This window comes from Aquarana catesbeiana, linkage group LG05 (genome assembly GCF_042186555.1).
Source record: "Aquarana catesbeiana isolate 2022-GZ linkage group LG05, ASM4218655v1, whole genome shotgun sequence".
Classification (NCBI taxonomy): Eukaryota; Metazoa; Chordata; class Amphibia; order Anura; family Ranidae; genus Aquarana; species Aquarana catesbeiana.
In genome coordinates, this window is record NC_133328.1 from 600,472,042 (window position 1) to 601,625,474 (window position 1,153,433).

Sequence of the window (1,153,433 nt, forward strand, 5' to 3'; positions counted from 1 at the left end):
ACTCTCACATGAGTGAGAGAGAGAGCTGTGCATGATGCACAAGCCTAGACCAATGATTGGACAAAAAACAGGAAGTGGGCTGTATAAGGTATTTACTGGCAGAAACAATTTTTTTACTATCCAAAGTTAAAACAACAAGGGTAGAGGATTTAATAGATGGAACGTTGAAAAAATGACTGAAGAGCCCACCAAAGGACTAGTAATCGTTATTGCCTGTGGTCTCCCTGCAGCTGATCTTTCCCAATTACTGACCAACATGTCTTGTTCTGCATTGTGTCTCTGTGTGGAGGTGGCCATTTTGGTAGAGGCAGGACTTTTCTTACCCCCCTGATGACTGCTGATATAATTAATGGTTTTGAAATAATCAAGTAGCAGCTGGAGAGCAACATGAATCACAGAACTAATGAAGCAGGGAGATCCTTGCACTGCAAATCTTTAGGAACAGCTTCCCCTCCAGCAAGGAGAACGGAGAGCAGCACTATAGGGACATCAGTAAATTTCACTTCACATCTCCTGAGACTGGCAGTCAGAGGCAGGAGTGCCTTAGATTATCTCACATTGCAGATATACAACTATGAAGCTCAAGGCACAGGAAGTGCACTGCTATTTTTTTCAGAAGGAACTCAAGACATCAGGGTACTTTTTTAGTGTACTGCTTAGGCACAATTAACCTGTTTGGATGTTCTCTATATGATAGCAAATATTTACTTTTTGAATTCAGGTCCACTTTAGGGGAGAGCTGTAGTGAGGAACTACAGAGGCTACCATGCTGACTTATGCTTCTGAAAACACTAGTTCCCTAGCTGTCATACTGATTCAATGGCTTGAAATGCACCTATTATTTATGTTATTTGCATGAATAAATTCCTGACATCTCACAATATACAGTAACAATATCATTGTTGAAAAAGCTCTACCTTTTATAACTAAAAATCAATTCACTAAAAGTCAAATAACTGACTATGTAGGCTTCATACACACGAGACGCCGGTGCAAACTCTGCTGAACACATGTTTTTAAAAGCTGGCGTTTAGCCCGTTTTGCTGCATTTGCATGCCGCCTTTAACCGCGTTTGCGTCTAGAAGCATCTGCAGAGCAGAGAATGACATTTTGCGACCCAACTTTGGGGCCCCGTATCTTTGGGCCACTTGGTGCTAGGAACCCCAAATTTGGTGCGCTAACACAGTGGAACTAACACTACAACATATCCAAATTTGGGGTTCCTAGCAAAATGTCATTCTCTGCTGCAGAAAAGTGCTTGACATTTTGTGACCCGACTTTGGGGCCCGTATCTCTGGGCCGGTTGGTGCTAGGAACCCTAAATTTGGATATGTTGTGGTGCCAGTTGCACTGTGTTTGCACACCAAATTTGGGGTTCCTAGAACCAAGTGGCCCCAAGATATGGGTTGCAAAAATGTTTGCGATCCAACTTTGGGGCCCCGTATCTCGGGGCCACTTGGTACTAGGAACCCCAAATTTGGATATGTTGTAGTGCTAGTTCTACTGTGTTAGCAACCAAATATGAGATACGAGATATGGGGCCCCAAAGTCGGGTTGCAAAATGTCATTCTCTGCTGCAGTTTACCATCATATTTCTGTGTTTTCGGGTCACAAAATGTCAAGCACTTTTCTGCAGCAGAGAATGACATTTTGCGACCCGACTTTGGGGCCCCGTATCTCTAGGAACCCCAAACACAGTGGAACTGGCACTACAACATATCAAAATTTGGGGTTCCTAGCACCAAGTGGCCCCGAGATACGCGGTACCGGCGTTTAGCTGTGTTTAGCCGCGCTTGGCGTCTGAAACGTGGAAAACTTTTGCGTCTGAACCCATTTTTTTGCTTCTGGAAAAACGAGGTTAAACACAACTGCCTAAAAACGCCAAAAAACTAGACTGTGTACATGGACACATAGGATAACATTGAATGAGTTCAGGGGCAGTTGAAAAAAGTGTCCAACTGCCTCTGAACGCGCGTTTAACAGCGTCTCGTGTGCATGAGGCCATAGAGATGGCTTCATTAATCTACTGCAGGCAGGAAGAGGCATTTTCTCCATCTCCATCCATGATCAGAATTTGTAGCAAATTACAGGGTGAGCGGTTTCAGCAAGGGCTGACCTGTCTCAGATATTTGTGAATACAGTCAAGAACTAGCTCCATAATTTACATTGTGTGATCTCTGTGCTGGCATCTCAGTCCAGGAAGCAAATGGTGACTCTAAATTATGCCTGAACAAAGATGGCGCCATTCTTCAAAAGATAAAAGAAGATGAATGAATTGAGGTAGTACTAAGATCTCTGTGAGAGGTAATAAATAACTGGAAGCGTTACTCTTACACACCAACACAAAAATGATATTTGATGTTAGGTGCATTTTAAGTACTTTTTTTAGTCACTGACTCAGATCAAGTTTGTAGATTTGGACCTAGACTTTACTATACAGTGCCATGAAAATGCAAAATTGTATTGAATACCTACCGTAATTTTCCTTTTCTGACGCCAATACATGGCAGCATACATATGATGTAAGAAAAGCCGCTCCAGGTGAGTGAGTCTCTGGTTAATCCCCACAAACACTAGTCAGGTGATAGCTCAGCTCGCATGCTGTGTAACATAAGGAAATAATTCCGGACGGCTGCACTTCCAAAAATCCTTTTATTGAAGCTTCATATGACATGTGGTTAACAGATGGAGCAGAGGACAAACAGGTAGATGCATTTCACGCAAATGTTAGGGCTTAGTCATTACCAGGTAATGACTAAGCCCTAACATTTGTGCGAAACGTGTCTACCTCTTTGTCCTCTGCTCCATCTGTTAACCACTTGTCATATGAAGCTTCAATAAAAGGATTTTTGGAAGTTCAGCCGTCTGGAATTATTTCCTTATGACATATATGATATAGCTCCGCCCCTATATCCACCCACAGGACCTGTTTAGCTCTATAAAAGTCTGACTGAGAGCTACCTCCCCTATTCTCCGTATAAAGCAAAAAGATCAGAGGGAAGGTTTGTATGCTGCCATGTATTGGCATCAGGAAAGGAAAATTACAGTAAGTATCTGATACAATTTTCCATTTTCCTGATGCCAACATGGCAGCATACATATGATACATAATGAACTTTTGAGAGGGAGGGTTTAATGCTGAATATTAGACTTTGTATGACAATAGACATAGAAGATTGGATAGTTTTCCTCCCAAACTCTACTGTAGTAAGAGCTGCTGGATCCACCCTGTAGTGTTTTAAGAATGTATGATGTGATAACCAGCTAGGGCCTTGGTGGACTGTCTCCAGAGACACTCCTGCCCGTGCCACCCAAGAAGAAGACATCACCCTGGTTGAGTGGGCTCTAACCACCTCTGGAGGATCCTTCCCAGCTGCTCTATATGCCTGGTGAATAGTTTTTACTATCCAGGCCAAAATGGTTTTGGCCGAGGCTTCTTCCCCTTTAAATTTTCCGGTAGGTATGATGAAAAGTCTGTCAGAACGTCTGAATGTAGAAGTACCCTGGAGATAGGCTTTGAGGACTTTTGGGTTGTCCAACTCATGCAGATCAGCATCTGATTCCACTGGGAAGGCTGGAAGCACCCATTCACTGGAGAGATGAAATATCGATGCCACTTTAGGGACAAAGTGATCCAATGGTCTCAGCACAACCCTGCCTGGGAAGAACATGGAATAAGGTTCAGCTGCCCCCAATTCTTGGAGTTCCGACATCCTTCCCCCTGAAGTTATGGCTATTAGGACAGACGTTTTTAAGGTGATATCCCATAATTAACAGTCTGTTGGAGCACAAGGAGGGTTTGCTAGAAAATTAAGGACTACTGCCAGGTCCCATTGAGTGAACCTATTTATCTTGGGAGGGCATAGTCTAAGTACCACTCTCATGAAGTGCTCCAGCAGCAGGTTTGCTGCCCCTTTCTTTTGGGTAAAAGCCGAGATGGCTGAAATTTGTACCTTAGCGAACATAGGCTGAGTCCCAAATCCAATCCGGATTGCAGGAAAGACAGGATTTGAGATACATTTGGGTCACTAGGGTCAAACTGACATCCAGCTGCAAAGCTTGTGAATATATTCCATATTCTGGAATAGATGGCATTGGTTGACCCCTTTCTGGAACTCTGTAAAGTTCTAATAACCTCTGGAGAACATCCTAACTCTTGTAACCCCTGCCTTTCAATCTCCAGGCTGCCAAGGTCAGTCGTGATGGTTGCGGATGTAGGATATCTCCTTGCGACAGGAGAGGAGAAGTCATGGGCAGAGTGATCGGTGGGCACAAGCTGAGATCCATTGCCAGAGAGAACCATGGTCTGCGAGGCCAATAATACTGTGATGATTGTAAAGTTCTCTGTCAAAAATCTCCTCAGGAATTTCAGGATTAAAGAAATTGGAGGTAAGGCATAGGCCAGTTGCTCAACTCAAGGATGGGTCAAGGCGTCCGTCCCCTCTGCTAATGGATGAGGGTAGTGTGAGAGGAACTGGCTAACCTTGCAGTTGGTTTATGAGGCAAAAAGATCCAGTTGCGGACACCCCCACTAGTGGATGATCTGTTTGAACAGTTCAGGGTGAAGGGACCATTCATTGGGATTCGTGAATTGTCTGGATAGGCGATCCGCTTCCAAGTTCTGACAGCCTGGAAGATATATGCCCCTCAAATATGGGAGATATTGTTGTGCCAATGTCATGATAGGTTCCACCTCTCTCAAGAGGGATTGGCTGTGCTTCCCACCTTGTCGCTGTATGTAGGATACTGCTGCCATGTTGTCCAGATGGAGCAGGACTGGGTGACCCTGTATGTGAGGCAACAAGGTGGCCAAGACCATGAATGCTGCTCGAAGTTCCAGAATATTGGAAACTAGGCTCTGAGTGGGAAATTCCCCTCTGCCCTGGATCTTGAGTTGTTTGCAGGTGGCTCCCCACCCTGCTGCGCTGGCATCTGTGGTAACAATGATCCGTGGTTGCAGCCCTAATTGACTATGCCATTTAGCATTTGTTTCGTCTACCACCAGAGACTCTGGCACAACCGGCTGGTGACCCTGATTGGCTGGGCTAGACAAACTCTCTTCCACTGAATCAGGAAGCCTTGTTGGAAAACTCAGTTTCCAGTGAGCCCAGGGGATTATCGGGATACATGAAGCTATTGTCCCAAGAAGACTCATGCACTGAGATGCTGACTTCCCCGGTGCAGCCAATGCCTGTTGGAACTTCTTCCTGATTTTGGGGAGTTTCTGAAATGGCAAAGAAACTGTGGCGCCTGAGAATTGAATTGGGCCCCTAGGTAGACCATATTCTGTGTAGGCTTCAGCTGGCTCTGGTAATGCCTGTCCCCCAGCGCAAATCTGAGGAACTGCTGGTATGACTGAAGGATCTGCTGGTAGGAATCCTGCAAGTCCACTAAAATCCTCCAGTCTCCTGGTTGAATAACCTGGATTATGGTATGGAGAGACTCCATCTTGAGTCTCTCTATCCTGATAAATTAATTCAGCCTCTTAAGGTTGTTCTGGAAGGAAGTAGTTTGAACAGCCAATAATGGCCTTGTGCCACTGTAGACTGAACCTGACGATTTTGGCAGTGATCTTGCCAGAACTGGGCTCTTTGAGCAGCCTGACTCCATCTGCCTCCTGGGCGGGCCTGGTGCTAAAAGCTTCTGGGTATCTGGGGGAGCCACAGGGGCCTTAGCTCTCTACGATCTTACGAAGGTTGACTGTGTACCCCTGCAACCCCTCTGGAGTCCTTCCATGGGCAAAACCCTCCGAAATCCCGGTACCTGTTTGGCGCTCCTCTGGATGGTTGCTCCCTCTGGGTTCTGGACCTTCGATCTTGGGTCAGAAGACCTGATTTTCCTCCTGTAACCCTGGAGATGACAGTCTCCAATTTTTTTGGCCAAACAGCACCTTCCCATCAAAAGGCAGTTTACAGCAATTTTTCTTTAAGGATGGGTCGGCCATCCAGGGTTTTAGCCACAAAGCTCTTTTGGCTGAGACTGAGCTGAGCATGGCTCTGGAGGACCATGGAATGATGTCTATAGCTGCCTCACCTATGAAGTCTGCCGAGATTTTTATCTCATCAAGAGCCTTGATGATTTTTTCTTTTGGCAGCTGGTTTTTGATCGCATACTCCAAGTTCTGCACCCACACTCGCATAGCACTTGCTACGGATGATAAAGCAATGGTGGGCTTACAAGCACCACCTGCCGCAAAGTAAAACTTTCTTAAGTCCATGCCAATGCGTCTATGAAGGATATTGTGAAAGGAAGAAGAGTCTTCCATCGGAAGTGTGCCATTCTTAGCCAGTCTGGTGACTGCCGCATCCACCATTGGTGGGTTAGATAAAGGTGCCGCATCCTCCTCCGTGAGGGGATAGAGCTTCTGCAACCTATTGGTTGAGGAGGATTTTCTCTCCCCCTTTCTCTCATTCCTCCTGAAACAGGCCTCTTATTTCTGTCATAAGAGGGAAGGTAGCTACCTGTTTCCAATATGGAACCCAAAGGCTTGTTCACACTTGCAGCAGGCTCTGCTATTGCACTGAAAAGCAATCTGTGCTTAGGTCATTTTTCAGAGGCATTTGATATTATCATGTAGAGGGGACAAGTGTTTCCGCTATGCGATTTTCAATTGCACGCAATGTTGCAACTCGCATGGGGCGGTCCATTCACTTGACTGCCCTACACGTGCAAAAAGAAGCCCCTGCTCCTATTTAGGGGCGACAAGCTTTGCACAATGTATTTAAAAGGCGCTTTCACCCACGTGAAAATCACAGCAGAATCGTATCGCATTTGGGGTGCCCTGAAAGGATAAAGGCACCTAATGCATGTTGTGCAGCGATTGTAACATAATTTAAAATCAGATTGTATGGTGTGTTATAATAAGTTTGGTGGTATCATCACAAAATCAAAGCCTGAACCTTTAGGATCCTCTGCCAAGGAGGAGGCGGTATCATCTCCCTCTGCCTGGAAGGTTGGCTGTAATACTGGGTCTGGGGAATCAGCCCGCCTAATCCGCTGGGCTGGAGTCACCCCTATAGTGCCTGGTACCCCTCTAGTTAGAGAGGGTTGAATGGCTTGATTTAGACCTGGTGCAGGGCCCACTCTGTTTGTTCGCTTCTGTCCTTGGTTGTCCGAGACGATCGGAAAAATTCTGCCAGGGAGTCGCGGACTACTTTCTTGAGCAAGGTTTACACCTGCTGACTCTTGTACTCCTGGTCTCTGGCAAGCTGCCTGAAGCAGTTGCTGCAAAGTAGCTTTCCTGGCATTGGGTCATCTTCACATGACCAACATTTGCCTTTCGGGCACTGAGCCCTCGGAGGAGAAGCTGTGTGCTTTCTCTTAAGCGTACATTTGCGCCCTTTGTACTGGGGTCTGCCATGGCTGGAAGAGTCACTTTCTGCCCTGGAAAAATCCTGATGATCCAGAGGGCCTCTGGATCTCCTAGAGCGGGAATGTGAGCAGCTGGGGCTGCAATAGACAAGAAGGCACGCTCGTCAGGGCATAACGCACTCTTTTTCCCACATCTTTTTACTTACCCAAACATGGCCCTTACCTGGTATTGCTGTGGTCTTGAGTTATGTGGTGTTAGGCTTATGCCAGCAGAAGAACCGAAAGCTGCAAGGTACTAGGGGGACTGCATGACAACAGGGAGAAATAAGGGAAGCGGGAGAGGGGAAAAAAATACATATATACCCCCTTTTTTTAATTTTATTTTTTGGAAAAGAGAAACAAATTAAAAAAAGGAATCTGGGCAACCCCCCCGCCCCATTCCCTTGTAATACATTCTTCCTTGTTCCCCCTCCCTTCTCTGCCCATTACTAGAATAGCAAGACTTACCTGTCATTGACTGTTCCTCAGTCAGAATGAAATGCTGTCTCTCTGGATTCCTGAATCGCAAAGGCATCCATTACTTGCCCATTTTTGCCTTTTAAATAGAGCACCTGAGAGAGAGACTCAGTCCCCCCCAGCCTCTGTTCTAACCAAAAAAGGGCTAGTACAATTGGAGATAAGCCAAAGCCCATCCACACAAAAGGAAACTTTTAAACTCTCTACACATCATACAATCCTCTGCAGATTTTATCCCTCAGATTTACCAAAACCACACAACATGAGGTCAAACCTTAAAGCCTCGTACACACGGTACGATTGTTGGACAACCGAGCGTCTGATTTTTGTCAAAAGGGCATCAGCCAGGATCTTGTCTTGCATACTAACGTTACGCAAATTGTCATGCCACAAACACGAACGTAGTGACGTACTACGAGGAATTTCATCACCCTTTTGGCCCCTTCTGCTAATTTTGCGTTTGGTGAGCATTGATTCCGAGCATGCGTGTTTGTACTTTTGACTTTTGTATGATGGATTTGTGTACTGACCATCAGAAAATCTGACATGGAGCTGTCCTTTGACAAAAATTTTCTAGCCTGTCATCCAACATTTTTAGCGGAAAATTTGACAATTGTCAAAAGGAGCGTACTAACGGTAAGAACAGTCTGTCAACAGACAATCCCCTTCCAACAATCGAACCGAGTGTACAAGGTTTAAGAGCCTCAATTTGTATGCAATCAGATAGGCCCCTGCACTACATGGTCCCGGCAAATCTAAAGAAAATCAGACAACAAAAGCTGCACAGGGTGTATGGGGTCTTTAGAGACATGAGAGTAAGAAAAAGAAAAAAACGTTTTATAGAAATTGACAGACCTGGAAAGAGTTCCATAGGAGAGAAGACATCATGCAGTCCCAGCTGCTGGATCCAGACCAGACAGCAGGCATGCCAGAAGAGGGATTTCGTCTCTGATTAGAGAACACCTTGGCCCCAAAAGACCACCCGAAGGCGTTCCCCATCTTGTTGGTGCGTTTAGCAGCCTAAGATGTGGGACTGCGTGCTGGGAGAGGCTTGAACCCAGATGGACTCTGACATAGTCGCAGGTAAGAGCTTATCCTGAGTGTAACGGTCTGTAGGTGTTAAAGACAAAAGGAAGAATGGAGGAGGTAGCTCTCAGTCAGAATTTTATGGAGCTAAACAGGTCCTGTGGGTGGATATAGGGGCAGAGATATGTCATATCTATGCTGCCATGTTGGCATCAGGACTTCAGTATTCACACCCCTTGAAATTTTCCATTTTGTCATGTTACATCCAAAAACGTAAATGTATTTTATTGGGATTTTATGTGATAGACCAACTCAAAGTGGCACATAATTGTGAAATGGAAGGAAAATGATAAATGGTTTTCAAAATATTTTACAAATTAATATCTGAAAAGTGTGGCATGCATTTGCATTCAGCCCCATTTACTCTGATACCCCTAACTAAAATCTAGTGGAACCAATTGCCTTCGGAAGACACCTAATTAATAAATAGAGTCCACCTGTGTGTAATTTCATCTCAGTATAAATACAGCTATTCTGTAAAGCCTTCAGAGGTTTGTTAGAGAACCTGAATACAAATGCACGCCACACTTTTCACATATTTAATTGTAAAAAAATGTGAAAACCATTTATCATTTCCCTTCCACTTCACAATTATGTGCCACTTTGTGTTGGTCTGTCACATAAAATCCAAATAAAACACATGTGGAAAATGTGGAATGTGGGAAATTTCAAGGGGTATGAATACTTTCTCAAGGAACTGTAACTTTCCTGATTTCCACTACTGCTACTGGCCAGTGCCTCAAAGGTTTTGAAATTATAGCCAGCAGGGCAACTAGCATTCTCAAAATGAGATCAGCCTCCAAATCGCATTGTACATGGTACAGGCTTGTTCCTAATTTATATCAACCACAGTGTACAGGATTGGTAACCTCTCCAAGGGACATATTCTTTTAAAACACCTGACCATGTGGTAGCAGCAGACAGACCCTCCCACTTTGTACCCCCTTATCTGAGGAATTTACTCACCGAAGTTTATAAAGGTGAGAAGCAGATGGAATCTGCAAGAGCTTTGCTGAAAACCCTTAAAATATTTATAATTTGCTTACTGATTTTTTTTTTTTTTACTCAATATGGAGTGTCACTTTAAGTGCACATGAGGTACACACTCTTCGGGCGTTTAGTGAAGAGCATTAGAGCCTGTGTCAAAAAGGCTTTGGGCTAGTGCCAATGGCATCAGTTTGAAACACTTTTGAGATCATTCAGATTCTATTAACAGATGCATTTGACCTACAGTTGACCTTCTTCTGACTTAGATTTGACCTGCTTCCCATAGACCTGTATGGGATTGAAAAACCTGATTGAAGTGAACAAGAGCCCATCGGTCAAAGTCCTTACATAGATATCCCCTGTGCACTTTCCCTGTTGTGGGCTACCTTAAATATCTTCCTTTTTCTGACCTTCCGCTCATAAAGCTGGTACTCCCAGTGCAAGCCTAATTTCAGCTGACAGGTTGCGCCTCAATATAAAGTTAGATTTAAAGTAATTGCACTAGCTGAACATGTTTACTGACTTTTGAAGGAATACATAATTGAATTGTCAATGTGAAGGCTCCACAAAGGAAGGTTACAGAAACCCCCTGACGTATGTGTTTCTATTCACTTGTGTCAAAGTAAAAAACATAACAATAGGAAACATTTTGGTGCTGTAAAATTTACATTTTGATCCGTGGCAGGACTCTGTGATCATGTCTAACCAAATATGAATCCAGCATTGAAGATATGAAAAGGTAACAGCAGAAGAATTCAAGAGGCAAAAAGTAGATGCTATTATTACCAGTGGCTCTCGGCTTTCGCAAGGTCTCCTCCAACTGCTCCAGATTTCCCACTGGCGTTCATTTCAAGCACAATATCGAGTATATCATACAATACAAGTATAGTAAAATTGTACTATGCTATTTATATTTTATAGCTTGTGTTGGACTAAACAGAAGAGGTCTACTTTTGGATGATCAGTCCACATTTCATATAAAAGAAATCACCAGGGAACAACTGAGCGGGGTATGGGGGCAAGAGGGCATTTGCCCCCGCTCCCCCAGGCCAGTACTAATGTGATATGTTTGACTGGTGTCCCTGCTAACATTCAGACCCTAATTGGAGCGAGACCCACAGTCAGTGACCATGATGGCCATAATATAGCCATCTGTTCCCTGTTTATACCTTCAAGCACAGTGTCTCCATAAGAAATCACCTAGGGAGGTCTGGGCTGGGAGGCATTTGCCCTAGGCAGAAGTTAATAAGATATATTGGACTTGAATAGATTCATCAACATCTACCTACTCCCCATTTATGACTTTGATCATATCATCGCTATATATATATGAAAGCCCCAGGTGAGGAATGAGCTGGGGGACATTCCCCCGGGGCTAGCACTAATAGGATATGTTGGAGATGAATAGCGATTCTTCAACATTAGGACATTGATTAGCGAGAGACCCGCAATCAGTGACACATATTGGCCATTATACAGGAACTATCTGTACCCCATTTACAACTTCAATCACATTGTCTCCATTGATAAGAAAGCACCAGGGGAGGACTGGGCTGGGGGGCATTTGCCCTTGGACAAGCACTAATAAGATATGTTTTACATGAATAGAGATTCTTCATCAAAAAGACATTGATTAGAGCGGAACTCGCAGTCAGTGGCACCTGTTTGCCATTACCTATCTGCCCCCCTTTTATGACTTTAATAACATCTCCATGTATAAGTAATCACTAGTGAAGGCCTAGGTCGGGGGGCATATGCCATCCCCAGCAAGAACTAATAAGATATGTTGGACTTGAATAGAGATTTGTCAACATTCAGACATTGTTTAGAGCAGGACCCCCAGTCAGTGACAAAAGCTGTCCAGTATACTTTATAGCTACTGCTTTCCATTCAAACCGTCTATCACTGCGTATCCATATGTAGCAGATAACCACCCGGGGAGGAATGAGCATTTGCCCCCCCACAGCCAGAAATAAAAGGCATTTGGCTGCAATTTGCCTTTTAAGAAGCAGTCCACCTTTTGCAAAAATGTAATAAATTCACCCACGTTAAATGGTCCTTTACACCCCTAAATTAATCTATGCCCTCCTCCTTTCTCCAGGCTCTGCTCCCTGCCACCAGTGTTGCTCAGGCTATAATGATATGTTCCTGCTTCCACAACCTCCAAGCATATCCATGCCATATTTCCCAGGAGACTGATGGGTGGACTTATAGCGCATTATCAGGGGCCAGCTGCAAGAAACTGAGAGACAACCGGAGCTCCCTAGGAAAGAAGAGGATGGCGGTGCCAGGCCTGGCTTGTGGCAGTAGTGCAGAGACTCACAGCAGGACAATGCTGGATTTGCTAGGCAGGTGAGTATGCGAATCAAGGTCAACCCAGCATAACATATAAAAAGGGGGGGTTTCAGTGAAGGCCCTCCTTAATAAAATAAAAAATGTGCATTTATTAAATTTTTGCATTCAAGCCTGCAGATCATTGCAAACTCAATCAGTGCCTCCCAATTGCAGTCTCCTGCACTGTTTACTCCCAGCCCAAGGTCTGTACAGCGGTACGGACCATTTAGTATGGGGCTGGAGGGAGTAAACAATGAACTGCAAGTGCAGTGATGTCACTGCCCTGCTGCTAGCATGATCAGTAATGGCAGAGGGGATCAATCCCTGTGAATGGAAAAAGTAGCTCTATAAAAAAAAAAAACAAAAAAAAAAAACAGAATCCTGCAGGGAGAAGCATCCCAAGATTCTGGTAGAAGGGAGGTAGGGGAATCAGTTTGAGGAGGGAGGAAGGGGGGGTGGGGTATGAACTTTTTCAAAAGGAGGAGTATACCTTTAAGCTGGCCATATATTGTAAGTTTTTGATTGACAGCCAGGCTAGAAAGTGTTTTTGGCTGACCCACCCATTGTATAATTATTGGTTAAGATGATAGATTATGGCTTTCAGTTGGGCAATGTCAAGTCTATGGCAACACTGCAGACATCACTACAGCGAATCGATCCTGAGGACAACAAAGATTTGAAAACCTTGTCAGATAACTATTGTTTTCATAAAATGATATGAGGTGTCTGCTACTTCTTCCTGCTAGATTTCTATTCCTCCTTGCTGGATAAACTTGGATGCTTGGGGCATGCTAAGGGTACATGCGAGTGACAGTCCGCTCAGCGGTTGAATCCTCACATTCATAAGTCTATAGCCAGTTTTGTGGGATTGATCAATGACAATTTTATCGTGTATGGCTAGTCTTAAATTGACATGTGTCTGTGTATGTAGCAGAGGGTCAACTGAGAACATATTAATCACAGTGGAACACCAGCGAGTGATGCTATATAGGTGGAGAGAGATCATAATATCAGGCAGAGCATTTAAGCACAATGTAACAGGCAGCAAGAAATCTCAGCTTAACGACCCTCGGCAGTTTTCCTCTCAATGACATCTGGTAGAAAATATTCTTGTGGAAGTGATGTGGAAGCTTGCTGTCGCTTTCTGAAGGGCGGATTGGCCTTCATTCTGATGATGTTCTATTACGGAGACATTTCAGTGGAGCCTGTAATGACAGAATAATCCTGTATTACATAATGGACACCTCCCAACCATCTGAGATCAGAAAGATACATTTACAGCTGAACTCCAAGCAGATATAAAAGGCACAAAATTTTGCAGCACATTACATTCATTTTTTTTTTAATGCAGGAAGTGTAGGCTACTAAATTTGACTGGGCATCTGCTTCTTAAAGAAAATCTATAATTACATTTTTTTATAGTTCTGTCTCCTAAGGGTTAAAGCGATTGCAAGGGTTCGTTTTTTTTTTTCTTTAAATAACAAACATATCATACTTACCTCCACTGTGCAGCTGGTTTTGCACAGAGTGGCCCCAAACCTCGTCTTCTGGGGTCCCCGGCGGCTCTCACGGCTCCTCCCCACATCAGATAACCCCCTTTGAGAAGCGATTTCCCGAGGGGGTTACCTTGCGCTCCTGGGTCCAGCATTTGGCGCCCATAGCCACCGAATGTATGACTCGGCCCCGCCCCCCCGGGTCATTGGATTTGATTGACAGCAGTGGGAGCCAATGGCTGCACTGCTATCAATCTATCCAATCAAGAGCCGAGAACCCCGGGCAGAGAGACAGCGCATCCCTGCCGGGTCAAGTTCCAGGGCTCAGGTAAGTAAAACGGGGGGGCTGGGGGGCCGGTCACTTAAGGTTAAGGTGAAAAAACATGAAGGTTTACAACCCCTTTTAAAGTACATGTGGCACTTTGCCCCCTGGTTCCAAGTGTTTTCTAACCCTAGTTATGAGGTTACGACTTGCTTCCCTCCCCTCCTGCTGTATTCCTCTTGCCATTGCTGGTCTTGGGAAAGTGCTCACAGCTGAGACAAGCAGTAGCTATGAATCAGTTTATGGATGGAACCGTTCAGTGCCTTGCTTGGGTGGTTCCGTCAAGATATAGCTTCCTCCAGTCTGGAGCCAGGAACCAGATATTATAGCTGACCATCCAAGACTATACGGTACTAGCTTAGATGCAAATTGGAACTCCCTTTATTGAAAACTCACACAGAATATATAGAACACCTGATCAGTTGAGGGCCTAATCACATTATCGTATGCAAAGGAAACTGTATACTGGAATATAATTAAAATAGCTAAGGAACAGCCAACATAAATAGTATGCTAATTAAACAACTAGTCTTGATTAGTCAGGGGAGGACCAAACCATACGGCAACAAGTCTACAACAAAGTACATTACATATTATCATAAGTATAAACACAGAGATGAGCATACAGACAAAAACAATAGTTGACTCAATTACCAATGGGCGAAAGACACTTAACACATAACACCTTAAACTGATTATATCAGGAGACCCCAGCATCAGCTGGCTTAAGTTGATTATATTAACATCTGCTCTGTGTCTCAAAGTCTGAAGCAGTCATTGCTGGTTTGAGGCATAGAGACTCCAAATGTGTATATGGATCCTCCAGTTTCCAGAGTCTGTGTATTTTGGGGAAACATGGACTTAAATCCGAAGCAAGACCACTCTAAGAGTCCCCCAGGCACACACCACCCAAAGAGTAGTGTTCCCTTAAAAACCAGGGCCCATAGTCAGCAGGCAAGAGGCCACCCTGCAGTCCTCTCCAAAAGCCCCTGTTCTGGTTGGGTCTGTCACACAGTTGTCTCCTTCATGGCTGTTGTCAGATTGATTGTGTCAGGAGGGGGGCAGCCATACCTCATATCTAGGGTTAGAAAGCTTTAAAAACATCAGACAAAGTACGACATGTATTTTGTCCCATAGGAATAGTGAACCCTACTGCTGCACTCCTAGCAGATATATAAATTTCCAGTTCTCACTGCGGGCTACACATCACCTCCTGACTAAGTCTTAGCACACACCTACAGGTGCAGCCAAGCATAGGTGGGTTTCAGCGTGTTTTTCACGCATTCCCACACACCACATGTAGGGCAGTCCATTAATTTCAATGGTCTGCCCTACACACAAGAAACATAGATAAGAAATGCCTGACTCTTTGCCAAAAACACAATGCACTGTTTGGGGTGTGAGCAAACACCCATATTTGCAGATGCCTGAGAGCGCCCGAAATAATTCATGATTACGCCATGCATCTGCTAAAGGGCAGAGCACAGGTGTGAACCTAGCTTTGTGGAGAAGGCAGGAGGGAGAAGGGTTACGTAGTTCTATCTAAGTGTGATAATGCTGATCCTCCATTGATACAGTACAGTTAGTAAGCCTTATCACCCTCGGACAAAAAGCGTTGTAATGGCAGGATCACCAGATATAAATAAAACAATTAAAGCCTGAAAAAAACTAAAGTTGTCAACACATCTAATGACTGGTCAGCTGTCACATATTTTATTTTTGTTCTTGGGGTTATATATGCTTTTAGTAAACTAAATTAAACCAAACATAGTGTATAATAATCTCATCAGTAGTGGCAACAACTCCACAACAAAAGATAATGGCACTGAGCAGGTCCCATGTACTGTTTGGGGTTCACAGTTTTTCCACTCTTGGCCTGATTTCTGGTAAGGTATTAAGGTATTTTGACCATGTTAAAATGTATGTATAGCCAAAACCTTTTTTGTAGTTTCAATCTGAGCAGGGAAAAACATAGAACCTTGGTCAGGTTTTTATTGTTGTCCGTCTCCCTGTTCACCCTCCTTATTTGTTCTGTTGACCTATGTCAAAGAAGAAGAAAGTGATGGGAAATATAGAATTTTGGAGTTGTCACCAGAAAAAGAGGTAAGGGGAAATCCTTCAAAGGGGAACCCTGTTCTGGTGACAACTGTCTATGAGAAGAATCCTCCTCATTTCGTAGACATTTTCTTTTTACTCCCTGTTGTAGATTCACTCTTACTATTTGTTCTGTTGACCATTATAACAGAAGCAGAAAGTGATGGGAAATCCAGAAGTTTAGAGTTGTCAGCAGAACAAGAGGTGAGGAGAAATCCTTAAATGGGGAACCCTGTTCTGGTGACAACTGTCTATGAGAAGAACTCCCCTCATTTCATAGACATTTTCTTTTTACTTCCTGTTGTAGATTCATACTCTCTATTTGTCCTGTTGACCATTGCCACAGAGCCAGAAAGTGATGGGAAATCCGAAAGTTTTGAGTTGTCAATAGAGCAAAAAGTGATTGGAAATTCTGTTCTGGTAATAATTGTCTACAGCTATTTTTTTTTTACTTTTTGTTGTGACTTTGGGGACAGGAAGTGAACTAAAATCTCCTCAAGAGGACACAGGCTGCAACAAATAACCCCACGAGCCTACTCTATCCAAAGTAAAAAATGCACTTTAAAGTGTAACTACACCCATTGAATCAATGGTTTCAAAAAACAGTTACATTCCCGGTGTGTCGGGAATGCTAACTGCCACACATGCATGTGGACCCAACCAAACTGTCAAACCATCCAATGACTGGTGTCATAAGTGATCACATGTGCAGCACCATGGCAGTTGGAGATCAAACAGAAGCTAAGATGGCAGCTTCCTTGACTGAAAAGGATAGGAGGTTTTATTTCCGGTTTACTATAAAGCGGAAGTTGGGTAATTATACTAGCAGTAATTGGCAGCAATTGTCAAAAGTTTTGCATAAGCTTGTAACTTATATAAAGTTTCTATTTAAATCAATTTGCCTGGAATTCCACTCTAACATAAAAAAAAACATGCTGTGTCAAGCTGCTGTGTGATTTGACCAGCCCTGATAATGATAATAATAATAATAGTAATAATAATAACCTAAAATTAGCCAGATAATCACAATGCAACGCTTGATGTGCAAACAGCACACACACAATAATTCATATTTACAGTGCCAGCATTGCTATCACACACATAAATTATATTTCAGGTCAAACAATGATTATTACTATTGTTACAGTTTTTCAATGAATTTTGTGTTCCAAAAACATCAATGCAATTGCCATGGCAACCGGTAACACTGCCAGGGAAAAACAGCAAAGGTTAGGGAAACTACTTAGTGGAGGCAATTCATTTTCCATTTTTAATGCTCATTTGGAATAGGAACAATTTGGCTTAGCCTCAGCTCTCCTATCTAATCATTAATACCTAAAATTGGTCCAGGCTACCCAATCATTACAGCTTAGGATAAATTCTATGCTGCCCTCATTGGCATCATAAGAGGGAGTTAGAACATTAAGAAGAACAGGGAAGATTTTTCACGCTGTGACAACAAATCATTGTAAGGTAGTTGGGGTGGGGGATCGGGTGAAAGACAAAGGGGATAATAAAAAAAAAAAAAAAATTGTGATTTTTCTCTTTTCTTTTCTTCACTTGTAATGACAAGATTTTCCTGACACCCACGTATAATTATAAGTAAAATCAGCACGCTGAATGGAGATCAAATTAAAACTGACAAGACAAAGCATTTTTGCACATTTTAATTATTTTTACACGGCGGAAATCAACATGCCTCGATCTACCATATTTGACAATGCCTAATAATTAACATGGTTTAAATATATTAAGCGTGGAGCCCTGATTCCAGAATTAAGGTGTTTGGCAGAAGATCATTGTATAAGCATTACAAGTCTTATCAAAGGTCAGCTAGGGTAAAAGTGAAATAGCATAGCGAAGAATCTCATTAGCAAAGAACACGTTGGCCATATTAAGCTTTGAAATGCAAAAGTTCTGCCTAAGAGCAAAAATAACAAGGTGTATACCAGTGGTGGTCCACTTTTTTTAATATAGAGGGCCTCAAGTGTCCACAGTAATCAGCGAATTTAATGGTACAGAAAGTTATCTGAGACTGCAGACTTACTATAGGAGACTAAAGGGGAAGGGCAATGACTAGAGGAGATGGTCAAATATTACAGGAGATGGTCAATGACTACAGAAGAAGGTCAATGACTAGAGGAGATGGTCAAATAATACAGGAGATGGTCAATGACTACAGAAGAAGGTCAATGACTACAGGAGATGGTAAAAAAATACAGGAGATGATCAATAACCACAGGAGATGTTCAGAGACTACAGGAGATGGTCAAAGACTACAGAAAATGGTCAAAAATTACAGGAGATGGTCAAAGACCACAGGAGGTGGTCAAGGACTACAGGAGATAGTTAAAGACAACAGGACTTAGTGAAAGACTACAGGAGATGATCAAAGGCTACAGGAAATGGTGAATGGCTACAAGAGATGGTGAAAGACTACTGTAAGTGGTTAAGGAATACAGAAGATGGTCAATGACTATAGTAGATGGTCAAAGACTAAAGTGTTCATTACAAGAGATGGTTGGAAGTTTAGGACATACTTCAGGAGACAGTCGTAAAATGGAGGCACATTACATGAGACTGCTAGAGATTACTGCTATTACAGTACATTCCCTTTGCAATCTATGCCCCCATATGAGTTCCCTACAACACCCCTTAAAATGACTTGAACCACATTTTATATTTCTATCAGCAAGATGCATTACAAATGATCATTTGTGAAAAAAAAAACGAAAAAAGAAAAGGTATGGACAGCACTGAAAAAATTAAGATAGTATGAAAGAAATAAACTATTATCTATTCCAATGATGCCTCCCCCACAGTTCTTGGCTATTTATGGAATCCTATGTATAATTCTTTTTATCCCTGATGAATTGTGACTGTCCAAACCCCCGAAACACTTTGGCAGGTTTTACTGTGTACATCCCCTGCATAAATTTATTGTAGCCCTTTACACACCTCCTATTTTGCACTTTCCTACTTGAACTTTTAAGCTGTGTTTGAGATACGAGGTGCTTGATGGAACATGTCCTACAAAGAGTTGCCTGATGGCAATACCCCTCCCTTTACCAGACACCAAACATCAGTCCCTTGTGCTGATTAAAAAAACAAAACAAAACAAAAAAAACAAGAAATAACTAAACTGAAGACTTAAACTTGTTCCTAAATTTTTTCAGCTAATGATTTAAAAAAAATGCTGAATGTTGACAGAAATGGTTGAAATGACCCAGAGATAATGCACAGGATATACATTTTTTTTGTGATCTGCAGGCAAATGGAAATATTTCAATAACATATTATACAATAAATCTTCACTGAAGCATTGCTGATATCACTGCTAAAGTTATTTATTTTTTGTACTGCAACATCTGCTGAAATGGATAAATGGACAGGAGGGAATGACACAAAATCACATTGGCAGTCTCTCCTTCCTGCAGCTGTGATAGTGTCATCTTTAGTGTACTGGGATTGGGTGAGACAGGTGCTTAAACAATACATAGGACATTAAAGTACTGACGGGTGTCAGTGGTCATATACAGTACTAAGCAGAGGTTTTAGGCACATGCTAAAAATGCTCCAAAATGCTTTAAAACCATGCAATAGTTTATTTGCATGCATTGTACACAGTTTTTAGCAGATAGGTTGTTGCAACTCCTTTTACCCTGAAGGAACCGTTAAGTCAGTGTTTTTCTTCCTTTTCTCAGTCAAGGCACCCTTTAAAATTATGGACAATCTTTGTGTAACTAAAAAGCAGGTTTCATCCACCCACCGTCTTGTATAGAGTTTTAGGGCAATTTTTAGGCATTTTACCAAGGCACCACTGAAGAAAACTCAAGGCACCCCAGGGTTGAAAAAGGCTGCCTTAAGTAATATTTTGGTCTTAGGGAACCCTTGCAAAAATTACATAAAGTAGAACTTAAGGCAAAACTCTTTTTTTTAAATTTTGGGTAGGGTAAGGGAGGGTTTAACCAATCAGATTTTTTGCTATGTGTGCCCCAATGGGGAGGGTTTATTTCACGTTATGTCCCATAGCCAAAACAGGAAGTGAGAGTAAATCCCTCCAAAGTAAGGGAATCTATAGTTGTCTTCTAGTCATCTATTTACTGTAAAACATAGAAAAAAACATTGTCTTTAGTCATACTTTAATTGGGGTTTAGTGGAGAGAATTCCCCTTACGTTATCAGTCATTGAGAAAAATGCCTCCCTTACCGTGGTGGTCATAATGCCACCCTTACAGACAAATCTTTTTAGCTTGTCTATAAGAGAGGTATTCTGACCATACCAGTAACTTTGCCGAGGGTGGGTTCCACTGAATTCTGATTGAGAATGGCTCATCTTGGAGAACTAACCACAGTTCTTCTCTGGATTAAAGATCTATCATTATAATTTTTATTTTACAGTTCTAACGCCTTTAGGACAAAGTACATCTAGTACTTGGTCCCATGTTTCGAAGTGCTTTTTAATTCTAGGTATGAGGTCTGAACTTTCCCGCTTTCTTTCTGCCATGGCCAAACCAACAACAGTGCACACTGAGTATACCTTAAAAGACATCCACCACAAGCTGTTACTGACATGGTTTTTTTCTCAATAAAAACATGTGCCCATCATGTCAGCACAGATTTGGTCGTCTTATAACTTTCTAAGAAAGCAAAGGGTTAGTGTTTGGGTTAGGTCTAGTGTTAGGGTTATTTATCAACCAAACCATTGATGATCACCACATGAGTGGGGCAGAGTTGTGTAAATTTCAGGACTGTAAGGGCAAGAATACAAAAGCCTTAGCAGATAAAACTGCTCCCTTATGTTATGGAATTGTGTATTAAGATATTTTCCTGGAGTTCAGCTTTAACACTGAAGAGTGTTAGATAGTAGTGTAGATAGAAGGAATCGAGTGCCGATCTCATGAGTATGCTGATGTTCCTTTAATGTCCAACCAGTAGACCAAGCTGTATTGCTTAACTGCAATGAGAAAAAGTGAGTTTGTCCATCCAACTCTAGCAAGCATGCCTGGATCATAAGAGTAACAAAAATGGAACTTGAAGTGCCACACCACTGCTAATGCCGCGTACACACGGTCGGACTTTTCGTCTACAAAAGTCCAACGGACGCTGACGGACTAAAGCTGGCTGGTAATCCGATCGTGTGTGGGCTTCTCCGGACTTTCAACGGACTTTTTTAGCCTCAAATCCGACGGACTTTAGATTTGAAACATGCTTCAAATCTTTACGTCGTAAGTACGACGGACCCGAAATCCGCTTGTCTGTGTGCTAGTCCGACGGACAAAAACCCATGCTAGGGCAGCTATTGGCTACTGGCTATGAACTTCCTTATTTTAGTCCGGTGTACGTCATCACGTACGAATCCGTCGGACTTTTGTGTGGTCGTGTGTAGGCAAGTCCGTTCGTAAGAAAGTCTGCCGCAAGTCCGCCGAAGGTACGTCGGAAGTCTGTCGGACAGGCTGTCGGACTTTTGTAGACGAAAAGTCCGACCGTGTGTACGCGGCATAAGAGACTGAGCTGCAATTGTATTCCAATAAAAGTCAAGGTCACAATCCAAAGAGTAATCAATGCGACTGTACTAGAAATTAGTTTTTAATGTGGAGATGTCTCCCTCTAATATAGGTTTGGACTCCATGTGTCATTTCCTTTGAGACAAAACTTAGAGCAGAGCAAAGCATCTTGGGATGTGTAGTTCAGAATACTGGGGCTTCAATTCCAGCAGGACTGATCTGAAGTACCACTACCAGTTTGCAACAGGAGAGGAGAACAGAATGCTGGGAAATTATATAAAAGGGCTGGTTTAGGACTACATCGCTCTCTTGGGATGCCGGCTTGGATCTGCTAGCAGGGGCACTGTGTCAATGGGAGCTGCTGTGGAATCGTGGACTCTACAGAAGGTAGCTTCAACTCTGCATTAAGAGGGACACCTGCGGACAGCATCGTTTCCCATCTACAGTGGACTGGAGGCTGATCTGGGCCCATCAGCTACGCCTGCACTTCAGATCCGGGTAGGCCGTGGCAGGGTGTGATGGAGGTTAGATGCCATTCCCAGAGCCAGGATCCAGAGGGAGTGCCTGAAAAAGTGTTCATCATCACTAACATCGCTACCAGCAGCTTCTGTGACCTGTGTGGTGAACGGGCATGTGCCCATTTAGTTATTAAGACACTGCATATAGATATCACTTATTCAGCCCAGCTTTCTGGTACTTGTGGTGCTACTGAAAGCCAGTTTATTCACTCCATTGAACACATTATGCAGACATCTGTGCTGTATTCACGTCCTGGTCATTTGTAAACTTACTGATGCAATAATACTAAAGCCATATAGGAAAAGTTTGAAGTAAACAAGGATCAACCACAGATCAACTCAATTTGCTTTACTTTACCATTAAGTATTACCCTATTCTCAATACTTCAAAGCTAGCTGAAGATTTACTGGATTCCAAGGAGTAACATTCAAACCCCTTTTTTATCCTCTCTTTATTTGCCCAAATGATGAAAGTTGTTTAGCACAAAAGATCTGCTCTCACTTGCTCTGGAACTCTATTTAAAGGAGCCAGCCACTTTAAACACAATAATTTGAATTGTGTTTGTTATGCTGTTTTGATATTGGTGGGATGTGAGTTGAGGAAACAGAGGGGAGTGAACCTGAATTAGAGATTAGAATGTCAGTTACCTATCTTTCTGTCAACCTGTTCACATAGGTTACTGTGACAGAGATAAGGTTCAACTGAATTTGGGTTACTGTATACTTTGTGTTTCTCCTTAATACTGAAAGATTCTAAATTACCAAATAGCAAATCATAAAGGGGTTGATTTACTAAAGACAAATCCACTTTGCACTACAAGTGCACTTGGATGTGCAGTCGCTGTAGATCTGAGGGGAAGATCTGAAAATAGGGGAAGCTCTGCTGATTTTATCATCCAATCATGTGCAGGCAAAAATGCTGTTTTTTATTTTCCTTGCATGTCCCCCTCGGATCTCCAGTGACTGCACTTCCAAGTGCACTTGTAGTGCAAAGTGGATTTGCCTTTAGTAAATAAACCCCAAAGTGTGTTATAGTGTTCAGATAAAATACTTTTGTGATCTACAGTGTTATGTTATGCATCTTCATGTGTCCTTTTTACTACAGTAAACAAACTTGTACTGTTTAACTGGTATTTTGTAAGTTTCTTGTTATTGGGGACAGTCTGTAAAAATGACTGAACTCAGGGTGTCAGAGGTGTCGGAGGACTTGCAGAGTCGGGGCAACCAGTGGGGTACAGATTCTATTAGCCGCCCTCACGAGGTTAGCACTACACATTAACTACTTACCACAGCGCAGGCAGGCTAGATCACATACTGTACATGTAGGTCATCCAGTCTGTTCCAGGTTGGTCCCCCTCCTCATTACCTCTTAATTAGTGGCCACCAGTGTTAGGATGTATCCCCTTCAGTTCTCCCACATAGAGGAGTTCAGCTCCCATGGTTGAGACAAAGGATCTTCCATTCAATTACTAGAGTAGGACCCACTAATTCGGGGTACTTTGTCGCAGTAAGTGGGCTTAGCACTATATGACCATATAGTGTGACCAAACCCCCATATTTTTTGAATATGTTCAGGTGTTTTTAACTAGCCCTGCAGGAAATGTCATTCTTGTATGTGTGCGCTGTAAAATATTTTGTACTGTTCCAGGTTGGGGGCGCGTGCCCCCTGCTAATCCTGTCAATGGCTACAGCGAGGTTTTGTCAACAGGCTTTATGGCTGAGACCTGCTGATCGGTATAGCTAATTACAATACAGAGCCCTGTGTTTACAAAAACACAGGGCTCTGTACACAGATCAGTGATCTGGCTGTTTCAAACAGCCAGATCTGTTAGTAAAAGCAGCATACATTACACACATTACACTTGTTAGGCACTCAGCTAACCCCTTGATTGCCCCTTGATGTTAACCCCTCCTAGCCAGTGTCATTAATACAGTGTACAGCATATATCTGATCACTGTATTAGTGTCACTATTGATGTCAGTGTAAGTAAGTGTACCTCCCAGCAAGGGTCTGTTAGCACCAGAATGCAGTTCACTATATAAGTTGCTGCTCAACACCATTACTAGTATAGCATCATAGCTGCGTAAACTCCAGTATATAGTATCTTTGCAGATGCTATTAATACTGTATACACTTATGCCCCGTACACACGGTCGGACATTGATCGGACATTCCGACAACAAAATCCTACGATTTTTTCCGACGGATGTTGGCTCAAACTTGTTTTGCGTACACACGATCGCACAAAGTTGTCGGAATTTCCGATCGCCAAGAACGCGGTGACGTACACCACGTACAACGAGACTAGAAAAGGCCAGTTCAGAACCAAGCGCGGCACCCTTTGGGCTCCTTTTGCTAATCTCGTGTTAGTAAAAGTTTGGTGAGAGACGATTTGCGCTTTTTCAGACTCGTGGTTTTCAGATCGTTTTCTGCTGTTCAGTTTGTGCTTGTGGGTTTGTATCTGCTCTTCAGTGTGTGCAGTCAGTTCGTATTGTACTATTCAGTGCGATCTTGTCCGCTCGTTACTGTTTTTCAGGTCGCTCTTCACAGGCCTTGCTGTTCTTCAGTGCGTTCTGTTACTTCGTTCTGAGCAGCCGACCATTTTCTAGCCATGTTGCGTATACGTACTCCTCGTAGAGTTTGTGCTGTGCGTGGGCTTGGTGTTGGGGTCCTGACCTTGACACAAGTCCAGTCCATGAATAGGGTGGGGAGGAGTTCATGGACCAAGAATTGGTTGCTTCAGCGTGACCAGTTCTGTCATATGCCTTTGTTCCGTGAGATTCGTGAGAATAATCCTGATGATTTCAGGAACTTTCTCCAGATGACGGACCCCGTTTTTGGGGAGGAGCCTGCAGGACTTGAAGTTCTCGACAGGCATCTCCCCCCAGGCTCTGGGGATCATTATTCCAGAGACCTGTTCTGCCATCATCCAGGTCCTGCAGAAGGAGTATATTAAGGTAAGATTTATCCTTTAATATCACATTTTATTGTATATAATGTTTGATAATGTATTGTATTTCTTTCCTCATTCCCTAATTACCATGATTGTAATATGCTGTGAATGTCCCCTTTGTTCTCATGCATGCTGGATTTTTATGTAATTATTTTTGTTGTCCTTCATACATATTTGCCTTCACTTACCTCCCCAGCATGGTCTGCTGGCCCTATATTCACCTCATGTAGTCACTTAACAATGTATTTTATCAGCTCCATAGTAGTGCTTTACCCCAAACACCCCTAAAATGTATTGAAATGTGATTTGTGCTTTAAATTCAGGCAGAGTGCCAGAAGCTTTTTTTGGGGGGTCCCCAAATCATTTTGAGGACCCTCATTACCGGCTGGCCAGAGCCAGAAGAGTGGTGGAGAACATGTTTGGAATCATGGCCAGACGGTTCCGGCTATTTCTTACACCCATACATATGGCGGAGTATAAACTGAATCACATTATCCTGGCGTGCTGTGTTCTACACAACTTTTTATGGCAACATTCTGCCAACTATGCTGGCTCAGTTGGGCCTGAGGCTGGAATTCAAAATGAACCAAGCCTGACGGCGCTTGAAAGTGGCCGTCCTGACTTGCCCTCCCTGAGTGCCCATGATGTCCGGCTAAGATACCTTGAATTCTTTGCGGGTAGGGGGGCTATCAATATGCCAGACAATGTGTGAAACCTTTTTCAAATTAAAAAAAAAAAATTAAGCAAATCTTTGGTGACATTTACTGCTTGTGTTTGTTTTAGCTGACCCTGACAGAAATGTGTGGAGTCCTGAAAATGGCGTGATTGTGTAACCTTACAAAGCACTGTTGGGTATTATTTACTAAAGGCAAAGACGCTTTGCACTACAAGTGCACTTGAAACTGCACTTGTAGTGCAAAGTGGATTTGCCCTTAGGAAATAACCCCCATTCTCACAGAAAGCAGCAATTAGAGCACCACAAAAGTGTTGGAGCGTTGAGACAATAATCCACACAATCTTGATTAAGAATCTTTTTATTACCAGCACAATCACATGTGCATTTAGAAAAGGTTTTTTAAAACAAACCAACATGTTTGTTGTATAACAATTTTTGGGGTGGCATTAGAAAAAGTAGAAATGTCCATTTAAGATAAAACAGGTTGTTTAAAACCAACAAGAAAGACACAAATCTTGAACTTACAAAGTTCACATTTGGTAGAACTTGAAGGCAATATCAGACATGAGTATTTAGGAACTGTGGGGATCATGGGACGTGTTTTGGGGGAGCAACCCCTTCCTCTCAGCTACTTTATTATTGAGGAAGGGGTTGCACCCCCAAAACACATCTATTGATCTCCCGTGATGCCAGATAGCACATGTTGACACACTGTGTGCATCTTCAAAATTTGGCTTTTCTACTATTTGACAAAAAATGTTAAAATTGTAGTACACCATAAAACAAAGGGATTTGGAGGGGTTTAAAACTCTCCCCAAAACATCAATGATGTTCTTATTTTTTTGAAGAACATCATTGATGTTTTTCTTGATGTTTTCCAAGTCCCTATTACACCCCATGATCTTCCCAATCAGGATCTGTGCACTTTCCGAGGTGAAAGGATCTGGATCCACAACATCACGATCACCTAAAAAGATAGAAACCAAAAAAAAACATGTATTATAAATATGCCGGCATCCATCTCTTACCTGAAACTGTGGTCGAAGACACTCACCTGTTGTGGTGCCAATTTCCACCACGTCTTCCTCCTCCTGCTCTTCTTGTCTTGGTTGGATTTCCCCTTCTTCCAGAGGTGGGGGGGTCTCTGGTCTCCTCGGATGAGGGGTGTCCGCCGAGTCTTTTCTCCCCTATGTAAAAAAAAATCGTATACTTAGCACACAGATGTTTGAGGGAAGAACTATAAATATGAAACATTGCTTTGAAGTGGGGTACAATTGTCTATTTTGGCTGAGTTCCAAGATGTAGAATTTTTAGTGTCCTTGGTCAAGCTTCAATACTTTACCTGTTTTGTACAAGCTTCACAGATGGAGACACCCCTATAGTATACACTGGAGCACCTGTGTGGGCCCCCTAATAAAAAGGGTGTTCTTGTATCCCACACTAGTGCTCCAGCATCCAGATGTCTAAACAGCTGCTGAGTGTCCTCTCCTTACACAGAATCTAGTTTGCATTTCATTCTATTAACAAACACATCTACACAACCAAATTATTTTCAGACAAGTAGGCCCTAAAAAATGTTGGCAAATGCATATGGCCCAAACAATGGTGTTTTATAGGCTGAAAGAAAAATGTTTGATACGAACGAATAATGTGCCCATGAACATGAAAGTTGACATTTTAAACTGGATTAACAGTTAAGAAAAGCACATGGAGCAGCACGAACGTAATAAAGACAAAAAGAATAGGAACACAGCACAACTACTTACTTTTTTGCAGCACTCTCCGGATCTTTCTGTACTGCTCGTGTTCTCTTAATTTTAGGTCCGACCACCGCTTCCTGAGCTGATCTTTCGATCGACGTACCCTGAAATTCCGGTGCAGACTTTTGACCACTTTCGCCATGATCTTGGCCTTACGGACATTGGGGTTGGGGTAAGGTCCATACTTCCCTTCATAGTCGGCCCTCTTCATTATGTCGACCATCTCCAACATCTCCCCAAAGGACATATGTTTCAGGCTCCGGGCTTTCCTCCTCCTCCTCGTTGGTGTAAATTTCAGACACCTGCTCTGACTCCGCCATGTGCTCTTCCCCACTGCGCCGAACGAGAAGGGGCGGGGAATAGACTAGAAAGAACATCAGGGCAGGCAGAGTTTCGCGCATGCGCAGTGTCTATAAAGCGTAACACGCGTGCGTAGTACGTACGATCTGTGAGCGGAGGAAGGAGTAACGGAGGCGCCGATTGTGATAACGAAGGTAAGATTTAACATTGGGCCTATACTGCTTCTAGATTGGGGCCTGTATTTGCATAAGTTTAGAAGACTTTAGGCTGACATTAGAGTTTGTCTTGTGTTGTGTCTTGCAGTGAAAATGGATATCTTGAAAGATAAGGACTTTATGCCAATCTTCATTGATATGTTCAGGGAGCTGCCCTGTCTGTGGGAGATAAACCACCCTGAATATAAGAACCAAACAAAGAGGAAGGCAGCGCTGGATAATTTGTTGGAATTTGTGAAGACGGTGATCCCCACGGCTGACATCACCTATTTGAAGATCCTAATTGGTGGCATGAGGAGCACTTATCTAAGGGAGCACAAGAAGGTCCAGGATTCCCAGAGATCCGGAGCTGCAGATGACATTTATGTCCCCAGGCTGTGGTACTATGACAGACTGCATTTTCTGGCAGGCCAGACTGAACCCAGGCCAGCACTCTCCACTCTTCCTTCCACGCTTCCTTCCCCCTCAGCTGAGGCTTCTGACGCCCAACCTGGGCCTTCCAGGCAGCAACATGTGGAGGAGCCCAGCTTTAGCCAGGTATAGCATTCCTCTAAATATTTCTGGTTGTCCAATCAATAATGTTAAATAGATGTTAGTTTGGAGTACTAATTTATGATTGTGGTTGATGATGCAAAAACTAAAACCATGTCCCTTTTTCATACACAGGGAAGTCTCAGCCAGGAGGTGGCCGGGCCAAGCAGGCTGCCCAATACCCAGGTCCCTCCCCTCCACCTTCAAAGACAAAGTGTCAGGAAGAGGAGTAACCTGGAGGAGGCTGCCATAGGCCTCTTTTGGAAGGCTACAGAGGCCCTGAGAAGCCCCCACAGTGTGGAGAAGGACTTTGCTTGCATAACTGCCTGCAAAATGCTGCAGATGGAGGAGGGCCAACGACTCCTGTGTGAGTCCTTAATTTTGGAAGCTCTCAATAAGGGGTTGAGGTGCCAAATAACATCTGCTACCCACATTTGTGACCTCACACATAGTCCTGCTCCTCCTCCAGGTCCTACTCCTCCTCCTCCTCCTCCTCCAGGTCCTACTACTCCTCCTCCTCTTCCTCCAGGTCCTACTCCTCCTCCTGCCACATCTCCAACATGGAAAGAAGACCAGAGAGTGATGACCCTGGGTTCAGTCTGGTCTGGCAAAAGATGCAGCCTGTTGTCGTACCACAGCCTGGGAACACATGATCTCTGGGACTTCTGGACCAGACTGCACTCCCTTAGATAAGGACTCCTCAGGCCACCAATTTTGATGTTAAATAATTGATGTGTGCCCTGGGGGTCCAAGGCTTCGACAATTTCTGATGTTTCTCCAGCGTTGCCTCCCTCTTTGTTTGGTTCTGAGCCCTTAATAAAGGAATTTTTGTTTCAATTATACTTGCCTATGTGTGTTTTCCTTAAAAAAGGACAGTTTGTTTGTGAGGATTCAGGTACATTTCAAAAATACAATGTGAAATTAACAAGGGACACCAACACCAAGCAACCTTCTCGAGATTAAATAATATAAGATATCAATGGTGTTGTGGTAACTTGACACACAAAACACACACAAAAATATTATGGAGTAAAACTAAAATAAAATAAAACAAAGATCAGCCTTTAAAAAAATACAAACCCCCCCCAAAAAAAAACAGCCTTTAAAAAATAAATAAATAAATAAAACAACAAAAAAGAAATTTGTCAGATGTGACAAATCAAAATATATTGAGGGAATCACGATAAATAATAAAGAAAGAAGTTTGAGAGAAGTCTGTGTGAATATGAGCAGCAAAACTACTTCATTCTTCTCACATTATAAAGAAGAAGAGAGTGCGCTGTATTAAACAATTTTTTACATTGCAGCTTGACGAAAGTGCTGTATCCATTGCGAACGCTAATTTTACCAGACCGAGCTGTTCCGTCTCGGAATCTCTTCTGAGCATGCGTGGCACTTTGTGCGTCGGAACTGGCCACACACGGTTGGAATTGACGCGATCGGATTTTGTTGTCGGAAAATTATTTATTTTTTTTTTTTTCTTGTCAAAAGAAGTTTATTGAGTATACAATGTTATAAAGATACATAAAGTAAGTTTACAAGGATCTATAAAGTAAGCTCATTGTTTTACGGTAGGGTTTATATAGGTAAATATCATGAAATTTCAAATATTAAACATTGGGTTCACGTAAACCTAAATTAAAGATATATATCATTTACTTAGTTACTTCTGTAGGTATTTAAATGATTTATACCTACTATACATATTGTTTACAGGTAGAGTGTATATAGGTCAAATAAATTCTGATAATGAGCTTTAATCGTAAGGTGGAGAAAAGGAAAGAGAAAGAAGAAAAAGGGTTGAAAGGTAGAGGTATGGTCCACAAGGTTGTCCCGCTCGTCAGTTTATTATTCTTTTTAGTTCTCTTTGAAGCCTTAGAATGGGTGTCTCTGTAAGTCATTTAATCTGTTACCATGGCAACAGGACAGAGTCATTGAAGTTTGACAGGAACTGTTGTTTTATCCAAGGATGCCAAAGTTTTTCAAATTTTGGAATTTGATTTTGATCGATGGCTACCATCTTAGCATGGGACATTGTATTATTCATTCTGTGAATTGTTTCTGCTAGTACCAATGTAGGAGATTTCCATGCCTTGGCCACTGTTTGTTTTGCAGCCGTTATTAGTTGGATCATAAGTTTGAATTGAGAGAGTGTTAACCATTCCGGTTTTAGATTAAGTAAAGTTAAATAAGGATCTGGTTGTATTATTTTTTAAAATATTTTAGATGCAATCACGAAGACTTCCTTCCAGAAGGTTTGGATTACTGGGCACATCCACCATATGTGTAAATATGTGCCTATTTCTGGGCATCCTCGAAAACAAAGAGCTGAGGTATTAGGTGAATATTTTGCCACTCTAGCGGGTACAAGGTACCAGCGAGTTAGGACTTTATAATTTGTCTCCAGTGCTAAGATGTTGGGTGAAGATGACTTAGATGTGAGCCATATGTTAGACCAGTCCGTGTCTTCTAAAGTTCGTCCCAGGTCCTCCTCCCACCTCTGAACGTAAGTGGGTCTATTAAGATTTGCTACTCCATATAATTGATTATAAAGTGATGAAATTGTACCTTTAGCAAATGGATCTTTTGTACAGATTGATTCAAAAATGGATAATTGGGATAATGGTGTATCCCCCTTTAGGAATGGTGTATAGAAATTTTTGATTTGGAGATATCTGAATATCTCAGAGTTTGGTAGATCATATTTTTCTCTAAGCGATGGGAATGAAAGGAATGATTTAGATGCTATGAAGTCATTTAATGTCTGAATGCCTGATGTTGTCCAAGCTTTAAAAGAATTTGGGTAGATCCATGCCGGATAAAAGGCCGGATTTCTGATAAAAGAAAGGAGAGGATTGTGTGGAGATTGTAACTGATATTTGGTTTTTAGTTTATCCCAGAGAGATAAGAAGTGTTTAGTTATGGGATTATGAATTTTAAAGCGGTCTTTAGGATCAAGCCATAATAAATTTGATATTAATAGAGGGTCATTTTCTGAAGCCTCTATAAATACCCATAATGGGATTTCCTGTTTTGCATGGTATTTGGACAGACTGGCCAAATGTGCTGCTCTGTAGTAGTTAGTAAAATTAGGTTATCCCAGGCCTCCTTTATTTTTGGGAAGATGTAGTGTGTGTATAGGTATACGTGGTTTAGAAGAGCCCCATATAAACGAAGTTGCTCTTTTTTGTACTATTCTCAAAAAATAGGAAGGAATTGGAATAGGGAGGACTCTGAATAGATAAAGCAATTTGGGTAGAATAGTCATTTTGATTGCATTAATCTTCCCTATCCAGGATAAAGGAAGTTGCGACCATTGTTTTATTAGATTTGTGATCTGTCTTAATACAGGAGGATAATTGGTTGAGAATAAGTCACAATGAGATGCTGTTAAATGAATTCCAAGATATGGGATTGATTTTTCTGCCCATGTGAATGGGAGTGCAGCCCTAGTCGGGATCAATTCCATGTTTGTGAGTGAAATATTAAGCACTAGGCATTTCTTAGGATTAATCATAAGGCCGGATAGGGCTGCAAATCCATCAAGAACTGGTATTAAGTTAGGACCAGAGACCTGTGGTGATGATAGAAAAAGTAATATATCATCTGCAAATATACATAATTTGTGTGTAATACCTCCTACTTCAATGCCAGTTATAGTTTGGTTTGTTCTGATGTATTGGGCCATGGGTTCGAGTATAAGGGCAAATAATAAGGGAGATAATGGGCAACCCTGTCGGGTACCTCTTTCGATATTAAAGGCTTCAGATTTGTATCCAGCATATTTTATATAGGCTTTGGGTTTATTATATAATGCTTTGATCCATGTTAAAAAATGGGGTCCAAAACCCCATTTTTGTAATGAATATTGCATATATTGCCAGGATACTGTGTCAAATGCCCTCTTAATATCGAGAGATAGAAAACATAAAGGGATTTTCCGTTTTTTAGCAATATGTGCCAATAACACTGCCCTGCGTATATTATCGCCTGCCTGTCTATTTGGCATGAAGCCCACTTGATCTCTATGTATTAATTTTCCTATAATGCTATTGAGGCGTTTTGCTATTATTTTTGCTAATAATTTAATATCGAGGTTTAACAGAGAAATAGGCCGATAATTCACACAGGAAGTATCATCAGAAAGGGGTTTTGGGATCATACAAACAATTGCCATTAGTGTTTCTTGCCGAAAAGAATGTCCATCTAGAAGTTTGTTAAAAGTTTCAGTGAGAATGGGAGAGAGTATTTCTGAGAATGTTTTATAGTATAAAGCCGAGTAGCCGTTTGGGCCTGGTCTTTTGTTAAGTTTTAGGTCTTTTATGGCGTTAGCAACTTCATCTATAGTTATAGGCTCATCCAAACTGCTTTTTTGATTCTGAGATAACTCAGGTAAGGTTATTTTTGAGAAGAAGGATTCAGCCTCTGTAGGATTAAATTCATTGTTTGTCTTGTATAAAGTTGCGAGATGTGAGTGAAATTTATGGACTATTTTAACTGGATTACAAGTGTAAACATTTTTTGATAATTTCAAACGTATTGGTTTGAAAGATTTGTTAGTTGAATTTAATGCCCGAGCCAAATATGTACCTGGTTTGTTTGTATTCATGTAGAAATTGTGTTTGGAGCGTTTGAGGGATTTATCAACTGACTCAGTGAGAAATAGATCGTATTCCAATCTAGATTTTTCCAGATGAGATTTTGTACTCTGAGATGGATTATCTTGAAATGATATGTAGGCTGCATTAAAATTGAGTTCTAGTTTTTTTGCTAGATTTTTGCGTTCCCGTTTAAATAGTGCCATTTGTCTTTGTATTGTACCACGCAAGACAGGCTTATGAGCTTCCCACAGTGTTATTGGGGAGATGTCTGTTGTATTATTAATTGATATGTATTCCTTTAAAGCTTGTTCAATGGCCATCTGATGTAGTGGGTGTTTGAGCATTATGTCCGGTAAGTACCACGTTGGGTCATGCGCTTTTGGTATGGCTGAGGCTATAGTAGTGTATACTGCATTATGGTCAGACCACGGAATCGGAATTATATCTGATGCAATAATTTCTGGTATCATTCCTATTGTTAGAAAAATATGATCTATTCTGGTGAAGGTTTGATGAGGGTGCGAGAAATAAGTGAATTTCTTTTTCATTGGGTTACTTTCTCTCCATGAATCTACCAGATTGTATTTGGAAAGAAGTTGAGAAAAAGGTAATCTAGAGGTTATTTTGGATGGTGTAAAAGGTGATTTATCTAGAAATGGGAGGAGGACCTGGTTCGAATCCCCACACATTATCACTGTTCCTATTTTGTGTGTATTAATCACTTGTAATATATGTGAGAGGAATGGTGTAGGTTGTTTGTTAGGAGCGTAGTAGGAAATCACCGTGATTGCTGTATCCATTATATAACCCATGAGTATCAGGTATCTACCTTCTGGGTCTTTAATTTCTGATGATAAGGTGAATGGTGTGGATCGGTGAAATGCAATTAGAGTTCCCCTTTGCTTGGTACAGGCAGAAGCCGTGTAAATTTGTTGATAAAAAGGAGAAATATATTTTGGAGTAGAATCTTTGGTGAAGTGTGTTTCTTGGAGGCATACTATGTGAGCCTTCTTGTTATGGAAAGTACGGAAGGCTTTGGTCCTTTTTTGAGGGACATTTATTCCCTGAACATTCAGGGAAAGTATATTCAGTGGTGCCATGGCAATAGATCAAATAGTTTTGACTTACTTTTTGTTATGCAGAGCTGACTGCGCAGATCAACCTGTGTGGACTGAAGAGATGAATAGATAGAAAAGAAACCAGTGAATTCTGGAGTAAAGAGTAAACAAAAAACATATGAGATTAGATGATACATTGTATAAATTATTTTTTGCAAGTAATCACAATTTACCCATGAAAGAGAATAAATATCTCTCTCAGGGGAATAAGTGCCTTCGTCACACTCCCACATAATATGGTTGGGAGAATGAGGAGGGCTAATGGGGGTACACGGATCTTCCGCTTACAGGAGAGAAGTGCTATGTCAAAAGACATCAAAATGATGTTTCATTAATTGGAGTGCAGAATATAGTTTTTGTTGAAATTATTTATTCCAGGGTGGTTGTATATGGTTAGTCTTGCCCTAGGCTAAATAATTCAGTTAGAAAGGTACTGTTAATAACTTTGGTATTGATGAAGATAGTTTGAATTATTTTGGGATTTTAACCCTTTTAGAGTAAACAATTACATATTTTATTCATATGTAACTGTTTAGATATGTTAACTCATAAAATTGAGGTTGTATTGCTTCAGATTAGAATAAACAAAAACATAATTCTAGGAACTAGTTAGGTAATAATATATTTGTTTTAAGAAAAGAAAGAAAAAGCTTCCATTACTTCTGGATTATTGAACATATTTGTCCTAAAAAGTAATAAATCTATTGTTATTACCTGATAATATATAACTGAACAAGAATTTCCTTATTTCACTTATATATTCTAAGGCTATATGAATCAGAAGTAATAAGAAATATAACTGGAATGTAACATGATCCCACACAGTGTGTGACTATCAGAATGCAGTTACATTCAGTTATAAATATAGGTTTTTTTATAGAGAACCATCTCTTAGTATAATAAATGAAGAGATATCAGGAATTAGGATGTCAGTCCATTGAATCTTCTTGGTCCATGGATGATGTGGCATAACGGCCTCTTTTGTGAGAATGATGATTCCCATTTTGTTCTGAAATTTTCTGGGTGCTGCCTGAAGGTGAAGATGACGCCATTCTTCTGCGTGTGGGAGTGTTGCTGCTTGTGGGTTCTGTCAGGTTTAATTTTAAAAGGGTTTGTTGTAGTTCATCTGCTGATCTGCTTCTGTAAATTGTACCTTGGTAGTTAAATCTGACTGAAAAGGGGAAGCCCCATTGATACATAATGTTGTGGCGTTGCAGTTCCATTAGTTGGGGTTTCATGGATCGTCTTTTAGTAATAGTAAGTTGGGATAGGTCAGCAAAAATTTGATAATTGTGTCCTTGAAAATTAAGTTCCTTTTTTTCTCTTGCAGCAATTAGTATTTGTTCTTTCGTTCTGTAATAATGAAATTTTGTGATTATATCACGTGGGGGTCCATCTTTCTTTTTGGCTGTGAGGGCTCTGTGTACTCTGTCCAGTTCTAAACGTTCAATAGGGATATCTGGCTTTAGTTCTTGTAATAGAGCAGTAATAGTAGATTGCAGGTCTGTCACAGTTTCAGGTATTCCCCTTATGCGCAAGTTTGAACGTCTGGCTCTATTTTCGTAATCTTCGAGCTTAGTTTGAAGTATTAAATTCTCTTTTTTTAATTGTTCCAATTCTGTTATATTTTCTTGGGTTGTAATTTCAATTTCATCCATTTTTATTTCTAAGGCTGCGGTGCGGTTTCCCAGCTCTCTTATTTCTTTGGTTAGGCTTTTTGTTATTTGGTCTGAGGTTTGTTTTAAAGCCTTATGAAGCATCTTTTCAAATTGTAATAATATTACTGGGGATGCTGAGGAGGCTTGTGGAGAAGTTTGTGAGAGGATTTGTTCTGTATCTGACTCAAATGGAGAGTCTTGCTGTGACATTTTCTGTCTGTGAGAGCGCCCTGATGCTGTATCTTGTGAGGTGACTGGAGCTGCTTCAGCTGCAGTGAGTGCCTGTGAGCTCTTTGTGAGGTGATTTTTATTTCTGCCACGGTTTCCTCCCAGTACCATATTTCCTGCCCAAACTTTCACAGTTTGTTCCCTGGGGCAAAAAGGTTCAAATGGATACCTTTTGAGCCTGCAGGCTCCGCTTTGTCCTTCTCTTCTCTCCTCAGCGGTGTGGAGCTCTAACAATGCATGTCTGCTCCGCTAGGCTCCGCCTCCTGCCCTCTGTTGTCGGAAAATTTTATCTCCTGCTCTCAAACTTTGTGTGTCGGAAAATGCGATGGAAAATGTCCGATGGAGCCCACACACGGTCGGAATGTCCGAAAACACGCTCCGGTCGGACATTTTCCATCGGAAAATCCGACCGTGTATACGGGGCATAATTGTTTTGTTTTGTGTTTTTTTTTTTTGTAGCAAAATACATTTTGGCCTTAATGGGTTGTAAATTCAGAAGGATTTTTATGTTAATGCATTCTATGCATTAACATAAAAAGCCTCCTGTGTGTAGCAGCCACCCCCTAATACTTACTGGAGCTCCATATCTGTTCAGCGACATCCTGATTGGCTGAGACACAACAGCAGTGCCATTGGCTCCAGCTGCTGTCAATCAAAATCAGTTAGCCAATCAGGAGAAGGAGGGGGCAGGGTCGAACTGCAGCTCCGTTTCTGAATGGACATACGGAGCTGCAGCTCAGCTTGAGTGCCCCCATAGCAAGCTGCTTGCTGTGTGGGCACTTAACAGGAGGGAGGGGCCAGGAGCACAAAAGAGGGACCCGAGAAGAGGAGGATCTGAGCTGCTCTGTGCAAATCAACTGCAACAGAACAGGTGAGCATAACATGTTTGGTATTTTTATAGCAAACAAAAAAACTAGACTTTACAATGGCTTTTTTTTTGTTTAAAAATAATAAACATGTTATACTCACCTGCTCTGCGCAGTTGTTTTGCACAGAGCAGCCCAGATCTTCCTTTTCTTGGGTCCCCAGCTGGTGCTTCTGGCCCCTTCCTCCTGTCGATTGCCCCCATAGCAAGTAGCTTGCTATGGGGGCACCTGAGCCAATCTGCTACTCTGTGTATCCATTCAGACATGGAACTGCGGCTCGGCCCTGCCCCCCTCTCTCTCCTCAATGGCTCATTGACTTTGATTGACAGCAGCAGGAGCCAATGGCGCCCGCTGCTGTGTCTCAGCCATTCAGTAGGGAGAGGCCCGGACAGCCGAGTCTCTTGTGCAACATTGCTGGATCGAGATGGGGCTCAGCTTAGGGGGGCTGTTGAACACAGAAGGCTTTTTATCTTAATGCATTAAGATAAAAAAAAAAACTGCCTTTAGAACCACTTTAATCTATGAAGAAATTTGATTTTGTGAATTTTTTTTTAGTGGATATGTTTTATAACAGAAAGTAGAAAATATTGTTTTTTAAAAAGAATTCTGTCTTTTTTCGTTTATATAATAGAAAAATAAAAAAAACCCAGTGGTGATCAAATACAACCAAAAGAAAGCTCTATTTGTGTGAAAAAATTATATAAATTTCATTTGGATACAGTGTTGCATCACCGCGCAATTGCCAGTTAAAGTAGCGCAGTGCTGAATAGCAAAAAAAATGCTCTGGTCATGAAGGGGGTAAAATCTTCTAGAGGTCAAGTGGTTAAGACAGGAATACCATTAAGGTAACCTTAGGGGTTCAACGCTATCTTTCCATTTTCCTGGATCATAAGAGTGATTGAACAAATCTTTTTATCAGATGACACATTTCACATTTCAACTGCTTGCCTGGAGTAAAGCTTTAAATGTAGAAAAACACCTGCTTGGTGAACAAAGGACCTGGGGAGCGGCCATTTTATTTTGTTAAAAATATTTTTTTTTCTTAATGCATTTTCTCTTTAACAGTAGCATTATCTCTGTCATTCTTATATACTAAATGAGACACATTTACCGACATTAAAGTGAAATATCACTTCTATTGTCACATGTCATGCCATTTAGCTCACTTTGGTAAAATGTAATACAGAGACAGCATATTGCACATCAAGCCTGAGACAGTGAATCTGGGGATGTCATTATATATGCAATATTAAACAATGAGGAAATGGAACTTGCTAATGAGCCTTTTCCATTCACATAGGAACGCAAAGTTCTAATGTACTGAATTATTACTTGTCACTTAAGTGTGCGCTGTCATTATCAGTGTGGGTGAGGTGACTGCTGTATAAAAACTTTAAGTACATTGCGGCAGCATAGAAAAATCTCTCAAGCTGTTTGTGCGGGAGTTCAAGACAGTCAGGTGAAAACTCAAGTTAACATATAATGATGCAAACTTGAACAAGCTAAATGAACAAACTTCATTTCATTAAATAGGGTGATGGGTGAATAATTTTATCTAGCAAGCGATTCGCACGGCACGTGGCATGTCTTGCTTCTTTACCAACGAATATTTCAGTTCTTGAAAAGTAACAGTTGAAAGGCAGAACGTGCGTATGGATGACAATAGATAGCCATAGAAGATGGACAATGGAGTTTATTTCCTTAACCATTCAATACAGTGCACTTATACACCTTCCTGCCCAGACCAATTCTCAGCTTTCAGTGCTCTCACACTTTGAATGACAATTACTCAGTCATGCTACACTGTATCCAAACAACATTTTTATCATTTTTTTTCTAACAAAAAAGCTTTCTTTTGGTGGTATTTAACCACTTAAGGACTGAGTCTCTATCTGAGATTTGTTATTTACACGTTAAAAACATTTTTTTAGCCAGAAAATTACTTAGAACCCCCAAACATTATACATTTTTTTTCTAACACTCTAGAGAATAAAATGGCGGTTGTTGCAATACTTTCTGTCACACCGTATTTGAGCAGTGGTCTTACAAGCACACTTCTTTTGGAAAAGATACACTTTTTTGAAAAAAAAAAATAAGACAACAGTAAAGTTAGCCCAATTTTTTTTTTTTATATTGTGAAAGATAATGTTACGCCGAGTAAATTGATACCTAACATGTCACACTTCAAAATTGCACCCGCTCATGGAATGGCGACAAACTTTTACCCTTAAAAATCTCCATAGGCGATGTTTAAAAAAAATCTACGGGTTGCATGTTTTGAGTTACAGAGGAGGTCTAGGACTAGAATTACTTCTATCACTCTACTGATCACGGCAATACCTCACATGTGTGGTTTGAACACCGTTTTCATATGCCGGCGCTACTCACGTATGCGTTCGCTTCTGCACGCAAGCTCGTCGGGACGGGGTGCGTTAAAATTTTTTTTCTTATTTATTTTACCTTTTATTTTTATACTTTTAAAAAAAAAAAAAAATGTCACTTTTATTCCTATTACAAAGAATGTAAACATCCCTTGTAATAGAAAAAAGCATGACAGGACCTCTTAAATATGAGATCTGGGGTCAAAAAGACCTCAGATCTCATATTTAGACTAAAATGCAATAGAAAAAAAAAAAATTAATTTGTTATTTAAAAAAAAATCTTTAAAAAATGGCCCTTTAAGAGCTGTGGGCAGAAGTGACGTTTTGACGTCGCTTCCGCCCAGCAATTGTATGGAGACGGGTGGGGACCATCTTCCCCTCACTCGTCTCCATACTAAGCCAGCAAGGGGAAGCGATCGCCTCCGCCGCTGCCGACGGCTCCAGTAAGAGGCGGAGGGCACCGGATCGCGGCGGGAGGTTGGGGGGCCCCTCTCCTGCCATCGATACAAGTGATCTTGCGGCGAATGCGCCGCAGAGACCACTTTTATCTTGTAGCCGAAATGGAGGATACCGGGGTTATGGCAGCTAGCTGCTGCCATAACAACAATATCCTCCTTTAAACAGCCGACGTAAAACTGTGGCGGGCAGTCCGTAAGTGGTTAATCACCGCTGGGTTTTTTATTTTTTGCAATATATTTGAACAAAAAAACCCCACTTTTTTTAGTTTCTATTGTAAAATTTTGCAAATAAGTCATTTTTCTTCAAAATTTTGGGCCAAAATTTATACTGCTACATATCTTTGGTAAAAATAACTGTGTGAAAGTGTAGTCTGTGTGAAAGTTATAGGGTCTACAAGCTATGGTGCCAATCACTGAAAATTGATCACACCTGATTACAATTGATGTACTGACGGCCTATCTCATTTCTTGAGACACTAACAAGCCAGGAAAGTACAAATACCCCCCAAATTACCCATTTTTGGAAAGAAGACAGTCCAAGGTATTTAGTAAGAGGCATTGTGAGTTTTTTGAAGTTGTAATTTCTTCCCATAATTCTTGGGAAAATGAAGACTTTTTTTTGTTTTTTTCTACACAAACTTGTTATATTAACAGGTTATTTATCACACACAGCATATGCATACTTGCAACTACACCCCAAAATACATTTTGCTACTCCTCCTGAGTATGGCGATACCACATGTGTGAGACTTTTACACAGCCTGGCCACGTGCAGAGGTCCAACGTTGAAGTAGCACCTTCAGGCGTTCTACAAGCATAAATTACAAATCTAATTTCCCAACCACCTATTACATTTTTGAAGGCCCTGGAGCACCAGGACAAAAGAATTGCCCACAAAATGACCCCATTTTGGAAAGCAAACACCCCAACGTATAATCTATGAGGCATAATGAGTCTTTTGAATGTTTTTTTTTTCTAGAAGTTTTTTGGAAAATGTGGGAAAAAAAATGAAAACGCATTTTTTTTTTACACAAAGTTGTCCATTTAGAAGATATTTTTAACACACAGCATGTACATAGTAAAAATTACACCCCAAAATACATTCTGTAACTCCTCCTGAGTATAGTGAATATATACCACATGTGTGAGACTTTTACACAGACTGGCCACATACAGAGGCCCAACATTCAAGTAGCACCTCCACGCGTTCTAGGAGCATAAATTACACATATAATTTCATGATGACCTATCTCACTTTTGAAGACCCTGGAGCACAAGGACAATGGAAATGCCGACAAAATGACCCCATTTTGGAAAGCAAACACCCCAATGTATATTTTATGAGGCTTTATGAGTCTTTTTAACAGTTCATTTTTTTTCCAGAAGTTTTTGGGAAATGTGGAAAAAATGAAAATACATTTTTTTTACACAAAATTGTCCATTTATAAGATATTTCCAACACACAGCATGTACATAGCAAAAATTACACCCCAAAATACATTCTGCTACTCCTCCTGAGTATGGCAATATCACATGTGTGAGTTCTGTTACACAGCCTCCTGGCCATATACAGAGGCCCAACATCCAAGTAGCACCTACAGGCATTCTAGGAGCATACATTATTCATTTTCTGACTACTGATCACATTTTGAAGGCCCTTCATATTTCTAACACATAGCATATACATACCAAATAACACAAGATTACCTGTGGTTTTAGTTGTGCAGTGGTCCACAGAGGAGAGCATCTGTCCAGGCAGCAGGCAGGGATGTGGTCAGCGACAGCAAAAGTAATCGTCCAGGCAGCAGACAGGAATATTGTCCATAGTTAGAACAGGCAGAGCTACTGTAAGCACAGCCAAAGCATTGATCCAGGTAGCAGGCAGAGATGTGCAGGCAGAAATACTGTCCATAGTCAGTAGAGGCAGCAGGCAGAGATATGGTTAACACAGCCAAAGTATTGGTCCAGGCAGCAGGAATAAACATGGTCCATAAAGTCCTGGGTCATTACAGGCAGCAATATGGTCAGCACAGCCAAAGTATTGATCCAGACAGCAAGAAGGATCATCAAGCTTAGGGCCAGGGGGACAGGGGTAGAGGCTTCTCCCACCCAAATCTCTTTGAAGCCTCCAGACAACAGACCCTGTTCTGGGAACACAGAAAACCAAAAACAGATTTTCTCTACTCAGGATGCAATTCTGAAGCCCTTCACATATGTGGAAGTCAGAAACGTGGTTTGAAACGGCAGGCAAAGATATCGTCGGTAAACAGGCCTGGGTCAGTTAACATGGAAGGTAGAAACATGGTAGCAGGCAAATGATCCACACTGGTATTTGAAACGGGGAAATGGCAGTCTGTTAAAAATAAGGGGAACTAATATCTAACGGATGTGTAATAATTTCCGAAGCAATCTCTGATGCACAGGCCAGGTTGGGAGGGACATTAGGGGCAATAATAACTGGTATCTCTTCTATCTCCTTCTCTGCTGCATACACAACATTTCTTTTGGCGTCCAGATTCTTTGGGGGGGAATGTTATAGGGAAAATGTTGCTCGTGAAGTCACCTCACACTATCAGATCGAATGCTTCCTGGGGCGGGTCCTTACTGGGCAGTGACAATGTCTTATGAAAGAGATGAAATGCAACTTTCTTATACCAGTAACGGGACTTTCGGGTTGACATATATGGTTGTAGCATCTGATCATTTAAATCCACCCCCCATGTACAGAATGTAGTCGTGGACACATTCAGGCTTTACAACGGGGCCGTGGATCTCCACCAAGGTGTCATTGTGGATGGTACAGAGGATGTGAACATTAGGGATTGGAGAACGGTTCGACCCGAGCATAAGTTCGGGCTGAACTTTTGTTGTTTGGACGTTCGGCTAAACTGCCAGTTTAACGCTATATAGGTTTTGTGCATTACTGAAAGTTTAACGCCATTTACATCTGTGTGCATTACTGCCAGTTTAACACCATATAGTTTTGTGTGTGTTACTGCCAGTTTAACGCCATATAGTTCTGTGTGCATTACTGCCAGTTTAACACCATTTACTTCTGTGTGCGTTACTGCCAGTTTAACACCATTTACTTCTGTGTGCGTTACTGCAAGTTTAACGCCATATAGTTTTGTGAGTTACTGCCAGTTTAACGCCATATAGTTCTGTGTGCGTTACTGCCAACTTAACGCCATATAGTTTTGTGCGTTACTGCAAGTTTAACGCCATTTACTTCTGTGTGTTACTGCCAGTTTAATGCCATATTGTTTTGTGTGAGTTACTGCCAGTTTAACGCCATATAGTTCTGTGTGCGTTACTTCCAGTTTAACGCCATATAGTTCTGTGTGCGTTACTTCCAGTTTAACGCCATATAGTTTTGTGCGTTACTGCCAGTTTAATGCCATATAGTTGTGTGTGCGTTACTGCCAGTTTATTGCCATATAGTTCTGTGTGCATTACTGCCAGTTTAACGCCATATCGTTTTTTGTTTGATACTGCAAGTTTAACGCCATATAGTTCTGTGTGTGTTACTGTCAGTTTAACGCCATATAGTTTTGTGTGCGTTACTGCCAGTTTAGCACCATATAGTTCTGTGTGCGTTACTGCTAGTTTAATGCCATATAGTTCTGTGTGTGTGTTACTGCCAGTTAAAAGCCTTATAGTTTTGTGTACGTTACTGCCAGTTTAACGCCATATAGTTTTGTGCGTTACTGCAAGTTTAACGCCATATAGTTCTGTGTGTGTTACTGTCAGTTTAACGCCATATAGTTTTGTGTGCGTTACTGCCAGTTTAGCACCATATAGTTCTGTGTGCGTTACTGCTAGTTTAATGCCATATAGTTCTGTGTGTGTGTTACTGCCAGTTAAAAGCCTTATAGTTTTGTGTACGTTACTGCCAGTTTAATGCCATATAGTTTTGTGCGTTACTGCAAGTTTAACGCCATTTACTTCTGTGTGCACTACTGCAAGTTTATTGCCATATAGATCTGTGCGTCACTGTAGGTTTGGCGCATTATATTGCAGTATATTATAGTGTATCCGTGGAGTGTGTCTGTGTAGTGTGAGTACTCAAATTAAAGTGCACCAAACACCACTTTACATTGATTAAAGTGCATCTCCGTACAGATTTTCACTTCTTCTTTACATTTGCTTATAAGCACTGTCCCCTCCCTCCCAATAATGTCTAGGAGGACAACAAGGAGGGGCAGACGTTCCCTTGGCACTGTAAGGGGGCCAGCAACAAATGTGTCCACGGGCAAAGGTGGACGTGGTGGTCAGTCCTAAGGCAGGGCATCATTTCTTCTGTTTAGTGAGTTTGTCCATGGTATCCAGCCACAGCATGCAGAGGAGGTGGTGGACTGGCTTACTAAACCTTCCTCATCCTCCTTATCCTCTGTCACGCAAGCAGAGACAAGTGTGCAGTCCCCTGCAGTTGCAAGAGTGGATAAACCTGCCTCCTTGTCCACATCTATTCCTGCCATAGCCCCAACATCAGCCATGGAGGAGTCAGCTGAGTTATTTGAGCACAGCGTCAGCCACTTGCTCCTTGATGATGCCCAGCCATTACTGGATTCAGATGTTGGTTCTCAGGTTTAAGATGGCAGGAACACGAGCCTAGAGAGAGGGGAGAACACTGGTAGACAAATTGGTATTCATGTTCCCCCAGCCGCAGCGTATTGCCAAGTTGTCTCCAGTGGTAAGGATAATGATGGAGGAGATGAAAATGATGAGGTCACTGATGCAACTTGGGTGCCAGATAGAGCAGAGGAGGAAACTAAAGGTGAGGGGTCACAACCCAGGGGCGTAACTACCACCATAGCGACCCATGCGGGCGCTATGGGGACCGCAGCCAAGTGGGGCCCAGTGAGGATAAGAGCACCGCCGGCACAGTCTCCCAGCCAGGGGAAGAGAGAGGACAGGAAGAGGCGAGCTGTCCGTATCAGCAGAGAGCTGAATTGCCTGATGTAAGAGCTTTCATTAGAACTTCCAGTGTTCCCGGGGCTCACGTCACATAGCTCCACCTTTTTGCCGGGTGCCTTTGATAGACAGAACGCCGATCCAATGCGGGACATGTGACGTCATCAAAGGCGTCGGGCCAAGAGGTGGGGCTATGTGACGATGAGCCCCGGGAAGACAGGAAATTCAAATGAAAGCTATTACAGCGGGCAATCCCGCTCTCTACTGTTCCGGGTGGCTTGCCTCTTCCTCTGCATAGGTGGGGCTGTATGGGGCACAGGCAGACCAGGCTGTATTGGGCACAGGTCACGCTGTATGGGGCACAGTTCACGCTGTATTGGGCACAGGTCACACTGTATGTGGCACAGGTCACGCTGCATTGACACTAGGGCAGCTGTGGGGGGCTGTTTGCAGGGGGGCCCCATACAACATTTTGCTATGGGGCCCTGCTATTTCTAGTTACGCCCCTGTCACAACCCCAAGGAGGCTGACATCAAGAAAGAGTAGAGAGCAGCCCCCCTATTCCATCACATTCTGCAGCTGTTATCTCCCGGCCCACTCCCCAAAGCTCAGCTGTCTGGGCCTTTTTCAGCACATCTGCAGCAGACAGCACTGTTGCTATCTGCAAACTGTGTCTCAGGCACATCAAATGTGGCAAAAACACCAGCCATTTGGGTACCACATGCTTAACAAGGCATTTAACGTCCAACCACTCAGCCTGTTGGCAAGAGCACCTAAAAGCCACACAAAAGGGGCACAAATCTGTCCCTCCTCCTCCTTACCCACTTCAGCGAGCTCCTGCTATACCGAGTCATTACCTCTCAGCAGCCTCCACTGACAGGGATGATGGTATAGCACAGGGTGTCCGAGGTCCTAGCAGCACATCTGCCAGCAGCACACCACCAGCTGTAGACTGTAGCCGGCAAATTTCTCTGTCCCATCTGCTGCAGCGGAAAAAAAAAATACAGTCCCTGCCACCGAAATGCCCAGCGTCTAAATGCAAGCTTGTCAAAGCTGTTGGCTCTCCAACTTCTGCTTTTCAGCCTGGTGGATTCTGCCCCCTTCCGTGAATTTGCACAATGTGTTGTACCACAATGGCAGGTTCCCAGTCCCTACTACTTTTTACGTAAGGCTGTTCCATCTCTCTACCATCACGTGGAAGGGAATGTTCTGGCATCGTTGGGCAAGGCAGTCAGACGTAAAATCCACCTTATTGATGACACGTGGTCCATCAAGCATGTGCAGGGACGATATATTTCATTCGCAGCACACTGGGTAACGCTGCTTGCAACTCGAAAGGATGTAGGACAGGACTCTGTGCTGCAGCTTGTTTTGTCCCCACGTCTCCATACAGCTGGTGGTGATGATGATGCCAGACCTTTGAGCTCTACCTCCTCCTCCTCCTCCGCCACCTCCATGCCCTCCTTTGCAGAATTTTCTTATGAACATCAGGTACCCCCTAAGCGTTCAAAGGGCTATTCCCAGAGTCAGGCTAAAAGGTGCCATGCAGTGCTTCAGCTGGTGTGTTTAGGGGACAGGAACCACACCTGAGCAGAGATTCTTGAAGCTCTGCAGGGACTGGCCTAGAGGTGGTTCACACCACGCCAGCTGGAACCAGGAATGGTGGTGTGTGATAATGGCTTAAACCTCCTGTCCACCCTTCGACAGGGAAAGTTGACACATGTGCCGTGCCTGGCACATGTCCTCAATTTGTTGGTGCAGCGTTTCCTAAACATGTACCCAGGGTTGCAAGATGTGCTAAAGCTGGCCAGAAGAGTAGCCATTTCAGGCAGTCATACACAGCCAGTATAAAAATATATTTGGAAAAATATGAAATCCTGCGCTTATGGAGAGAAACCAATGAGGAAGAACTGCAGCCTCTACCAATAAATCCACCTAAGTGAAGATAGAAGGAATAAAGAATAGGAGGGTAGGAGTGGCGTTGTTCTGGGGTGGAGTGTTTTAAACCCCTGGCTTGTGAAGGATCCCTAAATCTATTGAGTGAATTTCTGATATAATAACTGTGCAAATGATACAAAAACCAAGTCAATAAATGTGCAAACTTATTAGTGATCTAGGTAATTATTTCAACAGCCTAATGCAGTACTACTGGAATACAAATTTGTAAACAGTCTAACCAGTAATTAATATATTCCTTATGTGCAAAAACCACAATTCTAAAAATGACAATCTGATGTGATTTTAAAATATATATAAAAATTGTGCATAAAAACCAACATAAAACACTTATAATGCCCTCTAGTAGAGTACTAGGCAAAGTGCTAGTGCGCTGAAAAGTCCATATATCATGAATAAAGTATAAAGTGACAGGTGCTCTTCAAAAAACTGTATTCTGTGTTTCTTAAAAGGTGCCCCATAAGAAATGCAATCACCGGAACCATTCACCCCACAAGGAGGTATTACGCCTTCACAGTATTTGCTACTGTGTAGCACACAGGAAAACCTTTGGTCCTATTTCAGCTGATGGCTTCCGTGTTTGCTGTGTAAGGCATAAAATAGTCTCTTTGCAGCTGGCCCTTTATTGCTCCCATATGCAGAAAAGAGACACCTTCCTATTGGAATGAGTTTCTTGAACAATATACGCCACCGACATCTTCCGACAATGAAAAAGAGTTTCATGAGAAATAATGTATTCTGTTCAGTTGCTTTGGGAGTCAGGTCAGTTTTTATTGTTTCTTGTTGTTCTTCCTTTCTCACTTTTCCACTGTGAATAGTTTTCACAGATAATGAAAAACTTTCTCAAGTGAAAACTTCTTCCATTTTGTGTTCAGGTGTAATATCACCACCAGCTCTTATAGGTACGGCCTCTAAAACAAAAGTTTATATCCACATATCCCTTTTAGAGCCTGGGTAGAGCTGAAGGGGGATTTTCCACTTGCCCATAAACTGCCTGATTTGTGACATGTCCACCAACTGAAACTCAACTTTGGAAATGCTGCAGCAGCAGAGGGCCGTCAACGAGTACCTGTACGAATATGGCATGAGGATAGGCTCAGACCGCCTCAGCTTTTTTCCCCATGCCAATGGCTGATCATTAAGGATGCATGCACTGTATTGTCACCAGTTGAGGAGGCCACAAGGATGGTGAGCCGTGACAGTGCATGAATCAGTGACACATTCCCTGTTGTGTTACTGCTGGAGAAGACTGCATGGCATTATGGGCAGGGCACTGGAGGCAGAGCAGCAGGAGGAAGAGGAGGTCTTCCTTTCCTCTCAAGGCCCACTTTATCCAGACACCATCATTCCTATGTAACAGAACACATAGGAGGAAAGAGGGGAGGAGGATGAGGAGGAGGATTCTGACACTTTCATAGGCTTTGAAGAAGAGGAAGACATGCGTCAATCTGTAAGCGATGGCTTTCAAACCCAAGGACCCTTGGGAGTAGTATGTGGCTGGGAGGAGGAAGTTCCAGATGCTGTCATCCTGAGTGACCCCGAGTAGTCTGCTTCTCAAGCCTCGCAAATTTGAGGCGCATGGGGAACCTCATGCTTCAAAGCCTGCGAAAGGACCCAAGAATACATGGCATAAAGGAGAAGGAAGATTACTGGTTGGAAACCCTCCTTGACCACCATTATAAGGGGAAGGTCTCAGAACTCATCCCGTCCCCACAGAGAGTACAGAAGATAAAATCTCTTGAGGACACGTTAAAGAGGATTTTATTGAACGTTTTTCCTGACTCCAGTAGGTTACAGTGTCGTAGAAAACATAGTTTGGAGTCTTCTGTTGGTCAAGAGAGGAGCGTTGGAGAAGGCGTCCACCTAAGTGAGGCATATCAAACTTTTTTTAGTCTTCGCCGCTCAGGGCTCTCAGCTTCCACATCCCATCAGCAGTGTCTACATCACATGGTGGACGATTACCTTGGGGCCAAAACAGAGATGGAGAGCTTTCCAGCTGACAATCCACTGACTTACTGGGTCATGAGAATAGACCACTGGCCAGAACTTGCCTAGTATGCTGTTGAGTTGTTGGGATGCCCTGCATCCAGCTTGCTTTCAGAACGGGCATTCAGTGCTGCAGGAGGTTTCGTTAATGATCCTAGAATGCGTCTGTCCACAGACTCCATGGACCGTTTGAATTTTATAAAAATGAATCAGTCCTGGATTACCAGCTATGATGTCACTGATATAAGTCTTTTTGGCATGTGGAATCTCTGCAGGACTTCGAGGCTGCCTAGCTTTGAGGGTGTTCAATCATTTCATCTGGAAGAATGTTTTTGGTATAGGTTTCATGGGCACAATTAACACCCAAAGACCAATTTTTCAGCACCTGCTTGACAGGTTCATATCATTGCATTTTTTTTTCTTTCATCAAGAGCACCTCTATAGGATTATGGTGGGAGGGGGCCCCCGACGCCCAAAGAATAATTTTTCTGCACCTGTTTTTGCATATCATTGCAATTTTTTACGGCAAGGCCAATTCTTGCTTTCATCAAGATTACCTCTATAGGGTTACGATATGAAGGCGCCACCGACACCCAAAGACCAAGTTTTACGCACTTGTTACTTCTATACAAAGTCAAAGTGACACCAGAATATATCCAAAAAATCTCCAATCTTGTTCCCAGTGCACTACATTGTGGCCTCATCATACACACTGACTCCCCAACTGTTGCTGAGCAAAATAAAGGCAGCTTGCAGGTAAAATTACATTTTTTTGGCTTTATAAATGCAATTATTGCTACAGCAGATTGTAGACATGGTACAGATCTGCCACTTTACAGGTGAACTAAGGGGACACTCCAGGCACTATATTGGAAGGAATTTTTCCATTTTTATGCATTTACTTTAAAAATCAAAAAAAATCACTGCTCATTTAAAAATGAAGTTTTTCACAAACTTTTTTTATTGATACATGTCCCCCAGGGCAGGACCCTTATAACCATTGTATGCCCAATTATTTGCATATAAGCCTTCAAAATGGGCAATTTTGATTTTTGACGTTCGGGTTCCATTGACTTTAATGGGGTTCATTATTCTGGTCCGAACTTTTGCGGTGTTCGAAAGTTCTGGTGCAAACCGACCAGGGGTCTGTTCAGCCCATCCTTAGTGAACATCTTTCATGTCCCTCAACTTCATGGCCATCACTTCCTCATTGCTCATAAATGCAGATTCCCCATTTTGTAATTTTTTTGTCAATAGATTTTGTGAGGAGCCCTTCCGTTTTTGTTTTTTTTTAAGTTACCGCAGCTCAGGGCTTGTTTTCTGTAAAGGTGACGAAAAAGGGGCAAGCTAGTATAATAACTGTCCACATATAAATGGTATCCTTTTTTGAACAGGGGGTATGCCAGCTCCCAAACAATTTTGACACTGATTCAAATATATGTGGGGCACTCACAGGGCTGGAGCTGGGAGTCTTTACCTTCATAAATACGGAATGTGTACATGTATCCAGTGGCTGGATCACACAATTTATTCAATTTCAACCCGTACCTGGCTCTCTTACTTGGGATATACTGCTTGAAGTGTAGTGGGCATGTAGAATGTATAAGGGATTCGTCCACACAAATGTTTTGGTCCGGGATAAACACTTCAGCAAATCGCTGGGAAAAATAATTTATAAGAATTTGTCATGGTTGGGGTGATCTCGGGGAGGGCACTGCGAATTGTCGTTAAAGTGAAGGAAACGAATAATCATGTTGTAGCGTGTCCTGGACATGACAACAGAATAAATCGACATGTGGTGGATAAGGTTGGTGGACCCGTAGACATGCAGTTCATTCTTCTTTGTAAGGCCCATATTAAAAGTAAGGCCCAAAAACAATTTAAATTCTTCTAGTGTGAGACGTCGCCATTGAAACATACGGGCGTAGGACGAATTGGGGTTGGCAGCAATAAATTGGGGTACACACCCTGCTGTGTGGTGAAAGGGGGGATTATAGCGGATCCTGAGCTGGCAGGCAACCATAAGGGGTTTGTCAGGGCATCGGGAAGGTAGGACTGGGCTTGGATTCTTTGGGCTGATCGTGTGATTCCAGTACTGGTACTGGGCTCCTCTACCCAGGGAGGGGTATTTTTCTCCGCTGACTCAGACTCCGATCCACTACCCTCTAATGGCTCGTATTCCGAACCAGAATCAGATGATGGGAGCTCCCCACTGCTCTCATCATCCAACATAGTAAGGATGTTATATGCCTCCTCAGGTGTGTACACTCTTTGAGACATGATGGCGGTACTTTTGGCAGGCCTGTGTGACGGTACTGGTGATGGTACTGACAGGTCACTGATGGCGGGCCTGTGTAACAGTACTGATGACGGGCCTGTGTGACAGTACTGACAGGTTACTGATGGCGGGCTTGTGTGATGGTACTGTTGGCAATACTGATGGCAGGCCTGTGTGGCGGTACTGATGGCGGTACAGATGGCAGTAGTGGTGGCGGCCTGTGTGACAGATGAGCTGTGACAGATTCAGATGGGCTGTGACAGATCCAGATGGGCTGTGTGACAGGTTCTCTTTATTGGGGGGGGTCGTGTTGTGCACAGTAATAACAGTAATTTGTAACTCACAGATCTCAGATTTCACCTTCTCTCTCCTCACACGATCGGTGTGTGAGGAGAGAGAAGGAGAGATCCCTGCCGTATGTTTATAATTGTGATCGGTTGTGATTGGACACAGCCGACCACGTGGTAAACAGCCAATTTCATTGGCTGTTTACCCTGAAAGGGGATGGGCTATGTCAGAGGGACATGCACCATTCCTGATCACTGCTGTGTGCTCCCCCTAAACTGCTCAAAAGTGACTGGCTGTGATTGGACACAGCCGATCACTAGGTAAACAGCCCGTGGGCGGGCGCTAGGGGGTTATCCTGCTGAACGTCATATGACACCCAGTCAGGATAACAAAACCACCGCCCGGCTGTCATTCTGCTATAGGCAAAGTATGAAGTGGTTAAGGCAAAGAGGCTGTTCGTTTTGCAAGGGAAGTTGAACTTTGCAAGGGCATTTTCCCCAGAGCTTAGCAAATTTAGTGATGCTCTGCTGACTACCATCATCTATCCCAATCATGCATTTGATTGGGTATTCTTTACAAAGAGATATTTCACCACATTCACTAAGCTCTGAGGGAACATCCCCTTGCAAAGTGCCTTATGAAACCACCCTAATGCTCTGTACACACGATTGCACATTCCGACAACAAAATCCATGGATTTTTTCCAACGGATGTTGGGTCAAACTTGTCTTGCATACACACGGTCACACAAAGTTGGTCGGAAATTGCGAACGTCAAGAATGCGGTGACGTACAACATATGTATGATGAGCCGAGAAAAATGAAGTTCAATAGCCAGTGCGGCTCTTCTGCTTGATTCCGAGCATGCGTGGAGCTTTGTGCGTCGGAATTGTGTACACACGATCGGAATTTCCGACAACGGATTTTGTTGTCGGGAAATTTGAGATCCAGATCTCAAATTTTGTGTGACGGAAATTTCGATGGAAAATGTCCGATGGAGCCTACACACGGTCGGAATTTCTGACAAAAAACTCCTAACGAACATTTTCCATCAGAAAATCTGACCGTGTGTACAGGGCAAAAATGTGTCTGTTCAACTCAACCACCAAAGTTCACCAAAATGATTGTGGCTTTACTGATCTGTCAAAGTGAATAGTGTCGTTAGGGTGGAGACTGTGAATAAAAGTTGAGCTTGAAGGTGAGTTTTGAGACTGAATTTATAGTGGAAGTTCAGCCTAAACCTAAAATAAAAAGATCTACTTGCAGCCACAATCTAAGACTAATCTATCTAGCCCTGTAAAGCAAAAATCGCGTACAGGAGACAGTCAACAGTGGCTGGGATATACCTGGGAAGTGACGTCACCCATAGAATTACTATGGGGCTTCCATTGTTGGCTGCCTCTTCTGCACACGCCTACACAGAGAAGCCACCACTGACAGCTCAGCGTGGGAATTTTTGCTTTACAGGGCTAGATAGGTTAGTCTTAGCTTGAGGATGCAAGTAGATTTAGAGATTTTAGTTTTAGGTTTAATACTTATTGTAAAAGGCTGACTGTTTTCCTTTACAGTGATTATGTGACCTTTGTTCTGTACAAATGTGGTTTGGTGTAGGACAAGGTTTCCTGGAAGCATGGTGTCTAAGATGACATGTCAGAGGACTGACTGTGAAACTAGGTGCTGACTGGGTGAGATGCCCCCTTATGCAAAGATCTCAGATATAACCACAAGTTATTGTATCTAACATTCAATCCCAGTAAGATTGATACATGGTTTCTTAAAGGAAACGTTTCCCTATAGAACTATGGAAGATACCAAAATGTAGTGGAGGCATAGCTTTTGCACTAGCTTAACACAGAAAGAGAAAGGGTGGCACCTAGAGGGTTTCAGATCAGTGGAACATGGATGAAATGTTGGCTGGTGAATCTAGCTCCGCTACTGATACCATGGAGCATCTTTTACAGTATAACTAAAGGCAACTTTTTTTTTTTTAGTTTTTGATAGAGAGGAGAGGGATTAGAATGCTTGCCAATTTTTATTGCTGCCTGTGCCCCTGTTCACCCTCTCTATTTGTCCTGTTTACCATTATCATTGAAAGTGAAAGTAAAAGAAAATCCCAAATTTTAGGTTACCAGAAAAATAATAGAAGGGAAATCTTCTAATGGGGGCACTTGTTCTAATGACCTGGAGGTCCCCTAAAAAAATCCCTTAATTTGCAGGGATTTCCTTTCACTTCCTGTTTTGGCTCTGGGACAGGGGGTTAAGGTAAATCTCCCCATTGGAGGGCAGTCTTTCGGCACTAGACCCAGAAGCCAGCGGCAAACAATGTAGGGCCTATCTACTACAATAATTTTCAGTTTCCATGACACATTTAGGCAAATGCTTATTTGCTGTGCTGCTGTTTTAGTTTCTCGGCCACCCAGGTAGGGAAGGGTTATTTCTGGGTCTGACGGTTTCCTGGGATTTTTGAGTTCTGCTCTCCCCCTTGTGCAACCTACAAATCAGGGGGAAGTCCGGGCTCAGGGACCTCATGGAAAGAGAAGAAGGCCCAGTCCAGAAGAAGATTTAGTCTGGCGCTATGCTCAAACACGACCCTAAGGGAAGCAACCTTCAAGGACCTCAAGGCTAAACGTGGACCTCTACCTGTAAAGGTATGCCTGGGAAGCCCAAGATCAGTTAGTTAGGTGGAAGCTGTTAATATTATTTGTGAGACTGTGATTCTTTTATAATGAGTTATAATAACTACAGGAACTTCAGTAAAGTTTCTTTAAAGGAGTTGTAAAGTCTCAAGGTTTTTCACCGTAATGAGTGGGATGGTAATGACTGAGGCTGCCAATGGAAGGTGCCAGAAATCACAATAAGTGACATTAAATGGAAAATAAATAATACACCCTAACGTGCACACTTGAGTACTACAAACTAAACATAAACCGGAATATGATGCATCAAAGAGCAAATACAATCAGGTGATAATATACAAACGTGAAAAGAAAAAAACACAAAAATATAGCCAATTGACTTGGTTAAGTGAGAAAAACAAGACAAAAAAATATTTTTTGTGAAAAAATAAAACAGAAAATAAATATAATTATAAATAAAAATAAATCAATCTGTAGAGGGTGAAAATGAGTCCATATCACAAATATAAAGGTAAATCCCAGGATGGTGCAGACAAATTACACAGACATATATCTATACTTTGGTACTAAACACTCTGTATCGAAACACTATCTCACTACCCATAAAAGAGATCCATCTGGTACTATCTTCTTGGGGATTGATAGATTCAGGCCCCACTGGCGGGGTAGTGGTTTAGTTAGAAGCATCTCGAGGTTGGAGATGGCTTGGGTTCATAAGATTAAAAGCTATACCCCTTTTGGTCTTAATATTGAAGTCGATGTTAATTCCTTTATTGACAACTCCTAGTGACTCTGTGCAATTTGACTGCTCACTCTTATGTTAGATATATGTCTGTGTAATTTGACTGCAATTTTTCTAGTTACATGTGTAGCTAATGTCATTTTTTTATTTTTGCACATTACAATTATTAGGATTCTTTATCCATCATTAGGGATGCCCGGTGGTGTTTCCATTGGACACTTCTTGATATTAATCTGTTTTCTATTTTCACCTTGTTTGTCTTTTATTTTATTTTTGAGTTAATTAGGGAGAATGGCGGGGTGCTTTCCTACTAAGGGGGATACTGATAAAAAAATTTTCCCTCTCATTTCTAAATTTATTTTTTAGATATTTTTTATTATTAGTGTACACTTTGGCCTAGAGTCAATTTTGAACCTTTATAGGGCTTATGTGTTCCAATACATGAGCTGGTGTTTCACTTCAGGCTTTTTCCAGTGACTGCAGTTTTTAATTTTTGCTGCACGTTGCATTGTCATTAAGCTCTTTTCAACCTTTTCCATTTAGCATTGGATCATCACTATATGCTAATTTTTACTTTTCTTATTATCTATTAGATGTTTTCCTACTATCCTGGATTCTTTCTGTCTGTTCAGGCTCTTTAATGTGCTAAACATTTTTATTGAGTTTTACCTTGATCCACATTATGGCTTTCTATGGCGTTTAGATGTATTTGCCCTTAGCTTTTTCCCTTAAGTGGGATGGCGCCCAGTGGTTCTTGCCTCGTGATCTAGACCGAGGCGCGGTTGGTAGTTTGCTATTTAAGCGGTACGTCAGGATCCCGCCCGTATCCCGTGACCACATCCGCTAGTGACGAAACGACATAGGGAGGAGGAGCTACGTTCTGACGTCTCTGCTGTGCGTTCAGTCCCGGAAGCTACGGGCTGTTGTGAAGCCGGCCGGCTCATTCGTGTTTTATCTTGCTCATTTTTATCCTTCGATCTGTAAGTGTCCATTTGTCCATTTTATATTTTAATAAATGTTAAAGGATTTACGCTATGTGGAGCTCTTTGTTGTCTTTTTGGTGATATTACTACCTTGCTGAGCCTTCTGTTGATGATCCCCATTGACGTTGAGGAGCCCAGTGCTTGCCTGTGAGATCCCGGGCTGGGATTATAGCCATTCGTTCAGTGTGGTCCCCTGTAACAAGGGACCAGTGGCTTCTGGTAAGCGGCAGCATTTTTCCGTGGTGGAGGATATTTTTGCACTTGTCATCACAGTGTGGAATTTCACAACGCACCATTCTGGGATTTACCTTTATATTTGTGATATGGACTCATTTTCACCCTCTACGGATTGATTTATTTTTATTTATAATTATATTTATTTTCTGTTTTATTTTTTCACAAAAAATATTTTTTTGTCTTGTTTTTTTCACTTCACCAAGTCAATTGACTATATTTTTGTGTTTTTTTCTTTTCACGTTTGTATATTATCACCTGATTGTATTTGCTCTTTGATGCATCATATTCCGGTTTATGTTTAATTTGTAGCACTCAAGTGTGCACGTTAGGGTGTATTATTTATTTTCCATTTAATGTCACTTATTGTGATTTCTGGCACCTTCCATTGGCAGCCTCAGTCATTACCATCCCACTCATTAGCGCAACTTTTTTGCTTTACATATTAGATTGGTGTCGTATAACACTTTGTAGTTGCAGCTTAATTTAATTTGTTTTCATTTATATCCTTTAGCGCAATATTTTTTATACCCATTTTTACCGTAATGCATTCTATGCATTACGGTGAAAAACCTTCTGTGCTGCAGCAGCCTCCCCAGAGCCCCCCTTTTTTCTTACCTGAACCCATTCATTCCAGCAATGAGAACAAGCTCAGCAACTCCAGCCGCTGTCTTGGAACCTCATTGGATAGATCGATAGCAGCAGAAGCCATTGGCTCCCGCTGCTGTCAATCAAATCCAGTGACACAGGAGCCAGGGGTGCCAGGGGTGTCAATAGACGCAACAGCAGGACTCGGGAGCGTGCTCCCACGAGTGCCCCCATGGAATGCGGCTTTCCATGGGTGCACTTGTTGAAGAGGAGGAGCCAGGAACGCCACCGGGGCACCCCAAAAAAGGAGGATCGGGGCTACTCTGTGCAAAGCCCTTGCAAAGGGCAGGTAAGTATGACATGTTTGTTATTTAAAAAAAAAAAAAACAACCTTTACAATCACTTTAACTGTTCCCAAAGCCTGGTCTAAAGTTACTGAAAGCAGCGAATGGTGGTACATGGTGTATCAGAAGAATGAGGCCTGTAAAGCACACATGGGGTACAAGAGAAAGGCCACCACAAAGGGTTAACTCAGCAGAAGAGTCAGAGGAGGAGAATAGTTACCACGGGTAACCAAGAACTGGTTGGAAGTGAGATATGAGGATGAGCCGCGAGCGCCGCCGGGGGACCCCAGAAGACGAGGTTCGGGGGCACACTGTGCAAAACAAACTGCACAGTGGAGGTAAGTATGATATGTTTGTTATTTAAAAAAAAAAAAAAAAAAAAAAAAAAACTAAGGTTTACAATCACTTTGATGTTGACTTTCACATGACCCCAGGCATTTATGAGCATGTACACGAGAGGAGAGGTACCCAGCCTCCCCTTTTTACCCGCGTACGAGACCGAAGTGGGCCCCACCCACACACATGCATACTTACACTGGTCCAGGCTGGACTAATGGAACTATGCAAAAATAGGCATACCTAAAGTTCAGTTTTAATCGGGCTTCCATACAAAACTGGCATTACTGTGTGAGTGTGATTTGATCAAGTTCATTACTGTCCTAGATTTTAAAGTAGAAGGGCAAGCAAATAGATAAATTCACAGTTCAAATGCATAATTGGGAACCGTGTTACCAGCCACAAAGTTGTATTTTTGTTCAGTCACTTTTTTTGTCCAGATATCCACACCAGAAAGCACAAACAAATTCTGAGCTCACTTATCTCTATTGCAGATAAAGAAATAAAGCTTGGTCAAGGTCCACCGAGCCTGTGACTGTTGCATGAAGGAATTCTGTGCACTGTACAAGTTCCTGATTGGCTGCCATTGCTGTCCCTTCCTCTTCCAGTTAAGCTGGGTATACATATAGAGTTATTTTTCATTCAACCAGTGGGTTGAGCAAAAAATAAAAAATAAACCTCACAGATCCCCAAATCCTTACAAACGATGTGGATGCAGGGATCTCTCCCTCTGCGCTATTGTTTTCTGACAGTGGGGATCAGCTGTCAGAATGGCGGTGCAGCCATTGGTGGTAGCGGCTGATTGAATGCTGGTTTTCCAGCAGGACCATCAGACAGAAACAGATTGTTAGACCGGTGTTCTACCAAGAAATGCCCTGTGATCGAAAAATGCCTCCGATGGGTCGAAAAATGCCTCAGATGGGTCGAAAAATGCCTCCGATGGGTCTGCGCATGTGCAGTACGCTATGTCACTTCAGCTGATATGTTGTTCAGCTGACGTGACATCAACACGGCGCATGCGCAGATCGTTGGAGGCAGTATCAGATGATCCCCTAAGTGCCGAGGGAGAATGTAATTGTCAGATTCTGCCTCACTATTGCAGGGCGGGTTGTGGGTGTGTTGAAGGGCGGGTTTTGTGTGTGTTTTAACCCGCCTTTAGACACAGCCAAAACCTGACGTTTAACACACTCAAGCCCCGGTGCAACAGACAGAAAACACGCCATTTAATACTGCCAAAACCCGCCCCGCAAAAGTGAGGCAGAATCTGACAATTTAATTCTCTCTTGGCGCTTAGCAGATCATTAGATACTGCCTCCAATGATCTGCGCACGCGCCGTGTCAACATATCAACTGGAGTGACGTTGCATACTGCGCATACGCAGACCCATCGGAGGGATTTTTCGATGGAAGGCATTTCTCGATAGAACACTGGCTTCTGTTGAACAGAGAGGGGAACACACACATTAAAATTCAACCGGTTCTTGTTAGATACATGTATACCCATCTTTAGAATGCTGCTCACTAGGTAACTACAGGAGGCTAAAATAATGACAGATTGAGGTCATATTTAAAAATACATTTAAGAGATTTTAAAAGAATAACTAAGTTAAATTGGAATATTTTATTTTCTCCTATAATTCTGCTCTAAGCCTCTTCAGTGGCAGAGTCCATTATGAATGATTCAATGTCCTCTCTAGCACTGCAGGAAAAAGTGTCAGCGATACATAAATGATTAAAACCAAACAAAACAACAATAACAAGAAAAAAATACATACATATCTCAAGGGAAAGCAGAAAAACCCCTTTAACAAAATTATTCTACATGAAGAGGACAGAGAAGAGATTAGGTCTTAGCACAGGTCACATAAAATATGGAAGCAGGCTCAAAGTTCCGCGGAGTTGTAAATCACAAGATTTAATGCTTCCAGTGCCACAGGCAAATTGTAACTTCTCAATTAAGGAGGACTCGCATATATAATATAAATGGGAAGATTATTTTATGGATTCAAACTCAATCTACCTTTCTAATCAAAAGTACCGGGGACAAATTCCATTCCCCGGGAAGAGTTCTTCAGCGGAATTTATTACAAAGTCATTGTAAAGGTGCTGCTGTTCATTTGTGTAGAAGAGAGGAAAGAGCGAGCCATAATAAAAGCCAATCATCTGCAGAGTTTTATTGCAGCGTGGGCATTTTCCGTGATTAATAGAAAGGATTACATCAAAGGCTTATTGTGGTAGGCTTACATGTCAGGAACCTGGCTAAACTACACAGAATATATACAACAGATAGATAGATAGATAGATAGATAGATAGATAGATAGATAGATAGATAGATAGATAGATAGATAGATAGATAGATAGATAGATAGATAGATAGATAGATAGTACACCCCTCACATTTTTGTAAATATTTCATTATATCTTTTCATGTGACAACACTGAAGAAATGACACTTTGCTACAATGTAAAGTAGTGAGTGTACAGCTTGTATAACAGTGTAAATTTGCTGTCCCCTCAAAATAACTCAACACACAGCCATTAATGTCTAAACCACTGGCAACAAAAGTGAGTAGACCCCTAAGTGAAAATGTCCAAATTGGGCCCAAAGTGTCAATATTTTGTGTGGCCACCATTATTTTCCAGCACTGCCTTAACCCTCTTGGGCATGGAGTTCACCAGAGCTTCACAGGTTGCTACTGGAGTCCTCTTCCACTCCTCCATGACAACATCACAGAGCTGGTGGATGTTGGAGACCTTGCGCTCCTCCACCTTCCGTTTGAGGATGCCCCACAGATGCTCAATAGGGTTTAGGTCTGGAGAAATGCTTGGCCAGTCCATCACCTTTACCCTCAGCTTCCTTAGCAAGGCAGTGGTCGTCTTGGAGGTATGTTTGGGGTCGTTATCATGTTGGAATACTGCCCTGCGGCCCAGTCTCCGAAGGGAGGGGATCATGCTCTGCTTCAGTATGTCACAGTACATGTTGGCATTCATGGTTCCTTCAATGAACTGTAGCTCCCCAGTGGCGGCAGCACTCATGCAGCCCCAGACCATGACGCTCCCACCACTATGCCTGACTGTAGACAAGACCCACTTGTCTTTGTACTCCTCACCTGGTTGCTGCCACACATACTTGACACCATCTGAAACAAATAAGTTTATCTTGGTCTCATCAGACCACAGGACATGGTTCCAGTAATCCATGTCCTTAGTCTGCTTGTCTTCAGGAAACTGTTTGCAGGCTTTCTTGTGCATCATCTTTAGAAGAGGATTCCTTTTGGGACAACAGCCATGCAGACCAATTTGATGCCGTGTGCGGCGTATGGTCTGAGCACTGACAGGCTGACCCCCCCACCCCTTCAACCTCTGCAGCAATGCTGGCAGCACTCATACGTCTATTTCCCAAAGACAACCTCTGGATATGACGCTGAGCACGTGCACTCAACTTCTTTGCAACAATAGTAAGAAGAGCAAAACTGTAATCCTTGAAGGGTTGTTTATTGGTACATCAGAGTGACAATTAAACAATAAAGCTGACGCATTTCAGCAATAGCCTTAGTCATAGCTACGACTGAGCTGCAGCCATGCTCTTAGTACTGTTTCTTTTAACCAGCGATTTGCTGTTTTGTAAAACTGACCCGGGCGGCTGTCACTTTTACAGTGCTGTGAACAGCTGTCCTCCTCCCACCACAACGCTTGCTGGTTCCATAAGCTCTCTTGTTCCCCTGGGAAGCCTGGGACCACAGTAAGCAACTGGGACAGATTCCAACAGGGGAGATGGAGGAACCCCCATTTCCCTATCTCCTCTGTGATGAATGAACCTGGAAGCGACAAGGATTTCGTTACTTCCGTTTTCAGAGCTGTCATTCCCTGGCTGTTAAAGTCGGAGAAGAAGGTAACCAGGCACAATCTGTGTTTGGTTAGTTGCTTTGGAAGGCAGGGGAGACTAATAGATTTCTGATGCCTCCATAAAGATTACTGGTCACCTGTCCAAAGCTATCACAAGGGGGGTTGTTACCCTGTAATAGCAATAAAGTTAAATGAAAAAAAAAGGTAAAAGTGTAAAAAAAAAAATTCAAATAAAAAAAATTGTCAAAGTATCCCCATCTGGCGCATACATACAAATACAAAGGTGGCACAGGTTTGGCACACATATGTAAACAGCGATTACACCACACATGTGAAGTATCGCCATAAAACTCCAGAGCGAGAGCAATAATTCTAGGGCAATTATTCATGAATAATGCCGCGTACACACGATCGGAAATTCGGCCAGCAAAAGACCAATGAGAGCTTTTGGTCGGAAAATGCGACCGTGTGTATGCTCCATCGGACTTTTGTTGGCGGAATTCCCGCCAGCAAAAGATTGAGAGCAGGCTCTCAATTTTTCGGTCAGAAAAAGTTCCTATCCGAAAATGCGATCATCTGTATTTGATACGGTTGACCACCCCCTCCTCCTCAAAAAACTACACACCTTTGGTCTCCGTGACTGTACACTTCGCTGGTTCATTTCCTACTTATCCAACCGCACCTTTAGCGTTTCGTATAACTCTACTTCCTCCTCTCCTCTTCCTTTCTCTGTTGGGGTCCCTCAGGGTTCTGTTCTTGGACCTCTACTATTTTCTATCTACACTGCCTCCCTGGGTCAGCTGATAGCCTCCCATGGCTTCCAATACCACCTCTACGCTGATGACACCCAAATCTATTTCTCTACCCCTTAGCTCACTCCCTCTGTCTCCTCACGTATCAGTAATTTACTCTCAGATATATCAGTCTGGATGTCACACCACTTCCTTAAACTCAATCTAGCCAAAACCGAACTTATAATTTTTCCTCCCCATATGCCCCTTCCCCTGATCTCTCTGTCAAAATCGATAGCACAACTATAAGCCCATCCCCACATGCCAAGGTTCTAGGTGTAGTCCTAGACTCTGAACTCTCCTTCAAGCAACACATCCAATCACTGTCCAAATCCTGCCGCCTCAACCTCTGCAACATCTCCAAAATACGCCCCTTTCTAACCAATGACACAACAAAGCTCTTAATTCACTCGCTGGTCATCTCTCGCCTCGACTACTGCAACTCCCTTCTCATTGGCTTACCTCTACATAGTCTATCACCTCTTCAATCCATCATGAATGCCGATGCCAGACTCATCCACTTACCAATCGCTCTGTGTCTGCCACTCCTCTCTGTCAATCCCTCCACTGGCTTCCGCTCGGCCAAAGAATTAAATTCAAAATTCTAACAACTACGTACAAAGCCATCCACAATTTCGCCCCCAGCTACATCACTTGCTTAGTCTCTAAATACCAACCTACTCGTTCTCTTCGTTCCTCTCAAGACCTCCTGCTCTCTAGTTCCCTCGTCACCTCCTCCATGCTCGCCTCCAGGACTTTTCCAAAGCCTCTCCAATCCTATGGAACTTCTTACCCCAATCTGTCCGCTTATCTCCTACTTTATTAGCTTTCAGAAGATCCCTGAAAACCCTTCTCTTCAGAGAAGCCTATCCTACCCACACCTAACAACTGTATTTTCATTTTTTCCATCAGCCCATCCCCCACAGTTATTACCTTTTGTCTCCACTTGACCCTCCCCTCTAGATTGTAAGCTCCAACGAGCAGGGCCCTCTGATCCCTCCTGTATGGATTTGTATTGTAAGTGTACTGTCTGCCCCATGTTGTAAAGTGCTGTGCAAACTGTTGGCACTATATTTATTTATTTATTTCAGGTACTTATATAGCGCCGTCAGTTTACGCAGCGCTTTACATATACATTGTACATTCACATCAGTCCCTACCCTCAAGGAGCTTACAATCTAAGGTCCCTAACTCACATTCATACATACTAGGGACAATTTAGACAGGATCCAATTAACCTACCAGCATGTCTTTGGAGTGTGGGAGGAAACCGGAGTACCCAGAGGAAACCCACACAGGCACAGGGAGAACATGCAAACTCCAGGCAGGTAGTGTCGTGGTTGGGATTCGAACCAGCGACCCTTCTTACTGCTAGGCGAGAGTGCTACCCACTACACCACTGTGCCGCCCATATATATATAAATCCTGAATAATAATAATAATAATCTGTACAAATTCCGACGTGCAAAATTCCTACGCATGCTCGGAAACAATTTGACGCATGCTCGGAAGCATTGAACTTAATTTTCTTGGCTCATCGTAGTGTTGTACGTCACTGTGTTCTTGACAGTCGAAAGTTCAGAGAACTTTTGTGTGACCGTGTGTATGCAAGCCAAGCTTGAGCGGAATTCCATCGGAAAAACCATCCAAGAGTTTTTTCCGACGGAAAATCCACTTGTGTGTACGCGGCATTACTCTACACTTATAGCTTGTAAAGGCTTTTAAAGCATCACCTATGGACAATTTTAGGCACCGCAGTTGGTCACCATTTCACAAGCATGTGCAATTTTAAATCTTCTTGACATGTTTGGTATCTATTTACTTGACGCAACATCATCTTTTATATTTTATCAAAAATTTGATATTATTTTGTGTTTGTGTGCCCTAAAAATAATGTTAGTGTATTTTTCCTAAAAATTTACATTTGATAAACAGCTGCGCAAAATCATGTGACATAAAAAAATTGCAACAGCCGCCATTTTATTCTCCAGAGCCTCTGCTTTCTGAAAATATATTTTTCAGAAAGTAATTTTCCAGCAAAAAATGCAAACAATTGTAAAATTGCCCTGAACAGCAGGTAGTCAAAGAGCTTTGTGACTCATAAACTGTTTCTGGACTAAAAAAGAAAGTTTGTTGTTCTTTTAAGTTTTCAAAATATGTCTCCAAACCATGGTCTCACTGCCCCGGAGAGCTGCCTACTGAAAAACATCCCATACCCAACTGGGAAATCCAATCCAAACAAGGGGTTCCAGAGCTCTACCATTAATTGCTAGAAACGCTGCACACTTTGCCAACCGCTGCATGGATGCACCCATTAATAAATGCTTATGTGTAAAATGAAGATTTAATATGAATGTAAAAATATGAATATTGGCTTATAGGCATGAGGGCGTTCAGTGAAAAATCATTATTTTTTTCCTTTAACATCCATGAGTAATAGTATCACTAGTTGATGATTCAGTGCAGGTAGCAGCAGCTATATAGATGAATACATAAGATTAATTATATACTATCTATTCAGACATTAGCTGTTCAGCTAAGCAGACAGCATTTAATTAATTGCTGGGAATCTGCTAGAAAGAATATACATACATTTATGACCTCCTTCCATTTATGACCTCCTTCTCATAATACTGGTTCCCCAGCGATCATGCTGATCCTCTAGGGTTCACTACTTAGCAAGTCATTGACTTGCAACAAGTATCAGGTCAGGGGTTACAACCTCACCAGCTACATCATTGCTCTGGTTCAATGACTAAGTAGTGAGGACTGCACCAGCAATGTGACTGGGGGTCCTGGAGGACAAGGTCCACTTCTTGCTGGATGTCCCAAGTACTCAGCAGTGGTGGACACTCCCTTCCACTTTTATCCTTGGACTTCTACAGAAGGGAAGAAGGAACCACATTCTACTGGGAGAAGAGACACCAACAGTGAAAATAGCTGCACAATATGTTACAGCTAGTCACAGACAGGGACATGGGAAATTGTGGTCCTAAATCCCATGGACTCACCCCCTTTCCTGCTTTATATATAGATGTAGCGCCCTGGGGTTTAGTCAGGGAGCTCCTCACCAAATTCCTTGTCAGGAGTAGCTACTGTAGTTAATTACTAGGGATCCATTGACTTCTCCCTAAGTTTGGCCTGGTTGTACTTTCCTCTTCTGCCAGGTGGCACTTGGAGGTATTAGATTGAGAAGAACAACTCAAGGTCAGGTTATGGGTATATGGGGTATCTCAGCCAATGGGCAGGTATTCTGTAGAATCCCTTGGCCTGCTGGGAGAGCCTATATATTCGGATGAGGTCAGGTGATCCAGGTTCTTGTGTGCCACCCAGGCCGCTGTCTGGGTGGACGTGTGTCGTGCGCCCCGGGCTGCTAAGGAGATTGGGCCCATCCCGGGGGCAGCAGGCTGCCAGGCTGTGTGAGGCCCTATCCAGAAGAGGACAGCACAGGGTTGGGACTGCGGCTTGCAGTCCAACCAAAAATGACGGTTGTGCCGGCCAGAGAACCTGTCAGTGGTCGGAGGTAGAAGGGAAGCTGTCACCACAAAGGGACCAACCACCTTTACCAGGGACCACAGTGAGTAACTAAAGCAAGTACTGAAACAGTATTCTCACCGAACGGGCACAGTGGAGAATCGGGAAACTTCAGGCGGTGATCAGGTCAGGGACCCAACCAGTGGAGGTGACGCTTGCAGAGCAGCCTTGTGTGCCAAGCAGGGACTGAGCCGGTCAGAAGGGGTGAAGCTTGAAGGTATCCGAAGTGCCAAGCCAGGGACCCAGCAGGGAAGCGTGGGTGACGCTTGAGGGGGATAACACCGCAAAAGCCTTCAGGAGCTCACGGGATTCAGAGTCAGTGAATCAGAGGGTCCAGTGAGAGACCAGGAGCTCAAGGGGCTGAAGAACTACAAGGAGAAGTTGTAGTGCAGCTGAGAGAACTGTTACTTTGAGTTAGGAACTGTTTAAGTACTGTTGTCATAGGAGACAGCAATCCTGCACGTGCAGAAGTGGCACCTTGCTGGGGCCTTTCCCTGTATGGTTGTTCTCCTATTGAGGCTACCATTTGAAATTGCAATTACTTAAGGGTGTCCTGGCCCTAACCCTCTTTCCCCTACAAAATATAAAAAGAACTGCCAAAGATATAAAACCTCTTTTATAGCCAAGAAGTGTCTGGCGCCCAATGACTTTTACCAACTTTGCTCCCACTATGCCTCACAGCCCACCACTTATTGAAGGATGCCAGCTATCTTTAGCCTTGACTGGAAGAGGTCAGAGATTCTGCTACATAGTATACACTCACTTTATTAGGTACACCTTGCTAGTACTGGGTTGGACCCCCTGTTGCCTTCAGAACTGCCTTCATTTTTCATTGCATAGATTAAACAAGGTGTTGGAAACATTCCTCAGAGATTTTGGTCCACATTGACATGATAGCATCATGCAGTTGCTGCACATCTATGATACAAATCTCCCGTTCCACCACATCACAAAGGTGCTCTATTGGATTGAGATCTGGTGACTGTGGAGGCCATTGGAGTACAGTGATCTCATTGTCATGTTCAAGAAACCAGTGGTGAGATGATTGGAGCTTTGTGACATGGTGCATTATCCTGCTGGAAAGAGCCATCAGAAGATGGGGACACTGTAGTCATAAAGGGATGGACATGGTCAGCAACAATACTCAGGTAGGCCATGGCATTTAAACGATGCTCAATTGGTACTAAGGGGCCCAAAGTGTGCCAGGAAAATATCCTCCACACCATTACACCATCACCAGCCTGAACCGTTGATACAAGGCAGGATGGATCCATGCTTTCATGTTGTTTACTCCAAATTCTGACCCTACCATCTGAATGTCGCAGCTGAAATCGGGACTCATCATACCAGGCAATGTTTTTATAATCTTCTATTATATAATTTTGGTGAGCAAATTGTAGTCTCCGTTTCTTGTTCTTAGCTGACAGGAGTGGCACCCGGTGTGGTCTTCTGCTGCTGTAGCCCATCTGCTTCAAGGTTCGATGTTTTTGTGCATTCAGAGATGGTATTCTGCATACCTTGGTTGTAACAAGTGGTTATTTGAGTTACTGTTGCCTTTCTATCATCTCACACCAGTCTGCCCATTCTCCTCTAACCTCTGACATCAACACACAACTGCCGCTCACTGGATATTTTCTCTTTTTCAGACCATTCTATGTAAACCCGAGAGATGGTTGTGTGTGAAAATCCCAGTAGATCAGCAGTTTTTGAAACACTCAGACCAGCCCGTCTGGCACAACAATCATGCCACGTTCAAAGTCACTTCAATCCTCTTTCTTCCCCATTCTGATGTTCGGTTTGGACTTCAGCAAGTCATCTTCACCGCATAAATGCATTGAGTTGCTGCCATGTGATTGGCTGATTAGCAATTTGTGCTACCAAGTAATTGGACAGGTGTACTGTACTTAATAAAGTAAATGTATATTATCCCCTACTCTGACAATGTTCCTGATAATATAAAGGAGGACCCCCATCCTCCTTTATATTATCCTTAACCATGACAATGTTCCTGGACTCATTCCCTATACATCATTATATTATCCTCTACCCTGACAATGTCCCTGGATTCACTCCCTATACCGCTTTATGTTATCCTGGATTCACCCCCTAAACCGCTTTATAGCATTTTAGTGGGGTAATGTCCCTGGATTCACCCCCTAAACCGCTTTATATTATCTCTTACCCAGGGCTTTTTTTCAGCGGGAACACGGGGGAACGCGGGGGAACGCGGGGGAACGCAGTTTACGGCACCTTCACCCCGGACAGCAAGTGGTGCTGGGGTGTGCTACAGGATCTATTGATACTCACTGCTAGGGGATCTATTCTAGCTGGAGGGTATCTATTTTTGCATGGGGGTCTATTGTTTCTAAAGAAGTCTATTGTTGCTGGTGGAAGACCTACTATTGCTGGGGGTGGGTCTTATATTGCTGGGGGGTCAGTTGTTGTTGGGAGAGATCTACTGTTGAGGGAGGGGTCTATTGTTGCTGGCTGCCGGAGAATCTATTGATGCTGGCTGTGGGGAGGTCTGCTGTTGCTGCTGGGAGTCTATTGTAGCTGGGGGGGGATCTTTTGTGGTGGGGTGGTCTATTGTTGCTGGCGGCGGCTCTATTGTTACTGGCTGCAGGGGTTCTATTTTACTGCTTTTCTTGTTATAATTACCAAATTCCTTACGGATTACTTAGCACCACAAATTGATACTTGGTTCTGTATTGTCTAAAAGGGCAGTACTGGGAGGTGGGTAGGGGATGGAACCAAGGAACGGTGCTTGGAGGTGGGTAGGGGTGGAGAAAAGGGGTGGCTCAGAAAGGGGGAGAAAAAAGCCCTGCCCTTACCCCAACAATGTCTCTAGACTCACCCCTATCCTACTCTATATTATCTCTTACGCTGACATAATCCCTGGACTCACCCCTTATCCCACTTTATTTTAACCCCCTACCCTGATTCAAAATCTGGTCAGTAGTGAAAGTGCATGGTAATTCCTTTATTCATGGCAGTTTCTGCTATGAAACTGGAAGTGACGAAATCCTCGTCCTTCAGGGATGATGAGGGAACAGATGTTTCTTCTCCTTGGGAGGAAGCCACCCGGAAGGCTTACTGCTCTTTTTGGCTCCCCAATGAAAGAGGAGAACCCAGGACTGGTGGCAGGCTCTGTAATAGTGATTGGCCACTTGGATGATATTTACATGAAAGCCGTTCACCGCCTGTATAAAGTAATACCAAGATCATGGCTGCAGCTGTATCCTGGTATAAACCCTTCCTATCCAGGACGTATATATGCGCTATATTACCAAAAGTATTGGGACGCCTGCCTTTACACACACATGAACTTTATTAGCATCCCAGTCATAGTCCGTAGGGTTCAATATTGAGTTGGCCCACCCTTTGCAACTATAACAGCTTCAACTCTTCTAGAAAGGCTGTCCACAAGGTTTAGGAGTGTGTCTATGGGAATGTTTGACCATTCTTCCAGAAGCGCATGTGTGAGGTCAGACACTAATGTGGACGAGAATGCCTGGCTCAAAGTCTCCACTCTAATTCATCCCAAAGTGGTTCTATTGGGTTGAGGTCAGGACTCTGTGCAGGCCAGTCAAGTTCCTCCACCCCAAAATAGCTCATCCATGTCTTTATGGACCTTGCTTTGTGCACTGGTCCAAATCATTTGATGGAGGGGGGATTATGGTGTGGGGTTGTATTTCAGGGGTTGGGCTTGGTCACTTAGTTCCAGTGAAGGGAACTCTTAAGGCGTCAGCATACCAAGACATTTTGGACAATTTCATGCTCCCAACTTTGTGGGAACAGTTCGGTGATGGCCCCTTTCTGTTCCAACATGACTGCACACCAGTGTACAAAGCAAGGTCCATAAAGACATGGATGAGTGAGTTTGGGGTGGAGGAACTTGATTGGCCCGCACAGAGTCCTGACCTCAACCTGATAGAACACCTTTGGGATGAATTAGAGCGAGACTGCGAGCCAGGCCTTCTCATCCAACATCAGTGCCTGACCTAACAAATGAACTTCTGGAAGAATGGTCAAACATTCCCATAGACACACTCCTAAACCTTGTGGACAGCCTTCCCAGAAGAGTTGAAGCTGTTAGAGCTGCAAAGGGTGGGCCAACTCAATATTGAACCCTACGGACTAAGAACCCCCCCCCCCGGTTCAACCAAACGATTTGGACCAGTTCACAAAGCAAGGTCCATAAAGACATGAATGAGTGAGGTGGGGTGGAGAAACTTGACTGGTCATGACCTCAACCCAATAGAACATCTTTGGGATGAATTAGAGTGGAGACTGCAAGCCAGGCCTTCTCGTCCAACATCAGTGCCTAACCTCAAATGCGCTTCTGGAAGAATGGTCAAACTCTATAGATAATTCCCATAGACACACTCCTAAACCTTGTGGACAGCCTTCCCAGAAGAGTTGAAGCTGTTATAGCTGCAAAGGGGGGGGCAACTCAATATTGAACCCTACGGACTAAGACTGGGATGCCATTAAAGTTCCTGTGCGTGTAAAGGCAGACGTCCCAATACTTTTGCTAATATAGTGTATGTACTTTGGATGGGAAGAGGTTAAAGAAGAATTGCAGGTATAGACATTTTACAGTTACATTGGACCAGCTTGGAATGTAATTATACATACGATATATCATACTTGGCTGATCTCCCTGGAAGCTAGGACTCTATATTATAAGCTATATTAAAACATAAAAACAAATACACATAAAGTTAACCACTTTGCAATATTGTAAAAAAATGTAGAATGTGACAATTCATCTTATTCCAGATAATACAATTAGGCTATGTGGCTTCTGAGGAACATGACGCTACAGACATCTGGTGCACATCTGGATTGTGTCTTTTTATTTCCACTTTCTGGTTAATGGGAGATAACACTGTATCCCTATTTTCTCTAATGTAATAAAAAATATGCCGGCAGTTTTAATATACTAAAAAGCACTTTACTTATTTAGAAAATATTTATTCTATAGCTTTAAGGCATGTTTTATTAAGGCAATATGTCTCATCGGAGTTTAAAGTGCTGAGGCCCATTCTTATAAAGATCGAGAGATATTCGCCTGATGAACTCCTGTACATACTTGGCCTTTTCAGCTTCACTCAACCTTACTCGCAGCTGCTCAGAGTCATAAAAAAGCAACACAGATCACTCAACATAAATCAAACATTTCTCGAAAAAAATCCCCAGACCGCACATATTCTTACAAGGCATTTGAAGAGTCTGTTTTTGTTGCCCAAGTGTGTTTTATAAATGTTTTATCCTGTTCTACAAATGAGGAATTCATTATTTGTCATTACGCTTACATGCGAGCGTGGAACTGTAATATAAAAAGGAAATGGCATACCTTTCAAATAATTGCGTAAAAAGCCAAAGATGTATGTAAAGTATGAAGAAGTAGATTTGGGCTTCCAGGTTATTCTGCTGGTATCAAGAAGGGGAAGTGTAAGGGTTACAAGTGGGGTTAGTGTAAGAGTTACAGGAGAGTTAGTGTAAGGGTTACAAGTGGGGTTAGTGTAAGAGTTACAGGAGAGGCTCCCAGATTCCGATAAGCCCCCGCCCGCAGACCCCGACAACCAACGGCCAGGGTTGTCGGGAAGAGGCCCTTGTCCTCATCAACATGGGGACAAGGTGCTTTGGCGTGGGGGGCCCCGCAGGGCGCCCCCCTCCCCCAAAGCACCCACCCCCCATGTTGAGGGCATGCGGCCTGGTACGGTTCAGGAGGGGGGGCGCTCGCTCGTCCCCACCCCCTTTCCTGACCGGCCAGGCTGCGTGCTCGGATCGTGGTCTGGTATGGATTTTAGGGGGGACCCCACGCCGTTTTTTCGGCGTAGGGGGTTCCCTTTATAATCCATACCAGACCTAAGGGCCTGGTATGCCCCGCGACGGGGCTCGCAAGGTGTCAATCTCGCCGATAAAAGCGGCAAGATTGACATCCTTTTCTAGTCCCGTCTCACCTGAGTCACGTTCAAAATGAACGGACTTGTCCGTGTGTGGGCAAGTCCGTTCATTCTGAAAGTCCGCCGTAACTCTGGCGAAAGTCCGTCGGAAAGACGGGCGGACTTAGCCCGCCGGAAAGTCCGGTCGTGTGTGGGCAAGTCCGTCCGTTTTAAAGTCCGGCGCACCTGGCGGACCAAGTAGGATAGAAAGTCCGACCGTGTGTACGCGGCATTAGGGTTACAGGAGAGTTAGTGTAAGGGTTACAAGTGGTGTTAGTGTAAGGGTTACAAGGAGGGTTAGTGTAAGGGTTACAAGTGGGGTTAGTGTAAGGGTTACAAGTGGGGTTAGTGTAAGGGTTACCAGGAGGGTTAGTGTAAGGGTTACAAGTGGGGTTAGTGTAAGGGTTACAAGTGGGGTTAGTGTAAGGGTTACAAGGAGGGTTAGTGTGAGGGTTACCAGGAGGGTAAGCGTAAGGGTTACCAAGAGGGTAATGTAAGGGTTACAGGAGGGTTAGTGTGAGGGTTACAAGGGGGTTAGTGTAAGGGTTACCAGCAGGGTAGTGTTATGCCGCGTACACAGGAGCGGACTTTCCGGCAGACTTGGTCCGGCGGACCGGACTCCGTCGGACAATTCGATCGTGTGTGGGCTCCACAGATAGCTGCCACTAGGGCCCGTGGCTTGACTCTGTCCCTCGCAGTCAGTTATTACGCATTCGAAGGAACTGCACCAACACCACTGATTTCTTGCATCAAGCACAATTCTTGAGAGAACGGTTTTTGGAGAAAGGTTACCAACCTGCCCAGATCGACAACGAGATCTCAAAGGTCTCCCTCATTGATTGCAATACGTTAACATCTGTGCGACCAAAACCAACTCCCAACGATAAATCTAAGTGGTCACTTTTCACCCAGTTCTCTGTCCAGCACAGACAGATTAAACAAATTTTAAATCAACACTGGAACATTCTGAGAAGTGATCCGGTTTTAGGCCCTGTGCTTCCCATGAGAGCAGGTGTTACTTTTAGGGGTGCTCCGTCATTGCAGAATCGCATCTCCCGTAATGTTATAGAAGCACCCACTAGACCGTCCTTTTTCCCAGAGACCAAAGGATACTATCCCTGTAAGAAATGTAATGTGTGCATGCACAATTCTTGTGGGAAACATAGATCTGTGAATTTTGAGTCTTCTGTCACTTCCACCATATACCAGATTAAACATTTTGTCACATGTACCACACGATACATTGTGTACCTCATCACATGTCCCTGCAATATGCAGTATGTCCGCCGTACCATCAGATCATTTAACATTCGTGTTAATGAACACATTACTGCTATCAAAAAAGGTCGCACTAATCACAGTGTCCCCCGTCACTTTTTAGAGTTCCATAATAAAAATCAGAGAGGCTCTAAATTTCAAGTAATAGACAAATTCATTCCATCTTGGAGAGGGGGTCCACGTACTAGGGGGGTATCACAGCTTGAGGTTTTCTGGATTTACCAACTAAAAAGCTACTCCCCCCATGGGCTAAATGTGGAATGGGACATAAATGCCTTTATAAATAAGTCTTAAACAATGTTGGAAATCCTTGATATATACATATATCTTCATGTTAATTTTTGCTATTTTTGCTAATTTTTGCTATAATTTTTTATGCTAGTTGTTATGGGATCTCGCTATAGGACCACCCAATAGGGCCTGATATCACCTAACAGGCATTCAAGCTTGAAAGTTAAAATTATCTTTTATTTCATTTTTTATGTTTTTCAGTATACAGACTTACAATCATACTGTTAGACACATGTATTACATTTATGTTTGATCTTAGCTATTTTTTCTTTTGTGGTTATATGTATTTATATGTCTGTTCTCCTCCCTGTAACACTAAATGCTCTATTCCCCTGAGTGGGGACACCGGAAGTCAAGCGCACTGGAGCGCACAGGACTGAGGTGCTTCATTAGTCTCCTGGGACCGCTGTGGAAGTAATGACTCCACCAGCTAGCCCTTCACTTCCTGGAGTGAAAAGGAGGCTTGGAGCGCGGCGTCCGGCGCGCGATGACGTCATGCGCGGTGACGCTGTCACATGACTCCGCACAGAGCACCCGGATTGGATATTCACTCCATAGTGAATTTAAGTGTCAGCAATGTAGGTCTTTTGTCAGCTGCTGGGTCAGACAAAGGGAGCTGTTTGTTCCAGCAGCTGAGGATCTTCATTTAATTGCCTATGGGATCTCCCAGATCCTATGCAATATGTGAACATCCAGGTCTCACACAGCTGATCACTATTCTGTGTAATTATTTGTGCATAAATGTAAGCGTGGTACAGGCATTTAGGCTTATGCCCCAGTAGAAGGACGATGCTCCGAAACATGTCGGGTTGCTCACGCCGTTAAATGCTCTGTTACCACGCGATTTTATTTTACTTTTTGTGATCACATTTTACTTATTGAAGTGCACTGTTTAGCACTTTTTCAGCTTTTAAATAAAGCTTCTTTTTTTAACTGATTCATGCCCTATGTGGAGGATTTTTTTCTTATCTCCCCTCATGAACAGCACCTTGCTGAGCCCCAACCATTTCCACTTCCAAACCTCTTCCATCTGAGAGAGAGACCCTGAGAGACCGGGAATCCCCATACCATCGCCCGGCGATTCTGATCCTGGATGCGACTCCCCGTCAGGACTCCCTCAGCCGGATACCTTTGGGATACCTTTGGGATCGGTGTATCCCTCAAGCCTGTATGACACTCCACTATATGGTCCACCTTTTCCGGTAAGGATATCCATTTCTACTGATTACAGTTTCCACTGTGAAATTAGAAGACCCATGTGCAGAGTGTCTCCTTATACAGAGTCCTCCCCAGTCCCCACTTTACGTGGAGGCACGACACCATCCACGCCCAGGAACCCCCATGTGCGTTTGGGACAGATGATTCACTATACGCTTATAGACTTTTTTCATAATATGGTTACACATTTGATTTTTACCTGTCACCTTATTTCATGGGTATAGTTTTTCTTTTTAGCACTTCCTCACAGATATAAATTGTTAATTTATATGCACCTTTTGAGCGCTGCATCTTTTTTATCTTATTTTTTCATACATTGTCCACCACCTTGCCAGCAGCTATTATTTTTATCATTTTCTGTAATAGCGCAATTATTGTTTGGTTTTATTGTACTTAAAAATAAAACATGTTTCCAATCTTTCCGACGAACTCGAGTCCGGTCGAAAAATCCGTTCGTCTGTATGCTAGTCTGACTGACTAAAACCGACGCTAGGGCAGCTATTGGCTACTGGCTATCAACTTCCTTATTTTAGTCCGGTCGTTCGTCATCACGTACGAATCCGCCGGACTTTGGTGTGATCGTGTGTAGGCAAGTCCGTTCGTTTGAAAGTCTGGCGGACCTACGCTGCAAAGTCCGTCGGAAAGACTGTTGGACCTAGTCCGTCAAAAAGTCCGCTCGTATGTACGCGGCATAAGGGTTACAAGTGGGGTTAGTGTAAGGGTTACAAGGGGGTTAGTTTTTCTTTTTTTTTTTTGAAAAGCCAGTGGCGTGCAAAACACACCCAAAAACTTCCACCCGGTGCCAAAATACAGCGTGAGACACAAAAAACGTACAAGCGGTGTTACACTGTCCTCCACTAAGGAAGGACCTTACCCTGATCCCCCGGGGCGTTAGGCTCCAGATGGGGACTGAGGTACTTCACATGGGTCCATCTGGCCGAAACCAGATGGACCCTCGTTCTCTGGAAGGTCTGCCGAAACAGACCCACCCAAGTACTAGGTGGGACTCCTCCGAAGGGAGACCCCATGAAAGAGGGCTAACCAAGCCAGAAGGCGTAAGTCCATCTTCTCCCAAGACTTTCAGAGTAGGCCCGAGGACCCACACCCTACTCATCACACTGTGACAAACGTGACAACACCAACCAAAAAATACAAAAAAAAGTGACAAACACGGGGATAAATAAAAAGAAAGTGGGGAGAAGGAAGCGGGAGAGTGAAAAGTGAAAATTGTGTGATACAATGGCCGGCCCCCCGGCCATCTTCTCCCAAGACTTTCAGAGTAGGCCCGAGGACCCACACCCTACTCATCACACTGTGACAAACGTGACAACACCAACCAAAAAATACAAAAAAAAGTGACAAACACGGGGATAAATAAAAAGAAAGTGGGGAAAAGGAAGTGGGAGAGTGAAAAGTGACCACTGTGTGATACAATGGCCGGCCCCCCGGCCAGGAATAAAAATTTCCCCTGGTTCTAGCCAAAAGGCTTGGCCCTAGAGGCAGGTGCGAAAAACGGGTGTTGTGGTGAAGTGACCATGGTGCCATAAATCAAGTGCCTAAACACTGTGACTGTACAGCACCCCTGAACTGCCACTTCAGGGGCACATTCAGTACTGGCTTTTCGTGCAACCCTGACCACCAACTGGACCGGCTCTGTGATGTCACCAGGCAGCGGACTTCAGCCCGCTCTCTGCTGAAAATGGGTCACAGGAGTGCAAAACAAACTGCACTCCTGTGATCCACAGGAGGAGTACAGCCAAACGAGTTTTGGCTGTACTTCTTCTTTAACAAAAGACACAAACTATCGCATCATTTCACCGGATTTAAACAGATGCATACAAATGAATTAGTTCATTTCTTTACAATTTATTTCGGATTCATTTAAATGTGTTACTGTTGTGATTTGGAGATTCAGATTCATCCGAATAATTAAACATTTGTCAAAAATTAGTTTAATTATGTAATGAATTGCACATGTCTAATTTAAGTGGTTGTACACCCTGTACAACCACTTTTACCTACAGGTAAGCCTATATTAAGGCTTACCTGTAGGTGCTTGAATCATCTCCTAAACCTCCAGGGTTCAGGAGGTATTTACGAAAAAGCCAAGCGCCAATGACTACGGCGCATGCGCACTTTAGAAAGGGCACATCGCGCTGTTTCTAATAGGGGTCATGCCATGACTGGCGGCTCCCGTCACGCGACTCCGGCCAGCCACAGAGCCGGAATTTGCGGCCCTGGGAGGAAGAGGGGCAAAGATGGACACTCCCTGCTAGTGGCGTCAACGGTGACATCGCGGGCTTCGGTTTCAGGTAAGTAACACATAATAGGCTACTATGCGATGCGATGCATAGTAGCCCGTTATGTTTTACCTTTGCAGGGAAATAAAGAGGAAGTAAAACCCACCAAGGTTTACTTCCTCTTTAAAGCAGTAGTAAACTGCTGGGTGAGTTGTTTTTTTTTCTGACTTGCAAGGTAATATCATAATGTGTTTGTATGCATCACACACTAGCCCATTATGGAAACCTTACCTGAAAACGTCACCGCTGGAGGCCGCTTCCATCTTCACCCGCCTTTCTTCGGGGTCCACGGACTCCAGCTGTGTGCCTGGCCGGAGCTGCGATGATGTCACTCCCGTGCATGAGCGGGGGAGCCGCCGTTTACGGCACAGGGTGGTCGTTCGTTCAAAGCCCATGCGCAGATGACATGCACGTTTAGGAGATATTTACAGCATATAGGTGCAAGTCAGAGATGGGAGGAAATTGCGAGCTCTAATGTCTAATAGTATCACAGGTTAGTTATTAGTTTGTACTCAGTAGATGCATTCAAGTAAAATTTTAAAGTAAACAAATTTGCTATTAAAAATTTCTCAAAGAGTATGGCTAAAAAAAAAAAAAAAAAAAAAAAAGGGCCGATCTGTTCTCTTTATCAGTACATCCCATAGACGTCCCTCTCCCACAATTAAATTCCATTTCTTCTAATCATTCCCTCCTGAAGCAGAGTTCAACCAAATGTTTGCTTTGAAATCTTTTCCAGTTCTGACACTGAATGCCTGCTACATAACCTCTTCAATTACAGCTCAGGCGTGAACAGGAACATGTGCTCCACTCAATAGGGTTTCTGGCTTAAAAGCTTAAATTTTGGCCTAAAAGGAAACGTATTGATACAAGGCATTGAACACAGTGGACGTTGGTGAAAGAGAGGGACCGGTGTAGCGAGGCAGGTCTCAGCCTGTACTTCTACATCGATGAGCCCTGTGATTTTAGCATTGATGGGTAGAACAGCTCAACGCCAGCAGTTAAGACAAACATTTCCGCTGTTTCCTTTATACTGAGGACCTGGGAAAGTCCCGGAGTCGGTTATTACATGGGATGTCTAGCTAGAAGTGCTCAGACTTCTGTTCTGGAACTCATCCATCAACCCATCGTTTAAGTGTATATAAAGTCAAAACTTTCTTTGTTTTGAATATAGTACTTTAGAATTAGTACCCCTGTTGGCCTTACAGGGCTCATTTACACTCGTGGTTTGGGAGTAGTAAAAATTGGCAGTTGAGGTGCATTTTTACCACCTCCTGACCACACCATTTAAAAGAAGAAGTAAGCTTTTTTGGTAATACACTATATTACCAAAAGTATTGTGACACCTGCCTTTACATGCAAATAAACTTTAATGGCATCCCAGTCTTAGTCCGTAGGGTTCAATATTGAGTTGGCCCACCATTTGCAGCTATAACAACTTCAACTCTTCTGGGAAGGCTGTCCACAAGGTTATAGGAGTGTGTCTATGGGAATGTTTGACCATTCTTCCAGAAGTGCATTTGTGAGGTCAGACAGTGATGTTGACGAGAAGGCCTGGGTCAAGTCTCCGCTCTAATTCATCCCAAAGGTTTTTCTTTCTGGTTGAGATCAGGACTCTGTGCAGGCCAGTCAAGTTCCTCCACTCCAAACTCGCTCATCCATGTCTTTATGGCCCTTGTTTGTGCACTGGTGCACAGTTATGTTGGAACAGGAAGGGGCCATCCCCAAACTGTTCCCACAAAGTTGGGAGTATGAAATTGTCCAAAATGTCTTGGTATGCTGACGCCTTAAGAGTTCCCTTCACTGGAACTAAGGGGCCAAGCCCAACCCCTGAAAAACAACCCCACACCATAATTACCCCTCCACCAAATGATGCACAAAGCAAAGGGTGGGCCAACTCAATATTGAACTCTACAGCCAAAAGACTGGGATGCCATTAAAGTTCATGTGTGTGTAAAGGGAGGCAATGGTAATATAGTGTACTTCTCTCCTGAGTCACAGAAGGGCACTTATCTGTGCTCTCCTTTGACCCAGAATCAGTTGTGTGATGTCACAGAGCTGCTCCAGGCTCTGGAAGGATCCTGACAATAAATGTCAGGATCCACCCAGATGCTAGATCGGCAGCTGGCAAGGCTTCTCAGCAAGCCACTGAAAGCTTGAGCCAGCCACTTGTACATATATCATTACAAATATACAATATACATTGACATAAGATTGTTAGAATATTAATAGCGTTTATAAGATCATTTAGAACGTACATTAAGCAGATCTGCTTTGCCTTTACAGCTAATAAAAAGACTATAATTCCCCTGTAAAAGGGATTATTAGGAAGATATTTTTTTAAAACCTGTGAGTTAATTATATCTGTACTGGAAAAAAAATGATTAAAATAGAAAAATAATTCTTTGGTAAGTGAAATAAATGAGGCATAGGAAACAACCCATAAAGGTCACAGAAATTGTTCTGTTAACCGGGTTTGTTCTTATGGCTGCTACCCTTCACTGCACCATTGTCCCACATTCACCTAATTTAAAGGTCAACGATTCATTAAATGCAAATGCCCGTGTTAATTTCCATGAGCACTTAATATTCCACCATTCCACAAATAACACAAAATAAATCACTCTGGACAATATAAAATTCCCTCAGTATGTTCAACTAATATATTGTACTGTATAATTAAAGTGCACATGTATTTTTTTTTTTTTTTTTTTTTGCTTAATGGCCCTAGGATTGATGTGCAGGTACTATATAGTGTCTGCATATACTCTTAAATATTCTCTTAAAAGTCTTATAACATGCAAATATTGATGCTTCCTATTAGTGTCGAGAGGTGAACCACCCTCTGCATCCACCAGTTGGCTTGAAAACCTGTAGCCTTAGTGATGAGTCAATAGGAAAGTAGGTGGGCAGGGAATCCTTTAAATTTGCATATTAAATTACCTTAAGATTCTTGTGAAGAATTATAAGGTCCCCCTCGTAGGAGCCATTGGTGAATGCAGTCCTATTAACCCACAAAAAGGAAAGTCCCACAGGATCTCTATGCTGATGGTGACTAGTATTTCTTCCAGAGTCTAAAAGCAACACACAGGGGGAGATTTACTAAATCTGGAGAGTGCAAAATCTGGTGTAGCTCTGCATAGAAACCAATCAGCTTTCAGGTTTTATTGCCAAAGCTCAACTGAACAAGCTGAAGTTAGAAGCTGATTGGCTACCATACACAGCTGCACCAGATTTTGCACTCTCAAGTTTTAGTAAATCAACCTCACAGTCACTAACTTTTCTGTACTGGGGTTGCTTACTCACACAGCCACATAATCTTTGGATGCCCCCTGCTGATATCCATCTGCCTCTTCCTAGCGAGGGAGATCACACCACCACAGAACAGTTGAACTCTTTCCCATCAACTTCCTCTGGGCTCTCTCCAGTGAGCTTCCTTCAGACCCCATTTGATCCTTGACTCAAGCTTGCGAATAGGCTCTACTCGTCTATGTCTAGCTGGGACTTTGGTATCTTCCTAACAGATTCTTCTAGAATACTTGCCCAGGGGCAGAACCCCTGCACTGGGGTCTCTTCCAGCAGAGCTGAATCCAGGAACTCTACCCACTGCTGCTCAGGACTCAGACTATTTATGGGCTCTCTCACCACCAACTGGACACACCTCCTCAGGGATTGGCTGGAGTCCATGAATATTCAGGCTGCATGCCCTGTTCTTCCTTCCACTATGATTCTATATTCCTTTAGAGACAGGGGAAAGTAACCGAGCAGAAGCCTGTGAGACACTGAACAGTCCTAATTAATCAACCCCTGCTCCTCTGATTACAATGGAGCCAACTACATTTACCTAGCAGCATACTCTACTTCTAGAAGGGTGCTACATAAGTCTTAGGGACAGGTTAGTTAAATTATACACTCCCAGGTCTACTTCAAATGGTTTGTCTGATTTAACTATACATGTAACAGATCTACTTTTAAATGTACAGGAATCCTATCATGACAAAGTCTTCTAAAAAATGAAAAAGCAGCCTCCATATATCTGTAAGGTCTGGTTTCCTTTAACCACCTCAGCCCCAGAAGGATTTGCCCCCTTAAGGACCAGGCCATATTTTGCGATACGGCACTGGGTCGCTTTAACTGACAATTGCTCGGTCATGCAACTCTGTACCCAAACAAAATTGACGTCCTTTTTTTCCCACAAATAGAGCTTTCTTTTGGTGGTATTTGATCACCTCTGCGATTTTTATTTTTTGCACTATAAACAAAAAAACAGCGACAATTTAAAAAAAAAACAACAATATTTTATACTTTTTGCTATAATAAATATCCCCCCAAAAAACGTAAAAATAATACATTTCTTCATCAGTTTAGTATATTCTTCTACATACCTTTGGTAAAAAAAAAAACGCAATAAGCGTATATAGATTGGTTTGCGCAAAAGTTATAGCGTCTACAAAATAGGGAATAGATTTATGCCATTTTTATTATTATTATTTATTTTTACTAGTAATGGCGGTGATCTGCGATTTTTAGCGAGACTGCGACATTGTGGCAGACAGATCGGACACTTCTGACACATTTTTGGGACCACTGACATTTATACAGTGATCAGTGCTATAAAAATTCACTGATTAATGTGTAGGAAAGGGGTTAACACTAGGAGGCGATCAAGTGGTTAAATGTGTTCCCTCGTATGCGTTTCAAACTGTGGGGGGGATGGGACTGACTAGAGGAGGAGCCAGATCGTTGTTCCTACTTAGTAGGAACAGACGATCTGGCTCTCCTCTCCTGTCAGAACAGAGATTTGTGTGTTTACACACACATATCCCCACTCTGGCTCTCTTGCCCACGAGCGCGTGCACTGCCAGAGCTATAGCTGTTCAAAGGGCTGATGTACAGGAACGAGCCAACCTGCCGCAGTATAATGACGGCGGCTGGTCGGCTAGTGATTAAAGGTTTAAAACATTAGGGTTCAAACCCCTTCATAACTTGGGTTTTCATGTTATCCCTTACCCTCAATGAAGGCATTCATTTCATTGTGTTACTTCTGCCAGTGCTAGCAAGCCCTAGTTTAAGGGCATTCAGGGACTTGTCCAACTGCTACTTGTTTAGAACTCTATCACCATTGGGACGCCTGCCTTTACATGCCCATGAACGTTATTGGCACCTTAGTCCATAATGTTAAATATCGAGTTGGCCCACCCTTTGCAGCTATAACAGCTTCGAATCTTCCCGGAAGGCTGTCCACAAGGTTTAGGAGTGTGTCTATGGGAATGTTTGACCATTCTTCCAGAAGCGCATTTGTGAGGTCAGGCACCGATGTTGGACGAGAAGGCCTGGCTCGCAGTCTCTGCTCTAATTCATCCCAAAGGTGTTCTGTCGGGTTGAGGTCAGGACAGGCCAGTCAAGTTCCTCCACCCCAAACTCGCTCATCCATGTCTTTGTAGACCTTGCTTTGTGCACTGGTGTGCAGTCATGTTGGAACAGGAAGGGGCCACCCCCAAACATTTCTCACAAGGTTGGGATCATGAAATTGTCCAAAATTTCTTGGTATGCTGACGCCTTAAGAAATCCCTTCACTGGAACTAAGGGGACGAGCCCCTAAAAAAAACAACCCCACACCATAATCCCCCCTCCAGCATATGATGAACAAAGCAAAGGGTGGGCCAACTCAATATTGAACCCTACAGTCAAAAGACTGGGATGCCATTAAAGTTCATGTGCGTGTAAAGGGAGGCATCCCAATACTTTTGGTAATATAGTGTACTTCTCTCCTGAGTCACAGGAGTGCACTTATCTGTGTTCTCCTTTGACCCAGAATCAGTTGTGTGATGTCACAGAGCTGCTCCAATAATGTCAGGATCCACCCAGATGCCAGATCGGCAGCTGGCATAGCTTCTTAGCAAGTCACTGAAAGCTTGAGCCAGCCACTTGTACCTATATCATTCTCTTCACTGGAACTAAGAGGCCAAGCCCAACCCCTGAAAAACAACCGCACACCATAATTCCCCCTCCACCAAATGATTCGGACCAGTGCACAAAGCAAGGTCCATGAAGACATGGATGAGCGAGTTTGGGGTGGAGAAACTTGACTGGTCTGCACAGAGTCCTGACCTCAAACCTGAGAGTGGGCAGTATTCACTATAGGTGATGGTGTATATGACCTCAGGGGGGCATAATAAACATATGAATGCCGATTCTATTTGCAAAATAATGTCGCCGCTATTTACATATCAATGCAGGTTATTGACATGTAAACACAGGGTGTGCAGATGAGTCATCTGTACACAACAATAGGGCAGAGCTGGGCAGCATTAGTAACAGCACTTCACACTGAGATATCGGGACATAGTACGGGACTAAAACTTCATGGGACAAGGGAATTTAAACCGGGATAGTTGGCAAGTATGAGGCAGCTGCTTTGGGCCCCACAACCATGACAGGGCCCAGGGCAGCTGCCCCTTTTGCCCTGCCTTAAAGACAGCCCTGCCCCTGGGGGATGGCAGCATTACACAGCCTGGGCTCAGAGAAGGTGAGTCGATCTGTGCTAGCTATCATTCAGCTCACAGGACTGAGGACATCTAGCGGCGGAAAACAAGTACTGTGGGTGACAGCCCCAGATCTATGGTCAGTACTGCAGCAAAAGCTGTGCTTTTAAATATTTTATTTTTAACGAGCTGTTGTTTTTTTTTTATTTTTTGGCTGGAGTTCTGCTTTGAAAGAACACATTGTTGTTAGATAATGCATGACCGCACAGACCCATATCTAAAAAAGCCAGCCTATTAGTAGGAAAGGATGCCTGAAGAGCTGTGAGGAATACGGAAAGTAACCAGGCTGGTATTTCCTTATTCCCTAGCAGATCATCTTAGCACAAGTTTAAATTTCATTGCTGCAGACTCCACGGCTATTCTTTTTTTTCTTTTCTTTTACTTTTTCCACGTTGTCTGCCAATTTCCAGTGGAAATTTTCTTTACGTTGGTGAAAAGCCCTTGTTGCTACTTTGCGCAGTTCGGTTGTCATGGCAGGCTTGAAACAGATCTAATGTGCCAATTATTGAGAGCCTTATTTCTTCTTTGGTATTTATATGAAACATTGGGCAGATGGTAAATCAGAATTTGTCTCAGGGAAAAAAAAAAAAAAAGTTAGAGAGAAAGAAAGGAAAGAGAGGAAGCTGCAATTTAAATGCCTTAGCTCAAGCTCTTATAATTTGACAAATCAATAAAAGAACGTTCATTAGTACAGCTCGTTTTATTGCTCTGATTTACGCGGCACCATTTCCAATAAGAACAAACAACTGCATGCCAAATCCTGCAAGATGTGCGCAGTGCCGCAAGGAACAATGCAGAGCTTCTCTTCCCGAATACAGCCAGCCACATTCATGGTGTCTGGAAGAAGAACTGATCTTGTTGCCCAATGGCAGTCCCTCTATTTTTACTCTTGATGCTTTGCTTAGCAGACCTAAACTCTAAACTTTGGTTGATATCCAAGAAATACTAATGACATGTACACACGGGCGGACTTGTCGGCATCAAAGGTCCGACGGTCTTTCCGTCAGGCTTTTGACGGACTTTTGACGGACTTCCGACGGACTTTCGAACGAATGGACTAGCCTACACATGATCACACCAAAGTCCGACGGATTCGTACGTGATGACGTACGACCGGACTAAAATAAGGAAGTTGATAGCCAGTAGCCAATAGCTGCCCTAGCATCGGTTTTCGTCCGTCGGACTAGCATACAGACGAGCGGATTTTTCAACCCTACTCGAGTCCGTCGGAAAGATTTGAAACATGTTTTCTGACCGAAAAAGTCCGCTGCGGGTCTGATAAAGCTCACACATGGTCGGATTCGTCCCGTCGGACCAGTCCGATCGAAAAGTCCACCCGTGTGTACACGGCATTAGGAGCTATGGAAGGTGGTTAGAGATAGGGAAAATGAAAAGGAACTAGATTGTTACATAGTTAGCCAGGCTGAAACAAGATATGTCCATCAATCAAGTTCAACCAATAAAAAGAATAAATAAATAAATATATAAATAAATGGAAAACCACCATATAGATAATCCTATATCCTTTATCCTAGTTGATCCAAAGGAAGGCAAAAAAAAAAACCCAAGGTGATACGCTGAAGAAGTCCCGCCAACAGGGACAATACATGTGCGGACGGGAAGGCTCTGACGTCATTACAGCCACCTTTCGCACTTTTACCATGAGATGTTGTGTTATGAAACAAGCTCAATTTCCTAGCACTGGGGATTCAGTGCTTCTCTTGTAAGTAACATTTTTATTGAATAAAAGGCTTTACAAGTATAAGCAGAGAGCACTACTAGGTATGTATGTCCTATTGATTTTTACATTAACAACGATGATATCTACCACATTTGAAAGGGCGTTGTTGTCATCTATCTGAGGCTGGAGTGTTGGAACATCGTAGAGACAGGATCTCATCTTACTATTTGATTGCCCCTGTGGGGAATGCCCGTATGACCTTTCTGTTAGTTCAGAGGTCCACGAAGTAAGGTGAGCGGCCTGTACTAATGGTGGTGGAAGCACAGATAAGGTCGCACATATACTACGATTTTATTCGAGCACCCTGTTCACTATTGAGGACTCTCCATCTTGTCTGTTGGTGCCTCTCTCTACGTTGACCTGGCATTTTAACCCCTTCCCGCCGACCGTACGCAGATATGCGTACTCGGCTTTCTGGGGTTATACCGGGATGATGCCCGCAGCTGCAGGCATCATCCCAGTACCGTTGTTCACAGCGGGCGATCGGCTACCCGATTATAACAACCGATGCGGCTAAAAGCCGCTCGGTTGTTATACCGGAGGAGCGGGAGGGGACACACACCCCCCCCACCGCCTCCCGCCGCTCTTACCGGACCTCCCATGCGATCGGGAGGCCCGGTGTCTGATCGTGTGCCTTCGGCAGCTGGGGGCGGGCTGGAACGAAGCTGTGGGCGGCTTCGTTCCAGCCTTCTCGTCTCATGACGTCACTTCCCGTTTACTCGGCTGCCAATGGCGCCGAATTTAAAAAAGTACACAGTATTCAGAATCGCCGTTTTCGGCGATCTGAATACTTTGAAGTGTAAAGGAGGGATGGGGGGTCTTTTAGACCCCCCATCCCTCCATAAAGAGTACCTGTCACCACCTATTACTGTCACAAGGGATGTTTACATTCCTTGTGACAGCAATAAAAGTAAAAAAAATTTTTTTTTTTAAAACACAATTTATAAAGTAAAAAAATAAATAAAATAAATAAAAAAAAAATTTTTTTTTAAAGTGCCCCTGTCCCCGCGAGCTCGCGCAGCGAAGAAAACGCATACGGAAGTCGCGCCCGCATATGTAAACGGTGTTCAAATCACACATGTGAGGTATCGCCGCGATCGTCAGAGCGAGAGCAATAATTCTAGCCCTAGATCTCCTCTGTAACTCAAACCTGGTAACCGTAAAAAATGTTTAAAGCGTCGCCTATGGAAATTCATAGGTACCGTAGTTTGTCGCCATTCCACGAGTGCGTGCAATTATAAAGGGTGACATGTTTGGTATCTATTTACTTGGTGTAACATCATCTTTCACATTATACAAAAAAATTGGGGTAACTTTACTGTTTGGATTTTTTAAAATTCATGAAAGTGTCCCTTTTCCAAAAATTTGCGTTTAAAACACCGCTGCACAAATACCGTGTGATAAAAAATATTGCAACAATCGCCATTTTATTCTCTAGATTCTCTGCTAAAAAAATATATAAAATGTTTGGGAACTCTAAGTAATTTTCTAGCAAAAAATACGGATTTTAACTTGTAAACACCAAATTTCAAAAATAGGCTTAGTCATGAAAGGGTTAAATCACTCATTGGAGTTATTGGACATTTCATATGAAAGCTTTTAGAATTATTGTTTTATTATTTTAAAGTGCTGCACTGTTTTTTATTTTATGTTGGTTCAAGGAGTGCAATATATTGACCTTGAGTGTTCAGCTGCTTTAGATAGGGGTAATTGTTTTTTGTATTTGTGCTGACTGATTCCACTTGTTTAAAAAAAAAACAACAACTGTAAAGCTTGGTCCAAAACCTCTATACTAAAAGGGAAAAACAAATGTTGCTGTAACTGCTTAAAAAGAGTGTTAGCTGGAGTTCAACATTTAATTTGTTATTGAAGTCCTTCTAAATCTTCAAGTCTAATGCCCCGTACACACGGTCGGATTTTCTGACGGGAAAAGGTGTGATAGAACCTTGTTGTCGGAAATTCCGACCGTGTGTAGGCTCCATCACACATTTTCCATCGGATTTTCCGACACACAAAGTTTGAGAGCTTGCTATAAAATTTTCCGACAACAAAATCTGTTGTCGGAATTTCCAATCTTGTGTACACAAATCTGAAGTACAAAGTGCCACGCATGCTCAGAATAAATAAAGAGATGAAAGCTATTGGCTACTGCCCCGTTTATAGTCCCTACGTACGTGTTTTACGTCACCGCGTTCAGAATGATCGGATTTTCCGACAACTTTGTGTGACCGTGTGTATGCAAGACAAGTTTGAGCCAATATCCGTCGGAAAAAATCCATGGATTTTGTTGTCGGAATGTCCGATCAATGTCCGACTGTGTGTATGGGGCATAACACTACCCTGTCCCCAGATTGACCATGGTTCTGTCCAAAGGTGTCTCCAACCAGACACCTTAAAACAGTAAGTATACTATTGGCCAGATCATGAGGTGAAAAAAAAGAAAGCTAATGCAACAAGCACATTTAGACCGGCCATACACGGTTTGAATCTCGGCAGGTTCCTGCTGTATCGAACTGTTAATGGGCAGGCTGAATGTACCAAGTTGATTGATCGATCAACTTGGGTACAACCGGTCTTCCAGATTCTTTTACGATTACCACTGTCTTCTCCCAGTGGGGATGGTTGCATGGTGGAAAGCGTGGTTGCAGGAAAGAAATTCACTCCATGTTTGGCCAGCCCTAAAGTAGAACTTTAAGCATAACTTTTTTTTTCCTTTTGGATAGAGTAAGGGAGGGTTATAACCGTCAGGTTTTTTTGTTTGTCATCTATGTCCAATTGGAGAGATTCCCCTTCACTTCCTGTCCCATAGCTAAAATAGGAATTGGGAAGAAATCCCTTGGGGACCCCCCAGGTCACCAGAACTAGTGTCCCCATTGGAAGATTTTCCCTCAATTACTTTTCTGAGGACAATCCAAAATGTGGGATTTTCTTTTACTTTTACTTTCAATGATAATAGTAAACAGGACCAATAGAGAGGGTGAATCTCCTTAATGGGGGCACAGACAGCTATACAACTTGACAGGGGTTCTAATCCATCTCTACTCTATCCAAAACTAAGAAAAGTTGTGCCTTTAGCATACCTCCCAACATTTTTAGATGGGAATGAGGGACACCTACTAGCAAACATATGTAGGCATAGGGCACACCCCTGTCACACCCCCTTAACCACTTCAATACCAGGCACTTAGACACCTTCCCGCCCAGGCCAATTTTCAGATTTCAGCGCTGTCACAATTTGAATGACAATTGCGCGGTCATACAACACTGTACCCAAACAAATTTTTTATCATTTTGTTCCCACAAATAGAGCTTTCTTTTCGTGGTATTTGATCACCTCTGCGGTTTTTATTTTTTGCGCAACTGATGGGCACCGATAAGGTGGCACCAATGAGGTGGCACTGATGAGGTGGCACTGACGGGCACTGATGATGGGCACTGATAGGCGGCACTGATGGGCACTGATAGGTGGCACTGATGGGCACTGATAGGTGGCACTGGTATGCGGCACTGATGGGCACTCATAGGTGGCACCGATGGGCACTCATAGGCGGCACTGATGGGCACTCGTAGGTGGCATTGATTGGTACATATGGGTGGCACTGATGGGTACTTATGGGTGGCACTGATGTGTGGCACTAATGGGCACTGATAGGTGGGCACTGATGGGCACAGATGAGCACTGACAGGTGGCACCGATGGGCAATGACAGGTGGCACCGATGGGCAATGACAGGTGGCACTGATAAAACATTGGGGGCATTGCTGGGCAGATCTGGGACATAATGGTGCCAATCAGTGCCCATTTGTGGGCACTGATTGGCACTGATTGGCACAGATTGGGCACATATGGATGGCCATGGGGTACATACCTGGCCATCCACATGTTGCCCCTTCCCTGGTGGTCCTAGTGGCGATCCCTGGTGGTTCAGTGTGGTGATCTGAGGGGGGGCTGCGCTGATAAACAATCAGCGCAGACCCCCCCTGCCAGGAGAGCCGCCGATCGGCTCTCCTCTACAAGAGTCTGCCAGACGCGAGTGAGGAAGAGCCGATCAACGGCTCTTCCCATTGACAGCGTGATCAGCTGTGATTGGACACGGCTGATCACGTGGTAAAGAGCCTCCGCCGGAGGCTCTTTACCAAGATCGGTGTAGCGGTGTGTCAGGCTGACACACCGCTCCACCGATCGCCACGATGCGTGCCCCGGGGGCGCGCTGCGGCATGTTATCCTGCTGGACGTTATATGACGCCCAGTCAGGATAACAGAACCACTTCCCGGACGTCAATCCGTTATAGGGCGGGCAGGAAGTGGTTAAATGAGACTTAACTGAAAAAAAAATGGTTAATTAAATCCACAAGGGCTTTGTTTTACCACTACTATTCCTTTATAATGGCTTTTACAATTTACAAATGCAGCAATTTAGAAATTGGATGAAAGGTTTAGCACTGGGAAACACTTTCTGAAAGATAAAACGTACATTTAATATACATCTATATAGATCAGACCAAAATGAGGGACAAGCGGGACATTGCTCCAAATCAGGGAGAGTCCCTCCAAATCAGGGACAGTTGGGAGCTATGCCTTTAGTTTTACTTTAAGGATTGGTAAGCTGCAATATATTACAATTTTTTGGGGGGTTTAATACTGCTTTTAGTAATGGTAATTTACAAACAAATACTTTTATACAGGCTTTTTATTCATTGTATACCTGATTTTTCTGTTCCTCCACATTCTGGTAGGCATTTTCACTAAGGGCAGATGAATCTATTTCCCTTTACTTCTTAGAAGTCTGAATCTGCCTCCTGGAACATGTGACAGAGCACATGGTCTAATGGGTGGGAGCCACTGGAGATGAAGCCTTCTCAGGATGCATCTGTGAGGCCAGGGCTACATTGCCAGTTCCTCACTCAACCAGGAAGTAATTGTAAGTAGAATCAAAAAATGTTGTTTAACTAATGAATGTAATTAATTAGAAGCTCTGCATGCTGACATGATTTTAAATTAAAGTTGGGAAAAGACAGCTTAACATCTGGCAAGAAACACTTTGTGTTACTAAACCCAGAACAGTAAAATCAGTCTGTATATGCAGTAAAGCATGCTTGTTATACTCATTGTGAAACCTAAGGGGTTAAACCTGTGCATTGTGTAAAAAGCCTGTTTAATCTTGTCTTCTCTGAACCTCTCCTTCTTTTACTGTTCCCAATCCATCTGCTGATAGTACAGAGCCTTGTGGGCACTCTGCACATGTTCAGTTTTGTGTGTATTGCTAGAGAGTTTTTCATTTTTGTTTTGGGAGGGTGCATGTGATCAGTACAGGGCCAATTAGCATTGTCCAGATAGAGGGTCAGGGGTCCTGCAGCCTCATAGGACAGTCAGAGGAGAATGAAAACTCCTCCTACTGTAAAATCTTTAACCAGACACTGATAGAAGTCACAAGACTGCTATATACTAGGGTGGCCAGATGTCCCTGGTTTCCGGGGACAGTCCCCAGATTGAGGACACTGTCCCTGCAGCCCGTCTGTCCCAAGATTTGTCCCTAGATTGCAGGGCGGGTGCTGAGGCAGAGGAGGGGGCGGGGCGGTCCGCCCTAGGTGCCACACTGGCTGGCGTCTCCTGCTCTGTCAGCTTTAATTTGAATCACCGGGTGCCCGCCGTCACAAAGTCCTGCCACCTGGTATGGCTCTTTTGACAGACAGCACACTTGTCCAATGCCAAGACATGTGCTGTCTGTCATAGGTGGGAGCCGATCCAGGAGGTGGGACTTGTGTGACGGAGGGCACTGGTGAGGCTGCATTGCTGGGCACTTGTGAGGCTGCATAGATGGGCACTGGTGAGTCTGCATAGATGGGCACTGGTGAGGCTGCATAGATGGGCACAGCTGAGCCCTGCATTCTTTATGTGGCACACTGCTGAGCCCTGCATTCTTTATGTAGCACACTCCTGAGCCCTGCATTCTTTATGTAGCACACTCCTGAGCCCTGCATTCTTTATGTAGTGCACTCCTGAGCCCTGCATTCTTTATGTAGCATGCTCCTGAGCGCTCCTTAGCACTGAATTCTTTATGTAGCGCGCTCCTGAACTCTGCACTCTGCTTTTTCTCTATCTTATCATCAAAACATTTGGTAGTCAAATTTTAAAAAATTCTAAGAAGTATCTTTTTTTTTTTATCTTTATACACTGCATATATCATTTTAAAAAAGGCTTAGGGCTCTTTCACACTGGGGCGGGGGCGGCATCGGCGGTAAAGCGCCGCTATTATAAGCGGCGCTTTACCGTCGGTATTCAGCCGCTAGCGGGGCGGTTTTACCCCCCGCTAGCGGCCGAGAAGGGGTTAAATACCTGCAGAGGCGCTTTGCCAGTGGTATAACCGCGCTGTCGTATTGATTTCAATGGGCAGGAGCGGTGAAGGAGCGGTATACACTCCGCTCCTTCACCGCTCCGAAGATGCTGCTAGCAGGACTTTTTTTCCCGTCCTGCTAGCGCACTGGAGACAAAGCAGTGGCACTTTCGGGTCGGTTTGCAGGCGCTATTATTAGTGCAATAGCGCCTGCAAACCGCCCCAGTGTGAAAGGGCCCTTAGTTAGACTTACCGGTGACGGTATTTCTAAGAGCCTTTCAGGACAGCCTCGGAGGGAAAACCACCACCAACACAATCATGACAGATACTTAAACACTTCTAAGCCAACAGGGAGGGTAGTAAAGGCTCTTAGAAAACCTGTCACCGGTAAGTCTAACTAAGCCTTTCTCAAATCGCCTTTCAGGACAGCCTTGGAGAGGATAATCGAGAAACACACCCTAGGGTGGGACCACTGCCTGCAGCACCTTCCTGCCGAAGGCTTGATCTGCAAAGGACAGCAAGTCCAACCTATAGTGCTGGAGGAACGTAGAGAAGCTGGACCAGGTAAAACCTTGCATATTTGTTCAGGCGCAGCACCGACCCTTTCGGCCCAGGAAACTGCCATTGATCTTCTAGAATGGACAGCTATACCTGAAGGGAGTACTTCTCCTTTAGCTTTGTAGGCTTCCACGATTGCCCATTTAAGTCACCTACCTAGAGTGCTCTTGGAAGCTTTTTCTCTTTTGCGGGATCCTGAGAAGATTATGAAGAGAGCATTTGATTTCGTAAATGCTTTGGTGACTGTTAGGTAACAGGCATCGCCTTACATCCAGTGTATGAAAAGTTTCTTCTCCCGAATTGGCTAGAGCTGAGGAGAAAGTGGGTAAAACAATCTCTTGTGAGCTGTGAAAAGGTGTGGCAATCTTGGGTAGAAATTCCGGATCTGTTCAGAGAATTACCCAATCTGAAAAAAACGTCAAAAAGGGTTCTGTAACCGCTAAGGCCTGAAGTTCACTGGTCCTTCTGGCTAATGGGATGGCCACTAAAAAAATTGTGAGAACTAAATATTTTAAGGATGCTTCCTGCAGGGGTTTGAATGAAGCCTTTATAAGACCCTGCAACACAATAGATAAATCCCAGCTGGGAAAAACTTTAAGGGCTACCGGCCTGTTTCGTGCAAGAGCCCTAAAAAATCTTGAAATTAACACTTCTTTGGATAGAGTCCTTTCAAAGAAAACTAAAAGAGCCGCCACCTTAGTTTTCAGGGTGCTGGCTGCCAGCCCCTTCTCCACTCCATCATGGAGGGATTTAAGGACTGAAACTATACTTTTGACCTGGAAACCTTTAGAATTGCACTAGGAGTAACATTTTTACCACACTTTAAGATATATAGCCCGTGTCACTTCTTTCCTACTGGAGAGCAGGGTATTCACTGGCTTTTCTAACCAGCCTTTGGCTCTTAGAAGGTCTTCTTCAGAAACCAGGCAGTCAGTTGCAATCAATCTGCTTCCGGATGGTTCAATGTCCTCTGTGTTAGCAGGTCTTTTCTGGATGGTAGCTTCCAGGGAGGTTTTAGCTGCGAACCAAGGCTTCTTCGGCCAGAAGGGGGTGACCAGAATCAGATCTGTGTTTTCCTCTCTGAACTTCCTGAGGACCAGTGGTATCAACTGGAAGGGGGGAAAAGCGTAGCACAGCTGGTAGTTCCAGAGATGGGTGAACGCGTCTATGCCCGTGGCCTGATCTTCCCTGTGGAGTGAGAAAAACATCCGCACTTTTGAGTTCTGCTGGCTTGCAAATAACTATCTGAGGATGGATGACCCCATGCTTTGGTGACCATCAGAAAAACCTCATGATTCAGGCTCCATTCTGCTTCTGCTACTTTCCTTCTGCTTAGCAGATCTGCTAGAAGGTTCTGGGACCCCTTTCGATGGATCGCCATCAGTGAAGCCACGTTTCGCTCTGCCCAGGTAAGCAACTGGTTGGCTAGCTCCAAGAACCCTTTCTTACTGCAGCTTGGACCTTCTCTATCTTCTCCTGTAGGAGAAAAACCTGCTGAAGTACTGAGTTTATTGTGTACCCCAGGAATGTCATCTCCTGCGCTGGGACTAAATTTGATTTCTCCAAGTTTAGGAGCCAACTTAAGCTCTTGAGGTGAGCCTGAGTCGACAGCAGGTTTGTCAGGACCTGGCTTTTGGAGTCTGTAAAAAGTAACAGATCATCCAGATACAGAACAACTGATATCCCTCTTAGTTTCTTTCAGAGGTTCCAGTGCTTCCGCCATCACTTTTGTAAAGATCCTGGGGAGGATGATGGTCCAAAAGGCAGAGCCCTGAACTGGAGAGGCCAAATTGAATCACCCAGGTTGAGAGCTAGATGGAAAAAACCATTGGGAAGCTTGGCCTATCAGGAAATGCAGATAAGCGTCCCTTAGATCCAGAGATGCCATAAAGCAATTTGGGGACAATAGCTTCGTTATAGAATACATTGTGTCCACCCGGAAGTGTTTGTAATGGATCGATTTGTTTAGATTCTTCAGATTCAGTATCAACCGATACTTCCCAGAGGGCTTCTTCACTAGTAAGATATGTGAATAGAAACCCCGACCTTCCGGATGTTTTGGGACTTGGATTATAACTTCCTGTTGTATCAGATCCTGGAGCAGGTTCCTCATTACGGAAGCTTTTTCCATGTCAAGACTGGTGACATAATATACGCTTGGAGGGGTTTCTGAGAACTCCAAACTGTACCCCTAGGTGATGATGTTGTTCACGACCAGGCTCGTGGTCACCTTTTCCCACTGTGGGTGAAAAGAATATAATCATTCCCCCCACTGGAATGAGATCATCATTTATTTACGGGCGCTGATCGGGGGTTCTGAAGAGGACCCCTCCTCTCCCCTTGCCCCTCTGGGAAGCCCAACGGTTTTTCTGCTCCTGGTCTCTATACTTGTGGGGCTGTTGAACAGCACAAAAATTCTTTTTGAGTGGCTGCTTCTTTTTGGAAGGAAAAGCCTTCTTCTTGTTGGCTGTCCTGTCCAGGACCGTCTCGAGATCTGGACCAAAAAGTAAGTCGCCTAAGAAAAGTAGGCCAAACAACTTAATCTTGGATGCCGTATCTCCTGTCCAAGTTTTCAGCCAGATAGCACTTCTAGCTGAGTTCACCAGAGCTGATGATCTTGCAGACATCTTCACTGATTCCGCTGATGCATTAGCCATGTATTTTACTGCTTTAAGCATCAGTAGAAAAGATTCCAGCATCTCTTTTTGAAATGTATCTGCCTCAACATGACTCTAAAGTTTTTCAATCCAGCATTCCAGGCTACCACCTTGGAAGCCATTGCAGGCTTGAGGCTGGATGAGGTGGAATCCCACGCTTTTTTCAAAAGGGAATCTGCCCTCTTATCCATCGCATCTCTTAGTACCCCTATATCCTAGAGCGCCAAGTCTGTGCGACGGGATACTTGGGAGAACGCGGGGTTCACCCTGGGCTTCTTGTTCCAGACCTCAGTCTCCTTATCCTCGAAGGGGAACCTTCTCCTGAGAGTTTTGGAAAAGAAAGGACCCCTCTCTGGGTCCTTCCACTCTTTCTTAATTGCATCCGAGAGGACCTAGTGGACTGGAAACACTCTGTGTTTAGTTTCATCCAAGCCCTGGAACTTCTTGTCGTGTACCGACAGTTCTATACTTTCCTCCTGGGTTTCCAGATTCGTGTAGATTGCTTTAAATAGCTACTTCCTCGAGTGATAGCTTGTACCTGGATGCCCGGCTATCGTCTTCCTCTTCCTCCTCATCCGAATCCTTGAGTGAAGGAAGAGTACCTGTCCCCTTATCCCCTGAGTCAATAACCTCTGCTGTCCTAGAGGCGGATGCTCAGGGGCAAGCCAAGGCTGTTGGTGTTCCGCTTGGCTTTAGATCTGACTGAGCTCAAGGAGCTTGTAAGCTCTCACACAGAAGAAAACAGATCCTTGCAATGTTGGGATGTTTCCTCTTCAACAAGCTCTGCTATACAGGTTCTGCACATTGGTTTTTGCCATGAATCTCTGAGAGGATTCTTGCAAGGTGGACATTTCCTCTGAACTGGTGGAGGAGGTTTAGTTTTTGCTGACGCTTTAACCTATAAGGAAACAAACAAGATTCACCCAAGCGTCCTTACTGTTATAGCAGTATACCACCAGACAGCCCTACACCAGAACAAAGGAAAACCGCACAACCCCAAAAGGTGCCAGACACTCAGGCAAAGCCCCCCGTCACGGCTGCAGGATCCGAGTGAAGTCACCTCTGGCCCTGCAGCCGCAGGCTCCCCACAGGGAGGCATACAAACAGTAAAACACAGGCCCATAAGGAGAAGATAGAGGCACCACTGAACCCCTCTTACCTGGGCCTGACCGGTGCTTGAGGCGCCTGCTTCCGCCGAGGCTGTGGTCCTCTCATCCATTTTGCAGAGAGTGCAGCGGGGATTGAAACAGCCATCTGATTTTAAATTTCCCGGTTCCGGTGTCATCAACGAAGACCGGAACCGAAAACACCGGCCTATCGAACCAGCCTCCTGACCTCTACGTTCCAGGGGACTGGAATCACTGTCGCCCCGCTCCGAAAGAAAGACGCGTCGCTGGACATGACGTCACCCTCCAGCCGGGACCTGGGACCAACAATGCGGGGATGGCTACGAGCCTGGCCTCCTGCTGACACACCGCAGACCCCGGGCACAAGGAGACGCTACTCCCTGTGGACCATTGCTCCTCTGAGCTGGAGAGGCTGGAGATGCCGGAGCACCCCCCGCCAGTACTGTGGGGGAGCTGGCGTGATCGCTGGAAGAAAAAGCAGCCAAAACACGCCCTAAGGTGAGCCTATAACCCCTCCACCTTGGAGAGAGCGCAGCTCCCCCTGGTTCCTGCAGAGCTTCCACCATGGCGGAGGAAACACAATAACTGAGGCCATGGTGGAAGAGGAGGGATTTTAACCGCTTGGCATCCGGAGGACGTCATATGACGATGGTCGCCGGAGTCTCTATGATCGTTCGGAGGCCGGGCGCGATGTTATGACGTCACGCCCGGCCTCTGCATTAAAAAAAACGGCGCCGGTTCGGTTGTGAAGCGGCGATCGTTTTATTTATTTTTTTTATTTTAGGCTTCCCAGCCTAGAGGTGAGATGTGGGGTCTTATTGACCCCATATCTCACTGTAAGGAGGACTGATCGTGTCATATTCCTATTACAAGGGATGTTTACATTCCTTGTAATAGGAATAAAAGTGATCAAAAAAAAAAATTTTTTTTTAAAGTGTAAAAATAAAAATTTTTAAGTAAAATTAACAATAAAAAAAAAAAAAAAATTTTTAAAGCGCCCCTGTCCCCGTGAGCTCGCACGCAGAAGCGAACGCATACGTAAGTCCCGCCCACATATGAAAACGGTGTTCAAACCACACATATGAGGTATCGCCGCGAACGTTAGAGCGAGAGCAATAATTTTGGCCCTAGACCTCCTCTGTAACTCAAAACATGTAACCAGTAAAAAATTTTAAAGCGTCGCCTATGGGTATTTTTAAGTACCAAAGTTTGGCGCCATTCCACGAGCGTGTGCAATTTTGAAGCGTGACATGTTAGGTAAAGTGTCAGAAATGGCCTGGATGCGAAGTGGTTAAAGCTGCATGTGTTTCCTCGAAAATGGGCGGAGCTACACTCTTTCCAAGGCTGTCCTGAAAGGCGATTTGAGATAATATGCTTATAAAATAGTTTACCATTTGCCAATAAAAAAAAAATATGTCCCCAGATTTCATTTAAAAATCTGGTCACCTTACTATATACTGCTGATAAGAAAAAGTATTTAGCAGTTTATATTTACTAAAATGATTGCATTACCATGTTCTCTGCACTGTAGGAGACCAGGGTCCTGGGTTTAGTAAAACCTTAAGTTGAGGGATCTAAACAAGAGTTAAAGTGGAACTATATTCACCTCTCCAGCGATGTAATGTCCATGAGCTCCCTCGCCAGTGCTGACATAATCTTCACAGCTTCTTCCAAGTTTAGGATCTTTGGCCCTCTTGATTGGCCTGGCTAGGATGACATCACTCCAGCCATGTGCAGAGGAGTTCATTCATCCCGGCACCCAGCATATGACAGGATTGTACACTTTGTACAGTATAGAAGAGGAAGGTAAGAATCCTTTATTTTAAGAAGAGATAGGGTATGTTGTGGTATTGCTTGTTTTAAAGCTACACTAATGTTCCATGTTAAGGCAACAATTATGTTTCAAAATTCAACTCTACCCACTTTGGGGTTGGTAATAGCAGTACGGGGAGGGCTAGTGTTCGTTTTGCATGGAGGCATTTGTCATGTCATTTAACATGAGGGTTATTGTTTGGTTATGGGAAGGGGTTATAGTGAGATCAGTGCTAGGGTTGCAGGAAGAGACAGTATTATGATGAGTACAGGGAGTGTTCATTTTTTGGTTCCAGTGCAGATTAGTGTTAGGGTTACAGAATAAGTTTAGCTGGCCATACACTGCGCCAGTTTCATAAAGTTCATGATGAACCAGCTGAAAATGTGATCTGTTAGCACCCTGCTGCCCAATATCTTTTATTCGAAAATTATAGGAGCCAGGAAGACAATTGCTGACCAAACAACCTGCATCCAACCAGATGGAGGCACTGTTTGGGTCTTTTGACAGTCAGTGGTGCTGGCTGTCAGAAAACTATTGCTGCATTGGGAGATTCGTCTACCTGTGCTTTTTAGTGTGGATGGAGAAATCAGCTGCAGACTGAAGGAAAAATGGATAGCTTTAGAGTTACAGGAAAGGACAGTGTTAGAATTGGAGGGAGGTAAATATAGGGATTACAGAGAGTGTTAGGGTTACAGAGAAGATAAAAGTTACAGCTACAGCGATTGTGAGTGTTAGGGTTACAGGGAGGGTTAGTGTCGGAGTAACAACAAGGGTTAATGCTACAGGGAGGGTTAATGTTAGGGTTACAGGGGGGTTAGTGTGAGGGTTAGAGGGAGAGAAAGTGTAGAGTTACAGGGAGGATTAGTGTTAGGTTACATGAAGGGTTAGCGTTAGAGGTACAGGTAGGGTTAGTGTTAGGGTTAGAGGAAAGATATTATCGGAGTTAAAGTGAGGGTTATTGCTGGGGTTTCAGGGAATTTTAATGTTGGAGTTATAGAATGGATTAGTCTGAGGGTTAGTGGTAGAGTTACAGAGAGTGTCTCAAAGTGATTGTAAATGATCACCTACCTTGCAAAACAACCCATTCAGATTAAAATTGAAATGAAATGCAAAACATTTTTGTATAGATATATAAAATCATGCTAAATACATTTCACATTCGATCGCATTCTAGCTGTATAAGAGCTGTGGGAGGAGAAACAGCAGCACGCTGAGCTTCCCAGTAAATGGCTGGGCATCGGGGGTGAAAGGTGCATTTTCACCTTTTAAACACTAGTCCTGACTATCATCTAATTATAATTACCTTTCATCGGCCGATTCCATTGCTTTCACACCCAAATATATCTTTATGCATAGGAAACAGCGTACATGAATAATTCACACAGCAAAATTGCTTTGTACACTGTTCAGTTTATTATCAACAGCAGACACATGTCCGGAAGGTAACACATGCTTTAAGTTCGAAAATAGTGTACATATTTGCCAACACACCACGTATCTTCAAGTTGAGCCTAAATGTTTTAATATTGAAGTTTGTTTACATCACAAACAAGAGAGTGCAAGGTTTCGGAGTCACGCAGGACCCCATTGTCATGTGGCATCACACATTCAGGTCTGTCTTTAAGGCAGGGCAAAAGGGGAAGCTGCCCTGGGCCCATCATTGTTGCAGGGCCCAAAGCAGCTGTCTCATACTTGCCAACGACCCCAGTTTAAATTCCCTTGAAGTTTTAGTCCCATGCTGTGTCCCGATATCTCAGTGTGAAGTTCTGTTACTAATGCTGCCCAGCTCTGCCCTATTGCTGTGCACAGATGACTCACCTGCAGACCCTGTTTTTACATGTAAATAACCTGCATTGAGAGGTAAATAGAGACAGCAATAATATGCCAATAGCCGCAGAGCGGCAGTATTGATGTGTAAATAACAGTGGCATTATTATGTAAATAGTCACAGCCTGGCAGTAACCAGTAATCAGTAATAATGTGCAGTAACCTCTAGCAACCAATTTGTGAGTGGTAAGGATGTCCAGTAACCTCTAGCAACCAATCGGTGAGCAGTATTGATGTACAGTAATCTCTAGCAACCAATCAACAAGCAGAAGTCATGTGCTGTAACCTCTAGCAAAAAAATCAGTGAGCCATAATGTGTGCTGCAACCTATAGCAGTCATTCAGTAAGCAGTAATGATACCTCTGGCAACCAATCGCAATCCCTGCCTGATCCGATTCAGTAAACTGATTTTGAGTCCAGCTGCTATTTATTGTATGTCTCAGAGCAGGTGGAGAGCAAAATTGCATGGGGGGGGGCAAGAAAATGTTTGCTCAGGGTCCAATCAATGTTAAAGACGTCCCTGCACACATCTTTTGTTTGTGATGTGATCATACTTCAAAAAAAAACAGTTTGGACACAGCTTAGGGATCTGTGGTGTGCTGGCGAATATCTACACTGTCATGCATGATCCAGTATCCAGCTGGTGATTACTGCAGCCCCCAGCATCCTAGAGCCTTTTCCAGGAACATGTGCGATGGGAATATGGATGGTTAACTTAGAGCATCCCTCTTTGTGTTGAAAACTTCCAGCATCGATCTCCCAATGATGCATTGATATACTGTAGATATATCTGCAGATATCTGACAATGATCTAATATGACATCATGCATCAATGGCCCCCAGGCACTACCGTCACCTGGTAGGAACTGCTCAGTTTGCCCATTGCTGAATGCGATATTTGCAGGGCCAGCACCAGCATAGGGCTGCTTAGGCAGCTGCCTTAGAGCGCCAGGATGGGGGGGATTTAGAATTTTAACCCTTTCACTGCCAGGTCCATGCGTTGTACGGTCCTGATAGCGGGAAGTTCTAACACGCATGCCATACACATGCATGTATGTTTTACACACACTCCATATACATCTGACAAGCCAACTCCTGACTGTCAGATACGTGGTGCCTCCGCAGCCTGGGACCGACATGGCGGGTGCCGCTGAGTAAAGGGGAGGAAGCTAAGCAGACATGCATCTGCTCTCCTCCCTTTCTTCTTGTTGACCAGGAAGCGATGTGTAGAACATCACTCCTGGGTCCCCTTTTACTTTTCAGTATAGACAGGAAAGAATCGAATGCAGTGCGAATTGCAGCGGATTCAGGGGGGGCCAACCTCCCGCAGCATTTTTTACTGACAAAACATGGAAAATTTACTGGCGGAGCACCGTTTTTACTAGCATCCTGAGAAATTACAGAACTCCTATTGAAAACTAACACAGTGAATATTTGAACAGTATAAACATAGTTACATAGTTACATAGTAGGCGAGGTTGAAAAAAGACACAAGTCCATCAAGTCCAACCTATGTGTGTGAATATGTGTCAGTATTACATTGTATGATATGGAAACACTGACAATACCTATAGCAAAGTAATTTGCTTGATTTACACTTAAAAAGTCAACACCGCATGAAATTATCAGACCCTGATATTTACTGGCAGTTGTAAAAAAAAATCACAGATTTTTACAAACTGTCAGTAAATTTACTGGCGGTTGACAACCCTGAGAGGATTGTACGTTCGCAAATCCCCAGCAAACTATTTGTTAAATGACACGTTTTAGATATTTTATACATAGTTACATTGGTCCAGCTTGGAAAATTGTAACTATGTACAGTATACACCATATCTGGCTGATGCCTCTGGAAGCTACTAATCACTGAAATAGACACCATTACTCCAGTGATCACCATTTGCTTCCGGGTCCTGTGCTGAGCAGCTGCCCTGCTGCATTCTGTTGGTTAAGGGGCCGCTGCCTAAACTCTACCACATCCTAATAAAGAGGGACAGTAATGTTCTCTTGAGACACAGTGCAGGTGCATATGCCCAGGTTCCAAGAAACTTTGTCTGAGCATTGCAACACTGGATTTGGGCCCCAACGTACTGGCCATTTTCAAAAAGGGATTTTACAAAGACTTCCAAACTATTATGTTAGCATTGCCCTTAGACAGGACCTCCTCAAGTATAGGGTATAGGGGTCACTCTCCGATCCTTCTACCTGTTACCAACTGTATACTGTATTTTGCCATTGTTCTACATATCTGTTTAACCACTTAAGGACTGGAAGAATTTGCCCCCTTAATGAGCAGGCCATTTTTTGTGATACAGCACTGCGTCACTTTAACTGACAATTGCGTGGTCATGCAACGTTGTACCCAAACAAAATGTTTTCCCTTAAATATAGCTTTCTTTTGGTGGTATTTGATCACCTCTGCAGTTTTTATTTTTTGCGCTATAAACAAAAAAAGCCGGACAATTTTGAAAAAAAAGCAATATTTTTACTTTTTGCTATAATAAATACCAAAAAAAAAAAAAAAAAAAAGAATTTCTTCCTCAGTTTATGTATTCCTTTACATATTTTTTTTTTTTAAATCGCAATCAGCATATATGGATTGGTTTGCACAAAAGTTATAGCATCTACAAAATAGGGGATAGAATTATGGCATTTTTATGTTTTTTTAAATTTGTTTACTGCGATTTTTAGCGGGACTGTGACATTGCGGCGGACAGATCGGACACTTTTGACACTTTTTCTGGACCATTGACATTTATACAGTGATCAGAGCTAAAAACAGCCACTGATCAATGTCTAAATATCACTGGCAGGGAAGGGGTTAAAACTAGGGTCGGATCAAGGGGTTAAGTGTGTCCTAACTGTGGGGGGGATGGGACTGACAGGGAGTAGAGAGAGAAAGCTGTTCCTGATTAAAGATGAGCTCAGGTGTGTTCGCAAACAGCATGTGCAGAGCCCGCCGGGAAGTGGGCACTGCGGAGCGCTAATCACAAGCAGTGAGACATTGTCCAGATGCGCGGCTGCAGAGATCGGGAAATGTCTCACTGCCTGTGATTAGCGCTGTGCATTGCCGACTTCCCGGTGGCCTCTGCACGTGCTGTTTGCGAACACGCCTGAGCTCATCTTTAATCAGGAACAGCTTTCTCTCTCTACTCCCTGTAAGACGCCATCCATGGTGTCTTATAGATATGACGCCCTGAGATGTCCTTAATGGACGAGCCGCCCCTGCCACGAAGAATGAAGGCAGTTCTGAAGGCAACGGGGGGCCCACCTGGTACTAGCAAGGTGTACCTAATAAAGTGGCCAGTGAGTGTATAACCCAAATTGCCTTTCTTTCAAGGCAAACTTTCCAACAATGACTGGAAGTGAGCATTCTATGAAAGCAGACATGTTTGCTGTTAATTTTAGACAAAAAAAAAAAGAAGCAGAACAGAAAGTGCAGGAATAAAGGCGAATATTACAATCAAAGTATTAATGGAACTTGCTGGAGTTCTGAATATTTAATTACACTTGAAAAAACCACCGCGGTCTACGTATTCAACCGGGCTTTATGTACGGAACTAATGCTATCTCTTTATCATCTGTTAATACAGCTATTCAGAATCAATCCAATTGATCTCGAGATGTATAGGGCGCGAATGAAAGCAGATAACTAGCTGAATTAGACTGATGTACTCCTTTGTACTATATTAACATAAGAGGTTATTAAAAAGTGGCCAATAACTTCTAATGAGTGAGAATTACGTCCACAGCGGGCTGTCACACCGCGTCTTCATCCTGAGCCTTCGTATGAGTTCCATGATTAAAGCTTTATATAGCATTTCATTAGAAGACAGCCCGTGCTCCATTTGGTTTTACTAAATAAACCTATGCAGAGGGAAGTATGTAGACTGCACTTTTTGGCTGCTTTCTGAAAAGATAAATATGTAGAAAGAAAGTGTAGCGCTAATTTGGGGTATACTAAACAACAATTAATGTTACTAATGGTGCGATACAGTGCCACACGTATATCAAAAATACTACATGGCATGAAGGCCTCTTGAGCCACCTCCCTAGGGAAAGAGAGCCTTGACTGATGGGGGCATGGCTAGGTGCCGGGACAAGGAGAATGATTGGTTAAAATATGGGGGATGGGATGGGCCTGAGCTCAAGGAACATGCAACGTAATGGTGCGATACAGTGCCACACGTATATCAAAAATACTACATGGCATGAAGGCCTCTTGAGCCACTTCCCTAGGGAAAGAGAGCCTTGACTGATGGGGGCATGGCTAGGTGCCGGGACAAGGAGAATGATTGGTTAAAATATGGGGGATGGGATGGGCCTGAGCTCAAGGAACATGCCCCCCCCAGGGAATTCTGGGTCTTTCGGAGAAGTCGTTGGAAGAGCTGCCCACCCTCCCGTCTCTCTTTTCTGTTGTTATGGTATGTTTTCTTGACCTGCGGTTTTCTTGACTTTGCCAGCAGTTAATGTTGCCGTAATGGGCTAAGCCCTTGATGGAAAATTGGAAGTAGGCTGTCTGTCCAGCACTTATAGTAAGGACAGGCCCTTACTTCCCTCTTTTGGTTGAGTGCTCACAGTACAACTGTAACTGGCACTGGTTAAATATGTTTACATGTTATGTGTTGGAGTTAATAAAGCTGTGGCCTTGCCCTCTCCAACCTAATGGTTGTAAGTGTCTTATTTAATGGGTTAAAGGGCAAGGGTGGTGGGGGATTTGATCCCATGGTGTTACGTTAATTGGGACCTAGGCCCATTGCGCCTCAGCAGTCAAAATAATATGGTTAAATCGCCGGTATAGTGACTTTAAATAATGATACAATATATGTAATGAAATCTAGAAAATCCCATGCAATAATAGGTCAGAATAGTTGGTTGGTCAGTTGGTTGAAATTAATAACTATATGGTGAAACAAAATGAGTAAAGCAAAAAATTGTGCATTCATGCAAAAACATCAAAGTCCGTATAGGAAGACATGGTGACTTGAAAAAACTTGGGGCAGACAATTTGTCAGTAGATATTCCACCACCAATATATATAATGGCGCGTTAACACATGACCAGACTTTCTGGCAGAAAAGTCGTGTGCGGGCTTCATCGGACCTTTTCTGTCGCAAAATCTGACGGACCTTAGAAATAGAACAGGTTTCAAATCTTTCCGACGGACTCGATTCCTATCGAAATAAACGTTCGTCTTTATGCTAGTCCGATGGACCGAAAATTATGCAAGGGCAGATTTTGGCTACTGGCTCTTGAACTTCCTTTTCTAGTCCAGTCGTACGCTATCACGTTTGGAATGATCGGACTTTGGTGGGATCGTGTGTAGGCAAGTCCGTTTCGTCAGAACTCCGTCGAAAAGTCCTTCGGAGTTCAGTCCGACGAGAAGTCCGCTCGTGTGTACACGGCATAAGGCTTACCAGAAAAGTTGAACCCAAATAGGCATACGCCTAATGAGTCAGTAAGGGCCCTTTCACACTGGGGCGGGGGCGGCGTCAGCGGTAAAGCGCCGCTATTGTAAGCATCGCTTTACCATCAGTATTCGGCCGCTAGCGGGGTGGTTTTACCCCCCGCTAGCGCCATAGAAAGGGTTAAAAACCACCGCAAAGCACCTCTGCAGAGGGGCAGGAGCTGTGAAGGAGCGGTATACACTGCGCTCCTTCACCGCTCCGAAGATGCTGCTAGCAGGACTTTTTTTCCCATCCTGCCAGCGCACCGCTCCAGTGTGAAAGCCCTCAGGGCTTTCACACTGGAATCAAAGCAGCGGCACTTTTGGGTCGGTTTGCAGGCGCTATTATTAGCGCAATAGTGCCTGCAAACCGCCCCAGTGTGAAAGGGCCCTAAGGCTTGTGGTGTGATACACCCAGGGGGATCTTTCTGAAAAAAACGCTATCCAATGAAAGGGAGAGACTTCTATCATCCTTCACGACGCCCACCAAAGGAATGATGGCCAGTGTTTATAGCGCAAAAAATAAAAACCGCAGAGGTGATCCAATACCATCAAAAGAAAGCTCTATTTGTGGGAAGAAAATTATAAAAATTTTATTTGGGTACAGTATTGTATTACCGCGCAATTGTCATTCAAAATGTGACAGCGCTGAAAGCTGAAAATTGTCCTGGGCAGGAAGGTGGGAAAGTGCCCGGTATTGAAGTGGTTACCGACCGCTGCACGACTATATACGTCCTGACTTTGAAGAGGGATATCTCGGTAATGGCGGCAGCTGCTTCCACAACCGAGGTATCCATCTCTTCAGGCGGCGGTTTGGTTAACGATAATGGTGGTCTCTGCGGTGGATTCGCAGCGAGATCACCGTTATCGGCTTCAGGAGAGGGCCCTGTCCATTGCTGGGTATGGAGACGAGTGAGGCTAAGATGGCCCCCACCCTTCTCCATACCATAGCAGGGCGGAAGCGACGTCAAAACGTCACTTCCGCCCATACGTCTTAAAGGCACATTTTTCTGTTGTCATTTTTTTCAAATGACAACATTTTTTTTTTCTTTTATTGCATTTAAGTCCAAATATGAGATCTGAGGACTTTATTACCTCAGATTGACACACAGCACCACCGATCGCCGCGCTGCGTGACCCCGCGGGCGCGCGCCGGCTTGTTATCCTGATCACTTGATATGACGTCCGATCAGGATAACTAAACCACTTTGCCGCTGTCATATTGCTATATGGTGGGCTTCAAGTGCTTAATGTATATATATTTTTTAAATACAAGCAGTGTAAGTACCTGAATTTGATTTGGTATCAGCTTCTTGCAATTTCCTGTACTGCAGAGCTCAGACTAGAGAAGGGAGAAGCAGCACAAGGATCCAATCAGTTGTGCTGCGGTGCTCTAGTTCTAACAAGGGACATTTGATAGCAGGCGAGTTCAGTGTGACAGAAAGATGAACTCATACGTATGCTGCTTTCCTTCATTGTTCAGACACAGGCTGGGTTTAGGGACACCCAACCCTGCTGTATGGCAGAGCTGGGTAAATCTCAGGACTGAATGGACAGAAATAAAACCCTTTTGGCAGGTAAAATAGATCCAATACAGTGCCGGGAGAAGGACATCTAGAGCCCAGGGTGAACATACCAAACTGTGCCCCCCCCCCCCAAGATATATGAGCATTGTGTGTCAGCCAACACCCTCCACTCCCCTCTAAAAAGCTGAGCACTCCCAGAACAAACCCACCCCTCTGCTGTAAATCCCCCTTCCAGTACAAATCTTTGCTCTCCCCCAAATCCCCCCAGCTCAAATGCTCAAACCACTCTTAGAACCCCCCAAATTTCCCCTCCTAAAAGAATACTTACTCCCTGCCACCCCTTTTCAACACAAATCTCCTCTCCCCCAATATCCTTGGTGCCCCCTCACATGATACCACAGTGCTCAAGGCAGCTGTCCCTCCTGCTCACCCCTTGTCCTGGCCCTAAACCCATATATGTATTTCATTTGTGAATTTAGCGGTTTGCCAGGAGTTTAGCTTTAAGAATCCACCATCAATATGCGGATATGTCTAGAGCTTCCTTTTGAATGAAAAAAGCATCTGTCCTTGGCTTTCTGTTAAGAGTCTGACCTGTGAAGTACATTCTGAAATATCCTCCGGTATACCTCTGTTGTAAATCAGTCTTGGCTTTAATTTCCTTCATCCCTCCTAGCAAAACCATCTCCTCCATTCTAAGAAGCTACTGCTCTCCATTCCTACTATACTAAAATAAACCTGTCAGCCTTTTTTAAAGCTGAAGTTTAGGTATGGATACTTCTATACAGTCAACACAAAACAATCTCCTGCGCTCAGGCCCTTAGTCCATGTGTAGGTGGTATAGTCAACCCTTTGGATAAAATGTGTAAAGTCAAAGGTCTTGCTGCCCTCCTCAGAACAATGGGTGTCCTTAAAGCTGAAACATATAGAAAAACAGGGACACCGACCTTGTGCATTACCAAAGATAAAATTTATTTGAATAGTAAAAACAAAGGTCATACTCACAAACAAGCGTTTAAAAAAGGCTTAACATTACTCCAAGGATTCGGAGCCGTGTCTTCTAGACACCTGCAACCTGGACCGGATGTTAGGAGGAACCAGATGGCATCACAAAATGGCTTACTGGTTACAGCACGGAGGCTCCAGCTGTACGATGGAGGCTCCCCTGCTCTCACCCTCTGGCTTCTCTTCTCCAAAAAACACCTACCCCAAAGTCCCCCCCCCCTTCAGCATCCCCTCCATCACACCCATTGGTAAAAAAGGTGGATCACATGACACAGATGGATTTAACATTTTAAAAAGGGTAGTTGGTCTAGATAGATGTACCAAATGCTCAAAATTATATGTTTAAGTACAGTGCCTTGAAAAAGTATTCATACCTCTTGAAATGTTCCACATTTTGTCATGTTACAACCAAAAACTTAAATGCATTTTTTGGATTTTATGTGATGGACCAACACAAAGTGGCACATAACTGTGATGTGGAGGGAGAATGATAAATGGTTTTCAACATTTTTTACAAATAAATATGTGAAAAGTGTGGTGTGCATTTTTATTCAGCTCCCCGTGAGTCAATACTTTGTACAGCCACCTTTCACTGCAATTACAGCATCAAGTCTTTTCGGGGATGTCTCTACCATTTTTTGCCCATTCTTCTTTGCAAAATAGCTCAAGCTCTGTCAGATTGGATGGAGAGCGTCTGTGAACAGCAATTTTCAAGTCTTGCCACAGATTCTCAATTGAATTTAGGTCCGGACTTTTTGACTGGGCCATTCTAACACATGAATATGCTTTGACTTAAACCGTTCCATTGTAGCTCTGGCTGTATGTTTAGGATCGTGGTCCTGCTGGAAGATGAACCTCCACCCCAGTCTCAAGTCTTTTGCAGACTCTAACAAGTTTTCTTCTATATAGCCCTGTATTTGGCTCCATCCATCTTCCTATCAACTCTGACCAGCTTCCATGTACCTGCTGAAGAAAAGCACCCCAACAACATGATGCTGCCACCACCATGTTGCATGGTGGGGATGGTGTGCACAGAATGATGTGGAGTGTTAGTTTTCCGTCACACATAGCATTTTGCTTTAAGGCCAAAAAGTTCAATTTTGGTCTCATCTGACCAGAGCACCTTCTTCCACATGTTTGCTGTGTCCCCCACATGGCTTCTGGCAAACTGCAAATGGGACTACTTATGGCTTTCTTTCAACAATGGCTTTCTTATTGCCACTCTTCCATAAAGGCCAGATTTGTGGAGTGCGGGAGTAACAGTTGTCCTGTGGACAGATTCTCCCACCTGAGCTGTGGAGCTCTGCAGCTCCTCCAGAGTTATCGTGGGCCTCTTGGCTCTTCTCTGATGAATGATCTCCTTGCCCGGTCTGTCAGTTTAGTTGGACGGCCATGTCTTGGTAGGTTTGCATTTGAACCATACTCTTTCCATTTTCGGATGATGGATTGAACAGAGCTCCGTGAGATGTTCAAAGCTTGGGATATTTTTTTATAACCTAACCCTGCTTTAAACTTCTCCACAACTTTACCCCTGACCTGTCTGGTGTGTACCTTGGCCTTTTTTTTTTTTTTGGCCATTTATCATCCTTCCACTTCACAATTATGTGCCAAGAGGCAATCGGATGTTCCCTGGATCAACTTTACCTATAAATATTATTATCCAGTCATATTATGTACATTTAGGAAAGCCTTTCTTAAAACAATCCACTGAGCTGGCAAGAACCACCTCTTGAGAGAGTCTATTTCACATTTTCACCGAAGAGTCCCACACTCTGCCGATTTGCAAACCCTGTGTCACTTTCTCCTACGTTTTCACAGTGGCAGGGCCTCGCATTGTCACAATACATTCCACCAGCTTTCCAAGTGACTTTCCATTTAAAAGTATGAATCTCTAAAGTCTCATAGAAGATTCAAAGAGGTTTAAATCTGCAGTTTTCAATAAAATAATACCTGGTGATCCTGCCATGAAGGTCCTTGTTCAGCCACATCCTGTTTATAGCATGTGTTTCCAATGGAGACTACAATTGTCTGTTTCAAAACACATTGGGGTTGATTTACTTAAAACTTAAGAGCTAAAAATATGGTGCAGCTCTGCATATAAACCAATCAGCTTCCAGATTCTTTTTGAAAAACTTATTATAAACATAGCGCTCGCAAACAATGAATAAATGTGGAAAAAGAAATAATAAAACAACACAAAGTCCAAAACAGGTGACTTTAAGGTGCTCCAATCCAAAGTGAAGAGAAGAAAGGTGCTTCAAAAAATTCAGGTGCACAACACCGCCTTATGTTTCCCCACTCACCAGATCCACATGACCCCGAGCTTTTCAGTCTGGTGGGTCACTTAAGGCTTGGTATGGATGTCTTTAGGATGCTGGATAGGAGGTCAGGTCATCAGATCCAGGGTTACTTGGTGAAGGGTATCAGCCAGACAAAACACGTACCCAGATTAAAAAAAAAAACTGATAGTGAAGTATCATCAAAAAAGGATTTATTTAAACAAAAGATTGGTACTTACAAAAAATAGGATTAAAACAAGCATCAAGAATGGAGCAGATCGTATAAAACCGCCGTTTCAGGCGTGCGTTCCAAACTTGCGTTCCAAATGACCGGAAGTGACGTCAGAAATCCCAGAAATATCGTCAACGTTTCGCTCTCCCACAGGGCATCATCACGGACCAGGGAGGGCGAAACATTGACGCTATTTCTGGGATTGCTGAAACCCTTCACCAAGTAACCCTGGATCTGATGACCTGACCTCCTATCTACCATCCTAAAGACATCCATACCAAAACTTAAGTCACCAGACTGAAAAGCTGGGGGTCATGTGGATCTGGTGAGTGGGGAAACATAAGGCGGTGTTGTGCACCTGAATTTTTTGAAGCACCTTTCTTCTCTTCACTTTGGATTTGAGCACCTTAAAGTCACCTGTTTTGGACTTTGTGTTGTTTTATTATTTATTTTTTCACATTTATTCATTGTTTGCGAGCGCTATATTTATAATAAGTTTTTCATGTTTTCCAATGATTAGCACTTTGTGTATAGCAGCTGCAATTTTATTTCACCATTTTATTTCTGTTACACCATTAGCGGGAGTATATATATTTAGTATATATTTTTTAATTCCAGATGCTTTTTGCCAAAGTTTAATTGAACAAGGTGAAGTTAGAAGTTGATTGACTACCATGCACAGGTGCACCAGATTTTGCACTCTCCAGCTTTATTAAATCGGCTCCATTATGTCGGCATTATCCATGGTTGTCACCATCATGCAACCTACTATAAAAAAAGGCCATGCAGGCATCGCTGGAGTGCATGCAGAAGTGGTTGTATAGAGGGCACAGGAGATCAGTAGTACTGAGATCCAATATAGGGTGAACAAAGGTTGAAAACAGTATTATATTTTAAAAAAAGTTTTTTTATATAAGCAGTTCTTTGATAAACTAAATGTCACCCAGTTAGAGTTTGAATCTACTGTAACAAACAGGCACATTTTTTCTCCAAATATTATTTCCAATGCTATAAAAAAATGCAAACGTACGTGACAAACGAAGGATTTGAGATTCAGTAAGAACATAATCACTTCTTCATCATTCCAATTTTTTTTTTTAAAAAAGACTTGTTTTTTGCAAAGCTCATTTGGCGTGTGTGAGAAACTATTAAGTGACCCCGGTATTGCTGTAAAGATCATTCGCTCCTGTATCAATTAAAAGACGAAAATCATTTCTCTACAGAAAAAGCATCCGAACCGAGAGGATTTAGAGGGATAATATGAATTACAGCGCCGAGGAGTATAATTAGTGTGCTATGACTTCTAGAATTTACATTATTAATAGAAATGTTTTAGCTTCACAAATTAAGATCAAAATTTAAGATGTGACTGCAAACAAGACTGTCAAAATGTCAGCACATATTTCAGAACTTTTTTTCCTTCTTACAAGTTCTCAGACAAGCTGTTAATGATGCTGTGTTAAAGGAAAACGCCACTGTTAACCCTGTGTTCCATAATCCTTTTCCGGCACTGTCCAAACGCAGTTTATAAGGTTGACAATGTGCAGAAATCTGTCCACCTTCACTTACTTGGTGCCAAAGGGAGGACTGGGCTGGGGGGCAGTAGGGAATTTGCTTCCCTGGACCAGAACAAATATATATATTTTGGCAGGTGGCCCTGTATGAAGTTACTCTCCAACTGTGTGCTCATTCAGAGCGGGACCAGCAATCAGTGACAACTGCTGGGAGTTATACAGACAACTGCTCCCTGTAGTACATTGGTCTTCCAGCATCTGCTGTGGCTCTGAGATGTTATACAATCAAATTTAAAAAGCTTGCAAAGGAAGTCAATGCAAAACTATGAAATGTGTTGTGGTCATTTGGTAAATCAGGATTCATATCTACAGCAATCTACGAGGGCTGTACTGAAAGTGATACAAAAGTGAGCATAACTTTTTTATTACCTTACATAGGCCATTTACATTTCACTTGTTGGAAAAGTACAGTAACTCTTCCTCTATAGTAACTCTTGTTCTTTTTCATTGCAGGCAAATTAAGGATTCCAAGCAAAACTAATGTGCTGTCATTGAGTTCTTGACGAAGGAGGGGTGCAGGCTGTCTAATATCCACAGGAGACTACAGAATGTTTATGGAGATGACACCCTTGACAAGAGAAAGATCAAGAAGATCTTGTCAATGGTGTCATCTTCATAAACATTCTGTAGCCTTCTGTGGATGTTAGACAGTCTGCACTCCTCCTTCATCAAGAACTCAATGACAGCACATTGCTTCTGCTTGGGATTCATTATTTAACTGCAATGAAAAAGAAGAATAAGAAAACTTACTATAGAGGAAGAGATACTCTTTCAACATTGCTCGTATAATTGTATACTCCCTACCTTCCAAGCATGGTAGGTTAATCTGGATCTGTGTGCAGATCACACTACACAGACACTAGCCTGAGCTTCCCTTCCTCCTCTTACTGATCTTATATACTGTATTTATTGGCGTATATTGGCGTATGCACTTTTTCACCCTGAAAATCGGGTGCAAATAGCGTGGTCCTGTTATACGCCAATACTTCAATTTTAGCTGCCTTGGAGGGGTGGGAGAGCAATCGGGAGTGCCGTCAGATTACATACAGTGAGAATCTCCTGTTTACTTGGCGGCCTCTGTAATAGGAAGTCCCGTCTCCTGGACCACCTTTGGACCACTGTTCTGTCTATCATAGGAGATTCTCACTGTATGTAATCTGTCAGCGCTCGTCCTGCCCCCTCCCTGTCCCCTCTAGGCTGCAGATGGGCATCGATGAGGCTGCACTGATGGCAATGGTGAGGTTGCTGCATTGATGGCAATGGTGAGTCTGCTGCATTGATGGCAATGGTGAGTCTGCTGCATTGATTGAAATGGTGAGGCTGCTGCATTGATGGCAATAGTGAGGCTGCTGCATTGATGGCACTTGTGAGGCTGCATTGACGTGGACTGATGAGGCTGCATTGATGGCACAATCCCCCCCCCCCCCAAAAAAAAAACTGTTTCAGAATTTAAGATATGGGACAGAAACAGGTGAAGCTAAAGTTCCACATTGAATGAAGATTAGTGATATTTGCAATAAAGTACTCTATTCGAAATGTGGCATGGATCAAAGCCTAGCATAGGGCACATCAGAGTGTTTGGATGTAAAGCATATGCCTATATGCCAAGTGAAAAGCGATTCAAGCTCTAGAACAGAGCCATAGAGGGCAGTGGCTATAGATCTAGTAGGCTACAGACTAAGGGTTACAGAATCCTACACCTGATTTGATTGTAGCCGTATTAGTGCAATTGTGACAGAGAAAATTGAGTACTGTCCGTGATACTTTTTTTATTTGCACTAACATACAATTTTTCAGGACAAGCTTTCGGGGTATGTCCCCTTCTTCAAGGTCCAAGCAGTACTGACTCACAAATTTTTAAGCAGAATGTTAAAGGAGAAAAAAAAAAAAAAAAAAGAGAGAAAACCAAACACATACAAATCAATGGTAATAAAGATAGCAGCAGAGTTAGTGAGATAGATAAGACAGAGGGAGAGCTAGGGGGGAATGGGGGGGGGGGGGGGGGATGCTAGTCACAGAGCGGTCGTAAAACGACCGCTCTGTGACTAGCATCCCCCCCCCATTCCCCCCTAGCTCTCCCTCTGTCTTATCTATCTCACTAACTCTGCTGCTATCTTTATTACCATTGATTTGTATGTGTTTGGTTTTCTCTCTCTTTTTTTTTTTTTTTTTCTCCTTTAACATTCTGCTTAAAAATTTGTGAGTCAGTACTGCTTGGACCTTGAAGAAGGGGACATACCCCGAAAGCTTGTCCTGAAAAATTGTATGTTAGTGCAAATAAAAAAAGTATCACGGACAGTACTCAGAATCCTACACCCAAAGACTGACAAAGTGACAATAAGCCGTAGTGTTTATTTTGATGAGAGCCCATAACCAGAAACACAGATCCCTGAAAGTTGTGAAGTAAATATGCCAAGCAAACCAGAAGAAAACGTCGACCAAAGTGAATCTGTGCAGGAATCAGAACAAGAGGTTGAACTCACAGTACCTAAACCAAGTTCCCCACCAGATCTTCCTGAACTGCTGGAATTCAGAAGATCCACTCGAACTACAAAGGGGATACCACCCCGCAAGCAGTCATACACTGTCAAAACACACAGCATACTTGAACCAACATCCTGGGAAGACATAGAAAAACTGTCAAAATGTGAAGCCAATACATGGAGAAAGGCAGCAGAAGAAAAATTAAAGTCACTTCAAGAAAATAATACCTGGACACTCACAGAGCTCCCTCCTAACCGCAAAACAATAGGAAGTAAGTAGACTTTCAAAGTAAACTCAGATGCAGAAGGGAATATCCAAAAATACAAAGCCAGACTAGTTTCCAAGGGTTACGCCTAGAAATTTGGTGAAGATTACGATTCCCTCCCGTCGTAAAACACTCCCCCATCAGTGCGCTTCTTAGCGTTGCAGCTGGGAAGCGCATTCAAGTCAAACACCTAGATGTTAAAACTGCTTTCCTATATGGTTACATTAAGGAAGATCTCTACATGGACCAAGCACAAGGGTTTGAGCAAGGAGACAACCTTGTGTGTAAACTTCAGAAGAGCATCTACAGTCTTAAGCAATCTGCAAGGATGTGGAATGAGAAAGTGAGCAAAGTGCTTACTAGAGAGAGAGATTCTCAAGAAGTAAAGCAGACCCCTGTCTCTACTCCAAGAATCAAGAAGACAGATATACATCCTTATCTATGATGATGACATTATAACCTGTTTTTAACAAGAAGGGGATTATAATCAGATAGTTCACAAGCTAAAATGAAAATTTTGAAATCAAAGATCTTGGCAACATTAGCTAATATCTGGGAATCCAAATCGAGAGAGAAGAAGATGGAAGTTATCTACTCAACCAATCTCAGAAAACCTCAGAAATCTTGGAACAATTCCATATGCAAGATGCAAAGCAAGTGAAAACTCCTATGGAACCAGGCTATTAAAAGATCAATGAAGCAGAAAACCTGCTACCCAACAATGACATGTATCGCAGAGCAATCAGTAAGCTGCTATATGTTGCCACTGTGACAAGACCAGACGTAGCTGCAGCAGTGGTCATACTATGCAGGAAAGTTTCAGCTGCCTGTCAGTGTGACTGGAACGCAGTAAAAAGAGTGATGCGGTACCTCAAAGGAACAATTCAGATGAAGTTTTGGTTACCAGCAACATTGCATCCAACACTGGTCGTTGTGGATGCTGATTGGGCTGGGCAATGCACAGACCACAAATCTACAAGTGGATTCATCTTTTAATATGGTGAAGGAACCATAAGTTGGTCTAGTCGAAAGCAAACAACTAACTATCTTCAACTGAAGCAGAGTACATTGAAGCAGCACACGCTTGTCAAGAAACAATATGGGTTTGTCAACTTTTTGTGGACATTGAGATAGACATGTCAAAACCAATTCCCATTTTTGAAGACAACCTGGGATGTATAAAGCTCACACAATCAGAAAGGGTCAATCCTAGGACCAAACACATCAACGTCAAGTATCACCTACTGAGGGACAATCAAGAGCAAGGTGTTATTGACATTCAATACTGCCCATCAGAGGAGATTACTGCCGATGCAGTCACCAATCTTTTATTGAAGGAATGTCATAATTATATCCAGAAGAAGCTGAATATAATTTGACAACGCACAATCTGTTGAGAAGGGGTGTTGGAAGAACAACAACATGTAATGTAAAGTTGTTAATAAACTGACAATACTGCATGCATTATACCTATCTATGCAGCAGGTGGCAATGTGGTATTATAGTGTATAGTTCTTATATTCTATGATATAACAGGATGTATTGTCTATGCTCAATGCACTCGTTTGTGTTCTCTTCCTGTTTCATGTTTCTAATGCTGTAAGACATAATCTAACATCCTCCATAAAAGTAAAGTCGTTTGCTGTATCCAAGAAGCTTCCAGAGCTTAATTTCAATACTCCTGCACAATAAGAAGTATGTAATGTATAGAGCATAGGGTCAGGAGTTTGCAATGTATAGAGCATAGGGTCAGGAGTATGTAATTTAAAGAATACAGGGTCTGAAGTATGTAATGTATAGAGTATAGGGTTAGGAGAATGTAATATATAGAGTATAGGGGTCAGGAGTATGTAATGTAAAGAGTACAGGGTCAGAAGTATGAAATGTATAGAGCAGAGGTCAACAAACTAGAAAAACAGCTAACTGCTCTTCAAACTTTAGGGGGTCGGACTGTGGCCAGTGGGAGTAGAAAATGCCCTGGCATCAGTGGGAGTAAACAATGCCATAGGCTTGGTGTCAGGAGTAAAAAAATTGGTGTCAGAGGGAGAAATAGTGCTCCATCATTGGTGTCAGTGGCAGAATTAGTTCCCAATCGCTGCTGTCAGTGGGAGCAATAATGCCTCAAGGGCCAGATACAGGCAAGCAAAGGGCCACATCCCACCTGCAGGCCACAGTTTGAAGGCCCATGGTATAGAGTATAGGGGTCAGGAGAATGTAATGTAAAGAGTACAGGGTCAAGAGTATGTATATCATCCCCCACCCCCTATCAAATCCTCCTCACTCACCTCCCCAAGCAAAAAAAACTACCCCCAGTTCATATGTTCTCCCTACTAAGAAAATTTCTCCTCCTCAAGAAAAACTCTTTCCATCCTGTTCAGCAAACCAATTCCCCACCAAGAAAACCCATTTTCACCCCCCCCCCATTAACAAAGATCCCACATCCCCCAAAAGTGCATAAAAAACAAAACAAAATGTGGACATGGCTATACATGGGTGAATGTCTTTTATATTTTCTAATATTCAGGCAAATACAAAGGGAAAATAAAAACGCAGTGCCAGAGCTCTTTCAATTCCTATCTATTCTGCACCTCATAGAAATTGCTTGGAATGAGCAAATTAATCCCAGCCAATATATGTAGATGAAAGACAGAATTTAATTTGCTTATCAGAATGTACAGGATAATAATGACAATTTTACAGTGTTTTTTTCCAGTCATACACCATTTTATTGTCATTAAATAACCTTTCCAAACCATAGAAGAGAAAACTATGTGTCACGGTTACACCAAAGACACATGACATCCCCGGAGATATTTTTTTTTTTTGTTATGTGAAATATTAACCAGCCTATTTAAATGCAGCTCCTTTATACAAGCAGAGATCTTTCTATCCTTCAATCTATTTGTGGGCCAAATAATTATATTCACAAAGACTCCATAATAGGAGATCTTTAAAATTTAAATTATACAATTAATCCTGCATGTTTTCCACACTTGAATCATAATTCATGGCCTGGCTCACCATTATTATTAATATGATTGGGCTACAAAACATAAGATATGGGAGCAAAGGGAAATGTGTTTCTATTAAAGGAGAACTCTGGATTTGCGGAGGAACTACAAAAGGATTTACATTTATAAAGATAAAGTCATGGAAATTTGATCAGTGAAACATCGATTCTCTTTAGGAAATAATGCATATTATTTTTAATATCTTTTTAAGCTCCAAGTGTATTATATCAGTACAAAATTATACTACAGGCAAAAGTTTATGTTGTCACAATAACAGACAAGCCTCACAGATTAGTGGCAGACACAATAAAGGAAAAAAAAAAATAATAACAAAATGCTGAAAAATACTAAATTCTATTGTACGCTATAGCACTAGCAAGAACATCTCTAAGCCTAAAGCAAGCTCAATGCATAATACATTTGTTTAAAGAGAAACTATAATTGTTCTACGCTAATCTATTTAATGCCTTTTTAGCTGTTTTATATCAGTTTTTTATACTCTCTCAGTTTAGAAAATTTTAGTAAAGCCGGGAACACACTACAGTTTTTTTTGTGCAATCCCACGGGTTGCACGAAAAAAAAAACCTGACAGCTCCGGTCCGGTCGGAATTGCTGTACTAACGTGCAAGGTTAGTTCAGCGATGTCCCCCAGTGAGCTGTTGTGTTCTGACAGGGGTGTAACCCCCCCGGCAGAACACTCCGCTTAGCGCTCTATGCCATTGTCTGAGAGCCCTGATGGTTTTCCAGCATGCATGTCCGACAGAAGCCGGCCAAACGACCGGCTTCTGTCGGACAGACCATCATACACATCGGCCGAAAGTTGGACGTTTTTTTTTTTAACCGGCCATTGTTTCCCGACATTCGACCTGTGTGTACGGGGCTTTAGGGTGCACCTATGACACATGAGTTACAGCTTACTATAGGCTTCCTATAGAGAGAGCACAGCAGGAGACGTTTCCTTTTAGACACCCTGGGGTTGATTTACTAATGGGAAATCCACTTTGCACTATAAGTGCACTGAAAGTGTACTTGGAAGTGCAGTCGCTGTACATCTGAGGGGAAGATCTGAAATAAGGGGAAGTTCTGCTGATTTTATCATCCAATCATGTCCAAGCAAAAATGTAGTTTTTTATTTTCCTTGCATGTCCCCCTCGGATCTACAGCGACTGCACTTCCAAGTGCACTAGTAGTGCAAAGTGGCTTTGCCTTCCGTAAATAAACCCCCCTGTCTCTATTCAAGACTTGTTACAGACCCATCTGAAGGGCAGTCAGGAAGGGGGTGGAGGTGGGAGGAGTCACTGTATTACTCAATCACTTGTGCGTAGAGGTTTCAGCTTGAGCTAAGTGGAAGTCCATGCACAATCTTCAATCCCTGCATCTATAGACACCAGGGATCTAACACAGACCTCTCTCCATCCCTGTAAAGAAAAGATGAGTATACATACCTTTTTGGAAGCTGTTCTGACCTGCTCCGGAAGCACCAGAAGCTCTGCAGAGGAAACGGAGGACAGCGGCTGTGAAATGAATGGGAAGTGACGTCACCCTAAAGCCGTGTACACACGACCGTACTTTTCAACAGCAAAGGTCCGACGAAATGAATCCGCCAGACAATTCGATCGTGCGTGGGCTTCATCGGACCTTTGCTGTCGAAAAATCAGACGCACTTTAGAAATGGAACATATTTCAAATCATTCCGATGGACTCGAGTCCGGTCGAAAAATCCGTTCATCTGTATGCTAGTCCGACGGACGAACAACGACGCAAGGGCAGCTATTGGCTACTGGCTATGAACTTCCTTATTTTAGTCCGATCGTACGTCATCACGTTCAAATCAGTCGGACTTTGGTGTGATCGTGTGTAGGCAAGTCCGTTGCGTCGGAACTCCATCAGAACTCCATGGAAAGTCCATCAAAAAGTCCTTCGGAGTTCAGTCCATCGAAAGTCTGCTCATGTATACACGGCATTAGAGTTACTATGGGGCTTCCGTCGTCCTCTGTCTCCTCTGCACCCGCCTACACAGAGAAGCCGCGGCTGATAGCTCAGCGTGGTTGGAGCGGGTCAGATTGGCTTCCAAAAAGGTATGTATATTTGTTTTTTCTTTACAGGGATAGAGAGGTTAGTGTTAGATCCCTGGTGTCTATAGATATAGTGATTTTAGATTTTGCATGGATTTCCACTTTATGTGGTCCCCATGCTGTCAATAATATGGTGAACACCAGCCATTCCAGCCACACACAACCTAAACCCCCACCTACACCTAGAGGGTACTCACATGAACCTGTAGGTCATTTAGGTCCACAGAGAGGTAGACATCCCAGTTATCATACCCATCCACCACCACATCGTGGACGGGCCAATAATCGGAATAAGAGGGGAGGTAGAGGTCGCTCCAGAGGCAACCAACACTATCATCAGACTCCTCATTATGTCGATTATAGAAATTATGGATACAACGGGTCCCCTGTGAGAACCTATGATAATCCACCCCCCTATGACTCTCGTTATTATGACCATCCGTCAATCCCAGTGTACAACAGATTTTCTCCACTCCGTCATAGAGAGGATCAGTCATATAACAGGAATGAATATAATCGTTCTTCATTAAGTCAAAATCGATATGATTTAAGTCCTAAGGGAAACCAGGATTTTCGTCAGGGCACACAGGGAAGAAAAAGGTCTTCGGACCCAAAAGAGGTTCTAGAGGGGGGCGGAGAATCCAGAGAAGAAAAAAGAAAAAGGACATGATAGGCAATGGAGTTTTTAATTTAAGCACTAAGGAATTGACCACTCAGGAAATGATGATATTGGACAAGGGTTTAAAATTTGCCCCCCAAAAGAAATTAGACAAATTTCACACCTTTATAGATGTCCATAAATTTATTAGGAAGATTAATATCCAACGTTATGTAGCTTCTAATACGTCTTCTCAATTTCAAAGAGCTGCTTCTTCAGGCATGGTACATTCAGGGCTGTCTAATCCGTCTTTATTCAGCCCCCCTGTACCTGCAGCTCCTGCCGTTAACATTTTTAGGGACCTAGTTTTGCAAGATTTAGCCAAGCTTCCTCCCAAAAAGACATATAACCAGTCCTTTCCAATGCTCGGGTTCAAATCACTGTGCGAGAGGAAAGACATTGTAGTCCGTCCTGCCGATAAGGGCGGAGGCATAGTCATGCAGGACAGACTGGACTACATTCAAGAAATGTATAGGATATTAAGCGACCAGGACACATATAGGGAACTTACCAGAAACCCTACTGCCCAATATAAAAAAGAGCTGGACCAACTAGTTTTAAAAGGTTTTAATGAGCAGATTCTAAATAAAAAAGAAAGGGCTTACCTAGTACCTACTGCACCTAGAATCCCAATCATGTACCATCTGCCCAAGATCCACAAGGATCCTGTTCACCCTCCGGGTCGACCAATCATAAGTGGAATCGACTCTGTAACATCACGTATCGGTAAATATATTGATTTCTACCTTCAACCATTGGTCAAAGGCACTCCATCGTATCTTAAGGATACGACTGATACCATTAGGCTACTTGAAAGTGTGGAGATTGGGGGGGACCTGCTGATGGCCACTGCAGACGTGGCATCATTGTACACCTGTATCCCCCATACCAGAGGTATAGAAGCGGTCACACATTTTCTGAACAGAGACCATTCCATTACCAATAAACAAAGTGAATATATTATTGAGCTATTACAATTTGCTACCAAACACAACTACTTCTGGTTTGACCAAAAGTTTTTCTTGCAACAGAAGGGTGTGGCTATGGGGGCCAAATTTGCCCCTAGCCTTGCCAACCTTTTTATGGCAAAATGGGAGGAGGATGTCGTCTATTCTGAACACAGGCCCTCATTGGTACTGTGGGCCAGATATATAGACGACATCCTCCTCCTATGGGATGGCACCCCTGAATCCCTCAGGGATTTCTTTGTGTTTTTAAATGACAACGATCGGGGGATTTCGTTGACATATGAATTTAGCTCATTTAAAATTCACTTTTTGGATCTCGAAATCGAGATGGTCTCACGCCAATTTAAGTTTAAAACTTATTTCAAAAATACTGACCGCAATAGCTTTATACCAGTTGACAGCTGTCACCACCAATCCTGGTTACAGTCCGTGCCTCGTAGTCAGTTCCTGAGATTGCGCAGGAATTGCACAGATGTAAACAACTATTTCACTCAAGCATCAACACTGAGGGACAGATTTATAGAAAAGGGGTACGACCCAACATCGTTAACCTCAGAAATAAATAGAGTGGCTGCAATTGATAGAAAATCTTTGCTGACACCAAAACCTCCTCGTGAACAAGAAAGCTCCTTTAAATGCTCTATGCTCACCACTTTTTCAGTCCAACACAGAGAAATCAAAAACATCATTTACAGACATTGGGATATACTTAGGAATGACCGTGTTTTAAAGGAAATACTCCCAGAACAACCTAAGGTCATCTTTAGAGGTGTGCCTTCTTTGCAGGGAAAAATTGCACCTAATATCATAAATCCCCCCATACGACCTTCTTTTTTTCACAACTTAGTGGGTTATTTTCCCTGCAAAAAATGCACTGTATGTCAACACAATTCCTGTGGTAGACGTAAAAGCCTCGAGTTCAAATCGAACACTACAAATTGTACATATCCCATTAAAACATTCTGCACTTGTGCTACCACACATGTCGTTTATCTGATTACCTGCCCCTGTGGGAAGCAGTATGTGGGCCGTACAATTCGAGCTTTTTCTGTTAGAGTCAGCGAGCATATCGCTAAAATAAAAAGTGGTGACATCAAACATAATGTGCCTCGACATTATAGAGAGCATCACAGACGAGATCCTACTGGTTCTCAATTTCTTGTCATAGATAAATATACACCTCCTTGGAGGGGAGGAGCTAAGACAAGGGGAGTCTCTCGTTTGGAGACTTATTGGATCCACCAATTGCAGACCTACTCCCCTTTTGGGTTGAACATAGAATGGGACATCAATGCTTTTATCAACCAAGCATGATGCCTTTTCTCTATTTCCGGTACTTTAGGGTCCAGTTGGTACCTATTAGAATGTCTTTTATGAGAGGTTTTTTTTTTTTTTTTTTTTAATTTTTAAATGTTTTTATGAAGGTATTTTTATTAAATTCTTATAACATGTATTTTAGATTGTATATTTGAATATATACTGGTTTGGTCCCTATCACAAATATCAGCTTGATCCAACCAATAACGTGTCCTTTCTGAGGGGTGCCATCATTTGTCACACCTTAGTATCATATATATTTTTTTATATATATTACATTATTTTATTTATTTTTTTCTACCCCCCACATGGAATCTCGGGATTTGAACCGGCAGCCCTTTTGCTGCAGGGTGGGAGTGCTGGCTGCTACGCCACTGCCCATGTTCAGGCTAGAGCGATGTGTGGATGTATTATATTGTTTTTCATTTTTGCTGCCAGTGGGTGATACCTTGTAACTTAGTGTATTAATATACATGTCCTTATGACAAACTGCGCCATGTTGTAGGTTATATACACCGGACATTGTGCCGTTTTAAGCCACATCTGCCCCTATATGTCCCCGAAAATAGCGGTGCCATGTTTTTGGCTGTTTAAACCAGTCACTGTTCCACATGATGTCACATCCTCTTTCACATGTTAAAATGAGGCTTGGAACTCTTATCCGGGCGCCATTTTGGCAGAACCAGGTAGTAATCCTCCTCTACACATGAAAACGAGGCTTGGAATGCAAGCCCGGGCGCCATTTTGGAGGAACCAGGAAGTAATCTCCATAATTTGCACTTTCAATTAGATGGAGCTGCCACTTGTTATGGGGGTAACCAGTACCTATAAATACTCAGCCAGTACAGTGGTCCAGCACCCCAGATGATGACTTCTAAGTCGAAACGCGTCGGAAGGATATGCTGAGACCATTGTCTTCTTTTATACAAGCGCTTGATTTTACTGCTTAACACGTGAGTGTATTTCCTTTGCTTTTTATGTATTAAAATTTCCATACAGAGTTACACTATATGCCTTCCTCTTTCTTTTAATTATGGGGCTGACTGCCTATATCTACTGAGTCCATCCATACCTTACACTTGTTCGGAGGTCCATCTGGAGGTCATATCTGGATAGAGCATCTGATCCCCTTGGTATATTATACCACAAAGCTTGATTGACTCACTAGGTGTACACCTATTTGAGTTCAATCCCTCTGGGCTGACTGCCTATATCTACTGAGTCCATCCATACCTTACACTTGTTCGGAGGTCCATCTGGAGGTCATATCTGGATAGAGCATCTGATCCCCTTGGTATATTATACCACAAAGCTTGATTGACTCACTAGGTGTACACCTATTTGAGTTCAATCCCTCTGGTAAGCAGCTTCTGGTGTCTTTGGTGGTGGACCCACTATTAACTGTTATTACATCATACATATTTGAAGTTAAAGACTGTCACTATATTATATCCACATGTGGTTGACGATTATCATCACACATGACTGAAGCTTGTCACTGACTTTTTTCTTTTTTGGACATCACACGTCCAAGTTACTCTTTTTATAGACATTACATGTCATAATAGAGGACTGCTTGGAGTATTTTTGAGCACATCATTTATTATTCAAGTTTTCTGTACTAATATTATTTGTTATGGTTTATATGATCACATAAGCGCTGCACATTTCACCCTATTTGCCACTTTATGTGGAGCCTGAAAAATGTAAAGACAAGACTGCCTAAATATGAAAATACACAATATTAATATGTATCTCATCCAGATTAAACTGGCTCTATGGAATTGTGTGCACCACATAGGACACAGCAGCTGTGACTGACACTGGAGGCAAGGTTGACCAAGGTTACTTGAACCTACAAAAAAGGGGAAGTTACGTTAATAGTGTTAAAGGGGTTTTAAACCTTCGTGTTTTTTCACCTTAATGCATCCTATGCATTACGGTAAAAAAACAACAGGCAGTGACCAGCCCCCTAGCCCCCCGTTTTAATTACCTGAGCCCCATATTTCTCCTGGCGGGGATGCGCTGTCCCTCTCTCCACGGGGTCCCGGCTCTTGATTGAATAGATTGATAGCAGCGCAGTCATTGGCTCCTGTCATCAAATCCAATGATGGGGCCGAGTCCAGCATTCGTGTCTATGGACGCAAAAGCTGGACTCAGGAGCGCGCCCGCAATGTAACCCCCCGGGAGAGCGCTTCTCCTAGGGGGTTATCTGATGTGGGGAGGAGACGCGAGAGCTGCCGGGGGACCCCAGAAATGGACGATCAGGGCCACTCTGTGCAAAACGAGCTGCACAGTGGAGGTATGATATGTTTTTATTTAAAAAAAAAATAACAGGGTTTACAACCCCTTTAAGCTGGGTACACACTATAAGCAAATCAGGTGATTGATTGTCCGGCTTTCCTCAATGTTTGAAAGGCAAGTCGAAACTGGTACTAATTACTAATTGGTACTAATTGTATGAAAAAAAAGGCTTTTTTTTTGCTTGACTTACTGTTGTTTATTGTTTCTGACCATGCACAGATTTTTGTATCCGATTTTTCTCATACGAAACCAATACACATTAAATGAAAATCTATAATTTTGTTCACGTACGAGAAATTTTTTGGAGTTTGTCCCTTTGGAAATCTGCGTTTGGAAAGTCTGAATCGGATGTCAAAAGTTGTGTAAGCACTGTATGAAAATCGAACGATCGTCCCTCGTACGGAAGTTTTCTTCCAATTTTCTCATAGTGTGTACCCCACCTTAGAGACAACTGTCTGAGGTGGGATTTATCCTCTTTGTGAACATTTCTCTGGACAGGAAGTGAAAGGAAATCTAACTGACAGAGTCACAGTAATAAAAAACATAGCAGAACTTGTATCCCTTACCTACTCCATCCAAAACTGTAATTCATTTTTGCTGCCTTCTATTTTAAATCCCAGCTCCAGACCAAACTCTGGGAAAAGGAAAAGACTATAACCTCTTTTAGATTTTTATTGCTGTTTGTGGTCCCGTTAAGAAGATTTCCCATCGCTTCTATCCTGGAATTAGGATTTAGAGTAAAACTGAAGTGTATTCAGTGCATACTGATTCTGAGTTATTATTGAAAGCACCTGAAGGCAAATATTTACCGGTAAGTGACATTTATATGTTAATTGCTCAGGGTGTTTTATGTTTTTGTACAGGTTGCAGGGGAGGCATAGCTTTTAAAATAGAATTGATTATGTTTCTAGAGAAAAATGCAGCATAATATCATATTTTTTCATTACTATAATTTGTTTCTTCATTTCTATTCTAATTTTCTTACCATTGATATATTTTCCTTTTGCCTGCAGCAGAAAAGCTCATTTTAACATAGTTAAACTAGTTATTTAGGTTAAAAGCACATGTCTCATTGAGTTTAAGAATTTAAAAATCTGACTACAGATTATAAATCAATCTGGGATTGGAAAGGGGGTTTTCTACTGCTGTGATCAATAATCAATGTGACCATACTGTGATGATTACACTCTTAGACTCACCATGCACAATTATTTTCCAGCTCATGGGACAACAATCTAAGCACTATAAGCACTAGCATGCTATGAGTGGTAGCCACTGGGGCAGGTAAACTATGCATTTAACCCTTTGCATATACACATGATAGTTCCAGTCCAAATTATTACCAGCATACCATGTTTATTGTTAATGTCATCATCTGAAAGCAAAAATCCATATTCCCATTGCACACGTTCCTGAAGAAAGCTCTAGGGTACTGGGTGCTGTAGCAACCACCAGCTGGAGACTGGATCATGAAAGCCACAATAAATATATTTGCCAGTATATCATGGATCTTCAAGTTGCCAAGGTGCCTGACGAAGATGTCCTATATGACTATGAAACGTTGCACTCACTTGTCTGTGATGTGATCATGCTTTAATAAAAAAAAATTTGGACTTAACTTGAAGGTCCGTGGTGTGCTGGCAAATATATCCATTGTGACCATCTGAAAGCAGTGACATTTCAAGGCAAATAAGGACCACTTCCTTAGGCAGAAGTGATACAGTGCTATCTTGGATTGGCCTTAAGCTTTTGGAGGCACTATCTGCCATTTCACCACAGCACCCTCTGACGGGGTCCCATTTCTGTATGGAGTGCGCTGGATTCTTTATTTACACACATGGTGGCTACCACCACATATTTAAATGGAGACACGCACCATTCCCAGCATCCACTGTTAAAAAACATGTCTGTATTACTTGCTGCAATGCCCAGACAGGAATGTAACAGAGTTTATACATTGGTAGAAACATAGAAGGGTGACAGCAGGAAAAAGTGGTCCATTAAGTCTGCCCCATTTTAAAAAAAATAATTTAAAATTTCTTTTGTAATCTAAAGCTTTTTTTTTACTTTTTTGCCTGAGTATATGCCTCAAGCATGTTTAAAAACCAGCAAACAAAATCTGCTGCACGCAAAAGTGATTTGATGGTGGTTGGTGTTACCTAGGATCTCTATGGCTCCGGGTAAATGCACATACCTTGCTGCCCTTCAGGGGTTGGGGGGAAACCCAATGGAAACAGTTTAGAAAAAAACAAAAAGAGGGTGCACTAACCTTGCGCATTACCCAAGTAATGTTTATTAGTATAAAAAGAAAGGAAATATACTCACAAACGAATTAATCATAAAAGAATTTCAAAGACCATAATGGACACAAAGCGAGCAGGTCACCAGGACCATGTCCAGCATGCCGAAGAACCTTCGAGATGACTGAAGTGTTTCGAGGGGAGATCCCCTCTTCCTCAGAGCCAGTTTAAATACCGGTTAGTGGTTAGACTCCACACCTGGTGTAAGCCCATGTCATCCGTCAGGGGGACCTGCTTGAATGCATATCCAGCTGGTTGGTGGGAGCCTCTCTACAGCTATAGCTACTGGTCTCCGAGCCTGACCCCTAACAGTGACACTGGTATTTTATTACAGAAGTCATCAGGCAGGAAGTAAAGTAATACCACTAAGCCCCAAATAGCTTGCTCTACTGGCTAAAGTACAAAATGTCTACACAAAAATATGAAGCCCAAGCTGGCTGAAATGCAAAAGCCAAATTAAATGAAGGTAAATACTGCAATAATACACAGTACACTTATGGAAAATATAGTGTTATTTCCCTTTAAGCTACAGTAATGACCTATTGGTCGGTGGCAGTATGGCAGTACAATTAATTAAACAGCGATGCCAGAACATGCACATTTGTGCACAGTTTTGAGCAATTATAAGCAATAGTAGTGCAATAATACAAGGAAGCTCCATCCGGCAAGCCTTTCACCAAGCTGTAAATGTAAACTAATTACCTGCTTGAGCAGCACAGCACCGAGAGTGGGCTCTTTTTAATGTGTCACTTTAAACCCCGACTGCAAAAGAGGCCTTAATTCCTCGTGTGTGAATATCACATCATGATAGACTATTACAACCAATCTCACACTTGAAATGTGGCTTTTGCTACAGAAATTGTTCCATGGAAAGGTTAGCGATACCAGGCGGAGGGAGAAAAAAAAATGATGTCGTTGCAAGCTTTTCCTCCAAAGAGCCTTTTTTGTGCCATGACTCATCTTCAGAGCTGTCCCTGCATGTCCGCCAAGCTGCCCTCTTTGTGCCAAGCCCCGATTAACTTAAAAGTGTTGTGAAACAGGTCTTCTTCTGTGACTTCATAACGCTGCCTTCACTTGATGGTAAAAATGAAAGCAGACAAGTCTTTCTGATAAGGAACGGATGCAAAGAAATAAACAGATATGAATTTGTTACATAAAAAAAAAAATAATAAAAATGTATGTTCACAGGAAACTAGGAATGACATCAGTCAACATGAGGAAATATTAACCTGTGTGACTAATCTATGAGATGTAAAGACTTTAAAAAAAACAGGTGCACTGACTAAACTTCTAAAGCCTTCTAATAAGTGTCCTGTTTTGGATCATTTGCATATGCTGTGAACATTTCCGAATAGGTTTATTAATGCCAGCATTTTTGTCATTCATATAATACGGGCACAGATTTAGGTTTATTACATTTTTTACTGCATTATGTAGCCTTTCACAACCTTTTTAACACATTGGAACCCTTGAAATACCTTTCTGGTCTCAGGGGACCCCTGCTAATCATTACTTTATCTACAAATCTTGATACATTAGTGTAATGCCGCATACACACAAGCGGACTTTACGGCAGACTTTGTCCGGCGTACTTTTTGACGTACTTTACGATGGACTTTACGACGGACTTTCCAAATGAACGGACTTGCCTACAGACAATCAACCAAAGTCCGACGGATTCGTACGTGATGACGTACGACTGGACTAAAACAAGGAAGTTCATAGCCAGTAGCCAATAGCTGCCCTAGCGTCGGTTTTTGTCCGTCGGACTAGCATACAGACGAGCGGACTTTTCGACCGGACCTGAGTCCGTCGGACAGATTTGAAACATGTTTCAAATCTAAGTCCGTCAAACTTTTGAGAAAACAAAGTCCGCTGGAGCCCACACATGATCGAATTGTCCGACAAAATCCAGTCCGCCGGGCAAAGTCTGCCATAAAGTCCGATCGTGTGTACGCGACATAATGGTCAAAAGAAAGAATGCTCCTTACAATTAGGGTCAGTAGGAAAAATCCCCCTTACAGATAGCTAAAGAGGTAATTGAATTCAATAGTTAGTCATATGAGTGGCAAAAGTTGCTAATTTCTCAAAGAACCCCTAGCAACCCCCTAGAGAAACCCTAGGGTTCCCCAGAACCCTGGCTGAAAAGGCTGCCATAGAGCTACGGTAACTAGTCCATGTGTGATTTCTGTTTTTGTTTGTTTTAGTTAGTGATGGGATTTACTAAGATTCTGTCTACGTCAGCACCAAAATAATGCTATATTATTACAATGTAAGGTGCCAAGTACAATATAGGATGTGGAAACCTTGCAAGAAGATCTGAGCAAATTAATGGGGTGGGCAACTACATGGCAAATGAGGTTTAATGTAGTAAAATAATGCAGTTGGGTGGCAAAAATACGAATGCAATCTATACACTGGGGGGAGAACCTCTGGGGGAATCTAGGATGGAAAAGGACCTGGGGGTCCTAGTAGATGATAGGCTCAGCAATGGCATGCAATGCCAAGCTGCTGCAAGGAAAGCGAACAGAATATTGGTATGCATTAAAAAGGGGATTAATTCCAGAGATAAAATGATAATTCTCCCACTCTACAAGACTCTGGTCCGGCCGCACCTGGAGTATGCTGTCCAGTTCTGGGCACCAGTCCTCAGGAAGGATGTGCTGGAACTTGAGAGAGTCCAGAAAAGGGCAACAAAGCTAATAAAGGAACTGGAGGTTATTAGTTATGAGGAAAGGTTAGGAGCACTGAACTTATTCTCTCTGGAGAAGAGACGCTTGAGAGGGGATATGATTTCAATGTACAAATACCGTACTGATGACCCTACAATAGGGATAAAACTTTTCCGTGAAAGGGAATTTTAAAAGACACACGGCCATTTACTAAAATTAGAAGAGAAGCGGTTTAACCTTAAACTGCGTAGAAGGTTCTTTACTGTAAGAGCGGCAAGGATGTGGAATTCTCTTCAACAGGCAGTGGTTTCAGCGGGGAGCATCGATAATTTAAAAAAACTATTAGATAAGCACCCGAACGACCACAACATGCAGGGATATACAATGTAATACTGACATTAAAACGCACATACACAGGTTGGACTTGATGGATTTCTGTCTTTTTTCAACCTCACCTACTATGTAACCTACTACATAACTATATATATATATATATATATATATATATATATATATATATATATATATACACTGTATTTATTGGCGTATAACACTCACTTTTTCACCATGAAAATCGGGTGCAAATAGCGTGTGCGTGTTATATGCCAATACTTCAATTTTAGCTGCCTCTGAGGGGACAAGGAGGGGGACGGAATGATCGCCGTCAGATTAAATACAGTGAGAATCTCCTGTTTACTTGGCGGCCTCTGTAATAGAAAGTCCCGTCTCCTGGGCCGCCATTGGGCCACTGTTCTGTCTATCATAGGAGATTCTCACTGCAGATGGGCATCGATTAGGCTGCATTGATGTCAGTGGTGAGGCTGCTGCATTGATGGCAATGGCAAGGCTGCTGCATTGATGGCAATGGTGAGGCTGCATTGATGTAGACTAATGAGGCTGCATTGATGGCACTTGTGAGGCTGCAGATGGGCATTGATCAGGCTGCATTGATGGCATTGGTGAGGCTGCAGATGGGCACTGACCCTTATTTTGCTTCAAAGTTCCTTATTAAAAATTTAAGTTTTTTTCCTGAAACTTCCCTCTTAAAATGAATGTGCGTGTTATACGCCTGTGCGTGTTATACGCCGATAAATACGGTATATATATATATATATATATATATATATATATATATATATATATATATTACATTTATATTTGTTTTGATTATTTATTCATTTGTTTATTAAGGGTATTTATATATCACCAACAATCTATATATGTTTCACGTGCACATCAGCCCCTGCCCTTTAGAAACCATTAATTATGCAATTTTCTTTCCACCTAAGGTGGAAGGAAAAAAAATAGCTCGATTTCTCAATCAACACATTCAGTATCTGACAGGCTGGTCGTACTGAAGTCATGTGATGGATCGACTTCAAAACAAACCAGCCTGCCCATGGATAGAAAGAATCTCGGCCTGTCTCTGCTGAACCTGCTGAGATTTGATCCATCTATGGCCAGCTTTAAAGTGGTTCTAAGGGCTGAACGTTTTTTACTTTAATGCATTCTCTGTGCAACTAACCCCCCTTCCCCAGCCCCCCCTTATACTTATCTCTATCCAGCACTGTGCATGATAACAGCGGCTCTCTAGGCTCTGAACGGGGAAGAGGAGGATCGGGGCTGCTCTGTGCAAAACCAAAACATATGGCCAATTTGGAAAGGAGTCAATAAACCTAGCAGCATGTCTTTGGAGTAAGCAAAGGGAGAATATGCAGAGTCCATGGCGATAGTACCCTAACTGGGATTTAAATTGGGGACCCCAGTGATGGTCACATTAAAAAGTTATTGCATAAAATAATTGTTTGCATAAAACTGCTGTGTAACAATAAAGGAGCTCTTTAGATCTGTGTTATGATTTATATGGGCATATCTTTTGGTTTTGTTTGGATTTAAACATGACTAGCCAATCAGCTTCTTACTTCAGCTTGTTCAGTTAAGCTTTGACAATAAAACCTGTAAGCTGATTGGTTCCTTACAGAGCTGCACCAGATTTTGCATGCCCTAGTTTTAGTAAATCTCCCCCAACATCTCCCTTAGCACCTGAGGGCATCTTTTCTTAAATAAAACTGGAAACACAGAAAATACAACAAATATGTTACAGATAGAAATATGAAAAGGGTGAACGTTGGCTTTGAAAGGTACTATTAGGATGATGGAGGCCCTTTAAGTCATGCAGCTGTCATTGGAAGGAAAAAAACACCCCAAGGGCATTTAGTAAATACAGGATAGAGACTTGGAAGTGATTGGTGAAGGAATCCTTTAAATACCGTATTACCTTCAGACAAGAGCAAATATCAACTACTAGCATGGTGTGGAAACTTCCAGCTGTGTCACAATTTACTATCTATTGATTTGTGGTCTGACGCTTAGAGAAGCCAGCAACATGAAAATGATGGAGTAATTGGTTTATCTCTATTGTTTGGTGAGATTCACTAATTATAAATGTAATGTATGTAGGGAATTTATCAAAGCAAGTACAGAGAAAGCATAAAGTCCAATTCTGCTCAAAGTTACGGCTTCCTGGATTTCATCCTAGGAATTTGTGTATTTATTCTGTTGGAATTTAATCATCAGCAAGAGCCTCAGCTGATACCTTCAGGTACTACTAGAACAAGAATCTTTAAAGAAATTATTACCAGTTTTGACCTTAAAAGCAAACCTGATCTGGCGTAAGGTTGCCACACTGCTAAAGTGCATGTACGTTGTGATGCCTGCCAGTATGTCTACTAGTCTTCATATTAATCCCTGTTGTCCCTATTGAGTCCCGTACTCTACATGGGACCTCAACTTCTCTTAAGCCCTGCCCCCCCATACTAAACAGCCCATTGTTCAGTTGTAAAATTCCAATATGGTTGATGGGAGATGGTTGTTAGCACCAGAAGAGGGCATGACTTATATTCTTGACTTGGGTAAAAAACAATGTCCCATGTACAGCTTAGGCCTAGAACCCAAGAGGGCCCCACAGTGAAAAAGAGATCAACTAGAAGACTAACAATGGTACTTGCAAGGACCACAAGATACCAAAACACTAAAATAGTTTGGTAATGTTTCCTTTAATATGTCCTGCTTGGCACTAACCGGACTCCAGCCTATACCAACCACTCTCCAACAGCAATGAATAGTTCATATTTTGTGTATGGCTGAAATAGGGAGGTTGGGGAGGTAGTGTGGCTGTTAGGCAGGCAGGATAAGAGACTATTTTGTGTTTGTTACTTGTCAGAGAAGCAGACAATCATTTTCAAGTTTGATGCATATACAAATATACATACCAGCTCTATTTTTCAATACTGTTGTTGCTCTGTCATCAGCTAAATTCTGCTTTGCAGAGAAACTGGCAATCTACAGCAATTTTATCTGCAGACCCAGCAGGGTGGTGACACTACTGAAAGAATATTGTAAAGAGCCCCCCTGATATATTATGGTTTTGGGTTATTACTCCATTAAATATATTGTTGTTCTGAAGTTAGAAGTAAGAGAGATGTTTCTATAGAGAAAATGGAAGTCTTGTTTTAGTTTTGTGTTAACCACAAAACTAGCATGTGGGTCAAAGTGATGTGATAGCCTGTGTATTGTAATAAAAACTGTTATAAAAACTGTCTGAACACTGACAGGCGAAAAATGCTATGAATAACTGTATGTACATGGGGGAGGTGTTTAGCATGGCTTGAATTGGTAATGACCCATAGGTGGGCTATATCTTGAATGTATACTATAAACATGCGGTACACGGACCAATAAATTGAACAGTGTGTAGATCTGATCTGTATTGGGTCATTATTATATACTGTATTTATCGGCGTATAACACGCACCTTTTCCCCCTGAAAATCAGGGGGAAATCGTGCGTGCGTGTTATACGCCAATCCCTGCTGCCTCAGGGTGGAAGGAGGGGACGAGCGCCACTGGATTACACACAGCCGCAATCTCCTGTGTATCCGGCACTGTCACACACAGTCCCGTCCCCCTGGCCCGGCATTGGACCACTGCTCTGTCCATCATATGAGCTGGGCGGGACTGTGAGTGACTGAGTGCCGGATACACAGGAGATCACGGATCTGTGTCATCCAGCACTGGTGCGGCTGCAATCATCTGTAAAGGCAAGTCTGCAGATGTGTACTAAACAGGCTGCAATCATGGGCATGCTAGAGGCTGCAGATGGGCATGTTGGAGGCTGCAATAATGGGCACATTAGAGGCTGCAGATGGGCATGTTAGAGGCTGCAGATGGGCACTAAACAGGCTGCAATAATGGGCATATTAGAGGCTGAAGATGGGCATAGATCAGGCTGCATTGATGGGCACTGGTGAGGCTGCAGAGCACTGACCCTTATTTTAAAATTTAAGGTTTTTTTCTGAAACGTCCCTCTTATGCCGCGTACACACGAGCGGACTTTATGGCAGACTTGGTCCGGCGGACTGGAGTCCGGCGGACAATTCGATTGTGTGTGGGCTCCAGCGGACTTTTTTTTCCCAAAAGTTCGACAGACCTAGAAATAAAAAATGTTTCAAATCGTTCCGACGGACCCGAGTCCGGTCAAAAAGTCAGCTCGTCTGTATGCTAGTCCGACGGACAAAAACCGACGCTAGGGCAGCTATTGGCTACTGGCTGTGAACTTCCTTGTTTTAGTCCGGTCATGGTTGATCGTGTGTAGGCAAGTCCGTTCATTCTAGGATGGAATCTAGGATGGAAAAGGACCTGGGGGTCCTAGTAGATGATAGGCTCAGCAATGGCATGCAATGCCAAGCTGCTGCAAGCAAAGCAAACAGAATATTGGCATGCATTAAAAGGGGATTATTTCCATATATAAAACGATAATTCTCCCACTCTACAAGACTCTGGGCCGGCCGCACCTAGAGTATGCTGTCCAGTTCTGGGCACCAGTCCTCAGGAAGGATGTGCTGGAACTGGAAAGAGTCCAGAAAAGGGCAACAAACCTAATAAAGGAACTGGAGGACCTTAGTTATGAGGAAAGGTTAGGAGCACTGAACTTATTCTCTCTGGAGAAGAGACGCTTGAAAGGGGGTATGATTTTAATGTACAACTACCGTACTGGTGACCCCACAATAGGGATAAAACTTTTCCGTGAAAGGGAATTTAAAAAGACACACGGCCATTTACTAAAATTAGAAGAGAAGCGGTTTAACCTTAAACTGCATAGAGGGTTCTTTACTGTAAAACAGTAAGGATGTGGAATTCTCTTTCACAGGCAGTGGTTTCAGCATGGAGCATCGATAATTTAAAAAAACTATTAGATAGGCACCTGAACAACCACAACATGCAGGCATATACAATGTAATACTGACATTAAAACGCACATACACAGTTTGGACTTGATGGATTTCTGTCTTTTTTCAACCTCACCTACCATGTAACCTACTATGTAACTATATATATATATATATATATATATATATATATATATATATATATATATATATATTACATTTATATTTGTTTTGATTATTTATTCATTTGTTTATTAAGGGTATTTATATATCACCAACAATCTACATGTGTTTTATATACTTCACGTGCACATCAGCCCCTGCCCTTTAGAAACCATTAATTATGCAATTTTTTTTTCCACTAGAGGTGAAAGGAAAAAAATTGCTCGATTTCTCCATCAACACATTCAGTATTTGACAGGCTGGTCGTACTGAAGTCATGTGATGGATCGACTTCAAAACAAACCAGCCTGCCCATGGATAGAAAGAATCTCGGCCTGTCTCTGCTGAACCTGCTGAGATTTGATCCATCTATGACCAGCTTTAAAGTGGTTCTAAGGGCTGAACGTTTTTTACCTTAATGCATTCTCTGTGCAACTACCCCCCCCTTCCCCAGCCCCCCCCAGTGGCGTCACTAGGGTTGGTGTCACCCGGTGCCAAAAAAATTGGTGTCACCCCCCTCCACCAACTACCTCAGTACAGACCCCCCTCCACTAACTACAGACCCCACTCCATCAATATAGCCCCCCTCCCTCAGTACAGACCCCCTTCCATCAATGTAGACCCCCCCACTAAGTACAGACTCCCCTCCATCAGTACAGACCCCCGCTCAGTGCAGACCCCCTTTCCTCAGTATAGACCCCCCACTAAGTACTGACCCCCTCCCTCAGTACAGACATCCCATCAGTACAGAAACCCTCCCTCAGTACAGAGTCTGCAGACCCCCCTCCATCAGTATCAACCTCCCACCTCAGTGCAGACCGCCCCATCAGTACATACACCCCCCCAGTGCTGAACCCCATCAGTATAGAATCCCCCATCAGTGCAGACTCCCCCATCAGTATAAAATCCCCCCTCAGTGCAGAGCCCTCCATTAGTATAGAATCCCCCCTCAGTGCAGACCCCCCATTAGTATAGATTCCCCCTCAGTGCAGAGCCCCCCATTTGTATAGAATCCCCCTCAGTGCAGAGCCCCTATTAGTATAGAATCCCCCTCAGTGCAGAGCCCCCCATTAGTATAGAATCCCCCTCAGTGCAGAGCCCCCCATTAGTATAGAATCCCCCTCAGTGCAGAGCCCCCCATTAGTATAGAATCCCCCTCAGTGCAGAGCCCCCCATTAGTATAGAATCCCCATCAGTGCAGCGCCCCCCATTAGTATAGAATCCCCCTCAGTGCAGAGCCCCCCATTAGTATAGAATCCCCCTCAGTGCAGAGCCCCCCATTAGTATAGAATCCCCCTCAGTGCAGCGCCCCCCATTAGTATAGAATCCCCCTCAGTGCAGCGCTCCTCATTAGTATAGAATCCCCCTCAGTGCAGAGCCCCCCATTAGTATAGAATCCCCCTCAGTGCAGCGCCCCCCATTAGTATAGAATCCCCCTCAGTGCAGAGCCCCCCATTAGTATAGAATCCCCCTCAGTGCAGAGCCCCCCATTAGTATAGAATCCCCCTCAGTGCAGAGCCCCCCATTAGTATAGAATCCCCCCTCAGTGCAGAGCCCCCCATTAGTATAGAATCCCCCTCAGTGCAGAGCCCCCCATTAGTATAGAATCCCCCTCAGTGCAGCGCCCCCCATTAGTATAGAATCCCCCTCAGTGCAGAGCCCCCCATTAGTATAGAATCCCCCTCAGTGCAGAGCCCCCCATTAGTATAGAATCCCCCTCAGTGCAGAGCCCCCATTAGTATAGAATCCCCCTCAGTGCAGAGCCCCCCATTAGTATAGAATCCCCCTCAGTGCAGAGCCCCCATTAGTATAGAATCCCCCTCAGTGCAGAGCCCCCCATTTGTATAGAATCCCCCTCAGTGCAGAGCCCCCCATTAGTATAGAATCCCCCCAGTGCAGAGCCCCCATTAGTATAGAATCCCCCCAGTGCAGCGCCCCCCATTAGTATAGAATCCCCCTCAGTGCAGAGCCCCCCATTAGTATAGAATCCCCCTCAGTGCAGCGCCCCCCATAAGTATAGAATCCCCCTCAGTGCAGAGCCCCCCATTAGTATAGAATCCCCCTCAGTGCAGAGCCCCCATTAGTATAGAATCCCCCTCAGTGCAGAGCCCCCCATTAGTATAGAATCCCCCTCAGTGCAGAGCCCCCATTAGTATAGAATCCCCCTCAGTGCAGAGCTCCCATTAGTATAGAATCCCCCTCAGTGCAGAGCCCCCTATTTGTATAGAATCCCCCCTCAGTGCAGAGCCCCCCATTAGTATAGAATCCCCCTCAGTGCAGAGCCCCCCATTAGTATAGAATCCCCCTCAGTGCAGAGCCCCCATTAGTATAGAATCCCCCTCAGTGCAGAGCCCCCCATTAGTATAGAATCCCCCTCAGTGCAGAGCTCCCATTAGTATAGAATCCCCCTCAGTGCAGAGCCCCCTATTTGTATAGAATCCCTCTCAGTGCAGAGCCCCCCATTAGTATAGAATCCCCCCAGTGCAGAGCCCCCCATTTGTATAGAATCCCCCCAGTGCAGAGCCCCCATTAGTATAGAATCCCCCCAGTGCAGCGCCCCCCATTAGTATAGAATCCCCCAGTGCAGCGCCCCCCATTAGTATAGAATCCCCCAGTGCAGTGCCCCCCATTAGTATAGAATCCCCCTCAGTGCAGAGCCCCCCATTTGTATAGAATCCCCCTCAGTGCAGAGCCCCCATTAGTATAGAATCCCCCAGTGCAGCGCCCCCCATTAGTATAGAATCCCCCTCAGTGCAGAGCCCCCATTAGTATAGAATCCCCCTCAGTGCAGAGCCCCCCATTTGTATAGAATCCCCCTCAGTGCAGAGCCCCCCATTAGTATAGAATCCCCCTCAGTGCAGAGCCCCCCATTAGTATAGAATCCCCCAGTGCAGCGCCCCCCATTAGTATAGAATCCCCCCAGTGCAGAGCCCCCCCATTAGTATAGAAGCCCCCCAGTGCAGAGCCCCCCATTAGTATAGAATCCCCCTGCACATGATGTCCACCCACATACTGTATGTAATAATGCACAAAGTGTACAGACCTCAGAACAGCGCGGACAGATGCACACAGCCGTGTGTGTCCCTCGGGCTCCTCCTCCTCCTGTGTGAAGTAAACAGAGAGGAGGGGGAGGCGGCTTCAGTCCGCTGTGCTGAGGGACACAGCACAAGCCGCAGCGGGCAGTGTAGCGGTGTGTGCCGCTACCTACGGGTGTCACCCCTCTGGCGGGTGTCACCCGGTGCGGCCCGCACCCCCCGCACCCACCTAACAACACCACTGGCCCCCCCTTATACATACCCAATCTCAATCCAGCACTGTGCATGATAACAGCGGCTCTCTAGGCTCTGAACGGGGAAGAGGAGGATCGGGGCTGCTCTGTGCAAAACCAAAACATATGGCCAATTTGGAAAGGAGTCAATTAACCTAGCAGCATGTCTTTGGAGTAAGCAAAGGGAGAATATGCAGAGTCCATGGCGATAGTACCCTAACTGGGATTTAAACTGGGGACCCCAGTGATGGTCACATTAAAAAGTTATCGCATAAAATAATTGTTTGCATAAAACTGCTGTGTAACAATAAAGGAGCTCTTTAGATCTGTGTTATGATTTATATGGGCATATCTTTTGGTTTTGTTTGGATTTAAACATGACTAGCCAATCAGCTTCTTACTTCAACTTGTTCAATTAAGCTTTGACAATAAAACCTGTAAGCTGATTGGTTCCTTACAGAACTGCACCAGATTTTGCATGCCCTAGTTTTAGTAAATCTCCCCCAACATCTCCCTTAGCACCTGAGGGCATCTTTTCTTAAATAAAACTGGAAACACAGGAAATACAGCAAATATGTTACAGATAGAAATATGAAAAGGGTGAACGTTGGCTTTGAAAGATACTATTAGGATGATGGAGGCCCTTTAAGTCATGCAGCTGTCATTGGAAGGAAAAAAACACCCCAAGGGCATTTAGTAAATACAGGATAGAGACTTGGAAGTGATTGGTGAAGGAATCCTTTAAATATTACCTTCAGACAAGAGCAAATATCAACTACTAGCATGGTGTGGAAACTTCCAGCTGTGTCACAATTTACTATCTGTTGATTTGTGGTCTGACGCTTAGAGAAGCCAGCAACATGAAAATTACCAAAATCAGGTAATTGGTTTATCTCTATTGTTTGGTGAGATTCACTAATTATAAATGTAATGTATGTAGGGAATTTATCAAAGCAAGTACAGAGAAAGCATAAAGTCCAACTCTGCTCAAAGTTACGGCTTCCTGGATTTCATCCTAGGAATTTGTGTATTTATTCTGTAGGAATTTAATCATCAGTCAGAGCCTCAGCTGAGGTACTACTAGAACAAGAAACTTTAAAGAAACTATTACCAGTTTTGACCTTAAAAGCAAACCTGATCTGGCATAAGGTTGCCACACTGCTAAAGTGCATGTACGTTGTGATGCCTGCCAGTATGTCTGCTAGTCTTCATATTAATCCCTGTTGTCCCTATTGATCCCATACTCTACATGGGACCTCAACTTCTCTTAAGTCCTGCCCCCCCATACTAAACAGCCCATTGTTCAATTGTAAAATTCCAGAGCTTCACTAGAAGCTTGCATTTGACATATGGTTGATGGGAGATGGGTGTTAGCACCAGAAGAGGGCATGACTTATATTCTTGACTTTGGTAAAAAACAATGTCCCATGTACAGCTTAGGCCTAGAACCCAAGAGGGCCCCACAGTGAAAAGGAGATCAGTTAGAAGACTAACAATGGTACTTGCAAGGACCACAAGATACCAAAACACTAAAATAGTTTGGTAATAGTCTGGTAATGTTTACTTCAATATGTCCTGCTTGGCACTAACCGGACTCCAGCCTATACCAACCACTCTCCAACAGCAATGAATAGTTCATATTTTGTGTATGGCTGAAATAGGGAGGTTGGGGAGGTAGTGTGGCTGTTAGGCAGGCAGGATAAGAGACTATTTTGTGTTTGTTACTTGTCAGAGAAGCAGACAATCATTTGCAAGTTTGATGCATATACAAATATACATACCAGCTCTATTTTTCAATACTGTTGTTGCTCTGCCATCAGCTAAATTCTGCTTTGCAGAGAAACTGGCAATCTCCAGCAATTTTATCTGCAGACCCAGCAGGGTGGTGACACTACTGAAAGAATATTGTAAAGAGCCCCCCTGATATATTATGGTTTTGGGTTATTACTCCATTAAATATATTGTTGTTCTGAAGTTAGAAGTAAGAGAGATGTTTCTATAGAGAAAATGGAAGTCTTGTTTTAGTTTTGTGTTAACCACAAAACTAGCATGTGGGTCAAAGTGATGTGATAGCCTGTGTATTGTAATAAAAGCTGTTATAAAAACTGTCTGAACACTGACAGGCGTAAAATGCTATGAATAACTGTATGTACATGGGGGAGGTGTTTAGCATGGCTTGAATTGGTAATGACCCATAGGTGGGCTATATCTTGAATGTATACTATAAACATGCGGTACACGGACCAATAAATTGAACAGTGTGTAGATCTGATCTGTATTGGGTCATTATTATATACTGTATTTATCGGCGTATAACACGCATTTTTTCCCCCTGAAAATCAGGGGGAAATCGTGCGTGCGTGTTATACGCCGATCCCTGCTGCCTCAGGGTGGAAGGAGGGGACGAGCACCACAGGATTAGACACAGCCGCGATCTCCTGTGTATCCGGCACTGTCACACACAGTCCCGCCCCCCTGGCCCAGCATTGGACCACTGCTCTGTCCATCATATGAGCTGGGCGGGACTGCGAGTGACTGAGCGCTGGATACGCAGGAGATCACGGATCTGTGTCATCCAGCACTGGCGGGGCTGCAATCATCTGCAAAGGCGATTCTGCAGATGTGTACTAAACAGGCTGCAATTTCTGGCATGCTAGAGGCTGCAGATGGGCATGTTAAAGGCTGCAGATGGGCATGTTGGAGGCTGCAGATGGGCATGTTAGAAGCTGCAATAATGGGCACATTAGAGGCTGCATATGGGCATGTTAGAGGCTTCAGATGGGCACTAAACAGGCTGCAATAATGGGCATATTAGAGGCTGAAGATGGGCATAGATCAGGCTGCATTGATGGGCACTGGTGAGGCTGCAGAGCACTGACCTTTTTTTTAAAAATTTAAGCTTTTTTCTGAAACGTCACTCTTAAAGTTAAGGTGCGTGTTATACACCAGTGCGTGTTATATGCCGATAAATACGGTATATACTGTACATTGTTCCCTGTGCAGAATCTGGGTGTGGCAGAATAGAGGAATGCCAGCAAATAAGGTAAGGTAATGTAGACAGTAATAAGGTGATAGTTAGGAATATAGGTATAGGATGACAGAGAATCCTATGAACTACTATACTATCTTCTTAATCTGGTTAAAGTGAGTGCGGACAAACAGTACCACATGCCACACAATCTGCCTCTGCGGGGGAACAATCACAAAAATGAGGATGAAGTGGTGGTCAGGTTGGAGAAACAAAATCAAGGGGTACAAAGAAGATGATGACACGGCAGAGGATAAGGGTAAAGGGAAGTTGTACATCTCCCTGCATTTCATTTTAGCCCTAGTTACTGGTGCCATCTACTATAACCATTTTGCCTTCTTTGCTCTACCACAGGTCTGTCTGGTGCACTGCCCACCACTATCTCCAGCCGACTCATTGTAACCACCAAAACGTATAGCTCCTCTGCTACCTCACTACTGCTACTGTATACTCCATGCCAACTTCCCCACCTAATTATAGTATCTAAATTCTTAAAGAGGAACTGCAGTCTGCTCACATAATTTGTAATAAAAACATTCTGTAGCTTCCCTCCAACCACTTTGTATATTATTTTATATATACTGTGATTCTGTACTTGCTAAATATGCTGCAGAATTCTCCCTCCACTGAGACTGGCTGCAACTATTTTAACTGTGGACAGCTGAAGCTGCTGCCTGTTCACTACCTGGATTTAAACAGACGCACAGAGGTACACCTCCAGCTCTGCAGCTCTCATTCGCCCTCTTAGGATTCATCCCCCCTCCCTTCCTGGCAATCTCTCACGAGAGTGAGAGAGAGCTGTGCATGATGTCATAAGCCTAGAATTTTTACCAGACAAATAGGAAGTGGGATGTATAAGGTATTTACTGGCAGAAAAAAAAATGATTTACTTTCCAAAGTTAAAACAAGGGCAAAAGATTTGATAGATGGAAAGTTGAAAAAATGACTGAAGGTCCGCTTTAATCCTTTTATAGACATTTATGGAAAGGATGCAGACTTTTGGAAACACAAAGGGAGCCCTTGCCAACACACTGCCTCACAAAATAAAAAAAAAATAATATAAACTGTGTCTTTGTGTTCTAATTGGGCACCTCATTTGTTAGGCTGTCTTCCTTGTTTCAGCCTGTATGAGATTGGGGTCTGCCTGCTCATGTGCCAATCCACTGTGAATGTAGGCCTAGGACATAGAACCCAGGAGTTTCAATGCAACAAAATTCATCCTCTTGTGAAGGGCCTGTAAAACATTGGTTGCTCCTTCGTACTTTATTCAAAAGAGGATCTAATGTCTTCCACGACTAATAGTTAAAAGCCTTCTCATCTTGACCTTACAAATCTTTTCATTTCCCCTATAAACTGCAACCTACTGTAACCTACAATGACAAAGGTCGACGGCGCTTGGAAGAGATTCAGCCATGTGGGGAAAATAACCGTGCTTTAAATAATACCATGCAGAGACTGTCTACATTGTCTACATTAGTAACACAGCCATGTTTCAGACACTGCCATGCAAGAGGCACTAGTATGTTAGAAAGCATGTTCATGTTATAGAATAAACTTGAAACCCAAAATGAGGGCCTCTTGAACCCCCCCCCCCCCAGGGTTGACTGATGGGGGCATGGCCAGATACAGGACAAGGTGGCTGAGTGGTCACCAGGGATTGGTGGTTATGGGGGATGGGATGGGCCTGAGCTCAGAAAGGTTTGTCCCAGGGAATTCTGGGTCTTTTGAGGAACGTGGTTGGAAGAGCTGCCCACCCTCCCGCTCCTTTTTTCTATGGTATGTCACAGCTTGCTGGGGTTTCTTGACCTTGCCAGCATAAAAGTGGCTGTAATGGGCTATGCCCTTGAAGGAAATTGGAAGTAGGCGGTCTGTCCAGCACTTATGGTAAGGACAGACCCCCTCCTTTGGAATTGTGTGCTCACAGTACAACTGTGACTTGCACTGATTTAAAGTGTTAACATGTTATGTGTTGGATTTTTAATAAAGCTGTGGCCTTGCCCTTTCCAACCTAATGGTTGTAAGTGTGTTGATTTAATGGGGTGAAGGGTCAAGGGTGAAGGTTTCTATATAGTATGTTACATTTAATTTGTACCGGGCCCGGCAGTCATGATGAAATGATCCACTAAGATGTAACTGCATCTTGCAGGATGCACAATGCAGCATTTCACTGGGGTGAAAAGGCAGAGCTGACAATACACAGCACACATGGCCAGTAGACCAGTTTTTCTGTTGGAACTAGTCTGGCATAAGAATTTGGCATTCTGCAGACCTTGCTGAATCAGCTATATGGGATTGACTGAGCCCAGCTCTTTACACTAAGACGTAAATCCACAGCAAACATATTTTTACACAATTCTATTACTTTACAATCCTGAGTAGGCATTGAGGATTAGATTGGTGGAATATCTTGTTTCATCCAAGGTCATGTTAAACTCTTGCAGGCATTCACTGTAAGCTATTGTTTCAGCTTTAGAGCCTCTTCTTAGTCTAGTTTCTTCCATCTACCTTCCAAATCTACCTAAAATTGCAAACACTTCATTAGACAGAGCCTTTAAAATCCTGGATTAACATCTTCCCTACCATACCAGTATATGACAGATTTCCAGACGCGCTACACGCACAAGCAAATCCAGACCATATAAACCTGATCCTTTGCCATTCCTCTTTGCCTTTTTCCTTGTGATTTGCTGCAGAAATCAGCTCAGCTTCCTGTGCACCTACATATTCAATGCTCTACATTAGCAATGCTCCTCTGGAGAGACTGTCAGAGAAGACAAATTGCAGGTCATAGAGTTCTAAATGGTTACCAGTGTCCATGCGGGTAAGAACTCAGACCAGTAATTATTTTTCTCTATAGTCGTGTGACTAATGTTCACACTGTTGATCAGAATCACATCTGTACAAATGGCATGATGCTTAAAAAGAATTAGAAAAAGTCCAACACTAGTAATTATGAAGTGTAACTTATAGGTGCCAGAAAAGTAAAGAACTGTACAGTGTTGGAAATACATAGGGCTAGACATGGTAGAAAGGAAAGAAAATTGCATGGAGGGCCTTATGATTTAAAGGGTCCACAGAAACATGAGGACTAACAGGACTAATATCAAACGTTGTTAATGGCAAGAGAAGCAGTTATTCCTTAAAAGATCAGTTCACCCAAAACTGATATTTTAATGTATGCTAGATACTGGAGAGTTGTACTACCTAACAGCCTATTTTATAAATCGGTGAGATCTCTGCACTTTAGTTCTTGAGCCTGGGTACCTGTTGTGATCATTTTATGGGGCTTTTACTCTAACTGCTGGAGCTCTTATTTATTTTATATTGTGGAGAATGTAACAGAGGGAGCTGGAACAGGGCAGGAACACCCAACTCTCCTAGGTAAACAGGAACCGAGTCATGAACAACGGCAAGAGGATCCTGCTGTTAAAGCATCCAATATATAGGAAGCCAGGGCCTGATACAGACCACCAGGCTTCACCTAAAACTTAAATAGCACTTACAGGGACTGATCTTTCAAAATTCAGTAAAATTTAAGGCCAAAATACATTGAATTGGACAGGGAAGGTGCTCTTTTCCCATGTTTCTCTTAATTTTGCATGTAATATTGCTGTCAGATGGAGGTTCTTTGATGTCTGTACTAACATTCAACGGTTTATCTGCAGCCACTAGAGGATGCACAGAATCAAGGAAAAGGGCAAATTTCATGGTCTCCATTTAAGAACCACCTAGGGTGGCTCATGAGGTTTCTAAAGTAGGGACTACGGATGAGCCCGATGTTCGAGTCAAACGTAAGTTCGACTCGAACATCGGGTGTTCGCCTGTTCGCCAAATAGCAAACAATTTGGGGTGTTCACGGCAAATTCGAAAGCCGTGGAACACCCTTTAAAAGTCTATGGGAGAAATCAAAAGTGCTAATTTTAAAGGCTTATATGCATGTATTGTCATAAAAAGCATTTGGGGACCCGGGTCCTGCCCCAGGGGACATGTATCAATACAAAAAGAAGTTTTAAAAACTGACTTTTTTCAGGAGCAGTGATTTTAATAATGTTTAAAGTGAAACAATAAAAGTGAAATATTCCATTAAATTTCGTACCTGGGGGGGTGTCTATAGTATGCCTGTAAAGTGGCGCATTTTTCCCTGTTTTTAGAACAGTCCCTGCACAAAATTACATTTTTAAAGGAAAAAACGTAATTTAAAAGTACTCGCGGCTATAATGAATTGTCTATGGGAGAAATCAAAAGTGCTAATTTTAAAGGCTTATATGCATGGTATTGTCATAAAAAGTGTTGGGGACCTGGGTCCTGTCCCAGGGGACAAGTATCAATGCAAAAAAAAGTTTTAAAAATGGTCATTTTTACGGGAGCAGCAATTTTAATAATGCTTAAAGTGAAACAATAAAAGTGAAATATTCCTTTAAATTTCGTATCTGGGGGGGGTGTCTATAGTAAGCCTGTAAAGTGGCACATTTTTCCCGTGTTTAGAACAGTCCCTGCACAAAATGACATTTCTAAAGGAAAAAAGTAATTTAAAAGTACTCGCGGCTATAATGAATTGTTGGGTCCGGCAATACAGATAAAAGTCATTGAAAAAAACGGCATGGGATCCCCCCCAGTCCATTACCAGGCCCTTTGGGTCTGGTTTGAATATTAAGGGGAACCCCAAACCAAAAATAAAAAAAAAATTGCGTGGGGGTCCCCCCAAATTCCATACCAGGCCCTTCAGGTCTGGTATGGATTTTAAGGGGAACCCCACGCCAAAATTAAAATAATGGCATGGGGGTCCCCCCAAAAATCCATACCAGACCCTTATCCGAGCACGCAACCTGGCAGGCCGCAGGAAAAGAGGAGGGGACGAGAGAGCACCCCCCCTCCTGAACTGTACCAGGCCACATGCCCTCAACATGGGGAGCCCCCAAAGCACCTTGTCCCCATGTTGATGGAGACAAGGGCCTCATCCCCACAACCCTTGCCCGGTGGTTGTGGGGGTCTGTGGGCAGGGGGCTTATCAGAATCTGTAAGCCCCCTTTAAGAAGGGGATCCCCAGATCCCGGGCCCCCCCCTGTTTGAAATGGTAACGGGTACATTGTACCTGTACCATTTCACAAAAAAAGTGTCAAATTGTTAAAAAAACACAAGACACATCTTGGGACAAGTCCTTTATTAAAAAATAAAAAAAATAAAAAATGTCCCATGAAGTTCATTCATCTTCTTCTCTCGCCGACGGACCGAAAAAAAAAATTAAAAAGATCCGCCTCCATGGGAGGCACCCGCCTTTTGACGCTTCAGCGCGATGACAGTTCTTTTATAATTGAGGGTGGGACCACACGGTGACATACCCGGGTGACCCCGCCCCCTCTGATGCACGGGTACTTCCCAATGGCTTTCCCGTGGTGTCAGAGGGGGACAGGGCCACCCGGGTACGTAAATGGATGGCCCCGCCCCCTCTGACGCCACGGGGAAGCCACTGGGAAATCCCCTTTTGATTTCTCCCATAAACAATTAATTATAGCCGCAAGTAGTTTTAAATGACTTTTTTGCATTGATACATGTCCCCTGGGGCAGGACCCAGGTCCCCAAACTCTTTTTATGAAAATAACTTGCATATTAACCCTTAAAATTAGCACTTTTGATTTTTCACGTTCGTGTCCCATAGACTTTAACGGTGTTCGCGTGTTTGAACAAATTTTTTGCCTGTTTGCATGTTCTGCTGCAAACTGAACCAGGGGGTGTTCGGCTCATCCCTAGTACGGACCAATGTAGAAAGTCTAAAACTTTAATTATTCACATTTAAAGCTAGTCAATACTGGTACATGTTCATATAGTTATTAGTTATCCTAACTCCAGCCAATATTAGATTTATTTTTTTGGATAGAGTTAAAGTATAACTAAAGGTAAAGTTTCTTTTTAGGGTTGGACAGAGTGATGAATGGTTGGAGCTACTATAAGGTATTTATTGATAGAACAGGCAGAAATGAGGTGATGGATTCAGATTATAAACAGATTGATTGGATTGCGTAAGAGCACAATGGCTCTGGTGAGGCTGCTTTTAACAAAAATCAGGCACTCCTCAAACAGGGGGCCCAGATTTGAAGATTCACATATATGAAGCCTATTGAGAGAGCCAAAAGTCTGAGAGTACAAAGGGCACACTCACCAGGAAATAATTATTTATTTGTTGTGCAAAGATTAACTAAAGCCAAAATCGATAGATCAGCATAAAAAAAAAATAAAAAAAATTGTGTCCTTATAATTACCTATTACACTTAAGCTTTGAAGAACATGGAGGTCTTTGAGCCCTTGATAATGCATAGGTTATGAGATATGGTTGTTTTGTGAACCAATATTTATTTCAAAAGTGTTTGGGCTTTAACTAAATTTATTGGGCTATGGAGGACCCAAAAAAACCCACAGCACTCAACGCCAGTCTAATTTACCGTGCCCCTCAGATCCCTTTCACACAGGCGATCCGATCAGGTCTGACGGTGAGTTTTTCAGGTGGACCTGATCAGACCATCCAGTCTCATCCAGTCTCTTCTATGGAGCCAAAAACAGACGGATGGGGGAACCTATGTCTATGGGGGAATCTGTCTGGTGGATCAGATAGGATGGCATTGGATAAAAACAGACAGCCATCCGATTGCCCCATAGATGAGAGCAGGCTGTGTCCATATCCGCTCTGCATAATGGAGAAGACATGGACCTGTCATCAGCCTGCTCAGCAGGGGAGAGATCCCCCACTGAGAAAGTGGATCCCACTTCACAGAGGCGCCCATGTGAAAGGGGCACACATGTGTGGGAGCAATGTTATAAATGGCTTGGCCATTCAAGCAGCTGCAGCCCGTGAACCCGGAAGGAAGACCAGGTGAAGATGGAAGCCTCTGTAGTGGTAACAGTGCTCCGCTGGAGCGCTTCGTTTCAAGGTAAGTTTTTCATAATGTGTGCACATTGTGCTTGTGCTAGCACATTATGCCTTTACCCACCTTGCAGGGTTTTTTTTTTATTTTTTATAAACCATTACCACCACTTTAACCACTTCCCTACTGGGCCATTGTCAAATGCGTCCGCAAAAACATTCAGCCATCCCGGGTGGACATGATATGATGGTCTCAGGTTCTCGTGTTCGGGGATCAGGCATGTCCCTCAGGACACAGCCCCTCCCCGATCAGGGTAAAGAGCCAATGAAAGTGACTCTTTACCACGTGACCGGCTGTGTCCAATGACAGCCAGTCATACGTATTCTGCTCACGATTGCTGCTTGTGCGCGCTCCCGGGGCACGCAGCGCGGCAATCGGGGATGAAGCGTGTCCCTCGGACACAGCCCACCCCCAATCAGGGTAAAGAGCCAATGAAATTAGCCGTTTTCTGGTTCTTCTCCTCAGTGTGTGAGGAGGAGACCTGGTTGAAAAAGTGCAGGGATGTGCCTGATTGCCCCCCCAAATAAAGAGGACCTGTCACAGCCCATCAGGAGTACCTGTCATTGGCGCCAGAGTACCTGTCAGCTCCAGAGTACTTGTCACCAGCATCAGAGTACCCTTCACCAGCCCCAGAGTACCCGTCACCAGTCCCAGAGTACCTGTCACCAGCATCAGAGTACCTGTCACCAGCCCCAGAGTACCTGTTACCAGCATCTGAGTACCTGTCACCAGCCCCAGAGTACCCATCACCATCATCAGAGTACCCGTCACCAGCCCTAGAGTACCCGTCACCAGCCCCAGAGTTCCTCTCACCAGCAGCTGAGTACCTGTCACCAGCCCCAGAGTACCCATCACCAGCATCAGAGTACCAGTCACCAGCCCTAGATTACCCGTCACCAGCCCCAGAGTACATCTCACCAGCATCCACGTACCTGTCACCAGCCCCAGAGTACCCGTCACAGCCCATCTGAGTACCTGTCACAGCCCATCTGAGTACCTGTCACAGCCCATCTGAACACCTATCACCAGCTCATCAGAGTACCCGAGTACCTGTCATCAGCCCATCAAAGTACCCGAGTACCTGTCACCAGCTCATCAGAGTACTTGATTACCTGTCACCAGCCCATCAGAGTACCCTAGTACCCGTCAACAGCCCACCAAAGTACACGAGTACCTGTCACCAGCCCATCAGAGTACTCGAGTACCCGTCACCAGCCCATCAGAGTACCTGAATACCTGTCACCAGCTCATCAGAGTACCCGAGTACCCATCTCCAGCTCATGAGAGTACCCCGAGTACCTGTAACCAGCCCGTCAGAGTACCCAATACCTGTCACCAGTTGGGGTGTTTTCTTTTCAAAACGGGGTCATTTTGTGGGTAATTTCATTGTTCTGGTGCTCCAGGACCTTCAAAAGTGTTATAGGTAATCAGGAAACTAAATATGTAATTTATACTCCTAGAATGCCTGATGGTGCTCCCTGCATGCGGGACCTCTCTATGTGGCTGGGCTGTGTAAAAGTCTCACACATGTGGTATAGCCATACTCAGGAGGAGTAGCAGAATATTTTTTGGGGTGTCATTTTTGCTATGTACATGCTACGTGTTAGAAAAATATAATAAATTGACAACTTTGTGTAAAAAAAAAAAAAATAATACGTTTTTATTTTCTTTCAACGTTTTCCAAAAAAACTTTTAGAAAAAAATTAACAATTCAAAAGACTCATAATGCCTCATAGATTACACATTGGGGTGTTTGCTTTCCAAAATGGGGTCATTTTGTGGGTAATTTCACTGTCCTGCTGCTCCAGGGCCTTCAAAAATGTAATAGGTCGTTAGGAAATTGTATGTGTAATTCATGTGGTATCGCCATACTCGGGATGAGTAGCAGAATGTATTTTGGGGTGTAAATTTTGCTATGTGCGTGCTGTGTGTTAGAAATATCTTATAAATTGACCACTTTGTGTAAAAAAAAAAAAAAAAAAAAAAGGTTTCATTTTCTTTCCACGTTTTTCGAAGACTTTTGGAAAAAAATGAACCGTTGAAAAGACTCATTATGCCTCATAGAATATATGTTGGGGCGTTTGCTTTAGAAAATGGGGTCATTTTATGGGTAATTCCATTGTCCTGGTGCTCCAGGGCCTTCAAAAGTGCGATAGGTCGTTAGGAAATTACATGTCTAATTTATGCTACTAGAACGCCTGATGGCGCTCCTTGCATGTTGGGCCTCTCTATGTGGCCAGGCTGTGAAAAAGTCTCACACATGGTATTGCCATACTCAGGACAAGCAGCAAAATGTATTTTGGGGTGTAATTGGAAGTACCGTATTTTTTGCTCCATAAGACGCACTGACCATAAGACGCACATAGGTTTTAGAGGAGGAAAACAAGAAAAAAATATTCTGAACCAAATGGTGTCCTAAAATATTTACCAGTGCCCATGAAATGCAGAATGACCAGTGCCAAAGAAATGCAGCCTTACTATTGCCATAAATGCAGCCTTACTATTGCCATAAATGCAGCCTGACTATTGCCATAAACACAGCCTGACCATTGCCATAAATGCAGCCTGACCATTGCCATAAATACAGCCTGACCATTGCCATAAATGCAGCCTGATCATTGCCATAAATGCAGCCTGATCATTGCCATAAATGCAACCTAACCATTGCCATAAATGCAGCCTGACCATTGCCATAAACACAGCCTTACTAGTGGCTTTAACACAGCCTTAGGTCAAGCCATTCCATCCTCCTGACAGAAGACAGAGCAGCCCGACCGGCCAAATGCTCTGCCTTCTGTCCCAGCAACAATGTCAGGCCCAGCCGGGAGATCGTCCGACACTCACAGGGGCTTCAGATGTCTTTCCTGCGGTCTCCTGCCTCTCTTTTCTGGCAGTGGCAGCAGGGGGCATTGGCGGCGGGGGGCGTTGCCTAGCATACATTCGCTGAATAAGACGCAGAGACATTTTCCCCCATATTTCTGGGGGGAAAAAATGCGCAAAAAATAATAATTTCTTCATTTTCTCAAGAATTGTGGGAAAAATTACAACTTCAAAAAACTCACCATGCCTCTTACTAAATACCTTGGACTGTCTACTTTTCAAAAAGGGGTCATTTGGGGGTATTTGTACTTTCCTGACATTTCAGGGCCTCGAGAAATGAGGTGTGATCAATTTTCAATGATTTGCACCATAGCTTGTAGACTCTATAACTTTTACACAGTCCAAATAATATACACTTATTTGGGTTATTTTTACCAAAGATATGTAGCAGTGTAAAATTTGGCCTAAATTTATGAACAAAAATTACTTATTTGCAAAATTTTTTCATAGAAACTAAAAAAAAAGTGTTTTATTTTCAAAATTTTTGTTCTTTTTTCACTTATGTCACAAAAAATAAAAAACCCAGTGGTGTTAAAAAAAAACCAAAAGAAAGCTCTATTTGTGTGAAAAAAATTATAAAAATTTTGTTTGGGTACAGTGTTGCATGACTGAGTAATTGGCATTCAAATTGCGAGAGAGCTGAGAGCTGAAAGTCTGGGCAGGAAGGGTGTATATGTGCCCTGTATTGAAGTCGTTAAAGTGTAGTTCCATCCTAAAGTGGAACTTCCGCTCATTGGATTCCCCCCCCCCTCCGGTGTCACAATTGGCACCTTTCAGGGGGGAGGGGGGTGCAGATACCTGTATAATACAATAGCCTCCAGTAATTTAAGAACCGTCAGAAGAGGAGACGCCGTCACACAGCGGGAGCCTCCCTCCATGCCAGCATGGATGCGGAGCGGCCCGGAGAAGAAAATGAAGAAGAGAAGAAGAGAAGAAGATGAAGAAGAGAAGAAGATGAAGAAGAAGATGAAGAAGAGAAGAAGATGAAGAGAAGAGCGGGAGCCTCCTCCCATGCCATGGGTGCGGAGCGGCCTGAGGAAAAGAAGATAGAAGACGCCGCGGAGGAGATGCTGGACGAGAACGCCGGAGGAAGAACCAGAAGAGCCAGAAGAACCAGAAGAAGAAGAAGATGAAGGAAGATAGAAGAAGAAGCATTTAAATAAAGGAATTGTCAAAAACTGTCTCTTGTCATTTTTAACATTTTTGACAGTTTTTTAGTGAAATGGTAGGGGCACTTTTGTACCCCCTTACCATTTCACACAGGGGGGGACCGGGATCTGGGGGTCCCCTTGTTAAAGGGGGCTTCCAGATTCCGATAAGCCACCCGCCCGCAGACCCCCACAACCACCGGCCAGGGTTGTGGGGATGAGGCCCTTGTCCTCATCAACATGGGGACAAGGTGTTTTGGGGGGCTACCCCAAAGCACCCTCCCAATGTTGACGGCATGTGGCCTGGTACGGTTCAGGAGGGGGGGGCGCTCTCTCGTCCCCCCTCTTTTCCTGCGGCCTGCCAGGTTGCGTGCTCGGATAAGTGTCTGGTATGGATTTTTGGGGGGACCCCACCCCGTTTTTTTTTAAATTTTGGCGGGGTTCCCCTTAAAATCCATACCAGACCTGAAGGGTCTGGTATTGAATTTAGGGGCACCCCCATGTCATTTTTTTTTTATTTTGGCCGGGGTTCCCCTTAATATCCATACCAAACCTGAAGGGCCTGGTATGGAATTTAGGGGGACCCCCACGTCATTTTTTAAAAAATTTTGGCCGGGGTTCCCCTTAATATCCATACCAGACCTGAAGGGCCTGGTATGGAATTTAGGGGGACCCCCACGTCATTTTTTTTTTTTTAAATTTTGGTTCGGGGTTCCCCTGTGGGGAATTCCCATGCCGTTTTTATCAATGAACTTTTATGTGTATTGTCAGACTGGCAATGCAATAGCCGTGAGTAGTTTTAAATGACTTTTTTCCTTTGAAATGTCATTTTGCTGTCAGACTGTTCTAAACACAGGAAACATGCGCCCCTTTACAGGCATACTATAGACACCCCCCAGCTACGAAATTTAAAGGGATATTACACTTTTATTGTTTGACTTTAAGCATTATTAAAATCACTGCTCCTGAAAAAACGGCTGTTTTTAAAAGTTTTTTTTGCATTGATCCATGTCCCCTGGGGCAGGACCCAGGTCCCCAAACACTTTTTATGACAATACCTTGCATATAAGCCTTTAAAATTAGCACTTTTGATTATTCATGTTCGTGTCCCATAGACTTTAACGTTGTTCGCGTGTTCGAACAAACTTTTTTCCTGTTCGCATGTTCTAGTGCGAACCGAACAGGGGGGTGTTCGGCTCATCCCTAGTTCTTGGCAAGATGGCAGCACTCACAGATGAAATACTGGGGTACCAGGATACAGAGGTGTCTGAATTCTGTCAGTGGTTTGCATTAACAAGGGAAGGTCAAGATTCTGTTATAGACCATGTTATCACTTTGTGAATTATTTCTGTCTATTTTTGTCACTGCATTTGTAGAAATAGATGAGCAATAGATTCAAAGGTATGTACAGACTATAGCATTAGGGTGTGCACATGTGTGTGTCTACATATATATGACCCCGGCACATTCACAGAGCAATAATAGTAATGTGCATGGGGTGATTAAGGTGTGCCCAGGCATATTCCGCACACCCTGTGCGCACGCCTATGAATGGATTGCTATTAAAGTATATGTACTCTAAAATCTCATAAAAGCTTTAATATGTTAAAACGAGCCTGAACTCAAACAGTGAAGAATTACTATGTTACATGGAACATTTAGAAATGCTAATTCTACATAAGTAGTACCTTGAAAAATGTACATTTTGTCATGGCTTCCTCCTAAAAAATAGCAGTGTATTTCCCGGAATGTGAGTGTGCCAGGCTACTCCAGTTCCTGCAGCAACATAGCTGTATACTGTATCTACAGTGTGAGATCTAAGGCACTGCTGGAGGAAGCAAAGCCCTGCCTCTATCAAGATGGCTGCCTGCACACAGAGACACAGTGCAGAACAAGGCATAGTAAGTTAATAATGAGGAAAAGCTCAGCTACAAGGAGACTACAGACAATGCTGGTAACTAGTCATTTGCCCTCCACTTGCCTTTTTTTGGGCACAGCTCCCAGAGATCAGTTCCTCTTTAACGTAACATTGAAAGCTATTTTATATATTTTTAAATGCAGCCTCTATTAAAATAATACCAAGTGATCCTGCCATGAAGGTTCTAGTTCACACACTTTCTGTTATAGGGCAGCAGTGCTCTATCCCTGTCTGCTAATTGTGCTTTGCATAGTCACCCTGCTCAAGCTGCACACAGTGGCCATTTTCTTTTATATAATTGCAGCGCCCTCTACCTTAGGTAGGTTGCTAGAGGTATTTTTTTTTATTGCTGTAGCCAGTGCAGGTAAATTTAGGCAGTTTGTTTTTGTTTGTTTTTGATCTGGGGGCTGGGAGTGGTTTGAGAGTAGCAGCAGGTGGCTTCATCTCTATGGTGCCTCCCACTGGTTTCCAGAAGGTTGTGGAAAAGAGGTGGGGAGAGAGGATTGGAGTGGCATGGGGTGTATCTGGGAGCCCTGACCAATCCCTAACTAGGATTGGCAGGGGGCATGCCTCCTATATATACCCATGGTCAGCCTGCTGGGGGAGGAGTTGTCGGGTGGAAGAACTGAGTGATGGAGTGTTAGGCTGTCAGGGCCTTTGAGGGAGCTCCCTTTCTGGGGAGGGGGTGACCTTGGGCCAGGGCTGGGAGAGCTGGGAAGGAACCCCTCCATACAACCCAAACGAGGGGTGTCCTGAACAGGAGCAGAAAAAGGACAGCGGGGAACATTGCCGGGCAAATCATCAGGAGGGATCCATATGTGGTTTGGTGAGTGACAGGCACAATCAGAAGATCTGGGAGAGACATGCCAGCAATTGATGTAGAGCGAGAGGGAGAGACTGTGATGTTGCTGGCACAGGACTAACTGGGACCAGTAGTCCACCTAAAACACAGCTAGCACAAATAATACTTTTTTCAATTGCTATTGGTTGCTACACCAAAGGGGACTGCAGACCCCTGCCAGCAAATGGTGAATCCTTAACTGTTAGGTCTTATTCAGAGTGGGGCCTAACCATGTGCCAGGAATTAAGCATTGTGCAGTAGAGGAAGCAGAGTTGACTCATAAGTGATGTGCTGGAGGAGTATGGAGTTATAAAGACTGCAAATACAGATTCCAAATATCTTTTCATTCCTTTAAAGTCAATTATCTGGGCATCCCATGTACCCTTTACTCCATCCAAGTTAAATCCCTCAATAAAACAACAAAAACAAACTGATGGACTTTTCATTGTTCAGTGAGGAGTGACTGGAAGTGATTGCTGGGCCGTGCAGGGTGACAGGTGGAACTACTACACTCAGTGTCCCCACGGGGGCACCGCTACATAATCTTTATTTATGACAACATAATGTGTCGTCATAAACATATCCGTAAATGCAGAAAAGTAAGGAACACATAAAATTATACAGAAAACAAGAGTACAGTGTATAACATAACATATCTGAGAAACAATCCCACTAAGAGGATAAATGCAGCCCGGTAGGTATACTGATTGACCAGAGCAAGTAAATGCCAAAGCAGACTAACCCAACGGTGGGCCTGTTCCAGTAGTTGTATCAAAATTGTTAGGTCTACCACACATTAGTCATGTTGGCCCACAGCAGAGGAGGGGGCCTCAAAAAGCCTTCTCCTGCAAAAAGCCTAGGTGTAGGCCAAACAGGAGCGTACCAGGTTCAGGGGACATTATCTTACATATGAGCAATCCCATTGAATAGTCATGAGCAGAGCTAATGGCATCTTCACTAGAGGGGACACCATTTGTGGTGGAGAAGCGGATCCACAGTGGCCGTTTTAACACACATTACACAAGCATGGCCCACTGTTGTCACCCAGAAATCTGCCCTGAGAAATACCAAGCAGCCGTCACTGGAGTGTATGTAGATAGGCAGTGAATGCAGAGAGGCTGCAGGAAATCAGCAGCCCTGAGATACAACAAAGGATGCATAAAAGAGAGAAAACAATATTTTATTGAAGAAAAATGGCAATTGCATATTATGCATGGAGCTTTAGCAATTTAATGTTATTCATTTAGGGGTTGCATCTACTTTAAGTAGTCTGGGAGTGGATAAGGATAAGATGAACCAGCACTGCTGATCTGAGCTCGCTGCCCCGCCACACTTCATGGTTACTGACAGATGATCATTTGTCAGCTTAGTGGGTTTTCACCCTATTGATCCAAATCTTTTTTTGTGATTAATTTTCTGTATGTCTGGCTACTCATATCATTCTAGCCACCCTCTTTCTGCCAACCCACAAAAATTATTATTAGATTTTTTTTTTTTAAATCTACATTTCCATTCTGCTTAATGCAATTATATAGAAAGATCAATGGCACACCGACAGGTTTCCAATTTATCTGGTTCAGTGCGGCACCTTCCACATATTCCATCTTGGTGGTGTTTGCTGTCTTGGGTTCAAAGTTCAGCATGGCTTCTGAAAACTGATATCATTATTTTTTCTGCGAGCAGCACAGGGGAGGAAAATGTGCCGCAGTCATTTTTTTTTTTTGTAAAATAGGTCAGGTGCTCTGGCCACATGCAGCTGCTTTCCACTTAAATCTTTAACACTGAATGTGCAGAACGCGGCTTTAGAGTCATCTTTAGACATAAGTGAGACTGGTCCTGAGACCATGAAATGGGGCCCTTCCAATTCTCTAAAGCAAAAGTACACAATTTGGGATACCTAAAATTTTCCATCTTGTCTGTGAATGGCAATATTTGGAAGGAATATGGCAAGGGATGGCAATAGACATATCATACAGATTCAGGTTTTCAGTTTGGGTACCAGATTCCCAAATCTTGGCGCAAGAGAGCCAATGAAAAGATAGAAAAAAAAAAAAAAGCTCCAAAGGGGATTTTGTATCCAATTTGCATAATAAATTTTCAAATATTGGGTCTACATTGGAGGATTCTTTATTAGGTCATTAAAACTAAATTTAAAGCTTGCCATATAGTAGCAGGTATCAGAATTAGTTTGTGCGAACATTTATAGGAAAATTTGTTTGAAACATTTGATGACTTGACACGTCATTCAAAACTACTTCCAAACTTAATTTGCTTTTTGATTTCGGAATGAACTTACTTTACTATTGGTAAACCACATACAATTAAAATTATTGTGCAGGATTCATGTAGCGCCAACAGTTTGCTCAGCACTTTAATGTATATTATATATAATAATATAAAGGGAGACAGTAAAATTACAACACTGTTCAATACAGAAGGAATTGGAGGAACCTGCTCATCGAGTTTACAATCTAAAGGGAGAAGTGGTACAAAAGGTAATAGCTGCGGAGGGAAGATCTGATGGAGGTGACTTGGGTACAGTTTTTAAGTGGGGATAGGCTTCCATGAAAAGTCTTGGAGGCGAGCATGGGAGGAGGTAACAAGGAAGCTAGAAAGCAAGATGTCTTGGGAGAAGCGGAGAGGACACTGCGATATCTACAGATGAAGTTGGTGATGAAGCTGGGGGCAGTGTTGTCGAAGTCTTTGTATGTTGTGGTTAGTATTTAGAATTTTATACATTGGGCTAGTGGAAGCCAGTGAAGGGATTGGTAGAGAGCGGCAGCAGTCATGAATAGGTTAGCAAGGTGAATACATCTAGCAGCAGCATTCATAATAGACTGAAGGGGGGGGTAGCCTGTGTAAAGGTAGGACAGTGAAGAAGGAGTTGCAGTAGTGAAGGCAGGATATAACCAAAGAGTGAATAAGTTGTTTAATGGTGTCGTTAGCCAGGAAGGGGTAAATTCTTCCATAAAATATTACAAGCATGCATCCACAAGTGATATTATTCTCTCAAGACCTCCTGCTCTCTAGCTCCCTTGTCACCTCCTCCCATGCTCGCCTCCAGGCCTTTTCCAAAGCCTCTCCAATCCTATGGAACTCCTTACCCCAATCTGTCCGCTTATCTCCTACTTTATTAGCTTTCAGAAGATCCCTGAAAACCCTTCTCTTCAGAGAAGCCTATCCTTCCCACACCTAACAACTGTATTTTCATTTTTTCCATCAGCTCACCCCCTCACAGTTATTACCTTTTGTTTCCACTTGACCCTCCCTTCTAGATTGTAAGCTCTAACGAGCAGGGCCCTCTGATCCCTCCTGTATTGATTTGTATTGTAAGTGTATTGTCTGCCCCATGCTGTAAAGCGCTGCGCAAACTGTTGGCGCTATATAAATCCTGTATAATAATAATAATAATAATATAATAAAGAACCTTGTTATAGGTAACATATAAATATGCAACTAAGTTGTCAAAATGAATACTGATACAGATCTTTCCTAAATGATAAGTGAATATAAATATTTCCCACAAACATGTAACTAAATGTGATGTGAAATAAATAGATACACATCACAAGATCAGCATTCTTAAAAGTTCATAAAGCGTAAGTGAACAAATAAATAAATAAATAAACGATAGTCCCAACGTGTAGTGAAAAAATATATCAGCCGTAATTCTTCTGTGCTTGGGAGAATATCAGTGCTCTTTCAGCCCACAAATGCAACTCGCATGGACAAATAAGTAGGTAGACCACTCCCACAGTTCCACAAGTGATAAAATCTTTAATATTGTATACTTTAGCTGTAACATTGGAAGTAAAAGTGGAGGTTTTGATGGTTTGGGAAGTCCTACACACCTTACATCTTTTGCATGGAAAGAACCCTTTAAGGTTATCAAACATACTAATTTTAGGGGGCAAATCAGTAGCAAAATACTACAAATACTAGCAAATACTACAGGATATATACTACTTGCGTCGCTCCTATTAGAACGGTTCCGTAGTACAGAACGGGAGGCGACTTGTCAGGCGGCTAGGTCGCCTGACAAGTCGCCCCTGTGTGAACCGACACTTAGAGGATTGATCAGGTATCTGTTAGCCCTGAAAGTCAACAGCAGCCAGCCCCCCGTGCTGCACTTGTTAACACGGGCATAACCTGACTTTTCAAACTTCTCCAAACAGAAAACTACAGTACAAATCTACAAGTACATGCTTTCTGCTAATCTGAGTCAATTTAAACACAGTAAAATGTTCTGAGCCCTGATGAAGGGGGTCCCTGAAACATGCTGGCTTTTTTCTGCTATGACTAAAAACTTTGAACTCTTATGCCACGTACACACGAGTGGACTGTCTGGCAGAAAAGGTCCGACAGAACGATTCCTTTGGACATTCCGATCTTGTGTGGGCTTCATCGGACCTTCATCGGTCCTTTTCTGTCAAAAATTCACACTGACCTAGAAATAGAACATGTTTCAAATCTTTCCGAAGGACTTGAGTCCGATCGAAAAATCAGTTCGTCTGTATGCTAGTCCGACGGACATAAAAGGACGCTAGGGCAGCTATTGGCTATTGGCTATGAACTTCCTTATTCTAGTCCGGTCATATGTCATCACGTTTGAAACGATCGGACTTTGGTGTGATCGCATGTAGGCAAGTCCGTTTAGTTGGAACTCCGTCGCAACTCCATCGGAACTCAGTCGAAAAATCCTTCGGAGTTCAGGCGGACGAGAAGTCCGCTCATGTGTACGCGACATTAGATGTTTGTTGGGCACTCTCGTTGGACTGTATATACAGTACATGGTTTCTCAACTCTAGGTTTTCTCCCCGTTTTTAAGGGGTGTCAGTTTTGTGGAGAACTGCCCAATGATAATTTGATTGACCAAGTGAAATTCTGTATCCAACACCTTGTGTTTATACTACTAGTTGTCAGTAGAGAAGAATTAAAACAGGGGTTCCTAACTGGGGTATGGATACCAAATATTGGGAGGATGGGACTGGATCTCTGAATAATAAAAAAATCTTTTTCAAACTTGAAATGAAAGTAAAGAAATGGACTTGGTTTGTCAGATGAATTGTCAGTAACTGGACGTCAATTCCAAATTATGATTGTACAAAAGCAAAATCACACATTTTACAGGTTTGTGGTCTTTGTGAGTTGATGATTTTATATAAAGGAATATGATAAAATGTGTGTTATCCATAGGTAAAGTAAAGACAAGCTTTCGACATCTTTGGAGCCTTACTTGTACCAAGTAGGACTGATGATGAAGATTTCACCAGTTTGGTAAAGGGGTGTGGGGAGATGTTGAGTAATCCACTGAAGAAGAATGGAGGAAAAACAGCAGTGCCATAGGTGTAGTATTTATAATAAGCCATGTTTAAGGATAAGTTAACAACTCACAAGATAACAGAAGAAATAGGCATTTGTAGCAGTAAACCTCGCTGCAAGATGTCTGTCCTATGTTCCCGGCCGCGCTGGTGGTTTCCAGGGCTCCAAAGTGAACAGATAGACCAGCAGTCAAGACGCCACCAAAGTAGAGCAGGAGGTGTGGTAGCAGCACCCTTGTGTAAAAGAAGTTTTTGATCCCCTACCAACCAACAATAATTCTGGCTCCCACAGACTGGCTACAACATGTGCTCATGTGGTATACAGATTAGTCCTGTCAATTTAAGAAGGTGCTCCTAACGACAACTCGTTATGTGTATAAAAGAAACCTGTCCACAGAATCTCTTCCATTCAAACCTCACGATCATGGGCAAGACCAAAGAGCTGTCAGACCTGCACAACACTGGAATGGGCTATAAGACCATCAGCAAGAAGCTTTGTGAGAAGGAGACAACTGCTGGAGTGATTATTCACGAATGGAAGAAATACAAAATAACTATTAATCGCCCTCGGTCTGGAGCTCCATGCAAGATTTTGCCTCATGGGTTAAGGACACAGTCACCAAGCAAACATTGATAACACAATACCCTGCCATAGATTGAAATCCTGCAGCGCCCGCGCGCAAGGTCTCCCACCTCAGGAAGGCACATGTACAGGCCCGATTGAAGTTTGTCAATGAACATCTAAATGATTCAGAGAAGGATTGGGAGAAAGTGCTGTGGTCAGATGACACCAAAATTAAGCTCTTTGGCATTAACTCAACTCGCCGGGTTTGGAGGAAGAAAAATGCTGACTATGACCCTAAGAATACCATCCCTACAGTCAACACGGATTGGATGTGGTAACATTATGTTTTGGGGCTGTTTCTCTGCTAGAGGGTACAGGCCGAGTTTGCCGCACTGAGGGGCCAATGGACGGGCCATGTATTGTAAAATCTTGGATGAGAACCTTCTTCCCTCAGCCAGAACATTGAAGATGGGTAATGGATGGGTCTTCCAGCATGATAATGACCCAAAACATACCACAAAGCCAACAAAGGAGTGGCTCAGGAAGAAGCACAATAAGGTCCTGGAGTGGCCTTGCCAGACTCCAGACCTTAATCCTATATCCCATTTATGGAGAGAGCTGAAACTTCGAGTTGCCAAGCAACAGCCAAGTAACCTTAAGGATTTAGAGAAGACCTGTAAAGAAGAGTGGACCAAAACCTGGTAACCAACTACAAGAAACATCTTACCTCTGTGCTTGCGAACAAGGGTTTCTCCACCAAGAACTAAGTCATGTTTTGCTTGGGGACCAAATACTTATTTTACTCACTGAACTGCAACTCAATTTATATTATTTGTATCATGTGGTTTTTTTCTGGATTTTTGGTTGATATTCTGTCTCTATCATTTAAAATACACCTATGATAACAATTATAGACCCTTCATTTCTTTGTAAGTGGGCAAACGTACAAAATCTGCAGGTGGTCAAACAGGTATTTTTGCCACTGTACATGCCTGTCCTCCTGAGGCCAAGGTGATCACCACGCATTGCACATCTGTCAGAGACTTCTGCACTCTCACTTGGGTCTGTACCACCTGCCCAACAATTTTCTGGACTTCAGAAAAGGTTTGTTGTAAGGTAGACTGTGACATAGACATAGTTACATAACATAGTCCAAGCTGGACCAATGTAACTATGTATGATATACCATGCCTGGAATTCACCTTTACACAAACTGTCAGCAGACTTTTGCAGGCTTTCATGAAGCTTTTTTTTAAGCGGTTCTACCACTCAAAGAGCTCTGCAATTCCCCTGATCTTGGCAGATCTCATTGCTATATGCATAAAAATTGCATTGTTAAACCAAACCTAGCAGCTGACACTACTTTGCATCAATGTGAAGCAATATAACCACATATGACACCACAATCTAAAAATTTGAAATGAATAAAAGACAGACTCGAGTCAAACATAATTTTTCATTTAGGGTATAGGGAGTTTTTATCTTGTATCAAAAAAAAAATTAAAATAAATAATGAATAAGAATAGAGGATTTAAGAACACACAATCGGATTTTCTGCAGACAAATACCTCAGACTTTTGTCCGAAAGTATGTGCCTGGATTTTGTCTTGCATACAAACGGCAAGGAATTGTCGGCCAACAAACACGAACGTAGTGACGTACTACGTGTTTTTTCAGCTCTTTGGTACCACCCTTTGGGCTCCTTCTGCTAATTTCATGTTAGCAGAAATTTGGTGAGTGTTGATTCACGCTTTTCATTTTGCGCTTTTCATTTAGCGCTTTTCAGTTCACACTTTTCATTTTGTGCTTTTCAGTTCATTTCTGAACGGCCGTTCGTCAACCAGACATGTTGCGGAACCAAAGAAGATATCGTGTTATTTATTATTGGCCTTGGAGTTATTGCTTAGACCCAAGTCCAGTCCAGAAACAGGAGGAGGAGGATTTCTTGGACCAAAAATTGGTTGCTTTATTAATCGTGACCAATTATGTCATATGCCTTTGCTGCGGGAGCTCCAGGAGAATAATCCAGATGATTTTTGGAATTATTTTCGGATGACGGACCCCTGCTTTCACCAACTCTTGGCATTGCTGACCCCCTATATTAAGAAGCAGGACACATACATGAGGCTTTTATTTTATTTTTTGGTTGAATAATGATTTGACTTGTTATATTTTCTATATTTTTGGATGCATAGAATGCACTTTTTGGTTAAGTTCTATTGGCAGATAGCATGTCTAATTTTATTTGTTTTCTTTTTTTAAAGCACAATTAAAACATTGTGTAGAATAATACTTGGCTATGTGTTTTACTTCAAATGACAGTTTGGGAGTAGGCAGTTACATTTAAAAAAATACAATGTAAAATTGACAAGGGAAAATAACATAGTTGTATCTTTGATCTTGAAAACTACGGGATAATGGTGTTGTGATAACTTGTCCCAAAAAAAAATAAACAAGAAAAGCATAATACTTATTCTTGATATTACTAGAAAAAAAAGCCTTTGAAAATTTCTTTGCAATAACTCCATCAGTATCACCAGCAATACAGCTTCATTATTATCCCATTAAAGAAGAAGAGAATGTGCGCTGCATTTCAAGATTTCATAATTTGTCACGTCACAAATGTTAATTCTCCATTACCGCTTCTGGCTCGTCCTTGCTTCCGAGCATGCGTGTTTGTACTTTGGACTTTTGTCCCACGGACTTGTGTACACACGATCGGAAAATCTGACAACAGACATTTGTCTGCAGAAAATTTTACAACCTGCCATCCAACATTTGTCCGCGCAAAATCCGACAACAATTGTCCAATGGAGCGTACAAATGGTTGGATTTTCCACCAACAGCCTGTCATCACACAATTCCCATCGGAAAATCCGATCGTGTGTACAAGGCTTTGGAGGCAGTGTTGATCAGTTAGGTAAAAACAAAAATTGCGCTTACACTAATAAATATAAGCAGCGACTAAAAAGTAGTAAACCATAAATCATATATAAATCAAAAAGTCGCGCTAAAAACTAGAGGTGACAGACAAATGTCTAAAAACTTCATAAGGATATGAAGGTGAATAGTGATCACTGAATAGATGAGTTTCATAGGAGTGCTAAGCAATGTAAATACACACTACAAAAATAAATGCTGTTAATTAAATAAAACACAGAAACATTGACTATGTCCGTGTGAAAAGATCAATATTGCATGACCCAATCAGTGACAGGTGAATATCTCAAATAACTGTAGGAATAATATGTGACAAATCTGTGACTAAAAAACTGAACCGTGATGAATGAGGAAAAAATATAAATGAATAAAGAAAAATACAATAAACCCAAAAAAGTCCGTGGCTCAACAAAAACAGTAATAATAAAAGTCCATCCGTGCTAAATTGATATGCAAAGAAAATAACTTGTCTCCCAGTGCTCTGTGAGATAATGTAACAAAATCTTGCTGTGGTGAAAATTAGAGTGCGTAGACAGACCTCCACCTCTTGGAAAAATGCTGCCTCTTACCAGATAAAAATGGTCTCTAAATTACAGGAGACCCAGGAAGCGGATGGCTGCAACCCCAGCCAGGGATCTTTAAAGCAGGCACTCAGCGTCCAGATCCAGGGACTCTCTCCCACCAGCTTATATTTATACTTATACTTGCTTATATTCTTATGGCGACGAAGCAAACTATAGCGCCATCATGGAAGACACAGCTCCTTAGCTTTGAAGAGTTTAAGAACAGGGTGCATAGTGTGCTCGCCAATGAAAGATTGATGGCAATCCTTGAGGACAGGTATGACAAATTCCAATGGATTTGGCAGCCCTGGATAGACCACTTCCCCAAAGTGGAAAGTGGTCTATCCAGGGCTGCCAAATCCATTGGAATTTGTCATACCTGTCCTCAAGGATTGCCATCAATCTTTCATTGGCGAACACACAATGCACCCTGTTCTTAACCTCTTCAAAGCTAAGGAGCTGTGTCTTCCATGATGGCGCTATAGTTTGCTTCGTCGCCATAAGAATATAAGCAAGTATAAGTATAAATATAAGCTGGTGGGAGAGAGTCCCTGGATCTGGACGCTGAGTGCCTGCTTTAAAGATCCCTGGCTGGGGTTGCAGCCATCCGCTTCCTGGGTCTCCTGTAATTTAGAGACCATTTTTATCTGGTAAGAGGCAGCATTTTTCCAAGAGGTGGAGGTCTGTCTACGCACTCTAATTTTCACCACAGCAAGATTTTGTTACATTATCTCACAGAGCACTGGGAGACAAGTTATTTTCTTTGCATATCAATTTAGCACGGATGGACTTTTATTATTACTGTTTTTGTTGAGCCACGGACTTTTTTGGGTTTATTGTATTTTTCTTTATTCATTTATATTTTTTCCTCATTCATCACGGTTCAGTTTTTTAGTCACAGATTTGTCACATATTATTCCTACAGTTATTTGAGATATTCACCTGTCACTGATTGGGTCATGCAATATTGATCTTTTCACACGGACATAGTCAATGTTTCTGTGTTTTATTTAATTAACAGCATTTATTTTTGTAGTGTGTATTTACATTGCTTAGCACTCCTATGAAACTCATCTATTCAGTGATCACTATTCACCTTCATATCCTTATGAAGTTTTTTAGACATTTGTCTGTCACCTCTAGTTTTTAGCGCGACTTTTTGATTTATAAGTGTTGATCAGTTTCCTGTTCACTTCACTTCTCTGCTCATACAAAAAAGTAGCTGAAGCAGGTCAAATGCACCTGCAGTGAAATTCTCTGGAGCATCTCAAACTGATGTCAAAAGCAGCCTGCATTTGTTCATTAAAGCTAGTCAATGCTGACCCTTAACCTGTTTAAAAATTTGCTTAAAGTAGGACTATGACCTCCCAAAACTCCTGTACCTCTATAGAGTCCTCCCGATCGCTATTCCCTCCTACTTCCATCGAATCATTCAGACCCGTGTATTTCAGTACATATGGGGCTCCATTAAACCAAGGGTGCCTAGATCCGTTCTCCTCCGTAGCAAACTTAGTGGAGGCCTAGGAATCCCTAACTATTATCATGTGGCCCAGCTGGCCCAAATAACCTTACTACATGCAAAAATTGAAATACCACTATTGGTCAGTCTGGGAGCAATAGAACTCTCCCCCCCCTAGTGGGGTCTAACTTATTATGGCTGCCCTCTTCAACCCGTGGCTTTGTATCCAACCCTATCACACGCCACTCTCTCAGGATGTGGGAGAGTTTACGAGGCCCTTTCAAATTAACCTCTCCCCACTCCCCACTACTATCCTTCCTAGGCCACCCACTTTTTTAACCAGCCTTTACCGAACCAAGTTCTTTCCAGCTCTGGTCCCAAGCAGGGTTGAGTCGAATTTGCGATTTGGTCACTGATGCCGCTCTTAAAACATTTCCTGTTCTTCAGTCTCAAGCCAAACTTCCTTCTAATGAATGCTTCCGTTACCTCCACATTGCTCACTTCGCCTGAACAGTAATAGGCCGGTGTACCTCGTTGGATGATTTATCAATCTATGAAGTATTTTTAACTCAGACCCACATGAGCCAGGCATCATATCACGTCTCTATAATCAGCTTACCTCCCCATCTGTTAATCTCCCTTCTTATGCTGCACAGCGGTCCAAGGACCTACAATTCGAGTTGGATGCTGAAGATTGGGCGAGCATTTGGACCAACACAAAATCCTCAACACATAATGTTGTAGCGCCGGAGGCGAATTATAAGGTCCTTATGCGTTGGTACCTTGTCCCAGCAAGAATTTCAAAATTCTTACCGAATTATCCACCTGTATGTTTCCAAAGCTGTGGAGAGAGAGGTACATATGTCCACATTTAGTGGTCATGCCCTATTGTGCAACAATTCTGGACAACAATATTCCACATGGCCTCCACGCTACTTCAGGATACCCTAGACCCTAACCCTTCCCTGGCACTGTTAAATCATGTGCAGGGAGACTACACAAGAGCCCAACTTTGTCTTCTTCTCCAACTTACAACTGCCGCTAAACAGATGATAGCCAGAGCCTGGAAAACCACAAAATTAATCATAGCGTAAGTGAAAAATAGAGTCACTCAAGCTATGATTCATAGAATAATTGAAGTCACTATTCTACACCTTATCCCCCAACACAGCAGAACCTGGACACCATGGGTGGAGCACTTTCTTCCGTCAGACATTGATAGTCATTTGCTGGAACCATAACTCCCCCACAGATATTTCAGACTTATAGAGTAACCCTCTGGGGACCTGCGCGACCTCGCCGACCGTTTCTCTTACTCTTTCTCTTCTTTTCTTTCCTTTCTCTACTTCTGTTCTTTTCCCCATTACCTATACTCACTTGTCTCACCCATAATCTCTACTACAGTGTTAATGTTTGCTGGATGGACATATCTCACAGATCTTTTCCCCCTTGCTCACAGGGGTAGGTAGTTGTTTAAATTCCGTTACACTACTGAGTCTTTTCCCCTCTACTGTCAGCATCCTTTGTGGATCTAACTCACGATCGCAACTCTCTGAACTTACTATATTCTGCATTGTTGAATTGTAACAATTTTTGTTTAACATTTTTCCATCACATCTTTATAATTTTCATGTGTGATGCATTGTAAGTTTTGTTCATTACTCTCCATACGAGATGATTGGTTGATGTATTCAATGATTGCATTCAATAAAAATCTTTGAACAGGAAAGTAGGACTATGACCTTGAAATAAAAAACAAAAAGTGCTGCAGCACTGAAATTATACGTGCATCTACACTGCGAATTCCTGTGATGCTACACTGCTCCTGAATTCAGAGTAGAGTTGCCACTCTCATGTAGGCTGTGCCTGCTTGCACTACAGTGGTATGAGAAAATACTGGAGGGGGCATGGCTATCAGCATTGACACTGCTGATTCATACGCCTGTAGCATGATAGTCAGCAGTTGATCTCACTTAGTCCTGCCCATTGCTTTTTGGATTGACAACACTAACTCTGCTACTGAGATCTTTCTACTGTGAGCTGCAGTGTCTGGGAGAGGGAACATAAGAGACACAAATAAAGCAGAGTAGTTAGGGAAGGCAAGAGAAATGTTTTGGTTCACTTGACTTGTGCATTACATAAACATTGGATTTGGTACTTTTTTAGGGTCATATAGGAGACTAACTGTTTTAAACATAAAAATATTGCAAATGGATTAAAAAAATAACCAGATAGTGTTATAAATCTAACTATGGTGTAAAATAAAGGAGGCCAACAGAATCAAACTACAACATCTACTTTATATTTTCAAAAATTGTGGACAACTGAATACCACACCTCCCATACCACATCCCATTTCAAAAACAATGGCCATTAATATGGAGTTCCCACCCTTTGTGGTAGAACAACCTCCATTCTCCTGGGAAAGCTTTCCTTAAGATTTTAAAGTATGTGGGAACTTGTGCCCATTCTGCCAAAAGAGCATTTGTGAGGTCAGGTATTGATGTTGGATGAGAAGATCTTGCTCACAATTGGTCATACAATTCATCTGAAAGCTGTTTAGTAGGGCAGCGTTCCTTTGCAGGCCACTCAAGTTCTTCAATATCAAACTCATCAAACCATGTTTTCATGGAGCTAGTTTTTTGTAAAGGTAAACAGCCATTCTGGAATACAAATGGGTCTTCTCGAGCCTGCTGCCACAATGTTGGATCTGTACAACACCTTTGAATAGTGTAGCATTAAGAGTGCCCTTAACTGAAACACCTGAACTAACAAAATTGGAGGGGTGTCTACTTGGCCATATAGTGTATGGGTTAAACGGGAAAGATAACACAATGCTAACGTTCACTTGTACAAACAGGCAAATCACTACATAAATTTGCAGTTCTTTCCCACGTTTAGAAAGAAATTGAACTAACAAGGAAACAGAAATGAAGCAAAGTAGAACTTTGTGTTATGTGGCTGCCCTGCTTGTGAAATCCCTAAAGAGGAATGTTCCCAGACTCCAGCACTATTCCAACACAGCACCGACTCATATGACTGTATTTCTGCCCAAAAGCACCATGAAAAGCCTGATGAAGATTGGGCTCATACTTTTCCACTGTAGTGTGTGGGGGTAACAGGCGTTAGCGGGGCCGATCCTAGGGTCACAGACGCCTGGGTGCAGGATGCAGGCGATGGTCAGAGACTGCAGACATAGTAAAGGAGATGGTCAGAGACTGCAGACATAGTACAGGAAAAGGTCAGAGACTGCAGACATAGTACTGGAGCATGTCAGAGACTGCAGACTGTCAGAAACCATTAAATCAGACCAAGACAGAAGTACAGTTAAATCACAATTGTTTAATAATAAAAGTAAAAAGAACAAACGTAGTTAAAACATGGCCAAAGTTAAGTAAACGGAACCTATAGTCAACCAAGCCAGAAGTCAGGGATCAAAGTAGTGAAACGGCAAGCAGGATCTGGAGCCAGAAGGGATGTCAGCAAAGCAAGTCTTTAAATAGGAACGCAGGAGATCGTCTCTGTGATGTTGACCAAGGCAAAGGCAGAGATCCTCTGGACTGGATGGCTTAAGTAGGCAGGACTGATGAGCAGGATATCATCAACAGCTGACTAACTGTGGAGAGAGATGGGAGCTGGCAATTAGCCGACAGCTGAGTGGCCAGCTCAGAGAAGGAAGGGTTGAGCCCAGTCCTGACACAGACATAGTACAGGAGATGGTGGTAAGTAGGCTTTGTTTTTTTCCTGGGCATTCCCCAGGCTTTGTTTGTATCTGTTTATAGCCCTCCAAAGCCGCTTACTGCGATAGTCAGCTATAAATGAAGGCGGTGGCAAGTTTTTTTGAGATCACCTTGGTGTGTTTATTGGTCCAGAAACGCACCAGCACCTTTGGAGCCATGGTGCTATTTGCTGGGTGTCTGGTGTGCCTCTGTACCTTTAAGAAGGGATGGGCTGCCCTTCAGTCCACCTGCCAGCATTTATCCATCAGAATGCATGTGCCTCCACTGTGGGGACACTTATATTTTAGTGTTAGGACCACAGATATCAGGGTGCCGTGACGAGGCTCTGTGGCTTACGCATGCATTTGCAAATGCGTGCGGACTAAACCCCTGTTTTTAACGCGTACTGTTAGACAGGTCAATTTGGTTGTCTGCGAGTTGGTGGTAAGTAGGCTTTGTTTTTTTCCTGGGCATTCCCCAGGCTTTGTTTGCATAGTACAGGAGATGGTCAGAGACTGCAGACATAGTACAGGAATTGGTCAGAGACTGCGGGCATACTGTAGGAGATGGTCAGAGACTGCGGGCATAGTACAGGAGATGGTCAGAGACTGCGTACATACTACAGAACATGGTCAGAGACTGCAGATATGATACAGGAGAGAGTCAGAGACTACAGACATAGTACAGGCGATGGTCAGAGACTGCAGACGTACTACAGGAGATAGTCAGAGACTACAGACATATTACAGGAGATGGTCAGAGACTGCAGTTCCTATGGATGTTTCAATGGATGACAGTAGATAATGGCCAACCGGCCCTCCCACCTGACCCAGCAATACAGCAACAACGGTTCCTCTGATCAGGAGTCAACTCACTCTGAATTGTCCGTGACGACTCAGCTGGGTAGCGCTCAGATTTAGATTCTGGCAATCACTCCAATCCTTTCTTCACCAGGGATGGCGCTAGGCTGTGTGGCTTTCCCTCTGGCACAGGGCAGTGGGGTTCTCCCTCTGATGGCGTCCCCTCAGCACTGTCCTCTCCCTGGAGTCCTGGGTGCACTTCCCTGAAAGCTCTCCCTGGCTACTGGCTCTCTTTCGGGTTACAATGGGGCCACCACTCCTCGGGACTACATGTCCCACAATCCTCTTCTCTGCTCCTTTTCTATTGTATTTCTTCCCTGGCCAATATGAAGGCGGGAACATAGTGGGTGGGTGTGCTGCCAAATGCCACTCACTAGTACAGCAGTGCGAGGAGGAGAAGGAGGGGGGAAAGAAGAGCCCGCGGATGCTCTCTTTCCACACAGAGACATGGCCACTCTGATCTCCGGCTGCTTCGCTCTCCTCCTCTGACAGAAGGAGGGAGGGGGGTGGTCAGGAAACACAGAGAGCTCTCTTCCCATTGATAACAGCAGTGGCGGCACAGTCTCTCCTCCTCTGATTTGTTCCTGTCAGTTGCTGGCGGAGAGCTCGAGCAGGATGGGGATCAGCAGCACCCGCTACATGCGCTAGGCAAATTAGGTGGCCATGGGGCCTAAGGCAACTGCCTAATTAGAGAGCCGCCTCTGGACACAGACAAGGAGGGGAGGAGGGAGGGGAGCACTCTGGCGCTTCGGCGCTCCCACCTCTGCGGCGCTTGGGTGCGGTGAACCTCGCGCACCTGCCTAGGATCGGCCCTGGGTGTTAGTGCAAATCACATTACATATGTTAGTGCATTGCGTTGTCATTCCCTTTGAATGCCACCCCAATAAGACAGCTTCAACGCACGTGTTGCAGTGTCCCACAATGCATAATAACATGCTACTATGCACTGCGGTGAACTGCATTGTCAAAAATGATGCATGTCTATTTTTTGGGACCTTTTGGTGTGTTGCCAGCTGCCCTTAACCAACACGTATTAATGCCTGAAAAAAGAAATGAGTGCAAACACACAAGCATTAAAGCAACACACTGCACCGGAAAAAAGTGAACCCAGCCTTATGGAATTAGTATGATTATAAGGTTACCCAATAGCACTATCAATTCCCTTATTGATTATGCTTTGCTGGAACTGCTCTTTAATCATTTAAAAGTAAACAATTACTAGCTATCTGGTTTTGATTCTACTGCACAAGCAGGGAAGAAGCAAAGGGTGTTTTTCCATTTATGTATACAATAGCTGGTACATAATTTTGTAAATTCTAATAGCCTAACAACAAAGGCTATGATAAACTAATTGAATTGCATGCATTTCCATTTTTCTGATAATGAATGGCCACCATTTTTCCCAGCTGGATAAAACAACACAAAGAAAAAAAATAAAGAGACGGTGGTCTTTCATGTCTGGTGCTCTTTTTGTTTCCTTTGGGTGGATATAATGAGAGGTGGAAATACAAAGTACAGCGGTATAATTATCTGGTACAGAACGATGGCTGTAAAGAAAGTGGCTGAATGGCTTGGCTCCCTCTCCCCGGTGCTATTACATACAAGTTAGTGGCAGACTAGTGACAGGGAAGACAGCTGAGTGACAGACACATATTCCTGTGATCAGCGGGCTTGTCAGCCCAAAAAAAACATTTCTAATACTGAACATTTATATAGGCAAACCGAGGAAAGAACCAGAGGGCCCAATCATTTCAGCTCCATGACTATGTTACTTTAATAAAAAAAAAAAATTAAAACATTTTTTCTTCTTCTTTGTTTAGAGCAGGGGTGTCCAACCTTTTGACCTTTGTGGGCTACATTGGAAGAAAAGGAATTGTGTTGGCCCCACACATAAAATACACTTGGGCTGGAGGAACTTGACTGGCCTGCACAGAGTCCTGATCTCAACCCGATAGAACACCTTTGGGATGAATTAGAGCGGAGACTACGAGCCTGGCCTTCTCATCCAACATCAGTGCCTGACCTCACAAATGTGCTTCTGAAAGAATGGTCAAACATTCCCATAGACACACTCCTAAACCTTGTTTGACAGCCTTCCCAGAAGAGTTGAAGCTGTTATAACTGCAAAGGGTGGGCCAACTCAATATTGAACCCTACGGACTAATGTACACACGGTCGGATTTTCCGACGGAAAATGTGTGATAGGACCTTGTTGTCGGAAATTCCGACCGTGTGTAGGCTCTATCACACATTTTCCATCGGATTTTCCGACACACAAAGTTTGAGAGCAGGATATAAAACTTTCCGACAACAAAATCCGTTGTCGGAAATTCCGATCGTGTGTACACAAATCCGACGGACAAAGTGCCACGCATGCTCAGAATAAATAAAGAGATGAAAGCTATTGGCCACTGCCCCGTTTATAGTCCCGACGTACGTGTTTTACGTCACCGCGTTCAGAACGATCAGATTTTCCGACAACTTTGTGTGACCGTGTGTATGCAAGACAAGTTTGAGCCAACATCCGTCGGAAAAAATCCTAGGATTTTGTTGTCGGAATGTCCGAACAAAGTCCGACCGTGTGTACGGGGCATTAGACTGGGATGCCATTAAAGTTCATGTGCGTGTAAAGGCAGGTGTCCCAATACTTTTGGCAATATAATGTATGTATATATATATCGCATATATACTGTATATGTGTAGCATTCACCCTAGAAGGAACCGCTGAAAACAAATTCAGGTTCTCCCTAAGTAGTACAGAGGCTAACAATCACACCAGCACACTGACACTTACATCTCAGTCTAGGGGATGTTGTTTTAAGTTTTTTTTTTTTGCTGAAGAACAGGAGAGGGCTTTAGGGTCACGGGATACTCCAAAACTTTCAGCAACAACACCAGAGGACAAACTTCTCTCTTTGTCTCCAATAGCTGTTTTCTATAAGTAGCAGTGGTTAGTTGAAATGTTTAAAGCCCCACAGCTACAGACCAAAGGGCAATCTCTGGCCACTGATCTCTTCTGCTTTGCTCAGTTATGAGTCCCTAGTAAGATCTTTACTTACAGTGTCCTTGGAGATGTCTGCCACCCAGCTTCCACGGGTAGATCTTTCATGAAGGAAATAACAAAATCCTTCTGCAGACCAGGACTCTGAAACAGTGTCCTTCAGCAGGTATGCCCCTCCAGCAATTCTCATGAGGCCCTCAGCCCAGCTACTGCTGAGACCCAAACTGTAGTCTCTTATCTTAGTGATTCTGCTCCTAGGGGCAGCAGCCCCAGGAGTACGGGAACCCTCCCTGACAAGAAAAGAACAATCCGTTGAGGCCTCCTCTCTACTTAGGAAGCTTCTTCCATGGGCAGGGTGAAGCAATCAAATTCTCAGCTCAGGAACCCTGATCAGACCAAACCAATCTACAACTACTCACTCACTACAATGGAGCCATAAACAAAATTTTCCTACCAGCCTATATAGGAGGACTCTACATGTGTATCACCTGTTTACAGACAAATTATATCCTCTCCTTCCCTAAAGATTACAGCCCAGCACTTTAGGCATTAATTATATGAATCACATGGAGACAATAAAAAAGAATAAAAGAATAACACAATTGTAGGAATGCTGAATGAGCTGGGAAGTGCTTGGCCCTCTTTGGCCGCGTGGTGCTGGGAGAATTGTTTCTGCATGTTAAATACATGTTATTTACACTCTAGTTAAACAATAATTATACAGGTTGAGATAAATGTCGGTTAAGTGGTTGTTAAATTCACAATAAAGCCAACATTTGTTATTGCCTCTCATGCATGGAGACAGAAAAGGGATGTTATTCACACATCATTATGTGCTACTCTGGACTGGGTTCAGCTCCGCTGTAAGCTAATTAGAAGTCTAATTGTCAGTTTTCACTTTCAGTCTTGTATACTTGATGCCGGGATTCATGCCCAGACTTAAAGGGTCAATCTACCCAAAACTGATATCTCGACTGTGGGGGAGGGCTATATCACAGGCTGATTTCTGATATCACTTGAGGACTTTAGCGGCAAGATCTCCCTGCTGTACTTCCCAACTCTGCCCACAACACTACAGAATCCCACCGAAGCTGATAACGATCGGTATTCCGGCTGCATTCTATGTAATGCAAATTTATAAGTCCACTGGGGTGAGTGGCCCTAGTATTGGATATGATGGGTGGGCAGAGCTGGAAACTTCAAACTCATGTTAATAGACACTGGTTACCGAGGTCCCCATAATTATCCCCAAAAAAGTCAGTATTTGGCAATGAATGAATGTCGCACATATATAAAATTTGACTGAATAGAGATTTAATAAAAATATTACAGCTCAACCATCTACTATTTTATACAACTCCAGCTAAGTGAAGTGGACTTTATATAATACTATATATGTTCAAATTTGTGTTTTGCTCATGTTAAGTATAGTAGATTGTAGATTCTAATTTGAATGTATGTCTTCAGTTTAGAGTGAACCTGTGGCCAACCCATTGACAATCAAGTATTTCCATATTTTTAACAAATGGTAAATAAGCTATAAAACAAGCCCTCACTGATCTCCATAGCTGCCACCACTGTGAAGCAATTTAATGTAGAATCAGCCCTCCCTGCTCCCCCATTCCATTGGTGACTCAGCATATCAGCTCCTCCTGTTCCTCCCTCCCAGCAGTGACTGAGTAGCCCAGCTCCCCCTAATCCACACCCTCGCCTCCCCAGCAGTGGTTTAGCAGTTTAGCTACTCTTGCTCCAACCTCCCAGCAGTGGCTCAGCATCTCAGCTTTCCTGCTCCTCCTTCCAGCAGTGGCTCAGCAGCTCAGCTCCTCTTGTTCCTCCCTCTCAGAAGTGGTTCAGCATCTCAGCTCTTCCTGCTTCTCTTCCCAGCAGTGGCTCAGCAGGTCAGCTTCTCTTGATCTTTCCTCCCAGCAGTGGCTCAGCAGCTCTGCTCCCCCTTCCTACAATGACTTAGCAGTGACTCAGCAGCTTAGTTCCCCCTGCTCCCCTCTCCCAGCATTGGCTCAGCAGCTCAGTTCTTTTTGCTCCTACCTTCCCCAACAGTGGCTCAACATCTCAGCTCCTCTTGCTCCTCCTACCAGCTGCGGCTCAGCAATTCAGCTCCTTTTGCTCTTGACTCCCAGCAGTGGCTCAGCAGCTCATCTACCCCTCCTACAGTGACTGCAGCTCAGCTCTCTCTGCTTTCCCTCCTGGAAGTGACTCAGCAGCTTAGTTCCTCCTGTTCCCCCTCCTTCCACCAGCACTGGCTTAGCAGGCTTCTGGAATTTTAGTAAATAAATGCAAAGCAGAAGCTCCGGGAAGGAAGAGAAAGTGGAGCTGAGCTGTTGAGAGAATGACTTCAGTGCTTCTGCTGTGAACTTTGAGGATGAACTGCTCTACAGAGCCTGTAGGCAGGTGCAGTCTGTACTCCCTTCTGTAGGTGGAGCTAGGCTAGCTAGCAGCAATGCAGAAGGGGAAAGAATGGGTAAGGAACTTTATTTCTCTTGTGGTGGGGCTGGTGCCCTGACTGACCCTGCAGCCATCTTGGGCCAGGACAGTGTCTATTTAAAACAGTGGCTCTTGGGTTCAGCACACATTTTTGCAAGTGTTGAGTGAAGGGACAGGTTCCCCGTCTGTTAGGGAAAGTGTTTAGAGCTAGGGAGAGGTTCTGGAGGAGTAGGGGACTATGCCTATCCTCTGCATGGAGTAACCTCCCAGTTGGGTGTGGATTGCCCAGGCCGCATTCCCATTCTTCACTGCAGAAGCTGTCAGCATCCACCGAAATAAAGCTATTCTCGGCGGATTCTGTAAGTGGCACCGGATGGCTGTGCCTACCCACCTGGCCTGTTTGCACCTTGTTGGGACTTCCTGTAAATGCACTGTTGTCATCTACTTTGGCTTCTGTGTGATCCCTGTTTGCCAACAAACCACTCTGCACCCTACAGAGAAAATTCTGTGCTTCATATTGGCCAGTTATCAACCCTTGTATAAGTAGCTTTAATCTTTAAAGGTTCAGCCCACCAAATTTATGGCTGAGGACTCAAGCATCTACTGTCTATTATCTCTCATTGACTCCAAAGGTAAAATATTTCAGCTATTAAGCCTCACTCCTCCTGCAGTATTCTCTGCCAGGCAATATCAAAGCATGGACAGTGATAGCGCCTCCTAATGGCTGTTGCAGGTAGGTGGAGCTGGGAACGCAATAGCAGAGATGTTATATATGAAGTCTGCAGGAGATTTAAGAGTAATCCTATCCACGGGCACCCAAGTCAAGCTGAAAGTCTCTTTCAGTAGAAAATAAAAAGTGCTTACAAAGACCTTGCTCTTTCCTTTGTAGGAAAATGATAAGTACACAAGGAAGACGGGAGCCAGTACTGTGAATATCACATAACATTAATCAGTGTCAGGGTCTGTACATTCTGATATGAAGCACACATCACAGACCACAACAAATGCAGAGTCAGCACAAGGCATTTATAACAATAACATTTAATTATTCCTATAATGAATATGTGGCAAGCATATATTATGCTTATCTACCATGCGGGCAGCTTTAGCTGATTTTATATTCAGCAACACTATTTTTAGTTAATACATTGTGGACTTCTGAAACATTTAATTTTCTTGTGATAGCAAAAAGCGTTTCCATATGGGAATGGTTATCAAATAACAAATAAAAAAATAAAAAAAACATGAAAGATATATTTCAAGCCAAACTGAAACTTACAGTAGAGGTCAAGTCTCACTGAAAATAACACATGGAATACAGAAATACCAATGCCATGCCACTAGTATTGTAAGAATACAGTGCCTTGTAAAAGTATTCATACCCGTTGAAATTTTCCACATTTTGTCATGTTACAACCAAAAACGTAAATGTATTTTTTTGGGATTTTATGTGATAGACCAACACAAAGTGGCAAATAATTGTGAAGTGGAAGGAAAATGATAAATGGTTTTCCAATTTTTTTACAAATAAATATGTGTAAAGTGCGGCGTGCATTTGTATTCAGCCCCCCTGAGTCAATACTTTTAGGACCACCTTTCACTGGAATTACAGCTGCAAGTCTCTACCAGCTTTGCACATCTAGTGAGTTAAATTTTTGCCCATTCTTCTTTGCAAAATAAGTTTTGTCAGATTGGATAGAGAGCGTCTGTGAACAGCAATTTTCATTTAAAAAAATAAAAAATAAATAAAAAAATAAATAATTGTAATAAATAAATATTTAAAAGGTTAAATTGTAAAAAAACATCAAATCTATCATAACCAGATGGAAAGAACATGGCACAACAGCAAACCTGCCAAGAGACGGCCGCACACCAAAACTCACAGACCGGGCAAGGAGGGCATTAATCAGAGAGGCAGCACAGAGACCTAAGGTAACCCTGGAGGAGCTGCAGAGTTCCACAGCAGAGACTGGAGTATCTGTACATAGGATGACAATAAGCCGTACGCTCCATAGAGTTGGGCTTTATGGCAGAGTAGCCGGAAGAAAGCCATTACTTTCAGCAAAAAACAAAATGGCACGTTTTGAGTTTGCGAAAAGGCAAGTGGGAGACTCCCAAAATGTATGGAGGAAGGTGCTCTGGTCTGATGAAACTAAAAATGAGCTTATTGGCCATCAAAGAAAACGCTATGTCTGGCACAAACCCAACACATCACATCACCTAAAGAACACCATCCCCACAGTGAAACATGGTGGTGGCAGCATCATGCTGTGGGGATGTTTTTCAGCAGTCGGGACTGGGAAACTGGTCAGAGTTGAGGGAAAGATGGATGGTGCTAAATACAGGGATATTCTTGAGCAAAATCTGTACCACTCTGTGTGTGATACGAGGCTAGGACAGAGGTTCACCTTCCAGCAGGACAATGACCCCAAACACACTTCTAAAGCAACACTTGATTGGTTTAAGGGGAAACATGTAAATGTGTTGGAATGGCCTAGTCAAAGCCCAGACCTCAATCCAATAGAAAATCTGTGGTCAGACTTAAAGATTGCTGTTCAATCGCAAAGCGCAAACCATCCAACTTGAAGGAGCTGGAGCAGTTTTGCAAGGAGGAATGGGCACAACTCCCAGTAATAAGTTGTGGCAAGCTCATAGAGACTTATCCAAAGTGACTTGGTGCTGTGATAGCTGCAAAAAGTGGCTCTACAAAGTATTGACTTTTGGGGGACAGGGGGGGGTGAATAGTTATGCACACTGTTATTTTGTCCTATTTGTTGTTAGCTTCACAATTAAAAAAAAAAAATCTTCAAAGTTGTGGACATGTTCTGTAAATTAAATGATGCAAATCCTCAAACAATCCATGTTAATTCCGGGTTGTGAGGCAACAAAACACGAAAAATGTCAAGGGGGTGAATACTTTTGCAAGGCACTGTATATAGGGAGATCGGTGGCTGTAACTGCCCGCACCGATTGGCCCGACTGTCCCCTGTGTCCTCTTCCGATTCCCAAGGTCCTCCTCCGGCTCCCTGGGTCCTGCTCTGGTCCCCCTCTGTGCTCCTCCAGTCCCCCCCTGGATCTATCAGGATGGAGAGTGGAGGAAGGAGCCGGTAAATATGTCATTTACCCGCTCCTTCCTTATCTGAATGAACAGAGGCAGTGATCACTGACTGTCCATTCATAACTGTCACTGAGCATTGTAAACTGTGTTCAGTTTATGAATGGAGAGGAGCTTCTGTCTCATCTCCATTCATCTTCAGTGCAGCTGAGGCTGCAGAGAAAAGGGACTGGGGAATCTGTTTAGACCCCTAATATCTCACCAAAGCCCCCCAATGGGGCTGATAAAAAATAAATAATCTCACCAAAACCCCCAATGGGGCTGATAAAAAATAAATAATTGATAATAGTTTATGAATGGAGAGGAGCTTCTGTCTCATCTCCATTCATCTTCAGTGCAGCTGAGGCTGCAGAGAAAAGGGACTGGGGAATCTGTTTAGACCCCTAATATCTCACCAAAGCCCCCCAATGGGGCTGATAAAAAATAAATAATTGATAATTGTACTAAATATATATATTTAAAAGGTTAAATTGTAAAAAAAAAAAAAAAACACTGACACCGTCAAAAACTGCAATATATTACATGTATGTGTTTGGTTTTATAGTTTGATACCACTTTAAATCCAGTGGCAAACTGCTACATATATGTATTTTTTGTCCAAAGCTCTGCTTTATAAATAACCTCCAGGAGATTTTCAAGGGCAATGCAAGTCCAGTGATTTGCTGCCTGAGGAGAAATGTACTGAATGTCAGTTGGGTACATGAAGAAAGAATAACTGAAAATGGTTACCTGCCGCAAAACAGCTGGTGATAATAGATGAGGTGAATATAGGTCAGATCCATCTCTCATCTGGTGACACAGGAAGCAGAGACTTCTCCGTGTTCTATCGATCCATACCGATCAATACTTGATCAGATTACACAGCTTCCTGGAGAACCTTCTTACTGCTTTACGTGCCCAGTACAGAGGAAGTCGTATGTCACACGTTCAGAAATATTTAGCAAAACTTGGTATACCTGAGTTTGAAGATTCACATTGGTGATAAACAGGAGCAGCCTACAAGCATAATGAAATTAGAGAATACACCTTCTAGAAAAGGGGTCTCCAAACTTTTCCGTAGGAGAGTCACATTGTATTGTCCACAAATGTTTGCAGGTCAAATGAAAGAATCAGATTAAATGAATAGGTCCTACTTGGAATTTTCAGCTTGATATAATTTGGAACATAAAAAAAAAAATCAGCAAAACAAAGAAAAAAACTAAAAAATAAACTTGAGCCCATAAGAGTCTCCCTATACATTGGGGACCATCAGAACCCACTAAAGTAGAACTTCACCCAAAAGGAGAAGTTTGGCTCTTCCTTCCTCCTCCTCCTCTCTCATATTTGGATTATATAGCCGAGTGTACTTGGCTCGGCTCGGCTCACAGACACACCCAGTCCCGCCCTATGATGGACATAAAACAGGGACTGGGCGTGACTGTGAGCGGAGCCGTGCCGAGTACACTCGGCTACTCTCTGCTCCGCCTCGGGACTGCAAGAGGACCCGAAGGACTGCGAGAGGACCCAGGGGACGCTGAGAGGACCCGGCGCCATTTTTAAACTGGAAGGCTGCACTGACAAGGCTACACTGACAAGGCTGCAAATGACAATGACAAGGCTGCAGATGGACACTGATGAGGCTGCATTGATGGGCACTTAAATGTAAGTTTTTTTTCCTTAAACTTCCCTCCCAAAAGTTTTTTTTCCCTAAAATTCCCTCCTAAACTTGGGGTGCGTGTTATACGCCGGCGCGTGTTATACGCCGATACGGTATATATATTTTTTTGGGGGGGGCGGGGCTGTGGTGTCCTCTCCTGGAGTGCGGGCAGCGGCCACGGCGGCTCCAGTGTCTGCTCATCCAGCTTCCGTGTGTCTTCCGCCAAAGCTCTAGGCATCCAATAGGACCTGCCTCCTGATTGGCGGGGAGACCGTTTGTGTGATAATAGCAAAAATTAATTGCTCTGCGTTCCAAGCTCACCCTTTTTTGAAGCCTATTAGAGTCTCTGGCTCTAATCAGGTGCTGCATAAAAACACCCCGCCGCATTGGAATCCATGGTCCGGCACCCCTGATATGTAGATCAGGGGGCTGGACGCATGGATAGGGGAGGCAGCGCCCTTGCACCCTCTATGAACGGGCCACTACTGGTCAGCAGCTACAGTTTTTGTAGCTGCTGACTTTTGATTTTTGCACATCAGAGTCCCCATCGAGGTCCACATTACATTAGTGCCCCCCCTTACATCAGAAAACTCATCAAAGTCCCCCCTTACAGCAGGGAGTCAGATAAACTCCTATGACAGGCTGGATTTGGCCCTGTGGAAACAAAGAAGAATGGCGGCATATCCAGAAGTAAAATCAAAAGAATTTATTGAAAATCCATAAAATCAATTTTATGGACTTTTAGTAAATTCTTTTGATTTTACTTCCGGATGTGCCGCCATTCTTCTTTGTTTCCACTGGATTTCCCTGGCTGCGGACCAGGCAGGCACCCGGATCTCTTCAGCAGCTCATCAGATCCTCACAGGTGGCTTTGAGCTCTTTCTCTCATTGGATTTGGCCCTGGGGGCTGCAGTTTGGAGACCCCGGTTTTAGAAGATGGTATCAAAGAAAAACAAAGAAAAATCTGAAGTCTGTAGACTGGTTCTGAGTCAGTCACTCAGAACACTGAAATTAGTATGTTATTATGGCAGCCAAACACCTAGCATTAAGGAGAGTTCAACAGTTATTATTATTATTCAGGGGGAGAAAAGGTAAAAACAGGATGAGCTGATAGAGTAAGTAAAAGCTCAGTTTATTACTTAGAGGTGGGGTAGCCCTCACTGAACAGATGTGGACAGAGTAGGAGACACATTGTGGTAGGGTGAGCGGAAGCCAGTATAGGGATTGGCAGAGAGGGGTAGTGAACATTGAGTGGTTGGTACGGTGGATCAGTCTGACAACAGCATTCATAATGGACTGAAGGGGGGCTAGCCAGTGTAAAGGTAGGCCATTGAGCAGGGAGTTGCAATACTTGAGGTGAGAGAGAACCAGGGAGGGACTTATAGCAATGATAACCTCCATGTTTCCCTTAAAGGTGATCTCTAAGCAAAGCTTAGCAAAGCTCTAAGCTGTCTACTGATTACAGGGGAGTCACAAGAACTACATTTGTCTAACCTAACTAGCAACCTATCTGGGAGGGTGTATAGTAGAGGAATGCTACATCCCTTTGTAAAACTTGTATCTCTGTCTGTCTTCCTTTTTCAGATTCCCCTCACTTCCTATCTGGAAAAAGCATTGTCAATGGAACATAAAATGAAAATAAATCTCTCTCTAATGAAGCTCCATGTAGGCAGTAAAGACAAGATGGGTTTTAATGCTTCCTCACTCTCTGTAAAACTAAAAAATGTTTACCATCATATCAAGGAAGAAGGAATCCGCTGCTCCAGGTGTGTGTGTAATGACCCAAATGGAACCAAATAGGAGTGCTAGCTCTGACTCGGCTCTGTGGAATACTTGAAAAAAGAAGAAGGCTGCCCTTCCGCAGTTTCCAAACAATGTGCCTTTATTTTTTATTGTTTAGGCACATGTGATTTACATGTGCTTTTTTGATATTAGAAAGGTTTGGAAGTATACACGTCTTGGTGTGCTCACTTTGGCTGCCTATACCAATATATGTGTATTTGATGGATGGCATGTCCCCGTGGACACTTTGAGACGTGTTTAAATCACCAGTTAGTTTTCATATACATGTTGACCTGTTGGTTTGAAACATGTACAGATTTTATTATTCTTTGTTCATTTTATTTTTAATTCCACGTTTATATTATTACTTACACATTTATATTCATACTTTATATCAATTTTGTACACTGTCTTTTATTATTTTGTGTAGCATCCAATCCATGTTCATGTTTGGGCACTCTTCTTTGTGCCCATTGTTTTCATGGCACCCCCTTTTTTTCATAAAAGGTGGTTATTTTCTTTTATTTATATGCTCTCCCCTTTTGTTTCTTTAAGTCTTTTTGATATATGCATATTAATGACAGTTACGGCGTATGAATTTGATATGGGATCAAATATAGTACTCCGTGTGGTTTTGTCTATGCACCAATCAATAATAATCACACATACTTTTTATTTCACTTATTAATGTATTTATGTGGGTATGTGTGCATATCTATTCATATGTATATATCAATGTGCACCTTTATCTATATATACAGTATGTGTATTCATATTGGTAAATGCACTTACATATGCATATTATATATATTATATTATATATATATTATATATATATATATTTCTTATACACAGTTGTCGTTTGGAGAATAGAGCGTTTTTCTTCAATGTATGTAATTACCAATCATGTTGTGTAGCTGCTGCTTATTCTGACCTAATGAGCACCTGTTGATGTCAGGGAGGTCCTATGTAAGCTTTAGTAGCCAGTATAGTCATTGTAATGACTAATCACAGGTTGGATGTGTGAAACGTGTCTACGTGACTAAATATCTGGTGTCCCTGGTGTATCCTGGTGATTTTTAAAAAAGGCACATTGTTTGGAAAGTTTGGATGTGCAGCCATTCTTCTTTATTCATATATACCATACTTGCCAACATCTTTGTTGCTTCATCCAGATCATGGTCACTTTCTGGATGTCCTCACCCCTAATTATGTGGGAACCTTCCCCTCAGTAACACCCTTTTTTGAGTTAAAACATATGAAATGATGTATAAGTTGCACTCCACTCTTAACTCCTTCTACCATATTTATTAATAGTCAATAAGTTGACTTCATACAACAATGTCTCCACTAACGTTTCTTAATTCATTTCAGCACTCCTTGGCTTGCTCCTGACTGCAAAGGATTTGCAACCAAGTATTAAAAAGTGAAAGTTTGATGGATGATTGTTAATCTGTCCCATTACTTTTGGTCCCTTAAAAAGCGGGAGGCACATATACAAACTGTTGTAATTCCTACACCGTTCATCTGATTTGGATGTAAATACCCTCAAATTAAAGCTGAAAGTCTGCAGTTAAAGCACATCATCTTGTTTGTTTCATTTCAAATCCATTGTGGTAGTGTATAGAGCCAAAAAGATTAGAATTGTGTCGATGTCCCAATATTTATGGACCTGACTGTATGTGGGGCAAGTTTTGTGTGGATCTATGGATTTTGTATGTTTCTGACCCTTTTTTAGCTACTGCATATTCCCAGTAACTCAAATAAAGGTGATGCTGTGATCCTGGGACATAGAATCAACAGGACAAAGCACCTAGATGTGGGACTGTCCCAAAATACTCAGGACAGTGGGCATCTATGATACACTGTAAACACAGTGCAGTTCAGTCTAACATGGACTCCTCCTCTATTCCCTTCCTTTAAGGAGAGGGTCCTGCACTCAGCTGCCGTGGAGTGATTTTCAAAGATTAATTCAAGAGCTTACAACTTAAAAACTCATAGATACGTCCGCAAGCATGTATAATAGGCCAACATTTTGGGTCATATTTAAAAAGTGCCAAATAGTCGATTTGCCAATCATTTATCTGCCACTATTGGGACTCCAGTGTAGATTCAAAAGCAGTAATAGGCACTTTTTTTTTAAAGCTGCTCTCTTTCTGGCACAAAAACACTTCAGTAGTAAATAGATAATACTTGACGTTTTAGCTATATGCCATTTATAATCCTAAGTATGTTTTTTTCCCCCAAGAGATTTTACTTGCACTTTTTTCCATTATCGTTAAGTTTCTATTTATTGTACAACTTGACCAGCAGACTTTATTCTATTTAAACAATATGAAATATGAAATATGAAAAAGAAGGAAGAATAAAAAGTATAAAAACATGTAAAGCAGAGGCTATATTTAATGATTAATATTTAATAACTGCTCATAGCACTCTAAATGTCAATGACATTATCCCACGTTTCTTGTTACATTGTAAGTTCATAGCCACATAAAACAGCTCATTTATACTATACATATACAGTATGGGCAAAATATTTAAATACTGCATATACTGTAGTTTACTAAAATATTTGTTTTAGCTGGTCATTTTATGCATTAGTGGTTCAGTAGAAAAAAAGGTTATAATTTCCATAATTCCTTGCAAAAAACACAATAATACAATAGTGAATGTCATTAAATAAAATTTTGGCCATGTTATGGACACTCAAATGTTTACAACCCCAACTGACCTCTGTAGCTGTAGGGGCCATTGAGTAATTCATTCTCACTGCTTACATCAGGACTTTTACTTTAGAACCCATGAAAGGTGTTGGCTCATGATTTGAACATTTTATAATGAGATATACTCTTTATGGGTTTCTCAACAATGGGTCTGGCACTACTGTAATAAGAATATTCCTGCGCTACCCAATTGGAAAAAGAAAAGAAAACAAGAACTCAGAAAAATAGTAAAAACGCACGCATGCGACTGCACAGCTGCATGCACCGAAGCAAGGGTCAGACATAAGCCCAAAATCAAACTGAGGTATAAGGGGGGAGGTGTTGCGCTAACCAGAAGAAAGCTGTAAATCTCTGTCTGTGGTCAATTAATAAAATTACATAAAATCGCATAATAAATCGCATAAATCGCATAAATAAGTGTTGACACTAAAAACATTCAAGTCTTAATAATCAGCATCATGTGTATGTGAAAAAAAGTGCATAAAAAATCCTTTTTTAATTGGTATATACTAAATGACAAAAAATCGCATGTTAAATCGCATAAATAAGTGTTGACACTAAAAACATATAAATCTAGATAATCATGTGTTGGTGCACAAAGGGACATAAACACTACTTCATGTGAATAATTCTAAATAAAAATACATAGAATAAATCAGAAATAACCATCAAAAACATATCCTTATAAATGGTGCAAAACATACAAAGTGCCAGTGCTTGGATCACAAAACTGGCTGAACAGAAACATAAACCCTTTGTGGCAGGTAAAAGAGCTTTAATATATACAGTACATGTATGTACAGTAAGGGGAAAAAATATTTAATCCCCTGCTGATTTTGTACGTTTGCCCACTAACAAAGAAATTATCAATCTATAATTTTAATAGTAGGTTTATTTTAACAGTGGGAGACAGAATAACAACAAAAAATAGCCAGAAAAACGCATTTAAAAAAAGTTATAGATTGATTTGCATTTTAATGAGTGAAATACGTTTTTTGACCCCTTCGCAAAATATGACTTAGTAGTTGGTGGCAAAAACCCTTGTTGGCAATCACAGAGGTCAGACGTTTCTTGTAGTTGGCCACCAGGTTTGCACACATCTCAGGAGGGATTTTGTCCCACTCCACTTTGCAGATCCTCTCCGAGTCATTAAGGTTTTGAGGCTGACGTTTGGTAACTAGAACCTTCAGCTCCCTCCACATATTTTCTATGGGATTAAGGTCTGGAGATTGGCTAGGCCACTCCAGGACCTCAGTGTGCTTCTTCTTGAGCCACTCCTTTGTTGCCTTGACCGTGTGTTTTGAGTCATTGTCATGCTGGAATACCCATCCACAACCCATTTTCAATACCCTGGCTGAGGGAAGGAGGTTCTCACCCAAGATTTGATAGTACATGGCTCCGTCCAACGTCCCTTTAATGCAGTGAAGTTGTCCTGTCCTCTTAGTAGAAAAACACCCCCAAAGCATAATGTTTGCACCTCCATGTTTGACGGTAGGGGTGGTGTTCTTGGGGTCATAGGCAGCATTCCTCCAAACACGGCGAGTTGAATTTATGCCAAAGAGCTCGAATTTGGTCTCATTTGACCACAACACTTTCACCCAGTTCTCCTCTGAATCATTCAGATGTTCATTTAGCAAACTTCAGACAGGCCTGTACATGTGCTTTCTTGAGCAGGGGGACCTTGCGGGCGCTGCAGGATTTCAGTCCTTCACGGCATAGTGTGTTACCAATTGTTTTCTTGGTGACTATGGTCCCAGCTGCCTTGAGATCATTGACAAAATTCTCCCGTGTAGTTCTGGGCTGATTCCTCACCAGTCTCATGATCATTGAAACTCTACGAAGTGAGATCTTACAGAGCCCCAGACCAAGGGAGATTAACAGTTATTTTCTGTTTTTTTCCATTAGCGAAAAATCGCACCAACTGTTGTCACCCTCTCACCAAGCTGCTAGGTCTACAATCTTGTCCCAGCACATCCTTGGACAGTTCTTTGGTCTTGGTGGAGAGATTGGAATCTAAATTATTGATTGCTTCTGTGGACAGGTGTCTTTTATACAGGTAACAAGCTGAGATTAGGAGCACTCTCTTTAAGAGAGTGCTCCTAATCTCAGCTCATTACCTGTATAGAAGACATCTGGGAGCCAGAAATCTTGCTGATTGATAGGGGATCAAATACTTATTTCACTCATTAAAATGCAAATCAATTTATAACTTTTTTGAAATGCGTTTTCCAGGATATTTTGTTATTATTCTGTCTCTCGCTGTTAAAATAAACCTACCACTAAAATGATATAATTTTGATAATGTTTTTATCAGTGGGCAAACGTAAAAAATCAGCAGGGGACCAAATACTTTTTTCCCTCACTGTATGTCAACTGTTTATCAAGCTGTTGGTCTGGAGTTTTCACTTTAAATAATATATATTATACTTGTGTCTTTATTCTCTAAAGCAGTGGTCTCCAAACTGCAACCCGGGGGCCGGATGCCGCCCCTTGGGGCACTATTCCTCTCACTGATAAAGACAGGGCACTATTCCTCCTGTTGACACCTATGATGGGGCACTATTTTCCCCACTGACACCAACAGTGGGGCACTATACCTACCATTGACAATTGACATTAACAATGGGGCCACCCCAATGGGGCACTATTCCTCCATGAAGCATAGTAAACTGGCACTTTGTTTAAAAAGTCTTGGAGACCCCTGCTCTAAAGCACTTTAAAATTGCGGCCCCAGTCTCCTCAAGTTACAATTTGCAGTAGTTTGGACATCAGGCATTGTTGCTCAAAAAAATAAAGTGTAGGTTAGCTGCTCTTAACCTTAATGAGACCAGGGCCCGGTAAATTCTTCCAAAACTTTCCATGCCGCAAAGGTAAAAACAAAAAGTTACACCCACACAACAAAAGTATAGGCTGGAAGGCTCTGGATGGAGCTGGGTGTCACTGTGGGGGGATGGGGGTTATGGAGGGAGTTAGGGGACTATGCAGCAGACTTGGCGGTTCTGTGATGCAGTTTCTGGAGGGAGCTGAGAGCAACTGTGGGGGGTGAGGTCTCTCCGGGAGGTTTTGCAGGGCCCCTGTGTGAGACTGTAAGACCCTGCAGGTGAAATTGACACTGTAGGAGGTTGGAGGCACTATGGGAAGGGGGGGCTGGAGGCTCTGCAGCACATTAGGGGGCACTACAGCATGCTGGGGGGGCACTATAGGAGGTTGAGGGGTGCTGCAGGCCACTATGGGAGGTTGGTGGGCACTATGGGATCTTGGAGACACTGTGGAAATTTAGGGGATCTGCAGCTAGCTGGAGGCTCAGAAGGAGGAAGGCCGTGGGTCGGCAGCAGGCCATGGCCGATAGTTAAGAAGCACTGGTGTAAGTTTTTTACAGGGGGCCCTGGATACAGAAATGTGTTCAGCAACATTATGAACTTTGGGCCAGGATCATGACTAGCATTCTCCCAGTGGAGGACCTAGCAGGGCAAGCAGTAGGGATACGTAAACGGTTTGGCCCGAGCATGAGTTTGGGCCGAACATTGACTTTTCGCCTGTTCGATGAACACCCGAATTATGGGGGTGTTAGACCACTTGTTCGACCCGCCGAATGACCACAATGCCCTATGCCGCCGCACAGTGCATTGGAATCCCTGATTAGCTGAAGCAATGAAAGCTTTGCCCAATCAGGGCACAGAGCACTGTCAGAGCCATGATTGGAAGCTGTCAGGATGACCCTATCCAATCATGGCTCATTGCTCTTAGTCCCACCCCACACTATAAAAGTATTCTTTCAATAGTGGCCATTTTTAGTGTTATATCGGCGTGGAGAGAGATAGTACAGGGCTCTGTTCAGTGCATAATTTCCTCTGCTTAGTGATGTTGCCTGTGCAATCCAGTCACAGCATGCAGAGGAGGTGGTGGACTGGCTTACTAAACCATCCTCATCCTCCTGATCCTCCTCATCCTCTGTCACCCAAGCAGCGACCAGTGTGCATTCCACTGCAGCTGCCAGAGTAGCTAAACCTGCCTCCTTGTCCACAGCTATTCCTGCCATAGCCCCAGCATCATTTATAGAGGAGTCAGCAGAGTTATTTGAACAAAGTGTCAGCCACTTGCTCCTTGACTATTCACAGCAATTACTTGATTTATATGTTGGTCCTGAGGTTGAGGAAGGCAGGAACATGAGCCTACAGAGAGGGGAGAACACTGGTACACAAATTGACAAAAGTCATGTTCCCCCAGCCGCAGCATATTGCCAATTTGTCTCCAGTGGTAACTAGAATGGAGGAGATGATAATGATGATGAGGTCACTGACGTGACTTGGGTGCCAGATAGAGCAGAGGAGGAAAGTGAGGGTGAGGCACAACCCCAAGGAGGCAGCCATCATGGAAGAGTAGAGAGCAGTGTCATGGAAAACATAGTTTTGAGGCTTCTGTTGGTCAAGAGATGAGTGGTGGAGAAGGCGGCCGCCTAAGTGATACATCTCACAATTTTTTTAGTCCCCGCGCCCAGTGATGTCAGCTTCCACATCCCATTGGCAGCGTCTGCATCACACGGTGGATGATTCTCTAGGGGCAAAAACAGAGATGGAGAGCTTTCCATTCGATGGTCCACTGGCTTACTGGGTCATGAGAATAGACCACTGGCCAGAACTTGCCCAGTATGCAACTGAGCTGCAGGGCTGCCCTGTATTCAGTGTGCTTTCCGAACGGGCATTCAGTGCTGCTGGAGGTTTTGTTACTGATAATAGAAAGCGTCTGTCCAAAGACTCCGTGGACCGTCTGACATTTATCAAAATGAATTAGTCCTGGATTACCAGCAGCTAAGAAGCCCCTGATGTCGATGTCGCTGATTAAGTGTTTTTGGGATGTGGAATCTCTGCAGGACTTCTAGGCTGTCTAGTGTTCTGGGTGTTGATTTAATCTGGAAGAATTTTTTTGGTGTAGGTTTCATGGGCACAATTAACACCCAAAGACCAATTTTTCCGCACCTGTTTGACAGGTGCATATCATTTAAATTTTTGAAAGCAAGGCCAATTCTTGCTTTCATCAAGAGTATCTCTATAGAGTTACGGTGTCAAGGCACCACCGACACCCAATTTTTCCGCACCTGTTTGACGGGTGCATATCATTTACATTTTGGCCAGCAAGGCCAAGTCTTGCTTTCATCAAGAGTACCTCAATAGGGTTACGATGTGAAGGTGTCACTGACACCCAAAGACCAATTTTTCTGCAACTGTTTGACAGGTGCAAATCATTACAATTTTTTTACACCAAGGCCAATTCTTGCTTTCATCAAGAGTACCTCTATATGGTTACGGTGTGAAGGCGCCACCGACACCCAAAGACCAATTTTTCTGCACCTGTTTGACAGGTGCATATCATTGCAATTTATAACAGCAAGGCCAATTTTTGCTTTCATCAAGAGTTCCTCTATAGAGTTACAGTGTGAAGGCACCACCGACACCCAAAGACCAATTTTTCCGCATCTGTTTGACAGGTGCCTATCATTTACATTTTTGACAGCAAGGCCAATTCTTGCTTTCATCAAGAGTACCTCTATAGGGTTATGGTGTGAAGGAGCCACCGACACCTAAAGACCAATTTTTCCATACCTGTTTGACAGGTGCATATCATAGAAATTTTTGACAGCAAGGTCAATTCTTGCTTTCATCAAGAGTACCTCTATAGGGTTATGGTGTGAAGGCACCACCGACACCCAAAGACCAATTTTTCCGCGCCTGTTTGACAGGTGCATATCATTTACATTTTTAACAGCAAGGCCAATTCTTGCTTTCATCAAGAGTACCTCTATAGGGTTACGGTGTGAAGGCGCCACCGACACCCAAAGACCAATTTTTCCACACCTGTTTGACAGGTGCATATCATTGCAATTTTTGACAGCAAGGTCAATTCTTGCTTTCATCAAGAGTACCTCAATAGGGTTACGATGTGAAGGCGTCACCGACACCCAAAGACCAATTTTTCCGCACCTGTTTGACAGGTGCATATCATTGCAATTTTTTACAGCAAGGCCAATTCTTGCTTTCATCAAGAGTACCTCTATAGGGTTACGGTGTGAAGTCACCACCAACACCCAAAGACCAATTTTTCCACATCTGTTTGACAGGTGCTTTATCATTTACATTTTTGACAGCCAGGCCAATTCTTGCTTTCATCAAGAGTACCTCTATAGGGTTATGAAGGCGCCACCGACACCCAAAGACCAATTTTTACACACCTGTTACTTCTATCCAAAGTCTGTGGAAGACTCTCCAAAAAATCTCTAATCTTGTTCCCAGTGCACTACAGTGTGGCCTCATCATACAGACTGGCTCCGCAAGCCGTTGCTTACAAAATAAAGAAAGCTTGCAGGGAAAATGTCATTTTTTTGGCTTTATAAATGCAATTACTGCTGCAGCAGCTTCTATACACAGTACAGATGTGCCACTTTACATGTAGACTAAGGGGACCCCCAAGGCACTATATTGAAAGGAATTTTTAATTTTTATGCTTTCACTTTAAGCATCAATAAACCACTGTTCATTTAAAAATGACGTTTTTTTACAAACTTTTTTTTCATTGATACATGCCCCCCAGGGCAGTACCTGGACCCCCATAAGCATTGCATGCCCAATTACTTGCATATAAGCCTTCAAAATGGGCACTTTTGATTTTTCCAGTTCAGGTCCTATAGACTTCAATGGGGTTCGTTATTTGGTTCCGAACTTTCGCGATATTCGAAAGTTCTGGTGCGAACCGAACAGGGGGTCATTCGGCCCATCCCTAGGAAGCAGTGTTAGTCAATGGTCATGCAGATTCAGAAGGGATTTGAAAAATGCTTGTTACCTTTATTTTGACATCAGAAAATTGATAGAAAAAAAGAGAAGGGGAATCAAGATTAACAGATGTAGAGATAACATATGAGGTAACATATGCTACCATCCCAAAATACTCAGTACAAATTAGTACAAAGGAATGAGAGGGACTTTGAATGTGGCAATGAGGGACAACCATCTAAATCACATATATAAAAAATTGTATCAAATTTTATTAAATATATGCACTACTTAAAATGTCATAATAATTTTAAAATACAATGCACATAAAAACAAGATGAGGTGTTTTGCGGTCATTATGTTCCACTTCTTCAAGACTGGGTTACTGTTGTAAACATGCAGTATGGTAAAATTGTCCCTCATTACTACATTCAAAGTCACTCTGTTTCCTTTATTATAATATGTGCCTTCATTTTGACATAAACAGGTATTTTCTTAATTTATTAAACACAATAACAGAACTTTTTTTATGTTTAACTTATCAAAAGGGAGGAAATTAGAGATATATTTCATACACTTTAAAAAAATGTTTATTTTTTTGCTTTCCATATCTCCATTCCGCTTTGGACTGGACTAGGCTTTTGTACTCTCATAAATTCAAATCCCAATGTGTTTTTTTTTCTGTAATCTGAATCTATATAGTCTAAAAATGTAAAACCCTAATGAAAGTTGTCCTTGAAAACAACAAAAAGCATTGGTATTTTAGCGGATGCTATGAACAATAAATTCTATTAAATCTCATTATATTGATTTTCAGGGTTAAATAAAGAAAGAATAACTGACAAGATATTCCACATAAGGGGAAGCATTAGATAAAGTAACCATGTACAGTCAGTGGGGGTATAACAATCAAAAAAACTCTGGTAACATTGATGTACATTTATCTTTGTGTATATATATTTTCATGTACATGTAGCACTCTCCCTCCCAGCTGGGGAAAGAAGAACCCCCAACACAGGGCATTTGCCCTAGCCTGGATTTATGGCAGCAGTGGAGGGTTGCAACAAAGGGCGCCAGTCACTTTAATCTTTTCCAGATGTTTCAGTATCCTCTGAGGGCAGACTCCATCCCCCTCCAATAAGATTTCTTCCCCTGGCTCTCCATCTTTGATGTTGTAACCTCCTTGACCAGGCAAGGCAACTTGAGAATACTGTGCTAGGCCCAAACGGGCTTCTGGCAGTGGCAGCTGGTGAAGTTTTAGGATTGGGGGGCGCCAGACCCCGCCCTTCCTTTTTGACCCCTCCCACTTGGTGAAAATGGGTGTGGTTTCAGAGAAATAGTGGGTGTGGCTCTAAGGTGATGTGGTTAGCGTCTGAGATGAACGAGGGATGGAGGGAGAGGGAGGGAGAGAGGGAGGGACAGCAGGCCCAGATCCTACAAACCAATAGAAATATATGTATTCTAGAAAGTCTAACAATCAGCAGATAAAGATACTCCAAACACCTGGTGTGGCCTGTTTTTTCCTAGATGCTTTTAGAGCGGGGACACAGTCTCGGATGGACTCCCAACAGTAGTCTGAGCATAAAGCGACAGGGAGCGTTTAGGAGCACTCTAATTAATCCCAAAGGTGTTCTGTCGGGTTGAGGTCAGGACTCTGTGCAGGCCAGTCAAGTTCTTCCATCCCAAACTCGCTCCACACTATTTTGTCAAAAGAACTGGGCCAACCCTCCAAATCATTTGGTGGAGGGGGGGGTTAAGGTGTGGGGTTGTTTCTCAGGGGTTGGGCTGGCCCCTTAGTTCCAGTGAGGGGAACTCTTAAGGCGTCAGCATACCAAGACATTTTAGACAATTTCATGCTCCCAACTTTGTGGGAACAGTTTGGGGATGGCCCCTTCCTGTTCCAACATGACTGTGCACCAGTGCACAAAGCAAGGTCCATAAAGACATGGCTGAGCGAGTTTGGGGTGGAGGAACTTGACTGGCCTGCACAGAGTCCTGACCTTAACCCGATAGAACACCTTTTGAGTGAATTAGAGCGGAGATTGCGAGCCAGGTCTTCTTGTCCAACATCAGTGCCTGACCTCACAAATGCACTGCTGGAAGAATGGTCAAACATTCCCATAGACACACTCCTAAACCTTGTGGACAGCCTTCCCAGAAGAGTTGAAGCTGTCATAGCTGCAAGGGGTGGGCCAACCCAATATTGAACCCTATGGACTAAGACTTGGATGCAATTAAAGTTCATGCGCATGTAAAGTCCCAAAACGTTTGGCAATATAGTGTGTAATGGTATCTCAACTATTTGTTCTCACAAAGTTGGGATACCATTATATATTATGTAATACAGTTGTTGGATTTTAATATGCATTTATAAAATTAAAGATCTCCAGCTGCAAACCACTCCCCTGCTCCCCCTTCCAGCTGCTGGTTGACAGCTTATGGAGCCTGTGCTGTCCCTGCTGTACTGCGCATATGAAGGACATAGAGAGCGCCCCCCACTATCCAGAAGTTCGGGGTGAAGTGACACTGAGGACCTGAACCCGGGGGGCGGTGAACAGAGAGGGTAACTTAGGTTTGGGAACAAAATATAAAGAAATGTACTAGTTAATATTGCACTGCTTAACATTACCCAGTACATAAAAAAAACATAGGGGTTAATACCACTTTAATATATAAAGGTTCTTTTATTAATGGTAAACACCCCAGATTCCTAAAAAAAGGTTTTATCTAACAAGCTCTCTCAATCTCTTTTTGTTCCACAGTTAAAATGCATTTGTTTGATAGGTATCACCATGCACAACTTAAGAAGCAGGTACTGTTCTAAGAATAAAACTCTTAAAGTTTCTTGTAAAGACTTTAGTATAAGAAATAAAGCAACACCTCTTTTTTTTATATATTTGCTTTCAAGAAGGTCACATTTCAGATAGAGCGATATTTATATCTAGTGGTATGACATATCATTAAATGTACTGATGTTATTTTTCTCTCTTTCATCCTATTTTATAAATGTGCACGTTGACTTTTCTGTTACAAACCAGTTACTACTTTATAAACTTTAGAAGAAAAACATACAGTTTATATATAGGGATGGATTTCTGCAAAGCATACGCAGGCCATGGCATAGAATTTATGGAAGAGCCGTCAAGGGCAGCACATAGCCACCCACATATCATGTTACTAACACATTCCTGTGTATAATACATTCCAGACTGCCACCCGCCTGCCAGTGCAATACAGCTGTTGTATTTTTGCTGGACTATAATTCTATGTACAATTTAAATGCCTCCAAATGCCTGTGAGAAAACTGCTAGAGACTAGAAGCATAGTTCGAATAGTCATCAGTGCTAGGTGGGCAAACTACCTATTCCAGGCTCAGAAAGGCTTAGGCAGCTAAAATACCTTGTCTTGCTATGGCAATATTAAGGATAGACAGTTAATTGGGATAGGAGGAGGGCAGCACAAGACAGATGGCCTAAAAGGTAAGAAGTATACCACACCACATTGGTAGGCAATTAGAGATGGTCCCCTTATGATTAGTGGGAAGGATGCTCCTTACATTAGTGGTCATTTGTAAGAATGCTCCTTACATTTGTGGTCCATAGAAAGAGTGATTCTTACATTGGTGGTCAATGGAAAGAATGTTCCACTTTACAGACAGCTAACCTGGTCATTGGTGCAAGCTGTTGCTTAACTGAGAAAAGAGAAGAGACGTTCCACTGGTCCCATGCCACTGGTTCTGCCAAGTGGAATTGGTGCCAGAACTGTGAAGGCACCATTATATGGACGTTTAATCCACCACTGCTCAAGGAAACCCTAGTAACCTCTGGAGGAACCCTGCCTAGGTTTTCACAGACAGGATAAAGGTCGAGAAAGGATCACATGACAAAAAGACCACCTAGATAAAAAACCATATTACCGCAGAAACATTTATGCCCTGTACACACGGTCGGATTTTCTGACGGAAAATGTGTGATAGGACCTTGTTGTCGGAAATTCCGACTGTGTGTAGGCTCCATCACACATTTTCCATCGGAATTTCCGACACACAAAGTTTAAGAGCTGGCTATAAAATTTCGAGAAAGGTTTGCATGACAAAAAGACCACCTAGATAAAAAACTATATTACCGCAGAGACATTTACTGTCCAGATGCATTTTGAAATAATAGTGATATGTTGCATATGACCACTTGGGACAATCTGACATTAAGCAGTGTCCAGAATTCCTGATTCCTTGCAGATTTCTTCTATAATTTCAGAAATGTAAAGGTGGAACTCTAGGCAAACCATGAAAGTAGATGTAAATCCTAAACAAATTATGTTCAGATTGCTGAAGCGTTGTGTATGTCTACCCTACAGTCCCACCCCCACATACAGACATCCCCTCAGCTGCTGTATTTTCTTTTAAACTTATACTTACCTCTCTCTAACATCTTCAGGACAGTCATGTGAGGTATCCTCTTCTGTTTAAGATCCTCTCTGGCGATAGACAGTTCTGAATGAACAGAGTAGCACTGACGTGATGGTGTCTCTGCTGTCTGCATCACTGTACTGTATGTTAATGAAGGATGTGTGGTGATGCCTCCTCAGGGGCAGGACCATGACACTCTTTACTCACAATCTGTCATTCAACTTGGAAGACTGAGGACATCTAGTGGTTGAAAAAAAGAAATGCCTTTTTTCACTATTTTTTTTTTTTTTTTTTACATTTCAGTCTTGCAGTTCTTGTAGCTGCTGCCTGTCTGCATTCACTTCATGACATTTCTCAAGGCACTTCATGATGGGGAAAACAGGGGCCATCTGAAGTCTCCATTGAAAGCCAATGTGACAGAGACAATGTTATCACTCTGAAAAGGAAGGGCCTATACAAGAACATTCATGGCAGGATCACCAGACATTATCTAAGGAAAGCTACAGATTTTAAACTCTTGGAAAGTACTATTGAAATGACACTAACAAGTTAACACTATTATGAGATTTTACTGGTTGGATTTACTTTTGGTATAGAAATACGATAAACGTGAAGTGTTTTGAAATGCATACACACAACAAGAAAACAGAGAACTTCCCAGCAAAACAAATCTCTGCATGGATTTAAGCCTAGGTCCCCATCTGTAAAAGGAAAAAATGATAACCATCAAGCCATTCTGGTGCATGTACGTGAAGTGGTTTTAGGGGTTTTCTAATGTTCTATAAATGCCTACCATGGGCAGACAGAGCTTAATCTAATAAAAATGTCATAAATGAAGGAATGAGATTTTATCAGAATGGTTCAAATATTTTTCATGTTTTAAATGACACATTAACCATAAAGCACATAAAATCCAAGGTCAACTTTTATAATTTAAAAAAAGGCCATTTTCATTCCAGAAATATGGTTTGTGATTTATCGCTTCTCTGGAATGGGGCACCTTTTACCCTTGAAAGTGATGTAATCATTTTGAAGTGAATTTGTCGTGAAGCCCAGATCACAGTGTTATAGATCGAATTGCTACCTTATCCCTTCAAAACCTGACACGTATGAATTACACGGGTTCTGTGGCTGATTAAAGGCAGGTAAGGAGAGTCTAATAAACCTCAGAACATGTGTAATTCATATGTTTTAGTTTTTAAATAGGTGGGGGAGGCAACCATAGTATAGAGCAGAAAAAAATGAATTGTTCAATTTTCTTTTACTTTTTAATGTAGACAACACTGTGCTCCCCCTTCTGTTCCACCCACCCTTCATGGCTGTATCATTTTCTTTTTTCTATACTTACCTTTTTCGGATGTCTTTAGACCAATCACATGATGCGCAGTGTTCTCTTTGGGTCTTCTCTGGTGGTGGGCGGTTCTGAATGATGCTGAGAGCGGTGCTCATGTGATGATGTTGGCATTGCTCTCTACAGACATAAACATTCCCAAGAAACTGTCAAAACAGTCCACGATAGGACAATATTAGGGTTCTACAAACAGGATGAGACTATAACACCATCAATTCCATAGCAGAAGACAATGCAGAGAACCCAAAATTACTGAGCTAGAGTGCATAGGGAAATGTAAAAAGCTGTGGTGGTGGTGGTGGTGGGGGGGGGGGGGGTAAAGAGGGAAGAACAACAAAAGAAAATAGACAAAAGTTTAACCACCAAGAATGCAGAGAGGTTGGAGATTAAGGAAAAAACAGCCCAACCAACTCCAAGGAACATAAAAAAAGGCAATAAAACAACATAAACTGCAAACATGGTGTATACAGTGCCTTGCAAAAGTATTCACCCCCCCCCCCTGGCTTTTTACCTATTTTGTTACATTACAGCCTTTAGTTCAATGTTTTTTTAATCTGAATTATACGTGATGGATCAGAACACAATAGTCTAAGTTGGTGAATTAAAATTAGAATATTACATACATAAAACTATTTTTCAGAAATAAAAAACTGATAATTGGCATGTGCGTATGTATTCACCCCCTTTGTTATGAAGCCCATAAAAAAGCTCTGTGCAACCAATTACCTTCAGAAATCACATAATTAGTGAAATGATGTCTGCCTGTGTGCAATCTAAGTGTCACATGATCTGTCATTACATATACACACCTTTTTGAAAGGCCCCAGAGGCTGCAACACCTAAGCAAGAGGCACCACTAACCAAACACTGCCATGAAGACCAAGGAACTCTCCAAACAAGTTAGGGGCGATGTTGTTGAGAAGTACAAGTCAGGGTTAGGTTAAAAAAAAAATCCAAATCTTTGATGATCCCTAAGAGCACCATCAAATCTATCATAATCAAATGGAAAGAACATGGCACAACAGCAAACCTGCCAAGAGACGGCCGCACACCAAAACTCACGGACCGGGCAAGGAGGGCATTAATCAGAGAGGCAGCACAGAGACCTAAGGTAACCCTGGAGGAGCTGCAGAGTTCCACAGCAGAGACTGGAGTATCTGTACATAGGACGACAATAAGCCGTACGCTCCACAGAGTTGGGTTTTATGGCAGAGTGGCCAGAAGAATGCCATTACTTTCAGCGAAAAACAAAATGGCACGTTCTGAGTTTGCGAAAAGGCATGTGGGAGACTCCCAAAATTTATTGAGGAAGGTGCTCTGGTCTGATGAGACTAAAATTTATTTTTTTGGCCATCAAAGAAAACACTATGTCTGGCGCAAACCCAACATGTCACATCACCCAAAGAACACCATCCCCACAGCGAAACATGGTGGTGGCAGCATCATGCTGTGGGGATGTTTTTCAGTAGTTGGGACTGGGAAACTGGTCAGAGTTGAGGGAAAGATGGATGGTGCTAAATACAGGGATATTCTTGAGCAAAACCTGTACCACTCTGTGTGTGATTTGAGGCTAGGATGGAGGTTCACCTTCCAGCAGGACAATGACCCCAAACACAATGCTAAAGCAACACTTGAGTGGTTTAAGGGGAAACATGTAAATGTGTTGGAATGGCCTAGTCAAAGCCCAAACTTCAATCCAATAGAAAAACTGTGGTCAGACTTAAAGATTGCTGTTCATAAGTGCAAACCATCCAACTTGAAGGAGCTGGAACAGTTTTGCAAGGAGGAATGGGCAAAAATTCCAGTGGTAAGATGTAGCAAGCTCATAGAGACTTATCCAAAGCAACTTGGAGCTGTGATAGTCGCAAAGGAGGCTCTACAAAATATTGACTTTAAGGGGGTGAATAGTTATGCACATTGACTTTTTCGGTTATTTTGTCCTATTTGTTATTTGTTTCACAATAAAAAGAAACATCTTCAAAGTTGTGGGCATGTTCTGTAAATTAAATCATGCAAATCCTCAAACAATCCATGTTAATTTTTTGTGAGGCAACAAAACACGAAAAATGCCAAGGAGAGGGTGAATCATTTTGCAAGGCACTGTATAGGATTTTTCCTGGTCAGTCAGCCTCAGAAAGAAGCATAAGTATCAAATCATAACTAAGCAGTACTCCATCATTATAGCATGAGTTGTTTGTACCAGTCAAAAGTACAGAAATCTATCCATAAGGCCAAACATTTATAGAATTTTTGGTGTTTTGCACATTGATGCCCCCACTCCTCCGCCTCCATAATATCATGTACTTTCAGCAGCCATTCCTTAATGGTTTAGGTTGTAGGAGGGGTTTTCATACCGCACTGAGCTATCCCATCAGGATCCAGGACCCCTGACCCTCTGTCTGGACAGTGCTGATTGGCCCTGTGCTGATCACATGTACTCGCCCAAGAAAAAAAACAAAAAAACTCCCTAGCAATACACACCAAACTGAGCATGTGCAGACTGACTCCAGTAAATCTGTCTTATCCGGACCTGTTTCAGTGGAAAAAGAGGAGGATCTGTTCATACAGGTTAAACAGCCTTTTAACATAATTCAGGGGATAAACCTTTTAGGTTCCACAGTGAGTATAACAAGCATGCTTTACTGCATATACAGACTGATTTTACTGTTGTGGATTTAGTAAGACTTTAATTGTAGGTGCTGCCAAGGATTTTCAATAGCGTGAGATAAGGCACTTACCAGTGTTAAGGAGTTGAGGCATCAAGGAGAGTTTATAGAACCCCACCAACTTAACAATGTCATGATAGCATAGGGAGAGGGTTATCATCAATCTGGCATTGCGTCACCTTATTAATTATGTTACGGACATCAATCCAAAAAGGTCTGATGACAGGACACTCCCACCATAAATGTAAAAAGGAGCCTCTCTGTCCACAGCTATGCATCACTTTATGTTCAGGACGTGTAGTGATGCTTCCTGCTCATGGTCAACTACCGCTGATCAGGAACCAGTAGGAAGGGCTCCCGTTTACATCATCAATGTGTAGCCAATCACAGTGAAGAAATGAAAGGGAGCCCCTCTTATCAGCATTCCGCTTAATGGCCCAGTTAAAGAGATGGCTCTGGGTTAAATGTTAAAGTGGCTCTGAGAGGTAAATCAATCTTCAAACAAAGGATTCCCTGCAATGAAGACATGGAATACTTAGTGCTCTTGCTGCTGACACTGCAGATCTCTGCAGTTGTAAATTGAAAGTGCATGCAAAAAGATCCTCCAGAATCTTACACTTCCAGAAGTGTCAAGTTCCAGGTACCCCTCTGGGCACTGTGGTTCCTACTACCAGCCCTAAGGGATACAATCAAATGAATGTGCTGTCTTAACACAAAGCATGTATGCGGTTACATAGTTGCACAGTTAGTCTGGTTGAAAAAGTCCATCCAGTTCAACCAATGGTAGTGCACCTTAACAGACTGCAAGGTCAGAAGGGTCACAGGCAAAGGCTTGCAATGGTAAAATAACCATTTTACTGCATACCAAAAAAATCTTTATGCACTACAGACAGCTAAAACAACCTGCAAAGCTTAGTGAACTGATGCCAAAGTGATGTAATTAAAGTTAACATTGCAGCGTCAGTGATGTTCCATTTGCAGAATCACAAGCTCCCAATTCTCTCTTGTAAACAAGCTGCATTGTTACCAGTCTGTTTCTATGTGCATCTATTCATCACGGCAGGCACTTTGGTTCAAGTGTGGGCTCTTTATTAATCACTCCATGTGTATCAATTCAGCAAATTCATTAAGTAGAATAATCAGACAGACCTTGTCAGGCCTCTCTGGGTTCGGTGAGAAAAGTCGCCCTGCGCTGACAGTCTGATTAACTTTCCTTCCATCAGATCAGTGTTACCACAAGACTTTGGTCTTGCCCTTTCTTTGTAGAGAGAAATACACACAGGTAGAGTAAATTAATAGTACTTGGCTACCTTGTAGCAACTAATACAATTTCCAAGTACACCACTTTTGAAATGAAGACCGTAATGAATTGTTTATAGTACAAGGTTTGAATAGAAACATTTCTAGTGGCCCCAACTTGGGGCCACTAGAAATGTTTCTATTCAAATTTATAAGATCTTGTTTCTATTTCTCTTTTTGCAATATTCAAGGGACTCCAAAAACTGGTGTGGGCCAAAGCTAGCAACCACAAGAACCAGTCAGTATTTGTATGAGAGTACAGTACCGTGATTTTCTAGGTCCTGGGGTGATCTAAAGCTATGTCCAATGCAAGTCTCACTTCTACAGGTTTACAATGAAATAAAACTGTATATAAACACCAATTTTTTTAGAACCAATAATAAATCCTCTTAGCAGGGGGGCAGGTTGGGAGCAGCGTGAACTAAGCTGCTGACTTAAACAACTTCAGCTCCTTTGCTGTGGAATGGAGGACAACTTGCTCCACAGCGCCCTCAGCTACAGAAGTCAGAAAGGACATGTTTTCAAGCTCATTTACTATTTGTTGAAATATACTGTATCTGAAGCCCATTTTTTTCTGTTTTGGATAGCGTAGGGAACATTTAAACCCCTAATAATTTTTCTTCCTGTCTGTGTCCACTTTGCAGAGATTTCCCTTCATTATTTGTCCCTAGACACAAAAGGAAGCAAAAGGAAGTTTCCCCATCCTCTTTATTCTTTATCCAATAACAACACAAAATGTGGGAATTTCCATCACCACAAAAAAAGTTGTTACTTTACATACACTTCAAGATTCTGTAACTATTTAATTTCCCAAAGGGTGGCCATGGCTTCACTTTAAGATAATTATCATTGTGCTGTCTGTTCCTGAACTGAAATTTCCAATCTTCTGTACCTGGATTTTCTTCTGAAACCAAAGTTGCAGTAAACATTATTGTGTTACGTTCAGTCTTCTGTGTCTCTACTGTCCACTACATATAACAACATATACACATTAGGTTTTCTTCCTCCTCTTTAACAATGATAGAGCTATGTTATATGGCCATTTCAGATACAAAGAAAGTTTGAAGGAGTTCCTCAACTGAAAAAGATAGATCTGGATCCACTGCAGTAAGAAGTATAGAGACGAATGTCTTACAACAAGCAGCAACTAATTTTCACATTCTGATCTTTCAACATGAACTGGGAAGTTTTTTTAGAGCAGGAAAATATATATAATTGTACTTAATTGCTGCCCTGCCAAAGATCTATTTCTATTTATTGAGAATCCCCACTGCTTTAAAGCTGTAGAGATAGTAATTTGCGGTATGCCTGCAGAGACAGAACAGGGTAAACATAGACATAAGGACTTTTACAGACAGTTTCACGTATAAGTAGCAGATAATTACACAGCAACCTATCAGTCAATCATGTTGTGGACAACCTGTGGACCTCCAGCAACTAAGATGCTAAATATCTCCCAATACTCTTCCAGCTACTAAATATGCCAAGATATGGAATGGTTTCTCTGGATTCCCCTTCACAAGACCGGCGGATCAAGTGGACCTTTCTGTAGCTCGTGAGACAACAGAGGAACCATAGGAGGTCAGATGTATATTTTATCTTGATGGATTATTTTAAAGAGAATCTGTCAATATAGAAATATTACTAAAAGTACTCATGGAACAGCCTCTCAGTTTCTGAATGACAGGTCTGAGTAATTCCTCTCTCTATCCACAACATGGTCTCAGTGCTACTGGTGATCTATTTAATCTGGACATACTTGACCAACATTGAAGTAAGACAAGTAGCATCTCTAAAATTCTCAAATGCTGCTTTCTAACCTCCCACAGTCCCATCGCTTAACACTTCATCCGAGCCATCCATCGTAAAAAAATAACATAAAAACACAGCAGAAAATGCCAGTAGAAACACATGGAATACATTGCGACTAATAACTTTGACAGTGCCTCCAGCAAAGTCATTAGACAAAGTCTGTGTTCTGTAGAGAAGGACCCTTGCTCTCTGTGTGGAAGCTTTCTGTAGAGGTCTGACATATCTCCTGCTGAGTCAGAGCTAGAGCTCTCCAATCAGCAGGATTCATGAGCTTTGCTGAAACAACAACTGCAAAATGAAATACAATTTTGATCTCAGAACTCAGAAGTCCTCATGTTGCAAGAATATGTTGGAGTAAGGTGACATATGATGTGAAATGTTAGCTTTTCTGCCAAACAGTACATCCACAAGCACATTGTAGACACGAACAAGTGGCTAGTCTTCTTCTTCGATGAATATTGTGTTTTGCTTTGAAGCCCAACTCCAGTAATTAGATAGATTCTACCCTTGTAGTGACCTCTCCCCCCTTAATGCAAGGGTTAAATGGCTGTTAGGTCTATGGGGAGTTGAAGAGGCAGCATTACTTACTTTACCTACCTGCTCCAACCAGCTCCAGCTCTCGGCAGTCTGGCTGGTCCCTCTGCATTATCACGTTCATTGCATAGCTATTAATCCTACATTGTACATATAGGGGGGCAGGACTGCAACCATGGCCAGAAGCACCTTAGAGAGGTGTCTTTTCAAGACCAGTCACACCGCTAGAAGGACACTGCTGAGGAAAGGAAAAGGTAATTATCACTCCGTAATACTGCATCGATAGACTGAATAAGCAGTTAGATGTTGTCCAATTCTTGGAGTTGGGCTTTATGTTCTCTTTTCATTAATCAGTATTCAGAATCCAGCTTCTAGTTTAATCACAATTGTGCAGATGATGATGCCAATGACTCAACAATGGTAGAAAGACGAGAACATAATAACTCCGCTTCCGCCAAGCAGTGGACATCTTGCTCCCGTACTGTGCTAAATCCTTTCTGATTTGATCACTGTCTCAGCTGGTATTCAATCACTGATTACCCTAATAACAGCTCTAAGGACTGACACAGAAAAAAAGAGGTTAACCTGTTGAGCATTAAATGAAATCTGCACTTTTTATCTACAATGATTAGCATGCTTTTTAATTCAAATCAGAAACTGGTATCGTGAAATCATCAGTGTATGATTTGCAGCAGTCACTTATCTCCTACGGTTTCTAAGCAGCTGCCAAGTTAGCGGTAAAAAGCAACAGAGGACTCAGCAAGGTTCCGTTAAGCGCCATTGTTTCTGACACAGACTTATGAACTTTATAGGCCAGCAATTCAGTTTAGTGTGTGGCTTGATCTTTTGTTTTCATGGGCTAGGTTTCAGCAGGCCTGTATGGAATGAAGCTATATTTTTCCATCAGGGGGAAGGGGCTAAGATTGCAATCGCTATGCCTGAAAAAAAAAAACAAAAAAAACATTGAGCCGCATTACAGAGATGTACGTTACTTATTCTAACTGACGGCAGAGAGCTGGTAACAGTACTTAATTTTCTGTGCTTAAAAGGATAATCAGAAAGTAATTCTCTGTAACAGAAAAGGGTCAGTAATTGCACAAGGAAAAAAATCTTGCTGATATAATTATTCGGAATTCGAGAAAGGTTCTATGCCATTAATTGTATTCTGCAGCTGTAACCTTTTTCAGAATGTCACATCTATAGCGTGACGATTTTCTCTTATACTTTAACTAGTATGGCAGTGTGAAAGGCAGGTGAATAGTGGCAGGCTTTTTCCCTTAGTTTTTAGATCAGAATAGTTAAAGGGAACCTGTTTCGGGTAAAAACTGCTAGAAGGTGCATGCAGGTGCTGTCAGATTGCAGAGCACTCTGGAAGCTATGAAATATGGGCATCTCTATTATGCAGACACCATCTTTATCTAGGAAGTCAGCATATTCGATCACTCACCCGCTATTAGAGTGTGAGATTGCCCAAAGTTTAGAGGCTCTGGAGTATACAGCACCCTGGGTTTAGAGCAGGGGTATCAGCAGTATGGTTGTCCTAAAAGGGCTAGTTGTATCTGGGATGTGCTATACACAGAGTGCAGGTTTCAGGAGTGCATTATCTACAGAGTGAAGAGTTCAGGGGTGTGCTGTGTACAGAGTGCAGGGTGCAACCCCAACTTCCCCAGTCCCAAAGGTTCCTTGCATCTCTCTCTCCTACCTGGCCTGGCTCTAGTACCACCCTGTGTAGGCGGCTCTGCCTCCTCTTGTAGGGAGATCATTCTCTCTCAGGTTCTGGAGATCTGTCCCTACCGTGCTCCGCTGTGAGCACAAGCATACCTCCCAACTTTTTGAGATAAGAATGAGGGACACCTATCAGCAAAAGTATGCAGACATAGTACACACCCCTGGCCACGGCCCCTTAAAGGAGAATTGTACAAAAAAACAAGATTGGTTAAACCCACAAGTGCTTTTTTTTTTACCACTACTATTCCTTTATATTGGCTGTTGGAATTTACAAATGCAGCAATTTAGAAATCAGATGAAAGGTTTAGCACTGGAAAACACTTTTTGATAGATAAAAAGTGCATCTTATATACAGCTATATAGATGAGACCAAAATGAGGGACAAATGAGGAGGAATGAGGGACAGAGGGACATTGCTCCAAATCAGGGACAGTCCCTCAAAATCAGGGACAGTTGGGAGCTATGCACATGCAGGAATCTGTTAGATCTAGGTGCAGCTAAGAGCAAAGCTGTCCCTTGTAAACACAGAAGGCCACCGTGTTTACAAGTGACAGGGGGAGTGGGAGCACAGGGTGAAAGCTGGAGGTGGCAGAATGGAGTTACGCCATGTTCTAGCTTCAAAACTAGGTGCAAGGGCCACATGAAAAGGACTGGTGGTTTCAATTCGCTGTCCTTGTGTTTGACATATGTGGTTTATAGGCTCCAGGGACACTCTGTACTCTGACAAACTGTCTCATATACTAGCAGTTTGTAAACGTTGCAATGATGATAGGTTTATGTAGAAATCCAACAGCAAAAGTCCAACCTTTTTACTTTTCAGAACTTCTCTCAAGCTTATTGCTGTGTTGGCCCTCATAGGGGAGCTTAACAAAACCCTTCTGCCCTGGAGACACCAGAATAAGAACTAAGAGGGTATGAGTGTCAGGAAGACTCTAAAAAATAAAACCCTGGCAGATGTTCTAAATCCTAAAATCCCTCCAATAGGAACACAGACAGTGTTCCTATTGGAGAAACTATTGGAGAAACCTGCCAATACATCAAACCACATCAAGCAGACCTCTAAATGGTCCCTATGTTAGAGGGTGAATGCATGGCTAAACACGGGTGCTGTATAAATCCATAGTCCATCATCTTATAAGCAATAAAACCTGACAGGTATTTTTTACCTATCTACTCTTTGTACAACATTTAAAAAAGGTTTTGGCTCGAGTTGCTTTTTCTATTTTTAGAAAAAAAACCCTGTAAATCCTCTACACTTGTTTTTCAGATAAGCATCGATCAGTATTATTATATGTGCAGCCAAGAGGCTCTGAGACTGCCAGTGCTCTGCAACTCAGGAATTTTTAGAGTAGACCTTACTTCTTAAAACCTCCTAAGGTAACACTACTTCTTAAGTGCAGGCATCTTGCTGCATTAGTCTACAATTCAATCCCCGTGCCTCTGTGAAGCCCATTGGATCCCTGACCCTTAAGCCTCCTACACACGATCGGATTTTCCGAGGGGAAATGTGTGATGACAGGCTGTTGGCGGAAAATCCAACCATGTATATGCTCCATCGGACAATTGTTGTTGGACTGTCCGCCAACAAATGTTGGCTAGCAGGTTTTCAAATTTTCCGCCAACAAATGTGTGTTGTCGGATTTTCCGATCGTGTGTACACAAGTCCAAAGTACAAACATGCATGCTCGGAAGCAAGGACGAGCCAGAAGCGGTAAACTAGTATTCGTAATGGAGCATTAACATTAGTGACGTGGCAAATTATGAAATCTCCAAATGCAGCCCACAATTCTCTTCTTCTTTAATGGGATAATAATGAAGCTGCTTTGCTGGTGATAATGATGGAGTTATTTCAAACAAATTCTCAAAGGCTTTTTTTTTTTAGTGATATCAAGAATAATATCATTGTGCTTTTTTATTGTTATTTGGGCAAGTTACCACAACACCATTATCCCGTAGTTTTTAAAATCAAAGATACAACTATGTTGGTGTCCCTTGTTAATTTTACATTGTATTTTTTAAAATGTAACTGCCTACTCCCAAACTGTCATTTGAAGTAAAACACATAGCCAAGTATTATTCTCCACAATTTTTTTTATTGTGCATTAAAAAAAGAAAACAAACAAAATTAGACATGCTATCTGCCAATAGAACTTAACCAAAAAGTGCATTCTATGCATCCAAAAATATAGAAAATATACTAAATCAAATCATTATTCAACCAAAAAATAATGTCAAAGCAATAACTCCAAGGCCAATAATAAATAACACGTTATCTCCTCCGATTCCGCAACATGTCTAGTTGACGAACGGCCATTCAGAAATGAACTGAAAGGTGCGACATGAAAAGTGCAAAATAAAAAGTGCGAATCTAACACGAAATTAGCAGAAGGAGCCCAAAGGGTGGCACCAAAGAGCTGAAAAACAACGTAGTACGTCACTACGTTCGTAATTGTTGGCCAACAATTGTGTGGTCATGTGTATGCAAGACAAATTTGGGCCAACGCCCTTCAGACAAAATTCCACGGTTTTGTTGGCCACCAATCCGATCGTGTGTACGAGGCTTTAGTGTATACAGAGCTCTGACTTCTTCCAAAGTTTAGATTAAGCCCTGCCCCCTTCTAAGCCCACCCCTGTATTACCTACATAAGACCCTTTTTTTTAAAGGCTTTTCCAGTTTAATAATGAGATTGAGAACCGCATGGTATTTTTGGTGTATCAGTAGGTGTCTCTAAGGTCTGAGCACCCAACAGCTGGCTTCCGACTTTAAAAATGCTTTCAGTTGGCTTTTCTATTGTTGCATCAAAACAAAAAAATCTCAAGCAACACTGAGCTATGGAGCCACCTCAAACACATTCCTAAACCACACCATGTATATGACTAAAGCAGAGGTTACCATCAGTGAAAGCCATATGTCAAAACAATCAGAAAATCTAAAGATATTGGAAGCTGAAGATAAATCCATATCACCTATTTTACTGGAAAAGTAGAGAAACCCTTCTCTGCAGTCTTAAAGTGTACTAACGCCTTCCTGAGGAAGTAAACAGTGCAGCACCCTAAAACGTGCTTGGTAATGTCCTCGTCCTATCTCCTTAGCCTTCTTATTAGTCAATTAACCAATCCATTAGATTATAAGATCAATAGGGAGCCTTTGAAAGTTACTGTTATTGCAAACCCCATATCAAAACACTCAAAGATCCAGAGATATAGGAAGCTGAAGATGAATGCATATCTCCTCTTTTCATGGAAAAATTTGACCCTCAGAGAAAAACCCTTCTCTGCAGCCTTAAATTGGTTGTATACCTCAGACATGAAATATGAACAAAGCATATCCCTCTATAGTGTGTACTTGTCTTAACAACTTGTGGACCGCCCTCCATCATTATATGGCGGCTGTTTGACGTAGAATTCCCGGGGTTATGGCAGCAGATATATTCTTAAATGGCGAACAGTCCTCTTCCTGATATAAGTCCACTCAAGTCGCCGCAAGATCACTTTTATTGTGGGCGAGAGAGGGCCCCTCCTGCCGCGCTCCGGTCCTCTCCGCCGCTTATCGGAGCCGTCGGTACTGGCAGAGCCGATTGGGTCCCCTCCCCTCTGAGACATGGAGCCGAGTGAGGGAAAGATGGCCTCCGCTCGGCTCCATAACATTGGATGACGGAAACTACGTCAAACGTCACTTCCGCCCAATGGTCTTAAAGGGGAATTTTTTTTATTGCATTCAAATGTAAATGTGAGATCTGAGGTCTTTTTGACCCCAGATCTCACATTTAAGAGATCCTGTCATGCTTTTTTTTCTATTACAAGTGATGTTTATATTCCTTGTAATAGGAATCAAAGTGACCCATTTTTTTTAAAGGACAGCGTAAAAATAAAAAATAAAAAGTAAAATAAATAAGAAAAAAAAAAAAAAATTTAAAGCACCCCGCCCTGCCGAGCTCACGCGCAAAAGCAAACGCATACGTAAGTCTCGCCCACATATGAAAACGGTGTCCAAACCACACATGTGAGGCATCGCCACGATCGTTAGAGCGAGAGCAATAATTATAGCAAAATACCTTTTCTGTAACTTAAAACTGGTAACCTGTAGACATTTTTAAACGTCGCCTATGGAGATTTTTAAGGGTCAAAGTTTGTCGGCATTCCACGAGTGGGCGCAATTTTGAAGCGTACATGTTGGGTATCAATTTACTCAGCGTAACATCATCTTTCACAATATAAAAAAAAAAGAGCTAACTTAACTGTTGTCTTAATTTTTAATTCAAAAAAGTCTATTTTTCCCCCAAAAATTGCGCTTGTAAGACCACTGAGCAAATACGGTGCAACATAAAGTATTACAATGACCGCCATTTTATTCTCTAGGGTGTCTGAAAAAAAATATATAAAAAAACTGATTTTAACTTGTAAACACCAAGTTTGAAAAATAGAGGGAGAGTATCACCGCTCCAGGAGAGTCAGATTGAAGTGAAAGGCATCTCCTCCAGTCTAGAAGCTCAGGTGCTGGCAATGCTTTAACAATATCGTCAAAGGAAGTTCTGGACAGCCGCACTCCAAAAGAATTTGCCTTTATTTAATAAGATGTCATCCAAAATACAGGTACACAGCAAAGTGGATCAAAGCTTATGCGTTTCGCACTGCGAGGAGTGCTTAGTCATAGCAACGTTTGTAAAATAGGCTTGGTCCTTAAGTGGTTAATCCAGAATACTAAGTGCAATTTCACTCTGCAGAGTCACTTCTGACAAGTTTTAATGACACCAAGAGCAAAATGGTGACATTGGAGGGACCTCTAACAGAGCGACAGCCATTTGTTCCTGTGAGCTGTGTGGAGGGGGGTGTCCCTTCCCTCCAATCAGCTCTCAGAATTCTCCTCACTAAGCTCTGCATAGTGTAACTTCAGCTCTCTGCCCCCTTTTTTTCTGAGCTCTCAGTTAAGTTTTAAAATTCACCATTTTAAAGGCTGTAGAGAAGAGAAGACTGCAGATAAACAGGTACAACTTATGAAGGAGGATTTGTTTCATCTCTGTGCATCACCCGAGGCCAGTCACGTCACTGGGTATATGTAAGAGTTAACAACCTCTTTAAGGTGACCTAACATACCTTCCTGAGGTAGTGGACAGTGTAGCACAATGAAATCTGTTTGGTATTGTCCCCATCCCATTGCCCCAGACTTCCCGTTAGCCAATAAGGCATTAATCAGATAATAAGACCAATAGGGAGCTTTGGAAAGTTACTGTACTGTAAAGTGCAAACCCCATATAAAAAAAAGATCCAGAGATAAAGAAAACTAAAGACAAATCCATATCGCCTCTTTTCCAGTAAAAAAATTGACCCTCAAAGAAAAACCCTAAAGATGTCCTAACACTCCTTCCTGAGGCAGTGGACAGTGTAGCACTATGAAACATGCTTGGTATTGTCCCCATCCCATATCTCTAGTCTTTTTATCAATCAATGAGTCCATCTATAAGATTAAAAGACCAACAGGGAGTTTTGGAAGATTACTATTAGCACAAACCTAATATCAAAACAATTAGAAGATCCAGAGATATAGGAAGCTTCCTAAGGAAGCAGTCAGTGTAGTGCCAAAAATCCTGTTGATTGTGTTTATATGTGGATAGTGTGTGACCAATAAAGACCAATTTATGAAGAACAAACTCTCCAGCCTAGTTGGCACCTATACTGATCTCCTTCATTTTGGGAAACAACGTTCAACTCTTTCCTGTTAATAGAGGAGGTTGGTATTGTCCCCATCCCTTTTCTCTAGTTGTCTTATTAGTCATTGAGGCCATTCATCAGATTATAAGACCAATATGAAGCCTTGGGAGTTTAGAGGGACATGGACAAACTCTTTTTCTGTATGTGTTCTTTTTGAATTGGCTGTATTTGTAACATATTTAGTTAACTTTCAGACTGGTTGCTACAGGTTACTGCAGTCAGAAAGAATTACATTATATTTTCACTGTACTTTTGCAAGGTGTTACTCATCTGTTTGCAAAATTGGCTGCTGTAGCCTTGAGGCACTATACAGATGGTTCTACGTGTATTCATTACATTCACAACCTGTGACTAAAAATATCCACATTATTTGCACATAAAGAAAAATACTTGGAAAGTTTCACCATTTTTACCAGCAGACTTAGTAAGAATTTCTCTAGATTACTCTATATATAGTATATATAGCTGAGCATTTTTTTTTTTTTTTCAACCCTTGGCTGTCCACTGAGCTGCCCCAGACAAATGTGAATCGTGATGTTCTCTCCTTTTTATTGACAAGAATATTACATTACTTCCACAAATAAAAACCAGAACACTCTGCTGTCAAATTTACGGCAGATTCACACCTTTTCATGCATGTTTTCATGAGCTGTCATTGTCATAAGTAGGTGTTATAACACACATCAGTGAATCAGAATTCCTAAATGGACTTCACATACATTGCTGACAAAATTTCCACCACTAAAATTAGACATCGTTATTCATCATAAACATAGTAAGCAACAGTATGCAGCCTACTATGGAAGCACTCTGCATATCATAACTATTGCGTTAAAGACAACAATTAACACATACAAATGGCAGGCTTTTTTAAGAACAGGAATACAGTACATGTTGCTTACACTCAGGAATTGTGCTACCTCTCACTCACTTCCTCACTCACTTCCTGTGTTTTGTTTTTATTATCCAGCCAGCAGGTGGAGTTATAGGCTCCTTTTCACATGTTTTCCTCTGTCTCCACAAGGTGAAGTTTACGTAATGGCAGTGACATCTCTCCCTCTCCCCCTCTCCCTCTCCCCCTCTCCCTCTCCCCCTCTCCCTCTCCCTCTCTCTCCCCCTCTCCCTCCCCCTCTCCCTCTCTCTCCCCCTCCCTCTCCCTCTCTCTCTCCCTCTCCCCCTCTCCCTCACCCTCTCTCTCACCCTCTCTCTCTCCCTCACTCTCTCTCTCTCCCTCTCCCTCACCCTCTCTCTCTCCCTCTCCCTCACCCTCTCTCTCTCCCTCTCCCTCACCCTCTCTCTCACCCTCTCTCTCTCCCTCTCTCTCTCTCTCACCCTCTCTCTCACCCTCTCCCTCTCCCCCTCTCTCTCTCTCCTCTCTCTCTCTCTCTCTCTTTATATATATATATATTAGGTACACCTGTTCAATTGCTTGGTAACACAAATTGCTAATCAGCCAATCACATGGCAGCATTTGGGCACCTAGACGTGGTGAAGATAACATGCTGAAGTTCAAACTGAGCATCAGAATGGGGAAGAAACAGGATTTAAGTGACTTTGAACATGGCATGGTTGTTGGTGCCAGATGGGCTGGTCTGAGTATTTCAAAAACTGCTGATCTACTGGGATTTTATGCACACCCATCTCTAGGGTCTCTAGGGTAAAGAGAATGGTCCGAGAAATATAAATTTCCAGTGAGCGGCAGTTGTGTGTTGATATCAGAGGTCAGAGGAGAATGGGCAGACTGGTTCGAAATGATAGAAAGGCAACATTAACTCAAATAGCCACTCATTACAACCAAGGTATGGAGAATACATCTCTGAATCCACAACACATCGAACCTTGAAGCAGATGGGCTACAGCAGCAGAAGACCACACCAGGTACCACTCCTGTCAGCTAAGAACAGGAAACTGAGGCTACAATTCGCACAGGCTGACCAAAATTGGACAATAGAAGATTGGAAAAATGTTGCCTGGTCTGATGAGTCTCGATTTCAGCTGCGATATTCAGATGGTAGGGTCAGAATTTGGCATAAACAACATGAAAGCATGGATCCATCCTGCCTTGCATTAACGGTTCAGGCCAGTGGTGGTGGTGTAATGGTGTGGGGGATATTTTTCACTTTGGGCCCCTTAGTACCAATTGAGCATTGTTTAACCACTTGCTGACCGCCTCACACAGATATACGTCGGCAGAACGGCTCGTACAGGCAAATGGGCGTACCTGTACGTCCCTTTGAATTTGCTGCCTTATGGGCGCGCACCCACCGCATGCTCTGTGACCGTGCCCACGGGACCTGGGGACTCGTTGTCCACCGGTGTCCCGCAATCGTGTCAAGGAGCTGCAGAACGGGGAAATGCCTATGTAAACAAGGCATTTCCCCGTTCTGCCTAGCAACATGACAGAGATCTACTGCTCCCTGTCATCGGGAGCAGTGATCGCTGTCATGTCCTAGGTAGCCCATCCCCCCTACAGTTAGAATCACTCCCTAGGACACACTTAACCCCTTGATCGCCCCCTGGTGTTTAACCCCTTCCCTGCCAGTGTCATTTATACAGTAATTAGTGCATTTTTATAGCACTGTATAAATGACAACATTCCCAAAATAGTGTCAAAAGTGTCTGATGTGTCCACCATAATGTCGCAGTCATGATAAAAATTGAAGATCGCCGCCATTACTAATAAATAAAAATTAATAATAAAAATGCCATAAATCTATCCCCTATTTCGTGGACGCTATAACTTTTGAGCAAACCAATCAATATACGCTTATTGCAATTTTTTTTTACCAAAAATATGTAGAAGAATACAGATCGACCTAAACTGAGGAAAAAATTAGTTTTTTTTATATATTTTTTGGGGATATTTATTATAGCAAAAAAGTAAAAAAATATTGCTTTTCTTTCAAAATTGTCGCTCTTTTTTTGTTTATAGCGCAAAAAATAAAAATTGCAGAGGTGATCAAATACCATCAAAAGAAAGCTCTATTTGTGGGGAAAAAACAGGACATAAACTTTGATTGGGTGCAACATCGCATGACCGCGCTATTGTCAGTTAAATCGATGCAGTGCCGTATCGCTCTGGTCAGGAAGGGGGTAAATTCTTCCGGGGCTGAAGTGGTTAAATGCCACGGCCTACCTAAGTATTGTTGCTGATCATGTCCATCCCTTTATGACTACAGTGTACTCATCTTCTGATGGCTCCTTCCAGCAGGATAATGCACCATGTCCCAAAGCTCAAATCATCTTACCACTGGTTTCTTGAACATGACAATGAGGTCACTGTACTCCAATGGCCTCCACAGTCACCAGATCTCAATCCAATAGAGCACCTTTGGGATGTTGTGGAATGTGCAGCCCACAAATATGCAGCAACTGTGTGATGCTATCATGTCAATATGGACCAAAATCTCTGAGGAATGTTTCCAACACCTTGTTGAATCTATGCCACGAAGAATTAGAAAGTTCTGAAGGCAAAAGGGGGTCCAACCCGGTACTAGCAAGGTGGACCTAATTAAGTGTCCAGTCAGTGTATTTATATCTAATAGAGTTTGCTCCACTGGGCCACTCATTTCCATTTTTTAATAAAACCATCACTGTCGCTCTAATGTTGCTATGGCCATTTTAGTATTTTTTTTTTATAGCAAATATGAAATAGAAATTTTTAGCTACTATTTGGAATTTAAAGAGTTGTGTTTCCCTAGTAATACTCAGTAGTTGAGCTTTCTATATTTAAAAGCTAATGAACTTGTGCAGCTAGTCTTAAAGGCTGGGTAAACAGAAAGTGATGTTGGCAGGAAATAGAGGCCGGCATGAAGTGAGATTTCATATTTGTATTTTAGGTAACAACACACAAAGCTGCAGACTGGACGGAAAAGTAAACACCTATGCCTGTGCTCCTTGACCAAAGGAGAACTCTATCTTGATTATTGCAGAAGTATGTATCAACTATTAGAATTAGTGTAAACCCATGCCCTAAAACTACAAAAAATATGTGTATAAATTATTATTCCTTTATTATATGTCTAAACTAGGGTACATATACAGTATATTGTAGTTTAGGGCTGACTACATGTGTGTGGCTACATTCGCTGGTTTTGTTTTATGCCTTTTTTAACCCTTTTCGACTTTCTGTACATCTTTTTTATAGTTTTAATGCAGTAAAGCTATCCCTGTTTACACTTTATTCTGGGTAAATGCCTAAACTTTCTTGAAGATTGCTGTGTACAATCCAGGACTAATATTTACCAAGAGCAAAACACACTACTAAATACCTGCGAAAAATGTTCAGAAAAATACTTTAGAAGACTAGCATGTTGCAAAGCTACTTGTTTTCGAAATTGGCCAAAAAATGTAATCCAGTTATAGTATACAATGAAAATGTATTTTTATATACAGTAATGTATAAAAAAAGAAAAAAATACAGTGCTCCTTATGTGCGCCTTATGGAAATAGTTGCCCTTTTCCACACACAGTATTTGAATAAAACATTAGATCTTAATTTAGAAAATGCCTACAGATAAAAGTGATATATTTTAACAAAGGATGCATAAAATTGAAATGTATTCATTTTTGATCATTTTTAGTAAAGAAAAGATTTGTCACCTGGAAAAAGTAAGTACATGCCTACATCTACTACCACTATAAATCCACAAAAAATAGAATCCGATGTTCCAAATTAGGTGTCAATGATTGAAACCTGCTTAGAGGGTATTCATGTGCAACCTGTCTATGACTGGCCACACATATACAATTCTCTTGTACGATCTTCCTTTAGATTTACCAAAACCATATAATATGAGGTCAAACCTAAACACTTTCAATTTGTATGCAATCAGCCAGGTCTTTGTACTACATAACTGAAGGTAAATCTAAAGGAACTTTAACAAGAAAATTGTATAATGTATGGCCAGATTTATTTAAAACATCTTGGGTCTGGTGTTCTCTTTATTATTGATGCAGCGTTTTTCTTGCCAACATCAACAGAGCTCTCTAAGGCCTTTAAAAAGACAGTTGTGGATGCCAATGGGCCTGGCAAGGGATTTAAAAAGCTAGCAAAATGTTTGGTACTCAATCAATTTACTGCAAGAAAATAAACCTACAAGTGGCATGGATTTCAAATGACTACTAATTCATCCAGGACTGGCCGGCCCAGCAAATCCAGCCCTAGAGCTGACTGTTTGTTGCTAAAAGAAGTCCCCAAGAACCACAGAATTTCATTGTGGAATCTGCAGTTAACTCTTGTAACAGTTGGTATCAAACTGCAAGCATCTACAATCAGGAAGAAACTGCACCACTTTAACCAGCCTGGGAGGTGTGCAAGGAAAAAATGTTTGCTGTATAAAAAGAATATTAGCACAAGACTACATGTCAGGACCGGCATCACCTGCTTGGGGCACTGTGATTCCCAGAGGCAAAGGGTGTGGTTCCGGTGGCCACCAACAGGGGTTTCCCAGTAGCCAGCTTATCCCAGCATATTCCTCTCCTGTGTCCATCTCCCGTATTCAATCCCCTACGGGGGAAATTTTAACAGACCCACTGCAGATTAATGGCCGGTTTGCTACATACAATCATCAGCTTTACGGCTCTCGGGTGTCGTTCATGGAGGAGGAAATGCACATATATCTGGATTCTGTTGATTTGCCCTGCCTCACGGATTTGGCAAGAAATAAGATAGATAGTCTCCTTACCCTTAAAGAAATCCAATCTGCGGTCTCGTCTTCAATTGGGGAAAACCCCAGGCCCGAATAGGTTCCCGGCGGAATTCTTTAAACATTATGCTGAGGCCCTTCTTCCCACGTACCATGTAATGCTCTTAAAAGCCTTGGAGGGTTGTTCTTTGCCTCCTTCCATGTCCGAAGCGGTGGTAGTGGTCCTCCCTAAGCCTGGCAAGGATCCCGAATTGTGTTCCTCATATCGGCCGATATCACTCCTGAATGTAGACTTAAAAATCCTTGCTAAAGTTCTACCCGGCCGCATGAATTCTGTGATTACTGCCTTAGTATACCCTAACCAGTCCGGGTTTATGCCAGGCAGAGGGACCGGTATCAATATCCGCAGGCTTCTAACGCACATAGATAGTGCAACGGACAGCAGTCCGGGGGTAAAGGTCTCACTTGATGCGAAGAAAGTATTTGACTCAGTGGAGTGGGCGTACCTCTGGGCTGTCCTCCCTAAATTTGGGTTTGGACCCGTTTTCATTAAGTGGCTGCACTTACTGTATGCTTCTCTTAGGGCTTGGATGCGCACCAACAACTCTTTCTCCCTTGGCATCGTAGATATGAGCTGCGTCTGCAGTCAGGGGATCCGAGTGGGGGTGGTGCAGGAGAAATATTCTTGTATGCAGATGACACAATTCTGTTTCTAAGTGACATACCCTCCTCCCTCCCAACAGCCCTGCAGATAATTGATGACTTTGGTTCTTACTCTGGAGTCAAAATAAACTGGGACAAGTCACTGCTGTACCCCTTGCATTCCTCGCACCCTCATCCTCTGATACCCACCCCGCTTGTTTGGGTTGATAGTTGTAAATACCTGGGGATAAGGGGATAAGGTAAGTAGGTACTTTTATTTGAATCTGCTACCCCTGCTGAATTTATTCTCCCGGAGGTGTATGGGTTGGAGATCATTCCCTCTTACCCCTGTGGGGAGAGTACATTTTTGAAAAATTTTTTTCCTCCCTAAGTTTCTCTACCTTTTTTAGAAATTGCCCTATTTTGCTCCTGGTGTCATTCTTCAATAAGCTCAAGGTCATTATTGTCTCCTTTATATGGCTGGGGAGGGTGCCCCGAATGACAGTGACTACTTTACAATTACCGACGAACGGGGAGGACTGGCACTCCCAAATTTCCAGCAGTATTATTGGGCGGCCGTCCTTGTGACGGTACAGTGGTGGTTCTCTCAGCCCAGGGACAACTCTGCTGTGACCTTGGAGGTGGAAATATTGGGTTTGTACGCTACTTTAAGTAACCTGGTGTTCTGGGGGGGGTAAGGGCCCACTCTGAGATCACAAGCTTAAGGCGTATGACCATATCGGTTTGGCACAAGCTAGAGCAGAGTATCGTTCCCCGGTGAATTTCTCCCCTCATATACCTTTATGGGGTAACCCTTCTCTCCCACATATGCGCAGTATACTGACCCTCAGTTGTGGGCCTCTAGGGACATAGTGGGGTTAAAGCATTTGATGACAGATGGCAGGTTGAGTACCTTTTCAGAACTTAAGGATACTTGTAGTCTTCCCAATTGAATGATCATTAGGTACCTGCAGGTGAGGCATGCCTTTCAACATCAGTTTCCCGATCATATTACCCTGAAATGAGATCCAGTGTAGCGTTTACTGACGACAAAGGTCCTGATTGCTCCCTTGTCCTCGTTATATTTTCGCCTTACTGTGTCCTTTTCCACTAAATTGACCAAAGTCTTCCTGAAATGGCAACAAGATATACCTTCCCTCTCTGAATAAGTTAGGGAGAATTGTGTCTCCTCATACGTCACAGCTGAAATTTTTACACAGAGCCTACTACACACCACAAAGATTAGCGGTCATCTACCCTGACAGGCTTTTTTCCTGTCCATGTTGTGGGAGCCTGGAGGTATCCTTTATGCATAGGATTTGGTCCTGTCCCTTGCTGCAAAAATTTTGGGAGCAGGTCCTGGAAGATATCAACCAGGTAGCTGGAACAACCCTCGAGTTAGACCCTGGGGCTTTGCTGTTAAATATAATTGACGACCCCACAGTGAGAAGGTACACAAAGTTGTTTCTAATATATGCCATGTATTACGCTCGCAGAGAGGTTTTACTTAAATGGAAAGCTATTCTACCACCCACTGTTTTTGCCTGGCGGAATACCCTAAATGCTGTTTTACCTTTGTATAAAATCATGTATGTTAACAATGTAGTACCCTGGAGTTTAGGCAGGGTTGCTCCTAAATGTACCTGCCAGGAGTAGCTACCTTGGCTAACTATTAGGGATTAATTTCTCCATAAGTCTGGCATGGTTGCACTTTTCTCTTCTGTCGCTAGGTGGCCGGGTACCTGGTGGCATTAGATACGAGAAGGGCAATGCAAGGTCAGATTATGGGTATATGGGGTATCCCAGAAAATGGGTAGGGGTTTTCTTAAATCCTTTGGCCTGCTGGGAGAACCTATATATTTGGGTGGAGTCAGGTGATTGCTGTTCTGTGCCACCTACACGGCTGTCTGGGTGGACGTGTTTTGTATTGCGGCCGGAGAACCTGTCGTGGTCGGAGGTAGAGGGGAAGCTGTCGCCACTAAGGGACCAACCATCTTACTACCAGGGACCACAGTGAGTAGCTGAAGCAAGTACCAGAGCAGTATTCTCACCAACCAGGGACGGTGAAGAATCGGGAAACTACAGCGAGTATCAAGCCAGGGACCCAGCCAGTGGAGCTGACACTTGCAGAGCAGCCTTGTGTGTCAAGCCAGGGACCTAGCAGGCCATTGGGGTGAAGCTTGAGAAGTATCTTGAGTGCCAAGTTAGGGACCCAGCAGAGGGAGATACTACCGTGAAGATTGGAGGAGCTCAAGGGATTCAGTGGTAGTGAATCATGTAGTCTAGTGAGAGAGAGACTGGGAGCGCAGTGGTTTGAAGAACTACAAGAAGTGATTGTAGTGGAAGTGAAGGAAGGAACTGTTACACTTTGTGTTAGGAACTGTTAAAGACTGTTACTATAGGAGACAGCAATCCTACACATGCAGAAGTGGTGTCTTGCTGGATGCCTTTCCCTGTATGGCTGTCCTCCTGTTGAAGTCTCGGAGTCTGCCAATTAATCTTGCAACTACCAAAGGGTGTCCTAGCCCTAACCCTCTCTCCCAAAAGTTCTGTTAAGAGAAATAAAATCTTTTTTGCATTCAAGAAGTGTCTGGCGTCAAATGAATCTAACTGCTTTGCACCCACTATGCCTCACAACCCTCCATATACAGAAGGATGTCAGCTGTCTCTGGCCCTGGAGGTTCTCATTAGACCAAAGGAGGCCTGGGACCTTGCTACAACAGGAACTGTCCGAGTAAATTTGACAAGATCTGGTCCTCTTGGAAAGACTCCTGGGGTTCTTTACAGATGGAGATTTCCCTACCTAGTCCGGAAGTAGACCCCCAACTATAACCACTATATCCCACCTGGGTTACGTCCAGGCCAGATATATTCCCCTTCTTTTATTCTTTCTCTTCTCCTCTTGTCCCTCTGTTTCTCCCTGCATGCATCCCCTTTCCTCTCCCCTTCAGTATCCCTCTCATGCCCCCCACTCCCCCCGCCCTCTCTTCCCTTTTCTTTTCCCCTCTCTCTTCCTCCCTTCATTTCCCCTTTTCTTCACTCTATGCAACCCCCTTCTCTCCCTCTCATCCTTTCTTCGCTTCCTACCAGGGATCCCCCTTTTTGCTTACATATGTATTCATTGTCTCGGATGAGTTAATCTCCTGGAATCTGTAAAACATTCCATCTTAGTTGATCATCCTGTTGGCTATGTTTGACTGTTTCTTATTTGTAAGGCCTTTATGAGTTATGTGCATGATACCTTTCTAGTATTATACACTGCATATTTCCCTGTCCCTGATTTGGAACAAAGTCCCTCTGTCCCTTTCCTCCTCATTTGTCCCTCATTTTGGTCTGATCTATATAAAATGCACTATTTATCTTTAAAAAATGTTTCCCAGTGCTAAACCTTTCATCCAATTTCTAAATTGCTGCATTTGTAAATTTAAAAGGCCATTATAAAGGAATAGAAGTGGTAAAAAAAAAAACACATGTGGGTTTAATTAATTTTTTTTGTATAATTCCCCTTTAAGGGGACGTGTCAGGGGGTGTGTCCTATGTCTACATACTTTTTTTTTCAATCTAATAACTTTTTTTATTAATTTTTACATGCTCCAAAAATACAGTACATAACAAACAAACTCTACATACAATCCAGATACAGATACCAACAATTAAAACCGCCCACAGAGAAAAAAAAACAAATAAAAAATACATACTTATAGGTAATAGGTGTCCCTCATTCCCATCTCAAAAAGTTGGGAGGTATGCATATGGTTATGTTACTGACATGCAGATGTTCAATAAAGTTCTTACATTTGTAAAAAAAAAAAAAAAAAAAAAAGTGGAATTCTTGGATCACTTTATTTATTCTTAAAATTGCCCCCTTCCCCCATCCTAACACCTAAGCATACTAGCCTGTGTAGGAAAGATGTATATACGTACCTATTTTCAGGCCTCTCCAGTATGGTCATGTGATCTCCACTGTGTCAGTCAGCAGCAGCTGCAGGGCAGAGAGCGTTCCGACAATGTGTAGTAAAGCCTAGAGCGGTCAAGTTACCCATAGGCTCCAATGGCCCATCTGTTGTCGGTGCTTCTTCTTCTCCCCTGCAGAGGCGCTGGCTGACCTAGGGGAACTGGATCACATCATCAGAATGGAGTGGCCTGAATATAGTTAACCACTTGCTGACCAGCCGCTGTCATTATACTGTGGCAGGGCGGCTCGTTCCCGCAAATCGCTGTAAGTGTATGCCGGTACCTTTAAGGGCAATAGCAGGCGCGCAAGCGCGCTCGCTGCATGGCAAGGGACCCGATGCATGTGGCCGGCGGCCGCGATGTCTGCCAGCCACCCACGATCGCGGGCACAAGAGCCAGAACGGGGATGTGTGTATGTAAACACACACACATCCCCGTTCTGACAGGAGAGGAGAGACAGATCTGCTGTTCCTACTAACTAGGAACAGCGATCTGTCTCCTCCTCTAGTCAGTCCCATCCCCCCACAGTTAGGAACACACACGAGGGGACACATTTAACCCCTAGATCGCCCCCTAGTGTCAACCCCTTCCCTGCCAGTGACATTCACACAGTAATCAATACATTTTTATAGCACTGATCGCTGTATAAATGTCAGTGGTCCCAAAAAAGTGTCAAAAGTGTCCGATCTGTTGCAGTCCTGCTAAAAATCGCAGAGCACCACCATTACCAAAAATATGTAGAAGAATACATATCGGCCTAAACTGATGAAGACATTTCTTTTTTTCCATTTTTTTTTCGATATTTATTATAGCAAAACGTATAAAATATTGTTTTTGTTTCCAAATCGTCGCTCTTTTTTATAGCGCAAGCAATAAAAACCTCAGAGGTGATCAAATACCACCAGAAGAAAGCTTTATTTGTGGGAAAAAAAGGACGTCAATTTTATTTGGGTACAGCGTTGCAGGACCGCGCAATTGTCAGTTAAAGCGTTGCCGTGTTGTAAAAAATAGCCTGGTTATTAAGGGGGGAAAACATTCCGGGGCTGAAGTGTTTAAAGTGATTGTAAAGCTTTGGTTTTTATTTGACAAAAATATTAAACCTTGCTATACTTACCTGCTCTGTGCAATAGTTTTGCACAGAGTAACCCCGATCCTCCTGTTCTGGGGGTTCCCCACCGGCAATCTTGGCTCCCATAGAAAGTCTATTCAGACACACAGTACGGCTGAAAATGATGGAAATAAAAAAAAAAGGCATAATAAAGCAAAAAAGACAAACAGGACAGTCTGACAGTGCAATAATAGTGCAATAAGCTTTGTACAGAGGCACGCTGACAGCCAAGATCAGCAGAGGAAGGTGCAGAGTAACCTTGCAACCATTAAAAATGAAAAAAGAAACTTTGAAAAGATTAAACTCGGCTATACTAAGTAACGAAGACATTTTGTTCTCATCACAAAGTTAAAAAAAAAAATAAAAAAAAGAGTGTCTGATCCAGGGTGTAATCTGCTCATGTTGTGATGATATGTGTAATATATTAAACCTTTTCAACAGTGACAGTATTAACTGTTCTGTGACATTTTTAAGTGCTGCCGATGACATAAAAAAAATGAAAGACAAATGAAGAACGGGGCTGGAAAAACAGCAGTGCGAATATTAAAACCGCCAAGACACAATGTCCGCGAAATTACACCAAGGCCTGCATCTCTCTTCCTAATAGAAATGCTATTTTGGTTTATAAGCCCCAATGGTTTCTAATTTAAAAGAAAAGGAAGTGATGGAAGAGAGAGAGACGCTTGTGTATTAGAGGTGAACTGGAGAGAAATGGGGTCTCAGCTGTGGGAGAAGAATGACGGGATGCCGCTACTATCGGAGGAATTAACGTGAAACAAAACAAGATTTAAGAGAAGCCGCAATGGCCGCAGAAATTAATGTTCAATATTTAACCCCTTGACGTCGGCCTGCATGCATATATGTGGCTGCTAGGTGGGTGGATCTTAACACTGAGCGTCCGCATATATGCGGCCCTGTTAAAACAACTCACCGCGCTGAGAGCGCGCTCCCTACGCACTCCTAGTACGGCAACCGCAGGGTAGCGGAAAGCTCCCGATGCATAGCTGTGATCACAGCCGATCACAGCGGTCACATGACACGAATGTCCACCTCCCGGATTTTAAAATTCTTAAGCCTCGTACACACGATTGGATTGTTGGCCAACCAAACTGCGGACTTTTGTCCGAAGGGCGTTGGCCCAAACTTGTCTTGCATACAAACGGCAAGGAATTGTTGGCCAACAAACACGAATGTAGTGACGTACTACAGTGTTTTTCAGCTCTTTAGCACCACCCTTTGGGCTCCTTCTGCTAATTTTGTGTTAGTAGAAGTTTGGTGAGTGTTGATCCGCGCTTTTCTTTTCGCACTTTTCATTTCGCGCTTTTCATTTCACGCTTTTCAGTTCGTTTCTGAACGGCCGTTCCTCAACCAGCCATGTTGTGGAATCGGAGGAGATAACATGTTATTTATTATTGGCCTTGGAGTTATTGCTTGGACATTATTTTTTTGGTTGAATAATAATTTGATTTGGTATATTTTCTATATTTTTGGATGCATAGAATGTACTTTTTGGTTAAGTTCTATTGGTAGATAGCATGTCTAATTTTATTTGTTTTCTTTTTTTAATGCACAAATAAAAAAATTGTGTAGAATAATACTTGGCTATGTGTTTTACTTCAAATGACAGTCTGGGAGAAGGCAGTTACATTTTAAAAAATACAATGTAAAATTAACAAGGGACACCAACATAATTGTATCTTTGATCGTAAAAACTACAGGATAAAATTGCCCAAAAAAAAAAAAAAAAAAAGCATAATAATATTATTCTTGATATCACTAGAAAAAATAGCCTTTGAAAATTTGTTTGCAATAACTCCATCAGTATCACCAGCAAAGCAGCTTCATTATTATCCCATTAAAGAAGAAGAGAATTGTGCGCTGCATTTCGAGATTTCATAATTTGCCACGTCACAAATGTTAATTCTCCATTACAAATGCGAGTTTACAAGACCGACTGCTTCTGGCTCGTCCTTGCTTCCGAGCATGCGTGTCTGTACTTTGGACTTTTGTCCGACGTACTTGTGTACACACGCTCGGAAAACCTGACAACAATTTGTCCGCGGAAAATTTTAAAACCTGCCATCCAACATTTGTCCGCGAAAAATCCGACAACAATTGCCCAATGGAGCGTACAAACGGTCGGATTTTCCGCCAACAGCCTGTCATCACACATTTCCCGTCGGAAAATCCGATCGTGTGTACGAGGCTTAAAAGGGTCGGGACGCTGTCGGCATGAAGAGATTAAAGGGTGGCTCCACTTTCGCAAAACAAAAATAGTAAAAAAAAAAAACAAAAAACATAATTGAGCATATACAATTACTACACAAGCCACGTTGTAATTAAAGAGGCACTATACTCACCTTCCATCCAGCGCTGCGGTCTCCCAGAGCTCACTGCTGGCCACTGTCATCTTCAGTTGGATCAGCTTCCGGGGTACCGATCTTCAGACATTTTCATTTGCAAGACCAAGAGGATGTCACAAGACATGTGCAATTCATTTTGTTCCAAATTTGTTTTTACCAAATTTCGACAAATTTGTTAATTCAGAAACACCCGAATTAACGAAAACCCATTTAACAAATTTTCCCAAATATTCGTAAATTCTAATAATCGTAAATTCGAAAATTCGTAAATTTGTAAATTCGAAAACCCCAAAATTCGAAAATCATAACTAAAATAACGAAATAACTAATGCCGTATCTAAACAAATAGAATCTAACAATTAATAATAATAAATAACAATCATAAAATTAATAATAATAAAAAAATGTATTATTATTATTTTTATTATTAATTCATTCTGTTCCATTTGTTTAGACGTGGCATTCGCTATTTCGGATAATTCGTAACTTCAGATAAATTCGTATTCATTACGTTCACTAACAGCGAAATTTGAAAGGAAATTCCAATACCTATAATTTAATAGTTATTATTTAGAATCTTCGGATTTTCGTTCTTTTGAATTTTCAGATTTTCTTTCTTATTTTTGGATCTTAGAATATACGAATTTTTGAATTTTCAAATGTAAAAATTAAGAATTGCGAAAAAAAGAAAAAAACAAATGAAACAAACACAAACACATTTTTCAGCAGTGGACATGTCTATACATCACCCTCATTCATCCCGGCATTGCCTTAACCACATGACCTCCAGAAGGTTTTAACCCCTTCCTGACCAGGCCATTTTTTGCAATACGACACTGCATTATTTTAACTGACAATTGCACAGTTGTGCAATGCTGTACCCAAATACCCAAATACCCAACTCTACTGTCCGTCCACACCTGACTACCTCTGATCCGATCCGCCTACACGGAGGAGGACGGATCCTCTTCCATTTTGTTTTTAGCTGACCGGATTGGAAATAGGGTGGTGTAAACAGACACCGTTTACATCCAGCACTCCATAGAGGTGATCAGACTGTCTGAAAAACCGTCTGGCGGACATGATCGGAATATTTGTGTGAAAGTGGCCTAAGTCCCGCTTCACACCGGTGCGACTTGTCATGCCATTTGACAGTTCCAAATCACATGACAAGTCGCAGTCTATTTTCGGCAATACGACAGTTCATATCGCTGCGACATGAGTTGAAGGTTCCTACATGACTTTTTGACGATTTAATTGCGACTTGCATAGACTTCTGTTAAATGAAGTTGCAAGCCGCAATGAAATTGTCAGTGCAATTCGCACTGATGTGTGGCTTCAAAATTGCACGGGATTAGCGTGATTTTAACCACTTGCCGACCAGCCGCCATCATTATACTGAGGCAGGTCGGTTCTATTGCGCGAATCGTTGTAGGTATACGTCGCTTTGTGAAATAGATACAGTGGGCACGCGTGCAGCACATGGTGGAAGCCGATGTGTGTGGCCGGCGGCCGCAATGTCTGCCGGCCACCCGCGATCGCTCCACAGAGAGCCAGAACGGGAATCTGTCAATGTAAACAAACAGATCTCCGTTCTGACAGGGGAGTACAAAGTGATCATCTGTTCCTAGTGATTAGGAACAGTCCCCTCCCCCCACAGTTAGAAACACCTCCCAGAGAACACATTTAACCCCTTGATCGCAGCCTAGTGTTAACCCCTTCCCTGTCAGTGACATTTATACAGTAATCAGTGGCTATTTTTAGCACTGATTGCTATATAAATGTCAATGGTCCCAAAAAAGTGTCAAAAGTGTCCAATCTGTCCGCCGCAATGTCACAGTCCCGATAAAAATCGCAGATCGCCACCATTACTAGTAAAAAAATTAAATTATAAAAATGCCATAAATCTAGCCCCTATTTTGTAGACGCTATAACTTTTGTGCAAACTAATCAATATACGCTTATTGCCTAAACAATATAATGGCCTAAACCAGGGGTCTCAAACTGGCGGCCCTCCAGCTGTTGTGAAACTACAAGTCCGATGAGGCATTGCAAGGCTGACAGTTGTTACAAGTATGACTTCCAAAGGCAGAGGCATGATGGGACTTGTAGTTTCACAACAGCTGGAGGGCCGCCAGTTTGAGACCCCTGGCCTAAACTGATGAAGAAATAATTTTTTTTACTTTTTTTTGGATATTTATTATAGTAAAAAATATTGTTTTTTTTTCAAAATTGTTGCTCTTTTTTTGTTTATAGCGCAAAAAATAAGAACAGCAGAGGTGATCAAATACCACCAATTGTGTTTGGGTACAACGTCGCACGACCGCACAATTGTCAGTTAAAGCGGCGCAGTGCTTTAAATGGCCTGGTCATTAAGGGGCAAATCCTTCCGGGCCTTAAGTGGTCAAAGGGGTTGTAAACCCTCGAGGTTTTTCACCTTAATACATTCTATGCATTACAGTGAAAAACCTCCTGTCATGCAGCAGCCCCCCTGAGCCCCCCTTTTACTTACCTCAGCCCCATAATACCCATGATTGGGGCGAGCACACCAGAGGCGGCCGGTGTCTCTTGTCCTGATTGGATAGATTGATAGCAGCGCCTCCATTGGCTCCCACCGCTGTCAATCAGATCCAATGACGCGGGCGCCGGGGGGGCGGGGCCGAGTCCTGCTGTTTGTGACACAGCAGGACGACTCAGGAGCGCGCCCGCACGGGTGTCCCGAAGGAGAACGCTTCTCCGGCGGGGCACTCGAGAAGAGGAGGAGACACTGAGGGACCCCAGATGTGGAGGATCGGGGCCACTCTGTGCAAAACCAACTGCACAGAGGAGGTAAGTATGACATGTTTGTTATTTAAAAAGAAAAAAAAGAGGGGTTAGTAACCCTTTAGTGTGCATTCACACCTAAACATTTCGTTTTCATGCAGAAAGTTGCGTTTTTGCCACGATTTTTACCGTGTTTTTTTGCCGCGATTTTATACAGGTCAAAAGGTCACCAATGTAAAAAGCAGAAAAACGCCTGTAATCTGCCCAAAAAAGAAGCTTGTGTACTTTTTTGAGCTTCAGGCATTTTGCTTAAGGTGACAAAACGCTCAGATGTGAACAGGGGCCATTGAAATTGATTTTGCCTGTTGGGTGTTTTTCAGGCGTTTTACGAGCTGAAAACGCTCAGGTGTGAATGCGGCCTTAAAGCCGCACTGGCGGTGTGAACCTGGACTAAGTTTATTATCTAAATAAATGAGAAAATATACATTCATTGAAAGGAAAAAAACTTCAAGTAAACATTTAAAATCTTTGATTTTTTTGTGTGCGTTTACCTGCATTTTTTTAAGTTGATGACAGGTTCTCTTTAATTAGTTTTGCACAGCTGTCTTCCCTTGCTGAACATTCCCAGGCCTGACAGTTCTTGATTTGCATTATGGGACTGATGTGAAGTTTCAGGAAAGGCGGCAGCATGGAGTGCATGGTGCCTGATGAGGAAAAGTGGGAGCGTACGAAGCTGCACACAATACGGACACATGCAGCGCTGTCATGTTGGTGCTCGTTCGTACAGTCAGGCGCGCGGCATCATCTAACCCGGCCTGTAGCTGAGCGATCATCTGTACTTGCATTTGTCAGCTGTACTGGAACATCAAGAGTTCTGTATAACGCGGCTTCACAGTAATTACGTCCTGCTCTTTTTTAACCACTTCAGCCCTGGAAGGATTTACCCCCCTTCCTGACCAGGCCATTTTTTGTGATACGGCACTGCGCCGCTTTAACTGACAATTGCGCGGTCGTGCATAGCTCCCAACTGTCCCTGATTTTGAGGGACTGTCCCTGATTTGGAGCAATGTCCCTCTGTCCCTCATTCCTCCTCATTTGTGCCTTATTTTGGTCTGATCTACAGTTGTATGCAAAAGTTTAGGAACCCTTGACAATTTCCATGATTGTCATTTATAAATATTTGGGTGTTTGGATCAGCAATTTCATTTTGATCTATCAAATAACTGAAGGACACAGTAATATTTCAGTAGTGAAATGAGGTTTATTGGATTAACAGAAAATGCGCAATATGCATCAAAACAAAATTAGACAGGTGCATACATTTGGGCATCCTTGTCATTTTGTTGATTTGAATACCTGTAAACTACTTAGCACTGATTAATTGGAACGCACAATTGGTTTGGTGAGCTCATTAAGCATTGAACTTCATAGACAGGTGCATCCAATCATGAGAAAAGGTATTGAAGGTGGCCAATTGCAAGTTGTTGTCCTCTTTGACTCTCCTCTGAAGAGTGGCAACATGGGGGCCTCAAAACAACTCTCAAATGACCTGAAAACAAAGATTGTTCTGCATTATGGTTTAGGGGAAGGCTAGAAAAAGTTATCGCAGAGATATAAGCCGTCAGTGTCCACTGTTGAGGAACATAGTGAGGAAATGGAAGACCACAGGCAGGCAGAAGTGGCAGGCCACATAGAATATTGGAGAGGCACAAGGCGAAGGATGGTGAGAACAGGCAAAAACAGCCCTCGGACCACCTCCAAAGACCTACAACATCAACTTGCTGCAGATGGTGTCACTGGGCATCCTTCAACAATTCAGCGCACTTTGCACAGTGAGAAGCTGTATGGGAGAGTTATGCGAAAGAAGCCTTTTCTGCACACACGCCACAAACGGAGTCGCTTGAGGTATGCAAACGCACATTTGGACAAGCCAGCTTCATTTTGGAATAAGGTGCTGTGGACTGATGAAAGAAAGATTGAGTTATTTGGTCATAACAAGGGGCGTTATGCATGGCGGCAAAAGAACACAGCATTCCAAGAAAAACACTTGCTACCCACAGTAAAATTTGGTGGAGGTTCCACCATGCTGTGGGGCTGTGTGGCCAGTGCCGGGACTGGGAATCTGGTTGAAGTTGAGGGTCGCATGGATTCCACTCAATATCAGAAGATTCTTGAGAATAATGTTGCGGAATCAGTCAGAAAGTTGAAGTTACGCCGGGACTGGATATTTCAACAAGACAACGACCCAAAACACTGCTCAAAATCTACTCGGGCATTTATGCAGAGGAACAAGTACAATGTTCTGGAATGGCCATCCCAGTCCCCAGACATGAATATCATTGAACATCTGTGGGGTGATTTGAAGCGGGCTGTCCATGCTCGGCAACCATCAAACCTAACTGAACTGGAGATGTTTAGTAAGGAGGAATGGTCCAAAATACATTCATCCAGAATCCAGACACTCATTACAGGCTATAGGAAGCGTCTAGAGGCTGTTATTTCTGCTAAAGGAGGATCTACTAAATACCGATGTGATTTTTCTGTTGGGGTGCCCAAATTTATGCACTGGCCTAATTCCATTTTGATGCATATTGCGCATTTTCTGTTAATCCAATAATCCTCATTTCACTACTGAAATATTACTGTGTCATTCAGTTATTTGATAGATCAAAATGAAATTGCTGATCCAAACACCCAAATATTTATAAATGACAATCATGGAAATTTTCAGGGGTTCCTAAACTTTTGCATACAACTGTATATAGATGTAAATAAAATGCACTTTTTATCTATCAAAAAGTGTTTTCCAGCGCTAAACCTTTCATCTGATTTCTAAATTACTGCATTTGTAAATTCCAAAAGCCAATATAAAGGAATAGTAGTTGTAAAATAAGCACTTGTGGGTTTAACCAATCTTGTTTTTTTTGTACAATTCTCCTTTAAGGGGCGTGGCAAAGGGTGTGTCCTATACCTACATACTTTTGCTGAAAGGTGTCCCTCATTCCCATCTCAAAAAGTTGGGAGGTATGCGGTCGTGCGACGATGTACCCAAACAAAAATTGATGTCCATTTTAGGGACAAAGTAGAGCTTTCTTTTGGTGGTATTTGATCACCTCTGCGGCTTTTATTTTTTGCGCTATAAACAAATGAAGAGCAACAATTTTGAAAAAATAAAACAAAATTTTTTTACTTTCTGCTATAAAAAATTTCCAAAAAAAACCCAACAAACATCAGTTTAGGCCGATCTGTATTCTACTACATATTTTTGGTAAAAAAAATTGCAATAAGTGTATATTGATTGGTTTTGCACAAAAGTTATCGCGTCTACAAAATAGGGGATAGATTTATGGTATTTTAATTTTTTTTTTTTTTTTACTAGTAATGGCAGCGATCAGTGATTTTTAGCGGGACTGCGACATTGCAGCGGACAGATCGGACACCTAACTGACATTTTTGACACTTTTTTGGGAACCAGTGACGTTATTACAGTGATCAGTGCTAAAAATATGCACTGTTATTATACTAATGACACTGGCAGGGAAGGGGTTAACATCAGGGGTGATCAAGGGGTTAACTGTGTTTCCTCACTGTGTGTTCTAACTGTATGGGGGACGGTGTGACTGGGGAAACGCACAGATCCGTCTTCATGCATAGAAGAAAGACAGGATCTGTGTGATCTCCCCTGTCAGAACAGAGATTTGCGTTGTTTACACAGGCAGATCCCTGTTCTGTCACTGCGGGGAACGTTCTTGGGTCAATCGCTGATTGGCTCCCCTGCTAGCTAATGGGAGCGTGCATGCGCGCCCACAAAATTGAGTTCACAGGCCGACGTACAGCTATGGGCGATTCATGGGAACGAGCCAACCTGCCGCAGTATAATGACGGCGGCTGGTCAGCAAGCGGTTAAGTCTTTCTCTTTTCTCGCTGAAATTGGCAAAATTAATCCCCCCCCCCCCCCCAACAGAATTAACAACCCGGCCGCCAGTGGTGGGAAAGACGGGAGAAATTAATTGCGTGCAGGAGAGAGCGCGGACTCCATGAGTAGAACACATGCCCCGGAGCCTGACTGAAAACTTTATTAGTTACACGTCAGGAAGGCAGAAATCAGGAGAGGAGAGGGTTCCGGTGGGAGGCTCATAATTTATTAACCGTAATACAAGCCATATTTATAAAAGGGGATGAGGAGCCAAACACAGCACAGATGGCCGAGGGAGACGCTGGGAAATGATGTGAGAAGGGGCTGGCAGAAGCTCAGGGCAACTTGCAGACGTGTACGAGGAATTTCCCTCAGTGGGGGGCTCTAAAAACACGTGGAGCCTACACCGCGAGCGCTGATGGATGAAGCGTTCACACATTACTATGGGCAAGAATAACGTATATGACGCAGGCTGTCACCAACATTAACAAAACACTCTTTGCTTTTCTAAGTTCCCTTGTAACACTGCCAGTAGATCTGGGATTTTTTCACTTACCTTAACCACTTGCCTACCGGGCACTTTCACCCCCTTCCTGCTCAGGACAATTTTCAGCTTTCATCGCTGTTACACCTTGAATGACAACTGCGCGGTCACTGCGCTACACTGAGGGGCGTTGCTAGGTTGCAAAAAAAACAGGAGCTTCAGCCCGAAGTCCGAGCCCAGCACCAGGGGGGGTAGTACCTACCTATAGCACGCTGACCTACTTGACACTGACCTACCTGACACACACTGGCCTACACTGACCTACCTGACACACACTGACCTACCTGACACACACTGACCTACACTGACCTACCTGACACACATTGACCTACCTGACACACACTGGCCTACACTGACCTACCTGACACACACTGACCTACCTGACACACACTGACTTACACTGACCTACCTGACACACACTGACCTACCTGACATACACTGACCTACACTGACCTACCTGACACACATTGACCTACCTGACCTACACTGACCTACCTGACACACACACACTGACCTACCTGACCTACACTGACTTACCTGACAAACGCACTGACCTACACTGACCTACCTGACCTAAACTGACCTACCTGACACACACACACTGACCTACACTGACCTACCTAACCTAAACTGACCTACCTGACACACACACACTGACCTACCTGACCTACACTGACTTACCTGACAAACACGCACTGACCTACACTAACCTACCTGACCTAAACTGACCTACCTGACAAACACGCACTGACCTACACTGACCTACCTGACAAACACGCACTGACCTACCTGACCTTCACTGACACACACACTCACACTGTCCTACCTGACACACACTGACCTACACTGACCTACCTGACACACACTGACCTACCTAAAACACACACACTGACACACGCTGACCTACCTGACACACACTGACCTACATGACATACCTATACACTGACCTAACATACACTGACCTACCTGACCTACCTGATACACACTGACCTACCTGACACACATATAGTGACCTACCTGACCTACACTGACCTACCTGACATACACTGACCTACCTGACCTACACTGACCTACACTGACCTACCTGACACACACTGACCTACCTGACCTACACTGACCTACCTGACACACACTAACCTACACTGACCTACCTGGCATACACTGACACACACACACTGACCTACACGACACACACTGACCTACCTGACCTACACTGACCTACCTGACACACACTGACCTGCCTGACATACCCTGACCTACACTGACGTACCTGAAACACATACACTGACACACACACTGACCTACACTGACACACACTGACCTGCATGACATACACTAACCTGACATACACTGACCTACCTGACACAACCTGACCTACCTGATACACGCTGACCTACCTGACACGCACACACTGACCTATCTGACCCACACTGACCTACCTGACATACACTGACCTACACTGACCTACCTGACACACAAACTGACCTACCTGACATACACTGACCTACCTAACCAGACTTCAGGTGTCCTCCTGCAGCTCAGCGGCACGCCCATCACACAGTAGAGTAGACTGCAGGCAGCCAGAGCCATTATGAGGACAGCCGCCCGCCCGAGTGACGAGTGGGGTCGGGATCTTCTGACAGTGGCGCAGCATCCGCATTGTAATTCCTGCCTTCTGGTGCCTGCAGCGCCTATGATGGACATCACGTCCCGCGGTCCCGGCATTGGACCGGTGGGACGTCAATCAACGATGCAGGTTCCAGAAGGTGGGACCTGCTATTACACATGGTCACACTCGGCCGCGCTCGGGATTAGATCAGTCCCCACTCGGCGGCGGCGCTCGGGGCTATTAATAGAACCGTGCCCACCCAAGACCCGGGGCTTTTTGGGGACCCACTCGGGGCTTCAGCCACTGTCAGCCCCCCCGCTGACCCAACACCACTGGCTACACTGTAACCATGTGAAATTCCTATCATTTTCTTTTGGTGGTATTTATTCACTGCTGGGTTTTTTATTTTTTACTAAAAAAAACAAAAAAAATACTGAAATGTTTTTCTTATTTGTAAATAAGTAATTTTTCTCCTTCACTGATGTGCGCTGATGAAGCAGCACTGATGGGCACTGATAGGCTTCACTGATGGGCACTAATAGGCTGCACTGATGGGCACTAATGAGGTGGCACTTATGGCCACTGATTAGGTGGCGGCACTGATGAGGAGGCACTAATATGCCGCACTTATGGGCAATGATAGGTGGCACTGATGAGCACTGATAGGAGGCACTGATGGGTGGCACTGGTGGGCACTGATAGGCTGCACGGATAGGCAGCACTGATGGGCAGCACTGATGGGCATTGATGGGTGGCACTAATGGGCATTGGTGGGCAGCAATGATAGGCATTAATGGGCAGCACTGATAGCCAGCACTGATAGCCAGCACTGACTGGCATCACTAATGGGCACTGATTGGTGGCACTTTGTGGACACTGATTGCTGGCACTGGTGGCGCTTTATTGTAATCAGTGCCCTGATTACATGTCCTGATGTCCCCTGGGAGGAGATGCCGCTGATCGGCTCTCCTCACCACACACTCTGTCAGTGTGAGGCAAAAAGAGCTGATTACTGGCATTTCCGTGTTTACATGTGACCGGCTGTAATTGGACACAGAGATCATGGGCGTGAGAGCGGCCGTTCTGGGACGACATCATATGACATCATCCCAGAACGAGGGTCCCTCTGTCATTTGATGGTGGGCGGGCGGCAAGCGTTTAAAGTGATTGTAAACGATCACCTTGTAAAACAACCCATTCAGTTTAAAATAGAAATGAAAAGCAAAACATTTGTGTATAGATCCAAAAAAACATTTTAAATACTTTTTTTCCCTTTTTGGTAAGTGATTACATTCCCTCTGTTCTCAGCTGCATAAGAGCCAGGGGAGGAGATGCAGCAGCACACTGAGCTTCCCTGTGAATGGCTGTACAGCGGGGGCATGTCAGGACAAGTATGATCATTGGAGGACAGCACACTGAGTTCCCAGCATAGCTTGAGAACTGACCATGCTGTTCTCCTCTGTTTATTGTGGTCAGTTTTTAAAGGGGAAGCTCACCCTAACACCAAAATCTCCACATCTACAGACATCCAGGATCTAAGACAAACCTATCTAACCCTGTAAAGAAGAAATCAGTATACATACTTTTTTTAAAACCGATCCAGTCCGGTCTCCACCAGCGGAAGCTCTGCAGAGGACACGGTCGACAACAGCTGTGTAATGAATGGGAAGTGACGTCACCCACAGAGTTACTATGGGGTTTCCTTTGTCGGCTGCACCCACCTTCACAGCGAAGCTGCAGCTGACAGCTCAGCATGGGACCAGATCGGATTGGCTTCAAAAAAGGCTTCTTTACAGTGTTAGATAGGTTAGTCTTATGGATGTCTGTAGATGTAGCGATTTTAGTGTTAGGGTGGACTTACCGTTAATAGAAAAGCAGAGGGACTGGCAGGAAGCAATACAAAGAGAACAGGATACTTTCTCATACAAGTACATGGTCAGCAGCCACATCTCAGGAATATGAAATGCTGGGGTAACAAATGCTTTAACAGAACAAGCTTGGTGAGCAGGGACGCAAGCGACAAATATTTAATGGAGGGCTGCTCTTAAAGCAGAGTTCTGCCCTCTCGGGTGTTGGTGCCGCCATCTCAGCTAAGGGAGTTCCCTACTGCGCATGCGTGAATCGGGGGGCGGCTGCTGGGGGGAAGGAGGGAGGGACGGCCCCTGAAAATATATGTAACACACTTGTCCCAAATAGGGCTGCTAGTAAATTTAGCTGTGCTAGGTGGTAGCTAGCCTGGCTAATTTGTAGTCTATTGATCAAATGGGTTTCTCCTAAGCCTGGTGTTAACTGTGATTTCTCCCTTTTGTCAATAGGTGACACTGTCACCTTTGGCATCAGCGTGATGAATTATAGTAGATTCAGGTTATGAGTGTATATACTTCTCTCGGCCAATCAGCAGGGGTTTCTTTGGCCGCTGAGGATGCTGGGAGAAGGTATTTATTCGGAGAAGATCAGATAATCTGGGTTCTTTCCACCCAGGCTGCGGCCTGGGTGGGTGTGTGTGGAGCAGCAGCAGAGGTGTAAGCCTGAAGCCTGAGGCCTAACCACGTGTAAAGGGGCTCGGCCTGGAGGGAGCCTGATCGTTGCCAGGAGGCATGGGAGAAGAAGTTGTGTAGAAAAAAATTATACGCACTCCAGTTGTTGCTCTTAAAATTTCTTCATTTTATTGAATAGCCACAGTGAACAAATGCAGATTAAGTCAGTTGAGGCGTTTCAGCCTATAAGGCCTTAGTCAAAAAAAGGGTTATGACTAAGGCCTTATAGGCTGAAATGCGTAAACTGACTTAATCTGCATTTGTTCACTGTGGCTATTCAATAAAATTAAGAAATTTTAAGAGCAACAACCGGAGTGCAGATCATTTTTTCTATATTACTCTACTCAGCCAGCGACTGTGGATCCAGCACCTGGGAGCTCTGCTATCTATGTGGTGTATGGGTAGTAGCACTAACTTTTATGTTTATACATGGGAGAAGAAGTTGCCAGAGGGTCAACCACTCTTGTTGCCGGAGGCAGGTGTAAAGGGATGGAGTTCTAAAGGAGTACGAGAGTCGACTCTTCATCAGCCAGGGACTGTGAAGTGGCTGGGAAAGCTTCAGGAGAGAACTCATCCAAGAAGTACAGCGGGTAACTGTGAGTAAAGCTTAAGTAATCCAGCGGGTAGCTGTGAGCTAAGCTTGAAGAAGTACAGCGGGTAGCTGTGTGTGTGTTGAGCTTGTTGCTATAGGAGACAGCAGTTGCTACAAAATACAGATCTCTGCATTCAGCTTAACCACTTCAGCCCCGGACCATTTGGCTGTCCAAAGACCAGAGCACTCTTTGCGATTCGGCACTGCGTCACTTTAACTGACAATTGCGCGGTCATGCGACGTGGCTCCCAAACAAAATTGATGTCCTTTTTTTCCCCACAAATAGAGCTTTCTTTTGGTGGTATTTATTCACCTCTGCGGTTTTTATTGTTTGCGCTATAAACAAAAAAATAGCGACAATTTTGAAAAAACGCATTATTTTTTACTTTTTGCTATAATAAAAAATAAAATAAAATAAAAAATATAAAAAAAAACATTTATTTTCCTCAGTTTAGGCCGATATGTATTCTTCTACATATTTTTGGTAAAAAAAATCACAATAAGTGTTTAGTGATTGGTTTGAGCAAAAGTTATATCGTTTACAAAATAGGGGATAGTTTTATGGCATTTTTATTAATTTTTTTTTTTTATTAGTAATGGCAGCGATCAGCAATTTTTATTGTGACTGCGACATTATGGCGGACAGATTGGACACTTTTGGCGCGATTTGGGGACATTCACATTTAAACAGTGATCAGTGCAATTAAAAATGCATTGCTTACTGTGTAAATGTGACTGGCAGTGAAGGGGTTAACCACTAGGTGGCGCTGTAGAGGCTAAGTGTGTCCTAGGGAGTGATTCTAACTGTGGGGGGAGGGGCTATGTGTGACACGACACTGGTCACCGCTCCTGATTACAGGGAGCTGTGATCAGTGTCCTGTCACTAGGCAGAACGGGGAAATGCTTGTTTACATCAGCATTTCCCCGTTCTTCCTCTCCGTGAGACGATCACGGGTATCCCCGCAGACACCAAGTCCGCGGGACCCGCGCTCGTGCTCACGAAGCTCCCAGCGGGCGCGCATGCACCCGCAAGCCGCCTCTTAAAGGGCAACATACAGGTACGTGATTCTGCCTGTACGTGCCAAACTGCCGCAGTATATCTGTGTGAGGCAGTCGGGAAGCGGTTAAAGGCCCTTTTTCTATATTGCTGTCTGCCTAGTTCTATTTTTGTCTAAGGGGTCTGCTTATTTGCTATTGCATTTGCTTAAAGTGGAACTTTAGTCATTTTTTCATCTTTCCATCTATTAAATCTTCTGCCCTTGTTATTTTAACTTTGGATAGTAAAACATTTTTTTCTGCCAGTAAATTCCTTATACAGCCCACTTCCTGTTTCTTGTCTGGTCATTGGCCTAGGCTTATGACATCATACTCAGCTCTCTCTCTCACTCTCGTGAGAGCTTGCCAGGAAGGGAGGGGGATGAGTCATAAGAGGACCAATGAGAGCTGCAGGGCTGCAGAGCTGGAGGTGTGCCTCTGTGTGTCTGTGTAAATCCAGGAAGTGAACAGGCAGCAGCTTCGGCTGCCCACAGTTAAAATGGTTCCAGCCAGACTCAGTGGAGGGAGATTTCTGCAACATATTTGGCAAGGACATAATCACAGTATATAAAAAATAATATGCAAAGTGGTTGGAGGGAAGCTTCAGAATGGTAAAGATGTTTTTATTACAAATTATGTGAGCAGACTGCCGTTCCTCTTTAAGGGTGTCCTATGCCCTACCCCTCTCTCCCACAGTTCCTGTTAAGAGAATGAAAATCTCTTTTGTTAATTTTTAAAAGTCACTGGCGCCCATCATTCCACCCTGCACAACACCTAGCATGCTTAGGAACCTGAACCCTGAGGAGGAATTCGGCCCTTCCGGCCTCTGGGGGTCATCACCAGGCCTTTGGAGGTTTAGGAGAGTGCTACATATATCTATATCTATATATATATATATATATAATATATATATATATATATATATATATATTGCATCTTAACAGTCCTTACATGGGATGGCTGCATTAGTGTTTTATTTTCAAGTCTTTTCCTTTATTTTTACGTGGTGATTTTGCTAGTGACGCGCTTCTAGTGCTAGAATGACAACTTTCACTCACCCTTCTGTATCAGAACAACAGAGGGGTGTGCTCCTCTTGTCCTCAGAGAATAATGTAATTGATAACAGCAGAGGCAGAGAAGAGAGGAAGTTATCAGCATACAAGATTTCTGACATGATCAACAACTATTTTTTTGCACTTGTCAAATAGATAGAACATAGATATTTAACAGACCAAAAGGGAGAAAATAAGGGGAATTCACCGGAAGGACTTATGCCGCGTACACACGGTCGGACTTTCTATCCTACTTGGTCCGGCACACTTTCCGACGGACTTTGTCCGCCAGGTGCGCCGGACTTTAAAACGGACGGACTTGCCCACACACGACCGGACTTTCCGGCGGGCTAAGTCCGCACGTCTTTCCGACGGACTTTCGCCGGAGTTCCGGCGGACTTTCAGAATGAACGGACTTGCCCACACACGGACAAGTCCGTTCATTTTGAACGTGACTCAGGTGCGACGGGACTAGCAAAGGATGTCAATCTTGCCGCTTTTATCGGCGAGATTGACACCTTGCGAGCCCCGTCGCGGGTCATACCAGGCCCTTAGGTCTGGTATGGATTATAAAGGGAACCCCGCTACGCCGAAAAAACGGCGTGGGGTCCCCCCTAAAATCCATACCAGACCCCCGATCCGAGCACGCAGCCTGGCCGGTCAGGAAAGGGGGTGGGGACGAGCGAGCGCCCCCCCCCCTCCTGAACCGTACCAGGCCGCATGCCCTCAACATGGGGTGTGGGTGCTTTGGGGGAGGGGGGCGCCCTGCGGGGCCCCCCCACCCCAAAGCACCTTGTCCCCATGTTGATGAGGACAAGGGCCTCTTCCCGACAACCCTGGCCGTTGGTTGTTGGGGTCTGCGGGCGGGGGGCTTATCGGAATCCGGGAGCCCCTTTTAATAAGGGGGCCCCCAGATCCCGGCCCCCCACCCTATGTGAATGAGTTTGGGGTACATGGTACCCCTACCCATTCACCTAGGGAAAAAGTGTAAGTAATAAAACACACTACACAGGTTTTTAAAATATTTTATTAAACAGCTCCGGGGGGGGATCTTCCTCCGGCTTCGGGGGTCTTCTTCCGGCTTCGGGGGTCCCTCCGCTTCATCTTCTCCCGTCCTCCGGTTGGTTCTTCTCCGCTCTCTTCTCCCGGTGTTCCTGTTCTTCGGCCGGCTCCTCTGCTGTCTTCAGGTAGCTCTCTTGCCAGCAGAGGTCCGGACTTGTGGGCTTCTGGGCTTCTGGGCTTCTGGGCTTCTGGGCTTCTGGGCTTCTTGTCTTCTCTTCCCCAGATGTTGACACGACGTTCTCTCCGGCTGGACTGCTCTCCGAGGGCTGCGTTGTGACTTATATAGGCGGAGACCCCGCCCCCTTTTGATGTCACAGTCCCTGGGCATGCTGGGACTGTGACGTTTTAGGGGGCGTGGTCAACATCACCCGGAGAGAGCGTCGTGTCAACATCTGGGGAAGAGAAGCCCAGAAGCCCAGAAGCCCACAAGTCCGGACCTCTGCTGGCAAGAGAGCTACCTGAAGACAGCAGAGGAGCCGGCCGAAGAACAGGAACACCGGGAGAAGAGAGCGGAGAAGAACCAACCGGACGACGGGAGAAGATGAAGCGGAGGGACCCCCGAAGCCGGAAGAAGACCCCCGAAGCCGGAGGAAGATCCCCCCCCGGAGCTGTTTAATAAAATATTTTAAAAACCTGTGTAGTGTGTTTTATTACTTACACTTTTTCCCTAGGTGAATGGGTAGGGGTACCATGTACCCCATACTCATTCACATAGGGTGGGGGGCCGGGATCTGGGGACCCCTTATTAAAAGGGGCTCCCGGATTCCGATAAGCCCCCCGCCCGCAGACCCCGACAACCAACGGCCAGGGTTGTCGGGAAGAGGCCCTTGTCCTCATCAACATGGGGACAAGGTGCTTTGGGGTGGGGGGCCCCGCAGGGCGCCCCCCTCCCGCAAAGCACCCACCCCCCATGTTGAGGGCATGCGGCCTGGTACGGTTCAGGAGGGGGGGGGGGCGCTCGCTCGTCCCCACCCCCTTTCCTGACCGGCCAGGCTGCGTGCTCGGATCGGGGGTCTGGTATGGATTTTAGGGGGGACCCCACGCCGTTTTTTCGGCGTAGCGGGGTTCCCTTTATAATCCATACCAGACCTAAGGGCCTGGCATGCACCGCGCTCACCGCAATAGGAAGATTTGTTTTTCCTATTGCAGAGAGCGCGAGATGCAATACCCTGCCCTCGCGTCGTATCTGGTCCGTCGGACCAGCCTACACACGAGCGGGCTTTCCGTCGGACCAGCACACACACGAGCGGACTTTCCGCCCGAAACTGAGTCCTACGGAAAGATTTAAAACTTGTTTCAAATCTAGGTCCGGCGGGCTTTTGGGAAGAAGTCCGCTGGAAAAGTCCGCCGCCGCCCACACACGGGCGGATTGTCCGGCACACTCTGGTCCGCCGGACCAAGTATGCCGGAAAGTCCGACCGTGTGTACGCGGCATTAGATATACTTTAATGGGGGGGGGGGGGGCAAATTTCTAAAGAACGGGGGCATAATTGTAGAAGTAAACCAAGTAACAGCGATCTATTAATAAATGTTTTCACACAAGATTTACACAATCCAATTAGAAGAATGTGTAATACCTGGGTGAAAGTTGAACCTTGTGTGAAAACACTTATAAATAGACATCAATCTGAACTGTCAGTGCTCATGTATGGAAAAAAATACAGTTCTCCTCATACAAGAAAACAAAAAACTTTCCATCCAATGTTCATTCCACAGAAAGATACAGCATAAAAGATGATACCCGTAGCCCCAATCTGATTAAGAGAGCTTGCCCTCGAAACACGTAAGCTTTGATGCCCATTTCAGGTTGTGACAACACATTGCTACGTGAGTTCAGTGGTTGGTTATCTGTGTCTGGTGGAATGAGTGACCGTCACCTTGCACTTTCTATTAGTTCTGTAGAATATATATAAATAGGCTTCTAAGTGTTTCTTTGTCGTATTTATTACTTGGTACTAAATGGTGGTACTAAATGCTAGGCTTCTTTTACCTTAATGCATTTTTTAATTAAAGTAAAAAAAACACGGCAGTTCCTTTCTGTGCCCCTGTCCCCAAACACTTAACTATGGTCCATGTTCACTGCCGCCGATTTCTGGACTATCCACACCACTTCCCCAATCTTCCACCTCTTCTGAAAAGAAATGATGGGTTTAATATCACTTACACTCACCGGCCACTTTATTAGGTACACCTTGCTAGTACCGGGTTGGACCCCCTTTTGCCTTCAGAACTGCCTTAATTCTTGATGGCATAGATTCAACAAGGTGTTGGAAACTTTCCTTAGAGATTTTGGTTAATATTGACATGTTCCACCCAGGCCCGGATTTACTCCCTTTGCCGCCCCAAGGCCAGGTCCTTCAATGCTGCCCCCCCCCCCCCCCACACACACACACACACATACACACACACCACGTCCTTTATCGATGACTTCTACAATAGATCAATTAAAAACATATCTCCATACACAAGAACACTGAAAATAACTGGCTTTAATTGTACAGACTGAAAATACTTCAGGGTAAGCGCGCGAGGGGTAAGGATTTTTCGCAGGCAAATTTTCAAGGCAATGGCTGGTGTTAGTGCTTCAATCATCCCCGGCACCATGGTTGTTATGGTGTCAGGATGATTGAAACGCATTATTTCTATCATTACATTGTAATATAAACTGAAATAGTTCAACTCACCATAATGCAGAATCATTGGGAGCCCTGAGCGTGTCACTTGCCACCATCTCTTGTCACTTGCCACTATGCCTGCCACCAGATGGGGATGTCACTTGCTACGCTGCCTGCCACCAGATGGGTATGTCACTTGCCACTATGCCTGCCACCAGATGGGGATGTCACTTGCCACTATGCCTGCCACCAGATGGGGATGTCACTTGCCACGCTGCCTGCCACCAGATGGGGATGTCACTTGCCACTATGCCTGCCACCAGATGGAGATGTCACTTCTACGCTGCCTGCCACCAGATGGGGATGTCACTTGCCACGCTGCCTGCCACGATGGGGATGTCACTTGCCACGCTGCCTGCCACCAGATGGGGATGTCACTTGCCACGCTGCCTGCCACCAGATGGGGATGTCACTTGCCACGCTGCCTGCCACGGTGGGGATGTCACTTGCCACGCTGCCTGCCACCAGATGGGGATGTCACTTGCCATGCTGCCTGCCACGATGGGGATGTCACTTACCACGCTGCCTGCCACCAGATGGAGATGTCCCTTGCCACGCTGCCTGCTACCAGATGGAGATGTCCCTTGCCACGCTGCCTGCCACCAGATGGGGATGTCACTTGCCACCATAACTGCCACCAGATGGGGATGTCACTTGCCACGCTGCCTGCTACCAGATAGAGATGTCCCTTGCCACGCTGCCTGCCACCAGATGGGGATGTCACTTGCCACGCTACCTGCCACCAGATGGGGATGTCACTTGCTACGCTGCCTGCCACCAGATGGAGATGTCACTTGCCACGCTGCCTGCCACCAGATGGGGATGTCACTTGCCACGCTGCCTGCCACCAGATGGGGATGTCACTTGCCACGCTGCCTGCCACGATGGGGATGTCACTTGCCACGCTGCCTGCCACCAGATGGGGATGTCACTTGCCATGCTGCCTGCCACGATGGGGATGTCACTTACCACGCTGTCTGCCACCAGATGGGGATGTCACTTGCCACGCTGCCTGCTACCAGATGGAGATGTCCCTTGCCACGCTGCCTGCCACCAGATGGGGATGTCACTTGCCACCATGCCTGCCACCAGATGGGGATGTCACTTGCCACCATATGGGGATGTCACTTGCCACTATGCCTGCCACCAGATGGGGATGTCACTTGCCACCAGATTGGGATGTCCCTTGCCATGCTGCCTGCCATCAGAAGGAGGAGGGCGAAACAGCGGTGCGGGCAATGAGAGATGTCATCTCTCTCCCCCACCGCCGCACCGCTGACATTACTAGCTACTCTCGATTTTTTTTTAAATGGCACCGGGCGGCGCAATCACGCTACTGCGCATGCGCCGCTCGGCCGAGCGCTTACGAGCTTTCCCGAGCCCGGCCGGCTTCGGAACGGCGCATGCGCAGTTGCGTGGTCGGCTCGCGGCCATCTTTTCTATGGGCACTGGTGCCCATAATAGACTTTAATGGGCAGCACGAAAGGGGGGGCGGCCGCGAAGTCGCTGCAGGAGCGGCGCCGCCCCGAGGCCTGGCCTCGGTGGCCTTGTGGCAAATCCGGCCCTGGTTCCACCACATTCCAAAGGTGCTCTATTGGATTAAGAGCTGGTGACTGTGGAGGACATTGGAGTACAGTGACCTCATTGTCCTGTGGTGAGATGATTGGAGCTTTGTGACATGGTGCATTATCCTGCCAGAAGGAGCCAACAGAAGATGGGGACACTGTAGTCATAAAGGGATGGACATGGTCAGCAACAATACTCAGGTAGGCCGTGGAGTTTAAACGATGCTCATTTGGTACTAAGAAACCGAAAGTGTGCCAAGAAAATATCCCCCCCACCATTACACCACCACCAGCCTGAACCGTTGATACAAGGCAGGATGGATCCATGCTTTCATGTTGTTTACACCAAATTCTGACCCCACCATCTGAAATCGAGACTCATCAGACCAGACAATGTTTTTCCAATCTTCTATTGTCTAATTTTGGTGAACCCGTGCAAATTGTAGCCTCAGTTTCCTGTTCTTAGCTGACGGGAGGGCCAGGAGTGTGGTCTTCTGCTGCTTTAGCTCATCTGCTTCAAGTTTCAATGTGTTGTGCATTCAGAGATGGTATTCTGCATACCTTGGTTGTAACAAGTGGTTATTTGAGTTACTGTTGCCTTTCTATTATCTCAAACCAGTCTGCCCATTTCCTCTTACCGCTGAATTAAAAAGGCATTTTTGTCCATACAACTGTCGCTCACTGGATATTTTCTCTTTTTCCGACCATTCTCTGTAAACCCTAGAGATAGTTGTATGTGAAAATTCCAGTAGATCTGCAGTTTTTTAAATACTCAGAACAGCCCATCTGGCACCAACAACCAAGCCACGTTCAAAGTCACTTAAATCCCCTTTCTTCCCTATTCTGATGCGCTGTTTGAACTTCAGCAAGTTGTCCTCACCACATCTAGATGCCTAAATGCACTGAGTTGTTGCCATGTGATTGGCTGATTAGCAATTTGTGTTATCAAGCAATTAAACAGGTGTATCTAATAATGTGGCCAGTGAGAGTGTATCACCATGGTGTATCATATGTATAATGATGACAGTTTTACTTTAAGGATAATTTTAAACATAAGCACTTCAAGCATAAAGGGCATCTTCTGAGACTTAGTCCTCTGTCCAGAAGGATATCACAAAAAAAAAAAAAGCTGATTATTCTGCAAATGAATTGAAAGCACCGACATACCAACACAGTCCACATTTATGTAGTATCCTATGGAATTATTCCTTAATAAATGTAGTATCCTCGTGACAAGGACATATCGGTAAACGCAATGAACAAAGATAAAGACATGCTTTCTCATGCCATTACTTGTAGCAATGATGTCTGTAGCTTCCATTTTGCAGCACTTGAATTTGGGGATGGAGCAAAGGGCACCTTTTGAAGCTGAAAATGCACATCGCTACATAAAGGCTCATCGAAGCACACCTACAACAGTGGCGAGAGACACAATATCAGCACAGTATTAAAAATGGCAAATAAGCTCCATCGAATTTCAACTGTGAAATAGAATTATAATGAATTTCATGGTCTATTTATCAAAATCTCCCCGCTGTGAGGAACTGACAGAATATTTTAAGAATGCCGCAGCAGATTTAATGACTGACGACTCATTTGCCCAGGAGAGGAAGGTTGTGGAGATGTCTCTGTTGAGACTGCAGGAAGTTTTGTTAGCTGCCCGTAAAAGCAATCCAGCGGCTGAACGGCCGATAGGGTGGCCTCTACATTAGAGGGAGTAACCGGCTGAAAACAAAGATATCTGAATGATGCCTGTAGCTGTAGGCATCATCCAGATATCACAACTTCAACCCAAAGACATCATATGATGTCCTACGGGCGAGAAGTGGTTAAAGGTTGTATGCCCCTAAAATGAAAAATGAACAGAGCATATGCATCAATAGTGTGTACTTGCCTTTATCTAAAGCGCTTAGTGTGACTTCTGTCTCCTCTCTCATTCCTCTGCTATCCGAATTAGTCATTTCCAACCATCTATACCGACACCAGACAATTCCGGGAGACAGTCCCACAACCTCTCCAGGACATAGCAGGTGATTGGCAGCCTCAGTTGTTCATGCTTCCCTATGTGTAGAAGGGGTGTGTCCTTTCCCTCCACTCAGGTCTCAGATTACACTCAGCTCCCTGCTCTATTCTCTGCAGTGTGTGACATCAGATCCCTGTCCCTTGCCTTCTAATGCCCCGTACACACGGTCGGACATTGATCGGACATTCCGACAACAAAATCCATGGATTTTTTCCCGACGGATGTTGGCTCAAACTTGTCTTGCATACACACGGTCACACAAAGTTGTCGGAAAATCCGATCGTTCTGAACGCGGTGACGTAAAACACGTACGTCGGGACTATAAACGGGGCAGTAGCCAATAGCTTTCGTCTCTTAATTTATTCTGAGCATGCGTGGCACTTTGTGCGTCGGATTTGTGTACACACGATCGGATGTCGGAAAATTTTATAGCCTGCTCTCAAACTTTGTGTGTTGGAAATTCTGATGAAAAATGTGTGATGGAGCCCACACACGGTCGGAATGTCCGACAACAAGGTCCTATCACACATTTTCCGTCGGAAAATCTGACCGTGTGTACAGAGCATAAAGCTTAAAAAGGCTGTATAAATTCTGGACTCTGAACTGATGTAAAGGAGAGAAGGCTGCAGATAAACAGGTATAACTTATGTGGGAGGATTTGCTTTATCTCTTTGTATCACATAAGGCTAGTCACTTCACTGGGTGTATGTAACGGTTTACAATCACTTTAACAATGGCAACCAATCACATTTCTGTTTGCCAAAGTCTGATCAGTTAAACACGGTTTTTGGGATTATTGCACTTTTTGTCTTTGCCTTTCAAGGGATCGCTTATGTCAACCGAGGGTGCGGGAGACTTACAGACTTGTTATTGCTCATACTTTAGGAAAATTCCTTCCTTCAGCAATAATCAGATTACTCTGCCTGGATTAATATTAACATGTGCCAACACGAATGGTGTTGGAGTTCATTTCTGCAGACTAATACAATGGCTACCCTTTGAAGTCCCACGACGGGATTTAATACATATCACAAGTATCATATTAATAAGAACATTACTTTGAGAAGTTAAGGGCTGTGCGGTAAATATGGCTTACTTATCTGCAGGGATACAGTAAATCATTATGAGAGTCTTTCCAAATGATAAATACACTGAATGTGCTTCAATTCATGTACTTCCCAAGCTGCAGGTATAAGGTCAGTTAGGTCTTGTAAACAGTCATACTATAATTTATAGCAAGCAACCAATATGAAATGACCCCTTATGTGACGAGGGTATTAAATTAGGATTTAGATTAAAGTTGTCATAAACAATATATGGCAATAGTACAAAAAGGCAAAATCTGACCAACCATCAGGCATCTGTGGTGGCCAGATTTCTTCCTAAGAACAAGCTGTTGTTTCGGGTCACCATTCATCATTTAGATCTAAGATGAGATGGGGCATGTTCCAGACACCTACAAATGAGGGGGGGGGGGGATAGTAATTAGACAATTACTATTGTCTATGATCCTCGGATGCCAGTGTTTGCAGGTGCCTTATATGTAGATCAATCAATCTGGCTGAAAGCAGACACATCATTAGAGTATGTGTTGTAGTCATCCGGCACCTAAAATATAGAACATTAAGGCTGGGTTCACACTTATGCGGATTGGATGCGAGTTACCGCATCCAATTCGCATGACAGGAGAGTGTGCCCGGCTCTCAATGAAGCCGGTTCACACATCTACAGGGCGGCCGTGGAGCGCACAGCACTGGCTCCGTTTCAGGTCCTAATTCAGGCAAAAATTCTGACCTAATTCGGACCTGAAACAGTGAACGGGGATGCACTGGACCCCCTGCTGCGCGCCGCACATAGTGTGAACCCAGCCCAAAACTAAATTACGGTATGGCTTTTGCATAGTTACAGGGGTCCAGCTTGGACCAATATAAGTATGGATATGCCATACCTGTGGGACTGCTGTGAAAGCTGGAAATCACTGTAGTAGTCACTACTACTACAGTGAATGCCTCTGTGTTACAGATTCCATGTCCAGTGCAAAGCGTTCTCTGACTGAACGAGGTGGAGATCGTGACATCATCACCCTGCCTCTTCCACCTCACTCAATCAGAGAATGCCTTGCATTCATTGAGAAAAATGTGAGGCTTTCTGTGAATGGCTCCCATTCCAAGAAAGCCACCCCCATGTTCACTATGGAGCAGGGTAGCCCCCCTAGCAGAGGACCCAAAAGACATCAGCGATTACTGTAGCAGCAATAAAAGGGGGCATATGCATAAAAAAAGCCATTTCCTTAAGAAAAATAGGATACTACAAAATTGTAAAACATCCTTAAAGAGATGCTGTCACCTGCTCATTCAGGGCAAACTGTCAGTGTCTCTTGGTAGACAAATCCTCCAGTATGGTATACTCACTGATCAAGGATCCCTTACTGTAGCAGTCCAACCTGGGTAAGCTCCCGTGTCAAATGGTGGATTTTACCCGGATGTATGTTGTCACCGTCCTCTTAAAACCCCTTAAAATCCATACCTCTTAAAACCAATACCAAACCCTCATCAAGACAGTACGCAAGGCCAGAAGATACTTAAAGGCCAGTGGCAACAGCCTTTTTTTCAAATCTGAACCACTTCTCTGCCTATACAAGTCTTTGGGAAAGCAAAAGCAGCTTGAAGTAGGTCAGATTTAGCTCAGAAGAACGTTAATTCATCTGTCAATTTTTTTTAAATTTGTTCAGAAGTTCCTAAACCCAGTGTTAAAAATTGAATGTGCATATAACTATACAGATCCCTAAAATAGACCGTAACAAAGAAAATATATATAGTAAAGAAGGACAGAGGGATTTTATTCGAAATAACGGACTGTGAGGAGCTACACGTGGTTTTACTGTCATGGTGCTGAAAGCAGTGATGTATTAATGGTCAAAACAGACAATCCAGCTGTTTATCAGCCTGAAAACCTTTATGTTTCCAACAGGAAAGGAAACTGGATAACTGCAGAAAAAACAAAGACATTTAGCAACCTCGCAATAGCCTGCACCATCGCTATCTCCAGAATCCTGTATGGAATCTCCAGGGCCATGTCCGAACACTGGAAACAGTTAGCACATGCTTGCAAACTGTCAACACATGGAAAAAAAGACCAGGAATTTTCCATATTTTTAAAGATACATATTTTTCTCTGGTTTCTTTACTTAATTGCTGTTGCATTTCTTTGAGGTTGACAGAATTCAGAACTAGTTTCACCTCAGAGAGATACGAAGAGTGAGATTGATGGGCACCAGATGTTTGGAATTTCTACACAACTCTCACTTCTCTAATGCTGACCTCTCAACTTGTAATTTCCTTTGAAAGTAACATTTTACGAATATTGCAAATTCCTCATCACAAAATTACGATACAACAAAACTGAGTGCTAATTAATGGGTCAGGTCAAAGCTGCTGGTGGGGTAATTAACCCAAAGAACAAGGATCTTTTCAGTATTGTCCAGGGTAAAGCTTGGATTTTCTTTGTCTTCATTAGTAAGTTTGTACTGTACTGGGTAAGGGACCAAGATTTGTCTGAAATACTCCACAGTTGACATTGTATTTGATTTTTTTTTGTGTTTACACCATCATTTTGGGAAAAAGCTTTTACTTCTTTATTACGGTCTGAACATTTCTGATGTACTTGGACCAATAGAAGAGTGTTGATCTATGGAAAGGTTGTCCTGAGAAATGAACTATTTTGAAAGAAAAAAGTATCACATACAGTAAGTAAACTGTGCTGGATTTTTCTATGAACCCTCACAAAGGGATTTAGGTTTTGTTCTATGATACCTCAAGGCGTATAACCTCCAGGCAAGTAACAGAGGTAAAATTAGTTTTAAAACCGCACTAATGTCTGTAGTGACTTCAGTATTAAAGTGACAGCAGTGACTAAACCATGTGATATAACCACAGTTCAAAATACATTACGTCTAAAAACGCTGAAAATGTGATATAAACAATTCAATAACCATTAATCCAACAGTGAAGTCATTATTGTGATAAAAATATTAAAGTGTAGAGAGTCCACGTGAAAAATAAAATAGTGATAAAGATCCTCATCAGCAAAAATTATCTTTAAAGTTCCAACATAAATAGGAGCTCCTTAAGTGACACCCACCACCTCAGGTTACAGGGGGGCTTACCGGATCATATGGATCTTCTATTGCTAGAAAGGTCAACCAGGCTTTGATAGTAACCCTCAATGGGAAGCTGTAAACAGATATACCTTCCTATGGTCTCAGACACCCGTCACCTATCTCCAGACCAGCCGTATCATGTTCCACGGATCAGGGTATATAAGGAGAGAACGCTCCAATAGTGTAAAACAGTAAAAACTCTTTATTAAAATATTTAGATTGCACTTACATGATTCATGTGTAAAAAAATATATATTTTTTTTTATTGTAATATATTCTTTGCTGACAAAAAAACAGACACAGTCCAACCGCGCTTCCGGGGTCAGTGGGGATGCAGTGATGTCATCTTTGCCAGCAAAGATTGTTTTACAAGCGATTTTTCCACATGAATCATGTAAGTGTGATCTAAATATTTTGAAAACTGACAATTTTTTTTGAGTTTGCATATTTTCCAACATAAAAAGACAAACAGAAGAAAGAAAGGTCTTGCATTGTGGTTAGTGGTATACATCAAGCGAGCTATTCATACACATTGTCACCCGTAGAGAAACAAGGTTGAGGCATGTATAACAGGAGGAGAATAAAAGAAAAAAGAAAAAACATTGCATATCCATGATTAAACAATGAAGTGTGAGTCAGTGACTCTATATTATTATTACTTATTTCAAACTCGCTCAGATGCGCATCTGTAGCCAGAGGGAGAAGAGAAAAAAGAGTAGAGAGGTTAGATAGAGCTAAGGAGGGTGGAGATAAGGAAAGAGGAGGGGGTTATAGGAGGATAAAAGTTAAGAGAGAAGAGGACACCCACCTGGCCCTGGGCCTCCACTCTGCTCGGGGAAATCAACCCTAAGTTCAGCTGAGCTTGGGAGCTTCTAGCATATCCCACAACTGCAATCTAAATATTTTAATAAAAAGTTCAAGCTGTTTTACACTTATGGAGCGTTCTCTCCTTATATACCCTGATCCGTGGCCTGGAGATAAATAACATGTGTCTGAGACCATAGGAGGGCATATCTGTTTACAGCTTCCCATCGAGGGTTACTACCAAAGCTTGGTTGACCTTTCTAGCAATAGAAGATCCATATGATCCCGTAAGCTCCCCTGTTAACTGAGGTGGTGGGTATCACTTAAGGAGCTCCCATTTATGTTGGTGTCGGAACTTTAAAGATCATTTTTGCTGATGAGGATCTTTTTCACTATTTTTCTTCACGTGGACTTTCTACGCTTTAATATTTTTATCACAATAATTACTTCACCGTTGGATTAATGGTTATTGAATTGTTTATATCACATTTTCAACTAGAGCAGATTTTTTGGACATAAAAGTAACAGAGGTTGGAGCAGGTGTTTTGCATACAGAAGAGATCTAGGAAGCTACTATTGTCCCGTACACATGATCGACATTTCCATCAGAAAAACCTTGGATGGTTTTTCCGACGGAATTCCGCTCAAGCTTGGCTTGCATACACACGGTCACACAAAAGTTCTCTGAACTTTCGACCGTCAAGAACGCGGTGATGTACAACACTACGACGATCCGGGAAAATTAAGTTCAATGCTTCTGAGCATGCGTCAAATTGTTTCCTAGCATGCATAGGAATTTAGCGCATCGGATTTGCTACAGACAATCGGAATTTCCAATAGGAACTTTTTCCGTCGGAACCTGCTCTCAATCTTTTCCGCCAGCAAAAGTCCGATGGAGCATACACACGGTCGGAATTGCTGACCAAAAGCTCACATCGGACTTTTGCTGGCGGAATTTCCGATCATGCGTACGGGGCATTAGTCACAGTCAGAACAATGACCAACCACAAACCACCACAAAGACCACCACCACAAGGACAAACCAAAACACCTCAAAGATCTGAAAGGAGCCTGTTTGCTCAGGCACGGTCACATTTTATATTTTGAGTGTGGTAACATCAGCAGCAAGCATCTATAGGTGGTGCAGGTACACACTTAAAACAAGAACATCCAGTCAGTTAAGAAACAGATTGCAATGCAGCCAATATTAGGGATAAAAACCAGTGACTGTTTGTTGGAGATAATCCAAGCCAGATCTCAGCATATCTCCAGCTCCACCCGACGTTATCTCTCTAAAGTATGAGATGCGAGTCTACATGGTGGTGGTGTGGTTGCATAGCTCCCAATTGCCCCACATTTGGAGGGATTGTGCCTCTATTGGATCCAATTCTCTCTGTCCCTCTTTTTGCTTCAATACTCCTCTTTGCTCTAGTGTAGTGGCTTGTATAAATAAGTGCCATTTAACTGACAAAGCTCTTACTATTGCACTAAAGATTTCAACTATTCTTCAGATGATTGCGCTGTCTAGTTTTTTTATACTAATAATGGAAACTTAGCAGCGCAGAAAGGCTTACTGCTCATTCTTGCATATACAGTTTATATATGTTTTCATTAAAAACATTTCCATCAATAGTCCATGTAAACACAAAAAAAAAACCAAAGGTATAAAGCTTTGTGCAACATACAAAGAAGAGTTACCCTCAGAGTAGGGGTAGCAAAGTATAACTGTGTGTTGAGGTCCATAACAGATAGGAATCTTCATCTGCACTGGCCCAATTCCTTTCAGTGTGACTGTTGCATAGTGAACAAATTGTATGTTGTCTAAAAAATTTTTTTTTGCAAAAAAGTACCTCCATTTCATTTCAGCCCCGACTATGGGGCATAAGAGAAGAGAGAAGAAACAATCCCTAGCAGGTGGGGGTAAAGGGGTGGGAGAGGGTAGGGATAAAAAAAAAAAGATCACCGCTATGTCTGATGCTATTTCCTCCAGAACTAGTTAGATGTTAGGAATTATTGAAATCCCCAAGGAAATAGTGAGTAAAACAAAGGGATCAAACTTCTTTACATTTCTTAACTCTATTATGGAGTACTGCTGCCCATGTTTTATTTACTAGATACCATTCCATTTTTATTTGACTTGTGTGACTGTTGGGTTGCCAGGCATAAGACTTTGGCCAGGGTTTGTTTGACCGCTGTGAAAAGGAAGGATATAAGCCTAAATTGATCAACAGTACACCCTTTTTCATTCTTGCATGTTGATTTGTCAAGATATGCAGGTTTGGGGGTATGATAAGGATATATATGTTGCCCACATATTCTGTGCTAAAAGGTTTTTTCCATTTCAGACAGTTGGTGGTATGGTGTTTCCCAGAGCCAGGAGGGATACTGTATAATAAGTCAATGTAAAATTCAACTAATCAAAGTCCACCCATTGCACACCCATAATATATGATAGACTGGCTCTGTAAAATTATTTAAAGACATTCTCCTGTCATATACAGTATCTCACAAAAGTGAGTACACCCCTCACATTTTAGTAAAAATTTTATTATGTCTTTTCATTTGACAACACTGAAGAAATGAAACTTTGTTACAATGTAAAGTAGTGAGTGTACAGCTTGTATAACAGTGTAAATTTGCTGTCCCCTCAAAATAACTCAACACACAGTCCTTAATGTCGAAACCGCTGGCAAAAAAAATGAGTACACCCCTAAGTGAAAATGTCCAAATTGGGCCCTATTAGCCATTTTCCCTCCCCCGGTGTCATGTGACTCGTTAGTGTTACAAGGTCTCAGGTGTGAATGGGGAGCAGGTGTGTTAAATTTGGTGTTATCGCTCTCACTCTCTCATACTGGTCACTGGAAGTTCAACATGGCAGCTCATGTCAAAGAACTCTCTGAGGACCCACTAACAGGCCAGATTTTAAGTATTACCTTGGGGAGATACAGACTAGAATACTGCAATCACTGAGCAGCAAATTATATGACCTGTGATTTATTTCAGTTATCTTGCAAAACTGGCCTGTTAATGGGTCCTGAGGACAGGAGTTGTGAACCACTGGTCTAGGCTATAAGAAGATTGCCAAGACCCTGAAACTGAGCTGCAGCATGGTGGCCAAGACCATAAGGCAGTTTAACAGGACAGGTTCCACTCAGAACAGGGCTTGCCATGCGTTATATCCAGAGGTTGTCTTTGGGAAATAGACGTATGAGTGCTGTCAGCATTGCTGCAGAGGTTGAAGGGGTGGGGGGTCAGCCTATCAGTGCTCAGACTATATGCTGCACACTGCATCAAATTGGTCTGCATGGTTGTTGTCCCAGAAGGAAGCCTCTTCTAAAGATGATGCACAAGAGAGCCCGCAAACAGTTTGCTGACAACAAGCAGACTAAGGACATGGATTACTGGAACCATATCCTGTGATCTGATGAGACCAAGATATACTCATTTGGTTTCATCAGGTGAGGAGTACAAAGACAAGTGTGTCTTGCCTACAGTCAAGCATGGTGGTGAGAGTGATATGGTCTGGGGCTGCATGAGTGCTGCCGTTGTTCAGTCGAGAAGCGCCCCGCCATCGAATAGTGCCTGGGATGTACTGCGAATGCGCAGGACGGAACAGCACAACAGCTGATTTGCCCATCAGCTGGGCTAAAGTAAAAACGGCGCAAGCGCACATCGTAGGAGGTATCTCTCGATGGGAGATACAATTTCACGTGCACAATTTTAACCTATACAAACAGCGGGGGAGACCATAGTTCTCAGATTGAGCATCACTGCTGCTGCAGAGCAGATAGTGGCTGTGTTGAAGAGCTGCTTTTGTCTGTGTTGCAAGCCGAACTTTCACACAGGCAAAACCGGTCGTTTAACACACCAAACCCGACCTGCAACACAAAGACAACCGAATCATGAGCACACTGTAAAGCCGCCCGCAACAGCGAGGCACAATGTGAGAACTACGGTCTCCCCCTGCTGTTTGTATAGGTTCCAATTGTGGCTGTGAAATGGTATCTTCCATCGAGAGATGGCTCCTACGATGTGCGCTTGCGCCATGGTCACGTCACTCCAGCTGATCGGCAAATCAGCTGCAGTGAGGCTCCGTCCTGTGCATGCGCAGTACATCCCGGGCACTATTCGATGTGGGGGCACTTCTCGACAGAACACCGCCACTGGGGAGCTACAGTTCATTGAGGGAACCTTGAATGCCAACATGTACTGTGACATACTGAAGCAGAGCATGATCCCCTCCCTTCAGAGATTGGGCCACAGGGCAGTATTCCAACATGATAACGACCCCAAACACACCTCCAAGATAACCACTGCTTTGCTAAAGAAGCTGAGGGTAAAAGTGATAGACTAATCAAGCATGTCTCTAGACCTAAACCTTATTGAACATCTGTGGGGCATCTGCAAATGGAAGGTGGAGGAGCACAAGGTCTCTAACATCCACCAGCACTGTGATGTCATCATGGAGGTGTGGAAGAGGACTCCAGTGGCAACCTGTGAAGCTCTGGTGAACTCCATGCCCAAGAGGGTTAAGTGCTGGAAAATAATGATGGCCACACAAAATTTTGACACTTTGGGCCCAATTTGGACATTTTCACTTAGGGGTGAACTCACTTTTGTTGCCAGCGGTTTAGACATTAATGGCTGTGTGTTGAGTTATTTTGAGGAGACAGCAAATTTACACTGTTATACAAGCTGTACACTCACCACTTTACATTGTAGCAAAGTGTCATTTCTTCAGTGTTGTCACATGAAAAGATATAATAAAATATTTACAAAAATGTGAGGAGTGTACTCACTTTTGTGAGATACTGTGTAACAAATGATACACTTTGTAACACAGCCTAGCTGTTAAAGTAATACTAAACTTTGTTGTAAATAGAAAATTCCACTCACGTATGCATTCTTGGGCGGCACAGTGGTGTAGTGGGTAGCACTTTTCGCCTAGCAGTAAGAAGGGTCACTGGTTCAAATCCCAACCACGACACTACCTGCCTGGAGCTTGCATGTTCTCCCTGTGCCTGCGTGGGTTTCCTCCGGATACTCCGGTTTCCTCCCACACTCCAAAGACATGCTGGTAGGTTAATTGGATCCTGTCTAAATTGTCCCTAGTATGTATGTATGTGTATGTATGTATCCCTAGTATACTGATGTGAATGTACAATGTATATGTAAAGCGCTGCGTAAATTGACAGTGCTATATAAGTACCTGAAATAAAATTAAAAAATAATTCTTTAACTGAAAAGGTACTCTCTATTGCTCTCAGGCTCCTCCAGAGGTTGGCTATGTTCATTCTCCATGGTCCCACTGTAAAAATATAGCCCTTGCTCACTCATAGAATGGACTATGGACTAGGCACCAAGGCACCAAGGCACCAAGGCACCAAGGCACTACATGCAAAGACTTTGTATGTTCTCCCTGTGCCAGCGTGGGTTTCCTTTGGGTACTCCAGTTTTCTCCCGCACTCCAAAGACATGCTGGTAGGTTAATTGGCCCTAGTATGTGTGTGTGTATAAATATGAGTTAGGGACCCTTTGACTGTAAGCTCCTTGAGAGCAGGGTTTGATGTGAATGTAAAATATACAGTTGTGCATACCCTGGCAGAAATTGTAAAATTTTGCATTGATGATGAAAGGATAGTTAAGGACAGTGATCAAATGAAGCCATCACCCAAATGGCCCTGATCAAAAGTTTGTATCGCCTGGAATGTTTGGCCTTGTTACAGACACACAAAGTGACACACACACACAGGTTGAAATGGCAATTAAAGGTTAATTTCATACATCTGTGGCTTTTTAAATTGCAATTAGTGTCTTTCTATAAATAGTCAATGACTTTGTTAGCTCTCACATGGATGCACTGAGCAGTCTAGTATGCCATAGGGAGCAGAAAAGAACTGTCAAAAGACCTGCGTAAAAATCATTTGGTTAAATTGGTACTGTATTTTGTGTGGGAGATGCTTGATGGCATAGAATCTATATGTCACTACCATACCATGTTAATTGTATTTATTTTTGTCTTTGAAAATTTTTAATAAACATTGATAAACAAAAAAAGACCTACGTAAAAAAGGTAATGGAACTTTATAAAGATGGAAAAAATATCAAAAGATATTCAAAGCCATTCAGTACTGTTCAATCACTTATTAAGAAGTGGAAAATTCAAGGATCTCTTGATAACAGGCCAATGTCAGGTAGAGCAAGAAAGATTACAGCCACAACTGCCAGAAGGATTGTTCAGGATACAAAGAAAAACCCACAGGTAACCTCAGGAGAAATACAGGCTGCTTTGGAAAAAGACGGTGTGGTTGTTTCAAGGAGCACAATACGACTATACTTGAACAAAACTTAGCTGCAGGGTCGAGTTTCCAGAAAGAAGCCATTACTGCACCAATGCCACAAAAAAGCCTGGTTACAATATGCCCAACAACACGTTGACACACCTCACAACCATAAGCACTATGTTTGGAGAGGGGTCAATAAGGCCTATAAGTGATACGAATACCATCCCCACTGTGAAGCATGGTGGTGGCTCACTGAAGTTTTGGGGGGGGTGAGCTCTAAAGGCACGGGAATCTTGTGAAAATTGATGGCAAGATGAATGCAGCATTTTATCAGACAATACTGGCAGACAATTTGCATTCTTCTGCACGAAAGCTGCATATGGGATGCTCTTGGACTTTCCAGCAGGGCAGTGCCCCTAAGCACAAGGCCAAGGTGACCTCAGTGTTTACAGCAGAAAAAGGTGAAAGATCTGGAGCGGTCATCACAGTCTCCTGGCCTTAATATCATTGAGCCACTCTGGGGAGATATAATATATGTGGTTTATGCAAGACTACAAAAGACTTTCCATGACCTGAAGGCATTTTGCCAAGACTAATGGGTAGTTATATCACTTGCAAGATCTCAAAGCCTCAATAACTATTACAAAAGACTGCATGCTGTCATTAATGTTAAAGGAGGCAATACAGAATATTGAGAACTAAGGGTATGCAGACTTTTGAACAGGGGGCATTTCATTTGTTTACTTGTTGCTATGTTTTGTTTTAAGATTGTGCCATTTTGTTATGACCTACAGTTACAGAATATGCATCGCATAAAAAAAATAAAATAAATGTTTTTTGCCTGCTTACCAATGTTTTCTTTATGAATGGTAAATACTGTATATTACCAATTCTCCAAGGGTATGCAAACTTTTGAGCACAACTTAATGTACACTATATTGTCAAAAGAATTAGGACACCTGCCTTTACACACACATGAACTTTAATTGCATCCTAGTCTTAGTCCGTAGGGTTCAATATTGGGTTGACCCACCCTTTGCAGCTATAACAGCTTCAACTCGTCTAGGAAGGCTGTCCACAAGGTTTAGGAGTGTGTCTATGGGAATGTTTGACCATTGTTTCAGAAGCACATTTGTGAGGTTGGGCACTGTTGTTGGACGAGAGGGCCCGGCTCGCAGTCTCCACTCTAATTCATCCCAAAGATGTTCTATTGGGTTGAGGTCAGGACAGTCAAGTTCCTCCACCCCAAACTCGCCCATCCATGTCTTTATGGACCTTGCTTTGTGCACTGGTCCAAATCATTTGGTGGAGGGGGGTTATGGTGTGGGGTTGGGCTTGGCCCTTAGTTCCAGTGAAGGAAAGGCTTAAGGTGTCAGCATAAAGATATTTTGGACAATTTCATGCTGCCAACTTTGTGGGAATAGTTTGGGGATGGCCCCTTCCTGTTCCAACATGACAGTGCACCAGTGCACAAAGCAAGGCTAATGGGCAGAGCGTTTTGGGAAAGCTAAATACAGCACTCCCAACCCGCCCCAAAGATGCTGCTTGCAGGACATTTCGTAACATCCCGCAAGCGCACCGCCCCAGCGTGAAAAGATACACTGCAATTGATGGGGGGCCGGTTTTCAGGGGCTTTGCAGAGGCTATTTCTAGTGCTAAAGCGCCTGAAAACCGCCCCAGTGTGAAAGGGGTCTAAGTAGTAGATGTGTATGGATTATTTTTGGAGAATAAGGATATTGTTTAGTGTCACTTTAAGTGCCATCCATTTACATCCTCAAATTCATCCAAAGTAACCAAATCTCAATAGTTGCAGGTATTTTATCTTGATGATGATCTCATATCAGAGCCTGACAAAGTACAAATCAAGCGTTCTCTCTCGCCCCCTCTCTCCGATCCCCCTGAAGTTCTGCCCACACACACTGGAGTACAGAATGATTAGACAAGATGTTGCAGTCCCGCCCAGAAGCAGTGGAAGAAACTTGCTTAATCTGGCTGCAAGAACTTTTGACTTTTTTGGCACAGCTGTCATTTTCCTCTGATTGCATAAGCCGTTCCTGTGTTGATCCCTCTTGTTTCCTCCAACTGCTTTTTAAATCCATAGTCTATAGCGGGGGAAGGTTAAGAAAGAGTCATGCGTTGCTAGTCCACGTGAAATATACTCCAGTACACAAAATATATAGTAACCAGGCGACTGTTATTGTAAGTTATCATTATATGAGAAAAACACCCATCAAAAACTTTCCTTAAAGTGGACCTAGCATCAGATATACAGTATTTTTCATGTTGAGTGGTGCACGATAAGTGTGAGTATAAAAGTTCCAAGTATTTATTAGATTTCAGAGATTCAGAGATTCCCTCTTCCAATGACTTCATCTGTTTTTTCTCTCCATAAGGATGACACTATCTTTTTCTCAGGCATCATCCTGTATCAGAATCTACTTCTTAAACTGAGGCGTTGACTCGGATGTGAACCAATCCTGTAAATCCTGGCGCCTCTGCAGTCTTTTGGGTTGATTTACTAAAGGCAAATAGACTGTGCACTTTTGAATGTGCAGTTGCACTCTGCAAGTGCAGTTGCACCAGATCTTAGTAAATGAGGGAGAGCTCTGCTGACTTCCATTATCCAATCATGTGCGAGCAGAAATGCTATTTTTTTTTAATTTTCCTTGCATGTGATTGGGTGTTCTTTGCAAAGTGAATCTTTACCTCATTTACTAAGCTCTGGAGCAACTGCACTTGCAGAGTGCAATTGCACTTTGCAAAGTGCACAGTCTCTTTGCCTTTAGTAAATCATCCCCTAATGCCGCGTACACACGACCGGACTTTTCGGCATCAAAGGTCTGACGGAACAAATCTGTTGGACAATTCGATCGTGTGTGGGCTTCATCGGACCTTTTCTGTCAAAAAATCTGACAGACTTTAGAAACAGAACATGTTTCAAATCTTTCCGACGGACTCGAGTCCTATTGAAAAAAACGTTTGTCTGTATGCTAGTCCGATGGACCGAAAACGAGGCAAGGGCAGCTATTGGCTACTGGCTATGAACTTCCTTATTCTAGTCCGGTCGTACATCACGTTTGAAACGATTGGACTTTGGTGGGATTGTGTGTAGGCAAGTCCGTTTCGTCAGAAATCCGTCGAAAAGTCCTTCGGGGTTCAGGCAGACGAGAAGTCCGCTCGTGTGTACACGGCATAAGAGTCAATGACCAAGAACAAGTAACAAGGTTGGAAAACTTCTAATCTTCACACGTATTACATGACCAGGGACTAAAATTAATGAAGCCAGAGGTTGAGGCTGGTAGAAGAAAGTGGTAAAAATACCAACCCTACCCTCCCATTTATGGTATGATACTAACTATTTGAAAAAAAAAAAAAAAACTTAAAGTTTACCTAATGAATAAGACTAGTCAATACGTTTAATGTGAGTCCGGTTTGGGGAAAACAATTTAAAAATTAGTATCTTTATTCCAAATGGCATTTTTGTGTAACAGTAAGAAAAATAAAATAAAGAATACAAAGAAGATCTAACATAAAAGGCCATTTTTTTTCCATTTCTTTCTGACCATGTGTGAGTTTTCTTTGAAATATCCTTTCTGTTGAGGACATTAGACACACAGAACAGCTTCACCCTTCAGCGTTCCATTCAAATCAGAGAAGGATGGAGATTGTTCTGCTGCCAATCTGAGCAACAAGCTGTGATAATTTGCTGATGTGAGACATAACAGCACTTATGTGTAATTATTATGATAAATGTGTCTGTTTGCCAGAGGAAGAATAGAAGGGTCTTGGCAAAGGACCCTCAATCTAAATAGGAATATAGAGGAGCTGATATTCTACCGCCTAAGAAGTTTATTCCAAACGAGTCTGTTAAAGTGATAACTCAGCCCCTCACTAGACCCAGGGACCAAGGGAATGATGTCTCCACTCCCCTTAGCTTCAGACACCAGTTGACACTGTAGATTTTAATGCTGGCTTTGATGGAAGAAAGAACTTCATGGGAGTGCTGGGAGAGTGAGTATAGGTGGGCCCATGAATAGGCAAGGATATGTGTCACTATAAAGCCTACTATGTAGAAGGCTACCATATTTGCTACTTTTTCGCCATCTTGTTGCACTTATAGCACCCACCTAGCTAGGTTTCTACCAGTTTGAAGTAAATTTCATTTTTGGCCCCCCTGTAGCCAGTGGAGCAAAGTTTGATTGCTTTTGGCTGTTCTGGGTTCTGCTGGCTGCAGACTCTGCTACTTTCCCCTGGATTCTGGTAGGTTCCAGAATTTAGTGGGTAGAGAAGGCAGACCCTTCACTTGTATATTCATACAGCCTCAACCTATTCCTGGCAGGAAGAAATGCCAACAGGGGGCTGAGGTGTATATAAATATGCTCGGGCCTGGAACAGAAGTTCCTGTGGAAAAAGACCCAGCCTGAGGGCTGTGTGCTGTGGGTACACAGCTGAAGCTTAGAAGAGACCATCTGGGTCCCAGCTCCAGTTAGAGCCCTGGGACCCATGTCCAGAGTTCCTGAATGCAGCTGAAGGAAATCCACAGGGGATCTGACCTGGAGGCACACAGTACAGCAACTTGCTGGTACTGCAGGAAAGCACCCAGGGCACAGTGAGTACAAGCCTGAAAAGATCCTAAAGACTATCCTTATGAACCCTTGGGAAGCGAATTAAAGCTGCCAGCTCAGGCTTTATCATCGTAATGGAGTCCCCTGAGCCATGTTTAATAGTCTCTAACGTCAAGAGGGTGGTTGCACCCTGAAGAGACAGCGCACTTAGGTTTACTCCATTACCTTTTTTGTACTAGTTCTGGAGTACTCCAAGTCTCACCCTGCACCCTACCAAAGTTTACTAAGCAATAAATCTAAAAAAAAAAAAAGACACTTTCTGCCTGGTTCTTGTGAAGAGAGACTGAGAAGCTACCATGTGCCTGGCTGCTTGCACTTACTAGGGAATATAACTCGGACAAATAGCTGGACCCATTTGGGGTTTGTGCTCTACACTCTATTAAAATGCCACAACCCTCACATTCTTCCATCTGCCGCAGTGTATAAAAAGCTCTATAGAGGCCAGGAACAGGATAAAGCAATAGTGCATACCATGCTTGCTATATTTCCTATCTGATGATGTGAGGGCAAAGCTTTGAAGATTTATGGCTCATAAATGATTATAGAAAAAAAAAAAGTAGGAAAGGATGACCTGAAGTAATTATTCACATGGTTCACAGCTTTGAAATTAATCTTAATATTTTGGCACAAAGCTGGTCCAACCTAGAAGTCGTATATCATATATATGTCATACATCAGCAAGGGCTGAGTATGTAATGAGAAGGGTCACCTATAGGTTATTAATGTATGTTCGCAGGCTGGAACTCATAGCGGAGTGACAGCTTTGACACACATCATGGAAATATCATACACCATCAGAATATTTATCCACTACAGGTACTACAGCAGGCATATACTCAAAATTCAAAATTACAAGTTAATACACTGATGTTCTAGGTATTTTTTTTTTTTTCCATAAATTCTATATTTCACAAATAAAGATTTTAAACAGGGCGCATCGATGACACGGATGAGATGTCACAAATTCAATGCATATATATGTACAGCAGCCCATTGAAAGCAATGGGATACCAAGTAATGTACGCTTTTATGCATAGTAACAGGCATAGGTGTGAATGGGATCTAACAGGTAATGGGAAAGTGCACTTTTAAACAAAGTGCACTCATCCTCTACCAACCCCCACCCAGGATATCCACCCACCCTACCATTTCTCAGATGCAAACTTTAGGCCCCTTTCACACGATCGGACCGTTCAGGTCCGCCTGTCAGTTCTGATGGTGGACCTGAACGGGCGCTCCATGTTAGTCTATGGAGCGACGGATGTCAGCGGAGACATGTCCGCTGACACCCGACCCTGTCCGATCCGCTAAAAGCAGACGGATGGCTCTACGTCCAGGTCCGTCACTGGCGGATCGGATCTGGTGAGATCTGATGAAAATGGACATGCTGTCCGTTTTCATCCGATCCCTCCATAGGCGGCAGCGGAGCCTGACAAGCCCCTCCCCGCTTAGTGAGCAGAGAGGGACTTGTCATCCGCCGGCTCAGCGGAGATCAACGGACAGATCTGAGCCGGCGGACCGAGGCGGGCTCCGTAGAAAAACGGAGTCCGCCTCGTGTGAAAGGGGCCTTACTCTCATCCTTCTCCATGATTTACATCCCTTATGCCCCGTACACACGAGCAGAAATTCCGCCAGCAAAAGTCCGATGAGAGCTTTTGGTCTGAAAATGCGACCGTGTGTATGCTCCATCGGACTTTTGCTGGCGGAATTCCAGCCAGCAAAGGATTGAGAGCATGTTCTCGATTTTTCAGGTCAGAAAAAGTTCCGATCTGAAATTCTGCTCATCTGTACCAATTCTGACGTGCAAAATTCCTACGCATGCTCGGAAACAACTCGACACATGCTTGGAAACATTGAACTTCATTTTTCCGGATCGTTCTTGATGGTCGAAAGTTCAGCAAACTTTTGTGTGACCATGTGTATGCAAGCCAAGCTTGAGCGGAAATTCGTCGGAAAAATCTTCCTTTGTACGCGGCATTGGAGAAAATTATCACTGGACTAGCTATACCTATGCAGCAGAACCCTCATATGCCTATGGGAAGGGGGTGGGGGTGAGGCAATGGGTCAGTACTGGTCAGTAAGGTCTTTTACTGTATAGGGGGATGGCAACAAATATCTGATAAAGATTGAGAGAGACACACCTATTGTCACAAAGCATTTAGACAATGAACATCTATGCCATAGTTGTGCATCCCTGTGCGGGTAAACACGGCCTGGCACAGGCGTCTCCAGAGCATTGCAGCGTCACTATGGTGACATTGTACTGCTGTGGCTAATTATCAGAGACAGTGGTTCACTTCCCTGATGACACTTTATGCCAGTGCAGCCAGTCGGTGTCTCTGGTCACTAGCCACAGTAGTCCAATATAACCACATCAGTGCAACCAGTCAGTGTCTCCCTAATCACCATCACAAAAGTATACAATGCCACCATACCAGTGCAGCCAGTCACAGTGTCCCTGATCACAACCACACCAGCCACAGTGTCACCAGACCAGTATAAACCAGCAACAGCGTCCCTCATCACAGTCACACAAGCCCCAGTATTGACAGACCAGTGCAGCCAGCAACAGGGACCAGACCAGTATAAACTGATAACAATGTTCTTGATCACCACCGAGTCCCAGGGTCACCAGATCTGTTTAAGCCAGCAACAGGGTTGCTGATCATCACCACACCAGTCCCATTGTCAACAGAACAGTGTAAGTCAGCAACAGGGTTCTTCAGAAGACTCTATCCCCATTACAAAATACCTAAGGGTGCTTGCTTTTCAAAATGTGGTCATTTTGTGGGTGTTTCTACTGTCTTGGTGCTCCAGGGCCTCCAAAGAAGTGAGAGGTACTCAGGAAATTAGATGCTTAATGTATGCCCCTTAAAAGTCTAAAAAATGAAATCTACAAAAGACTCATAATGCCTCTTAAAAAATACCTTGGGGTGCAGAGGCAGCCATTCCATCAGGGATGCAGGGGCACCGCCCCACCTAATCCATGCGCCTGGCCCCTAATCTACATGCAGGGCGCCGGATGCATGGGTTTCAATGTTTTTTAAACATTTTTTTAAAGCACGTGATTAGAGCCTGAGGCTCTAATTGGCTTCAAAAAAGGGTGGGCTCGGGGCGCAGAGCACTGCACCCTGAGCCCACCCAGATGTGTGACAATTAATATTAGCTATTGCCTTCCTGCTTCTCCTCCCGGCCAATCAGGAAGTGGGTCTTAAGACCTGACTGGCTGAGAGGTGAAGCGACCATATTGGCCAGGAGCAGGGGGAGGCTCCGAGGAGGAGACACAGGGGGAAGCCACCGAATCTGCCCACGACCTGTATGGGGTAAGTGTGGGGCCGATGGGCGAAAGACTGGGGGCGTTTGCTCACCAAGGGATGAACGGGGGGGAGTGGTTTGTTTGCCACCCCCCTAAAAAAATAGAGCACCAGCCGCCACTGTTGGGGTGTTTACTCAACAAACTCTATTTTGTGGGTGTTTCTACTGTCCTGGCACTCCAGGGCCTCTAAACACATGATAGGTAGTCAGGAAATTAAATGTGTAATTTATGCCCCAAGAAAGCCTTAAAGTGCTCCTGGGGGTTTGGGCCCCTCTATGCAGTTAGGCCCCGAAAAAGTCTCACATGTGTGGTATCCCCATACTCAGGATTATTATAGGCTGATTACAGTTAATCCTTTGCAGTGTTGGTACAGATTTCCCAGAGTTCAGCTTTATTGTTTAGTTTAGGGTGCTCATACACATTACATGAGAGTCAACAGTTTTCACTGTCCTCCCCTGGGTCAGGATATAATCTATGAACACCAGAAGACACAGCGGGTCAAGGCTTGTCAGAGAAGAACCAATTGGAAAGGCTGTAAATCCTCTTCCAAATAATGTTCGGCCAGTCTTATGATCTTCCATTCTGCCCAGCCAGGCAGGTGGTATTTACTTCCTGGTTTACCATTAAAGCAGAAGTATGGCCAAAAGCTTTTTTGGCTACACTTCACGTGTGGGTCACAGGAGTGTAGTTCACTCTGCACTCCTGTGATCCATTTCAGCTGACAGCAAACTTGACGTCACAGAGCCAGTACAGGCTCTGAAAAAATTCTGACCATATAGTCAGGATCCGCCAAAAACCTGGACCAGCAAATGGCTTAACCTCAAAGCGAGCCACTGAGAGCCATAGCCCGCTACTCCTGCCCCCTCCACAGCTGGAGGGGCACAGCAGAGAGCCGGTGACTGACAGCCACCAGCTCTCCACAGGCTGGAAACCGAGAGCTTAGCGATCAGCAGTGTTTGATCTCACAGTGCTTGGTCTTAGAGGTGGTGGGGGACAGCTGCAGCTGGGATCGGTGCTGAAGCCATCTAGGTGACTATGATTTTTTTTTCTCGTTCCCATACTTCTTTTTTAAAACTTTGTTGTCAGCTCTCTCAAACTCTCCAACTCAAACCCTCTTCTAGACAATATATCAGCATCATTGCCTTTGTGAAATGAACAGGAAGATGAGAGGTGAAACAGAAGGAAGCTGTAAAGATAAACTCCAAAACTAGTAAAGCCATCTTCCTGGCTCAGCAGTTGACAAGGGTGTCTGCAATACAGGACTGGCTGAGCAGAATTACAAATCCCTTGGCAGATATAACAGTTTATGTAAATGTATTTCAGCTGTGTATTCTGCTACTTTGGCCGGAGTTCTAGCAGTGCTTAGTGGAGTCTCTTACAATATCTCTGTTCATTTCTTTTGTAAAGCGATTTCCTATTTTTCTTTCTCTGTCTCTGAAATGGGCCTCTCTCCTTTCCCTGCCTCGGAACACGACTTCTGTTTTTCCCCAAGCACCAATCTATGCTCCTTGTTACAAATCGTTGCACGGTGTACGGCCACCTGAATTTCAGCATGGACATCAATTAACTTTGTCTGCTCTGCGCTCTGTTATTGAACAGGTGCTTGAAAGGTCAGACACGAGATGAAGTCACCCTTTAAAGTGCATGTTAATGGAGATGGGAGAGATTTTGTTTTGTGCCGCAGTGGCAGAAAATGGCAGACTCCTAAGCCTGGCTAAATGAACAGTCTGCCTGAAGTCAGGGCCATAGCTAAAGAGGGCCACAGTTGTTTCTGAAACAACTCGTATATTACGAGTTAAGGAATGTTCTTACATACTTTTTTTACTATTAATTGCTCATGTCATAGAACTTTCCAGGAGGTATACACAGCAGTCCAGAGACACGTGTGCAGAGTACCTTTCCTTCCCTTGCCCCCACCAGAGTCTTTGGAATACTGTAGTCTATGGGTTCTCAACTAGGGTTCCTCCAGAGGTTGCTAGGGGTTCCTTAAGCAAAGAGGAATTTCTGCCTCTCAGATAAGTTCCCACTGACACCACCAGTGCCATCTTAAGAGCATTATAGGCCCCCAGGCAATACAGTGCACTGGGACACTGTCTACGCAATCACGCATGAGAATAAAAATGCAAATTATAAATAAGGCTATATTTATTGGTACTTCCAACAAAAAAAAAAGCAAGAAATTGAAAAACAAGAAATTACAGATTGAAATGGGGTGGCAGCGGTGGTACTTGGGGGGTGGCAGCGGTGGTACTTGGGGGGAGGTTGCAGTGGTGGTACTTGGGGGGGTGTCAGCGGTGGTACTTGGGGGGAGGGGTAGCAGCAGAGGTACTTGAGGGGGGTGGCAAGCGGTGGTACTTGGGGGGGTGGCAGCGGTGGTACTTGGGGTGTGGCAGCAGTGGTACTTGGGGGTTGGAAGCGGTGGTACTTGGGGTGTGGCAGTGGTGGTACTTGAGGGGGGTGGCTGTGGTGGTACTTGAAGGGGGTGGTAGCGGTGGCAAAGGTAGTGCCATCCTCTCCCACCACCACCTGTGCCTCTTACGGATCCTATTCCCCCACCACTGATCTCATCCCTATCCCCCCATTACTTCTACAACAGAGGTGATGGGGGGATAGGGATGAGATCAGTGGTGGGGGGATAGGATCAGTAAGAGGCACAGGTGGTGGAGGTTGGGATCGATTGCTCAGCTCTGCAAAATGTCACTTGATTGACTTACCGTCAATCAATCGATTCCCCCGGGAATTCCGTCACCATCACCGTGCCTTCTCCCGCCAGGATGCCATGCCTCATGGGTAAACGCCGGTACAGGTACTCCACGCAGCCACTGAGGGGAGAGCTCCTCCCCCTCCTTCTTTTATTTGGTGTCAGCAGGTCTGCTGACTTAATTTTTTAGTGTCCGCCCTGCCTCCCTACATTCGCTATGTCTCTGGATAGGCGGGGGAGGGGCGGTCCACAGTCTCAGCGCTGCCTCTGCCTTCTCCGTCTCCCCTCAGCGGGCAAAGCCTCCCTCCCCGCGGCGGACGAACAGCAGCCAGAGTGGACTGTGGACACACACTTACACAGTGACAGGACAGTCAGCCGGTCAGGTCTGCCCCTCACACTGGCTGGCGGCGGGCATGCCCCTCACACGTGCGAACGGGCAGGTGGCGGGCCCCCGACTGTTGCGACCCTGATAATTCCGCCACTGCTTGGCTGGGGTCGCTGGGCAGGTGGGGCCCCCCAGGCAAGTGGGGCCCCCGGGCAACTGCCCAGCGTGCCCATGCGAAAAGACGGCCCTGATTGACACAACTCATCTTTTTAGCTATCTGTAATTCTTCAATGACCACAAAGCGGCAAGATTGACTTCCTTTTCTAGTCCCGTCGTACCTGTCCGTGTGTGGGCAAGTCCGTTCATTCTGAAAGTCCGCCGTAACTCCGGCGAAAGTCCATCGGAAAGACGGGTGGACCTAGCCCGCCGGAAAGTCCGGTCGTGTGTGGGCAAGTCCTCCGTTTTTAAGTCCGGCGCACCTGGCGGACATAGTCAGTTGGAAAATCGGCCAGGCCAAGTATGCAAGAAAGTCCGATCGTGTGTACGCGGCATAAAGTTTCCTCTGTGTTGAAAAGGTTGAGAAAGGTTGCTGTAGTCAACTGCTAGCTTTTCATGTAGGGTACAAATCACACTACTTCTAATTGTGCATTCTGGATTTTTTTGTCTTATGTCAAGAGTATGAGGCACTTGAAAAGGGTGCCTTGAAAAGCTTGTTTGTTGGCCAGATTATTTTTAGCCCTATTTTCCCTTCTGTATTGTGGGTCAACCCTTGGCAGTACCACATGCAATACAACACCAAACGGAATGATGTCTGAGAGCTGTGACAGGTTAGGCAGGGAAGAGACTTTGGGGGACTGGTTGTATGTAGAGGAGAAATCTTAGACCCCTTTCAAACTGGGGTTCTTTTCAGGCATTTTAGTGCTAAGAATAATGCCTGTAAAGAGCCTGAAAAGCGCCTCTCATGCCTCCCCAGCGCGAAAGCCCGAGTGCTTTCACACTGGGGATGTGCACTTGCAGGACGGGAAAAAGAGTCCTGCAAGCAGTATATTTGGGGAGGTGCGGGAGCGGTGTATATACTGTTCCCAAAACGCCCTGCCCATTGAAATGAATGGGCAGCGCTGCCGAAGCACGTTGCAGAGCGCTTTGGCAGTGCCGCATCACGCTTTTAACCCTTTCTTCGGCCTCTAGCGGGGCATTTTTAACCCCCGCTAAAGCACCGCTAAAAGCCCCGCTAAAACGACGGATTAAGTGCCTCTAAAACTAGCAGCACTTTACCACCAATGCACCCCAGCCCCAGTGTGAAAGTAGCCTTAAAGACATGAAATATGAACAAAGCATATCCCTCTATACGTTTCAATTTAGAGCACTAAGTGTCATTTTTGTCTGCTGCTTCATTCCTCTGCTATTTGAGTCACTTCTGACAAGTTTTCCTGACACCAAGAGAAAAATGGTGACAGGGGAGGGAGCGCCAGCACACAGCCTGTGATTGACAGTCTCAACTCTGTGCTGTGTGAAGGATGATGGGTCCCTTTCCTCCAATCAGCTGTCAGAACTCTCCTCACTGAGCTCTGCAGTGTGTAACTTCAGGTCCCTGCCCCTTTTTTTCTGACAGCTCAGACAAGCTTTATACATTCAGGACTTTGAATGGATGTAGAGAAATAAAGACAACAGATAAAGAGATACAACATGTGTAGGAGGATTTGTTTCATCTCTGTATCACCTGAGGCCAGTCACTTCACTGGGTATATCTAATGCCGTGTACACACAAGCGGAATGTCCGACAGAAAAAGTCAGACGGGAGCTTTTGATCGTGTATTCCGATCGTGTGTATGCCCCATCGGACTTTGTACGTCGAAAATTCTGACGGACCTAGAAAGAGAACATGTTCTAAATTTTGAACCAATTCCTATCGGGAAAACCGCTCGTCTGTATGCTGTTCCGACGTACCAAAAAAGACGCATGCTCTGAAGCAAGTACGAGACGGAAGCTATTGGCTACTGGCTATTGAACTTCCGCTTTCTAGTCCCGTCGTACGTGTTGTACGTCACGACGTTCTGGACGGTTGGATTTTGGTGTGACCGCGTGTATGCAAGACAGCTTGAGCGGAATTCCGACGTAAAAACCTTCAGAGTTTATTCCGACGGCAAAACCGGTCGTGTGTACAGGGCACGAGAGTTTAGAACCACTTTAATTACTTTATTTCTCATCCCCTTGGCAAAACAAGCATTTTTGCAAGGGGGGGGGGGGGGGGGGCAATGCAAGGGTAAAGGTTTTCTTTCCCTGGGATTCAGATTTAAATTATACCAAATTAAGACTTTTGAGAGTCATGCAGGTAACCTCTAATCATCCTTCATGTCTACTATTTATCCATGTCACCAACCTCCTAGAGGGTTTTCAGATAGAGGAACAGTAGGGAGAGTTTGGAAGATGTCCTGGCTGGGTCATGACGGGCAACTCCACCCAAAAAGAAAAAATGGTTTGGTTTAAAGGACAACTGTAGGAATCTTCTCTGAAAAGGATGGAGGGAGCTAGGTTAATTACCACCGCTCTACAGCAATACCTAGGTGTAAATGGGCCCTACAGATTTTAACTTTCAGATAAAAAAAGTTTGCAAAGCCTTCAAGTGGTCCTAGAAGAATTTCTCCCTGTAGTATCATCTTTTCATATCAGTAAGTAAAGCTCCTTCTCACTGTTGAGTGAGCTGTGAAGACACCTTATAAATAAATGCCCTGATATCTGCTGACTCCCAATCTGGTCACACCAGTGATAAGGGAGAACAGAGGGCTCATTAATTTGCAGAGTGATAACACACATAATGTGCACAGTGCGCACATCATACAGACAGGCAATGCATGTTTCTCTACAAATCCATGAGCCTCTGCCCTGAAGGTGAGAGCGATTATCAGTCCTGTCTGGAAGCTGACAGAGGAAAAGGAACGGTCAGGAGAATAGGAGGAAAATAATTTGACTGCAAAATTTTCAGGTATGCAGGTATTCATCATATTTTACTCCTACAAGTCCCTTGGTGGCCAGAAAACAACCCTACTATAGGCTTGAACTAACCCAAAAACAAAAATGTAATATATTGCAGCCTAAAACTAGAAGAAATAAGGAAACTGTGCAAAATTGTGCTCAAGTAATAATAAAAAGCTGCAAACACAAAAAAAATATATTCCTTCTAGTATCAGAATTCAAATGACCTGTGTTGCGCTAAAATAAAAAACGGTGAATTGACTATACATTCAGAAAATTGATCATACTAATACAAAATTATATGGAAATGATGTGCAAATATAATAGCTCAATAAGTAAAGAAAATTGTGTCAATCCAAAGAAAGGTACCCCAAAACCAAAGAGAGTCCCCTTTAAATGTGCGAATAAATACATTTCTTCCTTCTTCTAATAGAGTGCCAAAAGAGTGTCACCAATATCCACCGTCACCAAGATACTGTCAAGATGCAGGCTTACCAGATCAAGATGACCTCCTTATTCAGAGCAGTCAGTAAAGGCTCAACCAGTATACACAATCATCAGTGGCCTCTCTCCATACATGTCCCAAGGTTATCCACCTGAACTCCTCGCTCAACAGGCTTATTACATTTCCAAGTGGCTCCTCATAGTGTACAACAGTGTTTCTCAACCTTTATTCAGTCAAGGCACCCATTTAAAATTATAGACAATCTCAAGGCACCCTTTAAAATTATGGCCAGTCTCTAGGCACCCCACTCTAAAATGTAAAAAAACTATTCTAATAGTTTTACATAATGCAGCAACATCCACACTTAGAACACCCAACGTTAGAGGTGATTTATTCTTCCAAGGCAAATACACTTTTGCACACTGGTACTGACTAGTATTCCAATGTTTCCCTTTTCCCTCGATTTCTCTCTCTCAATCAGCTAATGTGACCCCAGTGCTGAGGGAGAGGAGCAGAGGAGGCTCAAACAAGGATGCTGTGGAGGCGACAGACATCCTCCTTATTAACTGATGATGTCATTGATTGCTAGGATGCGAGTGTCTAGAAAGTCATAATGGTGCATAATGAAAACCTGTGGCTTTGTGTAACTAAAAGGCGAGCTTCATCGACCTGCTGGCTTGTATACAATTTTTGATAACTTTTTAGGCATTTTGCCAAGGTACCCCTGAAGAAACCTCAAGGCTCCCCAGGGTGCCTGGGCACCCTGGTTGAAAAAGGCTGGTGTAGAAAATCATCCAATAGGTTTTATTAACTTAAAAAGGCACTTACAAATATGAAAGAGCAATGCACAATCAAAGTAAAATCCCCAGCCGGCAAACAGCGTGCACTTCCGATTTACTTTCAGTACGCAATGACGTCAATGGGAGGCTCTGGCCAATGCGTTTCATCATCAAAAGCCATACAATACACAAACAAAATATTTGGGGGGCACACCTTCTCATTAAAGCTGGTGCAGTTATAAGACCATACAATAGAAGAAAAATATTACAGCGCACACATGCAAAAAGACATTCACCTCCAGCAAGGCTAGTTTAAAAACACCTATATGGTCACACCATATTGCTATATGGTGCTAAGCCCACTTACTGCGACAAAGTACCCCATGATTAATGGGTCCTACACTATCCATAGATTTGGGAGATCCTGCTTCTCTGAACCATGAGAACTACACTCTTCTAAATGGGAGAATATTGAGGTCTCCACCTATGACACAAGTGGACACTAATGAGAGGTACTTGATGAGGGAGTGGGGTGCTCCTATCCCAAAAGGATTTGGTCAGAATCCATACAATACACAAACAAAATATTTGGGGAGCACACCTTCTCATTAAAGCTGGTGCAACCATAAGACCATACAATAGAAGAAAAATATTACAGCGCACACATGCAAAAAGACATTCACCTCCAGCAAGGCTAGTTTAAAAACACCTAAACATTCTCAAAAAAACATTATCTCATTAGTCCACTTGTGTCATAGGTGGAGACCTCAATATTCTCCCATTTAGAAGAGTGTAGCTCTCATGGTTCAGAGAAGCAGGATCTCCCAAATCTATGGATAGTGTAGGACCCACTAATCATGGGGTACTTTGTCGCAGTAAGTGGGCTTAGCACCATATAGCAATATGGTGTGACCAAATCCCCATATTTTTGAAAATGTTTTTTGAGAATGTTTAGGTGTTTTTAAACTAGCCTTGCTGGAGGTGAATGTCTTTTTGCATGTGTGCGCTGTAATATTTTTCTTCTATTGTATGGTCTTATGGCTGTACCAGCTTTAATGAGAAGGTGTGCCCCCCAAAAATTTTGTTTGTGTATTGTATGGATTCTGACCAAATCCTTTTAGGATAGGAGCACCCTGCTCCCTCATTAAGTACCTCTCATTAGTGTCCACATGTGTCATGGGTGGAGACCTCAATATTCTCCCATTTAGAAGAGTTTAGCTCTCATGGTTCAGAGAAGCAGGATCTCCCAAATCTATGGATAGTGTAGGACCCACTAATCATGGGGTACTTTGTCGCAGTAAGTGGGCTTAGCATCATATAGCAATATGGTGTGACCAAGTCCCCATATTTTTGAAAATGTTTTTTGAGAATGTTTAGGTGTTTTTAAACTAGCCTTGCTGGAGGTGAATGTCTTTTTGCATGTGTGCGCTGTAATATTTTTCTTCATCGTCAAAAGGACATCTTCCGGGGCAATGAAAATTTAAAAAATAACCGCATCTAATCAATGATAACCTGCATTATTGAAATTTTTTGTTTGGGGTTTGGATATGCTTTACAAAGAAAGAAAAAGACACACTGCATTCCTCAGGTATAAGTTGGCACCTACACCATTTAGTGCATATGTTTCTATTCAATTTTAGATTGAGTAAGAGATCTAGAACCTCAGAAATATTTTTACAGCTCCCTGTGCCACTGTTGGGGGGATTCTGTACTACTGCTTGTCTTGGTGAACAGAAAGTTGCTTCAGCAAGAGACACCAGGGACACAGACAGTACAAGGTACAACAGGAATACAGACAGCACAAAAACCTAGCAGATAACGCTACAAATAAGACGCCATTTTCTGTTATGCCCCTGTTGGAGAGATATCTCTCTAAAGGAAAAAAAGCAAAATTTGGGTTTGAGTATTACTTTAGCAAATGGACAGACAAGAAGATATATAGATAAATTGATAGATAGATAGATAATTGTGTGTAGAAGTGGAATACCTACATATAAATGCATTAGTAATTTGGTCCTAAAGTTACTGTGGGGAACATTACAGAACGATGTGGAGATAGCGATATTAAAGTAATTGAGCTGAACCCAACTTTTCCACTAAACTAGTGTTTATTTAACTGGGCTGTGGACATCTTTGGGGTGGGTCACCAGTTGACTTTGTGTCCAAGCATGACATCAGCTGATCACTAATAACTGACAGAACGTGTAACGGAAGCTAAATCATGTGCAAAGCAAGATGAAAGGTACTTCCCCAGACTAGACTTGGAAATGAAGAGTGCTGATTGCAAATGTCTACTGCTAAAGGAATATACAACAAAAATGTAATTTCTCTTGGCTTTTCCAAAGCTTACAGAAATAGAAAAGAGTGTCCACAATGAGTTCTATGTAGGAACGATCTGAAAAACGAAAGCCTTAAATTTAGCAAGCCAGAAAGTCACTACATTCCAATATACTGCCATGCAATTTGGATGCCAATTCTCTTCTTAGGTCCCACTAAGGTAACAATTTTCTCATTTGGGTTCTAACATTAAAAAGTTTATGTATGTTTAAACCAAACGAACAGCGTTTCAAGCCTTCATATATAAGAGTCAAACAGGTCAGGGCTAGCAAAAAGAGATGCCCCTCGTTTCAAGATATTGTTCTATTTGTTTATCAAGCGGTTACAGGTTTATTCAAGCACACTTTGACGCACTATGGAACTGTTCATCAGGCTATTGTACACAGCAAAGGGGTTTGTTCACAGGATATTTAGGCAACCAGTGCTGACTTACAGAAGGAGAAAGTCCTCAACCCCCTGTGTGCTTCAAGAGCTACCTTTCCCCACTCTTGTTAATCATTAAGGTCAAGGAGTAAAAGAAAGGGAATATATGAATCTGAGATGGGTGGGTGAAAGTTAACCACTTAAGAACCGAGCCTCTTTTTGAGATTTGTTGTTTACAAGTTAAAAACAGTTTTTTTTGCTAGAAAATTATTTAGAACCCCAAACATTATACATTTTTTTCTAACACCCTAGAGAATAAAATGGCGGTCGTTGCAATACTTTCTGTCACACCATATTTGCGCAGCGGTCTTAGAAGCGCACTTTTTTTGGAAAAAATACACTTTTTTAAATTAAAAAATAAGACAAAAGTAAAGTTAGCCCCATTTTTGTTTATATTTTTGTTTATATTGTGAAAGATAATGCTACGCAGAGTAAATTGATACCCAACATGTCACACTTCAAAATCGCTCGTGGAATGGCGACAAAAATGTACCCTTAAAAATCTCCACAGGTGACGTTTAAAAAATTCTACAGGTTGCATGTTTTGAGTTACAGAGGAGATCTAGGGCTAGACTTACTGCTCTCACTCTACCGATTGAGGCGATACCTCACATGTGTGGTTTGAACACCGTTTTCATATGCGGGCGCTACTCACGTATGCGTTCTCTTTTGCATGCAAGCTCGGCGGGATGGGGTGTGTTTACATTTACATTTTTTTTTTTTTCTTATTTATTTTACGTTTTATTTTTTATTTTTACACTGTTCTTTAAAAAAAAAATCTGTCACTTTTATTCCTATTACAAGAAATGTAAACATACCTTGTAATAGAAAAAAAGCATGACAGGTCCTCTTAAATAGGTCCTCTTAAATATGAGATCTGGGGGTCAAAAAGACCTCAGATCTCATATTTACACTAAAATGCAATTAAAAAAAAAAAAATTGTCATTAAAAAAATAAATGTGCCCCTGAAAGACGTGATGATGTCACGAAACGCGTAGGGCGGAGCCAGACGACGCACTGACGTCACCCCCAAGTAAACCGCATTCCAACAGGACAGGTTTGTCCGAGCTCCGGTGGCCACGGAGCCGGACTTAAGGCTGTTTATTACATCACGCTTTGTAAGTGTGCATTTTTGTTACTTGTTTTTATTCAAAATAAATTTATCAGTTTTACACTATGTGAGCTCCCTCTATGTTTTATGGTATCTTTGCCATGGGTTCGTTGGTGTGGCTGATGATGAGAGGACCTCTGGTGGACAACGTTGGCAGTTCCTAAATTCTGGTTCTCAAAGATTCCTGCTTGCTGTGATCCTCTGTGGTGGGGGGTCATGGCCATCTGGTAAGGAGCAACCCCTTCCATTTTCTGGTGGTGGACCCTCCCTTGCTGTCACGGATTAATACCAACCATCACTTGGACTTTTTTTTGGTTTTTGTTGGTGATTTGGACTCACTTAGTCATTATATTTGATGTTTCACTTGATGGGACTTTTTTATATCACTATTTAATGTTTGCACATTATCTTTGGTTTATATATAGCCATTATATAAATATCTTCTCAATGTAGATTTTATATCAAGGTACACAGGTATTAGCGCAACCCCTTATTTTTTCCTATGTTTATTCACAAAAAAATAAATAGAAAATAAATGGCCCTTTAAGAGCTATGGGTGGAAATTACGTTTTGGCATTACTGTGCAGGTGAGTTATTATATTAAATTATTAAAAATATTGTTTACCTTGATACAATGAATATATTAAGGTAAAACATGTCTAGGCTTTAGAACCACTTTGGTTTGAAGGCTTTGCTTTATGGATTATGTTAAAGGACAGCTCCTGTCAAAAAAACAATAGCTCATTAAAGTTTTTTTTATAAAGACAGCTTTTGCTGCTATACTCACCTTCAATCTATAGATGCACCTCCCCTCCCCCATCCCCAACAGTACTCCATTTCCATCACTAGAGGTCCTCCGTATTCCATTGATGACCATCGTCATCATTTAACCTACATCCTCTGAGCTTATGGACACATCTCCAGCCTGTTAACCACTTGCCGCCTGCCCACAGTCAAATGACGGCTGGGCGGTGCGGCTCTCATTCTGGGTGGGCATCAAATGATACCAAACTCTGACGGAGGCTCTTTATCACGTGATCAGCCGTGTCCAATCACGGCCGTTCTCACGATGTAAATAGGAAGAGCCGGTGATCGGCTTTTCCTCACTCATGTCTGACAGACGCGAGTAGAGGAGAGCCGATCGGCTGCTCTCCTGACAGAGGGGGTCTGTGCTTATCAGTGCAGCCCCCCTCGGATGCCCACCCAGGGCCACCAGGATTCTGCCAGGACCACCAGGGATTGGCACCACACTGGACCACCAGGTATGCCACCCTAGACCACCAGGGAAATGCCAATCAATGCCCAGGCAGCTGCCAATCAGTGCCCATCCCCAATGCCTGCCAGTGCCATCAGTGATGCCTATCTATGCCATCTATCAGTGCCCATCAGTGCCGCCTATCAGTGCCCAGCAGTGCCGCTTATCAGTGCCACCCAAAAGTACCCACAAGTGCAGCCTTTCAGTGCCCATCAGTGTCGCCTATCAGTGCCACCCATGAGTGCCCATCAGTGCCGCCTATCAATGCCCATCACTGCTGCATATCAGTGCCACCCATCAGTGCCACCTACCAGTGCCCATCAGCGCCGCCTATCAATGCCCATCGACAGTGCCCATCAGTGCCACCTCATTGGTGCCACCTCATCGCTGCCGCCTTATCAGTGCCCATCAGTGAAGGAGAAAACTTACTTATTTACAAAATTGTATACAGAAACAAAAGAAAAACTTTTTTTTTTTCAACATTTTATGTTTTCATGTTTAGCAAAAAATAAAAACCCCAGAGGTGATCAAATACCACCAAAAGAAAGCTCTATTTGTGGGAACAAAATGATAAAAATTCTGGTTACAGAGTAGCATGACAGCGCAATTGTCATTTAAACAGCGACAGTGCTGAAAGCTGAAAATTGGCCTGGGCAGGAAGGGGGTAAGTGCACGGTATTGAAGTGGTTAATGAACAGTGAGGCCTTGTTCGCCGCCGTGTGATTTAATCTATATGGTGGAACACACATTACCATGTAAGCAGGTGCTTCCAATGGGCTTACTGTTTTGTGTGTTTTCTTTTTTTTGTGTTTGACTATTGCACTGTGTGGTTCTTATTACCCTGCTTGCATTCTCGGTATAACTGTATATTGCATTATGAGTTTTTCTTACGTTATTTAGTTATGTTGCCCTACTGAGCTGAAAAGTCCTGAGAAGCAAGGGTTAATAAGGATGGCCGGGCTTTTTCTGGGCTTTTTGGGTTGTACCACCCTCTGCGGAGGCAAACATATAAAGAGGAGGGAACGAAATGCAAGATGAGTATTACTACATGTATGGGAAGGGGACAAGAACTGTGTGAGGGTTAAAGCGGACCTTTATCCTCCCGTGGCACTCTCCTCCTCTCTATCCTGCTCCCCCTCCACAGTGCCAATATGGGGGGGGGGGTTGTTTGTTTGTTTACCCGCCTCTTTTTTTTCCATCAAAGGCTCGGCCCACCCCCTGGTTTCTGGAACTTGCCTAGTAGACATGTGCGGTTCATTTCGTACCGAATAGTACCGAATTTAAACAGATCCGGAATAGCGAAAAAGGATTCGGACAAAATTAGGATTCAAATTGCTTTTGAATAGTTTTGAAATTTGAATAGTTTTCCAATTTCAAAAAGAGAATAAAATAGTATAGAACATAAAGGAATAGAATAGAAAAAAAAAATAATAGAAAAGAATATAGCAGAAAATAAAAGAATAGAATATAATAGAGTAAAACAGAACCAAATAGAATAGAAAATAAAAGAACAGAATAGACTAGGATATAATAGAAACAAATAAAATAGAAAAACATAGAAAAAATATAACCATCTTCTGAAATTCGAATTTCAAATAGAATAAATTTGAATACATAAGAAAATAATAGAATAGAAAAGAATAAAATAGAAAAAAAAAATAGAATAGACTTTAAAAGAATAGAAAAGAATAGAATAAAAAAATAGACCAGAATAGAATAGAAAGAATATAACCATTTCCCAAAATTCAAATAGAATCAATTCGATTTTGAATAGAATAGAAAAGTATAGATTAGAATAGAAAATAACAGAATAGTAAAGAAAAAAAACAACAGAATAGAATAGAAAGAATATAACCATCTTCCGAAATTCGAATTTCGAATAGAAAATAGAAAATAGAATAGAATAGAATAGAAAATAAAATAACAGAATAGAATAAACAAATAGAAAAAGAATAAAATAGAAAAAAAAATAATAGAATAGACTATAAAAGAATAGAAAAGAATAGAATAAAAACATAGACCAGAATAGAATAGAAAGAATATAACCATTTCCCAAAATTCAAATAGAATCAATTCGATTTTGAATAGAATAGAAAAGTATAGATTAGAATAAAAAATAACAGAATAGTAAAGAAAAAAAACAACAGAATAGAATAGAAAGAATATAACCATCTTCCGAAATTCGAATTTCGAATAGAAAAAATTTGAATAGAAAATAGAAAATAGAATAGAATAGAATAGAAAATAAAATAACAGAATAGAATAAACAAATAGAAAAAGAATATAATTAAAAAAATTTAATAGAATAGAAATAATATAACCATTTCCCAAAATTCAATTTGAATTTGAATACAATAGAAAAGAATAGATTAGAATTGGAAGATAGTTATATTCATATTCTATTCTATTGTTTTTTCTATACTATTGTGTTGTATTCTATTCTATTCTACTCTATTCTTTTCTATTCTATTCAAATTCAAATTGATTCTATTTGAATTTTGGAAAATGGTTATCTTATTTCTATTCTATTCTATTGTTTTTTTTAAATTCTATTCTTTTCTATTCTATTCGAATTTCAGAAGATGGTTATAATCTATTTACTTCTATTCTTTTTTTTTTTTTATTCTATTTTATTTCTTTATCTTCTATTTCATTCTGTTCTGTTCTTTTATTTTCTATCCTATTTGGTTCTGTTTTACTCTATTATATGCTATTCTTTTATTTTCTTTTATATTCTTTTCTGTTCTATTATATATTTTTTTCTATTCTATTCCTTTATTTTCTATTCTATTTTATTCTCTTTGGAAATGGGAAAACTATTATAATCCGAAAACTTTTCGAATTTGAAAACTATTCGAAATTGATTTGAAAACTTTTCAAATCGATCCGAATTAGGATTCGACAATTCGAATACGAATAAACAAAACGAATTCTGAAAACGAATTAAACGGATTAAACAAATGTAACTAAATGAATTTATGTAAATAACGCATCGAAACAAAACTAATTTTTTTGCTCTGCACATGTCTATAGGTCGATGAAATGGTGCCCCCTGGTGACTCCTGGGATGCATAATGTGCAGTCCCATTCAATAAAGAGGAGGGGGGCAGACCTAGCGGGACCCGCACCCGGAAGGGATGGCAGCTGTCACAGGCAACATGGCGGCACGGGACCCGTGCAGCGGATACAGAGAGGAGGCTCTCAGCAGGTCAATGCTGGATAGGTGAGTATGCATATTGTGCGGAAGAACGTAAAAGGTAGGCAGGTAAAAAAATAGAGGGTGGGGGAGGGAAAAGGTACCTTTTTAAGCACCCTATTATCAGATAGGTGGAGGTGGGTGGTTGAAGGCCTTGTACCAAGAAGTGCAGGCTCCTTGATCCGAAAAGAAACGCTCTAAAAACACACATCTATTATAAAGCTGCAAAAAAGTCCTTCAATCCCAATGAAAACTGTTCATATACATGAGCATGACCCAAGGTCATGGAAAAAGGCATAAATCAGTAAACTCCAGCACTTAGTTCCAAGCTCCAATGTTACCATTACATTACTGTGTGCCGAGCCTGAGATATAACTTCCCAATATAATTTACAGATAAATAAACCCTAAAAGTGACAAATGAATCTCTTACCCTTTTCATGCCCTTCATCTTATTTTGCTGCTCAGCTTTTCTCCAGGTTTTAAAAGCTAGCAATGGAAAGCAATGGTGTCCGAGTAAAACAGTAGACAAAATGTTGAAAAAAAAAAAGGCAAAATGTGTTAAAAAAAAAAAAAAAAACAACAAAAATGTATTGCAACATTCTGTACATTTCATAGTATAGTGTAAAAATCAGGTCATGGCAAAGGTGACTTCTTTAACAAGATACATATCTGGAGAAGGGTGACCTCTGACACTGCGGAGATGGATTGTGCGGAGGATACAAAAGGTTCACAGCTGTTGCTTTTAATCAGCATTGAAGGGACATGTATAAGCTGACATTTACAAAGTAAAAAATTGGGAGCACAACTGTCTGGAAGTTGTTTGTAATATGTTGTTTGCCATATTACTGCCACACTTGTAACTATAAAGCTGCACTCCAAGCAAATATAACATTCACAAATGAATGCATATCATTAATATGTCATTACATACATGTTTCAATGCAGGTCGTTCCCTAATTTGACCTGTTATCAGGCTTTTGCAATCTCTGTAAAGCAGAGCTCAGACTGGGGGAAGGAGAAGCAGCACATTGAGCCAATTAGGGATATTGCAGTGTAAGGAGTGTGTTGATAGGAGGAGAGAGCAGTGTATATTACAGAAACACACACATTGGACCATAGGGTGAGTACATGGATTGAAAACTGGCTACCAGGGTGAGTTCAGAGGGTGGTGATAAATGGGGAGTACTCGGAATGGTCAGGGGTGGGTAGTGGGGTTCCCCAGGGTTCTGTGCTGGGACCAATCCTATTTAATTTGTTCATAAACGACCTGGAGGATGGGATAAACAGTTCAATCTCTGTATTTGGGAATAATACTAAGCTAAGCAGGGCAATAACTTCTCTGCAGGATGTGGAAACCTTGCAAAAAGACCTGAACAAATGAATGGGGTGGGCGACTACATGGCAAATGAGGTTCAATGTAGAAAAATGTAAAATAATGCATTTGGGTGGCAAAAATATGAATGCAATCTATACACTGGGGGGAGAACCTCTGGGGGAATCTAGGATAGAAAAGGACCTGGGGGTCCTAGTAGATAATAGGCTCAGCAATGGCATGCAATGTCAAGCTGCTGCTAACAAAGCAAACAGAATATTGGCATGCATTAAAAGGGGGATCAACTGCAGAGATAAAATGATAATTCTCCCACTCTACAAGACTCTGGTCCGGCCGCACCTGGAGTATGCTGTCCAGTTCTGGGCACCAGTCCTCAGGAAGGATGTACTGGAAATGGAGCGAGTACAAAGAAGGGCAACAAAGCTAATAAAGGGTCTGGAGCATCTTAGTTATGAGGAAAGGTTGCGAGCACTGAACTTATTCTCTATGGAGAAGAGACGCTTGAGAGGGGATATGATTTCAATATACAAATACCATACTAGTGACCCCACGATAGGAATAAAACTTTTTCGCAGAAGGGAGTTTAACAAGACTCGTGGCCACTCATTAAAATTTGAAGAAAAGAGGTTTAACCTTAAACTACGTAGAGGGTTCTTTACTGTAAGAGCAGCAAGGATGTGGAATTCCCTTCCACAGGCGGTGGTCTCAGCGGGGAGCATTGATAGTTTAAAAAAACTATTAGATAAGCACCTGAACGACCGCAATATACAGGGATATACAATGTAATACTGACATATAATCACACACATAGATTGGACTTGATGGACTTGTGTCTTTTTTCAACCTCACCTACTATGTAACTATGTACATTACATACTACTGTAATAGAGTGGATTATAGGATTTTACAAGCACTTTAAACTAGGGCTTATTTTTGGTGTAGGGCATATATTGCAGCCCTCCTGGAAAATAACGCTAGGTCTTATTTTCGGGGTAGGTCTTATTTTCGGGGAAACAGTGTACATACATGCCTGGTCGGTCGGTAGAGGCTGGTTCAATAGAAACTGGCTGACATTCAGCCCTTGTGTACACATAGTTACATAGTTGGTAAGGCTGAAAAAAGACACCAGTCCATCCAGTTCAACCTGTGGTGCGTGAGTGTGCTTGAGTTTATGTCAATAGTAAATTGCATATCCCTGTATGTTGTGATCGTTAAGATGCCCATCATGGATAGTTTAAAAAAAAAAACTATTAGATGGGCACCTTAACGATCACAACATACAGGGATATATGATTTACTATTGCCATAAACACAAGTACAAATACACACCACAGGTTGAACTGGATGGACTGGTGTCTTTTTTTCAGCCTTACCAACTATGTAACTGTGTGTACGGCAGCTGGTCCGACAGAAGCTGGCTGTTCAGCTGGCTTCTGTCGAAGGCTCGTGACAGAAAAATGTCTGCAGACTGGCTCCCGATCAGCGCTCTCTGAAGATGGCTGAGAGCTGATCAGAATATTCCAACGGGGGGGTCCGTCCCCCTGCCAGAATACAATAGTTCAGCAGAGGAGATTGCTGTACTAACATCGGATTGTGGCTCAGTGGCTCAGACCTGCGCTGTCACAACAAATGCTCGGAAGCAGAAGCGGTCGGTCTAGTAAACTAGCGCTTGTAATGGAGAATTAACATTCGTGACGTGGCATGAAATCTCCAAATGCAACGCACAATTCTCTGGAATAATGGAATAATAATGGAGCTGTTTTGCTGGTGATACTGATGGAGTTATTGCAAACAAATTTTCAAAGGCTTTTTTTTCTAGTGATATCAAGAATAATATTATTATGCTTGTTATTTTTATTTTGGTGCAAGTTACCACAACACCATTATTCCATAGTTTTTAAGATCAAAGATACAACTATGTTGGTGTCCCTTGTCAATTTTACATTGTATTTTTTTAAATGTAACTGCCTACTCCCAAACTGTCATTTGAAGTAAAACACACAGCCATGTATTATTCTCTACAATTTTTTTATTGTGCATTAAAAAAAGAAAACAAATAATATTAGACATGCTATCTGCCAATAGAACTTAACCAAAAAGTGCATTCTATGCATCCAAAAATATAGAAAATATAACAAATCAAATCATTATTCAAACAAAAAATAAAATAAAAGCCTCATGCATGTGTCCTGCTTCTTAATATAGGGGGTCAACAATGCCAAGAGTTGGTGAAAGTAGGGGTCCGTCATCCGGACATAATTACGAAAATCATCTGGATTATTGTCCTGGAGCTCCCGCAGCAAAGGCATATGACATAATTGGTCACGCTTAATAAAGCAACCAATTTTTGGTCCAAGAAATCCTCCTCTTCCTGTTCCTAGACTGGACTTGGGTCAAAGCAATAACTCCAAGGCCAATAATAAATAACACGTTATCTCCTCCGATTCCGCAATATGGCTGGTTGACGAACGGCCGTTCAGAAATGAACTGAAAAGTGCAAAATGAGAAGTATGAAATGAAAAGCGCAAACTGAAAAGCGCAAAATGAAAAGCGCGAATCAACACTCACCAAACTTCTACTAACACGAAATTAGCAGAAGGAGCCCAAAGGGTGGCGCTAAAGAGCTGAAAAACCACATAGTACGTAACTATGTTCGTGTTTGTTGGCCGACGACGGTGTGCCATTTGTATGCAAGACAAGTTTGGGGCCAACTCCCTTCGGACAAAAGTCCACGGTTTTGTCTGCGAAAAATCCGATCGTGTGTACGAGGCTTAAGTCTGTTCATCTGAATAGGGTTTTCGGCAACAACACAGCAAAGTAATCCAAAGGTAAATTACTGTGACATATGTATGTAAAGACCCCTATAATGAATGAGGAAGTAAAGCTTTGAGTTGGAGGCATAAACCCATGCCTCATAAACTGATGTCAAAACAAAACTCAAGAAGAAAAATTAATTAAAATAGAAAAGAAGGGAAATAAGGAAAACGAGGTTGCAGAAACAGTAGAGGTGGAATAGGCATGTCCCCACTGGAAGTCCCTCTTAGACTGGACCCCTGAGTCCCGCCACCATCCCAAGATTAATCCGCACCTTCCAAATGATGATGGTGATGACAAATTTTTAACATGATACTGATTCAAATCTTATTCTGGACTTTATAAGTGGAGTGGCACTTCTATTCTCTATATCAGGGTTTCTCAACTAGGGTTCCATGGAACTCTAGGGTTCCTTCAGAGGTTGCTGGGGGTTCCTTGAGCAATGAACAATGTCTGCCTCTCAGATAACTTCCCACTGACACCATTAATCTTTTTAACTATCTATAAGGGGGTAATTCCTCCCAATGACCACAAGTGTAAGGACCATTCTTCCCAATGACCATCACACTAATGTGTCATGGGTTGTAGATGTAGTAATTTTTAGCAGGGGTTCCCTGAGACCGGAAAGCTATTTCAAGGGTTCCTCTGTGTTGGAAAGGTTGAGAAAGGTTGCTCTATATCATTTGTATGTTTGTTAAAGGACCACAAGAGTCCTGCCAGCTAACCCCCATAAAAAAAAACATAGGGATATATAACACACCAATTAAATCAGTGGTCCATACCATTATACCAATATAGAGATCTGGAGGACCGTCATCTGTCATCTATAGGTTCCTTTAAGAAAGTGATTTCAAGTCCAATGAATGAAATTTTAATATGTAACTAAACTAATTTGAATTGAATCCAGTCCTGTAAAGCCTGCTTATTTTCCATCGTTTTCTATACCGTATAAAATGCACCCTGCGTGGTGTTTTTCTTCCTGTCTTATCTCAGGAACGGGCAGATTAATGGCCATACAGTAAAAATATGTCTCTTTTCACAGCTAAAGAGAAAATGATATTTTCCATGTCTAATCTCGGAAGGTTTTGTTTATTATCACCCAAATTTCCTCCAGTAAACTTGGCGCAGAATTTCGCACACCCTTTTATCATGTGTCAGCGGTTGACAGGGCACGTTGGCTGATACACCCTTTCCTCCCCCCGCACTCAAATTCAGCCTTGTCAGTGCATTCATCTTATTCATCAGGACTGAAAAGAAAATATTCCAAGCACAACAGGAGGCCAATGAGGAAAGAAGCCTGCTCAAGAACCCAATGCAGGCCTGCCAATCATCGCTTTCTTATATGTATGAGAGCACATCATTAGGATTCCGCTATAAAGAGTTTCCGCGGCAGCTGCACTGTTTAATTTTTCAAGGATACTCTTCCTCAGTGCTGCTGTGCCGGAGCTTTTGAAAGAGTCGTCCCATAAAAAAATGGTCTTTTAGGTGTCAATTGATGTGGCTAGGTTGAATCAGCTGCCAGTTCTTGTCTTTAATGACGCAGTGAGCTCTTGACTTACAAGTTCTGTGGTCCGGCCATCCGTCATAGAAAAACTAGAGAGGTTCTTTCTCACCTTTTCCATTTCATCAGGATACCAAGGAATGCAGCAAGAGTATGGACATTCTGCATTAAAGTGGTTGTAAACCCTTACATATACCCAGTCAAAGACTGGACTCCGGTGATACACAGAGATGAAACATAAGCTGCACCTCTTTATCTGCAGTCTTTTCTTCATCAGTTCAAAGTCCAGAATTAATAAGCTTGTCTGACAGTTCTGAAAAAAGGGGACAGAGAGCTAAAATAATACTCACTCAAGTATCACTTTCAGTATTCCCTTTTTCCATTCTTCTGACAGCTACCTGAAATTGTATGTAGGTAGGTGAGGGGAGGGTCATAGGAGTTGGTCTAGCACAGACAGTAATTAGACACTTTCTGAAGACGAGAGAGCTATGACATGACACAAGGAGGGACTGTGCTAAGAAATTGACTCTTTACCAAAAAGTCAAACTGATATTAACGATGGGTCACTACTCCTTCCACTGACACGAACAATGGGGCACTATTCTTTCCACTGACACCAACGATGGGGCACCATTTCTCCCACTGACATCACTGATGAGTCACTATTCTTCCTTGTACTGACCACAGGTGCTTTGTAGTTTTGTTACTCCCACTTACCACCAAGCCTGGGACATTGTCTACTCCCACTGATGCTAAGTCATTTTCTACTCCCACTGGCCATAGTCCGAAGGACAGTAGGTAAACCCCTAAGGTTGATCCAGAGGAAGTTGAAAAAACCCTATAAAGCATGGGCCAATTTCCTGAATTTTAAGCATTTTAAGAAGGAGATTTGTGTATCCCCAGACAAGTTTCCTTTAAACTATGGATTGGATATACAGTCATGGCCGAAATTGTTGGCACCCCAGAATTTTTTCCAGAAAATCAAGTATTTCTCACAGAAAAGTATTGCAGTGACACATTTTTTGCTATACACATGTTTATTCCCTTTGTGTGTATTGGAACAAAACAAAAAAGAGGGAAAAAAGCATATTGGACATAATGTCACACAAAATTCCAAAAATGGGCTGGTCCAAATTCTTGGCACCCTTTTAAAATTGTGGATAAATAAGATTGTTTCAAGCATGTTATGCTCCTTTAAACTCACCTGGGGCAAGAAACCGGTATGCGCAATATAAAAATCACACCTGAAAGCAGATAAAAATGAGAGAAGTTCACTTAGTCTTTGCATTGTGTGTCTGTGTGTGCCACACTAAGCGTTGACAACAGAAAGAGAAAAGAACTGTCTGAGGACTTGAGAACCAAAATTGTGGAAAAATATCAACAATCTCAAGGTTACAAGTCCATCTCCAGAAATCTAGATTTGCATTTGTCCACATTATCAAGAAGTTTGCAACCCATGGCACGGTAGCTAATCTCTCTGGGCGTGGACGGAAGAGAAAAATTGATGAAAGGTTGCAACGCAGGATAGTCCGGATGGTGGATAAGCAGCCCCAAACAAGTTCCAAAGAAATTCAAGCTGTCCTGCAGGCTCAGGGAGCATCAGTGTCAGCGCAAACTATCCGTCAACATTTAAATGAAATGAAACGCTATGGCAGGAGACCCAGGAGGACCCCACTGCTGACACAGAGACAAAAAAAAGCAAGACTACAGTTTGCCAAAATGTACTTAAGTAAGCCAAAATTCTTCTGGGAAAACGTCTTGTGGACAGATGAGACCAAGATAGAGCTTTTTGGTAAAGCACATCATTCTACTGTTTACCGAAAATGGAATGAGGCCTACAATAAAAAGAACACCGTGTCTACAGTGAAATATGGTGGAGGTTCAATGATGTTTTGGGATTGTTTTGCTGCCTCTGGCATTGGGTGCCTTGAATATGTGCAAGGCATCATGAAATCTCAGGATTACCAAAGGATTTTGGGTTGCACTGTAGAGCCCAGTGTCAGAAAGCTGGGTTTGCGTCCGAGATCTTGGGTCTTCTAGCAGGACAATGACCCCACACATCAAAAAGCACCCAGAAATGGATGGCAACAAAGCGCTGGAGAGTTCTAAAGTGGCCAAGCAATCAGTCCAGATCTAAATCCCATTGAACACCTGTGGAGAGATCTTAAAATTGCTGCTGGGAAAAGACGCCTTTCCAATAAGAGAGACCTGGAGCAGTTTGCAAAGGAAGAGTGGTCCAAAATTCCAGGTGAGAGGTGTAAGAAGCTTATTGATGGTTATAGGAAGCGACTGATTTCAGTTATTTTTTTCCAAAGGGTGCGCAACCAAATATTAAGTTAAAGGTGCCAAGAATTTTGACCAGCACATTTTTGGAGTTTTGTGTGACATTATGTCCAATTTGCTTTTTTTCCCTCCCTTTTTTTATTTTGTTCCAATAAACACAAAGGGAATAAACATGTGTATAGCAAAACGTGTTACTGCAATACTTTTCTGTGAGAAATACTTGATTTTCTGGAAAAATTTCTGGGGTGCCAACAATTTCGGCCACGACTGTATGTGATGTATATGAAGACATCCTGCATTAAAAATAAACGGTTGACATATTTTTATGCAGCATATTGATTTATCACAAAAGGAAAATTCCTTTAGAGAAAGACCCGTAGCTACATGTAATTCTTTTCCATAGGAAAGTGCCCCATAGCCAGCACTGGCCAACATCTGTGAGATGGGCCCCCATGCAGGCTGATGCTCGCTAGGGACTTGAACGAGTCATGCATCTTACACGGCTGACAGCTTGAAACAGGAAAGTTTAAGAACCTGGCAAAGTAGAAACATGTGAGGATTACAAGCTGATATGTTTTACATGAGCACACAGTGAGAAGTCTACTGTCCCTGCCAGACTTAGCTTCAGCTAATGATGATCAATGGTAGACCTGAAAGATCCTGCAGCAATTCCTGAGCCATCACCTACATACAGAATGTCAGCACACAGACAAAACACAAGATCAGGTGGGTGCCTGTGGGAAATGCTTCACCTATGCTGATGGAATCACAGGGAAAACAGAAACTTTCAAGAATCTGTAAACTGATGCTGAGTCAAATCCTGAATGAATCTCTTCCACGCTTACTGCTTCTAACATATCCTCTCTGCCTTCTTTAATTTCTACCATCAACATTCAACCATTAGGTGACTGAAAACTATAAATTAAAATACATCTAAGGTCAAAACATTTTTTTTAAATAGCTTAGAACTGAGGTATCTATACTTTCTAAACAAATGGCTATTTTACTGTGCTTCAGACTTTAGGAAGGCTGAATTCTGGCCGTGTGTCCCAGCATCAATGGAAGTAAACAATATCTTAGGTTTAGTGGTCAGTGGGAGTAAATAAATTTGATAGCGCCTTTGGTCAGAGGGAGGAATAGTGCACCATCATTGGTATCAGTGTGGAGACTGGTGAGCCATCATTGGTATTAGTGTGGAGACTGATGAGCCATCATTGGTATCAGTGTGGAGACTGATGAGCCATCATTGGTATCAGTGTGGAGACTGGTCCCCCATCATTGGTATCAGTGTGGAGACTGGTCCCCCATCATTGGTATCAGTGTGGAGACTGGTGCCCCATCATTGGTATCAGTGTTGAGACTGGTCCCCCATCATTGGTATCAGTGTGGAGACTGGTCCCCCATCATTGGTATCAGTGTGGAGACTGGTCCCCCATCATTGGTATCAGTGTGGAGACTGGTCCCCCATCATTGGTATCAGTGTTGAGACTGGTCCCCCATCATTGGTATCAGTGTGGAGACTGGTCCGCCATCATTGGTATCAGTGAGTGGAAAACTGTCCCATCACTAGTATCGCTGGGAGGAATAATGCTTTATCATTGGTATCAGTGTGGAGACTGGTGTCCCATCATTGGTATCAGTGTGGAGACTGGTGTCCCATCATTGGTATCAGTGTGGAGACTGGTACCCCATCATTGGTATCAGTGTGGAGACTGGTCCCCCATCATTGGTATCAGTGTGAAGACTGGTCCCCCATCATTGGTATCAGTGTGGAGACTGGTCCCCCATCATTGGTATCAGTGTGGAGACTGGTCCCCCATCATTGGTATCAGTGTGGAGACTGGTGCCTCATCATTGGTATCAGTGAGAGAAAAACTGTCCCACCACTGGTATCACTGCGAGGAATAGTGCCCCATTAGTGGTATCAGTGGGAGGAATAGTACCCCATCTTTAGTATCAGTGTTGATACTAGTGCCCCGTCACTAAAAACAGTTGAAGGAATATTGTCCTATCATTGGTATCAGTGAGAGGAATATTGTCCCACCATTGGTATCAGTGCAAGGAATAGTGCCCTATCCTTGGTATCAGTGGTAAAAATATTGCCCTATCATTGTTATGAATGGGAGGAATAGTGCCCTATCCTTGGTATCAGTGGTAAAAATAGTGCCTTGTCATTGGTATGAATGGGAAGAATTGTATCCTTGGTGTCAGTGGCAGGAATAGTGTCCCATCCTTGGTGTCAATGGCAGTAACTGTGCCCCCTGTTGGTGTCAGTGGGAGGAATAGTGTCTAGAATCAGTGAGAGTAATAAATCCCAGAGTGCCGGATAAAAGCTAGCAGAGTGCTGCATTCAGTTTGGAGACTATTGGCATAGAGAATGGTAAGGATTCCTGTAAGTTTTTTTGCTGTTCCACTGAACAGATTTTCCGTTTAGACAGTTAAAATTTCAGCAAGCGTAGATCGAAAGATTTCTCCTCTATTTCTGTTGCAGTGAGTATTTAAAATTTTGGATTTTTCCATCACTTTAAAATGATTCTAAAGGTTTTTTTTTTTTATGACAAACATGTCATACTTACCTGCTCTGTGTAAAGGTTTTGCACAAAGCAGCCATAATCCTCTTCATCTCTAGCGGCGATCCTGGCTCCTCCCCCTTGGCCAGTGCTCCTAATAGCAAGATGCTTGCTATGGGGGTACTGGTGCGTGCTGGCTCTGCATCTATAAGACACATGGAGCCATGTCTCAGCCCCGCCCCCTGCTCTCTCCTCATTAGCTTACTGGCTGTGATTGACAGCAGTGGGAGCCAATGGCTCCAGCTGCTGTATCTCAGCCAATGAAGACAGAGAGACGCGGGACACCTGAGGCTCCTGTGCACATCACTGGTTTGAGAGGGGGCTCAGGTGAGTATAAGAGAGGGGCTGTGGGTGGAGCATCACACAGAAGGTTTTTTACCTCCATGCATAGAATGCATGAAGGTAAAAAAAACTTCAGCTTTTTTTTTTACAAATTCTTTATTTATTTAGAAAAGAGAACTTAAGTGTCCATTACAGCATCAATATCCGACAAAATGAATACGGAATCTCTTATATTATCGGTACATTTCAAAATCACTCAAAATTCCATAGTTGAATACAACAAGACATGATATTCCAACTTCAGTAAAACTCATTCTTGTTTTTCACCTTTTAACAAAAACTACCGATAAAGTACCAGAGTTTACTCAGATGAAAAAAAACAAAAAACAAATTGGACACAAACAAATCCCAGAGCATATGGATTACTTACGTGCGTCGTTAATAAGACTGAAATTTAAAAAAAAAAACCCGGGACAGGAGGACCTCATTCCCCAGAACAACTCTCTAGTAGTCTCTTCCCCTCTTCTGAATATACAAACAAATCCCAAGAAGACCATGTTTTAATATACTGTTCCCTTCTATCTTGCGCAGTAAGCACTAAGTCCTCCATGGCACCTATACTTCTGACCTTGTTAAGCCACATGGCAATGGAAGGAGGTCTAGGATCCTTCCAGCACAAAGTAATGCAGGCTTCAGCTTTTATAACCACTTGAAGTCCCAGTGACAATAGGATAAAAAGAGAGTGTGACCCTCTACATCAGGTAAAAACACTGAACTAAAAGGCTGATAACCCTCTAGTATTTAATATAAACCTAAAAAAGCAGTTATGGTTTTAGATATGTTTCCAACACAGTTCTGCAAAGCACATTGAAGCTGTGAACCAGTAAAGCATACCTGTGGATGTTCCTAGTTTTGAGACCGTCCTGCCACTTACAGCAACAAGTCTAAAGCCCCGTACACACGATCGGACTTTCCGACAACAAAACTGTGCAATTTTGTCCGAAGGTTGTTGGTTCAAACTTGTCTTGCATACACACGGTCACACAAATGTTGGCCAACAATTACGAACGTAGTGACGTACTAGACTAACTACGTGTTTTTTCAGCTCTTTAGCGTCACCCTTTGGGCTCCTTCTGCTAATTTCGTGTTAGTAGAAGTTTGGTGAGCGTTGATTCGCGATTTTCTTTACGCGTTTTTCATTTAGCGCTTTTCAGTTTGTTTCTGAACAGCCGTTCGTCAACCAGACATGTTGCGGAATTGAAGGAGATAACGTGTTATTTATTATTGGCCTTGGAGTTATTGCTTTGACATTTTTTTTGGTTGAATAATGATTTGATTTGGTATATTTTCTATATTTTTGGATGCATAGAATGCACTTCTTGGTTAAGTTCTATTGGCAGATAGCATGTTTAATTTATATTTTTTTAATGCACAATTAATAAAATGGAGAATAATACTTGGCTATGTGTTTTACTTCAATTGACAGTTTGGGAGTAGGAAGTTACATTTAAAAAAATACAATGTAAAATTGACAAGGGACACCAACATAGTTGTATCTTTGATCTTAAAAACTACAGGATAATGGTAACTTGCCCAAATAAAAATAAAAAAACATAATAATATTATTCTTGATATCACTAGAAAAAAAATCCTTTGAAAATTTGTTTGCAATAACTCCATCAGTATCACCAGCAAAGCAGCTTCATTATTATCCCATTAAAGAAGAAGAGAATTGTGGGTTGCATTTGGAGATTTCATAATTTGCCACGTCACAAATGTTAATTCTCTATTACGAACGCTAGTTTACAAGACCGACCGCTTCTGCTTCCGAACATGCGCGAGTGTACTTTGGACTTTTGTCTGACGGACTTGTGTACACACGATCGGAAAATCCGATAACACACATTTGTTGGCGGAAAATTTGAAGACAGGCTAGCCAACATTTGTTGGCGGGAAGCCTGACATCAAATGTCCGATGGAGCGTACACTCGGTCGGATTTTCCGCCAACAGCCTGACATCCAACATTTCCTGTTGGAAAATACGATCGTGTGTACGCGGCATAAGGCTAACCAATCAGCATAGTTTCTGGGAAATGTCTTCCATGAGCTCCCGAACTTCTGTTTTTCCCCCACGTTAGTTGTGATCATGTGCACTGCTCTTTGAACACTACACATCCCATGGTCCATAGTCCCTAGTCCCTATTCCATCTTGGGAGCAAACAGGAGAGGGTGCACGCAGTGGGACCATGGAGAACGAATGTAGCCACCCTCTAACAGGAAGTCGGACCACAGCACCAAAGAAAGGCATTTAGAGGGGGCTAAGAGCAATAGAAGGGACCTTTTTTGTGTTAAGAATAGATACTTGAATAGATCTTTTTTTTTTTATCTGGAGTTTAGTGTCACTTTAAAAGATTTGCCTCATCTTCAGCTTGGTATCTTTTTCTTTCTTTTCTCAATTCTTCCTCAAGAGTTCGGACAGTTCAGCTCAGTTTTTGTTTGCATGAAGACAATCATGCCTCTATGTGTACTGAACAAGCCGTAATAGCATCCATTTAATTATGGATGACATAAACAAGTAGCTTTCTGCTCCAAGCCGCTTCTCCCCACCATAACACGAACTCCAGGTGCCGATGCTAAGCCGAGTCTTCCATGTTCACAGACTCAGTGCAGGAAAAAGGAACCGTCAACACACCGGAAAGATCACTGACATCCATTTTTATTGTATAAGACATCTGCAGGCACTGCAATGACAGTCCCCATCCTAGGGTTGTCTCTTTTAACGCGTTTTACCCAAGGGACTTAGTTGTAGAGATTCCTTTATTTATGCTGATTTCTAAAATCTAGCTCACAATTGTCAGAATGAGGTCACAAACGATGAACTCAGGGCAGCTGAATGTAATTTGTTTCTTGTGAGGCAGCGAAACATTTAAAGTATTGTAAACGATCACCTTGTAAAACAATCCATTCAGTTTAACCACTTGCCGACTGGGCAATAGCCGAAACACGGCTACAGCGCGGTCGGCTTATTCTGGGAGGGCATCCATGTACATCCTCCCAGAATCTTGCTCCCGCACGCCCCCTGGGGCGTGCACCCAGGAACATCCGTGCTGACAGCGGCCGTTTACCACGTTATCGCTTCGTAGATGATGGAGCGATCACATGTAAACAAACCGGCGCCACTTCCGGTTCCTCTCTTCCCTCTCTGTACAGATCGGTACAGTGTGAGGGGAGAGGGGAGTGATCGAGTGCTGCAGCGCTGTGGGCTGGATGTGCAGTGCCCACAGCGCTTATATGTGCCCACTCCAACACTCATCATCCATACTCAGCCATCCATACCATCCATACTCAGCCATCCATACCATCCATACTCATCCATCCATACTCATCCATCCATACCCAGCCATCCATACCATTCATACTCAGCCATCCATACCATCCATACTCATCCATCCATACCATCCATACTCATCCATCCATACCCAGCCATCCATACCATTCATACTCAGCCATCCATACCATCCATACTCATCCATCCATACCCAGCCATCCATACACAGTTGGCAAGTATGAGGCAGCTGCTTTGGGCCCCACAACAATGGCAGGGCCCAGGGCAGCTGCCCCTTTTGCCCTGCCTTAAAAACAGCCCTGCAGCCAGCCATCCCTAATCAGCAATACTCATCCATGTTCATCCATCCATCCATGCTCAGCAATACTCATCCATCCATCCATGCTCAGCAATCCCATCCGACCCCATCCATACCCAGCCATACCCAGCCATACTCAGTCGTACCCAGCCGTACTCAGCCGTACTCAGTCGTACCCAGCCATACTCAGTCGTACCCAGCCGTACTCAGCCGTACTCAGTCGTACCCAGCCATACTCAGCCATACCCAGCAATACTCAGTCATACCCAGCAATACTCAGTCATACCCAGCCATACTCAGCCATACCCAGCAATACTCAGTCGTACCCAGCCGTACTCAGCCGTACCCAGCAATACTTAGTCATACCCAGCCATTCTCAGCCATAACCAGCAATACTTAAGTCATACCCAACCGTACTCAGCATTACCCATCCATCCCATCCATACTCAGCTGTACCCAGCCATCCCATCCATACTCAGCCATACACAGCCCTACCCAGCTGTACTCAGTCGTACCCGGCCATACTCAGTCATACTCATACATGCTCAGTCATCCCATCTATACTCAGCCATCCCCATCCACGGCTCATCCATCCCCATTCATGCCACATCAGTTCTCATCCGTGCCACATCCATGCAACTACAGTGCCTCACAAAAGTGTAATAGGTAGTCAAATTAGATTTGAAACTTATGCCCCTAGAACACCTGATGGCGCTCCCTGCATATTGAGCCTCTCTATGTGGCCCGGCTGTGTAAAAGTCTCCCACATGTGGTATCGCCCTACTCAGGAGTAGGAGAATCTATTTTGGGGTGTCATTTTTTGGTATGTACATGCTATGTGTTAGAAATATTATAAAAAATGGACAACTTTGTGTAAAAAAAATGCGTTTTAATTTTCTTTACACATTTTCCAAAAACTTGTAGAAAAAAATGACATTTTCAAAAGACTCATTATGCCTCATAGTTTATACATTGGGTTGTTTTCTTTCCAAAATGGGATAATTTTTGGGGCGTTTCCATTGTCCTGGTGCTCCAGGGCCTTCAAAAATGTAGGAGGTAGTCAAGAAATTATATGTGTAATTTATGCTCCAAGAACGCCTGATGGCGCTCCCTGCATGTTGGGCCTCTATATGTGGCCACACTGTGTAAAAGCCTCACACATGTGGTATCGCCATAAACAGGAGGAGTAGTAGAATGTGTTTTGGGGTGTAATTTGTGCAATGCATATGCTGTGTGTGAGAAATAACCTGCTAATATAACGATTGTGTGAAAAAAAATCTTGATTTTGCAAAGAATTGTGGGAAAAAATTACAACTTAAAAAAACTCACCATGCCTCTTACTAAATACCTTGGACTGTCTACTTTCCAAAGAGGGGTCATTTGGGGGGTATTTGTACTTTCCTGGCTTGTTAGGGTCTCAAGAAATGAGATAGGCCGTCAGTACATCAGGTGTGATCAATTTTCAGAGATTGGCACCATAGCTTGTGGACTCTATAACTTTCACAAAGACCAAATAATTTACACCAATTTGGGTTATTTTTACCAAAGATATGTAGTAGTATAAATTTTGGCCAAAATTTATGAAGTAAAATTACTAATTTGCTAAATTTTATAACAGAAACGAAGAAAAATTCATTTTTTTTACAGAATTTTCGGCCTTTTTTCTTTTATAGCGCAAAAAATAAAAACCCAGCGGTGATTAAATACCACCAAAAGAAAGCTCTATTTGTGTGAAAAAAAGGAAAAAAAAATTCACATAGGTGCAGTGTTGCATGACTGAGTAATTGTCATTTAAAATGTGAGAGCATTGAAAGCTGAAAATTGGTCTGGTTAGGAAGGGGGTTTAAGTGGTCAAGTGGTTAAAATAGAAATGTAAGGAAAAACATTTTTGCATAGATTAAAAAAAAATACATTATAGATACCTTTTTCCCTTTTTTATAAGTGATCACATTCCCTCTGTTCTCAACTGCATAAACGCTGGGGGGAGGAGAAGCAGCATCACACTGAGCTTCCCAGTGAATGGCTGTGCAGCGGGGGCGTGTCAGGGCAAGTTTGATCATTGAAAGAGAGTACAATGAGTTCCCAGCATAGCTAGATAACTGACCATGATGTGTTCTCCTGCTCAGTGTGGTCAATTTTTAATTGGGAAGCAGAGGTACTGGCAAGAACACCAGGGATTTCACACAAAGGAAGCAATACAAAGAGAACAGGATACTTTCTCATGCAAGTACATGGTACAGCAGGCACACATCAGGAATATGAAGCGTTGAGGTAACAAACACTTTAATTTGTATTTATTACAAAAGGTACACCTTTATACTGGGCCTTGGTATATGCAATGCATAATTAAAGTTTAAATGTACCTAACTATAGAAAATGCTGGCTGGATGACTGAGATGTTTGAGAAAAAAATGTAATACTTCTACAATCTGTATTGTAAATATTAATTTTCACAAACGTGATGGATTGCAGACAGGCCTGTGAACTGCACATAGCCGGGGCTATAATCGGTGGCACCCAACCTTTTTGCCGTCAATCACAATTATGCTTTTTTGGTAATTAGCCCAGTAATTTTAGGTGATGCTTTAAGTCAATATGTCACAAAGGCGTAATATATTGTTTTGTTGCTAATTTACTCTCTAACAAGTCCAGCACTTCTACGGCATGGAGGAAGATTATTTATTTGCGATACAGAAATGACATCAGCCAAATAAAAACTGCCCTCCTTTATCTCCCCTGCCTCGTAACTGGCGGGTGTGTGCGTCTGGCTTTTCCGAATACCAATCCTATATTTTTTGGCGTTTGAAGATACAAGGAGTGAGGTCTAAAACAAATCTGTTCCTTTGAGGTGTCATTCTCTGAGAAGTGTCTTTAATCCCTTAAAAGTAGATAAACTGTCTTCGCTGCAGTAAACCACTTTACTCCGCACATCGTGGCTCTTCCATGGATTATGCTTTCTGAATGGCAAAGAGATTCTAGCCATTGACAGGCTAAGTCACTGTTTGAACTTTGGAAGGATTAAACAGTTCGCGGATCACAGAAGGCAAATACTAGCGGTGCGAACAATAGGCACTTCACTGTAAACAATGCAAAGTTTGGCAAAGGATTCTCATTGACTAGTTTTCTGCATGGCGCCAGTATTGAACATACAACAATCATAAATTATAATTACACAGATTCCAACTGCCCCACTTATGTACCCAATTACGTTTACTAATTGTGTCTGATTTATTTATTATATGTATTTATATAGCACCAACTACTTATGCCGCACTTTTCATATATTATATCCACATCTGTTGGTTGAACTAGATCAGGTCTTCTCAACCATGGTTCCATGGGAGCCTTGGGTTCCTACAGAGGTTGCTAGTGGTTCCTTGAGCAATGAGCAAGGCGTGTGCCTGGATTTTGTCTTGCATACAAACGGCAAGGAATTGTCGGCCAACAAAAACAAACGTACTGACGTACTACGTGTTTTTTCAGCTCTTTAGCACCACCCTTTGGGCTCCTTCTGCTACTTTCGTGTTAGTAGAAGTTTGGTGAGTGTTGATTGGCGCTTTTCATTTCGCGCTTTTCATTTCGTGCTTTTCAGTTTGTTTCTGAATGGCATCTCGTCAACCAGACATGTTGCAGAATCGGAGGAGATAAAGTGTTATTTATTATTGGCCTTGAAGTTATTGCTTTGACCCAAGTCCAGTCCAGGAACAGGAGGAGGAGAAGTTCTTGGACCAAAAATTGGTTGCTTTATTAATCGTGACCAATTATGTAATTTGCTGCGGGAGCTCCAGGAGAATAATCCGGATGATTTTCGGAATTATCTCCGGATGACGGACCCCTGCTTTCACCAACTGTTGGCATTGTTGACCCCCTATATTAAGAAGCAGGACACATGCATGAGGCTTTTATTTTTTGGTTGAATAATAATGATTTGATTTGGTATATTTTCTATATTTTTGGATGCATAGAATGCACTTTTTGGTTAAGTTCTATTGGCAGATAGCATGTCTAATTTTATTTGTTTTCTTTTTTTAATGCACAATAAAAAATTGTGTAGAATAATACTTGGCTATGTGTTTTACTTCAAATGACAGTTTGAGAGTAGGCAGTTACATTTAAAAAAATACAATGTAAAATTGACAAGGGACACCAACATAGTTGTATCTTTGATCTTAAAAACTACGGGATAATGGTGTTGTGGTAACTTGCCCAAATAAAAAAATAAAAAAGCCTAATAATATTATTCTTGATATCACTAGAAAAAAAAAAGCCTTTGAAAATTTGTTTGCAATAACTCCATCAGTATCACCAGCAAAGCAGCTTCATTATTATCCCATTAAAGAAGAAGAGAATTGTGCGCTGCAATTGGGGATTTCATAATTTGCCACGTCACGAATGTCAATTCTCCATTACAAACGCAAGTTTACAAGACCGACCGCTTCTGGCTCGTCCTTGCTTCAGAGCATGTGTGTTTATACTTTGGACTTTTGTCCGACTGACTTGTGTACACACGCTCGGAAAATCCGACAACAGACATTCGTCCGCAGAAAATGTTAAAACCTGCCATCCAACATTTGTCCGCGGAAAATCCGACAATTGTTCGATGGAGTGTACAAACGGTCGGATTTTCCGCCAAAAGCCTGTCATCACATAATTCCCGTCGGAAAATGGGATCATGTGTACGAGGTTTTAGATAAGTTCCCACTGACACAAATGATTTTTTTAAGCTATCTGTAGGGGGTAATTCTTCCCAATGACCACAAGTGTAAGGAGCATTCTTCCCACTGACCATCACACCAATGTATCATGATTTATTGGTGATCTCTCTCTTTATCATGAGTTATGAGTTATGAGGTATATATCAGTATCAGTATATATCAGTGATGATGAACCTTGGCACCCCAGATGTTTTGGAACTACATTTCCGTTGATGCCCATGCACTCTGCAGTGTAGTCGAGCATCATGAGAAATGTAATTCCAAAACATCTGGGTTGTCAAGGTTCGCCATTACTGCTATAGATTATGTGATTTTCTTTCCGGTGCAAGGAAAAAAACTTGCTCGAGTCCCCCATCAACACAGACAGTGTTGGTTGGGGAATCCCCCCTGCAGTGCTATTGTGTTCTGCTGGTGAGGAGCATTCCGTGCCGACCATAGGTGTGCGCAGCCTATTACATTAGAGTGTGCACCCTTAAGCTAAAACACACATGCGTGTGCGGGTTTCTACATATATATGACCCCGGCACATTGATCTCCCTGCCGGCACAGTGAAAGAGAAGAGCATAAACACTTCTCTTATGGCAGAGTCGGTAAGAGGGAGATCTTTCCCCTGTTTCTGCTGCTACACAGAGCAATAACACTAATGTGCACGGGGTGATTAGGGTGTGCCTGGGCACACCCGGCACACCCTGTGCGCACGCCTGTGGTGCCGACAGAATACAATAATTAGTGTTGCTGGCTATAGCCGGCAGCATTAATCGTTCGGGGAAACCCAACAGGCTAGTTGTACACAAGTTGATCGATAGATCGACTTGTGTACAACCAGGGCACCATACATGGATCGAAATTTGGACAGTTCCTTCTGAACTGGCCAAATTTAGATCCATGAGGTGTAGCGCTTATATGTGAAGCATAATGCAACAATAAATGTAAAACAAATGAGTAAAGAACCCCAATAATCACTAATAAGAAAAAACAAAAATGAAAATACAAATACGAGTAAACCCAGTGACTGGTAATAAGTGTCCAAGGAAAAGTCCAAGTGAAAAAAAATAAATACAAAAAATTTTTGGTCAAAATGTAATTCTAAATCCCATATAAATAAATACAAAAACTTAATGTGAAAATTACATAGTGATAACGGAAAGTGATAACGGTGAAGATGTGAGCTTGGAGTGAAAAATGCCCCCACCGAACGTTCCGGTAAGCCTCCCTAAGTTCCGTGGTGGCATTTTTCACTCCAAGTTCACATCTTGCTCACCGTTATGATTTTCACATAAAGTTTTTGTATTTATTTATATGGGATTTAGAATTACATTTTGACCAAAAATTTTTTGTATTTATTTTTTTTCACTTGGACTTTTCCTTGGACACTTATTACCAGTCACTGGGTTTACTCGTATTTGTATTTTCATTTTTGTTTTTTCTTATCAGTGATTATTGGGGTTCATTACTCATTTTTTTCGCATTTATTGTTGCATTATGCTTCACATATAAGCGCTACACCTTTTGTATCCATTTCTATTGCATTTATCCAATTTGCTGTGTTAGCTGCTATTTCTCTTAGGCAGCGCAGAATTATTTGTCACATTACCAAATTTAGATCCACGGCTGGCTTAAAGTGTTACTAAACCCAGGACTCTGCATTCCTTATATCTGGTCTCACAGTACACAGAACATGGAAATGCAATTATTTTATTAAATATAAACTGCTAAATACCTTTTCTCATCAGCAGTATATAGCAGTCTTGTGACTTCTATCAGTGTCCAGCTTGTGGGAGGAGTTTTCATTCTCCCCTGACTGTCCTTTGAGGCTGCAGGACCCCTGACCCTCTGTCTGGATAGTGCTGATTGGCCCTGTGCTGATCACATACACAGGGCCCGGCTAAAAATAGCAGGGTTATGGCAGCTATCTGCTGCCATAACAATGGTATTTAATGTCAAAGTAGAGACGTATATCCACGGTGGGCAGTCCGGAAGTGGTTAACGCACCTCTCCCGCCGCTAAGACCGCTTTTACAGTATATCACAAAAGTGAGTACACACCTCACATTTTTGTAAATATTTTATTATATCTTTTCATGTGACAACACTGAAGAAATAACACTTTGCTACAATGTAAAGTAGTGAGTGTACAACTTGTATAACAGTGTAAATTTGCTGTCCCCTTAAATATAACTCAACACACAGCCATTAATGTCTAAACCGCTGGCAACAAAAGTGAGTACACCCCTAAGTGAAAATTTCTGAATTGGGCCCAATTAGCCATTTTCCCTCCTAGTGTCATGTGACTCGTTAGTGTTACAAGGTCTCAGGTGTGAATGGGGAGCAGGTGTGTTAAATTTGGTGTTATCGCTCTCACTCTCTCATACTGGTCACTGGAAGTTCAACATGGCACCTCATGGCAAAGAACTCACTGAGGAAGAATTGTTGCTCTACATAAAGATGGCCTAAGCTATAAGAAGATTGCCAAGACCCTGAAACTGAGCTGCAGCACGATGGCCAAGACCATACAGTGGTTTAATGGGTCAGGTTCCACTCAGAACAGGCCGTGCCATGGTCGACCAAAGAAGTTGAGTGCACGTGCTCAGCATCATATCCAGAGGTTGTCTTTGGGAAATAGACATATGAGTGCTGCCAGCATTGCTGCAGAGGTTGAAGGGGTGGAGGGTCAGCCTGTCAGTGCTCAGACCATACCCTGTACACTGCATCAAATTTGTCTGCATGACTGTCGTCCCAGAAGGAAGCCTCTTCTAAAGATGATGCACAAGAAAGTCCGCAAACAGTTTGCTATAGACAAGCAGCCTAAGGACACAGATTACTAGAACCATGTCCTGTGGACTGATGAGACCAAGATAAACTTATTTGGTTCAGATGGTGTCAAGTGTGTGTGGCGGCAACCAGGTGAGGAGTACAAAGACAAGTGTGTCTTGCCTACAGTCAAGCATGGTGGTGGAAGTGTCATGGTCTGGGGCTGCATGAGTGCCGCCGGCATTGGGGAGCTACAGTTCATTGAGGGAACCATGAATGCCAACATGTACTGTGACATAATGAAGCAGAGCATGATCCCCTTCCTCCCTCATGCAGCCCCAGACCATGACACTCCCACCACCATGCTAGACTGCTTCCCCTTGTCTGTCTGGAAAGGTTCTGGAAGATAGTGGGCTGGGAGAGTCAAATCAGCATCTGAATATGTATGCAGCCTTGGCTGATTCATGTAGCACTTACTTCCTGGAATCCATGTGCCCTTAGCTCAGGCATGGAGGCAGGATGGTATGCTTCCCTGAGAAAGCCCCTCCTCCAGATGAAAAAAAAAATGCCCATGAAGAAGACTTCTGGGATGTATTTCTGCAACTGAAGAAATGTTAAAAAAAAAAAAAGATTAAAACAAGTAAATAAAATATATTTATGTACTAATGCAGACAGCACGAGGATTAAAAATATTGTATTTATTGGCGTATAACACTCACTTTTTCACCATGAAAATCGGGTGCAAATAGCGTGTGCGTGTTATACGCCAATACTTCAATTTTAGCTGCCTCGGACGGGACAGGGAGGGGGGCGGGACGAGCGCCGTCAGATTACATACAGTGAGAATGTCCTGTTTACTTGGTGGCCTCTGTAATAGAAAGTCCCTTCTCCTGGGCCGCCATTGGACCACTGTTCTGTCTATCATAGGAGATTCTCACTGTATGTAATCTGTCGGTGCTCGTCCCGCCCCCCTCCCTGTCCCCTCTAGGCTGCAGATGGGCATTGATCAGTCTGCACTGATGGCAGTGGTGAGGCTGCTGCAATGATGGCAGTGGTGAGGCTGCTGCAATGATGGCAGTGGTGAGGCTGCTGCAATGATGGCAGTGGTGAGGCTGCTGCATTGATGGCAGTGGTGAGGCTGCTGCATTGATGGCAGTGGTGAGGCTGCTGCATTGATGGCAGTGGTGAGGCTGCTGCATTGATGGCAGTGGTGAGGCTGCTGCATTGATGGCAGTGGTGAGGCTGCTGCATTGATGGCAATGGCAAGGTTGCTGCATTGATGGCAATGGTGGGGCTGCATTGATGTGGACTAATGAGGCTGCATTGATGGCACTTGTGAGGCTGCAGATGGGCACTGATCAGGCTGCATTGATGGCAATGGTGAGGCTGCAGATGGGCACTGATCAGGCTGCATTGATGGCAATGGTGAGGCTGCAGATGGGCACTGATCAGGCTGCATTGATGGCAATGGTGAGGCTGCAGATGGGCACTGACCCTTATTTTGCTTCAAAGTTCCTTATTAAAAATTTAAGTTTTTTTCCTGAAACTTCCCTCTTAAAATGAATGTGCGTGTTATACGCCTGTGCGTGTTATACGCCGATAAATACGGTAGTTAATGCTGAATGAGAGAATTTAGTTCCCCTTTATTAAATGCAGAGCTGCATCATTTTATATCTTTATATCTGCCTAGAGTATTAGACACAGATAGTATGTTGGCTCGATATGTGTATAGCTCTGTGAATGATTTCACATGTTGCCTAAAGTTTTTTTTTTTTTTATATATATATATAAAGTCTACAAAATATAAAGTACAATAAAAAGTGTTCTCTTGGATATTTCAAAACCAGGGAGCCGTGTAGCTGTTTTCTTCCATTGTGAAGGGCTGTGTGTTCTGCAAGGCTCCCTTCACGGAGCTCTGAAATGATTTTAGGCCTGTCATATACTTATTGTGTTGTGTAGTTGAGATACAGCATGATACACATCAGCAAGAGCCATTTATCAATGCCGACATGCTGCACTGCCGGGCCTAGTTTGCAGCACAGAACAATGATCTTTAAATGACCCCTATAGCTATTTTGCACATCACTTTTGCCATTCCTGAAGTCGCTACGAGTCTCGGCATTCCATTAAATAACAGCTATTCGTCAAACCGTGCCATTTCCAAAGTCACTAATAAGTTTTTGCCTTTCTTTTATCAGTGTTAATTAGTGGATGATTTTTCGAACTTCTTGAAGGAAATAATCTGCTGTTAAAGTGGTATTAAACCCAAAACCCAAAATGAATTACACTATATTCTCAAAAGTATTGTGACACTTGCCTTTACACGCACATGAACTTTAATGACATCCCAGTCTTAGTCCGTAGCATTCACTATTGAGTTGCCCCTCCCCTTTGCAGCTATAACAGCTTCCACTCTTCTAGGAAGGTTGTCTACAAGGTTTAGGAGTGTGTCTATGGGAATGTTTGACCATTCTTCCTGAAGCGCATTTGTGAGGTCAGCCACTGATGTTGAACAAGAAGGCCTGGCTCTCAGTCTCCACTCTAATTCATCCCAAAGGTGTTCTAATGAGTTGAGATCAGGCTCTGTGCAGGCCAGTCAAGTTTCTCCACCCCAAACTTGCTCATCCATGTCTTAATGGACCTTGCTTTGTGCACTGGTCCAAATCATTTGGTGGAGGGGGAATTATGGTGTGGGGGGTGTTTTTCAGGGGTTGGCCCCTTAGTTTCAGTGAAGGGAACGCTTAAAGGGGTGTTCCGGCCGAAATTATACTTTTTAAATAAAAATACCCCTATAATACACAAGCTTAATGTATTCTAGTAAAGTTAGTCTGTAAACTAAGGTCTGTTTTGTCAGTTTATAGCAGTAGTTTGTTATTTTATAAACTTACAGCAGGCCGTGGCCATCTTAAGTGTGGGCATCTGAAGCCAGACTGTATTTCTTCCTGGATCTCATCCTTGCAGATCTCGCTCAGTGCAGCACAAGCCGTGTAATAGGTTTCAGGTCAGGTTTCCATAGCAACGGCAGTTTCAGAGGAAGTTGCCGCCCCTTCCCAGAAGGCATTGCAAACAGGAAATGATGCGATGGGCCGCGGCCAGGGAGGAGGAAGTGAAAAATGAATACAGCAGATATACAGTAGGTGCTGAGAAAAAAAATAAAAAAATATCCAATTTGTTTACAGTGCACAGTTTAGTGAGGGATGCTGAAGAGTTGTAAAAGTGGGTGGAACTCCACTTTAAGGCGTCAGCATACCAAGACATACCAAGACATTTTGGACAATTTCATGCTCCCAACTTTGTGGGAACAGTTTGGGGATGGCCCCTTCCTGTTCCAACATGACTGTGCACCGAATATGCCAGAATATATGCACACAGATTTGTCCACTCTGACGGGCATTACTCAATTAATGGATCTAGACATTTAGGACTAGTCATTAAAGTAGAACTGAAGGCAAATCTTGTTTTTGCTTTAATTTTGGATAGAGTAAGGCACCTTTCACACAATCAGCCTCCTCGGATTCGTCTGCTTTTCAGGCGGATCCGAGTGGGCCACCCATTAACTTCTATGGGCAGACGGAGATGTGTCCGCTGACACCTGCCTGTCATCCGATCCAACAAGATCCGTTTAAAACAGGCGGATGGTGATAAGTTTGCCATCCGTCCAGCGTATCAGATGGGATTAGATGAAAACGGACATGCTCCCGATCTCCCCATAGAGAACAGCGGGGCTCTGACAGGTCCATCCCTGCACAGTGAGCAGAGACGGACCTGTCATCCACCTGCTCAGCGGGGATCAACGGAGTTATCTAGTTAGCGGAGTCCATCCCATGGATCCGCTCCGTGTGAACCCAGCCTTAGGGAGGGTTATAACCCCTGTCAGAAATGTTTTTTTTTGGTAGTTTCTGCTGTTTATTAAGCGATAACTAATATCTTGTTCTTTGTGAGATAACTTTATCCATCAAAATACTTAAAAAATATTAAAAAAAAAAAAACATGCCATAAATTCTTCTGATGGGGCTGGCAATACAGTTAGAGAATTCAATAGAGTTTGACTCAGGGGAAGGTTTATATGAACTGACTAGTTTCATTTTAGGCAGTTTGAATTCTCAAAAAGGCTTTCGCGAGAAAGGGATCGAAGGTCACTTCTGCCTTATATCAGCTTTTGTTGTTATCTGATTACCCTTAGCTTGACCGCCAGCACCACCAGTTCCCAACCCTTCTATCTTGGTCTAAGTTCACACATATGCAGGTCCTAGAACACACGTAAATCACTTGTTCCCGCAACCCACAGCTGAAACATAATGCTCTTGAGCAGATGCACAGGGGTGGCATTAAAAATTAATTCCACCCCTGCGCGTCTGCTATAGAGCTGCGCATTTTAGCTATGGGTGCGGGAACACGTGCGATTTACATGTGTTCCCGAAACTGCATGTATGTGAACCTAGACAAAGATAGAAGGGTTGGGACCTGGTGGTGCTGGTAGTCAAGTTGAGCGCAGTCAGACAACACACATCTGAAAACACAGTGCATTTTCAGATGTACAACACTGAATGGTGTCGCAGCACCATGAAGTTCCCTGCGACTGCCATGATAGTGAGTTTTAGAAAAAGGATCGGGGACTTTTTCCCTGTGTTTCCCACAGGTACAGAAGCCTGTTCAAATGAATGAGCTTCTGTGGCCACCCAAATGCACCCACAAAGAGTGTGAACCTAGCCTAGGTATCCCTGGTAAGGGTGTTGCGTAGGGGATTTCTGGCCTCATCACCTCATCAGGCATTGCTGGCAGGTGCTTCCTAAGAGTTTCTGGACATATTTCATATCATTAGTGTAGCGGTGCCCCCGTGGGGTCACTGCATATTTTAGCGTCCACACATCACCCTGCTTGGTCAGACATCCATTTTAGGCACACTTCTCCAGTCAATGAACAGTCTCTTGCTTGTTTTTGTTGTTTTTATTGGGGGATTAAACTTGGATGGGGAAAAGGGTCATGGGATGCCCGAATGATGATTCTTTCTTAATGGAAAATAAAGTTGGTTGAAATCTAAATTGACAGTCTCTGCTACTTCACATCTTCTCCAGCACACTACTTGACATCACTTGCTTTCCTCTTCCTGCCCAATTCTAGATTCCTGTCGCCGTTAGCACATGGCTAGGCCTCACTCTGAATAAGTCCTAACATTTTCCTAATAGCCATTTGCAGGCGAGGTCTGCAGTCCCCTCTGTGGTAGCAACCATTTTAGATGAAAAGGATAGTTGTGCTAACTGATACTTGGTGGACTACTGATCCCAGCAAGTCCGGTGCAAATCCTGTCAACCCTCCTGGCTGCAGCAACTTGACTTCAACATCACCACAGTCTCTCCCTCTGGCTCCACATCCAAATCCTGGCATGTCTCTCCTAGAGCTTCTCACTGTGCTTCTCACTCATAGACCCCGGCATGGATCCCTCCTGAATGACTTTCCTTGCAGTGCTCCCCGCTATCTTCATCCTGCTTCTGTTCCAGGACACCTCTCAATAAGGGAAGGCTCCCTCCCAGCTCCTGAGCTCCAGGCCCGAGGTCACCCCCCCTCCAGAAAGGGGGTTCCTCAAGGGCCACCACAGCCTAACACTCCATCATTCAGTTCTTTCACCCGACAACTCCTCCCACAACATGACAATGGGTATATATAGGAGGCCTGCTCCCTGCCAATCCTAGTTGGGGATTGGTCAGGGTTCCCAAATACACCCCATGTCACTCCAGCCCTCTGACCTGCCTCTTTCCCAGAACATACTGGAAACAGAGGACGCGCCAGAGAGATAAAGTACATGTGAGTCACCTGCTGCTACACTAAACCACTCCCCTGCCAGGCCTGCCTAAATTTATCTGCACTGGCAGTACACACAAAAACCTACTCTAGCACCTACCTACCTAAGGTAAAGAGTGCTACACTAGCCCATCTGTAGTACACAGTTTTTTGAAGCCTGATTTAGATTCCTATCGACTTTAAAGAGAAGTCTCGTTCAGAAATACCATATTTCAAGGGCACGCGCGTAGCTCTCACTCGCGCAGGAGCCCACTGTTTAGGTCCCAAGGATCTTTCCCAGCACTTGTACCGCAAGGTAAACCGTCAATCTTCTGGCCCAGTAATCTGTCTAGGGGTATGCTTTTCTGATGCTTTATTGCAGAACTTGAACTTGCGTGAGGGGCAGGGTAATTGTGGGATACTCCAGCAACCTTAAGCAACATTCTTCCTTCTTCTAAGTATCTGAACATTGCTTGCAGGAAATATTGGGCTGAGCTTTACCAGGACACCTTTCGAAAATGTCCCCTTTAAGTCATACTGACTCTACCACAAGAGGGATAGCTCCAGCATACAATCCCAGGGATCTCTCACAGCGTTCTGTAATCACTAATATCCTTGGATTATTGGATGCCTCCTCCCAATATCTTCCAGACACCTACTCCTGCGATCCCAGACCAGATCCTCAAATGACAGTCTCTCAGTCACCTCCATTGGATTTCAGCAGAATAGGCACCCCCAGTTAGCCTAGCTGGGACCTATCCGGAACCATGAATCAGACCAAGACAGAAGTATAGTTAAATCACACTTTTTTATTAATAATAATAATAATAATAATAACAAGGTAAACAGAGTAAACGTAGTCAAAACAAGCCAGAGGTCAGTAACGGATCGGGTAGTCATCCAAGCAAATGTCAGAGAGCCAGAGATAAATGTAGTAGTACAGCAAGCAGGATCAGGAGCCAGAAGGAACATCAGTAGAGCAAGTCTTCAACAGGAACGCAGGAGAAAGTCTCTGTGATGTTGACAAAGGCGAAGGCAGAGATCAAGTGAGCGGGACGGCTTTAAGTAGGCAGGACTGATGAGCAGAATCAACAGCTGGGTAACTGTGGAGAGAGATGGGAGCTGGCAATTAGCCGACAGCTGAGCGGCCAGCTCAGAGAAGGAAGGGCTGAGCCCAGCCCTGACAGTACCCCCTCCTCAACGACCCTTCCCCCTCGGAGGACCACCTGACTTGAGGGGAAAACATGTATGGAAATCATGGAGGAGGACAGGGGCATGTACATCCGAGGATGAGATCCAAGAGCGTTCCTCCAGACCGTACCCCTTCCAATGCACCAGGTACTGTATGCGGCCACGGAACCTACGGGAGTCAACAATGGATTGTACTTCATACTCCTCATGGTTCTCAACCTGTATAGGGTGAGGACGTGGCACCCAGGTGGTAAAGCGGTTGCAGACCAAAGGTTTCAATAAGGAGACATGAAACACATTTGAGATGCGCATACTAGGAGGAAGTTCCAAGGCGCAAGCCACTGGGTTAACCCTGCGAAGGATACGGAAAGGCCCAATAAACCGAGGTGCGAACTTCAAAGAAGGAACACGAAGTCGGAAGTTGCGAGACGACAGCTAGACTTTATCACCAACCTGATAGGAAGGTGCAGGCAGGCGTCTGCGTTCAGCATGGAGTCTGTACCTATCGTTAGCATGTTGCAAAGCCTCCTGAACTTGTGTCCAAGTGGAACGAAGACCATGGAGATGCTCCTCTAACGCAGGAATACTCTGCGGAACAAACGAGTTAGGCAACATGGAAGGTTGGAAACCATAATTCGCCATAAACGGGGACAATCCGGAAGCAGAATTCAAGGCACTGTTGTGAGAAAACTCTGCCCACAGTAATAGGTCTGACCAGTTGTTATGATGTTCAGAAATATAGCAATGTAGGAATTGCTCCAAGGACTGATTGGCTCCTTCTGTGGCCCCATTAGACTGCGGGTGATACGCAGAGGAGAAAGCAAACTGAATTCCCAACTGTGCACAAAAGGCTCGCTAGAACCAGGAGACAAACTGACGACCCCTGTCCGAAACAATCACCTTGGGTAGCCCATTTAAGCGAAAGACCTCCCGAGCAAAAATGGAAGCCAGTTCCTTAGAAGTGGGCAACCGTTCTCGTACTCTGTTTGATGGACATGAGGCACTTGGCAGCAGAAGAGGAGCATGTGGGAACGTCAAATACCCTTTTAAAGGAGGCCACAAACTCAGGGTAACTCAGGACAACAGGTTTTTGCGTCTCCCATAGAGGGTTTGCCCAGGCCAAGGCTCTCTCAGAAAGCAAAGATATCACAAAACCTACTTTGCTTCTGTCCATGGGAAAGCCTGGGGCAGCATCTCAAAGTAAATTTCAACCTGGTTGAGAAACCCTCTGCATTGAACTGGATCGCCCCCAAATCGCTGGGGAAGCAGAGCGGAACCAGACATACCTCTTATAGAGGTAATACTCGAGGCGGGTGCCTGCACAGAGACTGGTGCAGCAGTAAGGACGGCCTGCAACTCAGGTTGTACCAGAGCAGACACAGTGGGAGTTTCCAGGTGAGCCGTGCAACTCAGGAGCGTTTGTAACGCTATGGAAAAACTGATCCATCCGGTGATCTTGCTCATCCAAACTGGAAAAAATATTACCAACAAGCGGATTGACTGTATCTACTGAATTCATGGCCTTCATCTACTATCAGGAACCATGATTCAGACCGAGACAGAAGTATAGTTAAATCACACTTGTTTAATAATAATAATAATAATAATAAGGTAAACAGAGTAAACGTAGTCAAAACAAGCCATAGTTCAGTAACTGGATCAGGTAGTCAGCCAAGCAAATGTCAGAGAGCCAGAGATAAACTTAGTAGTACAGCAAGCAGGATCAGGAGCCAGAAGGAACGTCACCGGAGCAAGTCTTCAACAGGAACGCAGGAGAAAGTCTCTGTGATGTTGACAAAGGCGAAGGCAGAGATCAAGTTAGCTGGACGACTTTAAGTAGGCAGGACTGACGAGCAGAATCAACAACAGCTGGGTAACTGTGGAGAGAGATGGGAGCTGGCAATTATCCGACAGCTGAGTGGCCAGCTCAGAGAAGGAAGGGCTGAGCCCAGTCCTGACAGGACCTCAATGAGCAGCGGACACATGGCAGGCCTGCCCAGACAGGCAGCAGCCCTCCAGGCTGGGATTTCCTCATCCCTCTGCACCAATCCTAAGGGTATTTATGCTCCCTCCCAGCCACCATCTGGGCACCTCTCATCAGGGATAGGCCAAGGCTGCATACATATTCAGATGCTGACTTGACTCTCTCAGACCACTATCTTCCAGAACCTTTCCAGACAGACAAGGGGAAGCAGTCAATCCTGCAGCCAAGGAAACACAAAACAGAGCAAAATAATCACATGCAACTCAACTGCTTACAGTGAGTCAGTAACTAAATTAACTAACCAAGCACCTATCTAGGAGGGTGCTAAACATACATTTTAAAAAGTTTTGCTAAAGCTCGAGTTAAGTTTGCCTCTTTTCTAGCGAACAAAAAACATTTTACGTGTTAAAATAATGCACAGGAATTGAAAAACGTCAAGTGTTTTTTTTAGCCAATATGTCTGATACCAGATGCTGAGTCATTCTCTAAGTAATATATATATATAGATAGCATTTGGCAACCAAAAGACAATTTGAAAAGAGGGGTTGCACAGCCTCACTGCTCCATGTTCTGCCACCAGTCCCCTTCTGAGTTAAATGACGCTCAGGCTCATTCAACCCACATTCTATGAGCCCAGTGCATCACCACATACATACAATACAATGCTGCAGAGAACATTACTGATGTCATAACATCTTTGAGAAACACTCAGTACCAGAGAAGAAGCTAAGATGAAGAAAAATGAGTGTCATATGACCGCCCAAGATAAAAATCTAAAAAAAAAAGTAATTATACACAAAAATATATAAAATTACATGTGGAAGCGGGCCTCCAGGCAGGGCCGTCTTTAATACTGATTGGACCCTGGGCAAACGTTTTCTTGCCCCCCCCCCCCATACAGTTTTGCTCCCCACCTGCTCTGAGACATACAATAAATAGCAGCTAAACTTAAAATCAGTTTACTGTATCAGATCAGGAAGTAATTGCGATTGGTTGGCAGAGGTTACAGGGTATCATTACCCTTACTGACTGGTTGCTAGAGGTTACATCAGACATTACGGCTCACTGATTAGTTGCTAGATGTTACAGCACATGATTTCTGCTTGTTGATTGGTTGCTGGAGATTACTGTACAGTAATACTGCTCGCTGATTGGTTGCTAGAAGTTACAGCACATCATCTCCTCACTGCAGGGGGCATGATATACATATGAATGCCGCCTTTATTTACATATCTATGCCGCCGGATGCAGCTACCTCAAGGGACAAGGGAATTTAAAGTGGGATAGTTGGCAAATATGAGGCAGCAGCTTTGGGCCCCACAACAATGACAGGGCCCAGGGCAGCTGCCCCTTTTGCCCTGCTTTAAAGACGGCCCTGCCTCCAGGGAGGGGATTGGTAAGCGGGGGGCTGCGGCATTGCTGGAATTGGGCTTTAAACATTACTGAGAGATGATGAGCAATTAAAAATATGTTACTGTAAAAAAAATGTGAAACTGGTGAACTTGAACTTCTATTCTTAACGTATGCCTCCTCTTTTGTCACATGAAGAGAATCACATAGAATGCCAGAAGACAGCAGCATTCTGTCCCTGAACACCCGGGAATGTAAAAAGACAGGCCCTATTAGTGAAGTCCTGTCACATACGATCCAGCCACTCAAAACTGAGGCTAGTTGATTCATGGACAGATGGACGTTCCATCTGCCTCAAATCTTCTAAAGGTTGAATAATTGCAGCTTCTTCTTCATACTGATGTAACTCACCGTTTAATAGTGAAGAATGCTCCAAAGTACTCTTTGCGTCTAAACCTTAACATAAAATCAATGCAATTTTTGGAAAACAGACCTTTTTTAAGATCCAATGATTGTACTGTAGCACCCCTCTGACACCCCAAAGGCAGGATATCAGCTCTAGAGGCAAGGGTGGGCTAGAATTTTACCCCAGGGTTGAGTCCATAGATAAAAAGGGGGAACTAAGAGAGGATATTGGGCACCAGTCACTTTTGTCTTTTTAAAGTTTTATTGCAGAGCAGCAAGGTGGTGAGGGTTAGGGGTCCCAGATACCATAACAGATTACTTACAGACTTTCCAGATCAATTGCCAGCTTCACAGTGTCAGCACCTTTAAGCCAACCCAGTAACACTGTAAGCAGGTTCCCAAAATTCAGTGCATCTTCTAGGTGAGTCAACAGGCACTTCTGAGAGACCAGCCTTCTTCCTGGCTCTCTCCTGCAAAGGGCCCCCTCCTTGGCACAGCTTCCTCCAGACCAGGCAGGACAGCTTCAGGACCTCTTCAGCACACGTTAGGCCCCAAACCAGGCTATGGGGCCTAACTGCAGAGGTCCATCAAGCAGCACCTCCCTAGGCCTCAGCCCAGGGGAATAAAGAGAGCAGATGACCTGTCCCAAATATTTATATCCTCCCTAGCATGCACCAGTGGCCTAAACCTTCTACTGGATTGGCAGAAGGAAATATAAATATTCATAACTTAGTTTTGTTTGTCAAATTTCATACAGATCAGTGATATTAGTGACATCTACTGGTGACTTTGAGAAATCTCAAGCAAACTTAAAGTGGAGTTCCACCCACTTTTACAACTCTTCAGCATCCCTCACTAAACTGTGCACTGTAAACGAATTGGATATTTTAAAAATTTTTTTTCTCAGCACCTACTGTATATCTGCTGTATTCATTTTTCATTCCTCCTCTCTGGCCGTGGCCCATCGCATCATTTCCTGTTTGCAATGCCTTCTGGGAAGGGGCGGCAACTTCTTCTGACACTGCCATTGCTATGGAAACCTGACCTGAAACCTATTACACTGCTTGTGCTGCACTGAGCATGTGCGAGGTCTGCAAGGATGAGATCCAGGAAGAAATACAGTCTGGCTTCAGATGCCCACACTTAAGATGGCCACGGCCTGCTGTAAGTTTATAACATAACAAACTACTGCTATAAACCAACAAAACAGACCTTAGTTTACAGACTAACTTTACTAAAATTAAGCTTGTGTATTATAGGGGTATTTTTATTTAAAAAGTATAATTTCGGCCGGAACACCACTTTAAGATTAGGGAAAAACCAGTAAACTATACAATTAGTCTGAGCTAACTACAGCCCAGCCTAAAACTAAATGGACACAGTAGCCCCTGTTTAGTACAAGGGGGCCACAGTACCCACACAAAAAACAGGAGTTTTCTAATTGGCCACTCTCCTTGCTTAGCCTAAACATTGACGTCAATGGTAGGGGTTGGACACCAACACAGCTTGGCTACCACCAACTCTCTTTAGTGGTCATTTGCTTGTAAGGTTTATAGGCAGTTTGTTGTTTTCACCCAGGTCAGACATTACCTATAGACTCCCACAGGCTTGATTTCAAGAAGATGAACAGTAAACTATTGTACTGCACCAATAAACAAGAAGCAAACCCTGCAGTATAATGAGAAAATATGGTTACCCTCATGTATATAAACAGAACATGGGCAAACATTTGTAGACACCTGACAGTCACATCTATAGGAATGTGTTTGATAACCCATTTCAAAACCATAGGCATCAAAATGGAGTTGACCCCCTTTGCCCCTTTGCAACTACTGTATAACAACATCCACTGTTCTAGGAAGGCTTCCACAACATGTTGGAGTGTGTCTTTGAGAGTTTCTGCCCATTCAGCCAAAAGAGCACATGTGAGGTCAGGTGTTAAGGTTGTATAAGAAGACCTGGCTCACCATCAGCGTTCCAATTCATTCCAAAGGTGTCCAGTAGGGTTGAGATCACGACTATGGAGGCCATTCAAACTCATCAAACTATCTCTTTATTGAACTGGTTTTGTGATGGACAATTGTCTAAAATGTCTTTGTATACTATAGCATTACCAGTACCCATCACACCTGAAATCAATCATTTGGGAGGGTACCCGAATACTTTTGGACATATAGTGTAGAAGGGATGGTCAGGCATCCACAACCTTTTGGACATGTTGGGGAAGATTTGTTAAAACTAGAGCACTCAGAATCTGGTGTATCTGTGCATGGTAGCCAATCAGCTTCTAACTTCAGCTCATTCAATTAAGCTTTGACAATATAACTTGGAAGCTGTTTATGCAGAGCTGTAACAGATTTTGCACTCTCCGGTTTTAGTAAATAATATACCGCATATGTGTATATGTATATAAATAACGGTTTTATGCAGATATAAGCTTTTAAAACAATACTATATTTTAATGAAACTACTTACATGAAAAAGAAAAAAACACTATATGTTTCCAACGTAAAGAACAATGATGCTATTCACTGCGCATTAGCCCAAAGCAACCAATTGGATATCAGTTTTCTGAAGTTACATCAAATGATGAGTATCGACTGGTTGGTCTGGGTCACTTTTTTTTCACATCAGAGCTTTCCTTGTGAAATAATGCAGTTTATAAGGACAGACACCCATTTTGACTCATTCTGTGATGCACAATGCACTGTGCCACCTAGGAATTCTTCATGAGACACTAAGTGATCCAAGAATGTAATTGTAGACCTATACTGTAAGCCTATACAGGTGCCATGGGCCCTGCACATACAAAGGTCCTGGTACCTAGCAAAATATTACATTTCTCCAAACTCCCACTGCCTGTCGACACACTGATACTCTCAGACAGCAATCAAGTAAGCAATCGGCTGAACAATATAAAGAAATGTGCATATAGTTAGACTGCAAGAGAGGTAATTAGTGCCTTGCAGTCTCGAGTATTATTTTAGGAGAGAGTGGAGCTCATTAAGTGTGACTTAAAGTGGACCTGTCAGATATATGACAGCAGAAGTTTCTTTTATTTAAACTGCAGTTTTAATGAAATGTTATATAACAGAATGTTCCCATAATATAATTTAAGCTTATCAGGGCTTTAGCCACTATGAATCCATAATTCCCGGTATCTTACGCCAAAGTCCCCTTTCTTACATTTCCTACCAGTAATATTCTTTCTGTATATTTTTCATTCTCCGGGCTATATTTACAGTAATTACCTTCCTTTTCCTTTATTTTAAGTTGATCTCTTGCACTTGTTAAAATAAAATAAAAAAACAGATTTTGTTGTAATATGTACTTTCTATGCAAAGTATTTGCCTTCTGCCATTAGATAGTCCTTCGGGTTCAATAACATCCTGACTGTGAGCCCAGGCTGTCATGGACCAGCCACTAGAAAAAAACTACGACACGCCAAGGACCTTAGTAATATCACAAAGGTTGGAAAAAAATATTTTACCATCAGCCACTCTACCGCTGACTCCCCAAACAGTAAATTGGTGTGGTCCAAGTAACTCGACAGAATCATACAAAGACCAGGGCTAACAGAAACCCAAAAACAAACCTCCCAACTTTTTGAGATGGGAATGAGGGACACCTATTAGCAAAAGTATGTAGACATAGAACACGCCCCCTGCCACGCCCTACAAGTGCTTTTTTTTTTACCACTACTATTCCTTTATACTGGCTTTTAAAATGTACAAATGCAGCAATTTAGAAATTGTGATAGATAATAGTGCATTTTTATAAACAACTATATAGATCAGACCAAAATGAGGGACAAATGAAGAAGAAAGAGGGACAAATCAGGGGCAGTTGGGAGCTATGCAAAAGGATGTTATTAGTCGGACCAGGCAGCATTTGTAGTACAAGCCTTTATTGAAAAATGTATATATATATATATATATATATAATATATATAATATAATATATATATATATATATATATATATATATATATATATATATATATATATATATATATATATATATATATATATAACATTTATATATATATAAAAAAGTAATCATACAAAGGAATCATTCAGAGAAGAGCTCTTCTTTGTATGATTACTTTTTTATCTATATACATTTTTCAATAAAGTCTTGTACTTGTAAAGTCTTGTAATAGGATGGGCCGTGACAGGTCCTCTTATGGAGAGATCTGGGGTCAATTAGACCCCAAATCTCTCCTCTGGCCTCCAATGCAGCCGATCACACACAGATCGGTCTGAGTGTCCACTACACTGACCACCACACTAACCTACCTGATTCCTATACTTACCTACCTGATCGCTACATTAACCTACCCGATTCCTACACTAACCTAATTGACCACTTCACTAACCTACCTGATTCATGCACTACTCCAACTCCCCCCCCTCACATGTAGAATGTAGATCAGTGGATTTTGCTTACCTCTCCATGGCCTCCATGATCGTCCATATGATCAAGGCTCTCCCCAGCACCGGGTACTGTTCTGGAGTCCCACCACCCAGCCACTCCTCAGTATTCCCCAGCCTGCCGAGAGCTCCACCAACAGCCGCCATAAGCTCTGCACCAAGCACCGTCCCTCGCCCTCCATCATACTCATACGCACTGGCCGGCCGCACCAGGGGGATCATGGGGGACAGGCTGGACCACATGGGTTCCTGGGCAGGGGGAGAGTTCTGCGGAGCAATGCCCGGGATATGCCTCATTAGAAGGGATAGGGGGCTGGGGATGGCACTTGGCTGCAACACACAGCACACTTGGGATGGCACAGTAATAATTTTGCGCCCCCCCCCCACGCTACATCACTGCCAGCGGGCCCCCTTTCGCAGCTGGGCCCTCAGACTACGGCCGAACTGACCGACCGGCAGTCTGCCCCTGCTGCTAGGAGAACACTCTGCAGCTGGAGGGAGAGAAAGGAGGCTTGGATGGTACCCGGTAGAGCTGGTGGGAGAGAAAGGAGGAGGCGGGGAAGGGAAATCCCACTGACAGCTGAAACATCATCTGTTGTTAAAGTGGATGTAAACCCAATGTCATCCTTTCTAAACTACTGCCATAGGAGTTATCTATAAGGATATACATGCCTCCTGCATGTATCTTTACCTGTCAAATGTCTCCCCTCTGTCTGTTATTAGACCCGAAAAACTGCAGATTCTGTGGGTGGGTCTGTTGTCTGGAGCTCGGTGGGTGGAGTCGTGATGTCAGTAGACTCCCGCCCATATCTACACTCCCCTTGTCAATATGCATTTTCTCCTGTGTATTTCTTACACTAAACTTCTGCTATGATCTCTAACATCCAGTGAAAAGACAGGAAAGTAACCACATGACTTCAGAATGCCAAATCATACTGAGGTGTGGAACAGCCAATTCTTGCAGAGCTTCTGAAAAAAGGAGTGGGGGTGGGAATTAAAAAAGAATGCATGTCTTAGGCTAGTGCACGAGATATGTAAATCACCTGTCACTCACAGCAAGGGGGGGAGGAGTTGACAAAGTTTTTCTCTGTTTGTCAAGTTTTATCTCACTGAACAATAAAAGATGATTGCTCAGAGATGGATTAACTCTTTGTGGCAAGACTGGGCTCAAATGATAGGAAATCTTATACTCCACATTACATTATGACATGAAAAAAAAAAAAAATTTCGGGTGTACATCTACTTTAAGGACGCAGTGGCCCCGCTCTTTAACAACCGATAATTGCCAGCATTCTTTTGTGTACATTTCAACTGTCAGCAGGGGGAGCTAGGGATGTAACAATTTACCAGGGGCTCCCCCAAGACATTTTTCAAGGCTTCTTCTGTATTAAAAAAGATTTAGAAAAGCTGCTCTGTGCACTACAACACAACTGATTGGTTCATTTAGCTGCTCCTCCCTCCCCTAGACTGAGCTCTACAAGGGGCTGATGCCAAGCCAAATTCAGGTATCACGTGCGTTAAAAATAAATGTGTAATGCTCACCCCTGCAAGGGCTGCTCAGTTGTGTCCCAGGTTCTTTTCCCACTAGTGTAGTGGCAGCCAAGCAAACAGCAACATTCACTACTCTGGATTAGAAAACAGTCTAGGGGTTGCCTTTTTGAAGTCTATTGCAGATTAAATTGGATAGGGCATAGGGAAGCTGTGGGATACTCCAGGACCCTAAACAGGAATGTGAGGAACGTCTTCCCTTTGCAGCTTCATCTTCACACATTCCTTTGAGCAGTAGGACATAAACATAAAGTGGACAGCACTGGGACACTATTAGCAATGTTCCAGGCCAGGCAGGCCTTAAACTTAGTGCACAGCAACAACAGTCACTAGGATCCCTCTCTCAGGTCTATACTCACAGTGTCCCTGGAACTTGAATGTCTCCCTCCAGGTTCAGGTAGACTGTTTCCTTAGTGGAGCCCCCGGCCCAGATCCCCAATGAAACCCCTCTCTTCCAGCTCTCAAAGAATTAGCAACCGGATAGGCCACCCAGCTATGGACAGCTGGGACCTGAAATCAGGGCAGGATCTTCAGCTGGACTGTCAGGAAGGGCAGAAGCCCTTCTGGTTGAGAACCTCTCCTCCTGGGGAAGAACCCTGCTCTCTGAGGCTCCAAAATATTTATACACTCCTCAACCACCATCTGGGCACACCTCCCCAGAGATTGGCTGGAGCTGAATAAATATTCTGGCTGCTTAATTTACTCTCTCACGCACTAGATTCTGAAAGCTTCCAGAAGACAGGGGGAAGCAATCAAACTTGCAGCCTGCAGAACCCAGAGCAGTCTAAATCAATCACGTGCTGCTCTGCTGATTACAGGAGAACCACAAGAACTAAATTTTCCTAATCAAACCTAGCAGTCTATCTTGGAGGGTGCTACAAAGGTAAGGTCTCTCAATGCCACTTTATATGTCTAGGCTAGGGGCATAAGTACAGGGGTCACAGGGGTCGCCATTGCAGCCCCCCTGTATGCTTGGATAGGAGGGCGGTGGGGGTGGCGGCATGTAGAGGAACCGATCCCTCCATGTACCTGCTGAATGCCCACTTCTCCTCCTCTGCCTCCCGCAGACATTCAGCGGCTGCAGGAGGTTCCTGCCATCAGTTCCTCTAGATACCACTTCACCACCTCCCTATCACTATCCTGCTTTCCTAGGCTCCTGTGTACTTCCCTGGCCCCCCCTCGCCCCCCTGCAGAACTGCCGGGTTTCCCCCTCTTACCTCCCACCAGCTGCTGCGGGAGATCAGTCAGGATGGAGAGTGGGGAAGGAGCCTGCAAATGTGTTGTTTACTGGACCCTTCCTGCTCCTAAAGGTCTGAAACAAAAGAACACCCCACCCCCCCTCGTTTTTGGATATATATTTTTTTCAGTTTGTTATGTACCTTTTCTAGTGTACATAGCTGTACTTTCATCCAAACCCCACCGCGGCGAGGTACGTCATTTCCTGCATCTGCATCGCCCCCCCCCCCCCACTGTCCTCTGGGACCTGTGTGTGTCTCAGAAGATGACGGGGCCATTCAGAAAGCGCAGCTCTACTCGTGCATGCGCAGTAGGAAACAGGCTGTGAAGCCTGAAGGCTTCACTGCTGTTTTCTCTCAGTTGCAATGGCTTTCGGGGACCGACATCACGGGATCCCTGGACAGTATTTGTAGCTGCTGACTTTTAAACTTTTTTTTGAGGCTGGAACATAATGAATGAACAGAGTCAGTGATTGGTACCGATCACTGACTCTGTTTTTTTTAATTTATATTCATTCATAGCTGGGGCATAGTAAACTGTATTTACTATGCCTCAGTTTATGAGTGAACGGGAAGCTCTGTACAGAGCTATTGCTATTCCTGTACAGAGCTATTCCTCTGAGGTCTTTGGTCCCTTTCTCTGTCTCAAAAGTGAGACATTAGGGGTCTATTTAGACCCTTGATATTTCACCAAAGCACCCCAATGGGGGTCCTAAAAAATATGTAAAACATAAAAATAAAATAGTAAAAAAATAAAAAATAAAATAAAAATTGGTAAAAGAATAATAAAAATAAAAACAACAAAAATAAAAAATTACTGACACCAGTGGCAGAACTACCAGGGTCACAAAGGTCACACTTATGACTGGGCTCTGGCGTTTCGCCACCGTGGGGGGACACCAAGATGACAGGAAGGTGGCCTGCTGTGGGATCATAATAAAGGGTCCCACCATGGGAGTAAAGGGCCCCGGGATCAGTGGGAAGGGCCCCGGTTAGGGGCTAGGGGGGCCCTTCATGGTTTCTTGCACCAGGGCCCTGAAGGTTCTAGCTAGGCCTCTGGTCTAGGTCAACACATAAATGACCAACTTTGCATCAATGGTTCCAAATAAGAAAAAAAGGAATTTTCTTGATAAAAATAATTTGCCCGCCATTGTGATCTAACATCAATGAAAGCGATTCTGAAAACACGCCTAAAGCATATCCCCAGTGGGGGTTTTCACACATCCATATAAATATCACATTTTACATTAATATTTAATCAAAACAACAATGGTTCAAGGTCATTGCAAAAAACAAACAAAACAAATGTAATGGAAAAAAAATGTAAGTCAAGGCATACCATGGAGAATTGTTTCAGATGCTTTGATAAATGATCTGCACCTAAACGAAGATATGCACTTCTAGGGCTAGGAAAACCGGGGTCATATGCATGAAAAAAAACATGGAATTACAAACCTTTCTGTGAAAACAAGCTTAGCTTTACGTTGTTTTTATCTTATTGATTTAAATGGAAACTCAACTTGTAATCAGACACTGTTAAAATATATACTCTACATTAAAGGGGTTGTAAAGGTATAAATTTTTTCACCTTAATGCATTCTATGCATTAAGGTGAAAAAACTTTTGATAATACCGCCGCCCCCAGCCCCCCCGTTTTACTTACCTGACACCTCAAAAACTCGCCTGCTCGTTCCCGTCCTCCATTCAGCCGATCAGCCTGGTCGCTGATTGGCTATAGTGGATGGATTGAAAGCAGCGCAGCCATTGGCTCGCGCTGCTGTCAATCACATCCAATGACGCGGCGCGCCGGGGGGCGGGGCCGAGTGATACAGCGAGCGGCTATAGCCGCCGGCTGTATCACGGGAGCGCGCCCGCAATAACGAACCACCATGCGAGGGAGCTCGCATTAAGGTGGTTCGTTATTGCGGGGAGGAGCTGAGACAGCCGCCGAGGGACCCCAGAAAAGCAGGTTCGGGGCCACTCTGTGCAGAACGAGCTGCACAGTGAAGGTAAGTATAACATGTTTGTTATTTTTAAAGAAAAAAAAAATTACCTTTACAACCCCTTTAAACAACCACTACACTAGCCATTTTGTAATGTTATGTTATTTAAAACATCCTTTACATTTCAGCTGCAACAAACTATGGTTTTCTAAAACTGACCTTGCCACTTAGATGGGAGTTTAAGAAAGTTATTTTGCCGCGTACACATGATCAGAATTCTGGTCGGAAAAAGCTATGATGGTTTTTCCGACTGGATTCCGCTCAAGCCTGTCTTGCATACACACGGTCACACCAAATTCCGACCGTCAAGAACGCGGTGACCTATAACACGTACGACGGGACTAGAAAAAGGAAGTTCAATACCCAGTGCACCACCCTTTGGGCTCCTTCTGCTGATCTCATGTTTATCTCGTGTTAGTAGAAGTTTGTGAGAGACGATTTGCGCTTTTCAGACTCGTGCTTTTTCAGATTGTTTTACTGCTGTTCAGTTTGTGCTTTTGGGGTTGTATCTGTTTTTCAGTGCATGTAGTCAGTTCATATCTGTTTTTCAGTGCGTTCTTGTCTGCTCGTTACTGATTTTAAGCTTGCTCTTCACAGGCCTTGCTGTTCTTCAGTGCGTTCTGTTTAGTTCGTTCTGACCAGTCGACCGTTTTGAAGCCATGTTGCGGTTACATACTCGTTGTAAAGTTTGTGCTGTGCAGGGGCTTGGTGTTGGGGTTCTTACTTTGACCCAAGTCCAGTCCATAAACAGGGTGGGGTGGAGTTCATGGACCAAGAATTGGTTACTACAGCGTGACCAATTCTCTCATATGCCTTTGATGTGGGAGATTCAGGAGAATAACCCGATGATTTCAGGAATTTTCTCCGGATGACGGACCCCGCTTTTCACCATTTGTTGGCTTTGCTCACCCTTTATATTACGAAGCAGGACACCTGCATGTGGCAAGCCATCACTCCCGAGCAGAGGCTAGTTGCTACGTGGCGGTACTTGGCGATGGGGAGAAGTCTACAGGACCTCAAGTTCTCTAAAGGCATCTCCCCCCAGGCTCTGGGGATCATTATTCCAGAGACCTGTTCTGCCATCATTCAGGTCCTGCAGAAGGACTATATTAGGGTAAGTTTTTTCCTTTAACATCACATTATATGTATTTAATGTTTGCTAATGTATTGTATTTCTTTCTTCATTCCACAATTATCTTGATTGTAATATGCTGTGAATGTCCTCTTTATCCTCATGCATGCTGTAATCTTTTAATGCTCCTTTTTTGTCATTCATGCATATTTGCCTTCACTAACCTCCCCAGCATGCTATCCTGGGCCCATATACACCTAGCCTAGTCACTTAACAATGTATTTTGTCAGCTCCATATAGTGCTTTACCCTAAACACCCCCTAAAATATGTCCAAATATTATCGTTGTCCTTAAATTCAGGCAGAGTGCCAGAGGCTTTTTGTTGGCTCCCAAACTCATTTAGAACCCCCTCCCCCCTCTAAAATTTTTAGAATGTTTGTGTCTAATCTGCTTGCAATGTTTATGTGCAAAATTATGATTTATTTTTTTGGTTTAACTCCACAGTTTCCGTCAACGCCACAGGAATGGCAGACTGTGGCCTCCCATTTTGCTCATCGCTGGGACTTTCCCAACTGCGGAGGGGCAATCGATGGAAAACACGTCCACATCTTCCCACCACCCCATTCGGGGTGATACTATTTTAACTATAAGGAGTTTTATAGTATTGTGTTGATGGCGGTGGTGTCGGTGACATATGAGTTTCTCTATGTGGATGTGGGGAAGAATGGCCGGATGTCGGATGATGGAGTTTTTGCCCAGACTAAGTTCTACAGACGTCTCCAGAATGGTGGCTTGGGATTGCCACCTGCTGAAGAGAACGTGGAAGGACTCCCATTTGTTTTTATAGCTGATGAAGCATTTGGTCTGGGTGATCACATGATGAGGCCATTCCCCCAGAGGACCCTCACCCCAGAGAAGAGGGTTTTTAATTACCGGCTGGCCAGAGCCAGAAGAGTCGTGGAGAATACCTTCGGGATAATGGCCAGCCGGTTCCGCTTATTTCTAACATCAATTAACATGGCGGAGTACAAACTTAATCACATTGTTTTATCCTGCTGCATACTGCACAACTTTTTAAAGTGAAATGCACCTGGTTATGTTGCCACAGTTGGGCCTGAGGCTGGACTTTATGAGAATCCAATGATGGCCCTGGAAGCTGGCCATCCTGGCTTGCCCCCCCAAAGCGCCCGTGAAGTGTATGAAAAATATGTGGAATATTTTACGGGTAGGGGGGCCATTGCTATGCCAGCTAATTTTTAAATATTTTCAAAATAAAAAAAAAATTGATATGATAAAATCTTGATTTGGATTTACTGCTTGTGTTTCTTTTATCTGTCTCCCAGGTTTTCCTAGTGCACTTGTAGTGCCAAGTGATTTTAACATTATTTAAATAACACCTATTGTCACTGTAAACACCAACTTAATACAAAAAGTGTTATTGAGCATTGAAAGAAGAAGCCACACATTGTTGAGTAGAAAGCCTTTTACTCCGTGCACATTCACATGTGCGTTCTAAAACATTTTGTGGTAAAAAAAACACATCTTTTTTTTTTTAAAGTTTTACCTTCAAATTTTTGAATAAGTACAGAAACAGGCATGTTTCCAAACATAACATACACAACTCTGGAACTTACAAAGTTCAACATTGCAAAAAATGAAGGCAATATCAGACATTATAGTGTGAAAAATGTCTTGATCTTGCCTTCATCAGATGGGGTGAAATCACCCCCGTAAAAGCCAAATTTAGAAGATGCACACAAATTGTCAAAATCAAAAAAATGGGGATTTCCTTTCTGATCCCATACCTAATGTCAACATGTGCTATCTCCCATCATGGGGGATCAATGGACGTGTTTTGGGGGTGCAACCACTTCCTCTCACCTACTAGAGTTGGGAGGAAGGTGTTGCACCCACAAAACACGTACATTGAAATCCTCTGATGGCAGATAGCACATGTTGATACACTGTGTGCATCTTACAAATTTGGCTTTTAAACTGTATTAAAACTTTAGAGAAATTTAAACAAAAAAAATAAAAAGCTGTAATCTTTTTTGGATTTAGATTCTCCCTAGTACATCAATCATGTTCTTCAGTCTTTGCTTAATCTCCTTGGTTTTTTCTTTGATAAGGTCTAAATCCTGACTACACCACATTATGTCCTGGATAAGCCGTTGTGCACTGTCACTGGTGAAATGAGTAGATTGTTCTTCCACAACCTGCACATCACCTAAAATAAAAATACACACCATGTATTATAAATATGCAGGCATTCATCTATTACCTGAATTTGTGGTGTCAGACACTGACCTGTTGTGGTGACAATCTCAATCACTTCTTCCACCTCTCCTCTGTCCGCATCCTGAGGTTGTGGTGTCCTCTGCTCCCCTTCTTCCTGAGGTGTGGTGTTGTTGGTGTCCTCAGATGGACCAAGTCTTTTCTCCCCTATGAGAATGAAACAAAAGGTGTACTTAGCACACAGATATTTGTGGCCAGAAATATGAATGTGAAACATTGCTTGGAAGTGGGGTACAATTGTCTGTTTGGGCAGAGTTCCAAGTTGAAGACATTATTAATTCCCTTAACCAAGATTGAATATTTTCCTTTTTTGGACAAGTTTCACACATGTAGACACCCCAAGTATCCACTGGAGTACCTGTGTGGGACACCTTAAAAAGTTTGATCTTGTGTCCCACACTAGTGCTCCTGAGTCCAGATGTGTAAACAGCTGCTGAGTGTCCTCTCCTTACATTACCCTGAATCAAGTTTGCAATTCCTTCTAGTTACAAACACATCTAGACAACAATGTCCTAAACTTCTTTTAATACAAATTAGCATGACCAAATGTAGTTAACCCCGTATCTGTCCAAAACATCGTATTTAGTTGGCAAATGAACAATGTTTCTTACGACCGATTACTGTGCCCATGAACATGAAAGTAGCCATTTTAAAGTGTACAACAGTAAAGAAAAGCACATGGAGCAGCATGCAAGTAATAATAATAATAGGAACACACGACAACTACTTACTTTTTAGAAGCACTTTCTTGATCCTTCTGTACTGATCCTGCTCCCTCAATTTCAGGTCTGACCAGCATTTCCTCAATTGCTCCTTGGAACGTAGTACCCCAAAATTCCAGGGCAGACTCTTCACAACTTTAGTCATGATCTTGGCCTTTCTCTCATTGGGGTTGGTGTACGGTCCATACTTCCCATCATAATCGGCCCTCTTCAATATGTCCACCATCTCCACCATCTCACCAAAGGACATATTGGAGGCCTTAAATCTTCTCCTCCGTGATAGGGATTTTTCTTGCTCTGGGCTTTCCTCCTCCTCATTACTGCTATTATGCACTTGCTGTGTCTCCGCCATGTCGTCTCCCACTGCGCCGAAAGAGAAGGGGCGGGGAATATTCTAGAAACAACGTCAGGGGCGGGAGACGTGGGCAAAGTTTCACGCATGCGCAGTGTATATAAAGCTAACACGTGTGTGTCGTATGTACGATCTGTGAGTGGAGGAAGTGACGAACGTTATAACGAAGGTAACATTTTAACTTGGGACATCAGTGGCCTATACTCATTCTAGATTGAGGCCTATATTGGGATAAGATTAGGAGAGTTTAGCCTGATATTAGTGTTTTGGTCTTGTGTTTTTTTGGTTTTCAGCAAACTTGAAACATTTCAAAGACCTTGAATTCATTGGCCAGTTCATAGACAGATACAGGAATATGAGAAATTTGTTTGAGGGTAAAAAACCCTTATATCGCAATAAACCAGCTAGGAAGGCATCGCTGAAGAAACTGCTGCAATTTGTGAAGACGCAGGTCCCCGACGCAGACATCGGGTTTGTGGAGAACAAAATTGGTAGCTTGAGAAGCACATATAGGAAGGAGCTTAATAAGGTCCAAGCTTCCATGAGATCAGGAGCTGCAGCAGAGGATGTGTATGTACCCAGTCTGTGGTACTACAACAGGATGCGGTTTCTGGAAGACCAGATGGAAGCCAGGGAATCACTTTCTACACTTCCATCCGCCCTTCCCTCAACCCTTCCCTCAACCCCAGCTGAGGCTTCCGAGGACCAACCTGGGCCTTCCATCCTGGGAGAAGTTGAGGAGCCCAGCTGGAGCCAGGTATAGTATTTTTAAAAATATTTATTGTCCAAAAATGATTGTTGTTAACTAGATGTTATTATTGCTAACAAATTAATGATTTAACAAAAAGTGTTTGACATATCAATAGACGGTAGGGGCCAAAAATTAGTGTGACAAGAATAAAAAATGCTGGGGTCATAATGATAGTCTTTTCTATTTATTAACATTCAATTTGCAACAGTCATGAGCTGAAAATTGTGTGTGATTGATGAACCAAAAACTAAAACTATGTCCCTTTTTCATACACAGGAAGACCTCAGCCAGGACAAGACTCTGGAATGTGGCAGCCAGGAGAAGGTGGGGGTAAGTGTTAGCCAGGAGGAGGAGGGGGTAAGAGTCAGCCAGGAGGTGGCCAGGCCGTGTAGCCTCACCCTCCGCCTTACAACAAAAAGGGCCAGGAAGGGGAGTAACGTGGAGGAGGCAGCACTGGGCCTCATTAAGGGCGCTAATGCGGCCCTGAAAAGCCCCCCTGACGCTAAAGAGGCCTATGGCTGCTATGCTGCTGCTAAATTGCAAAAAATGGAGGAGGGCCAATGCTTCAGGTGTGAGAAATTTATTTTTGAGGCCATTCAGAAGGGGTTGAGTGGCCAAATAAGTGATAACATGTACTTATGTGTGCTCACCCATCCTCCTCCTCCTCCTTCCACAAGTCCACCTCCAGAGCCACAGCCTCCAAGGAAGGCTGCAGGGAAGGCTGCAGGGAAGCGTTGAGGGAAGGCTGCAAGGAAGACAAGAAAGTGATGGCCTGGGTTCAGTCTGGTCTGACAGAAGACGCAGGCTGTGTAGTACCACAGCCTGGGGACATATATGTTATCTGCTGCTGTTCATGATCTCGGAGAGTCCAGGACCAGATTGTGCTCCCTATTATATGGACTTCTCAAGCTATCAATTTTATTTTCAAAATTGTTGATGTGTGCCCTGGGGTAGACAGGCTTCGCAAATTCCAGCAGTTTCTCCAGCGTTGCCTTCCTGTTTATTAAACTTGACACACACACACAAAAAAAAATTATGGAGATGACTAGAAAATAATTTCAAAATATTCCAAAAAAAGGAGTTCTTGATTAAAAAAAAATAAAATGACAATAAAAAATCATTCCAAACATTATTATGGAGATCTGGCTTTAAAAACAAAAAGATTATTCATGAGATCACGAGAAATAATAAAGAAAGAAGTTTGTGAGAACTCTGTGTGAATATGAGCAGCAAAACAACTTGATTCTTCTAGCATTACAAAGAAGAAGAGAATGCACTGCATTAAACTATTGAAAAAATTTCAGCATGACGAATGTGCTATCTCCATTACGAACGGTAGTTTTACCAAACCAAGCGCTTCCGTCTCGTACTTGCATAGATACGTAATTGCATACACACACAATACGTAATTGCATACACACAAACGCATTTTCAGATAGGAACTTTTTCCGACCAAAAAATTGAGAACCTGCTCTCAATCTTTTGCTGGCTGGAATTTGGCCAGCAAAAGTCCGACGGAGCATACACACGGTTGCATTTTCCAACCAAAAGCTCTCATCAGTCTTTTGCTGGCCGAATTTCCGATCGTGTGTACGCGGCATTTGAGTACCTACTGATAAAAAGCAGGTAGGACTCTGTAGTCAGAATACTTGTAATTTAGGTGTTTGGTCTGGAGACTTCAGATGAACAAAGTTCCTAACTAACCACGCACCAAACCCCCGGCAGGGTCTCCTGTTTAAAAGAGCTGCCCCAACCAAGATGGCCGTGGAATTGGAAAGCTGCTTATTCTGTGGCACTTACGGAGGCTTCAGAGGTACAATGTTGATCTGAGTCTCCATTCTATCTGCATAACAGCAAGATGTCACCTGCCAGATGGAGTGAGAACAACACCTACCTACAAGCTGATAACTTCCTCTGCTCTCTTATCAGTTACCATCCTTATCAGTTATTTCTGGGGACTACAGAAGACCTCCCCTTATGTTATGGAGAAGAAAAGGGCAAGAGGTGTTCTGTATTCCTGCATCTCCAGATACAGTACACTGAGTGAACACTGTCACACTAGAACAGGACATGTGCTACCTGCAGAATCACCAGGCAAAGATAAAGGAAAAGAAAGCTTGAACAATTACAACTAATGCAGACACCACACCCTAAAGACTGGTAAGCTGTAATTATTATTTTTTATTTTTATGGTAGGGGCAGGAGTGGGATTTATATATGCTTCGGTACAGTGCTGTGTTCCTTAAAACACAATAAATGTATTCTTAAATAAACCTAGTCTAAGTACTTTAATTCTATTTTTATATTGGGTTCCCATAATCCACTGTTTAGTATAACACAGGTTTATCCTCCAACAGATGGCTCAGGTTCTCATGTTCTTCCCTAACTTTATAATTTTATTACATTTTTTTTAATTGTTCTGGGTACGTATATTTTTATCTAACTGTAATCTTTATTCATTATGCAATTGAAGGACTGATAAACAATAGATTTATTTATTTGTTTATTCATGCATTTATTTACTATTGTTCAGGATTCTTATTTTATTTTCTAACTACTAATTATTACACAATTGTAGGGATGATACATACCTCTATTGTTTTCTTTTTTTATTGACCTGGGTTTGTATATTCTTCTCTAAATGCATTATTTATTCATTACACAATTGTAGGACTGATATACATTTATTTATTATTATTCAGAATTCTTATTTTATTTTCTAACTTTAATTACTACACAATTGTAAGGCTGATACATACTGCACCACTATTGTTTTCTATTTACATTTTTTCATTGTTCTGGGTTTGTATATTTTACTCTAACTGTATTCTGTATTTATTACACAATTGCAGGACTGATATACATTTATGTATGTATGTATTATTGTTCAGGATTCTTCATTTATTTTCTAACTTTAATTATTACACATTTGAATGGCTGATACATACCTCTATTGTTTTGTATTTTTTTTTTTTATTGTTAAGGTACATTTTAAACAATTGGAGTATTAAAAGGAAACCCACACAAATGTGCATAAAAAAAAAACATTCTATTGACTCAGCCACCGAAGAATTTATTTCCCCATGTGATTAGTGATCAGACCTAAACTAGGTAAAAAAAACTCAACCTGGTGAATTAGGAACGTGTCCTAATATGAGCTATGTAATGTGTCTTATAGACATAACGATATGATCTCTCAAATTAAAACAAATGCTTGACACAAAAAAAGGAATGACACATTTTATTAATTTCCACCAGATTTTACATTAGAACCCATATTTTCAGTTTTAATGAAGAACACTCATTAATCCATCTTTCCAATATATAGTGCAATATATTTCTGAAAGAAACTGATCATTATGTCTATCCTGCATTACTGCTAATTATGAACTGTTTATAAGTAGGGATTTCCACAGCTTCTCATTTTAGAAATTGATTGTCGTTTTCCAATATAGAGAGATGTAAACAGCTTTATGTGAATAACCTTATCAATGACTATGAATGCTTCAAAAACCTTGTCCACTGAAGTGGGTTTATCCTTATAAGTAATTAAGCCATCTCCATGGAAACAGATCTAGGAATACAGGACCATTCTGACCCCAATGTATATCCAGAAGCTTCAACTGAAATGGAGCAGAGATGTTTCCTAGCATACTGGTATACATTCTCAAAATGTTCCTGGCAGAGAAACCCAAATCACCATGCTCAAGTAGTTCTTCTCAGGATATCCCTTACCAAGTTTCCACTTTAGGGACTGCATTGACTGGCTTTTGTTCACTTCAAACAGGTCAATGGGAATGCAAATCCTGCAAAACTAGTTTGAAGCAGGTCAGAAGGGGGTCCACTGCAGGTCAAATGAAATCAATGTTCTCAGATGCATCTCAAAATGATGTCAAATTGATGCCATCAGTCCATTGTAAGAGGCCCTGGCGCAGGGCCCCTTGTTCACAGCATGTCCCTGTCTATAGTGATTGTAATGGCAAATGAATCCAATTAATTAACATTTTACTCTCAGGGTGCCCTATGTTCCCAATTTTGCATTTTCCTGATAAGAAATCCCATTCCCATCAGGGTAACCCTATCAAGGTGTCTCAGGTGTTCAGGTTCCGCTTTGTCCCTGGAACTTGCCACTCAATCCATGAAAAGGGATGTGATGTAGTAGCCTTTAGGATGGACCAGGTCAATATCAACTGAGAGAAAGGACTTATATTAACAGACTGAATTGATGTTAAATCAAGGGATAAAGAGTCTGTGCAGTGGCTGGACCTTGTAGAGATTGCAACAGGGCATACTACACTTGAAACCCTGCAATGAAAGGGTGGTTGAGGGTGTTGTGTTGCAACCTGTGCATTGGGTGAAACCCATGGAATAAAGGCCAGTGGTGGAACTACCAGGGTTGCAAAGGTTGCACTTGCGAGTGGGCCCTGGCATTCCACCACTGTGGGGGGGCTAAGACAGCAGGAAGGGGGCCCGGTGTGGGAGCGTAAGGCTCGGTTCACATTGCTGTGACCCCAAAATCATGCAACTTGCTTGTGATTTCCTTGTGACATGCTTGTGACTTTTTTGATTTAACATTGCAGTCTATGGCACTCAAATCTCTCCAAAGTCGCAGAAAAGTAGTGAAGGGACCTTTTTTTGTCCCTGCGACTTAAGTCACATCGAATAAGATGGCACCTATTGAAATTAATGTGTTTTGACTTGTCAATGTGTTGCAAGTTGCATGATAAGTCACAGCAGTGTGAACCAGGGCTAAGTGGTCCCTGGGACCAATGGGAAAGGACCCAAGACCAATGGAAAGGGCCCTGGAGGTCAGGGAAACTCACACCAGGGCCCTGAAGGCTCTAGTTATGCCTTTGATAGAGGTATTTGGATTCAGAGATGAAAGAGGTGCATTAGAGCATTCCTTGGCAACAAGAGTAACGGTTGAAGCCTTGTGGATATGAAGAACTTGAAAACAGAAAAAAGTGCTGGGCGATGTTGCCACAACAACCTATGTAGTGAGTGGATAGGCAAGGATAGATTAAAGGGAAACTTTTAGGTCCCTGCACTTCATACCTGACAGTAGCTTTTTAACTGTTAAGGTACTTGGACTACCAAGTCTTATCCTCCATTGGTTTGGCTCCGCTTGCGGAGGTTCTTCAGGTTGTTGCCCCAAAAACCTATGAAGTGTGTGGACCTGACAAAAGGTAAGCACTTGTAGTCACAGAATGAGGGTGTGTGAACCATGTCAACTGAAAGAAGAGACTTGTAGCCACTGGGACAGACTGAAGCCAGGGAACATGTCATTTGTGAAAATAGAATAAAGATGTGGTGCAGCAATTGATTTAGAAGTGGAGAGGTGGAAACGGTCCCCAGCTCATTGCCTACTCATCATTTTCAAGTAAATATTTGGCCACTTATCGGGATTTTTATACATGGTTGTAAAGCCTGAAGGTTTTTTACCTTCATGGATACTATCCATGAAGGTATAAAAAACCTTCAGTGTGCAGCTTCCCCCCTCCCAACCCCTTTTATACTTACCCGAGCCCGATCTCGATCCAGAGATGTGCACAAGAGCAGCAGCTCTCCCAGGTCTCTCCCTCCTCATTGGCTGAGACACAGCAGTGGGAGGAATTGGCTTCCGCTACTAAAAATCACAGCCAGTGAGGAGGGAGCGGGGCCAGGCTGTGTCTCTTTTGGACACACAAAGCGCGGCTCAGGAGCAAGCACTCACAAGTGCCCCCAGAGCAAGCAGCTTGCTCTAGGGGCACTCAGCAAGGGGGAGGAGCCAGGAGTGCCAGAAGGGGACCCAAGAAGAGGAGGATTGGGGCTGCTCTGTGCAAAATCATTACATAGAGCAGGTAAAAATGACATGTTTTTTTCTTTTTAAAAAAAGCCAAACCTTTAGTATCGCTTTAAGCTAAATGAGTTTATCTCAAGAGCCCCTAAAGCTGGCCAACACCAGTAGAATTAAGCTAGAAAATTATTGTTAGAAAATTATTGTTTTTGGAAAGTTAGTTCAATTTTCTAGTGGTTTTCTGATGGTCATTTTCTGACGAAAACAATAAAAGGACAGGATGGAAAACTTTTTTCACAGAGAAAGATTTTTTTTTTTTCATGAAACTCCATTCATTCCTATATCAATTGTTAAAGTGTTACTAAAAGTAACAAATCAAAATGTGATCTAGCGCAATAATCTCATAACCTGGGATAAATTACCGTATTTATCGGCGTATAACACGCACCCCAAGTTTAGAAGAGAATTTTAAGGAAAAAAACTTTTAGGAGGGAAGTTTAAGGAAATGAAACTTACATTAAAATGCCCATCAATGCAGCCTCATCAGTGTTCATCTGCAGCCTTGTTAGTGTCATTGCAGCCTTTTCAGTGTCAGTGCAGCCTTGACCCAGTGTCCATTGCAGCCTTGTCAGTGCAGCTTTGCCCCAGTGCAGTCTTGTCAGTGCAGCTTTGCCCCAGTGCAGCCTTGTCAGTGCAGCTTTGCCCCAGTGCAGTCTTGTCAGTGCAGCCTTGCCCCAGTGCAGCCTTGTCAGTGCAGTCTTGTCAGTGCAGCTTTGCCCCAGTGCAGCCTTGTCAGTGCAGCTTTGCCCCAGTGCAGTCTTGTCAGTGCAGCCTTGCCCCAGTGCAGCCTTGTCAGTGCAGTCTTGTCAGTGCAGCTTTGCCCCAGTGCAGCCTTGTCAGTGCAGCCTTGCCCCAGTGCAGCCTTGTCAGTGCAGCCTTGCCCCAGTGCAGCCTTGCCCCAGTGCAGCCTTGTCAGTGCAGCTTTGCCCCAGTGGTCAGTGCAGCCTTGCCCCCAGTGTCCATGCCTACCGCCGCCGCCGCCGCCATACACATAGCTGCATGTAGTTTTAAATATGGCGCCACGGAGTTCGGAGGGACTCGGCGCCGGCGGAACTGAACGAACGCCGCCGAGATACACATAGTCGAGTGTATTATGCTCTTTCCGGCGCCGCTCACAGTCCCGCCCAGTCCCGCCCTATGATGGACATAACACAGGTCCAATGGCGGGACTGGGCGTGACTGTGAGCGGCGCCGAAAAGAGCCGAATACACTCGACTATGTGTATCTCAGCTCTGTGATTTCGGCGGCGCTTGTTCAGCTCCGCCGAGTCCCTCCGAACTCCGCGGCGCCATATTTAAAACTACTCGTTATGTGAATGTCGGCGGCCGATAGCTCACAATTAGCGGGGATCGGCGTATAACACGCACCCATGATTTTCCCCTCATTTTAAGGGGAAAAAAGTGCGTGTTATACGCTGATAAATACGGTACCTCTAAGTAAAATATGTTAGGAATGTGGTAACACAAATCGTGTGGTAAAAATGGTGACATAAAGTTACCATTTACCCTAGGTGCATAATTAAATAAACATTCTATAATAAATGATCTGTAGTAATCAGCTAATATACATGTGAATGCTATTATATAGCTAATAAGTGCTACCAAAAATGCCAGTAAATAAAGTGTAATAAATAGTGAATTGTCCAAATAAATAATAAATGGAGCGATTGGGTCCTCAAAGATGGATGAACTGTTGTAGAAAGTCCTAAATAGAGATATGATATGGATCCAATAGATGGTTTCTTAATCGTAAAGTGTAATAGAGTTGCCCTTCAAACTTCCTGTAAATATGGTCTCTCAGAACTCTCACCTCAAAAATGTTGTGTCATAGCTTTTAAGGGTACTGGTCCATGGATGTTGTCACTGCTATATGTAAGTGCTGCTGATTGTGGATTTCTCCTCCAGGATCCCCTGCTGTGACTCCTAAAGTAGCTCCGGTTAAGTCAGCCCGGTATAGAGGGTGAAGAAGGGAGAGAAGAAAGGGGGGCTCCACTAGTGTAGTATATTAGATAATAGGGACATTTATTGAATGATAAAAGTGAACTCTTACATTAAAACATAACTAAAAAAGCAGATACAGCAAACTGAACTAGTGTGGCGCTTTCAGCGCACTCACTTCTCTTCCTGTGTTCGTCTCGCTCCGGCCAATCCCTACGCGTTATGACACCGTCACGTGTCTTCATCTGGTTGTTAAAAGAGGTTCAAAGTGTTACTAAACCCAGGATCCTGCATTCACTATATCTGGTCTCCCACAGTACACAGAACATGGAAATGCAATAGTTTTAATAAATATAAACTTCTAAATATATTTTCTCATCAGAAGTATATAGCAGTCTTGTGACTTCTATCAGTGTCTGGTTAAAGCTTGTAGGAGGGCTTTTCATACTGCACTGGCTGTCCTATCATGATGCAGGACTCCTGACCCTCTGTTTGGACAGTGCTGATTAGCCCTGTGCTGATCACATGCACCCTCCCAAGAAAAAACAAAACTAGCAATACACACCAAACTGAGCATGTGCAGCCTGACTCCAGTAACTCTGTCTTATCTGGACATATTTTGGGGACAAGAAAGGGAGGATCTGTGCATTCAGGATCAAACAGCGTTTTGACACAATGCAGAAGATTAACCCCTTTGGTTTCACAGTGACTATAACAAGCATGCTTTACTGCATATACAGACCGATTTTACTGTTGTATGTTTAGTAACACTTTAAAATCAAGTGAAATTTTTAGGTACTTTTGAATAACATTCGTCAAGTGTACTTATGAAACTGATAAACATTCACATGAAAGTCTACAAGTGCATGACCAGATTAAGCAAGAATTTTTATATCATTCTCTGATACACCTCTATAGGAAGTGAACACAAACCTGTATTTAAAGTAAAATAATCAAAAAAGGAACATCAAAGAAAAAAATGTGACTTCCAAATCAAAAAATGACATTCAGATTGATGTTACACCAATAGCTCAAAACGTACATCTACTGAACCAGTCCTAGAGATTTCCTGCATTCAGCATTCAGCTTGAGTCACATTGGGTATGATATCACAAACATCACAGATCTTTACAGATTATTCCGTAAAATGTATTCTGTAGACTCAACATAAAAAAAAAAAAAAGATAACAGTGAAATAAGTCTCTTTCGACTGAAAATAGTGGATAAAAGAACCATATTGCAGCCTTGTTAATTATGCAGAGAAAGGTTTTGTAGATCCTGCCATTTCATTTTAAACTATTTATGTATCCAACGAGAATCGATTGAGCCAGGCTACGAGGAACACTTTAGAGTCCATTTCTGCATTATTCCCCCTCCATACACGCTGTAAATGAGAATGCGCACAGCGCCCGGTGCAGGGAGACATCTGCTGAAGAGTCATGTGAAATTAAGGAGAGAATGAAATGTGTGATCTTATTTAATCACACCTGGTGCTTCAATCTTTCAACAACAGTGCCCTGCTACACGGTGTCGAATTGGATTTAAAGGGAAAAAAAATAAGGATGAAAAATGAGTTAACTCCTCCAGCGCTAGGCTTGTGGGCACACAGGATTCTGATATCAGACAGCATTACCGTTAAACGAAACATCCAGGTTCCGGTTGATGAAATTTGACAGCGAATGCGGTTTGTTGTCCAACTGCAACCCATTAGGATCAAAGGTCCTGGATGTGTTTGCTCCATTTGCAACCCCCATCCATTAACTTGATGGTTTTATCAGATGTGGTTGAAGCTTGAATGGAGGGAAGCCAACAATTCTGTTCACTGTAGTGATGTACACTATGTTTCCAAAAGTATTGGGACGCCTGCCGTTACACGCACATGAACTTTAATGGCACCCCAGTCTTATGCTGCGTAAATACGATCGGACATTCCGACAACAAAATCCATGGATTTATTTCCGAAGGATGTTGGCTTAAACTTGTCTTGCATACACACAGTCACACAAATCTTGTTGGAAATTCAGAACGTCAAGAACGGGGGGATGTACAACACGTACGACGAGCCGAGAAAAATTAAGTTCAATAGCCAGTGCGGCTCTTCAGCTTGATTCCGAGCATGCGTGTAATTTTGTGCGTCGGAATGGTGTACACACGATCGGAATTTAGGACAACAGGATTTTGTTGTCAGAAAAGTTGAGATCCAGCTCTCAAATTTTGTGTGACGGAAATTCCGATGGGAAATTTCCAATGGAGCCTACACACGGTCGGAATTTCCGACAACAAGCTCCCATTGAACATTTTCCATCAGAAAATCCGACCGTGTGTACAGGGCATTAGTCCGTAGGGTTCAATATTGAGTTGTCCCACCCTTTGCAGCTATAACAGCTTCAACTCTTCTAGGAGGGCTGTCCACAAGGTTTAGGAGTGTGTCTCTATAGATGTTATATGCAAGGGCAAAAAAAGAAACATTTCAGAACTTGCCCTGGACTGACCTTATATATGGTTTTAGAAATAAGGAAATTATGTTTATTAGTTTAATAAGGAGATAAGTATTAGATTTTCCAACAAGAATGTATATTGGTCTGTAAATGATGAAATTCTATAATAAAGAAATATAAAGCAAAAAAAGGAGTGTGTCTATGGGAATGTCTGAGCAAGTTTGGTGTAGAGGAACTTGAATGGCCTGCACAGAGTCCTGACCTTAATCCGATAAAACACCTTTGATGAATTAGAGCTTGTAACCAGTGACTCTGTTTCAGACAACCCAAAGAGAAGGAGGAATCTTTGTGTCAGACTCCAGAGTAATGAGAGGCCTTTGGCCACCTTCCTTGTCATATTCCCACTTAAATAAACAGCACTACCCCTTTTCAGGACCCCCAGGACTTTCTTTGGAAGCTAGCTGCTGCCATAACAACAATATTCCTCTTTAAAGTACGGGTGATCCGTAAGTGGTTAAAGCTTCAAAAAAAGCATCGAAAACATGTGTAAGCGCTTTCAGGTGAGTTACTAATCAACGCAAGTGTAAGCAAGCCCTTATAGGGACATTGTAGGCTTCTCCATGGACTGTTGAGAATGCTGCAACAAATTCAGTGAATTCTGTGTTTCTTTTATTACTACATAATTATTCCCAGTGTTAAAGAGGTTATAAACCTCAGACAAAGCATATCCCTCTATAGTGTGTACTTACTAGTGTGTACTCTCAATCCAGAGCCCTAATGCCCTGTACACACGATAGGATTTTCCAATGGAACTTGTTGTCGGAAATTCCGACCGTGTGTAGGCTCCATCACACATTTTCCATAGGAATTTCCGAAACACAAAGTTTGAGAGCAGGCTTTAAAATTTTCCGACAACAAAATCCGTTGTCGGAGATTCCGATCGTGTGTACACAAATCCGATGCACAAAGTGCCACGCATGCTCAGAATATATTAAGAGAGGAAAGCTATTGGCTACTGCCCCGTTTATAGTCCCGACATACGTGTTTTACGTCACCGCGTTCAGAACGATCGGATTTCCGACAACTTTGTGTGACCGTGTGTATGCAAGACAAGTTTGAGCCAACATCCGTTGGAAAAAATCCATAGATTTTGTTTGTCGGAATGTCCGATCAATGTCCGACCGTGTGTACAGGGCATAAGTGTCATTTCTGTCCAGTGTCCCATTTCTCTGCTATCAGCATGAATCACTTCCGACAAGTTTTCCTGACACCAAGAGAAAAAAGGTGACAGGGGAGGGACCTCCAGCAGATTGACAGCCTCAGCTCTGTTGCTGTGTGCTGTGTGGAGAGGGGGTGTCCCTTCCCTCCAATCATCTCTCAGATACACAACACCATGCTGCGCACCTGACCATTTCAGGACTACCACCATTGCGGGACTCTTTTACATATGATGAGCCTTTTTACCACAACCTTCTAGTAAGTGTTTTTAATCCTTTTGGCTAATAAAGTCTTGGTGTTCTGCACTTAGAGGCGCCTTCTTTTCTATCTCATCTTTAATTTTGAGTTGGCCCACCCTTTGCAGCTATAACAGCTTCAACTCTTCTAGGAAGGCTGTCCACAAGGTTTAGGAGTGTGTCTATGGGAATGTTTGACCATTCTTCCAGAACGACATTTGTGAGGTCAGACACTCACATGGACGAGAAGGCCTGGCTCACAGTCTCCACTTAAAGGTGTTCTATCAGGTTGAGTCAGAACTTTGTGCAGGCCAGTCAAGTTCCTCCACTCCAAACTCGCTCATCCGTGTCTTAATGGACCTTGCTTTGTGCACTGATCTAAATCATTTGGTGGAGGGGGGGATTATGTTGTGGGGTTGTTTTTCAGAGGTTTGGCTTGGCCCCTTAGTTCCAGTGAAGGGAACTCTTAAGGCGTCAGCATACCAAGACATTTTGGACAATTTCATGCTCCCAACTTTGTAGGAACAGTTTGGGGATGGCCCCTTCCTGTTCCAACATGACTGCGCACCAGTGCACAAAGCAAGGTCCATAAAGACATGGATAAGTGAGTTTGGGGTGGAGGAACTTGACTGGCCTGCAAAAAGTCCCGACCTCAACACGATAGAACACCTTTGGGATAAATGCCACTGTGACCATGGATGGCTCACCCGCAGCCGCTCAGCCATTCGGCACTCCTCGGCTCCGACAGGGGAGGGAGGGGAGATTGGCGTGTCATCCCTGGCAGGTAAGGAGGGCGTCCGTCTCGCAGGGGGACTGCATTCCCCACATTCATTTCCCCCTGGGGGGGGTGGAACGGCCTCGTCTCCCGCGGGGGGGTGGCGTTGGTTTAAAGCCCACCCCCCCGAACTATCGAGCACCAGCCGCCACTGATATATATTATATATATATATATATATATATATATATATATATATATATATATATATATATATATATATATATATCATACAAACTTTTTTATTATTAAAACTATTCTGTGGGTCAATTACATTTTAAATTAAAATAAACAATTAGATTACAGACAATTCTTACCTGCTTCTATTCTGTATATAGAGACTGGTCAGCCTGCTTATAAAAAAACTGCTAGCTTAAAAACTGCCATAAAAATCAGTGACCCATTTACATGAACAGGAAATCACATTAATAGAAGTGTTTTGTACACTGTTTGTACCCATCACTGGAATACTTACAAGGAATCAACACTGTACTATTCCAGCAGCTCTGAAAAATCATAGTTGACTGCAGAGTGAAAAGGAGAGGAAATCATTTTTTTGGGTTTTCAATTTTTTTTTCTCGTAAAATGAGGTTTTCCATTAAATGTAATTCGGAGAGTAACATCAGCCTTATCTTCAACTGACCTGCCTTTTCTTATCGATTCCTTAAGAAGGTTTTGGCACACCTGGATGTATGGCAGTTCAGTAAATGAAGATTGCACTGACTACGCTAGACACAAACAAGAGCAATTACACCGAACAAGCCGTGCAGATGTCAGTGCGGGCAGACCTAACATGTAGTGGGTTAACGCATCAGAAAGGGATATTTACAGCAGTAGGGCATGTTGCCGGGGAAGTAACTCCATTGATATGTACAAAGTGTTGTAATTACACAAGTGACCCCAGTCTGCACTTCCATCCATTGCACTAATAGCAAAGCTCTCATAACTCATAACAATACATCATAAGACATCATGTCGCAATGACAAATGATGCAAGTCACACACCGTATAATGCTGAACTGTTTGTGTGAGGACACCTCATAACGTATGGGACCGTATATTAAAGCCAAAGTATTTCTGTGTCTCCAATGGGCTATGCCCATTGAATAAATAAATATGACTTTCCCTTTCCATTACATATAGTCCCTAGGCTTTTAATGCTATTATGGGATAATCAAATGCTCCAGAAGGCCTCGTTGACTGCTGGAGGATTTTCCCCCTTCCTGGAATTCAACATAAAAACGTGATGGATGATACAGAGTCAGATCCATCAACAGATAAGTACTAGGACCTGGTCACATGTATTGCACCGGTTTTAGTTTACAGGGTTCGTATTACACGCAAGACATGCGTTGGGCAGTATGAGTTGGCCATGTCTCGATTCGTCCAGGTCTTGGTGCTTTTGCCAAAAACAACTGAGTACTGGCAGTGATATCTTTTTTATTTGCACTAACATTCCAATCTTCAGGACAAGTTTTCAGGGTGTAGCAGTAGGACCTTGAAAAAGGAGAGTACACCCCAAAAAGGTTGTCCTTAAAATTGGAATGTTAGTGCAAATAATAAAAGAAGTACTCAACAGATTTTCTTGCAAGTGCAATAATATGGTTACAATCACCACAAGCATGATGGTGCTTTTACCCAAATTATGCTGAGGTTCTTCACACCCAAATAACAGTTTATTTAAAATAGAACAAAAGATAATTTTTCTTCCATTTTGGATTAAGAGAGGGTTATAACCTTTGTACGGTTTTTGTTTTGGTATCTGTGTACAACTGGGAGATTTTCTTCATGTCCTTTCCCATAGCCTAAATTGGAAGTGAGGGATTCCCTGGTTTTCACTAGGGTCACCAGAACTGGTGTCCCCATTGGAAGATATCCCCTCTATTACTGTTCTGGGGACAACCCAAAATGAGTGATTTTCTGATTTTCAATTTCACTTGATAATGGAACACAGGACAATTAGAGAGGGTGAATCCCCCAGGATCACAGACAGCAGTACAAACCTGACAGGTGTTCTAATCCCTCTCCACTCTATCCTAAACTAAAAAAAAGTTTTGCCTGTAATTTTACTTTGAGGGTCCATGCTTGTGCCATGTTTAACGTGGTAATGTGGTTCTAAAGTCTAACTTTTTTCCATCTTTCCTAATTATCGTATTTATCGGCATATAACACGCACTTTTTTCCCCTGAAAATAGGTGGCAAGTCACGAGTGCTTGTTATACGCCGATAGTGTACCTCGGAGGGGAACGAGTGCTGCCGGAATTCACCAAGCTGTCATCTCCTGTTTACTCGGCTTTCATTCGGCTCTGACATCACACACACAGTCCCGCCTCCGCCACCGGCATTGGACCAGTGTTCTGTCTATCACAGGAGCTGGTCCAATGCCAATGGCGGAGGCGGGACTGTATATGTGACTGCCGACTAATAGCCGAGTAAACAGGAGATAAACTCGGTGATTTCCTGCACTGCATTGATGAGAGATGGTGAGGCTGCAGCTGGGCATTAATCAGGCAGCTGCATTGATGAGAGATGGGCTGCAGATAGGCACAGATCAGGCTGCAGATGGGCACAGATCAGGCTGCAGATGGGCACAGATCAGGCTATATTGAAGCTGCAGATGGGCACAGATCAGGCTGCATTGAGGCTGCAGATGGGCACTAATCAGGCTGCATTGATGGGCACTGACCGTTATTTTGCATCAAAGTGGTTTATTTAAAAAAAAAAGTTTTATTCCTGAAAGCTTGTCAGTGCTCAGACCATACGCCGCACACTGCATCAAATTGGTCTGTATGGCTGTCATCCCAGAAGGAAGCGTCTTCTAAAGATGATGCACAAGAAAGCCCACAAACAGTTTGCTGAAGACAAGCAGACTAAGGACATGGATTACTGGAACCATGTCCTGTGGTCTGATGAGACCAAGATAAATGTATTTGGTTCAGATGGTGTCAAGTGTGTGTGGCATAAACCAGGTGAGGAGTACAAAGACAAGTGTGTCTACAGTCAAGCATGTAGGTGGGAGTGTCATGGTCTGGGGCTGCATGAGTGCTGCCGGCACTGGGGAGCTACAGTTCATAGAGGGAACCATGAATGCCAACATGTACTGTGACATACTGAAGCAAAGCATGATCCCTTCCCTTCAGAGACTGGGCCGCAGGGCAGTATTCCAACATGAATATGACCCCAAACACACCTCCAAGAGGACCACTGCCTTGCTAAAGAAGCTGAGGGTAAAGGTGATGGACTAGCCAAGCATGTCTCCAGACCTAAACCCTATTGAGCATCTGTGGGGAATCCTCGAACGGAAAGTGGAGCGCAAGGTCTCTAACATCCACTAGCTCCGTGATGTTTTCATGAAGGAGGGGAAGAGGACTCCAGTAGCAACCTGTGAAGCTCTGGTGAACTCCATGCCCAAGAGGGTTAAGGTAGTGCTGGAAGATAATGGTGGCCACACAAAATATTGACACTTTGGGCCCAATTTGGACATTTTCACTTAGGGGTGTACTCACTTTTGTTGCCAGCGGTTTAGAAATGAATGGCTGTGTTGAATTATTTTGAGGGGACAGCAAATTTACACTGTTATACAAGCTGTACACTCACTACTTTACATCGTAGCAAAGTGTCATTTCTTCAGTGTTGTCACGTGAAAAGATATAACAAAATATTTACAAAAATGTCAGGGGTGTACTCACTTTTGTGAGATACTGTAAACCCTGACAATAAACTTTTATCTGCTCCCTTTTGGTTTGTTAAGTATACAATTAAAAGTTACATAGTTACATAGTAGGTGAGGTCGAAAGGGAACGACATCACCATTCTGTCTATTATCCAAAGCCAATGAAGGGATGGGTGGGGGAGCCCTGGCAAGGTGAGTATTAATGAGCCAGCAAGGGGGGGGGGGGCCTTTTTGAAGACAATGTTACTTAGCCCTAAATGCATTTCTCAACCTTTTCAACACAGAAGAACCCTTTAAATAACTTTCTGGTCTCAGGGAACCCCTGCTGAAAATTACTATATCTACAACTCATGATACATTAGTGTGATGGTCAGTGGGAAGAATGCTCCTTACACTTGTGGTCATTGGGAAGAATTGCCCCCTTATAGATAGCTAAAAAGATCAATGGTGTGAGTGGTAATTTATCTGAGAAGCAGAAATTGTTCATTGCTCAAGGAACCCCTAGAAACCTCTGGAGGAACCCTAGGATTCCATGGACCCCTGGTTGAGAACCCCTGCTTTAGTAAATCAATTCCCATTTAGTAAAATAAACTTGAACAGAGAGAATATGTAGACCATCACTGGCAACTGAAAAATAAAAGTTTGGATTATCAGTGATGGTCAAGGAGCAGAATATTTGTAGAATCAAGGGCTCGTGAACATGTTGAGGCATACAGCGCAAGAATTTAACATTCTTCTGCACCTGGGAGTCATAGGTGTCACTGTACAGGTGCGACCAGCTGCCTGTACAAATCAATGACAAGCCGTCCAACACCATCACTGTATGCCTGTAACCGTACATCCATGTTATTGCACTTGTACAGGGATGCATGAGCATAGGTGCTCTTTACATGCTGGTTAGTTCAGAAGTAACCCTGTAGCACTGATTAGGTACAGAGTGTGCTAATCATGGTGACCAATCATAATTACATTTTTGACTACCAAAAAAAAGAACTTGGTAGGTTGCCACGGGCTACTATCACCCGTTCTTAAGACTTCTCGACTGAACAAGTCATCAAACTCTCCAATAAAACTCCGAAGTGATGAAAACAGCCCAGAAATGTGACCGTGACACATCTCTTGCGATTTACGTATAAAACAGCAAATGCAATTATTTTCCTTTCGCCCTGAATACGAAAATATTAAAGCGGACGATGACAAGACGCCTGTCAGCCATCCCATACGGCCGTGAAGAATAACTAGTGGCACAGACAACACGCTTTTCATCTTGCTTTGATTGTGCCTTCTTTTCATATTTTCATATACTAGTTTTTCCTACCCCAGTGAAAAAACAAAATCAGCATGGCCAGCATTTTCCACATTCATTTTTAATTGGCTGAGAGATTTCACAAGCGCGCGGCTCAAGGGAAAAATTCTATTCTCGCTTTATTGCCTTTTTCTTTTTTTTTGTCTCTCCATGCTTTTATTAGTTTTTTTTTTTTTTTTTAAACAAAAGCACACAAGAATAAATTATCCTTTTATGCCATATAAAAATAAAAATAGACCTAACCATAATTTTATTAAACGTGAAATATAATCAGATTGTACCTTCATTATTGGGGTTATTACATATTCCTTGACAGTTCAGTTGAGAAAAGTACTTTTGATAATATAAAAAAAAAATTGAAGATTATCCTCAGAATTAAAGTGTATGTAAATCCTAAAAACTCATTCGCACTGGGAAGAAAAAAACACTGCTTTTACGGGAATTTTGCGGGATTTTTTTCAGTCTGTAAACACACGTATGTGTTAGTCTATGTGTCTATACATCGGCATTTATAGGAATTTTAGAAAAGGAGAGTTTACAGGCTGAAAAAAATTAAAAAACATCACCAGCGCATTCAGGAGAGGAGCGCTTGGGCAGAAAACACGTGAGCGTGTATAAATACTAGACGCATTTAGATGAATGTAGTCTAATGACGGAAGAAATGAATGTTCCGCCCAATAGAATACAGTATGCCAAATATGCATTAACGCGTGTGCAAAACGCAGCTTTTGCCGTGTTTTTAATCGGCTTTTCTCCTGCTAGGAGTACTCGAAGAAGACACACACAGGCAAACGGAAAACATGCAAACTCCAGGCATTTAATGCTGTTGTCTGTACTGGAATTTTTATAAGTTTTATCTTCCCAAAGAAAAATCTCTCATTCTTCACAATCACACCTTATTCATGTCCTCAGTTTTCGGCAACATCTATATTTGTGAGCAACTATTTTCAAGGATAAAGCACACGAAGGGCAAAATTAGAACCAAAATATCTGATGAGCACTTTGAAAATTCATTGAGAATTGCTACTCCATCCATCAAACCAGATATTGATGTGTTCGATTTATAAAAAATATCACACTAGTTTTATTATAAAAGTGAAGTACTAATGCCTTAATAGAAGTGTAAACGATACGAGTAATAAAGTGCTTAATGCAAGAGGTAAATATAAAGCTGCTGAACTTCTATAGTGTTGCCAGCACCAATGAATAAATGTAAAATATAGTGAAGCAGCCTCTCACTTTAAAGATAGACCCCAAATGGGTCTAGTCGTGCATCAACAGAAGTATAACACCGATGTGTCCTTTTCCTCCTCCGTGGGTATATCCTGGACAGATGATCACTGCAATGTCAAGGCTGTTTCTCCATAAAATCCAAGTTCCACGACCAGCTCCTTTAAAACATTATCTCCAAGACCATAGGGTAGAAGAGAGGAGCCTACATAGTATAGAAGTTAAAAATTGTTTGTTTTATTTGAAAATATATAATAACATAGCAGTTTAAAATGGCAAAAACGCCATCAGCAGAAAAATGTGCCAAACACAGGAACTTCCAGTCACGGCAGTAACCAGAAGTGACGTCACCCGCCTCCTCCCTACGCGTTACGTCACACCACACGTGCCATTTTCAAGGGGATATCATAAATCATGTAGTATATTATAAAGTATAGTATAAAGTAGTATAGTGTAGTATATATACAGTATATATATACTACACTATGGAGGCTCTTCTATCCTATGGTCTTGGAGATAATGTTTTAAAGGAGCTGGTCGTGGAACTTGGATTTTATGGAGAAACAGCCTTGACACTGCAGTGATCATCTGTCCAGGATATACCCACGGAGGAGGAAAAGAACACATTGGTGTTATACTTCTGTTGATGCACGACTAGACCCATTTGGGGTCTATCTTTAAGGTGAGAAGCTAGCACACACAGGGTGTGGATTGGAGAAGGATATCTACAAGTTATAATTGTATCTACAATTGGACCCTGTTTCTGTTCCCTCTCCCTTTTGTTTCACCTTTTTGCACATATTTATATTTTTAAAGAAGACTATGGCATAGCACCTTGAGATATTTAGGAATACACTTTATTATTGGATCATGTATCCTTGTATTTGTTGGCTTAAAATTTCTTTGATGCCATTGTATTGCACTGTTTTGCACATTGGGAAGTGAGATATTATTAGCACTTTATGATTAGCACTTTATATCCAAGGATTGTTTTAGAGTTATTTAGCACTGCTTCACTATATTTTATACACTAGTTTTATGTTGCCCTCTTTTACTTTTATAATGATAACTATTACAAAAAATAGATAGGGTCATTATCTATACCAGTGATTGTGGACTTGTGGTCTGCCCAATTTTTTCTGCTTATCAGCTATCCTTATTGTTAGTGTGTTTTATGTGTGGCCCAAGACAATTCCTCTTCCATTGTGGCCCAGGATGGTCAAAAGGTTGGGCACCCCTGCAGTACAAACGAGTGAGTCTTGTCACTGTAGGAATACATTGTTTGTGTATTTTGTGCAACACAACTACATTAGCCAGTAGATGACAGCGTTTATAAGTTTGTAGCTGCTTTATGGTAAACTAAAGGGTTGAGTTACTAAAACTGCAGAGTGCAAAATCTGGTGCAGCTGTACATGGTAGCCAATCAGCCTCCAAACTCAGCTTGTTCAATTAAGCTTTGACAATAAAACCTGGAAGCTGATTGGTTTCTATCCACTACCGGACCGCCGCACGTTGATATACGTCCTAACTTTGAAGAGGGATATCGTTGTTATGGCAGCAGCTAGCTGCCATAACCCCGGTATCCTCTTCTTCGGCTGGCAGTCTGGTTACCGATAATAGTGGTCTCTGCGTCGATTCGCCGCAAGATCACTTTTATCGGTGGCGGGAGAGGGGCTCCTGCCGTGCTCCGGTGCCCTCCACCGCTTACCGGAGCAGTCGGCAGCGGCGGAGGCGATCGGATCCTCTTCCTTGCTGGGTATGGAGGCGAGTGAGGGGAAGATGGCCCCCACCCGTCTCCATACCATTGCAGGGCGGAAGTAACGTCAAAAAATCACTTCCGCCCATAGCTCTTGAAGGGCCATTTTTAATTTTTTATTTTAAAATTACATTTTTTTTTTATTGCATTTTAGTGTAAATATGAGATCTGAGGTCTTTTTGACCCCAGATCTCATATTTAAGAGGTCCTGTCATGCTTTTTTTCTATTACAAGGGATGTTTACAATTTTTTTTAAAGAACAGTGTAAAAAAATAAAAATAAATAAAAGGTAAAATAAATAAGATTTTTTTTTTTTTTTTAAACGCGCCCCGTCCCGCCGAGTGGGTAAGTCAATAGCTCCCGCATGTGAAAACGGTGTTCAAACCACACATGTGAGGTATCACCGCGATCGGTAGAGCGAGAGCAATAATTCTAGCCCTAGACCTCCTCTATAACTCAAAACATGCAACCTGTAGATTTTTTGAAACTTTGTCTTTGGAGATTTTTAAAGGTAGAAGTTTGTCGCCATTCCAAGAGCGGGCGCAATTTTGAAGCGTTACTTGTTGTTGGGTATCAATTTACACAGCATAACATTATCTTTCACAATATAAAAAAAAATTGGGCTAACTTTACTATTGTCTTATTCTTTAATTCAAATTTAATTTAATTTTTTCCGAAAAAACTGCGCTTGTAAGACCACAGCGCAAATACGGTGTGACAGAAAGTATTGCAATGACCACTATTTTATTCTCTAGGGTGTTAGAAAAAAAATGTATAATGTTTGGGGGTGCTAAGTAATTTTCTAGCAAAAAAAAAAAAAAACTGTTTTACCTTGTAAACAACAAATCTCAAAAAGAGGCTCGGTCCTTAAGTGGCTATACAACGCTGCACCAGATTTTGCACTCTTCAGTTTTAGTAAATGACCCCCTATGTATTTTCTCTGTGTATTAAAAATTCCTGTTTCCTGATTGCAGTTAAGCAGCAAAGCCCATGTGGACTGTACACTGTCTGTTCTGTAGGATTATACACAGAATTTCTAAAAGCCCCCCCCAGAACAGGAAGCGTGTTACGGGCAGGATAACCAGATATAAACAAAAGAAAAAAAAGCTTAAAAATAAAGACTAATGCAGCTATCACATCTTAGGAATAGTAAGGTGCAAAATATGACATTTTTGTTCATTGGTTTAGATACCCTTTAAAAAATGAATTACAATAAAAATCAGCGAAGGATAATAATAAGGATATCAAGTATATTAGCTGTGAGCGGATAGAGATGGAATTTTTTTATTTTTTTATTCAGAATACAGCATCTTTATCGAGGCTCTTCTTCTAATCTACTGAAATAATGTCACCCGAATCCCACACAGAAATATTAAAAGACAAGAAAAGTATAAGGTCACTTTAAACCCAGACGCTAACAGCTGAAACTTTTATATGACATCTGTAGAGTAATGACGGCCAAGATTGGATTGTAAAGTTTGTTCTGTAATTTTACAGTTTAGGTTTTTTTTTTTTTATATCTCATAATATGTCAAGATAGAGAAGATAATATATATATATATATAAAAAAAATAGTTCAAGCAAAGTGGAGGCGAGAACCATGGCAACCAATCAGACTGCAGCTATCACTTTTTTTTTTTTATTAAAAAGTGAAAGTGAACCTGTAAGCCATTTATTTTGAATGTTAAACTTTTTTACTGCGTTGAAGTGCAATTCAGAATGAATGACGCAGCAGGGCACCAATACCCATTACCCATAACACATTACCACAAAGCAACAATGTCACACTCCATCCTAAAAGTTAGACGTCCTACATAAGCAACCTGCTCCCAACCAGGCTGCCGACTTTTTTGCTTGATACTACCCTGGTAAAAATACAATTAATATTTTACCCACAATACAGTTCATATACATTGTTTTCCATTTCAAGCCCTATCAATAAAGGGGGTGTTTTGGACTCTCAAAATCTGTTGGTTTTCACTAAACAAAACAAACAAACAAACAAAAAAAATTATATTTTTAGATCCTCAGAGAGTTCTTTGCCATGAGGTGCCATGTTGAACTTCCAGTAACTAGTATGAGAGAGTGAGAGCGATAACACCAAATTTAACACACCTGCTCCCCATTCACACCTGAGACCTTGTAACACTAATGAGGCTATGGTAGGAGATTCAGGAGAACCCCGTGCTGACACAGAAACATAAAAAAGTCACATTGGAGTTTTCCAAAACTTACCTGAGGAAGCCAAAATCCCTTTGCTGTGGACAGACAAAAAGCAATTACAGCTTTTTGGTAAAGCCCATCATTCTACTGTTTTCAGAAAAATAAATGAGACCTTTAAATAACAGAATACAGTCCCTACAGTCAAACCTGGTGGAGGTTCACTGATGTTTTGGGGTTGCTTTGCTGCTTACGGCACTTAATGTCTTGACTGTGTGCATTATGAAATCTGAAGACTACCAAATAATTCTGGGGTGCAATATAGGGCCCAGTGGTCAGAGGTCATGGGTCTTACAGCAGGACAATGACCAAAAGTACACATACAGAAATGGTTTAAGACAAAGTGCTGGAGAATACTGAACTGGCCAGCAATGGGTCCAGATCTAAATCCCAAAGGGCACCTGTGGAGACATCTCAAAACAGCAGTTGACAAAAAGGAACTCTTCCAATCTGGGAGACCTGGAGCACTTGGCGAAAGAAGAGAGGTGTAAAAAACTTATTGATGGTTACAGGAAGCCATTGATTTCAGTTATTTTTTCCAAGGGGTGTGCTACCAAATATTAAATTGAGAATTCCAATGATATTGTCCAGTCAATTTTTGGAGTTTTGCGTGGAATGTATTAGATTTGGCTAACTGCAGTAAACTTGCATGGTGATTTTCTTCAACCCTTACTGTATTATCAGAAAACACTCCTGTCAAGGTGTTAACTCCTGTGGACGGTCTGGACGTCTCTATGAGATGGTTGCAGTTTCATCTGTGGTATATTTTGTACAGCATTCTGACTGATAAGTAAAGCTTTGCTGATCTTCTTGTATCCTTCATCTTTCTTGTGTAAAGGACTTGTGACATTTATCTTCCATGTGGTGCCATTGCTGACAGGATGAAATGGGAAGGGGTTTTCTTTCTTAAGTAACGTCCTTTTATAATCAACTGTCTGCTGAACACTAATTTAATTAATAATTAGACTTGCCTGTAGTTCGATTCTTGTTAATTAGGATTTTTTTGTCTAAAATGTAGTTTTGCTCCAAAGACTTTCATTGGGGTGTATTTATTTTTGCAATATGGCCTTGAATTAATTTGTTAGGAAAAAAACTTTTTTGTGTGTGCAGATTAACAAATCTTGGTTGCAATCAATGGCCCACATTTGTGGGAGTATTTTGTAGTATAGTGCAGCCTTTTTCAACCTGGGTGCCTTCAGGTTTCTTTAGGGGTGCCTTGGAAAAATGCCTAAAAATTGCCCAAAAATAACCTTCTAGCCGACAGCAAGCTAACAACCAATGACATCATTGGTTGATAAGGAAGACATTGGGCGCCTTCACAGCATCCTTGTTTGCCCCTCCCTGCCCCTCTCCTTCAGTAATGATGTAACATTAGCTGAATGAGAGTGAGCAAATAAGAGAGAAGAGAAACATTTAAATAATAGGCACCACTAGTTACCAGTGTACAAGGGTGTATTTGCTTTGTAGGAATAAATCACCTTTAAAGTTGGGTGTCCTACATGTGTGGATGTTGTTTTGCTATGTAAAACTATTAGTTTAGTTTTTAACATTTTAGAATGGGCTGCCTTGAGATTGTCCATTATTTTAAAGGGTGCCGTGACTGAAAAAAGGTTGAGAAACACTGGTATAGTGTCCCCAAAAAAATGTTGATACTGAAAGGAAAGTAAAGGTTTTCTGACAAATCTGTTCGGGTGTACTCATTTATGCTGAGCACATATACAGTGCCTTGAGAAGGTATTCATACCCTTGAAAATTTTCCACATTTTGTCACGTTACAACCAAAAACGTAAACGTATTTTATTGGGATTTTATGCGATAGACCAACACAAAGTGGCATATAATTGTGAAGTGGAAGGAAAATGATAAATGGTTTTCAAATTTTTTTACAAATAAATATGTAAAAAGTATGGCGTGCATTTGTATTTGTAGCCTCCCTTGGTCAATACTTTGTAGAACCACCTTTCTCTGCAATTACAACTGCAAGTCTTTTGGGGATGTCTCTACCAGCTTTGCACATATAGAGAATTACATTTTGGCTCATTCTTCTTTGCAAAAGCTCTGTCAGATTAAATGGAGAGCGTCTGTGAACAGCAATTTTCAAGTCTTGCCACAGATTCTTAATTAGGCAGGGGTTGGTGCTAGCTTGGTCTAAGGGGTAGGTGAACCCACATCCCAAGTTAAACTAGCTTCATGGAAAATTATCCTCTAATGGGACTTTAAAAGGAAACACCTACTCACAGGTCATAAAGAGTATGGAGGATGTAAGAATTGTATGATAAAGTGTTTATTAGTAGTATAGATCTTTAAGTGGATCTGTGGTACATGGGGTAAATATGCAGCATGCGTGATACATACAAAATATAGCAATACAAACATGAAAAAATAATTCACAATCCTAGAACTCCAATACACATGGAACACATATGCGGGGAGTACCCGACGCGTTTCGAGTTATACTCTGCCTCAGGGGTATCAGATTGGAATCAGCAAACAAAAGATGTGTCTATAAGTCAAAAAATAATAATAACAGTCATAAACCAATTGTACGGAAGTTGTAATCAATATACATAACAATAAATATATAAAGAAAGATGATGGTTTAGGATGCGAGTATACAATATATATAAAAAGACACGGTAATTACTGACCATGTGGTATTGCTTGGAGGGCATGTGTCTAATGCTGCATCCATATTAAAAAGGAAAAGGGGTTCAGGGGGGAAAGTAACACCACTGGATGTATGTCCCGCTTCTGGTCCACAACCCGCAAGGTCCGTGTACCCACCCAAGGCGCGGCCACCAGGGAGAAAATCCCCAACAGAGGGCATCAAAAAAGGCCACCAGTAAGTGGAATGGTCCTGGGAGGGCTCCAATCTGTAAGGAGCAAGAAGTGGAAAAGAGGGTAGAGTAATGGAGAGGCAAAGGGTGGGGGGATTATATAAATGCATATATGTGGGACATGGATATTGGTGGGACCCCAGGGGTGTAACACCCCACTAACAGGTAAATAAAACATAAGTAGCATACCTGAGCGGACCCGTCAGTAGTATAAAGGCGAGAAGCTGGGGGGGGAATGAAGCAGAGGACGTCTGGGCATGGGTCCTGTGTGGCTGGGTGTGGTACCCCAGCTGAGTGACCCCTGGGGTTGGTCGGGTCCCTGGTGCTGCAGGCCGGGGGGTAATGTGATGCCGGCCAGCGGGTGTTTCAGACACTAAAGAGATTGGACCATGGTGCCAGGCCAGGGGAGGCTTGCAGAGTCCAGTCTGCAAAGGAGGTAGAATAGAAACAGTAAGTTGAAGTATGTCCCTGGAGTAGCGTGAGTCCAGAGTGTGGATGTCTTACCTGATGGGGTCCCAGGTGCAGAATGGTGTGACGGAGGTCGGAGTTCTAAGTGAGGAGGACGCCGTGGGAATGTAATTGAATCACGGCCTCTTTATATAGTGAGGTCGCACCCGCGATTGGTCGCGGGCGCGACCAATGGGTGGGGAGGTAGACGCCCCCCGAGCCTGGGTCGCGCGCACCGGCCCCATTGGACACCGCCACCGGAGTGCCCGTGAGCGGTGACGTGTATCCCCGGGCGCGATGACGTACTTAATTGGATTTAGGGCTGGACTTTGACTGGGCACACGATACGAAAATCAGATGGAAAAATTTGTAAGACTTGCTGTCTGCCGATTTTCGGATCGTTAGTACGGTGATTTCGACAGCCGATTTTGCTTTTTCGTCAAACAAAAGCTGGATGTGCAGACTATAAAATGTGAACTCAACGTCTGATTTTCGTTTCATTAGTACGGTTTTCGCATGAAAAAAATCGTAAGAGCAAAAGTACGCATGCTCAGAAACAAAAGAATACATACAAAACTATTCAACCCATTACGTCACTTCTGATGTTGTATTTTGTCATGCGAAAATTTTCGTATTGTGAGTAACCTCTTCACTTTGGATATGAGACTAGCATGCCAAAAAAAAACAGACATTCGGTCGTAGCTCTGGCTGTATGTTTAGGGTCGTTGTCCTGCTGGAAGGTGAACCTCTGCCCCATTCTCAAGTCTTTTGCAGACTCTAACAGGTTTACTTCTTATGCCCCATACACACGGTCGGATTTTCCGATGGAAAATGTTCGATCGGAGCGTGTTGTCGGAAATTCCGACCGTGTGTGGGCGCCATCGGACATTTTCCATCGGATTTTCCGACACACAAAGTTGGACAGCAGGAGATAAAATTTTCCGACAACAAAATCCGATCGCGTCAATTCCGACCGTGTGTGGCTTGTTCCGACGCACAAAGTGCCACGCATGCTCAGAAGAAATTCCGACACGGGACAGCTCGTTCTGGTAAACTTAGCGTTCGTAATGGATAAAGCACTTTCGTCACGCTGCAATGTAAAAAATGGTTTAATACAGCGCACTCTCTTCTTCTTTATAATGTGACAAGAATTAAGTCGTTTTGATGCTCATATTCACACACACTTCTCACAAACTTTTTTCGTTACTATTTATCGGGATTCCCTCAATATATTTTGATTTCTCACATCTGACAACATATTTTTTTTTTTTTTTACTTTAATGTAGAATCTTTTTTTGTGTTTCTCTTTTTATTTTTTTTTGGTGATTTTGATTAGTACTCCCGAAAATGTTTGTGTGTTTTTTGTGACAAGTTCCCACAACACCATTGATATGTTGTTCTATTTAATCTGTAGGAGGAGATTGTTTGGTGTTGTTGTCCCTTGTTAATTTCACATTGTACTTTAGAAATGTACCTGAATCGTCACCAACAAACTGTCCTTTTTGGATGAAAACACACACAGGAGAGTAGAATTTCCCTAAAAATATTTTATTAAGGGGTCACAACTATAAACAAAGAGGGATGCAACGCTGGAGAAACTGCAGAAGTGGGTGAAGCCTTGGACCCCCAGGGCAGACATCAATTATTTAAAAGCAAAATTGGTGGCCTGAGGAGTCCTTATCTAAGGGAGGGCAGTCTGGTCCAGAAGTCCCAGAGATCCGGAAAGCAGCAGATGACATCTGTGTCCCCAGGCTGTGGTCATACGAGAGACTGCAGCTTTTGTCAGACCAGACTGAACCCAGGTCATCACTCTTTGGTCTTCCTTCCACACTTCCTTACAGGCTTTGGCTGTGGTGGTGGAGTTGTGGCAGCAGGAGGAGGAGGAGGAGGAGGAGGATGATGGTCCCTCTCCATGACATCCGTCTTGTGTGTCAGTTCCCCACTCTCCCCCTTACGAAGGACTTTATAAATCAGGTCCTCAGAGATCTTGCGTTGGCCCTCCTGCATGCCCAGCAATTTGGTGGCAGCCATGCAGGCAAAGGCCTCTTCAGGACTGGGGAAGGCTCTGAGGGACGCCGAAGCCTCCTGGATCAGCCTGTACACTGAATCCTGCACAGGACTGGGAGTGGCCTTCCTGGCCCTTTTATATGGCAGGCGGAGGGGAGGAACCTGAGACTCAGTCAGGCTGCGACTTGTCCCAGGCTTCTCTTGGCTGACACTTAGCCCCGCCTCCTCCTGGCTGCCACTAATCCCCGCCTCCTCCTGGCTGCCACTAATCCCCGCCTCCTCCTGGCTGCCACTAATCCCCGCCTCCTCCTGACTGCCACATTCCACAGCCTCCTCCTGGCTGAGGTCTTCCTGTGTATGAAAAAGGGACATAGTTTTAGTATTGTTTTCATCAATCACACACAATTTTCACCTCCTGACTGCTGCAAATTGAATGTTAACAAATATAACAGACTATCCTTCTGAGCCCAGCAGTTTTCATTCTTGTCCCAATTTTGGGTGCCCACTACTGTCTATTGATATGTAAAACACTTTATGAAATCAGCAATTAGTGATCAATAATAACATCTAGTAAACATCATTTATTTATTGCTCAGAAATCAGTAGAACAATGCTATACCTGACTCCAGCTGGGCTCCTCCACTTCTTCCTGGCTGGAAGGCCCAGGTTGGACATCGGAAGCCTCAGCTGCTGTGGAAGGAAGAGTGGAAGGAAGAGTAGAGAGGGATTCCCTGACTTCAGTGTGGTCTGACAGAAATCGCAGTCTCTCGTAGTACCACAGCCTGGGGACATAAACGTCATCTGCTGCAGCTCCGGACCTCTGGGAATCTGTGACCTTCTTGCGCTCCCTAAGATAAGTGCTCCTCAGCCCACCAATTTTAGCTTTTAAATAAGGGATGGTTGCTGTGGGGACCACCGGCTTCACCAACTCCAGCAGTTTCTCCAGCGCTGCCTGCCTCTTCTGTTTGTGATTATAGTGGGGGTGTCTCACTTGCCACAGACAGGGCAGCTCCCTGTACTTGTCTATGAACAGGGGCAGGAAATTGTGGTCGTTGAACCCATCCATTTTCTCTGCAAGACACAACACAAGACAAACCCTAATGTCAGGCCAAACTCCCCTAATCTTGTTACAATATAGGCTTCAATTTCGAAGCAGTATAGGCCCAAGTTTAGATCCTACCTTCGTTAGCACGATCGGCGTCTTCGATGCTCCTTCCTCCGCTCACAGATCGTACGTAAGATGCGCGCGTGTTACGATTTATACACACTGCGCATGCGTATAACTCCGCCCGCCCCTGACGTTCTTTCTATTCTATTTCCCGCCCCTTTTCGTTCGGCGCAGTGGAGGAAGAGCACATGGCGGAGAGACAGCAGGATAGTGCTAAGTACAGCAACGAGGAGGAGGGGGAGGAAAGGCCGGAGCCTGAAACGTCCCAATCCAGAAGGAGATTAAAGGACTCAAATATGTCCTTTGGGGAGATGTTGGAGATGGTGGACATCCTGAAGAAGGCCGACTATGATGGAAAGTATGGGCCTTACCCCAACCCCAATGTCCGAAAGGCCAAGATCATGGCGAAAGTGGTCAGGAGTCTGCACTGGAAATTCAGGGTACGACGATCGAAAGATCAGCTCAGGAAGCGGTGGTCGGACCTGAAATTACGAGAACATGAGCAGTACAGAAAGATCCGGAGAGTGCTGCAAAAAAGTAAGTAGTTGTGCTGTGTTCCTATTGTTCTTGTGTTTATTACGTTCGTGCTGCTCCATGTGCTTTTAGGAACTGTTGTACAGTTTAAAATGGCAACTTTCATGTTCATGGGCACATTATTCGTTCGGATCACACATTTTTATTTCGGACGATAAAATACCATTGTTTAGGCCATATGCATTTGGCCACCATTTTGACGCCCTATACTTGTCTTCAAAGAATTGGGTTGTGTAGATGGGTTTGTTACTAGAATGAAATGCAAACTAGATTGTGTGTAAGGAGAGGACACTGAGCAGCTGTTTTCACATCTGGACACTGGAGCACTAGTGTGGGACCCCAGAACACCCTTTTTATTAGGGGGGGCACACAGGTGCTCCAGTGTATACTATAGGGGGGTCTACATCTGTGAAGCTTGTACCAAACAGGTAAAGTATTGCAGCTTGACAAAGGACACTAAAAAAGCTACATCTTGGAACTCTGCTAAAATAGATCATTGTACCCCACTTCCAAGCAATGTTTCCTATTTCTATAGTTCTGCCATCAAATATCTGTGTGCTAAGTATACCATTTTTGTTTTACATAGGGGAGAAAAGACTCGGAGGACACCCCTCATCTGAGGAGACCAGAGCCCCCCCCCTCTGGAAGAAGGGGAAATCCCCCCAACACAAGCTGAGCAGGAGGAAGAAGACGTGGTGGAAGTAGTCACCACAACAGGTGAGTGTCTGCGACCACAGGCTCAGATAAGAGATGGATGGCGGCATTTTTTGGCAAACCTAATTTATTTTGGGTTTCCTTTCTTTTTAGGTGATCGTGATGTTGTGGATGAAGATCCTTTCACATCAGAAAGTGCCCAGATTGTGATCGGGGAGATCATGGGGTGTAATTTACAATTGGAAAACATCAAGCAAAACATCAATGATGTTATTCCAAAATATAAAAACATCATTGATGTTTTGGGGCGAGTTTAAAACCCCTCCAAATCACTTTCTTCTTTTGTGTGCTACAATGTGCGAAATGTTTTTGTGATTTTTCCCAAAGCCAAATTTGGAGGATGCACACAGTGTGTCAACATGTGCTATCTGCCATCACGGGAGATCAATGGACGCGTTTTGGGGGTGCAACCCCTTCCTCAATAATAAAGTAGCGGTGAGGAAGGGCTTTCTCCCCCAAAACACGTCCCTTGATCCCCCCTGATGGCAGATAGCACATGTTGACATTGGGCAATTTGTGTGCATCTTCCAAATTTGGCTTTTCCAGGGGTGATTTCCCCCCATCTGAACGCAATATCAAACACAGTTCCTAAATACTCATGTCTGATATTGCCTTCAAGTTCTACCAAATGTGACATTTGTAAGATCAAGATTTGTGTCTTTCTTGTGGGTTTTACACAGGCCTGTTTTCTATAAAATGCACATTTTGATTTTGGATAATGACACCACAAAAATTGTTATACAACAAACATGTCGGTTTGTCAGAAAAACCTTTGGTAAATGCACATGTGATTGTGCAGGTATTAAAAAGATTGTTCATCAAGAATGTGTGGATTATTGTCTCAACACTACAACACTTTTGGGGTGATGTAATTGTTGTTTGATGAGAAAATGGGGGTAATTTCCTAAGGGGAAATCCACTTTGCACTACAAGTGCAGTTTCAGTGCAGTTGCAAGTGCACTTGTAGTGAAAAGTGTCTTTGCATTTAGTAAATAACAGCCAACAGTGCTTTGCATAAGGTTACACAATCACGACATTTTCTGGACTCCACACATTTCTGTCAGGGTCAGCTAAAACAAACACAAGCAGTAAATGTCCACAAAGAAGAGCCTGGGGGGAGATGCCTGTCGAGAACTTGAGGTCCTGCAGACTTCTCCCTGTGGCCAAATACCGCAAGGTAGCGACCAACCTCTGCTCCGGAGTGATGGCTTGCCTCATGCAGGTATCCTGCCTGCTGATATAGGGGGTCAGCGAAGCCAACAAACGGTGAAACACGGGGTCCGTCATCCTGAGAAAGTTCCTGAAATCATCAGGATTATTCTCACGGATCTCACGGAGCAAAGGCATATGACAGAACTGGTCACGCTGAAGCAACCAATTCTTGGTCCATGAACTCCTCCCCACCCTGTTCATGGACTGGACTTGTGTCAAGGTCAGGACCCCAACACCAAGCCCCCACACAGCACGAACTCTACGAGGAGTACGCATACGAAACATGGCTAGAAAACGGTCGGCTGCTCAGAACGAAGTAACAGAACGCACTGAAGAACAGCAAGGCCTGTGAAGAGCAACCTGAAAAACAGCAACGAGCGGACAAGATTGCACAGAAAACTCCGATACGAACTGACTGCACGCACTGAAGAGCAGATACAAACCCACAAGCACAAACTGAACGTAAGAAAACGATCTGAAAGCCACGAGTCTGAAAAAGCGCGAATCGTCTCTCACCAAACTTTTACTAACACGAGATTAGCAAAAGGAGCCCAAAGGGTGCCGCGCTTGGTTCTGAACCGGCCTTTTCTAGTCTCGTCGTACGTGCTTGACGTCACCGCGTTCTTGGCGATCGGAAATTCCGACAACTTTGTGCGACCGTGTGTAGGCAAAACAAGTTTGAGCCAACATCCGTAGGAAAAAATCCTAGGATTTTGTTGTCGGAATGTCCGATCAATGTCCGACCGTGTGTACGGGGCATAAGATTGCCCTGTATTTGGCTCCATCCATCTTCCCATCAACTCTGACCAGCTTACCTGTCCCTGCTGAAGAAAAGCATCTCCACAACATGATGGTGTGTTCAGGGTGATGTCCAGTGTTAGTTTTCCGCCACACATAGCGTTTTGCTTTTAGGCCAAAAAGTTCAATTTTGGTCTCATCCGATCAGAGCACCTTCTTCCACATGTTTGCTGCGTCCCCCACATGGCTTCTCGCAAACTGCAAACGGGACTTATTATGGATAGAGAGAAGGCATCCGTAATATAGGGGAAAGAAAGGGGGAATACTGACAGTACTACCAAAACTGGACTTTATGGGCCAGGAAACAATGGAGAAAGGAATATTGCAAAAAAAAATCATCATATTTATTGAAAAAATTTTACAAAATATACACAAAATAATGAAGATAAAAACCATCACACATATGCATTATAATATTGTACAGTGAGCCCTTGTGCGTCTATGTGTTTCGCCGTTAGGCTTCTTCAGGACATGACCAGGGTTCAAAGACGCAACAGATAAGAGAAAAATCTCACTATCTTGAGTTGGAGTATACTGATATATACCGTATTTATCGGCGTATAACACACACTTTTTTCCCCTTAAAATCAGGAGAAAATCGCGGGTGCGTGTTATAACCCGGATCCCCTGCGATCCTGACCTGTCAGAACTAAAAAATCGCTGACCGCGATTTGAAAATGGCGCCGCCGGCGCCGAAATACACAGTGCCGGTCCTCGGCTCTTCTCGGCGGCTTTCGGTTTCACTCGAGCGCTGCCCGAACCTAGCCGAGTATACTCGGCTAGTTTCGGATAGCTCCGCTCACCGTCCGAGTGGAACCGAAAGTAAACGAGAGCCGCCGAGAAGAGCCGAGGACCGGCTCTGTGTATTTCGGCGCCGGCGGCGCCATTTTCAAATCGCGGTCGGCGATTTTGAAGCTCACAGGCTTCAGCAAGACTGCACTGGGGCAAGGCAGGACTGGGGCAAGGCTGGACTGGACACTGGGGAAGGCTGCACTGACATGGCTGCACTGACATGGCTGCACTAGCAAGGCTGCACTGACATGGCTGCACTGACATGGCTGCACTAGCAAGGCTGCACTGACATGGCTGCACTGGCAAGGCTGCACTGGCAAGGCTGCACTGACATGGCTGCACTGGCAAGGCTGCACTGACATGGCTGCACTGGGCAAGGCTGGACTGGGGCAAGGCTGCACTGAGAAGGCTGCAATGATGGGCATTTAAATGTAAGTTTTTTTCCCTTCAACTTCCCTCCTAAAAGTTTTTTTCCTTAAAATTCCCTCCTAAATTGAGGTGCGTGTTATACGCCGGTGCGTGTTATACGCCGATAAATACGGTATATATATCTCAAAAGTTTAGTGTAGGCGATGGATATTCACAATTCAAAATCATCGCTAAAGTAGCATAGTAAATAGCAGGGGCAAGTAACGGCTTCACTGCAAGAATAAAGGCGGCCAACAGAGCAAAGATATAAAGTGTATATCACAAAAAAGGGGAACCCTTAATGGGATTAAATGCTGCTTGAAGCTGGCAAAAACTGACAAGCCATGCTGTGCATGAAGCATATATTGAGGAAGCGTGCCCCTGGGAGACAGCCTGCCGTTTAAGCCCTTGTGGCTTAAATTATGTGGGAAAAACAAAAGGACAGCTTAAAATAAGAACTGGTGAGCATATCCAGAGTATAATTAAAAAGGAGGACGAGCGTCCACTATCTTTACATTTCCTGAAGTTTCATGGCGGAAAACCAGCTGGCCTTAAATACAAAGGGATCTATAAACTCAATCTACCTCCAAAGAGAGGTGATTTTGACAAGATACTGTACCAGAAGGAAACAATGTGGATATTTAATTTGAGAAGCATGCAGCCTACAGGGTTAAATAATGAGTGTAACTTGTCTGTCTTTTTAGAGCAGTAATAATCTAATTAATATCCACTCTAGGCTATAAACATCGTTTCCTTTTGGACACGGTGTGGGATACTTTCATCTATGGTACCTTATATCGTACTCTGTAACTTTGTCCACCAGGTATGGCTAAATGTTTTAACTACTGTTGCATGGGTGCATTTTATATATATCTTGGCAGTGGGTGACCACACAGGGTGAAAGTCTATTGTGTGTATGAGATGAGACTGGATGTCAACTTAATGCAGTTTGGATAAGGTGTTAATACTGATATCTACTTAACTAATTAAGTCCTCCGATATTTAAGGATACACCCTTAACAACTGCGCATGCTCTGAGGAAGCTCGGTTTACAAGCGAAACATGTAAGCAAGTAAGACACACTCATATGTCTCCAGCGATGTGAGCATCGACTTGTCCACTTACATGGCGAACCCAGTCTACTCATCCTGAATTTCCGTTCAGCATATCTGCCTAGCACTCAGCACTTTATGAGCCAATCGGGCCGGCTTGGTTTGGACAATTTTGCAGCGGTTGCAGGGTTTCGTGAGATATTAACTTAGATCATTCAACTGGGAGCAACTTGGAGGAACGTCTGAAAAGGACTATTATCCATCTTTAAAATGGAAAGAGGCTCTGTCCAATTTCCCATTGATGAGTTTACCTGTGATTTATGGACTTTACCGCTGAGCGAGTGGATCGTCTGTATGAATTTTAAACGTGTAGGGAATACAAATACACGGAGCAAGACGTCAGAACGGTGAGCTGTATCGGTTGAACCCTTTGCTTTAATAACGTTATTGTTTTCCTTGACCGATGTTATCCCTGATCAATTTAACTGCGATCCACATTCACACATAGGATTAACTATCGAACTGATGCTCCCCTGCTGAGCAACCTGAAATTGAATTCCTTACCACATTGCCTTCTAATATGCCTGAGTGAAATTAAACTGACAACGGAACCCATGAACTTCCCATATTAAGTCACTGCTGGCGATTTCAATCTAGCGAATTGTGACTCTTGTCTCAATAGACCCAATAAGCCAATTTGCAGTGAACATATAATAACTAGGTTGATTCGTATGTATGGGATGGGTGACTGAAGTGTACGACTGTTTCTGTTGTGGACACCGGTGTTCCATTAAAACTTTCTTGTCTTAATTTTATTAAATGTGTTTGGAGGAGGGTATTTGTTAATTAAATTATACTATTTTTCTAGATGTTTGTCATCAGAGGTGTTTCTATTTTTGTCTAGGTAGAGATGGATTATGAATAAAGATTATCAGTCCTTTACATTTTTGTATCCTTTCTGAAGAATACCTTTGGGGACCTCTCCCCCTGCTTTTTTGAATATCAATCCATCACTGTCACTTACAAAACACATATAACTGCTGCATTCACAGAGTCAGGCCTGATCCCTGCGAATGCTAACAGTTTTTTTGGTAGTGATTGAAGCAGTCGCTGACAACCAGTTGCTCTTTTTGCCTGCCTAGTTGTACATGTAAATTTAGAGGCCACAATGTCCAATCAAAGGTACACTAGTGAAGAGGCCTAAACATTTCTGAGTATGACAGATGAGAGTGAAGAGGAAGTCACCCATCTGTCAGATTCAGGCTCAGAATACGAACCGGTAGATAGCAGTATTTTCTGTTTTTCACGGAAGATCTTTATAGATCTATTGTGGACCAAAGCAATTTGTATGCTGGTCAATTCATCGCCGCTAATCCCCAATTGACCCTTGCCAAAGATTGTAAACCGATTTCTGAATTTAAGACCTTCCCGGGCCTATCCCTCCTCATGGGCATAACTAAAAACAGTGAGTTGCGGTCATATTGGTCCACTGACCCAATTAACCATATGCCCGTGTTCTCTGCATCCACGACCAGTGCTAGGTACGAGCAGATCTTGCGGTTCATGTATTTTAATGACAATGAACTCTATCGGGGTGACCCTGAATACAATTGGCTACGCAAAATTCGGCCCCTCGTAAACCACTTCAACCAACAGTTTGCAGCCTTGTTTACTCCTGATCAAGTTGTCTGGCTGCTTGTCTTTCAAACAGTATCTTCCCAGCAAGCGTGCCAGATATGGGGTCAAGATGTATAAACTCTGTGACAGGGCAACAGGCTATACATATAGTTTTATGGTTTATGAGGGAAAAGATAGTCACGTGGAGCCTGAGAACTTCCCAGACTACATAAGGAGCGCTGGCAAGATTGTCTGGGACTTGGTGTCACCCTTATTCAGAAAGGAGTACTACTTGTACGTGGACAATTATTACACAAACGCGCCACTTTTTAGTCACTCGTTTGATCATGGAATTGGCGCATGTGGCACCGTGCGATCTAATCACCGAGGCTTACCCCAGCGGCTTGTAGAGTCCCGATTTAGACTGGGGGAGAGAGCCTGCTTGAAGTGTAATAATTTGCTCACAGTGAAGTGGAGGGATAATCTGAATGTTTTCGTTCTGTCCTCCCTTTACGCAGATACGACGGTCCAAATTCCAACGGTGACTGGTGTTGTGAAGAAACCCCTCTGTGTCCATGAATACAACCTTAATATGGGAGGGGTGGACCTCAACAACCAGCTGATGGCGCCATACTTAATTGCCTGTAAGGCCAGACGCTGGTACAAAAAAGTGTCTGTATACTTATTCCAATTGGCTCTGCTGAACACTTAATTGCTTTAGAAAGCATCAGGACGAACTGGATCCTTCCTTAAATTCCAGGAAGAGATCATCACAGTCCGTTTCCAGATGGTGCTGTGGCCCAACTTCCCAATACAAATGCAGCGAGCCGACTGCATGAGAGGCATTTTCCATATGTCCTCCCTGGTACCCCTACCCAACGAATACTGCAAAGAAGATGTCATGTCTGTAGCAAGCGCGGATATAGGCATGACACCCGCTATTATTGTCCCTCCTGTCCTGGCCAACCTGGTCTTTGCATCGGTGAATGTTTTGAACACTACCACACACTAGTGGAGTATTAGCGTAGGGTACAGCACGGCACAGTCTAGGGTACACTTTCACAGGGTCTCCAAAGATGTTATCACATTTTGAGAGACCCAAACCTGGAACCGTTACAGTTATCAAAAAAAAGTGTTATAAAAAATTTAAAAAATATAAAATAAAAAAGCCAAAAATACTTTTATTGTTATTATGTTTTATCATGTTTGCTTTTCAGGTATGTAATTCTTTTATATTTTACTGTTTACTGTGTTTTATTGTGTTTTATTGTTATTGTTTATTGTTTTATTTTCTTTTACGCCATTCAGCTGCAGCACTGGTTTATTTACCTTGACAGCAAGAGCATTTGCTCTCACGATACGTAAATCAGCGACTCCAGTGCTGTAGGAGATGATTTCACCACTACAGTTAAAAGAAGAGCATATATGCCGAAGCATGGGGGCAGAGGTGGAGGGGCGATTTGTCCCTAACATTAGGGTGGATTGCCCCATGCTTCAGCATATATTCTTTACTCTTTTTTGGCACAGATTGTTGTTGTTTTATTGAGTTAATGTTTTATTGTTACCATTGCTTGCTTTTCAGGTGTGCCATTCAGCTGCAGCACTGATTTATTTATCTTGACAGCAACAGAGTTTGCACTCACGATATGTAAATCAGCAACTCCAGCGCTGTAGGAGGTGATTTCACCATCACAGTTAAAAAAAAAGGGCATGTATGCCCATCATAGAAGTGGATCGATGCAGGGCAGTATTCTAATGGTGAGCATACCCCACCTGGACTCAGGTGACCTGACAGTTTGATCAGCCATGGACCCAACTGATGTGCCGCTACCTGCAGATGATCCATTGCAGGGCATAGACCACAGACTTGAGACCCAAGAATTGAACTAGACTCCGGTGATGCGATTCCTCCAGGATCTGGCGTTCTGCTTCGAGCAGCTTCAGGCCTCCATGGGAACCCCGAGTCAGCAACCTCAAGTACAATCGGCGGCTGCACCTATTCACCTGTCGCAGTCGCAGCCACACATTCACTACTACTGCCAGCTCTTTCCCGTTTCTTTGGGGACTTCAAGGCCTGCAGGGATTTCCTCAGCCAATGCACCATTAATTTTGAGTTCCAGCCTCAAAACTTTCTGGTAGCCTATATTGTTTCCCTTTTCTCCGGTGAAGCTTTAGCTCGGGCTGTCCCCCTGTGGGAAAAGAGTGATTCTGTGGTTTACAGCCTGTCCGACTTCTTGAAGCTCTTTCGAAACATCTTCGAGGAGCTGGCTCGGGTTTCTTCAGCAGCCAGTGCCCTTTTACGTCTTCGCCAAAAATCTTCTTCAGTGGGACAATATGCTCTTCAGTTTTGCATCCTCACAGCTGAGTTGAGCTGGAACAATGAGGCCCTGGTTGCAACCTTTTTACATGGCCTCCCTGTCTGAGTGAAAAATAAATTAGCGGGAAGAGCTATCCCCGCCGGTCTGGAGGATGTCATTTCCTTGTGTAACCAGATTGACATTCATTTTCAGGAGAGGTCCCTAGAAAAAAGACGCCAGCACTCCCAGGGCCCTAGCCAGTCTGAGCTCCCCTCACTTCATCCCGTGGAGCATCTTCTGCCTGCTGGGGTACCTATGCAGCTGGGCCAGACCAGGCTAACCCCCAAAGAATGTGCTAGGTGCAGAACTCTGGGCTTGTATCTCTATTGTGGGGGCAAGGGTCATTTTTGTGACTCCTGTTCACTTTGGAAACGCTCGGGTCTAATACATCTGGAAGGTGTTCCTTCATGTAGGGCAGGGATCCTCAAACTACGGCCCTCCAGCTGTTGTGGAACTACACATCCCATGAGGCATTGTAAAACTCTGACATTCACAGACATGACTAGGCATGATGGGAATTGTAGTTCCTGAACAACTGGAGGGCCATAGTTTGAAGACCCTTGATCTAGGCGCTTCTCCTCAATCGATCTTTGCATATCTAGATTCCGTGGCTGCTGGTAATTTTATGGTTTGGAGAACTGCTTCTTCCATGAAGCTTACCCTTTCACCCCTCACTACGCCACTGGTAGTCTTGGCAATTGACGGCACTGTTCTCCCAGGGGGCCCTATCCACTTCCAGACTCTACCTATTAAGATGTCGGTAGGGATACTCCACCAGGGGTGGATATCCTTCCACAATCTACCCAAGGCCTCTGCCCCCATTGTATTGGGCCTTCCTTGGCTACAGCTACATTCTCCACATGTGGACTGGGTCTCTGGGAAGATCCTGGCTTGGGGCCCCTCATGTTTCTCGTCCTGCCTTCTCAAGGTAGCCCCCAAGGAGAGACTTCCGGTTGCTACCACGTCTGTATCTTCTGATTTTTCCGCTGCATACAGCAATTACCGGGATGTGTTCTGTAAGAAATAAGCTGAGGTGCTTCCTCCCCACAGGTCTTGACCTTGTCCCTGGAGCAATTCTGCCCAGGGGTCGTACCTACCCTCTGTCCATCCCATAGACCCAGGCCATGTCAGTGTATGCGTATGAATCTAGAGAGAGGTTTCATCCGGAAATCCTCATCGCCTGCAAGTGCAGGGTTCTTTCCACTGCCAAAAAGGATGGTACCTTCAGACCCTGCGTCGACTATCGAGGTTTAAACGTGGTGGCTATCAAAAATCGATACCCCTTACCCTTAATATCTAAGCTATTCAACAGGTTGAAGGGTGCCTCCATTTCACCAAGTTGGATCTCAGAGGTGCATACAATCTGATTCGGATATGAGAAGGTGACGAATGGAAAACCGCGTTTTACACTAGAGACAGGCATTACTAATACCTGGTTATGCCTTTTGGTTTGTGTAATGCCCCAGCTTCCACTGTTCCAAAACGTTGTCAATGAAACCTTCAGGGATCTGCTGTACCAGTTTGTTCATCTATCTGGATGACATTCTCATCTTTTAGGAAAATCTGCTTGTCCACAGAAACCATGTCCATACTGTACTTCAGTGCCTTATAGAGAATAATCTGTGTGCCAAACTAGAGAAATGTTCCTTTGAATGTTCTGAGATCCTGTTTCTGGGATGCTTTGTCTCAAGTTTGGGTCTTCGTATGGATCCTGGAAAGGTCTTGGCCATTACCAACTGGCATCTTCCTGCTAGCCTCAAGGCCACACAGCGCTTTCTTGGGTTCACAAATTATTATAGGCAGTTCATAAGGAATTACTCTTCCATTGCTGCGCCTATTATCGCTTTGACCAAGAAGGGTGCGAATGCCAAGGACTGGCCTCCTGAAGCTGTCTCTGCATTTCACAACCTGAAACAGGCCTTTGTTTCTGGACCCCCCTTGAGGAGACCTAATCCTGGGGACCCATTTTTTTATTGAAGTGGATGCTTCTTCAATGGGGGTGGAAGCTGTGCTTCTTCAATCCTTTAAGAAGAGACGTCAACCATGTGCGTTCTTCTCCAAAAAAATTTCTCAGGCATACAGAAACTATGCTATCGGTGATCGGGAACTTCTTGCAATTAAATTAGGGTTAGAGGAGTGGCGTAATCTCTTGGAGGGTTCCCCTCACTCCATAACGATTTTTACTGATCACAAGAATTTACAGTACCTACAGAATGCTAAACGTCTGAATCCCAGACAGGCCAGGTGGAGCCCTTTCTTTTCCCGTTTTAATTTTACGGATGTGTACAAACCTGGTCCCTGCAACGGTCGGGCTGATGCACTCTCTAGGTCATTTGACACTTTGGACGAGGAGTCCACCCCTGAACCTGAGCCGATCATTCCGACCTCATGCATTGTTGCCCATTCTACCACCCTGGAGTCAAAAATTCCTCTTGGCAAGACCTTCGTCCCCACTGAGGTAAGAGCTAAGATCCTTTGTTGGGGACATAATTCCAAGGTGGCAGGTCATGCTGGGTTCCTCCGATCCTTCCTGCTCATCAGTCATCACTACTGGTGGCCTAATCTCCACTCGGATGTCAAAATTAAGGCTTGTTATGTCTGTGCTCAGTCTAAATCCTCCACACAAGCCCCTGCTAGTCTTCTCATGCCCTTGCCCATTCCTAAGGAGCCCTGTCTTACATTGCCATGGATTTTATCACCAATCTCCCACTGTCAGAGAATAATATGGTAATTTGGGTGGTAATCGATCAGTTCTCCAAGATGGCTCATTTTGTTCCTCTTCCTGGTCTTCCCTCTGCTCCTGCCTTGGTTCCCATTTTTGTTTGAGAAATGTTCCGCTTCCATGGGGTTACTTCTCATATTGCTTCTGGCAGGGGCATTCAATTTATGTCTCGTTTTTGGAGAGCCTTTTGCAAATCCCTTAATATTGTCTTGGATTTTTCCTCTTCTTACCATCCTCAATCCAATGGACAGACTGAGAGATTTAATCAGGAGTTAGAGGTCTTTCTTCACACCTTTGTCTCTGCTCATCATGATGATTGGTCCTCTCTACTCCCGTGGGCAGAATTCTCTCACAACAATCATGTAAATACCAGTTCGCAGAAGACACCCTTTTTCAAAGTTTATGGAAAACACCCTCAACTCCCTCTTCCCATGACCTGTTTCAATTCTATTTGGGGTGACGTTCATGAATTCCTCCAGGCAGCTGCTGACAATTTCAAAGGCTTTGCCGACCGTCGCAGGCATAAACCGCCTTCTCTACAGCCAGGGGACAAAGTCTGGCTCTCCACCAGGAACATCAAGCTCCGGGCTCCTTCTCTGAAGTTTGCCCCAAGATTCATTGGTCCGTACACTATAACCTCTAAACTGAATCCGGTTTGTTTCAAACTCCAGATTCCTAAAAGCCTCAAAATCTCTAACTCCTTCCATGTTGCCCTTCTGAAGCCTTTAGTCCTCAAAAAGTTCTCTCGTCCTCTCCCTACCACCGCCCCGGTCTCTAAGGATAATCAGGAGTAGTCAAATTCTGGATTCCTGGCTGTGTAGAGGCATTCTTCAGTACCTCATGCATTGGAAAGGGTTTGGTCCTGAGGAGAGGTCCTGGATCATTGCATTGCATCTGAGGTCTTTGCACCTTGTCTGTTGAGGAGGTTTCATCTGAAGTTTTACTCTAAGCCTAGGCCCAGGCAGGGGAGAGGGAGGCCTCGTAAGAGGGGGATACTGTCATAGATATGCAGTAATGTTTGTACTGCCTTGCCATTATAGCACCTCAAGAAATGAGAGAGGCAGTCATAAACTAAGAGCTGCGTAAATTCCAGAAAATGTACACTAGTTTGTAGACGCTATAACTTTTGCGCAAACCAATAAACCTACGCTTATTGAATTTTTTTTTTACCCGAGACATGTGGCTGAATGCATTTTGCCTAAACGTATTACTAAAATTGAGTTTATTGTATTTTTTTTAAAACAAAAAGTAGAAAATATTTTTTTTTCAAAATTTTCGGTCTTTTTTCATTTATATCACAAAAAAATGAAAACCCGTAGAGGTGATCAAATACCACCAAAAGAAAGCTCTATTTGTGGGAAAAAAAGGGCGCAAATTTAATTTGGATACAGCATTGCATGACCGCGCAATTACCAGTTAAAGCAGCACAGTGCCAAATTGTAAAAAGTGCTCTGGTCAGGAAGGGGGTAAAACCTTCAGGGGCTGAAGTGGTTAATCCTTATGCTGCTGGCATTAGTAAATAGATAGGAAGGTATAATATATTTACATGTTTTAAACTTTTTTTTTAAATTTCTTTAGTTGCTCCCTGTTTTCTGGCCTAGGCCAGGGGTCTCCAAACTTTCTAAACAAAGAGCCAGGTTATTGTCCTTCAGACATTGGGGGGTCGGACTGTGGTCCCCCGAGAGTAGCAAATGCCCAGAGTCAGTGAGAGTAAACAATGCTTCTGACTTTGTGCCCAGTGGGATTAAAAAAGAAAAAAGACATAGCACCTCTGGTCAGTAGGTGTCAGGGCTGGGCTCAGCTCTTCCTTCTCTGAGCTGGCCGCTCAGCTGTTGGCTGATTGCCAGCTCCCATCTCTCTCCACAGTTACTCAGCTGTTGATGATCCTGCTCATCAGTCCTGCCTACTTAAGCCGTCCAGTCCAGAGGAGCTCTGCCTTCGCCTTGGTCACATCACAAGAAACTACCTCCTGCGTTCCTGTTTAAAGACTGGCTTTGCTGACATCCCTCTGGCTCCAGATCCTGCTTGCTGTTCCACTACATTGATTCCTGACTTTTGGCTTGGCTGACTATCCGTTCCGGTTACGAAACTTTGGCAATGTTTTGACTACATTTGTTCTTTTTACTTTTATTATTAAACAAGTATGATTTAACTGTATTTCTGTATCGGTCTGATTTCATGGTTTCTGACAGTAGGAGAGGGAATAGTGCCCTGTCACTAGTTTTGGAGGAATAGTGCTCCATTGTTGGTGTGATTGGGAGGGATAGTTCTCCATTGTTGGTGTCATTGGGAGGGATAGTTCCCCATTGCTGATATCAGTGGGAGGGATAGTACCTCATTGCTGGCATCAGTTGGAGGAATGGTGCCCCATTGCTGGTATCAGTGGGAGGGATAGTGCCCCATTGCTGGCATCAGTGGGAGGAATAGTGCCCCATTGCTGGTATCAGTGGAGGGGATAGTGCCCCATTGCTGGTATCAGTGGAGGGGATAGTGCCCCATTGCTGGTATTGGTGGGGGGATAGTGCCCTATTGCTGGTATCAGTGGGAGGAGTGGTGCTCTGAGGGCCGGATAAAGGTAAGCAAAAGACCGGATTCGGCTCATAGGCCGCAGTTTGGAGGACACTGGCCTATGCCAAAATGATGTCATACATCCCAGGAGTCTTCATGGGATTTTTTTTTCTTCATCTGGAGGAGGATAGGAGGGGCTTTCTCAGCTAAGCACATTCTCATGCCTGAGCTAAGGAAGTAAATGCTATATGAATCATCTGCCCCTACTCAAGAAGGCCTTGGCTAGAAATGTTTTTCAAGGTGATTTCTCCACAGAATAATGCATAGAGACATGGATGGATGGGTGAGTTTCCTCTGAATAGTGAAAATTAATTATATAACATGTTCAGGTTGTGGTGCCCAGATACAGGTAAATTCCGCTTTTAATCGGTAACAGAGTCTCTTTAAAAAAGCCAGAACAAAGATAATTCTATTTTATATACCCAACCACATTATTTTCTTAATACAGTATGTCAGTTGGAGGGGATTTGCTGTTACTTGTAGTAACTTGCTCCATACCTATAAAATAGAATATGAATCGACTAAAATTCTTAAAATAATGTCCTCTGGAGCTCAGACATCGAAGCCCTTTTTTTCTCTGAGCTATTAATGGAGATTTCTTTTTACAGAACACTTAATATTCCCTCTACCTTTTGAGCTGTGGAATTTTCAACTAGTTAAGAGACTTTTTTCTTTTTTCCAAAGTCAGCAATTTGTTCTAAGAGTAGAAGGATATTTTCTTAAATCACACAAGAGCTCCCGCTAATATCTTGCTTCAGTATGGGGAGGACTAAGAAGAACTTTTGAAATTTAATTACATTAAAAAAAAAAAGTACAAAAAGTCTTGAAGTTGCCTTGGACTTATTAATATTATATTATATAATGAGACGGACTTGCTGGGAAACTAGGTCCGACGGTCTTCCCGACGGACTTCTGGCGGACTTCCGACGGACTTTCTGAACGGGCGGACTCGCTTACACCAGATACGACGCAAGGGCAGGGTACTACATCTCGCGCTCAACATGTGACCCCGCCCCCTTATGCCGTCACAGTCCCAGCATGCCCAGGGACTGTGACGGCATAAGGGGGCAGGGTCACTGCCTATAAAAGTCATAGCGGAGTGCTCAGACAGCATTACAGCCGGAGAGAACGTCGTGTCAACATCGGAAGAAGAGAAGAGGGAAGAAGGCGACGCAGAAGTCCGGGCCACCACTAGCAAAAGAGCAGCAGAAGATAGCGGAGGAGCCGGCAGAAGAACCGGACACCGGGAGAAGAGGTTGAACACCGGGAGAAGAGGTCGGAGGGACCCCCGAAGTCGGAAGAAGACCCCCAAAGTCGGAAGAATACCCCCCGGAGCTGTCTAATAAATTACTTTAAAAACCTGTGTAGTGTGTTTTTTTATGGACACTTTTCCCTAGGTGAATGGGTAGGGGTACGATGTACCCCATACTCATTCACATAGGGTGGGGGGCTGGGATCTGGGGGCCTCCTTATTAAAGGGGCCTTCCGGATTCCGATAAGCCCCCCGCCCGCAGACCCCGACAACCAACGGCCAGGGTTGTCGGGAAGAGGCCCTTGTCCTCATCAACATGGGGACAAGGTGCTTTGGGGGGGCCGCAGGGTGCCCCCCTCCCCCAAAGCACCCACACCCCCCATGTTGAGGGCATGCGGCCTGGTACGGTTCAGGGGGGGGGGCGCTCGCTCGTCCCCACCCCCTTTTCTGACCGGCCGGGCTGCGTGCTCGGATCGGGGTCTGGGCTGCGTGCTCGGATCGGGGTCTGGTATGGATTTTGGGGGGACCCCACGCCGTTTTTTCGGCGTAGGGGGTTCCCCTTAAAATCCATACCAGACCTAAGGGCCTGGTATGCCCCGCACTCGCCGCAATAGGAAAATTTGTTTTTCCTATTGCAGCGAGCGCGAGATATAGTACCCTGCCCTTGCGTCGTATCTGGTCCGTCGGACCAGCATACAGACGAACAAGCTTTCCGTCAGGAACTGAGTCCGGCGGAGTTACGACGTAAAGATCTGAAGCAAGTTTAAAATCTAAAGTCCGTCGGATTTCTGACCGAAGCGGTCCATTGGAAGTCCGATGCAGCCCACACACGGTCGGATTGTCCGCCGGATTCGGTCTGTCAGACCAGTCTGGTCAGAAAGTCCGCCCGTGTGTACATGGCATTAGAGGTAAATTCCAGGTATGGAAAATTTGACAGTCACGTGCAGCTTTGACCAATGTAAGTATTCATGTGCTATATGTGTGGGATCCCTGTGGAAGCTGGAAATCAATGGACACCACTACTATAGCGATCTCCACTAGCTTGGGTGCCATTCAGGGAACACTTTGCATTCATTGAGAAACATGAAAAGTTCTCTGCATGGTGCCCATGCCAAGCAATCAACCTGCTGTGTTCACAATGATGCCGGGCAGCTGCTTGGCTCAGGACAGTTAGCAGTGATTACTGTAACTGTGGAGGTCCCACAGCTAAGGCACATACATACGTACCAAGCTGGACCAAAGTGAACATTGCCATACCACTTGCTTCCTGGCCACTTTCACCCCTTTCCTGTCCAGGAAAATTTTCAGATTTCAGCACTGTCGCACTTTGAATGACAATTGTGCGATCATGCAACACTGTGCCCAAATTACATTTTTATCATTTTTTTAAAACAGATAGCGTTTTCTTTTGAGGGTATTTAATCACCACTGGTTTTTTTTTTGTATTTTTTGCTAAACAGATGATAAAAGACCGAAAATTTTGAAAAAAAAAGTTTTTCTTAGTTTCTGTTATAAAATTTTCTAAATAAGTAATTCTTTTCCTTCACTGATGTGCGCTGATAGGCAGCACTGATTGGGCAATGATAGGCTGCCCTGATGGGCACTGATAGGCTGCACTAATGGGCACTGATAGGCTGCACTAATGGGCACTGATAGGCTTCACTAGTGGGCACTGAGGCGGCACTGATGAGGCAGCATTGATGGGCATTGATGAGGAGGCACTGATGAGGCTGCACCGATATGTGGCACTGATAAGCACTGATAGGTGGCACTGATAGGCATCAATGATGGGCCCTGACAGGCATCACTGATGGGCACTGATTTTCAGCACTGATGGGCACTGTTGGGTCTGCACTGATCATCAGGACACTCCTCTCTCACTCCAAGTCCTTTGCTCTATGGACTTTTGGACCCTACTGATTCATTGAAGCGTTCCTTTACTTGTTTGCCAATTGGCTTCTGATTATGACTTTTTTTCCATGGCCCCTGCAGTATCTTATGGGTACGAGCTGGGTCTTTTAATTTAAGTAATTTGGAGATTTGTAAATTTTTATTTACGTTGAGCTATGTGCCATATTTTGCCTCTAATTCATGTGTCTATAGATACATTCAGTTTTGGTATCCTATTGCTTTTTTCCATTTCTGGATCAACAATCTTATTTGGTTAATTATATTTTGACACTTTTCTGTATTGTATATACCCTTTCCCTAATATTGGGCATTATCCTTGTATTTCAGTGGATAAAAGTTCTGTGTTGAAATCTTGGGACAATTCTTGGTCTCTTTTCCATACTGTAACACCACACTGGCGCCCCTGAACCGATTTGTTCTATAATATTGAGCACAATGAATATCTCTTGGGCTTCACTGGTTGCCTGTATATTGGACCTTTGGTCTTAGTCCAATATTTATGTATATTAATTTTTAGCTGGGTCTTTATCTACCTCCTGTGGCTGTGCATGGGCTCCTTCGCACTATCCCGGGCTGGGGCATCTTTACACCTTACCCCCTCCGAGGGTCCCCCCCCCCCCAATTTGTCAATTTCCTGGTTTGGGATTGGCGGAGGTAGGTACTGTGTTTTCTTGAAGCCATGACAAATGTTTTGTGTCCTTTTGAATTTTTACACGTGTGTATGTTTATTATTTGTATAATCAACTGATATTTTGCTTTGTACTTTGTGCTAGAGCTGGGCTATTTGTGGTGGTCCCAAACAATCCCCTGAGGAAGCCATCACTGGCGAAACATGTAGGGATACAACATCTACTTGTGACCACCTTCTTTCTATTGGGACACTAGCGACCCACTATATGCAATGTGTATCTGCTCTATAACTATTTTTAATTGAACCCTTTGTTCTTCTCACTTTTTTTGTACTAATAAAGAAACTATTTTATATAACTTTCATATGTAACAATTATTTCAAGCACCGCAATAATCCCAATCCTCCTCTTTCATTATTCTCAACAATCGGGATGAAGTGCATGATATTCTAGAGCCACTCAGATCACTTCCTGTTGTTTTTTTTATTTTTTATTTTACCTTCTAATGGGCAATTACTTTTTTATTTATTTATATTTTTTGGCTGGAGTTCTTCCCTAAGTACACTAACTAGGTAGCATTACTACTTAGGTTATGAGGTTAGGCGATTTTTTTCAATTTTACTTCTCCACTAATAGGATTACTGTGGAACCGGGCATTGCAAAATAAAATGTATGCTTGTTAAGGCAAGCTGCTGAATTATTGAAAAATAAATGATCAGAAACATCCAGGTTAATATTGTAAAAATATCCCGTCCCAAACCCATAATGAAAACTTCCTGGGCGCAATCATTCAAAACAGACTGTTATTTCATTTTAAGGCAAAAAGGTCACAATTACAGTTATTTCTCATAGCAGCATCTTCTAATGGGAGCTCGGCTGTAGGTTGGAGTTTGGTGTTATTGTCTATTTCCATTCCGTTCCAGGCGGTGGGAGGCAGAGGTTAATAATATCAGCTGCTAAGTCTTCGCCTCTAGCTATTTCTTGTGAAAATATATAACAGAAATAAATGGAACAGTCAGACGGCTCTTAACGACTGATTTACATTTTCCTGTTCAATCCGTGTTCAGGAAGTTATGGTTTAAATAATGTGATTCTGCCCGTGTCCTAAATTATAGCAGAATGTGCTCTTCAAATCAGACATCCAATCAGATAAGACCCCAAAATCTGTGCCAATTAGCAGCAGAGATGCCACATTGCAAATTTTTCAACTTTTTTTTTTCTGGCAGTAACAATACAGAATGCTCAACCTTTTTAATGACCACTTTACCACCATACAGAACATTAAGAATTGCCAAGAATTATTGTTAATTTTCGCAAAAGTTATGTGTTAGCTTCATTACTATAGGATATGAAAGCCAATCAGAACATTCAGTTTAAATTAGCATACAAAATGACAGTCCACAACCACCCCTTACACAACTTATCCACACAATATGTGTGGGCACACACTGGACAATAGCTTTACAATGGAAGGAAACCTCAGTCCCGTTTCCACAAATCTTGACAAACATTTATCATTCAATTAATAACACTAAGAAACTTTGATAAAAAATGGGATCCATGGTTTATATATAAAACTTCTTTAAATATATATATATATATATATATATATATATATATATATATATATATATATATATATATATATATATATATAATTTCACATTACCCTAACCCTTACTCTTGTTATTCCATCTTTATTTTATTATTTTCTTTTTTCTTTTTCTTAAATTTTGCATCTATTTTTCTTTTGTACAATTAATTTTTGTAATTCCATTATTATTCAGTTTTTGTTTTGTTAAAACATGCAATTAACAAAGAATGTCCTGCATACATACATGAAGACTTTAATGTATTTTTTAAATGTAACCTGTTTACGAAGGTTCTTCCTTTTTAAAGTTTTATATATACTTGTATTTCATATGTAATTAATGTTTATTCATGTGATTCATGTGCAATGACAATACCTCTTTAATAAAAAGTTTGTAATGAAAAAATAAAAAAATGACAGTAAGTCAAGAAATTAGGGAACTGGATGTCTCAGTGATACAAAAATATAAACTCAGGATGTCACACATGAATGATGAAATGCGTAGGTAGGGATTTCTGGTTACGCTACCTCTGCAATTTTGGAACACACACTGGTTCATACCTTGGCAGTTTCTGCTTTACTTTGGCTACTAATCAATTTGGCTAATCAATCAGTTATTACCCTGATTGATTGTAAGTGTAAAACTTCTTACTATGTGAGGTTGAATAAACATATTACACTATGAGAGGCTTTCCCTTCTCTTTTTGATGGTCCTGCCACAAGTACTTGGTGCCTTTGAGAGAATTTAAAGGGATATTGAAGTTTTACTAATATCAGTGGAATATCCAAGGTATGGTGTATTTGGCTTACAAGAGTCTGTTCAGATCAAGTGCATGGTGCATCCAGTGTATACATGCACACTTGACTTTCTTGTTCCACCAACACTATAGTCTGGTAAGTGCGGTGTTGGTTTAACAGTACGGTGGAGTGGATCATGCACAATGTAATCAAGAGCACTTGTGATTTGGAAATGTAAGCACAAAAATAACTATTACATGGACTCATTAGCTTATTGTTTTATTTGGCACTAATTGCATATTTATTATTGGGATACAAATTACATGTGCTGTCTTATTATTATGATACTTTTGAGTAATGATAACCTACCAGAGACTCTAACCCTTCCTTATTTTACTCAAAGGGTTTTATGTTACAGTCTCTGTCTCAACTGGAGAGATTTCCATAATTCCCTGATCAGAAAGGATTAGGGCCTTCTGATCAGGGAAGGCCCCTGACCCCTCAGATGCCCCAATCTGTTATCCCGGCTGACTTGCCACAGTGTTTGCAGGTGCTGATAGGGTTGAATATTGGCTCATCAAACACACTGAGAACTAGAAAAATGTCCATCTGCACACTGCCTTGGCATATAGCGAATTCTTCTTAATAAAAAATTGCTTCAGCTTGGTCTCTGTCCTATGGGAGAACCCCCTCTATGTTTTGCCCAGTAGGGGCATAACCGTAGGGCCCCTACTAGGTTAAGCATGTTGAAGGGGGTTCTCCCATGGGTAGGAGATCAAGCTGGAGCCATTTTTGTTACTAAGAAGAGCTCACTATATGCCGAGGCAGTGTGTAGACAGGCAACATATTTTTATAATCTCCCAAATGGGCAAGAAGTAAAAACCTTTCAGAGGATCTAACCTTTCCATGCTCTGTCCAACACTGTAAAAACTGAGCTGGTGTTGGGATTTATATGTAGCCATTAATGTGCAGGTAGGTTGGAATCACTGTAGAGCAGCCAGGATCAACAAGGGTTCCTTCAGAGGTTATCAGGGGTTCCTTGAGCTTTGGCTGATAGACCTCCCAACCGGTGGTACTTGAATAGTTACAGGGCCAATGCCAAATAGCAGGTCCGCCGGCATGACACCAATGGTTTCTATAAGGGTGGCATTCTGACCATCACTGTCAGGAAGTAATGCTTCCCACTGGCCACCAATTTAAGGGTCATGCTTTCCACCCACTGACTCCCAATGAATTTATTTTTAGTAGGGGTTCTCTGAGACTGCAATTGTTTTTTCAAGGGTTCCTTTGGGGTAAAAAAAGGTTGAGAAAGGCCTCTGTAGAGTGATGCATAAAAGCAGAGAAGGGTCTCCCCGTATGGCAGTGATGGCAAATCTTGGCACCCCAGATGTTTTGAAACTACATTTCCCATGATGCTCATGCTCTCTGCAGTGCTGTTGAGCATCATGGGAAACGTAGTTCCAAAACATCTGGGGTGCCAAGGTTCACCATCACTGCCCTATGGTATGGAGAAGAGGAGAGTGAGGGGTGTTCTGTATTCCTTACAGACTCCCTGCCCTACGGTGACAGGGCTGCTGCTCTATAGATACAGTACAGTGAGCAAGCGTTGTCACCCTAGGACAGGAAGTGTGTTACTGGCAGGATCACCAGGTGAATTTGCAGTTTCCATACAGATTTAGAATATAAAGGGGAAAAAAGACAAAAAAACTATTGCAGCCACCCTATTTATTCATATTTGTGAAAAATTAAAAGGTGAACTAACACTATACACCCCCCCCCCTCCCATATCACTCCAGTACTTACCTCTGTGTATGATTAGCTTCACTGTCAACTCAGACGATGCAGGGCTCTAGGGATTGAAAGCCTTGGTCTTCTTCCAAGACAAATCAGAGTAATTCTGATTGATCGCGTGCTGGCTTCCTAATGAGAGAAGGGGAAGGATACCACAACTTTCAAATCTCCATGGGCAGTGGGAACTAATGACATATGGAGGTGAGTACAGTGGGGAATAGAGGGTGGGGAAGGTGTATGGTGCTAATTCCCCTTTTCATTTTTTGTGAAAAAGGTGAGCTTACACTTTAAGGCAGAAGAGACTCTGCTTTGTTCAAACTTCTCTTCCTTTTCACATGCAGGAAGGAAGCAAACCTTGGAAGTGGGGCTCAGTTATAATGAGGATACAGCAAGATGCACTCCATTCTGCAAAACAGTGGCAGACATATTAAATGCATCCTTCTGGCAGACACACACTCATAGAACTACAAATTATTACAAGGCATGTCTGAGCTTATTGAAGTCAAACTATTGAAAAGATCAGCAGAGATTTGAAGAACAAAAGTCTGCAAAATGCTTCAGAGATAGCTTGTAACGCACCTAGTCAATAATTTAATCTTCCTGTCAACAAGTAAATTGCTAAATGTTTGTTTGCACAAAGAAAAAAAGATAGAAATGTTTGTCAAAACTCATTTGGCGCTCGTTAGAAGAAAATGAAAACTTATCATTCTAAAGAATTGGATTTACTTACGTTACTCAACTAGGATTGATGACGCCAATAAACTGGCCAGCCGAAAGTGGTGAGTACTCCAATACAGAATGAGTGGCACAGCACAATTATCACCTAATTTGTTACAGTAAAAATAGATCCGATTTTAAAAATTAATTCTGGGAATAAAAGTATTGCAATTACATGAAAATATAGAAACAATGAAATGTATATCAAAGTGTCCTTAAAGGGTTACTAAACCCTCTTTTTTTTTATAACAAACATGTCATACATACCTTCTCTGTGCAGTTGTGGCCCCCGATCCTCCTCTTCTGGGGTCCCTCTGTGGCTCCTCCTCTTCTCGAGTGCCCGCCGGAGAAGCACTCTCTTCCGGGACACCCGTGCGGGCGCGCTCCCGAGTCCTGCTGCTGCATCTATTGACATAGACAGCAGGACTCCGCCCCGGCGCCTGCATCATTGGATTTGATTGATAGCAGCGGGAGTCAATGGCTGCGCTCCTACTTATCTATCCAATCAGGACAGGAGACACCAGCCGGAGCTGGTGTGCTCATTCCCGCCGCAGGAATTACGGGGCTCAGGTAAGTAAAAGGTGGGCTGGGGGGGGTAGGGGGGGCTGCTGCATGACAGGAGGTTTTTCACCTTAATGCATAGAATGCATTAAGGGCTTGTTCACACTTGATTCAATTTCTGACACTCAACAAGCGCTTCTATAGCGTTTGTATGGCATTAGTATGCGCGTCAGACAGGCGTCAATGAGCTTTAGAATGGGGTGTTTTACAAGCATTAAAAACGCTCCCTAAACGCCCTATGTGTGGTTTCGTAGCATTTGAGGAGCATTAAAACTGCTCCACAATGGAAAGTGACATAAATAAACAAATTTTAACGTGCCACAACTGCACCAAAACCAAGCCGAAAAAGCCTGCCAGAGTGTTTGTGGAGCTATACCATATACTTGAATGAGAGGCATTGAAAGGCTTCAAACGCCTCCTGACTTGACATGAGGCTTCAATTTTGAAGCGAAGCGATGCTAATGCATAGTGTGAACAGCACAATGTGCTGTCTATTATATATTATGCATAGGCATTTGAGGGGCATTTTTAACGCCTATCAAACGCCTGGTCTTAATGCCAGTGTGAACTCAGCCTTAAGGTAAAAAACCTTGAGGGTTTACAACCCCTTTAAGTGCATAAACACTCCCGGTTAATCTTCACAGTGCTCTTCCCATCCTCAGACAACTGCAGAAATGTGTACCCTTTCTACCCCGTGCTCCAAACCTGCTTATCTTTGAACATAGGCCTCTTAAGTTACAGGAGGTCTATAAGTCATTGATGGAAAAAGGTTAAACTCTCTAGCTCCTCCTCATACACAGCGTATGGACATAGAAGGATTAGAATTGCCAACTCCTCCTTATGCATAGTGTGACACAGAAGAAAAGAAGAGATACCATACTGCTCACTGCAATATTAATAAAAACATCTCCAAACAAATAAACCACTCACAGGTAACATCAGAAAAAATGTAATCCTAACAGTGAAAACGGTGTAAGACCCCACGATCCTCCACAATCTTCTTCTACAAATATTCCAGGTGATCTTTACAGCGCTTTTTCCATGAACAAACAATAATAGTGTGTGCACACTTTCCACACAGTGCACCAAATCTGCTCACCTATGAGTGTAGAACTCTTAAATTATAGGAGGTCTATAAACACTCAATGGGTACAAAAAAGGTTAAAATCTCCAATTCCTCCCTATACACAGCATGTGAACCCACAAGAGTTAAAATGGCCAACTACTTATACACAGCATGACTTGAAAAAAAAGAAGAGATACCATAGTCCTCACTGCAATATTTATGACAATTTCGACGTAGATACATAGCTAAAACCATCCATACCTGTATTACTTAACCTACCCCCAGTCCAGCAAACCACACTACTGTTCACTTCTACTGGGCTACTGATTCTATAAGCTTCCTAGGATATGCATATCACATAAACCCAGGAGTTATCACCTGCAAAACCATGGGTGAAGGAGGGCAGAGCTGGTGTATGTCATCAGGTTTAAACGCCAGCTGTTTAAACCAGTAAAAGACAGCCAGCCTCCGATGACATGCAAAAGCAAAGATGGAGATGCTGAACCCGGCTGTGCAAATTCCAGCAGACCAACGTTGAATTCACTAGGTGTGTGAAGATAGCCCTGTGGGGAGGTGCAGCGAGGTGCAGCGGCATTAAACACATACAGCCTGATTGCAGAGAACAGAACTTGTATTAATGCAGTAACGCACAACAGCCCGGTGGGAAGGCACCCGACCGGGAACACTCATAGCAATATCAGCAATGTGTAGCAGAGAAGGTCACAGATGAGCCGACTGCGTCTGTCTTGAGGGGCAGAATGCAGTCTGGCCAGTCCAAGCCCAAATGGGGAGGTTCCAAGAAGAATGGAGTGTCCCTATCCTTTCCCTACTCGTCTGGAACCTCTCCCTGACACTAATTACTGTCCCTCTCAAATCGATGACCTGTCCCTACACTACCTACAGGTGAAATGCATGCCAAGCCTGGGAGCCATAGCTTCAAATAGGCTCTGGCTTACCCAAGATGACTGCTCGAGTCACATGGAACAGCAGTATCCAATCAGATAGCTGGAAACCATAGAGGAACTACATTCCTCTTGACTTGTTCCCGCTGCAATGCCACTGCGGTTGAGTGCCACCTACAGTAGAGAAAGTAGACTGAACCTGCATACAACCCAGCTTAATAATTAAGAGGGTATTAAAAAAAAACAGGGAGGGAGTAAATTTCCTCTTTAACCGTTTAATATTTACTCTAAACTTTTTGAATATAAGTTCACTTTAAATGTTATTTTTATGTCTAGATTTAAAAGAGCCACATAGCTCATCATTAGTTGATCAGTTCATCAGATCATCATAGCTCATCAGTTGCTAAACTCCTTTCTATCGCCCACCTAACCACCTGTCCCCTGGACCCTATTCCCTCTCATATGCTACGGTCGCCCTCTGACTCCATCCTACACTCTCTAACCCACATCTTCAATCTCTCCCTCACCTCTGGCATCTTCCCCAATGCTCTAAAACATGCACTGGTCACCCCCATACTTAAAAAGCCGTCCTTGGACCCTACCAATCTTAACAACCTATGCCCTATCTCCTTGCTCCCCTTTTCCTCTAAACTCCTTGAACGCCTGTTTTACAACCAACTGAGTGACCACCTCATTAAAAACAACCTATTTGATCCCCTTCAGTCTAGATTTCACCCTCAACACTCCACAGAAACTGCTCTTTTAAAACTCACAAATGACCTACTAACTGCAAAAACCAACGGACACTATTCTGTACTCCTACTTCTGGATCTTTCAGCTGCCTTTGACACGGTTGACCACCCCCTCCTCCTCAAAAAACTTTACTCCCTCGGTCTCCGTGACTGTGCTCTTCAGTGGCTCTCATCCTACCTATCCCAAGTGTTACTTACAATTCTACTTCCTCCACTCCTCTTCCCTTCTCTGTTGGGGTCCCCCAAGGTTCTGTCCAAGGTTCTGTTCCTGGACCTCTTTTATTTTCAATCTACACCTCTTCCCTGGGTCAGCTGATAGCCTCTCAAGGCTTTCAATATCATTTCTACGCTGACGACACACAAATCTATCTCTCCACCCCTCAACTCACTCCATCAGTCTCCTCACACATCACTAACTTACTAACCGACCTATCTGTATGGATGTCACACCACTTCCTCAAACTCAACTTGTCCAAAACCGAGCTTATAATATTTCCTCCCCCACGTGCCTCTTCCCCTGACTTGTCTGTCAAGAGCAATGGCACAACCATCCACCCGTCCCCACATGTCAGGGTACTAGGTGTTATCCTAGATTCTGAACTCTCCTTTCGGCCCCACATCCAATCACTTTCCAAAGCTTGCCGCGTCAACCTCTGCAACATCTCTAAACTACGTCCCTTTCTAACCAATGAAACCACAAAGCTCCTGATTCACTCCCTGGTTATCTCTCGTCTCAACTACTGCAACTCACTCCTCATTGGCTTACCTTTAAACAGACTATCCCCCCTTCAGTCCATCATGAATGCTGCTGCCAGACTCATCCACCTTACAAACCGCTCAGTGTCTGCTACCCCTCTCTGCCAATCCCTCCATTGGCTACCACTCACCCAACAAATTAAATTCAAAATACTAACAATAAGTTACAAAGACATCCACAACTCTGCCCCCAGCTACATAACTAGCCTAGTCTCAAAATACCAACCTAATTGCCCTCTCCGTTCCTCCCAGGACCTCCTGCTCTCTAGCTCCCTCATCACTTCCTCCCATATCCGCCTCCAGGACTTCTCTCGAGCCTCGCCCATCCTCTGGAATTCCCTACCCCAATCTGTCAGACTGTCTCCAAATTTATCCACTTTTAGGCGATCCCTGAAAACTTTCCTCTTCAGAGAAGCCTATCCTGCCTGCATCTAACAACTGCACTATTTTCTCCATTAGCTCATCCCCCACAGCTATTACCCTTTTGTATAACTTGACCCTCCCTCCTAGATTGTAAGCTCTAACGAGCAGGGCCCTCTGATTCCTCCTGTATTGAATTGTATTGTACTTGTACTGTCTGCCCTAATGTTGTAAAGCGCTGCGTAAACTGTTGGCGCTATATAAATCCTGTATAATAATAATAATAATAATCATTACCTCACTTTACATAGCTGGCCTACCTGTTTATCCAAGCACTGTTATGAGACGTTTATCTCCCCAGAAAACAAAACCAACAAACAGGGAAAAAGAGCGACAACATTTTGTTTACGTCTCCACAACTTATGAAATAAGCTGGTACAGATCCAGCCGTATGCGCAGCCTTCCTCGGTCGTCTCGGGAAAAGTCGCAGCTGCAGAATATAAGCTTCACCTATTGTCGTTTATCTTCCCTTCCATTTAGAAAATTTGACGAAACCCAGGCAAGGAAATAGGTAGAGAGATTTGCGCAATGTACCTGCAAGACGGGGCCCACTGAGGAACCCGCACCAGCCGTAATCCATTTTATATTACACTCTACAAAATATCCCAGCTATTCTGAGTCATATTCTCCATAATGCGATTACCAAACACGCTTCTTATTGAGGTGAAGCATGAAGCTATCATTTCTGTTTAGAATATGTAGTCATTTCCTTTCTGTATTTTATGGTAAATTGAATTGTGGATAATCCACTGAAGACAGACTTTAGTTTGTTTACTGTTTTCCACTCGGCGTCGTTTGAACTCAGCGGGGGTCATCTGCATACAACAAGCTGACAGTGCTGAAGGGGGACTAAATAATGGTATTTAATGCATGCCATCCCAATTTTTTTTATGACCAAAAAGATGGCCTGCCAGCATTTATAAAAAAAAAAGTTCTTAGATTTATATCTCTTGTTTAGTTTAAATATACGTAAACCAAACCGCTAAACTCAGATATAAGCTTTAACATGTTTACGTCATTTCAAAAGTCAAGCTCTTCAATTGAGAGTAAACAGCAGATGGGCCAACCGGAGAAGTAAGTGTATTATCCAGGTCTTTTTTCAGGTGACAAACTTGCACAACCCTGCTGGGACTATTTTTTATTTGGTCCATTCTGGGGAGTAGGCAGGTGGGTGCATTTGTCGATACTACCTCTGTAGTTCCTGCCCGGTGGCTCCAGCAGCCTTGAGATAATTCCCAGCAGAGTGACCTTCACTTATCCTTGTAAAGAATTGTGAAGCTGCCTCACGTTTGAAGGCTGTGGAGCAACAACTGTGAGAGACAGAGAGCTGAGCTTTGGTGCTGCTACCCACTCCTGGTGTCTTGACTTCTCTCCTGGCTAACTATGAGTGCACTATTTTTGGTTATTTTAATTGACATATTATTTGCCACCCAGTCTCTACCCCCAGTTGAATTAAAGACCACCATGACTGTTAGGAGGAGGAATTTATTGTTTCTGCTGGGTGGTTCTAATTTTGCTGCAGAAGGAAGCTATTGTTGCTGCTAGGAAATCTATGGTTTCTGGAGGAAGCTACTGTTGCTGCTGGAGGAAGCTATTGTTGCTGCTGGAGGTCCATCTTTGCTGCTGGAAGAAGCTATTGTTGCTGCTGGAGGATCTATTGTTGCTAACACATGAGGTCAGTTTTTGATATTAATATATATGGATTTATAATGATTGAACTGTTGTATATATTTGTATGACATTATTTATATAATCATTATATTTTGTATCAACCTCATAGATTGTTCGTATTTTTATGGAAGCCTTTCAGCCCTCTCTCTATTTTCCATGAAGAAGACCCTCACTTCACATGTCGAAACGAGTGGGATTTCATCTGTCTGGTTGGCAGTTGGTTTGGGCTTCTCCCATCTTTTTATGCTGCAACTTCATGTATATTTTAATGTCATTATGTGTTTTTAGCTTCCTTTTTGATATGATGTTAATTAATAAAAACTGTACTTTTTACTAAACATTTTTCTATGAGTGTTCATGGTCCTTTAAAGTCCCGTTTCTTGAAGAACTTTTCTTCCACATGTTGTTGGTAACTCTGAGTCCACTGTTTTGTGGTTATTGCACTGAGTGCACTGTTTTGTGGTTATTTTAATTGACATATTATTTTCTACCCAGTCCCTACCCACAGTTGAATGAGAGCCCACCAAGATTGTTTATACTGCATAGAGAATAAAAATCTATTGTTGAAGTTGGGGGTTCAATCGTTGCTGCTGGGGAAAGCTATTCTTGCTCCTGGAGGAAGTTATTGTTGCTGCTGGTGAATTTATTGTTGCTTCTAGCATAGGCGTGCGCACAGGGTGTGCCAGGTGTGCCCAGGCACACCCTAATCACTCTGTGCAGCATAGATTCCCCTACTGCCCTAGCCCCCCCCCCCCCCCCACTTCCTCCAACACCGCTGCTGGCAGCCCTCCTCTCCTGGTGGCTGTTGCTGCAGGGATGTTTTAGGATGAATGGGGGAAGGGGTCGGTAAATATGTAATTTACTGACCCCTTCCCTTTCTGAATGAACAGTGAGCGATTAGTAGTGTGTGTTTGAGCTTTGGGGTGCACACCCTAATGCAATGGGCTGCGCACACCTATGGCTTCTAGGGAATTTACTGTTCCTGCTAGGAAATCTATTGTTGTTGGAGGAAGTTATTGTTGCTGCAAGGGGAATTTATTGTTGCTGCTGGGAGGAGCTTTTGTTGATGCTGGAGGACGCTATTGTTGTTTCCAAGGAATCTATTGTTGCTGCTAGAGGAAGCTATTGTTGCTGCTGGAGAATCTATTGCTGCTGCTGGGGAATTTTTATGTAGGGGGAATTCTATTGCTGCTGGGGAGTGTATTTTTGCCTGGGGACACTGGGTGTTATTTTTGTTCCTGCTGCTGCAATCACATTTTAAGGGCTCATGCATACCTCCCAACATTTTGAGATGGGAATGAGGGACACCTACTAACAAATGTACATAGGCATAGGACACGCCCCCTGCCACACCCCCTTAAAGGAGAATTAACCAAAAAAAAGGTTTAATAAATCCACAAGGACTTTTTTTTTACCACTACTATTCCTTTATATTGGCTTTTAAAATGTACAAATGCAGCAATTTAGAAATTGGATGAAAGGTTTAGCACTGGTAAACACTTTTTTAAAGATAAAAAGTGCATTTTATATACAACTATATGGATCAGACCAAAATAAGGGACAAATGAGGAGGAAAAAGGAACAGAGGGACATTGCTCTAAATCAGGGACAGTTGGGAGCTAAGCTCATGCACACAGGCGTTTAGAGCTGTATGGTGTAAAAACTGGGCGTGTTTCGATGCCCGCATGTCACAGGTCTTGCGTACAGCCAGCTGCCAGCAGCCTGTAGAAGTAAATGGCAAGTTGAAATACACAGCAGCTATACATATACTGTATACCGATGAAAATCCCAGCAGTACTTGCATTCATCGATGTAAGCGCACAGAGGCATATCCCCTGAACACAGTTTGTGTTTGGGGCAATTTAAATGAATGCAGTCATCATATTTAAAGTGATTGCAAGGGTCATTTTTTTTTTTAAACAAACATGTCATACTTACCTCCAATGTGCAGCTCGTTTTGCACAGAGTGGCCCCCAACCTGCTCTTCTGGGGTCCCCTGGCGGCTCCCATGGCTCCTCCCCATGTCTGATGGAAGCGCTTCCCCGAGAGGGTTACCTTGCGGGCACGCTCCCGAGTCCAGCATTTGCGTCTATAGACACAGAATGCCGGACACGGCTCCGCCCCCCCGGCACCCGCGTCATTGGATTTGTTTGACAGCAGCGGGAGCCAATGTCTTTGCTGCTATCAATCTATCCAATCCCAGGAGCCTGTGGAGAAGGAGCCAGGGCGTCCCCGCCGACTGAATAAAGGGGTTCAGGTAAGTAAAACAGGGGGGGCTGGGGGCCGGTGACTGCCAGGTGTTTTTTCACCTTAATGCATACGATATATTAAGGTGAAAAAACACGTACCTTTACAACCCCTTTAAGGATTGGTAAGCTGCAATATATTCATTTCTGAATTCATCGGCCATTGCACAGAACCCTGGACATTGACACAAGTCAATATAACAGGTACAGGTGTTCCAACAGATGAATGTTATTCCTAAATATATTTTCTATTTATTCTCCAGACCGTCGGGTTTTAATTTGCATAGTTTTTTATTTGTAGAACCAAATATTGAGTCACTGCTTTGTGGAGAGTAATAATGGAAAATGATTCTTTGGTTCCAAGGACTAGAGATGTATAGGGCTGCATTATGACAAAGGAGCAGTTTGCAAAGCTCAGCTTGCAGAAATATGTAAAAACGGGCTGATTGCCTGGATTCTGGGTCCCCATTCTTCAGTCAATCAATCATCATTTTGCTTCATATAATTAGGATCAACAAAGCCACATGGAGGGATCCTGCATAATGCATTAAGCTGGACTCCATGAATGATCTTTATTATATACTTACATTGGTTCAGCTTGCAGCTTTATATGTAGATTTTCATTTAAAATGTTCAATTTGAGAACATTCATTCTATTTTCTAATTGTTAGTGGGGTCAAATTGATGTTCAATTTCAACCACAGTGGAATGTTTGTTGAAAAAACTACTAGTGTATTACCAGTTCTTCCTGAGGGGGCGCTGGCTGGGGGAAGCTGACAATCACTGTTGTAGTCAGTGCTATTACTGTGATAGCAGTGATCTTTTGGCTCCTGTGCGAGTGACAGAGGGGGAAATACAGTGTCCTTCTGCACTATAGCCACACATAAAGAGCAGTAGAAGATGCTACTGCTGGAAACTGCAGGAAGGATTCATTGTTAAAGCGGAGTTCCGCCCAAAAATGGAACTTCCGCTTTAAGGGAAGGTGACCCCCTGACATGCCACATTTGGCTGGTCATTTTTTTTGGGGGGGGGCGGGGACCCACTTTTTAGAGGGTTCCAGCTCCCACTTCCTCTTGGCTCACCCGCGGCGCCGGAAGGAAGTTCACCTCTCCCGCCTCCCTCTCGGCAATCATTTGGGACACGTCACAGGTCCCAGATAATTGCCCAGCCAGTCACAGCGCGCAATGCCGGCGTCGCAGAGAGGAGGCGGATAAAAATTTGCACCTGAATTTCACTTGAACTTGTGAACAGAAACGCACCAGACTACATACGTGAAGCCAGCCTTATAGAGTAAGGTACCTATGGCTGCTCTCAAAGGGTCAAAGGCCTAAACTGCTCAGAGACAGAATGGGGGAGATTTAGGCTAGATTCACACATGTCCGGTGCAAATTCCACCCCCCCCCTCATGCTTTTACTGTGAATTTCCTAAGCAGCTGTTTAGCGGTTCAGCTGCGATTTTAGATGTGGTTCAGAATCTTCGGAGTCGGCGGCCACCGGCGTCTTTAACATTAGCTGGTTGTTAAATTCCGGCCGGATAAATATTTTTTTAAAGTCAGCAGCTACAAACACTGTAGCTGCTGACTTTAAATAAGTAGACTTACCTGTCCTGGGTGGCCGAGATGTCGGCCGCCCGAGGCCGACCCGTCCCTCGGCTCTCGGGTCCCGGCACCGCCATCCTAAGTAAGGGAAACAGGCAGTGGAGCCTTGCGGCTTCACTGCCAGTTTCCTACTGCGCACACGCGAGTGGCGCGGCGCTCTGTGAATGACCCTGTGGTTTTCTGGGAACACACACAGTTCCCAGAAGGCAACGGGGCCGCTCACCGAGGAGCATTACACACCGCGGAATAGGAGGAGGCAGATTAGGAAGACTGCCTAGCAACAAAACAAGGGTTTCAGGTAAGTAATTTTTTTTTTTTTTCAGGTTTCTTTTTTATTTTTTTTTCAATTTTTGGTGCAATTTTTTTTTTTTTGGGTGGCCCTCCACTTTAAGGATCAGACTGGGAAGCCGACCGCCACGTTCTTAGCAACGGATGACTCATCAGCTGTCAGCCAGGATGGATTTGAGGGGAAACCCCATGCCATTTTTTTTCTTTTTACAATTTCCCTTGGGGTTCCCCTTAAAACCCGTACCAGATCTGACAGGGCCTGGTATGAATTGGGGGGCCATGTTTTTTTTGGGATCAAATTCGTGTTCAAAACTGGTCTGATTTGTGATTCAGATGCGTTCCCATAGAAGGCGATGGGCCTGGAATTCACAACTGAACCGCATCAAAATACTCAGGACTCTTTTTAAATCCACAGCAAATTTGCGCTGCCGCTGCAACGCGCATATGTGCTCCGGCCAGCCATTTTCATTCACATGTCATGCAAATCGGATGCGGCTCAAACTGCATCCAATTTGCATATATGTAAATGGAGCCTTACTAAAACTGGACAGTGCAAAATCTGGTGCAGCTCTGCATAGAAATCAATCAGCTTCCAAGTTTTATTGTGAAAGCTTAACTGAACAAGCTGAAGTTGGAAGCTGATTGGCTACCATGCACAGCTATACCAGATACTGAGTGCTCCAGGATTAGTAAATCTCCCGCACTGAGTCATTGCAACTTAAAGTGGTTGTAAACCCTTTACAACCACTTTATACTACAGGCAAGCCTATAATTAGGCTTACCTGTAGCTACACTGGATATCTCCTAAACCTGCACGGTTTAGGAGATATCCCTGTATTTGCATGTGCCGACGTCATCGGCACATGAGCACTTAAGCACACTGAAGCAATGGCACGTACACTCCGTTGCTTCAGTTGTACTGTGCCGTTACTGGCTGCTCCCGCGCATACGCGCGGGAGTGACGTCATCGCGGCTCTGGCCAATCACAGCACCAGAGCCACAATACCCGGAAGTAACCCCCCGAAGAGATGTCAGCCACCGGAGCGGCGAACGAGGATCGCTGTGGGGACTTCGATCTCAGGTAAGTAATTCATAATGAGTTAGTATGCTATACTAGCTCATTATGCCTTTTGTCTTGCAGTTTTTTTTTGTTTTTTTTTAATTTTTTAAAAGGGTTTACAACCACTTTAAGAAAAAGACTAGGACTGCTCTTACATGGTCAAAGATTCGATTGCCTTCTTCTAAAGAGTCAACGATTACCAAGAAGTCAAAGAAAGGCAAACACAAGCTACACTAAACTGGAGTTGCATCCTGATAGCTGTATAGGCCAGATTTGATGCCATGATTTTTGGTTGCCCTGTATGCCTAACCCTTTCTCCCAAATTATTCAGCAATAAAATTACAAAAAAAGTGATTGGCACCCAACGTATTCAGTCCACTACACACCAAGGATTCTTCCCTGAGAGTGGGTCCACCCAGAAGAGTAAGTACTGCTAGCTTGTTATAACACTTTTGGGGTCATTCCATGGCACTCTCGGGAAAGTTGTGCTACACATATACAGTAAATGTTCTCACACAAGAATTACACAGTTTGCAGCCAGGATTCACACATTTCCACCGAAGGATGTTGAGCTGGCAGGGTGCTGACAGGGCCACCCAGTAAGCCAATCTCCGCCAGTTCATCTGGAGCTGGCAGAAGTTGGAAGAGTGTATGGCCAGCTTAAGTCACACATTTTTTAAATATTTGTGGAGTGTTAATTGTACTCAGTAGAACCAGGTCATTGTATGTTCCTCTGTCTTGTCTTTAAGAGTAGAAGTGAGGTTTTCATAGACATGATGTCACTCGCCCTGGTAAAGCATCGGATTAAGGTGAGAGGATTAGCTTGTTTCCAGTTCCTGGGGATACATTCCCTGGTGGCATTCAATAAGTGAATGAAAATCAATTTCCTGTACTTTTCCTGGCCATGTGTCAACTTCAGAAGCATTTCTGCGGGAGTTCAGGGCTAAAGAGTAGTCAGTGATCTGTATGTGGATTTTTCTAAAGTTGACCATAGACTAGTAGAATTGTGTATGTTTTTTTTGTCGTTTTTCTAATTGTTAGTGGGGTCTAATTAGCGGTCGCTGTCAACTGCAGTGAACATTTGAAGAAGAAGGACGGAAAATTAATCTTGAATGACTTTCTAAAAGTGAATGTGGTTTTAATATAAGAAAGTCCATTCATTCCAAATCCAAGTGTTAAAAGCATAAAACATTTTGAACGAATTGGTCAAGTCATCGAATGTATTGAGAATTTTGGTACGTGCATTCATTTGAAAATCTTCTAGTTGATGGCCAGCTTCCATTCTGGCCGAACTTTCTTCAGGAGCCATGTAAAGTGTATTTCACCCTTAAAACCCACCAAAATCCTTTCCAAAGTGGCTGTAAAAGTAGAAAGTTGTTTACCTTAAAGTGATTGTAAAGTCTCGTTTTTTTTTAGTTAAAAATAACAAACATGTTATACTTACCTCCTCTGTGCATTGGTTTTGCAGGGAGCAGCCCGGATCCTCCTCTTCTCAAGTCCCTCTTTGGGTCTCCCGGCCCCTCCCTCCTGTTGAGTGCCCCCACAGCAAGCAGCTTGCTATGGGGGCACCTGAGATGAGTCACAGCTTCCTTGTGTCCATTTAGACATGGAGCCGTGGCTCCGCCCCCTTTCTCTCTAGATTGGTTGACTGACTTTGATTGACAGCAGCAGGAGCCAATGGTGCCATATTGCTGTGTGCCTATAGCCAATGAGGAGGGGAGTCCCGGGCAGCCGAGACAAGGCTGCAACATCGCAGAATCTAGATGGACTCAGGTAAGTATTTGGGGGGGGCTGCTGCACACAGAAGGCTTTTTATCTTAATGCAAAGAATGCATTAAGATTAAAAACCTTCTGTCTTTACAACCACTTTAATAAATACTCTGTATTAGAGTGGTTGTAAACCCTTACACAGTAAAGTGACTGGCTCTGGTGATACACAGAGATGACACAAATCCTCTTACATAAGTTGTACCTGTTCATCTGCAGTGTTCTGAATTTATAAAGCTTGTCTGAGCTGTCAGAAAAAGGGGGCAAAGAGCTAAAGTTACACTCTGCAGAGAACTGTGAGGAGAAGTCTGATAATTGATTGGAGGGAAGGGACAATCAGCTTAAGGTTTCTCCCCTGTCACCTTTTTTCTCTTGGTGTCAGGGAAACTTGTCAGAAGGAAGCAGAGGAAGGAAGCAGTAGACACAAATGACACTTAGTGCTCTTAGTACACACTACAGAGAGATATGCTTTGTTCATATTTCAACCACTTAAAGGTAAAAAAAAAAAGCCTTCTCTGATATGGATCCCCCTCAGCCCCGCTAAATGCCTATCTGAGCCCGATCTCCATGCAGCACTATGCCTGAGAGAAGCGTCTCTCTCTCTCTCTGTTCACTGGCCATGATCGCAGATCTCTGTCATGTTCTAGTGAGACAATCCCCCCCCCCCACAGTTAGAATCCCTCCCTAGGACACACTTAACCCCTTGATCGCCCCCTAGTGTTTAACTCCTTCCCTGCCAGTGTCATTTACACAGTATTCAGTGCATTTTTATAGCACTGATCGCTGTATAAATGACAATGGTCCCAAAATAGTGTCAAAAGTGTCCGATGTGTCCGCCATAATGTCACAGTCATGATAAAAATCGCAGATCGCCACCATTACTGATTAAAAAAAAATTTATAATAAAAATACCATAAATCTATCCCCTATTTTGTAGACGCTATAACTTTTGGGCAAACCAATCAATATACGCTTATTGCAAATTTTTCAAAAAGAATACATATCGGCCTAAACTGTGAAAGAAATTTGTTTTTTTATATATTTTTTGGGCATATTTATTATAGCAAAAAGTAAAAAATATTGCTTTTTTTCTCGAAATTGTCACTCTTTTTTTGTTTATAGCGCAAAAAATAAAAACCGCAGAGGTGATCAAATACCACCAAAAGAAAGCTCTATTTGTGGAAAAAAAAGAACGTCAATTTTGTTTGGGTGCAACGTCACACGGCCGCGCAATTTTCAGTTAAAGCGACGCAGTGCCGCATCGCAATAAGAGCTCTGGTCAGGAAGGGGGTAAATCCTATCGGGTCTGAAGTGGTTAAATGGCAAAAAAAGTCAGTTCACTCACCAAGCATCAATTTAATTTTTGTCATACCCACCGCACCTATGGCTTCCTCCAGGACAAAAAAAACTAGACTGGGCTGCTGTAGTGTGGTGGAAACTCACCAACTCTTTTCCTGGCCAGACTGTACAATTCCTCACTCCACAAGAACCAAAACTCTCATCAAAGGAAGATTTCCTCTGGAGTAGGGATGGTCCTGATGTTTGAATCGAATGTAAGTTAGACTTGAACATTGGGTGTACGTTTTTCGCAAACTAACTGAACATATGGGTGTTCTCGGCAAATTTAAGCGTCATGGAGCACCCCATAATGCACTGCGAGATCGCAGTGCATTGACGGCTGCTGATTGGCCAAAGCATGCACCTGACCTGCATGCTTTGGCCAATCACAGCGTGATCTGCTGTGAGAACCATGATTGGCCAAAGGCAGCGTGCTGGTTCAGGGGACTAAGCCCACGCCCCACACTATATAAGGCTGCTTACATGGCGGCCGTATGTAGTGTGATATGTGGAGAGATTGAGAGAACCTGAGCTAGATAGCTAGATTAGGCAGGTTGGTTAGTGGCGTGCAGGAAGTTTTATATATATATTGTGGCAGAGCAAGGCTCTGTCACTATGAAAATGGGGTTAAAGTGGACACAGAGTCTGCATATTGTCTGAGTGCAGAGCTACAGAGTGTAGGTTTGAGGTGGAGAGAACTGCTCTGGCAGTTTTCTCCAGGTTTTGCTAGTTCCTTATGGGGCTCTGTAGTTTGGAGATCCTTCAGAGTCTTGGGTGGGACGGGATCTCCAACCCTGTGTCCGGGTCTTGTGGACAGCCAGCAGGGTGTGTGCCCAGGTGCACACAGCCCATATAACGAGGGACTGGTGAGAGCAGAATGGGAGTGGAGGAAGGTGAAGTTGGAGCAGTGGCTGCTAGTAAGTGTCTCTGTGTGAGAATAGATGCTGTGTGCGTTGAAGGGCTTCAAAGCTATGTGCGTCCAAGGAGCCAGATGCTGTGTGCGTTGAAGGGCTTCAAAGCTGTGTGCGTCCAGGGAGCCAGAAGCTGTGTGCATTGAAGGGCTGTAAAGCTGTGTGCGTCAAAGGAGCCAGAAGCTGTGTGCATTGAAGCTCTTGAAACTGTGTGTGACCAAGGAGCCTAAGACTGTGTGCATCCAAGCAGCTTGTTTGAGGGGCCTGTTCCCTATAGCAGCAATACTGCTGAAGAGTAGCCAGGTGGGCTAGCATTTTCATTTGGATTTTCTATTGTATTTACTTGCTGAAGCTTGGACCCCTGCGTGGGATTCCTGGATGGACTTTTGTTGTTTTTTCCTTTAATAAACGTGGGCTACCAGGCCCTTAACTATAAATGCCTCTCTGATGTGGACTCACTGCACTAAAACGCATCTATCCACTTGAGCTGAACAATCCCCAATGTCACAAGTGGTGGAGAATGCGGGCATGTAGACGGTGGAATCTAGGTCCTTGCTCCATGGTGAGTCGCATCAGGAACTACTGCTAGCTGTGTGTGGCAGCCAGGCGAACAGCATTGCACAGAAGTTTGATGGACTGTGTTGCATGCAGGTTGTGTACCTGTGAAAGGAGAATCACATATTTTTTTTCTCTTTGCTGTGAAGTGTGTTGCAAGTTGCTGTGTGTGTAAGACAGCAAGCATGGGGCGTTCCAAACAGAAAAAGGAAGCAATCCTTGCTGAAGCAAGGGAAAGGGTTCTATGGCTAGAGGGTATTTCACCACATGCCCCAGCCACGCCAGAGAATTTTTCCAAGTGTGAAATTTCTGTGACCTGGGGTAAATTAATCATGTCATCCCCAGTTAAAAAGGAAGTGAAAGAAGTTTCCCCTGGCAACAGGAAGCCAGGTGGACAACAGCGTGTGAAAAAGAGGAATATGGTCATCTGTGGAAGCAATGTCCAGGCCAACAGGGATGTCGGGGATCCAAGGAGTCTGTCTGCTGATGGTCATGACCAGTGGTATCCTGTGGCAACAGAGAGCCAGTCATTAAGGAGATTCCAAGAAAGTAAAGTTCAGCTACCAGTACCGTGCTTGGAATGTGGTCAAGTGGGGCATGGAATTTTTACTTGCCCAAGGTTCTGGAACAACGCTGAAGAGTCTGGAAAGGCTGCAGTGTCGTCCTGTGGCCACACAGAGGAAGTAGCTGGTATGGATGCAGCTGAGAGACGGCGCACTCAAGTGAAGGGTATGATGCCAGCCACTGAAAATGGTAAGACTGTTTCAGTTTGTGGGACTGAACCTAGTGACATGGGAGTGTGTCCCGCGGGAAGATCCGCAGTGCAAATGGACATAGACTTGCTGCAGTGTGCTACCCGGAGCAGTGGGGAGGCACATGGTGAAGCCCAGCTGACAGCAAGTTTAAAGACTCAAATGGACATGGGGACTATGCATGTGCCTACTATAATCCAGCAGAGTGCTGGAGAGGTTAAAGTAGGGGTGACCAAAACTGTTCTTGTGCCATGTTCCCTAGTGACAGGTGCTGCAGAGTTGCCCAGGGAAACTTCAGAGGAGCTCGCAGTGACGGAGCAGAGAGTTTCCCAGGTCAGCTATGGAGCTGCTCAAGGAGGAAAGAGTTCCCCTTTAAAGATAGAGGGTGATGTGAGGAGAGGCTTACAGGCTGTGGTTGGTAATAGACAATCCACAAAAGTAGCAGTTATGTCTATACGTAATAAAAATTATGATGGTTATGCTGACAAATATGTTACTGTTGGCAAATGTGATGGTATTGGTGATAATGACACTGAAAAATGTGTTCCCTTTAATGTCATGTCTGAAAATGTTGGCAATGTGTTCATTGCCAATGATGGGAGTAGGATACCTCCCGTGACAACCATAAGCGCAGGCTTGTCCATGGAAGTCTCGTGGGGTCTCCATGTGTTGGAGCCAGAGGTTTTCCAGGATGGCTGTGGTGCTACTCTGGTGAAACAAAGGAAGACTGAGTCACACAGTGAGAGTGTGCGGGCGCAGCCCCACAACCCTAAGTGTAACCCAGGTGTCAAGGGGTTAATTCAGCCAGCAAAAGCTGAAAGTGCAGAGCTGTGTGTGTCAGTAGCGCCCCCAGAGCAGGTAGGGCAAAAGCATGTATTACAGCCTGCCTTGTCAGATGATGTGTCAACCCAAGGGGATATGTATAGAAATGACACAGGTGATGTTTTGGCTAGTGAATCCCAGGTTCCTGTGGGGCCTTCTAGAGTAGGTGATGGAACCACACTAGACTGGGATAATTGGTATGAGAATGCAATCGCAATATTAAATAATGTGGTGGACATAACACCTGCTATGCCCAATGGAGGGATTGCAGATCGGCTGGTGCTCAAGGACACGTTTGTCCCTGCAAAAGTTATTGCCCTCCAGTCTGAAGGAACTGTTCAGGGTGCTGGCATAGCAGATGTGTTGTCCACAGCCCAACAGCTCGGGTGTCAAGGGGACAATGTGACTTGTAATGACCTGCAGTGGCTCACTGACACTGGTGCAGAAGGGTTAAGTGTGAGACATGTGTCTGACAGCGCTCCAGGGGAGCAACAGGCTGTGATGAGGGGTACCTCCAAGGAGTTGGAGGTCTCTTCAAATGTCTCAACCTCACAAGCTGCAGTGGATGAGCCCCTCCATGTCTTGGACAGGGAAAAAGTCCCTAGAAAGGTCTGGTATTTAGACATGGGATGTTTGGAGATGACAGAGACCTTACTTGAAATGCTGGAGTTAGTAAAAACGCACTCATTGTACACTTGGGTGTCTCCACCGCAGTCGGACCAGGTGGTGCTGCGTAGTACCAATGGGTGGAGCCAGGTGGTACAGACTGTGCTGGGAAGTCTTTCTGTAGTCTCTCTACAATGGTATTGGTGGGGCCAATGCTTATTAACAGTGTGGCAAATAGTCTTGAGGTTCTCTGAGAGGGTGCTCCCAGTTACTGAGTGGTATGGAAGGCGCCCAGGAGAACTGTTGGAGACATCAAAGGTCTCTCCGGCTGGTGTAGTGACTATAAACATCTCTGCTGGTGTGGTCCGAGGTGCGGCTGAGCAGTGGTCAATAGAGGGCGTGGATACTGTTTCACCCGCTAAACCTCATGAGAAGGTAGGGCCCAAAATAGACGCAGCACTAGCAGAGATGCTTTCTATCACTCAGAAAGAGGTACAACTTAAAGTACCCGGAGACACTGTAAAGGAAAGTGCTAATGTTGGTTGCTGCAACAATGTAATGTGTACATCAGAAAGGAGTAGTTTGTGCTTGGATCAGTGTCATTTGTTAGATCAGTTACCCATGGAGTGTTGGACAACAGGTGAGGTGAAGCTGTGCTATGGACCCGTGGGGTGTAATCACTTGCCTGTGTTTTGTCCCTCCTCAGGTCTGGTCCTAACAACAAGTACTGAGATAGATGGCACTGATTGTGTTCGACAGGATGTCATTGAAATGTATGATCTGCTAATGTTTGGTGCTGTTAAAAGTGACGTGGTTGCCGTGGGTAACCAGAGAGAGGTTTTTGAACCTGAAAGACCTGTGGTGAAAGATAAAACTGACGTCTGTAAGCTGAAAGGTAGGATCAGGGAAGGCAGAGTTCCCCCAAGAGAGGAGAGTATGCTCAGGAACCCCAAGAGAAGAGAGGGAAGGCAGAGTATACGGAATTATAGGACCCTGTTAAGATCCAAGGTGGGACGTACCTGGAAGCACACCCGAAAAAAGGGTTGGGCCTACGTGGCTGATGGCCAGCACAGAAGTGTCCCAACTGCTATGGTGGGTGCAGGTGTTTCTCCCTCCGGATCGAAACAAGAGGGGGGGGTATGTGGCAGAGCAAGGCTCTGTCACTATGAAAATGGGGTTAAAGTGGACACAGAGTCTGCATATTGTCTGAGTGCAGAGCTACAGAGTGTAGGTTTGAGGTGGAGAGAACTGCTCTGGCAGTTTTCTCCAGGTTTTGCTAGTTCCTTATGGGGCTCTGTAGTTTGGAGATCCTTCAGAGTCTTGGGTGGGACGGGATCTCCAACCCTGTGTCCGGGTCTTGTGGACAGCCAGCAGGGTGTGTGCCCAGGTGCACACAGCCCATATAACGAGGGACTGGTGAGAGCAGAATGGGAGTGGAGGAAGGTGAAGTTGGAGCAGTGGCTGCTAGTAAGTGTCTCTGTGTGAGAATAGATGCTGTGTGCGTTGAAGGGCTTCAAAGCTATGTGCGTCCAAGGAGCCAGATGCTGTGTGCGTTGAAGGGCTTCAAAGCTGTGTGCGTCCAGGGAGCCAGAAGCTGTGTGCATTGAAGGGCTGTAAAGCTGTGTGCGTCAAAGGAGCCAGAAGCTGTGTGCATTGAAGCTCTTGAAACTGTGTGTGACCAAGGAGCCTAAGACTGTGTGCATCCAAGCAGCTTGTTTGAGGGGCCTGTTCCCTATAGCAGCAATACTGCTGAAGAGTAGCCAGGTGGGCTAGCATTTTCATTTGGATTTTCTATTGTATTTACTTGCTGAAGCTTGGACCCCTGCGTGGGATTCCTGGATGGACTTTTGTTGTTTTTTCCTTTAATAAACGTGGGCTACCAGGCCCTTAACTATAAATGCCTCTCTGATGTGGACTCACTGCACTAAAACGCATCTATCCACTTGAGCTGAACAATCCCCAATGTCACAATATATATATATATAGATATATATATATATATATATACGGTGCAGTCAGTGTAGAATATATATATACAGTGCAGACTAGTGTATATATATATATATATATACATATATATACACAGTGCAGTTAGTTTACAGTATATAATACAGTGCATTGAAGTTGTTAAGGGGAACCCTATGACAGAATTAAGAAAAAAACGGCATGGGGTCCCCCCAAAATCTATACCGGCCCCCCCATGTGAATGGGTATCAGGTACATTGTACCCCTACACATTCACCAAAAAAAGTGTCAAAAAGTAAAAAACACAAGAGACAATTCCTTTATTAAAAAAAAAAAAAGTGTCCCACGATGTCCATCCATCTTCAATCACGCCGCCTGGCGGACCTGAAAAATAGAAAAAAACCCTCTGCCTCGATGGGAGGCTTCCCTGCAACTGCTGTCTCTTAGCTGTGACAGCTGTTATATAGGCAAGGGCGGGGGGCACCCGGTGATGTAACTGAGTGACCCCGCCCCTTCTGACATCACGTTACATCATGTGATGTCAGAGGATGCCGGGTCAACCAGTTATGTCAGCCGGTGGCCCCGCCTTTGTCTATATAACAGCTGTCAAAGCCAAAAGACAGCAGTCACCGGGAGGCAGAGTTTTTTCTGTTTTTTTTTCTATTTTCTGAGTTCATTGGGTGGCGTGATTGATGGTGGATGTACCTCACGGGACGCTTTGTTTTTTCTTTAACTGGCTGCCAACCACCCACTGTCAAATTACGGCGGGGCAGTGAGGCTCTTGTTCTGGGACACTGTCATATGACAGCGTCCCAGAACTGTAGCTCCCACACGCCCGCGGGGACGTGCAGCACGGCAAGCGCGGCCCCGCCGTGTTGCTAGGACGTGGCGCGACCCCGATCTGTGGAAAGAGCCGCGTCCGTGGCTATTTAAACATGTGATCAGCTGTGTCCAATCACAGCCGATCACATGTAAACAAGGAAGTGCTGGTAATCGGAGCTCCTCGCCTCACACTGACAGAGTGTGGCGAGGAGAGCCAATCAGCGGCATCTCCACGCAGGGGGACATATAGGAATGTAATCAGGGCACTGATCATCAGTGCCCTGATTACAATAGTGAAAAATAGTGTAACCATACAGCGCCCACCAATTCCCACCAATGCCAGCGATCAGTGCCCACCAGTGGCAGCAATCAGTGCCCACCGCTGCCCACAAGTCCCACCAATCAGTGCCCATTAGCGATGCCAGTCAGTGCTGGCAATCAGTGCTGCCTATCAGTGCTGCCCATCAATGCCCATCAATGCCACCTCATTAATGCCCACCAGTTCAGCCTATCAGTGCCCATCAGTGCCGCCTCATCAGCGCACATCAGTGAAGGCGAAAAATTACTTAGTTACAAAATTTACTGACAGAAAAAAAGTGAAAAACATTTTTTTTTCAAAATTTTTGATTTTTTTTTGTAAAAAATAAAAAACTCAGCAGTGATTACATATAGTGTAGCGTGACTGCGCAATTGTCATTCAAAGTGTGACAGCGCTGAAAGCTGAAAAATGGCCTTGGCAGGAAGGGGGTGTAAGCGCCTGGTTGGCAAGTGGTTAATAAAAGAATTGTCAAAAACTGTCTATTGTGGTTTTTACTTTTTTACACTTTTTTTGGTGAATGGGTAGGGGTACAATGTACCCGATACCTATTCACATAGGGGGGATGGGATCTGGGGGCTACCTTGTTAAAGGGGGCTTCCAGATTCCGATAAGCCCCCCGCCCGCAGACCCCGACAGCCAATGGCCAGGGTTGTCAGGAAGAGGCTCTTGTCCCCAGCAATACATTATGGCCGCGAGCTAGTTTAAATGACATTTTTTCCTCTGGAAATGTGGCCCTGTTCTGAACATCACACAGATGCACCACTTTACAGGCAGACTAAGGGGACACCCCCCCCCAGGCACAATGTTTAAAGGAATATTTCATTTTTATTGTTTCATTTTAAGCATTATTAAAATCAGTGCTTCTGAAAAAACAGTTGTTTTAAAAACTTTTTTTTTTTTTAGCATTGATACATGTCCCCTGGAGCAGGACCCGGGTCCCCATACATTTTTTATGGCAATAACTTGCATATAAGCCTTTAAAATTATCACTGTTGATTTTTCATGTTCGTGTCCCATAGACTTTAATAGGGTTTGCATGTTCGCACAAAATTTTTTGCCTGTTTGCATGTTCTCTTGTTCTTCTGAATGTCTCTGAATCTGAGCTTATGAAAACATAGGCTATTGTGTTCCATGATTTCACCACCACTTTCTTGCTCAACTCATTGCCTCCTCCTGCATTCAAGCAGGGTTAGCAGTGCACAGGGTTAATGCACAAGACCCTGCAGCTTTCCCGGATGCACTGTTGGGACATGCTGGCTGCAAAAGAGTATAGAAAATTCAGAATGAGGTAAACTAACTTCGTAACTTGATAATGCAATCAGACACTAGGATGAGACAGCTTGGAACAGAAAGAAAGGACATGAAGACCCTGGCTGGACTTTACTGAGCCTGCAGTTCTTATAATGTTCTAGTAACAGCTGCACAGAGCAATGGCTGACTGTTCTGTGACCCTGTAGAATAGCTGGAACAGAAGAACACAAAGCGCATCTGTTCTGCTTCAACAGTTCACCGCTCTGCTGACGCTTGTAGTCCATTGAAAGAAGTCAGCCAGGAGAAGCATCAAATGCAGTACTCTGAAAAATGGAACACGTCCTATCTGAACGGCAGCTCTTGAAGTGGCTCTGTACAATTTATATAGTCTTGCTTTAAAATGAGTCAGAGCATACATTGTCAGCACACCAAGGCTCTTCAAAAAAAAAATTCAAACATTTATTATAGTGATCACATCACAGCGGTAAAAGTGCAACATTTTGGGGCCACGCAGGACCCCTTCGTCAGGCATGGGTTATCACATGCCAGATAAATGGTTCCTACGTGGCCCCAAAACGTTGCACTTATTTTGAAGACCCATGGTGTGCTAGCGATATACTATATGCTCTGGCTTGTGTTGACACTGGTTTCCACCTGATAGGTATACAGCACCCATTTGCTTCAGGCCATTTCTAGGAATGTGGGTGCAGGCAGGTGCATCTGCTGTCTCCACGCTCAACCGTAGCGCCAATGCAGGGGGGAGAGGACGTCATGAGGAACAGAGTTCCCCTATGGCTTTCTAAGTCACTTGGACAGCGATCTGATTGGATGCTGGTTGTCCATGTGACTCTGGTGGCCATTTTAGGTGTGGCAGAAACTATTTAAGGCCCTGGCCCCTGGGTTTTGTTTATGCGAGAGGGTAGAAAAGGGAAAGGTACCCCATCCGTTAGGGAGAGTACTAGCGATAGGGAAAAGTTCCTGACCAGGAGGGACAGCGTAAGGACACAATTATCTGGATACCTTCCTGATCGGGCACAAGACCACTAGGCCACATTCTGTCCCCTCTCAACAGACGCTGGAGGTTCTGCTGGAACCTACTTCTTTATGTTATTGGAAACTGTGAGGGTGCCTGGCTGGGTGGCTGTCCCATCGGGTTTGTTGTGAACTGTTGCTGAATTACATCAATACAAGTTTTATACTGCACCTGACTGTGTGGATTATTGCTGCCGCACCATGCTGCCCCTCACCTACATGCATGATGTGAATATTCTACGTGATTTGCTTTAAAATGAGTCCCATGTGAATGAAAGCAGCAGGGAAGTCACACCCGCCAAGCTGAAATGGAAGTCCACAGGTTAGCCATTCACAGGGCCTAGCAGACAATCATAGTAAACTCTTTGTAGTGGATCTGGAACAGGATTGTAGAACAATTCATTTGCATAACTCTCCACACCTCCAGGCCGGTGTCCTACTCCCTGTACATAGGTGGTGAACCTCACTTTCCCTTCAGGCCAAAACCCAGCAAACCTCCAGAATACGCTGGAGTCACCTCAAATCTGACAAAGACTCACCCTTACTCATAGAAAAGTGCCACCTATCTTCACAACCATGTGGTATTGAACACTTGCACACCATTCTAGAATCGACCATATGATTGAAAAGGTGCTGCAATGACTGCCAACTGACCACAGTGTACAACATGGACGCAATATGTTGCCAACGTGCTGACAAGCTTGTTTTAAAGTGCTAACCTCGTTATTCTTGTATGAATGAATAACCTTCCATGCATTAAAATCAATCTATGAAAGGAGGAGGTGGACCTTTCATTAATCTGTCCGTCTTTCATGCATAGATGCTTTTTCATTCATGGAAGCTTTAATAATGTTTCCATGAATAAAAGAGGGAGGCAGAGAGGATGAGCATAGACGGCACTCTTGACAAGTACATATGACAAGATTACAGCCGCAGGGGTAGAAGGGGGTCAGAGTTTAGAGGATTTCAGGTCAAACCGCAGCCATCAGCACAAGGGACATTTCACATTGATTGTAAGTACTGCTCTTTATGCTGTTTTGTTTTCCTTTCATTTTTGACTAAACTTTGGCTTTAAGGGGATAGTGTGGAATGGCTCTGAACTCAGAGAAGTCAATGTCACAGTTAATGTACCTGGAATCAAAGGGCTCTCCTAAGCAAAAACAGAATTTGTTCAATTAGAAAGGTATCTGCAGGCAGCCTATGGGTCCTACAGCTGTATTTGTTTCTGATCTTTATGGCATGATAGAAGCACTTTAAAGAAGAATTTATGGTATGGATATTTTACATTGGCACACCACAAGAAGCTAATGGAGATCACTGAGGTAGCAGTGTCTACCTCTGTAATTTTCAGGTTCTATTGCAGTTGACGCCAAACTGTGGCCCTTTGCTTTCCTTTTATCGACCCTTGAGGCATTATTCCTGCCACTTACACCAACCATGGGGCACTATTCCTTCCACTGACACCAACAATGAGGCACTATTCCATCCATTGACACCAACAATGGGGGAGAAATTCCTTCTACTGACAACAAAAATGGGGCACGATTCCTCCCAATGACACCAGTGGTCATTGTTTACTCCCACTGGCCACAGTCCAGCCCCCCTTAAGTCTGAAGGACAGTAAACTGGCCCTTTTCTTTAGAAAGTTTGGAGTTTCCTGTTCTAGAGGGTTGCCACAGGGTTTATGCATAGTTATTTTTGTCCAAACTGGAACATTTTAAAATATCTTTAATATCTTTAATTCTTCTTTAAAATTGTTCTAAGAGCAGAAGTTTTTTTTATACCTTAATGAATTCTCTGCATTACAGTAAAAAACCTTCTGTGATCAGTTGCCCCCCTAACTACTTACCTGATCCAGATATCGATTCAGCACTGTACCCAAAAGCAGTAATGTTGTTCTCTCTCTACTCAATGGACATGGAGGCAGCAGCAGGAGCCATTGGCTCCTGCTGCTGTCAATCAAATCCTGTGTGGAGGGAGCAGGGGGCAGGGCTGAACCACGTTGTGTATATATCGATGGACACACAAAGCCTAGCTCTAGAATGAGCCCGCACAACTTGCTTTGGGGGCACTCCGAAGGAAGGAGGAGCCAGAAGTGCCGACAGGGGACCCCAGGAGAGTAGGTCTGGGGCTGCTCTATGCAAAACCATTGCACAGAGTAGGTAAGTACCATGTTTATTATTTTTATTAAATGAACATTTAGAATCACTTTAAGAGTGTCTAGTACTGGTAGAGCAAGTGAATAAACAGAGAACTCTGACTTGATGGCTTTGTATTTCATTCCTGAAATGGAAGACATGACGTACAGGTCCCACTTTTTCCTCACCTGATATTGCTGCATTGTTCCATACATAATATTATAGTTTAATTTGCAATTCCTGAAACATTTGAACAATGTAGAACATTCAAATCCCACCTAATAGACTAATCTGTAACCGCTCTTTTCTCGGCAAAGTAATTTTGCCTTTGCCCGAACTTGCAGTCAGCATTTAACAATAATTATAGATGGTAGCGAGCTGGAGCCAGACAGTTCCTATTCACAGAACAACACTTTTCATGAAAATGGTTTCGTACAAACACGGAAAATCAGGCTGCCTCCATAGAACCAATCTATATCTATTGTAAGCCCACATTTATTTACATAGAAAACAATTGCTAACTGCTAATAAACAAATCTGCAACTGACAGCAAAAAAAAAGAGAATTTTGCTTTCTCAGCAAAACTAACTTTCTATGTCCTTGGACAGGTGCATTCCTTCCATGGAAGTTGCTTTAGGTGAACTTCCTCAGGGACAGTGTTAGATATGTTTCTCCCTTGCTCTGTAGCCCTTAAAGAGACCCTGTTGCAAGACCATTTATTTCAACAAAAACCCTCCCATGAAGTTATATAACATACACTATATTGTCAAGTATTGAGATGCCTGCCTTTACAAGCACATGAACTGGCATCCCAGTCTTAGTCCGTAGGGTTCAATATTGAGTTGGCCCACCCTTTGTGGCTATAACAGCTTCAACTCTTCTGGGAAGGCTGTCCACAAGGTTTAGGAGTGTGTCTATGGGAATGTTTGACCATTCTTCCAGAAGCGCATTTATGAGGTCAGGCACTGATGTTGGTTGAGAAGGCCTGGCTCACAGTCTCCGCTCTAATTTATCTCAAAGGTGTTCTATAAGGTTGGGGTCAGGACTCTGTGCAGGCCAGTCAAGTTCCTCCACCCCAAACTCACTCATCCACGTCTTTATGGACCTTGCTTTGTATATTGGTGCTCAGTCATGTTGGAACAGGAAGGGGCCATCCCCAAACTGTTCCCACAAAGTTGGGAGCATGAAATTGTCCAAAATGTCTTGGTATGCTGACACTTTAAGAGTTCCTTTCACTGGAACTAAGGGGCAAACCCAACCTCTGAAAAACAACACCGCACCTTCATCCCCCCTCCACCAAATGATTTGGACCAGTGTACAAAGCATGACACTTTAGACTGCCTTAAAGATCTTCAAAGCTAAAGAGCTCCAACTGCTTAGATGGCGGAAGAGTCAGGACCAAAGGCTGCTCCTAACTCTTGCTGCCCCTAAGCCCTTGCCTGTTTTACTTGTTTTCAAAAGAAGGACCACACTTGGGCCCAATTCCTTAGAGTGCACTCTAAGATAGTGTAGTTCAGTGCATACGTTACTTTGTTCCTAAGGTTCATTCAGCTCATTTATTGCCATTTTGCTTATTAATCCAAGTTAAAGGTAAGAACGGTTCATTCCTTACTTGGGTATAGTTTTCATTCTGTATAGCTGCTTGTGTTTTAATTTACTTGAGTGAGCCTATGTTATCTCAGACTGTATTTATTTTAAGTGATTTCAATATATCAGCTATACTGGTGTGTGTGTGTGCATTCAATATAGTAACCTGCAGCCAGGTGTGGGGTATTTTTATAACTGTGTATGTACCCGGGGTTGCAGAGGTTTCTCAATTTAAACAGGTGTGCCAGAGAGGCAAAGGCTGTTCTTGGAGTCGGGGCACAGAACAGAGAACCCAAAATTACTAAGCAGCTCCTTCGGGGGTGGCACTACAGGGAGAATGGCTGCAGCTGCTAGAACATGTTACATGTTCCATCTTAAATACAGGTGGAACAGGTAACATGTTCCAAAAGGTGAACATAACTTTTAATTTCTTAAATTTGGAGTTTATGAATAAAGTGACCCTACAGATACCACTGCAGTCTTAACTTCTTGCCGACCATGTAACACATTTAGAAATAAGTGGGCTTTGACGCCCAGCCACCGCACATATTTGTCCACTGCGGTCTAAGAATGTGTGCTAAGAGAATGCTCACTGCATACTCCCAGGACATTGGCTAATATGTCACCAACAGTTCTCAGTCAAGGTTTTAGTTTGGGAGACATCCAGGTGAGCTTCTGATCATGAGGGGCAATCACAGCGATCACATGATATGGAAGCTTCACTGCATCTTGGACATTAAAGCCTACTTAAAAGGCCAGCTGGAGGTGGCATTAGGGGTTAAAGCGGGGTTCCACCCAAATTTTGAACATTATCTCTATGCATTCTCTTCCTTTCCTAGATGCTGACATGCTGTGTAAAAAAATTTAAATCGCCGTAATTACCTTTTTTTTCCTAATCTTCTTAGCACTTCCTGGTTTTCCTCCCATGGGAGTAGGCGTGTTTCTAGCCTCTCCCAGACCTCCCACAGTCCCCTGGGAGCTAGTCTCAGGCTTCCCAGCATGCATTGTGCAACAGCGTCATCACAACATCTCGGTGAATGCTGGGAGCACAGCATTCACCGCATCCAGGAAATACATGCTTGTGGGCTTCAAATGCCCACAATGAAGATGGAAACCGCCTTCAGTGAATTTTATAAGTTATTCTTTACAACAAAATCGGACACAGGCGGACTTATTACACAGAACATGTGAGTAGATAATCATGAGAAGAAAAGTTTGTGAATGAACTCCAAAAAAAAAAAAAACGATAGATAGGTGGACCCCCGCTTTAAGAAAGCTCTGCATTGCATTGAACTGGTTCAGTTAGAATTTTTTTTTAATTCTTTTAAGCCCCTGTCACCATAACTTTGTTCAATAAAACTACGGATGTAAATTATACTGTTACAGGACATCTGCAGACAGCTTTATAATCCAAGAAATTTAAACTTAGCAAAGGTAGATGTGAGGTACTAGGATCCTTTGTCCATCAGTCAGGGAGTATTGGTTGGGCTTGATAACCAAACATAAGCAGCTCTACCACAAAGTGGGGCCCCCCAAAAACTGCCAATGGCCTTCACTGAGAAATCAATTTTCCCTAAGTAATTGAAACTGCCATAAATGTCAAGGATGACAGTAGCGCTCTCAAGTACAATGGTAGCAAGGGAAAATGTATAAGAAGACGACAGGCCTGCCTGATCTGTCTACCAAATATACCGGATGAGCTAAGGTGTGTTGAAAGTGAACTTATTCTTCAAAATAATGAAAAAACAGTTTTTCCCCAGAGCAGTAAAGACAATGATTCATCCCGCCATGACATGTAGGAAGGCTATAGGGATTCGAGAACACGTTCCATTTAAATAACGACAGAGAGCTCACATACAGAATATCTTGAAGGACAATTCCATAATGGTTTTTCCCATTTAATTAAAATGACAAAACATCAAATGCAATCATTCTGTGGATAGTGAAGTTACAAGCACGATTCTCTTTTGTCGTCCTGGTATAGGAAGCAGCATCTTGTTACACATCGCTGCCAAGCTATTATTGTTTGCACATTTTTTCATATTGTTTTTCTCCCAAGATGGGATGAGATGTTTGTTTTTCGATGAATTTATGCAAAAGTGACAGATGCAGTCATGTATTCTTGCCAAAACAGCTTGGCTGTAAAACTTTTGTGAGCGTGTATGTGCAGAGCACCGGCAGACTGAAAAACGTATTGATCTGAAACGCTGGAAATCTCGGCATTGTACTGACCTTGTAGGAGATGAGCCAGAACAGACGAGGAGAACCAAAAGGAAAATAAAGATAATTGTGCTGTTTTGGTAAAGCGCATTGGAAGAAGCAAAACAAGGAAGAGATGTGTTCTAAATTATTCTATAAAAAACAATTTGGTTCTTTTTGGTTACAATATTTTCATATTTCAGTCCACCCACTTTGAGGAAGTTATACTCTTTCTATAGATTTTTTTTCTGAAACAAATGCAAACTGCAAGGGTTGGATTTCTATCACTGGAGCCTAGAGGCACATAAAGTTTGGTGCTCCTAAGTCAGGGGGACCCCAACCCCCGGGCTGCGGACTTGTGGCAGTCCATGCCCCATTTGAGGTTAGGCCGCACAGGCCGCACTGAAGGAGCTGAGCGGTGGGCGAGCAGAGACCCGGCTTGGTTGCATCATTGCCTGCATCACTGCCTGCATCATCGATATTGGGTCTGCCTCCATGAGATTGTCAATCTCATAGGAGAGTAACCCTGGGTAATCAACTGTCCATGTGCCAGTTTTCTACTGGCTTCTGACTTGTAATGCCGGATTCCTTGCTGAGGTCATAGCGCAGGGGAGAGGCTTTAAGAGGCTATACTTGTAGTAAGTTCTTTCACTGTACAAAGAAAACCCTTTACAAATTGCCTCACAAAGTGACAAGCTGCATCTGGTGGCTGCGGTGGCAGGCTACAGTGACAAGCTGCATCTGGTGGCAGGCCACACTGGCAAGTGACACACTGCATCTGGTGGCAGGCTACAGTGACAAGCTGCATCTGGTGGCAGGCCACACTGGCAAGTGACACACTGCATCTGGTGGCAGGCTACAGTGACAAGCTGCATCTGGTGGCAGGCTACAGTGACAAGTTGCATCTGGTGGCAGGCTACAGTGGCACGCTGCATCTGGTGGCAAACTACAGTGACAAGCCGCATCTGGTGGCTGGCCACAGTGGCAAGTGACAAACTGCATCTGGTTGCAGGCTACAGTAACAAGTGACATGCTGCATTTGGTGGCAGGCTATGGTGGGCAGTGACATGCTGCATCTGGTGGCAGGCTACAGTGGCAAAGGACAAGCTGCATCTGGTGGCAGGCTACAGCGATAATTAACAAGCTTCATCTGATGGCAAGCACCATATCACTGCCCATCCAAGTTACTCTGCAATGAACTTTAAAAGGCAACCCCTAGATGCTGTGTGGTGCTGTTGTCTTTTAATTTTTATATATCAGAGGATAATGTTGCTAGAACTCCCTGGTACCATAACCCATGTTTATTTAATTTCTAGATTGCTCTGGGCCCCAAAGCTTGAGCAGCCACGACAAGAAATTTACTGGTTGCAGTGTGGCGAACACCTTCGGCTCCCCTACTTGCTCTTGAAGAAGACCATCACACTTTGTTGCCAATAGCGAAGTGAAGGTAGAGGTAGCAGGAATTTGAAAGGAATAGAAATATCAGAACAACTTTAGTCCATGTTTTCTTTTGAGTAATTGGGTTTTTTTGAGGAACAGGAGCAAGTATCTCCCCTTGCAGTATCAACCCATTGCTAGTTTAGTGGCCTTCCAGAGCCCACAGGTACTGATTTAAACAGTCAAATTCATGATCATGTTATAGCAGAACTCTTTAGTGTAACTTAAGAGAGCATAAATTATTTAATAAAGTAGGATTAATCAATGGTCTGCTCCTGAATTCTGCTGTTAAAATATGTATTTAATTTCACTGCAGTTATTCTAGTCATGCAACAATATCTTCTGGATACGCACAAGTTACGATTCAGCGTGAGAACTTTCCACAAAGGCTGAAATTAATCACTGCAGACTTATTTTCTAAACAATGTTCCTTTCTGGAAAGTGGTACGTGTTCCGAGGAAGATTCAAAAAATAACAAAAGGAACTTTTGGCTGGAAGTAGATTAGAGTTTAAAAAACTGCATAGAAACACAAAGTTCAGGAACAAAATGGAAAATGGAAAGTTGTTTAACTGTGTCTGCTTCAGGAGAGACACGCTGCATGAGCAGCTACTGCATAAAAGTACAAATGGGAAAGCAATATCCTTCACTGTCCCCGGAATGGTAACTGTGTATTACTTGTGCTGTCTTAGCGCTATAAAGTACAAAGGGTGTTTATCCATTTATTTATTTAAATGGAACCTGTACAGAAAAAAAGCAAGTATGTCACTGCATAGCAAGGTCCATTTGATGGCTTATATTCTCTACCACCAGGATCCGCTATCAGATTACTTTGAAATGCCACATTTTTCCAGGTATAGTAGTACGCATGTATATAATCATTTACCTCCCACATTGAGGTGCTTGGTACCTAAGTAGCCAATCACCTGGCCACAATCATCTTCCCCTCTGCTCCCAAACCATACTTTCCTCATTCCTAATGGCGAACCAACAGCTACTACTTGTCCGATCACGGATCACACTCTTCTTCCTCCAGTCCTGTTCCCACAGTCCTTGATCAGCTCATTCTCTGCCTCCTATCCAGTTTGTGGAAAGCTCCTGCTATGCCTTCTTTCCCAATCTTCTAAAGTTACAGATCTAATTTTCTCTCTTTGCCATGATGAGCTTCCAATCTACTTCCTCAATCATCCACTCCCACCCATTCTAGCTGTTATTCTGCCTCCACAATCCATTCCTCAGTGCCGCTTGCCTCTTCCTTTCACTTTCCCTTTCTTTCCCCAGTATCAGTTGTTATCCTGTCTCCCCTTACCATTCCTTGGTCCAGAGTCAGCTGTTATTCTGCCTCCTCTTTTTCCTTAATTATCCCAGGATTAGCTGTTATTCTGCGTTCCCTTTCCAAAGTCCTTGGTCAGCTGTCATCCTGTCTCCCCTATCCCTTACCAAGCCCAGGATAAATTGTTATTCTGCCTCCTCTTTCCTTTTTTTAGCCTGGGATTAGCTGTTATTCTGCCTTCCCTTTCCCCAGCCCAGGATAAGTTGTTATTTTACCGCCTCTTTCCCTTATTTAGCCCAGGATTAGCTGTTATTCTGCCTTCCCTTTTCCTAGTCTAGGATCAGTTGTTATCCTGTCCCCCCTTTCCTTTCCCCTGCCCAGGATCAGTTGCTATTGTGCCTCCTCTTTCCCTTCCCCAGTTACAGCTGTTATAATGTCTTCTCATTCCTTTTTCCAGTCCAGGACCAGCTGTTATTGTGCTACCCCTATCCCCTCTCTAAGATCAACTGTTATTCTTCCTTCCCTTTCCCTTCCTAAGTCCAGGATCAACTGTTATTTTGCCTCCTCTTTCCCTTCCCCAGTCCAGAATCAACTGTCATTCATTCTACCCCCATGGTAGAAAATGTTATTCTTCCAACAGTGACATACGAGGTGTGTCTATTAAATAACTAGACTGATTAAATAACTCACCTTTTTTTATATGTTTTACAAATTTAATGCTTGTCCCCTTCAATATATTCCCCATTTGCACTAATACATTGCTGCAGTCTTGTTTTCCACTGGTCGAAGGCAAGGAGGAAATCAACTTCTGTCAACTTCTGTAGTGTAGTCCCCCACGGTTCTGTGTTGGGACCAATCCTGTTTAATTTGTTCATAAACGACCTGGAGGATGGGGTAAACAGTTCCATCTCTGTATTTGCAGACGATACTAAGCTAAGCAGGGCAATAACTTCTCCGCAGGATGTGGAAACTTTGCAAAAAGATCTGAACAAATTAATGGGGTGGGCAACTACATGGCAAATGAGGTTCAATGTAGAAAAATGTAAAATAATGCATTTGGGTGGCAAAAATATGAATGCAATCTATACACTGAGGGGAGAACCTCTGGGGGAATCTAGGATGGAAAAGGACCTGGGGGTCCTAGTAGATGATAGGCTCAGCAATGTCAAGCTGCTGCTAACAAAGCAAACAGAATATTGGCATGCATCTCTCTGGAGAAGAGACGCTCGAGAGGGGATATGATTTCAATATACAAATATCATACTGGTGATCCCACAATAGGGATTAAACTTTTTTGCGGAAGGGAGGTTAACAAGACTCGTGGCCACTCATTAAAATTAGAAGAAAAGAGGTTTAATCTTAAACTATGTAGAGGGTTCTTTACTGTAAGAGCGGCAAGGATGTGGAATTCCCTTCCACAGGCGGTGGTCTCAGTGGGGGGGGGCATCGATAGTTTCAAGAAACTATTAGATAAGCACCTGAAAGACCGCAACATACAGGGATATACAATGTAATACTGACATATAATCACACACAGGTTGGACTTGATGAACTTGTGTCTTTTTTCGACCTCACCTACTATGTAATTATGTAACTATGTAACTGTTTCAACACATCTGTCGGTTTCTTCTTTACAGCATCAACTGACTCTAAATGTTATCCCTTTAAGCACTGATTTAACTTTTTGGGAATCCATTCTCACATCCCTCACTGAATCTTTTGTGCCACTCAAACACTCAGACAGGCCGTCATTCCCATAAGCTGCAGTAAGCATTTGAAAACATTCTGTTGGTGTTTTGTGCAATTTTACTAAAATTTTTAAATTGACACATTGTATAACTTTTAAACTTAGCATTTTTTTAGCACACCACAGAAAACACAACCAAACTAAATGGCGACTCACAATCAACTGAACCCGCATGACAAGCGAATGCTTGTCATGCAGGTTCAAACATGTTAAAGGTTACCACGCTTGCAGTTATAACCGGTTCTGACTGCTTTGTTTACTAGGTGGGATCACAGTCTCGTTATTTAATAGACACACCTCGTATGATTAACTCTCTCTCTCTACCTCCTATAACCCCCAGCTTACACAGTCTGGTCCCCCATAATCATGCCCCGATAAAATATTGACCTAATGAGAGGTAATGCATATCTAAGTGTATGAATTGCTCACAGGCCAAAAGCCATTCAGCCTAAACAAAACAGTTTATGAATGCAAAGATTAGCCTTATCTACAAAGGCGTATGGTGCAAATGTACTTTTGGGGAATTGGGTGATTGGAAACACTATGCACAGGGAACAGAAACAAACCCTTAGCCTCTTCCTCCATAGACAAGTCTAACATAAGGACTGAACCCTGCAGACACTGAGTTTTTGTGCCTCAATTATGCACATTACAACAGCAAAAAATAATATAAAGCCTGCATGGAAAAAAATGGAAAAGGAAAACTTTCTAAGCAACATAATTCAAAAGAAAAACATTAGATAAATCTGTCAGGAAACAAGTTCCAGCTTGATGTAAAAAGAAAAATATAATTTCTTTAAAGCTGAACAAAAATGTAATATACTTGAAGAAAGACGAATAAAAGATTGTGTGACAAAGCAAGAGGAGGAAAAAAGGTTTTTAAGACGATCTGTTATGTCTGGAACAAAACGGTGACTTGGCAGGGGTTTTTTCGGTCATTTTTATCAATTGAACTACGAAGTGACAGCCCAAAACATTATGAAGGAAAAATGCTTTTTCTTACTTGTAGCTTCCTTGTGCGTCAAGCACTGAATGGAGGTGACAAATTCAAAAATAAGTGAATTAATGGCTTTCACTGTGCCAAAACCACAGACTGATTGAAGCAGAAGTGGCAGATTCAATATAGGTGGAATCATTATTTCCTGTTAGTCACTTCTAGTATATACCTCGGTGCTGTCTTTTATATTAGCTTATCGACATACAAATATGTGTTACATTCTTCAATAGTCTATCCCAGTTCCCCAAGGAGATAACAGAAGTGTTCGAACGCGCCAACCATCTACAGAAATAGAAATGTTACATATATAAAAAGTTCAAAGTATTAAAATTTTCCAATTTTCCAAAGATGATAAAAATGAAAGCTGTAAATCCACTCACTAAACACCTATAGTTTTTAACATGTCAATATCACTTAAAAAATATATTTTTAAACATTTTTAATTAAACGTTTTTGCCATGAAGTTTTCAGTTATAGGGTGACATTGTTTTTTCATTGTCTACCAACTGAAGTCTTGCATAGTTACCCCCTTTTTTTTTTACCCAAAAAATCTGGTTTTATTTTCAAAGAAAGGGTTTTCAAATTTTACAAAGTCAAACAGGCAGTAGACAAATAGCTGATACATAAATCACAGAGAATAAAGGAAATCATAATGCAATGGTTGAGTGTCGTTTGAAGGCACACAAATGTACAAAGATACCAGGCCTCCTGGTGCATAACAATTCAGACATCCCCGGGGTTGCCAGTACAGCTGGTATTCCCAGTTATATTTAGTAGGATATATATTGGCATTGGTACAAAGTGGGATTCATATATCTAGACCAGACTTACATAATGGACAGAGGTAAGAAAATGTCAGGTTTTAAGATAAACCCAGTAAAGCATATCATAGAAACATAGAAGAATGACGACAGAAAAATTAGCAAATGTCTATCGAGTCTGCCTATTGTTTTTTTTTTTCATTTATACGTTTTTGTATTTTTTTGCTTATAATTCTTTTTGTTTTAGTATGAGTATAGATCTATGTTTGTCTCAAGCGTGTTTGAATCCACTAACTGTTGCGTGACTCACTACCTCTGCTGGAAGTCTATTCCAAGAAAAAACTACGCTTTCAGTAAAATTCTTCTTTCTTTTCTGAGGTTAATTTTGAACTTTTCTTAAGGTTAGTTTGAGGTCATGTCCCCGAGTTCTTGATTTTGGTTTCATATTGAAAATACTGCCCTCTTGAACCCTATTCACCCCCTTGATGTATTTAAAGGTTTCAGTCATGTCTCCCCTTTCCCTTCTTTCCTACAGACCGTACAAATTAAGTTCCCAAAGTTGCTCTCGATGTGTTTTATTCCCCAGACCTTTAACCAATTTTGTTACCCATCTATGGACTCGTTCTATCTTATCAATATGTTTTTATAAGTGAGGTCAACAGAACTGGGCACAGTATTCTAAATGAGGTTTCTCTAAAGACCTATATGGAGGAATCAGGACCTCCTTCCTCCTGCTGGTGATCCCTCTAGTGATAACTAAAGATCTACATAGAGGAATCAGGACCTCCTTCCTCCTGCTGGTGATCCCTCTAGTGATAACTAAAGATCTGTATAGAGGAATCAGGACCTCTTTCCTCATGCTGGTGATCCCTTTAGTGATAACTAAAAATCTATATAGAGGAATCAGGACCTCCTTCCTCCTGCTCCTTTGCTTCACCCACCGCGTGGCCAATTTATTATGCATCTTGGGTAGCACCATTTTTCACAGGTGTCAAAGTATTTGGATAGTGCATCCCCTTTACCCCTATTAAACATATGTAATTTTTTCAAATGTGAGTAGATTGTTGACTTCTGATAGCAATTTCGCTATAATGGGAGCTCCAGCAGAGAACCATTTTCGTACCACCATTCTGCAAACAATAATCTTGTTGCTACTAGTGTTGTTGATGGGTCTAGGCAGGATGAGTCAAAATTATCCCAGAATGTGGCTTTCAAAGAGAAATCTTTTTAGGCCTGAAATAGATAAAGGACTACCTTTAAATCTTTTAAAAGAAAAAACTTTTTTACATATTGTGTTCCAGCAATGCAGACATTTTAGAACGTTACAAAAATGCACGTTAATGCCTAAACCACAGTGTGCTGCATTGCAGAGCCATTCATTTTGAATGTCATCCCAATGCACATCCTCAACCCAGCACAAAAAAAAAGTGTTTTAGTGCACCACAATGCACAGGTTCATTGTCATGCTTTGCCTTACCATAATGCACAACCAATAAAGCACTAAAACAATGTGACTCTGGCTTTACTGTAGTCTATCCTTGAGTTACCACCTAGTAAAACACTGACGCAGAACAGGAATGCAAGTATGCAGGGTGGAAGTATTTTCTTCACTTGACTGCCTATCATTTTTAAGTCCGTGGGGGTGATCCATTAAAGGCAAATATGCTGTTCACTTTGCAAGGCAAGTTGCCCCAGAGCTCAGTGAATGCAGTGAGAATTTGCTTTGCAAACAATACCCAATCACATATAAGGAAATGAAAAAAATAGCATTTTTGCTTGCATATGATTAGATCATAAAAGTCAGCAGAGCTTCACCTCATTCACTTGTAAAGTGGACATCCTATTTGCCTTTAGTAAATCTACCCATAATTCCCAACATGTAAAAATACTAAAGTCCCTTGACAATTAGGGGCTGTTTTACTAAAACTTGAGAGTGCAAAATCTGATGCAGCTGTGTATAGACACCAATCAGCTTCCAGGTTTCTCTTTGTCCAAACTTAATTAAACAAGCTGAAGTAAGAAGCTGATTGGCTACCGTGCACAGCTGCACCAAAATTTTGCACTCTCAAATGTTAACAAATATAGCTATTAATTTAAAGGAAATGTTATAATAATATGTCAAAGTGAAACCTTTGAGAGTTTCTTTTTAAAATGCAAACAAGCCACTGTGAAAGTGGAGGATTCTGGGTAATGGCATTTAACATAGCAGGCCAGTAAGTCAATGCTCCGCTGTCAATGTGTGCCATTGACTTAAAAGATTTCCATGTAAATAACATTCCTCTCAAATCTATTTTCCTTTCAGAGTGATTTATTTGTGTCTTGATGCATCAAAACCCAGCACAGAATGATGAATGTGTGGCCTTTAATTCACTATTTTCTAGGTATTATTATAGAAGCCATAAGAGTCTCAGAACATTGATAATCTCTCAAATATACTGTAATCTCATCATTCCGTATAAGAAGAGAATTTTCCGTTAGGTATACAAATGTAAATCTCATCCTAACGATATCAGAAGTTAAACCCCATAAAAACCATTATCAACCTGATTTACAAAAGGTTTGCTTGTTGTATTTCAGCCAGTATTTATGTGCAAACATTTTTTACATTAAATCTGATTTACAGAAGTGTTCTCAATCTGGAGATGTCAGATGCAAGTTTTTTTTTGTTGCCTGTAGCTTGGGCACACTGATGTTTGCGCTTAGATAACTATGCACACTGTGTGTTGTGCGGAAGATTTATGATTGAGTTTCTGGTGGTGGAATTGAACTCAAAAAGTGAAGATTTGCTGGGTTATAGGGGCCCTCTACAAATAAAAATTGTGCCTAAGCAGTGGTCTGAAAATACCTTTTGTCTGGAATTCCCCCTGAAAAATAGATGTGTACTTCCTGATATGTGAGTGTGCCTAGGCACTTCTGTACCTACAGCCCAAAATCTGCAATGTGACATCGAAGGCACTGCTGACTCTGACTGCTAGTCTCAGGATTTGATGATGTCACTACTGTCATCACTGTACGGTTCTCCTTGCTGGAGGACCTGGCATAAGGATGCAAAGTCCTGTTTCTACCAAGATGGTTGCCTCCACACAGAGACACAGTGCAAGACCAGGCAAGTAAGTCAGTATTGGGGAATATTGAACTGCAGGGAGATATTGACAATACTGGTGAATAGGGATGAGCCCGATGTTTGAGTCAAACGTAAGTCCGACTTGAACATCGGGTGTTCACCTGTGCGCCGAATAGCGAACAATTTGGGGTGTTCGCGGCAAATTCGAAAGCCCCGGAAGACCCTTTAAAAGAATATGGGAGAAATCAAAAGTGAAGAGAAATCAAAAGTAATTTTAAAGGCTTATATGCATGGTTTTGTCATAAAAAGTGTTTGGGGACATGGGTCCTGCCTCAGAGGACATGTATCAATGCAAAAAAAAGTTTTAAAAACAGCCGTTTTTTCGGGAGCAGTGATTTTAATAATACTTTAAGTGAAACAATAAAAGTTAGATATTCCTTTAAATTTCGTACCTGGGGGGTGTCTATAGTATGCCTGTAAAGTGGCACATGTTTCCCGTGTTTAGAACAGTCCGAGAGCAAAATGACGATTCTAAAGGAAAAAAAGTCATTTAAAAGTCATTTAAAAGTGCTTGCGGCTATAACGAATTGTCGGTCCCGGCAATACAGATAAAAGCCACTGAAAAAAAACGGCATGAGATTCCCCCGCAGTCCATTACCAGGCCCTTTGGGGGGAACCCCAAACCAAAATTAAAAAAAAAAAAATTGCGTGGGGGTCCCCCAAATTCCATACCAGGCCCGATATTAAGGGGAACCCCACGCCAAAATTTTTTAAAAAATGGCGTGGGGCCCCCCTTAAAATCCATACCAGACCCTTCTTCTACCCCTACCATCGGGTACGTCACCGGGTGGCCCCGCCCCCCTCTGACGCTACGGGGAAGCCATAGGGATGTCCCCGTGCGTCAGAGGTGGGCGGGGTCACCCGGCGACATCATCGTGTGGCCCCGCCCTCAGTTATAAAAGAACTGTCACCTGAGAGGCCGGTTATTATGGTGGGTGCCTCCCATGGAGGCAGATCCGTGGTGGCGTGCAGCTTTTTTTCTTTTTCAGTCCGTCAGAGCGAGAGAAGAAGAAGATGAATGGACTTCGTGGGACACTTTTATTTTTTTATTTTTTAATAAAGGACTTGTCCCAAGGTGTGTATTGTCATTTTTACCATTTTCACACTTTGTTTGTGAACTGGTAGGGGTACATTTGTACCCCGTTACCAGTTCACACGGGGGGGAGGCCGGGACCTGGGGGTCCCCTTGTTAAAGGGGGCTTCCAGATTCCGATAAGCCTCCCGCCCGCAGACCCCCACAACCACCTGGCAAGGGTTGTGGGGATGAAGCCTTTGTCCCCATCAACATGGGGACAAAGTGCTCTGGGGGGGCCGCTACCCCAAAGCACCCTGCCCATGTTGAGGGCATGTGGCCTGGCACGGTTCGGGGGGGCGCGCTCTCTCGTACCCCCTCTTTTCCTCCAGCCTGCCAGGTTGCGTGCTGGAATAAGGGTCTGGCATGGATTTTTGTGGGGACCCCCATGCCATTTTTAAAAAAAAATTTGGGCGTGGGGTTCCCCTTAATATCCATACCAGACCTGAAGGGCCTGGTATGGAATTTGGGGGGAACCCCACACGATTTTTTTTTTAAATTTTGGTTCGGGGTTCCCCTTAATATTCATACCAGACCCAAAGGGCCTGGTAATGGACTGTGGGGGAATCCCATGCCGTTTTTTTTCAATGACTTTTATGTGTATTGCCGGGACCGACAATTCATTATAGCCGCGAGTACTTTTAAATTACTTTTTTTTCCTTTAGAAATGTCATTTTACTCTCAGACTGTTATAAACAAGGGAAACACGCGCCACTTTACAGGCGTACTATAGACACCCCCCAGGTACAAAATTTAAAGGAATATTTCACTTTTATTGTTTCACTTTAAGCATTATTAAAATCACAGCTACCGAAAAGTCGTTTTTAAAACTTTTTTTGCATTGATACATGTCCCCTGGGGCAGGACCCAGGTCCCCAAACACTTTTTATGACAATACCATGCATATAAGCCTTTAAAATTAGCACTTTTGATTATTCATGTTCGTGTCCCATAGACTTTAATGGTGTTCGCGTGTTCGTACAAATTTTTTGCCTGTTCGCATGTTCTGCTGCGAACCGAACCGGGGGGTGCTCGGCTCATCCCTACTGGTGAACAGTCTTTTGTCCTCTGCCTGCCTTTTTGGGGAACAGCTTTCAGAGTTCAGGTGTGTAGGAGCAAATTGGAGAGAGCCCATATTCTCCTGCTGGAGGCAGATAACTCTTATCTGTTGGCAAGCGAGATGGGAGCCGTTAATGGATGTTTAACCACTTCCCGCCTGGCCCATAGCAGATGACGGCCGGGCGGTGGTTCAGTTATCCTGACTGGGCGTCATATGACGTCCAGCAGGATAACATGCCACCGCGCGCCCGCGGGGGCACGCATCGCGGCGATCAGTGGATCGGTGTGTCAGTCTGACACACCGCTACACCGTTCTTGGTAAAGAGCCTCCGGCAGAGGCTCTTTACTACGTGATCAGCTGTGCCCAATCACGGCTGATCACGATGTCAATAGGAAGAGCCGTTGATCGGCTCTTCCTCACTCGCGTCTAACAGACGCGAGTAGAGGAGAGCCAATCGGCGGCTCTCCTGGCAGGGGGGGTCTGTGCTGATTGTTTATCAGCGCAGCCCCCCCTCAGATCACCACACTGGACCACCAGGGATTGCCATTAGGACCACCAGGGAAGGGGCAACATGTGGATGGCCAGGTATGTACTCCATGGCCATCCACATGTGCTCAGTGTGCCCAGTCAGTGCCCAATCTGTTCCAATCAGTGCCCACAAATGGGCACTGATTGGCACCATTATGTTGCAGTGATTCCCAGCAATGCCACCCTTAGGGGCATCAGTGCAAACAATCAGTGTCATCAGTGCCACCCATCAGTGTCCATCGGTGCCACCTGTCAGTGCCCATCCGTGCCCACCTATCAGTGCCCATCCGTGCCAACTATCAGTGCCACCCATAAGTACCCATCAATGCCACCTACGAGTGCCCATCAATGCCACCTACGAGTGCCCATCAGTGCCGCCTATGAGTGCCCATCGGTGCCACCTATGAGAGCCCATCGGTGCTGCATACCAGTGCCACCTATCAATGCCCATCAGTGCCACCTATCAGTGCCCATCAGTGCCGCCTATCAGTGCCCATCATCAGTGCCCGTCAGTGCCACCTCATCAGTGCCACCTCATTGGTGCCACCTCATCGGTGCCCATCAGTGCCGCCGTATCAGTGCCCGTCAGTGCAGCCATATCAGTGCCCGTCATTGAAGAAGGAAACGTACTTATTTACAAAAATTTTTAACAGACACAAAGAAAAACTTTTTTTTTTTCAAAATTTTCGGTCTTTTTTTATTTGTTGCACAAAAAATAAAAACCGCAGAGGTGATCAAATACCACCAAAAGAAAGCTCTATTTGTGGGAGCAAAATGATAAAAAATTTGTTTGGGTACAGTGTTGCATGACCGCGCAATTGTCATTCAAATTGCGACAGCGATGAAAGCTGAAAATTGGCCTGGGCAGGAAGGTGTCTAAGTGCTCAGTATTGAAGTGGTTAAGAAGCTTGATCATTTTGTTTTTTTCGGTTTTTCAACATACTTACATGCCCAGTCAATCCAGTGAATCCAGTGTTCTATATGGATATGCTGCTGCTTACCCAGTCCTGTGCCAGGATCTTCTGCTCTCAGTACAAACAAATGGCTCACCTGCCCTCTGCCTATCAATTATTATGCATGTGCTTCTACTATGGAGGCTCTCCAAAATTTATAGAGTTAGGACTGCAGATAATACTGGGGAGCCATGAAGTGGCTTTGCAGCTTACGCTTGTATTTGCAAATGTGTGCAAACGAAACCCGTTTTTAACGCAAACTGTTAGACAGGATAATTTGATTGGTTGCAGGCTGCCTGGTAAGTTGAGCTGGGAATTTTCTTTGGTTTTGTTTTAGCATCTTCTTTTCTGACATCATTAGGAGCCGACTGTCTCTTATGGGTTCTTACAGCTGGCTCCCTGGTGACATGCATGTACCCCGTGTATCATCAGGGGATGGGTACAAGTACCATGAAGAGACAGCTGGTTCCCTGATGGCAGGTGCTCCTGTACAGTAACTCAATGCCTTCTGGAATGTGTAATGTGAGTATTCCAAGAGCCTGTGAACATACATATAAGTAATTTCCACCTAGGTGAGAATCCAGGAAGTGCAGGGAGAGTCCCCTCAAAAAAAACATATTAAAAAAACATCCGCTTGTGAGAGTGAAATGAGGAAACAAGGATGAGGAAGGCAAAGGTGAATTATGGTAGAAAGACCTCACTATGGGAACATCCAAGACGTATTAAAAAGAAGTGACTGGACTCAGCCCTCCAGGCTCCAACTACACCTAAAATATAACTTATAGGTTGACAGGCTAGTTTTTGAATAAAACAAAAAAAAAAAAAACGTAACAGGGCTAAACAGTGTTCCTAATATGCTTGGAGATCCGTTTTTATTAACGATTTAGTATGAGCTAAGAACTATCTACCCAGTTAAAGGGAAGACTTTTTAATTAGACAGCATCTAATTTTTAGGAAAGATTTATTTTTCGTTCTCTTTAAAGCCAATATTTGATTAAACACAGACAGCACAATAGAACTACTTCTGTAGGTGTAATGTGAACGTATTTTAACAAGTTTGTCAAACATCTTAAAATGGAAGTAGTGTTTATAAGTGCTCTTTATCCACTCAACAAGCTTTTTATGAGATTACAAAGGTTTACGCTAAAAGAAGCTCTCCATAGAAGAGAGAACACCACTAAGTATGACATCCCTAGACTATAAGAGCACATTTATAGCGGTTTGGAGAACATATCTACAAACCTCTTCCATTGTGGATCTGGGGTTCTCCACTTGAAGCCTCTGGCAATCAGCTGTTTTATCAGGCAGATGTTCACTTTTCTTCAGTGAAACGTAACACATTCTCCGAAGCCTTCTCCGTTTTAAAAGATTACCGTGACTGGACTGCACTTGTAAATCTTAAACCCTATTGGAAATCACGGTGTCGCTGAAGGTAAATAAATGTCAAGTAGATCTCTGAACAGTAGGGAGATTTCATCAAATCTGATTTTGCAGTAAAGGGGTTTGCTCACTGAGCTGCTTAGATGAAAAAAAATAAGTATTATTTCTTATTTATTTAGAGGGGATGCATTTAGGGTAATTTATATTTTTTTTTATTTTTTTTTGTAGTCAATTGTATACCATTTTTGGTACTTGATCATTATTTGTATACTGTCACTTATTCTGTGACACAGGCTGGAGGAGCATGACAGGCAAAAATCCACCCACACCATGTTATTGCCAAAAAATAATGAATATTTTAATTCAAATATATATTTGTATGACATATTAAAACAGTTTATTTATATTATTTATTTTTACTCTGTATTCCAAAGGCTGTTCTTTTGTATTGAACATGTGACCAGCAGCAGAGGACTAGAAGCTCCTCCTGCCTATGTTTCCCTGCAGACAGGCTAGGAAAGAGCTGGGTTATGTAACAACTGTATATCGATTAGGAAAACTATTAAAAAAAAGATTACTTATGGTAGATGGTTTTTTTTAATTAAAATAGTTACACTGCCATCATCCAAATACAGAAATGGAAGGGATAATGTTAATTAAACAGTGTGTGTTTAGTATCACTTTACAACTGTTTATTCCACATGAAGGACCATGAACTCCCAGTCCTTCCCTCAACTTCACAGATGAGGCACACTTGAAAGTCCCAAAAGGAAGTACGACCAACGATGCCATACTCCTCTGGGACCTTATCGTGTGCAGACTTCTCCAAGGGGATCAATATGAACAACCTCTCACTTTTTAGATACTGTGCATGTACTTGTTCTAATACTTGTTTCATTCCCCCATATTATTTGACTCCTGATTATTGACCTTACTTTGCGGTCTTCCCTAACATAATTCGTAATGGTAATTTCACTATCTTCCTGTTGCTGACTTTAACCTCTCAACATTTCTGCTATTAGTGTTGTCCTGCAGGCATCCCGTAGTTTCCAGTTGGGTGCACCAAGGTGCCAAAACCTAGGAGTACTACACAATTCTGTTCAAGGAATCTGGTGGGGACTAGGAGTTCCTCAGACTCTGCACCTCAAATGAGCCTGTGTCATCTGCTGATATCTTATGGTAGCTTACCTGTTGTCATTTTATTCCTTGACACGTGCTAATCAGATACCATAACTTTACCCATAATTGGTCTTTCAATCAATAATGTTTTCTGCGATGTCCAAAAGGACAGCTCAACCAGGACTATTCTTGCAACAGCATCTCCTGACTATAATACAGCCTGACCAACCTGTCACTTTTTTTTCCCATCATGCCATTATTCACATTGTGTTCCTAGAGATCAGGTATCATGTCTTCTCAATATACAGTCTGACTTCTAACCTGTATACTTAGTAGGAATCTATAGAGTGCACATTTTAATTTCCTGCTACAAGGGAATTTATTAGCTACATGTTAGACAACCTAGTGGGGGACACTAAGAACTACACTTCCTAATTGCCTAGGTTCTAGGCAGGAGTTTGCAGTCATGCAAAATCAGAATTAAAGCACAACTCCAGACTTAGAAGCATGCCCCCCAAACCTGTAAATTGGAAACGTAATGATTTACTTCTCTCCAATCCTATGTTTCAAATGATCCCCTTTGGTGTACCACCTGGATACCTTTCTCTTCTTCAATCCATTGTTGGCAAATATATTTGGAAGCACTCTAAACCCTGTCTGTCCAGGTCAATTTTATGTAGATCTAAGAAATGAGGTGGTATTGCCCTCCTGGACTTTTAACGCTATTATCATGCAGTAGTGTTAAACAGAATTGCTGATTGGTCTTTCCATCGTTCCAGCAAAATATGAATTCAGATGGAACAAGATCTTTCAGGCTCTTCTTTGTACTCATTGCCTTGGATCCCAAAAAAGTTTAGAGATTTAGCTCCCTTTTTATCATCCCTTACCCACTCATCCCTTAATTTATGGGACTCTGTTATGCGGAAATTTCATAGAGATTTCAACTCACTAATGCTACCTATCCTTGGTCACTCATACATCCCTCCGGGCCAGATGGATAAAAGCTTTTTAACTTGGCATAATACCCCACGCCTACTTCTCCATCATATAATCCACCCAGAGAAAATCAGACCACTATGTCAGCTGAAGACAACCTCAATGATTACAGAGATGGACAAATGGCGGTACCTACAACTGTCACAATTTATTTGATTACTGCCAAAACCAAAAATCAGATCACTCAAAGATCTCATGCCTATTGAACACATCTTCGCAGCGCACAAAGTCCCTGGTAAAGGCATATCACAATTTTACACAGGCCTGCAATCTTTAGAACATGCTAATTATCCTGGCTATCTGACAATTTGGGAAGGCGACTTACAGTGCCCACTTTCGAATGTCCAACAAAACAAAATCCTTCAGTTAGCCCATATATCTTCCCTATCTTCTAAAGCTACGGAGATGAATTTCAAAATGCTAGCAAGGTAGCATTACTCCCCAGCACGTCTACATCAAATGTATGCTAAATATCGTCCTACATGATGGCGAGGTTGAAGTAACCCACGCTCATATCTGGTGGACATGCCCACTCTTGTGACCATTTTGGTCTGACATTAGATCATTTATTTCGCAAATGGTTGGAGTTTTACTCCCTGATGACCCTTGGACTGTGCTATTTCATTGCTCCCTAGACTCTATTAAATCTTATAAACGTTGTATTATTCCCCATCTGTTGACTGCTAAGTCCCTAATTGCTAAGTTATTCCCCATCTGTTGACTGCTAAGTCCCTAATTCCTGTTCTCTGGAGAAAGCCACAAATGCGGTCTATTAAATCTTGGGTACAGGTAGTTGATCAAATTTACGCTATGAAGGATCTTACCTCTACATTCCGTACTACCCAATCTTCATTCACTAAGATATAGGCAGGTTGGTTAGCATTCAAATCCACCCCATATTACATGAACATTATGGCATCCAAATAGAAATCGCCTGGACTACATGACTATATTGATGTGTTGGCTATTACTAGCTTTGATCCCTGAGTGACTGTAACCATTGGATAGGACTTTGGGATATCAACAGAGGAAAATTTAGCTGATTTTGCATAAGGTTATATATCTATTATCCCCGGCACCTCCTAAGCCCACCACTCTCCCCACCCCTTACCATTAAAATTTTCTTTTTTTTTTCTTCCCCCATTCCCTTTTCTAATTTCTTTCTTTTCTGAGAATTTGTCATCTCAATAAAGAGTTAAAAAAAAAGCAAGCCACAATAAACACAGTTAACTCTCTAACAACCCAAGGCTAACTTGCTGCACTTTTAGCACTAAGCACTCCAGACACTACTACAGTTAGATAACACCAACTCCCAGGTGTGCAGCATTGAGGAACCGGTGCCCCAGAGCCTGCACCGGCATCCACCAACCCAGCCATACCTGTCACTTCACTTCCAGTGACATGTCCACAATTACTAATGGATACAGGAAATGAACCTCACTCTATAACTACATGCTTGCTTTCTTTTTCGCAGGAACCCCATCTCTATATAACATACTTTCCTGTGACTCTCTGGCTAGGTCTCTCGGTACACTGTGCTGTGGGTCTGGTCCCAGTATGTGGGGAACTGGCTGCAAGTGAAGGTGCCAAGTATTAAACTCCCTTCACCACCAGAGCAACCATCACCCTTTGCTAAGTCACCCATTCCCTGGCTGGTTGGTTGGCTCAAGTAGTGACACATATATGGTTGTCTCTAGCAACAGCACTATAGCCTACACTAGACAGCAAACTACATGCTGGACTAAAATGTACTGTAATTCCTTGAACCTATGGTCCCCATGTTACACCACTTAGAGAGACTTCAGACCAGGCATTTAAAGGAACACAAACAGTCTTTGATGAAGAAATGCAAACATAGAGGAACAGTCTCTGCAAAGAAGCTTCTTACATGAAATCCTGTACAGAGGTGCTTTAGTGTCTTTGAGGTAATCATACCTGAGTTAGAAGCAAGTTCATATGCAGTTCATTAAAGTAAGAGTCCAAAAAAGAAAATACTCCACAGAAGTAGTAAGTGTCCTTAGAGTCCATGATTGGAAATGATCCTTAAAGGTAGTATCTATAGCTGGTAACTGAAAGTCCATCAGAGTCCTCAGGTTCCCAGTCCCTCAGGGAACCCCGACTGCCCCTATATTTTGGCAGTATTTCCCAGGCAGAGCCCCCAAGGCATTTCAGTGAGCCCTTTCTATGTGGATCTGTAGAAAATTGTCAGGTAAATCTAGCCAATCAATTCCTTTAATCCATTATACATCTGCATTATAATAATTTGCACCTAGCTGGTTCAGTTAACTCGAGGACATGATTAACAGAAACAGGAACACAAAAAGAAAAACACATTAACCTCTTCGTAGGCACCTGCCTACATGCAACTCAACTGACTCTCAATATGGCACCTCCACAGATATACTGTACAATAAATGGTACAACAAGCTAGAAAATATCTGTGTGTGGCAACAAAGTAACAAGCCCTCGTTATTATCCATCTGGGATACATCTACATAGCCTAATGGTCACCTGATTATTGCATTGTGGAGATCTCTTGTAACGTTTAGGGATTGAAGGGCTCCCGGAAAGTCTGCAGATAGCAACATTCGATTTTCTGGGTACATACTTTACCGGAAAACAAATAAGCAAAATACAGCCTTCAGAAATGAAGATGCAGAATATACAGTACAACATACAGTCACACAAATGAAGTGTTCTATGACACTTCATCCAGGTTGATAGGAAAATGAATGATAATGTGCTTATCAGCAGCAGCCTGTTGTCTTCACTCATTCTGTAGCTGTGATGTACTGTAATTGTCTACATTTTTAAATAATGTCCCATTTCCATGGACACTGTTGTTGAAGCATGGTATCTGCACTAGGCCTGATGCCTTTTGCAGGGCTAAGGAAACCCCTAATTGAATGATGTGTTTGTGCTTGTTACACTTTAATAAAGTAGACGGAAACCTAATGACATTTAGTCTGCTAAACACTGTGCATCATACAGTAAATAACTGCAATTTTTTTATACTAAATAAATAATAAATACTAATTTATACTAAATTAAATACTGTTTTCACCTTCTTTGTTGCTTATTATCACTGCTGATCTCCTGCAGCTTCCTTGCAACCATGTCCTATCTTTATGCCACAATGGTTCGTATGGCATTTCTCAGGGTGATCACAACAATGGCTCATATGTGTTAACACATTTGCTTGTGGCCTCCATTGAAAATCCATGGTGGGATGGTGTCATCATATAACACAAAGTGCCTGAACAAGATGGCAGGATTACCAGGTAGTATTTGAATGAAAGCTGAAGATTTAAAACTACTGAAAATTGCTTTTAAATTTATATTATTATTATTATTATTATACAGGATTTATATAGCGCCGACAGTTTACACAGCGCTTTACAACATTAGGGCAGACAGTACAAGTACAATACAATTCAATACAGGAGGAATCAGAGGGCCCTGCTCGTTAGAGCTTACAATCTAGGAGGGACATTGTGTTTGCATTTAACTTTGATTTTCAAAATATTAAAAAGATAAACTAATGTTTAAAGCGGGGGTTCACCCACACCGCCAAAAAAAAAAAATATTAAAAGCCAGCAGCTACAAATACTGCAGCTGCTGACTTTTAATACGTGGCCACTTACCTGTCCCAGGGTCCAGCGATGTCGGCAGGGGACACCGAGAACCCGCTCGGTTCTCGGCAGCTGCCGCCGCCATCCTAGGTGAGGGAATCAGGAAGTGAAGCGTTGCGGCTTCACTTCCCGGTTCCCTACTGCGCATGCGCGAGTCGCACTGCGCGTCCCAAATGGTCCCCGCTCTCTCCTGGGAGCTGTGTGTTCCCAGGAGACAGCGCGGTGGGGACGGGAAGAGGCGTAGACTCCCATGGGAGTCTATGCCGGAAGTGGGTGCAAATACCTGTCTTAGACAGGTATCTGCACCCCCCTCCCCCTGAAAGGTGCCTAATGTGACACCGGAGGGGGGGAGGGTTCCGAAAAGCGGAAGTTCCATTTTTGTGTGGAACTCCGCTTTAACATATTGTACAGGACACCGGGGATTATTATTATTATTATTATTATACAGCGGCAACAGTTTACGCAGCGCAGTGGGATGAGTCCTGGGTGAGAGGTATGTGTCTCCTTTGTTTGGGTTGTGGTCTCTTTAAGGAGGATGACAAGAGGGAGGGTAAAGGGCTCTGGAGTGATCCAGTAAGAGCCCTTTCACACTGGGGCGGCGTCGGCGGTAAAACGCCGCTATTATTAGCGGCGTTTTACCGTCGGTATGCGGCTGCTAGCGGGGCGGTTTTACCCCCCGCTAGCGGCCCAGAAAGGGTTAAATACCACCGCAAAGCGCCTCTGCAGAGGCGCTTTGCCGGCGGTATAGCCGCACCGTCCCATTGATTTCAATGGGCAGGAGCGGTAAAGGAGCGGTATACACACCGCTCCTTCACTGCTCCGAAGATGCTGCTGGCAGGACTTTTTTTACCATCCTGCCAGCGCATCGCTCCAGTGTGAAAGCCCTCGGGGCTTTCACACAGGAATACATGCAGCGGCACTTTCGGGTCGGTTTGCAGGCGCTATTATTAGCGCAATAGCGCCTGCAAACCGCCCCAGTGTGAAAGGGCTCTTAAGGAGTAAAACTGATTTGCAGTTTTCTCAGGATTATTAAGTCCTCATATGAGTCCTGGAGTTCAGAGGCTTGGAAAGATTTTGGGTGGGAAAAAGCCTCCAACCCTGACTGTGGGTACTTTGGTCCTGAAAAGGTTAACCCACCTGCAAGGGAAGGCTGAAAAGGGCAGGAAGAAGCCAGGGGGTGTCCATGAGTTGTGGTGTGGAACAGGACACAGTTGCGAGAGGGCTGTAGGCTGTTTATGTGCTGAGATGCTGCTGGGCTCCTGTGACCTATTTCTGGACCCCTAAAGCAGCCAGGAACTTTAAACCCTGTGACCGGACAGGTTTATGCTGGCGGTGAGCAGAATCTTTGTGTTGTATCAGAAGTTTATGGACAGTTTGTATTTGGTTTATGCAAAGGAAAGCTATTTTTGTTTGCCTGTTTTGATTAATATAAAACAGTTTTCTTTTACATAGACGGCTGACTAGTGATCTAGACCCCCAAATATCACAACAGTTATCATTTAACTGAAGCCCACCCTGGAACATCCCAAAGTCTTATACCCATCTGTCCTTATTCCTGCCAGAAACTTCTCTGTGTGGTCTACTAGGGGCTGCACAACCTCCTCTGTAGGAGGGGTAATTTCTGAGCATGCAAAAAAGCATTTATTTCTATCCATCCACTATTGAAAAGCAAAATATATGGCTTCTCCATAGTAATAAATTCATTTTTTCTGCATGTTCAAGACCTTGAAGCTGTAGCTCTGCATCGGATGAACCCCCCTGTTGGTGGGGGGGGGGATGTATTCTGACAGTTGCCAGTATCGGTGGCAGCTGTCAGGCTACCTGAAGAGTCAATATGGAAATGGTAGCTAATTGGGTATCAACAACCCTTAATGGTACTGGGTCATTATAGTGTCAAGTGAATGAACAGTATTTCTAGGTAGTATAAAAAAGTTGAGAAATCTTTATTAATACAAATTGTGTAAAACATTATAATGCAAATTAACCGCTTGCCTACAGGGCACTTTCACCCCCTTCCTGCCCAGGCCAAGTTTCAGCTTTCAGTGCTGTCAGACTTTGAATGTGTCAGGGCTGGGCTCAGCCCTTTCTTCTCTGAGCTGGCCGCTCAGCTGTTGCCAGCTCCTATCTCTCCACAGTGATTCACCTGTTGATGATATCCTGCTCGTCAGTTCTGCCTACTTAAGCCGTCCAGCCCAGATGATCTCTGCCTTTGCCTTGGTCAACATCAAAGAGACTATCTCCTGCATTCCTGTTAAAGACTTGCTTGGCTGACATTCCTTCTGTATCCAGATCCTGCTTGCTGTTCCACTACGCTGATCCCTGGCTCCCCGACTTTCTGGCTGGTCTGACTATCCATTCCGGTTACCGAACTTTGGCTATGTTTTGACTACGTTTGTTATATTTACTTTTATTATTAAACAAGTGTGATTGAACTGTACTTCTGTCTCGGCCTGATTCATGGTTTCTGACAGTATAACAATTGAGCGGTCATGCAACACTGTACCTAAATGAATTTTTTATCATTTTCTTCACACAAATAGAGCTTTCTTTTGGTGGTATTTTCCTAAAAAAAAAGAAAAAAGAGCAAAAATTTTGAAAAAAGAAGTTTTTCTTAGTTTCTGTCAGTACATTTTGTAAATAAGTAGTTTTTCTCCTTCACTGATGGGCACTGAGGAGGCTGCACTGATGGGCACTGATAGGCTGCACTGATGGGCACTGATAGGCTGCACTGATGGGCACTGATGAGGTGGCACTTATGGGCACTGATGAGGCGGCACTTATGGGCACTGATTAGGTACAGGCTACACTGACGCGTTTCGGGTAAGAAGCCTTCATCAAAGCTTTGATGAAGGCTTCTTAGCCTAAACGCATCAGCATAGCCTGTACCCGTGTATCCATGTAACCCAATAAAGGACTTTTATTCAAGAGCATCCGAGTCGCCATTCCTTTACTGTAATCAGGGCACTGATGATCAGTGCCCTGATTACATATCTGACTATTCCCTGCGAGGAGATGCCGCTGATTGGCTCTCCTTGCCACATACTCTGTCAGTGTGAGGCGATGAGAGCCAATCACTGGCACTTCGGTGTTTACATGTGACCGGCTGTGATTGGACACAGCCAATCACATGGTTAAAGAGCCACGTGATCGGCTCTTTACAGAGATGAGGGTCGTGCCATGTCCTAGCAACACGGAGTGGTCGCAATTGCCGCGCTGTGCGCTCCCTGTGGGCGCGTAAGAGCAGCCGTTCTGGGGCAACGTCATATGATGTCCACCCAGAATGAAAGCTGCACCATCCTTTCGTCATTTGACGGTGGGCGGGCGGAAAACAGTTAAAAATGATGGGAAACAGGTTCTTGATACTGTACTTAAGATGACAGCAATAGGGAACAAGGGATGGGAATTGCTGAACACCCAATGCGTTTTGAATTAGATTTTCTTCATCAGGGGTGCATACACATTATAGATAGGAAATTACTTGATATGCTATGAGTACATCTTAAATGAAGAACCAAAATTTAAATATTAGTTACAATTGTCCTCCAGTGTCAACAGGGGGCATCTAGACCAGTGCCTGAACAGTGTGTCAAAAAGGTTTTTCCCTGTCATTCACCACAGACTATGTGCTAAAGCAAGGGAGTCCATGCATCACCAACAGCTCTTAAATGCATAGTCACCATGGAAAATGAAATTATGTTTTTTGTGACATATATATGGTGTATTACATCACCTGTATATCTTTATATGTGAATATCATTCATGACAATCCATTCGATATCAGTTTTGGTCAATATATAAGGATAGAAAGGTCACTAGAAAAGAGAAGGGAGTCTATCCCACAGACTGCATTAAGCTGTGGTGTTTGAATTAAGCTGTGTAGATGGTCATCAAGTCAGAGGACAAATGACAAGGCTACCTGAAGAGTGGCTGCATCTGATTGGATGCGGCCTCTTTTCAGCTGACAATTTTCCACTCAGCTTTCATTTTTCAATCAAAGGATGTTCCTCAGATAATGTCAGGGCTGGCTCAGCCCTTCCTTCTCTGAGCTGGCCGCTCAGCTGTCGGCTAATTGCCAGCTCTCATCTCTCTCCACAGTTAACCAGCAGTTGTGGATCTGCTCGTCAGTCCCGCCTACTTAAAGAGCTCCAGCTCACTTCATTCCTGCCTTCGCCTTGGTCACATCACAGGAAACCATCTCCTTCGTTCCTGTTTAAAGACTGGCTTTGCTGACATCCCTTCTGACTCCTTATCCTGCTTGCTGTTCCTCTACTTGGATCCCTGACTTCTGGCCTGGCCTGATTATCCGATCTGGTTACTGAACTCTGGCTTGGCTGATTACCCGATCCTGTTACTGAACTCTGGCTTGGCTGACTACCCGATCCTGTTACTGGACTCTGGCTTGGCTGATTACCCGATCTGGTTACTGATCTCTGGCTTGGCTGACTACCCGATCCGATTACTGGACTCTGGCTATGCTTTGACTACGCTTACTCTATTTACCTTTTTATTTTTATTAATAAACAAGTGTGATTTTACTGTACTTCTGTCTCGGTCTGGTTCATGGTTTTGACAGATACTTTGTAACATTTCAAGTCCAGACAACCCTATGTCATATCATATGGGGAACAACTGGCATCCCTTATTCCTCCTAGGGAAAATAGTCATCGCAAACCTGCCATATTTATTTTTTTAAGCAAATATCATGCTGGACCATAATATGGATGTTAGCAGTCTGTAAACAGTAGATATTCAGAGATATGAATACTTATTACAAACTGCACCTGGGACATTGTCATTAACGTGGTGACCTCCCAGCAACTACCCCTCAGACGCTTAATTGGCCAGAGGGCCTCTCTCAACACCCCTTTGATCCCAAATAAAAAGGAATGCCAGGACAGTTTGACAGTTCTCATGTACCATCTAATCAGGAACATCTGTCAAGTTTGAGAACCGATAATACCCAACTCATCGACTGAACTCTGATAACACCCAGAACTCTGCAAGTATACTTCCTTCTCAACTGTTTTTTTTCTCTATTGCAGGGTGAGAGAGTGGTATTGTTACGCAAGTGAGAACAGGGGTTTGATCGGCTAATTATCTGCAAATTGTGCCACATCCTAAATTCAAAATTTGAGACAGAGAAAATTCCCCTAGTGGACTTTTAAGGCACATATAGAAGAATATTTAGGAGAGTATGTAGAGTGAAACGCCAGTTTATTCGTTACAAAAAAGTTTTTCAAGTAAATATCAAACAAGTGACATAAGTACAAACAGGGAATGCAGTTCTATAGATATAAAACTAGTGATACCAATATGCTTGTACCCGACGCGTTTCGGAGTTGCTTTTTGCCTCCTTCTTCAGGGGTGATTGTAAGCTTTAAACAGAGATTTCTGTGTAGGAAATGGCATATATAACATATATATAGTAAATATGCGTAAAAATCAAACCAAAGAGCGTAGAAATACATAAATATACATTTCTTCGTTTACACTTACATTGGTATCTATAGTTATTGGTTATGCATTCCAAGAGGTTTAAAAGAAGACAAACATGTTGACACATACTGCCCATCAGACGCGTCCCCTGAGCATGGTGTATAGAGCTTTGATGGAGTGTCTCCAGAGTATTTATATAGCCTCCATCGAGGTAGAGGTAGATAGGTAGACAAATATGGGGTAGTTTTACTTCCTTTCAATAGGAGCCCATTAATCAAGGGCGTATAAGAGTTTGGATCTGAGATCACACTGAGGCCAAATGCGGATCCTGTAGATTATGAAAATATATAGATAAGTACATGTAGGTAAAACATATAAGTGGCTGGGATATTGGGTAGGAAATCCTAAAATGTATCCTACCTGGTCAGCCTATAGTATAGGGATCAGCAGCTGGTGATGGAACTAGATCCGGTGAAGCCCAAATCTGGAGGGTCGACATGCAGAGAAAGAGGGGATATATCAAAGCCCTAATTGTGTATTTCTAAAAGAAGGGGGGGGGGAAGGTGAGAGGAAAAAAGGGGGGGAAAACAGAGAGAAAACGAAAGCAATGAAAAGGGAAGGGGAGGGAGGGGGGGGGTTTGGGGGGGAGGGAAAGGGGAAGGGGGAAAGAGAAAGGGCGGGAGGGGGGGTAGAAAAGTGGGGGGGGGCTGGGGGGGGGAAGAACCTGGGGGAAAGGGAAAAGAGGGGGGGGAGGGGAGGGGGAAAAAAAGGGAGGGGGGAAAAAAGGGGAGGGGGAAGGCGCGGGGAGAGGGAAGGGGGAAAAAAAAAAAAGGGGGGGGGAGAGAAAAAGGGGGGGAGGAAAGAGGGAAAGGAGGGGGGGGGGAAGGAAGAGGTGAGAAGAGGAAAAAAGAGGGAAGGAGGGAAAAAAAAAAAAAAAACAAAAAAGAAAAAGAGGGAAGGAAAAACAGGAAAGGAAAACCAAGGAGAAAGCCGTAGAAAAGAGAAAGAAATGTATAAAGGTGCAGGTATCAGTTCAGATTGGTGGCTGGAGATATTCAGTAATAGAGTCTCAGTCAATACGTATGTTTGGATTACTTACAATTTTGTAACAGCAGCTCACACCGACAGCGTCCTGCTCCAGGCAGATGACGCCTGGTGTGAGCCAAGGCTGAGTACATAAAGCCCTCCCCACCAATCAGCTGTTGATAGAAAAAAGACAACAGCTGATCGTGGGTGGTGGAGGAGGGACGGACGCGCTCTGACTGGCCCCCCGGGTGGAGCGAGCGCCGCCAGGCCTTCACAGAGCATGCGTGCGCAGACGTCGAGAGGCGTGGCCACGCCTACTACACCCGCCGGCACGTCTAGCTTCCCCAACGGACTGCGCATGTCCGCTGGGGTCGCAAGATGGAGGACAGTGTGAATAACACTGTACCTCACACAGCGCCGCCATGAGCTGAGATCGCTCAGGCGGCTTTGTGTGCCGGGCGGAAACACAGATCACAGTGTAGGGCTAATACAGGAAATGTTAAAGCACATAAATTGTGCCTCTTGTGGAAGAAGAAAAAAACTACATATGTATTCCAGGGGAAACGATACTGATGGGCAGCATTATACAGGTTGGGACGGAGTCCCCATGGAGGGACACGTAATATTCAACAGTAGTTATATAAACAAACACGGGGGGATGTGTACCCCGGAAGTACATTGTATAGGTAAGGATCAGGGATATCACAAAATATTATATATATATATATAGAGTCCAGATATCTATGTACAGTATAAAAGGTGTATGACAGCAATTTACTCAGTGACCTAGGGTATCATGGTATACAATAAGCAAAGTAAATGACATATATATGGTGACAACAGTTTGGGGTGTCCAAGACATGACAGTTTAATGTGTCCTATAGTGCAATAAAGGTCTGATTACTGAAAAGATATCATAATGTGCACTATACATGACAGTCCAAAACATGACATTCTGATGTGTCCTATAGTACAATAGAGGTCTAATTACTAAAAAGATGTCATAATGTACAGTATACAGAAAATATGGCAACAGTTGATCAGTGCCCTAGGACATCATAGTATATAGTATGCAGAGTATATGGCAACACCACAATGTTCCCTCCCTTATCTGCATTTTTAATTGTGATACTGTCATTTTTTGACAATGATTTGAGTGCTGCCTTTTCATTTGTGGTAAGATTTTCAGAGGATTTGTTATAGATTCTTATTTTATCTAATTCTTTACCAACTAGTTTTAGGAATGCTGCAGCGTTCGGGTGAGTACTTGGCGCAGGGCAAAAATCAGACTTCTTTTTAAGTGTAGAGATGTTTCCCTTGAGAGGTTCGTTGGATGTTTCAATAGATTCTAGTATTTGGGATAGGTTAATTTCATCTATGAGATCAGTTGGATCATTCTCATCAAGAAGGGACACCAGTTGCTTTAATGCTTGGTGTTCCTGTGGCGTCAAGTTAATGGGTCTTTCCTGCTTGTGATATATTTTTTTCAAAATGAGCTTACGTATAAATAGTTGGAGATCCTTGTAGATCTCAAACTTATCCAAATTTTGATTGGGACAGAAGTTCAGACCTTTTTTCAGGGCATTGATTTCATCATGAGAAAGTTCATATGAAAGATTGATAATGTTCAGGTAGTTTGGTTCAGGTTCCTGGTTAGTGTCAGGGACAGTTAGAGTGCTATTTGAGTGTAGGTATTGGGGTTGGATTCTGTGGGTTGTACACCCATCAGAATTTTTTCTAAAAAAGATGGATCATTGGAGATTGTGTCCAGTGTTGTGACTGTTGACGGGTTGGATTGGGGGTTCATTTCCCTTATCGGGGTGTGTGTGTTATTCTGTGCATTTGGTGTTTTTAGGGTTGATTCTTGTGTGACTGTGGGCGGTTTAGTTTTTTTAGGAATGTCAAGGGTTAATTTCTTAGCTTGTTGCCCCTCATTGGGGTCACCACAAAATGTGCGTTTGGTACTGTGTCCCATGTTGGGTTTCTGGAATATTTGGGTGTGGGCTTGAGGTGGGTTAGGGGTGGGTTGTGAGGGGTTAGTTTGGTGTCCCTGATACTGATAATTTCTGTTTTGGTTTACCCTATTTTGAGTCCATCTATAGGCACCTTCCATCCTTAAAGGCGTTCCTATCCCGGATGAGTTTCTGTCGTTTTTTGATGAGTACATCTTTGTTAAATGTTTCTAAGTGTATTTTTAGTCTGTCTTCTTTATTAGTGAGGGGTCTCTGCGTTTTTAGCTGCTGTAGCTTGTTGCAGAGAGTTACGATATCTAGATCTAAAATATTGGATCTCTTTCTATATTCTTCAATCAGGAGTTCCATTAAGCTTTGTGAGCATGCCCGTAGTGCCTGTTCCCACTTGCTTTTAAATTCCGAGTCCAGGCCCTCTAGTGTCGGGAAGATCTGGACTCGCAATCCTACAGGGTTAATATCTTCTTTAATGTAGTCCTGAAAGGATCTAACATGCCAGTAAAATAGTGATTTTTTCTCCAGAGTTTTAGAAAGTCTGGAGAAAAGGGAAGATATCTCGGAGTCAACAGATTCCCTGTCTCCGAAGTCTTTTAAGTAGCCCTCCATTAGTGCTTCCCATCCATCACCTGTAAAATTGGTCATTTTTGCCTTATTGGTAGATCAAGGAAAAGAGAATAAGGGAGTATATAAAATATAGTATTTTTTCACTAGACAGTAAAAAACAAAGAAAGAAAGTTATTGTCAGCGATCCAGAGTATTCATATAGAGTTCTGGATAGCTGTACAGAGATAATTGTCGATCTAATGCGGGGAGCGGTATCTACTACCAGTTTAATTCAGAACAGGGGTTTGATCGGCTAATTATCTGCAAATTGTGCCACATCCTAAATTCAAAATTTGAGACAGAGAAAATTCCCCTAGTGGACTTTTAAGGCACATATAGAAGAATATTTAGGAGAGTATGTAGAGTGAAACGCCAGTTTATTCGTTACAAAAAAGTTTTTCAAGTAAATATCAAACAAGTGACATAAGTACAAACAGGGAATGCAGTTCTATAGATATAAAACTAGTGATTCCAATACGCTTGTATCCGACGCGTTTCGGAGTTGCTTTTTGCCTCCTTCTTCAGGGGTGATTGTAAGCTTTAAACAGAGATTTCTGTGTAGGAAATGGCATATATAACATATATATAGTAAATATGCGTAAAAATCAAACCAAAGAGCGTAGAAATACATAAATATACATTTCTTCGTTTACACTTACATTGGTATCTATAGTTATTGGTTATGCATTCCAAGAGGTTTAAAAGAAGACAAACATGTTGACACATACTGCCCATCAGACGCGTCCCCTGAGCATGGTGTATACAGCTTTGATGGAGTGTCTCCAGAGTATTTATATAGCCTCCATCGAGGTAGAGGTAAATATTCTTCTATATGTGCCTTAAAAGTCCACTAGGGGAATTTTCTCTGTCTCAAATTTTGTTACGCAAGTGACAGCACGGTGTGAGATTGGCAAGTCCTTTGTCACAAGTTAGTGAGGAGGGCAGGGATCTGATACCCATGTCCTTCACACCACCCACCAATCAAGTTTTGGCCGGTTCACCAGCAACCAGGCAAAATTTGAACAGTGTATGTCTACCTTAATACTCAATAAAAGGCAACCCAAGTTGCCTGGTTTTACCTTTACACTGCTCTTGCACTGTCATTATTTGCCAATGGAATCTTCTAAGCAAGTTTTGATTTTCCAAAAATAAAAATTCTCACAGGTCTAAGCAAACTCCACCACCCCAATGTAGCAGTGCTCCAGCTTGGCATTTGGACACCAAGTAGTAAAATTAGGGGGTTCTTTTACTGGGTTCATTAATCTCTGGGTAACGTTTGTGCTATCTGCAGTTCCATCAGTTGCTCAGATTGCTTCAATTTTTTTGGTCTTAAAATCTTTAAAGGTATCTTCCCATAATGCACTGCCTGTGCAAGCTGTATATCTCGAAGGCAGAACAAGTTGGGAACTCTTATGCTAACAGACAAAGAACACAGCACATAGTGAGGCTGCAAACACAATGCAATAAAAAAAAGACAGCATGTGAAAAGCTTCATAAGGTCGATACAATCCTCTTTACATTCTCTACACAATAGATGTCAATTAAAATAGATGTATTATTTATTCAAAGTTCTTATCGTCAATAGCTCTCCTCTTTAATGTGAACTGAATGTCCGTTTGCCTATTAAAAAGAAAAATCAGTAAAATGCTTAAAAGCCTTTCTAAACAGAACAATGTAAATGGCCCCGAAATAGGGCTTCAAAATGGACCCATCCTGCAAGCCTAAAATACAAATCCAATTAATACAATTGGAGGAGTAAAAGCTGACTTTGGAAGCCATGCACAGGCATTGTCAGAAGTCTTTCATTGGAAATGTGAGCTGAAAAAAAAAGAATCTCCCTACATCTTCATACAGGCTGGGCACAAAGGATGTGGGTTGAAAGATGGTGGCCATCAGATTGAGGACATCTAGGAAGAGAAAAAAAAAGAATCTCCCTACATCCTCATACAGGCTGGGCACAAAGGATGGGGGTTGAAAGATGGTGACCATCAGATTGAGGACATCTAGCAAGAGAAAAAAAAAGTACAGCGGGAAAATCTCTATAAATGATGCAGATAAATGTTGCAGCAAAATCTGGTTTTGTTATTTTATATTTTAATGGGCTACTCATTTTGATCTTGTTATTTTTGGCTGGAGTTTTGCTATAAGCAATCCCTGTGCCTGTACTTAGTCTCTAACCATTTCCTGCAGCAACCCCCTGTAGAAGGTTTACAATCTGATGTTTTTTTTTTTTTGTATTATTACACACACTTATTTGTATTATTACACACACTTATATCAAAGGCTGCAAATGAGGCCTCCAATATTTAATTAGTTGACCATTAATGCTCTAAAACTCTCTATAGGGTCCTGCTTTACCCAACATCATTGCATGTAATGTACCGCTACCAAAAACTGAAGGTACAATTCTTTTCAATGATCTCTTCTCTGCTCCATTTTTTCCCGCAGTCACTTTCTTTATCAGATTTCAGCTGGTGTGTAGGGAATGATGGGAATTTAATATAAAGAAGGCATGCAGATATTTCCTTGTATCACCATTTAGAAATACTTGTATCTTCATCAACTTTACTTACAGCTGTTGCTAGAAATATAACTGGTGATCCTGCAATAAATATCTTCAGGCACTGCCATTTATAGGGTGACAACTGTCTTCCAAATACCCTCTAGCATTGTCATCCTGTCACAAGCGCCCCTGCCAGGAACTCAAGCAGCCATGCTGACGAGCATTACACAGGCATGGTCGACTGTTTTCACTATTAGGAAGCTGGACCAGAGCAATGATGAGTAACTGACACTGGATCATGTGCATAGACAAAAGGCAGTGGTTGAAAGAGGCTAGAGAAGATCAGTAGCATTGAGAATTAACAGTGGGAAAGAAGCGAAAACAAGTATTTTTTTTTTTTACAAAAGCAACTCTTTATGATACATTGCTTTAGCAAGCTATAAGTCGTTTAGTTGAGGTTTACATCTACTTAAAGCGGAACTAAACCCTCCTATTCTTTCCAGCCAAGGAAGCTGCCATCTTAGCCTCTGATCTTCAACTGCCATGATGTTCCAAATGTGATCAGTTATGACACAGCCATTAGATGGCTTGACAGTTTGGTTGAGAGCACAAGCCAATGTGACAGTTACATTCCCAGCACTTGCTGGGAATGTAACTGTTTTTTGAAACTGTTAAATTGATGGGTTTGGTTCTGCTTTTATACAAATTGTGACAGTATGAAGCCCTGCCACTATGGAAATTGACTTAGGAATGACACAAGGTTTGCGCTAATGCAGAGTGTGGGGCTCTGGTGTGTTTGTTATGAGCGGAGGAAACTTTGTATAGCTTTCCCCAGGTTTTGTAATCCTGGATCGGGGCCTGCTGGTTGATAGCTTCAAAGTGTCTTGGGTGGCACAAAGCCTTCAATTCTGTGCCAGGGTCTTGCTGGGGACCTGCAGGCCATGTAAGTGCACAGGTGTGCAGATTAGCTATAAGCCAAGCCTTACCATAGCTCAAGGGTCCCATTTGTAGACAAAGAACTGCCTGGAGAGAGCTGTGTGCTCCAGTCAGGAGGAACGTGTGTTCCTGCCAATAGACAGTATTCCATGTTGAAGAGATTCCCTACCAGCAGAATTGGGAGAGCTGAGCAGGTCTGCAGGACTAAGAGAGCTGAGGCAACTAGTAAGTCTAGGGGACTGGAAAGAGTCTAAGTCTTGTGAGAATGAGAGAGCTCAGGGAGTCAGGAAAGCCCTATACAGAGGCCAAGAGTGGGCTTGTGAAGCGAGGTGCTGCAGTTAAAGGCTAAGTGAGCCAGGAGAGCCACAGAACTGGGAGCTAGGACTATAAGCTGGGAAAGTCAGGCCTGGTATTTTCTGTTATCTGCTTTTGCTAGAGAAGAACCCCTGCATGGGAAACTGTGTCTGTGGACTTTTCTTTTTGTTTGTTTAACCCTTAGCCCTGAAAAGTACACATATATGTGGCCTCTCAGTGGGTGGGCCTTAACACCGTGCGGCCACATACATGTGGCCCTCTGTGAACAACTTACCAGGCAGAGAGCACGCTCCCTGCACGCTCCCAACATGGTAGTCGGCAGGGATCGGTAAGCTTCCAATGCATACTTGCGATCGGAAAGCTTTCCTATCATGTGACCGCTGTGACAGCCAATGGTCACATGATCAGTGGGAAGGAGTTAATAAAAGTGGGCTGGCAAACACAGTTCGAACTGGCAAGAACTTGACTAAAACGCATCTAGCATTGAGGTAAGCAACCCCAACATGACAATACTGTACATATAGACTACATTGAGAGTTTTACTTGTCACTGCTGTTGTTTCCTAATGTAATTCCTTACAGATCATGAAGGCATCAGATATGCAACTCACAAACTTCCTGAAGCACAAATATAAGGATAGCAGTCTCATCCATCTAGAAGTACACGTAAAGATGGAACTGCACAGATTTACAGTGCAATCTGCTCCTTCCATCCTGAGTACAGTTCACAACTGCACTGGAAGCCATCCAGCAAGCTGCCACGTCTCATCTAACACCAACACCTTCATCTGCCAACATCTGTTCTTCGCATTGTATTGTTACAGAGACTATTCACAAGATGCTGCCGAGCAAATGAATATTCAGCCTCCTATGCATTATCTCAGCTCTTTATCTGACAATCACACGTATACATCCTCACCAAACTGTGAATCTGCCATCACATTATGGGGGAAAAAAAATAGCATGCCATTGTGCAGCTGGGTGTAAAATAAAAGACTTCAATAATTTTATAGAGAGTCTCATTGTTTGCATAGGCATACAGCATAAAGGGGCAGATGGAAGAACTTTTTGACCTGCAGGAGATAAGAATGATCATTCTCATAATTGCACCTCGAGTATATTGTGGTGAGGCTGTAAGATCTGACATTTTCATACATCATTTTATACAAAAGTGATTGCATCGCTGAAAATCAGGAATTCATCAACAACTTAGTTACATAGTTACATAGTAGGTGAGGTTGAAAAAAGACACAAGTCCATCAAGTCCAACCTATGTGTGTGATTATGTGTCAGTATTTCATTACATATCCCTGTATGTTGCGGTCATTCAGGTGATTATCTAACAGTTTCTTGAAGCTATCAATGCTCCCCGCTGAGACCACCGCCTGTGGAAGGGAATTCCACATCCTTGCCGCTCTTACAGTAAAGAACCCTCTACGTAGTTTAAGGTTAAACCTCTTTTCTTCTAATTGTAATGAGTGCCCACGACTCTTATTAAACTCTCTTCTGCGAAAAAGTTTTATCCCTATTGTGGGGTCACCAGTACAGTATTTGTAAATTGAAATCATATCCCCTCTCAAGCGTCTCTTCTCCAGAGAGAATAAGTTCAGAGCTCGCAACCTTTCCTCATAACTAAGATCCTCCAGACCCTTTATTAGCTTTGTTGCCCTTGTTTGTACTCGCTCCATTTCCAGTACATCCCTCCTGAGGACTGGTGCCCAGAACTGGACAGCATACTCCAGGTGAGGCCGGACCAGAGTCTTGTAGAGCGGGAGAATTATCGTTTTATCTCTGGAGTTGATCCCCCTTTTAATGCATGCCAATATTCTGTTTGCTTTATTAGCAGCAGCTTGGCATTGCATGCCATTGCTGAGCCTATCATCTACTAGGACCCCCAGGTCCTTTTCCATCCTAGATTCTCCCCCCAGTGTATAGATTGCATTCATATTTTTGCCACTCAAATGCATTATTTTACATTTTTCTACATTGAACCTCATTTGCCATGTAGTCGCCCACCCCATTAATTTGTTCAGGTCTTTTTGCAAGATTTCCACATCCTGCGGAGAAGTTATTGCCCTGCTTAGTATCGTCTGCAAATACAGAGATTGAACTGTTTATCCCATCCTCCAGATCGTTTATGAACAAATTAAATAGGATTGGTCCCAGCACAGAACCCTGGGGAACCCCACTACCCACCCCAGACCATTCTGAGTACTCCCCATTTATCACCACCCTCTGAACACGCCCTTGTAGCCAGTTTTCAATCCATGTACTCACCCTATGGTCCATGCCAACGCACCTTATTTTGTACACTAAACGTTTATGGGGAACTGTGTCAAATGCTTTTGCAAAATCCAGATACACCACGTCTACGGGCATTCCTTTATCTAGATGACAACTCACCTCCTCATAGAAGGTTAATAGATTGGTTTGGCAAGAACGATTCTTCATGAATCCATGCTGATTACTGCTAATGATATCATTCTTATTACTAAAATCTTGTATATAGTCCCTTATCATCCCCTCCAAGAGTTTACATACTATTGATGTTAGGCTAACTGGTCTGTAATTCCCAGGGATGTTTTTTGGGCCCTTTTTAAATATTGGTGCTACATTGGCTTTTCTCCAATCAGCTGGTACCATTCCAGTCAATAGACTGTCTGTAAAAATTAGGAACAACGGTCTGGCAATCACCTGACTGAGTTCCCTAAGTACCCTCGGATGCAAGCCATCTGGTCCCGGTGATTTATTAATGTTACGTTTCTCAAGTCTAATTTTAATTCCGTCCTCTGTTAACCATGTAGGTGCTTCCTGTGTTGTGTCATGAGGATAAACACTGCAGTTTTGGTTACTGAAGCCCCCCGATTCACTCGTGAAGACTGAGGAGAAGAATAAATTCAATACCTTTGCCATCTCCCCATCCTTTGTAACCAGATGTCCTTCCTCATTCTTTATGGGGCCAATATGGTCTGTCCTCCCTTTTTCACTGTTTACATACTTAAAGAATTTCTTGGGATTTTTTTTGCTCTCCTCCGCTATGTGTCTTTCATGTTCTATCTTAGCCGTCCTAATTGCACCCTTACATTTCTTATTGCATTCTTTATAAAGTCTGAATGCTGAGGATGATCCCTCAACCTTGTATTTTTTGAAGGCCTTCTCCTTTGCTTTTATATGCATTTTTACATTGGAGTTAAGCCATCCAGGATTTTTGTTCGCTCTTTTAAATTTATTACCCAATGGGATGCATTGGCTAATGCCCTTATTTAATATGCTCTTAAAGCAAACCCATCTCTCCTCCGTATTCTTTGTTCCTAATATTTTATCCCAATTTTTGCCTTTTAGCAAAGTTTGTAGTTTAGGGAAGTTGGCTCTTTTGAAATTCAGTGTCTTTGTGTTCCCTTCATGTTTCCTATTTGTGTGATTTATACTGAAACTAATATTGTGATATTCAGAGAACAATATTCATCATCGCTGTATGGTATTCCCTGCAATTTCATTCAAACAACTTCAGGCTAAGTCCCCCCGAGAATGTCTTTTAGGCCCCTTACACAAAAGAGTCAAAATGGGCCTCATTGCACAGCTAGCAATAGTTAATGACATTCAACTGAACTTGTTCTGTAATGTTAACCCCTATGTGCCGGCGGCGGCACCTACCAGCCCTTTAAAGAGGTTTCAGATGCCAGGTGGCAGGGCGGGGTTTATGATCATGTGACTGCCATGATTGGCTGTCACGGCGGTCACTTGATTGGAAAGCTCCCGTTTGCAAGTAGCATGTAGTAGTATCATGAGTTTTCCATTAGCCACCGGTAACTGTGCTGGGAGCGCACATAGCGCATGCTCTTGGTACAGCTGCATTAACCCCAATTCACACAAATATGCAGCCGCTCGGCACCAAGGATCACCTGCTGAGAGGCCGCATATTTGCGTGCGGCCGGTGCCAAAGGGTTAAAGATGTTTCAACATGCATCTAAAAAGGTTCCTCAGCTCTAATGAAGATGCTATTCAGCCTCAGTTCACACTATGAACTGCATGTGAATCGCACAGGAACCACACCGCATTCCTGTTCAATTCACATGTGATTCAGTGCGGTGCGGTTTGAGCCCATTCATTTTAAATGGGCTGAAATCACAATGCATCGCACCAAAGTCACACATGCACCAATTTTGGTACCCCACAGCAACAGGAACACATGGTAATTTTGTACCATGCAATCTGATGTGATCCAGTGTGCGTGTTTTCTCACACTGTATTAGTGTGAGCCTAGGCTAACAGAGGAGTATGGGAGTTGTTTGGATGAGCTGCATAACATTTTCAACATTACAGTACAAGTCCAGTTGAATGTCACTAACTACTACTAGTTATACCAAGGTCTTCACAGACATGCTTCGATGCATACACTCCTACCCACCCACTGAGCGTGCCCCAAAAGACTGAAGGGCCAAAAGAGCAAATCAGTTATTCTTTCTTCAGAATGGACTGATACACCATATTGCCAACAGTATTGGGATGCCTGCCTTTGCACGCACATGAACTTTAATGGCATCCCAGTCTTAGTCCATAGGGTTCAACGTTGAGTTGGCCCACCCTTTGCAGCTATAACAGCTCCTTCCAAAAGCGTATTTGTGAGGTCAGGCACTGATGTTGGACGAGATGGCCTGGCTTGCAGTCTCCGCTCTAATTCATCCCAAAGGTTTTCTGTCAAATTGAGGTCAGGACTCTGTGCAGGCCAGTCAAGGTCCTCCACCCCAAACTGGCTCATCCACACTATATTGCCAAAAGTATTGAGCCACCCCTCCAAATCATTTGGTGGAGGGGGGGGGGTTATGGAGTGGGGTTGTTTTTCAGGGGTTGGGCTTGGCCCGTTAGTTCCAGTGAAGTGAACTCTTAAGGCAGGGGTGCCCAACCTTTTGAGGAGCGAGGGCCACTTTAGCGACTTGGTAACCGGTCGCGGGCCACGATGCGCATAAAGGGCAGATGGCAGTTCTGTGTCCATTCTGCATATGTAGAGCAGACACGGACACAGCCTGCTCTACCCTAAGGGTCCTACGATCCGCCCAGACACAAGGGGACAGATCCTTCTGTTTTTTTAAGCAAATCGGATTGGAGATAGGCGGGTGTAAACTGACACAAGTCCGTTTACAAATGCCGCTCTATAGAGGTGAATGGAGAGTTTGTTTGAGTCCACCTGAAAAACAGACAGGTGGACTCGATCGGACCGATTGTGGGAAAGGATGCTTTTGGTGGCGTTTGATGTTACTCTTGGAAAATACAATAAAACATTTAAACCCCAAAATAATATATTTGTCCTACTCCTCTCCTGTTTAAAGCTGAAAACGTTGAGAAGAGGCTATTTGCTATCCTCTTCCTCTACTTCTGATCTGGTACTTTATTGTGAAAAATGTTCTTCAACAGCCCATTTCCTTACCTTAACCCATGGTCACACGACCTTCAGCATTCCTCTTTTACTAACGCTAGACAGTGATATGGTGCTGCCAACAGTGCCAACAGCAAATACTGGTACTACAAGTACCAGCCCCTGCACCACACTTCCCACAATGCCTCCTTAGAAATGCTCCTTTCTATGGACAGCTTCATGAGTGTGATAATGGCCAATGTTTTGGCCAGACTAAAAATCCTCTTGTTGGAGAGGGCATGAAGTGGGTGGACACTGAACACTGTGGCGAATGGCCAGAGCTTCCAGCTCCAAGGTCATGACATCACATAATTGCACAGAGGGTCAGAGAGTTGACCAATCACTTGCACAAAGGAGAACACCTCCTGGACTGGTCATCATCCCAAGAACCACATGTCCACAGCTTCAAGAGGTAAAACAAATGTTACAGATGTAATTTGTACTCTACTGATGAATCGTCCCTACAGTTTAGTAAATGTGATAAAATTTAATTTTGCAAAGAATACCCAAAAACGTGCAAATAAAATAAAATATTTTTTTTAATTATTACATTTTTTTATATTGTTTATCTAAATTATTTAAAAATGGATGTAAACAGTCAGCAGAGCTTCACCCAAAAAAAGAAAGAACCAAACCATGTATGGGCAGGATGAATGTACCAAGTTCATTGATCGATCAACTTGGGTACAACCAGCTTGCCCAGTTTTACAAGCGATTATCTCTAGCAGCTGGTATAGCCACTAACAATAATTGCTATCTTCTCCCGGCGAGAATGGCTCCCCTTGCCCATGCGCCAGGAGAATACAGTGGCTCGTCGGGACGGATTCCCATGTCAACACTGTGTTGATGGGGGAATCAAGCCCATGGTTGCAGCAAAGACATTTGATCCATCTATGGCTGGCCTATTTAATTATGTAACAATCTCATTCACTAAGGTGATAATTCCTTTGCAAAGTGTATTTGCCTTTAGTAAATCAACCTCAATGTTTGTCTAAAAATAAAAATGCCATTCCGATAAAAAGTGCAAGGAAGGGGATAGCAAATAACATTTTGTTCACCTGTCTGGAATTCAAATTTAAACTTGTACTATTTGTTCCAAAGCTAAAGGTGGACTCTAAACAAAACATCTGAATGCAACACAGTCATTACACTTTCAAAAAAAACATTTTTTTATTAAAGTTTTACAATAAAAGGTCACAGTGAAATATGTAGTTCTGTCCTCATTCCAAATTGAAACAGCATATGGTACAAAAATGGTCACAGAAACAAAGCATAAATACAGCTCCAAGATAGAAATGTGTAACAACATCTTAAGTAAAGATAATCAGGTAGGTAGGGTGACTTTTAAAATGACGATGCCAAAGATGGTGGAATTGCATAGAAACCGCTAATGCTTGAGGAATAACAGAGCTAAGATAGGGATAAAAACTGATTCAAAGAAAAAGGACAAAAAAGTGTGAGTTCTAGAAGTCTAGAGTTCCTAGAAAAACTGCTTAAATATATAAAGTAGAACTAAAGGCAAAACTTTTTGTTTTAAAGTGGTGTTCCGGCCGAAAAGATACTTTTAAATAAAAATACCCCTATAATACACAAGCTTCATGTATTCTAGTAAAGTTAGTCTGTAAACTAAGGTCTGTTTTGTTAGTTTATAGCAGTAGTTTGTTATTTTATAAACTTACAGCAGGCCGTGGCCATCTTAAGTGTGGGCATTTGAAGCCAGACTGTATTTCTTCCTGGATCTCATCCTTGCAGATCTCGCACATGCTCAGTGCAGCACAAGCAGTGTAATAGGTTTAAGGTCAGGTTTCCATAGCAACGGCAGTGTCAGAGGAAGTTGCCGCCCCTTCCCAGAAAGCATTGCAAACAGGAAATGATGCGATGGGCCACGGCCAGGGAGGAGGAAGTGAAAAATGAATACAACAGATATACAGTAGGTGCTGAGAAAAAAAAATAAAAAAATATCCAATTCGTTTACAGTGCACAGTTTAGTGAGGGATGCTGAAGAGTTGTAAAAGTGGGTGGAACTCCACTTTAAGTTTGTACAGAGTGTCCCATTGGGGATATTTCCATTCACTTCCTGTCCCGGAGCCAAAACAGGGAATCAGAGGAAATCCCTCCAAAGTGCACACGCTGATTGTCACCAGAAAAAGTGTTTCTATTTTAAGAATTTCCCTCTATTACTGTTCTGGTAACAACCCAAAATTTGGGATCTTCTTCCACTTTTTGTGATAATGGTAAACAGAACAGATAGAGAGGGCGAATTGCCCTAATGGGGGCACAGATAGTAATAAAAACCTGACAGGTGTTCTAACAACTCCCCGCTCTATCCAAAACTTCAAAAAAGTTTGCCTTTAGTTATACTTTAAACCCAAAAGAAGTAGAATAGAAAACAGTGTGGAAAAGCCGTAAAAGTAGCTGCCATTTTTTGTTAGACTGCATACCGTGTCCTGTAAAGTAAAATTAAATCTAGCCAGCTTTACCACGACTGACTTTACTACTCCACAGCAGCTTGGAAAGGTAGAAAACTTCAGCTTCCATCTGAGGCTCTTCACACAGATATTTTGCCTTATGACAAATTGCCTTTATTACATTTTCTTTTTTTTTTCTTTTAGAGGTAGGTTTTAATCTCTCTGTGTCCAGGAAGATCCTATTAAAGAGAAATCTCATTATCTGGCTATCTTGTTTTATCTTTTGTTGTGTTTGTTTTATTTCTATGAACATTATTCTGAACCTTGTTTACGACCAGGTACAACACAGGAAAAAAAAAAAGAGAGAGAACAGAAGTACAAATGACTACATTTGCGGCTCTCGGATATGGTCTTTAAAGCTATTTTCATCGTAGGAGGTTGACATTTAAACATTGAGAACACCGATATTTTGTGGATTAAGATGACATTCACCCTGCCAAGTGGTCAATTCCACATCCCCATTTCAGTATTGTTCTTTAGAGCTACTGTCGTTTTCTTTAAACTACCTCCGGAGACCTTTAGAAAGTAATTCATACCATGAAAGGGCAAGTTTGTTCCGATATTAATATGTCAGGAGCATTACAGGCCTGGAACTGGCTTTGCCTACCTTGTGTCAGCAGCTGGAGGTTTCGGACTTCCTCCCGTACTTTGAGCTGGAGGACCTGCTGTAGGACATATTGCCGTTGGCTCTCTGGACTGATCCCCATCCGTTCCAGCTTCTTGTCCGTGAGTCGCAGCAAAGCACGACCTAGAGCAATATGGAAACAATTTATTGCAGAATGATTTATTAAATGATGCTAAGTGCAATGACAACATACAAACAACAGAAAACTAAGCTGTCGCAACAGATTGCCCTTCAGTTCACAGGTTTTTGATAAAAGTTACCAAACTTTCTCATTGACCTTGGACTTGAGTTGGCCATGTTACTGTCTGATAGTACAATGTATGTACAATTTCATTTAACTTTACCAAAAACTGCACAATATTACCAAAATTATTAGGACGCCTGCCTTTACACCATCGGTGCTCAACCTGTGGCCCTCCAACTGTTGCAAAACTACAATTCCCATCATGACTCTGCCTTTGGGAGTCAAGCTTGTAACTGTCAGCGGTTTGCAATGCCTCATGGGACTTGTAGTTCCGCAACAGCTGGAGGGCCACAGGTTGAGCACTCATGCTTTACACAGAAATGAACTTTAATGGCATCAGTATTAGTCCGTAGGGTTCAATATTGAGGTGGCCCACCCTTTGCAGATATAACAGCTTCAAATCTTCTGGGAAGGCTGTCCACAAGGTTTAGGAGTGTGTCTATGGGAATGTTTGACCATTCTTCCAGAAGCGCATTTGTGAGGTCAGGCACTGATGTGGATGAGATGGTCCAGCTCGCAGTCTCCACTCTAATTCATCCCAAATGTGTTCTATCAGGTTGAGGTCAGGACTCTGTGCAGGCCAGTCAAGTTCCTCCACCCCAAACACGCTCATCCATGTCTTTATGGACCTTGCTTTGTGCACTGGTGCGCAGTCATGTTGGAACAAGAAGGGGCCATCCCCAAACTGTTCCTACAAAGTTGGGTGCATGAAATTGTCCAAAATGTCTTGATATGCTGACGGCTTAAAAGTTCCCTTCACTGGCACTAAGGGGCCAAGCCCAATCCCTGAAAAACAACCCCACACCATAATCCCCCCTCCACCAAATTATTAGGACCAGTGCACAACCCAAGGTCCATAAAGACATGGATGAGCGAGTTTGGGGTGGAGGAACTTGACTAGCCTGCACAGGGTCCTAACCTCAACCCATTCCATTCAATTTATAGCCAATCCTGTAAACTTTCATGCTATGCAGCTGTTGGCACATCCAAAGGACATTGTACAACAAACTATGCTGCCAACCTTAGGTCTAAGCAACTCATAGTTACATAGTTTATAAGATTGAAAAAAGACACAGGTCCATCCAGTTCAACCTAAGTATTTGTGATTATCATTCTCCAACAATTCCTATAGCCTGGTATATTGTGCTTCCTGAGGAAGACATGTAGGTTTGGCCCAAGCTCACTGCCCGCGGGGAAAGAGAACTTACATGGAAACTGGTTGATGGAGCAAAGTATATTATTGTAGTAATGTTGAGAGAAAACAGCAACTCTGTAGACTCTGTAGTCACACCTGAATCAAAACACTTACAATGAACCAGACAAGGCGTAGCAGTGCACACTGTAGACAACAGACAGCATCCGTCAAGGGAGGAGGCTGGAAGGCAGACTGGAACCCGGAGCCTTTAACAGGAAGGCTACTGTTCAATACACAGCGACAGTCCTTACCCCTGTCCCTCCTCCACAGGATCCTGACCCTATGCTCCTGACTCTCCCGACTGTCCCTAGCCAGCAGGAGATCTGTCCCTGTCCTACCCAAACCAAAGGGGACAATGCTTTTTACAAGCACTGCCCACATTAAAATAGGACAGACAGGTCAATCAGGGCAGCAGCATCCAGTGGGACAGCAGCTTTCCTGATGAGACCTACAGAAGCCTCAGAGTAACTTGGTTCCCACTTGTCCATCGACCTTCATGCACGGCGGCTGCCAGACAGTGCCATCCTTGCAAGGAGGCTAAACTACATGTGCTTATAGACATCTAATAGTTTGTTTAAATTTTCAACACTCTCAGACAGTACTGCTAACTGGGGGTTCTACAGTTTAACTGCTGCAACAGCAAAGAACCCTTTCTGCAATCTGAGATGAAACTGTTTTCCTGCTAACCTCAAATCAGTCAGTAAGGTGTCTTAAAAAATTGGGAATAAAGGCTTGGCCAGTAAAAGCAGGTTCCTCAGATTGGGACTTTAAACGGACCACAAACAGTATTTATATAAGAATATACAAATGTATTGGACATAAATACCAATCAGCAACATCAGAGTGGAAATAAAAACAAACACATATGTTGGGAACAGAAATGGAAACAGCTGAAAAGAAAGCCCAAAACTGTCAGACAGACAGAGCATCCAACACGTTTCGAAAAAACAAAATGCAGATCTTCTTCAGGGACAGTGGGCTTGCAAGTTCCAAATCTGTAGCTTAAATCCCAAAGGTTAGTGCTTCACTCAGACAGAGAGAGATCATAACTTAATGATGGAAAGAGAGATTTGCCTGTCAAAGCCATGCACAGGCATCAGACCAGGAAGTTAGCGACAACCAGTGATCCACATAGGACAATATAGTCCCACTGAGAAAAGGTCAGTACCCTAGGTATTTGACTGTGGTATATATTCACAGAAACTCTAGAGGAGATATACAGTATTTATCCCACAAAAAGCAGGTCAGGTCAGTATAGAATGGAATCTGTGTCTTGGATACGAGCATCCGAACCATCGCAGACCATGAACTGGAGCAGGGTTCTGGAGAAGCCATACTGATCTTGTATCTAAGATGGAACAGCATGGCTGTTTGCATCTGCCGGGTGGAACAGAGGCTTGGCCATATCTGAGTTAAGTTCCCCAAGGACTTGCCTGTGTAAACATGAGACTGATGCTGCTTGCATTTAATTATAAAAAAATGGTGGCCAACAAATGTTGATGCAACAGGCTTCTTATTTTGAAAGCTACACATTACAGGTTAGCTTGTACCATAGGGAGACCATTAGTCACTTAAAAGTTGATCAGAGGTATTTTGTCAGGTGCTTAGAGCTTAGTCAATTTGGTGAAGCTTCACGATGTAAATGGCACCAAATCAGGTGCAAGGAAAATTTCTTGCAGATGATTGGATGATGGAAATCAGCAGAGCTTCACCACATTCACTAAGGTCTGGAGAAAATGAGTGCAACTGCACCTGCAAAGTGCACAGTCTATTTGCCGTTAGTAAATTAACCCTTTTTCCTCACCCACTTGTCTACTATGTTCATACGGTATGGAGCTTTAAAGCGGTTGTATACCCCGCTTTGTGATTTTCACCTACAGGTAAGCCTATAATAAGGCCTGCCTGTAGGTAAAATGAATAACTCCTAAACGTACACCATTTAGAAGATATTCACCCTGCATGCAGCCGCTGACGTCGGCGGCGCATGCGCTCTGAAGGTCCGGCATATCGTGCCGGAACTTCAGAGCTTTTTGCTGGAACCAAAGGACCACTCAGCGCTAGAGCCCGCAAACCCAGAAGAAACACCAGAGGAACATGTCAGCCCCCTCAGCAGTGACCAGGCACCACTGCGGGGGCTTTGTTTTAAGGTAAGTATTTCATAATGTGCTAGTATAATGTGCGATGCATACTAGCACATTATGCCATTGTTTTAAAGGTTTTTTTTGTTTGTTTGTTTTTTCCAGCGGTTTACTAACGCTTTAATTAGACAGAAATAATCTAAACACAGGTTTTGCAGTTCCTATCATTAAAATATATATAATGTTCTGTGACACCAGCGATATTACCGTAAATGTCACAATGTGTAATAAAGGCTTGTTTGTAAAATAAAGATGGTATGCAATTAGTATAAAAGGTATATTTTTCAGATCTCTGTATGACTTTCGATTAGACGGTAAATCGACTTTTATATACCCACAATTTGGCCGGACCCTGCTTAACCGCCCACATTTTGGCCCAAAGTATGGCCGGCTTTAGTTTAGGATACAAAAATTAAGGTCTGTTCACTTTGGCTACCCAATCATGTGCAAAAAAAAAAAAAAAAAAAAAAAAAAAAAAAGGATCTTTGTTTGAAGTGAATTGAAAGTAAATTGAAGTGAAGAGAACTTCACCAATTCACTAAGTGAACATTTGCTTTACAAAGTGAACATTTTACAAGGTGAACGTTAACTTTTCGGAATGAACAGTCTTTTCTGTTAGTAAATTAACCACACAGTCCCAAATGAAGAAGCTACTGCTGTGCTCTCTATAGAAAACCCATATTACTCTGCAAAACCAAAGTCATTGGTGCTCTTGTGTTAAATGTTTATTTGTAAATTGTATATGTGTTAATTTAAATGTAAGCAGAGCAAAGCATAAATGTGACTAAAGTGTATGTCCCTTTTTTGTGTCTCCTTATTTTATATATATATATATATATATATATTTTTTTTTATTTATTGTGTTCTATGATAGCATAGCTTTTTGATTATTTTTTTTTAAACTTTAGCACTGTCACAAGCTGACAGATGATGAAAGGTTCTCTTTATGGAGTTTACAGGCCACTGGTGTCCCTGTGTGTGATGCTGATAAAGATCAGGTACAACTGAGTGAGTGAGCTATAATATTTCTGGAAACGAATAACAAATCTCCTTTAGAGGATTGTGACCTTTGAATGTTGGGGCTGGCTTCCCTGGCCTGTGGTAAATCGCCCATGGCACAATGGGCTCCCTATCTATAAGCTACACAGTGGTGTGTATCCATGATGAAACTTGTCTAGCATGAAAACTCCTGGCTAGACACTTCTGTTTAGCAGTCTCCATAAGGGAACCTTGAATTTACCATTTTGCCATTGTTTCGAGGATCTTTTTTTAAATAATTCAGCAAATTTTATACTGGGGGTTGTTGTGGCACTGCATCTTGCGCCACTATGGGATGCCCATCACAACACACCTCATCTCCTCTATTCATAAAAGGCTGAAAGCAGTCTAGTGCAACTGTAATCTGTAACTATACAAGGAAAGGCAGCTTTTGCTTTCCGGGGCAGGGAGGAGGCAGAAGAAGGCTCAGAGATAAGGATATTGTCCTAGGGAAGGAGAAGTATGGGTTATCAGGTGGTGTCACAAGGTGAAGAAAAATATCAGATGGTGTCACAGGGGTGAGGAGAGATATCAGATGGTGTTATGGGGATAAGGTATGGTACCAGATGGTTTGATGAGAAGGGGTATCAGATGGTGACACAGGGTAGGGTGGAGTATCAGATGTGTCATTAGGGTGGGCAGATGTATCAGATGGTGTCACAGGGGTAAGAAGGAGTATAAGATGAGTTACAGGAGTGAGGAGGTGTACCCATAGTGTCCCACAAGTTACAAGGGGTATCCGCTGGTGCCCTGGGGTTATAAGGGTTACCAGATGATGTCACAGGGGTGAAGAGGGGTTCCAGGTGGTGTTCCAGGCATTAGAAGGGGTACCAGATTGTGTCATAGGGGTGAGGAGACTTTCCAGATGGTGCCATAGGGTCCTAGGGTTTAGAAGGGGAACCAGACGGTGTCAAAAGGGGCAAGGAGGGTAGTGCCATAAGTGTAAAGAGCATTACGAGATGGTGTCACAAAAGTAGTATCTTAACCACTTGACCACTGGGCACTTAAACCCCCTTCCTAACCAGACCAATTTTCAGCTTTCTGTGCTCTCACATTTTGAATGACAATTACCCAGTCATGCAACACTGTACCTACATTACATTTTTGTCCTTTTTTTCACAAAGATAGAGATTTCTTTTGGTGGTATTTATTAACCGCTGGGTTTTTTATTTTTTGCGCTATAAAAGAAAAAAGACCGAAAAATTCTGTAAAAAAATGTATTTTTCTTTGTTTCTGTTATACAATTTTGCAAATTAGTAATCATTCTTCATAGATTTTGGCCAGAATTTATACTGCTACATATCTTTGGTAAAAATAACCCAAATCGGTGTATATTATTTGGTCTTTGTGAAAGCTATAGAGTCCACAAGCTATGGTGCCAATCTCTGAAAATTGATCACACAAGTACTGACAGCCTATCTTATTTCTTGAGACCCTAACAAGCCAGGAAAGTACAACTACCCCCCAAATCAACCCTTTTTGGAAAGTAGACATTCCAAGGTATTTAATTAGAGGCATGGTGAGTTTTTTGAAGTTGTCATTTTTTCCCACAATTCTTTGCAAAATCAAGATTTTTTTGTCTTTTTTTCACAAAATTGTTATATTAGCAGGTTATTTATTCTAACACATGGCATGTACATACCAAAAATGACATCCCAAAATAGATTCTCCTACTTCTCCTGAATACGGTGATACCATATGTGTGAGACTTTTCCACAGCGTGGCCATGTAGAGAGGCCCAACATGCAGGGCGCACCATCAGGTGTTCTAGGGGCATCAGTTTCAAATCTAATTTGACACCTGTTACACTTTTATGAGGCACTGTAATGACATGGATGATAACTGATGTGGCATGAATGAGCATGAATGGGGATGGATGAGCTGTGGATGGGGATGGCTGAGCGTGAATGAGTATGGCTGAGTATGGATGGATACGGCTGAGTACGGATGGGTACGGCTGAGTATGGCTGGGTATAGATGGGATGGCTGAGTACGGCTGAGTATGGCTGGGTATAGATGGGATGGCTGAGTACGGCTGGGTACGGCTTAGTATGGCTGGGCACGGCTGAGTACGACTGGGTACGGCTGAGTATGGCTGAGTATGGCTGAGTATGGCTGAGTATGGCTGAATATAGCTGGGTATGGCTGAGTACGGCTGAATATTGCTGGGTATGGCTGAGTATGGATGGGTATGGCTTATTATGGATGGGGGTGGATGGGATGGCTGAGCATGGAAGGATCGATGAGTATTTGCTGAGGATGCATGGATGGCTGAGCATGGATGGATGGATGAGTATTGCTGATTATGGATGGCTGAGTATGCTGAGTATGGATGGCTGAGCATGGATGGATGGATGAGTATGCTGAGTATGGATGGCTGAGCATGGATGGATGGATGAGTATGCTGAGTATGGATGGGTATGCCGAGTATGGATGGCTGATTATGCTGAGTATGGATGGCTGAGCATGGATGGATGGATGAGTATGCTGAATATGGATGAGTATGGATGGGTGAGCATGGATGGATGAGTATGCTGAGCATGGATGGCTGAGCATGGATGGATGGATGAGTATGCTGAGTATGGATGGCTGAGCATGGATGAGTATGCCGAGTAGGGATGGGTGAGCATGGATGGATGGATGGATGAGTATGCTGAGTATGGATGAGTATGCTGAGTATGGATGGGTGAGCATGGATGGATGGATTAGTATGCTGAGTATGGATGAGTATGCTGAGCATGGATGGCTGGGTATGGATGGATGACTGGATGAGGCTGCAATGGGCACATATCACTACACATCCAGCCCACAGCGCTGCTGCCACCGATCTCTCTCCTCGCACTCCTACCAATAGGTACGGGGAGGGGAGAGAGGAACCGGACGTGACGCCGGTTTGTTTACTAGTGATCGCTCTGTCATTTGACGGAGCGATCACGTGGTAAACGGGCGCTATCAGAGGACCCGGCGGTCACGGATGTTCTCGGATGCGCGCCCGAGGGGGCGCGTGATAGCGGGATTCTGGGAGGACGTCAATGTACGCCCTCCCAGAGTTATCCGACCGCGCTGCAGCCGTCATTCAACTATAGCGCGGTCAGCAATCGGTTAAGAACAGAGTAATTTCAATTCAATAAAACAAACTTTTGGACCATTCTGTTTCTACAATCATGAGGATGAGGATTTGGAGAAGATCTGTAAAGAAGAGTGAAACAAAATCCCTCCTGAGATGTGTGCAAACCTGGTAACCAACTACAAGATATGTCTTACCTCTGTACTTGCCAACAAGGGTTTCTCCACCAAGTACTAGGTCATGTTTTGCTTGGGGATCAAATACTTATTTTACTCACTGAACTGCAACTTAATTTATAGCATTTGTTTTATGTGTTGTTTTTTTCTGGATTTTTGGTTATTATTCTCTATCATTTAACATACACCTATGATAAAAATTATACACTCTTCATATCTTTGTACGTGGGCAAACTTAGAAAATCTGCAGGGGATCAAATAATTATTTTTCCCACTGTATATATATATATATATATATATATATATATATATACACACACAGTATATATAAATACAGGATGGATATAAATCAATGATTAAAAAAAAAAAAAAGATTTTTTTGATTTAAATCGATTTTGTTTTTATCAAATTTATTTTAATAAAATGCTTTTGGAGTAAAGATAGTTTTCTATTTAAGATACATTAATAATTTTGTTTACTCAGCATGAGATGGAGCTTAGTTTTGTAGCATGAGGCTGTATATTCTGCAGTATTTACATTTTTAGTAAACTCATTCAACTCATTTAAGAGGCGGCTTGCGGGCACGCCGCTGGCGGCGCGCAGGAGCTTCGTGAGCACGGTATCCCCGCGGGCCCCACGATCGTCTCACGGAGAGGAAGAATGGGGAAATGCTAATGTAAACAAGCATCTCCCCGTTCTGCCTAATGACACTGATCACCGCTCCCTGTAATCGGGAGCGGTGATCAGTGACGTGTCACACACAGCCCTTCCCCCCCCACAGTTGGAATCACTCCCCAGGACACACTTAACCCCTACAGCGCCACCTAGTGGTTAACCCCTTCACTGCCAGTCACATTTACACAGTAATCAATGCATTTTTAATTGCACTGACCGCTGTATAAATGTGAATGGTCCCAAAATCATGCCAAAAATGTCCGATCTGTCCGTCATAATGTCGCAGTCACGATAAAAATCACTGATCGCTGCCATTACTAATAAAAAAAAATTATTAATAAAAATGGCATAAAACTATCCCCTATTTTGTAGACACTATAACTTTTGCGCAAACCAATCAATAAACGCTTATTGTGGGGTTTTTTTTTACCAAAAATATGTAGAAGAATACGTATCGGCCTAAACTGAGGAAAAAAATGTTTTTTATATATTTTTTGGGGATATTTATTATAGCAAAGAGTAAAAGATAATGTGTTTTTTTCAAAATTGTCACTATTTTTTTGTTTATAGCGCAAACAATAAAAACCGCAGAAGTGATCAAATACCACCAAAAGAAAGCTTTATTTGTTCGAAAAAAAGGACGTCAATTTTGTTTGGGAGCCACGTCAGTTAAAGCGACGCAGTGCCGAATCGCAAAAAGTGCTCTGGTCTTTGGCCAGCCAAATGGTCCGGGGCTTAAGTGGTTAAAGATCCTAACTACCAGCAAGATTAAGTCCTTACATTTAAAGAGCACCTGTCATTTCAGATCCATCATGGCAGCGCCTGTTAGCAGCATCCACTCACCTGCTGCCGCCACGTCCCTCACCTTGTTGTGTCACTGCCGCATCACCAGCCGTCCCATTAAAGTGAATGGAACTGTCGGTGAGTCACCAGCGGGTCAGAGGAGGAGCTGCTGCGGGACAGATGACAGTTGCTCTTTAAAAATGATCATTTAAATCAAGCTATTTTACTAGTGATTTAAATCATGATTTAAATCGTGATCAAAATCTACTTTATTTAAATTAAATCCACCCTGTATATATATATATATATATATATATATATATATATATATATATATATATATATAGAGATATCTATATATAGATATCTCTATATATATCTATATATATATAGAGATATCTATCTATATAGATATAGATAGATATCTATCTATATCTATATATATATCTATATAGATAGATATATATATATACTAAAAAATGCGTACAGGTGGGGGTTAATAAAAGTTCAAAAACTTCCTAAGTGGGGCATCTGCGAGCCCACAGACAATATGTCTCCGTGAGATCACGTGACTAAGAAAGGTCCTGATTTTCTTCCACATGCGCCAAAAGGTTTGTTGTATTTTTATTAAACTGCATAGAGATTATGTTTTGTGAACAGTTTAGGTTTTAAAAAGTGATTGACGGTTTTATAACCTGGCATCCTATGATAAGCAACAGGAAAAGAGTAGGAAAATCAGGTTTCATGAATTCTGACAGGGCTGGATGTCTTTTGCAGCTGGAGATCTGTTGCAATTTCCAGTAAGCCAAGGGTATAAATATGTAGAGAATAAATAATGAATACATTAGAAAGCCTCCCAGTACATTGAGCTGTTTCTGTTACAGTACAGACATATCAGATGCAGGGCGGGGCAAACAACATTTTGGGTCCTATTCCTCTGGATAACAGATTTTGCTTCCTGAATGCTTTTTGGTGTATTTTATTGATTTTTGGTTGCTAATCAAGTAGTTATGCTGTAAATTCACCCATCACGTACCATTTTACAGAAATCTTCTGTTTTTGCAATTTCTCTTGGCTATGCAGCACATGTGAAAGGAGCATACGGAAACATGGAACTGTTGCTGAAGCACAACCAGTACACCAAGTACAACTGGAATATCTGAGGAGATCTGTTGCTTGGAATGCAGCTCATCCTACAACCAAATACGTAAATATATTTTGTTGGGATTTTATGTCATAGACCAACACAAAGTGGCACATAATTGTGAAGTGGAAGGAAAATGATAAATGGTTTCCCAATTTTTTTACAAATAATTATGTGAAAAGTTTGGCGTGCATTTGTATTCAGCCCCCTTTACTCTGATGCCCCTAACTAAAATCTAGTGGAACCAATTGTCTTCAGAAGTCACCTAATTAGTACATAGAGTCCACCTGTATGTAATTTAATCTCAGTATAAATACAGCTGTTCTGTGAAGCCCTCAGAGGTTTGTTAGAGAACCTTAGTGAACAAACAGCATCATGAAGGTCACAAAACACACCAGACAGGTCAGGGATAAAGTTGTGGAGAAGTTTAAAGCAGGGTTAGGTTATAAAAAAATATCCCACGCTTTGAACATCTCACTGTTCAATTTATCATCTGAAAATGCAAACCTACCAAGAAATGGCCGTCCACCTCAACGGACAGGCCAGGCAAGGAGAGCTTTTATCAGAGAAGCAGCCAAGAGGCCCATGGTAACTCTGGAGGTGCTGCAGAGATTCACAGCTCAGGTGGGAGAATCTGTCCACAGGACAACTATTAGTCGTGCACGCCACAAATCTGGCCTTTATGGAAGAGTGGCAAGAAGAAGTCTATTGTTGAAAGAGAGCCATAAGAAGTCCCGTTTGCAGTTTGCAAGAAGCTATGTGGGGGACACAGCAAACATGTAGAAGAAGGTGCTCTGGTCAGATGAGACCAAAATTGAACTTTTTGACCTAAAAGCAAAATGCTATGTGTGGCAGAAGACAAACACTGCACATCACCCTGAACACACCATTCCCACCGTGAAACATGATGGTGGCAGCATCATGTTGTGGGGATGCTTTTCTTCAGCAGGGACAGTGAAGCTGGTCAGAGTTGATGGGAAGATGGATGGAGCCAAATACAGGGCAATCTTAGAAGAAATCTTAAAAGAAAACCTGTTGAAGTCTGCCAAAGACTTGAGACTGGGGCAGAGGTTCACCTTCCAGCAGGACAACGAGCTAGAGCTACAATGGAATAGTTTAGATTAAAGCATATTCATGTGTTAGAATGGCCAAGTCAAAGTCCAGACCTAAATCCAATAGATAAACTGTAGCAAGACTTGAAAATTGCTGTTCACAGACGCTCTCCATCCAATCCAAAGCTTGAGCTATTATGCAAAGAAGAATGGGCAAAAAGTTCACTCTCTAGATATGCAAAGCTGGTAGAGACATACTCAAAATGTCTTGCAGCTGTAATTGCAGCGAAAGGTGGTTCTACAAAGTATTGGCCCAGGGGGGCTGAATACAAATGTACCCCACATTTTTCACATATTTATTTTAAAAACTTTTGAAAACCATTTATCATTTTCCTTCTACTTCACAATTATGTGCCACTTTGTATTGGTCTATCACATAAAATCCCAATTAAATTAAAGGGGTATGAATACTTTTTCAAGGCACTGTATGTGAATGGGACAGCCATCCAAGAGAATCACATTACTTTAAAAGGAAATTAATGGCCAATCCGAATTCCAGAGAGTTCCAGAGCAGAAAAATGTGGCACATTCACCATTTGCTGACCTGACAAAGATATTCTTTCCTCCACTTTAGATAAAACTCAAACTGATAAAAAAGTGTGAAAAGCGAAGAACAAGGAAAGTTAAGGTTTTCCTTATTTGAGACAGATGTTTCCAAATTGACTCATTTCATAGATTGAATCCACTTTTTTAGGACCAGCATGAACGGTATTCTAATGCCGCGTACAGACGATCGGACATTCCGCCAACAAAATCCTGGATTTATTTCCGACGGATGTTGGCTCAAACTCGTCTTGCATACACACGGACGCACACATGTTGTCGGGAATTCCGATCGCCAAGAACGCGGTGATGTACAACACACGGCGACAAAATGAAGTTCAATAGCCAGTGCGGCTCTTCTGCTTGATTCTGAGCATGCGTGGAACTTTGTGCGTCGGAATTGTGTACACATGATCGGAATTTGCGACAACGGATTTTGATGTCGGCAAATTTGAGATCCAGCTCTCAAATTTTTGTTGACAACAAATGTCCGATGGAGCCTACACATGGTCGGAATTTCCGACAACAAGCTCACATCAAACATTTGTTGTCGGAAATTCCGACCGTGTGTACGCGGCATTAGTTTATAGTGGCCTTCACAGTATCTCCGTTGCACCACCGAAAAACTGCACACTTGTTGCCTGGATAAAAGTGAAGAAGTAGAAGTGAATTGAATCTACACAACCTGTCGGGAATCAGCATAATTAAAATATAATGTGGCCCTTTAAATAATATATATGTTGTTGGTTACTCTCAATTATTTTTAGCTTGTATGAGGAACTTTTGCATGTATAATTTATCTAATGTGATCAATAAATACGCTTTATTTTTTTATTTTTTGTGAGATTTATTCTCGAGTGCCATATTCAAAGCACTTCGCCCTTTGAGAAGACTTTCAGGCTATTTCGGGATGATAGTGCTACAAGAATTTGTGATTATGTTCTCTCTACTAAAATAACCAGCTCAAACTAACGCAGGACAAATGGAAATAGAACAACTGGAGAATTTCCTTAATTTGTGAAGGTGTGAACTCCAAACTTTACGTTCCATACATTCTTCTGCAGAACTTCGCCAATTAGTGTGCTGTCATCACATAGCACAGTGGGGGGGTGTAGCTAATCCATGGTGAACGCTGTTTCTATTTGGCTAGTAAATGAGAATCGTTATATCTTACACTATGTTTTCCTACTTTTAACTGTATTAAAGCTGTGACCAAATGGAAGCCACAAATAGCCCATCCCTGCTGGTTGTCGCTAGCATGGAAGAACATCATCTTTCATCCCAATAGTACATTCAAAACAAACTTCACAGATATCCCTCTTGCATCGTCATGTTGAAAAGCACTGCGTGCAGCAATTGTCTGTGGTGTCCTCCATGAATTGCAGTATTTAATGACATCTAGAACAGTGTGTGTGGCAGGAAGACCACTTTGAGTCTTTTATTTTCATAAGATCTTCATGCAGTTAAAGTGAAGCTGTGTTTTGTCCATGCATGGCAAACCAACAGTTCCCCTTAATGGTGGCCCTTGGCTCCTCCAACAAGTCACATGCCCCGTACACACGGTCGGACATTGATCCGACATTCCGACAACAAAATCCATGGATTTTTTCCAACGGATGTTGGCTCAAACTTGTCTTGCATACACACGGTCACACAAAGTTGTCGGAAAATCCCATCGTTCTGAACGCGGTGACGTAAAACGCGTACGTCGGGACTATAAACGGGGCAGTAGCCAATAGCTTTTGTCTCTTTATTTATTCTGAGCATGCGTGGCACTTTGTGCGTCGGATTTGTGTACACATGATCGGAATTTCTGACAACGGATTTTGTTGTCGGAAAATTTTATAGCAAGCTCTCAAACTTTGTTTGTCGGAAATTCAGATGGAAAATGTGTGATGGAGCCTACACACGGTCAGAATTTCCGACAACAAGGTCCTATCACACATTTCGACCGTGTGTACGGGGCAATACTCACCTGTCCATCACCCATTGCACTTTTCTATTACTGGGCACAAAGAGAAGGAACTCTGTGTAAGCAGCACATCTGAGCGCCGTTCAGTGCTCTCATGAGACCACACTTGGCCGATCACTAACCACTAATATTGTCACATAGAAGGCAGAAAAGCACAAGCACAGCTCAATCATGCTACCAAAATCACTAGTGAGTAATCATGTAGAAGGCCAGTCAGGGCTGCCAATAAGGGGCCAGAGTCAGCCCTCCTGTATTGGGCCCCATCAGTTCAACAGAGGGTCTAGGGGCAGAGAGGGGATTCATGTGGCTGTGGATGCATGCACAGTAATCCCACTGGCTGTGGTTCCCAGCAAATAAATAAAAATTCACGAGCCCCATGAGTTCAGCAGTATGGGACAGGGAAAGAGAAGGGATTATTTACTAACTTCTGGGAGCAGGTGGAATAATCCTCCTCCTCCACGCTTTGGCTTCCAACAATTAAAAGTCCAGCCTCCTCTTCTATATCAATCAGCCAGGGCAGGCCTGGAACTTTAACCACTTGCTTACTGGGCACCTAAACCCCCTTCCTGCCCAGACCAATTTTCAGCTTTTAGCGGACACTCTTTCAATGACAATTGCGCGGTCATACAACACTGTACCCAAATGAAATTTTTATCATTTTTTCCCCAAAAATGGAGCTTTCTTTTGGTGGTATTTGGTCACCTCTGGGTTTTTAATTTTTTGTTAAAAAAATTAAAAAAGACCGATTTTTTTTTTTTTTGAAATACAAAACCGTTTCATATTTTGTTAATAAATTTTGCAAACAGGTAATTTTTCTCCTTCATTGATGTACGCTGATGAGGCTACACTGATGGGCACTAATAGGTGGCACTGGTGGGCACTGAAAGGTGGCATTGGTGGGCACTGAGAGGTGGCACTGATGGGTGGCACTGAAGGGCATTGATAGGTGGCACTGATAGGTGGTACTGATAGCTGGCACTGATGGGTGGCAGTGATGGGCACTGATGGGTGGCAGCGTTCTCCTCACGCTGTCAGATTACCGATCTTCTGTTTACATCACGTGATCAGCTGTCATTGGCTGACAGCTGATCACGTGGTAAGGGGTAGGAATCGACCCCTTACTCTGATCTGTGATCACCCAAGTCTCATTGACTCGGGTGATCACAGCGTGCGCCACGCGTGCCCTTCAGGGGGGCGTGGCGAGCGTGCAAAGGGGAGGACATCTATTGACGGCCTCCCGGAAAAGCAGAACCGCGCTGTAGCCGTCATTCGGCTATATCGTGGATCTGAAGGGGTTAAAGTGGTTCTAAAGGCAGAAGTTTTTTTTTAATCTTAATGCATTCTATGCATTAGGGAAAAAAGCCTTCTGTGTGCACCAGCCCCCCTCAGCCCCCCTAACAGTTACCTGAGCCCCATCTCGATCCAGCGATGATGCACGAGAGACTAGACATGTGCAATTCGTTTCGTAACGAATCGAAATTCGGCCGAATTTTGTATCTTTCGGACATTTGGATGCATCCGAATGTCCGAATAAAAAAATAACGAATTTCAACTAATACGAAAGAAATTATAGCGATTATAACGAATGAATTCGACATGATTCGGTAATTCGTTAAAGATCTAATGAAACAAAAGGTCAACTCAAAGTAAATCTTACAGTCCAATCAGCTGATTCATTTTGTGCTGGAGGTTGGATTACTGGCAAAGTGCATTCCTGAGTGAGCAGGGTGTTGTATTTTATTTGAGCCGAGGAGAAGAGATATTGTCATTGTGTGTGTTAAAAGATTCAATAAACAAACGACTTTCCAAACTACGAATCATTATCACGAATATATATACATACATAAATATCGAATTTCAACAAATACGAAAGAAATTATAGCGGACATAACGAATGAATTCGACATGAATTGATATTCAGCATAACGAATATCGACAATCTACGAATAATAACGAATTATCTGAAAACGAAATAATGTAACATAACGAATATAACAGAACGAAATTATGTATTTTACAAATGACAACGAACCAAAACTAAACTAAATTTCCCGTTGTGCACAAGTCTACGAGAGACTAGACTGTCCGGGACTCCGCCTCCTGATTGGCTGAGACACACAGCAGGCTCCATTGGCTCCCGCTGCTGTCAAAGTGGGTGAGCCAATGAGGAGGGGGGATCAAGCTGTGGCTCCAGGTCTGAATGGACACACAGCTGCTTGCTGTGGGGGCACTCGGCAGGAGGGAGGGGCCAGGAGAGCCGGCGAGGGACCAGAGAAGAAGAGGATCTGGGCTGATCTGTGCAAAACCAACTGCACAGAGCAGGCAATTATAACATGTTTGTTATTGTTAAATAAAAAATAAAAACAAGACTTTAGCATCAATTTAATTTTTGGGAGCCACAAAATGAATGATTACTCTGTCTAATCACAAAAATGAGTAAGTGTCTGGCAGGCTGTATGGGGGAGGGGCATGTTGGTCGGGCCAGATTTAAACCTTGTGGGGCCTCTCATACACAGAGATGGTTTACGTTCTCAATGACAATCATACATTTTTAAAAACGCATGACACAACATTCTGAGGTCATGCGTGCACACACACACATACACACTCAGTGATAGCACTATTTGTGGTTCACTTAAACTGCCAAAATGTGTTTTTAAAAACAATTCAATATACCAGTCCAGGTAAAAACTTTTACAGGTGATGGCCAGCAAAATATTACTTCCCACAATACAATTATTAAAATTAAAAATAAACAAATGCAGCGCTATGTGATATATCACTCACTCAGGTAAAAAAATATATATAATTGCCGTGGGCAATGCGTGAGTGAATGTTGGAGCAACTTGAATTCCCAAACAAAGAATATAAATGGTGAAAAAATATATAAATGCACTACCTTCTGTCAAGCAAGTGCACAGTGAAAGAAATATAAAAAAATTGAAGTAAACGACATCAAAATATCAAAAATTCTTAATTTCAGCAAGTCCACAGTGATATATATATATATATATATATATATATATATATATATATATATATATATATATATATAATATAATGTCCCATAAAGTGACTCTGTGATGATGATTCAAATAATATTAACTGTGACTTCACACACGTGCTTCCCCCGTGTGACTGCGCTCACCTCCAATTGTGTGGCCGCACAATTAAGTTTGGCCCACAACAGCAGCTGAACCACCTCTGGGCTCTAAGTAGCAGGATTTACAGGCTCCCCCAGGTGTAATCCAAAGATGGTATCCTCAATTTAAAATACAAAAGAGGCCAGATAGTGCATTATCATTTAAATATAGAAATGTATTGTGGGTAAACATCAGGGTACTCACACTTTATGGGTGCTTGCAGTGCACCAGGCTATAGAAAATATGCAATGTTAAAATCCTCTCCAAATGGTTTGCAGGCTTGTGTGAATCACCAGCTAGCTCAGAGAGCAAGTGACTGTCTCCTCCACCGTCCTGGCCCCTCCCCTACGCGTGACGACATATGGCGATCACGTGTCTTCCTCAGGGGGATCTGTGTCGTCATGCGTAGGAGAGGGGCCAGGACGGAGGAGGAGACAGTCACTTGCTCTCTGAGCTAGCTGCTGATTCACACAAGCCTGCAAACCATTAGGAGAGGATTTTAACATTGTATGTTTTCTATAGCTTAATTGGTAGCTCGCAAGATATCTATCTATATCACATTTATTAAAAGAAAGTAATTTTTTATTATTATATATTTTATAATTTTTTTAAATTATTTTATATAATTCTTTTACTGTTTTATATTATTTTGTATAGAGGGGAGCCCTTTCTGTCCAGGGGCCCAGGGCAATTTACGCTTTTGCCCCCTTATAAATCTGGCACTGCCTGTTAGGCAGGTTGTATGGGGGCCTACAATGTCTAATGATGGCCCTGGGACCAGTCAGTCACTATACAAATAGAACAAACGACTCCCTATTCTGTGAGCTACAGGACAAGTAGAAAATAATAGCAATTAACACACATTTCTAAACGTTCAGTCTTCTGTGATTAATTGTTACTACATGCTGCTTGTGCTACAATAGTGGACTATTTGGGCACTAAAAATTGCCCATGGAGATGTATTTCTTCCAGCCATTCTTTAATTGTAGGGGGAAGAGATCAGAGCAACAACACAAGGGAATATAGAAAATTTGAATAAAATATGGCAACCATGGATTACTTTTAAGTATTCTGATTCATATACCACTTTCACATAAAGATAAACCTTTTATACATAGACCAATAGTTTTCCTATAATATATTTATTTTATTTTATTTTTATTTAATTTTCTTTCCTCCTCTTTAATCCTCATTTCTATTACTATATCTATATCTAAGGACACCTCTCAGGGGTCCACAAATTTATTCTCCCTTTTAAAATAAATAACAGATTTTTTCTATACAAAGCTAGAGTATTTCCAAATAATTTATCAATATAACAATAGGTCGGATACGAAACCACCTTGGTGGCCTTACCAGTAAATACTCTATTATTGAAGTCAATTATTCACTGTTATATGAAACTTATGTACAAATGTTAATATGATTGTACTAATGTTATTTTCAAACATTGCCCATGTAGCTCTAGCCCAGCCTTTCTCAAACCTTTTACCTGAGAGGAAGCTTTGAAATGATATTTCTGGACTCAGGGAACCCCTGCTAAAACGTATTCCTCGAGTCAGGAGGAAAAGTGCCGCTTACATTAAGGGCTAGTGAGAAGAATGCCTCCTTACAGAGGTGATCAGCAGGCCACCTTCACAGACAGCTGAAAAGATCATTGGTGTCATGTAGGTGACTTTGCCATAAGGCATTGAACTATGCGGGCACCATCAAATGAGGGGTCAATTAGCCACAGCTCAAGGAACCCCTAGCAACTTCTGGAGGAAACCTAGGTTTTAATGGAATCCTGGTTGATAATGGCTGCTCTAGCCTAAAGCTGGCCATATGCCTTGAAATCTGAATGTGCAATTCCTGTCCAACCTTCTTTAGATTGACCAAAACGATGTAAAAAAAAAAAAGCAGTCACTTTCAGCGCTAAGAGGTCCTCCACAGTTGGATAGGACTATGGGACAACAAATCCAAATACTTGGTGGATGCAGCCCTCCTCGGATGGGGAAATCCAAAGTGAGACTACAAAAACAAACAAACAGGAAGGTGCAGGCACCTAGTGCATTAACAAAATTGTATCGAGGCAATAAAAAAACGGCCTAAAATGGATACTCACAAAAATGCAACTTGTAAAAGCCATTAAAGATGCCAGTGCAGGATAAGTGTTCCTCAATTAGACCCCGATGTGACGTCAAGCCAATGCGTTTCGGGGGCGCACACCCTTCCTCAGAGCTAAGCTGACCAACACATCAATGTTCAAGGTCTTAAATTGGGACATGCATACGTAGCCTCGTCCCAAAAAGGGAGGGTGGAAACCAACAGTATCATGTGCCAAGACAAGAGAAATAAAAACATCGGCCTAGAGTTAGATTTTTATGCAGATTTAAAAAAAATTCAAATTAACTGTTAATAATCACTATACCATAATCAATGAAAAGAAAAATGACTATATCATGTTGAAGTTTATAGTAGGTTTACCTAATTGGGTAGACATAACTTTAACTAAGAATTCTTCATCATCATGATCAGATGAAGTACTACATAAAAAAAAAAAATGTCTATTGCAGCTTCAAAAACATTTCAAGATTAAATCCAGAAACCTAAACAGTTCTTCGGGTTTGAAAACACTGAAATGTTTTTCAGAGCCGAGTTCTTTAAAGCAATGGCGTCCGATAAAACAATGCTTATTTGAAACTCCAAGCGATCCGAAGCCTTTTGAATACCATTCAATGTGAATAGAATGTCAAGTTGTTCGTGAGATCTTCTCCTAACAGCGTAAAATAAAAGGAGATGAGAGATAGGTTATTTAAACAATGGATGATGTATATAAATAATTCAAACACCTTTGGCAAACATCTAGTGAAGACGGCAATGTAACCTGCAGCATTATGAAATGTGACATTGTCGTCCGTGTATTGTCAGTCCTGTCTGACTCTTCGTCTGGGAATTGAACACGCCATCCTTTACAGCGTTTATTGGTTTTCTCTGATATGCAATATCGTGTTTCATTGCTGTTCCATTTATGCAGAGAACACCCATCTCACATACATGTTCTCCTTTATAAACTGGAGGGCTGCTTGTTCCGTTTTATACACCGCTGCCTGTTTGCTACAAACAAATAATTTGTTCATTTTATGGGGAAATACCGGTTTTAAAATTCTTTTTTATCTCGCCTTTGCAGCTTTGAAGCTGATCGTGCAGTTAGTCTGAGACTTTTCACCTTACTTTGACAAAAATCCAGAAAAACCTTTATTGAAGAAAAATTTCATCAGTTTTTGCAGGATTGCTGTACTTTAAAGTGACACTAAATTCTAGTTTAAAAAAAGAAAATTTTGTTCAAGTATACACTATATTACCAAAAGTATTGGGACGCCTGCCTTTACACACACATGAACTTTATTGGCATCCCAGTCTTAGTCCGTAGGGTTCAATATTGAGTTGGCCTACCCTTTGTGGCTATAACAGCTTCAACTCTTCTGGGAAGGCTGTCCACAAGGTTTAGGAGTGTGTCTATGGAAATGTTTGACCATTCTTCCAGAAGAGCATTTGTGAGGTCAGGCACTGATGTTGGACGACAAGGTCTGGCTCGCAGTTTCCACTCTAATTCGTCCCAAAGATTTTCTATAGGGTTGAGGTCAGGATTCTGTGCAGGCCAGCCAAGTTTCTCCACCCCAAACTCGCTCATCCATGTCTTTAAGGACCTTGCTTTGTGCACTGGTCCAAATAATTTGGTGGAGGGGGGATTATGGTGTGGGGTTGTTTTTCAGGGGTTGGGCTTCGCCCCCTAGTTCCAGTGGAGGGAACACTTAGGGCGTCAGCATACCAAGACATTTTGGACAATTTCATGTTCCCAACTTTGTGAGAACAGTTTGGGGATGGCCCCTTCTTGTTCCAACATGACTGCGCACAAACAAGGTCTATAAAGATACGGATGTGCGAGTTTGGGGAGGAGGAACTTGACTGTCCTGATCTCAACCCGATAGAACACCTTTGGGATGAATTTGAGCGGAGACTGCAAGCCAGGCCTTCTCGTCCACATTAGTGCCTGACCTCACAAATGCGCTTCTGGAAGAATGGTCAAACATTCCCATAGACACACTCCTAAACCTTGTGGACGGCCTTCCCAAAAGCTGTTAAAGCTGCAAAGGGTGGGCCAACTCAATATTGAACCCTACAGATTTAAGCCTCGTACACATGATCAGATTGTTGGCCAACAGAGTGTCAGACTTTTGTCCGAAGGGCGTGTGCCAGGAACTTGTCTTGCATACTAACAGCACACAATTGTCGGCCAACAAACACGAACGTAGTGACGTACTACGTGGAATTTCAGCTCTTGAGCGTCACCCTTTGGGCACCTTCTGCTAATGTCGTGTTTGGTGAGCATTGATTCCAAGCATGCATGTTCGTACTTTGGACTTTTGTGTGACGGTCTTGTGTACAGACGATACGAAAATCTGACAACAGACCGTTGTGAAAATTTACTAGCCTGCCATCCAACATTTGTTGGCTGAAAGTTAGACAACAATTGTCTGAAGGAGCGTACTAACGGTCGGATTTTAGGCAGTCTGTCATCACACAATTCACTGCCGAAAATCTTGGTGACTGCTGGCATTCCTGATCTTCACATCTGATGACCGTCAGAGAAAGAGCCGGAGTGAATCCTCATTGAAGTCTGACACCTGCAATCCCTGCTTGTATCCACGCTTGTACGATTCACTGCCACTGGCGTGTGGATCCACTACTCAGGGTAAGAGTACCAAATCCCCTTTATCCCTGGACGGTGGAGGCACAATCCCTGGTGTTGCTGAATTGCTTGAACGTTCCGATTACCATACATCTAAATGAAGCATTGTCATTTCGTTTGAGATTGCATTGAGATTTCACCTTGGTGCTCCATTTACATGAACTTATCACTTAAAGGGGTTGTAAAGGTTCATGTCCTATGCATTAAGGTGAAAAAACACCTGTCCAGCCCCCCTGTTTTACCTACCTGAAACCTCGAACTTGTCCCACTGGGACGCGCTCTCTCTCTGCAGGGGGTTCTCGGCTCTTGATTGGATAGATTGAGAGCAGCGCAGCCATTGACTCCCGCTGCTGTCAATCAAATCCAATGACGCGGGCGCCGGGGGGCAGGGCCGAGTCCTGCATTCGACCTCAATAGACGCCAAATGCTGTACTCGGGAGCGCGCCCGCAAGGTAACCCCCTGGGAGATCGCTTCTCCTAGGGGGTTATCTGATGTGGGGAGGAGCCACGATAGACACCGAGGGACCCCAGAAGAGCAGGTTCGGTGCTAATCTGAGCAAAACGAGCTGCACAGTGAAGGTAAGTATGACATGTTTGTTACTTGAACCTTTAGTGTCACTTTAATTGCTTTCATTTAGTGTTTTTTCATCTTGTGAACTCATCACTCTTTTCACACTGTATTATTTACTTAAAACATTTTGTTTTATGGGGAAACAACATTTTTGTTTTACCTTTTTGCACATGATATTTTTACTTAACATTTTTCTGTGTGCTTTTAATACTTATATGTTTTTTCTTGCACGTAACTTACATGTATTTGGCAGTAGCCACACGTCACTGTGTTATTTAGCCTATTTTTCATTTACACACAGATTTGCATTTCTGTTTATTCATTTATGGTTTTTGATTGTATAATCACCTGCCTGGTATCATACCGAGGTTTTCACGATAATACTTTTAGCGCTACACATTTATCTACATACAGACTAATAAGGTCCGCGCATCACATACCAAAGGGCTACATGCAGTAGGGTGTAGGTACACCTTTTAATTTTTTGTGGATTTACTGTATTTATCGGCGTATAACACGCACTTTTCCCCCCTTAAAATAGGGGCAGGACTGGGCGTGAAGCCAAGCCGAGTACACAGGAGATCCGGCTCTATTTCGGCAGCGCTCGTCCCCTCCTTCCCCTCAGTGGCAGCCTATATTTCGGCAAGGCTGCAGATGGACACTGAGCAATGCTGCAGGTGGGCACTGATTAGGCTGCAGATGGGCACTGATTAGGCTGCAGATGGGCACTGATTAGGCTGCAGATGGGCACTGATTAGACTGCAGATGGGCACTGATTAGACTGCAGATGGGCACTGATTAGACTGCAGATGGGCACTGATTAGGATGCAGATGGGCACTGATTAGACTGCAGATGGGCACTGATTAGACTGCAGATGGGCACTGATTAGACTGCAGATGGGCACTGATTAGGATGCAGATGGGCACTGATTAGACTGCAGATGGGTACTGATTAGGATGCAGATGGGCACTGATTAGACTGCTGATGGGCACTGATTAGACTGCTGATGGGCACTGAATAGGCTGCAGATGGGCACTGATTAGACTGCTGATGGGCACTGATTAGACTGCTGATGGGCACTGATTAGACTGCTGATGGGCACTGAATAGGCTGCAGATGGGCACTGATTAGGCTGCAGATGGGCACTGATTAGACTGCAAATGGGCACTGATTAGACTGCAGATGGGCACTGATTAGGCTGCAGATGGGCACTGATTAGACTGCAGATGGGCACTGACTAGTATGCAGATGGGCACTGATTAGACTGCAGATGGGCACTGATTAGACTGCAGATGGGCACTGATTAGGATGCAGATGGGCACTGATTAGACTGCAGATGGGTACTGATTAGGATGCAGATGGGCACTGATTAGACTGCTGATGGGCACTGATTAGACTGCTGATGGGCACTGAATAGGCTGCAGATGGGCACTGATTAGACTGCTGATGGGCACTGATTAGACTGCTGATGGGCACTGATTAGACTGCTGATGGGCACTGAATAGGCTGCAGATGGGCACTGATTAGGCTGCAGATAGGCACTGATTAGACTGCAAATGGGCACTGATTAGACTGCAGATGGGCACTGATTAGGCTGCAGATGGGCACTGATTAGGCTGCAGATGGGCACTGATTAGACTGCAGATGGGCACTGACTAGTATGCAGATGGGCACTGATTAGACTGCAGATGGGCACTAATTAGTATGCAGATGGGCACTGATTTGTATGCAGATGGGCACAGATTAGGCTGCAGATGGGCACTGATTAGTATGCAGATGGGCACTGATTTGTATGCAGATGGGCACTGATTAGACTGCATATGGGCACAGATTAGGCTGCACTGAAGCTGCAGATGGGCACTGATTAGACTGCATATGGGCACAGATTAGGCTGCACTGAAGCTGCAGATGGGCACTGATTAGACTGCATATGGGCACAGATTAGGCTGCACTGAAGCTGCAGATGGGCACTAATCAGGCTGCATTGATGCTCACTGACCATTATTTTGCTTCAAAGTGGTTTAAAAATGTTTTTTTCCTGAAACTTCACTCTTAAATTGGGGTGCGTGTTATACCCCGGCATGTGTTATACGCCGATAAATACGGTAATTCTAATTAACCATTTTATGCAAGTGTGCAAATTACAATTAAAACAAAAAAAAAAAAACATCTTATCAGCTATTGAAAGCTTTACTGGCAATTTTTATCCCAGTTGGTATTCTCCTTTAAAGATTCTGCCTCCAAACCATAATAAGAAAAATATTAGCCTTTATCCCTGAGCAATATTCAAGATATGGTGGCCAGAAGCTTGTAATTAACGTTTTCTCAAGCACATTAAACACTTAAGTGAGCAATAACACTGACTAAGATTAGAATGGAACCTGTGCGTTTTTAGTCATTGTTTAAATTATTTAAGGCTCCCTCATGTAATTTGACATCGTTAACAAGGGTATCACAAATTACATCACATGCAAAGCAATTGTGGCACCGGGGAACCGAGCGGAATGTTTCACACCAGACAGCTGTGAGGAAGGTGAGCCGCCTTAAAAATGTCAACTTTTAATTAGATGTAACAATTAAAGCAGCCGCAGCCGTGTCATGCCATTAAATTACGGGGAGCGGGGAGCTAAAAGAAAACGGCTTTGGTGGAATTAAACGCAAAATAAGCATTTTGCCTGGCTATTATGCTGTAAAAGAAGGAGAGAGATATATTTTATAAGTCGCCGGGTAAAAAGGTAAAAGGATCATTCTTGTTTAGTGCTACATTGTAACATTACTGTCAAGGCGAATGATGGAGACTTCCATTTACACCCTGGGCTTTCATTACGGAGGGAACAAAAGTTTCGTGATAGCGGATAGATTATGAGTTTGTTTTCAATAACTGTCACTACATGAAGGGGGAACTAAAGAAATGTTACCCTTTTTTTCAAATAATTAAGTAAAGGTGATCAGCTTAACCACTTCAGCTCCGGAGGGTTTATCCCCCTTTATGACCAGGCCATTTTTTTGCGATACGGCGCTGCGTTGCTTTAACTTACAATTGTGCGGTTGTGCGACTCTGTACCCAAATAAAACATTTTGCTTTTTTTCCCCACAAATAGAGCTTTTTTTGGAGGTATTTGATCACCTCTGCGGTTTTTATTTTTTTGTGCTATGAGCAAAAAAAAAAAAAAAAAACGACAATTTTGAAAAAAAATAAACAATATTTTGTATTTTCTGCTATAAAACATATAAAAAAAAATTATAAATTTAAAAAATCTAGTTTCTTTATCGATTTAGTCCAATATGTATTCTGCTACATGTTTTTGTCAAGAAAAAAAATCCCAATAAGTGTGCATTGATTGGTTTGCACAAAAGCTATAGCGTCTACAGACTATGGGAGATTTTCATTAACTAATTTATTTTTACTTGTAATGGGGGCGGTCAGCAATCAGCGACTTATAGCGGGACTGCGATATTGGGGCGAACAAACCGGACACCTAACTGACACTTTTTCCATTTTGGGGATCAGTGACACTAATACAGTGATCAGTGCTAAAAATATGCACTGTTACTGTACTAATGACACAGGCTGGGAAGGGGTTAAACATCAGGGGCGATCAAAGGGTTAACTATATGCTAAGCTGTGCTTACTAACTGTGGGGGGAAGTGCTTTGACTAGGGGTAGGTAAAGATCCGTGTTCCTGCTTAGCAGAAACACAGGATCAGTACCTTCCCCTCTGACTGAATTGCGGTGACCAATCACATCGTGACTGGGTCGTGGGTGGCGTGCCCCCAAGACCCGGAAGTGTCAGATCACGTACCAGTACATGATGTGGCACTCAGCAGTTGCCCTGCCGCAGCAAATGTACATGGGGCGGTACGCAAGAAGTTAAAGCGGTATTAAACCCAAAACCAAAAATGCAATATATTGCAGCTTACTAATCATTAGATGTGGTGGCTGCATGGATAAGTAAATCTTTTTATTTTGTTCCTCTAGACAAGAATAAGCAATTAACCCTTGCAGTGGGGGAACAGTCCCATTGCAAGGGATCATTTTATTTATGAGCTCGGAGTTAGCTTTAAGTGTAACAACTGCAGCAGAGAAAACACGGCCTTCATCTAGTCATGGCTATTAATGTAATGAAGCCTGTGATGTCACGGGAACTGGGCACTTTGCAAATGGTCAAGCGTGCCTATAATCTTTCTCATCGGCCTTTTATTGCATTTCCTCTTAGTAGATCGGTCCATGGGTTGGATTAAATTGCTTGAAGGCTACAGATTCTCTCCAGGGCTAAATGAGTTTACCTTAACCCCTTCCTGGTTGCTCACCACGGCTCTTTAACTGGATTTTATGGCGTGGGATTGGACAAAGTTCAGGATCACATGATTGTGAGCCTATCCCACTGCCTTTTGGTCATAATTAGAGACCGGAAACTGTATGTGACAGCTTTGTCACTGTGCTGGGAGCATGCTCTCAGCAAAGAAACCTCATCTGCAATAGATGTGTTATGCGATTGTCAAGGAAAGCTATAAGGGCTCTTTCTCGCGGTCGGACGCTGCCAGCGGATTTTACCTGGTCAGCGGGGAATCTGTCCGCTGATCTCTGCTGAGCAAGGCAGATGACAGGTCCGTACCCACATTCCTCTATGGGCCGTCAGATGTAAACAGACCGCCTGCCCGCTTACATCCGACCCAGGGGTGGACTGACCGTGCCCAAGTGCCCGGGGCCATTGTTTTTTTACATACACTATATTGTGTATGCACAAAGCAAAGTCCATAAAGACATGGATGAGCGAGTTTGGGGTGGAGAAACTTGACTGGCCTGCACAGAGACCTGACCTCAACCCCATAGAACACCTTTGGGATGAATTAGAGTGGAGACTGCGAGCCGGCCTTTTCATCCACATCAGTGCCCGATCTCACAAATGCTCTTCTGGAAGAATGGCCAAACATTCCCATAGACACACTCCTAAACCTTGTGGACGGCCTTCCCAGAAGAGTTGAAGCTGTTATAGCTGCAAAGGGTGGCCAGCTCAATATTGAACCCTACGGACTAAAACTGGGATGTCATTAAAGTTCATGTGCCTGTAAAGGAAGGTGTCCCAAAATGTTGACAATTTAGTGTATTTTTAAAAATTTTAACTTTTTAAAGGGCTAGTTCAACTTTGATAAAATGCTCTATGAAGTCCATGAACACTACTCCATAATTTTAAACTAATCCAATTAAAAAAAGACCCATTTATGCTCCTCCCATACCTGTAGGCCATTTGTGCACTCAGCGAAGCTTGCCCAGTTTTTATTCATGGCTCGGTTCTGTCCTCTCTAGGATGGACCAGGTATTAAGGCAAGCGCCCCCTAGTGGTACAGGAGAAAGCGTCATCCTTCTGAGCCCTGCACATACGAAGTGCTATTTCTTGCCGCTGAAGACAACCTCAGCAGCTGCAACACTCTCTCCCCTGTCACAGCCACTGGGCTCATCTGTGCATGTTAGGGGCTTGGAAGAAAGATGGCGCTTGCCAGGACAGGGCGGAGCTGTGCAAAATATCAGAGGTGTTTGTGGTAGTCTTCACTGCGTGTACAAATGGCTTAGAGGTTTAGGAGGAGCATAAATGTATATTTTTAAAATTGGATTCGTTTAAAATGATGAAATAGTATGGATGGATGGCCTACAGAATTTCTTTTTAAGGGTGAACTAACCCTTTCACTGTTATTTTATTTGTTTAAAATTTCCGTTTTACACCTACAGTGGAACTACACTACATTTGAGCACCGCAAACCAAATTTATTACATTTATTTAATTCATTTTTAATATCTAAAGCAAACTCATCCATCCATGTCTCCATGCTTTATTTTGCTGAAAAATTACTTTAAAAAAAGACCCCCTAGCATTTCTGGCTGTGGCCATCTTGAGTAAGGGCAAATTATTCATTTAGCATTTACTTCCTGGAATCCATCTGCCCTTAGCTCGGACATGCAGGCAGGAGGTCCTTCTCCCCTCCTAAAGACTCCTGGGATGTATGACATAATTTGCCTAGGCCAGAAACCAGGAAGTAACTGAAGAAGTGTAAAAAAAAAAAATATATATATATACCTTCCTACTATTTAGTAATGCAAGCAGCATAAGGATTAATAGTCAATGTTGAATGAGTTATTGAAGTTCTGCTTTAAACACTTAAGGACCGAGCTTCTTTCTGAGATTTGTTGTCTACAAGTTACAAACATTTTTTTTTTGCTAGAAAATTGCTTAGAACCCCCAAACATTATACTTTTTTTTTTCTAACACTCTAGAGAATAAAATGGCGGTTGTTGCAATACTTTCTGTCACACCATATTTGCGCAGCGGTCTTACAAGCGCACTTTTTTTGGAAAAAATACACTTTTTTGAATAAAAAAAAAAGACAACAGTAAAGTTAGCCCATTTTTTTTACATTGTGAAAGATTATGTTACGCCAAGTAAGTTGATACCCAACATGTCACGCTTCAAAATTGCGCCCGCTCGTGGAATGGCGACAAACCTTTACCCTTAAAAATCTCCATAGGCGACGTTTAACAAATTCTATAGGTTGCATGTTTCGAGTATTAGAGGTGGTCTAGGGCTAGAATTATTGTTCTCACTCTACCGATCGCGGCGATACGTCACGTGTGTGGTTTGAACACCTTTTTCATATGCGGGCACTACTCACATATGCGTTCACTTCTGCACGCGAGCTCGGCGGGATGGGGAGCGTTTAATTTTTTTTTCTTATCTATTTTACCTTTTATTTTTTATTTTTACACTGTTCTTTTTTAAAAAAATGTGCCACTTTTATTCCTGTTACAAGGAAAGTAAACATCCCTTGTAATAGAAAAAAAGCATGACAGGACCTCTTAAATATGAGATCTGGGGTCAAAAAGACCTCAGATCTCATATTTCCACTAAAATACAATTTAAAAAAAAAAATAAAATAAAATAGGTTGTCATTTGAAAAAAAAAAAAATGGCCCTTTAAGAGCTATGGGTGGAAGTGACGTTTTGACGTCGCTTCCGCCCTGCAATGGTATGGAGACGGGTGGGGGCCATCTTCCCCTCACTCATCTCCATACCCAGGAAGGAGAAGGATCCGATCACCGGTAAGCTCCGGTAAGCGGCGGAGGGCACCAGAGAGCGGTCGGAGGCCCCTCTCCCGACACCGATAAGCGATCTTGTGGTGAATCCGCTGCAAAGACCACTATTATCGGAAACCGGACCGCCCACTGAAGAAGAGGATACAGGGGTTATGGCAGCTGCCATAACAACGATATTCCTCTTCAAAGAGAGAACATATATCGGCGTGTGGCGGAAGTGGTTAAAATGTCAACACACGATGGTCTCTTCTGCAACAAAATGCCTTCCAGTTGCCACCTTTTTTTATATTGTCTGTAAACTTCCACTTTAGGCTTGCTTTAGATGTAGCGTCTTCTGAAAGATCTCAACAATAAAGTTTAAAAAGCGTAAAGAGGTGGCATTTTCCACCTTTAAACATGACTTGTTTTGTTATGTGCTGGTGATGATAACGCCATTCAGAACAGCGAGGATCAGATTACAATAACTGTGTATATCCGACCCTTCCAAATGTTGCTCCACACCTGCTAAAATTAATGAGGAGAAAAGTATAATGGCCGCCCTGGCCAAATGCTATCTATGTAACACGATCATCAGCTCTTTGCTGATCAGGGTATGTACGCCCGAGTCTTAAAAAATAAGATGTCCTCTTAGCTTAATGAACTGTTATTTACAGCTGAACAGATTTGTTCAATTATTACGAGGCATGCTGTGCAGACCTTGAAGAGCATACTGGCAGGACAGCTGAGTCCTACGCCTGCCATCTATGGCCACGGGTTCATTTTCTTGCCGCCCACTGATATAGCTGGTCAGAGTTGTTGGAGACATATGTCGTTTCATGAGTGCGATCCCCTTATCATGTTAGAAAATAGCCACCCTTGACGAGAAGGAAAAATAGTGGCAATTCAGAATAAATAAACTCTCAGTGGCAGTTCACACATCTATCGTGTAGAAGGATGGAGGAAACGAGAGATGCTGCCATTAAGAGTTGAGTCTTAGAAAGACCTTTTTTACCAAGCCATTAATTTCCGCAATTTTCCTATAAGATTATATCTGCATTTTATGTACTTTAGGTATGTTATTTACCTGTAAAACCTCCCTTGTGTAGACATCCAAAAACACGGAAACTACTGCTAAGTAATACCATCTTGAATGTGATGTCAATAGCCCCCATTGGATTCACAACTGACACTCTAAAGTGGCCCTTCTTAGCCTTTTAACCCCCTAGGAACGATTGAAATAATTTTTAGGTCCCCAGGAACCCCTGCTATGACCAATTAATTTGGAGTCAGTTGGAAAATGCCCCTTTCATTGATGGTCAGTGGGAAAAATGCCCCCCTTACAGTAGTGGTCAAAATATAATTGATTTCATGCCGTTGACTCTGCCACATGGAGTTGGACCAGAACAATGCAGGCACCAAAAAATGGGAGGGCAATCAGCCATAGCTCAAGGAACAAAGGAACTCTAATATTCCATGGAACCCTACTTGAGAATTGCTGATCTATAGTATTCTCCTTCCCTTCTCCCCCAGCTGCTGCATAAAAAGCTATGAAGGAAGTTAACCTCTGACCTAGGTACACATCTCCCAGGTCCTCCAGGCAGATAGTCTCACTCCAGGGAACACTTGGCCCGGCCTAAAATGCCTTTTGCAACCTACTCTAGCCTCCTCCACCATAGGAGTCAGGATGTGTACAGCTGGTTCTTCTGGGTGCAAATCTACCTCTCCCTAGCCTCAAGCCCTGTCCAAGGCCTCCACCAGTTGACTGCATCTGCCTGATGGAGGGGTCTCTGGCTCCCATGTCCCAACTGCACTAAGGCTTCTCTCAACCTAGCTTATATATGGGCACCGACTTAGCCATTACATCACTACAGGAGAGCTCTAGTTAAAAGAGACTTAGCACCTGATGAAACTATTCTCTGTGGACACAGCCACATAGCAGACTAACTAACTGCACCTGCTTACACATGTATGGCCAGCTTAAGGGTATTAATAAGTTCCATATATCCCTACATTTGAGACAGCACACAACACATCTGATTTTGGTTTTCATAGTTTCTCAACCAATTATTGTCTAATTATATAAGCTTTACTATATCATTTTTTACTTATTCATGCGAGCAGTCTTTGATTAGGTCTTTCATTTTATTTATCTTTGGCAACTTAATAATTTGTCAATTGTCTCAGTGATACATTCCTTCTGTGTATGCGTTATCACAGAGTCTTTGTCTTATCTATTTATTTTACTAAATATGTACAATATACAGTAGATGCATGTCTTTGTTATTATTATTATTTCAGTTACTTATATAGCGCCATCAATTTACGCAGCGCTTTACATATACATTGTACATTCACATCAGTCCCATTCCATCAAGGAGCTTACAATCTAAGGTTCCTAACTCACATTCATACATATACTAGGGACAATTTAGACAGGATCCAATGAACCTACCAACATGTCTTTGGAGTGTGGGAGGAAACCGGAGTACCCGGAGGAAACCCACGCAGGCACAGGCAGAACATGCAAACTCCAGGCAGGTAGTGTTGTCAACATTGATGGTATTTATACCTATTTCAAAACTCTTATGCCGCGTACACATGAGCAGAATTTCCACCAGAAAGAGTCCAATGCGAGCTCTTCATCGTATATTCTTACCGTGTGTATGCCTCATCTGACTTTTTCCGTCGAAAATTCAGACGGACTTAGATAGAGAACATGTTCTATATTTTTCCGACGGAACAAATTACTATTGGAAAAAACGATCGTCTGTATGCTGTTCTGACGCACCAAAAACGACGCATGCTCTGAAGCAAGTACGAGACGGAAGCTATTGGCTACTGGCTATTGAACTTCCATATTCTAGTCCCGTCGTACATGTTGTACGTCACCGCGTTCTGGATGGTCGGAATTTTGTACAAGACACCTTGAGCGGAATTCTGTCGGAACTCCGTCGGAAAAACCTTCAGCAAAAGCGGTCCTGTGTACAGGGCATTATGGATTAAAAAATAAAAACACAGGCTTCAACCTCAGCATACAGAAATAATTCTTCACAGTAAGAGTTGTAAAAATATGAAAAGTCCTTCACAGGAGCTAGTTATAACCAACTCTGTAGCCTGCTTCAAATATGACTGGATGGGTTTCTAAATTCATAAATTATATCTACAGTGCCTTGCAAAAGTATTCACCCCCTTTGGCTTTTAACCTATTTTGTTACATTACAGCCTTTAGTTCAATGTTTTTTTAATCTGAATTACAGTCAGGTCCATAAATATTGGGACATCGACACAATTCTAATCTTTTTGGCTCCATACACCACTACAATGGATTTGAAATGAAACGAACAAGATGTTTTGTAACTGCAGTCTTTCAGCTTTAATTTGAGGGTATTTACATTCAATTCAGGTGAACGGTGTAGGAATTACAGCAGTTTGTATATGTGCCTCCCACTTTTTAAGGGACCAAAAACAACGGGACAATTGGCTGCTCGGCTGTTCCATGGCCAGGTGTGTGTTATTCCCTCATTATCCCATTTACAAGGAGCAGATAAAAGGTCCAGAGTTCATTTCAAGTGTGCTATTTGCATTTGAAATCTGTTGCTGTCAACTCTCAATATAAGATCCAAAGAGCTGTCACTATCAGTGAAGCAAGCCATCATTAGGCTGAAAAAAACAAAACAAACCCATCGGAGAGATAGCAAAAACATTAGGTGTGGCCAAATCAACTGTTTGGAACATCCTTAAAAAGAAAGAACGCACCGGTGAGCTCAGCAACACCAAAAGACTCGGAATATCACAGAAAACAACTGTGGTGGATGACTAAAGAATTCTTTCCCTGGTGAAGAAAACACCCTTCACAACAGTTGGTCAGATCAAGAACACTCTCCAGGAGGTAGGTGTATGTGTGTCAAAGGAAAGAAAGGGGAAAACCTGCGCTACAAAGCAAGAACTGGTGTAACTGCAGCTGCAACAAATACCACAAATATCAATAAGGTGAAAAGATTAAATAAAAAGAAAAAATGTGCGCTTGCATTAGAAACTTAAATCTAATATTCATGTGTAATTATCATAAACAAATAAATAAACCCACCATCAAGGTTAGTTCTAACGAGGAAAATTCCAAGTTAGGAAATCGCTATGCTACACAGCAAGTAGCGACATATAAATTAAATACTAATATTAGCCATTCCGTACAAATAAATACAAAAAGCTTATGTGCAAAAAGGTTAATCCACCCAAGTGCAAAATCATAAATGTGAAATTTCAAAGATGCGACATGAGGCGCAAAAACGCATGTCCAAAGTTCATAATTTGCATCCCATTGTGTGCATAGAGGAACAGGGGGACGTGAAGGGACTTCCAGCCACCAGTGGATCCAAAGGTTGATAACAGATGTATCCTTACCAGACGCGTTGGACCTCCTTTATAGCAAGGCCTTAGAAGCATGCAGATTTAGCCCTCTGCAGGGACAAGGGATGACAGCTCACCACGCGACCGGAGATGATTCCGACACTTCCGCGTTGATGTAAACACTCCCTCGTTTTTGAACTCGTGGATAGAGAAGGGGAGAAAAAACTCCAATAGTGTAGTAGGTAAAAAAAGGATTTTATTGCCTCAGACAACTAGGCATCTTACAAAAACATCCAAAATATAAGAGCTGGCAAATTTAAAAAACAACAGAGACGCCCGTGCTGGGTTACATGGCTCTATGGCGATCTGGCATACACTGGAGAAGATTTCACCAGAGTGAATACAGAGGGTTCACCACAAGATGTAAACCATTGGTGAGCCTCAAAAACAGGAAGGCCTGATTAGAGTTTGCCAAACAACATCTAATAAAGCCTTCACAGTTCTGGAACAACATCCTATGGACAGATGAGACCAAGATCAACTTGTACCAGAGTGATGGGAAGAGAAGAGTATTGAGAAGGAACTGCTCATGATCCAAAGCATACCACCACATCAGTGAAGAATGGTGGTGGTAGTGTCATGGCGTGGGCATGTATGGCTGCCAATGGAACTGGTTCTCTTGTATTTATTGATGATGTGACAGCTGACAAAAGCAGCAGGATGAATTCTGAAGTGTTTCGGGCAATATTATCTGCTCATATTCAGCAAAATGCTTCAGAACTCATTGGACAGAGCTTCATAGTGCAGATGGACAAAGACCCGAAGCATACTGCGAAAGCAACCAAAGTGTTTTTTAAGGGAAAGAAGTGGAATGTTATGCAATGGCCAAGTCAATCACCTGAATCCAATTGAGCATGTATTTCACTTGGTGAAGACAAAACTAAAGGGAAAATGCCCCAAGAACAAGCAGGAACTGAAGACAGTTGCAGTAGAGGCCTGGAAGAGCATCACCAGGGATGAAACCCAGCGTCTGGTGATGTCTATGCGTTCCAGACTTCAGGCTGTAATTGACTGCAAAGGATTTGCAACCGAGTATTAAAAAGTGACAGTTTGATGTATGATTGTTAATCTGTCCCATTACTTTTGGTCCCTTAAAAAGTGGGAGGCACATATACAAACTGTTGTAATTCCTGCACTGTTTATCTGATTTGAATGTAAATACCCTCAAATTAAAGCTGAAAGTCTGCAGTTAAAGCACATCTTGTTCATTTCAAATCCATTGTGATGGTGCATAGAGCCAAAAAGATTAGAATTGTGTCGATATCCCAATATTTATGGACCTGACTGTATATGTGATGGATCAAAACACAATAGTCTAAGTTGGTGAAATAAAAGAAAAATATATACATAAAACTATTTTTCAGAAATCAAAAACTGATAATTGGCACGTGCGTATGTATTCACCCCCTTTGTTATGAAGCCCATAAAAAGCTCTGGTGCAACCAATTACCTTCAGAAGTCACATAATTAGTGAAATGGTGTCCACCTGTGTGCAATCTAAGTGTCACATGATCTGTCATTACATATACACACCTTTTTGAAAGGCCCCAGAGGCTGCAACACCTAAACAAGAGGCATCACTAACCAAACAAAACCATCAAGAACAAGGAACTCTCCAAACAAGTAAGGGACAATTGTTGAGAAATACAAGTCAGGGTTAGCTTATAAAAAAATATCCAAATATTTGATGATCCCTAGGAGCACCATCAAATCTATCATCTAACCAAATGGAAAGAACATGGCACAACAGCAAACCTCCCAAAAGACGGCCACACACCAAAACTCAAGGTAACCCTGAAGGAGCTGCAGAGTTCCACAGCAGAGACTGGAGTATCTGTACATAGGATGACAATAAGCCGTACGCTCCATAGAGTTGGGCTTTATGGCAGAGTGGCCAGAAGAAAGCCATTACTTTTAGCAAAAAACAAAATGGCACGTTTTGAGTTTGCGAAAAGGCATGTGGGAGACTCCCAAAATGTATGGAGGAAGGTTTTCTGGTTTGATGAGACTAAAATTTAACTTTTTGGCCATCAAAGAAAATGCTATGTCTGGCGCAAACCCAACACATCACCCAAAGAACACCATCCCCACATTGAAACATGGTGGTGGCAGCATCATGCTGTAGGGATGTTTTTCAGCAGTCGGGACTGGGAAACTGGTCAGAGTTGAGGGAAAGATGGTGCTAAATACAGGGATATTCTTGAGCAAAACCTGTACCACTCTGTGTGTGATTTGAGGCTAGGACGGAGGTTCACCTTCCAACAGGACAATGACCCCAAACACACTGCTAAAGCAACACTTAAGTGGTTTAAGGGGAAACATGTAAATGTGTTGGAATGGCCTAGTCAAAGCCCAGACCTCAATCCAATAGAAAATCTGTGGTCAGACTTAAAGATTGCTGTTCGCAACTGCAAACCATCCAACTTGAAGGAGCTGGAGCAGTTTTGCAAGGAGGAATGGGCAAAAATTTCAGTGGTAAGATGTGGCAAGCTCATAGAGACTTATCCAAAGTGACTTGGAGCTGTGATAGCTGCAAAAGGTGGCTCTACAATTGACTTTAGGGGGGTGAATAGTTATGCACATTGACTTTTGCTGTTATTTTGTCCTATTGTTTGTTTGTTTCACAATAAAAAAAAAATATCTTCAAAGTTGTGGACATGTTCTGTAAATTAAATGATGCAAATCCTCAAACCATCCATATTAATTCCAGGTTGTGAGCCAACCAAACACGAAAAATGCCAAGGGGGGTGAATACTTTTGCAAGGCACTGTAGCTGTTAATATTTATAATAAATAAGAATGTATAATATCGATTCAAGAAATATATGGTTGTCTTAGAGGATCAGGAAATAGTTTATTCCCTGGTAGAGAAATTTGGGCTGAGCTTTATAAGATTTTTGCCTTCTCCTAGTTTAGCTGCAGGTTAAGGTTTCTGAATAAATTCTCTTTAATAAATTATTTATTTTTAGGTGCATAAACCTTCATGCATTTATAAAAGCGTCACAGATAAATAAGGTCAAGCAATTGTCAATTACCAGTGTATCAGGGCATAACATTCTAGGTAGATGTTATAATTATGTTTGATACACTGATTAATAGGTGATATAATATTGCCGGAGTCGTTTTACTAATAATAATAATAATAATGTCATCCTGTGTTTTGTTTGTGTCTGGATTAATACATTTAAAACCATTTTAATCAGTTTGGATTATTGGGAAAACATTTTAATATGCATCCAAAAATTCATAATCCTTTGTAAATCTAGTGAGCAGCTGGCAATGAATGCTAATTTTTATGTGTTTGCCACTCTGCTTTTAGCTACTCTGCGTAAAAAAGCCCATTGCTTACAGACCTCAATAACTGAAGCAGAAATGTACATACTGTTTGAATGAGTCAGAGCGGTGACTCCTCTCTCCCCCTTATTATCTGCTCTGTTCAGAGGGGTCCATGTGAATTCAATAAGAAAGAAAAGAGTGCCTGTGCTGTGTTTTCCTCGATGTCTATGTTGTATCAGCTTGTTTCCTGTCCTCTTCTCTATCGATGAAAGATGCTATCCTGGTACCCCAACCTGCCTGAATACATCAAATTTCAGAGTCACCACCACCTGTGTATCAGCCCTTGTACCACTCTTTTATTCCTATGCTCCCTGTTCTCCAAGCCAGGTACTGTATGTATGGACTGGAGCAGTAAGGCATGGGTGGCAGTGTTATCTGACCTTCTGAAAATCAATGCGTGGTGGATTGCTTTTCAGAGGCGGCTGTGAAGAGATGTGCAGCCATTCAGGAGGTGATATTGCTACCTTCTGAAAGCCTGTTTTTTTCTTTATAGCTGAACAGGGATTACTATGCATGAGAATGTCATGCCGCAACCATAGTGCCAAATGTCAAAGTCAACATGCGACCATAAAGCAAAGCACCCCTCCAGCTGCCACGTTAGGCTGTGGGGGGCAGTGATTGGGCCGGAAAAATTACAAACCCCTGTTTTTACTGACCCTTTACTTCCCTTGTAAATTAGACCTAAGAGAAGCAATCATTGTCATCTCAGGCTCCACATTCATGTACATGACACTACCATGATCACCCAACAGAGGTTATAACCTTTTCATATTTTACCTACAAAAAAAGGTTGCTGCAGTTGGGAGAGATTTCCTCTAACTTCCTGTCCCAACAGGAAATTACACAAATCTCCCTTGTTCCAACTGTGTGAAAAACCCTCTTATTGGGGTTTTAAAGGCAACACAGACAGATGTACAAAAACATGTTTACTTGATTCTATGCATATATAAAATATCTGTATTAGATTAAAAACCATGGTATACACCAAATAACAGAAACAAACACAAAGGCATAACTGGCTGAGCAGTGTACATAAGCATGCATGTGGTGACTCCATCAAAACCCAAACTGGACTATAATCATGTTTTTTTTTCAGCATCAATTGGTCCTTCTGCTGGTTGGTCCAACGCGTTTCAAAATCTTTATCTTTACTCCTCCTCAGGGGTGAGGTTGTACCACTATCATTGTACACATGATTATAACAGCCGTATTAACGTAGCAGTAAACCGCTGGGTTTTGTTATTCTTTTTTTAAAAAATTTTTTAAACCTGAAAGGCAATTTAATAATGTGCTAGTATGCATCGCATACTAGCACATTATGTGAAACATACCTGAAAACGAAGCCTTCCAGCGGTGCTCTCTCACTGCTAAAGGCGCTCTCAACTTCACCCAGTCTTACTTCCAGGTTCGCGGACTCCGACTTTGTCAGTGGCCAGAGCCGCGATGATGTCACTCCCGCGCATGTGTGTGAGAGCCGCCATTTACGGCACAGGACTCTGAAGGAACAGCCCGGGGTGGGCGTTCCTTCAGAGCGCATTGCTGGTGATGTCACCGGCTGAATCTAAAGAGTGCACGTTTAGGAGATATTTACAGTACCTATAGGTAAGCCTTATTATAGGCTTACCTATAGGTACAATTCATGCATGGGAGTTTACTCCCACTTTAAGGAGGATACCATATGTCTTCTCCTTACTCCACAGAGAAGTTTACCCTTCCAGCAAGCTGCATCTCAGGCATAAAAAGGCCACACGGGCCCACTCTAGCCAAAAATACCAAGATCCAATTCTAATGACCCGGCTTCACGGGGTTGTTTAGTATCTTCTTTGCTCCTCTTTTTCAGAAACCTGCTTTTCAGCAAATCTCTGCTTTTGGAACATTGAATTCTAATTAAATTCCCAACAGATGTTATGTCCAAGGTTCTGGTTTGAGAGTTTTAAAGGTATTCTCTCAAACTCATACAAAGAGATTTCCAAGCTCAAACTTACCAACCAGCCAGCGACCAACCAAACTGACCTGTCTAACAATATGCTTTAAGAACAGGGGTTTAGTCTGCACCCATTTGCAAATACATGCGTAAGCTACAGGTCCTGTTAAGGCACCCCAGTATTTTCTGTAGTTGCTAACTCTAACTTCTGAGAGTCTCCACAATGGAAGCACATGCATTTTAGTGGATAGACAGAGGGCAGTGAGCCTGGAAGGAGTCCACCCCTCCTTAAAGTGGTTGTACACCCTGTACAACCACTTTTACCTACAGGTAAGCCTATATTAAGGCTTACTTGTAGGTGCTTGAAATATCTCCTAAACCTCCACGGTTTAGGAGATATTTACAAAAAAGCAGTGCGCCCATGACTAGGCGATGACTGCGCACTTGTGACTAGCGGCTCCCGCGCGCATGCGTTGGAGTGAAGTCACGCGACTCCAGCCAGTCACAGACGCAGAGTTCGTGGCCCCAGGAGGAAGAGGGGTGAAGATGGATGCTCACTGCTAGTGGGGACAGCAGTAACATCGCAGGCTTCAGTTTCAGGTAAGTGACACATAATGGTATACTATTACCTTTGCAGGGAAATAAAGAGAGATAAAACCTACCAAGGTTTATTTCCTCTTTAAAGTGATTGTAAAGGCTCTTTTTTTTTTTTTTTTTTTTTTTTTTAAATAACAAACATGTTATACTTACCTCCTCTGTGCAATTGGATTTGCACAGAGCAGCCCCGATCCTCCTCTACTTGCGTCCCTCTTCTCTGCTCCTGGCCCCCCCTCCTTTGAGTGCCCCTCAGCCAGCAGCTTGCTACAGGGGCCACCCAAGTCGAGTCAGAGCTCTGTGTATCCATTCAGACACGGAGCCCCAACCTGGCCCCACCCCTCTTTTCCCTTGATTGGCTGACTGACATCGACAGCCGTGGGAGCCAATGGCACTGCTGCTCGGAGGAGTGTCCTGGATGGCTGAGGGGATTGTGGACATCGCTGGAGAGAGAAGGGGCTCAGGTAGGTAATTAGGGGGGTGCTGGTGGGGCCGCTATACACAGTTTTTTTTATCTTAATGCATAGAATGCATTAAGATAAAAAACATTTTCTGCCTTTACAACTCCTTTAAAGGTACAAGGGCACACCGAACACCCAGCACATTGCACTATAGCAGCAAAAATGTCAGTGCATTGCCTGACCAATATAATCAAAAATACAAACAAGTGGCCTCTGTTCCCACCTGTAACTGGTCTTTGCAGCAAGAGGCACTGGAAGGGCGACACATGTCAAACAGATACAAAGAGATTTCCAAGCTCAAACTTACCAACCAGCCAGCGACCAACCGGATTGACCTGTCTAACAATATGCAATATTCTCAAACTCTCCTCTGCTAAACAATTAGCACACAAAACACTAAAATGCAAAAATCCAAATTTGCTCTGTTTGTGAGCACAGGGTTAATGAGCTTGTGGGTCTGGCTTTTACTGGAAGTGGCTTGATGAGTTATTTACTGTACTGATGGGAACTCTATTGATTCCTTACAGGCTCTGGGCTTGAGACTTTCAGTACAGTTTTTTTTTTTTATTGTTGCTGTTACAGGAGGCGAAGATTTTAATAGGAGGAAACAGTAATAATAGACTCACCCATGTCGCATACTTTTAGACTTAAATCATATTAAAATGAATTTGCAAGCTGCATGAGGCCTACTAAATCGTTATTAGTCGACCCAGGAAGAACAAGACAAAATCAACGGAGCGCATTAATGTTATATTTAATGCCTGCGTCGGAAACCGCTATACCTCTGCTTTCTGCATATGTGGGCAGAGCTTACATTGATTGCTGCTTTTGTAAGAGAACAATAAACCTTCCACGCTAATGTATTAATTATGTATATTTTCTACATTTTGCTGAGAATATAATGTCAGTTATTAGATCTTTATTTATAAAGCGTCAACATTTTCTTTCCTTTCAATGGTACGGATGTTTATGATGTTGCTCAGACCTTCAAATCTTGAATAGGGGCAGTTCTGGTGGAGAATGGTCAGTCAATTATAAGGATAGGAGATGGGGTAAAAATGTCCTCTCTGCTTCATTTAAAGAATATGTAAATCCAACATTTCATATTCAGTGGTGGCTGGTGCTCAAAATTTTTGGGGGGGCGCAAACAAACAAAAAAACATCAATTGCAGCCACTGTGCCCATCAAACGCAGCCACTGTGCCCATCAAACACAGCCACTGTGCCCATCAATTGCTACCACTGTGCCATCAAGCGCAGCCTCTGTGCCCATCAAACGCAGCCACTGTGCCAATCAAACGCAGCCACTGTGCCCATCAAACGCAGCCACTGTGCCATCAAATGCTGCCACTGTGCCCATCAAATGCTGCCACTGTGCCAAACGCAGCCACTGTGCCCATCAAATGCTGCCACTGTGCCATCAAACACAGCCACTGTGCCCATCAAACGCAGCCACTGTGCCCATCAAACGTAGCCACTGTGCCCATCAAATGCTGCCACTGTGCCATCAAACGCAGCCACTGTGCCATCAAACGCAGCCATCAAGCGCAGCTACTGTACCCATCAAACGCAGCCACTGTGCCCATCAAACGCAGCCAGTGTGCCCATCAATTGCTGCTACTGTGCCCCATCAATTGCTGCCAGTGTGCCCATCAATTGCCGCTACTGTGCCCCATCAAATGCTGCCAGTGTGCCCATCAATAACCACTACTGTGCCCCATCAAATGCTGCCAGTGTGCCCATCAATAACCACTACTGTGCCCCATCAAATGCTGCCAGTGTACATCGCCCGGCACTTACCTGTCTCACAGCGGGTCAGCAGCGGTGTCCTGCACATTCCTCGATGTCTTCTTCTGTCCTCTCATCAGGCATCCAATCACAGCACCAGATGTTTTCAGGTGACAGGTAACAGACCCGAGCACCTGATTGGCTGAGAGGTGGTTCAGTGTTAGCAAAGTGAATTCCTTTGCTAACACACAGCTGAGTGAACAGCGAACGCACAGCATTGCGCCCGCTGTTCACCTCTTTGGGCGCCTATTAGAGCCTACGGCTCTAATCAGGTGCTTCTAAAAAACACCCCGCCGCTGTAATTCAGGTGCCCAGACACCTGAATAGGGGGTGTCAGCGGCGACCATAGATAGATTCATGCAATGCATGAATCTATCTATGGTGATAGAGCGGTGCCAGGAGAGAGGGGGCGGCGCTCCTGTGCCCTTTATGGACGCACCACCACTGTTCATATTCCTGAAACATGTCTGCTGTACCATGTACTTGTATGAAAAGGTATCCTGTTCTCTTTGTATTGCTTCCTTTGTGTTAAATCCCTGGTGATCCTGCCAGTTACTCTGCTTTCCTATTACAAACAGACTACTCTAAGCATGACAGCAAAGTGTGGTCAGTTCTCTAGCTATGCTGGGAACTCAGCCTGCTCTCCTCCAATGATCAGACTTGTCCTGAAACACACCCCCTGTACAGCCTATCACTGGGAAGACCAGCGTTCTGCTGTCGTCCCCCCCCCCCCTCCCACCCCCACCTCTCTGTACTGCTGAAAACAGAGGCTACATTATGTGATCACTTAAAAAAAAAGGGGGGGGAAAAGGTATTTAGAATGTTTTTTATATGTATGCACACATGTTTTGCCTTTCATTTCAATTTTAAACAGAATAAGTTGTTTTACAAGGTGAGGGTTTACATACATTTTAATAGGGAACATACAAATGTCTAAGACACTGTTTAAATTTCTGGAAAGCCTCTGCATTGCAAATGTTGGCGCTTGCTCCAAATTCCTGTACTTGTTTGAGAAAGTGCTGTGCCTAGCACGAAATATGTTGGTATAGAACCTGTTCCTGCCGGCTATTTTAATGGGGGAGGAACATTCATTTGCATCCATTATAAGACCTCTGTATGTAAACTGTCAACATATTCCTTCCAGTAGTATGTATTTTTTAAGGTGTTGCTCAGACGTTCAAATCCTGAAAAGTGGAAGCTCTGGTTAAGAGTGGTCAGTGCAGTTATAAAGATGCTCAGGTGTTGATGACCTGAAGATGGGAAAAATGTCCTCTTTTCTTAATTTTATAGGAAATGTACAGTCAGGGGAATCCATAAAATGTCTAAGACACTATTTAAAATTCTGGCATGCCTCTGCATGAAAAATGTTGGTGCTTGCCCCAAATTCATGTACTTGTTTCATAAAGTGCTTTGCCTAGCACAAAATATGTTGGTAGAGAACCTGTTCCTGCTGGTTATTTTAATGAGGAGGAACTTTTTTTGCATCATTAATAGGATCTCTATATATAAAGTGTCAACATACTCTTTCCAAAAGTATGGATTTTTTATGGTGTTGCTCAGACCTTCAAATCCTGAAAAGTGGCAGCTCTGGTGGAAAGTGGTCAGTGCAGTTTTAAAGATTCTCAGGTGTTGATGACCTGGAAATGGGATAAAAATGAGAAATGTTGTTGCTTGCCCCAAATTCATGTACTAGTTTCAAAAAGTGCTGTGCCTAGCAAAATAGATGTTGGAATAGAACCAGTTCCTGTTGGCTATTTTAATAGGGGAAGAACATTAATTTGTATTTGGATGTACAGCACTCCTATTGCTGGTTGATTGTTTGGTGAAGTCTGTTGTCAATCACAAGACCAAGACAACAATGGACCTTATGGGGAACTAGTCCCTCAGCTTCCCCATCAGGCTCCACCCACTTTTAGCATCATTGGTTGCCTGGATCCTGTTGGCCGTGAAGCCAACAGTGTCCTCGACAACCAGTGACAGGTGGGGAGGGGGTAGCCACTCTGCTACACAGCATACAGAGACAGGCACTTTACTTGTCTTTGTACACCAACTAAGGGTGCACGGAGTTCAATTGCCCCCCCCCTCCTTCCAGCTCCCCCCACTGGTCTACGCTCACACTGGGCTACAAGCAAATGTTTCCCAGGCACACTTACATTATCACCTTTGCCAAACAAGCCATAGTGATTCTTGCTTCTGTGCTGGGTCATCTATGGAGAGTTCTGTGCTCAGGACCTGTTTGCTTTCATGCTGAAGGGAATTGTACCAGACCATAAGTGAAATGTTCTGGGAACCACCCCTTCCAATAATCCAGGGAAAATACGATTGTCTCTCAGGGGATCAGAAAGGAATTTTTTCCCCTGCTGTAGCAAACTGGATTATGCTTTGCTAGGTTTTTTGCCTTCCTCTGGATCAACTGTGGGTGAAGGATTGTGTATATTGGATTGTATGATTTTTTTTCCTGGTTGAAGTAGATGGACTTGTGTCTATTTTCAACCTGACTAACTATGTAACTATGAAACTATGTAATTGTTCCCAGGCACAATATGCTTAACCGTTAAAACTGCCAGTGTCAGTGCATCCTTTTGAGAGGTAATCCGATATGGATCGCTGGTCAGAGGTATTTCACAGGCAGTGAGGAGGCCTCCTCACCAGGTGAATTAACCCTGTAAATACCACTGTGACATGAATTAGAAAGCTTAGTGCGCTGCTCGAAGCACCAATGTAAAATTCACCGGTGTCTCACACAGCTGACGGGTGCAGACATCCAAAGAGCTCATCCCAGCTCCAGAGAAGGTATACAGAATCAACCAATGGGGAGACACCAAAAACACAGGCCAAACGCAAGACTCAGCTTCAGACTGGCTCCTCCCAGGCTAAGCCCCTCTGATGTGTTTCACCCTCCCGACAGGGCTTCATCATAAATATGACTAAGCTCTGTGGGTGAGGCGAAACATGTCAGAGGGGTGTGGCTTGGGAGGAGCCACATATTACCTTGCTTCATTTGGGCCGTGTTTCTATTTTGCACCTTCCCATTGGCTACATCTGTAAACACCATGCCACAATCAAATGCATTGCATGTGGTTGCAGTGGGGTTAATTTACTACAGCTAGAGAGGGCAAAATTAGTCACAATTCTGCATAGACACCAATCAGCTTCTAACCTCAGCTTGTTCAGTTAAGCTTTGGCAATAAAACCTGGAAGCTGATTGATTTCTCTGCAGAATTGTGACTAGTTTTGCCCTCTCTAGCTTTAGAAAATACACCCCAGTGTGTCCCCATAGACTTGGATTGTTGCATTTGGTAGAGGTAATGCCTGCCGAATGCAACATGCATGTTTAATTTTTGCCGTGGCATATGTACAGACCTGAGCGTGTGGGGTTTACCTGGATTTACCAGCCACACACAAGAACAAGCCCTTAGTTACCAGGGAAAAAAAAGTGCTATAGAAATATATGTAAGTTAAATGTTAATAAACAGGTGCATCTCTTCTCGCTCATCCGCTTACAGAGCATTGATTTACCATATGAATACAGATATCAGGTAATTACACTAGCTGAACTGAAAACTGATTTGATGACTTTTGAAGGAACAAAGAGGCGAGCTAAATGGTGTGTTTTATATATTCGCCCTGAGTTGTCCTTTATGCTTTAAATACAATTTAAACGTGTCCAAAAACTCCTGTAGAAACGTATCAGCGACCCAGGCGGCTCTTATATAAATAGACATAGCATAAAAGTGGAGAGAACGTCGTGTGTATTCTCAGGATGTCTTGGGACACCGCTATCACAAAGGTCTTTGATTTGCTGCCCTTTAGCGTGGGAAGGCAGAGGGGATCAGAATGCACAATATCTGACTCTCTGTAATAGATAATGAAATGGAACACAGCAAATCACAGTGTGCCTTCCCTTTTGGAGAATATCTTTCATGGAATGTACACAAGACACGCTGAATATTTAGCACAACAATTAGCTGCCATGGGGCCTGTATTACATCAATGTACCATGTAAAGCTTTTTTCATGCCAATAAACTGAAAGCAAAAGACAAAGTAAAAGGCTGATTTGTGCATAATGATAACATCAGTCTTCCTATAACGGAAATCAAAGTAATGTAATTTATCTAACTAAAAGCTGGTCAACTGTTTAAAGTTTTATTTTATTTATTACAGGTACTTACAGTGGCTTGAAAAAGTATTCATACCTCTTGAAATTTTGCACATTTTGTCATGTTACAACCAAAAACGTAAATGTATTTTATTGGGATTTTATGTTAAAGACCAACACAAAGTAGCACATAATTGTGAAGTGGAAGGAAAATGATAAATGGTTTTCAAAATATTTTACAAATAAATATGTGAAAAGTGTGGTGTGCATTTGTATTCAGCCCCCCCTGAGTCAATACTTTGTAGAACCACCTTTCACTGCAATTACAGCTGCAAGTCTTTTTGGGAATGTCTCTACTAGCTTAGCACATCTAGAGAGTGACATTTTTGACCATTCCTCTTTGCAAAATAGCTCAAGCTCTGTCAGATTGGATGGAGAGAGTCTGAACAGCAATTTTAATGTCTTGCCACAGATCCTCAATTGGATTTAAGTCTCGACATTGGTTGGGCCATTCTAACACATGACTATGCTTTGATCTAAACCATTCCATCGTAGCTCTGGCTGTATGTTTATGGTCGTTGTCCTGCTGAAAGGTGAACATCCGCCACAGTCTCAAGTCTTTTGCAAACTCTAATGCCCCGTACACACGAGCGGATTTACGGAATTCCGCTTAAGCTTGGCTTGCATACACACAGTCACACAAAAGTTCACTGAACTTTCGACCGTCAAGAATGCGGTGACGTATGTAGCACTAACTCACGGTGGAGCTGCTGGTTTAAGCGGGTCTGTTACCTTCACTCTGCTTCCCTCTGTTTCACCGGCACCGGGTCTAGGGTTCCATTGAGTTTACTCCTGGACAACACACACACCAACACTGGAGTACGTTTTCAATGCTTTATTAAAACAAACGACTTAGGAAATAGCAGGAAAGAGGTAGAAAGGAAACTTTCAGAAGAAACTCAAATATTCTCTGGTAGGGTTTTCTTGACAAAATGTCCTGGTAGAATTCAAATTACTATTACTATTACTATTTGAAATGCGCTCCCCTCGTGGGACACACTCCTTGCTCGTCTGGATAGGCCTCTCTCACCGGTCTAGCAGCCAGCACACAGCACGAATCAAAGTCTCTGCCACAGACTTGGTTGGGAACAAAATCCGTGCAATCCTCTGCCACAGGATGTATAGGGTTTTCTGCAGTGAAACTCAGTCACAATGCTTGAACCTTTAAGCCGAGCCGGCAACACTATGCTGTATAGTTACTTTTGTATACGTCCCCCAACCGAGTCACCAGGCCCCTCTATAGACCAGCACTCTGCGTGATCTCTCCAAGACGGGTCCTCCCCTGGGATCTCCTGGGTTGTCCAGCTTCGTCACACAGGACCGACAGCTCAGGACCATTCCTCGGCCGCGGTGGTAGGCTCCAGACAAGCCTCTGGACCCACCCCTGCATCGCTGTATTGTGGGCCTCCTGAACGGAGGACCACGAGGTAGCTCCTTAACGCATACCTGTCGGCCAGGAGGGCCAGCAGGTGGCTGTAAAACGAACCCAAAATATGGCATCTGTCCCATAAATACCCTCGCCCAGAATGCAACTCGGAGGACCACCTCCACCGAGCGTGCCTCCGGGACAGAGGAGCATCCATACGCTTCAACACGTTGCCTTTCCAACCCTGACCAGTGGCGACAGCGACACCCACCGGTCAGCACGGAAACACACACAACGTCAGCCAAGCTGGAACAGAGGCAAACTTTAACCTTCCTAACGCACAATTTACTAAATTTACCTAACATGCGGTAGATTGCAAATCTACCAGCACTACACGTACAACACTAAGATGAGCCAAGAAAATGAAGTTCAATGCTTCCGAGCATGCGTCGAATTGTTTCCGAGCATGCGTAGGAATTTTGCACGCCAGAATTGGTACAGATGATCGGAATTTCCGATCGGAACTTTTTCCGACCGAAAAATAGAAAACCTGCTCTCAATCTTTTGCTGGCGGGAAAGTCCGATGGAGCATACACACGGTCTGAATTTCCGACCAAAAGCTCACATGGGGCTTTTGCTGGGGGGAATTTCTGATTGTGTGTACGGGGCATAACAAGTTTTCTTCTAAGATTGCACTGTATTTGGCTCCATCCATCTTCCCATCAACTGTGACCAGCTTTCCTGCTTAAGAGAAGCACCCCAACAACATGATGCTGCCACCACCATGTCTCAGGGTGGGGATGGTGTGTTCAGGGTGATGTGCATTATTAGTTTTCCCTCCATATATAGCTTTTGCTTTTAGGCCAAAAAGTAAAATTTTAGTCTCGTCTGACCAGAGCACCGTCTTTCACATGTTTGCTGTCCCCCCCACATGGCTTCTCAAAAACTGCAAACGGGACTTCTTATGGCTTTCTTTAACAACGGTTTTCTTCTTGCCACTCTTCCATAAAGGACAGATTTGTGGAGTGCATGACTAATAGTTGTCCTGTGGACAGATTCTCCCACCTGAGCTGTGGATCTCTGCAGCTCCTCCAGAGTTACCATGAGCCTCTTTTTTTTTTTAAATCAAATATTTTTTTTATTTATTTATGAAACATTAAATACAAACGAATAACCTCATTTAAATCATTATAGGGATAAATAATCCCCATAAAAAAGGAACCAAAAAAAAGAAGAAAAAATACATTAAATTACATAAATTATATCAAATTAATCCATACAGTATCAAAAATAGAAAAACACACAAAACAAACAAACCTTGCACCTCTCGGACTAAAATAGCTTAGCATATAGTAAGCAAAACATAATATTACATAGAGACATGTCGAGTTGTTCACCCGTGATATCAGACATCAGATTTTGGCAACCTCCTCTATGCAGCATCCAATTATCTCTTTTACGTACTAATTTCTTCTCTTCTACTGCCTATTGCCTCATTATAGAAATGATCTCTAGCAGTCGTGTGTGTTTCCAGTTAGACTGTCTCTTAAAGCATGGCCCCAGTCTCCAACAACTTCTATATCATGTCCAAAGTCTCTGACCATCTCTATTATCATGTCGGCAGTCTCTGACCATCTCTTTTATCATGTCGGCAGTCTCTCACCATCTCTTGTATCACTTCCACAGTCTCTGACTCTCTCTTGTATTATTCCATGGTCTTTAACCGTAGTGTGTGGTGTGTCTGCTGTGTCTTACACTGAATATTCCCCTAATTTTAAGTGCGGCCCTTTGGTGATGTTGGGGGGCCCCACTTAAAGCCCCCCTATATCAAGAAAGTTTACCACCACAGGACTACAGACTATGGGATTTGTAGTGTGCATGAGCAGTGCACATGACTGCAACTAATAAGCATAGCTAATTCCAAACAAACAGAAGTGTGTGTGTTTGTGTGGGGGGATGTTACAAGGAGGCAGAATAATACAGTAAGAAATTATTTCACGAAAAATAAAATACAGAGCCATTACACAGAGGATGTGTGTGGATTATTTTTGAACAATAAGGATCTCATATAATGTGACTTTATTCTTTCAGGAGGTCTGCATATGTGGAGATGGAGGGTGGGTTAGGCTAAGTCCAGAGAAAGATGCAAAAGAGATAAGTGCACATTGTTTTTAAGTGCTTTATCCTTTACATTTGCCATGCACATGATTGGGTATTCAAAGTGAACACAGCCTACTTGATTTGCCAGCCTTCACTTTGCTAGGTGAACATCCTGCACTTTTAATATTATAATAAATCAAGCCCAAATGAAAGCTCAGGAGGAGTTGTAATGTGGGGTGGGGTGGTGAGGGTCGGGGGGGGGGGGGTTGGGTCGCTGCTCTGACTTTTTCAGATACATGACTTATAAAGACACATGTAAATTTGAGGTTGAGCTATTGAGCCCTATAAACAAGGTAGATCCTAAAGTTCCACCTGCTGCCTAGATATGAGAATAAAAAAATTAAAATGCAATGTTTCATATTTATCTAATACTGAAAAAATATATCTTAAATATTTAATATGGGGGCTTACTATTATAAATAAAGAAGTCCTGTGTCCTGTTTTAGATGCTGCAAGAAGTCAAAGTTGTGGTTGGTCACAGGCTCTCATTGCAGAGTCCTCTACTTTCAGGAGCCTTCAGATTCAGTTAACTCTAATGGTTTTTATGCTGTTAATAATCAGTGTTTAGACAGCTTCATTTTCGCTCATTGACATTCACTGTTTTTCAGTCTTTTCATTGACTTATTGCTGCAATAAATTCTAACGAGATCTAAGGGAAAAACACAAAGGCTTGATGTTTTAAAGAGCATTTGATTTTCCTTTTCTTAATTTCCATAAATATGCTGATGTTTCATATTTATAAGGAAAGAAAAAAAAGCAGTAGGATGAGTTGGCGGTAAACACAGACTGTGCGCAATTTTTCTTCAGTATGATAATGGAGGAGCTGAAGGAGCAGTCAGTATTCAATGCATACACAAGCCTCACTAGCACTTAAAGAGGAATCTCATCCCGTTTTTTTTTTTTCATCAGACCACATACTCACCTGCCCAGGAAATCCAGCGCTATCTTGCTGTGATCCTCCATTACTGCAAGCCAGGTCTTGCACCGCCATCTTCCCTTCCTATGTCAACGAAAGCCGGCTGTCTCTTTCCAAGTTCTTGCAGTTGGCTGATATGCATATGATAGCACTGGACTCATAGAAGTGAAAATTGGTTCTGATGCATTTACCGTAAGGTACGTTTTCCTTTGAAGAAGCAGATCTGTGATGAACATTTAGTGTTGGTGGACCTTGTTCTGGTCCTAGGCTGCTGCCTCGGTGATAACAACCAAGGGAGCGCTCCTGGCACAAAAGTTCATCTCACATAACCACTTGTTGTCTGGGGCATTTTTTTTTATTTTTCACACGTGTTAAAATCAGCAGTTTTTGCTAGAAAATTACTTAGGACCTTCAAAAATATATTTTCTGAACGCAGAAGCCCTGGAGAATAAAATGATGGCAGCTGCAATTTTTTATGTCACGGACTATTTACGCTATGATTGCCACTAGCTTCCAGATCCCATGCCCCATGTCCAATGTTTAGTATTAGGGGGAGAAATAGTTGGTGTCAGTGGGGGGAATAGTACCCCATTTTTGTTGTCAATGGAGAGAATTATGTCGCATTGTTGGAGTCAGTGGCAGGCGATTTGCCCCATTGTTGTTCTAGCACAGGGATCTCCCAACTACGCCCCTCCAGCTGTTGTGGATCTACACGTCCCATGAGGCATTGTAAAACTCTGACATTCAAAGACATGACTAGGCATGATGGGAATTGTAGCTTCTGAGCAACTGGAGAGCTGTAGTTTGGAGACCCCTGTTTTAGAGGGATCCCACAAGTATGGTATATGCATAGTTACACCGATCCAAGCTGGATGGACCAGTGTCCTTATTCATGCTTACCAACTCTGTAACTGTGAAAAAAATATCCATAACTGAATAATGGATAATTTACAAAACAATACAAGCATGGAAGATGGTTAATGCTATAGATAGAAGAATACTAGGGACTTTAGTCAGAAAATAAGTCGTGTTAGATAACTTTAGGCTGGCCCCTTTTGCACGTATAGCTATGTAAAACATTGTGCTGAAAACCAGAGCCCCTAGAGGCCGATCTGCCAACAGCCTAAAGATTTACTGCTGCTCAGGGGTTCTGGGCTTCAGCAAAATGGCAGCTTCCGGCAAGAACAGGGGTAATGCTGGAGGCAATTTATAGCACACACTAATTTTGGTAGCATAATTATTAATGTGGAATGTATGTTTCTTCGGTAAAGAACATTATTTGTTTTTTTTATTGTTATGGGTAAAGTTCCGCTTTAACAGTTTAGAATTAAATTTTACTGTATGCTTCATATCTGTTTAAATATATAACTGTAACAACTGCTCTTGTATACCTTTACTTGTGTTTGTAACACTGGTATACGCTACAGTTTTATTGTTTTTGCTTGACTTTGTTACAGGCCAGTTGTTCAGGGCCTATTTGTACTGTAAAATACAAACATTTCAACTCAATAAAATCTGATGTAAAAAACAAAAAAAATCTATACCTGGAATTCATCTTCAAGTTTTTTACAGTGTGCTCTGGAAATCATTAGCAGTTCATTGATTGATTTAACTTACAACCTGGACTTTTCTGTAGGCAAAATAATAGCCTCCCCTTGCCCCTAAATATTTCAGTAAATAGTATGCTATATGGTGCATCACCGACAACATATTCTGCAGTAGACACAGCTGTGCGACTCTATAACGTATGGATGGTGGGATTCTGAAATTGCATCTTGGAGTAAAAAAAAAAAACATATTTTATTACACTTCGCCGTCTCCTCAAGGTGAAAGCAACTATTGAAGTTTTAGACAGACATAAATCTCTGCACCCTGGGCGCCACAAGTTCAGGGATTACTGTCAAAACCAAAGTGACTATTTAAAATGAACGTCGCGCTTATCAACATCTGCAAAAGAAATACTGGGGAATTTTTCTCTTTTTATGGGACTGTTTATGGCGGGTTAAAGCATTTACATGCCTGGAGAGGATTGAAGAAGAAGATGCTTTTTACTGTGAACTTATATAGAAAGATATTTATTTACGTCTGAACGTTGCAGGAATCCAGACAGGCGGATAAAGAGAATCCTGTTTTTTTTTTCAAATTGTATTTTCAATCTGTTCGCGGTCTCCTCTGTGGATTACAAATTGATGCTTAACCAATCCCTGACTGCCATTTTCATGCCTCTCTGTGGCCAGAGCAGTGCTGGAAGATGTGACAGTTAAAAAAAAAAAATGCTGTTTAGTTTCAGTCTATTTAAACCCAAGAACAAAAAATGTGATATATCGCAGCTTACCAGTCGTTAAATGTGGTGGCTACATTTGTTTTTTTCCTTTAGTTTCCCCTAGTAATCCTGCCAGTGGTGACATACGTCCTATCTTAGATGACAACGTTCAATCGCTGCACTGTATCTATGGAGAAGCAGCGTTGTCACCTTAGGACAGGAAGTGTGTTAGCATTACAGTACACCTCCTCTCCTCATTCCCAAAACATAGAAGAGAGGTGTTTAAAAAAAAGATCTTGGGGGGCTTCAGGGAGGGGGTGGGCTGTGGCTGAAGTTTCACTTTAATAAAAAACAGTGACCTTGTCTAATGAAAATCTGCCCTTTCACAAAAAAAAAAAACGACTCAAAATGCATGCTGATCCTGAGCAGAGGAGGTGGAATCATGTCTGCAGGGAACGCCCAAATGCCAAGGAATTATGCATTGGATGTGAGGACATCAGGGCTTCTGTAAGCTCTCACTTCAGCCACCTCGCATGGACCCATGTTTCTTGCAAGGAATGTGGTCTTGGACCCATGAACATCCTTCTTATGTCTGATCTAAAACACTCAATTTCCCGGGACTATCGCATTCTGAAGGAGGAAGATGGTGTTGTCAATAGCAGTTTGATCATCATTGATTGCAAAGAAATTCTCCACCAAATCACTATAAATGACTTGCCAGTGGGCCGCTCTGTAGATGAGGTTCTCCATCTGGTTCACTGACAAGCATGGAGAGGATTGCCCTGCCAAGATGGAGACCTGGAAGCAGCACCATCAAGCCCAATGTGAAGGACAGTAATGAATACTTCTTTGCAAATAACTCCACTTCTTAAGATGTGACTGTCCCCTGTGACAAAAGGACCCCCGATCTGTACTGATTTTGTTGTATTCATGCTGACACATCACCTCTCCATGTTTTGGAGGCAAAACACTTTGTTTTTCCATCTTAAATAAAATATTGTGACAAAAAAAATGCTGCCGGTAGTCCAGGCATCTCATACCCATAGCAGCCACCAAAATCCTGTAGGTACAGCCAAACTCCAGGTCATTGCGACAGCAAAGCTTAGGCACTATCTTCTAGTGTTGAAGTTTGCCTGCCACCCTTCTGCCTCTTGTAAATACCTACTGGACAGATAAGGCCACCCCATCATGTTGATGAGTCAGTAGTAATGTGTCAGGGTATTTCAAGATGTCTGCACTTTACATCTGTAACAGTTATTTTAATTTTTTAATTAACAGAATTTCCTAAAAAAAAAAAAAAAAAGAACACAAAAAAACTAAACTATGAAAAAAGGCAAGCCCACAATTTTTTTTAAGGTAAAATGAAAGTAGACCTTTACCCCCAAAATCATCTAAAGGTTCTTTGCATGGACACTACTCAACGCAATATGAAGCTACACTTTTTTTTTTGGCTCCTAATTTTTTCTTTTTACACTTTAGACCTGACCCGCAGGGAAACCTACGCCCACTAGAGAAAATGTGCCTGGATAAGGACAGGAGGGGGGGGTTTTCCCAGACATATAGACTACTGATAGGGCTAGGGAACACGGAAACCCCCTCTTTTATAAAGAAGTGGGAGAAGGAGTTGGGGAGGGAGCTTACTACCCCAGAGGGGTCACTGATCCTAAAGAGAGCAACAGCTACGTCAGTTAATAGTAAAATTTTGGAGTTGAACTATAGATGCCTTACCAGGATGTACCTGACCCCAGAACGTCTAAACAAATTCCACAACGGACCCCCACAACATTGTTGGAGGGGATGTGGAGAGGTGGGAACAATGACCCACATCTGGTGGCAATGCCCGACAATAAAAATATTTTGGAAAGAGGTGAGGGGATTTATTAAAGATATAACAGGGATTAACATTCTAGACGACCCTTGGGTTTGCCTATTTCACCTAAGCGAAATGCCCAATAAAGCCTACTTGAGAACCTTAATGCCGCATCTTCTGGATGCGGCCAAAAGTTTGATACCTAAATACTGGAGAAGAATAGAGAGACCAGCTATGAAGGAGTGGTTAGAGAAAGTTAATGAAATACACAACCTAGAATACTTAAGATACAGTGAGGGGATGAAAATGGGTGCCTTTGTGGAAAAATGGAAAAGGTGGGAAGAGTTTAAAGTCTCCCTGAGAGCGGCAGAAATATGGACAGCCGAGATAGGAGGATAAAGAGATAAAGAGACCCAGTGAGCAATAATTCAATGACCTCGGAAGCTGAAACAGAGGGAATGGATGAGGATGGGGAAAGAGGGGGGGAGCAGGAGGGGATCCACGGTCTTGGGGGGGGTAAGGGGGGGTAGGGGGGGGGAGGGGAGAAATATATAAAGATAAAACGTTTAAATACAATGTAAACAAACTTTGTAAGATCAATTTAAAAAAAAAAAAAAAAAAAAAAAAAAGTACAATCAGCATTACCACGATGATGAGAAGCAGGAATGGGATGAAGTTGGAAGTACTGATAACTGAAAAACGAGTCCCAGACAAATAATCTTGCTGAGTGGAAAAAAAAAAAAAAAAAAGACCTGACCCGCACACCCAACGCCATTGTCACCTAGATGAGAATGAGGTGCCCTTTGCAGCCTCAGACTCTTGGGATTCCACATCACTTATTCCAGGAGGGTGCAGGAGTAGGAAATAACAGCATGGTCATTATCGGAGGCTAGCTGCCTGAACCCAGAAGAGGCAGACGGTTTCTGAGGACCCAGGCACCTCCACCAAATCAATGGATCAAAGCAGGAAGATGCTGGATTTGCTGGGCAGGTGTGTATCTGAATCCAGGATAATGCTGCAAGTCAGGTAAGTGGAGCAAAAAAAAATAAAAAAATAAAATTAGAAAAGCAACTGAAGTTCTTCATCCATCCAATTTGAAAATAAAAAACTTGATCAATTCTTAGCCCTGCCTTATCCCCTTAACACAGCCCCCTGATAGACCTTTAAGTGGGCTTTAATTCCTAGAAGGTGGCTCAACACTGACTGGCTCTCACAGAAGGTAAATGATTGGAAGCTCATCCCATGGGCTCCCTATTAGAAGCCTTGATAAGGTTAGGTTTGCACATGTGCAGGTTCGGGATAGTGGAAAAATCGTACCTGTTCCCATACCTGCAACCAACCGCAGCCGAACTACGCTGCTTCTTTGCAGACACACAGGGCTGGCATTCATTCCTAATCGCAGCACCTTTTCGGATGTGGACAATCACATGGTGCAAAAGCATCATGTGATTTTCCTCCAGCTACACTTAAAAAATGGTGGAACCTTTCTCATGCATGAAACGCAGGCACAACAGCCCATGCAAATGCGGCTAGCAGAGCGGCATAGAGGTGAACCAAGCCTGTGTTGGTGACAAGCTCAGTCCGTGTGCTGGGTATGTACTCTCAGCATACGCAAACTTTTGACTGTGGACGCGCAAGTGTGGCAGCTGGGCATTACAGCCCACTTTTTCTGCCGCCACATTATTGCAATACGCAATCAGTAAAAGAGAACCATTCACTGAGAATTATTTGTATTAAGCCGAGTCTTCTCTCTTAAATTGAAAATAGATTTTCAGGTACTGGGCGCTGAAGGGAGAGGTTTTTGGGTTTACAGGGAATTATAGTGATGGGCCTCATTGGTGTGATGATTCTCTCTTATTATCTAATATAAATAGGTATCTAAATCAGAAGGCTGCCTGAACAGAATTAACAGTAATTTCAAGCAGTGTATGGGATCAGCCTCTTGCAGTCTCTGTACAACAGAGCTCAGAGTGGGAGAGGAAGAAGCAGCACATGGAGCAAATCAGTTGATGTGCTGACAAACAGCACAAGGAAACGTGAACCACAAGCTTGCCACTATACTGCTTCCCCATCCCCCCATGTCCAGTCATAGGTTGGGACTGGCTCCATAGTGGCCTGGGCTCAGAGAAAGAGGAATAATGCTGGCCGTCATTCAACCTGGCAGGCAGGTGGTCATCTAGTGGTAGAGAATAAGTTCTGCAGGGGATAGCTTTGGATTAATAGTGAAAACTGCAACAAGAGCTGCTTCTTTTATTCTAATGGGCTATCAATCTATTTGATTTTATTTTTGACTGGAGCTCGGCTTTGAATCCCTTATTTTTATTGAGTTTCTGTGTCAGTGGTTAATTATCTTAATACCATAGGTCTCCAGGGAGAAAACACAATCCATAAACACAGATACAGTAGAAATGATATTACGTTGGACGCCACATGCATCCAATTTAGAAAGTGTCAGATTATATACATTAATACATTTACAGCAATAATAGATACATGATCACTTCAGTAGCAGATATTACAAAATGGTGTTGAAACATAATGAAAAAATAAACAATATTCCATACCTATTTCTATATTTCTTTGCTTGCTGTAGATTAAACCTCAACGACAATTAACAACATTGTAAAATATCTGGTTAGACAAAAATACCTTGAAAACCTTTATGCATATATGCACCCAGAATCCAGACCAAAGCCCAAAGGAACAGTCAAAAGACCATTCCAAGAGCTGGTTGCAGAAATTACCAATGCAATCTGAGACAGCCCATTGGGAACAAAATCTTCAGTGATTGGACAGATGTTAATTATGCAGAGTCAGCCCATGCTATGAGCACAACTCAATGGGGAAAAATTCTAGAGAACAGCAAGAGATCTTGCAAAATGTCAAAACAAGTTTAAACTAAAGCAATGCACATAAGGAACACATCCCTACAATGTAGAAAAAACAATTAACACAAAAAAAAAACAAAAAACAGATAAACCTCTTTGTAAATATCAGCCACAAAAAAAAACCCCATATCACTTAAAGTGGAACTTTACACTCTTAATCAAAATTGACTATTATGAACCCTTATGTTGCAAGCATTAGTAAACTGATAGGAAAGTAGATCATATTTACTTGTTTTAAACTATTTTTTACATTTCTTTAGTTACTTTCTAGTTTCCAGGCCTAGGCAAATGATGTCATAAAACCCAAGAGTCTTCAGGAGGGGAGGAGGGGCTTTCTCAGCTAGGCATACTCTTCTGTCTGCATGCCTGGACGAAGGGTAGATGGATTCCAGGAAGTAAATGCTAAATGAATCATCTGCCCTAACTCAAGATGGCCACAATCATAATTGCTAGGAGGGTGATTTTCAAAGTGATTTCCCAACAAAATAAAACATGGTTTCTTCACAGTAAGAGCTGTGAAAATGTGGAACAGACTCCCTCCAGAGGTGGTTCTGGCCAACTCAGTAGATTGTTTTAAAAAAGACCTGGATTCTTTTCCTAAATGTACATAATATAGTTGGGTACTGAAATTTATAGGTAAAGTTGATCCAGGGAATATCTGATCGGATCAGGAAGGAATTTATTACCCTGCTGGAGCAAACTGGATCATGCTTTTCTGGTGGGTTTTTTCGTTCCTTCCTCTGGATCAACTGAGGGTATAGGATTGTGTATATAGGATTGCATGAATTTTTTTAGGAATTTTTAATTTTTTTTTTTCCCTTTTATTGGTTGAACGATGGGCTTGTGTTTTTTTTCACCCAGACGAAAGCCTCGTACACACGATCGGATTTTCCGCAGACAAAACATCAGACTTTTGTCTGAAGGGCCAGTGCCGTGAACTTCTCTTGCATACAAATGGTACACAATTGTCTGCCAACAAACACGAACATAGTGACATATTACGAGGAATTTCAGCTCTTGAGCACCACCCTTTGTGCACCTTCTGCTAATGTCTTGTTTGGTGAGGATTGACTCTGAGCATGAGTGTTTGTACTTTGGACTTTTGTATGATGGACTTGTGTACACACGGTAGGAAAATCCGACAACAGACCGAAAATTTATAATCCTGCCATCCAACATTTGTTGGCGGAAAGTCTGACAACAATTGTCTGATGGAACGTACAAACGGTCGGATTTTCGGCCAACAGTCTGTCATCACACAATTCCCGGTGGAAAATCTGATCGTGTGTACGAGGCTTAACTCTGTAACTATGTAAATATAGATTCCTATTGGATAAAGCACAAGATTCTTTCATGCTTCTGGAGTAAGTTACAAAATTAAAATTGACTGCTGAATGGTTGGTATGAGAGAACATAAATACAGTATATAAATATAAAATTATATAAAATAGTCAGAGGCATATAGGTCCAGAGGATAAAAAACTGGTTAAATGAGAGTAGTTATCAACAAGTTATAATCGGAATGGTCTAGGGCTGTTATTGGCGATCCCTATAGCTTAGCTTTGGAACTATTGTTTTTCTAGGGGGGAAGAGGCAGCGGAGACCAATTTTACAACCTAGAGGTGCCTGTAAGAACAGAGGATCAGGTAAAAAAAATGCTTTTTGTACTTTTACTTGCGTTTTTGTTCTCCGCAGAGTTCAGCTTTAAAAATACAATTTCTGGAGTTACAAATGATGCGAATCTATGAAGTGCAATAAAGTCCAAACAGGGTGTCTCTGAGTAAAAAAGTTGACCCGGATGCTATTTGATTGGACATGGAAAAGTAAATGTTCATAAATGTAAAGATTGGCAGCTAAAACATGCATACATCATACGAATTGGGGGATGGAGAAGGATCCCTACCCCTGTTAAAAATGACTACAATTGCAGCTCAGGATACAATACATGATCAGTAAATTGTACAAAGTGATAAATAAAGTAATAAGGAATGAGGCAAACATCAAGTAATTGCCATCTACGGCAGATCATTTTTCAACAACCATCTGTTGTATAGGACAAAATGATTTTCAATAATAAACTTAAAATTAAATTGGTAATAACAAAACAATGAAAAGTGTGTAGTGCCCTAACATTAGTGGTCAGTGTAGATGTAATCTCCTAAATTGGTGGTCAGTGGAAAATTGCTCTCTTGCAGCATTGGTAGTAAGGTAGGTGGGAGTAGGTAGGTGTGTTCTTTATTGCTCACTCTGCAAGTAACCCTGAGGAACTTCAGGAGGAACTATAGGGGAAATCTGATTGTCCTTTAGGATCAGGAGGAAATTTTTGGACCACGCTTTATATGTTTTTTTGCCTTTCGTTGGATCACACTTTATATGTTTTGAATGAATGAATGAGTGACTTGTATAGCGCTACCTATGCGAACTGAATCACCTCAGGGTGCTTTTGCCACCGTTGTCCATCTGCGGTATAGCACGGTCCTTTGCCTCATGGGGTCCTGACATGCTTACAAACACATACACATACAACATACACAAATTTGACCATTTTTTCGGCAGGATCTAATTAAGCTATCAGCATGTCTTTGGAGTGTGGGAGGAAACTGGAGTACCTGGAGGAAACGCACGCAGGCACAGGGAGAACATGCAAACTCCAGATGGTGTCGTGGTCAGGATTTGAACCAGCGACCCTATTGCTGCTAGGTGAAAATGCTAACCACTACACCACTGTGCTGCCACCACGCTTGGACCAATATATGTTTTTGTTTTTTTTTTGCCTTTGGATCAACTATGGGGTTACAGTTTCATTTTATTCTTGTTTTCTGGTTTACCTCGATGGGCACCTTTTTTTTTTTTTTCTTTTTAATCCAACTATGTAACTATTTAAAAAAAAAAAGGTGCACAGAAGCTGCGATTCCTGCAATTTAATAGCAGGTACTGTATATATTAAGAAAAAATAATAATATGAACTAGCATCTAAGGGTAAATTAATGATAGAGAAATGTGTTCTCATTCAGAGTGAACCGCAGGTTGCAAAGCTGCAATCTGTTGGGAAAAGGTTAAGCACTCCTGAACTAACGCTTTAATGGTGAATTAATCAGAAATATCTTATTAATTTATGGCTAGCTCTTTGCCGGCTGTACCCCCTCTGAGCATCATACAGTAAATGTTCTTGCCCACGTCTAGTTTATATAAAGGTTAGGAGGCCATTGTATCCAAGGAAAGACAGGAGTACATGGAACACTCTGTATTGTCAGTGTAGAAGACTCTGGGGACAGTTCTTCTTTGTGTTGCGGTGTCATGGCCCTGGAGAGGATCTGCTTCTTAAACAACATGGAGCCATTTAAATCCAGGCTGGTTGAAGATAAGGGCACACGCTCTGCATGCTAATACTCTGCTGGTATATGAAAATTGAATTTATAGGGGTCTTCTAGTTGAATTCCTAGGGCTTCTTAGTCACTGTGATTTCCATAGCATTGCAACCCCAACACCTGCCAAAGTACCGTATTTAAAATGGCCCCTGCAATCAAATGTAGACATCATCGGATTGTAGAGATTTACTTCACAAGCAACCAGGGAACCCCAGATCCCAGAGACCTTTAATATGCAAATCTTGATGCTTCCCAGTTGGCACAGCTGTTTCCAACCCTGAGACTTCCTTCCAGAAGACTGTTCATTGTAGCATCTGTAACAGAAGACACTTTACACCTTTCCCAATGTCCATTTGTAGATCACTCAATTGCAGAGGCTAAGTGGTTAGCAATTCCGCCTAGCAGCATTAGGGTCGTCAGTTTGTATCCCAACCATGACACAACCTGCCAGAAGTTTGCATGTTCTCCCTGTGAATGCGTGGGCTTCCTCCAGATACTCCGATTTCCTCCGACACTCCAAAGACATGCTGGTAGGGTAATTGGCTCCTGTCTAAATTGGCCCTAGTGTATGAATGTGAGTTAGGAACCTTAGATTAACATAGAGAAAAAGTTAGCGCTTACAACAGCCTCAATGAAGATCCACCTGACTATTACATACCTAGAAGTAAGGGGGACTTTGGGAAAAACAATTAAAAATAAATTACTGTAAAAAGTCCATAATAGTCCATAATGTGGCACTTGAAGGCAGCCCAGTGAAGATGAGAAGCAAACTCTTGAGAAGGCTGGGGGAAAAAAGCACAGAGGCGCCACTCTAAGTGCAGTATTTTAAACAATTTTAATGAGCAAATTGTGCATAGATACTCACAAGAGTAAGTTAAAAACAGGCATGTCAATTGTGGGAGAAACAAACGTCCGGGAGGGAGTCCATCCGTGGCTGAACGCTGGTGAAGTAGAGTGGGTTGTGCAAGTGGATGCTGACGTTTCCTGGACCTCAAGCACACGGGAAGCCGGGGGATGACAACACTTCACCTACCGGCTTTTGGTTCGCCGTCCCTACCGGAATTTCGTCATCCCCCAGCTTCCTGTGTGCTCGAGGTCCAGGAAACGCCAGCATCCACTAGGCGCAACCCGCTCCACTTCACCAGCGTTCAGCCACGGATGGACTCCCTCCTGGACGGTTGTTTCTCCCACAATTGACATGCCTGCTTTTAACTTACTCTTGTGAGTATATATATGCATGATTTTCTCATTAAAATGGATTAACATACTGCACTTAGAGTGGCGCCTCTGTGCTTCTTTCCCCCAGGAACCTTAGATTGCAAGCTCCTTGAGGGCAGGGACTGATGTTAATGCACAATACTGTATATATATGTAAAAGGCTGCTTAAATTGATGGTTTTATATAAGTACTTGTAATAATAATAATAATTGCAGCAAAGCCACCTGGAGAATCTTCACATCCACACACCTCAAGGTATGTCAGACGCCTGCGTCCCCTGCTGACGTGCTCTATGGTTCCTCCAGCCAGTCCCTATGTTATATGACCCAGGGGCTGACAGCAGGAACCACAGAGTGAGATAGGGGGTACAAGCAACCAACATACCCATATGTCTGATCTGAAGGTAGCTTTGCTCAGCAACAGAGTGAACATTCTACAAATAGAAAGATACATATAAAGTGTCTTCTTTCACAAGTGTTCTTGGATTGAATTTTTTTTTTTATTCCAGTGCAACATTCAGGTAAAAACATTGTGGAGTTCCATTATATCTAAACCGAAGGTGAATTTGCCATTTAGGTAAAATAATAGTATTTAGTGTATCTGAACTGAAAAACTGAAGATATGCTACCTTACAGGGTACATCTACACATGGTAATTGTGCTTATGATTTACCATTTGTCTGACAAATAGCAGTGCACTGTCTGTGACTAGGTGCCTTGATTGTCATATATCTGCAGTGTGAGACTTTCTAAAGCACTGCTGGCTCTGACTGCTAGCCTCAGGAGATTTGGAAGAAGATTTGGTGATGTCACTACTATGCTCCTCACTGTTCTCCTGGACAAAGTGATCACAGGCTGGTTGGGGCTTCAATAAGAAAAATTAAAGTCTTCAGCCCATATATGAAAACTGCTACCCTCAGGCCATTGGTTTAAGGAAAAACTAAAGTAAAACATACCAAGATAAAAAAGTAAATTTGCTGCAGTTAGATGGTCTCAGTCTTATGACAAGCTTTATTCAATCCATTTCCTCTAAGCCAAGGTCACCCCACCCTGTGACTGGACAGTGAAAGGAGAAACAGCCCACTAAATAGCTCATCTCTCTGTCACTCTGCTTTCTCTTCCTATCAGCATGCTTTTTGTCAGCACATGACCTGATTGTCTTTGTACTGCTTCTTCCTCTCACACTCCAGCCCTGCAATACAGAGACTGCAAAAGGATAATACCAGGTCAGATTCGGGTGCTTACACTACTAACATTAAAAAAAATCCATTTAATGATGTATTGCAGTTTACAGAGCTGCATTCATTTGTGTCTTTAATATCTGCCTAGAAATCAACTTTAATGCTGTAATTTGACAGAACAATATAATAAACAAATTAAAATCTAGAATAAATAATTATGTTTATTATTATTTTATTTTATATTTTTACAGTTTTATGTATTTGTCACCTTAGGCCCCTTTCACACGATCGAATCCTCCTGTCCATTCTTCAGGCTGACCCGATCGGGCCACCCATTGTCCTCTATGGGGAGGCGGATGTCAGCAGACATATGTCCGCTGACACCTGCCTGGCATGCAGTCTGTTTCCATCCGACTGCCCCATAGAGGAGAGCTGGCTCTGTCCTTGTCCACTTTGCAGAGCAGACAGGACCTGTCATCTGCCTGCTCAGCGGGGATCAGCAGAGAGATTCCCCGCTTAGCAGGCAGATTCTGCTCGGACAGATCCGCCCCAGGTGAAAGGGGCCTTATAGTACAAAAAAACAGAACAGGATTTTTATTAGAGCAGGGCAAAAACATAAAGGTTTAATAAATCCTTAAAAAATATATAAAAATTATTATTTTTATTGCTAAATTTGAGCTGGGCATGTGGGCATCAAAACCCTCTGGGCACGGGTTAAATAATATATATTTTATTTTATTTTATATATATAAACACTCCAGGCAAACTAGTTCCTACAATGAGAACTCATTTTTCACAGTATCAGCAAACTTTTGCCAAACTACTGAGCTAATGGCCTTTACTGTCAAGATTTGAGAACATGCCAAATATTATATAACCAGTGATGATGAAAAATGTGGATTATTCAATACCCCGGACTGTATTGCTGCAATTTGGCATAAGCGAATAAAGCAGTAAACTTTTTCAATCCACGTGGGAATTTTAAGGAAAAAGTTTGTGCCGGGGCGACAGAATTATATAGAATTCATCAAGCTGCCAGATATATGGATTGCACCATTAACTTACATGTCTTGGATATGGAGAATGCATTTATAAATTTAGCTCTTTCTGAAGCGTAAGAGTAATGGGAGTAAAATGTGATCAAACATGAAAATGTGAAAATAAGTGTGGTGAATAAAATACTTTAGCACTACTCATGGTGTAATTCTGTTATACAAGATAAAATATTTGTCTTACAGAATCAATCTTTGTATGATAAAAGACAACACCCCTTACACAGTCAAACACCACCCAGTTCAATTGTACCTAATATTTATGCCTATTGCCATGTGTCTTAGCTATTTAAAAGGTTGTCTATTTTACCTGTAGATTTAATTTAACACTCTTTTAAAGAGTTTATTTTTTATGTTCAGAACTAGAGATTGAAGCAATACCAGCAAAAGAAGACCATTTTTCGCTTACCTATCCAAACCACCCATTTCTCCAATCTTTGCTGGCCACCTGAAGGAACTTCATATCTCACACTTCTAGGAGTGTCGTGTGGCTGTGTCCCCCCAGAATGCTGTGGTACCATCCGCTGCTCCTATGTCACTAAAGTATCTTACAATGGCAAATGGAAACAGAGTGTGCCATGGGGACACAGGGACCCAACACTCCATAAGTGTGCTAAATGTGAAGAGGCCAATGCTCTGCAAGAGTGTGAGAACTGGAGGAATGGGTGGTAGTATAAAAAGTCTTAATTTGCAGGTGGTGCATTTTTCATGTTTTAATTTTGTGAAGGAGTCGCTTTAAGTCATTTTAATTTCAGTGCGGTACATCTAACTTATTCACGTGGATCTTAACTCAAAAAGTGACACAGACTGCTGAAACTCCCAGAAGTGTTAGGAGAAGAAAATTTTTGAGGTGAAGATTATTGAGGTGGACTTTAAAGCCTCATACACACTACAAGTTTTTTTTTTGTTCCACCCAGTGGACTAAACGAAAAAGCTATCTGATGTTGGTACAGCGATCTCCCCTGCTGTGCCCCCCGTCAGAACACTCTGGTCAGCGCTCTCAGCCATTGGCTGAGAGCGCTGATTGGGAATTGGTTGGCAGACCTTTTTCAGTCACGCCCCTTTGACAGACCGGTCTGTCGGACCTGCTGTAGTACACACGGGCCGAATATCGGTCCGGTTTCTATTGAACTAAGATTGCTAAGAGCATTTCAATCTTTAGTTCTGGACATAAAAATAAATAAATAAAATATGAAAGATGAACCTTTCAGTTAGTTTGGGCTTTGGGTTCAGTATATTGCCTTTAAAAGAGTACTGAATGAAAATTACAGGTAAAATGGGCAACCCTTTAAATAAATAGGACATAAGGTAATAGGCTTGACAAATTAGGTATAGTTGAAGTAATTTGGATGAGGTTTGCTGTGTAAGAGGTGTTCCCTGTTAACTTCTAAAGACCATTCTGTATGGCAAGTATTTCATCTTGTATAACAGGATTACACCATGGCTAAGGGTAATATATTTTCCTCACCACATTACTCTACATTTTACATGCTATCTTACAGGGAACATCTAGACATGTTTTTTGCGCCTAAGTGGTACCATAAACATCTACCTATTCTCTTGTATTTCTTGTGAACCCAGTGTACTTCTTGATGTGGGAGTGTGCCTAGGCACTCTATGGGGGTTCATTTCCTAAAACTGGAGAGTGCAAAATCTGGTGCAGCTCTGCATAGAAATCAATCAGCTTCCAGGTTTTATTGTCAAAGCTTAATTGACCACCATGCAGAGCTGCACCAGATCACACTCTTCAGTTTTAGTAAATCAACCCCTATGTCTTTAGTCTCATAGCTACATATCTGCACTGTGTTAACTCTGTACCTGAAGCTAAATTTAAGTCTGGACCCAAAGCCTAAAATGACTCAAGTGTCCATTGTCCAAACCATCTTCATAGCTTTAATCTAACATAACATTTTACTGTACCAGGCACCCAAGCGGGATGGTTAACCGCAATGATATGAAAGACAGACAAACCTCTAAGGAACAATTTTCTACCAGTTCTGAAACTCCAAAGTGAATAAATCAAACACCGTGTCCAAAATGTAATGTGAAACTGAAATAAGATACCTTCAAAACCCATTAATCCTAAGGTACAATAATAAAACTTCTATTTCAGAATACAATAACAATAGCAGAGAATGATCACAAAAAAACACTCTCATACATCAACACTCCATAGTCAGCTTAGACAAAAACTGCAGGAGTTATGAACATCTAAGTTCTCTTAAGTGAAAGCAAAGGACACTTCACATAAAAATATTAAGTCAATAGCCAAAATATGAAATGGATCCATTTGTTAAGTAAAAAGAGACTTTTTAGGTAGGAAAATGCACTACATAAAATATATTTTACATTAATGAAACCTGCTGTACTTCATCTAAGATCAATTGTATTTTGAATCTCCATTTATATTATCAGTTGTGTTTGTAGTAAGCTGTACAAATTGGTACAAATGTGTGTAGTAATTAATTAGCACTTGCCACTGCAAAAAAAAGTAATATTAATGTTATTATCATTATTGATTATGACAATAATAATAATAATAATAATAATAATAATAATAATAATAAATAATACTAATATAATAAGTCACCCAAAAGACTGGAGAAATTCCCATTAAAGTCTATGGCTTCTTCTGCACGTGCGATGGCATTTGGGGAAAAAAAGGACTGGCCAGAGCTAATCATTGTATGAAACTTTTGGTTTCCTCGCAATTTCAATGTTTCAGCATTTTCTTTGATTTTCATCAACATGGATTTTGTAAGCCCTGAATCATATACAATGTAGTTTTAAATGTTTTTAAAACAATAAATAATTATTACAAATAGTTATACAAATACACCAATCCTGAAGATGATATACATACCTACAGCAGAAAATACTTCCTAGAACAAATAGATCCTGCTTCTGAATTATGCAAATATAAAATAGAATCAGCAAGCTCCACTCATTTTAAAGTAAAAGACCACCCACTCAGTCCTCTGAACTGGAACATTTTGTAGCAGATTCTAGATAAGCATGTTTGCTATATTTTGTCGTCACATACAACATTTTCTGGATGACCTGACCCACATATGTCAAACACAAGACCCACGGTCTCCTGCACCCAGTTTTGCAGCCAGAAAGTGGCGGAACTCCATTCCACCACCTCTGGCTCTCACCATCCACTCCTGCTTCCCACTGTCACTTGTAAACACAGAAGCCTTTTGCGTTTACAAGGGACAGACCTTTGCTCTCAGTGGCTCCCGGATCTAACAGATCCCTGCATGTGTTCATGACGGGCACACATCTCCAGAATCTGAGGTAAAGAACGATCTCTCTGCAAGGCGAGGAAGAGACGCACACAACTAAATCCTGCATTCTGTACATAGCACACCCCTGAACCCTGCATTCTGTATATAACGTACTTATGAACTTTGCACTCTGTACATGACTTAATCCTAAACTCTGCACTCTTTATGTAATGCACCCATGTACCCTTCACTCTCTGCGTAGTGCACCCAAGATACCCCTTTGAGGGCAACCATACCGCTGATGTAGCCCGCAATGAAATGGAGTTTGACACCCCTAACCTAACCTCAAAAAGATCCCACCTCATGTGTTCATGTACCACAAGTGTCTTTATTGTATGAAATAACAGCCAAGAAGAAGAGATGGAGCTCCATTACAGAGATCAAAAGTCTATGCAGGAAGGGCAGATCAACAGTGGCACCATCAACGTGGACCTATATGCAAATCTAAGGTTTGACTGAACAGGAATTAATTGAAACAGTTTAATGTGGCAAATATATCAATAAAGTATCTTTAGCAATTAACTCCTGATTAGAGGTATGTGTTGCTATAGCTAATTTAGTGAAATTCATAGCATGAACTGTATATAGAAAAAAAACACACGTTTAGCTACTATCTGGAAGAAAGAGTTCTTCCTCTATTTAAATGATAATTAACTTGTTTAACTGCTTCGAAAAGGCTAGCTAAACAGGGTGTGATGTTGGCAGAAAATGAGCGAAGGCAGAAAATCAGAAAACACAACCATGTGCTGGACATACACGGAGTTGGAGACTAAAAGAGCTGGAGCAGCTTGGGCCATGCTCCTTGAGCAACTGAGTAAATGTTGATCATCCAGAAGCTCGCATCCACCATCATAATTGATTGAAGTCCCTAATTTGAAGCTAGGTAACAATTAATTGTTTATATAATTGTTTTATGCCTAAACCAGGGCGAATAGATAAGGTTGATTGCTTATGTATGTGTATGGATAGATTCACTGGTTTCCCCTGGTTCACTGAAGTAAAACATGGCAGCAGAGTACTTCCACATATGTGACTAGTGAATATGAAACCTCCCTTCTACTCATAGGTGCCTGTCATGGCTCTGACAACGTTAGATGCATACCCTGCCCACTCCTACTAACTATATTATATTGATGGTTTCACTGGGAGGTGGTTGTAGGAACAGGAAGAACCAACTGCTGTTAGTTTGCTCCTCCACTAATATGACAAGCCCCTACCAGTCACAAAGCACTGTGGGATGCTTTGAAATGTAGGCAAAAGAGCAGCTGCAAAATGCTTACAGTGTCTTGTACATTTTGAAGGATAAGGTTGACTGAGTCTAGGTCCACGTTAATGTTGAGAGTTAAATCATAAGTCCTCTCAGGTCAATATACCCTTTATAAGCAACAACTCCTGGACATCTGAGCATTGCACCTACATTGAACTTCCCAAATTATGTGGACACCCATCCAAATGATTGAGCTCAGGTTTCAGGTTTCAGTGAAAGGTACTGTTAATATTCAATGTTCAGTATTCAAAGACATTTTAAACAACTGTGAACTTATAACAATAATTCAGAGAAGGCCCCTTTCTTTTCCAGCATGAGTATGCACATGAGCACAAAACCAAGTCTATATAGACATGGTTTTGCAAGCTTGGTGTGAAAGAAGTTGTGTGGCCTGCGGAAAGGCCTAACCTCAACCCTACTGAACACCTCCAACATCAGTACCTCACCTCACAAATGTTGAATTAATGGGCACAAATTCCCACAGATACACAACATTTTGTGGATGTCCTTTCAAGTAGAGGAGAGAAAAGACCGGTAAAGAAGAGATAGGGGGCAACTCCATATTAACCACTTGCCGACTGCCTCACGCTGATATACGTCAGCAGAATGGCACGGGCAGGCAGAATCACGTACCCATACGTGATCTGCCTCCCGCGGGTGGGGGGTCCGATCGGACCCCTCCCCCCGCTGCCAGAGGCGGTCGGCTCGAGTTCGTGGGCGATGAGAGGTGAGGGGGAGGCCATCCATTGTTGGCCACCCCCTCCCGATCGCTCCCGGCGAATGAAAATCCTTCCTGTGTCTCTGTAATGTAAACAGAGGCACAGGAAGTGATGTCATCCCTCCTCGAGCCGGTCTTTTTGATCCGGCGCCGAGGAGAGAAGACATCCAAGTAAGTGCACCAACACTACACTGTCAGTAGAACACGCCAGGCACACTTTTCACCCCCCTTCACCCCCCTGTACCCCCTGTCACACTGACACCAATAGCAGTTTTTTTTTTTGCATTGGTGTCAGTTTGTGACAGTTATAAGTGTTAGGGCAGTTAGGTTAGCCCCCTTTAGGTCTGGGGTACCCCCCTTTAGGTCCAGGGTACCCCCCTAACCCCCTAATAAAAGTTAACCCCTTGATCACCCCCCGTCACCAGTGTCGCTAAGCGATCGTTTTTCTGATCACTGTATTAGTGACACAGGTGACGCTAGTTAGGGAGGTAAGTATATAGGTTTGCTGTCAGTGTTTTATAGCGACAGGGACCCCCATATACTACCTACTAAAGGTTTTAACCCCCTGATTGCCCCCTAGTTAACCCTTTCACCAGCGATCACCGTATAAGTGTTACGGGTGATGCTGGTTAGTTAGTTTGTTTTTTATAGTTTTTTATAGTTTATTATAGTTTTAGGGCACCCGCCATTTATTACCTTATAAAGGTTTAACCCCCTAATTGCCCGGCGGTGATATAATTTACGTTTTTAGGATCAGATAAGGTCTGCGTCGCCCCAGGCAGCGTCAGGTTAGCGCCAGTACCGCTAAAACCCACGCACGCAGCATACACCTCCCTTAGTGCTATAGTATCTGAACGGATCAATATCTGATCTGATCAGATCTATACTCCCCAGCAGTTTAGGGTTCCCATAAAAGCAGTGTTAGCGGGATCAGCCCAGATACCTGCTAGCACCTGCGTTTTGCTCCTCGGCCCAGCCCAGCCCACCCAAGTGCAGTATCGATCGATCACTGACACTTACAAAACACTAAGCACACATAACTGCAGCGTTCGCAGAGTCAGGCCTGATCCCTGCGATCGCTAACAGTTTTTTGGTAGCGTTTTGAATCAGTCGCTAACAGTCAGGAGCTTTTTTGCCTGTGAGTCTCACTAGTGTACCCCTAAATTTAGAGCCCAAAATGGCAAAGCGAAGGTACACTAGTGAAGAGGCCTACATGTTTCTGAGCATGACAGATAGTGAAGAGGAAGTCAGTCATCTGTCAGATTCAGGCTCAGAATACGATCCTGTAGAGGACAGCGGCTCCATGACAGATAGCTCTGACGACGGAGTTGTGGTCCCTGCTAAGGTCAGGCGTACCAGAACCCAAACTTCTTCTGTCCTTGAAGTGCAAGAACCGCAGGGCTCTCGTATGGAGCAGAGAAGTACTAGTGCCGCTATTCCTTCTGGTGAACTGGCAAGCACCAGCGGCCTAGTACACCCTGGTCGTACATCCAGCACTGCAGTAACACTTGGTGACGTGGCGAGTCCCATAAGTGCAGTTCAAGCTGGCGAGGTGGCAAGCACAAGTAGTGTCCCGCTGCCACCAAGAAGACGAACACAGGCCTGTCGTGCCCATAGTGCCCTTCCTGCTGCATTCGCCAATCTGAATTGGGAACCCACCACTTCTGCAGGACCCGTACTTCCCCCTTTTACTAGCCAACCTGGAATTCAGGTGGAAACAGTTGACTTTAAGCCACTGGATTTTTATTCGCTGTTTTTCACCGAAGATCTCTATAGATCTATTGTGGACCAAAGCAATTTGTACGCTGGTCAACACATCGCCACTATTCCCCAGTCCTCCCTTGCCAGAGATTGGAGACCAATTACGGTTTCTGAATTTAAGACCTTTCTGGGCCTTTCCCTCCTCATGGGCATAACTAAAAAGAGTGAGTTGCGGTCATATTGGTCCACTGACCCAATTCACCATATGCCCGTGTTCTCTGCCTCCATGACCAGGGCACGATACGAGCAGATTTTGCGGTTCATGCACTTCAACGACAATGAACTCTGTCGTCCTCGTGGAGACCCTGGATACGATCGGCTCTACAAAATTCGGCCCCTCGTAAACCACTTCAACCAGCGTTTTGCAGACTTGTTTACTCCCCATCAAGTTGTCTGCGTTGATGAGTCCCTGATTAAATTTTCTGGCCGCTTGTCATTCAAACAGTACCTTCCCAGCAAGCGTGCCAGATACGGGGTCAAGATGTATAAGCTCTGTGACAGGGCCACAGGCTATACATATAGATTTATGGTTTACGAGGGCAAAGATAGTCACGTAGAGCCGACAAACTGCCCTGACTACATAGGAAGCGCTGGCAAGATAGTTTGGGACTTGGTGTCACCCTTATTCGGAAAGGGGTACCACTTGTACGTGGACAATTATTACACAAGCGTGCCACTTTTTAGTCACCTTTTTGATCAACAGATTGGAGCATGTGGCACCATGCGACCTAATCGCCGGGGCTTTCCCCAGCGGCTTGTAGATTCCTGTCTTAGGCTGGGGGAGAGAGCCTGCTTGCAGTGTAATAATTTGCTCGCTATGAAGTGGAGGGACAATAAGAATGTTTTCGTTCTTACCTCCCTTCATGCAGACACGACGACCCAAATTACTACGGCGACTGGTGTTGTGGAGAAACCCCTCTGTGTCCACGAATATAACCAAAATATGGGAGGCGTGGACCTCAACGACCAGTTGTTGGCACCGTACCTAGTTGCCCATAAGGCCAGACGCTGGTACAAAAAAGTGTCTGTTTACTTATTTCAATTGGCTTTGCTGAATGCTCATGTGCTATACAGAGCTTCAGGACGGACTGGATCCTTCCTTAAATTCCAGGAAGAGATCGTCAGAGCCCTTCTGTTTCCAGACGGTGCTCCACCTCACCTTCCCCAACCAAATGCAGTAAGCCGGCTGCATGAGAGGCATTTTCCTTATGTCCTCCAGAGTACCCCTACCCAACGAGCCCCCCAAAAAAGATGTGTCTGCAGCAAGCGCGGATTTAGGCGTGACATCCAGTATTGTTGTCCCTCCTGTCCTGACAATCCTGGTCTATGCATTGGTGAATGTTTTGAACGCTACCATACACTAGTTGAGTATTAGCGTAGGGTACAGCACTGCACAGACTAGGACACACTTTCACAGGGTCTCCCAAGATGCCATCGCATTTTGAGAGACCCAAACCTGGTACCAGTTAAAAAAGTTAAAGTTACTAAAAAAAGTGTAAAAAATAAAAAATAAAAATACAAAAAAAATATAAAATAAAAAAAACAAAAATAGTTGTTGTTTTATTGTTCTCTCTCTATTCTCTCTCTATTATTCTGCATTCTATACTGCAATGTTTTATTGTTATGTTTTTATCATGTTTGCTTTATAGGTATGCAATTTTTTTATACTTTGTTTTTTTATTGTTAACCACTTTTTTGTTTTCAGGTACGCCATTCAGCTGCAGAGCGGATTTATTTATCTTCACAGCAACAGCGTTTGCTCCCACGATACATAAAGCCGTGACTCCACCACAGTTACATACTTCAGCATATATGCCGAAGCGTGGGGGCAGCAGTGGGTGGAGGAGCAATTTTCTCCTGCCTTTTGTGGGAGGATGCCCCCATGCTTCGGCATATATATATTTTAGGTAGGCACAGGTTGCGTTAAATTTTTTATTTTTTACTATGTTTTTTTTGTATTTGCTTTGCAGGTATGGTAAGTATTACTGTTATACTGTAATGTTACTTTTTTTTTTGTTAACCATCATTTGCTTAGCAGGTACGCCATTCAGTTGCAGGGCGGATTTATTTATCTTGACAGCAACAGCGTTTGCTCCCACGATACATAAAGCCGTGACTCCAGCGCTGTCAGAGGTGATTTCACCACCACAGTTACATACTTCAGCATATATGCCGAAGCGTGGGGGCAGCAGTGGGCGGAGGAGCGATTTGCTCCTAACTTTTGCGGGAGGATGCCCCCATGCTTCGGCATATATGGTGCATGTATGCCCATCATTAGAAGTGGGTGGATGAAGGGAGGTATTCTAATGGTGGGCATACCCACCGATCAATATCTTTTTTTCGTTCAGCCCACAGGCTGCATGAAAAAAAAGTTTACAATATATGCCCAACAAGGACCAGCAACATACTAGTATGTTGCTGGACTTTGAGTGGTTATACCAGAATGATGCCTGCAGGTTTAGGTATCATCTTGGTATCATTCTTTTCAGCCAGCGGTCGGCTTTCATGTAAAAGCAATCCTAGTGGCTAATTAGCCTCTAGACTGGTTTTACAAGCAGTGGGAGGGAATGCCCCCCACCGTCTTCCATGTTTTTCTCTGGCTCTCCTGTCCCAACAGGGAACCTGAGAATGCAGCCGGTGATTCGGCCAGCTGACCATAGAGCTGATCAGAGACCAGAATGGCTCCAAACATCTTTATGGCCTAAGAAACCGGAAGCTACGAGCATTTCATGACTTAGATTTTGCCAGATGTAAACAGCGCCATTGGGAAATTGATAAAGCATTTTATCACACCGATCTTGGTGTGGTCAGATGCTTTGAGGGCAGAGGAGAGATCTAGGGTCTAATAGACCCCAATTTTTTCAAAAAAGAGTACCTGTCACTACCTATTGCTATCATAGGGGATATTTACATTCCCTGAGATAACAATAAAAATGATTAAAAAAAATAAAAATGAAAGGAACAGTTTAAAAATAAGATAAAAAATCAAAAAAATAATAAAGAAAAAAAAAAAAGCACCCCTGTCCCCCCCTGCTCTCGCGCAAAGGTGAACGCAAGCGTCGGTCTGGCGTCAAATGTAAACAGCAATTGCACCATGCATGTGAGGTATCACCGTGAAGGTCAGATCGAGGGCAGTAATTTTAGCAGTAGACCTCCTCTGTAAATCTAAAGTGGTAACCTGTAAAGGCTTTTAAAGGCTTTTAAAAATGTATTTAGTTTGTCGCCACTGCATGTTTGTGCACAATTTTAAAGCATGTCATGTTTGGTATCCATGTACTCGGCCTAAGATCATCTTTTTTATTTCATCAAACATTTGGGCAATATAGTGTGTTTTAGTGCATTAAAATTTTAAAAAGTGTGTTTTTTCCCCAAAAAATGCGTTTGAAAAATCGCTGCGCAAATACTGTGTAAAAAAAAAAAAATGAAACACCCACCATTTTAATCTGTAGGGCATTTGCTTTAAAAAAATATATAATGTTTGGGGGTTCAAAGTAATTTTCTTGCAAAAAAAAAAAATTTTTTCATGTAAACAAAGAGTGTCAGAAAGAGCTTTGTCTTCAAGTGGTTAGAAGAGTGGGTGATGTGTGACATAAGCTTCTAAATGTTGTGCATAAAATGCTGGGACAGTTCAAACCCCCCCCAAATGACCCCATTTTGGAAAGTAGACACCCCAAGCTATTTGCTGAGAGGCATGTCGAGTCCATGGAATATTTTATATTGTGACACAAGTTGCGGCAAAAAGACAAATTTTTTTTTTTTTTTGCACAAAGTTGTCACTAAATGATATATCGCTCAAACATGCCATGGGAATATGTGAAATTACACCCCAAAATAAATTCTGTTGCTTCTCCTGAGTATGGGGATACCACATGTGTGAGACTTTTTGGGAGCCTAGCCGCGTACGGGACCCCGAAAACCAAGCACCGCCTTCAGGCTTTCTAAGGGCGTAAATTTTTGATTTCACTCTTCACTGCCTATCACAGTTTCGGAGGCCATGGAATGCCCAGATGGCACAACCCCCCCCCCCCCAAATGACCCCATTTTGGAAAATAGATCTGGGCATTTTATGGCCTTCAAAACTATAATAGGTAGTGAGGAGTGAAATCAAAAATTTACGCCCTTAGAAATCCTGAAGGCAGTGATTGGTTTTCAGGGCCCCGTACGCCGCTAGGCTCCCAAAAAGTCCCACACATGTGGTATCCCCGTACTCAGGAGAAGCAGATGAATGTATTTTGGGGTGCAATTCCACATATGCCCATGGCCTGTGTGAGCAATATATCATTTAGTGACAACTTTTTGTAATTTTTTTTTGTCATTATTCAGTCACTTGGGACAAAAAAAATAAATATTCAATGGGCTCAACATGCCTCTCAGCAATTTCCTTGGGGTGTCTACTTTCCAAAATGGGGTGATTTGGGGGGTTTTGTACTGCCCTGCCATTTTAGTACCTCAAGAAATGACATAGGCAGTCATAAACTAAAAGCTGTGTAAATTCCAGAAAATGTACCCTTTTCTACATTTTGCTATAACTTTTGCGCAAACCAATAAATATACGCTTATTGACATTTTTTTTTACCAAAGACATGTGGCCGAATACATTTTGGCCTAAATGTATGACTAAAATTGAGTTTATTGGATTTTTTTTATAACAAAAAGTAGAAAATATCATTTTTTTTCAAAATTTTCGGTCTTTTTCCGTTTATAGCGCAAAAAAAATAAAAACGGCAGAGGTGATCAAATACCATCAAAAGAAAGCTCTATTTGTGGGAAGAAAAGGACGCAAATTTCGTTTGGGTACAGCATTGCATGACCGCGCAATTAGCAGTTAAAGCGACGCAGTGCCAAATTGAAAAAAGTGCTCTGGTCAGGAAGGGGGTAAATCCTTCCGGGGCTGAAGTGGTTAATAGTCAAAGCTTTGGAATGAGATGGCCGATAAGCTCATATTGGACCGATGGTTAGGTGTCTACATACCTTTGTTTCTATAATGTAATAAGTTGCCCTCTCTTCTGCAGGACAGGTCCCACATCATGGAAATGACCCCCATATCCTGTACACTACCACGCAGGGGGCAACACAGAGGTTGCTGTGGCAGGAGGTGCGCCTTGCATACGACCATACTTTCCTATCTCAGGAAAATGTCTTCCAAATTTCTTCAAAAATGCTTAACAATTTATGGTGGAGCAGTTATATATCATATATAGTTACATAGTAGGTGAGGTTGAAAAAAGACACAAGTCCATCAAGTCCAACCTATGTGTGTGATTATGTATATATATATATATATATATATATATATATATATATATATATATATATATATATATATATATATATATATATCTTGTATAATATGTTGCTGCATAGAATAATAAAAAAAGTACATTATAATACTAAGTTCTGCCCCACACAAAACTTACTTGGCCTTTCCACAAAGCCAGGAGTAGTGCATGGTGGGTAAAAGTTTGCAGTGCTGCAGCCCATAACTAAAATTCAGAAGTGTCAATTGCCAACCACAAGCTACAGTCCTCATCTGCACATTATACAATGATTTTCTCTCCTCTCCTCCTCTGCCACTCGCTGTATTATGAATACAAACTATTGCACAGCGTTGATTAAAGGAATCTGTTAAGAAAAGAGAGAGGCCTGAAACTTCATTATTTATCTGAATTGAGCTGAGGCCTCTGATATTCATCTTTCCTGTAGGAAAATACAGCTCGGCTTGGCTCGGGTATTAACATACAAAACAAATGTATAAATTATATCGGGAAACAGTTCATTACATGAATGATTTACTCGTCAAATCAATTTTACACGGCTGGGCCACAAACACAGACGGCAGCCGCTGAGGGGGCTGATTCACAGAATGTATCACGATTGAAGCACACACTGTAAATACACAAATACAGGCCACCCTGTTGTACTTATAAGTCTTTGTGCTGTTTTGTTTGCCATAACCAGGTGCTTGGCTAAGAATGGAGAGTGAGAGGAACACTGGCTGCAGCTGTTTTCTGTAGTTGTTTCCCTGCGGTACTCAACTGCTTAACAGTTATATCAGCAAGAGGAGGGAAGGAGCTGCTGAGCAGGAAGAGTTCAACAGACTGACTCAGGCAGCACTGCACTGTGGGAACCGTAGTCCAGAGGGGAGAGGCTCGATTTTAGTCAAGAGCTTTTGAACTTCTTTTCCCAGAGGGAGATTTCCAGAAGAAGGGGAAAGAGCTGTACAGGACACAGTTTTCTCTTGCCATGAGGGAGCCCTGAGAGTGCCCATCGCTGTCCAGTGTGCTCCACCACTTCTGCATAATGGCAGCCTGAGCAGGATTCAGACTGCTGAGTCCAGGACATCCAGAGTCACCTGGGTGCAAAGCAGAGTGGACTAATGTGTGTGACTGGATTATAAGCTGCTGCTGTGAAGATTTGCTAGAGAGATAGATAGAGAGAGACTGGGCCCTTTGGGAACTGACCATACAGCAATCTAGAAGCCCTATTGCTGCCCACAGGCTTGGCAAGGACTATTCTCATATGCACCAACAGTACCACTGGGCTCCAACACAAGCCGCCTGAAGAGTTAGGACTAAAGACTGCCCCTTTACAGCTGCTACAGAGACCTTTACCTATTGCTTATGCTAAGAGGTAACTCCCAGGGGACATTACACCATATGCTAGTCATTATCCTAGAGTGCACTCTAGACAAGTTATAGTATAGTATAAATATATAGTATTAATAGTTATACTATAATTATTCACATTGCAGTGATTGTATAGTATAGCGGACTGTGTCTGAACATACCTTCTGCGTGTTCAGTAACTTTCAATTCAAACGGGTGTGTCAGAGGGACTGAGATGGTTCTTGGAGTTATGACTCAGAACAGAGAACCTAAATTACCAAGCAGCTCCTTTGGGAGTAGCTCTACATTTTGCATAGTTCTCTAATATGTGGTGGGCAGGGTGCCATTATTTTATCTCAGGGCTATGCAACTTCCAGTCTGCTCCACTCTTTAGCTTCACCATCTCAGCCAAAGCAGAAGGGTAAAGAAGACTCACAGTGGGACAATGTAGCCTTTCTTCCCTTCTAATGTTTAAATGGAAAGGGGTATAAAAGGGCAATGTGGGCTGAAATTGATTTTGGGCCCATAGCTAGTAGTAGTTAGTCATATTAAATTGGACCTATTTTGTAGTGTTGAATACCTTTCAGTCTTCATCCAAGTGGTTTCCTTAGTTCTAATTGGTGTCAGGAACAAAGCTTAATCCAGTCACCAGGTTGTCATGCAATGTGTCAATGCAAATGTTTATTGTCCAAGAACATGATGAGAGTGTGACAGTTTTGAAACCACCATGTTCTATGTTCCACAAATTCCTATTGGTCTCACAAATCAAGCAGGAGGCAAAAACTACCAAACAAAGTAGTAGAAAGTTGTAATTTTTCTTATTTGATGAAGTGATAGCAGAATTTATATTATATACATACTAGTACATATGCTGGCCATACTTAAAAAATACTCACATATAAACTACAAACATCGATGACGCTTGCCAGGGGCCAGAAAAATAAATAAATAATGTCTGGCCTGGGAGCTCCAATAAGAGATCCAATAAGAACTCCTGATTATATAGTCGTTGTTACTTAAGCTCTTTCAATATTACAGTGAGCTAATAAGAATTAACCTCTTCATATATAAAAATGACCGCATTATAAAACAAGCCAACATTCAATTAACGCACTGGTAGGCTCAGCATATTTGTGCAGATAAATTAGAGTCTAGCCATCGAGACCATATTTTCCCTAAAATTTTTGGGCATTTTCTATGTTTACATGTCAATTCCTCCTTTCTTAAATTAACATTAATCGCATGAGACCATAGAACAGTTGTTGGTGAAAAGTTTGATATCCATTTCTGCAATCTGAGTTTATGGGCTATATACAAAGAGCGCAACCACATCGCATGCATTTCAGGTGGGAGAATATCCTCCGATAAAATCCCTAACAAAGCTATTTTTGGATCAGAATGAACGTGTGTAGAGCTTAGAGTATTCAAGGTATCAAATATATACTCCCAATATCGATGCAGTTTGGGGCAACGCCACATCATATGTATAAAAGTGAACCCATTTCGGTAGTACATCTAGGGCAGTTTGGTGTAACTGCTTTATGCCAAGCATGTATTTTTTTAGGAGTATAATGAGACCTGTGAATAATAAATAGCTGAGTCAAACACTGTGAAGAGGAACAGGAGACTCTGGTCAAATTCTTCAAAGCTTGCTTCCATTCTTCTTCACTAATACTCTCCAGAATTCTACGCCACCGCCCAAGACTACCACTCTGTATACTAGTGTTAGTTGTTGTCTGTAGGGAGGAATATATGTCACTAATAAGTCCCTATTTGGAACTCCTAGTGGACACTGCTAGAGTTAAACTTGTAAAAGAGTTATATTTTAGTGGAAAGATCACTGTTTGACTCTGCAGACCATGCTGCAACTGCAGGTACTGAAAAAATAATTTGTTCGATAGATGCCATTTCTCAGCCAGTTTATTAAATGGTTGTAGAGCCTCTTAATCAAAAAGCTGATAAAGAAGGACAATACCAGCCCTTTTCCATAAGTCAAAGTCTTGCTACCTCTGGTAATCGTGGATTATTCCATATGGGCATAAATTGGGTGTATCCCTCATGAGAAGTAAGTTGTTGGGTCATAGTCCAAACTTTATGAATTAAGTAAAATGTAGGGAGGCAACGTTTACTTTGGAAATAATGAGCTACTATTAACTGCACCAGTGGCTCCTCCGTAAGTTCAGAAAGTATATTTGTATTTGTGGTATAGGATCATCAAAATCTATAATGTTCCAACCATATAGATGTTGAAATTGTGATGCCAAGTAGTAAGATCTGGCATTGGGGACAGCTATACCACCTTCATCCTTAGGCTGCTGTAAAACTTACAGTCTAATCTGGGGGTGTTTATACCTCCAGATAAGATCTCTAAAGAGGGTGTCCACCTGTCGAAGAAATACAGGACAATTGTGTAAGAGATACAACAATTGTGGTATCCCAACCATCTCTAGTGGGCAGTTTAAAAGATGTTAGACCTCACTGTACATATCTAGCCACATGCAAAATAATCCACATACTGTCCCGGTCCGCCAATGATAGCAAATCAGGGCCGCTGGAGGAGAAGTTTCGGGACCCCCGTGGGTACAGGGCGGAAGTGATATCAGCTTGGCAGTGAGCACCTACAGCAGCCGTGATTTGCTATCATCGGTGGACTGGGACACCTATGTAGATTATTTTGCATGTGGCCAGATATGTACTGTGAGCGGTAACATTTTTTTAAACTGCCCACTAGATGGCACTTTTCCCTTTCGATATACACACACACAGGAGCGGTGGGGAAATTGCATGCGATTCAGACAGGAATATCACTGCATACCTGTTCAAATCGCATGCGATTCTTTGCAGTGTGATATGCGGCCATACATTTTGTATTGACGCAAATCGCACCGCAAAGTATCAGTTTTGGTATTGGGAGCATTTGGGCAAGTACCGATACTTGCCCAAATGCTTGGTATTGGTACTGATATCAGTATCGGTTCATCCCTAGTGTATAGTATATATTGGTTTGTACACTTGTATGACATAGTATTTTATACATCTGTGTTGTATATTTTTAGTATTGTACATATGCAAAGAATAAACTAGCAAAGTAAAAAAGATAGGGAAAGGCATGAAGACTGAGGCCTGGTTCACACCTATGCATTTTTTAGTGCGTTTTCAGTTTTGCAGAAACACACTACAGTCCATTTAACATGGTTTCCTATGGGTCACGTTCACATCTGTGCATTTTATGGAAAGGGCCCGGGACTTTTTTCTTTTTTTTTTGTTTCCATAGACCTCAATGGATCAAAAACGTGTATTGAAAAACGCAAAATGCATCTGGGATATGCAAACTGCAACCTGCATAGGTGTGAACCGGGCCTAAAGGACAAAGTAGCAGTTAAATACATAGCAGTCTAGGGTGTATATTTGGAGTCAGGATTTTTTTTCCCTTTGAGATACAATCCACCATCAACTTCCCTGGAATTTTGTTTGCCTTCTCCTGGATCTAAGGAGCAGTAATTCCTAAACCAGACCTTGGAGATCCCCCACATACTAGAGTATTAATTTAAAGGACAACAACAAATCAGGGAGACTCCCAAAGAGCTAAAATGGGAGTCGTTGTAACTTAATACATATATATTTTTTAACCACTGTTCTGTTTATTGCTAAATTAAGACATCTGAATTGACTTGTGAGCCTAACTGTGAATTATTTTATATTACAAACAAAAAGTTGCCAAAATGAAGCGGTGCCAGTTAAACACAGCTGCTTTGGGTCTGAATGAAAGAGGCTGATTCTGTTTTGCTGCTTCTCGATCCCACCCAGCAAAAGACATTCAGCACAATCCACTAAGCTATAACAATCCTTATTTGATATAACGGCCATTATTTTCAGCAAGAAGAGCCAAGCTGAAAATAACAGTTACGTGGCTGAAAACAACATTCATCAGGGTGAACAAAACATGCATTATAGCTTAGTGAAATTAGCATATTGTGGTGGTATGAGAGGAAAAAATACGGAAGAAACACTTTGTCTTTTGGAATTTCTTCCTTCCTTCCTTTTAAAATTCAGTATGAATGAATAAGTTGATCAAAGCAGCAACTCCCACCAGTGTTGCCAACCTACCAGATTGAAATTTACTGACACAACACTCAAAAATTACTGGCACAGCCACGTTTTTACTGGCATTTCCAAAATTACAGTTTTAAGTGCAAATTTCTGTATTTAGGCTACAAACAGGTACAATACGAAATTAGCAATGTGATTTAAAGGGGTTGTAAAGGTTCAGATTTAAAAAAAAAACAACAAACAAACATGTCATACTTACCTCTGCTGTGCAGTTGGTTATGCACAGAGTGGCCCCGATCCTCCTCTTCTGGGGTCCTTAGACGATGCTCCTGGCTCCTCCTCTTCTCGAGTGTCCCGTCAGAGAAGCGCTCTCCTACGAGACTCCCGTGCGGTTGTGCTTCCGTGTCCTGCTGCTGCGTCTGTTGATACAGACAGCAGGACTCGGCCCCCCCCCCCCGCCTTTGAATTTGATTGACAGCAGTGGGAGCCAATGGCTGTGCTGCTATCAATCTATTCAATCAGGACATGAGACACCGGCCAGAGCTGGTGTGCTTGTTCCCGTCGTGGGAATTACGGGGCTCAGGTAAGTATAAGGGGGGCTGCAGTAAAGAAGGTTTTTCACCTAAATGCATAGAATGCATTTAGGTGAAAATGCTGAGGGTTTACAACCACCATAAAATAGATATTAAGGCAAAAAACATATTTCTTATAGTAAGTCACAGCCATATTTTTTACTGGCAACCTTTTCCTGTCACTGGCATTTACTGGTAGGAGAAAAGTGCCCATTTTTTACTGTCTGCCAGTAAAAATCCTGGCGGTTGGCCCCCACACATAAGCACCTCATAACCAAGTCAAAAATCAAGAATCCTGTATAACCACGCCCTGTATTACATTTCTAAGTATACGATTACAAATGTCCCCAGGGTATAGTCCTGGACAGGGTTGTAAAGCTTTCCTAACCCACCTTGGGTTTTTGCGAGTGTTTGTGAAGCCACTGATGCTTAAAGTAGTTAGAAAGTTGTGACATGAAAAATGAACAGAACACATTTCTCTATAGTGTGTACTAGCTTCAATCCAAAGAACCTAGTGGGATTGCTTTCCTCTGCTATCTGCACTAGTCACCACATTTTGTCAGGTTACAACCAAAAACATCAATGTATTTTATTGGGATTTTATGTGATAGACCAACACAAAGTGGCACATAATTGTGAAGTGGAAGAAAAATGGTAAATGGTTTGCCATTTTTTTTACAAATAAATATGTGAAAAGTGTGGCGTGTATTTGTATTTAGCCCCCTTTACTCTGATAACCCTAACTAAAATCTAGTGAATCAATTGCCTTCAGAAGTCACCTAATTAGTAAATAGAGTCCACCTGTGTGTCATTTTATTTCAGTTTAACCCCTTCCTGCCGAGTGTATGCAGATGTGCATACTCGGCTTTCAGGGATTATACCGGGATGATGCCCACAGCTGCAGGCATCATCCCGCTACCGTTTTTTACAGAGTGCGATCGGCTTTTCTGGTATAACAACCGATGCGGCTAAAAGCCGCTCAGCTGTTATACCGGAGGAGCGGGAGGGGACGCCCCCCCTCCGGCTGCCTCCCGCCGCTCTTACCGAGCCTCCCGTTCCATCGGGAGGCCGCTGACCAATCGGACGCCTCCAGCGGCTGGAACGAAGCTGTGGGCGGCTTCGTTCCAGCCTCCTAATCGTAAACATGGAAGCGACATCATGACATCACTTCCTGTTTACTCGGCTGCCAATGGCGCCGGTTTTAAAAAAATACACAGTATTCAGAATCGCCGAAAAAAGGCGATCTGAATACTTTGAAGTGCAAAGGAGGGATCGGGGGTCTTTTAGACCCCCAATCCCTCCATAAAGAGTAACTGTCACCACCTATTACTGTCACAAGGGATGTTTACATTCCTTGTGACAGCAATAAAAGTCATCAATTTTTTTTTTTTTAACACAATTTATAAATATAAAAATAAATAAAATAAATAAGAAAAAAAAAAAATTTAAAGCGCCCCCGTCCCCGCGAGCTCGCTTAGCAAAGAAAACGCATACGGAAGTTGCGCCTGCATATGTAAACGGTGTTCAAATCACACATGTGAGGTATCGCCACGATCGTCAGAGCGAGAGCAATAATTCTAGCACTAGACCTCCTCTGTAACTCTAACCTGGTAACTGTAAAAAAAATTAAAGCATCGCCTATGGAAATTCTTAGGTACCGTAGTTTGTTGTCATTCCACGAGGGCGTGCAATTATAAAGCATGACATGTTTGGTATCTATTTACTCAGCGTAACATCATCTTTCACATTATCCAAAAATTTGGGGTAACTTTACTGTTTGTTTTTTTTTAAATTCATGAAAGTTTCCCTTTTCCCAAAAATTTGCGTTTAAAACACCGCTGCACAAATACCATGTGATATAAAATATTGCAACAATCTCCATTTTATTATCTAGATTCTCTGCTAAAAAAATATGTATAATGTTTGGGGGTTCTAAGTAATTTTCTAGCAAAAAATACGGATTTTAACTTGTAAAGACCAAATTTCAAAAATAGGCTTAGTCATGAAAGGGATAAATACTGCCGTGTAGAAGGGGTGTGTCCTTTCCCTCCATCCAGGTCTCAGATTACACTAAGCTCCTTGCTCTACAGTCTACACTGTTCTCTTTGTGATGTCAGATTCCCACCCCCTGCCTGCTGGAGCTGAAAAACAGTCTTTGCTCTGTGTGTTTTAGAAGGCTGTAGAGAAGAGAGGGATTTGTTTCATCTCGGTGTATCACTAGTCACTTCATGTAAGAGTTTACAACCATTTTAATTGGAGTAGAGAGAAACAACTAAAGTCAGCAAGAAAATCCACAGAAAACCTGACTCTATTGCTGGAGTTAAAACACCTTTTATACTCTTGTGTAGTGTAATTTCTAGGTTTTCCACTTCGTGTAACACACAAGAGAAGATTTTTTGTTACTGTATGGAAGACTAAAATTGGACAAGAAACCCTTGTACTGTTATTACCTTTGGACTTACCTGCCTGTTCCTATTTTCACTTGTGCTTCGAATGCTACGCTAATATTAGGCCATTGGAAGTTAAAATGTATCTACTGTAAACCCAAAACCAAAACTGAAATATATTGCAGATCACTGGTCCTTGGTTTGGTGGCTACATCCATTATCTTTTTTCAAGCTTTTTTTTCTTTATTCTCACCCAGTAAATTAGCAAATAACACATTTCCTGTTCCTAGGTGGCTACGTCACTCCTCCACTGTATCTATGAAGGGAGCCAAGGTTGTCACCCTAGGCTACACTCCTATTATTAACTATAAACATGTCTGTATCTCTTCACCTCCATTACATAGGTGCATGGCTAGTGGTCGTTTACAGAAGATAGCTAAAGAGGAGATATTCTTTGGTGTACCCCACAGAAAGTGACAAAGACATTGCTTTTCTGGCAAGGTCAACAAGTATTTTTTGTACTTGCTGAAAATGTTCCAAGCTTGAAAAAAAATGAATGCAGCAACACATCTAAGGACTGTAAGCTTCAATATATTGTATTTTTGTTCTTGCGTTTGGTTATCCTTTTATTTAACATCTTTTATATATACAGTAAAACCTTGGATTGCAAGCATAATTAGTTCCAGAAACATGCTTGTAATCCAAAGCACTTGTATATCAAAGCAAATTTCCCCAGAAGAAATAATGGAAACTCAGATGATTTGTTCCACAACCATTTATTCATAGGTCCTTCAATTTATAGTCCTTATAAAAAGATTATAGCAATGTGATAGGTTGTGTAACCAAAAAATGTCCATCGACAAATGGAAGCCTCCACAAGAGGATTAGAAGCAAAAATCCAGCAGGAGCTACTGAGTATTAAAGAGAAGAGAGGCGCCTCTAAGTGTAGCAATATGTTGCTAAATGTTGTACCTTCATTAAATGTAACCATATTGCTACACTCTTCTCTTTTATACTCAGTTGTGACATGACGCTACTTGTATATCAAGACATCGCTTGTATATCAAGTCAAAATTTATTTAAAAATGTAGCTTGTCTTGCAAAACGCTCTCAAACCAAGGTTTTACTGTATATATATATATAGTGACATTATGAAAGGCGAGGTGATTGGTGGATGTTGTGTTTCACCTCGCATGCGTTCATTTGCAGAGAACTAAGGTGGAATCCGTCCGGGTTTTACTAGGGTTGGTTCCGGACCAGATTTTGCGGTCCACCAACAGATGATATAAATAAAGCAGGAGTGTAGGGGGGGGAGAGAGAGAGAGAGAGAGAGAGAGAGAGAGAGAGAGAGAGAGAGAGAGAGGGAGAGAGAGAGAGAGAGAGAGAGAGAGAGAGAGAGAGAGAGAGAGAGAGAGAGAGAGAGAGAGAGAGAGAGAGAGAGAGAGAGAGAGAGAGAGAGAGAGAGAGAGAGAGAGAGAGAGAGAGAGAGAGAGAGAGAGAGAGAGAGAGAGAGAGAGAGAGAGAGAGAGAGAGACTCTGATATGATGTCTGCTTTGTTTACCTTTGTTTTGTGGGTGACTGGGAGAAGCCCTTCACCTGTGAGTTAGGATCCTGAACTGTTTAGTTAGTACCTGCATGGCGAGGATTTATTTTCTGTTTTGTTTATTTGATTTTCATGCAATCTTTTAAAAATAAAACTGACTATAAGTAAGATTTTTAACAATAGCTGACTTAGTTACATAGTAGTGTTACATAGTAGGCGAGGTTGAAAAAAGATACAAGTCCAACCTATGTGTGTGATTTTATGTCAGTATTACATTTTATATCCCTGTATGTTGTGGTCATTCAGGTGCTTATCTAATAGCTTTTTTAAATTATCGATGCTCCCCCGCTAAAAACACCGCCTGTGGAAGAGAATTCCACATCCTAACCGCTATTACAGTAAAGAACCCTCTACGCAGTTTAACGTTGAACCGATTTTCTTCTCATTTTAGTGAATGGCCACGTGTCTTATTAAATTCCCTTTCGCAGAAAAGTTTTATCCCTATTGTGGGGTCACCAGTACGGTATTTGTACATTGAAATCATATCCCCTCTCAAGCGTCTCTTCTCCAGAGAGAACAAGTTCAGTGCTCACAACCTTTCCTCATAACTAAGGTCTTCCAGACCCTTTATTTGTTTTGTTGCCCTTCTCTGGACTCTCTCCAGTTCCAGCACATCCTTCCTGGGGACTGGTGCCCAGAACTGGCATACTCCAGGTGCAGAGTCTTGTAGAGCGGGAGAATTATCGTTTTTATCTCTGGAGTTGATCCCCTTTTTAATGCATGCCAATATTCTGTTTGCTTTGCTTGCAGCAGCTTGGCATTGCATGCCATTGCTGAGCCTGTCATCTACTAGGACCCCCAGGTCCTTTTCCATCCTAGATTCCCCCAGAGGTTCTCCCCTTAGTGAGTAGATTGCATTCATATTTTTGCCACCCAAATGCATTATTTTACATTTTTCTACATTAAACCTCATTTGCCATGTAGTTGCCCACCCCATTAATTTGTGTAGATCTTCTTGCAAGGCTTCCACATCCTGCTGAGAAGTTATTGCCCTACTTAGCTTAGTATCATCCACAAATACAGAGATTGAGCTGTTTACCCCATCCTCCAGGTCGTTTATGAATACATTAAATAGGATTGGTCCCAGTACAGAACCCTGGGGGACCCTGCTTACTCCCCATTTATCACTACCCTCTGAACTCGCCCCTGTAGCCAGTTTTCAATCCATGTACTCACCCTATGGTCCATGCCAACTGACCTTACTTTGTACAGTAAACGTTTATGTAGGGTGCCCACGTGTCCCGGATTGCCCGGGACATTCCCGCAATCAGCAGGTCTGTCCCGGGTCCCGGGCACCTCCATTCCGGGACCATACAGTGTCCCGGAATGAATATGATGCAGCCGTTCGCAATTATCAATTGACTGCCGAATGTCAATGATGTCATCCAGCCGGGCCAGCCCAGTGGCGTAGCGTGGGGGTGGGCAGCCCAAGTGACTTCTTCCAGGCTCCAGCCCCTATAATCATCATACACCAGCAACGAGGCAGACACTCCTCAGCACCCAGGTCTCCCCCCGTGCAGGGACTCCAGTGGTCCAGCCTGCCCTGTCCCCCATGATTCCTCAGGTACGTGCTGCCCACAGGCAGCCCGTGTGTGTGGGGGGGAGGGGCGATGCTCGATGCAGACGAGCGTATGGCGGCTGCTGGCAGAGTTCCTGGCCTGCGGGGGATACTGAGGTCTGAGGAATTCCGGCTCCCTCATTCCCTCTCTCTGCATGCAGAGCAAAGCAGCGGCCGCCCTGACCCCATCGCCCCTGTCAATGCAGAGCAGCAGAACTCGTGCAGGAGCCCAGAAGAAGGAGGAGCCAGTGTGCAGGGAGCAAGTGCAACCCACAGCTTACAGAACGGGACAGCAGGAGAGAGGTATGTACAGTCCATTACTGTCTCCCTGTCCATCCCACTGTCCCTCTGTCTATCCCACTGCCCCCTGTCCATCCCACAGTCCCCCTGTCCATCCCACTGTCCCTCTGTCCATCCCACTGTCCCTCTGTCCATCCCACTGTCCCTCTGTCTATCCCACTGTCCCTCTGTCTATCCCACAGTCCCCCTGTCCATCCCACAGTCCCCCTGTCCATCCCACTGCCCCCTGTCCATCCCACAGTCCCCCTTACCATCCCACAGTCCCCCTGTCCATCCCACAGTCCCCCTGTCCATCCCACTGCCCCCTGTCTATCCCACAGTCCCCCTGTCCATCCCACTGCCCCCTGTTCATCCCACTGCCCCCTGTCCATCCCACTGCCCCCTGTCCATCCCACTGTCCCCCTGTCCATCTCACTGTCCCCCTGTCCATCCCAAGGTCCCTCTGTCCATCTCACTGTCCCTCTGTCCATTCCAAGGTCCCTCTGTCCATCTCACTGTCCCCCTGTCCATCCATCTCACTGTCCCTCTGTCCATCTCACTGTCCCCCTGTCCATCTCACTGTCCCCCTGTCCATCCCAAGGTCCCTCTGTCCATCTCACTGTCCCCCTGTCCATCTCACTGTCCCCCTGTCCATCCCAAGGTCCCTCTGTCCATCTCACTGTCCCTCTGTCCATCTCACTGTCCCCCTGTCCATTTCACTGTCCCCCTGTCCATCCCACAGTCCCCCTGTCCATCCCACAGTTCCCGTGTCCATCCCACAGTCCCCCTGTCCGTCCCCCTGTCCATTCCACTGTCCCCCTGTCCATTCCACTGTCCCCCTGTCCATTCCACTGTCCCCCTGTCCATTCCACTGTCCCCCTGTCCATTCCACAGTCTCCCTGTCCATCCCACAGTCCCCCTGTCCATCCCACAGTCCCCCTGTCCATCCCTCTGTCCCCCCGTCCATCCCTCTGTCCCCCCGTCCATCCCTCTGTCCCCCTGTCCATCCCACAGTCCCCCTGTCCATCCCACAGTCTCCCTGTCCATTCCACTGTTCCCCTATCTGCCCCACTGTCCATCCCACAGTCCCCCTGTCCATCCCACAGTCCCCCTGTCCATCCCACAGTCCCCCTGTCCATCCCACAGTCCCCCTGTCCATCCCACAGTCCCCCTGTCCACCCCACAGTCCCCCTGTCCACCCCACAGTCCCCCTGTCCATCCCACAGCCCCCCTGTCCATCCCACAGTCCCCCTGTCCACCCCACAGTCCCCCTGTCCACCCCACAGTCCCCCTGTCCATCCCTCTGTCTCCCTGTCCATCCCACTGTCTCCCTGTCCATCCCACAGTCCCCCTGTTCATCCCACAGTCCCCCTGTCCATCCCACTGTCCCCCTGTCCATCCCACAGTCCCCCTGTCCATCCCACAGTCCCCCTGTCCCCCTGTCCATTCCACTGTCCCTCTGTCCATTCCACTGTCCCCCTGTCCATTCCACTGGCACTGCTGGTAAGCCAGGATCCACCACGGCAGCCTGTGCCCAGTGCCAGTCCCGGGGCCGACTACTCCCACTGCCTGCAGCTCATTGCCAGGCCAGCAGCCCAACTTCTCTCCTCCTGAGCCTCCCCCCGCCCACGAGGGCCGCGTCCCGAGCCACCAGCCAAACTTCCAGGTTTTTTTACACTACTCACTCACTAATACTATTCTATGAGAACATGCATGCTTGCAATGAATAATGTATTGCTTTTAACAATGTTCCTTCTAGAATCTGATACTGTATGTTCGTAACAATAAAATTTCCTTTTTTTTTCTTTTCACATATGTACTTGGCTATCTATTCCAAATAGGGTGACCACCTTGGTATTAGACCCCTTTCACACTGTGCCACCCCGGGTGTCAGAGGTAAAGTGGCGCTATTTTTAGCACCACTTTACTGTCATTTTAGCGGCGCTATTTGGTCGCTAGCGGCACGGTTTTAACCCCCCCCGAAGCGGCATTTTGCCGGCGGTATAGCAGCGCTGCCCCGTTGATTTTTTTTGGGGGGGGCGCGGGTGCGGGGGGGGTGTCCCTGAATGGCAGTTTGGAAATGTGGTCACCCTACGTTTATGGGAAACTGTATCAAATGCTTTTGCAAAATCCAGATACACCATGTTTACGGGCCTTCCTTTATCTAGATGACAGCTCACCTCCTCATAGAAGGTTAATAGATTGGTTTGGCAAGAATAATTCTTCATGAATCCATGCTGATTACTGCTAATGATACCGTTGTCATTACTAAAATCTTATATATGTATATAGTCCCTTATCATCCCCTCCAAGAGTTTGCATACTATTGACATTAGGCTAACTGGTCTGTAATTACCAAGGATGTATCTTGGCCCTTTTTTAACCACTTCCCTACCCGCCTATAGTCAAATGACGTCCACAGATGGGATCTCCCATCCTGGGTGGACGTCATAGGACGGCCTCGGGTTCCCGGCCGCCTAGGGGGCGCGCGCGCGCCCGCCGCGTTGCTCGGGACCCGGTGCGTGTGCCCGGCGGCCGCGATGTCCGCCGGGCACCCGCGATTGCCTGTTAACCGGGCCGGACCGTGGATTCCCTTCATCATTCTTTATAGGACCAATATGATCTGACCTCCCTTTCTTACTATTTATGTACTTAAAGAATTTCTTGGGATTTTTTTACTCTCATGTGCCTTTCCTGTTCCATCTTAGCCGCCCTACTTGCACCCTTACATTTCTTGTTGCATTCTTTGTAAAGTTGGAATGCTGATGATGATCCCTCAGCCTTGTATTTTGTGAAGGTATTCTCCTTTGCTTTTATATGCATTTTTATGTTAGAGTTAAGCCACCCAAGATTTTTATTAGCTCTCTTAAGTTTATTTCCCATTGGGATGCACTGGCTAAAGCTCTTATTTAATATGTTCTTAAAGCATACCCATTTTTCCTCCGTATTCTTTGTTCCTAAGATTTTATCCCAATTATTATCTTCAAACAAGGATCAGAGTTTAGGGAAGTTGGTTCTTTTGAAATTCAATGTCTTTGTATTCCCCATATGTTTCCTATTTGTGTGATTTATACTAAAACTAATTGACCTGTGATCGCTGTTTCCTAAATTGCCACGTATCTCCACATCCGTGATCAGGTCTGTATTGTTGGTAATCAGTAGGCCTAGTAACGCTTTGTTTCTAGTAGGTGCAGTTACCATCTGACCTATGAAATTGTCCTGTAAGATATTTAGGAACTGGTGAGCCTTAGATAAATGCGTGGCTCCTTCCACCCAGTCTGTCTGGATAATTAAAATCCCCCATTATGATGACACTTCTTGCCGCTAATCCAAATTGTAATAGGAGGTCCGCCTCCGTCTCCTCCCACTGGTTAGGGGCTGTAACGAGCCCCTGCTCGCTCGGTTACACTCTCCCGACACTACTCTGCTGCTATAGAATCAGATTGCAGATCGCAACATCTGATTGTTCAGTCATCCGATGCTCCAGGATTAGAACTACAGCTATGTGCCGTTCCAATCCAGTTGTGATAGCTCAGAACAAACACCAGGCAGGCTGTATGTAAGTTCAAACAGGAATCTCTTTTATTGCAAAATACAGGCTCTTTTATACACTAAAAGTGGAGGTGCATACCTCCGGCTCATATTACTCTAACAATACACCTGTGACCAGAAACCTAATTAACATGGGCTAATTAACTAATCCCTTTAGACAGCCTAGATGACTCAGGCATGACCTTTAGGCCAGACTGGCCGTCTTGTAGTTCAGAAAACACAATCAACATAGACTCTTCTTCACACAATAGCAGAGTTAATTAACACAAACAACAATGGGGATCTAATGACTCTTAGATCCCATAGTAGACTTATTTACAATACACATTCTAGCAGGGAACAGACAGGTGGCTGGAATTGACATCAGCGTCTCCTAACAGTATTTGTCCCAGCATTATGAATCAGCCACTATTCCAAACTTCATGACAGGGGCCCTATAGCATACTCCCAGCATTACTTTCCCCTTAGTTTCCTTACTCCCCTCCCTATTCCACCTCCTCCCTTGCTCCCTTAGTGATGTCATCTCTCACATTCACTTGTACATCATTTTTGATATACAGGCATACCCCTCCCTCTTTTTTACCCTCTCTATCCCTGCGATATAGGGAATACCCTTGAATGGTTGCCAGCCAATCATGAGAGCTGTCGAACCAAGTCTCTGTAATTCCTAAAAAATCGAAATCCTCCTCGTACAACGGTAGTTCTAGTTCTCCAAATGTGTCCGCCAGACTGCTGGCATTGGTGAACATGTCACGTAGTTTAGACCGGTCGCATACTATCTCCTTATTGGGTGCTCTGGGGTTGCAAATAGGACTTGTTACTATACGTACCTCGGGTTCAGGTGCTTTAGTCAACCTACCACTAATGTCCTCAATACTAACCTCTGGAATATGTTCCACGCTGACTAGGTCTACTTCTGGACCCTGCCCCCGTCGCCTAGTTTACAAGCCCTTCTAACTTTCCGGCCATCTTCACTCCCAGCAGATCTGCACCTTCCCCATTTAGGTGCAGCCCGTCCCTTCTATAGAGGTGGTAACCGACTGAGAAGTTGCCCCAATTCTTCCAGGAACCCAAACCCCTCCTTTCTCCACCAGCTAATAAGCCACTTGTTTACTTCCCTAATCTCCCTCTGCCTTTATGGTGTGGCTCGAGGTACCGGTAGTATTTCTGAGAATACCACCTTGGAGGTCCTTTTCCTCAATTTAGCTCCTAAGTCCCTAAAATCATTTTTTTAGGACACTCCATCTTCCTCTGACTTTGTCATTGGTGCCAACGTGCACCATGACAACCGGGTCTTCCCCAGTAATCTGTCCACCAGATCCGTGATGTGCCAAACCCGAGCGCCTGGTAGATAACATACAGGTCTTTGTGACAGATTGCCCTCTCTGTCCTTCTTATGCCACGTACAGACGACCGGACATTCTCCTGGAAAAATAAATCCTCGATTTATTTCCAACAGATGTTGGCTCAAACATGTCTTGCATACACACGGTCGCACAAATGTTGTCGGAAATGCCGAACATCAAGAACGCAGTGACGTACAACACGTACGACGAGCCGAGAAAAATTAAGTTCAAAAGCCAGTGCGGCTCTTCTGCTTGATTCCGAGCATGCGTGGAATTTTGTGCGTCGGAATTGTGTACACACGATCGGAATTTATGAAAAGAACCAGCTCTCAAATTTTGTCATAAATTCCGACAAAAAATGTCCGATGGAGCCTACGCACGGTCGGAATTTCCGACAACAAGCTCACATCGAACATTTGTTGTCGTAAATTCCAACCGTGTGTACGCGGCATAAGAATTATGTCCCCTACCACCAGAGTCTGTCTTTCCTTTCCATTGGCTTCAAGAATGGAATGTAGGCTGGTGCTTCTAGTGCCGTTCAACTGGTATTGACAGCAGGAAGACCCAGAAAAAATTCAAGCAGGTTTGACTTGCACTTTTATTCAGCAAAGCAGAAAACAACCACTAATTTTAATGAAGGAAGACTTTGTACAGCAAGTCCATAGCATAAAACAAACAAAACATTTGCTCACCTGAGCCACTAACTAAACTAAGATCAGCTCGTGACTAACAAGGTGCCCACTAATGGGTTCCCCCAAACAGGCAGCACTTGCACCTTTTCAGTGTTCTGACAGCAGTCAGCCTTTTTACCCAGCAGCAGGCTCCCACAACTGATCGAAAAAGAGAGTCCTGAGCATCAGTCAGTTAACATACTGTATATAAAGGACTGTGGATAGTTGACTTTAAGAATGAAGCCTCGATTTAAGGTAAGCCCTACAAAGACTCCTGGCTCCAGAACCCAGAACAGGACTTATTAAGATTCTGAGACAAAAAGTTTGTTTTTTCTCTGCATTGGTTATAAACGCTGGAGCCCCTCATCATGTCTATGAAAGAGAGAGAAAGAAAGAGACCAAAAGCAACTAAAGATTCTTTTTTAGGGTTTTTTCGCTATGCAACACAGCAGCTGGGTAAATTTTTTTTTATCGCACCAAAAATGAAGCAAGCAGGACTTTTAAAAACACAACGGACCAGTGTGAAGAGTTCTATAGAATTTAAAGGGATCAATTTTTCATACAGTTTTATCCGGCTTTTTTTATCTGAACAACCTATCAAAAACTGATCAGTGTGAATGGGGGGCGAAGAAAGCTTAATTTTAGAATTTTCAATCATTTTTTTTCATACAATATTTTTTTGTAAGTATGTTTTGCCATCATATATAGCAGTATTGGTGCACATTTCCTGTACCTGGAAATATCATCTAGCATAGTCCTGTGAACAAGCAAATTCCCCGGTAGGTTATATTGTATCTAAACCCAAAAACAAAAACGACAGGAATCAGTAGCAGGAAGGGCCGGATCTGCGTGGTTACACTCAGGAAACGGAGACAGCAACCAAAATACACAGCAAACGTGAAAATACAAGTGAACCATAAACTGATGGACAAAATACCTAACAACCTAATTACAATATAATATTTACATTATTTACAAAGAACACAGGTCACAGGTTAAAACTGTAGATGCAGGGAATGGGGGAACCAAGACTGGAATCAGGAACAAGGGGAGCAGATACAAGGCAGTAAGGCACAGGATAAAGGTATAAGGCAGGATCAGAAATAAGACTCGGGATAATTAGCAAGAAAGTCTCTAACTAGCAGACAAAACACTGACGCAAAAGACACTAATAAGGGGTGTACTTAAATACCCTCCCAGCAGCCAGCATCAAGTGGAAACTGATTACGGGAATCTGCTGGCTGCTGGGAGACAACTGCTGGTAGACACTGGAATTACAACCCTCCACCTAGGGAACCACAGTGCCACCAGCAGGTGGCCTTAAAACCACTTACCGACCGCTGCACGACTATATACGTCCTGACTTTGAAGAGGGATATTTCGGTAATGGCAGCAGCTGCTGCCACAACCAAGGTATCAATCTCTTCAGGCGGCGGTTCGGTTAACGATAATGGTGGTCTCTGCGGCGGATTTGCCGCAAGATCAGATTTGATCTTTGCACTTTGATATTTGATCTGACGCAGTCAGTCATCCAAAATGGTTGGAATCATGCATACTGAAGAATCTTTATGCTTATGATTTGAGGAGTTGAAGGTGAGCTATCAAATATAGAGTTTAAGCTAGCATTTTCTATAATTGCCTGTTTACTGCAATTTTCTGAATTACTGGCTGGAAACTTTTAAAATAATTTACTCGTTTTGACTTTGATTGGCATGATAATTATATTTTTAGCATACTAATTTTGACATGTTTGACGTTGATTTTTATGGAGATGTCTTGCTGTAAAGTAACAAAGTAACATATAGACCATGGGTATGTTTTTCCATAAACAGTATGAATCACTTCATAGGGAATCTAATTACTAGGTATTAACTAATCTTTAGCTTCCAATGGCACCAAATAATTGCGGTGTACGTTGGTGCACTGTAAGAGCAATACATTATTTATTACCGTTGGTATTGACCAATAAATAAAACCTGTGCTCTGCAGAAATGTAGGAAGACCACTTAATTAGATTGTATAAAAAGAAAAAAAAATAAATAACAGAACAGTATTATAGGAGAATGGGAGCGAGGAAGTATTCAAGTCCATACCTTTCCAAATATAATTTGTTTGATTAATATTAAAGGTTAATTAAAATGGAATGATAAGCTGCCAGCAGGCATGGCAATGGAGCATTGTGAATTCATTAACTGCTTTATTAGATTGTGGGTCTGCAAGATTATTTACTTATGTCATGATGACACATTGGATAGTATCAGTATATCAGATGTTGTAGATTTAAAGTGGCTCTTTCCTTTGCCAAAATAGTGAACAAAAACTATGACTCTAGAAAAAGTATAGCTGGTGGCAGTTAGTCTCATTCCACCGGTTTGTTCTGTGATGTCAAAGACGGTTTGCATCTTACACAAGACACTTCTTATGGGGCGTACACACGGTCGGACTTTTCGACCGGACTGGTCTGACGGACGCCGACGGACCAAATCCGGCGGACAATCCGATCGTGTGTGGGCTTCACCAGACCTTCAGCGGACCTCCAGTCGCAAATCTGACGGACTTTAGATTTGGAACATGCTTCAAATGTTTACGTCGTAACTCCGCCGGACCCAGAAATCCACTCGTCTGTATGCTAGTCCGATGGACAAAAACCAACGCTAGGGCAGCTATTGGCTACTGGCTATCAACTTCCTTATTTTAGTCCGGTGTACGAATCCGTCGGACTTTGGTGTGATCGTGTGTAGGCAAATCCGTTAGTTAGAAAGTCCGTCGGAAGTCAGTCAAAAGTCCGCTGGAAAGTCTGTCGGACCAGTCCGGTCGAAAAGTCCGCCCGTGTGTACGCGGTATTAGGCCTCTGCCACACAGAATGGAATCCATCCAAGCGGATCTGCCTGCTCAGGGGGGGGATCTTTCCACTGACCCCCGCTGAGCAGGCGGAAGACAGGCCTGCTTAGAGATGTAAAATTTCCAGAAATTTTGAGGCTCGGAAAAAACCCCGATTTTTTTCCGTTTTTTGGGAGAAAAAACTGAAATTTTCGGAAAAATTGAAAAAAATGCTACATTAGCACTTTTTTGTCTTTTTAAGATTGAAAGTCATTCTGTTACTTTAGGAACATAAAATATGACTATGGACAAGTTGACTTGGCATAAAATTATCACAACTAGCATATTAAAAATAAAGTGTAGCCAAACAATTCTCACAAACTGAATTTACTTTTTATAATATTTATTTGTAACAAAGGGAGCAACAATCTCCTGAACTGCTTACTAGTTTATGTGGAACAGCCAAAAAGCCTCCACAAAACAATTTTCAAAACCAAAAGTAACAATTTTTCATATTTCCTCTCCACAGTATTACACAAAAATAAAAACTCCATTCTCATAAAAAGAATTGAAGATGGGGGAAGTGTTAAGAATAGAGAGGGACTAAGTTTCAATGGACATTTAATCAGAATAATTTTCTGAGCTGAAATTGTCAGTATCCGTCTCTGCTTCTGCAGCTACTCTTTTTTTGTCTGTCATCACAATTAGGAACTTCTAAAAACTTAAAGAGGAGTTCCACCCAGGGGGGCCGTCAAAAAAAAAAAAAATAAATAAAAGTCAGCAGCTACAAATACTGCAGCTGCTGACTTTTAATTGGGCACTCACCTGTCCCTGTGTCCAGCGATGTGGGGGATCGAAGCCCCGCTCGTCCCCCCCCTCCGCTCGTCGGCGCCGGCATTTCAACTGTGGACGCCGGGCTGTGGCTTCACAGCCTGGCACCCACTGCGCCTGTGCGAGCGGCGTCGCGAGCCGTGATTGGCCGCTCAATCACCTGGGACCTGTAATGGGTCCCAGATGATTGACAGGAGGGAGGGAGCAGAGCGGAGCCCTTCCTGTGCCGAGGGGGAAGTGATGTCACCAGCCCAGGCAAAGGAACAGGCAGACTACGAGGGACCCCCTAGCAACAGGCATTTAGAGGTAAGTGAAAAAAAAAAAAAAATATCCAAATGTTTTTTTGTTTTTTTTTTTAGAATTTTTCCAGGTATTTTTGTTTTTTGGGTGGAACCCCACTTTAAGGTGAACACCCTGTCTTAAAATATTTTATTCATCATGTTAAAATAAAATATTCCACAATTTTTTTTTTCTTTTTTCAATTTTTCCAATTTTTTGGAAAAAAAAAACAAAAAAGCCTTCAGGAAAAAAACGGAAACATTTTTTTTTTTTCCGAAGTTTTCAGTTTTTTTCCCGGGCCTTCACATCTCTAGGCCCGCTGTTCTCTATGAGGCAGTCAGATGGAAACGGACTCCATGTCAGTTTCCATTCAATTATCATCTGATCCGATCTGACAAACGGATGGCAAACGTATCCCAATCCATCTATTTTTAGCGGACAGGATTAGATCGGATGCCGGCGGGTGACAGCAGACACTTGTCCGCTGACATCCGCCGGACCATAGAGAACAATGGGTGGTTCGATCGGGTCACCTGATTGGTCCGCTGGTGTGAAAGGGGCCTTAGGGTCTAATGAGTGCCAGAAACATACCTCAGCATTTATATCCACCTGGGTAACTCAGACGCTTAACCCAGTCACCATGGATTGTGTTAAGGCAGATGTTGATCGTCTAAGAAGAGCATGGGAGGTTTGAAAGTTGTGAAACCACCTTAATCTAATTACATAATCCATTCAATGGTATCATAAAGTCTATTAGAAGTATTATTCTTTGGACATTACATGGCTGAAGGTCTTAGACAATCAACATCTGTCTTGACATATTCCACTGCGATTGGATTAAGGTGATTGAGTTATCAGTGAGGATATAAATGTTGGGGTATGCTCACAACGCTCATTAAGGCGCACTGTTGATGGGGGGATCCCTCCAGGCTGGGAGAACACACAGTGATTGTTGCTAGCAGTTGTAGCCACTGTATATAATCACATGAAAACTCCAACAGGCTCTGGTTGTTCCCAAGTTGATTGATTGAAATGGAAGGATAAGGAAAAGTGGACTTTAACGACATGTATAGAAAAATATAACAAATTTTAATAGTTCACATATAATGACTACATATACAGTGCACATTTAATAAAACACATTTAGATTTTATTAAATGTGCACTGTATATGTAGTCATTATATGTGTACTATTAAAATGTGTTATATTTTTCTATATGTGCCGTTAAAGTCAATTTTTCCTTATCCTTCAATTTCTATATACAGTATTAGGATGTGGCACTTTGGTATTTAGGGTGTTTTGATTGCCACCCTAGGGCATAGCAATCAATCTTTTCTCCAAGTTGATTGATCGACCAACTTGGGTACAATCAGCTTGCCCATACAAGGTTCAAATTTCGACCACTCCCTGCTGAACTGACCTAGATTCAAACAGTCTATGGCTGGCTTAACTCTATTTGCAGGTGTGCATGCATACACTATTTTTAAATTGCAATTTCAGAGTGTTTGCATTATAAAAGAAACCTTGTTTTTGCTAAACCCAGTTATGGCAATAATTTAAAGGTGGACTACACTGCATCAAAGCACCACAAACCAAAAACGCAATTTAATAAATTTTAAGTATTCAAAGCAAACTCCCTCATCCATCCATGTCTCTGTGCTTTATTTTGCTGAGAAATCACTTTAGAAACCCCCCCCCCCCCAGCATTTCTGGCCATGTCCATCTTGAGTAAGGGCAGATGATTCAGGTAGCATTTACTTCCTGGAATCTATCTGCCCTAAGCTCGGGCATGCAGGCAGGAGGGTGTGCTTAGTGGAGAAAAACGCTCCTCTTCCCCTGGAGACTCCTGGGTATGACATCATTTGTCAAGGCAGGAAACCAGGAAGTAATGGAATAAATATAAAAAAAAGTTTGAAACAAGTACATATGATATACCTTCCTATCTATTTACTAATGCTAACAGCATAGGTATTTAAAATAATCAATATTTGTTGAGAGTGAAGTTTCGCTTTAACTCAATGAGCTACTTGGATAAAATTTGCTTGACAAAATGTTTTTTTGTCTTTATTTAGAGGGGTGTTATTTGGGACATTTAGGAAAGTTTAAAAAAGGCAAGAGTTGAACTGATGCACTACAGGCATGTCTGGGTGAAAAACTGAATTAAAGTGGTTCTAAAGGCTGAAGGTTTTTTACCTTATTGCATTCTATGCATAAAAAACTTCTGTGTGCAGCTCCCTCCCCCTTATACGTACCTGAGCCCCATCTAGATCTAGCGATGTGCATGACAGCAGAGGTTCTCCCGGTTCTCTATCCTCATTGGCCCACACAGCAGCAGGTGCCATTGGCTTCTACTGTTGTAAATCACAGCCAGTGAGCCAATGAGGAAAGAGTGCTCTGTGTGCGAATGAACAGACAGAGAACAGCTTGGAAGCAAACCTGCTCAAGTGCCCCCATAGAAGAGATTTGCAATTGGGGGCACTCAGCAGGGGAGAGGAGCCAGGACTGCTGGCGGGGGCCCAAAATGAAGAGGATCGGGGCTGCTCTAGATAAAACCATTGCACAGAGCAGGTAAGTATAACATGTTTGGTTTTTTTTTTTTGGTTTTTATTCTTTCCTTTAGAATCACTTTAAAGCCAATGACAGCTGATCATGTGATGTCAACAGAGCCGGTAATCGGCTATTTTTTCTCCTCGCGCTGACAGTGTGAGGAGAAAAAAAAGCCGATCACCGGCGACTGTGAGAGGGACATCAGTCCCGATCACGGCAGGCTGCTGCCAGGTCATCAGTGCCCACCTGTGCCCCCTGCCAGTGCCACCTAGCAATAGACAACAGTGCTGCCTACCAGTGCCCACCAGCGCCACCCATCAGTGCCCACAATGCCACCCATCAGTGCCCACAATCAGTGCTTCAACAACAGTGCTGCACATCAGTGCCACCTATCAGTGCCCATCAGTGTCACCTACCAGTGCCCATCTGTGCCACCCATCCGTGCCACCCATCAGGGCCCATCAGTGCCATCTTATCAGTGGTCATCAGTGCCGCCTTATCTGTGCCCATCAGTACCGCCTTATCTGTCCCCATCAGTGCCAACTTATCTGTGCCTATCAGTGCCACCTTAACTGTGCCTATCAGTGCCCATCAGTGCAGCCTATCAGTGCCCACCAGTGCAGCCTATCAGTGCCCACCAGTGCCGCCTCATCAGTGCATATCAATGAAGGAGAAAAATTACCTGTTTGCAAAATTTTATAACAAACTATTAAACATGAATTTTTTTTTTTCAAAATTTTCCATCTTTTTTTGTTTGTTTAGCAAAAAATAAAAATCCCAGCTGTGATTAAATACCACTAAAAGAAAGCTCTATTTGTGGGAAAAAAATGCTAAAAATTTCATTTGGGTACAGTGTTGTATGACCGCGCAATTGTCATTCAAAGTGCGTCAGCGCTGAAAGCTGAAAATTGGTCTGGGCAGGAGGGGAGTTTAAGTGCCCAGTAAGCAAGTGGTTAATAGGTATACCTCATCTACTCCTTCTTCTGACCACTGTGTCATATTGATGGGGCCATCAGAAGGTGGGATTCAGGAAAAGTGGCAAAATACTGTAAAGCTGGTAATACAAATTTCTATTCCAGTTAATTGTAGCCACTTTCAATTCACCTCAAACTCTAGTAAATAAGCTACCATTCCATTCAACCACCAGAATTTGGTTTATTGTGAATTCGAAACTGGACTACAGTTTGACAGCTTCAATACAGATTATTGAAAAATCGAACTAAAATGGGAAAAACACTATAGCAATACTGTCAAAAGTTATTGGATTTTTCTTTCATGTTCAAGCGAGGCAATGTTGATTCCATCTCCTTGCACTCGATCGAAACCACCATTTTATGTCTTCAGTTGCTTTGGTGATTTCAACAAAAATAGAATCCAAAGTTTGATTGCTCTATCAAATTGCCATCTCTATGACCAATGTAAGTGCTATATCATCATAACTGGCTTTTCTCGCCCTGTTTGAAGGATAAAGTTCCTTACTCCTCAACTCCCAATATGGCATCAGTATCCTAAGAGCCTTAATAACAAACAAATTATAAAAAAAAAAAATCTTTTTTCAAACACTACGACTCCCAAAATACAGAGGAGCCAAAACAAGGCAATAAGGATGAATAACATACAGCATACATCTTAACTATTTAGACGTTCTACTCTAATTGAAAGCAAACAAAGCCACTGGCAGAATCCATACAATGTGCAAATTATACGACTGAAATTCATTCTTGGCCTGATAATTCACATTGTATAACAGAACTAGATCCAGCTGATTTGAGACAAAACGGATTTTGATAAGAAAATGGAGACACCCCCAGGGTTCCACCAAATGTAACACAGATAAATATTTTCCCTGGTAAGATGGAATGGAATCTAAATGAAACTTGCCAAGTGACTCCATCATATACAGTAATTACATACCGACTGAGTTCTTCTTTTGTAATTTCTACAGCTGAGGATAATGCATACTTATGATTTGAGGAAAAATAACACAAATGGCCATTTGAAAGCAAAACACAAAGGCATGTAGCTTTTCATACGTCAATTTTACTTCAATGTAAAAAATAAAGCAAGATTGCTCCATTTTTGGTGTGCTTTGTCAATAAGAGTGATTTCATCCAGGACAATTCAAAAAGTTTGCAGAGTTGAATCATTGAATAATTTATAATTTTAGTCCCATATTGCCAAATCTAATTTGTCAAGCCCAGTGGCTTAGGTTAGGCAGCTCTGATAAGCAAGAGAACTGAAAGGAATGCCCTAAATGCAGAGAAATACCAATGGTTATAGTGTCCTTCAAAATGTTTACTTGCTTAAAGATGGGATAAGAAAGAATTAAACAGCCAACACATTTTGGGGGCTCAGGCTTTCCTCCTTCACCAGGACTTAAAGGGTGTATAAATTGCAGGGATTTGCCAGTTAGAATCATTGGAATTTCCTCTCAGTTTGGCAGACTTTCATGGTAATACCAATGCCTAATATTAACACATGCCTAATGCCGTGTACACACAGGCGGACTTTTCGGCATCAAAGGTCCGACGGTCTTTCGACTGACGGACTTTCAAACGAACGGACTTGCCTACACATGATCACACCAAAGTCTAACGGATTCATACATGTTGACGTACGACCGGACTAAAATAAGGAAGTTGATAGCCAGTAGGCAATAGCTGCCCTAGCATCGGTTTTCATCCGTCGGACTAGCATACAGACGAGCGGATTTTTCAACCGGACTCAAGTCCGTCAGAAAGATTTGAAACATGTTCCAAATCTAAAGTCCGTCTGATTTTCGACCGAAAAAGTCAGCTGCAGGTCCAATGAAGCCCACACACGGTCGGATTGTCCAACGGATTCGTCCTGTCGGACCAGTACGGTCAAAAAGCCCGCCCGTGTGTACACGGCATTAGTGTAAAACCAGACTAAATCCAACCTAAGATCTTCAAACTAAACTCCATGGAGATGTACATAAAGATATACATTTATGAAAAAAATCACAAGTGTTTTTAAATGCAACTAATGTAAGCATCAGAATTTGTCTTTATTTCTGCCTCCTGTAACCAAATTGCACAGCAGCACTCAAACTGGGAGAGTAAGGGACAGCATTAAAAGCCAATCAGGCTCTGTGTCACTGCGTATATACTGACCACGGCTTTGGGCCTGTGTCTGGTTCGATTTTCTGGTGATTTCATGTCTCAGGAGCTTACACATTACAATGTTCAAGCAAATTGGAAAAAAAAAAAAGGGTTTCTTGTGTTGATAGGCCAATGATACTTTCCATTTGCCCCCTTCCCTGACATTGCTAATAAGCTTGACCACACCAATCTTAAAAGTATAAAGAGTGTTCTGTAGAGTTCTGATGTTGGCTTGCACTGAGAAGGTCAGTCAATACCAACATTGAATTAACATGCCCATAAAATGACCCTATCAGATAAATGGTTGCCCAGAAAGTGAGGCCAGAGGCAATACTGGTGACTAGTCCTTTGTTCTTCACCACTGTTTATTTGAGTAGAGCTTCTAGAGTTTAGTTAAAGATTTATATGGTTGAGTTGTTGTTTTCCTTCCTGATTTTTTTTCCTGTTTCACAATTCATCTTGTTCATAAAAGCTTATTTAAAGGCTGAGCTTACTGTTTATTAGTCTTCCTGTCTGGTACCTAGTAGAAGCTGAGCTGACGAGAGGGCTTCCCTTACACCTACTGTTCAGTACCCTCTGGAGTTGGTGACAAGATGTAGCAGAATGAGGTAAGGGTGCCTGTGATAGGCCCTGAGACAGTGGGTGGCCAGAGGATAGTCTGGATACTGCTGAAATCCTGTGGATGCAGGATTGGAACTTAATTCTGTCCCACAGAAATTTGTAGGTGCAGGAGTCAAAGCCATTGTCAAAGCAAGACAGAGTCAGCAACAACTGAGCAGAAGAGGTATCAATTCAGAAGGCAGGAGCAGGGTCAGAAGCCAGGCAGGGCTTGACATCAGATGGGCAGAAGAAGTATAAAACAGCAGGCAGGGGACTGAGTCAGCACACAAGCCGAGGTCAACCACAGGAGATCAGAAACAAGTGGAGTCAGGAGGAAAGCAAGGTCAAAGCATAGGATAATCAGGATGCAGGTTTGGTCACAGGTTACTAAAGAGGACAACCACTCAGCAATTCCCTTTAGCTTGCTATGCCTTAAAGTGGTTCTAAAGACAGAAGTTTTTTTTATATTCATGCATTCTCTGCATTCAGGTAAAAAAACATTTTGCAAGCAGCTCGCCAACCCCCCGCCTTATACTTACCTGAGCCTGGTATTGATCCAGTGCTTTGCATGAGAGCAGCAGCTTTCACAGCTCTCTCCCTTCTCATTGGGTCAGAGACAGCAGCAGGAGCCATTCATCACAGCCAGAGAGGAAGGAGTGGTGGGCGGAGCTGAGCCACGCTCTGTGTGTCAATAGAGAGGGGCGAGGATGCACAAGTGCCCCCAGAGCAAGCGGTTTGCTATGGGCGCACTCAGTAGGGGGGGCGGGGGCAGGAGTGCCAATCACAGCCAGTGAGGAGGGAGCGGGGAGTGGGGCTGAGTTGCGCTCTGCGCTCTCATAGACACAAAGAGGCAGCTCGGGAGTGAGCATGTATGAGGGCCCCTAGAGCAAGCAGCTCGCTCTGGGGGCACTTGGCAGGGGGAGGGGCCAGGAGTGCCGACACGGAACCTGAGAAGAGGAGGATCGGGGCTGCTCTGTGCAAAACAACTACACAGAGGAGGTAAGTATAAGATGTTTGTTATTTTATTTTTTTAAAAAAGTGAGAATAGACAATAACTTTAAATAGGCCACTGTGATCATGATCATGGGAAGATGCGTGGATGCACGCACAGCCCTGACTCTGTGTACTGGTCTATGAACTGCTCTGTGTGTATGGGCAAATCTTCGCGCACAGCCATGCACCTGATCCTACTGACACCTCCACTAGTAGAGTCTCCATTCTGGCCACTTAATAATAATGCATATCAAATTGCCTTTAGTACAGCCACTAAAGGGCACACATACAACTATGCACAAAAAAATATATATGACCATGAAAACATGGCACATCAACCATCCTTTGTCAACTTTTACATCCAGATAAACCGACTAGTAATAAGTCAAAATGAGAGCTTTCTGAAAAGCCAGTCTCCCCTTTACCCAGTATATGGGTTGTGCAGGCGTACATTCTTCTACCTTGTCTCAAAGGACAACAGAAAACAAATTCCATCTACCTGCACTAAAGTTATTTTATAGCCAGGTCAACATTATAATTATTTTCTTGAACTTTATGCCCTCTTTTATACTTCTAAAATCTCCTTTGCACAGTTTTAGTGCCTTGGCACAATGTGGCCGTATATTAAATGTCAGCTTTATTCAATGCCCTATATCAGTGACTTGTTTAGTGTCTATAAATGTCACACTGTCATTTGCCCCGTGTTTTGTTCTCTCCCAGCCAGGCACAGCTTTGCTGCCAACGGAAGGTGCTTTTACAATGTGTTTTCATGCAAATAGTCCATATTTAATGTGTTTGGATTGCTGAGAGATGAGCAAATGATTTGAGTATTTGTGTAGAAGATAAAAGGCTCACGGGTTTTATTGTTACATGCCGGATTTGACATTAAATTATTATTTATTTTGTAGAACAAAAAAAAAAGTTCCAAAAAGGGTAAATGTCTAGTTCCCTTAACCACTTCCATTCCGGGACAATTTTGTCATCCCTCTCCTACTTAAAAAAAAAACGACTAGAAAATTACTTTGAACTCCCAAACATTATATACCGTATTTATCGTCGAATAACATGCGTCGGCGTATAACACGCACCCCAATTTAAGAGGGAAGTTTCAGGAAAAAAAACTGTTTTTTTAAATAAACCTATTTGAAGCAAAATAATAATCAGTGAGAATCAATGCAGCCTGATTAGTGCCCATCTGCAGCCTCAATGCAGCCTAATCTGTGCCCATCTGCAGCTTCAGTGCAGCCTGTTCTGTGCCCATCTGCAGGCCTGTTCTGTCCCCATCTGCAGCCTGTTCTGTCCCCATCTGCAGCCTGTTCTGTGCCCATCTGCAGGCCTGTTCTGTCCCCATCTGCAGCCTGTTCTGTCCCCATCTGCAGCCTGTTCTGTCCCCATCTGCAGCCTGTTCTGTCCCCATCTGCAGCCTGTTCTGTCCCCATCTGCAGCCTGTTCTGTCCCCATCTGCAGCCCGTTCTGTCCCCATCTGCAGCCCGTTCTGTCCCCATCTGCAGCCCGTTCTGTCCCCATCTGCAGTCCGTTCTGTCCCCATCTGCAGCCTGTTCTGTCCCCATCTGCAGCCCGTTCTGTCCCCATCTGCAGCCCGTTCTGTCCCCATCTGCAGTCCGTTCTGTCCCCATCTGCAGCCTGTTCTGTCCCCATCTGCTGCCCGTTTTGACGTCGCTTCTGCCCTGCAATGGGCGGGGGCCATATTCCCCTCACTCATTTCCATGGCCAGCAAGTGTGAAGATCTGATCGCCTCCACTGTCATTGGCTCTGGTAAGTGGAGGAGGGCACCGGAGCGCAGCAGGAGGGGGGGGGCCCCTCCCGCCGCCGATAAAAGTAATCTTGCGCGAATCCACCACAGAGACCACTCTTATCGGAAAGCGGACCGCCGGCCAAAGAAGAGGATACCCGGGTTATGGCAGCTAGCTGCTGCCATAGCCACGATATTCCTCTTCAAATTAGGGATGTACATCGGCGTGCGGCGGTCCGGAAGTGGTAAGGTGTCTGACCTTTTTTTTAACTGCCTCTAAACACCCCTCCATGATAGACTGTCCATGCACACAAACTGTCAGAGGCGTTTGGAGGCATAAGTATTTAGGGGCAGTAGAAAATAACGACAACCTGCACTTCCAAAAGCAGTAAAAATGAAAAACGCTGCTAATCGCTGCTAAACACTGTAGGAAACTGTTAGCCTCTTTTAGATGTGTTTTTACATTATAGGGAATGTTTTCACTGAAAAAAAGCCCAAAAACGCTAACGCGAAAAAATGCCCATAAACGTTATTCAAAAACGTGGCTAACAGCGCATTTTTAATGCTGTTTTTTCCTGGCAGCAGTGCTGGTGTTTTTTGAACGTCCTGTGTGCATGAGCCCTTAAAGCGGAGTTCCACCCAAAAGTGGAACTTCTGCTTTAAGCACTCCTCGCCCCCTTACCTGCCACATTTGGCATGTCATTTTTTTAGGGGGGGGGGGTACCTAGTTTTGACAGGTACTTCCTGTCCCACTTCCTTCGCCTCACTGCCTAGGCGACTCCGCCTCTCCCTCTCTGCAATCTTCTGGGACACGTCACAGGTCCCAGAAGATTGCCTGGCCACTAAGAGAGCGCAGCGTGACTCGCACATGCGCAGTGCGTGCCCAGCTGTGCAGCCGCAAGCTGGCTGTCACAGCTGGCTGCCCACACTTGCAATGACGGCACCATGGAGAGGAGGGGGAGAGGAGCGAGGCTTTAGGCGGCCACATCGCTGAACTGGGGGACAGGTGAGTGTGTGCTTATTAAAAGTCAGCAGCTACACTTTTTTGTAGCTGCTGACTTTTAATAAATTTACAAACGAGTGGAACTCCGCTTGTCTTTTTCCTATTGTTAATTGAGTCACCTATTGCTTCTGTCTGTTTGCTAATGTGATTAGTCTGGTGTCAACTTTACCTCGTTGCCTAACCATTGTGGGATGTTTATCTCAATGTGTAATATTTGTTTTGTATTGTTTACGTGGGAACTTCCCCTCTTTTGGAAGCGTAAAAAAAACTATATTTCTGTTCAATAAAGTGATTGGGTTTTTACCTTAATCATCTGTGTACGATGATTAGGGTAAAGGGCTGGTTTATGCTACCTTTCTGCTGGAAAGGTTTGGAGGGCAGGAGGCAAGCGGGGTGCCAGGCGGTCTGTCACAACGGTAAAATACCTTCTGTGTACAGCAGCCCCCCCCTACCTTATACTTTAGCGAGCCCCATCTCAATCCAGTGATGTGCACCAGAGCAGCAGCTCTCCCAGGTCTCTTCCTCCTCATTGGCTCCCGCTACTGTCAATCACAGCCAGTGAGCCAATGAGGAGAAAGCGAGGATGGGGGTGGGGGTGGGGCTGAGCCACACTCCATGTAAATGGACACACAGAGCAGCAGCTCAGAAGCAAGCCATCTCGAGTGCCCCATAACAAGCTGCTTGCTATAGGGGCATTCAGCAGGAGGGAGAGGTCCAGAGTGCCAGTGGGGGACTCGAGAAGAGGAGGATCTGGGCTGCTCTGTGCTAAACCACTCCACAGAGCAGGCAAGTATGACATGTTTGTTATTTACAAAAAAAATGCATGTCTGAATATATTAATACAGCAATAAATGTATTGTTTTTTAAATGCAGGCAGTGTAAGTACCTATAGTTCACCTGATACTATCTTCTTGCAGCCTCCTGTACAGCAGAGCTCAGACTGGAAAAGGAGAAGCAGCACAAGAAGCCAATCGGTTGTGGAGCAGTGCTCGTGTGCATTCTGATAGGAGAAGTGGGTTAGTCACCTAAAGTAGAACAAAATCAAGTGTATGACTCACAGAGCGAGAAGTGTATATAGAGTTTTCACAAGGCAATAATAATAGAAGCATCCATATTTCTCTCAGAATAGGTTACCTCCAACTCATGGAATTGGAAAATGGGCTTGTATACTCTTGTGGTTGGGGGGGGGGGGGGTAAAGACACATTTGAGCCATATTTTGACAGCCCCCAATCGCTCCCCCTTAAGCGGCAAAGGCAGTGGACAGGGGTATACATATGCAAGAGGAATTATCCTGTCACACTTGGTGGGCAATTCTGCCCACTGAATGCATCCTATACATCTGAATGTTGTTGCGCCACAACCACCCCATGCACATAGGGGATGATTTATTAAAGGCAAATAGACTGTGCATTTTGCAAAGAGTAGTTGCTTCAGAAGTTTGTAAATGAGCAGAAGCTCATCCAATCATTTGGAAGCAAAATGCTGTTTCTTTTTTTATTTTTCTTGCATGTGATTGGGTATTCATTGCAAATAATGCTTTACCTCGTTTACTAAGGTCTGGAGCAACTGCACTTGCAAAGGGAACTGCTTTGCAAAGTGCACGGTCTATTTGCCTTTAGTAAATCATCCCCACAAAGTTCAAAATATGTAATGCTTGGGAGGACTGTCAGAAACTGCAGACCTAATAAAGGAAATGAGGGTCAGAGAGTGTGGACATGCTTCATTTTTGGCTCTGGATATGCTGCAGAAGAAAATATGAAACTGAGAACATGTTACATAAGGCTAGTAGAGTTCAAAGCTACTACTCTAATCAATGTTCCCACTGCAGACTGCTGAGGCCCGATGGCCGCACATCATATACCAAAGGGCCGCATGTTGGGCAGCAGGGCTCTAGACATGACAAGCATTTAACCCTTGAAGTGTGAGGGACAAACTGCAAGGGTAGAATATTTCTAATTCCCAAAGTTGGGCTTTAAGTAAAGCTGCTTCTGCTATTATTCCATAGGCCCCTTCCAGGGTGAAAATAAATAAAGATTTGTATTCAGTCTTATCCAGGATGAACTGAGATGAGCTCAGGCCTGTGGACTTATACTCATCTGAAGATATAAGGTGGACGATTTCTTCTATGACCTTGTGAAGTTCTTTAAGAGTCAGCTAAATCCAGCACCCACAGGCAACACATCTGTGATAAGTGTGTGCGGCATATAAAGTAAAAGAGAAAAGTACCATACAGAATCTTCATACAGTATTACCAGATTTCTGAAAATGAGAAACAGGTATCATTTAGTGTCAAAACAGGGCACCATTTAGTGTCAAAATGGGCCACCATTTAGTGCCCTCCCCACACAGCACAGCAATCATATTAGATGTAAAAAACAAACCATTGATACTTCATGCACTAAAGAAATGTTTTCTGGACTTACAATGGTAGACGTTAGTTACATAGTTAGTCAGGTTGAAAAAAGACACAAGTCCATCCAGTTCAACCTTAAAAACAATAAATAAAATAAAAAATATCGTACAATCCAATATACCACATTTTATACCCTCAGTTGATCCAGAGGAAGGCAAAAAACCCCAGCAGAACATGCTCCAATTTGCTACAGCAGGGGAAAAAAAATCCTTCCTGATCCCCCGAGAGGCAATCGGATTTTCCCTGGATCAACTTTACCTATAAATGTTAGTACCCGGTTATATTATGTACATTTAGGAAAGTATCCAGGGCTTTCTTAAAGCAATCTACTGATCTACTGAGCTGGCCAGAACCACCTCTGGAGGGAGTCTATTTCACATTTTCACAGCTCTTACTGTGAAGAAACCTTTCCGTATTTGGAGATGAAATCTCTTTTCCTTTAGACGTAAAGAGTGCTCCCGTGTCCTCTGGGTTGACCGTAAAGAGAAAAACTCAACACCAAGTTCACTATATGGACCCCTTATATATTTGAACATGTTTATCATATCCCCCCTTATTTTCCTCTTCTCAAGAGTGAATAAATTCAGTTCCTCTAATCTTTCCTCATAGCTGAGCTCCTTCATGCCTCTTATAAGTTTGGTTGCCCTTCTCTGCACTTTCTCCAGTTCCCCGATATCCTTTTTGAGATCTAGTGCCCAAAACTGAACTGCATATTTCAGATGAGGTCTTACTAATGATTTAAACAGGGGCAAAATGATATCTCTCTCTCTGGAGTCCATACCTCTCTTAATACAAGAAATGACTTTGCTCACTTTGGAAACCGCAGCTTGGCATTGCATGTTATTATTGAGCTTATGATCTAACAAAACCCCCAGATCCTTCTCCACCACGGATTCCCCCAGTTGTACTCTCCCTAGCATGTATGATGCATGCATATTCTTAGCCCCCAAGTGCATAACTTTACATTTCTCAACATTAAACCTCATCTGCCATATAGTCGCCCAATTAGACAGTGCATTGAGGTCAGCTTGTAAGTTGGAGATATCCTGTAAGGACTGCATAGCTTGGTGTCATCTGCAAAGACAGAAATGTTACTTTCGATCCCAGACCCAATATCATTTATAAAGTTATTAAAAAGTAAGGGTCCCAACACTGAACCATGGGGTACACCACTTATAACCTTAGACCATTCAGAGTAAGAATCATTAACCACTACTCTCTGAATTCTGTCTTTTAGCCAGTTTTCTATCCATTTACAAATTGATATTTCCAAGCTTGTAGACTTTACCTTACACATGAGCCGCGTGTGCGGAACTGTGTCGAACGCTTTTGCAAAATCCAAGTATACCACGTCCACAGCCACCCCTCTGTCCAAGGTTTTACTTACCTCTTCATAAAAAGAAATCAAGTTTGTCTGACAACTGTCTTTCATGAACCCATGCTGTCCATTGCTTAAATTTTTTTTTTTCCAGCAAGAACTCGTCTATGTGGTCTTTTATTAAACGCTCCAGTATCTTCCCGACTATAGAAGTTAAACTAACAGGTCTATAGTTACTTGGTAAAGACTTTGATCCCTTTTAAATATAGGTACCACGTTCGCCCTGCGCCAATCTAGTGGTACTATTCCCGTCATTGATGAGTCCCTAAAAATTAGATACAATGGCTTTGAAATTACAGAGCTCAATTCTTTTAGGATCCGTGGGTGGATTCCATCAGCAATTAAGGCTAAATACATATTAAAAACTGAATGGAAGAAGGCAGACCAATACCACTAGAACATCCATCCCCTATATTTTAAAGTGATTTTGAACCTCTGAAGTGAAAAATGAACATATCATATTCCTCTATAAAGTGAAATTGCCTCAATCCAAAGCACCTAGTGTGGTTCCTCTCATTCCGCTCTGATCTCTCCACCCTGGGAACCAAGCAATCCTGGGAGATGGCTCCTCACCAAAGCCATGTGAAATGGCCAGGAAGCCATCTGGTACAATAACCAAACTGTTAACTGATACCAGGACCTTCTTATCAGTCCATTGATTGGACACACACAGGCCCTCTCTATTAACCAATACATAATCTGTCTAGGTACCTTTGTAAAGCTGTTAAATTCGCAAGCTTGAGCAACCCAGAAAACAAACAGAGATCTTGCCAAATCACTCCCTATAGTAAAGACCTCAGCTGGAGTCTATAGAAATACACATTTCTGTCTCTTCCTCTTGGTAGAATCCATAATCCCATTATATTTCATAACTTCTGAAATAAAAACAGTACAGCCAGAATAAGGAAATATTTACCTCCTTCAGTTAACCATTAGCGATTTGAGCCCAAACAAAATGCTATCCTGGGAGCACCTGGAGCAGAACCGGCCCAATTCCTCTCCTAGGCAAACCGGGCATCTGAAACTTGTCATATTTATATTAATTCTGAAGGCTATATAATGCTGGACAATGATATACATGTTAGCAGACTGTAAGAAGTAGGTATTCAGAGATATTAATATCTACAGAAAACTGGATCTGTGTCATAATCAGCTTCCTGACTGGTTAAGTCATTTCTGTCAACATTGAGGTCCAGAAAAGGGGACTGCAACCATAGTTCACAGCTCTCATTTTAACATCAAATGAAGGAACACCTGTCAAATCATATGAGAGCCACTATATCACCTTTCTCATTAATGGAAGTCTGCTGAACCAGGACATTATTAGATATTCTCAACTTAACTCCTTTTTATTTCTCTGTTGCATAATTGTGTCTTTGTTTCTTTGTAATACCATTTTTTTGGCAAAGATTGTATTGCACCATTTATTACTTTTTCATTATTAAGTGCCAGTTCACATCTACATGGCTTCAAAGCACACTGCATGTTTCCTTATGAAATTGTGTAGGGTGTGTTGTGTCTATTCCCTCCATTCAGGTCTCAGATTACACTCAGCTCTCTACTCTATACTGTGCAGACTATGATGTCAGATCCCCACCCTCTGCCTTTTGGAGCTGAGAAATAGCCTTTAATTTGTGTGTTTTAGAATAAAGGTTTAACCTTTTCACTGCCGCTGACATGCATAACATGTCATGGCATGGCAATTGCTAAAACAAGCTCAAGCAACATTCACATATTCTCCCTTTGTGTCCTAAACCGCAAAAGTGCTAGGCTCTGAACATTTCTAGGTTCACATCTGTCAGATCTTGAAGCAAATGAAGAATTGCAAATTTTCAATTTTGTACAGAGCTTGTGCAGGTGAGATACACCATATTACCAAAAGTATTGGGACGCCTGCCTTTGCACGCACATGACCTTTAATGGCATCCCAGTCTTAGTCCGTAGGGTTCAATATTGAGTTGGCCCACCCTTTGCAGCTATAACAGGTTCAGCTCTTCTAGGAAGGTTGTCCACAAGGTTTAGGAATCTGTCTATGGGAATGTTTGACCATTCTTCCAGAAGCGCATTTGTGAGGTCAGGCACTGATGTGGAAGAGAAGGCCTGGCTCGCAGTCTCCGCTCTAATTCATCCCAAATGTGTTCTATCAGGGTGGGATTAGGACTCTGTGCAGGCCAGTCAAGTTCCTCCCCCCCAAAACTCGCTCATCCATGTCTTTATTAACCTTGCTTTGTGCACTGGTGCGCAGTCATGTTGGAACAGGAAGGGGCCATCCCCAAACTGTTCCCACAAAGATGGGAGGATGAAATCGTCCAAAATGTCTTGGTATGCTGATGCCTTAAGAGTTCCCTTCACTGGAACTAAGGGGCCAAGCCAAACCCCTGAAAAACAACCCCACACCATAATCCCCCCTCCACCAAATGATTTCGACCAGTGCACAAAGCAAGGTCCATAAAGACACAGATGAGCGAGTTTGGGGTGGAGGAACTTGACTTGGCTGCACAAAGTCCTGACCTCAACCCGATAGAACACCTTTGGGGTGAATAATGCCATGTACACACGACTTTTCTTCATCAAAGGTCCGACGGAACGGATCTGTCGGACATTCTAATGGTATGTGGGCTTCATCGGACCTTTTCTGTCGAAAAATCTGACGGACCTTAGAAATAGAACATGTTTCAAATCTTTCCGACTGACTCGATTCCTATTGAAAAAAAACGTTCGTCTGTATGCTAGTCCGACGGGCCAAAAACTACGCAAGGGCAGCTAGTGGCTACTGGCTATGAACTTCGTTTTCTAGTCCAGTCGTACGTCATCACGTTCAAAATGATCGGACTTTGGTGGGATCGTGTGTAGGCAAGTCAGTTTCGTCGGAACTCCATTGAAAAGTCCTTCGGAGTTCAGTCCGACGAGAAGTCCGCTCGTCTGTACATGGCATTAGATTGGAGACTGTGAGCCAGGCCTTCTCATCCGCATCAGTGACTGACCTCACAAATGCGCTTCTTGTGGGCAGCCTTCCTAGAAGAGTTGAAGCTGTTATAGCGGCAAAGGGTGGGCCAACTCAACATTGAATCCTACAGACTAAGACTGGGATGCCATTAAAGTTCATGTGTGTTTAAAGGCAGGCGTCCCAATACTTTTGGTAATATAGTGTATGAGAAGTCTAATGCCTTAACTGCTTGCTGACCAGCGCACGCCGATGTACATCGGCAGAATGGCAGGCAAAAGGGTGTACAGGTATGTCTCCTTTAAGAAGCAGTGCCACGCGCGCGCCGGCCGCAGTCTCCGTGACTGTGACTGCGGGTCCCACGGACTCGATGTCCGCCGGGTGCCCGGGATCGTGTCACAGAGAGTAAGAACGGGGAGATGCTTTTGTAAACAAAGCATTTCCCCGTTCTGCCTAGTAACAGGACAGTGATCACAGCTCTCTGTCATCGAGAGCAGTGATCACTGTCCTGTGTGTAGAAGTCCAACCCCCTCACAGTTAGAATCACTCCCTAGGACACACTTAACCCTTTCACTGCCCCCTAGTGGTTAACCTCTTCACTGCCAGTGTCATTTACAGAGTAATCAATGCATTTTTATAGCACTGATTGCTGTATAAATGACAATGGTCCCAAAATAGTGTTAAAAATATCCGATGTGTCCGCCATAATGTCGCAGTCCCGATAAAAAACACAGATCGCCGCCATTACTAGTAAAAAAAAAAAAATTAATAATAAAAATGCCATAAAACTATCCCCTATTTTGTAGAAGCTATAAATTTTGCGCGAACCAATCAATATACACTTACTGAGATTTTTGTTTACCAAAAATATGTAGAAGAATACATATCGGTCTAAACTGAGGAAAAAAATAGTTTTTTTTATATATTTTTGGGGGATATTTTAGCAAAAAGTAAAAAATATTGCTTTTTTTCAAAATTGTCGCTCTTTTTTTGTTTATAGCGCAAAAAATAAAAACCGCAGAGGTGATCAAATACCACCAAAAGAAAGCTCTATTTGTGGGGAAAAAAAGGACATCAATTTTGTTTGGGTGCAAGGTCGCACGCAATTGTCAGTTAAAGCGACGCAGTGCCGAATCGCAAAAAGTGCTCTGGTCAGGAAGGGGGTAAATTCTTCCGGGGCTGAAGTGGTTAAAAAAAAGAACCTGTCAAACTGAATGTACCATCACATAGGGGCTTGTTAACTCCCTTGTGATAATAATAAAATTAAGTGGAAAAAAATAATAAAACGTGTTTTAAAATCAAGAACATATAATAAAACAAATAAAAACATTTTTTAAAGTGGAGTTCCACCCACTTTTACAACTCTTCAGCATCCCTCACTAAACTGTGTACTGTAAACGAATTGGATATTTTTAAAAAAAAATTCTCAGCACCTACTGTATATCTGCTGTATTCATTTTTCACTTCCTCCTCCCTGGCCGCGGCCCATCACATCATTTCCTGTTTGCAATGCCTTCTGGGAAGGGGCGGCAACATCCTCTGACACTACCGTTGCTATGGAAACCTGACCTGAAACCTATTACACTGCTTGTGCTACACTGAGCATGTGCGAGATCTGCAAGGATGAGATCCAGGAAGAAATACAGTCTGGCTTCAGATGCCCACACTTAAGATGGCCACGGCCTGATGTAAGCTTATAAAATAACAAACTACTGCTATAAACTAACAAAACAGGCCTTAGTTTACAGACTAACTTTACTAGAATACATTAAGCTTGTGTATTATAGGGGTATTTTTATTTAAAAAGTATAATTTTGGCCGGAACACCACTTTAAGGACCCTTGCCTCCCTATACATGGACATACACACACATGCACACACCTAGGATGCATGTTTGTACATAAATGGATTTTACGTAATGCATATTAGATTTTGCCAAGAGCCCTGGAGTGAGAGGAATAATTATTTATGGTTCACTTCAAATTGATCAGGTGTAAAGGTTTTTAAAGCAATGGCTATAGACAATTTTATGTATTGTAATGTTTTACTGTTTTTCAGGTGCACACAGTTTTACAGCTTGACTTATTTGGTAACTATTTACTCAACATTATCTCAATCAATTACATTTTGCAAAAAGGGAAATACAGTATACTGTGCCTGTGGGCATTCAAATTAATTTGAATGTATCTTTTATTGGAAATATTGCTATTTTTTTTAAACAAGAAATGAACCAAAATCCCCAGGTGGTGGACTTTTAAGGCACAAAATGGTAAAAAGGTATATTCTAATATGAAAAGTATTTATTGAAATATGAAAAATACACAACATTTAATAAAAAAAAAACATGTTGAGAATAAACATTCCAGTGTTGTCATACAAATCAGAATACATATACATACATTTCCTGTACCCAACGCGTTTCGGAGTGAAAATGTAATCCTCCTTCTTCAGGGGTATAGTTTAAACAAGAAACCCAGTATTATAGATTTGAAGTCACAATTGTTTAAAAACAGAGGTGCTAAGAGGAGTTTTTTTTATTAAACAAGAACAATCATTATATGTATTTTAATGACCTTTCCCCTGTAGTGCTTTGTCCGACGTTGCTAGTTGCTTCCTAACCTTAGCTATGAGGTCCTGCACCCTGTCCCACCATTGCCAATCTGACAACAACTAGGAAAGAGATGGCTGCTTCATAAAGGCACTTTTCTGGACTCTGAGCACCTTCCTGACACAAGCAGCAGCAAGGGGAATGCAAAAAGAGAGGGGGGTGTTAGCCTCAGCATTCCTCTTACTGTTGTTTGTCTCAGGAAAGTGCTCAGAGCGAGGACAAGCTGCTGTTATGAAGCAGCCATCTCCTTCCTAGCTGTTGTCAGATCAGCCATGGCAGCAGGGGACAGTGGCAGGTCATACCTCATAACTAGGGCTAAGAAGTGCCTAACATGGGACAAATTACTACATGTACTTTGTCCCGTAAGCCACAGAACAGTTAAAAAATATATTTTTGGGGTATTTTTTTTTCACACGTGTAGCAGTCTACAAGACCTTTTATGCAATGTCTGCTTTTTAGACCAAGTCTAAAGTTAATTTGCAATTCAATGCAGCCAGATTTAGAAAGTTTCTCACATGGCTTCCAGGGGAATCAATTTAATCTGTTGTCGAGACTATGCGCCATTCAACTTCTGTTTCATGCTCCAGTGCGTAAAGGTCGGGCTGCACTGAGGTAAATGACAGAGAGGCGTTGGCACTTACTGAAAAGGCTCACCTAAGTTCTTGCAGCCTCTGGGCCATTCAGGATACGAGGATATTGGCAATTATAGAGATTTTAGCGAGCAAAGTGACCATGTTCAGATGATGCATGTCAGGGTGAAAATTAAAGCGTGTCAGCAGGTAGGAGTCAGTTTGAATGTAAAATGTTCTCGTTTGACCACAGCTTACCTTCAACAGCACTGTTGTCAATTTAATCATCGTGACATACGAGGGATGCATCACCCGCCACAAAAGGCAGTGAATGTATCTATGCTGTAATCACCATTGAAAGGCTATTATTTCACAAAGTAAAAAGATGCACTTCATCTCCTGGGGTCTCTTAGATAAAAAAAATAAGCTGTCAAATGAATTGGGACAAAGTAAGGCTGTCATCTAAAAAGGTACGCTTCCTTAGAAAAGAGACAATATGAGGACAATGGCGGCAGCATCTAGCTTGTTCTTACTCTTTCTAATGCATTTGAATTTCTCTTCACAGCTGGCAAGATATGGGTTACAATGGAGCCACTGGATGCCAATTTATGTTGGGCCAGGTATGGGAGATATCACAAAATAAACATGTACAGCTGGAACAGGGATTCATGAAAAACACTGAAAGATACAAAACATAATGTATATTGCAGAGGTCACTTTAGAATTTGGGATAAACAAAGTATCCATAACTATACCCTTTTCATGTTATATAGACACCACCTACAAAACCATAATGCTTTTACATAGACGCCAACTACAATTCTTGACAGTGGATGTCAGCGTTGCCTTTCCTTTGATGCAGAAGGTATTCACATATCACCGCTACAAAGTACAAAATGATTAAAAGTCATTAGTGGGTGTCCCACAGGTCACCAGTCCACCATAGGGATGTGCTGGAGCTAGAGAGAGTCCAAAGAAGGGCAACAAAACGTATAAGGAGACTGGAGGACCTTAATTACGAGGAACGGCTGCAAACACTAAATTTATTCTCTCTGGAGAAAAGACGCTTGAGAGGGGACATGATCTACAAATATCTCAATGGGGATCCCAGCATAGGAAATAACCTATTCAGTCCTAGGGAGTGTAAAACTACATGGGGCCACACAATGAGATTGGAGGAGAAGCGGTTTAACCTTAAACTCATAGGGGGTTCTTCACTGTTAGGGCAATAAGGATGTGGAACTCTCTCCCACAATTGGTGGTGGATGTAGGGAGTATGGATATCTTTAAAAGACTCTTAGATATACATCTTAAAGGACACAACATACAGGGATATGGGAAATCAGCATAGACACTGATACATGCACCTACACAGGTTGAACTGGATGGACTATTGTCTTTTTTCAGCCTTACCGACTATGTAACTATGTAACATGAGCCAAAAAGCCACATTCAGTACATTGTATTTTGGTGCTGAGATTTTTGTTGCTGATGTATAATGACATAGTGCTGATACAATTTTCACTGTGCTAGTTATAGAAAAAGGAAGGAATATGGCTGACCTTGATGTTTAGGGTTATATATAAACTATACTATTACACCTTCGTTTTTTTTCTGGCCCAAACGAGGGGAAGATGCCTCCACCAAAAGAAGGGAAAGTAAGCAGCAACCTGGACCAGTTCATAGTCAAAATTCCTCAAGAAATGACATCTTAAATGTAATGTACTTGTCAGTAAAAAAGGGAGGACAGACCATATTGGCCCCATAAAGAATGAGGAAGGACATCTGGTTACAACGGATGGGGAGATGGCGAAGGTATTGGATTTATTCTTCTCCTCGGTCTTCACGAGGGAATCAGGGGGCCTCAGTAACCAAAACGGCGGTGTTTGTCCTCATGATACATCACAGGAAGCACCCTCATGGCTAACAGAGGACAGAATTAGAAATAGACTTGGGAAACTTAACAAGTCCCTGTGTGATCCCCCTAGCACCCCTCATCCCCCGCAGCTCTGCCGGGTTCCTCCTCTCCTCTGTCACTGGCTGCTGTGGGGGATGCTTTAGTATGGAGAGTAGGGAAGGGGCCGGTAAACGTGTCATTTACCGGCCCCTTCCTTGTTTTAATGAATAGAATCAGTGATCCGTACCGACTGTGTTAACTATGCTTCAGTTTGTGAATGAACGGGAAGCTCTGTACAGAGATATTCCTGCCCATTTATTTTGTGCTGCTAAGCAATAGAGATTGAGGGCTGTGTCCTTAATCTCCTTTCTCTGTCTCAAAGGTGAAATATCAGAAAGTCTATTTAGACCCCTGATATTTCACCAAAGCCCCCCAAATGGCTCCAAAAAAAAAAATGGTAAAAAAATAATAAAAAATAAAGTTGTAAAAAAAGCATAAATAAATAAATAACATGGAAAAAAAAAAACAAAAAAAAAAAAGACTGACACCAGTGGTCACAACTACCAGGGTCACAAAGGTCGCACTTGCGACCCTGCCCTGCCGTTCCGGGGGGCCCCAGCCGGGGATCAGGGGAGCCCTTTATGGTTTCTTGCACCGGGGCCCTGAAGGTTCTAGTTACAACTCTGTGTCTGATTACTGAATTTCTAAAGAACCATGTAGGGAATGCATTGTCATGTAGAAAAAAATTACAGTGATTTAGGAATTAACCTAATAGTACATTTTTGGGGTATTTTGTGTATATATGGCCCAGTATGCATCTACAGCGGGAAGCTGCGGCCCACTTCACACAAAATCACGTACCTGTGCATCATTTTGTTGAAGTGGTTGTACCGGGGTAAAGCCTGCAGCTGCAGGCTTCACCCCAGTACCATTTTTTAGAGCGGGCAGTCGGCTATCTGTTGATAACAGCCGATGCGGCTCAGCAGCCGCCTGGCCGTTATCATGAGCAGCGGAAGGGGATGTCCCCCCTCCGGCCACCTTCCGTCGCTCTGCCCAGGTCTCCCGTCCCCCCGGGAGACCTGAGCGACCAACCGGCGTGTCCGCCGGCTGACCGGAGTCCGGAACGAATCAGCTTCGATCGGGTCTCCGATGTGAAACCACGGAAGCAACGTCACAATGCCACTTACAGTTTACTTGGCTGCCATTGGAGCAGATTTTAAAAAAATGACTGCATTCCAAAATGCTGATCTTGGCGTTTTGAATACTTTTAAGTGCAAAGAAGGGATCGGGAGTCTAAAAAGAGTACCTGTCACTGGCTATTATTGTCACAAGGGATGTTTACATAAAAATAGGAAAATAAATAACAAAAAAAAATACATTTTAAAGCACCCACATACCCGCGTGCTCGCGCACCAAAGAAAACGCATACGTAAGTCGCGCCCGCAAATGTAAACAATGTTCAAATCACACATGTGAGGTATCGCCGGAAAAAACCTCCTCTGTAACTCTAAACTAGTAACCGTTAAAAAATGTTAAACGTCCTCTATGGTGATTTTTAAGTACAGTAGTTTGTCGCCATCCCCATGAGTGCGTGCTATTTTAAAACGTGACATGTTAGGTATCTATTTACTCAGCGTAACATCATCTTTCACAATATGCAAAAATAATGGGCTAACTTTGTGGTTTTCTTATTTTTTTAATTCCAAAAAGTGTAATTTTTCCACAAAAAAAATAAGTTTAAAGACCGCTGCGCAGATACCGCGTGACATAAAATATTGCGACCGCCATTTTATTCTCCAGAGTCTTTGCTAAAAAATATATATATAATGTTTGGTGGTTCTAAGTAATTTTCTAGCAAAAAATACTGATTTTAATTTGTAGGCAACAAGTGTCAAAAAGAGGCTCGGTCCAGAAGTGGTTAAGAAAACAAACTGAAAGACTTTGCATACCTTTTATTTTGATGCAGCAGGCATGCATTTACACTGAAAGTTCAATTGGGCTTGAACACTAATGCCGCGTACATACGGTCGGACTTTTCAGCTACAAAAGTCCGACAGCCCGTCCGACAGACTTTCGACGGACTTTCTAACGAACGGACTTAACTACATACGATCACACAAAAGTCCGACGGATTCGTACATGATGACATATACGACCGGACTAAAATGAGGAAGTTGATAGCCAGTAGCCAATAGCTGCCCTAGCGTGGGTTTTTGTCCGTCGGACTAGCATACAGACGAGCGGATTTCTGGGTCTGGCGGAGTTACAACGTAAAGATTTGAAGCATGTTCCAAATCTAAAGTCCGTCAGATTTGCGACTGGAAAAGTCCGCTGAAGGTCCGGTGAAGCCCACACACGATCAGATTGTCAGCCGGATTTGGTCCGTCGGCCCAGTCCGGTCGAAAAGTCCGACCGTGTGTACGCGGCATAAGGCCTCGTACAGACAATACGAAAATCAGAAGGGCAAATTCATAAGACGAGCTGTCTGCGGATTTTCTGATCGTTAGTATGGTGCTTTCAACAGCCTATTTGACTTTTTCATCAGACAAAAGCTGGATGTGCAGGCTATAAAATTTTTGGCGGATATGAACTCAACATCTGATTTTCGGATGGTCAGCACAGGAATCGTCCTACAAGAGTCGAAAGTATAAACACACATGCTGGGAATCAAGGAACGAGCTGGAAGAGTTCAGTCTTGTAAACTACCGTTCGTAATCTAGAATTAACATTCGTGACATGGTAGCTGATTTGAATTAACATTAATAAATCACCGGGGCCAGATGGCTTGCATCTGAGGGTACTTAGGGAACTCAGTCAAGTAATTGCCAGACCATTGTTCTTAATTTTTACTGACAGTCTACTGACTGGAATGGTACCAGGTGATTAGAGAAAAGCCAATGTAGCACCAATATTTAAAAAGGGACCAAAATACATCCCTGGGAATTACAGACCAGTTAGCCTAACATCAATAGTATGCAAGCTCTTGGAGGGGATGATAAGGGACCATATACAAGATTTTAGTAACGAGAACAGTATCATTAGCAATAATCAGCATGGATTCATGAAGAATCGTTCTTGCCAAACCAATCTATTAACCTTCTATGAGGAGGTGAGTTGCCATCTATATAAAGGAAGGCCCGTAGACGTGGTGTATCTGGATTTTGCAAAAGCATTTTACGCAGTTCCCATAAACGTTTACTGTACAAAATAAGGTCCGTTGGCATGGACCATAGGGTGAGTACATGGATTGAAAACTGGCTACAAGGGCGAGTTCAGAGGGTGGTGATAATTGGGGAGTACCGGGAATGGTCAGGGGTGGGTAGTGGGGTCCCCCAGGGTTCTGTGCTGGGACCAATCCTATTTAATTTGTTCATAAACAATCTGGAGGATGGGATAAACAGGTCAATCTCTGTATTTGCGGACGATACTAAGCTAAGAAGGGCAATAACTTCTCCGCAGGATGTGGAAAACTTGCAAAAAGATCTGAACAAATTAATGGGGTGGGCAACTACATGGCAAATGAGTTTTAATGTAGAAAAATTTAAAATAATGCATTTGGGTGGCAAAAAAATTGAATGCAATCTATACACTGGGGAGAGAACCTCTGGGGGAATCTAGGATGGAAAAGGACCTGGGGGTCCTAATAGATGATAGGCTCAGCAAACAGAAATATTGGCATGCATTAAAAAGGGGATCAACTCCAGAGATAAAACGATAATTCTCCCACTCTACAAGACTCTGGTCCGGCCCCACCTGGAGTATGCTGTCCAGTTCTGGGCACCAGTCCTCGGGAAGGATGTACTGGAAATGGAGCGAGTACAAAGAAGGGCAACTAAGCTAATAAAGGGTCTGGAGGATATTAGTTATGAGGAAAGGTTGCAAGCACTGAACTTATTCTCTCTGGAGAAGAGACGCTTGAGAGGGGATATGATTTCAATATATAAATACCATACTGGTGACCCCACAATAGGGATAAAACTTTTTTGCGGGAGGGAGTTAAGGGAGTTTAACAAGACACGTGGCTACTCATTAAGGTTTAACCTTAAACCACGTAGAGGATTCTTTACTGTAAGAGTGGCAAGGATGTGGAATTCCTTTCCACATGTGGTGGTCTCAGCGGGGGGGCATCGATAGTTTAAAAAAACTATTAGATAAGCACCTGAATGACTGCAACATACAGGGATATACAATGTAATACTGACATATAATCACACACATAGGTTGGACTTGATAGACTTGTGTCTTTTTTCAACCTCACCTACTATGTAACTATGAAATGTCGAAATGCAGAGCACATTCTCATCTTCTTTAATGGGATAATAATGAAGCTGCTTTGCTGGTGATACTGATGTAGTTAAGTCAAACATATTTTAAAATGCATTTGTCTTGTATGATCTGAAAATCACGAATCAACACTCACCAAAATTCTACTAACACAAAATTAGCATAAGGGGCCCAAAGGGTGGCGCTTGAGAAATGAACTTCCTCTTTATACTCTCATAGTACGTCACTACGTTCGTGTTTGTCAAACGACAATTTGCGGATAGTTAGTATGCTAGACAAAATCCTGCACACGCGCTTTTGACAAAAATCAGACGCTCGGTCGTCCAACAATCAAACCGTGTGTATGAGGCCTTAAGTTTTGACCCATATGGTTTTGGTAAATCTGAAGGAAAAAATCGACAGAAAATTGTATAGTGTGTATCCAGCTTTAGGCCCCTTGCACACTGGGCGTTTGCCCAGCACTTCGAAATAGTACCTATTCTCCTGGCAAGAGAAAAGCAGCATAAAAACTGCACCTAAGTGTGCATGGACACATAGGCTAACATAGCATGGCATTTACAGGCAGGGGAAAAAACGGTCAAATTACCTTAAAAGCTGCGTTTTTGACACCCAGTGTGACTGTGCATGATGAACTGTCAAAGTCATTTTTTAATTGGTTAATTTTTAATAGGTGGTCTTAGTCTGTTGACACACATGGTTCTACATACCTTGTTATTATTTATTTATTTCAGGTATTTATATAGCGCCGTCAATTTACACAGTGCTTTACATATACATTGAACATTCATATCAGTCCCTACCCTCATGGAGCTTACAACCTAAGGTCCCTAACACATTCATACATACTAGGGCCAATTTAGACAGGATCCAATTAACCTACCAATATGTCTTTAGATTGTGGGAGGAAACCGGAGTAAACCCACGCACGCACAGGGAGAACATGCAAACTTTGGGTAGATGGTGTCGTGGTTGGGATTCAAACCAGCGACCCTTTTTGCTGCTAGGTGACAGTGCTACCCACTACACCACTGTGCTGCACTATATTATATAGATACTATCATTGTACCGTAGTTATACCGCACTGCCTGTATACCTAACCTAAACAATCATCTCTACAGAAGGCTGACAGAAGATATGACTTTGCGTCGTGGCGCATTTTGTTTCCTACACACGCATTTTTTAGGATCATGGACATTTCAAGGCTACTTATATAGAATCTAATTTTCGATGCAATTGCAATCTGTCCAGCTTTAAAGATGAACTTTTTTTGCTTGACATCATCAGCGACATACGTCTTGAAAAAATACAGCCGCTGTCATTGTAACTGAAATATGGAGTCATTAGTGGAGGCTAAACTGTCAATGAATAACGTCCTTAATTCACTGTTATCACTGAAACACCATATGTCACATCCACTGGTCATATGACAACAGCAATGGAAGACTTTGCTAAACGAGACTCTATCCCTATCTGCTAAGAAAGAACAATTTTTCTTGCAGTCCTGTGAAATCTCTAACACTGCACATCATACCACATAGTGTATATTGCCTGGTAAGACGTGCTTCAGTAATCAAAAAAGCAATGACAAAAATTGCTGGGAAAATATATGACTTCTCAAATTTCCCAATTTAATTTATTTTTTCATCAAAGCATACTACCTATTATTCGTTTTGCAGTTGTACCAATGTAGACGTTTCTAAACGTAGCCATTTGTAGAATAGTATGCGGACTTCAATATCATTAAAAAAGAAAAACAGTTCAAAGTTGTCATTATCAGGTTTGTCAGAACTGTAACGGGGACCTTTCATCAACTTTACAAGTCTACATTAATACATTTCTTGCATGTCACAATAGATACAGTATCTCTTAAAAGTGAGTACACCCCTCACATTTTTGTAAATATTTTATTATATCTTTTCATGTGACAATACTGAAGAAATGACACTTTGCTACAATGTAAAGTAGTGAGTGTACAGCTTGTATAACAGTGTAAATTTGCTGTCCCCTCAAAATAACTCAACACACAGCCATTAATGTCTAAACCGCTGGCAACAAAAGTGAGTACACCCCCTAAGTGAAAATGTCCAAATTGGACCCAATTGGGCATTTTCCCTCCCCGGTGTCATGTGACTCGTTAGTGTTACAAGGGCTCAGGTGTGAATGGGGAGCAGGTGTGTTAAATTTGGTGTTATCCCTCTCATTCTCTCATACTGGTCACTGGAAGGTCAACATGGCACCTCATTGCAAAGAACTCTCTGAGGATCTGAAAAAAAGAATTGTTGCTCTACATAAAGATGCCCTAGACTATAGCAAGATTGCCAAGACCCTGAAACTGAGCTGCAGCACGGTGGCCAAGACCATACAGCGGGTTTAACAGGACAGGTTCCACTCAGTACAGGCCTCACCATGGTCGACCAAAGAAGTTGAGTGCACGTGCTCAGCATCATATCCAGAGGTTGTCTTTGGGAAACAGACGTATGAGTGCTGCCTGCCAACATTACTGCAGAGGTTTAAGGGGTGGGGGGTCAGCCTGTCAGTGCTAAGACCATATGCCACACACTGCATCAAATTGGTCTCATGGCTATCGTTCCCAGAAGGAAGCCTCTTCTAAAGATGATGCACACGAAAGCCTGCAAACAGTTTGCTGAAGACAAGCAGACTAAGGACATGGATTACTGGAACCATGTCCTGTGGTCTAATCAGACTAAGATAAACTTATTTCAGATGGTGTCAAGCGTGTGTTGGGGGCATCCAGGTGAGGAGTACAAAGACAAGTGTGTCTTGCCTACAGTCAAGCATGGTGGTGGGAGTGTCATGGTCTGGGGCTGCATGAGTGCTGCCGGCACTGGGGAGCTACAGTTCATTGAGGGAACCATGAATGCCAACATGTACTGTGACATACTGAAGCAGAGCATGAGCCCCTCCCTTCAGAGACTGGGTCGCAGGGCAGTACTTCAACATGATAACGACCCCAAACACACCTCCAAGACGACCACTGCCTTGCTAAAGAAGCTGAGGGTAAAGGTGATGGACTAGCCAAGCATGTCTCCAGACCTTAACCCTATTGAGCATCTGTGGGGCATCTTCAATTGGAAGGGTGGGGAACACAAGGTCTCTAACATCCACCAGCTCCGTGATGCCATCATGAGAAGTGGAAGAGGCACCCAGTGGCAACCTGTGAAGCTTTGGTGAACTCCATGGCCAAGAGGGTTAAAACAGTACTGGAAATAATGGTGGCCACACAAAATATTGACACTTTTCACTTAGGGGTGTACTAACTTTTGTTGCCAGCGGTTTAGACATTAATGGCTGTGTGTTGAGTTATTTTGAGGGGACAGCAAATTTACACTGTTATACAAGCTGTACACTCACTACTTTACATTGTAGCAAAGTGTCATTTCTGCAGTGTTGTCACATAAAAAGGTATAATAAAATATTTACAAAAATGTGAGGGGTGTACTCACTTTTGTGAGATACTTTATATCAAAAGTATAATTTTTCAGAAAAGCTCCAACTTTTATCATTAAAAGCAGTGGTTTAGCGTCAGTCCAGTGACCTTGCCTAGGGTAAAATTATGTCACCAGTCTGCAGCACGCAGAAGGAAGCATTTGCTCAGTTTCCTTTCCCCCCAGTGATTAAACTGCAACATTTTAACTGTAGGGATTTAGTATCTTCCAAATATCTTTTTTACATTTTATGTGATCTGTAAGTAGCAACAAGCTACAGTCGGTATCTGTGTCTCTTCAGTGACTGCTCTCAAAGCCAGTGGTGGTAAACTTACCTAAAATAGGGGCCTTGAGTGTGGCTCCCACATTTAGTGAATATTATACAGAAAGCTTTCAAAGACTGCAAACATGCTACAGGAGATGGTCAGAGACTGTAGACATCCCACAGGAGATGGTCAGAGACTGTAAAAATACTACAGGAGATGGTCAGTGACTATAGACATCCTACAAGAGATGGTCAGAGACTGTAAAAAAAATTCAGGAGATGGTCAGTGACTTTAGACATGCTGCAGGAGATGGTCACAGACTGTAGACATATTACAAGACATGGTCAACGACTTTAGACATGCTGCTGGAGATGGTCACAAACCATAGTCATGCTACAGCAGATGGTCAGAGAATTTACAAATGCTACAGGACTTGGTTGGAGACTGCAGACAGACTACAAGAAATGGTATGAGACTGTAGACATGCTACAAGACAGTCAAAAAGTGTAGACATGCTACAGGAGAAGGTCAGAGACTGTAGACAAGCTACATGAGAGGGTCAGAGACTGTAGTCATGCTATAGGAGATGGTCAGAGACTGTAGATATATGAGTTATTAGAGAGTGGGGACCTACTTCAAGAGACACTCATAGACAGGAGAAGGTTTTATGAGACTGCTAGAGATCACATCCATTGCAGCCCCTTTCCAAATAATGCTTTCACATTTGTGCTCCCTACAGCCCCCTTAAAATGACTTATGCCACATTTAACATTCCTCTTCGCAACACCCATTATGAAAGATGACAGGAAGAAAATAAAAAGAGAATGGCACAAAAAATTATAAGGATGTGAGAGAAAGAAACCAAGTCATTTAAGTACTAAAAGCTGTTATATAAATATTTTTCCTTCACTGGCTTGAGGAAGCACCAAAATACAAACTACTGTCTACCAGGACCTGAGGGATGCTCAATAGGTGGAAAAAGGCCACATGTGGCACCTGGGCTGCAGTTTGATGATCGGTGCTCTAAACCATTGATTTTGAGCATGTTATAGCAGGCTAGATTAGGCAGCATCAACCTGCGTTATGAATATTTAATAACCCAGCCAAGTACCTTTGGGGAACTCTCTGTTTCAGATGTTCAGAGACTGTAGACACACTGCAGGACCGAGTCAGAGACTGTAGACCTACTACAAGGCATGGTCAGAGAATGTAGACATATGACAGGATGTGGTCAGAGAATATAGACATACTACAGAACGTTGTCAGAGTCTGTAGACATACTGCAAGATGTGGTCAGAGACTGTAGATATACTACAGGACATGGTCAGAGACTGTAGACATACTACAGGACATGGTCAGAGACTGTAGACAAACTATGGGACATGGTCAGAGACTGTAGACATGCTATAAGAGAAACTCACTGTTTCAGTCTCTTCCATTTTGAGCTTAGGCTTGATAGAATGGTGATATAAGCTGTCTGTCTTTCTACGTCTTGGGGCCTAAGGATTGAAAGAAGTAGAAATCCCCCCTCCTGGGAGATGTTCCTGAAGATGATGGCTGCTGGAGAATATTAGTGTCTGGCAAAGAAAAAGCTACTATAACTGTCCTCCATAAGAGAAGTGGTGGTGATTGACCGGCTAAGTGAGGAGCACGGCATGAACCTTCTCAGCTCTTTTGCCTTGAAATAGCAGTAATGAAGTAACATTAAACAATATGCTTATTCTTCAAAAATAATGCATACACATCCACTACTTAATTACCCTGTAATATATTTTTCATGGAATATAATATTTCTGTGTTTTTCAGGCAGAAAAAAAACCATAGGGAGAAAAACAAGGTGCGGCAAAAACTAAGTGCATCAGAAGATGCAACAAATGGTATATTTAATTAAAATCAGCCAAATGGCTACTCACACTAATATAAAGATCAAAAGGCATATAACAGTATAACACTGTCGTAACTCAGCTGGTCCCTGGTGCATGGGGGGGTGTAATTAACACGAGAGGAGAGGAACAACCGGCCGGACATCTGTCTTGTCCTCCAGAACCAGCATGGAACACACTCGGAGTCGCATCGGAAGTGACATCAGAACATGGAGATAAGGTTTCAAAGCATCCGCTTCTTTATCAGATCTAAATGGCTTTTGTTCTAAACAGTCTGCATAGAAAGTCACATGGAGCATGGACCAGAGGCAATATAACTTATTGTGAGAAAACTTCTAAACAATTAAAATACATATTTCATTAAAATACATGTTAAATATTGACAATGCAATATCATGAGACAAAACAAGGTATACATCTAAATGTGGGTATTGTGTGAGAGATATTTACCAAAAATGATACATTCATATTAGGTAAAATTAAAATAAGTAACGTTAAATGGAGAGCATTATTTATTTTAAAATGTGGGTAAATTTATTTAAAAGGAGGGGAAAAATTATTTAAAAGGAATTTATTATGGAAAAACAAAGCTCCAACAGATATCAGTCTCAATGAGGTGATTCAGGTTCCATTTGTCAGTGGTTAAAATTATTTAAAAACAGTTATTCTATTTATGTATTGTTAACTATAATCACCAAACTACCAAATCCATCCACCACCCTACGAGCAACAGGTGGCAGAATCACAAATGGAAAGCTAGACCTCCAAAAAATCTAGAGATATATTAGATGATCAGAGGGGGAACAATAGAAGGCAAGATACTGGATATACACATATATATATATATATATATATATATATATATATATATATATATATATATATATATATATATATATACATACACACACAAGCACACACATATATACATCAAGGCATTTAAATAACTGTATTTATTTCAATTTCCTCATTAGGGCCTTTGGGCGCCAAAGTATCTAAAGTATAAATCCAAAATGTTTCCTGTTTACATAAAAGTTGAAAACGCTCAGCAGGTTATATTTTTTATATAACCTAATATAAATATATATCATTTGAAATATCATACCCCTTATCAGTGGCGTAGCGTGGGGGTTGCAGGGGGTGCCGTGGCCCCGGGCGCGATATTTAGGGGGGCGCCAGTATGTGTCACTGGCTGCCTCCTCCTAATTTCTAATTTTGTGTCCCCGGGCTCCGGCCGCCATGTTAAGTGTCCGGCGCCCTGTGATTGGGTGTATGGGGGTCATGTGAGGCGCCCCGCCTCCGCACATGACCCCCATACGCCCAATCACAGGGTGCTGGATACTGAACATGGCAGCAAGCAGAGCGCAGGGGAGAGAAGAATGTGAGCCGCCGCTGTCTTCTCCTCCTCATCTGGATCGATGCAGCCAGGATAAGAAGGTAAGTGAGAGTCTTGTTACTGGGAGGGGGAGGGAGGGAGGGGGGCGAGAGAGAGAGACTGTAGGCAGGACAATGTAGTGTAGTATAGTATGGAGGTCAGTGTAGTGTCACTATGGGGGGCAGTGTAGTGGACAGTATAGTCAGGGCCGGATTAACATAGGGGCTGGTGGAGCTGCAGCTCCAGGCCCCTCCCTCAATATAGGCCCATGGCAGTGGCTTGTCAATTCCTGTGTGCCTTCCTGAAGGAAGAGGAGCCCTCTGTGCACACATGGAGGAGACAAGTCAGTGCAGCCAAGTCCTGTCTCTGCCGATGCCTGACCCCTATCACAGGATCTGTTCACTCACACAGATCCTCAGTGTCTGGGGGAGGGGCGCTGATGTCCTAACCAGCAGGAGCCCGGGAGGAAGGATATCTCCCATGCTGTTATGATAAGGTCAGTACATTTGTTAGGGGGATGTTGTGTAATTATTGTGCTAGGGGACAGACTGCTGCTTCCCCCCATGTAATGTGCTCTCTTGTGCCCCCCATGTCATGTGCCTTGCAGTGCCCCCCATGTAATGTGCCTTGCAGTGCCCCCCATGTAATGTGCTGTGCCCACCATGTCCTGTCAGGTGCATTGCAGTGCCCCTATGTAAAGTGCTGTGCCCACCATGTCATGTGCATTGCAGTGCCCCCATGTAATGTTCTGTGCCCACCATGTCCTGTCATGTGCATTGCAGTGCCCCCATGTAAAGTTCTGTGCCCACCATGTCATGTGCCTTGCAGTGTCCCCATGTAATGTGCTGTGCCCACCATGTCCTGTCATGTGCATTGCAGTGCCCCTATGTAAAGTGCTGTGCCCACCATGTCATGTGCTTTGCAGTGCCCCGCATGTCATGTCATGTGCCTTGCAGTGCCCCCATGTAATGTTCTGTGCCCACCATGTCCTGTCATGTGCATTGCAGTGCCCACTATGTAAAGTTCTGTGCCCACCATGTCATGTGCATTGCAGTGCCCCCATGTAATGTGCTGTGCCCACCATGTCATGTGCCTTGCAGTGTCCCCATGTAATGTTCTGTGCCCACCATGTCATGTCATGTGCCTTGCAGTGCCCCCCCATGTAATGTGCTGTGCCCACCATGTCATGTCATGTGCCTTGCAGTGCCCCCCCATGTAATGTGCTGTGCCCACCATGTCATGTCATGTGCCTTGCAGTGCCCCCATGTAATGTGCTGTGCCCACCATGTCATGTGCTCTCTTGTGCCCAGTGCCCACCATGTCATGTGCCTTGCAGTGCCCCCCATGTAATGTGCTGTGCCCACCATGTCCTGTCATGTGCATTGCAGTGCCCCTATGTAATGTGCTGTGCCCACCATGTCATGTGCCTTGCAGTGCCCCCATGTAATGTGCTGTGCCCACCATGTCATGTCATGTGCCTTGCAGTGCCCCCCATGTAATGTGCTGTGCCCACCATGTCATGTGCCTTGCAGTGCCCCCCATGTAATGTGCTGTGCCCACCATGTCATGTGCCTTGCAGTGCCCCCCATGTAATGTGCTGTGCCCACCATGTCATGTGCCTTGCAGTGCCCCCCATGTAATGTGCTGTGCCCACCATGTCATGTGCATTGCAGTGCCCCTATGTAATGTGCATTGCAGTGCCCACTATGTAAAGTGCTGTGCCCACCATGTCATGTGCATTGCAGTGCCCCGCATGTCATGTCATGTGCCTTGCAGTGCCCCCATGTAATGTGCTGTGCCCACCATGTCATGTCATGTGCCTTGCAGTGCCCCCCATGTAATGTTCTGTGCCCACCATGTCCTGTCATGTGCATTGCAGTGCCCCCCATGTAATGTTCTGTGCCCACCATGTCCTGTCATGTGCATTGCAGTGCCCACTATGTAAAGTTCTGTGCCCACCATGTCATGTGCATTGCAGTGCCCCCCATGTAATGTGCTGTGCCCACCATGTCATGTCATGTCATGTGCCTTGCAGTGCCCCCCATGTAATGTTCTGTGCCCACCATGTCCTGTCATGTGCATTGCAGTGCCCACTATGTAAAGTTCTGTGCCCACCATGTCATGTGCGTTGCAGTGCCCCCCATGTAATGTGCTGTGCCCACCATGTCATGTCATGTGCCTTGCAGTGTCCCCATGTAATGTTCTGTGCCCACCATGTCCTGTCATGTGCCTTGCAGTGCCCCCCCATGTAATGTGCTGTGCCCACCATGTCATGTCATGTGCCTTGCAGTGCCCCCATGTAATGTGCTGTGCCCACCATGTCATGTCATGTGCCTTGCAGTGCCCCCCATGTAATGTGCTGTGCCCACCATGTCATGTGCCTTGCAGTGCCCCCCATGTAATGTGCTGTGTCCAGTATGTAATTTGCTGTACATTGCAGTGCCCACCATGTAATGCGCTGTGCTGAACAATGTCATGTGCTGTGCATTGCATTGCCCTTCATGTGATGTGCAGTGCCCACTATGTCATGCTGTGCCTTGCAGTGCCCACCATGTCATGTGCAGTTCCTAACATGTAATGTGCAGTTGCATTTCCCACCATGAAACGTGCTATGCCATGCAGTGCCCACCATGTAATGTGTTGTGCCCACCATGTCATGTCATGTGCCTTGCAGTGCCCCCCATGTAATGTGCTGTGCCCACCATGTCATGTGCCTTGCAGTGCCCCCCATGTAATGTGCTGTGTCCAGTATGTCATTTGCTGTACATTGCGGTGCCCACCATGTAATGCGCTGTGCTGACCATGTCATGTGCTGTGCATTGCATTGCCCTTCATGTGATGTGCAGTGCCCACTATGTCATTCTGTGCCTTGCAGTGCCCACCATGTAATGTGCAGTGCCCACCATGTCATGTGCTGTGCCTTGCATTGCCCACCATGTAATGTGCAGTGCCCACCATGTCATGTGATGTGCCATCCAGTGCCAACCATGTCATGTGCAATGCCCACCATGTCATGGCTGTGCCTTGCAATGCCCGCTATGTAATTTGCAGTGTCCACCATGTCATGTGCTGTGCCATACAGTGATCCCACCATGTAATGTGCAGTGCCCACCGTGTAATGTGCAGCGCCCACCATGTCATGTGCACTTCCCACCATGTCATGTGCTATGCTGTGCCCACCCTGCCATGTGCTGTGCCCAGCATGTAGTGTGTTGTGCCCACTGTGTAATGTGCTGTGCTGTTCAACAGTGCCCACCATGTCATGTGCAGTTCCTAACATGTAATGTGCAGTTGCATTTCCCACCATGAAACGTGCTATGCCATGCAGTGCCCACCATGTAATGTGTTGTGCCCACCATGTAATGTTATGTGCCATTCAGTGCCCACCATGTAATGCGCTGTGCCCACCACGTCATGTGCTGTGCCATGCAGTGCCCACCATGTAATGCGCTGTACCCACCATGTAATGTGCTGTGTCATGCAGTGCCCACCATGTCATGTGCAGTGCCCATCATGTAAATTGCTGTGCAGTGCCCACCATGTCATGTGCTGTGTTGTGCCCACCATGTCATGTGCTGCACCATGCAGTGCCTACCGTGTAATATGCTGTACTCACCATGTTGTAATGTGCTGTACATTGTCCACCATGGCATGTGCCGTGCAGTACCCACAATGGAATGTGGTGTGCAGGGCTCATCATGTCATGTGTGGTGTCCACCATTTAATGTGCTGTGCTCACAATGTAATGTGCTGTGCTGTGTCATGCAGTGCCCACCTTGTCATGTGCTGTGCAGTGCCCACCATGCTATGTGCAGTACCCACTATATAATGTGTTGTGCCCACCATATAATGTTCTGTGCAGTGCCCACTTGTAATGTCCAGTGCCCACCATGTAATGTGCTCAGCTGTGCCTGCCATGTCATGTGCTGTGCCCACCATATAAGGTCCTGTGCCCACTGTGTGCATGAGCTGTGCCCACCATGAAATGTGTTGTGTTGTGCAGTACCAACCATGTCATGTGCTGTGCCCACCATATAATGTACTGTGCCTACCTTGTAATGTGTTGTATTTGGCAGTGCCAACCGCGTAATGTGCTGTGCCCGCCACTAAATGTGCTGTATCCACCATGTAATGTGTTGTGCCAACCATGTGATGTACTGTGCTATACCCCCCCCTCCCGTGTAATGTACTATGCTGTGCCCCCCACAGACTCACCCCCTCACTCATAACCCCCCTCTCTCTCTCATCCCCTCTCTCTCACCCCCTTCACCCCCTACCACTCTCTCTTTCCCTCTCCCTCTCCCTCTCCCTCCCTCTTTAATTTAAATTTCACAAAAAATTGTTTGCGTTTTCATTTTATTTATTTTCATAAAAAGGCCCACCAACATCCTTAGCACCAGGCCCATGATGCTCTTAATCTGGGCCTGAGTATAGTGTAGTATAGTGGTTAGCATAGTGGTCAGTATAGTGTAGTTTAGTATGGAGGTCAGTGTAGTGTAGTGGACAGTGTAGTATGGTGGTCAGTATAGTGTAGTATAGTGGACAGTGTAGTATGGTGGTCAGTGTAGTATAGTGGACAGTGTAGTGTGGTGGTCAGTGTAGTGTAGTGGTCAGTGTAGTATAGTGGACAGTGTAGTATGGTGGTCAGTATAGTGGACAGTGTAGTGGTTAGTGTAGTGGACAGTGTAGTATGGTGGTCAGTGTAGTATGGTGGTCAGTGTAGTATATTGGAAAGTGTAGTGGACAGTGTAGTGGACAGTGTAGTATGGTGGACAGTGTAGTATGGTGGACAGTATAGTGTAGTGTAGTGTAGTGGACAGTGTAGTGTAGTGGACAGTGTAGTGTAGTGGACAGTGTAGTATGGTGGTCAGTGTAGTATAGTGGACAGTGTAGTGTAGTGGTTAGTGTAGTGGTCAGTGTAGTATGGTGGTCAGTATAGTGTAGTATAGTGGACAGTGTAGTATGGTGGACAGTGTAGTGTGGTATGGTGGTCAGTGTAGTATGGTGGTCAGTGTAGTATGGTGGTCAGTGTAGTATAGTGGACAGTGTAGTATAGTGGACAGTGTAGTGTAGTGGTCAGTGTAGTGGTTAGTGTAGTGGACAGTGTAGTATGGTGGACAGTGTAGTATGGTGGACAGTGTAGTATGGTGAACAGTGTAGTATGGTGAGCAGTGTAGTATGGTGGACAGTGTAGTATGGTGGTCAGTGTAGTATGGTGGTTAGTGTAGTATGGTGGTCAGTATAGTGGACAGTGTAGTGTAGTGGTCAGTGTAGTGTAGTGGTCAGTGTAGTGTAGTGGACAGTGTAGTGTAGTGGACAGTGTAGTATGGTGGTCAGTGTAGTATAGTGGACAGTGTAGTGTAGTGTAGTGGTTAGTGTAGTGGTCAGTGTAGTATGGTGGTCAGTATAGTGTAGTATAGTGGACAGTGTAGTATGGTGGACAGTGTAGTATAGTGGTCAGTGTAGTGTAGTATGGTGGTCAGTGTAGTATGGTGGTCAGTGTAGTATAGTGGACAGTGTAGTATAGTGGTCAGTGTAGTGGTTAGTGTAGTGGACAGTGTAGTATGGTGGACAGTATAGTGTAGTGTAGTGTAGTGTAGTGTAGTGGACAGTGTAGTGTAGTGGACAGTGTAGTGTAGTGGACAGTGTAGTATGGTGGTCAGTGTAGTATAGTGGACAGTGTAGTGTAGTGTAGTGGTTAGTGTAGTGGTCAGTGTAGTATGGTGGTCAGTATAGTGTAGTATAGTGGACAGTGTAGTATGGTGGACAGTGTAGTGTAGTATGGTGGTCAGTGTAGTATGGTGGTCAGTGTAGTATAGTGGACAGTGTAGTATAGTGGACAGTGTAGTGTAGTGGTCAGTGTAGTGGTTAGTGTAGTGGACAGTGTAGTATGGTGGACAGTGTAGTATGGTGGTCAGTGTAGTATGGTGGTCAGTGTAGTATGGTGGTCAGTATAGTGGACAGTGTAGTGTAGTGGTCAGTGTAGTGTAGTGGTCAGTGTAGTGTAGTGGTCAGTGTAGTATGGAGGACAGTGTAGTATAGTGGTCAGTGTAGTATGGTGGTCAGTATAGTGTAGTATGGTGGTCAGTGTAGTATGGTGGTCAGTGTAGTGGACAGTGTAGTATGGTGGTCAGTATAGTGTAGTATAGTGGACAGTGTAGTATGGTGGTCAGTATAGTGTAGTATAGTGGACAGTGTAGTATGGTGGTCAAGTGTAGTGTAGTATAGTGGACAGTGTAGTGTAGTGTAGTGTAGTATAGTGGACAGTGTAGTGTAGTATGGTGGTCAGTGTAGTATGGTGGTCAGTGTAGTATGGTGGTTAGTGTAGTATGGTGGCCAGTATAATGTAGTATAGTGGACAGTGTAGTATAGTGGTCAGTGTAGTATGGTGGTCAGTATAGTGGACAGTGTAGTATGGTGGTCAAGTGTAGTGTAGTATAGTGGACAGTGTAGTGTAGTATAGTGGTCAGTATAGTGGACAGTGTAGTATGGTGGTCAGTGTAGTGGTCAGTGTAATATAGTGGTCAGTATAGTATAGTGGTCAGTATAGTATAGTGGTCAGTATAGTGGACAGTGTAGTATGGTGGTCAGTGTAGTGGTCAGTGTAATATAGTGGTCAGTATAGTATAGTGGTCAGTATAGTATAGTGGTCAGTGTAGTGGACAATGTAGACAGTGTAGTTCTCAGTGTAGTGGTCAGTATAGGAATCAGGTAGGTCAGTACTATTGTATTTGAAGGGACTCAGGGATAGCTAAAAGTCCGCAGGTTGGGGGGGGGGGCGCAAATTACTTGCCTTGCCCCGGGTGCTGACAACCCACGCTACGCCACTGCCCCTTATTTAAATATATTCGTACCCACAGTCATTAGCTTCTTTATTGTTGATCATTACTGATTGTCTTACAAGACACAAAAATGAATAACAATACCCACATTTAGATATATACATTATGAGTGCCTTATGAGACGTATGAGTGCTGCCAGCATTGCCACAGAGGTTGTAGGGGTGGGGGGTCAGTCTGTCACTTCTCAGACTGTACGCCACACACTGCATCAAATTGGTCTGCATGGCTGTCGTCCCAGAAGAAAGCCTCTTCCAAAGATGATGCACAAGAAAGCGCGCAAACAGTTTGCTGAAGATAAGCAGACTAACAACATGGATTACTGGAACCATGATGAGACCTAGATAATTTTATTTGGTTCAAATGGTGTCAAGCGTGTGTGGCGGCAACCAGGTGAGGGGACAAGTGTGTCTTGCCTACAGTCAAGCATGGTGGTGGGAGTGTCATAGTCTGGGGCTGCATGAGTGCTGCCGGTGTTCTGCCGAGAAAGTTCCGCTCGGCGGATAAGGAACCCCCTCTACTGCACAGGCGCTGTGCCTACGCAGTAGGATCCGGCGGAAATAGCCAAAGGGGAATAGGTGAAAATCAGCTGTACACGGCACCTGTAAGAGGGCCCCTCGCGGGTTCGCTTCGCTCGCCACGCTTTGGGCACGGCCTCGCTTCGCTCGGCTCTTTTTTATTCCCCCTCTAGGTCCACTTGGATGGTGGGGAAGGAACCTGGACCCAGGGCGCAGGTGCCGTGTACAGCTGATTGTAGATTTTGAGCTTCGGCTATCTCCGACGGCTAATAGTAGTTCGTACTACACAGGCGCTGCGCCTGCGCAGTACAGGGGGGGTCCTTATCCGCCGAGGGAACTTTCTCGGCAAGACACCGGCATTGGGGAGCTACAGTTCATTGAGGGAACCATGAATGCCAACATGTACTGTGACATACTAAAGCAGAGCATGATCCCCTCCCTTCAGAGACTGGGAGGGGATCATGATACATGATAACGACCCCAAACACACCTCCAAGATGACCACTGCCTTGCTAAAGAACTCCAGTGGCAACCTGTGAAGCTCTGGTGAACTCCATGCCCAAGAGGGTTAAAGCAGTGCTGGTAAATAATGGTGGCCACACAAAATATTGACACTTTGGGCCCAATTTGGACATTTTCACTTAGGGGTGTACTCACTTTTGTTGTCAGCGGTTTAGACATTAATGGCTGTGTGTTGAGTTATTTTGAGAGGACAGCAAATTTACACTGTTATACAAGCTCTACACTCACTACTTTACATTGTAGCAAAGTGTCATTTCTTCAGTGTTGTCACATGAAAAGATATAATAATATATTTACAAAAATGTGAGGGTTGTACTTACTTTTGTGAGATACTGTATGTCTACGCTGTAACGACACTCTCTTTAACTTGATGTGTGACAAGTTATTAACATATTGTTTAAATAAAAAAAAATATTGAACAAAAACCAGAGTTTTGTTTCAGGCTGTGTTATATAGACCATTTTAGGTTGCTTATTGGAGTTTTTCTTTAATCTGTAATACAATCAATACTACTGGGTTAGCTGTAGCATAAAAAAATAAAATAAAAGTCAAAGCCCATCATGCTGAAACCAAAGGAACTTGCTGACAGAAAGCGATAATGATAAATCAAAGGGACATGAAACGCTGTAGCTGCCAGAGTAAGACTCTGAGGACTGAATCACATTGTCATTACATGTGACATGTAAAAGCCATATATCTAGCCGGAGCACTCAGAAATAGCTGGTAAATATCAACAATTGTACAATAATTTGTCACATTACATAACCAGATCTCCAAGGTGATGACGGATCTTACTTGTACATTCAGACTTCAAAAGTGAAAGAAGACGCATCAAAGAAAACCGTTCGGAGGATCTATAACAAACACTGACTTGTAACAAGCACTGTATTAACACTTTCTAATTTCACCGACAACGTATGTAAACCCATTTTTGTGCGTAATGACTGCTCATTAATATTAAAAACTGAGGCTGATTACTATAAATGAGGCATGTCACTTAATAAGGAGCTATGGTATATATTCATTAAAGCGCAACTCCAGGCTAATTTTTTTTTTCACTAGGAACCCCTAATCTGTATAAAAACAAAAAATGCAGCTCCAGCTGCAATACTCATCTCTGCTCAAGCGCTGCAACCTGCCGTACCTCCTCTCCACCACAAGATGCCCTCAGTTTTCTGGGTTAACTTCAGCCCCCCGGAAGAATTTGCCCCCTTAATGACCAGGCCATTTTTTGCGATTTGGCACTGCGTTACTTTAGCTGACAATTGCGCGGTCATGCGACGCTGTACCACACCAAAAAATTGGTGTCCTTTTTTCCCACAAATAGAGCTTTCTTTTGGTGGTATTTGATCACCTCTGCAGTTTTTATAAATATTTATTATATTATTTTTAAAAATATATATTTTCTGCTATAAAACACACCTAAAAAGGTTTAAAAAAAAAATCTAATTTCTTCATCAATTTAGGCCAATTTGTATTCTGCTACATATATTAATTCTAATTAAAAAAAATCGCAAAAAGCGTTTATTGATTGGTTTGTGCAAGAGTTATAGCGTCTACAAAATAGGGGATAGATTTATGGCAATTTTTTTTTTTTATTAGTAATGGCGATGATCAGCGGGACTTTTAGCGGGACTGCGACAGTGCGGCAGATCGGACACCTAACTGACAATTTTGACACTTTTTTGGGAACCAGTGACATTATTACAGTGATCGGTGCTGAAAATATGCAATGACATTGTACTATTGGCACTGGCAAGGAAGGAGTGAACATCAGGGGGGATCAAGGGGTTAACTGTGTTTCTAACTGTGTGGGGGGGATTGGCTGCCTGGGACAACACACAGATCTGTCTTCCTGCGTGATCCCCTGTCAGAACGGACATTTGACTTGTTTACTATGGCAGATCCCCATTCTGTCACTGCGGGGAACGATCGCAGGCGGCCAGCAGACATCGAGTCCACTGGACCCGTTCTGCTGATTGGCTCCCCCGCTGGCCAATCGTCGCAGGTACAGCAGTATAACAACGGCGGCTGGTCGGCAAGCGGTTAAATGACGCTGGTAGACTGACTGTAAGTGCAGGGAGTAATATTCAATATCCAAGAGTTTCTGTAGTGGGTGTTATTTTTATGCAATAGTTTTTTTTAGGAATTTTACAGTTCTATAATGAAGTTTTTGTTTTGGGGCATTGGTCCTGTGGATCTATTTTAGGCACCTATAGTTATTTAGATAATATTATGTGGTGATACAATTACACATCAGCCAAGCATAAAAAACTGTTCCAGTCTCGAAACCCAAGGATGCCACAGGCCACCTCAGGAGGAGCAATGTGTACCCAAGCTCCCAAGCAGCCAGCAAATGTTAAGCTCAATATGTGTTTGTTGGCAAAAAGATCAGTGATACAGTGCGACGGATCTCTGTGGGAAAGGAAGGGTATCACCGCCACAGGTAATTTAGATACAACATTGGATATGCATTTGGTCTGTTAAGTCTCAAAACAGTTCTGAGAACATATTTTTGTGTAGTTTGATAGTACTGAAGACTCTGGACCATCTGCAAAGGGTATATCTCTATATTAGAAGGAAGTCATGGACCCACCCCCTCAGGGTGCCCAGACATCCTCACGTCAGTGCTGCTCTCTTCATCATGAAATACTGCCCAGTGCTGGAGAAGAGGCAAAGAAGAACCTGCACATCATGTGACAAAACGGAAGACTTCCAAAATAGGTGAAAGATAAATATAAAAAATAGACTGCAGGGGGACTCGGGGGGGGGGGGTAAGGGTTAAAGTAGGGAAGAGAAAGAAATCCTGTCAAGTTTTTAATGCATTCTATGTCCCCACTAGGAAGACCATTACACCAGGTGGGAAAGTAGGAAGTTCAAAATTTTAAAGTTTTCACAGGAACAGGAGGTGGAGTGCATTATATCTCAATTTTCTTACACATCTCTCTATGAGGAATGAAGGGAAGCCTCAGCAATGGGATTGAGATGGAAAAATAGGCTGGGAGCTCACTTTTATGTAAAGAAAAAGTCCAAAAGTAACTTACAGCATTACCCTTAAAGGAGTTGCCAACACCACTTCAAAACACAAAAGCAAATCAGTATCAAGCCTCCTGGCTTTTTCTTGCAGTATCACTGCTCTAGCCTTAAGCTTAGGCCTTGCGTCTGTTCCTCCAGACTGAATCACAGCACCACTGTGCTCATGTACAATTTCTGTACCTGTCTCTCGCAGTTTCCTTCTGTAATGGCCCATAACTTAAACCCTGGGCAGGGGACCTGCTGTTTCCCAGGTGGAGCCCTAGGTCACTTCCAGGTCCCCCAGTAAAACCTAGATCCAGGAATAGTGGCTTCTTCCCTTCCACGACTGGTTAAAGCCTCTGAACTCCCGAACTCAATCCAAGAGCTACAAAACCCAGAGAAAACTGCATGGAAAGAACATTCTGGAGCCACCTACATCCATGAGAACCCTATGTGATCTTTAGGCCTCATGCACACAGGGCGTTAGAAAAAAACGAGCTGCAAAGCCACTACCAACGCCAGGAAAAAGCGGAGGTAAAAACATGCTTTTAATAGTTTTTGCATTGGCGTTAATGCACGTTTAGCTGCGCTAGCTTTTGGCAGCGTTTCTCTGCCTCTATTCAAAATCAATGGTTCCCTATGAGAGCTCATTGATTTGAATAGAAGTCGCATCACAAGTAGGATCATGATGATCCAACTTGCGGTGTGGCTTGTGCGCTGAGGATCTTGAAGGGGAACCCTCGCCAAAATGGAAAAGAAAAAAAAAACTGGAGTGGGGTTCCCCCCTAAGAGCATACCAGACCATACCAGACCCTTCGGTCTGGTATGGGTTTTAAGGGGAACCCACACGCCCAAAAAATTGGCGTCGGGTCCCCCACAAAATCCATACCAGCCTCTTATCCGAGCAAGCAGCCTGGCAGGATAGGAAAGGGGGGGACGAGCGAGTGCCCCCACTAGAACTTACCAGGCCACATGCCCCCCACCCCAAAGCACCTTGTCCCCATGTTGATAGGGACAAGTTCCTCTTCCCGACAACCCTGGCCATTGGTTGTCAGGGTCTGCGGGTGGGAGCTTATCAAGGGGCCCCCCAGATCCCAGCCCCCCACCCTATGTGAAGGACTACGGGGTCCCCATTGTACCCCTACCCATTCACCCAGAAAAAAGTGTCAAAAATAAAAACAGTACACAGGTTTTTGACAAAGTAATTTATTAAAGCAGCTCTTCTCCTCCTGATTTCTTGTTCCTCCCTATCATGCCCCGGGCAGTGACTTGACAAGGGACGGGGCCTCTGGATGACATCACCCAGTGGCCCCGCCCCATGGCTATATAAGTAATGGTACACGGGGGACCCAGCATTACAGTGGGAGAGAGCGCTGGGAGAACATCGGAGGAAGAACAGAGTGAGAAGACAGTGAGAGAGGAGAGGAGAACCGGCAGAGGGAGAAGACATCAGTGGAGAGAGGAGAAGAACCGGCAGTGGGAGAAGACATCAGTGGAGAGAGAAGAAGAATCGGAGGATGAAGACATCGCCGGAGGGAGAAGAAATCGTGAGGAGAAGAGATGCCAGAAGAGACGCCAGAGCTGCTTTAATAAATTACTTTGTCAAAAACCTGTGTACGGTTTTTATTTTTGACACTCTTTTGAGGGTGAATGGGTAGGCGTACAATGTACCCCATACTCATTCACATAGGGTGAGGGCCGGGATCTGGGGGCCCCCTTGTTAAAAGGGGCTTCCAGATTCCGATAAGCCCCCCGCCCGCAGACCCCAACAACCAACGGCCAGGTTTGTTGGGAAGAGGCCCTTGTCCCCATCAACAAGCCCCCCTGCCCCAAAGCACCCACCCCCCATGTTGAGGGCATGTGGCCTGGTATGGTCCAGGAGGGGGGCCTCGCTCATACCCCCCCTTTCCTGACCTGCCGGGCTGCGTGCTCAAAAAAGGGCCTGGTATGGATTTTGGGGGGGGGACCACACACCAATTTTTTTGACGTGGGGGTTCCCTTCAAAATCCATACCAGACCGAGGGGTCTGGTATGCTCTTGGGGGGAACCTTTATTTTTATTTTTCTATTTTGGCGAGGGTTCCCTTTCAAGATCCTCAGCGCACAAGCTGCACCGCAAGTCAGGTCATCATGATCCGACTTGTGGTGCGACTTCTATTAAAATCAATGGGCTCTCATAGGGAACGATTGATTATGACATTTAAAAAAAAAACGATTGACGAGGCTTAACGCGGCTGTATCCATCGTTAAGCTGTGTTTTTAAGCTGCAAAAAAAACAGCTGGCGCTGCTAAAAGCAGCTGTAAAAACGCCCTGTGTGCATGAGGTCTAAATTCTACTAACATAGTGTCAGGGTACGGCACTGTCACAATATACAGTATATACTTTGGGCATATAATCTGAGTTATCATGTTATTCGGGGATAGGGGGAGAGGAGAACCAACATTACTGGGGACTGAAATGCTTGTTTAAAGACATTACAACTGATAAAGAAACTAGGAGCCGACAAGATCTATGGCGGAATCAACAGGCATTTTTTGAACTCTTTAAACAGATATAAGATAACAGGAGGTAGGAAGATACAGAAAAAAATGGAGCTTTGAGTTTCACCTGGATAGAAGATTATATATTTTTTTTTTACTCCCTATCATAATAAAGATATAATATATTTACCATACCACCTTTTAAAAAGCATGCCCCAAAACATGCCTAGAATTTTCGAAAATAGTATGAAAATAGGTCAAGGTGCATGCATTTTTAAAGTCAAAAGCAGTAACCAGGACCTTATCTGCCAACAGCATTAATGTCTTTACAATGCACTGGGGTTGCACCTCCTTCACTTTAGAAATTAGGCTGAAGAAACGGGAGATTTGTACAGAAGACCTTTCGTAGACAAACGTTGCCAAGTAAATCGATCTGCAGAGCCAGAATTTTTTGGCTGTTATCTGACAGCTGAACGGTTGATTACTTCCCAGTCTTAATATGATTGACCGATGGTACACAATATGCACAGACCTTTCCTGAGCCTGGAAACATAATTTCAGTATTATCTGATACTGCTGTTCTTACATGATGCAGACCAATTTTTTCTAGTAGGTAAGATTTCTTACTGTTTGTGGAAAGATCTTTAATAGAAAAGTTTTTTTCACAAGCCTGGAGAATAAATGTCTTTTGTCTACTGATAGCCCAATGAAAAAAGAAAATTGACGTGCTTGATAAAAACAGATAAGTGGATCTTCTATCTACACGGTTACCAAAAGCTTCCAAATATACACATCCTGGATAAGCATACTAGAAGGCTGCTTGCTAAATTCTGCCTTAAAACATAGGCAGGCCATGCAAATTGCTTCATTCCCCCACAGTCAGTGTTGATGGGGGACTCCCTCCCGCAGGGTAATTGTATGCTGGCAGCTGGAAGTTTCCCAGGTGTCAGAATACAATGATTACTTCCAGCAGCTATAGCCGCCAGCAGCGATTGAATAAAGAAAAAAATGACAGGCTGGTTGTACTGAAGTCAACTGATAGATTGACTTTAGTACAACCAGCCTGCCCATAGATGGATCAAAATTCGGCCATTCCTGCTGCATGGCCAAATTTTGATTGGTCTATGGCCGGCTTACGTTGAACAAATACACAAGGGCAAGGGAACATGTAAACCCTTAGTGGCCATAATTTCCAGCATGCTCCACAATGCTCACAAACAAAACAAAATGCTTCTTCTCTGTGGTTTGTAGCCATGTTAGCAATAACTAATCTTTAATGAATATGCATAGAAGAGTGATGGTAGAAAAAAGACCAAGTGGTCCATTGAGTATGCCCAATTTTTGGAGGTAAAATAAAACTTTCTAAGATTAGTTTTGAACTTTCCTCCTGCTAGTTTGAGGTCATGTTCCTGTGTTCTTGATCTTGGCTTTATACCGAAAATACTGCCCTCCTGAACTTTATTCATCCCCTTGTTGTATTTACAGGTTTCAATCATGGTTCCCCTTTTTTTCTTCTTTTCTCCACAATGTACATATTAAGTTTCTGAAGTTTATCCTTATGTGTTTCATTCCTTAGACCTTTCACCATTTTTGTTGCCCATCTCTGCACTCCATCTGGCTTATCAATATAAGCAACAAAGTAAAGCAGTCAGTAAGCTGCTGATGCTACCCAGCATTTGCAGCAAGGTTAAAGTCAATAGCAGGGTCCTATCTTGATGATGTCACAAAGAAGGGTGGCAACAAGACCAGTTGGCAGAGGGCCCAGACTCCAAAACTAGATCACTGGTTGCCACTTACAGAAAAAGAGCAGCGAAGGACACATAATGGGGAAATAGGGAGGAGGGTTAAGGTATGCCCACAGATGGGGTTTAATCTGGAGCACATCCCCCATATATTTCTTTTGAGAACCCACCAAAGGGCCAGTGACACAAAAATCACCGGACCTCTAATGGATTCTTTGTGGAAAGATATCGGACAGAGCCCTGGCTGGAAGTTTAAACCCTGTCACACGCCACTCAAAATGAAAAAATAAATATCAGGGGTAGCGTTCTACTTTAAAATGATGGAAATAAAAAGCACACAAACCCTGAGAGTAATTATTTTTGCAAAGTGTTCACTTTACTTTTTAGACTATTAATAATTTGTAGATGATCAGTTTATTCAATTCTTGAGAAGTCTTTAAAACCTCACCCTCTTCCAACTGTTTTTGGCAGATACATACATATATCACTTCCAGAATATTATTTATTTAGAAATCTGTAATAAGCCAAAAACTGCGTTATTCCCAACACTTGCACAAAAAACATCTGTAAGTTCTTTAGCCATTTAATACAGGAATCTGCCTGAACTTCTCTGTTAACTCCTGTTTAAATTTGGACGGCAGCTGATGTACGCTGACCTACTTTGGTGCATTCTGACCTTCACATACACAAATTTAACTGCTAAGATGAGATGTCATTAAGAGTCATTAATAAGGCTAGCCATACATTCAATGTTTTGGCAAATCCTAATATACAAAAATAATTGGAAATTATCAATAAACTCTAAAACATCAAATTAACCAATGTTCCAACATAAAGGAAAACTATTTTGGCAAGTGATTTTTAAAGGGCAAGTGAACTATAATTGCCACCAAACAGTGAGGCAGTTTCTCTAGTCAACAAGAAGATGTGAAGAGTAGGGAGTATGCAGGTTTCCCTTGTTTCTATGTATAGTTTGTAACTATATATGCATATTGTTGAGCCCTATTTGTTCATTACACATACCGATCCGCTTTTTGTTTGTACCTTGCTGACCTTGCTGATCCTTATATTATCCTTATATGATCCTTATATCCTTATATCCTTATTCTCATTTCAACTAACTAACAGCTCTACAGGGACCATGAGGTCCAGGCTACAAAAGTACCACTCATGTTGAACAGGGCGAAGCAAAAGGTTCTCTTGATAATCCATCTCCTCTGTTACTGATACTTTACTCTACAGAGAGACTATGAGGTCAAGGCTGTCTAGGCATAAGAAGTACCTCTCATGATGCCTATTCAGGGCAAAGTAAAAGGTTTTCTTGGTGATCCATCTTCCCTGTTCTTGATACTTAATCTGCAAAAATCTGACTATGGGGCACAAGCTGTCTAGGCTTAAAGGAGAAGTACGGGAAATAATAAAAAGAAACAGACTGTGCATACTCACCTACAGTATATGGCTGCAGCATTGGACACCCACCGGCTCTAACATCGAGAACTGGACGTGACTGCTGAGCACTCACTGAGCAGAGAGCGGTGACTGTCAGTGACCACTTTCTGCTCTGCCCCTCCAGCTCTCACTAGAACGCCAGGTTGTGGATGGGGCGGGAGCGGTTGACTCAGGCTTTCAGAAGTACACTGAGAAGCTCAGGCATCTGAGTGTATTCCAATGTTAAAGTCGGGATCCTTGCAGAGCCTGGACCTGCTCCATGATGTCCATCGACAGTGGGTTTTAGCCCGCCGTTGGCTGAATCTGGGTCCCATGAGTGCAGAAATAAGTGCACTCCTGTGACCCAGAAGAGAAGTGAGGCCAAGGAAACCTTGGCCATGCTTCTCTTTTAAAAAGAACCTGCTCTTGTTGCCTATTCAGGGGAACGTAAAAGGTTTCTTTGATAATCCAAATCCCCTGTTCCTGATACTTACTCTGCAAAGACTATGAGGTCCAGGCTGTCTAGGCTTAGGAAGTAACTTTCATGGTTCCTGTCCTTGGCAAAGTAAAAGGTTCTTTTGATAATCAACCTCCTCCGGTACCGATACTAAATTTCCCTGCACTTTCCTGCAGCCTGGTAATGAGCCATAACTTTTGCAAAAGTATCTCGAGTGCATTCTAAAAACTGTGTAGCATGTACAAGTTCTAGACAGGTGCACAAATTTAGAACATTCTTCACCACTTTTAGAATGAATTAGATAGACACTTTTTCAAAATCTGTCAGTGTCAGTCTTAATGAACTCCAGGGACTAATCCATGCTCCTGCAACCCCTCCTGAGCAAGGTATACTCACTCATCCACGTTCTCTTGTCTCCTCACCGCTCCTTGAATCCACCCTTTCATTTTGGAGCTTACCTTAGTATATATCCTCACTCACCGACACGTTACAGAGTTCAAGACTGTTGATTGGCTGCCCAAGCTTGAGCTTTGTCAAAAGGAGGATATCACATGTTCTCCCACACCCCCACTGCGCAATGGAGCTAGGGCTATGACACAGCATGGAAGTGGTGAAGGGGCATTGAAAGGTAAGTATACCTTCCTATGGCTGAGCTATCAGGGCGCTCTGTCACTTTGCCCTAAGTAGTCAAGAAAACCTGTTGCTTTACTCTCCAAAGTCAAAGCTAAAGGATGCCAACCGCAAATTCCCAGAATCTCACTAATTATCTGTAATCTGTGGGCAGAATTAAACATTTCTGACTATTTGAGAACTTCCAATGTTATTCTGGGCCCTTTTTTGCGGTCTTAATCCACAGTTTGTACACCCAGTCTCTGGATCAGATTTCATTCTCTTTTGTATTTATGACTATACTGTATACCTATATATAAAAAAAAAAAATATGGATCACTCTTAAACTTTTATGTTTTAGATTTTGTAAATATTAATATGGTTTTTGTGTTGTTGTCCAATTAAATTCATGTTGCAGAAAACAATATAGTAGATAAAGGAAATAATCCTGTATAGCACAGAATATTACTTTCAGCTGAAGAATGTGATAGAAGGAATCCAATTCTTACAACTAGGGATGCTCCAGGACAGAAAAATAATAACCTATAACAATAACCGCTACAAGAAAATAGGTTTCTGTTAAACAGATATTGTGAACGTTTAACGTCTGAGCAGAAACAGTTTTAAAGTTTTTAATAAACAAGACTTTTCATTTGGAAAGTAAATTTACTTTCATATTTAAGGTGCTTAAAGTAAAGCTGTCGCAAATGTTCACACTGTACATGGGATGAAGAAAATCAGACCTTTAAGAAAAAATGATCCATTGGTTCTAAGGCAACATAAATACTATGCCAACTGGGACTTTTCTTTGAAAGTTAATCTTAGCCTTGGATTGCCAAAGTATTTGTATTGGTGTAGGCCTGGGGTCTTCTAAAGAAGGGCCAGTTTACTGACCTTTAGACTTAGAGGGTCTGGACTGTGACCAATGCGAGTAGAAAAGGTCCCAATGTCAGTGGGAAAAAATAATGCCCCATCGCTTGTTTCAGTGGGAGTAATAGTGCCCCATCATCGGTGTCAGTGGGAGGAATTGGGCCCCATTATTGGTGTCATTTGGAGGAATTGTGCCCCACCATTGGTGTCATTGGGAGGAAATATGGCCCTTCATTGGTGTCAATGAAGGGAATTATGCCCTATTGTTGGTATCAGTAGATGGAACAGTGCACCGCAGGCCATATAAAAACAAACAAAGGGCCACATCTGGCCCCCAGGCCACAGTTTGGAGACCACTGGTGTAGACCAAAGAGGAGGCTTGAGAATTTGGGTGGGTGGGGGGGCTGATATGACTTTAACAGGGAAAGTCAAGTTTTACAGATAACTATATCTAGTTTTATCTTTAGATCCACGGGGAACATATGGTTTTCACTAAAGTTAGCCTCTATTTTTTGTCAGATAGTTCCCAACTGACACTCCCTGCCCCTCCATTCCCTAGTTTAGTTTCTGTTTCATTCTTGCTGAGTAAAGTGGCTTTAGTTAGAAATATTTTTTTAGTACCCAACAAAGAAAATATTCTATGCAATGTACCAGGCTGAAACAAAGTACGTACATTGGATTCCACTTGTGATCCCTGGTGAACTGACACAGCCCGTGGAACTTGTCAAGTTGGCAAGATGCCATACTGTCTATACAGACTGGGAACTGGGTCCCAGGGGGAATGTCTGTTGCATAAAGCAAGATTATGGACAGAACACTCTACTTTCTGTATTTAGTCTGTCTATAACTGTTACCAAGCAGTGCTGTGTTTCTGGGCTCAACTCCAACAAGGGCACTTTTTGCAGGGCATATATTCTTCCTGCGTTTTTCCTGAAGATGCTCTGCAGTCCCCACATAATTCAAAACAATACCAGTTTCTTGACTTCCATCCAAATCATTTCCCAAAGTGTGACAGTTGCCATGGTGGCATGGTGGGGACATTGGACTGCAAGCCTAACTGGAGCAGAGGGTTTTGTTAATGTTTGTGCCATGGACAGTACTTTGAAGTATGAAAAAAATAGCTAAAAAAATACTTTGTTTTGTTTTCCCATTTTGAAAGGACTGGGGAAGGGTTAGATCTTATATCATGTTTTTATTTCCGTCCCTTCAGAGAGATTTCACTTCCTGTCCTAGAGAAGTGTTGTAAGCTAAACCCCTTTCTAGTCAATTTGCCAAGTATATACTGTATGTGAAGAATGAACCGAACAGGGGAACCAGGAAGCTCCACTCAGAGCAATGTCTTGGTAGTCACCTGTACAGGAAGTGAAGAGAAATCCTCTGTCAATAAAAGCCTGATACCCCACCCTTTCCTTATTCTATCTTAAAAAATATGAGTTGAGTTTCCTTTTATTATTAATAACCGCACAATGGTTTAATACAGCATTTCTCAACCTACTCCAATGGACCTCTTAAATTATATTTAGGCCTCGCGAAACCCTTGGTAAAATGTATTAATTTGGATGTCAGTGGGAAGAATGCTCCTTACATTAGTAGTCACTGAGATTAATGCATTCCTTACAGTGGTAGTCAGGAGTAGAGATGGCCCGAACACCCCCCCCCGTTCGATTTGCACCAGAACTCCCATAAAGAGAAAATGTTCTGATCTGAACGGCGAACCCTATTAAAGTCTATGGGAACCGAACTTGAAAAATTAAAAGTCCCCATTTTGAAGGCTTTAATGCAAGTTATTGGCAATAAAAAGGGCATGGGGGTCCAGGTACTGCCCTGGGGGTATCAATGCAAAAATTTTTTTTTCAAAAGATCATTTTTAAAGGAGCAGTGATTTTAATGATGCTTAAAGTGCAACAATTAAAAATAAAAAAATAAATACAGTGCCGGGGGGGGGGGGGGGGTCCCTTAGTCTGCTTGTAAAGTGGCACATCTGTACCGTGGATAGAACCTACTGAAGCAAAACTGACATTTTTAAAGTAAAAAAAAAAAAGAGTCAAATCACCTTTAAATTGCGGGCAATAAAAAGTGAAAATCTAAAAAAAACAGCATGGGGGTCCCCTCTAAAATCTATGCCAGACCCTTATCTAAGCATGCAGGCCGGTAGGCCAGAAAAGGGGGGGACAGGGGACGAGTGAGTGCCCCCCTCTCTCCTGAACCATACCAGGCCACATGCCCTCAACATGGGGACAGGGGCCTCAACCCCACAACCCTGGCCGGTGGTTGTAGGGGTCTGTGGGTCGGGAGCTTATGGGAATATGGAAGTCCCCTTTAACAAGGGCGCCCCAGATCCCACCCCCTATGTGAATGAGTATCGGATACATGCACCCCTACACATTCATCAAAAAAAGTGTAAAAATAAATAAAATCAGGAGGCATTTTTTGACAATTACTTTATTAAAAACAAAAAAACTGTGTCCCCTGACATAAATCTATCTTCAATCACGACACCGCTGCCACCGCCAGACCCGAACAAGAAAAAAAGTAAACACTTCGTCGAAAATCGCCGAATGCATGGCTTGCCGTTTGACAGTTCTTATATAGGTAACGGCAGAACCACTCGGCGATGTCACCTGGTGGCACCGCCCATTGTGATGTCACTGACCAAACATGCACCAGTTGGTGATGTCAAAAGGGGCAGAGCCACCAGGTGACGTCGCCAGGTGGCTCCGCCCGGCGAACACCCGCCGAAAGCCCTGCAAACTTTTGCTCGGCCCGAACCATTCGCCCAACTCTAGTCAAAATGCCACCAGAACAGAAAAGATTAGATCATTGCAACTTTTGTGATTTTAACATAGCAGTCTATGGCATTCATGTCTCAAGGATGAAAAACACAGAAAAAGTAGTATAGGAACTATTTTTTTTTTTTGCTGTGACTTGGGTCGCAGCAATTAAGACGGCATCCATTGAGATGAATGCATTTTGACTTGTCATGTGACTTTCTGTGCCGCACGTTGCAGCAAATTGCAGTGTGAACCAGGGCTAAGAGATCTGTTATCCCTTTATAATTATTGTATGTTTGCAGAGCACTTTTCTTTTAATCTGCAGTAGCTTTCAAAGATAAAGTCAGTATACATAACCACTTCTACAGCTATATGTGTATGATAAATATCAGCAATTTACCAGATCCTTCTTTGTACAATTACATATTATAAAACTGAGTTGAGCTTCTTCTTCATCTACGACTCGTTTGCCTGACCACCATCAAAATTCAACTTGTTTTCATCCTGTCAATTCATTAGTACCTAGTAATGTCACCAGGGTGTCAGACTTTAAGAGACTCAGTCACCAACTTCAATAAAATGCAGGCTAAAGCACAGAAAATCAATCATTTTAATTGCCCACATACAGTGCTTTCCTTTCCATAAATTATTTCCTTATTCAATTGCAATGTGCCTCTGAACTTGCTAGAACCTTTGATTGCTCCAGTAGTAAGTTCCCAGAGTAAATTTCCTAGCATAGCCCTCTCCCTCTATGCAAGTTCTAGCCCTCTCCTCTTCTTGAAAGGTCTAATTACTGTCTGTGCTGGCCCAGCTTCTGTGCCCCTCACCTCTCTACATAAGGCTGAGGTGGATTCCAGCCCAAGTGGTATTACTTTGACTGCAGTACACAACATAGAGGTTGGAGACACTATACTGTCTAGCAAGTGTGCCAGGATTATACAACTGGATGCACATTTTTGGCAGAAAATACAATGTGCATGTATTTATTTTAAAGTGTTACTAAACCCAGGACTCTGCATTCACTATATCTGGTCCCCCACCGTACACAGAACATGGAAATGCAATTATTTTACTAAGTATAAACTGCTAAATACCTTTTCTCATCAGCAGTATATCTCAGTCTTGTGACTTCTATCAGTCTAGCAGAGCACGTTAAGCACAGGTGTCAAATCGGTGGCCCTCCAGCTGTTGCAGAACTACAAGTCCCATGAGGCATTGCAAGGCTGACAGTTACAAGCATGACTCCCACAGGCAGAGGCATGATGGGTATTGTAGTTCCGCAACAGCTGGAGGGCCACCAATTTTACACCCCTGGGTTAAAGCTTGTAAGAGGAGTTTTCATTCTACTCTGACTGTCCTATGAGGACTGCAGGACCCCTGACCCTCTGTTTGGACAGTGTTGATTGGCCCTATGCTGATCATTTGCACTCTCACTAAAACAAAAAAAAACTCTCTAGCAGTACACACCAAACTGAGCATGTGCATAGTGCCCCTGAGGCTCTATTCTATAAGGAGATGGGTTGAGGACAGTGGAAGATGGGTAGGATCGGAGAAGACAGGATCAAATAGCCTTCTTACACAATGCAGAGGATTAACCACTTATGTTCCACAGTGAGTATAACAAGCATGCTTTACTTCATATACATAGTGATTTTACTGTTGTGGGTTTAGTAACACTTTAACAGTCTATTTAGCTGTTTGCCTACACTTCTGCTCAAAGCAAAGCTCTGGAATGGGCCAGCATTTGGAAACGCAAAAGTATTAACTTTTTCCACCAGAACTTTTAAAAGTTCTGAACGCTGGTGGAGAAGTGGAGATGGGGGCCAGAAGGATCAGTCGATCTTGTGACCACTATGATTGGCTGTCCCAGTGGTCATATGATTGAGAACCAGTCCTTCAGGGCTACAGATCATTAGCAGGGAACAAGACCTGTGCCTTGCAGGGCCGGTGCAAGGATTTTTGACACTCTAGGTGAAACTTCATTTTTCCGCCCCTGACTCCACCCCCTTTATCCTGTCTATCTATAAGGTGGAGGTGGCGGCGCCTCTCCACTTATTTCTTCAGTAGTCGACCCGGCCTAAAGACAAATAGTGGTGACACGCCAGATGTGGTCCGTAGGTATATGGACAGGCTAGGGTAGTATATAGACAGGGTAGGGTAGTATATGGACAGGGTAGGGTAGTATATGGACAGGGTAGGGTAGTATATGGACAGGCTAGGGTAGTATATGGACAGGCTAGGGTAGTATATAGGCAGGCTAGGGTATTATATGGACAGGTTAGTGTAGTATATAGACAGGCTAGGGTAGTATAGGGGTGGGCTGGGCTAGGGTAGTATAGGGCAGGCTAGGGTAGTATAGGGGTGGGCTAGGATAGTATATGGAAAGGCTAAGTGTGCTGGGAGTCATGCCAGTTGGGCGTGTTGGTCCCGGCGGGACAGTGAAGGTGTACGGAGGAGGAGAGTGGACGTACGGCTGGAGGGGTCCTCCTCCGATGAGCAGGAATGTGGAGCAGACAGAGAGCAGGGAGCTCCTTCTAAAGAGCAGGACTGGCTGTGAGTGGCAGTCGGGGGATCCGGGACAGACACAGAGCGGACTGCTACTCCCAAGTTTTGAAGGACGAGCCCGGTCTGGCCGGCTGAGCCCGATGTGGATTTGATCATGTACGGTAATCGGTCGGACTGTGTGCCAGGGCTCAGGATCCGTCACTGGGATCTGATGGGATCGGTGCTGGGATTATTGGACTGTCAGGTGTGGGGACCAGCCTGCTGCATCAGTCCAGATATCCCACTGTACGTGATGTGCCAGTAATGAGAAGGATGGAGCCTGCTGGAGCCTTGTGGTGCAGGTCAGGACAGAGCGGAGGGGCCCAGGGGGCCCTAGGAGGCTGAGAAGGAGCATGAACAGCAGCCCCCAGTTCCAGCTTCAAAACTGAACTACCAGACTTCGTACCCAAGAACGAGCCCCCAGGACCTGTGTGATCTCCGTGAGAGCCACCAATCAGGACATGGAGGAGGCGGACCTACAGGAGTACTTCATGGAGGCTATCTTTGACAGACGCTTCTCCTGATGGCGACCCTGGTGGGGAACATCGGCAGACCATCAGCCAGCCAAAGCTGCGCCCTAGGCGGCTGCCTAGTTTGCCTAGTGGTAGCGCCGGCCCTGACCTTGGTCTTTGTGCTGGGAGCGTGCAGTGAGCAGAAAAACATTGGCCACCCAGCACATATGTGTTAGGCAGTCATAAAGGGGTAAAGTGATACTAAAGTTCTGTTTTTTTTTTTTTTTTTGTTTAAAAAACAAACATGTCATACTTACCTGCTCTGTGCAGTAGTTTTGAACAGAGCATCTCCTCTTCTTGGGTCCCTTGCCCGTGTTCTGTTGAGAAGCGCCCCCCCCCCCCCCCCCCAATCGAATAGTGCCCGGGATGTACTGCGCATGCGCAGTACGGAACAGCACAGCAGCTGATTTTCCAATCAGCTGGGCTGACGTAACAACAGCACAAGCGCACATCGTAGGAGGTATCTCTCGATGGCAGATACCATTTCACAGGCACAATTTAAACCTATACAAACCGCGGGGGAGACCGTAGTTTTCACATTGTGCATCGCTGCTGCTGGAGGGGGGCTACTACCTGTGTTGAAGAGCTGGTTTTGTCTGTGTTGCAACCCGCCCTTTCACACAGGCAAATCCGGCCTTTCAACACAGCAAACCCGCCCTGCAACACAGACAAAACCGGATCATTCAATATGAGAACTACGTTCTTCCCCCGCTGTTTGTATAGGTTTCAATTGTGCCCGTAAAATGGTATCTCCCATCGAGAGATGTCTCCTACGATGTGCACTTGCGCCCTGGTCACGTCACTCCAGCTGATCGGCAAATCAGCTGAAGTTCGGCTCTGTCCTGCACATCCGCGGGCACTATTCAATGGGGGGCACTTCTCGACAGAACACCAGTGCTCCCGGCCCCTCCCCCCTCTCCGAGTGCCTCTACGGCAAGCAGCTTGCTATGGGGGAACCTGAGCTGAGCTGCTGCTCTGTATGTCCATTGAGACACGGAGCCGCGGCTCGGCCCCGCCTCCTCTCTCTCCTCATTGGCTCAGTGACTTTGATTGACAGCAGTGGGAGCCAATGGCGCCCACTGTGTGTCTCAGCCAATCAGGAGGGAGAGTCCCTGGGCAGCCGAGTCTCTAGAGCAACATCGCTGGATCGAGATGGGCTCAGGTAAGTATTAGGGGGGCTGCTGCACACAGAATGCATTGAGATAAAAAAAACTTCTGCCTTTAGAACCACTTTGAAGTGATTGTAAAGGCCTGTACATGTTATACTTACCTCCTCTGTGTAGTGGTTTTGCACAGAGCAGCCTGGATCCTCCTCTTCTCGGGTCCTTCTTTGCTGCTCCTGGCCCCTCCCTCCTATCGAGTGCCTCCTCAGCCAGCAGCTCTCTATGGGGGCACCCGAGCCGAGTCAAAGCTCCGTGTATCCATTCAGACACGGAGCCACAACCTGCCCTCCCTCTCTCCCCTGATTGGCTGACTGCCATTGATTGACATTGGCAGGAGTCCTTTCTTGTATTAAGTGAGGTATGGACTCTAGAGAGAGATATAATTTTGCCCCTGTACAAATCATTAGTAAGACCTCATCTGGAATATGCAGTTCAGTTTTGGGCACCAGTTCTCAAAAAGGATATCGAGGAACTTGAGAAAGTGCAGAGAAGGGCAACCAAACTGATAAGAGGCATGGAGGAGCTTATCTATGAGGAAAGATTAGAGGAACTAAATTTATTCTCTCTTGAGAAGAGGAGATTAAGGGGGGGTATGATCACTATGTATAAATATATAAGGGGTCCATATAGTAAGTGAACTTAGTGTTGAGTTATTCACTTTATGGTCAGCACAGAGGACAAGGGGGCACTTTTTTTTTTTTTTTAGAGGAAAAGAATTTCATCTCCAAATACGGAAAGGTTTCTATGCGGTAAGAGCTGTGAAGATGTGGAATAGACTCCCCCCAGAGGTGGTTCTGGCCAGCTCAGTAGATTTCTTTAGGAAAGGCCTGGATTATTTCCTAAATGTACATACCGGTAATATAACTGGGTACTAACATTTATATGTAAAGTTGATCTAGGGAAAATCCGATTGCCTCTCTGGGATCAGGAAATAATTTTTCCCCTGCTGTGTCACATACTTTACTAGGGAGTCGGAAACGCGGAGGGTAGCCTCTTGCACGGTTCCGGTCCCAACACCCCTGGTAGTGGGTACAGGGAGTCCTACGGGCAATGAAGGGGGCAGGTGCCTGCAGGCAGAAGACTGGAGCGTGGAGACACAGGAACCTCTCAGTGGAAGGCATAAGGACTGATCACCAGAACTGTTCAGCAGAAGCCAGGCAAGTAGGTATGGACTCAGGAACAACTGCAGCGTCAGGAACAGGCAAAGGTTGGCAACTGGCTGGCAACAAGGTACATAAAGGGAAGGCAGGATCGTGGTCAAGGACAAGCAGAGGTTGGCAACGGCTTGACAGCGAGGTACGGAAGCGGAGCCGTGGTAGTGAATCCAAGCCAAGGTCTGTATTATCAGTAGAGGTAGATAACAGGCAGAGGTAATCCAGGAGAGTAGTCAAGGAAGCCGGGTTTGTCAGGAGCAAGGTAACAGGTCAGAACAGCAATCAGGAACACAGGGACGGGCTGAAGACAATCCAGCACTGGTATCAGGCAGAGTCTCTGTTTATATACGGTGCCATGCGCCGGGATGGGTGGATGCGAACGTGCGTGCGCAAGCTAACGCACACGTGCTCGTATGGGTGTGCCTGTGCGCATGTTTGTTCTGGATCTCGCTCGTCTTTATCGGGGACACCGTGCATGCCCATTGGCATTAGCGGAACGGGAATTAGCCACTGATGTGAGTTCTCTGACATGCTGTAGCAAATTGGATCATGCTTTTCTGGGGTTTTTTTGCCTTCCTCTGGATCAACTGTGGGTATAGGATTGGGTATATGGGATTGTATGATATTTTTTTTTTTTTTTTTTTTATGGTTGAACTAGATGGACTTGTGTCTTTTTTCAACCTGACTAACTATGTAACTATATCTGTTGTAGGGGGGATGGGGTGCTTGAATGGAACGCAGAGGCAATTTTTTTGATATGATAAAGAGTATGATACATTTATATAGTCTTGCAGATACAAACCGCCCCTTTGAAGGCAACCATAATACTGATGCGGCCTGCAATGAAACTGAGTTTGACAACCCTGCTGTAGACAATGGCGCTCGTACGTCACACAATAACTGAATAAATCTGTCAAGCCTGGCCTCCTTCTGTAAATGCAAGCTTCCTGACTTTTACTCAACCAGCACAAGCATGTAGAAAATGTAAGTTGGAGAAAAGTCAGATCATTTTTTTCAGTTTTTTTTTTTATATGTCAAGTAATAGCTACTGAATGTATGCCAGTTCCAACAATCTGAGGATTACAAAAATCTTCTACAGAAGCACGTCAGGGATTCTGACCCAGCAGGTTGGCCCCCCTGCAATGTTTTAAGAAATGTATACTGTCTAAATCTAGTTCTGAGGCCTCGGAAAACCCAGAGAGTCTTAATATGACAGATATGCAGTCTAGGCTTCATCCTGATAAAGGCTAATCCAAACTCTCTTCTGCCAAAATGTGGACTGTTGCTTCTTAGGGGGGATCCTGGACCAAATGGTTTGTATAAATAACTGCTTTAAGAGTCATGTCGACACGTATTCTTGTCAAACTGTGTCTTATACAGATGTGTTTGTATGAAAATGCAGCTTTTAACAAGAAAAGGCTGAACTTAACCACTTTAGTCCTGGATCCATCCCCCCCCCCCCCTTTTTTTTTTTTTTTTTTTTTTACATGTTTAACCACTTGACCTCCATAAGATTTACCCCCCCTTCATGGTACAATACATTTTTATTCACGTTCATTAAACATACATGAGGTTTTGTATTCGCAAATGTTTTACAACATGTATACATCGGATTGAACATAAACAACATTGTTATATTAATTCAATGCCAAATTAACATTTAGTAATCAAAGTATATTAATATGAATATTAATAATAGGAAAGTATACTATTATTAATCATTTAGGATATAGAAGTAAAAAAAAGAAAGAAATTTGAAAAAAGAAACATCTGAGTTAAAATAATAAAGATAACAATGAGCGGTTTAGTGTAAATTCATAAATGAAGATTTAAATAAGGGTCCAGACTTATCTAATTGACTGCATCTCTAAGTTGTAACCTGAGAGAAGTCTGGTGAATATCTGAAAATAACCCACGGTGACCATGTCTTATGAAATTTCTCTATTGATCCATTAGCTGTTGCTACCAATTCCTCCATGTTGTAAAGCTCCTGAATTGTATTAATCCATTCATTTTACTGCGGCAGGTCGGCGCGAACCATCGTAGCTATACGTCGGCTCGCAGGACCGGTATAGCAGGCGTGCGCATGCGACTGCTGCACTGCAGGGGTGCCGATGCTCATGGCCTCTAGCCCCTATTTTGTAGAAGCTATAACTTTTGCGCAAACCAATCAATATACGCTTATTGCGATTTTTTTTATACCAAAAATATGTAGAAGAATACATATCGGCCTAAACTGAGAAAAAATTTGCTCTTTTTTAAAAAAAATGGGGATATTTATTTTATTTATTTTCAAAATTGGCGGTCTTTTTTTAATAGCGCAAAAAATAAAAAAAACGCAGAGGTGATCAAATACCACCAAAAGAAAGCTCTATTTGTGGATAAAAAGGATGTAAATTTTGTTTAGGTGCAGCGTCGCACGACCGCGCAATTGTCAGTTAAAGCAACGCAGTGCTGAATCGCAAAAAATGGCCTGGTCATTCAGCAGCCAAATCTTTCGGGGCTGAAGTGGTTAAATGATAGAATGCAGTTCAATTTCCAATATTGTGGTATTAGGACTTTAGCTGCTATCAAAAAATAATCAGGCCGTTTTTTGCAATACGGCACTGCGTTATTTTAACTGACAATTGCGCGGTCGTGTAACGCTGTACCCAAATACAATTTTTGTCATTTTTTCCCCCCCAAATAGAGCTTTCTTTTGTTTCTTTTGGTGGTATTTGATCACCTCTGTGGTTTTTTTATTTTTGTGCACTATAAACTAAAAAAGGCCAAATATTTTGAAAAAAAAAATTTTTTTTTTAATTTTCTGCTATAGAACATATTCAGTAAAAAAATGTAAAAAAAAAACAAATTTCTTCATCAATTTAGGTCAATATGTATTCTGCTACATAGTTTTGGTAAAAAAAATCCCAATAAGCGTTTATTGATTGGTTTGCGCAAAAGTTATAGCGTCTACAAACTATGGGATATATTATGGAATTTGTATTTATTTTTATTTTTTACCAGTAATGGCAGCGATCATCGACTCATAGCGGGACGGCAAAATTGCGACAGACAAAATCGGACACTGACACTTTTGACACCTTTGGGGGACCAGTTACCACTAATACAGTGATCAGTGCTAAAAAAAAATGCACTGTCACTGTACTAATGACACTGGCTGTGAAGGGGTTAACATCAGGGACGATCAAAGGGTTAACACTGTGCCTAGCCAGTGTTTGTGTACTGTGTGGTGCTTTTACCAGGGAATTTTGCAGGAATACAGGATCAATGCCTTCCCTACTGACAGAACGGGGATCGGCCTTGTTTACATTGGCAGATCGCCGTTCTGGCTCCATGCCTAATTAATCAGCAGTGCCGGCAGACATCAAGTCTGTGGTACCCGCAAATCAGCTCCCGCTGCGTATACTCTCAGCGGGAGCGGGTCGCCGGTGGAACCAAGAAGTGCAGGATCATGTACTAGGTACATGATCTGGTGCAGCAGAGCTGCCTTGCTGCCGTATATGTAAGTTATATGGTTGGCAAGAGGTTAAAAAATCTATTTAGGTCTGAAGAGTACCTAAACCCCAAAAACATTACATATTTTCTGTAAGCAGACTCCCTGGATAATAAAATAGTGACAGTTCCAATTTTTTTACGTTATACAATATCAATGCAGCGGTTTATGCAAACACATTATCGCAATATATTAACCAATTTTTTGGGATCTTTTGGTAAAATATGAAAGATAAGGTTGCCGCAAGTAAATAGACACCCAACATGTCAAGTCTTCCTATTACGTGTACCCGCGAAACAGCAACAAACTTCTGTACCCTAAATACCTTAGGTGCTTCGGTGTAACTAATCATTTTTTGGTGACAGGCTCTTTTTAATGAGACATCAGGGGTCTAAAAGACCCCTGATGTCTCACCTGTCCTCGATTGAATTCAATGGAGTCACCTCTGTGTTGGTAGCAGGAAGGGAAGATCAGAGAATGGACATTTATTGATCTCTCTACCCTCTACTCGGCAGCATGCGCCATACCAGTACTGGGACCACCAATGAGTGCGCAGATCCCAGGAAACATGGCGGGGGCAGCATGTTGTGGCAGTTCAAAGCTGCCTGCATCAATTCCACCAGAAAACTGACAGTTGGCCTAACAAATGTACACACACTCCCAGCCGCTATAGCAGCTAGAAGTATGTTTAAAAGCTCCTGATCCCAGCTCTATTCTAAAACAGTGCTGGGACTCAAGTGTTTGCCTGAAGATCAACTTCAACTCAATAGGACAGTTTGCATTCAAATAAACAAGTGCAACTTAAAGTGGAGTTCCACCCACTTTTACAACTCTTCAGCATCCCTCACTAAACTGTGCACTGTAAACGAATTGGATATTTTTTTTTTCTCAGCACCTACTGTATATCTGCTGTATTCATTTTTCACTTCCTCCTCCCTGGCCGTGGCCCATCGCATCATTTCCTGTTTGCAATGCCTTCTGGGAAGGGGCGGCAACTTCCTCTGACACTGCCGTTGCTATGGAAACCTGACCTAAAACCTATTACACTGCTGAGCATGTGCGAGATCTGCAAGGATGAGATCCAGGAAGAAATACAGTCTGGCTTCAGATGCCCACACTTAAGATGGCCACGGCCTGCTGTAAGTTTAACAAATAACAAACGACTGCTATAAACTAACAAAACAGACCTTAGTTTACAGATTAACTTTACTAGAATACATTAAGCTTGTGTATTATAGGGGTATTTTTATTTAAAAATTATAATTTCGGCCGGAACACCACTTTAACGAAAAGCAGGTCAAGCTCAGTCATGTGTACTGCTCCATTAAAGTCAATAGGATTTTGCTGACCTGTATTGGACAAACAAATCAAATGCATTTCAAAAGTAGTGTCCATCAACATAAACCCTTAGATAGCTGTGGCTTTGAAGAGCTCCATAATTCACCTGATAGCTGTATTAGACATGTGCAATTCATTTTGGTCCGAATATAAATTCAGACACATTTTTGGATATTTGGAGATTTAGATGTATTTGAATGAAATAGTAACGAATTTTGTTGAAATTAATTTAATTGCATTTCATTATATATATTCGTTTTGCAACGAATTTCAAATTTTTGGAATGATTAGAATTCTGATCAGTCGAAAAATGATCGAAATGTTGTGTCATTACTCTTTTTTTTACACTTTGTTGGTGAATGGATGGGGTACTATGTACCCCATACTCACCCACATTGGGGGGGCAGGATCTGGGGGCCCCTTGTTAAAGCCAACGATAATGGAATGTGGCCTGGTATGGTTCCGGGGGAGGGGGGGGGGCGCTCGCTCGTCACCGCCACCCCCCTTTCCTGGCCTGATGGGGGACCCCAACGCTGTTTTTTTCAAAATTTTCATTGTCGGTATTCTTTTGTTGACATTTGAGCTGTCAGCGGGGACGTCAGCTAAAAATTGAAAAGACATTGGTTGTCAAGGACGCGGCAGGCCAGTTTCCTGGCCCCGCTCCTTAACAACCAGCTATTTTTTCCCACAGATTTCGAATCGGCCGATCATTTTGAGACCGATCCGAATTCGAATCGTTCTAAAAATTTGGAATTCATTCAAAAATTAATAAGTGAAACAAAACTAAAAGAATTCAGAAACTAAATGAAATTAGTAACATAAGGAATCTATCCAAAAAGGAAAAGTTTTTTTGCACATATCTAATCTGTATAAAATGGCCAACAATCTCTTCTACATATTTAGAAACAGTAGAATTTCTCGAACTTGCCTAATCTGAACTGTCTGACCTGACCCAAAAGTCCCATTTTTATTTGTTTTGTATTTTGAAGACTCTACAGTCTACATACCTCTATAGTTTGCTCTAAAACAGAGCTGCCTTTGGTTTATTTTTACCTTTAAAATAATTCAATTTTTTGCAAGAAAAACAAACTCCTGTGTCTTCCACAGCCTGCACTTTTTCACCGTAACATACTGAAAAGGTGACTGCCGCTATTAAAAAAATAATATAACTATAATTCAAAGGTGTCATATTCAAGGTCAGGTGCCATATTGTTCCTGGGGAAAAATATTTTCTATTTTTTTTTTTTTTTTTAAGCTATGGCTTTCCAACACAACACAGTTTTAAAGGATGTGTCTAGCAAAGGCTAGACCTTATGCTACTTCTGATATTTTATCCCATTGAGAAAAGCAACATCCTCTGAATCACAAAGTCCTACTTAAGAAAACAGATGGGGTTTTCGGTCAGGGAAATACCTTTATATTCCATTCACTGGAAAAAAAAGTCAGACTAAATACTGAAGATATTTATATACATGTGACAGAAAAAAACAAAAATACATTTTTCAACTTTTACTGCATGTATATTTTAATAAAAATCAGAACTTTAAACATTGTCCTAATAAAAGTGTATCTAAACCTTACCAAAACTCTATACTACAGTATATTGCAGCTTATAAGTCCTTAGACACGGTAACTGCATAAGGTTTCTTTTGTTTCAGGCTTTTCTTCCATTATTTTCACCTGGTGGTCCTGCCAGTAACAGACTTCCTGTCTGAGGGTGACAGTGCTCACTCCCTGTATACTGTACAGTATTTATGGAGGAACAGCATTGTTTCTCCAGGACAGGGCTCTTCAAATTTTTCGGTATAAGGCGCACATCTCATATTTTACAAAAAAAAAAAAAAATCACAGGCTGATTTTTCTGTAAACAGCATGATATGATTTGGTCCTACAGGTATAGCCTGATGCCGGACAAAAGCAAGGTTTAGAATGCATCTGGTTGCTATTCCCCTGTAAGTCGTTATGCTGGTATCACATCCCCTCCCCACCAGCAAGGGGAAAACCAAGCTACCTTAAGCCTACAGACTTGGATAGCAAGTGCTTGGGGTACTGGGAGATGTGATTATGACTAAGCGAACCTTGATTAGTGAAACGCGTTAATCTTGCCATGCCTACATAGAGGTCTCATGATGTATCTTGATGGAGTTTTATCTTAAATAAAGTAATCATCACTGCTTTATACCTGGGAGTGCGGCTCCGGTGTCGCTCCTCCATTGGCGTGCCCGCGCCCCCTAGTGGTCAAAAGGCGAACCGACGTACAGCTACGTTGGTTCGCCCAGGGGAGCCAACCTGCCGCAGTACAACTGCGGCTGGTTGGGAGGGGATTAAAAATGGGCACAATATGGCTAAGATGGCATGATTTGGACAGGGATTGGATGTGGACCTGAAAGGACAGTTCAGAGTCTAAGGTTACCCCTAGCACCCTGGCATGTGGGGACGGACTGATAGATGTGCCATTGCACGTGGGGGAGGAAATATTAAGAGCTCGGTTTTAGATAGATTCAGTTTGAGGAAGTGGTTTGACATCCAGGCTGATATGTCTGTTAGTAAATCAGTGATGCATGAGGAGACTGATGGGGTGAGCTGAGGAGTAGAGAGATAGATTTGGGTGTCATCAGCATATAAATGGTAGTGGAAGCCATGGGAGGCTATCAGCTGACCCAGAGAGGACGTGTAGATCAAGAATAGTAGAGGTCCAAGGACAGGGAGTCAGAGGTTGATAGATAACAGCTAAACCCTGTCCCCAACTTGGTAGGAAGGTGCAGGTAGGCGTCTGCGGTCAGAATGGAGTCTGTACCTATCATTGGCACGTCGCAAGGACTCTTGGACCTGTACCCAAGTGGAACGAAGACCACGGAGAGGCTCCTCCAATGCAGGAATGCTCTGAGGAACAAATGAGTCAGGCAACATGGATGGTTGGAAACCATAATTCGCCATGAATGGAGACAATTGGGAAGCGGTATTGACAGCACTACTGAGCAAACTCCGCCAAAGGTAAGAGGTCTGACCAGTTGTTATGGTGGTCAGAAATGTAGCAACGTAAAAACTGTTCCAAGGACTGATTGGCTCGTTCTGCTGCCCCATTGGACTGCGGGTGATATGCAGAAGAGAAGGAAAGCTGAATTCCCAACTGTGCTCCAAAGGCTTGCCAGAACCTGGACACAAACTGGCTACCCCTGTCCAAGACTATCATCTTGGGTATCCCATGTAAGCGAAAGCAGGCAAAAATGGAAGCCAGTGCTTTAGATGTGGGCAACTTCTTAAGTGGAATACAATGAGACATTTTTTCAAGAACTGGTCAACAACCATAAGGATAACTGTGTTGCCCTGAGAGTTGGGTAACTCCACAATGAAATCCATAGACAGGTGGTTCCAAGGCCTCTCTCCATTGGGTATGGGTTGTAAGAGACCCACTGGAAGTTGTTGTGGTATCTTACTCTGATAACACATGGAACAAGCAGCTATGAAGGCGGTTACATCAGCACGTAGACTAGGCCACCAGAATTGTTGGGAAATGGCCCAAAAGAGTTGATTCTTCCCTGGGTGGCCATCAGACTTGGGAGAATGGTAAGTCTGGAGCACGGCAGTTTGGGGACTCTCAGGGTCAAATCAGCGGTCACAAGGTTTCACAAGGAGGAGAATGGATCTGAGCGGCAAGAATTTTGTCCCCCAAAGGAGAAGTGAGACTGGTGTGAACCGTAGCCAGAATACGATCGGAAGGAATCACAGAAACCGACTCTATCTTGGAAGTGGAGGAAAACTGTCATGACAATGCATCAGCCCTTACATTCTTAGTACCGGGTAAGAATGAGACTATGTAATTGAAACTTGACAGGAAAAGAGACCATCATGCCTATCTGGGAGAGAGGCATTTAGCCTCAGAAAAGAATGTAAGATTCTCATGGTCAGTCAGAATAAGAAGCGGCACAGTGCTACCTTTGAGGAGATGCCTCTGTCCCCATCTCATAATTGCATTCACGCAGGAGATAATTTCTTGGAAAAGAAGCCACAAGGATGCATAGCGCTCTCAGAGTTAGGACGTTCAGACAGCATGGCACCAACTCCAGTACCAGCAGGAGATGAGGCTTTACGGATGAATCCTCGAGAAAGTGCGTCTGCCCCATACTCCTCCATGGCTTTGTCCTCCGAGACAGACAAAGGATAGACCTGACCACGAGGGGTATTGCACCAGGTTGAAGGTCAATTGCACAATCATACGACCGGTGCGGAGGCAAACTACCGGCTTGACCTTTGTCAAAGACTTTGCAAAATTTGCAGTACTCCTCCGGCAGGGCGGAGAGTGAAGGGTGCACAAGACCTTAGCTAGATAACATGTCTCTCTGCATTGTGGCAACCAGGATAGAACCTCAGCACAAAGCCAATCAAAAGAGGGGTTGTGCTTCTGTAACCAAGGATAACCAATAACCACCAGAAAATGAGGTGAGGAAATTACTTGGAATTGGATTATCTCCTGGTGAAGAGCCCCTATGGCCATGGTCAACGGAACAGTCTCATGAGTCACATGGGCAGGCTGTAGAGGTTTCCCATCAATAGCCTCAATGGCAAGTGGAGTGGCATGAAGCTGCAGCGGAATCGAGTGCTTAGACACAAAGGTACAATCTATGAACAGGCCTGCAGCCCCAGAGTCGATTAGAGCCTGTATCTCAATGAACGACTCAGACCAAGAAAGGGTATCCCGAACCAGGGGCTTATCCTTCTGGATAACTGGGGACGTAACAACGGCACCTAAGGCCTGTCCCCTACATTACCTCAGGTGCAAGCATTTCCTGGAGGAAACACTGGGTAGGACAAGACTTCAAAAAGTGACCTGCCTGGCCACAATAAAGGCAAAATCTCTCCCTCCTCTTAAAGGCCCTCTCATCTGCAGAGACGTGTGAAGCTCAACTGCATGGGTTCTACCTCACTGGCAGACTCGGTACTAGGAGGTATGGGAGGTGAGGGAGGCAAGGTAGGGACTACAATGCTCGGAGCCTAACGTACAGGAGGCTTCCGCAAGCGCTCCTTAAAGGAAGGTCTCTCTCGGAGTCTGGAGTCAATAAGAATGGCAAACGTGATCAACTTCTCCAGATCAGTGGGTATGTCTCGGGCTGCTATCTCATCTTTGATGTTATCCGAGAGACCATGGGGCCTCATTGTTCCAAGCAACCTCTGCTGCCAGAGTACGTAAGTCAATAGCGTAATCGGCAACAGTTCTCGTACCCTGTTTGATGGACATAAGTGGAGCATGCAGGAACATCAAATACCCTTTTAAAGGAAGCCACAAACTCTGGGTAACTCAGGAGGATAGGTTTTTGCGTCTCCCATAGAGGGTTTGCCCAGGCCAAGGCTCTCTCAGAAAGCAAAGATATCACGAAGCCTACTTTGCTTCTGTCCGTGGGAAATGCCTGGGGCAGCATCTCAAAGTATAACACAGGTTGTCCTGGAGCTTCCACAGTTAGAGATTCCAGGTAAGCAGTGCGATTCAGGAGCATCTGTAATGCTATGGCAAACTGATCCATGCGGTGATCCTGCTCACCCAAACTGGAAAAAATATTACCAACAAGTGGATTGCCTGCAACTTCTGAAATCATGGCCTTTGCCTACTGTCAGGAACCATGAATCAGACTGAAACAGAAGTGCAGTAAAAATCACACTATTTCATTAAATGGCAGAATGGTATAAACAGAGCAAACGTAGTCAAAACATAGCCAGAGTTCAGTAACCAGGACGGGTAGTCAGAACAAACAGGGGTCCAGAGAAACAGGGGTCCAGAGATCAGCGTAGTTGGGTGCAGCAAACAGGATCAGGAACCAGAAGGGAAGCAAAAGTCTATTACAGGAAAACACAGCAGAGAGAGTCCGGATATGTTAACCAAGGCAAAGGCACAGACGATCTGATCCAGGGAGTTTATATAACCAGCAGCTCTAGCTGATGAGCAGGAAATGAAGACCAGGTTAGTCACTGTGGAATGAAGAGTCTTTGGCAATTAACCGACAGCTGAGCACAGAGCTCTGAGAAGGAAGGGCTGAGCCCAGCCCTGACAGTGCTGAATTGTGAAAGGTTAACTGAATTTGATTGCATTTGTTCAAAAAACCCATCTTGCCAATCAATAATCAACCAGTTTACCCTTTTCATGTCTCTTGTCTCCCTTAGACCAACTGAGTATAGAGTGTTAAGGAGTTTGTATTTGTTCATCCCGCTATAAAGAAAAAAAAAAACCTGGTGTGTCAGTAGAACATCAAAACCTGTCTTTACCAGTAACCCCTGCAGGGGTAGCGCTACACAGAGAAGGAACTTCAGTAAAGCAAGTCAACTCCAAATAAGTTTGAGCCATTGATGAAGGTCGAACAAAAACAAATTCAGTCTGCACCTGTCCTTCCTTACATCAAGGTCCCCATCAGAGTCCCTCTTACCTCTGTAAGGTGGAGGAAGTCCACCAGAAGGAGTTGACTTCTATCTTAAAGTGGATTTGAACTCAAAAAGTGGAGATTTGCTATGTTAAAATGAACATCTACAAACATTACTTGTGCCTAAGCAGTATTCTGAAACATCTACCTTTGTGCTGAACACTTCCTAAAAAATAGCAAAGCCCATCCTGGTATGGGGTGTGCCTACCGCCTCATATCTGTATGTCAGCAATGTGAGATATAAGGCCCTGCTGTCTCTGTCTGACTGTCACGAGGATCCTTCTTGAAAAAGTATATACCATGAAACGCGTCGAGCCAGTGATGTCAGCACATCTGGCCAGAACTGGAAGTAGTGATTTTGCCACCGTTGTTTTTATTGAGCGCATTATCTGTAATTTGTTCCTATGTAAACATAGTTTTAAATAAAGCGGTTGATTCTGAATTATATTACATTATGGGGCAGTTTATTTTGTAATGTATCTTAGGGGTATATGAGGTGGCCCAAGTAGGGAGAGAATGGTGACCAAGAGTGATGATATGCTACATATGTATATATTATGGGTCTCTCTTTTTGGTGAGATTCCATCGCATGTGGGTGTGACACATGACACACCAGTGGTAGGATTGACAGGAAGATTGGGTGCACACATGGTTTATTTAAGGATACTTGGGTGTTGCACTCTCATATTTAATTTCACTTTTTGTTTGATTGTTTTGAAATACTACACTATGATTGTTCTTTTTGTTTTTTTATATATTGATGAGAGAAAATAAAAAGCAAAAGAACATCGGATGTATAGAATGAGAAGAGGAAGAGGGACACCTGGTGGCCATAAATGCATTTAATCACATGCCTGATATAACCCATTTATTTATGAGGGTCTGATCATCTAGTGAGCATTTATTCCTTCTGAATATTACACGGAGGATACATTGAAGATTTTATAACTTTCACTACGTTTAAATGGACACCTTAAATTGTCGAAGGACACTGGTTGTGTGGGGAGCTAGTAGGTTATAACTCAAAGCGTTGGGAATATATAATTTGTGATTTTGGAAATTTTTGGAGGGAGATAGGGTGATTCCAGCTGCGGGAATGATTTGGTATGGTTTGATATTGTCTTATGAGCTGGTTCTTTATTTATAAATCACCCATTCACAACTACACAAGACACCCCCCCTTTCTATTTTCCCAATATATCTTTCTTTTTTGCTCCACTCACTTTTTTACTTTTATCTCCTAGTCTTATAGAGAAAAAAAGAGCCTATTTCTATTCTATATTTATAGTTCTCATTACATTTCACGGTATATATATCAAAAATTTGGGAAGGAACCAAGGAGCCCATGTAGAAAAAGCTGAATCTGCAAAGCTTGCTTTGAAAGGCATGACTATGCTTTTCATTAATATAATTTCATGCATTCTTGGAATATCTAGTTACAGATCTATGTTTTATATAATCTATGAGTATTCTGTTTCAGATTTGTAAATGTATGTGATATATATTTATTATTGTCCTTCTGGATTTCCCATCTGTAATAAAGGACCCAAGGCATTAGCCCCTTTATCAAACTGCCAATGTTATGTGTTTCCTAGCCCTGGTCAGTACAATTTAAATAAACTATAGAGGTTGATTTACTAAAACTGGAGAGTGCAAAATCTGATGCAACTTTGCATAGAAATCAATCAGCTTCCAGGGTTTTTGTCAAAACTTAAAGTTATTGTAAAGTCTCTGGGTTTTTTTTAGTTAAAAATAACAAACATGTCATACTTACCTGTTCTGTGTAGTGGATTTGCAGAGAGCAGCCCAGATCCTCTTCTTCTCTGGTCCCTCTTTGGTGCTCCTGGCCCCTCCCTCCTGTTGAGTTCCCCCACAGCAAGCAGCTTGCTATGGGGGCACCTGAGCTGAGCCGCAGCTTCCTCCGTCCATTCAGACACAGAGCTGTGACCTGGTCCCACCTCCTTTTTCTCCTCAATGGCTGGCTGACTTTGATTGACAGCAGCGGGAGCCAGTGGTGTCGCACTACTATCTCAGCCAATGAGGAGGGGAGTCCCGGGCAACCGAGATACTCCTCCAACATCGCTGGATCTAGATGGACCTCAGGTAAGCATTAGGGGGGCTGAAGGGGGGGAGGGGGGCTGCTGGACACAGAAGGCTTTTTATCTTAAAGCATAGAAAGCATTAAGATAAAAAACCTTCTGCCTTTACAATCACTTTAATTGAACAAGCGGAAGCTAGAAGCTGGTTGGCTACCCTGCACAGCTGCACCAGATTTTGCACTTTCCAGTTTTAGTAAATCTACCCCACAGCATCTATGAAGTAGAGTTTGGGAACAGCAAGACAGGATAACCAATCAGTTGGGATTTTTGGCATCAACACAAATCAAAAAGTCTTCCAGTAAAATACAGCATTGTCTTCTTAAAGCAGTAAGCAATCATATGTTACTTATCTTCATCATTCTAGAGGAGCTATTCTCAACCTTACTATCCCAGAGGAACTCCTAAAATAATTTTCCAGCCACTGGGAACCCATACTAAAACCATTTCATCGGGGGGTCAACAGGAAAGATGCCCCTTGGTGGACACTGGAAAGAATGCCCCCTTTACTGTAGTAGTCATGATGCCAGCCTTACAGACAGATAAATAGTGTCATGCTACGGAATTTTTCAAGTGGTGTTGGCCCTTGAACTATGCAGAAACCATGAAATAGGCGATTAGCTCAAAGAACCTCTAACAACCTCTAGAGGAACCATAGGGTTCCATAGGACCCTGGTTGACAATGGCTGTTCCGGAGCTCGAAATAAAAAAAACAAGCTAACTTTCCTTTAAGTGGAACTAAAGAACTGTATCTTTTTTAATGCAAAAACTCTGAAATTGCAAGTTCACAAAAGTGCATGTACTTGCAAATCTGTGTTATTATTTGCATTACTCATATTTGCTATTATCCATATGCCATCTTGCATAGTCTGTTCTTTGGCATTAGTGATGGGAGGTAATAAACAGGTGCTACCATCTGCAGGAGTGATGTAATCATTCTCTCACAGGTAGTTCCACAGGTAGGAACTATTTTCAATTATTTATTATTTATTTATTTATTATTTATTATTATTTAATAAAGTTGACTATGCAGTCAAGAGGTGCCAATAAGCTAACCAACACTGTGCAGCTTAGAAAATGTTACTTAGTTTAAATACCATACCTATAGGCCATCAGCAGCACTCCCAAAGCCTGACCAAAAAAACTCCTTTTCCAAGCGATGAGCCCCTCCCCATAGTGGCAGTGGCTATATTCAGTGCTGCTGCTACAAAAAGAGGAAGCTGCTCATACATGGGTTTTGAATGAGGTTAAGGCCTCACTTCTCTGATTCTGGGTGCAAGCTTCAAACGTACTGTACGTTGCCTCCTTGCAGCTAGGCAGGATGGGGCTAAAATAAAATAGGTGTTTGTATGGCCTACTGGTATGGCATTTGAATTAAGCAAAAATTTCACTGCATAGCCTGTTTTATTCCACAAGTGAACTCAGCCTTTAAATAATGCTGCTGTCAACACATGAGAAGTGAGAACACAGAGGAATGATGTCTCAAAAACCCTTTATCCTGCAAGATACTTTACCTTACCTTTTAATTATAAAAATGGTGATTGGATAAATTTGAACACTCTATATAGATGGTCCGGCCCCAATTACATATTGAAATTGGTTGGTTAGAACAACTACATGATATATGCTTACATGCTATTAGTATTTTCTATTTCCTTTATCTAATTGTTGGTCAGTAAAACCTTACATAAATTCTTGACATTCTATGCAGAAAGTGAAAATTGAGTACTGTCCGTAATACTTTTTTTATTTGCACTAACATACAATTTTTCAGGACAAGCTTTCGGGGTATGTCCCCTTCTTCAAGGTCCAAGCAGTACTGATTCACAAATTTTTTAGCAGAATGTAAAAAAAACCTCCGAGGGAAAGGAGAGAGAGAAAAAAAAGAGAAAAACAAACACATACAAATCAATGGTAATAAAGATAGCAGCAGAAATAGTAAGATAGGACAGAGGGAGAGCTATAGAATGGAGGGGGTGGGTGATAGTCAGAGGGGGTCGTAAAACTTTAGTATAATGAGTAAGGAAACCAATATCTAAATTCAGGCCATTATTTTTTGTGTCAAAAAGAATTATCAATTTTTTTTTCAAACGTTTTCCTTTCCTGGATAGTTCTGAAATGCCCTATAAGAACTAAAACATTGAGGTCTTCTATAGTGTGGTCCGGTTGTGAGAAGTGATGTCCCACAGGTGTGCATAAACTGTCTTCTTTATGTTCCCTGATGGTATGTCTGCTTGGACCTTGAAGAAGGGGACATACCCCGAAAGCTTGTCCTGAAAAATTGTATGTTAGTGCAAATAAAAAAAGTATCACGGACAGTACTCAATTTTCTCTGTCACAATTGCACTAATACGGCTACAATCACATCAAGTATGCAGAAAGTAAAACACAAATGAATCACTGTATAATTTACCTGTTATATCGTGCTCCTTAAAAGAAGGATGATAGAGTTGATACTGGTTTGGACAATGCTTCTTCAACCACTTACACACATCGTGCTGCGTCCAAAATGCTACGGGTTTGGTTGCTTTAAGTATAGTGGGCTAAAAAAAGAAAAAAAAACAAACATATATTTGTTACAATTTTTCATAGAACACTGTTTAAAAAATAAATAAAAAAACAACGACAAAAAAACTTCAAAGAGGAGTTCCAGGTATGGCATTTTACATATGGTTACACTTCAGTGATCTCCACTAGCTTTTGGGTCTTGTGCCGAGCGGCTGCCCTACTGCATTCAGAATGTTTTTCCAAATGAATGCAAGGCATTCTCTGATTGGACACAGTGGAGAGGTGGGGTGGTGATGTCATGCTCTCCATCTCATCTAATCAGAGAACACTGTGCATTCATTGAGAAAACACCTCCCATGTTTAGAATGCAGCAGGGCAGCCGCTCGGCTCAAGATCCAGAACCTAGTGGAGTGATTTCCAGCTTCAAGAGAGATCCCATAGGTATGGTATATGCATGGCTACATTGGTCCAAGCTGCAAGCCATGCTGCATTGCCTGGAACTATTCTTTAAAGAGCTAGAAAACACTCTCTAATGATAACAGCATGATTCATAATAGATGACTCCTAAATCCATCTTGGTGTCTAGTTTCCTCTGCCCTGTGTGCTTTTTGAATAATGAACCCAGTGGACCTTGCTTTGAAGAATTGTTGGTAAGCAAAATGGAGTGTTGAAGAGTTTTTAGAGAATCAAGATGAAGAAGAAAAAGTATTGAGGAGGGCAGAATATGGCAAATGTGTGGGAAACAAAGTTGTATGGGCTTCAACCTGTGGGAAAAGTGTTTTGCGTATCTGTACTACTGGACAGCAACTGTTACCTAGTTTTAATGGATTAAAGGCTAGGTTCACCATTATTATTATTATTATACAGGATTTATACAATGCCAACATTTTGTGCAGCGCTTTACAACATGAAGGCAGACAGTACGGTTACAATACAAATCAATACAGGAGGGATCAGATTGTAATCAAATGCACTTTGCAGTCAAGGGACTGTAATTTGGAGCTTTTAAAAAAATATTTAATCTCCTTTACTGAGTTTTCAAATATGACAAAACACATGAACAAAAGGCGTAACATACCCATGAAGTACAAGCATAACAGAGGAGCGCTAATATGTAGGTAGTGTGTAGTCAGGTGCTAATTAGGGTATTAGGAGATAAAGCTTAGTTGTTTAGGATCTGTTGTAGCCAATGGAGCTTGAGGATTGCCATTTACCTACTCTGGTTCTGCAGCTGCAGGCTTGCCTGTCTCAGTCCTGTCTTTCCAGAAGTCTCTGGAACATAGCAGGTGGAGAGGCTAGAGTCTGAGCAGGCCCTGGATACAGACCCAGCTAATCCCTGGTTGGAAAAATGGCCAGCAGGGGGCTGAGAGTTGTATATAAGGGCTAGAACAGAGAGTAGAAGGGTCCTTTGCCTGCTGGAGAGTGACCCAGCTTGGAAATGTTGTTAAACCTTCCAAGGCTTAGGAGAAGCTTTATGAAGTTCTGGATGATTCTAGCTTACTCAAGGAGCTGAAGGATCGCCCCAAGGTCGCAGGAACACCAAAGGCAACACCCAAAAAGGACCCTCCTGGGAGACTTTGTGCCAGTGCTAGCCGAAGCTGGAGGAAAGCCTTCAGATTGCCTAGATCACAGTCAATAGGCCTTATGCCATGTACACACGACTGGACTTTCCGGCAGAAAAGGTCCGACTGAATCATTCCGTTGGACATTCCGATCGTGTGTGGGCTTCATCTGACTTTTTATTTCTAAAATTCTGACGGACCTAGAAATAGAACATATTTCAAATCTTTCCGACGGACTCAATTCCTATCGGGAAAACCATTTGTCTGTATGCTATTCCGACGGACCAAAAACGACGCAAGGGCAGCTATTGGCTACTGGCTATTGAACTTTGTTTTTCTAGTCCTGTCATACATCACCGCATTCTAAATGAACGGACTTTGGTGTGATCGTGTGTAGGCAAGTTCGTTTCAGTGGAACTCCGTCTGAACACCGTCAGAAAGACCGTCGGAGTCTATTCTGACCGAGAGTCCGGTCGTGTGTACGCAGCATTAGAGAATTCTCAGGAGAGAGACTTTTGCCTTTACACCCCTTTTGCTAGAGGGACTGTTCCAGACCTGCTGCCAGGGCTGTACCCTCAGAGGAAGCTCCCATGTGCTGAGCTATTGCTACTGTCTGTACAGAAGATTATACTCCCTATCCCAGTTCTACAGTCCGTATGAGATGGGAAAGCAAACCTCATTCCAATTAAAACTTGGAGATTAATGTGAATTCCATATGTGAGACTATCACAGCTTACCCACAGCCTGGCTAAAAAAACTATTACTGGGAGAGATATGTGTCGTCTTGCTTGTGATGTAGGACACCCCTTACATTGGGCATTCTCTAAGCATCATAGGAATAAGCACTCTCCAATTTTCAAGCTTTACGTACATGCAATGCACCTTCCCTTCTCTGTGACAAGACAAGCATTGGCATGCATGGATCTTAAAAGAAGGAGAGCGCCCAATTCAGTGCTGCTGGAAGCCCGCCCAATGTACAGGGCATTCCAGATCCTAGGCAGGAAAACACAGATCTCTCTCATTAATGTTTTTTTATCTAGGCAGTGGGAAAGTTGCGATGGCCCTACAGGTAGGGCACCTAAATTAAACTCTAAATTGTAAATTTTATTAGAAAGATATATTTAGCCTTTAAAACTGATCATCAGGCAAGCAGCGAAAGACAGATGAAATACATATATGGGAGCTGTTTTTTCTTGTCTTAAGACTTTGATTTATGGGAGTTTTCCTGTCAGGTTTCACGATTGGTACATAATTGTTCTACACCTAAGGTATTATTCAACTTTAACCGCTTGTCGACTGTATAACTTGCATACCATACCACGTACCTAGTATGTGATCTGACACTTCCAGGTAGGGGGCACATGCATGAACCGGCCGTGATTAAACATCGAAGATGATGTGGATCACTGGGTGCCGACCAATGGATTACCGCCAGCACCCTGGAATCATCAATAATTCACACAGGACAGAGCCCTGCCTGTGTAAACAAGGCAGAGCCCTGTCCTGTCAGTGGGGAAGTAATAGATTTTCTTCACCTGCTAAGCTGGGAAGAAAATCTATTAGTTCCCCTAGTAAAAGCACAACACAAAGAACACAAACATTGGTTAGGCACATATTTAACCCTTTGATTGCCCTTGATGTTTAACCCCTTCCAAACCAGTGTCATTAGAACAGTGGCAGTGCATATTGTTTTAGCATTGATCACTGTATTAGTGTCATTGGTTCCAAAAAGTGTCAAAATTGTCAGTTAACGTCCACATTTCCGTTGCGCTATAAGTCGTTGATTGCCGCCATTACTAGTAAAAATAAGTTAATAAAAATTCCAATATATATACACCAAAGATTGTAGACACTGTAACTTTTGACCAAACCAATCAACATGCACTTAATGGGATTTTTTTTTTAATTTTAAAACATGTAGCATAATACACATTGGCCTAAACTGATGAAGATATTCGATTTTTTACATTTTTTATTGGATGTGTTTTATAGCAGAAAGTGAAAAATAGTTTTTTTTTTCAAAATTTGGGGTTTTTTTTTTTGTTTATAGCGCAAAAAATAGAATAACAGTGGTGATCAAATACCACCAAAAGAAAGCTTTATTTGTGGGAAAAAAAGGACGTACATTTTGTTTGGGTACAACGTCACACGACCGCTCAATTGTCAGTTAAAATAACGCAGTGCCGTATCACAAAAAATGGTCTGGTTATTAAGGGGGTGAATCTTCTGAAGGTCAAGTAGGTAATAAAAGCTGCACAGTTTGTCTTTATCTACAGACGCCCCTTACCTTTGTAAAGGTGAACTAAATGAATGCGCTATATTTATTTGTGTCTTCCATATCTGCCTTGGGTTCAGGTTTAATAATTCCCTAACATGCTGGTCTGGAAGAGATGGGACGATCATACGCACAAATATAATCAATTTACTCATGGCTCCAGACTCAGGAGGGATTGAGTTTTGATTATTATCATAATGGTTGCTATTATACACTATACCAGGGCACAATCTTGTATGAAATTTAGTGCACCTCAGCATTTTTCAGTGTATAAATATGACTTTAAGATAGAGGATAGATTCCTGTAGAATATTATGTAACTCTAATAGGTGAGCCAATTAAATGAAATGTTGTCCATCAATATTTAAAGGGAATATAAGACAACGCTAAAGATATGGGAATATATATATATGTTTCTTGAAACTTTTTTTTGTGTGAATTAATAAAAGTAAAACATTGCATTGCAGTGTCGTCTACTTCGTTTGAGCCCCATTTGTGCCATTTCTTTTATCTTCAAATATTTTATAACTGAAGCATCTGGGCCCACGACAACAACATTTAATAATTCAGCTTGTTTATATTTGGATAAGTAGCTCTCAGAAATTCTAAAACTTTGCGTATTAGGCTCATGATTTGTTCTGTTTATCGAAATGTAAGCTACATGATTTTCTCCCCATGCTGTTTTAGATGAAGTATTTTTCTCTAATTACTTAATAGGGTGATTAACCAGTGTTTTGTTGATACTTGACCCTATGTCACTGGATGCGAGAAGAACCACTTTATGGACTGACTCACTACAGACTTAAAGTATGGGTGATTAGAGGTGAACTCTGGGCACCAACTTTTTACTAATATGTTTATTCTTATACGCCTCTTACCTCTATAGGGGTAATGTAGTGGAGTCCCTACTGGGGTCACCTTCTTATCTCTGTGTAGGCAGTAGTCTTGGTGTGTGTGATGTAGGGAAATAAAGTTGGTCTCTCTCCCGGCACCACCACCAAGTCTCCCAAGGTGTTTAGAACATTTCCAATCAAAGGTAGGGGGACATGGCAGTGCAAGCTTTAAACCATAATGTAAGGGGACCACATATAGTGTCCATTAACTCTTTCCTTGCCGGCTCAGGTAATCCATGAGAATGCTATGGTTTCGTAGTATGTGACTCCCCAGGATTACCACCATAGACAGGGCAGAACTTTTCAGACATCACCCTTTAGGGTAATCCCTGGGGAGCAAACCAGCCTGACCTAAACTAAATCTGAAGTCCTCCATCAAGTCTACTATTCCTGGTGGTCTTGGTCCCACTAATTCCCCCAGCACCTTCCCCAAGCCCTTGTCAAAGAGTATTGCGCCATTGGTACAAAATAAAAACCGGGCTACTAAAAGGATGTTTAACCTTACTGGAGAACATTAGGCGAACAATCAGCCATGCAGGGTAATGGCGGTACCATATTTAAAGCTAAAGTTTGGATATGTTTTATTTATCTATGCAGCACAACCTACCGCTAATGTGTCCTATATCCAGCTGGATGCTGCATAGTGTAGACTGCCACCAGGTCCTCCCTACATTGCTGATCTCCTGATGCTGCTGGGCTTACCATAAACAGCTGAGAGTATAAAAGATTTGTGCTGCCTATTTGCCCCTTCATTTGCCCCTTCTGCCTGCTCCACTCATAATGGGGTGTAGTATTCTTTCCCAGAAGGCAATGCATTCTGCGAATAGAGGACAAGCAAAGGAATGACAGGAACCAAGAGTATAAGTGATGGGTAAGCGACGCAACTCCTTCACACTTGTAGCCAGTAATGTTAACTCCTGTAGCACTGGAAGATCAGTGCTGTGGGGAGGACACAGCAGCAATGGGGAGAAGATTTCTACACTATGCAGTGAATTTCACATAGAAAGTCTTCCTAGATACATTATGGGGATTATTTACGAAAGGCAAATCCACTTTGCACTGAAAGTGTACTTGGAAGTGCAGTTGCTCTAAATCTAAGTGGTAGATCTGAAATGAGTGGAAGCTCTGCTGATTTTAACATCCAATCATGTGCAAGCTAAAATGCTGTTTTTTACTTTCCTTGCATGTCCCCCTCGGATCTACAGCGACTTTACTTCCAAGTGCACTTGCATTGCAAAGTGGATTTTCCTTTAGTAAATAACCCCCTATGCCTGCAGACAGGTCTAAGATGAGAATACTGCATGATTCTTAGCACAAACTGAAGGCTCTCTACACTAACCTTCCAACTTACTTATATATAGCCCTCCAGGAACATCCCAGACTTACAGGAAACAAACAGTTGCCAATCTAAAGTTGAGTGCCACCTTAAAAGGCTTTACCAAAGGGCTTTTTATAAGTGCTTTAATATAACTATTGTATTTTTCTCCTATTTAAATACGAAGGCTTCAACTGCTGCAAAAAGCTTACAGTTTCTTAGGCCACCTCTTTCTTTAACATACGGGGAGTAGAAAATGGATATTTTAAAACAAAGCAGCATTCTTGCATTTTGAGTTTGTCAAGCACCAATGTCAAAAAACAGTTGTTACTAGGAGACTGACCATGTGTTTAGCTTCCAATTCCTTCACCTTGGTGGCCATGACTGTAAATAACGGCCTGATCACAGCAAGAATACAGTATAGGTGAGCACAAATATTCATTACAGGCTGGAGCTATAATAAATCGCAAAGCTTACTGGGCTTTCCTGCAAGCAAGCCCAGCATTGAGGTAGGGCAGTATTTCCTGACTCATTCAGACAAATAGCTGTAAGACTTCAGCCCCTAGCTGTTTATTCTTCATAGAGGTTTATTTGTTGAAGGCAAGCAGTAATATCATACAGTATATACTGTAATATATATATATATATATATATATATATATATATATATATATATATATACATACAGTGCCTTGCAAAAGTATTCACCCCCCCCTTCCCCCCCTTGGCATTTTTCGTGTTTTGTTGCCTCACAACCTGGAATTAACATGGATTGTTTGAGGATTTGCATCATTTAATTTACAGAACATGCCCACAACCTTGAAGATGTTTTGTTTTTTTTATTGTGAAGCAAACAACAAATGGACAAAATAACAGGAAAAGTCAATGTGCATAACTATTCACCCCCCTAAAGTCAATACTTTGTAGAGCAACCTTTTGCGGCTATCACAGCTCCAAAGTCGCTTTGGATAAGTCTCTATGAGCTTGCCACATCTTACCACTGGAATTTTTGCCCATTCCTCCTTGCAAAACTGCTCCAGCTCCTTCAAGTTGGATGGTTTGCGCTTGTGAACAGCAATCTTTAAGTCTGACCACAGATTTTCTATTGGATTGAGGTCTGGGCTTTGACTAGGCCATTCCAACACATTTACGTGTTTCCCCTTAAACCACTCAAGTGTTGCTTTAGCAGTGTGTTTGGGGTCATTGTCCTGCTGGAAGGTGAACCTCCGTTCTAGCCTCAAATCACACAGAGTGGTACAGGTTTTGCTCAAGAATATCCCTGTATTTAGCACCATACATCTTTCCATCAACCCTGACCAGTTTCCCAGTCCTGACTGCTGAAAAACATCCCCACAGCATGATGCTGCCACCACCATGTTTCACTGTGGGGATGGTGTTCTTTGGGTGATGTGAAGTGTTGGGTTTGCGCCAGACATAGTGTTTTCTTTGATGGTCAAAAAGTTCAATTTTAGTCTCATCAGACCAGAGCACCTTCCTCCATACATTTTGGGAGTCTCCCACATGCCTTTTTGCAAACTCAAAACGTGCCATTTTATTTTTAGCTAAAAGTAATGGCTTTCTTCTGGCCACTCTGCCATAAAGTCCAACTCTATGGAGCATACGACTTATTGTCGTCCTATGTACAGATACTCCAGTCTCTGCTGTGGAACTCTGCAGCTCCTCCAGGGTTACCATAGGTCTCTGATTATTGCCCTCCTTGCCTGGTCCGTGAGTTTTGGTGTGCAGCTGTCTCTTGGCAGGTTTGCTGTTGTGCCACGTTCTTTCCATTTGGTTATGCTAGATTTGATGGTGCTCCTAGGGATCATCAAAGATTTGGATATTTTTTTATAACCTAACCCTGACTTGTACTTCTCATTGTCCCTTACTTGTTTGTTGAGTTCCTTGGTCTTCATGGCAGTGTTTGGTTAGTGGTGCCTCATGCTTAGGTGTTGCAGCCTCTGGGGCCTTTCAAAAAAAAAAGGTGTGTCTATGTAATGACAGATCATGTGACACTTAGATTGCACACAGGTGGACATCATTTCACAAATTATGTGACTTCTGAAGGCAATTGGTTGCACCAGAGCTTTTTATGGGCTTCATAACAAAGGGGGTGAATACATATGCACATGCCAATTATCAGTTTTTTATTTCTGAAAAATAGTTTTATATATATTTATATTTTTTTATATTTTTCTTAAAAATAGTTTTATATATATTTATATTTTTTTATATATGTATATATTTTTCTAATTTTACTTTACCAATTTAGACTATTGTGTTCTGATCCATCACATATAATTCAGATTAAAAAAACATTGAACTAAAGACTGTAATGTAACAAAATAGTTAAAAAGCCAAGGGGGGGGGGGTGAATACTTTTCCAAGGCGCTGTATATATAAACACAGTTGCTTGGTAAACTTTGAGCACCATGGCAAAATTATTGTTTATTTTTGTGAAATGTAGCAAACAGCTACGGCATGGAACACTAGGTTAAAAAGATAAAAAACATATTTGCAAACATTAATACACAGTTACATTTTTATTTTTTTATGGTTTATAGCACCGGAACAAAGAACATGATAATCGTGACATGAAAATGTTTGCCCTTCCACAATGCTTCTAACATGGTTTTAAAGGTCCCTGGCCCCAATTACCACATTAGGCTTAAATAGCTATTAGGAGTTGTCACCGGTTGATAGCTGCAGAGCTTAGTAAAATCTTTGACACTCCATTGGTTGGGTGTTACTCAACAGGATCTGAAAATAAAGCAAACTGATGCTTACAAAGCAGGAGAAAGCTATAAAAAGATTGCAAAATACTTTCAAGCTCACAAATTCCACTGTACATAATGCCATAAAGCAGTGGTTCTCAACCTTACTAGTGCCGTGACCACTTGATAAAATTTCCCAAGTTGTGGGGACCCCTAACAGTGTAATTATTTTCGTAGCGTGGGTTGTCAGCACCCAAGGCAAGACGAGCCATTTGCGCCCCTAATGGGCGTTTAGCGCTCCCTGAGTCCCTTCCACTCGTACAATATTGAAACCCCTTGCGGTACATTTTAGGATGTACCACTCTCTTTGTTCTCCTTTCTTTCTTTATCCTAATTTCTTGTTTCTTCCCCATCCCTCTCTCTACCCATCTTTCTTGTTCTTTTTATTATTTTTTCTCTCCCTTTTTCTTTGTTCCTCCCCCTCTTTTCCTCTCCCTTCCATGTATTCTCTATTTTTATTCCTTCTCTTACTACTTGGTGGGAATGGGATGAGTGGCATTGCTGGCGGGTAGTTGGGATAAGTGGCAATGCTGGCGGGGAGTTCGGATGCATGGCAATGCTGGGGGGAGTTCTGATCAGCCAACTTAGGTGCTCTTGATCAAGCTCATCTGCTGATCTGAGAACTGTAGTGGGGACTTTTAATGGCAACTATAATCACAGGTAGCGTTACTCACTGTGTCTTCGACTTTGTGGTGTCTCGTAGCAGTGACACCTATGCCGAAATCAGGAGATAGGGTCTCCTCCAGCCCTTCCCACTTCACATTCCTCACCAGTCAGCTGACCTCTAGTCTCTGTCCCCCAGCCACGCCGTGAACTGAATGTGTGGCTGCGAAGAGAGTGAGTGGGCAGCCACCTGCTCCAAGAACAGCCAAGCTGGGCAGCCACAGGCTTCAGGGACAGCCCTGCTGAGCGGCCGCAAAGAGGCAGGGAGAGCGGAGCTGACTTTGGGAATAGCCCAGGATTCGGTGACCCCTGGCAAATCATCATTCGACCCCCAGGTTGAGAACCACTGCCATAAAGGAAGGCCAGTAATCGGAACTGTTGTGGAAGTCAAAGCAAGAACTTGAAAACCAAAAAAACTGTTTCAACACTGGCAAAGACAAAGCCTCCGACGACTGCAAAGGACCTCTAGAAAGGTTTGGCTGACAAATCAATCATTTTGCACAGTTCCACAATGCAGTGTTATTTGCATGAACATAATCTCCATGAACGAATGATCAGGCAGAAGCTTCACCGGCAATCCCATCACAAATGTCAAGGTCTTAAGCCCTTAGTTGCATTCGGCAATTGCACCCTTAGGGCTTGTTCACACCTAAAGTTGGGGGGTGGTAAAAGCAGGATATAAAAGAAATCTATGGCTAAGTACAGCAAACATGCAGGAAATCTGCAGGTACACTACAGCTACAGGTGTGAGTAAACCAAAGCACATCAGTGTGAAAGCAGCCCTATACTATTATGCCCAGTTTATTGCTTCACACTGTCCTGAAAATCTTTTCTTTCCTGCTACTGGCACCACTCTGGAGACCACTAGCCAGGATAAGGGGTGGAGTGCAGTTGGTATCATTCTACATGAGACAGGAGCAAGAACTACAGAGGATGCATCGGCTTATGCGGCTCTTGCTCCCTACTACAGCTCCAACTTTACAAGTTGTCCCTCTGCATTGCACTCTGTTTGATGCTCTGGAATGGCGGGTCAGCAAGACCAGACTGAGATCTACCAGTCACCTGTTCATGATCTACAGGTTGCTGACCCCCGTTCCAGATGTTCCTTTACCCTTTCATGCCTCCTAAGCCTATTTCTGTCATTTGTTGCTTACAAGTTAAAATCCGTATTTTTTGCTAAAAAATTACTTAGAACCCCCAAACATTATATATATTTTTTAGCAGAGACCCTAGAGAATAAAATGGTGATCGTTGCAAACTCTTTATGTCACACGGTATTTGCACAGCAGTCTTTCAAACGCAATTTCTTGGGAAAAAAAAGACACTTTCATGAATATAAAAAAAAAACCAAAACAGTAAAGTTAGCCCAATTTTTTTGTATAATGTGAAAGATGATGTTACGCAGAGTAAAGAGATACCTAACATGTTATGCTTTGAAATTGCGCACACTCGTGGAATGGCGACAAACGCCGGTACTTAAAAATCTTCATAGGCAACGCTTTAAAAAAATGTAACGGTTACCAGGTTAGAGTTACAGAGGAAATCTTTTGCTAGAATTATTGCTCTCACTTTGATGATCACGGCGATAACTCACATGTGTGATTTGCACACTGTTTAAATTTGCAGGCGTGACTTTTTTATTTATTTTTTTTAACATTTAAAAAAAAAAATCTAAACACTTTTATTGCTGTCACAAGGGATGTAAACATAGATGTTTACATCCCTTGTGACAGTAATAGGTGGTGACAGGTGCTCTTTATGAAGGGATCGGGGGTCTAAAAGACCCCAAATCCCTCCTTTGCGTTCCTGAATACTATATTTTTTTTTAAATTGGCGCCATTGGCAGCCGAGTAAACCAGAAGTGACCTTTTGACGTTGCTTCCGGAATTTTACATCAGAGACCTGACCGGGGCCGAATTCGGCTTTGTATGGGTCTCAGCCTAGGCGGCAGATGCGCCTAATGGTGGCTCGGGAGGCCTGTGAAGAGTGGCGGGAGGGGGGGCGTCTCCTCCCACTAGGATAACAGGCTTTTAGCTTTTAGCCACATTGGTTGTTATCACTAAAAAGCTCTAAAAACTGGTACGGGGGTGATGCCTGCAGTTGCAGGCAGCTGCAGGCATCACCCCGGTATAACACCTTCAAGCCATGAATGCATATTTGCTTACGGTCGGCGTGAAGGGGTTTTGCTATGGCTGATTGGCCACCCATTCCATGGTGCCTGCATGTTTCTGGAGCCAATGCCACTTGACAGCCAGCTGCATGACATTAATGATCTTTTTAGCTTTGTATAATGTGGGCATTTTTGCTACTGATCTCCAATAAATTGGAGGATGTTAGGAGACCTTAAAATTATTTAAAAGGTTGGAGTAAAAAGGGTGAAAGGGTGTGGTATAAACTGATGAAGTAAAATTTAAAATAGGATTCTGAGCAAAAACCCAACTACTCATAGAAATATCCCTTAATATGACTAAGATGTGTAAGAAAGATCTGTATACTTACCTATTTTCTGGCTGCACCGGTCCAGGCAGTCACGTGATCCGGCTACCCTGTGTAAGACAGCACCAGCTGCAGGGGAGAGGCAGGAGTGCCAACAATGGATGGGCCATTGGAAGCTATGGGTGATGTCACCGCTACCCAGCATTACCAGCTGTTGGCCCAAGCAGCCTGAAAATAGGTAAGTATACACATCTTTCCTGCAAATGTTAGTAATAATAGTTGATGGGGAGGGGGGGTTAGCATTTTAACTACTTGGCGCCCACGCTATAGCCGAAAGACGGCTGCAGCGCGGGACTTAATTGCCGGGAGGGCGTCCATGGACGTCCTCCCGTGTGGCGCTCTCTGTGATCACCGAGTCTATGAGACTCGGCTGATCACAGATCCGAGTAAGGAGACAATCACGACCCCTTACCATGTGATCAGCTGTCAGCCAATGACGGCTGATCACGTGATGTAAACAGAAGCTCGGTAATTGATATTTTTTTTTCCTCACGCTATCAGCGTGAGGGTAAAAAAAAGCTGATCACCGGCTTCTGTCAGAGGGACATCGGTCCTCACTCAGAAAGCCGTGGCTGTGCCCACCAGTGTCACCTGTCATTGCCCACTGTGTCACCTACCAGTGCCACCTATCAGTGCCCACAGTGCCACCTACCAGTGCCCAGTGCCACCCATCAATGCCCACCAGTGCTGCCAATCAATGCCCATCATTGTCTAATAATCAGTGCCGCAGATCAGTGCTGCCTATCAGTGTTACCTACCAGTGCCCATCAGTGCCACCCATCAGTGCCACCTATCAGTGCCGCTTATCAGTGCCACCTATCAGTGCCCTTCAGTGCCAATCATCAGTGCCACCCATCAGTGCCCTTCAGTGCCAATCATCAGTGCCACCCATCAGTGCCACCTATCAGTTCCGCCTCCTCTGAAGAAGTCACGTGACGTGACGATACGCCTTAGGATTGGAGCATGGGACGCTGCCACAGACAGTCAACAGGAGACGAGCTCGGCGCTCGTGGTTACTATATACTGCAGAACGTTTTTAAATGTAAGTTGATTGGACTTGTTTTACCTAATAAATATATTTTTATATGGGATCACGCTATGTGCGTCTCTTTCCCCCTTACATTGTACATCACTACTCTATCCGACGAACACTGAGGAGAGAGGCATGGGGACATACTCCAGTTTCCAGGCACGGGGACAGATGCTAGATTGATTTCACCCCAGGAGGTATACGAGCTCGGCGCTCGTAGATATATGTCTACGCTCACTTTATGAAAGTGAGTGCAACCTCCCCCTCCCTGTGTATTTTACATCCTCCCCTCCACTGTGATCGTCGCAGAGTTATTTTACATGCTGTATATTTTTTCTATTTTATATATATTTTGCTTGGCATGTTCATCATTACTACCACCTGTATACACGGAACGTCTACACCTGCGGGTCTTTTGCAACACAGGCTGTATACCTTACAGCTGTAAGGTAAGCGGCTTGCAAACACAGAGGTGTCCTCACTGAAGATTCCCCCTCCCCCCACTATTGGATTCGTTTTGTATTTTTTATCACGTGTTTTGTTTTTTGGACTGGATGATAGAACTGTTTTCCCTGGGGATTTGTCACTTGTAGTCCACCAGGATTTGGCACGTTTTCTTTTTTTTCACTGATGGGGCACTAGCCCACATGTATTTTTTGGATTCATCATATACATTTTTGTAGTATATATGTTTGCATTGTGTCACTACTTTATCTTAATTTGTATATGTAATTTTGCTTTGTTTTAATTAAGCAGTCACTGTTTCACATATACCATTCATACATCAGGCTTTGTCCGCTCGTAACTTATCAGTTACGCTGATCAGCTATTTTGCACTGCACTTTATCCTTACCATGTCTTTGTAGCATGTAGGATCCTTCTACATTTTCGTTTTATAGCTTACTTCGCCACTTTTAGTCAGCATTGCCACTTTCCCCCTACCTCCCCCCTTCATCACAGCACAACCACCATCCTCCCTTACTTCCGCCTCACCAGTGCCACCTATCAGTGCCCATTAGTGCCGCCTTATCAGTGCCTATCAGTGCCCATCAATGCCGCCTATCAGTGCCCATCAATGCCGCCTATCAGTGCCCATAAGTGCCATCTATCAGTGCCCATCAGCGCAGCCTATCAGTGCCCATCAGCGCAGGCTATAAGTGCAGCCTTATCAGCGCACATCAGTGAAGGAGAAAAATTACCTGTTTTCAAAATTTTTCAAACTATGAAACAGTTTTGGGTTTTTTTCCCAAAATTTTGGTCTCTTTTTGTTTTATTTAGCAAAAAATAAAAAACCCAGCAGCAATTAAATACCACCAAAAGAAAGCCCTATCTGTGTGAAAAAAATGATAAAAATTTCATTTGGGTAAACTGTAGCATGACCGCGCAATTATTATTCAAAGAGTGACAGCGCTGAAAGCTGAAACTTGGTCTGGGCAGGAAGGGGGGTTTAAGTGCCCATTAAGTAAGTGGTCAAAGAGTGGTTAGGATTTGCTGGAACTCGACTTTCACTCTTTGGCCACAATCAGCAAAGGTTTGTTTAGAGAACAAAAAAGAAAAAAAAAGAGCGGCATCTGAAAAAAAAAAAAAAAAAACCACCTTGCCAACTGTTTGGGGTGGATCTTTTAGACTCAGGTGTAGTGTGGCATCCAGTCCAGTGGCACGGAAAATATTAAATGTTTAAAGGAAATGGTAGATTTCCCTAAATAATAGCAAATTCTGCATACCAATATGAAAAAGTCAGCCAAAAAGCTGACACTGAAAATGGCTCCTACTACGAGGCAATATTCCCAAACATACTTTAGAGGCCACATATGCAGTTTGGATTGGAACTGGTAATCATTTTTAAGAGTTGGTACAGGTGTCTTTGTGTTGTTTCCTAATAACAAATGTGAGCAAATTATCATCAGTTTGGCATTCGATCCCACACAATTATCACATGAGGCTAATTTCAGGATAAAAATGAGCAATCTTAATACATTAAATGTAATCATATTCTAAAAGTGTAAACAGTGTTAAATAGGAGTAAAATATGATTTCAGCAGAAAAGACATTTTTTTGGAAACCTATTCACTGTTTTGCCTTGGTGAGATTCATTAGTGAACTCTATTTAAATATATTCAGAAATTCTCAACTTCCATGGTAGAAACCGCTTCTATTTTGGGCTCAGAGCCACAGAGGGATAGAGAGAGAAAGAGAGATGTTCATAGTTAAAGAATTCAAACAAAACAGGCATCAGCGTGAAGCTGGAGAACAACAAGAAGACAAAAAAAAAAAAAAAAATTCCAACAGTAAGCCAGTCAGTCACTCTCAGCAATTAAAAGTGTGGAAAATACCGTGAGATTATGAACAGATCATCTTTTTCTCCCGCTGTGACAGCTGGAAAGAAAGATTGGGAATTTAGAGTCTTGAAATTGAAAATTAGAATCCTAAAATTAAAAATTAAAGCCCTAAAATTCTGGCCCTGCTTTTGGACAGAAAAATATGGCTATTTATATATTTATTTTATGGGTTTTTTGTATTTCAAATTCCAGTAAAATTAAATATCTAAAAGAATATCCAAAGTCATAACTTTTTTTTTTTTGGAAGGAGTCCCTGTCATTTTTTTTTTCTGGTCTGTGTCCTATCGGGGAAATTTCCTTTAATTTAAGGCCCGTAAACATTATCAAAAAATCGTACAAAAAAAATAACGCTTTCACAATGATCATACGATAATCTGATCGTTAGTATACAGCTTTTGTCTAAAATTTTCTGAAGGGACAAACGCAAAAATGTATCTCTTACGATACCTGATTAAACGATTTTTGTTTAACCACATGCCGACCGGGCCATAGCCGAAAGACGGCTACAGCGCGGTCGCCTTATACTGGGTGGGCGTCCGTGAGACGTCCTCACAGAACCACACTCCCGCGCGCCCCCTGGGGCGTGTACCCGGGAACATCCATGACCGCCGGGTCCCGGGGACCCGGCGCATCACGGATCACGGTAAACGGCCACTGATAGCAGCCGTTTACCACATGATCGCTCCGTCAAATGATGGAGCATCAGTTGTAAACAAACCAGCGTCATGTCATGACGCCGGTTCCTCCCTTCCCTCTCTGTGCAGTGTGAGAGGAGAGAGGGAGAGAGGGAGAGATCGTTTGCAGCGCTGTGGGCACTACAGATCCAGCCCACAGCGCTGCTCAGTGCCCATATTCTGCCATACTCAGCAATACTATGCAATACCATGCAATACTCTGCCAATACTCTGCAATACTATGTAGTACTCTGCCAATACTCTGCCAATACTCCCCAATACTCTCCAATACTCTGCCAATGCTCACCAATACTCTGCCAATACTCCCCAATACTCGCCAATACTCTGCCAATACTCTCCAATACTCTGCCAATGCTCACCAGTACTCTGCCAATACTCGCCAATACTCTGCAAAAAATTTGAACAGAAACAAAGAATTTTTTTTTTTTTTTTACCGAATTTTCAGTCTTTTTTGATTTATAGCGCCAAAAATAAAAAACCCAGCAATGATTCAATACCACCAAAATAAAGCTCTATTTGTGCAAAAAGAAGGACAAACATTTCAAATGGGTACAATGTTGCATGACTGGGTAATTTTCATTCAAAGTGTGAGAGCACTGAAAGCTGAAAATTGGTCTGGTTAGGAAGGGGAGTTAAGTGCCCGGTAGTCAAGTGATTAAGTAGTACAGCTTTCGTCCAAAAATACAATACAGATACAATACAACACATGACATCACTTCCGAATTTTTATTTGGTCATGCGAGACTTTTCGATCTTGAGACTAGCATGCAAAAAAAAAAAATACTGATGATCATTCGTCTGATAATCTCATTGTGTGTACTAGGCTTTACTGTCCTGAAATCACAACAAGAACCTCTCCAAAGTACGGCAAATCCCCCCTGAAACAGCTGTCTGACTGGAAGATTTTCACTCTTTTCGTGTTCCAGAAACAACCAAAAATTTGGGGATTTCACCTCTAGTAGAGAAAAAAAACTGTCATCCAGACAAATAGAGAGAGTGAACATACATCAATAAAAACCTGACAAGCATACTGATAATTCCCCAAAACTAAAAAACAAAATTTTGTCTAAAAAACAAAAAACAAACTTTGGCCCCAGATATACTTTCATGGCTAGCTCCATCCAAAATCAAAATTAGAGTTTTACATGGCTGCTGGTCAGGTTAAAGTGATACTAAAGTCGTGTTTTTTTAGTTAAAAATAACAAATATGTTATACTCACCTGCACTGTGCAGTGGATCTGCACAGAGCAGCCCGGATCCTCCTCTTCTCGGGTCACTCTTCGGCTCTCCTGGCCTCTCCCTCCTGCTGAGTGCCCCCACGGCAAGCAGCTTGCTATGGGGGCACCCGACCCAAGCTGCAGCTCCCTGTGTCCATTCAGACACGGAGCTGCTCCCTGGCCCCACCCCCTTTCTTTTCTCATTGGCTGACTTTGATTGACAGGAACAGGAGCCAATGGCGTCAAGTCTCCATCTTTGTTCAGGCATCATTAAGGGCCACCATCTACTTCCAGGACTGAGTTGCCAGCTCAGCGATAACACAATCATGTAAATCCAGGCGTCAATGTGGTTCTCAACTGTGTTTACAAATGTCTGACACTTACAGGCCTCTACTGCACCCTTCCACTGTGTGACTTGCTGCAGAATTACAATTTTGCAATCTGGGGTTTAGGTGGTGGTGGGCCACAAAAGTCTGAGAGGTCTGACCGTAAAAGCAGATTGAAGACCCGTAGAAAGGTCCGAAGTCTCCTCCGGAAAAAAGAGAGGAGAGGCAGAAGTACTAAACTACAGTAAATACTTAAACAAAAAAAAAATGGGAAAAGAACAGCAAAAAATAACTTACATCTGATGGGGTTGCGGTGACCCAGGATCCCAATCCTGGATTCTCTAAATGGTACTCAGTCAGGTGTTGTAATGGTAGGATAGGAGGAGTTAAAATCCCGTCGACAATCTTAATGGCAGATGCACCTAGTGTGGTTTGTCTAAGGATGGGTCAAAGTCATTTGAAGAATATCAAATAGCTTTATTTCACAAAAAAACATGTTTTGGTGCTTTAAATTTCCACTCCTCAGTTAAAGATGATACATACATTTTTGTCTCCTTCTGGGTTATTGTGTTTGTGTTAGTTTATGTCAATTTGAAGTGTCACTAAACCTAAATCATACAAAAATATCAATAAATGGTGTATTACATGCCGTTCACACACTATGAGATTTGTTTTCTGTATTCTGCAAAAAAAAACTGGTTGATCCTGCTGTTCTCTATCTCCACCTTCTGTCCATGTCCCCAATTCAGCTAGGGATTTTGCAGAGCAGTGTTGGCAGCTCTGCTCATGCTCAGTTTTCAATGGGTTTCTATGCTAAAAATTTCCTTCCCAACACATCTAAGCACTTCATGTGACTATAGAGTCACACATGTGGGCGAATACACAGTGGTATAGGACAGCCAACTCCCTTCCTCCTCCTCGTCTATGCCCACTAGCCAGTTAAACACCATGGGGGCAGTATATTACGTGTAGATTAATGGAGGCTTTGCCTCCCTCTTATTCTAAGACATAGGCTGGAGAGGCGTGACACAGCCTGTGACTGGCAGAAATCCGCCCACACCATGTTATTATAAAAATAAAAAGTAGCGCATGTTTCACATGTTTCTTTGGTTGTTGTCACCTTGTAAGTAGCTGCTCCACACTATATATTTTTTCAATTTAGCGCAGTGTACACTTTTATTATATTCACACCATGTTATTGCCAAAAATAATAAAGATATATTTTATATATATATATATGTATTAATTATTCATTTTCGTATTCCAAAGGCTGTTTTTTTTTTTTTTTTTTAAATGTGACCAGCAGCAGAGGACTATAAGCTCCTCCTGCTTATTTTTCCCTGCAGACAGGCTGGGAAAGAGCTGGATCATGTAACAGTTGTATATCGATTTGGAAAAAAGTACTTGGATGTTTTATTTTATTAAAATAATTAAAGTGCCAGAATCCACATAGAGAAATAGAAGGGAAAATGTAAATTAAACAGTGTGTGTTCAGTATCACTTTAAAACCAAGAAACACATAAAGTTCCCTAATGTTTGTCACATATGATGACTTCAACCCATCCATAGACACACCACACTGGGCACCTCTGCTGTTCAGATTACCAATGGGCTTTTAACCTCCTCCTAGCCTGTCAATGTTGCAATCTATTCAGGGGAGAGGAGACAGAGGAAGTACCTCCTCCAGGCTGACAACACAATCAAAGTCACTGGCTTGAAGCAGACAGTAGAGTTATATATAAATATATATATATATATATATATATATATATATATACACAGTTAGGTCCATACATATTTGAACACAGGCACAATTTTAGTGTTTTCAAGTATTTACCAGAACACATATTCAAGCTATAGTTATATAATGGATATGGGCTGAAAGTGCACACTCTCATGTTTAATTTGAGGGTATGTACAATCAAATCAGAGGAAGGGTTTAGGAATTACAGCTCTTAAGAATAGCCATCCCTCCTTTTTCAAGGGACCAAAAGTAATTGGACAATTGAATCAAAAGCTGTTTCATGGCCAGGTTATTTCTTTATCAATTAAGCAGGTAAAAGGTCTGGAGTTGATTCTAAGTGTGGTATTAGCATTTGGAATCTCTTGCTGTGAGCCTACATCATGCGTTCAAAGGAGCTGTCCATGCAAGTGAAACAGGCCATTGTAAAGCTTAAAAAACAAAAGAAATCCATCAGAGAGATAGCAGCAACATTAGGAGTGGCCAAATCGGCCTGGATGTCCACAGAAGACAGCAATGGTGGATGATCGCAGGATCCTCTCTATGATAAAGAAAAACCTATTCACAAAATTAGACTTGAGAAACTTAACATTAATAAATCACCGGGACCAGATGGCTTGCATCCGAGGGTACTTAGGGAACTCAGTCAGGTGATTGCCAGACCGTTGTTCCTAATTTTTACAGACAGTCTATTGACTGGAATGGTACCAGCTGATTGGAGAAAAGCCAATGTAGCACCAATATTTAAAAAGGGCCCAAAAAACATCCCTGGGAATTACAGACCAGTTAGCCTAACATCAATAGTATGTAAACTCTTGGAGGGGATGATAAGGGACTATATACAAGATTTTAGTAATAAGAACGATATCATTAGCAGTAATCAGCATGGATTCATGAAGAATCGTTCTTGCCAAACCAATCTATTAACCTTCTATGAGGAGGTGAGTTGCCATCTAGATAAAGGAAGGCTCGTAGACGTGGTGTATCTGGATTTTGCAAAAGCATTTGACACAGTTCCCCATAAACGTTTACTGTACAAAATAAGGTCCGTTGGCATGGACCATAGGGTGAGTACACGGATTGAAAACTGGCTACCATGGTGAGTTCAGAGGGTGGTGATAAATGGGGAGTACTCGGAATGGTCAGGGGTGAGTAGTGGGGTTCCCCAGGGTTCTGTGCTGGGACCAATCCTATTTAATTTGTTCATAAACGACCTGGAGGATGGGATAAACAGTTCAATCTCTGTATTTGCAGACGATACTAAGCTAAGCAGGGCAATAACTTCTCCGCAGGATGTGGAAACCTTGCAAAAAGACCTGAACAAATTAATGGGGTGGGCGACTACATGGCAAATGAGGTTCAATGTAGAAAAATGTAAAATAATGCATTTGGGTGGCAAAAATATGAATGCAATCTATACACTGGGGGGAGGGGAGAACCTCTGGGGGAATCTAGGATGGAAAAGGACCTGGGGTTCCTAGTAGATGATAGGCTCAGCAATGGCATGCAATGCCAAGCTGCTGCTAATAAAGCAAACAGAATATTGGCATGCATTAAAAGGGGGATCAACTGCAGAGATAAAACGATAATTCTCTCACTCCAGGCAGTCATTGCCAGTAAAGGATTCTCAACAAAATATTAAAAATGAACATTTTATTTAATGATTATATTCATTTGTTCAATTGCATTTGAGCCCATGAAAATAGGGGGACTGTGTATAAAAATGGTTGCAGTTCCTAAAATTTGTACTTGATATTTTTGATCAACCCCTTAAACTAAAGCTCAAAGTCTGTACTTCAAATTCATTTGGATTGTTTCATTTTAATTTTATTCTGGTGGTATACAGAGCCAAAAGTATGAAAATCATGCCTGTGTCCAAATATATATGGACCTAACTGTGTATGTGTATATATATATATATATATATATATATATATATATATATATATACACACACACACATACATACACACACTAAATTTCCAAAAGTATTGGGATGGCTGCCTTTACACGCACATGAACTTTAATCGCATCCCAGTCTTAGTCCATAGGGTTCAATATTGAGTTGGACCACCCTTTGCAGCTCTAACAGCTTCAATTCTTCTGGGAAGGCTGTCCACAAGGTTTAGGAGTGTGTAAATGGGAATGTTTGACCATTCTTCCAGAAGTGCATTTGTGAGATCGGGCACTGATGTTGGACGAGAAGGCCTGGCTCGCACTCTCCGCTCTAATTTATCCCAAAGGTTTTCTATCGGGTTGAGGTCAGGACTCTGTGCAGGCCAGTCAAGTACCTCCACCCCAAACCTGCTCATCCATGTCTTTATGGACCTGGTTTGTGCGCTGGTGCGCAGTCATGTTGGAACAGGAAGGGGCCATCCCCGAACTATTCCCACAAAGTTGGGAGAATGAATTTGTCTAAAATGTCTTGGTATGCTGACGCCTTAAGAGTTCCCTTCAATGGAACTAATCCCCTCCACCAAATGATTTGGACCAGTGTACAAAGCAAGGTGTATAAAGACATAGATGAGCGAGTTTGGGGTGGAGGAACTTGAGTGTACAGCTTGTATAAAATTGTAAATTTGCTGTCCCCTCAAAATAACTCAACACACATTAAAGTCTGTCTCAAAGCCATTAAAGTCTAAACCGCTGGCAACAAAAGTGAGTACACCCCAAGTGAAAATGTCCAAATTGGGCCCAATTAGCCATTTTGCCTCCCCGGTGTCATGTGACTCGTTAGTGTTACAAGGTCTCAGGTGTGAATGGGAAGCAGGTGTGTTAAATTTGGTGTTATCGATCTCACTCTCTCATACTGGTCACTGGAAGTTCAACATGGCACCTCATGGCAAAGAACTCTCTGAGGATCTAAAAAAAGAATTGTTGCTCTACATAAAGATGGCCTAGGCTATAAGAAGATTGCCAAGACCTTGAAACTGAGCTGCAGCACGGTGACCAAGACCATACAGCGGTTTAACAGGACAGGTTCCACTCAGAACAAGCCTCGCCTTGCCAAGTTGAGTGCACGTACTCAGCGTCATATCCAGAGGTTGTCTTTGGGAAATAGATGTATGAGTACTGCCAGCATTGCTGCAGAGGTTGAAGGGGTGGGGGGGTCAGCCTGTCAGTGCTCATACCATACGCTGCACACTGCATCAAATTGGTCTTCATGGCTGTCGTCCCAGAAGGAAGCCTCTTCTAAAGATGATGCACAAGAAAGCCCACAAACAGTTTGCTGAAGACAAGCAGACTAAGGACATGGATTACTGGAACCATGTCCTGTGGTCTGATGAGAACAAGATAAACGTATTTGGTTCAGATGGTGTCAAGCGTGTGTGGCGCCAACCAGGTGGGGAGTACAAAGACAAGTGTGTCTTGCCTTCAGTCATTGAAGGAACAATGAATACCAACATGTACTGAAGCCAAGCATGATCCCCTCCCTTCGGAGACTGGGCCGCAGGGCAGTATTCCAACATGATAACGACCCCATACACACCTCCAAGACGACCACTGCCTTGCTAAAGAAGCTGAGGGTAAAGGTGATGGACTGGCCAAGCATGTCTCCAGACCTAAACCCTTTTGAGCATTTGTGGGGCATCCTAAAACGGAAGGTGGAGGAGAGCAAGGTCTCTAACATCCAACAGCTCTGCGATGTCATCATGGAGGAGTGGAAGAGGACTCCAGTGGCAACCTGTGAAGCTCTGGTGAGCTCCATGCCCAAGAGGGTTAAGGTAGTGCTGGAAAATAATGGTGGCCACACAAGACACGTTGGGCCCAATTTGGACATTTTCACTTAAGGGTGTACTCACTTTTGTTGCCAGCGGTTTAGACATTAATGGCTGTGTGTTGAGTTATTTGAGGGGACAGCAAATTTGCACTGTTATACAAGATGTACACTCATTAGTTTACACTACTTTACATTTTAATGTAATTTCTTCAGTGTTGTCACATGAAAAGATATAATAAAATATTTACAAAAATATGAGGGGTGTACTCACTTTTGTGAGATACTGTGTGTATATATATATATATATATATATATATATATATATATATATATATATATATATTCAATGATATTGTTGCCGTATTTTGTCAAGAATGTATTCATTCTGACTTTGTAAGCCCCGGTTCACACAGGGGAGGCACGACTTGCAGGTCACCTCAGCGAGGCGACCTGCAAACGACTTCCGCGGCGACTTGCAAAAGGACTATGCAAGTCGCCCCGAAGTAGTACAGGAACCTTTTTCTAAGTCGGAGCGACTCGCGTCGCTCCTATTAGAACGGTTCCATTGTACAGAACAGGAGGCGACTTGTCAGGCGGCTAGGTAGCCTGACAAGTCGTCCCTGTGTGAACCGGCTCTAAGGGTTGCTTAGAGCCCCACTAAAGTATATTTTGTACATTTGCTTAGAGTTCTTTGATACCGTGATACATTTACCACCCCATTTAAAGTTTCTTTCTGACACAAGGCTCAAATACACAGCTCAGTTCTGGAAGAAAGAGGATAAACACATCATATAGCGCAAAATGTTGGCATTTTTACAAATAAATAGCAATTATGAAAATGCAGGTCATTAAAGACAGAGTGGTGAACCTGTGTTTGGAGCCTCAAAAATGATCCACAATTCAACCGAACAGTGAAAAAGAAAAGTGGGCAATTTTCCATTCAGCCCAGACAAGCGTATGCGGCATTAGACTTGGCGTTCGGCAAATTTTGTGCATTGAGAGAAAAATAAAAATCAATAGGTGATATGAGCAGCCGTGACTTAAGGTAATAGAAATAAATAAATTGTAATTGTGTATTTGCACAGTTCTTAAAAGCAATATGAAATAAATCAATATCGCCTCGCAGTAAATGATGTTTTCGCACATGGGGTAAAATACTTTTGCAAATTATTAGAAGTGTTTTTCAGTTTTTTTTGTTCCAGCAGCAGATGATGTGTTAAATACAGACTGCAAGCATGTCTGATAAATGTGTGACATATAGCAAGGGTACAGAGAAGTAGAATTCCAGTCAGTGGTACTGACAAGTAGAAAGGGACTTTTAAAGTGTACCTGTCCTTATAAATCATGGTGACAACCACAACCCATGTCAGCCATGCATGCAACACTTCAGCCCAACAAACCTAGAAAGCACATCACATTGCACTTGTGTTGTAATGAACAATAATGCACAAAGGTGAAGCATCTGTACGTTGGTGAAACAATGCTACAAAACCACTAAAACTTCAGTTGTATTGCACTGATGCCCATTCAAAATAAAAATAAAATGAAATTCAAGTTGGTGCCTTATTGAGGCTCATGCATGGGTGTAGAGTTGTATGCAAGATCTTGTAGGCATAAAGCTGGCGGCAAGATTCTATGTAAAAACTGGTCCATAGTACTATGTACAAAGCCATTTATTCAGAATGACTGAAGTCATAGGTCATTCTGTGTCTGTGCTGCCACCACTGCCCCCTGGCCCTGAATGAGCCATTCACTATGCGGCCGAATAAGCGCAGACACAGAGGGGTTGATATACTAAAGGCAAATAGTCTGTGCACTTTGCAAAGTGCAGTTGCTCCAGAGCTTAGTAAATGAGGTAAAGCTTCGATTTGCAAAGAATATCCAATCACGTGCAAGGAAAATAGAAAACACAGCATTTTTGCTTGCACATGGATTCATTGGATAATAGTGACCGTTGTAATACTGATGGAGTTATGGCAAACAAATTTTCAAAGGCTTTTTTTTTCTAGTGATATCAAGAATAATATTATTTTGCTTTTTTCTTTTTTTTTTTCATTTGGGCAAGTTATCACAACACCATTATCCCGTAGTTTTTCATATCAAAGATACAACTATGTTGGTGTCCCTTGTCAATTTTACATTGTATATTTTTTAAAATATAACTGCCTACTCCCAAAGTGTCATTTGAAGTAAAACACATAGCCAAGTATTATTCTCCACAATTTTTTTATTGTGCATTAAAAAAAGAAAACAAATAAAATTAGACATGCTATCTGCCAATAGAACTTAACCAAAAAGTGCATTCTATGCATCCAAAAGTATAGAAAATATACCATATCAAATCATTATTCAACCAAAAAAATAACGTCAAAGCAATAACTCCAAGGCCAATAATAAATAACACGTTATCTCCTCCGATTCCACAACATGTCTGGTTGACGAACGGCCGTTCAGAAAGGAACTGAAAAGCGCAAACTGAAAAGCGTGAAATGAAAAGTGCGAATCAAGACTCACCAAACTACTACTAACACGAAATTAGCAGAAGGAGCCCAAAGGGTGGCGCTAAAGAGCTGAAAAACAACGTAGTACGTCACTATGTTCGTATTTGTCGGCCAACAATTGTGTGGCCATGTGTATGCAAGACAAGCTTGGGCCAGCGCCCTTCAGACAAAAGTCCACAGTTTTGTTGCCCAACAATCCGATCGTGTATACAAGGCTTAAGAGTCAAGGCCAATATATGTTATTTTATTAGCTATAGCTATACATACATATATGTCTTCCCCTTTTTCCCTTCTTTAGACCTTTCTATCCTGTGACATCTGTACCTCTTCTGCGAATGACGCCAAATTTGGGCACTGTGAGCGACGTTTGGGAGATCCAACTGGAGCCCGAGGTGGGTGGCTCCGCCCCCTTATTCCATCTGGGGGGTACTCTCTCCCCCACTCTATGTAAATCAACCTCATCTTCATCTGGGTACCGTGTAGCCAATCGGATCAGTGGAATCAGTGGCTTGAACTACATGAAACAATGTATAAATATTTGTAGTTAATTTCCTTTTGTGAGTTTATTAATTGCTTTTTCTTTATTTAGTTTATGTTGTTGGCATTTATATAATTCCTGAAGAAGCCATATTGGCGAAACATGTAGAAGAAATTAAGTGCAACTAGAATTACCAACAAACATATATCAAAAATTGCCTGTACTTGTCGTTAATGTTGTAATGACTATATGTATATGTATGCACTTACAACCTTTTAACCTTGTTAAAATAAAATATTTGTTTTTTATTTAATATAATTGTGGTTTTTGGTAATGTACCTTAAAAATCCCATTCTAAAATACTTGACCTCTTGAATATAACAAGGGATGTGGTGCAGTTAAAATCTCATACCCTCAGCATTCAGACTTTGTTATTTTCCCCTACGTTTTACACGTGTTAATGTTCGCACAAACATTCACATACATACCATGTAAAATATGGTCGAAATCGAACCGCAAAAACACATTTTCTACTTTAGATACTTAAAAGCTCCATGCTACCTGTGACCAAAATGCAGCATACAATGTTGTTGCCTACAGATCTGTATTTAACTGTATGCAATATGGATTTGTATGTAGCATATTATATACCCATGTGCACAAGCCCTTAAGAGTCACCCCAATTTAATGCCCAATACCTCTTCAAGAAAATCTCTGTGTTACCTGGCTGATCATTACCTCTTCTCAGTAAGGCCCCATTCACATTTGCGAATAGCGATTGTTGTGATTACCCACTCCAGACTCAGCGGGGATCCATGCTATAAGGTGCAGGCGGAAAGCCCTATTGAAAGAAATGGGAGCTCGGGCAGCTACTCCTGGTCGTTCAAGATCGGCCCTGGACGCAGCTGCATGAGTGATTACATGTGAACAGCCACAAATAGCTGCGGGCGCTGTCTGGCTCCCATTGCATTCAATGGAAATGCAGCGAATAGCATGGATCCCCACTGAGTCTCCTGTGGTAATCACAAACAGCCCCATTCAAAAGAGTGTATGTGGCCTAAGTGGGAAGGAAGGCAATAAACAGCACCATTTCAGGTTGTCATGCTAGTCGTGAGAGAAGTCCAAGGGGTTGATTTACTAAAGCTGGAGAGTGCACAATCTGGTGCAGCTCTGCATAGAAACCAATCAGCTTCCACTTTTTTTTTTGTTTTAGTCAAAGCTTGATTGAATAAGCTGAAGTTAGAAGCTGATTGGATACCATGCACAGCTGCACCAGATTTTGCACTCTCCAGTTTTAGTAAATCAACCCCCCAATTGTTACAGGGGATTTATAGATGTGTAGCACCCTCTAGTTAGGTAGGTGCTAAAGTGAGGATTTTTCTGTAAAGTAGGAAAATTTAGGCAGGCCTAGCTGGTTGCTAGGCCTGTTTGTTTTCATTCTGGGCTGGGAGTGGCTCAGGTTAGCAGCTTGTGACTCACAGGTAGCATGTCACCTCCCTCTTCTTTCTAGAAGGTGCTAGAAAGAGATAAGGAGAGAAGAGGTGGAGCTGCCTGGGGTATTCTAAGGAACCCTTACTAATCCCCAACTTAATGCTTTTATGTCTAATACTACAATTGAGTGGTATCACTGAACTTTATATGTTATGTTGTAGTATTTTAATTTTTATCTGTTTAAGGTATCACTTATAGTGCATCACAAAGGATGTTTTGCACCCTGTTTACACATTTAGTTCACATAAATAGGGAGCGCCATTTCACCCCATTTTTCGTTCACATTATATTAATTAGCCCTCTAGGGGGCTTATTAGGGGAGGCTGCACACCTTCTTTTCTCTCCTAAGTGTGGAGCTTTGTTATTGTATTATAATCCCCAACTTGGATTGGCAGGGAGCAGGCCTCCTTAAATACCTAGGGTTAGCCCAGCTGGGGAGGAGTTGTCGGATGGAAATGCTAAAGTAAGAGAGTGTGGAGGCTGTCGGCAGCTCCCTAGTCGGGGGGCGGGGGCCTTGGGCCGGGGCTCGGGTGCACCAGGAGGAGAGAAGAGATCCTGGGAGAAAGGCACATGAGAGAGCAAGGAGAGGACAGCGGGAGAGAACACTGCTAGGAGACTCCAGGGAGGACAACTGGTCGCAGCCTGGAGGGCTGGTAAGTAAAGCACAGTAGGGAGGACTGGGGAGGCATGCCTGAGAGAACTGGGAGTTTGCAGTTTGAGATTGGTGCAGAACCAGAAAAGGGGACTGTGGGAAGGGCAGAGGAGAGATGTAATTGCAGCCCGGCTGGCTGGCAGGGCCTGAAGAGGATCTGGGATCAGTAGCTGGGAAGAGGACAGTTAGCACCAAGAACTTTCTACACTATAGGGGCCCACGGTCCCTGCCTGCAAAGGGCAAATTTTACAGAGGCCTTGCCACAATAATCAGCAACCCCTACGGGGGGCATGGCTACAGATAATATTGGAGACAGCTTCCCCTTCATGGCAAGCCTTAAAGCAACATACCACTAAAGCTGTGACGTTTGTTTGCACCATGGTAAACAGGTCCTTTATGATCTCAAAGCAAGCCTCACTATACCAGGAGTGCTGACAGTTTTAAAGTTTAGTATAGCAGCCCCATGGCAATTACATATGTAGAGCTGGTAGATTTTTCAATCTACCGCTTGTAGGTAAATTTAGTGGGTTGTTTGTTCTGTACATAGTTCAGATTCAATCTAGTGTTAATTTAGCCTCTGTTCCAGCTTGGCTGTGTTGTGTGCAGTTCCACATTGTGCCTGTGGGTGTCGTTGTTATCATAAGCCGGTGTTGGAAAAGCAACAAGCTGAAATGTATGAGTGCTCTTCTGTCCCGGAGATAACTCGGCGGAGGTGGTCCTCCGAGTTGCATTCTGGGAGAGGGTATTTATGGGACAGATGCCATATTTCGGGGAGTCTTCTTGCCTCGTGGCCCTCCTGGCCTAGAAGTATGTGTCAGTGAGTTCTACCTCATAGCCCTCTGGCTTGGAGGGTTGCGTTGCTGCAGCCGTGCAGGTAGACCCAGAAGTCTGTCTGGGGCCTGCTATAGCTGGGATGGTCCTGCGCTGTCTGTCCTGTGGGAAGAAGCCAGACAATCGGGAAGATCCAGGGGAGGACCCGTCTTGGAAGAGACCATGCAAGGCTGGTCTTAAGAAGGGCCTGGTGACTCAGTTGGAGGACATATCCTAAACTACACTACCGCACAAGTACTGCCGGGTCGGCTTAAAGGTTCTGGTACTGTGTTTACTGTTCATCGAAAACTACTACATCCTGTGGCAGAGGATTGCACAGTTTTGTTTCACCCAAGTCTGTGGCAGAGACTTTTTGTTCGTGCTGTGTACCGGCTGCTAGGTTAGTGAGAGAGACCTATCCCGGCGGGCAAAGATTTAATCCTAAACTGAGGATACATCCATCCTAAAGATTTAAATTCCTTGATGTTACACCAAGAAAAGGTATTTGAACTTCCCTGCAACTCTTCTTCTACCTCTTTACTGCTACTTATTCCAGTTATCTCCCATTAAAGCATTGGAAACGTACTCAAGTGACTGCTGTCTACATTGTCTGACAGTAAGCTCAACGGTACCCTAGACCCTCTACTGGTGAAATTACAGGAAAAAAGGTAATGGTAACAGCCCGCTAAAAATCAGCAGCTCCACTGTGAGTTAGTGCGACACATACAGTAAAAAACTGGAGGAATTAAAGGACTTTTCCTACTTTCAGGGCAGAATTTTTACATACAAGGACCCTACTGTAGGGTACTGCTAAATGCTTCCAACTATTGTGATCTCTGCAATGTCTTCTTGCACTACAAGGGGCAGGGTGCAGTGATATCGACAATACAGATTGATCACATGCCAAGCCACCTCAAAACTGTCACCTGATGTTACAGGGGCCCGTCCTCTTTTTGTGGTGGAAGAAGCAGGCATTATGCCAGCTGGGCAGTGCCATGGCTAATGTCACCATTTAGGTAGGCTCTACAGCAATAGTCAAAGCTTGTTAAAGTAATAAAAGTCCATAAAAAGTAGACCATTCTTTTACCAGCCAACATTCCCAATGAAATGCAGGTGTAATTTTATGCTGCAAATCAGCTTTAAACAGGTAGCATTATTTACGGTAGGCTTTCCGATGCCGCTTTGCTAAACTCTGTATTTTTGTGCTGAACCTGTTACTTCTTTAACAGCCAGCAAATGTGGTCAAATCTGCAGCTGTGAGTGCTGACCATGAGCCCAGGTGTAATGTCTCCTTAGCTAATAGCTAACAAAAATACCATTATGCCTGGGGCCATTGTACAGCATTGAAATCTACCTTGTTTTATTCAGGATTCCTACTGCTACATTTTCACAATAATTCTTCAATGTACTGTTTTCTGCTTGAAATGAAGATATTAGATCTAATATTCAGAATGCTTTAAAACAGTTTTTTAGGAAACTGAATGGGGAGCATTCGTTATTTGTAAAAATATATACTAAATTTAAAATGTCACTAAATGCACATCATTAAAAACTATCTATAAATGGTGTATTCCATGCTATTCAAACTCGCTCAGTCACTATGAAATTTGTTCTCTGTGTTCTGCAATAAACCTGGTTGATCCTGCTGCTCCCTATCTCCCCCTTCTGTTCATATCCCCAATTCAGCTAGGGATTTTGCAGCTGTGATGGCAACTCTGCACATGCTCAGTTTTCAGTGAGTTTCTATGCTGAGCATTTTCTCCCTATCACATCTGAGCAGCCAATGTGACTGTGACAGCCCAGGACCACCAGGTATGCCAATCAGTGCCCAATAGAGGTGCCAATCAGTGCCCATCAGTAATGCCTGCCAGTGCCTCCTCATCAGTGCTGCCTATCAGAGCCATCTATCAGAGCCATCTATAAGTGCCACCTAGAGTGCCCATCAGTGCCGCCTATCAATACCCATAAGTGTTGCATATCAGTGCCACCTATTAGTGCCACCTATCAGTGCCCATCAGTGCCACCTTATCAGTGCCCGTCAGTGCAGCTTTTCAGTGCCCATCGTTTAAAATGCGACATTGCTGAAATCTGAAGATTGGCCTGTGCAGGAAGGTGGGAAAGTGCCCAGTATTGAAGTGGTTAAAGGGTTAGTTCACTTTTACCAAAAAATTGCCTATGCAGATAAGGGGCACCTGTAGATAAAAACAACATGTGCATCGTTGACCAAAACAAAATAATGCCCTTGCTATAGCTATAGGCCATTTATATACCTCCCAAAGCCTGGTCAAAAACTCCCAAAGATTGCATCATCCCATCCTGCCTTGTTGCTAGGACATTGCTAAGACGCTCTCAGCCGATACAAACCCGATCGAATGCATGCTCTCTGTCCCCTGTTGCAGTAGCTCTGAGCTCAGGATTACTGCGACAGAGCTGACAGTGGACCGCACATGTGCGAGGGTTTGAGAGAACACTCCTGTGATGGTGGGGGTGAGCACTGACAGCTGGGAGTATAAAGTAAAAGGAGAAGCAGCAGACTGATGAGCTTGTCTCTCTACTCTTTCCTCCTATCTGCATAGCTCCTTGTATTGCAGTGCACCTGATTGGCTCTATCAGTGCCGGGACAAGGTCATCTGGTGCCCAGGGCAAAGATGGAAAACTGCGCCCCCCCCCCCCCCCCCCCCCCCCCGTGAAAGCTACAACGCCTACAGACGATGGGATCTATACTGGGAATTTGTTAAATACTAGTATTGGCGGCGATCAGTGACTTAGGCGCGGTTCACACTGGGGAAACTTGTCACGCCCCATTCAGTACAATGACACCGTTCTAATTGGAGTGACAGGACACAGCACATCAGGGCACAGGTCACAGTACATCAGGGCACTGCACATCAGGGCACTGCACATCAGGGCACAGCACATCAGGGCACAGGTCACAGTACATCAGGGCACAGCACATCAGGGCACTGCACATCAGGGCATATCAGGGCACAGCACATCAGGGCACAGGTCACAGTACATCAGGGTACAGACCCCAACACATCAGGGTACAGCACACCAGGCCACATCAGGGTACAGCACATCAGAGCACAGCACATCAGGGTACAGAGCCCAGCGCATCAGGTCACAGTACATCGGGGCACACGACATTAAGGCACAGCACATTGGGGCACAAGGCACATCGGGGCACATAGGACATCAGGGCACATAGCACATTGGGCACATGCGGGCACATAGCGCATCAGGGCACGGGGCACATAGCACATCAGGGCACGGGACACATCAGGGCACAGAGCACATCAGGGCACAACACATCATGGTACAGGGCACAGCACATCAGGGTACAGGGCACATCAGGGCACATAGAACATCAGGGCACGGGGCACAAAGCACATCAGGGCACGGAGCACATCAGGGCACGGGGCACATCAGGGTAAGGAGCACATCAGGGCACATCAGGGCATGGGGCACATCAGGGCACATGGCACATCAGGGCACAGGGCACATCAGGGCACGGAGCACATCAGGGCACGGGGCATATGGCACATCAGGGCACATAATGGCACATGATGGGGCACGTCAGGGCACATCATAGGGCACATCAGGGCACATCATGGGGCACGTCAGGGCACATTATGGGGCATGTCAGGGCACATTATGGGACACATCAGGGCACATCACGGGGCACATCAGGGCACATCATGGGGCACATCATAGGGCACATAGCACATTAAGTGTGGCACATTGTTTACTAGCCTGCATGCAGAGCAGCGCTGGAAGCATCTGTGATAAGTTCTCTCTCTCATGTCACGCTGCTCCCCGGTGGCCCCTCCTCTCTTTTCGTCCATCCCAGATGATGTCACAAGCAAATAGGGAAGGACGAGAAGAGAGGAGGGGCTGCCGGGGAGCAGCGTGACATGAGAGAAAACTTATTACAGATGCTTCCTGCGCTGCTCTGCATGCATCTCGATCTACCCGTCAGGCGCCAGCTGTCGGCGATTGATGGGTAGATCCTCCAATGCGGGATAGAAACCCTGATAGGGAAGTGAGAGGCGGGGCGGGGCTGGTCTCAGGCTTGTGTCGGGTGCAGGAGCGCACTTGGTACATGTTAAAAATGATCAATTGTGTTGTAAACTCTGCATAGTTAGCAGGAATTTTTACAACATCGGTTCACTGGCGCTTCTGTTGCGCCCCTCTTCCTCCATTAAATGGTCCCGCCCAGGGCATCCGTCCCTTCCGCCCCCCCTGTACCGGCCCTGGGCTCTATGCACTGCTTCTCCTTCCCCCAGTCAGAGCTCTGCCATACAGATCGCACAGTAGACTGCAAAAGACAGGTACCAAATCAAATGCATTTGCTTACACTGCTTGCATTGAAAAAATAAATTCACAATGTATTAATGATAACAGAGTTGCATTATTCTGTGCCCTTTACAAGAGAGCCTGTCAATTTATTCTCCAAAAACAATCTTCGTTATACTTCACTGTCTTCACTATATTCTATTTTCAGTCCAGAGATATTTACAGATGAGTGACCTGCCTGAAGAAGGCCTGGCCCAGATTGGGTGGATACATGAATACCCAAATATCCACAAAATTGCCAATTTGTAGAGCAGATACTAGAAGCTTGCTGCATCCAAACCCGCTCCCCCCAATCCCATTCAGTCCTCTATGAACTCTGACAACCACAGGGCCAGCCACTGTCATTTACCAGCCCGTCCAGTGTACACAGGACCGGTACAAATGGTTGGCAGGAGGGGACGCTGCACCGGGTACAGGGAAGCAAGGGGGTAAAGAATAGATGCAGGGTGGTACACCCATTCTACCATATTCTACGGCATCTATTAAAAGGGTTGTAAACCCTCGTTTTTTGTTTTTTTTTATAAAAATAACAAACATGCCTTTATTTACCTGTTCGTTTTGCACAGAGCAGCCCCGATCCTCTTCTTCTGGGGTGCCCACTGGCGCTCCAGGCTTCTCCTCTTCATCGGTTGCCCCCACAGAAAGCCACTTTCCCTGGGGGCACGCGTGCGGGCTCGCTCCCGAGTCCCACTGCTGTGTACATTAACACAGACAGTGGGACTCCCCTCCACCCCCTGCCAATGGCTCCTGCTGCTATCAGTCTGTCCAATGAGAAGAGAGACAGCAGCTGGAGCTGCTGCACTCATGCACATTGCTGGATCAGATCGGGCTCAGGTAAGAAAAAAGGGGGGGGGGCTGGGAGGGAGCTGCAGCACAGAAGGTTTTTTACCCTAAAGGGGTTGTACAGTCAGAAGGTTTTTTTTATCTTAATGCATTCTAAGCATTAAGATAAAAAGCCTTCTGTGTGTAGAAGCCCCCCTAACACTTACCTGAGCCCCATCTCTGTCCAGTGATGTCCACAAGTGTCTCAACCATCCAGGACTCTCCCTCTTGATTGGCTGAGACAATCAGGAGAGAGGGGGGGCAGGGCCGAGTCTTGGCTCCATGCCTGAACGGACACAGGGAGCTGTGACTCGGCTCGGGGGCGCCCATAGCAAGCTGCTTGCTGTAGGGGCACTCGACAGGAGGGAGGGGCCAGGAGCACAGAAGAGGGACCCAAGAAAAGGAGGAACTGGGCTGCTCTGTGCAAATCCACTGCAACAGAGCAGGTAAGTATAACATGTTTGTTATTGTAAAAGAAAAAAAAAAAAACACGAAACATACAATGCATTAAGGTGAAAAACCTTGAGGCTTTACAACCTCTTTAAAGTGGTTGTAAACCCGAAAATAAGAAAAATAAAAAAAACAAACCCTGTAAGACAAAGGCATAATGAGCTAGTATGCATTACATACTAGCTCATTATGAAATACTTACCGTAGATTGAAGCTGTTGCAGTGGCCCCACACATCACTGTGACCGGCGACATGTCTCTCTGAGTTATTTCCAGGTTTGCAGGCTCCGGCGCTGTAATGGGCCGGAGCCGCAATGACGTCACGGCACGCTGCTGAAGAAACGGCATGAGCGAGCCATTTCTTCAGTGCACATGTGCCAATGACGTTGGTGCAAGCGTATATGGTAAATATATATATATTTCCAATACCTACAGGCAATGGCGTCGGCAGGGGGGCTGACGGTGGCTGGACCCCCGAGTGGGTCCCCGAAAAGCCCTGGGTTTCGGGCAAGCACAGTTCTATTATTAGCCCCGAGCCCGAGAGCCGCCGCCAAGCGGGGACCAATCTGACCCGAGCGCGGCCAAGTGACATAGCAGGTCCCGCCTTCTGGAGCCTGCAGCGCCTATGATGGACTTCCCACTGGTCCAATGCGGGGACCGCGGAACGTGTGACGTCCATCATAGGCGCTGAAGGCTCCAGAAGGTGGGAATTACAATTCAGCCGTCGCGTCACTGTGAGAAGATCCCCACTGGGCACTTGGGCGGACGACTCTCCTCTCCTCTCGTGTGTCATGGCTCTGGCTGCCTGGAGTGCCTGCTGTCTACTCTACGGGCTCGCTGCACACTACAGCTGAGTTGCAGGAGGAGGTCACGTCACCTGAAGTCAGGTAGGTCAGTGTATCATGTCAGTGTGGGTCAATGTATGTCAGGTAGGTCAGTGTGGGTCAGGTAGGTCAGTATGGGTCAGGTAGGTCAGTGTATGTCAGGTAGGTCAGTGTGGGTCAGGTAGGTCAGTGTATGTCAGGTAGGTCAGTGTATGTCAGGTAGGTGAGTGTATGTCAGGTAGGTCAGTGTATATCAGGTAGGTGAGTGTAATGGTCAGTGTATGTCAGGTAGGTGAGTGTAATGGTCAGTGTATGTCAGGTAGGTGAGTGTGTGGGTCAGTGTATGTCAGGTAGGTCAGTGTATGTCAGGCAGGGGAGTGTAATGGTCAGTGTATGTCAGGTAGGTCAGTGTGGGTCAGGTAGGTCAGTGTATGTCAGGTAGGTGAGTGTAATGGTCAGTGTATGTTAGGTAGGTGAGTGTGGGTCAGGTAGGTCAGTGTATTTCAGGTAGGTGAGTGTAATGGTCAGTGTATGTCAGGTAGGTGAGTGTATTGGTCAGTGTATGTCAGGTAGGTGAGTGTGTGGGTCAGTGTATGTCAGGCAGGGGAGTGTAATGGTCAGTGTATGTCAGGTAGGTCAGTGTGGGTCAGGTAGGTCAGTGTATGTCAGGTAGGTGAGTGTAATGGTCAGTGTATGTCATGTAGGTGAGTGTGGGTCAGGTAGGTCAGTGTATTTCAGGTAGGTGAGTGTAATGGTCAGTGTATGTCAGGTAGGTAAGTGTATGTCAGGCAGGGGAGTGTAATGGTCAGTGTATGTCAGGTAAGTCAGTGTGGGTCAGGTAGGTCAGTGTATGTCAGGTAGGTGAGTGTAATGGTCAGTGTATGTCAGGTAGGTGAGTGTGGGTCAGGTAGGTCAGTGTATTTCAGGTAGGTGAGTGTAATGGTCAGTGTATGTCAGGTAGGTGAGTGTAATGGTCAGTGTATGTCAGGTAGGTGAGTGTGTGGGTCAGTGTATGTCAGGCAGGGGAGTGTAATGGTCAGTGTATGTCAGGTAGGCCAGTGTGGGTCAGGTAGGTCAGTGTATGTCAGGTAGGTGAGTGTAATGGTCAGTGTATGTCAGGTAGGTGAGTGTGGGTCAGTTAGGTCAGTGTATTTCAGGTAGGTGAGTGTAATGGTCAGTGTATGTCAGGTAGGTGAGTGTAATGGTCAGTGTATGTCAGGTAGGTGAGTGTGTGGGTCAGTGTATGTCAGGCAGGGGAGTGTAATGGTCAGTGTATGTCAGGTAGGTCAGTGTGGGTCAGGTAGGTCAGTGTATGTCAGGTAGGTCAGTGTATGTCAGGGAGGTGAGTGTAATGGTCAGTGTATGTCAGGTAGGTGAGTGTGTAGGTCGGTGTATGTCAGGTAGGTAAGTGTGTAGGTCAGTGTATGTCAGGTAGGGGAGTGTAATGGTCAGTGTATGTCAGGTAGGTCAATGTGGGTCAGGTAGGTCAGTGTATGTCAGGTAGGTGAGTGTAATGGTCAGTGTATGTCAGGTGAGTGTGGGTCAGGTAGGTCAGTGTATTTCAGGTAGGTGAGTGTAATGGTCAGTGTATGTCAGGTAGGTGAGTGTAATGGTCAGTGTATGTCAGGTAGGTGAGTGTGTGGGTCAGTGTATGTCAGGTAGGGGAGTGTAATGGTCAATGTATGTCAGGTAGGTCAGTGTGAGTCAGGTAGGTCAGTGTATGTCAGGTAGGTGAGTGTAATGGTCAGTGTATGTCAGGTAGGTTAGTGTATTTCAGGTAGGTGAGTGTAATGGTCAGTGTATGTCAGGGAGGTGAGTGTGTAGGTCAGTGTATGTCAGGCAGGGGAGTGTAATGGTCAGTGTATGTCAGGTAGGTCAGTGTGGGTCAGGTAGGTCAGTGTATGTCAGGTAGGTGAGTGTAATGGTCAGTGTATGTCAGGTAGGTCAATGTGGGTCAGGTAGGTCAGTGTATGTCAGGTAGGTGAGTGTAATGGTCAGTGTATGTCAGGTGAGTGTGGGTCAGGTAGGTCAGTGTATTTCAGGTAGGTGAGTGTAATGGTCAGTGTATGTCAGGTAGGTGAGTGTGTGGGTCAGTGTATGTCAGGTAGGGGAGTGTGTGGGTCAGTGTATGTCAGGTAGGGGAGTGTAATGGTCAATGTATGTCAGGTAGGTCAATGTGGGTCAGGTAGGTCAGTGTATGTCAGGTAGGCGAGTGTAATGGTCAGTGTACGTCAGGTAGGTAACACACCTTATTTTAGGCTTACCTGTAGGTACAAGTGGTGTAACAGGGTTTACAACCACTTTAACAGTGTGGAAGGGGCGCAGTTCTGGATCCTTGCCCTGGGAGTTGGATGACCCTGTCCCGGTACTGACTGTACATGTTATTAAGATCCATCTCAGCTCTGGTGGGTTGCATTGCTTGATTATCCCAACTCATCTCTGATTATCCCAACTCACCCCCACTCCAGTGGATAGTAGGGAAAAGGTGAAAGCTGACATTTGTAAACTTACTTGATTTGTCTAGTTATATTAAAAGAGCTCAGGTGCTGTATTCTTTACCTACAGTGAAAAGCCTAGTTAGAGTAACCCCTCCGTTAAACATTTCCTATAGATTGTTCCTATTCGTGGCTATTTCCTTCTCTTTCCACCGTCATCTTTTATCAGACGTTTAACCTCTGGCAGCAAACACTTAAATCCGCAGAGGTGACTTTTTCTCTGTTCACCTCTGACAATCTATACAGTTCCTGACAGCTTGCGATAGCGGCTGGCGAAGAGGTGAAGCTCAGGAATGAAGTATGCTCCAATCTTTGTTCGCTCCTTTTAATGCAAGAAATTTGTGTCCGCTGGCATTTTATTTTGCACACCGCGCTGTTAATATTTCATAAAACAGCAAAACCCGCTCTGCGGCTGCATTTGTTCGTATTGATTTGAACATAACGCTGGCGTTTCTCAGCTTAACAATGGGTTTCAACCTTTTTACGGATGCTTTCAGTTCCGTCTAAATAATCAAATAGTTTCCCTTTATTCAGACTGACTGCATGGAATTCGCTTCTTGCGCTCTCTAAATGTACTCATTGTTATATGGCTCGTATTTTGAGAGCCTTTAAAAAAAAAAATTAAAACGCAGTAGATCAGACGTACAACCTAATTTCATGCTCTGTTTGTCCCCCATTGTTTGGAGCAAACAGTATTGAGATCTCTGGTGCCCATGCTGTGACAAACATCTCTCTACACCAACATACACACTTCTAAAGCAGAGATATATAAAAATTTCTATGCCCTGTAATCACGGCTGACATGCACAGGAACTGTACAGTGCATAAAATTTGCTCAAGAAGTTTATAAGGTGACAGAGCACCTTTGACGAAACTTATGAGGCAGGACATTGAAAAGTAGACATCTGCCCCCTGCTGGAGGAAAGCGGGTGTGCTTGAAGCCAAATTTTAATCTGCTCATATTTTGCCTTACCCGGTATCTCCATCCTTATGGTATGTAATGAAAAAGGAAAGGTTTTATTTAAAATGAAGGGGCTTCATTCATGTCAATGACATTTTTAACCACTTGCCTACCGGGCACTTTTACCCCCTTCCTGCCTAGGCCGATTTTCAGCTTTCAGCGCTGTCACATTTTGAATGACAATTGTACGGTCATGCAACACTGTACCCAAATGAAAGTTTTGTCTTTTTTTTCACACAAATAGAGCTTTCTTTTGGTGGTATTTAATCACCACTGGGGTTTTTATTTTTTAAAAAAAGAAACTAAAAAAGACGAACATTTTTTATAGTTTATCATAAAATTTTACAAACAGGTAATTTTTCTCCTTCACTGATGTGCACTGATTAGGCTGCACTGATGGGCACTGATGAGATGGCACTGATGGGCAATGATAGGTGGCACTGATGAGGCGGCACTGATGGAGCTGCACTGATAGGTGGCACTGGTAGGCGAAACTGATGAGTACTGATAGGTGACACTGATGAGAAGGCACTGATGGACAGCACTGGTGGGCACTGATTGGCAGCACTGGTGGGCACTGTTGGGACTGCACTGATAATCAGGATACTGATAATCAGTGCCTTGATTATCAGTGTAGATGTTCCCTTAACAGAAGCCAGTTATCGGCTCTCCTCTCCTCACGCTGACAGCGTGAGGAAAGGGGTGCCGATAACCAACTTCTGTTTACATCATGATCAGCTGTCATTGGACACAGCTGATCACATGGTAAATGTCAGTCTGGAGAAGTGGGCATTCTCAGGTGGTGTGTGAAATAGTGCCACCGGCGCAAAAATCACCATACGTGTGTGTGTCAACAAAATGTTTACAAAGTAGATCTGCTGCAGACAAAAAATGTCCTATAACATGTATAGGAAAAAAATATGCAAAATTAGTGTGACTGCGCTAATCCATAAATGCATATATGTATATCATTACCACTGATGCGTTAAAATCAAAAGATTTTTAGGGTATATTGTTTCAACCTACTACCTTTAAAATGCCATGTGCCAACATTGAAAAAATAAAATATATAAAATAAAATATATAAAATAAATTGTGTAATATAATAGAAAAAATGACAAAGTTTATATAGTGAAACAGGAATCACGATTGAAAACCATATCCATATGTTTTAAATCTCCAATATATAAAAAGTGCTCTTGTGCTTCAAATTTCATTCGTGCTGCATAGCCATGACTTTTCACCACTTCTTGTGCCACCACCACCTTCTAGATTGGTCACTCACCAGAGCCTAGAAAAAGTATTGCTTTTGGTTCATATAGGGATAACCACTCCACTAACCTGGCGTCTCTCTAGTCAGTTTATCACTAGACGTTTCTCAATGCCCAATGTAGATATCTCGTAAAGATTTAAAGATTATCATTGCACAGTATGTTTTTAAAAAAGGGAATTTATTTATAATCATTAAAAACAAAAAGAGTGCACACTCACATTTCCCAGTGCCTTAGACCGGCAATGAGTCTATCCAGCGTTCCGCTGTGGGGCTCTGTTCTGTTGTTAAGTTCCTCGTCCCCGGCTTGCACTCCAAGCCTCGTTTTGGTTCGGGTTAGTGACCGGAAGTGACATTCGGAATTACCCAGAAGGCTCTACGCGTTCACATTCAAACATGCCTCATCAAGAAGCTCCGAACAGAACAGAGGCCCACAGCAGAACCCTGGATAGACTCAGTGCCAGTCTTTGTGTTTTCCCACGGCCATGGTCAAAGTAGTTCAAGTGTAGTTCAAATGTACACGAAGCATTAAAATGTGAACATGCACACTAGAGGGAGAGCAGAGCGATAAACTTATCAGTTGATGGTGCTTCTTCACTATCCAGTTGCAGGCTGGAGAGGGTTCAAGACCAGACCGTAGTAAGGTCTGCATGATGGCCCTGGGCCACAAGACAGATTAAACAGAATTACAAATCCTTTGACAGTTCTTATGGAACAGGACCTAAAAATGGAGGATGAGCGGATGATTGATTGGTCTGCTCCCTCCTTTTAGAGATTGTGCTTTATCCTGGGAAGTTACTGTACAGATTGTATGAATGGAGCAGCTGGATAGAAAGGGCAGGCATAGTTGGACTCTTTTGATGACAGCCCCTTAGTTCTATTAAACCCAGCCGAACTGGAACATTACAGAGGCGGAAGTTAAGTGGTGGGGTGATTTACAGAAGGGGGAGTCCAACTACAATAAGAGGCATCAGCACAAGGGACACATCCTACTCACTGCAATTGTGCTGATTTTTCTTTTTTTTGGGGCTGCATTTAGGCTTTAACGGTTTTTAAAGCAAAGGGCCCATTGACTGCAAAGGCCTTCTCCATGTTATTGCCATAGCAGCTATGACATATGCCAGAACTGCAAAACAGCAAATCAATAAGCCATACTAACTGTTCAAGTCACACTTATGTAAAAGCTCAGAAGCTACAGCATTTGTAGATGCTGACTTTTAATATTTTGTTTTTTTTATAAACAGAAGTTCCTTCTGTTCTCCAAGACTTAGACGGGGGGGGGGGGGGGGGGGTGTATTGACATCCATGAACACAGAACAGAAATGGGAATTCTTCAAAAAGACTGTATGCAAACTCACGGCAAAGCAAATTCTCATTGGCAATAAGTTTAAAAGGCTAAGAATAAAACTTATGTGGCTCACAGCCAAAGTTTAAAAAGTGCTAAATAATAAGAAAAGAACTTTTAAAAAATATAAAAATGAAGGAACACTATCATTGGAATAAGCAGGTCAGTTTTGGCCACCAGTTCTCAAAAAGGATATCGGGGAACTGGAGAAAGTGCAGGGAAGGGCAACCAAACTGATAAGAGGCATGGAGGAGTTCAGCTATGAGGAAAGATTAGAGGAACTGAATTTATTCACTCTTGGGAAGAGGAGATTAGGGGGATATGATTAACATGTACAAATACATAAGGGGTCCATATAGTGAACTTGGTGTTGAGTTATTCACTTTAAGGTCATCACAGAGGACAAGGGGGCACTCTTTACATTTAAGGAAAAGAGATTTCACCTCCGAAGACGGAAAGGTTCTTTACAGTAAGTAGTGAAAAATTGCTGAGACATGACTCTGAATGTGGCACCACATCCAAATATAGATATAGAGAGAGAAAACCAAAAGATGAGTATGGACTTTAAATTGGTAGCCACCAAGTAGACCCAAATGGAAGAGAGAGCACCCAATTGGATAAAAACTCATATTTATTATAAGATCACAGTAAAAACCATTTTATAAAATCAAAATTGGAAACCAGTATATACATAATATTGTCCCAAATAGGTATAACCTATATGAATACAGGGAAACCTGTAGGTATGCCCATAGATATGGTGGACTCTGTATCTGGTCTATAGAGAAGGTCTTTCATTTGAGGGCCCCACAGGAAATCAGGGTACCGAGGGATCGCTACCCGTTTCGCTTTACAGCTTCCTCAGGAGAGCCTATTGGTACCAGATTGCAATAGAGAAACAAGGAATGCCCAGCTCGATATCACAGGGTGATACAGAGGAACAATGCACGGGCAGCCCCAGTGCAAGAGTGCATCAAGTGCGTTTCAGCCAAAAAAAGGGAGCTTGCCAAAAGGTAAAAGCATACCTCATGCAAAAAGTTTGTCCAAGAGAGCATGTCCAATAAAGCAGGACTTGGAGAGATGTAAGATGTTTATTTAGAGTATTATGATGCCATCCTTTATGGATAAGAAATCTCCAAATATCATATGTCTGCTTGTGTGTAATGCACTCTACTAGTACTTGTGCCGATCCTGGCTGTAATAAGACCCCCCGACTTAGGTAGAGACGGAACAGTAAGAGCTGTGAAAATGTGGAATAGACTCCCTCCAGAGCTGGTTCTGGACAGTTCAGGAGATTGCTTTAAAAAAGGCCCGGATTCTTTTCTTAATGTACAGAATATAACTGGGTACTAACATTTATAGGCAAAGTTGATCCAGGGAATATCCGTTTGCCTCTCGGGAGATCAGGAAGGATTTTTGTGAGCAAATTGGATTATGACTTGCTGGGTTTTTTTCGCCTTCCTCTGGATGAACTGTGAGTATAGGATTGTGTAAATTGTGTTTAATTTTTTTTTGATATTTTGTTATTGATTGAACTAGATGGACTTTTTTTCTTTTTTCAACCTGACTAACTATGTAGCATACCTTATGAAGCCTGACTGGAATACTCCCAGGACATTGCTAAGTACTCCCAGGATGTTGCTAAGTGAGGCCTAGTCATCACTGCTCACCTCCACCATAACAGAAATGAGCTCTCTCTCCGATTTAAACCTCCTCACATACTCTCTCTCCCCTGATGCAGTAGCTCTGAGCTCAGCATTTGAGAGCTCACTGCTGTGATGGTGGAGGTGAGCAGTGATGACTAGGCCTCACTTAGCAACATCCTGGGAGTACTTAGTAACGTCCTGGGAGTATTCCAGTCAGGCTTCATAAGATATGCAAATGGCCTACACCTATAGAAGGGCTTTATTCAACTTTAGTCAGAGCTGCACAGTTTGTTTTTATTTACAGATGTCCCTTATCTGCATTGCATAAGCAGTTTTGTAGTAAAGGTGAACTATCCCTTTAAGTATGCCTGTGTGAACAAGGCCTTATAGTCTAAATGTATGCATTTACTGTAGTTAATTGAAAAGTCATAAAATGAAACTAGCATGCGTATCTGAATACGACTTGGTATTACCCTCCTAGCATTCCTTGCACAGCAGAAATCAGTTGGAGGAAGAGGATGCTGCATGCATATGTTCTGTCAAGGAGAGGAGAGAGACGACTTCATCCATAGTTTGCTTCAATGTCCAATCACAGACTGGGGAAGGAGGGTGACCCAGCTGTACTGCTTAATTGCAGCAGAGACAAGTCAGGTCACCAGTCTGGCTGTGCAGTATGACAGGGGTATGAAAATGTTAGGTCTGGTTGGAATAAAAATACAAATCCTCTGGCAGGTAAAGCAGCTCATATATACAGTATATATCTATATCTTTATTTAGCTGTATGTTGGGGGTTCAGCTTTAAAGCTCAACACCTTTATTCTTTATTAAGAGAAGCGGAAACCCATTTATTGTGTTTTTGTTTGCCAGTAACACAACGGCTATAAATAAACCAAAAATGTTATAATACACTCTTTTAGATACAACTTTCTTGTAAAAACGCAGATGAGGTTCCGCACTAAAAAATTGTGTTCATTACAGACCAAGAGACCCATCAGCGCTTAACTTTACAATCTCTCATAACGAAGAAAAATATACACTTAAGAGTTTATTTATTTCCTCCCCCAAAGTTTCATTAAAAAATTTTATCTGGTACTTTCCAGCTCGTGCATCAAAATAAATGCCATATAACAAAACACTCACTTTTTATTCTGGGACATGAACTTTTAGTGGATGTAATCCAGAATAAGTAAAGCACAGTAGATAACAAGCCTCACCAAGCGGGGTGAATCAACACAATTTCATTACGGGAGCCGTGTATCACACCGAGGGTATTAACAGCGCACGGCGAAGCTGTAATGTCCTCCACTGATTCGGCAGCCAGGGAAGAACACGTTATCTGGTTTCGTACATCTGATCCGGGTCTGGGAGAAGGGACAGTAGTGCACAATGTATAGTTTAGAAAATAGCCTTATTTTTATGTTTGTTTACTGAAGGAATAAAACATTATCTTCTTTATTTATACAGTACTGACATACTCCACAACGCTATATATAGGCCTTCCCCAGCTGCCCCTACCCCAAAGGAGCTTACAATCTAGACATGTAATGCTATACAGACACAAAACAGGTCCTGTGTGGGTGGAAACCAATGAACCTACCTCTATTTAATTCTATTATCAGCAGGTGTGCACATAAAGGAATCCAAGCTCAGCTCTCTCGCCTAAAGAATCCTAAACAGACATAGATACACAAATTAAAGCCCCCCTCCGGGACTCTAAAAAATGATGCAAGCAGCAGGGCTGAAAAAAAGATCCTCCATGCTGCTAGTCCATGCAACATCATTTCCCCTACACTCCAATGGTCTGACCTCATGAATGCAACATCTTTTCCCCTACACTCCAATGGTCTGACCTCATGAATGCAACATCTTTTCCCCTATACTCCAATGGTCTGACCTCATGAATGCAACATCTTTTCCCCTATACTCCAATGGTCTGACCTCATGAATGCAACATCTTTTCCCCTACACTCCAATGGCCTGACCTCATGAATGCAACATCTTTTCCCCTACACTCCAATGGCCTGACCTCATGAATGCAACATCTTTTCCCCTATACTCCAATGGTCTGACCTCATGAATGCAACATCTTTTCCCCTACACTCCAATGGTCTGACCTCATGAATGCAACATCTTTTCCCCTACACTCCAATGGTCTGACCTCATGAATGCAACATCTTTTCCCCTACACTCCAATGGTCTGACCTCATGAATGCAACATCTTTTCCCCTACACTCCAATGGTCTGACCTCATGAATGCAACATCTTTTCCCCTACACTCCAATGGCCTGACCTCATGAATGCAACATCTTTTCCCCTATACTCCAATGGTCTGACCTCATGAATGCAACATCTTTTCCCCTACACTCCAATGGCCTGACCTCATGAATGCAACATCTTTTCCCCTACACTCCAATGGCCTGACCTCATGAATGCAACATCTTTTCCCCTATACTCCAATGGTCTGACCTCATGAATGCAACATCTTTTCCCCTACACTCCAATGGTCTGACCTCATGAATGCAACATCTTTTCCCCTACACTCCAATGGTCTGACCTCATGAATGCAACATCTTTTCCCCTACACTCCAATGGTCTGACCTCATGAATGCAACATCTTTTCCCCTACACTCCAATGGTCTGACCTCATGAATGCAACATCTTTTCCCCTACACTCCAATGGCCTGACCTCATGAATGCAACATCTTTTCCCCTACACTCCAATGGCCTGACCTCACGAATGCAACATCTTTTCCCCTATACTCCAATGGTCTGACCTCATGAATGCAACATCTTTTCCCCTACACTCCAATGGCCTGACCTCATGAATGCAACATCTTTTCCCCTACACTCCAATGGCCTGACCTCATGAATGCAACATCTTTTCCCCTATACTCCAATGGTCTGACCTCATGAATGCAACATCTTTTCCCCTACACTCCAATGGTCTGACCTCATGAATGCAACATCTTTTCCCCTACACTCCAATGGTATGACCTCATGAATGCAACATCTTTTCTCCTACACTCCAATGGTCTGACCTCATGAATGCAACATCATTTCCCCTACACTCCAATGGTCTGATCTCATGAATGCAACATCTTTTCCCCTACACTCCAATGGTCTGACCTCATGAATGCAAAATCATTTCCCCTACACTCCAATGGTATGACCTCATGAATGCAACATCTTTTCCCCTACACTTCAATGGTCTGACCTCATGAATGCAACATCTTTTCCCCTACACTCCAATGGTCTGACCTCATGAATGCAACATCTTTTCCCCTACACTCCAATGGTCTGACCTCATGAATGCAACATCTTTTCCCCTACACTCTTATGCCGCGTACACACGGTCGGACTTTTCGTCTACAAAAGTCCAACGGACGCTGACGGACTAAAGCTGGCTGGTAATCCGATCGTGTGTGGGCTTCTCCGGACTTTCAACGGACTTTTTTAGCCTAAAATCCGACGGACTTTAGATTTGAAGCATGCTTCAAATCTTTACGTCGTAAGTACGACGGACCCCGAAGTCCGCTCGTCTGTATGCTAGTCCGACGGACAAAAACCCATGCTAGGGCAGCTATTGGCTACCGGCTATGAACTTCCTTATTTTAGTCCGGTGTACGTCATCACGTACGAATCCGTCGGACTTTTGTGTGGTCGTGTGTAGGCAAGTCCGTTCGTTAGAAAGTCTGCTGCAAGTCCGCTGAAAGTCCGCCGGAAGTCTGTCGGACAGGCTGTCGGACTTTTGTAGACGAAAAGTCCGACCGTGTGTACGCGGCATTATGCTGCGTACACACGACCGGACTTTCCATCAGAATAGACTCCGACGGTCTTTCCGACGGAGTTCTGACGGAGTTCCGCTGAAACGGACTTGCCCACACACGATCACACCAAAGTCCGATCGTTTAGAACGCGATGACCTACAACGGTGCTAGAAAAAGGAAGTTCAATAGCCAGTAGCCTATAGCTGCCCTTGCGTCGTTTTTGGTCCGTTGGAATAGCATACAGACGAGTGATTTTTTTCTAGGTCCATCAGAATTTTAGAAAGAAAAAGTCCGATGAAGCTCACGTGTAATCGGAATGTCCGACGGAATTATTCCGTCAGACCTTTTCTGCCAGAAAGTCTGGTCGTGTGTACGCGGCATAATGGTCTGACCTCATGAATGCAACATCTTTTCCCCTACACTCCAATGGCCTGACCTCATGAATGCAACATCTTTTCCCCTACATTCCAATGGTGCTGACCTGACTCTCCCCTAGACTAAACGGGCAGTTAACCCTTCCAGTGAGGACGCCGCCATACAAGGGATAATTTTTAGATTTCACAGAGTTGGGACTTAAAAAAACACATATCCATCTAATTTGGCCCCCACAATAAGAAAAGAAAACACCTTGGACTCTTAGAACACTAAACCTAAAGTTGATCCAGAGGAAGGGATAAAAATCTTAACAATACTTGGTCCAATTTGCTCTCACAGGGAAAAAATTCTTCTTGATCCCCAACAACAACAAAATAGCTCCTGGGCTAAAACAAGAAACCACAATCAAACCCATTTTAAATAGTCTGCCACAGGGTTTCTCAACCAGAGTTCCTCCAGAGGTTGATAGGGGTTCCTTGAATAATGAGAAATGTCTGCCTCTGAGATAAGTTCCCACTGACACCATTGATCTTTTTAGCTATCTGTAAGGGGGTTAATTCTTTCCAATGACCACACGTGTAAGGAGCATTCTTCCCACTGACCATCACACTAATGTATCATGAGTTGTAGATATAGTCATTTTAGCAGGGGTTCCCTGAAACCGGAAAGTTAATTCAAAGGTTCCTCTGTGTTGAAAAGGTTGAGAAAGGCTGGTCTATCACATGGAACAAGTCTATCACAAAGAACCATTTCTTCTGGAAGATTATTCTTTGATTTTACAGAACCCTTTCCAAACAAGGAGGTTAAAGTATATGTGAGCCCTTACCTTATAAAACAACCTATTCAGAGTAAAATGGAAATGAAAGGCAAACCATTTGTGTATATATTATACCTTCTGTTATCAGCTACATAAAAGGCTTAGAGAGCTGGGCGTGTCAGCACAAGTCTGATCATTGGAGGACAAGCAGACTGTTCTCCTAGCACTGCCAGAATACCAAACATGCTGGGAAGGATGTGGTCTTATGCTAAGTGTGGTCAGTTTGAAATAGGAAAGCAGAGGGACTGGCAGGATCACCAGGTATTTCACACAAAGGGAGGAAATTTAAAGAGTATTGGACACTTTTTAATACAAGTAAATGGTAAAACAGGCATGTGTTTGATATACGAAATGTTGGTGTAACTTAATTTTCCTTAAAATGTTAAGAAAGCGATATAGAAAAATAATTCCCCAAAGGTGTGAATACATGTCTAAGTAAAAAGTTTAACCTTTTTTAAAAAAAGAAAAAAAAATATCTCTCTGGTGTCTGGTCTCTTGACCTTTGCAGAGGCATTGCTCACAAGATGTCCGTGGACTTGCTACTGTCTGAATTGGAGTTTAGTGGCTCATTAACTTTTCTCTGTTGGTACATTTTTTCGAATGAATTGTACTGATAGCGTAGCACTGCTCGATAATTTTCCTAGGTTACTTACATATTTCTCCCAGTGTAAAATAAAAAGGCTGCATGATACTATATATCATTTACCTTATTTGGTGACAATGCTGATATATACTGCACTGCTATGGTTACTGTGACAAATATATGGCAAGATATAATCAGATATGATTTGGTTTGTGAACAGCCTGAAATGTGTGTAGAATCACAGAGATGCTGCTAGCAGAAAATGTGATGACATATTGATAATTTTAATTGTTATGGTCAATCACCCAGACAGAAGAGGCAGCACATATGAAGTAATATAGTCATCCCATTAGTGGTTGAAAATGTCATGAAAACTAAGAAAGATTTTAAAAAAATATATCATCCCTGTGTCTTTCAAGCTTAACCACTTCCTGCCAACATGGCGTATACATGCGGCCTCTTGCCGGGGGAGGGCATATATGCAGCCTTGTGTAAACAGTTTTCTGTGCTGACAGTGCGCGCCCTGACAACAGTCACCGGTGGAGACTGAAAAGGTCCCGATGCATGCTTTCAAACAGGAGCTTTCTGATCATGTGACCACTGTGAGAGCCAATCACAGCAGTCAAATGACACGAATGCCCACCTCCTGGCCTTTATAAGCTCCTAAAGGGCCGGGAGGCAGCGGCGGAAAAGGGTTTTAACAATAAACTGAGACAGAAGCTTGTACATCTATAAGACTGGACACCCAACTGTAGATAAAGTAATCTGGAATGTTCAGTCCATTGTAGTGAGGAAGGGGAAGACCTGTACACTGGGGAGACAAACCAACCTGGCAGGCGCAGTCTGTATTCTCCACTGCAGTTGATGCTCGACCACAGTGGCAATGCAGATGAGGGAGGAAGTTGAGGGGAATGTGGTTCCTCTATGATTTCTTTGGTCACAAGAGAGCAGCTTTCCGATTGGATGCTGGTGCCCCATGTGACTTTGGTGGCCTTCTTGGGTCAGACAGAGTCTATGTAAGACTCAGATTCCTAGGCTTGGCATACTTTATGCGAGTGGCTAGGGTAGGGACAGATTCCCCGTCTGCTTAGAGATAGGGTAAGGTTCCAGAGTAGTGAGAGTGCAGGTACCATGTCTACCTCTTCTAGAAAACCTCCCCTTTGGGTGTGCACTGGCCAGGCCAAATTCTGCTCCTTGTGATAGATGCTGTCGGCATCTTCTAGTCTTCAGACCACTGTTCCGCCACTGTTACAGTTTTTAAGTGGCAAGATGGGTGTGCCTCCCCACCGATGACTGTTTATACTTGCTGAACTTTTCTACAATACATTGCTAAACTTGGACTCACTGCCTGCCGCACAATGCTGCATCTAGCCCACAAACCACTAAGAAAAAGGATGACACAACATAGGAAGGGGAACTGTTCAGGCCATTAATTTCCCTTAATGGACAAGGGGACATTCTTTCAAGTTTAGCAAGGTCCACATGTTTAACAGAAAAAACAACTGGTTCATAAGAGGCATGAAGCGGGCCATTTACTTCGAACTGGAAAAAACAATCCCTAAACAGGGGTAGGTGTCTTCTACATCAACTATCACCCACATATGTTAACATCTCTTCCACATGTTTTAACATCTCTTCCCTGGTGATCTGACAACAATTCACACCTTATGCCTTTATACCTTTATCAATAACATCTGTTATAGCACTATGGTGATTGGATTATGTTAATTAGAGCAAGGTGTTTTCACAAATTTTCACTTCTACGGTCATGTTCTTGAAGAATCAACATCTGCCTTGACACATTTCATAACAATTAAATATCTTTGGATTATTATGATAGCAATTAAAGGTACCATAAAATTATATTTCCATATGTGTACAGTGGAAAAATAATTATCTGACCACCTGCAGATTTTGTTAGTTTGCCCACTTACAAAGAAATGAAGGGTCTATAATTTTTATCATAGGTGTATTTTAAATGATAGGGACATAATATCAACCAAAAATCCAGAAAAAAAAATGATACAAATGTTATAAATTAAGTTGCAGTTCAGTGAGTAAAATAAGTATTTGAACCCCAAGCAAACCATGACTTAGTACTTGGTGGAGAAAACCTTGTTGGCAGGCACAGAGGTAAGACGTTTCTTGTAGTTGGTTACCAGGTTTGCACTCAATAGAGATTTTGGTCCACTCTTCTTTACAGATCTTCTCTAAATCCTTACGGTTTCTTGGCTGTCGAAGTTTCAGCTCCCTCCATAAATTTTCTATAGGTTTAAGGTCTGAAGACTGGCTAGGCCACTCCATGACCTTAATGTGCTTCTTCTTGAGCCACTCCTTTGTTGCCATGGTGGTGGTGATGTTTTGGGTCATTGTCATGCTGGAAGACCCATCCACGACCCATCTTCAGTGTTCTGGCTGAGGGAAGAAGGTTCTCATTCAAGATTTTACAATACTTGTCCCCGTCCATTGGCCCCTCAATGCGGCAAAGTCGGCCTGTACCTTTAGCAGAGAAACAGCCCCAAAGCATAATGTTTCCACCTCCGTGCTTGTTTGTAGGGATGGTGTTCTTAGGGTCATAGTCAGCATTTTTCTTCCTCCAAACACGGCGAGTCGAGTTAATGCCAAAGAGCTCAATTTTGGTCTCATCTGACCACAGCACTATCTCTCAATCCTTCTCTGAATCATTTAGATGTTCATTGGCAAATTTCAGACAGGCCTGTACATGTGCCTTGAGGAGGGGGCCTTGCGGTTGCTGCAGGATTCCAATCCATGGTGGACTATTGTGTTACCAATGGTTTGTTTGGGGACTGTGGTCCCAACTGCGGCATGAGGCAAAATCTTGCATGAAGCTCCAGACCGAGGATGATTGATGGCTATTTTGTATTTCTTCCATTTGTGAATAATCGTTCCAACAGTTGTCTCCTTCTCACCAAGCTTCTTGCGCATGGTCTTGTAGCCCATTCCAGCCTTGTGCAGGTCTACAATCTTGTCCCTGACGTCCTTTGACAGCTCTTTGGTCTTGTCCATGATGGTGAGGTTTGAATGGAAGAGATTCTGTGGACAGGTGTCTTTTATACACATAACGAGTTGTCGTTAGGAGCACCTTCTTAAATTGACAGGACTTATCGTTGTACACCATGAGCACATACTGTAGATAGTCTGTGGGAGCCAGAATTATTGTTGGTTGGTAGGGGATCAAATACTTATTTTACTGAACTGCAACAAAATTTATAACATTTGTATCATGTGTTTTTTCTGGATTTTTGGTTGATATTCTGTCTCTATCAAATACATCTATGATAAAAATTATAGACCCTTCATATCTTTGAAAGTGGGCAACCTTACAAAATCTGCAGGGGATCAAATAATTATTTTCCCCACTGTATATGTGCATATGTGTGTATATTTATATATATTATATGATATGGGGGAATGTTTAGCTCAGTGGTAGATGTGTTTAGGTGAGTCCACATCAGTCCGAACTGTGGTTAAGGGCTTGTCAGGCAACTTTTATTGAAAAACTTAAAGTAGAACAATAGGCAAAACCTTTTTATGTTTTTATTTGGATAGAGTAAGGGAAGATTATAAACCCTGTAAGCTTTATTTTTGCCATCTTTGTCCCATTGGGGAGATTTACTTTAACTTCCTGTCCCATAGCCAAACAGGGGTGAGGGAAAATCCCTGCAAATTAAGGGAATCTATTGGGGACCCCCAAGCCATCAAAACTAGTGTCCCCATTGGAAGATTTCCCCTCTATTACTTTCCTGGGGACAACCCAAATGGGTTTTCTTTTACTTACAATTTCAATGATAATGGTAAACAGGACAAATAGAGAATATGTACTACTAGTTCCCTTTAAATTTCCTGGAAGAGTGAAGTTGACAAGTCTATTTCCAGCCTATGCATTCTGCCACACACAATAAATCATGTCTCTATAAAAAGCTCACAATACATCTGTACAACTTGTTAATTGCCTCTGATCTGGTATTTATACAAGGCTGGAGAATCAAATCAGTAGATATTTATTCTTAACTGGAAACGTCCAAGTTGAAGAAATGCGTTGTACTGAATTTAAATAGGCGCTGCCTGAAGACACGGAATAATTCCCCAAGACCTGTACATTGTACAATATACAATCACACGTGCCAAAAATAAATTCTGTACAGCAGCTAATTATTTTCTGTCTGTCTATATCGAGTCCTGCAGAATGTGCCCAGCTCCAAGTTAGATCAGTTAATGTATGAACAGGTAAAGCGTGCTTTTACTCTTTGGGCTTTATTTTGGCGCTGCTTAGGGACCTGCCGTATAAGGTCTAGTTATTAATCAAACTCATTAGCACTGTACGTAGGTGAAGAAAAACAGTCCACTTCCAAGGAAAACATTCAATCCATTAGTTAAGTCTAACAATTTGAAAAAAGTGGATTCTCATTTAAAGTGTATGTAAAACCTGATATCTAATTTTATGTATGTCGGTCATTATGCCTCACTGTACACTTTATTTTTTTTAAGCAAATCTTTTTTTTTGTAAATCTGTTGCAAAATTTCTGAACTGCCAGTAGGAAATAGCAAAAAGCAGGGCGCTGAGGTTAATACCAAGCACAAAAACATCTTTATTGAAAGCAGCACACTTACATGTCACCAGTCCACCAGTGGATAGTAACAAAGCAGGTTGAGACACCAGAGTTGACCAGCTGAAGGTACACAGATGCAATGGATGGGTGCCAAGCAGCAGCAGAGGCTCCAAAGCCCCAGCAGGTAGTGTGGACTGGCTGTGTCTCCAGCTGCACTGTGAAGATGACAGCTGCAGGGTGGATATAAATCTATGATTTTTTTTTTTTTAATCAAAAAAAAAAAAATCAAAACAATCAGATTTTTTTTTATTTTAAACTATTTATTTTTTTATTTTTTATCAAATTTATTTTAATAAAGTGCTTTTGGAGTAAAAATCTATCTAAAGATAGTTTTCTAGTTAAGATACATTAATCATTTAATTTATTCAGCATGAAATGGAGCTTAGTTATGTAGCATGAGGCTGTATATTCTGCAATATTTATATTTTTGGTAAACTCATTCAATGAATCCAAGCTCTGCAAGCTGAGATAACATGCACTGCATTGATGCATTCACACAATTTCACAGTAACCATGAGATAAAACAAAGTTCAAGAATATTCCTTTATCCCATTGTTTTGCAAATCTATGTACACTACAAACTGTATCGGTTCTGATATCGATGTTTTACTAACCTGACAGCTTATTAGTCTAAACAGGAAACCTTAATTTTGTTTGCAAATATTAAAGATTCTAACTACCAGCAATAATGAGTCCTTATATTTAAAGAGCACCTGTCATTTCAGATCCATCATGGCAGCGCCTGTTAGCGGGCATCCACTCACCTGCTGCAGCCACGTCCCTCACCTTGTCGTGTCACTGCCGCATCACCAGCCGTCCCATTAAAGTGAATGGGATTGTCGGTGAGTCAACAGCAGGTCAGAGGAGGAGCTGCTGCGGGACAGAGATGACAGTTGCTCTTTAAAAATGATGATTTAAATCAAGTAAAATCAAGTTATTTTACTAGTGATTAAAATCTTGATTAAAATAGACTTGATTCAAATCAAGTCCACCCTTGACAGCTGGTAGAATAAAACGATAATTCTCCCACTCTACAAGACTCTGGTCCAGCTGCATCTTGAGTATGCTGTCCAGTTCTGGGCACCAGTCCTCAGGAAGGATGTGCTGGAACTGGAGAGAGTCCAGAGCAGGGCAACAAAACTAACAAATGGACTGGAGGATCTCAGCTATGGGGAAAGACTACAAGCACTGAACTTATTCTCTCTGGAGAAGAGACCCTTGAGAGGGGATATAATATCAATGTATAAATACCATACTGGTGACCCCACAATAGGGATAAAACTTTTTAGTGTAAGGGGATATAAAAAGACACGTGGCCAATCACTAAAATTAGAAGAGAAGCGGTTTAACCTTAAACTGTGTAGAGGGTTCTTTACTGTCAGAGCCGTGAGGATGTGGAATTCTCTTCCACAAACAGTGGTATCAGCGGGGAGCATCGATAATTTCAAAAAACTATTAGATGGGTACCTTAAGGACCACAACATACAGGGATATATGATGTACTATTAGCATAAAAGCACAAACAGGTCGGACTGGACGGACTTGTGTCTTTTTTCAACCTCACCAACTATGTAACTCTTTAATCTTATGGTGATGTCAGGAAGGGATAAGCATAACGCGTTTCAAGGGACAAGGCCCTCTTTATCAAATGCCTGTACAGTAACAGCACTTCTTGTTGCAGGCTGATTACGCTAGGCACCTGCCTCTCAATTGGCAGCAGTGGGGGGGGGGGAGTAATCAATCATAAGCCTCATAGTCTCATAGGGAAACATTATTAAGATTATTATTATTATTATTATTATTATATAGGATTTATATAGCACCAACAGTTTGAGCAGCACTTTACAATGTTAGGGCAGATATTACAGTTACAATACAATTCGATACAGGGGGGATCAGAGGGCTGTGCTTGTTAGAGCTTACAATCTAGAAGGGAGGGTCAAGTGATACAAAAAGTTAATAACAATAGGTGTGTGCAGCCTATTGCATTATGGTGTGCACCCAAAAGCTCAAACACACATGCGCAGTGGATGTTTTTAGTAGAGCAGTGGATGGTGTCAGTAGGGATGAGATTGGTGTCAGTAGTTTTTATTATTTTTATATAATTTTTTAGGAGCCCCATTGAGGGGCTTTGGTGAAATAGCAGCAAGAGGGACTGAGGACAGAGATTCCTCAGTCCCTTTCTCTGTAGCCTCAGCTGCCACGGGGTAGGGGCGTTCAGCAGGGGAAATCTGCATCGCACAGGGTGATTAGGGCATGCCCAGGCACACCCAGCACACCCTGTTCGCTCTCCTATGGTAATAACTGTGAGGGATGAGCTGAAGAAGAAAATAAAAGTACAGTTGTTAGGTGGAGGAAGGATAGGCTTCACTGAAGAGAAACGTTTTCAGGGATTGCCTAAAATTAGATAGAGTTGGAGCTAGTCAGACAGATTGGGGTAGGGAATTCCAAAGGATGGGAGAGACTCGGGAGAAGTCATGGAGGCGAGCATGGGAGGAGGCAATGAGGGAGCTAGAGAGCAGGAGGTCTTGGGAGGAATGAAGAGAACGAGTAGGTTGGTATTTAGAGACTAGGTTAGTGATGTAGATGGGGGCAGAGTTGTGGATGCCTCTGTAAGTTGTTGTTAGTATTTGGAATTTAATTTGTTGGGTGAGTGAAAGCCAATGGAGGGATTGGCAGAGAGAAGTAGCAGATGTTGAGCGGTTTGTAAGGTGGATGAGTCTAGCAGCAGTTCTAATGATGGACTGAAGGGGGGAATAACCTATTTAAAGGTAAGCCAATAAAGAGGGAGTTGCTGAAGAAGGTGAGAGATAACCAGGGAGTGAATTAGAAGCTTTGTGGTGCCATTGCTTAGGAAGGGATGGATTTTGGAGATGTTGCGGAGGTTGAGGCTGCAAGTTTTCAAAAGTGATCGGATGTGGGGCTAAAAGGATAGTTCAGAGTCCTTGATAGCACCTAACACCCTAAGCTAAGGCGTGACAAAAAAACAGCAACACTCACAAGGAGTGTAATTCCTCTAATGGGACTTTAAGGAGGGTAACTCAAAATAGAAGTACAAAAGTAGGAAGAATATTTAAATTAATTGTATTGAAAAAAACTAATTAAAAAGAGTCACCATGACCTAATATTTATGCAAAATAAAATGGATACACATAATTAAATACAGGGAGATTGTGAACACAGGACAATGACCAATTCTATTGAGAAAATTGATTGCAACAATAGATGACCCAACGTTTTCAGGTATAGCAGGTGGACCTCTTCTTCAGGGGTAACAGCTATGGTCACAATGGATTTTTGCATCTAGAAGATTATCAGACAGAACAGGAATAAATAACCCGAGACATATTCATAGGCAAATATACTAAGTAAGAACTTGTGCATACCAAAGCCTAAGTAGTGTAATATGATACAACATTGAATTGAACTAACATGTATATAAATACTGACCACTTATGTTGACAATACATTGTCCAGAACATCCCCAGTATCCAATAGGAAGAGACCGATCAGCCACAGCTCCACAGAGGCCGAGAACAGGGAGGCGGAAGGAGAGAGGAGGAGACGTAAGGTGGAGAGGAAACACCTGGACCAGGTGCTAGATCCCCAAAGTAGGCTAAAGGGCCCCGGTAGGTGCAGCAACTCCACAAAGGGCACCTCCAAACAAAAGCGCATCCACCACTCACAGGGGGGTCAGACCAAAGTCAGCTATAGTGAGCTGGCTGGTCGTCATAAGCGGCCACTAGAATGTAAATAGAATGAATAAAATAAAATAAAATTGATCAGAAGCTTGTTCTATGTGGGGGAGACCAAATATTAACTAATCAGTGTGAAAATCTCAGAATAAAACATAAGACTTGACTTGTAATATATGGGACCACAACTTCCAGAGCCGTTAAGCAAAGAAAGGAAGGACAAAACAGTGTTGTTGATCCAGGAGTGTTACTGGGGGGAGTATAACTTCCCTGAGAAGTGTCCAATATAGGTCATCTGGAAGCACAAAAGTAAGGAAGGGAAGCTTAAGTGAATGCATAAACAACTCATGATCCCAAGGTATTAGGCAATAATGCGTCTCCGCCACAAATGCAAAAGATGCTTACCAAGCAAACTGTCAATCCTCAGCGTGATATGTGGGAACGCTGTGAGCAAGTGTGGGTAGTAAAGATTAGGTTGTTTAAATAACGCTGTCTTAGGGAGCGGCAAACCTATAATTGGTTCGTCTCACTGAATGGGCGGTAGGAGGATGGACGTGCACCGATTGGTTGTGTGCCCCCCGAGTGCAGTGGTCCCACGAGCGCCCTGATTGGATAACGCTCTTCCCTCCAGCTGTGGGCGTGCCCTTGAGATGACACCGCGCGCCGCTGCACTCGGGGGGTTGTTTTTGCATTCACTTAAGCTTCCCTTAAGCAGCCAATGGCTGCGCTGCTATGAATCTATCCAATCAAAAGCCGAGAACCCCCGGCAGAGAGACAGTGCTTCCGGGTCGGGTCAAGTTCCAGGGCTCAGGTAAGTAAAACAGGGGGGGGGGGGGGGGCTGGGGGCTGGTCACTGCCAGGTGTTTTTTCACCTTAATGCATAGGATGCATTAAGGTGAAAAAACACGAAGGTTTACAACCCCTTTAAGGGAATTCTTTTCTGCATTTCTCACATGTAGGGCAGCCCATTAAAATAGGGAATAAACAGAAATGGGCACCAACATCTAAGTGTAGAAGATTTCATAAAATAAAGACTAAAAGGTTAAAATGCACTCACTGCATCAGAAGGATGATGAGCATAACACCAAAACAGAGACACGCCATTTGTGTAGCGATCAGGTTATGCAGAGGTCATCAGGGATGCAGCTGGAGTCTGCAGAGCTGCACTGGGACGCTGTTGGTGTAGGCAGATGTAGTGATCCAGTCTGGGACGCAAGCAAGCTGCCATGTCTCTGCGAGGCTTCTGGGATGTTTTGGTCAGCTGCGCTGGGCTTGGCTCCACTTCGGCTGTACTCGGCATTATTTGGTTGTGACATCACTACATCCAATGGAAGGGGTGTGGCTATGCGTTTCAGAGCTAGAACTGCCCCTTGCAGCTTGACACATTGAAATTAATGGGCTGCCCTACACGCGACATGTGAAAACACACGCGTGCTCACTTACATTTGTATGGTGTAAGCCAAGCCTTAAATTGTTACTAAAGCCAGGACCCTGTATTCACTATACAGTCACAGAACATGGAAATACAGATATTTTAGTAAATATACTCCACTTTATAGCCATTATAGTTCCGCCTTCGTAGGGTTCAGGGTTTTTTACCCCCCGCTAATTCTCTGGACTCTGTGTAGGCCAGTCAAGCTCCTCCACCCCAAACTCACTCATCCATGTCTTTAAGAACCTTGCTTTGTGCACTGATGTGCAGTCATGTTGGAACAGGAAGGGTCCATCCCCAAACTGTTCCCACAAAGTTGGGAGCATGAAATTGTCCAAAATGTCTTGGTATGCTGACACCTTAAGAGTCCCCTTCACTGGAACTAAGGGGCCAATCCCAACCTCAATCCCCCCTCCACCAAATGATTTGGACTGGTGCACAAAGCAAGGTCCATAAAGACATGGATGAGTGAGTTTGGGGTGGAGAAACTTGACTGGCCTGCACAGAGTCTTGACCTCAAACCGATAGAACACCTTTGGGAATTAGAGCGGAGACTGCGAGCCAGACCGTCTCGCCCAACATCACTGTCTGACCTCACAGATGCGCTTCTGGAAGAATGGTCAAACGTTCCCATAGACACACTCCTAAACCTTGTGGACGGCCTTCCCAGAAGAGCTGAAGCTGTTAAAGCTGCAAAGAGTGGGCCAACTCAATATTGAACCCTACGGACTAAGACTGGGAAAGAGGGGATTTTGGGGCTTTAAATGAGGTGTGTGGGATCACACAGCTCCATCCCTATCTATATGCAAGAAAAAGAGGGTTTGGGACTTTAAATGGTATCTACCTCATTTAAAGTCCCAAACCCTCTTTTTCTTGCAAGACTGGGATGCCATGTGCGTGTAAAGGCAGGTGTCCCAATACTTTTGGTAAAACCGTGTGTGTGTGTGTGTGTGATTATATATATCTAAACAAACACACACAGTATATATTTACAGTATATCCTGTATAATAATAACAACATGACAGTGGTAGAGTAAAGGAAAGGTTATGTGTTTTGAGGGGGGGGTGTCACTAAAGTGAACCGATTTCTTCAACTTGCATGGGAAATGCACAAGTTTGATTTCATTTACGACCAACTTGAGCTAAATGATTTTATTTTCAGAGTTGATATTTCAAGCAGGTGAGGCCAGGGAGGCTTCAGTGCAAAATGATTTGAGACCCCCCACTTCAAAGGAACTAAGAACGGTTCAGTACACAGAGACACGTCTTCTTCAGCTTTCTGTTCCATCATCATTCATCTGCCACACTGGATAAGCAAACAACATCAATTAAACCATCAGCTCTCAGGCAGCGCTCCTGGAGAGGCTCCATGACACAAGGAGAACTACGAGAATTCCATTTCACAGGTGATTAACAAAACTGTTCCTTTTCTCCCCTTTTAATAGAAAACATCTCAAAGCATGTTTCCAGGATCCAAGAAACTGAATAATACTGGTTTTGTTTCTTGAGCTAAAAAAAAAAAAAAAATAATAATGACCAAAAGCACATGTTTGCTTCAACGTTACAAGAGAAGTATGGGCAAAACTTTTTTTTTGCTGATTTTGACTGACAATGGGCTATTGCCCACTAGCTTCCATGGAGGAGGACCTCAAGGCTTTGGAAGGATCCGGACAAAAATGCCAGGATCCACCCAGCTGTCCGACTAACACTTGGCTTCTCCTCTTAGCACAAGCCTGAGAGCCGGAGCCAGCTGAGCCCACCTCATTCCTGACCTCGGTGCTCCAGTGAGCGCTGGAGGGGCAGAGCTGAGAGCAATGACAGGCAGTCACCGCTCTCTGCTCTAAGCAGGCTGAGAACTGAGTAATCAGTGGTTTTGTGAACACTCAGTATTTGGGTTTAGAGCTGAGTATGTTTGTTAGTTTTTTACAAACCTGAGAATTTTCCTTTAACCACTCCATCTCCGGAAGGTTTTACCCCCTTTATGACCAGGCCATTTTTCGCTATATAGCACTGCGCTACTTTAACTGGTAGTTACGCGGTCATGCAACTTTGTACCCAAATGAAATGTGTGTGTGTGTATATATACATTTTTTTTTTTTTTCACAAATAGAGCTTTCTTCTGGTGGTATTTGATCACCACTGGGTTTTTTATTTTTTGCAATATAAATGAAAAAAGACCGAAAATTTGGAAAAAAAATATTTTTTTCTTTCTGCTATAAAACATATCCAATAAAAAAAATGTAATTTCTTCATAAATTTTAGCCAAAATGTATCCTGCTACATGTGTTTGGTAAAAAAAAATCCTAATAAGTGTATATTGATTGGTTTGTGAGAAAGTTATAGTGTTCAAAAAGTATGGTATTTATATTGGATTTTTTATTTATTTTTTTAATACTAGTAATTGCAGTGATCAGCGAGACTTATAACGGGACTACGATAGTGCAGCGGGCAATCTGACACTGACATCACCAGTGAAACTAACACAGTGATCAGTGCTAATAATATACACTGTCACTGTACTAATGACACTGGCTGAGAAGGGGTTGACATCTAGGGCAATCAAAGGGTTAAATGTGTGCCCAGCAATGTGTAATGTGTGCTGCTTTTTCTAAATGTCTTTTTGTTTCTTATCCCTGCTTTTCAGAGATAAAAAAACAGAGAGATTGTTCCCTCTGTACAGAGCCCTGTGTTGATTGTTAACACAGGGCTCTGGTCAGTGATTGCACACAGCTGATCAGCAGGTCCTGGCCATGAAGAATTGGCTGGGACTTGCTGACAAACTCCCGCTGTACAATCACAGCGGGTGTCAGCGGTGGGGGGCGTGCCCTAAATGAGGAACCAGGCAGCGATGCACAAGGCGGGCGTCCACAAGATGTTAAACCCAATCACTAAAATCTCATACTATATAATCTATAACTTGTTAATGTAAATTGGTGTCCTTAAAGCAGTTGTTACCCCAAAACTTCATATTCCTGATATGTGTCTGCTGTACCATGTACTTGAATGAGAAAGTGTCCTGTTCTCTTTGTATTGCTTCCTTGGTGTAAAATCCCTGGTGGTCCTGGAATTCCCCCTGCTTTCCTATTAAAAACTGACCACACTAAGCAGGAGAGCACGCCGTGGTCAGTTCTCTAGCTGTGCTGGGAACTCAGTGTGTTCTCCTCCAATGATCAGACTTGTCCTGACTCCCCCCCCCCCGCACAGCCATTCACTGGGAAGCTCAGTCTGCTGTTGCTTCTCCTCCCCTCCAGCTAATATGCAGCTGAGAACAGAGGGAATGTGATCACTTATAAAAAAGGGTAAAAAAAGGTATTTATAACTATTTATAATTTTTTATAACTATACAAAAATGTTTTGCCTTTCATTTCTATTTTAAACTGATTGGGTTGTTTGACAAGGTGATCAGTTACAATCACTTTAACAACCAGTAACCAACACCTCCATGCTTGGCCAACAGTTCTTTGTTCCAGCATAACTGTGTCCCTATGTACGAGCGGCAAGAATGTGGAATTCCCTTCCACAGGCGGTGATCTCAGCGGGGGGGCATCAATAGTTTCAAAAAACTATTAGATAAGTTCCTGAACGACCGCAACATACAGGGATATACAACGTAATACTGACATATAATCACACACATAGGTTGGACTTGATGGACTTGTGTCTTTTTTCAACCTCACCTACTATGTAACTAGGTAACTACAAAGAGAGGTTGGCTATGTTCCTACATACAGTGGGACCATGAAGAACGAAAGTAGCCACCTTCTAACAGGAAGTCAGATCACAGCCATGAAAAAAAAGGAATTTAGAAATTTGGAAGAGACTGAGATCAATAGAAGGTTGAGTTAAGAATACATACCTGAACAAAATTATTTTTTTAAAACCAGAGTTTAGTTTCAATAATAAGACAATAATAATGTGAAATAGCTGGTTACTGAAAATACACAATACTAAAAAAAATGTTTATTTTCGACAGAAGTTGTAAACACTTAAATGCAAAAAATGGTATATATGTGCACTTAATATATGATGAATATATGATATGAATATACAGTGGGGATGGAAAGTATTCAGACCCCCTTAAATTTTTCACTCTTTGTTATATTGCAGCCATTTGCTAAAATCATTTAAGTTCATTTTTTTCCTCATTAATATACACACAGCACCCCATATTGACAGAAAAACACAGAATTGTTGACATTTTTGCAGATTTATTAAAAAAGAAAAACTGAAATATCACATGGTCCTAAGTATTCAGACCCTTTGCTCAGTATTTAGTAGAAGCCCCTTTTGATCTAATACAGCCATGAGTCTTTTTGGGAAAGATGCAACAAGTTTTTCACACCTGGATTTGGGGATCCTCTGCCATTCCTCCTTGCAGATCCTCTCCAGTTCTGTCAAGTTGGATGGTAAACGTTGGTGGACAGCCATTTTTAGGTCTCTCCAGAGATGCTCATTTGGGTTTAAGTCAGGGTTCTGGCTGGGCCATTCAAGAACAGTCACGGAGTTGTTGTGAAGCCACTCCTTCGTTATTTTAGCTGTGTGCTGTGTCACATGGTCCTAAGTATTCAGACCCTTTGCTCTGACACTCCTATATTTAACTCAGGTGCTGTCCATTTCTTCTGATCATCCTTGAGATGGTTCTACACCTTCATTTGAGTCCAGCTGTGTTTGATTATACTGATTGGACTTGATTAGGAAAGACACACACCTGTCTATATAAGACCTTACAGCTCACAGTGCATGTCAGAGCAAATGAGAATCATGAGGTCAAAGGAACTGCCTGAAGAGCTCAGAGATAGAATTGTGGCAAGGAACAGATCTGGCCAAGGTTACAAAAACATTCTGCTGCACTTAAGGTTCCTGGAGAGGATCTGCAAGGAGGAATGGCAGAGGATCCCCAAATCCAGGTGTGAAAAACTTGTTGCATCGTTCCCAAAAAGACTCATAGCTGTATTAGATCAAAAGGGGCTTCTACTAAATACTGAGCAAAGGGTCTGAATAATTAGGACCATGTGATATTTCAGTTTTTCTTTTTTAATAAATCTGCAAAAATGTCAACAATTCTGTGTTTTTCTGTCAATATGGGGTGCTGTGTGTACATTAATGAGGAAAAAAATGAACTGAAATGATTTTAGCAAATGGCTGCAATATAACAAAGAGTGAAAAATTTAAGGAGGTCTGAATACTTTCCGTCCCCACTGTATATTATTCCTTATAAAAGAAACTCCCAGACTGAAACTCCCCCCCAATGGCCTTGACTGGTGAATGGAGCTCTGGGTGCATCTTGCCAGTATAATCCTCTCTAATTAGTGATTCAAGTATACAACATCTATCCTAAACTGAACTTGGCTTTTCAGGGAGGCAGACAAAAACACAAAGAAAAATGCATTAAAAACTGTTTTTCTCCAATTTTATTCAACAAATCCTTTTCGTCTCACTTGTATAATGTTACCTTGGCCTTACTGCTATCATAAATACCACACCATTATTTGTGAAGGCGCCAGGAAAAGTAACATTCTCTGTTTCGTCCAAGTACCAAGGCCGTGTCCTGATCATTGTCTGGCACCTTCCGCAGGCCTATTTATCCCGCTCATGTCTCTCCTTCCACAAAACATTAATATTCATTATCCCGAGGCAACAATGGGGAGTTGTGATGTAAGAATCCCGTTAGGATGGAAATTCATGTTTAATAAAGACATACTGGAGAGATCTAACCAGCAAGAGGATAAATTAAATCAATATTACACAGGTGAATAACGCATGAGGATCACCGAGGTCAAGAGCCGGCGAGGCGCAGATGAAACGATGGAAATTGTGCTTAGAGATCAGAGGAGGAAAAAAAAAAAAGAGGAAATGGAAAGTTTAAGAAGAAATGAAGAACAGATCAGAAGTTTGAGTGAGGAATGCGAGGTGACATGTTGAGAAAAGGTAAAGTCACGAGACCATGACACTTTGTACGAACTTGAAAGAGAAGTATAGCATATGACTCAGAAGAACAGATGGCAAACAGCTGGATGACAAAGGCTCTAGTACCCAGCCAGACAGAAATAACAATCAACCTCTATCAGGGGGACATCCAAAATGAAGACAGATCAGGTTCACTTGACCCACTTAAAGTGGTAGTAAACCCAGGTTTTTAATGTTGTGCCTACAGGTAAGGTTATAATAAGGCGTACCTGTAAGTACAGTGAGTATCTCCTAAACTTGCACTGTTTAGGAGATATTCACACTGCAAGCAGCCGGTGACCTTACCGGCGCATGCGCTCTGAAGGTCCAGCATACCATGCCGGACCTTCAGAGCTCCATGCTGTAGCCGAGGGAGTGACGTCATCGCGGCCCCGGCCACTCATGTAGCTGGAGGCCGCAAACCCGGAAGGAAGACCGGGGAAAGATGGAAGCCCTGTCAGTAGTGACAGCGCGCCACTAGAGGGCTTCATTTTAAGGTAGGTCTCTCTCATAATGTGCTAGTATGTGATGCATACTAGCACATTATAACATTGTCTTACAGGGGATTTATTTTTTCTTTAAGCTGCGGTTTACTACTGCTTTAACTTCTGTATTTTTGCATAGTTGGGTTGGAGAGCTACTTAAGCCTCAAAGCCCAAATATAGTATTAAAGTCACACTAAAGTCTCGTTTTTTTTTTCCCCCTATAAAAATAACAAACATACCCCTGCTCTACCTACTTACCTGCTCTGTTGCAGTGGATTTGCACAGAGCAGCCCTGATCCTCCTCTTCTCGGGTACTTCTTTTGTGCTCCTGGCCCCTCCCTTCTGTTCAGTGCCCCCACAGCAAGCAGCTTCCTATGGGGGCACCCGAGCTGAGTAAAAGCTCCCTGTGTCCATTCAGACACGGAGCTTTGACCCAGGCCCCGCCCCCTCTCTCCCCTGATTGGCTAGATGACTTTGATTGACAGCAGTGGCAGCCAATGGCGCTGCTGCTGTGTCTCAGCCAATAAGGAGAGAGAATCTCAGACGGCTGAGATACTCGTGGATATTGTTGGACAGAGATGGACCTCAGGTAAGTATTAGGGGGGCTGAGAGGGGCTGCCTGCACACAGAAGGCTTTTTATCTTAATCATAGAATGCATTAACCATTTCAGCTTCGGAAGATTTGGCTGCTCAATGACCAGGTCGTTTTTTGCGATACGGCACTGTGTTGCTTTAACTGACAATTGCGGGATCGTGCGACGCTGTACCCAAACAAAATTGACGTCCTTTTTTCCCACATATAGAGCTTTCTTTTGGTGGTATTTGATCATCTCTGCGGTTTTTATTTTTTGCGCTATAAACAAAAAAAAGAGCGACAATTTTGACAATAACACAATGTTTTGTACTTTTTGCTATAATAAAAATCCCCAATTTAAAAAAAAAAAAAAAAAGTAAATTTTTTCTCAGTTTAGGCCGATATGTATTCTTCTACATATTTTTGGTAATAAAAATCGCAATAAGCGTATATTGATTGGTTTGCACAAAAGTTATAGTGTCTACAAAATAGGGGATGGATTTATAGCATTTTTATTATTTTTTTTTTTTTTACTAGTAATGGCGGCGGTCTGCGATTTTTTTTTGGACTGCGACATTATGGCGGACACATCCGACACTTTTGACACATTTTTGGGACCATTGGCATTTATACAGCGATCAGTGCTATAAAAATGCACTGATTACTGTAAAAATGTCACTGGCAGGGAAGGGGTTAACACTAGGGGGCGATCAAGGGGTTATCTGTGTTCCCTGTGTGTGTTTCTAACTGTAGGGGGAGGGGACTGACCTAGAGGAAATGACAGATCGTGATTCCTAGCTATTAGGAACACACAATCTGTCAATCCTCACAGAACAGAACAGGGATTCATGTGTTTACACACACATATGTCTCTGTTCTGCCTCTCGTGCCCGCAATCACTCATGGGCGTTGGTGGGTGCGCGTGCCTGCTATCCCTCTTAAAGGAGCCGACGTACAGCTACGACGGCTCGCAGGATCGTGCCGACCTGCCGCTGTATGACGGCGGCTGGTCGGCAAGCGGTTCAACTCGTAGGTTGAATCGTTCTTCATTCTTTTGGATTTTTGTATTTTCTGATTTTTGTTCTTTCTGACAGTTCTTTTTCGTATGCATTCGTCAAAAGAATCTTTCATTCATTGGGATGCTTCTGAATGAACGAATATGTCGAATATCATCCGAAAACAAATTCGTAACAAAATGAATTGCACATGTCTACCTATAAGCTTGAGAGCGCTGACCGGAGTGTTCTGGAGTGTTCAGAACAAAATAGCACAGCAGGGGAGATCACTGTACTAACATCAGATTGTTAGTACAGCTGCTTCGACCGGAGCTGTCAGTTTTATTTTTCATTCAACCCAGCAAAAAAAAACAGTGGTGTGTACTAGGCTTAAAGTGATTGTTATGGAACTTATATAAGACTATGCCAGCCCTTCTATTAGAGGCTGGCATAGCACACTGTGTAAGTTGTTTTGAAAAACGAGTGTTCTAAATACCGAATTTCAGCTGTCTGTGAAGACAGCTGAAATTCGGTATTTAGAACATTCGTTTTTCAAAACAACTTACACAGTGTGCTATGTCAGCCCCTAATAGAGGGGATGGCAGTGACAAATTTAAGTTTATAGTTTTCCAATAATAGCGGCTGGGGGGGGGGGGGGCCGGGCCGGAGACAGACAGAGAGGGAGATGACAGGCAGGAAGGAGGGGGTGAGGGGGGAGAGAGCAAAGCGCAGGGCAGCGTATGATGGAGGGACGCACTCTGACCACAGTGGTCATGGCTCAGCAGCCCTGATTTTCGTGGTCAGTATAGAGAGGATATACAGGAAGTGGCAAGCTCAGGGAGGTTTTTTTACAGTTTAGAGGGGGCAGATTACACAGCACAAGCACTGCGCTGTGTAATCTGGTTTAAGGGACCAGGATCTCTATATATATATTTTTTTGGGGTTAACAAAACTGTTTCATGAAACATAGATTACAGGGCTTTTAGGTAATAGATGTGTACCTTTAATAAATAGTGTCACTTTAATAAAACAAGCAATTATTAAAATAACCAGCATATCATGAAAAGGTGCTTGGATGCACCATATACTTACCAATCATGTAGATCTATCTGCCAAATGTGGCATGTCAGGGGGTCACCTTCCCTTAAAGCGGAAGTTCCATTTTTGGGTGGAACTCCACTTTAAATGTAAGTCTAATGCCTTCTATTACCTCCAGTTTATCAGCCTCCACCTTCTCTGGGTTCAGATACTGATTTTCCCTGCACACAATCTTTAAAGTGATTTTTTTTAAAACAACAAACATGTTATACTTACCTGCTCTGTGCAATGGTTTGCACAGATCAGACCTGATTCTCCTTTTCTGGGGCCTTCTCCTGCCTTCAGAGTGCCCCAATAGCAAGCTGCAAATTATAGTATAGAGTGCCCCTATAGCAAGGGGAAAAAAAAAACTTCTGCCTTTAGAACCACTCACTTCCTGCCCAGGACTACATGTCCCATGAGGCATTGCTCCTCACACATTCACAAGTTCTCAGGCACTTACTGACATGTATGGATGGTGTACTGTGTGCTGCACTGTATTTCCTGATATGTAAACAAATAATGCATTCTGTATGCAGGTCAACTAATCGGCTGGCCGATTAATTGATTATGAAAATAGTTGACAACTATTTTCATAATCAATTAGTTGTCGATTAGTTGTTTCGGCCCTAATGCATGCCATTTCAAAACCATGGCTTTAATAATCAATTAACATCACATTTGCTACTACAGTCTTTATTCTTTTGGGAAGGCTTTGCGAGGGTCTGTAGGAATTTTTCCATTTAGCCAAATAAGCATTTGTGAGGTCAGGTATTTATATTGATGGAGAAGACCTGACTCACAATTGGTTTTCTAATTCATCTTAAAGGTGTTCAGTAGTGTTAGGCCTTGGGCTTTGTGAAGGCCACTCAAGTTCCTCCACACCAAACTCATCAGACAATGTCTTTATGGAGCTGACTTTGTACACAGAGACACAGTCATGCTGGGACAAAAAACTGTTGGCCAAGGTTGGAAGCGCACACTTCAGTTCCTCAACCCCTAACTCATTAATCCATGCCTTTATGGAGCTGGTTTTGTACACTGGGACACAGTCATGCTGGAACAAAGAACTTTTGGCCTAGGTTGTACAAACTCAAGTTCCTCCATATCAAACTCATCAATCCATGTCGTTTTGGAGTTGGCTTTGTACACAGGGACACAGTAATGCTGGAGCAAATAACTGGAGGTGCATGCTCAAGTTCCTCCACACCAAACTCATCAGACCATGTCTTTATGAAGTTGGCTTGGTACACAGGGGTACAGTAATGCTGGAGCAAGGAACTTTTGTCCAAGGTTGGAGTTGCACACTTGAGTTCCTCTACTTCAAACTCATCAATCTATGTCTTTATGGCTTTGTACATAGGGTCACAGTCATGTAGAACAAAGAACTTTTGGCCAAGGTTGGAAGGGCGAACTCAAATTCCTCCACACCAAACTCATAAATCCATGTCTTTATGGAGTTGGCTTAGTACACAGGGACATAGTCATGCTGGAACAAAGAACTTTGGGCAGAGACTGGAGGTGCACACTTGAGTTCCTCTACTTCAAACTTATAAATCTGTGTATTTATGGAGCTGGCTTCTTACATAGGGACACAGTTATGCTGGAACAAAGAACTGTTGGCCAAGCAAGGAGGTGTACATTGAAGTTCCTCCACACCAAACTCATCAATCCATATCTTTATGGAGTTGTCTTAGTACACAGGGACAGTCATGCTGGAAAAGAGAACTTTTGGCCAAAGTTGAAGGTGCACACTCAAGTTCCTCCACACCAAACTAATTATATAGTTACATAGTAGGTGAGGTTGAAAAAAGACGCAAGTCCATCAAGTCCAACCTATGTGTGTGATTATATGTCAGTATTACATTCTATATCCCTGTATGTTGTGGTCGTTCAGGTGCTTATCTAATAGTTTCTTGAATCGATGCCCCCCGCTGAGACCACCGCCTGTGGAAGGGAATTCCACATCCTTGCCGCTCTTACAGTAAAGAACCCTCTACGTAGTTTAAGGTTAAACCTCTTTTCTTCTAATTTTTATGAGTGGCCACGTGTCTTGTTAAACTCCATTCCGCGAAAAAGTTTTATCCCTATTGTGGGGTCACCAGTATGGTATTTGTAATTGTGTGTTTGCTATGTCTTTATGGAGTTGGCTTTGTATACAGGGACACGGTGATGCTGGAAGAGAAAAGGGTCTTCCCCAGACTGTTACCACAAGGTTGGAAAAGCACAATTGTCTAAAGTGTCTTTGTAAGTTGGAGCACTAACAGTACCCTTCACTGGAAACACCTGATTTCAATAATTTGGAGGACGATCCAGATAGTCAGGTGTCCACAAATTTTTGGCCACATATTGTAAGTTGCATAACTTTGCAACCATCAGTGAAAAGATCAGAGACAAAAATCAGACATTTGTGTGTAAATAATGGCTGCAAAAAGCAGTTAGAGTGCTTGAGATGTACGTTGCTGCTAGGAAGATAGGTGCAATTCTTTGTCATCATGTGTCATTAACTGTCAGTTAAATGATGATACATGCAAGCTTTTGCCGTCTAAGGAATCCAGGGTTCATTAAAAATTGGTTTACAAATGACTTTCGATTTCGGCAGTTCTTTATACAGAGGCACAAAGACAAGTGCTTGTGCTATTACAGTCTGCAATGAGTGGAGTCCAAATTGTGTTTGTTTCCCTAAATCACAGTGAAGAATTAAAAAGCACACAATCTGTACTGATGGCAGAATGGTTACTAATGGCAGGGCGGTTCCAAAGCTCTGAACACAACCTTAGATTAAACCTGTCATGAGCAAAATACAGAGGAAGTTGTTGCAGATCTCCTTCTAGAAATACTAATACTGTTATGCGAACCCTTTGGCTTCAGTTTTGTCCACATCACTGACCACTGACAACTATGCACATCAGAAAAGTTATAGAAAAACTAAAGTCCCCAAAGTGGCACTAAACTCTGGTTTAAAAGAAAATATTCTGTTCATGTATGTATTCTTAACTCAAAAAGTCCCTTCTGTTGCTCTATTCCAAATCTCTAAATTCTTTTTTTTTCTTTTTTGCTGATGTGATCTGACTTCCTGTTAGAGAGTGGCCACGGTCATTCTCCATGGTCCCACTGTATGTAGGAACGCAGGCACCCTCTTATGCTCACTCCTGCGATGGACTATGGGATGTGAACTGTGCATACAGCGTGGGCATGACCGCAACTAAACTGTACTGCTCATTCCAAATGGAAGCGATGGAGAAAAGGAGAGGTTCAGGAGTTCATGGAGGACTTTACAAGACAGGAAAACACAAGAGGAAACGACTTCATTGAAAATAGATTACTTGAACAAGTAGTGGATGTGTATGGATTATTTTTGGAAAAGATAAAACCTTCCATAAAAATCTTAGAGCCCCCACTCACTGATTAAAAAAAAAACCATGTAGGCAGGAGCAGTCTACTTTCTCCACTGCAGGTGGTGCTCTTCTACAGCACCACTTCAGTTGGAGAGGATTCTCTATGGTTTACTGGGTCACTGGAGAAGCTCTCCAATTGGATGCTGCCACCCCATGTGACTCCTGTAGCCATCTTGGGTCAGGCAGAGCCTGTTTAAGGCCCTGGCTCCCAGGTTTGGCTTGTGAGAGCATAGCGTAGGGACAGGTACCCTGCCTGATAGGGACAGAACTAGCATCAGGGAAAGGTTCCTGATGAGGAGGGAAAGTATAGGGCTCACAACTTCTCTGAAACATCTTCCTGCTTTGACACGAGAAGGCCAGGCCGCATTGTGCTCATCTCAACAGGCGTTGTTAGTTCGGCTGAAACCTGTTCTCTTCAAGCTGTTGGACCTGTGAGTGTTCCTGCTTGGGCTGTTGCCCCACTGGGTTTATTGTGAGCTTTCTCTGCTTTATTTGAATACAAATTCTTTCATCACACTTGGACTGTGTGTGTTATTGCTGCCGCACCACACTGCACCCCACCTACATGCAAAGCCAAAACCATTAAACAAAATTTGAAGAAAAATGTAAAAAATACTCACATTACACCCCAGCTCCAGACCTTTTCCTGTGGCTGCCAGTGATGTCATAGGGCCTCACCGTGGAACCCTGGGAAGGCTGAGGATCCCAAATCGAGAAAAGAAACTCCAATAGTGCAGCAGAAAATTCTCACTGGATCCTGACCGATGCAGGATACAGTGAGAGGGCCACCCTCACTTAGGCACTGCAGGAAGAAGCTGGGTTGTACGGTGAGTATTTTCTACATTTTGTTTATTGCTTTTACTGAACTGTTTTTTTTTTAAGTGGATGGAGGGCTCCAAGATTTTCATGAAAGGTCTGCTTTAGTGTAGATCTCCACTGATGCATATACCTACCTTCTGAATGCTCTCTCTCGCTGCTTTCTTCAGCCAACAGGAGTTAAAAGGATAAGTTCACCTTTAACAAAAAATAATAAATGCATATTTTTTTGCAGGTAAAGTGATCCCTGTGAAGACTAATGCCCTGTACACACGACCGGTTTTGCCTTCGGAATAAACTCCAAAGGTTTCTCTGACGGAACTCCGATGGAATTAAATTCAAGCGGTCTTGCCTAGACACAGTCAAACCAAAGTCCGACCGTCAAGAACATGGTGACGTACAACACGTATGACGGGACTAGAAAAAGGAAGTTCAATAGCCAGTAGCCAATAGCTTCCGTCTCGTACTTGCTTCAGAGCATGCGTCGTTTTTGGTCCATCAGAACAGCATACAGACGAGCGGTTTTCCGACGGAATTGGTTCCGTCGGAAACATTTAGAACATGTTCTATTTCTAGGTCTGTCAGAATTTTCTAAAAAAAAGTCAGATGGGGCATACACACGATCAGAATATACGATGAAAAGCTTCCGTCTGACTTTTTCTGTCGGACATTCCACTCGAGTGTACGCGGCATAAGAAAGTTGATGGGATTGTAGCTCATACAGGACTAAGGATTCCTCTGTGAAAGTGCTGACCGGCCAAACCCTACCACATGTAGTGAGTCTCATGCTTTTCCAAACCCATATATATATATATATATATATATATATATATATATATATATATATATATATATATATATATACACACACAGGGCAGGCAAATTAGACTTAGGCTTATAGGTGGTGTTTTTTGGGGCATCCAGTCCCAGACAAATTAGCAGTCATTTGAAATCTATGCCACTTGTGGATTATTTACCCTAAGGCCCATACACACGATCTGAATATCGTACAAAAACTGTCGTCCGAGGAAAAATCGTATGATTTTCGGATTGTATGTACACTACTTTCGAGAGCCGATCACGACAGTTCATCCGATATTATTCGATTGGACAAGCACGAAAATTTTCCTCAAACGATACCAGATCGTACAATTTTCGTTTAGTCAGTAAAGCTGTCATCCAAATATACAATACAAATACATTACAACACATGACATCACTTCCGTTTTTTTTTACTGTCGTATGAGAATTTTCGTGACTTTAGTTACCTTATCAATTTCTACTTGCGACTATTAAGCGAAAAAGTCGTACGATCTCTTGTACGATATTCGGATCGTGTGTACGGGCCATTACAGTGGAATGCTTAATTTCAAAGCATATGGTGATTTTTAACATCCCTCGTCAGACTCATGGACAACCATAGCCTTCCCTCTGAGAGCCCCAGTGTTCTCTGTTGATCTTGGCATGACACCACACATGTCAATGACAAAGAGAACAACAACTCCTAGATATATGATGCTAAATTAAGCTACATTTTAACTGCATACTCCCTAGGGAGGTTGAAAAGATTGGCACCTAATCTCAAAAACCCAGATTCTAAGCACATTTCATGGATTTGAAGAAGTGGCCAATGTAGGGTGCACTTATTTTTTCCATATGATAAATCAGAATTTACCGTATTTAATTTAGATTATGGGAATGATCAAGATAATGTTCAAGTATATCGCCTTTATCTGTAGACACTGTCTAAATGAAGATCTATTGAAGATCTATTGTTTGCCTGTTCAAATATGTTGAAAAAGTCAACAATTTCCATGGGGGGTGGGGTGGGGGGGTACTTTTTTACATAAATATATACACTCACCGGCCACTTGCTTGAAACACAAATTGCTAATCAGCAAATCCCATGGCAGCAACTCAATGCATTTTTTGGAATCTAGGCATGGTGAAGACGACTTGCTTAACACCACATCGAACCTTGAAGCAGCTGGGCTACAGCAGAAGAAGACCACACCGGGTGCCACTACTGTCTGCTAAGAACAGGAAACTGAGGCTACAATTCGAACAGGCTCACTAAAGTTAGACAAGAGAAGATTGGAAAAATGTTACCTGGTCTGATGAGTCTTGATTTCAGCCACTTTGTCGCAGTAAGTGGGCTTAAGTACCATATAGCAATATGGTGTGACCAAATCCCCATATTTTTTGATAATGTTTTTTGAAAATGTCTAGGTGTTTTAAATAGCCTTGCAGGAGGTAAATGTCTTTTTTGCATGTGTGCGCTGTAATATTTTCTTCTGTTGTATGGTCTTATGGATGTACCATCTTTAATGCATATTTTAGGGTGTGCCCCCCAAATATTTTGTTTGTCTATTATATGGATTCTGACCAAATCCTTTTGGGTGAGGAGCACCCCACTCCCTCATCAGTGCCTCTCATTAGTGTCCACCTTTGTCATGGGTGGAGACCTCAAGTTCTCCCATATAGAGGAGTGTATGGCTCCCATGGTTCAGAGAAGCAGGATCTCCCAATCTATGGATAGTGTAGGACCCACTAATCATGGGGTACTTTGTCACAGTAAGTGGGCTTAAGCACCATATAGCAATATGGTGTGACCAAATCCCCATATTTTTTGATAATGTTTTTTAAAAATGTCTAGGGGTTTTAAATAAGCCTTGCAGGAGGTAAATGTCTTTTTTGCATGTGTGCACTGTAATATTTTGTTCTTTTGATTTCAGCTGCGACATTCAGATGGTAGGTTCAGAATTTGGCAACATGAAAGCATGGATCCATCCTGCCTTGTATCAATGGTTCAGGCTGGTGGTGGTGTAATGGTGTGGGGGATATTTTTTTGGCACACTTTGGGTCCATTAGTACCAATTGAGCATTGTCTAAATGCCATGGCATACCTGAGTATCTATCCCTTTATGAATACAGTGTACCCATCTTCTGATGGCTACTTCCAACAGGACAATGCACTGTGTCAAAAAGCTAAAAACCTTCTGGGAAGGCTGTTCACAAGGTTTAGGAGTGTCTATGGGAATGTTTGACCATTCTTCCAGAAGCGCATTTGTGAGGTCGGGCACTGATGTGGACAAGAAGGTCTGGCTAGTAAGTCATACCAAAGATGTTCTATCAGGTTGAGGTCAGGACTCTTTGCAGGCCAGTCAAGTTCCTCCACCCCAAACTCACTCATCATATCTCTTTATGGACCTTGCCTTGTGCATTGGTGCACAGTCATGTTGGAACAGGAAGCTGCCATCCCCAAACTGTTCCCACAAAGTTGGGAGCATGAAATCGCCCAAAATATCTTGGTATGCTGACGCCTTAAGAGTTCCCTTCACTGGAACTGAGGGGCCAAGCCCAACCCCTGAAAAGCAACCCCACACCATAATACCCACTCCACCAAATGATTTGGACCAATGCACAAAGTAATGTCTATAAAGACATGGATGAGTGAGTTTGGGGTGGAGGAACTTGACTAGCCTGCACAGAGTCCTAGCCTCAACCCGATAAAACACCTTTGGGTTGAATCAGAACGGAGACTGCGACGAGGCCTTCTCGTCCAACATCAGTGCCTGACCTCACAAATGCGCTTCTGGAAGAATAGTCAAACATACCCATAGACACACTCCTAAACCTTGTGGACAGCCCTCCCAGAAGAGTTGAAGCTGTTATAGCTGCAAAGGGTGGGCCAACTCAATATTGAACCTTACGGACAAAGACTGGGATGCCATTAAAGTTCATGTGCGTGTAAAGGCAGGTGTCCCAATACTTTTGGTAATATAGTGTGTGTATATATATATACAGTGGAACCTCGGTTTGCGAGTAACGCGGTTAACGAGCGTTTTGCAAAACGAGCACTGTATTTCTAAAAATCCTAACTCGGTTTGCGAGTGTTGTCTCGCAAAACGAGCAGGAGTCAGGCCAAAAGCAGTGTGCAGTACCGCTTTTGGCCTGTGGTTGGGGGCGCCGAAGCCGAACAGCGCCGATTGTCGGCGTTCGGAAATGTATGGAAAGGCCCAAGGACAGTTCGGCTGACCTCAGCAAACCTTGGAAAGGCTCGTGAACGGAGTCTTTCCGAGGTTTGCCGAGGTCAGCCAAAGTGTGCTCGGGTCTTTTCGGCCGTTTCCGAGGCTCTCCGGCACCCCCCCCGCCTCTGGCCGCATGCGGTATTGCATCCCATTGAAGTCAATGCGGAACAAATTATTTTTGTTTCCATTGACTTCAATGGGAAAACTCGCTTTGATATGCGAGTACTTTGGATTACGAGCATACTCCTGGAACGGATTATGCTCGTAATCCGAGGTTCCACTGTATATATATATATATATATATATATATATATATATATACACATACACGTGTGAATGGGGAGCAGGTGTGTTAAATTTGGTGTTATCGCTCTCCCTCTCTCATACTGGTCACTGGAAATTCAACATGGCATCTCATGGCAAAGAACTCTCTGTGGATCTGAAAAAAAGAATTGTTGCTCTACATAAAGTTGGCCTAGGCTATAAGAAGACGTATGAGTGCTGGCATCATTGCTTGGTTGAAGGTTGAAGGGGTGGGGGGTCAGCCTGTCAGTGCTCAGACCATACACTGCACACTGCATCAAATTGGTCTGCATCGCTGTCGTCCCAGAAGGAAGCCTCTTCTAAAGATGATGCACAAGAAAGCCTGCAAACAGTTTGCTGAAGACAAGCAGACTAAGGACATGGATTACTGGAATCATGTCCTGTGGTCTGATGAGACTAAGATAAACGTATTTGATTCAGATGGTGTCAAGCATGGAGTGAGGAGTGAGGAGTACAAAGACAAGTGTGTGTTGCCTACAGTCAAGCATGGTGGTGGGAGTGTCATGGTCTGGGGCTGCATGAGTGCTGCCGTCACCGGGGAGCTACAGTTTATTGAGGGATCCATGAACGCCAACATGTACTGTGACATACTGAAGCAGAACATGATCCCCTCCCTTCGGAGACTGGGTCGCAGGGCAGTATTCCAACATGATAACGACCCCAAACACACCTCCAAGATGACCATTGCCTTGCTAAAGAAGCTGAGGGTAAAGGTGATGGACTGGCCAAGCATGTCTCCAGATCTAAACCCTATTGAGCATCTGTGGGGCATCCTCAAACCGAAGGTGGAGGAGCGCAAGGTCTCTAACATCCACCAGCTCTGTGATGTCATCATGGAGGAGTGGAAGAGGATTCCAGTGGCAACCTGTGAAGCTCTGGTGAACTCCATGCCCAAGAGGGTTAAGGCAGTGCTGGAAGATAATGGTGGCCACACAAAATATTGACACTCTGGGCCCAATTTGGACATTTTCACTTAGAAGTGTACTCACTTTTGTTGCCAGCGGTTTAGACATGAATGGCTGTGTGTTGAGTTATTTTGAGGGGACAGCAAATTTACACTGTTATACAAGCTGTACACTCACTACTTTACATTGTAGACAAGTGTCATTTCTTCAGTGTTGTCACATGAGAAGATATAATAAAATATTTTAAAATATTTACAAAAATGTGAGGGGTGTACTCACTTTTGTGAGATACTGTGTATATATATATATACACACACACACACACGCAATTTACTGACAGGATCAAGGTTTGCCTATGCTACTCCTTTAACTGAGTAAAAGTAAATGCATGTATTATACATTGTATTCCTGTATTCCAGGGACATAAACACTCCATAATACAACCTCTATTACTTGGGTTTATATGAAATTTGGAGCCTCCGGATCTATATTTTTTAGCCCAAGCAGAAGAGATTAGTCAGCAGGGCAGTGAGAAATATGTATTTGCACCATTCACAGCTGAGAGGGAATTATTTCATCCACTTACTGAATTGTTCTTTAGGTGAATTTTATAGCTAGGATAATATTAAAAGCTTGCTAAGGCTGGTGTATAAAGAGGATTAAACTCATCACTGCATTGAGAGCCATGGAATAAATGGCAGTGCTAAGCCAACATCACACACAATGTAATCGCAAGCGCTATCCATATGAAGAGGACCTGGAAATACCATGTAACATATCAGTAGTAAACACATTTCAAAGAGAACTATGGTCTGTTTTCAGAGAGTATATGTTTTGTATTATTACTGTACTGCATAATAGTTAAAGGCCATCCCCAGGCATCAGATATAAAATACCTACCACGTTTCTGAGATAAGAATAAGGGACCCTGTTTAGCACAATGTATGTAGGCAAATTACATGACACCACCACGCCCCCAGTTAGAGAGACCATGGGGAACAATTAGGTAAAACATAATTGGTTAAACCCATAAGTGCTCTTATTCACCACTACTTTTTCTCTATGCTGGCTATTCAAAATATCAAATACAATCATTTAGAACTGGAGTTTCCAAACTTTCTAAACAAAGGGCTAGTTTACTGTCCTTCAGACTTTAGGGGGACCGAACTGTGGCCAGTGGGAGAAGAAAGTGGGATAAACAATGACTTGTTGGTTAGTGAGAGTAAAAAAAAATAGTAATTGTGCCCCATTGCTGGTGTCAGTGGAAGGAACAGTACTCCATTACTGGTGTTAGTGGGAGGAATAGTGCCCCATGATTGGTTGTCAGTGGATGGTTGATGCAAGTGAGCGGAATAGTGCCTTCACCAGGGACAGGGAAGCTGGTCAGAGTTGATGGGAAGATGGATGGAGCCAAATACAGGGCAATCTTAGAAGAAAACCTGTTAGTCTGCAAAAGACTTGAGACTGGGGAGGAGATTTACCTTCCAGCAGAACAACGACCCTAAACATACAGTCAGAGCTACAATGGAATGGTTTAGATCAAAGCATATTCATGTGTTAGAATGGCCCAGTCAAAGTCCAGACCTAAATCCAATTGAGAATCTGTGGCAAGACTTGAAAATTGCTGTTTACAGACACTCTCCATCCAATCTGCTATTGCTATTATGCAAAGAAGAATGGGCAAAAAATGTCACTCTCTAGATGTGCAAAGCTTGTTGAGACATCCTAAAAAAGACTTGTAGCTGTAATTGCAGCAAAAGGTGGTTCTACAAAGTATTGACTCGGGGGGGGGGGGGGCTGAATACAAATGCATGCCACACTTTTCACATATTTACTTGTAAAAAAAAACATTGAAAACCATTTATCATTTTCCTTCTACGTCACAATTACTTCTACTCCACTTTGTGTTGGCCTATCACGTAAAATCCCAATAAAATACATTTACGTTTGTGGTTGTAACATGACAAAAATGTGGAAAATTTCAAGGGGTGTTAATACTTTTTCAAGGCACTGTTTTTAAATCCCTCTTTTGCTTTTTCTTAGTCTACTGGAGTATCATAGTCAGGGCTAGGTGAAGGAACTCCCCCCTTGAGTCACTTCTTGTCACCTCTGGGCACCATGCCTTGGTTCCACCCTCTACCCACCTCCCAGTACCGCCCCTATTAGAGAATACAGAACCAAGTATCAGTTTGTGGTGATAAGTAATTTGTATGGAATTTGTTAATAACAAGAAAAACAGTAAAATAGATCCCTTGCAGCTAGCAGCAATAAACCCCCCAGCAACAATGGACCCCAGCAACTACAGACCGCGGCAGCAACAACATATTTCCCAGCAGCCAGCCCAGCATCAATAGACTCTCCAGCAGCCAGCAACAATAGACCCCTCCCTCAACAGTATATCTCCTCCAGAAACAACTGACCCCCCCCCCCCCCCCGCCCCGTAACATAAGCCCTACAAGCAACAATAGATTGCTCATTAGCAACAATAGACCTCTCTAGCAACATTAGACTGCCACACAAAAATAGATGCCCTCCAGCAACAATAGATCCCCCAAGAGCCAGCAACAATAGACCTCTCCCTCAACAGCAGATCTCTTTTAGCAACAATTGACCCCCAGCAATAGATCCCCTGCCAGCAACAATAATAGACCTCCCCAACAACAATAGACTGCCATGCAAAAGTAGAATTGCTTCAAGAACAATAGATCTCCCAGCAGCCAGTATTAATGGATCATCCCAGCACCCCTTGCCATTACATACATTCGGTGCTGGAGGTGCCGGAACGGCATTCCCCCATGTTCCTGCTGAAAAAAAGCACTGATCATAGTATAGGTCTGCTTCATATTGTATTAGCATTATACAAGGGGTCTTCAAAAAGTTTCCACACTTTTATATTTCAACTGGAAATGGTAAGGGCGGGAAGGGTAGTAATTGGTCGTGTCTGAGAGTGGCATAAGACTAGTCTGTCTAGAAAGCCAGCTGACCTTGCAGTTTAGTATAAAGCCTCGTACACACGATCAGATTGTTGGCCAACAAAACCGTGGAATTTTGTCCGGAGGTTGTTGGCCCAAACTTGTCTTGCATACACGCGGCCACACCATTGTTGGTCAACAATTACGAACGTAGTGACATACTACGTTGTTTTTCAGCTCTTTAGCGCCACCCTTTGGGCTCCTTCTGCTAGTTTTGTGATAGTAGAAGTTTGGTGAGTGTTTTCAGTTCGCACTTTTCAGTTTGTTTCTGAACGGCCGTTCGTCAACCAGACATGTTGCGGAATTGGAGGAGATAACGTGTTATTTATTATTGGCCTTGTAGTTATTGCTTTGACATTATGTTTTTGGTTGAATAATGATTTGATTTGGTATCTTTTCTATATTTTTTGGATGCATAGAATGCACTTTTTGGTTAAGTTCTATTGGCAGATAGAATGTCTAATTTTATTTGTTTTCTTTTTTTAATGCACAATAAAAAAATAGTGTAGAATAATACTTGGCTATGTGTTTTACTTCAAATGACAGTTTGGGAGTAGGCAGTTACATTTTAAAAAATACAATGTAAATTTGACAAGGGACACCAACATAGTTGTATCTTTGATCTTAAAAACTACAAGATAATGGTGTTGTGGTAACTTGCCCAAATAAAAAAAAAACAAAAAAGCATAATAATATTATTATTGATATCACTAGAAAAAAAAAGCCTTTGAAAATTAATTTGCAATAACTCCATCAGTATCACCAGCAAAGCAGCTTCATTATTATCCCATTAAAGAAGAAGAGAATTGTGCGCTGCATTTGGAGATTTTATAATTTTCTGCATCACGAATGTTAATTCGCCATTATGAATGCTAGTTTACAAGACCGACCGCTTCTGGCTCGTCCTTGCTTCCGACCATGTGTGTTTGTACTTTGTACTTGTGTACACACGCTCGGAAAATCTGATAATATACATTTTGAAACAATGTTGAAAAAAATGTTGAAATCTACTATCCAACATTTGTCCGCGGAAAATCTGACAATTGTTCGATGGAGCCTACACGCGGTCGGATTTTCCGCCAACAGCCTGTCATCGAACATTTCCCGTCGGAAAGTCCGATCGTGTGTACGAGGCTTTAGAGTTGTCACGCTGTGGTGAAGATGGCTACGAATCATATAAAAAAAAGTGCAGAAACTTTTTGAAGAACCCTCGTATTTCATATATCAACCCTACTTTATTCTGAAACAATTCTCTTTCCTACAGGCTAGGACTACATGGGAGAATTTAATCTATTGCTAGAGGAATTATATTTGTTGCCAATCAGCGGATTAGCTGCACATTGATCTCAGTGTGACAACCAACAAGTAGTTAAATCTCTCAGCAGAAAGAGGTTAAAACTCCCCACGCAACCCTATCTTCAGGCTAGAGTTATTCTTTAATAGCAGTAGGAGTAGGAGACTTGGCCTCGATCAGTTTAATGCCAGTCTGATAGAAGCTATTGGACGTGGGCACTTAATCTTACCCGAAATAGACACATCGTTCTATAATCCAACACAAGATTTGGACTTCATTAGCATTTCATTAGCTGGCTTTGTCAGACGATATACTAAATAGGAGATTACGAAACTCCTCACAAGATGGATAGAGCTGACACAAAAAGGACGAATATACCACTTTGTCACCAAAAGTTGCTGGCGATGCAGGAATGTCAGACGCGATGATGGCACTTAAGGCTGTCTATACGCTTTTTGACATGACATAAATGGCTGTAGAAGTGCTGCGGGGCAGATGGGATTTTTTTTTTCAGTGTTATATAAAACAGCAGGTGTGCTTATTAACCATAAAATGCAAATACTTCAAAAAGCTACAGAAGCCCAATAACTAGAGTAGAGAGGGACATGAAGTGCAGGCCTGAAGAGCCTTTATTCCAGGAGACGCGTTTAACCACTTCAGCTCCGAAAGATTTACCGCCCTTTATGACCAGGCCATTTTTTCCGATACGGCGCTGTGTTACTTTAACCACTTAGGGACCGAGACTCTTTTTGAGATTTGCTGTTTACAAGTTAAAAACAGTTTTCTTTGCTAGAAAATTACTTGGAAAACCCAAACATTATACATTTTTTTTTCTAACACCCTAGAGAAGAAAATGGCGGTCGTTGCAATACTTTCTGTCACACCGTATTTGCGCAGCGGTCTTACAAGCTCACTTTTTTTGGAAAAAATATACACTTTTTGAATTCAAAAATAAGGCAACAGTAAAGTTAGCCCAATTTGTTTTTTATATTGTGAAAGATAATGTTACGCCGAGTAAATTGATACCCAACACATCACGCTTCAAAATTGCGCCCGCTTGTGGAATGGCGACAAACCTTTACCCTGAAAAATCTCCATAGGTGACGTTTAAAAAAAATCTACATGTTGGATGTTTTGAGTTACAGAGGAGGTCTGGAGCTAGAATTATTGCTCTCGCTCTACCGATCGCGGCGATACCTCACATGTGTGGTTTGAACATTATTATTATTATTATACAGGATTTATATAGCGCCAACAGTTTAAGCAGCGCTTTACAATATAAAAGGAGACAATACAGTTACAATACAATAAAATACAAGAGGATTAAGAGGTTCCTGCTCAGAAGAGCTTACAATCTAATACATGTTTTCATATGCGCGTGTGCGTTCGCTTCTGCACGCAAGCTCGGTGGGACGGGGCGCATTTAAAAAAAAAAAATTTTATTACTATTTATTTTACCTTTTATTTTTACACTGTTCTTTAAAAAAAAAATTGTGTCACTTTTATTCCTATTAGAAGGAATGTAAACATCCCTTGTAATAGAAAAAAAGCATGACAGGACCTCTTAAATATGAGATCTGGGGTCAAAAAGACCTCAGATCTCATATTTACACTAAAATGCAATAAAAAAAAATAAATAAGACCGACAATTTTGAAAAAAAAAGCAGTATTTTTTTACTTTGTGCTATAAAACATAATAAAACAATTTAAAAAAACAAATTCTGCTACACATTTTTGGTTAAAAAAAAAATCCCAATAAGCATATATTGATTGATTTGTGCATAAGTTGTAGCGTCTACAAACTATTGGATATTTTTATTTATTTTTTATTTTTATTTTTTTTACTAGTAATGGCACCAATCAGTGACTTATAGCAGGACTGCGATATTGCGGTGGACAAATCGGACACCTGACACTTTTTGGGGACCAGTGACACTAATACAGTGATCAGTGCTAAGAAAAAAATATGCACTGTCACTGTACTAATGGCACTGGCAGGGAGGGAAGGGGTTAACATCAGGGGCAATCAAAGGGATAAGTGTATGCCTAAGTTGTGCTTACTAACTGTGGGGGAGGAGCTTTGACTGGGGGAAAGCAAAGATCCGTGCCCCTACTTTGCAGAAACACAGGATCAGTGCCTTCCCTTCTGACAGAAGGACAGTCTGCCTTGTTTACATAGACAGATTGTCATTCTGCTTGTGTCCTGAAATGATCGGCGGGTCCCAGCGGACATTGAGTCCACTTTTTTTTTTTACATGTATTTGTGAATAAGAATCATCTTCATTTTAAAGATCTGATCAATAATTGGTATTTTGAAACCTAGTTTCACTGCATAATTTATAAATACAATATGTACATGGGGGCAGCCATATTTGATAATTATGTATGCAGTTTCTACTTCCTTATTGGTAGCACTGCACAATGATTGTGCATCACTGCTCCGCCCCATACACACTATTAGATTTTCTGTAGATTTACCAAAACCATATAATATGAGGTCAAACCTTAAAAGTTTCAATTTGTATGCAATGAGGCAGGCAAAAAGACAAAAATCTGCAGAAAATCTAATAGTGCGTATGGGGCTTAAATGTTTATTGGTCGGGCCTGAGCTGATTGTAAAAAGGAGATCTAGAATTAGACCTCGTTCACACTACGTGTAGTGCAAACTTACTTTCCCGCTCACAATTTTGTTAGCGCGCTTCTCACGCGGAAACGCGTATCACACATAAGTGTTTTTGCATGAAACTTAGTGTGAACATGGCCTAATTCTAGATCTCTTTTTTACAATCAGTCCAGGCCTGACCAATAAACTTAGACTAAGTGGGAGGAGTAGAGATGCACAGAGGCAAATGAATGGGCTGCCTTATGTGCAATTGTCGCTCCAAAGAAGCTCAGTGACAAAATTTTGGCCCTGAGCCAGGAGCGGTTTTGCCGTGATTCTCATGTGTTTTGTCACTTAACAATCGCTGCAAAATTGTGCCGCGTTTAGGGTGCCATTAAAGATGAATGGCACCCAAACGCATGTTACGCGTTTTGCAGTGATTTGGAATTGCCCACGTGTGGACGGGCCTTAGGCTTGGTTCACACCTACAGGTGTGTCCAAGTACATGTAGGGCAGCCCATTCGTTTCAATAGCCTGACTTATGTGCGAACAATGTGGAAAAGAGATCCCTGACTTTTCCAAAAATGTGTTGCTCTGAACTTGTCAGGGCTGGACTCAGCCCTTCCTTCTCTGAGCTGGCCGCTCAGCTGTCGGCTTATTGCCAGCTCCCATCTCTCTCCACAGTTACTCAGCTGTTGATGATATCCTGCTCATCAGTCCTGCCTACTTAAGTAGTCCAGAGGAGTTCTGCCTTCGCCTTGGTCACATCACATGAAACTATCTCCTGCGTTCCTGGCTTTGCTGACATCCCTTCTGGCTCCAGATCCTGCTTGCTGTTCCACTACTTTGATCCCTGACTTCTGGCTTGGCTGACTATCTGTTCCGGTTACTGAACTTTGGCTATATTTTGAATACGTTTGTTCTTTTTACTTTTATTAATAAACAAGTGTGATTTAACTGTACTTCTGTCTGGGCCTGATTTCATGGTTTCTGACAGAACTGCATGGTATTGGGGTACCATGTGGTTTGCCGCACACAAACATGCACCTGTTTGCAGATGCATTGGGATGCCATTAATTAATTAATGGCACTGCCATGTGTCTGATAAAGGGCAGTCTGTTTCTGTGCATGTCGGGGAAGCGCACCATTCTGTGTTCTCAACAAGCATGAATGTGAACCTAGCCTTGTGGTCCCTACAAGAGAAGAGGTAGTGGGCTAGCCACACTTACATATAGATTTAGGGTGGATGGAGGGATATCACCTGCTGGTTATAGTATTCTGAAAGCTGCTGCTCCAGAATACCTGAACAGTACCTGCATTTGACTGGACTGTTTGGTCAATATGTTTGATTTTCAAACCAAAGTCTTTCAAGCCGGGTTGTAGTGACAGGCACCCAAGCCTTGAATTTCCAGTGTGCCAGCTGGAGTCCTTTAAAATTCAGGCCATGCATGGTTAGCTTTATATTCACTTCTCTGGTTTTCCATGTCTCCTACCTCCCCTCTTTTCCAGTGCTGCAGCCTCCACAAGACTCATCTGCATTTAACAGTCCCGGGAATGTCAGATGCTTGTGTGCCCCACCATGTACCATGGTTCCATCCTCTGTGACGCGGGGGTTGGAAACTAGAAGGGCTTTTGGTTCAAAAGGTAAAAGCTGTGAGGGATGAGCTGATGGAACAATTAAAAGTTTGGTTGTTGGGTGGAGGTGGGATAGTCTTCCATGAAGGCATGAGTTTTCAGGAGTTGACTGAAGGTGGATAGAGTAAGAGATAGCTGGACAGATTAGGTGATGAAATTGAATTCCTGAGGATGGGAGAGGCTCTGGAGAAGTTGTGGTGGTTACAATGAGAGGAGCAGACAAAAGAGCTAGAGATCGGGGGGTCTCGGGAGGAGCAGAGAGGGCAGTCTAGGTGATATATTGAGACAAGAATTGTGATGTAGCTGGGGAAGAGTTGTGGATAGTTTTGGTCATTAGTATTTTTAATTTAATTTGCTGGGTGAGTGGAAGCCAGTGGTGGAGTTGGCAGAGAGGGGTGAAGGAACCTGAGCACTTGGTAAGTTAGTAAAGTCTGACAGGAGCATTTATGATAGACTGAAGGGGGGTAGAGCCTATAGAGATTTAGGTCTATGAGTATGAGAAGAGTTACTGTAAATGTGCCCATGGCATGCCAAGGGTCACAGGCATCCCACACTCCAAAGAGTCTTACAGAGACTACAGTGACTGCTTGCCAACCCTACCTGCACATATCGCGTGTTGTGGTGTGTTGCCTGCTGCTTTAATTGCGTGTTGGGTGTAATCCTAAATGAATGGCACCACAACACACTGCGACACTGGCTGTGCGTTATGGTAACAAAAAATAAAAAGCATTTTTTACTATACATTACCACAATACACAGGACTGACTGAACCCTTAGTGCGTGACATATCCGTTGCTCTCAGAGCACAATGGGTTATTTAAAGAGACAGCCCCACAGAAGCGACTCCCTTTCAGGCAGGCTGTCTCTCACTCTCTAAATCTCTAAAGTTTAAAGTAGAATGAAATGCAAAACTGTTTTTCTTTTTTGGAGTGAGGTAGGGTTATTATAAGCCTTGTCAGTTTTTTTTTTTTTTTTTTGCCATCTGTGTCCCTTTGTTTTCCCTTCACTTCCTGTCCCAAAGCCAATGCAGGAAGTGGGAGGAAATCCATCCAAAGTGAGGAAATCTCTCTAATCCAATATCATCCAAATACATTGGATGATTTCCCCTCAAACCAAAATGAGTGAATTTCTTTCGATTTCACCTTTTGGTAATAACTCCACACAGGACACATACAGAGAGAGTGAATCTCCCTAACGGGGGCACAGACAAGAATAGAAACCTGACAGGGTTTCTAATACCTCTCCACTCTATCCAAAACTAAAAACAAGATTTGCCTTTCATTATACTTTAATGTTTCATTTTGCCTTTTCTGTTTCTCCCCCACCCTCATCAATATGCCAATTCGGTTTTTAAAATACAACTGTTCCATTTTCATTATACACAGTGGCTTGAAAAAGTATTCATACTCCTTGATATTTTCCACATGTTGTCATGTTAGAACCAAAAAACGTAAATGTATTTTATTGGGATTTTATGTGATAGACCAACACAAAGTGGCACATAATTTTGAAGTGGAAGGAAAATGATGTTTTTCAATTTTTCTTTTTTTTTTTAAATGTGAAAAGTGTGGCGTGCATTTATATGGAGCCCCCCTGAGTCAATATTTGTAGAATCCCCTTTTGCTGCGATTACAGCTGCAAATCTTTTTGGGGATTTCTCTACCAGCTTTGCACATCTAGAGAGTAACATTTTTGCCCAATCTTCTTTGCAAATCAGCTCAAACTCTGTCAGATTGGATGGAAAGCATCTGTCAACAGCAATTTTCAAGTCTTATCACAGATTCTCAATTGGATTTAGGTCTGGACTTTGACTGGGCCATTCTAACACATGAAAATGCTTTGATCTAAACCAGGGATATGAAATTAGCGGACCATCAGCTGTTGCAGAACAACAAGTTCCATGAGGCATAGCAAGACTATGACAGCCACAAGCATGACACCCAGAGGCAGAGGCATGATCATTTTCCTTCCACTTCACAATGATGTGCCACTTTGTGTTGGTCTATTACATAAAATCCCAATAAAATAAATTTACGTTTTTGGTTGTAACATGACAAAATATGGAACATTTCAAGGGGTATGAATACTTTTTCAAGGCACTGTACCTTGCTTTACCCAGTGATGTCATCAACGGGTCTCTGTGCCTCTCTATGTAATGCAGACACATCATGGCTGTTGGGGGGGCTGGCAGGGTGCTGTGCATAGGTTCCTGAAAGCATCACAGCACTTGGTCTCAGTAATCTTCTCAAAAGCTCTTAGTCTTGATACAAGCAGTGGGTGGGCTCTTAGAAGGGGTTATGCAAATTTCAAAATGCTTTTATGGTTGTTGTCAGTTGAAAGAAGTGGGTGATTCTAGACAGGCTGTTTTTGGATGCAGACAACCCTTGGTAAGTCCTACATGTGACGCTGACCCTCCATGACTGCAACAACTGAAATCCAATTAATAAAACAGATGGGCCAGAGACAGTCAGGCTGGGGAGAAAAGGTCTAGTTCATGAGTCTCAAACTGGCGGCCCTCCAGCTGTCCCATGAGGCATTGCAAGGCTGACAATTACAAGCATGATGGGACTTGTAGTTTCGCAACAGCCAGTTCGAGACCCCTGGTTCTAGTTCATCCATTTTCAACCAGGGTTCCTCCAAAGGTGATTAGGGGTTCCCTGAGCTGTGTGGCAAACGGACCTCCCATCTAATAGTGCCTGCATAGTTCCAGGTCTAGTGTCACTTGACAGAGCCAGCGGTATGACTGCAAGGGTGTCATTCTGATCAACCCAGAAAGGGGGCATTCTTCCCACTTGCCACCACCAAGGAAAAAGGCTGGTCTAGATGAATGTGGACATTCTCCAGCCAGGAAATGAGGCAGACTGTGATTTTTGTAGTATACTAAACAGCAGTACTGTGTACTTCACTGGGAGAGGTCCAAGACCCTTGCGGCAGCCACAGGTGCCACCACGTAGTGGTGTAATTAAAGACATTCATGACAGTTAAAACTATTGCTTATAACAGTGATCATCACTGTTATAAGGTTACATGTACACTGGCCACCCCTAATGCCGCGTACACACGATCGGAAATGCCGCCAGCTTTTTGTTGGAAAATGCGACCGTGTGTATGCTCCATCGGTCTTTTGCTGGCGGAATTCCAGCCAGCAAAAGATTGAGAGCATGTTCTCTATTTTTCGGTCGGGAAAAGTTCCTATCCGAAAATGTGTTTGTCCGTATGCAATTCGGACGCGCAAAAAATCACACATGCTCGGAAACAATCTGACGCATGCTCGGAAGCATTGAACTTAGTATACATCACCACGTTCTTGACGGTCGAAAGTTCAGAGAACTTTTGAGTGACCGTGTGTATGCAAGACAAGCTTGAGCGGAATTCCGTCGGAAAAACCATCCAAGATTTTTCTGACGGAAATTCCGATCATGTGTACGCGGCATAAATGTAACTTTCCTGTCAGCAGAAAAAGGCTAAATGCGGAAAAACATCGGTGCCACGTTTTTGCCGTGTTTAGCTCCTGGAGTTTATTCATTTTACTGGCCAGAGTACTCGCAATTAATATGAATAAACGCCCAAGCCTTAAACGTGGTTGGCACTTAGGCACGTATACATGTTTGGCCTTTTTTGGCCAAAGCATTCCTCTCCTGTGCGCGATTCTTCTGCGTTCAGGATAGGGATGTTGAACTGCCCCTAAACTCTGCTGCTCCTAAATTCTGATAAAAGCCTATTGCCCTGTACACACGATCGCACATTACGACAACAAAACCGTGGATTTTTTTCCAATGGCTGTTGGCTCAAACTTGTCTTGCATACACAAGGTCACACAAATGTTGTTGGAAATTACGATCGCCATGAAGGCGGTGACGTACAACACATACAACGAGCCGAGAAAAATGATGTTCAATAACCGGTGCGGCTCTTCTGCCTAATTCCGAGCATGCGTGGACTTTTGTGCATCGGACTTAAGTACAAACAAAGTTTGTTGTCGGAAAATTTGAGAAGCAGCTCTCAAACATTTGTTGTCGGAAATTCCGACAGCAAATGTCCGATAGAGCATACACAAGGTCGGAATTTCCGACAACAAGCTCAGATCGAACATTTGTTGTCGGAAAGTCCGACTGTGTATGCGGCATTAGTGTGCATGTACACATAGGCTTTTATTGAGTCAAGTTCAGGGGCTTTGGCAAAAAAAGGAGCAGCAGTGTACATGATGCCTAAGCAAGAACAGTGAAAAAAAATCCCTGATCACCCCCAGAGTAATACAGTGTCACTATGACACTGAACCACTCTAATGAAAGTATGTTAAAAAAAAAATCTTAAAAAAAAAAATGTTTAAAAAAAAATTTTTTTCTTTTTTTTTTTTACATACTGTCACCAGTCTCTGATCACTGCCATATGATGACACTGTAATGCACTGGTGACAGTACGTAAGAAAAAATTGTGAAAAAAATCCACATTTTAATTTCTTAATTTTCAAAAAAATTGTGACAAAAAATTGATTTTTTTGTGACAAAATTACAAAAACTCGCCTTGCATCTTACTAAATACCTTGGACAAGTTTACTTTCCAAAAAGGAGTAATTTGGGGGGTATTTGTACTGTCCTGATATTTTTGGGGCTCATGAAATCAGATAGGCGATCAGCACATCAGGATTGATCAATTTTCATATATACTGTATATATAGACAGCTGATCACAGGATGTAAACACAAGCCAGTTATTGGCTTTTCTTCCTTCACACTGATAACGTGAGGAGAGAAGAAGAGAGCCGATAACCGGCCTCTGTTAAAATGACATTGGCAGCAGTGCCCACCAGTGCTGCCAATCAGTGCTGCTAATGAGAGCCCACCAGTGCTGCCAATCAGTGCTGCTAATGAGAGCCCACCAGTGCTGCCAATCAGCGCTGCTAATCAGTGCCCACCAGTGCCACTTATCAGTGCCCATCAGTGCTTCCAATTAGTGCCCATCAGTGTCTCATCATCAGTGTCATCTATCAGTGACTATCAGTGCCACCTACCAGTGCTGCCTATCTGTGCCACATCGCAGTCCCCTTCAGTACCACCAATCAGAGCCCATCAGTGCTACCTATCAGTGCCTCCTCATCAGTGCACGCCAGTGCCGCCTCATCAGTGCCTGTCAGTGCCAGTGCCACCTATCAGTGCCCATCAGTGCCACCTATCAGTGCAGCTTCATCAGTGCCTCCTTATCAGTGGACACCAGTGCCGCCTAATCAGTGCCTGTCAGTGCCAACTATCAGTGCCCATCAGTGCCACCTATTAGTGCCCATCCGTGCTACCTATCAGTGCCTCCTCATCAGTGCCTGTCAGTGCCAGTGCCATCTATCAGAGCCCATCAGTGCCACCTATCAGAGCCCATCAGCGCTACCTATCAGTGCAGCTTCATCAGTGCCTCCTTATCAGTGGACACCAGTGCCGCCTCATCAGTGCCTGTCAGCGCCACCAATCAGAGCCCAATAGTGCCACCTATCAGTGCCCATCAGTGCTGCCTATCAGAGCCCATCAGTGCCACCTATCAGTGCAGCTTCATCAGTGCCTCCTCATCAGTGGACACCAGTGCCGCCTCATCAGTGCCTGTCAGTGTCACCTATCAGTGCCCATCAGTGCCACCTATTAGTGCCTCCTCATCAATGGACACCAGTGCTGCCTCATCAGTGCCTGTCAGTGTCACCTATCAGTGCCCAACAGTGCTACCTATCAGTGCCTCCTCATCAATGGACACCAGTGCCGCCTCATCAGTGCCTGTGTCACCTATCAGTGCCCAGCAGTGCCACCTATCAGTGCCCATCAGTTCAGCCTCATGAGCTCTCATCAGTGATGCCTCATCAGCACACATCAGTGAAGGAGAAAAAGTACCTGTTTGCTAAATTTTATAACAAACTATGAAAAATATATATTTTTTTTTCAAAATTTTCGGTCTTTTTTTGTTTGTTTAGCAAAAAATAAAAAACCCAGCAGTGATTAAATAAAACCAAAAGAAAGCTCCATTTGTGTGAAATAAATTGATAAAAATGTCATATGTGTACAGTGTTGCATGACCACGCAATTGTCATTCAGAGTGTGACAGCGCTGAAAGCTGAAAATTGGCCTGGGCAGGAAGGGGGTAAAAGTGCCCAGTAGGCAAGTGGTTAATAGGTCTACCGCAAAAGCTCTCTTGCTAATAAGAGAAGGAAGATTAAAAAAAAGAAAAGCAGAATTCTGACTTGTAATCTTGGAATAGTTCTGACTTTGAGACCTCATGCACACAGGATGTTTGAATTTCTTTTCTGAACGCATCTTTAGAAAACGCGCCTAAATCCGCATATCGCAAGTGCATTTAGGCGCACTTATGCTGCGTACATACGATGGGAATTGCAGACAACAAATGTTCGATGGGAGCTTGTTGTCTGAAATTCCGACCATGTGTAGGCTCCATCGGACATTTTTTGTCAGAATTTCCGACAACAACAATTTGAGAGCTGGTTCTCAAATTTTCTGACAACAAAATCCGTTGTCGGAAATTCCGATCGTGTGTACACAATTCCGATGCACGAAAGTTCACGCATGCTCGGAATCAAGCAGAAGAGCCGCACTGGCTATTGAACTTCATTTTTCTCGGCTCGTCGTACGTGTTGTACATCCCCCCGTTCTTGACGTTCGGAATTTCTGACAACATTTGTGTGACCGTGTGTATGCAAGACAAGTTTGACCCAACATCCGTCGGAAATGAATCGAGGATTTTGTTGTTGTTGTAATGTTCGATCGTGTGTACGCGGCATAAGTATTTGAGGGTTTATGGATTCCATTGGCCAGAATATACATTTTTCTGGCAACTGGAATGAATGAATGAATGCTCAAGCCCTAAACTCATCAACGCTTAGGTGCATTTAACCTTTTCCCGTCCGCACTATAGCTGAAAGACGGCTGCAGCGCAGACCTACTTTGCCGGGAGGGCGTCCATAGATGTCCTTCTGTGCTCGAGCGGCCTGCGCACCCCCTGCAGGGCGCGCGCAACGCACTCTGTGATCAGCGAGTCTATGAGACTTGGCTGATCACAGATCGGAGTAAGGGGTCGATCCCGACTCCTTACCACGTGATCAGCTGCCAGCCAATGACAGCTGATCATGTGCTGTAAACAGAGCTGGTAATCGGCTATTTTTTCTATTCGCGCTGAAAAGCCGATCACTGGTGGCTGTGAGAGGGACATCAGTCCCGATCGTGGAGAGCCTCTGCAGAGGCTTCTGTGCCCACCTGTGCCACCTACCAGTGCCCACCAGCGCCACCTACCAGTGCCCACAGTACCACCCATCAGTGCCCACAGTGTCACCCATCAGTGCCCACAGTGTCACCCATCAGTGCCCACAGTGTCACCCATCAGTGCCCACAGTGCCACCTATAAATGTCACCAATCAGTGTCTCATCACCAGTGCTGCCTATCAATACCACCTACCAGTGCCCATCAGTGCCACCTACCAGTGCTCACAGTACCACCCATCAGTGCCCACAGTGTCACCCATCAGTGCCCACAGTGCCACCTATAAATGTCACCAATCGGTGTCTCATCACCAGTGCTGCCTATCAATACCACCTACCATTGCCCATCAGTGCCACCTACCAGTGCCCACAGTACCACCCATCAGTGCCCACAGTGTCACCCATCAGTGCCCACAGTGCCACCTATAAATGTCACCAATCGGTGTCTCATCACCAGTGCTGCCTATCAATACCACCTACCAGTGCCCATCAGTGCCACCTACTAGTGCCCACAGTACCACCCATCAGTGCTCACAGTGTCACCTATCAGTGCCCACAGTGTCACCCATCAGTGCCCACAGTGTCACCTAAAAATGTCACCAATCAGTGCCTCATCACCAGTGCTGCCTATTAATACCACCTACCAGTGTCCATCAGTGCCACCTACCAGTGCCCATCAGTGCCACCCACCAGTGTCCATCAGTGCCACCTATCAGTGCTTATCAGTGACATCTATCAGTGCCCATCAGTGCCACCCATCAGTGCCACTCATCAGTGCCACCCATCAGGGCCCATCAGTGCCATCTTATCAGTGCCCATCAGTGCAGCCTCATCAGCGAATATCAATGAAGGAGAAAAATTACCCGTTTGCAAAATTTTATAACAAACTATGAAACATGTTTCATATTTTTTTCAAAAATTTCTGTCTGTTTTGTTTGTTTAGCAAAAAATAAAAACCCAAGTGGTGATCAAATACCACCAAAAAAAAGGCTCCATTTGTGTGACAAAAATGCTAAAGATTTCATTTGGGTACAGTGTTGTATGACCGCGCAATTGTCATTCAAAGTGTGACAGCGCTGAAAGCTAAAAATTGGTCTGGGCAGGAGGGGGGTTTAAGTGCCCAGTAAGCAAGAGGTTAAACGTGCTTATGTGTGTCAAGTATTTTTCCTGCCCAAAAGCTCGTCTCCTGAATGCGCTGGTGATGGGTTTTTCAGCCTGTAAGCGCTCTTGAACACCTACAGTATGTGTGCCTATAGACACATAGGCTAACATAGAGATGCTTTTACAGGCTGGAAAAATAAATAAAACCCAAATGCCTATAAAAGAGGTAATTTTTTAAGCCCTGTGTGCCCTGAATCTCAGAAGTCTGACTTTGAATCTCAGAATTTAGTTTTGTAAATTTCTTTTAGGATGACTTTGGGGCTCCTCCACCATAACTGTATGGGGGGCCGTCAGCTGAATAATACCGAATCAGCGCCAAAGCATCCCTGGAAATATATTTTACTTTGTTACTTGCTATGGAAAGGTTCTCTTTAACCTCCAATAGATCATCTATTTTTCTTTCCACGTCCCACATTACAAATCCCGAACATTGCTACATAAGATATTCCAATGACATTGCCTCGAAAACATCTGTTTGCAAAAACGAATTCCATCTGCCAAATCTGAAAATAAGGTAAAAACGGGTAATGTAAACATTTCCTATACAAGCTATGAAATAACAACACAAAACAATAAAGAAAGATAATAATAGCAATTTTTTGGCCATCTTTCTCCCCACACCTGCTGACTTAAAATGAGGAAAAAAAAAAAAAATTAAAGCAAGCCAGCTGGAACTGATATTGGAGACATTAGCCTGTGTCTCCACCTGCTGGCCATCCTGTGTAAGTTCAGCAGAAAAAAAAAAAAAATTAGGGCAATGTTGTTCTTTGTACACTATGGTATACTATTCTTTATATAGCAAAAACAAAAGACAAACTGCTATAAAAGTAGGTAAGGAGGATAATGAAAGGTGACGAAAAGTAGAGGTGAAACAACTGTACATTTAACATTGCCAAAAGCCTGCAAAGCTTTTCAAACAGCTTTCATTACAGCAGAAAAGGAGGTCATAGCAAGACCCGTTTAACCCTCACAGAATTCCAGACAAAAAGCTACATATGTACTGTAAATGAAGACTGTTTAAAGCTGATTAAAATTGCTGCCACTCACAGTACTGCCGTGCAAGGGATTGCAGAAGGTTCACATTCAGATAGATTCAGCTACCCATGCAAGTTGTTACCATTAAACAATTCTTTAAAAATAAATATCTGCAATAATGGTGAACAAAAAGCAAAACCTTTTTTTCTTTTTAGATAGAGTAGAAAAGGGCTATAACCCTGATCAGCTGTTTTCTGTTTGTTTTTCTTGCATTTGCCATCTATATCCCATTGGGGAGATTTCCATTCACTTCCTGTCCCTGTCCTGTCCTGTTGCACTCTGTACACAGTGCAACCATGAACTATGCACCCTGTACACAGCCCACCCCTGAACTCTGGACTCTGTACACAGCCCACCCCTGAACTCTGCACCCTGTACACAGCCCACCCCTGAACTCTGCACCCTGTACACAGCCCACCCCTGAACTCTGCACCCTGTACACAGCCCACCCCTGAACTCTGCACTCTGTACACAGCCCACCCCTGAACTCTGCACCCTGTACACAGCCCACCCCTGAACTCTGCACCCTGCACACAGCCCACCCCTGAACTCTGCACCCTGTACACAGCCCACCCCTGAACTCTGGACTCTGTACACAGCCCACCCCTGAACTCAGCACTCTGTACATAGCGCACCCTTGAACTCTGTACACAGTGCACCCCTGAACTCTGCACTCTGTACACAGCCCACCCCTGAACTATGCACCCTGTACATAGCACACCCCTGAACTCTGCACTCTGTACATAGCACACCCCTGAACTCTGCACTCTGTACACAGCCCACCCCTGAACTCTGCGCTCTGTACACAGCCCACCCCTGAACTCTGCACCCTGTACACAGCCCACCCCTGAACTCTGCACCCTGTACACAGCCCACCCCTGAACTCTGCACTCTGTACACAGCCCACCCCTGAACTCTGCACCATGTACACAGCGCACCCCTGAACTCTGCACCCTGTACACAGCCCACCCCTGAACTCTGCACCCTGTACACAGCCCACCCCTGAACTCTGCACCCTGTACACAGCCCACCCCTGAACTCTGCACCCTGTACACAGCCCACCCCTGAACTCTGCACCCTGTACACAGCCCACCCCTGAACTCCGCACTCTGTACACAGCCCACCCCTGAACTCTGCACACAGTGCACCCCTGAACTCTGTACACAGCCCACCCCTGAACTCTGCACTCTGTATATAGCGCACCCCTGAACTCTGCACTCTGTACAATGCCCACCCCTGAACTCAGTACTCTGTACACCGCTTACTCCTGTACTCTGCATTCTGTACGCCTCATACTCCTGAACTCTGTATACAGCACACTCCTGAACTCTGCACTCTGTATGTAGCTTACTCCTGAACACCAACACTCTGTACATAGCGCACAGTAATAATCAAATGCAGGGGCAATTATCTAATATGATAAAGAGTATATACATTTATATAGTCTTAAAGATACAACCGGCCCTTTAGGGGCAGCCATAATGCTGATGCAGCCCACAATGAAATTTAGTCTGACACCCCTGCTATAAGTTATATTTTTATGTCGGCCTGGAATTCAACAGTATCCGTTTTGAGTTTTAAGTTTAGCTAAAAGTATTTTTTATTATTTTAACATTTTTATTTGAATGCTATATTTTCATTATGCTATTTTTTCATACTGTATATAGTTTTGTAAGTGTGCCCTCTAGTGGCTTTATATTAGATGCTGCGATAAGTATCCTTGCTGTGAGATGACACGGTAAGCCCCTGGCGGGTATATTATCTGCTAGACTGTGAAGATGATTTCTACAAGCTGGAGAAAATGAACACTAAAGCTTAAGTGCCCATAGCAACAAAGTAATCATTTACACTGCTTGTGGTCTCATCACAACTTGTAGAACAGGGCTTGTCAATCTGGTGTAGCAGACCACCCACACATCTGCTTCTCTTATGAATGAATCCAAATCCAATGGTTTTAGAGCAGGCAGAGGGAAAAGATGATCCTGAGAGTTCGTTACAAACATGATTTCCAGTACAGTTTTTTGTATTAAACATGCATTTTCTTGGCAAGCTCACCTTTTTACAAAAAGTTAAAAGGTGAACTAACTCCAAATATCCTGGCCATCCCTCTGGACCCCGCTGCACATAGTACCTGCCATGTTCCATGTTGGAGGTGTAGTGCTCTGTACACCATAATACACAGCCCTTGTGTGAGTATCCATCATAATTCCTGCAATGGCAAGCATGTTGACCAAAGAGAAGTGCATCTGAGGCTTCTTCCTGTAAGGTGTCCAGAAGAAGGAAGCGTGACAGTGGTGACTAAAGGTAACCACGCTGACTAATGAGAAGCGCATCTGAGGCTTCTTCTTACATTAAGGTGTCCCAGAATAAGGATGCTGACCAATGAGAAGAGCATTTGAGGCTTCTTCTTCCAGAAAGGTGTCCCCAGAAGAAGGAAGTGTGACAGTGGTGACTGAAGGTAACCGTGCTGACAAATGAGAAACGTATCTGAGGCTTCTTCTTCCATTAAGGTGTCCCACAAGAAAAACACTGACCAATGAGAAGAGCATCTGATGCTTCTTCTTCCAGTAAGGTATCCCAGAAGAAGGAAGCATGACCGTGTGACCGAAGGTCACTGTGCTGACCAATGAGAAGTGCATCCGAGGCTTCTTCTTCCATTAAGGGACAACTTACTGGAAGATGAAGCCTTATGCCGCGTACACACGAGCGGATTATCCGACGGACTTTCGATGGACTTCCAACGGTCTTTCCGAATGAACGGACTTGCCTACACACAATCACACCAAAGTCCGACGGATTCATACGTGATGACGTACGACCGGACTAAAATAAGGAAGTTGATAGCCAGTAGCCAATAGCTGCCCTAGCGTCGGTTTTTGTCCTTCGGACTAGCATACAGACGAGAAGACTTTTCGATAGGAACTGGGTCCAGCGAAGTTCCGACGTAAAGATTTGAAACATGTTCCAAATCTAAAGTCCGTCAGATTTTTGACCGAAAAAGTCCGCTGCAGGTCCGATGAAGCCCACATACGGTCGAATTGTCCGCCAGACTCGGTCTGTCGGACCAGTCCGGTCGAAACGTCCGCTCCTGTGTACGCGGCATCAGATGTGCTTTTTACTGGTCATGTGGCTGTACTGACTAATGAGCACTCCTCATTGCGAGAATTATGACGGATACACACTCCAAGGCATCACCTCCATCAGGTCCAGAGGGTTCGCCATGATATTTGGAGTTAGTTCACCTTTTCACTTTTCAAGAAAAAGGTGAACATACTCTAATGCCGCGTACACACGGTCGGACTTCTCGTCGGAAAAAGATATGACAGCTTTTCCGACGGGATTCCGCTCAAGTTTGCCTTGCATACACACGGTCACGCAAAAGTTCGTTGAACTTACGACCGTCAAGAACGCGGTGACGTACAACACTACGACGAGCCGAGAAAATGAAGTTTAATGCTTCTGAGCATGCGTCGAATTGTTTCCGAGCATGCGTAGGAATTTTTCGCGTCTCAATTTTTTGCTGGCTGGAATTCAGCCAGCAAAAGTCAGATGGAGCATACACACAGTCACATTTTCCGACGAAAAAATCTCATGTCTTTTGCGGGCCGAAATTCCGCTGTGTGTACGCGGCATAAGGCTGAAATTACGTTAGTTTTAGTTGGTGAGCTGAATCAGATTTTTTACCACAATCATGTAACTTAACGATCGGCTAATGGTACTATCTGATATTGCCCATCAACATCTAACCATGTAAGGCCTGCATAAAATGCAGTATAAATATAATTGCCAAATCTCCTTTAAAAGCTCAGCATGACTTAACTAAGTTAAAACCAATTTTATTTGCTTTATCACATTATATTTTACCGGGGAGATGATTCAGTGTTGCTTGGTTAACAGAATATTGATGGAGTGCTCACTAAATTAAAAACAGTTGACTATTTATCACTTAGACAGCTGCCATGCGAATGGAGACGCGTTCTCGCAGTAAACGGGAAATTTTGAAAGCTTTGCATTTACTGGTAGCTGTTGTCTACCTTTATCTGTGTTTGATAATCAATTTACAGGAATGTGCAAGAGCAACTCACTACAGAACGGATGCTAAATTACAGCGTGATTTATATAACAACATTTACTGATACATAGGTAAAGTTTGAATAAGCTCATCTGAATTTAAAGGCGCAGTCCGGTCAAAACTAAAAATGAAAGCGGAACGAAACCCATTGTCTCCAAATGTCTCCAAAAAAAAAAGTTAATTTAATGTATGCCGAACTGCTTCAGTTGCTTGCGCCCTCAACTGAGCTGTTAAGCCATCAGATGGCTGGCTGGGGTCATAACTGATCACATGCAGTACCATGGCAACTGCAGATCAAACAGAGGCTAAAATGGCAGCTTCCTTGGCTGTAAAGTATATGAGGGTTAAGTCCTACTTTAAGTCCTGAGATGCACACAGAGAGCAGAGCCTACCTGCTCACCTCAGGCATGGCTGAAGTGCACCTGTCCACCACACTTCCCTTTTTTTGTATTCGAGGAACCCTGGATGTCAATCACATTGCTGGCCGGAGCAGTGATGACATGACTCCCACGCATGTGCGCAGGAGCCGCCGATTACGGCGCAGGGCTCTGAAGGAACGGCGCGGCTGGCTGTTTCTTCAGATCGCATGCGCCAGTGGCGTCACTGGCTGCATGTAATGTAAATATCTCCTAAACAGTGCCCGTTTAGGAGATATTTATACTACCTATAGGTAAGCCTTAATATAGGCTTACCTATAGGTAAAAGTAATGTGTAGAACTTTACTTCCACTTTAACAAAGCTTATGACCACAAGGGGAGTGTGAAAAAAAAGAACACCCTCATGTCACTATGATATAATAAAACCTAAAACTTTCTTTTAACTGGAGTTTAGTTACATAGTTGGTAAGGTTGAATAAAAACACCAGTCCATCCAGTTCAACCTGGATGTGTGTGTTTTTGTCAAAACCATCCCATATCCCTTCCCCTGTATATTGCAGAGTTTTTTTTTTTTTTTTAATTATCAACACTTCCCACTGATACCACTGATTGTGGAAGGGAGTTCCACTTCCTTACCGTCCTGACAGTAAAGAACCTCTTACGCAGTTTAAGGTTAAACCGCTTTTCTCCAATTTCATTGAGTGGCCGCGTGTCTTCTTAAGCTCCCTAAGACTGAATGGTCTCCTCCCTATGCCCGAATCACCATTGAGAGATTTGTATATCTCTATCATATCTCCTCTTAAACGTTTCTTCTCCAAGGAGAATAAGTTTAGTGCTTGTAGTCATTCCTTGTAACTGAGGTCCTCTTCATTAGTTTTGTTCCCCTTCTCTGAACTTTCTCCAGTTCCAGCACATCCTTTCTGAGGACTGGTGACCAGAACTGGACAGCATACTCAAGATGCCATTACTAAGCCTGTGATCTACTAGGACCCCCAGATCTTTTTTCCATCCTGGATTCCCCCAGAGGCTCCTCCCTTTGCAGTTTCATTATGCAGCTCCTGTACTTGGACTCTGAGAGTTGCAATAGACAAATGACAGCTACTATCTGGTTGGTTGCCAACGTTTCAATGGACCTATACTCAGTGTCATCTTAAGAGCATTATAGGCCCCCGGGCAATACAGTGCACTGGGGCCCTTTTCTACACAATCACGCACGAGAATAAAAATGCAAATTATCAATAAGGCTATATTTATTGGTACTTCCAACAAAATCAGTGTTTAAACATTAACACAACGTTTGGACAATATAACACAAGCTTGAAAAACAAGAAATTACAGATTGAAATGGGACAGTACAAAAGCACTAATTATTTATTAAATTTGTGATACTTCTTTGTAGAGAATTCCTTTATAATTGGCTTGAAGTCAATGGTTTTGACTCACTCAAAACATTACATTTCATTTCTGCATTTCATTACATTTCATTTTCCTCTAAAGGTTATTTTCACCAACACGTAATAAAGTTTCTTTTTCCTCACCTTTCTTACACTTCTTCGAACTAGTGGCAACTCTAAGATTGATATATAAGAGGGACACATAAGATATTACAGTCGAAACTTGGAGGGGGGGGGGCACTAATAACTTTCACCACTAAATTATACAACTAAAAAAAACTAAATATATATAAATGTACACACTCACACTCTGGTGCTGCCTGGTGGGTATTAATGCTGGCGTGGGTACTGCTGGTGCTGGTGGGTATTAATGCTGGCGTGGGTACTGCTGGTGCTGGTGGGTATTAATGCTGGCGTGGATACTGCTGGTGCTGGTGGGTATTAATGCTGGCGTGGGTACTGCTGCCTGGCTCCTCTGAGACGTGGAAGTGTGATGCATTAGAGAGCAGAGCCGATGCTTCCTGTATCTGTCACAGGCGGAGTGCATTTCATATCACTCCGCCTGTGGAGAGCTGGAACTACACAGAAAGAAAGCATTGGCTCCGTTCTTCACAGCTGACTCACACTGCACACTGCCCGCCGCTGAGACGCTGACTGATATCGGGACTGATCGCGCGTGTGAGGGAGCCACACCGCACAGCACTGGCACAATGTGGCAGCGAACTTTATGACATCTGAATGATGCTTGGCTGGGGTCGCTGGCAGGGGCATTGCTAGGTGTGACAAAGACCAGGGGCTTCAGCCCGAAGTCCAAGGCCGGCGCGGCGATGGGGGGTGTTAGGCTCACTTGCTGGTTGCTGCCTGGCTCACCGGTGCCCTTCCATGCTGACCAATAAACTTACCTACCAGACCCCTACACTACTGATCCCCCCTGACACCTACACTGACCCCCCTGACACCTACACTGACCCCCCTGACACCTACATTGACCCCCCTGACACCTACACTGGTCCCCCTGACACCTACACTAACCCCCCTGACGCCTACATTGACCCCCCTGATGCCTACACTGATCCTCCTGATACCTACACTGATCCCCCCTGACACATACACTGATCCCCCTCCCTGACACATACACTGATCCCTCTCCTGACACATACACTGATCCCCCCCTGACAAATACACTGATCCCTCTCCTAACACATACACTGATCCCCCCTGACACATACACTGATCCCCCTGACACATACACTGATCCCTCCTGACACATACACTGATCCCTCTCCTGACACATACACTGATCCCCCTGACACATACACTGATCCCACCTGACACATACACTGATCCCTCTCCTGACACATACACTGATCCCCCCTGACACATACACTGATCCCCCCTGACACATACACTGATCCCCCCTGACACATACACTGATCCCTCTCCTGACACATACACTGATCCCTCTCCTGACACATACACTGATCCCCCCTGACACATACACTGATCCCTCTCCTGACACATACACTGATCCCCCCTGACACATACACTGATCCCCCCTGACACATACACTGATCCCCCCTGACACATACACTGATCCCTCCTGACACATACACTGATCCCCCCTGACACATACACTGATCCTCCTCCTGACACATACACTGATCACCCTCCTGACACATACACTGATTCCTCTCCTGACACATACACTAATCCCTCTCCTGACACATACACTGATCACCCCTGACACATACACTGATCCCTCTCCTGACACACACACTGATCCCTCTCCTGACACACACACTGATCACTCTCCTGACACATACACTGATCCCCCGACACATACACTGATCCCTCCTGACACATACACTGATCCCTCTCCTGACACATACACTGATCCCTCTCCTGACACATGCACTGATCCCCCTCCTGACACATACACTGATCCCCCTCCTGACACATACACTGATCCCCCTCCTGACACATACACTGATCCCCCTCCTGACACATACACTGATCCCTCCTGACACATACACTGATAACCCTCCTGACACATACACTGATCCCCCCTGACACATACACTGATCCCCCTGACACATACACTGATCCCTCCTGACACATACACTGATCCCTCCTGACACATACACTGATCCCTCTCCTGACACATACACTGATCCCTCTCCTGACACATACACTGATCCCCCCTGACACATACACTGATCCCTCCTGACACATACACTGATCTTCCCCGACACATACACTGATCTTCCCCGACACATACACTGATCCCCCTCCTGACACATACACTGATCCCTCCTGACACATACACTGATCCCCCTCCTGACACATACACTGATCCCCCTCCTGACACATACACTGATCCCTCCTGACACATACACTGATCCCTCTCCTGACACATACACTGATCCCTCTCCTGACACATACACTGACCCCCCTGACACATACACTGATCCCCCTTCTGACACATACACTGATCCCTCTCCTGACACATACACTGATCCCCCCCTGACAAATACACTGATCCCTCTCCTGACACATACACAACAGATGATTGGTTGCTGGGACCGCCCCTAGCAACAAATCACAGGCTTTTTAACTTGAAAAGTTGGACAGCTCACGCCTTCTGCTCAGACATTCTATCTTCTACCTGCTTATTGTAAGGATGAAAGCGGGGGTGGGGGAAGGAGGAGTTACACGGGAGAGAAGAGGACAGCCAGGCAGGATGTTCAACAGGTTCACTGTTGTCACCCTGCACATGCACTCCACCCGCCATGCACCCCCTCCAGCAGCGATATTCTGCACCATGCACTGGAACCGTGCACATGCAGTAGTTGCAATGGGTCCCGCCACCTTCCTCCCCAGCCAGCAGTCACAGTGTATACAGGCAGTTTTCTATGCACTGGACGAAGGGGCCCTGCATATCGGTTTCGGGGCTTGCGGCCGCAGTGAGAGTGGAGCTGTTGAATATAAGCATCAGTGCTTAGATTTGACAGCTCCACTCTCACTGCGGCCGCACACCCCCTGCTTGCCCACCAATCACTGGATGTTTACACTCGGGGCTAATAATTCTACATGAGAAACACGAGACCCGGGGCTTTTTGGGGACCCATTTCCTCCCGACGCCCCTGGTCGCTGGGCAGGTGGGGCCTCTCAGGCAAGTAGGGTCCTTGGGCAACTGCCCAGTGTGCCCATGCGAAAAGACGGCCCTGCCATTCTGTTTTCAAAGGAGACTTGTCATCGAGAAACAAATCCTGAACTCACTGACATTTCCCTTCAAAAATACTAACTGTCTGGCTGTAATGTGTTTTAGGAAAAAGATATTTTATCTCCCTCATTGAAGAGTGTCCTGTGGAAGCTCGGTGGCAGACAGCTCCTAGGACATTGTAAGACCTGGTTTTTGGACTCTCAGGTGTGCCTCATAGTAGAGGAAAGTGAGTGGCAGGGGTTACTGTATAAACTGGGTCTGCTCTCATAGAGACCTAGAGTTACAGGCCGTTTCCTATTACCTCCAGTCAAGGATAATGCTATGGGATTTGTGCAAAGAAGTTTGTCCTCCTATTAATGTCTCCTGACATTTTGGAGTATCCTGCACCCTATTCCCCTTCCCTCACCCCGTTCAAGTTTTCTGCAATAAATTCACAAAAAGACTGAGCCTGTACTGTTGGTATGCATGGAACTGTGACAGGCAGCCTCTTTACAAGCAAGGGAGATCTGGGCATAGTCTAAGCGGCCAAAGGGATGATAGTGATAAATTGTTTTTCCAAAAACTTTTATTTTCTAATTTTCCTGGCTGTGTCTGCATAGATGGACCAATAATGAAATTGAAAAATTAGTCACATGACTTAAAACAATGACAGAAATTACTGTAAGCAGAGAGCACCCAAAACTTTTGTCTTGTATCTTGTCTTACACTGTTGACATATATACCATTTTCTGCCATTATTCAATTTTTTCACATACCCCTAAATATCCTGGTGCATACCCCACGTTGGGAACCAATGACATAAAGGGCACAGTTTACCATGAGCAGAAAAATGGATGTTCTTATTAAACGATTGAAGTTGCTTTTTCTGGTTCAGAATCTTTCCTCCACAGTAACGCTTCTGTTTTATTGCAGTTAAATAATGGATTACAAGCAGAAGCAACATGCCTTTATCGAGTTCTTGATGAAGGAGGAGGCAGGTTGCCCAACATCCACAGAAGAATACTACAAAATGTTTTACAACACGGACAAGAGGAATGTACACAGATGAATGGAGTAATTTAACTACTTTTAAAATGGGCGGCACGGGCAGGCTGGATCATGTACATATACGTCATCCAGCTGAGGGCCAGCGTGCCGATCTACCACTGCGCTCCTGGTACCTGGTCATATCGAGCAGCTGGGGTATCATGTGATCGCTATGCAATCACATTGTCAACAAAGCTGTTATGAATTCAATTGATTCATAACAGGTGTGCTTCCTATAGAGTGATGCTGTGATTGGCCCACAGCTCTCACATGGTACCTGTGCCAATCACAGCACCCTGTACCATGTGATTACAGATCATTAGTAATCACAGCTGTTATGAATGAAATCCAGTCATGACAGTTCAAAACATTGCTGTTATGGTGATCATCACTCTAAGGGCCCTTTCACACTGGGGCAGGGGCGGTGTCGGCGGTAAAGTGCCGCTATTGTAAGCGGCGCCTTACCATCGGTATTTGGCCGCTAGCGGGGCAGTTTTACCCCTGCTAGCGGTCGAGAAAGGGTTAAAAACCACCGCAAAGCGCCTCTGCAGAGGCGCTTTGCCGGCGGTATAGCCGCGCTGTCCCATTGATTTCAATGGGCAGGAGCGGTGAAGGAGCGGTGTATACTCTGCTCCTTCACCGCTCCGAAGATGCTGCTAGCAGGACTTTTTTTCCCGTCCTGCTAGCGCACTGCTCCAGTGTGAAAGCCCTCAGGGCTTTCACACTGGAGACAAAGCAGCGGCACTTTCGGGTCGGTTTGCAGGCGCTATTATTAGCGCAATAGCGCCTGCAAACCGCCCCAGTGTGAAAGGGCCCTAACAGTAATCAAAGTGTAAAATAAAAATCCCTGATTACCACCCAGAGTAGTACAGTGTTACTATGGTGATGAAAATATGTAAAAAAAAAAAAAAAAAATAGTAAAGAAAAGGTAGTAAAAAAAGTTTTAAAAAATGTAATACTTTTTTTTTAACATACTGTCACCAGTCAGTATTTCTGATCACCGCCAAACCAGTCATATGATGATGCTCTACTGCACTGGTGATAGTAGGTAAAAAAAAAAAATTGAAAAAACTAATTTTATTTATTTCTTAATTTTCCAAAAATTGTTACAAAAATGACAACTTCAAAAAACTTGGAATGCCTCTTATTAAATTCCACGAGCTGTATACTTTTCAAAAAGGGGTCATTTGGGGTTATTTGTACTGTCCAGTACATCAGGATAGATCAATTTTCAAATATATACCATAGTTTGTGGACTCTATAACTTTCATACAAACTTAACATACCAGTACTTTTATATAATTTTTTTTTTTTTTTTTACCAAAGACATGTAGCAGAATACATTTTGGCCTAAATTTAAGAAGAAATTGTATTTTTTCAGATATGTTTTTTTTTAACAGAAAGTTAGGGGAAGGGGAAACCAGCAATGAAGACAATCCACACAGTGGAAGACCATCAACTGCGACCACTGATATGAATCATCAGCGAAAAAAAGCAGCATTCTGTACTTTTCTGCGGTGCACTGCAATGGTGTGAATTATGTCCATAGGATAGCCTGGATTTTGGATCCAAATGCATCCCACTGCGTTAGGTATAAAGGGGCCCTTAGTGTATCAGAAAGTGTGTGCAAAGTTTATTTAAACATACCAGCAATTATTCCTTAGTCCATCAAGAGTTCAATCTATGTAATTTAGAGTATTTACTGACCTACAACTTTTTTATGTTCGATGGGGACTTCTATCTCAAAAAGTATGGGTGCCAAGTTTTCCCCCTCCCTTGTGAATTTATATATGGGATGGTGGGAGGAGAGGTCCCGCATTTTTGGTGTTGCTTGTCCCCATCGTCCAAGGGTTAAATGTTTTTTCTTTGTTTGCACTAAGGAAGTGGGTAACATCATCAGTCAGTGGCTCCTGTATCCTAATAGTAATAGTCTCAATTTGAGCTTTACACGTACTATGGATCAAAGGCAGGTAGAGTTCCTTGATGTTGTTTTGGTGGGCGAAGGGGTTCGCGTTTCATCTAAGCTTTATAGGAAACCGTCAATCGGTAACTCTCTGTGAAGGGCAGACTCCGGTCACTCTAAACGCACTATTAGAGGTATTCCGGTGGGTCTTAAAGGGGTTGTATGGGTTCATTTTTTTTTTTTAAATAACAAACATATCATACTTACCTCCACTGTGCAGTTTGTTTTGCATAGAGTGGCCCTCCTGTTCTGGGGTTCCCTTGGCGGCTGTCTCGGCTCCTCCCCACAATAGCTAACCTCCCTCTGGGAAGCTCTATCCCGAGGGGCTTAGCTTGCGGGCGCGCTCCCTGTCATACATGCTGCGTCCATAGACACAGCGTGTATGACTTGGTCCCTCCCCCCGGGCGGGCTGCCTCATTGGATGTGATTGACAGCAGTGCAAGCCCATGGCTGCACTGTTATCAATCTATCCAATGAACAGCCGAGAAGACCGGAGAAGCCCAGGCAACGATCGAGCGCGGGACTTTCAAGGGCTCAGGTAAGTAAACCGGGGAGCTGGTAATCATCAGATGTTTTTTCACCTTAATGCATAGGATGCATTAAGGTGAAAAAAACATGAACCTTTACAACCCCTTTAAAGTTAAAGTGTACATGTAGTGATGAATCTGACTTCCAGACGGGGGCTCTTAAAATGAAATTACGCTTTATGGACAGCAGTTATTCTGAGTCTGTCCTCCATAGGGCTTTTAACATTGCTATCAATACTGAGAGAGGTGATCTTCTCCGCGACAACACTGGCAGATCTAAAGGCAAGAGCAGACAGATTACTAGACGTCACATGTATGGGTCTGTTAGTATTCCTGTTTTTTCCACTCCCTTTAGTTTTGAATTTGACAGAATTAAGAACACTATTGAGAAATATCTGCCAGTGTTGTACAATGATCCCATTTATGTTGAGGTGCTATCTAGGGGTATCAGATCAGTGTCCCGTAGAGCCCCCACTATTGGGGGGACTATGTTCCCAAGTCTCTACACTAGTAGACCTCATCGTCCACATTGGTTGCAATTCAAAGGATCATACCGATGCAGAGGTAATTACCAAGTTTTTGGTATATGTGGTTACCTGTGAACAGTGTTCAGTTCAATAGGAGGGTCGCATGACGTGTAGGTTGAGAGACCGGTTGGGTGACCACCTGTACGATATAGCCCAAAATCATTCAACTAATACAGCAAGACATTGGAACCATGTCATGATAAATATGTTAGCAGACTGTGTATTCGGGGAGTTGAAAATATGGTGCTATCTAGGAAGGGAAGGTGACACGTTTAGATTATTGTGCAGAAGAGAGGTGTATTGGATATTCCATCTTAATACTAGAAAGCCCATTGGCCTAAATTTCGAGTGGAATATTTCGCATTTCTATGAGTAAACCATAGTATCACCTCTACTGGATGCTGGGGCATTCTCCTCTTTGTCCCCCCCCCCCCCCCCGTTTTTTTCCTTCTTTCCTCTCTTCTGTCTTTATATTGTATTTTTTTAGATTTACAGTATATATATATTCTTTATTTGCGTATATGTTTTTGAATAGAATAGATATAAGGAGGAAGGAAAGAGTAGCATATATGTTTATTTCCCTAGATGTTGGTTAGCAATGTGGCATACCTTGATGTTTTGGAAGGGGAATTTGTTACTCCGTATGCTGTATATCATGTTGTGTATTTTAATATGGGTTCTGCTTGTGTTTGCACACTCATACACATGGAGAGGGTGAGGTGTACTATATTCTGTTCCCTCATTGTGTATGTCTGTGCACATATATTTTAGTACATACGTTTTATATTGTGTGTGGACGTTTTTTGGGTTTTTTTTGCTCTCTTTTATATATATATTTCTATAGTGAAATTCATTGTGAAGACTCATTCATTGATTAATTGATTAATTGATTAATGGATTATTGGATATTGGCTATTTATGTTTTGATATTCACAGGTGTTTTTCATGGACAATCAACATCTCACATGTTTTTCTCAATGATGTTTAATTGTTCAGGTGTGTATATATATGCCTGTATGTGTGTAGCACTTTAGCTATGAGTAAGCATCATAACCGGTGTGAAACGCGTTAGCTGTGCGCGTTAATCTGTACCTATCTGTGGATGCTTTTGGATTTGTTCTTTTACACAAAAAAAGTGAATATTTGGAGTGCGGATATCCAGCGTTTTTGTTTCCATGGGTACCTAGGCAGTTGACACCAGATTTGAAGAGAAGGGTGGAAGTCTGTTCGGATCTTATGGAAGAGTCTGAAGCCAATGAAGACTCAGCTCTGTTCCTGTGTGCTGTGTGGAGGAGTGTGTGTCTCTTACCTCCAATCAGCTCTCAGAGCTCTCCTCAATGAGCTCCGCAGAGTTTAATTTCATCTCTCCAAAGCCTTTTTTTCTGAACTCTCAAGCAAGCTTTAAAATTCAGCATTTTGAACAGATGTAGAAAAGAGAAGACCACAGATAAACAGGTGTAACTTATGTAGGAGGGTTTGTTTCATCTCCGTGTATCCGATTCAGAATTCAGATTCAGAATACTTTATTATTTATATTTTATTTATTTATACTTTATATCCCAAAGGAAAATTATTGAATCCCAAAAGGGAAATTATCACCCGAGGCCAGTCACTACACTGGGTATATGTGAGGGTTTGCAACCACTTTAACGCAACATAGAGAATCTTATGATTGGAAGAGCGCTAGTCATGTGACTTTGACATGAGAAGGAAGTGTCACCGGCACACCAGGATCTCCAAAATTAGGTCCAAAATTTGAATCACATAGTATCACATGCCTGATGAAGGGGTCCTGCGTGGCTCCGAAACGTCGCTTCTATTTATTTATTTTTTTTATACTACGTGATTAAAATTTTGGACCCAATTTTGGAGATCCTGGTGGGCTGGTGACACTTCCTTCTCAATGATTGCAGTCGGTTCCAGACGTTGGTCATTTCAGCACCCAACTGAAGATACAGCCGTTTGTGCAGGTACGTGTGCGTTGGGAGTATTGCATTGGATGTGACTTTGACAGACTCCAATTCTGCTGCTTCATAAATCTATTTTACCTGGAGTTCTGCTCTATTTAAAACAATATTCACATTCATGAATGGGTCCAGACAAGAATGGTTCTGTTTCAAAACCAGTCCTTTGTGGAGGACAATTACGGGCACAGGGGCTTCATATTTGAAGAAATGGTTTCAATTTTCCAATAAATATTCTGCGCCGGCATCACACGGCCATCTGAAATACAAATGGTGCTCAGCGCCACACTTACTGATCTAGCATATACAGGTTTAGATTAGTGAATGCTTATTTCAGTAATAAATATAATAGAATAAGAGAACGCTAAAACCTGGGACACTGGTTTGGACGTGGGACAATTGGGCTCTTTTGAATGGTAAACCGCGGGGGAAATGAATGCTTTAGGACCAGACAATGAAACAATATCCCCGTGGTTACAAGGGAGGAAACGCATACAAAGATCGTGGGCATTTGCCGTTCATAGCGCAGTATGATGCCCGGACTTTTACAAAATAGGTTTCCATAGTAACTTAGATTTGCTTATAAGTAATGGCCATTTAAAATTCTCTTTGAGAAAATGTGCATGTGGCTCCATCTCCACACTACACCTAATAATGTTAATGGGTAAGAATACGTATAGGCATTATTACCACTAAGGAAAACTGCAGGCTAGGGGACTAAGAAAAACTGCATTAGCAGAAGGGAAGATAACTTTCCTAATATAATGTAATGAATATTAATATCATTTTAATATGTAATTTATTTAAAGATATACAGTACATTATAAGGATTTTAGCAAAATGAATTTCAGATCATCAGCTGCTTCTGTTCTGGGGTTATTAAACACATTTGGGATGCTCAGTTTTCAGGAGGGAGAATGAGATCGGTGCAGAGCTTGTCAATCAGGGTGGCAAACCAACCACATGTCTGTTTCCCTGAGTGCTGTCTGGTTAACCCAATATAGGCGGGGGGAGGGAGAGGACATACACTATGTTACCAAAAGTATTGTGACACCTGCCTTTACACGCTCATAAACTTTAATGGCATCCCAGTCTTAGTCCATAGGGTTCAATATTGAGTTGGCCCACCCTTTACAGCTATAACAGCTTCAACTCTTCTGGGAAGGCTGTCCACAAGGTTTAGGAGTGTCAATGGGAATGTTCAACCATTCTTCCAAAAGTGCATTTTTGAGGCCAGGCACCATAAAGACATGGATGAGCAAATTTAGGGTGGAGGAACTTGACTGGCCTGCACAGAGTCCTGAGCTCAACCCGAACACCTTTGGGATGAATTAGAGCGGAGACTGCGAGCCAGGCCTTCTCGTCCAACATCAGTGCCTGACCTCACAAATGCTCTTCTGGAAGAATGGTCAAACGTTCCCATAGACACATCTCCTAAACCTTGTGGACAGCCTTCCCAGAAGAGTTGAAGCTGTTATAGCTGCAAAGGGTGGGCCAACTCAATATTGAACCCTATAGACTAAGACTGGGATGCCAAACACTTATCAGCCTGCTCACCGTCTTCTACTGATGGCACACTGAGCTGCACATGCACAGTTCAGCATGCATTCTTTGCACACTCAAGGCTGCGTGCAAATGATGGACTTCCATGTGCGTGCGCAGGATGACATCATTGCTCTATCAGCCAACCAAAAGGCTTAAAAACCTGACACCCATAAATAGCCAGGAAGAAGATGAGGCCGGCAAGGGATTAAATCACTACTCAGAAAAATCCAATGTTTAGCTCTTAGTCATTCTTGGGGACTTCTAGTGGTGTGTTTTGGGTCATTATTCTGTTGGAGGGACCCATAACCTGTGACTGAGACAGAGCTTTCTGACACTGAGCAGTATATTTTAATTCAGAATCTTTTGATAGTCAACAGTAAATAAAACAGAGTTCAGGGTTTGGAGTAAGTGACGCAGCGTTCAGAGGTCAATCGTAAGCGACACAGAATTCAGAGGTCAATCGTAAGCGACACAGAGTTCAGAGGTCAATCGTAAGCGACACAGAGTTCAGAGGTCAATCGTAAGCGACACAGAGTTCAGAGGTCAATCGTGATGCAGCGTTCAGGGGTCAGGAGTAAATGATGTAGGGTTCAGAGATCAATAAGGACACAGAGTTCGGGGTCAGGAGCAAGTGATGCAGAGTTCAGAGGTCAATGGTAAGTAAAACAGAGTTCAGGGTTTGGAGTAAGTGACACAGAGCTCTGAGGCCAATAGTGATGCAGAGTTCAGGGATCAGGAGTAACTGAAGCAAAGTTCAGACGTCAATCAGAACACAGAGTTCATAGTTACATAGTTAGTCAGGTTGAAAAAAGACACAAGTCCATCTAGTTCAACCAATAAAAAATAAATAAATAAAATAAAAAATATATTACAATCCCATATACCCAATCCTATAACCACAGTTGATCCAGATGAAGGCGAACCCCCCCCCCCCCCCCCCCAAAAAAAAAGCAGGATCCAATTTGCTATAGCAGGGGAAAAAACTCCTTCCTGATCCCAGGGAGGCAATCGGATATTCCCTGGATCAACTTTCCCTTTAAATGTTAGTACCAGTTATATTCTGTACATTTAGGAAAGTATCCAGGCCTTTCTTAAAGCAATCTACTGAGCTGGTCAGAACCACCTCTGAAGGGAGTCTATTCCACAATTTTACAGCTCTTACTGTGAAGAAACCTTTCCGTAGTTGGAGATTAAATCTCTTTTCCTCTAGACGTAAAGAGTGCCCCCTTGTCCACTGTGTTGACCGTAAAGTGAATAACTCAACACCAAGTTCACTATATGGACCCCTTATATATTTAAACATGTTGATCATATCCCCCCTTATTCTCCTCTTCTGAAGAGTGAATAAATTCAGTTCCTCTAATCTTTCCTCATAGCTGAGCTCCTTCATGCCTCTTGTCAGTTTGGTTGCCCTTCTCTGCACTTTCTCCAGTTCCCCGATATCCTTTATGAAAAATGGTGCCCAAAACTTAACTGCATATTCCAGATGAGGTCTTACTAATGATTTGTACAGGGGCAAAATTATATCTCTCTCTCTGGAGTCCATACCTCTCCTAATACAAGAAAGGACTTTGCTCGCTTTGGAAACCGCAGCTTGGCATTGCATGCTATTATAGACCTTATGATCTACTAAAACCCCACAGATCCTTCTCCACCACGGATTCCCCCAGTTGTACTCCCCCTAGTATGTATGATACATGCATATTCTTAGCCCCCAAGTGCATAACTTTACATTTATCAACATTAAACCTCATCTGCCACATAGTCGCCCAATTATAGTAATCATAGGGATTACTTTATTAGAGAACTTAGCTAGAACTCATACAGCATTCACCAATGTGTTTGACAACAAATGTTTTTTTTAAATGGATCCCTTTCTGTCCTGATGACAACGGGAATCAGAAATAAAATGAGTAGAGCAGAGTGAAGATACTTCTAAGTGCAATAAAACAAGACTTTATTTAGCCAAAATGCGGTTAAAAACAGTAACAAAAAGTGAGGCAAATACAGGCTCATCATGGATGCCCAGGGGGGGGGGGTTGCCATTAGGATATCACAGCCACAGCGTATTCCTAGCCAGCCAGCGGTCAGGAGCTCCATGTCAGGTAACCAGGAACAGCCAGCCATGCTACCGGAAGCAGCGTGGAATGTGATGTCAAAGGGGGCTGCAACGCGTTTCGGAGCATGCACACTAGTTTCTTCTTCATGACTGAGTTTACAAAGAAGGAGCTAGTGTGCATGCTGGGTGTCCCATGTTTATTTGACAAGCCTGTATTTGCCTTACTTCTTGTAAGTGTTTTTTAACCGCATTTTGGCTAATTCAAGTCTTGTTTTATTGCACTTAAAAGCGCCTTCTCTCTGCTCTATTCTTCTACCAGAGTTTGCTTCTCTCTATTGGAGTGCTGCTGATGTGCACCTTAAGACATCTTGTTATCCTCCTGCACCAGACTGTGAACTTGTGATGTTATGAGGGTCCATTTGCCTAGAGCCCCCTATACCCTACCATCCTTAGAATAAAAAGGAGTAGATCTTCCCAATGGAGCCACAAAAAAAAAAATAAAAACTGAGATTCTAACCCATCCTTACTATGGTGTTTCACCTAAATACCTGAGTCTCCAGTCATGCTAAACCAATGCCCCATGTTTCTGAACGAGACGAGTTGCATTTTATTTAATTCACTGGCTTTACATTAAATAGTTGAAGAATCAATAGGAGATGATTAAATATAGTGTTGCATGCTCCCTTGTGAGTTTGGAAAGACTCAATTTAGCATTTCTCTAGAGAGTTTTGCGTTTGCCAGATTTTATTCACGTCTTTTGATATTAGACATTAAACATCACAGCTGTAATTCAGTACAGCCGAGGGGTCTCTGAGCCACAAAGCATGTGCATACAATATTAAAGGTAGGCTCAATTCATAAATTAAACTTTGCCAGTTAAATAGAATTTAGGGACTCCCTAGTGCCTCCAAATTAAAAACAAAGGTGCATTATATAGTCTAATTTGCGCACACATTTTAATTATGCATTTAGAAACTGGTCTACAGCACTGCAGTCCTATGAATGAGCTGCCGGCAGGGAGGTACAGCTCAGAATAGTACAGTGGCTGGTCATGTTCAGAAGCCTTCTGATGGCCCTAAATGATCTGTCTGCAATAGATAATAATGTGAAAACTGCATAAAAATGCACAAACTGAAAATTCAGCGTATTTTCACAGATAATTCATAATTGCCTTTATTATTTTATTTCATATACAGAACTATAATTGCACCATCTAGTGGTCATCTGTAGATTACAGTATGCAATCAGCTGCCTTTACTTAAAGCAGAACTATAGGCACATTTTTTTTTTGGATAAAGAAATAGAGGGTTATAACAGATTTTTTTTTTTTTTCGACATCAGTGTCCCATTGCAGAGATTTCCCTTCACTTCCGGTCCCATAGCCAAACAGGATGTAAGAGGAAATCGCTGCAAATTAAGGGAATTCCCTGGGAACCCCCAGATCACCAGAACTAGAATCCCCATTGGAAGATTTCCCCTCCATTAGATTTCTGGGGACAACCCAAAATCTGGGTTTTCTCTTATTGTTCGCTTTCAATGATAAAGGTAAACAGGATAAATAGAGAGGATGAATCTCTTCAATGGGGGCACAGGCAGCAATAAAAACCTGACAGGGGTTTTAATCCCTCTCCACTCCATCCAAAACTATTTAAAAAAATAAATTGGACTTTACTTACACTTTAACCATTTGCCGACTGCGCTATAGCTGAATGACAGCTACAGCGCGGTCATCCAATTCTCTGAGGGCGTCATATGCTGTCCTCCCAGTACCGCGCACCCCTGCACGCCAGCTGCTGCTCAAATTGGGCGCGCTCTGTGTACGCTGTGTCCTTCGGGCGCAGCTGATCACAGATCGGGGTAAGGAGCCAATCACAGCGACTCTTTACTATGGGATCAGCTGTGTCCAATCACAGCTGATCACAATGTAAACACACTTGCCGGTTATCGGCATTCCTTTCCTCACTTTGTCATGGCGTGAAGAGAGGAGAGAGACGATAACTGGCTAGTGTGAAAGGGGACATCTGCACTGGGCACTGGCACTGATCAGTGCTGCCCCATCAGTGCCCATCAGTACTGCCAATCAGTGCCCATCAGTGCTTACTATGAGTGCCCAGTGCTGCCAATCAGTGCCACCTATCAGTGCAACCTCATCAGTGCCCACCAGCGCCGCCTCATCAGTGCAGCCTATCAGTAATGCCTATCAGTGCCCATCAGTGCTGCCTATCAGTGCCCATCAGTGTTGCCTATCAGTGACCATGAGTACAGCCTATCAGTGACCATCAGTGCCGCCTTTCAGTGCCCATCAGTACAGCCTATCAGTGACCATCAGTGCAGCCTATCAGTGCAGCTCCATCAGTGCACATCAGTGAAGGAGAAAAATTACCTGTTTGCAAAATTTTATAACAGAAACTAAGAAAAAAGTTTTTTTCCCAACATTTTTGGTCTTTTTTCATTTGTTTAGCAAAAAAAAAAAAAAAACTCAATGGTGATTAAATACCACCAAAAGAAGGCTCTATCTGTGTTAAAAAGAATTGTAGAAATTCAATTTGGGTACAGTGCTGCATGAACCACGCAATTGTCATTCAAAACGTGACAGCGCTGAAAATTGGCCTGGGTAGAAAGGGGGTAAAAGTGCCCAGTAGGCAAGTGGTAAAGGTGTATTTACACTTTTGCAGTCACATTTGACTATCCCGTTATATGTTTGTTATGTGTTCCCATTCACTCAGCTTACCTAAAAAATATTTTTTAAAAGATTTCTTACATTTTTAGTTGTTCCTTTAGGCTCATTTCACACTGGAACCGGCTGCGGATCGCACAGGAACGCTGTGCGTCCCTATTCTCCGATTCAGGGAGGAATCAGGGCCGAATCTTTGCCTAAATTTGTCCCTGAAACTGAACCAAAGATGCATAACGTTTCTGTGCAGTGCGCTCCGCAGCCGCAATGGAGATATATGAACCGGCTTCATAGAGAGCCAGTCACATTTTCCTGCTATGCGAATTGGAATGCAGAGAAACCCCCATCCAATTCGCATACGTGTGAACCCGGCCTGAGAGCAGATTTATGCATAGGACTCTGAGGGAAGCTTATATTGTTTGAAAAGATGGCAATATACAGATAAAGGATAGAAGTTGGGAACTTTTTTTAAGTACAATAACATACAATGCAGAACCCAAGCCCTGAGATCTTTAACCCCTTGTTAGGACAGGCAGCATGCACATCTGGTTTACAATTGATAATGAGATCTGCCAGCACAATACACACAGGAATGTTGTGGTAGATATAACTTCACAATCCCCTTCTTAAAGTAGAACTAAACTCGCTGTAACAACCTTTTTTATTTTATCCTCCCTCTTTTAAATGTTTAAAATTGTTATTCTTTTTTTCACCATTTTACTTCATTTTGTGTGGCAACTCAGCACTTCCAGGTTTTCAGCCTAGGCCGAGTCCCGCTGCCTTTTGGGCTAGCTACGTCACAGCTATCCCAGGAGGTGTTGGGGTTGATATACTATACTATACTATACTATACTATACTATACTATACTATACTATACTATACTATACTATACTTACTATATAGGGTTACTATAGGCAAAGAGGTTGTGAACTTTGCAAGTGCAGTTGCTCCAGAGCTTAGTAAATGTGGCTCTGCTAACTTCCATCATCCAATCATGTGCAAGCATAAATGCTGTTTTTTTTTATTTTCCTTTCATGCGATTGGGTATTCTTTGTAAAAGTGAAGCTTCCCCTCATTTACTAAGCTCTGGAGCAACTGCACTTGCAAAGTGCACAGTCCATTTTCCTTTAGTAAAGCAACCTGGGTGCGTTACTATGACAAAACTGTACGGAGGTGGATATGTGCATGTGCGTACAAGTGCCGTTGGGCAATACAGTGGCAATCTACTAGAGGCTGCATTGTTTGTGTGTATGTGCAGAAATACCGAAATGCTTGCGCAGATGCACCGCCAGTCTCTGCCAGGTCCTAAATACCTGGAGGACACCAGGCATTTTTAAAATAGCGGCATGGAATAGGGACAAGGGAGGCCATTCATTCAGTGGTTTAGTTCCGCCTTAACAAGACATAACAGGAGAGAGTTTGGCTGGATTTTTAAGCAAGAAAAAAGGTACGCATCAATATTTTATATATTTTTTAAGTTATGCTACACTATATTACCAAAAGTATTGTGACGCCTTCCTTTACATGCACATGAACTTTAATGGCATCCCAGTCTTAGTCCATAGGGTTCAATAATGAGTTGGCCCACCCTATGCAACTTTACCAGCTTCAACTCTTCTGGGAAGGCTGTCCACAAGGTTTAGGAGTGTGTCTATGGGAATGTTTGACCATTCTTCTAGAAGCACATTTGTAAGGTCAGGCACTGATGTTGGACGAGGAGGCCAGGCTCGCAGTCTCTGCTATAATTCATCCCAAAGGTGTTGAGGTCAGGACTCTGTGCAGGCCAGTCTAGTTCCTCCACCCCAAACTCGCTCATCCATGTCTTTATGGACCTTGCTTTGTGCACTGGTCCAAATCATTTTGTGGAGGGGGGATTATGGTGTGCAACCTGTGGAAATGTGCTCCGTATATGGCCAGCCTAACTTTTAAAAGCCATCAGTGGCAGCAGCCAGGATTTAATCAGCCAAATCCAAGCTCAGACTTTTCTTCTGGCACCACACTATGGTTTTTGTACGTCACTGACTTTACATGGATTTTTATTAGCAGGACCTACCTCACTCCTAAAATGAGTTTCTATCTCCTTCCACTTAAAAGATATAGAAATATAAAAAAGAATTAACATTTTCAATTTTCGAGAATAATGGGTCCACAAAGTTCCCAAGGTGTGAAGTTTTAGCAGCGTTGTAAATCCTCCTGGTAGTTCCCCTGCAAAAAGTCTGTCCTAATCTCTTGCTTTTTTAACTACTTATCAATGTCCTTTATTTCTAGAACTCCTCTGTAATCAGCCGACTCTCTCCCCATCTGATTCTCAAGTTCATCTCTTTTCAAAAGAGCAATTTAACACATTGGAAATAATGGCTGACGTGCCCTTTTAAAGAGGCTTTAATTACCTTCTCCGGAAAGAAGGGATGTCTCCGATATAGCTATATGTCTGCCTGCTATCTCCATTTGTTAATAAAGCATACCTATCAGTAACCATTAAATGATTGTGCTTCAACCACCCACTTTCCTACAGTTAACGTGACTAACCCCCTCTTTCTCTGAAGAGATCAGCTAATTGTTTCCAATAATGGTTCAGTACCTGACTTTATCCAGACAGTAATCCAGAACAAGTTCTAAAGTCTTTACTAATATTTATTTGGTCATATATTTGTTTCAGAGCACTCTTTGGCCCAAGAGCAGAATTGCAAAATTTTTCTGCAACAATAAACTGTAAAAGTTAGTTGCTCATAAGTAGCAGGCACCGACACTTGCGAAATTTAAAAAATATATATTAAAAAAATCAGCACACGTCTGAAATATGTGCACGTTGTGTTTTGTGCTGCGACTTCAAAAAAGGGCCAATAAAATACAGATTATTATTAGTAACTATATCACATAATACATATAATGTTATAGTTGTCTTTCTATACTTTACACCAATGGTTTTTAACCACTGAGCCATGACCTTCCTCCTGTTGGGTCTCCAGTCAACTGCAGATCTCCAAAACTCCCACAGTGCACCCCAAAATCCACACCACAGTGTCCTCAGGCCCCTTGAGAGACCTCAGCCCCCACAGTGCCTCAAACTCCCACACCACTCTCTAGGTTTTCACAGTGTCCTCCAGCCCAATACAGTGCCCCACAGGCTGCTGTAGAGCCGCTGCCCCGCCAAAGTGCCACCAAACTCCAAAGTGTTCGACGGTGTCCCCCCAATGCCCTCCAGTCTCCTACAGTGAAGAATGTACCTGGCCCTGGTTTCAAAAAGGTTGAGAACAACTGTTCTACACTACCAGCCTGCCCCCTGCTGTATAGTTGCTGTAGCCTATAGACTGAGGCTAATATCAGAGTGAACTAGTGTTTGTCCCATGTACTGTAGATGCCAACACCTTGAAACTGGTGTTGATATATATATATATATAGATAGATATATATATATATATATATATATATATATATATATATATATATATATATATATATATACACATATACACACACACACATATATATATATATGTGTGTGTGTATATATATCTATATATATATATATATCTATAGATATATATATCTATAGATATATATATATATATATATAGATATATATATATATATCTATATATATATATATATATATATAGATATATATATATATACTGCTCATATCATGCTGGATATCTATACTGATATGGACTGGGTAATGTGTTAGGAACGAAAGGATGCCACATCTTTGATGGAAATGAAGATTGTCAACCTACAGAGAGCTGAATTCAAAGACACCCCAAAAATCTAAGTGAAAAAGTAGTTTGTATGGCCCCCACGTGCCTGTATGCATGCCTGACGACAGATGATGTCCTGGGGTATTTACTCCCAGATCTGGACCAGGGCATCACTGAGCTCCTGAACAGTCTGAGGTGCAACCTGGCGGCGTTGGATAGACTGAAACATAATGTCCCAGAGGTGTTCTATTGAATCTAAGTCAGGTGAACATGGGGGCCATTCAATGGTATCAATTCCTTCACCCTCCAGGAACTTGCTGCATTCTCTCGCGACATGAGGCCGGGCATTGTCGTGCATCAGGAGGAACCCAGGACCCACTGCACCAGCATAGAGTCTGACAATGGGTCCAAGGATTTCATCCGATACCTAATGGCAGTCGGGATGCTATTGTCTAGCCTGCAGAGGTCTGTGCTTCCCTCCATGGATATGCCTCCCTAGACTATCACTGACCCACCACCAAACCGGTCGTGCTGAACGATGTTACTGGCAGCATAACGTTCTCCACGGCTTCTCCAGAACCTTTCACATCTGTCACATGAGCTCAGGGTGAACCTGCTCTCATCTGTGAAAGTGGCGTATCTGCCAATTCTGTTGTTCAATGGCAAGTGCCAATCAAACTCCACGTTGCCGGGCAGTGAGCACAGGGCCCACTAGAGGACGTCGGGCCCTGTGCTCACTGCCCGGCACCGTGGAGGTGTTGGCATCTACATTGAGGAGAAGAGTAAAACTGTTATTGTGCTTTCACCTTTCAAGATCCGTGAGTGCAGCTCTCTCTTTTGGTTTATATGTATATATATATATATATATATATATAAATATATATATATATATATATATTTTTTTTTTTTTTTTTATTTATTTTCTTTCTCTTTTTCTTTTAAGTATGCTGGTGTTTCTTTATCTTTCATTCAAATAGAGTTTCTTTATCTTTATCTTTTCATTCAAATAAAAAAGCAACAGGTTCAGCTATTTGTGACTCTGGAATACAATGCACATTACACAATGTTACTAAGTAACCGAATAACACATTCAGCTCTCATTAACATTAGATAACAAAAGAAGAAACAGGTTCCATACTTTACATAATTATCAGGTATATCTCTCAAAGGCATTCAGAGGAATCCAGTGTATTACAATCTGTACACAATGATAATGGGAGATGATTGGATCCACACTCTATAAAAGGAAAAGTTTTTTGGATTATATTTTTGTTACTTTTTTCCCTCACAATTTAGAATCATGACCATAATCCTTTTGTTTCAAGCATAGCACTACATCTATCTGAAACTTGAACATTTAACTCCTACAACGTTAAGCCTATTAAAACATTCTTTTCTCCTTCCCAGGTTTAAAGAGGTGCCACATTGTACCAGGCTGCCAGGTTGGAGACCTCCAATATTACAGAAGGACTGCACTATACAGAGACACTGTTCCATATGGAAAGACTGTGACCCTAGAGACTACCCCATAGAGACAGGCAACCAGAGAGACTACTCCATACAGAAAGACTGAACTAATCAAAGATACTGCTCTTGATTACCATACAGATGACCCCATACAGAAAGGAAACCAGAGACTGCGCTATACAGAAAAGAAACCAGAAAGTGCGCTAAAAAGAGGGAGGCAGTCAGAGCCTTGCTATATAGAGAGGCAACCAAGGAATGCTCTATGTGGATAGGCAACCAGGGAATGCACTATATTGAGACAGGCAACCAGAGCATGTGCTATATAGATAGGCAACCGGAGCATGTGCTATATAGATAGGCAACCAGAGCATGTGCTATAAAGAGAGGCAACCAGAGCCTGCCCTATATAGAGAGGCAACCAGTACCTGTGCTATATAGATAGGCAACCAGAGCATTTTCTATAAATAGAGGCAACCAGAGCCTGTGCTATATACAGTGAGGTAAAAAAGTATTTGATCCCCTGCTGATTTTGTACATTTGCCCAATGACAAAAAAATGATCAGTCTATCATTTTAATGGTAGGTTTATTTTAATAACAACAAAAATATCCAGAAAAATGCATTTCAAAAAAGTTATAAATTGATTTGCATTTTAAGTATTTGATCCCCTATCAATCAACAAGATTTCTGGCTCCCTGTTGTTTTCTATACAGGTAACGAGCTTAGGGAGTCTTAAAGGGAGTGCTCCTAATCTCAGCTTGTTACCTGTATAAAAGACACCTGTCCACAGAAGCAATCAATCAATCGATCAGATTCCAAACTCTCCACCATGGCCAAGACCAAAGAGCTGTTCAAGGATGTCAGGAACAAGATTGTAGACCTACACAAGCCTGGAATGGGCTATAAGACCATCGCCAAGCAGCTTGGTGAGAGGGTGACAACAGTTGGTGCAATTATTCACAAATGGAAGAAACACTAAATAACTGTCAATCTCCCTCGGTCTGGGGTTCCATGCAAGATCTCACCTCGTGGAGTTTCAATGATCATGAGAATGGTGAGGAATCAGCCCAGAACTACAGCCCAGCCCAGAGTCTTGTCAATGATCTCAAGGCAACTGGGACCATAGTCACCAAGAAATTAATTGGTAACACACTACGCCGTGAAGGACTGAAATCCTGCAGCGGCCGCAAGGTCCCCCTGCTCAAGAAAGCCCATGTACAGGCCTGTCTGAAGTTTGCTAATAAACATCTGAATGATTCAGAGGAGAACTGGGTGAAAGTGTTGTGGTCAGATGAAACCAAAATCAAGCTCTTTGGCATCAACTCAACTCAACTCCGCATTTGGAGGAGAAGGAATGCTTTCTTTGACCCCAAGAACACCATTCCCACCGTCAAACATGGAGGTCAAAACGTATGCTAACATTTCTGCTAAAGGTACAGGACAACTTCACCGCATCAAAGGGACAATGGACAGGGCCATGTACACTCAAATCTTGGGTGAGAACCTCTTTCCCTCAGCCAGGTTATGGGAAATGGGTCGTGGATGGGTATTCTAGCATGACAATGATCCAAAACACACGGCCAAGGCAACAAAGGAGTGGCTCAAGAAGAAGCACATTAAGGTCCTGGAGTGGCCTAGCCAGTCTTCAGACCTTAATGCCATTGAAAATATGTGGAGGGAGCTGAAGGTTCGAGTTACCAAACGTCAGCCTCGAAACCTTAATGACTTGGAGAGGATCTGCAAAGAGGAGTGGGACAAAATCCCTCCTGAGATGTGTGCAAACCTGGTGGCCAACTACAAGAAACATCTGACCTCTGTGATTGCCAACAAGGGTTTTGCCACAAAGTATTAAGTCATGTTTTGCGGAGGGGTCAAATACTTATTTCACTCATTACAATGTAAATCAATTTATAACTCTTTTGAAATGCGTTTTTCTGGATATTTTTGTTGTTATTCTGTCTCTCACTGTTTAAATAAACCTACCATTAAAAATATAGACTGATCATTTCTTTGTCAGTGGGCAAATGTACAAAATCAGCAGGGGATTAAATACTTTTTCTCCTCACTTTAGAGAGGCAACCAGAGCCTGTGCTATACAAAGAGGTTACCAGGGACTGTTATATAGCGAGACAACCAGAGCCTGTGCTATATAGATAGGCAACCAGAGCATATGCTATAAAGAGAGACAACCAGAGCCTGTGCTATATCGAGAGGCTACCAGGGACTGTGCTATATAGAGAGGCTACCAGAGCCTGTGCTATATACAAAGGCAACCAGGGACTGCGCTATATAGAAAGAGGCAACCAGAGCTTGTGCTATATAGAGAGGCTACCAGAGCCTGTCCTATATAGAGAGGCAACCAGAGCCTGTGCTATATAGAGAGGCAACCAGCTATACAGAGAGGCAACCAGAGCCTGTGCTATATAGAGAGGCAACCAGGGACTGTAATATATAGATAGGCAACCAGAGCCTGTGCTATATAGAGAGGCAACCAGAGCCTGTGCTATAATGGAGAGGCACCAAGAGCCTGTGCTATATAGAGAGGCAACCAGAGCCTGTCCTATGTAGAGAGGCAACCAGAGCCTGTGCTATATAGGAGGCAACCAGAGCCTGTGCTATAATGGAGAGGCACCAAGAGCCTGTGCTATATAGAGAGGCAACCAGAGCATGTGCTATATACTGAGGCAACCAGAGTCTGTCCTATATAGAGAGGCAACCAGAGCCTGTGCTATATAGAGAGGCAACCAGAGCCTGTGCTATATAGAGAGGCAACCAGAGCCTGTGCTATATAGAGAGGCAACCAGCTATATAGAGAGGCAACCAGAGCCTGTGCTATATACTGAGGCAACCAGAGCCTGTGCTATATACTGAGGCAACCAGAGCCTGTGCTATATAGAGAGGCAACCAGCTATATAGAGAGGCAACCAGAGCTTGTCCTATATAGAGAGGCTACCAGAGCCTGTCCTATATATAGAGGCAACCAGAGCCTGTACTATATAGAAAGGCAACCAGAGCCTGTCCTATATAGAGAGGCAACCAGAGCCTGTACTATATAGAGAGGCAACCAGAGCCTGTCCTATATAGAGAGGCAACCAGAGCCTGTCCTATATAGAGAGGCTACCAGAGCCTGTCCTATATATAGAGGCAACCAGAGCCTGTCCTATATAGAGAGGCAACCAGAGCCTGTCCTATATAGAGAGGCAACCAGAGCCTGTCCTATATAGAGAGGCAACCAGAGCCTGTCCTATATAGAGAGGCAACCAGAGCCTGTCCTATATAGAGAGGCTACCAGAGCCTGTCCTATATTGAGAGGCTACCAGAGCCTGTCCTATATAGAGAGGCTACCAGAGCCTGTCCTATATAGAGAGGCTACCAGAGCCTGTCCTATATAGGGAGGAAACCAGAGCCTGTCCTATACAGAGAGACTACCAGAGCCTGTCCTATATAGAGAGGATACCAGAGCCTTTGCTATATAGAGAGGCAACCGGTGCCTGTGCTATACAGAAGTAGGTAACCAGAGAATGCAATATACAGATACAGGTAACTGGAGACTGCACTATATAGAGGCAGGCAACCAGAGACTATGCTTTGTAGAAAGGTAACCAAGAAATGTGCTATACAGACAGACAGAGAGACAGAGACTGTAATATACAGATAGGCATCCAGAGAGTGTGCTACAGAGAGACACTAAGTTAAGGTACTGCCTTTTATTACCACGCAGATTACACCATATAGAGAGGCAACCAGAGGCTGTGCTATACAGAGACAGGCAACTAGAGAGTGCAGGGGCTAGGAGTGCCTAATGCAGAATGTGCAGGAGCCAGGAGTATATAACGCAGGGAGTGCAGCATCAAGGAGTTTGTAATGCAGAGAGTGCAGGGGCCAGGACTTGGAGTAAGTAACACAGCGTACAGGGCACAAGATTGCATAATGCATAGAGTACAGAGTCTCAAGAGTGCATATCACAGAGAGCGCAGGGGTCAGAAGTGGTTATCGCACTAGAGTGCAGGGGGTAGGAGTGTGCAATACACAGAGTACAGGGGTCAGCGGTGCGTATGACACAGACTGTAGGGGTCAGGACTCAGGAGTGCACAATGCACAGAGTGCAGGGGTTCGGAGTGCACTATTCAGAGGGTGGAGGTGGTTATTGCACTTAATGCAAGCATCAGGAGTGGTTATCGCAGTGCAGAGGTCAGAAGTACATAACGCACAGGCTAGTGTACAGAGGAAAACCAAAAATGACCCCCTCCTAACAGTTCAAATTCCCTCCCTTCCAGCCCAACCCCTCAGTTCAGACCCCACACACACACAGCCACGTCTCTATAACAGCCCCCCTCCCCCTTAAACTTGCACACCACATGCATATATGGTGAAAAAACGGGACAGTCCCGCACAATATGGGACTGCTGTGGGAGGCATGACTAACACCACCATTAAATAACAATTCCAGTATGACCGCCCAAGGGTCCAGCTCTATCAATCCACAATCACAAGCATGTAAATTTGGCGGCAGGTTTTAATCTGATTGCTTGCTAGTACTGACATCTACTATATGACACATACTGCTAGTTTATATTAAAAAAAAGATTGAAAAAAAAATTTGCAAATAAAAAAAATGCAAGGAAGATAAGATGAAACTGGATTTGTCTCTGAGAGATGAAGCCTCTTCTACTCTGAAAATTCCATAAAACTTTTGCACATTTATCAGTGAACCTCTGTTATACTGTATAAACCAGATGATAAAAGCTTTGTACTCATAACAGCAAACCATGATACGACAAGTCGCTTGCCTTCAAAAATCAAGATTATAATATCCAGCTGTACAAAAAACACGGCTCCAGTAAAACCTGACACTTTTACTGCAGAAGAAGAATGAAAAGATGAAGGTTTGCTGCAGGGCTAGTTATCACTAAACAGATTGAGGATTTGTTTCACATTGTACGGGATAAACCGCATCTGTAACCGATGAGAAATAAGAGGACGTGCAAATAAACTTAAACAGAGCAAATATTTGAGGGTCTGTTAACACCAGCAGGCATGCATTATGGTGTATGAAATGCACGCTCTGGTGTTTGTTTCACATCCACACTGCAATGCATTTTTGCAATGCATCACAGTGGGGGGTTTATTTTTCGCTTTTTTTTTTTTACAGGTATTTTATATTTTATTATTCTATTACAGGTATTTATATGACACACAGAATGCAGTGGTTCAGACATCACTATTTGTTGGTTCATTTGGCTGATACATGCCACAACATTAATATACACTATGTTACCAAAAGTATTGGGAAGCCTGCCTTTAAATGCACATGAACTTTAATCGCATCCCAGTCATAGTCCGTAGGGTTCAATATTGAGTTGGCCCACCCTTTCCAGCTATAACAGCTTCAACTCTTCTGGGAAGGCTGTCCAAAAGGTTTAGGAGTGTGTCTATAGGAATGTTTGACCATTCTTCCAGAAGCCCATTTGTGAGGTCAGGCACTAATGTGGACGAGAAGGCCTGGATCGCAATCCCCGCTCCAATTCATCCCAAAGGTGTTCTATCGGGTTGAGGTTAGGAATCTGTGCAGGCCAGTCAAGTTCCTCCACCCAAAAATAGCTCATCCATGTCTTTATGGACCTTGCTTTGTGCACTGGTCCAAATCATTTGGTGGAGGGGGGATTGTGGTGTTGTTTTTCAGGGGTTGGGCTTGGCCCCTTAGTTGCAGTGAGGGGAACTCTTAAGGCGTCAGCATACCAAGACATTTTGGACAATTTCATGCTCCCAACTTTGTGGGAACATTTTAGGGATGGCCCCTTTCTGTTCCAAATTGACTGCGCACCAGTGCACAAAGCAAGGGCCATAAAGACATGGATGAGTGAGTCTGGAGTGGAGGAATTTGACTGGCCTGTACAGAGTCCTGACCTCAACCCGAAAGAATACTTTGCAATAAATTAGAGCGGAGACTGTGAGCCAGGTCTTCTTGTCCACATCAGTGGACATCAAACATTCCCAAAGACACTCCTAAACCTTGTGAACAGCCTTACCAGAAGAGTTGAAGCTGTTATAGTTGCAAAGGGTGGGCCAACTCAATATTGAACCCTAAGGAATAAGACTGGGATGCCATTAAAGTTCATGTGCGTGTAAAGGCAGGCGTCCCAATACTTCGGGTAATATAGTGTATGTTTAAAGAGACCCTATCATCAGACTATTCATTATAACAACCTTCCTATAAGATTGTATGTGCGATAAGCATATTTTGTGTATTTTTTTTACCAGCAAAACCCTCCCTTGTGTAGACATCTGAAAAGGCTTGAGACTGCTGTTGGTTGCTGCCATCTTGGATGTGATATAGCAGCCCCCGCAGACTCAGAGCTGTCACTCAAATGATGCTCCATAGCAGCCTCTTTTAACCTTTTACCCAATGAGGAACCCTTGAAATACATTTTCAGATCTTGGAGAACCCTTACTCAACGAATCAACAGGAAACATGCTCCTTACATTGGTGGTCAGTGGGAGGCATGCCCTCCTTTCGATGAGGGTCAGAATGCAACCCTTACAGACAGCTAAAAAATATAGTTGGTGCCATGCCACGGACTCCACCAAGTGGCAATGGCCCTGAAACTATGCAGTCACCATCAGACGGGAAATAAATCAGCCACAGCTCCAGGAACTCCTAGCAATCTCTGGAGGAACCCTAGAATTTCATTGAACCCTGGTTGAGAATGGCTGCTCTATGGCAGTGGTCTCCAACGGCTCTAGGGCTGAACGCAGCCCTTTACTTGCCTTTATCTGGCCCTTGGGGCACTATTCCATTAACTGACAGCAATGATGAGGCACCATTCTCCCTACTGGCAGCATCAATGGGGCACTATTCTTCCCATTATTACGAAAAATGGGGCACTATTTTTCCTGGGGTGTTTTCCACTCCCACTGGCCACAGTCTGCCCCCCCTAAAGCCTGAAGGACAGTAAACTGGCCCTTGGCTTAGAAAGTTTGGAGACCCAAGCTCTATAGTATTCCCCTTTCACTCCTCCCAAGGCATCTACATAAAGAGAGGGCTATGATGTGGAAAGAGGGAGGGAGAACTGTTGCTGTGCTTTGGAATTCTCCTTGAGTGGTCAAATTTCCCAGCAAGTTCAAAGGCACGCTGCAAATAAAGATAAAAGTCAATTATGGAAAAGAAACACTCTACAAGCAATCATTTTAAATACCGTATTTATCGGCGTATAACATGCACTTTTCCCCCCTGAAAATCAGGGGGAAATCGCGTTTGCGTGTTAAACGCCGATCCCTGCTACTCTGAGTGGAAGGAGGGGGCGAGCGCTGCTGGATGACACACAGCCGCGATCTCCTGTGTATCCGGCACTGTCACACACAGTCCCGCCCCCCTGGCCCGGCATTGGACCACTGTTCTGTCCATCATATGAGCCAGGCGGGACTGTGAGTGACTGAGCGCTGGATACGCAGGAGATCGCAGATCTGTGTCATCCAGCACTGGCGGGACTGCAATCATTTGCAAAGGCGAGTCTGCAGATGTGTACTAAACAGGCTGCAATCGTGGGCATGCTAGAGGCTGCAGATGGGCATGTTAGAGGCTGCAGATGGGCATCTTAGAGGCTGCAGATGGGCATCTTAGAGGCTGCAGATGGGCATCTTAGAGGCTGCAATAATGGGCACATTAGAGGCTGCAGATGAGCATGTTAGAGGCTGCAATAATGGGAACGTTAGAGGCTGAAGATGGGCGTGTTATAGGCTGCAGATGGGCACTAAACAGGCTGCAATAATGGGCACATTAGAGGCTGCAGATGGGCATGTTAGAGGCTGCAGATGGGCACCAAACAGGCTGCAATAATGGGCATATTAGAGGCTGCAGATGTGCATAGATCAGGCTGCATTGATGGGCACTGGTGAGGCTGCAGAGCACTGACCCTTATTTTAAAATGTAAGTTTTTTTTCTGAAACTTCCCTCTTAAAGTTAAGGTGCGTGTTATACGCGGCGCGTGTTATACGCCGATAAATACGGTACCTAATTTTTCGGTGGAAATCCAGCTGAAACCCTGAAGAGGGAGTAGGAAAGGTATGAACCTGTGTCAAGTATTATTACTTTGTGTGTCATTGTGTCCAAGACAGGAAGTAATGGGAAATTTCTTTGGCGAAAAGACAAAATGTAAAAGTACAACAAAGGTTCTAATCCTTACCCATTATATACAAAGCTAAACAAAAAAAAAATGGCTGGCGTTCCACTTTAAGTGCCATTAAGTAAACAAGACAAGTTCAGGTTCTCCGGAAAGGCCGTGTGCATTCCATGTTCTATAGAAAATCACACTCAGAGAATTAGGAAGCAAATGCAAATGATTGCAGAAGGATTAGCATAGAGATGACTCTGGCAAAGCTATAAACATCACAAAAAAGCTTCTATCCTTGAGCAACCTTAATTGAGCAAGTTCAAGTTCCTGCACTCTCAGGCTGATGGCACCACCAGGGAGAGTAATAACAGACGAGACAGATTATTACACACACGTTAACGTATCAGTCACAGATTCGCTATGAAACTCAAGAGGCCCAAAATGGAGTACATCTGTTCACAAAGTCATCTAGAGTTGTATTTCTCTTACATCTCACTTCAAAAACATGACTGCAATGCAATAGAAGCTACAAAAAACTGACATATTAATACTATAGGTACTGAACTGACTGTAGTAGGACAATGCAGGAACCACAGAGCCTTCCATGTTCCTACTGGCCCATGGCTATAGTGGCGAGCCTTGCTGACCATAAGGGACTTGCAGTATATAAAAGGAAGGGAGCATTACAGGTTTGTACTAGATTTAATAAAAATGTTTTTATCTTGACATCAGGTCACAGGATATAGCCAAAGCATTTCGAGTGCTTCCATCTAACCCTTCACCAAAGCTTATTTGGCTGTACTTCTCCTGTGGATCACAGGAGTGCAGTTCGTTTTGCACTCCTGTGACCCATTTTCAGCTGACAGCGGGCTGAATCCCACTGTCGGCTGACACCACAGAGTTGGTCCAGGCATGAGAAAGATCGTAACTATATGGTCAGGATCAGCCCACATGCCTGGACCGGCACCCAGCTCAGCCTCTCAGCGAGCAGCTGAAAGCCTGAGTGGGGCCGCTCCTGCCCTCTCCACAGCCCAGCACTCCAGTGTGCGTGGGGGGGGGGGAGCAGAGAGCCAGTGACTGACAGTCACCAGCTCTCTGCTCAGGAAGCTCTGAGATACGAGTGATTGGCAGTGTTTAATCACTCAGTTCTCAGTGTTAGAGCCGGCGGGGGACAGATCCACCTAGGTAAGCATGATTCTAAAAAAAATCCACTCCCATACTTTGTTTTAAGACCAGTACACACCAGTAGTTTCTTTTTCGTTCAAACCAGCAGGGCTGAACAAAAACAAAAAAACTGGCAGCTCAGGAGGAGCTGCCTTACTAACTATCTGACATTAGTACAGCGATCTACCCTGCGCTGTGCTATTGTGTTCTGACAGGGATACACCCCCCCCACCACCACCACCACCCCACCAGAACACTCTGGTCAGTGCTCTCAGCCATTGGCTGAGAGCGCTTATAGGTAGACATGTGTAATTCATTTTGTTACGAATTGGCTGAGAGCGCCATTGGCTGAGAGCGCTGATAGGTAGTGTAGATGTGTAATTCATTTTGTTACCAATTCGTATTTGGAAGAAATTTGGCATATTCATTCATTTGGAAGCATCTAAATGAATGAAATACTCTTTTGACGAATGCATACAAAAATGAACTGTCAGAAAGAACAAAAATCCAAAAGAACGAAGACCCGAAAGAATACTCCAGCCAATGGCTGAGAGCGTGATTGGGAGCCGATCGGCAGACCTTTTTTGGTCATGCCCCTTCAACAGAAGCCGGGCAAACGGCCAGCTTCTGTCGGATTGACTCCATTACACACAGGACAAATGTCGGACGGTTTCTATTGAACCAGTCGATAGCCCCTGACATTCGGCCCGTGTGTTCTAGGCTTTAGGCGTGGTTTACACCTACAGGTGGGACCAAGGGAAAGCATGTTCCTTCATGTCACATGTAGGGCAGCCTATTTATTTCAATGGGCTGCCCTACGCGTATGAAAAGCAGAAAAGGCATGTTGCGAAAGTGTGTAGTTTTGCACGTGTTCCCGACACGCAAAGACCTGAACTTAGCCTAAAGAAGAAACTTTTTTTTAACAAGTCAACAGCTATAAATACTGTGGCCGCTTACTTTTACATAATGTCCTCCTCTGTTTTCCCCGCAGCTGGTTCTTCTTACCGCTGTGGGTCCCAGGCACTGTCACCTTGGATGTGGGAACTGGATGTGGTTTTATGTGGAACCACAGCCAAGATCCCACTACACATGCGCAAGCTCACAGCGCTTAGGGGGTTCACCCCCATGCGATCTGATTCTGCTGCGGACCAAAAAAAAGGTCCTGTGTGAGTTTGGTCCGAATGCGATGCAAATTCATTTATACTATGCTAATCTGTATGGCTGAAATCGCATTGCAGTGAGGTGCGAATCACAAGCAATGTTGGACATCGCACCAGTGGGAACCAACCCTTAAAGTGGAACTAAGTGGAAATAAGAAAATTAAGTCCTGCTAGATCACTTCATGCTGGCTCCTTCAGGAATAACTATGTAAAAAAGTAAAAATAAGTGCCAATACTGTTTAAAATCCAGTAATACACTGTTTTACCCTGCTTTGCGCATGCTCAGTTGCTCTCCAATTTTGGCATTGTGGCGAAAATCAGAACCACTAGAAACCAATCTGCTGACAGCCCCCAAGATTTACTGCTGCTTAGGGGCTATGGCTTCAGAAAAATGGCAGCCTCCAGCAAGAAAAGGGAACAATGCTGGAGGTAATTTACAGCGCACACACATTTTGGTATAGTAATTATTAATGTAGGATGTTTGTTCCTAGCTAAAGAACATTATTTTTTATTAACATTTTATAATTGAAATTCCGCTTTAAAGCATACCTCCTAACTTTTTGAGATGGGAATGAGGGACACCTATCAGCAAAAGTATGCAGGCATAGGACACACCCCCTGCCACACCCCCTTAAAAGGAGATTTGTACAAAAAAACAAAATTGGTTAAACCAATTTAAGTGCTTTTTTTACCACTACTATTTTGGAAATTACAAATTGCGCAATTTAGAAATCAGATGAAAGTGAAAGGTTTAGCGCTGCAAAACACTTTTTGATAAAAAGTGCATTTTATATATAGATCAGACCAAAATAAGGGACAAATGAGAGGAAAGAGGGACATTGCTCCAAATCAGGGACAGTTAGGAGCAATGTTTAAAGGGGGTGTAAACTGTCGAGGTTGTGCTACAGCAGCCCCCCAGAGCCCCTCTTTTACTTAATACCTGAACCCGGTCTTTCCAGCGATGGGGACGAGCACACCAGCTCCAGCCGGTGTCTCGGGTCCTGATTGGATAGACTGATAACAGCACAGCCGTTGGCTCCCGCTGCTGTCAATCAAGTCCAATGACGTGGGAGCCGGGGGGCGGGGCCGAGTCCTGCTGTCTGTGTCAATGAACGCAGCGGCAGGACACGGGAGCGCGCCCGCACGAGTGCCCCGAGGGAGAGCGGCTCTCCAATGGGGCACTTGAGAAGGAGGAGCCAGGAGTGCCACTGAGGGACACCAGAAAAGGAGGATTGGGGCCACTCTCTGCAAAACCAACTGCACAGAGGAGTTAAGTTATTTTTTTTTTTAAACACGAACCTTTACAAATCCTTTAAAGAATTGAGTCAATGCATGACACTTTTTTTTTAATGCATGACATATTTAGAAGTGGAAGAAATTGAAGGTCTGGAGGACAAGAAGAGCCTTGAAGGCTGTGAAAACAATACATTAATGGTGGGTGATAAATAGTAACAATAGCCAAAGGGCAGTAAACAAATGATGGATACAAACACTTCCATGAAAACGAGCCTTGAGAGGTGTCATGCAGCTCAGCCTTAAACGTTTATCACGCGGAGTGTAAAAGGTGACGAATAATTAGAAGATCCCATTAAAGGGATCATGTTTGTACATTAGTCATTGGTTTTAATTGAATGGATGGGTGTTTTGCACCGTCAGCGAGTGATGAGATGTCATGTGATACATTCTTCCATCTGGAAATCACACCATCTTCCACTTCAGTGCTCCTCCATGTATTGGCTGTCCTATGATGAACACATAATGCATCCTGCTTCGCACTCCTAATTGCCTTACAAGGCATATAGGAAACTGGATCACCTATAAAACTAATGGAATACATTTAATAAACATTAGCAATGATGTTAATGAGCTTTGTAGAGCCATGAAGTCACTCTGCGTAGAAGAAAATATATATTACGGCGAATGGGGGTGGTTTGTGATTTTTAAAACTGTTTAATAATATATAACCACTGGAAGAAGTTCAAGGAGGAAAAAAACAGCCGACGGCGAGAACTATTTCACGCTCAGGAGTGTTCTAGGTCCTTCTTATTGGAGTCATTCCGTCATTGTTTTTTTTTTTTACCAGCTTCAAAACGGGGAGAAAAATGTGTCAGTGCCTATATGCACACTATTTAGCGGATTATGCGTCGAATAAATAGCCGCACAACAATCCGTTTTGTTGCATGACATTGCTGCATTGTCCGTCCGCACACATCCACCTCTCCCACCTGCAGTACTGATCCTCGCTGTCTGCCCCTTGGCACAACCGTATTTACACCACTGGGGTAATGGTGTACATTTTAGAACCTTTTTTTTAAAGAGGAAATAAACTCTTCTTCTTCTTGTACCTACAGGTAAGCCTATAATAAGGCCAACCTGTAGGTACTGTAAATATATATAGTTACATAGTAGGTGAGGTTGAAAAAAGACACAAGTCCATCAAGTCCAACCTATGTGTGTGATTATATGTCAGTATTACATTGTATATCCCTGTATGTTGTGGTCGTTCAGGTGCTTATCTAATAGTTTCTTGAAACTATCGATGCCCCCCGTTCAGACCACAGACTGTGGAAGGGAATTCCACATCCTTGCCACTCTTACATTAAAGAACCCTCTACGTAGTTTAAGGTTAAACCTCTTTTCTTCTAATTTTAATGAGTGGGCACGTGTCTTGTTAAATTCCCTTCTGAGAAAAAGTTTTATCCCTATTGTGGGGTCACCAGTACGGTATTTGTACATTGAAATCATATCTCCTCTCAAGCGTCTCTTCTCCAGAGAGAATAAGTTCAGTTCTCGCAACCTTTCCTCATAACTAATATCCTCCAGACCCTTTATTAGCTTTGTTGCCCTTCTTTGTACTCGCTCCATTTCCAGTACATCCTTCCTGAGGACTGGTGCCCAGAACTGGACAGCATACTCCAGGTGCGGCCAGACCAGAGTCTTGTAGAGTGGGAGAATTATCGTTTTATCTCTGGAGTTGATCCCCCTTTTAATGCATGCCAATATTCTGTTTGCGTTAGCAGCAGCTTGGCATTGCATGCCATTGCTGAGCCTATCATCTACTAGGACCCCCAGGTCCTTTTCCATCCTAGATTCCCCCAGAGGTTCTCCTCCCAGTGTATAGATTGCATTCATATTTTTGCCACCCAAATGCATTATTTTACATTTTTCTACATTGAACCTCATTTGCCATGGAGTTGCCCACCCCATTCATTTGTTCAGATCTTTTTGCAAGGTTTCCACATCCTGCGGAGAAGTTATTGCCCTGCTTAGCTCAGTATCTCCTAAACTGGCACTGTTTAGGAGATATTTACTGTATACGCCGCTGATGACGTAATCAGCGCATTCGCTTTTGAAGGAATGGCCACCCGATGCAGTTTCTTCAGGGCCGCGTGCCATGAATAATGGCTTCTGTGCGCATGCGCAGGAGTGACCTCACCGCAGCTCCGGCCAATCACAGCGCCAGAGCCCATAAACCAAAATAAGTCATCATTCGCAGTTCAGGTGAAGACTGGTAACGGTGATTAGCTATATCAGCACTGTAAGACATATGGAGGTTCTCCTATGTACCGGACAGTCGGTCCCTGTGGACATATCCCCTCCCCCGCTCAGGAAGAGGATAGGAGGACCTTACTAACATTGAGTGCAATCAATATCAATATCATCAGAACACTGATGACCTTAAACTATCTTGAAATGTAACTATTGTTCACACAGCAAGAACATGATGTTCACACCCGGTTTGTTAGCTGGTTAGATACAGCGACAGAAAGGTTGTTAACTGCAGGATTTTGGTCTGCCAGGGCTAGTTGTTTAAATGTGGGATCAGCCAGGGCCAGCAAGGCAATGGCCAAGCTGGAAGAGACTGAGTACCGGTATGTTCCAGAGATGTGGTCTCTCCAGAGTGCCCAGGTGGGGTCAAATCTTTCCCGAGTGCCCCTGCAGGTGGCAAGCCATTCTGCCTCCATGATCTCCCTCACCTTCTCGACCCACTCCGTTTCGCTTAGAATGCACAAGCTTTTCCAGTGGACTGGTATGAAGTGCTTAGCAGCATCGAGGAGGTGAGCACTTTGTTTATAATGAGAAATAGGCATGAGGGGGGGGATGTGGAGCAGAAAGTGCTTTGGTGAATCAGGGAGGTCCACACCGAGACCATCTGATACATGTTTACGAACCGTTGACGAAAAAGGTTGTAGTAAAAGGCAGTCCCACCATATGTAAAGGAACGTTCCTCTCTGTCCACATCCTCTCCAGCACAGAGCAGAGGCCAAGGGGTAGTCTTTAGCCAGGGTCATAGGGACACAATACCACCTTGACAGCAGCTTATAGTTATTCTTTTGTGTCTTGGGATCTACAGAACTAGAGTGTGCCAGGCGATACAAACGATGCAGTTGTTCCTTAGTGAACTCACACTGGAGGTCACGCTCCCTTTTACCTAATGAAAACCGGTTTGGAACTAGGTTTAGCTGTGTCTAGCAGTTTGTAGAGGGCAGAGATCATGTGAAGCAGAGGAATCTTGAACAGCTCACAAGCGTCCAAACTCTGTAAGAGTAGACTTGATCTGCGACTCATGATGTTGCAAAGCAACAAAGTCAGAAAGCTGACGGTGCCTCAAAAAATTCCCATCAATGATGTTTTAATCAGTCTGTAAGGGTGTCATTACGACCACCAATGTAAGTAGCATTTTCCTACTGACTTCTAATGAATTGCAGGGGTTCCCCGAGACCTAAAGCTTATTTCAAGGGTTCCTCTTGGGTATAAAAGGTTGAGAAAGGCTGCTTTAAGGTAAGGATTACCGGATGTTTGGAAAAAACAAACAAAAAAGTACTGCTACAGATTGCTGAGGTGCAGGGGGTCAGTATGGTTTTTAATGACATGACCGGAGTTTGCTTTAATAGAGGTGTCCCAAGCCTGTGCCGCGGCAGAAAACATAGCTGTTTTCCACATGTTAATTCATCTTTAAACTCACAGAGGTTAATTTATAAAATAAACCCAACACACCGTGAACAATACGCATTTTATTTTCCACAATTCTTATTTCACCCTCAAACGAATGCCAAACAAATCAATAATTAAATTAATCTATTTCCATGACTAATTGACACTATCTAGAATGGCTTTTAAATAACCGATTTAATGAAGCTCTGACATGTATCCAGCAAAACAAATCAGCTTTGTGACAGACTGCTTTTCGGTTATGGAACTGAATAATGAACTGCTCAATGAAAACTTAGATCTGCGTGTATTAAGGCCCTATTTTAATCCTACAGTTTGTGCAAAAAGGCTGTTTGATCCTGTCTTCTCTGCTCCTCCCCTTCTTCCACTGTCCCCTATCCATTTCCTGATAGTTCAGAGCCTTGGGGGTACTCTGCACATGCTCAGTTTGGTGTGCATTGATAGAGAGTTTTTATTTTTTTCTTGGGAGGGTGCATGTGATCAGCACAGGGCCAATCAGCACTGTCCAGGCAGAGGGTCAGGGGTCCTGCAGCCTCATAGGACAGTCAGAGGAGAATGAAAACTCCTGACAAGACTTCTATATACTGCTGGTGAGAAAAGTTATTTAGCAGTTTATATTTACTAAAATAATTGCATTTCCATGTTCTGTGTATTGTGCGGGACTAGATATAGTGAATGCAGGGTCCTGGGTTTAGTAACACTTTAACCACTGGGCACTTACACCCCCTTCCTGCACAGACCAATTTTCAGCCTTCAGCGCTCTCACACTTTGAATGACAATTACTCAGTCATGCAACACTGTACCCATATGAAATTTGCGTCCTTTTTTCACACAAATAGAGCTTTCTTTTGGTGGTATTTAATCACTGGGTTTTTTATTTTTTGTGCTATAAATTAAAAAAGACTGTAAATTTTGTGAAAAAATGCCTTTTTCTTTGTTTCTGTCATAAAATTTTGCTTATTAGTAATTTTTCTTCATAAGTTTTGGCCAAAATTTATACTGCTATATATCTTTGGTAAAAATAACCCAAATTAGTGTATATTATTTGGTCTTTGTGAAAGTTATAGAGTCTACAAGCTATGGTGCCAATCACTGAAAATTGAACACATCTGATCAGGCCTTCAGTACATCAGGTGTATCTCATTTCTTGAAACACTAACAAGTCAGGAAAGTATAAATACCCCCCAAATGACCCCCTTTTAGAAAGTAGACATTCCAAGGTATTAAAGTGGTTGTAAACCCTCTATCACAACTTCAGCTCATTATAATCCTTAATAATAAAGCTACTGATCACGGTATGTAAAAGCTTCCTTACTTGTTTTTTTTTCTTATATTTCGTCCCGCAATGTCTGTTTATGTCCCGGCGCATGCGCTGTCCGTGCTTCAATTTACGGCACACTCTGTGTGACGTTCCCCCTCCAGCATCATGCCGTGTCTGAGAGTTCCGCTCTGTGCGGCACCGCTTTGAAGACACGCGAGACTGGGCAGTGTTTCCCAGCTTCCTTGCTTGGTTGCCATAGGAAGGTCGAATGAGGCTCGGTAACACATGCTCGCGTACGTGCGAGATTTCAGCAAAGGAAAATAAAGAAGGGCGGAAATGAAGTCCACAGGGGACTCAGAAATCAATACTCAAGATGGTGCAGCCTAATCCCGGAAGAAGATTTTACTAAAAACTTCTAAATATAGTAGGTAACAAGCGTTTTTGCAGATATTAGACAGGGCAATTATTTTAAATAATGTTACATATTATATGACCTGAAAAACGCAACAAAAAATGCAGAGTTTACTTCCTCTTTAAGTAAATAGCATGGTGAGTTTTTTTAAGTTGTAATTTTTTCCCGCAATTCTTTGCAAAATGAAGATTTTTTTTTGTTACAAAATTGTCATATTATCAGGTTATTTCTCACACACAGCATATGCATACAACAAATTACACCCCAAAATACATTCTGCTACTCTTCCCGAGTACGGCGATACCACATGTGTGAGACTTTTACACAGCATCGCCACATAAAGAGGCCCAACATTGAAGTAGTACCTTCAAGCATTCTAGGAGCATAAATTACACATGTCATTTCATTCCTACCTATCACACTTTAGAAGGTCCTTGAGCACCAGGACAGTGGAATTACCCACAAAATGACCCCATTTTGGAAAGCAAACACCCCAACTTAGATTCTATGGGGCATGGGCTGCAGATAGGTACTCGGGTACTCTGATGGGCTGTAGATAGGTACTCGGGTACTCTGATGGGCTGGTGACAGGTACTCAGGTACTCTGATGGCCTAGTGACAGGTGCTCGGGTACTCTGATGGCCTGGTGACAGGTACTCAGGTACGCTGATGGGCTACAGATAGGTACTTGGGTACTCAGATGGACTGTGACAGGTACTCGGGTACTCAGATGGACTGTGACAGGTACTCAGGTACTCATATGTACTGTGACAGGTATTCAGGTACGCATATGGACTGTGACAGGTACTCGGGTACTCAGATGAACTGTGACAGGTACTCGGGTACTCAGATGGACTGTGACAGGTACTCAGGTACTCATATGTACTGTGACAGGTACTCAGGTACTCATATGTACTGTGACAGGTACTCAGGTACGCATATGGACTGTGACAGGTACTCGGATACTCAGATGAACTGTGACAGGTACTCGGGTACTCAGGTGGACTGTGACAGGTACTTTTGTACTCACATGAACTGTGACAGGTACTCGGGTACTCAGATGAACTGTGACAGGTACTCAGGTACTCATATGGACTGTGAGAGGTAATCAGGTACTCATATGGACTGTGGCAGGTACTCGGGTAATCAGATGAACTGTGACAGGTACTCAGGTACTCATATGGACTGTGACAGGTAATCAGGTACTCATATGGACTGTGGCAGGTACTCGGGTAATCAGATGAACTGTGACAGGTACTTGGGTATTCAGATGGGCTGCAGATAGGTACTCGGGTACTCTGATGGGCTGGTGACAGGTACTCTGGGTAACTTGATGAGCTGCAGACAGGTACTCGGGTACTCTGATGGCCTGGTGACAGGTACTCGGGTACTCAGATGGCCTGGTGACAGGTACTCGGGTACTCAGATGGCCTGGTGACAGGTACTCGGGTACTCTGATGGGCTACAGATAGGTACTCGGGTACTCTGATGGGCTGGTGACTGGTATTCGGGTACTCTGAAGCACGGTGACAGATACTCAGGTACTCGGTACTCATATGAACTGTGACAGGTACTCAGGTACTCAGATGAACTGTGAAAGGTACTCGGGTACTCAGATGAACTGTGAAAGGTACTCGGGTATTCAGATGAACTGTGACAGGTACTTGGGTACTCAGATGGTCAGTGACAGGTACTCAGATACTCAGATGAACTGTAAAAGGTACTCGGGTACTCATATGGTCTGTGACAGGTACTCATATGGTCTGTGACAGGTACTCATATGGACTGTGACAGGTACTCGGGTACTCATATGGACTGTGACAGGTACTCGGGTACTCATATGGTCTGTGACAGGTACTCGGGTACTCATATGGACTGTGACAGGTACTCGGGTACTCTTATGGACTGTGACAGGTACTCGGATACTCAGTTGGACAGTGACAGGTACTTTGATGGGTGGTGACAGGTCCTCTTTATTGGGGGGCGGCAATCAGTGTGTGTTGGTGTACACTGTAAGCGGTAACGAGATGTTACCACAATCTCCTTCTCACACACGATCGGTGTGTGAGGAGGAGAACCTGGTAACATCTTGTTACCGCTCTATGTTTACATTTAGTGATCGGCTGTGAAAGCATCACAGCCGATCACATGGTAAACAGCCGCCAGCCAATGGCTGTCTACCAGCGTCGGTGACGAGCAGTGTTCCCGGGAACATGCTGCCACCTGCGTGATCGCTTGCATGCGCCGTGCAAAGTGGGGCGGTACCATCTGTGATCGGCCGTGACTTCATCATAGCCAATCACGTGGTAAACAGCCATGCCAATGGCTGTTCACCCCCCTCGGTGGCGAGTGATGTCTCCGTGACACGCCGCCACCGAAGGTACAGGGCTGCACGCACACAATTGCGCGCATGCCCTGTTTAAATGGACAGACGTCAGATGACGCCTGCTCAGAACAAGAGTCGTGCCGCCTGGCCGTCATATGACGGCCAGGCGGTAAGCGGTTAAAGCGGAGTTCCACTCTTTTTTGTGTTTATTAAAAGTCAGCAGCTACAAAAAGTGTAGCTGCTGACTTTTAATAAACACACACTCACCTGTCCCACGATCCAGCAAAGTGGCCGCCCGAACCCTCGCTTCTCTCTCTCACCTCTCCCTGGCGCCGGCATCACAAGTGTGGGCACCCGGCTGTGACACCTTGTGGCTTTTTTGTAGACACTATAACTTTTGCAGAAACCAATCAATATACGCTTATTGCAATTTTTTTTACCAATAATATGTAGAAGAATACATATCGGCCTAAACTGAGGAAAAAAATTGTTTTTTGATAAAAAAAAATGGGGATATTTATCATAGCAAAAAGTAAAAGATATTGTGTTTTTTTCAAAATTGTCGCTGTTTTTTTGTTTATAGCGCAAAAAATAGAAACCGCAGAGATGATCAAATACCACCAAAAGAAAGCTCTATTTGTGGGAAAAAAATTACAAACATTTTATGGCCAAAAATTGCCTGGTCATTGAGCAGCCAAATCTTCTGGGGCTGAAGTGGTTAAAATACACTTTGAAGGGTGGTCAAGCTCTGATAGCGGTATTAAACCCAAAAGCAGAACGTTTATTTCATTGCAGCTTACCAATTCTTAGCTGTGATGGCTGCATTTGTTTTCCTTTTTTAGGCTTTCTTTCCTTTATTTTATCTGGTGATCCATCCAACTAGTCTGTTGTTTTTCAAATCCTAATGGCATGCCGTACACACTGGGAACCACACTGCACTTACGGTTCCTGTGCAGGCTGTAATTTTCTAAAATGCTGCAGGGACCTTTTCCCTGCATTTCAAGAGGCACGACAGCCCATTCAAATAAATAGGCTGCCGTGCCCACGCAAAACGCTGCTTTCAGAGCCGCATATGTGTGAACCTAGCCTGTGAATGAGATGCAGCTCATTCACAGCACGCCAGTACTCCGCAGAACTGCTGACATTAAATAACCATTTACTGGCACTTTTTGTTTACGAGTTTAAATCAGTATTGTTTGCTCGAAAAATACTTATAACCCGCAAACATTATACATTTGTTTTTTTATCAGAGACCCTAGGGAATAAAATGGCGTTTATTGCAATTTTTTATGTCACACGGTATTTGCGCATTGGTTTTGCAAACGCATTTTTTTAGAAAAAAATTGTATTTAATGAATAAAAATAAAACGCAAAGATTACCCCAATTTTTTTGTATAATGTGAAAGATGATGTTATGCCGAGTAAAATGATACCTAATGTGTCAAGCTTTAAAATTGTGCACGCTAAGGTACCTAAAAGTCTCCATAGGCGATGCTTTAAACGCTCCTTCATACTCACCTATATATTCCTATGGAAAGCCCACTAGGAGGTGCATCATTGTCAACATAATTGGTGGCAACAGTAGCTCAGTTGAAAAATTAAAAATGACCTTTTCTATCAGATCCAGAGTGGACAATGATTTATTCTTGAGTTACCAGATAGTATTTAAGACCTGATGGAAAATGTACCCCTGCAATACCTCTTCTGCACTAAAATTCACTTACCTGCTGATGGGGAAATTTCATATTTCCTTATTATTAAGGAGGAATTGCGCCATTCCACGAGCATGCGCAATTTTAAACGTGACATGTTTGGTATCTATTTACCCGATGTAACATCATCTTTTATATTTTACCCAAAAATTAGGTATTATATTGTTTTTGTGTGCATTATCTAAATTCACTAAAATGTATTTTTTCCAAAAAATGTGAGTTTGAAAAAATATTGTGAGACATAAAAGTATGAAACACCCACCATTTTATTATCTAGGGGCTCTGCTTAAAAAAAAAAAAAAATATGTTAAGGGGTTCTAAGTAGTTTTCTAGCAAAAAAAAAAAGAAGATGTTTTTACTTTCTGCTATAAAATATATCCAATAAAAAAATTGAAAAAAAATCAAATTTCTTCATAAGGCCAAAATGTATTCTGCTACATATTTTTGGTTAAAAAATATCAATAAATGTATATTGATTGGTTTATGCAAACGTTATAGCATCTACAAACTATGGGATATATACTGAAATTTTTATTTATTTATTTTTTATACTAGTAATGGTGGCGATCAGCTACTTATAGCGAGACTGCGATATTGCGGTGGACAATCTGACACTAATTGACACTTTCTGGGAACCAGTAACACCAATACTAAGATCAGTACTAAAAAATATGCACTGTCTCACGGTGGAATTTACAGTACGATCCCACAAAGATTTCACTGGGAAATTCATACGCGCCCTTCTAATTCCAAGACCTACTACAGTTTTAAGTGTTCTAGTTGATTTATGTGATTAACAATGTGATTTTATTTTGCACTTTAAATGTACCTCAATGATAACATTGTATTTCAAGTGTGTAATGTCATTTGGCTCAATGTCTAATTTCATGTACCATGCAGATACTTTAACCACTTAAGGACCGAGCCTCTTTCTGAGATTTGTTGTTTACAAGTTATAGTTTTTTTTTTTGCTAGAAAATTACTTAGAACCCCCAAACATTATACATTTTTTTTCTAACACCCTAGAGAATAAAATGACAGTCGTTGCAATACTTTCTGTCACACCGTATTTGCACAGCGGTCTTACAAGCGCACTTATTTGTGGAAAAAATACACTTTTTTTAATTAAAAAATGAGACAACAGTAAAGTTAGCCCAATTTTTTTATATTTTGCGAAAGATAATGATACGCCGAGTAAATTGATACCCAACATGTCACGCTTCAAAATCGCGCCCGCTCGTGCAATGGCGACAAACTTTTACCCTTAAAAATCTTCATAGGCGACGTTTGAAAAATTCTGCAGGTTGCATGTTTTAAGTTACAGAGGAGGTCTAGGGCTAGAATTATTGCTCTCACTCTACCGATTGGGGCGATACCTCACATGTGTGGTTTGAACGCCGTTTTTATATGCGGCCGCTACTCACGTATGCGTTCACTACTGCGCGCGAGCTCGTCGGGACGGGGCGCGTTTAAAGTTTTTTTTTTGCATTTTACCTTTTATTTTTTATTTTTACACTGTTTTTTTTTTTTTTTTTAATGTCAATTTTATTCCTATTACAAGGAATTTAAACATCCCTTGTAATAGAAAAAGCATGGCAGGACCTCTTAAATATGAGATCTGGGGTCAAAAAGACCTCAGATCTCATATTTACACTATAATTTTAAGAACTTTAAGAGCTGTTAAAACGTCACTTCCGCCCAGCAATTGTACGGAGACAGATGGGGGCCATCTTCCCCTCACTCGTCTCCATACCCGACAGGAGAACAGACGCGATCGCCTCTGCCGCTGCCGACAGCTCCGGTAAGCGGTGGAGGGCACCGGATCGCGGCAGGGGGGCCCTCTCCCATCACCGTTAAAAGTGGTCTCGCTGCGAATCCGCCGCAGAGACCACTTTTATCTTGTAGCGGACCGCCCGCTGAAGACGGGGATACCGGGGTTATGGCAGCTAGCTGCTGCCATAACAACGATATCCTCCTTCAAACAGCCACCGTATAACGACGGCGGGCGGTCCGTAAGTGGTTAATAAAAACATTGAAACAAAAAATAAACATGCACCGTCACTGTACTAATGACACTGGCTGGGAAGGAGTTAAACATCTAGGGCGATCAAAGGTTTAACTTTGTGCCTAGCTAGCGTTTTTGTGTACTGTATGTGCTGCTTTTGCTAGGGGAAGAAATGGATTCTATGCAGGAACACAGAATGCATCCTTTCCCCCCTGTCAGAACAGCGATCTGACTTGTTTACATAGGTAGATCCCAGTTCTGTGTTGTTTACTGACAATCAGCCGGGTGCCGGAAGCCATCGAGTCCCCAGCACCTACAGAACAGCTTAAATATTCACAGCAGAAGTGGTGGGTGCACCCCCTGCTGGCGGAAGCTCGGAATTGCATATATATACGTGATCCAGCGCACAGCTGCTGCCCTGTAGCATAGGGTGGTCAGCAGTATGTATTTATGAAAGCTTTTAGTTTGGGGGGGGGGGGGAACTTGGAGTTCTGCTTTAAATGCAGTACAAAACTTCATTTTGGAAGAATAAACTTCCCATATTTTTTCTGTTGCTTTTCTATAAACCAAACGCAGTCGTCTAGTGTAAATGAAGCCTAAAACTCTCAGTAGCCAGCAATCAATATCGCCCATGTAGCTTAGGTCTACATCAGTCCATTCACTTGTAATGAAGGCTTCGTGTACAGATTGTACCCTTCCTACAGTTCTACAATATTGGATTGCATTGTGCGCTGCAATGTAAATGTAGATTATTTCTTCCCATACAGTCCTAGTTTTATATAAAACGCTCACCAATCAGCTGATTACCTGGGGCTGGCTGCCTGAAACATTTGGATCCCTATTGTTACTGCTGTGCCAACACATTTAATTGGTACACCTGTTGTTTTTTTTCTTCCAAGAAAGCAAAGTAATGATTTTTTTTTTTTTCGGAAGCGCATTGAGACTGAAGGGTGGAAAAAAAAAAAAAAAAAATTTGTTGTCCACTCCGTATGAGCCGTGATTGATTGTAACCTGCTGGCGTTCTCCAACGTATCGCACATTCTCAAATGTATTTCTTTCATTGAGACTCAAAGAGCAGGCTTTTGACAAGCGTTCCGAATCCTTCATTGTGTGTAAGGAAATACAATTCAAGTTGATTGGCTGCCAGGGTCAGGGAGACCATAGCAGGCGCAGCCATAAGGAAATGGCGCAAGCAAAGGAAAAATTGAACCCTGGGCCAGAGCAGCCATGGAATCACGGGGTCCAGCATTAGATTATATTGTATAAAGCAGGTGAGCAAAAGACGGCTTAAAGCAGAACTCCACTTTTGTTGGAAAAAAAAAGATAAAAAAGATAATTAGATTCGTAAGTGGGTGGCCCCGCCCCTTGCCTATATAAGAGCTGTCAAAGCCAAAGAGATGGTGGGTAGCCTCTTAGGAGGCGAAGCTCTTTTTGACATTTTTCTATTTTTCGGGTTGACGGGCGTTGTGATGGACATCGAGGGACACTATTTTTTTTTCTTTTAATAAAGGATTTGTCAAAAACAAAAAAAATGTTTGTGTTTCTTACTTTTTGGTACTTTTTTGGTGAATGGGTACAGGTATGATGTACACGATACCCATTCACACGGGGGGGGGGGGGGATCCGGAGGCTTCCAGATTCTGATAAGCCCCGAAGCCGTAGAACCCAACAACCACAGCCCAGGGTTGTCGGGAAGAGGCCCTTGTCTCCCATCATCATGGGGACAAGGTGCTTTGGGGTGGAGGAGGTTCAGCGCCCCCTGTCCCAAAGCACCCCCCATGTTGAGGGCATGTGGCCTAGTATGGTTGGGTGGGGGGGGCGCTCACCCCCCCCTTTCCTGACCTGCCAGGCTGCATGCTCAGATAAGGGTCTGGTATTGATTTTGAGGGGGAGGCTGTTTTTTTTTTTTAATTTTGGAGTGGGGTTCCCCTTAAAATTCATATCAGAGCCGAAGGGCCTAGTATGGACGGGGGGGGGGGGGGATCCTACACCATTTTTTTAAACATTTTTCTTTTTCTGGGCAATTCCCAGCATTCTTTATCTTTATATTCATCTTTCAGAGAGGAAGCCCGCTGACAGAAGATGACTCATGGTTGTTAAGGACTCGGGCGGCCGGCTTCCCACCCCGCTGCTTAACAACCAGCTATTTCTTCACATAGAATCTGAATCGGTCGTTTTTCGACTGATCCGAATTCTAATTGTTCTGAAAAGTTGGAATTCGTTAGAAAAGGAATAAACAAAACTAATTTTAAATAAATTCGTTACTATTCGCTACTATTTCATTTGGTGATTCGGATACATCTGAATCTCCGAATAACCAAAAATTTGCCTGAATTTGTATTCGGACTGAAACGAATTGCACATGTCTAGCATTTGCCAAGCTTCAAAAAATCAGCACGGAAGCATAACAAAAAAACACATAAAAAAGCATGCTGAGGTGGTAGACGTTTTATTGTGTGTTAAAGTCAAAACAAGTGTAAATGAGCCCTCAAGGTGTCCATTTTCCAGCATTTGGACCCATTCAAAAAAGGCTGTGGTAGGCATGGTGGCTTATACTTTACACTGAGATACAGTGTGCTGCTCTAAAGTGTGTGGCATGCATTAAAGCAGCGCATTATGGCACCCTAATAACATGCCTGGACTTAGATTGCAACAACTGCTGGCAAAATGTAAACGCAAACCCCAGAAGTAAATTACACATATACCTTTAGGGCCATGTCATGGTCACTAAAAACAAGTCATCAGTGATGGGATTACTATGAGACCACTTCCCTTATCTTAGTCTGTTGTTTCTTCACAAGCTGGACCAGTGAGAAATCGATCTGTCATTGCTTCCTTTAGAGGGAGCTTTCCTGCAGAGGGCGTGACACCAATTAATTATTTCAGCTGGAGCTACTGAGCTCTGTAAACAACAGGCTATTTACAACAATTAACTAACACTCCCCCTGCTGGCTGGATTGGAGGATAGAAATATTAATGGAATAATTTGTTTGCAGCACACATATTTAATTTACAATTTTTTGTTTCTGACTCAAAAAATAAATAAGTATACTAATGCTCATTCTCTTTAAAGTATAATACACAAAATAAAATAAAAACTGACGATTTAATACTGTACCTCTCACACTTTTCCCCATGTTTTGTCTCTTTAAAAATCCAGTAAGCTCCTAACTTCCTGCACTAAAATCCTAAACTGCGCTGTTAGCCCTGCCTAATTCTCTCCTGCTGGACTACAGGACACCTTACTGCTTGTCCTCTCCATAACATACGGATGGGGTGTTCTGTTGTTCAGCAGGGGAGAAATCAGGCAGGACTGACAACATTGCTTGGGACTTCAGTGCAGAACAAGTTACGATTTTGGCAGATCAGCGTGGTCCCTGCCTCTGACCCTATATGTCACTAGAGGTCACAGCAATGATGTAGGAATCAGAGGATAAAACTATGGTGCATGAAGGCAACACAGGCTTCAGACATTTGGAAGTGCCAAATGAGTCTAAGGCTGGATTCACACCTATGCATTTTTAGTGCTTTTTGCATTTTGCAGATTTGCTCTACAGAACATGTTCCATAGGAAACCCTGTAAAATGGACTGTAGTGTAAATCTGCAAAATGCAAAAAGCACTAAAAATGCATAGGTGTGAATCCAGCCTTATTCTTAGTTAACTGACAGGGCTGGGCTCAGCCCTTCCTTCTCTGAGCTGGCCGCTCAGCTGTCGGCTAATTGCCAGCTCCTATCTCTCTCATCACTTACTCAGCTGTTAATGATCCTGCTCGTCAGTCTTGCCTACTTAAGCCCTGCAGCCCAGTGGATCTCTGCCTTCACCTTGGTCAACATCACAGAGACATTCTCCTGTGTTCCTGTTTAATGACTTGCTTTACTGACATCTCTTCTGGCTCCAGATCCTGCTTGCTGTTCCACTACATTGATCCCTGACTTCTGGCTTGGCTGGCTATCCGTTCCGGTTACTGAACTTTGGCTATGTTTTGACTACGTTTGTTCTTTTTACTTTTATTATTAAACAAGTGTGATTTAACTGTACTTCTGTCTCGGACTGATTTCCTGGTTAATGACATTAACTCTTTGTGGGGCAATAAAAACAGAAGGTTGAGTCGTGTTTTTAGCCCTTCCCCAATGGCCTCCCCTGCAAAGGCAGCTATATGAGGATATACAGTGCAGTGACAATTTTCATTACGGCGCATTAAAAATGATTCCACCCGTCACACTTGGTGGACAGTACCACCTGCAAAAATGCGACCCATTTAGGTGAATTGGGCCACAAGTGAAATATACACAGTTGCAGCATGGTGTTGTAGGCGTTTAGACTAGGCTCACACATTGTGCATGTGCATGTGGTTCCATGTGGTTACGCACATCGTGTGTAGGGCAGCTCATTCATTTTAATAGGCTGCCTTGTGCATGTTAAAAACTCTAAAAGAAGTCCCTGACCCTTGTGAGAAGTCACGCCACACGGAAAACATCAGAGGGACATTGCTCCAAATCAGGGAAAGTCCCTCCAAATTAGGGACAGTTGGGAGCTATGCAAATGTGAACCTAGCCTTAGTGGTTAAAACAGGTGGTCAGGAGGCAACATATTGCCTCCTCCTTGCCTGTCAAATGTCCTCTGAAATGCAATCTACCGCAGATGTTTCTTCAGAGGGTAACGCTTGTGCAAACAAGCGCTTAGGCTAGGCTCACATTTGTGTGCTGCGGAAATGCATGCAACATCGCAAGCTTTTCTGCAACCCGCAGAGACATACTGTCCTTTTGCAGACACGTGACAGTACAATGAAGAGCCTATTCACATCAGCATGTCACACTAATGCGTGGGGTTTTTTTGCACACTTGTTGCAAGAGATGCATAGGGCAGCCAATGCACTTAATGGGCTGCCCTACTCCTGCCAAACATGCCAAAGAAGCTCTTGCACCTTTTTCAGGTGTTGAGCCTTGCGGTTTTTTTTTACCAAGCATCTGTCGTGACAAAATGCGCAACTGCTAGCCAAGTTTGGAGTGACTTTCGAAATCCATGGCAAGTGCGATGCTCATTTGTAGTGCAAAACCGGCAAGTATGAATGGAGCTCCGATTCTTATAGGCACCCCGATGCGTCCGGGAACATTCGCGTTTTTGCGTGTGCCAAAATGCATGGTGCTGAAGTACCACGTGCCTTTGTGCAGCGCAATGTCTCAAAAGGGTCAGGGACTCGTGTTTCCTGCGAGTAGGGAAGTTCATTGATTTAACTTGGCTGCTCTACAGGCAACACTTGAAACACGTGGGAACGCACATGCATGCACAGAGTGTGAACCTAGCCTTACAGAGGCTGCAACTCTGAAACAAAGAGGAAGTGGTAGACACCAGTCACAAAAGAGGTGCATTTAGAGACTCTGTTGCAGGGGCCTTTGTCTGGGTTAATAAAGCTAAATTCCAGGAAGTCAGCCACTTTGCAAGAAGTGCAGGTGCACTGTGATTTAGGTCCAAGGAGGTGCATGACATCTCCTGAACTTATCTCTAATATTTATATCTGGCAGGGTTATGGCTCTGCCAGAGGAATACAGTGACACCCGGGGATGTGAGAGAGGAGAGAGATGAACACGGAGCAGCTTTGCCCGCCACTCCCCATTTAGAGAAGCCTTTGTATTTTGCGAATAAGTTCACATAGTACAAAGTAGGGGTGCAACGGATCAAAAAACTCACGGTTCGGATCGTTCCTCGGATCAGGAGTCACGGTTTGGATCATTTTCGGATCAAAAAAAAAAAAAAATTAATTGAATTTACAAAAACCTGTGAAAATTCCACCACCATATAGTCCCCACTGTAATATCCACATCTCCCCCACTGTAATATCCACATCTCCCCCACTGTAATATCCCCATCTCCCCCCACTGTAATATCCACATCTCCCCCCACTGTAATAATACCCACATCTCCCCCCACTGTAATAATATCCACATCTCCCCCCACTGTAATAATATCCACATCTCCCCCCACTGTAATATCCACATCTCCCCCCACTGTAATATCCACATCTCCCCCCACTGTAATAATATCCACATCTTCCCCACTGTAATATCCACAATCTCCCCCACTGTAATATTCACATCTCCCCCACTGTAATATCCACATCTACCCCCACTGTAATATCCACATCTCCCCTACGATTGGAGCTTACTTGCTTGCAGTTGAGGCGGCTGATGATAATGTCAGCGCGCCGCTCACCTAGGCTGCCGCCGGGTGTACCAAGATGGCCGCTGCTCCGGAGCTAGGCCGAAGCCGCGACCTTCCCTAAGGCCGAGGCGGCGGAGTGCTCCGCGGATCGCGTGTGTGCCGATCCGAACAGGCTGAACCGTTAGGATCACGGATCGGTGACTATCTGTTGCACCCCTAGTACAAAGGCTTCTGTGATTGGGCAGGAGAAGTGAAGGGGCAGGCATAACAGCTGTACCGACTCTAATGTTGAAGATGCTTAGACCTGAAGCATCAGCTTGGGCTCCTGGAAATACAGTGATAGCCTCCTCTGGGAGTTCAATAAAACCGTCAGATGTAAATAACAGAGATAAGCCCAGGAGATGTCATGCACCTCCTTGGACTCATAGTGTGCCCTCACATTTTACAAAGGAGCAGAATTCCTGAAATCCAGCTATAACAGGGTCACTTTAACTTTCTAATGTTCATAGAGGAATAACACTTTGCTGTGTTGAGACCAGTGTAATGCAGACAAGAGTTTCTCCATCTCGGTGTCTGAAGAAGACAGTATTTTTGGGATGTGCCGTCTGAATGGGATGAGGTTGAGACGTATTGAACATGGAAAGTCCTTAATGGATGCCTGGCTCAGCCAAAAACCTTTGTATCTCTTATTGAACCTCACTTACTGTAGAACAATACGGAAGACTTGCTGGTAATTGTAGACTTTCCTCCTTGCTAATGCCTTCTCTTAGCACGCCATTTCTAGTAATCATCGACTGATTCGGGGAAGCAACTAGACTGTGGGCATTAAAGTTTTAAATAAGGTTTGGTTTTAATTATGATTAGGAGGATAAAATATTCAAACATAGATTAGGAAAACGAATCTGACATCTTTATTGCAAAGGTAGAGCTTTTCCTATTCTCTCTATTGCCTTTCATTTTTACTGTATCTGATGGCCTCTCGGATGTTGTATTAACCTCAGTCTGTCCGTTTTATGGAAATCATAGCGAGATACATTTATCAGATCCAGCCAAATAGTGAAATCTATCACTAAACTGTTAATACCATCCAGCAACCATTGCAGCCTTGTTAAAGTCAGAAAGTCTGGAGTTATTATTATTCAATTGCAGCCAGAGATCCAGCTGTGTGATAGGCAGAAAGGACTGCAGTGTCTTGTCACATGACCCTATGCTTTCACGCTCTCTGTCTGAAAAATGGCAAAACGTCTAAAATTTTTGGACTAGCCAAACACTTATAAATGTTCTCTTGTTCAGATCGGGGTTGAACAAGGGAAAATCAACCAATTCCCCTTTCAGCCCTGGTTCACACTTATGCGATTTGGCATGTCAAATCCTATGCCAAATCGGCGGCAATGGCACTTGCGGTGCCGCACCGATTCCCAAAAGCAGTTTCCGTACTACTTTTGGCGATTTCGGGGTGCGATTTCCATTGACATCTGTGCAGCAACCCGCACAGATGTCTCCGAAATCGCCCCTCCCCCACCTGAAGTCGTGACTGACGTGTGGGAATGAAATCGTGCGAGTTCAGCTGAACTCGCACAATTTAATTCCCGCAGTCAGTGTGAACCTGGGCTTAAGCTCAACAGTGTGAATGGAGGAATCTCTATTGCCAGCTTCTTTATTAACCACTTCAGCCCCAGAAGGATTTACCGCCTTAATGACCAGGCCATTTTTTGCGATACGGCACTGCGTTATTTTATCTGTAATTTGCACGGTAGTGCAACGTTGTACCCAAATAAAATTGATGTCCTTTTTTTCCCACAAATAGAGCTTTCTTTTCGTGGTATTTGATCACCTCTGCGATTTAAATTTTTTTGCGCTATAAACAAAAAAAGAGCAACAATTTTGAAAAAGAAAACAATATTTTTTACTTTCTGCTATAATACTTATCCAAAAAAAAAAATGTCTTCATCAGTTTAGGCCAATATGTATTCTTCTACATATTCTTGGTTAAAAAGAATCCCAATAAGCGTATATCGATTGGTTTGCGCAAAAGTTATAGCGTCTACAAACTATAGGATAGATTTAGAAGTTAACAGGAAAAATCTAATAAATATTCCTGTGCACACCAATAAAAAAACAGTTCGAAAAACCTAAGGCCTAATGCACACAGGGCGTTTTTGCAGCTGCTTTTAGCAGTGTCAGACATTTTTTTTTGCAGCTGAAAAACGCCTCTCCATGTTATTCTATGTGTCCATGCACACACAGGCTTTTAGGAGCTGTAAGTGGCATAGGCGTTTTCAAGCTGTAAAACAAAAAAAAAAACCCAGGGCCAGCGCGTTCTGAGGACCCGCGTTAGAGCTGTAAAAACGACGCTGGTAAAAGCTGCTAAATGCGCTTTAATGCCGGATACAGCCGCGATAAGCCTCGTCAAGTGTTTTTTTTTTTTACATGTCAAAATCAATGGTTCCCTATGAGAGCCCATTGATTTGAATAGAAGTCGCACCACAAGTCTGATCATGCGGTGCGGCTTGTTCAATGAGGATCTTGAAGTTGAACCCTCACCAAAATGAACTGTCGTGGGGTCCACCCCCAAAAGCATACCAGACCCTTTGGTCTGGTATGGAGATTAGGAGGCCCCACGCCCCAAAAAATTGGCGATGGGGTCCCCCCCAAAATTCATACCAGACCCTTATCCGAGCACGCAGCCCAGCATGTCAGGAGGGGGGGGGGGGGACGAGTGAGCGCTGATGTAATAGGGAGGAAATTCTCAGGATAGAAACTCACTAAAAACTGAGCATGTGCAGAGCTGCCAACACCGCTCTGCAAAATCCCTAGCTGAATTGAGGACATGGACAGAAGGTGGAGATAGAGAACAGCAGGATCAACAAGGTTTTTTGCAGAATACCGAAATCTCATAGTGACTCAACAAGAGGGCCCCCACATCCCGACCCCCCCACCCTATGTGAATGAGTATGGGGTACAATACATTGTACCCCTATCCATTCACCCAAAAAGAAGTGTCAAAAATAAAAACAGTACTTCATATTCCCATCACACACTTTCCTAGTTGAGCTCACGAAATATGGGTGCTGCAGCAACAACCAGCTGGATACTGGTTCAAGTCAAAATGGAAATATTTGCCAGCACACCATGGAACAGCGTAGATAGCATAGATAGCTGGACGCTATCTACGCTGTTCCATGGTGTGCTGAAAAATAAAAACAGTACACAGGTTTTTGACAAAGTAATTAAGTAATGAAGTAATTAAGCGATGTCTTCATCCTCTGCCTATGGGAGGCAGCGGAAGAAGACATCAGATGAGGGAGAAGAGCCGGAGGATGAAGACTTTGCCGGAGGGAGAAGAATCTACTTCAATAAATTACTTTGTCAAAAACCTGTGTACTATTTTAATTTTTGACACATTTTTTGGGTGAATGGATAGGGGTACAGCGTACCCCAGGGGTCTCAAACTGGGCGGGCGGTCGTGCGATGTTGTAACCAAAACTAAAATTTATATTTTTTTTCCCACAAATAGAGCTTTCTTTTGGTGGTACAGTGGAACCTTGGTTTACGAGTAATGCGGTTAACGAGCGTTTTGAAAGACCAGCAACTTTTTTTTTTTAAATTCTGACTCGGTTTGCGAGTGTTGTCTCTCAAAACGAGTAGAATTCAAGCTAATGGGGTGTGCAGTACCGCATTTGGCCAGAGGTGCGGGAGCGCCGGGGACACTCGGAACACTTCGGAGCCGTTCGGAAATACTCGGAAGCACTCGGAAATACTCGAAAATACTCCGTTCCCAAGTGTTTTCGAGCCGTTCTGAGGCTTTCCGAGTTGAGCCGAGCTATCCCTGAGTATTTCTGAGGCTCTCCGATGCCCCCCACCTCTGGCCACATGCGGTATTGCATGTAATAGAAGTCAATGCGGAACTAATTATCTTCAATTCCATTGACTTCTATGGGGAAACTCGCTTTGATATGCGAGTGCTTTGGATTACAAGCATTCTCCTGGAACAACTTATGCTCGTAATCCAAGGTTCCACTGTATTTGATCACCTCTAAACTTGACATTTTTTTTTTTACGCTGGTTCACCTGTATGTATTTTTTTAAGGAGATTTGCACACAGGACATGTTAGCATGTTAAGTTGCCAACATGTGACATGCACCTTGTTTAAATTATGTAAAAAGACTCTCACTCCTCTAGCTCCTCCTAAAATGGCATTTAACCTCCCTCCTCTGATGCATATGATTTCCTTGGGCTAGCTTTTGCTTTTAAAAGGGAACTCCACACTCCATTCTACAATGCTCTTGTCTCTCCCCTCTACCCCCTTGGGTTTCCATGGGCTAACTTTTTCTATTAAAGGGGAACTCTACACTCCACTCTATTCTCCAAAGGCTGTGAGCTGCCTTCACCAATCCAAACCACATCCTTTTTCAGAGCATACATCAGGGCCAGCTAGGAAAGGGGCGAGAAGAGCGATCGCCCAACCCCCTCCTGAACCATACAAGGCCACATGCACTCAACATAGCTGGCTGCATTTGGGGCATGTTGGGCTCAGCCCAAAACCAACCACAAAGCAACTTGTACCCACTAGTTTAAAGGGGTTTTCCACATTACGTAAAGCCCCGTCTGCAGCCCCCCACAACCCCAGCCTAAGGTTGTGTGGAAGAGGCCCTTGTCCCCCTGAATATGGGTGGTTGACTTTTGGGGTGCCAGAGTCCCTCCTGCCCCCAAGCATCCACCCCCCTTTCATGGGCTGGCTTGCTGTGTGTTTGGCTAGGGGTTTGTTAGTGTGGGGGCCAAATATTTTTTTCGTTTGGGGTGGTATTTTTCACGTGGGGGTTCTCATTTTAAGCCTTAACAGACTCAAATGGCCTTGTATGTATTGGGGGGGCAGGCTATTTTTTGTTTTGGGTCAAAATCTTGCAGCTGCAATGTAGATTTGTAAGTTTTCTCTAAAGCCGTACATCTTTGAAGCAGCATTTTGGATACATGCTACAGATGCACCACTTTACAGGCAGCGTAAGCCCCCCCAAGTTGCTAGGTTTTAAGTAATTTTGCATTTTTAAAGGCACTTCTCCTTGTTTCGTTTTTAGGGTTGTCCAAATTGGTGACATTGATATATGTCCCTCAGGGTGGGACCTGGGCCCCCATACCCATTTTAAGGCCAATAACTAGAATATAAGTGGGGACCAGCACTAGTTTCTCTGACTGACTCAGAGTCACTGTGCTAAGGTTGAAAATGCCTGTCCCTATTACAGCCTTTTTCTCTTTAGTTCGTACCCGACTCACCCCTCTGGTTCCTCTCCTTGGTCTACGGCTCGTTTGATGCCCTGGCCGGGCCTGTGAAAACCCCACTGTTGTGGGTCTTGGCCAAAGGAACCTGGACCACCTTGTGTGGCACCACCACTGTTAGTTGGATAATATGGCACTAAAGGGGCCCCAGATGAGTAAGGGATTATATCCCTCTCTTCATATTCACCTGACGGACCCTCCATGTCACGTTAGGGAAAAAAACGTCTTTTGCATATTACCACCAAACCCATATTCGTTTTCAGCAACTGATGTGCCAGATGGATCAAGGTGGCTAGGGCCAGGCATATACGTATGGCTATATCCAGAGCCATTATGACTTACTGGACTAAAATCACGAGGCAGTGGCCCCCCCCCCACACCTCCAAACTTGGTGCACCCTTGTGACCGTGTTTGAAAAGCACGTCCCTGATTTTGTTTAGGAATGTAATATGGTATACCTCGACCGCGACCACCCCTAGTGCCCTGATTTGACTTCTGTGAGCGTTGGGGAGGGGGCGGATAATAGGTAGGTGGTGGCCAACCTCTTCCATTAGTCTGTGTTCTATAAGGGGATTGATAAGACCCCCTTCTAGCTCTATTAGGTATTTCCTGTTGGTGAGATAATGGCTTCCTAGTGGTGGGTTGTGCACCAACTAGCTGAGATCCCCTATTGGGGTCAGCAAGTGGTGCAACCTCCATCTCTACATTACCCACATTAGCCTGGTCATTTAAAAAAAATGTTTGCCATTCAAAAACAACTCCACCCTGACAGTCTGCCAGATCTCTATTATATTTCTTCTTTTTTTTAACTTTTTGTTCTCTATCCTCTTTTTCTAAAACTTCAAGTAAAACCTGTGATTTATCTTTATATTCATTCGTATCTCGTAATGGGACCAGTTTCTCTTTAATGGACTTGATTTCCTCATCCAAACGGGAAAGTTTAGTTCCCTTCCTTTCAATCAAGAAGCGAAGGAAACTGACCCCAGCCTCGTTGAAATACTTAAACCAATCTTGCAATTGGATATGGCATTTTTGTGGGCTGACCGCCCATCTAAGGCTCCTGGGAACCATATTATTTTTGACATAAGTTTCCAGGTAGGCGATATCCCATTGGGTATGGGTTTCAATCTAGTAAAAAGACCACTTAAGTCTCCCTCCTCTTCTTTGTAAATTTCAAAGATCCCATCCGTATTGACCACTTTGGAGGCCCTAGAGGCCCCATATTCAAAAATATCCATAGTAATGGAAGTGGATACAAGGGTGATTTATTAAATACCTTATACAGCCCACTTCCTGTTTCTTGTCTGGTAAAAAGCCTAGACTTATGACATCATGCACTGCTCTCTCTCACTCTCACTGGTGAGAGTTTGACAGGAAGGGAGGGGGAATGAGTCATAAGAGGGCCAATGAGAGCTGAGGAGCTGGAGCTGTGCCTCTGTGTAAATCCAGGAAGTGAACAGGCAGCAGCTTTAGCTGCCCACAGTTAAAATGGATGCAGTCAGACTCAGTGGAGGGAGATTTCTGCAGTATATTTGGCAAGTACAGAATCACAGTATATATAAAGTAATATGCAAAGTGGTTGGAGGGAAGCTTCAGAATGGCAAAGATCTTTTTATTACAAATTATGTGAGCAGACTGCAGTTCCTCTTTAAGGTGGCCCAGTGTTACCTGTTGTGTTGCCCCCCCAAATCCCAACAGTCATTAGTGAAAGAACTGATCTGTAACAAAATTGTGATGGTGGTCTCTAGCAGTCCCTGGTAGCATGTCCCCAATCTTTATCTATCTCATGTAGCATGTCTCCACATTCCAACCACCAGTGCCGGGACAAGATCACCCAGCTCCCAAGGCGTAGAAGCCAAACAGTGCCCCCCCCCCTTCATTGAGTGCGAACTTAGAGGATGTTACCAAAGCAGTCACCTGCTTGAGAAAATGCCTTGTATCAGAATGAGCTCCCTGGCGCCCCCATCCACAGAGTAAACCGCTGAGCCCAGGGCAGCCTCCCCTTCTGCCCACCCCTAATCCCGGCCCTGCCAAAAACACCTGTAGCATGTCCACAGTCCCCGTAGAGTTGCCACCTCATCCCTTTAAACCCGAACACATCTTAATTACACAGGTTCTGTGGCTGATTAAGGTGGTAATTAAACTCACTTGCCTTATCTGCATTTAATTAGCCTTCAGAACCTGTGTAATTCATATGTGTTCAGGTTTAAAGGGATGAGGTGGCAAACCTAGTCTCCCGCCATCTCCTGTATTATGTCTGTAGTCCCTGACAGTTTTCTGTAGCATTATACATATTGAATAATGTATGTGGTATCACCAAGGGGCCCCCCTATGGTTGTATGGCCACTTAGACAATCCCACCACAAAACGAAATGCCACGCAACGGCGAGAAAAGGAATTCAGCAAACTAACTTCTGCAGGCACCACTGAATAAATAGCGATTAGACATTCATTCTGCATTCTCATTGCTGATTCTCTACAGCATTCCATTTTTCTTCCCTAATTATTTTCACCTCAGGACTCCTCTCTCTGCTTTGCATTGTAATCATGGGAGCCTGTCGTGTTTACAGAACAAATACTCTTCTCTAATTAAATGATTTGTTCTAACATCACTCTCGGGCTCCGGCTTTCTTATTACCTTGGGTGCGTCTGGCTCTGTCTGCACTTTCTTGGGTGTCCCCTTGGGCTCCGGAACTTTTGAAGTGTCCTTAGCGGAGGGTGAGTCAGTGTGTTCCCCCTGGAGGTTCACGTTGATGTTGTCCGCGCTGGCAGTGTGGTCGATATTATTGGAGTTCCGATTGCAATGAATAGCTGGAAGAAATGAAAGAAAACTGCTTAAGAAAAGCGACACCTGTGCAATTTTACAAATAAAGGAAAACTTTCTACTTCGCTGAAAGAGCAACTCAAGAAAAAAATCCGCAATTTGTTCTTTGATTGGATACTCTAGTACTGTACGATATGGATTTTTATTGCTGACTTGCAGAAAACTGTTTAACCACTTCAATACCGGGCACTTAGACACCTTCCTGCCCAGACCAATTTTCAGCTTTCAGCGCTGTCGCATTTTGAATGACAATTGCGCGATCATACAACACTGTACCCAAACTAAATCATTATCATTTTGCTCCCACAAATAGAGCTTTCTTTTGGTGGTATTTGATCACCTCTGGGGTTTTTATTTTGCTGCTAAACAAAAAAAAAAGACCGAACATTTTGAAAAAAAACATTTTTTTTGTTTCTGTTACAAGACTTTGTAAATAAGTAAGTTTTCTTCTTCAGTGATGGGCACTGATGGGGCTGAACTGACAGGCACTGATAATGCGGCACTGAAGGGCACCGATGAGGTGGCACTGAACTGATGGGCACTGATTATGGGCACTAATATGCGGCACTGATATGCGGCACTGATGGGCACTGATAGGTATCATCAATGGGCATGGATGGGCACTGATGTACACTAATGGATGGTACTGATGGGCATCACTGATTGGCAGGCATTATTGTTTGGCACTGATTGGCATCCATTGTGGGCACTGATTGGCATCCCTGGTGGCCATGGGTGGCATACCTGGTGGTGACTAGTGGTGGGCATCCCTGGTGGTCCTGGTGGCGTCCCTGGTGGTCCAGTGTGGGCATCCTGGGGGGGGGTTGCACTGATAATCAATCAGCACAGACCCCCCTGTCAGAGGAGCAGCCGATCGGTTCTCCTCTACTCGCGTCTGACAGACGCAAGTGAGGAAAAGCCGATCAACGCCTCTTCCTGTTTACACTGTGATCAGCCATAATTGGACACGGGATTGAAGTTGCGGTGAGTCAGACTGACACACCGCAACAATGATCACCGTGATGCGCGCCCCCGGGGGCGCACAGCGGCTTGATATCCTGGTGACGTCATATGGTGTCTGGTCAGGATATCGCAACCACTTTTCCAATGTCATTTTGCTATATGGCGGGCGGCAAGTGGTTAACAAGTGAATTGCTAATGGGTCAGTCCAACCAAAACTGATATGCTAGAGAGTTCAATCACCTAATGTTCATTCTCAATGGGGCTGATTCACTAAAACCCCATACACACAATGAGAATATCGGACGAATGATCATCAGGTTTTTATTTTGCATGCTAGTCTCATATCGAAAATTAAGAGTTCACTCTTAATTTTTTACGAAAATTCTCATATGACAGAACACAACTTTGGAATTGATGTAATGTATTGTATATCAATGTATTCTTTCATTTGCGAGCATCCATGGTCTTCCTCTTCTGATTTTTTTCGGATGAAAACTGATTAAGAGGGAAATCGTACGATCTGGTATGGTACGAGACAAATGTTTCTGTTTGTCCCTTTGGATAATTTCGGATAAACTGTGATGATCAGCTCTCGAAAGCTGTGTACTAACGATCAGATTATAGTACAATCGATTCCAAAGCGGTATTTTTCGTCAGATTTTCTGATCGAGTGTACGGGCCACAAAGCGGAGTTCCAACAAAAAAATAAATTAAAAGTCAGCAGCTACAAATACTGCAGCTGCTGACTTTTAATAATCAGATGCTCACCTGTCCCAGGGTCCAGCGATGCGGGGGAACGAAGCCCCGCTCGTCTCCTCCTCCTCCTCTCTGCGGTGCCGGCATTGTCACTGTGGGCGCCCGGCTCTGGCTTCACAGCCGGGCACGCGCTGTGCATGCGCGAGCCGTGCTGCGTGCTGTGACTGGCCGGGCAATCATCTGGGACCTGCGACGTGTCCCATATGATTGCCGAGAGGGAAGTGGGAGAGGTGAACTTACGTCCAGCGCCGCCCCCCCCAAAAAAAATGACATTTTTGTGGCATGTCAGGGGGGTCACCTTCCCTTAAAGCGGAAGTTCCATTTTAGGTGGAACTCCGCTTTAAGGTGGTAGTAACCCTAATAAAATTTTTTTTTTAAAAGATCCTGTTCCTTTCAAGTGGGATATGCAGCATAGTGCTTATGCTGTGTAAATTATCCCTCTCTATGCTGTAAAATACCTGGTTCATCCTGCCTGTTCCCGTGTCCCCTTAGGGTGCTGACCACAATAATCATGGCTGCCGACCCATGATAACGTGGTCAGTTTTACGTGCCTCCATCAGCCGGAAGTCTCTCCCCCTCCCTCCCTGCTTGTCAGACCAGGTGTCTGTGTGTGTGAGCCATCTCCTCCCCCCACTGCTATTCCACTGTGGCTGTAAAATCATTAATAACAAATCCTGCCATCCCCTCACTTACAGAAAGATACAGTATACTGTGCAGTGTCTGTTTAAAAAAAATGATGCAGCGAAATACCTTATTTCAGATTTCGCTGTGCGTTTACGTGACCTCCCGCCGCTCTCCTCCTCTCCTTCCTGCTGACGTCACAGGGGAATCTCAGACCCTCCCACTGTAGTCCTCGGATCGGGGAAGGAGAGCGCTGGGAGGTCACGTGACCGCACGGCGGCGCTGTAAAATAAGGTATTTCGCCAAATAATTTTTAAAAACACACACACACTGCACAGTATATCTTCCTGTAACAAAGGGGATTCCAGATCTGTGATTAGTGACTTTTTAACCGCTTTAACCACTTCAGCCCCAGAAGGATTTGCCCCCTTAATAACCTAACCTTTTTTGCGATACAGCAGTTACTTTAACTGACAGTTTTGCGGTCGTGCGACGCTGTACCCAAATAAAATTGACATCCCTTTTCCCCCACAAATAGAGCTTTCTTTTGGTGGTATTTAATCACCTTTGCGGTTTTTATTTTTTGCACTATAAACAAAAAAAGACCAACAATATTGAAAAAAAACAATATTTTTTACTTTCTATAATACATATCCAAATAAAATAAATAAAATGTATTCATCAGTTTAGTCCAATATGTAATCTACATATTTTTGGTAAAAAAAATCCCATTAAGCATATATTGATTGGTTTGCGCAAAAGTTATAGCGTCTACAAAGTAGGGGATAGATTTATGGCATTTTTATTTTTTTTACTTTTTTTTACTAGTAATGGCGGCGATCTGTGATTTTTAGCGGGACTGCGACATTGCAAGGACAGATCGGACACCTAACTGACATTTTTGACACTTTTTTGAGATCAGTGCTAAAAATATGCACTGACATTGTACTAATGACACTGGCAGGGAAGGGGTTAATCGGGGCGATCAAGGAGTTAAAGGTGTTCCCGGTTTGTGTTTTCTAACTGTATGGGGGTCGGTGTGACTGGGGAAACACACAGATCCGTCTTCCTGCTTAGCAGGAAGACAGATCTCAGTGTCATCCCCTGACAGAGCGGAGATCTGCCTTGTTTACATCCACACATCCCCATTCTGTCTCTGCAGGGAATGATCGCGGGCGGCCGGTGGACATAGAGTCCGCCGGACCCACTGATTGGCTCCCCTGCTGGCCAATCAGAACGCGTGCCCACGAAAGCTAGTGCATGAGTTGTCATACCAGTATGGCGATTTGTGCAGCTGAGCCACCTTGCCACAGTACATCTGCGGCGGGTGGTGGGCAAGTGGTTAAAGTAGAGCTATAGGCAAAACTTGTTTTTTCTTTTTACATAGAGTAATGGAGGGTTATAACCCCTGTCAGTTTATTTTTTGCCATCTGCTTACCATTGGGGAGTTTGACCTTCACTTCCTGTTGCTTAGCCAAAACAGGAAGTGAAATAAAATACTTGGAAATTAAGGGAATTCCTTGGGGACCCCCAGGTCATCAGAACTAGTGTCCCTATTGGGAAGATTTCCTCTCTCTTACTTTTTTGGGAACAACACAAAATTAGGGTTTTCTTTTACGTTTACTTTTGATGATAAAGGTAAACAGGAAAAATAGAGGGTGAATCCCCCCAATGGGGTATTGTAATCCATCTCCACTCTATCCAAAACTAAAAAAAAAAAGTTTTGACTTTAAGCCTATGTTCACACTGAGCTGCGGGAATGAAGCCGTGCGAAATTAGCTGAACTCGCACAATTTCACTCCCGCATGTCAGTCCCGATTTCGGCCGCAATTTCAGAGACATCTGTGCAGGTTAAAATCGCAGGCCCGAAATCGCGAAAAGTAGTACAGAAACTACTTTTTGAAATCGATCCGGCGCCGCAAATGGGGACGGTGCCATTGCCAACAATTGCCGCCGATTTGACATGCGATTTGACATGTCAAATCGTACCCATGTGAAGCAGGGCTAAGTCAGCAGAGTGCTAAATCTGGTGCAGCTGTGCATAGAAACCAATCAGCTTTCAGTTTTTTTGGTCAAGGCTCAGGTGAACAAGCTGATTTGACATTGAACTTAGACCATTCCTGATTTTTGGTATTTGCATTTACAGTTAGAGCTACATACTGCTTATGATTTCTGAGGTCCTGAGGAAGCGGGACTCATGCGAAACGCGTAGAATACAAATACTTACGGAAATCATTGACTAATCGTATTCAAGCTATATAGCAGCTCTACACCTATACTCAATGCTGTATGATATACTATACTATATACAATACTATGTATACTACTATACTATACTATATACAATACTATGTGATGTTTACATGTCCTTTTAATATGTAATTTAATCAAGATTTTTGTATTTTTTTTTTACGTGATTTTGAAGCATTTTTAGTTCTCATAGGCATTAAGGTTTTATTATTATTATTGTTATTTATTATTATTAGATTGTTACGTTCCATTCGTTTAGATACGGCATTCGTTATTTTAAGATAATTCGTTCAAATCTGTTCACAAACAGCCAAATTTTAAAGGAAATTCCAATACCTATAATTTAATATTTATTATTGGTTAGTTATTATTTCAGATTTTCAAATTTTCAGATTTTCATTCTTTTGAATGTTCAGATTTTCATTCTTATTTTTGGATTTTCACATTTACAAATTTTAGAATTTTGGAATTTCCCTAATTTCGAATTTTCAAATTTCCGAACTTCCGAAATTTTGAATTTACGAAATTTTGAATTTCCGAATCTCTGAAATTCCGAAATTTTGAATTTCCGAATCTCCGAAATTCCAAATTTCCGAAAATTCGGAAATTCAAAATTTCAGAAATTGAAAAATTCGTAAATTCTAAAATTAACGAATTTGTCAAAATTCGTTAAAAAACGAATTTGGAACTAAATGAATTGCACATGTCTACTAAGGTACCTAACTCACATCCATACATACAGTACACATACCAGGGCCAATTTAGAGAGGAGCCAATTAACCTATCAGCATGTCTTTGGAGTGTGGGAGGAAACCGGAGTACCCGGAGGAAACCCACACAGGCACAGGGAGAACATGCAAACTCCAGGCAGGTAGTATCATGGTTGGGATTTGAACCGACAACCCTAGTGCTGAGAGACGCTAACCACTTAGCCATTGTGCTGTCCACAGGTAACAATTTCATTCTTTTTACCTGGTGTTTCCATATTTTTGTACAACCTCTGTATTAGTTTGGACACAAGCATGGACTGATTTTAGTCACAGCATTATGTATTTGTAATATTGGTGTGTTATTTTCATGCATGTATAATCATTACATTTAAAGCATTGATTTATTGCACAGGTTTAATATTCTGACAGATCAGTAGCGCAGTACTTTATTAATTCATTACACTTTTGGAATTGTGGGAACGCAATTTAGCGCCTGCTGCCACCGCGCTATTATTCATTTTGTTATTGTTTATCAATATTCATTTGTGAGTTCGATCTTGGTTTGGGAGTGCAGGAGTTCTTTATACTAATTTATAAAGCCAGACGCATGACACTAATGATCTGTATGAGACGGCATTCTGACCACCACTGTAAAGGTTGCGTTCTTCCTACTATTACCAATGGGGCATTTTTACTACTGAACCCCAATGAATTGGTTTAAGTGGGGGCTGAAAATTATTTTAGGGGTTGCTCTGGAGGAAAAAGATGGAAAAAGTTGCTATAGGACAATAGAGGATCTAATCAGGACAGAATTTAGACAGCAACCGGGCTCTAAAATGATTTATCTATGGCAGGGATATGCAATTAGTGAACCTCCAGCTGTTGCAGAACTACAACTCCCATGAGGCATAGCAAGACTCTGACAGCCACAAGCATGACACCCAGAGGCAGATGCATGATGGGACTTTTTTTTTTGCAACAGCTGGAGGTCCGCTAATTGCATATCCCTGATCTATGGGGATCTTTCATCTATACTTACATACATTGCCCTGCTGTCACCTCCATCTAGTGTTTCTAAACCCAGGACTCTGCATTCACTATATCTGTTCTCCCCCAGTACACAGAACATGGAAATGCATTTGTTTTAGTAAAAATAAACTGCTAAATACTTTTTCTGATCAGCAGTTAGAGCAGTCTTGTGACTTTTATCAGTGTCTGGTTAAAGCTTGTAGGAGGAGTTTTCATTCTCCCATAACTGTCCTATGAGGATGCAGAACTCCTGACCCTCTGTCTGGACAGTGCTGATTGGCCCTGTGCTAATCACATGCACTCTCCCAAGAAAAAAAACAAAAAAACTCTCTAGCAATACATCCCAAACTGAGCATGTGCAGCTTGTCTCCTAGCCTCTGTACCATCAGGAGATATATTGGGGACTGTAGAAGAAAGGGGAGGATCAGAGAAGACAGGTTTTTACACAATGTAGAGGATTAACCCCTTAGGTTCCACAGCGAGTATAACAAACATGCTTTGCTGCATATACAGACTGATTTTACTGTTGTGGGTTTAGTAACACTTTAGGCTGGGTTCACACTATGTGCAGCGCGGGGCACAACGGGGGGTCCAGTGCATACCCCGTTCACTGTTTCAGGTCTAAATTAGGTCCAAATTTTTTCCTGAATTCGGACCTGAAACTGAGCCAAAGACGCACAGGACCCTTCTTCTGTGCGCTCCGCGGCCACCCTGGAGCTGTATGAACCGTCTCCATTAAGAGTCGGTCACACTCAACTGTTTTGCAAATTGGATGCGGAGAAATACAAATCCAATTCGCATAAGTCTTAACCCAGCCTTAAGCCTAGTACCCACAGGCCAAATGTTGGGTGGCATCGGCCGATTCAATAGAAACCGACCGACATTTGTCCTGTGTGTACTGCAGTCCGACAAAGCCGACTTCTGTTGAAGGGGCATAACCGCAAAAGGTTAGGAGAGCGATGACCAGGCTGGATAAAAATCGATTTTTTTTTTTTTGGAGTAAAAATCTATCTAAAAGATAGTTTTCTATTTAAGATACATTAATGATTTAGTTTATTCAGCATGAAATGGAGCTTAGTTATGTAGCATGAGGCTGTATATTCTGAAATATTTACATTTTTTGGTAAACTCATTCAATGAATGCAAGCTCTGCAAGCTGGGATAACATGCACTAGAGCTGCACTATTCTGGCCAAAATAAGAATCACTATTTTTTTGCTTAGGATAAAGATCACGATTCTCTCACAATTCTCGCGGCGTAAAATCTTTCACATTATACAAAAAAAAATTGGGCTAACTTTACTGGTTAGTTTTTTTTTTTATTATTATTCATTAAAGTAATTTTTCCCAAAAAATTGCATTTGAAAGACCGCTGCGCAAATACAGTGTGACATAAAATATTGCAACAACCACCATTTTATTCTCTAGGGTCTCTACTAATTTTATATATATATATATATATATATATATATATATATATATATATATATATATATATATATATATATATATAAAATGTTTGGGGGTTCTAAGAAATTTTCTAGCAAAAAAAAAAATATTTTAACTTGAAACCAACAAATGTCAGAAAAAGGTTTAGTGTTTAAGTGGTTAAACTTTCCTCATTTACACACAGAAGTCTATTCCTTTGACAGATTGTTACAATGTTTGAACTTGGTTCCACTGCTAAAGAATGTTGTGATTCTTGGCAGACTGCCCGTTTCTTTTCTTCCTTTCTTTTGATGGTTGTGGCTTCAGCAGAGCAGAGAGAATTCTCTGCATAGAAAGAATCGGGAAATACTTTTGTCAAGATCGCAACGGGGAAAAAATCGCGATAACGATTCTTGACGATTAATCGTGCAGCTCTAACATGCACTGCATTGATGAATTTACAGTAACCATGAGATAAAACAAAGTTCAGGAATATTCTTTTATACCATTGTTTTACAAATCTATGTACACTACAAACTGTATGATTGTTTGAAGAGAAATGCATCTGTACCAGGCTCTAAGTGTGAGGTGGAAGGGCAAGCAGTAAAAATGAAAGTGAAACATTCTAAGCAGCTTGTAAACCTTGTGATCTTTCTGCACATAGCTTGAAGTGCTTTATTCCTCCCTTGAGGAGCAAAATGGCAGCAGGCTGTAAAAAAAAAAACCCAGTTTGGGAATATTTGAATGAAGTTCCTCTATCTATGGGTAAAACAGGTATGTGTGCAAAATGCAAGCAATGCAAAAAAAGAGATGCAAGGCCTGGTGGTCCGAATGAAACAACATCATGAGAAAGACGTGCTGTGATGAAAGGACCGCGTTTGAAGTTTTTTTTTTTTTTTATGTGGACACAGCTGATATAGTCATTTTAAGTTCTTTTGTTTGTTTGTTTTTATCAAACATATTTTGTTTATGCACTTCAGCTACTAAACATTGTTTAACCACTTGCCGCCCGCCATATAGCAGAATGACGGCGGCAAAGTGGTTTCAATACCCTGACTGGGCGTCATATGACGTCCTCAGGATATTAAGCCGCTGCGCTCCCCCGGGGGCGCGCATCGCTACAATCGTTGTTGCGGGGTGTCAGTCTGACTCACTGCAACTCCGATCTAGGTAAAGAGTCTCTGATGGAGACTCTTTGCCACGTGATCAGCCGTGTCCAATCACAGCTGATCACGATGTAAATAGGAAGTGTCGTGATCGGCTTTTCCTCACTCGCGTCTGACAGATGCGAGTAGAGGAGAGCCGATCGGCTGCTCTCCTGACAGGGGGGGGTCTGTGCTGATTGTTTATCAGCACAGCCCCCCCTCGGATCCCACCCAGGACCACCAGGGAAGCCGCCCAGGACCACCAGGGAAGCCATCCACACTGGACCACCAGGATGGCCATCCACACTGGACCACCAGGTATGCCCCCTAGACCCCCAGGGAAATACTAATCTGTGCCCAGGCAGCTGCCAATCAATGCCCAGGCAGCTGCCAATCAGTGCCCACTCACAATGCCTACCACTGCCAGTGCCACCAGGGATGCCTATCAGTGCCTCATATCAGTGCCCATCAGTGCCGCCTATCAGTGCCCATCAGTGCCACCCATAAGAACCCATCTTTTCAGCCTTTCAGTGCCCATCAGTGTCGCCTATCAGTGCCCATGAGTGCCCACCAGTGCCACCCATGAGTGTCCATCAGTGCCGCCTATCAGTGCTCATCAGTGCTGCATATCAGTGCCACCCATCAGTGCTAACTACCAGTGCTCATAGTCAGTGCCCGCTCATTGGTGCTGCCTTATCAGTGCCTGTCAATGCCGCCATATCAGTGCCCATCATTGAAAGAGAAAACTTACTTATTTACAAAATTTTATAACAGAAACAAAAGCAAAACTTTTATTTTTTTTCAAAATTTTCGGTCTTTTTTTATTTGTTTAGCAAAAAATAAAAACCGCAGAGGTGATCAAATACCACCAAAAGAAAGCTCTATTTGTGGGAACAAAATGATAAAAATTTAATTTGGGTACAGTGATGGATGGCCGCGCAATTGTCATTCAAACTGCGACAGCGGTGAAAGCTGAAAATTGATCTGGACAGGAAGGTGTATAAGTGCTCGGTATTGAAGTGGTTAAGCAAATCCATCAATATGTAATATAATGTTATTGTTTTAAATAAAAGAATTTGAGTAGTTGTCCAACTATGTGTGATTTACCTAAAATCGGTTCTGATATCACTGCTCTACTATCTTAACAGCTTGTTATTCTAAATAGGAAACCTTTTTTTTTTTTTTTTGCAAATACTAAAGATTCTAACTGCCAGCAAGAATAAGCCCTTACATTTAAAGAGCACCTGTCATTTCGGATCCATCATCCACTCACCTGCTGCCGCCACGTCCTTCACCTTGTTGTGTCACTGCTGCATCACCAGTGTCCCATTAAAGTGAATGGAACTGTCGGTCAGTCAACAGCGGGTCAGGGGAGGAGCCTCTGCAGGACAGAGATGACAGTTGCTCTTTAAAAATTATGATATAACGGGGTTGTAAACCCTCATGTTTTTTCACCTTAATGCATCCTATGCAGTGACCGGCCCCCCATTTTACTTACCTGAGCCCCGTATTTCCCTCAGTCGAGACGCGCTCTCCCTCTCTGCACTGGTTCCCGGCTCTTGATTGGACAGATTGATAGCAGCGCAGCCATTGGCTCCCGCTGCTGTCAATCAAATCCAATGATGTGGGCGACGGGGGGAGGGGGGGGCGTTGCCGTGTCCTGCATTCGTGTCTATGGATGCCGAATGCTGGACTCAGGAGTGCGCCCGCAAGGTAACCCCCCAGGAGAGCGCTTCTTCTAGGGGGTTATCTGATGCAGGGAGGAGCCGCAAGAGCCGCCGGGGGACCCCAGAAGGGGATGTTCGGGGCCACTCTATGCAAAATGAGCTGCACAGTGGAGGTAAGTATGATATGTTTGTTATTTTAAATTAAAAAAAAAAAACGAAGGCTCCTCCTGAGCTGTCAGATTTTTTTCAGAGGGCTCAAAAAAAAAAAAAAAAATACTAGCGTGTACGAGATTTTACCCACTGGGACCTCTCTGCTTCTTCTCCAGCCCCTGTAGCGTCACATATGGCGACCCATCACATTTCGCTACCCGCTGGAGTGTGCATACGCGTTCCAACACTTTTACGACAAAACTCCACACCCCTCTCGGGCTCACTTCGCTCGCCACGCTCCGGGCACGGCCTCGCTTCGCTCGGCATAATTGTAGTCTAACTCTATGTCCACTTGGATGGTGGGGTTTGAACCTGGACTCAGGGGTGGAGCCACATAATAACTGCGCAAGCGCAGTTCAACGTCAGTTCCGTCACACTATCTGACGGTTTAAGTGTGCTGTTTTGTCGTAAAAGTGTTGGAACGCATATGGCGGCGTTGCGCATGTGCACTCCAGCGGGTAGCGAAATGTGACGGGTCGCCATACGTGATGCTACACCTCCTCTGCTAAACAATGACTCCAATATTTTCAAAACAAAGTTTTTTGTTTTGTTTTTTTTTTAATCACAATCAAAGTTTATTGAAAATTTACAGAAGTTTTAAGCTCTTTAAATTAGGACAATCATCTTTCTTTTTTTTTTGTATGTGCGCACATGCTTTCAAATTTCCAAATCTGCATACTTTGTAAGTGTTGATCACACCAGTCTTTGAGTTAAATACTTTGGAGGGTAAGGGACCTCTTTTTTTTTTAATGGCAAAGTACCAGAAGATTAATAAACAGCGCAGCATGGAAGCATTTAATTAACAACGTTCAAACAGAAATTATTTTTAGAAAGAACATGCGCCATTCTCTTTGTCAGTACGGAATCGTTAACTACAGTATCCATGATGATTGTCATAAACAGAGGAGAGGCACTGTCTGAATGACAATGTGCCTCATACATATGGATCACCCAGTTCCCCACCATCTGCAAATGTATTCTGTGCGGCTCGCAGACCGGACACACAAAGCGGAAAGAGTAGTAACTGGATCAATTGTTGCAGAAGAATTCCGGTGCGCGCTATTTGCATTTACACCGGACGCATATAATAACCGCAGGGACGTCTCAGAGACCTGACATGGCTTTCTGTGAAAAACACGGACTGTTTATGTGATCCCCCATCTATGGGGTGAAATGCCGCATTCACAAATTAAATCGAATGTATCGCTTTCCCCAACTTGAGTTAAACGGGACCTTGCAGAAAAAAAAATGAAAAGGTCCATTTAATACAGTGGGGGGAATATAATTATTTGATCCCCTGCAGATTTTTTATGTTTTCCCACTTACAAAGAAACGAAGGGTCTATAATTTTGTTATCATAGGTGTATTTCAAATGATAGAGACAGAATATAAACCAAAAATCCCAAAGAAACACATGATACAAATGTTATAAATTGAGTTGCAGTTCAGTGAGTAAAATAAGTATTTGATCCCCTACCAACCAACAATAATTCTGTCTCCCACAGACTGGACCTTAAGAACACAGAGGTGTTCCTCTGCTAAAGGTACAGGCCGACTTTGTCGCATTGAGGGGCCAATGGACGGGGCCACTTATTGTAAAATCTTGGATGAGAACCAGTGGCGGTATGCAGTGGCGGTGCGTCCATAAGGGCGCACGGGCGCCGCCCCCTCTCTCCTATCTATCACCAATAGATAGATTCATGCACTGAATCTATCCTTTTCGGGCGTCGGGCGCCTGGATTACAGCGGCGGGGGTTGTTTTTGAAGCACCTGACTAGAGCCATAGAATCAAATAAGCGTAAAAAAAAAGTGACCTGCGAGCGCCATGCTGGGTGCTCGCAGGTCACTCAGCTGTGTTAAGAAAGCAAATAATCATTCGCTTTTCTAACACTAATGCACCTCTCCGCCAATCATGTGCTCGGGTATGTTACCTGTCACCTGATTGGCTGAAACGACAGGCGCCGCTATTGGACGCCTATCAGGAAGAGAGGACGGGAGATGAGGATGGCAGGAGGTGCACGAAGGACCCCGCTTGTCGCTGTCACCCTCTGCCCCACCAAAACAGGGTAAGTACCGGGCAGACGGCAAGCGGGCGGGGGGGGTCACACTGGGGGCATTCAAGGGCACACTGGCAGCATTTGATGGGCACACTGGCAGCAAATGATGGGCACACTGGCAGCGTTTAATGGGCACAGTAGCAGCGTTTGGCACAGTGGCTGCAATTGATGGCACATTGGCAGCACTTGAGAGCACAGTGACAGCATTTGATGGGCACAGTGGCAGCATTTGGGCACAGTGGCAGCGTTTGATGGGTACAGTGGCTGCAATTGATGGCACAGTGGCAGCGTTTGATGGCACAGTGGCAGCGTTTGATGGCACAGTGGCAGCGTTTGATGGCACAGTGGCAGTGTTTGAGGGCACAGTGGCTGCAATTGATGATTTTTTTTCAAAATGTATTTGCCCCCGCCCCAAAAAAAGAAAATTTTGAGCACCAGCCATACTGGCAGTATGTGCTCATGTGGTACACAGACTAGTCCTGGCAGGCAACCAGGCAAGTAGTATTCTTTATTCAGAAATTAAACATCCAACCCAACGTACAACTCTGCTCAACCCAATCATGCTGGCCCTCCTCCTAGCTTTGCTCAGGTTCAGGCCTTGTACTTCATTGAGGAGAATAGAAATGCTTCCTTGCAGTGGGTCTGTCCCTCAAGGGTTAAATGCCCATTTAGTTCTAGGAAGCAGCTAGCACTTTTATTTACCTAATCCTCTGCACAGCCGCTGAAAGTGTGAGGAGAAAAAAATAAAGCTGGTTGCTGGCTTCTGTAAGAAGGACATCGGTCCCACTCAGTAAATAAAAGTGTTGCTAACCAGTGCCACCTACCAGTGCCCATCAGTACTGCTAACCAGTGTCCACTAGTGTCACCTATCAATGTTCATCAGTGCTGCTAATCAGTGCCCATCAGTGCCTCATCCACAGGGCCACCTATCAGTGCTGCCTATCAGTGCCTATCAGTGCCTATCAGTACCCAACAGTGCCACCTATCAGTGCCCATCAGTGCCACCTATCAGTGTTGCCTATCAGTGCCACCTCTCAGTGCCACCTATCAGTGCCCATCAGTGCAGCCTCATCAGTGCCTCCTGATCAGTGCCACCTCATCAGTGCCCATCGGTGCGACACTTTTAGTGCCCATCGGTGCCACCTATTAGTGTTGCCTGTCAGTGCCACCTCTCAGTGCTCTTCAGTGCCGCCCATCAGTCCCACCTATCAGCGCCCATCAGTGCAGCCTCATCAGTGCCTCCTGATCAGTGCCACCTCATCAGTGCCCATCGGTGCTGCCTTATCAGTGCCCACCAGTGCCACCTCATCAGGCAACATCAATGAAGGAGAAAAATTACCTGTTTGCTAAATTTTATAACAAACTATAAAAAAGTTTTTTTTTTTTTCAAAATTTCTTTTTTTTTTTGTTTGTTTAGCAGCGATTAAATACCACCAAAAGAAAGCTCTATTTGTGTGGGAAAAAAAATGATAAAAATTTCATATGGGTTCAGTGTAGAATGACCGCGCAATTGTCATTCAAAGTGTGACAGCGTTGAAAGCTGAAAATTGGCCTGGGCAGGAAGAGGGTGTATGTGCCCAGTAAACAAGTGGTTAAGAACCGCATAGGCAGGCTGCTCCAGCGGCACCATTTGGGATTGATGCTTGAATTGGAGCCTGCGCACTGCAATGTTTACTCTAATGCCGCGTACACACGAGCGGAATGTCCAACAGAAAAAGTCCGACAGGAGCTTTTCATGGTATATTCCGATCGTGTGTATGCCCCATCGGACTTTTTATGTTGAAAATTCTGACGGACCTAGAAAGAGAACATGTTCTAAATTTTTCCGACGGAACCAATTCCTATCGTTAAAACCGCTCGTCTGTATGCTGTTCCGACGTACCAAAAACGCATACTCTGAAGCAAGTACGAGACGGAAGCTATTGGCTACTGGCTATTGAACTTCCTTTTTTCTAGTCCCGACGTACGTGTTGTACGTCACCGCGTTCTGGATGGTCGGAATTTGGTGTGACCGTGTGTATGCAAGACAGCTTGAGCAGAATTCCGTCGGAACTCCGTCGTATTAACCTTCAGAGTTTATTCCGATGGGAAAACCGGTCGTGTGTACAGGGCATAAGGTTCTCGGTTCCTGGGAACGAGGCCAAGGACAAATGGCAACCTTAGGTTTGAACTCTTTCCAATCATTCTATAACCAAAAGACAGCTACAGCGTGGTCATCCAGTTCTGGGAGGGCGTCTATGAATGTCCTCCCAGCACCATGCCTCCCCCCTTCAGACGCAGCTGATCACTGATCAGGGTAAACAGCCAATCACAGCTGATCACGTGTAAACAAACTTGCTGGTTATCGGCATTCCTTTCCTCACACACTGTCACAGCATGAAGAGAGGAGAGCCGGTAACCAGCAAGTGTGACAGGGGACATTTACACTGATAAGTGTCCTGATTATCAGTGCAGCCTCAACAGTGCCAATCAGTGCCCATTAGCGCTGCCAATTAGTGCCCATCAGTGCCCATTGGTTCTACTTATCAGGGCCAACTATCAGTGCCCATCATCAGTGCTGAATATCAGTGCAGCCTCATCAGTGTTCATTAGTGCCCCCTCATCAGTGCCACCTCATCAGTGCCTATCAGTGCAGCCTTTCAGTGCCTATCAGTGCCGCTTCATCATCAGTGCCCATCAGTGCAGCCCCATCAGCACACATCAGTGAAAAATACTTATTTGCAAAATTTAATAACAGAAACAAAGAAAACCTTTTTTTTTCCAAAATATTTGGTCTTTTTGTGTTTATCAAAAAATAAAAACGCAGTGGTGATTAAGAGAGAAGTATGGGTTGTTTTTTGTTTCCCCCTTTTATACTTACCTAGGCGGATGCAGCATGGGACTGATGCTGCATCTTTCCCCCACCGGCTCTACACGGTTCTCACAGATCCACGAGAGGAGAGCTGCTGATTGTCAATCAGCAGCTCTCCTCTCTGCTCCTCCTCGCTCACTGGAGCGCTGAGCTGCGGAGGGGCGGGGAGCGGCTATCTCAGTCTCTCAGCAGCTCGCTGAAAGGTTGAGACAGGAATCAGTCCAGGTACCTGGCAGATCCAGACTTTATTGTAGGGATGACGCGATGCCTAGACTGATATTGGTGATGTCAGCAGACAGCGGACTTCAGACCGTTCTCTGCTGAAAACGGGTCACAGGAGTGCAAAACTAATTGCAATCCTGTGACCCATAGAAGTCCAGCCAAATGAGCTCAGGCTGGACTTCTCCTTTAAATACCACCAAATGAAAGCTCTATCTGTCTCAAAAAAATGATACAATGTTCATACGGGTACAGTGTTGTATGACCACACAACTGTCATTTAAAGTGTGATAGCGCTGAAAGCTGAAAATTGGCCTGGGCAGGAAGAGGGGTGAAAGTGCCCGGTATTGAAGTGGTTAAAAGACTGAAATCAATGTTTTAGAACATGGGTCTCCAAACTGAGGCCCGAGCCTTTATCTGGCCCTTGGGGGCACTATTCCTCCCACTGACACCAACAAGGGGGCACTATTTCTTCCACTGATACCAATGATGGGATACTATTCCTCCTACTAATAGGGGCACTACTGCTTCTCCTACTGACCACCAACCTTGAGGCCATATTTCCACTGGTGCTGGGCCCGAGACATTTTCTGCCCCCACTGTCCACAATCCGGCCCTCATAAAGTCTCAAGGACAATAAACTGGCCGTTTGTTTGAAAAGTTTGGAGACCCCTGATGATAACATTGACATTTTAAGGGCCTGTGGGTTTGGCCTTGCTGGGCTTTGGGTTTCTGTCAATGGCATCAGTTTGAGATACTTCTGAGATTGTTTCGAATTTCACGACAGACGTTTGAGCTGCAGTTGACCGCTATCTGACCTGCATTTCAATTAGGGGGATGCAAAGCCATCAAAACGTTTATATGAGATTCAAAAAAAGCCATCATAAGCTTATATGAGATTTTGGTGATTGGGTTTAGCTTTAGTCCTACATTATGTGCTTTATTTTAGGCAAATTTTTCAAGGAAGCAACAAGTGAAGGGCATAAAGAAGTTAGAATTAGCTTGAAAACCTTGAAAATGAACATGCAAATGGAATATTCTGCTCTCCAGACCGAGTAGTATCACACCTGCCAGCTGCTTCTTTATTGCACAATGCTCTACAGTTTTAGCCCCAGAACAACACTTAAAAAAATACATTTCTTAAAATGACTAAAGCTGCACCATCTCCAACAACTAAGGAGAAGCAACATTAATGCCGCGTACACACGATCTGACTTTCCTCCAACAAAACCGTGGATTTTTTTCCGAAGGATGTTGGCTCAAACTTGTCTTGCATACACACGATCACACAAATGTTGGCCCAAAATTCCTAACGTAAGAACGCGGTGACATACAAGACGTACGACGAGCCGAGAAAAAGGAATTTCAATAACCAGTGCGGCTCCTTCAGCTTGATTCCGAGCATGCGTGAACTTTTGTGCGACAGACTTGTGTACACACGATTGGACTTTCCGACAACAAAGTGAAGTTGGCGGAAAATTTGAGAACCTGCTCTCAAACATTTGTGGCCGGAAATTCCGACAGCAAATGTTCGACGGAGCAATACACACGGTCGGACTTTCCGACAACAAGCTCACATCCAACATTTCCCATCGGAAAGTCCGATCGTGTGTACGGGGCATTAGAGTTTTCATAGAAATTTCTATGGGTATCAAAGATTCTTATGAAACTTTAACAGCTTGCCGACCGTATAACATAGATATACAGCGGCAAGGCGACTCTCCTGCCCCAGATCACGCACCTAGTACGTGACTTGGCATTTCTGGGTAGGGGGCGTGCAAATGTCGATCAGTGGGTGCCGGTTAATAGATTACCGCCAGCACCCGTTGATCGTCCAGAACACACACAGGACAGGGCTCTGCTTATGTAAACAAGGCAGAGAGCCATGTCCTGTCAGTGGGGAAGTAATAGATTTTCTTTCCCTGTCGGTTAGTGTCAGAACGTCCGCTGCAATATCGCAGTCCCTCTATAAGTCGCTGATCACCTCCATTACTAGTAAAAAAAAAAAAAAATTTAATAAAAATAAATAAAAATATTCTATAGTTTGTAGACGCTATAACTTTGTGCAAACCAATCAATATACACTTATTGGGATTTTTTTTACCAAAAATATATAGCACAAAAAAAAAAAAAAAAAACACAGATGTGATCAAATACCACCAAAATAAAACTCTTATTTGTGGGGGAAAAAGGGACATCAATTTTATTTGGGTACAGTGTCGCAGGATCGCGCAATTGTCAGTTAAAGTAACGCAGTGCCATATCACAAAAAATGGGCTGGTCATGAAGGGGGGTAAATCCTTCCGGAGGTCAAGTGGTTAAGAGTACAATAGTTCCTGAGGATTATGGAAGCTCCTTTCAGCTATCCTGGACCTGTTCTTGTTCTATGTGTTATGCACATTTTTACACATTTTGCAAGCGCTTCCATCGAAGTCTATAGCAGCCTTTTTCATCCCGGGTGCCATGAGGCTTCTTCAGGGGTGCTTTGAGGATTCTTCAGGGGTGTCATGAGGCTTCTTCAGGGGTGTCATGAGGCTTCTTCAGGGGTGCCTTGATGCTTCTTCAGGGGTGCCTTGATGCTTCTTCAGGGGTGCCTTGATGCTTCTTCAGGGGTGCCTTGAGGCTTCTTCAGGGGTGCCTTGACAAGATGCCTAGCAATGTATTAAAAATTGTACAGCAGGTGGACGAAGCCTGGGGTTTTCATTATGCACCTTTACGACTTTCTAGACACCGGCATCCTAACAAACAATTATGTCCTCAGTTGATAAGGAGGATGTCTGTCGCCTCCACAGCATCCTTGTTTGACCCTCCTCTGCCCATCTCCATCAGCACTGGGGTCACATTAGCTGACTGATAGAGAGAAACTTGGGGGGAAAGAGAAACATTGGAATACTAGTCAGTACCAGTGTGCAAAAGTGTATTTGCTTTGTAAGAATAAATCACCTCTAACGTTGGGTGTTCCACGTGTGGATGTTGCTGCATTATGTAAAATTATTAAAATTGTTTTTTCCATTTTAGGATGGTTGAGAAACACTGGTCTATAGGGACCAAAAACATGCAACTCTGCCCCAAAGAAGCTTGTGTACTTTTTTCAGGCCTTGAGTGACAAGCTTTGAGCAACATGACACTAAGATGTGAACAGGCGTTATACAGCTGCAAAATTTTGCCCTATTTATTTTTTTCTTTGCATAGTGTCCAATTCTTCTGTAGGGGGCAGCATAACCCACAGTAAAGAATCTACAGTGCTATGTCCCTCAATGAACATCTGATAAAAAAATTTGAGGTTTGGGATCTCCGGGGACACACTGGTGGCATTATATAACAAGGGTGCATTAACTGGCACCTACCTTATGGTTTTACTTTCTCAATCAAATAATAGTAAAACCTTGGATTGTGAGCATAATTCGTTCCAAAAACATGCTTGTAATCCAAAGCACTTGTATATCAAAGCAAATTTCCCCATAAGAAATAATGAAAACTCAAATGCTTCCACAACCATTTATTCATAGGTCTTTCATTTTATAGTCCATATAAAAAGATTATAGTAATGCGAATGTGTTGTGTAACCATAAAATGTCCATCCACAAATGGAGGCCTCCACAAGGGGATTAGAAGCAAAATCCAGCAGGAGCTACAGAGTATAAAAGAGAAGAGAGGCGCCTCTAATGTAGCAATATGTTTCTAAATGTTGTACCTTCATTAACCACTTGCCGCCCGCCATATAGCAAAATGACGGCGGAAAAGTGGTTTCTATATCCTGACCGGACGTCACATGACGTTGCCAGGATATCAAGCCCCCGGGGGCGCGCATTGTGGCGATCGTTGTTGCGGTGTGTCAGTCTAACACACAGCAACTCCAATCTAGGTAAAGAGTCTCTGACGGAGACTCTTTACCACGTGATCAGCCGTGTCCAATCATGGCTGATCACGATGTAAACAGGAAGAGCCGGTGATCGGCTTTTCCTCACTCGCGTCTGTCAGACGTGTGTAGAGGAGAGCTAATCGGCTGCTCCTCTGATCGATTATCAGCGCAGCCCCCCCCAAAGTATGCCCACATTGGACCACCAGAGATGCCACCACTAGTCTCCACCAGGTATGCCACCCTAGACCACCAGGGATGCCAATCAGTGCCCACAATGGATACCAATCAGCGCCCACAATGGGCATCACTGATTGGCAGGCATCATTGTTTGGCACTGATTGGCATCCATCGGTACCATTTATTAGTGTACATCAGTGCCAACTATCAGTGCCCATCCATGCCTATCCATGCCACCTATCAGTGCCCATGTGTGCTGCCTATCAGTGCCCATCTGTGCCGCCTATCAGTGCCCATCCGTGCTGCCTTTGAGTACCCATCAGTGCCACCTATGTGTACCTATCAGTGCTGCATATCAGTGCCGCCTATCAGTGTCCCATCAGTGACGCATATTAATGCCCATCATCAGTGCCATCTTATCAGTGCCCGTCAGTTTAGCCTCATCAGTGCCCATCAGTGAAGGAGAAAACATACTCATTTACAAAGTTTTGTAACAGAAACAAAAAAAAACACTCTTTTTTCAAAATTTTCGGTCTTTTATTTCGGTGCGACAGCACTGAAAGCTGAAAATTGGTCTGGGAAGGTGTATAAGTGCCCTGTATTGAAGTGGTTAAATGTAACCATATTGCTACACTTCGAGGCGCCTCTCTTCTCTTTTATACTCAGTTGTGACATGACACTACTCTTATATCAAGACATCGCTTGTAAAACATTTTTGCTTGTCTTGCAAAACGCTCTCAAACCAAGTTACTCTCAAAGCAAGGTTTTACTGTAATAAGTTAGATGCTGCATACAACCAAGAGGGAAAATGCATAGCGCACTTTAGGAAAGTGCTTTAAAGCTTTCGTAAGTGTTCTATAAAAACTTGTCTCTCTCCCCCAGAAGTTTTGATTGCTGTAACTTTACTGTAGCTTTAGTCAGCAAAGATCCATTCTTCATTTTATGAAGGCACTAAATTTGACATCTCCTTTAAGAATGAAAGGACTAGATATTAAAGTGAGACATTTCCGTATACTTATTCTTAAAATTCAAAATATAGCCCGTGATGCGAAAAGATTTGTCTTGCCTGTGGCGTTTTCGTAAATAAATGGCGACATAAAACCGCAGGTCCCTTTATGAGCTATTACAAATGTGAACATCTTTACACACACAATTAACTCTCACTTGAATAATGAATATCCAAACTTACTTTTTTTTTTTTTAATATTAACTTTACGAATTATGAGCTATAGTCTTTTCCTGCTGATCTCAGCGATGCTTCTTAAAACAAAAATCAAATGAGATGCATAGTCTCCAACACTTACACGAGAACGTAGTTATATAAAAAAAAAAAAAATGTTAGGCAGCAAAATTGTGCAGTACATTAAAAAATATTGGAAAAGATATAAAACCATACTGCAGAAGCATTTCTCAGCACAGGCCATATTTTAAAGCAGGTCTCGATGATGGAAAGTTAACTTCTAGAACTTGCTCGGAACTGTTCTTGTTCTTAAAGTAAAACTTTAACCAAAAACTTCTTTTTTTTATAATATTTTTTCATAGTGCGGGGGAAGGGTTAGAACCTCTCTATGGTTTTTATTGCTTGTAATACACCAAACCACACCACATAAACTGCATGTATCCCATCTACAGGGTTGGTGGTTGGCTGAACGGTGACTCCATTTAATCAACTGACCTCCAGAAGATTTACCACCTGTCAGGGCTGGGCTCAGCCCTTCCTTCTCTGAGCTGGCCGCTCAGCTGTCGGCTAAGTGCCTGCTGCTATCTCTCCACAGTGACTCATCTGTTGATGATATCCTGCTCGTCAATCCTGCCTACTTAAGCCATCCAGCCGAGAGGATCTCTGCCTTCGCCTTGGTCAACATCACAGAGACTATCTCCTGCATTCCTGTTAAAAGACTTGCTTGGCTGACATCCCTTCTGGCTCCAGATCCTGCTTGCTGTTTTACTACGCTCATCTTTGGCTCCCTGACGTTTGGCTTGTCTGACTATTCGTTCCCGTTCCTGAACTCTGGCTATGTTTTGACTACATTTGTCCTATTTACTTTTATTATTAAACATGTGTGATTTAACTGTACTTCTGTCTCGGTCTGATTCATGGTTTCTGACACCACCCCCTTCATGACCAGGCCATTTTTTCCATTATTTAACTGACAATTGTGCAGATGAGCATGTACTTGCAGACAACAATAGCCCCCCCACTTCCCCACAGGGCAATCGGAACAATATCACACCCATTAGGCTTTGTCCGCACCAACTGTACTTGGGCCAAGGAAAATACATCACTGGAAGGCAAGGCAAAAAAAACATAAGGGGGGGGGATCAGCCACGGTCAAAAGTAGGCAGGAGGGTGCGTCTGAGACGTGGGGGGATCAGGAAGAGAACAGACAAGAGAGAATAAAAAGAAGAGAAAAAAAAAGACGGAGAAGAAGAAATGGAGGGGGGACATCCAGAAGCAAAAAAAAAAAGGGGTGGGTAAAAAGAGGGGGAGGACTAGGGTACCCCAGGGGCTTTTATACAACCCAGAAAAACGTGGATACAGTGTTAATAAACGGGAGGTCATTTGAGATAGAAGGAAGTAGTCAAGCCAGGGTTGCCAAACCCATAGGAATTTTTCATGAATGTCATTCAGAATCGCTGTGCAGACCTTCTTTTTCAAAGCGTCTTTGTCTGTCACCATGGAAAAAGAGAGTCTGCATACCCTCAGAAGGTTGGTGTTTCTACTGATATAGGATTTCCATAAACAGTCATCTTGGAAGTTCAACTGGAGTAGTGGCTTTTTTTCTATGTTTAGGTTTTTATTGCGATCTGTAGCTCCATTGGGGAGGCATCCCCTGACTTCCTGTCCTGATGACAATTTTTACACTTGGACAAGAAGTCAGGCAAAATCACTACAAGTGGGACATGACAGTAGAAATAAAACTATTTCACTCCAACAGGTTCATAATGAAAATAGAAAAAGTTATGATGACCTCAGGTTACTGGTGGGACCACTATGGGAATGTACCCAGCATCCAGTAGTGTTTTGGAAATTTGGGGAATATCTTATTTCTGTTACATTGAAGGTCAGTGACCAGACCTGAACCTAGTGGCTCTCCCCCAATTTGTGTCTGTTTGCCCCATGTTGACATTGTGTCAAGTGTGAGAGGATTGGTACTGGACTTTATAGGCACAGAGATACAGAAAAATGATAATTAAGAAATTGAATAAAACAAGCACCTCCAGACAAAAGCTTTGCAAAGTAAAGATCGCCTATATGCTTTTGCAACACATAACCCAAGCACCAAGAAGTATACTCCTGAATAATTAAGACGATGTCCTTATTGAAACAACAATTAGTGTTCTATCACTCTAGCGAGCCCAGCTACTGTACACTATGATCAACTCACACCAAGCCTGATAAAACAGTAATTGTTGTATCAACAAGGACATCGTCTTAATCATTCAGGAGTATACAACTTGGTGCTTGGGTTATGTGTTGCAAAAGCATATAGGCGATCTTTACTTTGCAAAGTTTTTTTTAAAATAGTCGTTGTCTGGTTGTGCTTGTTTTAATCAATTTGTTAATAAAATAATTTTATTTATAATTTTTGTGCATCTCAGTGCCTATAAAGTCCAGTACCAATCCTCTCACTATTATCTTCAATTAATGGGACATGGCACGTGTTTATACTATTTTGGTATCCACAGCACCACCCTGTGGTGATACCTTATAATCATCTATTTCAATTGTGTCAACTGTAGCATTTGCATTTTGCAGAGCAGGTTAGGGACTGGCCATAGAGAGATTACTTTGACGCAGTTGGCCAGCTTAAACATGTATTGCAATATGTGTGAACTAAAAATCTTTTTTTTTTTTTTTTTATTGCAAAGCTCGCTGGAAAGATTATATAGCAGTGTGCACAGGGTTCATCTATAATTTCTAGATATTTATCATGTTGTGGACTCTTGTGACCTTTTTGGGTGAGCCTTTGTTCTTTTTCAGAATAGCATTGCTGTGTGGATTTGACTGCAATGATGAGTGCCTGGACCCTATAAAAGGTAAGTGCACCATGTAGAGGATTTTTTTTTAACCACATGCCGACCAGCCGCCGCAGTTTTACTGTGGCAGAATGACACGGCTGGGTGAAACGATGTTATGTTACGTCGCTTCACCCTGTGGCCACTAGGGGCGCGCTCGCCGCTGCTCGCCCCCCGAGCCGATGAGAGTGCCCAGCGGGCTCAATGACCGCCACGCTCCCGCGATCGCTCGTGACACACCGAGAACCGTAAACTCGTGACACACACAGATCCCGGTTCTCTGAGGGGAGAAAAGACTGACCGTGTGTTCATACAAAGTATGAACAGCGATCTGTCATCTCCCCTAGACAGTCCCATCCCCCCTCAGTTAGAACACAGAGAGGGAATACAGATAACCCCTTGATTGCCCCCTAGTGTTTAACCCCTTCACTGCCAGTGACATTTTTACAGTAATCAGTGCATTTTTATAGCACTGATCGCTGTATAAATGCCAATGGTCCCAAAAATGTGTCAAAAGTGTCCGATGTGTCTGCCATAGTGTCGCAGTCCCGATAAAAATAGCAGATCGCCGCCATTACTAGTAAAAAAAAAATAATAATAAAAATGCTATAAATCTATTCCCTATTTTGTAGACGCTACAACTTTTGCGCAAACCAATCAATATACGCTTATTGCAATTTTTATTACCAAAACATATGTAGAAAAATACATATCGGCCTAAACTGAGACAAAAATTCACATTCCTTTAAAAAAATGGGGATATTTATTATAGCGAAAAGTACAAAATATTGTGTTTTTTTCAAAATTGTCACTCTTTTTTTTGTTTATAGTGCAAAAAATAAAAACCGCAGAGATGATCAAATCACACCAAAAGAAAGCTCTATTTGTGGGTAAAAAAAGGACTTCAATTTTGTTTGGGTGCAGCGCACTTGTCAGTTAAAGCGACGCAGTGCCGAATCGCAAAAAATGACCCGGTCATTCAGCAGCCAAATCTTCGGGGGGCTGAAGCGGTTAAAGAAGCAAAAGAACCTGGGACTTTTTGGTACAAAAATTATAAATCTATATTTAAATATTTCTATTCCACTTTTACAAATATGGTTTTAAGGATTTTGTAAAAAAAATAAAAATCTTAATTTTATAGAAATATATGGATGTATATTTATACTTAGGCCCCTTTCACACTGGGGTGGGAGGTGCGTCGGCGCTAAAGCGCCGCTATTAGCGGCGCTTTACCGTAGTTTTAGCGGCGATATTCAGCCGAGAAAGGGTTCAAAAACACCGCAAAAGTGGCCTCTGCAGAGGCGCTTTGCCAGCGGTATAGCTGCGCTGCCCCATTGATTTCAATGGGCAGGAGTGGTGAAGGAGCGGTATACACTCCGCTCCTTCACCGATCCGAAGATGCTGCTAGCAGGACTTTTTTTCCCGTCCTGCTAGTGCACCGCTCCAGTATGAAAGCCCTCGGGGCTTTCACACTGGAGACACAGCAGCGGCTGTTTCGGGTCGGTTTTCAGGCGCTATTTTTAGCGCAATAGCGCCTGCAAACCGCCCCAGTGTGAAAGGGCCTTACTGTACCCAAAAGTTCTTTTCCTTGTTTGCAATTTTTTTTTTTTTTATGTACACAGATGATGGTATACCCCACATGGAGAAAATGTATGAATACCATGTAAAATTAAATTTCACAATTCTAGAGGTGGCTGTTCTCTGGGCAAATGTACATAGAAAGAAGAACAATTTGTTTTAGGGACATACTGGGATACAAAGCCAAGCACTTATCTATTCCCTCCTGTCACCCCCTAGTATTGATCCGTCAATGTAGCTTTTCTCAGCCTACTTAACATGGAGAAACCCTTTAGGCTGGATTCACACTATGTGCAGAGCGGCTCGCAGCAGGGGGGGCGGTGTGTCCCCATGCACCATTTCAGAGGCGAATCAGGACCAGTTTTTTGGCTAAATTAGGACCTGAAATGGAGCCAAAGATACACAGGACCCTCCATTGAGAGACGGTCACAGTCTCCTGTCATGCAGCATCCAATTCGCATAAGTGTGAACCCAGCCTTAAGGAATTTTCAGGTCTCTTTTTTTTTTTAAGGTCTTAAGGTCTTTTTTTTTTTTTTAAGGTTTTAAAAAAAAAAAAAAAAAAAAAGACCAGTTTTGCAGCGCTTTCAAAGCGCTGCCCATTCATTGCAATGGGCAGGGGCATTTTTGCAGTGCTTTTTACAGTGCTCCAAACACGCCACAAAGATGCTGCTTGCAGGACTTTTTCTACTGTCCCACAAGCGCACCGCTCCAGTGTAAAAATACCCATTTAAATGAATGGAAGGCAGTTGTCAGGCGCTTCTTAGGCGCTATTTTTAGCGCTAAAACGCCTGAAAACTGCCTCAGTGTGAAAGGGGTCTTCCAGATATCTAAAAAGATCCATAAATAGTTCATTGCTCAAGAAACCATTAACCTCTGTAGAAACCCTAGGGTTTCATGGAACCCTGGTTGAGAAAGGCTTCTTCTTCAAGATCTGCAGCCTCAAAGTCTAATAGTCAGTTGAAGAAGGCAAAAGGAGCCAGGATAGTCCTCGACTTTTTCTGGAAAAGTCATTATTTGCATATCAGAGCACCATTATTTCATGGATCCTGGAGTGCTGAGAAGTTATGTAAAGGTACATGCTTGCATTTGATGTATATTTAGATTTTTGAAGGATAAACACAATTTTGTACAGTTATACCTAAAGTTTTTGTTTGACTGAAATTCTTTGCATGCCATTGCACTCCTACAGTATGCTAAACTTTTTATGTTTTATAAATTATCTATAGTGGAGACATTATACGCTGTAGCCTTGTAATGAGCCAACAAGGAAAATCAAGGCGTACTCTTCCATATTTATATGTCCATGCATTAGCAAGAAGAAAGTACTACTGCAGCATAAAAACCTCTCTTTTACACATAATATTCTTTTTTTTTTAATTAGGCATCAGATGGAATACATGATAAGGAAATCTAAAATTCTGGCTTTTCACATGAGGGATAGAAGGGAAACTTTACAATGAGGACACTTGTTCTAATATTCTGACATTTTGTTTCACAACTGTCAAAGAGATGAGTTTGTCCTTGATGATGCCCATTGGGAGGGGCGAAACGTGTTGACGTAATTTCTGGTTCCCTAACCAACAACGTCACTTCCGCCATCCATGGAAGCATGCCGAGCTGCGGCGAACCTGGAAGAGCCCTACTATTACAAAAAAGCCTGTTTTTAATGATACTATAAGCAGCAGGTTGGAGATTTAAAAGGACAGGAGATCTGTGGCATCCAGGCTGAAAAGCTGAGGGTCCATTTTTTCTGGTGAGTAAAGGGGCGTGTGCCACACTGCATGGCATGTTTACCTGGAGCACTTCAGCACTTTTATTATGAACTTTGGAGCACCGAGCACTTTACTGAAGGATGGATGTTTACTTTATGGATCACTGTAGTAAATAAAGCATCTGTCACAATATTAGTTGGATTATGTTTGTTATACTGGATTTTTTCACTGATTTAAACTGATAATGAAAAATTTAAATTTAAGAGGGGAGTTTGTTAACCTCTAGCTAGGTCTACAGAACAGGAAGTAAAGAGAAATTCCCCCAATGGGACCAGGGGAAAAAAATCTCCCTAATGGGATAGCAAATTAAAAATCAAAAGAACTTGCCAGGGATTCTACCATTCTGACATTTTTTTTACAACTGTCCAAGAGGGGAGTTTGTCCTTGATGATGCCCTGTGGGAGGGGTGAAACGCGTTGATGCAAATTCTAAGTTTTTAGTCCAAAACTAAAAAAATTGTTTCAGGTTTAAGTTGCATCCAAGTTGCACTCCAAAATCGCGTGAGTTTGGATTTGTACAAGTGTGAATAGAGCCTCAGATATATAGTGGATATAAAAAGTCTACACACCCCTGTTAAAATTTCAGGTTTCTGTGATGTAAAACAGAATGAGACAAAGATAAATCATTTCAGAACTTCCACCTTTAATGTGACCTATAAACTGTACAACTCCATTGAAAAACAGTAGAGAATAATGGGATGCAAGGAGACAACTCCCCGGGAGAAGTCTCCAATGCGGGAAAGAGACTTCTCCCGGGGAGTTTTCTCCTTGCTCCCCATTATTCTCTACTTTCATTTGGATGATGGTACCTCTTAATATTTTATAAATACTGATCCATTTGGAGGGTTTTTTTTATTATATCAGTTGAAAAACAAACTGAAATCTTTTTTTTTTGGGGGGGGGGGGGATAAAAAACTAAAATAATGTGGTTGCATAAGTGTGCACACCCTCTTATAACTGGGGATGTAGATGTGTTCAGAATTAAGCAATCACAATCAAACTCATGTCATCTCACACCTGCCATCATTTAAAGGGGTTGTAAACCCTCAAGGTTTTTCACCTTAATGCATTCTATGCATTAAGGTGAAAAACCTTCTGTAGTGCAGCAACCCCCCAGAGCCCCCCTTTTACTTACCTGAACCCGATCGTTCCAACGACGGGATGAGCACAGCAGCTCCAGCCGCTGTCTCGGGTCCTCATTGGACAGATTAAGAGTAGCAGGAGCCATTGGCTGTCAATCAAATCCAGTGACACGGGAGCCGGGGCCGAGTCCTGTTGTCTGTGTCAATGGATGCAGCAGCAGGACTCGGGAGTGCGCCCGCACGAGTGCCCCCATGGAAAGCGGCTCACCATGGGGGGCACTGGAGAAGAGGAGGAGCCAGGAGCGCCGCTGAGGGGCCCCAGAAGAGGAGGATCTGGGCCACTTTGTGCAAAACCCTTGCACAGAGGTGGTAAGTATGACATGTTATTTAAATAAAAACAAACCTTTGCAACCCTTTTAAAGTGCCTCTGATTAACCCCAAATAAACTTCAGCTAAGCTAGTAGGTCTTTCCTGACATTTTCTTAGTCGCATGGTCCACAGAGAGCTTCCAAAGCATCAGAGGGATCTCATTGTTAAAAAGTATCAGTCAGGAGAAGGGTACAAAAGAATTTCCAAGGCAATAGCTATACCACAGAACGCAGTGAAGACAGTCATCAAGTGGAGGAAATATGGCACAACAGTGACATTACCAAGATCTGGACGTCCCTCCAAATTTAAAGAAAAGACGAGAAGAAAACTGGTCAGGGAGGCTGCCAAGAGGCCTACAGCAACATTAAAGGAGCTGCAGGAATATCTGGCAAGTACTGGCTGTGTGGTACATGTGACAACAATCTCCCGTATTCTTCATATGTCTAGGCTATGGGGTAGAGTGGCAAGACGGAAGCCTTTTCTTAAAAAGAAAAACATCCAAGCCCGGCTAAATTTTGCAAAAACACATCCGAAGTCTCCCAAAAAGCATGTGGGAAAATGTATTATGGTCTGATGAAACCAAGGCTGACTTTTTTGGCCATAATTCTAATATATTAGATATAGATATGTTTGGTGCGAAAACAACACTGCACATCACTAAAAGACCACCATACCCACTGTGAAGCATGGTGGTGGCAGCATGCTTTGGGGCTGTTTTTCCTCAGCTGGAACAGGACCCTTAGTCAAGGTAAAGGGAATTATGAACAGTTCCAAATACCAGTCAATATTGGCACAAAACCTTCAGGCTTTTTGCTAGAAAGCTGAGCATGAAGAGGAACTTCATCTTTCAGCATGACAACGACCCAAAGCATACATCCAAATCAACAAAGGAATGGCTTCACCAGAAGAAGATTAAAGTTTTGGAGTGGCCCAGCCAGAGCCCAGACCTGAATCCGATTGAAAATCTGTGGGGTGATCTGAGGAGGGCTGTGCACAGGAGATGCCCTCGCAATCTGACAGATTTGAAGTGTTTTTGCACAGAACAGTGGGCAAATATTGCCAAGTCAAGATGTGCCATGCTGATAGACTCATACCCAAAAAGACTGAGTGCTGTAATAAAATCAAAATGTGCTTCAACAAAGTATTAGTTTAAGGGTGTGCACACTTATGCAACCAGATTATTTTAGTTTTTTTATTTTTACTTCCCTCCACCTAAAAGTATTCCGTTTGTTGTTGAACTGAGTTGTACATTTTATAAGTCTTATTAAGGCCTCTTGCAGGAGATATTCCTGTTTGAGCATCTACTTTTTCAACCGTTTTTTTTTTTTTTTGTATGTATTTTCTTGCGATCTCATGCATATGCGTTCGCTCAATTTTGTGCACACACGCAAAAACTTTTTCTCGTGTTTTTGTTTTGCACAATATGTGAATGGGCATTAGCGCACTTGAGCGCAATCGCGTGCATGAGGCGTAAATTACTGACTAAAAATGCAGATTTTTCTATTTATTTTTTTTACTGAATAATGCACGACGCTTGTTTAAGTGTCTGTGTGCATAGGCACATTACAATTAATGGGCTGTATTTTAGCCCAGTAAAAAAAAAAAAAAAAAAAAGCTGTACTGAGCTTTTTCAAGCTGCAGTGTGCAAGAGGCCTTAAGGATTTATCTTTGTCTCATTTTTTTACATCACAGAAACCTGACATTTTAAACAGGGGTGTGTAGACTTTTATATTCACTGTACTTTATGATTAGAGGAAGTCAGTAGGAGTCATGCTGCATCCTTAGATAAGGACTTCGGATTTTTCTCCAATCTTCCAGATCCAGAAGTCAAGGAGATCTGGGCCTCAATATTGTGTGCATGCCCGTGAAACATGGCACATGCGCAGATACGCCACAGGAGTCCTTTAGCCCATCTGTACCTGCCCTGGACAAACTCAAATGGCAGCAACAGTGGAGGGGAACAGAGCTATGATTAACCACTTCAGCCCCGGAAGATTTGGCTGCTGAATGACCAGGCCATTTTTTGCGATTCGGCATTGCGTCGCTTTAACTGACAATTGCACGGTCATGCGGCGCTGCACCCAAACAAAATTGACGTCCTTTTTTTCCCACAAATAGAGCTTTCTTTTGGTGGTATTTGATCGTCTCTGTGGTTTTTATTTTTTTGCGCTATAAACAAAAAAAGAGCGACTATTTTGAAAAAGAACACAATATTTTGTACTTTTTGCTATAATAAATATCCCCATTTAAAAAAAATAAAAAGCAATTTTTTTCTCAGTCTAGGCCGATATGTATTGTTCTACATATTTTTGGTAAAAAAAAAAATCGCAATAAGCGTATATTGATTGGTTTGCGCAAAAGTTGTATCGTCTACAAAATAGGGGATAGATTTAAAGCATTTTTTTTTTTTTTTTTACTAGTAATGGCGGCGATCTGTGATTTTTATCGGGACTGTGAAATTATGGCGGACACATCAGACACTTTTGACACATTTTTGGGACTATTGTCATTTATACAGTGATCAGTGCTATAAAAATGCATTGATTACTGTAAAAATGTCACTGGCAGGGAGGGGGTAAACCACTAGGGGGCGATCGAGGGGTTAACTGTGTTCCCTGCTACATGTTTCTAACTGAAGGGGGAGGGGACTGACTACAGGAAGTGACGGATTGTGGTTCTTAGCTAATAGGAACACACAATCTGTCACTCCTCTCAGAACAGAACAGGGATTTGTGTGTTTACTTCCATGTTCTCTCTCGTGCTCGCACGACTGTCGGCCACGAGCATCGGCACCTACGCAGTGCAGCGGGTGCCTGCTATCCCGATCGTGGCGTATAGCTACGACAGTTCACGGGATCGTGCCGACCTGCCACAGTAAAATGACGGCAGCTGGTCGGCAATCAGTTAAGGAGACTGCAGTTCTTTTATAAAAGTGATTTTTTGTCAAGTAAGGAGGGTGCCATTACTGACCTCCTTCGGAAAACGCTAGTGATTGGAGGTGCCCGTTAAGCACTTTTTAGTGACTGACTTGGAAAAAGCATGCTGTAAACTAAACAAATGTTATAAAAACTGTGTTATAAATTGTCAGGATTTCCTACCTCTCTCTGGTGAGAGTTTGCCAGGAAGGGAGGGGGGATAAGTCATAAGAGGGCGAATGAGAGCTGCAGAGCTGGAGGTGTTCCTCTGTGTGTCTGTGTATATCCAGGAAGTGAAAAGGCAGCAGCTTCAGCTGCCCACAGTTAAAATGGATGCAGCCGGACTCGGTGGAGGGAGATTTCTGCAGCATATTTGGCAAGTACAGAATCGCAGTATATATAAAATCATATGCAAAGTGGTCGGAGGGAAGCTTCAAAATGGCAAAGATGTTTTTATTGCAAATTATGTGAGCAGACCTCTTTAATATGTTCACATACCTCCCAACACTTTGAGATGGGAATGAGGGACACCTACTAGCAAATGTATGTAGGCATAGGACACGCCCCCTGTCACACCCCCTTAAAGGAGAATTAACTCCCCAAAAAAAGGTTAATTAAACCCACAAGTGCGTTTTTACCACTACTATTCCTTTATATTGGCTTTTAAAATTTACAAATGCAGCAATTTAGAAATCAGATGAAAGGTTTAGCACTGGAAAACACTTTTTGAAAGATAAAAAGTGCATTTTATATACAGCTATATGGATCAGACCAACATGAGGGGCAAATGAGGAGGAATGAGGGACAGAGGGACATTGCTCCAAATCAGGGACAGTCCCTCGAAATCAGAGACAGTTGGGAGGTGTGATGTTGTGTGCATGTACAAAAACCCAGTGGGTGGGTCAGGGTAAATCTGAAGTCTGGGTACTTGTTCACACCCACTGCCTTAGAAAACATTGCAGCAATTGGATTAGTATAACAGCCAAGCAACCAGCATTTTCTAAAGGATCCGCAGTGATACCCTATGAAATGTCTAAGGTTTCCTTTAAATGCTTAACCACTTGAGCTCTGGAAAGTTTTACACCCCTTCATGACCGGGCCATTTTTTGCAATACGGCACTGTGTTACTTTAACTGACAATTGCACAGTCGTGCGATGTTGTACCCAAATAAAATTTTTGTCTTTTTTTTCTCACAAATAGAGCTTTCTTTTGGTGGTATTTGATCACCTCTGCGGTTTTTGTATTTTGTTGTGCTATAAACAAAAAAAGCGCAATCAATTTTTTATTTTCTACTATAAAACACATCCAATAAAAAAAAATGTCTTCATCAATTTAGGCCAATATGTATTCTGCTACATGTTTTTTGGTATAAAAAATCCCAATAAGCGTATATTGATTGGTTTGCGCAGAAGTTATAGCGTGGCAAAATTTTTCAAACTATGGGATATTTTTATTAATTTATGTTTTTGATTAGTAATGGCGGCGATCAGCGCTTTATAGCGGGACTGTGATATTGCGGCGGACAAATCAGACACTTTTTGGGGACCAGCGACACTAATACAGTGATCAGTGCTAAAAAATATCCACTGTCACTGTACTAATGACACTGGCAGGGAAGGGATTAACATCAGGGGCAATCAAAGGGTTAGGCTGGGTTCACACCATTGCGATTGAAAGCTGGTTTCACGCATCCAATTTGCAATAGCAGGAGATTTTGACCGGCTATCTATGGAGCCGGTTCACATATCTCCGCAGCAGGTCCGCTGTGTTGTGCACAAAAACGCTGCGCGTCTTTTGGTCCGTTTCAGGTCTGAATTTAGCCCAAAATTTGGGCTGAAATTGGACCTGAAACGATGAACCAGGAGACACCGGACCCCTGCTGTGAGCCGCATGCGGCTTATATGTGAACCCAGCCTTAAATGTATGCCTAGGTTGTGCCTACTCACTGTGGGGGAGGTGCTTTGACTAGGGGAAGGCAAAGATCCGTGTTCCTGCTTTGCAGAAACACAGGATCAAAGCCTTCCTGCTGACAGAACGACAGTCTGCCTTGTTTACATAGGCAGACTGCAATTCTGCTTGTATCCCAAACAATCGGAAGGTCCCGGCAGACTCGATGTCCAATCACAGTAGGAGCGGGTCACTGTCAGCACGTGCCCTGGACCCGGAAGTGTATGTGATCTGGCACTGAGCGCCCACCCTGCCGCAGTAAATGTACGTGGGGTGGTCGCTAAGTGGTTAAAGTGACTCTGAACTCACATTTTATATAAAAATTTAATAAATGCAATATGTTTACATAAGTAGAATGTATCTTCTATCTCTTTTCCTTTGTTTCAGCTCTCAAATGTAAGCCTTTTCCTGCTATTCTCAGATTTCCTATTCTAGGGTGGCCCATCTGTGCCCATCTTGTGTATGTGAACATAGCCACCCTCTCCTGCTCGCCCCCCCGGAGTGGACTACACATCTACCTGCAGACACATTGAACTCTATGGGAATTGTAGAGCACATAGTACACACTGGTTGTGCTCCACTCGTAGTGGTGCGATGCATCAGTGGAGGATATCGAGTGTGCACAGGACATTAAAGTGGAGGGCCACCCTAAAATAAAAAAGTGCATCAATACTTTGAAATAAAAAAAAAAAAAATTTGAAAAAAAAAAAAAATTAACTTACCTGAAACCCCTGTTGCTAGGCAGTCTTCCTAATCTGCCTCTTCCTATTCCGTGGTGTTTCCTCCTCTTCGGCGAGCAGCCCCGTTGCCTTCTGGGACATGTGTGTGTCCCAGAAACCAACGGGGCCATTCACAAAGTGCCGCGCGACTCGCGCATGCGCAGTAGGAAACTGGCAGTGAAGCCGCAAGGCTCCACTGCCTGTTTCCCTTAGTTAGGATGGAGGCGCCGGCAGCCGATCCGATGGACGGATCGGCCTCGGGGGGGCCGACATCGCAGGCTCACTGGACAGGTAAGTGTCCTTATTAAAAGTCAGCAGCTACAGTGTTTGTAGCTGCTGACTTTTAAAAAAAGAAACAAAAAACGGCCGGAACACTACTTTAAAAAGAAGCCTGAAATTAACACAAATGCCCTGTACACACGATCGGACATTGATCGGACATTCCGACAACAAAATCCATGGGATTTTTTCCGACGGATTTTGGGCCAAACTTGTCTTGCACACACACGGTCGCACAAAGTTGTCGGAAAATCCGATCGTTCTTAACGCGGTGACGTAAAACACGTACGTCAGGACTATAAACGGGGCAGTAGGCAATAGTTTCGTCTCTTAATTTATTCTGGGCATGCGTGGCACTTTGTGCGTCGGATTTGTGTACACACGATCGGAAATTTAAACGATCGGATTTTGTTAATATGAACACTGTGTTAGAAAATAATCCAAAATTAGACTAAATCGTCACACTAGACAGCGCTAATGTTGAGCAACTAAAACATGTGGCCAACAACACATGCAAAGGAAAATCCTATAACAGAAAGTCCCTTATAAAGGGCAGTGATGTAAAGTTCAGGGTGTAGTTCACAAATATTAATCTGGTGATCATGAAAACATTCCTCAGCATGCACCTTCCACCGATCACTAGGAAATCCACCCGGTGCAAGAACTCTCCCCCTAGGGGGTTAAACTCACCAAAATTGGGGAGTAATAAAGCATTCAGAATAAAAATCTTTGCCAGCAGCTTGTTGTTAACATCACTTCATAAAGGGTCACGGATTTCCAGGGCTCATAATAAGTCAAAAAACGGAAAGAAAAGTGACAATAGCGTAATCCCGTTTATTGACTGTATACCCTTCCACAAGTAAAAACAGCAACCCCCCTTCAATAAATATACGTACATCAATAAGCTTAAAAAAGAGCAATCATTCAAGCAGGCAGGTAGTGAGATTGTGTAAACTTCACCATGAGATGTCAGCGCCGCTACACAGGAGACGATGGTTACTTCCTGATTTTGTTGTCGGAAAATTTTATATCCTGCTCTCAAACTTTGAGAAAAAGTCAGATGGAGCCCAACACAATCCGATCGTACTTTTTCCATCGGAAAGTCCGACCGTGTGTACAGGGCATAACAGACTTTTTAAACAAAAAAAATAAATAAACGGTTTGCTTGATATTTTAGAACAAATGATGTGAAAAAAGAAAATGAGTTTAGTGTCACTTTAAATAAAACAAATGGTATTTCAGTACAGTGTGAGATCCTGATTATAGTCCATGGAGTATGCGATGGTTGTCAGATTAGCACCACCTACTGCTGGAAATTGTTAACTACCTTCTGTACAGAACAGTACAATCGGTGTGCGCTCAATCCTTTGCTCAGTAGAACACTAAAAAAAATGTTTCTTTACACAGAACGGGCTGTTGCTTCTTTTAAATGTATTTGTTTTAAGTACTGTAGTAAGTTTAAGCGCAGACAACGCCAATGTTGGATATATTATACCCAGTTTACTACAAGGAATTTTATATGTCCACTATTTGGCAACCTTTATTACTGTACTAAGCAATGAGATTTGCCTGACCGCTGTGTTGCTTATGCATTTGAAATGCAACTGTTATGCCCCGTACACACGGTCGGATTTTCCAACGGAAAATGTGTGATAGGACCTTGTTGTCGGAAATTCCGACCGTGTGTAGGCTCCATCACACATTTTCCATCGGATTTTCCGACACACAAAGTTTGAGAGCAGGATATAAAATTTTCTGACAACAAAATCCGTTGTCGGAAATTCCAATTGTGTGTACACAAATCCGACGCACAAAGTGCCACGCATGCTCAGAATAAATAAAGAGATGAAAGCTATTGGCTACTGCCCCGTTTATAGTCCCGAAGTACGTGTTTTACGTCACCGCGTTCAGAACGATCGGATTTTCCGACAACTTTGTGTGACACCGTGTGTATGCAAGACAAGTTTGAGCCAATATCCGTCGGAAAAAATCCTAGGATTTTGTTGTCGGAATGTCCAATCAATGTCAGACCGTGTGTACGGGGCATTACAATCCTTGTGTGTGCACAATTTGGATAAATAGTATATAAAAAGGGACTTTTGACTTACCTATAAAATATATTTCTTGTAGTATAGGTAGGGTTACCACCTTTCAAGTCAAACCCGAACACTTTAGCGGCACACAGCAATTTTTTTTTAAAGTATAAACTATACATATATTTTGCTATTAAATAACATTTCTAATCATATGAAGTTAATAACAAGAGTCCCCTTTTACATCTGGATCCGCAGAGCTCCTCATTTACATTTGAACTTGCAGAGTTCCTTTTCAATATAAGGGGGGACTCTGCAGACTCTGATGTAAGGGAGAACTCTTTGAACTCTAACATAACGGATGCTTTAGTTACCCTGATGTAAGGGGGAACACTGTGGCCTCTGGTGTAAAGGGGAACTCTGATGTAAGGGGTGCTCTGAGAACCCTGATTTACCTTAGTGTACTCACTCAGAGGCAGGAGAGAGAAGGGGGGAGGGAGGAGACTTCAGTCACAGATAGGGATGGATGGTGAGCTCACTCACCCCTTGGCAGTCAGCACCTCTCATCCAGATGTATCTGAGGCTGCTCGACTTCAATTTTCCGACCCCTACTTCCCTTTTCTGGGGCACAGCTCCAGGGATTGGAGTGTGGGCAGACACCAAGGGGAAGAGGGGGTGGGAAGAGGTGCAGATCTAGCCCTTTCTCCCGTCTGTGTGTATGTTTGGGGGGGGATGTCAGTTCTGGCTTTGGGCAGCATGAAAGAGAGTGTAACAAACACTCTCAACTAAGACAACTGCAGCCAGCAATCCTGCTGGGAAGCCATAGTCCAGTCTGAATAACGTGTCCAGGTTTCAGGAAGTCTGAAACCCAGACGCATGATTCCAAACCCGAACTGTCCGGGTTAATCAGGTGGCAACCCTAAGTATAGGATACAGGCTTCCATTAATCAAGACTATGGGTTATATGCTGCCCCTTCAGGTGAGGACACTAGCAAACAACGTTGTTAGGACAGCCCATATAACCCCTCTCTTCCCAGCAATCCTCAGTTTTTAGCAAGCAATTGGAGGACAGAGGGGAGGGTGGTCAATACCCTGTACTCCAAGAAAAGGATTTTACAGGCAAGTCAAAAACCCTTATTTCTTATTTGTATAGTATAGGACCCAGGCTTCCAATTAATCAAGTGCGTGGGATGTGCTCAAGCAATACAACTGAGGGGTGAGCAACACAGCAAACAATGCCAAAGAAAAAAGACAGGTCCAAAACAAGGGAATCATATTTCCAGCATGTAGCACGTTATGGCTGAAGCTGGTATCAGCAGATCCTGGAACATTCACCCAGTAAAACTTAAATGTATGCACAGAAGACTAGGTGGTGGCCTTGCAGATCTGAGAAACAGGAGTTGAAGGAGTTATACATAAACTACAGTATTTTTCCATGCAATTCAGTGGTTGGAGCCGCTGTACTAACTATGCAAGGTTAGTTCAGCAATCTCTCCCGCTGAGCTATTGTGTTCTGATCGGGAGTTGGTCAGCTGCTGGTTTTCCAGCATGAAGGTCCGACAGACTGACAGACACACGGGCCAAACGTCGGACGTTTTTTTTAACTGTTTTCTCCGACATTCGCACCGTATGTACGGGGCTTTAAGGGAAAGTTGGAATTCTATCCTTAAAAGCTTAAGCCTTACTGATCACCTGCCTAATCTACATAGAAATAGTGGAAAGAGATTCAGGACACCCTTTGTGAGAGCCCGCAGGCAGGACAATAAACCCCCATACACGCTATACAACTTTTGTTGTCAGATTTCCTTCAGATTTAGTGCAAGGGCCTGCCTGATTGCATACAAACTTAAACTCCTAAGGTTTGACCTCATATTATATGGTTTTGGTAAATCTGAAGGAAAAATCTACAGAAAATTGGATAGTGTGTATCCAGCTTTAGACTCCACAGTTTGACAGAGAGATAAGGTTGCACTGTGCAAAATAGATTTAAAGAAAGATTGCTTTGGGATGCTTTGGGGATACATAGAGAGGGCAGGATGATGTCCTGATAAAGGTGGAAGAAAGAGATCACCTTAGAGGGAAAGGAGGCCCAAGGTCCCAAAACCACCTTGTGTGTATGATGGACAAGGAAAGGTTCTTTACAAGATAAGGTTCTTCTCGTTGATGTCATAGCTACAAGAAAAAAAAAATCCATACTTCTCTTTTAAGAGACCATTCCCCCACATTTAGACTGAGGAAACCCGCCTGCCAAGTGTCCACTCTAGGAATATGGATGGCAAACAATGCTGAAACGTGCCTTTCAGACCAAGTCAGAATTAGGCTGCTTCTTGAAGGGCCTTGCAGCTTCTGGTGCCACCCTGGTGATTGATGTAAGCCACAGCTGTTACATTTTCTAACTGACCTCTCACAAGTCACCCCTGAAGCTGACAGGTCCATTGCAGCAGGGATAAGCCACAGCTGTTTGACCTCTCACAAGTCACCCCTGAAGCTGATTGGTCCATTGCAGCAGGGCTAAGCCACAGCTGTTGTGTTGTCCAACTGAACTCTCACAAGTTACCCCTGAAGCTGATTGGTCCATTGCAGCAGGGAAAAGTTAGCTCAAGAACACCAATGGAAAGTCTGGACTTCTTTGATGACCACAACCTTTGAACAGTTTCCATTCCTAAGACTCCTCCTCAGACTGACAGGCTGGCATCTGTTGAGAATTGTCCAGGTTATTGGAAGAAAGAGCAGGGCTAGTAAGCCGCCAAATCAGAAATATCCTGTCCTTGGCACATAAGTGCATTGGCTAGTTCAGAGACTGAGGGATTTTCCCCTATGCAGTCAGTACACTGAGTTGCAGAGGCCTCAAGAGAAACTGGGAAAACATCACTGCCTCGAAGGAGGCCACCATGAAGCCCAGTACACTTATGCAAAATCTATACCTCTTCCCAGGGAAGAAGCACCGGGACTTGGGCCTTGTCCAAAACTAGGCTCAGATATTCCAAGTGGTGGGTTGGACCCAATGCAGACCTCTGGGGTAGAGGATTCACTCGGAGCTCTGAAATGTCTGTATCACTTCAACACACAATGGTTGCCAGGGCCTCGGTGGAGTGCTCCCTCGAGAGGAGACCATCCAGATAGTAAAAAATCTGGATTTTTTGAGAGTGCAGCAGCAACAGGAGCATTAGGGCAAGCACCTTGGTGAAGAGCTTGGACAGGACAGGTCAAAGAAAAAAGGCGCAAACTGGAAGTGCCAATACCATCTGGAACTTTAGGACTTGCAAGAAGGCGTTAAGAACGTTCAGGTCTACTGCAGCGAACACCCTCATCTTGGATTGGGAGCATACACAGGTTTGAATAAAAGTCCTTAAATTGTTCTTTCAAGGGAACTGGGACAAATCACTTGCAAAGAGTTGATGCAAGGCAATCTGAAGGGCCCACAGTCTCATCAGGGAGGAGGGATGGGCATAAAGCGGGAGGAGGCAGGGAATTAAATTCCTGTCTGTGTCCCTGGGACAACACATCCCGGACCCAAAGATCTGAAGTCCTCAGTCCAGGTGGCTAAAAAGTCAAACAGATCCTCCCCCTAAGAATGTGGGGGCTCACTGTAATCATGGGGGGAACTTGGATGTTCAGGACTTGCAATTGAACTAAGGGGAGGACTTGGCTTTAGAAACCAAGGTTTGGGAGGGATGAAAACAACTCTTCCAAAAGCTGGAAGTTGCTGACTTTGTAGTGAGTACCTTAACTTTCTTCTTACTATGCAGCAAAGTGATCTTTCTGCCCGTGACTTCCTTAATAAAGTGGTTTGATGACTCTCTAAAGAGTCATGTTCCATCAAAGGGAATTCTTTTCAGATGTTTCTGCAGACCAGTTTGGCAGCCAGAGAATCCTGAGCATCTAAACTGTCTTGAGACCCAGGCAAGAATTTTGAAAAAAAATGGTGCAGGGAGTCCGCCAAATGGTCTACGCAGTGGTGCATGTCCACTGGGAAGAGCACCAATTTTTGGACTACCAACGTATCTGTCAGGATTGATCTGGGGTACACTTGACCCAGACTGCCAGGGTCTGACAAACTGCCATAAAAACTACCAATGGTTGCATGGCTTAGTTGACAAAGCAAAGGAGTCTTTGAGGAGGACCTCAAAGCTTTTGTCGAGCCGGAACTGTCATCCATTTGTTGAGGCAGGAAACAACCTGATCCACCACAGGCACTTGTCACTTTTTGTGTTTGACCTCTTCCACTGGGTATTGCTGCACAAACCTCTACAAAGGGGTATACACTATTCTGGCCAGGGGCAGTCCTCCTAAAGAACATCATGTACAAGTGGTTAAACGGGAAAGGACCTAGTGGGTTTCTTGGTTTTGGGAAGAAATCCCATATTGGTGATCTCTAATTTTAAACAATAGCATACCTCCTCTGCTAGAAATGTAATAGTTTCTTTTAGCTTAGAAATGTTCAAGTTGAATTTTCATTCTCCTGGGAACACTTCTCACACTCTGGTGTTTTACCTTCCACTTCTTCATCTTCCTCATCTTTATCAGGACGCAATGCTGCTGCCATGGACAAGTCAAAAAAAGACTCAGTAAGGTGTGACTGGCAGTGCTTGTGTCGTTCTGCAGTCTCTATCAGTGAAGAGGCTTTCTCCATCAGGTCTGCATTGTAACTCGTCTGTAGTAGAGCACTCTGTTCAAACTGGTGACCGAAGCTTGAGAAGGGTTGAGGTACCTACTACAGTAGCAGAGCTGTGACACAGAATGGACCATTGGATGCCCAAATGTATCACAGACAAGGTGGCCAAATCTTCTCACAGTGATGAATGTGGTGTGCTGCATGTTATGACCACAACAGTGTCGCAGGTGGCTCCATGGCCACAACAAATTATTTAAAAGTTTTGCAGCAACCCTTTACTATGGAAAATCCTGCTTCCCAACCCATGTGCATGTCCAGGGACTACCCTCAGTCTGGCTAAGGGGAAGGCTGGGGTGTGAGATTTTTTTTTTTTTAAGGGGGAACCCCACAGGGAAGGGGCAAAGACCCAGACTCACCTCACCTCCTTCCCAGTGGACTTCCCACTTTGCTTCCTTCAGAAGAGCACACTCTCTTTCCTGCTGGAAAGAGACTGCAGGGACTGGGTCCCACCTGTGTGGCTCACCAATGCCCTAGACCAGCAGAGGGCCCTGAAGCCTACCGCACCTCATTGTACTGCTGTATCAAGGTTGAGCACTAAATGCAGAGTCAAGTGTCAGACGAAACTTTACAGGTCGGCCCTGCATCTTCCTTGCAGCTACAATCCCCTGAGGTGCAACCAATCCAGAAACTGCAAGAATGAGCCTCACCTTATGATGCATCCAGGTGGTGAAAGGACTTCTTCATGCAAAGAACTGAGCGCAGTCTTCAAAATTTTCCAAGTAGAATCAGAATTACAAGCCAGAAACCTGCTCTCAGTAAAGAGAGGTTGTCCATTACATAAAGACACTAGCAAAAAAAACGAGAATTGTTGGGAGTGGGAGGGGTTACATGGGATGTCCTAAGAACTTTGTTTGCGATGGTCTTCAAGACTTTACGTATTACTCATGGTATTGATTAATGGAAGCCTGTGTCCTCTCCTGTAGGAGCAGGAAAAAAAAAGTTGGATTACTAAATAAGGTAGACGGTGTTCTGTGTATGCCTTCAAGGAGTAATTTTCAGTATAAACCCTGCTTCTAATGCCAGGGAAATTTACTGGAAGAACAAAACACATCCAGCATTCATCTCCCACAATTAGGTTTATTGGTACAGTACAGGCCAGCTCACATCTGCTGCATGCTTTTATAACAAATATGTTACAAATCTAATAAGCTGCCCGTTACACTGACGCCAACGTCTACAACATCGTGGGTGTTTAACTGTGCACACAGAAACAGGACAGGCAGCATTCTGTAACTATCGGGAAATCCTCTAATAGTCTTCTGTAAACAATAGCTTATCGCCTTTCTGTAATAAACAGTTATGGGATATGAAACAAAGTATAATCCCTGACAAATATGTATGTGGATCTTCACCTTGAAACAAACCATTCAGTTTTAAATAGAAATAAAAAGCAAAATGTGTGTATACATATAAAAAATATTATGAAAAGCTTTTTTTTTTGCCTTTTTTATGTGATCACATACCCTCTGTTCTCAGCGTCAGGACAAGTCTGATCATTGGAGGAGAGCAGGCTAAGTTCCAAACACAGCTAGAGATTTGACCACGCTGTGCTCTCCTGCTTAGTGTGGTCAGTTTTTAATAGGAAAGCAGAGGGACTGGCAGGAATACCAGGGATTTCACACAAAGAAAGCAAAACAAATAGAACAGGATACTTTCTCATACAAGTACATGGTAAAGCAGGTACATATCAGGAATATGAAATGCTGGGGTAACAAACGCTTTAAAAGGATAGTTCACCTTTACAAAAAACCTGCCTATGCAGGTAAGGGTTGTTTGTAGGTTAAAAAAAACTGTGCAGATAACTAAAGATGAATAATACCCTTGTTATAGGTGTAGCCCATTTACATACCTCATGAAGCCTGACTGGAATACTTCCAGGATTAACGAAAGAAGAAAAAAAGGGGGTTCACCAAGGAAACCCCCGGACGGACTTTAGGGCACAGCAAATCAAAGGGATAGTATACAATATAATATAATATAATGAATTTTATTCAATACAAAAATACATATATGTTATGAAAAGGACATTACAAAAACATATAAAAATCATCTATATAAAAATATACATGATGTGAGCCCTAATGCGTCTACGCGTTTTGTTATGAAAACTTCTTCAGGACACATTCAGGTTTCAATTGTTGCAGAGAAAAGGAGAAAGGTCTCACTATCTTGCAGAAAGGCTCCCGTAAGCCCGAATAATTGATTACAAAGGTGTGTATTTCCACCGTAGGTGCAAGGGACTTGTAATGGAGGTAAATAACCATCAGCTGTGGTCATGTAAATCCTAGCTATAGGTGCATTCTTAGCGAGGGAACCACAAGAGTTGCTACCCCGGTCCCCGGCCGTCCACCACGTCAGCAGGGGAAAAGGGGGGGGTTTACTCGTCCATGCGTGTCTTACAAGGAGTCACACCAAGTGGATATTTCCCAAAACTGGGGAGGAGCGTGGGGGCAAGCGAGCGAGACCTGAAGCCAAAGCATCAAATAACAGACAACTGTACCATCAGTGCGTTCTGTTTAGCACGGATAGAGATATATGTATCATGTGTCACTTTTTGAAAAAAAGGATAACTCTGTTTATAATTTATTTAATATTTGTTTGATGTTGTCTGTACTTATTGGGGTCAGCGATGTATGAATATTCCCATAGTGGTGATGGTAACAAAGGGGGGGGGGGGTTAACAAGGGTAGATAGGACTGCATGTAGATATCAGTATGTCAGAGTATGTAATGTAATAAGTAAATAGTGGTATCTATGTGTTGGCCGTGAAATAAGTGACAAAGTAGGGTGAGAATATAGGAATGTAAAGAAAAAGGCGAGTGTGGGGAGAACATGTGAGGAAAGAAAGGGACGGGCAGACTAGTAGGGATAAAAGGGAAGGAAAAAAAAAAAAAAAACAGGGGAAAGGAAGGTGATGGGAAAGAAAGAACGGGAAGGAGGGGGGGATGGTTAAGGGGAGAATGGGAAAAAAGATTAGGGAGTGAAGGAAAAAAGCTTAAGAGGAAAAGATCCAGGGGAAAAAAGGAGACAGATTGGTAAAGTGTGAGGATAGTGCAGGTGGGGTGATGCATGTGAGTGGAAGGGAAGCATGAGGGTGGGGAAATGGGAAGGTGCAGTGCAAGGGGCCAAATAAAACAATCAAAAAGCAGTGAAAGCAAAAACATCAGCAAAAAACACAATCCAACCGTGTATATGTGAGAGATGGGTGTGTGTGATAGTGTACTGAATAATGCATAGGTGCTGGAAAAGGGGTGATGAGGTGTCAAGATGAGAAGAAAATGGGACAGAGGTGAGACAAAGAAACACACAAGGTGAAGTGCCATAAAGGTGAACGTGTATTGAGGTTGGGTAGAATCGGATGTAAATTGTACAAAATGGTGTAACTAGTAACAGTGGGAAGGAATGACGTGAAAGAGACCCACAATACAGGGTATGTCACGTCAGGTTCAACTCATCAATGTGTTCAGATACTGGTGATTACCTGTCTCCAGAGTATAGGTCAGTTGGTCAGTCTGATGAAACAGTAGGAACTAAATGCAGATCCCCCAATCTGCTTGGTCATTATAAATAGAGTGCTGGCCGCTGATTGGATGCCTAATTGGGCTGCAGGTGCACGCAGGCTGTCCCCACCCCCCCTCCTCCTCCAGCAGGGATTAGCACTCCACATGTGGCTCCCCCGGCGTTCAGGAAGATGGATATCCCGGCACAGCCGTCACATCCGCCGTAATAGCGTGATGTCGTGACGTCACGCGCACGCACGCAGCATCGCGTGCCCGCAACGCCACGGCGTCCGGATGTGATCCGGAACGCCGCTGGCAGGAAATGATACACCCGAGGTGCGCCCGATGTGGGTTCCATGGAGCGTGGACCCGTGCTGGGGATGGGGGCTTCGTCGTTGCGTCTCTTCCTGGCAGGAAAAGAGGGGGGGCACAATTAAAGGGTCCGTGCCTCCTTTCTGCACCCTCGGGTGTATCATTTCCTGCCAGCGGCGTTCCGGATCACATCTGCGTGCGTGCGTGATATGGTCGGCAAGTGGTTAAAAGGATAGTTCACCTTTACAAAAAACCTGCCTATACAGGTAAGGGATGTTTGTAGATTAAAACAAACTGTGCAGCTCTGACTAAAGATGAATAATACCCTTGTTATAGGTGTAGGCCATTTACATACCTTATGAAGCCTGACTGGAATATTCCCAGGACATTGCCAAATACTCCCAGGACATTGCCAAATGAGTAAATAAACAAAATACTACATCTGTTGACTTTTAAAAATCAGGTGTTTACCAGTCCATGGAGTCCAACGCTCTCTTCCCATATCCAATTCTTGTCTGCTGCTACAGGTCCCCGCTATCTTGAATTTGGAAGCTGGCAGTGACTTCCTGAGGAATCACAGCCGACTCACCCATTGTACACGGAGAGACACTTTAAACATGTAAAGCTGGCCATATACACTAATTGAAATTCTATCAATCAGTGTGTGTGCTCCCCTCCTCAACATAAGTCAGTTGTTTAAGGCTCCTTTCACACTTGTGCGACCTGAAAGTCCTGAAATTTTGACATGACTTGAAGCAATGCCTGTGTAATCTTGAAGTCTATGGACCACAAGTCACATCAAAGTCAGACCAAAGTATGAATGGTACTCATTGGAAATCATGGGGTATGACTTGCATCACAAAGTCGTACCCCATGATTTCCCCCCATGAGTTCGCAGGACAAGTCACACAAGTGTGAAAGGGGCCTAACTGAAGTCTGTCAAACTGACATATTATTTATTTATTACAGGTGCTTGTATAGCACCGTCAATATTAGAATATTTTCCATTGCTGCCAATCAGCTGCAGCCACAGATCAGTGTAATCTGACAGTAGCGAATGCCACTGTCAGAATACAACATCCTGATTCCTCCATCCACTTTGTCCTGCTGGCCGACAGAGAAAAGCAAACTGCAGAGCTAACTGTCTCATCTGTTAAAAAATGGCATCCGGTGATGTAATGGTCCACTCTCTGTTCTGTGTCTATCAGGGTAAAGGAAAGCAGCATACTCCAGTAGTAAAGATGCAACTCCCATAATCCAAACCGCCCGCCACCGGGCACCATAAACTACCCTTCTTACTACCTCACCAGCTCATTTAACTACTTCCCGCCCATGCTATAGCCGAAAGATGGCTACAGCACGGGCCTTAATTGCCGGGAGGGCATCCATGCACGTCCTCCCGAGCAAGCGCTGTCTGAGTATCCCTGCGGGTCGCGCACGGCATGCTTCTGTGATCTCCAAGTCTGTGAGACCCGGCTGATCAGAGGAAGGGTTCGATCCCGGCCCCTTACCACGTGATCAGCTGTCAGCCAATGACGGATGATCACCTAATGTAAACAGAAGATCGGTATCTGTATTTTTTTTTCCCCTCACACTGTCAGCGTGTGGGCCGTTCAGTCTCCAGAAGGGTGGGCCGTTCAGGCTCCAAAAGAGTGGGCCGATCAACCTTGAGAAGAGTGGGCCGTTCAGGCTCCAGAAGGGTGGGCCGTTCAGGCTCCAGAAGGGTGGGCCGTTCAGGCTCCAGAAGGGTGGGCCGTTCAGGCTCCAGAAGGGTGGGCCGTTCAGGCTTCAGAAGGGTGGGCCGTTCAGGCTTCAGAAGGGTGGGCCGTTCAGGCTTCAGAAGGGTGGGCCGTTCAGGCTCCAGAAGGGTGGGCCGTTCAGGCTCCAGAAGGGTGGGCCGCTCATTCCCCAGAAGGATGGGCCATTGATGTTCCAGAAGGGGGGCTTTTCAAGCTCCAGCAGAGTGGGCCTTTCAGGGTCCAGCAGAATGGGCCATTAAGGCTCCAGAAGGGGGGCCGTTCGGGCTCCAGAAGGATGGGCCGTTCAGGCTCCAGAAGGATGGGTCGTTTAGGTTCCAGAAGGGTGGGTCGTTCAGGCCCCAGAAGGGTGGGCTGTCCAGGCTCCAAAAGGGTGGGCCGCTCAGGCTCCAGAAGGAGTGCCACAGTGTTTTTTTGCAGGCGTGTGTTGGACCAGTTATGAGGGGAGGTTGGAGGCCAGTTTTTTTTATCATCTGGTACTGTCGAACCAGCAATAAAACGGTGGCTGGAATAATATGGAATTTTACCACAATAAGTGGAAATAATCTTTTTGAGTGCTAGAGACTTTCTAAACCTTACACCAGTAGCACTACAAGCAGAAGGGTAGGCCATTCAGGCCACAGAAAGGTGGGCCGTTCAGGCCACAGAAAGGTGGGCTGTTCAGGCTCCAGCAGGGTGGGCCGTTCAGGCTCCAGCAGGGTGGGCCGTTCAGGCTCCAGAAGGCTGGGCCGTTCAGGCTCCAGAAGGGTGGGCCGTTCAGGCTCCAGAAGGGTGGGCCATTAAGGTTCCAGAAGGGTGTCCCGTTCGGGCTCCAGAAGGGGGACCGTTTGGGCTCCAGAAGGGTGGGTCGTTAATGCCCCAGAAGGGGGGGTCGTTCAGGCTCAGGAAGAGTGGGATGTTCAGGCTCCAGAAGGGTGGGCCGTTTAGGCTCCAGAAGGGTGGGCCGTTCAGGTTCCAGAAGGGTGGGCCGTTCAGGTTCCAGAAGGGTGGGCCGTTTAGGTTCCAGAAGGTGGGCCGTTCGGGCTCCAGAAGGGTGGGCCGTTCGGGCTCCAGAAGGGTGGGCCGTTTGGGCTCCAGAAGGGTGGGCTGTTCAGGCCCCAGAAGAGCGGGCCATTCAGCCTCCAGAAGGGTGGGCCGTTCAGGTCCCAGAAGGAGTGCCAAAGTGTTTTTTTGCAGGCGTGTGTTGGACCAGCTATGAGGGGAGGTTGGACGCTGATACTTTTAAGGCGTGTGTTGGACTGGCTACAAGGGGAGGTTGGAGGCTATTTTTTTTGTTATCATCTGGTTCTGTCGAACCAGCAATAAAACAGTGGCTAGAATAATATGACATTTTTTCACAATAAGTAGAAATAATCTTTTCGAGTGCTAGAGACTTTTTAAACCTAACACCAGTATCACTACGAGCACCTAAGACCCTGGAAACATTAAATTAGAGGGACACGGAAATCCCAATCATACGAGGTCTCACTGTGACCAAACACAAGCCATAAGGAAGATCCAATGGGATCCCTTGGAGCTCTATGTAGCTTCACTTATGAATGCAAATATATAACAAAAACCTCTGTTTTAACATTTTTGAACTAGTTTAGACACTCAATTTATTTCTTGCTATATATTTGTCAATTTGGAAACGTTAGAGTTAGGGACCGCACTTTGCAGAGGGGCCTTGACGTGGCAGTGCGGCTTCACATTAGACTTTTTTCTTTATATTATGCTGGCTAGCTGGTAAGTATGCTGGGGAATTTTGTGTTTTGGATTGTTCTGTGAACTGCCATGCTTAAGCGCCAAATCACAACTTTGTGTTGTGGTAAATGTGCATTACTGCAACCTATGTTAATACACGTTACAAGCATCAGTGTGTTGCAGTGCCATCCATCGTCAATGGTACCTCAAAACATTGACCCAACGCACTTCCAACACGCATGCAGTGCAACGCAACACAATGCAGATTAACGCACTACCATGCATTGTGGTGCATCATGGCAGAAGAAATTATGTATATACTTTATTGTTATATTGTGCAAAACATTTAACAAAATTAAATACAAATAAATCGTGTGTGTACGATTTTTTAAATTTTTTTATTTGTTCTAAACACAATGCACCGGAACGCAGGTCTGATTCCAACCTTGTAGCATCTAGTCAGAGCAGGTGCAACTACGATGACTGTTTAGCCAGCCATAGATGGTTAGATTTTCAACCTCTGGTTGCAGGAAAGAAAATAGGTGCATACCGTGGAGCTATCGTGTTCTCCTCGTGGGGAGAGCCACAGTGATTATTGCTAGTGGCTATAACCTCTGGCAATGATCTCATGAAAAATCCAACAGGCTAGTTGTACCCAAGTGGATCGATCAATCAGCTTGGGTGCAATCAGCCTGCCCATGCATGGTTTGAATCTCGGCCAGTTCAGCAGGAACCGCTTCACCTTAAACTGAAGACTGAGTCCTCTCCCTTTTTTTTTTTTTAAGGGCCTGATCGAACCCAGAGGTAGGCGGGTGTAAATGGACACAAGTCTGTGTACAGCTGCTTGTCCATAGGGATAAATAGACCTTCCGATCAAGTCAGCCGTAAAAACTAATAGGTGGACCTGATTGGAACGCCCATCTGAAAAGGGCATATCTTATAAAAGTGTTTTATAATGGACTTTTTCCCATCCTCCTTTCATGTGTGTACCACTGTCATATCCAGTGTGCCACCTGATCTGTGGGCTGGTGACACACGGTGCTAGATGTCATCCCTGGGCCGAAAATACACAGTGTGGGATGCCACCTGTGCACAGGGGCCTGTTATGCCTGGAATAACAGCACAGGGTATCTACAGGGGCAAACTAAAGCCAGTCATACATGGATTCAATTTCAGCCAGGATCAGGATCAGTGCAGCTACAACAATGATCTTGGTATTATTCTTTTTCTGTGAGCATTTCCCTATTTGGAAAAAATGGTCTAAGTGGCTCTACAGTCTCACTTTTACAGATGGCGGAAGGGGGACCTCCCCTCCCTCCACCTTTACCAGGCTCCCCTGTCCCATCGGGAAGCCCGGTACCGATATAACCGCTCTAATCGCAGTCACTGTGAAAGAGTTCCATCCCCTCTTCTGTTACATTACTTTTGGTTTGATTAGAAGCCATTACTGGCTTGTACAGCATCTGATCAAACTGATCTTGCTTTGATCACATGCTTTGGAGGCCAGAGGAGAGATATGGGCACAATTGACCCCAGATTTCTCAAAAAAACAGGATATGTCACAGCCCATGAATGCTGTTCATCCCTTGGGATAGCAATAAAGTTGATCCAAAAAAAAAAAAAGTACAGTGTAAAAAAATTTAAAAATGTAAGCGCCCCATACACCCATTCTCATGCAAAAATGTAAACACGCATGTAGGTCCTGCATACTTATGTAAACAGCGATCGCACCACACAGAGGTGTAGCTTGAAGCTTGTGGGCCCGGATGCAAAAGTTGACCTGGACCCCCCCTCATTACCACCCACCACTTCCACTGTGCGTGCAGATACATCCACCGCACGCCAAGATACCCAAAGTGGCTTATGAGTTTTGAGTTCCCAGAGTTCCTCTTTACATCATAGGACAGGGATTACCGCTGGAGACTCAGAGGACAGGGACCCCTGGCAGGTCACTTGGCAGAGCTCCTCTCCCATCCCAGGACTGTATACAGCTCCCCCCGACCCCACACTACACAGGACTTTTATCACATTCCTTTACACACAGTCTGTCAGTCTTCATAGGGTATATCTGGCTTGTATGTTTTCCCTCTAACCTGTGAAATTGTCTGGTCAGAACGGCAGTGTAGTTGCAATAGGCAGATACACCCTGTGCAGATCATGGCTAACTGGCTGTGTTGTAAAGGAATGTGATTTCAGCCCTGCGGAGGAGGAGCAGTATAGAGTGCTGTAATGGGAAAGGAGCTCAGCAGCTGGGCATAGTATCCAGGGCAGAGGGGGTGGTCAGGGGGCTTTGGGGGCGGGGGTGCAACTTAGATCTGGGAGGGCAAAGCCATGTGACATAAAGTCTGGAGCCTGTAGCCCTTCAGGGGCCCCCTGAGGAGGTGTTAAGAGATTTGTTTTAGCAATTTCTGAAGGTTTCTCTGTCAGTGTTGGCAGGTGTTGGGGAAAGGTCACCTCCCGGATGTGTGTGTCTTTTCCCCATTTGTCAGGGAAGTGGGGTAAGCGGACATTCCCAAGTGGGGGGGGGTACAGAGAATCCCAGCTGGTGAAGAGAAGACACTGAGCGGTGTCTTACCTCACCAGTGACATTGGTCCCATTATGGCTATAGGATGGCACTCTCCTCCTCTTGCCTCGCTAAGCACAGTTACCATTCCATGTTGCCAGCACAGACACTTCACCATCCTGGGCTGTTCTCACCTCATGCTCCTCTCCATTCGGGAAATGCCTCATGGCTTCTCCCCAGCCAATGAGATTGGAGGGGTGTGGACTGTAGAAGGCAAAGTAGAAGCCCAGTACTGGAGCGTGGCTGTGGTACCCTAGGGCAGATGAGAGCTGGACTTTGTGGAGGATATGATAATATGACAGGGAGGCTGCAGGGGCCCCCTGGAGCTAGGGTCGGGGTTGCGATTGTGACCCCTGCAACCCCCTATGCTACTCTAAAAGGAAAAATTTGCGCTAGGTGTAAATTGTTGTAAAGAAATATAAATCTATGAAAAAATATATATATTGTGCTCAAGTGTACAAAAAATAAATCTATGAAGAAATATCCTGCAGCTATACGCTATAACCCTGATAGGGGGCACCACTAAAAATGTATATAAAGAGCGCAGCGCTGGATTTAAATATACAGTGAAAGATATACAGTGAAAAATATTTAAACAGTGACAAATATTTTGTTATGTGCAAATAAAACTGTGCACATTAATCACCAAAATAATGTCCATAAATTAAACACAACCAAAATATGATTAAACGTCCATGAAACACGTGAAACACCACTCTGGATATCTGACTTCCACCGCTGTGAGACCCGTCACCAGAAAGATTAAAGGCTTACCGGACCGCCTTTTAAAAAAGGCATGAATCAATCACCGCTATGGATGCTATCCCTCTCATGGATGGATCCTGCTGTGAAGCACTAGATGGCTGATCTCAAATCAGTCAGCCATGGAGGAACGCCGATCCCAGTGGTATAGATATCCAAAAAGAAAGGAAGAAATGCTCCGATGGTGTAGTAAATTATTGGTTCCTTTATTAAAATGCCATGATGGCGTTCAACCCCCTATGCTACGCCCATGGCACCACACATGTGAGGTATCGCTGCGAATGTCAGAGCAAGCACAATATATCAAGCACCACACCTCCTGTGTATCTCTAAACTTGTAACCTGACCCTTCCTTTTTGTTAAAATAAAAACTTGTAACCTGTAAAAGCTTTTAAAGCATCACCTAAGGATAATTTAATGTACGATAGTTTGCCGCTATACATGTAAAGTGTGACATGTTTGGTATCTACACAACATTGGTTTTTGATATTATACCAAAAAATTGAGCATTATATTGTGTTTGTGTTCACCAAAATTTATTAAAAAGTGTATTTTTTCCAAAAAAATTGTGTTTGAAAAACAGCGGTGCAAATATCATGTGACATAAATTGCAACAGCTAACATTTTATTCTCTTGGGCCTCTGCTTAAAAAAAATATATAGTTTTGGAGTGCTAAGTAATTTTCTAGCAAAAAAAATGCAGATTTTTACATGTATGAGAGGAATGTCAGACTTGGCCAAACCCACCATTTAGCACAATTTGGCCAAACCCACCATTCAGCATGGCACAAGAAGGGCACTGCAGTTAGCCCCACCCATTCCCCACTCCTATTCTCAGGAGTACCGATTTTACATACTTCCTAGGTATAGTTATGGCCTTGGAAACCAAATACTGACACCCTATAATAACAGAGCTAGAGAGTGTCATTGATTGCTGTGGAAAACCTGATCACTCTCCTAAGTCATGCCTTAGAACAGGGGTCCAATGTGAAGCTACAAAAACAACAAAGGGGAAGGAGCAAACACCTGGTGCATTACCCAAGAATTTTTTTTTTATTCAAAGGCAATGAAACCTATATATTCGGGTGAGGTCAGGTGATCTGTGTTCTGTGCCACCCGGACTGCCGTCTGGGTGGATGTGTGTCGTCTGCCCCGGGCTGCTAGGCCGGAAATTGGGCCTATCCCGGGGCATGTGGCTGCTAGGTTGTATGAGGGCCTATCCAGAAGTGAAAGAGCAGCACAGGGTTGGGATTGCAGCTTGGAGAACCCGTCAGTGGTCAGAGGTAGAAAAGAAGCTGTCGCCACAAAGGGACCAGTCACCTTTACCAGGGACCACAGTGAGTAACTGAAGCAAGTACCGGAACCATATTCTCACGAAAGGGCACGTGGAGAATCGGGAAACTTCAGGAGGTGATGAAGTCAGGGACCCAACCAGGAGACGCTTGCAGAGCAGCCTTGTGTTTCAAGCCAGGGACTGAGCCAGTTAGTAGGGGTGAAGCTTGAGAAGAATCTGGAGTGCCAAGCCAGGGACCCAGCAGAGAAGTGGGGGTTATGCTTGAGGGAGATACCAATGCAAACCTTTTAGGAGCTAAAGGGATTCAGAGTCAGTGAATCAGAGGGTCTAGTGAGAGACCAGGAGCTCAGTATGGAAGAACTACAAGGAGTAGTTGTAGTGGAACTGAAAGAACTGTTAGGTTTGAGTTAGGAACTTTTAAAGGACTGTTGCCTTAGGAGACAGCATTCCTGCAAGTGCAGATGTGGCGCCTTGCTGGGTCCTTTCCCTGCACGGCTGTCCTCCTATTGAAGTCTCGGAGTCTGCCAATTGAGTTTGCAACTATTTAAGGTGTCCTGGCCCTAACCCTCTTTCCCTTCAAAATATAAAAGGACTGTTAAAAGAAAAAAAAAACTCTTTTACACCAGACAAGTGTCTGGTGCCCAATGACTTTCACCACCTTTGCACCCACTATGCCTCACAATCCACTACATATTGAAGGATGTCAGTTATCTTTGGCCTTGTAGGTTCTCATTAGACCAAAAGAGGTAAAAGACTTTACTACATTTATACAAAGAAGATTTATAAATAAATATATTAATTTTGAATGTATTTGAACATGCTCAGAAGTTTCTTTTTTTTCGGGGGTGTATGTAACTAGTCTTGCCTAGGGTGCAAAATAATCTAGCACCAGCCCTGGGTGGAGGAGTATGATGTAGTCAGTGCTGGTGCAAGGTTTTTTGACACCCTAGGCAAATCTTCATTTTGCTGCCTTCCTTGGCTCCACCCCTGACTCCACCCCCTTTGGCCTGTTCATGTATACAGTGGAGGTGGCGATCTGACATTACGCAGTGCATGTTAACGCACAAAAAAGAACGCATACCAACGCTGATAGGTTACAGCAGTACAAAGTGTGAAGAGAAGAGCTCCCAGGACTACAGATCCCAGCATGCCCGAGTTGCTATGACATTGTCAGCCATGGTCACCCCAGGATGATTGCTGGAAATGAATGGAAGGAAGGTTCCCGGCTGTCATGTACTGTACAGGGCGGGGGAGGCTCATCTTGTCCCATTCCTCAGCAGCCTGGTACACGCTGCCACCTGGTGGTGTAGTAGGAGGGAGACGCGGAGGGTGCAGTGATAGTGAGGGAGTTCTATCACAAAACATTGCAATGACCAAACATACTGTACATTACAACGTCCTGGAAAGCGTTGGGTACCGCGGCTGTGCGGGACATTGCTGTGTCAGACAGCGAGGCTTTCACTGAGCCTGCACTCGGTGTGGCTTGCACCGCACTGTTTACAGGTGGCGGCGCCCCCTACCGATGTGCGCTCTAGGCCGGCGCCTACCTCGCCTATTGGTAGTGCAGGCCCTGGATGTAGTGTTGTGGGGGAGGTGCTAGGAGAAGGAACCTGCAGCTGTCACCTGTGCCCTGCCCCCGAGCATAGTGCCCAGGTCATGTGACCCCCCCTTGTCTTGGCCCTGGTTCCAGTCATATGCTCTATTGATCTACTGAACATCATTCCCCCGTCCATAGATCTCCTCCTCTGTATGTACAATCACTCATGCCCCATACTTTGGGGAAAAAGGAAAAATTGGAACAGGAAACAAAAGGGGATAAAATGGAAATATGGCAGAGCACGGCATGCAGCTGTGACAAATTTCCACCATATAGGTTAGTCTCTGTTCACATCTGCGCAATCCTCAAACATGGAAAAATATGTGCCTCGCGCTTGTAGTGCCATTTATTGTAAATGTCCCCCCAAAACGTGAGACACCAATACAACAAATGTGGCAAAACCCACGGTAAATGAAACAAACCAAAACACACCATAATCTACTTTGCCACGCTTGTGGCGCATAGGGCAGCGCACTGAAATCAATAGGCTGCTCTATACTTGTTGGGCAAAAAAAATAAAAATGGATGTTTGCCATCCAGGTGTATGTCAGAGGTGTAACTGGGGCCTTCACCATTTCACCAACTATGGAATGCTGGGAGAGCAGAAATCAGCATTTATCACATGTGCAAAAATGGAAAAAAAAAAATGGCCAACAGTGAAAGGGCTAAAATGATCCTCAAAATGACTATCTGAGCGCTCACCCCTCCCCCCTCTTCTGGCAGTGGCAGTTGCTCGGGTCTGCAGACATTACACCCCTCCCCCCATAGCCCCATGTGTAATATGCTGCACCCTCTTTTAGACTGAGTCCCCACCATCCTCCACATACCAGCTAAAATAGAACTAAAGACAAACATTTTTTTTCATTTACAATAGAGTAAGGGAGGGCTATAATCTCTGTCTGGTTTTCTTTGCCATCTGTGTCCCCATTGGGGGGATTTCCCTTCACTTCCTTTTCCATAGCCCAAAAAAAAAGTGAGAGAAATCCCTTAAAGTGACATAATCCCCGGGTGTCACCAGAACTAGTGTCCCCATTGGAAGATTTCCCCTCTATTTACTGTTCTGGTGACAACCAAAAATCTGGAACTTTCTTTCACTTTTGGTGGAAATGGTAAACATGAAAAACAGGGGGAGTGACTCTCCCTAAAGGGGCGTAGACATTAATAAAAACCCGACAGGGGTTCTAATCCCTCTCCACTCCATCCAACACTAACAATAAGAATGTTTTCCTTTATTTATAATTGAACATATGGGTGAGAAATGGAAAATTATTATTTGTGTGTGTAGGGGGAGGGGGGAGGGGGTACTTGGTTTGACAATTAACCACTTGCCACCCAGGCCAATTCTGACATTTCTCGCCTACATGTAAAAATCATCATTTTTTTGCTAGAAAAATTACATAGAACCCCCAAACATTATATATATACGTTTTTTTTAGCAGAGACTCTAGAGAATACAATGGCAGTCATTGAAACCTTTTTATCTTGCACGTTATTTGCGCAGCAATTTTTCAAATGTGTTTTTTTTTTTTTAAACTGTTTCATGCTTTAAAAAAAAAAACATTGATGTTAGCCCAATTTTTTTGCATAATGTGAAAGATGAAGTTACGCTGAGTAAATAGATATAGAATGGCTCCAAACTTCCGTACTTAAAAATCCGCATAGACGACGCTTATATTTTTTTTAGTGGTTACATGTTTTGAGTTACATAGGAGTTCTAGTGCTAGAATTATTGCTCTTGCGCTAACGTTCGTGGTGATACCTCACATGTGTAGTTTGAAAACTGTTTTCATATGTGGGCGGGACTTACGTATGCGTTTGCTTTTGCAAGCACACAGGGACAGGGGCGCTTTTTTTTTTTTTTTATTTTTTTTTTTTTTATTTATTGTTAATTTTACTTTTATTGTTTTAGTTTGACACTTTAAAAAAGAAATATATATATATATATATATATATATATATATATATATTTGATCACTTTTATTCCTATTACAAGAAATGTAAACATCCCTTGTAATAGGAATATAGCATGACAGGTCCTCTTTACAGTGAGATATGTGTTTAATAAGACTCCACATCTCACCTCTAAGCTGGGAAAGCCTGAAATAAAAAAAAACGCAGCTTCCCAGCCGAGGTGGCGCCATCTGTTTGAATGCAAAGGCCGGGCGTGACGTCATACCATCGCGCCCGGCCTCTGAACGATCATAGAGACTCCAGGGACCATCTGGTCTGCCAGAACTCACTATGGTAAACATCTAGGGCCGGCGGATCCGTTCTCCGACTCACCGATGGCAGGGGTGAGTCGGTAAAAGCATCGGAGGGCAGCGGGAGGAGGGGGGGCATCCGCTCTCGCCACCCGTGAGAACGATCAAGCGGCTGAACAACTGCTATGGTAATTTTTATGGTAAAGGGAATCGCCGGCTGAAAAAGATGATATCTGAATGATGCCTATAGCTGCACCCATCATTCAGATATCCCCGCTCAAAGTCAAGGATGTCACATGGTTAAAGGGTTGAAACAAATGAACAATAATAGTTTGGTAGTGAAAGGGTTAAATCTCATTCACAACTAGAAAATGCATTTCCTGGGGAAAATGCGTGGGAATGCTGAATAGCTGAATTGCTAAAACGGCCGCCATCAAAACTGCCCCCATCATATTGCCATCAAAACTGCCCCATCAAAATTGTCCCCATCAAAACTGCCCCATCATTTTGCCACCATCAAAACTGCCCCATCAGAATTGCCCCATCAAAACTGTGCCCATCAAAACTGCCCCATCATATTGCCACCATCAAAACTGCCCCATCAAAACTGCCCCATCAAAACTGCCCCATCATATTGCCACCATCAAAACTGTCCCATCAAAACTGCCCCATCATATTGCCACCATCAAAACTGCCCCATCAGAATTGCCCCATCATATTCCTCTATTATAAATCAGTACATGGTGTGTCTGTCCCCTCCCCCGGGCTCTGTAATCAGAGCTGAGATGCTCCAGCCACCTCCCCCACCACCCATCACTGTGTATAACAGAAGCTTTGGTAACCATAACCATGGCAACAAAAGCAGCACAGTACACTCTGACTCTGTTCAATCGATAACATTTCCTGAAATGACCACTAAACAAACAGCTTTTTCACAAAAACCGTAAAAGATATCAAACAAAAAAATATAGCCAGATAGCTGAATATTTTGTGAACATTTTAAAGTTTCTTTGGCATCTGTAGGTGAAAGTATGAAGGAGCTGAAACTTGTGGGAGCGGAAGATGATTTTAAGGATCTGAAGCATGCTCCCATTGACTTCAATGTTAAAAAAAAGTGTTAAAAAGCTTAATATTTTAAAAAGTATAAATAGTAGAAAAAAAAGTTGAAAAAGTCCCATCATCAGTTGAAAGAGCTGAACATTTTAATAGTTGAACGGTTTTAATAGCTGAAAGTATGCAGAAGTTACGCAGAGCCAAAAAACGTACGGAATAAAATTGAATAATAAATAATAATAATAAAAATAAATAAAATCGAATGACAATAGTGGGACTGCTGAAGCAGTCCCACTAATAACCGTCACTTCAAGAAAAACATGTTATTACAGGAGATATATCCCTATTACATCTGTATACTGAGCCTACAGGCTGAATTTACAAAGCTCACAAAAAAAGGACGAGGCTCCTTTAAGAAAAAACGTCAGTTATTTTTTTTGCTGAGTCATCACTTTAAAAAAATAACTGACAGTGAAAGGGTTAAAAAAAAAAAAAAGCCCTCCACTGTGATGTCATCACCTGCTCTAATATAAGGCTGCTCAGGGCTCAGGGCTCAGTAGCTGAGTTGTTACTGTACAGTGAAGACGTGTTATTGTCTCTGTCCAGTTTTCTCTTGCGGTTTGATTGGATTCGGTTTTATTCGATTCAGTTTTATTGCAATTTCTCAGGCTTAAAGCGTGTCTTGTTATTCTTCATAATAAGACAATTTAAAAGTAAACAGATTGTTTCTCAAAACAACAATATTGAGAAACCAACCAAAGGAAGTCCAGCTATGGAAGGAGATATCAATAGACAGCTTGCAGATCCTCCATTCAAGAAGCCCACCAAAATGCGGAGGGCGCGGCGATTTGTACGTCGCTGTTTCAGATCCCTCATCGGATGTTTTGATGCCGGCTGTAAAGCCAATGGACCACGCCAGAACAAAGAACGCGGGGCTGGTAAGTTTTATGGATATTGATGTATACAAAATACTTTCATTGGATTCTTTTTTCCTCCCATTGATGACAATCACCCCCCCCCCCCCCCCCCCCCTATATGTACACATGTATAGGGATGGCCATAGACATTGCTGTTTTTTTTTTGTCTTGTAAACACCATTCTAAGGTTTCATTTTTAAATCAAGAGAAGCAAGCAGCCATTTTTAGACCTGTTTACCCTGAGCCAAGTCCCCCCTCCCCCCCCCCCTCTTTTTCCAACTGTCACCTACTAACTGACTTTTTTTTTGAACAATCCTTGCATGCCACTTATTACAGGCTGGACTGATGACCTCAGTGCCTCCCAGCAAGATGGCAGAGATTTACAATATGGAAAGAATAGAACCCCACATACACGTTTAACCCCTTGTTACCCCACATAACACATATACATAGTTCCCAAAATTTCAAAAAAATATTCCACAGAAACTATTTTTAGCTGCACATGTAGCAAGCCATTGTAGGCAGAGAATGTATTTTCATTTAGGAGTCGCTCTACAAGACGCAGATCATTAAACCAATGCCATACATTACAGTGATGGTAAAGCTTGTTCTTTTGATTTTTTACCCGCTCTGTGCAATGCTGAGAAAGAAAAAAAAACAAGCTGCCTCATGCACACTGGACGTTATAATAACGTTATAAAAATGCTAGTAGCTTTGCAGTGAGTTTTTCAACGTTTTTGCAATAGCGTTTTTTTTTTTTTTTACAGCAGTGGCTTTTTTTAGCGTATTTTTTTTTTTTTTTTACTGAGCCAGTGAGGTGCCTTGGCTCTTGTGCACATTGCTGGATCAGGATCAGGTTTAGGTATGTATTTATAGGGGGGGCTGCATGCAGAAGTTTTTTTTTTTTTTTTTTTTTTATAGAAATGCAGCAAGATAAAATCCCTCTGCCTTTACAAGCACTTTAATTGAACCCGTATAAGAGAGCTGAAGTTGTCATGGCTAAAGAAGAACAAAAAAACAAAAAACACACTTGTAGGAAGCCTGTCCACTGATCCCAAGGTTTTGCAAGTGCGGGACTTCAACCACTTGCCGACCGGGCCATAGCCGAAAGACGGCAACAGCGCGGTCGGCTAGTTCTGGGTGGACGTCCATGGACGTCCTCCCAGAATACTGCTCTCGCGCGCCCCCTGGGGCGCGCACCCGAGAACTTCCGTGACCGCCGGGTCCGGAGGACCCGGCGCATCACGGATCACGGTAAACGGCCGCTGATCGCGGCCGTTTACCATGTGATCGCTCCGTCAAATGACGGAGCGATCACATGTCAACAGACCGGCGTCATCTCATGACGCCGGTTCCTTCCTCCCTTCTCTGTACCGATCGGTACAGTGTGAGGGGAGAGGGGGAGGGATCGGATGGCAGCACCGCTGTGGGCTGCATGTGTAGTGCCCACAGCGGTGCTCAGTGACAATTGCTGTCACATCCATCCATCCCTCCATGCTCAGCCATCCCTGCATAATACCCTACAATACTCTGCATAATACCCTGCAATACTCTGCATAACACCCCGCAATACTCTGCATAACACCCCGCAATACTCTGCATAACACCCCGCAATACTCTGCATAACACCCCGCAATACTCTGCATAACACCCCGCAATACTCTGCATAACACCCCGCAATACTCTGCATAACACCCTGCAATACTCTGCATAACACCCCGCAATACTCTGCATAACACCCCGCAATACTCTGCATAACACCCCGCAATACTCTGCATAACACCCTGCAATACTCTGCATAACACCCCGCAATACTCTGCATAACACCCTGCAATACTCTGCATAACACCCCGCAATACTCTGCATAACACCCCGCAATACTCTGCATAACACCCCGCAATACTCTGCATAACACCCCGCAATACTCTGCATAACACCCTGCAATACTCTGCATAACACCCTGCAATACTCTGCATAACACCCCGCAATACTCTGCATAACACCCCGCAATACTCTGCATAACACCCTGCAATACTCTGCATAACACCCCGCAATACTCTGCATAACACCCCGCAATACTCTGCATAACACCCCGCAATACTCTGCATAACACCCTGCAATACTCTGCATAACACCCCGCAATACTCTGCATAACACCCTGCAATACTCTGCATAACACCCCGCAATACTCTGCATAACACCCCGCAATACTCTGCATAACACCCTGCAATACTCTGCATAACACCCCGCAATACTCTGCATAACACCCTGCAATACTCTGCATAACACCCTGCAATACTCTGCATAACACCCCGCAATACTCTGCATAACACCCCGCAATACTCTGCATAACACCCTGCAATACTCTGCATAACACCCTGCAATACTCTGCATAACACCCCGCAATACTCTGCATAACACCCTGCAATACTCTGCATAACACCCCGCAATACTCTGCATAACACCCCGCAATACTCTGCATAACACCCTGCAATACTCTGCATAACACCCCGCAATACTCTGCATAACACCCTGCAATACTCTGCATAACACCCTGCAATACTCTGCATAACACCCCGCAATACTCTGCATAACACCCCGCAATACTCTGCATAACACCCTGCAATACTCTGCATAACACCCCGCAATACTCTGCATAACACCCCGCAATACTCTGCATAACACCCCGCAATACTCTGCATAACACCCTGCAATACTCTGCATAACACCCCGCAATACTCTGCATAACACCCTGCAATACTCTGCATAACACCCCGCAATACTCTGCATAACACCCCGCAATACTCTGCATAACACCCTGCAATACTCTGCATAACACCCCGCAATACTCTGCATAACACCCTGCAATACTCTGCATAACACCCTGCAATACTCTGCATAACACCCCGCAATACTCTGCATAACACCCCGCAATACTCTGCATAACACCCTGCAATACTCTGCATAACACCCCGCAATACTCTGCATAACACCCCGCAATACTCTGCATAACACCCCGCAATACTCTGCATAACACCCTGCAATACTCTGCATAACACCCCGCAATACTCTGCATAACACCCTGCAATACTCTGCATAACACCCTGCAATACTCTGCATAACACCCCGCAATACTCTGCATAACACCCCGCAATACTCTGCATAACACCCTGCAATACTCTGCATAACACCCCGCAATACTCTGCATAACACCCTGCAATACTCTGCATAACACCCTGCAATACTCTGCATAACACCCCGCAATACTCTGCATAACACCCCGCAATACTCTGCATAACACCCCGCAATACTCTGCATAACACCCCGCAATACTCTGCATAACACCCCGCAATACTCTGCATAACACCCCGCAATACTCTGCATAACACCCTGCAATACTCTGCATAACACCCCGCAATACTCTGCATAATACCCTGCAATACTCTGCATAACACCCTGCAATACTCTGCATAACACCCCGCAATACTCTGCATAACACCCTGCAATACTCTGCATAATACCTCGCAATACTCTGCATAACACCCTGCAATACTCTGCATAACACCCCGCAATACTCTGCATAACACCCCGCAATACTCTGCATAACACCCTGCAATACTCTGCATAACACCCTGCAATACTCTGCATAACACCCTGCAATACTCTGCATAACACCCTGCAATACTCTGCATAATACCCCGCAATACTCTGCATAATACCCTGCAATACTCTGCATAACACCCTGCAATACTCTGCATAACACCCCGCAATACTCTGCATAACACCCTGCAATACTCTGCATAATACCTCGCAATACTCTGCATAACACCCTGCAATACTCTGCATAACACCCTGCAATACTCTGCATAACACCCCGCAATACTCTGCATAACACCCTGCAATACTCTGCATAACACCCTGCAATACTCTGCATAACACCCTGCAATACTCTGCATAACACCCTGCAATACTCTGCATAATACCCCGCAATACTCTGCATAATACCCCGCAATACTCTGCATAACACCCCGCAATACTCTGCATAACACCCCGCAATACTCTGCATAACACCCTGCAATACTCTGCATAATACCCCGCAATACTCTGCATAATACCCCGCAATACTCTGCATAATACCCCGCAATACTCTGCATAACACCCTGCAATACTCTGCATAACACCCTGCAATACTCTGCATAATACCCCGCAATACTCTGCATAATACCCTGCAATACTCTGCATAATACCCTGCAATACTCTGCATAATACCCCGCAATACTCTGCATAATACCCCGCAATACTCTGCATAATACCCCGCAATACTCTGCATAACACCCCGCAATACTCTGCATAACACCCCGCAATACTCTGCATAATACCCTGCAATACTCTGCATAATACCCCGCAATACTCTGCATAATACCCTGCAATACTCTGCATAATACCCCGCAATACTCTGCATAATACCCTGCAATACTCTGCATAACACCCCGCAATACTCTGCATAATACCCCGCAATACTCTGCATAACACCCCGCAATACTCTGCATAATACCCTGCAATACTCTGCATAACACCCCGCAATACTCTGCACTATACCCTGCAATACTCTGCATAACACCCTGCAATACTCTGCACTATACCCTGCAATACTCTGCATAACACCCTGCAATACTCTGCATAACACCCTGCAATACTCTGCACTATACCCTGCAATACTCTGCATAAAACCCTGCAATACTCTGCATAATACCCGGCACTACTCTGCATTATACCCGGCACTACTCTGCAATATACGCGGGCACTACTCTGCAATATACCCCGCAATACTCTGCAATATACCCCGCAATACTCTGCATAACACCCCGCAATACTCTGCATAACACCCTGCAATACTCTGCATAACACCCCGCAATACTCTGCATAACACCCTGCAATACTCTGCATAACACCCTGCAATACTCTGCATAACACCCCGCAATACTCTGCATAACACCCTGCAATACTCTGCATAACACCCTGCAATACTCTGCATAACACCCCGCAATACTCTGCATAACACCCTGCAATACTCTGCATAACACCCTGCAATACTCTGCATAATACCCCGCAATACTCTGCATAATACCCTGCAATACTCTGCATAATACCCCGCAATACTCTGCATAACACCCTGCAATACTCTGCATAATACCCCGCAATACTCTGCATAATACCCCGCAATACTCTGCATAATACCCCGCAATACTCTGCATAACACCCTGCAATACTCTGCATAACACCCTGCAATACTCTGCATAACACCCCGCAATACTCTGCATAATACCCTGCAATACTCTGCATAATACCCCGCAATACTCTGCATAATACCCTGCAATACTCTGCATAACACCCTGCAATACTCTGCATAATACCCTGCAATACTCTGCATAATACCCCGCAATACTCTGCATAATACCCCGCAATACTCTGCATAATACCCCGCAATACTCTGCATAACACCCTGCAATACTCTGCATAATACCCCGCAATACTCTGCATAATACCCTGCAATACTCTGCATAATACCCCGCAATACTCTGCATAATACCCTGCAATACTCTGCATAATACCCCGCAATACTCTGCATAATACCCTGCAATACTCTGCATAACACCCCGCAATACTCTGCATAATACCCCGCAATACTCTGCATAACACCCCGCAATACTCTGCATAATACCCTGCAATACTCTGCATAACACCCCGCAATACTCTGCATAACACCCTGCAATACTCTGCACTATACCCTGCAATACTCTGCATAACACCCTGCAATACTCTGCACTATACCCTGCAATACTCTGCATAACACCCTGCAATACTCTGCATAACACCCTGCAATACTCTGCACTATACCCTGCAATACTCTGCATAAAACCCTGCAATACTCTGCATAATACCCGGCACTACTCTGCATTATACCCGGCACTACTCTGCAATATACGCGGGCACTACTCTGCAATATACCCCGCAATACTCTGCAATATACCCCGCAATACTCTGCAATATACCCCGCAATACTCTGCAATATACCCCGCAATACTCTGCAATAGCCCGCAATACTCCGCAATTTTTAACCAGTCCCCGCCCACAGTCATATGACGTCCCTGACTTTGAGCGGGTATATCTGAATGATGGGTGCAGCTACAGGCATCATTCAGATATCAGCTTTTTCAGCCAGCAATTTCCTACACCATAGGAATGATCATAGCTGCTGTTCCACTGCTTGATCATTCTTATGGGAGGTGAGAGGGGACGCCCCCCCCTTCCCGCCACCCTCCGGTGCTTCTACCGACTCACCGCTACGATCGAAGCCAAGATCGTTTTTTTTTTATTATTATTTCAGGCTTCCCAGCCTAGAGGTGAGATGTGGGGTCTTATTGACCCCATATCTCACTGTAAAGAGGACCTGTCATGCCATATTCCTATTACAAGGATGTTTACATTCCTTGTAATAGAAATAAAAGTGATCAAAAAATTTTTGGGGGGGGAAAAAGTGTCAAACTAAAATAAATAAAGTAAAATAAACAATAAAAAAAAAAAAAAAAAATTTAAAGCGCCCATGTCCGTGTGCTCGCATGCAGAAGCGAACACATACGTAAGTCCCGCCCACATATGAAAACGGTGTTCAAACCACACATGTGAGGTATCGCTGCGATCGGTAGAGCGAGAGCAATAATTTTGGCCCTAGACCTCCTCTGTAACTCAAAACATGTAACCAGGAAAAAATTTTAAAGTGTCACCTATGGAGATTTTTAAGTAGCGACGTTTGGCACCATTCCACGAGAGTGTGCAATTTTGAAGGGTGACATGTTGGGTATCTATTTACTCGGCGTAACTTCATCTTTCACATTATGCAAAAACATTGGGCTAACTTTACTGTTTTGTTTTTTTTTAAAGCACAAAACTGTTTCTTTCCCCAAAAAAACGCGTTCGAAAAATTGCTGCACAAATACCGTGCGAGATAAAAAGTTGCAACAACCGCCATTGTATTCTCTAGGGTCTTTGCTAAAAAAAATATATATATTGTTTTGGGGTTCTATGTAATTTTCTAGCAAATAAATTATGATTTTTACATGTAGGAGAGAAATGTCAGAATTGGCCTGGGCGCTCCAGAACGCCTGGAGGTGCTCCCCTGCATGTTGGGCCTCTGTATGTGGCCACGCTGTGTAAAAGTCTCACACATGTGGTATCGCCATACTCGGGAGTAATAGCAGAATGTGTTTTGGGGTGTAATTTGTGGTATGCATATGCTGTGTGTGAGAAATAACCTTCTAATATGACAATTTTGTGAAAAGAAAAAAAAAATCTTGATTTTGCAAAGAATTGTGGGAAAAGATGACAATTTCAAAAAACCTCACCATGCATCTTTCTAAATACCTTGGAATGTCTTCTTTCCAAAAAGGGGTCATTTGAGGGGTATTTGAACTTTTCTGGCATGTTAGGGTCTCAAGAAATGAGATAGGCCGTCAGTAATTCAGGTGTGATCAATTTTCAGATATTGGCACCGTAGCTTTTGGACTCTCTAACATTCACAAAGACCAAATAATATACACCAAGTTGTACTTATTTTTACCAAAGATATGTAGCGGTATAAATTTTGGCCAAAATTTACGAAGAAAAATTACTAATTTGCTAAATTTTATAACAGAAACAAAGAAAAATTCATTTTTTTACCAAATTTTCAGTCTTTTTTCTTTTATAGCGCAAAAAATAAAAAACCCAACGGTGATTAAATACCACCAAAAGAAAGCTCTATTTGTGTGAAAAAAAGGATAAAAATTTCATATGGGTAAAGTGTTGTATGACTGAGTAATTGTCATTCAAATTGTGAGAGCACCGAAAGCTGAAAATTGGTCTGGTTAGGAAGGGGGTTTAAGTGCCCAGTGGTCAAGTGGTTAAAGAGGCGCTCCAGTCTCCCCCCAAAAAAATTTAAAGTCAGCAGCTACAAATACTATAGCTGCTAACTTTTAATATAAAGGCACGTACCTGTCCAAACATCCAGAGCTGTCCTCACCTGAGCCGATTCTTCAATCCCAGCCTCTTCTATATAAATTCACCAAAGCAATCCGGTAGATTGATATAAAAGAGGCTGGGATTTTAGTTAAGTTATAAGAAACAGCAGTCTCCTTCCTGCAGTGGCGCCCCCCCTCCCTGCTGAACTAATGGGGCCAGGGAAAGTATTTCTTTTAATGGCTCCAGATTTTTTCAGAAGTAGGGAGTCCCATTTGCTGCTGTGGTGTTCTGATCTCAGAGCTGATACATGACACACTTTCTTGACAAAACTGCCACTCAACAAAGCCTCTGCTTAGCTGGTCTGATGATTCACAAACCCCTGCCACAATGTACAGCCAGGCAGGTGACACCACTACTTACTGTCACAACTTCTTTTGTGACCTGCCCACTCATTTAACTATGAAAGTGCATCATCATACTGATAAAAATAATACACAACCAGATCACAACGAGCCGCTACCTAAGATCTTATCACTGCGCCAAAGAGAAACCTGATATATATAAAGAGCAGCCACATTAAAAGAAATGATAATTTGCAAATAAATTCTTTCAAAAATCAGACAATGTGATTGTCTGGATTTGTTTTCACATTTTGTCTCTCATAGGTGAGGTATACCTATGATGACAATTACAGGCCTCTCTCATATTTTTAAGTGAGAGAACTTGCACAATTGGTGGCTGAATAAATACTTTTTTGCCCCAATGTACTTGTTGTTGGCTTCCAATCTTCCGATCATGGAATTTTAGTGGGTCAGCATAACTGCCAGGCAACCAGCATTTTTATACAAAGGCCAACAACAGTTTTCTCCTATGTCACTGTCATGCCGGGTTTACTATTTGTCCCTGACAGTGGAGCTTTATACTTTTTTCTTCATAATTTGATGTTGTATAAAGAAAAATATATGAAATGTAGGTAAAGATGCTAAATCCAATTCCTCTTTCTTTATTGTAGATAAAGGCGAGATTTACTGCAGACACAGCTCACACGGCAGGCCTGCCACAGTGAGTAGTATTGAAAGGGTCGTTCAGACTGCAGAAGAGTGTGTCGCCCACGTTCAGACTCCAGAAGAGTGTGTCGCCCACATTCAGATTTCAGAAGAGTGTGTCACCCACACACAGACTCCAGAAGAGTTTGACGATAACATTGAGACTCCAGTAGAGTGTGATGCTTGTGTGCAAACTCCAGAAGAGTGTGTCGCCCACACGCAGACTCCAAAAGAGTGTGTCGCCCACACTCAGACTCCAAAAGAGTGTGTCGCCCACACGCAGACTCCAAAAGAGTGTGTCGCCCACACGCAGACTCCAAAAGAGTGTGTCGCCCACGCTCAGACTCCAAAAGAGTGTGTCGCCCACGCTCAGACTCCAAAAGAGTGTGTCGCCCACGCTCAGACTCCAAAAGAGTGTGTCGCCCACGCTCAGACTCCAGAAGAGTGTGTCGCCCACGCTCAGACTCCAGAAGAGTGTGTCGCCCACGCTCAGACTCCAGAAGAGTGTGTCGCCCACGCTCAGACTCCAGAAGAGTGTGTCGCCCACGCTCAGACTCCAGAAGAGTGTGTCGCCCACGCTCAGACTCCAGAAGAGTGTGTCGCCCACGCTCAGACTCCAGAAGAGTGTGTCGCCCATGCTCAGACTCCAGAAGAGTGTGTCCTCCACGCTCAGACTCCAGAAGAGTGTGTCGCCCATGCTCAGACTCCAGAAGAGTGTGTCGCCCATGCTCAGACTCCAGAAGAGTGTGTCGCCCACGCTCAGATTCCAGAAGAGTGTGTCGCCCACGCTCAGACTCCAGAAGAGTGTGTTGCCCACGCTCAGACTCCAGAAGAGTGTGTCGCCCACACTCAGTCTCCAGAAGAGTGTGACGATAATGTTGAGACTCCAGTAGAGTGTGATGCTCATGTGCAAACTCCAGAAGAGTGTGATGTGATCATTGGGACTGTACCAGACATTGAGACTCCACCAAAATGCCAGGTGAACCATGGGAAAATCTCCTCCGGTAAAGATGAGGGCAAGGTTACAAGAAAGGATAAGCAGATACTGGTGGTAGGGGATTCAATTATTAGAGGGACAGAGAGGGCAATCTGTCACAAAGACCGTCATCTACGAACAGTATGTTGTTTACCAGGCGCTCGGGTTCGGGACATTGCAGATCGGATGGAAAGATTGTTGTGTGGGGCTGGGGAGGACCCAGCTGTCTTGGTACATATTGGTACCCATGACAAAGTTAGAGGAAGATGGAGCATCCTACAAAATGATTTCAGGGACATAGGGACTATGTTGAAAAAAAGGACCTCCAAGGCAGTATTTTCAGAAATACTGCCTGTTCCTCAAGCCACACCAGAAAGGCAGCAGGAGCTTAGAGAGCTTAACAAGTGGCTAAAGAACTGGTGCAGAGAAGAGGAGTTTGGCTTCTTAGAGAACTGGTCTGACTTTGCGGTCACTTCCCGGCTCTATAGCAGGGATGGGCTGCACTTAAATGGAAGGGGTGCAGCTTTTTTGGGAGTGAAGATTGCCAACAAGTTGGAAGAAATTGTTCAGACTCCAGAAGAGTGTGTCGCCAATGTTCAGACTCCAGAAAAGTGTGTCTCCTACGTTCAGACTCCAGAAGAGTGTATCGCCCACACTCAGACTCCAGAAGAGTGTGTCACCCACACTCAGACTCCAGAAGAGTGTGTCGCCCACACTCAGACTCCAGAAGAGTGTGTCGCCCACACTCAGACTCCAGAAGAGTGTGTCGCCCACACTCAGACTCCAGAAGAGTGTGTCGCCCACACTCAGACTCCAGAAGAGTGTGTCGCCCACACTCAGACTCCAGAAGAGTGTGTCGCCCACACTCAGACTCCAGAAGAGTGTGTCGCCCACACACAGACTCCAGAAGAGTGTGTCGCCCACACACAGACTCCAGAAGAGTGTGTCGCCCACACTCAGACTCCAGAAGAGTGTGTCGCCCACACTCAGACTCCAGAAGAGTGTGTCGCCCACACTCAGACTCCAGAAGAGTGTGTCGCCCACACTCAGACTCCAGAAGAGTGTGTCGCCCACACTCAGACTCCAGAAGAGTGTGTCGCCCACACTCAGACTCCAGAAGAGTGTGTCGCCCACACTCAGACTCCAGAAGAGTGTGTCGCCCACACTCAGACTCCAGAAGAGTGTGTCGCCCACACTCAGACTCCAGAAGAGTGTGTCGCCCACACACAGACTCCAGAAGAGTGTGTCGCCCACACACAGACTCCAGAAGAGTGTGACGTTCCCGTTCAGGCTCCAGCAGAGTGCGTCACACCCGTTCAGGCTCCAGCAGAGTGCGACACACCCGTTCAGGCTCCAGCAGAGTGTGACACTCCCGTTCAGGCACCAGCAGAGTGTAACACTCCTGTTCAAGCTCTAGCAGAGTGCTACATTCCCATTCAAGCTCCAGCAGAGAGGGCCATTCAGGTCCCAGCAGAGTGGGCCGTTCAGGCTTCAGAAGGGTGGGCCGTTCAGGCTCCAGAAGGGTGGGCCGTTCAGGCTCCAGAAGGGTGGGCCGTTCAGGCTCCAGAAGGGTGGGCCGTTCAGGCTCCAGAAGGGTGGGCCGTTCAGGCTCCAGAAGAGTGGGCCGTTCAGGCTCCAGAAGAGTGGGCCGTTCAGGCTCCAGAAGAGTGGGCCGTTCTGGATCGAGAAGAATGGGCCGTTCCGGCACCAGAAGAGTGGGCCGTTCCGGCTCCAGAAGGGTGGGCCGTTCCGGCTCCAGAAGGGTGGGCCGTTCCGGCTCCAGAAGGGTGGGTCTTTCAGGCTCCAGCAGAGTGGGCCTTTCAGGCTTCAGAAGGGTGGGCCATTCAGGCTTCAGAAGAGTGGGCCGTCCAGGCTCCAGAAGGGTGGTTCTTTCATTCTCCAGCAGAGTGGGCCGTTCAGGCTCCAGAAGGGTGGGCCGTTCAGGCTCCAGAAGAGTGGGCCGTTCAGGCTCCAGCAGGGTCTGCCATTCAGGCTCCAGGAGAGTGGGCTATTCAGGCTCCAGGAGAGCTGGCCGTTCCGGCTCCAGAAGTGCTGGCCGTTCAGGCTCCAGAAGGGTGGGCCGTTCAGGCTCCAGAAGAGTGGGCCGTTCAGGCTCCAGAAGAGTGGGCCGTTCAGGCTCCAGAAGAGTGGGCCGTTCAGGCTCCAGCAGGGTGGGCCTTTCAGGCTCCAAAGGAGTGGGCCTTTCAGGCTCCAGGAGAGTGGGCCTTTCAGGCTCCAGGAGAGTGGGCCTTTCAGGCTCCAGGAGAGTGGGTCTTTCAGTCTCCAGGAGAGTGGGTCTTTCAGTCTCCAGGAGAGTGGGCCTTTCAGGCTCCAGGAGAGTGGGCCGTTCTGGATCAAGAAGAATGGGCCGTTCCGGCACCAGAAGAGTGGGCCGTTCCGGCTCCAGAAGAGTGGGCCGTTCCGGCTCCAGAAGAGTGGGCCGTTCCGGCTCCAGAAGAGTGGGCCGTTCCGGCTCCAGAAGAGTGGGCCGTTCCGGCTCCAGAAGAGTGGGCCGTTCCGGCTCCAGAAGGGTGGGCCGTTCAGGCTCCAGCAGAGTGGGCCATTCAGGCTTCAGAAGGGTGGGCCATTCAGGCTTCAGAAGAATGGGCCGTCCAGGCTCCAGAAGGGTGGTTCTTTCATTCTCCAGCAGAGTGGGCCGTTCAGGCTCCAGAAGGGTGGGCCGTTCAGGCTCCAGAAGGGTGGGCCGTTCAGGCTCCAGAAGAGTGGGCCGTTCAGGCTCCAGCAGGGTGGGCCATTCAGGCTCCAGGAGAGTGGGCTATTCAGGCTCCAGGAGAGCTGGCCGTTCCGGCTCCAGAAGAGCTGGCCGTTCAGGCTCCAGAAGGGTGGGCCGTTCAGGCTCCAGAAGAGTGGGCCGTTCAGGCTCCAGAAGGGTGGGCTGTTCAGGCTCCAGAAGAGTGGGCCGTTCAGGCTCCAGCAGGGTGGGCCATTCAGGCTCCAGGAGAGTGGGCTATTCAGGCTCCAGGAGAGCTGGCCGTTCCGGCTCCAGAAGAGCTGGCCGTTCAGGCTCCAGATGGGTGGGCCGTTCAGGCTCCAGAAGGGTGGGCCGTTCAGGCTCCAGAAGGGTGGGCCGTTCAGGCTCCAGAAGGGTGGGCCGTTCAGGCTCCAGAAGGGTGAGCCGTTCATGCCCCAGAAGGGTGGGCCGTTTAGGTTCCAGAAGGGGGGCTTTTAAGGCTCCAGCAGAGTGGGCCTTTCAGGTTCCAGCAGAATGGGCAATTAAGGCTCCAGAAGAGTGGGCCGTTCAGGCTCCAGAAGGGGGGGCTGTTCAGGCTCCAGAAGGATGGGCCGTTCAGGCTCCAGAAGGATGGGCCGTTCAGGCTCCAGAAGGATGGGCCGTTCAGGCTCCAGAAGGATGGTCCGTTCAGGCTCCAGAAGGGGGGCTTTTCAGGCTCCAGCACAGTGGGCCTTTCAGGCTCCAGCAGAATGGGCCATTAAGGGTCCAGAAGGGGGGAAGTTCAGGCTTCAGAAGGGTGGGCCATTCCGGCTCCAAAAGAGTGGACCGTTCCGGCTCCAGAAGGGTGGGCCGTTCAGGCTCCAGAAGGGTGGGCCATTCAGGTCCAAGAAGGGTGGGCCATTCAGGTCCAAGAAGGGTGGGCCATTCAGGTCCAAGAAAGGTTGGGCCGTTCAGGCTCCAGCAGAGTGGGCCGTTCAGGCTCCAGAAGGGTGGGCTGTTCAGGCTCCAGAAGAGTGGGCCGTTCAGGCTCCAGCAGGGTGGGCCATTCAGGCTCCAGGAGAGTGGGCTATTCAGGCTCCAGGAGAGCTGGCCGTTCCGGCTCCAGAAGAGCTGGCCGTTCAGGCTCCAGATGGGTGGGCCGTTCAGGCTCCAGAAGGGTGGGCCGTTCAGGCTCCAGAAGGGTGGGCCGTTCAGGCTCCAGAAGGGTGGGCCGTTCAGGCTCCAGAAGGGTGAGCCGTTCATGCCCCAGAAGGGTGGGCCGTTCATGCCCCAGAAGGGTGGGCCGTTCATGCCCCAGAAGGGTGGGCCGTTTAGGTTCCAGAAGGGGGGCTTTTAAGGCTCCAGCAGAGTGGGCCTTTCAGGTTCCAGCAGAATGGGCAATTAAGGCTCCAGAAGAGTGGGCCGTTCAGGCTCCAGAAGGGGGGGCTGTTCAGGCTCCAGAAGGATGGGCCGTTCAGGCTCCAGAAGGATGGGCCGTTCAGGCTCCAGAAGGATGGGCCGTTCAGGCTCCAGAAGGATGGGCCGTTCAGGCTCCAGAAGGATGGGCCGTTCAGGCTCTAGAAGGATGGGCCATTCAGGCTCCAGAAGGGGGGCTTTTCAGGCTCCAGCACAGTGGGCCTTTCAGGCTCCAGCAGAATGGGCCATTAAGGGTCCAGAAGGGGGGAAGTTCAGGCTTCAGAAGGGTGGGCCATTCCGGCTCCAAAAGAGTGGACCGTTCCGGCTCCAGAAGGGTGGGCCGTTCAGGCTCCAGAAGGGTGGGCCATTCAGGTCCAAGAAGGGTGGGCCATTCAGGTCCAAGAAGGGTGGGCCATTCAGGTCCAAGAAAGGTTGGGCCGTTCAGGCTCCAGCAGAGTGGGCCGTTCAGGCTCCAGAAGGGTGGGCCTTTCAGGCTCCAGCAGTAAAGGCCATTAAGGCTCCAGAAGGGTGTGCCGTTCAGCCTCCAGAAGGGTGGGTCATTCAGGTCCCAGAAGGGTGGGCCATTCAGGCTCCAGAAGGGTGGGCCGCTCAGGCTCCAGAAGAAGTGCCACAGTATTTTTTTGCAGGTGTGTGTTGGACCAGCTATGAGGGGGGGTTGAAGGCTGATACTTTTTAGGCGTGTGTTGGCCTGGCTATAAGAGTAGGTTGGAGGCCAGTTTTTTTTATCATCTGGTACTGTCGAACCAGCAATAAAACAGTGGCTGGAATAAATGAAATTTTTTCACAATAAGTGGAAATAATCTTTTCAAGTGCTAGAGACTTTCTAAACACCACTATCACTACAAGTAGAAGGGTGGGCCATTCAGGCTCCAGAAGGGTGGGCCATTTAGGCTCCAGAAGGGTGGACCGTTTAGGCTCCAGCAGGGTGGGTCTTTCAAGCTCCAGAAAAGTAGGCCGTTCAGGCTCCAGAAGGGTGGGCCATTTAGGCTCCAGAAGGGTGGACCTTTCAGGCTCCAGCAGAGTAAGCCGTTCAGGCTCCAGCAGAATGGGCCATTAAGGCTCCAGAAGGGGGGGCATTCGGGCTCCAGAAGGGTGGGCCGTCCATGCCCCAGAATGGGCCTTTCAGGCTCCAGAAGGGGGCCATCCGGGCTCCAGAAGGGTGGGCTGTCCATGCCCCAGAAAGGTGGGCCGTTCAGGCTCCAGAAGAGTGGGCCGTTCAGCCTCCAGAAGAGTGGGCCGTTCAGCCTCCAGAAGAGTGGGCCGTTCAGCCTCCAGAAGAGTGGGCCGTTCAGCCTCCAGAAGAGTGGGCCGTTCAGCCTCCAAAAGAGTGGCCTGTTCAGCCTCCAGAAGAGTGGGCCGTTCAGCCTCCAAAAGAGTGGCCTGTTCAGCCTCCAGAAGAGTGGGCCGTTCAGCCTCCAGAAGAGTGGGCCGTTCAGCCTCCAGAAGAGTGGGCCGTTCAGCCTCCAGAAGAGTGGGCCGTTCAGCCTCCAGAAGAGTGGGCCGTTCAGGCCCCAGAAGGGTGGGCCGCTCAGGCTCCAGAAGGAGTGCCACAGTGTTTTATTGCAGGCGTGTGTTGGACCAGCTATGAGGGGATACTTTTGAGGAGTGTTGGACTGGCTATAAGGGGAGGTTGGAGACCATTTTTTTTTTATCATCTGGTACTGTTGAACCAGCAATAAAACAGTGGCTGGAATAATATGGAATTTTTTCACAATAAGTGGAAATAATCTTTTTAAATGCTAGAGACTTTCTAAACCTTACACCAGTATCACTACAAGCAGAAGGGTGGGCCATTCAGGCTCCAGAAGAGTGGGCCGTTCAGGCCACAGAAGGATAGGCTGTTCAGGCTCCAGCAGTATGGGCCGTGCAGGCTCCAGAAGTATGGGCCATTCAGGTTCCAGAAGGGTGGTCCGTTCAGGTTCCAGAAGGGTGGGCCGTTTAGGCTCCAGAAGGGTGGGTCTTTTATTCTCCAGCAGAGTGGGCCTTTCAGGCTTCAGCAGAATGGGCCATTAAGGTTCTAGAAGGGTGTCCCGTTCGGGCTCCAGAAGGGGGGTCGTTTGGGCTGCAGAAGGGTGGGCAGTTCGGGCTCCAGAAGGGTGGACCGTTCAGCCTCCAGAAGGGTGGGCCGTTCAGCCTCCAGAAGGGTGGGCCGTTCAGCCTCCAGAAGGGTGGGCCGTTCAGCCTCCAGAAGGGTGGGCCATTCAGCCTCCAGAAGGGTGGGCCGTTCAGCCTCCAGAAGGGTGGGCCGTTCAGGCCCCAGAAGGAGTGCCACAGTGTTTTGTTGTGTTGGACCAGCTATGGGGGGGAGGTTGGAGGCTGATACTTTTTAGGCATGTGTTGGACTGGGTATAAGGGGAGGTTGGAGGCTATTTTTTTTTGTTATCATCTGGTTCTGTAGAACCAGCAATAAAACAGTGGCTAGAATAATTTAACCCCTTCCCGCCGATCGTACGTAGATATGCGTACTCGGGTTTCCGGGGTTATACCGGGATGATGCCCGCAGCTGCAGGCATCATCCCGGTACCGCTGTTTACAGCGGGCGATCGGCTACCCCTGTATAACAACCGATGCGGCTAAAAGCAGCTCGGCTGTTATACCGGAGGAGCGGGAGGGGACATCCCCCCCCTCCCGCCGCCTCCCGCCGCTGTTACCGGGCCTCCCGTGCGATCGGGAGGCCCGGTATCCGTTTGGCTGCCTTCGGCGGCTGGGGGCGGGCTGGAACGAAGCTGCGAGCGGCTTCGTTCCACCAGCCTTCTTGTTGTAAACGCGGAAGCGACGTCATGACGTCACTTCCCGTTTACTCGGCTGCCAATGGCGCCGAATTTAAAAAAGTACACAGTATTCAGAATCGCCGTTTTCGGCGATCTGAATACTTTGAAGTGTAAAGGAGGGATGGGGGGTCTTTTAGACCCCCCATCCCTCCATAAAGAGTACCTGTCACCACATATTACTGTCACAAGGGATGTTTACATTGCTTGTGACAGCAATAAAAGTAAAAAAAAAAAAAAAAAAAATTAAACACAATTTATAAAGTACAAAAATAAATAAATTAAATACAAAAAAAAAAAAAAAATTTTTAAAGTGCCCCTGTCCCCGCGAGCTCGCGCAGCGAAGAAAACGCATACGGAAGTCGCGCCCGCATATGTAAACGGTGTTCAAACCACACATGTGAGGTATCGCCGCGATCGTCAGAGCGAGAGCAATAATTCTAGCCCTAGACCTCCTCTGTAGCTCAAACCTGGTAACCGTAAAAAATTTTTAAAGCGTCGCCTATGGAAATTCAAAGGTACCGTAGTTCGTCGCCATTCCACGAGTGCGTGCAATTATAAAGGGTGACATGTTTGGTATCTATTTACTCGGCGTAACATCATCTTTCACATTATACAAAAAAATTGGGGTAACTTTACTGTTTGGATTTTTTAAAATTCATGAAAGTGTCACTTTTCCAAAAATTTGCGTTTAAAACACCGCTGCACAAATACTGTGTGATAAAAAATATTGCAACAATCGCCATTTTATTCTCTAGATTCTCTGCTAAAAAAATATATATAATGTTTGGGGGTTCTAAGTAATTTTCTAGCAAAAAATACGGATTTTAACTTGTAAACACCAAATTTCAAAAATAGGCTTAGTCATGAAAGGGATAAAATGTTTTCACAATAAGTGGAAATAATCTTTTCGAGTGCTAGAGACTTTGTAAACCTAACACCAGTATCACTACGAGCACCTAAGACAGATGGGTAACAGGCATATACCCTGGAAACATTACATTAGAGGGACACAGAAATCCCAATCATACGAGGTCTCACTGTGACCAAGCACAAGCCATATGGAAGATCCAATGGGATCCCTCGGAGATCTATGTAGCTTCACTTATGAATGCAAATATATAACAAAAACCTCTGTTTTAACATTTTTGAACTAGTTTAGACACTCAATTTATTTCTTGCTATAAATTTCTCATTTTGGAAATGTTAGAGTTAGGGACTGCACTTTGCAGAGGGGCCTTGACGTGACAGTGCGGCTTCACATATATTTGCATCCAATGTAAATTGTGGAAACAGTTTAGATTTTTTTCTTTATATTATGCTGGCTAGCTGGTAAGTATGCTGGGGAATTTTGTGTTTTGGATTGTTCTGTGAACTGCCATGCTTAAGCGCCAAATCACAACTTTGTGTTGTGGTAAATGTGCATTATCGAAACTATGTTAATACACGTTAAAAGCATCAGTGTGTTGCAGTGCCATCCATCGTCAATGGTACCTTAAAACATTGACCCAATGCACTTCCAACACACATGCAGTGCAACGCAACACAATGCAGATTAATGCACTACCATGCATTGTGGTGCATCATGGCAGAAGAAATTATGTATATACTTTATTGTTATATTGTGCAAAACATTTAATAAAATTAAATAAAAATAAATCGTGTGTGTAAGATTTTTTTTTTTTTTTTTTTATTCTTTCTAAACACAATGCACCGGAACGCAGGTTTGGTTCCAACCTTGTAGCCTCTAGTCAGAGCAGGTGCAACTACGATGACTGTTCAGCCAGCCATAGATGGTTAGATTTTCAACCTGTGGTTGCAGGAAAGAAAATAGGTGCATACCCCCATCAACACTGATGTTGATGGGGGAATCCATCCCGTGGAGCTATCGTGTTCTCCTCGTGGGGAGAGCCACAGTGATTATTGCTAGTGGCTATAACCTCTGGCAATGATCTCATGAAAAATCCAACAGGCTAGTTGTACCCAAGTGGATCGATCAATCAGCTTGGGTGCAATCAGCCTTCCCATACATGGTTTGAATCTCAGCCAGTTCAGCAGGAACCGCTTCACCTTAAACTCAAGACTGAGTCCTCTCCCTTTTTTTTAAGGGTCTGATCGAACCCAGAGGTAGGCGGGTGTAAATGGACACAAGTCTGTGTACAGCTGCTTGTCCATAGGGATGAATGGACCTTCCGATCAAGTTAGCCGTAAAAACTGATGGGTGAACCTGATTTGAACGCCCATCTGAAAAGGGCATATCTTATAAAAATGTTTTATAGTGGACTGTTTCCCATCCTCCTTTCATTAGTGTACCACTGTCATATCCAGTGTGCCACCTGATCTGTGGGCCGGTGACACACGGTGTTAGATGTCCGATGCCGATATAACCGTTCTAATCGCAATCACTGTGAAAGAGTTCCATCCCCTCTTCTGTTACATTACTTTTGGTTTGATTAGAAGCCATTACTGGCTTGTACAGCATCTGATCAAACTGATCTTGCTTTGATCACATGCTTTGGAGGCCAGAGGAGAGATATGGGCACAATTGACCCCAGATTTCTCAACAAAACAGGATATGTTACAGCCCATGAATGTTGTTCATCCCTTGCGATAGCAATAAAGTTGATCCAAAAAAAAAGTACAGTGTAAAAAAATTAAAAAATGTAAGCGCCCCATACACCCATGCTCATGCACAAATGTAAACACGCATGTAGGTCCTGCATACCTATGTAAACAGTGATCGCACCACACAGAGGTGTAGCTTGAAGCTTTTGGGCCCCAATGCAAAAGTTGACCTGGACCCCTCCTAATTACCACCCACCACTTCCACCGTGCGTGCAGATACATCCACCACACGCCAAGATACTCAAAGTGGCTTAAGAGGTTTGAGTTCCCAGAGTTCCTCTTTACATCAGAGGACAGGGATTACCGCTGGAGAATCAGAGGACAGGGATCCCTGGCAGGTCACTTGGCAGAGCTCCTTTCATATCCCAGCACTGTATACAGCTCCCCCCCCCCATACTACACAGGACTGGAATCACATTCCTTTACACACAGTCTGTCAGTCTTCACAGGGTGTATCTGGATTACACCCTGTGCAGATCATGGCTAACTGGCTGTGTTGTAAAGGAATGTGATTTCAGCCCTGCGGAGGAGGAGCAGTATAGAGTGCTGTAATGGGAAAGGAGCTCAGTAGCCGGGCATAGTATCCAGGGCAGAGGGGGTGGCCAGGGGGCTTTGGGGGCGGGGGTGCAACTTAGATCCTAGGAGGGCAAAGCCATGTGACATAAAGTCTGGAGCCTGTAGCCCTTCAAGGGCCCCTGAGGAGGTGTTAAGGGATTTGTTTCTCTGTCAGTGTTGGCAGGTGTTGGGGGAAGGTCACCTCCCGGATGTGTGTGTCTTTTCCCCAGTTGTCAGGGAAGTGGGGTAAGCGGACATCCCCGAGTGGGGGGGGGGGGGTACAGAGAATCCCAGCTGGTGACTAGAAGACACTGAGAGGTGTCTTACCTCACCAGTGACATCGGTCCCATCATGGCTATAGGATGGCACTCTCCTCCTCTTGCCCCACCAAGCACGGTTACCATTCCATGTTGCCAGCACACAGCACAGACACTTCCCCATGCTGGGCTGTTCTTACCTCGTGCTCCTGTCCATTCAGGGAATGCCTCATGGCTTCTCCCCAGCCAATGAGATTGGAGGGGTGTGGACTGTAGAAGGCAAAGTAGAAGCCCAGAACTGGAGCACAATTTGGCCAACCCACCATTCAGCATGGCACAATAAGGGCACTGCAGTTAGCCCCAACCATTCCCCACTCCTATTCTCAGGAGTACTGATTTATATACTTCCCAGGTATAGTTATGGCCTTGGCAACCAAATACTAACACCCTATAATAACAGAGCTAGAGAGTGTCATTGATTGCTATGGAAAAGATGATCACTGTCCTAAGTCATGCCTTAGAACAGGGGTCTGTGTTCTTTGCCACCCGGACTGCCGTCTGGGTGGGTAGAAGTGAAAGAGCAGCACAGGATTGGGATTGCAGCTTGGAAAACCCGTCAGTGGTCGGAGGTAGAAAAGAAGCTGTCGCCATGAAAGGACCAATTGCCTTTACCAGGGACCACAGTGGGTAACTGAAGCAAGTACCGGAACCATATTCTCACCGAAAGGGCACGGTGGAGAAACCCCCCCCGCTAGCAGCCAAATACCGCCGCTAAAACGACGGTAAAGCGCCACTAATAGCGGCGCTTTACCGCTGATGGACCTCCCACCCCAGTGTGAAAGGGGCCTCAGAGATGGTGGTGTGGGAGAAGAGCGCAGCGTTGCCAACTGCCAGTAAATTTACTGACAGTTTGTAAAAACCAGTGATTTTTTAACAACTGCCAGTAAATATCAGGGGCTGATCATTTCATGCTGTGTTGACTTTTTAAGTGTAAATCAAGCAAATTACTTTGTTCTAGGTATTGTCAGTGTTTCCATATCATGTTTATACTGTTTAAATATTCACTGTGCTAGTTTTCAGTAGGAGTTCTGTAATTTGGTTGCCAGTAAAAAAAAAAAAAAAAGTGCTCTGTCAGTAAATGTTCCATGTTTTGTCAGTAAAAAATGCTGCGGGAGGTTGGCAACCCTGGAAGAGCGGTGAAGGGAGAACTTTGGCTTAATGCAAGTCAATGCAAAACTCAATGGTCTAGTATTTTTTTTTATAATTATGAGACAGGTACAAGTTTTAGGGATTTTTATTTTTTGGGGGGTTGGGTAAGGCAATGTTCCACTTTAACAATCCAGCCCCAGGTGGCCAGTTCTTACAGGGTATTTGTGCTGCTTCCTCCTTTTACTCCTGAACCCTGCTGTACATGGTCGAATTCTAGTATGTTTTTTTTTATTTTGAGACAGGGACAAGTGTAATGCCGCGTACACACGGTCGGACTTTACGGCAGACTTTGCCTGGCGGACTTTTCGACATACTTTACAACGGACTTTCTGAATGAACGGACTTGCCTACACACAATCCACCAAAGTCCGTCGAATTCGTACGTGATGACGTACGACCGGACTAAAACAAGGAAGTTCATAGCCAGTAGCCAATAGCTGCCCTAGCGTGGCTTTTTGTCCGTCGAACTAGCATACAGACGAGCGGACTTTTCGACCGGACTCGATTTCGACGGATTAATTTAAAACATGTTTCAAATCTAAGTCCGTCCAACTTTTGAGAAAACAAAGTCCGCTGGAGCCCACACACGATCGAATTGTCCGACCAAATCCCGTCCGCCGGGCAAAGTCTGCCGTAAAGTCCGCTCGTATGTACGCGGCATAAGGCTCTATTCACACTAATGCGTTTTTTGATGCATTTTGCAGAAATGCATGGGAATTTTTTAACATTGATTCCTATGGAACATGTTCACATCAATGCATTTTTGTGCCTCTGCATTTTTGGAAAGGGTCAGGGACTTTTTTTCATGCAAAATTTGCATGTAATAGAATTCAATAGACCCGCATCCAAAAACGCAAGTACCGCGTTTACACCGCGTTTTTGCCGCGTTTTGCGTTTTTTTTTCTTTCTTTTTTTGTACACTGTATACAGTATTAAAAAAAAACACAAAAAAAAAAACACAAAACACGGCAAAAATGCGGCAAAAACGCATGTTCAAAAACACGGCAAGCACCGCAAAAAACACTTCAGAAACGCTCAAAAGCAACATGCATAGATGTGAATCGAGCCTAAGGGATTTTTTTTTTTTTGACATTACATGATTTCTTTAATTAGATTATTTTATATACATTACATTACATAATTACATTACTTTCATCCCAGTACATTACATACATTAATTACAATGCATAATTACATTAATGATTACATTAATCTGTGTCTTGTGTATCTGTCCAGCTTTAATCAAGTCAATTTGTATTTTTTTTTTTGCAATGATCCAAAAAAAAAAAAAAAAAAAAAAAGTTATTTAAAGACCACATACTTAACGGCAAACTTTCTTTGAATAATTCCCAGCCTCTTCTCCAGCCATTACTTTCCCTTCCTAGTCCACATTTTCAATCTGAAATGAATTTCAGCTTTAATACGGTAATTCAACAAGGCCAAATTGCAGCTGGCTGGCATTTCTGATCTATGATTCAGACCCAGAAGTAAAACTGCATTTAAAATAATGTATGTTTTTCACTCTCTTTAATCAACAGGCCCACATTAGGCAAGATTTGTAAGTCCCTAAATTCAGAAAATGAACTCATTAGCCGCACTGACATTTGCTTGGAAATAGATTATAATGGAACGGGAAAGTAATAATGACTTGGGTTGAAAAAAGCATAAAATCCAAATAAGGTCGGAAAACATATTTCATTAAAATTATTTTTTTATCCGCATAAAAAAGTAACAAGGCTGACAAATTGTATGTAATATATAACACGTTGCAAGCCATTTCCTATCAGCTCCTGCTGGCAGCGGCGATAATACGAAGGAGCGCGGCGCACATTGGAAATGTGTGAACGAGTTACAGAACAAGCATAAACATATTTTAATCTGGGGTACGCAAACACTGCGATAGTTTATGTACTTCAAAGCAGCAAAACAAGTAACTACAATAAAAAATTTAATTTTGGATACTGCAGAGTTGGCAAAATTTGGCAGAATGTAGTATGGTTAAATGTGCTGCTTGCAACGGTATGGAGGAAGGGTGATAAAAACAGAGCTTTTAAAATGTGGGTTTAATGTGCTGATATTGTTACATTCTGTCCAACTGTCCCATCACTGTGAGATGATTGGGTGCAGCGAATATAATGTTGCCATATACAGTATGTAGATATTGCTAAGGAACAATTACGCTGTTGGTTCAGCCGGTTTAAAGATCCGATTTTAGCAGATCGTTTTGAAGTGTAACTATGGGCAGAACCAAAAATTACATATATGGCATCTACAGTCTGTCAGTAACATTAAAACCCCATACACACTATAAGATTTTCTGCAGATTTTTGTCTTCAGATTTACCAAAACCATGCAGTGCAAGAGCCTGCCTGATCGCATGGAAATTTAAACTCTTAAAGGCTCATACACACGATCGGACTTTTTGACAACAAACATGCAAATTAGCTGTTTTATGAAATGAAAAACGCAAAAAGAAAAGCGCGAATCAACACTCACCAAATTTCTACTAACATGAAATTAGCAGAAGGAGCCCAAAGGGTGGCGCTAAAGAGCTGAAAAACCACGTAGTACGTTTAGTATGCCACTACATTCGTAATTGTTGGCCAACAATTGTGTGGCCGTGTGTATGCAAGACAAGTTTGGGCCAACGCCCTTCGGACAAAATTCCACAGTTTTGTTGGCGAACAATCCAATCGTGTGTGCAAGGCTAAAGCCTCGTACACACGATCAGACTTTATACAAACTTTTCCGTGGATTTCTGTACAAAGGGCGTTGGCCGTGAACTTGTTAAGCATACACACGGCAGGATTTTTTAGGCAACAAACGTGACGTTTCAACGTACTGACGACACTTCAAAAGAGGACGTTCAATTCTCCGACGCCAACCTTTGGTCAACTTTTGTATTGTTGTCTGATCTTTTGCATTGGTTCTGAGCATGCGTGTTTGTACTTTGTACTAAAGTCCGATGGTTTTGCGTACACACGATCGGACTTGCCAACGTTGGACAACGTTGCTGCCAAGTTTGTTTGCACAGCCAACATTTGTCCGATGAAAACCGAAAAAGTTTGTCCGATGGAGTGTACACACGGTTGGACGTTGCCTTAAAACAACTACCGTATTTATCGGCGTATAACACGCACCCCAATTTAGGAGGGAATTTTAAGGAAAAAAACTTTTAGGAGGGAAGTTGAAGGGAAAAAAACTTACATTTAAATGCCCTTCATTGCAGCCATGTCAGTGCAGCCTTGTCAGTGCAGCCTTGTCAGTGCAGCCTTGTCAGTGCAGCCTTCCCCAGTGCAGCCTTGTCAGTGCAGCCTTGTCAGTGCAGCCTTGTCAGTGCAGCCTTCCCCAGTGCAGCCTTGTCAGTGCAGCCTTGCCCCAGTGCAGCCTGGGATCCCCTGTCCCTGCTTCCAGGGCTTCAAAATCGCGGTCCGCGATTTGAAAATGGCGCCGCCAGCGCCGAAGTACACAGAGCCGGTCCTCGGCTCTTTCCGGCGGCTCTCGTTTACTTTCGGCTCCACTCGTAGTCCCGAGCGGAGCTATCCGAGTAGGTTCGCGATCCGCGATTTTGAAATTTGGACAGCTCGGGATCGGCGGGGATCGGCGTATAACACGCACCTGCGACTTTCCCCTGATTTTAAGGGGAAAAAAGTGCGTGTTATACGCCGATAAATACGGTAATTTGCATGTTTGTTGTCAAAAAGTCAGATCGTGTGTATGGGCTTTTATAGTGTGTATGAGGCTTAACTGAGTTTTTTGTTTTTCTGGATCTCCCTTGTAACATAGTTTTATTACTTGTTGATCTTGCAAGAAAATCCATTATTTTTACACACTATAAAGGCCCATACACACGATCAGACTTTTTGACAACAAACATGCAAATTAGCTGTTTTAAGGCAACATCCGACCGTGTGTACACTCCATCGGACAAACTTTTTCGGTTTTCATTGGACAGATGTTGGCTGTGCAAACAGACAAACTTTCCGGCAACAAAAGTCCTGTGGTGCAAAATCCTATCGTGTGTACACAAGTCGCGTGAAGCATGCCGCCAAAAAGTAGCTCCTGAACTTTTTGTTTTAGGTGGGATGCTTCATGAGATGCAGGTTGCAGTGATTTATCGCGTGACAATCGCAGCAGACCCACGCCTCGATTTTAGGCGTCATGCAAATAAATGGCATCTCAAATGTCAGTCCCGCAATTTATCATTCACACATCGGCGCTTTCAAATCGTGGGCAGAATCGCAGCAAATCTACCCGCGATTCAAAACGCTGAAGTGTGAATGTAACCTGAAAGTGGAGTTCCACTCGTTTTTGTGTTTATTAAAAGTCATTAAAAGTTTATTAAAGTTTATTAAAAGAACCTGTGTTAAAAAAAAGTTTATTAAAAGACACAATTTACCTGTACCACGATCCAGCGATGCGGCCGACCGAACCCTCGCTTCTCTCCCTCGCCCCTCCCTGGCGCCGGGATCACAAGTGTGGGCACCCGGCTGTGACAGCTTGCGGCTTCACAGCCGGGTGCGCATGCGCGAGCCACGTGGCGCCTCCTCAATGGCCGGGCAATCTTCTGGGACACGGAAAGGAGAGCTGGGTACCTGTCAAAACTAGGTACCCACTTCCTCCCAAAAAAAAAAAAAAATTACATGCCAAAGGTGGCAAGTGAGGGGGTGAGGAGTCCCTAAAGCGGAACTTTCACTTCTGGGTGGAACTCTGATTTGACTGCTTCAATACTGGACACTTTTACCCCCTTCCTGACCAGAAAAAGAAAAAAAAAAAGTTTAATTTATTTTGTAAATAAGCAATTTTTCTTCTTCACTGATGAGGAAGGCGCTTATGGGCACTGAAGAGGAGGCGCTTATATGCCACACTAATAGGTGGCACTGATGGGCACTGATAGGTGGCACTGATGGGCACTGCTGGGCAACACTGATTGGCACAGATTGGTGTCACTGATGGGCATGGACTCGCATTACTGCTGGGCATTGCTGGGGCTGCACTGATGATCAGTGCCCTGATTATGCGTACAGGTCCCGCCTGCGAGGCGATGCTGCTGATCGGCTCTCCTCTCCTCACACTCTGTCAGTGTGAGGCAAGGAGAGCCAATTAAGGGCACTTCCATGTTTACAAGTGATCGACTGTGATTGGACAGAGCCGATCACATGGGTAAAGAGCCTCGTCATCCACTCTTAACTGAGATCCCTGGGATGTGGTGCGCCTGCGATCACCATGCTGCACGCCCCCGCGGACATGGCAGAGCGGTGACATTGGGGCGACCTCATATGGCGTCATTCCAGAATGAGAGGGGCTACCGCCTGCTGTCATTTTACTATACAGCAGGCTGTGGTTAAAGGGTAACTCCACTTTTGAGGGGGGAAAAAAATAGCAAATAAAAAAAAATATGACGCAATTGATATTGTAATTGACTGTTATTAAAAATGAACTTTCCTTTTCAATCTGCAGCGCTGTAATTTTCTGTAAAATGCAATGCAATATGGCTACCTGGAGGTGTTCTGTTCACAGACAGTGTACAGATACCCCCAAAAACATAATTTCATGCTTGTGTGATTGGCTCACTGGTTTTCCCTGAAGATACAAATCATTTTTGATTAAATATTCCCAATGGGAAATCACATCGAAAGGAATGCAGACCCTGCAATTTTCCTCATTAAAGCCCTGCAGGTGCTGCAGCTCATGTATAATTATGAAACCACTCCATTAGATTCACTTTCCACATAGACAAACAGGGATTTCTTTGGAATAACAAAAAGGTAAGAATCTGCAACAAAGTTTGTTGAAATTCTTGTAATGTATATAGATCACCCAGAGGGAAACGTTTTTTTCTCTCAACAAAAGGGGAGTTACTCTTTAACCACTTGCCTACAGGGCACTTTTACCCCCTTCCTGCCCAGGCCAATTTTCAGCTTTCAGCGCTGTCACACTTTGAATGACAATTGTGTGGTCAAATTTTTTCTTTTTTTTTTACATAAATAGAACTTTCTTTTGGTGGTATTTAATCACCGCTGGGTTTTTTTTATTTTTTGCTAAATAAACAAAAAAATACTCAAAATTTTGAAAAAAATTAAAAAAAAAAAAAACGTTCATAGATTGTTATAAAATTTTGAAACAGGTAATTTTTCTCCTTCACGGATATGCGCTGATGAGGCGGCACTGGTGGGCATTGATAGGCTGCACTGATGAGGCTGCACCGATAGGCACTCATAGGTGGCACTGATAAGTGACACTGGTGGGACCGCACTGATAATCAGAACACTGTCACGCTGCACGCTGTCAGCTTTAGGAAAGGAGTGCCGATAACTGGCTTCTGTTTACATCGTGATCAGCTGTGATTGGACACTGATCATGTGGTAAAGAGGCGCTGATTGACTCAATCTGTGATTAGCAATGTCCGGAGGACACTGCGATCAAAGAGCGCGCCGCAGCGGACGCAATCACGGGAGGACGTCATATGACGCCCTCCAAAGAACTGGTTAGCCGCACTGCAGCTGTCATTAGACTATAGCATGGTCGGCAAGTTAGGCTTTAACTACCCTGTTTCCCCGAAAATAAGACCTAGCGTGATTGTCTGTGATGGCTGCAATATAAGCCCTACCCCCCAAATAAGCTCTAGTTAAAGTCCTTGTAGGTCTTATTTTCAGGGTAGGGCTTATTTTTGGGGAAACAGGGTAGGGCTTATTTGGGGGGGAAGGGCTTATATTGCAGCCATCACCGACAATCACACTAGGTCTTATTTTCAGGGAAACAGGGTAGTTAAAGCCTAACTCTGGGCAAAAAATAAGAAAAAGTTTTCCCTTGCAGTGGGGCTACAGGGGTAAAGTGCTTGTTTTGTTCAGGGGGAGAGGAGAAAGCCTAATACTCACCCAATCCTCTGCTCCTCCAGCAAACGGCGCTCCCCCATGATCCAGCAGTGGACTGTTCCTGGCGTCCTTATGTCCAGAGTAGGTCTATGGACTTGATGGCATCAGGAAGAGTCCAACAGAACTCAAGATAGCTAGAGCTTGGAGGTGCAAGAGCTGCAGGGACTGGTCTTGTGCAGGTTGGATCGGAGGATCAGGTAAGTACATCTCCTGCTCAACTGGGCGAGATTCCATTCACCTGTGGCCGGCTTTAGTATAGTTGAACCTTCTAAAGGTTTTCCAGCAAAGCAATGTGTGCTTCTAAAATAACCAAATACCTTATTATGACTTTAAATTAAAAAAAAAAAACCTTCCCATGACGTTAAAAAATAAATTATTATGGAAATAACATGCCTCTAATATGCATATTTGATAAAAATACAATTTGGGCTCTTTTGTATGGTCAGACTTCCTCCTCAGTAGACATGAGCTTGAGCATCCTCTGAACTCATCTATGATCAAACTGCAAACCTGCGGGGCCGGAATGATCCGTACACAGTGCTCATCGGAGTACAAAAGATGCCACTTCAGACTTCAGCCAGAGATGAGTTTGAAGGACACCCAACTGAACTAAACACCAAAACATTTAGCTCTCATAAAGGGAATGGGGGTGGGAGCAGGTTTAAGCTTAGTTAGTATTTGATTGGACTTCTACTTTAACTAGTTGCTGACTCCGGGCATGGATCGTCATTGGACACAGGACATGTGTAGCACATCCAGTCTCTCTGTCTGTTAGCCAGGATCCCCCCCAGTAAACAACAGCCGTAAAGTGATTGTAATGCTGTGTACACACGGGCGGACTTTTCGACCAGATTGGTCAGACGGAACGAATCAGTTGGACAATGCGGCCGTGTGTGGGCTTCATCGGACCTGCAGCGAACTTTAGATTTAAAACATGTTTCAAATGTTTCCGACGGACTCGAGTCCGGTCGAAAAGTCCGCTCGTCTGTATGCTAGTCCAATGGACGAAAACCGACGCTAGGGCAGCTATTGGCTACTGGCTATCAACTTCCTTATTCTAGTCCGGTTGTACGTCATCACGTACGAAACCGTCGGACTTTGGTGTGATCGTGTGGAGGCAAGTCCATTTGTTCGAAAGTCTGACGGAGGTCCGTCGGAAAGACCGTCGGACCTTTGATGCCGAAAAGTCCGCCCGTGTGTACACGGCATAAGGGTACATTTTTGTTATTCTTTAACCACCTCAATACCGGGCACTTATACACTTTCCTGCCCAGACCAATTTTCATCTTTCGGCGCTGTCGCAGTTTGAATGACAATTGCGCAGTCATGCTACACTGTACCCAAACTAAATTTTTATCATTTTCTTCCCACAAATAGAGCTTTCTTTTGGTGGTATTTGATCACCTCTGCAGTTTTTATTTTTTGCTAAACAAATAAAAAAAGACCGAAAATTTTGAAAAAAATAAAAGTTTTGCTTTTGTTTCTGTTAAAAAAATTTGTAAATAAGTAAGTTTTCTCTTTCACTGATGGGTACTGATACGGCGGCACCGATGAGGTGGCACCAATGAGCGGGCACTGACGGGCACTGATATGCAGTACTGATGGTCACTGGTAGGCGGCACTGATGGGTGGCATGGATATGCAGCACTGATGGGCATTGATAGGCGGCACTGATGGGCACTCATGGGTGGCACTGGTTGGCACTGCTGGGCACTGATAAGCGACACTGATGGGCACTGAAAGGCGGCACTGCTGGGCACTAATGGGCACTGATAGGGTGGCGCTGATAGGCGGCACTAATAGGCGGCACTGCTGGGCACTGATGGGCACTGATAGGCGGCACTGCTGGGCACTGCTAGGCACTGATAAGTGGCACTGATGGGCACTGATACGCAGCACTGATATGAGGCACTGATAGGCATCCCTGGTGGCACTGGCAGTGGTAGGCATTGGAGTGGGCACTGATTGGCAGCTGCCTGGGCACAGATTGGTATTTCCTTGGGGGTCTAGGGGGCATAGCTGGTGGTCCAGTGTGGTGGCCATCCTGGTGGTCCTGGGCGGCTTCCCTGGTTGTCCTGGGTGGGATCCGAGGGGGGCTGTGCTGATAAACAACTGCCAGAAGTTTTTTCACCTTAATGCATAAGATTTGGACATTTTCACTTAGGGGTGTACTCACTTTTGTTGCCAGCGGTTTAGACATTAATGGCTGTGTGTTGAGTTATTTTGAGGGGACAGCAAATTTACACTGTAAGGCTCGGTTCACACGGGGGCGACTTGTCAGGCGACCTAGCCGCCTGACAAGTCGCCTCCCGTTCTGTACAATGGAACCGTTCTAATCGGAGCGACGCAAGTCGCTCCGACTTAGAAGAAAGGTTCCTGTACTACTTTGGGGGCGACTTGCATAGACTTCTATACAGAAGTCGTCTTGCAAGTCGCCCCGGCAGTCGTGTGCAGGTCGCCTCGGTGAGGCGACCTGCAAGTCGTGCCGCCTCTGGTGTGAACCGAGGCTTATACAAGCTGTACACTCACTACTTTACATTGTAGCAAAGTGTCATTTCTTCAGTGTTGTCACATGAAAAGATATATTAAAATATTTACAAGAATGTGAGGGGTGTACTGACTTTTTGGAGATGTGCGTATATATATATATATATATATATATATATATATATATATATATATATATACACACACAGGGCTTTTTTCTGAGGGAACACGACCTGCCTCAAACGGAGGGAACACAGACCATTCTTCCAGAAGCGCATTTGTGAGGTCAGGTGTTGTTGGATGAGAAGGTCTGGCTCGCAGTCTCCACTCTAATGTGAAGGCCAGTCAAGTTCCTCCACCCCAAACTCATCCATGAGGAGGTCTAGTGCTAGAATTATTGCTCTCACTCTAACGATCGTGGTGATACCTCACATGTGTGGTTTGAACAGAGTTTTCATATGTGGGCGTGACTTACGTATACGTTCGCTTCTGCGTGCGAGCACGGAGGGACGGGGCGCTTTAAATTTTTTTTTTCTTTATTTATTTTACTTCTTCATTTTTCTTTTTCTACACTGTCCTTTTAAAAAAAATATTTTGGATCACTTGTATTCCTATTACAAGGAATGTAAACATCCCTTGTAGTACAAAAATAGCATGTCAGGACCTCTTTAAAGTGAGATCTGGGGTCAAAAAGACCTTAGATTTCACATTTACACTTCAAAGCAATAAAAATAAATAAATAAATAAAGTCTTTGTCACTTTAAGGCCGTTGGGCGGAAGTGACGTTCGACTTCGCTGCCGCCATCCAATGGTATGGAGTCGAGCGGGGGGCCCATCATTCCCTTACTCGACTTCCTGCCTTTTAGGCGATAGGATCAGGCGAAGATGACCGGGACGCGGTGGGAGGGGAGTGGGAACCTCTTCCGCCGCCAATAAAAGTGATCTTGCGGTGAATCCACCGCAGAGACCACTTTTATCACAAAACGGACTGCCCACCGTTGAAAAAAATACCGGGGTTATGGCAGCTATCTGCTGTCATAACAATGGTATTTAACATCAAAGGACCGACGTATATCGACGGCGAGCAGTCTGGAAGTGGTTAAAGAGGTTGTAAACCTCCGACAAAAAAAAAAAAAACCTGCAAGACAAAAGGCATAATGAGCTAGTATGCATCACATTCTAGCTCATTATTAAATACTTACCTTAAAATGGATGCCCTGCAGTGCCACCCGCACTCGCACACACCAGGCCGTTCCTTCAGAGCGCATGCGCCGATGACATTGGGGGCAGCGTATATAGTAAATATCTCCAAAACAGTGCAAGTTTAATACCCCTTTCACGCTGTGGCGCTTTGCAGGTGTTACAGCGCTAAAAATAGCGCCTGCAAAGCGCCCTGAAAGTGCCGCTGCTTTGTCTCCAATGTGAAACCCCCAAGAGTTTTCACACTGGAGTGGTGCACTAACAGGACGGGAAAAAAAGTCCTGCTAGCAGCATTTTTGGAGCGGTGAAGGAGCGGTGTGTATGGCGCTCCTTCACCACTCCTGCCCATTGAAATCAATGGGCAGCAATACTGCCTGCAAAGCGCCTCTGCAGAGACGCTTTGCGGTGGTTTTGAACCCTTTCTCGGCCGCTAGCGGGGGGTAAGCCCGCCCCGCTAGCGGCCGTTTACGGTAAAATTAGCGGCGCTTTACCGCCGACGCACCTCTCGCCCCAGTGTAAAAGGGGCCTAAGAGATCTCTATAGTACCTACAGGTAAGCCTCATTATAGGCTCACCTGTAGGTACAACTAAAGAGGAAGACTTTACTTCCTCTTTAAGTAAGCACAAAGGTATCGGCGAACAAACAGGTCCATAACGGAAATGTCAAAATTGCTCTGGCCAATAGAGAGTGAACAAGTTTGAGAGGCAAAGTAGTTAAAGTGGAACTTTACCCAAAACAACTTGATAAAATATAATGTTCTTTAGCAAAGAACATACATTCTACATGAATAATTATGCTACCAAAATTAGTGTGTGCTCTAAATTGCCTCCAGCATTGCACCCGTTTCTTCTTGCCGAAGGCGGCCATTTTACTGAAGCCCAGAGCCCCTGAGCAGCAGTAACTCATAAAGAGGAACTAAACCCATCGATTTAACAGTTTCAAAAAACAGTTACATTCCTTGGAATGACGGTGTTCTGTCAGAATAGCAAACCCATCAGATTAGGCAACGGAAGTGACCTTCCGTCAGCTGAACATGTGTTCCACCGGAACACTTGCAGTCAAAGGCGGCAGCGGACATCTCACTACACCCAGCTACGTCTTGAATTTCAGAGTAATTTTAGCAATAAAAATTGAGTGTATATAAATAAATAAAGTGTATAGACATCTGTGATGCTGCTTGGATGTTACATTTTGAAAGCCTAAAGGTTTAGCGCTGATCAGTGTGGGGTGTACCAACATGGCCTCCAGCACCTACCTCCAGCTTCTTTCAAAATGTAACATCCAAACAGCATCACAGATATCAATATACTATATTTATTTATACACGCTCACTTTATTCCTAAAGTTACTCTGAAATTCAAGATGTAGCTGGGAGTAGTAAGATGTCCGCTGCCACCTTCTGACTGCAGGTGTTCTGTCAGATTAGCAACCCTGGTAGCGGTAGAACGCATGCGCAGCTGACAGAATGTCACTTCCGTTACCTAATCTGACGGGTTCACTATTCTGACAGAACAGTGGGATTGCTATCATATTTGCTAATTTCCTCAACCAAACTGTCAAACCAACAAATGGCTGGAGTCATAACTGATCGCACATGCAGCACCATGGCAGTTGCAGATCAAACAGAAGCAGCTTCCTTGACTATATAAAGCAGTGTTTCTCAACTCCAGTCCTCAAGGCGCCCCAACAGGTCATGTTTTCAGGCTCTCCATTATTTTGCACAGGTGATTTGATCAGTTTCCCTGCCTTAGTAATTACCACAGCCGTTTTATCTGAGGGAAATCCTGAAAACATGACCTGTTGGGGCGCCTTGAGGACTGGAGTTGAGAAACACTGATATAAAGGATAAGAGGGTTTAATTCCGCTTTAGCCACTTAAAGTGGAGTTCCACCCACTTTTACAACTCTTCAGCATCCCTCACTAAACTGTGCACTGTAAACGAATTGGATATTTTTTTTTTCTCAGCACTTACTGTATATCTGCTGTATTCATTTTTCACTTCCTCCTCCCTGGCCGCGGCCCATCGCATCATTTCCTGTTTGCAATGCCTTCTGGGAAGGGGCTGCCTTCCCAGAAGGCTTCCTCTTAACACTGCCGTTGCTATGGAAACCTGACCTGAAACCTATTACACTGCTTGTGCTGCACTGAGCATGTGCGAGATCTGCAAGGATGAGATCCAGGAAGAAATACAGTCTGGCTTCAGATGCCCACATTTAAGATGGCCACGGCCTGCTGTAAGTTTATAAAATAACAAACTACTGCTATAAACTAACAAAACAGACCTTAGTTTACAGACTAACTTTACTAGAATACATTAAGCTTGTGTATTATAGGGGTATTTTTATTTAAAAAGTAAAATTTCGGCCGGAACACCATGTTAAGGACTAGCCTTGTTTTGAGATTGTGGTGTTTACATGTTTTTTTTTGCTAGAAAATTACTTAGACCCCCCAAACATTATATATTGTTTCTTTTCTAACATCCTAGAGAATAAAATGGCGGTCATTGCAATAATTTTTTTCACACCGTATTTGCGCAGCGGTCTTACAAGCGCACTTTTTTGGGAAAAAATTCACTTTTTTGAATAAAAAAAAAAAAGACAACAGCAAAGTTTGCCCAATTTTTTTTTTAGATTGTGAAAGATAATGTTACGCCAAGTAAATTGATACCCAACATGTCCCGTTTCAAAATTGCGCCCCCTCGTGGAATGGCGTCAAACTTTTACCCTTAAAAATCTCCATAGGCGAAGTTTAAAAAATTCTACAGGTTGCATGTTTTGAGTTACAGAGGAGGTCTAGGGCTGGAATTATTGCTCTCGCTCTAACGATTGCGGCGATTCCTTCACATGTGTGGTTTGACCACCGGTTTCATATGCGGGCGCTACTCACGTATGCGTTCGCTTCTGCGCGTGAGCTCGCCGGGACGGGGCGCTTTAAAAAAATTTTTTTTTTCTTATTTATTTTACTTGATTTTATTTATTTTTCCGCTGTTTTTTTTTTTTTTTTAATTTGGGTCACTTTTATTCCTATTACATGTAAACATGCCTTGTAATAGAAAAAAGCATGACAGGACCTCTTGAGTATGAGATCTGGGGTCAAAAAGACCTCAGATCTCATATTTGGACTAAAATGCAATAAAAAGAAAAAAAAAAAAAAAAATTTGTCATTTGAAAAAAATGACATTGAAAAAATGTTTTTTTTTAAGACGTATGGGCGGAAGTGACGTTACGACGTCGCTTCTGCCCTGCTATGGTATGGAGATGGGTGGGCGCCATCTTCCCCTCACTCATCTCCATACCCAGCCACGACAAGGACCCGATCATCTCCGCCGCTGCCGACGGCTCCGGTAAGCAGCAGAGGGCGCGGGAGAGCGGCGGGATAACACCACGATAACGGTGATCTCGCAGGGATGCCACCGCAGAGACCACCATTATCGTAAACACGACCGGCTCCTGAAGAGATGGATACCTCGGTTGTGGCAGCAGCTTCTTCAAAGTGCTGACGTATATGTACAGGAGCCGGTCGGCAAGTAGTTTAAGGCTGTCAGCAAATCGGCCTCTACAAACTCGGCAGTGCCTAAAATAGAGAGCAACTGAGCATGTGCAGAGCAGGGTGAGACGGTGCATTACTGGATTTTAAACAGACACTTATTTTTTATGTTTTACATAGAGCTATACCTGCAAAAGGGGCCGGCCTGAAGTCATCTAGCAGGACTTCATTTTCTCACGAAAGTTCCACTTTAATTGAGGCTCTCTTGTCAACTTACAGCCTCTACAGCTTGTTGAATGTGAGGAATCTGTATGTGTATGGTGAGCTTTAGTAGACAGATCTCCCCTATTGTCTTGCAGTATTTGTATTATATCATACTGGAGTATGTGACAGTGGAGACAAAGCTGTCTTATTGCCCGGGGATATTTAGCTGTGGAATGTTGGAGCTCTAAAGAAACAAACGTCAACTGAAGTAAACTGTCCTTTCACTATATGTACATATGAGTGGAAGAGTCACCCACAGATATTTTGGCTATACAGCAATAGATGACTAGTTTATGATTCCTATTGGTTTTCAGTAGAGAACCCAACACCAGGTATTTTACAGGGGATTCCCCTACTCCCTGGTTCACACCTATACGTTTTTAGGTGCTTTTTGCATTTTGCAGATTTGCACTACAGAACGTGTTCCATAGGAAACCATGTTAGATAGACTGTAGTACAAATCTGCAAAATGCAAAAAGCACTAAAAATGCATAGGTGTAAACCAGGGGTAACACTTAAAGCGGAGCTCCGGGCTCCTTCAGAAGAAAATAAAAGTCAGCAGCTACTAATACTGTAGCTTCTGAATTTTAATATTAGGACACTTATCCGTCCACGAATCCAGCAGTGTGTTCACCCAAGCTGATTTTGCAATCAGAAAAATCCACCGGAAGTGGAAGTGGTAGCAGGTACCTGTCCAATCAGGTGCCCTGTCCCCCCGCCACCCCCCCCCCCCCAAAAAAAGGTCCCAAATGTGGCAGCGGAGGCAAACAAGTAGAGTTTCCCCTTTTGGGTGGAGATCCGCTTTAACCACTTGAAGCCCGAGCTATAGTGGAAAGACGGCTATAGCGCAGGCTTAAATTGCGTACATGGACATCCTCCTGTGTTTGCGCTGTCCGCTGTCCTTGGGACTCGGATGATCACAGATCGGCGGTAAGGGGCCGCTCACCTTTTTTTTTCCCCACGCTGACAGCATGCAGAGGAAATAACAAGCCGATTACCGGCTACTGTAAAAGGGACATCAGTCCCACACAGTGCTGCTAACCAGTGCCCACCAGTGCTCCTAACCAGTGCCGCCAATCAGTGCCCACCAGTACTGCTAACCAGTGCCCAGTGCCCCCTATCAGTGCCCACCAGTGCCACCTATCAGTGCCCACCAGTGCCGCCTATCAGTGACCACCAGTGCCGCCTATCAGTGCCCACCAGTGCGCCAATCAGTGCCCACCAGTGACTCATCATCAGTGCAACCTATAAGTGCCACCTACCAGTGCCCATCAGTGCCACCTACCAGTGCCACCTATCAGTGCCCATTAGTGCCGACCTATCGGTGCCTATCAGTGCAAACTCATCAGCACACATCAGTGAAGGAGAAAAATTACCTGTTTGCAAAATTTTATTTTAAACTTCTCCTCTTATCTTTAAACCTCCCTCTGCTTTCTAGAAGGTGCTAGAAAGAGAGGAGGAGAGGAGAGGCGGAGCAGCCTGTGGTATTTTGAGGAGCCTTGACCAATCCCCAACTTGGATTGGCAGGGGGCAGGCCTCCTTAAATACCAGGGGTCAGCCCAGCTGGGGAGGAGTTGTCGTGTGGAAGAACTGGAGTGAGGGAGTGTGGAGGGTGTCAGGGACAACAGGGAGCTCCCCAGTCTGGGGGGTGACCTTGGGCCGAGGCTCAGGTGCATCAAGGAGGAGAGAAGAGATCCTGGGAGAGGGGCACGTGAGAGAGCAAGGAGAGGACAGTGGGAGAGAACACTGCTAAGATTCTCCAGGGAGGACAACAGGTCGCAGCCTGGAGGGCTGGTGGGTGAAGCACAGTCAGGAGGACTGGGGAGGCATGCCTGAGAGAACTGGGAGTTTGAAGTTTGAGATGGGTGCAGAATCAGAAGAGAGGACTGTGGGAAGGGCAGTGGAGAGGTCATTGCAGCCAGGCTGGCTGAAGAAAGCTATCTGGGATCATTAGCTGAGAAGAGGACAGTTAGCAACTTTCGTTTTGCTACACTATAGGGGCCCGCGGTCCCTGCCTGCAAAGGGCAAATTCACTGAGGCCTGACTGAGTTAGTGTCAGGCCCAACCATGTGGTGCTAGCTAGTCTGGAGGAGTAACTGTCTGCAGCAACTGTCTGCTGCAGCACTTCAGTGCTGGAGAGAAGACTGGAGTGTATATACAGGAGTGTATAAAGAAGTCCCAAGCAAGTTGCACTGAATCTTTCCGGGCATTCCATAATTTCCCATTCCCATCCAAGTTCAATCCCCTCAATAAAATACACAAAAAAACAAAGCTATGGACTGGTCTGTGTCTCTGAGTGCCTTAACGATATATGCTGGACTTTGCAGGGTGACAGGTGAACCACAACATTCAGCAACCCCTACGGGGGGCATGGCTACACTAGACATCCTTTTTCATCATTATTACTGTTTTTTGCTTATTCTTGCAGCCCTGATATAGGGGGAGTGGTGTTGCCCCCAAAACCTGTTGGCTGTTTTTATGACTTTTTTTTTTAAACAATTAAATTTATCTTGGATTCTTTTATCCGATTTTGGTCTGGTGCTCCTTTCTGTATTTTTATGATGTAAAACACGAGGACTTGGAAGATTCTTCTGCAAAGAATGTTTGCTGAATGTCAGATGTTTTGCTATACAAATACTCCCCTTAAAGTGCATTTTAAAATTTTTTTTTTTTTTTGGTGAATATTGTGATGAGGGGCTAGGACCCCTGTAAGGTTTCAATTGCTATGTGTGTCCCAGTTGGGGGGATTGTTTTTTTGTAGTTATCCTGATGACCATTGTCTATAAGACTGAAAGGGAGGAGAAAATCCAAAATTTTGAGCTGTCAATGGAACAGGAATAGACGAAGAATCTCCCAATGGTGGCACCTGTGCCACTGACAATTGTCTAGATTTCCCTCACATTTCCTATTGTGCCTACAGGACAGGAAGTGAGGGAAATTCTCTCTAATGGGACTCTCTCCATTGATGGGATGACAAAAAAGTGACAGGGGCTGTTTCATTTCCTTACTCTTTGCAAAAACAAAAACATTGGCTTCATATACATTGTGATATTTGGGGAACCCCGGTATCACCAGCCAGCCGAGTTAGCAAAGACAGAGTCTTTATGTTATAAAAGATAAAATTAAAACAGCTTATTTCAGCAGGAAACAAACTGAATAGTGTATCCACTTCTGGTTTAAGGGCCCATTCACACTGATTGCAGTGCGGTAAACACGTGCGATCCGCTGAGAGCCTGAGCCAGCCGCTCCCGCCCCTCCACAATCCAGTGAGCGCTGGAGGGAAGAGCAGAGGGCAGCTGACTGACAGTCACCAGCTCTCTACTCAGAGAGGAGGAGAGAACTGAGCGATCAGAAGTGTTTGATCAGGGCCGAAAGACATATCCGAATCAATGCTGCATCCACCTAGGTGAGTAAAAGGTTTGTTTCTTTTAAAAACCCATACTTCTCTTTTAAGGCATATAGAAAAGCCTTATGCCCTGTACACACGGGCGGACTTTTCAGCAACAAAGGTCCGACAGTCTTTCCAACGGACTTTCGACGGACTTTTGACAGACTTTCGATGGGCTTTCAAACGAACGGACTTGCCTACACACGATCACACCAAAGTCCGACGGATTCGTACGTGATGACGTACGACCGGACTAAAATAAGGAAGTTCATAGCCAGTAGCCAATAGTTGCCCTAGCGTCGGTTTTCATCTGTCGGACTAGCATACAGACGAGCGGATTTCTCGATAGGAACTGGGTCCGGCGGAGTTCCGACGTAAAGATTTGAAGCATGTTCCAAATCGAAAGTCTGTCAGATTTTCGACAGAAACAGTCCGCTGAAGGTCCGATGAAACCCACACACGGTCGGATTGTCCGCCGGATTCGGTCCAGTCTGGTCGAAAAGTCCGCTCGTGTGTACAGGGCATTAGAAAAAGCTGAATGGCAGGAAAAGCTCTGACACTTGCTCATAATGCTGAAGCTTTTCCACCCTCATCCAGCCCCCTGCACATTCCTATTGGTAAGTAGGCCAGCCCATCACAGTAATTGGCTTCTAGGAATGTTGAGGGAACAGCAAGCTCCAACACTACTACCTAGAAGCATAAATTACAGACAGAGGTTCTAAACTGTCCTTCCTTCATCTAAAACAAAACAAAAACGGTTTGCTAAAGTTGACCTAAAAGGGATCAGTCCCCCCATAATTGAATAAATTGAGTATGAAGACACTTAAAAGTTGAACTACCTCACAAATATTTATGTCTCGCTGGAGCTCCTAAGGCCTACTATAATCAAAATGTGAAATTGTGTCTCCTTCCCAAATTCTTAATTTATAATATATTTATTATGGAGAATTAAACAGAAGGAGTTGGAGCACACAAAGGTAGTGAGGAACATCCAAAACTTCTAGGTGAACAGGAACTAAGCCAGGAATTATAGGAAGGAACATCTCACTTTTGGAGTATCTAAAGCAGGGGTGTCAAACTCAATTTTATTGTGGGCCACATCAGCATTATGATTGCCCTCAAAAGGGCCGGTTGTATCTGTAAGATTAGATGTCCAGCGCATCCCCTCCCCTTACATTAGATGTCAAGAGCCACCCCACCATCAGAAGTTTAGTCCCCCACTCTCCCTAACATCATAGTGTGCACCCCCTTTCCTTATGCTGCTGCTGGGAAGAAGCTGGATGCATTGCTGAAAGCAGTAAGTAAGGGTCTGGAGAAGGACCAGAGGAGGGCTGGAGCTCTGCAGCTGCAGGAGAGGTGCGAGGGCCACATGAAATGGCCTGGAGGGCCGGATTCGGCCCGCGGGCCTTGTGTTTGACACCTGTGGTCTAAAGCATACAAGAAACCAGAGCCTGACTCCAGCCATGCATTAATGAGGTCCAATGAGTAAAGAGCTAGGTAGTCGTACTGAACATTGTCACCCTTATTTTTTGAAAATGCACAAGTCAACGACAAATCCTCAGATTGAAAAGCCAGCCTAAAAACACCTCTAGCACAAGCAGGCATTATACCTTCCATTACAACCTCTCTGCTATAGACAAAGAAATGCATAACTATATTGGTCAGGTCTGCACAGTCTGGTAATGAGCATATCATACACGGCTAATTAGAGGTCATTAAACTCATTAGCAAGATATCTCCTAATCTAAGCAACAGCACTGATAGCTGTCTAAGCAAAGACATTTTAAGCATTACTGTACTAAAAAGCTGTAATTAGCCATCGTAAAACCATTTATAGGGAATATATATCTGTCTAGCTCTACTTGACCTAAAGTTGCCCTTTGATACAACCCTAGCTCCCAAAGTCTACATATAATTCAAATAAATCCTGATAGGATAGCGCTACATTAATAACAAGCATCAATCTGAATGTAATTCATGGATCATTTGATACCACACATGACTATCCTATAATGTGCAGTAGGTAAATTAGCCACAATAAGAGATATACAGTATATCCTAATATCTGCTGAACTATCATAAAACATTTAGAGACACCCTCAGCCCACCCCTCTGACCCTATTCATTGCTTAAAGAGGGGGTCCACCTAAACCGCCAAAAAAAAAAAATTATTAAAAGCCAGCAGCTACAAATACTGCAGCTGCTGACTTTTAATAAATGGCCACTTACCTGTCCCAGGGTCCAGCGATGTCAGCAGGCGACGCCGAGAACCCGCTCGGTTCTCGGCAGCTGCCGCCGCCATCCTAGGTGAGGGAACCAGGAAGTGAAGCATTGCGGCTTCACTTCCCGGTTCCCTACTGCGCATGCGCGAGTCGCGCTGCGCATCGTAACTGGTCCCCGCTATCTCCTGGGAGCTGTGTGTTTCCCAGGAGACAGCGCGGAGGGACAGGAAGAGGCATAGACTCCCATGGGAGTCTATGCCGGAAGTGGGTGCAAATACCTGTCTTAGACAGGTATCTGCACCCCCCTCCCCCCTGAAAGGTGCCAAATGTGACACCGGAGGGGGGGAGGGTTCCGAAAAGCGGAAGTTCCATTTTTGTGTGGAACTCCGCTTTAAGTCATTTCTGTAATCTCCCTCTTCAGGGACCAGAAATGGTGTCAGCATCTGCAGCTTGTGAGCTCTCGAATCAAAACCATGCTGATGGTCATTCATGAGAGCTGATGACTTTAAAGTGGTTCTAAAGGCTGATGGTTTTTTTACTTTCATGCATTCTATGCACAAAGTTAAAAAAAAAACCTCTGTGTGCTGCTCCCCCTCAGTCCCCCTTATACTTACCTGAACTCCCTCTCGATCCAGCGATGTTGCACGAGAGCCTCTGCTCTCTGGGGACTCTCCCACCTTATTGGCTGAGACAGCAGTGGGAGCCATTGGCTCTCGCTGCTGTCAATCACAGCCAGACAGTCAATGAGAAGAGAGAGGGGACGGGGCCGAGGCGCAGTTCCGTGCCTGAATGGACAGACAGAGCAGTGGCTCCGGAGCACGCCTTATTGGGTGCCCCCACTGCAAGCTGCTTGTTCTGGGGGCACCTGACAGGATGGAGGGGCAAACAGCGCCGGCGGGAGACCTGAGAAGAGGAGAATCAGTGCTGCTCCGTGCAAAAAACACTTTTTTTTTAAATGTTTGCCTTTAATGTCACTTTAATACATCAGACTGGACAGCCAATTAGACTCTGCAGCAACCAAAGACCAAAACTTTGTTCAAGCAGACCTTCACTCCACAGACCCACTTTAAAGTGGTTGTAAAGGCTGAAGGTTTTTTACTTTCATGCATTCTATTCATGAAGATAAAAACCTTCAGTTTGCAGCTCCCCTCTCAGCCCCCCCAATACTTACCTGAAGCCGATCTCGATCCCGAGCTGTGCATACGAGCTTTGGCTCTCCCAGGTCTCTTCCTCCTGATTGGCTGAGACACAGCAGTGGGAGCCATTGCTGTCAATCACAGCCAGTGAGAAGGGAGCAGGGGGTGGGGCCGAGCCACGCTCTGAGTGTTTTCTAGACACACAGAGGCAGCACACATGAGTGACCCCAGAGCAAGAAGGGGGGAGGAGCCAGGAGCGCCGGCGGGAGACCCCACAAGAGGAGGATCGGGGCTGCCCTATGCAACTGTTTTACAGGTACGTACATTTGCAGGTAAGGGTACTTTCAGTTTTCAGGTGTTTTAGCGCTAGAAATAGCCTCTAAAAGGCACCTGAAAGCTGCCTTCCATTCTTTGCAATGAGAGCTTTCACACTTGGGCGGTTTTAGGGGTGCTGCAGTGTGAAAGGGGTCTAATAGTTTCAGGTAAGTATAACATGTTTGTTATTTTTAACAAAAAAAGATTCTTTATTATCACTTTAACTCCCTGTCCCTTAACAATATACAGTGAAACCTCGGATTGCGAGTAACCGGATTTACGACCCTTTTCGCAATAGGCGCTATTTTTTAAAATCTAGACTCGATTTGCGAGCGTTGTCTCGCAAGATGAGCAGGATTCAATCCTCTGGGGTGTGCAGTACCGCATCTGGCCAGAGGTGCGGGGGCACCGGTTACACTGGGAGACAGTCGAAGACGATTGGAGTGTCTCCAGCGCCCCCGCACCTCTGGCCCACATGCGGTACTGCATTCACCGGCGCCCATGCACCTCTGGCCACATACAATACTGCATACACCAGCAGTCACTGTGGAACGAATTACAGTGGAACCTCGGTTTGCGAGTAACGCGGTTAACGAGCGTTTCGCAAACCAAGCACTGTATTTCTAAAAATCCTAACTCGGTTTGCGAGTGTTGACTCGCAAAACGAGCAGGATTCAGGCCAAAAGCGGTGTGCAGTACCGCTTTTGGACTGAGGTGGGGGGCGCCGGAGCAGAGCAGAGCCGAAAGTCGCCGATCGTCTGCGTTCAGAAATGCACAGAAAGGCCCGAGGACAATTCGGCTGACCTCGGCAAACCTCGGAAAGGCTTGTGAACGGAGTCTTTCCGAGGTTTGCCAAGTCCGCCGAAGTGTGAGTAGAAGAGAACAAGAAGACCTGGACAGCCGCACACCGGAATAGATAAATCCGTCTTTTATTCAAAATACAGGATCATGGGGTACACAAAACACGACTGTGGGGTGGTACAAGAATGCTGACGTGTTTCGCACTTACACCAAGTGCTTACTCATAGCTAGCTAAAATGGGAATCCGCCGAAGTGTGCTCGGGCCTTTTCGGTCATTTCCGAGGCTCTCCGGCGCCCCCCCGCCTCTGGCCGCATGCGATATTGCATCCCATTGAAGTCAATGCGGAACAAGTTATTTTCGTTTCCATTGACTTCAATGGGAAAATTCGCTTTGATATGCGAGTACTTTGGATTACGAGCATACTCCTGGAACAGACTATACTCGTAATCCGAGGTTCCATTGTATATAGGTTTCCACTGATTCCTATGGGGGAAATCGCTTTGATATAAGAGTGCTTTGGATTACAAGCATGTATCGGGAACAGATTATGCTCGTAATCCAAGGTACTACTGTATATATATATATATATATTTTTTTTTTTTATTTGTCCAAACTCCACCTCCAGCCATCATTCTCACCTAGGTGAGACAGGTTATATTCCTGTCTGGAGTGGCAGTGACAGACACATTAAGGCCTGAATTGTTATATTCAGGGCTTTTTTTCTCGAATAGGTGCAGGAACTCCCCCCATCTGAGTCACCCCTTGTCTCTGCCCCCTACCCATCTCTGACCACCGTCCCTTGATTCCACCCCCTACCCACCTACCAGTACTGCACCTTTTAGAGAATCCAGAGCCAAGTATCATTTTGTGGTGCTAAATCATTTATATGGAACATGTTAATGATAAAAAGAAAAACAGTAAAATAGATCCCCTGCAGCCAGCAACAATAGAATCCCAGCAATAGATCCCCACACAACAATAGACTCCCCCAGCAACAATGGACTCCACCCCAAAAACAACAGATTCCCTGTAGCAACAGTCAACCACCCACAACAAAATATCACACCCAGTAACAAAATATCCATCCAAGCAACATTAGACCCCTCCCCAGCAGCAACAACAGATCTCCCAGCAGCCAGCATCAATAGATCCTCCAGCAGCCAATAAAAATAGACCTCTCCCTCAACAGTAGATCCCTTCCAGCAACATAAGACCCCCCCCCAGCAACAATAGACCCTCACACAAAATCAGATCCCCACCAGTGACAATAGATCCCCCAGCAGCCAATATCAATAGACCGTCCAGCACACCCCACACCCCATGCTATTACATACATTCAGTGCTGGAGGTGACGGAACTGCGTTCTCGCTGAAAAAAAGCCCTGGTTATATTAAATACTTTGAACTATACAACTGTTAAACTGTTAACACATACTGTAGTGTCATTGTTTGTGGGTATAAAGTGTTAACTGCAGAATTGAACAACTCAAGTGACTATCACTCTGCTGGCTGGCACTTAGATTGTTGAAATGTGTGTAAAAATCTCGCACTAATTATAAGTGTAGACTGCTGCACTTTTATCACTCCTTGGATACATGGAGATAATGGGAAAAAAATTGAAAATGTAAAAGGTTGCGCTGTCTCATAAACAAAGAAAAACTCTTACCAAAAAATATAGCAAACACAGTGTATCAACTAGTGACAAATAAAGAGTTCAATAAACAAGTGTCCATGTGTATCAAAAATGATTCCGATAGTATTCCACCAACTGGATGTGCTGTCCACCGTTCCCAGTGATAATAAAGTATAACAACCCAATTTATAATTAAATTGGCCTCTTACCAACTTCCTATGATCGCTAAATTATAAGAGATCATCAAACGCATTAGGCAAGAAAATCCCCGATGCCTGGCCACATCCTCTGTGTGTCTCCCAACCTCCAAGATGGATGGATGGATCAGACAGCTCCAGGTTCATCGTCCCAACACATCTCACTCTGGACTCTGACTACACACTGAAAGTATATTACACAGCGTCCCAGCTGGTCATGTCACAGTTCCCATCTCCTTCCAACATGTTTCGCCTTAACAGGAGTGAGGCAAGCTGTGCTGGGACGCTACGGAATATACTTTCAGTGTGGAGTCAGAGTCCAGAGTGAGAGGTGTTGGGACGATGAGCCTGGAGCTGTCGGATCCATCCATCCATGTTGGAGGTTGGGAGACACACAGAGGATGTGGCCAGGCATTGGGCATTTTCTTACCTCATGCGTTAGATGATCTCTTATAATTTAGAGATCATCGGAATTTGGTAAGAGGCCAATTTAATTTTCATTTGGCTTGTTATACTTTATTATCACTGGGAACGGTGGATAGCACATCCAGTTGGTGGAATACTATCGGAATCATTTTTGATACACATGGACGCTTGTTTATTGGACTCTTATCACCCGTTGATACACTGTGTCTGCCATATTTTCTGATAAGAGCTTTTTCTTTCTTTATGAGACAACGCAACCTTTTATATTGGCACTAAAGCCTCGTACACACGATCAGATTTTCATCGGATCGGAATTATGTGATGACAGACTCATGGCCTAAAATCCGACCGTTAGTACGCTCTATCAGACAATTGTTGTCCAACTTTCCGCAAACAAATGGCAGGCTAGTAAATTTTCGGCGGACAACGGTCTGTTGTCAGATTTTCCTATCATCTGTACACAAGTCCATCACAAAAGTCCAAAGTACAGCCATCATCATAATGGCTTTGTGATAGGCCGAAAACGTTGAAGGTTACAGCGCGTCATCGCGTCACTTCCGCCCATATGAACCTACCCAGGAATCGAGCAGAATGCCGTGAGTGGCGGCTTTCCCTACCAGGGCCAATTACCCATAACAATCACCTGCTATACATGCCGGGTGCCAGGACTATAAGGCACTTATAAATGTGAGTGGAATTATTTTAATTTGTGTACTGAATAAACCCATTATAATGGCATTGCGCAATGAAGGTTTTCCTTTGTCATTTCCATCCATCCCTATAAGGTATATCCTTGCATGAGACAGCATTTCAACAGGCTCCCCAGGGGTTTCCCCACATGCTTAAGAGACTATACTAGCGATAGTTGGTCAACATCCAGGGTGGGTGCACATCTATGTGGGGCACCCAATCTGAACACCATTGCCCAGGAGAAGTCAATTTAAGCATGAGCACTTTGTTTCATCACCTAATGGGACGTTATTAGTTTTGTGTGTTCTGCATGTATACATGAATTTGATCTACCCTAAGCGCAGCAAACTGTCTTTTACATTCGTCTTTTGCTTTTTTGCTATTTGCTTTCTAGCAAGTTTTTTACTTTGATGACTAGAGTTTTTTTTTTATCCAAAGGCGCTAAGGTTTATGTTTTCAAAGTAAAAACACGCATGCTCGGAATCAGTGCTCACCAAACACGACATTAGCAGAAGGTGCCCAAAGGGTGGCGCTCAAGCTGAAATTCCTCGTAGTAAGTCACCGACAATTGTGACAATTGTTGGCCGACAATTGTGTACCGTTTGTATGCAAGACGAGTTCCCGGCACACACCCTTCGGACAAAAGTCTGACGCTTTGTTGGCCAAAAATCGGATCGTGTGTACGAGGCTTTAGATCGTTGTCCTGTGAGCTGGAAGTTTTGTATGGAGGACAACTGGTATTAGCGGTGGTAAACCATGCACTAGACAGAAACACCCATGAACAGCCCAAGAAATTTTGTCCTAGGGCTGGGGAAAAAATTGATTTGAATCTTGAATCGAGTTGAGAAATCAAATCGATTCAAATTTTCAGCAAATCGTTTTTTTCGATTTTTTTTTTTCCACCAGGACCGACACTGACACCGCGCTGGGCCTGAGGAGCTGTGGGCAGGAGTTTTTAGGTGAGGCCGCGGCTTCGGCCTAGTCTGCGAGGTCGGACGCCGCGGACTAGGCCGAAGCCGCGGCCTCGCCTAAAAACTCCTGCCCACAGCTCCTCAGGACTGGCGTGGTGGCCATCAAAAAAAAAAAAATTGATTCGAATCGTGAATCGAGTTGTTTTTTTGGAGAAAATCGCCCAGCTCTAGTTTGTCCTGCATTTTTTGCAGTCAGCAAATCAGCAAACAAACAGTTTCAATGCAGGAGGGATTTGTAGAGCAAGTCCATAGCATAAAACAAACTGCTCACCCAAGCCACCAACTAAACGCACGTCAGCATCTAATTAACAGGGTGCCTTTAATGGGTTTCCCAACAAAAACAGCCAACACTTGTCTTAAGCCGCGTGCACATGAGCGGAAAATCCGACAGAAAAAGTCAGACAGAATCTTTTCATCGTCTATTCCGATCATGTGTATGCCTCATCAGACTTTTTTTTTTTTTTTAATTCTGACGGACCTAGAAATAGAACATGTTCTAAATATTTCCGACAGAACCAATTCCTATCGGGAAAACCGCTCGTCTGTATGCTGTTCCGACGGACCAAAAACGATGTATGCTCTGAAGCAAGTACGAGACGGAAGCTATTGGCTACTGGCTATTAAACTTCCTTTTTCTAGTCCCGTCGTACGTGTTGAACATCACCACATTCTGGACGGTCCGACTTTGGTTTGACTGTGTGTAGGCAAGACCGCTTAAGCGGAATTCCGTCCGAGTTCCGCCGGAGAAACCTTCGGAGTTTATTCCGACAGCAAAACCAGTCGTGTGTACGCGGCATTAGTGTTTTGTCAGCAATCAGCCTTTTCACCCAGCAACACACTCCCACAGCAAAGAGAGACAACCATACAAAGACCTGCAGACTGTTGAGACTAATGACAAGGACTGGCTAACAGGTAAGACGTGGACCTAGGAATGGATGCTTTATCCTACCCAAAGCTCTATAAAGCCTCTGGGCTCCAGGATCCAGAACAGAACTTATTAAGATTCTAAGAAAATCAAAAAGATACAAAAAAGTAATAGCTGTGAGGGAATGGGTCGATAGAGAAAGTAAAATTTCAGTAATTAGGTAGACTCGATTTAGGCTTCCCTGAAGAGATGTTTTCAGGGATCGCCTAAAGGCGGACAGAGGAAGAGATAGCGGGATACATTGGGGTAGGGAGTTCCAGAGGAAGGGAGAGGATCTGGAGAAGTCCTGGAGGCAAACATAGGAGGATGTGATGAGGGATCCAGAGAGCAAGAGCTTTATAGAGGAGTGGAGTGAACAGTTTGGGTGATATTTTGAGATGAGGCTGGTGATGTAGTTGAGGCAGAGTTTTGGATGGTTTGTAAGATGTTGTTAGTATTTTAACCCCTTTCCGCCACTGCCTCCCAGTCCTTTAAGAGGTTCTAGATGCTGAGAGGCAGGCATTCCAATCATGTGACTCTCGTGATCGCAATTAAGCATTGGGATCTTACCAGTAACCGCTAGTAACTGTGCTGGGTACAAACAGGGCACGCTCTCAGCACAGAAATGTTTACATTTGGGACCCCTCTCGACATTAAAGGGATTGTAAAGTCTCATGGTTTTTCACCCTAATGCATTAAGATGAAAAACCTTCTTTGCTGCCCCCAGAGCCCCCCTTTTTCTTATCTAAGTCCATCCGATGCAGCGATGTGCATGAGCCCAGCGGCTCCAGCCGCTGTCTTTGTCGTCATTAGACAGATTGATAGCAGCGGGAGCCATTGGCTCCCGTCCTGTTAATCAAATCCAGTGACACGAGAGCAGTGGGCGGACTGTGTTTGGGCAGAGAAGAAAGTAGGGACATTGGTGGCACAGATGAGCAGGGGGTTACAGTGTTGGTTCCGAGGAGCAGGGGGTACAGAGGTGGGGCAGATGTGCAGAAGGGTGCAGAGGAGAAAGGAGGTACATCGGTGTAACACATGAGCAGGGGGTTACAGCGGTGGGGCAGAAGAGCAGGGGTGAACAGAGGTGGGACAGATGTGCAGGAGGTACAGTCGTGGGGCAGATGAGAAAGAGGGTTACATCGTGGGGCAGATGAGCAGGGGTGAACAGAGGTGGGACAGATGTGCAGGAGGTACAGTCATGGGGCAGATGAGAAAGGGGGTTACATCAGTGGGGCAGATGAGCAGATAAGTTCAGTGTTAGGACAGATGAGAAGATGGTTCAGTGGTGGAGCAGGTGAGCAGGGGGTTACAGTGGTGGGACAGAAGAGCAGGGTGGTACAGTGGTGGAACAAATGTGCAGGGAGGTACAGAGGTGGGGCAGATGTGCAGGGGGTTAAAGTGGTGGGGTGGATGAGAAAGGGGGTTACAGTGGTGGGGCAGATGTGCAGGGTAGTACAGTGGTGGGGCAGATGTGCAGGGGCTTACAGTGGTGGGGCAAATGTGCAGGGGTCTACAATAGTGGGGCAGACATGCAGGGGGTTAAAGTGGTGGGGCAGATGAGCAGGAGGTACAGTTGTGGGGCAGATTAGAAAGGGGGTTACATCAGTGGGGCAGATGAGCAGATAAGTTCAGTGTTAGGACAGATGAGATGGTTCAGTGGTGGAGCAGATGAGCAGGGGGTTACAGTGGTGGGACAGAAGAGCAGTGAGGTACATTGGTGGGGCAGATGTGCAGAGGGTTACAGTGATGGGGCAGATGTGCAGGGGGTTACAGTGGTGGGGCAGATGAGCAGGTGGGTACAGTGGTGGGGCAGATGAGCAGGGTGGTACAGTGGTGGGGCAGAGGTGCAGGGGGTTACAGTGGTTGGGCAGATGAGCAGGGTGGTACAGTAGTGGGGAAGATATGCAGGGGGTTACAGTGGTGGGGCTGATGAGCAGGGGGTCACAGTGGTGGGGCAGATGTGCAGGGGGTTACAGTGGTGGGGCAGATGTGCAGGGGGTTACAGTGGTGGGGCAGATTTGCAGGGGGTTACAGTGGTGGGGCAGATGAGCAGGGGGTCACAGTGGTGGGGCAGATGTGCAGGGGTCACAGTGATCTGAGGTGTGGAGTTGCATGAATAGAGACTGATCTGAGGCGTGAGAGTGCAGGATGTTAATTTCTCACTACTAAAGTAGTTTACGGCATTTTTTTTTTTTTTTGTGATCCTTTTTTGTGATTGAGAGTGTGAAGTTGACATTTTTTTGTCATAAAATCGGTACTCAATTTCTTTTGAAACAATTTCTTTGAAAACATTTTTTGGCACGCTGTGCTCAAAAGTTTACCTACCCCTGATCTGAAGAGTGGATCGCCTGTGTAGAGGGAGGCCAAGGAGGAGGGAGTTGTAATAGTAGAGGTGAGAGATAACAAGAGGGCGAATAATTACCTTGGTGTTTTCATTGGTTAGGAAGAGGCATATTTTGGAGAAGTTACGGTGATGAAGGTGGCATGATTTGGACGGTGATTGGATGTGGGGCTGAAAGGAGAGGTCGGAGTCCAGAATTACACCTAGCATAATGGGAGGGAAGGATAGTTGCATTGCATGTACAAATGTTGCACATTAGCAGCTCTCTTTTCTGTATGCTGGATATAAATCTCAGTATCTTTTCCTAGTCTGTATGTATGGACATTACACAATAGCACTTCCCATGTACTGTATGCTGGGAGTAATATTGTAATCTTGTTGTAAATGTATTTTGCAATGACAATAAATCATTTTTTATCTTATCTTATCATATTTCTCAGTAACTTTCCCTGTTTTGGATGCATGAATGCTGCACAGTAGCACTTTACTGCTCTGTGTGCCGGGTGTTGTATCTGTTCTTATTCTGTATGTATGGACACAGTAAGGCTGATTTACTAAAACTAGAAAGTGCAAAATCTGGTGCAGCTGTGCATGGTTGCCAATCAGCTTCCACCTTCAGCTTGTTCAATTAACCACTTCAGCCCTGGAAGGTTTTACCCCCTTAATGACCAGGCCATTTTTTGCGATACGGCACTGCGTTAATTTAACTGGCAATTGCGTGGTCGTGCGATGCTGTTCCCAAATAAAACTAATGTCCTTTCTTTCCCCACCTCTGCGGTTTTTATTTCTTTCGCTATAAACAAATAGAGCTACAATTTTGAAGAAAAAAAACTATATATTTTTTACTTTCTGCTATAAAACATATCCAATAAGAAAATGTAAAAAAAACAAATTTCTTCATCAATTTAGGCCAATATGTATTCAGCTACATATTTTTGGTAAAAAAAAATCCCAACAAGCGTATATTGATTGATTTGCGCAAAAGTTTTAGTGTCTACAAACTATGGGGTATTATTATGGAATTTATTTTTTATTTATTTTTTACTAGTAATGGCGGCGATCAGCGATTTTTAGCGGGACTGCGACATTGCGGCGGACAAATCGGACAACGAAACTGACACTTTTTTGGAGACCGGTGACACTAATACAGTGATCAGTGCTAAAAATATGCACTGATACTGTACTAATGACACTGACTGGGAAGGGGTTAATATCAGGGGCGATCTAAGGGTTAAGTGTGACTCTAGGGGGTGCTTGCTAACTGTGTGGGGGATGGTCTGACTGGGTGAAGACAGAGATCAGTGTTCCTGCTTGGCAGGAACACAACATCTCTATCTTCTTCCCTGTCAGAATGGCGATCTGTCTTTACATAGGCAGATCGCCATTCTACCTCTCTCGGGAATGATCGCAGGTGGCCGGCGGACATCGGGTCCACAAGACCCGCTGATTGGCTCCCCCTCTATCCAATCAGCACGCGATTGCGCCTCTGTCGGCACGCGTGTCCCCCAGTGACCACTGTACGAAACGATGTACAAGTACGTCTTTTCACGCAGCCAGGCCGCCTTGCTGCAGAAAATGTGCGGAAGGCGGTCCGGAACCGGTTAACCGGTTTGAAAAAAAAAAACGGAAGCTGATTGGTTTCTATGCAGAGCTGCACCAGATTTTGCACTCTCCAGTTTTAGTAAATCAAATCCAGTAACACTGCGATACGGCACTGCGTCGTTTTAACTGACAATTGCGCGGTCGTGAGTAGCTGCACCCAAACAAAATGTATGTCTTTTTTTCCCCACAAATAAAACAAAAAAAAAGCGACAATTTTGTATTTTTTTTTACTTTTTTCTATAACAAATATCCAAAAAAATGTAAAAAAAGAAATTTCTTCATCAGTTTAGGCCAATATATATTCTTCTATATATTTTTGGTAAAAATAAAAAAATAATAAAAATCACAATAAGTGTATATTGATTGGTTTGCGCAAAAGTTATAGCGTCTACAACATAGGGAATAGATTTATGGCATTTTTATTATTTTTTTTTTTTTACTAATAATGACGGCGATCTGCGATTTACCAGCCTTTGTATTGTGGGAGGAAAACCTTGCATGCATGGGGGGAATATGCAAACTCAATGCAGATAGTGCCCTGAACAGGATGCCAACCTGGGGACCATAGTGTTGCAAGATAGAAGTGCTAGTTACTAAGCCAGTTTTTCCCAGCCTACTCACCTTTTATATAGTTCCTCGCCGGAGCCTGCATTTTCCCCTATACCAGTGGTTCTCAACTCCTGTCCTTAGGACCCACTAACAGGCCAGATTTTAAGTATTACCTTGGGGAGATGCAGACTAGAATACTGCAATCACTGAGCAGCAAGTTATCTCACCTGTGATGTATTTCAGTTATCTTGAAAACCTGGCCTGTTAGTGGGTCCTGAGGACAGGAGTTGAGAACCACTGCCCTATACCTTGGTCCTCACATCCGTTACACCCTGTACGGCGCAATGTCGGGACTGCGACATTGTGGCGGACGGATAGGACGCTTTTGACACATTTTTGGGACCATTGACATTTATACAGCGATCAGTGCTAAAACAATGCACTGATTACTGTGTAAATGTCACTGGCAGGGAAGGGGTTAACCACTAGGGGCACTCAAGGGGTTAAATGTGTTTCCTAGGTGTGTTTCTAACTGTGGGGGGATGGGACTGATTAGGAGGAGGAGACAGATCGCTGTTCTCAGTAGGAACAGACAATCTGTTTCTCCTCTTCTGTCAGAACGGGGGTTTGTGTGTTGAGGACTTTGATATTAAAGCAGTGGAACTGAGGAAACTTATGTAAAGGGGGAGGGAATGTAGGCTTTAAAATTCATTAAAGTGTATTTTCTTTTTTTTTATTGCGTTCCAAAAATTGCTGCGCAAATACAGTGTGACATAACAAATTGCAACAACCGACATTTTATTCTCCAGGGTCTCTGCTATATATATATATATATATATATATATATATATATATATATATATATATATATATATATAAAATGTTTGGGGGTTCTGAGTATAATTCTAGCAAAAAAAATTATGATTTTTACATGTAGGAGAGAAATGTTAGCATTGGCCTAGGTGGAAAGTGGTTAAAGAGGAACTGCAGTCTGCTCACATAATTTGTAATAAAAACATCTTTGCCAGTCGGAAGCTTCCCTCCAACCACTTTGCTTATTATTTTATATATACTGCGATTCTGTACTTGCCAAATATGCTGCAGAAATCTCCCTCCACTGAATCTGCCTGCATCCATTTTAACTGTGGGCAGCTGAAGCTGCTGACTGTTCACTTCCTGGATATACACAGACAAAGAGAGGCACACCCAGCTCTGCAGCCCTCATTGGCCCTCTTATGACTCATCCCCCCTCCCTTCCTGGCAAACTCTCATGAGAGTGAGGAAGAGAACTGTACACGATGTCATAAGCCATAACTAACCATAATTATAATTATAATATATATTACAATTATAATTATGCTAACCATAACATACAGGGCCATTCACAACATCGCCCCCATCTACATCACCAAACTCATCTGCAGATATCGGCCAAATCGTCCCCTCCGCTCCTCCCAGGACCTCCTGCTCTCTAGCTCCCTTGTTACCTCCTCCCATGCTAGCCTTCAGGACTTCTCCAGAGCCTCTCCCATCCTCTGGAATTCCCTGCCCCAGTATGTCTGATCAGCCCCTACCCTGTCCACCTTTAGGAGACCCCTGAAAACTCATTTATTCAGGGAAGCCTATCCCACACCCACCTAACAACTGTCCCCGAGCCACCCCCCTTCAAATCCTTCTCTGCAGCTATTACCTTTTGTACCACCACCCCCTCCCTTTAGAATGTAAGCTCTACGAGCTGGGCCCTCCTGTACCTTTTGTATTGAACTGTACTGTAATTGTGTTGTCTCCCCTATACACTGTAAAGCGCTGCGTAAACTGTTGGCGCTATATAAATCGCTTATAATAATAATAATAAGCCTAGGCTATCGTGGGCTGTATAAGGTATTTACTGACAGAAAAAAAAATGTTTCACTATCCAAAGTTAAAACAACAAGGGCAGAAGATAAATGGAAAGATGAAAAAAATTGCTGAAAATCCGCTTTAATATGAAGGTGAGTACTGATGATTCTGATATGAAAGGGAAGGAAATGAGAACTCCCTATGAAAGGGAGAGCTTCTGATGTCATGGGGGGACCCTGATGTGAAAGACGCCCACTTTAGACTGGGGTGCCCCTCAAGATTTACCACATTTTCAAAGGGTGCCATGACTTAAAGCAGTGCTGAAGTACTGCTGTAACAAACAGCAAGCAGACAGAATTGTATTGCAGAAGACATGCAACGTCTCCTCTGCAATAAAATGCCCCTACATGCCTGTTCGCTGTCTACTGTAGCTCTTCAAACTGAGCTGTGCACGCGCAGCTCAGCTTACAGCACCGGGCTGGTCTCTGTATGCCGGAATGATGGCCTCCTTCTGGTCAGTGAACATGGTTGAGGTTGTGTGCAGCCTATTGCATTGGGGTGTGCACCCTAAAGCTCAAACAAACTTGTGTGTGTGTGTCTACATATATAGGACCCTGGCAAATTGATCTCCCTGCCGGCACAGTGAAAGGAAAGCACCCAAACACTTCTCTTGGGGCAGAGCCGTTAAGAGGGAGATCTTTCCTCTCCTCCCTCCGGCACACAGAGCAATAATGTTAATGTGCATGGGGTGATTAGGGTGTGCCCAGGCACATCCGGTACACCCTGTGCGCATGCATATGGTTGAGGACCAAAGTATAGTGGAAGATGCAGGCTCCGGCAGAGCCGTTAAGAGGGAGATCTTTCCTCTCCTCCCTCCAGCACACAGAGCAATAATGTTAATGTGCATGGGGTGATTAGGGTGTGCCCAGGCACATCCGGCGCACCCTGTGCGCATGCATATGGTTGAGGACCAAAGTATTGGGGAAGATGCAGGCTCCGGCGAGGAACCGTATAGAAGGTGAGTATTAACCCCTTTGGTTCCAGTTTAAAAAAGGCTGGGAAAAAACTGGCTTAGTAACTAGCACTTCTATCTTGCAACACTGTGGTCCACAGGTTGGGATCCTGTTCAGGGCACTACCTGCATGGAGTTTGCATATTCTCCCCATGCATGCAGGGTTTTCCTCCTACAATACAAAGGCTGGTAGGATAATTGGCTCCTGTCTTAATTGGCCCTAGTATGTGCATGTATGCATGTGAGTTAGGGACCTTAGATTGTAAGCTCCTTGAGCGCAGGGACTAATGTGAATGTACAATATACAAAGCACTGCATAAATTGCTGACGATATATAAATACCTGTAATAAATAAATAATAAAGTCTTTGTGGGTGACAGAGTCTGCTTCAGAATTGTAAAAAAAAACCCATCTATAGACAATTCTACCAGTCAGCTCTCTGTGTTGTCACTGTAGGTCTCATAGGGGTGAAATATTCCGCTGTCTGGTGCAGAGTTCAATGCAGAAAAACTGGTATTTGCAGGTAGAAAAAAGATCAAATCTGAGCAACATGAGGGCTGAAGGCTACGGAATTCCCCAGGAAGTAAAGAACCAGAGTCACGGGACTATAGAAACTGACTGTGCTATGTAATGTACACCACCAGCACATGTAGGTGATAGGGCTGGGCAAAAAATCGATTTAAATCTTGAATCGAGTTGAGAAGTCAAATCGATTCAAAATTTAAGCAAATCAATTATTTTTTTTTCACCGGGACCGGCGCTGACACCGCGCGTCCTAAGGAGCTGCGGGCAGGAGTTTTCAGACAAGGCCGCGGCTTCGGCCTAGTCCACAAGGCCGGACGCCGCGGACTAGGCCGAAGCCGCGGCCTCGCCTAAAAACTCCTGCCCCCAGCTCCTCAGGACCGGCGCGGTGTCCAAAAAAAAAAAAAAAACTCGATTCGAATCGTAAATCGAGTTTTTTTTTTAAATATCGCAGATTTTTTTTTTTTTAGAAAATCGCCCAGCTCTAGACTAGGTGAACACCACCTACCCATGGTTGTCCACAAGCAACTGCCAAGACACATCAAAGAGAGCAACTAAAGCTGGCCATACATGGATCAAAATTTGGCCAGTTTAGCAGGGACTGGAAGAATTTCGATCCATATATGTGCAGGCTGGTTGTACAGACGTTGATCTACCGATCTATTTCTGTACAACCAGCCTGTTGGAAAATTTCTGCATAATCCGCACCGCTGGCTATAGCCTGCAGTCCCAATCAGTGCATGTCAGAATACAAAGACTCAGCAGGATTGATTCCCCCATCCACCTTGAGTGTGTGGATGGGGAAACTGGGTAATTTTTTTTTTTTCATACAACCCGCTGTTGAAACAAAAGGAAAAATTACTGCCTTATGCCGCGCGACCGGACTTTCCAGCAGAAAAGGTCCAACGGAACTAATCTGTCGGACATTCCGATCGTATGTGGGCTTCTTCGGACCTTTTCTGACGAAAAATCTGACGGACCTTAGAAATAGAACATGTTTCAAATCTTTCCGACAGGCTCGATTCCTATCGAAAAAAACGCTCGTCTGTATGCTAATCCGACCAACCGAAAACGACCCAAGGACAGCTATTGGCTACTGGCTAATGAACTTCCTTTTCTAGTCCGGTCGTACGTCATCACGTTCGAAACGATCAGACTTTGGTGTGATCGTGTGTAGGCAAGTCCGTTTCGTCGGAACTCCGTCGAAAAGTCCTTCGGAGTTCAGTCCGACGAGAAGTCCGCTCGTGTGTACGCGGCATTAGAAAACTGCAAAGAAAAGCACAGAATTATCAAATATTTTTAATGCTTACATAAAGCGTTTTTTTCCTTTCTATAAATTTCTTTTTATTCACTTACAATGTGCATCTGGACTTGAGAGTTAGTTCCCTAGCACAGCCTTTTCCCTTCTTACACATCATAGCCTTCTCCTTTGCTGGGAGTCTCTACTTCTCTTTAATTCTCTGTGCTGGTCCAGCTCTTTTGCTCCTCCCTTCATAACCTTTCCTGTAGCTGCAGGGGAGGAGCAAACTATAGAATGCACCTGAATTGCATCTCTGAGCCTGATGGGGCCAATGACATCACATCCAAGATGGTGACACCCAGCAGCAGTCTCAGGGCTTTTCTATGTCTACACAAGGGAGGCTTTTGCTGGTAAATAAAATACATAAATATGTTAAATGCACATATCATCATCATCCATATCACTGTATAGGAAGATTGTTGTTGGAATCAATGGTCTTTAAAGTATCATATGCCAAAATGAAATGCACAATCCCTTTAACTAACAAACATTCTAACTGAAATGTCTCATTATATGCAAAAAGTACAAAAAAATTCACATTCTCAGAAAGTGCATAAAATATATGTAGTGCAAATCCAAAAAAAAATACAAATTTCATACAGATCAAAATATAGTGCAAAAATAATTATGTGCTAAAAATAATACTCATATACAATAAAGTGATTCTGCAAATACTCTTTAATCTCTTGCTTACTGGGCACTTAAACCCCCCTCCTGCCCAGACCAATTTTTAGCTTTCAGCGCTGTCACACTTTGAATGACAACTGCACGGTCATACAAACACTGTACCCAAATAAAATTTTTATCATTTTTTTTTTTAATCAAAAGTCATACATTTTTGAAAAAAAAAAAACATGTTTCATAGTTTGTTATAAAATTTTGCAAACGGGTAATTTTTCCCCTTCATTGATATTCGCTGATGAGGCTGCACTGATGGGCGACACCGATAGGCACTGATAAGACGGTACTGATGGGCACTGATAAGACGGCACTGATGGGTGGCACTGATGAGTGGCATTGATGGGCACTGGTAGGTGGTATTGATAGGCAGCACTGGTGATGAGGCACTTTGGTGGTGACTTTTATAGGTGGCACTGTGGCCACCGATAGATGACACTGTGGGCACTGATGGGTGGCGCTGGTGGGCACTGGTAGGTGGCGCTGGTGGGCACTGGTAGGTGGCGCAGAGGCTCTCCACGATCGGGACTGATGTCCCTCTCACAGCCGCCTGTGATCGCCTTTTTTTTTTTCTTCTGACGCTACCAGCACTTATGTTCTTATGTTCTATTTTCTATCTTATGTTTCTATGTCTTATGTTTTACTATGTTTTATTGTATTTAGTATGGTAAGTCTTACTGTTATACTGTAATGTTACTTTGTTTTATTGTTAACCATTATTTGCTTAGCAGGTACGCCATTCAGCTGCAGCACGGGTTTATTTATCTTGACAGCAACAGCGTTTGCTCCCACAATACGTAAAGCCGTGACTCCAGCGCTGTCAGAGGCGATTTCACCACCACAGTTAAAAAAAAAATGGTGCATGTATGCCCATCATTAGAAGTGGGTGGATGAAGGGAGGTATTCTAATGGTGGGCATACCCACCAATCAATCTCTTTTTTTCGTTCAGCCCACAGGCTGCATAAAAAAACAACACTACAATATATGCCCAACAAGGACCAGTAACATACTGGTATGTTGCTGGACTTTGAATGGTTATGCCAGAATGATGCCTGCAGGTTTAGGTATAATCTTGGTATCATTCTTTTCAGCCAGCGGTCAGCTTTCATATAAAAGCAATCCTAGCGGCTAATTAGCATCTAGACTGCTTTTATAACCTGTGGGAGGGAACATCCCCCCCCTCCCACCGTCTTCCATGGTTTTCTCGGGCTCTCCTGTCCCAACAGGGAACCCAAGAATGCAGCCGGTGGTTCAGCCAGCTGACCATAGAGCTGATCAGAGACCAAAATGGCTCCAATCATCTCTATGGCCTAAGATACGGAAAGCTACGAGCATTTAATGACTTAGGTTTCGCCGGATGTAAACAGCGCCATTGGGAAATTGGCAAAGCTTTTTATCACACTGATCTTAGTGTGGTCAGATGCTTTGAGGGCAGAGGAGAGATCTAGGGTCTAATAGACCCCAATTTTTTCAAAAAAAGAGTACCTGTCACTACCTATTGCTATCATAGGGGATATTTACATTTCCTGAGATAACAATAAAAATAATTTTAAAAAACATGAAAGGAACAGTCTAAAAATATAACAAAAAAGCAAAATAAATAATTAAAAAAAAATAAATAAATAAAAAAGCACCCCTGTCCCCCCGTGCTCACGCGCAAAGGCGAACACAAGCGTCGGTCTGGTGTCATATGTAAACAGCAATTGCACCATGCATGTGAGGTACCGCAAAGGTCAGATTGAGGGCAGTAATTTTAGCAGTAGGCCTCCTCTGTAGATCTAAAATGGTAACCTGTAAAGGCTTTTAAAAATGTATGTAGTTTGTCGCCGCTGCACGTTTGTGTGTAATTTTAAAGCATGTCGTGTTTGGTATCCATGTATTCGCCATAAGATCATCTTTTTTTATTGCATCAAACATTTGGGCAATATAGTGTGTTTTAGTGCATTAAAATTAAAAAAAGTGTGTGCTTTCCAAAAAAATTGTGTTTGAAAAATCGCTGCGCAAATACTGTGTGAAAAAAAAATTGCAACACCCACCATTTTAATCTGTAGGGCCTTTGCTTTAAAAAAATATACAATGTTTGGGGGTTCAAAGTAATTTTCTTGCAAAAAAAAATATATTTTCTGTAAACAAAAAGTGTCAGAAAGGGCTTTGTCTTCAAGTGGTAAGAAGAGTGAGTGATGTGTGACATAAGCTTCTAAATGTTGTGCATAAAATGCCAAGACAGTTCAAAACCCCCCTAAATGACCCCTTTTTGGAAAGTAGACACCTCAAGCTATTTGCTGAGAGGCATGTTGAGTCCATGGAATATTTTATATTTTGTCACAAGTTTCGGGAAAATATATATATTTTTTTTTTGCACAAAGTTGTCACTAAGTGATATATTGTTCAAACATGGCATGGTTATATGTGGAATTACACCCCAAAATACATTCTGCTGCTTCTCCTGAGTACGGGGATACCTCATGTGTGAGACTTTTTGGCAGCCTAGCCGCGTACAGGAAACCAACTGCCTTCAGGATTTCGAAGGGTGTAACTTTTTGATTTTACTCCTCACTGCCTATCACAGTTTTGAAGGCCATAAAATGCCCAGATAGCACAACCCCCCCCCCCCCCCCCATGACCCCTTTTTGGAAAGTAGACACCCCAAGGTGATGAGAGGCATGTTGAGTCGGAAATCCTGAAGGCGGTGATTTGTTTTCAGGGTCCTGTGCACGGCTAGGCTCCCAAAAAGTCTCACATATGAGGTATCCCCATTCTCAGGAGAAGCAATAGAATGTATTTTGGGGTGTAATTACACATATAACCATGCCATGTTTGAACAATATATAATTTAGTGACAACTTTGTGCAAAAAAAGAAATTTAATTTTCCCGAAACTTGTGACAAAATATAAAATATTCCATGGACTCGACATGCCTCTCAGCAAATAGCTTGAGGTGTCTACTTTCCAAAATGGGGTCATTTGGGGGGGTTTTGAACTGTCCTGGCATTTTATGCACAACATTTAGAAGCTTATGTCACACATCACCCACTCTTCTAACCACTTGAAGACAAAGCCCTTTCTGACACTCATTGTTTACATGAAAATATATTTTTTTTTTGCAAGAAAATTACTTTAAAAATTACTTTACTATGCCATGTTTGAACAATATATCATTTAGTGACAACTTTGTGTAATTAAAAATCGCAGATGCAATCAAATACCATCAAAAGAAAGTTCTATTTGTGGGAAAAAAAGGATGCAAATTTTGTTTGGGTACAGCATTGCATGACCGCGCAATTACCAGTTAAAGCAGCGCAGTGCCAAATTGTAAAAAGTCCTCTGGTCATTGAGCTGCCAGATCCTCCGGGGCTGAAGTGGTTAATGTGTTGGGGCACCTGCAGTTCATCTAGTAAGTCCAAAATGAAGACTATTGGGCTAGCAACAGACTGCTTTAGTGTCAATGGCCCTCACTTTTTGTCTCAGTGTCAATGGTCACCAGGGCAGTCTCCCTCACTGGGGACACAAACAGCAATAAAAATCTAGAAGAGATTTTAACCCCACCTCACTCTATCCAAAAATCAAAGAAAAAGTTCAGTTGAATCTGAACTTCTGAACAAGTTCTCGCTGTGTTTGACCACGGTATACTATTCCTGCTCATGTTTTAATTACTTGCTGATCGCGCTGTAGTGAATGGCGGCTACAGCGCGGTCGTCCAGTTCGTCTATTGAAGGCGCACTCTGTGATCTCTGTGTCCTTCAGACACAACTGATCACAGATCAGGGTAAAGGGCCAATCACAGCAGCTCTTTACCACGTGATCAGCTGTGTCCAATCCCAGCTGATCATGATGTAAACACACTTGCCAGTTATAGGCATTTCTTTCCTCAAGCTTTCACAGCCTGAGGAAAGGAGAAAGACAGTAACCGGCAAGTGTGAAAGGGGACATCTGCACTGATTATCAGTGCAGCCCCAACAGTGCCCACAAGTGCTGCCCATCAGTGCAGCCTCATCAGTGTTCCTCATCAGTGCCCACCAGTGCTGCCCATCAGTGCAGTCTCATCAGTGCTCCTCATCAGTGCCCACAAGTGCTGCCTCATCAATGCAGCCTATCAGTCCCCATCAGTGCTGCCAATCAGTGCTGCCTAATCAGTGCCCATCAGTGCAGCCTCATCAGTGCTCCTCATCAGTGCCCACCAGTGCTGCCCATCAGTGCTCCTCATCAGTGCCCACCAGTGCTGCCTCATCAATGCAGCCTATCAGTCCCCATCAGTGCTGCCAATCAGTGCTGCCTAATCAGTGCCCATCAGTGCAGCCTCATCAGTGCTCCTCATCAGTGCCCACCAGTGCTGCCCATCAGTGCTCCTCATCAGTGCCCACCAGTGCTGCCTCATCAATGCAGCCTATCAGTCCCCATCAGTGCTGCCAATCAGTGCAGCCTCATCAGTGCCGCCTCATCAGTGCTCCTCATCAGTGCCCACCAGTGCTGCCCATCAGTGAAGCCTCATCAGTGCTCCTCATCAGTGCCGCCTCATCAATGCAGCCTATCAGTCCCCATCAGTGCTGCCTAATCAGTGCCCATCAGTGAAGCCTCATCAGTGCTCCTCATCAGTGCCCACCAGTGCTGCCTCATCAATGCAGCCTATCAGTCCCCATCAGCGCTGCCAATCAGTGCTGCCTATCAGTGCAGCCTCATCAGTGCCCACCAGTGCTGCCTGTCAGTGCCCATCAGTACAGCCTCATCAGCGCACATCAGTGAAGAAGAAAAAGGACTCGTCTGCAAAATTTTATAACAGAAACTAAGAAAAATGTTTGGTTTTTTTTGGTCACCAAAAGAAAGCTCTATTTGTGTGAAAAAAAATGCTAAAAATGTCATATGGGTACATTGCTACATGACCACGTAATTGTCATTCAAATTGCAACAGCGCTGAAAGCTGAAAACTGGCCTGGGCAGGAAGGGGGTGAAAGTGCCCAGTGGGCAAGTGATCAATAGGTATACCGCAAACGCTCTCTTGCTAATAAAAGAATGAAAAGACTATTAAAAAAAAAAAAAGCAGCCTGCTAAAGAAAACTTTTAAGCTGGCCATTCATTATACAATTTTCCTATTCAATTTCCTTTAGATTTACCTTCAAATACGTAGTGCAAGGGCCTGTCTGATTGCATGCAAATTGAAAGTGTCTAGGTTTGGCAATATATTATAAGGTTTCAGTAAATCTAAAAGGAACATTTTATAATGTATGGCCAACCTTATACTTACCTCTATGGTGGTCCTCACTTCACTCTTTAAGGAGAATCATTAGCATCTGATACTGCTTGGTGTGTAGGATGTCTATGTTGCCCACTGTACTTTCTGGTGCCCCCTGCCATCTCGTATGTCACTACAGTGTCCTGTATTGACATAAAGAGCTAGATGATGGAAGCACAGGGTGCAGAGCAAGACTTCATGAAACTGTACTAGAAAACTGGTGAAATAAAAAAAAAGTGGAACTCCAAGCAAACAATGAGTAGGAGACATTTGAAGTATTTATGCTCGGAATTTCCAATATCAGTGTTTGCATAAACACATTTTTTCACCTCTTGCTTCATGTTTTCTCTCCAGGTGCTTCTCATTCTCACACCAAAAAAAATAAGAAACTGTTCTTCATCTACTTTGAGCTATAATGCAGTGCTCTCCAAACTGCGGCCTTTTACATAGTTACATAGTAGGTTGAAAAAAGACAAGTCCATCAAGTCCAACCTATGTGTGTGATTATATGTCAGTATTACATTGTATATCCCTGTATGTTAAAGGTCTTTTAGGTGCCCATCTAATAGTTTTTTGAAATTATCGATGCTCCATGCTGAAAGCACTGCTTGTGGAAGAGAATTCCACATACGTACCGCTCTTACAGTAAAGAACACTTTACGCAGCTTAAGGTTAAACTGCTTCTCTTCTAAATTTAGTGAATGGCCGGGCGTCCTTTTAATTTCCCTTTCGAGGAAAAGTTTTATTGGGGGGGGGGGGGGGGGCGTTACCAGTACGATATTTTGTACATTGAAATCATATCCCCTCTTAAGCGTCTCTTCTCCAGAGAGAAGAAGTTCAGTGCTTGTAATCTTTCCTCATAACTAAGATCCTCCAGTCCCTTTATTAGCTTTGTTGCCCTTCTCTGGACTCTCTCCAGTTCCAGTACATCCCTCCTGAGGACTGGTGCCTAGAACTGGACAGCATAATCTAGGTGCGGCCGGACCAGAGTCTTGTAGAGTGGGAGAATTATCGTTTTATCTCTGGAGTTAATCCCCTTTCTAATGCATGCCAATATTCTGTTGGCTTTGCTTGATGCAGCCTGGCATTGCATGCTATTGCTGAGCCTGTCATCTACTAGGACTCCCACATCCTTTTCCATCCTACATTCCCCCAGATGCTCTCCCCCTAGTGAGTAAATTTCATTTGTGTTTTTGGTTGCCCTTATCCGGCCCTTGGGGCGCTATTCCTCCCACTGGTACGAGATACTATTCTGCCAACTGGCATCAACAATGGGACACCATTACTCCCACTGACACCAACAATGGGGCACTATTCCTCCCAATGATACCAACGATGGGGCACTATTCTTCCCAATGATACCAACGATGGGGCACTATTCCTCCCACGAATACCAGACGCGGTGACGTTTACTTCCACTGATGCCAGAAAACTGTCCACTTCCTCTAGCCACAGTCCGACTCCCCTGAAGCCTGAAGGACAGTAGACTGGCCCTTTGTTTAGAAAGTTTGGAGACCCCCTGTTCTAATGCCCTACCTTTGCTGGATTAGAGATTGCATTCATGATCAGTCCAGCACAGTGGTTTAGTGGTTAGCGCCCAAGTCTGGCAGCACTGGTCAGGTCAGGAGTTTGCATGTTCTCCCTGTGCTTGCGTGGGTTTACTCTGGTTTCCTCCCACACTCCAAAGACATGCTGGTAGGTTAAAGTGATTGTAAAGGCTCAAGGTTTTTTTACTTTCATGCATTCTATGAGCAGCCTTGAGAAAACAGACTCTTTGACTGTCCCAGAAGTACTGGAGGTAGAAAAAAAAAAATGTACTATTAACTATTGTAAACCCCCCTGACACCTTTTTACATATAGGTAAGCTTATAATAAGGCTTACTTATATGTGCTGAAAATATCCCCTAAACGTGCGCCATTTAGGAGATATTTACCTTGTAGTGCTCCGATGATGTCATAGGCGCATGCGCAGTGAAGAAGCGGCCCTCCGTGACGTTTTTTCCCCAGCATGTGCTGTGCCTGGCATGCGTGCGGAAGTGACGTCACGCAGCTCCGGCCAGTCACAGAGCCGGAGTCCACGGCCCCCGGAAGGACGTGGGGTGAAGATGGACGCTTCCACCAGCGGGGGCATCGCAGACATCGTTGCAGGTAAGTGCCACATAATGGGCTAGTATACGATGCATACTAGCCTATTATGCTTTTACATTGCAGGAATAAAGAGGAAGTAAAACCCATCAGGGTTTACTTCCTCTTTAATCACTTGAGCTTCAGAAGATTTTACCCCATTCATGACCAGAGCATTTTTTTGCTATTTAGCACTGCACTACTTCTGGTAATCGCACGGTCATGTAACACTGTACTCAAACAAATTTTATAGCATTTTTTCCACAAATAGAGCTTTCTTTTGATGGTATTTGATCACCACTGGGTTTTTGTTTTTGTTGCGATATAAACGAAAAAAGACCAAAAATTTTGAAAAAAAGAAATAGTATTTTTTACTTTCTGCTATAAAACATATCCAATAAAAAAATTTTTAAAATATAAATTCTTCAGAAATTTTGGCCAAAATGTATTCTGCTACATGTCTGAAAAAACAAATCCCAATAGGTGTATATTAATTGGTTTGCGTGTAAGTTATATTGTCTACAAACTATGATCTATACGCTGGAATTTTTTTTTATATACTACTTATGGCAGTAATCGGCAACTTATAATGGGACTGCGATAGTGCGGCGAACACTACAGTAACTGACACTGGGTGGGAACAGACTAACTGCCATTGACATCACCAGTGACATTAATACAGTGCGAATACTATACACTGTCACTGTACTAATGACACTGACTGGGAATGGGTTAACATCTGGGGTGCACATTCTATGCACACACCGCAGCCCATGCGATTTGAAACGTTTGGGCTGCTGTGTTGAGTCGGTGGATTCTTATAGAGTTCTCTTAACTGAGCAGAGAGAGCTCCATGATTGGAGGAAAGCCCACCTTCTGACTTTTAGTTTTCACTCCCTTAGTTGATTTGTACCTATTGGTAAGCCTATAGGTACAGTAAATATCTCCTAAATGGGCATCATTCCTTCAGAGCCCTGTGCCATGAACAGCAACTCCCGTGCGCTTCGCGGCTTGTCCATTCAAAGAACCGGAGCCCGTGAACGCGGAAGATCGGGTGAAGATGGAAGTCCTGTCAGCGGTGACAGCACGCTGCTTGAGGACTTTTTTTTTTAGGTGGTTGTAAATCCTCACATATACCCAGTGAAGTGATCAGCCTCAGATGATACACAGAGATCAAACAAATCCTCCTACATAAGTTGTACATGTATATCTGCTGTCTTTCCTATTCTACATTCTTTAGAAAGTGCAGATCCTGTTAGAAATCTTTCTTCCTGTTTCAGCAGTGGGTGTGGAGTCTGGGCTTACACTATGTGAGAGCTGATTGGAGGAAAGGCACACAACCCCGCTCCACATTAGCAGAGGAATGAAGGAACATGCAGAGCTGGACTGTGAATAGACCAGCTCCCTGCCAATCTCCCTCCCGACACAAATTTCCAGCTGCTGTTATCTCTTGTGTTGGATAACTTGTCAGAAGTGACTCTACTGAGGAACGGAGCAGCAGAAAGACATGGCACTTAGAGCTTTGGAGAGACATAAGTAAACACTACAGATATATTTGCCCAGGTCAGATTTTATGAATGGGGTTTACAACCACTTTAAGGTAAGTTGCTTATAATGTGCTAGTATGCGATGCATACTTCACTGGTCTTCTGGTCCCCGGTGCCAGCATGTTTAGTGTGGGAAATTAGCTGTGACGCCTTGCAGTGTCACAGCTGGCTTCCCACTGCGCATTTTGATTGGTCCCGCAGCCTCTTGGGACGTGTGACGTGTATTATTATTATTATTACTTCAGGTACTTGTATGGCGCCATCAATTTACACAGCGCTTTAGATATATATTATACATTTACATCAGTCCCTACCCTCAAGGAGCTTACAATCTAAGGTCCCTAACTCACATTCATACATACACATACTACCAAGAGGTTTTTGGCAGGAAGGGAGGGGGGAGAACTTGCTAGGCAAATTCAGTGGGAGTGGGTGAGCCCCCTCCCAAAAAAAAAAAAACCTTCAATAATGATAAAGGACAGGGGAGGGATTCTTAAAATTGGAAATTCTCGTTTAGGGTGAAATTCCACTCTAACTTTCATTCAGTTACATAGGCGTGCGTGTTTAAACCTCTGATATTTCACCAAAGCCCCCTAAAGAGGCTCCTAAAAAAAAAAAAATTGTAAAAAAATAAATAAATAAAATTGTAAAAAATAATTAAAACTAATGACACCATCCACTGCCCTACTGACACCAATCTTTGCCCTACTGACACCAATCTCTGCCCTACTGACACCGTCCACTGCCCTAATGACACTGTCCACTGCCCTAATGACACCGTCCACTGCCCTACTGACACCAATCTCTGCCCTACTGACACCAATCTCTGCCCTACTGACACCGTCCACTGCTCTACTGACACCGTCCACTACCCTACTAACACCGTCCATTACCCTACTGACAGCAACCACTGCCCTACTGACAGCAACCACTGCCCTACTGACACCTTCCACTGCCCTACTGACACCAATCTCTGCCCTACTGACATCAATCTCTGCCCTACTGACATTGTCCACTGCCCTATTGATACCAATCTTTTCACCTACTGACACTGTCCACTGCCCTAATGACACCATCCACTGCTCTACTGACACCATCCACTGCCCTAATGACACCGTCCACTGCCCTAATGACACCGTCCACTGCCCTACTGACACCGTCCACTGCCCTACTGACACCGTCCACTGCCCTACTGACACCGTCCACTGCTCTACTGACACCGTCCTCTACTCTACTGACACCGTCCACTGCCCTACTGACACCGTCCACTGCCCTAATGACACCGTCCACTGCTCTACTGACACCATCTACTGCCCTACTAAACACCATCCACTGCCCTACTGAGACCAATCTCTGCCCTACTGACACCAATCTCTGCCCTACTGACACCAATCTCTGCCCTACTGACACCGTCCACTGCTCTACTAACACTGTCCACTGCCCTACGGACACTGTCAGTATATATACACATACACACATACACACACACATATATGTGTTTGAGCTTTGAGGTGCACACCCTAACATAATAGGCTGTGCACACCTATGTTCAGTTCTCCAAATTCCATAACCTGCTCATCCGCATTGGGGATTCCAGCTTGTGCAGCTTTTGTGAAATGCAACAAAATTACAGCGTGCATACAAAAGCACTCAGCTCTCCGCTCTTTAATGCACTCAGTACACAGCAGTTTAAGCACATAATGTAATTGTGAATTTTATTAGGAAAACAAGCTGGCAGGCTATTTTTGGTTTGTCATCTGTTGGATAAATGCCCATGTGCTGATTTGTTCCACCCACACAAGCTATGTTCAATAAAACAGAGATGCTTATTCGAGCGTCCATGTAAGAGAGCCCATTGGGTAGGCTAAACAAGGACATGGCTCAGGGGCTTTAATAAAGCAGCTGTTTCTTCTCAAAGAGGCAGATTTCACTCTCTCCAATATTTCCACATTAGAAAAACGTACACCTGCCTTCCCTCCCTAGGCAGTAGGGCATCTGTGAGGTTTAAAGGGGCTGTGCTTTAATCATATTTGCGCCCCAATCATTTTCTGCCAGTCTGTGTCCCCACATATAGCTGCCACTTCCATACTTCCGGGCACTTCTGTGTGTATATACATTGCTCAGCCTTCTGTGCACCATACAGTCCTTTACTGAACATTTGCTGCCCCATAGATCCCTCCCTATGTGTTCCTTCTTAAAGTAAGCAAAAATGCTACCCCATAGAGTTCCCCAATGAGTTATTCCCCCGATACAGAATTGCCATTCTCCAGATCATAGAGTATAACCTCATACAGACCTTCCTCTATAAAGTTCTGCCCCTACAGAGTCCCTCTTTTACAGTCCTTCCCCCATACAAATGTGCCCCCATACAATGATGTCCCCATAGAGTTCCTCTCATACAGTCCTTACTCCATTGGGTGCTGCTGCATAGATTGCTTGCTTTTACAACCTTTCCATAGACTGTTGCCCCTACAGAATCCCCCACATGACGTCCTTTCCCCACACAAATTATTCCACCATAGAACATACAGTCCCACCTTCCTAAGTTTTTGTCCCCATGGGGCCCCCTCCTACAGTCTTTCCACCATAAAATACTGCTCCAGTACAGTTCACCTCGTATAGTTTTTCTTCCAGGTGGTGCTGCCCCTTAAGAGTACCTCTTTCAAAGTTCTGCCCCATAGAGTACCTTTAATAAAGTCTTTCCCCTTTCAAATACTTCCCTATACAGTCCCCCTAATATACTATTGCACATGTAGAGATCCACCTCCCCTGCCATAAAATGCTCTTCTCATACTTCTCAGCCCCATGCTTACCCCATAGTTTTTCCTCCAGATGGTGCTACCCCCATGGAGTACACCTTATACAATTCTGCACCCATAAAGCCCCGCTCATATAGTCCTTCCTCCATATGATGTGGCTTCATAGAGTGTTCCTCATATAGCCTTTCCAGCAAAAACCACTGCCTACATAGAGTTTCACCTCCCCTGCCATACAATGCTGCCCTCATACTGCTCAGTCCCCATGCTTCCCCCATATATTTCTTCCTCCAGATGGTGCTACCCCCATAGAGTACCCCTTATACAATTCTGCCCCATAGGGCCCCTTCATAAAGACCTTCCTCCATATGCATCTGCCCCTCAAAGAATGCACCCTCATACAGTCCTTCCTCCATATGTTGCCCCATACAGTGTCCCCCATATTGTCTTTTCCCCAAAAATACACAGAGTTCCAAACTACCCAACCATAAAATGCTGCCCTCACACTGCTTGGTCCCCATGCTTAGCCCTTTGTTTCCATAGTCCTCATAAAGGGATTCCATTTAGCCTCCACATCACTCATTCAAAGTAACCAACCAGTAATCATACCACTTGCCATAGATACTACTTTATGATGCCATGTGACCACAGCAGTCAATGTTAGTCTGACATTCTATGGACAAGACAGGCAGCGGGATCTCTTGACCACATATCCAGACCCTATGCCTTCCCATCTTGTACCTCGCATGTGTGGTGCAATAGCGGTTTACATACACGTGCACCCCCTGTGCTTGTGTTTGCGGGTGGGCACAGGGTAGTGGGGGTTATGATTACAGTTTTTTAATCACATTTTGTTTATTTATTATTTAACTTTATGGCTATCACGAGGAGTTAGCAAACCCTTGGGTGATAGCATTGGGCAGGTGACAGATTCTCTTTATGGAGAAATTGGGGGTCTCCCCTGCCTTCCAAAGCATGCAGTGATCTGCTCTGTTACATGCTTCAGTGGTTGTATCAGTCAGGCAAAAAACGCAATAAAACTGAAGGTTTGAAATCACTGTTGCTTCTGGTTTCATTCCAAGCAGAGGAGATCGAAGAACGCATGTTCTTCGGTCTCCTCTCACCAGCCATTTTGAAACCCTCTTAAGGTGTACCCAGTTAAGGTGGCATTAAACCCCAAACGTTTATTAATGAGTTTTAAAAATAGTACTGCATTTTATACATGTTCCTTTAATCATTTGCACATTTATTTTATTTATAGGAATAAAAACCTGGTTGATTCAGCTGTTCACTGGCGCTTCCTTCTTATCTGTGTCCCCGCTGCAGCACTGGATCCGATGGATCGCCTGTTGCCACCTCTCCTGCGCCTCCTATGCTTTTAATAAACAGACAAGCCGTTCACTTCATCCTTTGTCCGTGTAGGCACCTCACGTGACTATTGAGTCTTCTTTCATGAATGACAAGCCCCTCCCGCTCTCCACCTCCATGGTGACATCATCATAGTCACTAACAAATGTCAATCAGCTAAAACTCCGCCTCCACCGTTTTACTTAACATAATTATAAGATAATTTTAATAATGATTCTCAAAAACGGTTAAAACACTTTATAAATATTTATTACGTCTTTCTCTTTTACATTGCAAGAGTATGTTTTTATTTTTTTATGTCACGTAACTACTATAGTATCAGTCAGCGCTGTGTGGGCATAGGGAAAATAGTCCAGACTTCTTTATATGGCCTATCTAGAATACATCATCGAATTTCTACATGCTCCTCCTACCGATCTTTCCTTGAGGCCGGGAATGAGCGGGGAAAGATCACGTGACTGCAGCACAAAAGATCGCAAATAAGGTACAATATTTAGCAGCTTTATTTTTACAAATCAGAAGCAGAAGAACTATGCATACAAATATTAAGAACGCTTAAAGGGTTGGTTGATCTTTACCAAAAAAACTGCCTTGGCAGCAAAGGTAGATAAAAACAAACTGCCATTTATGAACCTCCTGAAGCCTGACTAGAATACTCTCAGCACGCTGCTAGGATGTTGCTAAGTGAGGCCTAGTCATCACTGTTCACCTCCACCATCACAGGAGTGAGCTCTCAAATGCTGAGCTCAGAGCTACTACATCAGGAGACAGAAAGTAAAGGGCAAAGAGAGCTGCGCACATTCAATAATAAATGTGCATAAATATAAGTTTCCCATGATGCTCATGCACTCTGCAGTGTAGTTGAGCATCATGGGAAATGTAGTTTCAAAACATCTGGAGTGCCAAGGTTCGCCATCACTGATATAGATCATCAAATCCGTTGACCAAAAAAATCATATAAATGAGTGTTCCTTTTAAGTGTTCATCGTGACAATGAATGAATGTTGTCACACCACGACAAAAAAGTGCACCTCCACCACATAGAAGACACACTTACCAGATGGCAAGCTTAAAAACGTGCGGCTATTGCGCAGCTAAGGCCTTTATCCTGAGGGGAACTCTGATATCAGCCCATGGACAGATCTCACTCCATGCAGAAAGAAGCCAACCAAACATCTAGTACTCTCACAGGAACCAAGGAGTCAACTCAGCATTCAGTGGACAATATGCCAGGATACCCAAAAAGAAAAACTCGCCATAGTGTAAAACCAACTACACCTTTAATTATAAGAAATTGTATTGCACTTACAGCAAGGAGCAGAATTAAAAGCAAAGGATAAAAAGCTGGCTAGCTTGCATAGACCACTCGTCCTTCAGGGATCGTAGCAACGCAGTGACGTTAGCACGTTCCTCCTCCAGGCGTGTTTCGTCACACGACGACATCATCCTGGGGCATGGGCGGCATGCTGACCCTCTGCTTAAATAACAAAGAACCACACCTCGATCTGAGTCTTGAGTGGCTGGCTAAAAATCCACCATCTTGGAAAGAGGAACCCATCCAATTCACAAGGAGAGGTATGTTACCTACTTGTGTTTCAGATCAGAACCATATCTGACACCCCATCTGAAACAATCTTGGCAAAACACAAATCCAACTAACAATGGGGGGGGGGGGGGGGGGTAGCTGTAAGAAGAGGCTCAGCAGGATCACTTATACCTCCTGGTAACTAGAATAATCCACACCCGCTCATTAAAGCCAAATCAGAATATTAAATAATAGACAGGGAGAGGACTAAATAATTCGGGATCATGTACTAAATCTTTTATGATTACCTCTCAGGGATTAATTATTCTCTAATAACAAAATTATTCTTTAAAAAAATGTGGAATGCATGTGATATTACTAGATCTAGTCTTGCAGGATCTAGCACGAATGATAGGAAAAGGGGAAGGCAGTTTCTTGCCACCCTTTTCCCTCATGGGAGAGCGGCGGGAATGGCAGTTCCCCCTGTGGAGCCTGCTGCTCTTAGGGTCCTTTCACACTGGGGCGGTTGCAGGCGCTATTGCGCTAATAATAGCGCCTGCAAACCGACCCGAAAGTGCCGCTGCTATAATTCCAGTGTGAAAGCCCCGAATCTTCGAAGCGGTGAAGGAGCGGAGTGTATACCGCTCCTTCACCGCTCCTGCCCATTGAAATCAATGGGACGGCGCGGCTATACCTGCAGAGGCGCTTTGCGGTGGTTTTAACCCTCTCTCGGCCGCTAGCGGAGGGGTAAAACCACCCCGCTAGTGGCTGCATACCGACGGTAAAGCGCCGCTTACAATAGCGGCACTTTACCGCCGACGCCGCCCCCGCCCCAGTGTGAAAGGACCCTAAGGGGGAACATAGTAAGCTCACGTGGCTTGGAGAGGGGTACAGATGACCTCTCCTGAGTCCTGTGTAAAAGCCCGGGAAAATCCAGTTTAAACTGGATGGACCCAGGCTAGTTAGGGCTATAAAAAGGGGTTCCGTCGCTACGGGCTCATTCGCCTCAGAAGAGGAGCTGTGGTGTTCTGCCCCCCCCCCCCTTTATTATTTTATTTTGTCACGGCTGTTGTTATGTTGTTATGTGGTAAGGTCACCGTTGTATATAAAAAAAACAACAAAGGGGGACTAGTTATTGATATGTTTTTGATGAATTAAAAGTTTATAAGTTATTAAAGTTGGGAATTGTGTTTGCAGCCTGACCCGTAGTGGCTAGGTTAGCTAGGTTAGCTTAAAGCTTATTTATGATATGTGAATATTTGAATTAATTTATTTATAAAGTAAAAAAACGTTTGAAGCCAATAATAAACAACCGCGGCCTTTATTATCCAATGCTTGTCTGCTAGTATTTATTTACTTAAGTAACATTTCCCGCTTGCTGTCCCAAGATCACCACGGGGACACGGGGAGACAGAAAGTGCATGTGAGGGGTTTGAATCAGAGAAAAAACTCACTCCTGTGATGGAGGAGGTGAGCAGTGAGTGCCGGTTCACACGGGGGCGACTTGTCAGGCGACCTAGTCGCCTGACAAGTCGCCTCCCATTCTGTACAATGGAACCGTTCTAATCGGAGCGACGCAAGTCGCTCCGACTTAGAAAAAGGTTCCTGTACTACTTTGGGGGCGACTTGGGGCGACTTGCATAGACTTCTATACAGAAGTCGTTTTGCAAGTCGCCCTGGCAGTCGTGTCCAGGTCGCCTCGGTGAGGCGACCTGCAAGTCGTGCCGCCCCCGTGTGAACCGAGCCTAACAGCTAGGCCTCACTTAGCAACATCCTAGCAAAGTCCTGGGAGTATTTCAGTCAGGCTTTGGGAGGTATGTAAATGGCCTACACCTATAGCAAGAACATTATTCAACTTTAGTCAGAGCTGCATGGTTTGATTTTATGTACAAAGGTCCCTTAGCTGCACAGGCAGTTTTTTTTTTTTTTTTTGGAAAAAGGTGAACTAACCCTTTAATGCTTGTGAGTTCAATATCACTTCTTCAGAACCGCCCTCCCGCATTGGTCTTTTTTCATTTCTATGATAAAAAAAAAAAAAAACAGTAGTAAAAAATACCACCAAAAGAAAGGCTCTATTGTGTGAAAAAATTATATAAATTGAATTTGAGTGCAGCATTGCATGACCGAGTAATTACCAGTTAACTACTTCAATACCGGGCACTTACACCCCCTTCCCGCCCAGACTAATTTTCAGCTTTCAGCGCTGTCGCTGTTTAAATGACAATTGCGCGGTCATGCTACACTGTACTCAAACAGAATTTTTATCTTTTTGTTTCCACAAATAGAGCTTTCTTTTGGTGGTATTTTATCACCTCTGCGTTTTTTATTTTTTGCTAAACAAATAAAAAAAAAGACCTAAAATTTTGAAAAAAAAAAAAGTTTTTCTTTTGTTTATGTTATAAAATGTTGTAAATAAGTACGTTTTCTGCTTCACTGATAGGCACCGATAAGGCAGCACTGACAGGCACTGATAAGGCGGCACAGATGAGGTGGCACCAATGAGGTAGCACTGACAGGGACTGACGATGGGCACTGATAGGCGGCACTGATGGGTGGCACTGATATGCGGTACTGATGGGCATTGATATGTGGTACTGATGGGCACTCATGGGCAGCACTGGTGGGCACTGATAGGCAACACTGGGCACTGAAAGGCTGCACTGATGGGTACTTATGGGTGGCACTAATAGGCGGCACTGCTGGGCACTGATAGGTGGCACTGATGGGCACTGATACGTGGCACTGATGGGCACTGACAGATGGCATTGATAGGCATCACTGCTGGCACTGGCAGGCAGTGGGAATGGGCACTGATTGGCAGCTGCCTGAGCACTGATTGGCATTTCCCTGGTGGTCTAGGGTGGCATACCTGGTGGTCCAGTGTGGTGGCAATCCCTGCTGGTCCTGGCGGCATCCTGGTGGTCCTGGGCGGGCATCCGAGGGGGGGCTGCGCTGATAAACAATCAGCACAGACCCCGCCCCCCCTGTCAGGAGAGCAGCTGATCGGCTCTCCTCTACTCGCGTCTGTCAGACGCAAGTGAGGAAAAGCCGATTATCGGCTCTTCCTGTTTACATCGTGATTAGCTGTGATTGGACACGGCTGATCACGTGATAAAGAGCCTCTGTCAGACTGACACAACACACCACCGATCGCCGTATTGCGCGTCCCCACGGGCGTGCAAGAGCGGTCGTTCTGGAGGGCCGTCATATGACGTCCACCCAGAACGAGAGCTGCACAGCCCCGCTGTCATTTGACGTTGGGTGGCCAGCAAGTGGTTAAAGTAGCGCAGTGCTGAATAACAACAAATGGCCTGGTCATGAAGGGGGTAAACCTTCTGGAGCTGAATTGGTTAAGACCCCTCTCACATGGGCAGCCCGGTCAAGTTTGCCAGTCATTTTTTTAGGCAGACCTGATTAGAAGTTCCATGTCAGTCCATGAGCGGCTAGACGTAAGCAGACTTGTGTCCATTTTAAAACCGATTACATTTTTGGACTTAAACCATGGCAGATCAGAGACAATCAGATATAAACGGACACCAGTCATATATCTAATACAAGCTCTTGTTTTTTTCTTCTTTTTAAATGTATAGACACCATTTTATTCTGTACCAATTCAGTGGGAGATCTGTTCCCGGATCCCCCCCATCCCGCTGACCGCATACGGGGACAGGGGCCAATGTATAAAAAGTGTGCTAGCAAGAAAATTACTTGTTGCCCTTGGCAACCAATCTGCTGCCAACACTGATTTCTAGAGTCCACTGTTTGCAAATGGAATAAGGACTTGGTTGGTTGCTATGGGCAACAAGAATCTTTCTCCTTGCCCATTTTTTGTACATTCACCTTGTACAGACCATGTCTATAACTTTCAAAAAAAAAAAAAATCACAAATTGCTCTAAAGAAGGGGTCTCTAAACTATGGCCCACTGCAAGATATTATCTGCCCCACATCTGAGGTGACTTGTGAATCCTTAATTGGTACAGACTGAGGATTAAGGTCAGCAGAGGCCTATAGTCTCCGCTGCAACCTCCCAGAAGTAAGGGCAGACTCTGATCGGGACCATGATGTAAGGGCAGACTCTGATCGGGACCATGATGTAAGGGCAGACTCTGATCGGGACCATGATGTAAGGGAAGACTCTGATCGGGACCATGATGTAGGGGAAGACTCTGATCGGGACTATTACAGGACTATTATGTAAAAAGGAACCCTAATGGGGTTCTGATGTAAGCAGGGGCTCTGATCGGGACCCTGATGCGAGGGGGGCTGTGATAGGGATCCTGACGCAAGGGGGCATCTAATGGGGACCCTGATGCAAGGGGAGACTTTTTTTTATCGAACAAAAAGTATTTTATTGAGCATAGAGGGTACATGTGTATACGTGGTTCAAAACAAAGCATATAAAAACTGACAATTGTACCAAGTCTACTATCAGCATATTATATTTAACCATCTGGAGACACAAAAAAAAATGGGATCAATCTACTCGCAGTGGCACACATTTAGGCAATCGTTTTCCTCATACATTAGCAAGGGGGGGCGCTGATTGAGACCCTGACGCAAAGGGGGACTCTGATCGGGACCCTGACGCAAGGGGGGACTCTGATCGGGACCCTGACGCAAGGGGGGACTCTGATCGGGACCCTGACGCAAGGGGGGACTCTGATCGGGACCCTGACGCAAGGGGGGACTCTGATCGGGACCCTGACGCAAGGGGGGACTCTGATCGGGACCCTGACGCAAGGGGGGACTCTGATCGGGACCCTGACACAAGGGGGGACTCTGCTCGGGACCCTGACGCAAGGGGGGACTCTGATCGGGACCCTGACGCAAGGGGGGACTCTGATCGGGACCCTGATGCAAGGGGGGGGGCTCTGATCAAGACCTTGATGTAAAGAGGTACCCCAATGGGGACTCTGATAAAAGGGGGGACTCTGATGGTAATCCTGATGTAAGGGGGGTCCCTGATTGGGGTAGAGTTGCCACCTCATCCCTTTAAACCCGAACACATATGAATTACACAGGTTCTGAGGCTAGTTTAATGCAGATAAGGCACCAAGTGAGTTTAATTACCACCTTAATCAGCTACAGAACCTGTGTAATTAATATGTGTTCGGGTAAAGGGATGAGGTGGCAACTCTAGATTGGGCCCTTGATTGTAAGGGGGTAATCTGATGGGGACTTTGATATAAAGGGGGTACTCTGATGGGGGACTGGATGTAGGGGAGACTCTGATGGGGAATTTTGCTGTAAGGGAGGACTCTGAAGGGGACCCTGATGAAGGGGGGACTCTAATGGGGACCCTGATTTAAGGTGAGACTCTGATAGGGACTTTTAAAGTAAGGGGGACTCTGATGGGGCCCTGATGAAGGGGGGACTTTAATGGGGACCCTGATGTAACAGGAAACTCTGATGGGGACTTTTGATGTAAGGGGGGACTCTAATGGAGACCCTGATTTAAGGGGAGACTCTGATAGGGACTTTTGATGTAAGGGGGGACTCTGATGGGGACCTTTATTAAAGAGGGGTACTCTGATGGGGACCCTGATGAAGGGGGGACTCTGATTGGGAGACTGATGTAACGAGGAACCCTAATGGGGACCTTGATATAAGGGGGACTCTGATCGGGACACAGCTGTAAGGACGGACTCTGATCCAGACGTTGAGGTAAGTGGGGACTCCAATGTGGCCCTTATACTGAAAAAGTTTGGAGCCCCTCGCTCTAAAGTGTTCACAATGTAAAATTAAGCGACTTTTACACAATGCAATAAAGGGTCTGCGGTATTAGTTTGGCTTAGGTTGGACTTATTAGGTGATAAGAGATAAATCTGATGACTCAAAGCAAAGAAATACAGCTTACATTGATTATCTATAATAAAGTATTGATTAACCAGCACTGATTTATTTGCCAATTCATACTAACTGCCACCCAGAGCATATTGCCTAGGCAATGCCAAAGTTCCCTGGCAACCTCTGACCATGCCATGCCAGCAGCATCTGCAGCCCCTCTGACATCATACTGCAGCCTGGTGATTGGCTGATGACCAGAGACTGCACCCCTCTACACTGATCCATGACATCACACTGCAATCCCAAAATGCAAACAATCCCAACATTACCACCATAAATAGAAACCTTCCAGGCTCTGCATAGAAAATCACTTACCTTCCACAGCCATGATCTCAGCACTGTCCTGATGCACACATTATTTCTGAAGCCCAAGGACCATCTGTCTCTTCTTCTTCTATACAGCTGCTTGTGTATTTCTGCTTTCACTGCTATGAGAAACCTGCAGAGAGCAAGCCTGGGAACCAGCGCAGGGCTTCATGGGAAATGTAGTTCTTTTGGTTTAGAGGTCCTCCCGTTTTACTGCTGATGTTTGCTGATGAAGTCAGAGAGATTTGATTTTATTACATAATTTACAATCTGCGATCTACACGTGCTGGTTATGGGGCATATTTTGTGGAGGATGAGGATTTCTAGGGGAGGGAGAGGGTCTAGAAAGGACTACATTTCCCATGATGCCTCATGGCAGGAGCAGAATTTGACAGCTAGTGCAAGTATTTCCTCAGTAACTTCCTTCTCAGGTACAGAGACATGCTGGATGTCACTGTGACCGCACACAGGGCACCTGCTCTGCTGGAAAAACTGGATTTTTCTTCGTAGGATCTAATTATTTCTAGAGGAAATATTGTACAACAGTCTTTAGTGTGATCACCAAAATGTAAGGATATTTTGGGGAACACCGCGCTGTCAGTAAAATACAAAACAGCTGCCAGCACTACAAATGACAATTGTAAATAGCATGAAATATGTGAAAAAGCGCAGCGCTAAATGATCTGTGCAAACATATATACATATAAAGTGCCAAATTGTCAATATCTGTCCACACTGAGAAAAGTGTTTAAAAACATTAAATATAGTCCAAAAAAAACATAAGTGAAAAAAAGTTTTGTGGAAAAAAAAAAAAATTATATATATATATATATATATATATATATATATATATATATATATATATATATATATATATATATGTATATATATAGTTTTTTGGGTTTTTTTATGCGTTGATCAAGCTAAATAGATATCAAGCTCCAGATATAGACATAATAGTGCGGGATCTGCTTTGCCGGGAGGACGTCTATTGACGTCCTCCCCTTTGCAGGCTCGCCATGCCCCCCTGGAGGGGGCGCACGGCGCACGCTGTGATCACCCGAATCGATGAGACTCGGGTGATCACAGATCCGAGTAAAGGGCCGGTCTCAGCACCTTACCACGTGATCAGCTTTCAGCCAATGACAGCTGATCACGTGATGTAAACAGAGGATTGGTAATCGTTTTTTTATTTCTTCTCACGCTGATAGCGTGAGGAGAAAAAAAGCCAATCACCGGCTTCTGTTTGCAGGGACATTGGTTCTGAAGAGGAACAGCATGTTATGTGCCCACCAGTACCGCCTGAAATCAGTGCCCACCAATCAGTGCCCACGTTACTTAAGTGCCAGCAGTCAGTGCCACCTATCAATGCCCACCAGTGGTGTCAATCAGTTCCTCATCAGTGCCACCTAGCAGTGCTGCCTATCAGTGTCACCTACCAGGGCCGATCAGTGCCCATCACTGCCACCCATCAGTGCCCATCAGTGCTACCTATTAGTGCCCTTCAGTGCCACCTATCAATGCCCTTCAGTGCCGCCCATCAGTGCCAGCCATCAGTGCCACCTATCAGTGCCCACCAATGCCACCTAGCAGTGCCCACCAGTGCCGCCTATTAGTGCCCATCAGTGCCCCCTCAGTGCCCATCAGTGTCGCCTTATCAGTGCCCATCAGTGCAGCCTATCAGTGCCCATCAGTGTAGCCCCATCAGCGTACATCAATGAAGGAGAAAAACTATCTGTTTGCAAAATTTATTTACAAAATATAAAACGGTTTTGTATTTTTTTTTTTTAAATTCAGTCTTTTTACATTTTTTTAACAAAAAAATAAAAAATCCAGAGGTGATCAAATACCACCAAAAGAAAGCTCTATTTGTGGGGAAAAAAATGATAAATATTTCATTTGGGTACAGTGTTGTATGACCGCGCAATTGTCATTCAAAGTGTGACCGCGCTAAAAGCTGAAAATTGGTCTGGGCAGGAGGGGGGTTTAGGTGCCCAGTAAGCAAGTGGTTAAAGTGGTAAGTAGAAACACTCACATTTGAGTGGAAAAACAAGCGCTTGTATAATCAGGATTAGTAACGCAATGGAAACAGTAGGCTCGACCCGACGCGTTTCATCTGAGAAGACATCATCTGGGGTGTCGTTCTACTGGAACCATCGCGTTTATATATACAAAAGACCACCAATAATTAGGAAACTAACTGCCAGAAATTAGCCAAAATAATGGTGTAATGAGTTCCCAAAACATGGCGGCGGTGTGCGCCCTTCAAGCCTCGCCATGAATAGCAAAGAGGTCCTAAAGGGGAAAGAGGTTCTTCCCAAAGAGCCGGAAATGACACGCACCAAACCAAGCCTCGCTCTGAATACCGAGAGGCCAGACAGGAATAGAGACACTTCCTGAAGAGCCGGAAGTGACGCACGCCAACCCAAGCCTCACTCTGAGCAACGAAGCGGCGTTATCTAGAAACGCCAACCCTCCCTATCAAGAGCTTCGGAGAGTGGCCTCAAAAAAGTAGTATATAACTTCCGGATTCAACCTCTGAATTCCATAATGGTAGACATAGGTCATATATAGACTTCAAGCCTCACTAAAAAATGACGATCGGCTTAGGTTAAAAAAACAGATCACCACAATGTGACGGTTGAGTTCCAAGATCTGGGCAATGTTTATTAACCACTTCACCTCCAGAAGATTTACCCCCCTTCATATAGGCCATTTTGTGTTATACAGCACTGCGTTACTTTAACTGACAATTGCGCACTCGCGTGACGTTGTACCCAAACAAAATTGACGTCCTTTTTCTCCCACAAATAGAGCTTTCTTTTGGTGGTATTTGATCACCTCTGCGGTTTTTATTTTTTGCGCTATAAACAAACAAAGAGCGACAATTTTGAGAATTTTTTTTTTTTTTTTTACTTTTTGCTGTAATACAAATCCAAAAACAAAATATATAAAAAAAAAACATTTCTTCATCTGTTTAGGCCAATATGAATTCTGGCCCAAATATGTATTCCTCTACATATTTTTGGTAAAAAAAATCCCAATAAGCGAATATTGATTGTTTTGCAGGAAAGTTATAGCATCTATAAATTATGGGATTTTTTTTTTTTTAATAGTAATGGCAGCAACCGGCGACTTATAGCGGGACAGCGATATTGCGGTGGACACTAACTGGCACTTTTGACACTTTTTGGGAACTAGTGACACTAATACAGTGATCAGTGCTAAAAATATGCACTGTCACTGTACTAATGACACTGGCTGGGAAAGGGTTAACATCAGGAGCGATCAAGTGGGTTAAATGTATGCCTAGCCCGTGTTTTCTAACAGTTAGGGAGGTGCTTTTATTAGGGGAAGGCATTGATTCATGCCTCTGCAACAGACAGAACAGGATCTGCCTTATTTACATAGGCAGATCGCCGTTTTGCCTGTGTACCGAATGATCAGTGGGTGCTGGTGGACATCAGGTCCGAGCGACCTGCTGTGTAGAATCTCAGCGAGAGCCAGCCACCGGAGGCACACATTCATGATATGTAGAAATGCAGGGTCACAGATATATAGTGATCCCGTGCAGCGCGGCCGTCCTGTAGCAGTAAAACTGCTCTAGGGTGGCCGGCAATTAGTTAAAGTGATACTAAACACACACTCTGTTTAATTTACATTGTCCCTTCTATTTCTGTATGTGGATGATGGCGCTGTAATTATTTTAATTTTAAAAAATCGAAATACCTTTTTCCTAATCGATATACAGTTGTCATATGAAAGGGAAACATAGGCAGAAGGAGCTCTGCTGCTGGTCACATGTTCAAAATGTAAAAAAAAAAAGCCTTTGGAGTTAAAAGACATCATTAATATCATTATTCTGTTATAAGTTGTCATACAAATATATATTTGAATTCAAATCCTTATTATTTTTTGGCAATAACATGGTGTGAACGGGTTTCTGCCTGTCACAGGCCGTGTCATGCCCCTCCAGCCTGTGTCAGAATAAGAGGGAGGTGAAGCCTCCATCAATCTAAATGTAATATCCCACCCCCATTGTGTTTAGCCGGTTAGTGGGCATGGTGGAGGAAGGAGGGAGTGGGCTGTCATTTATCACTGTGTATACACCCACATATGTGACTCTATAGTCACATGGGCTGCTCAGATGTGATAGGGAGGAAATACTCATCATAGAAACTCACTGAAAACTGAGCATGTGCTGCGCTGCCAACACTGCTCTGCAAAATCCCTAGCTGAATTGGGGACATGAACAGCAGGGGGAGATAGAGAGCAGCAGGATCAACCAGGTTTTTTACAGAATACAGAAAAGGAGTGAGTGTGAACAGCGTGTAATGCACCATTTAGTAACAGTTTTTTATGATGTGACTTTAGTGACATTTTAACAATAGTTCCTATGCGTCACGTTCACATTCAGCCCCGATTCACACTAATGCAGTGCTGCAAACCCCACGATCTGTGCACGTTTCCCACACCGCATTCAAATTGCACCGCCCTTGCAATCTGTAGCAGGTATCAGTGCAATCTTAATGACACCCCAAACACAGGTCGTAAACGCAGTGCGTTTTCCCGCAGCAGATCATACCGTACCACGTGATCCGGTTGCAGTGCAGTTCCAAAATTGGGTCACGCTAAAATGCACCAATTGTATGCAAAATGAATGGGCTCAAATCGCACTGCACTGAATCACATGTCAGGGCCGCTTCACACTGTGTGATCTGCACAGGAATCACGCTGCATTCCTGTGCAGATCACATGTAATTCTGTGTGATGTATCATTTTGTATGGTCCAGATCGCACCGTATCCGCACGAAAAAGCTGCAGGCACCTTTTTTTTTGCTGCACTGGAATCGCATTAAATGTGTGATCATACCCATGCAATCCGATTCAGGGAAACGCACTGAGTTCTGCGACCTGCTTTTGGGGTATCGTTAACTTTTAATTGCCACACGCAGCAGATCACAAGAACACAGTTCGATTACTGTGTGATGCAATGCGGGAAACGCAGCGATTCCTGTGCTTTTCCTGGATGGCATCACTGCACGCATTGAACAGGAATATGTGCAGTTCCTGTGCAATTCACATGTTTTTCGTGCAATTTTTTCTGTGCGATGTTTATGCAGTTTTCTGCACGGAAAAAACTGACATTGTGCATAAAAACTCACTGTCATGTCTCTGCAAGTGAAATCTTTTCCCATTCGTTTTCATGCACAGATGGTGCGAATGAGCCCTTAGAGCTGCAGTTGGATGGGAAGTAAGAAAAGCAGCTGAGACATGTTTTTACTGTCCCCCCCCAACCACCTTTTAGACATGTGCACTGACAAAAAATTCTTCCATTTTCATTTCATTCGTTTTATTGCTTTTTTTGGAAATTCAGAAATTCGAAAATTCAGAATTCAGAAATTTGGAAATCCGAACATTCGGATTTTCACATTTCCGAATTTCAGATTTCCAAATTTTCGGATTTCTTGATTTTCGGATTTCCGAATTTTTGAATTTCGAAAATTCCTATATTCGAAAATTCGAAGATCTGAAAAAAAGAAAGAAAATCAGTAAAATTTTAAATAATAACTAACTATTAAATTATAGGTATTAGAATTTCCTTTCAAATGTGGCTGTTAGCAAACGTAACGAATACAAATTTATCTGAAATTATGAATTATCCAAAATAATGAATGCCGCATCTAAACAAATGGAATGAAACAAATTAACAATAAATAATAATAATAAAAAGGTTTTGTTATTGCCTGACCTCACAAATGCGCTTCTGGAAGAATGGTCAAACATTCCCATAGACACACTCCTAAACCTTGTGGACGGCCTTCCCAGAAGAGTTGAAGCCGTTATAGCTGCAAAGGGTGGGCCAACTCAATATTGAACCCTGGCCGCTCACTGGTCCCCTCCCTTTCCTGACCTGCCGGGCTGCATGCTCGGAAAAGGGTCTGGCATCGATTTTCGGGGGGGACCCCACAACATTTTGGCGTGGGGGATGTTCCCCCCACATCCACACCAGACCAAAGGGAAGAAGTAGGTAGTGGTATAGTAATGAGGGAGGTGTTGTCCAGACCGGTAATATACGCCCTATCACACCCTTTTCTGGGATACACAGAGAATGATGGGAGCTGACCTACAGGAAGTGATGCAACCAGAAAGAATGTTTTAAATAGAAGACAGAAACATTACATTTCTAAACTTTTGTGGAAGGTAGATGAAAGATAAGAACATTGGGATGGCTGGGCCAGAAATCATATCACAAAAAGGATTCTATTTAATATGAAAAGTGAAATCCTGCCCGAAAAGGTACACTTATCCTTTAAGATGTGTGGTAGGATTGTGGTCTGCCTAATGCCCCGTATACACGGTCGGATTTTCCGATGGAAAATGTGTGATAGGACCTTGTTGTCGGAAATTCCGACCCTGTGTAGGCTCCATCACACATTTTCCAACGGATTTTCCGACACACAAAGTTTGAGAGCTTGCTATAAAATTTTCCGACCACAAAATCCGTTGTCGGAACTTCCGATCGTGTGTACACAAATCCGACGCACAAAGTGCCACACATGCTCAGAATAAATAGAGATGAAAGCTATTGGCTACTGCCCCGTTTATAGTCCCGACGTACGTGTTTTACGTCACCACGTTCAGAACGATCGGATTTTCCGACAACTTTGTGTGACCGTGTGTATGCAAGACAAGTTTGAGCCAACATCCATCGGAAAAAATCCATGGATTTTGTTGTCGGAATGTCCGATCAATGTCCGACCGTGTGTACGGGGCATAAGAATGCAGACATCCCAACCTGCAAAAACTAATTTCAGCGAGGTGGTGCTCTGTGCCCCTCCCCCCCCCCCACCACCAATTTAACACAACTAGAAGGCTACTGCCGGTGGGTACTGCTGCATACCTCCCAACTTTTTGAGATGGGAATGAGGGACAGCTATCAGCGAAAGTATGCAGGCATAGGACACACCTTGCCACTCCCCCTTAGGAGAATTGTACAAAAAACAAAATTGGTTAAACCTACAAGTGTTTTTTTTTACTACTACTATTTCTTTATATTGGCTTTTGGAATTTAGAAATGCAGCAATTTAGTAATCAGATGAAAGACTGGATGGAAAACACTTTTTGATACATAAAAAGTGCATTTTATATACAACTATATAGATCAGACCAAAATGAGGGACAAATGAGGAGGAAAGAGGGACAGAGGGACATTGCTCCAATTCAGGGACAGTCCCTCTAAATCAGGGACAGTTGGGAGCTATGCTGCTGGCTGGTACTGCTGGCGGGTACTGCCAGTGGGTACTGCCGGTGGGTCTGCTGCTTGGTACTACTGGTGGGTGCTGCTGGTGGGTATTGCTGCTTGAAACTGCTGGCTGCCGAAGGCTACTGCTGAATAGTACTACAGGTGGGTACTGCTGGCTGATATTTTATATTACCGGTGGGTACTGCTTGTTGGCACCGCTGGCTGGCACTCCAGGGGGGGTACTACTGACTGGTACTGCCGGTGAGTACTGCTGGCTGGTGCTACTGGTGGGTACTGCTGGCTGGTACTGCCGGTGGGTACTGCTGGCTGGTACTGCTGGTGGGTACTGCTGGCTGGTACTGCTGGTGGATACTGCTGGCTGGTACTGTGGGTGGATACTGCTGGCTGGTACTGTTGGTGGGTACTGCTGGCTGGTACTGCTGGTGGGTACTGCTGCTTGGTACTGCTGGCGGGTACTGCCAGTGGGTACTGACGGTGGGTACTGCTGCTTGGTACTGCTGGCTGGTACTACTGGTGGGTGCTGCTGGTGGGTATTGCTGCTTGAAACTGCTGGCTGCCGAAGGCTACTGCTGGTGGCTGCTGCTGGCTGGTACTACTGGTGGGTACTGCTGGCTGATATTTTATATTACTGGTGGGTACTGCTTGTTGGTACTGCTGGCTGGCACTGCAGGTGGGTACTACTGACTGGTACTGCCGGTCAGTACTGCTGGGTGGTGCTACTTTGGTCTCCAAACTGTGGCCAGAGGCCGGATACGGCCCTTTGCTTCCTTTTATGGGGCACTATTCCTCTCATTGATACAAGGCATTATTTCCTCTTACTGACACCAATGATGAGGCACCATTCTTTCCACAGCCACTAACAGTGGGGCATAATTCTTCTCATTGAAGACAATTTTGGGGCCCTGTTGCTTCTGCTGGCACCAATAATGGTCCATACTTCCTTCCACTGATATAAACGTTTGAACACTATTCCTCATACTAACATCAAAGATGGAGCACTATTCCTCCCACTAATGCCAACAATGGGACACTATTCCTGCCACTGATACTAATGATGGGGCAGTATTCCACCCACTGACACCATAATGGGGCACTATTAATGCCACTGACACCAATGATGGGGCAGTATTCCTCCCACTGACACCAATTATGGGGCACTATTACTCCTACTGACACCAACAGTGGGGTATAAATCTTCTCATTGAAGACAATAGTGGAGCCCGGTTCCTTCTGCTGGCACCAATCATGGGCCATACTTTCTTTCACTGATATAAACGTTGGAACACTATTCCTCATACTAACATCAAAGATGGAGCAATATTCCTCCCACTAATGCCAACAATGGGACACTATTCCTGCCACTGACACCCATGATGGCGCAGTATTCCTCGCACTGACACCAATGATGGGGCAGTATTCCTCGCACTGACACCAATGATAGGGCAGTATTCCTCGCACTGACACCAATGATGGGGAACTATTGATCTTTTATTAAAAGAATCAAGCAACCAATTTTATACAAAAGTAAAAAACAAAACCATAGTACAAAACTTCAACAGAAATCCAAGGAATACACATCCATGTTCAGAATATATACAATATATACATAATCCATTACCAAAACATTTTTAGAAAACTATTTACATAAAGCAGCAGAGAGGGCCTAAGAGGCACAACCCATCACCTATGTACGCAGCCATTTATCAAAAATTAATCCAAAAAAAAATAATAATAATCTAGGGTGATAAGAGACAGACAGCCACACCCGGGAAAGAGACTCCTGGCAGTCAGGGAGGCTTGAAACCCCTCCACGCCTTCAACCAAGCCCCCTGACTCCGCTTGTCTCTCTCGAGCACCCGAATCTTCTCCACCTCATGCAAAATGTCATACACCACCACCTGAACAGGAAGGATTTTATGCCGAATGCTGACCTGACACCGTGAATTTAGGAGGTACTCTGTCCAAATTAATAAGTCTTAACCCTGCCCTCAAAACTGGGCATGGGCAATCCCTTAAGGCCAGTGGGTCATGAAAGACTTCGCTCAAGACTCGACTCATAAGGACTTTCCTCGGAACCGATCTGAGATCTTCAGCCGACAATCGCCACTGCCGTAGTAACTTCAAGCACGGAGCGACATAGGCTGGTAGCTGACCACGATGACCCCTGAGATTCTTCACTTGGCCACCTTCTTCTCAAAGTCATAGAAAAGGCCTAAACCAAGATCTAAATATGCCTGCCCATCCAGGAGGTTCCGCTGCAAGCATATTACCAATATTAAACTTGAGAAAAAGCAGTGAAAATAAAAGAACTGGGTTGACCATACCTAAGCCACCCTCCCTCCTGGATAGATAGGTGACATTCCTCTTGATGGGGTTCAGTCTGTTCCCCCACAACATCTGGAAGAACACACTACTGACCCTAGCATAGAGAGACACTGGCAAGATGCAGACAAAGCTGACATACAAGAAGATCGAAATCAGGTAAGTCTTAATCAGATCAACCCTTTCCCTCATAGATAACTTCCATCTCTTCCAGCTGACCACCTTAGTATTGGCAATTTCCAGTCTGCCTTCCCAGTTTTTGAGGCCATAATCGCCGGGTCCAAATTCAATGCCTAAAATCTTAATTCTTTCCTGGGGCACTGGAAAGGTGTCCGGGAGATCAAACCCCTCACCTTCCTTTCCCATCCAGAAAACTTCACTCTTTTCCTGATTGATCTTGGAGCCTGATGCTTCAGAGTACCGTGATGTCAGAGAGACCACCTCCTCTGCTTCATCAGCCCCGGTGACAATCACCGACACATCATCCGCATAGGCAACAACCCTCAAAGGCGGCTCACCCGGGAGCCCCACTGGCACCACACACAACATGCTGCTCTCTAGCCTCCTGATGAAGGGGTCAATTGCAAACACATAGAGCAGGGGACTCAGGGGACAACCCTGGCGCACCCCGGAGCCAACCTCAAAGGACTGCCCAACCCAACCATTAACAAGAGGAAAGCTCTCTGCCCCCTTATACAAGACTTTTAACCAGTCGACAAAACCACCCGGCAGACCGTACTTACTAAGGAGCAACCACAGGTACTCATGGTTAACACGATCAAAAGCCTTTGCCTGATCCAATGTTAGCAAATACTTTCCCCAGCCTGCAGCCCTGCACCGCTCCAAGGCCTCCCGGACAGCTAAAACTGCTGTGAAGGTGCACCTACCCTGGACCGAACAGTGCTGATGGCGAGAAAGCAAAGACTCTGCTACTGACGATAGGCGCCAGAAAATGATCTTTGCCAGTATCTTTCTATCGACATTAAGAAGGCTGATGGGGCGCCAATTCTCAATCATCAAAGGATCTTTACCCTTTGAAAGAAGAATCACAGCCGAGTGCCTCATGGAAGGGGGAAGTACCCCATCAGCAAGGCAACTGTTAAAAACCTCTACCAAATGTGGGGCCAGAAAAGACTTAAAAGCTTTGTAAAACTCAGCCGTCAAGCCATCCGGTCCAGGTGACTTTTTGGTGGCAAGCTGTTCAATTGTCCTTATCACCTCTTCAACTGTGATCTCCTCTGTCAAATTCATCAATGGGACATCTTCATCATTTAGACCTGGAGTAGAGTCCAAAAAGCTTTCCATCTTGTCACGGTCAAGCTCTTTCCTCCCAAGAAGGTCAGCATAAAAGGACCTCACGACCTCCAGTATCCCTGACCTGGACTTTGTCAAGGAACCTGTACTGTCCTTAAGGCCAATGACCGTTTTAACAGCTACACCTTGTTTGCAGTTCTGGTAAGGGTCAGGCGAGTGGTACTTCCCATAGTCCCTCTCCAGAACCAAAGAGGCATGCCGGTCGTATTGACACTTCCTGAGAAGGAGTTTCACTTCGGAGATTGCCCCAGGATCTCCTCCTCTCGAGACAAGAATATCCAGCTTCCTCCGTAAACGTTGGTAGGTCATGTATTTATTAAACTGTTTTCTATTGGCTAGGCCCCTGAAGAATCCAGCGATCCTCTTTTTGGTCAGCTCCCACCACTCAGCCTTGCTGCTACAAAAGTCCAGGATGGTCACCTGTGCCTGAAAGAATTCCTCAAAGGATTGTCTAACATGTTCTTCCTTGAGTAGAGTCGAATTCAATCTCCAGATGCCCTTGCCCCACTGAGGGGCGTCTGAAGCATTCAGGACCACAGATAGCATACAGTGATTAGAGAACTCTACTGCCTGCACCACTGGGGGTGAGAAAGCAGAGGTCTCCTTAAAAAAAAACCTTATCTATTCTACTCTGACTATTACCTCGATGAAAGGTGAACCCGGTGTCATCCGGGAGGTGCTTAATGTGCACATCCACAAGACCAGCATCCCTAACCATACTATTTAAAAAAACGCTATCATATCCCAGCCTGTCCTTGAAGTCCTTCCTGTCCTTGGGCCTAGTTACTGTATTAAAGTCACCTCCAAAGACCACTTGCTGGGATGTAAAAAGAAATGGCTTGATCCTTGTAAAAAGGCATTTCCTGTCCCACTTTGTGTGCAGCCCATAAACATTAATTAGGCGCAGGTCCCGCCATCCCACAAGGACGTCTAAGACCATACATCTCCCAATCTCCACCTCAATAACCCGCCGGACAGTTACCATGCCGGTTTTAAACAACACCACCACACCGCCGTAAGGCTCGGCCGCAAGAGACCAGTAAGATGGACCATACCTCCACTCTCTCTTGGCCATATGAATATCTGCCAAGGAGGTGAGCCTAGTCTCTTGCAAAAATAAAATTTCAGCATCTATTTGGCTGAACAAAAAGAAGGCCATAGAACGAGCTCTTACTGACTTAATGCTGGCGACATTTATTGTCACCACTTTTAACGGAGGGGGAACCGCCATTTGGGTTATTGGGTGGATTGCTTCTTAGCTCCCCTCTGCTGCTCATCACCAGATGCCTCTCTCTTTCTTGAGGCCGCCTCAAACTCCATTTCGGAATCAGAACTTCGCTCCGAAGAAGCTCCAGATGAAGAAATATCCCAATTAGAGGACCTATAACGGTTGGAGACAGGCACTGGAGCCTGTTCTTTCCTCACCACCTGCTTCTTCCGCTTCCCAACCTTCCTTCTCTCCTCTAGGTACTGCAGGTCAGCTTCAGAGATGCCCTCATCTCTTACTTTTTTCTGTGAAGTCTTTCCACAAGACTTCTTTACAGAGGAAGAAGCAACCTTTTTAGTACATGTTACCACTCCTGGTGGGGGGGTGCTCCCTTTGAGTCAGACTTAGGAGGGGTAGACTCCTGGGGGGAACTGACTCGGGGGGCACAGACTTGGAAGGTTCTGACACAAGAGGAGGGGATACAGTAGGCTGGGGGGACACAGAGACAGATACAGAAGGAATACTTACAGACACAGGAGGGGTGGCCACAGGAACTGGAGAGGGATCCTGAGCAGGACCAGGGGAGTCAGTCACCGCAGAGGCGGATGGTACACCAGGGGCATCACCCTCCATCCTGTCCAGCCTTGACAAGTCATCTAGTACCTCCTTTGCCATATTGTGCCAGGCTTCAGGACATCTGCTATAGGGGTGGCCAAGGCGCAGGCACAGGTTGCACCTGATCATCTCGGTGCAGTCCTTGGCCATATGACCCTGACCCCGACACACTGAACATATCAAGGCTGAACAGGAGGAACTCAAATGCCCCTTTTCTCCACAGCGGTGACACAGCTTCAGCTGACCAGGGTAGAAAATAGTCACCCTATCCCTCCCTATAAAAGCTGAGGAGGGCAGGTGATGGACAACATTCCCATCCCTGGCCAACCTGACTGTAACCGACCAACCCCCAGTCCAGATGTTACGCTCATCAAGTATTTTATCGGGCTTAGTCAATACCTCACCATAATTCTTTAACCAGGCCTCTAAATCTCGAGCAGGAACACTCTCATTAGTGAGAATAATTGTGATTTTTTTCACTGTAGATCTTTGTGAAACCGCAACTGGGGCCAGACCTTCCCATTCGGGTCTCGACCTGCACTGAGCCTCATATCTCTCCCAGAACAGGTCAAGACCCTCTGGCCTGGTGAAACTAATAGTATATTCCCGGCTCCCAGCAACATGTATTAGGGCATACAGATCGTTTGCCCCAAAACCCATCTCCAAAATCATGTCCACCACTGCACGCCGTGCTGGAGGGATTGAACCACCTTCCCATTTAAGAATGACTACATTTCTTCTTGGACCCCCAGCAGAAGCCAGAGACCCAAGACCAGATCCCGGGGTGCTCAAGGTGGTAGGTCGCAGGGGGAAAACCCTCTTGGGGGCGGAGCTACCAGGAGCAGAGCGTACCACCTGAGCAAATGTAGGTTTATCAGGGCCAAGGCCCCACACTGAAGTCACATTAGTCTGTTCATTACAATTATTATTATTATTATTATTATTATCTGCTGGAACGGAGTTGGTAGGACTGTCCATCACACTTGTACTGGGATGATTTTTATCAGTCACACAAACATTCACATTCCCATCAGGAATAGTCACAGTTTCTGATGTAATACCAGCTGTCTCCTGAAGCTGTGCTGTAGAGTCCTCAGCAGCTGTGGGGCAAACAGCTTTAGACTCAGCTAAAGGGGGGTTAATAGGTTCTGCTGAATCTTGTAGTTCCTCTGCAGGAATGTCATTTTTTAAATGCATTTTTTGCTGCATTGCAGCATCAGCAAGCACAGCATTGCTACACATGGGACTAGCAGCCTGATTGTCACTGGGCACATTGTCTGTATCAGTCACAGTGTTCACAAAAACAGTTTTATGCACCACATGGGGCTTGACAGGCTTTACCTTGTCAGGCACATTATCAGCAATGTCCTCTTCATGAAACACCAGCTGATCACCCCGCATAGGGGACTCCATTGCTTGGATTACCCTGAGCATGCCTCCTGAGTCCTGGGAAGGCATGGGGCTGCTTACCTCTCCCTGAGGGGGCAGGGGGTCTGAACTGGGGGTCTCCTCCTCCACCTCCATTTTTGCCATCCTGGCAAACCTTCGGTCATTGCAGAATTTTTCCTTAAAGGGCCCATCTCTGCCTTCCATCATGGCCACAATGGTTTCTTGGTGTTCCACCTGGACCTTGGCCAGTTGGATCTCCGGATCCATGGACCCACGTCTCTGGCTATGCAAGCCCTCACGCTGCCTTCTCAAGGGCTTCACCTCCGCTCTGAGTTTGTACAGCTTGTCTCTTTCTCTATTCAGGACCTTAATCCCGGCCACCACTCGCTCCTGAATTGCCTCTGAGCCTTCATTCTCACCAGGGGCAGAGAGATCACAAGCCATGGCTTGTACAGAGGCAGGCATGTCACCTGATGGCCCAGGAGATGGCTGAGAGCTTCCAGCAGGAGAGGCCCTGCTGGCCTCCATGGCTTCCCCAGAAAGGGGCCAGGAGAGCTGGGAGAGATTTCACCACCACTCCCCTCTCACACGGATCACCTGGAGCAGCTTCAGAGAGACACCTTCCTCCTGACACATCTGTCCTCCAATGAAGGGTGGGGAACTATTCCTCCCACTGACACCAATGATGGGGCACGATTCCTCCCAATGACACCAATGATAGGGCACTATTCCTTCCACTGACACCAATGATGGGGCACTATTCCTTCCACTGACACCAATGATGGGGCACTATTCCTTCCACTGACACCGACACCAGCAAAAGGGCATTATTTCATCCTCTCACACCAACGATGGAACACTATTCCTCCCACCAATACCAAGGATGAGACATTATTCCTTCCAATGATATAAGCAATGGGGCACTATTCCTCCTCCTATTGATCAAAGGGGCTATGTAATTTTTTTTTTAAACCCACTGACCACCAAGCCGGTTCACTTTCTACTCCCACTGGCCTTCCTAAAGTCTGAATGACATTAAACTGGCCCTTTGTTTAAAAAGTTTGGAGGCCCTTGTTCTATGTCATTGACTCATAATATATTCTGCCTTTGCAGCTCTACATATGTGTTCTAGACCACTTGCTTATACAGTGCCTTGAAAAAGTATTCATGCCCCTTGAAATTTTCCACATTTTGTTATGTTACAACCAAAAACATAAATGTATTTTATTGGGATTTTATGTGATAGACCAACACAAAGTGGCACATAATTGGGAAGTGGAAGGAAATGATAAATGGTTTTCAAAACTCTTTACAAATAAGTATGTGAATAGTGTGGCGTACATTTGTATTCGGCCCCCCTGAGTCAATACTTTGTAGAACCACCTTTCACTGCAATTACAGCTGCAAGTCTTTTTGGAGATGTCTCTACCAGCTTTGCACATCTAGAGAGTGTTTGCCCATTCTTCTTTGCAAAATATCCCAAGCTCTGTCAGATTGGATGGAGAGTGTCTGTGAACAGCAATTTTCAAGTCTTGCCACAGATTCTCAATTGGATTTAGGTCTGGACTTTGGGCCATTCTAACACATGAATATGCTTTGATCTAAACCATTCCTTTGTAGCTCTGGCTGTATGTTCAGGGTTGTTGTCCTGCTGGAAGGTGAACCTCCACCCAAGTCTCAAGTCTTTTGCAGACTCCAACATGTTTTCTTCTAAGATTGCCCTGTATTTGGCTTCATCCATTTTCCCATGAACTCTGACCAGCTTCCCTGCCCTGCTGAAGAAAAGCACCCCAACAACATGATGCTGCCACCACGTTTCACAGTGGGGATGGTGTGTTCAGGGTGATGTGCAGTGTTAGTTTTCCGCTACACATAGCATTTTGCTTTTAGGTCAAAAAGTTAAATTTTGGTCTCATCTGACCAGAGCACCTTCTTGCACATGCTTACTGTGTCCCCCACATGGCTTCTCGCCACTGCAAATGGGACTTCTTATGGTTTTCTTTCAACAATGGCTTTCTTCTCGCCACTCTCATAAACAGCAGATTTGTGGAGTACATGACTAATAGTTGTCCTGTGGACAGATTCTCCTACCTGAGCTGTGGATCTCTGCAGCTCCTCCAGAGTTATTATGGGCCTCTTGGCTGCTTCTCTGATTAATGATCTCCTCGCCTGGCCTGTCAGTTTAGGTGGATGGCCATGTCTTGGTAGGTTTACAGTTGTGCCATACTCTTTCCATTTTTGGATGATGGATTCAACAGTGCACCGTAAGATGTTCAAAGCTTGGGATTTTTTTTATAACCTAACTCTGCTTTAAATATCTCCACAGCTTCATCCCTGACCTGTCTGGTGTGTTCCTTGGCCTTCATGATGCTGTTTGTTCACTAACAAACCTCTGAGGGCTTCACGAAACAGCTGTGTTTATACTGACATTCAATTACACACAGGTGGACTCTGTTTACAAATTAGGTGACTTCTGAAGGCAATTGGTTCCACTCAGGGGCAGATCCAGAGCCTAGTCTCGGGAGGGGCACTGCCAGAAAATACGTTTTTTTGGGGTAAATTTAACGGGGAAGGACCTGAACTTGAACCTGGGACCTCAGCTGTGTCTGGCAATGAATCTTTTCACTGAGCTATCTGAGATGAGATGCTGGACAGCAGTGCCCACTCCACGCTCATTAATGTACATTATGGCTTCTTGGAGTTGATGAGAAATTCACTGACATCTCGAATTTCCATCCAGTAAGGTAAACGAATGTTATCTTGGTTGGACCTTTTCAGTCTATCTTACTGGACATTGTTATTTAAGGGATCATGTATGACCAATAATCAAATGTGATACCACAATTTATATAGGAATTTTCTCTGTTTTTAGTCATATATGTAGGATTTTTAACATTTTTTATTTTATCAATTACAACTAGATAAAGGTTATAGGAGGGTTCATCGGACTATGTATAATAATTATGCAATTATGTAGGATCTTACAATGTACTAGGGGACCTTGCCAGTGTTTAGTCCAATATATATACTAGCGTTATACGTATTACTTTTTGGCTTGGTCTTAATTCATTTCTATTAATTTTAATTATTTTTCATCAGTTACTGTATTAGTGTTTGGATATCTATCCATTAAATTTGGGCTTTTTGATTATTTTGATATGGCCACTGGATGGCGTTTTAAATTTTTGACGCTCTGATAATTTTTGTTGCAATTGCCTTTAGTGCTGGTTTCATTTTTTGGAACCAGTATTCTTTCACTATGTATAATTGGCCTGCTAATACTAGATCTGTATAAGTTCTTGTTATTGCTTCACATCTGTTTTTTATTTACCATCAAGCCGTTTGAGCCTGTTATGAGGCTTGGTGTACAGTGCCTTGCAAAAGTAGTCACCTCCTTGGCATTTTTCGTGTTTTGTTGCCTCACAACCTGGGATTAACATGGATTGTTTGAGGATTTGCATCATTTATTTACAGAACATGCCCACAACTTTGATTATGTTTTTTTTTTTTTTTTTTTTTTTTTTGTGAAGCAAACAACAAATAGGACAACATTACAGAAAAAGTCAATGTGCATAACTATTCACCTCCCTAAAGTCAATACTTTGTAGAGCCTCCTTTTGCGGCTATCACAGCTCCAAGTCAATTTGGATAAGTCTCTATGAGCTTGCCACACCTTATCACTGGGATTTTTGCCCATTCCTGCTTGCAAAACTGCTCCAGCTCCTTCAAGTTGGATGGTTTGCGCTTGAGAACAGCAATCTTTAAGTCTGACCACAGATTTTCTATTGGATTGAGGTCTGGGCTTTGACTAGGCCATTCCAACACATTTACATGTTTCCCCTTAAAACCACTCAAGTGTTGCTTTAGCAGTGTGTTTGGGGTCATTGTTCTGCTAGAAGGTAAACCTCCATCCTAGCCTCAAATCACACACAGAGTGGTACAGGTTTTGCTCAAGAATATCCCTGTATTTAGCACCATCCATCTTTCCCTCAACTCTGACTAGTTTCCCAGTCCTGACTGCTGAAAAACATCCCCACAGCATGATGCTGCCACCACTATGTTTCACAGTGGGGATGGTGTTCTTTGGGAGATGTGATGTGTTGGGTTTGCGCCAGACATAGCGTTTTCTTTGATGGCCAAAAAGTTCAATTTTAGTCTCATCAGACCAGAGCACCTTCCTCCATACATTTTGGGAGTCTCCCACTTGCCTTTTCGCAAACTCAAAATGTGCCATTTTGTTATTTGCTGAAAGTAATGGCTTTCTTCTGGCCACCCTGGCATAAAGCCCAACTCTATGGAGCGTACGGCTTATTGTTGTCCTATGTACAGATACTCCAGTCTCTGCTGTGGAACTCTGCAGCTCCTCCAGGGTTACCTTAGGTCTCTGTGCTGCCTCTCTGATTAATGCCCTCCTTGCCCGGTCCGTGAGTTTTGGTGCGCGACCCTCTCTTGGCATGTTGTGCCATGTTCTTTCCATTTGGTTATGATAGATTTGATGGTGCTCCTAGGGATCATCAAAGATTTGGATATTTTTTTATAACCTAACCCTGACTTGTACTTCTCAACAACATTGTCCCTTACTTGTTTGGAGAGTTCCTTGGTCTTCATGGCAGTGTTTGGTTAGTGGTGCCTCTCGCTTAGGTGTTGCAGCCTCTGGGGCCTTTCAAAAAGGTGTGTATATGTAATGACAGATCATGTGACACTTAGATTGCACACAGGTAGACATCATTTCACTAATTATGTGACTTCTGAAGGTAATTGGTTGCACCAGAGATTTTTATGGGCTTCATAACAAAGGAGGTGAATACATACACACACATACACATGCCAGTTATCAGTTTTTTATTTCTGAAAAATAGTTTTATGTATATATTTTTCTAATTTTATTTCACCAACTTAGACTATTGTGTTCTGATCCATCACATATAATTCAGATTAAAAAAACATTGAACTAAAGGCTGTATTGTAACAAAATAGGTAAAAAGCCAAGGGGGGTGAATACTTTTGCAAGGGAATGTACATATTAGGTCTTTAACATTTCTCCCTGTGACCAGAGGGGGCGCGTGAATGTTCTGTGATCGTGTGCTTCCCCTAGTCCAGGTTGGGATTGAAAACGAGGCTGGATCCGTAGGTTTTTTTTTGTCATCTTTCCTCCCTATCAAATTGCAATGGAAGTTGGTAGAGAGGCGTGGAACGCACGACGGGGCCATATTGGGACACCTCGGACTTTCACATTCAGGTGTCTCCTCTTGCCAATTTCTATGCAATTTCCTATTGGAAGGTATATATATATATATATATCGCAGTAAGTGTACATGATCCTCACACCCAAATAATGTCCAATAGGATGAAACATGTCGGACGCTCATGGAGTCATTGCGATTATCTTACATTTGTTGATGGATTACATAGCATGCTTTTTTATGAATTCTTGTAAGTGCACACCTGTTTTCTGCAAGTAAATGATATGTTGCAGTTTTACACTATGTGTGGCTGTTTGTTTCTTATGCACATGACCGTCAATTGCCTTTCCGTTTGGTGTGGCCCGCTGTGCATTTGGAGCCTGCTATCTGAAGGTGGAACCTCTCCCTTCAACTGTAAATGGGACGATTTCCTCAATATTGGTCTTTCTTTGCTGGACTGGTTTGAGATGCCCTCTCATGACTGCTTGATTGAATCAATACTGTATAGTATGAGTTCACACCTTCCGGTAAGCGTGCCTTATTTTACCATATGATGGCGGACCGCACTAGGAGGATTACGTTTTTATCTACTGTGTTTCCTCACGGGTGATTTCTATACAACTCAATTTCTATGGTAGACTACTATATGTTGATACATTTATGAATTTTTGAGTGACACAGCTTTCTTCATTTTTTCATTCACTGCAATGTTTATCGATTAATCATTTTTGCATGATCCTTTTGGATCCTTCATGTATTTTATCATTTGTGTATTCACTCATTTTGGGGGACTTGGGCCCCATACACATCACTTTGTTTAACAATTTTGGTTCACATTTTTTGAGCGCTGCAATATTGTTTACACAACTTAAATCCTAGCTGCTTGGCTCTTGCTGCCTTTCAGTATCTAGAATCAATGACCACAGATTATGCATATTAGGAAAATAAGAGGGAGAAGCATAAGCAGAACCTTCAGGACCCTGGTGCAAGAAACAATGAAGGGCCCCCATGACCACCGGGACCCTTTCCTTTGGTCCTGGGGCCCTACCCTCTGATCCCGGGGCCTTTTACTCCCACTGCAGGGCCCTTTATAAGCCCCGGTTCACACTGCTGCAACTTATCACGCAAGTTGCGACACATAAAGTCGCACAATAAGTCAAAACACATTCATTTTAATGGGTACGTCTTAACCACTTACTGACCAGCCGCCGTCATTGTACGTTCCCGCGAATTGCCGTCTTTGTACGTCAGCTCGGGAACTGTATTTTGTGGGCGCGCGTGCGCCCACTGGCTAGCGAGGGATCCAATCAGTCGGTCTGCCGGCCACCCACGATCATTCCCAGCAGTGACAGAATGGTGATCTGCCTGTGTAAACAAGGCAGATCTCCGTTCTGACAGGGGAGATCTCACAGATTCTGTCTTTCTGCTAAACAGGAAGACGGATCTGTGTGTTTCCTCAGTCACACACAGTTAATAATCACAAACAGGGAACACATTTAACCCCTTTATCGCCTCTGATGTTAACCCCTTCCCTGCCAGTGTCATTAGTACAATAACAGTGCATATTTTTAGCACTGATTACTGCAACAATGTCACTGGTTCCCCAAAAAAAAGTGTAGAAAATGTCAGTTAGGTGTCCGATCTGTCCGCCACAATGTTGCAGTCCTGCTAATTACTATAAAAAAATAGTAAAAGCGCCATAAATCTATTCCCTATTTTGCAGACGCTATAACTTTTGCGCAATCCAATTAATATACGCTTATTGCGATTTTTTTTTTTTTACCAAAAATATGTAGCAGAATACATATCAGCCTAAACTGATGAATACATTTGTTTTTTTTATATATTTTTTGGGGATATTTATGATAGCAAAAAGTAAAAAAATATTGCTTTATTTTCAAAATTGACGCTCTTTTTTGTTTATAGCCCAAAAAAATAAAAACTGCAGAGGTGATCAAATACCACCAAAAGAAAGCTCTATTTGTGGGAAAAAAAGGACATAAATTTTGTTTGGGTACAGCGTTGCATGATAGAACAAAATATTACAGTGCACGCATGCAAAAAACGGAAAATTGTATACTCACCTTTCCGTAATTTTCCTTTCCTGGCGCATTTTCATGGCAGCACACACTGGGTTGTGACTCCGCCCCCACAACCTGACAGGATTGGTTAACTATACAATTTGAAGGGGAGACACCCCACTGCATTCTCTGTATATATCACCGTAAAACGGGGTGGGATTTTGTGTGCTGCCATGAACATGCGTCGGGAAAGGAAAATTACAAAAAGGTGAGTATACAATTTTCCGTTTTCCTGACGCCTTCATGGCAGCACACGCTGGGAAATAACTCGCCAGTCGGGTGGGTGCAAGAAAATAATATTTATTCCTTATAATGTGGAAGAATTGGCTCTAACAACGGATCTACCAAAGTCTGCCATAGCCAAGTGAGCAGAGTCCACTCTATAGTGAGAAATGAAAGTGTGTCTGGAGGACCAAGTCACTGCCTTGCAAATCGTCTCCGGTGAGACCCTGCAATATGTTGCCCAGGAGGTAGCCACTGCCCTGTTCGAGTGAGCCCTGATGCCTTCAGGAATTGCCAGATGGCGAATGGAGTATGCCTTCTTGATGGATTTGACTAACCAGGAGGCGATAGTACGTGAAGTAGCCGCTTGACCTCGTCTGATTCCATGAGGAATGACCATGAAGGAATCCGTCTTCCTGAAAGGAGTTGTGGCCGCAAGGTAACTAATGATGGTTGTTTTAACATCCAGCGGATGAGGTTCGCCTTGATCATTAGTAAAGGATGGTAAGACAATGTCTTGGTTGTAATAGAAGGAAGTTGCTACCTTGGATGAAGTGGTCTGAAGGTCTCAGTACTACTCTATCAGGAAAAAACACTAAGTAAGGTTACAATGCCATCAGTGCTTGGATCTCAGATACTCTCTTTGCTGATGTAATTGCGATGAGAAAAGACAGTTTCAGAGTTAGATCCCACAGTGAGATTGATTCGGATGGAGTAAAGGGAGGATTGGAGAAAGCATCGAGGACTACTGAGAGATCCCATGATGGGAAAACTGGTTTCTTGGGAGGTTTGATCTTCAGACAGGCTCTCAGGAATTGGATTACCAGAGGGTGTAATGCCCATCTAGTGCCTGTTTTGGCAGACAAAGCGGATACTTATACCTTTAGGGTACTTAAGCCTTTGTCAACTCCTGATTAGAGGAACTCTAAAATTTGAGGAGGCTCTGGGGAAACGTCCCGCGTATGCTCAGTAGCGTCCCGGCGCCATCTTGGAGAAGGGCACAGCCTTTCATAGGCAATAACCTAGCTCTGCACACGTGCAGAGCGGAGGAGGAGTGTACGGCAGCCATGACGGCTCCACAGGTGGCGGACAACAAAGACCAGCAATCCCCCAAGCAGGGGAAAAAAACACTAGATGGAAAAAAAAAAAAAAGAACAGGCAGGATAAGAGAGGAGACCACTGCAAAATTTTGAAGCTTTTTTAAAGCTTACTGTGTCAGATATCCAGATGCCCCCTGAGACCACCAGAACGGGGGTTCCCTTCATAGAAACTCCTTTAGAGACTGTACAGGAGGGAATTCCAAACAGGAGACGCTTGAACCTGTTGGGGCGAGTGCGGTAAGAGGCTTTTTCCTTGATCTTGTAAATAGGAGAAACCTTGTTCATCCCAATCTGTCAGGTGAGGATAAAAAAGAGAATGCAGCGGGGTGTCTCCCCTTCAAATTTATAGTTAAACAATCCTGTCAGGTTGTGGGGGCGGAGTCACAACCCAGTGTGTGCTGCCATGAAGGCGTCAGGAAAAAACATTTACCTCCAGCAAGGCTAATTTAAAACACCTAGACATTTTCAAAAAAACATTATCAAAAAATATGGGGATTTGGTCACACCATATTGCTATATGGTGCTTAACCACTAGAGATCCGCGCTATAGCCGAATGATGGCTACAGCGCGGATCTACATTGCCAGGACTACGTCTTTTGACGTCGTCCCCTTTCCTTGCTCCCCGCGCGCTCTCGTGAGCGCGCATCGGGGAAAATCATCCTCCCAGGAGCTGAGGCGGCACAACCCATGGACAAGAGTGAAGAAATAACGTGTGGGAGGGAGATAACTGAGGGGTGGCAGCCCAATTACCTAGAAGGTGAAGAGTGTAAGCCTAAAAATAAAATAAAAATAAAAATAGTAAAAGAAAGTAAAAACCAGAAAGGGGTAGTGCTGATGTATGTTGGAAAATAGGTGATAAAAGGTAGGGAAGATCACATCATAATCCATGATAGTATACCAGTAATAACTATAGTATAGGTATTGTAACAAGGTGGGGTGATCTCCTGGTAGACCTAAGTGATGAAATGTCAGATGGTGCTCCGTATTAGTGCAGTAGTAATAAAATACACTAACTACTTATCCAATTACCAAAAAATGTAAAAGTGTAAATAGGGATTGTATAAAGGGGTGATTACCTGAATATAACAAAGAGTACCCGTGTGGCCTGACTGGTGCTGCTGTAGCGGTGAACACCGCTGAACAAAGATCCAACTATTCCACACGGGGTGGAGTGTAAATATAGTCCCAGGTGTCCAATGGGTGTCCACCAACGTCACGCAGGACGGCTGACTGGGGGAGGAGGCGTCCGTACCTGAGCGGAAAAGAACCGCCCGGCATAAGGCGCCAAAATTCCCCCATCAAGAGCCGCCCAGATTGAAACAGCGGCACGCGGCGTCATGACGTCATCTCGATGTCACACGCGGGACCCTGAATGCGTGACGTCGATGCGCAGTGAGGACATCCACCCGATCGCCCGCGTCAACTAGGCGGAGGGGGAAGGGGAGGGTCCCAAGTGCGCATCGCAGCTCCCGGGAAGGAAAACCCCCAAAGTGGTGCCCAAGGGCCCAGTCCACCATCACACACAGCCACAGACATCAAGAAGGAGTGTATCTATCTGGGAACATAGCAGAGTAAATAAATAAAGTCTCTCTCCAAACCCCTCAAAAATACAAACTATTGGCCAGAAAACACAAGAGAGATACATAGTATTAATTGTAGTAAATACGCTGGTGATGGACAATACCAAGAATTGGAAATATAATAAGTAGTCGGGAACGCAGGCTTCCATCCCTAATATATGTATATAGAGAGGGGGGAATTGTGGGACTTTATATGAGGCCAGGGCATCCGCCGTAGGTAGCCTCCATCCCTAATTAAATTAACGAAGAAAGGGGATTGGGACTTTAGATGAAGCATGCGGCCGAATTGAACAACATGAGCAGAGAATGACTGGTGGGTGTACAGAAATAAAGATAGTTAACCCAGTCACATAGTGTTATGGCATGTACATAGTAACATAACATGAACCAGTATCCTGATTTTACCATTTATTGGATATAGCAATCATATAGTAACAAAAATAACACAGGTATCATGAATGATACATGACATTAACAACATGATAAAAAGAGAGGGCGGCCACCAGATATACATTTCTGTGTTCACGCATTTGTAATAGGTTCATAAAATAATTGGTATAGGCCAATATAGAACAGTAAAATCATAAACATGTAGTAGAATATCACTCTTGGATAAATTGGTATTAAGGGCATCTCTATAGCTCGACGCGTTTCATGGATACCTCCAATCTTCAGGAGCAGATGCAATAATCTATAAACATAACATAAGGTAAGTTGGTAAAACTGGCTGATTAGACAAAAGGGAAATTGCCACATAAAGGGCTAGAGAGGCAGGGAGAGCAGAAATATTGATGAATGGTAACGATGTTATGGATATGGCACCCATAGACAACTTACAATTGAGCTGTGATGGCGTGCGACGGCGCAATGGGCCCGGGCCCGCTGGGGAACAATCATCCTCCCGGGAGCTGAGGCGGCACAACCCATGGGCAAGAGTGAAGAAATAACGTGTGGGAGGGAGATAACTGAGGGGTGGCAGCCCAATTACCTAGAAGGTGAAGAGTGTAAGCCTAAAAATAAAATAAAAATAGTAAAAGAAAGTAAAAACCAGAAAGGGGTAGTGCTGATGTATGTTGGAAAATACAGTAGGTGATAAAAGGTAGGGAAGATCACATCATAATCCATGATAGTATACCAGTAATAACTATAGTATAGGTATTGTAACAAGGTGGGGTGATCACCTGGTAGACCTAAGTGATGAAATGTCAGATGGTGCTCCGTATTAGTGCAGTAGTAATAAAAAATACACTAACTACTTATCCAATTACCAAAAAATGTAAAAGTGTAAATGGGGATTGTATAAAGGGGTGATTACCTGAATATAACAAAGAGTACCCGTGTGGCCTGACTGGTGCTGCTGTAGCGGTGAACACCGCTAAAAAAACCTTTATGTGGCAATTTCCCTTTTGTCTAATCGGCCAGTTTTACCAACTTACCTTATGTTATGTTTATAGATTATTGCATCTGCTCCTGAAGATTGGAGGTATCCATGAAACGCGTCGAGCTATAGAGATGCCCTTAATACCAATTTATCCAAGAGTGATATTCTACTACATGTTTATGATTTTACTGTTCTATATTGGCCTATACCAATTATTTTATGAACCTATTACAAATGCGTGAACACAGAAATGTATATCTGGTGGCCGCCCTCTCTTTTTAACATGTTGTTAATGTCATGTACCATTCATGATACCTATGTTATTTTTGTTACTATATGATTGCTATATCCAATAAATGGTAAAATCAGGATACTGGTTCATGTTATGTTACTATGTACATGCCATAACACTATGTGACTGGGTTAACTATCTTTATTTCTGTACACCCACCAGTCATTCTCTGCTCATGTTGTTCAATTCGGCCGCATGCTTCATATAAAGTCCCATTAGCATCTATAGCTAGTGCCATCTGTGCGCATCAGTGCCCACTTGTGCCATCAGTGCCCCGTCTGTTCCCATCTGTGCCCGTCTGTGCAATCAGTGCCCATCTGTACCAATCAGTGCCCATCTGTGCCGCCTCATCAGTGCACATCTGTGCAATCAATCAGTGCCCATCTTTGCCGCTTCATCTGTGCCCATCTGTGCCGCCTCAACAGTGCCCATCTGTGCTGCCTCATCAGTGCACATCTGTGCAATCAATCAGTGCACATCTGTGTCGCCTCATCAGTGCAATCTGTGCAATCAATCAGTGCACATCTGTGCCACCTCATCAGTGCCCATCTGTGCCGCCTCAACAGTGCACATCTGTGCAATCAATCAGTGCACATCTGTGCCGCCTCATCAGTGCACATCTGTGCAATCAATCAGTGCATATCTGTGCCGCCTCATCAGTGCCTATCTGTGCCGCCTCAACAGTGCCTATCTGTGCCACCTCAACAGTGCCCATCTGTGCCACCTCAACAGTGCACATCTCTGCAATCAATCAGTCCATATCTGTGCAATCAGTGCACATCTGTGCCGCCTCAACAGTGCCCATTTGTGCCGCCTCAACAGTGCCCATTTGTGCCACCTCAACAGTGCCCATCTGTGCCACCTCAACAGTGCACATCTGTGCAATCAGTGCACATCTGTGCCGACCCATCAGTGCCCATTTGTGCCGCCTCAACAGTGCCCGTTTGTGCCGCCTCAACAGTGCCCATTTGTGCCGCCTCAACAGTGCCCATTTGTGCCACCTCAACAGTGCCCATTTGTGCCACCTCAACAGTGCCCATCTGTGCCACCTCAACAGTGCACATCTGTGCAATCAGTACACATCTGTGCCGTCTCATTGGTCCACATCTGTACCGACTCATCAGTGCCCATCTGTGTCACCTCATCAGTGCCACCTCATCAGTGCATATCTGTGTCCTCCTGTGCCGCCACATTAGTGCACATCTGTGCTGCTTCATCAGTGCACATCTGTGCGATCAGTGCCCATCTGTGCCGCCTCATCAGTGCACATCTGTGCCATCAATCAGTGCACATCTGTGCTCATCAGTGCCACCTCATCAGTGCCCATCAGTGCAGGCTTAGCACACACCTGTGCAGTCTCATCACCACCAGCAACCAACCATGTCTAAAAGATGCTTTTCCGCCGAGGAGGCATACCAAATTCTTTCCACGGCCGACGAGCGCAACGGGGAGCTCTCTTTTTCAGATTCCCTTTCAAATTCGGATCCCGAATCTGACATAAATTAACCACTTGAGCCCCGGACCATTATGCTGCCTAAGGACCAGAGGTCTTTTTCCAATTTGGCACTGCGTCGCTTTAACTGCTAATTGCGCGGTCATGCAATGCTGTACCTAAACGAAATTTGCGTCCTTTTCTTCCCACAAATAGAGCTTTCTTTTGATGGTATTTGATCACCTCTGCAGTTTTTATTTTTTGCGCTATAAACGGAAAAAGACCGAAAATTTTGAAAAAAAATGATATTTTCTACTTTTTGTTATAAAAAAAATCCAATAAACTAAATTTTTGTCATACATTTAGGCCAAAATGTATTCGGCCACATGTCTTTGGTAAAAAAAATGTCAATAAGCATATATTTATTGGTTTGCGCAAAAGTTATAGCGTCTAGAAACTAGGGTACATTTTCTGTAATTTACACAGCTTTTAGTTTATGACTGCCTATGTCATTTCTTGAGGTGCTAAAATGGCAGGGCAGTACAACCCCCCCCCAAATGACCCCATTTTGGAAAGTAGACACCCCAAGGAAATTGCTGAGAGGCATGTTGAACCCATTGAATATTTATTTTTTTTGTCCCAAGTGATTGAATAATGACAAAAAAAAAAAAAAAAAAAAATATTTACAAAAAGTTGTCACTAAATGATATATTGCTCACACAGGCCATGGGCCTATGTGGAATTGCACCCCAAAATACATTCAGCTGCTTCTCCTGAGTATGGGGATACCACATGTGTGGGACTTTTTGGGAGCCTAGCCGCGTACGGGGCCCCGAAAACCAAGCACCGCCTTCAGGATTTCTAAGGGTGTAAATTTTTGATTTCACTCTTCACTGCCTATCACAGTTTCAGAGGCCATGGAATGCCCAGGTGGCACAAAACCCCCCCCAAATGACCCCATTTTGGAAAGTAGACACCCCAAGCTATTTGCTGAGAGGCATGTTGAGTCCATGGAATATTTTATATTTTGACACAAGTTGCGGGAAAGTGACACTTTTTTTTTTTTTTTTTTGCACAAAGTTGTCACTAAATGATATATTGCTCACACAGGGCATGGGCATATGTGGAATTGCACCCCAAAATACATTTAGCTGCTTCTCCTGAGTATGGGGATACCACATGTGTGGGACTTTTTGGGAGCCTAGCCGCGTACGGGGCCCCGAAAACCAAGCACCGCCTTCAGGATTTCCAAGGGTGAAAATTTTTGATTTCACTCTTCACTGCCTATCACAGTTTCGGAGGCCATGGAATGCCCAGGTGGCACAAACCCCCCCAAATGACCCCATTTTGGAAAGTAGACACCCCAAGCTATTTGCTGAGAGGCATGGTGAGTATTTTGCAGCTCTCATTTGTTTTTGAAAATGAAGAAAGACAAGAAAAAACTTTTTTTTTTTTCTTTTTTCAATTTTCAAAACTTTGTGACAAAAAGTGAGGTCTGCAAAATACTCACTATACCTCTCAGCAAATAGCTTTGGGTGTCTACTTTCCAAAATGGGGTCATTTGGGGGGGTTTTGTGCCACCTGGGCTTTCCATGGCCTCCGAAACTGTGATAGGCAGTGAAGAGTGAAATCAAAAATTCACGCCCTTAGAAAGCCTGAAGGCGGTGCTTGGTTTTCGGGGTCCCGTACGCGGCTAGGCTCCCAAAAAGTCTCACACATGTGGTATCCCCGTACTCAGGAGAAGCAGCAGAATGTATTTTGGGGTGTAATTTCACATATTCCCATGGCATGTTTGAGCAATATATCATTTAGTGACATCTTTGTGCAAAAAAAAAAAAAATTTGTCTCTTTCCCGCAACTTGTGTCGCAATATAAAATATTCCATGGACTCGACATGCCTCTCAAATAGCTTGGGGTGTCTACTTTCCAAAATGGGGTCATTTGGGGGGGTTTTGAACTGTCCTGGCATTTTATGCACAACATTTAGAAGCTTATGTCACACATCACCCACTCTTCTAACCACTTGAAGACAAAGCCCTTTCTGACACTCATTGTTTACATGAAAAAGTTATTTTTTTTTGCAAAAAAATTACTTTGAACCCCCAAACATTATATATTTTTTTAAAGCAAATGCCCTACAGATTAAAATGGTGGGTGTTTCATTTTTTTTTTTCACACAGTATTTGCGCAGCGATTTTTCAAACGCATTTTTTGGGGAAAAAACACACTTTTTTAAATTTTAATGCACTAAAACACACTATATTGCCCAAATGTTTGATGAAATAAAAAAGATGATCTTAGGCCGAGTACATGGATACCAAACATGACATGCTTTAAAATTGCGCACAAACGTGCAGTGGCAACAAAATAAATGCATTTTTAAAAGCCTTTAAAAGCCTTTACAGGTTACCACTTTAGATTTACAGAGGAGGTCTACTGCAAAAATTACTGCCCTCGATCTGACCTTCGCGGCGATACCTCACATGCATGGTGCAATTGCTGTTTACGTTTGACGACAGACCGCCGTTTGCGTTCGCCTTAGCGCGAGAGCAGGGGGCGACAGGGGTGCTTTTTTTTTTTTTTTTTTTTCTTTATTATTTTTTTGCATTTTTATCTTATTTTTAAACTGTTCCTTTCATTTTTTTTTTTTTTTAATCATTTTTATTGTTATCTCGGGGAATGCAAATATCCCCTATGATAGCAATAGGTAGTGACAGGTACTCTTTTTTGAAAAAATTGGGGTCTATTAGACCCTAGATCTCTCCTCTGCCCTCAAAGCATCTGATGACACCAAGATCGGTGTGATAAAATGCTTCCCCAATTTCCCAATGGCGCTATTTACATCCGGCGAAATCTAAGTCATAAAATGATCGTAGCTTCCGGTTTCTTAGGCCATAGAGATGTTTGGAGCCACTCTGGTCTCTGATCAGCTCTATGGTCAGCTGGCTGAATCACCGGCTGCATTCTCAGGTTCCCTGTTGAGACAGGAGAGCCAGAGAAAAACACGGAAGACGGTGTGGGGGGGGGGGCATTCCCTCCCACGGCTTGTAAAAGCAGTCTAGAGGCTAATTAGCCACTAGGATTGCTTTTACATGAAAGCCGACCGCTGGCTGAAAAGAATGATACCAAGATGATACCTAAACCTGCAGGCATCATTCTGGTATAACCATTCAAAGTCGTGAATGGTGTACCTGAAGACAAAAAAATGGTTAACAATGGTTAACAATAAAGCACAGTAAACAGTAAAGTATAAATAATTACATACCTGAAAAACAAACATGATAAAACATAATAACAATAACAATAACAATAAAACATTGCAGAATAGAATACAGTAAAAAAAGAGCAGAACAATAGAGAGAGAGAATAGAGAGAGAGAACAATAAAACGACAACTATTTTTTTTTATTTTAGATATATATATATTTTTTTTACACTTTTTTTGTAACTAACTTTTATAACTGTAACCGGTTCCAGGTTCGGGTCTCTCAAAATGCGATGGCATCTTGGGAGACCCTGTGAAAGTGTGCCTAGTCTGTGCAATGCTGTACCCTACGCTAATAACTAGTGCATGGTAGCGTTCAAAACATTCACCAATGCAAAGACCAGGATTGTCAGGACAGGAGGGACAATAATAGTGGGTGTCACGCCTATATCCGCGCTTGCTGCAGACACGACATCTTTTTGGGGGGGTTCGTTGGGTAGGGGTACTCGGGAGGACATAAAAATGCCTCTCATGCAGCCGATTGCATTTGGTTGGGGATGTGAATGGGGGAAGTACGGGCGCTGCAGAAGCGGTGTGTTCCCAATTAGGATTGGCGAATGCAGCAGGAAGGGCACTATGGGCATGACGGGCCTGTGTTTGTCTTTTTGGTGGCAGCGGGACACTACTTGTGCTTGCCACCTCACCAGCTTGAACTGCACTTATGGGACTCGCCACGTCACCAAGTGTTACTGCAGCGCTGGTTTGACTACGACCGGGGTGTACTAGGCCGCTGGTGCTTGCCAGTTCAATAAAAAGCTTCCAAAAAAACTGTTAGCGATCGCAGGGATCAGGCCTGACTCTGCAAACGCTGCAGTTATGCGTTTAGTGTTTTGTAAGTGACAGTGATCGATCGATACTGCACTTGGGTGGGCTGGGCTGGGCCGGGCGGAGGGGCAAAACGCAGGTGCTAGCAGGTATCTGGGCTGATCCCGCTAACACTGCGTTTTTGGGAACCCTAAACTGCTGGGGACGCTAGTATAGATCTGATCGGATCATATATTGATCCGTTCAGATACTATACCACTAAAGAAGGCGTATGCTGCGTGCGTGGGTGTTAGCGGTACTGGCGCTAACCTGACGCTGCCTGGGGCCGGTGCTTGCTAGTTCACCAAAATGCTACCAAAAAAACTGTTAGCGATCGCAGGGATCAGGCCTGACTCTGCGAACGCTGCAGTTATGCGTTTAGTGCCTTGTAAGTGACAGTGATCGATCGATACTGCACTTGGGTGGACTGGGCTGGGCTGGGCCGGGCGGAGGGGCACAACGCAGGTGCTAGCAGGTATTTGGGCTGATCCCGCTAACACTGCGTTTTTGGGAACCCTAAACTGCTGGGGACGCTAGTATAGATCTGATCGGACCAGATATTGATCCGTTCAGATACTATACCACTAAGGGAGGTGTATGGTACGTGCGTGGGTGTCAGTGGTACTGGCGCTAATCTGGCGCAGCCTGGGGCTGGTGCTTGCCAGCTCACCAAAATGCTACCAAAAAAACTGTTAGCGATCGCAGGGATCAGGCCTGACTCTGCGAACGCTGCAGTTATGCGTTTAGTGTTTTGTAAGTGACAGTGATCGATCGATACTGCACTTGGGTGGGCCGGGCGGAGGGACAAAACGCAGGTGCTAGCAGGTATCTGGGCTGATCCCACTAACACTGCGTTTTTGGGAACCCTAAACTGCTGGGGACGCTAGTATAGATCTGATCAGATCAGATATTGATCCGTTCAGATACTATACCACTAAGGGAGGCGTATGCTGCGTGCGTGGGTGTTAGCGGTACTGGCGCTAATCTGACGCTGCCTGGGGTGACGCATATCACCGCCAGGCGACCGGGGGGCTAAACCTTTATTCGGTAATAAACGGCGGGTGCCCTGACACTATAAAAAATAAACAAACTAACCAGCGTCACCCGTAACAGTTATACGGTGATCAGTGGTGAAAGGGTTAACTAGGGGGCAATCAAGGGGTTAAAACATTTATTAGATAGTATATGGGGGTCCCTGTCGCTATAAAACGCTGACGGCGAACCTAAATATTTACCTCACTAACTAGCGTCACCAGCGACACTAATACAGCGATCAGAAAAATGATCGCTTAGTGACACTGGTGACAGGGGGTGATCAAGGGGTTAAAACTTTATTAGGGGGGGTTAGGGGGGTATCCTAGACCTAAAGGGGGGTAACAGTAACTGTCCCAACACTGTAACTGTCACAAACTGACACCAATACAGTAATCAGAAAAAAAAAAAAAAAATAAACTGCTGGTGTCAGTTTGTGACAGGGGGGGGGTGATTGGGGGGGGATCGGGGGGGCGATCGGGGGGGGGATCGGGGTGTTTTGTGTGCCTGGCATGTTCTACTGTGTGTGTGTGTGTTGTGCACTCACTCACTTGTCTTCTCTCCTCGGGCCGGAATGGAAATTACCGCGCCGAGGAGAGATGACATCATTTCCTTTGCTGCTGTTTAGCATACAGCAGCAAAGGAATGTTCTCATTGGCCGGCGGCGATCGCGAGGGGGGGGCCACGAACGGATGGCCTCCCCCTCATCTCCGATCGCCGTGGGAGAAAAGACGACCGCCTCGGGCACCGGGGGGGGGGGGGGTCCGATCGGACCCCCCACCCGCGGAAGGCAAATCACGTACATGTACGTGATTTTGCCTGTCCGTGCCACCTTGCCGACGTAAATCGGCGTGAGGCAGTCGTCAAGTGGTTAAGAACCAGTCCTCAGTAGTGAAACACTGAGTGACTCAGAGAAGGAAGATATTCGGCCCACCAAACTAAGGCGTTCTAGTGAGGGGGCAGTGGCATCCATCAGCACCACAGTACCATCTACCAGCACCGCAGTGCCATCCACCAGCACCGCAGTACCTCAAACAGAAAGGCCAAGTACCAGTGGGGTGTCACCTCAGCCCCAAAGAGTTAGGACCCATGCCAGCCTTCCCTATGCCCTTCAGAACCCCTTGTGGCTTCGTCCTAATTCAGGAGAAGCTAACGTTCCCCCTTTCACTGCCCAGCCAGGAGTCCAGGTGGACACTGATAATTTTACCCCAATACATTTTTTTAATTTAATTTTTACGGAGGACATGTTGGCATTAATTGTAGCCCAGTGCAACCTGTATGCACAGCAATTTATTTTGCGAAAGCCAACATCCTATTATGCCCGTCCCTATGAGTGGAGAGACCTAATGTGGAGGAGTTCAAGGTTTTTTTAGGCCTCACATTTAATATGGGACTCAACAAAAAAAATCAATTGCATTCCTATTGGGCAACCCACCCCCTCCACCAAATGCCGCTCTTCTCCACGGTAATGCCCAGAACTAGGTATCTGATGATAATGAGGTTCCTACATTTCAATGACAATACCCAGTGCCCTCCCCGAAATGACCCAAATTATGACAGGCTTTACAAAATTCGGCCAATACTTAATTATTTTTCAGAAATATTCCCCCAATTGTTTACCCCGGACCAACACATGTGTGTGGATGAGTCCCTTGTTAAATTTAGTGGCAGGCTTAAAATTAAAGGGGTTGTAAAGTTAATTTTTTTTTTTTTTAAATAACAAACATGTTATACTTACCTTCACTGTGCAGCTCGTTCTGCACAGAGTGGCCCCGAACCTGGTCTTCTGGGGTCCCTCGGCGGCTGTTTCAGCTCCTCCCCGCAAGCATTTACCACCTTAATGCGAGCTCCCTCGCACGGTGGTGAGTGCTTGCGGGCGCGCTCCCGTGATACAGCCGGCGGCTATAGCTGCTCGCTGTATCACTCGGCCCCGCCCCCCGGCGCGCCGCGTCATCGGATGTGATTGACAGCAGCGCGAGCCAATGGCTGCGCTGCTTTCAATCCATCCACTGTAGCCAATCAGCGACCAGGCTGAGCTGCAATGAAGATGACGAGGACGAGCAGCGAAGATTCGAGGCGTCAGGTAATTAAAACGGGGGGCCTGGGGGCGGCGGTACTGTCAAAAGTTTTTTCACCTTAATGCATAGAATGCATTAAGGTGAAAAAATTTTTACCTTTACAACCCCTTTAAGCAATTTATCCCCAGCAAAAGGGCCCGCTATGGGGTGAAGGTGTACAAATGATGTGACCAAGCCACAGGGTACACATATTCCTTCATAGTGTACGAAGGGAAGGACACCTAGCTGCAGCCCCCTAATTGCCCGGACTACTTGGGATCCAGAGGGAAAGTTGTTTGGGACCTCATATACCCCCTACTGGAGAGAGGCTACCACCTGTATGTAGACAACTTCTACACATCTCTGCCCCTGTTCCACAACCTTCACCAGAAGAAGACGCCAGCATGTGGCACCATAAAAAAGAATCGGAAGGGCTTTCCTCAAGTCTTGTCAATAAGAAATTGAGAAAAGGAAAACAATTTTCCTTGTTTTCTCATTCCTAGATTAGGGTCTGGAGACTCGGAGGCTTCAAAGAGATTTGGGTGGGAGAAGCCTCTACCCCTGTCCCCATTCTGTCCTGCACGAGGTCCTACTTCTGCCTGCTGCCTGTAGGACTTACTGCCATCATGCCTCTGTCTGTCGCACTGACCACACCACATGGACACTGCTGACAATATCTCTGCACTGACCCTGGACTGTATATGGACAGTATCCCTGCCTGCTGCCTGAAAAATTGTGCTCGCTGTTGCTGACCAAGTCCCTGCCTGCTGCCTGGACCAGTGCTATCCTCCTGTGGACAACTGCGCTACTAAAACCACAGGTAATCTTTTGTTTACCCTTTCCTCAACATAATGTATTTTGGGGTGTAATTTTGGTATGTGCATGCTATGTGTCCCTGGAACACCTGACGTGTTCCTTGCATGTTGGACCTCTGTATGTGGCCAGGCTGTGTAAAGGTCTCACACATGTGGTATTGCCATACTCAGGAGGAGTAGCAGAATGTATTTTGGGATGTTATTTTTGCATATGTTATGTAAATGCTATGTGTTGGTAATATCTTATAAACGGACAACTTTGTGTAAAAAAACAAAATGCGTTTTCATTTTTTTCCACATTTTCCAAAAACTTCTGGAAAAAAATGAACCTTTCAAAAGACTCATTATGCCTCATAAATTATACGTTGGGGTGTTAGCTTTCTAAATTGGGTTCATTTTCTGGGCATTTCCATTCTCCTGGTGTTCTAGGGCCTTCAAAAGTGTAATAGGTGGTTGAGAAATGAAATGTGTAATTTATGCTCCTAGAATGCCTGAAGGTGCTACTTCAATGTTAGGCCTCTGTATGTGGTCAGGCTGTATAAAAGTCTCACACATGTGGTATCGTTATACTCAGGAGGAGTAGCAGAATGTATTTTGGGGTGTTATTTTTGCTATGTAAATGCTATGTGTTGGAAATATCTTATAAACGGACAACTTTGTGTAAAAAAAAATGCGTTTTCATTTTTTTTCCACATTTTTCAAAAACCTCTGGAAAAAAATGAACCGTTCAAAAGACTCATTATGCCTCATAGATTATATGTTGGGGTGTTAGCTTTCCAAAATGGGGTCATTTTCTGGGCATTTCCATTGTCCTGGTTCTCTAGGGCCTTCAAAAGTGTAATAGGTAGTCAACAAGTTAGATGGGTAATTTATGCTCCTTGAACATCTGATGGTGCTCCCTGCATGTTGGGCCTCTGTATGTGGCCAGGTAGTGAAAAAGTCCCACACATGTGGTATCGTAATACTCAGGTGGAGTAGCAGAATGTATTTTGGGGTTACATGTGTGGTATGCACATTCCATGTGAGAGAAATAAGCTATTACAATGACAATTTTGTAAAAAAAAATCAAAAATAAAATAAAATCTTAATTTTGCAAAGAATTGTGGGAAAAAATGACAACTTCAAATACCTCACCATGCCCCTTCCTAAATACACTGGAATGTCTACTTTCCAAAAAGGGGTCATTTGGGGGGCATTTGTACTTTGCTGGCTTGTTAGGGTCTCAAGAGATGGCCTAAGTACATCAGATGTGATCATTTTTTATGATTTGCACCATAGCTTGTAGACTCTATAAATTTCACACAGACCGCATAATATCCACTAATTTGGGTTATTTTTACCAAAGATATGTAGCAGTATAAATTGTGGCCAACATTTATGAAGAAAAATTGCTAATTTGCAAAATTTTTGTCACAGAAACGAAGAAAAATACATTTTTTTCCCCAAATTTTCTGTCTTTTTTTCATTTATAGCGCAAAAAATAAAAAACCCAGAGGTGATCAAATACCACCAAAAGAAAACTCTATTTGTATGAAAGAAAGGACAAAAAAATCATTTGGGTACAGTGTTGCATGATTGAGTAATTGTCATTCAAGTGTGAGAGCACTGAAAGCTGAAAATTGGTCTGGGCAGGAGGGGGGTTTAAGTGCCCCTTAAGCAAGTGGTTAAGCCCACTTACTGTGACAAAGTTCCCCATGATTAGTGGGTCCTACACTATCCATAGATTGGGAGATCCTGCTTCTCTGAACCATGGGAGATATACGCTCCTCTATATGGGAGAACTTGAGATCTCCACCCATGACACAGTTGGACACTAATGAGAGGTGCTTAATGAGGGAGTGGGGTGCTCCGCACCCAAAAGGATTTGGTTAGAATCCATACAATAGACAAACAAAATTATTTGGGGGGCACACCCTAAAAGATGCATTAAAGATGGTGCAGCCATAAGACCATACAACAGAACAAAATATTACAGCGCACACATGAAAAAAAAAACGTTTACCTCGAGCAAGGCTCATTTAAAACCCCTAGACATTTTCAAAAAACATTATCAAAAAATATGGGGATTTGGTCACACCATATTGCTATATGGTGCTTAAGCCTACTTACTTAATCATGGGGTACTTTGTCGCAGTAAGTGGGCTTAAGCACCATACAGCAATATGGTGTGACCAAATCCCCATATTTTTTGACAATGTTTTCTGAAAATGTCTAGGTTTTTTAAATTAGCCTTGCTGGAGGTAAATGTTTTTTTTGCATGTGTGCGCTGTAATATTTTGTTCTGTTGTATGGTCTTATGGCTACACCACCTTTAATGCCGCGTACACACGAGCGGACTTTACGGCAGACTTGGTCCAATGATCTTTCCGACGGACTTTGTAGTGTAGGTGAGCCAGACTTAAAAAACGGACGGACTTGGACACACACGATCACACCAAAGTCTGACGGATTCGTACGTGATGACGTACAACCGGACTAAAATAAGGAAGTTGATAGCCAGTAGCCAATAGCTGCCCTAGCGTCGGTTTTAGTCTGTCGGACTAGCATACAGACGAGCGGATTTTTCGACCGGACTCGAGTCCGTCAGAAAGATTTGAAACATGTTTCATTTCTAGGTCCGTTGAACTTTTGGGAAAAGTCCGCTGGAGCCCACACACTATCGAATTATCTGACGGAGTCCGGTCCGCTGGACCAAGTCTGCCGTAAAGTCCGCTCGTGTGTACGCGACATTAGGGTGTGCCCCCCAAATATCTTGTTTGTCAGCGTTGCACGATAGCGCAATTGTCAGTTAAAGCGACGCAGTGCCATATTGCAAAAAATGGCCTGGTCATTAAGGGGGTAAATCCTTCCGGTCCTTAAGTGGTTAATCAATGTGACTCAAGTCGCAACCACAAAAAAAAAGGTTCCTGCACTACTCTTTTGTGACTTTGGTGCAGTTTGAGTGCCATAGACTACAATAGTAGGGGCGTGGCCAACGACCGGGATGTGAGGACGTGCAAAGCCTGAGCTCCGTCCGCCTCACTCAGATCCTTCAACCATCCTGCTAGCCCGGCCGCCATCCACAACCATCCTCACACTTACTAACCTCCCAGGACTCCAGAGCACCTCGGGCCATGGTGAAATACGGTCCGGCCATGGAGGAAACATCAGGATTCGGTCCGCCATCGCAGCCATGCCCGCCGCAGCAAAATGGCGCCGGCCGGCGCCACGCTCAGAAGCAAGGTCAGCCATCCACCTCCCTGACAATCCAGCAGCATCGAGGGAAGGGTGAGTCACAATATATCCCTGGCAGCAGCCCTGAAAACCCCCTTCTATCCTCCTCCCCGGATGACATAGACTCAGTATCTGATCCTAAGGCTGATGTGGCTGCAGGCCCTGCGGAGCCCTCTCTCTCCCAAATTATGGAGGCCATACAGCACAGCCATGCTTCCCTCACCACACAAATGGATTCAATTAAAACTGATTTATCATTCCTGAAGCATGATGTACAAAACCTAAGACATAGAGTGCAAAATGCAGAACAGCGCATAGGAGATTTAGAGGATGACACGCGCCCTTTGCAGGGATCTGTAAGGGAGCTGCGCCAGGCCCAAGATTATATGGCTGATAAGCTTACAGATATGGAAGACCGTCTAAGACGTAATAATCTCCGCCTTCTAGGCTTCCCGGAAGGGGCAGAGGGCAAGGCCCCAGAAAAATTTATGGAACAATGGCTGATGTCAGTATTTGGCGCCAATGTTTTTTCCACCATGTTTGCCATCGAGAGAGCACACAGGGTCCCACTACGCCCCCTGCCCCCTGGGGCTCCCCCACGTGCTATGCTTATTAAGATGCTGCATTTCAGGGACAGAGAAGCCATCATTAGAGCAGCCAGGGAAAAAGGGAACATACTCTTCAATGGTAACGGTATTACTATCTTCCCTGACTTCTCGGTGGCCACACAGAAACAACGTGCCACTTTCCTAGCAGTCAAGAGGCGTTTGCGTGATCTGCAACTACCATACAGCATGCTATATCCTGCACGCCTTCGGGTCATTTATCAGGGTAAAGCCCATTTCTTTTCTGATCCGAAAGAAGCGGCTCACTGGGCAGACACGCTGGGACCTTTAGATCAAAGGAACCTACCACGGAGATCACCCCCCCGATGACCAATATAACCCCTTATTGTTCCAACATAAACAAAGCTCTTTGTTCACTGATATTCTTGAACTATTGATCTTTAATATCCACAATGAAGATTGCAAATAAGCTCCAGGACATTGACATTTCCATATTAGCTCCTACTGAACGGTAGAAAGGCAGAGAAGACCAATGCTGTACGTCCCATGATGGAACTGTTCATATCCTTCCACTGGCTGACCAAACTGGTTACAACTAGGCGGGCTGGAACTGGAACTTTTCTATCATCATCCAGCTGAATATTTTGCTAAGGCCGGGCTGAGGAATACTTTGATACACGGGTGGTAGCTTGTGTCTATAATCTCCATCTGTTTAGTGCTACCCCAGGTTGTTGACTACGGGACTGTTCTAAACACCCCCTGCTACGCAGGTTCAAGTTAGGGTATAAAGCTCTCATGAGTTGGGGTATGGGAGCCGGGAGGGTTAGGGTGGGTTGGGAAGGTGGGAAAACCTTTTGGGTGTTGGCATCGTTTATGCCTTGGTTACATGTTTATTACTATTTTACGATATATATTTGCAGGTTCATGGATCAGACTAACCATCAAGGTGCTCAGGTATATGTACTAGATAACATACAAATTTTTCAGACAAATATCCGGAATTGCGCCGCCGCTTCTCGAGGAGCCCGGGGACCCACAGGATGGCTGACCCTGGGGTGTCTCGGGAGGCGGTCGTGCAACCTTTTGTATTACACCCAAAAATGAATAATTTACGTCTGATATCATGGAATGTTAGGGGGCTTAATTCCAAGATAAAGCGTTCAGTGATGTTTGATTATTTAGCACGCCACAAGCCGCATGTGATCCTCCTCCAGGAGACCCATCTCCAGGGTTCCAGAGTTATGGCCCTTAAAAGAGCTAAAATAGCTTATGCCCTACACTCCACCTATTCTTCATTTGCCAGGGGGACGTCTATTCTCATTGCCAAATCAGCACCAATCTCCATTAAACACATTAAACTTGACCCAAATGGCTGCTTTGTCATCTTGGTAATGGAACTTCTAGGTAAACCATATACGGTGGTAAATATTTACATCCCACCACCCTTTACGAGGAAATTCTTTGAAAGGGTGATGGGAACAATACTCGAAATCGCTGAAGGCCCACTAATCATAGCAGGGGATTATAATACGGTGCTAGACAACTCTATAGACAGATTCCGATGTTCTATAATGCCCCCAACGCCCTTAGGATCATATCTCACTCAATTTGACCTGGTGGAGGCCTGGAGGTGGAGACATGCGGGGGCAAAAGAGTACTCATGTCAATCTGACTCCCATAATACTCTATCACGAATTGATCTCTGTTTGGTCTCTTCTAGCATTCTTCATTTAATAACAAGAATTAAGTATCTGCCCAGAGCACTATCGGACCACTCACCTCTGATGGTGGATCTGGCCCTTGACACGCCCTCCTCGTACAGAATGTGGAGGCTGAGCCCACTCTGGTTAGAGGATCAGGCCGTGGTGGACCAGAGTTCTGCTGATATGAAAATTTATTGGATAAATAACAAACATAGTGCAGACACCCTGACGGTCTGGGATGCCTTTAAGGCCACCACTCGTGGCTCCTTTACAGCAGCGATTGGGCAAGCCCGCAAGGCATCACAGTCCAGACTAATGGACGCAGAGGATGGGCTCAGGGACGCGGAGATTGCGTATTCTGACAACCCTACCTCTGCGACACACGCCACTTGGCGACATAGGGCAAGAGAGCTGGACTTGGTACTGGTGGAACGTACACAAAAAAAACTCCTATATCAAAGCCAGCGGATATTTGAATTTGGAGATAAAAATAGTAGGTTATTAGCATACATAGCCAGACCAGAATATCAACCATGCAATATTCCCAGAATCAAAAACTCGGCGGGCATAATAGTGGAACAGAGCAGTGATATTGTAGAAGCGTTTGTTGAGTTCTATTCCAACCTATATACAACCAGAGCTCACTATACGATAGTGGAACTAGATGACTACCTCTCCGAAATTTCACTCCCCAAACTAACAGAACTGCAGACAATCACACTTGACGCCCCGTTGACGGTTGACGAAATAGGAGACGCAATTAAATCTTTTGCTAGACACAAAACTCCAGGCCTTGATGGATTTCCTATTGAGTGGTACATGCACTTTAGGGACCTGCTAATACCTCATTTATTAAAGATGTATAATTTTGCCATTAAAACAGGTCGGTTGCCACCCTCCATGTCAGAAGCATTGATAGTGTTAATTCCCAAGCCTCATAAGGATCACCTCTTATGCGAGTCATACCGACCAATCTCACTTATTAACACTGATGTGAAGATTTTAGCTAAAATACTTGCTAAACGATTAAATGCAGTGATTACGACTATTGTGGGGGCGGATCAAACAGGGTTCATACCTGGAAGGTCAACCTCTATTAATTTACGTAGGCTATATACTAATCTGCAGGCAATCCATGACAAAACTGGTACCCGTGCTGTCCTGGCTTTAGATGCTCACAAGGCCTTCGATTCAGTCGAATGGCCATATCTGTTTGAAGTTTTAGCCAAATTTGGGTTTGGCTCTACTTTTATACAGTGGGTACGTCTCCTTTATTTCAATCCTACTGCTAGACTGAGAGTGAACGCATCTGTATCAAGGGCCTTCCAGATAAAGAGAGGTACAAGACAGGGGTGTCCATTGTCGCCACTCCTGTTTGCAATAGCAATAGAACCCCTGGCAGCATTGGTGAGAACCAGTGGGGAAATTAGGGGACTGACGACTGGGGGCCTGGAAGAAAAGGTGTCCTTGTATGCGGATGACATGTTGATATATTTGGAGGACCCCCAGTCGTCACTCCCAACCCTGCTGGAGATCATCCGACGGTTTGGCCATTTCTCAGGCTTTCAGGTCAACTGGGATAAATCTTTATTGTTCCAGATTGACCGAGAGACTCAAGTAGAACTACCTCAAGATTGCCCACTACAAATAGTTCACAGCTTTAGATACCTGGGGGTATTAATTGAACAACCTATCTCTTCCTATGCCAAGATTAATTTAGACCCTCTCATTAGTAGACTGAAAAATACATTGAAAACCTGGAATAACCTCCCGCTTACACTCCTAGGAAGAATAAATATCTTTAAAATGATATACCTCCCAAGATTCCTTTACGTTCTGGGCAACTCACCAATTTATGTAACAAAAGCCAAATTTAAGGAAATAGATTCTATAATCACCCAATTTATATGGAGGGGTGGTGTAGTGAGGATTGCCAAGCATACCTTGCAATTGCCCACCCTAGAGGGGGGACTGGCGCTACCGTGTCTTCAAACGTATTATATTGCTTCACAACTAGCACATGCCCATTGGTGGTTCTTTCCAGAGGCCAACAATGCAGCTACTGCTCTGGAGGCAGCCATCCTCACCTCATACGAATCCCTCCAAAACTTAATACATCGCATGTCACTAAGGGGGAGAGAGGGAGTAAAGGTTCTAGCCATGACAATACAGATCTTTAAAATATCTAAACTGCTACCCCCTAGCTCTAGAGCTGTCTTGTCTCCTAATGCTCCATTATGGGGAAATCCAAACTTACCTGAATTTAATCAGAGAACTGACGGGGGATATTGGGCAAAAAAAGGGGTTAAAACTATAGCACACCTGTTTTTAGACAATACATTCCGATCTTTTACAGAATTTCAGAGGGATTATGGGCTTCCACACACGGCATACTTCCAGTATTTACAGATAAGACATACTGCAGCGGCACAATTTGGGCTTCGCAATACAGAGATGCAGCCTTCTCAACTTGAACTCCTACTGACTGACCCCTCACACGACAAACTTATATCGCTTTATTATAAGACTCTGCTACACTCTACTACTTCTAGGCTCACTGCTATTCAACATAAATGGAAATTGGATATACCCGAGCTGACGGAGGAGATTTGGGGGGAAATTTTACCCGTACAGGTCCCCTCTGTCATCTCTTCTAGAGATAAAGTGATCCAGACCAAATTATTGTACAGAGCATATTTCACACCACGACTACTATTTAAACTAAAGAGAGCACCCGACTCTCTATGTCCTAGATGCAGGATGGCTGAGGGCACGTTCTTCCATTTACTATGGGAATGCACGCCGATACGGCAATTTTGGTCAGAGGTTACGGCCCTTATCAGCACTGTAGCCAATATACCAAATATCTGTAATCCTCTTAGATGTCTGCTAGGATATATCGATGATGAAGAGTTATCCAAACATGTTCAATCATTCATACGTATAGTGATGTTTTACGCCAAAAAAACAATAACCATGCATTGGAAATCTAGTACGACCCCGACCGTGAAACTCTGGCTAACTATTGTCAACCAAGCTATACCATTATATAAGCTGACATACGAGGCAAGGGGATGCCCCAAAAAATTCACAAAAATCTGGAGCTCATGGGTGAGTTCAGAGAGTACCATACCCCCTGCTTAATTAGTGAACACAACACTGGTTTAAAGATATTGCAACTCCCCATACCTACCTCTTGATAGAGACAATGTAATATAATGCAAGATGTACTGTGTGTATTACTATATAAGGTCAATCTGTATACCTGTCCACTGTACTGAACCTTGAATAATGCAATATTTGATGTGCCTTGTGAACCTGCTTAACAATTATTGTTACTGTTTATAAAACAATAAAAAATTACCCCTTTAAAAAAATAGACTACAATAGTAAATCACAAAAGTCGCAAGCAAATCGCAGCAGTGTAAACCTTTTCACATGTTCAGCAACGGGCCCCCTTTCTGCCATCTTGGGACCCCCCACAGTGGCGGAACACCAGGGCCTGGTGGCAAGTGCGAGTTCCGCCACTGATAAGAGGGAAGTCCGAACTGCTAATATGAAAACCTATCTGATTCAGAAGTGCTGAAGCTACTGGATCAGTATGACAGTTAGTGCTTTACAGCGGTTTAGAAGAAGAGATCTGGGATGTCAGTTTCAGTATGTCCTCACTTAGCGGTTTCCTTTGAAATTTTACGAGAAGTGCACAGATTATCATTTTATTCAAAAATATGTGTAACTATAGCTTGACCACATAATTACATGCAATGGCAAATTGTTCATTTCCTATAATAAAATGGGAACATTCATGCAGAAAACAGAACAATATGACATTAATGTCCCATTAAATTTTGTAGCACCGTGTCTTTTATTTGAAAGGCGAGATTGATGTCCCCGACCAAGAGATTTCCTTTCTTTTCTTTTTTTTTTTTAGCATCTCATGAGCTTGTATCTATCTGGTCTGGATTAATCCCTTGCTTTTAAAATCTCCCTTTCATGGCTAGTTTAATTATACTTATATATTAATGTAGATTCTGCAGACGTAGTAGCCTCCGGCTTATATTTCTGGAGAGCGTTCGTTCTCTAATAGGAATATTTCAAACATGAAATTAATTATACAAGTGCCACTTTGTAGTTGTGGAGTCCATCATTAGAAGGGTACTGGTAGAGCGCCCAAGGGCAGTTTTGGGGAAAAAGCTGCTTAATGGATTGAGACATGGATCTGATGATGCTATTTATGAACAGACGTTACTCAAACTGCTGTATCTGTAATCCTGAGGATATGTTTAGTAATACAGAATGTTTGACATGTGATACATTGATTTCTGAAAAAATAATTCTTTCATATATTCAGCTTTTTGAGTATTTAAAGTAAACAATATTTAGTTTGCCTGCAGGTTAAAAAATGTTTTTTTTAAACTTGCTGTTTTTACCCTTTTTTGATACTTTGTTGCATCTCAGTAGTAACAATCTCCTGCAGCCATTTGAATAATTTGGAGTCACTAAACGGGTCATTTCCCCCCCCCCAAAAAAGGAAGTACCTTAAAGCCCAAAAAACAAAAAAAATTTAATATAATTGTAGCCAACCAGTCCTTAGATGTGGCAGCCGTTTTTAGTTTTATATTTTTTTCAGGCTAAGAACATTTTCAGCAGTGCAGAAGATACCTGTTGACCTCTCCAGAAATGCAGCATCCTTGGCACTTTATATAAGCTTAAAAGAAAGCACAAAGATCTTTATTGCGTAAACTACTTGTCCCATCAATCCACCATGTAATGGAGATGAACAAAGGTAACATGTTTAAAGGCTTCAATACTGGGCACTTTGACCCCCTTCCTGCCCAGGCCAATGTTTAGCTTTCAGTGCTGTCACACTTTGAATGACAATTGTGCAGTCACGCAACACTGTACCCAAATTTATTTTATCATTTTTTTCACACAAATGGAGCTTTCTTTTGGTGGTATTTAATCACCGCTGGGTTTTTTTTGCTAAAAAAAAACAGAAAAAGACAGAAAAATTTGAAAAAAACTTTTTTTTTTCTTAGTTTCTGTCAGAAAATGTTGTAAATAAGTAATTTTTCTCCTTCATGGATGTGTGCTGATGAGGCTGCACTGATGAACACTGATAAGGCGGCACTTATGGGCACTGATGAGGTGGCACTGATATGCAGCACCAATGAGCACTGATAGGTGGCACTGATGGGCACCGATAGGCGGCACTTTTGGGCAATGATAGGTAGCACTGATGGGCGGCATGGATGGGCACTGAAAGCCAGCACTGACTGGCATTTCTGATAGGCACAGATTGACATCACTGATGAGCACAGGTTGGCATCACCGATGGGCACTGACTGGCATCACTGCTGGGCACTGTTGGGGCTGCACAGATAATCAGGGCACTGATCAGCTCTCCTCACACTCTGTCAGTGTGAAGCGAGGAGAGCCGATAAACGGCACTTCCGTGTTTACATGTGATCAGCTGTGATTGGACACAGCTGATCACATCGGTAAAGAGCCTTGTCATCGGCCGCACCAGGGCGGTGAGACTGGTGCGATGTCATATGACGTTGTCCCAGAACGAGGAGGGGATCCCGCCCGCCGTCATTTGTCTATATGGTGGGCGAGAGGAGGTTAAACTTCAGCCAGTGTGATAAACATGGCCCCTAATCAGACAGGGAGTAACTGTAACTTGTAGTTAACTAAAAAGGCACAATCTGTTATCTAGGTTTGTTGAGTTTTCCCAGGGATATTATTGCCTTCTGTTTACTTCTGGGGAGTGTTCTCTAATAGAGGGAGAGCAAACAACGTTGTGGGTTATGAATATTTTTCTTCTGTGACCAATCACTGAGAGATTTAATCCAGTGATGTAAGCTGAGGAAGTGGATAAATATCTGGGTTGACTTCTTGGAAGGGCCCCTCTTTCCCCAATTTTGCCATGGTAGGATGCCATTGTGAGGGATCTTTGTCTTTGTCTCTCACACTTTGCCTGAGAAATGATTCCATGTGAGAAGAAGAGCACTGCGCCCCGAGCCCACCCACTTGTGTGACAATAGCGAGTTAATATTCGCTATTGTCTTCCTGCTTCTCCTTCCAACCAATCAGGAAGACCCGAATGGCCGAGAGGAGAAGCAACTTTATTGGCCGGTAGAAGAAGTAGGGGGGACGATCAAGTGAAGGGCGGGGGGGTGCAGATTGGCGGTGGCTACGGACAGGGGGGGTGGTTGGGAGGTTTGTTTGCCACCCCCCCCCAAAAAAATAGAGCACCAGCTGCCACAGCAGTGCCGTATGGAAAAAAATGGCCTGGTCATGAAGGGGGGTGGGGACCTTTTGGGGCTGAAGTGGTTAATGTGTACCGTTTTCGTATGATTTTCATACGAGAAAAATCTGAAACAAAAGACTGTGCATGATGAGAAACAATAAACAACCAAAAAAAAAGCCTATGTCATACAGGAATTTTCGGACATTAGTTCCTTCCTCGGTTCTGACTTCAGAGGATTGTTCACCGGATTTTCTTATAGCGTGTACCCCACCTAACAAGTAATTTTCTATCATGACAAACAATTCTTATCATTCAGCTTCCTGTGAACTGACTGCCTTTTTAACTTGCTGCGTTTGGTCACATGACATCTCAAAGCCCCAACAGAAGTCAATGCTGGAAGACTAGAGGAGTATCCCCATTTAGAGCCACCCGCCCAACAAATTTTGATTTGTACAGACCCAGAAGGGAAATGCACCCCTGTCCCCTAGTCCAGTCCTGTCATATCAATAGTTGAATGGGGGGAATGGGTCTTCCTCAGGAGCCCATCTGCTGACCCTGCCCACCACTGCCCATCTGCCCATCTTCACAAGCCCAGATTACTGTGAGAGTTCCTCCATTCGCCTTGCATCATTGATTGAACGCCCACTTAGTAGAAATATTCATGTAGCTTTAAAAGAAAAAAAAAAGTATCTTCCTGATTTGTGCGTTCTGTTGGCGCAGCTGCCATGAAAAGTGAACACAGTGGTGTCCTTGGTCATTTTAATAGGGAGAGCAAGATGATTGGTTTCAGCATCATTGTTTTGCTAACCAGCAAGTCCTTGTTAGCAGGACTGCATAAATCCATGGGTGATGTACCACCGATTGTAAAAAAAACACTGTCAGCGCAGTCAGCTGTAGAAATGTCCTCAACAAGAGCTTGGGGTCATTCTGAGACTTAGATGATGAATGCACAGTGCACCGCTCAACTAAAATCATTTAAAATTTAGTGCTAAAAAGTATATCTAATGCCAAAAGTTTTTTATTTTTTTTAATTATCATTTTTGATAGAGGAGGGAATTGTTAAAACCCTTGTTGGGTTTTTATTTCCATCTATGCCCCACCGGGTAGATTTTCCTTCCCTTCCTATACTGTAGGCACAGCAGGGAGTTAAAGGGAATCTATCCGAAGTAAAGGAAATCCCTTCTTAAGGAATTTTTCGAACCTGAACATGTATCCCTTTGGAAGTTTTTCACTTTATTCTTGTTTTGGTTACAACTTACATTTTTGGCTTTCCCCTGACATTTAGTCCAAAGGAATGGTATTTTTAAGAAAACATTGAATACCAATTTGCTCAGTGAAACTGCATGTACAATCGTTCTGTGTTAATGGGGAATGTTACTAGGCTCTTTCCTATGCTGGATGAATGTTTTTCATTGCAGTCAAACAGAAAACACTGCATTGGGCCACTGGATGGTGCTAAGTATCATTGGAAATGTCTATAATACTACCACCATCTAGTTGTCACTTGTGGTATTTTCAATTGTGACAATGGTCTCCGAAACAATGGTCTGCAAGAGACCATGGTGTGACATCCATTGAACTCATTCTGGGTCTAATTTCTGCCCCACAGAAGCACAGTACTGTACAACTCCATACTCTGTTTGCTCTGCCACAATAGATCCCTTTAGCTAGTCTCTCTTGTAGACTGTCTTGGTCAGGGGTCCTCAAACTATGGCCCTCCAGTTGTCCAGGAACTACAATTCACATTATTCCTAGTCATGCCTGTGAATATCAGAGTTTTCCAATGCTTCATGGGACATGTAGTTCCGCAACAGCTGGAGGGTTGTAGATTGAAGATCCCTGGTCTTGGTGCACACAGCAGTTCTGTCCAGCACAGCAGCAGCCTTGTGGTCTCTTCTTTTCCTGTAGCTCCAGAGCAGCAACACAGCACACAGTCCTGCAGACTCTCATGCAGCAGCTTGGCCCCATGTTCCTGGCAAACTCTGCCCAATGCAGCATACAGCAGCTCCCTGCCCAGTCTTCTCCTGGGCTATATACTCTACTCTTCACCCCAAGAACTTAAGGCATCCCTGATTTTCACCCCCAGCCCCCTGGGCTCTTACTCCTGCTATCCACACTCATAGGTTCCATGGGCGGGGTTACAAGTTGGCCATGATGGCAGTCAATAATAGTCCTCCCACCACATTACTAAGGGCAGTTCTAGGATGCAGCTACAGCCAATCAGAGTCCCCCTTTTGGCCTTCTCTCCCTGCGATGCCAGTCGCTACCATGACGGTGGCTAGGATGCAATGTTCTGCCGAGCGGCTTAAAGGTCTACACAATGTTTTAGTCACTGTTTGCCCGATAAAGGAGCTTAGCGCTCCAGATTCTCACTTACACTGTGAAAATTAAATGTCTCTGCTTGAGCTTATGATGTTCTGCGAGGAACCATATTCTGGATTTGTGATAAGCGGCACCACCCGCTGTTTTCACTACAGCACTCCACCAGGCTGGAAACTCTTTGGGGTCCACCATTCTTTTTTGCACATTTTGGACAAACAAGAGACATACTAACACACCAAATTATGATGTGGAAGTTCTACTATTGCCTGTTTTAGTGACTGTTATGGTCATTGACCTAGAATAACAGCAGAACAGGAACACTGAGGTCAGGTGGGTTCAGGAAGTTAGCTCTGCGGACCACCAATCATAAGCGGTCCAAGTATTCCCCACCTGCAGCCACACGCATATATATGCCCCTATATGCAAGAGGAATACCTTGGCCTCTTATCATTGGCAGTCTGCAATGCAAGCTTCCTGGCAGGATAGCAGAGGCAGGTTTGGACTAGTATCTGAACACACCTGAGCTCATCCCTAGTCAGCACTAGTGGCCTTCATATAACTTTCATGACAGAACTACTTTTAAATGATATTTTCTTAGGAAGTATGTCTTTAGTTATGCACCTTTTCCCACCTTTGTATCTGTAGCACCCTGCCCTAAATTTAGTGGTTTTACTCTGCTGTACTCAATGGAGTGGTGACCAGTTTTTTTGGGTCAGGTTTCAATAGGTTTGGTGGGTAATTACCCCTGCCTGCGCTAGGAAGACATTTTCCAGAAGATAGAATAGGAGGATCAACCACTGCTTTATGAATATTTATCGGACCTCAGCCAATCCCTGGGAAGGGGCACCCAGTATGTGGGTGGGGAGATCATAAATGTTTGGGAGGCTTGATTAGAGAGTCCTTGTCCTGGGGCTGCTGCCCCTAGGATGCAGCCTGTGAACTGGAGAGCTGATGTTGGGCCTCAGCAGGTGCTTTGCTATGGGCTTGAGTGATCTGGATTGAAAGATACCTGCTGGAGGGCATTACCTATGGTAGCTTACCTAAAGAGGGGATCCCCTTTACACAGAGGAGGAGTGTCACATGGAAGCTGGAATGGGCGATAGCTAACCTTGGACTGTGTGAGTAAGACTTTGATCATAGATCCCAGGTGTGCATGTGCTTGGGGAAGTAAGTGCCAGAATTTGCTGTAAGGACTAGGACTACTCACCCTAAGTGCTAGATTAGCTGCCCATTTCCTTATATCCCAGCAAAGGCTGTTACAAGAGGATTCTGTTTAAAGCTTGTTCTCCTGTTAATTTCTTCTAAAGTTTTGGAGTATCCTGGTCCCTTATCCATCTCCTGTTCAAACATACTGTAATAAATAAAAAAAAAAGACATCACCTAGGCTGAGGCTACATTTGTTGGTGGGCATGGAACTGCCCTGGGTCTGGCAGCTTCTACTCTAGCAAGGTAGGGAGAGTAATACATCCCTGCACCCTAGGACAGGACTATAGAACACAAATCTCCTCATCTTTATTACATAGCGGAGTGTTGCTTTGTAGTTCACATGCAGGTAGCTGAGAAAATTGATAACTTTGTTTGAGATATCAGTTCAGTCAATGGAAAATTACAAGAATACAAGTTTTTGGCAGAATCAACATATATATTTCTGCAGAAAATGTACTTCAAAATGTACTTCAATGTACTCTCAAAATCAACTTGTCCAAAACCGAGCTTATAATATTTCCTCCCCCACGTGCCTCTTCCCCTAACTTCTCTGTCAAGAGCAATGGCAAAACCATCCACCCGTCCCCACATGTCAGGGTGCTAGATGTTATCCTGGACTCTGAACTCTCCTTTCTGCCCCACATCCAATCACTTTCCAAAGCTTGCCGCCTCAACCTCCGCAAAACATCTCTAAACTACGTCCCTTTCTAACCAGTGAAACCACAAAGCTCCTGATTCACTCCCTGGTTATCTCTCGCCTCGACTACTGCAACTCCCTCCTCATTGGCTTACCTTTAAATAGACTATCCCCCCTACAGTCCATCATGAATGCTGCTGCCAGACTCATCCACCATACAAACCGCTCAGTGTCTGCTACCCCTCTCTGCCAATCCCTCCACTGGCTACCACTCACCCAACGAATTAAATTCAAAATACTAACAATAAGCTACAAAGCCATCCACAACTCTGCCCCCAGCTACATCACTAACCTAGTCTCAAAATACCAACCTAATTGCCATCTCCGTTCCTCCCAAGACAGTCTGCTCTCTAGCTCCCTCATCACCTCCTCCCATATCCGCCTCCAGGACTTCTCCCGAGCCTCGCCCATCCTCTGGAATTCCCTACCCCAATCTGTCAGACTGTTTCCAAATTTATCCACCTTTAGGCGATCCCTGAAAACTTTCCTCTTCAGAGAAGCCTATCCTGCCTCCATCTAACAACTGCACTATTTTCTCCATTAGCTCATCCCCCACAGCTATTACCCTTTTGTATAACTTGAGCCTCCCTCCTAGATTGTAAGCTCTAATGACCAGGGCCCTCTGATTCCTCCTGTATTGAATTGTATTGTACTTGTACTGTCTGCCCTAATGTTGTAAAGCGCTGCGTAAACTGTCGGCGCTATATAAATCCTGTATAATAATAATAATACCTGAACTTTAAAAAGAAAATGCAGTCACCACATCCAAAAAGTGTTAAGCTGCAATATATAATATTCTTGGGTTTAGAGACACATTACTGTTTACTCAGTATGGGGCATAATCCTGCGGAGCGTGAATGTATAGATTGTAGTTAATGGCTTAGTTCACCTTTCCAGAAAAAATGAAAAGTGTTACGCTTACCCCTAGCGCAGGTGGTAAGTCAATATAGCTGGCTACTGTGTTCTTCACCTATAGCAGTCCCCTTTCCCATAAGGCCATAAGGCAAGCATGCCTACCGGTACTGGGTTGACCCCAGGACTTATACACAATGCTATAGTGCCTGGCCACCACATCAGGGCAAGCCCGAACTGAGCAAAGCAAACAGGTACTTGCGGTTGGCAGACAGGCAGAATGGTTCAATGACAGTCCAGGTAAAAGGCAGGCAGAGTTCAGAGCATAGTCTATATCCAATCCAAAGTCATACACAGGGAGATCCAATCTAGTAGAGCAGGGCAGACAAAGAGGCAGCTTGATCAAGTATTGCACACTCTATCACAAGCATGAGGTTGCAGGTTTGGCTGGTTTATATCAGGTTTGATCTCCATCCAGAGTCTGGCCACAATCAATCACCTTGCAGGTAGACAGACAAGAAGAATGCCACAGCCAAAACCAGAATGCTGGAACCAGCAGCTATGATGGAGCAGAAGCGCATATGCTCCTGTCAAAAAGGTAAACTTACACCCTCCTCCGTGGGTGATACAGTTTCACCTTCCACGCAGACCATTGCAGTGGCGCTGGGGTGTCAAAACTGTGCTATTCTTTATCTTTTATTCCCTAGGGATTCCAGGACCGATCATAGCAGTTCTGACTGGTCAACGCAGTCATGTGCTTACCGCCAGCACATGACTGTGTTGTCCAATTGGAACTGCTCTGTCCTGGCATCTATAGGGAAAGTAGAGGAAAACAGCACATTTTTTAAACCCCAGGACCTTTTTTTTCTCAAGTAGTAACAGAAATTGATCTTTCCAGACCTCATACTTCATGAGCAAAAACTTCATAAACAAAAGGCGGGAATTTCGATTTGCTGTTAGAGGATTAGAAAGTACCTGCTTGCTTTCACTGGAGATCTGGAAGACACTGAATGCTCCAGGTGTTTGCCGTTTTTTTACTACCTGGCTGATTCTTTTATGTTGTTCCCATCAGGAGGTGAGCCATGAAGATAAATGCAATGCAATTAAGTTTCTCAGGCTGTCACAAGTTAGCTGGAGTGACACTAAATACAGCTGCATAGCATTATGAAGGCATGACTAAATTAAAGCTCAATATTAAACTTTTCTTGTGATCTTTATAAGTATTCCAAATTTTTACAAAAAGCTTGGCTGAATGCAGTCCTAGTTATGAAATTTTTCACCACATTTTGCTTTTGTTTATATTATTCTTACCAGAATTGTCAGGAATATTGCTCTGTTTTCCAACATAAAATACATGGACAGGAAAAAATACAGTCCTGTTGCTTGGGTTGATTTCTAACAATGCAGTGTATTGGTAGCAAGTCCTGCATGCTACATTTAGTTTGTGGTGCATGACAATTTGCCATTAAAATCAGTGGAACTTCATAGACCTGGCGCTTAATTGTCAGTATTAACCGGCCTTCATTAGGGCCCTTCTGTAGGTGGTGGACATGAAGCTGTCTCTTTAAGAGTGTGGGTGATGGGGGCGTGTCCGGATGCAGCAAGGAGCAGGACGTGTCTCAGAGCAGCTCCGCCGGTTCTGGCTCTATCCACAGCCATCCAGCCCTTAAAACCAGCTCTCTTAGCAGCAAAAGGCTCCCCAAGCGTAGCAGGGAACCATCCTCAATAGGGGAGGAGAATTTTGAGTAAGACAGCAGCCCGAGAGCGAGGTAACAGGCCGGCATCTCTTCCCGAAGGCTTTCCGCCATCTTGCGGCCTGCGGCGGCCTCGCGATCCCCGGCCTAAAGTGCCGCGCTTGGCGGCGGGGGGACCCCAGCGCTCCGCGCATCGGTCGCGGCTGGAGGTAAGAGGGGAGACGAACCGGAGAGGACGGGCAGCTGGCGACCGTACTGCTGGGACCCCCGGGCGGCACCGCAACCCGGCCGCGGCCCGCCATCCTGCGGCCTGTGCAGCCCCCGCCATCCCCGGCCTCGGGTACCGCAAACGGCGGAGAGGGGGCCACCGCAAGTTTCCTATAAGAGCCACCTACCTGAAGGCGGCAGAGGGACCTGGAGAGCACAAGAGGGGGCTGCAGGAAACTCCATTAAGGCCCTTGGTAGGCTACATGCAGCGGCAACCATCTTGGAGGCCAGGGCCCTAATAACACTGTCCTGGAGTGCAGAGCTCTGGGGGAGAGAGTTGCCACCCGTCCTGGGGGCTGCCCAAGAGAGAATAAACAACCAAAGGACATTGTGAAATTGCTAAGCCGTTCCTCCCTCTCCCTCCCAGCCTGTATCCTACAGAGCAGTCGGCAGAAGCTACAACAAGGTACTGTTGCTGGGGGTGACACGACCGTGGTTTTTCAGGGCCCGTACCCTTCCTGTGCCCTCCCCAATACTACAAATCTTCAAAAGGGGTCACACACTGTACCACATTTACTGCTTGATTACCCCTGACCCTCCACCACTCGCTTGCTCACTACTGCTTGGTGTAGGCCCCCTAACGCCTGCATGAAACACAGAAACTCTAACTCAAAATTTATCACAGGAGAGAGCCGTGACCTAGCTATGGAAACGTAAGAACGCGTCGTTGGGAGCTCTGCACTGAAACGGGCCGTGAATCACCCGTAGCACCGATCAGCTAAGCCATCCATTCATGCCAGGAGGCCGCAGGCGCCCACAGGCCACTGAGGAACGGAGGGGACCCGAAATCTCACACTACTTTCTACGGCAACAGCAGATTCCCTCGCCGGCGAGTCAGAGCAAGATGGCGCCACCTCGAGTCAGCACGGCGGGCGCTACACCCTCAAGTAGGAAGGGCGCTCCGGCAACTACCTCTGCAGCGGAGGAGGACTTTCCACCCGTACCACACAGAGTACCCTCTCCTATAGTATCCCCGGCTCTCACGACCACTGACACGCCACTGCATTCAGAGAACGCTGATGACCTAAGCGGCCGAGTTGAAAGCTCTCTAAGAGACATAGTGTCAGGCCTCCCCACCAAACAGGACTTAAACGCTATGGCCACCTCTATTGTCAATGCACTAACCAAAGAACTGCATGACCTAAAACAGCAAGTGGATGTTGTCGAGGAGAGAGTCACCACGATCGAAGCCTCCCAATCTACTACAGAAGCGCGCCTCACTACACTTGAGTCGGAGTATGGGGCCTTCCGCCGCCATCTTGTCGACGTTCAGCTACGCCTGGATGACGGAGAGAATAGAAGCAGACGGAACAATCTGCGCCTAAGGGGGATCCCAGAAGCCACCATGGGCCCAGACCTCAGATCCACAGTGGTCGCCATCTTAAACCAGGTCCTGGGCAAACCACCGACAGCTGACCTGGAACTAGACAGGGTGCACCGTATACCAGGTCCCAGACCCCCACCCTCTGCACAGAGATCACCATCAGAACCAGACTATCCTCGTGATGTACTATGCAGGGTGCATTTTTTCACTATCAAGGAGGACATTCTTCGCCTTGCCTGGGAAAAGGGCCCAATAGACTTTGACGGGGCTCCCATCAGGATTTTCCCTGACATCTCCAGACAAACTCGCACCATGCGGGGGCTCATGCGACCCCTACTGGAAATCATCCGCGAAGCAGATGCCACCTACCGATGGGGTCACCCCTTTCATCTCATCGTCAGGAGGCAGGGGGCGGAATTCTACCTCCGAACGCCAGACCAACTCCCTGCCCTCTTTCATTTCATTTCCAGGCCGGCGATCGAGGTGCCCAACTGGTTTGACTATCTGCTTTCCCAGAACCCACAAGGTTCAGCACCACCCAGACAACAGAGAGCTCGACGCCCAAGATCCCGCCCGCCAAACCGAGAAGGCAGAGGAGCCCATCCAACATCTTCTGAGGACTAAACTCCCACCACTTTTTGGTTTTTGGTAAGGCTTTCAGTACCTCTTATGGGCAGATGCCCCGCTCCTTCCCCCCCCTTATGGCGATTTTTTCAGGAACATTCAAACCCATGCACCAGGACTCCCCCCCCCCCCCCTTTTTTTTTTTTTTTTTTTTTTTTTTTTTTCCCTCTTATCCATGGGTTAACTCTCAAATATGGACGGGGGAAGAGGGAGGGGGGACGCATTGTTACAACTGTTTAAATGTGGTATTTTTGCTGTAGGCCAGACTTCATGCACTCCACCCGAGTTTATTTGATTTGAACGTAGCCGACGAGGAGGAGGCTCATTCATTCTTCTCATGAGCCAAATCTGGTCGGGCTGCCTTGGCGCACTGACAGCCGGGCGGTGGAGACCCCCTCCTGGCCCTGCCCGGGAGGGGGGTGAGTTGACCCCTGGGGTCCTCGACCCCTAGCCGCCTCTGCAGTGCGTCAACGTCAGTAGATCATGGCTGTTAGAGGTCTACTCAGTTGCACACACTAACCTTAAACACAGTTTCGTTTATGATTGTTATGCCCAGTTTTGTGGTAAGATCACACCCTACTTATGATGGTTAATATATTGTTTTTTCTTAATGTATCTGATTCTGAAGGTCCCCCATTCAGTGCATCTCCCTACCACTCCCAAAAGTACCCTCTCATATTGCTTGACTTGCTCACTTAAGTGTGAGCAAAGATAAATCTTTTTTTTTTTTTTTTTTGCTGCGCACTTTGACGTTTCGACCACCCCCCTTAGGGCGATTTCCCGATTGCTGCACAATCCCTTTTGTGCCTCGGCCGGGAGATCATAGCGTAGTCTCTTGACTAACTTAGATTGCTCCCTCCCTCCCCTCCCCCTTCCCCCCTTACCTACCCGCTCCTTTTTCTGCTCTGACTCTGTTTTCACCTTCTTTATTCCTCTTTATTCTCTGGTGTTGTTGCCCTCTAGCTGGGAGGCGACGTGAACCTAAACCAGAGGTAGTTGTCCTCCTCATTCTGTCAACGATCCTCAGCGCCCGGGCCGCCACAATGGCTCTCCTAAAGGTGACCTCCCTTAATGTACGGGGCCTCAATATCCCGGAAAGGCGTTCCCAGCTACTAGCTGACCTACGCAGAACTAAAACCCAAATTGCCTTTCTACAGGAAACCCACTTTCATGGCGAGCATATTCCCAAACTGACTAACAATCAGTTCCCGACGGCATACCACAGCATCTCACCTATCTCCAAATCTAAGGGGGTTAGCATTTTAGTGGCAAAGTCAGTACAGTGGGAGTTCAGGGCGCAGCGGGCGGACCCTCAGGGCCGCTTTCTCCTGATCAAGGGCAGGGTATCGGACATTCAGGTCACTCTTGCCAATATCTATTTCCCCAATGCCGACCATGCTCGGTTCCTGCGCGGGCTGTTACCCATACTACTTGAGTTCACGGAGGGGATGCTCATTTTTGGAGGCGATATGAACTTCGCAATGGACCCCCTATTGGACACCTCACGGGGTGCCTCTCATCTCTCATACGCGCGCCTTAAACGTATTAAATCCGATATTCACTCACTTCGTCTGATGGACCCCTGGCGCCTCTTACACCCCAAGGATAGGGATTACTCGTATTTCTCACAAGTTCACCACTCGTACTCAAGATTAGATTACCTGCTCCTTTCCCATCAGGACTTGCCAAGGGTGGTGGACTCATCCATAGATGTCATTTCTTTTTCTGACCATGCCCCCATACACTTGACGCTCCATATGGGACCAATGTCTAAATCTCCACCTTCGTGGAGACTGAACGAATCACTACTTCAATCTGCAGAGACACGCGCGGAGATCCAAGCTAAACTGCAGGAATATTTTGCACTTAATGTAGCCTCGGTCCCCAATCCCTTGGTGGTGTGGGAGGCACACAAGCCAGTTATCAGGGGCATTTTGATAGGAATTGGGGCACGTCTCAAGAGGGAAAGAACCCGTAGAACTGAAGAACTTCTACTTCAGATCAAGACCCTCGAATGCACACATAAGGCTAGCCTAGCACGCTCCGTATACCAGGAGTTACTTAAAGCACGTGAAGAGCTTCGCTCGCTTCTGTTGCATAAAACGAAAGAGAGGTTAGCATGGTCACGTCGTACAATGTACGAATTCTCTAACAAACCTGGCTCACTCCTAGCCAGAGCTTTACGCGGTCCCCGCACCAAAACTTTCATCCCTCACATTCTCTCCCCCACGGGTCGGAGGGTCTCTACCTCAACAGAAATAGCGGAGGAATTCCGTTCATTTTATAGCGGTCTATATAACCTAGATAAAACTTCTCCCGGCGCCCCTGACCCTACTGGAGGATCCACTCCACATGAATATCTAGCTTCCTCAGGCATGCCATCTCTGCCGGCCGACACTGTGGAGGGGTTGGAAGACCCCATCACGGTGGAAGAGTTGGGGGTGGCAATGGCGAGCTCCAAGCCAAAAAAAGCCCCAGGCCCTGATGGCCTCACTTCAACTTACTTCAAAACATTCTTTGAGACGCTCTCCAAACCATTAGTGGCTGCACTTAACTCTATTACGAAAGGTAACTCCTTCCCCATAGACTCCCTTAGGGCATACATCTCTCTCATCCCCAAAGAGGGAAAGGACCCACTTAGGTGTGGAAACTACCGACCGATAGCTCTGCTAAACACCGACCTGAAACTATTTGCCAAGATCTTGGCAAACAGATTGCTCCCACATATACCAAATCTAATTCACAAAGACCAGGCGGGCTTTGTTCCTCAACGGGAACCACGCGACAACACAATTAGGGTGCTGAACCTCATACATGCCGCTAGGACCACGCGACGACCCCTTCTACTGCTGTCAACAGACGCAGAGAAAGCTTTCGACCGTGTGGATTGGACGTTTGTTAGAGCTACTCTCGAACACATTGGTCTTCGGTCGTCGATGCTCAGCTGGATCCTATCACTCTATTCTAGCCCCACAGCGGCGGTCAGGGTCAACGAAACCAGGTCCGGTTATTTCGACATTCGGAATGGTACCAGACAAGGTTGTCCCCTGTCTCCCCTAATCTTCATTCTCACCTTAGAACCCCTGCTCTGTAAGATACGGGCCAATCCCCACATAGAGGGCTTCCGTAAAACATCTGGAACCCACAAGGTCGCCGCATTCGCAGATGACCTTATCTTCTTCTTGGCTGACCCCATTGCCTCACTCCCCGTATTGCTCCATTCTCTGAGGGAATACGGGGCTCTGTCCCTATTTAAAATAAATATGTCTAAATCCTCCATGCTCAACATCACACTGAGCTCGCAAAATACCCGACAATTGCGCCTGAACTACCAGTTCCACTGGGCAACCGACTCCTTTCCGTACCTAGGTGTGGTCATCACCGCGGACCCCGCCGACCTGTACCAAGCAAATTTTGCCACTCTCCTCCACAGACTTAAAACAGACCTGCAGCATTGGCACGCCCTCACTCTAACGTGGTTTGGACGCTGTAATGCCATCAAGATGACAGCCCTCCCAAGGATACTTTATCTGATACAGGCCCTCCCCATTCATCTTCCGCCCTCCTTCTTCAAGCGAATCGACGCACTCCTCCGAGAATTTGTCTGGTCACACAAGCCGCCACGCATAAAATTACAACTACTTTACTTGGCAAAACGCAGGGGAGGGGTGGGTTTACCAGACATAAAAGCCTACTATAGGGCAGCGCATCTTACCAGATTGATAGACTGGTACTGTCACCTAGAGGCCAAACAATGGGTCACCATGGAGATGGAGGACTCCGACGATACGGCCAGGAGTTGGCCGTGGCTTACCACTCCGATCCCGAAATCCATTGCCGATCACCCAACTCTTGGAAACACATTGAGAGTGATCAGAGAAACCTTCCGCAAAACCCAGATCTCACCTATCCCTTCCCCTATGGTGCCGATTCTGGGTAACCCTGACTTCATGCCGGGCTGCCAGGGGCCGATCTTTAGAGTCTTATCAGAGGGAGATAGATGGCCACACCTCCATGACTTCTTGGACCCCGGCGGCCAGCTCAAGACAACCGCGGGAATAGAAATCTTAGACAGGCCTTTGGACTTCCTGAGTGGTCTCCAACTGCGTAATTTTTTGCGCCGAAGCGCCCGAACTCTAGGTCCCCCACGCCCACTTACGGAATTGGAACGTATTTGCCACCGCAGAGAGCCCATACGCCACTCTTTATCCCTGATCTACCTCTCTTTGATCGCCCCGGCTGAAGGTTTTGTCCCCCCCTTCCTTACTAGGTGGGAGACGGATCTGGGAGCGCACTTTGATGAAACACAAAGGGAAAAGATCTTACACTTTGCCCAAAAATCTTCTCTGGCTACAAGGGTCCAGGAGACTTGCTACAAGATAGTGACCAGATGGTACAGAGTACCATCCACTCTTCACAGGTTCCTCCCGCAGGTGCCGGATCTATGTTGGCGTTGTGGAGCAGGAGAGGGAACAATGTTGCACATTTTCTGGGACTGTCCCAAGATTAAACCGTTCTGGAAAGAAGTGACGGATACGGTCGAACATTTGACGGGTGTCGCACTGGGGGGAGACCCCGGGGCCTGTTTACTGCACCTTTCTAGGAGCTCAATCAAGAAATATAAAGCCTCACTCACCATACATCTGCTTAATGCAGCCAAGGCCTGCATCCCTCTATTTTGGAGATCGGTAATCCCACCAACGACGATTCAGTGGTATGCAAGGGTCAATGATCTGCGGGACATGGAAGATCTTACGGCCACCCTGCATGACAGGGAGGAAGCCTTTCGGGAGACCTGGCGCCCCTGGCAACACTTCATCTACACCGAGGCCTACCTCCGAGAGATGACTTAATGCGGACACTCCTAGATACGAGGACCCTGCCTGGCTGGAGGGTGACACCGCCACCCTCCTCTCTTTACTTCTCTCTTCCTCTCCCCCTCCACTTCTCCTCTCATTCTCTCTGGCCTCTCCCTTCCTTACTGTCTCCCGCTTTTCTCCCCTTTCCTCCCCTCCCCCCCTAGGTTCTCACACAACCCCCTATATTTTTTCGGTTAAGGGAAGATTAGATCAGATATGTTGAATATCATGGTATTCATTACTCTACATTAGTTGCCCCTTGCCGGACTCTACTGATCGCCAAGGAATATCTCCACCCCCGGTCAGTGGAGAGCTTCTCTCTTTGTTACCTTGGTTTATCTATATGCCTGTTGTCTAAGGATAACTACACGAGCCTTTAGTTTAAACGAGACATATCTCAGGGAACTGCTTGTAAATGGATAGTATGATAAGCATAACATTAGACTTTCTCATACACTCAGGCTCTGTTTTCATTTTCATTATGCAGACCGTGTAAACTAGAGGAATGAATATGTGTTCACGTCTTTAGTCGACAGTAGTTTTCTGTTAAAATCCTCTTCATGCCTCTGTTTTATTTTTTTTTCTATTTTTTTTTTATCACTCACTAAATGTTATAGATCTTGATAACATGTATATCACACTGTAACATGCATTGTTGAAATAAAATAAAGGAATTTAAAAAAGAGTGTGGGTGATGGATGGCAGATTAACTGCTAGGTAAGAGTAGTCCGTATTGCATTAACTGTGTGTAGTAGGCATTTAGGATGTGTAGTTCAGCTCACCACTCCTGGTAGGCAGCAGGTCCGGTCCCAGGCACTGGACGGTTAGCTGCCTCAGAAGAGCCCTAATGAAGTGTCTGTATTCATGTGAAAGTCTGCCTGATTAGATCCTCATTGGCTTCAGGCAGACACACTGTAACCAGTCCCTCGGCTTTGGGGTTCCAGCACAGCATGAGTATACTTGCCAACAGTCCTGATTTTCCCGGGACAATCCCGATTTTGGGACCCTTGTCCCGATCAGAGCTCGTCCTGATTAAATTCCTGGGATTTTGCCTTTGTTCCGGGAAATCGGGAATGTTTTTGTCAAAAACGGCTGGCGGGCTACAAAAAATATGGCCATCGCGAGGACTATTTCTCTGTGTGTTCAGTGGAGAAGAGGAGTTACTATAGAGGAAAATATGCTCTACCATCAAGTGAAATGTAAATGAGGTAAATGAAATGTAGGTTAATAAAAAAAGTTATGCCCAATTTTGCCCTCATATATGCATTTTGATTGGCTGCTGTGGGATACTCCACTGCTGGCTTATTCTGTAAGTCTGGGTTCACACGCATCCAATTCACATAGCAGGAGATTCTGATTGGCTCTCTATGGAGCCTGTTCACATATCTCCGCTGCGGCTCCTGTGTAAATTTGCACAGGAGCCCTGTGCGTCTTTTGGTCCGTTTCAGATCCGAATTCAGCCAAAAATTTGTGCTGAAATCAGACCTGAAACGGTGAACGGGTACGCACCGGACCCCTGCTGTGAGCCGCATGCGAAGATAGTGTGAACCCAAAGTTAGATTTGTCTTATTCTCATTATAAAAGTTGCAACTTGGAAATTGAAATGCAAATTGGAAAATTAAAATTCAAGGCACAATTCAGAGTTTGAAGGCAAAGTAAACACTGAGAAAAGATCACTTTGCTTTGTTTATTAATGCTTAACATAATCTGTTTCCAGGCAGGCAGCGGGAACTGTTCATTCTGTCCTAGGCTGGGACTTGGCTTCTACTGCTTGTGTAGTCAGCTTAACTTATGTAAGGAGTTTTAATAGTGTACTGTAGAACTTATTAAACTTGTAAGTTAGCCAGCTGGCAGTTTTAAGGTCTGTCGGTGAATCTTAAAATCCTCTTTTTTTGTCCCTTAAAATCTGGCCCACATAGAGCTACACCATAATTTGTTGTGCATTCCCTAGCTTAGTCTTATGCTAATTTAATTTTACAGCTGAAGTTTAGTTAAAAAAACATTTTTTTTTCTACAGCTTTAGTTACATTACTTACCTGTAATGAAGTGTGCCCTACCATGTGCAGGCTGATGAATTCTGTAGAAATCTTCAATACAGGGCTGCCCTGTCCTCTTCCTGCTCCTTAAAGTGGAACTTTACTCTCTCAATCAACATTGACTATTTTAAATCCGTATGCTGCTAGCATTAGTAAATAGATAGGTAAGTATATCACATTTACTTGTTTTAACATTTTTTGTAACATTTATTCAGTTACTTCCTGGTTTACAGGCCTAGGCAAATGATGTCATACATCCCAAGAGTCTTCAGGAGGGTGGGAGGAGCTAAGCACATCCTCCTGCCTGCATGCCTGAGCTAAGGGCAAATTGATTCCAGGAAGTAAATGCTAAATTAATCATCTGCCCTCACTCAAGATGGCTGGAGCCAAAAATGCCGGGGGGGGGGGGTTCAAGCTGATTTCCCAGGAAAATAAAGCATGGGGACATGGATGGATGGGCGAGTTTGCTTTGAATATCACAAATTAATTCAATAAAATTACTGGTTTGTAGTGCTCAGGTGCAGTGTAGTCCTTCTTGAACTTCCAGTGCTGTGAGCAGGGCCTCCATTAGAAATCATGGGGCCTTGTACAAACTACCTGACAGGGCCCTCAACCACTTGGACAGTGAGCATTGCACAGGGGGGAAGTAAGCAGTGTATGGGGGTATTGGTGAATGTACGGTGGCTGTGATCATTGTTTTGTACTGAAGGCAGTGAGCAATATGTGGTGGGCAGTGTATACTTTACAAAGGGCAGTCAACAGTAAATGTGGCAATAAACAGTGTATGAGGGCAGTTTAAAGTGTACAGGGGGCAGTTAACAGTGTAAAGTGACAGTGAGCAGTTTATGGGGAATGTGAGCAATGTACAAGGGAAACCAAATCACACCCCAAGAACCGTAGCCAATCAAAAAAAGGATGAGGTGGGAATCAATAGGGAGTGCGAATCAGGAGCAGAGGGAGCGGGAAGAGGTAAAATCTGAGGAAGCCAAAATCTGATGATGGATTCTAACAATGCCCCAAGTGGGCAGGGCTTACGCATCCTAGCTATGTAGTTATATGACAACAAGCTACACTCGCTAATTACCTACTGAAGGTTCTAGGCATGAGTTTGTGGTTATGCAAAATCAGCATTAAAGCACAACTCCAGACTTAGAAGCAAGCCACAATGAACACAGTTAACCCCTTAGCAACCCAAGTCTAACTTGCTGTAAACAATAAGTACTCCAGACACTACTACAGCTAGAGAGCACCATCTCCCAGGTGCACAGTATTGGGGAACTGGTGCCGCAGAGCCAGCACTGGCACCCACCAACCCAGCCATACCTGTCACCTCACTCCCAGTGACATGTCCCCAGTTACCCATGACTACAGGTGTAGCACCCTCTAGTGTGTGCTACTAGTACGGGTAGAAAAGGTAAAATATATTCTGGCCAGGGATACCCTAAGTCACTAAATTGGGTCAGGTTTATTAGAGGCCAGGGTTGGTTGATTTGTCTTAGCAGCTCTCTAGTGCCTCCCCCTGGTGTCTGGAAGGTTGGAGAACCTTCTAGAACTAGAGGAGGGTGGGTTAGGAGGGGCTGCCATGAATATTTGTGGGACCCCAGCCAATCCCCAGAAGTGGGCTGGCAGGGGGCTGGGACTACCCCATAAATAGGCATGGGCCATGCCACAGGGTAGTCAGGTGGAGGATGGAAATACAGTGTTGAGGAAGCTGTGGGTGGCCCTGAGGGGCACTCCCTAGTCTGGAGGGGGTGTCCTGCCTTGGGACGGTGCTCGGATGCTGGAAGGATCCTGCCAAAGACACAAGGGAAGAAGCTTTCCTGGAGGCACGGGAGCGAGGACATAGTGTGTAGTGCAACACTGGTGGGAACTAACAAAGGGGGAGACTGCGACATGTAGTCAGTCTCCCTTGAAGACATTGATGGGCTTAAGTATTCTACCTTTTCCCTGAAAGATCCCCAAAGAGTCAGGTGGATGGTGTAGAGAGGCAGCCAGTGGAGCTGGTGAAAGAGGCAGCTGCAGCCAGGTGGGCTGGCATTGCCTAAAGAAGTGGTGCTGGGATTGGCGGCCACAGCAGAAGCAGAAGGAATGGGTACAAGGTGTTTTACTCCATATATGTACTGTTTTTTAAGGACTGAGTTCCTGCCTGTAGTGGGCCGCTACTGAACTGACAAGGAGTCTGTCATGTTCCCTCAAGAGTGAACCAGCAGAAACTGTGCAAAGTAAAGCAAGTGTGTGCAGGGGAAAGAAGTTGAAGAAGTTGTACGTAGGAAGTTTGTCCCTGAAGTTCTTGTTACAGTCAGCTGGGCATCCCATAACCCACCCTATCCCCATACAAGTTGTTAACCCCCCTAATAAACCACAATAAGAAACCCAAAGCTACAGACTGTTCTCTGACTCTGCGCGACTGTGAAGATTCGGTGTGGTTGGCTGTGCAGGAGTGGGGGATCCCTCTTCATCTGTAGCTCCTACGAGGAGTATGCTACACAGGAAATGAACCTCACTCTGTAACTACGTGCTTGTTCTCTCTCTCGGGGCCCCCCTCTCTCCACTAGACATGTGCACTGACAAAAAATTTGTTAGTTTTGGTTTCCTTCGTTTTTTTGCTTTTTTCTGAAATTCGGAATTCAGAAATTCAAAAATTTGAAAATCCAGAAAATTCGAAAATCTGAAAAAAAGAGAGAAAATCAGTAGAATTTGAAATAATAACTGCCTATTAAATTATAGGTATTGGAATTTCCTTTCAAATTTGGCTGTTTGTGAACATAACGAATACAAATTTATCTGAAGTTACGAATTATCCGAAATACTGAATGCCACATCTAAACAAATAGAATGGAACAAATTAATAATAATAATAATAATAATAAAACCTTATTATTATTATTATTTGTTATTTATTATTAATAGATCGTTACATTCCAGATACGACATTTATTATTTCAGATAATTCGTAACTTTGGATAAATTCGTACTCGTTACGTTCACTAATTTTGAAAGGAAATTCCAATACCTATAATTTAATATTATTATTAGGTATTATTTCAGATTTTCGGGTTTTTGAATTTTCAGACTTTCATTCTTTTGAATTTTCAGGTTTTCATTCTTATTCTTGGATTTTCAAATTTCCAAATGTTTGAACTTCCAAATTTCCAAAATGTTCCAATTTGCAATTTCCAAAATGTTTCAACTTCCGAAATTTTCCAATTTCTGAAATTTCGAATTTCTGAAATTTCGAATTTTTCAATTTCCAAAATTTTCAAAAATTCGGAAATTTGAAAATACAGAAATTCTAAATTCGAAAATTTGAAAATTCAGAAATTCAAAATTCGGAAATTTCGGAAATCTGAATTTTCAGAAATTTCGAACTTCCGGATTTCTGAAGTTCTGAACTATCGAATTTTCGAAAATTCGGAAATTTGGAGATTTGGAAATTTCGGAATTAACGAATTTATCAAAATTTGCTAAAAAACAAATTCGGAACTAAATGAATTGCACATGTCTACTCTCTACATAACATACTTTCCTGTGACTTCCAGGCTAGATCCCTAGGTATGCTGTTCCATAGGTCTGTGAAGGTGCCAAGCACATAACGCCTTCACTACCAGAGTAACTGCACCCTATGCCAAGTCACCCATTACCAGGCTACTTAGCTGCCCTAAGCATCAAAAATTACACGTGCCGCTCAAGGCTCCACTAGGTCCTCTTGCATGACAAACCGCTAGGATTGCTGACAAGGACAGAGCTCATCCCAGCTGAAAACATCCAGTAGGAAAAGGAAGTCCTAAAAGCTGCACATCACAGCAAAACTCTGTAAGGAGATGTGTGACAGCCTCAGCCCGTACTCCAACCAGGTCACTCCACCAATGAGTTTCACTCCACCCCCAGAACGTAATAATGGGCATGATTCATAATTAACCACTTGTCTACCGGGCACTTTCACCCCCTTCCTGCCCAGGCTAATATTCAGCTTTCAGCACTTTGAATGACAATTGCACAGCCATGCAACACTGTACCCAAATTACATTTTTTAAATTTTTTTTCACACAAATAGAACCTTCTTTTGGTGATTTTTAATGACCACTGTTTTTTTTTATTTTTTTGCTAAACAAACAAAAAAAGACTAAAAATTTAGAAAAGTTTTTCTTAGTTTCTGTGATAAAATTTTGCTCCTTCACCAATGTGTGCTGATGAGGCTGCACTGATGGGCACTGATAGGCAGAGGATGTTATTCTAGTCTTTTGATGTGTAAGAAGACAATAACTTCCCTAAGTACTGTCTCTTGGTGCTTGGAAAGTGACACTAACAACTGAGTAGGAAGTGTCTAACTAAAGTCTGTCCCCAACTAGCACTTAACTTAGGAGGGGGTAACAGAGAAGCTTACCAAATACAATAAATAAGACAAACACAGACTGCTGTGGCAGCACAAGGAGAGTCAATTCCCCCCTTCCCCTTGTCTAGAAGTATTCAGTATTTACCCGTGTGTACCCATGCACATACTTCTGTAGGAACGTGTACTGAAGAGTACACTATAATGCCCTGTACACACGATAGGATTTTCAGACAACAAATGTTTGATGGGAGCTTGTTGTCGGATATTCCGACCGTGTGTAGGCTCCATCGGACATTTTCCGTCTGAATTTTTTCCACAAACAAAATTTGAGATCTGGATCTCAAATTTTCCGACAACAAAATGCCATTGTCAGAAATTCTGTTTGTGTGTACACAATTCCGACGCACAAAGTTCCACGCATGCTCAGAATCAAGCAGAAGAGCCGCACTGGCTATTGAACGTAATTTTTCTCGGCTCATTGTACGTGTTGTACGCCACCGCGTTCTTGACGTTCGGAATTTCCGACAACATTTGTGTGACCGTGTGTATGCAAGACAAGTTTGAGCCAACATCCATTGGAAAAAAAAAACATGGATTTTGTTGTCGGAATGTCCGATTGTGTGTACAGGGCATAAGCATGTTCATATATGATGTAGTGAAGGGGCTGGCTGAACACTTTGGGGTTGATTTCCTAAAAGCAAACAGACTGTTTGTTTTTTTTTTAAAGGGAATTATCCCCGGGGCTTAGCAAATGAGGTGAAGCTCTGTTGACTTCCATTATTCAATCATGTTAACGCAAAAATTCAGTTTTGTTTTTTTGTTTTTTTACATTGCATGTGATTGGATATTCTTTGCAAAGGGAAACAACATTCACTAAGCTTTTGGGAAAAATTCCCTTGCAAAGTGCAACTTCCCTTGCAAAGTGAACAGATTATTTGCCTTTATTAACCACTTCAGCTCCGGAAGGTTTACCCCCCCCCCTTCATGACCAGGCCATTTTTTGCGATACAGCAATGCGTTATTTTAACTGACAATTGCGCGGCTGTGTGACGCTGTACCCAAATAAAATGTATGTCCTTTTTCCCCACAAATAGGGATTTCTTTTGGTGGTATATGATCATCTCTGCCGTTTGATTTTTTTTTTGCGCTATAAACAACAAAAGACCGACAATTTTGAAAAAATATAATAAATTTAGGCCAATATGTATTCTGCTACATATATTTGGTAAAAAAATCTCATTAAGCGGTTGTGCAAAAGTTATAGCGTCTACAAACTATGGGATATATTTATGGAATTTTTATTTAAGTTTTTTACTAGTAATAGTGGCGATTAGCGACTTATAGCGGGACTGCGATATTGCGGCAGACAAATCGGACACTAAGTGACACTTTTGACACTTTTTTTGGGGACCAGTGACACTAAGACCCCTTTCACACTGTGGCGCTTTACAGGCACTATAGCGCTAATAACAGCGCCTGTAAAGCGCCTCTCCTGTCACTCCAATGTGAAAGCCCGAGTGCTTTCACACTGGAGTGGTGCGCTGGCAGGACATCAAAAAAAGTCTTGGAAGCAGCTTCTTTGAAGCGCTTTAGGAGCGGTGTATACCGTCGTTTTAGCGGTGCTTTTCGGGTGCTAGAGGGGCGCTTTTAACCCCCGCTAGCACCCGAAAAGCACCGCTAAAACGACGGTAAAGCGCCGCTAAAAATAGCGGCGCTTTACTGCCGACGTCCCCAACGCCCCGGGGTGAAAGGGCTCTAATACAGTGATCAATGCTAAAAATATGCAGTGTCACTGTACTAATGACACTGGCAGGGAAGGGGTTAACATCAGGGGCGATCAAAGGGTTAAATGTGTTCCTATGGAGTGCTTGCTAACTGTGGGGGATGTGCTTGTACTGTAGGAAGGCAGAGATCCGTGTTCCTGCTTAGCAGATACACAGGATCTCTACCTTCCCTACTAACAGGACGGAGATCTTGTTTACATCGGCAGAAGCCACTCTGCGTCTCTCGGGAACGATCGGCGGGTCCCGGTGGACATCGAGTCAGCAGGACTCGCTGATTGGCCCCCCCGGGACCAATCACAATGAAAGCGGGTTTCCGGCAGCGCGCGTGCCCGCCTCAGACCCGGAGGTGCAAAATCATGTACCTGTATGTAATTTTGCACAGGGAAGCCGCCTTGCCACCGTATATGTACTGTATATGGTCGGCAAGCGGTTAAATCAACTCCATTAACCCAAACCAAAGTCTTTTAATCCTTTTCTGCCCAGCCTTGATGTCCTTCAACTATTTCAGCTCTTTGGGCGTACGTTGTATATCCAAGGGTAAACCTTGGATGGGAGCCAGGGACCACAACCGTCGGCTTCAGGGAGGAGAGCAATGTGAGACAGAACTCGATCCATGCTCGATCTCACATGTAAACAATCAAACTGGAAGTGATGATGATTTCATCACTTACGTTTCAGATCCACCATTTCCTGGCCGGTACATTCAGGGGACACACCTAACCGAGCAGATCTGTGCAGAAATGAGTGGAAACTTTCCGCAACACCACAGAGAAAGGAAAGGAATATAGGATACAAAAGATAGCATAGAAGAAAAAAAAAGTAGAGAAAAGGAAAGAAGAGGGGATTAGGTTAAGGATATGAAAGGGTCTAGCAAAAGGTAAAGATTCCGCAGTGGAGAGCTACTGCCACCTGGGCAGAGTATTCCTAGAGTGGAGAGTGGTAAGACACAGTTAGGCACAGAGCCCCAATCATTGGAGCCCCCGCAGCTATTTTAATTACGTGTTAAGGCACCGGCAGTGCTTGGCAGGGTTAAACTGGAGAGCCAAAATGGTAGACTAGGTGGAAACCCCCTAGAGGAGGGTTAGTGTCACTGCTGGTCATGTGCGCAAGACTAAAACTAAGTGTACAATATAGTCTCAACTACATCATGGAGATGTGCGACCACTGAGCCTGTCCTGAGGCAGTGCAGCAGGACAGGAGGGTAACTGCATAGGTGGCAGATCAACACTGACACTAAGGACACAAAAGTGTAAAGGTTTAAAACCAATAATGGTAATATTAACAGCAATATCAACATGCGAGCTGACCAAAAGGAACAAACAACATGGCATACTGACATCCACATTAGGCATATGTAGCACGATAGTCACAATTGTTTGGAGCCCTCTGCGGTCTGCCCAGGGGTGCCTGATTTTGAGGATCCCTGGGGACTGTCACTGTGAGCCAATTGGGGATTGGGACTGGATCCATCTCTGCAAAGGCAAACAGGTCCGGAAGCTCTGATGCATGGCGTAGGGGGGAGGTATCTGGTCCCTTACGAACTATGAGATAGAATGGGTGCCCCCATTTGTAAATGAGCCCCTTCTTGCCAAGACCATCCAGAAGAGGTTTAAGTGATTGCTGCATCAGAAGAGTCTTTCTGTAAAAGTCCGGAAGAAGGTGGATCGAAGCACCATCAAATTCCAAGACACCCACTTGCCAAGCTCGTCGTAAAATATCTCCTCTTTGAGGATAAAAGACTGCAAGCAGCAGAGGATGTCTCTGGGTCTGTCAGAAAGACTGGATCTAGGGCCCATGGTTCTGTGCACCCTATCGATAATTATTTCTGTATCTGGGGTGCGGTCCAGGTAACGGTTAAAGGTGTTATTCACTGTTGTGCGTAATGCCCCGTACACACGGTCGGATTTTCCAATGGAAAATGTTCGATCGGAGCGTGTTGTCGGATATTCCGACCGTGTGTGGGCTCCATCGGACATTTTCCATCGGATTTTCTGACACACAAAGTTGGAGAGCAGGAGATAAAATTTTCCGACAACAAAATCCGTTGTCGGAAATTCCGATCGTGTGTACACAAATCCGACGGACAAAGTGCCACGCATGCTCAGAATAAATAAAGAGATGAAAGCTATTGGCCACTGCCCCATTTATAGTCCCGACGTACATGTTTTACGTCACCGCGTTTAAAACGATCGGATTTTCCGACAACTTTGTGTGACCGTGTGTATGCAAGACAAGTTTGAGCCAACATCCATCGGAAAAAATCCATGGATTTTGTTGTCGGAATGTCCGAACAAAGTCCGACCGTGTGTACAGGGCATCACTCTGATTGCAGGACAGACTCTGGGATCCCTCTCAGCCTTAAGTTTTGTCGTCGGCTTCGATTCTCTAGATCGTCAAGATGCAGTTGTAATTGTATCATTTGGTCATTGAGGTCAGAATTAGAGGACTGTAAGACCTGCACAGTCTGTGTCACTGTCTGCTGTTCCTGTTCAAGGACAGTAAAACGAAAGTTCAGGACAGACTTCTCTTGCTTGAGGTTTTGCACTTCCCCCTTTAAGGCTGTCTCCATTGTATGAACCATTGTCTCTAGATCGTCCCTTGTGGGCAGCTGTTGTAGAAATGCCCACAGCTTTTGCACTGAGTCAGCATTTAGGGGGTTACCCTGTGATTGGGGTGAGTTAGGGATGTTACTGACTGTGCCTTGGTGTGATGAAATCATTCCCCGTTCATCTGGGTTGTGCTCTGGGCTGTAACACAGGACGCCATGTGGTGTAGGAGCTGCGGGAGAGGCAGAGGGCTCTGGGCTGCACAGGTCATCCTCTGCTGCTGTGGTGACTGTCAGCGATCTGGGAAGGCAGGGGGAGATCACTAGAGGGTGTGAAGGTGGGTGTCATGTCTTCGGCCTATAAAAAAAAATATCTTCTGAATTTGCAATACCAACATTGTCCACTAGATGCTCTAACAAAAGACTATTGATGGGCAGTGTTCTATGGTTATTACAATTTCCTGTTATGTCACTGAGAACTAGCTCCTGGTAACTGTAATCTGATGAGCTGTAAAGCAGCGTGACCTATGGCGATTTTTGGACACTGACGTTTTTCATGATATCATGGGCACACGCGATTTTAAGACTTAGCATGTTGGTTATCTATTTACTCAATGCTACCTGATCTTTTATATTTTACAAAAAAATGGGTATTATATTGTGTGTGTTTGTAGTAAAATTAATTTTATTTTTTTTTCCTGAAAGTTTGTGTTTAATAATCAGTTGCGCAACTATCACATGAAATAAAAATTTGCAACTATAATCGTTTTGCTCTATAGGGCCTCTGCTTTCAAAAAAATATAAAATGTTCTGTGGGGGTTAAGTAAATTTATTGCCACAAATGAAATTTTTACATGTGTGCAAAACAATAGTGAAAAATCCCGCGCCACAAAAAAAAAATTGGATAAAAAATAAATATAGTGAGCAGCTAATCCCAAAAACAAAATGACATAATCACTAGTGCAAATTGAAAAAGGAGAATGGTGGGAAGTGCTATTGTGAGCTAATTGAACTAGAAAATAAATAGATTAGAGAAAAAAAATATATAAAAAAAATAAAAAAAGGAAACTGAAAAAAATATAAACACCAGCTTGCCTAATTGGATTGAACTAAAAAGCCATAAATAGAAAGTGGACCCAGGAGTAGTTCCTAGAATTGTTGTGAAAGCCATAAGATACAATGTCTATATATAAACTATAGTGACATCACCAATTGTGAACATCCAAACAATAAATATATGTGATAATTTAAAAAAAAGAAAACAACTTATTAAAAACACAGATGACTAAATCATATGAAATACACAGTATGCATAAATCCAAGTGAAATAAAAAGTTCATAAGGTGAAAATAAGTCCATAAAGTGATGACAAATTCTTGGTGGTAATGGTACTATAAAATGACAGTAGAACCCCTTCACCGTCTGTAGATATCACCCAAAGTGCTCAAGGGATGGGTGTCAGCTTACCAGATGTAGTTGATGCTTGCTGCAATGGAGAGGACTGTGGACTGGACTCGTTCCCTCACACCATAAGGAGCTCACGATAGGGGTATGAAATAAAATGTAGAAGGAACCAAATAGTGTAATTCCGTTTAATTGAGAATATTAACAACAAACATAGCCAAATGGCTGCTTACATTGGTGGTGCCATCTGAGGCTGGATAGCATGACAAGGTGGATGGATGGATGTCCCGCAGTGAAGTGCTGGAAGCCGGCGTGCGTTCCACCTACGACGGCAGGCAACCAGAAGGCTACCAGAAAACAAAAAAAAATTGCTCTAGAGCTGAATTGGTAAAATAAGGTCTATACATCCAGGAGTGGAAAGGATCACATGACCACTTTGGCTGTCAAAGTGATCGGGAGATGGTCGCACCAACTCCAGATCATTAGTACAGACTGAGAGCTATCTTTGAGCTGCTCAGTGCGCACTGTGCACTCACAGCATGGCAAGCTCGGCTGCCGATGGATGCATATGTATGGTATGTGCGCATTAACCACTTAAGGACCAAATGGATTTGCCCACTTAATGACCAGGCCATTTTTGCGATATGGCACTGCATCGCTTTAACTGACAACTGCGTGGTCGTGCGACGCTGTACCCAAACAAAATGTATGTCCTTTTTTTCTCACAAATAGAGCTTTCTTTTAGTGGTATTTAATCACCTCTGCGGTTTTTATTTTTTGCGCTATAAACAAAAAAAAAGCGTCAATTTTGAAAAAAAAAAAACCACAGTATTTTTTACTTTTTGCTATAATAAATATCCAAATAAAAAAACAAAAAAACATTTTTTTATCAGTTTAGGCCAATATGTATTTTTCTACATATGTTTGGTAAAAAAAATCGCAATAAGCATATATTGATTGGTTTGCGCAAAAGTTATATCGTCCACAAAATAGGGGATAGATTTATGGCTTTTTTTTTTTTTTTTACTAGTAATGGTGGCGATCTGTGATTTTTAGCAGGACTGCGACATTGCGGCGGACAGATCGGACACTTTTGACACTTTTTTGGGACCAGTGATGTTTATACAGCAATCAGAGCTCAAAATAGCCACTGATTACTGTATAAATGTCACTGGCAGGGAAGGGGTTAACACTAGGGGGCGATCAAGGGGTTAAGTGTTACCTAGGGAGGTGTTTATAACTGGGGGGGGGAGTGTACTGACTGGAGGAGGAGAGAGATCGCTGTTCCTGATTACTAGGAACAGCAGATCACTCTCTACTGCCCTGTCAGAACGAGGATCTGTTTGTTTACTGTTTTTTTTTCTGGCTCCCTGTGGAGTGATCACGGGTGGCCAGCGGACATCGCGGCCGCCAGCCACGCGCATCGGCTACGACGGTTCACAAGCGCCCCTTATCCCTCTTAAAGTGGCCGACGTACACCTACTGTGATTCACGCAGCCATGCCAACCTGCCACAGTATATTGACTCCAGCTGGTAGGCAAGCAGTTAAAGCCCACCCTCTTGGCTGCCACACATGTGTTACTTGGGTAGCAACAGATTACGAAAGCATAGCCAACAAAGCAGTGTTGCTAAAAACCGAGGTTGATTTACTAAAACTGGAGAGTGCAAAATCCGGCTGTGCATGGTAGCCAATCAGCTTCTAACTTCAGCTTGTTCAATTAGGCTTTAAAAATAAAACCTGGAAGATGATTGGTTTCTATGCAGAGTTGCACCAGATTTTTCCCTCTCCAGTTTTAGTAACTCCACTGTTCGGACATAAAAAATATTTCCCTTTGCCCTTCTGCATTGTGTCATAGCACTTTGTAGCTATCTTTAAAAAAAAGTCAAGTATTTTAGGTTTAATTTGCACAAGTTACTAAGACCCAAAATACTTTAGTTAAAATAGGATTGAAAAGGCACAAAAAAGAAGAAATATCCCGTACCCACATCAAAGGCTTGGAGGGTGTAAAATGAAAGAAGAAGAGGAATGTTCCAACTCATAAAATATTACTTGCTGTCTTTCCACATGTTATAAACTCAAGGTAATGCACTTGTAAGAGGTATAGTAAAATTTGTAACGGGCTGTATTCAGAATCTGCTGGCCTGTACAGATTACATTCTAGGGATCATATTGCCGCATTAATCAAAAAGCATTCACTGCTGCAAGAGTTCTGCAGTTGTTTGTACTTTGTAGAAGATAAAGTGCAACTCTGGGCAAAACTTTAAGCCTAAAAAGACCATTGTGACAGACCTAGCCGGGACAGAGGCTTTTGGAGAGGACTGAATGCTAGCCTCTTGCCTCCTGATTATGGGCCCTGGATTTTAAGGGAACAATACTCTTGGCGAGGTGTATGCCTGGGGACCTTGAAGTAATGTTACTTTGGATTCAAGTCCATGTCCCCCCAAAACACACAGACTCTGGAAACCCTGTATATGCCATATTATAAATAGTGACGGCTTCATGTTGGGACTCCTAGAAGATGCTGATGTCTTCAACTCCAGCCATCTGTCTGTCTGTTGTCTGCTATAAAGTGTTTATTGTAAATAAGGCTAGTGTGGGCTCTAGAGTCTTTCACCCATTGTTGTTTGTGTTAATTAACTCTGCTATTGTGGGAAGGAGTTCTGTGTTGATATTTATGATAATGTGTATTGTAGTTAGAGAGCTAGGAGACAACAAGGCCAGGACCTGAAAGGTCATATCTCGGAGTCACCAAGTCTGGGTAAATGATTAGATAACTAGCTCATGTTAATTTATGTTGAACCTCCTCCTCTTCAACTGTATATAAGATTGTATTCTTGTTCTAATAAACAGTCCATGTTCAGCAACCAAACGAGTATTGTCTGGTTTTTTGGTTGTTAGCGGTTGGAATATCTAATATCTATATTCAGACTGGGAGGAAGTGGTATATGATGAAAGAACTCAAGCAGAGTGTGTGACATTTCATTACAACCATGTCAAGAGAAGTTTTCTCCTTTTTCAAGCCCAACCCCAAAACTTTTGTATTTTTTTTTTTTTTTTGTCGGCGGAAGTTGGCACCTATTTCTAGCAAAGTCTCCTCTGAGAGTCTTTTTCCAGTACTTTTAGATGTATGTTTTGATATAGTTTTGAAATTAACCCCTTTTGGGAGGTAGTTTCTACTAAAGTTTTTAATATGGGGGCACTCCTCCATTCCATTATTCTCTCTTTAAACTCTGATGTCAATGCATGCCTTAATTGTAGGTACTGATAGAAGTTCCTATTCGAGAGTCCAAATTCCTCCTTCAAGTCCTGGAACGTCTTCAGTACACCTTGCTTATATAACTGATAGTCTTAATACCCCTCTACGTTTCCAACTGTCAATGTTCTCCAACCTCTCAAGTTCAGGCAGATTCGCATTATTCCAAATAGGTGTGTGTTTGGTAAATCCCGAGTACTGATTTAATCGTGTCTTATTCCATACCTTCGGCAGCAACTTAGCGGTTGGGCATTGGTCCCCTCTCCCCAATGAGTCTGCTTCCAATGCTTCTATCAGATGTATATGTGAAGCACAGGACATTAGGGCTTTTGAGTTGTAATTAGTGGGGGTATTACCTACCTCCCAACCCCCCATCTGTTGTAGTTGGGCCGCCAGGAAATAACTCCAAGGATGTGGAGCCGCTAAACCTTCCTTACCTCTTGGTAACTGTAACACCTTCATACGGACTCTAGCATGTCCTTTCCTCCAGATCAGTTCCCTGAATAGATTTCCAATTCCAATTTCCTGAACCATATCCCAGGGATCCATATTGGCAAGTTATACAAGATATACAGGAGCTGGGCTAGCCATGTCATTTTAATTAGGCTACAACAATCTATTACTGATAGAGGAAGATGATTTTACGTCCCGCATTTTGTTCTAAATGCCTTTATTAAGGGCTCTAGATTTTTTATTATATACAATGTAGGGTTTACCATTATATTTATTCCAGGTTTTTGAAACTCTGTTTAACAGACCTAAATAAAGCAAAAAAAAAAAAAGTATATTATTAGAATTTACACTTTAAAGTGGTTGCATACCCGCACATCTAAAAAAAAAACAAAAACAAAAAAAACATGTAAAGCAAAGACATAATGAGCTAGTACGCACCGCATACTAGCTCATTATGAAATACTTACCTTAGATCGAAGCCCCCGTATCACAGCCCGGTCCACGTCGAGGGAGCTGACATTTTGCCCTTGGCGTTCCTTCCGGGTTCGTGGCTCTGGTGCTGTGAGTGGCCAGAGCCGCGATGACGTCACTCCCGCGCATGCGCGTGGGAGTCTACTTCCCGGCAAGGTCTGCCAGCATCTGCCGGACCTTCAGCCAGGCATTCACAGCGCATGCGCCGCTGACGTCAGCGGCTGCATGCAAAGTAAATATCTCCTAAACCGTACAGGTTTGGGAGATGTTAATTTTACCTACAGGTAAACCTTATTCTAGGCTTACCTGTAGGTAAAAATTACAGATAAAGGTATACAACCACTATAAGTAACAAAATGTACAGTATCACTTTACCGGAAAAGATGGTATTCTGTATAATATGCAGTTCCCATTCGTAGCCAGCAGGGGGCAGGAACTGCACATCAATGAAACACAAACATGCATCACTTCTGGTGAACATTAGTTTTTTTGAAGAAGGTGCTTCAGCTCTGTCTTATAAAGGTTTGGTAAACATATGTAAAAATGAAATTTTATTTTTCTTAAACGCCACGTCTCTATGTTTTCTAATGGGTTTGCAGATTGTGCAGACGCACAGCTGTGAGAACACGTCAACTGTGTGAATGGCCAAGCATTGCAGCTGTATTTGTGCTTCTTGTAATGTCATGGCCCAGATGCTAACTTCAGGTCAAAGAACACAGGTCGTCTTTAGCAGAATGACTCAAAGAAGCATTGCACGCAAAAAACCTAGTAATAATAATAATAATATTATGCTGACATCTCACAGCTTGATCTAAGTTTTAACATGTTTTAGGCTTAATGTACGCGGGACGTTTATACAACCTCTCCTGTTTTTTTGTTAAATTGCCAAAAATGAAAAACATCTGTAAACGAAACGCGGCTAAAAGCGAGTTACCGCATTTAGCTCCGTTTTGAAGCGTTTGGCGCTTGAAATGCCTCTAAACTCAGCTTCTGAACCCATTTTTTTTTGCGTTCCAAAAAAAGGCCTCTAAACTCAACTGCCTAGAAATGACTATAACCGACCCTGTGTACATGTACTGATAAGATAACATAGGGGAGAGTTCAGGAGCAGTTGAAAAAAATGCCAAACTGCTCAAAAACGTCCGTTTAGCAGCAGCAGTGTACATTAGAGAATCTCAAATCATTGATTTTATTAAACATTATGGATGCTATAGGAGGGCTTGCCACACCCCTCCATCTGCACACTATTACATACATTTGCTGCATTTCTACCCTCAGCAAATGACAATTTTGGACGTTCCCTCTCTCCACTTTCTGCAGCTTCATGTTAAAAATAATTTACATGATACAATTCTGAATTTTATGTATTTATATTATCTAAAATAATGCAAAATCAGCCAGCTATATCAAAATATAAGGTTGTATTACACACCCATGATCTGTTTATATTGCTGTTTGCAGTCTTGGAACCTGACCTGGTTGGCACCGCTGCTAGTGATCTCCAATCCTCCAGCAATACAAGATGTCTTGAATCTGTAAAAGTCGATCCCTTTGATTAAAGTAGAACTCTAGCCAAGTTTATTTTCATTTTTGAATAGGAGGGGGAAGGGTTAGAACCCATTGGGGAGATTTACCTGCGCGTCCTAAAGATAAAATAAAAAAGAGGGAAAAATCTCATCGATTGTAAGTGTACGTCTCTTCTATGACAGTCGTCACTAAAAACGCTGATTAAGATATCTGCTCTACCACTGTTCTGGTGGCAACCATACAAGTTTGGATTTCCTTCCACTTTCTGTCCTGGAGACTTTGGTCAACATGAAAAATAGTGAAGGTTGTTCCACCCAGTGAGGACAAAAAGAAAACCTTAAGAGGGGCTCAAACCCTTCCCTACTCTGTTAGAAAAAAAACCTCAACCATTCTGAACTCCGTTGTTACCCTTTTGTTTATGTAAATAGTACTGGAAGAATCCCAGGGCAGTATTGCCCCCAGGAAAGTTAAAAATCTAGGCCCTTCTGTTGTTTTTATATACACTATTCTAAAAAAGTATTGGGACACCTGCCTTTACATGCACATGAACTTTAATGGCATCCCAGTCTTAGTCCGTAGGGTTCAATATTGAGTTGGCCCACCCTTTGCAGTTATAACAGCTTCAACTGTTCTGGGAAGGCTGTCCACAAGGTTTAGGAGTGTGTCTATGGGAATGTTTGACCATTCTTCCAGAACCGCTTTGGGGGGTCAGGCACTGATGCTGGATGAGAAGACCTGGCTCGCAGTCTCAGCTTTAATTCATCCCAAAGGTGTTATATTGGGTTGAGGTCAGGACTCTGTGCAGCCCAGTGAAGTTACTCTATCCCAAATTCGCTCATAAATGTCTTTATGGACCTTGCTTTGTGCACTGGTCCAAATCAAATGGTGAAGAGTTGATTATGGTGTGGGGTTGTTTTTCAAGGGTTGTGCTCGGCCCCTTAGTTCCAGTGAAGGGAACTCTAAAGGTGTCAGCATACCAAGACATTTTGGACAATTTCATGCTCCCAACTTTATGGGAACAGTTTGGGGATGGCCCCTTCCTGTTCCAACATGACTGTGCACCAGTGCACAAAGCAAGGTCCATAAAGACATGGATGAGTGAGTTTTGGGTGGAGGAATTTGACTTGCCTGCACAGAGTCCTGACCTCAACCTGATAGCACACCTTTGGGATAAATTAGAGTGGAGACTGTGAGCCAGGCCTTCTCGTCCGACATCAGTGCCTGACCTCACAAATGCACTTCTGGAAGAATGGTCAAACATCCCCATAGACACACTCCTAAACCCTGTGGACAGCCTTCCCAAAAGAGTTGAAGCTGTTATAGCTGCAAAGGGTGGGCCAACTCAATATTGAACCCTACGGACTTATCCCCTGTACACACGGTCAGACATTGATCGGACATTCCAACAACAAAATCCATGGATTTTTTCCAACGGATGTTGGCTCAAACTTGTCTTGCATACACATGGTCACACAAAGTTGTCGGAAAATCCGATCGTTCTGAACGCGGTGACGTAAAACACGTACTTTGGGACTATAAACAGGGCAGTAGCCAATAGCTTTCATCTCTTAATTCATTCTGAGCATGCGTGGCACTTTGTGGTCGGATTTGTGTACACACGATCGGAATTTCCGACAACGGATTTTGTTGTCGGAAAATTTTATAGCCTGCTCTCAAACTTTGTGTGTCAGAAAATCCGATGGAAAATGTGTGATGGAGCCTACACACGGTCGGAATTTCCGACAACAAGGTCCTATCACACATTTTCCATTGGAAAATCTGACCGTGTGTACAGGGCATAATACTTTTGGTAATATTGTGTATATTCCTCCCAGCAAACCTGTTATAATGTATAGGTTAATGCTTTGGTAGCATAAAAGCCTGAGCATTAGCATGGCAGCTGGAAAACTAGCATTCCAAAAAGGAGAGTTTAGCAATGGCAGCTTCCATTCTTGAGTTCCCGGAAGATTAACCCTCCATCACCAGGCCATTTTGTTGCGATACGGCAGTGCCTTACTTTAACTGACAATTGTGCGGTCATGCAACGCTGTACCAAAACAAAATTTGTATCATTTTTTTTTCCACAAATAGAGCTTTCTTTTGGTGGTAATTGACCACCACAGGGTTTTTTATTTTTTGTGCTATAAACGAAAAAGCCTGACAAAACTATATTTTTTACTTTCTGCTATAAAACATATCCAGTACATTTTTTAAAAATAAAATAAATTTCTACATAAATTTAGGCCAATATGTATTCTATATATTTTTGGTAAAAAAAATTCCAATAAGCATATATTGATTGGTTTGCGCAAAAGTTATAGCGTCTACAAACTATAGTATATACTGTATACTGGAATTTTTATTTAATTATATATATTTGTTGTGCTAGTAATTACGGCGATCAGCGACTTATAGCCTCACCAGAGCTTTGCGACCACAGCCAGTCTAGAACACGCCCAATCTCCACTTTCCTTTTCTCCGCTACCTTCTACAGGGTCACCAATCCACCTCTTAAAAAAGAGCTTCCAATAGTGTAGTATTTTTAAGTAAAAACATATATTTATTTTCTAATATGCTTACATATACAGGCAGTCCCCGGGTTACAAACAAGATAGGTTTGTAGGTCTGTAGGTTTGTTCTGAAGTTGAATCTGTTTGTAAGTCGGAACAGGTATATTTTTTAAGCTTAGCTCCATCCAAAAATAAACGTTTTTAAGCTTTATGGATAGCATAGGTAAGGGTTAACACCCCTGTACCATTTGTTTTCCTGTGTGTGCCCCTGTTCAGAAGATTACACCTCACTTTCTGTCCCAATGACAATTGGATTTAGAACATTTTGGGTTTTTGTGGAAACAAGGATTGGTGATAAAGCATCAGTGGAGGTACCTTTTTCCCATAATAACTCTTACAAGAGTGAATTTCCCTTCCATGGGGTAGATTTCCTCTCACTTCCTGTTGTCTCCCTCCGTTTGTAAGTAGGAGTCGTTTTTAAGTCGGATGTTTGTAACTAGGGGACTGCCTGTACAAGGGAAAGGTCTCACATCCATTAAAAGATAAACTTCTGGTTCTTGTGATGGCATTACTTCCTCGACATGTTTCTTCACATTGGACTTTATCAAGAGGGAGACAATTATAAGTTTTCATATATCCTGAGCGCTGATTTGCGCAGTGTTAAATGATACCTACCGTGTTAAAGACAGAGCATCCTTTTTCCTCCATTCCAAAGGATGAATACCCCATCAACTGGATGTCCATAGCAAGGTATGCCATTGACTTCCAGGTCAACATGTACTGTAATAATGGCATTCCCAAGAAGCTCTAACTTCTCTTAGACATGGTTATCTGCTCAGGTTTCCCAGGAAGTACTTGTAGTTGTTACTTCTGTAGCAAATGCTGACCAGAACCACCAGCCCTGTCCTGATGAAGCCCAGCAGGGCAAATTGGTGCTCTGCATGGGTGTACTAGTTCCCCAAAGGCCACTAGAAGCTTTAAACATCCATCTGGTGAGGCATTTGCTTACAGGCGAGCACTGTAAAAATGTAATTACCCAGGAGTCTTTTTTGTAGGTGCTTGGACTGGAAGGCATTTGCCCCCCCCCCCCGGGTCAGTATTAATAAGATATGTTAGGCTGGTGGCCTCAAGTGGCAATACTTCATCATTCAGATATTAAATAGAACATAGGCCTATTGAAGGAGCAGTGGCTCCGAGCGCGTAGCCTTCTCTCAACCTCCCTGCTAGCCCTCCTCCCTGGACGATCCCCCCTTGGATATCGAACCCGGAAGCTGACAGACGACCTGTGACGTCATGCACGCTCCACATGCGCTCCACGCCGGCCCCTAGTCTCTTCCTGATGGCCACAGAAGGAGCTCTCGGCTGGTAATCCACCTTCTGCAGCCCAGCATCCCTGCAGCGTCACCACCACAGGATCAGAGGGAACACCGAGAACCACATACCTATACAGATGAGCCTTTTATATGTTTTTATCCTGTAAGTGTGTTTTTACCTGGTGTCATTAGACATCATTTGTTAATACTACACTCAGGTGGCGCTTCCTTCTCTACCCCTCTCTCATCCATCACAGAGCCAGCTCTCTGAGGACAGCAGCCGCCTAGCCTACCAGCCTACCTTAACCATTACATTACCGGTTACCACTTAACCCTTGAACTTCCAGCCTGTCCCCTATGGACTAAGTTGCTCAGCCCTTCATATCTCCTGTTATATATGGACTTGTGTGTTTGCGCTTACAGTTACCAATACTCTAAAGGTGGTTGGTCCCTTAGTGGCGACAGCTCCCCTTCTACCTCCGACCACGACAAGTCCTCTAGCCGGCAGAACTGTCCCTTTTTGGTTGGACTGCAAGCCGCATTCCCAACCCTGCGCTGCCCTCTTACTTCTGGATAGGCCCTCACACAGCCTAGCAGCCAGATGCCCCTGGGATAGGCCCAATCTCTGACCTTGCAGCCCGGGGCGTACAACACACGTCCACACAGACAGCCATCCAGGTGGCTCAGAACATAGATCACCTGACTCCACCCAAATATATAGGTGCTCCCAGCAGGCCAAGGGATTCAAGAAAACCCCTGCCCATTGGCTGAGATACCCCATATACCCATAACCTGACTTTGGGTTGCCCTTGTCATATCTAGCACCACCAAGTACCCGGCCACCTAGTGGTAGAAGAGAAAAGTGCAGCAAGGACAAACTTTGATAGAGATCCATTGATTTCTCCCTATCAACCAGGACAACTACTCCTGGCAATTTGTGAGGAGCTCCCTGCCTAAGCTACAGGGTGCTACATATAGAAAGGGCAGAGTAACTACAACAAAGCTCTTGCCCAAGATAGAAATACGTTATTGTACAAAATCAAAAATGAATCCCAACCCCAGTCAAATTTATTTCTAAATATTCTTCATAACATTCCCAATTTACATCAATTGCTGGGTAAATACTGGCATCTCCTTGCTGATGACTATACTATCTCTAAACGTATTAGATCAACCCCTGAAGTTGTATTCTGCAGGAACATCTCTTTGAGTGATAAACTTCAAATTCAATTTTGTGGACGCACTAGTTCTCTGTATGTGATTACAGTTTGTTTCACTGTCAATAATAGGCAAATGTGTATATACTGTACCTATGACTGTGCTCTATACTGTATTCTCTACTTTTTATCAATTTTTTGTAATAAACTAATTAACTTTTTAGATCTTGGTATACATATTTCTTTCTTCATACAAAATCTACTTTTAAAGTCCCCTATCCCTTATTTGTTGTTTCTTATATGTCTCAGGGATGTTGGTACCATATTATGATTAAGCTTCTTTGGAGCTAAACTCTTCCCATATTTTTGATTCTATAAAATATATGAGTTAACTCATAGCGTTGAGGCGTTCAATCCACAAAGTCTCACATTGAATTATGCGTTTATCCCAATTCCCTCCTCTAGGGTCTGCTGGAATAACCTCCAAGACAAAAAAGGAGACCGTTTCTGTATGGTATTTATGGTGGAGACCAACATGCCTTGTAACAGGCGTGATGATTTTTCCCCCCACCAGAGTAGTAGGTATGGTCTCTGATCCTCTGACCAAACTGATGTTTGGTTTTCCCAATGTAGAAAGCTTCACATCGGCAGTTCATAATATATGACCCCCCTGTGTGGAGCAGTTAGAAAAGGTTTTCGATTTGGGCCATTGGCCATTGGGCAAAGGAATGCCTTGGCCCTCCCACACCCAAGGGCAGCGCGAACAATTACCACATAGATAGGGCATTTTTCTGAGAGATTGCCAGAAACCATGAATCGGACTGAGACAGAAGTACAGTTAAATTACACTTCTTTAATAATAATGAAAAATGGTAGCGTAAATGTGGTCAAAACATAGCCAGAATTCAGGAACCCGAACTGATAGTCAGACAAGCCAAAACGTCAGGGAGCCAGAGATGAGCAAGCAGGATCTGAAGCCAGAAGGAATGTCAGCCAAGCAAGTCTTAAACAGGAACACAGGAGAGCGTCTCTAGAGATGTGACCAAGGCGAAGGCAGAGATCATCTAGACTGAACAGCTTAAGTAGGCAGGACTGGTGAGCAGGATATCATCAACAGGTGAGTCACTGTGTAGAGACAGGAGCTAGCAATTAGCATATAGCTGAGCGGCCAGCTCTGAGAAGGAAGGGCTGAGCCCAGCCCTGACAGAGATAAAATGATCAGATTAATTGATTGTTAATTGTTCTCTAAGAGTAGTGGAATGCCTGAAAATCAGTTCTGGTGTCTGTTTAGCACATTTAGAGATAGTATGATCCTCAGAAAGAAAATGCCAGTTTTTTGCAATTAATGATCATAATTGAGATTCATTTATAGAGTATCTTGTAACAAGACCTACGGTTTGTTCATGCTGTTTGAGGGGGGTCCCATAGGGTAAAGAAGCTCTTGGTCTAGCCTTGGCTCTATTAAAAGAATGTCTCAATAGATTCCTTGAGTAGCCCCTCTCTAAGAGTCTTTATTGTAGCAGATCAGCTTGTTTCTTAAAATCTAGATCTGAGGTACAATTCCTACGCAAGCATATGTATTGGGTATAAGGGATGCTCTAACTAACGCCTGTGGATTTAAACTATTGGCATGAAGTAAGGTATTGCCTGAACTGGGCTTTCTATATAGATCCGTTTTGATGTATCCACCTGTACCGACCGAGATATTTAAATCAAGAAAAGATACTATCTCACTAATAGTGTGAGAAATTTCAAATTGTATCGATCAATGTTGAGTTGTTCTAAAAATGAACGTAGCTCTTTTTCAGTACCAGTCCAGATAACCAGAAAATCGTCTATATAGTGAAATATAGGATGGAAGAAAGCCATGGTGTAAAGACCTCGCTAGAAAAAACTTCTCTCTCCCAACCTCCCAAATACAGATTTGTGTAGGATGGTTCACAGCAGGTGCCCATAGCTACTCCTTGTATTTGAAGAAACAGCTGATCCATAAATACAAAATAATTCTGAGTCAGAATAAAAGTGAGTAGATCCAGGACAAAACAGCGACAAGGTATAATCTCGCGCTCGCTGCAATAGGAAAAACACATTTTCCTATTGCACCGAGCGCGAGAAAGAGGCGACAATGTCGTCTGGTATGGATTTTAAGGGGAAACCCCTACGCCGAGAAAACGGCGTAGGGGTCCCCCCAAGATCCATACCAGACCCTTATCCGAGCACGCAGCCCGGCCGGTCAGGAAAGGGGTGGGGACGAACGAGCGCCCCCCCCCCTCCTGAACCGTACCAGGCCACATGCCCTCAACATGGGGGGTGGGTGCTTTGGGGAAGGGGGCACCCTGGAGCCCCCCCACCCCAAAGCACCTTGTCCCCATGTTGATGAGGACAAGGGCCTCTTCCTGACAACCCTGGCCGTTGGTTGTCGAGGTCTGTGGGCGTGGGGCTTATCGGAATCCGGGAGCCCCCTTTAATAAGGGGGCCCCCAGATCCCAGCCCCCCGCCCTATGTGAATGAGTATGGGGTACATCGTACCCCTACCCATTCACCCGGGGAAAAAAAGTGTCAATAAAAAACACATTACACAGGTTTTTAAAGTAGTTTATTAGGCAGCTCTGGGGGTCTTCTTCCGACTTCTCCGCTCTCTCTGGCCTCTTCTCCCGGTGTCCGGTTCTTTTCCCGCTCTCCGGCCTCTTCTCCCTAATAAACTACTTTAAAAACCTGTGTAGTGTGTTTTTTATTGACACTTTTTTTCCCCAGGTGAATGGGTAGGGGTACGATGTACCCCATACTCATTCACATAGGGTGGGGGGCCGGGATCGGGGGGCCCCCTTATTAAAGGGGGCTCCCGGATTCCTATAAGCCCTCCGCCCGCAGACCCCGACAACCAATGCCCAGGGTTTTCGGGAAGAGGCCCTTGTCCTCATCAACATGGGGACAAGGTGCTTTGGGGTGGGGGGTTCCCCTTAAAATCCATACCAGACCTGAGGGCCTGGTATGCTCTGCGACGGGGCTTGCATGGTGTCAATCGGCGAGAAAAGCTGCGAGATTGACTTCCTTTTCTAGTCCCGTCGTACCTCATCATGTTCAAAACGAACAGACTTTAGTCCGTGTGTGGGTAAGTCCGTTCATTCGGAAGACCGCCGTAACTCCGTCGAAAGTCCGTCAGGAAGACCGGCGGACCTAGTCTGCCGGAAAGTCCGGTCGTGTGTAGGCAAGTCCGTTCGTTCGGAGAGTCCGCGGGAAGTCCGTCGGGAAGTCCGTCGGGAAGACCGTCGGACCTAGCCTAGCCAGAAAGTTTGATCGTGTGTACGCGGCGTGAGGGCCGATAATTGTACATCGGACAGATTAGAGGGAGAAGAGGAAGAGGACTTCCAGCATGCAGCCTTCATATCCCTAATAGTCTTCTGAAGAAACATCCACACATTAGGACATAGAAATAATTCAGGGAAGTGACGTGATTTGGGTTTGAAAATCGTATTTACCCTTTGTGTATTAGATACAGCGCTAGGTTGTGTCACCTCGAGTGGGGGGGTCAAGTTCTAACACACCCTCATCATACAAAATCATGAGATTTGTAAGGGTTCTAAAGTCTTTCATAGTAAAGTTCTTTAGTTGTTCAGAAATTTATTTTTCTGTTTTCTTTTCCTTACGCTCAGAATCAAACATAAATTTATAAGTAAGATTGCGTACAAATAGGTAGAGATCTTTTATTATCTCCATTAAATCTATCTCTTGTGAAGGACAGAAACCCAGACCCATCTGGAGAACGGATTCCTGAGCCAAGGTAAGGGGAAAGTCTGTGAGATTGATTATACTGAGTTCAGGGGGGTTGGTGTCATAGGTGCTTGTGGTGCTCTCACCACATAAGTATATAGATTGCTCTGTATTTTGGCATCTGCCAGAGCCAGAGCAGGGTCTAAAAAAATCCCCTGTAACCATGGGGAACTTAGTGTTGGCTGGTACAATTGTAGTACCTTTGAGTGTTAAGTATATTATGCAGTACAGATGTAAAGTTACTACTGACAATAACTGATTCTCCCACTCGGGGGGGGGGGACACCAGAGCATACTTACATGAGCTCCTTCAATCTTTGTGGTATCTCCCTCAAGCGTCACCCACGCTTCCCTGCTGGGTCCCTAGCTTGGCACTCCAGATACTTGTCAAGCTTCACCCCTGCTAACTGGCTTGGTTCCTGGCTTGACACACAAGGCTGCTCTGCAAGCATCACCTCCGCTGGCTGGGTCCCTGATTTCATCACCGCCTGAAGTTTCCCGATTCTCCACCTTGCCCGTTCGGTTAGAATACTGCTCCGGTACTTGCTTCAGTTACTCACTGTGGTCCCTGGTAAAGGTGGTTGGTCCCTTAGTGGCGACAGCTCCCCTTCTACCTCCGACCACGACAGGTTCCCAGCTGGCAGAACTGTCCCTTTTTGGTTGGGCTGTGAGCCGCAATCCCAACCCTGCGCTGCCCTCTTACTTCTGGATAGGCCCTCACACAGCTTAGCAGCCAGATGCCCCTGGGATAGGCCCAGTTTCTGACCTAGCAGCCCGGGGCATTCGACACACGTCCACACAGACAGCCGTCTAGGTGGCTCAGAACATAGATCACCTGACTCCACCCAAATATATAGGTGCTCCCAGCAGGCCAAGGGATTCAAGAAAACCCCTGCCCATTGGCTGAGATACCCCATATACCCATAACTTGTCTAAAAAAAAAAACCCTGTAACTATTGGGGAACTTAGTGTTGGCTGGTACAATTGTAGTACCTTTGAGTGTTGAGTATATTATGCAGTACAGGTGTAAAGTTACTACTGACAATAACTGATTCTCCCACTCCAAAATCTGTAGGTGAACACCCACCACCATGATTACATGAACGTTTTGGAGTGTGAATTTGAAAAGTTAGAGTGAACCTGTGGAGAAACAGAAGCAGTGGTAGAGGAATCAGATTCTGTGGTATCTTCTACATGAGAGTGTGTGAGTGTGAGTGTGTGTGTGTGTGTGTGTGTGTGTGTGTGTGTGTGTGTGTGTGTGTGTGTGTGGGGTTTCGTCTAACCGCATTTCTAGTAGTGTTTTTTCCCCTGTTCACTTGTAGGGATATCCCTCAGAGAAGGCGAATTTACCAAGGCTAAATTATTTCTGTTTTCTGATGACAATTTCTTTATTCATAATTTCAAGATGGTCCCTAATATCTTTCCACTTGGAGCCGAAGACAGGGAGATCAAGGACATGTTGACGCTGAGTATTGTGAGCATCTATTTCTGCATCCAAAAGTCGTAAATCATTGGCATAATGATTGAACCGTAGGGTCATAAGATCTTCACTGCATTTGGTCAAAGTCCCCTTCCATAGTTTTTAAAAATCCTCTGAGGGATTTTTTATAGTGGGAAACGTATGGAGGCGTAAGCCAATATAAATTTGATTTACGTTTTAATAATATTCTGATTTTACCTAGATATATAGCAAGATCATCATCACCTTTTTTGTTTGTAGTACATCCTGTCTCAATTTGGGACATGAAACCTACTCAAGCAGTACCATGAAGGTCCTTTGTGACATACAGAGTATCTAAAAACAACAGCAATCCAGGTTTCCAAAAAAGGATAGAAAAAAGAAGTTCAAAAAAATATAATTAAACTTAGTTGCATTGTATAAGGCACTATGTTATTATTTCCTCCGGGTGTGTTATCCACCCAAACTGAATAGTTAAATGGAGTGCCAAAAATAATTTGTAAATATAAATAAAAAGGGAAGGTACCTGCGTCCTAATAATCATGTCTTGCTCTGGGTAAAGTGGCTTATGGGGGCTGTTACTATGCATGCTATATCTCGATTTTAGTTAATGACTTTAAATGTCTTATTGTTATTGTTATGATTAATTCTTTTCTTTCTTTCTATTTGTAGTATGATAATGATCTCTGTTCTATAACACCATATGTATGCAAAAATCTCCTGAAGAAGCGGTGACTATTTCCGCTAAACATGTCGAGCAGGCTAGTGTACAGTTATAGGGTGAATTGGTGACATCAGACTTTCCAGTGTCGCCTTATCTGTGAATTTACAGAGTTACATACCCTTCTCTTTTTTCTTTTAAATAAACTATGTATGTTTTTAATATGTTGTTGTAAATTAAATAAAATTCAACATTTTATATCTATTCTGTGTATCCGTGTAAGCGTTTGTATGGTTCCATAAAAGTCCATTGTAGCCTCAACTCAAATTTCTTTATATCCCTTATATGTACTATCTGCTCTTTCTTATCTTTCTTTACCTTTGTCCAATATATTTATCCTTTATTATATGTATACAATGACTTTTATTATTTAGGCGTATATTATTATTCTGTGGACGTTTTTGCTGTGTGGGAGGCCTGCCACCTTGGATGTGGACTTTCTGGGAGTTGTGATTTGTTTTTAGTTGTTGTTCAGCCGTTGGAGCAACCTAGTTTATGCTATCCTTTTGTCTGAGTATCGTCGTGCGGGTGTGCTGTCGGCTGGGGGGCTTGATGTCACAAGTCATTGCGTTGTCCTGGGAAGCATACAATCACCCAGGAGGGCAGCAGGGCCTATGACTTGCGGATGATTCTGTGACCCCAGGGACGGATCTGTATATGCCTAAGTTCATCCTCTGTATGCACCAGGGCTACTGCATTTTTAAATGTGACTGGAACAGTTGCATGTTTTTAAAATAAATTACGTTTACTTTACTACACTATGTTAGTTCCTTCTTTACCCATATGTTGTCATCATCTATGAGAGACCACGCTTGCAGGAGCCCACTGATGGGAGCTTAAAAAGACATCTCAGATTGTGACCCCAAGAGGGGGAGGTGCTACTAGGCCTAATTGGGGGCCATTCTGGGAGGTGAGCACATAGTGTTATTGGTGGAGGGTCCACTAGGTGTTTGTCACTTATTTGCCATTTATTCACAGTTGGATACCTTACGAATTGCACCTGTTCACAAGAAGATTGCACCTATCGTATGGAGTTTGTTTTATTTTATTTACAAGTTATAAGTGTTATATTTATTACTCCCACTAGGAGTCACTGTTGTGTACTAATTTTTAATTGTTAGTGAAGCATCTTATGTGTGTGATTTGGGATAGCGCTTCATCTTTGCATATATTTTTTCACTTTTTCTGCTAATAACAGTGGGTGTCTAGCAGCAACCTTAAGTATTTCATCACACAGTTATTCATTATTAGTGGCGCAGAAGTATCTTTTATTTATTGTTCTATAGGATACCTGTTTGGTGGTCGTTTTTGAGAATCTTTCTCCAATCTATTATACTTGTTTCCTTTCCTATTAGACCTTGGCTAAGGTCTGCCTTGTATAGCCCTGCTCCTCCATCAGAGTCTGTGTCCATTAGGGTGTTCTGCCTCTTGACCACAAAGACATTGCTTTGAATGTGTAAGTATTTTCTTTTCTAACATTGCTTTATCATGTGTTATATTTCAAAATGATTGTAATTGTTGTGTATGTATTTTCCATTTTTTGTTTTAGTTACTCTGCTCTTTCTATATTTCTCAGATTGATCTAGCTCCAGAAGAAGCGCATTTATTGGTACGAAACTAGTCGAGCACGCTATTTGCATCTCGAAAAGCAGTAATGACAACTTCTGAGTTGGGCAATGATATCCACTTCTGATTACCCTTAGAAACTGACCTATTCAGGTCACCACATATGTTATTATTTTTGGGTTGTTTGCTATACTCATAATCTCTCTAGGCCCCCAATTGTATTCCTTGAGCCCGTTGGACTCTGGATATATGGTGGATCAGGGCGAAGGGTTTAACCAATCTTGCACTGATTTATATGTATTTTATCTAATGTTCGTCCAAATATTTTTGTTTTAAACTCAAATAAAATTGCATTATACTTTTTTAAGTATGCCTATAAAGTCCATTCTTTCAAAGCCCTAGTTTATGACATTAATTTATAGGACGTGGCATTGCTTACTACGCTGTCCACAGCGCCACCCTGTGGTGACAGCTTTTACATAGATTGTTCATGTGAAAAGGTGTGTCATTAAAAACCGTGTTCCTTAGAAACTGCTAGCTTCCACCATGTCCATCAATCAATGCGGCACCATGGTACACTGAGCGCGGTGCACTTCTTTTAGCCCACTAAACCTGACCCTACCAGCTATGAGAGGACTATTTGATTTGATTGTGCCATCCACAACTCTGCCCCGAGCTACATCACCAGTCTTGTTTCCAAATATCACCCAAATATCATGTCCCTTCCAAGACCTCCTGCTCTCACGTTCTCTTGTCTCCTCCTCCCATGCTCTTCTGCAGGACTTTTCCAGAGCCTCTCCTATCCTCTGAAATCTCTTCAGATCAGCCTATCTCACCTCCAACTAACAACTACTGAACTTTTAACTCTACCATTAGCTCATCCCTCACAATTAAAACCTTTTGTACCACTTGGCCCACCCTTTTAGAGTGTAAGCTCTTATGAGTAGGGCCCTTTTAACCCTCTTGTATTTTACTGTATTGTACCTGTACTGTCTCCCTTTAGCTCGTAAAGCACTGGGCAAACTGTTGGCGCTATATAAATCATGTATAATAATAAGAATAATAATTGTGTTTGCCACCTGGCCAATGTCCACCAGTCTTCTTCTGTGTCTACTTTCCAGTAGGATTAATTGCAAAAGTTTTTTTCCAACAAAGTGGGTGCTGTTTCATGAACACAAGTTACCGTATATACTCGAGTATAAGTCGTCCCGAGTATAAGTCGAGGCCCCTAATTTACCACAAAAAACTGGGAAAAATGTATTGACCCGAGTATAAGACGAGGGTGAGAAATGCAGAGGGTCAACAATGCCCATCTGCAGCTGCCTGCCTCCCTGTGTCCTGTGCAGCCTACCTGTACCCTGTGCATGTGTCCTGTACATGTGTGTGTGTCCTGTACATGTGTGTCCTGTACATGTGTGTCCTGTACATGTGTGTCCTATGTCCTGTACATGTCCTGTGTGCATGTGTCCTGTGTGCATGTGCAGCCTACCTGTGTCCTGTGCAGCCTCCCTGTGGCGATCTCCAGCCTCCCTGTAGTGATCTCCATGCTCTCTGTGGCGATCTCCATCCTCAAGCGGCGGCCGGCGTGTGATGATAGTGTTCGGCGGCCATTCCACAGTTCAAAAGCCGCGCCTCCTCCTCGTCTGTGATAGGCTGACCGCTGACTGCCTATCACGGACATTCTCTCATTCTCATACCACGGACGAGGATGAGAGAATGTCCGTGATAGGCTGTACGCTGACAGCTGTTCAGCCTATCACAGACAAGCAGGAGGCGCGGCTTTTGAAAGCTGCAATAGCCGCCGAACAGTATCATTACACGCCGGCCGCCGTCTGCCGGCATGACACGCTGATCATGCAGACAGACGGCGGTGACTCGAGTATAAGTCGAAGGGACACTTTCAGCCCAAAAAAAATTTGACTTATACTCGAGTATATACGGTAAATACTTCCAATGTTACTCACCCTAAAAAGAGGATTACGAAAAGTCGTTGCCTAAAACCAATAAACTATATAAATGATCTGTGATCCTAATTAATTTTCCTTGATTGATTGCAAAGTAAACATATTAAGCGAAAATGAATTTTTTCTGGAACTATTACTCTGTGACCCACGGGTCAGTCTTGCGAGGTGATATTAAAAAACATGATTGCTAAATCAAAGAGGTCACTCAGCTCTTCGATTAACATTTTGTATATTTTCAGAAATTATTTATGTGAAGAACATGTGTTTTTTTTTAAACTTGTCTGCGGGAGTAGGCTTCCTGTGTGGGTCAGCACAAACTGAGCCCTCTGGTTTAAATCCCTTCTAGGTTAGCGAGTTCATCCAGCATTAGTCCGGTGGATCGAAATGAATAGTTAGGATGTTTTTGTTACCATAGAGGAGTTTACATCAGGTCATATATGGCGTGATTTAATCATTGTAAAACGAATCAGCATTTTTCTCCTAATACGCAGCTGTGCTATTGAAAGCATGTCAAGATGTCTTTCGTTAAAGTGGCATGGAGTCAGTTATTTCTATTCATTTACGCGTTATCAAAAATAAACCCAATTTAAAAAAAAAAAAATTTGTTCCAATCACATATTTTTTTTTACTTTTTACTTTTACAAGTCCAAAATGTTTATGTGGATCTAGCATCTGCATCATTACATATCAGAATACCCAAAATGATCTTATTATAAAATTTTTGTTGCAAGTAATAAAAAAAGTCCCTAAGTTGGCCATGCATGGAGAGAATTTCGGCTGGTTATTGAGCGCTCCTTTGGTTTGGAAGGTGGTTTTGGAGATCTTTTGAGATATCGGCAATAGAGTAAGATGGTAGTCTGATGGATATATATTAGAGAAATATACTAGAGCCTATGTTAGGGATACACTCTAATGCCACGTACACACGATCGGACATTCCAACAACGAAATCCTGGATTTATTTCCGATGGATGTTGGCTCAAACTTGTCTTGCATACACACGGTCGCACAAATGTTGTCGGAAATTCCAATCGCCAGGAACGCGCTGACGTACAACACGTACAACGGCACTATAAAGAGGAAGTTCAATAGCCAGTGCGCCACCCTTTGGGCTCCTTCTGCTAATCTCGTGTTAGTAGAAGTTTGGTGAGAGACGATTCTTGCTTTTCAGCCTCGTGCTTTTCAGATCGTTACTGCTCTTCAGTTTGTGCTTGTGGGTTCGTATCTGGTTTTTAGTGCGTGTAGTCAGTTCGCATCTGGTTTTCAGTGCGTATTTTTATAGTACGTATTTGATTTGCAGTGCGTTCTTGTCTGTTCATTTCTGATTTTCAGCTCGCTCTTCTCAGGCCTTTCTGATTTTCAGTGCGTTCTGTTATTTCATTCTGACCAGCCAATCGTTTTGAAGCCATGTTGCGGGTACGTATTCATCGTAGAGTTTGTGCTGTGCAAGGGCTTGGTGTTGGGATTCTTACTTTGACCCAAGCCCAGTCCATGAACAGGGTGGCGAGGAGTTCATGGATGAAGAATTGGTTGCTCCAGCGTGACCAATTCTCTCATATGCCTTTGTTGCGTGAGAATAATCCTGGTGATTTCAGGAATTCTCTCCAGATGACGGACCCCGTTTTTCACCGTCTGTTGGCTTTGCTGTCCCCTTATATTGCCAAGCAGGACACCTGCATGCGGCAAGCCATCACTCCTGAACAAAGGCTAGTCACCATGTTGCGGTACTTGGCGATGGGGAGAAGTCTGAAGGACATCAAGTTCTCGACAGGCATCTCCCCCCCCCCCAGGCTCTGGGGATCATTATTCCAGAGACCTGTTCTGCCATCATTCAGGTCCTGCAGAAGGACTATATTAAGGTAAGATTTCTCCTTTAACATCACATTCTATGTATTTAATGTTTGCTAATGTATTGTATTTCTTTTATCAGTCCCTAATTACCATGATTGTAATATGCTGTGAATGTCCTTTTTATCCTCATGCATGCTGGAAGTTTTTTAAGTTCCTTTTTTGTCCTTCATGCATATTTGCCTTCACTAACCTCCCCAGCATGCTATCCTGGGCCCATACACACCTAGCCTAGTCACTTAACAATGTATTTTGTCAGCTCCATAGTAGTGCTTTACCCTAAACACCCCCTAAAATGTGTACACATGTTATTTGTGTGCTTAAATTCAGGCAGAGTGCCAGAGGCTTTTTTTGGGGGTCCCAAAATCATTTGGAACTCTCCCTCCCCCCCAACCGCTAAGTCCACCGATACCAATCCTCTATCTGCTGACTTTGCCTAACCCATACACACTATACCCACCTCTTTTGTGGTCAGATTTATGGATGAATTCACCAAAGCATGTAGTGAAAGAGCCTGCCTGAATACTTTCAAATGGTACTGTATAAATTTTTGTTCTCCTATTATCTTGATAGGTAATTGCAGAATGTAAAAATGTGCTTCAATTTGTACAGTGTGTATTTATATTTTTGTATTATGACACTTCTTACCTGTCTAGGGGGCTGCCAATAGTGTAAGTAAGGAGGGGATGGCCAAAGTAACACACATTATTTATGCATTAATCAGTTCTCAATGAAGTGGAGACAGTTACCTGTCCAAAACATCTCTCCCCCCCCTAAAATTTATACAATGGGGTGAGGAATCTGATAAGTGGACCTTAGATTTTTTTTCTTTAAATACTCCTTAAAATAAATGTTATACTGATGTTGACCAAGAATGTTTGTGTCTAATCTGCTTGCAATGTTATGTACTATTTTTTTTTCTTGTTTCACTCCACAGTTTCCTTCAACGCCACAGGAATGGCAGACTGTGGCTTCCCAATTTGCCCAGCGATGGGAATTTCCCAACTGCAGAAGGGCAATAGATGGGAAACACGTCCACATAGTCCCACCCCCCAGAGTGGTGGCTTGGGATTGCTGCCTCCGGAAGACAACGTGGCTGGTCTGCCGTTTGTCTTTTTTGCTGATGAAGCGTTTGGGCTGGGTGATCACCTGATGCGGCCATTCCCTATGAGGACCCTCACCCCGGACCAGAGGGTTTTTAGCTACTGGCTGGCCAGAGCCAGAAGAGTGGTGGAGAATGCTTTTGGGATAATGGCCAGCCGGTTCCACCTATTCCTTACGCCAATCAACATGGCGGAATATAAACTTAACCATATAATCCTTGCATGCTGCATTCTACACAACTTTTTAAGGAGAAATTCTATGAACTATGTGGCCTCAGTTGGGCCTGAGGCCGGATTTCAAGATCAAACCCTGAAGGCACTTGTAGCTGGCCGTCCTGGCTTGCCCCCCAAAGCGCCCGCGAGGTCCGTCTAAAATATATGGAGTACTTTGCAGGTAGGGGGGCCATTGATATGCCAGAAAATGTTTAAGAAACATTTTTAAAATACATTTTTATTTTAACCTGAAATAATATTTCCTTTGATTTACTGCTTGTGTTTCTTTTAGCTGTCTCCTAGGTTCCCCAATGGGCTTTTCTTTTTTGCCACTTTCTTCAATAGTGCAAATGTAATTTATTTGATACATGAGGTGACAATCTCTTCTTCAGCTAACTATTATGTTGTGGGTCTGCTACACACACACATTGTTTTTGTTGTTAATGTATGTAATGCATTACTGATAAAAATATTCATAATTTTCAGCACTATGAATTATTTTTTTGGAGTGACAAAAATGGCCTGATTGTGGCAAATTATAAAGCACTGTTCGGGTTATTTACTAAAGTAAAATCCACTTTGCACTACAAGTGCACTTGAAACTGCACTGAAAGTGCACTTGTAGTGCAAAGTGGATTTGCCTTTAGTAAATAACCCCCATTGCCACTGTAAATTCCAACTTACTCAAAAAACTGCTATTGAGCATTGAAAGAAAAAGGAACACATTGTTGAGTAGAAAACTTTTTACTCTGTGCACATTCACATGTGCGTTAGAAAAGGGCTTTTGAACAAACCAACATATTTTTGGATAAATTTTTTTTGTTGGACAGTAGAAATATCCTTTTCTGGGGTAAACAGGCATGTTTAAAACCATAAAACAATACACAACTCAGGAACTCACAAAGTTCAACTTTGATAAATTGAAGACAATATCAATAAACTATCGATAAATAAATATCCAAACTGTGTTGATCTTGCCTTCATTAGATGGGGTGATGTCACCCCTGTGAAAGCCAAATTTTGAAGATGCTCACAAATTGAGAGTCAAAATGGGGATTTCCCTTCTGATCCCATGCCTAATGTCAAAATGTGCTAGCTCCCATCATGGGGGATCAATGGGCGTGTTTCGGGGGTGCAACCCCTTCCTCGCAGCTCCTTTAGCTGCGAGGAAGGGGTTGCACCCCCAAAACGCATACATTAATATGCTGTGATGGCAGATAGTACATGTTGACGCACTGTGTGCATCTTCAAAATTTGGCTTTCAGTAATTTTAAAAAAGTTAGAAAAATATAAACAATTTGAATAACGTTGGTGTGTTTTAGATTCTGCCTAAAATATCAATGATGTTTTTGAGTCTTTTTTCATGTTTTGATGTCTTCCTTGATCTTCTGTAAATCCCTATTGCACACCATGATCTCTCCGATGAGGATCTTGGCACTTGCACTTGTGAAATTAGTTTCTTCTTCCACAACATCCCCATCACCTAAAATAAAAAAACACACCATGTATTATAAATATGCATGCATACATCTATTACCTGAAGCTGTGTTCTCAGACACTCACCTGTTGTGGTTACTATTTCGCCCAATTCATAAACCTCTCCTTCCTCCACATACTCTGGTTGTGGTGTGGGGATTTCCCCTTCTTTAGGAGGTTGTGGGTCCCTGGTGTCGTCTGATGTCCTAAGTCTTTTCTCCCCTATGTGAATAAAAAAAAGGTATACTTAGAACACAGATATTTGGGGTAGAAATAGTAATGTGAAACGTTGCTTGGAAGTGTCGTCCAATTGTCTGTTTTGACAGAGTTCCAAGCTGAAGACATGATTTTTTTCCCTTTCTTAAAGCTGGAATACTTACCTTTTTTGGTAAAGTATCACACATGGAGAAACCATTAGTATCCACTGGAGCACCTGTGTGGGACACCCTAAAAAGTTTGTTCTGGTGTCCCACACTAGTGCTCCTGCGTCCAGATGTGTAAACAGCTGCTGAGTGTCCTCTCCTTACACTGAATCAAGTTTGCATTTCATTCTAGTTACAAACCCATCTAGACAACAATGTACTAAACTTAATTTAATACAAATAGGCATGACCAAATGTAGTTAACCTGAATCTGCCAAAAACATCGTATTAGTGGGCGAACGAACAATGTTTACTACGAACGATAACTGTGCCCACGAACCTGAAAGTTGCCATTTTAAACTGTACAACAGTAAAGAAAAGCACATGGAGCAGCATGCAAGTAATAATAATAGAAACACACGACAACTACTTTTTTGCAGAACTCTCTTGATCCTTCTGTACTGATCGTGCTCCCCCAATTTCAGGTCTGACCAGCATTTCCTCAATTGATCCTTGGATCGTCGTACCCCAAAATTCCTGTGCAGACTTTTCACAACTTTAGTCATGATCTTGGCCTTTCTCACATTTGGGTATGGGTAAGGTCCATGCTTCCCATCATAGTCGGCCCTCTTCAAGATGTACACCATCTCCACCATCTCTACAAAGGCCATATTTGAGGCCTTAAATCTCCTCCGGGATCGGGACGTTCGTGGCTCCAGGCTTTCGTCATTGCTGCTGCTGTCTTCATGCACTTGTTCTTTCTCCGCCATGTGCTCTCCTACTGCCCTGAATGAGAAGGGGTGGGGAATATACTAGAAAGAAGGTCAGGGGCGGGTGGAGTTTCACGCATGCGCAGTGTATATAAAGCGTGAAACGCTTACGTCGTACGTACGCTCTGAGTGGAGGAAGGAGTAGCGGAAGCGCCGATCGTGATAACGAAGGTACAATTTTAACTTGGTGCATCAGTGGCCTATACTGCTTATAGATTGAGGCCTATATTGGGACAAAATTAGGAGAGTTTAGCCTGACATTAGGGTTTGTCTTGTGTTGTGCCTTGCAGATAAAATAGATCTCTTTGACGATCATGACTTTATCCCCCTATTTATCGATAAGTACAGGGAGCTGCCCTGTCTGTGGCAGGTAAAACACCCCTTTTATAACAATAAAAGAAAGAGGAAGGCAGCGCTGGATCAATTGCTGGAATTTGTGAAGCCGCGGATCCCCGCAGCAGAAATCCCCTATTTGAAGGCCAAAATTGGTGGCATGAGGAGCACTTATATTAGGGAGCGCAAGAAGGTCCAGGATTCCCAGAGGTCAGGAGCTGCAGCAGATGACATTTATGTCCCCAGGCTGTGGTACTATGACAGACAGCGGTTTCTGTCAGACCAGAGTGAAATCAGGCCATCACTCTCCACTCTTCCTTCAACGCTTCCTTCCACCCCAGCTGAGGCTTCCGACGTCCAACCTGGGCCTTCCAGCCAGGAAGAAGTGGAGGAGCCCAGCTTGAGTCAGGTATAGCATTGTTCAACATATTTCTTGTCGTAAAATTAATGATGTTAACTAGATGTTATTAATAATCACTAATTTCTGATTTAACAAAGTGTTTTACATATCAATAGACAGCAGTGGCCAAAAATGATTGGGACAAGTATGATAAATGCTGGGCTCAGAATGATAGTCTTTTCTATTTATTAACATTCAATTTGCAACAGTCATGAGCTGAAAATTGTGTGTGATTGATGACCAAAAAACTAAAGCTATGTCCATTTTTCATACACAGGAAAGCCTCAGCCAGGAGGAGGCTGTGGAAAGTGGCAGCCAGGAGGTGGCGGGTGTAAGTGGCAGCCAGGAGGTGGCCGAGCCCTTTAGCCTGACCGAATCCCAGGTCCCTCCCATCCACCTGGAGGAGGCAGCACTTGGGTTCATTTGGCAGGCTACTGCGGCCCTCAGAACCCCCCCAAACTTCAAGAGGACTATGCCTGCAAAATGGAGGAGGGCCAACGCCTCTTCTGTGAGGAAGTGATCTTACAAGCCCTAAATACGGGGTTGAGGGGCAAACTCACAAGCAAAAGCCATGTTTGTGAGTTCGACCATCGTCCTCCTCCTCCACCTCCTGCCACAACTCCAACACCAGAGCCACAGCCTGGAAGGAAGCATGTAAGACAAGAGAGTGATGGCCTGGGTTCAATCTGGTCTGGCAAAAGACGCAGGCTGTTGTAAGACCACAGCCTGGGGACATATATGTCATCTGCTGCTGTTACTGATCTCTTATGGAGTCCTGGACCGGATTGTGCTCACTATTATATGGACTCCTCAGGCTACCAATTTTGCCTGTAAAATAATTGATGTGTGCCCTGGGGTACAAAGGCTTCACCAATTTCACCAGTTTATCCAGTGTTGCCTTCCTCTTCATTTTGTTATGACCCATAATAAATGTCTATTTTTTTTCACAAATACTTGCCTATGTGTTTTAGTTCAAAAAGGACAGTTTGTGAGGAGGCAGGTACATTTCAAAAATACAACGTCAAATTAACAAGGGACACCAACACCAAACAACCTCCTTGAGTTTAAAAAATACAAGATAGAAATGGTGTTGTGGTAACTTGACACACAAAACGACAAAAAATATTAGGCGATCACTAGAAAAAAAATAAAAAAACAGGAGATCTTGATAAAAAAAAATTTAAAAAAAGATCACTATAAAAATACATTCTAAACATTATTATGGAGATCTGACGAAAAAAATAAAAAATATTATTCTGGAGATCACGAGAAATAACAAAGAAATCAGTCTGTGAGAATATGAGCAGCAAAACAACTTCATTATTCTAGCATTATAAAGAAGAAGAGAATGCGCTGCATTAAAAGATTAAAAACTTTGCAGCGTGACGAATGTGCTATCTCCATTACGAACGCTAGTTTTACCAGACCGAGCGCTTCTGTCTTGTGCTTGATTCAGAGCATGCATGGAATTTGGTGCGTCGGAATTGTCTACACACGCTCGGAATTTCCGACAATGGATTTTGTTGTCGGAAAATTTGAGAACCAGCTATCAAATTTTTGTTGTCGAAAATGCCGACAAAAAATGTCCGATGGAGCCTACACATGGTCGGAATTTCCAACAACAAGCTCCCATTGAACATTTGTTGTCGGAAATTCCGATCGTGTGTATGCAGCATAAGAGGGATCTTCAAACTACGGCCCTCCAGCTGTTGCAGAACTACACCTCCCATGAGGCATTGTAAAACTCTGACATTTACAGAGTAGTAGAATTAGTTGTGAAGGAAGAATTCCCTTTTTCATTAGGAGGCCAGAATAAAAATGTTGTTGCCATTTAGTAAGAATGTATCCTTAGTGGATTTACATCTCTAGTAGTGGTAGCAGTGAGATAACTAGTCAGAACAGTGGCTTATGTAATAGAAATAGATCTTTATTGTATATAGATCTTTATTAGGTACAATGTGATTTGGCTATAATTGCCGTTGCAATAGAGCAATTCTGATCTCCAGCCTACCTTCCAAAATGGTAAATATACTGTATAATGATTATAAAAGTAAAAAAACATACACTCCACACCGTTTTCTTCAAATAAAGTTTGAGACTTTAGTGGGAAATGACATACATAGCGGGGTGTATGTCAGACCGCATGTGCAAAACTCTTCAAGGACCTATCCCTAGGTATAGAGTCAACCTTTTGAGTGATAAATCTCCTTTTTAGTTTATGGTTACTGATTAAGGATGAGCTAAGGTTCAGGTTGAACTCATATACAGTGGGGCCTGAATCCAAGGAAAACATATCACATGATAACAGGCCTTGGCCTTATTAGCTGTGCGACCATGGAACTTCCTGCCCTGCTGCCACACGTACCAATGAGTGTAGGGATGTTGGTGGCATCATTAGCCTATAGCCATATGGCCATATTTAGTCAATGACATTGTCCCACTATGGCTATGTGGTTATATTAGGTCAACGATGCATCAACATTCCTGCCCTTTTGCTACATGCAGCTACAGGGCTGGGAATTCCATGGCTGCAGCTAACTGGGCTGATGACCTACTATCATTTGACCGTTTCCCATAGATTCAGCTTGAATTGAGTTTGGCCTACATCTTAATTCACCCCTATTGCTAATGAACCTTCCAAAATTTGTGCCATGGGTGGCTGTGTGTGCACCGTCCTGCCCAACATTCCTAAATCTGAAAATCATGGAAAATTGTCGGCCAAACAGCGTCTACATCCAACCAGATGCAGCCAATGTCTGGGTATTCTGAAAGCGCTGGGTGCCAGCTGTCAGCATATTTTAGATGTTCCCCCATCCATGCTGTTTAGATTCCTCTTCAGGCTGAATCAGAGAAATCTTAGAGTACAGTATATACAGCTTCAAAATGGACAAAAAAGCAGTGCAGCTGCTAGCTCCTGGAGGGAAGTAGGCAACAAAATGGACAAAAAAGGATGGTTTTTCAATTGGGGTGCTGCAAAGAGTCCCCAGGGGTACCGCGGCAAAATGACACAAAGCCCTGTACAGTCCGACCATGAAAGGGTTTCTGTGTTAAGTTCTGTGTACAGAGAGGAGGGAAAGCATATCCCGTTCCTCTTCTGAGCTCTCGCCTCCTCGCCGCCAGGCACCCAGAGCAGACTGTGAGTGTAATAACAGTTGTGGTACATTACAATTACATCAGGCCTGAGACCTCCCCTCCCCTCAGACCACCATCCATCCAGAGCACACTGTGCAACTGTGCATTACAGGCCTCCTCTGACCACTGGCATCCAGAGCACTGTGCATTACAGACCTTCCCTCAGGCCTGAGACCACCATCCAGCACTGTGCAGCACTACAGGTCTCCTCTGACCACTGGCAGTGGCATTCAGAGCACTGTGCATTACAGGCCATGCCTCTGACAACCACTATTCAGCACTGTGCAGCATTACAGGCCTCCTCAGACCATCCAAAGCGGCTAAATCTGTATCTGTGAGTTTGTTCAAACCTTAATACCATATCATATATGGAAATTCAAGAGAAATGCTTAAATAATGCATTACAATTTAAAGCAGTTGTATACTCCGCATGGACATTTTTTCCTACAGGTAAGCCTATAATAAGGCTTACCTGTAGGTACAATTAATATCTCCTTAACCTACACGGTTAAGGAGATATTCACCCTGTGTGCAGCTGCTGACGTCGCAGCGCATGCGCAGTGAAGGTCCGGCGAAGGTCTGGTGTATTGTGCCGGAACCCCGTAAGAAACGGCGAGGCAACATGTCGGCGCTGACTGGGTACGGTTGCGGGAGCTTCCTTCAAAGGTAAATATTTCATAATGTGCTAGTATGCGAAATACTAAAACTAAAACACTAAAACACTTGAAGAAGACTAAAATGGGACTAAAACTAAAATGCCATTTTAGTCCTAAGACTAATGCCCGTACACATGGGCAGTTTTTCCGCCGGAAAATGTTCGATGGGAGATTGTTGTCGGAAATTCTGACCATGTGTAGGCTCCATCGAACATTTTCCATCGCAATTTCCGTCACACAAAATTTGAGATCTGGATCTCAAATTTTCAGACAACAAAATCCGTTGTCGTAAATTCCGATCGTGTGTAGACAATTCCAACGCACAAAGTTCCACGCATGTTCGGAATCAAGCAGAAGTGCCGCACTGGCTATTGAACTTAATTTTTCTTGGCTCGTCGTACGTGTTGTACGTCACCGCGTTCTTGACGTTCCGAATTTCCGACAAGATTTGTGTGAACGTGTGTATGCAAGACAAGTTTGAGCCAACATCCGTTGGAAAAAATCCATGGATTTTGTTGTCAGAATGTCTGATCGTGAGTATGGGGCATAAGACTGAAACTAAGTCGATTTTTGCTGCCAAAATTAACATTAATTGTTTCTGAGAGAGAGATTCTCTCTGGTAGACATGCAGTGAGCTAAGAGAATGAGCAAGGCACCCTCTCTAACACAACTAAGCAAGAAGCAGAGCCAGCATGTGAATAGATAAAACATATACAATTGCAGCCTATAACTAGGAAAAAAAAAAAAATCAACATACATTGATAAGATTGCTTAAGATACATTAAGCGTGTCGCTTTCACATGCACAGTATATCAGTCTCAGAATGTTAATCCAGGCTGATGATGTTTATTCCACAACAAGTGCCATTGCTTCTGTTGATAAGCCTTAATCTTTTATTACGGGCTAGAAACTTGGCATCACCATGCATTTTAAGCATTTCTAAATTAACTAGATCATTATTTTGATTGTGCAACTGCAAGGTCAAGCCATATGGGACTGGAAATTCTCTGCTCTTGCAGATTACCAAAAACATTTCCTAAATAATAAAGAGAGCACCCTTCTTATGGTATCTAGACTTACAATTTCATGCTTGTAAGCAGGGGTTAGCACCCCTTTTAGGGATACACCTCCCCTTAGTGGACCTAGTGGGTGGGTTTTGTTGGTCTTTTATAATCTTGAGCCAGAACAGACTTGGGCCGCTGCAAGGTCATGTACAGCCCAGGACAAACATGCCAAACTGTGCCCCCCCCCCCCCCCCCCCAGGATGTGTGCATTCCTCCCAATGACCTTAAATATAGGGAGCATTCTTCCCTCTGACCAATAATGTAAGGAACATTCTTCCCACTGACCACAATTGTAAGAAGTATTCTTCTTACTGAGTGACCACCAATGCAAGCAGCATTCTTCATACTGACCACCAATGTAAGGGACACTCTTCCCACTGACCAGAAAATGCAAGGAGCATTCTTCCTACTGACCACCAATGTAAGGGGCACTCTTCCCACTGACCTCAAATGTAAGGAGCATTCTTCCTACGGACCACCAATGTAAGGGAAACTCTTTCCACTGACCTCAAATGTAAGTAGCATTCTTCCTACGGACCACCAATGTAAGGGAAACTCTTCCCACTGACCTCAAATGTAAGTAGCATTCTTCCCATTGACCACCAATGTAAGGAACATTCTTAACACTGACCACCAATGTAAGGGGCATTCTTCCCTCTGACCAAAATGCTAACATGGGCTTTCGATTAATAGCAGGAGTAATAGCATAGCAGCATAATAATTATTAGCAGATGTTCCCTGAGACCAGAAAGTTATTTCAAGTGTTCCTCCATATTAAAGAGGTTGAAAAAAAAAAGGTTGATCTAATGTGTAGACCTCTATAAAATTTTAAACTGTATCTGAACTATGAACTTATTTGCTCCCTTTGGGTCTTGTTAAAAATTAATTCCTAAGGGAAACATCCAGGAATTCAGCAGTGAGTATGATAGAATTGTAAATAATGCTTAAATCAATGGAATTATTGATAAGGACATTCTTGAGGCCTTAAAGGTACCTCATCCAAGAATCCCCTCATTCTACTCCCTACCAAAAACTCATAAGAATTTGAAAAAGCTACCAGGACACCCAATCATTTCTGGAATTGGGGCTAAAACGGAAAAGGGAAGTCGCTTGGTAGATCTCTTCTTGCGACCTTATGTTATGGAACTTCCGTCTTATATTCAAGACACTATGGATTTACTGAGAAAGTTATATAACATTAGTGTTCCATCTGATAGTATACTAGTCTCTATTGACGTGAAGGCACTATACTGTAGTATACTGCACTCACTTGGTATCTTGGTAGTAGAAATATTCCTAAATGAGGGGAATGAGGCAGCCAGGCCTCATAATGCTTTTGTGATGGAGCTGTTGCATCATATTCTAACTAGAAATGCGTTCATGTTCGATGGCTCCCACTACCTTCGGGTGCAGGGGGTTGCGATGGGGACATGTTGTACCCCATCGTATGCCAACCTGTACCCGGGGGGGTGGGAGCGTACTTTGTTTGCGGAAGAGTCCCTATCTGTGTACCTGTACAGCATTTTATGTTGGTATAGGTACATAGATGATATTTTTATAGTATGGAATTCCAGTGAAGAGGCACTTCTGAGATTTATGGAGAGATTGACATAATCTTAAATTTACTATGGAGCATGACGTGTGATCATTAGCATTTCTCAACCTAGTTATATTTAAACAGGAGGATGGAACATTGGGAATGTCATTATATAGGAAACCTACGGCGGGAAATACTATACTTCACGCTTCCAATGCCCACCCCCAACCATTAATTAAATGTATACCATAGTCACAATACTTACGTATTAGGGGCAACTGTTCCAATGAAGAGACCTTTAAGAAGAAATCTAATCTATTAAAATCCAGGCTATTAGAATGAGGCTATACAAAAACAACCTTAAAGAAAGCCTTTAATAAGGCATGCCAAAAAAGACACAAACTACTGTTTGGTAAGGGAACTAACAAACAGTAATGCCGCGTACACACGACCGGACTTTCCGTCAGAGTAGACTCTGACGGTCTTTCCGACGGAGTTCCGATGGAGTTCCGCCGAAATTGACCTACACACGATCACACCGAAGTCCGTTCGTTTAGAACGCGATGATATACGACGGGACTAGAAAAAGGAAGTTCAATAGCCAGTAGCCAATAGCTGTCTTTGCGTCATTTTTGGTCCGTCGGACTAGCATACAGACAAATGGTTTTCCCGATAGGACTTGAGTCCGTCGGAAAGATTTGAAACATGTTCTATTTTTAGGTCCGTCAGAATTTTAGAAAGAAAAAGTCAGATGAAGCCCTTACACGATCGGAATGTCCAATGGAATGAGTCCGTCGGACCTTTTCTGCCGGAAAGTCCGGTCGTGTGTACGCAGCATTAGAATCTGTGAGGATAGTCACTATGTACTCAACCAACCACCATATGGTAAAATAAACGACAGGTAGACATTGGCACCTCCTCACTGGTGATCCGATCCTGAGAAAATATATCAGTTACCATCCACAGATCACATACAAGAAATGTCAATCTCTAAAGGATCAATTGGTTCATAGCCATTTTCAAGAACCCTCAATGACCAATGAACAGAGCATGGGTATGCACAAATGTGGTGCATGCGAATAATGCAATTGGATTCTAGAAGGAGAATCATTTATTCTGCCCAATGGAAACACACATAATGTTGAATGCCACGTTGATTGTCAGACAAAAGGCGTGGTATATATTGTTTTTTGTAGATGTGGATCATTTTACGTTGGTAAAACGTTTCGGAAATTTTGGAAGCGAATCTATGACCATATCTACTACATTAGAAAAAACTTATTATATGCTCCAATTGGCAGACATGTGGCTCTTAAACATAAAAATGACACCTCTATTGTGCAATTCACTGTCCTTGAGAGGGTCCTTGAAAATCCAAGAGGAGGCAATATTGGAAAAAATCACTGCAACTTGAGGCGAGGTGGATTTTTTAATTAAACGCCACCCGCCCACCAGGCCTCAACGAGTCCTTGGGCTAAAAGCCCTTTTTGGGGTAATTTTATGCCTGTCACCTGGGCCGATAGCTCTTGGACTCCTAAATTCTATAAATCATGATATATGTATAGATCCGACCATGTGTAATCCTGATCCATATACCTATATCCATCCTGATATGTCTTGTTTGTGAGGACACTTCATGATGGACATTAAAGTTATTGTAATCGTTGTATGAAATTGTTCTATACAAAGTCATTGCCTACAGCTTGAAGTGGTATATGGTTGCAACAGAAGAAATTTGAATAATAATGTATGTATCAACTATGAATTTCTTTTTCGTTTTTGAGGAAAGTTTTTACATATGCATTTATGATGTGCCAAGTGGTCCTGAGATATGTGATTCACAATCAGATCCTGATGTATGGGACCCCCGGAATGGTTCTAATCTGGAGGCATTTGGGCTTTTTTTGGCCCTTTACCTGACCAAGGTGGTAGGAGCACGGGGATTCCCATTTTGGTCAGGTCTTCTCTGTTGGAATTATTCCACTACATACTTAAATTATGAGTAGTTTATCCAGTCTGTAAAGAGGAGGAAGGTGTGGTGCAGTGTGTGTATTTTTTTTTTGGGGGGGGTTTGGATCTGATATTAGACTCCAACACCCTCTATTTGCTGCATAACAGGGTTTGTATGTTGGTTTTCGATATTGCAGTAGTCAGGTCGGCTCTGGCGCATGTGCGGACTTTCGGTTTCATTTTCGGCCAGTGTTCTGCCAAAAAACTTCAGCTCGGCTCTTTTTTATTCCCCCTCTAGGTCCACTTGGATGGTAGGGAAGGAACCTGGACCTAGGGCGCAGGCGCCGTGTACAGCTGATTGTAGATTTTGAGCTTCGGCTATCTCCGGCGGCTGATAGTAGTTCGTACTGGGCAGGCGCTGCGCCTGCGCAGTACAGGGAGGGTCCTTATCCGCCGAGGGAACTTTCTTGGCAAGACACCGGAATGTGGCTCGGTGCATGTTCGGGAGTGCAGACGGCCCATCCTACTATCATTTCTCCTCCTGACCCGTCCAACTCCGTGTCAGTACCCTCCCATCATCTCACCTGCTTTTTAGATTAATTAAGATGCCGTTTTGTCACCAAAGCAGGCTATAAAATCAGTGTTGATTACAAGGGCTTAGTGAAAGGTGCTGTGTTTGTTGATGGGAGACATAGGTAAGTTGATCTTAGGTTTTGTCAATGGACAGTTTGCTATGTTTATTATGTGAGCTGATTTCAACTCACTAGATATGCAATTGTATATTTCTTAGATCCTTTGGATGACCACGGTGGAGGGAATATGAGACAGGAGTTTTTCTGCTAAATAGCAATGTCAGTAGGGTGGAGAGTTTTAATTGGCACTAGTCAGATGGTAAGTGTTTAATTGATATAGTCAGCTTCTGGTGAATTCTTTGCTTTCACTCGAACTCTCATACACACGCATCTAATGACAGTATTAATTCCTTTGTCATATTACTTTATATTATTTGCAGAGTATATACCCCACATTATCCTCATAAGTGATCAAATAACTCCATGTTGAACAGCACCATTAAGCCATATCTTTGAGGTATATATACATTTCATTAATGTCTTTGTTTGTTCCTTTGTTTGATTAGGAACTTTATCCCTATGTGGAACATTGTCTATATATTGTGGTATGAATTGTATAGGGATTTTGCTGATGGAGTAACTGTAGGGCCCCCTGTTTCTGGTTTGTGGCTGAAGCTAACCCCTCTCCTTCTTCATCCTTAGTAAGTACCACATTATTATGGTCAGCTCATAACCTTATTCTTACCTCTCAATCTGACGCTTATCGGAACCAATTTAAAATAAGCCACGTGATTTTGTGACAGGATTATTTATATTGATTCATCTATTGTTTTAAGACACTGGCTGTTTGATTGCTCTCCCACGACACCTGGCACGTCAGTTTCTGCAGGCTCTTCATTGATGTGAGTCCCCATTTATGCTGCTTTCCATTCAATTGGATGATATGTTGAAATGAATTCTGTTGCATTCCCATACAATCTAAATGTAAACAATGTTTTATATGTCTCTTTTTGTTTTTGACTAGAATCTCTGTTTTAAGTCAAGAATATAAGGTCCTGAAGAAGCAAAGATGTGAAACGCGTTATCCTCTTGACATTTGTAATAACAGAGATCTTTAATCTATGCCTGAGCATATTGATCGAATGATTTTATATATGTAACAATATTTTTAACTTTTTGTAATAAAGACATTTAGCATTATTTGGTTTATATGTCCTTTACTGGTACCGTTAAACACTTCAGCCCTGGAAGAATTTACCCCCTTCCTGACCAGAGCACTTTTTGCGATACGGCACTGCGTCACTTTAACTGACAATTGCGTGGGCGTGCAACGTTGCACCCAAACAAAATTGATGTCCTTTTTTTCCCACAAATAGAGTTTTCTTTTGGTGGTATTTGATCACCTCTGCTGTTTTTATTTTTTGCGCTATAAACAAAAAAAGAGCGACAATTTTGAAAAAAAAGCAATATTTTTATTTTTTTGCTATAATAAATATCCCCAAAAAATATATAAAAAACAAATTTCTTTCTCAGTTTAGGCCAATATGTATTCTTCTACATATTTTTGGTAAAAAAATTTCAATAAGCGTATATTGATTGGTTTACGCAAAAGTTATAGCTTCTACAAAATAGGGGATTTATTTATGGCATTTTTATTATAATTCTTTTTTTTTTATTAGTAAGGGCAGCGATCTGCGATTTTTTTTATCGTGACATTGCGACAGACACATCGGACACTTTTGACACTATTTTTGGACCAGTGACATTTATACAGCGATCAGCGCTATAAATGCACTGATTACTGTGTAAATGACACTGGCAGGGAAGGGGTTAAACACTAGGGCGATCAAGGGGTTAAGTGTGTCCTAGGGAGTGATTCTAACTGTGGGGGGATGGGCTCACTACACCATGACAGAGATCACTGCTCCCGATGACAGGGAGCAGTAGATCCCTGTCATGTTGCTAGGCAGAACAGGGAAATGTATACATTAAAAAATGCAGCGCATAATATATGTGTAAGTAATAGAAACAAGTGAATTATTTCAAATGAGTGCTTCAAAGAAAAAATAATTAAAGAGAAATCAGCCTGATGGCCTGTGCTAAACATAAAGTCAATAATAAATGAACAATGATGTCCCGCATCCCAGGGAGGTGAGTGGACTCCAAAGTTTGGTGGTGTTCAGATGGTTGTCCCAAATTGAACTTCATGAAAATCCGACCATAACAAAGGGATAAGGCAATGGTAGAAAGGATGGTAAAAAGGATGGTATGTAGAAAAACTCTTACCAGATCCCGTAGATTCCCATGTCAGCGACAGGGAATCGCATGTGCGGTGTGCCACTCAGGGCATGGAAAGCGACATCTCCTCACTGGAATCCTCCAGGCTCGAATCTGCTTGGATCTCCGGGGGCCACCAGACAGGTCCTCACAGCAAAACCAGATAACAAATCAGGTTGACAGAGACGTCACTTATAAAGCTCAAGTAGACACTTGAATTATTGGAAGGATATGTGGAAAGAAAAAACATGCCTCCACATAGTGCAGGTAAAAAAGGGGGGTATTTTTATTTCTAAAAAAACACCATTAACAATAAAAATGTGATCACGATGCATTTAAATAAATGGGCAACATGGAGGGTGGTGTAGAGCCCAACGCGTTACGACCTAGGGGTCTTCAACAGGGGCATGCCTGCTTTACATAGGCATTTCCCCGTTCTGCCGCTCTGTGTCAGGATCGTGGGCCCCCAGCAGACATTGAGCCCACGGGCACGCTCATGGAGTACACGGCGGGCGCTTGCGCGCCCACTAAGCCGCGTCTTAAAGGAGACGTACAGGTACGCCCATTTGCGCAGCCGTGCCATTGTGCCAACGTACATCGTCGTGCGCTGGTCGGCAAGCAGTTAAAGTCCACCATATCAGTCCTATCTTTTTAAATACTTCTGATAGCATTTTGTTATATCTGTTTGATAGGTGCAGAAAAATTTAGTTGATCCTGCCAGAAATTCAGTGCTGTCCTGTGTTTTTTGTACTCCTCAGTCGTATATCAAACAATATTATCAGGAAACATGTTCAGACTACAAAACCCATTCCCCTATGTTATGAATATGAGGAGTGGGAATGGTGTGTTGTACCTCTGGCTCACTTACTGTTCTAGAGTGAGAACGCTGTTCCTCCACAGATACAGTACAATGAGTTGGCATTGTCACCCTAGACTAGAAAGTGTTTTTTTGGCAGGATCACCATGTGCAATAAAGGAAAAGAAAACACACGCTACCATCAAATCTAGGGACTGGTAAGATGCGATATATTACATTTTTGTTCTTGTCTTTGGATGCACTTTAACTACTACACTAAACCTCTAGGGCCAGTTCACACTATATGCAGTGACAGACGTTTTACCGCAAGGGAAAACATCTGACACTGCAGGGACACACAGGAAACAATTGTTTTCTATGTGTCCCATTCACACTGCAATGCAGCCTATCGCTGACAGTCTGCATTTTATTGCAGCGCACCATGCCGAATCACACTGCAATGTTGGGCAGCGCGTCGTGCTGCCCAGCATTGCAGTGAATGAAGTGTATGTTTTCTACAATTCAAATAAAGCTTGTACAAAACAAAAAAAAGGGTGCGATGAACTAAATTGTGCACCACACTGCCCGCTGGCGCAGCTGACTACGCAGAGCCGCTCCGGGTGATCTGCGTTGTAGTGTGAATTCACCCTTAATTTAACCTTTAAAGTAGTTCATATTTTGGTATAAAAGAAAAGTAGGGGAGGAAAGCACTTGTGGTTTAACCAATCAATCATTGATATAAATTCTTTATAGTCCGGGTAATGGGGCTGTGGCAGGGGTGGGTTCTTTGCCTACATATTTTATAAGTTTTTCATTTTTTTTTTTCCATATCAATAATTAACAATTTTTTCATATTAGAAAGTTGAGAGGAATAGTTAAAGGTGTCTGTTAACTAGTTAATATAACAAATTCTAAAAAATCAATAAAGCTTCCTTTTATTTTTAATAATAATCAGTTTCCTTTTTTCTGCTTCTTTTTTTACATAGTTATTCTTTTTCAATGGCCTACCATGCCGTGCTATGCTTGTAGAAGACACAGTAATCATTTTCTTCCTGTTTACTCACTAATGTTTATTAAATATGCTGCTGATTGTTCCTGAATCAGCCTGAACTGAACATATGGACCGGGGACGTTCTCTGTCATTGCAACATATTGCAAAGCAATGTAACTGCAATCCTATTTTTTTTCTTTTGTTATTTTTAAGATTTTATAGAAAAAAAATGTAATGGAAGATACACTGTATTGTCAAAAGTATTGGGACGCCTGCTTTCACAGGTACATCAACTTTAATGGCATCCCAGTCTTAGTCCGTAGGGTTCAATATTGAGTTGGCCCACCCTTTGCAGCTATAACCGCTTCAACTCTTCTGGGAAGGCTGTCCACAAGGTTTAGGAGTGTGTCTATGGGAATGTATGGCTATTATTCCAGAAGTGCATATGGGAGGTCAGGCACTGATGTGGACGAGAAGGCCTGGCTTGCAGTCTCCGCTCTAATACATCCCAAAGGTGTTCTATCAGGTTGAGGTCAGGACTTTGTGCAGGCCAGTCAAGTTCCTCCAAACTTGCTCATCCATGTCTTTATGCCCTCAGCCCTGACACTGGTGAGGCCTCAAGAACAGCTACACAATCTACCTCAGAGGGGCAGAAGCAGCCCCCAAGTCTTGAAACCCCCCTAGGGAGAGAGAACAATCTCCCCCTGGGCTTCAGACTATTTATCACCTCTCCAGCCACCCTCTGGACACTCCTCTCCAAGGATTGGCCAGGCCATGATAAATATTGAGGCTGATCTTGTGAATCTCCCTCCCTATGTTCTGGAAGCTTACTCCAGTGGTAGGGGAAAGCAATTAAACTCCCAGGCAGTGAATCCCTGAACAGACCAGAGCAAACAATTACTGCTCTATTGACTTCAGAAGGAGCACTACACACAAGCGAGGGGGGTGAAGGAATCCTCCCTGACATGCTATTGTTTTCTGATAGTAAAGGCTCTTCCTCTGACAGAATACACTGATCAACGCTGCAGCCATTGATCAAATGAAAACTTTCCAACAATCCCATTTGACAGAAGTCGATTGTTAGACTGACTTCTGTCTAGCAGGAATTTCCGTAGATAAATTGAAATTCAGCCAGTCCCTGCTGAACTGGTCGAATGTCGATCCATTTATGGGAAGATTTAAGGCTTCATGTACACAGGACGTTTCTCAACCTTTCCTGAATGCTGGAACATCACAGCTAGTAATCAACGTTTAAAAATGTGTGTTCAGCAGCGTTTACAAGCCACGTGGCATTTAGCGGCATTTAGTCGCGTTTGCGTTCAGGAGCGTTTACAAAAGATAACCTCAGGAGACCCTCCCAAATGATTAGAAAGCACTAAAAACAAGTATTTATTAACTATTTCAGCCATTCTGTGAGAGAACAGTGTGAGTAGCAGCTGAGAAAGCAGTGTGCTGGTAGCTAGCTGTTATTTTTTGGTTTGTTAATATGGATCCCATGATGAGCATGTGTGAGGAAATGCTCCTGATGTTGCTTTTGCTGAGGCTCCAAAGACGTAGAAAATTGCGCGAGAGAACCAGAGTTCATCGCTACTGGACACATCCATTGATGGCTCAACACATGTCCACAGGGTACTTTCTAATATGTATGTTCAGCTGCGTAATTACCCAGAGAATGTGTATTGTACAGCATAATTGGCTGATGAGGGGAATATCACATGGTACATCAAGCTTGCATACAGTGATAATTGAGTTTTTGGTGTGTTTTTAGCATTTTCCAGGCTCAAAAGTAATACATAAAATGTTTCCCTTTTAAAAACGCTACTAGACAGAAACGCGCCTAAACGCGGGTAGCCACGTTTGAAATGCTTCTAAACACAGCTTCTGAACGCATTTTTTTGGGTTAAAAAAAACTTCTAAACACAACTGACTATAAATGACACTGTGTACATGTACTGACAAGATAACATAGAGGAGAGTTCAGGAGCAGTTGAAAACATGCCCAACTGCTCCTAAACGTCTGTTTACCAGCAACAGTGTACATGAGGCCTTACCCAGTACAGCTATCCCCTTCCATAATCCACTCACCACACTGGGAAGTTCATAGTGAGAAGTCCTCCTTTGGACCCCCTATCCCCCTCCTTATCTACGCCCCTGGGCTTACTTTCTCTTCCCATTAATAATAGTGTGTGGAGTAGTATGTTCACCAGAGTTGTCAGTCCAAAAAATGATAATGGCACTCAGGTGCTTAGAGATAGACACTGGAGGAATCACTTAATCGTCTGCGCAATGCAGAAAAATGTATCAGAAAAAAAAGGGACAAGCTACTCAAAGGATTTAGGAAAAAAATTGTGATAGTAATAATAATATAAACATGAATATGTCAATGCATAATATGTGGATAATAGACAAAAAATGAAAATGACACAAGACCTCTTGATAACTCTAGGGAAGTTGAATAGATGTAATGTGTAGGGTGAAGTCCGTGGAGTGATGTCATTATGTAAGAAACAGAAAATGGGCTGAGCTGCAATCAGAATGAGATAGGGGGGATTTACTAAAGCTGGTGCACACAGAATCTGATGTAGCTGTGTATAGTAACCCAGAAGCCTCTAGAATTTAGACTCCATTCACACTTGTGGGACTTGTCATGCGACTTTGGACACATAAAGTTGAACGACAAGTCGCAGCCCAAATATTTCAATGGAAACCGTTCAAATATATGCAACTTAAAGTCTCAGAGACCTTAAAAAGGTTTCTGCACTACTTTGATGTGCTTTCATGCAACTTGAGTGCCCTAGAGTGCAATGTAAATCCTCAAAAGTCGCATAAAAGTTGCATCTTAATGTTAAGCAATAGTTGTGCAACAGTCAAAGCCAAGGTCGCATCCAAGTCACACCCATCCAAAGTTGCAATGGAAATCACATAATTTTGGAGTCGCACAAGTGTGGCTGGAGCCTTATGCCCCGTACACACGGTCGGATTTTCCGGCGGAAAATGTGTGATAGGACCTTGTTGTCGGAAATTCCGACCGTGTGTAGGCTCCATCACACATTTTCCATCGGATTTTCCGACACACAAAGATTGAGAGCAGGATATAAAATTTTCCGACAACAAAATCCGTTGTCGGAAATTCCAATCGTGTGTACACAGATCCGACGCACAAAGTGCCACGCATGCTCAGAATAAATAAAGAGATGAAAGCTATTGGCCACTGCCCCGTTTATAGTCCCGACGTACGTGTTTTACGTCACCGCGTTTAGAATGATCGGATTTTCCGACAACTTTGTGTGACCGTGTGTATGCAAGACAAGTTTGAGCCAACATCCGTCGGAAAAAATCCTAGGATTTTGTTGTCGGAATGTCCGAACAAAGTCCGACCGTGTGTACGGGGCATTATTGTCAAAGCTTAATAGAAAAATCTGAAAGTTTGAAACTGATTGGTTACTATGTACAGCTGCACCAACTTCTGTGCTCCAGTTTCAGTAAATTTCTCCCAAAGTGTTGCTCACATTGCTTCAACATATGCTGAGCGATTTTCATATAGTGCATGGTTATAGTGCATTGATTTTGAAAATGTTTTTCTGTTTCTTGTATTAAACGTTTTTCAAATGGAATACATTATGACCTTGTCTTGTGTATTTTCCATATGAGCTATCAGGATGATTAAAATTCAATCTGGACCATATGGTGATGCACACTTTAAATACCAAAATGCTGTTTTCTGTTTGACCTTGTATAACATAGAGCGTGAGCCTGTGACCAATAGGGAATGAGATTGATCACTGAGCCTAGGTTCACACTGGAGCATGGAAAACACTGCATGTGATTCGCACTCTACATTTTCTATTCCATGGAATGCCGGCGTCTATTAAATCATATAAAAAAAGTGTTATCCCACATTTGCTAAACACAGCAAAAACACTGATACCTAAGCACTGGAAACAGATTACACTTCCTACACTCCTGGAATGGAAAAGAGAGGTAGAAGTAATAATGGAGGCAGAAAGATGGGTGCATAAGATCAGAAATCAACAGGACAAATTTGAGAATATATATGCAGATTTGAAACAATATTCCCTGGAGATTGGGAAAGAGTAAAATACATTAGAAAGGTGGGTATAGGTACGCATTGTAATAATAGGAGGTAACATTGCCGTGAAGTCTCAGCCCTTGTATAGGTGTACCAGATATTAAGATAATGTATATGGAAATAAATGTAGAGTATTTAATTTGGTGAGTAGGGTGGGGTTTTTTTTCTTTTGGGAGGGACGGGAGGGGACGGAACAGGAAAGTGGAGAGGGGTATTTTTTTACATTTTTTTATTTTTTATTAATTATATGGAATATATATGGACAAAGGCACAAACATAAAGTAATAACCTTATAAGAGATACACGATTGCACATAAGTTAGGGGTTATGTTCTCTTTTACAGGAGTCTTAAAATGTTTTCTTTTTTTTTTTCTTATTTTGTTTCTCTTCCCCAGTCATTGATGGTAGGCTTAATGCACATTTTTGGTATGTAATGCACTTATAGCAGATACACGATTGCACAAAATGTTTTTTTGGGTTTTTTTTGGTTTGTTTTTCTTCCCCTGTCATTGCTGGTAGGTTCCATGCACATTTTTTTAATAAATTCATTTATAATTTTTTTTTTTTCTTTTTTTTGACTGCGCCCCTCTTTTGCCTCCACTTCCTCCCCTTCCCTCTCCCCTTTCCTCCTCCCTTTTTTTGGGGGGGAGTTTTAGGTTGCTTGGGTTTTGTTTGGGTTTTTTATTTTATTTTTTTTTTTATTTTATTGTTTGGAAGAGGTGGGGATGGTGGGTTCCAAATATTGTATAGAAGGGTTTATTAGATAAACTATATAATTGAGAAAAAGGATTTAAGCTAGAAGAGCAAAGATAAAATCACAATCCTATCACGTCTCCAACTAATCTCCTACCACTTCCACCAGCTCATTCCCCACAGTTACAACCTTTTGTACCACCTACCCCACCCTATTAGATTGTAAGCTCTTCTGAGCAGGGCCCTCTTAATCCTATTGTATTGTATTGTATTATATTATAACTGTATTGTCTCCCTTTTATATTGTAAAGCGCTGCGTAAACTGTTGGCGCTATATAAATCCTGAATAATAATAATAATAATAATAATAATAAAAGTGTATACTGTATATATATATATATATATATATATATATATATATATATATATATATATATATATATATATATATATATATTATATATATATATATATATATATATTATATATATATATATATATAATATATATATATATATAATCCTGTATTCCCCTAGATTGTAAGCTCTAATGAGCAGGGCCCTCTGATTCCTCCTGTATTGAATTGTATTGTACTTGTACTGTCCTCCCTAATGTTGTAAAGCGCTGCGTAAACTGTTGGCGCTATATAAATCCTGTATAATAATAATAATAATAATATATACACTCTACTCTTTAATTTTTTTCTTGTTTTTACATATCTTTTTGTACAGTATTGTATGGTTTGTCCTAAATGTAAACCATTCAATGGGCTGAAATCGTGCCTAAGTCGGACCAAAGTAGCGCAGGAGGCATTTTCAAAGTCGGACCGACACAAGTCGCACCGGTTAAGACGGCTCTCATAGAGAACCTTTTGCACTCTACAGTTTTTGTAAATCAACCCCAGTGTCTCCTTAAAATAAGTACATTATACACCACCATATAGACAAACCTTGCACCCTGAGATGTATTGCAGGTTAATACCACCGCCCTCACATGGTACAGTCTATTATACCTTGTAAGGGTGGACAAGTAACTGAATGGCCTATGCCTTTTTCAGGACCTCAAAAGGCTAGGGACCAAGAGTTCTGTAAACATACAGAGCACAGGGAGAGGTTAATAGGACAAAAATCCACGTCCTAAATTTGTTCAAAGCTGTAATTTTATTAAGGTTCATGTTCCTTTCCTGGTACAGCGTAGTTGGATTTCCAGGACAACCCATTAAAATAACCAAAACTAGGTTAATTAAATGGAAATTACTTTCAGATTAATTTGCTATACATTCCTAGGGGACATGTTGATGATAAACATGGTTTCATAGTTAAATATATGAATAAACTGTATTTCCAAGTACAATTAAAGGCAGAGCAGCAGACAAAAAGCTAAATACAGTTAAAAATACATACATAGCTCGGATTACTTTATGTGTCACACCATTCCCCTGTGTGGATCCCCAGGAAATATTTTAAATGATTAACTCCTGTTTAGGCTCTTTTCTTTGGGGTTCACGGCAACCGAGGTTTAAATTAGCAACATTACAAAGACCCTGGCTACGGGGCGGATTAGCTTGCCCTGCAATGCTGATGCATGCTCACAATTGGTTAATTACAGATGACTCCAATGCCGTTGTGGCTTTGGAAGCATCTTACGTGGGTTTGTATGAAGCGCTTAAAAATCTTATATATAGAGGTTCAACTGCACCCCTTCCTTTGACAATAGCAATGAAAACTGTCCTACGAGCCTAATCGGTGGCTCAGGCTGAATGTCCTATCCCCCCTGGGCACATCTCCCAAGACATGAAGTACCTGACACCCGTGGACCGGCTTCCGCTGTGTATAATGACAGTGGAAGCGAGCCGCCGGTGGCATGTGAGCCCCCTACCCGGAAGTGCCACATCACCTACTAAGTACTTGAGGATGTCGGTTATATCTGCATGCACTAACATAGATAATTATAAACTGCAGTTCAGTGTGCAGGGCGGCAGACTGGGCCAAGTGAAAAGAACTAGTGCAAAATACAATCCAACAGCCAAACAGGGTCTGATAAGGACACTGGGAAGGTTAAACTGATTTGGGGAATGTGTGGATAAAAGTGGACTGGATGTGCTGAATCGTTCATGGCCACCTGTGGGATGGCAGAGCTGGACCAGGGAAAAGCACCAAGCACCCAGGTATCGTGGTGGGACTTCCGATCTTCCCTTCAGCAACTTCCCAGGAACAGTTACTCAAACAACCACTCGGCGCAAACTCCTCAACAATGGTGGCCTCCATTAATCTCTCATGATAGTGTCACTTTAAAGCAGGCCTTTGAAAGTTTTGAGAGCTGTGCTTTGTCATATGATAGTTCTGTGACTAAAGTCACCCTGCAGTTTTCTCCTTGTCTTTACTTTAGGGATAGGGATACAACAGTTACAACTAGGGTTTCCACCTGTCTGGGATTCACCCGGACAGTTTGGGTTTTGAATCATGGGTCCAGGTTTCAGTCCACTTGAAACCCGGACACAAAAATTCAGACAGGAATGTGGCTCAGAACAGGGCCTGATAGGAGGGTGAGGGGGCACTATGCACGCCACATTACTATTCTCTTTGGAGCACCCAAAGGTGTCCCAGGTCTGTTACAATCCTATAGCGTATACTAAAAAAATTAATTGTTAAAGTGTTCGGGTTTGGCTTGAAAAAATAGTGGCAACCATAGTTACAACACCTATGTAGGAAGAGATTGGCAAAAACTATCTTGCAAGTCAATCAATCCATGAAACTCGAGGAAGCCAGGCTCAGGAGCTGTACAATGTTGGAAGAATTTAATTCCCCAATATCAGACATTGTAAAGTACTTACTTCATTCCTTACCTTAAAATATAGCATTCTAATATTGTAAATTACAGACAGCAAAAACGTGTGGCACGTTTCCTTGGAGTCGTGCGGATTTATGCTACCTTCGGTCAACAAACTTTTTATACATAGACCCCAAAGGTGTGTGCACAGAGTGTGCCAGGTGTGCCTAGGCACACCCTAAACACCATGTATGGCGAGATTCCCCTTAGTTTAGACCCCTGATATTTCACCAAAGCCCCCTAATGGGACTCCTAAACAAAGTGATTATTTAATAATTATTTTAAAAATAAAATGATAAAAAATAAAATAATAAAAATTAAAACTACTGACAATGTCCACTGCCCTACTGACACCAATCTCTGCCCTAATGACACCTTCCACTGTTCTACTGATATGGTCAGTATATATACACATGCACGCGCACATATGTGTTTGAGCTTTGGGGTATACACCCTAATGCAATAGGCTGTGCACACCTATGATAGACCCTCATATGTTTAGACTGTCTTCAGTCTTCCGTGTTGAACGACATGCAGAGTCATTTAACAAGGAAGATTGAGGTTTTATTTATGACATTTCATGAAATCTTGAAAGAAAAACCCATTCATTCTTTGTCTTCTACATAGATCTGGTGCTGATGTAACCTGTGGCCTGGCTGTGAAAACATAGAAGAAGCTGTTCACCGATGATGTTTGCTGTTGAATATTATGGCCCAGAGTAAAGGACGAGGAGAAGAAGAGGAGCATTGGCTTGTGGCAACATACTACCCATAGAGGCAAGAAATTATCATTAGACCTGCTATAGATTGTGCTATATATAAGCATAGTAATACGGTAGTAGCAGTGTCATATCAGGTTCAGTCGCATGAATGCATGAAAAAACGCAGATTTTCTGGCCATTCTTCTCTTGGGGATCACAGGAGTGCACTTAGTTCTGCACTTCTGTCACTCAGATTCAGCCGACAGGGGCTAAAGCCTTTGACGTAATTTCCGGTTCCTATTGACGTCACTTCCGGTATCGTGGAACGCACGCCACGAACGGCGTTTTTGTATCTTCAGCTCCATGTTTGACATGCCTGGTTTTATCTTACCTCTTGTAAGTACAATTTTTATGCGCAATAAACGCCTTTTGTAAACAGTACTTCACTATTAGTCCCTTTCCTTCAATTTTTGGGTATGTTTTATCCTGGCCGAGTATCTTCAACTAAGGAAATTTATTGGAGGATCTGATGTTCAAGTTGCCATTCCTGGCCATTACTATTAAGCCTGAAGTGACCCCCAGACTGAAAAGCTGAGGGTCTACTATATTTGGTGAGTGGGGACACAGGAGGGGGTGTTGCGGTACACCTTGAAAACTCTGGAGTACTTTTGCACTTTTTTGGATTTGAGCACATCAGTCACTTTATATGGACTTTCACTTTTGCTATTAATGTAGCGTTTTTTTGTTTTTCTTTGTATCCAATGTTATGTTTACTAGCGCTGTAATATCCATATTATTACTTTGATCAAGTGGTTAGCACTTTGTGTACAGCAGCTGCACTTATTTTCACTATGTTTATTGCTTGTTTTCACTTTAGGTTATATTTAAAAACATTTATTTGTGACACTCACAGCACGAGTTTATATATTTAGTAATATATTTGTATATATGCTGTTGACTTATGTCATAGAGCCAGTCCAGCCTCTGCAGGAATCCCGACCATAATGTTGGGATCCACCCAGACACCTAACTGAGGGCCTAAGTCAGCTGCTCCTGCCCCTGCAAAGCCCGGTGCTCCAGTGAGCGCTGGAGAGGCAGAAGACGGAGAACTGAGCGATCAGTGGTCTTTGATCGCTCAGTTCTTGGTGCAGAGCCATCACGGGACAGCTGCAGCATTGGATTGATGCTGCAGCCATCTATTTAGGTGTAGCACACCCCACGTAGGAGCTACAGATAAACAGGGATCCCCCACTTCTGCACAGCCAGGCACACTGAATCGTCACACACACACAGAGTCAGATAACAGTCTGTAGCTTTGTTTTTGTGGTTTATTAGGGTAACAACTTGGATGGGGATAGGGAGGTTATGGGATGTCCGCTTGACTGTAAGAAGAACTTCAGGGACAAACGTCCTATGTACAACTTCTTCAACTTCTTCCTTCTGCACACACTTGTTCTACTTTGCACCGATTCTGCTGGTTCGCTCCCGATGGAACATGACAGACTCCTTATCAGTTCATTAGCTGCCCATTACAGGCAGGAACTCTGTCCCTTAAAAGACGTACATATATGGAGTGAAAAAGTGTGTAACCTCTCCTCCTGCTTCTTCTGTGGCCGCTGATCCCAGCACCACTTCTTCAGGTGATGCCAGCCCACCTGACTGCAGCTGCCTTTTTCACCAGCCTTCCTGGCTGCCTCTCTTCACCAGCTTTCCTGGCTGCCTCTCTTCACCAGCCTTCCTGGCTGCCTCTCTTCACCAGCCCACCCAGCTGACTCTCTGGAGATCCCTCAGGGAAAAGGTAGAAGACTTAAGCCCACAGCTGTCTTCAAGGGAGAATGGATACATGTGGCAGTCTCCCCCCTTTGTTAGTCCCCAACAGTGTTGCTCTACTCACTCTGTCCTCTTTGCTCCCGTGCCTCCAGGAAAGTTTCCTCCCTTGTGTTTTTGGTAGGATCCTTCCAGCACCCGAGCACCGTCCCAAGGCAGGACACCCCCCCTAAACTGGGGGGTACTCCTCAGGGCCATCGATAGCTTCCTCAACACTGCATCTTCATCTTCCACCCGACTGCCCTGCTGGCATGGCCCATGTCTATTTATGGGGTAGTCCCAGTCCCCTGCAGTCCCACTTCTGGCCACTGGATTGGCTGAGGCCCCCGCAAATATTCATGGCAGCCCCTCCTAGCCCCCACCCTCTAGTTCTAGAAGGTTCTCCAACCTTCCAGGCACCAGAGAGCTGCCAAGATGAGTCATCCAGCCCTGGCCTCTAATAACCCTGACCCAATTTACTGACTCTGGTTATTCCTGGCCAGAATATATTTTACCTACTCTACCAATGCTAGAAGCACACACTAGAGGGTGCTACATAAGTATGTATGTTTGTTTTTTTGTGAACCCATACTTATCTTTTAATGACACCCTAAACAGTACTAGGACATGTGTGTTTTGTTGGGTGACAAAACTCGCATCGCCAAAATGCACGAGGCTCACTGCCAAAAAAAGGTGCTGAAGCTACTTTGGCACATTTGTCACGCACTATGCTGTTGTGCGACAAATGCGCAAAAAAATGCTATGCATCACGTAGGTGTGAATGGGGCCTAAGAAAGCAGTATACAGTCAGACATGATGTTTAGCGCAGTGTTTCTCCCATTTTTTTAAAGTCACAGAACCTTTAAGATTTAAGTATGTTAAATCTAATGGCACCCCAGTCTAAAATTTGGTCCCACTTCACATCAGGGTTCGTTCACATCAGAAGCCCCACCTCCCCTTCCCTCACTTTCAAGTCCGCAGGCCCTCTCTTTCATATCAGAGTCCTCAGTCCCTACCTTTTACATATCTGAGTCCTCAGTCCCTCCTTTTCATATCAGAGTCCGCAGGCCCTCTCCTTCATATCAGAGTCCTCAGTCCCTCCTTTTCCTATCAAAGTCTGCAGGCCCTATCTTTCATTAAAGAGTCCGCAGTCCCTGCCCTAGTTTATGGTACATCAGAACCCACTTCACATCAGGGTTCCTTCACATCAGAAGCCCCACCCCCCCTTCCTCAATCAGCCCCCCCCCCCTTTCCACGGTCACATGCGAGTACTCAGTCCCCTCCTTTCACATCAGAATCCTCAGTCCCTCCCTTTCAAATAAGTGCACTCAGTCCCTACCTTTTTCAGATCAGAGTCTTCAGTCCCTAACTTTTACATATCCGAGTCCTCAGTCCCTCCTTTTCATATCAGAGTCCGCAGGCCCTCCTTTTCATATCAGAGTCCACAGGCCCTCTCTTTCATATCAGAGTCCGCAGGCCCTCTCTTTCATATCAGAGTCTGCAGGCCCTCTCTTTCATATAAGAGTCCTCAATCCCTCCTTTTCATATCAAAGTCCACAGGCCCTCTCTTTTATATCAGAGTCCTCAGTCCCTATCTTTTACATATCCAAGTAAGTCCTCAGTCCCTCCTTTTCATATCAAAGTCCGCAGGCCCTCTCTTTCATATCCGAGTCCTCAGTCCCTCCTTTTCATATCAGAGTCCGCAGGCCCTCTCTTTCATATCAGAGTCCGCAGGCCCTCTCTTTCATATCAGAGTCCGCAGGCCCTCTCTTTCATATCAGAGTCCGCAGGCCCTCTCTTTCATATCAGAGTCCGCAGGCCCTCTCTTTAATATCAGAGTCCTCAGTGCCTCCTTTTCATATCAAAGTCTGCAGGCCCTCTCTTTCATATAAGAGTCCTCAGTCCCTGCCCTCGTTTATGGTACATCAGAATCTTTAGTCCTCCCCTTTTAAATAAGAGTCCTACCTTCAAATATTCACAACAGCATAGCTGTGGCAGCCCATCAATGGGTAGGAGGCGAAGCAGGTCAAAAAGGAGGAAAACTTCTCTTCCCAGGGCTGCCCTGAATGCCACCCGTCCTGGATTATACATACATCATACATTTTCAGGGTGTTGGAGGCTGGATTACCTGTGCCATGGAAACACATGACAATGAGCAGAAATATCAGGCACAGCGTGGCACCCTAGACGGGCCCAGCCAGCACTCCAGGGTGTCGCAGCACTCTTGCTGAAAAATAGATTTGCATTTACATACACTTTAATTGCCAAAAAGTACTGTAGCAGCCACATATACAGGATGAGAACTAATATTCTAAAGTGAGGTCTGAGGTTAAAAACAGTTCACATGGTATTAGACTGTAGCTCAGTCTGCCAAAATCCAATATACTGTAAGAACAGAGAGGAACATTCTGCAGAAGGTGCTAGAAGACCACAACATGTTTTTTTTTTTAGGGACAGTGAAGCTTTGGTAACCACAATTTAGGCAAATCACTCTCAGCGCCCACTCACAGATGCTCCCCAAGTCACCCAACCCGCAGCCAGCTGCACCACCATCTCCAGCTGCCCATGAATCTCAGTGAGTGGGTGGCCAGAAATCTAGATGATTTATAAAGAGGTTTAAAGAAGAGTTCTACAAGTCTTCTGTAGTATGTTGTGACTGGAGCTGTCACACCAAGTCATTTCCGAATACTCCTAATGCAGGTGGCTATTTTTCTAGGCTCTTTAGTTATTTTTAAAGCTTTCCATGCCGTAAGAGAGTTCTGTTTATTTGTAAAGGTTTCTACACATTGAAACAGTTTGTTCCTTGACTTGTAGAGCCTAGGGATTATGTGTATCCCACATTAATAATCGTAATGAACAAACGATAGTTGTTTGCACACGTGTTTTTTCTGTTTTGTTGCTTTTCTCCACTTGGAGGCCTTAAAGCTAAACTTTAGGCACAAAAACTTTATATATACAGTATATACAGTATCTCACAAAAGTAAATACACCCCTCACATTTTTGTAAATCTTTTCTTCTATCTTTTCATGTGACAACACTGAAGAAATGAGACTTTGCTACAATGTAAAGTAGTGAGTGTACAGCTTGTATCACAGTGTAAATTTGCTGTCCCCCCAAAATAACTCAACACACAGCCATTAATGTCTAAACCACTGGCAACAAAAGTGAGTACAACTCTAATTGGGCCCAAATTGGGCCCAATTAGCCATTTTCCCTCCCCGGTGTCATGTGACTCGTTAGTGTTACAAGGTCTCTGGTGTGAATGGGGAGCAGGTGTGTTAAATTTGGTGTTCTCGCTCTCACTCTCTCATACTGGTCACTGGAAGTTCAACATGGCACCTCATGGCAAAGAACTCTCTGAGGATCTGAAAAAAAGAATTATTGCTCTACATAAAGATGGCCTAGGCTATAAGAAGATTGCCAAGACCCTGAAACTGAGCTGCAGCACGGTGGCCAAGACCATACAGCGGTTTAAAAGGACAGGTTCCACTCAGAACAGGCCTCACCATGGTCGACCAAAGAAGTTGAGTGCACGTGCTCAGCGTCATATCCAGAGGTTGCCTTTGTCAAATAGACGTATGAGTACTGCCAGCATTGCTCCAGAGGTTGAAAATGGGGGGGGGGGCAGCCTGTCAGTCCCCAGACCATACGCTGCACACTGCATCAAATTGGTCTGCATGGCTGTCATCCCAGAAGGAAGCCTCTTCTAAAGATGATGCACAAGAAAGCCTGCAAACAGTTTGCTGAAGACAAGCAGACTAAGGACATGGATTACTGGAACCATGTCAATTGCTTGGTAACAAAAATTGCTAATCAGCCAATCACATGGCAGCAACTCAATGCATTTAGGCATCTAGATGTGGTGAAGATGACTTGCTGACGATCAAGCTGTACATCAGAATGGGGAAGAAAGGGGATTTAAGTGACTTTGAAAGTGGTATGGTTGTTGGTGCCAGATGGGCTGGTCTAAGTATTTCAAAAACTGCCGATCTGTAATTTTCATGCACAACCATCTCTCGGGTTTACAGAGAATGGTCTCAAAAAGAGAAAATATCCAGTGAGTGGCAGTAGTGTGAAGGAAAATTCCTTGTTGATATCAGAGGTCAGAGGAGAATAGGCAGACTGGTTTGAGATGATAGAAAGGCAATAGTAACTCAAATAACCACTCATTACAACCAAGGTATGCAGAATACCATCTCTGAATGCACAACACATCCAACCTTGAAGCATATGGACTACAGCAGCAGAAGACCACACCGGGTGCCACTCCTGTCAACTAAGAACAGGAAACTGAGGCTACAATTCACACAGACTCACCAAAATTGGACAATAGAAGATTGGAAAAATGTTGCCTGGTCTGATGAGTCTCCATTTCAGCTGTGACATTCAGATGGTAGGGTCAGAATTTGGCGTAAACAGCATGAAAGCATGGATCCATCCTGCCTTGTATTAATGATTCAGGCTGGTGGTGGTGTAATGGTGTGGGAGATATTTTTTTTGCACACTTTGGGCCTCCTAGTACCAACTGAGCATTGTTCAAATGCCATGGCCTACCTGAGTATTGTTGCTGACCATGTCCATCCCTTTATGACTACAGTGTCCCCATCTTCTGACAGCTTCTTCCAGCAGGATAATGCACCATGTCACAAAGTTCAAATCATCTCACCACTGGTTTCTTGAACATGACAATGAGGTCCCTGTACTCCAGTGGCCTCCACAGTCACCAGATCTCAATCCAATAGAGCACCTTTGGGATGTTGTGGAACGGGAGATTGGCATCATGGATGTGCAGCCGACAAGTCTTCAGAAACTGCATGATGCTATCATATCAATATAGACTAAAATCTGAGGATTGTTGAATAGTCCTTCCACCCTAAGTTGTTCATCCCAGGTGGAATATTATGATTTTGTATCAATCATTAGCACTAAGATACTTCATGAATATGATGTGACTATGAGATTACATGGTGAAAACAGGGATGCAGTCAATAACATACAATCCTAAGTTACGATCATATCTTAACTATTGATTGAAATCTCCCTCCCTGTGCACGGCACATCGATCAAATGGGTTGTCGACTATAGATTGATTATTTGTATCTGAAGAGATCGAACAGAAAATAAATCAATCATTTAATGTGTATGTGGCCACCATTAGACATTTGTCCCCAGAACAGGTGTCCCCATTGGAAGATCTCCACTTACCTCTCGTTTCGGGGAGCAACTCTAGAATTTTAGATTTCGCATCACTTTCTCAGTGATAATGGTCACTGGTACAAATAGAGGGGTGAGTCTCCCCTGTGTGGACACAGACAGTAATAAAAACGTAAAAGGGGTTGTAACCCTTCCCATTGCATCCAAAGCTAGAGAAAGGCCTAGAAATACACTTTAAGGAGAACATGTTGCTTTGTCCTGGATAGAATCTAACCCTTGCCAAAAACCTTTGTTTTTTAACCACTTCAATACTGGGCACTTTTGCCCCCTTCCTGCCCAGGCCAATTTTCAGCGAATGTGCAACACTGTAACCATTAGAAATTTTTATCATTTTTTCCCCACTAATAGAGCTTTTTTTTGGTGTTATTTAATCACCACTGGGTTTTTTTTTTTTTTTTTTTTTTTGCTAAACAAACGAAAAAAGACTGCAAATTTTGGGGAAAAAAAATGCTTTTCTGTTATAAAATTCTGCAAATAATCTTTCTTTATACATTTAGGTCAAAATGCATTCTGTTACATTTCTTTGGTGAAAATAAACCAAACCAGTGTATAGTATTTAGTCTGTAGGAAAGTTATAGAGTCCACAAACTATAGTGTACCGTATACAGTAGATCTGAAGATTGATCAATGCTGATGTACTGATGGCCTCATTTCTTGAGACATGAAAATGCCAGGACGGTACAAATACCCCCCAAATGACCCCTTTTTGTAGAGTAGACTGTCCATGGTATTTAGTAAGAGGCATGGCAAGTTTTTTGATGTTGTATTTTTTGGTGACAATTTGGAAAATTAAGAAATTTAAAAAAAAATAAAAATAATGTTCACAATTTTTTTACATACGGTCACCAGTGCAGTACAGCATTATCATATAACTGGTATGGCGGTGATCAGGGACACTAACTTGTGACAGTAGGTAAAAAAAACAAACAAACAAAAAAAAAACCACTGGGGCCAGAGCAATACAGTATTACCATAGTAACACTGTACTACTCTGGGGAAGTGATCAGGATTTATTTTTTTATTTTTTTACACATTGTGATTGCTGATACCAGTGATACCAGTACTGGTATAAGCAACCATTTTTACTGAATTAAAACTAGTTAATTCAGTGTCTTTTGTTGTGATTTGCTGTGATTGGCTAAAGCTAGTCACATGGTACAGATGCACTGTGATTGGCCCTGTCTGTACCATGTGATCACTGTGACCAATCACAGCTAGCAACACAATTGTATACAATGGATGGAATGAAAGGAAGCCATCCATTGTTTACAACTTTCATGTGATCTGCTGTGATTAGTCACAGCGATCACATGGTACTGGCAGCTGGTTGGTACAGCGATCAGTCATTGGCTGTGTCCAGTGCACACAGCCGGTGACAGATTGTGCCGCGGTATGGCCTCACAGCCACGCGAGAGGCAAATTCTGGGAAGACACCATATGATGTTCTCCCAGAACAACCGTCTTAATAACAACATAACTGTCGTAATTATCAGTTTTATCTGCCTATAGGCCTGGTGCCCAACCTGTGGCCCTTTGGTATATGATGTGTGGCCCTCAGACCTCAGCAGTCTGTAGTGGGAACATTGATTAGTGTAATAGCATTGACTCCTACTAGCCTTGTGTAACGTGTTCCCAGTTTCATATTTTATTCTGCAGCATATCCCCAGCCAAAAACATTGCATGTCCACAATCTTTGACCCTCATTTCCCCTATTAGGTCTGCAGGTTTTGATAGTCCTCTCATGAGAACTACATATATTGAACATTATGTGGGGCCCTTTGGTGATGTCAGGGGCTGCATTTGAGGCCCCATTTAGCTCATAAGTTGACATTCACTGGCCTAGAGTTTAGTGATAAAGTGTATGTAAAGCCACAATTATACTTAGCTTGAGTAGGAACAGCTTAAAACCCCTATCAGATTATTTTTTTGCTCTGTCCAATTTGGGAGATTTCTCTTCACTTCCTGTCCTGAAGACACAACAGGAAATGAAAGAAAAAATCTCTTCATAGTGAACAAATTCCCATCTTGGAGAAGGGCCATAGGAACAGGTGCCCCCATCGAAGAATTTTCCCTTGCCTCTTTATCTGGTTACAGCGCAAATATTTTGGATTTTCCTCCATATTTTTTTTTCTTTGTGACACTAGGACAAATAGAAGGGTGTATCGCCCCAATAGAGACACAAATAGCAAAAGACACTTGAGAAAGGTCTAACTCTTCCGATTTAAACGTTTGCTGTTTACAAAACACATATATGTGGTGACAAAGAGGGTGAACTTTAAAGTGGGAGTAAACTCCCATGTATGATTTTTATCTATAGGTAAGCCTATAATAAGGCTTACCTGTAGGTACAGTAAATATCTCCTAAACGTGCATGGTTTAGGAGGTATTTACTATAGATGCAGCCGGTGACGTCACTGGCGCATGCGCTCTGAAGGAAAGGCAGACCCACACCGTTCCTTCAGAGCCGTGCCGTAAACGGCAACTACTGCGCACAGGAGTAACGTCATCGCCAGCTCGGCCATTCATGTCGCCAAAGTCCATGAACCTGGAAAGAAGACCGGGTGAAGATGGGAGCACCTTCAGCAGGGACAGCGCACCACTGGAGGGCTTCAGTTTCGGGTAAATCTGTTATAATGTGCTAGTATGCAATGCATACTAGCACATTATGACTTAAATTGCCCGGGGCCCGATTTTTTTTTTTTAATGTAGTTTACTACCGCTTTAATGCCCACATAGAGGACTGCTGAGGTTTCTGTGCAGAGCACAGTGACCAAGCTGTCATAGACATCTTGGGAGCTGGCAGAATGGGCTTCCAATCATGTGACAGCTAATCACAGGGGTCATGTGATTGGGGAAACCCACTTAAATGGACAGGGGGCTGGGTGGGAAGAGGTTAAGGTTTGGCTAAAACAGCAATAAGACAAAAAAAAGCTAACGCACAAGCATTTTTTAAGGGTAAACAGTAACACAGCCTGTATCTTTTAATATAAATATTCCACAACATGAGACATGCATTTTAGCTGGAAAATCTACAGAACAGCTTCTTTTTTAAATTAAATAATATCATAATATTAACATATTTAAACAGACAGTGCTATTGACCACTAGACGTAAAATGCAAATGCAATATCAAAAAGCTTTTCATGACATTAAAAAAATAATATATAGTAATGAAAGTTTTCTGGAGCTTATAAGAACTAAGGATATGTGAGGTAATAGTATTTTTAAAGGGTACAGTTTTCCCTCTGCGCACAAGATGGGTCTGGCAGGTAAGTTCACCATTAAGACCCCTTTCACACTGGGGCGGTTTTCAGGTGCTTTAGCACTGGAAAATAGCCTCTACTAAGCGCCTGAAAACCGTCTCCCATTCATTCAATGCGGTGCGCTTGCGGGACGTTTTGAAAAGTCCTGCAAACAGCATCTTTGGGGCGGGTTGGGAGCTCTGTATTTAGCACTCCCAAAACACCCTTGCCCATTGGAATGAATAGGCAGCTCCTCCAAAGCGCCTACAAGCGCCTTCGGAAGTGCCACAACACGGGAGTTTTTAACCCCTTCTTTGGGCCTAAAAGCACCCCGCTAGCGGCCAAAAATCGCTGCCTAAACAATGGTAACAGTGGTAAAGTGCCACTAAAATGAGTGGGGCCGCGGTCCCAGTGTGAAAGGAGTCTTAAAGAAAATAGCAAATGCAATCACATTGTGCAGGTTTATAAAATGCTCATTAATTAGATTGTTATAACTGTAGGACAGGGGTCTCCAAACTATGGGCCGTGGGGGCCAGATCTGGTCCACTGCAGGATTTTATTCCACCCACTGATGTAAGGGGGGCCTCTGATATAAAGGGGCACTGATGGTGATTCTGATGTAAGTAGGGACTCTGGTGTAAGGGGGGATTTGATTAGGATGCTGATGCCTTTTGCTTTATTCACTGAAGTTTTTTTTTTCCTATTGTTCTAAATCAGGGGTCTCCAAACTTTTTCTAAAGAAAGGGCCAGTTTACTGTCCTTCAGACTTTAGTGGGGCAGAATGTGCCCTGTGGGAGTGAATAATGCTCAATCTTTGGTATTGGGGAGAGAAATAGTTGGTGTCAGAGGGAGGAATAGTGCTCAATTTTTGTTGTCAGTGGAAGGAATTATACCTCATTGTTGGTGTCATTGGAAGGAATTATACCCCATCATTGGTGTCAGTGGAAGGAATAGTGCCCCATCAGTGGTGTCAGTGAAAGAAACAGTGCCCCATCATTTGTGTCAGTGGAAGGAATTATGTCCATTGTTGGTGTCACTGGCAGGAATTATGCCCCATTATTAGTTTCACTAGTAGGAATTACGTCTGATTGTTGGTGTCACTGGTAGGAATTATGCCCCGTTGTTGGTATCACTGGCAGGAATAATGCCGAATAAAGGCAAGCTAAGGGCCGCAGTTTGGAGACTACTGTTTTAAATCATATGTTGATTCCAAAAAAACCTAAAGTAAAATGATTAATTAATTTAAACTTGATTTGTTCATTTTTCGGCTCATGAATATTTGTAAAATGTACGATTGTGGCCCTCGTACTGAAAAGTTTGGAGACCCCCTGCTGTAGGCCATTTGAACACTCCCCAAAAGCCTGGCTGAAAAACTCCCAGTCAACAATCTCCATGTCCTGTCTTTTTGCTGGGATGTGAAAACTGTTGGAAATTCACTCTGAGCAGTAAAGAAGTGAAACTGTTTTTTCACCCTAGCAACAAGGAAGAAAAGATATACTTGTGCTCAAATCCCTAGCAACAAGGGAGGACATGGAAATTGCTGACTGGGAGTTTTTCTGCCAGGATTCTGGGGAACGGGGGACCCAAATATCCTACAGGTACTATAACTATATAACTAATCAACATTTTTACAAAGCTGCACAGTTTTTTTTAATACCCACCGGAGCCCCTTGACTGCATAGGCTATTTTTTGGAAAATATGAGCTTGGACTTTAGGAATGAAAAATGTACTAACAACATTTCTTGTTGCCCATAGCCACGTTTAATTTCTGCCCAACTGAGATGAGTATTAAACAAGGATTTTAAATGTTAACTATGGACAACAAAAAAAGATCTTCAGTTTTAAGCATTAGAGGACCCTGTTTGGTGCATAAAACAAGAAGAAAGTATAAAACTTTTAAATATAGCTATTAAAGCTAATGAGATAAAGTTGTGTGAATGACAACTGGTGTCTCCAGTATTACATATTGGAGTTGATTTACTATAGACAAATAGGCTGTTCACTTTGTAAAATAATTTTCCCTTAGTTTAGTGAATGCGGTGAATACCCAATCAAGTGCAAGGAAAATAAAACATTTTTGCAACTGGATGACGCAATTCAGCAGCGCTTCAACACATTTGTCTACTGTCCAAATTGGCCCCAGTATGGGTATGTATGGAAATTGGGAGTTAGGGAGCTTAGATTGTAAGCTCCTTGAGGACAGGGACTGATGTGAATGTACAATACACAAGTACAAAAAAAAAGTCCATTAAGTCCAACCCATGTGTGTGATTATATGTCAGTATTACATTGTTGACCCCTGTATGTTGCGGTCGATTAGATAAGCACTTGAATGAACGCAACATACAGAGATATACAATGTAATACTGACCTATAATCACACACATAGGTTGGACTTGATGGACTTGTGTCTTTTTTTCTACCTCACCTACTGTGTAACTATGTAATATACTGTATATGTAAAGCACTGTGAAAAATGGTTGGCGCTATATAAGTACCTGTAATAAATAATAATACATAATAAATTCACTAAGTAAGGGTAAAAATCCCTTGCAAAGTGAACAGTCTATTTGCCTTTAAAAAAGTTTGTATTCAACATTTGATTTTAGAATAAATAGTCTTTTCCGAACAAAAAACACATTCTCTGTTAGAAATTGATTTGTTCACAAAAAAATTTCCAGTCTGCTCCTTCAAATTTTCTCATCATTGCGATCGAAAACAAACAACGATTAGACCCCACTAACCATTCGAAAATCGGACAAATGTTCCTAAAATGAAAAATTTCAAATGCAATTCTACTGCCCCGACGGAAAATGTTCGATGGAAAATGTTGTCGGAAATTCCGACCATGTGTAGGCTCCATCGCACATTTTCCATCGGAATTTCCGTCACGCAAAATTTGAGATCTGGATCTCAAATTTTCCGACAACAAAATCCGTTGTCGTAAATTCCGATCGTGTGTACACAATTCCGATGCACAAAGTTCCACGCATGCTCGGAATCAAGCAGAAGAGCCGCACTGGCTATTGAACTTCATTTTTCTCGGCTCGTCGTACGTGTTGTACGTCACCGTGTTCTTGACGTTCAGAATTTCCGACAAGATTTGTGTGACCGTGTGTATGCAAGACAAGTTTGAGCCAACATCCGTCGGAAAAAAAAAACATGGATTTTGTTGTCGAAATGTCCGATCGTGTGTACGGGGCATACTAGTTTATGCCCAGCTTTAGTTTAGCGAATGCGGTAAAAATACACTTCGCAATGAATGTCTAATCACAAAAAAAAAAAAAAAAAACAATAACAATTTTTTGCTTGCACATGAATGGATAATGGAAGTCAGCAGAGTTTCACCACATTCATTAAGCTAATTAAAACTTTCCTTGAAAATGTCAACATTTCCTTGCAAAGTCAACAATCTGTTTGTCTTTAGTAATTTAACCCCAATGTCTCACTGGAATGTGTGTCTGTTTTAAATAATCTGAATTTATTAATAAGTTGTTGAGTCATTAGGCCTCATGTACACTGCTACTGGTAAACGGACGTTGGCGTTTTTTTTCAGCTGCCCCTGAACACTCCTCTGTTATTTTATCAGTACCTGGACACAGGGCCGTTTATAGTCGTTTCTAGGCAGTTGAGTTTAGAAGCATTTTTTGTAAAAGAAAAAAATGCGTTCAAGACGGATGTTCAGAGGCATTTGAAACGCCAAACGCCTGTAACAGCTTGTGAACGCGGTAACTCGCGTTTAGCCATGTTTCGTTTACAGGCGTTTTAAAATTTTGACTATTTGAAAAAAAAAAAGCTTCTAAACGCAAACGCAGCTAAACGCGCCATGTAAACGTGGCAAAACGTGCGTTTTTAAACGTCGGTTACTATCTGTCAAGTTGTATAAGGTCCCGTGTACATTAATGAATACAGACTCTGACCACCTGGAGTCTCTCCACTTCTACCCTGTTTCCCCGAAAATAAGACCTAGCGTGATTGTCGGGGATGGCTGCAATATAAGCCCTACCCCCCAAATAAGCCCTACCCTGTTTCCCCAAAAACAAGCCCTACCCTGAAAAGAAGACCTACTAGGGCTTATTTGGGGGGTAGGGCTTATATTGCAGCCATCCCCGACAATCACGCTAGGTCTTATTTTCGGGGAAACAGGGTATATGTAACATTCTGTTGATGCCCCTCTATATTCAGAAAGTGTAGAAAAGCAGAAGCTGGAGCACATCTCTAGGACTTGCAATCAGAGAATCTTGAGATGGGGGCCACTAAGGTAAGTAGTATTTTTATGAACCACTTATTTATCCTCAAGCTTCCCTTTTTTTTCAAGGGAACCTATACTGAATTTAAGTTTTTATGATTTTTAACCATTTTACATCTTTTTTACTAAATATAAATATATGCAACCTTTATATATATATATCTATATATATCTATATATATATAGATATATATATAGATATATAGATAGATAGATAGACAGACAGACAGACAGATTAGATAGATAGATAGATAGATAGATAGATAGATAGATAGATAGATAGATAGATAGATAGATAGATAGATAGATAGATAGATAGATAGATAGATAGAAAACCCTTTTTCAGTAATATAAATGTATGCTGCCTCAATCCTACTCTGTGGATCCTGATTGGATGAATGAAGTTTGTATCCCAGTACAGAGCGCAACCCTTGGCAATTGCTTAAAGCAGAACTTCGCTCAAAAGAGGAAGTTACGCTTTATGCCCTCCTCTCTTTTATGTTATTTTTTTTGCGGGGGGGGAGGAGTGTGGGTACCTAGTTTTGACAGGTACCCAGTCCCACTTCCAGTCGGATTGCCACAGCGATCCACGGGAAGTTCTCCCCCTGTTTGCAACCTTCTGGGACACATCAAAGGTCACAGAAGGCTGCTGGACCATTCACAAAGCGCAGCTTGGCTCGCACATGCGCAGTGGATGGCCAGCTTTGAAGCTGCAAGGAGTCATAGTCGGAATCTCAAACTAAACATGCCGGCACTGGGGACCGGCCAAGAAGCAGTATTTGTAGCTGCTGACTTATTTTTTTGTACAAAGGCTTTAGGCTGGGTTGACATATGTGCAAATTGGATGCGTGTTTTTCCGCATCCAATTCGCATGACATGTGACTGTGCCTGGCTCGCAATGGAGCCGGTTTACACATGTTCGGGGCAGCTGCGGTCCCCATTCCAAGGGGGTCCTGTGCGTCTTTGGGTACGGTTCAGGTGTGAGTTCAGGCTAAAATTCGGAATTGATTTGCACCTGAACTGGTGAACAGGGACACACTGGACCCCATGGTGCGAACCACGACCGGACATATGTGAACCCGGCTTTAAGATATACAAGAGGCCTGCAAATGTTTCAATCAAATACAGATGATTCAGCCAACCCACATCAACCCAACACTAAAATGTCAACTATAGCTATTGCAACTCAAGTAGCAACTAATTTAAATGGGAAAACCATTTAAAAAAAAAACTTTTGGAAAATTTTGGGAAATTTTACCTTTGCACTAATTGAAATGAAAGCTAGAAGTATAATGTATATAATAAGGAAATGCCATACAAACTACCTCCCTATCCCCAACGTATTTTCTGGATCAAGTTAATTTTATATAATAAATACAAAAAGAGGAAAATTAACAGAAGACTAAGCAAAAATAATACAGTTATAAATACATAAAAATACATATATCAAAAAGAAGAGAAGACAACCTACAGAACTATTCTAAAATTTTGGAGCTTATTTATAGAAATTAAGGCTAAGAGAATTGGAGATGTTATTTGAAACAATCAATAATATCCCAGCCCACTGCTGATGCACTTTTAGGGTCCAGGCACACTGGACTGCTTCTAGAGGAGTTTAGCATTTGGCTGTAGAAGCAGCTCAATGCTATCCTATGTGTCCATGCACATTAGGATGTTTAGAAGCATCTTTTAAACTCAGCGTTTTAAAGGAAGCAAAAAAAACTCTCTGGTTTGTGTTTTTGAGAGCAGTTTTTTGGCAGAAAAAACGCTAAACGCTCCTGAACGCTAGTACAAAAACACTCTATATGAGTCTTTTTTCTGCAAAAAAACTGTCAGTGTGTATGGAATCTAAAATTAAGAATGCTATTTTTTTTTATTTGCTAGGGGCAACATTACTCTTTTCTCCTTTGACCAAGTTTCTGCAATTCACCCCTAGGCTATATATACATAGGACTTTTTAAAGCAAACCTATCCTAACTATCCCCCTACATCTTGACACCCTATTTATAGCTAATAAGAGGGGTCCAAAAATATGTACCTATGCTGAAGAAGCTTTTGTATCAGGCTCCTAAGACAGTTACTAACGTGAACAAATGTCAGCTTTTGATTATGTGGTAAGAGCCAGAATGGAGAATCAAAGTTCTTGAATATGCAACTATGCCTAAATTTTACTTCCCCAAGGGTTGAGATCTTTTGAAGAAATGCCAACATTTGGTCACATTACCGGTCACTCTAGAAACATCAGTTTCTTTGGGATAGGTAGGTATTTCAGGGATTTTATCATTATTGAGTATTTTTATACTTTTGTGTTTATAATTTGGCAGGTGGCCCAGGACAGAGTGGTTAGATAAAACTGTATTAATTCACTTTAATAAAGCATATATTGTAAAAAAATACTTTCAAAAATATTCATAAATAAAGCTTATACAGAAGGTACCAGAATAAGTCTCCAGTTTCATCATGATGGACCTCATAACAATTGCTTGAAAGAAAAGAGTCTTTATTGCCTACATCAACCAGTCAGCTTCTTGGAAAAAAAATGAAAGGTAGGCTCTGCTATTTTCCTTTAAGCCATGAGGTTCAATGATCTGTAGATAGCTTGAAATGGTCCATTGGTGAATTATCTGCTCACCAGTCATAATAACGAGTCTGATTTGCCAAGATGAGATTGTGTGCCATTGATCTGTAGAATGATTTTTTCAGACAGTCTGTACATATAAACACTGTTTAGAAACCGCTCCAGTTTCTTCACAGGCTTTCGTAACATTTTAGGTAGCTTGCTGGTTGTTAGCTGTTTGAGGCCTTCAATGGTGTTTCCTCCATTTTTGTCACTCCACAAGCTAAGCAACTTCAGTATTTGCTTTGGTCGGTCACATGACTTCAGGGTGTTTTCTATATCCTCCTTTTTTATTGGTTTCCCCGGCAAACTGTGGATCAATGCAGTGAGATGTTTTGTAGTCAATGGTAAATGTCCAATTTGCTTCAGGACTCCTGTTTCACAGTCTTTAATATCTGCAAATGAAGAAAGTCTGAGGTAAGTTCCTGTGATATCAAACAAAGCACTAGTAGGGCAGTTATAAAATCACAAAGGATTGGACAGGCAGAGCACATTTTTTTTTTTTTTACAGGATGTATATTTTTTGCTAAAGGGCATATTATAATATATATCTTTACTTTATGATATTTCATTGTAATGGTGCAAGAGGTCCATAAGTGGCAATGTTTGACCCTGAAGTGGAGAGGGCAAGACATATTTAAAAAGTTCAAGAACACTCACAATTCCATTTGAATTGGTTATGTCTAAATTGTCATGGACTATGGTGAATGAATATCTCTCAGCAATTGTAAATGACAAAATTAAACTACTTGAGAAAACTATTTGGTGCTTCTGGATTGGATGGGTCACACTAGTCTTATAATACTTTTTTTACTCTACCTATTTTCCCTTGTCTTTTGCATATTCTCATTCCAGAGGGCAATATTGCTTACAGAAAGGCCCAAATAGGCCAGCTTAGAATGCCAAGGCTTATGTACTATCCCAGGTGGGTCTCTTGGTAGACTACACCCCTTTATAAATGGTGAACCCGTACTGTATGTTGGACACTTGTGTTCATTGTTTTGATTGAGGGAATACCACAGTAGATTATAAGGTAGCATCATGGCCCCTCCACGCTTGGGCAATACTGAAGATGACAGCATATTATAAAATGGTGATCTTTGGATATTCCTGGAGTCCTGTGGGGCCACCACCTTCTTATTGCTTATTGGGAACGTAATGCCAAAAACTTCCCTTTTTTCTTTTTCTATGTACGTTTTTACGTTTTCTGATGATGCTTTGTACTGAGCAACCTAGCATATTATGTGCACTTTTGTACCCTGTTTCTTTTGTTTTGTATCTTGAAATCTGACTAATAAGAATTATTGGAAAGAAAAAGTTCAAGAACAAGGGGAATTTTTAAGAGGGACAACCTTAACATATGTACGATGTGGTATGAGTATAAATAGCTCAGGAACCTCACACAGTTACAATCTAGGCCTTTTTATTTATTGGATTGCTCTGTATGGCATGCTGAATATTTCATCCGATGACTGGGAGAGCCAGCCTAAAACAAGCCAAAAGGTTCAAGGAAAGAGGATTATGGATAGGTGAAGATAGGTTAGGCATAAATGACTCTACCTGCAGATGTGTGAAATCAGAAAATGCTATGGATAATCATGAAGGCTGAATTAAGAGTATGTTAAAAGTTACTTCTGTTGGAAAAAAATGTCTGGGTGGATGGAATAGGTCCAGTTAGATGTAGGAGGCAGGATTGTCAGATCGCATGGAAAGAATAGGAAGAAATAACTAAAGAGGCACAAATAAAACTTCATGGAGATATTTCTGGTGTTAAAGTAGATCTGAGGCAGTTTAGTTTTGACGTCAAATTTCAATGTAGTTTTAGCCATAGTCTTTTGACTAAAATGCCATTTTAGTTTTAGTCGCATTTTAGTCTTTCGGAATTGTTTTAGTTTTAGTCGTATTTTAGTAAACCAAATTCTCCAGTACAATTTAGTCGACTAAAATCTAATCGGTTTAAGTAAATTGTAATGCATTGTTTAAGCATTTCTCTAGAATTGCCAAACTGATTACATACCCCTGAAGCAAATATCCAATAACACGTTATTATTTATGGTATTAACGTTTGAACATGCACTACAGACACAGATTTAGCCATTTGATTTATAAGGTCTTTTTAAATAAAAATAATAAAAATTTAGCTTTTTGGCAAACAGAAGTGTAACTTTAACCACCTCAGTACAGTGCACTTTCACCCCTTTCCTGCCCAGGCCATTTTTCAGCTTTCAGCGCTGTCAAACTTTGAATGACAATTGCGCGGTCATGCAACACTGTACCCAAATGAAATGGTTATTTTTTTTCTCGCACAAATAGAGCTTTCTTCTGGTGGTATTTGATCACCTCTGCGGTTTTTATTTTTTGCGCTATAAACAAAAGAAGAGTGACAAGTTTGAAAAAAACGCATTATTTTTTACTTTTTTGCTATAATAAATATCCAATTTAAAAAAAAAAAAAAAAAAATTTTTTCCTCAGTTTAGGCTGATATGTATTCTTCTACATATTTTTGGTAAAAAAAAATCGCAATAAGCCTATATATTGATTGGTTTGCACAAAAGTTATAGCGTCTACAAAATAGGGGATAGATTTATAGCATTTTTATTATTTTTTTTACTAGTAATGGCGGCGATCTGCGATTTTTATCGTGACTGCGATATTGCGGACACATCGGACACATTGGACACATCGGACACTTTTGACACATTTTTGGGGCCATTCACATTTGTACAGTGATCCGTGTAAAAATGCACTGATTATTGTATAAATGTGACTGGCAGGGAAGTGGTTAACACTAGGTGGTGTAAACATGTTCCCTAGGGAGTGTTTCTAACTGTAGGGGGAGGGGACTCACAGTGGGAGGAGACCGATCTGTGTTACTCTGTACTGAGAACACACCATCGGTCTCCTCTCCTCTGACAGGACGAGGATCTGTGTGTTTACACACACAGATCCATGGTGCTGCTGTGTTACCGGGCAATCGTGGGTGCCCGGCGGACATTGCGGCCACCGGGCACGCGCATCGGGTCCCGAGTGACACGGCGGGCGCACGCGCCCCCTGGTGGGCCGGGAAGGCGAGGACGTCATGTGACGCCCTTCCAGAACGAGAGCCGCGCCACCTGGCCGTCATAGGACAGCCAGCGGGCGGCAAGCGGTTAAAAAATATATATATATATATATATATATATATATATATAAAAATGTAAACTGTATTGGCTGTAATGCCATTGCGCTCATTACCTGGATATATTACCTGGATATACCTGGATATATTACCAACAAAGAAAAAAAGAGAAAAGCCTTTTTTCTTATTTTTTTCTTTCAGCAGTTTAGTACTTAGTAGATGTACATTATTCATTATTACATTATTCTAATGTGGTCTTGCAATAATGCAATACATGTTTAAACTTTAATGTGCTATCACTATAGGCTGGGGATGAAATTGTGTTGCCTATTTAGAAAAGGCCAGCAGAGGGTGCCAAAGAGATAGTGTGAATGAGTGTAGTATGTGGAACTGCATAGGAAAGGGAAAGGATTGATGGGAGCCTGCATCTCTTGATTGATGGGACTTTAACAGACAGGCAGGGCTCTAAGGAGAATGGAAGTTCAGGTGAGTAAACATCCCTCCCTCACATTTTTGTTCCATTTTCGTTTGTTGACAAAAATTATTTTCGTCATAGATTTTCGTTATTTGACTTGATTAAAGTTTTATTTTTGTTTAGTTTTCGTCACTAAAGACATGCAGCTGACAAAAATGACTTCTCTCAACCTCCCTGCAAGCCCTCCTCCCTGGACGATCCCTCCCCAGGATACCAAACCCGGAAGCGGACGGACGACCTGTGACGTCACACATGCTCCACGTGCGCTCCACGCCGGCCCCTAGTCTTTTCCTGATGGCCACAGAAGGAGCTCCCGGCTGGTAATCCACCTTCTGCAGCCCAGCATCCCTGCGTCACCACCACAGGATCAGAGGGAACACCGAGGGCCACATACCTATACAGATGAGCCTTTTATATGTTTTTATCCTGTAAGGCCCACTTTCACACGGGACGGATCCGTGATGATCCGACCCGTGAACATCCGCTGCTCAGCGGGGATCGCTCCGTTTTCCCCAGCTGAGCCGGCGGATGACAGGGCGGGACCCGCACACTGTGCAGGGACCGCCCTGTCAGATCTCCGCTCTCCCCTATGTGGGATCGGAGGAGCGCGGACCGTCTGTCCGTGTTCATCCGATTCGCTCTGCCGATAGAAAAATAGGATTTTCTTCCGTCTGCAGAATCGGACGAGAGCGGGGCCGGATGATATCGGGTGTCAGCGGATGTACATCCGCTGACACCCGCTATCCCATAGGGATGCATGTATGTCCGTATTTCAACCGAAAATGGATGGATGAAATACGGACATACGGTCTGCATGTGTGAAAGGGGCCTAAGTGTGTTTTTACCTGGTGTCATTAAACATCATTTGTTAATACTACACTCAGGTGGCGCTTCCTTCTCTACCCCTCTCTCATCCATCACAGAGCCAGCTCTCTGAGGACAGCAGCCGCCTAGCCTACCAGCCTACTTTAACCATTACATTACCGGTTACCACTTAACCCTTGAACTTACAGCCTGTCCCCTATGGACTAAGTTGCTCAGCCCTTTATATCTCCTGTTATATATGGACTTGTGTGTTTGCGCTTACAGTTACCAATACTCTGTTACACAGGTTGAACTGAATAGACTATTGTCGTAATTCTGCCTTACCTGCAATGTAACTATGTAAGTGATGGACATGGAAAAATGAAATTAAGAACAAGAAATACTATAGGTAATACTATAGTAAAAAAAAACATAATCGGTAAAGGAAGACAAGACTGAGAAACAGGATATGAAAATGAAGATGACGCTGCCAAATGAGATGGGAAACAAGCCTGAAAATTGAATTTTAGTTTAAAGTTCTTGAATTTACCAGAAAATTACCCAGTGTATGGTTGGCATAAGAATTAGCAAATAAGCAAAGGGCAAGTCATCCCTTACCTTGTACTAGACTTTTGAAAGAAATGTCCCCTTTGTTTTGACTCTTGTACAGCTTAAACAAGTAGAATGGCTGATCCTTGGGGTCATAGTTCTGTTTAATTGACTCTATTTGCTGTAACATCAGTGCAGTTGGTGGCAATTTCTGAATGAGTAAATCCGGCCAGTTGGCTACTGCCTTAGGTAACCGAAACAAGGCTTCTTCACAAAGACTAATATCTGCAGAGAGAAGAAAAGTGTCATACCCACCCTGGTATTGTGCAGATGTGGTATGCTGGACTATCTAATAGGCACTTTGCAAACACAGTGACAATATGCATCCTGTAATGAATATTTATTTGTTAAAAAAAGATTTAGAGGTTGGTCTACTAAAACTGGAGAGTGCAAAATCTGGTGCAGATGTGCATGGTAGCCAATCCGCTTCCAACTGCAGCTTGTTCAATTAAGCTTTGACAACAAAACCTGGAAGTTGATTTGTTTCTATGCAGAGCTGCACCAGATTTTGCATGTTCCAGTTTTAGTAAACCCACCCCTTAGGCTGATGTCAGATGGTGACCCTGTCTCTAGCAATCCTTTCAGAGGCCTGTTTGTCCCTATGGCTGATGCAGCAAGATGTCATTCCCATCACAATCAAGATTCAGCTGCATTTACACTAACCACAGAGCCGTATTTTGCTGTATCTGACTACAGAGGGACTGATTTAATAGTGACAGACAGGAAGCCTCTTTAACAATCCTGCTAATGGCTTTTTGTCTCTAGTGGCAGAAAACCCGATCTGACATTAGCCTAACGCAAATATAAAAAAAAAGTAATATATGAAAAAAACATAATAAAACGGACCAAAACATTATGATTTTGTTTACATTATAGCAGTTTTGTTAAATTATTTGTAACTTTTTTCAAACCTTAAGGGGCCTTTTACATGGAGTGGACTCATGGGGTGGAGTCCACCCCATGTGAAAGGCCCCTTAAGGTTTGGATTCTGCCAGGAGTCCACCTCTTCAGCAGGAAATCTGTCCGCTGATCCCCACTGAGCAGGCGGATGGCTTGTCCGTGTCCACCCTGCTTATGCAGAGCAGAAACAGCCCGCTGTCCTCTATGGGCCGTCAGATGGAAACAGACCACCTGTCCGCTAACATCTGACTGTCATCAGATCAACCCATCCCTCTGTTTTCAGCAGATAGGATCAAATCGGATGTCAGCGGGTGTGACACGTCCGCCACACCCGCCGCTCCATAAAGGTCAATGGATGGTCCAAATGGGTCTGCCTAAAAAAATGACAGGGGAGCCCGTGTGAATGGGGCCTAAAGTATATGTAAACGTTTTAATTTATTTGTGTATAAAATTGGGAATGATTTGAACTCCAGTTTTTACAGCTATACGGGCAACAGCTGCATCATGCAGGAAAATCTGCAACGGGTTGCAGACAGAAATAAACACCTAGTTGGGGAAATATAGTGCTAGACCCATAAGGTTATCTTATTGGTAATGCTATCTTAGAGTTTAAATGTTGATGCAATCTTGTTCACAGACAGGCGTCTTCTACATCCCAGGGGACCTCCTTGTAGTGTAACAAAATGTAAATTGAAGTGCCACACTACTTCTAAAAGGTTCAGATACAACTTTATTCCAATAGAAGTCAGGAGGACAATCCAAAGAGTAGCCAACGTATTTCAGGGGTCCAAAAACGGCTGCCAAATCAGTTGCTTACAAGATCTGGGCTGGTAATCCCACTGGAAGAAAAGGCCCAGCTCATTTCTACTTCATTCACATTGAGTTCAATTAACCCCACTGAAGGGGTGTTTTTGGACCCCTGAAACATGGGCAATGCCCTTTGAATTGTCCCCCTTCTTATTGGAATAAAGTCATATCTGGACCTATTAGCAGTAGTGTGGCGCTTCAATATGCATTTTTGTCCGGGGTTTTAGCCTTTTGCTACTCTGCTTTCGGAGAGTTACCCTCACTTCCTGTCTGGTAGAATATTGTCAGCAGGACAGGAATTGAGGGCAAATCTCTCTAACAGAGCCCTGGGTAATAGTTGAAGGTCCATAGCATAACTGAGCAAGCTTAACCCCGGAGCTTAACTGAGCAAGCTTAACCCTTGCTGTGTAGTCCTGATCCAGATAGGCGGCGGTGTGGGGTGCTGCTGCTGTCTCGCCAGCTGCAGGGGTTTCCAAGGCTCCGAGTCAAACTGGCAGTTGTATTCCTGTCGGCTGTGATGTCACTGGGTGGGGGACACAGGGCAGTCAGGCATGCGTTCGGAGCATGCATGCTCCTTCTTCAGGCTCTGAGAGGGTATCTGGATCAGGACTACACAGCAAGCCCCCCCCTTGTGACTAGCCTTTTTAACCTTTACCCTGTGAGTTAATTCTTATTTTAATTTTTTATCTTAATAATCTCATCATTAATCGTTTTAATATACTGCACTCAGATGAGCGCCGCTGTTCTCCACATTATAAGAGCAAACAACCAGTCAAAGAGAAACAGTGCTCAGGGCCCTTGGTGAAATTAAACACATTATGGTAATCCCCATTGGATTCAATGGTTCTAATTGGGTATAAACTGTCTGCCCAGTAAATAAAAATAACCTTTGTTTATTCCAAATGTGTCGGGGGGATGGTGAGGTGACAGCCTACAGATCATGTGTACAGGCGAGGCATGCCGGTGTGCCACGGATGACATCAGGACCAGTGTCAGGGCTGGGCTCAGCCCCTCTTCTCAAAGCTGGCCGCTCAGCTGTCGGCTAATTGCCAGCTCCTTTCTCAGCACAGTGACTCACCTGTTCATGATATCCTGCTCATCAGTCCTGCCTACTTAAGCCGTCCAGCCCAGATAATCTCTGCCTTCGTTGGTCACATCTCTAAAGATGCTCTCCTGTGTTCCTGTTAAAGACTTGCTTGGCTGACATTCCTTCTGGCTCCAGATCCTGCTTGCTGTTCTACTATGCTCATCTCTGGCTCCCTGACGTTTTGGCTTGTCTGACTATCCGTTACGGTTCCTTAACTATGGCTATGTTTTCACTAAGTTTACTCTATTTACCTTTTTATTATTATTATTATTATTATTATTATTAAACAAGTGTGATTTAACTGTTCTTCTGTCACAGTCTGATTCATGGTTTCTGACAACCAGCCGCTGGACGATAACAGGAAGGAGCCACAAGGAGCCAGCATGGAACACAAACATGGGGGTTGCTGTGAACCCGTGTTTTGCATACATGCGCTTTGTCAAGTCAAGGTGAGTGCGTGTGAAACGTGTCGTCAAGGCCTCTTCACTGGACCTTGACCGCGAGATCCCATCACAGCCTGGAGCATCTGACGTTGGTATTGCTTGCTTTTATCCATCATTTTAATGACTTTTTTTATACATCTGTAATAAGCAAAGGTTATTCATGTTTACTGGGCAGACTGTTTATACCCAGGATTAGAACCATCAAACCCAATGGTGATTACTGCAATGTACTTAATTGCACCAAGCACTCTGAGCACTGTTTCCATTTCATTGGTTGATAAAGCATTTTAAGGCATATTCTGAGCTAACCAGAGTAAACACTAGCCTTATGTGTCACCCTTTGGTGATGTCAGGGGCCACATATCAAAAAAGTTGACTACCACTTCTTTAGCTGATGCATCACTATAAAAGAGTAAGGTAGAAGCAAAAAAAGAGGGTGGTGATCTGGAGGATATTGACAAGCTCCACTCCTTCCCTATAGCGTAGATGCTAAGTGTTGTATAAAGGTTGTGCCATGTAGTGTACACATTCATTAACCAAGTATATTAGACATATACCATTGGTAGATTATCTGGCCTCATAAGTGTTTTAGGAAAGTTCATATATGGTACTTTGGTCAATGGAATTCAAAGATGGTGAAGGACAAAAATGTCTTTGCACTTGGTCCTTCTCTCATTCTATAGTATAAAGAGGACCTGTTTACCTGTTTCACAGAATCTCGATTCTTCTTCACACACAGTGTCCTCTGTAGAGGTTCCTTTAAAGCCCACTTTGAGTCCCAGGTTCTTGCAGTTGGTTTGTTTCTGACATGGAGCTGTGGCAGATGTTACATTTGAGAACATTCCTTTGGGGCATTCACCACAAACGGTGTCACTCTCTGGAGTACCTGGAAACAAACATGGCCATGGTGAATTTACAGTGAAGCAATTCAACAAGAAATAGGTTAGGTATGTGTGATTTGTAGATGCTTCTTAGCTCTTTGTTTGCGCTCTACCCATCGGCCAGTTTAAAGAGACTCCGTCACTTTGGACATTCAATAATAATATTAACAACATTTCAATTTAAAGCAATCCTTTTCATATAATCTTTTTTTTTTGTCCTGTAACCACTACAATATACTGTATTAGCTCAATAAATAATATACTGTATCAGTTAACCAAGTGTCTAGTTAATTCATGGGTGCCTTAGTAAGCAGTCCAAATTTTTCTCCATCTGGCCTTGGGACAGTTGGCATCTGGTGGCAGGATCTCTTTAAAGTTTGAGACATCCAGGGAGTATGCCTCGTTCTTTAAAGAGACCCTATCGACAACATAAACATTTGTAGGTATTTTACATGCTTACTGTACATGAACTGTTTTTCCTTTCCACAAATTTGTTTTCATTCACTTGCAATGTGCCTTGAACTTTTTAGAATATTTGACTTGAACAATATTGACTGGAACAGTAAATTACCTAGTACAGCTCCGTCCCTCCTTGCACATCAATGCCTGCTCTTTTTCTAGGAGTGTCTGCTGCCTGTGCTGTCTAAGCTCCTCTTCTCCTTTCTTAACCACCCTATATAACCTCTTATTTAGCTACTTGGGAGGATGAGTAACTGGGAATACTATAGAGCAGCCATTCTTAACCAGGGTTCCATGGAACCTCCAGAGGTTTCTAGGGGTTCCTTGAGCTATGGCTAATTGACACCCATCTGGTGGTGCCTGCATAATCCTGGATCCAATAACACTTGAAAGAGCCAGTGCATGACATGATCTTTTTTGGCAGCTTGTAAGGATGATATTCTGACCATGCCTGTAAGAGGGAGTTCTTCCCCCTGACATCAATGTAAGGGGCCTTCTTCCCTCTGACCCCTTATTAATTCATTCTAACACAGGTTCCCTTTGACTTGTAAATTGTTATAAGGGTTCCTCTAGGGTAAAAAGATTAAGATAGGCTGCAAAAAAATAACACTTGAGTGACAATTAGACATGTGCGGTTCGTTTTGTTCCGAATTTAAATTTGGACTAAATTTTCCTTATTCAGATATCTGAATTTCCGAATACTACAGTAACATATTTCAACAAATCCAAATGAAACATTAACAAATGAAATGAAATTCAAACATTTCATTTGGATGTTTGAAACATCCGAATTAAACAAATGATTTGATTCATTCGATAATAGCTGGTTGTTAAGGAGCGGGGCAGCCTCCCGTCCTTAACAACCATGACTTACCTGCTGTCAGCGTGGAACCCAGCTGACAGCAGATGAGTAATGGTTGTTAAGGACGGGAGGCTGCCCCGCTCCGTAACAACCAGCTATTATCGAATGAATAAATCGAATAATTCGTTTAACTACTTTCCGACTGGCTCACGCCGATATACATCAGCAGAATGGCTCTCCTGCACAAACTGACGTACCTGTACATCTGTCCATAAAAGCAGGATAGCGGGTGCGTGCCGCGGGAGCGTGCCCACGAGTCCTGCAAACTCGATGTCCGCGATCGTGGCAAGGAGAGGCAGAGCGGGGAACTGCCTATGTAAACAAGGAATTTAACCGTTCTGCCTAGTGACATGACAGGGATCTACTACTCCCAGCGATTGGGAGCAGTGATCTCTGTCATGTTTCAGTAAGCCCACCCCCCCTACAGTTAGAACACGCTGAGGGAACACACTTAACCCCTTGATCGCCCCCTAGTGTTAACCTCTTCCCTGCCACTGCAATTTTTACATTGATCAGTGCATTTTTATAGCACTGATCAATGTAATAATGTCACTGGTCCCCAAAAAGTGTAATTTGGGGTCAGATTTTTCTGCCACAATGTCGCAGTCCCACTAAAAATTGCAGATCGCCGCCATTACCAGTAAAAACAATAAAAAAATAAAAGTTCCTAAATCTATCTCGTAGTTTGTAGATGCAATGACTTTTGCGCAAACCAATCAATATATGCCTGTTGCGATTTTTTTTTTACCAAAAATATGTAGAAAAAATAAATATCAGCCTAAACTGATGAATAAATTATTTTTTTAATTTATTTTTTTGAATATGTATTATAGCAAAAAGTAAAAAAAAAATTTTTTTCTCAAAATTGTCGGTCTTTTTTTGTTTATAGCGCACAAAATGTGGCCTGGTATGGTTCAAATGGAGAGGGCATTTGTTTGCCTCCCCCCCCCCCCGTCTTTTCCTAGCCTGCCAGGCTGCATGCTTGGATAAGGATCTGGTATGGAATCTTGGGGGGAGGGGGGGCACGCCATTTTTTTTTTTGCATGGGGTTTCCCCTAAAATCCATACCAGACCTAGGCGCCTGGTATAGATCTGGGGGGGAAACCCCACATGGTCTTTTTTTTCTTTTCATTTTTAGCGTGGGGTTCCCCTCAAAATCCATACCAGACCCAAAGGGCCTGGTATGGATTGGGTGCCCCCCCCCCCACACACACACACACACACACTCTGTTTTTTTAATTTAATGCCATTTCAAACATATAAAACGAATGCTGAAGATACAAAACAAATTCCAAAAATTTGGTCTGGCATGTGCCTGGTATTGTTTAGGAGGGGCGCTCGCTCATCCCCCCCCTTTCCTGGCCTGGTGGGCTGCATGCTCGGATAAGGGTCTGGCATATATTTTGGGTGACCCCACGTCGTTTTTTAAAAACTTTGATGTTCTTTTTAAATTATTTTTAATGTCAGCATTATTAGTTTATATTCTGCTGTCAGCGGGTAATTCCGCTGACAGCAGATGAGTCATGATGGTTAAGGATGCTGCGGCAGGCTTGCCGGCCCACTCCTTAACAACCAGCTATTCTTCACACAGAATTCAGATCTGTCAATCAATCTTCGACCAATTTCAGTTGCAATGGTTCAGAAAATTTGGAAGTCGTTTGAAAACAAATAAACTATATTAAACTATACTAAAAGAATTCTTGAAAATGAATAACTAAACAAAATTAGTAACATAATGAATCTATTCAAAAACTAAACTAAACACATTTTTCTGATCTGCACATGTCTAGTGACAACTCTGAATCTGCTGAAATCTGCAGGAGCTGCTGACATCCCAGAACAAGATGGCGGTGCTCAGCAGCAGGGCCGTCTTTAGCGCAGGGCAAACGGGGCAACTGCCCAGGGCCCTGTCACTGTTTGGGGCCCAAAGCAGAGCTGCCTATTAAGCCTGCGTGCTGCCCGCAAATCGGCGCTGAAAATCCCTACACACAGCGAGGCAGACAGTCTGTCACTGTCATCAGTGGCAGCGGCGCGTGCACAGTGCAGAAGTCAGTGCCAGTGCTGTATTTTTTCAATCGAGGAGCGGACCGTGGGTGGGCGGGGCCTTGAGCTCCACTGATGCTCTGGCCCCGCCCCTTGCTATGTGTACACTGTGCACAGTGTACCTGATCGGAGGAGCGGAGGAGGAGTGAGACCACAGTGCGGAGTGGAGTGCTGCCTGCCTGGTGCCTGGTCAAGTGAAACTTGCCTAGCAGTGTGTGTGGAGAATTGCCAGGACGAGGTAGGTCTTCTTTCTCCTCCCCTGGCTCCTGCTCCCGATCCCCATTCCATGTGCCCTAGGTCTGGCTTTCAACAAGAACCAATGAAACTTCCACATCAAACCTACTTCGGTTAATTACCAATAAAATGCATCTTAATTCCTGTTTTCCTTGATTTATTAGTGATTTTGAATATTTCTATGCACAATGTAAAGTAAAGGGCATACGCAGTGGTGGTGCATCCATAAGGGGCACATTAGCGCCGCCCCCTTTCTCCTGTCACCTTTCTCTCACCATAGATTGCATTGCATCGCATGAATCTATCCATGGTCACCGCTGACACCCCCTATTCAGGTGTCCATCCCCTTTTGGGGTGCCGGGCACCTGAATTACAGCGGTGGGGGTGTTTTTTGGAAGCACCTGATTAGAGCCATAGGCTCTAATAGGCACCCAAAAAGATGAACAGCGGGCGCCATACCAATACTAATTGGTATTAGTGGGAGGAATTGTGCCTCTTCATTGGTGTCAGTGGTGGTGGTGGGGGGGGGGGGATTATGGCCCCAAGGGCCAGATAAAAGCAAGCAAAGGGCTGCATCTGGCCCCTGGGCCACAGTTTGGAAACCACTGATGTACTATATAAAGTTTTTGTCACAAATATTTCCAACGTACACGTTCCTAGAAATAGAGAAACAGCATACATGGTACACACCGCTCACGGCTCTCATGCTGCTGGATGTGTCTGTGTGCCCAGCCCGGTCCGCAACCACAATCAAGGAATGTGAAAAAGAAGGTGGTGGCACTCCAATGGACAAACAGCAGACTTCTTTATTGCTCACTCCATAAAGATAAGAAGACAGGAATACGAGGCTCTTGGAACATCAGTAGACATGTTCTCACACTCCTTTAGTGCCTAATTATTACTAATGAGTGTGAAATGCGTCTACTGATGTTCCAAGAGCCCTATATTATTGTCTTCTTATCTTTATGGAGTGAGCAATAAAGAATTCTACTTTTTTTTACATTGGAGTGCCATCGCATGCCTCATGAAGGGGCCCTGACTGGCTCTGAAACATTGCCTCTGTAAATATGATGCGATCGCTGAATAAAGATTGGACCCGTTTGGAGAATGGGCAGTGTGCTGGTGATATATAAAGCTTTTGGACACTCCACTATCTTACCTATATAAGTTAACAGGACATCCCATTCAAAAACCTTGGACATTAACATGAAATTGCTACCAATTTAATGGCAATAACAGTTTTCACTCTTCTGGGCAGTGGCATCTGGTGCTCAATTTTTTTGGGGGTTGATCGTCCCGCACTATTTACCCCATCCAGGTCGTGGGCGGCTTCGTCGGCTTCCCCACTGCTTTTCCTCCTCATCGGCTTCCCGAGCAGCTTCGGCTGCTTCTCAGCTGCTTCTCCTCTGCGGCTTCTCGGGCGGCTTCCCCACTGCTTCTCCTACCAGCCAATCCGGACGCTTCTCCTCCCAGCCAATCGGGTCTTAAGACCCGCTTCCTGATTGGCTGGGAGGAGAAGCAGGAAAACAATATTGAATACTATTTCACTAATGTCACACAAGTGGGTGGGCTCGGGGCGCAGTGCTCTGCTTCCTGAGCCCACCCATTTTGAAGCCAATTAGGGCTTCAGGCTCTAATCACGTGCTTTTAAAAAAAAAAAAAAACACATAGAAATCCATGCGTCCTGCGCACTGCATTGAGATTAGGGGCCGGGCACATGAAGATTAGGGGGGCAGCGCCCCTGTTCCCCGTATGAGCGGCTGCCACTGCTTCTGGGGGGACTTTACACAAGTTTTTGGAGTGTGTCTGTAGTGATTTGTGCCCATTCAACCCAAAAAATCCTTTTTATGGTCAGGAACTGATGTTGGATGAGAAGAACTAGCTCACAACCTGTGTCCATCCCAAAGGTATTTATTAGGGTTGAGGATAGGGTTCTGTGCAGGCCACTCCAGTTCCTCCACACTAAACCACTAAACCAATCAAACCATGTCTATATAGAGCTGGTTTTGTGCACTACTACCACCTTGGAACCAAAAGGGCTTTCCCCAAACAGTATTGTATACTTTAGTATTAACAGTACCTTTTGCTAGTAAGAGCTGAACCCAGTGATGTGTAGGGATGTCTACATGCTTTTGGCCTTATGGTGTATGTCCTGGGTTGGGTGACTATAACATAATGTTTGACCAGCTGCCCACTAAGATAATTATTTCCACTATGAATGTGTTTGCCTTAAAAATTAAGATAGGTAAATACCATATTAATAAACAGCCATCTGTGGAGTAGCCTCACCCCTATGTACATGACTTAGTCATTCCCACTGAGGATTGGATATTAGTGAACAGGAAAGTTTACTGAGAACAGCAGGATTTGCAGTGGTAGGCAACCTTTCAGAGGTTGAGATCTACCTGGACAACATGGGGGAAATCAAAGATCCCGGAATGGGGGAAACATCCTTTAAAAAAAACAAAAAAAAATTCATCAAGCCCCCAATAAAAACACAGCATGGTGTCCTGTGCCCCCCCCCCCCCCAGAGTAGTGTCCTCTGCCCCTTTCACATCACCTCCCCCCCCACAGTAGTGTCATCTGCCCCTCACTCCATACAGTACTGTTTTCTTCCTCTGAATACCAGTGTCCTGCCCCCTTCACATCACTCCCACCCACTGTAGTGCGCTGTGCCCCCCTCCCCATTGCAGTGTCCCCTGCACTCCTTTACATCACCCCCACTGTAGTTTCCTCGCCTCCCCCACCATAACAGCGTTCTGTGTCCCCCTTCACGTCAGCCCCCCCATAGTGTCCTCTGCCCCCTTTACAACCCCCCCATGTAGTGTCATCTGCCCCCCCCCCATAGTGTCCTGTGCCTGCTCCTCCTCCTAAAGCAGTGTCCTGTGTCCCCTTTTACATCACCCCCTCCAACTGTAGTGTCCTTTGCCCCTCTGTTCCCTTCACATCACATCCCCACAATGTAGTGTCCTGTGCTTCCCCCCATAGCGGTGTCCCATACCCTCTGCCCCCTTCACATCATCCCTCCCTGTGGTGTGTTCTGTGCACCCCCAAACCAGTGTCATCTGTCCCCTTCACACACACACCCCCAACCACTGTAGTTACCTCTGCCCCCCCATCACCCCCCCCCCCCCTCACCACCACACAAACACACACACATACAGACACAGCGTAGGTAGCAGTCTCCTACTTTACACTGCTGTACACTGTGGAGCTGCCGTACTTAACTTTTCACATGAACAAGCTAGTGATTGGTTGCTAGGACTACCCATCTTCCTAGCAACCAATCACCTGCTGGTTAATGTGAACACTTAACTGCTTAACAGCTCCCACCCTCCATCCAGTACTGTGATATGTCCCGCACTCCACTCTGCAATGAGGGGGAGGGGGGGTGGCGGAGGCTGAGGGGGAAAGGCAATGCAAGGCCGTGTTCCTGATCTACCTGTCAGCTGCCCACGGTCGACTGGTAGATCGTGATCGGCGGCTTGCCGACCCCCAGTTTATGGTGATGCAAGGTATATGCATAGAAATGCTGTGACAGTCCAGGTGGAGGTTGAGAATTTGGCCCGGGGAGCAACTTGAAGCAACGGGAGAGGAAAAAAAAAAATCCACATTTAAAAGTGCCACTCAAAGCTCAAATATTTTCAATCCGGTGATTCCACACATGTTGACGGGTGCAGCTCCAAAGGGGCCTGTCTCGCCCGAAAGGATACACAATAAACAGAAAAATAGAAGCTCACACCAAAGCCAACCGGTTCAAAGACTTCAAAACAGGCTTCAGCTGTGCCTTCTCCCAGACCAGGCCCCTTTAACCGCCTTAGGTCTGAGGGAAAACAGAACTGAAGTCTGTTTTGAAGTCTTAAAACCAGATGGCTTTGATGTGCGCTCCTATTTTTCTGTTTATTGTTAATTATATTGTTTTATTCATACACTTCAAAGAGGTTTATAAATGTTTTTATCCAAGATTGACATACCCTTCACTCAAGAGCCATACAATTTTCCAATTGGATGCAACTGTAAAAATGTGTGATTCCTGGCTTAAAGTTGTATGAATTGTTTATAAATAGACTCCTTAAACCAGCCTGACCCAACCTTTCCAACACAGGGGAACCCCTGAAACCAAAGATGCACCGATACCAAGCATTTGCACAAGTATCGATACTCGAGCAAATGCTCCCAAAACCGATACCAGTGTTTTATCGGTGAGTACATGTTCCAAAGATTTTGGTCAAGTACTCGCCTATACCGAGTGCCGATACTTTGCTCCAGTGGCCATGATTTGCTATGCAGACTTTGCATTCGGCTATATAGGTACTGTGAGTTCTAATATTTTTAATAAACTGCCCACTAGATGAAGCTTTTCCCTTTCTATACACACACACAGGAGTAATGGCGTAAGTCGCCTGTGATTCAGACAGGAATCGCACCACATCCCTGTTCAACTTGCATGTGATTCTTTGCAGTCCAATTTTTATTGTATTGACACAAAATCGCACCGGAAAGTATTGGTACTCGGTATCAACAAGTACTTGACCAAAAGTATCGGTACTCGCCAATAAAAAGAACTGTACCCCGGTGCAACCCTACTTGAAGCCCTCCTACTAATTACAATATATATATATATATATATATATATATATATATATATATCTGCACTGCAGATATATATATATATATATATATATATATATATATATATATATATATACCATAAATAAAAAAAAAAAACAAAATATATATATATATATATATATATATATATATATATATATATTTTTTATATATATATATATATATATATATATATATATATATACCGGTATATATACCCTGTTTCCCCGAAGATAAGACCTAGCGTGATTGTCGGTGATGGCTGCAATATAAACCCTAGCCCCCAAATAAGCCCTAGTTACAGTCCTTGTAGGTCTTATTTTCAGGGTAGGGCTTATTTTTGGGGAAACAGGGTAGGGCTTATTTGGGGGGTAGGGCTTATATTGCAGCCATCACCGACAATCACGCTAGGTCTTATTTTCGGGGAAACAGGGTATATAGATAGATATAAAACAATGAATCATTGAATCGCTTCTTGACACACTTATCTAGGAAATTGTTCTGAAACTTGTGAGTATCATGATCTCTTTTGAGGATAGTGACTTATATAACAGCATGCACAAGCTCTTATATGTCTTCATATGTAGTCCTGGTATGAAATATTGGGGGGGGGTTTACAATTCTTATACAACCTCCCTTATGTAATGCCATTAACAATTTTTTTGATTGGCTCAACACTATAAACTAGAAAGATGATACCAATTAAATCCATATATTACATTTTGTTAGTTTGCCCTTTGAGACTTTTTCCACGTGAACTTTTTGAATTTTGAAACTAGAATTTTTCTTTATATTATAGTTTGATAGCAGCAATTTGTCCCTATGCCATCTTATTGCATTTTGGGGTGCTCCCAGATGGAAGATGGGGATGCATATTGGAGCCTGTGAGGACGTTATATTTGCAGAAAGTTGCTTATGCACTGTAAGTTTAATTAAGATTAATTTTTAAGAGATTCACCACATTCATTAAGCTAATTAAAACTTTCCTTGAAAATGTCAACATTTCCTTGCAAAGTCAACAATCTGTTTGTCTTTAGTAATTTAACTCCAGTGTCTCATGTGTGTCTGTTTTAAATAATCTGAATTCATTAATAAGTTGTTGAGTCATTAGGCCTCATGTACACTGCTGCTGGTAAACGGACATTTAGGAGCAGTTGGACATTTTTTTCAACTGCTCCTGAACTCTCCTCTGTTATCTTATCAGTACATGTACACAGGGTCGTTTATAGTCGTTTCTAGGCAATTGAGTTTAGAGGATTTTTTTGGAACCCCAAAAAATGCGTTCAAAAGCTGTGTTTAGAGGCATTTCAAGCGCTAAACGCGGTAACTCGCATTTAGCAGTGTTTCGTTTCCAGATGTTTTTCATTTTAAACAAAAAAACATTTTATCAAACACTTCTAGACGCAAACGCGACTACACGCGTCATGTAAACGCAGCTAAACAGCTGTTTTGATGCCGGTTTCTAGCTGTCAAGTTAAATTGTTCAGGAAAGGTTGAACAACGTCCCATGTACATGAAGCCTAAGATTGTAAAATATTGTATTGATAAGGATTTCTTAGTAACAGTGTTACTTTTTCACCATATTGTGGTACACATTCCCTGATGAAGAAGTGTATATTGGTTATTCGAAACGCGTTGGATTTCCCAGTACCAGGACTAGCTGTAATCCATATAACATCTGAATGAAACAGCGGGAACCTGCCTGAGAGCAACACATTTATGTTCTCATAATATAACTCTTAGCTTGTACGTGGCGATATGGACATTTTGTGTTAAATGTTTTTTCTGGATTTCTGATATTTTGATATTTGTAATAAATTAGAATATTTTATATGAAAAAATACTTTTTGTTCTTTCTGGTTGCCCTTAAAATCCCATAAGAGGACTTTCACATATTTATTGGTCCTTACATTTGTGGTTAATGCTCCTTACTAGGGTTGTCCCGATACCGATACTAGTATCGGTATCGGCACCGATACCGAGCATTTGCCCAAGTACTTGTACTCGGGCAAATGCTCCCGATGCTTCCCCTGATACCTGGAAGTCAGCTGTGATCGGCGCGTGGGGGAGTTACAAGATTCTCCCCCCGCCGGCTTTCAGCGGCTTTAGTGACATACAACGGTGATCGGTCACCGCTGACTGTCACTGCATCCTCCTCCATGCCCCCTCCGTTCCTCTGTCCCCCTCTGCTGTCCCCCTCCGTTCCGCCGTTCCTCTCTCCTTCTCTGTCCCCCTCTGCTGTCCCCTCCGTTCTGCTGTGCCTCTCCGCTGTCCCCCTCCGTTACGCCGTTCCCCTCTTCTTCTCTGTCCCCCTCCGCTGTCCCCTCCGTTCTGCTGCCCCCCTCTCCTTCTCTGTCCCCTCCGTTCTGCTGTCCCTCTCTGCTGTCCCCTCCGTTCTCCCCCTCCGTTCTCCCCCTCCGTTCTCCCCCTCCGTTTTGCTGTCCCCTTCCTCCTTCCTTTGTGTATGGATAGAGTCAGCTGACTCTGTCCATTCACATAACTGAAACATTGTAATCTCCTGTGATAATGATGTGTCAGTTTATGAATGGAGAGGAGCCGCTGTCTTCTCTCCATTCATTCTCAGTGCAGCTGAGGCTGCAGAGAAAGGGACTGGGGAATCTCTATCCTCGGTCTCTTTCTCTGTCTCAAGGGGGAAATATCAGAGGTCTGTTAAGACCCCTGATATCTCAACAAAGCCCCCCAACAGGGCTGATTAAAAAAAAAACAAAAAAAAAAAACACATATTGCAATAAAGAATAAAAAAAATATTATTGTAAAAAATAAAAATTGTAAATAAAAAAAAAAAACACACACATACACCGTTCACCCCCCCCCCCCCCCCCCCCCCACAAAAAAAAGAAAGCACTGTTAAAAAAAAAAACACTGTCACGTGACATTAAAAAAAAAGTATCGGTAATCGGTATCGGCGAGTACTTGAAAAAAAGTATCGGTACTTGTACTCAGTCCTAAAAAAGTGGTATCGGGACAACCCTACTCCTTACGTTGGGAAGAATCACTCACATAGTACTAACCGCCAGCCAATTGCAAGTCTCATCCTTAGGTCTCAGCTCTAAAAAAAAAGCTGCTTTTACAGGCATTTGAGCTTTTAACATATTGATTAGCCCCTTCCCCCACTCTCCACCCTGAAACATTCCCCACAGCAGCCAGGGGGAGAGGGGAGGAGGGAAGCCAGGAGCACTGCAGGGGGGGAGGGGGGGCAACATGGGGGGGAAAGCTTGGGCAGTAGGGGGAATCAGCACCGCTCAGAGTGATTAGGGTGTGCCCAGGTACACCTGGCACACCCCCTGCACATGCGCATGGGGGGGCTAAAGTTAGTTACTAACTTTTGGTAACTTTGCAAACTGCTGGTATGTAGGGGAACAGTGATAGGGACACCTTACACCATCTAGAATTCATTGATGAGTGTATTAGGACTGTAGCTAGGGTTGTGACCTGTCTGGGATTCACCCAGACAATCCAGGTTTTAAATCATGTGTCCAGGTTTCAGTCCTGAAATGAACCACATTACTATTTTCTTTGGAGTGTCCAAAAGTGTCCCAGGTCTGTTACATTTCTATAGTGTATACAAAAAAAAAATACTGTGCACCTCTAAAGTGTTTGGGTTTGGCTTGAACAAAAAGCGCCAACCCTACCTGTAGCTGACCTACTTCTGACCTGCATTTGACCTCTTTTGAAGCTGCATCAACCTGCTTCAAGCTGCTTTTGCATTCTCATTGACTTGTATGGAGAAAAGAGAAGTTTTGGCTCAAACAAAAGCCTATGGCAGGGGTCGACAACCTGTGGGCTGCACCTGGCCCGCCGCCGCTAAGTGTCCGTAAGTATGATGAATTCAGCTGCACCCGGCCCGTGGACATTTTTACCACAGTCGACTTTCTTGGGATAAAAACCGATGCGGCTAAGAAGCCGCTCAGCCGTTATCCCAAGCAGCGGGAGGGGACGTACCCCCCCCCTTGCTCCCTTCCGCGGCTCGCCTGGGCTCTCCCGTCCCACCGGGAGGCCCAAGCGACCAGCCGACACAGCTGGCCGGAGACCCAAACGAAGACGGAATCGGCTTCGATCGGGTCTCGAATCAAGTAACCCGGAAGCAATGTCATGACATCACTTGCGGTTTACTGAAGACTTACAGGTGCCAAATTAAAAAAAAAAAGACAGCATTCAAAACAGCCAAACTTGGAGTTTTAAACGCTTTTAGGTGTAAAGAAGGGATTTGGGGTCTTATAGACCCCAGATCTCTCCATAAAGAGTACCTGTCACTGACTATTCCTTCTGACAGCAATAAAAGTGATCAGAATTTTTTTTTAAAGGGACAGTGTAAAATAAATAAATAAAATAAAATAAATAAAAACTAAATAAATATATTTAAAGCGCCCCATCCCTCCGTGCTTGCGAACGCATACATAAGTTACGACCGCAAATGTAAACAGTGTTCAAACCACACATGTGAGGTATCGTCGTAATCTCCTCTGTAACTCTAAACTGGTAACCCGTAGAATGTTTAAAGCGTCGCCTATGGAGATTTTTAAGTACTGCAGCTTGATACTATTCGAGTGTGCGTAATTTTAAAGCATAACATGGGGGGCTGTGTGATATGCAGGGGGGCTGTGTGATGTGCAGGGAGGGCTGTGTAATGTAAAGGGATCCAGAGGTATGGGGGCTGTGTAATGTAAAGGGGTCCAGAGGTGCAAGGGCTGTGTAATGTAAAGGGGTCCAGAGGTGTGGGGACTGTGTAATGTAAATGGCTTCAGAGGTGCAGGGGGCTGTGTAATGTAAAGGGGTCCAGAGGTGCGGGGGATGTGTAATGTAAAGGGGTTCAGAGGTGCAGCAGGCTGTGTAATGCACAGGGGTCCAGAGGTGCGGGGGCTCTGTAATGTAAATGGGTTCAGAGGTGCAAGGGGCTGTGTAATGTAAAGGGGTCCAGAGGTGCGGGGGCTGTGTAATGTAAATGGGTTCAGAGGTGCAGTGGGCTGTGTAATGTAAAGAGGTCCAGAGGTGCAGGGGCTGTGTAATGTAAAGGAGGTTCGGATTATTATCTTCATTTATTAGCAGGTGAATGCGGCCCTCCATGCATTCACATACATTGGATCCGGCCCTTAAAGGGGTTGTAAACCCTCGTATTTTTTCACCTTAATGCATCACTTCTGGCACTGAGCAGCCCCCCCGTTTTACTTAAATGAGCCCTTTTGTTCCCTCGCCAGAGACACGCTCTACCTCTCTGGCCGGGGTTCTCGGCTCTCGATTGGATAGATTGATAGCAGCGCAGCCATTGGCTCAATCAAATCCAATGACGCGGACGCCAGGGGCAGGGCCGAGTCCGGCATTCTGTGTCTATGGACACAAATGCTGGACTCGGGAGCGCGCCCGCATGGTAACCCCCAGGGAAAGCGCTTCTCCTAGGGGGTTTACCGATGAGGGTAGGAGCCGCAAGCGCCGCCGAGGGGACCCCAGAAGACCATGATCGGGGCCACTCTGTGCAAAACGAACTGCACAGTGGAGGTAAGTATGATATGTTTGTTATTTAAAGAAAAAACAAAAAACAAGGGTTTACTACCCCTTTAAGTGGAAAAAGGTTGCTGACCCCTGGCCTATGGACTGGGGAGGTTAGGCTCTCAGGTTGCTCTTAGCTATTCCGCTTTGTTACTTTAGACTCAGTTTGCTGAATGTAATAGAATGTGGCTGTTGATAATAAATTGCTGCTTACCTTGCTGCAGCACTCCAAATCCAGGAGGACACTCATTGTGGGGGATGCAGAACTCCACATCCAGGAAATATCCTGCAGCGCACTCACACTGACGGTTCCTGGTGCTGTTACACTCCTGCTTCACTTCCTGCAGCTCCTTACACACGGTGCTGCAGAACTGGCATTCTTTGTCAGAGTTCCACCTATCTGCGTAGTGATTGGACGGGCAAGGGGCACATTCCGTTCTCTGCTCAGCCGTGCAGTCTTGTTTAACGAAGGTCCCTGGCGGACACTGGTCACATTGTAAAATATATGTATGCTGCCAATGGTGAGAGTATTTTGGTGGGTTTCCAACCGTAACACTGACGTAGAAGATCTGTAAAGGAGAAATAGTGATCTTCATTAAAAGCAGAATAATGTATGTTTAATTACATTAATTATATCCTATCTAGTCTACTTAAAGGGTAACCATAATGGACTTGGGTCAAGTTTATTTGAAGTTTTTTTTAGGTATGTTCGTTTTTAAAATGATCATGCAGTGCTATTCTCTGCATCTTTGTATGTATTGTTGCAGAGTGTTGTGATGACAGCTTCTGGAGAAGGTGGGTGAGCACCTAAACGCACAGGTTTCAAACTGGTGGCCCTCCAGCTGTTGCGGAACTACAAGTCCCATGAGGTATTGCAAGGCTGACAGTCAAAAGTATGACTCCCACAGGCAGAGGCATGATGGGACTTGTAGTTCCGCAACAGCTGGAGGGCTGCCAGTTTGACACCCCTCATGTCCTAACGCATACCTCCCAATTTTTTAAAATGGGAATGAGGGACACCTATTAGCAAAAAGTATGTAGGCATAGGAAACACCCCCTTGCCACACCCCCTTAAAGGAGAAATATACAAAAAAAGTGATTAGTTAAACCCACAAGTTCTTTTTTTACCACTATTATTCCTTTATATTGGCTTATGAAATTTACAAATGCAGCAATTTAGAACTTGGATGAAAGGGTTAGCACTGTAAAACACTTTTAAAAGATAAAAAGCACATTTTATATATAACTATATAGATCATACTAAAATGAGGGACATAGGGACTATGTTCCAAATCGGGCACAGTCCCTCGAAATTGGGGGACAGTTGGGAGCTATACCTAATGCCCTGAACCCACAGGATAGTTTTGGGCTTTCAGATTGAATTATGCTAAAAGACTGAGGACATCTGGTGGTAGAAAAGAATTACTTGGGGGACGGGCTGGAAAAGAGGCAAGTATTTTGCCCCGTACACACGATCGAACTTTCCAACAACAAAACCGTGGAATTTTGTTCGAAGGTTGTTGGCCCCAACTTGTCTTACATGCACACAGTCACACAAATGTTGGCCAACAATTACGAACCTAGTGACGTACAAGACGTACGGCGATCCGATAAAAAGGAAGTTCAATAGTCATGTGATATCTCCATTACGAGCACTAGGTTTACAAGACTGAGCGCTTCCGGCTCGTACTTGATTCCGGGCATGCATGGACTTTTGTGCGATGGACTTGTGTACAGACGATCGGGAAGTCCGACAACAAACATTTGTTGGCGGAAAATTTGAGAACCTGCTAGTCTGCTATTCCGACAACAAATGTTCGATGGAGCATACACATGGTTGGACTTCCCGCCAACAAGCTCACATCCCGCATTTGTTGTTGGAAAATCCAATCGTATGTACGGGGCATTACAGCCAGAACTGCTTTTTGTTGTAAACCCAAGCTGGGAGACTTTTTACAAATGTTTTTTTTTTTTTTTTTAGTCCAGAGTTTATATCTCAGTCTTTTTTTTGTTTTGTTTTGTTTAGGTTTTTGAAAGTTTCCCAAAATAATTACAAATATGGTTATTGCAATAAATATTACAGCGGGACATTCACAGAACCCAACAAACAGGCACCATATCATACACAAATGCATCTAACATTGATGGAGGTGGGTGCCATGAACACATGAGCTCCTGCTCCATCACAGAACACCTTGTCATATCACCATTCTACTCACCTATGCCACCTGTTGATCTTTACTAGCCTGTTGGGACTATAGGCAACATAAGCTTCTAACAAAAGACAAGGTTTGACCAACCCCTTGGAGCCCTAAATAATATCTCTATTCTCCAAAAATAATCTATACTCATCCAGTAATGAATGGACTTACCTATCTATTTTTCATGAAATAATTTCTGTGATTTCTGTGTTTTTCTGCCTCCTTGTAACATCCTCCATGAGCTCCCAAACCTCTCCTTTTTATCCCTCTCTTCTGTTGTTTGTAGGCAGGTAGAGGTTATGTCTGCCCGTTCACACTGCCCCAGTCGGAAATCTAAGAGTTAACTGTGTTTTCTTCTTGGCAGGCTTTGCTGGGTTTAGCCCACTGGTTCCGTGTTTTTATTGTAGCACTGCCCCTCCAGGTGTTGCTGTGTGTAGACTTCTCTGGGCTTTTCCACTTCTTACTCTGCCACCAGTTACTAGGGATTTTCAGTTAACCGCCCGTACTCTCATCTGCTCGTTTCCAATAATCAGTCCAGGGTTTTGTTTTTTTTTTGTATTTATTGTTGGAACTTGGATAGGAGAAGGGAATTGTGGGATACTCCAACTGGAACTAATTACAGATGAGGACCACTCTCACGCGGCTTCACCAGGTTAAATGTGGTAACAGACTTTCTGTTATACCATACTGCACTTGTATGGGAAGATTAAGTCCTTTGCTTGCTCTGGCAGCAGACTTGATTAAACTGTTTATCTTTAGGACACTCTCTAGCATCCCCTTTGACTGACCCCTGTCCACTGACTCTACTAGCTGAAGGGTTGGCCCTCACAGGACAGGCCCCATGACACAGATCTGTACTCACTGTAGGCCGAAACAGATCCTTCCTAGCGTATCTCCCTTCCAGTCAGCTCTGCAGGACATCTGGGTTGCAGCTATTCTCAGATTCAGACCCTCAGGTCAGCTACCTGAGGCCACATGGCAGCTTCTACAGAGGAGGGGCAGCCGCCCCCTCCCTCTGGGACCCCACTCTCCAGCCGAAGACCCCGAGCATAAGTGTCCTTGGCATATATACAGTCACCCAGTATACACTGAGGCACTTTTCTCTGCCAATGGCCAGGGCTGTAACTATGCCTGTGCTCTCATTTGTCAGCTTTCCTCTCCCTGTCCAATAAGCCCTGTCCTATTGGAGCAGTGTGAAACATTCAGACAACATGAGCAGCACCTGAACACCACGAGCAGGCCCTATCAATGGATCCCTGCTCCCTGGTAGGCAGAGAGCATCTAAATTTACCTAAAATGACAATAATAGCATACATAAACTGTAGAGGTAAACATACACTATAAAACAGCGCTATTGTTGAGCAAAAGTACATAGGAAATTATGCGGCCAACTACGCATAAAAACATCACACAGAGAAGTAGAGAGTCCTTGAAGTGGTCAGAGGACAGTCCATAAGTGACAATACAGCCGTATCCCAGTGTGCGCCTTCCACCGGTCAGTGAAATATCACCCTGTGTTGACACTCTCCCCCTAGGGGGTCAGACTCACCAGATCTGCAAATAATAACAAGCCTCCAAGAATAAAAAGATCTCCTCATCACCTCTCTCTCAATCCCACTCCGGGGGGTTTTCAGGGGGGGTCACAACTCTAAATGCCTGTTGCTAGGTGGTCCCTCGTAGTCTGCCTCTTCCTTTGCCTGGGCTGGTGACATCACTTCCCCCTCGGCACAGGAAGGGCTCAGCTCTGCTCCCCTTTAACTAAATCCATTTTGGCGCTGAGTGGTGTGCTGCAGGCCTGAGCAAACCCATCCCTACATCTAAATTTACCTGGCTACTTCTCTGTTAAGCAGAAAAGCCAAAAAACTATATTTTCTCCTTCTAGCACCTACCTAGGAGGGTGCTACGTTATAAAAGGAACAGGGGGTCTGCGACCACAAGGAAAAAAGGGGTGAAAAAAACAAAACAAAGAACTGCTAGATTTGGATGGAGCCCAACTCGAAATTAAACCCACCAAGGACTCATCCAAATATGGACTTAACCTAAGCAGGTATGCTGGGGCAGCCACAAGCCTGTAGGTAGGGGCCAGGGATGTTTTGGACTGTCAATTGTCATTATCATCATGTTAGAATATTATTTAAAGTAAAGCTTTTAAAACTTTGCCTTTGCCTGGACTGAAGTTACTAAAAGGGGTGTAAGTAACAGGTGCATATATTCTTCAGTCATTAAACACATTGGGGTATGAAGAAAATGGTGCAAATACGTTTAATAATTTAATACAGTGTGAAACACAAGCAAATGGTTACCCAGGGTAACGAAGGTTTCTCTAGCAGCCTGTCATTAAGCGTGTACGCTGGACAGGTGGAGAGGGCATTGGCTCTACAAGTCCCTCCTAAATACACAAGTGATTGCGGTGATGAATACATCAAGAGAGTTTACTAGAGTTTGTTCATGTTTAGTTATCTGTCAGGGTCGTGAGCGTGGCTCAAGGAAAGGTACCCGATGTGTATATCTGTGACCCTGTACAAAGTGCCTAGTGTAGCACAGAAGAACCCATCCCAAGTTAGGCCTCTCATGTGACCCTTGCCTGGCACCGAACAAGGAAGGAAACAAGGAGGACATGACGACCAACCACCCACCTACCCCTTACAGGTTTGTTTGGAATGAGCAGTGCATGTTAGTTGCAGTCATGTACACTGCTCCATATACACTATACAAATCCCACAGTCCATAGTCCATCTCAGGATCAAGCAAACCAGGGTGGCTATGTTCCTACTTACATTGAGACCATGGAGAACAAATGTAGACACCCTCTAACAGGAAGTCAGATCACAGCAGCAAAAAACATTTTTTTGAATTTGGAAGTTTGAACATTTTTGAGTTTGGAGATGTGGAGGAGGATGAAAGCAATAGAAGGGACTAGGGTTGCACTGATACCAATATCTGTATCAGAGCCGATACAGAGTATTTGCACGAGTACTCGTACTCGTGCAACTGCTACGATACCCGGAACTGATACCTTTGCGGTGCGATTTGAGCCTATACAAAATGAATGGGCTCAAATCACACTGCAAATAATCCCATGGGATTTGAACAGGAATGCGGTGTGATCCCTGATAGAATTGCGTGTGGTTTCCCCCACTGCTCCTGTGTGAACCCAGGCTTGCCATAGTGATGAAAGTATCGGTACTCACACTCACCGGTAAAAAAACTGTATCCTTGCAACCCTAGAAGGGACCTTTCCCAAGTTAAGAATACATACTAGATTTTATTTAGCGAGTTAGTGTTATGTTGTACTTTAAAGCCGAATTAAACTCACATTTTTTAAAAACCTCTGACAGGGTTTTAATGGTAGAAGAGACCCTAGTGGTTATTATTTTCCGTATCTGCAATATGTACATTTATGGCACCACTCTGTGCCATGACGAAGTTACTCCCGTGTGCATGCGTGGGAGTGACATCATCGCGGCCTGGCCATTTAAACGGCCAAACAGAGAGAACGCAGAAAGAAGATGGAAGCATCTGGGACCAGCTGGAGCGCTGACACGGCAGCGTTGGAGGGCTTTGACAGGTAAGTCTGCCATAATGTGCTAATATGCTGTGCATAACAGCGCATTATGGAATAATCCTCCTGGGGGACCCCTTTAAAAAATATATATATAGCAGAGTTTAATTTTGTTTTAAGCTAATATATGAGTATAATGTGTCTTCCTTTAAAACAGAGTGCAGTTTTTTTTTAAATTTCTTAACCACTTAAGCCCCGGACCATTTGGCTGCCCAAAGACCAGAGCACTTTTTGCGATTCGGCACTGCATCGCTTTAACTGACAATTGCGCGGGCGTGTGACGTGGCTCCCAAACAAAATTGATGTCCTTTTTCCACCACAAATAGAGCTTTCTTTTGGTGGTGTTTGATCACCTCTGCGGTTTTTATTTTTTGTGCTATAAACAAAAAAAAGTGACAATTTTGAAAAAAAAAAAAAACGCATGATTTTTTACTTTTTACCATAATAAATATCCAAAATAAATAAATAAATAAATATAAATATATATATATATATATATATATATATATATATATATATATATATATATAAATTTCCTCAGTTTAGGCTGATACGTATTTTTCAACATCTTTTTGGTAAAAAAAATTGCAATAAGCGTTTATGGATTGGTTTGCACAAAATAGCGTCTACAAAATAGGGGATAGTTTATGGCATTTTTATTATTAATTTTTTTTTTTACTAGTAATGGCGGCGATCAGCGATTTTTATCATGACTGCGACATTATGGCGGACACATCGGACACTTTTGGTGCGATTTTGGGACCATTCACATTTATACAGCAATCAGTGCAATTAAAAATGCATTGATTACTGTGTAAATGTGACTGGCAGTGAAGGGGTTAACCACTAGGTGGCGCTGTAGGGGTTAAGTGTGTCCTGGGGAGTGATTCTAACTGTGGGGGGGAGGGGCTATTTGTGACACGACACTGATCACCGCTCCCGATGACAGGGAGCTGTGATTAGTGTCCTGTCATTAGGCAGAATAGGGAAATGCTTGTTTACATTGGCATTTCCCCATTCTTCCTCTCCGTGAGACGATCGCGGGTATCTCCGCAGACATCGAGTCCACGGGACCCGCGATCACACTCAAGGAGGTCACAGCGGCATGCACATGCCCGCAAACCGCTTCTTAAAGGGCAAAGTACAGGTACGTTAATCTGCCTGTACATGCCCTTCTGCCAACGTACATCGGCGTGGGGCGGTCGGCAAGCGGTTAAATCGTAATAATAGACAAGTAATATTGTAATTTTTTTAGGTAATCAAGGAATTCTATAATTTATAGAGGAAGTTAAGTTTACATAAACGACACATTTCATTTTACCAAACAGCTGTACAAAATAAACCTGGAATTTTTTTTTTTTTTACATAATCTGACACTTGTTCTACAATAATGCACTCTATTTATTCTTCATTGATAGCAGAAAGTAGCAGAGGAAGTTCTGCTGGGCTATGTGCAGCCACAACACGATGGCTTAGTATTCGGCAGCATAAGGGCTTACAGTGACTGTCTCTTCTAGGTGCCAGTGGTGGGATCTTGACTTTGCCTTCCCTTGTAGCAGCCATTTACATTCTTGTTTGGCTTTCAGCTGCATTAGGTATTCAGTAATCATTTACTCCTATAAAGAATGACCCTGACAATCTGCCAAACATTCATCATCTGATATTATATTATTATATTATATATGATATTATATTATTATATTATATTATAAGGCAGAACGGTTATGGAATCACTAAATACAGCCAATTTCAAGAGGAGCTCCAGCCCCCCCCACCAAAAAATTAAATGTCAGCAGATACAAATACTGTAGACTTTTAATATTAGGACATTTATGCCCCGTACACACGGTCGGATTTTCCGACAGAAAATGTGTGATAGGACCTTGTTGTCGGAAATTCCGACCGTGTGTAGGCTCCATCACACATTTTCCATCGGATTTTCCGACACACAAAGTTTGAGAGCAGGATATAAAATTTTCCGACAACAAAATCCGTTGTCAGAAATTCCGATCGTGTGTACACAAATCCGACGCACAAAGTGCCACGCATGCTCAGAATAAATAAAGAGATGAAAGCTATTGGCCACTGCCCCGTTTATCGTCCCGACGTACGTGTTTTACGTCACCGCGTTCAGAACGATCGGATTTTCCGACAACTTTGTGTGACCGTGTGTATGCAAGACAAGTTTGAGCCAACATCCGTCGGAAAAAATCCTAGGATTTTGTTGTCGGAATGTCCGAACAAAGTCCGACCGTGTGTACTAGGCATTACATGTCCAGGGATCCCACGATATCAGCACCCCAGCCAATTTTTCAATTGACTCTTGGGTGCTTCCGCCACCATTCGTTGTAAGGTAAACCGGCAGTGACGCCTTGCGGCTTCAAAGCCAGTTCCCTACTGCGCATGCGCAAAGCCAAACTTCTAAGGACTTCGTCGCAGCAAGGTCTCCTGGAAGTGGGGAACAGGTACCCGCTCCCCCCGCATGGTGCCAAACATGGCAGCGAAGGGTGGGAGGAAGCAAACAAGCAGAGCTTATCCTTTTGGGTGGAGCTCTGCTTTAATATGTGTGGGTTTATTAAGAAATGCTGCAAGGAGAAAAACGCTAAAAGCAAAATACTGCAACCAATAGCGACCAATTTATTTATTTATTTATTGCATTTATTACTGGCGTGACACCTATTGGTTTGCTTTGCTTCATCTCTTACCCCCTTCACGGCAAGAAATGATTGAAGCCTAGACCAAATGTAGCAGCATTGGTTATTAGGACAAAAACTCTTTTGCCACATACACATGATCGGAATTTCGGCCGGCAAAAGACAGATGAGATTTTTTCGTCGCAAAATGTGACCCTGTGTATGCTCCATCGGTCTTTTGCTGGCAGAATTCCAGCCAGCAAAAGATTGAGGGAATGCTCTCAATTTTTCGGTCGGGAAAAGTTCCTATCCGAAAATGCGATCGTCTGTGGCAATTCCGACGTGCAAAATTCCTACGCATGCTCGGAAATAATTAGACGCATGCTCAGAAGCATTGAACTTCATTTTCTCGGCTCGTCGTAGTGTTGTACATCACAGTGTTCTTGACTGTTGTAATTTCAGCGAACTTTTGCGTGACCGTGAAAAGCCATCATATCTTTTTCTGACGAGAAATCCGCTCGTGTGTACGCGGCATTTGACTAATTAGCTAACTTAATACATTTTTCTTTCAGGGCATATGAGGTTTATATTTGGTATACTGTTTTAATAAATACTCATCTCATGTTTTTATTATTTCTACCAACTGGACAAAAATCAGAAAATAAAAATTTGGTTATTTAACATACATTTTTGCATTTATTTTAAAGCTAAAGCCTGGGTATGGCAATTTTTACATAATTACATGATGATGAAAACGATGTATTGCCTTTAACCTTATTACAGATAAACAGACCTTTAATGCTAACCTGTCACAAGCCTGAGCAATTGGAGGTCACTTTTGATTTAAAAACCAATTGTCTGTCTTCACATCACATTTACACACCAGTAGGGAGACTTGTGATGGAATGGGGAGCAGAGTCAAGATCTACAGTATGTCCTGGGTGCATTATTTGCTACAGAGTGCTAGAAAACTGGCAAAGGGGTCTTTGAGACCCCTTAAAAATTCACCTTTTGTGCCCCAACCACCCGTACTGACCTCAATGAGTGATTGGGCCAGTAGCTGGTCGGCAAATACATTTACTTGGCATGGCACACAGCCAGATTGGTGTGTCACTTTATCAAGATATAGTTAGAATGAACTGGAAGTTCGGTGTGCTACAGGTATAAAATTAATTCAAGAACTTGTAGAATAAATGTAGGGATGGCAGAGATCTGAAGCTAAAACTTATTTAAAGTACACCTATCATTAGAGAATTATGTAGGTTACCGTTTCTGGCCTTTCCATTTGAGAATAATAGTTGTCGGGCCGACAAAATGGAGCAAGTTAATGATCTGGGAAATGATAAATTCCGACACTTTTCTGTTCCCCATTTACAACCTATTTGTTCCAAGACTGTGACAAAAGTATTGGTCTCAGACACAGCCAGGCAACTAGCATTTCTAGGAGGCTAGCCTTGGCAACCCCTATAACTATTTTTATTGCGAAGGACTTCTGTCGGTATGAGTTATTGCATTTACACATTGTTGCAGCTCTGTGCTAATATCATGCTTACATGCCATTGTTATACCAGATAAGCTACCTGTACATTCTTATTATGTGTGACGGGAGGCATCATCCTGCCGGGGAATTCCTTTATCAGATACATTCCATCTCACACAGTTCTGTATTTTAGCTATTACTAGTTCCAGATCAGTTGACAGTGGAACAGTTGTATTCAGTGCAAACATTTTGGCATGCATTTTTTTATATTATGTTCTGGCAGTTAAAAATATCACCACTACAATCAGTGTAATATTGTGTTGGTTGGCAGATGAAACTGCAGTGCACTGGGAAGGACCGGGCATCCAATCAAAGCTGTATTCATGCCTAGGCCAACCAGACCCAAGCCTAGGGCAGCACTTTTCAGAGGGGCAGCACAGAAAGAGTCCCCGCCGGCTTGCGCTACACTGTAATTCTAGCTCAGTTCTAGCTCATCCTTCTGGTGAACTGGCAAGCACCAGCGGCCTAGTAGATCCTGGTTGTACTAGGCACTGCAGTATCACGTGGTGACGTGGCGAATCCCATAAGTGCAGTTCAAGCTTGTGAGGTGGCTAGCACAACTAGTGTCCCGCAGCCACCAAGAAGACAAAGACAGGCGCATCAAGCTCATAGTGCCCTTCCTGCTGCATTTGCCAATCTGAATTGGGAGCCCACCACTTCTGCAGCACCCGTACTTCCCCCATTCACTGGCCAACCCAGAATTCAGGTGGAAACAGTTGATTTTACATCACTTGATTTTTATTCACTGTTTTTCACGGAAGATCTCTATAGATCTATTGTGGACCAATGCAATTTGTATGCTGGTCAATTCATTGCCACTAATCCCCAGTTTACCTTTGCCTGAGATTGGAGACCTATCACGGTCTACGAATTTAAGACCTTTCTGGGCCTATCCCTCCTCATGGGCATAACTAAAAAAAGTTGCGGTCATATTGGTCCACTGACCCAATTCACCATATGCCCTTGTTCTCTGCCTCCATGACCAGGGCTAGATATGAGCAGATCTTGCGATTTATGCACTTCAACGACAATGAACTCTGTCATCCTTGAGGTGACCCTGAATACGGTCGGCTCCACAAAATTCGGCCCCTCATAAACCTTTTCAACCAACAGTTTGCAGCCTTGTTTACTCCCGATCAAGTTGTTTGAGTTGATGAGTCCCTGATTAAGTATTCTGGCCGCTTATCATTCAAACAGTATCTTCCCAGCAAGCGTGCCAGATATGGGGTCAAGATGTATAAGCTCTGTGACAGGGCAATAGGCTATATATATATATATATAGTTTTATGGTTTACGAGGGAAAAGATAGTCACAATACCCAAACTACATAGAGAGCGCTGTTAAGATTGTGTGGGACTTGGTGTCACCCTTATTCGAAAAGGGGTACCACTTGTATGTGGACAATTATTACACAAGCATGCCACTTTTTAGTCATTTGTTTGATCATGGAATTGGCGCATGTGGCACCTTGCGATCTAATCGCTGGGGCTTACCCCAGCGGCTTGGAGATTCTCATCTTAGGCTTGAGAAGTAATAATTTGCTCGCAGTGAAGTGCAGAGATTCACGGAATGTTTTTGTTCTGTCCTCCCTTCACGCAGACACGTCCAAATTCAAACAGCGACTGGTGTTGCGGAGAAACCCCTCTGTGTCCACGAATGCAACCTTAATATGGGAGGGGTGGACCTCAACGATCAGTCGATGGCGCCGTACTTGCCTGTAAGACCAGAAGCTGGTATAAAAAAGTGTCTGTATACTTATTCCAGTTGGCTCTGCTGAACGCTTATGTGCTATACAAAGCGTCGGGACGGACTGGATCCTTCCTTAAATTCCAGAAAGAGATCGTCACAGCCCTTCCTTTTCCAGACGGTGCTGTGGCCCAGCTTCCCAAAACAAATGCAGTAAGCAGGCTGCAATGGGAGGCATTTTCTGTATGTCCTTCCTGGTACCCCTATGATCTCCCCAAAGAAGATGTCATGTCTGTAGCAAACGCGGACATAGGCGTGACACCCGTTATTATTGTCCCTCCTGTCCTGACCATCCTGGTCTTTGCGTTGGTGAATGTTTCGAACGCTACCACATATTAGTGGAATATTAGCATAGGGTACAGCACTGCACAGACTAGGACACACTTTGACAGGGTCTCCAAAGATGCCATCCCATTTTGAGAGACCCGAACCTGGAACCGTTACAGTTACAAATAAAAGTGTAAAAAAAAAAAAAAATATATATATATATATATATATATATATATATATATATATATATATATGCCAAAAATAGTTGTCCTTGTATTGCTCTCTCTCTATTGTTCTCTCTCTATTGTTCTGCTCTTTTTACTATGTTTTATCATGTTTGCTGTTCAGGTTTTCAGGTATGTAATTCTTTTATACTTTACTGTTTACTGTGTTTTATTGTTAACCATTATTTTCTTTTCAGTTATGCCATTTAGCTGCAGCACTGATTTATTCATCTTGACAGCAACAGCGTTTGCTCTCACGATACCTAAATCAGCGACTCCAGCGCTGTAGGAGGTGATTTCACCATCACAGTTAAAAAAAAAAAAAAAGAGCATATATGCCGAAGAATGGGGGCGGATTGCCCCCCATGCTTCGGCATATATTTTTTACTCTTTTTTTTTTTTTGGTACAGATTGTCGTGGTTTTATTGAGTTATGGTTTTATTGTTACCATTGTTTGATTTTCAGGTACACCATTCATCTGCAGCACTGATTTATTCATCTTGACAGCAACAGCATTTGCTCTCACGATACGTAAATCAGCCACTCCAGTGATGTAGGAGGTGATTTCACCACCACAGTTAAAAAAAAATGGTGCATGTATGCCCATCATTAGAAGTGGGTAGATGCAGGGTGGTATTCTAATGGTGGGCATACCCACCGATCAATATCTTTTTTTCGTTCAGCCCACAGGCTGCATGAAAAAAAAAGAACATTACAATATATGCCCAACAAGGACCAGCAACGTACTGGTCTGTTGCTTGACTTTGAGTGGTTATACCAGAATGATGCCTGCAGGTTTAGGTATCATCTTGGTATCGTTCTTTTCAGCCAGTGGTCGGCTTTCATGTAAAAGCAATCCTAGTGGCTAATTAGCCACTAGACTGCTTTTACAAGCAGCGGAAGGGAACGTCCCCCCCCCCGTCATCTTCCTTGGTTTTATCGGGCTCTCCTGTCCCACCAGGGAACCTGATAATGCAGCCGGTGGCTCCGCCAGCTTACCATAGTACTGATTGAAGATCAGAATGGCTCCAATCATCTCTATGCCAAAAATAGTTGTCCTTGTATTGCTCTCTCTCTATTGTTCTCTCTCTATTGTTCTGCTCTTTTTACTATGTTTTATCATGTTTGCTGTTCAGGTTTTCAGGTATGTAATTCTTTTATACTTTACTGTTTACTGTGTTTTATTGTTAACCATTATTTTCTTTTCAGTTATGCCATTTAGCTGCAGCACTGATTTATTCATCTTGACAGCAACAGCGTTTGCTCTCACGATACCTAAATCAGTGACTCCAGCGCTGTAGGAGGTGATTTCACCATCACAGTTAAGAAAAAAAAAAAAGAGCATATATGCCGAAGAATGGGGGCGGATTGCCCCCCATGCTTCGGCATATATTTTTTACTCTTTTTTTTTTTTGGTATAGATTGTCGTGGTTTTATTGAGTTATGGTTTTATTGTTACCATTGTTTGATTTTCAGGTACACCATTCATCTGCAGCACTGATTTATTCATCGTTCTTTTCAGCCAGTGGTCGGCTTTCATGTAAAAGCAATACTAGTGGCTAATTAGCCACTAGACTGCTTTTACAAGCAGCGGAAGGGAACGTCCCCCCCCGTCATCTTCCTTGGTTTTATCGGGCTCTCCTGTCCCACCAGGGAACCTGATAATGTAGCCGGTGGCTCCGCCAGCTCACCATAGTACTGATTGAAGATCAGAATGGCTCCAATCATCTCTATGGCCTAAGAAACTGGAAGCCACAAGCATTTCATGGCTTTGGTTTTGCTGGATAAAAACAACGCCATTGGGAAATTGGGAAAGCATCTTATCACACCCATCTTGGTGTGGTCAGATGCTTTGAGGAGGGTAGAGGAGAGATCTAGAGTCTAATAGACCTAATTTTTTTTTAAAAAAGAGTACCTGTCACTACCTATTGTTATCATAGGGGTGATTTCACTTCCTCACTACCTATCACAATTTCAGAGGCCATGAAATGTCAAGATAGCACAAAACCCCCACAAATGACACCATTTTGGAAAGTAGATACTTCAAGCTATTTGCTGAGAGGCATGTTGTGTCCATGGAATATTTTATATTTTGCCACAAGTTTCGGGAAAATTACAATTAATTTTTTTTTGTTTTTACACAAAGATGTCAATAAATGATATATTGTTCAAACATGGCATGGTTATATGTGGAATTACACCCCAAAATACATTCTGCTGCTTCTCCTGAGTATGGGGATACCACATATATGAGACTTTTTGGGAGCCTAGCCGCGTACAGGACCCAAAAAATCAAGCACCGCCTTCAGGCTTTCTAAAGGAGTAAAATTGTGATTTTACTCCTCACTACCTATCACAGTCACGGAGGCCCTGAAATGTCCAGATAGTACAAACCCCCCCCAATGACCCCATTTTGGAAAGTAAACACCCCAAGGTATTTGCTAAGAGGCATGGTGAGTATTTTGCAGCTCTCATTTGTTTTGAAAATGAAGAAAGAAAAGAAAAATGTATTTTTTTTTCAATTTTCAAAACTGTGACAAAAAGCGAGATCTACAAAATACTCAACATGCCTCTCAGCAAATAGCTTGGGCTGTCTACTCCAAAATGGGGTCATTTGGGGGGGGGGTTGTGCAATCTGGGCATTTCATGGCCTCTGAAACTGTGATAGGTAGTGAGGAGTGAAATCAAGAATTTATGCCCTTAGAAAGCCTGAAGGCGGTGATTGGTTTTCGGGGTCCTGTACGCGGCTAGACTGCCAAAAAGTCCCACATGTGATATCCGCGTACTCAGGAGAAGCAGCAGAATGTATTTTGGGGTGTAATTTCACATATTCCCATGGCATGTTTGAGCAATATATCATTTATTGACAACTTTGTGGAAAAGAAAAATGTATTGTAATATTCCCGAAACTTGTGGCAAAATATAAAATATTCCATGGACTCAACATGCCTCTAAGCAAATAGCTTGGGATGTCTACTTTCCAAAATGGGGTCATTTGGGAGGGGTTTTGTGCTATCTGGGCATTTCGTGGCCTCCGAAGCTGTGATAGGTAGTAAGTATTGAAATCAAGAATTTACGCCCTTAGAAAGCCTAAAGGCGGGGTTTGGTTTTCGGGGTCCTGTATGCAGTTAGACTGCCAAAAAGTCCCACATGTGTGGTATCCCCGTACTCAGAAGAAGCAGCAGAATGTATTTTGGGGTTTAATTTCACATATGCCCATGGCATGTTTGAGCAATATATTATTTATTGACTACTTTCTGAAACAAAAAAATATTGTAATTTTTCCGAAACTTGTGGCAAAATATAAATTATTCCATGGACTCAGCATGCCTTTCAGCAAATAGCTTGGGGTGTCTACTTTCCAAAACTGAGTCATTTGGGGGAGTTTTTTGCTATCTGGGCATTTCATGGCCTCAGAAACTGTGATAGGTAGTGAGGAGTGAAATCAAGAACTTACGCCCTTAGAAAGCATGAAGGAGGTGCTTGGTATTCGGGGTCCTGTACGCGGCTAGACTGCCGAAAAGTCCCACACATGTGATATCCTCGTACTCAGGAGAAGCAGCAGAATATTTTGGGGTGTAATTTCACATATGCCCATGGTATGTTTGAGCAATATATCATTTCAGTGACAACTTTGTGAACAAATGTATTTATTTATTTTTATTGTAATTTTTCAATCACTTGTGACAAAAAAATGAAATATGCAATGTGCTCAACAAGCCTCTCAGCAAATTCCTTGGGGTGTCTACTTTCCAAAATGCGGTCATTTGGGGGGGGTTTTGTACTGCCCTGCCATTTTAACACCTCAAGAAATTAGATAGGCAGTCAGTCATCTCCTGCGATCCTGTTCAAGACTTGCTTTGCTGACATCCCTTCTGGCTCCAGATCCTGCTTGCTGTTCCACTACATTGATCCTTGGCTGACTATCCGTTCCGGTTACTAAACTTTGGCTATGTTTTGACTACGTTTGTTCTTTTTACTTTTATTATTAAACAAATGTGATTTAACTGTACTTCTGTCTCGGCCTGATTTCATGGTTTCTGACAGTAGATGAAGGCCATGAATTCAGAAGATGCAGTCAATCCACTTGTTGGTAATATTTTTTCCAGATTGGATGAACTGGATCACCGCATGAATCAGTTTGCCATGGCGTTACAAACGCTCCTGAGTCGCACGGCTTACCTGGAATCTCCCACTCTGGCCGCCCCAGTACAACCTATGTTGCAGGCCGACCCTGTTGCTGCTCCAGTCCCTGTGCAGGCACCCAGCTCGAGTATTACCTCTATAAGAGGCATGTCTGGTTCCTCGCTGACGAAGTCCCCAGTGACTTAACGCCGCGTACGGGGGTAGAGCATTACCGCTGTCATCACCCGCAGCTATCTCATATGTTCAGCTGTTCTGTCACGGACAGACAGCTTTCATTGTTTAATATCGCTGTTTTCCCACTGTGTTTTCCCACTGTGAGCGCTTTATTTTCTTGCCATATCAATAAATTTTCTATAAGAGTTTACCATACGGAGTGCCCTTAGATTTCTCTTTATTTCTTCATGTTGGAGATTATTGCTGTTTCTTTGGATTACACCGCACGGACCTCACAGCTAGTTTTTGGATCCCGGGATATCAGATAGTTTGCTCCCGTAGAAGACATCCAGCAGAGCAGTGCACTGATAGTCCATTGATGCCTTAAAGACCCCCTGTAATTAAGGGGTCCACCCAATCTGGTAAGGGCAATCTTATGATTTTATGTGATCTGCAGACAAGCAATTTACCAGGATAGCATCAGAAGAATACTTCAAGCCATAAATTATCTGTGATTTTATGGACTCTGATTTAGTTATTTATTTATTTATTTTTTGCAACACATTTCCAAAAAGTTACTTTGTATTTATTTAATCAGTTTGGAATTTATTTTCAGTAAGCCACTTTGTAATTTTATTTGCGCTGCACTTAATTGTTTTATGGTTCCACTCTGCTTCCCCAGCGATTTGGGGGTGATCCAGTCCAATGCAGAGGGTTTCTCAACCAGATTGAGATATACTTTGAGATACTGCCCCAGGCGTTTCCCACGGACAGAAGCAAAGTAGGTTTCTTGATATCTTTGCTTTCTGAGAGAGCCTTGGCCTGGGCAAACCCTCTATGGGAGACCCAAAACCCTGTTGTCTTGAGCTACCCTGAGTATGTGGCTTAGTTTAAAAGGGTATTTGACATTCCCGCACGCTCCGTTTCTGCTGCCAAATGCCTCATGTCCATCAAATAGAGTACGAGAACTGTTGCTGACTACGCCATTGAATTCAGTACTCTGGCAGCAGAGGTTGCGTGGAACAATGAGACCCTCGTGGCCCACTGATATACCCTCTGAGCTGGAGAAGTTGATCATGTTTGCCATCTTCATTGACTCCAGACTCAGAGAAAGACTCTCTTTCAAGGAGCACTAGAGGAAGCCTCCTGTACGTTTGTCTCCGAGCTTTTCAGTCCCACCTGTGCCTCCCTCACCTCCCATGCCTCCTGGTACCGAGTCGGTCAGTGAAGGTGAACCCTTGCACTTGGGTTTCACGCGTCTCTCTGTGGATGACAGAACCTTTAGGAGGAGGGAGAGATTGTGCCTTTTTTGTGGCCAGGCAGGTCACTTTTTGAAGTCTTGTTCTACCCGTCCAGGGAACACCCAAACCTTGAGGTCCTGTCATGAACAGACCTTAGGTGGCGTTGTTTCATCCCCAGTTATCCAGAAGGATAAGCCCCTGATTTTGGTCACCCTTTCTTCGGCTGAGTCGTCCGTCGAGATACAGGCTCTAATCGACTCTGGGGATGCAGGCCTGTTCGTTGATGCTGCCTTTGTATCGAAGCACTCAATTCCGCTGCAGCTGCGTGACACTCCACTTGCCATTGAGGCTCTTGACGGGAGATCTCTACAGCCTGTCCATGTGAAAAATTAAAATAAAAGAAACCGAAATGTGACCCACATCCGCCCAAACATAGAAAAACAGAGACTCGCCTCCATCCCTGGGACATTATAAAAAAGCGATAAAAGAAACAGTTATGGGACTTTAAATGAGGTGTATGTCTCTGCAAATATGGAATATCAACTTATTGGTAGTAACCAATCCCCTATGGGTAGTCCCTATAATGAACAAAAAAAAAATATTTCTTGTGTACAATATAGGCACGATATAAACATATTCGATGCACAATAGTCACATATTTAATGTTTATACATAGAAGGACATGATTGGTACAGACAACAATAATGAAGAATTAATGTACAAAATTGGTAATATAAATAATTATAAACAACATGGTAAGATGAATTCATAATATTAAAACACGCTGTAAACCTGGCACCCTTGAGTATGGACTCAACGCGTTTCATGGCGTTTAAAGCCAATCATCAGGAGTAGGATGCTAAAAAATAAGTAATAGGTTTTACTTATTTTTTAGCATCCTACTCCTGCTAAACATTGCTATATTTCTGACCATCATAACAACTGGTCAAGATATTTAAAACGGAAAAACTGCGCTAAATGAGATCAAAGCAGAATGAATGTCAACTCAGTGGAAACATAATATTGAAAGTCCATAAGAGTGAAGAGTAATAGACAAATGTTGTTGTTCTTCAGAGGAAGATGACAATATAAAAGGCCTCTTCTTCCTAAGCAGAGGTAACATCACACATGAAATACACCACAGAAAGTAGTGATATGGATAGAATAGTCCTTCACCTTGAAAACCGCAGCCTCTTACCAGCTGTTTTGATCTCTTGTTAGGAGATCAAAATCGATCGATTTTACAGCTATATACAGTTTTACACTATGGGAGCCCTTCTTTCTTCTATGTGACTGGTGGCTGTCATTGAGATGCTGTCTGTGGGCCAATAGAAAAGTTTAGAGAGGAAGAGAGGTGTTGTCCTATTGTTCCATCCTGAGACTGTGGCTGGGTCATAAGCTAAAAGGCGTATGCAATCTCCTGACAAGAGATCAAAACTACCACTACTTTCTGTGGTGTATTTCATGTGTGATGTCACCTCTGCTAAGGAAGAAGAGGCCTTTTATATTGTGATCTTCCTCTCAAGAACAACAACATTTGTCTTCACTCTTATGGACTTTCAATATTATGTTTCCACTGAGTTGACATTCATTCTGCTTTGATCTCATTTAGCGCAGTTTTTCCATTTTAAATATCTTGTCTAGTGTGGGTATCTCACATTTCTAACTGCTGCTTGATTTTTTTTATTTAAATCTATTACATTAGACCGGTGAATAAATTTGCCTTGTCTTACTATCCTTTCTGACAGCGCTGTATTTTCACATTTATTGCATAACAACTGGTCAGACCTATTACCGTGGGCAGAGTTTGCTCACAGCAGTGCCTTTAATAAGAAAGAAAGAAAGAAAGAAAGAAAGAAAGAAAGAAAGAAAGAAAGAAAGAAAGAAAGAAAGAAAGAAAGAAAGAAAGAAAGAAAGAAAGAAAGAAAGAAAGAAAATAGAGAGAGAGAGAGAGAGAGAGAGAGAGAAAGAAAGAAAGAGAGGGTAGAGAAAAGGAAAGAGAGGAAGAAAAAAAGAAAGAAAGAAAGAAAGAAAGAAAGAAAGAAAGAAAGAAAGAAAGAAAGAAAGAAAGAAAGAAAGAAAGAAAGAAAGAAAGAAAGAAAGAAAGAAAGAAAGAAAGAAAGGAAATAGAGAGAGGTGCAGAGAAAAAGAAAGAAAGAGAGGGAGAGAAAAAGAAAGAAAGAGAGGGAGAGAAAAAGAAAGAAAGAAAGAAAGAAAGAAAGAAAGAAAGAAAGAAAGAAAGAAAGAAAGAAAGAAAGAAAGAAAGAAAGAAAGAAAGAAAGAGAGGGAGAGAAAAAGAAAGAAAGAGAGGGAGAGAAAAAGAAAGAAAGAAAGAAAGAAAGAAAGAAAGAAAGAAAGAAAGAAAGAAAGAAAGAAAGAAAGAAAGAAAGAAAGAAAGAAAGTGTTGGAGAGAAAAAGAAAGAAGGAAAGAAAGAAAGCGTCGGAGAGAAAAAGAAGGAAAGAGAAAGAAAAGGAAGGCTGTAACTTTGCACAAGATAACATATATACTGCATGTGTATGAATGATCAGGTAGATAGATCAGATAGATGTAAAAATACAGACATAAGACAAATATATGGGTTCTCAGATACATTTATATGATTAGACAGCACAAGATCCTTCTATTCAGTGTACCCAATAACAGTATCCTACTTTTTATATTACACACCACTTTAGCTTACAGGGTTTAAGGCTGAGGACAAAATACCTTCATATTTCCACAATAAGGATTATACATTCATGCAAGATTTCTGCCACAATCACATAGCATAGTTACATCTGCTAACAAACCCTACTGTATACAATGAACACCTATCTACTGATACCAATCTGACATTTAGAGCAGCCTACACAAGGGTTAAACTTTAAGGGCAATATTAATCTCAAGCTACTGAGCATTAAAACCTCCTGATGTCAACTGCGTCATTTGCAACCCATTGCTTTCATTGCGTTGAAGACATGGCATGGGCCAGCAAGAGGTTAAACACCATGAAATTAAAGTAGCTTAGACCTAACAGTCAGAGACACAGTCTTATACTGTAGCTGCAGTCGAGAAAAGCTATCCAGCCACAGAGTATAGCAGTTACAGTGTGTACTCACCACCACAAGCGTGCAGCTAATGATCTTGTACATTGTGGTCTGTGTGCAAACCTCAGGAGCTAGGAGCACAAGCCTCCTCTGCCTTCGTCTAGGACCTCCTCCAGGTTTTATAGCATTTATATACAGACCCCAGTCTCTTGAGCAGGAACTCACGTCATGGTGACACATTTCTTTTCTTTTTTTTTTTTTTTGCTTTTGGTGGAAAACAAACATTTTTATTATAAGCTGTGGAGATCACAGGGGTGATAGGTCAAGGTTCCGACACAAAAGAAAAAAAATAATAATTCCATTTTAACTGGAAAGTCCCACTGTCTGGGATAAGGTGATTACAGAGGTGTAAACCTATATCCATCCCTACATTCCTCAATTGTTATAGACGCATGCTTCACATTTTTTACATTTCATTCACAAATAAAATGGGTGTGGGAATAGATTAGACCGTATTACATTTTGTAGTTCAGAATAATTAGAAGACTGTTAATGGCAAGATAGACCAATTGGAACCCAAATGCCTTTGTTTTTAAACTTGGTTTGAATGGGTACCCCATCATTTTACCAAATGTTGCAGTCGCCTGCAGGTACATGTACAGAAAAATATGGAAGAGGGCAGGCCAAAACTAGAAACCAATCAGATGTATTGCATGAACATGTGCTGACAAAGAGTATGTGAACAGGAGTAGAGTAGCAGAGTGATCATAGGGAGGATCAGTGTACTGCTGGTCCTGTAATGTCCAATCACAGGTTAGGTGGAGGTTGGTGACCAAGCTGTTATACTTAAATTATTACTAAGGCAAAACTTTTTCTTAGTTTTGGATGGAGTGGAGATGGATTAGAACCCCTGTCAGTTTTTATTGCTGTCTGTGCCCCCGCTAAGGAGATTCACCCTCTCGATTTATCCTGTTTACCATTATCATTGAAAGTGAAAATAAAAGAAAATTCCAAATTTTGGATTTTCCCCCGAAAAGTACTAGAGGGAAAATCTTCCAATGGGGACACTAGTTCTGGTGACCGGGGGATCTCCAATGCATTTCTTTAATATGCAGGGATTTCCTCTTCCTGACTATAGGACAGAAAATGAAATGGGACAGTGAAGGGAAGTCTCCCAATGGGACACAGATGGCAAAAAAAATAAAAAATCTGGCAGCTGTTATAACCCTCCCTTACTCTATCCAAAATTTAAAAAAGGTTTACCTATAGATCTTTTTTAACATGGGTAGGTAAAAGTCATTTCACTTCACCCAATGACTAAAAATAACAAAGTAAAATATTCGTATGCAATATTTCAAATGTATTCGAATTATTAGGTGCCATGAAGCTAATGTCAACTTCTGGCTACCACGTTGATTGTGTTCCTGACTTGACTTCTGTTTGGCTCTTCAGTATTTTCAATGGCATGCTCTGTTCTGTATCCAACCACTTTATTGATGGCCATCCTCTTCTTCTTTTCCCAATAAAGTTTTTTTTTTAGTGAGATGATTCTTCCCATAATTAGGCTGATTTACTAAAGAAGTTGGGAATCTTAATTTTTACAATTGTATACAATTTGACTTTACTATCCTATCATTCAAAAAGCAAATTCCCATTCCAAATACCCAATTATGTGAAAATTTCATATGAGTTGATAATTGAAGTAAATATTCACACAATTTATTAAGTGGAAATCCTCAATTCCTTTAGAAAATATGCCTTATGTTCAAAATAAGACAGCTTTAGTTTAGTCATCTAGGGTTTTAATGAACCATAATACCTGATTTGTTGGTCAATCCATTTGTTGGTTTTCCATGCTGTCCATGATAATCTTAGAATTTCTCACCAATACCAAAATTCAAACACATCAATACTTTTACTGTCTTGCGTCTTCATTTTCCAGCTTTCCAATTCATAGGGAGTGAGAGAAAACAGTCTGTACAATTTTGATCTTTGTTCTTATATATACTTCTGTAGTTTTAAGGAACTTTGTTATAGTAGGTTTCAACCTTTGTACTCAAAGTGCCAGTCTGTGTTGTATTTATTGAGTGCTGGATACTTGGTTGTTAATAATTGATCTAAGGAGGTAAATGCTGTCCACTATTTCTATGTCTTCACTTCTTTTCTGTTGACATAACCTTGGTATTCTTCATATTTACCTAAAGTGGCATCTTGTGTTCTCTTAAGGTATATCTAAAATCATAACTTTATTTTTTGGATAGGGTACAGAATGTGTAGAATTCCTCTAATGTATTTTTGTAATCTGAGCCCCAATTGGGCGATTTCCACACTACAGATAGCAAGAGAATCTCTCCAAAGTGAGAAAAATCCCTTCTAATGCCCCGTACACACGGTCAGATTTTCCGACGAAAAATGTGTGATAGGACCTTGTTGTGGGAAATTCCGACCATGTGTAAGCTGAATCACACATTTTCCATCGGATTTTCCGACACACAAAAGTTGAGAGCAGGCTATAAAATTTTACGACAACAAAATCCGTTGTCGGAATTTCCGATCGTGTGTACACAAATCCAACGCACAAAGTGCCACGCATGCTCAGAATAAATAAAGAGATGAAAGCTATTGGCTACTGCCCCGTTTATAGTCCCGACGTACGTGTTTTACGTCACAGCGTTCAGAATGATCGGATTTTCCGACAACTTTGTGTGACCGTGTGTATGCAAGGCAAGTTTGAGCCAACATCCGTCGGAAAAAATCCTAGGATTTTGTTGTCGGAATGTCCGATCAATGTCCGACCGTGGGTATGGGGCATTAGGCTTTTGTCACCAAGGAGTTGGTTTACTAAAAATGGAGAAATGGAGGGTGCACAATCTGGTGCAGCTCTGCATAGAAACCAATCAGCTTCCACTTTTTTTGTCAAAGCTTAATTGAAAGCACTGAAGTTAGCATCTGATTGGTTACTGTGCACAGCTGCATCAAAATCTGTGTGCACCAGTTTTAGTAAATCTCCCCCCAAGAGTCCCCATTGGAAGATTTTCCCTTTATTCCAATTATAGTGGCAACTTAAAATTTTAGACTTTCCTGTAATTTTTTTCTCACTTCCAACTCCCCTTACTGCTGGCAGGAATGTGGGGACATTACTCCACATACTATTGTCTTGTAAATCTCTATTGAGCTTCTGGTGGAAGATCTTCAAATTATCTCCAAACTCACTGGGGTGTTGGTTCAACCTAATCCTGCTTTGGTCTTACTAATTCTGGGCATTGAGAGCTTCCCTATTGGTTACTGTAATATGGTTACCCATGGGCTACTTGCTGCAAGAGCCACCATAGTGAGATATTGGAGATCACCCATCCGAAGCGGTCACTATGATTAAATCTAACTATTTATATGAGTGTTCCTTGTCATACAGACTAGCTTCTTACAGCACATTTGAGAAAAAAAGCGTTCACTATGATTAAATCTAACTATTTATATGAGTGTTCCTTGTCATACAGACTAGCTTCTTACACCACATTTGAGAAAAAACTTGCAATCTTGGTGCACTTGGTGCAATCTCTGAGATGTTATTTTACATTGTATATCCTTGGTGCTCCTTCTGCATATAGCGAAGTCCTTTTGAACAGTCACTTGTTTCCTTATTATTCCTATGCTAATGTAGAATTTCTGTGCATGTTGTTCCATACACTGTTTAATACTTTCTGTATTGTGTTTGGAAACTTAAAAAAAAAAACATATTGAAATAAAAATGTAGATTTTCCCCGTACCTCCAGTACTGGTGACAGTGATCACAAGCAGAGAGTGAGTATCCTCAGTTAGGACACAGATAACAATAAAAACCTAACAAAAGTTCTAGTCGTACTTCATTCTAACCCAAATTACAACAAATGGTTTTGGCTTTAGATACACTTTACCTTTCTTTTGAAGGTTCTTGGGGTCCTCTACATTTTCAGCTAGGATTGCAGTGTCTTCAGCATATCCAATATTGTTGTTGTTCCGTACACCAATATTAAAACCTCTATAATTTTTTTGCAGTCTCGCTTCTCTTATCATATTTTCAGCTTACAGATTAATTAGGGTCAAAGTATGAAGCCTTGTCTAACTCCTTTGCCAATCTGGAACCAGTCTATGTTTCAGTCTTTTCTGTCATGTGGATACATGATCAGTGTAGAGGTTATTCATAAGAAAATGAAATGTTCATCAACTACTACAGTATATGTTGTACTACATATATAATTTGATGTGGGAATAATAGTAAATATACAGAATACATATATCATTATATATACTGTACGCATTGTAGATAACACTGCAACTTGTACATATTATTGACCTGATCCTGTGGAAGCGGCGATATGCATGTGAAGCATACCCAATTATGGGCTTTAATATACACACTACTCTTGAATCTGTATTGGTACAAGTATATAAAAATAGTTGTTGGTGATATCTTCAACATGTGTTTTATTGTATATTCTATGAATTGTACAATCACAAACATTATAATGATGTTTTAAAATTCTTGATTTTAATATATATTGGTGGTATATTCTGATTCTGAGATACTGTTTTCCACCTAAGGTACTTTTAAAGTCCCTTGTTTGCACCAGTTTAGGGTCACTCCATAGTTGTATAAATGTTTACCTACACCTGAATTCCGACTTTAACTTGACTAAAAAATGTACTCGACTAAAAAAAAAATTGAAAATTGCATTTTTCCATAATAAATACATAAACAATATACGCTGAGCAAAGTTATAAATGCAAAACACTTATGTGTTTGCCCCTTTTTATCATGAGCTGAACTTAAAGATCTACGACTTTTTCTATGTACACAAAAGGCCTATTTCTCTCAAATATTCTTCACAAATCTGTCTACATCTGTGTTAGTGAGCACTTCTCCTTTGCCGAGGTAATCCACCTCACAGGTGTGGCATATCAAGATGCTGATTAGACAGCATGTTTATTGCACTTTAGGCTGGCCACAATAAAAGGCCACTCTAAAACGTGCAGTTTTATCAGACAGCACAATGCCACAGATGTTGCAAGTTTTGAAGGAGTGTGCATATGGCATGCTGACTGCAGAGATGTCCACCAGAGCTGTTGCCCTTGAATTGAATGTTCATTTTTCTACCATAAGCCGTCTCCAAAGGCGTTTCAGAGAATTTGGCAGTACATCCAACGGGCCTCACAACCGCAGACCATGTGTAACCACACCAGCCCAGGACCTCCACATCCAGCATCTTCACCTCAAAGATCGTCTGAGACCAGCCACCCGGACAGCTGCTTCAACAATCGGTTTGCATAACCAAAGAATTTCTGTACAAACTGTCAGAAACCATCTTAGGGAAGCTCATCTGCATGCTCATCGTCCTCATTGAGGTCTCGACCTGTCTGCAGTTCGTCGTCGTAGCCGACTTGAGTGGGAAATGCTCACATTCGATGGAGTCTGGCACTTTGGAGAGGTGTTCTCTTCATAGATGAATCCCGGTTTTCACTGTACAGGGCAGATGGCAGACGGTGTGTATGGCGTCTTGTGGGTGAGTGGTTTTCTGATGTCAACGAGTGGCCCATGGTGGCGGTGGGGTTATGGTATGGGCAGGCGTATGCTATGGACAACGAACACAGGTGCATCTTATTGATGGCATTTTGAATGCACAGAGATTCTGTGACGAGATCCTGAGGCCCATTGTTGTGCCATTCATCCACAACCATCACCTCATGTTGCAGCATGATAATGCAGGGCCCCATGTTGCAAGGATCTGTACACAATTCCTGGAAGCTGAAAACATCCCAGTTCTTGTATGGCCAGCATACTCACCCGACATGTCACCCATTGAGCATGTTTGGGATGCTCTGGATTGGCGTATACGATAGCGTGTTCCTGCCAATATCCAGCAACTTTGCACAGCCTTTGAAGAGGAATGGACCCACATTCCACAGGCCGTAATCAACAACCTGATTAAATCTATGCAAACGAGATGTGCTACACTGCCTGAGGCAAATGGTGGTCACTCCAGATACTGACTGGTTTTCAGTCCCCCGAGCCCCCCCAATACAGTAAAACTGCACATTTTATAGTGACCTTTTATTGTGGCCAGCCTAAGGCACACCTGTGCAATAATCATGCTGTCTAATCAGCATCTTGATATGCCACACCTGTGAAGTGGATGGATTATCTTGGCAAAGGAGAAGTGCTCACTAACACATATTTAGACAGATTTGTGAACAATATTTGAGAGAAATAGGCCTTTTGTGTACAGTACATAGAAAAAGTCGTAGATCTTTACATTCAGGTCATGATAAATAGGGACAAACACAAAAGTGTTGCGTTTATAATTTTGCTCAGTGTATATGTATAAAAAAACTCATATATATACCCTACTATGCAATACATTCAAATCTACTCTTCCACTTTTCCTCTATGTGGCTCCCTACAGGGTTTCAATCAAAGCCAATGGGAGTTTTTTACGAAAGGTAAATCCACTTTGCACTGCAAGTGCACTTGAAATTGCACTGCAAGTGCACTTGGAAGTGCAGTCGCTGTAAATCTTAGGGGTAGATCTGAAATGAGGGGAATCTCTGATGATTTTATCATCCAATCATGTGCAAGCTAAAATGCTGTTTTTTATTTTCCTTGCATGTCCCCCTCAGATCTACAGTGACTTTACTTCCAAGTGCACTTGCAGTGCAAAGTGGATTTTCCTTTAGTAAATGACCCCCAAATGTGCCTGAAAGAAAACAAAATACACAATAAACTGTATATAGAAAAAAAGCAACATAAATATATGGCAATATATATATATTGTGTTACTAATTTACGGTATATATTTCATCAAGTGTTCTTTGGAAAAATTTTGCAAAAACCATACTGTCAATTGTTCTTTGGAAAAATTTTGCAAAAACCATACTGTCAATTGCGCCTTTTCTTACTAATCACCTGGAAAATTATTGAAAAAAAAAAAAGGCTTAAGCGGAAATTTAGTTCACTGCTAGAAAGCACCCGCCTTGTTAATAGTTTAGAGTTGAATTCTTATAAACAGCCTGAGTGCTCAGTAAGTCTGCCATTGTCACATTTCTTTCGATCGGACGAGAAGTTTGAGCAAAGGGTGGGAAATCCAGGCTTTCTCAATAACTAATGAACATTGACCCTTTTGTTTGGTTTTGTTTCTCAAGAAGTCATTAGTTGGCTGTTTGAAAAGAAAGCCACCTCCGTTCATGAGAATTTCTTATTAATTCATGATTCGTTTTAAGTGCAAAAATCTCTTTCAGAATTTCCAGCACACATACCATACCAACAGATTGCACAGTGGGCTACTTCTCATTGTTCTGCATGCCAAGCCTACGGTTCTTTGCACAATTAAAAACACATTAGCAATTCTTTTTCTTCAGTCTGTGGTGACTGTGTTGTCTTTGGATTTGAAAGGGAAAAGCATGTAGGTATAGTAATATTGTGCCTTGGTTAACTCAACAGATCAAAAAAGCTAGCTTTCAGCCCATAAAAGTTTTTTATCTTGCCACCCCATCTTTAAGTGTATGCAAAGGTTAAACTTTTTCTTTTTCTTAGTTTTGTCTAGGTGCCCACTCTTTCTGGTACAGGAAATGATTGTAAATGCAAAATGCTACAGTTTTCACAGGAACAGGAGGTAATCTTCCAATGGAAATGCACCTGTTATAGTGACAGGTGTCTAAGAGGGGATTTTGGAGATGGAAGGAAAAGCTCCCTGATGGGACAAAGACAGCAAAAAAAACAAAAAACATTCCTTGTTTGCTTAAAGCTTTGATTGCAGTTGGCCCATGGTTGAAACCACTGGCATACAAACATAATTAAGGGGCATCACTTTATAACAGGCACACAATTAGGAATGAATTGAGGACAGACGTCCTAACCAAGGGCAGATTGGGACAGTGGGGCCCACCAGAAAAAGAAAGAAGTAGGGCCCACCAATGTTCAGCCCCCCCCCAATGATTGCAAATGGGTCACCGCTCTATGCTCTGCTCCTCTAGGGCTCACTGGAGCACTGGGAGATTACACACCATGACAGTTCTTGTTGGAGCTACTGTACTAACAATCCAATGTTTTTTTTTATTGAAAGCCTATGGCGTGCATAACACACCCAAAAAACTTCACCCGGAGCTAAAAAAATGTGCACACACATAAAGAGTGAACACAAAAAAGTGCAACGGGTACACAGACGTGCCAATGCCCTGAATCCCCCAGGGCGTTAGGCTCCAGACGGGGACAAGGGTACTTTACAAATGGTCCATCTGGCCGAAACCAGACGGACCCCGTTCTCTGGAGGGCCTGCCGAAACAGAACCCACCCACAGCAATCTCCTCTGCTGAGCTGTTGTTTTACGAGAGGGGGCGGCCCTCCCGCCAGCGATGGTCAGCGCTCTCAGGCCACTGGCTGAGAACACTGATCATGAGCTCGTCGGCTGCTGGCTTCTGTCAGACCTGCTGCCATACACATGGGCTGTATGTTGGCCATTTTTTATTGAACCGGTCAATGTTGCCAGACATTTGGCCCGTGTGTACTAGGCTTAAAGTGTTACTAAACCCACAACAGTAAAATCTGTCTGTATGTGCAGAATAGCATGCTTGTTATACTTACTGTGGAACTTAAGGGGGTTAATCCTCTGCATTGTGTAAAGAGGGTCTTTGATCCTGTATGGACAGATCGTCCCCCTCCTGCAGGGTCTCTCTTGGCAAGTCCAGATAAGACACAATGAGGGTAGTACTGCTGCACATTGTCAGTTTGGTCTCTATTGCTGGAGAGAACATTTCCTTGTTGATCAGAGCTAGAGAGGTCACATGATATTGACATCACACATGTGGGCATGTATACAGATCCTAAATGACAGCCCAGTCCCTCCCTCCTCCTCCATGCCCAGTAACTAAAAAAAGAACACAGAGGGGGGGATGTCACATCTTGTTTGATGGATGATCTGCCTCCCATACAGACTGTAGTGCAAATCTCTTCCTACCTGAACACTCAGCACTCAAGCAGATCCTGCAGTTTATTGCGTGACCGTGGTATACAGATCAGCCAAAAAGGTATATAGTGGCACTGTGGGGGGAAGATTAACTATTTTCATATTACTGGGTTTAGTAACAAATTAAGGCTCTCAGAGGCAGGCTGATATGCTGAGCCAGCTGCAGATCAGTCCTCATTATTGTCTGAATCCTAGTGCCTGGAGTGGCTCTGTGATGTCTACTGACAGCAGATATTTAGCCCTCTGTCAGCTGATTCTGGGTCACAGGAGAGCACCCAAAGAAGTAACTGCACTCTTGTGACCCACAAAAAAGATTTGGCCATACTTATCTTTGAACAAGGGGAATAAAGAAAAAAGAAAGTAATAATCTGCTGCCCTGCTCTTTGATCCTTGCGGGTCCTATGGAAAGAAACATAAGTTTCTATACGCCATCTTTTAGCGTATAGTCACAAAACATTGCAGTGCTCTCCTTCAAATTACAGTGCATAAGAGTGCTTTCACACTGAAAGCACCGGCCATTCGAGCTAAAGCACCACTTGTTTTAGCGGCACTTTAGCACTGTTTAAGTGGCGCTTTTGTGCCACTTTTCGGCCGCTAGCGGGGTGCTTTTAACCCCAAAAAAAGGGTTAAAAACTCCAGTGTTGCGACGCTTCCAAAGCACTTTTCAAGTGCTACGGAAGCGCTGCCCATTCATTGCAATGGGCAGGGGCGTTTTGGGAGCGCTGTATACAGCGCTCCCAACCCACCCCAAAGGTGCTGCTTGGAGGACTTTTCCCAACGTCCTGCAAGCGCACTGCCCGCATGTGAAAGCACCCATTGCAGAGAATGGGAGGCAGTTTTCAGGCGCTTTACAGGCGCTATTTCTAGCGCTAAAACGCCTGAAAACTACCTCAGTGTGAAAGGGCTCTAAATAAATATCTAAAAACAATGTAAAAAGCAACACTACATTTACGTGAGTCCATCTTTTCTTTTAAATATATATACAGTCCATCAATAAATGATTCAATGTCTGTAAAAAAAACATGCAGTCCCATACACCAGAAACTCTTCAGTAATTGCCTCTGATCACCACAGTGCCCTTCACCCCTCCTATAGGTGTCAGTTGTGCTCATAAGTTTAAATACCCTGGCAGAATTTATGATTTCTTGGCCATTTTTCAGAGTATATGAATGATAACACAAAAACTTTTCGTTCACTCATGGTTAGTGTTTGGCTGAAGCCATTTATTATCATTCAAATATGTTTACTCTTTTTAAATCATAATGGCAACAGAAACTACCAAAATGACCCTGATCAAAAGTTTACACACCAGTTCTTAAAGAGGAGTTCCCATTTAAAAAAAGAAAAAATTAAAAGTCAGCAGCTAAAAATACTGCAGCTGCTGACTTTTAATTGGATACTTACCTGTCCCAGGGTCCAGCGATGCGGGGGATCGAAGCCCCGTCTCCCCCTCTGTTCGGCGGCACTGGCATTGCAACTGTGGGCACCGGGCTGTGGCTTCACAGCCAGGCACCCACTACGCATGCACGAGCAGCGCCGCGCGCCGTGATTGGCCGCTCAGTCATCTGGGACCTGTAATGGGTCCCAGATGATTGACAAGAGGGAGGGAGCAGAGCTGAGCCCTTCCTGTGCCGAGGGGAAGTGATGTCACCAGCCCAGGCACTGAAAGAGGCAGACTATGAGGGACCCCCTAGCAACAGGCATTTAGAGGTGAGTTAAAAAAAAAATTTCCAAATTTAAAAAAAATTTTTTTTTTTAGGCACATTCATGCATTTTTTTGGGTGGAATACCACTTTAATACCGTGTATTGCCCCCTTTAACATCAATGACAGCTTGAAGTCTTTTTGTGGTATTTGCGGATGAGGCTCTTTATCTTCTTAGATGGTAAAGCTGCCCATTCCTCTTGGCAAAAAGCCTCCAGTTCCTGTAAATTCTTGGGCTGTCTTGCGTGAACTGCACGTTTTGAGATCTCCCCAGAGTGGCTCAATGATATTGAGGTCAGGAGACTGAGATGGCCACTCCAGGACCTTCACTTTATTCTGCTGTAGCCAATGACAGATCGATTTGGCCTTGTGTTTTGGATCATTGTCATGTTGGCATGTCCAAATAGGTCCCATGGGCAGCTTCCTGGCTGATGAATGCAAATGTTCCTCCAGTATTTATTGATAACATACTGCATTCATCTTGCCCTCAATTTCGACCAAATTTCCTGTGCCTTTGTAGCTCACACATCCCCAAAACATCAGCGATCCACCTCTGTGTTTCACAGTAGGAATGGTGTACCTTTCATCATAGGCCATGTTGACTCCTCTCCAAATGTAGCGTTTATGTTTGTGGCAAAAAAGCTAAATTTTGGTCTCATCACTCCAAATGACTTTGTGCCTGAAGGTTTGATGCTTGTCTCTGTGCTGTTTGGTGTATTGTAAGCGGGAAACTTTGTGGCATTTGCGTAGTAATGGCTTTCTTCTGGCAACTCAACCATGCAGCCCATCTTTCTGCAAGTGCCTCCTTATTGTGCATCTAGAAATGGCCACACCACATGTTTTCATAGAGTCCTGTATTTCACCTGAAGTTATTTGTGGGTTTTTCTTTGCATCCCAAACAAATTTCCTGGCAGAAATTTTAGTTGGTCTACCTGACCGTGGTTTGGTTTCAACAGAACCTCATTTTCAACTTCTTGATTAGAGTTTGAACACTGCTGATTGGCATTCTCAATTCCTTGGATATCTTTTTATATCCCTTTCCTGTTTTATACAGTTCAACTACCTTTTCCTGCAGATCCTTTGACAATCATTTTGCTTTCCCCATGACTCAGAAATCAGAAACGTCAGTGCAGCACTGGATGAAAGATGCAAGGGTCTGTCAGGGTCTGTATCAACTTGCGTGCATGTTATTAGGCCCAAATCACCAGGGTATGTAAACTTTTGATCAGGGTCATTTGAGTAGTTTCTTTTGCCATTATGATTTAAAAAGAGTAAACACAATTGATTGATAATAAATGGCTTCAGCCAAACACTAACCATGAGTGAAAGAAATGTTTTTGTGTTATCATTCATATTCTCTGAAAAATGCCCAAAAAATCATAAATTCTGACAGGGTATGTAAACTTATGAGCACAACCGAATTTAAAAGAAAAGATGGACTCATGTAAATTTATTATATATAGATGGTTTTTACACTGTTTTCAGATATTTATCTATGCACTATAGAACTATTGAATATATATATATACTATTGAATGCACTTTATTAAAGGAGAGCGCTGAACTGTTTTGTGACTATATATATATATATTTATTGCATTTTGTACAGGTGGTTAGATGCATAGTGGTGCTAGCTGCCTCCTATAGTATATAGAGTTGAGTAATAGGTGGTTTATACACAGGGATAGCACAGAAAGTTTTTTTCACATTTATATATCTTTTAGCATAACTACTGTTTGCTAAGTGCATTAAAACTGTTTTACTGCTTTTTGGTTTTTCTTTCTTTTCAGTTGTTTTTGAACAAATTCAAGAAAACAAAATACAAGCTACCATCATCGACAACTCCCCAAATGTAGTGGTACCTCAACCCCCCCCCCCCCCCCGCTTGCTGTCTGCCCGTCTGGCACTTACCCCATCTAGGTGGTGGGCAGCGAGCAGCGGGCATCCGGGCAGCAGGTATCCAGGCAGTGGCTCCTGTGTCCTCTCCTCATCCTAGGCATCCAATAGGATCACCTGTCCTTTCAGCTAATTGGGTGATGGGTCCCAGACCCGCTTGCTGATTGGCTGGGAGGAGGATCAGTTTTACAATAACAAATATTCATTAGCTATTTTAACACACCTGGGTGGGCTGTGAGCGCACTCTCTGCGCCCCAAGCCCACTCTATTTTGAACAGATAATTGGTCATGGAATTAACAGCTAAATAATGGCACCAATCTCCAAATTGACATAAAGGCAACAGGAAAGCGGGGTGGGGATTTTAAGAGGTGCAGAGATGTCAACAAATATATTCAATAAAAGGCTGGAGCCCCTTGGGACATGACGTGCCACTACACACTTGCAGCCTACTGAGTATCTCTAGTGTTGTGAGGTGGCCTTTTCAAGTCGCTTGGCTTCAAGTTTCCTATGGATCCACATTCTGGTCCTTTTGTTCCCTCTGTGACCCCTAGTCGCCTGTGGTCTTGACTTGCTTTGTTAGCCTCTGGGGGGACTGCGATAGGACCTTTGCCCCCGTTGCTCCAGGTGAACTGGGCTAGAAGCACTGCCCTGGGAGTGGAGACACAGAAGGCCTGTACCTCCATAAAGACAGCCCCCCTGAAGAAGCCCGATGTATGGGCGAAACATGTCAGGATTTGTTATCATGCTGACCTGTTTAACATCATAACAATAGTACTGTACATGCCTGTGTCTGTTGTTTTTATGCACATATTTTCTGTTTTGCGTCTCAAAACAAGAAATAAAACATTTGTTGACATCTCTGCACCTCTAAAAATCCCCACCCCACTTTCCTGTTGCCACTGTATTTTGAAGCCTATTAGAGCCTCTGGCTCTAATCAGTGCTTCAAAAAAACACCCGCCATAGGAATTCATGCGCCGGGCGTCTTGCAAGGGGCCAGACGCATGGATGGCAGCACTAAATAGGGGGGCGGCGCCCATGCGCCCTCAATGGACTGGCCGCCCCTGCCCAAATGCCAACTTTATACCCTCTTAACCTGGTGATTTTTTTTTTTTTTTGACAACAGTATTCTCTGCTTGAACCCCTGTTAATAAGTATTTTTTAGATTGCTGTGCTACCTGGGTGATTCCAAGGCGATAACTGTATCTCACTCAAAGAAGGCTAAGGGCAATGCAATAGGTTCACTACAATAGGAACAACTGCAGTACCAGTCTGTATATACCCCCTCATTACAAGGCCGTTTTTTTTCGTTTTTAGTGCTCTGATAGTTTTGCTTACAATTACTTGGTAATGCAACACTGTTACATAGTTACATAGTTAGTCAGGTTGAAAAAAGACACACGTCCATCTAGTTCAACCATAAAAATAAATAAATAAATAAAAAATAATATCAAACAATCCCATATACCCAATCCTATACCTACAGTTGATCCAGAGGAAGGCAAAAATCCCAGCAAAGCATGATCCAATTTGCTACAGCAGGGGAAAAAATTCCTTCTTGACCCCCAAGAGGCAATCAGATTTTCCCTGGATCAACTTTACCTATAAATATCAGTACCCAGTTATATTATGTACATTTAGGAAAGAATCCAGGCCGTTTTTAAAGCAATCTACTAAGCTGGCCAGAACCACCTCTGGAGGGAGTCTATTCCACATTTTCACAGCTCTCACTGTGAAGAAACCTTTCCGTATTTGGAGATCTCTTTTCCTCTAGGCGTAATGAGTGCCCCCTTGTCCGCTGACCGTAAAGCGAATAACTCAACACCAAGTTTACTATATGGACCCCTTATATATTTGAACAAGCTGATCATTTTCCCTCTTAATCTCCTCTTCTCAAGAGAGAATAAATTTAGTTCCTCTAATGTTTCCTCATAGCCGAGCTCCTCCATGCCTCTTATCAGTTTGGTTGCCCTTCTCTGCACTTTCTCCAGTTCCTCGATATCCTTTTTGAGAACTGGTGCCCAAAACTATACTCCATATTCCAGATGAGGTCAGGGGCAAAATGATATCTCGCTCTCTGGAGTCCATACCTCTCTTAATACAAGAAAGGACTTTGCTCGCTTTGGAAACCGCAGATTGGCATTGCATGTTATTATTGAGCTTATGATCTACCAAAACCCCCAGATCCTTCTCCACTATGGATTCCCCCAGTTGTACCCCTAGTATGTATGATACAAATTAGTTTCATATCTTTTTTTTTAAAAAGACAGAGGTGGTATTTAATATACAAAGGTAAAAATACCAACAAATTTGAAAAAAAAAAGCTGTTTCCCTTACCTTCCGTAATAAAGCATAGCAAAAAAAAAAAAATGGCAGCGCACTACAAAGGATGAGGGGGGTAAAAGGATTAAAAAACAATTCCCCAAATGTACCTATTAATCGCCGCTAAATGTTCCATTGTCAAGACCTGGAAGTCACCTTTGGTGCCGTTTGCTTTGGTGAAGAGCAACCTGACCACCCTGATGATCAACAAAAAGATGTCCAGTATCTTACATTACTCCCATTCCAAATTTGTGAAAATATGGGCTCATTGGTAGTCGTATGCTCTCCCCACCCTGGGGCACTTTATAATTTTTGCAGCTATGGTCCAAGCCTGCAGGACCTCCCCTAACCCCTCCTTCACCCCCCCCCCTTACCCCTCCACCTCTTCGGTTTCCTGATGGTATAATCCTGAGCCGTCGCTTAGGTAATTTAGGTGGATCCACGGTCCCCACCGTGAAGTCATCTAGTGGAAATCCCCTCTCATTTAATCAATGTTGCACAAGACTTCACCTATGTTCGTATACCATGTTTCACATTGTGTAACTCCTCTCTGGTTGACTCACTGTATTGTTACCTTTGAGTGCAACAATGAAAATTATTGTACCAGAAAAATCAATTCCATAATCACATTAAATAAAACCTCCTACCTTGAATTGTTTGAATTGTTTGCTGCTGACCTCCCCTTTATTCAATTTCCCTTCTTCCATTGCGAGAGTATGTCTGTAAACACAGGCAGTGTATTTGTGATCACTATGATTGGCCACCACAGAGATCTCATGGCACCGAACCACTGTGATCATTGTTTTACCCCATATATGGGACACAGTAAGGGTGCTGCATAGCATGGAATTGTTTTATAGGAGGCTCTCCAGTTTGAGAAGGCTGATGAATTTGGTTTTGAGGAATCATAAAGAAAAATATACTGGGACATAAGCAAACTGGGGCATAGATAGGGGAGTCCCAAACCCCCACAGAGCATCTTGCCGTTCAGCAGCTAGTGCTGACAGCCGCCGGGCACCGGAAGCACTGCAGCTCCCGCTGCTGCCTGTCATACGTCAGATGCAGGCAGTCCTGGTGGAGTGAGCTAGGCATTTCAGAGGGAGGGAGGCTCTGCTTATCTCCTCCTAGACTGAAGTCACATGATGAAGCCAAGGAAGGACTTCTCGACTCTGAACTATCTGGTCTGAATAGTGGATTATGGAGGGAAGAGCTGTACTGAGGGAAGAGTTGTACTGGGTAAGATCTGTACTGGGAGGGGGATATTTACTGGGGGTAGGAGAGATATGTTATGGGGAGAGATATGTACTTGAGGGAAAGATCTGTACTGGGGAGAGATCTGTCATGGTGGTAGATCTGTACTGGGTAAGCTCTGTACTGGGTGGGAGGAGATCTGTACTGGGGAGATCTGTATTGGGGGAGCTCTGTACTGGGGGAAGGTTTGTATTGGGGAGGATCTATATTGTGGGAGCTCTCTACTGGAAGAGATCTGTACTGGGGGAAAAACCTGTACTGGAAAGAGAGACCTTTACTGAATTGGAGAGCTGTACTGGGTAGATATCTGTACCGGGAAGGGGGAAGGAGCTGTACTGGGGGGGAGACCTGTACAGGAAGGAGAGATCTTTACTGGGGAGAAATCTATACTGGGGGAAATCTGTATTGGGGAGCTCTGTACTGTGGAGAGATCTGTATTAGGGGAGCTCTATACTGTGGGAGATCTGTACTGGAGAGAAATCTGTACTGGGGAAGAGACCTGTACTAGAGTGAGAGAGTTATCCTGGGGGAGATCTGTACTTGGGAGGAGATCTATCCTGGGGGAAAGATATGTACTGGGCAGAGGGATCTGTACTGGGGCAAAAGATTTGAAATAGGGAGTGTACTGGGTGGAAAGATCTGCACTTGGGGAAGATCTGTACTTGGGAGGAGAACTCTATACTAAGAGGAGAGATCTGTAGTGGGTAGGTCTCTGTATTGGGGGAAAAGATCTGTACTTGAGCAAGATCCTTACAGGGGGGACATCTGTACTGGGGGAGATCAGCACTGGAGGAGTTCTGTACTCAGAGGGAGATCTGTACTGGGGATGAAATCTGTGCTAGGTAGGGATCTGTACGGGGGGGGGGGGTCTGTAGTGGAGTGAGATCCTTACTGTGGGGAGATCTGTACTGGAGGAGTTCAGCATTGGGGGAGATCTGTACTGAGGGGAACTGTACTTGAGAGAAAGCTGTACTTGGGAGGAGAGGTGTACTGGGAAGAGGAGATCTGTATTAGTAATGGGGGATTTGTATTACGGATAGAGCTGTGCTGGGAGGATTGGTAATTTTTGTTGAACTCTGTGTAATGACTGGTACATTATACTTACTTGACCCCTCCACCCCCGCTCTGTGTGTTAAAATAATCATATCCCTGCACTTTATGCATTATGCGCTTGTAAACCCTGTAGTATGTACATTATGATGTGTACGTGTCTTTTAGATACTCGCTTGTAGCATATTAATGAAAGCATATTTTGGGTGCAAGGAATATGGCATAAATTACCTTCTACTCAGTGAATAGGCTCACGTTTTAAGGCCCTCTAGCTGTTTGCATAACTTTGCCACACCCCACAATTTGCAGCAGTGTGCTGCTTAGTTATTGTCTACATGCCCAAGGTTGAACCCAACCCTTCCTTCCTTTCCCAAAAAAATGATCTATGGCCCTGTACACAGAGCTAACTTTTAACATAATCAAGGGCATCATTACAGTCATATCAACCTATGTAGTTGCTATGGAAGCTCCTGGGTACAGAGGAGTCCCAATAGTGAGAAGTATATATAGGGCCCCTATAGTAGTGCATTAAGAGCTGCTCACTTCGGACAGCCAGTGCCAAGAAATTTTATATTTAAATACTTTATATGCAGTCCACCTCTATGCTCCAATGTTAGAGAGGCCTTAAAAAAGGTGGCACTTATGGGGACCCCATCAAAATGTTGCTTTGGGGCCCTGCAGTGTCTGATTGCATCCCTGTTAAAAATTACATTTTCTAGATTACATTAGCAGTTGAATGACCTTACTTGCTGCCCACAATAGCTTTTTGGATGTAAAGGAAAATTCTTGATCGGTTACAATAAAATGCTTAAACAATGAAACCATGTTTTATCAATTTATCCTTGACTTGAACTTTGATAAAGATTCAGAATGGAGGTGGAACCCCTTTGGCTGCAAGCTGATCTTCCTACAGGACCCCAGCTGCCAGGAATTTCTGGTGCGGCTGAATAATGATGGGCTGTTGTGGTTTACTAAATAGTTATGAGTAAGAACAAACTGAATAGATTAACTTTGTTTGGTTTACAGTTTAAGACACAATCTATTTGTTTTCAACTCTGGGAGATTGGCGCTGCCCCCCTCATACTAACCCTTACTAAGTTAAGGCTGGCAAACACGGCTTGAATTTCAGCCAAAATTTGAGCCATGGTGCACGTGCTGGCACCACCCAGTCCAAAAAAATATCGATTGAACAGCTGACTTTTGTCAAATGAACCAGATGGAAAATTGTTGGTTGAACAGCGCCTGCATCCAATCAATATGGATATGAACATTACTGATGGCACAGCTTCAGGGCTAACTCTGCAAGGAATGTTCCAATCCTCTGCAGAGAGACCACTGCTTCCAGACAGAGAGCAATAATTCTCTGCAACATGTTGGTGGGGGACAGGATTTTCTACTCAGGCTGTGGTGGTTTGCTAAAAAAATGAACTGTTATACCGCGTACTCATGGTCAGATTTTCCGACGGGAAATGTTGGATGTGAGCTTGTTGGCGGTAAGTCCGACCGTGTGCATGCTCCGTCGGACTTTCCGCCAACAAATGTTGGCTAGCAGGTTCTCAAATTTTCCGCCAACAAATGTTTGTTGTCAGACTTTCCGATCGTGTGTATACAAGTCCGGCGCACAAAAGTCCACGCATGCTCGGAATCAAGTAGGAGCCGGAAGCGCTCGGTCTTGTAAAACTAGACTTCATAATGGAGATATCACATTTGTGACGCGGCAAATTATGAAATCTCTCAATGTAGTGCATTCTCTACTTCTTTATAATGCTATAATAATGAAGTAGCTTTGCTGCTGATATGCACATAGTTCTGACAAACGTATTTTTTATTATATCTAGTGATCTCCTGAATAATATTTTTTTTTTTTGTGTTTTTTTTCTAGCGATCTCCAGAATAATATTTTTTTTCTTTTTTTTTCTAGTGATCTCTATAATACTTTTTCTTTTTTGTGTTTTTTTTTCTAGTGATCTCCAGAATATTTTTTTTTTTAGTTTTGTGTGTCAAGTTACCACAACACCATTATTATCTTGTATTTTTTAACCTCAAAGATACAACTATGTTGGTGTCCCTTGTTAATTTGACATTGTACTTTTGAAATGTACCTGCCTACTCACAAACAAACTGTCCTTTTTGAAGTAAAATACATAGCCAAGTATTTGTCAAAACCAAAATGTATAATTTAATATGGAGCACAAGGTCCTAACAAAATAAAGAGGAAGGCAACGATGGAGAAACAGTTGGAATTGGTGAAGTCTTTGTACACCAGGGCAGACATCAATTATTTGACTGTCAAAATTGGTAACCTGGGTCCATTTAATAGGGAGCACAATACGGTCCAGGATTCTGAGAGATCGGGAGCAGCAGCAGATGACATATATGTAATGAGGCTGTGGTTTTACAACAGCCTGCATTTTTTGCCAGACCACACCAAACCCAGGCCATCACTCTCAACACTTCCTTCCACGCTTCCTTCCATGCTGCTGTGGTGGGTGGGGTGGCTGTGGTGTTGGTGGAGGTGGTGGAGGAGCATGGTCCAACTCACAGAGGTGTGTTTGAGGTGTGAAATTGCCCCTCTTCCCCTTGTTTAGGGCCTGCAGAATAATCTCTTCGCATATAGTGCGTTGGGCTTCCTCCATCTGTTCATGGACTGGACTTGGGTCAAAGCAATAACTCCAACACCGTGCCCAACAACAGCACAAACTCTCCGACGAGTATGTAACCGCAACATGGCTAATAAACGAACTGCTGCTCAGAACGAACTGACAGAACGCACTGAAAATAAGAAAGGACCTGACAAGAACAGGTGAAAATCAGAAATGACCGGACAAGCACGCACTGAAAATCAGCAGCGAAATATAAATAGAACGCACTGAAAGACAGAAATGACCTGACAAGCACGCACTGAAGAGCAGATACGAACCGACAAGCACAACCTGTAAAGCACAAACAAACTGAAAAGCATGAGGCTGAAAAGCGCAAATTGTCTCTCACCAAACTTCTACTAACACGAGATAAACACGAGATTAGCAGAAGGAGCTCAAAGGGTGGCACACTGGCTATTGAACTTCCTTTTTATCGGCCGTCGTACGTCTTGTACGTCGCTATGTTCATAATTGTTGGCCAACATTAGTGTGACCGTGTGTATGCAAGACAAGTTGAAGCCAACACCCTTCGAACAAAAATCCACGGTTTTGTTGTCCGAAAGTCCGATCATGTGTACGGGGCATAAGACTTTGGAGACCTTTTGTTTTCATGCTCTTGCAATGTGCTGTGTTTAGGTCATTTTAATTGAGAGGTCAGTTGAGATTTTTTTGGTTATTATATGTGTACATGCGTTGAGAGTTTACCCTTATAATGAACCCACCGAATCTTGAGTTATACCATTTGTTTTTTTCCCAGAAGTCTTTTTTGTTGCTGGTGAATCTCCCTTTGTCCTGGGTTCCAACTGCTTGTTCACCCAAGGTAAATATGAATAGACTGGACATCTTTGAGTCACTTCCCGGCCGCGCCTGAATCCGTCCTACGCTGAACAGCACAGTCATTCTACTAAGATGGGAACCTATAATTGAAGAATAGGACATGGGCACACAAAGTGAAATTATTTAGCCAAAAAAAAAAAAACCTACATCAAACAAAAAGTAAAATATCTGCCCACGTGTGCTTGCAGAAAGCTGTATTAGAACATATTCACACATTGGTGTCGCAGACCATTACCTGGCAGATCTTTTGCTCGTTAGTGGCTCTGTTTGATGTGGGCACAGTAATAGACTTTTACCAAACTGGGCAAGAAGAACAACTAAGAATAGAGTTCAATGAAAAAAAGTTGTAATTATAAAGTGAACATAATACTGACCACAGACAAAATGGGGCTTAAAAAGGCAATGGTACACTGTTAAAAAATATACAAAAGAACTCTTTATAAAGACACAGTCCATTTTTTTAAAGAATAAAAGCAGTTGCAAATTAAGAAAAACTTTCCTTTTAATATATGCTAGCAAGTCAAGCAAGTTGGCAAATATATAATGTATCCATTTTCCTTATCAATGCTGATCTTTGAGAGTTGAATTAGGCCCTCCAAGGGATCTGCCAGTTTAGATGTCCAAATAAATTCACTGTAGACTCAAGGTTGTCAAGATATAGCATTATAGCAAAGAAACTTTTTAATCCTTATGTACCACATTCCTCAGAAGCAGGACATGTGTACAGTTGGGTGTAATAAGAATATATTTTTTGTAAACCACTTAACTGTACAAAACCATGCTAATACTTTGTATAGGAGCAGGGTTATATATCTCTCTCTGAAGTCTATACCTTATTTAATATGCTATATGAACAAAGTTTGTGGTCAAGCTTTTTACAAGCTGTTGAAGTGTGTCTTGGAATTTGTACAGATTCAGCCAAAAAAACCTTGTGAGTTCAGAGGAAAACAGGGGGAGGGGTAAGAGCGTAAGGGTAGCTGCTGAGGCTAGCCAAACATATACTCAAACCCACAAATTTTATGGTGGACTATCTCGGTACTGATAAATCGAAGTACAATTCTTTGATAAAAATTCCATTTATTATACATAAAAAAAAGAGAAGAAAACATACAAGAATCACATTAAAATGATTGAATAAACAGTGCACAAATACTCAGAGGTTTCCCCTAGAGGTATCTGTTGATGCAGTGTTTCCCATAGATTAACCAGACCTCAACTAGTTTCATGGTACAAACACTGCTTCGTCAGGAGGAGTAATCTATAAGACAAGTAGTCAAATGAAACACAGGAACATGCAGTGAAAATTTACAATGAACATCAGGTAAATAAATACAGTTCAGCAGAAACAATGGAAGGTTGCTTACCCCACAGGCCAATTGCCAGGTACAAGACCCAGCCGCTCAGAAATTACCCCCCCGCGGCGCACAAGGGGGATTGTGCGGAAATTAAATCTACATAAGAATAAGGGTAACATTGTAAACGGAGAATGATGGATGAAGGGCGCGTGATCAAGCTCACATCAAAACATAGAAAATTTATAAAATTTATTTCAGAGGAAATAAAGAGCAAATAAAAACAGTAGAATAATACCAATACTACGTATCATGCAAACAGGTGACAAAATATAAAAGACATCAGAAATTAAAAATGGGTTAAAAATATATCAAGAGCCCATGTTTAGGCAGGTATTTAGAGTTGGCTAACGCGTTTCGAGGATGACCTCTTCATCAGAGCCTGTTTGAGAACCAGGGTGCAGTCTTTAATCGCCAGTAGGCCAAAGTATGTACATCAACATGATGGCTAGTTGGACAAAGCGGCCTGAAATGGAAGATGCGATTTTCTGTGTTCCATACCAGTCCACCATCAAGCGTTCTGTCACTGGCTGGGTGGAGGGAAGATTTTTTGTCTTGTAGCACTCCTGGAAAGGTATTGTCCAGTAAATGGAGGATGGAGGGGGGTAGAAGTCTCACGAGAGAATGCTGCAGCTGTGTGTGTTCGCAGCAGTCACTCTGTCTTAAGTGAGCGTAAAGACAGTAAACGGTACTGGGTCAGATATTGCCCACATAAGGGATGAAAGACTATGCCCTGGGAGGGGTGGAGGGGAAGGGGCAAAGCAGGGGGGGGGGAGAAGGAAGGGGGGGGGGTTGGTGAGGGGGTGGGAAACTCAGAAGGAAGGGAAAGAGTGGTGAAAGGGAAAGGGAGGGAGGAGGAAGAAGAGGAAGAAGGGGAAGCGAGGAAAGGGAAAGGGGGGGGGGTTGGGAGGGAAAAAGAGGGAAATAGGAAAGAAAGGAAAAGGAAGGGAAAGAGGAAAAGAGGGGGAAGAGGGGAGGGAAAATTGGGAGGGAGAGGGAGGGGGATGAGAAGGAAAAAGAAGAGGGGGGAGAGGCAGGAGGGGAAGGGGGGGGGGGACAAGGGGTAGGGAATGGGAAGGAGGGCTGGTCAGGGGAAGAAAGTGCACATATATTTCATAATTAATGTTAGGCAGGAACAACAGAGGGCAGGCAACGGAACCGTGTAAAATGCACACTTGCCACAGAAAGTAACTGGGCTAAATGATCATCCCAGGACACCACTGGATGGCTATCGGCTGGAAGTAAATAAACATGGTACAGATATTGATGTTGGATGAGAAGACCTTGCTCTTAATCTGCATTGCAGTTCATCCCATAGGTGTTCAGTAGGGTTGAGGTCAGGGTTCTGTATAGGGCAACCATGTAAAGCAAACACCACATAAGTGCTCAACTGTGAAAGACAATAGCGAAGCAACTTGACTGAAAGCAGAGAGGCTAGTGGACTATGAAACTTATTGTTTGGTCAATCTGTACAGTGCCAAGGATCCATTTGTAGCTTTGCAGCCCACTTAAGATTGAGAAAATCTTGATTTTAAATGAAAGAATAGCAAGAAGGGTGTACCAACCTTGTCTATTACCAAAACACTATTTATTGATAAGAAAGTAAAAGTATATAGTCACAAAACTGTATGATCACAAATATAAATTAATCATTGGACTGGGTCTCTTGGCATCTCCAAGGTCTGGGTGGCCAATATAGAAAACTTTAACAATCCTTAACTACCCAAAATGAGACAAGGTCTTCTATATTGGCCACCCAGACTTTGGAGGGGCCAAGAGACCCAGTCCAATGATTAATTTATGATTGTGATCATACAGTTTTGTGGATATAATATTGTTTTGTTTTTTTTTTGTTAACTTTGTTGTCTGAATATAGACCTATGTTTATTCCAAACATGTTTGAAGCTATTTACTGTTGCCAGGACAGTACATGACTCATTTTTGTAAAGTAGACAATCCAAGGTATTTACCCTGTTTCCCCGAAAATAAGACCTAGCGTGATTGTCAGTGATGGCTTCAATATAAGCCCTACCCCCCAAATAAGCCCTACCCTGTTTCCCTGAAAATAAGCCCTACCCTGAAAACAAGACCTACAAGGACTTTAAGTAGGGCTTACTTGGGGGGTAGAGCTTATATTGCAGCCATCACCGACAATCACGCTAGGTCTTATTTTCGGGGAAACAGGGTAGTAAGCTGCATGTTGAGTTTTTTGAAGTTGTAATTTCTTATCAAAATTTTTGGGAAAATGAAGAAATTAAATAAATTTTTTACAATTTTTATTCAATTCTTGTAAACTTTTGATTAATTTATTTATTAATTTTTTAGGATATTCTTTACATACTTTCATCACAGCAGTTCAATGTCACCATAGTGACACTGTATTGCCATTCACAACAATTTTGCTTACATTTATTGTTTGATGGGATATTGGGTCAAAGCGATCACATGATGGGTACTGAGCACCGTGATCCACTGTGTCCACCGCTGGTGAGAAGTAAGTTCCAGGATTGGGCACAAGAGAAAGTGGCCCAGCTGAACCTGTGAGGGCAGATGAGATCTCGTGGAGGCTGTGGAACCCTGGATGTACTTGAGTTTCGAAACCTTCAATTAAGAAGTGCTATTTGACCCTTCGATTTATAGAGGGTCAATATATTTTGGTAAGAGGCTCTGTGTGCTCACTAGTGGTGGATGGTGTGGAAGGGTAAATCTTTTCTCTGGGCACATTAGAAGTGTTAAAGACTTCTGGGCTCTTTATTGGGACTTTTTGATTATTTAATACAGTATATTTATTTATATAGGCACTATGTATATATATTTAGAGCACCACACTTTACTAGTTTTATGTTATTTGAGTTTGTTGTCAACAAATTGTGTAAGCCGCTACTAGTATTTGGAGATCCAAGCATGTGTGCTATTTGAATATTCTGTTTACTATAGGTGAACTAGCCATCACTAAACCCCCTCTAAGAGTCTAACTGACTCTTTAGCAGTGTCTATTTAGGAGATTTCCAGCTTCCAGGAGCATCGGCCAGGTGTGGTATATACATAGTTACATTGATCCAAGATGAAGCAATTTAAGTATGTATAAAATATCCATACCAGGAATTCCTCTTTAAGAGTGCAACCACGCTGGCAATTTTAACTAAGCCCGGGCACGGTTCACCCCCATAGTCTGGTCTCTTCAGTGTGAGCTCAAACCGTGCCTGAGCACTGAACTCTCCATAGAGAAATATGAACAGAAATAGGGATGACTGTGATCTGGTTGACAGTGGTGAGGATTTAAGTACTTATAGACCAGTGTGAGTTCAGACCAGCGGTGGAGTAGGGAGAGAGGACAATTGAACATAGGCAAGGTTCAGTTCAGCCGTGCCTGAGCTGACCCAGAAGATAGCGGAATTAATTTATCAAATGTGTGTGTATCACAAGAATGATTCACCAAACAATAAATATTTCAGTATTTCGTATATAAGTTTAGCTGTTTGCTTGTGAAATGTAGGAAGGAGAATTGTCATGGTAGTCACGAGAATTGTAGGGAGTTATTTACAGGGAAATTTATGAGTAGTTTTTAAACTTCCTTTTTGAGAATAATATACCTGAAATAATGTGCAGGATTTTTTTTTTATGTGCTTGTGACCTGACTCGGGTCTTCTCTTGCCGGATATAAGGTATAATAAAGCTTTTTTTGGAGACTGTGGAATGACAGGTAGTTACCCATGCTTCAGTCATGTGAAAGATGTTAATTCACTTTACCTTAACTAACCTCCTTATCACCTGCTCTATATGTTCACAGAGACATTCCTGAACTACTTGTAATGGTTCACTGTAAGAATGGGACTGCAGGGGGGTAGCATGCTGTTAATGAGTCACTGATCTCAGTTACGCCGACTACTTACAGACAACAATAGGCTCTTGAAGCTGAACTCCGAACACACAAAATATATAAAATATATAAATATATAAAATATATTTCTTTTTAGCCACAAAGGATATAAATCCACTTTTTGTGCACCAAATGCCTTTACAGACATTCTCTCTGCTTCCCATCTCCTCTCTGCAGTGCTGCCAGCTCTCAGGAGTGAGGAAGGAGCTGGTAATTATTTCACCACCTAAAGCGGAGTTCCACCCTAAAGTGGAACTTCCGCTCATCGGATTCCCCCCCCCCCCTCCGGTGCCTCAATTGGCACCTTTCAGGAGGGAGGGGGGTGCAGATACCTGTATAATACAGGTATCTGCACCCACTTCCGGGAATAGCTAGCCGCAAATGCCCACACCCCCCCCCCCCCCGTTGTGTTGTGGGAACCACACAGTAGTTCCTACAACACAACGGGGACCAGTGTAGACGCGCAGCGCGACTCGCGCATGCGCAGTAGGGAACCGGGCAGTGAAGCCGCAACGCTTCACTTCCTGATTCCCTGACCGAAGATGGCGGTGGGGGCAGCCGAGAGACGAGCGATCGATCGGCTTCGGCGGCCGACATCGCGGGCTCCCTGGACAGGTGAATGTCCATTTATTAAAAGTCAGCAGCTGCAGTATTTGTAGCTGCTGGCTTTTAATATTTTTTGTTTAAGGTGGACTCCCTCTTTAAGGACCGAGTCTCTTTTTTAGATGTTTTGTTTACAAGTTAAAAAACAGTTTTTTTTTGCTAGAAAATTACTTAGAACCCCCAAACATTATACATTTTTTTTCTAACACCCTAGAGAATATAATGGCGGTCGTTGCAATACTTTCTGTCACACGGTATTTGCGCAGCGGTCTTACAAGCGCACTTCTTTTGGAAAAAATACACTTTTTTGAATTAAAAAATAAGACAACAGTAAAGTTAGCCCAATTTTTTTTTTTAATACAGTGAAAGATAATGTTACGCTGAGTAAATTGATACCCAACATGTCACGCTTCAAAATTGTGCCCGCTCATGGAATGGCGACAAACTTTTACCCTTAAAAATCTCCATAGGCGACATTCAAAAAAATTCTACAGGTTGCATGTTTTGAGTTGCAGAGGAGGTCTAGGGCTAGAATTATTGCTCTCGCCGATCGCGGCGATACTTCACATGTGTGGTTTGAACACCGTTTTCATATGCGGGCACTACTCACATATGCGTTCACTTCTGCACGCAAGCTAGGCGGGAAAGGGTGCATTTAAAAAAAAAAATGTTTCTTATTTATTTTACCTTTTATTTTTTATATTTACACTGTTTTTTATATAAAAAAAAAATGTGTCACTTTTATTCCTATTACAAATAATGTAAACATCCCTTGCAATAGAAAAAAAACATGACAGGACCTCTTAAATATGAGATCTAGGGCCAAAAAGACCTCTGATCTCATATTTACACTAAAATGCAATAAAAAAAAATTGTCATTTAAAAAAATAATAAAATGGCCCTTTAAGAGCTATGGGTGGAAGTGACGTTTTGACGTTGCTTCCGCCATGCAATGTCATGGAGACGGGTGGGGGCCATCTTCCCCTAACTTGTCTCCATGCCAAGGAAGGCGGAACATCCGATCGCCCCTGCCACTGCCGACGGCTCCGGTAAGCGGCGGAGGGCACCGGAGCGGGGCGGGAGGGGGGGCCCCTCTCCCGCCGCCGATAAAAGTGATCTTACGGTGAATCCGCTGCAGAGACTACTTTTATCTGGAAGCGGACCGCCCGCCAAACAAGAGATACCGGGGTTATGGCAGCTAGCTGCTGCTGTAACAACAATATCCCCCGTCAAAGTTAGGACGTATATCAGCGTGCAGTGGTCCAGAAGTGGTTCATTAATCAGCCTTCATTTTCTGAATGAACACAGTGAGTGATCTGTACCAATTGCTTCTGTCTTCATTCTCAACTGAAGCATAGTAAACTATGTTTACTGCAGGCTGCAGAGAAAGAGACTAGGGAATCTCTGTCCTCAGTTTCTTTCTCTGTATGAAAAGTGAGACATCAGGGGTCTGTTTAGACCCTTAATATTTCACCAAAGCCCCACGAAGGGGCTCCTAAAAAATTTGTAAAAAATAATGAAAAAATAATAAAATCAAAAAACTAATGAGCGCTTTTTGATCTCTAAAAACGCCAACAGGATCCTCTCCTCTCTGTATCATCAGATCTCAGTAAAATGACTCAATTGTGTTGGACGTGGCAAAATGACATCCCGGGCCTAGTTGCTGAGGAGTGGGAGGAGGATATACAGCAATTTATTCCTATGATGTTTTCAGCAAGGGATGGGTTAATCCAACTGAAATTTTTGTATCGTGCAAATTATACTCCGCAGAAACTATTATGTACCCTGGGGTCGACTAGTCCTGCTCTAGGTGTGGAACGGAGGTGGGCACATTCATATGGTCTGGTCCTGCCCTCCAACCCTATTGGCAAGGGGGGGTGGTGGAGGAGCTGGGCGCCTTTGTGCAACAACGGGTCCCCCTGGATCCTGCTTTTTTATTATTGGGGGTGGGTTCCCAAATGGAGGTTTCCTTTCATCAATGGTGCTTTCTTCTCTATCCAACGTTTTATGCACGAAAACTTATCCTACCTAAATGGAAGACATCTGTGGCCCCCAGGGTTCGGCAGAGGAGAGAGTTGGTGAACCAGGTGCTTCCCCTTTATAAACTGATATATAAGGGTCGGACCTGCCCGAAAAAATTCAATACAATCCCTCCCATGTATCCCTTTCCCCTCTCCTCCCACAGATCTGGTACCTACTCCTCCGTCTCCCCTACGTGCTAAGTTAGATGGAGTTCCTGAATTGAGTACCCTAAATTTTGAGTGTTTAGTAATGGAGTTAAATTATCTCCCCTTGGATGAATTTTTCTACATGTTGTATATGGTATTATCTTACATTGGTCGCTGTCATATGCTCTAGTGACTGCTAGTGTTACACTATTTTGATCTATACTAATTTTGTATCACTTTATGATTTGGTATTATGTTAATTTTGTTGTTTTATGCAAAATAAACTGCAACTGTTAAAAAAAAAAAAAAAAAAAAAAAAACTACGGACATAGTCACTGCCCTACTGACACCAATCTTTGCTCTGCTGACACCTTCCACTGCTCTGCTGATATACATGCATGTGTGTTTGTGCTCTGGGGTGCACACCCTAATGCAATAGGCTGATGGTTATTACCTTGTAAAGGAGCGGTGACCTCATCACTGTGCTGTACATAGCGTGTGCAGAGAGCAGATCTGTGGGAGGGGCCCATTAGGCTCCACCCACTACATACTGCCTGCAGAAAACTGCAGGAGGGGGCGGAGATGAGACCAGTCACCCTGCACAAGGAAAGAAAGCAGCAGTGACGGGTCTTTATTAGAGGAAGCTCCTGCACAGAGGCAACGTTTAATGCTGGATCACTGCACAGATCTGAAAGAAATACACAAAGTATTACTAAGAGACATATATATCTGCACACAGCTTGTTTGTTTTTCATAGTTTCTCATCCAATTATACCCCAATTACATGGGCTTTGCTTTATTATATTATTTTGCACTTATTCCTGTGAATAATCTGCGATTTGTTCTCTAATTTCATTTGTCATCAGCAATTTGATATCTTGCCAATTTTTTATGTAATACATTCCTTATGGGTATGCTTCATCGCAGAGACCTTGTCTTATCTATTTGTTTGACTGAATACATACAATATACAGTATCTCACAAAAGTGAGTACACCCCTCACATTTTTGTAAATATTTTATTATATCTTTTCATGTAACAACACTGAAGAAATGACACTTTGCTACAATGTAAAGTAGTGAGTGTACAGCTTGCATATAAGTAGACTACAATAAATACGTGTGTTTCACCTTTACGGCCTTCACTATTGCTGTTGCTTTTTTCCTTATTGCTGGTGATCTCATTATTTATCCATCTCCTTGTGTGAGTCCTGATGTCTTTTTGATATTTGATGACCTGGATATTTCTACGACCTGCCTGTCAAGTATGGAGTGTGCCATACTTCTCTTTTAACCTGGCTTATCCCTATATTTTACATAGGCTATTAGGCCCTATTCACACCAGGTGTTTGGGACCCGATGAGGTGGCGTGACGTCACATGTAAGCTCCACCCAACAACACACCACTACATTTGGTCCCAAGTGGCGACGGCCACGGTCATGTAAGTGTAATAATGGCTTACTTTGTTGCCTTTTTAAAGGGTTTTTTTGTTGGTGTTACTATTGTCTATGTAAAGGCTGGAGTTATCATAAAGGGAACATTACATATAACATTATCAGGCGCTCTTTGTTGCTTATTATTTTGCTGCAATTTTTTCTGGGTTTGCATTCTTTATGATGGTTGATGGCAATCACACTTTGGAGGATGGTTTGATTGATCGAAGGTGATGGAAGATTTCACATTATATTCTGGTATGAACTTTAAATACTTTTCATTTTATACAATGCACATGGGATATGTATTATATATAATATATTGTCCTATAGTATACTGTCCTCTGTCCTGGGTCTAAATCTGTTTAATTTGTTCATAAATAATATAGAGGTTGGAAATAAATAGCTCAATCTCAGTGATTGCTGATGATACAAAACTAGTAAGGGCAACTCTGTAGAGACCAGTGGTGGCTGGTGAAGTTTTTGGATGGGGGGGGCGCCAGACCCCGTCCATCATTTTTGACCCCTCCCACTTCTCATAAACCACACCCCTTATAGAATCCACCCACTCCGTCCCCTGTATTCCACTTGGTTCCACCCATAGTGTTAGGAGTATACAGCTCAGATCACAGGGCAGAGTATACAGTCCCAGCATCACAGGAGAGACCTTTTATTGTGTCTTGGATAGAGCAGTCACCATTGGACATTTTTGTCCTGTACTGCGTATTGTAAGAAATTACCTTTTTTTTCTGATATACTGTATTATATACAATTTCGCAATTCTTTAGCCTATGTGCTGCCAGGATTCCCATTTTTTGCCTACGTATTGTTAAGTCAACATTGTTTAGTAGACAATTTTACTATATTTATTTCTCTGCGGGCCTATCACTGTGAAACCATGTTGCTATCTTTCATATGTTTTTATGTGCTGCTATTAAATCCTTGAATGTATTTTTTTCTTTACCAGCATTATTATTTTAACATTGTTCAGAGAAAAATATAGCCTCTGTCTCCATTTCTTTTTTGGCCATTATTAGCATTCATTTATTTAATTATTACTACTGAAATAGTTTTGACTATATAAGAGGCACCACCTTCCTCTGTTATGCCGTGTACACACGACCGATTTTGCTGTCGGAATAAACTCCGAAGGTTTCTCCGACGGAACTCCGACGGAATTCCATTTAAGGGGTCTTGCCTACACACGGTCAACCCAAAGTCCGACCAAAGAATGCGGTGACGTACAACACGTACGAAGGGACTAGAAAAAGGAAGTTCAATAGGCAGTAGCCAATAGCTTCCCGCCTCGTACTTGCTTTGCGTCTTTTTTGGTCCGTCGGACCAGCATACAGATGATCAGTTTTCCCGATAGAAATAGGGTCCGTCGGAAAGATTTAGAACATGTTCCATTTCTAGGTCCGTCAGATGCCATTCTAGGTCCGTCAGAGGCCTACACACGATCGGCATATACGATGAAAAGCTTCCGTCTGACTTTTTCTGTCGGACAATCCGCTCGTGTGTACACAGCATTAGTCAAAATTATTTTCAGTAGTAATAATTAAAATAAACATAATCTGCCCCAAGTGTCAAGTACACCAGATTACACCACTGCTTGCTCTAGGTCAGTTCTACGGCCAGAGACAGCCTGGCAAGTGGCAACTAGTACTTATCAGCAATGAAAAGCTCTGTATATAATCAGGTACAGATTTTCTTTAACGCTTGATAACATTTTTTTTTTGTTCTCTTTTCATGAGTATTTAAAACCAACTTTTTATGTAAACTGGAAATGTTTTCATACAACATACTATCTGAAACACAGAACGTAACAGTGTTGCAAGTATTGGCAACCTTTAACAAAAGGGATGGCTATAATGCAATTAAATTGAAAGCTGCGTACTTGCTAAGTGCATTATTATGTTTGAAGTGTAATTCAATAATCATTTGTGCTTAGGGTGGTTAGTTGTACTTCCTATCTGTATTTTCCATTACAGCCATGTGCTGTTTTGTGCTGTATTTTTCATATTTTTTACAAGAAAAGGAAACATGGGAGACATATTTAGACTATAAATGTCCTGGCTGCACATACCCCTAATGAAATCTTAAAAAAAAAAAAGTTAAAAATTGAAGTGGAAGTTTTAAAAATGACTGTAATATAAGATATGTAAATGTTACCCGCCCGTAGAATCACAGTGATTTTAAAGGCGGAAGCTACTCGGCGTTTTGTATTGCGCCGCAAGGCAGGTTAAATGCCCGCAAATGAAGCGCCATGTCTGCAATCTCGTGATTGCATAGACGTGGTGGTTCCCATAGCTCACTGCGTCCGGCGCCCGAACACAGTGCAATGTTAAAGGACTTTTTTTTCTTAAAGGGGCCGTTTTAAATTTTTTTTCTGTGACTACTGGTGGGGGGCGGCGCCCGGGCGCCCCCTATGGATGGGCCGCCACTTTTTCCCATAGTGCACTGCGTCCGGCACCCGAACACAGTGCAATGTTAAAGGACTTTTTTTTTCTTAAAGGGGCCGTTTTAAATTTTTTTTTTTTGTGACTACTGGTGGGGGGCGGCGCCCGGGCACCCCCTATGGATGGGCCGCCACTGCCAGAGACATGGCAGGAAGTGGAAAAATTCTCCCCAAAATTAAAGAAATCCCCTCTTAGGCAAATACAGCTGGGGCTGGTGTCCCCATTCCCTTTACCTTTTTGTTTTTGTTCTGTAAACTATTGGATTTCCCGTCCCCTTTTGTCCTATAGACAGAGACAGTAGTTACATATAGAGAGAGTGAATCTCTTTGGTGGGGACATAGACAACAATAAAAAAAAGCACAGAGTGGTTCTGTGAGCTCCTTGATCCAAAGGGTAACATGAGTTTTGGATTGAGGTAGACTTTAACTTTTTTTTCTGAATTATGCATGACTAATCAGTAGTTTAGACACCACTACTGTGTACATTTCAGTATACTGGAGGAACTAGGAGAAGCAGAGAATTATGAAACAATGTTCCCCATGAAGCTATATACAGCCCTATTACAAACCCTATTATTATCACATGCTGATGGTAGAACACAAAGAATAGCAGGTATACTTAAAGGGGTTGTAAAACCTCAAGGTTTTTCACCTTAATGCATTCTGGTGAAAAACCTCCTGTGATGCAGCAGCCCCCCAGAGCCCTCTTTTTACTTACCTGAACCCTGTCTGTGTCAATGGATGCAGCAGCAGGACACAGGAGCGCGCCCGCACGAGTGCCCCGAGGGAGAGCGGTTCTCCGACAGGGCACTCGAATAGAAGAGGAGCCAGGAGCGTTGCTGAGGGACCCCAGAGGAGGAGGATCGGGGTCACTCTGTGCAAAACCAACTGCACAGAGGAGGTAAGTATGACATGTTTGTTTTTTAAACAAGACTTTAGATATTTAAAGGAGAATTCCTCTTTCATCCTTTTCATTAACAAATGTAGCTTATAAAATTTCCACACAAGCAATTTTGTAATTTAATATTACTGAAAATTGCAATTTATTTATTTCGATTTGTAATTTTGTAAAACTGTCATGAAAATACAATGCAATATTGCAACCTGGAGGTATTCTGTGCAGAAATGTCATTTACCGCTTGTGTGATTGGCTCACTGATTTTCTCAGATGTTTGCACTAAAATACAAGTAAAGTTGTAGGCATCCTCTGCAATCGGAATGTCATTTTTTGGTGAGATACTCCCTAAAGGCCGGTTCACACCAGAATGCGGTACAGGAAATCTATTCAATATTCCAATCGCACACATTCCTGGTAAAATGGCACATAAATAGTGGGTGCTGCAGCGATTACCAGTTGGGTTCTGGAAGCATCAGACAAACATACATCTTCGCCAGCACACCATGGATCAGCAAGAAGTTGTTCAAGAAGGTTTTTAATGAAAAGAAGTTACTTCACAAAAGTGGTGCAACGTTTCGGGGCAGCGCAGGACCCCTTCGTCAGGCATGTGATGAAACATTGCACCTCTTTTGTGATGTAACTTCTTTTCATTAAAAACCTTCTTGGACAACTTCTTGCTGATCCATGGTGTGTTGGTGAAGATGTACGTTTGCGGTACAGGAAAGGTGCGTTCCATGCACGTCTCCCGAACCGCGTTAGAAATATACTGCCTTTTCAAAAAACATTGTTGATGACACTCTGAAAGAAGATTGCAAACACAGTGTGTTTGCAGACACCAGATCACATAATACCACAGCACCATGTGAATTGTGTATTCCGGAGTGATTTGTAGCCCGTTCAAATGAATGTGCTGCAAAATCGCACTGCAGGAATGCACAGGAATTCTGGTGTAAAACAGTCCTAAGGGCTAATTAATTCTACAAGGATTCAAAAACTGCAACTTTCCTCATTATAACACTGAAAATGCATCAGGTGGTTATAAAGAGTGCAGACCCTCCCAATAACAAATCAGTCTTGTGAGGACATATTGGAACAAACAGCTTTATTTTCAGAACAGAACAAAGTAAGGCTCGGCTATGAAATTTGTTAAAATTCTTGCAATGCTCATAGATCACCCAGAGAGGATTGTTTTTTTTTTTTTTCTCTCAACAAAAGTGTTGTTACACAACAAGAGTGGAGCTACCCTTTACAGTGGAACTAAACTGTTTGAGAACTCCCTCTAGCATATTTAGCCATTGCCATCTTGAGTAAGGGCAGATAGTTCATGTAGCATTTACTTCCTATAAACCATCTGTCCTTACCTCAGGCGTGTATGCAGACGGGTGTCAGTGGCGGCTGGTGGGGTTTTTTTTTTTGGGGGGGGCAATCCACTCCCCCCCCACGGCCGCCGGTGGAGCGGCACTAATACAACTGCCACCTACCCCCCCCGCGCGCAGCACGGCACTAACACACACCCCCACCACCACCCGCTGTCCTTATCCTGGATGTGAGAGCAGCGGGCGGATGTAGCCATCTTCCAGCGTGGCGGGCTCAGGGAAAGCTGCTCCGGTGTCCTCTCCTGGAGCAGCTTCCACGGTCTCTCCTCTCTGCTCCTCCCGGCGTGCAATAGGATCGCCTGACGTTTTGGCCAATCAGGAAACAGATTTCATACCTGCTTCCCGATTGGCTGGGAGGAGAAACACTGTTGCAACAGCGAATTTTTATTCGCTGTTGCAATGCACTTGGGTGGGCTCCAGACACAATGCTCTGCGTCCCGAGTTCACCCTATTTTGAAGCCTGTTAGAGCCTCTGGCTCTAATCAGGTTCTTCAAAAAAAAAACCTGGCCGCTGTACTGTAATTCATATGCCCGATGACCTGAAAGGGGCTGGACACATGAATAAGGGGGAGGCCACGGTGGCCTTGGATAGATTCATGCTATAGGGGGATGGCTGGAGAGAGGGGGCGGCGCCCGGGTGCCCCTAATGGACGGGCCGCCACTGGAGGGTGTGCTTAGCTAAAAAAGCCCCTCCAGATGACAGGAAAAAAAAATGCCCATGAAGACTCCTGGGATGTATGACATAATTTTGGCCTAGGCCAGAAACCAGGAAGCAACTGAAGAGATTAAAAAAAAAAATAAAAGGTTAAAAAGAGAAAACATAATATACCTTCCTATCTATGTACTAATGCTAGCAGCATAAGGATTAATTATAGCTAAATTACATTGAGAGAATTTAGTTCTGCTTTAAAGTGTTACTAAACCCAGGACCCTACATTCTTTATATCTGGTCTCCCACAGTACACAGACAGAACATGGAAATTCTATTATTTTAGTACATGTAAATTGCTAAATACCTTTTCTCATCAGCAGTATATAGCAGTTTTGTGACTTCAGTGTCTGGTTAACACTTGTAGGAAGAGTTTTCGTTCTCCTCTGACTGTCCTATGAGGCTGCAGAACCCCTGACCCTCTGTTTGGTCAGTGCTGATTGGCCCTGTGCTGATCACATGCACCCTCCCAAGAAAAAAAAAAACTCTCTAGCAATATACATCAAACTGAGGATGTGCAGAGTGACTCCAAAGGTTCTGTACTATCAGGAGATGGATTGGGAACAGTGGAAGAAGAGGAGGATCAGAGAAGACAGGATCAAACAGCCTTTTTAGACAGTGCGGGGGATTGACCCCTTAGGATCCACAGTGAGTATAGCAAGCATGCTTCACTGCATACACAGACTGATTTTACTGTTGTAGGTTTAGTAACACTTTAAGATAAAGAAAGCTAAAAAAGATATCAAATGTATCAACAATATATACAAAAAATGTTCATGACAATAAAAACACACACTATACATAATGTACTCAATGAAAAAATAAAAAAGACAGATAAAAATGCTCATACAAAAAATCTCAGTACGTTTTGATCAGCACATTTGATGATGCCATCAGACACTTGTGAAATGTTGTTGGAAGGTACTTTGCTTTTAACATTTGATTTTAGAATGAATACAATTTCCTGAACAAAAACCACATTCACTGTTAGAATTTCATTTGTTCAAGAAACAATTTGCATCTTGCTCCTTTGATTTTTTTTTTTTTTTTTTGCCACTACAGTTGAAAATAATCATAGTTCTGAACCCATTACCTATTAGAAAATCAAATGAAAGTTCCTAAATGGATTTTTTTTCAAACTAAAAATTCTCCTTGTCAGCTTAAAGAAGATAAATGTAGAACTTTTATTTATTTATTTAATTTTGCATGAACTTATAAAGACATACACCTGTCTACACAAACCATGTGCCATTTGGGGCCCTTATTTCTGGGAGAGTTGGTAAACTCCAAGTGACCATACTCAAATTATTGGTATTAGCAATCCAGATCACCCACCACCCCCACATTCCTCTGATTCCTTCAATGGTTTACAAAGTGCAGGTCCTCCTGTCATCAATGAAGCATTGGGGAGGAAAGAGGAAGGCCCCCGCTACATAGAATGAGGATGACATTTCCTATACAGTAAAACCTTGGATTTCCGTTCCGGAAGCATGCTTGTAATCCAAAGCACTTGTATATCAAAGCGAATTTCCCCATAAGAAATAATGGAAACTCAAATGATTCTTTCCACAACCATTCATTCATAGGTCCTTCAGTTTATAGTCCATATAAAAAGATTATAGCAATGTGATAGGTTGTGTAACCATAAAATGTCCATCCACAAATGGAAGCCTCCACAAGGGGATTAAAGCAAAATCCAGCAGGAGCTACAGAGTATAAAAAAGAAGAGAGGAGCCTCCAAGTGTAGCAATAGGGTTGAATTTAATGAAGGTACAACATTTAGCAACTCACATGGTTGATGATTAAAAGAGGCATATCTACGTATGCAGGCATCCGGGGTAAAGCTGTCTGCAATCGTGATCGGAAAGACTACCCTGCAGTAGAGCGATCTGAAATTGAGGTTTGAACCGCTCGTGGAGCGCAGCGTGGAAGGGAAGACGTCAATGGTGGTGAGGAGGATGGTCTATGTGGACATCTTTACCCCAGATGTCTGCATACTTAGATGTGCCTGTTTTAATCATCAACCATGTGAGTTTCTAACTGTTGTACCTTCATTAAATGTAACTGTATTGCTACACTTAGAGGCGCCTCTCTTCTCTTTTATACCCAGTTGTGACATCACGCTTGTATGTTGTGACATTGCTTGTATATCAAGTCAACATTTATTTCAAAATTTTGCTTGTCTTGCAAAACGCTTCCAAACCAAGTTACTCTCAAACCAAGTTTTTACTGTATATCAACTTTGTTGAATCCTCAGCACAGCAGAAATCAGGCTGCAAGTAGAAAGGGTCTGTGCTATGAACCAGTTGGGCCTGTTGAGCTCTACTGCCTTGTGCCATGCTGTCATCCAGACAGGAACACAGGAGGAAAGGAACATGGGAAAAACTTCAGCACCATGTTAGCCGATTTACAGTCCAATGTAGAGTTTAAAAGTTGGGAAGTGAGACCAAAAGCTACAAGTTGCAGGATCTAAATATCGGTGTCACGGTAGTGGTGTGGCAAGAGGTTGTAAATCAGAAAAGTAACTGAATATTACAAAGTTTTGGCAAGTAAAACAGGTCCCGTGTGTATTTCAGCTATGCAATGGCTGTTTGACCACAGTTCTTCTTTAAGTTGTAGCTTCACCCAAGTGCATTCTTCTTTATCTCCATAATTGCCATACCATAATGCTGCATTCCAGTTATTTTAGGTGGTTTTGTAGCATACAAACAGTACACAGAGTCTAGTATGGCCCATAGAGAAATCACTCAGGGATTTTCCAAAGATGAATCATCGTACCCACCTGAAAACTGACCACTTTACAGACAGACTACAGAGCGGCTCAAATAGAATATCTTCCACTTTTAGTTATGAATTCAAACTCTGTACTTTTTTTCTTTTTTTTTTGTTGTTGTTCCAAGAACCTTGTGGTTTTCACTGTTGTTTGATGGGTGTAAAGTACGGGAAAGCGCCCCCTGCTTGTTAGAAGTACTAGTGAAATGACTGTGTTTCCAGTTATGTAGGACGGAATTTGTTCCGCTCCTCAGAAAGGCTGAAGATAACGCCGTCATTGAGGTATATTTAAATCGAACTTGCTGTACGTTGTCTAGTCATTCTGAAACTTCATAGGACATGGAACACTTTGAGTACAGTAAATGTGGCTTATGACTGTGACATTTCCGATGGCATTTGTAACGTGATGTATCATTGTTTATAAACAACAAATACTGTATACAGTATATTTTTTTAGCTTAACCACTAAAGATGCCTAATATCTTCCAGAAGCAGGATGCAAAGTCATTCTAACAGTATTAAAAACAACTGTTGTATAATCAATATATTTTCATCTGCAGTATAAATATATTATACGTATAATAAATAATATTGTATTAATATATAGTCTTTCTGAATTGTTCAAGGGGATGCTTTCTGTATATCTTATAGTGACCATGCATATATATATATTTTTTAATCTGATTAATGTGTGCTTCAATCAAAATGATTGATTCAACAAATAACTGAATAACCATAACTTCTTTTCTGATTTAGACCAGGGTTTCTCAACCAGGGTTCCTCCAGAGGTTGCTAGGGGTTCCTTGAGCAATAAGTGATTTCTGTCTCTCAAATGGGTAACTGCTGACACCAATGAACTTTTTTTGACCTTTCTGAAATTATCAAGGGGAAGCTGTCTTAACCTCTCATGGTGACCAAGCATACGTTGTGGTTTTTTTTTTTTTTTATCTGATTGATGTGTGCTTCCATCAAAATGATCAATTAAAAAAATAACTGAATAACCATAACTTCTCTTCTGATCAGTTTAGATCAGGGTTTCTCAAACCAGGGTTCCTTGAACAATAAGCAATTTCTGCCTCTTAGATGAGTAACCGCTGACACCAATGACGTTTTTAGCTATCTGTAAGGGGGTGATTATTCCCAATGATTGAAAATGTAAGGAGCATTCTTCCCAATGACTAATGTACTTTGAGCTGTAAATATAATGTAGCACCCTGGTGTTTAGGCAGGGTTGCTCCTAAATTTACCTGCCAGGTATAGCTGCCTTGGCTAATTGTTGAGCATCAATTGATTTCACTCTAATAGGGCGTACACACGGTCAGACTTTGTTCGGACATTCCGACAACAAAATCCTAGGATTTTTTCCGACGGATGTTGGCTCAAACTTTTTTTGTCTACACACAGTCGCACAAAGTTGTCGGAATTTCCAATCGCCAACCGCGCGGTCACGTACACCACGTACGACGAGACTAGAAAAGGCCAGTTCAGAAGCAAGCGCGGCACCCTTTGGGCTCCTTTTGCTAATCTCGTGTTAGTAAAAGTTTGGTGAGAGACGATTCACGCTTTTTCAGACTCGTGGCTTTCAGAACGTTTTCTGCCGTTCAGTTTGTGCTTGTGGGTTTGTATCTGCTCTTCAGTGCGTGCAAGCAAGTTCCGCGTGACTTTAAGTAGTCATTGTATTCTTGTTCGTTCGTTACTGGTTTTCAGATCGCTCTTCACAGGCCTTGCTGTTCTTCAGTGCATTCTGTTACTTCGTTCTGAGCAGCCAACCGTTTTCTAGCCATGTTTCGTATGCGTACTCCTCGTAGAGTTCGTGCTGTGCGGGGGCTTGGTGTTGGGGTCCTGACCTTGACACAAGTCCAGTCCATGAACAGGGTGGGGAGGAGTTCATGGACCAAGAATTGGTTGCTTCAGCGTGACCAGTTCTCTCATATGCCTTTGCTCCGTGAGATCCGTGAGAATAATCCTGATGATTTCAGGAACTTTCTCAGGATGACGGACCCCGTGTTTCACCGTTTGTTGGCTTCGCTGACCCCCTATATCAGCAGGCAGGATACCTGCATGAGGCAAGCCATCACTCCGGAGCAGAGGTTGGTCGCTACCCTGCGGTATTTGGCGACAGGGAGAAGCCTGCAGGACTTGAAGTTCTCGACAGGCATCTCCCCCCAGGCTCTGGGGATCATCATCCCAGAGACCTGTTCTGCCATCATCCAGGTCCTGCAGAAGGAGTATATGAAGGTAAGATTTTTATCCTTTTATATCACATTTTATTGTATTTAATGTTTGCTAATATATTGTATTTCTTTCCTCATTCCCTAATTACCATGATTGTAATATGCTGTGAATGTCCCCTTTGTTCTCATGCATGCTGGATTTTTATGCAATTATTATTTTAGGTCCTTCATACATATTTGCCCTTCAATAACCTCCCCAGCATGGTGTCTCCTGGCCTATATTCACCTCATGTAGTCACTTAACAATGTATTTTATCAGCTCTATAGTAGTGCTTTACCCCAAACACCCCCTAAAATGTTTGGAAATGATTTAAATTCTGGCAGAGTGCCAGAGGCTTTTTTTTGTTGGTGTCCCCAAATAATTGTTTGTAACCCTCCCTCCCCCAACTGCTAAGTCAGCTGATCCCAATTCTCTATGTATCCTCAATCATCTATCTGCTGACTTTGCCAAACCCATACACACTATACCCACCTCTTTACTGGTCAGATTTATGGATGAATTGCCCAAAGCATGTAGTGCAAGGGCCTGCCTGTATACTTTCCAATGGTACTGTTTCAAGTTTTTGTATTCTATTATTATCTTGATAGGTAATAGCAGAATGTCCAAATGTCCTCAAATGTGTACAATGTGTATTTATATCTTTGTATTATGACACTTCTTACCTGTCCAGTGGTCTGCCAATAGCGTAACTAAGGAGGGGCTGTTCCAAGTAATACCCATTATTTAGGCATTCAGCTCTCAATGAAGTGAAGAGGGTTACCTGTCCAAGATTCCCCCCCCCCCTATAATGTTAGAAATGGCCCATGAGAGGGGGGGAGGGGGAATATGATAGGTGTACCTTATACTTTGGCCTTGTTAAATTCCCCTTACTAAATGCTATCTGGAGGTTGCCACATAATGTTTGTGCCTAATCTGCTTGCCATGTTTCTGTGAAAAAATAGTAATGTTTACTGTTTTTTCCTCAACAGTTTCCTTCCACGCCACAGGAATGGCAGACTGTGGCCTCCCACTTTGCCCAGCGGTGGGACTTTCCTAACTGCGGAGGGGCAATTGATGGGAAACACGTCCACATCGTCCCACCACCCAACTCGGGGTCGTACTATTATAATTACAAGGGGTTCAATAGTATAGTGATGTTGGCGGTGGTGTCGGCTAATTACGACTTCCTGTATGTGGACGTCGGGAAGAATGGCCGGATGTCCGATGGTGGAGTCATCGCCCAGACGGAGTTTTACAGGCGTCTCCAGAATGGCAGCTTGGACTTGCCAGCTCCAGAGGACAATGTTGAAGGACTCCCATTTGTGTTCGTTGCTGATAAGGGTTTGCACTGGGGGACCACCTGATGCGGCCATTCCCAATGAGGACCCTCACCCCGGAACAGAGGGTTTTTAATTACCGGCTGGCCAGAGCCCGAAGAGTGGTGGAGAACACATTTGGAATCCTGGCCAGCCGGTTCTGACTATTTCTGACACCCATCCATATGGCGAAGTATAAACTGAACCATATTATACTGGCGTGCTGTGTTCTCCATAACTTTTTAAGGAAACATTCGGCCAACTATGCTGGCTCAGTTGGGCCTGAGGCCAGAATCCTACATCAAACCAGACTGACGGCGCTTGAAAGTGGCCGTCCTGGCTTGCCCTCCCTGAGTGCCCATGATGTCCGGTTACGCTACCTGGAGTTCTTTGCAGGTAGGGGGGCTATCAATATGCCAGACAATCTGTGAAGCCTTTTTATAATAAAAAAAAAAGAAATTCTTGGTGGACATTTACTGCTTGTGTTTGTTTTAGCTGACCCTGACAGAAATGTGTTGAGTCCAGAAAATGTCGTGATTGTGTAACCTTATACAAAGCACTGTTGGCTGTTATTTCCTAAATGCAAAAACACATTTCACTACAAGTGCACTTGCAACTGCACTGAAACTGCACTTGTAGTGCAAAGAGGATTTGCCCTTAGGAAATAACACCCATTTTTGCAGAAAACAGCAATTACATCACCCCAAAAGTGTTGTATTGTAGTGTTGAGACAATAATCCACACATTCTTGAGTAAGCAACTTTTTTATACCTGCACAATCACATGTGCTTTTACCAAAGGTTTTTAAAACAAATCAACATGTTTGTTGTATAACAATTTTTGCAGTAGCATTATCAAAAATCGAAATGTCCATTTCAGATAAAACAGGCCTGTGTAAAACCAACAAGAAAGACAAAAAACTTTAACTTACAAAGTTCACATTAGGTAAAACCTGAAGGCTATATCAGACATCAGTATTTAGGAACTGGGTTTGATATAGCGTTCAGATGGGGGGAAATCACCCCTGGAAAAGCCAAATTTGGAAGATGCACACCAATTTACGAATGTCAACATGTGCTATCTGCCATCAGGGGGGATCAAGGGACGTGTTTTGGGGGAGCAAGCCCTTCCTCAACGCTACTTTATAATTGAGGAAGGGGTTGCACCCCCAAAACGCGTCCATTGATCTCCCGTGATGGCAGATAGCACATGTTGGCACACTGTGTGCATCCTCCAAATTTGGCTTTTCAAAACATTGCAAAAATATTTAAAAGATTGGACCACAATCCAAAAAGTGATTTTGTGGGGTTTTAAATTCGCCCCAAAACATCAATGATGTTATTATTTTTTTTAATAACATCATTGATTTTTTGCTGTATGTTTTGCTGTTCGACATTACACCCCATGATCTCCCCGATCAGGATCTGGGCACTTTCTGATGTGAAACGTTCTGGATCCACAACATCACGATCACCTAAAAAGAGAGAAAGAAAACAAAAACAGGTCTCAAAAATCTGCCACCATCCATCTCTTTTACCTGAGCCTGTGGTCGCAGACACTTACCTGTTGTGGTGCCAATCTCCACCACATCTTCTTCTTCCTCCTGCTCTTCTTGGGTTGGTGTTAGTTCCCCTTCTTCCAGAGGTGGAGGGTCTATGGTCTCCTCGGATGAGGGGTGTCCTCCGAGTCTTTTCTCCCCTATGTAAAACAAAAATGGTATAATTAGCACACAGATATTTGATGGCAGAACTAGAAATAGGAAACATTGCTTGGAAGTGGGGTACAATTGTCTATTTTAGCCGAGTTCCAAGATGTATTTTTTTTATTGGCCTTTGTCAAGCTGCAATACTTTACCTGTTTAGTACAAGCTTCACAGATGGAGACCCCCCTATAGTATACACTGGAGCACCTGTGTGGCCCCCTAATAAAAATGGTGTTCTTGTGTCCCACACTAGTGCTCCAGTGTCCAGATGTGAAAACAGCTGCTCAGTGTCCTCTCCTTACACACAATCTAGTTGGCATTTCATTCTAGTAACAAACCCATCTACACAAACAAATATTTGGCATCCAAGTAGGCCCAAAAAAAATGTGGGACAATGCATATGGCCTAAACAATGGTGTTCTAGAGGCCGAAAGAAAAATGTTTGATACGAACGAATAATGGGCCCATGAACATTAAAGTTGCCCTTTTAAACTGTACAATTAAGAAAGGCATATGGAGCAGCACGAACGCAATAAAGACAGAAAGAATAGGAACACAGCACAACTACTTACTTTTTTGAAGCACTCTCCGGATCTTTCGGTACTGCTCGGGCTCTCTCAATTTCAGGTCTGACCACCGCTTCCTGAGCTGATCTTTCGATCGTCGTACCCCGAAATTCTTCTGCAGACTTTTGATCACGTTCGCCATGATCTTGGCCTTTCTGATATTGGGGTTGGGGTAAGGCCCATACTTTCCGTCATAGTCAGACTTCTTCATGATGTCGACCATCTCCAACATCTCCCCAAAGGACATATTTGTGGCCTTAAAACGTCTCCTTCTGGATCGGGACGTGTCCGGCTTTCCTCCTCCTCCTCCTCGTTCTTGCAATTAGCACGCACCTGCTGTGACTCCACCATGTGCTCTTCCCCCACTGCGCCGAACGAAAAGGGGCGGGGAATAGACTAGAAAGAACGTCAGGGGCGGGCAGAGTTACACGCATGCGCAGTGTGTATAAAGTGTAACATGCGTGCGTATTACGTACGATCTGTGAGCGGAGGAAGGAGCATTGGACGCGCCGATCGTAAGAACGAAGGTAAGAGACAAACTTGTGCCTATACTGCTTCTACATTGAAGCCTATATTGTAATAAGATTAGGAGAGTTTTGTCTGACATTAGGCTTTGTCTTGTGTTGTGTCTTGCAGTGAACATGGATATCTTAGTGAAAGACAATGACTTCATGTCAGTATTCATAGATATCTTAAGGGAGCTGCCATGTCTGTGGGAGATTAAACACCCCCATTACAAGAACCAAGCAAAGAGGAAGGCAGCACTGGTGCAATTGTGTGAAATTGTGAAGCAGGTGATCCCCACGGCAGACATCACCTATTTAAAGATCTTCATTGGTGGCCTGAGGAGCACATATCTAAGGGAGCGCAAGAAAGTCCTGGATTCACAGAGATCCGGAGCAGCAGATGACATCTATGTCCCCAGGATGTTGTACTACGACAGGCTGCATTTTCTGGCAGGCCAGACTGAACCCAGGCCATCCCTCTCCCGTCTTCCTTCCACGCTTCCTTCCCCCCCGGCTGAGGCTTCTGACGCCCAACCTGGGCCTTCCAGGCATCATGTGGAGGAGCCCAGATTGAGCCAGGTATAGCATTCCTCTAAAGATTTCTACTTGTCCAATCAATGATGTTAACTAGATGTTAGTTTGGAGTACTAATTTAGGATTGTGATTGATGAAGCAAAACATTACAACCATGTCCCTTTTTCATACACAGGGAAGTCTCAGCCAGGAGGTGGCCGGGCCGAGCCGGCTGGCTGATCTGCAGGTCCCTCCACCCCCCCTGAAAAGAGAAAGTGGCAGTAGGAGGAGTGCCCTAGAGGAGGCTACCGGAGGACTCTTTTGGAGGGCTACAGAGGTCCTGGGAGCACGACAGACCGTGGAGGAGGACATTGCTGCCGTCATTGCATATAAAATGTAGAGGATAGAGGAGGGCCAACAAGTCTTGTGTGAGGCGCTCATATTGGAGGCTCTTAACAAAGGTATGAGGGGCCAAATGACAGCTCAGACACACCTTTGCGATGGTCCTCCTCCTCCTCCTGCAGGTCCTCCTCCTCCTCCTCCTTCTCCTCCAGGTCCTCCTCCAGGTCCTACTCCTCCTCCTGCCACATCTCCAACTGCACAGCCACAGCCCGGAATGAAGCGTGAAAGGAAGACCAGAAAGTGAGGACCCTGGATCCAGTCTGGTCGGCCAAAAAATGCAGCCTCTTGTGGTACCACAGCCTGGGGACACACATGTCATCTGCTGCTATCCGGATCTCTGCGAATTCTGGACCAGACTGCCCTCCCTTACATATGGACTCCTCAGGCCACCAATTTTGATGTTGAAGAATTGATGTCTGCCGTGGGGGTCCCAGGCTTCGCTAATTTCTCCTGTTGATCCAGTGTTGCCTTCCTCTTTGTTTGGTTCTGATCCCTTAATAAAGGATTTTTGTTTTGAATTATACTCTCCTATGTGTTTTACTTCAAAAAGGACAGTTGGTTTGTGAGGATTCAGGTACATTTCAAATATACAATGTGAAATGAACAAGGGACACCAACACCAAACAATCTCCTTGAGATTAAATAATAAAAGATATTAATGGTGTTGGGGTAACTTGACACACAAAACACACACAAAAATATTATGGAGTAAAAATAAAAATAACATTGAACAAAGATCAGCCTTTGAAAAAATTCAAACATTAAAAAAAAAAAAAAGGCCTAAAATCCCAAAATAAATAAATAAAAGAAAAAATTCTGTCAGATGTGACAACTAATAACAATATATTCAGGGAATCCCAATAAAAAAACAAAAATAAAACTTTGTGAGAAGTGTGTGTGAATATGAGCAGCAAAACTATTTAATTCTTGTCCCATTATAAAGAAGAAGAGAGTGCGCTGTATTAAACCATTTTTAACATTGCAGCGTGACGAAAGTGCTGTATCCATTGCGAACGCTAAGTTTACCAGAACGAGCTGTTCCGTCTTGGAATTTCTTCTGAGCATGCGTGGCACTTTGTGCGTCGGAACAGGCAACACACGGTAGGAATTGACGCGATCGGATTTTGTTGTCGGAAAATTTTATCTCCTGCTCTCCAACTTTGTGTGTTGGAAAATCCGATGGAAAATGTCCGATGGAGCCCACACACGGTCGGAATTTCCGACAACACGCTCCGATCGGACATTTTCCATCGGAAAATCCGACCGTGTGTACGGGGCATAAGTCTGTAATTGCTGCACTTCTCTCTTTTGCCGCTAGGTGGCCGGGTGCCTTGTAGCATTAGATATGAGGGCACTGCAAGGTCAGATTTTGGGTATATGGGGCATCTCAGCCAATGGGAAGGGGTTTTTCTTGGATTCCTTGGCCTGCTGGGAGAAACTATTTGGGTGGAGTCAGGTTATCGGTGTTCTGTGTCACCTGGATGGCTGTCTGGGTGGACGTGTGTTGTATTGTCCGGGCTGCTAGGCCAGAGATTGAGCCTATCCAAAAGCAAGAGAGCAGCACAGAGTTGGGATTGCGGCTTGCCGGCCGAAGCACCTGTCGTGGTCGGAGGTATAGGGGAAGCTGTCGCCACTAATGCCCTGTACACACGACCGGTTTTGCCGTCGGAATAAACTCCGAAGGTTTCTCTGACGGAATTCCGCCGGAATTCCGCTCAAGCGGTCTTGCCTACACACAGTCACACCAAAGTCTGACCGCCCAGAACGCGGTGACATACAACACGTATGACGGGACTAGAAAAAGGAAGTGCAATAGCCAGTAACCAATATCTTCCGTCTCGTACTTGCTTCAGAGCATGTATCGTTTTTGGTCCGCCAGAACAGCATACAGACGAGCGGTTTTCCCGATAGGAATTGGTTTCGCCGGAAATATTTAGAACATGTTCCATTTCTAGGTCTGTCAGAATTTAAAAAAAAAAAAGTCCGATGAGGCACACACGCGATCGGAATAGACGATGAAAAGCTTCCGTCTGACTTTTTCTGTCGATCATTCCACTCGTGTGTACGTGGCATAAGGGACCATCCACCTTATTACCAGGGACCACAATGAGTAACTGAAGCCCTGGAGCAGTATTCTCACCAACCGGGGACAGTGAAGAATTGGGAAACTTCAGTGGGTATCAAGCCAAGGACTCAGCCAGCGGATGTGACGCTTGCAGAGCAGCTTTGTGCGTCAAACCAGGGACTGAGCAGGCCAGTGGGGTGAAGCTTGAGCAGTATCTGGAATGCTCAGCTAGGGACCCCGCAGAGAGGCGGGGTTGAGGCTTGAGAAAGATACTACCACAAAGAGTGGAGGAGCTCAAGGGATTCCCTGGAGCCAAAAAGGGTTCCTCTGTTTTAAAAGGTTGAGAAAGGCTGATTTAGACTCTATTTTTATTATTGCGTTTTTGTTGTAGTGATACGATATACTTGCACAATTAATCATACAATTAGTATTTTTCAAGTTCAACAGTATTGCATATCCAGTGTATCATTCGATTCAAATAATCTGCTTTAAGAGGCAAGGATCAACATACATAAATTACGTGGAGCCAAGGGGTATAGGCTTACTTATATCAGAGTTCATAAATGATATACCAAATTATTTGGGTTTTTAACTTCCTAACAGGCACATCTCTATATAAGCTAGGTCAAGGGCAATACGAGGGGCGGAGGGGGAAATTTAGACTCTATTTAGATTGGATTCGAACATTCGATCAACCAGGACAGGAAATTATAAATTTTTCGAATCAATCGGCTGAGATGCTTAAGGAAGCCTGGAGATGATGTGGTTTTCTTTCCTGTAATCACGGGATGCAGGAAAGAAAATTGCTCGATTCTTCCATGAACACAGTCAGTGTTGATGGGGGAATCCCTCCCGTGGAGCTATTGTGTTCTTCTGGCAGGTGGGCGTGGGGAGCTATTGCTGCTAGCTATAATCAATATTTAAAAAACAACATATTGGGTGTGTTTGAGGCCGACCAAACATAGAGTGAATTTCTTTCCTGCAACCACAGGTTGCAGGAAAGAAATTTGCCTGATTCTCCCATCAACTCAGACAGTGTTGATCCAGGAATTTCTCCTGCCGGGCCATTGTCTTCTCCCGATGGGGGGGGTAGGGGAGGGCGGGGGAAACCATCCCCATTGGGAGAAGACAGTGGTTATACCTAGAGGTTATAGCAGCCACTAGCGATAATTGCAAGAGAATCCAGCAGGCTGGCTGTACCCAAGTTGACTGATCGATCAACTTGGTACATTCAGGTCAATTGGTTGTCTGCCAGCTGGTGGTAAGTAGGCTTGGATTTTTTCCTGGGCATTCCCCAGGCTTTGTTGATAGCCTTCCAATGCCTCTTACTACCATAGCCAGCTATAAATGAGGGTGGTGGCAAGGTTTTGTGATCTTTTATAAGTCTATAGTGTATACTACAAAAAAAAGAAATGTGCCCTGTGCCGCTAAAGTGATTGGGTTTGGCTTGAAGAAGAGAAGGAGGGAGTACCTGCACTATTTCCTAAGCAAAAAAAAGCCCTGGTTCCAACATTCAAAAAGCTCTCTAAGGTCCTCAGAAAGAAGATTGTGGATGCATGTAAGTCTGGCAAAGAATTTAAAAAGTACACAAAATTATTTGAAATCAATGATTCCATTGTAAGGAAAATAATATACAAGTGGAGTAGAGTTCAGAAGACTGCTAATTTGTTCAAGACTGGCCGGCCCAGCAAATTCAGCCCAAGAGTTGACTGTTTGATGCTAAAAGAAGTATCCGAGGACCCCAACAGGTAAAGCAGTGTATACACCTTGAGCTTTTTCCATTTAACCAGTGGGTTGAACAATAAAAAACTCACAGATTCCCACATTCACATGACCAGTGTAGTCAAAATGACCCCCATGAATTAACTGTTATGCACCTAAACTCCAACCCACTTTAATATCCATTTATAATAATTGAGTCCACACCTTGTTTTGGAGTATAAATGGCCATAACAGCTTTTATTAGACAAACCAACCAGATAACTCCACTATCAAATCAACATAAAACCCATACCATAACATTTTACCCCAGTCCGTTGGTCTCTGACGGCGACTCACCTTGTTTACCAAATATGTATACCAAAAATATATATACCACCACGCACTGCGGGTACCATTTTGAAAACCGTTAGGCCTCCCGCTGTAGCCGCTCGGAGACACCCCCTTTCCCGCAGTGCCACCATCTCCTTATTCCATCCACCATGATGGAATACACCGGAGGGGCTGATCTTGCCGATGAGCCCCCCACCCCTTTTGGATTACCAACTTCTTACTGCCACCGTCAGAGACCAACAAGCAACTCCGCCACCCTCTGTAAACACCCCTTATTTGCTGTTATGACGACCGTCTTCCACCTGGAATACAAAAAGAAAAATCACAACAAACACCCAACATAAATTGTATACACTTCTGATTTTATATATATCTATATATAGGGAGGGAGGGTGGGAAAAACTGCCTCCTCCTGTGTCTTCTTTCTCTCCACTGCCCCTTCCTGGCTCCACCTCTCCCCTTAAGTAATGCCACTCCCCCTTTTACAAGTTCCTATCTTCCACCACCCTTCCTAGACACTCCCATTCCCTATTTCTAATTAACCCCTCTTGTGTCTCCTT

The 1,153,433-nt window shown here is 43.3% G+C and overlaps 2 protein-coding genes across 3 annotated transcripts; both read right to left on the reverse strand.

Annotated features, from left to right (window-relative positions):
• Positions 1–12,709: 12,709 nt before the first annotated feature.
• On the reverse strand, positions 12,710–921,808 carry SAMD12 (sterile alpha motif domain containing 12). 2 transcript variants are annotated; one of them, XM_073632177.1, is made up of 5 exons: positions 921,495–921,808; positions 783,246–783,418; positions 624,519–624,648; positions 450,967–451,107; positions 12,710–13,439 (listed from the first exon to the last, which is right to left on the reverse strand). In XM_073632177.1, the coding sequence occupies exons 1-5, from the start codon at positions 921,505–921,507 to the stop codon at positions 13,417–13,419; spliced, it is 480 nt and encodes a 159-aa protein (XP_073488278.1). In that variant the 5' UTR covers positions 921,508–921,808; the 3' UTR covers positions 12,710–13,416. The 2 variants fall into 2 exon arrangements, with proteins under 2 accessions (XP_073488278.1, XP_073488277.1); XM_073632176.1 differs by lacking the exon at positions 12,710–13,439 and adding an exon at positions 449,037–450,538 and having other exon boundaries at positions 921,495–921,797.
• Positions 921,809–1,055,883: 134,075 nt separating this feature from the next.
• On the reverse strand, positions 1,055,884–1,103,513 carry TNFRSF11B (TNF receptor superfamily member 11b). Its single transcript, XM_073632178.1, has 5 exons — positions 1,103,266–1,103,513; positions 1,082,665–1,083,019; positions 1,068,559–1,068,741; positions 1,064,628–1,064,843; positions 1,055,884–1,060,007 (listed from the first exon to the last, which is right to left on the reverse strand). The coding sequence occupies exons 1-5, from the start codon at positions 1,103,476–1,103,478 to the stop codon at positions 1,059,631–1,059,633; spliced, it is 1,344 nt and encodes a 447-aa protein (XP_073488279.1). The 5' UTR covers positions 1,103,479–1,103,513; the 3' UTR covers positions 1,055,884–1,059,630.
• Positions 1,103,514–1,153,433: the final 49,920 nt, after the last annotated feature.

Excerpts from the sequence above, each read along its gene's own strand:
- TNFRSF11B (XM_073632178.1), bottom strand. The coding sequence starts at position 1,103,478 with ATGTTTGTTTTCCACCAAAAGCAAAAAAAAAAAAAAAGAAAAGAAATG. Across the intron at positions 1,064,844-1,068,558 it reads ATCGAGATTCTGTGAAACAG|ATATTAGTCTTTGTGAAGAA; the intron begins GTAAACAGGTCC and ends TTCTCTCTGCAG. Across the intron at positions 1,060,008-1,064,627 it reads TTTCAAAAGTCTAGTACAAG|ATATTAAAGACTGTGAAACA; the intron begins GTAAGGGATGAC and ends CTTCATTTGCAG.
- SAMD12 (XM_073632176.1), bottom strand. Across the intron at positions 624,649-783,245 it reads CAGAGCCAGACGCACCCAAG|CCCACTATACTTAAAGCAAC; the intron begins GTAATAAGAAAG and ends TTCTTTTTTTAG. Across the intron at positions 450,539-450,966 it reads CCTCCAGCTGCTGACACAAG|GATCTTCCTGGACACAGAGA; the intron begins GTAGGCAAAGCC and ends TCTCTTTAATAG.